The 1153433-nt window shown below is 39.5% G+C and overlaps 3 protein-coding genes and 3 long non-coding RNA genes across 10 annotated transcripts; 4 read left to right on the plus strand and 2 right to left on the minus strand.

Moving 5' to 3' along the window:
• Positions 1-395: 395 nt before the first annotated feature.
• TBC1D15 (TBC1 domain family member 15) lies at positions 396-76593 on the plus strand. 5 transcript variants are annotated; one of them, XM_061415523.1, is made up of 18 exons: positions 414-521; positions 24395-24493; positions 25039-25113; positions 29994-30132; positions 35131-35341; positions 42367-42469; positions 43495-43545; positions 43859-44056; positions 45480-45608; positions 46591-46694; positions 48260-48354; positions 59414-59530; positions 65201-65301; positions 69474-69573; positions 70434-70531; positions 72508-72624; positions 73918-74004; positions 75274-76593. In XM_061415523.1, exons 1-18 carry the CDS (start codon positions 492-494, stop codon positions 75493-75495), a joined length of 2076 nt encoding a protein of 691 aa, XP_061271507.1. In that variant the 5' UTR covers positions 414-491; the 3' UTR covers positions 75496-76593. The 5 variants fall into 5 exon arrangements, with proteins under 5 accessions (XP_061271508.1, XP_061271507.1, XP_061271509.1 ...); XM_061415524.1 differs by lacking the exon at positions 43495-43545 and having other exon boundaries at positions 396-521; XM_061415525.1 differs by lacking the exon at positions 73918-74004.
• Positions 76594-93685: 17092 nt separating this feature from the next.
• Positions 93686-196712, plus strand: TPH2 (tryptophan hydroxylase 2). The gene is made up of 11 exons (XM_061415529.1): positions 93686-94230; positions 97183-97335; positions 100995-101178; positions 101276-101376; positions 106380-106447; positions 128250-128446; positions 134269-134404; positions 150053-150179; positions 185415-185510; positions 196037-196170; positions 196300-196712. Exons 1-11 carry the CDS (start codon positions 94126-94128, stop codon positions 196472-196474), a joined length of 1476 nt encoding a protein of 491 aa, XP_061271513.1. The 5' UTR covers positions 93686-94125; the 3' UTR covers positions 196475-196712.
• A 129736-nt stretch (positions 196713-326448) lies between these two features.
• LOC133247127 (uncharacterized) lies at positions 326449-479195 on the minus strand. The gene is made up of 4 exons (XR_009736266.1): positions 479106-479195; positions 472159-472310; positions 394340-394455; positions 326449-327014 (listed from the first exon to the last, which is right to left on the minus strand). It is a non-coding gene; the product is annotated as an uncharacterized LOC133247127 (long non-coding RNA).
• A 742-nt stretch (positions 479196-479937) lies between these two features.
• Positions 479938-927792, plus strand: TRHDE (thyrotropin releasing hormone degrading enzyme). Its single transcript, XM_061415530.1, has 19 exons — positions 479938-480836; positions 493041-493314; positions 625731-625857; positions 719549-719703; positions 722459-722572; positions 750226-750363; positions 804492-804557; positions 825203-825268; positions 825900-826087; positions 832462-832550; positions 841145-841275; positions 841386-841441; positions 880178-880325; positions 882218-882315; positions 882765-882872; positions 912227-912394; positions 912912-913052; positions 918916-918997; positions 925315-927792. Exons 1-19 carry the CDS (start codon positions 479938-479940, stop codon positions 925456-925458), a joined length of 3192 nt encoding a protein of 1063 aa, XP_061271514.1. The 3' UTR covers positions 925459-927792.
• Positions 667534-689261, minus strand: LOC133247125 (uncharacterized). The gene is made up of 3 exons (XR_009736265.1): positions 688788-689261; positions 675829-675950; positions 667534-667682 (listed from the first exon to the last, which is right to left on the minus strand). It is a non-coding gene; the product is annotated as an uncharacterized LOC133247125 (long non-coding RNA).
• A 79952-nt stretch (positions 927793-1007744) lies between the features above and the next one.
• On the plus strand, positions 1007745-1008722 carry LOC133247128 (uncharacterized). The gene is made up of 2 exons (XR_009736267.1): positions 1007745-1007807; positions 1008549-1008722. It is a non-coding gene; the product is annotated as an uncharacterized LOC133247128 (long non-coding RNA).
• The last annotated feature ends 144711 nt before the right edge of the window (positions 1008723-1153433 follow it).

The following is a 1153433-nucleotide window of genomic DNA, read 5'->3' on the forward strand; positions in this document are numbered from 1 at the left end:
TGTGTGCGCCTCGGATAAAGGGCTGGATTCTGTTAACTTCACTACAGCCCTATTTCAATTTTACAAATGAGACTTTGAAGCTGAAGGTGGAAGTGACTTGCCTATGGTCACAAAGTCATAGGTTTGTTGGGTCCCAGTATGGTGTTCTTTCCATCATATGGTGTTCTCTTCATCAAGCTGAAGAGGCCTGCGAACAGCTCACAGCCTCGCTCCCAGACAAACTCCCAAAATATGACCACTTCAACTTCTATACTCGCCAAGGAAAATTAAACCGGTACTTGAGCCAGAGACTCCACCCAAACAGCCTCCGAGTCCTACTCAGCGCGCATGCGTCAGGCGGCTCCTCCCGCCCCCGCCCCTTCACTCCTCCGCCTTCCCGCCTCTCCCCGCCCCTTTCCCGCCCGGATGTCTGTCTAGCTTTGCCGGATGTTGTTGTGAGTCCGGGAGACACGTGAGGCACTGCTACGTCATCACAGGCACGCGCAGGAAACATGGCGGCGGCGGGTGTTGTGAGCGGGAAGGTAGGTAACGGCCCTGGAGGGACACTCCAGTTTTTCTCCGGGTAGGGCTGCTTTTGCTGTTTGGAGGCCGGCTGGGGAGGGATGCGAGGGCCTTTCTGTATCGGGAACAGCGTGTAGAGGATGTAGGGGAAGATGCCTAGTTGTCAGCTGTTTTTCTTGAGAATGCCGGCTCAGCCCGGGAATTAAGAGACCTGGCTCCTATTCCAAGACTAGCTAGGCCTTGGCGTGTTTGGTCCGCTCTGCCCCAGGGCGAGAGGCTTTTATCTGTATTGCCTTATCTAAGAGACAGGTGGTTGCTCTATTCCGTTCTTTTTCTGGCTCGATTTTCTCTGTCGTTCTTTCTGTCACTCTTCGGACTCCAGGGATTTTTCTGTCTTCCTTTGAGGCGTCACTGACTCGCCTCTGCCTTCCTCTGCTTCACTCTGGTAAGGCATCTTTGTCCTCTTCGGGAGGAGCTGAAAACAGGTGCTTTGCAGCTCTGCACTTAGAAGAGCGCATTGGATCTATTTTACTAGATTGCCGAGTTGATTGGTGATGGTGAGCAGTAGGGATGTTTCCTCTCAGGGAGCTGGAGATTTACAGCATCCCACCCTTGTCTAGGAAGGCGTTCCTTACGGTATTTATTTCGGACGCAAAGCTGTTATGTTCCCGTGGGAGACTGTGCTGCATTTTTACGGAGTTGGTCATTGACCGCTTCGTTTTTCGTTAGGAGTTAGGATTAGGTGCGGAGGATATTGCATTGCATACTGCCTATTCATGTTCCAAGGGAACGTCTTAATGCCTGTTAGTACTACTGTGGCATACTACTGGCAACATTTACGGTTGCGGGAGTATTTCGTAAACAGTTGGGTGGGGTAATGACTCATCTTATACCAAGGACTATTTCCTTTCCGCGGATAGCTACCCCTGTTCCTTGATTTCACTCATTTTCTTTACGCTGCCCTCTGCATACCATTTTGAATTGAGTGACAGCATTTGTGCTTTAGTGTATGAACTACTAGGCAGAATAACACACTACTTTTACTCTGAATTGTGACCTTGCGAAATTGAGGAAGCATGACTTCTCTGTCCTTCAAGGTCTTTATCTCCAGAATGGATGTGGTGCTAGTCATTATTTCTTGCATTGGAGTTAAGATTATATGAAATGATACAAGCATTAAGAAAGTACGTCCTTCTGCATACTGGATATTTTAAATGATGGGTTGGTCATCGTTTTCGAGTTTTCTCGGTCTTTGGTTGTCTGTTTTTGTCTTTAGGATGGGTGCTGATCTTCTCGTTGACTCATTACATGTAGTAAGATTTTATTTCTGGACTGATCCAATCTAGGACTTTACAAGAAGGGATCCTTTCTATTTGAACTACATTCACTCTTTCAGGTGTGGATTGATTTTGATAGAACCTTTGCGATGATGAAGCGGAGTTGTGAAATAGGACTTTTTTCACCTTTTCCTTCCAGGCACTCACTACGTTTCATAATTTGACTGCGTCTTTTACTTACTTTATTTATAAACCGCATTTATTCTCACACGTTGCAAACTTACACCATTCTCATCACTGCACCTAAATTTGTTTTTTTTTTCATGCCAAAGGCTGCCCATCTTTCAAATAATTCTGTTGTGACCAGTGAAACTTGCTTATTCCTCCTTCAGCAAATTCAAATCTAGTTAATGGCATCATCATTTACTTGGTTGCATGTAAAACAAACTTGGAGATGTTCATTTCGGTAACAGCATTTAATCAATAAGATGGTAGGACTAATCAGATCCTACCAGTTTTACCTTAAAGAGATTTCTTAAATTTGCTGCATCCTCTTCATTCAGACATTTAGTCTTGAGTTCTCTGCAGATTTTTCTTCTTTTCTACAGTCTTTTTGCCCAAAGTCTCCTCTCTACACAACCACTAGAGTTATTTTCTAATGCACGAGTCTGATTGTCTCTTGTTTAAAAAAAACAAACAGAAAAGTCTTCATTTTGTTATTGTCACCATTAAAATAATACTCAAGGCTGGTTAACATGGCATTAAAAATCTGTGTTGACTTTCTGGCTTTATCTTATGCTTTTCTACTTCTCAGTCTTGTTTCTTTGGGAAAAGGGGGAGAGGAAAGAAAACACACACATATATTTGTGAAAGAGAGTGTATATGTGTGTCTCTGTATTTATTTATTCCCCATCCCCACCCCAAAGGTTCAGCTGCTGCTGCTGCTGCTGCTGCTAAGTGGCTTCAGTCGTGTCCGACTGTGCGACCCCATAGATGGCAGCTCACCAGGCTCCCCAGTCCCGGGGATTCTCCAGGCAAGAACACTGGAGTGGGTTGCCATTTCCTTCTCCAATGCATGAAAGTGAAAAGTGAAAGTGAAGTTGCTCAGTCCTGTCCGACTCTTAGCGACCCCATGGACTGCAGCCCACCAGGCTCCTCTGTCCATGGGATTTTCCAGGCAAGAGTACTGGAGTGGGGTGCCATTGCCTTCTCCAAGGTTCAGCTAAGACCTGTCTAATTAGAAACCTAGGGCAGTGAATGTTAACCAAGACTTAGGAATCACGTGTGGTACTTTTAAAACTATGGATGCTGGGTCACAGCCCAATTCTATTGATTAGAACCTCACGGAGTTGAGATCTAGGATATAGAGTAACTTTCCTACTGAGTCTACTTGCTTGAAGCTTTGATTCTAGGAAGTCATGTGGTGAGGAAGTTAATGTCTGTCATATGGAGAAGCAGTGTAAGATAACAGCTAAGAGCATGGACTCTGGAGAGCCAAGCCAGTTTCAAAAACTAACTTCACACTTACTAGTGACATCAGTCAAATTACTTAATGTCTCTTTGTTTCAGTTTCCTTATCTGTAATACAGGGATGATAATAGTATGTACTTCATGGAATTTTTAGGATTCATAAGGAAATGTATTAGAACAAAGCCTGGCATATAGTGTGTAGATCCTGTGTAGGTGTTATTCATCATCTTGATTTCCCTGCAAGTCAGTAGTTAAGTACGGTAGAATTTTGAAGGTTTAGAATATGGTTTTTGGTATGAGTGTGAAATTCATTTTTGAATTTCAGTTCATTTGCTCAGTTGTGTCCAACTCTTTGTGACCCCATGGACTGCAGCACGCCTGGCTTCCTTGTCCATCACCAACTCTTGGGGCTTGCTCAAACTCATGTCCATCAAGTCCATGATGCCATCCAACCATTTCATACTCTGTCATCCCCTTCTCCTGCCTTCAATCTTGCCTAACATCAGGGTCTTTTCAAATGAGTCAGTTCTTCTCATCAGGTGGCCAGAGTATTGGAGTTTCAGCTTCAACATCAGTCCTTCCAATGAATATTCAGTACTGATCTCCTTTAGGATGGACTGGTTGGATCTCCTTGTTGTCCAAGGGACTCTCAAGAGTCTTCTCCAACACCACAGTTCAAAAGCATCAATTCTTCGGCACTCAGCCTTCTTTGTAGTCCAACTCTCACATCCATGCATGACCGCTGGAAAAACCATAGCCTTGAGTAGATGGACCTTTGTTGGCAAAGTAATGTCTCTGCTTTTGAATATGCTATCTAGGTTGATCATAACTTTTCTTCCAAGGAGCAGGCATCTTTTTTTTTTTTTTTTTTTTTGAGAGGGAAAAGAGATTTTATTTCTTCATAATAATAAAAGTAGTACCTCATTTTTTATTCCACCCAAAATAAATATATCAAATAAACCACCGTACAGCTTAGGCAGTCTCCTTTCAATAAATGACTTGGATCTCACCACATAATCAGGCACTTTTTTTTTTTTTATAAAAAAATTTTCACATGTTTCAATGCCATTCTCCCAAATCTTCCCACCCTCTCCCTCTCCCACAGAGTCCATAAGCCTGTTCTATACATCAGTGTCTCTTTTGCTGTCTCGTATACAGGGTTATCGTTACCATCTATCTAAATTCCATATATATGTGTTAGTATGCTGTATTGGTGTTTTTCCTTCTGGCTTACTTCACTCTGTATAATAGGCTCCAGTTTCATCCACCTCATTAGAACTGATTCAAATGTATTCTTTTTAATGGCTGAGTAATACTCCATTGTGTATATGTACCACAGCTTTCTTATCCATTCATCTGCTGATGGACATCTAGGTTGCTTCCATGTCCTGGCTATTATAAACAGTGCTGCGATGACCATTGGGGTACACGTGTCTCTTTCCCTTCTGGTTTCCTCAAGGAGCAAGCATCTTAATTTCATGGCTGCAGTCACCATGTGCAGTGATTTTGGAGCCCAGAAAAATAAAATCAGCCACTGTTTCCACTGTTTCCCCATCTATTTGCCATGAAGTGATGGGACTGGATGCCATGATCTAAGTTTTTTGAATGTTGAGTTTTAAATTCTAATTCTCAGTGTTTTTTAGAATTTGAAAAATACTTTGTTTTAGAAGTCACAGGGAGTTCTCTAGGGGACGAATGGTTAGAACTCTGTGCTTCCTCTGCTGGGGAACTGGGTTGCTGCATAGTGTGGCCAGCCCCATCCAAAGTCATGTGGTTGTGATGAATGAGAAGCCATCACGGTAGGTGGTGAAACTATTCACAGTGGTGAAGGAGACGGAGCCTGAATGCTGGAGTCCAGAACTGGGCTCCACTGCTGTGTAGCTGTGTTACTTTGGGCAAATGTCTGAACTTTCTGTGCACCAGTTTTCTCATTTGAGAAATGGGAGCTAATGATTTAATAGGAGCTAATGATGTAGGATGGGAGCTAATGATTATTTTCCATCATGGGGTTGTGGAGAGGGTTAAATGAGTTAATATTTGCAAGGCATTTAGAATAGTGCCTGGTATCAGATAAGTGCTTAATAAATATTAACTGCTGTTATTATTATTGTTAAGGAAGATCTTTCAGACTGTCTTAAAGTTGTAAGGTTATTATTTGTTTGGAAATAGTTGAGTATTTGTTTTTTGCTGCCTTTTTCTACAAAGAGATTAAAGCTGCCCCAAAATACTAAAGCACTATAGTTATGTAAAATAAATTGGAGGGAAAAAAGGCAAAAGGAAAGTAAAGAATTGACATATCACTATATAAGCTTAACGTGCACAGCCTGATGGTTTGATTTATATGTATTGTGAGATGATTACCACAGTAGGTTCAGCTAACTCTTCTTCTCATATAGATCCTTCTATATGAGGATAGATCTTCTCACGTAGATTATGTTGTGAATTTTTAGGGGAGAAATAGGGCCACTCCCTGCAAAAGCTGTCCTGCTTTAGGATAATTAATGGACTAAGTTGACTTATCACAAAGGAGGCAGGAGAAAAGAGATCGTTAGAAGTAGGTTTTGGCCTTTATACCCAGTGCCTATGAGGGTTGCAGTTTCCTTTTATTCATTTACAGAATATTTATTAAACATCTGCTTTTTTCCAGGCACTATTCTAGGCATTCAGGATACATTAGATAGTCCTTACCTTGGAAATGACAGATTTCAGTTTTTCAGAAGGAAAATATTCACTAAAATCCACCCCCTTATCGTGTTTAAATAAATTCAGTGAGTTTCAGGTTTTTGAACTGGTGCTGTTAATACTGATGTTTGTTTTCTTGAGGCTTGTAGACTAGACTCATCCTCATGAGGGCAAGGTCTGAAATGTTTCACCTGTATCTGGCATAGATGCTGTCACAGAGTATGTATTCACTGAGGAGGAAAGAGCAAGAAAATAGAGGGAAAATAAAATGAAGGGGGATTAGAGGAAGAGTGATGGGTTCACTGAAAGCGCTCTAGTTTTGGACTTGAAAAGTCCTGTGTTAGTATATTTGCATTTCTCTCTAGGCCTGTGGTTTTTTACTGTGATTGTGGTAGATTTTGGTTCTGTTGAAAATAGCTTGAAACAATTGGGAAATCACCTGTTATTTTTTTTTCCTGAGTTTTTTTTTTTTTTAATGGTTTTCTTAGGAAGAATTTATTTTGTAGCTTAAATTTGGCCCTTTCCAGTTCCTTTTAGATATGTTTATAGTCCTTTGAAATCCTGTGCTTAAGAAAGATTGATATTCTTATTATCTGGTAGGTTTCCCTGGAGAATTTTCTTAGACTGTGTATGTGTTAGTTGCTCAGTCATGTCTGACTGTTTGTGACCCCATAGACTGTAGTCTGCCAAGCTTCTCTGTCCATGGCATTCCCCAGGCAAGAATGCTGGAGTGGATTGCCATTCCATTCTCCAGAGAACATCCCAACCCAGGGATCGAACCCTGGTCTCCTGCATTGCAGGCAGATTCTTTACTGTTTGAGCTACAGGCAAGTCCTTTTCTTAGACTAGATCTTATTAAATGGTAGTATCTTCTTGGTTTAGGATACAATGAATATGTCTTCCTTATTTTTCTGGCATTGTTTAACAAACATTTGAGTACTTTCTGTGTGCTGAGTTCTTTATTCTTGACACAGCACAGTAGTTTGCCATTTTAATAAGTCATTTCAATCTGTGATTTAATAAAAACATGACTTGGGGAAAGAATTTAAATATTGTTTGCTTTGATGGGTTTTAGTTGCTGAGACTAAATGAAAGGAAGGAAATCCTTTTGAAATTTGTTTACTGTTTCTTGCACAGTCTGTGGCGTGTCTGTAGTCATTGGCGTAAGAGAAGTCCTTCATTAAATCCTCGTTATACCTCCTGTACTGCCTTCCTGTCTCACACGGTTTGGCACACTGATGCACTTAAGAAGCATTAGTAGTTCTGCCTGCCCTTTATTGAGAGCTGTACTATCCTCAGTGTCTCTCTGTCTTCACTCTCAGAAGTTGTGTGGTTTGTTACTCTTAAAACCACCTGTGTTCTACATTTCTCTGAGTTACACAGTCATTACTGACTGCTGCTGCTGCTGCTCCTCCTAAGTCGCTTCAGTCGTGTCTGACTCTGTGCAACCCCATAGACGGCTGCCCACCAGGCTCCCCCATCCCTGGGATTCTCCAGGCAAGAACACTGGAGTGGGTTGCCATTTCCTTCTCCAATGCATGAAAGTGAAAAGTGAAAGTGAAGTCGCTCAGTCGTGTCCGACTCTTAGTGACCCCATGGACTGCAGCCTACCAGGCTCCTCTGTCCATGGGATTTTCCAGGCAAGAGTGCTGGAGTGGGGCGCCATTGCCTTCTCCTTCGTGACTGACTAACATGCCCCAAATAAAACTCATTGTTTACATTCTTCCTTCTGTATTCTCCCTCTCGGTGAATAACCACATACACTCAGGTTTGTCCTCGAGTCTTCTCCCTTCACCTCCCACGTCTAATCAGTCATGACGTCCTGTCATTTTGACCTTGGAATTAGCATTCTAAGCCATCTGCCTTTCTTCATCCCACTGCCGCTGCCTTGGTTCAAGCCACCATGAATTGCTTCCTCTGTGGATTATTGCAGCTGTTCTTTCTTGGCTCTCCAGCTGGTGTGTTGGTTTTGAAAAGGCAGGTCTGGCATTCCTCTGCTAGAACTTTCTAGTGACTTTTAATGGTAAATAATTGTCTTCAGGGTAAACTCCAAACTCCCAAATTCCTGAGCATGGTTTAAAAACATTGTAGTCACTGGGGGCTTTCCAGATGGTAAACAATCTGCCCGCAGTGTGGGAGACCTGGGTTCGATCCCCAGGTTGGGAAGATCTCCTGGAAGGGAATGGCAACCCACTGCAGTATTCTTGTCTGGAGAATTCCATGGACAGAGGATCCTGGTGAGCTACAGTCTATAGGGTTGCAAAGAGTTGGACACGACTGAGCGACTGACACACATCATCTGATTTGGTTCCTGCTCTTGTGTCGAAACTGTTAGTCACTGCTTGTCGATCAGGGTTGCAGCCATTAATGAAACTACTCTCTGCATAGAACACATACCCTCTGCCAAGAACATACACCCTCTTTGAGGTAACATTGCCATTCTTCAGGTCTCGGGCTGTATGTCGCTCTAGTTAAAGTCTTTCTGATTTCTCATCCTGCCTGACCCCTTTCATGTAGGGTGGAAGTGTTGGTTGCTCAGTCATGTGCGACTGACTCTGCCACCCCGTATACTGTAGCCCGCCAGGCTGCTCTGTCTGTGGAATTCTCTAGGTGAGAAGACTATAGTGGGTGGCCATCTCCTTTAGGGTCTGCTTTGGCAACTGTTTACATATTTATTAAATCATACGTTGCTTTTATCTGTTTCCTTGTCCTAACCCCCAATTAGATTGCTATGAAGACAGTGACTGAATCTTATTTGTACCCAGAAGCTTGCTCAGTGCCTGGCACTGTGCAGGCATTCACTATATAACTATTGAAGAAATAACTGTGATTGACATCTCATACAAGATCCTGTGTACACTTCTGTCACATTTTTCTATGATCGTTGACTTACATGACATTACTAGTTAGTCAGACACTTTTTATGATGTATGTTTTTCCACCAGCACTTTTTGTCTCCAAATCTAGTTGGTGCTACGTAAATGTGAATGAGTAAAGAAACTTAAATCAGGTTAGGTGGAATGCAGATTGGATGTGTTTGGATAGGCTCTACTTGTGTCCTTTTGAAGGACTTAGTAGAAGTTGTTTGCACAGAGAAGGTATAAAAGGGTGTTCTAGGTAGAAGGAACAGAATGCACACAGCACGCAAAGGCACAAGGCTTTGAGGAACAGGGAAATTCAGAGGGGCCCAAGGCACGAAGTATTGAGGAGTGACAGGTGTTGCATAGTTGTAGAAGGAAAGGGTGGAGTCAGAAGATTTTTAAGCTCAGGTGTTGTATGGTGAGACATACATTTTATAAAGGTCATTTTTGTCAGTTGTTATATACTATACAGTTTACACAGATTATTGGAAGGTGACTAGATTGGGGAGGAGTGATCAGAATATTATTTTAGTAACCCAGGCTAAAAATGATGAAGGGTCAGTGTCAGGGGAAGGTTTGAGGGGTTTTAGGAGGTAGCATGGGCATGGTGAAGGAGACATTTAGGTACTGGGTGGAGGGGTTGTCTTACAGTTGGGAATATCAGAGGAGCAGATTTAGGATAAAACATACTGAGTGTAAGATGTCTGTGGATGGTTCAAGTGGAGACATCCAGCGGGTGCTTACATATTTCTCATTAGAGTTTCTGGGCTTATTCTGGCATTTCCTGCAGATAACATCTCTGATAAAAACTTTAAATTACTTATATGCTGAATAGTGTTAAAGAAACTGAATTTTGTAACTTTTTTGTTGTTAAATTTAGCTTAAAAATTCATAGTTGCTAAAGCTCAGAATGTATGTTGTGTATAGTAGGTGTTGGATTTCCAGTTTTGGATAGAGATTTAGGGCAAGGATTTTGTCCCTAAAGCCTAAATTTCAAATATTAGTTGAATGTTTTATCTTTAGTCTTTGAAAATAGAGATTATAATAATACAGATAAAAATCCAATTCCAGTAAGGAACAAAATTAAAAATTATCTGCCATTGTATTGTGCAACTTTATTCTAATTTCTGCTAAATTAAGACGTCAGTAAGTTTATTCTAAATAATTTGCTGTGGTTCCCAGAGTACTTTTAATGAGTTGTGTGGGACATGGTTTCTTTGGTAAAGGAAAAAAAAAATCTGCAGTTTCTGTCGCAGGCTGTCATTGGAAGTTTTATAAATATAATTACCTAGTTAGGCATCTTAGCAAATATTTAAGACCATTTTATTCCAAATAGAGAACTTTTCTCCTTTTTTAGTACCTTTAGAAATTCTCCCCCCCTCCCACCCCCAAGAGGGTGGGAAGCAGTTAGAATGCTCTAGCTTGTGTCAAGATTTTACCCTTTTTATAAAAGTACCAGGTATACAGGCAGGGAACTTTTATCTTGTTTATTTTTTCTGCTCTCCATGGTGTCTGGCACATAATAAGTGCTCAATAAAAGTTTGTTGAATTAAGTTTAGATAATTGATTTATCACCACCAAGTGGCAAGTCTTTGAATGTGCTTGATACTTTCTGTTCGCTATGGACACTTAATCCCCAAAGAAAAATAGATAGGGTGTGATTTTTAAAAAAATTTTGGCAGCAGGATCAGCTTTTTTTTTTTTTTTCCAGTAGGATACTTCTGCTATGTGTTCACTTTTATACAGGGTTTTGCGGTGTAAAATAGACTTTCCTGTAAGTTGTTTTTTATACAGCTTTATTGAGGTACTAATTGACAAACAGTAAGTAGCACATAGTGTGTATAATTTGATAACTTTTAATGCACTATAGACCCATCAGTAAAATCAAGATAATGACATATCTACCACTCAAAAGTTTCCTCTTGACGTATTGTAATCTGTCACTACCATCATCCAGTCCACAGGCAACCACTGAGCGCTTTTTGTGACTAGATTAGTTTGCACTTTTTGCAGTTTTATATAAATGGAATTATATGGCATGTACTCTACTTTTGGCCTTTCTTTATTCAGCATAATTATTTTGAGGTTCATTCATGTTGTTGCATGTATCATTAGTTCATAATTCCTTTTTATTGCCAAGTAGTATCCTGTCCTATAGGTATATGGGTTTATTCATTGATCTACTGATGGACACTTTTTTTTTCACTTCTGGCTTTACAAATAAAGTTTCTGTGAACATTGATGTATGAATCTTTGTATGACTGTATGCTTTGTATTTTGTCAGGCAAATACCTAGGTGTAGAATGGCTGGATCATAATGTTAGTTGCGGGCTTCCTGGATAGCTCAGCAGGCAAAGACTCCACCTGCAGTGCAGGAGACATGGGAGTCGCAAGTTTGATCCTTTGGTCAGTAAGATTTCCTGGAGGAGTAAATGGCGACCCACTCCAGTATTCTTGCCTGGAGAACCCCATGGACAGAGGAGCCTTGTGGGCTACAGTCCACATGGTCACAGAGACTCAGGCTGAGCACATGGCACAATGTAAATTGGATATTTAGGATTTCAAAAAGCTGGCAAACTATTTTCCAGACCATTTTACATTCCCACTGGTGGTGTATAAAGGTTCTAGTTGCTCTACATCTTTGTTAGCATTTGGCATGTTAGCTTTAAAAATTATAGTCATTTTAATAGATGGTTTCAGTTTGCAGTTCCCTAATGACTTAGCAACTAAAAACAGCAACGACTTACGATGTTGAGCATTTTTTTCATGTGATTTTGTGTCATCCTTATATTTTCTTTGGTGAAGTGTCTGTTTAAACCTTTTGCCCTTTTTCTAGTTTTAAAATTTTTTGTTCATTTTCTTGTTACTGAATTTTGAGAGTTATTTATAAAAATAACTGGATATAAGTCCTTTATTGCACATACAACATGACTTGCGTGTATTTTCTCCACCTGAGCTGTGACTTTTCATTTGCTTAATGTCTTTTGAAGAGAAGTTTTCAATTTGATGATTTACCAGTCTTTTATGCTTTTGGCATCATTTCTAAATTTTTTGTTGTTGTTGAACCCAAGGCCACATAAATTTTCTGGTTAAAGCTTTGTAGTTTTAAGTTTTACATCTAAGTCTTGTTCTGTTTGATTTGTGTATGTAGTGTGATGTGTGGGTTGAAGTTTTATTTTTTTGTACATAGGTATCCATTTATTTGAGCACTGTTAAAAAAAACTATAAATTTAATTTTCTTAATTTATACTGTACTACTCAGGGCAGATTATCTTTTTCATCTGGTGAGTATTGGTGGCTATGTCTCTTAGATTTGTTTTAATTTGTCAAATTCATGAGTATAAATTTTTCATAAATATTCTTGGTATCTTTTTTACTTGTGTACATCTGTAGTGATGTTAAAGTTCTAATTCCTAATATGGGTAGTTTGTGTTGTTTGTTTTTTCCTCATCTGTTTGGCTAGAGTTTTAATCAGTTTTACTTAAAACTGGTTAAACTTTTTTGTATTTTATTTAAACTTTTTTTTTTTAAGTTTGTCAAAAAGAAGTAATATATTTTAAAGAAAATATTTCATATCTATAAAAATTATATACAAAGTTTAACAGAGAATAAATTGAATAGCCACGTCCCTATGGCCATCCTAAGGAAAAGAATGTTGCCGATATTGTGAGTGATCCACCCTTCCGTGCATCCCTCAACAAGGTCTGTTTCAAGGCTACCGAACTCCAGCGGCAGGGACAATTCAACAGTGTTCAGGGACTGTATGAAGCTGTCTGGCGGAGCATCAGATTTCAAAACTCTTTTTTTTTTTTTTTTTACGTCAGTGTCTCTTTTGCTGTCTCGTATACAGGGTTATCGTTACCATCTTTCTAAATTCCATATATATGCGTTTAGTATACTATATTGGTGTTTTTCCTTCTGGCTTACTTCACTCTGTATAATAGGCTCCAGTTTCATCCACCTCATTAGAACTGATTCAAATGTATTCTTTTTAATGGCTGAGTAATACTCCATTGTGTATATGTACCACAGCTTTCTTATCCATTCATCTGCTGATGGACATCTAGGTTGCTTCCATGTCCTGGCTATTATAAACAGTGCTGCGATGACCATTGGGGTACACGTGTCTCTTTCCCTTCTGGTTTCCTCAGTGTGTATGCCCAGCAGTGGGATTGCTGGATCATAAGGCAGTTCTATTTCCAGTTTTTTAAGGAATCTCCACACTGTTCTCCATAGTGGCTGTACTAGTTTGCATTCCCACCAACAGTGTAAGAGGGTTCCCTTTTCTCCACACCCTCTCCAGCATTTATTATTTGTAGACTTTTGGATTGCAGCCATTCTGACTGGTGTGAAATGGTACCTCATAGTGGTTTTGATTTGCATTTCTCTGATAATGCACCATGACCAAGTGGGCTTTATCCCAGGGATGCAAGGATTCTTCAATATCCGCAAATCAATCAATGTAATACACCACATTAACAAATTGAAAAATAAAAACCATATGATTATCTCAATAGATGCAGAGAAAGCCTTTGACAAAATTCAACACCCATTTATGATAAAAACTCTCCAGAAAGCAGGAATAGAAGGAACATACCTCAACATAATAAAAGCTATATATGACAAACCCACAGCAAACATTATCCTCAATGGTGAAAAATTGAAAGCATTTCCTCTAAAGTCAGGAACAAGACAAGGGTGCCCACTTTCACCATTACTATTCAACATAGTTTTGGAAGTTTTGGCCACAGCAATCAGAGCAGAAAAAGAAATAAAAGGAATCCAAATTGGAAAAGAAGAAGTAAAACTCTCACTATTTGCAGATGACATGATCCTCTACATAGAAAACCCTAAAGACTCCACCAGAAAATTACTAGAACTAATCAATGATTATAGTAAAGTTGCAGGATATAAAATCAACACACAGAAATCCCTTGCATTCCTAAACTTTTTTATATTTTATTGATTTCTACTCTGATCTGTAATTCTTCCTGCCTTCGGGTTTAATTGGCATTTCTTTTACTAGTTTCTTAAAGTAGATGCTGAGGTTATTAACTTGAGACCTTTTTTCTTTTCTGATAAAGGCGTGGAACCCTGTGTGTTTCCCACTAAGCACTGGTTTACTGGCATCGCACAGACACACACAGGTTTTAATATGATAAGCTTGCATTTTGGTTCTGTTCAAACACTTTCTAATTCCCCTTTGATTTCTTCTTGACCCTTGGGTATTTAGAAATATGTCATTAATTTCCAGATATGTGAGAATGTGCCAAAGATATTCCTATTACTGATTCATAATTTGATTCCATTGTGGTCACAGAATGTACTTGAATTCTTTTATGTTTATTGGTATTTGTTTTATGGCTCAAATTTTTTTTTTTTTGTGGCTCAATTTTTGATCTGTCTTAGCAAATGTTTTGTGTATATTTGGAAGAATGAGTATTCTTTCAAATATTCAAATGAATACGCTTTCAAGTAAGTATTCAAATGAGTACTGACGGATGGAATGTTTTGTAAGCATAAATTAGGGTCCAGTTGGTTGATGGTGTTATCAAGTCTTCTATATTATTACTGATTTTCTTTCTATCATTTGATCAGTTATTGAGAGGGGTTTGCAATTTTGCAGTAATTGTGGACTTGTTTATTTCTTCTTGCAGTCCTGTCACTTTATGCTTCATGTTTTTTGAAAGTCGTATTAGGCGCATAAACATTTAGGATTGTTAGATCATCTTGAACCATTGACCACTTTATCATTAGGAAATTGTCTTTCTAACCAGTAATATTTCTCTTGCCATGAAGTTTTATTTTTGTCTGATATTAATATAGTCATTCTAGTTTTTTTCTAATTAGTGTTAGTATATCTTTTCACCTTTTTCTTTTTAACTTATTTGTGTCTTTATATTTAAAATGCTTTTCTTGCAGGTAGCATAGAATTTGGGCTTACTTTTCAATCTGATACTCTTTTTAGTTGGAGTCTTTAGGTAATTTGTATTTAATGAGGTATGGTTAAATTTAAGTCTTACCGTCTTGCTAATTTTTATTGTGCCATCTCTTCTTTGTTCCATTTTCTTTTTCTGCCTTTTTTGTGACTAATCAAGTGGTTTTCATTATTCTAAGTTTTATTTCCTTTGTTGACAATTAACCGTTAACTCTTATTTTAGTGGTTGCTTTAAGGCCGGTAGTATCATCATTAGCTTATGACATTTACCTTCAGGAGTTATGCTGCTTCACATAAGGTATAAAAACCTAGAACGATATACCTTCATTTCTCTTCTCCCGACTTTTGTGCTATTTTTCTTATTTTACTTTTGCATATAGTGCAAACTTAACAAAAACATAGATTCATTTCTTTTTAAAAAATTGTATTTGTTTTCGGCCGTGCTGGGTCTCTGTTGCTGACCGTGGACGTTCTCTGGTAGAGATGCCTGGATCTGTCATGGCGGTGGCGCTTCTTGTTGCGGAGCACGGGCTCGGGGGTGCGCGGGCTTCAGCGGCTGTGGCCTGTGGGCTCGAGAGCGCAGGCTCAGTAGCTGCAGTGTGCAGGCTTAGGTGCCCCACAGTTTATGGAATCTCTCAGACCAGGGATCAAACCTCTGTTCCCTGCATTGGCAGACGGATTCTTAACCACTGGACTGTCAGGGAAGTCCACGTGTATATGAAAGTGAAGTGAAAGTGGCTCAGTCGTGTCCGACTCTTTGTGACCCCATGGACTGACTATACAGTCCATGGAATTCTCCAGGCCAGAATACTGGAGGGGGTAGCCTTTCCCTTCTCCAGGGGATCTTCCCCACTCAGGGATCAAACCCACGTCTCCCAAATTGCAGGATTCTTGACCAGCTGAGTCCCTAGGGAAGCCCCCACATGTATTGATTTCTTGATTTAGGCTTTAAACAAAGGGATTTGATTAACAAAAATATATATATTTATTCACATAGTTACCATTTTTGGTGCCTATCATTTCTGTATGGATCCACATTTCCTTCTAATGTAATCTGTTCTTCCTGAAAAACTTATTTAAACATTTGTAATGTAGGTCTGTTAGTGATGAAGTTTTTAAGCTTTTATATATCTGAAAAAGTCTTTATCTCTCTTTTAGATTTTTTTTTTTTTTTTAAGTTATGGCTGTGCTGGGTCTTTGTTGCACTGGGTCTTCCTCCAAGGAGGAAGGAGGAAAACTTTGGGAAGTGATGGATATGTTTGTGGCTTGATGGGGATAGTCTCCTGGGTATATACTTATACACAACTTACCAAGATGTATATGTTAAATATGTATAGCTTCTTATATGTCAGTCATTCCTCAATAAAGTGATTTTATTTATTTATTTATTTTTATTTTATTTTATTTTTTAACTTTACAATATTGTATTGGTTTTGCCATATATCAACGTGAATCCGCCACAGGTATACACGTGTTCCCCATTCTGAACCCTCCTCCCTCCCAATAAAGTGATTTTAAAAAAAGCATTGCTCCATTGTTTTCGATCTCCATTGTTTCTTAAAAGGAATCTTCTATAATCACTATGCTTAATTTTTTTTTCCCCTCTGGCTCATTAAGATTTTCTGTGTGTTACTGATTTTGCATAATTTGATTGGTCGTAGTTTAGTCACTAAGTCGTTTCCAACTGTTGTGATCCCGTGAACTGTAGCCTGTCAAGCTCCTCTGTCCATGAGATTCTCCAGGCAAGAATACTGGAGTGGATTGCCATTTCCTTCTCCAGAGGATCTTCCTGACCCAGGAATCGAACCCAGGTCTCCTGCATTGCAGGCAGATGATTTACCAACTGAGCTATGAGGGAAGCTCATAATACATTGTAATTTGATTAATACACTGTAGTTTGATTACAGTGTGCCTTTAAATGATTTTCTTTGATTCTTGCTTTCATTTTGGAGTTCATTGGTATGTATATCTATGGGTTTACAGTCTTAGTCAAATTTGAATAAACTTTTGCAATTATTTTATCTAAAAAGGTTTTTTTTGTTTCTTTTCTCAGTCAACTCTTTCAGGTACATCAGTTATGTTAATACATACACTAGATCAGTTGAAATTTCCCTCCAGCTCATTGATGCTTTGTTCACTTTTTTTCTCAGCCCCCTCCCCTTTTGTGTTTTGTTTTATATAGTTATTGCTGTAACTTCAAGTTCATTATTCTTCTAAAATATTTAATCTGCCAATACCCCATTAAGTGTATTTTTTATCTCAGAGTTTGTATTTTTCATCTCTAGAAGTTCGTTTGGATCTGTTATATTTTTGATGTCTTAGCAAGTTGTAACTTGTTTCGAGTGTCCTGAACAATAGAGAATTTAGTTATAATAATGTTTTAATGTCTTTCCCTGTGTTATTAATTGTGTCATATTTAATTGGTTTATTTTCCCCCTTATTGTGAGTCATATCTTTCTGATTGTTTTTTTGGTACCAGATGCCAAAATCTATCTGGTAGTTCTTTTTTTTTTTTTTTTAGCCAAATGTCAATGTTGTGAATTTTATAAGTATATATATAATTTTTTTTTCCCTGTAAAATATTCTTGAGTTTTACCCTAGAAGACACTCACTTGTGTGGAAACGATTTGATGCCTTTGGGACTTGCTTTTAAGCCTTGTGAGATGTGGTCAGCACAGCTTTTGCTTTCTTGAAGTATAGTTGATTTACAGTGTTGTGTTAGTTTGCAGTGTACAGCAAAGGGATTCATTTATATGTATATTTTCACATTCTTCTCATTATGGTTTATTGAAGGATATTGAATATGTTTCCCTGTGCTATACAGTAGGGCCTTGTTTTTGTCAGCACAGCATTTCATGTAAGACCAACAGTGCCCACCGCTGAGGCAAGACTGTTCTGAGCATCTACCTAGTGCCCTGTGATTTGTTAGTTTTCCTGCACTGATGAGGGGCTTCCCGGGTGGTCAAATGGTACAGAATCTGCCTGCAGTGCAGAAGACCTGGGTTTGATGCCTGGGTTGGGAAGATCCCCTGGAGAAGGAAATGGCAAACTGCTCCAGTATTCGTGCATGGAGAATTCCATGGACAGAGGATCTGGTGGGCTACAGTCCATGGAGTCACAAAGAGTTAATACCAGAACAGTGTTCACACATGCTAAGCCTTAACTTGATTGTCTTTTCCATTATGTACTCTTTGGACAAATAAAACTTGTCTGAGCAGACATGAGTCTCAATCCCGGAATAATGGAAATTGTTGTTTTTGTTCAGTTCCCAGGTTATGTCCGACTCTTTGTGACCCATGGATGCCAGGCTTCTCTGGCCTTCATTATCTCTTGGAGTTTGCTGAAATTCATGTCCATTGATTGAGTCAGTGATGCTATCTAACCATCTCATCCTCTGCCACCCTCTTCTCCTTTTGCTTCCTGTGTTTCCCAGCATCAGGGTCCTTTCCAGTGAGTCCGCTCTTCTCATCAGGTGGCCAAAGTAGAGTAATAGAAGAACTTTGATCAAATCACTTCTGGGACTTTCCTGGCGGTCCAGTGGTTGGTCTCTGTGCTTCCACTGTGGGCGACATGGGTGTGGTCCCTGGTCACGGAACTGGGATCCTGCATGCTGCATGACCGAAAAAAAAAAATTACTCCTTGCCTTTTTTTCCCCTCAATTGCAAAGTGGGAATGATAACATGTATCTAATAGAATTGTGAGGATCCAATGTGGTAATGTAGAAATGCTTTGTAAAGTAAGGAATAGTAAAAGTATTACATGGCCAATAATAGCATTTGAACTTTTCTTTTTATTTTACATTAGAAATTATTAACAAAACCAGAGTAAGGAAATTGGAAGCATGTTTTACTAAAAGTATTGAACATTATCTTAGATGAAATTCCTGGTATCATAATTGTTCCCTGTTACAAAATAATTTTTCATATCAAACAAGCTTAGAGATAGCTTTTCAGATATTAACCATTACTATTGGTAAATGGAGGAAGCAGAATGTCCTGTGGCAGTCTCATCCTCCTCAGGAATCAATTCACTGTGGAGTTTAATGAAGAAATATCGTCTTTCATGCTGTTGTCAGTGGAGAAGGCAATGGCACCCCACTCCAGTACTCTTGCCTGGAAAATCCCATGGATGGAGGAGCCTGGTGGGCTGCAGTCCATGGGGTCGCTAAGAGTCGGGAACGACTGAACGACTTCACTTTCACTTTTCACTTTCATGCATTGGAGAAGGAAATGGCAACCTACTCCAGTGTTCTTGCCTGGAGAGTCCCAGGGACAGAGGAGCCTAGTGGGCTGCCATCTATGGGGTCGCACAGAGTCGGACATGACTGAAGCGACTTAGCAGCTGTTGTCAGAGGATCAAATTCTTTTTTTGGCTTCACTACACAACTTGCAGATCTCAGTTCCCCAAACAGAGGTTGAACCCAGGCCCCTGTGGTAAAAGGGTGGGGTCCTAACCGCTGGACTGCCAGGGAATTCCCTAAGATCAAATTCTTAATTGGATTTTAGTTTCTGTATTTTGAACTGTTGAAGTAGTTGATACAACTGTGTTTTATTATATGCATGTACCCATAAACTGTGGTGATGAACATATATATGCTGTGAATAGAAAATAAGTAAAATCATGCCCTCAAAAAAAGTAGAGTAAAGGGTTATCATATTAAAACAAATGATTCAAACCAAGGTGCTATACAAGGGGCTAAACTTCTCTTGTGAAATGTTTAGGCCTTCAGATGGGGGAGAAATGAAGGGTTTTTGTTTAAGGCCAAACTGTTAAATAGTTAGCTGTTCCATTGATCTATAAATTAAAGGCATTTAAAAATTGTTGTTAGGTAATTCCCTGGTGGTTCAGTGATTAGGACTGTGTGCTTTCACTACTGAGGGCCTGGCTTCACTTTCTGGTCAGGGAACTAAGATTCCACAAGCTGAGAAGTGTAGCCAAAAAAACCTGTTTTTTTGTTTTGTTTTTAGTCCTTGAAGCAGCATTATTTTCTGCATCTAAGCAATTTCAGAAACCATCTTCTAAGGAAGCTATGTAGGATTTTTCTGGTAGATTCTTGAGGCAGTATTCATTGAGATTTAATGAGTGAAGGTGCCAGGAAATCTGAAATCCACTTCTTTCTTTGATATAAAGTCACTTAACAGCTTTGTGTCTCAGTTAATTCTTTAAAAATGGAGGTAATAAGATCTAAATATTATATTTGAAGTAAATTATGTACTAATGTAATGATTATTTATGTTTGTATGCCTTTGAGTCTAATAAGACTTAATGAAGTTTAGTGGGCGTGAAGGTAAATTTACAAATTTTATTCCTTCTGCACAATTAATTTGTATTGGTTAACATCATACTTTTCAAATCAGAAAGCTGAACATAACTGCTTTCTAAAGACAGTACAAGTCAGGGTTTAGAATTGTCAAATTTTGGACATGTAATTTGTCCCTCAGAAAGTGCTAAAAAGTTAAGAACATGAGATGGGTACAGATTTGACTTTTTTGGTGAGGTGCCTGGTGCTTTAGTATTTTTAAAATATTTTCCCAACTGAATTACTTAGGAAACAACTTTTTCTTAAATGAAAAAGAGTAAGGCTACACTTCATTGACATGCGTATGGGAAAGAAAGAGCCACTTGATGTGCTTCAGTTAGGGGACACGTTGCATGTGATTCTTTAGGGCTCATTTATTTCACTGAAGTTCCAGAATCTCTTTAGTGTTAATAGTACCACAGAATTTAAGAAGCAATATAACACTATTTTTGCACTTTGAAATATTCAAACAAGTCCAGCATTAACATAGAAAGTTACAGTTTCTCTTTCAACCTTTCTCTGTTCCATTCTCTTTTTCAGAAGTAGCCTTTGCTAACATTAAAGTGTGTCCTTCCAGAGCTTGTTGTCTGTTATTTTACACAAATAAGAGTGGATACAACTGAAGTGACTTAGCGCACATAGCACACACAGAGACACTTTTAAAAAATATAAATGTCATTATCTTATATATAATTGGGAGTTCTTTCCATGTATGCCTGTTTAATCTGCCTCTCAACTTCTGAGTACTGTTCTCCGTAGAATGAATATTGCAGATTGTATTTGATAATTTCTTTTTGTGGTCATTTAGGTTCATACTTTCCTTTTCCTCCTTTCAGCCCTACCACCCACCATGTTATAAATAATAGTATTGTGAATATTCTTATGCATATCTTTGTGTACATCTGTGAGTAAATCTGTATGCTTTAAAATGTAATTTTTCATTTCTATACAAACAGTACAGACTTGTCTCCCACCACTCCTTAACTCAGGCTGTCCCTAGTCTTTGCCTTCTGCTTAATGCTAGTCTGGTGTTTAACAGCTGTTTCATTGAAGGCCATCTAAGATTTTTGAGATCAGAACTTCTCTTGTGATCTTGATTACTGAAAGGACTCTTTCTTGACTTGATGTAAGTCTATATCAGAAGCGATTAACATAACAGGAGAAGTAATAAATTAATGTGGGAACTTTATAGTGCAGTGGCTAAGAGAACGGTTCTCTGGTGTCAGACTGCCTGGGTTTCAGACTCTGCACCACTCCTTAACCACTCCTTACTATATGTATCTTCAACCTTAGGCAAGTTATTTAACCTCTTTCAGATTTCTCAGCCCATAAATGCTCTCCTCATCCTAATGATATAGTTATAATAATATAGAACCTATGATTATTGTAAGGATTAAGCTATAACATGGAATTGTTGGTTCATAAATGTTCCATAAATGTCCTCTGGGGAGTGATAATGGTGAGCTTTGTTGCTCGTCCTACATCCTTGGTCCCTATGCTATTCAGTCACCCAAAGCCAGACATTCTGGAGTGTGAAGTCAAGTGAGCCTTAGGAAGCACTGATGTTAATAAAGCTAGTGGATGCAATGGATTTCCAGTGTGTGTGTTAGTTGCTCAGCAGTGTCCACCTCTTTGTGAGCCCATGGACTGTAGCCCGCCAAGCTCCTCTGTCCATGGAATTCTCTAAGCAAGAATACTGGAGTGGGTTGCTGTTCCCTTCTCCAGGGGATCTTCCCAACCCAGGGGTCAAACCTGGCTCTCTTGTATTGCAGGCAGATTCTTTACCGTCTGAGCCACCAGGGAAGACCAGTAGAATTCCAGTAGAGCTGTTCTAAACCCTAAAGCATGATGCCTTTAGGCATCAACGTGTTGCAGTCAGTATGTCAGCAAATCTGGAAGACCTGTCAGTGGCCACAGGATTGGAAAAGGTCAATCCTCATCCCCGTTCCCAACAAGGGTAGTACTAAAGAATGTGCTAATCATTGGACAGTTGCCTTCATCTCCCATGCTAGTATGGTCATGCTTAAAATCTTACATGCTTAGCTTCAGCATTATGTGAACCAAGAACTTCCAGATGTCCAAGCTGGGTTTAGAAAAGGAAGAGGAACCAGAGATCAAATTGCCAACATTCGCTGGATTATAGAGAAGGCAAGGGAATTCCAGAAAGACATCTACCTCTGTTTCACTGACTACGCTAAAGCCCTTGACTGTGTGGCTCATAACAAACTGTGGAAAGCTCTTAAAGAGATGGGAATACCAGACCATCTTACCTGTCTCCTGAGAAACCTGTATGTGGGTCAAGAAGCAACCGTTAAAACCGTGTGTGGAACAATTGTTTAGTTCAAGATTGAGAAAGGAGTACGGCAGGGCTGCCTGCTGTCACCCTGTTTAACCTATACACAGAGCACATCATGAGAAATGCCGGGCTGGATGAGCTAAAGCTGGAATCAAGACAGGCGGGAGAAACATCAGCAACCTCAGATACGCGGATGATACCACTCTAATGGCAGAAAGCGAAGATCAACTAAAGAGCCTCTTGATGATGGTGAAGGAGGAGAGTGAAGAGCCGGCTTAAAACTAAATATTAAAAAAACTAAGATCATGGCATGTGGCCCACATTACTTCATGGTAAATAGAAGGGGAAAGGTAAAAGTAGTGACAGATTTCCTCTTGGGCTCCAGAATCACTGCGCCAGTGACTGCAGCCATGAAATCTGAAGACGACTGCTTCTTGGCAGGAAAACTGACAAACCTAGACCGTGTGTTGAAAGCAGAGATACTACTCTGTGACACATGTCCGGATAATCGTGACTGTGGTCTTCCCAGTGGTCGTGTATGGTTGTAAGAGCTGGACTGTAAAGGCAGAACACCAAAGAATTGATGCCTTCGGATGTGGTGCTGGAAATGACTCCTGAAAGTCCCTTGGATAGCAAGGAGATCACACCAGTCAGTCTTAAGGGAGATCAGCTCTGAAAACTTGTTGGAAGGACCAGTGCTGAAGCTGGAATTCAGTATTTTGGTCATCTGATGTGAATAGCCGGCTCATTAGAAAAGTCCCTGAGACTGGGAAAAATTGAGGACAGAAGGAGAAGAGGGTGTCAGAGGATGAGATGGCTGGATGGCATCACCAATGCAATGGACATAAACTTGGGCAAACATCGTTAGATGGTGTGGGACAGGGAGTCCTGGCTTGCTGCAGTCCATGGGTTTGCAAAGAATCCGACACAACAGGGTGGCTGAACAACAACAACAAATGCTATTTTGAATAGTGTGATTGTGTTGATAAAAGGTCTACATAAATAGAAAGTAGACTGTATTCCAAACTTATGTCAAAATTACTTAGGTCTGGGAGTGACTATTTTATTTTCCTTTTACTTATTTTCATAATGAAAAGTAATTTCTAATGGTTTGAAATGGGTCCCAGAAATAGAATCTTACTATATCAGATAATGCTTTTAGCAAATAAGATTTAACTTTATAAACATTTCAATTTACGTAGGAATTAATTTAAGTCTCCCCTGTATTCCTGTAGGACATTGTACTGGGACCATGTCTTGTGTGCTTAGTCTCTCAGTTGTGTCCAACTCTTTGCGACCCCATGGACTGTAGCCAACCAGTCTCCTCTGTCCATGGGGATTCTCCAGGCAAGAATACTGGAGTGTGTTGCCCTGCCCTCCTCCAGGTCGTCTTCCCAACCCAGGGATCAGACCCAGGTCTCCTGAATTGTGGGCGGATTCTTGACTGTCTGAGCACCAGGGAAGCCTCTCATAGCCTTACACTTACCTTTTTATATGCTTTTACATATAGAGGCACTCAGCAAGTGTTTATGAACTTAAACTAGTTCTGATCATCCCAAGAAGGCCTCATTATTGCTTTTTAATATTCCCATATTATTCCATGAATTTCTGGGCCATTGTGCTATAAAAAGCACACCAAAATAAACTTACAGTAAAAACATATGCTGTTATAGAAATAGTTAGAAATCATTAATTTCCTATTATATTTCATATTCTTATTTTTAATATTTTCTGGTTGAACCCAATATTTTGCTTAATGTTTGTTAAAAATATTTATGTGAAATTTGCATATAGTGTCACATAACAATTAGCCTGACATCTTTGTCGAAGGAGATCAAGATTGTGATTACATATCACCAGCCTTGCATGTGTAACAAAGCAAATTCCTTTCTAGTTTATGTTTGAAGTGTTTTTAAGTCTCAGTAATATTTTTCAGATAATACACTTTTATATGAAATAATCAAAAACTTGATTCAGGCATTATAGAAAAACATCTCAAATATTTTAAGAAAAATTTTGAAACCATACTGCATAAAAATGGTTTGATTAATCTTATTTTTGCTATTTCAGATCATATATGAACAGGAAGGGGTCTATATTCACTCATCTTTGGGAAAGACCAATGACCAGGACAGCTTGATTTCAGGAATATTACGTGTTTTAGAAAAGGTATGTTTCTAGTAAATGGCTTTATTTAACAATTGTTTAAATAAATTTTTTAAAATGTTTAAATTAATAATTGGGACATTATCAGGAAGTTTGAATTTCACATGTAACATAAAATTATATAATTGACAGTGGTTGTAAATTTGACATCAAAGTGATGTTAGAAATAAAATTCTTCAGATAAGTCAGTAAAATGGCGTGGAATATTTTTAAATTTAGTAAAAGTTACAGTAGTGTAATTTTTTATAATGAAAATCGGAATTTAGAAATCTGCATATTGTTTGTTGTCAAATAGTGATTGTTTACATATGGTATGGATATTAAGGTGCTAATAAATTTAAGAGGTTAAAAATTGATTTTGGGGGCTTCCCTGGTAGTCCAGTAGTTAAGAATATGAGCTTCCACTGCAGAGAGCGTGGGTTCAATTCCTGGTCAGGGAACTGAGGTCCTGCATGCCTTGTGGTGCAGCCCCCCAGGGAATTAACTATCGGTGACTGAAAAATAAGATATTGCTGAAGAGTAAATATGGTTAATAATTTTTTTCCTAGGATGCTGAAGTAATAGTGGACTGGAGACCATTGGATGATGCATTAGATTCTTCTAGTATTCTCTATGCTGGCAAGGTATTTAAGGAAGAAATATCTGACTAAAGGAATGACATTTTTAAATAAAAGCTTTATTAAGATATAATTCATGTACCATAAAGTTCACTGTTTTAAAGGACATAATTCAGTTTCTTTAGTATATTTACAGAATTGTATAACCTCACCAATAACCAACTTTAAAACATTTCTATTCCAAAGAAAGCAGTCACCTCTCATTCCCACTTAACTCCAGTACTCTTCACTCATTAATGTACTGTCTGTCTCTGAGGATTTGCTTATTGTGGACATTTTGTCTGAATGGAATCATAGAACGTAGTTTTTTGTGACTGGCTGCTTTCACATAGCATACTGTTTTCAAGGTTCATCCATGTTCTAGCACCTGTCTGTTCTTTCCTTTCTTTCCTTTTTGCTGAATAATACTGCGTTTATGGATATGTGCCATATTTTGTTTATTCGTTCATCAGTTGATAGCACCCCACTCCAGTAGTCTTGCCTGGAAAATCCCATGGATAGAGGAGCCTGGTGGGCTGCAGTCCATGGGGTTGCTAAGAGTCAGACACGACTGAGCGACTTCACTTTCACTTTTCACTTTCGTGCATTGGAGAAGGAAATGGCAGGCCACTCCAGTGTTCTTGCCTAGAGAATCCCAGGGACGGGGGAGCCTGATGGGCTGCCATCTATGGGGTCGCACAGAGTCGGACATAACTGAAGCGACTTAGCAGCAGCAGCAGCAGCAGTTGATGAACATTGGGGTTGTTTCCATCTTCAGGCTAATATAAATAATGCTACTGTGCATGATCAGGTTCAAATTTCTGTGTGGACCTATTTTCCTTGAAAACCTAGGAACGGGATAGTTGGATTAGTTTATGTTTACTGTGTCTAACGTGTTGAGTTCTCGCTATGGAAGGGGTTTAGCTCTGTCTTATCTCTTAACTCACCTTGAAACTATGGCTCAGTTGTGCACATTTCTTCTCAAAGTATTAATCACATAGGCGATCTAATTTTATCTTCTTAAAGACATTTCTTGCAGAATTTTCTTCCAAGTTCCTTCTGAACTGGCTGCTCTCTTGGTTTGCTGTGCAGCAGTTATCCTGGGGGTTCCTTTTGCCTCTCTCCCACGGTTTAATCCCTGTTTCCTGTCTCCTGTGCTGTCTTCTCTTTTGGTTTACTCTCTAGTTTTGGTGCACCTCCAGTGCTTCCTCAGAAAAAGCATGTATGAGACCAAAAACATCTCTATTTTCAGACTTTTTTTTATCCTTCTGTGAACATTTGGGTTGAGCTATCAATTCTGAATTGATGACTGGCTGGCATAGAATTATAATTTGAAAAGAAATTACCCCCATATTTTTGGAAGTTACTATCTTTGCATTTGTCTTATTTCCTTTATTGATGTTAAGTCTAATGTATTTGAATCCTGATCCTTGCTATATTTTTTTCCTGTTCAGAAGTTTTAGAATTACCTCTTTGTTGGTAGTATTCTAGATGTCCTGGAAATGTGCCCTTGTGGTCCTTTTTATCCTCTGTGTGGATGCTTGATAGGCCTTTTTAATGTGAAAACTTCTATCTTTTAGTTTTTAGAAAATGTTCTTGAATTGTTTTAGTGGTGGTTTCTTCTTCCTGTCCATTTTCTACTTTGATTCTTTCTGGAACCCTCTACATGTTTTATATCGTCCTATAGTATTTTAATTGCTGCTGTGTTGCTTCAGTCATGTCCGACTCTGTGCGACCCCATGGACTGCAGCCTACCAGGCTCCCCCATCCCTGGGATTCTCCAGGCAAGAACACTGGAGTGGGTTGCCATTTCCTTCTCCAATGCATGAAAGTGGAAAGTGAAAGTGAAGTCGCTCAGTCGTGTCTGACTCTTAGCGACCCCATGGACTGCACCCTACCAGGCTCCTCCATCCATGGGATTTTCCGGGCAACAGTACTGGAGTGGGGTGCCATTGCCTTCTCCAGTATTTTAATACTTTACTATTTTCTAATTCTTTGTATATGTGTATGTTATTTTCTAGGAAATTTCTTTAGTCTTATGTTTCAGTTCTTCTGGAATCATTTTCATCTTTGCTGTTTTTTAAATTTTGAATGCATCTTGTTCAGTTCAGTCGCTCAGTCTTGTCCAACTCTTTGTGATCCCATGAATCGCAGCACGCCAAGCCTCCCTATCCATCACCAACTCCCAGAGTTTACCCAAACTCATGTGCATCAAGTTGGTGATGCCATCCAGCCATCTCATCCTCTGTCGTCCCCTTCTCCTCCTGCCCCCTATCCCTCTCAGCATCAGGGTCTTTTCTAATGAGTCAAATCTTCGCATGAGGTGGCCAAAGTATTGGAGTTTCCACTTCAGCATCAGTCCTTCCAATGAACACCCAGGACTGATCTCCTTTAGAATGGACTGGTTGGATCTCCTTGCAGTCCAAGGGACTCTCAAGAGTCTTCTCCAACAACACAGTTCAAAAGTGTCAATTCTTCGGTGCTCAGCTTTCTTTGTCCCCTTTCCCCCCTTTAAAAGAAAAATTGTATCCTGTTTTTCATGGATGCTATTCATCCATGATTCCCTTGTATCTGAGGAATTTAAGGATAATTTTTTAGATGTTTTCATTTCTGTATATAGTCCACTTTCTCTAATTCACTATCTTTCCCCCTGTTTCATTTAGACTTTTATCATTTATGTAGACACTTGCCTTTGTTTGGTGATGGTTGTATTGTGGTGCTAATAAACAGCACATATGAAAAACTGATCATACTCTCAGTGTATAGATAGGTTTGTTGATAGTTGGGACTCAGGGTGACCTGGCTAGGCTGTTGCCTTGGGGAATCCCTGATGTTGAAACCTGGGTCTTTTTTCTTGGACTGGTCATGTGTCAGAGAAGAGTACAGATTTCTGCCTCAAGAGGGAAAACTGGATTCTACTGTTCTGGGAACTGATTGGAGGAAGACAGCAGGGAGTCTTGCCACTCATTTCATGAACTTTTGATTCATTGTCCTGTTTTCAGTTATTATCTCTTTGCTCAGTGTCCCTGGTTGCTTGTAATCCAGAGAGAATCTGCTTTACCTTTTCCAGTGAATAAACCTCCAGCCTTCTGGACTCTTGTTAGTAGTCCTTTTTTCAGCTTGACCTTTATCCTAGTTTTCATAAGTACGTGATTCACCAGGTCCAAGCCTGCGGGTGGGGTTGGATTCTGTAAATGCTGTTTAGCTTTCCTCTTTATTAGTAGTGATGGTGGTAAAGGTTGCATTTTTTAAATTGGGCAAACAAGGAGGACTCCCTGAGAAGTGACATTTGTGGAAGGACTCTGAGGAAAAAGCACTCCACTTTATAATTTCATTCATTCAGTTTTTTTCTGCCCTATTCTTCAGTCTGTTTCTATTTCTTTATAATATATTCCTGTTCCTATAAAATCTTTTTTCCATTTTTGAATAGAATTACACTAGTAATCCATATTGTAAAAATTCAAATAATAGAAGGTTGAAGTCCTCCTTGACTAGAACCCCATCCCTCACGTGTTTACTGTGTATCTTTCCAGACTTATCAGTACACATTTCCTGCCTTATCTGTGTAGCTGTGTATATCCATTCATTCGTCCATTGTCCCTGGTTTTCTCTAGTGTGTTTCTCATTGTGTGTGTTCCATGCAGTTGTTAACGCTGCATACATTGTTTCAGGATTTCCTTTTATTTACTTTTACATATTGAACATAAATACACATGAACAGATATCAATCTTTAAACTTCTGCATAGCATTTTATTGGCTACCCCTAGTTTATTTACTTTTTCATTGATGGCTAATAAGATATGTTCAGCTTTTCACTTTTACAAGCAATGTTATGATGAGGATTCTTATATCTGCCTCTTTGTATACATGTGTATTTCTTAATGTAGATAAAGTTATTGTGAAATATGCATATTTTAAATTTTAATAAATATGACTCAGTTTTCATTTCAGTCAGTACTGATTATCCCTGTTATCAACAGTGGGAGATAGCGTTTTCTCACACTGTCTTCTATTTTTTAATTGAAGGGTGCATAAAAGCTGAAATTCATCTTGCTTCTCTTTATTTCTGAAGTTGGACATCTTTATTTGTCACTTCATGTTTTCTTCTTTGATTTGCTTGTTCATGCCATTTCCTTTTCTCTTTCTGATATTTGTTGATTTCTAAGTACATTGGTAGGGGTTATTTTTATATTCTGCATGTTTTCCTGTCATCTTCTATGTATTTTAGAAAGATTTCACAAGTTTTGCTTATCGTTAACTTATGTGTAGTATCTTTTGTTGACTAGAAGTTAAATTTTTTGATTTAGTCGAATTATTAATGTTGCGTTTTAGACTTGGTTTTGTTTTTTTTTTTTTTTAGGTTTTTGGTTGTTTTTTTGTTTGAGTCTCTTTTAAAAGAAAGTTCTTTAGGACTAAACATGTAGATATGTTATTTGTAGCTTTTAGGTTATTTTGATTAAGAGAAATATAGCAGCCAATGATGATGACTTCCATAAGTGGCTGCTGTTGGCTGTTTTCCTCAAATAACTTTCCTCCAGAAGTCTGGAGGTTTGGAGTTCTTTGCAATGTTTTTCTTGCTTTTTCTCTATGGTTGTAAGGTGGCTGTTACATTTTTACCAACATAGCTGCATTGAAAGCAGGAAGTATCAAAGCATTCCCAAGGCCTACTGTTGTCTTAGCTTGTATTTCACTGATAACTCTGTCTGTAGGAGAGTCTGGACACGCTTTTCTTTTTTTGTTAACTTGAACAAGGGAGAAAGGGTAGGAAACAGTGTTCAGTTTTGCCATCAGTGATGTCTGCCACAACCTACAAACTTAATTTATATAGAAGCTGAGAAGACATTATTGATTGAAATGAAATTCTAGTCTTAGTCCCTAAATATTTTATATGTTATAATTATTTTAGGACTCCAGCTCAGTTGTAGAATGGACCCAGGCCCCCAAAGAAAGAGCTCATCGAGTCGCGGAACATCTGAACAGTTACGAAGCAGAGTGGGACATGGTTAATACAGTGTCATTTAAAAAGAAACCACATACTAATGGAGGTATGATTTCAGTCTTTTGAAATCTTAAACTGATTTGCTACAGTATAAACAAAAGTGCAAAGAAAATGGTTTCATGCTTCTTAGAGGAAGGAGGATTTGCTGCTTTGATTAATATGTATAACTCTTACGTTTTTATTCCTTTATCATCTTTTTGTTGCCTTGGTTGTGACTTCATAAAGTACTTGTTCTGTTTAAGTTATTAATGGCATAAAATAGAAGCACTTTAAAAATTGCTTTGGTTGTCTCTCATGTATATTTTTCATAAATCCTGTAGAATTAAAAAAAAGTCATGTTATTTCATCCTTAAAGCACCAGGGGGAGATGGAGGATACCGCTACAGCATATTGTTCTAATTTCAGTGTTTACTGGGATCATCACAGCTCATTGCAGTCTCCCCTTTATATATATGTTCAGTGATTATTCTCCTTTATATATAAATTTATGTTTGCTGTGTGGTGACTGTCTACATGTAGATAACAAGAAAGAGCCAAGCCAGCAGTCTGGTAGAACACATACGTATACTATCCCAGATACAAGCTCGCTAGCCTGTCTGTGATGTGGCCAACTTACTGGAGGTCTCTTTAAAAAATACTAAACACTCTAAATTAGAGTTACATTTTTTTTGTTTTGATTTCTTTGTATTTTATAACTAATAGGATATTTGATCTTTTAATGATTTTGGTCTGAATTTAGGATTTATCGGCATTTACCATAGTCAAAAAGGCTAGCCAAAGTTTTCTAGAATATGTATTGCTATGTTTAATATATGTATTGCTATGTTAATATAAGTAAAATTGATTTTCATGTATGGCCTGGGGAATCATTCTCATATACACTTTGTACTATATCATTTCTTGGGAACAGTAGCAATTAAGAAATAAATAGTAAATCACAAACTTTTTTTTAACAATCAGCTCATGCATATATTAGGCAAACAAAAAATAGCAATTCACATAAACCAACCCTGAAGGTCTAATCTAGAGAAGTTAAAAATCCCTCACATGCTAAATATACTAAAATCCTGTGGTTTTCTTTTCATAACATTTTTACATTGTTCTGATAAGAACCTTCCCTGTAGAATAGGAATGCCAAAAAAAAAGCATATATGCATGCATGGTGGTTTAGTTACTAAGGCGTGTCCTACTCTCGTGACCCCATGGACTGTAGGCTGCCAGGCTCTCTGTCCTTGGGATTCTTCAGACAAGAATATTAGAGTGGGTTGCCATTTTCTTCTCCAGGGGATCCTCCCAACCCAGGGATCAAACCCACTTCTCTTACATCTTCTGCATTGGCAGGCAGGTTCTTCACCACTAACGCCATGGGAAGCCTATGAGCTAGGGCTAGCTTTCTCTTATAGAAATACAGTGGTCCAAATGAGTGGGTTGAAACCTCAAGAAAGAGCTTTGAAAAGAAAACCACTGAATTTTAGTATATTTAGCATTTGAGAGATTTTTAACTTCTCTAGATCAGACCTTCAGAATTGGTTTATGTGAATTGCTATTTTTCACTGCCTAATATTATTGCTAAATCCTTGAAAATGAAAAAAGTTACAGAAATGAGCAAAATGAGTGAATTTTCAGAATTTCATAAAGGAAGCATTACGTGTTTGAGAAAAGTATCTGACAGTAAACATCTTTTTAGATTAATGGTTTTTAACTTTGGCTGTGCATTGAAATCACATGGGGAAGTTAAGCTGTTAAAAAAACTACCAGTTGGGACTTCACTGGTGGTTCAGTGGTTGGAAGCCTCCGTGCTCCCACTGCAGGACACAGGTTTGATCCCTGGTTGGGGAGCTAGGGTCCTGCATCCTGCATGCTGTGCTGCATGGCAAAAAACAAAAATCAAAAAAGTACCAGTGCTTGGGTTTCATGCAGCAAATTAAATCATCCTCTGGAGATGGAGCCCAGGCACCTGTATTTCTCAGAAGTTCTGGTGATTTTAGTGTTCAGAGTTGAGAATGTCTGTGTAACTGCGTACTGTGTAGCTTAGCAAGAAACAGACATAAATGCTGCTTGTATATCTTGGCACTGTATGATGGCTTGTAAAGAGCCTTTATTTAGTAATTATTAAAAGTTAAGGACACGTTTTCTTTTTCTCTATTCTCTCCACTACTTAAAAAATTTTATGATAGTAAGAAATATATTGCACCGTATGGCCCAGTGTACAAACACATGTACATATTTAACAGCACAAGGAGTTAATGAAGTACATGTATTCCATTTCTTCCCATTCCATCTCAGCTTATCCTCGGCTTAACCTCATCCAGTCATGTTTCATAAAAACTGCTTCTTAAGACATTTTCTGATCTTAATGTTTCAGAATTAAAAATTAGGCCATTAAATTTTTGTTTGTTTTTGAAAAGCAGTTTTTCAAATAAAAATTTTAACTTTATTATTATAACCTTCACGTTTTTTACTTTTTTGGTGTGATTTACAGAGGAAAAGTTGGGGCAAACCTTAAAAAAGTTGACTATTGAAAACTTTTTTTAAGTTTATATTTCTTAGGAAATATACTGCTAAGTCTTTGTTTTTATGTTCTAGATCAGATGCTTTGAAAATACATCTTTCCAGAACAACAGACTGCCATGATGTTCTGGAAACCTATTCAAGTAAAATGTCATGACCTTCATGTTAATTCTGTTTAAGACATACGGAGACTTACTATTTTATTCACTTTTCTGCTGTTGTAGCCAGTTTTCCCATGTCAGTGTGTTGGAGGTATTTTTTACATGTATTTGGTAACATGATAAGTTCATCAGAACTAATTAGTTTTATTTACCTTTCTCTAAGGAGAAAGAAGGAAATTTGGGGTTAACTCGGGTTCTGTTAGTTTTCTTCTGTGACATTTTCTAGTTCTGGCTAGCTTGTGTTGGTAGACCAGATTGCACATTACTTTTCTGTTGACTTGTTACTAGGTTGTTATTCTATTTAACACACCTTTGAATACCTACTATGTGCTAGTCACTTTTCTAAGCACTGGGCATATAGCTGTGAATGGAATTAAAACTTACACTCTAGTAAAGGGACTTCTAGAATTGACTTGTAATGTTTCTCTCATCGTTTATCAGAGCTTTAAGTGAGGAAATGTGTGAGGCATTTTCTGTTGTATTTAGTATGAAATGTGTTTCTCTTCCATTAACAAGAGAAAATCTGTGTAAAATTTTTACTTTGGGAATATGCACAAACTTCTGATAGTTCGTATAGTCTGCATATATTATTTAATATTCTTCATATGATATTCTTGCATTACTTTGGATTAAATACTTTTTGTGTAATTTAAGAACTTAATTTAAAAATTGTATCTAGTTTCTCACTGTTGTTTTGCTGTGAAAATATTTTTGTCTTTGTAGATAATCTAGTAGTATGAATTCTTTATAGGTAGTCGAGATACATTCATATGTAGGTGACACATGTTGGAATTCTAGAATTGTTCTCACTTTGCTGTTCGTTTGTAATGGTGTTATGAGCCCTGTAATACAAATTCCAGTGAAACATGATGTGTAGTCATAGTACTAAATCTGTTATCAGCCTTGGATATAGTTCACCATCTGAACAGGAAGTCGGCAGGTCACTGCGTAGATAAGTTACTTTAGCCTTTCTGGACTTTCTTTCAAGTGATACTTGTTAAAGGTATCACTTGACCACATGTCCGTGAAAGAGTGATGGTGTCTGCATTCCCTGCAAGTAGAGGTTTCTGTAAGGTGTAGATTCCTCTGGGTCAGTTGAGGAGATCTTTTTGGAGGTGATGGAGCTGTAATGTTCCTGACTGTATAGGAAGGTGACATACATTCAGGTCAGTACCAACTGATCTACCCTTTGATTAAGTTCTGTAAGCAAATATTATCTATGTGGTTTATCTTTGTGGAATTGATAGTGTTGGGACAGAATTAGTGATGATTTTCAATAACAGGATAGTATGACACTTCTTATGAAATAACATTCAAGAAAGGGTTTTTTAAGATTTCAGAATCTTTCCTGCTTAAGGTCCGAGTTAAAATGTTAAAATGACATTTTTAGATAAGAAATTAATTATAAGTATTGGGTAGCATTTTTTCCTTTGTTCTTTACATTTTTATTTAAATAGATAATCTTTAAATTGATTATGATATTATTCACAAACCTAGGATTTTAAGTCTCTCTAAAGAGCCCAAATACTAGGAAATGCTTTATTTTACATAGCTATAGTTTGACTTGAACTGAGGTCTTAATTTAGTAAAAGGTTGATTTTAGCAGTGATATTCAATGTATTCATTCTTTTTGAAGCATTCACAACTTGATTACCTTTTTATCCTCAATTTCCCACTGTTATGTGGGTTTTTGCAAATGTTAGTCTGTGTATTCACTCCAGTGTTACTTTTTATATTGGCGTACTTTTACCTTCACTCAGTGTAGTCTGCTAAAAATAATTGCAAAAGGATGTGAGGAATAAAGGTTGGTTTTTGTTTTAAATGCATTTTGTTTTAAACGCACTGTTGAAGTGCATCGTTTGATTTGTTTTTGAGGGAAGTGGAGAGGATGAATATTTATTATTTGCTCTGTACTTGACACCATAGTAGTTAGTTGACAAGTATTTTCTTTTTAATTCTTAGAATAACATTGGGAGGTAAGTATAATTATCTCCATTATACAGATGAAGAAACTAAGGCTCAGAGAGATTCAATTATTTGCCCCAAATAATTCAGTTAGTAAGATGGTGGTGTTGCAGTTTGAATCCAGCCTACCTGCTTCTAAAGCCACTATCATTTTGGGACAAAGCTGATATTTTAAATAAGGATAGCATTTTTTTCAAATTTGTATGCAGTAAGATAATTATTTTAAAGACTGTTCTTTAAAGAAAATGTTTGTTGCCATTTCTAATACAGGTGGAAGACATGGTAATATGAATGCTGCAGTCATTCCCTAGGTTCAGCAAATTTCTGTTAGGCAGTTGTGAAGAGTGCTGTCAGTACCTGTTAAAAAGGTGAAAAAAAATATTTTGCCCCACTTTCTTGTTTTTAAGATGCTCCAAGTCATAGAAATGGGAAAAGCAAATGGTCATTCCTGTTCAGTTTGACAGACCTGAAATCAATCAAGCAAAACAAAGAGGGTATGGGCTGGTCATATTTGGTATTCTGTCTAAAGGATGACGTCGTTCTCCCTGCCCTGCACTTTCATCAAGGAGACAGCAAACTGCTGATTGACTCTCTTGAAAAATACGTGGCATTATGTGAGTAAGTATCCAGCTGTTTTCTGCTTCCTGGAACTGGGTTGTTGTGTTGGTCCCGGGCAAGCTGTTCTCACCTGTGTTGGGCATCAGTGACCCATGTGCACGTTAGGGGACAAGCAGCTTGGCTGTTTCTGGGGTGCTGACTGTTCTGGATGAGTGAATAACATTTTGCCAGTTCAGTAATTTGGGTCTGCAGTGTATCACCTTATTACTGCTTTAAAGAAAAAAACGGTCCCGTATTTTTAATACACATTTAAATGAATGATGATACATCACTAGTTAAGGGGTTATATATTTACCAATTTTACCTTTTACGTAGTTTCTCTTTAAGAGTTTCGTTTGTAATGTTACAGATTTAAGTCAGGCAAATTTAAGGCCTTTATAAAATTATTCTAAGTGTGGAAGTTAGGGCGTTCTCACTTTCCAAAAGTCTTGTGTCTGAATTTATTTATGCAGGTGTGTGTGTGCACACATAGTTTTTCTGGCTGTCACTCTCCACAAATACATTTGTGATACCTACTATGTTCTGAGCACTGTGCTGGTTGTTTGATATTTAGAATCTAAGTGAACAAAACAGGCACGTTCCTGGATGTCTGCGAGTTTATGGTCTAGTGAAGGTGGCTGATAAGTAAATAGCAGTAAAAGTCAAGAACTAAGATGGAGGAAGTACAAGGAAGGGAGGAACGGTACTTCAGATGGGGAGTTGGGTAGGTATCAGGGAAGACTTTGTGGAGGAGGTAATGTTTAGGTTGAAACCTGACAAATGAGTGAGCATTAGCATGAAAGGGAAGGCGATACTTAGAGCAGAGATGTTTTAGATGGAGAGAAGAACATACAACATGCTGTAGTCATGGAACAGGGTATAGTCAGTATCACAGGTCTGCATAGTGGGGGAAGGGAGGACACCAGATTTAAAGATGAGGTCAGAGAACTGAGTACAGGCCATAGAGTGAAGGATCTTGTCAGTCATGTTAGCAGCTTGTTCCAGTCATCTAGAGGAGTTAATGGTGGCATGAACTAGGAGAACGATAGGAAAGAAGTATTGGAGGAATATTTAGTGTTAGAGTTTGAGATTGATTGGATATGTGGAGGTGAAAGAAGGGAGAAGTTGAGATTTTTAGTTTGGGAAGCTGTAAGGGTGATTGTTAACTTTATTAATGCCCTCACTTTCATAGAGAAACATCATGCCTAAATGTAGATTATATCAAGCTAGGAGTGATCCAGAAGCTGAGAGATATGTTTTCGGCATGGAGTTCTCCTCTCTTGCATGTTGACCACCTCTGGCTGGCACTGGGCATGCTGATGAGTACCTGTAACCATGAGAAAAGTCAAATCTGGTTGGTGGAATGTGGTCTTGAACTGAGAAACTGTGACTAGGCTACCACCCATGAGGTTAAGTGGATTTCAAAAGGAGCATGGTCATAACTGGGGCAGAAGGCTGGTTGGCTCTTTGGGGGTTTTAGCATCATAGCAAGCTCCTTTCGCTCACTGTTGGGATATAACTGTTAAGAGTGAGGTGAGCTGAGACTGTTGATTGACGCATACTCCCTACAGTGAAGTGGTAGTCCCTCCCTATCCTAGTAAGATCGTGTTTTGGAGAACTGGGCTTAGTTTTAAACACTGTGTTTAAATATATTAGACTAACTATACTACATGGAAAAGATGACTAGTATAATGAGAGGGATCAAAATGATATCATGAAAAACACTAGAAGGATGTGGGGATTTAACTTAAAGAAGAAGAGTTTAATGCTGTACCATTAAATAAAACCCAAGCTTCTTACTGTGCTCAGTGACCTGCCGTATCTTAGCTCTGTTTATTTCTTAAACCTCATTTCATGCTATTCTCTTCTGTATTCTAGTCACATGGTTTTCTCTCAGTTCCTGAAATGCCCTAAACTCTTTCTTGTCTTAAGTCCTGTATGTATGTGTTTCTTTTGCTTAGATTCTTCTTCTCTCTTTCTTATCTCTGAGGTCTGTTTAATGTCGCTTCTTCAGAGGGGCTTTTTTGGATCTTAGTCTCCTGTTTAATGTAGGTTCCCACTCCCGTGCCTTTTTGCTTTCTCATTCCTTTGTTTGCTTCCTTCATGGCCCTTAACAGAATGAAATACTTTTGTCTGATTACTTCTGTTATATTCTACTCTAGATACAAGCCCTTAAAGGGAGGGATTGTATCTATCTTGTTTACATTTTCTCCTGAATTCCTAACCAGAGTGCCTGGCATGTAGTATTTGTGCAGTAAATCTTAGTTGCATGAATAAATGGCAAGATACTTACCAGTTCTACGAATAATTTTGAAAGCATTGTTAAATAAACTGGACTCCAAAGATAAATAGATAAATTAGAAGGGAATAGCTCCAAAATAGAAATTAGAAGAAAATAGCTTAAGAGATGGATGAGTTCAAGGACAGACTCAACAATCACTTAGGTGCTTAAAAGAAAATATGTACCTTAAATATGTGTTCCTGATGTTTTAATGAAGGTTGTAAGTGAAACTATGTTTCCTTCTCTGTATTTGTAAACAAGAGAGAAGTAATACAAGAATCAGATAGATGGTGATAAAATATCATTATTGGTGAGGCTTGGATATGTAGCCTCATAATAATTCAGCCCAAAACAATCATTGTTGAATTCATCCAGCTACCACTTTTGGGCAATCACAGTTCTCCCTAGTGAGGGCAGATCACTTATGACATGAATGAGAGCAGGCTAGAAGCCACTTTCTCTCTTGGCAGGTGGATCCAAGAGGTAAAGAGAGCCTGGAAGGGGCTATGCCACACGTGCACCTTCCTCTTTTCTGACCTCAGCAGTTAGATACGTCTTTATTAGATGTGTGTGCATCCACCTGGAAACAAGAAGCCATGGGAATGGTGTTCCCCTCTTTTTTTCATTCAACAGGTATTTTTTTGTTGTTGTTGAGGGCCCACCATGTCCTAGACGTCGTACTAAGTGGTGGAAAGGAGCACTTAGTCAAAGAGATAAGACCTCTGTCTTCATGGAGTTTGTATTGTTTGCAGGAAAGACAAACATTGCTTATACAAATAAATGTAAAATTTCAGCTGTTAAAGTGCTATGAATTAGAAATTTAGCACAATGAAATATAGCATGTAATAGGGTAATATGTAAGTTTGTGTGTGTGTGTGTGTGTGTGTGTGTGTGTGTGTTACTAGTAAAGCTCTGAGAGAGAATGAGATTAACTAAGGAGAGGATAAAATGGGACAGAATGAGCTTAAGTGATTAATTAGAGCCTTTAATGACCTGGTCAAAGGGAAGACCCTAGCAGAGGAGTCTGACTCCCTACACTTTGTTTTCTCTCTGCCCACCAGGGTTTATCACATTTATGGTCAACCAAGGATGTGACTGTTTCTAGGGGAGGAGATAGCAGTGTAAAGTGAGTCCTTTAAAAGCTACATCCCTAATACCAGCCACTTCTCTATTGTGTATTCTCCTGTGACACTGGGGGCCAGTTTATTCTTTGCCCCTGAATAGCCTGAAATGTACATCAAAAATTTTATCCCCAAGGCCCCTCTGTATTCCAGGCAGAAAATAAGCACCCCTTAATCTTTTTCCCATCATAAATTGTACCCAATTACATTGTGTCATGTAGGTTACCAGAGATTGTATGCTGAGTCCAGGTGGTAGGATATTAGAAATTCCAGATAAACAGTCACCAGTATAAAAATAAGTCACAAATTTGTATAAGCTATCTCCTATTATCAAATTCTTAGGGAGATACTAAAGGTTCTTGTTTTTTATGTTCACAACTTAGGATCCAAATAAATGGAATTTCCAACTAAGTCCAAAGAAATGAAAATTCCCAACTATCCCCCATTTTTTACTTTATTAGGTTTCATTTCCTGTCTCTGGAGCAGTTATCCTAAGCAAAATGGTGTTTTCAGAGTCATGTTCCTATGGTCACAAATTGTAGAGACCAGAAGGAGAGTAGGCCAGGAAAAGCTTGGTTTCAGCAGCTTTACTGAGATCCTGGCTGCTGTGTTCCCAGGTCATCCTTCTTATCTTCTGAGTTCAAAACATCAGTAGACGTAGAATCAGACTACGTTATCTTTTTTCTCTGATTAACCTACATTAAGGAATGTGGCTTATATCTTTGGCTGTGATGTCTTCCTAATACTCCCTGAAATGAATTAAGGGCCTTAACCATACAGGTGAAAGGAAATTGCGGATTTGCTAGTGAGACAAAGGCTGGGGCAGCTATGCACGTTTCCTTCTTTCAGTTTTAGCAAGTGGATCAGTCAGCACAAAGTAGGCCAGCTTCTTGAGACTTAACTAGTTTCTCACCTAGTTTTCTTAACTACTGGGAAAAACAAATTGTCTTATTCGTTGATGTTCTGTACTGTTTGACTTATCAACATTTAAAACATCATATTTAGTGGGATCAAAGAATGAGCCACAGACACATTCTTGTTATTTTTCTGGAACCAAGTTGGTTGCTAGGATGTCAGTGAAGGTTATTGGTTCTGTTAAAATTATTTTATATATTAGGCCATTTAAAAATTAATACATAAATATCCAAACAGTGAAATATTTCCTTAAAAAGCCAAATTGGTTGTATCATAACACCAGCCATTTACGAGATTAGGTTCTTGACCCTTATATATTCTCTTTGTGAGATACATTTATGTGTGTTGTGTGTGTGTATTCGTACATACATATGTACACATTTGTTCAGTTGCTGTTGTGTCCGACTCTTTGTGACCCCATGGACTGTAGCCCACCAGTCTCCTCTGTCCATGGGATTTCTCAGGGAAGAATACTGGAGTGGGTTGCCATTTCCTTCTCCAGGGGATCTTCCTCACCCAAGGATTGAACTGCGCCTTCTGCATTAGCAGGAATATTCTTTACCACTGAGCCCTCAGAGAAGCCTATATAGAAATTATATAAATAGGATTAAACTATACAGTTTTGCTGTAAATATTCTGTACCTTTTAACTAACCTTTTCTCCTTTGTATCTTTTGCAACATTATTATTTATTTAGCTTTCCATATTGATATCAGTAGCAATATAAAATAGTTACTGTTCCATCTCAATGTGCAAACATTCTTCAGCTGTTGTAATTTCTGAATTCTGAAGTCTTTGAGAGAGGCTCACTCCAAAGTACTTCTGAATTTTCAGTAATTATGCATCTATAGTTAGGATGTTAGACAGTGGTTTTCTTTAAGTCCTTTAGTAGGATCTAATAGAATTGCTGATGTTAGCATCATTAAAAGTTCTATCTTACTGCTGCAGTGAGGTTTTGAAAGTCTTGAATAACGTTGTTATGAGTGAGCAACTTCCCAGAATCTATAATACCCCAGAATATGTAAATATAATAATTACTCTTTCCGGATTCATTCAGTATGGTAATCTGGCAGGTGGAAATGGGACAGTGTTCTGGAATGCCAGGCCTCCTTCTGGTGAGCTCTGCAGTTGTTTAACAGCATATCACCTGTCCTCTTGCTGATGTGCTTGAAAAAAACGCTTTGTTGATTTCTTTAGGGGCAAACAAGTATAATGTGACTTCCTCTAGCCCCTCACCACAGAGAATTAGTTATTAAAAAAATAAAAGAAATTCTTCCTTTTATAAAAGTGTCTGTGGTTGGTCGTTGGTTGACCAGTCATTTCTTCTTTGGATCTCCAGTCTTGTGACCATGGTTTTACATCTGGAGCCAAATAGTTGGCTGGGCACAGATAACTGAAGGTTGCATATGTGTTCCCCTTCAACATGCATAAGCCAGTGTTTTGACTTTCATGATCACTTATTTGTAGTTAAAGAAAAAAATTGGTTTAAACTATGTTTAGAGACAAATAACCATAGTGCCAGCACCACTGTGTTAGGAAAAAATACGTTCCTGTATTAATTATTTTCTTTTTCTGATGCTACATTTACAAGTTGAGCTATCACTTAGAAATGGCTTGTGAGAACCTGTAGGTCTTCATGTTAAGCATGAACCACCCCCCAGGAGAGATTCAGAAAAGTGATTAATGAAAATCGAACATTTAAAAGTGATTTTTTTCCACTACTTCAAATGACTCAACCTTAACTCTTTTAAAAAGCCAAGGGGCTTATTAAGCTGTTATTGTCTTTGAGGAGTGAGTTCTGACTAAGAGTAAAATCTGTTTTGGATTTCATGTCCCCCCATCATTGCTGTTGCATCCTCTTATGTAAGAATTGAGAAGAGATAACTGATACTGAAGTTCTTATCTCAAGTTTTTTTAATAAACTAGAAGTAGATAGCAGCAAAACAGTGCATTTAATTTTTGTTTTTAAATACAAAAGTTGTGGATTTATTACAGCTGGCTTACTAACTTATAAAACTTTTGAATAGAAAAAGACTGGCTAATTCGTTTACTTCAAATTGGGTCTCTTTTTGGAAAGCATTTTGTTTATTCTGTAGTTACTAGGAAATGTGAAGAAAAACTTGTGTCCAGACCTTAATAAGCAAGAACTAAAAGTACACTGTTAGGTGAACTGTACATTACAGCCATGTGTGTTATGATAATTATTTGCATAATTAATGATCTTTAACAGATAATCTTTTGTATCTTATATTTTTAACATCTTATATTGAAATACTCCCAAGCTGTGAAGTGTCCATTTCAAAATAGGATGTTTTCCTGTAGTGGACATATTACATATATCAATGAATCCTGAAGGGTGCTTCAACTTTCTTTATAAGAGAAAATATATTCTTATAATAAGGGAAGATATATTTGTAAGGATTTTTTACTCTATTCTAAATAACAGTTTGGGTTTGGGTTCATTATAATTTAGTTCTCTTGAATAAAATAAAATAGAAATACACTTCATCCTTTTTTATTTGTTAATTTAGTAGTTTCATGTAGTTTTGGAACTCACTTAAGATAGTTACTAAATAGTTGCTAATACTGTATTGATGGGAAATTGTCATGGAACTGGACATTTAAGGTTTGTTGTTGTTAAGGAAAAATAACTATGCATTAGTAATTACGCAGGTATCACTGATAAAGTGTGCTACTGTTTTCTACAAATCCCTTTTTTTTTTATTACAGATCTCCACAGGACAAAAGAACACTTCTTGTGAATTGTCAGAATAAGAGTCTTTCACAGTCTTTTGAAAATCTTCTTGATGAACCAGCATATGGTCTAATACAAGTATGTTTCTTAAGTCTCAGCTCAGTTCAGTCGCTCAGTCGTGTCCGACTCTTTGCAGCTCCATGAATCGCAGCACGCCAGGCCTCCCTGTCCATCACCAACTCCCGGAGTTCACCCAGACTCATGTCCATTGAGTCGGTGATGCCATCCAGCCATCTCATCCTCTGTCTATTTTGTATTAATCTGTTAGTCTGACCCCATTATTTTATATACATGCTACCTCTTACTTTCTTAGAGATGATACAGAATGAGGCACATGTCTGTTTGTGTGTAAACTTTATGGAACTATTCTCTGTAATTTTATAGAAATAGTATGTATCATCCTATAGAAATAGTATGTATCATCTAGTTTGAATTTTTATTTTCCATTTAAGAAGGTTCATTTGGGGTCAGGTTAGTCTAATTTCTCTTCAAGTATTTGAGTATATCCTTGAATTTGGCTAAAAAGCACAGGCAGAACTGAAGATAATTTTTTACTCAGATTTCTATGTAAACTTAATGGCATTTTTGTTGACTCATTTGTTTATTCACTAAAGATAATTTTTTACTCAGATTTCTATGTAAACTTAATGGCATTTTTGTTGACTCATTTGTTTATTCATTCAACAAATGCTTGAGTGCTTACTTTGTCCTAGATGTTCTTTTCTTGGTTCTGACGATAAAGTGGCGGCTTTTTAGGAAGGAGGACAGGAGAGCTCTTGAATGCTGATTAAAATAAAAAGTGAGGGAGCAGTTTTTCTTATTATGAAAAATAATCATTTTAAAGATAGACCTTTAAGAAGTAGCTGTTTTGCTAAATATGAATAAGCAGGCAGTTTTGAATTTAGAAATAACTTTTGCAGTAGAAAAATGTTTTTTTACTGTTTTCTAGGACAGCACTGTCCAGAACAAATTACTCTTACTGGCATGAGTTACCCGTATATGTCAACTAATATTTAAATATTGTGAGTGTTTACACTTAGCTGTCAGATATTTTGTATTAGTGTGGTACTGCACACTTTAAGAAGTATTTTTTTTTTGTGAAGGCAGGACTACTAGACAGAAGAAAGCTGTTGTGGGCCATTCATCAGTGGAAAGTAAGCACTGCATATATTTCTGGTGTATGCAGATTGAATGAAGCCTGCAAATCATTTGTTTATCTGCAATTCAATCAGTAGTGTTAGCTTGTCATTTAATATGCTATTTTAACCAAATGAAAATATTGGCTTAGAAAATTTAAATTTTTCTTCCCAGAAAGAAATGAAATTTTAAAATAATCTTAGAATACTGTTTTAGTTCTGATTTCCCTCCCCCTTTTAAAAAACTTGGCTCTTATGCTAATCTTATCATGAAGTATTTTTATTGTTTATTTGAATTAATTGTGCCAATATTTTTCTTCTTACTACATAGAAAATTAAAAAGGATCCTTATACAGCAACTATGGTAGGATTTTCCAAAGTCACAAACTACATTTTTGATAGTTTAAGAGGCAGTGATCCTTCTGTGCATCAGCGACCACCTTCAGAGATGGCAGATTTTCTTAGTGATGCTATTCCAGGTTTAAAGATAAATCAACAAGAAGAACCAGGATTTGAAGTCATCACAAAGGTGAGTGGAGTTTGTGTTAATATAGCTCTTGTATTTTAGCAAGAGAAATGCTTTTTAATGCTACACAAATGCATTTCTATAGAAATATAGAAATTAAATGATATATAGAAACTCAGTTTTGGTCATACCTGGCTTCTTTCTCACAATCCTTTCTTATAACTTTTTGCTGACAGATAACAATTCAGGCTTGTCCTGCCACCAGATTCTTGGTTGTTTCTTCACCAACTATACTGCTTTCCTTTTCTATTCATCAGTGTTAGATCTCTTTTCTTTGATTACTTTTTGATAATAATGAATAGGTTGTTCGTTTCATTGAATGCATAGTGAAGTCGCTCAGTCATGTCCGACTCTCTGTGACCCCATGGACTGTAGCCTACCAGGCTTCTCCATCCTTGGGATTTTCCAAGCAAGAATACCTGGAGTGGGTTGCCATTTCCTTCTCCAGGAGATCTTCCCAACGTAGGGATTGAACCCAGGTCTCCTGTGTTGTAGGCAGACTCTTTACCGTCTGAGCCACGAGGGAAGTCCACTGAGTGCACAGGAGTGAGGAAATAGTAAGCCTTGCATGTTGCCCATAGTTCTGTTCCAGATTTTTGTTTCTCAGTTACTCTACGCAGGCAGCTAGTCAGGACACTACTCTTGGGCTTTCATTCTTATGTGAATATTTTCTTTTTAAGTAAGATTAATTTTGGCTTTGAATTATGTCAGATCTTTACATTTGCTCAACAAGACTTGAATTTGTTACAATTCTAGGCTCCACACAGAACATTATGAAATATCTAAATTATAGTACTTAACAGAGAAGGAAATGGCAACCCACTCCAGTACTCTTGTGTGGAGAATCCCATGGACAGAGGAGCCTGGCGGGCTACAATCCATGGGGTTGCAAAGAGTTGGATACAATTGAGCAACCAACACACACACACACTTAAAGAACTTATCTTACAAATGGCATTTAAAAATTACCAACATTAATTGAATAAAAAACTGTATAAAATGCAATGTGAAGCTAATGAATCATAAATCAATTCTGAGAGCTACCAATTTTAGTTTGGAAGAAAAGTTAATTTTAGAATATGAATGGAATAGTACTCTATTTTTTAAAAATAATATAGCATACCATTTAGTTTGAAGGGTTTGTTTTAGAATTTATATGTTGAATATTCTATACTTAGGTAATTGAAACCCAAAGTAGCAAATGTTTTTCTGTTTCTGAATTTATCACGCAGTTATTTGTGTGTTTAGTAGGAGAGAAAAATGTATGTAGTGTTATTGCAGTTTATAAACTAAATATTGGAAACTAAGGGAAAATATTAGAAATGTTGGAACTTATGTGTGAGTAATAGTATTTTAGTTTTAGTTGCTATATACTTTGATTTCATTTCACTTGTGAAAGGTGTCCTTTTTGCTTATCTTATTTTAGATTGATTTGGGCGAAAGACCTGTTGTTCAAAGGAGAGAGCCAGTATCATTGGAAGAATGGACTAAGAACGTTGATTCTGAAGGAAGAATTTTAAATGTAGATAATATGAAGCAGATGATATTTAGAGGGGTAATTACTTTAGTATTTTAAATTGTTGGTATTTGAGTTTTCTTTTTTCTTTGAAATGTTGGAGAGATGAACTCCATTTTGATGAATGATATTTTCAAATCCCTGTAGGACAGAGTGAGGTGCTTGTGATGTCCTTGAGGGTTGGGTTGGAGGGATATACTGTTAAGCCTGTGGAAAGGCACTCTTTCTTGCTTGGAAGTTCTGTGGGTGATATGAAGGAGGTGATGTGTTTCTCTGTGGTAGCTGCCTTTTCCAGTAGGGTTTGGGTTTAGGAAGACTAATCAGTTCCACTGTCAGCTGTATAGTCTCTTGTATACTCTTCATTGTTTGTTTTCTGGCAGCTGCTTACATCTTTAGAATCTCAAAGTCAAAAACAAGGTAGTATTCACTGAATTGAGCTATTTTCATATATATATACGTACCTTGGAGATATTGTGGGTGCGTTCTAGACTGCTGCAGTAAAGTGAATATTGTAGATAAGCAAGTCACTCAAATTTTTTGATTTCCCAATGCATATAAAAATTACACTTATGCTGTGTACTGTATTTAGTTGATTAATTGTTCAACAGTGTCATGTCTAAGGAAAAATGTACATATTTTAATTAAAAAAATACAAAACAAAAAGATTTAATAACAGTAACATCAGAGATCACTGATCACAAATCACCATAACAAATAATAATGAAACAGCTGGAAATATTGCAAGAACTACCAGATTGCAACTCAGAGACATGAAATGACAAATGCTGTTAAAAAATTATTGCAAAGATAGATTTGTTTGACACAGGCTTGTCACAGATGTTTAATTGAATTCAAAAATGCAATATTTGAGAAATGCAGTGAAACAAAGTGCAGTAAAATGAGATATGCCTGTATAAAACTATCTCTTAATCATTAGTTTTTCTGTTTATATGCGAGTTTTGTAAGATAAAATATCGCATTCATTTTTTACAAGTGTGTTTAATATGCATATTTTCTTCAGGGACTTAGTCATGCATTGAGAAAACAAGCATGGAAATTTCTTCTGGGTTATTTTCCTTGGGACAGTACCAAAGAGGAAAGAACTCAGTTACAAAAACAAAAGACGTAAGTAATGGTCTTTTGTATGCTTACTAAAGAAACCCAAGTAACTTACCCATATAAAGTGTAATATACTGGGATATGGGAGTATGTTCTTATTTTCATTTTTTTAATTTAAACATTATGACTGCGGTGCTGCTGCTGCTGCGAAGTCGCTTCAGTCATGTCCAACTCTGGGCAACCCCACAGACAGCAGCCCATCAGGCTCCCCCGTTCCTGGGATTCTTCAGGCAAGAACACTGGAATGGGTTGCTATTTCCTTCTCCAGTGCGTGAAAGTGAAAAGTGAAAGTGAAGTCTCTCACTCGTGTCTGACTCCTAGCGACCCCATGGACTGTAGCCTACCAGGCTCCTCCATCCATGGGATTTTCCAGGCAAGAGTACTAGAGTGGGTTGCCATTGCCTTCTCTGTTATGAGTGCAGTAGTTAATTTCAAACCAGAAATGCTTATTAGAGAGATTTTATTGCAATTACATTGGTGAATATATTGAAAGATGGTTAAAAAAATTCTAGTTCCTTTGTATCTACATTTTAAACAAACTTAGATATAGATTTTTAAATATATCTCATTTATCTTGATTCATTTTTATAGTTTATTATGAAATTATAAAAATGGTTGATTAGAGTATTTGATATTTAGGTTAATTGCCTTTAAATTATTTTCCTGGTGCTCTTATAAACTGGTCTTTGATTCTTTTTTGGGGAAGTGTGTTTCTATTTTTAAGTAATTAAAACTTAATTAGAAAAAAACTTAAAAAGAAACACAGACCAACTGTCCAGTTTTACTTATTCCCAGTTCGTCAGTCTAACCTTTAATTTAAAGCTCATTTTCAGTCATTATATATATATTCAAACTCACACAGTCCTTTCTCATCTCAATATGTTTGCCAGAACTTCTTAGACATTTTCACATCAAATTTCTGCAGTTAACTGGTTGGAAAATGGCACTCTTATGTTACATTAAAGAAAAAAGAATTTTTTTTTCCTTAGGTTTATATTGAGTTGGCCAAAAAGTTTATATTGGGTTGGCCAAACAAGCTTTTTGGCCAACCGAATATTTGTCACTATTCAGAAATTCTAGTGGTTATAAAGTATTTAATGACAGGAATAAGTTTAGGTCTGATATTAAGGATTTAAATAATGTTTCCTTAAAATCTCACGTAAATTAATCACGTAGTTTAAACAAAGCTTATGACATAAGGTTATTTTATTTTTCCTTTGTTTTTACTAATTTATCATAACTTGAAACATTCACTGTCATTTGTAAGTTTATATCTCATTAGCATGGCAGCCCACTCCAATACTCTTGCCTGGCAAATTCCTGAGCGACTTCACTTTCACTTTTCACTTTCATGCATTGGAGAAGGAAATGGCAACCCATTCCAGTGTTCTTGCCTGGAGAATCCCAGGGACGGGGGAGCCTGGTGGGCTGCCGTCTATGGGGTTGCCGAGAGTCGGACACAACTGAAGCAACTTAGCAGCGGCAGCAGCATCATAAATGCTTTGATACATTAGAATTTTTTTTAGGTGTTCAAGTAACTTTTTTTTTTGGTGTAAAATTGTTTTTTGCAGTGATGAATACTTCAGAATGAAACTGCAGTGGAAATCTGTCAGCGAGGAACAAGAGAAAAGAAATTCGAGGTTAAGAGATTATAGAAGTCTTATCGGTAATTTTTTCTTAATTTTGGAAATGTTTGAAAGGATTGCATGGAAGTTTTGATGAGATTTAAGAAATGAAGATATATAGTGAGAGTTAGGGCCCAAATAAAAAATCAGAGGCTTATGGCAAAGATTCTTACCATGAAAATACCTCAAACCTCCTAGGACAGCCTTTGGAATATGATTTAGGTGCTCTTTCTAGCTGCAAGCCTCTCTCTGGCTCTGTAGCCTTCTGAGGAAACTAACATTGTTGTGAACTTGGGCCAGATAATAAGGTCATAAAGCTGTGTCTCAGAGAGAGAAGATGGAGTAGAGGATGCAAAACTTACCTTTCCCCCTAAACACATCAGAAATCTACACGTGGAACAATTTTCACTGAAAACTAACTGGAGACTAGCGAAGAGAGTCCTGCACAGTCAAAGCTGAGAGAAAGATATACATGATATTGAATAGGAAAGGAGGACAAGTGATGAGGTTGGGACTTGTGTCGCTGGGAGAGGACTCAGGAAATTACATGGGTAGAGGTCCTCCTTGGGGACTGAGTGGGTTGAGCCACATACTAGGTACCACAGTCATGGGGTCCAGCACATGAAAAATGAGCCTCCTTGGCTGGTTGGAGGGCGAGTGGGCTTAATAGGAGGCTTGTAGGAAGCCTGAACTCTGCTCTTGAGGAGGGTGCACATACTTACCTGAGGCAGGGTGGAGAGGGTGGATCGAAAGCTAACCACCCTTGCACCGTCCTGGCCTGAGCTAAACAGACACTCTGTAGTCCTGTTTAGGAGACAGGCTGTGAGATACAGAAGCAACTCAGGCCTGAAGCAGCATATGAACAGGGTAGGGGGCACCCATTACAGGCAGAATATCAGAAGCAGTCTGGATCTGTGACCTTTGCAGGACCCATAGCCCATGCCCCCACACTTGGAGTGCCCAGATTAGCACCTCTTGTTCTACCAGTGTTCCCACTGGGAGAGGTGTATAGGGTACATACTTAGAGGGAAGAGAACCCACTCAGACTGACCCCTGGGCCTTGTGCTCCAGGAATTTGAGTCCTGACCCTGTCCCTGAAAGGGAGATGACAGCAGAGGGTCAGACAGCCAGCTCATAGCCGGCTCTGGCCCTAGCCCCTCCATCTTGAGCCACACCTCCTACCAAGGTGACAGCTGCCATCATGCTCTCAGGGAAAATGTGACCTGTGTTCAGGATTAATCCAGCTTTCCCTCCAAAGCCATGGGCACATGCTGACTGTATAGGGATTTCCCCACGTAATGACACCCATAAGCTGTTTCTCTCTGAAATTAGGTAAAGGTTAAACAAAACAAGAAGACAGAGGAATTTGTTTCAATTGAAAGAGTAAGAGAAAACCCCTGAAAAAACAGCTAATGAAACAGAAATAAGCAGTTTACCAGATAAAGAATTCAAAGCGTTTTTATGAGTAATAACACAGAAAATAGAAAAAAGAACTGAAAAATACAGACTGAAATGAAAAACACACTGTAAGGAATTAATAGTAGACTGGATGATCCAGAGCACATAGATGGTCTGGAAGATAGAATAATGGAAATCATCTAACCAGAACAGCAAAAAGAAAAAAAAAGGAACAGTGTAAGGGACCACTGGGACAACATGAACTATACCAACATTTGCATTATGGGAGTCCCAGAAGGAGAAGGGGCGGAGGTTGGAAATGGATGACATTTTCCACAAAACTAGAACAGATAATCCTAAAATTAATAATGTAACTGCAGAAGACCCCCAAAATGCCAAAGTAATCTTGAGACAAAAAAAAGCTGGAGGTATTATGCTTTCTTGACTTCAGACTATACTACAAAGCTACAGTTATGGATACAGCATGGTACTGAAACAAAAACATACATAGGTCCCAGTGGGACAGAATGGAGAGCCCAGAAACAAACTCACATACTTACGGTTATTTAATCTACAACAAAGGAGGAAAGAATATATAATGCAGAAAAGATAGTCTCTTCATTAAATGGTGCTGGGAAAACTGAAGAGCTGTGTATAAAACAGATTAGAACATTTCCTCACACCGTATATAAAAGTGTAAACTAAAAATGGATTAAATACCTAAATGTGAGGCGTGAAACCATAAAATTCCTAGAAGAGAACTTAGGCAAGATACTCTTTGATGTAAATCATAGCATTGTTTTTTTTGGATTTGTCTCCTAAGGCAAAGGAAACTAAAGCAAAAGTAACCAAATGGAACTAATAAAAACTTAAAAGCTATTTCGCGGCAAAAGAAAACCATTGACAAAATGAAAGCCTGTTTCTGGATGGGAGAAAATATTTGTAAATGATAGGACCTTTAAGTGGTTAGCACCCAAAAATACATAAACGGCTCAAAAAAATTAATTAAAAAATAGACAGAAGACCTGAATAGATACTTTCCAACGAAGACATCCAGACGGCCAACAGGCACATGGGAAGATGCTCAGCAGTACTAACCAGTGGAGAAATGCAAATCAAAACCACAGATGTTACCTCATACCTGACAGAAGGCTATCACTTAAAAAGAAGACAGATAACTAATGTTGGTGATATGACTAAAAAGGAATCCTTGTACACTTTTGATGGGAAATGTAAGTTGGTACAGCCACTATAAAAAACAGTATGGAGGGCCTTCAGAATACTAAAAATAGAACTACCATTCAGTTCAGTCCAGTCGCTCAGTCGTGTCCGACTCTTAGTGACCCCATGAATTGCAGCACGCCAGGCCTCCCTGTCCATCACCAACTCCCGGAGTCCACCCAAACTCATGTCCATTGAGTCGGTGATCCCATCCAGCCATCTCATCCTCTGTCGTCCCTTTCTCCTCTTTGCCCCCGTCCCTCCCAGCATCAGAGTCTTTTCCAATGAGTCAGCTCTTCGCATGAGGTGGCCAAAGTATTGGAGTTTCAGCTTCAGCATCAGTCCTTCCAAAGAACACCCAGGACTGATTGCCTTAGAATGGACTGGTTGGATCTCCTTGCAGTCCAAGGGACTCTCAAGAGTCTTCTCCAACACCACAGTTCAAAAGCATCAATTCTTCGGTGCTCAGCTTTCTTCACAGTCCAACTCTTACATCCATACATGACCACTAGAAAAACCATAGCCTTGACTAGACGGACCTTTGTTGGCAAAGTAGTATCTCTGCTTTTGAATACGCTATCTAGGTTGGTCATAACTTTTCTTCCAAGGAGTCAGCGTCTTTTAATTTCATGGTTGCAGTCACCATCTGCAGTGATTTTGGAGCCCCCCAAAATAAAGTCTGGCACTGTTTCCACTGTTTCCACATCTATTTCCCATGAAGTGATGGGACCAGATGCCATGATCTTCGTTTTCTGAATGTTGAGCTTTAAGCCAACTTTTTCACTCTCCTCTTTCACTTTCATCAAGAGGCTCTTTAGTTCCTCTTCACTTTGTGTCATAAGGGTGGTGTCATCTGCTTATCTGAGGTTATTGATATTTCTCCCAGCAATCTTGATTCCAGCTTGTGCTTCTTCCAGTCCAGCATTTCTCATGATGTACTCTGCATAGAAGTTAAATAAGCAGGGTGACAATATATAGCCTTGACGTACTCCTTTTCCTATTAGGAACCAGTCTGTTCCATGTCCAGTTCTAACTGGCTTCCTGACCTGCATATAGGTTTCTCAGGAGGCAGGTCAGGTGGTCTGGTATTCCCATCTGTTTCAGAATGTTCCACAGTTTATTGTGATCCACACAGTTAAAGGCTTTGACATAGTCAGTAAAGCAGAAATGGATGTTTTTCTGGAACTCTCTTGCTTTTTCAATGATCCAGCGGGTGTTGGCAATTTGATCTCTGGTTCCTCTGCCTTTTCTAAAACCAGCTTGAACATCTGGAAGTTCATAGGTCTTGTATTGCTGAAGCCTGGCTTGGAAAATTTTGAGCATTACTTTACTAGCGTGTGAGATGAGTGTAATTATGTGATAGTTTGAGCATTACTTGGCATTGCCTTTCTTTGGGATTAGAATGAAAACTGACCTTACTCAGCCATAAAAAAAGAATGAATTCCTCCCATTTGCAATGGTGCGGGTGGACCTAGAGAGTATTATGTATGGTCAAATAAAAGAAAGGTGAAAGATGAATAATCTATTACCAGTTATATATGAAATATAAAAAAATACAGTGAACCAAATGTATATGAGAAAACAGAAACGGAATAATAGATGTAGAAAACAAACTCGTGGTTATCAGTGGGAAGAGGGAAGACGGATGGGCCAAGATAGGAGTACGGTGTTAAGAGATACACACTACTATGCATAAGATAGATAAGCAAAAGGATATACTGTACAGTACAGAGAAATGTGGCTGTTATTCTGTAGTAATTTTAAATGGAGTATAATATATAAAAATAGTATCACTATGTTACATACCTGAAACTAATACTGTAAGTCAATTATAGTTTAAAAAAAGAAATCAGAATGGAAAATGTTTTAAAATGTGTGTTTAATATTTTTGGTTGTCTCTTCCAATAGGAATATGAGTGCAGCCAGTATAAGTCCTAATATATTTTGAGTTCCAAAAATGAATTAAAGAAATGTTTAACTTTATTTGCTTGTTAATTTCATTAAAAAATGATCGTATTCCTCCTTACAGAAATACCTTGTTTATTATAGAAAAATTAGAAACTATAGATGAGCCTAAGAGAATGAAATAAAAATCTTGTTTCTGTCATTCAAAGAAAACAGCAATGGTTAAGAGGCTTTGGCTTACATCCTTCAAGACCTTCTTTAAATATACATATATTTTATTTTTTAATCAAATAAATGACCCCAGATAGTAAATCTTTATCAGTATTTAAGAACTGCATAACTTCATCTGGGAATATTTATTCTCTGAAGAAGAGATACTTGATAGAATTTTACATTAAAAGAATTACTTTTACCAAATAGTTACTGGATTGTCTGGCTCTTATGATGAAGGCCAGGTTGGTATAAGTTACTGAAGGTGTGTAGTTACTGTTATACATGTTTACCTGAAAAGTTCAGTTCATAACTTCCATTTTACAGATAAAGAAAACTGAAGCATTGAGAGCATAAATGTCATGTAATTAATAAGAGCAGTACCCAATTTTAACGCTTACTGTTTGTTGCCTGGCCTCTATATAATTTTAGGATAGTTTTTGATAGTAGTGAAACTTGTAAAATTCTTATATTTGGTTTTGTGTATCTGTAAGCTTTATAAATAAAGATTTGAGGGATGCTTTTGACCACCATGATCATCACTATCATCCCATGAAAGAAAAATTTCTCTAAATCATAGGAATCCCAGCATAAAAGACTGATTTGGCAGCTTTTGTATACATAAAGACAAATGCTGAGATCTTTGTTTGATTGAAAAAAATCTTTATTTTCCTGAAAAATAAATTAGACCAGAGGAAACCACATCCTTCCTGTGGTTAAGGCAAAAGTTTGGAGATCTTGAGGAATGGGGTTATCTGAAGTTTCCACCTGAAGCCTCCTGCTATTTTCTGTTTCAGTAGGAAAACGATAATGTACTCTTCCTTCCTGCTTAGAAACATTGGGAGTGAAAGGGATCTTAGAGAAAAATGAACCCAGTGTTTTAAGCCCTTTCCTTCCACATGCCGTCCTTTCTTCCCTTTGTCAAGCAGCAGCAGTGATGACTGATCTTCTCACTCTTTCCTGTGTCCTGTTTTCAGTTTCCATGAAATTGAAAGAAAAATTTAGATGTTTTAAATGCCTGTTACGTAATTTGAATTGAGACAAAATTTACTGTAATTTTCTCATTTTTAGCAGATAATGAAATGGAAGCTCAGAAAAGGTTAGTAAATTATCTTAAGTCATCTATCTGGATCGTTGCATAGCATAGACTCTTTCCTAATCAGATCTTTCAACTATACTGTGCTTTTTACAAATACAAGTATATAATGCATTCGTTTAAAAGCATTTTTTTTCCTGTCATACCTTTTCCCAAAAATATTCCTTAGGACTTTAGAAAAAATTACCAAAAGCTCTTTGTTGTTGTTTGGTATAAATTTTCTGTAAGTATTATTTTTAAATGTACTCCTTTTTGTTGCACTGGGCCTTCGGTGCTGCGCGTGGGCTCTTTCTAGTTGTGCGGAGTGGGGCTCTTCTCTGTTGGGTGTGGGCTTCTCACCGTGCTGGCTTGTCTGGTCGCCGAGTACAGGCTCTAGGTGGACGGGCTTCCGTAGTTGGGGCTCTCGGGCTTTAGAGCGTGAACTCAGTAGATGTGGCACAGAGCAGCTCAGCTGCTGCTCTGTGGCATGTGCGATCCTCCTGGACCAGAGATCGAACCTGTGTTCCTGCGAACCTGTGTTCCTAAATTGGAAAGCGGATTCATAACCACTTGACCACCAGGGAAGCCCTGAATTCTCTGTATTAAAAAAAAAATGCAGATAAGCTGTAGGCCTTGTGGATCATGGCAAAAAGGTGACTTTTATTTTAAATATGAAGAGGAACTGTTGAAGTATTTGAAGTAAAACCCTATTTATATTTTAAAGTCATTTTTTCTGCTGTATGTAAATTGGATTGAATCAAGATAAGAGTAGGAACAAGGAGACCACTTAGTAGGAATGATTCCAAAACAAGAGATGGTGGTGGTGGAGATGTAGAGAGGTAGATTGATACAGGTTATATTTTGTGATAAAATTGGTAAGACTTTGTGAGAAATGAGGGATGGGACTGTGTTTCTTGGCTTGAGAAATTGATCATTTGGTGGTGCTACTTACTGAGATGCATGGAGTATCAGTTCAGTTCAGTCACTCAGTCGTGTCTGACTCTGATCCCATGGACTGCAGCACGCCAGGCTTCCCTGTCCATCACCAACTCCCAGAGCTTACTCAAACTCATGTCCATTGAGTTGGTGATGCCATCCAACTGTCTCATCCTCTGTCGTCCCCTTCTCCTCCCACCTTCAATCTTTCCCAGCATCAGGGTCTTTTTAAATGAGTCACCTCTTTGCATCAGGTGGCCAAAGTATTGGAGTTTCAGCTTCAACATCAATCCTTCCAATGAACACCCAGGACTGATCTCCTTTAAGATAGACTGGTTGGATCTCCTTGCAGTCCAAGGGACTCTCAAGAGTCTTCTCCAACACCACAGTTCTTTGGCTTGCAGCTTTCTTTATAGTCCAACCCTCACATCCATACATGACTACTGGAAAAACCATAGCTTTGACTAGACAGACCTTTGTTGGCAAAGTATAGTGTTGTTGTTGGCATGGAGTATAGTGAAACTGAATTAGATGCTACATATATATCTTAAGGTAGGACATACAAATGGAATGTCAAGTGGCAGTAATCTGCAGTAGTCTGGATAGGTTATATAAATTTGGTTATTGTTAATGTAAATATCCATGGTAATGGAAGATATCGCCTAGGGAAAAAAGAGAGGCAGGAATACGAGTCTTTAGAGCATTGTTTCCTAACTTTTACTGCATGTTAGAATCACCACGGGTCTTTTTAGAAATCATATTATTTTAGACAATCATATATTCATTCATTTAATAAATATCTGCTTAGTGCGTATTACTAGCATGTGAGATGAGTGCAATTATGGGGTAGTTTCAGCATTCTTTGGCATTGCCTTTCTTTGGGATTGGAATGAAAACTGACCATTCCCAGTCCCGTGGCTACTGCTGAGTTTTCCAAATTTGCTGACATATTGAGTGTAGCACTTTCACAGCATCATCTTTCAGGATTTGAAAGAGCTCAACTGGAATTCCATCACCTCCAGTAGCTTTGTTCTTAGTGATGCTTCCTAAGGCCCACTTGACTTCACATTCCAGGATGTCTTAGGTGAGTGATCACACCATCGTGATTATCTGGGTCATGAAGATCTTTTTTGTACAGTTCTTCTGTGTATTCTTGCCACCTCTTCTTAATATCTTCTGCTTCTGTTAGGTCCATACAACTTCTGTCCTTTATTGTGCCCATCTTTGTATGAAATATTCCCTTGGTATCTCTAATTTTCTTGAAGAGATCTCTAGTCTTTCCCATTCTGTTGTTTTCCTCTATTTCTTTGCATTGATCGCTGAGGAAGGCTTTCTTATCTCTCCTTGCTATTCTTTGGAACTCTGCATTCAGATGCTTATATCTTTAGTAAGTACCAAATTTCCAAAGTGGATATATTAGGTGTGGAATTCAGGGGAGAGCTAGGGGCTAGGGATAGAAATTTAGAGATCATCAACATATCGATTGGAGAAGGCAATGGCACCCCACTCCAGTACTCTTGCCTGGAAAATCCCGTGGACGGAAGGGCCTGGTAGGCTGCAGTCCATGGGGTAGCTAAGAGTCGGCCCCAACTGAGAGACTTCACTTTCACTTTTCACTTTCATGCTTTGGAGAAGGAAATGGCAACCCACTCCAGTGTTCTTGCCTGGAGAATCCCAGGGATGGGGGAGCCTGATGGGCTGCCATCTTTGGGGTTGCACAGAGTCGGGCACAACTGAAGACTTAGCAGCAGCAGCAACATACTGTTGGTAGGAGACTAGATGAAATTACCAAGGGTGTGGATGCATTTAGAGAAGAAGGGGTCTGATAACAGCCCTGAGGCACTTTAACTTGTAGAGAAGGTTGCTCAGTCGTGTCTGACTGTTAGTGACCCCGTGGACTGCACAGTTATGTAGAGTCTTACCAAGACTGCCTCTTGTTAAGTACGTGATTGAAGAAAAGTGAGAGAGTTAGTTGCTCAGTTGTGTCTGACTCTGCCATCCCATGGACTGTAGCCCGCCAGGCTCCTCTCTCCGTGAAATTCTCCAGCCCAGAGTACTGGAGTGGGTAGCCATTCCCTTCTCCAGGGGATCTTCTCAACCCAGGGATCGAACCCAGTTCTCCCACATTGCAGGCGGGTTCTTTACCAGCGGAGCCACCAGGGAACAATTAGGAGAAATCAGTAAAAGAGGGTGAGAAAACAACCAGAGAAAAAGGAGAGAAGACGTGAGAATTTGTCCTGAGGTTAGCTGAAAGCGTTTCAAGAAGGAGTGACTGGGATGTTAAGTAAGATGAAAACTTGGATTGACTGTTGAGCAGAGTGATAAAGAGATCCCTGACAATTTTGATGGAAAAGGAATTTTGGTGGAGTGGTGGATGTGACAGCCTGATTGGAGGTGAGTTCCAGAGGAAATGGGAAGAGAGGACATGGAGACAATATATACAGTTCTTTCAGGAAGTTTTGCTGTAACCAGAATAAATGGGGCCGCAATTAGAGGGAAGAGTGAGGTTAAGAAAGATTTTTATGATGATAGAAGCAATTGTATGGTTGAATGCCAGATGAAACTAGAGAAGGAAGCAAGAATTAACTGGGACCCTATCTTTGAGTAGCCAATAGGGCATGGCTTTTATGCACAAGAGGAGGCATTTAGTTGTAACTACAATCACGGAAGCTTTGTAGCAATATGATAGAGGAGGAAGACAGAGGCTGCTGTGTGGTTAAAGTAGTAGGAATCTATGGAGTTCTCTTCAGATAACTTTCATTTTCTCAGAGATAGGAAGCAAGATCCTCAGAGGTAAGGTGTAGGGGGAGGATAACATACTGGCGGCTTGGGAGAGGAGAAGATGTAAAATAATACAAAAAGAAAGGGAGCGCATGAGAGAAATAGAGCATGATTGCCAGGCAGGGTCCGCTTGACGCTGGTAACAATGAATGTAAAACGGAACAATGTGCGTAGTTGCGCTTTTCTTCAGTCTTCGCTGCATCAAGTTAGAGAGTTGGATTTAATGAGGACTTTAAAAAAAAATTCAGTGCTCATTTTCTTTCTAGAAACACTTCCCTTGTATCATTTTTGATACCTTTTTGTTTTCTGCCTGGCATGTCTGCTAAATACACAAGAGGAACGAAATACAGATAGTTCTTGAGGGCACAAATAATTTTTTACTGTGTTTAAAAACCTGTAAGGGAAGAAATTCTATGTTGGCATTATGACTATGTAAATTGCACTTGAGTTAATAAAAATAACTTACCATGTGCCTCTTTATCAACCATGATATGAAATTTGACATTTATAGCATGATTTGTTTGGTGTTGCTTTTCCTTGTTTGAACGTGTGTTCACAGTGTTCTATAGATAGGTGCTTATATTTATTGAATCAAGTGTAGTATCTTTTAGCAGAAAGCTAGACTATTGTCCTTATGATTTTTTAAACACTCTTACAGAATCTAAATTCATGCTATGTTAGATTCTGCTTTGTTGTAAAATACCTCCTCATCTCTTCACAACAGTTAATGGAGAATGTTTTCAGATTATTCCATTTACTGGGGCAGGGATGGGGAAGAGAACAGTTATAACTTTCAAACAAAACTGATTATAGAGTAGGTTAATCACTGTAAATTTCTTTACGTTATTTTTTCTTAATTTACTGAGGGATTCAAGTTTGAGGAATGCCTTTTTAATTGTGTTTCACAGCAGTATGCATCTAGTAGGTAGTTGAGATACACTCCTGGTGATGTTTCCAGATCTTTTTTTAGTGTCTTAAAATCATTTCCAGGAAAATGGATTTTCATTTTTTCAGAATTAAAATAGATTGCTCATATAAACTGAATAATGTATATATGAGAATACGGAAGTAGTTTGTCCTAAAGATGATTACGGAACATGACAAAGAAATTGATAATACTTCTTATAATGAATGAAGCAATTATGAAAACAAATCTCTTTGATTACACTTGGCTGCATATTAACTTTTTTCATTACTGTTTTCAAATACTATTGCCTATCACATGTATTCATGATTGGCATTTTTATTGCTAACTAATGTGAACTGTTACTACTTGGTGTTGGTTTTAATTAATTAAAAATATTTCCTGCTATTCAATTGAAAGGTTTCTGTTTAGATAAAAATTGAAAAATATTTTAAAATATACCCAAGAGGAGGTGGACTGACTTGGGAAAAAAATTTCAAAATGTTAGCTTTATTGCTTATGTGAAATGGAATTTGATGAACTTTTTCGTTAAGTAAAAGCTTAGTAAGAGAGTAAAATTAATAACAAGAAAAATAACTACTTGTATGATATGAGCTTTATAAAAATCTGTTATTCTAAAAGTTTTCAAATATGTGATTTTCTTTCTCAGAAAAAGATGTTAACAGAACAGATCGAACAAACAAGTTTTATGAAGGCCAAGATAATCCAGGGTTGATTTTGCTTCATGACATTTTGATGACCTACTGTATGTATGATTTTGATTTAGGTAAGTTCTCCTCTGATACCTTCATTTAAAAATGTATGTTTAATTTAGAATTTAAATTTTTTAAGCTGCTAGACGTATGTAAGAAGCTCTGTGACCTAGTTTTTATAGGGGTTGTTCTCCTGGGGGCTGGAAACTTAAAAGGCTGTGGTTCCCAGACCGTGCTGCAGAGAGCACTGGGCCGCTACAGCAGGCTGACGGGACCAGTGTCGGGTGTTCTCCATGTGTGAGGGAGACAGAGGGACATCTGTAGGACGCTGCCCTAACTACTAGCTGGAGTTGTTCCGGGTTTCAGCGCTAGATCACCACATTCCTTCCTTCTGATGAAGTTGTGTTTACAAAGGAGAGTTTTTGACTTTGCTGTGATAAGCAAGTACTGTGAGAAAACAGATGAGGATGGTGGCATCCAATTGGATTCCAAAGTTTGAGATGTAGTGTGGTGCCCAACAGGTCCTAAAGTTCATAGGATATACATATTTATTTAGTCATTTGCTACTGCTACTGCTAAGTCACTTCAGTCATGTCCGACTCTGTTCGACCCCATAGACGGCAGCCCACCAGGCTCCCCTGTCCCTGGGATTCTCCAGGCAAGAATACTGGAGTGGGTTGCCATTTCCTTCTCCAATGCATGAAAGTGAAAAGTTAAAGTGAAGTCGCTTAGTCATGCCCGACTCTCAGCGACCCCATGGACTGGAGCCTACCAGGCTCCTCCGTCCATGGGATTTTCCAGGCAAGAGTACTGGAGTGGGGTGCCATTGCCTTCTCCGTTAGTTGTTTGGATATGTTTAATAAATTGAAATGTTATTAATATTTTTGAACCTGGGATGCCTTGGAAAAAAATTCCTGAGGCGTACTGTGACCTGAGAAAGTTTGGAAACCTTTTTTTGATAGACTTTCTCCCTTGTGAAGAAAAATGCTGATTTGATAGCATAGATAAGAGGTGCAGATAATTACCTAGGGCATGTGAAACTTTACTCTTTTTTCTTGGTTAGTCTGCTTTCTACCAGGAATGGGTTGGAAAGATTGGGGCTGGAGGTTGGATTGGGGCATTGCATGGGAAAGGGATGCTAAGGGCTAGAAAACCTGAGGAAACAGTATTTTAAGGGACGAGAGGATTTGAACTGTTTCTTTAAGGAACCAACAAACTCCTAAGCATCCGCCTTTAAGTGAGTATAAGAGTGGACAAGTTTCTCAGTTACCTACTGATGTTAGTGACTCCCAAGTAGAGGATAGTGAGGGTAGCTGTTTCCAGATTACCTTAATAGAACTTAAGACTTTCTTTTGGAGAAGGCAGTTGGGTATTTGTCGTATTAAACCCAAGTGAACCTTGAACTGTGAGTATATTTTCTTCACTGTTTGTATCTATGAACCGAGAATTCTTCTTGGCTTCTTATATGTGGGTTAGGGAAAGATGTAAACCCTTGAGGATCTTGCAGCATCAGCCTCTTATGACAGTAAGTGAATATCACAGATTTCTCTTTAAAATGTGAAATGTGCCCAGTCCTGTCGGGTCACAGTTATAATGAACCCCAGATTGGATCACTGAAAATACTAGGGACTGGAATGCTTCTCAGGTGACCGAGTGTTGTCCTGCTCAATTTTGATTGTATTAGCATTCTTTTTTAAGAAGTGGATTAATAATCCCAGTTGTATGAATAAAGTTATATTGATTTAGAGAGTGACTCAGGGCTGCATAAGTAGTAAATACTGGACTGGGGGTAGAGGCCCAGCTCTTTATTTCAGGCTGGCATTTTTTTTAATATTTTTATTTATTTATTTGGCTGTTGTGGCATATGGGATCTAGTTAGCTGACCATGGATTGAACCCAGCCCCCCCCCCCCCCGCCCCTGCTTTGGGAGCGCAGGGTCTTAGCCACTGGACCACCAGGGCATTTTCCAGGCTGCATTCTTACCTCCACATGTTCAGCACCCCGACCCATTGCCATTTCAGTTTCTGTTAACCACTGTTGGAAATAGGGCTTTTATCGTAGAGATAAAAAAGAGGCATCCTCTCCAAAGGTAATTGTGAGGTAGGGATTAATGTATATTCTCAGAAGTCGTTCCTGAGTGCTCAGTTTTTCCAGGCATTGAGTCCCAGACAGGCTATTTGGATAAATTGCTGTTTCCATTTGTCTATATTAACCCCACATTCTTAAGTTATCTGAAACATACCCAGGGATTTTATTAAGAACTCTGGCATTGAAAGAAGCCAGGGTAGTTTTCGTAAAGCCCTGGACCAAATTGCTTGCTGTTTGACATGGATTTGAAATAGCAGACAGTCACGTCTGACTCTTTGCAACTCTGTGGATTGTAGCCTGCCATATTCCTCTGTCCATGGAATTTTCTAGGCAGGAATACTAGAGAAGGTTGCCATTTCCTTATCGAGGGGTCTTGCTGACCCAGGGATTTAACCTGCATCTCTTGCGTCTCATGCATTGGGCAGGTGGATGCCCCCCACCTTCTTACTATTTACTCACAGTAAAGTAACCTGGGCTGTACGTTTACTTTTGTAGTTGATTTTGTCCTATTGAGTTGTTTGGCTTCTTAGCCCACAGATGAGGTATCGGTGTGTTTGCATTTAATACAATCTCATTAGTAGTGAGGAGGAAGGCAAAAACCATCAAAAGCAGACAGAAGACAAACATTACCAAAAGCAGACAGAAGAACTCAAGGAAGAGTAGCTTTTACTTAGTGTAGATGGTACACCTAAGGTGTTTCTGTGGGAGGTACCTATTCTTTTTCTACAATGTATGTTTATAATCATAATCCTGAATAATCAACAGAAGGTTAAATTATACTCAGAATACTGTATGTAAGAAGGCAGGAGTGTGTCCAGTAGAAAAAAAATGATTTCCAACGCTTAAGATTTTTTTTTTTAAGTTTTATTCTCTAATAACTGAATAAGCTTCATTAACCTGGAAAATTGACCTATGTAAAGATGAAATCTTTTTTTCTTTAAGAATGTGTACATTAGGATGATGAGTTCATTTCTAACACCTCCCAATGGAAACAACTTTGTTATGAAAATAGGGGAACTTCTTCAGACATTGATGATTAAGATGTGCATCAGTCAGCACTAGTGCAGAGTCTGAACACCACTGAATGCTAATTTAAACAGCTTTAATCTTTCTTTAATTAAAAGGAATTTGTGCATTAATTCCACCCCCACAATTCATGACATACCCCAAAGAACATCATGTATACAATAAAATAGATTAAAAGCAACAAGAGTATGAGGAATAATTTGACTAGTTGGGTTAACTAAAACTTACAGAAGAAATATAGTACTGATCTGGTATGAAAGCTGAAGACTTAAAGGATTAAATTAGCTTCTTAGAAATTTTTATTCATTATAACTTTATAATAAAACTCGTTTTCCCCCAGAAGAAAGGTGCTTTGTAAATCTTTTGAATAGCACACTTTGAAATACTTCTATTATAGACTATAGATAGTCAGACCCAGTAAAGTGGTACTCTTTTGCACTTTGTTGAATTCAGATAAATTTCCTTCATGCTTTGATTGGTTTAGCCTTTTTGTTTGTCATTGCTTTCATTGTGTCATTGCTATGTAGGAAAGTTTTGGTGATAACAGCCTAGTCTTCCTTCTAACCTACTTTTTTTCTTAAGAAAAATGTTGTATTAGCCAGGGAAAGAAAGAAAGAAAAAAAGATCGCTTATAAGATACTGGCTTATGTAATTATGGAGACTAACAGGTCCACAGTTTGCCATCTAGAAGCTGCAGACCCAGGAAAGCTAGTGGTGTAGTTTAAAGCCTTCTGAGAGCAGGAGAGCCGTGGTATAGGTCTCATTCCTGAGTCTGAAGGGATGAGAACCAGGAGCACTGAGGGCAGATAGATGTCTCAGGTCAGGCAACCAGGCAGAGAGCAGATTCAGTCTTCCTCCATTGTTTGTTCTATTCAGGCCTCAGTGGATTGGATGATGCCCACTCACATTTCTGAAAGCCATCTGCTTTAATCAGTTCACCAATTCAAGTGCTAATCTCTTCTAGAAAAACCTTTGCAGATACTCCCAGAAATAATGTTTAACCAGACATCTGGGTATCCTGTGGCTCACTCAAGTTGACATACAAGATTCATCATCACAAGTGTGTATTATTTTTTTAAAAAGCATCTGCAATAAATTTGTTTGAATGCTTACATTTAGGTATCACGTCATACGCCGTTTTTTCTAGCTCTTTTCTCTAAATGTCTTGGCTACTGCATTGCTCAGCACTGTAATAAGGGACCCAAGTTTGTGTGTGCGTGCGTGTGCACTAATGTGCATGGAGCTGTACTTTCCCACGGGGTGTAGTGCAGGCATAGTGAGGTTATGGGGATTAGGCATAGCAGCAGATGACAGGGAGTGGCTAACAGCAGACAGAACTAGACTTCTGTTTGTAGGGAGATCCCGAAGTGAACTGGGTGTCTTTATTACACTTTTAACCCAAGTTTTCTTAAGAGATTTTGGCTTACCTGCTTCCTGGGGTCATTTTTAAAGCTTTCTTCCAAAATAGGAAGAATGATGTAAAATTATGTATAATTTCTTCAGAAATATCCCCTCTCCTTTAAAAATATGCATACTGTTTTAAATGACTTCAGTGCACATAGATTTTGGTGAATGATAAGAATGTAAGTTTTGGTTCTGCAAATGAAAGCCTGTTTTCCTCAGACTGTCATTGGGGGAAAAACTTCTCTGTGTAACTTTAACAAATACACAAGTTACCAAAGTTGAATGATAATATGTATGTGAAAAGGCTTTGTAAGAGCTCTTGTCCCTTGGCTCATTCAGGTCTCTGTATTTTAAGTTTGAAATCTAATTGTAAAATAGTTAAGAAAATTGAGGATTTTTAAGACTTTTGACATGGTCTGGTGAAAAGCAAAGCTAAGACTTTCTGTTTTTTAAGGGAGGACCTGATTCTTTAACTTTCCAATTTTTCTTTTAATCAAGGGCTTTAAATTAGTCTCATGATTGAGAAACTGTAAGAGCATCAAGAGAAACATGGCTGAAATGGCAGTTTTAGATACAAAATACTGATCGGATTTAAGCCCATTTGCTAGCATTGGTTGGGTTAGAGTAACAGCAAAAGGAAAAAAAAAAGAGAAATTCAAAGAGTTAATTTTGTTGTGGTTATTTTTGTGTGGATTACCAGTGTCTGGTTGCTAAATCAGTTGGACCCCTTTTAGTTCTTATTTCACTTGGCTTATTCCTGGCAGTTTGGTGGTGGTGTCTACTCTGACCTTGCAGCTTCCTTCCCCCTAACTTTTCCAACATTCTTCTCCCTTGCTTTCCGCCCCCCTTTCCTCTTGACTGTTCTTTCACAAATCTTCTTTGACTATGTTCTTTTCAGTTTGATGTTTCTCTGGGTTTCCCATCATCCCTCTTTATCATAATGCTTTTGCGCATAATTTTTTAGTATTATCCTCTCCTGATAGTGATACCTACACTGAGACACACAGCAGTTACTTACCTGCTTTGACCTCTCAAGCTCCTCCCATTTCTCACCTGGTTGCTAGATTTCCTCCTCATTGTTTAAGAACATCAGTATACACAAGTTTGTGAAACCTGAAAAAGGTGTAATTTTAAGTGAGTTGGTGGAGATATGCATAGATGGATACAGAAAGTTTAGGTTTTTAGAGGTAAGATTAGTTTTTCTTGTTTTTTTTTTTTTTTTTAAGGCTATGTGCAAGGAATGAGTGACTTACTTTCACCTCTGTTATATGTGATGGAAAATGAAGTGGATGCCTTTTGGTGCTTTGCCTCCTACATGGACCAAATGGTAAGAACAGAGATTCCTTCTGTTAATCAAACTAATTTTGAATATTTTAGTTATATAATAATCTTATTATATAAAATAGATGTTTATATTTAGCCAGTCATGGTAGAACTTAAAAAAAATTGCTCAGTTGTTTGTTTCTTTTCAAGAGGCTTGGAAATGCTGGTAATGTTTTTAATATAAAAAGTAGGTAGTAAGTGCCTATAGAATAGGAATAATCAGGATTTAATATTGGTAAATGCTTATGATCTGCAGACGGGTAATGAATCATAGAATATTGATGAAGTAGATGATTCAGTTCTTGTGAGGTAGTTTCATTTCATCTGTTTCAGAGATAAAGCTTAGTCATGCCAAGTAATATCCTTACCTTTTGTGAACATTTTAGATTTTATCATTATAGTGACTGATTTTTCTCCAGATGTTTTTGAACTATTTGTAACATTGACACTTTCTTAGTTTTTTCATAAGCATGTGATTATTAGAGTTGAACTGTCTATATACATATTATTACGAAGAACATTTTATCTATTATCATTGATATATCTTAGAGACAGAGTTCTAGGACAATAGTACACAGAGAGTATTAACAGGAAAATAAAATAGAACAGTCTTCTCAAGTAATCTTTAGAAAGTGGAAGGGGAAAAAAAGCAAAGGGGCTAAGAGCAGATAAAAGCGTATGAAATCCAAAGACCTGACTACATAGGTCTCTGTACTTGTTCAAAATAAAATTAATATTCTTAATGCTGGCCCTTGATGGTCGGATATTGAAATGGCTTGCTTGTAAGGGGATAAAGATTTCAAATCTGTAATCATATGCAATGATTTCTTGTAATATAGAGTCTGGGATACAGATGTGAAACTTTTTGATTGCTTCTGTTTTTTGATGACTTCTGTTCTTCCTTTCTTGCTTGCCTGTTTTTATTTCCCCTTCTAATTTGTCTCAGTTTTATCTGTTTTCTCAAGTCTCTCCTCCATGGTTCCAACTCATCGTTACTTCGCCTAGTTCTTTTCCATACTTAATAAGATTTGATAGTTTTCAAATATTTTCTTACTATTAAAGTAATAAATATTCAAATTATATAGTCCTTTATCATGAATTAATGTTTTTGGATTATTTAGAAAGATTATTAATTGCAGTAATCTGGTAATATCATAGTTTGTCTTCCTTACCTTTTTGATTGGTTGATTTTTACCTGCCTTCTTAGTTCCATATACTTAGTTCCATAAGCGTTCTAGAAACCTGAGGCATTTGTTAAAAAGGTCTGTACAACTGATAATAATTGTATAAAAACTGTTGTTTAAACAAGTTTTCCTTGTGTTTTTGTTGTTTATCCTCTTTTCACTAGAGCTAATATGGTAGAGGTCATGTCTTTGTTTAACTCGTTTTGTGATATGCTTCCAGAATTTTCCCAATGCTTGACATGAGGTGTTCAACAGAATTTTGTAAAATAAATACATGAATATTTCCCCAGTGCTCAGTTTAGATCTCAGCTTATAGTAGGTTTTCTCAGAATTAGTACAAACGTATGGCATTTACTTTTTCTGTTGTTGTTCATTTGCTAAGTCGTGTCTGACTCTGTGACCCCATGGACTGTAGCACTCCAGATTCCTTTGGCTCCTGGAGTTTGCTCAAATTCATGTCCATTGAATCAGTGATGCTATCTAACCATCTCATTACAGAAGTAGTTTTCATAAAGAGCTAAAACTGGCATGTTCAAATATATTATCTTGTGTGCCAGATACGTATATACATGCATATGTGTGCGTGTACTTAGGCCTCAGATGTAAAGACCACTTTCTGAACATCTTTAATACACATTTCACAGTCTATTTGTCATTTTTGTGTATGGAGGTTCAAGTTCTTTGTTCTGTCTTTTTCACAGTAGATGTTGTCTGTTTGCCTTTTTCATTGACAACGGTCTGGGGATATTTCTAGTCTTTATTCTAAAAAGATTTCTTAATGTCTACTAACACCTTTTGTTTCATAATATGAAACATAACATGAAACATTTCATAATATGAAAGGGCAGTAAGTTACAATCAAAATAGTCTGCACAATTATTTCCACTGCATTGTTACTGTTTTCGTGTCCTTGAATCTGTTCTGCTGTTTGATTCCTTCTTTTTGTTTTACAGCTTTATTTCATGTAAGTTTTTACTACTTTAGGGAGGCTGAATCCAATGTCTGTAGATTCACTTTTGTTGGTATTTATTCACATCTAGTGTTGGTCTAGGCATAGACTTCTGTCTGTTACCACCATATTATAGAAGCAACTGCAAAATGATCTAATGAACTTCCTTAGAGCCAGCATTCATTTTGCCATATAGTTTTCACTTGCCCTTCCTTCTTACCCCTTTCCATATACACTACCCGTAACTGTATATGTGTACATATACATGTGTGTATAATGCACACATGTACATACATATGTAATGTACATACACATTTATTTATAGTTCGACTTGAAGCCCTTTGTGTATCCATTGTCGACCTCCTTTTCCTTTCTGCAGGAATAGCTACTTTTCTGAAGTTGGCTTCTATCATTTTGGGAATACTACTTTTTGTAGCAGTGGCTGTGCCACGTTGTTACTTCCAATACAATGGAAGCTTTTGGCCATGTCGCAGCAAAAATTATACTGTTAATCAAAGAGTTAGTACTGCCTTTCCCTTTTATTTTTCTGTGGGAAATGTGAAGAAACTATATCCCAAAAACTTGTGTTCATCTATTAAAGCATTTCATTCACTAATTAAACTATTCAGATCACTAAAGAGAAGCCAGTTTATTGAGAATCAGTAGCCTTAAATTTTTTTTTAACCAACTAATCTGATAGATACTTCTAATAAAGCACTATTATTGTCTCAAAGACTAAAAGAAATGTGAGAGGGAAAGGATGTTATTCTTAGGCTTTTCACAAAGATTAGGGCAGTAGTTCACCATAAAGGGGTTAGAACGTGCGGGTTAAAGGGATCATAATCATAAGAAACCTTTCATTTATTTTGGTGCCCTCCCCATCCCCAAACCTTGACTGAACTTTTGGTAGCAAATCTACTCACTTTCAGAGATTAAAACATTTAAACCACAGTAGTTCTCAAACTTTATGATCTCAGGACCTCTCCACACTCAAATATTATTGCAGATTCTAAGAGCTTTTGTTTATGTGGGTTATATCTGTTGAAGTTTGTTATGAAAAGTTCTAGGAAATTTATAAATATCTTGTTGTTTAGTTGCTAAGTTGTATCCAACTCGTGCAACCCCATGGACTATAGCCCACCAGGCTCATCTGTCCATGGGATTTCCCAGGCAAGAATACTGGAGTGGGTTGCCATTTCCTTCACCAGAAGATCTTTCCAATCTAGGGATGGAACCTGTATCTCCTACATTGGCAGGTGGATTCTTTACCACTGAGCTACCTGGGAAGCCCAGATGTTTATTTATTTATTCATTTAAAGATAACATTCATTTAAAGATAAGATTCATTTAAAGATAAACCTTCTGAAATTTTACATACATTTTTAAAAAATGAAAAATAACTTTTCTAAAACAGAATTTACTGAAAAGAGGGATTATCTTCCAGTTTTCATTTTCTTTTAATGTGTAGTATTTAGTTTAATAGGAGACAGCTGACTTTCACATCTGTTCCTGTATGCAGTCTATTGCAATATATAGCCTTTTTATAGCCTTTACAATTATGGGAGAGTTTAAAGTGCAAAATGCATAGATTGTTTTAGTATTGCTGTTGTCATGAAAATGATTTTGACTTCATAGATCCCTTAATGTCATCAAATCATAAGAAATTATTAGTTAATTCTTTAACACTGGACACATATTAAGGCTAAAATTAATTTTATTTCCTATGTTAATTTGAAGAAATACTTAGCAGTAAAGTGATTTGATAAAAGTCTGTATCCCAAATGTATGTTCCTTTCACCCAGGTTTCTTATTTGATATAAGAATAGTATATCAGTCAGTCTACAGCTGCTGTTGTCTGCATTATTCTTTATCTTAAAAAATTGAATAGTGGGAAAAAATAATCTTTTAGCATTTTAATTAGTTGTGATTTTATAATATAATCAATATGGTGTAAGTCCAACATTTGTCCTTATTTTAATGGCACAGTTATCAGTGGTTATGTATTGTAAAATATTTATTATTACTGAATATTTTTTTTTAAAGCATCAAAATTTCGAAGAGCAGATGCAAGGCATGAAGACCCAGCTTATTCAGCTAAGTACCTTACTTCGGTTGTTGGACAGTGGATTTTGCAGTTACTTAGGTGAGTTGAGTGAAACAAAGCTATACTCAGCAAATTGTGGGGTAATATGCAGAGAGAAAAAATGTAAAGACTGTATAACCCACCAATGTTGCCTGGGTTCCTCTGAGGAATAAAACTGGGACCAAACTGTCCCCCTTGTACAGTTCGGCCTTAAAACAGTTTAATCATACTATGAAATACGAGTCATCTCTCATTTGTGAGGACTGTCTCTGGGTTGGGAAGATCTTTTGGAGGAAGAAATGGCAATCCACTACAGTATTCTTACCTGAAAAATTCCATAGACAGGAGCCTGACGGGCTACGGTCCAGAGTTGAAAAGAGTTGGGCCTGACTGAGTGACTGAACACACATACACTCTCACCCCCATATCAAAATCCGAGGAGACTCAAGTCTCTTACATAAAATGGCATAGTATTTGCGTATAGCCTATGCACATCCTCCTGTATACTTTAGATCATCTCTAGATTATTTATCATACCTCACACAACATAATTGCTGTGTAAATAGTTGTAAATACAATGTAAATCCTTTTTAAATAGTTGCCAAGTACAGCAAATTCAAGCTTTGCATTTTGGAACTTCCTAGAATTTTGTTTTTCCCCCAGATTTTCCATTCACGATTGGTTGAATCCACAGACACAGACCTGAAGAGATATGGAGAGTCAGCTGTTATTTGGTGGTTTGCTTTTAAAGAAGTTAGGCTGCAATTCTGAATCATTTTCTTGAATTAGTAGAAGACAATTAAATTTATAGGACTTTTAAGCCTAAGATGAACAGAAGAATTTGAGTTTGAAATAGGTACCCTATTCTGAGATAATTTAAGAGGAAGTAAGGTGTTTTTGTTTTTGTTTTTTTTTTGTAGAGTCCCAGGACTCTGGATACCTTTATTTTTGCTTCAGATGGCTTTTAATCAGATTTAAAAGGGAATTTAGTTTTCTAGATATTCTTCGATTATGGGAGGTAAGTTCTTAAATTATTGTAAAAATGTAACACTTTTTATGGAAATAACCATTTTGTTTTTATAAACGGATTATAGTATCCTGGCTGAAATTTCTAAAGCAGTTCTGAAATTCTGATGTTTTTGGTCTCTCCTTAAAAACTATGTTGAACTGAATATGTGGTCTTGGGAGCTTTTTTCTGTAGATCATATCCTTGTGAGACTGGGGGCCAGGAGGTTTCCCAGAACCAGTTGTGTAGACCATTTGACCTTGGGATACTTTATGTGAGACTGTGCTGAATTTGGGTGTAGATTTAAATATAGTTAAGGAAGTTTTGGCAGGCCAGTCAGTTAAGATGGTACTTTATTTGTAGTCTGGAGTATTGGGAGGGAACTGACTTTTGTTCTGCTTTTTAAAGAAATTTAAGTTAGAGCAAAATACTAAGAATAATGTAACAAACATGCTACTATCTGCATTCAACGTATGTAATAATTTTGCCTTATTTACTTCTATCGAGTTGGCCAAAAAGTTTGTTCGAATGAACTTTTTGGCCAATCCAGTAGTCTTTTCTCTTTCTTTCCAAGGCAAAAAATATTGAAAGATACAGCTTAGATCTTTAATCACCACCCCAAGCCCCATTACCCTTTTCCTCATTCTAGAGAGTATTCATGATCATGTTTTTGGTTTGTATCTTTTTATTCCATTTTGTACCCACGGCAACTCATGATGAAAAGCAAGAAAGTATTATTTTCTTCTCATATATCTGTTAATTGTTAACAGATTGTAGTGCTTTCGAAATAGACTATTGGCATAATGACCATCCACTACCTTATCTTTATAAAAGTAAAGGTGACAGAAACTTTGCCAAGGAAAGAATGGGGGAAATACTCTGTTTGAATAATAAGTAAACTTAATATGCAGTGAGTATCATGAGGCTTTTACACCTGGAGGTTGATTCCTATACTTTTGGAGGCTATGCTCCCATTAGAGAAGGTGATCCACTAACTGAAGGATCCCTGCTTTGTGGAGGAGCACTTTGTTTGAAATTAGAAGGAAAACTTACATGTTCTTGATCTAGAATTGTACTTTAAAGTTTATCAATTTCATTAAATTAGTATCTCAGCTTCTTTTTAAAAGTTTTCAATAATTGTAATAACTCCTTAATCTGTGTTTACCAAATAAATTAAGACTTTTAATGAACTCTTTGAGGTTAATTGCATTATAATTAAACTTTCAAAAATGGATTTAGTCTGAAAATGATTCTACTTGGTTTATTTTTAGTAAAAGAAGTAAGAACATTTCTGGTACTTTAATAATATTGTTTACATGAGACTTTGATCTTTCTAAAAAAGATAGTAAGTACATTAACCAGAGGAAATTAAGACTTTAAGTTTTAGGACATTGATTAGGAAGAAATGATCAAATGTTGTACACGTTTGGGTATAAATTTTGCGTGGTTGATTCAGTTTTTGTCACAATTAGAGATATTCTGATTTATTATATAATATGTTGTTTTTATATTATATATATATATATATATATAATATATATTATATAATATGTTTTAGAATATAGAGCTACCTCTGGATGTTTTTGATTCCATGTAGTGTATAATTTTTATTCCTATGATGTAGCTTTTCCCTCCACCCCCAGAGACTGAAGATGATTTAAAAATGAAAAACTGAAGGTTCAGAAAAATATTGAAAATACCTCTAACCCTTACACCTTAGCCATTTATAGTATTGATTAGGCTCAGTGCTAACTGTAGTCACCTAAAGAGATGTGTTTGAAATTCATCATAATTCATTTATTGTTTGTGGGTAAAAAGGTAAGACTTTCATTCCCCACACCTCATTTCTTAAGTAGAAAAAGAATGAACTACTCCATCTAGGCAACTTCTGCTTTGCATAGAAGTCATTCAGAATTGAGCATCATATCTATGAAGAAAATATTTTAGAATTGATAGAGTTTACTAAATATGTGTTCTGTTTTCTATAGGTAATGTGGACTGAACTACCATGTAAAAATTTTCATCTTCTTCTCTGTTGTGCTATTCTGGAGTCAGAAAAACAACAAATAATGGAAAAACATTATGGCTTTAATGAAATACTTAAGGTAGTTTTTCTTTTAATTTAGATTTTAATATTTTGACTCTTTCCTCTTTTTGTTGGAAAACAACATTTCCTTGGAGTGTTGTTGAATCTCTTGAGTGACTTAAAATTTTATCAGTAGTAATCAATACTAGGACCAGTTCTCTGAGAATGACAGTTCAGCAAGTTGAACATGTTGGCCAATTATTTTTTTTCCTTGCTAATTAGAGAAACAAAGTCAACAAATGCTCTTTTATGTTGTTTACTTTTCTAAACAAAGTAATACTTTTGCTTATAACTTTGAGATAGTAAACTTGGGACAGCTGCTGGATTTAATGTTCCATAAGCTTATTATTAATAGCTGTTCCTTAGCTTTAAAACTTGAAATGATCTAATGAGGGATATATTAAATTACCTGTTTACTTGTAGTCTGAGGGTATTTTGTTTTGAGGATTTTATCTGCAGTGTAATATAACTAGTATGACACCACCCTTATGGAAGAAAGCTATGAAGAACTAAGGAGCCTCTTGATGAAAGTAAAAGAGGAGAGTGAAAAAGTTGGCTAAAATTCAACATTCAGAAAACTAAGATCACGGCATCTGGTCCCATCACGTCATAGCAAATAGATGGGGAAGCTGGCTGACTTTATTTTTTGGGGCTGGAAAATCACTGCAGATGGTGACTGCAGCCATGAAATTAAAAGACGCTTGCTCCTTGGAAGAAAAGTTATGACCAACCTAGACAGCTTATTAAAAAGCAGAGACATTACTTTGCCAGTTAAGGTCCATCTAGTCAAAGCTATGATTTTTCCAGTAGTCATGTATGGATGTGAGAGTTGGACTATAAAGAAAGCTGAGCACCAAAGAATTGATGCTTTTGAACTGTGGTGTTGGAGAAGACTCTTGAGAGTCCCTTGGACTGCAAGGAGATCCAACCAGTCCATTCTGAAGGAGATCAGTCCTGGGTGTTCATTGGAAGGACTGATGTTGACGTTGAAAGTCCAATACTTTGGCCACCTGATGCGAAGTACTGACTCATTAGAAAAGACCCTGATGCTGGGAAAGATTGAAGGAGGGAGGAGAAGGGGATGACAGAGGATGAGATGGTTGGATGGTATCACCAACTCAATGGACATGAGTTTGAGTAAACTCTGGGAGTTGGTGATGGACAGGGAAGCCTGGCATGCTGTAGTTCATGGGGTTGCAGAGTCGGACATGACTGAGCAACTGAACTGAACTGACTGAATATAACTAGTAATAAATTGTGTAATAGAGTATAATAGTGTTTCAGTTTCAATTATTTTATTGATTTATTCTAGCATATCAATGAATTGTCCATGAAAATTGATGTGGAAGATGTATTATGCAAGGCAGAAGCAATTTCACTACAGATGGTAAAATGCAAGGTATACAGTATTTTAAGTAATGGAAAGATTTTTTTGTCTATGATTTTGGTGGATTGAGGTCATAAAATTTTTCTTTTTAAAAGAAGTTAAATTAGTAAGTTGATGGCAGACACAAAGTATTGGCTAACATTTGTTTACCATTATAGATTTACAGCACTTAATTGAAAACAATTGAATAATTATGCTAGGAGACAAACAGTAATAAGACGGAATGATAAAAGTAATGAAAACACTTTGGCAACAACAAGAGGCTGTAGAAGCATTGATATATTATCAAATTAGTGAACACAGAATAGGACCTCATATTAAATATATAATGTCTTCAAGTAAAGACAGATGCTAATCAGAAATAATTAAATGAATATTATTTGGTCAGTGTTATTACATTTATATCAGTCAAGCTCTTAATTATCTCTAAAAACAAGGCAAGTTTGAGGTGTTATGTCCTGAATTTAAACCAAAGTATTACACTTTTGGTGTATTTTGGTTTTCAGATTTTTAAGAGAATTCTTATTTAGTCTTTGTGTCATTTGCTCATGGTTCCAAATATTTATTTTGGCTCAGTTTTTTTCTTTACAATTGTACGTATTTATATACTTACGGCTGCACTGGGACTTCATTGCTGCCTGGGCTTTTCTGGTTGAGGACAGTGGCAGCTGCTCTTCCTTGCGGCTCGCAGGCTCCTCCCTGCAGGGGCTCCTCTGTTGGGGAGCTCAGGCTCTCGGACTTCTGTGGCTGCAGCACATGGGCTCGGTAATTGAGGCTCCCGGGCTCAGTACTTGAGGCACACAGGCTTAGTTGCTCCATGGCATCTGGATCAGGGATCGAATCCGTGTCTTCTACATTGGCAGGTGGATTATTTACCACTGAAGCAGCAGGGAAGCCCTATTTTAGTTCACTTATTTGATGGCTATTCTGTTAAAAACTTGTCAGTGCTACTTTTCAAGTTTAAGGAATGTTTGTGTATTGAGGGAAAAGAATGAAAGAGAATGAAATAAATGCAAAATGTTAGAAAACAGTATGTTTGTGGGAGTGGTGGGGTGGGGGTAGAGTGGGGAGTGGCTAATTAAGAATAGAAGATCAGAAAACCACTTACTAAAAAGAGTGATTTGAATTTCATTTCGAGTGGAGAAGGAAGGTCTGAGAAGGTGCGTAACAATTGCACTGTTAGAACAAATGTTTGATGTTATCTTAAAAAGTAAGTGTTAATTTGTGATTACTTTTCCTCAATGGTGAATGATGATTTTATATTTGGTTCTTCTTCTTCAGGAGTTGCCACAAGCAGTTTGTGAGATCCTGGGGCTTCAGGATAGTGAAGTTACAACACCGGATTCAGACAATGGGGAAGATGAAAATACTGGCATGACTATTTGTCCTGCATCTGCATTTCAGAGTAACTTGTTACCTGTCCTTACTGCCAGTGGAGGCAGAGATGACAACCCAACAGAGATATCCATGTCCCCAAATGTCAGCAGATTAACACCTGCATGATCATTCTTTGAAGAGACACTTTGTTACAACTCTTTTTCAAGTACTTGAAAGGTGGAAATTTGAAATCTTGGTATTGATCATGCTTTAAGGTTTATGGAAAGAATGTGTACTGATGTTCTTGCATTAAAGCTTTACAGAGATTTAAACTAATTATTTTTGTAGTTACTTCTACCAAATAGCCTTTCCTTTTCAATAACATTCCTTAGTATTTTTTATAGCTAAGTACATTTTATTTTCTTGCTGATGAACTGGAATTGGAAAAATAGTACAAGTGGATGAGTTGGAAATTATGCACTTTGAAAACATTCACTTTGTTTACTCCAAGTTTAGCAGGTTTGGATTTGATGAAATGCTGAGCCTTTCTATAGCTTTCTAAGCTGAGAAGTAGACTGTGGCCCAGTGATGAAATGAAAGAATTTATTTTTCTCTCTTGTTTACAAAAATACTTAGCTTAAATATTTACACTGGTTGAATGTGATTTAAATTGGACATTTTCATCAATGCAATTTAATGTGTAGATAAAGAGCTATTTCAACCATAATAAGTGGATTGGCAGTATATTTTTTACATTGAACTTTTCTTCACTTGTATATAAAGACTGTATAAGTACTTATTTATGAGTATAAGAAAGGATAGGCATATTTTCTTTAACTGAATAAACTTGACTATTGATTTATATAACCTGATTTCACAAAGTAAATACATAGCTTCAGTATGAGATCTTTTTCAAAGCTATTTTCTTAACCAAACATTTATTTCAGGAGACTACATTCAACCCCATACCTGGTGTAATTTTCAAGTTAATTGCTTATAGTCTCATTTTACTAATAATGTTTACTATCTTTCCTAATAATGCATTAACTGATTAATCAGGTCTTTAAATTTTTATGAAATACTCTTTACCAAAAGCTTACGTCAAAAATTTCACTATACTATAACGAGTCTCAAAATAATGCTCTTTTGTATATGAATGAAGCTGTTGTTTTTACCATGCAGTGTTGCATGATTTAAGTTATGTGTAATGAACATAACTGATTCCATTTTAATTGTAATTTGTTTACTTCTGTACATATCATTAAAATAAATCTGAAGTTGAAATGGTGTTTTCAGTTAAATTGCACTTGGAAATAATCTGCTGGTTCTTCATCAGAAAAAGAAAACCCTAAGATAGACCCTAGTGCATCTTGTATTTTTATATGATTGAAACAGTCATTTGAATGAGTTGTGGAAAGAAGTGAGAAACATGACTCTTTTATAAAGAAACTTTTTATTAGCATGAAATTGAGTATAGTATTGCCTTGGAGGATATAATTATCTGAATCAGTAAAGCAACTTCCTACAAGTGAAGTTAATAATGTAAAACAAAAGTTACGTAGTTCTAAAATGGTCCACTAGATAGATTCCCAGCACCCTGCCTCCGACCCCAGAGAACTAGGGAACCAAATGAACTTTTCTTACTTGAGCTTTAGCTGACAATCATGACAGTAGAACCATTAGATTGTAGTTTTTAATATCATATGTGTGTTATCTTTCATCAGTTAATAATGAGTAAGTCTATTCAGAAAAAAAAGTAAACGGATCAAAGCTCAGTATCTCCAGCCTTTCATTTCCTGCTGTTCAGGAAATTGCTGAGAACATCTTGATGTCCTTGTTCTTCCTGGACAGGGACTTTTGGGGAGATTTTTTTTTCCCCCAACTATGTAATATAATGTCTACTTCAGAGTTTTAAAAAATCTTAAGACATTTAGTAAGTTTAACTTTTGTGAAGTTTTATTTTTAAAACTACTTGTTAAAAACATTTTTACTAAACATGTAATATTTCTCTTTGGACCATTTTTTATATGTAAATAATAATAATAATACAGTGCTAAGTAAAGTCTGACTTAATCCTACTCCTCAGAACCAGCTAGCAAATAACCATGTAAACTTGAACTGTTGATATTGCTAAGATAGATATAGTTCAGGTAAGTGTCTTAGTCTGACTTTTAAAAGGATTGTTTGTTTTAATTTTCACAAGTGCTCTGTCCTTGCCAATAACACATAAAATATTGAAAGTGAAAGTGCAAGTCGCTCAGTCGTGTCCGACTCTTTGCAACCCCATGGATAGTCCATGGAATTCTCCAGACCATAATACTGGAGTGGGTAGCCTTTCACTTCAGGGGATTTTCTCAACCCAGGAATTGAACCCAGGTCTATCCGGATTGCACGTGGATTCTTCACCAGCTGAGCCACGAGGGAAGCCCAAGAATACTGGAGTGGGTAGCCTATCCCTTCTCCAGCAGATCTTCCCGACCCAGGAATCGAATCAGGGTCTCCTGCATTGCAGGTGGATTCTTTACCAGCTGAGCTATATTATGTGCTGTAAAAAGTGTTTTCAATTCTGATGGGAGTCTATGGGCAACCTTTTTGTATTGGAGATTTAGAGAATTGCCATTGTATTGCTTGGCTTAAATTTTGACTTACAGTTAGGTAGACACGTCCTTAAGGTTTGTTTTTTTTTTTTTAAAGTAGTTCCTTGATTTTCTAAGGTGAATTTGCCCTAGTTCTGGTCATCATTTTTAGTAAAAAGTGATGACAGTCAATTTTGACTATTTTATGTAGGTTCCTCCTCTGTTCTTAACATTTTGAAGGGAAACTTTCAGTGTCATTTTATTTCTTAACAGGAAACAGGGTTAAATTTGAGATGAATCTGAAAGTTGTTTTAATCAGTATCTAATGTCATTATCCGACAGTAAACGTCTGTGCTTACTGTACTGAGTTGGCCAAAATGTTCGTTAGGGTTTTCTGGTAACATCTTAGGGAAAAACCTGAAAGGACTTTTTGGTCAACTCAATACTTTTAAGATGAATGCTGCTGCTAAGTAACTTCAGTCGTGTCCGACTCTGTGCAACCACATAGACGGCAGCCCACCAGGCTCCCCATCCGTGGGATTCTCCAGGCAAGAACACTGGAGTGGGTTGCCATTTCCTTCTCCAATGCATGAAAGTGAAAAGTGAAAGTGAAGTCGCTCAGTCGTGTCCGACTCTGTGCGACCCTATGGACTGCAGCCCACCAGGCTCCTCCATCCATGGGATTTTCAGGCAAAAGTACTGGAGTGAGGTGCCATTGCCTTCTCTGTTTAAGATGAATACTGCCATTTAAATGATAACTGTATTTGGCTGTCCTCCCTTTGGGTCCTTATAATATGGGAGTTTTTTAAGTTGTTGGATTTTTAAGTTGTTTAAGTTGAGGATTGCTCTGATAACAAACATTTTTATCTTTAGGTCTTATAAGTAGACTCCTATTTTTCAGGCTGTCTTAACTTAGGGAAAAAGAGTGTGTCATCCTTAGATGCAGAGAGGGGTGGGGGTGGGGCAGTGTGATTGGACATACTTCTGTAAGTTCTGGGGTATCCAAAGCACTCTTGGCCCATGGGAAATTGCATTGTTAACAAACTCACTGTAAAGAAAAACAGATCGTAATCCAAATCTCTTTCTAAGAACCATCAGGAATCAGAAATGCTGTATTTACCTAATGTAGTTCAATCCCTAGAGTTAGTTGGAATACTAGAATAATAGAGTGAATGCTTCCTCAGTCATGTCTGACTCTGGGATTCCATGGACTTCAGCCCACCAGGCTCCTCTGGGATTTTCCAGGCAAGAATACTGGGGTAGGTTGCCATTTTCTAGAGAATCTTCCCCAGAGGGGTCAAACTTGTGTCCCCTGTCTCCTGCATTGGCAGGCGGTTTCTTACCACTGAGCCACCTGGGAAGCCCTAGAATAAATAGGTGAGCTATTAAATACACTTCTCCTCAGATATCTCTCTGGTATATTGCTCTTCACATCTCTATGTACTAAAGTAGACAATGAAAAGAACAAATTCCAGTAAGCTTCTCTGTGATCAATGAACAGGTTCCTTTCAGGTTTTTTTAATTAAGATGTATTAACTTCAGAAATGGGCTTTTGCTGTGACAGTCAAAAATACATATTTTTGATACCACACTAGTCTGGAGGCACCAGACCTGATGAGTTAGCCAACTGCTTTAAAAACACAGTGAGAGCTGTTTTTAAGATTGCTTCAGATGTTTTATGGCCCGATTGTACCTCACATTTTTTCATGAGTGTCACAGGATCACTTTGTAAGGCAAATTCTCCAGCGGAGAAGCCATCAAGGTACTTCTTGATGCTTAGTATTAACACTGCATGCCACTGTGCCTGGCAAGCATGGAATGCAAGATACATCCAGAGAAAATCTGAGTCACGTGCTTTTTGTTACCTGAATCAAATGTTAAATAGGCCATCAAATGGAGTATTTGCTGACCAGAAAGTCATTAGCAATCAATAGCATCTAACTAAAATAGATGATATAAAGACTTAAATTGTTTTCTGAGTGAAATTGTTTATTTTTTTATACTCTTAATAGAAGTAATGCTATTGTAAACACACATGCTCCTATTTCTGCCTTCCAAAGTTCATGATAAGTTCTTTCACACACGTCAGGGTGTGAAGACGTTAACCTGAAAAACGGTTTTGTTAAATTCAATTTAAATGCAATTTCTGAATAAATTTGGGACAAATATTTTATTCGCTTCTGGTTTACAGAGCTTTTAAGGATTCTGTATATAGGCTAATGAGGGGAAACCCAGTCTGATGTTTCTAGCTTCCTTCATATCCTATTACATTTTCCAGACCAGCTTTTTAACTTTTTGTTTAATACAACTTATCCCAAAATTTTATTGATTGGTGAAGATTGGGGGGAAAAGAATCAGTTTCATTGATACTTCATACAAACAAAAAAACCCTTGCTGCTTAAACTACAGCTTACGGAATGGATGGGGTTACTCTCTTTTTTTTGGATGTCTTTAAATTTTTTATTCTGTATTGGGGTATGGCCAATTAACAATGTTGTGACAATTTCAGGTGAACAGCAAAGGGACTCAGCCATACATACACAGGTAATGGATGGGTTAGTCTTGACAGAGGTACATCTTAGGGAAGGAATTTAAGGAATAGGAATGTTTCAACTGTAGTCTGGTGAGTTGAATTCAAGTGGCAGAATCCTGGAGCCATCTGCGTCAGCAGAATCATTTTTTCCTAACCTATTCCCTTGTTCCTGACAGGACTATAAGTGAATCATTCCAGCCATGAGAATCTATACCCCACCCCACTCTTTTTGAACACTTGTGGAAAAGGAAAGTCTTTACCACAGAAATTCCCATTTTCTTTTGATCACTCTAAATTTGATTTTGTAGTGCTTCTCACATTGCTGGGCTGCTGAATTTTCCCTATTTTCAACTCTTCAGAATTAGAAGAAGGTATGTTTAGAAGAGTGGCTCAGTGGTAAAGAATCCACCTGCCAATGTAGGAGACTCAGGAAACGGGTTCGATCCCTGGGTTGGGCAGGCTCCCCAGAGGAGGAAATGGCAACCCCCTCCAGGATCCCTGCAGGGAAAATCCTACGGACAAGCCTGGTGGGCTACAGCCCGTGGGGTTGCAAAGAGTTGGACATGACTGAGCAGCTGAGCACTGCCCGCCCCCCAAGTTTATTCTGCAAGAAGAGTTGAATAATTGTGAGCATTTTATTTGTTAGCTTTACAGTGTGGAGTGAGTCCATGAGAGTCCTGGCCTCGGGCCAGGGGGTCCCTCTTTAATCTCGTTCCATGGTTTCCTAAGTTATTCTTAAGGACTCACATTGTCTGAGAGCATCACTATGGCTTTTTTTTTTTTTTTTAAATACAGGAGCTTCTTTGTTAAACTTTTAAAAACCTTGAAGTTTTGTATACCTTATTTTTCTTGCTGTTTTCTTATTTATTTGCTATCACTGACTTAATTTCTTGGCCACAATTTAGAATAGCATAACTATGTATCAACACAAATACGAGTTCTTTTGATTGGTGGTGCTAATGGACAAATGGTACAACTAGTTTGAGGTGTTTGTTTTCTCAGTTCAAGGTGGCTTAGGGTGGGGTGTAGGTGCTTGGATCATAAAGTGTTTTGTGTTCTTGCCACAGTCATGGAGTTTACCCTATAATATTCTGGGAGTCAGGTGTCAGAAAAAAATTTATTCACACTGAATGGTTCGACTAGAAAATGCAAAACATTTTCTTAACGAATGCAAAACAGAAGGGTTAAACTATTTGCGTAGGAGCACACGTTTTCGAGTCAGGTAGTCATGGATTTGAGACCTGGCTCCGTCATTCTTAATATTGTGACCATAGTGGTTCCCAGTAAATGGAGTATATGTAAAATGTTTAGTACAGTGCCTGGCATGACAAATAAATGCTATTTTATTTGATGACAATCAAATAGATACCTCTGCAGGCCATCGTTTTTTATTCTTAAAGCCATGTGGTCTGCTTTTCCTGCCAAAACACAGTATCCAACAGGTATGGCCTGGGGGCGCCATTTGATTTGTTTTCATTGAGGTCATTTTGATTTTAAATCTGAACTGTGTTCTGGTTTCATCTGAGCCCTTGCCTCACTGACCCCAGAATAAATCACTATTCCTTTTCTGCTTTAGTTTTATCCTTTTCAAATTGGTTTAAATGTGCTTGCCTTTTATGAGTCTCCCTTTATGGAAGTTGTCATAAAAACATGATAATGAAAACACAAATGTAAGATAGATTTCATATTTTGCTTATTAATAAAGAGAGAAGTCTCTAGTCAACCATCTTCGTCAATATAGAAAATTATAAAAAATAAAAACCACCAAACTTGTCTGCACTAAGTATTTTAGTGGTATGGGAAATTATAGTGTCTACTTGATAGTCAAAGGTCCGTCTAGTCAAAGCTATGGTTTTTCCAGTAGTCGTATATGGATGTGAGAGTTGGACTAGAAAGAAAGCTGAGCTCCAAAGATTGATGCCTTTGGTGGTGTTGGAGAAGACTCTTGAGAGTCCCTTGGACTGCAAGGAGATCCAACCAGTCCATCCTAAAGGAAATTAGTCCTGAATATTCACTGGAAGGACTGATGTTGAAGCTGAAACTCCAATACTGTGGCCACTTGATGGGAAGAACTGACTCATTGGAAAAGACCCTGATCCTGGGAAAGATTGAGGGCAGGAGGAGAAGGGGACAACAGAGGATGAGGTGATTGGACGGCATCACCAACCACGATGGACATGAGTCTGAGCAAGCTTTGGGAGTTGTTGATGGATAGGGAAGCCTTGCATGCTGCAGTCCATGGGGTTGCAGAATCGGACATGACTGAGCTACTGAACTGAACTGATAGTCATATGAACATTTTATCAGGAAAAAAATTGATTCCTAAGGCTGTAGCAGCTGTTTTTGGTTATGATTTAACATTAGGTCAGTTCAGTCAGACTTTTGACCAAATCACCCTTATCCTTCATGACTTAATTCAGATTGTATTGTCGGATGTCTGGCTGGTTGATAGAACATCCTTGCAAAATTTAAATCCATCTTTATCTTTGTTGAAATTTTTTTCTCAAAATGATCGTTTCTATAGTCTTTGGGTATGTTCCACAGGAGTAAATCATTTCCATTGTGTCTGCACACTTTCGTGTATTATAGTATGAGTGGACGTAGTGGTGGCCACTTGAGTTGGTATTGTTTGGGGATTTTCTTGCTGTGAGCACAAGTGCATACCTCATACTGACTATGAGTGTGTGCTCAATCATGTCCAACTCTGTGGCCTCATAAACTGTAGCCCTCCAAGCTCCTCTGTCCATGGAATTTTCCAGGCGAGAAATACTGGAGCAGGTTACCATTTCCTACTCCAGGCAATCTTCCCAACCCAGGGATTGAACCTGCATCGGCAGGCGGATTCTTTACCACTAGCGCCACCTGGGAAGCCCCATACTGACTATCACGGCATAATCAGTTTTATGAAGACTTCTCATTGAAAGAGTGGGATCTCCTAAGATCTCATGTGAGCCTAAGACTTTTTTTTCCCATAACTGCTGCTTTAAAAAAAAAAAAAAAATCCACTCGTAGATACTTAAAGTACCAGGATATGGTTCTAGTGGTAAAGAATCTGCTGCTAATGCAGGAGATCTAAGGGACGCAGGTTTGATTCCTGGGTCGGAAAGATGCCCTGGAGGAGGACGTGATAACCCACTCCAGTACTCTTGCCTGGAGAATCCTACGGACAGAGGAGCCTGGTAGGCTCTTGTCCATAGCGTCACACAGAATTAGAAATGACTGATGCAACTTAGCATACATGCAGAGTACTAGAATAGATGACAACTTCATTAACTATGTATATGACAGTTGGTTTGTGAATATGTTGAAAAGAGAATAGTGTTATGTAAATACCTGCTTGAGTTTCTTAAATGTTAGTCATGGCAGGCGTGTTTCATTTCTTTACTGATAAATTACTACTAAGTTAAGGAAATACTTCAGCTATGGCATAAGTTTATTTTGGTGTGGTATTCATGTGGTTAGGTTGGAGGAATTAGGAATGGATGGTATAATAGTGAACAATTCCTGTCACAGAACCAAAAATGTACCCTGTAAATCCTAGGAGTCAGATGTCAATGGAAAAAAAAAAAAAATCCAACCAAGGTGATCATTAGGTTGGCTGGTTTTGTGCTATGAAGTTAAGCCCTTTCTCTTGCCTTATTCAATGTGGTTTAAGCACAGAAGGCATACTATCATATTTGCTTGTGACACAAACTGGATAGGCTGGAATGATGGCTTACAACCAGAAAGACTTAAGGGAAAGAGACTTTTTGTTGATTGCCAATCTCAAAATAACCACTCTTGATTATTTTTCAGGTACCTCCGTACTCTGACAGCCCATGTCTGTCCTTTAATAACTGCACTCGCCTTCTCCATTCATCTTGGGGAGGGACCAGGAAAATTTTTTGTTATCATCAGCGTATTTCCTTTTATCCTTCCCCTGAACGTGTTTCTTTACATCTCTGAAAATTCACTTTGATGACATTGTAATCTCAGTTGGATTTTTTTCTTTTTTTTGGCCATGCCACGTGACTTGTGGGATCTTTGTTCTTCAACCAGGAATTGTTTATTCCCTCTCCCCTCAGTTCCCACTGTATACATGCACCCTTCTTTGTTGTTCTATCTTCCAATATAGTTGATATAATATCAGTTTGTTCTTGTTGTTTAGTTGCTAAGTTGTGTCCGACTCTCTTGTGACCCCCATGGACTGCAACCCACTGGACTTCTTTGTCCATGGGATTTCCCAGGCAACAAATGCTGGAATGGGTTTACATTTCCTTCTTCTCCATGGGATCTTCCTGACCCAGGGATCAAACCTGTGTCTCCTGAGTCTCCTGCATTGGCAGGCAGATTCTTTACCACTGAGCCACCAGGGAAACGCGTTATATTGGTTAGGTCAATGCAGTTCTTAGCTGACACATGCCTTTCTTTGACCCTTTAATTTTCCTTTGGGAGTCAATTCTTATTAAGGGTGGTTTTTTTTGTTTGTTTTTTACATAATTATCAGTAATCCAATCTACCATATGTTTAAATCAGGGCTTGCCAATGATGGGGGCTTTACCATAGGGTTATCTGATTGCTCTATTTTGTTCAGAGCTCTCAATGTCTTTTCAGGTTTTTCTTTCTTTCCTGGTCAGAGTCTTCAACCATTTCCCCATGACCTGGCTGCAGGGTAAAAGCCCGGCTCTCAGCCTCCTGTCGTTTGAGTCTCTGTATTCAGTGCACACGTTCCTTTAATCACTTTACTTTCAGGGTAATGGTGTTCTCAAGCATGTTTAGTGCCCTTCTGTCCAGAGGTCCTCTGTTTTACAGTTTCCAGAAAATAAGTTCCATTCATCCCCCTGGGGGCAGGAAGGGAAGTGGCTTGGCTATGTAGAATAGAAGAGGGGAATATAGAGCTTTAACTGCCTTTAAAAAAATAACAGTTTTATTAGGATATAATTCATGTGCCATAAAATGCACTCTTTTAAGTGTGCAGGTCACTGATTTTTAATATATTCACAGAGCTGTGCGAGTACTCTAATGTTTAACCTTAGAGTGTTTTCATAACTGTCAGAAGAAACTCGGCACTCAGTAGTGGTCATTCCTGCCTCCCCACTCCCCCCAGCGCCAGGTGACCATTAACCTACTTTCTGTCTGTCCACCTCTCTCCTCTCCCCCACCCCTTTTCTTGTCTGTCTTCACCTCTTCACCACATGTCATATAAATGGAATCATGCTCTGTGTGATCTCTTGTGACTGGCTTCTTCTACTCAGTGTGATGTTTTCAAGGTTACTTTCTTCCTTTATGTTACTGTTTATGGACACACCATATTTTGTTTTGTCTTTTCATTAGTTGATATCTGCAGTGTTATGAATTTCGGGTTTTTTTGTTGTTATGACTAAGGCTGCTGTAAACATTCATGTACAAGTTTTTATGTGGCATACGTTTTCATTTTTCTTAGGTGTATACCAAAGAGTGGAACTGCTGTGTCATATGGTAACTCTAGGCTTAACTTTTTGAGAAACTGCCAAACATTTTTCCAAAATGACTACTGCATTGTAACATATACCTAGAGGTGAAATTGTTGGGTCATATGGTAGTTAATATTTTTTTTTTTGTAGTTAATATTTTGATAGACTACCAAACTTTTCCAAAGTGACTCATCATTTTTCAATCCTATCAGCAATGTGTGAGACTTGCTATTTTTCCACTTTCTTCCAGTATTTGTCTGTCTTTTTTATTTTAGCTTTTCTAGTGGTTTATAAAGTAGTATCTTTTTGTGTATTTTGATTTGTATTTCTCTAATGACTAATGTTGAGCATCTTTTCATATACTCATTGGTCATGTATTCTTTGGACAAATGTCAGTTCAAATCCTTTGTCCATTTCAAAATTGGTTTACTCTTTTTTTCAGTGTCAACTTGTAAAAGACCCTTATAAATCCTGGTTACTGCCTTCTATGAGATACATGATTTATAAATACTTTCTCCCATACTATGGGTTGTCTTTTCATTTCTTGATGATGTCCTTTGAGACACAAAGTTTTTAATTTTGATGAGATCATATTTATATTTTCTTTGATTGCTTATGGTTTTGTTACCATATCTAAGAAAAAAATTGCCTAATCCAAGGTCATGAAGATATAATCCTATGTTTTCTGCTGATTGTTATAGTTCTAGCTTTTAAGTCAGTGATTCATTTTGAGTTAATTTTTGTGTCTGAAGTAAGGTAGGAGTCAGTGTTCATTGTTTTTCATGTGGATATCCAAAGTTATTCTTTGCTGTCAAACAGTTTTAGCACACTTGTTGAAAATCAGTTGACCACAAATGGTCAAAACTTGTTTTGAACTCTAAATTCTATTCCATTTGTATGTCTACTGTCTTACGGGCTTCCCAGGTGGCGCTAGTGGTAAAGGACCTGCCCGCCAATGCGGGAGACATGAGAGACTTGCTTGGGGAAGACCCTCTCGGGGGAGGCCATGGCAACCCACTCCAGTGTTCTTGCCTGGAGAATCCCTGTGGACAGAGGAGCCTGGTGGGCTATAGTCCAAAGGGTTGCAAGGAGTCGGACACAACTGAACTATAGTACCACACTGGTTTGATTACTTTGTTAAATTTTGAAATTGTTTAACAACTTCTTAAACAGTCTTTGAACAATTCTTTTTCAGTCTCCTCCATTTACCCCCACTTCTAGAGGTATTTGAGCCTTTCAGTTCAGTTCAGTTCAGTTCAGTCGCTCAGTCGTGTCCGACTCTTTGCGACCCCATGAATCGCAGCACGCCAGGCCTCCCTGTCCATCACCAACTCCCGGAGTTCACTCAGACTCACGTCCATCGACTCAGTGATGCCATCCAGCCATCTCATCCTCTGTCATCCCCTTCTCCTCCTGCCTCCAATCCCTCCCAGCATCAGAGTCTTTTCCAATGAGTCAACTCTTCATATGAGCTGGCCAAAATATTGGAGTTTCAGCTTTATCATCATTCCTTCCAAAGAACACCCAGGACTGATATTTAGAATAGACTGGTTGGATCTCCTTGCAGTCCAAGGGACTCTCAATAGTCTTCTCCAACACCACAGTTCAAAAGCATCAATTCTTCGGCACTCAGCTTTCTTCACAGTCCAACTTTCACATCTATACATGACCACTGGAAAAACCATAACCTTGACTAGACGGACCTTTGTTGGCAAAGTAATGTCTCTGCTTTTGAATATGCAACCTAGATAGGTTGGTCATAACTTTCCTTCCAAGGAGTAAGCGTCTTTTAATTTTATGGCTGCAGTCACCATCTGCAGTGATTGAGATTCAATAATGTTAGCTGAGTTGCTTCTCAGTGTTCTTCATTGATAGCTTAGGATTCAGCTTTCTCACATTTACAAAATCTTTGATCATTTCATCTTCTTTTTAGCTTCCAATTTTTTTGTTGCTATTGTTTCTCCAATTTATGCTATTCTTTTGTGCCTTAAAAAGGAAAGGAAATCCTTTACTGTTGCTTTAGTAGGATTTCAGGAGGGAACAAAAATAGTTAAATCTACACTGTTAATTAGAAAGAGTACTTTAAAATCTGATATAGATGATCTGGACTTATTGCCTACACTTTGGAACCCACATTATCTTTAACTCCTGTAATCTGGGTTTATTTCCTCTCTTGCTAAAACTGCACTCTCTAAAGTCACCAGTGACAGTTTTGATAACCAAATCTAGCGGTTTTTCTCTAGTTCTCATTCCACTTCTCTGTAGTATTTGAAACCACTGACCATAAATTTTATCTCCTTTCTATGTTTCACCTCCTTTAATCTTTTTTACTTGGATGACTTCTCTTTTTCATTCTACCTTTAATTATGAGCATCTTTTGTGGTTTAGTTCCTGGGTTCTCTTGGTTATTTATTTATTTTTAACATTTTTAAAATTTGTGGTAGAATGCACATAACATAAAGTTTGTATCTCACCATTCTTAAGCTCAGTGATGTTAAGTACATTCATGTTATTGGGCAACCAGTCTCCAGAACTTTTTATCTTATTAAATTGAAACTCTGTGGCCTGTTTTCCCCTCTCCCCAGCCCCTGACAAACTCCGTTTTGCTTGTGAGTTCAGCTACTCTAGATACCTCATGTAAATGGAATCGTATGTATTTGTCTTTTTGTGACTGACATTTCACTTAGCATAAAGTCCTCGAAGTTCATCCATGTTATCGCATTTGTCAGTATTTCCTTTTTACAGCTGAATAGCATTCCATTGTTTGTATATAGCATGTTTTGTTTACCACTTTGTTCATTGATAGACACTTGTGTTGTTCAGCCTTTGGCTCTTGTGAATAACAATGCTATTAACATGGGTGCAGGGCTTCCCTGGTGGCTCTAATGGTAAAGAATCTGCCTACAATTCAGGACACCTGGGTTCCATCCCTGGGTCAGGAAGATCCCTTGGAGAAGGAAATGGCACCCCATTCCAGTATTCTTGCCTGGAGAATTCCATGGACAGAGGAGCCTGGCGGGCTGCAGTCCATGGGGTGACAAGAGTCAGACAAGACTTAGTGACTAAAGTCAACTCAACATGGGTGCAAAAATATCTCTTTGAGTCCCTGCTTTCAATTCTTTTGCGCGCACACACACACACACACACACACACAGGCTTTCCTGGTGGCTCAGATGGTAAAGAATCTGCCTGCAATGAAGGAGACCCAATTTCAATCCCTGGATGGGGAAGACCCCTGGAGAAAGGAATGGCAACCCACTCCAGAATTCTTGTCTGGAGAATTTAATGGACAGAGGAACCTGGTGGGCTACAATCCATGGAGTTGCAAAGAGTTGGACATGACTGAGTGACTAATGTATGCTGCTGCTAAGTCGCTTCAGTCATGTCCAACTCTGTGCGACCCCATTGACGGCAGTGCACCAGGCTCCGCCATCCCTGGGATTCTCCAGACTAATGTATATATATGTGTATATACACATACCCAGAAATAGGATTGCTAAATCATACCATAATTATTTTACTTTTTTGAGGAATCTTTTTACTATTTTCTCAGAGGCTGTACCAGTTTATATTTCCCTCAATAGTTCAAAAGGATTCCAGTCTCTCTAGAGAGGATTTTTCTCTATATATTCTTTTATTTGGATAGTCCGTGTCCTGCGCCAGCTAACATCACTGAATTACTCTCAGATTTCTATCCCTAGCTCTAATCTACTTCCCAAATTCCAGTCTAACATTTATAATTGCACGCTATTTAAAGTTCCTTGATAGTACTGCAGTCAACTCAAATTCACTCTTTTTTTTCCAAAACTTTTTTCCCCTCTTTTTTTCCCAAAACTTATTCCTTCTTTGGAAATAGCGAAGACACCACCATTTACAGTCATGCAAGCTTGAGAGTTTAGTCTTTTTCCTATTTTGGACTTCACCTTCTATTTTAGAAGCAATATTCAGGCCCTCACCCTGCCCCTGCTGGCCCGGAGACCCACCCCGTTGACTCTTGCTCCCCACGGACCCTCCCCAACCCTCCCCTCCCCTCCCCCCACCGCCCCCTCCACCCCTTTCTGCTGCCACCCAGAGCTGCAGGATGGCTAGGCTGCCACAGGACCATTTGAATCGTGCACTGCTGGCAGGGGTCCGGGGCAGAGGCTGAGCCCCTTGACCACTTCCGGTGTCCTGTGTGCCTAGAAGCCAGTTTAGGTGCCGAGTGGCCACGTCCTTTGGTTTGTATGCTGCAGGAATGTCTGAAACCGAAGATGTGTGGGGTGTGTCGCACCACCTGACCCTGGAGCTCCAGCGGCCCATTGACAGCCCAGAGACTTCTCACCATGCTGCCCTAGCGGTTTCTTCCCATCCAAGATCCAGGCACATGTGGCCTCTTGTCTGAATGTGGATTTCTGGTCAGTGGCTGAGGTTAGATATGGCAGGGAGCTTTGGGCCTGTGCGCTGCGGCTGTGGGTCTCTCCCTACTTGTCTATGAGAGCTGCAGCTGCCCCAAACCCAACAAAGACAGGGCCTTTGGGGGCAAAGTCGTTTTCTCCAGTGTGCTGTTGCTTGGTGGCTTTAGTGGTAAAGAACTCGCCTGTCAATGCAGGAGACGTAGGTTTGATCCCTGGGTCTGGAGGACCCCTGTTGAAGGGAATGGCAAGGACACTCCAGTATTCTTGCCTGGGAAATCCCATGGACAGAGGAGCCTGGAGGGCTGCAGTCCATAGAGTTGCAAAAAAGTCAAATAACGACTTAGCAATTAAACAACAGCAACAATCCTGGCATTCAGATTTACAAATAATCAGTCCTTCATTCTGTTTTTCAAGTTTAATATTTGTCTTCCAAAAACTTACCTTCTCTTGGCTTTGCTTTTCCTACCTCTCTGAAATTTTTCCTTTCTTATTTTCCTTTTTATGTTCGTGGTTTTGTTTTGTTTTAAATTGCTTTTAAATTTGATGTTCCCAGGGTTTTCTGTTCTTGACTCTCTTTTCAAACAACGTATACTTTGTGAGTGAAGCTGTATTACACCTTTTCAGCACTTGACAATAGCCAAATCTCTATATCCAGCTTAGGTCTCTTTTCATATTTTAAACCCATATACTCAAATGCTTATCGGACAGTTTCACTTGGTCATTCACATGCGATATATATAAGATCTAACTTTTAAGAGTTTCTTTTTTTTTCTTAATTTGCAATTATTTATGTGTGGTCTAGTTCAATGAATGAGACTGTAATTTACTCAGTCCACCCAGTCAGAAAGAAACTTGAGAGTTATTCTGGAAGATTTTTATCTGCTCCCACATCCAAGTAGACATGTTGTCCTGTGTATTTTGCTCCTTAACATCTCTTGTTCTTTTCATTGCATACTCCCTCTCCTGGTTGGACTATTTCAGGTCCTAAGTGATTTTGCCTTTAGTCTTGAGGTCCTCCTCCAAGCTGCTACTTTTCTGAAATACCAAGATGGTTACACTGTTGCCTTGCCTAATGCCCTTCCAAGTGATCTCTTTCCCCTACAGGATAAGGTGATAAAGTGAAAAGCCCACTGAACGCCATTCAAGATTTATCAGGATTTGGAGCCCATTTTCCCCTTCGGCCTTATCCTTCATGGCACCTTTGCCCCGGACCCACATTCCATTCTTGTTGAGCAACATCATTTGTTGATATATTTCTTATATTGTTCTCTCTACATGGAATCCTCTCCTCTCTATCTTCTATTCCATTCCAGTTAATAAACACAAACTCACTTTTAATTATTCAACCTCTAGAAAGGCCCACTTAACTCCCCTAAGGTAACACTGAGCACTCTGTCCCTTGTGCTTTTACTGTCTTCTGTAGAGAATTCAGCGTGTTTTGTTTCACTTATTTATTTGCACGTATGTCTCCTTCAGCTAGTCTGTGCCTTGCTTGAGAGTAGCAGTGTATCTCTTTTGTCTTTGCATCTCCAGGACTCAGTTTCAGTGCCTAACAGAGTGAAGTGAAGTCACTCAGTCCTGTCCAACTCTTTGCAGCCCCATGGACTGTAGCCTACTAGGATCCTCCATCCAAGGGATTTTCCAGGCAAGAATCCTGGAGTGGGTTGCCATTTCCTTCTCCAGGAGATCTTCCTGACCCAGGGATTGAACCTGGGTCTCCCACATTGTAGGCAGATGCTTTACCGTTTGAGCCACTAGGGAAGTCCTAACAGAGTGAGTCCTTAACAAATCTTTGTTGAATTACACATTTTCCCAAATCCTCTTTTAGATGAAATAATCTATGTATGTTTTCTTGAGCTTACTTCTGTTTCTTTGTTTGGAATACTCGAAGGTATAATGTAATAGTTGAGACCATGGATTTTGGAGCCAAACTGCCTGAATTTAAATCCTGCCTCAGCCACCTTTTAATTATGTAAACCTTTGGCGTGTGTGTGTGTGCTAAGTCACTTCAGCCATGTCCGACTCTTTGCGACCCTGTGGACTGCAGCCCGCCAGGTTCCCCTGTCCACTGGATTCTCTAGGCAACAGTACTGGAGTGGGTTGTCATGCTCTCCATTCAGGGGATCTTCCCGACCCAGGGATTGAACCCACGTCTCCTGCAGCTCATGCATTGCAGGCAGATTCTTTACTGCTGAGCCACGAGGGAAAACCAAACCTTTGGCAAGTTACCTAAATTCTTTGTGCCTCAGTTTCTCCATATATAAAATGGAAATAATGGTTACTGCATTGTAAATGTTGTGATGATGAATCACGTTTTATCTTAAAAAGTGTTTAGGAATTGGCAAATACTAAGTACTCAGTGACATTAACTATTATTATTGTTGTTTTTGTTATTATTACTTCTATCAGTATATTTAAACTTCACTTTCCTATTAGGTTATCAGAGCTGATTTTTAGAGTAAATTCAAGCCATTAATATTTCAAAAATTAGATCAAATAATAATTATGACCCCTCAAGACTCCAGAAACAATTGTCAATAAAATCCAGTTAATTTTTGCTCATCCATTCCTGTTTAGAAAAATTTTCATTTTGTTTTCTGTATAGACAAACAGTGCCAGTCCTTGGTTAGTTTTGCAGTCAAACGTTGTCCATTTAAAAAAAATTATTTTTTATTGAAGGATAATTGCTTTACAGAATTTTGCTGTTTTCTGTCAAACCTCAACATGAATCAGCCATAGGTATACGTATATCCCCTCCCTGTCGAACCTCCCTCCCATCTCCTTCCCCATCTCACCCCTCTAGGTTGATACAGAGCCCCTGTTTGAGTTTCCTGAGCGATACAGCAAATTCCTATTAGCTATCCATTTTACATATGGTAATGTAAGCTTCCATGTTACTCTTTCCATACATCTCACCCTCTCCTCCCCTTTCCCCATGTTCATCAAACTGTTCTCTATGTCTGTTTCTCCATAAACACGTCCATTTGATCAAGAGTCTTCAATACTTCAGGAGGCTATTGATATTTTCCTTGGTAACTCTATGATTTACTGAAGTTTGAGTAGTAAGTTATCACGATCTATGCATTTCAAATTGTTGGACTTGTTCTAGTTTGAAGTAATCAAAGGAATGATTATATGGACATTTCATATCCTTTTCATTCCTATGTAGTGAGGAAGATTCTAGGGTTAGTGTCTCAACTATGCATGTATGTGGCTAAATCACAGCCTCACATTTCCTTTACAATTGCCTAAACATCACTGCATAGTGGTATCACACGACTGGGGAGCAGTGCATTTTATGAACGCCATCACACACACAATTCCACTCACACAGTCATAACACATCAGATCAGAAAAAATTTATTAACATAAAGTAAAATGGCTTAGGGACTCTGCAATACTGATCTTTCTCGAATTATTTTACTTTTTTTTGGAAAACATTGAATTCATTACCTTAAGGGTGAGGCTAACTTGCCAGTAGCAGGTTTGAGAGATGAGAGCTAAGGTCAGGGGAGAGATGTTTTCTTTTACAAATAACACTCCGTTATGTATTGTTCTCTGCCACCCACGCCCAAGCAGCTACTCGACCTATGAAACAAACAAATAGCAGGGGAACACAGATAACCCCAGACTTCAGGTTTGTAATCTGACTGTGGCCATCGGCAGCCAGAAATGAGTTTCTTTCTAATCAGCCTTCCATCAGTCCCCAGTCACTCATATAAAGGGGCCTGGAAGGGGAAGATTCGCAGTGCGTTTTCTTCAGCACCACGGTTCTGGTCAGCGCCCCGAGAGGTCCGCTGCCTGCCAGCTCCTCTCACCTCACTGTGGCTGCTGCCCTGCTAGTCCCGCTGCTGCAGAGGAAGCAAGTTACATCGGGACCCATGCAGCCAGCAATGATGATGTTTTCCAGTAAATACTGGGCAAGGAGAGGGCTTTCCCTGGATTCAGCAGTGCCCGAAGAGCATCAGCTGCTCACCAGCTTAACAGTGAGTACTGAGTAGCTGGCACTCCCTAGAGGAGTGTTTTCCAGGCTTGGGATAGTCCTATCCTTGCCACTGGGACACCTACTCTAAGCACACACCCTTAATTCCTTCCTCTATCATCTGTCTAACCTGCCTTCCTCCTGCCTCTCTCCACCCTTCCTTCTCTCTCCATAAAGTAAAGCAGCTGTCCTGATCTCTACAGGGCAAAACTCTCTTTCCTCAAAGTTTTTGAGTTGAAAGTAAAGAAGTTCCCAAACATTAAGAATGAGAAGTTCTATGAAACAATGTCTTATATCAACAACCAAAATAAATGTGCAGAATTTTTGAAAGGACCGTTTATTATGAGTCGGAACAGGGAGAAGAAATTAAATGGATTTTTATGGTTCCTGCAAGATTATTGTGTCTTCTGTAGCCTCTTCCATATATAAAACCTGGTCTTTAAACACAAAGTAATATTTTCTGGTTTTGTCTATAGGTGCTGTTTATTGGAATAAGAGAAAGATCAGATTCCTTTCAAAAGTTTTCCTGTGTTCCTCATTACTCCATTATTTTTCAGTTTAATTGATGGGGTAATGAAAGCAATATACCACTTGTTTCAATATTTAAGGCAGTTTTATTAAAAAAACAGTAACAGAATGAAAAAGTAACATTTTGCAGGATTTAGATCGTGATATGGGGTAATAATCATAGGATTTAATAAAAAAGACAGTGAATGAAAAATGTATTCAGATTTCTAATTATTAAAACTATTAAATGATATTTCATTACCATATTACCAGAGTTAATCAACCAATTACAATTCAGTGTGTATCATAGGAAAATCTGTTTTAGTATTGTAGCTCTGCTATGTGCCAGAGGGTTGTACTGTCCTAGTATATTATTACCCCTAAAAGTGTTGAAGAGTAATCAGGACAAGTTTTGAAGAACTGTTTAAATCAATTTGCAAAAATGAGTCTAAAACATAAATAAGTTTTCTAACATTTAAATGTTAGAAATGAATATTTGAATGAGATATTACAATGAAGAATTCTGAAGCCATAGTGACCTTCTGGGAGGAAAACTCAGAGTTATGGTTAATGTATAATAACCCTTTCATATAGAAAATACTACTTAAAATATATGAGATCTGTGGCAGATGTTGAGAGCACTACAACATTTGAGTTTTTAATGATGGAACATACTGTCAAATGCCAATGCCTGCATAAACTTCTTTTGTCCCTCAAGTCATAAATTATAAAATATTTATTTCTGTGATATATAAATCTAGTCAGTGAGGCAATGGTAACATGTGAAAATAAAGCCAGTAGAGAAATCAGAGGAAGAAAATAACAAAGAACTGTTCTCTGGGTTCCATATCAAATGTGCGTTTCTCAGTTTCATGAGCAAGTAATAGATTGGTATGACTGCACTCTGTCACTGTCTGCCAGGGAGAAAGTTCTATTTGCCCAGGTCTTCATCTATGTATAAAGAACATGGAAAGGTACACTCCAGTTTGCATTCTGCTGAGTAAGTTTCCAGCTTTATAATTGTGTGTTTCTGACAATGTGATCCAAGTTTCTGGAATCTGTCGTTTTTGTCTTTAGCCAGTAGGACTAGTAGTCATTACCTAGTTGTGTATTATTATGGTATCTTGGTTGGCCAATGAAGTGCTAATATTTTTCGATTTCTCAGATTCTGCTCTTGGCTCCTAATGATGAGCTAGCCTCTTTGTTTCTTGATTTCTTTTTACCCTCCTCTTCCTTCCTGCCTTGCTTTCTGTCTCTCTCCCTCCCTCCCCTCCTTCATCTTTCTTTCTTTTCTTCAGTTTTTTCATGCAGCTGAATTTTTATGGCCACTTTTCAGATATCATCTGCTGACACAGGTGGTCTTCACTGAATACACTCCCATGTGCTGAACTTCTGCAGATAGACTCACATTGACCATGTGGATCTACTTGCAGAATGTAAGGTGCTCAATTTCAGTGTATGTTCTGACATATTTCAGCACAAAATTAATATTTTGTTTTTAAGATTAACTGAAAAAATTATTGTGAAAAATATGTTTAGTAATTAATATAGCTTAATTCTATGTTTAGTAATTAATATAGCTTTGATATAATTCAACTAGGCTAACAGACCAAACTTCATGCTATAAAATCTGTTAGAAAGAAAGGAGTTATTCAGACAAGAGACTTTTTTTTTTCCTTTTTATTATTTTTTATTTTATTTTATTTTTTAACTTTACAATATTGCATTGGTTTTGCCATACATCAACATGAATACGCCACAGGTGTACATATGTTCCCCATCCTGAACCCTCCTCCCTCCTCCCTCCCCATACCATCCCTCTAGGTGCACCAGCCCCAAGCATCCAGTATAGTGCATGGAACCTGGACTGGCGACTCGTTTCATATATGATATTATACATGTTTCAGTGCCATTCTCCCAAATCATCCCACCCTGTCTCTCTCCCACAGAGGCCAAAAGACTGTTCTATACATCAGTGTCTCTTTTGCTGTCTCATATACAGGGTTATTGTTACCATCTTTCTAAATTCCATATATATGCATTACTATACTGTATTGGTGTTTTTCTTTCTGGCTTACTTCATTCTGTATAATAGGCTCCAATTTCATCCACTTCATTAGAACTGCTTCAAATGTATTCTTTTTAATGGCTGAGTAGACAAGAGACTTTATGATGGTCAGATTTTTGTTGCTATTAAAATGAAGCAAATATGATTTCCCTTTAATTTCAACCATTGGATGATATCTTTGAGCATTGCAAAATAGTGCCCATGAATAAATTAGACCAGTACTTATGATCGATAGTTATAAGTGGCTTGGCAACTTCTCCTTGAGTTTGTATGCTTGCTAAGGGTTCCAGCATATGAATGGAATATCTGAAAAAGAATCTGGTTACAGAGAACTCTGGAATCCTAACTAATACTTTTGTGTGTGTTTCTCCCTTCTTGAAGCTAAATAAAACTAACTCTGGCAAAAATGATGATAAAAAAGGCAACAAGGGAAGCAGCAAAAATGACACTGCTACCGAGAGTGGCAAGACGGCAGTTGTGTTCTCCTTGAAAAATGAAGTTGGTGGATTGGTCAAGGCACTGAAACTCTTCCAGGTGAATGTAAAACATCATTATCCAACTTTAAAAGTGTCTGTGTGCTGGTTTACAAACCTGTCATCTCTTATGAAGTATCACTGAATCCATTTCTAGATAATGTGTTGAAACGTTCAAAGAGACCAAACTTCATGAAGCTCTATAAGAGGGGTTGGTCTGTCAAACAATAAAATAAACATTCGTGGAAATAATGGTTTATTAACTCACAGTCAGTCGATTAGTAATTCTGCATACTGTTGTCAGGTGAGGAAGTCGGTACATTAAAAGTGTGAGCCTCACACCTGGAAAGGCAAAGACAAAAGAAGCCAAAGAAGGTATCTTTAAATATTAAGAGCTTGCAGCCTGATTCAATTTGTTCACATTTGATTCATGCATATGTCCTAGAGCACATTGATGGCATAAAATGTGATATGTTAGTATTCAGTTCAGTTCAGTTCAGTTGCTCAGTCATGTCCGACTCTTTGCGACCCCATGAATCACAACACGCCAGGCCTCCCTGTCCATCACCAACTCCCGGAGTTCACTCAGACTCACGTCCATCGACTCAGTGATGCCATCCAGCCATCTCATCCTCTGTCATCCCCTTCTCCTCCTGCCCCAATCCCTCCCAGCATCAGAGTCTTTTCCAATGAGTCAACTCTTCACATGAGGTGGCCAAAGTCCTGGAGTTTCAGCTTTAGCATCATTCCTTCCAAAGAAATCCCAGGGCTGATCTTCAGAATGGACTGGTTGGATCTCCTTGCAGTCCAAGGGACTCTCAATAGTCTTCTCCAACACCACAGTTCAAAAGCATCAATTCTTTGGCACTCAGCTTTCTTCACAGTCCAACTTTCACATCCATACATGACCACAGGAAAAACCATAGCCTTGACTAGACGGACCTTTGTTGGCAAAGTAATGTCTCTGCTTTTCAATACGCTATCTAGGTTGGTCATAACTTTCCTTCCAAGGAGTAAGCGTCTTTTAATTTCATGGCTGCAGTCACCATCTGCAGTGATTTTGGAGCCCAGATAAATAAAGCCTGACACTGTTTCCACTGTTTCCCCATCTATTTCCCATGAAGTGATGGGACCACATGCCATGATCTTCATTTTCTGAATGTTGAGCTTTAAGCCAACTTTTTCACTCTCCACTTTCACTTTCATCAAGAGGCTTTTGAGTTCCTCTTCACTTTCTGCCATACGGGTGGTGTCATCTGTTTATCTGAGGTTATTGATATTTCTCCTGGCCATCTTGATTCCAGCTTGTGCTTCTTCCAGCCCAGCGTTTCTCATGATGTACTCTGCATATAAGTTAAATAAGCAAGGTATAAGCACTTGTTATTCCCCTAAGCCTCATTGTTTCAAGAACCTAACATGTCTTTTGTAAAGATGAGTCATTCTCCTTATATAGGACCTAGGACTGTGTGTGTGCTAAGTCGCCTCAGTTGTGTCCAACTCTTTGCAACCCTATGGACTGTAGCCCACCAGGCTCCTCTGTCCATGGGATTCTCCATGCAAGAATACTGGAGTCGGTTGCTATGCCCTTCTCCAGGGGAATCCTCCCAACCCAGGGATTGAACACACTTCTCTTACATCTCCTGCATTGGCAGGCAGATTCTTTACCACTAGCGCCACCTGGGAAGCCTGGGAGCTCCGGCTAGCTTTCTCTTGTAGAAACACAGTCATCCAAGTGGGTGGGTTGAAACCTCAAGAAAGATTGTGGTTGAGGGGAAGGTTATAAAAAGCCAGAAAAACTCTTGACTTCTTGCCTGGGTACACCTGATGGCTTCCCTCTCCTTCAGGACATGCCTCTTTTACCAGTGGGTTTTGTTTGGGGGCACTGGCCATAGTTAGAGCTATAACGGGGGCTAGCACCGTTTGGTGCCTTGGGCTGCTGGCGCCATGGAGAGACTGAATTGCGGGCAGAGGTTTCAGACCTGTGTTCTCTTGGCTCAGCTAATCCCTAGCTGCTTCCTAAATTCAGTAGCTTCATTTGTAAAATAGCAGTAATAATTCCTACCTAACAAGGTTGTTGTGCTGAAATAACAGGAGTGTAAGTGCTTTGTAAAGTGTGCAGACATTAGGCATTATTGTGATGCCTCTTTGATGACCATAGAGGGGAAATTAGCAGCCTGATTTGGAAAATATTTCCTTGTTCTCTTCTGACCTTGAAGAAAGGATCAGGTACAATAAACAGTGGTAATGGAAGTTTGGGGAAATATTTTACACATAATGATATCGTCCAGTGCTGTCTCCATACAGTGCCCAATGGCAGGCCAATTCAATTCCAAGCTGGGTGCAGTGGAAAAACCCCAGGAGACACAGTCGTCAGCTCTGGGTTTTCACTTGGCCATCAGCTGGTGCTGGGGTCTTAGTTACATCACTTAACCCATCTGGACCCCAGTTTTCTTGTCTAAAAATATCCACTCTGCTTCAACCAAAGTCCACGCAGTGACCCAGTTGTGTGAAGACGCTTAAACTTTGAACCTCATGTTAATCTTACCTTTATTACCTCCCAATTTAGAAAATATGGCATTATTGCAAAACTTATTAAAAACATAAGTAGAGCAATTAGTGGCCTGGTCACAGGATGAGTTTCTTTATACAGAGAAGGATGCTGTGATTTCATCCTGGTCTGGCGCTGGAAATTGCCTATCCTGCTGCTGTACTGAAAGGTCTGAGGCCTCCCGGACTGTACTAGGAGTTATGCTGATAATCAGAGGCTAGTGGACTATTGGGGAGGTATCTGCTTGTCTGGGGGTGGTTAGGATGGAGAGAACTTAGTCTTCAGTTAACTGAGGACAAAGAAACACTAAATCACTGGGGAAATTTAAACCGGAGACTTAAGTGTGAAATTGCGGCCCTGCTTTGAACATCTTATTGTAAGGAGCTTTTACTCATGAAATCCATCATAATAGTTGGCAGCAACACATTCTTGGATGAAGTTAGTTAGCCTGGAGGTTGCTGAAAGAGAATAGTTCCTAAGTGGTTCCGTTAGGGAGTCTTCTTTTATCTTCTTGCCTACAGAGATCCTTCCTTAGCTACTTTTCTTGCTTCCTTCCCCCACCCCACCCCCCTAAATTGTGGGCCACTCTTCGGTCAGTGTTTCCCAAATTTCAGTCATTTTCATGTCACCTTCCCCGTTTCTGCCTTATTTGCCTGCTGTTCATACTATTAATTATTTCTTCTACAATTATCTTAAGTTTTATTTCAGAAGGAAATGTTTTGTTACTATAAAATCAAGAGTTTGAGTTATAAGTTTTTGGGGAAAATACATATAAAAAAATCAATCAATCTGACAATATGATATATAACAGAATGATAAACTAATTTTTCCCCCCAAATAAGCATGCACACCACCATTGGGATGTGGACTCCTCTAGAAAATGATAATCTTCATAATTATTATACATTTTATGGGGCCCTTTATATACCATAATGTCTCTCCTTGTTGAAAAAGAGACAGGAAAACCTATGCACAGTTACTGTTCTTATTCATAGAGACAATGGCTGGAAAACATTTCCATGTTTTAGTCAACCAAACAGGGAGATAATTGTCTTTTCCTCTTTTGTGGGCACTTGGCACCTTTCTGCTTACATGTTAAACAAGGACAGTCCATGGCATCTCTTTTGTTGTGCCCTGAAGATGATTTAGATCTGTTGTTTATACTTTCACAGGAAAAGCATGTCAACATGATTCATATTGAGTCCCGGAAATCCCGGCGGCGAAGTTCGGAAGTTGAAATCTTTGTGGACTGTGAGTGTGGCAAAACGGAATTCAATGAGCTCATTCAGTCACTGAAATTTCAAACCACGATCGTGACGCTGAATCCGCCCGAGAACATTTGGACGGAGGAAGAAGGCAAGGCCAGTTTTTGTCTGTTGGGTGATTTTGCAAGCTGACACGTGTTGCAAAGGGGAAAGCTAATATTTTTGAACCTGCACTGTGTTTCCAACAGAGTTGGAGGACGTGCCCTGGTTTCCCCGGAAGATCTCGGAGTTAGACAGGTGTTCTCATCGAGTTCTCATGTATGGTTCGGAGCTGGATGCCGACCACCCAGTAAGTGCCCAGTCAAATCCATCCTGCATGTGCTCTTCCAGCATATGGCAGTGCCATGATGCTTTATCATAGAGCAATTTATTATTTATTCCCTGTAACTGAGAGCAGGCTCTTAAATGATAAAGCTTCTCTATACGTATTCGTTGGCTGGAAGCAGGTTAGAAGGATGGTAGTTCCACCTTGCTTTTATTTTTAAAGGGGTTGGATAAAAGAGGAGGAGAGTATAAACCTTGGAGAGCATTTCTGTAGAATTAGACAGCCTGAAATATACTTGCAGATGGTGGCCCTGGGAAGAAAGGAGGAAGTGAACTTGGTCGCCTCTTTGGGAAACTAGGGAGGACTTGGTGTTATGGGGCTCAGTGAGAGAGTAAAATTCTCCTTGTTATTTTCCTTGACGGGAAGTAGGAGCAGAGCAATGTGGTGGACTTCAGTCTCAATGGAAAGGCAGAGGGTGATAGAATCAGACCATAATGGAAGACGCATCTCTCCTTCCTGAATCTATTTACCGCCATCTCAGCTCTACAGCTGTAAAAATGACCACCTTTAAAGAAATATGATATGTAGTAAGCATTTCCCATTATTCCCTCTCTTCCCCTTAACATCAGTTTTTATTTAACACAAGAGGCCTGAAACTTCTTTATGGTCAGAATGAAGTACAGTTAGTAGCCTGGGAGAAGCAAGCAATATACTCCTTTGTTACAAAGAATTTTCCCCCAGTGCCCTGTGTCTAAAAGTGGTGGGTTAAAGGGTGAAACCCGAGCAGATTGGTCATGCTTATAGGAGCCTTTTGTGGACTGAGGGTAATGGTTTTCAGATATCCATTTTATTTAAATGGAGGAAGTCTGGAAATCTGACAGACTGCACAGTGGTTCTCTAAGTGTGGTCCTGGGACCAGCTGCCTCGGTATCACCTGGGAGCTTGTCTCACTAAGCCCGCACGCAAGTGTGAGAACCACTGCTAAACCAGGACAACTTCAGCAAGAGAGAGCTTTTCAGTCAAACCAGTCTTTTGGCATAAAATACAAACTCAAACCAATTCGTAGCATGCCATTTAGTGGTCAGACAAGCCTAATTCAATTCCATGATTCAAAAAACTGAGCTCGCTCAGACACATTGTTACATTTGCCAGTATAGCTTAAAAATTCAGAATAATTCACAGTAGTTCACATGAAAGGCTCCTGAACTTTAGAGAAATACTCAAAAGTATCTTTAATAATCATCCATTTGTTTATCTTCCCCTTCTCCACCTCAGAGGCGTCAGAATTAGCACAGAAGCCTGATTTAAGATCTTAGCAGTAACAGGACGGCTCAGACACCAGCTGTTAATTTGCAGGATGACCTTGGGCAAGTCCCTCTACTTCTGCAACTCAAATTCTTTACATAAAAAGCGGACATAAAATGCTTATTGAGCTCAAAGGGGTGTTTGAAAGGCCTAGTTAATAAAACAACTGGAAAGCATTTTGGCAAGAGTAAATGCTTAATTCTGGGAAAAGAAATGCTGTATTAAATCATGCAGATCAATGCCTGGACAGTAAAGGGTTTTTTTTGCTAACCTCTCATTTCCAAATGCTCCCCTTAGTCTAGTTTGGAAATTTCTCAAGCTAGAGAAAGGGGGTCAGAACAACCACAGGAACCACTGACCTTGCTGTGAAAAAATATATTCTAATACCCAGCATAAATTGTTATATGCTTAATTTTGTTCCATCATTCCTAATTGCTCCCGTCTTATGATACCTTCTCTTATTTTCTATGCAGCCACTTGAGATAATTGCAGGTACTTAGCAATCTCCTACCTGACTCATCATTTTTTACCACATATATTTCTTTTACATAAGCACACCAAATTTTCATTATGCAAAGTTTAATACTGCTAAGTTGGTGTTTTTAAAATTATTATTTGATGAAGATACATAAAAGTTTCTAAGGAATTTTTGTGCCTGGGAATAATTTCAGTCCCAAGGCAGGGATTATTATGTTAGGATCACGTTCTTGTGCTGAGATGGCTCACAAGGGGCTTGGAATATGAGTCATGCTGCTGAGGTTCTCAAGAAAGGGTTAAATATGTAGGTGAGTCCATCTCAAACATTAAAGGACATACAAATCACGTAGATCTTTTCAAAATGCAGGTGGAGGTCCTGAGATTCTGCCTTTCTAGGGAGCTCCCAGTTGAGGAGTACATTGGAGGTCTGGGGACCACACTTTGAATAGCAATGGCACCCCACTCCAGTACTCTTGCCTGGAAAACCCCATGGATGGAGGAACCTGGTGGGCTGCAGTCCATGGGGTCGCTAAGTTGGACACGACTGAGCGACTTCACTTTCACTTTTCACTTTCATGCATTGGAAAAGGAAATGGCAACCCACTCCAGTGTTCTTGCCTGGAGAATCCCAGGGACGGGAAGCCTGGTGGGCTGCCGTCTATGGGGTCGCACAGAGTCGGACACGACTGAAGCGACTTAGCAGCAGCAGCAGACTGCGAGGGTCTTTCAAAGTGGGATTCAAGGTTCCCTGCATAAGGCTCTCATTAAACATGCAGTACCTGAGGGGCTCATCTGAAGCCTACTGAATCAGATCTTCCAGGGATGAACCCTGGAATCTGCCTTTAAATGGATTTACCAGAGAGTCCAGTGAGCTCTAAAGTTTGAGAACTTGTGCCCTAACTCGGTGATTCTCGGCCCTAGCTTTCCATTTAGATAATCTCTGGGAAATTAGAAAAATATACTAATGCCAGCATCTCATCTCAGTGTGCTTACATCAAAACCTCTGGGAATGTGTCCAGATTTGGAGTATTATTTAAGCCTTGGCAAATGATTCCAGTGTTCTGCCAGGGTTGGCCGATTTGGGATAGCTATGCTTGCCAGTGTACATTCAGCTGAGCACTTTTGGGTGCTGGTTGGGTCTTCAGTTCCCCTTGATTTAAATTGAGAGAGGAAGGGTCATGTCTAGCAGATACTCTCTAAGTGCTTGTGCTGCCAGATTTAGCAAATATAAGTATAGGATGCCCAGTTACATTTTCATTTCACATAAACAATAACATTTTTTTAGTATAAGTAATGTCCCAAATACTGCCTGAGTGTCTTATATTTTATCTGGTAACCTTATCCCTGGCATCAATTTACAATGGATGGCCAAGGAATTCTGTGTCTCTGTAATCGCTAGTGTAGCTAGCATCTCTGTTCTATTTTGCCAGTCCGTGCACGTTTCAGTGCTGAAATTTCTGGTTCGCCCATAACACTTGTGTAATTACCACCACGCTAGGCTGATGAGCCATGATGAGTAAATCACTCTCTTGTGTGCCTGGAAAAGGTGCAGGTGTTTGCCAAGGAGATAGTCAAGATTCTTTGGGAAGCCCAGCAGATTACGGTGCTGTTACCATGGTGTCTGGTTTGGCAGGAATCAGGGAACAGATGCTCAGATTTTCACATAACTCTTTTCCTTTCGTCGCGGCCTGCTTTCTCTTTGAGTCTTAAGGGTGCTTGGAATTCTTCAGTTTTACCATCCCAGGTTCCTGGGTGTGACTAGTGAGTGTTTAAATCCGCACTTTCTAGCACTTTCTACCTCTGTGGCATAAGACCTTTTTCTTAGGTCGCAGACCCATTTGTAAAGGTGGTCACAAATTTTGTAACTGTAATCACAGATTTTGTATATAGACATTGAAGGCTCTGTCAGCCTGCTTTTGAACTCCAGTTTAAAGACCCCCAATTCATAGCGAAAAAGAGAGTGCTAGCCTTGAGGGTGGGCGCACTTCCCTTCTGCAGGGCCTTCGGGTGACCTCAGGGCACTCACTGTCTCCCTCTGTTGCTGACCTTTTGTCATTGCTGAGAGAAAGGCTCTTGGCAGTGGACATTCTGTTTCTGTTCGGCATTCAGTCCTGTGAAGATTTCTGACCTCAAAGCCAGTTCTCCTTCAGCCGGAAGAGAGAGCAAAATGAGCTAAGTTTCCCCTTAAACATGTCTGAGTGGATGCCGACTGGGCAGAGGCGGCTCAGGCCTTTATGGGCCTGTCCCGGTTCTCCTCCCGGAGCCGTGGTCCCGGCAGCCTGTCTTCTCGCCCGACCTTCTTGCCCAGAGTGGCCCTCCTGTCTTGGGTTTCCTTCAGGGCTCCAGGGGTTGCAGAGGTAAGAAGTTAAATTGAAACCATACCATCTGGGCTTCCAGCTGTTTGAAGAAACACCCCTGGGAAGATTGTCTGAAGGTACCTGAAAGAAAGGGAAATTGAAAGTCTGTTGACAAGAGAGACTCTTGAGTAAACCAGGAAGTCCTCTTAGAAGGATTCCACTTGATAGGAGAATGACAGACAGGATGGTTCATTTCCCAAGAGCGTGATGATGGGTAAAATCTTGAACTTGGCTGAAAACTAGTCAGAATTATAGGAACTCAGAGGGAAATGGAGCTAGCTTGCTATCCTGTGTCTGGATCCCTTGTAATCGATTTTGCTATACTATACTATACTATACTATGCTATACTATACTATAATCCATGTGGCTATACTCATAACGTACAGCAAAACCTCTTTAATTCATCCTAATTTGGGATTTTGATGATTATTCTGAGTGATAGAATTTTAATGCATGAACATTTACTGGTTATTTGCACAAGGCAATTAAATTTAGGTTAACTCACTGAAAAGCCATGTTAAAGGGATCTGTTTTATTGAACAGATAAGATTAATTTGTAATTAAGATCAGTTACATGTAAATGATACTTAAAAACCAAAGGATATTGTTCACAATATCAATTTGCTTAACTAAGCCATTCTGCTTACTTACGGCGAGGTTAACTTTAGTCTGAATTCCCACGCATCCCAAATTAGGATAGCCCAAATTTAATGAAGTTTTACTGTAAGTACAGTTTGCTTCTGCTCTGTCATCAAGGTGGTCATCCAAGGGGGAAAATTACGTTTGAATTGGACACTCAATAAACATCACAGCAATTTTCTTTTAGGCCTTCTGCAACTAACTTTTTTGGCAGTCTGTTAAATGACTTCATCTCTTTTCTGTTTAAGGGATTTAAAGACAATGTCTATCGACAGAGAAGAAAGTATTTTGTGGATGTGGCCATGGGTTACAAATAGTAAGTACCTGTGTGACTCTTTCCTGTGACTTGCTGCTGGCGGGTTAGGTAGAGCACATGCTGGGTTAAACAGATCTGTCTTCCCGTCCCTTTTAACTTTTGCAGAAAGCGGACATCAACCATTTTATACACTAACCAACTCTGTAGGCTTTAAATGCCAACACAGATATTTGACATGTGGGTATAATTGCAAAATAATGTGTGCTGTGGGCCAAATGCCGAGTGCTACATTTTCACCATGGTACTCAGAGCTCAACTAAGGCAAGGAGCCATTTCTGTACACTCTGCAGGGCCTGGGAAATGTGTTTTAATTTTACTTTTGACTTGACTTTTTAGTAACTCCCTTCCACGTCCAGCTTCCCCAGTGAAAGTAGAGGATCCCACAAGAATGACGAAAAGGCTCATGTAAGCAGCCATCACAGAAGAGATGTGGTTGTTTTATAGGAAAAGGAAACTTCCTATAACCTGGAGCGTTTTTGTTTTTTTTTAGTTATTTATTATTTGGCTGCGTGAAGTCCTAGTTGTGGCGCTCGGGATCTTCCGTCTTCGCAGCGGTGTGTGGACCGGGGATCTTTAGTTGTGGCATGTGGGATCTACTTCCCTGACTAGGGATCAAACCCAGGCTCTCTGCCATGGGATCACAGAGTCTTAGTCACTGGAGCACCAGGGAAGTCCCTAAACTGGAAGAGTTTCATCCCTAGTCGGGGATTATGCTTGAGGTGAAACTGGAGAGCCTTGGCACTGGGCCAGGTGGCAGTGGCAGGAGGTTTGTGACTGGCAACAGTGAGTGGTGGTGGCCGCAGGCCACACCTGGAAAGATGGAGCGGACGTCAGGCCTCTGTTTCTTCTGCTCACACTAATAAAAATCACGCACAGACCATCACCGCGCTGTCGCTGCTTTCCTTTGGTGTTCGATCAGCTACGTGAATCTTGTGAACAGAACACACTGTAAATCCATACCTAGGGAAGTGTCTTTCTTCCTCTCCTTGAGGCTGGTGAGAGGCTTGACTGTTGTGTGGGGCAGGTTTGTCCTTGGTGAGAATTCAGGACATTATGTGTGTTCTAGAGGGTACCCGTGTTTCCTTTTTTTATTTAAAGGAATCTGACACACAGGTCCTTAGAGCAAAGTGAGCGGATCCCCCCACACCTCTGGCTGGCGGTCCTGTGCTCATTTCTAACCTCCTCTGATGCTTTGGATGCTCTTCCCTCCCTCCTCCCAAGGCACCCCTCACTCTTTCTTATAAGCATGAAAAACGGGGACTCTTCGGCACGCTTTTCCGTGTGTGTCTCCTCTCATCCTGACTCTTCTGTTCCAAGCAGGTTCTTGAGCCTCTTTAGACAACGGTGCCTTTTTGTCCCCTTGCAGCAGCAGCGTGCTCACGGCTTGCGCTGGCCCGGGCCTGACCTCACGGCCCTTGCATCCTCAGCACCATCGCTGTTAGCTCCATCTCCCAGGGCCCCCAGTCAGATTGCCCAGTGAAGACTCTGATGGACAATATGCACCTTTTCACATCAGGCCCTGGTAGATGGCCATGACTTTAATATTGGTCCCCTTGGTTCACAGACCCTCCCTGTGAAATCTGGTCATGTCTGCATAGACAGAGGGTAGGCAGGACAGGCCTTTGGGCACGAGCTGCCCAGGACATGGTAAAAGCTCAGTTCTTGGCAGAGCCTTTTTCTTTAGATAAAACAGATAGACAAAAATGTATTTAATACACAGATGCTCTATGGAATGTATTATATATATAAGAACAATTGTATGTGTGTGTGTGTATATATATATATATGTATATATAAAGGATTTTGTCAGCATAGGGATCAAGTGCGTGTGTGCGTACTGAGTCATGTCTGACTCTTTGTGACCCTATGGACTGTAGCCCACCAGGCTCCTCTGTCTCTGGAGTGGGTTACCATTTCCCTCTCCAGGGCATGTTCTCAACCCACAGCTGTTGCTGCATCTCCTGCATTGACCGGTGGATTCTTTACCACTGAGCCACCAAGGAAGCCTGTAGTTACGATCAAGGGACTACCTCAAGTATTAGTTATTTCTTCTGTGGACCCCAGAAATTGGACCAAGACAGGCTTACAATGTAGTGACACTAGTAGAAACTGGTATACGTGAGTCCACCCGTTTCAAGGAGCACTGATAATGGGGAGTTTTATGGTCTTAAAGAAAGCGTATTTGTCTGGAGAGGAGTGGAAAAGAGCATATAGTTATAATGATGAAGGGTGAGGCCCTCAAAGTGTTAATAAGAGCTTGCAGTTGCCATTTTCCATTAGCTAAAGTGTGAAATTGAGGCCTGGTGTCTCCAGAAAATGAAAGTAAAAACTGGAGGTTGGACGGGCTGCATGCAGGTGGAGCAGTCCAGGATCTGGTTCCCGTTTGGAGGGGACTGACTCCTAGTAACCGAATGTGCAGGAGGCTGAGATAGGCAGGGCACTGCCTCTTCATCATTACCTACCTAGACAGAAACCATTCTTCCTGCAGTCCTGATGCCAGGGAGGTCAGATTACACTAGTCAGTGGATACAGCGTCAAAGCAAAGGGTGTTTGGATAAGAGAGTTTGGAATCCAGGGGCCTTGTAACCCTCTCCCCCTGGACAGTGCTGACCATAAAGAATAAGAAAGTGGTTCAAAGCTGGAGTTTTGGAGTCAGACAAGGCGGAGTTGGATTTCTAGCCTCCCTGCTCCCTAGCTGGTAAGCGCCTCAGGCCCTCCTTCTGGGAAGTGTGTCTGACAGGAGGGCCCATCCCGGGGCTGTCAGGGCTACGAGAGAGTGTGTATGCTGTGCTGAGCACGAAGGTGGCTCGCAGTTTGTGATCATTGGTGTCAGTTACTGCTCTTACATCCACCCCCTCCCTTTCCTCAGGCTGGCTTCTGCTTCCATTGATCTACTGGCTCATTCTTTAGCCATCTTAATAGCACCATTTATGCACCATCTTAGGAAATACTATAGTTTGAACATCCTGAGAAGTAATGCTTGAAAGAAAATCTCTCCAGTTTCTCATTTAAAAGGCTGCTCCTAGACTGATAACTCTTCATGCTGAACAGCCTCCCTCTTTATGGAGAAATTTCATAGAAAACAGTCACATTCCCATTTGGGTATGTGTGGGAAGCTGCCAAGATGCTGAGAAAGATCACCTGTTGCCTCGGGTGCTTCTTGTAAGTGGATGGTGTGAGGGGAGTGCCTGCCGGGAGTGGTGGGAAACACAAGCCTAGGACTTGAGGGAAGTGGAGAGAAAAGGATGGTTCCTTAATGCCCTTCATGTCATCATCACTGTGGCTTCTCTGACTTTGAGGATGGATATGGGCTAGCTGTTACGCATGTGTGTGCATGTGTGCAAGCTCATATGATGGTGCTGGTGGGTTGGGGTACAAGTTCTTACAAATCCCAAGTGGGCCTGAGCCATGGTCTCCAGTGTGCCATGCGGTAAGGAAGGTTTCCTTTTGGTTTAACAGAAAAAAAAGATGCAATTTCTAATTGCAATATGTATTTTCTAGTGCTATCGGCTTTCCAAGTGAGCAAAGGGGAAAGATGTCAATACAATAATTACTTAAGTTCACTTGAGTGGCTTCTGGAAGCATGCTGTGACTGCATTTTTCCAAACTGAAGCTTGGAACCACTGGCCTGAGGAGCCAGATTATTTGAAATTGGGGTGGTCCTGAAAAAAATTCAGCAAGTGAGGTTTCTGCAAATATAGTTTGGTAATAATAAAATTAGGGACTATTTGAACATGGGGAAAATAATTCCGTTCCCTGTCGATAGTTCGTTCAGGCTTTATAGACACTGAGAAGGTCAGAAATATAGATGGAGATGGAGCACAGATATTTTAGTGGTGTCGTAGCAATTGGCAGGATGGAGTCTGAGGTGTCAAAAGATGAAGAGAAGGAGAAGAAGCGAAATACAGCATAAGGTATATTGAAGCCACAGCCAAGAAGCCCTCTGGGGAATCCGTGTTGAATACCATATTTTCTATGATAGTCCTGAAAGGATAAAGCAGGGGGAAAGAATCAACACAAGCAAAGAGAAATGAAAAAATTCCACTCGATGATGGAAAAACAGCAGGCTCAAAGTCTGTGTTGCCATGAGACATAAAGCGGAAAGGGAGTGTGGCCGCGCGGCATGCTGAGAGCTGCGCATAGGGGCCACTCAGGGGGTTTCTGATTGGCAGAGCTGCCGGGAAACAGGACTGATTACCCGGAGGCCTGTGGCTGCTGCAGACATGCCTGAATGGTGGGCCGCGAGGCTCTGGAAGGCCTGATTGCCTGGCCAGTAACAGCAGAGGAAGCCTTCATCAGTGCAAATATCACTCTCCATAGCCAACCTGAGATGGAAGGCGGTGGATGGGGAAGGAATACACTGTTTCTGAAATCATCTGTGAGACACCCTGTCCCCCAAACCCTGATCTCCTCCACCCAAATTAAAGAAATCCTGGCATAAACAGAAAAAGAAGCCTCCTGCTTAGATAATGTGACAGGTACACGGACATGTACTTCAGAGGAAATGGAAGTGCATGGCGGTGGGGTGGCAGATGGTATGTGGAGGAAGAGAAAATTTTGACTGTGGTGCTGGGGCTGTCAGGTCTGAAACTCTTCAGTTCTGTGTCAGTGGCACCTTTGTATTTAACGCTGGTGTTTAGCTGCTACATGTCTGTAGGCTTCACGACTGTTACACTGTGGGGAAGAGAAGTCAGTAATATACATATTTAATTGACTAGATATAAACACATCTTTCTTTGGGAGCTATTGTAATGATTATTCCTCAACAATAGGCATGTATATTTAATTATAATTTTGGTGGGGGGGAGCTGTACTTTTTTCAATCCATCTTATTCTCTTGGAAAAGAGGCCCTGAGCTCTGACTTTAATCATGCCACTCCTGTTTGCTTTAATTTAATATGACTGTGATTGTGCTTTGTTGTGAATGTACTTTCTTCTGGTTGAAATTGAGGAGGTATATGATTTTTTTGGGCTCCAAAATCACTGTAGATGGTGATTGCAGCCATGAAATTAAAAGATGCTTACTCCTTGGAAGGAAAGTTATGACAAATCTAGATGGCATATTCAAAAGCAGAGACATTATTTTGCCAACAAAGGTCCGTCTAGTCAAGGCTATTTTTCCAGTGGCCATGTATGGATGTGAAAGTTGGACTGTGAAGAAAGCTGAGCGCTAAAGAATTGATGCTTTTGAACTGTGGTGTTGGAGAAGACTCTTGAGAGTCCCTTGGACTGCAAGGAGATCCAACCAGTTCATCCTAAAGGAGATCAGCCCTGGGATTTCTTTGGAGGTAATGATGCTAAAGCTGAAACTCCAGTGCTTTGGCCACCTCATGCAAAGAGTTGACTCATTGGGAGGGATTGGGGGCAGGAGGAGAAGGGGACAACAGAGGATGAGATGGCTGGATGGCATCGCTGACTCGATGGACGTGAGTCTGAGTGAACTCTGGGAGTTGGTGATGGACAGGGAGGCCTGGCGTGCTGCGATTCATGGGGTCACAAAGAGTCGGACACGACTGAGCGACTGAACTGAACTGAACTGATGAATCTCATGTTTTTCTCGTGGGGCTGTTTCCTCTTTGATTTTCTTTTCTCTTTTTTAAGTCCATGGAAACTGAAATGTAAACAAGCAAATGCAAATGTCAATAGATAAGGTAAACAAGAGAGTTTCAACATATCAGAATTTGCTTAAAGTTGAAAATTCCATAATTTGCCAAGAAAACTCTGATTTTAAATACAGGAGTCCCAGTGATTCCCTAACATCACTCAGCCTCCGTTTTCTCACCTGTAAAATGGAGATGATAGTATTTCTTCCATCTCTCCCCCAGGAGTGTTTCAAAGATTGAATGAAATCAATGGAGCATTGCTGTACTTTGAACTTTACTATTATCTTTATCAAACAACAGTGAAAGAGTCTAGACCAGAAAGCTCTGGGGCTCGCTTCGACCCCTGACCCCCTGGCAGGGCCTTGGTTGCTTTCTTCGGTTTCTCTGTTGATCTGAGAGGCAGGGTGTGGGTCGGCTAAGAGTGTAGGAATTGGAGCTGGACTGTCTGGGCGAATTCCAGCTTTGCCACTTACCAGCTGAGTGACCCCTGCAAACTGTTTGTTTTCTGGGCCTCAGTTTCTGTATCTGTGAAATGGAGATAACTCTACCTCTGCTCTGTGGGGTTGCTGTAAGGATGAAATGAGCTAATACGTCAGCAGCACTCTGAGTGTTGCACAGGAACTGCGATGTAAGTATTTGCTGATATCGTTACAGTACTTTTCTCACTTCAGTCCATCTCTCCCTTTAGTCTGCCCTCATGACCTAAATATTTTTATTACACTTTGGTGAACACCGTTCGTCATTCCCCTTGGCCAACACTTTCTTCAAGCCCTGACTTTTGTCAGATTTTTATACTGTTTTATTCATTGCTGAGTAACAACCCCCAACTTGGGCAGCTTTAAACAGCAAAGTTATTATCTGACGAAGTTTCTGAGGAACAGGGGTTAAGAGCAGCTCGGTTGGGTGGATCTGGATTAGGATGTCTCACGATGCTGTAGTTGATCAGGGAGGCAGTCACCTGAAGGCTGGACTGAGGCTGAGAGGCCTTGCTCCCAGTATGGTCACTCACATGGCTGTTGGCCGGAGGCCACAGTTTCTTGCAACATGGGCCTCTTCAACGCACTGCCTGAGAGTCCTCCGGATATGGTAGCTGGCTTTGTCCAAGTCAAGTTTCCAAAGGAGAACAAGGCAGAATCTACCATGCTTTTAAAAACTCAGCCTCAGAAGTGGCTCACCAGTACTCCTAATGCATTCTGTTGGCTTCAGAGCCCAACTTTGATACACTGTGAGAGGGGACTACAGAGTCACGATGCCAGGAGCTGGGGTTCATTGGCTACTGTCTTGGAGTCTGGCTACCAAATACATTTAACTAGTGTTTAACTTTATTTCTTTACGACCCTCCCCAACTACTGTGGCACAGTGAGTGCGAATGCATTATCTGCAGAACTAGTTGTTGTGAGAGCAGAGGTAGCATGGTGTGGCGGAACATGTGACAGAACCTATAGGCTTTGGAGCTAAACAGAACTGGGTTTGAATTCCTGTTCCATCACTTACAAGCTCTGTGGCCATGAGCGCTGCCCTAGTCTCAGTGCCCGTGTCTTAAAATGGGCCCAGTGTCCACCTTGTATGTTTGGGCGGATTGTCAGTGCTTCAGGGCTCAGATGCTGACTGGTACAAGCTGGGGTTGATTCCATGATAGATATGATTATTATTATCACGTGCTGAGTAGCTGATGGTTCCTTGATTCCATGCAATCATCTGTTAAGCTTTAAAATGAACAAAGTACCTTAAAGAACGAATGAATTAGGGAATTTCAGGCCCCGACAATAGACTAGGTTAAAGAAGCTTACAAAGAAAATGTGTGTGGTGTGTTTATATGTGTGTGTGTACACTATTGTGTCCTGTAACTCATGCACACAGCTGGCTTCTTCAGTCTGAAAAATTGACTCTCTGCAATACCTTTGCAGGCCAGTGGGTCTCAGCTAAGGTCAGAGGGAGCAGATAGAGGCTAGGCTGTGTTGGATTCATTTCTGAATAACTGATGGTGATAGAAATGTTCACCAAAGCTGGACTTCTCAGCTGTAATGCACAGGGGGTTTTAGCTTCCTTTTGTTAAATTCCTGCCATCTGCTGGACATGGTATTAATTAAACATGCTGCTTATGGTCTTCCAGTAAACTCTCAATGAGCCTTCGAGATAAGTATGCAATCTCATTTTGAAGGAGATAGGTATGCGATCTCATTTTGAAGATAAGGAAACTGAAGCTCAGAGACATTAGGAAACACACTAGAGTGACAGAGCTGATAGTATCACCTGGATAAGCACCCGTGGTTGATGCTTTAATTTCTCTGAAGCTGAGTAGTAAATGGAAAAGTAGAATGAAAGCAAATATTTGTAATCCTAGGTTTGTTTCCCAGATGACCAGAATCGTTTCTGAAAAAGACCACTTTCAAGTGTGCCTCTCTTACAGAATCTAAATGTCTTTCTTTGCTCAAGAAGGCACATCTCTTTCTTTTTGGTCTGGAAGTGGCTGTAGCATTTCCCTTGAGATAAGTTGAATATAATAGTGACAGAAGTAAGGGACTTGGCATTTTAAAAAGTCATTCTTCTCTTTACAGAATTCTCAGATGTTTGAAATGCACAGTTCTTGTGTGTACTTAATACACTTCAGACTTTATGAAGCCAGGACTTCGGCTGGCCCTGTCTGACTGCAAGGCCATGCTGTCTCTCCTGGGTGCCTGGGACATCTGTCTGGCCCTGGCATGGCAGAGCCGCATCCTTGCCCCGAGCAGCGACTTCATTCTGTCTCAGGCCCTGAGCTCCTCTCCTCCTGCTCGGAGCCTGACCCTTGGAGGATATATAACGGCTGGAAATAAACATGGTTGGGTTGAGGCTTGAAAAACAATTGCCAGGGATTTGTCCCTCTCTGGCTTTTTCTAGTTGCTAGACTATTTCTTGATTTTTTTGATTTACAAAATTGCACCTTTTATGATTCATTTGCTCAAAGTGTAAGTACACAGCTAAACAAATATTCTAAAACAAAATAGCCCCAAATGGGAACTAGCATATTTGAAAAGTGCAATCACCCAGCCCAGCAAGCTCATTCAATTTGGGTGAGCTTGTGAATATTCTATTCAGCGCCATCAGAGGGAGAAAGAGAGAGAAAGCTTTCATTCAACATGGAGCTATGATTACTTTGAGCTCCTCTTCCTATCAAAACAGAGACGGGCACTTTTTTACCACCCTCCTTCCTCCCACCCACAGCCCCACATACCCCTAGTCGTCAAGATGAAACGCCCTGGGACTAAGGTTCGGCAATGCATTGTGCATTCTAAGCTGTTGTGCTCAGTGGCTCAGTTGGGTCTGACTCTGCAGCCCCATGGACTGCAGCCTACCGGGCTCCTCTGTCCATGGGATTCTCTAGGTAAGAATATTGGAGTGGGCTGCCATTTCCTCCTCCAGGGGATCTTCCCAACCCAGGGATAGAACTCATGTTTCTAAAGATGTTGAATAGATACATAATTGTGGACTGGGTTTTCCTTGGAATAAACATATTGGATTTCCAAGCCAGCATCTCACCTCTTAGGAGGTCTCAGTTTTCCCTTCGCTAGATGATTCAGCAGGATTCAGCCAAAGGCTTGTAAATGATGATCAGAGACAAAAGCTCTTCCCGGTCTCTTACCCAGTACTGTGCATTTTGGGGTTTACCTGCTCACAGGTAGCTTTGATGATTTAGCTTATGTTTGAGCTAGAGAATTACTGATGCTGAGTTGTTCCTACGAGGCATTTGCAATTATTGCAACTTGCAGAAAAATAACTGGGGTGGCTCCACCTCTCCACCTTTCCAGAAATTTCAGTTGACCTTAGCATTTCTCATTTCATGTGAGAAGAGCCATGATTTATGGACCCTGCATGGTTTCAGAATATAGCTTAAAGGACTGCATTACTAACAGGACTCGTGAGTGCCAAGTTACCTATTTTTAGATAGCCGAATCTTAATTGGAAATGTAACAAATAGAAGGTGGAGCAAGAAGGAAAGAGAAAAGTTATGCTTTCTTAACAGAAAAAAAACTTAACGGGGGTTCCAAGTTTTTTTGCTTAACAACATTTTCCTCATCCGTTTCATTGGCAGGTGGCCACCTTGATGAATTATGCGGTCTATGGTGATGGGGGACCGGGTTTAATTTTTTCCCCTCTCTGCCCATTTGAGAAGAGGCACCTGAGAAGGCAAATATGTTTTCTCCCTGACTGAGCTAATTTTATCCTATTCCATTATCCTCCATTGATTTGCTGTCCCAGCTTTTGAATGAAACTGAGATGTATGTGGCTGTTTGGGTACTTTGTGACTCCTGCATAAACACCAGTTGTTGATGCTTTAATTTCTTTGAAATGGAGCGGTAAATTGAAAAGTAGAACAAAACCAAATATTTGTCGTAATGGGGTCATTTCCCAGATGACTTGAATAGTTTCTGAGGAAGGTCACATTACAGATTTCAAGAGTCTCTCTGTCTTGGAGAATCTAAATTTTTTTTTTATTTCTGCCCAAGAGGCAATGCTTTCTTCTTTTTTGTTGTCTTAAAAAATATCTGCATAGCCCCTTCCATTTGACATAGGTGGTATCATACACAAGTTGAAAGCAAAAGCAACAGAATTAAATAACATGGGTTTTTAAAAAGTTATGCTCTGTATAGAGTTCTCAGTATATTTTAAATGCACAACTCTTGTATGTATTTAAAAGACATCAGGCTTCATGGAGAATCATTTTCGTGCCAAATGTTTCTCTCTACCTGAAGTTCAACTCAATGGCTGAAAGGAAGGGAGCCTGAGGATTCCTAAGAAAGACAAAAAGGAAAATGGATTTGGAAAAGTTTTCTCCGTTCCATTTTTGGGGCTTGGTGGGTTTTTCAGGTGTGTGTCAGTGCTTTAGTAGAATGCTGTCTGCTTATAGCACGGCTCCCACAGCTGGGGAAGAGGAACGCGGTGCCACCGGGGTGACTTACTGAGAGGACCTCTGCACCAGACTCTAACATCTTTCATGGGGAGTGAGGTGTGAGTGCTTTTACTTTGCAATGATTTCCACAAACATGAAGGATTAAAATTACTTCCACAACTGCTGTCTGAGAGGTGAATGGATTTATAAGGAAGAATGTGGTTTTTCATCTCCAGACCCATTTCCAACCCTGCAGGGAAGTGATGAAATCTTTTTCATTTCTCTACACCTGGAGGAAGTGAACCAACTATATTGAGTACCTTTAGATACGAGGCGTTGACCCTGGAGCTTTGCAAAGATGTCCCATTTCATACTCTGTTGTGCGGTTGTCTTACTTCCCTCAGTTTCAAACGAGGAAACAGAGGCCAAACTCAGTGCTAGGTAGACTAGATTTTGCACTGAGGCATGTTGGTTTAGAGTGGGGTCTCCAGAGCTACTGTTTCTGAATCCCAGCACTGCTATGCCACTTACTGTTTGATCTTGGCTAGATTACTCTGTCTGTAAGCCTTAACCTCCTTAACTATAAAGAGTCATTTAATCACTGTATAAGGGCAGTGGTACAGAAGAAAATCCATGTCATGTGCTATGAGATTATTGTTCTTATTACAGTTAAGTGGACGGTGGACAAATGGAGGCTGCTGTTAGGCCTATGAGCTGTAGGGTGACTGCATTCCATCATCCACTCCTGAAAGAGGCAGGTGGGGGCCCAGCAGTCAGCAACATTTGGTCCCTGTTGATCAAGATGCAGGATATAGGGGATTTGAACTTGCGGTTCTGGGATACCCTAGCCTGAGTCTCTTCATCCTAAAATTGACCTGAGATTGTTGGCTGCTCTTAACTTTTAGCTCTTTTCTGGGCTGCATTCTCTGAGTTCCCCTTCCCTGTGTCCCTGTATCAGTGGATGTTAGACCCGCTGTTGCTGCTGTTGATATTTAATTTCATGGTAGTTTTGACAGAAGAAAATCACTCCTCTAGAATGTGGTGAGGGCTTTCTGCAAGGTAAGAAAATGGTGGGAAACCCTATCCTGGGGTGCACAGGACAAATAAACACATAATTTCCAGGAGTTAAATCTCTCTCCTGGAGGCTCCCTAGGTGTAGTAGTTTATTTTCATTATGTCTCTTGTACAGGCAGCACCAGTATTAACAATGTGAGCAAAAACACTAACGTTTTTGTTTGCTACCATCTGAAAGTTCCTTAGGGCCTATAGACTCATTTACGAAAATTCATGTGTGCAACTCATTTGCAAAAGCAAATAAAATATGTGATCATAAGTGCTCTTTACCTGACTGGCCTAGGGGACTTGCTGAAAATGAGTTTGTGCCTTTACAGTTTTCTCTCTGGTGTGGTTTAGCAGTCCCCAAGCGCCCAGCTCCTCATCAAATGAACCCCTCATCGAGCCACATAAGGTCAGATGACTTGAATGGTTGCAAATCTTGGTATAACTCAAGATTTAAGTCACTGTACTGATCTGTGAGTTTCCTTTTTGAAAAATATAATTTAATCATTATGGCTGTGGCATTGAAAATATCTTTGAAATTTCATTCATTAAGATACCTAGCCAACTTTGACAATCTCGGGGTTAGGGGGATGGGGTAGGAGATGGGAGGGAGGGGACACGTGTATACCTGTGGCTGATTCATACTGACCTGTGGGAGAAATCAACATAATATTGTAAAAATAAATAGATTAAAAAACAGATGTCTAGCCAAGGAAATGTCTCTGTATTTAGTTATGTCCCTTTGGGCTTCCCTGGTGGCTCAGAGGTTAAAGCGTCCGCCTGCAACGCAGGAGACCTGGGTTCGATCTCTGGGTTGGGAAGATCCCCTGGAGAAGGAAATGGCACCCCACTCCAGTACTCTTGCCTGGAAAATCCCGAGGACTGAGGAGCCTGGTAGGCTACAGTTCATGGGGTCGCAAAGAGTCGGACGCGACTGAGCGACTTCACTTCACTTTGGGTTTGCACAGGCTGCTTTCTTTCGTGGTGATTTTGGCTACAAGTGTGAGGGGTGACAATGCCTAGGAAACCCAAGTGAGAAAATTAGACACGCGAAACCTCTGCCTGTAAAGTAAGCAGGACATAAAATTAATCGGAAGTTTCCAGAAAACGTATAGAAATCTCAAAGTCTTTGGAGCTGCTTTTTCCATAGCAATTAAAATACATGAGACAGGGATGAGGTAAGACAAATACCTGTCTGCCAGACTTTTGGATAAACAACTGTACTTTTTTTCAACCGTTAAATGTGTGGCTTGTTTTATTCTGATTGATTGATTTACTTATTAACAAATATTATTTATTGAACACCAGTCTGTTCCAGGCTTTGTTCTGGGAGTGGACAAGGCTATAAAAATGAACAAAGCAAACAAAAGTCCCTATCTTCAAGGAGTACCCATGGTAATGGGGCATAGATTGAGCAGAATAATAATTTGGATGTTTTACTTGTTTATAAGTAATTTGGATATTTTATTTGTTTTCCCCCTGAGTACTACTGATAGTAATTTATCATAAAGTTATTGAGTGTCTTTTGAAGGATGATTTTATCAAATTTGAGAGCCTCAGACTTTTCTCACTGACTCTTAAAAATCAGTAGATGAAAATGGCATTTGCCTTCTGGTTAAACTTTAATGGACTTTATCTACTTTACTGAGAATTTCTTTCTTTTATTCTTATTTGTAGCAACATTTTTTTTTCCAGTCTCAAAGACATGAGCCATCATCTTGTGGAACATTTATTGACTATATGGTTCTACTCTGGTGACTCCGGGCTGCAGGCGATGCTACTCGTGAAGGTGGTGTCAGCCAGCACAGTGTTAGGTGCTGGGATGGTTACTGGCTGCGGGGGAGACTCATCCAGGACTGATTTCCACATGTTGGTGTGTCACCTGGTTTTTAGCAGTATGACAAATGCTGAACAATATTAATAAGTTTTGAAAATAATGAGTATTTCCCTTTTTAAATATTGTTGTTGTTCAGTCGCTAAGCTGTGTCCAACTCTTTGTGACCCCATGAACTCCAGTCTTCCCTGTCCTTCACTATCTCTTTCAATTTCTCCTTTTACTATCTCCTCTTTCACTATATCCTTCACTATCTCCCAGAGTTTGTTCAAACTCACGTCCATTGAATCGATGATGCCATCCATCTCATCCTCTGTCACCTGCTTCTCCTCTGTCGTCCCCTTCTCCTGCCCTTAATCTTTCCTAGCATCAGGGTCTTTTCCACTCACTCAGTTGGCTCTTTGCATCACATGGCCAAAGTATTGGAGCTTCAGCGTCAGTCCTTCCAATGATTTTCAGAGTTGATTTCCTTTAGGATTGACTGGTTTGATCTCCTTGCTGTCCAAGGGATTCTGAAGGGACTTCTCTAGCACCACAGTTCGAAAGCATCAGTTCTTTGGTCCTCAGCCTTCTTTATGATCCAACTCTCACATCCGTACATGACTACTGGAAAAAACATAGCTTTGATTATATGGACCTTTGTCAGCAAAGTGATGTCTCTGTTTTTTACAATTGCATTAGATCAAAATCAAGATTATTCTTAGAATAATGTTGGAATCGTGTCAGTCTCACTTTGCCATATTCTTACGTGCTCTGGATGAGAAGGAGAGAAGGTGAATTACAGATAGGGAATGAGGCAGAATTCAGGGTATGCCCAGTGAGAAGCGCAGCACACACGTCTCGATTTGAGGAGGAGCAGAAACCTCATGCCTTCCTGTTCCAATAATCTTTCTCCAAAGGCTTTGACCAAGCCTTCAGAGGAGCTGCTAATTGCTAATGAGTTGCAAAATTGATGGATTTTTACATGTCACCTCTTCTCATTTCCTTTCAGCAGTCCCAGGTGGAAGTGTCCAAGAGAAATGCCTAAGATGGGAAAGGAGATGAGAGATGAGGCAGAGGTGAAAGGGGCAGCGCTTGAGTAAGTGAGGCATCCCCTGCCCCGAGGAATGTGTAATGAGATAAAACAGAAAATGAGTCTGTCCCTGTTTCTGATAATACCAGATTCACCCATCCCCCCTTAAACAATTCTCAGTTTCTCTTCTGCTCTGTTTAGTCCTTGCCACAGAGGAAATCCATCTGTTTCCCAAGAACACAACCTGCATCATGATTCAGCCAACCTTGCCATCCTGATGTGATTACTGTCAGTTGCAGCCTGTCACATCTTCCTCCACTGAATAGGGGAATTGCTTCTTGACCCCAGAGTTCCTCTAAAGATAACACAAGCAGAGAAACTGGATCTCCTATTGGGAATTTTAGCAGCAGGGACTCCAGGAGGTATCCAGGCTGGACCGCCATAATCAAATGTTTTCCAGTCCCCCAAATTAAAACATTTCTTATACATATGTATAAGAAAAGGAGCTTGCTGTTGGACCTGGTGGAGGAGATCAGACAAATAGTTAAACAAAAGCTTATTCATCTGGCTGTAGGGAAAACTTCCGTAACTCAGCCTCAGTGGGGGTCGATGTTCCTGGATTTCAGTGTAAAAGTGTGGTTGTTAAGCAGCATTGTTTTAACAAGCTCAGGACTTACAGAGAATAACCCTGTGCCTGTGTGCTAAGTCGCTTCAGTTGTGTCTGATTCTGCGACCCTAATGGGGTGGGTGGGGTCCAGGCCCCTCTGTCCATGGGATTCTCCAGGCAAGGGTACTGGAGGTTGCCGTGCCCACCTCCAGGGGATCTTCCTGACCCAGGCATTGAACCTACGTCTCTTATGTCCCCTGAACTGGCAGGTGGGTTCTTTACCACTAGCGCCACCTGGGAAACCCTAGCTCTATCTGTACCTGCCTCCAGTTAGGTTTGTCTATGTACTTTCTACCCTCTCCTCTCTGTAAGGAACAGATTTTTCAGAATCATCACATTGCCTCTAGAAAAAGTGGGATTTTACTGTCCAGGCAGAAGGATGCCTCCCACAGCCTTCCGTATTTCCCAAGGAAGTTCTCAGTCATCTCTGAGTCACATATGGTACCAGAAGTTTTTCCTGTCGTCAAGCTAAATCCTGATGGTGAAGGTTCTGGTCCTTTTCCTCGCACTGTCCTGGCTGAGCGATGGTTCCCTATCGTGTTTGTAACATCTTAGTTGGCCATTCTTTGGCAAGAGGGCAGAATCCGAGATGAGTGGTAATTACTGAAAGTCACATCTGTGTTTCTCCAGTGACGTAGGAATCTATGAGCAATAATTTTGGTGGTTGCTTAGAATTCTGGAATTGCAACTAATTCCATAGAAGTGGAGGAGACTCCCTAGAGATCTAATTATAATATTCACTTGTAATTAGTTTGTTGAGGTGTCTCATCTTGTTGGGGTTTATACCGATGTAAATGTAAAATGATTTTATTTTCCCCACTCACTGCTTTCAACTGTATCGTGTCGAATCCTACTTTCCTGCTGGGAAGCAAGTTCCTTAGCAACATCTAACTTCCTGTCATTTTCAATTATTAGAATAGTCTCACCAGGGTATTTAAGACCTAGGCCCATTCATTTAAAAAGAGCTTAATCTCAAATTTGGTTCAGAGTGTATTCTCCTCCTCAGTTCTTTGGAGTGTGTGTGTGTGTGTGTGTGTGTGTGTGTGTGTGTGTGTGCATGGTTTAGAGATATCTTTCCTTCTCTTCTCTCTTCTAGGACTTGGTTCCTCTGGAGTTGGGCACTGGGAGGAGGGAGAGAGGAGGCTGAGGGCGTTTTGTAGGGTTGTTTGAATGTCAGGGGTGGGCAGGCCACAGGCCTCTTGCATCCTGGTTTGGGAAGGTTCTTTCTGATGAGGTGGTCTCTACTGCGTCCGAGTTTGGGCACCCCTCCTGCACGTACCTGGCCGTTAGAGCCACCTTGTCGGGGCTGAGGGGAGCCCCTGGAGCCCCCCTCTGTCCCCTGAGAGTTGAGCAGCACTGCTGGAATGGGGCCGCCCATCTTCCTGGAGGGCACAGCATGTGGGTCCCGTAGAGGCTTCTAGCCATCACTGGGCATCACACCCACGTTCCCGTGAACCTCAGGTTTAGAGGACGCCTGTCCAGGGTGCGCTCATCCTCCCCGGAGCACACCACATTCCGGGGCCTCCAGACACTCTCCGGGGCCATCTCTACCAATCCATTCTTTTGTTTCTTCGGTTTTAAAATGTTACTATTTATCTGTTTTGCCTGTGCTGGTCTTCAGCTGCACACGGGCCTTCTCCAGCTGTGGCGGGCTGGAGCTCCTCTCCGGTCCAGGCTTCTCACTGCAGAGGCTTCTTCTGTCGCAGAGCATGCGCTCTGGGGCACACTGGCTTTAGTCATTGTGGCTCATGGGTTCAGTCATTGTGGCGCGTGGGGTTTGTTGTTCTATGGCATGTGGGATCTTCCCAGACCAAGGATCAAACCAGTGTCTCCTGCACTGCGAGTTGGGTTCTTAACTACTGGACCACCAGGGAAGCCCTCTACTGTTCCATTCTGGTGATAGCACCAGGGAGGGCATGGATATTCTGCTCCGCAAGCGTCCAGATGGGAAAAGAGAGGCCAGACCCTACCTCTCGAGGGCTCTGCAGGCCTTATAAATGATTTTGTGGCCCAGGCTGCCCTCTCCCCTTAGGGAAGGAGAAAGAGCAGGGATTTCCCCTCCAACACTGGCCTCCTTTGCGGTCCTGCATGTCTGACTCCCTGTTAGACTGGTGGGTGAGGTTTGGTGAGGTGGGAAGGTTGGTACGAGAGGGGTTTGCTGGTGGGAGAGCCATTTCCGCTCCTCCTACCAAGCCCTGCAGGGAGGTGGTCAGCGCCAGTTGCTGGGAGCTCTCTCTAGAATGTGGACTGCTTCAGGACTTCAGCTGTGGGACAACAGAGTTTTAGGACGCTGGGATGTGATGCCTATTACGTGTGTGTTATGACATATACCCAAGGATGGATGCATAGTGATATGTGGGTATATGTCCTAGGCCCTAGAAAGATTGGGACACGACTCTGTCATTCTTATACATAATTCACAAAAGGCCTACAATCCCATGACAAGTACAGAAAAGTGTAGCACATACCGATTTTTCCCATGACTACCATTTTTATTTTTATAAATGTCAAATCTCAAAGTTTAAAAAAAAATATGTGGGTGCCCCTGCATTCCTGGTGCCCCCAGCACGAGCTGGCAGCCTCCCTGAGAAGATTACATGAGTGAATAAATAAGACAGGACTTTGTGGAATCTCCAGACACATGCTGCTCTTGTGATAACATATGAGACTTTCTGTATTTAAGTATGGATACCTATAAGCCTTATTTTAATTTGGTATGTGGAAATAAGCTGGTACCTGGAATAAATTCTTTATTTCATAGGTGTATGCTAATCGGTTAAGACCACAGCCAGTCTCGAACCTGACAGACTGAGTTTTAAGCTTGGCGCCGTGATTTAGTCAAATGACTTAGCTTCTTGAGCCTTAGTATCCTTAGCTGTAAAGTGTGTGTGTGGGGGTCTACTTCAATGAAGTTGTGAGAATCAAATGGACCAAGTTAAATAAAAAGGCTGAACTTAAAAAAACTGTCTGGCCATAGGAAGCTCTCAAAAATGAGCTAGTATTATATACCTGTATCAACTACATAGAAAAATGGGAAATGTCCTTTATTTTGTCTCTTTTAGGGATATTTTTAACAAAAAATAAATGGGTAAAACTAGCCTTTACTTGGTGTGAAGCTGATATTTAAACATTTACCTTAAATAGTTACCCAGGATGAGGGGGTCAGAGCAGGGTAAGAAATTTCTTTCTACGATCAGTGAGAATTACCTGTTCAGGGAAGCAGCAGAGCACTCCACCAGCCATTCACTCAGAGAGCAGCCTCATTAGTTACCCAGGCAGGACAGACAAGTGGGGACAGATGAGACTCTATGTGACCGTCTGTACCCCCAAGATTGCGATGCTGGAAATTCATTAGTAAGTAACAGAGAGTAATACAGACAGTCCTCAACTTAATGATTCCACCTCAATACGGTATGGAAGTGAAATGCATTCAGGAGAAACTGTCCTTTGAATTTTGATCTTTTTTCTCAGTGTGGCATGCAGAGAAATTCTCATGATGTTGGGCTGTGGCAGGGAGCCACAGTCAGCCTCCTGATTCCGAAGCCAGGTACCATTCTATTTTTCACTTTCAGTACCGTATTCCATAAGTTGCATGAGATACTCACCACTTTATTATAAAACAGATTTTGTGTTAGATGATTTTGCCCACGTGTAGGCCAATAATGTAAGTGTTCTGAGCACATTTAACATAGGCTAGACTAAGCCATTGGAGAAGGCAATGGCAACCTACTCTGGTACTCTTGTCTGGAAAAATCCCATGGATGGAGGAGCCTGGTAGGCTGCAGTCCATAGGGTCGCTAAGAGTCGGGCATGACTGAGTGACTTCACTTTCACTTTCCACTTTCATGCATTGGAGAAGGAAGTGGCAGCCCACTCCAGTGTTCCTGCCTGGAGAATCCCAGGGACTGGGGAGCCTGGTGAGCTGCCGTCTTTGGGGTCGCACAGAGTCGGACACGACTGAAGCAACTTAGCAGCAGCAGAAGGCAACGGCACCCCACTTCAGTACTTTTGCCTGGAAAATCCCATGGACGGAGGAGCCTGGAAGGCTGCAGTCCATGGGGTCACTAAGAGTCAGACACGACTGAGCGACTTCACTTTCACGCATTGGAGAAGGAAATGGCAACCCACTCCAGTGTTCTTGACTTGAGAATCCCAGGAACAGGGAAGCCTGGTGGGCTGCTGTCTATGGGGTCGCACAGAGTCGGAGACGACTGAAGCGACTTAGCAGCAGCAGCAGCAGCAGCAGACTAAGCCATTGGAGAAGGAAATGGCAACCCACTCCAGTGTTCTTGCCTGGAGAATCCCAGGGACAGGGGAGCCTGATGAGCTGCCATCTATGGGGTTGCACAGAGTCGGACACGACTGAAGCGACTTAGCAGCAGCAGCAGCAGCAGACTAAGCCATCACGTTGGGTAGGTTAGGTGTCTTAAAGGGGTTTGTGACAGCGATATTTTCGATTTGTCACGATTAACCCACTGTAAGTGGAGGAGGGTCTGTATCACCCTTTCTCTCTACCCCAGCTCACACTTTTCTGTCTTCTTCTTGTTGGCTACAGTCAGTTCCCCTTTGAAATGCTGCCTGTTTGCAGATTGATGTCGAAGGGAAAAGTTTGACCTCATGATTCTTTTCAAATGGCTTCTCAATATTTCATGTGTTGTTTCAGCCTCATCGCTTTCTACCTTCTGATTTGCCCAGCCCTTATGAGCGTAATCGTCTTCCCTGCCTTAGATTGATTGTGTTGAATTTTCTAGTACCAGAGGCAGATCGCTTATATTTTTATTTCCTTACATCCTTTCTATTTTTACTCTTCATTTCAAGCTTTCTTCTAATTCATCACGATGCTAATTTTTAGCAGTCTTAATCTTCACAGCAAATATTTGCCAGGTTGTAATTTTTTATTTATTATCAACAATCAAATTCAAACAAGGCTAATCGTGTTCTAATTTGGTTTGTCATAAGCCCTAGTCTTGGTACTTAGAGAAAATAAATGTTAATTTCTGGGTTTTTCTTCAGTATGTGTTATTCGTTCATCCTTCATGTACTGCCGTTAGTTTTTTAAAAATAAAAATAATTTGGGATGATGGGAAGCACATTTGAACCTGAACCTTAGAAAGCATTTTGGTAAGAACTTTTCAAGTCTGTAGAGTGGGAGCGGAATCTGCTGTGAGCCTGCTCTGATTACTGTTCCCCACCCCTTTGCACTGCCCCAGGGGTTCTTCTGAGTGACCACAGCGTGGAGCAGCTTGAGGGGCAGTGGCTGCCTGTGCCTGCGCTCCTGGGGGGCTGCTGTGCAGGCTGGTTTATGAGCTCACAGAGAGAGACTCCCTAGCCTTATGTGTGTGTGTGTTGGACTTCCACATGCTGTGTGGGTCTTTGCTGACTGCGGGGTAGAACCTGTGACAAGTGGCTGGGGGTGGCGGTCAGGGGATTCGGCTGGTAACTGTTGAACATGTCATGAGGAGTTTTCTCCAAGCCCAACTTCACTTTCAGAATAGGTTTCGTAATCAGAGGCTAAATTCAGATTCTGCTTCCTCAAGCAATAGTTTTCGAAAGTACACGTCCATATTCTCCACTTCCTCCTGGTTCGCATGGCCTCAGGAGCTCTGGTCTCTGCTCCTGGCTGCCACCTGCTGTTTTTCTTGTTGTTTCAGTCGAGAAGTCATGTCCGAATCCTTGTGACCTCATGGACTGCAGCACGCCAGGCTCCTCTGTCCTCCACTGTCTCCTGGAGTTTGCTCAAAATCATGTCCATTGAGTCAGTGATGCTATCTAACCATCTCATCCTCTGCTGCCCCCTTCTCCTGCTGTCTGTTATTAGAAGAGCATTTTTAAACTCAACTTTCTGTCAGGGAATTTGCACATCCTGCTTGGCCAACAGTCTCAGCTTAAGTTGTGCCTCCTCCAGGAAGCTCTCCCTGACCACTCTAGTCCAGGGTTGCCTCTCAGTGTTCCAAACCAGACGTCAGCTCCCTATGACTTATGGGCTGAATCCAGACCATCACCTGTTTTTGTAATCCAAGTTCTATTAGAACATAGCTACATTCTTGTGTTTACATCTTATCTGTGGCTGTCTTCAAGATATGATGGCAGAACTGAGCAGTTTTGATAGAGACTGCATGGCATATAAGCCTAAAATACTTACTTTTTTTGCTTTTTACAGAAAAAGTTTGCTGTCCTCTCTCCTGACAGACAGGTTTTAATGTGTGCACCTCTTAGCATGATGTCTAATAAATGCTCCCATTTTGCAGTTTGCAAAACTCTTAAATTCCACAGTCCTTTAGTGTTTCCCAGGGTACTGCAAACTGAACAAATAACCTCAAAATTATCCTTGGAGATTGGGGCGAGCTCCCCCAAAGGACAGAGGATCTATGGGCAATTTTATTTTCAAAAAGCAATATCCATGTTTTACTGTTGTCAGGGGATTGCAGACAAAGTCCTCAGAGCACAGTTTTATATGTAAACCAGTTCCTTCAACCCAGAGCTCTTACCTTGTTACGGATCCCAGCATCAGAACAAAAGTTTCAAGTGTCCAGAAGGATGTGTGAAGACATAATAAATCGTTTATGTGAAAGTTTAAACACAAACACAAACTTAGAGTGTTAGCATTTGCTTCAAGGACAGAACCCTTAGTGGGAGCGTTTGAGAGGCTCAGGCATGCCACTCTGCAGCAAGCTGACTCGCATGGGCGCGAGGGCGGGGACGCACGCACACAGCGGCGCAGAGCTAGACTCATGCTTTTCTCCTCTTTGCTGCCTAGCGGGCAGCCCATCCCCAGGGTGGAGTACACGGAGGAAGAGACCAAGACTTGGGGCGTCGTGTTCCGGGAGCTCTCCAAACTCTATCCCACTCACGCCTGCCGGGAGTATTTGAAAAACTTCCCTCTGCTGACGAAACACTGCGGCTACAGGGAGGACAACGTGCCCCAGCTGGAAGACGTCGCGGCGTTTCTGAAAGGTGCGCTCCACACGGGCTCTTTCAGGCTAAGCGTCCTCGTGGGCCTGCCAGGGACACAGCGGGTAGCGACTGCCCTTTTCCCAAACAAGATAGGACTCCCTCTGGTTTAAAAAGAGAGGGCTGCTCCGACAGTACCTGGGCCACCTGTGGGAAGCAGGTGAACAACCGAACAGTTTATTACGCTAGTGCTCACAAGTGAAACAAAGTTTTATACTGGATGAAGAAATATCATGGATAATGTTGAGCACAGTGACTTTCCTCTGTCAGGGAGTCAGTCAGATCACTAACGTGCTGATGTAAGTCACGCTCAGGGTGGTGGTGGTGGCGGCAGGGCAGTGAACACGGGGAAGCCGAGTCAGCCGGCGCGTTCTCTGTGTGGCCGCTCTCCTCGCCGACCCTGCTGGGATGGCGACCGGGAAAACTCTAGGCTCTCGCAGGGCTGGGGGTGGAGGTGAAGCTTCAGCGTGGTCCTGCTGCTTGCTCTGTCCTTCACTGTGGCTGAGTCCTCGGGTTCTGCTCTTCTCTCTCTCTCCCCTGTTTCAAGTACGCCGGCTCTAAAAGCTGAAATCTTGCGGCCTGCTTCCCTCCCTGGAGCTTCCTTCCTCGCCTGCCTTCCCCGTTTCTATGGGGGTGATCGATTCTTTAGGCTCTGATGCTAAGGACCCTGTCGCCTAAAGAGTAGTTTTATTGCTCCAGGCAAAGGCGGGCCACAGCAGGTCAATGCCCTCCGAATTACGTGTCCTGCCCTGGGGGCCTACTAAGGAGTCTGGGAGTGTTCCAGGAGCAGGCTGTGAGCAGCTCCTGGACGTTTTTCTAGATGGTTGGTGGGGAGGTAATTGCGAGTAGTCTGGGGTGTATGTGCTTGTGGGCAGCACACAGTTAACTTCTTCCACCTGGTGGAGGTTTCAGTTTCTGCAAAACAGCTCAAAGAACACGGCTCACAATATTGTCCATATTCCTTGAGGAAGAATGAAAGGCCCTTGACTTTGTTTAATGGCTGCAGTATTATTATTTTGGCTTGCTTGACTGTTTTCCTTTCTCTTCTTACTTCTCTGATTAAATTTATTCATTGGCAAAGAGTTTTCCACAGACAAAAGGCAGGCAGAGGACACGGATGGGGTCTATTCTGGGAAGGCCTCAGAGAGTCCTGCTCGTTAACACTCTTTCTCTGAAGTCCTACCCACCCTCTTCCCGCGACACTTCATCAGCCTTTGTAGAAGCTTCTTCAGCTGTAACAAATTACCACAGGCTTAGTGACTTAACGTGAATGTATTATCCTAAAGTTCTGAAGGTTAGAAGTCTAAAATCAAGGTCTTGGCAAGGCTGGATCCCTCTGGAGACTTCTGTTTCCTTCCTTTTCAGCTTCTAGAGTCTATCTGCATACCTTCCCACAGAGCCCTTCCTCGCCTCACTCTGACCTTTGCTTCCATCACCTACTTGCCTCCTTCTCTGACCCTCCTGCCTGCCTCTCAGAAGCATGCTTGTGAGTGGCCCCACCGGGATAATCTGGGCTGATGGCCCCAGCGCAAGACCCTTACCTTAATTACATGAGTAAAGTTCATTTTGCCATCTAAGGGAATGTACTCCCAGGCCCAGGGCATCAGAGCAGGGGCTTATGGGAAGGGCCTAACTGGAGCTGAGCTTGCCCCAGTCTGCGGGCCCGCCACTTCTAGCTTGAGCCCCGTACTGAGCCTGTCCTTTTCCTTCCATCCAGTGCTACACTCGAACTGAGGCCTCATCGTTGCATCCCTGACAGCAGTCTCTCCTCCCCTCTCCTCTCCTGTCCATAGCTCCCAGGTGAAGCTCCCTAGAATTCCTTTGTTCCTGGCATCTGTGCTCAGAAGCTATCAGTGGCTTCCCCTTGATTTTACTGAGGTTGGCAAACTTTTAATTTTTTTTGGTAAGAGTCCAGATGGACAGTAAATATTTTAGGTTGTGTGGGCCAGGAGCCAAAATTGAGGCTATTAGTACATACTTATATCACTTTGGGAGAAGGCAATGGCAACCCACTCCAGTACTCTTGCCTGGAAAATCCCATGGATGGAGGAGCCTGGTAGGCTGCAGTCCATGGGGTCGCTAAGAGTCAGACATGACCGAGCGACTTCATTTCCACTTTTCACTTTCATGCACTGGAGAAGGAAATGGCAACCCACTCCAGTGTTCTTGCCTGGAGAATCCCAGGGATGGGGGAGCCTGGTGGGCTGCTGTCTGTGGGGTCACACAGAGTCAGACACGACTGACGCGACTTAGCAGCAGCAGCATATCACTGTTTAAACGTGAACATTTGAAAATGCAGAAACTATTCTTAGCTCACAGGTGTATACGAACAGGCAGCAACCTGGGTTTGGACTACAGACCGTAGTTTGCTGGCCTCTGCTTTATAACAGAGGCAAGCTCTTGGCTGCTCATCCTCAGCTCACGGCCCTGACCCAGTTTTCCCAGGGTGTCTCCTGCCAAGACCACTCTGCACAAACCCTTTGTTCTAGCTGTGGGTCTTCATATCATTACTTAGGCTCTGCGACTTGCTAGCATAGTCGTCCCTTGTTGTTCAGTTGCCAAGTTGTATCTGACTTTGCAAACCCGTGGACTGTAGTGCACCAGGCTTCCCTGGCTGTCACCATCTCCTGGAGTTTGCCCAAGTTCATGTCCATTGAATCAGTGGTGCCGTCCCACCATCTCATCCTCTGTCACCCTCTTCTTCTTCTGCCTTCCCAGCATCAAGGTCTGTTCCAATGAGTCGGCTCTTCGCATCATGTGACCAAAGTATTGGAGCTTCAGCATCAGCTCTTCCAATGAGTATTCAGGGTTGCTTTCCTTTGGGATGGACTGTTTGACTTCCTTGATGTCCCAGGGACCCTCAGGAGTCTTCTCCAGCACCACAGTCATCCCTCCACCTACTCAAATTCTTTGTGTTACTCAAGACTCGGAGCGAGCCCTGGATTCTCTCTGAATCCTGATTGTAACAGCCACCGTGACCTCTCCCTTTCCCGATTTCATCCCAGATCATGTGTGTATCAGGGGAAAGGCAGTCATGGCCTGACAGTGGGTCCCCTGAGAACCACCCTTAGCGTGATGGTTAGGGGACCAAGCCCTGGGCATGGTTGCCATCCATGGCATTTGTTACTGAAAGAGTTAAGAACCGCTGATCAGTATCACTCAGTTAGCCCCTAATTATGTGATACCTTATGCTGGTTTTAACTAGATTCCATGCTCCCTGATGGCCCCGCCTCTGGCTTGCCTCTCTTTGTTTCCCATGGAGATATGTATTATATATTTACCATGGGCTTGATTACTCCTATGAGGATTGCTTTTTACTGCTTTGTTTCTCAAACCCCAGTAATTACATTACCATCTCAATATTTTCCATATCTGTCACCTAGTTTAATATTTTTATGAGGGGCAGTATGGTACAGAACAGATTCTGGATGCAGAATGCCTGGGCTTGAGGCCCGGCTACACCAGTTCCTGGCTATGTGACCTTAGATGGATGAATTGCCTTAATTTCTCTTTGCCTCCATTTCCTCTCTGCAGACAGAGATCATAATTTTATCTACTTTACAAGGTTGGGAAGGGAAACTAAAAATGTGTGCCTAAAGTTGTTGCTGGGCACACATTAAGCGTACCAGAGTTTCAGTTATGATCACTACTATTATTGCTGTTTTTTTCACCACCTTGGTGAACTGGGTGTCCTGGGTACTCAGTTTGCATCATTCATTGGTAAACAGCAAGCACAATATAAGTTGTGTGTATTTTTATTTCTTTTAGTTGACCACTTTTAAAATACCAGATTTATTTTAAAAAGAAACTTCTTAAGCAATGGTATTCACAAAGTCAAAGTTCTTGATGTGATAGATACACATTTTAAAATTTATAAGAAAATAAAATATACAGCTATTAAAGAATGGCCCCTTGTACTCCACATGTGGGATACTGGCATAGAATACAAAAAGAAGAAAATACACACTTGTCTTTTTGATTTTCAGTGGGGAATAATGAATCTACCTGGAAACTTTTGGAATGACCTTAATATTGTTAGAATCATAGGCATGAGGATATCTGAGAATAGGGTTATTTCCCTGTAGGTACCCAGGATCCCAGGGTGGACTTGTTTTATACACTTAATTGGTTTTTATCTTTAAAAACTATTTCTAACCATTCAAAGGTGCTTTCCGAATGAACTGAGGTTTTCAAAATGGGAGCCTTTACAGTGCTGGTATCAGAGAGAAGAGCCCTCCTGTTGTTTTTTTGTGGGCTCTGATGAGCAGGAAGCACGAGGCAGTCTTTAACTGGGTTAGCCATCTAGTGTGATTTTCATACATTTTATTGTATTCTGCTTATTTTGTTTTTGTCCTCTTACCACAAACCAATAAAGCAGGTAGAGCTTTAGTGTATCTTTCAAATTGTCACAATTAATATAATTGTTTTCATAATATCAAAGAAATGGGATATGACAATGGAGAATGAAGGGGTTAGGGGGCTGTTGTTGTTCAGTAGCTTGATCGTGTCCAACTCTTTGTGACGCGGTGGACTGCAGCACGCCAGGCTTCCCTGTCCATCACCATCTCCAGGAGCCTGTCCAAACTCATGTCTGTTGAGTCATTGGTGCCATCTAACCATCTCATCCTCTGTTGCCCCCTTCTCCTCCTGCCTTCAATCTTTTCCAGCATCAGGGTCTTTTCCAGAGTTAGTTCTTCACATCAGGTGGCCAAAGTTTTGGGGATTCAGCTTTAGCATCAGTCCTTCCAATGAGTATTCAGGGTTGATTTCCTTTAGGATTGACTAGCTTGATCTCCTTGCAGTCCAAAGGACTCTCAAGAGTCTTCTCCAGCACCACAGTTCAAAAGCATCAATTCTTTGACACTCAGCCTTCTTTACGGTCCAGCTCTCAAATCCGTACATGATTGCTGGAAAAACCATAGGTTTGACTATCAATAAAAAGCTGTAGTGTGAACCAGTTCCATAGTGCTAGTCAACAGGCTAAATTGGCAGTGTGTTCACTGACCACATACACACAGAAAATATTCTTATCTAGGTGTGTCTTTAGAAAGATATCAAGTGATACATGGTAAGCATCACTATATTTTATTTATATTTTTTAGCAGCTTCATTGAGGTATAGTTTACATAAAATAAAATTTACCCTTTGTAACTGTACAAGTCAGTGATGTTAGTAAATTTATAGAATTGTAACCATTACAACAATTCAGTTTTACAACATTTCTATCACTACAGAAAGTTTTCTTTTGCTCCTTTATAATCAATCCTTGTTCCTATCCTTAGCCCTGGGAAACCACTGATTCGCTTTCTGTCTATAGGTTTTCCTTGTTTGGGCATCACGTAAATAGAAGCACAAAATGTGTAGCAGTCTTTCACAATCTGATGTCTTTTAAAATAATTTATTTCTTATCAAGGCCACATTGGTTTGGAATATTAGATAAGTTTCGTGTGTACAACCTTACATTTCGGTTTCTGTGTGCAGTCTAGTATGCTCATCACCAAAAGTTTACATTGTAGTCTTCTGTGCATTTGAGCTTTCTTACCCTAATTTGGTCTCTGAATTTAAATCCTATTTTTTTTTTCACCTTTCTTTCCATTTTAATGAATGTCTTGTTCCCCTGGAAACCATCATTCGTGAGTATATTTTAGTTATCAGAAGCCACAAATGTGATAGCTGTTAACAGTGTATGTCATTCAATTGTCGAGAGTTTTAGAACCTTGATTACATTGTTTCTGGAACGTCCTTAAAAATAATAGGGAGCCCTGCTTGGGCCGTCAAGTCCTGTCGCCTTAATACTTAGTTGACTCTTTCTGTTACCTCTTTAGAAAGATCTGGCTTCACGGTGAGGCCAGTGGCCGGATACCTGAGCCCTCGGGACTTCCTGGCGGGACTGGCCTACAGAGTGTTCCACTGCACTCAGTACGTCCGCCACGGCTCGGACCCCCTCTACACCCCGGAGCCGTGAGTACTCGCATTGGAAGCCTGGGTGGGGCGGAGACCACCGCACTGGGACGGCAGTCAGCGCCCACTTTATTTGAGAGGAATTGGGTCCAGGAACCCTAAAGACCACTGTTCCTCGGGCCACCAAGCTTATCACTTTGCTTTTGATGCTGTTTTACCTGAATAGTCTTGTGATTAATGGACTGTCAAGGTCTTCGCTAGGGAGCAGAGAGCCTCGGAGGTTCAGGCAGTAAAGTAGCTGATGACAGCGGAAGTGCCAGGGCTCAGAGCTGAGTCTCTGAATCGCCCCCCCACCCCGCTCCGCCCCAGGGTACCGGACGCTCACTGATAGGTGGGTCCCTCTAGGGTCACTACATGGTTTTTATTTTTTATGTTTTATTTTTAGTTCCTTTCAGCTTCCCTGAAAATGTTTTCAGGGTAAACAAAGGTTACTTATAGGACTCCAGACATTTGGGAAAGAAACACTTGTTAGAGTGGATGAGTGCTCAAAGAATTGCTGTTAGAGTTGGATAGGCAATCTCTAAATCTAGCCCAGAGGGTTTACAAATGGCCCTGTTTACAAATAGCAGGCACTTTGTTAGCTCTGTTTGAATAACCGGCCCTCCTGAGACCTGTGGTAGCGTGCCAATAGGTATGCAGAGAGAGAGAGGCCAAAGAAATGAGATTTTAGCCACAGAGGTCTATAGAATTGGGGGAATAATGTGTTATATTTTTACCAAAGTACTTGCTGCCAATTCATTCAGCAAACATTTATGTGCAATGCTAGCAGGGAGGTGCAGCGGATTCAAAGATGAATAAAATATAGCGGCTGCTTTTTTTTTTTTTTTAAAAGCCTCTGACTTTTCTGGCAGGAGAGATAGAAACATAAACAATTATGAAAGAGTGTGGTAAGGGGGTATATGTGCAGAGTGTCAGAGGAGCAAAGAGGAGGGAGCAGTCCTGAGAGGCTTTTCAGAGGAAATGTAAGATGAGTAGGGGTCTAGAAGGGTGGACAGGAATTTCTCTTTGGATAAGCAAAGTGGGGTGAGGGGGAAGCTTTCAAGTCAAGGAAACAACCAGTGCAAAGATGTGGAGGCAGGGAGAGGCAGAAATGAGCAAGGCTGATTACTTAAGAGTGGTCAGAGCGCAGGCATGTGTTAGGGGTGAAATGATTCTTCTGTTCGCAATTTTGTTGTTCAGTCGCTCAGTCCAACTCTTTGCGACCCCATGGACTGCAGTACAGGGAAGCCTGTACTTCACCATCTCCCAGAGTTTGCTCAAACTCATGTCCTCTTAGTGGATGATCCCATCCAACTATCTCATCCTATGCCACCCTCTTCTTTTACCTTCAGTCTTTACCAGCATCAGGGTCTTTTCCAATGAGTCAGCTCTTCACATCAGGTGGCCAAAGTATTGGAGTTTCAGGTTCAACATCAGTCCTTCCAATGAATATTCAGGGTTGCTTTCCTTGAGGATGGATAGGATCGACTGGTGCACAATGTAAACAGTCATTTGTCAAAATAGGGCTTTTGGACTGAATTCTGTAGGCAGCAGGGAGCTGTCCAAGGCTCCTCAGCATGATGAAGTCATCGTGTTTAAAGAAGCTGATGGGGGTGAGGGCTGGGACACATGGAGCATGAACTCGCTGGGAGACTGGTGGGAGGTCCCATTCCAGGGAAGGAATATGGTGTGTAAGGCATCAGTAGGACAGCAGGAGAGGACACCTGCGTGAAATGCATCGTTAAGATGGAATTTACAGTATTTGCAACTGTAATGAGTGTGAGACGGTCCCTAAGGCAGTGCTCAGGCTTTTAGATTGGGAAGCTGGATGGGTAGTTGTTTCTCATAATACTGGAAAATATCAGAAGGGGCTTAGGCTTGGAGGAAAGAGGGAAGGAAAGAGGGAGACAAGAGGGGGATTTGAATTTGGAGCATCCTGTCTTGGAGAGGCCCATGGAAGGGACCTCCAGACAGAGGAGCTCCTGGTGGTTGGGAGTCAGAGCTGAGAGCTCAGAAGTAATTTTAGCACCCACTGTTGATCTTGGTGTTCTCTTCTTTCACAACTCCCCCGACCACACAAGAGGACGCTAAATGAAAGCATGGAAACTTGAGATTCGCTAACTTGGGATTGTTTGTACAGGCTCATTTTTGTGAGTTTTATTTATTTTTAAAGTTACTCTTATTTAAAATTTTTTTTTTTTTTTTTTAAGCCAAGCCACATAGCATGTGGATCTTAGTTCCCTGAGCAGGGATCGAACCTGCACACTTGCATTGGAAGCTCGTGGTCTTAACCACTGGCCCACGAGGAAAGTCCCCTTTTCTGTGGGGTTTATATCATTCGTTTGTCTCTTAAATGATGATGATTTATGTGTAGGTGATGCATGTCCACGATCCAGCATTCAGAGCTTACAGAAGGGCCCGCTGTGAACAGTGACTGTTTCCCTTCCTCTGCTCCTTGACACCCGATGCGTCCTCCCCAGCAGCAACCACTGCTGCCACTTCCCACTGCGTCCTTCCAGGAGCACACTGTGCAGACACAGCGCTCTGTAAAGATCCCTTCAATCCTCACGTCTTGCAGAGTCCCAGGTCTCTTCCCAGCCCCATGCTGTAGTTTGAGTCTATGAAATTCTGTTTCCTGCCTGTCAAGTGAGTGTATGCTCGGTTCTGTCTTGTCACAACAGAAATTTGGATCGATAGACATTAAAGCCCTCGGCGCGTCACAGCTCTCGGGTCTTGGACAGACTGTGTTATAGCTGTTAGACAAATTAGTGTTACAGCTCTATTTTATTTGGATAATAGCAAGAGAATCCATCCTTGAGGTGTGAGGGCATGCCGACTCAAAGATGCGAAGAGAAGAGAGTGGGGCAGCGCGCCAGCACCTGGGTTGGGGCGGGGGTTCGGGTTTTGGGGGGGGTGGGAGGGAGGGAGAGGGAGAGAGAGCCCTTTGGCTCCTCTTTTTATGTTTTTCCCTTCCCATGGGCCTGCCCTATGCAAATTGGGCTTAGCCAGGAGTGCTGTTTATTCTACCTGAAGTCCTCACTCTGGTCCTTGGACCTTCCTTTGTTCTATTTTCGAGGGCTTTTCCCTTCCTTGTCTTTTAGCCACGGCCATTCTGGACTCCTGTTTCCTATTCTAACTACCTGACACTGCCCAAGCTCTTTCACAGGCATTGTCTTTTAAATGCAATCCCATTTCCTCAATTGAGAACCAGCAAGAGGGCAGTTTCTCCAATTTGCGGAGTTCAACGTGACTCCTGTGTTTGGTGCTTGGACCCTGCTTCCAAATAACTGCTTCTAGCTGCTGAACTGTTTTGGTGGAGTCAGCGCTAATGAGACGAAGGTGAGCCCCGAAGACGCAGCTAGCAAAGAGAATGAAAGCAGCAAAAATATGTTATCTGAAAAAAAGCTTTATTTTCCTTTTTGATCTGGGTAGAATGTACTTTGATATCTCCACTCCCAATATATTATTGGGCTTCAAGCATGGCTTGTTTTACCATTTTACATTTTAAAATTCCAGTGTCTCTAAGCCCGCCAGGAACTGGGACTTGAATTTAAAATGGCAACGGCAATTTGGGTTTCTCCCCTGGGGAGTGTTCTGGCCTGGGGGACGGTAGAGGAGAGAGTCCTGGAGAATCAGCGACTCCTGCTCAGGAAGAGGAGGGAGGAGCTGCTTTTCCATGCATTTCTACTTGGACTGAAAGGTCACGGATTCTGCCCGAAGGGAGGGGGTGTTCTGGCTCTTTCTCCCTTGGAGCGCTGCCCCAGGCAGGGATTATGCACCTCGTTGATCAGCCTGCTTTGATCAGCAAGCACCTATGTCACTAATCGAATATTGAAGTTTACAAACGATTTCCTTAAAAAAAATCAATTGGGTCAAATTCAAGGTTATGGCCGTAATAGTGTCCTTCTCACTCTGTGGAAGGAGGGAAAGAAGCCGAGCTCCAAGTTGCATGGGTGTGTGAGCATCACACCTGCTGGTGGGGGCAGGACAAAATGTGAGAAGCCCCACAATCTCCTGGTCTCCTCTTTGCCTCTCTGAGGAGTCCCTGTGGGCTGTGTCACCTTGTACCCTCTGGCCATATCATCTTTTAGAACAGGGTTTCTTAACCTTGGCAGTATTGATATTTTGACCTGAATAACACTTTGTTGTAGGCGGCTGTCCTGTGTATTGTAGAATGTTTAGCAACATCCCTTGCCTCTACCTGCTAAATGTCAAGCATAGGCTCCCACCCCTGCCAGATGTGACAACCGAAGTTGTCTCCGGACATTGCCAAATGTCCCCAGGGGGCAGCATCTTCCCCAGTGGGAGCCACTGTTTGAGAAGGAGATATTTGACAGGTCGTGTTAACGTGGCTACTCTGTCTGACAATTACTGTAGGCTTTGTTCCCTTTCTAAAACACCAATGTGAGTATAGCATTCTCATGTTTAACCTCTGTTGGTTCCCTGTTACATTCAGGGGGAAAATGTCTGAGATCATCAAATCACATCTTCTGTCTCTCTTTCTGCCCCTTCTGGAACCTTATGCTCCAGCCACACTGGACTTCTCACCATCCTGGGGCCCTGCTGGCTCTTGCCTCCATCTCTTTGCACAGGTGGTTCATTAGCCCTGGAATGATTCTTGTGAGATCATTTTAAGTCTCAGGATTAAAACTCAATTGCACCCTTTTGTGTGAAGACTTTCCCAGGCAGTACTGGATATTCCTGTAGCATTTGCCTTACTTCTATTTTAGCACTTAGAACACTGCATGGTAATTATTTGTTCATGTGTCAGTCTCCTTCATCAGACTGTAATTAACTCAAGGCCAGCTGGCAGAGGCAACAGAGGAACAAGAAGATCCAGACTGAGTTTGGAGTGGATCCCCAAACCTGGCGTATAGAGTGAAAACTGAGGCCAAAGTGGGCTGGAGCCGTGAATGCTGCTGCTACCTGGAGGTGCCCGATTAGGGAGACACATGCAGAGTGCCAGGCTCCATGTGAGATCTGTGGAGAGAGGGGCCCAGGGGAGGCCTGGCGGTGCCCCGTGTGCTGAGAGCGCCTCCCCCTGCAGGGCTGCAGATCCTCCACCCGCTCCCGCAGCTTCACTCTGATTTCAGGAACTGTAGCTGGACTCCCCTCCATCCATAAGTCATTTTTATATAGTAAGTGTCTTCAGGTAAACTCATGAACCATTAATGGGGGAATCTTAGCCATCAGCCGAAGCTTTGAAGGCTGCCCATTTGGACCATTTGGAAGCGTCTTCTCTCTAAATCACACCCAGGACGGGCAGCCTGTTCTGTTCATTGATTTTGCTTTGAGAATGTACATTGTTTCAAATGATAAAACTGGTTGTTCACTGTGAAGCTGAAGGAGTGGAGGTAAAGGAAATGTGAAGGTTGTTCCCATCTTCCCTTCATGAAAATGGGATAGAGAGAGAGAGAGAGAAGGAGACCCAACTGCGTGTTACATGGTGCTAAGAAGAAGGGTTAAAAAACCTCTGAATTTAGTTTCACCTTAAAGGCAGGAAAGCTCATTGCCCTCCTTTAAAAAACAGTGTCAGTCTGTGAAGTGTTCTGAGTTCTCTATGAACGTCTTAAATGTGGCATAAAGAAGAGATGCTCTGAGGTTGTATCTGCAAGTGTTGGTGTAGGTCCCTGCAGGACTATCCTGTGTGTGGACATGTTGTCTACATCTAAGTGAGTGGATAGAGCATTAGAAACATCTCTGGATTTGTTTCTAGAAGATTCTTGCTGGAGAGGGACACTGGAGGTTCAGTGCAGGAAAGTCTTGGGTAGTGCTGTCCATGTTTGAAGTGAGTGGACAGAACAGTAGGAGCATCTCTGGATTTGTCTCTAGAAGATTCTTGCTGGGGAGGGGCGGTGGAGATGTAATGCAGGAAAGTCAAGGGCACACTGCCGGGAGAAGCGAGTTGGAGGGAGGGAGCTTGCCCTGGTCTCGTCTCTGATCTCAGCTTTCAGAGGTGTTTTGGATTTTCAGCTGTTGTATGTATCCTCCTTCTTCCTAGCTCTGCTCTAGTTCATTCGGTTTTTCTTCCCCGGTCACTTCCTTTTAGGCGATCTGTGGCTTCTGTTCTTCATAGTTGAAACAGTTCTTGACTGAGTTTTATGCCAGGTGATGCTGAATTCTTACTCACTGAATATGCATGTGCATGTATACTTGTCTATATGGTTTTCAATTTTATCTGCAGTCCTGATGGCCAGTGGCATCTCAGAAATGCAGAGCTCTTTAATGAGAAATATGGCTTAATAAAACCATATTCTCCTGGGGCCATATCTCATGCTTTTCTTCAGAAGCTGTGTGGACTGACTGAGGTCTAGGAAATGAAGGAGGGTAAAGCAAGAAGGGCCTATTTTGTTTTATTTTTTACAAAATGTTTAATTGGCCTTGTTGTGTGGGATCTTTACATCGTGTGAGATCTTTCTTGAGGCTCACGGGCTCTGTAGTTGCCCTGCGAGGGCTTAGTTGCTCCATGGCAGGTGGAATCTTGTTCCCCAACCAGGGATCAAAGCTGTGTCCCCTGCCTGGCAAGGTGGATGCTTGACGACTGGACCACCGGGAAGTCCCAAGAAGGTCCTATTTGCTAAAGTATTATAATCTAGTCTTGTTTTCTCCAGTGTAGGCCAAACCCACCCATCTATATTTCTAGATGGAGACCAGAGGTGGCCGATAGTTCAAGGTTCTGTACGTTAGAAACCTAAACTATTGCCCAGAGCAATGTTGAAACACAGATCCACAGCACAGCACTCTGACCCCTTCTCCTTTGCTCAGGGAGAACACCGGCCCCTTCTAAAACCTGATGCTTCAATATAACATACGTTCTTCAATGTCAGTTCTTAGAGGTCAAACCAGTACAGTGTATGTCTTTCCAGTAGAGTTCTTGCCAAAGTAATAGTGCAGTTTTTGCACCAGAAATCCCTTTCAAAAATGTTTTAATGAAGACATTTAAAAAGATTTCTTCTATTTTGTTTTCAGATGTTGTGCTGAATGTACTAGTAACAAAAATATCCTTGGCACAGCATAGTATAAGCTTATTCAGTCAGGGAGTCCCCATTCAGGGCTGCGTTGATGACTGATGATTCAGCACATGCTGACGTGAGTCTGTCCTGCTCTTTCCCCGTGTGTCCCTTTTCAAATCAGAGAGCAAACTTTCCCTGCTGGGAAATACTTCACGACACCATGGACTCACACTGCAACGTGTATTGTCATAATATCGCTAAATACATTTGCATTCAGAAAAATATTTCTTGTCACAGTTGAACATATCAGGGGCAATTAATGTTATTTTAAAATATAACTGTTTTAAAGTTTAAAAAAGGTTTTGCAGTCAGGTGATTTTTCTTATAATTGCTGCTGTGTTTCAGTTTTATAAGAAAAATAAAAGTGAATTATTTCTAACGCTGGTTAGAAATAATTAGAGGTTTCCAAGCCGAGTCAGTGAACTTTGTGCTTAGCCCTTGTGTGTTACAACAGAACCCTCTCTAACACGGGCACACTGGCAGGTGGCATTCATCTCCTGTTCTTGTGGCTCAGACATCAATCCTCATTTATTAACTAACGGTATCAGCAGCTGAAGACATAGGCTTTCACATTGATAGGAAACTTGACTACCCCTCTCTGGATCAGATTCCTTTCACTGGACCTTTCCTTTCCCAACTTTCCCTCCTTTCCCTCTGAGACATCCTGGGTCTGTGAGTTTGTCTGATTTAAGGCCTGACTGTCCTGGGTGTTTTTAATATCGGGGCTTGCTGAAGTCAAGTCTGGGCATGGTCTTCCTGGTGAGCTGGGAAGATGAGCCAGAGCTTTATAGGGTTGAACCTTCATCCCTGTGAGCTCTTGTTTAGCTTCAAATTGCCCTCCCCCACAGATCAGCCTCATCTCTGCCAAGTGTGATGCCAAGCTTCCTGCCCTGCCAACTGGCTCCCTCCACAGTTCTGTCATCATTTTTGCTGTTCAGGATAGCAGAGCAGCATTGCTCCAGTGATTCTCAGAGAATGGCTTGTTCTCATAAAGCTGATCCCATCTGGCCTTCCTTTCCTGAGTTTTAACCAGGAGCTCACACTCCGAGCTTAGCAACCATCTCCTCCCTCAGAAGAAATTTGGTTTGGGCTATTCCCAGGGTTTCCCTGGTGGCTCAGATGGTAAAGGATCTGCCTGCAATGTGGGAGACCTGGGTTCGATCCCTGGGTCGGGAAGATCCCCTGGAGGAGGGCATGGCAACCCACTCCAGTGTTCTGCCTGGAGAATTCTATGGACAGAGGAGCCTGATGGGCTATAGTTCATGGGGTCGCAAAGAGTTGGACATGACTGAGCAACTAACACACACCCGGGGTCAGGTAGAATGTTAGAGGCCCTAAAACCTGGGAGTATTTTCACCCCTTCCATTCTCCAACATAGATAAGTTCAAAAACAATAGCATCAGAAGCAATTAAATATATGTATATATATACATATATATATATGTGTGTATATATATTATTATTAACAGCAAACATGTCTATATCAACTATTATATGCCAGGCACTATTTTAAGCATTGTAAGTGGATAAACTCAGTACTCAAAACAACCCTGTAAGTTCTGAGTTACTTTTATTATTCTGAATGTATGGATGAGGCAATTGAGGCACAGAAAGGTTAAGTAACTTGTTCAAGGTCACACAGCTGGTAAGTAGAGGAGTCAGGATTTGAACTCAGGGATAGTGCCAGCATCTGTGGGAATAACCACCATTCTGTATTAAGCTAACCCCACAAGAGGGGGCACTAGTGTTAAAGAACCCACCTGCCAATACGGCTTCTTATGTCAGGAGACATAAGAGACGTGGCTTTGATTCCTGGGTCAGGAAGATCCCCTGGAGGAAAGCATGGCAATCCACTCCAGCACTCTTGCCTGGAGAATCCCATGGACAGAGGAGCTGGTGGACTACAGTCCACCGGGTCACCAAGAGCCGGACATGACTGAGGCGACTTAGCACGCAAGCCCAGAAGACAACTCAAAACTTGTATGTGTCCTAAAGTTGAGTAGTTTCTCTCTCGATTTTCCAATTACAAATTTTACATGAGATAGTTGAGAGTGACACTTTCTTTAACCTGGCGGCCCTGCTTTGCCAGGACCCGAAGTCCTGGCTGTGTCTACTGGATGGTCTTGTGCCATGGTGTTCCATCCGGTGACGATCCAGCTGCCAAGCTGTGTCAGGAGCCCACTCTCTCCTTTATCTTCACAGGGCCAGTTAGCCCACCCCTTTATCGAGGGGGGCATCTTTTATTTCACTAGGAAACAGGAGGGGAAGTGCCTCACTCCAGAGCAGTGTTGCAGATGGGAGAGTACTGTGTACATCCTGAGGCAGAAGGCCCTGTGGACAACGTGCCCGCAATCCAGGCCTCATCGTCAGCTCTCAGTGTGACTGTTGGCAAACCACTTAACCTCCCTGTGTGAGGGCTGATGAAGTAAGGCTTTGATCTTTGCAGAGAAAAAGCCTTTATAGAAAATACCAAATAGGTCCACTCTTCCCTTGGCACCTCTTAAATTCATGTGGAGACTGATGTGTTTTGAAACATTCCAGTCACTCTTAGTTATAAGGACATGTTCCTAGACCCAGCCTCCCAAGTTTTCAGTCATTGTATTTTGTCTAGTTTTGTGAGGTGCCTCAAAGCAAAAATAAGCCCTAGGAATCTTTATGCAAGCCTTTTGTCTCAAAAGCTCTGAGCGTTCTAACAATAGACATTCCATGAACTCCACCACCACCGCACACAACCCTATACATTATTTAAAACCTGTGCATTTTAAAACCTAACTTGTGCCTGCATGCCTGCTAGAGCACTGTTGTTCTCTTAGGCTATTAATGGTAGTGATTTTTTGGGGTAAAGGTTTCGGTTGTAGGAATGTATATATTTTAGCAGATTCAAAGCAGAATTTCTTTTTTCCCCATCACTCCACCCCCACCAAGGTGTGCCTTCCTTGTGTGGTGTGTGTCATCCAAAATTAGCACTCATAAAGCACCCACAGCAGACTCACAATTCATACTCCCTCGGTGCTGGGTCATGGGGAGAAGCTCATTTATGTATGGTGTGGAAGATGGAGAAGATCTGGGAAATTTTTTTTAAGGAATATTTGCTTTTTAAGATTGCACATTCGGAACAAATTCAGTGAGTGACTTTTAGGCGAGGAAGAGGTAACCTTGTATCTCTTCACTGGTTGTACCTCTTCACGACCGTGTAGAGAAACAGGTAGAGAAGACCCCACAAGAAAGAAGGAAAAAGACATCTGACATTTCTTCTGTCAGCTTGCGTCATTCTGCCTGTGGCTATGAGGTAGGCAGGATTGTTGCCATTTTACAGATGGTAAATCCAGAGATCAGTGAAGTCAGGTCATTCCCCTATGTACGCATAACTTGTTGTTTGGTTGCTAAGTCATGTCCAGCTCTTTGTGACCCCGTGGACTGCAGCATGCTACGCTTCCCTATCCTTTTCTATCTCCCAGAGCTTTCTCAAACGCATATCCATTGAGTCGATGATGCCATCCAACCATCTCATCCTCTGTCGTCCCCTTCTCCTCCTGCCCTCAGTCTTTTCCTCAGGGTCTTTTCCAGTGAGTCAGCTCTTTGCATCAGGTGGCCAAAGTATTAAAGCTTCAGCATCAGGACAGTTGACTAGAAAATAGCAAAACCAAGGACTTCACTGATCTCTTATGATACCTTGGAGATTAGGAAAATTATGCTTGGGGTAACATATGCTTACCTCTCTGTGGAGCAATGGGGCCCCACCATCTTTGCTTTATTCTGTTAAGGTCAGAAAGCAGTTGCTGAACATCTAAAATGTGCCCGGCTTTCCTACGCACCAGGAACCCAAAAATGAACATGGCATGACCTCTGTCCTGGAGAAACTTACTGCTGCTTGTTGAAGTGATAAAATCAATTCAAAAAGGACAAAACCTAAGAACTCCAGGAGATAAGGACCTTGATAACTTCCAGTTTATAGATGAAAAAACAATACATCTGTGCTGTCCAATGTGGTAGAGATGTGACTGTCTAAGTTTATTAATTAAAATGAAATGGAACCATGCGTTTATTTCCTCAGTAGTGCTGGTCACGTTTAAGATGTTCAATAGTCAGCTGTAACAAGTGGCTGCCGTAATGGATGATGCAGATACAGAATATTTCCGTCATTGCAGGAAACCCTCCTGTCCCACGCTGCTCTAAGTCACTTTGTCATCACAGGAACATGCAGCATGGGCTTGTTCTGAATCCAGATTATAAACTGATAACCATTATGTTACATTGCTTCCTTTAATATCTAGTGAAAATTTGGGGAGAGGAAGCAGACAGGGGAAGAGTTATAAATCTCTTTTTATTCAGGAAATAAGAAATATTTAAGATGATGGGGAACAGGAGACATAAGTACAGATTTCCCCTGAAGCTCTTTTGTGCTACTTGAAGAACTAGAAAAGATTTTTTTTTTTTACTGGATCAGGAAAGTTAGTATTTGCTGTTTATGGAACCATGAGGTGACTTTTGCTAAGAGTTATCATAGGATTTTGTCTTATTTATTTTTAAGCCTCAGTTCCTAACATAGTACTTGATATTTAATAGCTCTACAATAAATGCTTCTTGAACTAAATTAAAAAAAATTAACTGTAATATCTTTTGCCCGTCTCAGAAGAATAGTTGTGAAGAAGAGTAATGATTCCTAGGGGGTAAAAAGGAAAGATTTCCGCAAGGGCAATATCCAGATGCTCAGCTTTATGAAAAGAGGGCCCCATATGAATATATCTGTGCTCTGACAGGGACATAAGAGGGAGTGATCATAAGAGCTGCCTAAACTCTGATCTGGGCCAGATTTTACAGTCTGCTATTTTAAAACTACAGAAACTCTGTATGTGGCTCTAAAATGAGAACGGAGAAAAATTGCCTCAATACCAAATTAGTTCCTGTTATTATCTCTTTAGTGAAGTGAAAACAAAGTCACCCCTCCGCCTCCCTCAATGTGTCCCAGTGTGTTATCCCGGATTACTTGCACTTACCCACCAAATGTTGTGTGAAAGCCGAAAGAAAAAAAAAAAATACACTATTTTGGCTCCCAGCTCATCCTCCTGCTCTTTTCATCAAAGCGACCCTCCCCCACCCCCATCTTCCTTTCCTTCTCTTCAGGATTTAGCTGCAGTGTTGGCTTCTGTGTTATTTAGAACAAACAAAACCTATCAAAATAGGGTTTCAAAGACAGATGTGCTGATTGGGGATGGGAAGCAAATGCGGCATGCTCACTCACTTCCTAAAAGCTTTAATTTACAGCAAAAATAAAAAGTTGTTCAACACCAGACAGGAGGAGTCAGCTTTGAAAAACTACTGATAAGCGGAGAAGAACGCTAGATTTGTTTTGAATCTTTTTTTTCCCCAAGCAGCAGTGATCACAACTTCCTTAGAATGATTTAAGAATTCCCAGGGGGCATTTTGCCCAGGTCCCTTTGTAAGCTTTAGACTCCTAACAGGGCTTATCAGAGAAGATTCCAATTTAGAGCAGCAAAAAGTTTAGTGTCTGATATCAGCTCTAGCTTTTCTTTTTCTTCTTCTCTTTTTCAAAAGGAGACATGATGTTTTACAGTGTTAACACTTTTGAAAGTTCCTATATTTCCAGTGAACAGAGTGCTTTTGTGAAAAGGGCTCTGAGAAGCATTATTCAGGCGAAAATGCATCAAAGGGATCCGAGTTGAAAAGAGAGAAGTTTGCCGATGTGGAGATTGAAGGCAGCATGTGCTGACAGGTGCAATTATAGCCAGATAATTGAATGTTTTAGGAGAGATGCGGTGCGATCAGGCAATAGTTATGAACTCACGTCGGAAACCCATTCATAATTAGATATTCAGGGATCCTGCTGTGGATGACACAACCAGTGTTGGGACCATGAACTACTTCAGCTGCCGGACATAAAAGGGATTGCGCTTTGTAAAGTAGTGTGAAAGAGCATGATATCAGCCCTCCAGAACTTAACTGATACAAAGTTTGGAGAGAAGGCTCAGCCTTCTCCCTCAGATTCCCAATAGTCTGGAACCTCTTTCAGCCTCTGAGTCGGAAGTCAATGCAGCTTCCAAGTCCTTTGGTCTCAGAGAAACTAAAGAAAATACCAACTTTTTAATTAGCAACATAAAACATCTCTCTCTGCTGGTTGAAGAGTTTCCAGGCACTTTAGGTTTCCTTTCTCTATACAATGTGCCTTAGCCAAAGAGCCTGGAATGAGACCAATCCAGTGTTTATTTCTGAGAATATTCCACCAAAGTCATAAAATGTAACAGCTCTATTTATGGTCTTGAGATTTCGGTGCTCAGAGCCTTGACTCAGTGAGAAGTGGGGTTACTATGTAAACTACATCTCCGCTTGATCTGAACAGCAGTGTCTTCTAGGGCTCTCTATGTGGAGACTGAGCAGTGAAGAAAGTACAAACCAGCAAAACACAGAGCAAGCATTTCTGCTCAGAACAGAGCAGAGGCATTCAGAATGTTTCATTAGGAAATCTGCGAGACTTCTGGCTTCAGGCTTTCATTCTTAATGAAACAATATAATTTATTCTGCTGTGTTGTATGATTTTTTTGTCTTTCAAATTTCAATTTCTTTTTTCTTCTATGTATGGTTGGATTACCTTATCATTGTAATGCTATTAAAGACTCTTGACTGTGAGTTACAGTTTTCTGATAATGACACCTTAACTTGAAATCCAGGTGATAGCTCCTTTTCTACCACAGAGAATTGACTCCTTAAAGACTTTGGATCACTCACATTTTCCTTCATTCTTTTTTAACTGCTACTTTTCACTTTCCCTTCTACCTATAAGTGTTTGGACTCCATTGGTACGTCGGCAGATGTTAATAGAAGACTGTCCTCATCAAGCATTTAACAAGCTCAAAAGTGAATCCAGTTTTGCACCAAAAATCCACCGCCACAGTAACCATGACCTACCCTGGTCTCACATTAGAAAGACTTCTTCTCACATTAATAAGACTTCTTTGGAAGTGAAGATGAAATTACTAATGGGATATGAAAACATTTAGCACCGTACTCAGCACATAACAGGAGCCTACTCTATGTTAGCTTTCTTCCTTTGCTCCTTCTGTCTCTAACTTCTTGACAGGTAAAATGAGGGGTTCTGATAACATTTAAATGCCTCTTATGCACTAAAGTCCAATGAGTCTGACTGTCTGCCTTAAGCAGTGTGATTGGAGAGTAACCGCCATAGTCTTTTCCACAAATCCAATTTCTGTGCAAAAAGGGAGACTCTCGGCACATAGTTGATGGGGAAAGAATTTGGATTTTCTTTTAGTATCATGTCTACACATTCTCGTTTGGCTGTCCTCTCAACCTAATATATCCGGGAAGTGGCTGGCCAGGGCTGGACGTGTGGTTTGAGTTGTGGGAATGAGGTTTTTTGACTGAGGAATGCTGTCTGTTTTACGGTGGTATCCATCATCTCCCCTTGACCACCATTCCCTTGCCTCAACCTCATAACCCTCTGGCTTGCTTTATACTTGTATTAATGGTGGAGGTACCTGGCATTTATGTTGTAGCATCTATGTGAAGAAATAACACTTAAGAGAAGGCCAGGCGATATCAGGAAACATCTTTCAATTACTACCTGGCTCATTAGTTTTGTCAAGAAAATGAACTATGGTCTGCCTTTTGACTCATTTGCAGAGAATCATAGGGGAAAGCATTGCAGTGTTGTTTGGTATCAGGAAACTGTTTCACTGAAGCACATACCTGCCTTTCCCTGGTCATCTGGCTCCAAGTGGAAGCCCAGGCAAATGAGAGGCTCTAAACCTCTGTTATGACCCAGTTCAGGCTGGACAAGACAGAGGACCGGGGGTCTTCCCGTGTGAGGGCTCCAGGAAGTTGCTTGTGTTACAGGCATAACATTTTGTCCATGAGAAGAGCCACTTGATGACAATATGATCCTCTGCTCTTTCCCAGTGCCAGAAAAGTGTACCATGAGATGCAGTGTGACTTAAGGGTTGAGAGCAAGAGCTTAGAAATCATGATAAGCTGGATTCAGATTTTGCCTTTATGACTGTTTGTAGCAAGAGTCAACCTTTTTTTCAGGAAAGGGCCAGCTAGTAAACATTTCAGGCTTTGCGGGCCAAATGATCTCAGTGACAACTACTCAACTCTGCTGTTTTAGTGAAAAAGAGCCATACACAATACATCAATGAATAGGCATGGCTGTGTTCCAATAAAACTTTCTTTACAGAAATAGGCAGTAGATTAGATTTGGCCAACAGCTGCAGGTTGCCCACCCATGATCTATAGAATGTTGCATTCTAAGTTACTTTAATTCAAGTTTCTTCTGAATATTAAAAGAGACAATGTATGTAACAAAACACTCAACACCTGCTTGGCATATGACAAAATGCCAAGGATCTACTCCTGCCAAATATCTACTACTTGAAAATAGTAGATTTTAATATTAATAGCAAAATATTAAAGTACTGTATATCATATAATTTAAGATGCCATTTGTTGTAGGATGCATATGGATTTCAGTTCTTAAAATGTGATAAAAAAAAAATCTTCGGATTGGTAAAACTTAGTAACAGTAACTAATTACAGTAACAAAGTTACATTTAGAATTTAGGTCTTTTTCTACTAGTGATCATTTAACTCATCTAACATTTCTCTGTGCTGTTTTTCTTGTCAGAGACACGTGTCATGAGCTGCTGGGACATGTCCCTCTGCTTGCGGACCCTAAGTTTGCTCAGTTTTCACAGGAAATAGGCCTGGCATCTCTGGGAGCATCGGATGAAGATGTTCAGAAACTAGCCACAGTGAGTTCCTTTTCAACCTGAAACCCGTTCTGCTTACGTCCGTTTGTAAGATGAAGAAAGCTTTGGAGGTACTATGAATAATAGGGCAAACATTCTGGAGAGACACGGCAACTTTATTTCCCCCGTGTGTGTTCCTCTGTAGCACGATGGGGACTTGGTTTCTTAACTGCCAAAATCTTTGTATTTCATCCTTCTCATTCAGGGGCTAGCTAGATAGTAACCGTTTTAGGCTTGTAGGTCATGAGGTCTCTTTCATAACTGCTTAGCTCAGCTAGTGTGGTGTAAAAGCAGCCACAGACAGTATGTAAATGAATGTGTGGTTGGATTTCAGTAAAGCTTTATGTATAAAAGCTGGCAGTGGGCTGGATTTGGCCTGTTTGCTGTCTCTTGCGCTGCTGCTGCTGCTGCTAAGTTGCTTCAGTCGTGTCCAGCTCTTTATGATCCCATGAACTGTAGCTCTCCAGGCTCCTCTGTCCATGGGATTTCTTCAGGCAAGAATACGGGAGTGGGTTGTCATGTCCTTCTCCAGGGGATCTTCCCAACCCAGGGATTGAACCCTCATCTCTTATGTCTCCTGCATTGGCAGGTGGGTTCTTTACCACCAGCACCACCTGGGAAGCCCCTTGTTCTAGTTCAATGTTTATTTTCTAGAATTGTTTGTGATAGTGAAAAGTATGCATTTAAGTGGGAGTTGTGCTCAGGAGACGTGAGACATGGGTTTGGCCTCTGGGTCAGGAAGAACCCCTGGAGGAGGGCATGGAAACCCCCTCCAGCACTCTTGCCTGGAGAATCCCATGGACAGAGGGGCCTGGTGGGCTGTAGTCCATGGGGTCACACAGAGTTGGACACGACTGAGCGACTTAACATGCATGCAGGAGTTGTACTTGGGATTATTTCTGACTAGTCAGTATGGGGTTTTCAGACTCAATTTGAGCCAGCATTAAGCAGCTCATGCCAAACAATTACTATAAGTACAAAACCAGAGAAAGATTGAATAGATACCATGATCTCAGCAAGGTTCTTTGCAAAACAAGTCATATGAGAGGAAAGGTGTAATGTTGGCAGCTACCTTTAAGCTGCTGAAGAGCCAGATCCAGCAAACTCATTTGCTTTATCCTAGCCCCATATGAAGAAGCCAGAGTAACAAACTCACTTACCTACCGGGGACAGTCTGTTGACAACAATGAGCAAAGCTACTGGAGGAAGGAAAAATAGGATCCTAAATTGTGTGTTTGACAGACATACATTGGTGACATATTAGGCATGCAGGAATATTCTTCACTCCCACCAGGAAGTAAATGGTCTCCTAGATCTCTTAAGATGCAAAGCCCTTTCAGTATATCTTTTGTTTCCTAATTTTGATAGAGATATAGAAACTGAGAAATATTATTCTGCTTGAAGAGAAATAGTGGAATAGCCATGCTGCTGGTGTCAGTGTGGCGATGAACAGAGGTTGGAGGGGGCTGCCGGGAGCTCAGGAGGGTGCGTGTCTTTTACAGCAGAAGGCTGCCAGATGGGGATGTAAGCCTTTGTATTGCTGGATCTTCTAAATTTGAGAGAGATTGGAAATCTAGATTTCTAAGTGAAATTTAATGATTTAAAAATTTTAGCTCATGGAAAATAATCTACCATTATGAGCTGAGGAAAATATATTTGTAGACTCAATTAGGATCTGTTCTTCCAATTTGTAACCTCTGCTCTAGGAATTGTATCTCATGTATTTTGGTTATCTATTACTGTGTAACAAGTAATCCCAAAACTTGGTGGCTTAAAACAATGAACATTTGTTATGTCATAGTTTCTGTGTTTAGAGATTTGGGAGCAGCTTAGCTGAGTGGTTTTGTCTCAGGGACTCTCTGTTGTTGCTATTAAGATGTGGGCTAGACCTATGATGTCTTCAGATTTGGGAAAGTTCTCCCAAGATGGCTCAGCCATGTGGATATTGGCAACTGGCTTCCTTCAGAAGAGAGAGAGGGAGAGAAGAAGGGGAGAGAGAGTGGGGAAGAAAGAGAGAAAAGAGGAGATCGAGATAGCTAATTTTTGAATTTAGTTTTTAATTGGAGGAAAATTGCTTTACCATGGTGTGTTGGTTTCTGCAGTACAACAATACAAATTGGTCATAATTATGCATATGTCCCCTCCCCTCATCCTGACCCTCTCAGTCATCACAGAGCTCCCTGTGTTATACAGCAGCTCCCCACTAGCTCTCCATTTTACACGTGATTGTGTATAAACATAATGACGTGTATACACATGATACTGTATATACGTCAGTGCTACTTTCTGCATTCACACGTGTTCCCCATCCTGAACCCTCCTCCCTCCTCCCTCCCCGTACCATCCCTCTGGGTCGTCCCAGTGCACCAGCCCCAAGCAGCCAGTATCCTCCATGGAACCTGGACTGGTGACTCATTTCATGTATGATATTATACATGTTTCAATGCCATTCTCCCAAATCATCCCACCCTCTCCCTTTCCCACAGAGTCCAGAAGACTGTTCTATACATCAGTGTCTCTTTTGCTGTCTCATATACAGGGTTATTGTTACCATCTTTCTAAATTCCATATATATGTGTTAGTATACTGTATTGGTGTTTTCTTTCTGGCTTACTTCACTCTGTATAATAGGCTCCAGTTTCATCCACCTCATTAGAACTGATTCAAATGTATTCTTTTTAATGGCTGAGTAATACTCCATTGTGTATATGTACCACAGCTTTCTTATCCATTCATCTGCTCATGGGCATCTAGGTTGCTTCCATGTCCTGGCTATTATAAACAGTGCTGCAATGAACATTGGGGTACACGTGTCTCTTTCCCTTCTGGTTTCCTCAGTGTGTATTCTCAGCAGTAGGATTGCTGGGTCATAAGGCAGTTCTATTTCCAGTTTTTCTGTAGATGTATTTTAAAACCACCACACTGTAAGTCCTGTTACTTAATTCTCAAACCTTAGCTCTGGCTTTAAATGCTACATTTCAGAACTTCCTTGTGCCTTGCAAATTCCTTGAAATTTTCTGGTTTCAGCCTTTGACCCCTGTAGCTTATACTGTTGATCAGAGATGGATGGTTTGCTTGCTTGTCTTATTTTGAACAGCTGCAAACTAGGAGTCAACCCTGCCAGGTTGTGTGTGTGTGTGTGTGTGTTTATCTGTGTCCAAAGAGAGGAGGAGAAGGAGCGAGGTAGGACTTCATGGATGTGAATGTAGGTGGATCCTGGTGAGTGATATAATTTCTTTCTTAAAAGCAGTGACAATAAAATATTTTTATCTTCTCTTCCATTGAATGATGATTAATTAATTCCATCTTTCAAACTAACATTTACAAAGAATATGACAGGATCCTCACCTTTCAGAAAGTCACAGACTATATAGATAAAACTAAGACTTGTCAGAGGAGAGAAACTTTGAGTTGAGTCTTGAAAGGTGAGAGGGGGGAAGGAAGGATTGAAGGATGGTTTCATTGAGAAGAAATCTCTCTGGTTTGGAGGCTCGACAGGGAAGGCCTGCTTACCAGTTTAGAGGACCATGCTGAAACCAAGGATCACCTTTTCTGTCATTACAATGAACAAAGTACTCCTCATCTAAAACAGTATAAATGCAGTTTCATAGAGTTAGAAGTGTGACACACTTCTTACTGGGCTGAGAGGAAGGTGTCAGCAGGGCTGTGTCACTCTGGAGGCTCTGGGGGAGAATCTGTTCCCTGGCCTTTTGCCCGCTGTTAAAGGCTGCCTGCATTCCTTGGCTCATGGCCCCCTTCATCCACCATCAACACGGCCATGTTGCATCTCTCTGATCTTCCTGCCATTGTCACATCTCTCTCTGTCTCTCATCGACTATTGCTTTTAAGGGCTAATGTGGGGCCTACCTGGATAATTCATGAATTTCCCCATTCAAACTCCATGTCTGCGTAGACAGCATATTCATAGGTTCTGGATATCTTTGAGGGGGCATTCTTCTTTGTTTCTGTTTTTACACTTGCAAGATAAAACCAACAATTAAAGCTTGAAACCTTTTTTACTAGGGCCAGTGAATTTGTAGAATAAGTTTTCCTTTGGAACTTATATTCCTTTGCCTGGTTCCAATACCCTTGGCCATGGATTGCTTCAGTTCCAGTGGCCAGAAACAATCCCATCTATTAGAGATCACTAATCATGTTTCTCTTGCTCTCTTTCTTCCTCTTTTTCAATTGTTCTTTGCCTAGAAGATACCACTTTTCTGCAGGAGCCAATTCAAGTCAACAGATAGTCTTTAAGTGGCTAAAGAATCCCAGGTTCCATGGGCGGGAATCGGGGAAAGGCAAAGAAGTAGTACTTACTTCAAAGAACTCACGATCCAGTACACAAAATACAGTAAACCCCGAGTCAGTGTTAGCTTTCATTCATATACATAAGCAGATACATAGTTGAAGGAAATTTAAGTCTTTTAAGTGTGTCTGAGTTCTGAGCTCATTGTTGGAGACTGGGATGCAGAGTCAGGTTAAGGAGGATCAAAAGCCTCTCAAGGGAGAGAATAAGTCTGGGACCTTAGAGTGGCTTTGACTATTATAAAAACCAAGGAGACCATCAACTTTCAAAAGACTTCAACTTAAAGATTATGAGTTTCTTTAAACACAGTGGAGAGTTGGAGCCTGATCCCCTCTTTTCCTGACCTTACTGGAGCAGATCTTGCATGAGCAACTCTCTTTGATTTTCTGTCTCTCACAAGCCTTGCGGTTCCATTTTTCTCAATTTTATAGACTGCCCACTTACTTTGAAAAGTATTTTGTGGACCAAGGAAAAATTTGGAAAGTTTTACCCACATGATGGGGAGAATATAGAGGAAGACAGATTCCCAGTGTGAGGAGGCTAGCGAGGTTTTGTGCTGAAATAATACGGTACTGCCATTGACTTCCAAAACCACATCTTATCCTTCAGTTAAAACAAAGTGAATCGAAAACTGCTGGAATTTGGCTTGAAAGAAAACAGATTCCAGCTAGGCAAGTTCATAGTAAACCTGGGAATGAATAACCTATTGGATGGCACACATATTAAGGACTGTCAAGCCATATGCTGAAGCTAGAAGCTCAATTTGATGACTCTGTTACAAGGACTAAGAGATTAAGAGGTAAAGCCTCAATGAGAGGGGTAAAAAGACCAATGGTGGAGGAAGAGTAGTGGTTAGTGAGGCCTCTTAGCTGTCCAGATGAGAAACGGAGGTCTTATTAGCTGATTTCCTCCAAGCAGTTTCCATTAAGTCTCCTGAAAAAGTATTAGAACAAAATGAGAGATGAGATGTACTAAAGGAGAAAAATCCATAGAGAGGACAAATGGAAAAGCACAGAAATCACTATTTATGCAGAAAAATGAGACAGCCCATATTATTCTTTTACTCTAGGTAAGACTTATATTATTAATGACTCTGTTTATATACTGCCTCCCTTTCCTTGTTTAGTGAATTTAAGCACTTAGGAAAAAGAGAGTCACGCCTGGTAAAAGTAGATACTTAATAACTTTCCGTGATGTGCCATCAACAAATCCATCTAAGGAAGAAAGCAACCTCTGCTAAGCCGGGTGGACGCCTCCAAACTCTTGTTTTGTTCAAAGCTGCTTCTGAACTTTTGGGTATGATTTTAGAGGGAGCAGGTTATTGCCTATAACTACTGCCTCTTTTTGCTATATTTCTGCATGATATTTATTTTGACATTTTAATAATGCTCATTTTTGAGAATGAAGCTATCTCTGCTGTTTTATGTGGGCAATGGTTGCAGCTCCCTGAGAACTGTTTAAATGAAACTCTTTTGTATCTGAATAAATTGATGATGCTCAGTAACTGTATTTGAAATGCACTGTTATACATCTAAATAATTTGCCTTCTGGTGGATAATGAATAAGGTCACTGGGTTTGGCAGCAGTACTCTTTTCATACTCATCATAGCTGTCCAGGGTCTGTGTATGATAGGTATGCAAAAATATTCCCAATAATGCCTGCCTAGTGTGTGCTGTAATTTTCAGACCAGCCATTTCCCACAGTAGTGCTGGCTTACATGGGTTTAATAGATTAGTGTCTTCTTTAAGGGCTGTAAACTTAAATGCCTTCAGGAGCCAGATAGTAGCAAGGATGTCTGAAATAGCCTGATATAGGATAATAAGGAGTATTGGAGCCTGTAGAGAACTACAGAGTACATCTTATACCTAAGAGCCTTCACATCCAAAAATAAAAATAAAACAAAATATTCTTTGACTACAAATCTTTGTTTGCAAGCTAAAACAGAACTATAGGCTCTCAGTTGCCAGCCCTTGTATTGAAAGTTGGATTATACATTATATTATACCATGCAGAGGGACCAGCCCATGCTGGATTCACCTTTATTTCATATTGGACATACTCAATTACCACTTACTGGACAACTGGCTATTTTTCCCAAGAAAAGACAGCTATTACTGTGTTCACTAGAAATACGTATCTTACTGCCGTTGAGAGGTGACTGGTTTTGAATTACAACTTTAAACAGTCACAAGCATGACTGTCATACATATGTTCTGAGCATGTGTTGACGATTTATTTAACTCACTCATGAGGTAAAAGCAAAATGGTAAATTTCACTGAAAGAAGAATTTCACAGACTGAGACTGTCTAGTCCCTGAAAGAAGGAATTCTGAAACAAGGTGCAAATGTTTTATGTTCTGTGGAGCAAAGAACAGTAACCTTGAAGTTATCTTTTCTACCAGGCAGAAATCATTTGCATGTCTAGTGGACAAAAATAACTTGAAATTTATCAATCTTCACAAAATTGACACCTGACTTCGCTGCATCTGGGCCTCAATCAATATAAACAGGAAGACAGACAAAGGGTATATTCCCTATGTCAGTGCTTTTCAAATGGTAATGAGTATAAAATAACCAGAGAGCTCGTTACAAGGCAGACTCTGGGCAACCAGGTCTGGAATGGGGCCTGAAATCTGGCATTTCTGATGAGATCCCAGGTACTGCTGATATACTGGTGGTCCAGAGAAGCAGTGACCTGGTACACAGGTGTGCCTGTTAGGCAAGGCTCGGGTATGTTTTTCAGAAGGCATATGGCAATCCTTCAGCCTTAGTTCCAGATTCAATACTTTTCCTAAAAACTGGGCTCACAGGGTATTTATTGCCGGATAAACACTGTGCGGTGTGACCTGAGTGTATTTAGGGTTTTCCTGAGCCTGGAAACGGAGCCTTGTATCTCTGAGTGCGTGTCACTGGGCCCATTTTGTGTGTCTGCTCTCATACTCTCCTGCCACCTGCTCACTTGCCGTACGACTTATGTCATTCAGTTTTACAGGAATGCACAGACAGACACTTACTGATCAGGTAAATTTAGGAGCTAGCCCCAGAAGGATTATCGACTTCTCTTTCCCCAGCTGTTAGGAGTGTAAAGGGATGCCTGCACCTTGCAGTGCCTCCCACCCCACGACGCAGACGGCTTCAGTTCAGTCTGCTCATTTCTCACGTCATAAAGGCATTTCAAACAGACGAAGCTGTGCATCATTTGTTGGAGAAAGCAATCAGCAGGAGTACACCACAGATGTTTTCCAAGCAGAATAAATCGGCCTCTGGCCCAGTTAGAATTTTCCCTTTACGGAGAGTTTTAGGTCATCTATTCAGTTCTGTCAACTCCAAAACATGTTTCCCTTCATTTCCTGATGAAGAGCTTCTGTCCCTGAGTCTTGGTGAAGCTGGTGAGCAGAGAGTCTTGGCCAAGGGTGAGGAAGGAGTAACCAGTCTTTTCCATAATGCGTTCCCAGAACATTAGTCTCATGAAATGTTATTATGAGCTCTGTGACAGAAGGGATCCATAGACAAATACATTTGGGGAAAACTAGATTAAGTGAAATAAACAACTTTGTTTTCAAAGTATTGAGTTTTCAGGGCCTTTCCTAAGATAATGTGCAGAGTGAATCTTATAAGTGATAAAAATTTTGTTTTTACACACTGAAGTTTCTTCCATCTTAAGATGACATTGGTAGTAAGACATATAATTAATAGCTTTTTTAAAAAGGGGAAAAAAGATTCAGGTGGCAAATTTTTTTATATTGTTTGTAAGAAGCTCTATTTTAGAAATGTTAAAATGTGAACTTGAAAATTAAGAAAGTACTGGGTTGACCAAAAAATTTGGGTTTTCCCCATGTTACAGAAAAAACCTGACAAACTTTTTGGCCAACCCAGTAATTAGATGGTTGCTAAAGTCTCTTTTCATGGAAGATGTATTAGCATCTCAAGCTATTAACATTCCAAGGAGCACAGTTTAGGAGATACAAGTCTAGATGTTTTTTTGAAAGGATGAGATTCATTGTGAGCAGAATCTCTGAATGAAAAAAAAATCACCAACTGATTTTTTTTGTAAGAAAGGACTGTCAAAAAATGAACAATATAGGGTTCTGTTTATACTTTATAAAAACAAATAATTTATTTGTTCCAAGTAAAAAGTTTGTATTATTTGGGGCTTTTGATGGCTGTAAATGAAATATGTTTGAATTTCTAGGTATAACTGGGACTTTCTCTTGCTGAGAGTGGTAATGAAATGTACAGTCAGCTTTAAACTAATAATTGACTGTAATTCACATTAGAAGTGTAATTGCAAAGGTAACATTAGTTTATGGATTGCTAATGAATGTTTTCCTGTCTGTGGAGGGCATTAGCTTGTTACCCGTCTCTTATGAGTTTGCCTACCTGGCTGGGCATGGGAACTTGCAGCTTTTAAAAAGCTTATGCCCAGTTCTACTTCTTTCTGAAATGTATTACATTAAAAATGACCATTTAATAGCTCTACAGAAAGCTCGAAATAAGCCCCAGGCTTATTTATTCCATGTAGAGTCTTTGAACTAGTTTAGGCATTTGGATCATTTGATACAAAGCTGACAAAAAGCTGGAAGGAATGCTCTTAATTGAGATGTTTGGGTGGATGATGAGTTAGTGTGCTATTTCTGAGAGTAACTTAATTAAAAATTAATAATATCTATTCCAACTCATTACTTTCACTTTTATGTATTCTGTGCATATTGAAAAGTGGTCTTGCCCTGCAAGGAGCTCTATATTTCTTTAACCAGCCCCTTAGAGCTTCACTTCTGTCTTTTGTCTTTTTTTTTTTTTTTTAACCAACCCTGCCCTTGGTCTTTTTCTTACCTGAGTGCTCCAAGGCCATTCTTTCTTCTGACTGTACCCCCTCCTGAGATTGTTGATACTGGAGCTAAGGCTATTCTGCACTATCTGGATATGTTTCACTTACAATATTCATGGTTGCTATTATAGGTGTTCATCATCTATTTATATTATGATGAGAACACCATCGTTACTGGGAATTAAAAAGTGAGCTCTCTTTTTGCTCACTATGTTTAGAAACAAATCTATTTGCAGTCCAGAATAGTCATCCATTTTTGCAACTCAAATCTTTGTTCATCATTTTATAACTGTATTCTAGGGGCCTCAGAGAGCCATCATATAACTGCAGATGAGGAAAAAAAAAACCCCAACCCAACAGCTTATTTTAGATATTTGGAAACTCATAAAGTTAGAGCTGCTTCAGTAACTGTTCATCCTGTTTGTGTGTTAAGCTCTGTGCCCACTTGACTTTATCCTCAAGGATCACTGCAAGTCAGCAGTTGGGATCTCAGAACTTGATGAAGTTACTAGATGGATGTTTTGATGGGCAGTGCATGGTGTGGGGTATGTGGTGGGAAGGGTCTGAACCTGAAGTGAGCCCGATAAGTGATATACTTATCTGTTGCAAAATGGTTACCATGATAGTGATGGCTAATACCTGAATGTCCTCATATAATTGCCATTTCTTTTTTGTGGTGAGAATGTTTAAGATCTACTCTCTTAGCAACTTCCAAGTACATAACACAGTATTGTTAACTATTATCAGTATTCTATACATTAGATCCCCAGGACTTACTTGTCTTACGGCTGGAGGTTTCTATCCTTTGATCTGTATCTCCCTTTCCCCCGATTCCCATCTTCTGGTAAAGTGAAGTGAAAGTGCAAGTCACTCAGTTGTGTCTGACTCTTTGTGACCCCGTGGACTGTACTATCCATAGAATTCTCCAGGCCAGAACACTGGAGCAGGTAGACATTCCCTTCTCCAGGGGATCTTCCCAACCCAGAGATTGAACCTGGGTCTCCCTGATTGCAGGTGGATTCTTTATCAGCTGAGCCACCAGGGAAGCAACTAGCATTCTAATTAGTGTTTTGGTGAGTTCAGCTTTTTTAGAATCCACATATAAGTGATATGATAGATATTTGTCTTTCTCTGAGTTATTTTACTTAGTGTAATACCTTCATGGTCCATCGATGTTGTTGCAAATGGCAGGATTTCCTTCTTTCTCATGGCTGAGTAGTATGTATTCCACTCTGTGTGTGTGTGTGTGTGTGTGACTTCCCAAGTGGCACTAGTGAGAAAGAACCTGCCTGACAATGCAAGAGATGTAAGAGATGCAGATCTCTGGGTTGGAAAGATCCCCTGGAGGAGGGCATGGCAACCCATTTCAGTATTCTTGCCTGAAGAATCCCATGGACGGAGGAGCCTAGTGGGCTACAGTCCATACGGTCGTAGAGTTAGACATGACTGAAGTGGCCTACTGTGTATATATATATCACATTTTTATCCATTAGTCCACAAACGGACACTTAGATTGTTTTCATATTTTGGCTCTTTCAAATAATGTTGTGATAAACATGGAATGCAGATACCTCTTGAAATCTTGCTTTCATTTCCTTTGATAATACATCCAGAAGAAGAACTTCTGGATCATATAGTAGTTCTGTTTTTAATTTTTTGAGGTAACTTCATACTGTTTTTCACAGTGTCTGCACCAGTTTACATTCCCACCAGGAGCGCAGGAGGGTTCTCTTTTCTCCACATCCTTGTGAACACCTGGGTCTTATCTTTGGGTGACCTGAGTACCAGCTCTGTTACTTCTCGATCTTGTACTCAGGGACCAACTATGTTCCCTATTTGTGCCTCAATGTCTTCTTTAAAATGGAGATATTCTTCTACCACTATGCTGAGTGAAGATCAAATGAGATGAAATACTTCTGTGATGTATGCTGTGCTACTGTCTAATGTATCATATCGAAATGATATTGATCTCACTATCACTCCCCAAATCCAAACTGCACCAGAGGAGTTATATTGTTGATTAATTTCAAAGTCATTTCAAGCCCCTATATCCTCTAGTTCCTCAGACAGAACTAACTTCTTCCTGTGATTCAAAAGCTCTGACATTGAGTCCTTCTTACTTTTTCTGCTTAAAGTAAGCTGGAATGCATTCTTCAGGCACAGATTTGTGCAGTCACTTTAATTTCCATAAAGATGTAGAGAAGAAGGAATTTTCTAGTTTAACGACAATAAAGTAGGTTTTCAAAATCTTAGGCTTGTATTAACAGAAATATCGGTGGTGTAATTCCATTTCTAGCAAAAGCAGAGAGAGGTGGTTGGGATTTTTTTTTTTTATGAAGAAGAATAGCAAAAGTAATGTTATATTGAACTATAGGAATTTAATTACCCCATTCCACAAATGTAGTTTTCAAATAAAGTAGTCAAAAGATTTTCCAGAGCTATTCTTCTGAACAGTGATATAAAAACCCAGAACACATTTAGTAGATGTAAAATGCATTACTGTACATTATGATCCATGGTGAAAGAAAGCATAATAAGAAACGCGACATGAGACTGAACGCATGGTGATTAAAAGTCTCTGCTCCCTTTGTAGAAATATTGTAATTGGCTTAGAATTTTATATATTTGTCACCGTGAGAGTGGGCATTTCTGGAACATTTCTGATGGGTGGATTTCATCCTGGGGAGAAGGCTCCCAGAAAATGGAAATACTATCATTTGAGGGCGGAGTAGGTGTCACATAAGAACTGCCAGGAGGCTGGGAAGGAATAAATCACCGCGGGGCCCTCATCCTTATTTAAACAGCCTTAAAGTCTGTCCTTTACAGTGTCCATAAAACATCAAGAAAATTGCTAAGAAGGTAAACCCTAAGAATTCTCATCACAAGGGAAGCACTTTTTTCTTTTTGTTTTTTATTGTGTCTATATGAGATGGGGTCGCAAGGAGTCAGACAAGACTGAGCAACTTTCACGTACATACGTACGTATGAGATGATAAATGAGATGCTAACTAACTTCTTATAGTAATCATTCACAGTATATGTAAGTCAAACCATTTTGCCGTACCCCTTAAATGTATACAGTGAAATATGTTGATTATGTCTCAATAAAACTGGAAAAAAAAAAAAAAAACCATTCCCTCAGCAATGAAGAGAAGGCAGGGTGAATTAGGGACTCCTCTATTGAGAAGTCTTTACAAAAACCTTTGTTTCTCTGTCTTATTATACAGGTGACACATATTCACTGTAGAAAATTTTAAAAAATGGATAAGCAAGGAAAATAATTTAAAGATCATTTGTAATATCACAGCAGCAATAACCAGTGTTAACAATTTGGTGTATAACCTCCTAGTTTTTCTGAAAAGTTATTTTGCCACGGCAAATAAGAACTTGGTAAAGGGGAGTCCTGGTCTTGGAAAAGGAAGCAGCAAGATGTTGATCCATTTATCAAACATTTGTGCTGTCAGGAGAGACTTTACCTTTTACATCAACAGAAGAAAAAATAAATTGGAAGTACTCTAGAAATATGGAGATTATGATTTTTCACTCGGGTAATTTGCAAAGTGTTTTAGTGAACATCAGATGCAGCTAATGAAAAAAGTTAGCACTTTTTAAAATAAGAAAATTGGTTTTCATATATCTTTTAAACGTCAGTCTTCAAAATTTGCATTATTCTTGTCCCCAAATTAGTGATTGCTACTTTTATCTAACCAATATTCTCCCCTCCTACTGTTCTTTTTTTTTTTTTTGATAAGATCATGAACATCTTTACCCAGAGCCCTTAATCTCAGATAATCATACAGGTAAGGAGGAAACGGAAATCTGGAATGAAATAGAGTGAACGCTTCTATATATGAGGGTTTTTCTTGAGCACTTTAGGGACTTGCTAGCAAGGCAGTATAGTGTAGTAGGTATTCAGACTGCAGGCTTCAAGGTCAAATTATGTGACTTCACATCTGGCTCTATCACTTACTGGTTGGATAACCTTGGATAAATTAGTTAGCCTCTCTGTGCCCTAGTTTCTTCAACATTAGAATGAGAATAGTAATACTATCAAGTCTTGTAGTGCTATTGGAGGTTCATAAGATAAGGCACTGCAGATGGTGACTGCAGCCAGGAAATTAAAGACGCTTACTCCTTGGAAGGAAAGGTATGGCCAACCTAGATAGCATATTCAAAAGCAAAGACATTACTTTGCCAACAAAGGTCCGTCTACTCAAGGCTATGGTTTTTCCTGTGGTCATGTATGGATGTGAGAGTTGGACTGTGAAGAAGGCTGAGCGCCAAAGAATTGATGCTTTTGAACTGTGGTGTTGGAGAAGACTCTTGAGAGTCCCTTGGACTGCAAGGAGATCCAACCAGTCCATTCTGAAGATCAGCCCTGGGATTTCTTTGGAAGGAATGATGCTAAAGCTGAAACTCCAGTACTTTGGCCACCTCATGTGAAGAGTTGACTCATTGGAAAAGACTCTGATGCTGGGAGGGATTGGGGGCAGGAGGAGAAGGGGACGACAGAGGATGAGATGGCTGGATGGCATCACTGACTCGATGGACGTGAGTCTGAGTGAACTCTGGGAGTTGGTGATGGACAGGGAGGCCTGGCGTGCTGCAATTCATGGGGTCGCAAAGAGTCGGACACAACTGAGCGACTGAACTGAACTGAACTGAAGATAAAGCATTGTAAAGCTGCTTAGTACAGAGCTAGATATTCAATAAATACCAGCTAGAGTATTTGACAAATTGCACTCAAATTGCACTAGGTGGTCAAGTCAGTCAAACTCAAGTGCAGGGAAGACCCCTGGAGAGAACTGTGACTCTTCTGGTGATCTTGGTTAGTTCTCTAACTTTCAACTGAACTCAGGTTTTCCTTTCTGAAATGCAGGCTATGCAGTTTATATTACAAAGGGGTTGTAGATGGAGCGGCATGCTGCTTTGCAATGTAAGGTATTTTAACCATAAATAATAAAGGGAAGGCCTCCTCCAAATGATATCAAACTTCTCCCTGGAGATGGAAGAGTCCTCCTCAGAGTTAATAGCACACCTCCCCTGAGTGAGCACAGAGAAAGGCAAGTTGCAGGAAACAGCTGGGGAGAACAAATGAATAAATACTGTTTGTGCCAATGAGAGCACATGAAATAATGAATTCCTGACTTAAACTTCTCAAGCAGATTAGGAGCGATGCTGTTCATTGGTACGTGCAGCACTCCCTTAATAGCTCAGTTCAGTTCAGTTATTCAGTTGTGTGTGACTCTTTGCGACCCCATGGGCTGTAGCAAGCCAGGCTTCCCTGTCCATCACCAACTCCCGGAGTTTCCTCAAACTCACGTCCGTCGAGTCGGTGATGCCATCCAACCATCTCATCCTCTGTTGTCCCCTTCTCCTCCTGCCTTCAATCTTTCCCAACATCAGGGTCTTTTCAAATGAGTCAGCTCTGGCCAAAGTATTGGAGTTTCAGCTTCAGCATCAGTCCTTCCAATGAAAATTCAGGAGTGATTTCCTTTAGGATGGACTGATTGTATCTCCTTGCAGCCCAAGGGACTCTCAAAAGTCTTCTCCAACACCACAGTTCAAAAGCATCAATTCTTCGGTGCTCAGTGAGAGTCTAACTCTCACATCCATACATGAACACTGGAAAAACCATAGCTTTGACTAGATGGACCTTTGTTGGCAAAGTAATGTCTCTGATTTTTAATATGCTGTCTAGGTTGGTCATAACTTTTCTTCCAAGGAGCAAGTGCCTTTTAATTTCATGGCTTCAGTCACCATTTGCAGTGATTTTCAAGCCCCCCAAGATAAAGTCTCTCACTGTTTCCATTGTTTGCCCATCTATTTGCCATGAAGTAATGGGACTGGATGCCATGATCTTAGTTTTCTGAATTTTGAGTTTTAAGGCAACCTTTTCACTCTCCTCTTTCACTTTCATCAAGAGGCTCTTTAGTTCTTCTTCGCTTTCTGCCATAAGGGTGGTGTCATCTACATATCTGAAGTTATTGATATTTCTTCTGGCAATCTTGATTCCAGCTTGTGCTTCTTCCAGCCCAGCATTTCTCATGATGTACTCTGCATAGAAGTTAAATAAGCAGGGTGACAATATACAGTCTTGATGTACTCCTTTCCCAATTTGGAACCAGTCTGTTATTCCATGTCCAGTTCTAACTGTTGCTTCTTGACCTGCATACAGATTTCTCAGGAGGCAGGTCAGGTGGTCTGGTATTCCCGTCTCTTTCAGAATTTTCCACAGTTTGTTGTGATCCACACAGTCAAAGGCTTTGGCATAGTCAATAAAGCAGAAGTAGATGTTTTTCTGGAACTCTCTTGCTTTTTCTATGATCCAGCAGATGATGGCAATTTGATCTCTGGATCCTCTGCCTTTACTAAATTCAGCTTGAACATCTGGAAGTTCACAGTTCATGTATCGCTGAAGCCTGGCTTAGAGAATTTTGAGCATTACTTTACTAGCGTGTGAAATGAGTGCAATTGTGCAGTAGTTTGAACATCCTTTGGCATTGCCTTTCTTTGGGATTGGAATGAAAACTGACCTTTTCCAGTCCTGTGGCCACTGCTGAGTTTTCCAAATTCACTGGCATATTGGGTGCAGCACTTTCACAGCATCATCTTTTAGGATTTGAAATAGCTCAACTGGAATTCCGTCACCTCCACTAGCTTTGGTTTATAGTGATGTTTCCTAAGGCTCACTGGCTCTAGGTGAGTGATCACACCATTGTGATTATCTGGGTCATGAAGATCTTTTTTGTATAGTTCTTCTGTATATTCTTGCCACCTGTTCTTAATATCTTCTGCTTCTGTTAGGTCCATACAGTTTCTGCCCATCTTTGTATGAAATATTCCCTTGGTATCTCTAATTTTATTGAAGAGATCTCTAGTCTTTCCCATTCTGTTGTTTTCCTCTATTTCTTTGCATTGATCACTGAGGAAGGCTTTCTTATCTCTCCTTGCTATTCTTTGGAACTCTGCATTCAAATGGGTATACCTTTCCTTTTCTCCTTTGCCTTTCACGTCTTTTCTTTTCTCAGCTATTTGTAAGGCCTCCTCAGACAACCATTTTGCCTTGTTGCATTTCTTTTTCTCGGGGGTGATCTTGATCATTGCCTCCTGTACAATGTTACGAACCTCTGGCCATAGTTCTTCAGGCACTCTGTCTATCAGATCTAATCCCTTCAATCTATTTGTCACTTCCACTGTAAGGGATTTGATTTAGATCTTACCTGAATGGTCTAGTGGTTTTCCCCACTTTCATCAATTTCAGTCTGAATTTGGCAATAAGGAGTTCACGGTCTGAGCCATAGTCTGCTCCTCGTCTTGTTTTTGCTGACTGTATAGAGCTTCTCCATCTTTGGCTGCAAAGATTGTAATCAATCTGATTTCAGTATTGACCATCTGGTGATGTCCATGTGTAGACCCTTTTCTTGTGTTGTTGGAAGAGGATGTTTGCTATGTCCAGTGCGTTCTCTTGGCAAAATTTTGTTAGCCTTTGCCTTGCTTCATTCTGTACTCCAAGGCCAAATTTGCCTGTTACTCTAAGTGTTTCTTGACTTCCTACTTTTGCATTCCAGTCCCCTATAATGAAAAGGACATCTTTTTTGGGTGTTAGTTCTAGAAGGTCTTGTAGGTCTTCATAGAACCATTCAACTTTAGGTTCTTCAGCATTACTGGTTGGGGCATAGACTTGGATTACTGTGATATTGAATGGTTTGACTTGGAAATGAACAGAGATCATTCTGTCGTGTTTGAGATTGCATCCAATTTATTGCTTTCTTAATAACTCAAGAAAGCAATAAATTTGAGGTTTCTAATCTTGACTGCTCCCTCCTTGAGTTCAAGTTCCTGAGAATTTAAGCCAGGTGTTTTCAGTTTGGCTGTAAGGAGGCTGTATTAACATAAAAGTATGCCAGGAAGCCTTTGGAAGAATTCCAAAAGGTGTTTGCTCTAGTTTTGATGCATTTTGGATGTGTCTCCATACTTATACACAGAGAGCCTATGTTAGTGTCTCACTAGCAAGACTCATTCGGAGAAGGCAATGGCAACTCACTCCAGTACTCTTGCCTGGAGGATCCCATGGATGGAGGAGCCTGGTAGGCTGCAGTCCATGGGGTCTCTACTAGTTGGACGCGACTGAGCGACTTCGCTTTCACTTTTCACTTTCATGCATTGGAGAAGGAAATGGCAACCCACTCCAGCGTTTTTGCCTGGAGAATCCCAGGGACGGCAGAGCTGGGTGGGCTGCCGTCTATGGGGTCACAGAGTCGGACACGACTGAAGTGACTTAGCAGCAGCAGCAGCAGCAGCAGCAACAAGACTCATTAGAAAAGAGCCTGATGCTGGGAAAGACTGAAGACAGGAGGAGAAGGGGACGACAGAGGATGAGATGGTTGGATGGCATCACTGACTCAATGGACAGGAGTTTGAGCAAGCTCTGGGAGATGGTGAAGGACAGGGAGGCCTGGTGTGCTGCAGTCCTGGGTTGCGGAGTCGGACACGACTAAGCGACTGAACAACAAAAAAGCAAGGCTTTAAAATTCTCTGTAATAAAACCAGGGAAGTTACCTTTAAATGACATACTGTATAAATGTTTAAATGTTTAGCTCTCACAAACACTTTTTTGGGGGCTGTTTACCTTTTCCTCTCTCAACTCTAATTAAGAAGTGTTCCTCAAGGCTGTAACTGGCTAGGAAAGGGGCACTGGACTCTGCTTCTTTGCAAAGATGTTTAGCAAAGGGATGACCTTGCTGCATTGCTACTACGTATCTTTTCCATAGCTCTGATAGAATCAACTGGGCCCATTCACATACTCATTCGGTGAATGAGCATCTACTACATGTCGAGCATCAGGAATTCAACTGTATAACAGGCAGCCACGGCCCTGTTTCTTGGGGCCTTACAGTCTACTGAGGGATACAGATAAAGATTTGAATATAACAAGGGCAAAAATAGGGAAAGGAAGGTGCTTGGATCAGGTTCGGGAAGGGGAACGGATGATCAGAAGTGGTTTTCTGAGGAAGACTTTCTTAGCAGTCTAATTGTTATTTTTTAATTTGCTGTGATATATGCTTAGACAGAATAGATGTTAACACTTCAAGGAACTTTTGCTTCTCAACAGGCTATCTTCATACTGCAGAGCTCCTTAGACTGGGTTTCAGGAACTGTTGACCTGTAGTTAAATCTGCTGTCACCTATCCAGAGGGGAATCAGAGACCTGTAGAATCAGAATCTGTAGAATCAGAGTCCTGGGACAAGGGAGGAGTCAATGTGAATATGACTATGGTCTTAATAACCTCAGAGCAGGGAGCCTTCACCTAAACTTAAACTCTTCATTGATTTAGCATTTGACATGCATTTATTCATTTGAGTCTCAGTAGCACTTTGAGACAGATGGGAGTCATATTACCTGCTAGCACATTTCCTGGTATTCCCATGTTGCTATAGACACAATCGGTGCCCAATAACAATTTCGCAAGGAAAGGAGTCCCCATTTGTAAATGAGACTGAGACAAGGGAAATGACTCGTCCAAGATCATACATTACAGTAATGGCAGAGGCTGAGCTACAGGACTTTCTGTGTCCTGATCTGTCCAGCCCACTTCTCAGGAGTTTAGGATGTCAAGGCAAGGTGTGACCGGCTGAGACAGCAGAGACATGTGCCTGGTGTCCTGAAGGCAAGTTATTGGTACAGAAGGGGGATTTGGGCTCTTTAAATCATGCTCCTCTCTAACGGGGTTACAAGTCAGAGTCTTCTGGTTAATGTCAATGGGAAAAAATATAGTCTACACCTTGATGAAGCTTTAAAAAATGCCCTGCGTTTTCACTTCAGAGGCCATCACATGGACATCCAGATTGCCAGCTGCTCTTGAAGGGACCAGTGCCTCTGGCTGTCGGACTGTCTTTATCCAAGGACACACGTGGCCATACCTGAGTTGCTGTCCCCATTAGCTGCGGTACATGATCCTGAGTTGAGAAATGAAATTTCATTTCCAGTCACCTGCCTGTCCATCCTTTACTGGTCAGGGGAATGGAGAGAGAAAAGAAAGATTGATATTCTAGGCAGCAGCAAACATGCCAGTTCTCTTGGTAGCCAGAGCCAAAGGATAAGTTTGGTTCAATAGCTTGTCATGAGGCACCAAAGTATTTCAGGTCACGCTTTCTTTACTGTCTCATGAATTCTCATTCAGTTCAGTTCAGTTCAGTCGCTCAGTCGTGTCCGACTCTTTGCAACCCCATGAATCACAGCACGCCAGGCCTCCCTGTCTATCACCAACTCCCAGAGTTCACCCAAACTCATGTGCATCGAGTCGGTGATGCCATCCAGCCATCTCATCCTCTGTTGTTCCCTTCTCCTCCTGCCCCCAATCCCTCCCAGCATCAGGGTCTTTTCCAATGAGTCAACTCTTCGCATTAGTTGGCCAAAGTATTGAAGTTTCAGCCTCAGCATCAGTCCTTCCAATGAACATCCAGGACTGATCTCCTTTAGGATGGACTGGTTGGATCTCCTTGCAGTCCAAGGGACTCTCAAGAGTCTTCTCCAACACCACAGTTCAAAAGCATCAATTCTTCAGTGCTCAGATTTCTTCACAGTCCAACTCTTACATCCATACATAACCACTGGAAAAACCATAGCCTTGACTAGATGGACCTTTGTTGGCAAAGTAATGTCTCTGCTTTTGAATGTTCTATCTAGGTTGGTCATAACTTTCCTTCCAAGGAGTAAGCGTCTTTTAATTTCTTGGCTGCAGTTACCATCTGCAGTGATTTTGGAGCCCCCCCCAAAATAAAGTCTGACACTGTTTCCCCATCTATTTGCCATGAAGTGATGGGACTGCATGCCATGATCTTAGTTTTCTGAATGTTGAGCTTTAAGCCAACTTTTTCACTCTCCACTTTCACTTTCATCAGGAGGCTTTTGAGTTCCTCTTCACTTTCTGCCATAAGGCTGGTGTCATCTGCATATCTGAGGTTATTGATATTTCTCCTGGCAATCTTGATTCCAGCTTGTGTTTCTTCCAGCCCAGCGTTTCTCATGATGTACTGTGCATATAAGTTAAATAAGCAGGGCGACAATATACAGCCTTGACGTACTCCTTTTCCTATTTGGAACCAGTCTGTTGTTCCATGTCCAGTTCTAACTGTTGCTTCCTGACCTGCATACAGGTTTCTCAAGAGGCAGGTCCGGTGGTCTGGTAGTCCCATCTCTTTCAGAATTTTCCACAGTTTGTTGTGATCCACACAGTCAAAGGCTTTGGCATAGTCAGTGAAGCAGAAGTAGATGTTTTTCTGGAACTCTTATGCTTTTTCGATGATCCTTTAGCAAATCTATTTTGTGCCCATCAAATAACGCATCTGTAGCCAGATTGCTGTAGTTTAAAGCGATACAATGTAGTATTTGGTTTGGGGCTTTGTAATATCATTTTTTTAACATAAACATGATATATTTTATTTCCAACACAGCCTGTCTTGTCGTAGTCTTGGCTCTCTGGAGCTTAGCTGTAGTGCTGCTGTTCCTTGGCAAGACTCAAAAGCCTGGGCTTCCTGACATGGCCGGTTTCTAGTGTGTGCTCCTACAGGCTCCTGATACGTCTGTGACGTGCTCCTTGACTGACACGAGACCCAGTGCAAGCCAGGCCAGGATATCTGTAGGCAAGCTGGACGGGCATCCATCTTTCCAGGAACCCACCAAGCTTGATGGTCACAAAGGTGACATAAGCGTCATCTCTAGGGCCTGCAGTCACCAAGAACAGAGGTGAACAGTGTGGTATAGTACCAACAACGTGGGCAGCGGGGATCAGGCACAACTAATTCCAACCCAGTTCTGTCACCCCTGAACTTGCCAGGTAACTCCACCTGTTTTCCCATGTATAAAGTGGGGAGATTTAGCTCTGGTTGTTGCTCAGTTCCGTCACTCAGTCGTGCCCAACTCTGCGACCCCACAGATGGACTGCAGCATGCCAGGCTTCCCTGTCCTTCACCATCCCCCAGAGTTTGCTCAAACTCATGTCTGTTGAGTTGATGATGCCATCCAGCCATCTCATCCTCTGTCGTCCCCTTCTCCTCCTGCCCTCAATCTTTCCCAGCATCAGGGTCTTTTCCAGTGAGTCAGCTCTTTGCATCAGGTGGCCAAAGTGTCGGAGCTTCAGTTTCAGCATCTGTCCTTCCAGTGAATTAGCAGTGGTACATAGTAAGAGTTCAGTAAATGTTATTCATTTATTTTTCTCCATTTTACAGACAAGAAACCTAAGACTCAGAGAGGCTACATAACTTTCCTAAAGTCAAGGAAATGGCAGAGCCTGCCTTTGAACTTGGTCTTCTGCTCCAAAGTTAAACCCTCAGGCCACCCTGTCACGTTACTGTCACGTTGCCTGCCTCTGCGGGTTGTGGTGAGCACCGTGTGATGCGTTTAGTATGGTGGTAGGGTGTGGGCCACGAGGGTGGCAGTGATTGTTATTAGAGGTAGGGGAGCTCACCTAAGCTGAAATTCTACTTAGGGGCTCAGTTACCTATAGACCTTCATTGTGGCAGGGACCCCAATTCATAGGTAAATCTTTTCAACCCCATTTGCACATAGAGATGGTTAGTGTCGACTCTGAGTGTGAGAGATGATGATGATCGTGGTGTTGGTTAGTGACTGGAAAAGAAACATGACTTCATTAATAAAAACTTAATAGGACAGCTCAGTGCAACGGGGCGGTGAAAATGGCTCTCCCCACTCAATGTACTTTTCTCTTCAGTTTTCAGACACATAATCATTTCCCAAGATCCTTGGCCTTGCCTGGAAAGAAATAGGTGAGAAAATGCCAGCTCTCTAGTCCTGATGTCTGGGAGGGTGTTGCTTTTCATAACACAGGGATAAAAATAAAATGACCCTTTAAAGGTGGTGGTGACTACCCTCGGGTTACTTGGGAGGCAGTAAAAAGCTTATTCTTCCTACAAGCATCTGAGAGCCTGTCTTAGAATCGCCGCATCTTGGGAGAATGTGTGATCTGAAGCAGAACATTCCAGGGCATGCAGAAGGATGTATGGCTGAAAACGTGCTCATCAGTCTTCTTCTCCTTCAAGGAGCTCAGAGTTGCTTAGGTTATAAAAGGCAGTTCTTGGGCACCTCCAAACCTATAGCTTTTGCTTAAGTAGGTCTTCCGTGCACAGTAGATTAAGCACATAACGTAATGGAGTGTTGATCCTACACCTGGTATGAAGTGGTGGGTGTGTGGGTGTTTGTGTCCTCAGAGTGAAGTTTAGCCGTTTCAAGGTAGCTGGTTATATAGCAGCGCTTCCCAGGTGGCTCAGTGGTGGAGAATATGCCTGCCAGTGCAGGAGACATAAGAGACACTAGCTCGATCCCTGGGTCAAGAAGATCCCCTGGAGAAGGAAATGACAGCCCACTGCAGTATTCTTGCCTGGGAAATCCCATGGACAGAGAAGCCTAGCAGGCTATGGTCTGTGGGGTCACAAAGAGTTGGAGATGAGTGAGCCACTGAGCATGAATGCACAGTTATATAGTAAGTTCAAAAAAGGGTCATTTGGAAAAAAGATGGAATTGCCCTAAAAGAAGAGAGCCAAACTCTGTGGATCACTTTGTTTTGGAGATGGTTCACTGAGGCTCATGCAGTAATCTAGGGTCCAAGCAGTAATACTGAATGTAAGACCAGCTTTTCATTTGTGAACCCAAAGACCTGAAGGTTCAGAAGACACCAAAAAGGAGCCTGTTTGTATTCCTCACGCCCTTTTCAAAGTGAAAGTGAAGTCGCTCAGTCGTGCCCGACTCTTGGCGACCTCATGGATAGTAGCCTGCACCAAGCTCCTCCATCCATGGGATTTTCAAGGCAAGAGTACTGGAGTGGGTTGCCATTTCTTTCTCCAGGGAATCTTCCCAACCCAGGGAACGAGCCCAGGTCTCTCACATTGTAGACAGATGTGTTACCGTCTGAGCCACCAGGGAAGTCCGACCTTTTCAAAGTGCTACAGAATTTTGTAAAACAGATCAGATGGATGATCATCTCACAAATTCATCTCCAGAAGAAAATAGTATCTGTCTGATCTCGTGTGTTATCAGCTGGTCAGTGAAGGTGCAGGCAGGGGTGCTGATAGAAGTTCCTCATGGGTGCTCAGGGTACTTCAGGGGCTGGATTGAGCACAGACCCCTCCATACTCTGACCAAGCACAGTTAGTGTTTTTCTTGGCTTCTTTGCAGTTGGCTGCTGCTACTGCTGCTAAGTCCCTTCAGTTGTGTCTGACTCTGTGTGACCCCATAGACGGCAGCCCACCAGGCTCCCCGTCCCTGGGATTCTCCAGGCAAGAACACTGGAGTGGGTTGCCATTTTCTTCTCCAATGCATGAAAGTGAAAAGTGAAAGTGAAAGTGAAGTTGCTCAGTTGTGTCTGACTCTCAGCAACCCCATGGACTGCAGCCTACCAGGCTTCTCTGTCCATGGGATTTTCCAGGCAAGAGTACTGGAATGGGGTGCCATCGCCTTCTCCATTCCAGTTGGCTACAGTCTTAGAAACAGCAAACTGAAAAGCTTTCCTCTCAGATGGTAGAATCAGTGAATTTTCAGAATTGTTCCTAGTCATGACAGAGGCCAGAAGCCACGTAGCTACAGGACTGTTCAGCTTCCAGAAGGAGACACCTGCCTGCATGCCAGGTCCTGAAGGCCCCCTCCTTCCTTACTGGCTCGGAGGACCCTCGGCTTTTGGTGAATGAGGTGTAGCGAGAGGTCAAGGGACCGATGCATTTCTGAAGGTATAGGTTAAAAATGATTCGATGGCTACAGTCGTGGGATTTTCATGTTTTCAAAGAGTCTGTAATGTTGGAAAGGGTGCTGAGGGGAGTACTTACTGATCTGGGAGATCGGTGGACCCGGTTGGCTTAGCCTGCTGGGAAATTCTTCTCCATTCACTGTTTCCTCCCTGCCTTCAGTATTTGCCGGGTACCTGCTACATGTCAGGTCGGGGGCAGGAGACCAGCCATGAAACAGCAGCAACGGCAAACACAAGGCAGACTAGCCTTGACCCGAGTCTGGAGGAGGGAGCGGCAGCAAGACTGGAAGTTTCTGTCTGGCTCTGTAAGCGCATCTTCTTCTGGCAGACCAGCAGGAAGTAGGCAGAGAGGCTGAGCATGACGAGAGCATCCCTGGCAGAGGGAGGGTGGTCTTCTAAGGCTTAGGTGGGAAGCTGGAAAGAGCACATCCATCCACACAGCTGCAAACAGTTTTGGGGGCCTGGAGTGGTAGCAGGGTGGGCGGCAAGGAGGGAGGGCAGGCTGCAGATGAGGCTGCAGGAGGCAGGGGCCCTAAGTCCTTGAGGGTCTTTTCTTCTGTCTTTATTTGTTTGGGGCTGTGCTGGATCTTCTTGCTGGCTGGGCTTTCTTTGGTAGTGGCGTGTGGACTGCTCATCGTGGTGGCTTCTCCTATTGCAGAGCATGGGTTCTGGGGCACTCAGACTTCGGTAGTTGCAGTTTGAGGGCCCGGTAGTTGAGGTTGGTGGGCTCTGGGGCCTGGATGGTGTACTTGTGGCACAGGCATGGGCTTAGTTGCCCCAAGGCATGTGGGATCTTAGTTTGCGGACCAGGATTGAACCCGTGTCCCCTGCATTGACAGGTGGATTCTTAACCACTGGACCACCAGGGAAGTCCCAAGGGTCTTTTATGCCATGTGAAGTATGACCTGTACACTAGGCTGGCGGGGACGGTGCTGGTTTGTAACTGGGTCACCACATGGCCCTTGGGACCTGATATTGAGCCCTGGGGGTGGAGCCTGTGGAGTGGATTCTGTTGGAGTTTAGGTGTGGACCAGTGGCTCAGGTGGCCCAGATGTTGGGTGAATGCTTCTCACTCCTGTTAGTCCATGAGCAGGAGGCAGGGGATGAGAGATTAATTTTTTTCTCTTTCTAATTAAAAAATACCATTAAAAACTTGTAAGTGTAAAATGATACCAAGTCAGGTGGTATTTGAAGCTGAAAATGCTCTCAGATAAGCTGAACAAGGGGCCCTAAAACTGAAACGGTCAGAGGGCATGTAAACAAACCATCCATTTGTTCTTATAAGCAACCCGAAAGATAGAGGCAAGGGTAGTTAAACAGACAGAAAAATCTTGCTAAAAACAGTGCTGCTTGAAAATCGCCTGTGTCGATGTAGTTTTCAATAAAAGTTGTTTTCTGCTGATGTTTTTTTAATCCTCCCTATGGATGTGCCTAGAGTTGACTCATTGGAAAAGGCTCTGATGCTGGGAGGGATTGCGGGCAAGAGGAGAAGGGGACGACAGAGGATGAGATGGCTGGATGGCATCACCGACTTGATGGACGTGAGTTTGAGTGAACTCCAGGAGTTGGTGATGGACAGGGAGGCCTGGCGTGCTGCGATTCATGGGGTCGCAAAGAGTCGGACACGACTGAGCGACTGATCTGATATGATCTGATGGATGTGCCTCTTATATTTGATGATCAGTTTCCCACAAGGTTTGCCATAATATTTCCTCAGAGCGTAGGTTTTTACATTCTAATTCATTCTGTGGCTGTTCTTAACCTAAGACAGGGTATGCTGGTTTCACAATTCAGGGTCACTGTTTTCTAGCTGACAAGACGATACTCAAATCCCAACCTTCCTCTTTTTCTCAACTTCTTTTTGTCTGTCTTGGTTTGAGGAGAACCACTGGCAAAAGAGGCAGTCTCCACTACTCCAGTGGAGCCTGTGAGCCGATCCTTTCCATAATCTGATTTACCTTTAACTTCCTGTTATTCACATTTCAGGTTCCCAAATATTACCCACCCCCAGGTCCTTGATGTTAATTGCTCTTTCAGCAGCTTCCTCTTTTCCTGAAGCTCATCTGAGATCCTATTTATCCTTCAAAGTCCAGCAGAAGCTTCATGTTCCTCGTCTTCTGAGACAGATAAGCCACGCTGCAGTTTCAAGACAGAAATTTGTGATGGCATTAAAACAGCAGAACTTTATTATTACTGTTGTTGCTTTAATATATGTCTTGTCTACCTGTTTGTGTTGTACCTTTCTCAAGACGATATCTTTAACTACTTTTGTAATCTCGAGTAGAGCTCGACACAGTAGAACTGGGCAAATATAAATTAAAACAATGTATTAAGTTGTGCTCTGCTATAGTGGTTTTCATTTAGGGGTTTGTGGTAAAATATGAGTGTGGAGATCTAAGTATGGTTATAATCCTGTAGTCATCTGGATGATGATACTAGAATCTAGACAGCAGCTGGCCCCCAAATCTGTGAACACAGGGCGGAAGACTTTTTGCCAAAACACTCCTTTTACCAACGGGAGGCTTCGAAATGGGGTGTGGATGGCCTGTGGTTACAGAGTGGCTGTAGCCTGGGACTGCAAAAGACCAGTGTCTTCCAGCTCAAAGTGTCTAGCATTTCTTACACTTTTGTTTCACACAGGAGTAGCCCAGGGTCAGCTCATGAAGACTGCCAACCACCACTTCCCCCACTTTCTGCTTTTCTGAAGCTCAGTTCCAGAGATTGTGCCCAGCCAGGAACACTTGCTCTGCAAACAAAGCCCGGGGGTAATAATCATTGCACCCTAGTGTGATTTGACTTTATATGTGACTCTTGGAGTGTTGACAGTTTAAGTGGTCAAAGAAAGTGCAATAAAAATGGATGTCTGGGAGTTTTCTACCTGTGACCTTTGACTGATGACCTGTGTGGCTTAAGCAGGGCAGCCCCCACTTTCGCTTTTGTTCCCCCGTGTGGATTTGTGCTGCCTTCATATGTCCATCTCAAGGCTTCCCCCTTATCTATCAAACCTCATTCCTGTCCCAATCCTATTATTATTTGCAATTTATTCAAGATTAAGGGAATTTTGGCTATAGGTGTGCAGGTACTTGCTGCTTGTAGACTGAAATTCAATGTGGCTAAAATCCAAACTCTAGTAGCTGGCAACAAGTGGTAGAGGAGTGACTGGGACCTGGATCCTCTTCACTTTTTCAGCAGTTTTTCGAGTGTCTTCTTTGACATGCTAGTTATTCGATGGAACGATGTTAGAGAAAGGGAGGCTGTGAAACACAGGGCTCTTTTTCTGTATTTTTATCTGCACTTACTGAGGTGCGGATGCCCTGAGAAGAGCATCTTTGTGTGGCCTTCCTTTCTGGGACTGATCTTTTTGTGATGACGTAGGTACCAAAGAGAATGATGCTCATCAGACTTGTGGGGGATCAGGGTACACTAGGTTCAAGCTTCATAGGTACTGAGACCTTATTTTCCAGATCATGAAGAAGTGGTAGTGAGGGGAAGGGTTGGGGGTCAGAGCTTGAAAGAGGGCTGGGGCAGCGTGGCTGGCCGGGGGCATTTGGAAAGTGTTCACAGGTGTTTATACCTGTTCTGGATGTGTCTCAGTATTTCAACAAGGACTGCTGTGCTAGTGTGGCGGACTGGTAGTGGTTCTGCATCTGTAAGTGCTCTTGTTGATGAGGAAAGAATGTGCGATCTGAAGTTAGGAAGCTGGAGCTTGACTCCTAGCTCTGCCAGCCGTGGGTTCAGGAATCTGGGAAGATTCCTGGATCACTGAGACTCAGCTTTCCCAAGGTAGCAGATTTGTAGCAAGATGACGTATGTGTGGACACGTTGTTAAACTGGAGGTCCACTGGCTAAGTTTCCCTGTTATCTTTTTCTTTTTTAAAAATTTATCTTTAATTGGTGGATAATTGCTTTACAATGTTGTGTTGGCTTCTGCCATACAGAACGTGGATCAGCCATAAGGGTGCACATATCCTCTCCCTCCTGAGCCTCCCTCCCCTTCCCTCCTCCTCCCTCTCCCTCCCTCTCCCCAGGCTGTCACAGAGCACGGTGTTGTGCTCCCGTGTTACACAGTAGCTTCCTGTAGGCTATCTGTTTTACACATGAGGATGTATATGTTCTAATGCTGCTGTCTCAATTCATTCCACGCTCTTCTCCCGCTGTTACTGTCGTGATTGAACTCTGCTGTTAGGTGAAAACTTCAATTATGAAAGTGTTTAGGGTTGTTTATCCAAGCACCAAATATTGTGTTTTTGTGTCAGATCTGCATTTTGTATATTTTTCTTGTTCCCATCTCATGTCAGGGTGTGGACTTAGAAGCTACGTATTTGAAGTTTATTTGAACTGTGTACTAGATATGGATAAATGGCATCTGAGTGAGGGCCTGAGGGATTCTTTTATATGTAAAGCAAATCAAATTTAGCACATAACTTTTTGTTATGTTTAGCACATCTCAGTTAGGGCTGTTTTAGACATTCTTTTCTTGCTTCTTATTTCTTGTCTGTCCTGTATATGCGGATGATGGAATTCCAGATGTGAAATGATGTATGTGATTACTTAGAAGTATGTGCTACCAGCTCAAAAAAAAGCCCCCAATTTTTAGTGAAGGTGGTAGAGAATATACGTCACTCACTTGGGCATTTATTTAACAATTTTTTGGCTGTGCTAGGTCTTCCTTACAGCGTGGACTTTTCTCTAGTTGCAGTGCACATGTTCTCACTGTGGTGACTTTTCTTGTGGCATGGGCTGTAGGTGCTTGGGGTTCAGTAGTTGTGGCTCCCTGGGCTTTAGAGTACAGGCTCAATAGTTGCCCAGCATGTGAGATCTTCCTGGACCAGGGATCGAACCTGTGTCCCCTGCATTGGTGGGGTCTTCACCATTGAGCTACCAGGGAAGCCCTCTCAAGCATTTATTAAATGATGTGTATAAACAAATTTCCTGAACAGAATGAAAGAAGTAAGATATTTGGGCGTCTTCCTAGGACTTTGTGCACCATTTAAATCTAATTTAAGAATGCAGACTGAGTATCAGGAAGAGGTTATATAATTATTTCCAGGGATGCAGAGAGATGGGAAAGTAGGAGGCAAAAGAACTCTTCTAGAGAAAGATCAGAACAATAAATTTCTTTTTCATCAAGAGAGAAACGTGTGCATGCATGCTCAGTCATGTCTGACTCTTTGTGAGTCCATGGACTGTAGCATGCCAGGCTCCTCTGTCCATGGAATTTTCCAGGCAAGAATACCAGAATGGGTTGCCATTTCCTCCTCCAGGGGATCTTCTTGATCCAGGAAGTGTCTCTGGAACCTGCGCCTCTAGGGTCTCCTGAATCAGCAGGCAGATTCTTTACCACTGCACCACCTGGGAAGCCCCCTGAAAAAGGTGTACATCTCTTTAATCCCCTAAAGTAGGAAAGGCAACACACTCCAGTATTCTTGCTTGGAAAATTCCATGGACAGAAGAACGGTGGGCTACAGTCCATGGAGTCACAAAGAGTCAGAAACGACTGAGCTTGCACGGAAGTGCACTCTTTAATTGGAGCATGTGCCTTAGCGAGAGCTTCAGATGTCTAACACCAAACAAAAGAAGGGTATCACAGCATGTCCTTTCGTAAATCATCATGTGGGATCAGGGCTCTCCAGGTGGCTTGGTGGTAAGGAACCCATTTGCCAATGCAGAAAACACAGGAAGCATGGGTTTGATCCCTGGGTTGGGAAGGTCCCCTGGAGGAGGAAATGGAAATCCACTCCAGTATCCTTGCCTGGAAGATCCCATGAGCAGAGGAACCTGGCAGGCTGCAGTCCGTGGGGTCACAAAGAGTCAGGCATGGCCGAGTATGAGCACACACGTGTGTGGGATGAGGTGGGTTTTGCAGATGTGTTCAGTGTCAGTGGGCTTTGCTCGTTCCTGGTCTCACTGCAGCTCTTAGAACATTTGCCAGAATCATGTCCTACCAGTCATGACCTGAAGATGGCAGCATTGGGTGACCTATCTCATATTCCAAAGCGCCTCGCTGCTAGCTCATCCCCTGGCTGCGTTTGGACTTCACACTGTCAGTCAGATCCTCTTCTGCTTAATGACTGTGTGTGTAAATGACTCTGCTTTTCTTCTAGGGAAGAGGTCCGATCTATCATTCTTGTTTTGGTTTTCAGTTAATGATTATGTGTAATTATATTCAAATAAAATATTTATAAATAATTACATATAATTAGTGGTATGTAAAACTTGAATTCATGAATGTCAGCTTTGATGAAAGGTACCCTTCAATTTGGGAGGTGTTAGTCTTAGTATTATTATTTGTTTCTGTTTAAAAGGCATTAGTGGCTAAGACTCTGCAATTCTGTCTTACACAGGAGTTCTTTCAGGGCTCAGTTTTTGTTTTTGTTTTTTTAATAATAGGTAGGATATTTATTTGGTAAGTCTCTAGGGAATATATTACAGATCCACATCTGGTGAGTGCTCTGAGGAAAACAAATTCTAGTTCCTTAAGTTTCAAGAAGCAATTAGCTACCCTTGAATTCTGAAGGGTCTCCAGGGGTAATCCAGTCCAACTCTAAATAGGCTTTGCATTTAAAAAACAGGCAGGGGCTTCCCTCGTGGTCCAGCGGTTCAGACTGCACGCTTCCAATGCAGGGGAGCAGGTTCGATTCCTGGTAGGGGAACTAAGATCCCACGTGCTGCATGGCTTGGCCACAAAAAAGAAAAAAACCACCAAGCAGAAGACATGTGTCATTGCCCTCTCTTCCCCACTGGTGATGTGCTCAGGGTCTTCTGCATTTTGAGGTCTCCACCTAATGAATTTTGAGGTGTTAGAAACAGAAAGAGAAAAATTACCCTGAGCAAGTCCATAATTCAAATCTCAGCCTCAGGTACATTTTACCATTCCTCTTTATCTGTTAGCCACACATGGAGCTGCAAACGGAAAGCTATGTCAAAGCAAAAGGTCTAATTCTTCGGGGAGCAAAGGCTGCAGAAGCAGCATCTAGGCTCATTCCTTGCTCGAGGAGAGCAGGAAACCAGAGGGAAATGCAGTTAGGGAATGAGCAGATGGAACTGTGTAAGGTCAGAGTTTCTGGAAGGATTCCCAGATAAGGGATGGGGCCAGACAGCATTCTAAGCAACAAGGAGGAAGAAACCCAGTGGTTCTTTCCTCTGAGGCTACCCCAATTCTAGAAGCACAAGGACCAAAGACACACTGATAGGTTTAGCTTAGAATTTTTAGGTGGGTTGATGCAGACCTTTCAATTCCTGCCTCATGCTAGGTTGGGATGCCAGTCTGTGTGAAGGCCGTGTGCACGGTGCACCAGATTTTCTTGGGGGCTCTCTCAGTCTACTTTGGTTTAGATCATAATCATGACGATGGATTATGTATGCACTGATGTAGTGTACGGAAAATTAAAAATGCATGTTACAGGCTGACCTAAATGCTCCTGTAGCTGGCTCCACATTTTTATTTTGTTTTCACAAACTCTTCTGTAGTTAATGTTAAGACTCCAAGGATTTCACATCATGTGCTATAGATGCAACATAAATTAGAGAAATAAGCCAAAAACATAGTAAGAAGATGTCATGAGATTCTAGTTTTCCTGATTTAGCCTTTCTTTTCCCCATTTTTTTTTTTTTCTGGTTGTAAGGGAAAATCATGCATCTATTAATCTTTTACCTGGAAACTTTAAAATGTGACAGATGTTGAGCTCATAAAACACTGAGCTCTGGATCTCTTAAATATCACCATGTAGACTGATCCAGGATAAATCACTTCGTCTCCTTAAACTTGAGTTTTCCTTTTGTTAAAGAGGCTGAACTTCCAGTCCTCCCGTTCTATGACTGTATGATCACATCGCCGTTGTGCCCAGGATTGTACAAAGATTTTTGAGGACTCACTTGAGGACTGTATTTTAACTATTCTTTCTCCTTTGCAATTGAAGTATATTTGACTTACAGTTTTATATTAGTTTCATGTATACAATTTAATAATTCAATGTTTCTATACGTTACAACATGATCATCACCATAAGTCTAATTACCATATGTCACCATACAAAGTTATTACAGTATTATTGACTGTATTTCCTATGCTGTACATTACATCCTTTTATCTTGATTCTTCCCATGACACATCTTAACGTCTCTTATTTTGGATCTTCTCCTGAGGCCTCTGTGACACTGACTTCTCCCAGCCTCCTGCTACCCCTGGCTGAAGTCAAGTTCTAAGTGGCTTACCACCCTTGTCTCTTGGCTACAACTGCCTTCCAACTAGTCTCTCTGCTTCCACTGTTGCCTCCCTACAGTCTATGCTTTACCCAGCACCAATATGATCTTTGGAAAAGGAAGTCAGAACACATCTTTCTCCTGCCTCAGACCTTCTAATAGCTTCCTGACACCCTTGGAAATACAGATATATCTCTGCCTCAGGCCCTTTGCACTGGCTGTTTACTGGGAACACTCTTTCTCCTAGGTCTTTATACAAATGGCTTTTTCATGTCCTAAGAAAGGGCCACTTGCAAGCAAGTTGCAGCTTAAACATCCCTCCTGCAGGGAGGCCTTCCCTGACCCTTCCATCTAAAACAGCCATATCCTCTGCTTGATATCTGATGTTACATGATTTTATGATTTATATAGCCAATTTCACCTGACATTATCCTCTAACATATTTGTAATATTTTATTTGTTTATTTATATTCTGCATTTGGTCTCAGTTACCTCATGTGAGGTCTTTGATGTGTGGCACGTGGATTCTCCAGTTGTGGTGAGTGGGCTCAATTGTTGCAGTGCATGGGCTTAGTTGCTCCACGTGGGATATTAGGTCCCCAACCAGGAATCGAACCATATCCCCTGAATTGCAAGGTGGATTCTTAACCACTGGACCATCAGGGAAGCCCCTGTATGTTGCTTTTGTTTTCTTTGTCTCTCCCACGTGGCACACCTGCTTCGTGGGATGGGGTAGTTTGTTCCCTTGTTCGCTGCTGGAGCAGAGTTTGGCATACGCGGGTTTGTAGGAGTGTTTGTAGAATAAGTAGATGAATGAATGGATGGATGTCACAGGCAGGAGACCTACAGCCCAGAGAGGTTGTGGTCACATAGCCAATTAGAAATGAGTATAAGACTCGGGTCTCCTCATGTGTTTCTTTCCTTTAGATTCTGCTACCTTACAACAAGCCTAATGTAGAAATAATTCAGTCACTATTTGTTTATTTATTCACCAACTATTTACTGAGCTCTTATCATGTTTCTGACACTATTCTACGCCAGTTGTTCTCAACCAGGAGCAATTTTGACCTTCTGGGAACATTTCTCAATCTCTAGAGACATTACTGGTTGTTACAAATGGGGTGGGGATGCTACTGACATCAGAGGACTACTGGGGACAGAGGCCAGGGACGCTGCTGAGCATCCTACAACGTGCAGAACAGCCCCCCAGAGCAAAGAGCTAGCTGTCCTAACGCGTCAGTCCTGCTGAGATTGGGAACCTCTGCTCTAGGTGGACAGACAGGGATACCGCTCTCATGGAGCTGATGACAAATAGTACATTTCATACACAAATGAAAATCCATGTAAAAAAGTGATGTGATTGAAAAGAAAGCTCAGTCAGAACAGGGTAACGAGGAGGCTGGTAGGTGCTGTGGGTGGTGACGAGGTAGGAAGGGCTGTGACCTTAGCTTCTTGGGGAGATAAGTCAGGAAAGTAAGTTTTGCCTCCAGAGGTTCAGCACTGTGACCTGGAATGACCCATCCTTTAGGTGCCGTCCAGGGCTCCAGCATATTGGCCATTCAAGTTCAGAGGTCATCCACATGTAATAAAAATATAACATGCTTGGGAACTAAGGGAGATCTTAACCTCCAAATAAAAACAGAGTGAACTGCCATAGGCTAGAAATAATTATGATTTTCTGCCCCCTTTCAGGGGGTTTAAATTCTCTTTCTCAGCACCTTCATCGCTCCATCATCAGTGATACAGGACAGCGTTAATTTGATGCATTTTTTAATTGCTCCTTGTCAGCCTCTCACTTTACTTTCAGAGCACAAATAATGTAACTTCAGCTCCTCTCAAAAGTGTGGTGAGTCATTTGGTTGTACAGAGATTTCTGTTTATCTAGGTTGATTTTTGTAGGAACTTAACAGAAGCAAGTGTAGATTTTAGTATCTTGGGGAAACTGTAGTAGCTGATGAAGTTAAAACATGGGTCAATGAAATGGTTCTTACAATATGTGTTTAACCTATATGTGTGTAAGTATGTGGGCTTCCTGGGTGGCTCAGTGGTAGAGAATCCGCCTGCCAGTGCAGGAGACATGGGTTTGATCCCTGGATAGGGAAGATCCTCTGGAGAAGGAAATGGCAGCCCACTCCAGTATTCTTGCCTGGGAAATTCCATGGACAGAGGAACCTGGTGGGCTACATTCCACACGGTCGCAAAGAGTCAGACACGACGGAAGTGATTTAGCATGCACACACACACACACATATAAGTGTACATGTTGGCATCCGTTTAAGATTTTGCTAAGAAAATGGTAATTTGGTAGGCACACACTTGTTTTCTTGGACTCTCCTGGCGTCTTCACCACAATTCTTTACCAAGCATTGGCACATAGTAAGAACTCAACAAATGTTTGCTAAATGAATAAACCAACTGTAAAAATCAGTTTGGGATTATTGAATTCCAAGTTATTTTTCTACATTTACACAGATTTATTTATGTTACTGAACCACAACTTAGTAAATATAGTAGCATATTCTTATGGCATTATCACTGTGACAGATTCATTTTTTATAAATCTGTTTTTAAAAAAATTTTTAAATCATTGCAAGGGATATGATTTGACTCATAGGGTTTCTGAATCTAGGAAAAATAAGACTCTTAGCAATTAACGCTTTTCCCTTATACCTTTAACCTGCTGCTGCTGCTAAGTCACTTCAGTCGTGTCCGACTCTGTGCGCCCCATAGACAGCAGCCCACCAGGTTCCACTGTCCCTGGGATTCTCCAGGCAAGAACACTGGAGTGGGTTGCCATTTCCTTCTCCAATGCATGAAGTGAAAAGTGAAAGGGAAGTCGCTCAGTCGTGTCCGACTCTTAGCGACCCCATGGACTGCAGCCGACCAGGCTCCTCTGTCCCTGGGATTTTCCAGGCAAGAGTACTGGAGTGGGGTGCCATTGCCTTCTCCGACCTTTAACCTAGGGAGGGATTATTAGGCAAGAGAATAATGTCAATAAATCTTGATTCAAATGCATGTACATTGACAGTGCTGAAGAAATTATGCACAGTGCACCATTTTATTTTGGGTGCCCTCTTATTTAACAGAAGAACTTGTTGCCCAGTTCACTGGATGTGTGTCCATTAAAATTTTTTTTTTGCAGTGCTATTTCTTCACGATTGAGTTTGGCCTTTGCAAACAAGAAGGGCAGCTGCGGGCATATGGCGCTGGACTGCTTTCCTCCATTGGAGAATTAAAGGTATGAAGCTGTGAGCAAAATATCCTTCCCAAGAAAACTGGTTCAAGGTCACAGAAAATATTGATTCATCTGTCTGAGCCTCTCTGCTCACAGATACCCCATAAATATTTAGTACAGAGGACTTGGCACCTCATATGTGGGTGCTGACCTAACTTTTTACACTTTTGAAAATGGGTCATGCCTTTCTGGGTTTGTGGTGTGACTCAAATGGATGAGCAGCCATGTGCCTGAATCAACAGGAATGACAAATGTATGTGCAGATGTTGGGTAACAAATGACTGGCCTAAATATGGGGCTGTAAAGTGTGCACTGAGCTGGCAGTGATCCTACTGATATAAAATTTCTTTGTGAGGGTGGCGTGGCTACTCTCAATTCTGTCACCCCTATGACACCCATGGATTCCCTACCATCTACTTTCCAAAGGGGAATTTGAGCTTATTTTAGCTTCTTCACAATTGATGTAAATTAAAATATTTATGGGCATTTACAATTAAAAAAAAACACTTAAATGTACATGTGTTCAGAGAGGTATCTAACATGAGCAGTGATGCCTAATGGACGGTATGTATATATGTGTGTATATATATATATATTTTTTTTTTTTTGCCTTAAGATACAGTATAATAATTTGTTCAGAAATGTTGAGGCCTGGGACATTCTGATCATTTAACTATTCTGGTTAATTAAGAATTTCTATCTGTATACCACTGGGGGATAGCAAGCTTTGATGAGTTTAGAATGCATTGTGATATCTAATCTGGAAATGGTACTGAAAACAATTTAATCTTTCTTTGATTACTCAGACTGAGGTCAGGATTATGGACAGTCCTAGGGTTTTTATTTTGAATATTGATATTCATTACCCTTACAGGATATTTATTATCCTGGGATTATATGTTTACTAGAGCTTTTCACATGTTTGTACTTTTGAAAGATGCAATTTAGCTGTAGCTTTATTGAGTCCACTCACTTTATGACTTCATTCAATTCTCAGATATTTGGTTGAGCACCTACTATGCACCACGTACTTGTGCCAGGCATTGAGAGTGCAAAGACAAATAGTCACGATGAAGAATAAGAGTATGAAGAAGTTAACAGCTCTCTCAAAAGACACTTCAATAAACCTTAGAAGTTTAGGTGCAACATATTAACCCACTTAATTCTCCTAGCAACCCAGTAGGATAAGTAACATCGTCTTCACAGGTAAGGACCTGAGGTGTGTAGGACAGTAAGGAGCGTGTTTACGGTCCCACAGCCAGTAAGTGTCGGAGGTGGTCCTGAGTCCAGGTGGTGTGAGCTCCAGGATCTGAGCCCGCCTCCTGGGATCCCTGCTAAAGGCAGGTGACATTCTAGTGCAGGAGACGAACAACCGAGGTAACACAGACAGTGTGACAAATGCACCCGTCACATTTCGGCCACGTCTGGGAAGCCTTCCCGGCAAGGGTGCTGCCGCCCATGCGGATTCTGGAGGGGTGGGAAGGATGACTCTGGAGGAGTGGGAAAGGGAGGTGAGATGCTGGATCAGCCCGCTGACCACGGCGTGAGTGTGCGCTCCTTGGAGCCTGGCCCATTAAGGGAGCTGTGAGGCTAGGCCTTGCTGGAACAGATGATAATATTCAACATACAAAGGCCTGGTGTGATGTGGTGAAATTTTGTTTTTCTAAATTCTCAACAACAAAAAAATCCATTTGGGGTTAATCTCAAAGCTCACAGCCATAGCATGACGTCATCTCCCTGTGTGACCCATGCCTTCTATAAACTCTTTCTTGATTTCCTAGAAAAAAGAATTAGTCAGAAAATGGTGTAGCTCTTGAGTTAAATCTATTTACATTCTTCTCAGAGGGCTTACAAATGACACCAGAAAAAAAAAAAGGGAAACAAATCTCTTATTGCCCCAACTTTTGACAGGGTCCTCTGGTCTGGTTAATGAGGCATGTGTAGGCAGCACTGGGGTGAATCTGTTGTTTTTGTTCCTGTTGGTACGGATCGAGTCATCTGGAAATGGAAATCAGCCAGAAACATGGACACTGAAGGGCATTGTCTGCCGTGAATCTTCTTGTTCTGGTCCATCAGCTCTGGTCATTAGCATTCTTCCATTCCCATATTTCAACACTCCAACATCCCTATGATTGCTACTTTCGACCATTTTTACAACTCAGAAATTCTTTCTCTCTGAAATGTCTTCTGACTGTTTGCAGAGAATACCTAACACAAGAGCTTTCCCTAGTGTCTTAGCTTTGCCCTACCCTTTACCCCATCCCTGCTCACCTTGGCCTGAGTGTCTAGGGCCCTCTCACAGCACTTGTGAATCAGATCAGATCAGATCAGTCGCTCAGTCGGTCCGACTCTTTGCAAATACATCTGTTCAACTTTTATTTGAATGAACAGATAGTTTTGAGCCCAGGTGGGGACAACTTTATTAACAGCTTTATAATAATTCCTGTATAAACCCGCCTATTAATGCAGTTTTGAATGTGGTTACCTTTTGCGGTAAACTCTGCTTTTGCTGTTTCAATTATAGTCCATTTGTAGGTTCCGGATAAGTTGTCAGAAGTTTTGGTGTAGTCCTTCTAACTTTTACAGAACTCTCCACAATTCATCTTCTTTTATTGAACTGAGCACATTTTAGAATGTGTGCTTTAAAAGCCTCAGTTTTCAGGAATAAATGTTGCACTTTAGAGTTGCCCAAGTACTTCCAAGCAGTGTCTCTATAGTTTGAAGGATACCTTTCATTTTTCCTTCTTATTTTTTGACGATGTTTATTTTTTATCTTTGAAGATATAAAGGAAATAAATACGGAAATGCTTGTAAAAACTACCATACATCTGCTAACCATAAAGAATATCAAAAACATCTCAGCAATGATTGCTCTCCCTCTCTTGTTCTAATCATTTTTTCTGTGATGTGCTTTTAGGAATTCCAGAAGTGTATTTGGGAAGGACCTTTCTAAACCTTCATCACTGTGGGGAGCAGTTAATAATGAGCTAGATCAGCTGGAAAACTGACTTTACAAAAGGTTGAAAATGGGATAATTCTTGCTATTCACTCACAGTCTAGCGTGTTTCTTTCGTTTTTGCATTCTTGTTCTATCTCAGAGTTGACTTAACTGTATGACTGTCATTTAAAAAATTTATTATTCACTCATTCCTTCACTTATTTTACTCAACAAACTCAAAACTGAAAGTCTCAGTTTTCAAGAATGTTTGTGTCTTTAGGGGGTAAAATCTAACAATGGGATGGATATGCGTCTTTGCTGAATCCAGTCCTCCAGGAGAAGCAACAGCACGGTTTGTTCTTGTTAGTGGGTAAAGGACTCCTTGCTAGTTGATGAATTTGCTGAGTCTTATCTCAGAAAGTTTGCTGTTGTTCAGTCGTTAAGTTGTGTCTGACTCTTTGCGACCCCGTGAACTGCAGCACGCTAGCCTTCCCTGTCCTTCACTATCCCCCGGAATTTGCTCAAAACCATGTCCATTGAGTTACTGATGCCATCCAACCGTCTTAATCCATCTCAAAAACGAAAGGTAATTTCTCCTTCCTTTTTACAGGTAAGAGCACAGTCTAGTTCTTTGTTCCCTTGAGGGCAGAGATTATCCTTTTTTTGGCAAATGGCCTTAGCATCTACCTCATAAGAGTCGCTGGAATATTACATACAAATATATTTGTTCTGCTTTTCAGGTTTTGACAAAGCTGGTGGTTTTTGAAAATTTACTTATTATTATATTTTGGCTTTAGTTTTAGGATATCCTTGCATGGTGAATTTCTGGCTCTGCTTTTACGTAGCTGTTTATCAGCATTTCCATAACAACTTTATATTTACTACAATCATTTGTATTTACAGCCACTTGCGGCAGCTCTGTGAGGTGGTCAGAGGCTGGTCATTACAGCCAGGCTGTGGAGGCGGCCCAGGGCCCCCGTGTGTTCCCTGAGGCCTTCGAGGGTGTCGGCGGGGTGGCTGGAGTTAGGACTCTGAGAGCCTCTGAGCTGCTCCACCTGTACTGTGTTCAGATGGCCCCCAGCTCCCTTCCTCTCACCCCTTCCTTTCCCGAAGCAGCGCTGTTAGTAAGAACAGAGCAAAGATCAGACAGTGGGCGCTGGAGAAGGGTCTTTGGCTTTTACACAGGGATTTCTTGTTGAGGGAGTTTGTCCCAATGCCCCCTCCTGCCCCCGGAATCTTGTTCAAACTGTTGAAACTTTCAACATCACTGATGAAAAAAGTGTGATACCATCGTCACCCAGTGTAGCAACAGGGATGTTGTGACCATGCTGTGCTCAGTTAGAAGGAAAAACATTTGAGGGAGGTTCAAAAAATATTATAGACATGCATACATACTTATTATACAAACGCATATGTTTGAGTTCTGATGTAGGAAGAGATGATTGTAGTGTGAGTGTAAGGGTGTTTTTATTTAGGATCTAGAGCCCAAACTACTAGACTTCACACTTGAGTTTTCCCCCAACTTTAACCAGTCCTAATATAGAGGGTGAGGATCACAGGTTGACATCTAGAAGAGCTGAGAATAACTCCGTGTTATTGCAAAGGCAGGTGGCTGGGAGGAAGGAAGATTTTAAACTGATAAATTCAGGCCTGGCTCTGTTGCAGTCTAGGAACTGGCAGTCTCATAGCTAGGGCCATCCTTCTTTCTCGATGGTTCCAGCAGAGTTGCCCCAGTGAAGGAAGGTGTGGCTCAGTGCGTGTGTACACCAGGCATCACTGGGAGCCTGAAGCAGCCATGATAACCAAATTTACAGAGTGCTTCCCACTTGCCCGACGCTTCGCATGCATTTTCTCATTTAATCCATACCACATTCCCGGGTTATAGACACTGTAACTATTCCTGTTTTCCAGATGAACACTGGAATAGGCTTACAGAGGTGGAACAACTCTGAGAAATTTTTGATGCTGAAAAAAAATTTCTATTTAAAAGACTGGAATAGGCCAAAAAAAAAAAAAAAAAGCCTTAAATTTGTGCACTAAAAAGTCAATTAATTGGTAATGGCCATCTCTGTTGGGGAGGGTGGGAAGACCATACCCAGGCCCAATGGGAAAGGCTGCTAGGGTGAATTTATGCGGGTTGGGGTGGAGGGAGGGGACCGTGGAACGAGAGCTGTGTATTTACCTGACCCAGAGATGGAACCCAGTTTCCCTGCATTGCAGTCAGTCTCTTTACCATCTGAACCACCAGCGAAGCCCTGTGTATTGCAGGCCCTGTTAGAACTGTATTGCAAGAAGAGCTTTAGGGTTCAGGTAGATATAATCTTTGCAGTTTCTCAAAGAGGGAATTGCATCCTAGCCTGGGGAATTTTCGCTCATCTGGTAAACCTCTGGGATAGCTATGTTTAGAATCCAGGTCTCCTGGTTCCTAGTCCTGGGTCCTTGCCTTTTGCCCTGTGGATAAATCCAAAACAGCCCTTTTGGAGGGTATGTAGATGAGAGGAGGTGATGCTCAAGCATTCCTGCACTTTAAAAATGGCTTCGGAGTAAAAAGCTCTCAGCCAGATTCTCTCAGCATTAGAAAGCCTCTCTCTGCAGGAAATTGGATTAATTTTTGCAGACTTCAGGATATCAGACTCTTAACACTTTGGAAAGGATTTACCACAGAACTCCCTGGGGACATCAAGCAGTTTGGCTGTATGTTTACAGAGAATCGACTCTGGACACAGAGGAGAGAGTGTGAAACTTGTTCCCTAAAACCAAGGTGGCTTACAGAGAGATGTGGGTAGCAGTTGAGAAGCAAACTCAGTAGGGCTTTGCTCCGCTGAGCAGTGGAACCAGTGGAGACATGAACGATAGTCATGAACCCTTGAGCTGTGCTTTAGTTTTCAGAAGCAGGGGCCCTTCATGGGCTGCATGGATGTTCCTGGAGGTCATCGCACAGGAGAGCTTCCCACCAGTAAGTGAGACACTTATCAGTGTGATTGCCACCTCCTGTGTTGGCCTCACTCAGTGGCTGTTCCCCCAACTCTAGACTCTTCATTCTCCAGGCTAATCCTTGGGTACCATTATCATCCCTATATTTTTAACAGCCAAGGGGTAGAACTGGTCTCATACTCCATGGATGGAGTGGTCCCCAGCATATAACCAGCTGTTGGATGCAGCAGGATCTTGAGGATAGACTACATTGTTGAGAGCTTAGAACAATGAACTTCCAACTGTCTTTTTGATGATTGCATTAGTCAAGTGTGATATATATTACCTAATGGTCTTTGCTTCAAATCATATGCTGTGAATATACTGACTTTTCTTAAAGGCAGAGCGCCTTGCCCTCTGGGCTTTTTCTTGGTCTACTCTCATCTCATATTTCTGTTAAAATGACGAAATGAGCTCATTTGAGTATCTAGTAGAATCATCATATGATACATTTTTCTAAAACTACACTAACTTTTGTCTCTGTTATTATATACCAGAGGCATCCTCTACACATGGTGACTGCTAAAGGCGCTACTGTCCTGTCGCAGCCAAGGTCTGTCACACTGCAGACCTAGGTGGATAAGTTTCCTCCTCTTCCCTTGCTTGTCCTTGGCCCAGTGAGAAATCTGGCTCAGCAGGGAGCCCTGAGTGAGCTGTGCCCTAAACGTTCATACAGCCTGTTCTGCTACCTCTCTGCCTGTGCCCCTCAGTGCGAGTGTGAGAACATGCAAACATCAGGGACACTGTCAGGCACTGTCTTCCTTTTTGTATGTACTGATGGATAAATGGACAGTTAGAGCAACATACTAAATAAAATGCACGCAGAGTGTATGGCTGCAAAGAAAGCAACTGCTAGTTCCGAAAATCATGGGGAACCAATAGGAGGCCTATTCTTTGCAGAGGAGCAACAGTTCAGTTCAGTTTAGTTCAGTTGCTCAGTCATGTCCGACTCTTTGTGACCCCATGAACTGCAACACACCAGGCCTCCCTGTCCATCACCAACTCCTGGAGTCCACCCAAACCCATGTCCATTGAGTCGGTGATGCCATCCAACCATTTCATTCTCTGTCGTCCCCTTCTCCTCCTGCCCTCAGTCTTTCCCAGCATCAGGGTCTTTTCCAGTGAGTCAGCTCTTCGCATCAGGTGACCAAAGTATTGGAGTTTCAGCTTCAAAATCAGTCCTACCAATGAACACCCAGGACTGATCTCCTTTAGGATGGAGATCAGTGGAGAAATAGCTCCATAAAGAATGAAGGGATGCAGCCAAAGCAAAAACAACACTGAGTTGTGGATGGGACTGGTGATAGAAGCAAGGTTTGATGCTGTAAAGAGCAATATTGCATAGGAACCTGGAATGTTAGGTCCATGAATCAAGGCAAATTGGAAGTGGTCAAACAGGAGACAGCAAGAGTGAACATCGACATTCTAGGAATCAGCGAACTAAGATGGACTGGAATGGGTGAATTTAACACAGATGGCCATTATATCTACTACTGTGGGCAGGAGTCCCTTAGAAGAAATGGAGTAGCTATCATAGTCAACAAAAGAGTCCAAAATGCAGTACTTGGATGCAATCTCAAAAATGACAGAATGATTTCTGTTCATTTCCAAGCCAAACCATTCAATATCATGGTAATCCAAGCCTATGCCCTGACCAGTAATGCTGAAGAAGCTGAAGTTGAACGGTTCTATGAAGACCTACAAGACCTTCTAGAACTAATACCCCCCAAAAGATGTCCTTTTCATTATAGGGGACTGGAATGCAAAAATAGGAAGTCAAGAAACACCTGGAGTAACAGGCAAATTTGGCCTTGGAGTACAGAATAAAGCAGGGCAAAGGCTAATAGAATTTTGCCAAGAAAATGCATTGGTCACAGCAAAAATCCTCTTCCAACAACACAAGAGAAGACTCTACACATAGACATCACCAGATGGTCAACACCAAAATCAGATTGATTATATTCTTTGCAGACAAAGATGGAGAAGCTCTGTACAGTCAGCCAGAACAAGACCGGGAGCTGACTGTGGCTCAGATCATGAACTCCTTATTGCCAAATTCAGACTGAAATTGAAGAAAGTGGAGAAAAGTGATTTAGGTCAAGTATGACCTAAATCAAATCCCTTATGATTATACAGTGGAAGTGAGAAATAGATTTAAGGGTCTAGATCTGATAGACAGAGTGCCTGATGAACTATGGACGAAGGTTCGTGATATTGTACAGGAGACGGATCAAGACCATCCCCAAGAGGAGCAACAGCTCTCATCAAAGCACATTTTGTTTCTTGAAACTGTGAAGTTGTTTTAAAAATGTGGACAGAATTATTAGCCATGTGGAACCCCGAATCCCCTGATGTTTCCTGCACTACATTGAATATAGCACAAATGCAGGTGCTGGTGTAGTGACCTTCCACATATGATGAAGTTGTTCTGTGGGCCAAGAAAAAATGGGGCCCTCTGCATTCCCTGATTCACATCTGCATTTATCTGGACAACGGGACTTGGCGGGAAAGCAAATCTCACCCCGGGTAGGAGCGTGTGCCCTTTCTCTCACCCGTCAGTCCTTGGGTTCACTATTGTATTTTCACACTTAGGGAACCACGGCCTTCTTCACAGAAGGCTACCAATCATTCCAAGCAGTGTGAAATTGTTGGGGGAATGCAACAGTAATATTGAACAGGAAAGGTTTTTCAGTGTTTCTCCGGGAAAACCTTAGCAGTTAGAGATTGAGAAGTGCTTTGGGTGGACCAGAGGCTGGAATAGAGTGTCTTCAGAAGTCAGCCAGCCCAGACTTCTCATGGACACTCAGGAAATGGGGATCCAGAGAGGTGAAATCATCTGCCAAGGTTATCCAGTTAGCAGCAACGCCTGACTAGAGTCCATGTTTTCTTTTCTTTCTTTTTCTGTGATTTACCACTTATTCTTATTTATTTATTTTATTGGAGTATAAATGCTTTGCAGTGTTGAGTTGATTTCTGCTGTACAACAATGTGAATCAGCTCTCTCTCTCTCTATACACACACACACACACACACATATATCCCTCCCTCCTGAGCATCCCTCGCACCTCCCCACCCCATGCTACCCCTCGGAGTCAGCACAGAGCACCAAGCTGAGGCCCCTGTGCCACCCAGCAGCTGCCCACTATAGATATTTATTTCACACGTGGTGGTGTGTACACGCCGATCCTAACCTCCCAAGTCATCCCACCCTTTCCGCCCCCTCTGTCCACAAGTCCAGTCTCCATGTCTGCGTCTCTGTTCCTGCCCTGCAAATAGGTTTTCTAACTCTCGGTTCAAGCCTGTTTCTGCTAACTTTTCTCTCTCTGCCTCTCTCTCCCAACCAGTTTATCATTGAAATTAAGAAGGAAGGAATCTAAAGGGGTGTTTCTCAAAATATAATTTACAACCACCTGTCTGAATCACCTTGGATGCCTTTAAAATGCAGACTTCTGGGATTTATCCAGACTTTTCACATAAAATTGAGGCCTGGGTTTCTGCATTTCCTACAAGCTCCTCTGTGATTCTTAGGCACATTCTGTGCAAGAACTACAGATCCAGGGGCTATAAATAGGCAGGTGGCAGGAAATGAGTGCTAACTTTTAGCATCACTGGATTTATCTTGAATACGATCTTTCATTGTTGCTTGCTATTCTTAGTGCCAGTCATGGGGTGAACTGAACAGGGCTAATGATGGTTCACAGAGTACCTGCATTAGCTTTTCTGTGTCCGTCATGTCTGCTCTGAGCATAAGTATAGCTATTAATATTAGCTCTTTTTTTTTTTTTTCCCACCTGGAAATATTTATCTGCTGTATATTGCTCTGCTGTGCTTGAGGGAAGGTAAATGAATACTTTGCATGTATCCTCAAATATACAGGCCCACTCCAGCCTCTGTTGGTATGTAGTACCTGGCCTCAAAATGTCTCACAATGAGTCCACAAATAGTTCAGTCAGAGTCCCAATTACCTCTCCACGCAGGTAATTATTACTTCTGCCATTTAAGGGAAATTCCAGTCCATTGCTGGAAGCAATAAATTTAAGACCATATTTGTTCTCTCTCCTGTTTCTATTCATAGCATAGATTTAAAATTTCATTTCTGTGGAGTTGGGCTTCCCAGGTGATGTGGTGGTAAAGAATCTGCCTGCCATACAGGAGATGCAGGAGAGGCAGTTTTGGTCCCTGGGTCAGGAAGATCCCCTGGAGGAGGAAATGGCAACCCACTCCAGTGTTCTTGCCTGGGAAATCCCATGGACAGAGGAGCCTGGTGGGCTGCAGACCGTGGGGTCACAGAGTCTGACACGACCATGCACGCATGCACATTCTGTGGGGTTCCAGCTCTGAACGGTCCTTCAGTATGAATTTGGTTAATAGTAAATAAAATAATACCATTATCTCCTTTTTGCCCCCTCAGCTACTAACAGACTTCAAAACGACCAACCAACCAAACAAAACCCTTCACAGTCTGTTTCCCCTGCCTTGGGGAGAGTTCCCCGTGCTATGGTGGATGAGTAACTGGGCAGTTCTGTGGGAGGCCGGAGCTGCTCTGGAGGAGTGTGAGCTGGTGGCCCTTCGGCAGTCTCATCGGGGACTTTAACGGGTTTCACGGTGTGTTTTGCAGCATGCTCTTTCTGACAAGGCGTGTGTGAAAGCCTTTGACCCAAAGACAACCTGCTTGCAGGAATGCCTTATCACCACTTTCCAGGAAGCCTACTTTGTTTCAGAAAGTTTTGAAGAAGCCAAAGAAAAGATGAGGTAAATTTCTTTTGCTTCCATCTAGAGAACATGACTTTTTATTTTGCTGGTTCTGTTCCTTCCTTATATCTGTCTCTTGAGCCTGTTAGGGTTGATCCCACATTCTCCTCTGTTCTGTTTATTTTGCAGGGACTTTGCAAAGTCAATTACCCGTCCCTTCTCAGTCTACTTCAATCCCTACACTCAGAGTATTGAAATTCTGAAGGACACCAGGAGTATTGAAAACGTGGTGCAGGACCTCCGCAGCGATTTGAACACCGTGTGTGATGCCTTGAACAAAATGAACCAGTATCTGGGGATTTGATGCCTGGGACCCGTGTCACTGCCAGCATGATCTTTTGGGGGCTTAACAACAATTCAATGTCATATAACACCGATAGCTTTCTGTGTCATGGCTTGGCTAGTAAGCACACAATTCTCTGTATTCCTACCTACTTGTAACTTACTGTGATAATGTGCGAAACACCATAAAGAACCCAATGGCAGATAGCCACTCACTGTATGGAACAGGCTTAAATGTCTTAAATAAATTTGACATTACAGCTTAGTGTCCTTAGCTAAACTGTAGCTATTGAAAATTGTTAACAAATAGCCCTCTTCTGACTCTAGCTTGTGACCTTTTCTTTCTGAGATCAGAGCCTTTCCTTTGTGTTCATTAGATAAAATGAAAATAGCAGTGAAACTGTTTCTGTTTTCTCCAGTGTGAGTGTTTTCACAGCACTATTTGAGATAAACCCAGAATTGTATGAAACTTCCTATCACATTACTAAAAGATTCAGTATTCGCTTTCGAAAATGGATATGAACACACTAGTTGGAATGGTTTTCAGGATGATTATTTATACAATAAGAAAAGTGAACTTTTCACACATAGAATATATAGATTGCATTGACCTTGTAGAAACTGAGTTGTGGCATGCTTCCCAAAGTATTTTGGAAGAAAATACTTCCAGAATGGACATTAGGAAAGACTAAACAGTAGAGAATAAATCTTGGGAGTGTGAATTTTATGCTGAAATAAAGTGATTATTCTGCTCAGGTGTTTAACCCATTTCTCTTGGAGAATAATAATATTCATAGAGCTTTGATTACAGTGGCGTAGAAATTGAGTCACAGAGAGTTAAGTGATTTGCTCAGAGTAGCACAGTCAGTCATGCATCAATGTTAACAGCGCATCACATCTCACTTTCGGATTGCTAAGACATTCAGCTTGGTGTGTGTATGTACTTATGAGGTGTAGTCATAGAAGGGAAAGTAATGCTTATCAGAACTAATGTTCGTCAGTACATAGGACTTGGCTTGTGATCAAGGGTTGACAACGGTACAGATGTTTCCTCTCACAACCCCAAACCATGCTAGGTCTCTGGGAGTCTGGCCACATGCCCAAAGTTTGGGCAAATTTAGGTAAGTGATAGTGATATACCACAGGAAGGCAATCTAAGGAAGAGGGGATATATGAATACCTACAGCTGATTCACTTTCCTGTACAGCAGAAAGTGATACAACATTGTAAAGCGACTATACTCCAATAATGAAAAAAAAAAATGATGCGCTACAAATTTCAGTCATCTCTTGCTATAAGAGGTGATTAAGTGAACAAATAATTGCTGAATGAGTGAGTGAATTTTAGCTTCTGATTCCCTTAACAAATGCAATCATTGTTCCTCTAATCTGCTTTAGTAGCACAGAATACTGGGTTGGGGAGAGAGAGGATGAGAAAAAGTAGAGAAGAATAAGATGACAGAATAACTTCTAAGTTAGCAATTCTAAAATATTTACTTCTAAGGATGTTCTTTAAATAGGAAATTGCATAAAATTTCAAACTAACTCATACTGTTGCATGGCCTGTTACAAGTCAGAAATTTTGGGACTAAATATATTCAGGAAGAATATGAAAAAATTAAAATATACATCAGAGTGAGGTAAAATTACAATGAGAAATCAGACGTTTGACTCTTGGTTATCTTGATGATTGAGGCTGTTCCATTTTTGAAGGATTCTCAAAACAATGAAGTTTTTGAGAAGGGATTTGATGGGTAGAATGTGAGAATCATTCAGTTTAAATACTATTTGAGCTGAAAGAGTAGTGCCTTGAAAAATTATCAGTGGTAGAGAAATGATGAGCAAGCTGAACCCAAATAAAAGGATTTGAAATGATCAAGTAGTTGTAAATTCCAATCATTTTCTAAATCCATAAAGACCTAATTTCTTACATCTTGTTTTGTTAGATCTAGATGACCCTGAATAATTATTTATAAATACTAATCTAGAATGTAACCCAGAACAATGAATCCCGAAATTTCCCATAAACAGTTAAGAGAGACTAGGAACAGTAAGAAATTTCCGGAACTGGTTGCTGAATTTTCTCAAAGGAGAAAATTGGCTAAGGCACTCTTAATCTCTGCTTTTCCTGCTGTTCCCATAATTTGGTGTTGCTTTAGATAATATTTTACCTTTTGTGGCAATAGGGATGACTTGGAGGGCATTATGTTAAGTGAAATAATCCAGCCAGAGAAAAACAAATGCTGTATGATATCACTTATATGTGAAATAAGAAAATGACAAAAAAGAAGCAGACTCACATAGAGAATAAAATAGTGGTTACCAGGGAGAGGGGAAGATGGGAGGGGCAAGATAGGGGTGGAGGATTAAAAGGTACAGAGCAGTAAGCATAAAATAAGCTGCAAGGATATACTGTACAACACGGGGAACATCGCCAGTATTTTACATTATCTATAAAGGGAGCATAACCTTTAAAAATTGTGAATACTATATACCTATACTTATATTACAGTCACTGTAATTCAGTAAAAGAGACAAAACCCAAAAGTAGCCATCAAGCCTTTCCCTTCTAGCCCCAGTGAAAGGGGAGTTTCTTAGTTAAATGTACTGAAGGAAGAATTGTACTTAATTATAGAAAAACTCCTGCAACAAAAATAACAGTCGATCTGTCTTCTGACCGGCTATAGTGGCATCCTTGGTTTTCTTACATGGGCAAAAACCTGTGTTGTTTCAAAAATAGAAGAGTTGCAAGGCTTTCCCACAGGCTTATAGAGGTATCATACAAGGAGGAAGAATTGCTTGATTCTTTTTAGATTTGTTCTCCATTTGGAATAGCAGAAACCATGGTTCTCGCCATGTGAAACAACGGAATCGTGGTTTTCGTTTGCTGTGAGCATTTAACATGCAAATGCCACTACAGCTAGTAGTGGGGAAAGTCCTGTAAAGTTTAATAGCCATCAGAGGAGAAGTGTTGGCAGAAACAGTACAACGAAATAATCACAGCCAGATTCTTGTCATATCTGATACCTGCTCAGTGCAACCATTTGTCTCAATTATGCCTCCTGACTTAAAGCTAAATTAAATAGATCCAAGGGCAATTATAAATTTAAAGATACTTGCTCACTGTCATCTCACTGTGAATCGCTACTTTATTTTGGCTTTGCTGCTGTCTTCTGTAATCAGCTAATCAGAAATCAACCCAAGCTTCCTAGTAAGACCAGGTTTCTTATGTATCATCCTTTGCAAAAAAACCAGAATCTGATTAGTTCAGTTTTTCCTTAAAGCGTTTTTGTCTGTTATGAGTTGGGGTCAGTCAACCAGTGTATTCCTGGATGATCAGTATATTTGGCCTAATAGATTGTTCGTAAATTGCAGGGTTTTTTTAAGAAATATTTTTTAGTTGAAGGATAATTGCTTTACAAAATTTTGTTAGCTTCTGCCAAATATCAGCATGAATCAGCCATAGGTATACATATGTCCCCTCCCTCTTGAACCTCCATCCCCTCTCCCTCCCCATAAATTGCTGGTTTTAAGAGTGGGTAACTGTGACCCAGGCTGGTTAAAAAAATATTTTTTTTTTACATTAGTGTTAAGGGTTGTGAACCGAGTGTCTGGCTTAGTCTCATTTATTTACTGTGTAATTTAGAGATGATGCTTTATGGGAATGATACATTCATGCCTGTCTTGCTTGCACATGGTAAATGGGCCTGCGCCTAATGAATGTAATGTATTGCAACATTTTCCAACGTGAAAAGTTTGAAAATGAAAAACACTGTGCTTTAACGTGAAAGCAAATCGAAATACAAAGTTTCATTTTCAAATGCAGTCATGGCTCACATCATCTCATTTTCTTCATTTGAGAAGGAAAACATTAACACAAGATGTAGTTGTCCTCTAATTCATTTGATCTAATTTTCAACTTCTAAAGAATCAAGCCCTGATGCTTACTCTCGTGAACCTTATCTTACTTATAATGAAAAAGAAAGTAGTCCAGAGTTTTCTAGTGTGTCTGAGTTTTTTTTTTTCCCCTTCTTCTTCAGTTTTCAAAAGACATTCTCTTATTTGGGAAAATTATTTCTTATGCAGATTGCCATTTTCTGGGAAGAGGCAAGGGAATTAATAGTGATATATTGCTCTTCTCATATTAGATTTGCACGTGTTCAAAATAAACCAGTTCTGAAACATGAAATGGTGAGTCTTTATAATGTCACTCGTGGTCTCAAAATATTCAGATATGGCTTAGATCATACCAGGGGCTGCATCAGGCACTGTTCTCAACACTTAGTACGTAGTGATGAATTAGGCAGAGAGGTTTATGCCCACTTCAAACTTATATTCTAATAGATATCAGCAAAAAACCAGATTGAGATCATGGCAAATTTTATGAAGAAAATAGTTGGAGTGATGTGATACAGAGCAATGGAATGGGGAGGGAATAAGCCAGCCAGGGAAAGCATTTCTGAGCAGATGGCATTTGACTAAGAACCATGGGATAAGCAGAAGCCAGGCATGAAGAGAGCCATGGAAAGAGTGTCCTCTGAAAGAGGGAACAGCAAGATCATAGGCAGAAATGGATGTGTTCACGGAAGACAGATTGCCAGTGGGCTGGAGAGGAAGGATAAAACGACTGCCTGGGAAGCAAGGATGAGATAATACAGGGTTCCAGAGGGGGTCGGGTGGACTCTGAATGCAGTGGAGTCACTGGAGGGTTGTAAACAGGATCTGAGTTACATTTTTAAAGGTGACTCAGGCTGCTGTGTGGAAATGAATTGTCAGGGGATTGGAGAGTGCTGGAAAACCAATTAGGAGACCATTGCAATACTGAGACTCTAAAAAATCAATATCTTACTGGGTCATGGTGGACATCATTAAAAATAGTTATAATTAAATAAGTTACTAAGTGACTCAGAACTGTCAGCTGAAACACCAGGGGAAACTGGAATAACCAGTACCCGGGTGGATTATCATCTGACTGGAAAAGCAGACATCCAGTGATATCCTGTGTCTTATGCAAATAATTAACGCTTCCTTTAACAAAATATCACCTCATGTTTAATTTTCCCTGGACAGCTTTTAAGGGTAAGAAAGCAGACTGGAGAGCAAACACATTTTTTTTTTTCCCCCTCTAGAGACTCATAGTCACTGCATAAGCAGAAATGAAGTAAGGAATGGGGATTATTGAGGTGCTGATATATGGGGTAATTCAAGACAAAACAGCACCCTCACCCCTGGGCAAACTGAAATAGTCGTATTCACGGTCCCCTGGTGGTTTCTATAGGAGTAGGTCATATAGATGCAAGGGAGTTAATTATGTCTACTTCCACTCTTCTCGCTGCTGTCCATATGCCCAACACGTATCTGAGATGCCCCTGTGAGGTTTACTTGCTGAGGCGTCTTCCTCTCTCTAAGAAGGATGGGTCTGGTGCAGCAGCTGAAAGTGTGTTTCCTTCTTTGGGAGGATTGTAGTGAGCCTGATGTTCAACCCAAGGGCATCTGTGGGGATGGTGCAAGCAAACAGCTTTTTCATAATCCAGTCTGCATACAGTTTTTATAACTGAACAACAGAACGATCTGACAGATGTGGGCAGAGTAATTTGAAAACTAGTGGCAAAAGAAATCAAGTTCATTTTCTGTCAAGATCAAATGTTTAAAAAAAGATGCAAAGCTAACCCTCATTTTATAGGTTGAAAGTGAAAGTGAAGCCACTCAGTTGTGTCTGACTCTTTGCGACCCCATGGATTGTAGCCTACCAGGGTCCTCTGTCCATAGGATTTTCCAGGCAAGAATACTGAAGTGGGTTGTCATTTCCTTCTCCAGGGGATCTTCCCAACCCAGAGATCAAACCCGGGTCTCCCGCATTGCGGGCAGATGCTTTACCGTCTGAGCCACCAGGGAAGCATTAATATTTTATAGGACGGGTGTAGGACTTTCCTAATGTCTCCTTTGCTCATTCCAGTTCTCTTACAGTCTCCTTACTTTTTTAGTTTGTTCATTTTCATGAGACTTGCTGGATGCTGATTCAGTACGTCTATTATTCCCAAAGGTTTGCAAACCGCTGAACACATCTAATGTACAGCTTGCCCAATTTTAGTGAACAACTAACTTCACAGACGTTAATGAGGCCAATTATTGGCAAGTGAATTTGAAGTGAAGAGCACATGAGGTTTGCCACAAGAGCGGTTATTTGTTTATTGGGATTGATTGAGGCAAACGTCTTTCTGGTCATTACATCTGATTGATCTCTGAACATGGCATTATGAGAGAATGAGGTTCCTAAATCAGATACTTACTTGGAAGAAAAATCTCTACCTCGCAAGGGCAGAACATGTCCCCTATCCATTTCGGTGTGAAAGCGTAGCCATTAAGTTGGAATAGATTCTAATTAGCCTCCTTACAAATCTCTAAAACTTTTTGGTCTTGCCTGTTGAGCAGAACTTAAAAGAAGCCTAAATTCCTCCCTTGCCCACGTATAGTCAGTATCAAAGAAAATAACTTGCAGGTTAATCCTTACTGCTGAAAACGAGTGCAGACATAGCAGTCCTGATTTGAAGTGGCATTGGAAAGCATAATTTGATTCACCCAGCCAAGTGATTGCTGCAAGTACAGATCATCAGCATGGCTCACCCCAGCACATTTGAATTGGTGATCAGCTGACAGCTAATTGCCTGAGCGAGTGAGCCTCTTGAGCTTCTGCCTGGGAACAGAGGGGAAAAATCACCATGACTCCTACCTAGCCTGGGTGGAGGTGTTTTTCCCACGTTGGAAATATGTCTTGGAGGATGGTTGTCTCTCTGCATACAGTGCCGACTGTTGTTTGCCCAGCATCTACACCTTTTTCTGGGCCAATAACTACACCCCCAATTTTCTTTTGTGAATATGCTCCTACTTTCAATCTATACCTGGGGTGAGGCTGACTCTCCCTCCCAGTTCCAAGGGCTGGACTTCTGACCAAGGCTTTGATGAGATGTTGTGTCTCCCTGCCCTAAATGACTTGTGTAAGGCTGGGCTGTGTTCTGAGCTGGGCCGAAGAAGGTCAGCACCTGGACTTTCCTTGAACCACTGAGGAGAGAGGTGTGCTTTCTTCTGTGGTTGGAAAGTGGTAGCGTGTAAGTCTGGAGCTGTCAGGGGGCTTCTGTAGAGGGAATGTAGGGCCAAGAGGAAGAGGTGGGACAGTGTCTTATTGTAAACTCATGGATAGGCCCGTGCTGATGCTCCATGTAGCTTTGGATTCTCCAGGTCTGGGAGATAATACATGGTCCCCCCTTCTCCACTGTCATTTTCTTTTACTGTCACCAGCACCAAAACAGTGCTGATACCCAGGATAAAAGCACAAGAAGAGAGGCAGGAGATTTTACATTTGCGCTTTTTTTTTTTCACATTTTTCCTCTTGGTTTTAGCAATTTCAACTTCTTGAAGAAGTACTATTTATTTCCTTTTGGCTTAGTCTTTGCCATAGAAGTTCGGGATACCTGATCCCTTTACCCTCCTCTAATGCTGGTAATGGTATGGCTTCTTCTGGTGAGATGTGGCCAGCATAACTGCTCAATAGAAGGGTTTAACTGGGTTCTAGGAGACTGAGACTCAAGTTCTAGGCCACTGATTTCATCCTTGGGAAAAGAATATCAAAGCAAATTAAACTTAAGATAACTAGATAAAATGTTTTCTGTTCTAGCTTTTTACTGAGATTAGTATTAGGAGGATCTGATTTTCATTAGAATTAGGCACTCTGAAACAAAAATTCTCTCCCAGACTCTAGCAAAGAACATGGGCTTTGCAATCAGGTAAATTGAGGTCAGTTCAGTTCAGTTGCTCAGTCGTGTCCGACTCTTTGCAACCCCATGGACCGCAGCACACCAGGCCTCCCTGTCCATGACCAACTCCCAGTGTTTACTCAAATTCATGTCCATTGAGTCAGTGATGCCATCCAACCATCTCATCCTCTGTCGTCCCCTTCTCCTCCTGCCTTCAATCTTGCCCAGCATCAGAGTCTTTTCAAACGAGTCAGTTCTTCCCAGAGGTACAAATGCTCATTTTTCTACTTACAAGTCAGGTGATGCTTACAGATTTACTGGAGACATTTTCTGAGCTTGTGAGTTTAGTTTTCTGTAAAATGGGAATAAAAACACTTCCTTTATATAATTATCATGAAAATTAAATATTATACATGGCTAACCATAAAAATTACTTAGCAAATGTTAATTTCCTTCTCTTCCTGTTTTTAAATTTAAATGCCCTTAACCATCCCCAGCTTTCCCCACACTTTTAAATGATAAAAATCTTTGTACCTTAATGGCCCCATTGTTATGGGCCATTGTTTTTATTTCGATGACTTTTCGTACTTGCATTTGACCAGGCTTTAGTAGAACTGATCGCATCTCACTGAGATGTGAATCTGTAGGCTTGCGGTCATTTGTATGATAGTCTTAAATCATTACCTAGAAATTCAAAAGCAATGGACACTAACTGATTCAGTGACCCCAGAGATGGTTTGCATTTCTCTCTGGACATCAAAATTTATACCTATGAAATGGGAATAAAAATATAAAACCCTGTTCAAATTAATGAAACAATATAAAGGTTGGAGTTTCCTGGAAGAACGAAACTGAGCAAATCGAACTATTATTCATAGTTCATTGAATTGTGGCAAGTTGACTCTGAGCCATTCCGCCACTGTCTATCTCAGAAACAGAGAAATAGGAGGCAGAGTGGCTGGTGGGTGTACATTCCAGTCACCATCCGGCTACTGAAAGGCAGGCCCAGCCAACCTGCTCTCGTGTCAGAGGTACTGCACTCCCAAGGCTCCCTTTCAGAAAGCAATTGAGCTTACGGTTGTCTCTGATGAAAATAAAGTCCTGGTCAGAGGGAACAATTTCATGCAGAATATAAATACATTTTATTTGCAGAGCAGGAAAGAGAAGTGCTAAGTGAAAATATGAAATTGGAATATTATGTGTTGGGAGAGCAATTCCTTTCATCCTTGCAGCTAATGGACTGAACAAAAAGTGCACAATTTGTTTCATGTGATAATTCACTAACTAACTGGCAAAGTTTCCATTTCTGAGTCCCTTTCCACATTCAGCTGCTGGTTTGATAGTGCAGGAGTACAATTATCTGCCTGTCTATTGCACTGCATAAACAGGGAGGTTGGAATATACGTGAGGAATAACCACAACTGATTAAGTCCTTCCTGCTAAAGGCAATATGGAGTGTCTCCTGCTTGCCTTAAACTAGCCATCTGTTTCTTTTGTGATGTTCTCTTCCCTGGAGAATCCACTTTTAGAGAAATATTCTAATGTGGGAAGGAGAACAGTAGCTGGGTTCAGTTTTACTTTGAGCTTTATTCTTGCCTCCTTTTCATCTTTCTTGTAAATTGAACAACCTTGAATGGAGGGCTGGTTCTAATCACCAGCCTAGAAACAAGGGTCAGTCACCCTTGAGTCGTGACTAACACACACACAGGAGCTTTATTACATAGGACTTAAGATGGATGGGTGTTAGTCAGTCAGTCGTGTCCGACTCTTCGTGACCCCATGGGCTGTAGCCCACCAGGCTCCTCTGTCCATGGAATTCTCCAGGCAAGAATACTGGAGTGGGGAGCCATTCCCTTCTCCAGGGGATCTATCCCACCCAGGGAGTGAACCCTGTTTTCCCGCATTGCAGGCAGACCATTTGCCAACTGAGCCACCAGGGAAGACCAGGACCCATGATGGCTCAGCGGTAAAGAATCTTTTTGCAGTGCAGAAATGCAGGAGCACATCGGGGAGATCCCATGGAGGTGGAAAGGCAATCCACTCCAGTATTCCTGCCTGAAAAAATCCCATGGACAGAGGTGCCTGATGGGTACAGTCCATGGGGTCACAACTGAGGGACTGAGCACAAGCAGGAGCATGAACCCACGGGTAGGGATGTAGGGAGCTTTCAGAAGAGATTGGAGCTGATCGCCTGAAGGGCTTCTGGACGTTTCTGTTGTCACCTCTGCCTTCTCTGCACATTCGTTCATTCTGCTCTCTGGGACTCTGTTTTATTCTTCCCCTTTCTCTGCAGATGGGATTTATCTACGTACCCATCTGCATGGTGGATATATGGTTGGCTCTAAAACTCCTGAGTTTTATATCTTATAGTTTTAGCCAAAGATAGACTCACTGCCTCTGAGTTGAAATTTCAGACTTTTGGGAAAGAGAAGCTGCAAACTTTTGGGAAAGAGAAGCTGATTGATCCAGTGTGGGTCAGCTGTTCCTACCTGGTCCGATTGACTGAGGTCAGAGTGGAAGGGAAAGGCGGTTTAAATACAGCTGCAGACACCCTGTCTTGTGGGTAGGGAGGCAGTTTTGGGAAACAACAGGTGGGCAGAAATCCAAATGATACTCCAGACTACAACTGTCATCCTGTTTAAAGAAATTATCATGCTAATGGAGCTTGTCTTTGGATCCTAAATGATCAGACTTGAGGTGGGTTTTTATCCACTGTGTTCTGTTTTTATCAGTTTGTGGGTTTTTTTTTTTTTTTTTTTTTGGACTTGTTAACATCCTGTTTCTTGTTACCCATTCGAGTGGTAAACACCACCTTTGGTCAACCCATTCTTCTGCCCACCTCTGCTCCGTAATCACTTTGCACCTGACATCGGCTCACATGCAGGCTGGAAGGCCTTGTGAGGAGCTCTTATGGTGAAGTGGTGGGCAGAGAGGAGACACCGTGGTGGAAATGGAAGAGGAGGGTCAAGAGTGATAGGAGGGTCAGGGATGTGTGTGGTTTCAGAAGCTGAAGGAGAAGGGCTGAGGAGCTGTGGACTCCAAAGGGCTGAGCCTCAACACCCCTACCCGTTCCCCTCCATCCATTGTCCTCAAGTATGAGTGGAGTCCCTGTGCACTGAGCCGAATCATTGGCAAAGCCTAGATTCTGAAATCTTTCTTTGGAAAGTAAGGTAAATTTTATTGTGACTTAGTTTCTATCAAGTATCAAGATACTAATGGAAAGGAAGGCTGATACAGTGAATCAAATCTCATTTAACTACTGAGATGACACATATGTGAGATGCTGTGGTACCTACTATGGGAAAAATGGGTCCTGCTTCCTTTTTTTCTGCCTCAAACTTTCCCAGGATCTTTTTTCTTGATATAATGTGACCTGTGATGATTTGGGGTGTATAACCTAGAAAAACAAAGGCAGAATGTGAAGTCTAAGAGGTCTGCTGCTGCTGCTAAGTAGCTTCAGTTGTGTCTGACTCTGTGCGACCCCATCGACGGCAGCCAACCAGGCTCCCCTGTCCCTGGGATTCTCCAGGCAAGAACACTGGAGTGGGTTGCCATTTCCTCCTCCAATGCATGAAAGTGAAAAGTGAAAGTGAAGTCGCTCAGTCGTGTCCGACTCTTAGCTATCCCATGGGCTGCAGCCTACCAGGCTCCTCTGCCCATGGGATTCTCCAGGCAAGAGCACTGGAGTGGGTTGCCATTACCTTCTCTGCTAAGAGGTCTATACAGTGTCAAATGCCTCCCTTAATGGTAGAAAAAACTTGCCTATTTAGCTTCACTAAAACTTCAGAGTAGAAGCCTTTGCCTTTACTAAAAATGTTGCTTTTAATGACCACACTTTATTTTTAACATTATTTATAGCTTCCTTCTCTTTCTTTTGAGATGTAGATTTTAAAAATGAATTAGTGTTCCACTAGCTAATCATAGTTTCCTTTAGAATTACCTTCCTCAATCCAGGGAAGATTAGACAACTGAGCACTATTATTAATTCGATTCTTTTGTCAGATTTAGCTTAATATCCATTATATTTAGTATAATTGCTGTACATACAATTGAAAGGTTGTTGCTGAACCACGAAAGATGCTGGGATTCTTGGCCTCTGGAGGAGAAGAATTCAACCCGGGGCCAGTGACAAGGCTTGATTGCTCAGAGCTTTTGTGTAATAAAGTTTTATTAAAGTATAAAGAGATAGAGAAAGCTTCTGACATAGACATCAGAAGGGGGCAGAAAGAGTGCCCCCTCACTAGTGTTAGCAAACAGTTCAGTTCAGTCGCTCAGTCGTGTCCAACTCTTTTCGACCCCGTGAATCACAGCACGCCAGGCCTTCCTGTCCATCACCAACTCCTGGAGTTCACTAAAACTCACGTCCATCGAGTCAGTGATGCCATTCAGCCATCTCATCCTCTGTCGTCCCTTCTCCTCCTGCCCCTAATACCTCCCAGCATCAGAGTCTTTTCCAATGAGCCAACTCTTCGCATCAGGTGGCCAAAGTACTGGAGTTTCAGCTTCAGCATCAGTCCTTCCAATGAACACACAGGACTGATCTCCTTTAGGATGGACTGGTTGGATCTTCTTGCAGTCCAAGGGACTCTCAAGAGTCTTCTCCAACACCACAGTTGAAGAGCATCAATTCTTCAGCGCTCAACTTTCTTCATAGTTCAACTCTTACATCCATACATGACTACTGGAAAAACCATAGCCTTGACTAGATGGACCTTTGTTGGCAAAGTAATGTCTCTGCTTTTCAATATACTATCTAGGTTGGTCATAACTTTCCTTCCAAGCATCTTTTAATTTCATGGCTGCAATCATCATCTGCAGTGATTTTGGAGCCCAAAAAAATAAAGTCTGACACTGTTTCCATTGTTTCCCCATCTATCTGCCATGAAGTGATGGGACCAGATGCCATGGTATTAATTTTCTGAATGCTGAGCTTTAAGACAACTTTTTCACTCTCCTCTTTCATTTTCATCAAGAGGCTCTTTAGTTCCTCTTCACTTTCTGCCATAAGGGTGGTGTCATCTGCATATCTGAGGTTATTGATATTTCTCCTGGCAATCTGATTCCAGCTTGTGCTTCTTCCCGCCCAGCGTTTCTCATGATGTACTCTGCATAGAAGTTAAATAAGCAGGGTGACAATATACAGCCTTGATGTACTCCTTTTCCTATTTGGAACCAGTCTGTTGTTCCATGTCCAGTTCGAACTGTTGCTTCCTGACCTGCACATAGGTTTCTCAGGAGGCAGGTCATGTGGTCCGGTATTCCCATCTCTTTCAGAATTTTCCACAGTTTATTGTGATCCACACAGTCAAAGGCTTTGGCATAGTCAATAAAGCAGAAATAGATATTTTTCTGGAACTCTCTTGCTTTTTCGATGATCCAGAGGATGTTGGCAATTTGATCTCTGGTTCCTTTGCCTTTTCTAAAACCAGCTTGAACGTCTGGAAGTTCACAGTTCACATACTGTTGAAGCCTGGCTTGCAGAATTTTAAGCATTACTTTACTAGCGTGTGAGATGAGTGCAGTTGTGCGGTAGTTTGAGCATTCTTTGGCATTGCCTTTCTTTGGGATTGAAATGAAAACTGACCGTTTCCAGTTCTGTGGCCACTGCTGAGTTTTCCAAATTTTCTGGCATATTGAGTGCAGCACTTTCACAGCATCATCTTTCAGGATTTGAAATAGCTCAACTGGAATTCCATCACCTCCACTAGCTTTGTTCGTAGTGATGCTTTCTCAGGCCCACTTGACTTCACATTCCAGAATGTCTGGCTCTAGGTGAGTGGTCACACCATCATGATTATCTGGGTCATGAAGCTCTTTTTTGTACAGTTCTTCTGTGTATTCTTGCCACCTCTTCTTAATATTTTCTGCTTCTGTTAGGTCCATACCATTTCTGTCCTTTATCGAGCCCATCTTTGCATGAAATGTTCCCTTGGTATCTCTAATTTTATTGAAGAGATCTCTAGGCTTTCCCATTCTTTTGTTTTCCTCTATTTCTTTGCATTGATCACTGAAGAAGGCTTTCTTATCTCTTCTTGCTATTCTTTGGAACTCTGCATTCAGATGCTTATATCTTTCCTTTTCTCCTTTGGTTTTCACTCCTCTTCTTTTCACAGCTATTTGTAAGGCCTCCCCAGACACCCATTTTGCTTTTTTGCATTTCTTTTCCATGGGGATGGTCTTGACCCCTGTCTCCTGTACAGTGTCATGAACCTCCATCCATAGTTCATCAGGCACTCTGTCTATCAGAACTAGACCCTTAAATCTATTTCTCACTTCCACTGTGTGGAAGTGATTATAAGGGATTTGATTTAGGTCATACCTGAATGGTCTGGTGGTTTTCCCTACTTTCTTCAATTTCAGTCTGAATTTGGCAATAAGGAGTTCATGATCTGAGGCACAGTCAGCTCCCAGTCTTGTTTTTGCTGACTGTATGGAGTTTCTCCATCTTTGGCTGCAAAGAATATGATCAATCTGATTTCAGTGTTGACCATCTGGTGATGTCAATGTGTAGAGTCTTCTCTTGTGTTGTAGGAAGAGGGTGTTTGCTATGACCAGTGCATTCTCTTGGCAAAACTCTATTAGCCATTGCCCTGCTTCATTCTGTATACCAAGGCCAAATTTGCCTGTTACTCCAGGTGTTTCTTGACTTCCTATTTTTGCATTCCAGTCCCGTATAATGAGGACATCTTTTTTTGGGTGTTAGTTCTAGAAGGTCTTGTAGGTCTTCATAGAAGTGTTCAACTTCAGCTTCTTCAGTGTTACTGGTCGGGGCATGGGCTTGGATTACAGTGATATTTAATGGTTTGCCTTGGTAACGAACAGAGATCATTCTGTTGTTTTTGAGATTGCATCCAAGTACTGCATTTTGGACTCTTTTGTTGACCATGATGGCTACTCCATTTCTTCTAAGGGATTCCTACCCACAGTAGTAGATATAATGGTCATCTAAGTTAAATTCACCCATTCCAGTCCATTTTAGTTCGCTGATTCCTAGAATGTCAATATTCACTCTTGCCATCTCCTGTTTGACCACTTCCAATTTGCCTTGATTCATGGACCTGACATTCCAGGTTCCTATGCAATATTGCTCTTTACAGCATCAGACCTTGCTTCTATCACCAGTCACATCCACAGCTGGGTATTGTGTTTGCTTTGGCTCCATCACTTCATTCTTTCTGGAGTTATTTCTCCACTGATCTCCAGTAGCATATTGGGCACCTACTGACCTGGGGAGTTCCTTTTTCAGTATCCTATCATTTTGCCTTTTCATACTGGTCATGGGGTTCTCAAGGCAAGAATACTGAAGTGGTTTGCCATTCCCTTCTTCAGGGGACCACATTCTGTCAGACCTCTCCATCATGACCCTCCTGTCTTGGGTGGCCCCACACAGTATGGCTTAGTTTCATTGAGTTAGACAAGGCTGTGGTCTGTGTGATCAGATTGGCTAGTTTTCTGTGATTATGGTTTCAGTGTGTCTGCCCTCTGATGCCCTCTTGCATCACCTATCATCTTACTCAGGTTTCTCTTACCTTGGACGTGGGATATCTCTTCACGGCTGCTCCAGCAAAGTGCAGCCGCTGCTCCTTACCTTGGACGAGGGCTATCTCCTCACGGCCGCTCCTCCTGACCTTGAATGTGGAGTAGCTCCTCTCCGCCCTCCTTTTCCCATGCAGCCACTGCTCCTTGGATGTGGGGTTGCTCCTGTTGGTCGATTCCCCTGACCTTGAGCGTGTGGTAGCTTGTCTCAGCTGCCCCTGACCTCGGATGTGGGGTAGCTCCTCTCGGCCATGCTTCTGTGCTGTCCATCTCAAGAATGTCTGGAGGTTGTAAAGACCTTACTAGACCTACTCCCATAATTTACATTTTAAGACAACATGATTAGCCAGAAGGTTTTTTCCAGAAACTGTCCTCAAGCAGGATGCATTATTGTTATATAATCCTAAGGAATGTAGAGGGGAAAAAAAGTTTGTCCTTTCCTCCTCCTTCAGAATTCCAGACCCCTCTCTCCTTGGGGACCCCAGGACTTCTTATCAACCTGCCTAGGAACTGACTCTCACAATGAAACCAAAGAGAACATAATGGTGTTTTTGTCTGAACGTGACATCACATTGCCCAATTTTTCAGAGGCATGCATGTGAGAAAATTTGAAACATCTCTCTTTTACTTTACTGACTCATTCCTTGTTCTTCTTCCTGAATCAGGGTGAGAGTTTGTAAGACAGTTGGTATTCTTCAAAATGTGGATGCGGAGGCCTAGGAGCTATATAGATTTTTCTCTCCTCTAAAATGTAGGGCTCAGAGTGTAGAGGCTGGGGTCAGACAGCCCAGTTTTGCTACTAATGAGGATAATTGGCTTAATCAGTCTCTTGTGCCTGTGAAATGGGACAGAGTAATAGTAGTGATATCATAGCGTGGTTGTGGACATTGTATGAGATGATACAGTTAAAGTCCACAGAAGAGCGGCTCTCACCCATCTCAGAGTTCTTCTAAATTGAAAAATATATAAAAGGTATTTGGCTCAATGCCTGCCCCGTGACATTTGTCGACACCTAATAAATGGGAGCTATTATTATTTTATACATTGTTCTTTTTTAACCACCTGGTTCTACCTTCATAACCTGTCTTTTATTATACAATGAATACATCAGTATATTAAACGTTTGGTTAAGAGTGTAGAATACAAAAAAGCAAAGAACAAAATATAACGATTCCCCTTTGTAAGTCACCCTGTCCCTGCCCTCCACAAACTCAATCATCAAGCTTTTGTTTAGGGAGATTACAGTCCTCCCATAATCTCTAGCAATCTTCCATGCCATACTTTGACAGTGACACTTTCTATTTTTTCAGTTTATGCAAAGTTCTAAGCAAACACAGCTTGGAGCTCAATAATACTCCCCCCCGCCTTTTTAATGGGGACAGAGTTTCAGTTTAGGAAAGTAAAAAATTCAGGACATAGATAATGGTGAGAGCTGTAGCACAATGTGAATGCACTTAGTGCCATTGAAATGTAAATATGCTCAAAATAGTATGTTTTATATTATGTGATTTTTACCACAATAAAAATTCTTTTAATAAAAAAATTAATATTTGTTGATGGAAGGCCAAGAAAAGTAGGTTTCCAAACAGGAGCAGTACTAGATGGAACAGGGAGAATTACCCAGAAGAATATCGGCTGGTGAGTAACTGGAAAACTGTCTGAGTGATTTCTAAGGTTTGCTGACCTGAATATACTCCTGTATATAGTCACAAAATTCTGTGTTTTACTAGTTCTTTTCCACTGCCATTGCCATGTTTACCAAATTTTAGCCTGGCTTCCCTTCTGAGTGTTGAGTCAAACCTCTTTTGAGTGTTTTTTTTTTATGATTTTTAAGTAACAAAAATTTTTATTCTTCTTTAAATGGACTTTTCACCATACTCGGGAGAGAATTTGGGAAACATTCAGGTTTTTGGAAGATTTAAAAAGATTTTTTTGAAAGGCAAAGAGGGATAACAAAATAACTCCCAGTTATGCTGTCTTGCGTATTATTTATCAAATACAGGTACTAGGCTAAGCCCTTTCAATGAGGGCTAAGCCCTCATTAATCTTTATAACAATCTCATGAGGCAGATATGTTTATTATACTCTTTTCTTTTTTTTAGCTAAATAATCTGAAAATTCAGAGAAAATAAAAAACTTACCGTAGATCATGCTGAGTGTTGGTGTCCTTTAAAACCTGGAGTGTCTGACCCGGGCTCTGAACTTTAGGGCTTCTCTGCCTTGTTTGTGCTGAAACTGTGCCAGGCACCAGAAATGCACAGATAAAGATCTGATTCTTTCCCCTCTGTAACCCTTTATTTAAACAAGAGCTAAGCCACGGGCCACAGGCTAGCTTGGTTCAGATTCAGTTGCTGAGTGACTTTTGCCAAGTTACTTAACCTTCCTGTGCCTTGGTTTTCTTGTGTGTAAAATGAGGATAACAAGATTTCGTTACTGTGAAAATTAAATATGATACATGTGAAGCACTGGAGTAGTCCTTGGCATGCAGTGAGTGCTCAGTGATGTGAACTGTTATTCTTCTTCCTCTTATCATTATTGGGCTTCCCTGGTGGCTCAGATGGTAAAGAATCTGCCTGCAATGCAGGAGACCCAGGTTCCATCCCTGGGTCAGGAAGATCCCCTGGAGAAGGGAATGGCAACCCACTCTAGTATTCTTGCCTGGAGAATTCCATGGACAGAGGAGCGTGGTGGAAGAGTCAGACATGACTGAGCGACTAACAGTTTGACTTTCTTTATCATTATCATTGAGGTTGGTTAAGACTGGGCCGGGACACACACTGAAGGAAAAAGATTAGTTCTGGGGTCTCAAAGAGGCTCTCCATGCTTCCCAAAATGTAGGTAGATGAAGGGACTTCGTTTGGGAGTATTACTTGGTGTTTCCAGGGCACTTTGCTACCAAGATTCTGAAAAAGTTGTTTTTTTCCCGAGGGTGTGGTGCTTTTTAATTTTAGAGTATCTCTTTCCTGGCCAATATTAATATTTAATTTTGGCTGGGATTTAGAATAATTTATTTTTTCTCACTACTAAAAGACAACTATTTTGCTTCTATAGTTTACTTTTAGAGCTTATCAATAAATAGAGTATCTGTGGAGTTGTGGCCAGCTTCTGTACTTTTTAGGCAAATGTTCTGATTAGGACGGCTGTGTTCTTGTACTGGCTGTGACATTAACTACTTCGGGCAAGCCATTTCATCTCATGAGCCTTAGTTTCTTTCCAGTATAAAAAGAGGATTGAATGGGTTGGTGAGGATGTGGGGAAATTGGAACCCCTGTACACCATTGGTGGGAATGTAAACGGAGTGCTAAGTCGCTTCAGTCGTGTCTGACTCTCTGCGACCCCATGGACTGTAGTACTCCAGGCTCCCCCGTCCCTGGGATTCTCCAGGCAAGAACACTGGAGTGGGTTGCCATTTCCTCCTCCAATGCATGAAAGTGAAAACTGAAAGTGAAGTCACTCAGCCGTGTCCGACCCTCAGCGACCCCATGGACTGCAGCCTTCCAGGCTCCTCCATCCATGGGATTTTCAGGCAAGAGTACTGGAGTGGGGTGCCATTGCCTTCTCCGAGAACTATCATATGATCCAGCAATTCTACTTTTGTGTATGTATTCAAAAGATTTGGAGTCAGAATATCAAAAAGATACTTGCACTCCTGTGTTCACTACAGCACTATTCACAATAACCGAGGTATGGAAACAACCTAAATGTCAACTGATGGATGAATGGATAAAGAAAATATGGCCCAGCATTAAAAAAGAAGGAAATCTTGTCATCTGCAACAAGTTTGAACCAGAAGGACTTACATTAAGTGAAATAAGCCAGTTGCAGAAAGACAAATACTACCTATTTCCACTTACATGAGGTGTCTAAAATAATCAAGTTCATGGAAGCGGACAGTAGAATGGTGGTTACCAGGGGCTGGGGGAGGGGAAAATAGGGAGCTGCTCAGTGGGTATAATGTTTCAGTCATGTCAGGTGAATAACTTCCAGAAGTCTGAGTAGAAGATGCTGCCTATATTTAACAGTACTGCATTGTGCAATTAAAAAAATTTGTTAAGAGGGTGGATCTCATGTTAAGCGTCATTATCAGAAAAAAGCCTCGAAAACAAAGGGGCATAGAGAACTTTGGGAGGTGATTGATATCTTCATCACCTTGATTGTGGTGATGGTTTCGTGGGTGTTTGTGTACCTACAAACTCATTAACTATGTATATTAAATTTGTGCAGTTTTTTGTGTATCAAGTATACCTCAATAACACTGTTAACAAATGAAAAATAAATAGGAGAAAAAGGAGGACTGGATTATATAATTTCTAACTCATCCATTTCCAAAATTCATTTAACATATGATTCTGTGCTTCTGATTCTGGGTCAGTGACTACAGGGCAGATTTTCCCCAGATTCCATAAGACTTGTCTACCCCTCTGTTATGGTTATTAAAGGTTTCTGAGTGTTTTCAGATCTGATTAATCTGGCAGAAAGTGTACTGAACAGTTCTCAGTATCCTGCCACCATATCATAGCAATTGTTTCTCTTTTACACTGCGATTACTAATTGTAGTTCCCTCTAATCACTTTCAGAAAACCATTCCAGAGGCCAGTTTGAGCCAGAGAGGCAGACAGATTTTCTTTCACCTCAGCCTCTTCTAAATTTCTGCTTTTTAATCTACCTATGTCCTCAAGTGGCTTTCTCACATTAGTAGTACAGTCTTTTTCTATTGCTGCTGTAACATATCATTTCAAATTTAGTGGCTAAGGCAACCCAATTTTTTTAAGTTCTCTAGGCCAGGAGTCTGACACCACTCTAACTGCTAAAATCAAAGTGCCGACAGGGTTGTGTCCTTTCTGCTGGCTCCAGGGGAGAATCTGCTTCCTTGCCTTTTCCAGCTTCTAAAGACTGTGGCATTTTTGGCTTGTGGCTACTTCTGTCTTCAAAGCCAACAGTGGCAGGCTGAGTCCTATCCTGTATGGCTCTGACCATGCTTCTATGATTGCATCTGCTTCTCTTTCCCATCTGCTTTCATTTCCCCACTTTATGGACTCTTGTGAACACACTGGGTCCACCTGGATAATTCAGGATAATCTCCATAATTTGAGGCCGGCTGATTAGCCTTCATTCCATCTGCTGCCTTAGTGCTTTGTCATGTAACTCCAAATATTTATAGATTCTGCAGATTAGAACAAGGACATTTTGAGGGGCATTATTATTAAAAAAAAATATTGTTTATTTGTTTGTATTTGGCTGCACCGGGTCCAGTTGCAGCATGTGAACTCTTAGTTGCGGCGTGGGGGATCTAGTTCCTTGACTAGGGATCAAACCTGAGCCCCCTGAATTGAGAGGGTGGAGTCTTAGCCACTGGACCACCAGGGAAGTCCCTGGGGGGCATTCTTTTGCTTAGCACAAGAAGAGATCTTTTCAAATTGTAGCACCATCATCCAGACTTTCTACACAGCTTCATCCACACTGTGTCCTTCCTCACAAGGTCAAAGAGTGAGGAGATTTGAAAGATTCAAGTGTGCGCTGGCTAAGAGTTACAAACAAATCCAGGTTGGCAGTGTTAGGTTTAGACACAAAGGAAAGATGAAAGCCCTCCCAATACCTCTTACAATTAATAAAATGAACAAATTTCCAGTAAGACTCCCTTGTTTTTCAATCACCAACTCCCTTCTAGAATACACAGTTTATTTGAGGAATGTTTCTCATGTTTAGTAGCCTTAGAGATGGCAGAGTCCTCATTAGTTAATTGAAAAAAAAAAAAAAAACCCTTCATTTGAGTATCTTTGGGTTTATTCAGGTTGATGTTCTTCAATTTCTTCGTAATTGATGTTGAGTAAAGGAGTACCGCTGCTGCTAAGTCGCTTCAGTCGTGTCTGACTCTGTGCGACCCCATAGATGGCAGCCCACCAGGGTCCCCCGTCCATGGATTTCCCAGTCAAGAGTACTGGAGTGGGTTGCCATTTCCTTCTCCAATGCATGAAAGTGAAAAGTGAAAGTGAAGTCGCTCAGTCGTGTCTGACTCTTCATGACCCCATGGACTGCAGCCCACCAGGCTCTTCCGTCCATGGATTTCCCAGTCAAGAGTACTGGAGTGGGTGCCATTGCCTTCTCCGAAAGGAGTACTACATGCCCTTGAGTTATTAACTAGAGCACTATGTGTGGATAATGGCAAATTATCACCATGCTGCTGCTAAGTCACTTCAGCCATGTCCGACTCTGTGCAACCCCATAGACGTCAGCCCACCAGGCTCCCCGTCCCTGGGATTCTCCAGGCAAGAACACTGGAGTGGGTTGCCATTTCCTTCTCCAATGCATGCAAGTGAAAAGTGAAAGTGAAGTCGCTCAATCGTGTCCGAGTCTTAGTGACCCCATGGACCGCAGCCCACCAGGCTCCTCCATCCATATCACCTCCTAAAGTCATTCCTTCTTTGCCAGGTGTGTTCTACAGGCCTGATGTTCAGAGAAAACTAAGACAACTTCCCACTTCCCAGGTGCCCTATGTTAATGGAAGGACTCTAGGCAAGTAGAGTTTTTCCCTGGTAGCTCAGTTGTAAACAATCTGCCTGCTCTGCAAGTGTCCTGGGTTCGATCCTGGGTCTGGAAGATTCCCTGGAGAAGGAAATGGCAACCCACTCCAGTATCTTTGCCTGGAAAATCCTATGGACAGAGGAGCCTTGTGGGCTGTAGTCCATGGGGTCACAAAGAGTTGGGCACGACTGAGTGACTAACACTTTTCAGGCAAGTAACATCGAAGTCCCCTTGTCAATCACAGTAGCAGCAAAGTAGTTCTTTGCTGAAAAAAAAAAAAAATTGGGTGGGCTCTTAGCATGTGATTTTCTTTCTTTAAAATATTTTTTATTTAATCATATATTAGTGCATATGTATGGAATCTAGAAAAATGTAACTGATGAACCTATTTGCAGGGCAGCAATAGAGACACAGAGAACAGACTTATGGACACAGTGGGGGAAGGAGAGGGCTGGATGAAGTGAGAGAGTAGCATTGAAACACATATACAATTCCATAAATAAAACAGCCAGTGGGAATTTGCTGTATGATGCAAGGAGCTCAACCTGGAGCTCTGTGATGACCTAGAGGGGTGGGATGTGGAAAGGGGCGGGAGGGAGGTTCAAGAGGGAGGGGCGATATGCATCCCTATGGCCGACTCATGTTGTTTCATGGCAGAGACACAACATCATAAAGCAATTAAAAATAAAAAATGCATATATATATATATATATATATAGTTTATTTATTGCCTAGTGACAAGAGATAGGCTTTGGAGTTAGACAAACCTAAGTCTCAATTTTCTCCATGATTCATCTTGGGACCTTGGGAAAGATCCTTAACCTCTCAGAGCCTCAATTGCTTTATCCTTAAAATCGGGATAATATTTTTCTTATACTTTGGTAGAAACATTCATGAAATAACATGTTAGAAATTCCAAGTACAGTGCCTTGCACATGATAGAGGTTTGATAAAGTTATTGTTACTAATGGAACATCTGGCACACCCAGCCATGAAATATGACTAATAGAGAATGCTTTTAGAAAGATTATTTTCCTGATTTGTTCTCTTTTGCACTAGAAACTTTTTTTGGTACAAACTTTTAGAAAGTTCAGAAAAGTTTCTATTAGAAAAGTCATGTCTTTCCATTATATAAAGTTTGGAAACTTAAAAAAAAAGTAAATAAAATATATCACCATATGTGAAAGAGATGACCAGTCCAGGTTCGATGCATGAAATAGGGCACTCAAAGCCGGTGCACTGGGATGACCCTGAGGGATGGGGCCAGGGAGGTGGGAGGGGGGTTCAGGATGGGGAACACATGTACACCCATGGCTGATTCATGTCAATGTATGGCAAAACCCACTACAATATTGTCAAGTAATTAGCCTCCAATTAAAAGAAATAGATAAATTTTTAAAAATGACATGTATACCCACTTCGTTGACACAACTGCTGTGACATTTTGATGTACTTCCTCTTACTCATGTTCCCTTGTACTTCCTCCAACTCAGTCTTAGTTGGAGGTTTAGATAGATAAGCAACAGAAACTCAAACTAGCTCAAGCATAAATGGAGATTATTGAAAGGACATCCTTGAAATTACTCGAGAATGCTAAGAAAGAATGGTACAAGTAACTGAAAAGACAGCAATAACGCTTAGTCTCTTCATTTCTTTAAGGCACGAAGTTTTCTTATCTTGGCTTCCTTTTGGTGTTTTTTGAAGGTCAGCTTTCTCAGCTTTGGATATGCATGTGGTTATTCCAGTTCATGATCTTTGTAAAGTTTCAGGAAAGGCTGAACTGCTGTGTTAAGAGTTCCAAATTCAAGTGGTTTAAATGAAGTTATTTATGCCCCATTCCAGTTAACGGGGTGGGTCTGCTCCATGCAGTCACTGTGGAATCCAGGATTGTTCCGTCTTTTTGCTCTGCCATTCCCTAGAGCATGTCTTTTTCTGCCTGGCTGAAGCTGGTTCATGGACATGTCTGAGTTCCAATTCTTAGGAGACAGTGAAGGGCAGATCTAGTGCAGGAGAAAGAGCTGATCTTTCAGGCAGCAAACAATCTGTAAGTTGCATGCCTTATGCCGTTCATATAACCTCAGCATAATCATAGATGACAAACTTCAAATGATGACAACAAGACTAGAATTTCAATTCCTCTCCACTAAGGAATGAGGACAGACCTCAGCTAAATATTTTTGAGAGGAACAGTTTTGGCTCCAGTTTTCTCTGCCGTACCGTCCAAATTTGGGGATCTTTTTCTGTGTATCTCACGATGTTCCTGTTGCACATCAGAAGGCTCCTTCCTTTGAACAGGACATGTCTTACTCTTTGGAGCCAATTTTTAGTTTCCTTCTGCTACTCAAAACACAGAATCCATCTCAGTCTTCAAAAGAGATTGTTGTCAAAGATCATGTCTTTAGTGTTGACATCCTAACTTGTTACCCTTATGGGACTTCGTTTTAGTTACTGATCAGCTTCACTACTAAGGGTTCCTAAAGAGCCTATTCTTGTGCCAAAACTAACTATAATTGCATCCTTGAAAAATGACCTTTTCCTGCTTTTTTATATGTGTAAATAGGAAAGGAAAAATATAGTTCACTTAGCGTATGTGCTAAGTTACTTTAGCCTTGTCCAACTCTTTGCGACCCTATGAACTATAACCCGCCAGCCTCCTCTGTCCGTGGGATTCTCCAGGCAAGAACACTGGAGTGGGTTGCCATGCCATCCTCCAGGGGATCTTCCTGACCCAGGGATTGAACCCGTTGTCTCTTACATTTCCTGCACTGGCAGGCAGGTTCTTTACCACTAGCACCACCTGGGAATCCCTCACATTTAGCTAATATTCCTCTAAATTCTCACTGAACCATATTCTCATAGCATCCAACTATTCCCATAGTAAAAAGCACAAACTTCTGAGAGATTATGTTGTTTATTCTCCAGCTTTATTGAGGTATAATTACCAAGAAAATATATATATGAAACTGTTTTCCCCTTCTTCCATACCATAGATATTCCTGACTACCCTAGTGATGGTTGCCCTGGTTTTAGAGTCCTCGTCAGAGTACCTCTATTTGGTGGATTGCCTGGTTATGGTGGTTTTATCTAATGTTCTGGGTTTGGATAGAAATACTGGGTCGAACTGTACAGCAGCATAATCACTGCTCTGTTTCCTCTGTCACGCTGTCATATATCCTCTGGACTAGAGCAGGTCATTTTAATTATTTATTTGCCTACTTCATAATTACAGGCATGCATCCCACACTGTTGAATGGTAAATGTTAAGTTACAACATATAATTTATTACATCAAAACTCTTATTCGGGTATAAAAGGAATCAAAGGGAAACTTCAATGCAGAGATTCTCATTTATTTAGGAATTCACAGGAGCAGCTGGCCTTAAAGTCAGTGGCCTCAATACTTTTGTAACTGTTCCCATTCCAGTAATGATAAGATGACAAAAATAACAATGAAAATCAAAGTCACTGTCCAGTTCAACCAGGTAATTTTTTTTCTGTGTATATAAAGGACTTACTTTAGGAATGAATGATTTGATCTCTATGGTTTGCTTTCTGGTCTAGTTTAAAATAACATCAGAAGCCTTTTAATCTAATGACATCAGGGCAGTAGTTAAAATGTTTAATAGGAGAAGTTGATTAAAGCAGGAAATTATTTTGAAAAAACACCTTAAAGATTTTACTTACCTCAAAAAACATAAACTTATGCTCATTCACCAATAAGGGGAAGACAGAGGATGAGACGGTTGGATGGCATCACCGACTCAATGGACATGAGTTTGAGCAAGCTCTGGGAGATGGTGAAGGACAGGGAAGCCTGGCGTGCTGCGGTTTATGGAGTCACAAAGAGTGGACACAACTGAGCAACTGAACCACAGCAACCAATATTTTTAGTTTAGACCCCCTGTTTCATTTTTTGTGTGGTTCCTTGGTTTGAGTTCTGCATCTTTTTTGTACCAACCACACTTGTAATTCATTGTAAGTTCTGGTATGCCTTTTTCAAGTGGAATAATAGCCTGAAGACATGAGCACAGCCACCCAAGTGCTGACACCCTCCACATTTTTCAGTTCAGTCGCTCAGTCGTGTCTGACTCTTTGTGACTCCATGGATTACAGCACGCCAGGCTTCCCTGTCCATCACCAGCTTCCAGAGCTTGCTCAAACTCATGTCCACCGAGTCAGTGATGCCATCCAACCATTTCATGCTCTGTTGTCCCCCTCTCCTCCTGCCTTCAATCTTTCCCAGCATCAGGGTCTTTTCCAATGAGTCACTTCTTTGCATCAGGTGACTAAAGTACTGGAGCTTCAGCTTCAGCATCAGTCCTTCCAATGAATATTCAGGATTGATTTCCTTTAGGATTGACAGATTTGATCTCCTTGCAGTTCAAGGGACTCTCAAGAGTCTTCTCCACATTTCTATGATCATTTAAAAAATTTTTACAATGGTCTCACTCACATCTAATGTGATAGTGTATGAGCTTTAGTGACTCACCTTTATAACATTTTCCTCAAGCATTCCGTATGGGTTTTGAAGAAGCCACTACTCTCTTTTTGCGATCACATATCATTGCCTAATCATGCAATTATGCAATTCAATAAACAAGCGTAAGAAACATAAACAGAGTTGGGAACAAACAATGGAGTCTTGGCAAGCACTTAACTGATGGGAGGAGAACTGAGTGAAGAGACAGGTCAGGAGTCTCTGCGCTGGGCTTCAACAGGCTAAAAGCTTTACAGGGAGGTGGGGGAGCATCAGGTAATGTGGTAGATTAGTCTGGTGGAGGTGGATTAGGTGAGTTCTCCTGGGACTTCCCTGATGGTCTAGTGGTTAAGAATCGGCCTGCCAGTGCAGGAGACATGGGTTTGATACCTGGTCTGGGAAGACTCCATATGTCCTGTGGCAGTTAAGCCTATGAGCCACAGCTACTGAAGCCTGTGCACCCTAGCGCCCATGTCTGTAACAAGAGAAGCTGCAGCAAGGAGAAGTCTGTGCACTGCAATAGAAAGGAGCCCCTACGCTCCGCAATGAGTGAAAGCCTATGCACAGCAATGGAGACCAGTGCAGCCTAAAAAGAGTTGTAGGTCTCCTTATCCCTGCAGACATTGTCACTAAAAATTAAAGAGAGAGAGACAGAGAGTTCTCCTGCATTTCTAAGATTCCTATGAAATATATTTTTTTAGTATATTCATTTTTTAAAATATAAATTTATTTATTTTAATTGGAGGCTAATTACTTTACAATATTGTATTGGTTTTGCCATACATCAACATGAATCCATCACGGGTGAACATGTGTTCCCCGTCCTGAACCCTCCTCCCACCTCCCTCCCTATACCATCCCTCTGGGTCATCATAGTGTACCAGCCCCGAGCACCCTGTATCATGCATCGAACCTGGACTGGCGATTCGTTTCATATGTGATATTATACATTTTACAGTGCCATTCTCCCAAATCATCCCACCCTCGCCCTCTCCCACGGAGTCCAAAAGACTGTTCTAGACATCTGTGTCTCTTTTGCTGTCTCACATACAGGGTTATTGTTACCATCTTTCTAAATTCCATATATATGCGTTGCTGCTGCTAAGTCGCTTCAGTCGTGTCCGACTCTGTGCGACCCCATAGATGGCAGCCCACCAGGGTCCCCTGTCCCTGGGATTCTCCAGGCAAGAACACTGGAGTGGGTTGCCATTTCCTCCTCCAATGCATGAAAGTGAAAAGTGAAAGTGAAGCCGCTCAGTCGTTTCCGACTCTTAGCAACCTCATGGACTGCAGCCTACCAGGCTCCTCTGTCCATGGGATTTTCCAGGCAATAGTACTGGAGTGGGTTGCCATTGCCTTCTCCATATATATGTGTTAGTATACTGTATTGGTGTTTTTCTTTCTGGCTTACTTCACTCTGTATAATAGGCTCCAGTTTCATCCACCTCATTAGAACTGATTCAAAAGCAAGGTGAAAAGACAGCCTTCAGAATGGGAGAAAATAATAGCAAATGAAGTAACTGACAAAGAATTAATCTCAAAAATATACAAGCAACTCCTGCAGCTCAATTCCAGAAAAATAAATGACCCAATCAAAAAATGGGCCAAAGAACTAAACATGCATTTCTTCAAAGAAGACATACAAATGGCTAACAAACACATGAAAAGATGCTCAACATCACTCATTATCAGAGAAATGCAAATCAAAACCACAATGAGGTACCATTTCACGCCAGTCAGAATGGCTGCGATCCAAAAGTCTACAAGCAATAAATGCTGGAGAGGGTGTGAAGAAAAGGGAATGCTCTTACAATGTTGGTGGGAATGCAAACTAGTACAGCCACTATGGAGAACAGTGTGGAGATTCCTTAAAAAACTGGAGATAGAATTCTGCCTATTGGATTGACCCAGCAATCCCACTGCTGGGCATACACACTGAGGAAACCAGAATTGAAAGAGACACATGTACCCCAATGTTCATCGCAGCACTGTTTATAATAGCCAGGACATAGAAGCAACCTAGATGTCCATCAGCTGACGAATGGATAAGAAAGCTGTGGTACATACATACAATGCAATATTACTCAGCCATTAAAAAGAATACATTTGATTCAATTCTAATGAGGTGAATGAAACTGGAGCCTACTATACAGAGTGAAGTAAGCCAGAAAGAAAAACACCATTACAGTATACTAACGCATACATATGGAATTTAGAAAGATGGTAACGATAACCCTGTATGCGAGACAGCAAAAGAGACACAGATTTATAGAACAGTCTTTTGGACTCTGTGGGAGAGGGTGAGGGTGGGATGGTTTGGGAGAATGGCATTGAAACGTGTATTATGATATGTGAAACGAATCGCCAGTCCAGGTTCGATGCATGATACAGGGTTCTCGGGGCTGGTGCACTGGGATAACCCAGAGGGATGGTATGGGGAGGGAGATGGGGGGGGCGCTCAGGATGGGGAACACATGTACACCCATGGCTGATTCATGTCAATGTATGGGAAAACCAATACAATATTGTAAAGTAATTAGCCTCCAAAAATAAATACATAAATTAAAAAAAAAAAGTGAAGAAAGAAGAATTTTGTGATTTGGATGTTTATTATTACCAAAGTACACGGTAGAAAATATGTTCACTGCAATCACTTCTTTTCAACAAAGCTTCATTTTTATCTTTCCTCCTTCTTCTTTAATCCATAATGTGTACTCTGGACAGCACATAATGTTTATCATTTGTTCCTTTTCTTTTGCAAAATGATAGGTTTTGTAATTTCAGCAAAATGGCCTCAGTTGGGGGAATAAATGAGTTTAATTCTCCTTTAGGTGATTAAAATTGAGACAAGGTAGGATGTTTCTTTCCTATGTTATATCTTCAGCTTTATAATTTTATGTTCAAGCTAGTTTATTTTTCTAAGTCCTCCCTTTTCTTTTTCCTCCTCTGAAGGCAGTGTAAATCGCTTTACTTTGGAGAAATGTGCCAGCAGCATCCTGCAAAATCTTAGAGGAAGCTTATCCATTGTCATAAATTTTGGAAGATTCATGGATCCCTATAAAAGACATAAAAAGTCAGTGCTTGGAAGTTAATGATGATGATTTTTTACTTTTCTTCCCTTTCATATGCAAGGGGTGGGGGTGGGCATATTTCCTCAATTTTAATGATAGTGATACTTGATCAGAAGTAGTCATTCTCCTCCAGCTTTAATGGGAGGGAGTGACTGCTCATCCAAAAAATAGAGCCTAGTCTGCAGTAAGAGTTATGTGTGTCTGGATGAAAGGAATTGGTTTGGATCTTCTAGCATATATCAATAAGTTTAGTTTCCTTTGTATATCTTACAAAGTTCCTTTCATTTCTTTTACTTTATGAACAGTGATTGAAGTAGAGGTTTAAAGGGACTAAATATATTGCTGCAATTCCCTGCAACTATTATGCTTCCTTCCATATGTCAGGCCGAAGACAATTATCAATAAAATGTATAGAATTATTATTTGGCACTGACACTTACCACTTATCACACACATTTATAAAGGGCACATGGGATATGTTGGGTTAGGTTTTCCAAGTCTTTACAAATAGCTCTTCTGATCTTTGATTGTTTTAATTCATTTAAAAAGGTGTCTAACACATATTTTTTAATCTTCTGTTTTGTATATTAAAAAAAATCCTCACTATCCTTCATGTCACATTCCTAAGGAGAGTTTTCTTTCTTTCCTTTTTGGTTTTTGTTCTTTGGTAAGGAAGCATAATCTTATCTTTTCTCCCTGAAATAATTAAGTGATAGTTTTTCTTTAAATGGAAAAAATGAACTTAAATGGTTCAGTTTAATGGCTGAGCCATTTTTAACTGCTGGTATATATTACAAAAAATACTTCACATTCATTATTTGATATATTACCTAAAACCAAAAGCATTAGATCAGTGAGTCTGTGAGAAAGACTAATCACTTTGGCATTCTCCTGTGAAAATCTTTTCCATTTGTCACTAGTATCTTGTGATGTTTTCTTTGGGGTCCAAGGAATCTTTTACCCTCATGTCTCTTCCCAGATAGGAAATGAGAGACTCTATCTTAAGGAAACAATTAAGGAGAAATATAAATGGTCACATCACCCTGGACATACATTGGGGATATTTCCAAAGTTAATTTCTCCTGAAGGAAGGGCAGTAATCAGGCATTCACTTTGGAAGGTCAAAGTCTTATTTTTAGCCATTTAAAATGGAAATGTTAATAAGAATAAAATTAGAGTAAACAGTCTACAGCCCATGTGAGAATCATCAAAGTTATGAACAAGAGGAGGCATTTAAATGATAAAAATATAATTGCTGAAATCATGTTGGAAAGGAAAAAAGAGATTAGACTGAGAATATGCTATGGGGTTTTGATCAGATCTTTGCTCTTGTTTACACACCCTCTCAATTGGCCCCCCTCAAGTATCAGGCAAGCTGTGGTCTTCCTCTTGGGTCTGGAGTGGAGGGAGGGTGACCCTTCAGAGAATGGTAGGGAACATATTTCCTCTTCCCATTTCGCACCATGTGCCAGTCTCCTGGCCCAGTTTACTTCTTGCTGGAGCCACACCCACAGGCAGGAGTGGATGCAGGAGGGGATGCCCTTTCCCTCCTCTGAAGGGACGTGGGGCTTTGAGGAGAGATGTCTTTGGAAGGAATGATGCTAAAGCTGAAACTCCAGTACTTTGGCCACTTCATGCGAAGAGTTGACTCACTGGAAAAGACTCTGATACTGGGAGGGATTGGGGGCAGGAGGAGAAGGGGATGACAGAGGATGAGATGGCTGGATGGCATCACTGACTCGATGGACATGAGTCTGAGTGAACTCCGTGAGTTGGTGATGGACAGGGAGGTCTGGCGTGCTGCGATTCATGGGGTTGCAAAGAGTCGGACATGACTGAGCGACTGAACTGAACTGAACTGAACTGTGCTTATAGAAGGGGGCTTTCCAGATGGCTCAGCAGTGAAGAATCTGTTGGCTGATGCAGGAGACTCAGGAGACGGGCTTTTGATCCCTGGATTGGGAAAATCCCCTGCAGTAGGAGATGGCCGCCCACTCCAGTATTCTTGCCTGGAAAATTCTGTGGACAGAAGAGCCTGGTGGGGTACAGTCCATGGGGTTGCAGAGGGTCAGACACGACTGAGCGACTGAGCATGCATGCGTGTGCTGATAAGGCTTTCTCTGTGTCTCTGGAAATCTAAAAAAGGGACCAGTTGGGCTTCAGGACACCATTTAAAAAACTTAACAGCACTAGAATTGGCACTATTGTCGAAAAAGGCTTTAAGTTTCTGCTTTTTAAGACTTGTCAAGGAAAACATTCAGTTCATCAACAGCTATTCACTGAAGCTTATTTTGTTCTAATGCTCAGAGTTTCCACATCTGCTATCATATGGCTACACCAGGACAGAGCGGGCCCAAGGAAGTTCTTGTTGTGTGTGATTTAAGTTGCTTTGTCCAAGGGGAGACGGGCGGGAGCACCCATCTGATGGGGACCGTGGCCTCTGCAGTCCTGTGGCCTGCCTTTGAGCCCCAGTTCTCTTGCCCACAAGCAGTGGGACCTTCGTAACTTATCCAACCTCACTGTGCCTCAGTTTCCTCATCTGCGATATGGGGGTAATTATGATATCTCCCCCTTAGAGTTGCAGTAAAGGATGGAGAACAGTGTCTGACACATTGTAACTCATGAGCCATGAGTGGAGGAGGCTGAGAATAACAATGAGACTACTTTGCATTTAATGTGAGATGTGACTAAGCTGTACAAAATTGAAGTGACTCATTAAAAAGTGCTACAACAGCAATGAATTTTATTCTACCCCCAAATCTAGGTGTAAGACATTTCTTTTACTTCTCTAACTCAAATTTAATCTCTTCTGAGCCTGTCTTTCATTTATGTAGGTTGGAGATAATGGCTCACTAGTTACTGGAGTTTTCTCTGTCTCCAGCTTGGGCAAAGGTGCTGTTGAGGCTGAGAGGTGAATCCTACAGTGAGAATGTTTGGGGATAAGTCTTATGTCTTTGGTTTAAATAGATATCTGCTCAAGCTCACATCTCTCCTTGATGGGGAGAGGCTCTTTTGTTCTACAACCCCACCCCCTGACCAACTCCAGATTTATGGTGGGCTCCAAAATCACTGCAGATGGTGACTGAAGCCATGAAATTAAAAGACGCTCACTCCTTGGAAGGAAAGTTATGACCAACCTACATAGCATATTGAAAAGCAGAGACATTACTTTGCCAACAAAGGTCCGTCTAGTCAAGGCTATGGTTTTTCCAGTGGTCATGTATGGATGTGAGAGTTGGACTGTGAAGAAAGCTGAGTGCCGAAGAATTGATGCTTTTGAACTGTGGTGTTGGAGAAGACTCTTGAGAGTCCCCTGGACTGCAAGGAGATCCAACCAGTCCATTCTGAAGGAGATCAGCCCTGGGATTTCTTTGGAAGGACTGATGCTAAAGCTGAAACTCCAGTACTTTGGCCACTTCATGCAAAGAGTTGACTCATTGGAAAAGACTCTGATGCTGGGAGGGATTGGGGGCAGGAGGAGAAGGGGACGACAGAGGATGAGATGGACGGATGGCATCACTGACTCGATGGACGTGAGTCTGACTGAACTCCCGGAGTTGGTGATGGACAGGGAGGCCTGGCGTGCTGCGATTCATGGGGTCACAAAGAGTCGGACACGACTGAGCGACTGAACTGAACTGACAAACAAAATCGTATATGTTTAAAATGTACACTGTGATGATTATTTACATAAGTATACACTGTGAAGGCTTCCCAGGTGCTGCTAGTGGTAAAGAGCCCACCTGCCAGTGCAGGAGACGGGTCTGATCCCTGGGTCAGGGAGACACCTGGAGGAGGGCACGGCAACCCACTCCAATATTCTTACCTAGAGAATCCCATGGGCAGAGAAGCCTGGTGGGTTGCAAAGTTGGACACCACTGAAGCGACTCAGCACACACGCACACATGCACTGTGAACTTATCACCCATCCTCAGATAAATCAACACACTCTTCACCTTACATGCTTGTAGTTTAGTCGCTAAGTCTGTTCAACTCTTTTGTGACCAATGGACTATAGTCCACCAGGTTCTTCTGTCTGTGGGATTTCCCAGGCAAGAATAGTGGGGTGGGTTGCCGTTTCATTCTTCAGTGGATCTTCGTGACCCAGGAATCGAACCCATCTCCTATACTGGTAGGTGGATTCTTTGCCACTAAACCACCAAGGGAGACCACTGTATCATATAGTTACCATTTTTTGTTTGTTTGGTGGTGGTAAGAAGCCTTAAGATCCAAATCTTTAGTAAATTTCAGATATGCAATACAGTATTTTTTTTAATGAGACACAATTGATATTTAGCATATTAGTTTCAGATGTATAATTTAATGATTCAATATCTTATATACATTGTGAAATGATCACAATAATTCTAGTTATTATTGTAGTAATTTACATTGTAGTAATTCCATCAGACATATAGTTACAATTTTTTTTCTTCTCATGAGAACTTTTAAGATCTATTGTCTTCAGTTCAGTTCAGTCACTCAGTTGGGTCCGACTCTTTGTGACACCAGGAACCGCAACATGCCAGGCCTCCCTGTCCATCACCAACTCCTGGAGTCCACCCAAACTCATGTCCATTGAGTCAGTGATGCCATCCAACCATCTCATCCTCTGTCATCCCCTTCTCCTCCCACCTTCAATCTTTCCCAGCATCAGAGTCTTTTCTAATGAGTCAGCTCTTCACATTAGGTGGCCAAAGTATCGGAGTTTCAGCTTCAGCATCAGTCCTTCCAACAAACACTCAGGACTGATCTCCTTTAGGATGGACTGGTTGGTTCTCCTTGCAGTCCAAGGGACTCTCAAGAGTCTTCTCCAACACCACAGTTCAAAAGCATCAGTTCTTCAGTTGTCAGCTTTCTTTATAGTCCAACTCTTAGCAACTGTCAAATGTACATTACAGTGTTATTAACTATGTCACATGCTGTATGTTCTTCAGAGCTCATTCATCTTAAAGTTTGAACCCTTTAATCAGCATCTCCCCATTTCTCCCACCCCCAGCCCCTGGCAGCCACCATTCTATTCTATGAGTTCCTTATTTTTTTCGAGTTCACATTTAAGTGATATGACACAGCTTTTCCATTCTGTGACCAGTCAGAGGCTAGGTCTTTGTGAGGCTAGCTGCTTGCTCAGGTGCTCCTCCCATCTGGTCTCCCTACCTACACAAAACCGACATTCCTTTCAGAGGTCCTGCCGTCCCCTCACTTTGCAGAACCTTTTTTGTTGTAGATCCCACAGCTCTCAGTTCCTTTCCTAGATCTCAGGAGAAGCTATTCTTCCAACCGCTTACCTTATTTCCTTCTTTTCTTTCCCTTCAGACCCCGCCTCACTCCCTAAATATGTATAGACTTTAAGGGAAAAAGAAAATTCAGAAAGATGCATAATCTTTAGGCAATTTCTGCTTGGGCCTTATCACGCGAAGTTCCCTGAAAAGAAAACATAAAGACCTAGTGGCCGTTTTGTAACCAGGAAGGGAAATTATAGGAAAAAGAAAACGCATGTGAATTTCACCATATGGGTTTCAGCAATAATTTCAGAGTGGAACAGGGGACTTAGGCTTTTCTAGAGTTCCTCACACGCTCCTTTGACACTTGTAAGAACCATCTTATCAGTCACTCCTTGAAATCAACAAGTCATGTCACAGGCAGTTAATGCCGTTTTAGTCATTTCCAACCTATTTTTACCACCCATGTATTTTCTTTCATTGGCAAATGCAGCACGATTCTTCTCAGAACAGAGATCTGATGGTGGCAGTGCAGTGCAGTGCAGATTCCAGCGATGCAAACACACCGAGGTAACACTGAAACAATTATATTTGCCCTGAATTTTAAAATAGATGTTCGTTTTATAGTGTTGGGAGAGATTATGCAGAGGTCGTGTCGTGACTGCCGTCTGACCCGCCATCTGGACTGGGGCAATTGGAGGCTTCCCCGCCCCAGCCTGCTCTTGGAATGTACATTCTGCCCACCGCCATTCCATAGCCGGAGCTGCTCCGAGGATTGCGCCTTGAGAGAGTCAAGTGCTGTTGAGACCATCTGAACTGAACATATGATGGAACCTCTATATGAACTTTAAAGATACTGATGGACGGGTGTGGAGTTCTACTCATTTTGCCTTGGCCTCGGACAAGCCTGGGAAGTTCCCTTGCTGATTAAACCACGTTAACTTCTCTTGCTCATAAAACCTGCCACTTACCAATCCCAAGTGGCCACTGTCTCCTTGACCTGTGTGTGTGTGTGTGTATGTGTATGTTTAGGGAGGAAGGGGAACAATTTGCAAGCCAATACATAGAACTGAAACAAGCCAGTCACCATAACTTCTGTAAAATATGACCTACTGGATCACACAAAACAAACCTGTGAACTTCGGCTATCTGTGACCTTGGAATACTTATGTGACTTTGAAGAAATTCTTGACAACCTGCTACTTCCCAAGACAGGCACATTCATCTCTTTTGTTTTTCCTTACTGTTTCCTTTCTTTCTACTATTCTCTTCCTCATTATTTACTCTTTGTATCTCTCGATGTTCTCTGTCTCCTTTCTCTGTACTTTCCTTAATTTTCTATTATAGAATAGTTATCTTCCAGCCCCACTGGGGACAATCAGGACTACAGAGATTATAATTTCCTACACGGAGATGTTTTCTTTCCTTTCGTCTGAAGAACTGCTTCATTTTCTCATTAAGAGAATGTTGCATATGTGTAATGCGGTATCCTTTTTTTTTCTAGCCCAGATATCTAAACTTTAATTTAGGGAACCAACACACTCTCAATAAATACCATTCCTCGAGTTCTCATCAGAGAAAATAGGATAATAAGGTCAATTTTCTCTTCACCAGAACAAGTGTTTAGGTTTCTAAGTTGATACTCCCTTGGATATTTTTAAGACCTCGCATTTATATTGAGGTCAAGACTTTAATTGTGAAAGTCCAAAGATTTTTGCTTCCCTTAGGAAGCCACTCAAGAAAAAATGCTGTTGCTATTTTTGCAGCAGCATTTTTCTGGAGGCACTTATTGTCAGTTAACATTGCTTCAAGTGAGCAAAAATTATGTATCAGCAATTCAACCAACTATAAAGATAATAGAAATAGTTTCTGTCCTCTAGAACAGTATTCAGCAAACTATCAAGATTGCCAGGAGAAATATCAATAACCTCAGATATGCAGATGACACCACCGTTATGGCAGAAAGCGAAGAAGAACTAAAGAGCCTCTTGATGAAAGTGAAAGAGAGTGAAAAAGTTGGCTTAAAACTCAACATTCAGAAAACTAAGATCATGGCATCTGATCCCATCACTTCATGGCAAATAGATGGGGATAAGAGTGGAAACAGTGACAGACTTTATTTTTGGGGGGCTCTAAAATCACTGCAGATGGTGATTACAGCCATGAAATTAAAAGATGCTTACTCCTTGGAAGAAAAGCCATGACTAACCTAGACAGCATATTAAAAAGCAGAGACATTGCTTTGCCAAAAAAGGCCCATCTAGTCAAGGCTATGGTTTTTCCAGTAGTCATGTATGGATGTGAGAGTTGGACTATAAAGAAAGCTGAGTGCTGAAGAATTGATGCTTTTGAACTGTGGTGTTGGAGAAGACTCTTGAGAGTCCCTTGGACTGCAAGAGGTCCAACTAGTCCATCCTAAGGGAAATCAGTCCTGGGTGTTCATTGGAAGGACTGATGCTGAAGCTGAAACTCCAATACTTTGGCCACCTGATGTGAAGGGCTGACTTATTTGAAAAGACCCTAATGCTGGGAGGGGTTGAGGGCAGGAGGAGAAGGGGACAACAGAGGATGAGATGGTTGGATGGCATCACTGACTCAATGGACATGAGTTTGAGTAAACTCCGGGAGTTGGTGATGGACAGGGAGGCCTGGCGTGCTGCAACCCATGGGGTCGCAAAGAGTCAGACATGACTGAGCGACTGAGCTGAACTGAACTGATGGTCTGTGGGCCAAATTTTGCTCACTGCCTGTAAATAAAGGTTTATTGAGACACAGCTTCGCTCATTTCTCCCCCGAAGTGGCTATGGCTGCTTTTGTGCTGCAGTGGCAGGGTAGAATAGTTGTCACAGAGACAGCATGGTTTGAAAACCCTAAAGTACTCTCTCGACCTTTGCAGAGAATGTTTCTGACCCTGCTAAGGAAGCCAACACTGAAGTGTGGGGAGTGGTATGGAGTGGACCAGGAGACACAGGCCCCTTTTTGCTCACTTTTATTATACTTTATGCTGGATAAAGAGGCAAAGCCTGCTGTTTCCACTGTAACCACTACATACTTCTTATGTAGTACTTGTCACTGAGGAATTGCAGTTATTATTTTTAAATAATTGTCTCTCTTACTGTTGCTGCTGCTGCTGCTGCTAAGTCACTTCAGTCGTGTCTGACTCTGTGCGATCCCATAGACGGCAGCCCACCAGGCTCCACTGTCCCTGGGATTCTACAGGCAAGAACACTGGAGTGGGTTGCCATTTTCTTCTCCAATGCATGAAAGTGAAAAGTGAAAGTGAAGTCGCTTAGTCGTGCCCGACCCTTAGCGACTCCATGGACTGCCGCCTACCAGGCTCCTCTGTCCATGGGAGTTTCCAGGCAAGAGTACTGGAGTGGGGTGCCATTGCCTTATCTGCTCTTACTGTTAGATTGTCTTATTCAGCAGACACTGAGGATCTACTTTGTGCCAGGCATTGCTCTAGGCGTGGAAGATATGGCAGTGTGTAACAACAACAACAAAATATTGGCACACCTTCTTTTTCTTTCTTTGCTCTCCTTCTACCTCCACCATGGAGTTCACAGTCTAGATCTGGGGTTGCAAATCAAAATGGCTTCAGAGACCAGGCTGGTAATGTGAGTGAGTGAAGCAGTCTGTTTGGGATGCAGTGCCAAAATACCATAGACGGGGTGGCTTATAAACAAATGTTTATTTCTCATAATTTGGAGGCTGAAAAGTCCAGGGTCATGGGGCCAGCCGGTTCAGTGTCAGCTTCTCGTTGACAGACTTCTTCTCACTGTAACCTCACATGACTCAAGGGACAAGCAAGCTCTCTGGAGCACTGATCCTGTTCATGAGGGTCACACCCTCATGACCTAACGGCCTCCCCAAAGTTGCAACTCCTGGTATTATCCCCCTTGTGGGTTAGAATCTCAATATGTGAATTTTTCAGGGACATGAACATTCAGACCATAGCACCAGGTATAAGATAGATTCACCTAAAAACAATAATTTTTGTGTTTGTTTTGGCTGTGCTGGGTCTTCACTGCTCTGCTCGGGCTCTCTCTAGTTGCAGGGCACAGCTGTCTCCTTGCTGTGGCTCCTCTTGCTGCAGAGCACGGGCTCCAGGGCGCTCAGGCTTCAGGAGTCACAGCACCTGGGCTCACTAGTTGCTGCTCCCGCTTTCTAGAACACTGGCTCAGTAGTTGTGGTGCGTAGCTTAGCTGCTCCTTGGTATGTGGGACCTTCCCAGATCAGGGATCCAACTCGTGTGCCCTGAATTGGCAGGTGGATTCTTTACCACGAACCACCAGGGTAGCCCAGTTGTGAATGTTTTTAACATTTCCTTTCCCCTATAGAATTCTCTTATCAACAGATCATAGCTCATCTGCTTCTGTTGAAAGTTGGTTTTCCAGGCTTGCTCAACACAGGTTCTTGGGTAAGAAACAGTCAAGAGACTGTCTCTATGATCTGTTATTTCCTTTCAGCATTCTGCATCCACAGATGTTTAAATGTAGATGTCTGATAACTCTTTGCAACTCTCTAAATCCTACTTTAGTTTGTAAATAGCCATCTCAAGAGAAAACTAGGAAGAAAATCAAGTGAAAGGCGTTTCTGCGGATGGATTCAGATTAGCATTATTCATTAACCTCAGCAGTTTGCGCTGGTTAATAATCGCTAACACACTGCACTTGGGAGATTACTTATTAGGTGGTATAAATGTCCCTTCAAAGACATTCTTGCTATTTCATTTAAAAGGCAATGAATTAGCTCTGGACATCTGCCAGCTATAATTTCCATCTAGTGGAACTGTGCTCCTACATAGCATATTAGATTATAGTGCTGGGAAAATGTCACCATCAAGCAACATCTTGTTTCCTAGTGAGGGAAAGAATTGAAGACAAGAACAGTGTCAGGAATGATGGTAAAACTTACGTATTATTTTTTGACACAAATTGTCTTATATTTATTTTAAAGTATCAAGTAAATACATACTTAGATCAGGAAATAGATGCAATATGACATATTATTTTGAAGCATGGTATGGAGTGTGATAGTTCAGATTCTAGAGGCATACAGACCTGGGTTCTGTCTGTCAGTCACCTGCTAGGTGTGATGTGGGCAAATTACTCAACCTCTATGAACCTCAATTTCCTCAGAGCAAAAGAAGGATAATAACAGTGATTCTGTGTGATGTTTTGAAGGTTAAGCATTCAGTGCTTGGAAGGTTCTTAACAGAGTGAATGGCACAGGTGATGGTGGTGGTGTTGAGTCACAGAGTCATGTCCAACCCTTTGTGACCTCATGGACTGTAGCCCACAAGGCTCCTCTGTCCGTGGGATTCTCCAGGCAAGAATACAGGAGTGGGTTGCCATTTCCTTCTTCAGGGGATCGTCCTGATCCAGGGATCAAACCCATGTCTCCTGAATTGCAGGCAGATTCTTTACTGCTGAGTCACCAGGGAAGCCCCTGTGGCACAGGTAAGGCCCTTAGTAAATGGAAGTTATACTTATTATTCAATCAAATTCTTCTAGAAATTAATCTATTCCTTGTTTTAAAATTTGATGTATAATTTTGGAAAAAAATCTTTTAGACATCACTTTGTAGGGTTTGAAATGAGAATGACTAGTTTAGGGCTCAGTTTCTATCATTTATTTGTGTGATCCTGGACAAGTCATTTGTTCATTCCTGCACTGATCCACTTGTGTATTCAGCGTAACTTGGTTCTATTCTATGGCAGCTTTTAGATATGGTGGATAAAGAGTGAAGAAGAAAAGACAAGGTTTTTATCTATATAACGGTTACACTTTAATATGTTAGACAAAAAAAGTATATAACAAAATAAATGTCAAATAATAAAAGAAAATACTTTGAAATGATATTATAAAGAAAAACAGGCCACTGTGTTGGTAGGTAATTGTGAGGGACGGCACTAGAGTGTAGCAAGGTTTGAGATGTTATTTCATTTAAGACTTGAATCACAAAGCAGCAAAAATGCAGAGATCTTTGAGAAGAATATTCTAGAGAGAACTGTCGAGGAAGTTCATGTACACCATGGTGAAGAATTTGGATTCAATTTTAAGAATAATAGAACGTCACTGGAAAATTTTAATCAGGAGAAAGGCGTGTTCTGATTTTTATTATTTAGTCTTTTGGGGGATCTTTTTCCTCCATGTGAAAAGTGGACAATAATGGTAGTTACACAATAGGATACCAGAGGTTTAAAAGAACAGTGCAAATAAAGTGCTTGGTACTGACATATATAACCTCAAAATACAGGTTGAGCATTATTATTTTTGTGTAATTGGTGCTGTTTTCACTACAGCTGCTTTGGACTGAATCATGTCACCCTCCCCCCATTTCATATGTTGAAGTGCTAGCCACCCAATGTGATTGTGTTTGAGATAGGGCCTGTAGGAGGTAGTTGAAGTTAAATGAGGTCGTAAGGATAGGCCTTTGATGGGCTGGTGCTCTTATGAGACTAGGAAGAGACCCCAGGAGGTGAGTTTGGATGGAGTAATCTCCATCCAGTCTTACTTGGTTTTCTATGTGAACAGCAGCAAGCATCTGGTAAGAAACACTGGCCAGTGGTAGACGTATTGTCCATGAAGATGAACCAGGAACAAGATTTATTTTAGCTAATACTCTGAGTACATGAACTAAGCAGTTGTGACTTCTAGGTCCATTAGCTCTGAAGCAATGCTTTGCAAATCTGTCTGCATTTACTAATGACTGCGAGATTTTAAAAATCATAGATTCCTGGATTCTACCTAGAGAGATTTTGATTTAGTAGTTTAGTGATGGAACCCTGTAGTATGTATTTTTGACACAATATCTCAAATGCTCTGCTAAATTTGGAATGTACTGGTTTTAGAATATAAAATGATGTCATAATTTTTGTTCAAAAACATCAGCCTTTATCTAGAGGACATCTGTCCCTAGGAGATTATGGTTATTTAAACTGAGAGCTTAGTTTGTTTTTTTTTTTTTAATGAAGCTCTGCTATGTAAAACATGATTTTAAGAAGCTACGTAGGACCACTCTTTGGTTCAGTGCTTGAGAATCTGCCTGTCAGTGCAGGGGACATGGGTTCGAACCCTGGTCCAGGAAGATTCCACAAGCTGCTGGACAACTAAGCCTGTGTGCCAGTTTTTGAGCCCAGGCTCCAGAGTCTGTGAGCCATAACTAGTGAAGCCCACTCCCTCTAGGACCCTTGAGCTGCAACTATTGAGCTCAGATGCAGTGACTACGGAAGTGTGGGCGTCTAGGGCCGGTACTCAGCAAGAGAAGCCACTGCAGTGAGAAGCCCGTGTACCTCACCTAGAGAAGCCCCCACTTGCTGCAACTAGAGAAAAGCCCACGGACAGCAAAGAAGACACAGTGAAGCCAAAGTAAATAACTAAACAAATAAACTAAAAAAGCTGTGCAGACTGAGAGCACAGACATGCAGACATCAAGGGGGGAAAGAGGGTGGGAAGAGGTGGGCGATTGGGATGACACATATACACCATTGATACTATGTATAAAATAAATGACTAAGGAGAACACATAGCTCAGGGAACTCTGCTCAGTGCTCTGTGGTGACCTACATGGGAAGGAAATCCAAAAAAGAGGGAATCTATGTATGGCTAGTTCACTTTGCTGTACAGGAGAAACTAACACAACATTGGAAAGCGACTATACTCCACCAGTAATTCACTGAAAAAAAAATGTGCCTCAAAATGGCTTTGTACATGTCCTCTGGATGTCAAATTTATAGACTGAAATCCCAGTGACACTACTTACTAGCTATGCAATGTTGGGCAAATTGTTTGACTCATTTTATTCATCTGTGACTGAAATGATGATGATAATGCCCCAAATCCTAGACCAAGTCATATTTAAAACCGACATAAGAAGAAATACAAAGTCTGAATAATCCCGTCTATTAATTGAACCCATAATTAAAAACTTTTCCACAAATTAAACTACATCTCAGGTGACTTTGCTAGTTTATTCTAGAAAATAATAAGAAATAAGGTCACTCTTACACAAACTCTTTCAGGTAAAGGGAAAGGATAGAATACTTTCCACTTGCTTTTTGAAGATTGCAAAACAATAATAAATCCTGAAAAGCATTTATAAAGAAAGAGTTGTTATTGGTCATGCTCAACCATTGTACAAAACAGTTAGCATTAGCCGGCCTGAGACTCCATCCTTAGAAAGGCCTGTTTGCAGCATTAGCTCTTGGCTGGTGTCTGGAAACTTGGATTTCAGGAGTATTCCCCCTGTTCCCTGGTTGATGAATGACACACTGGGCCTAAACAGTTTGTGCAAGAAACACGATTGCTCTGGGAATCTGGAATTTTAGTATGTGCTAGGCAGGATGCCTCGGAGACGGCAATGGCACCCCACTCCAGTACTCTTGCCTAGAGAATCCCACGGACAGAGGAGCCTGGTGGGCTGCAGTCCATGGGGTCGCTAAGAGTCGGACACGACTGAGCGACTTCACTTTTACTTTTTGCTTTCATGCATTGGAGAAGGAAATGGCAACCCACTCCAGTGTTCTTGCCTGAAGAATCCCAGGGATGGGGGAGCCTGGTGGGCTGCTGTCTATGGGGTCACATGGAGTCGGACACGACTGAAGCGACTTAGCAGCAGCAGCAGCAGCAGGCAGGGTACCTATGTGACCAGCCCGGGATTATTAACTCTGGGCACTGAGTCTCTAATGAGCTTGCCTGGTTGACAATACTTCTTCTGTGTTGTCACAGTTAAATGCTGGAGGGATTCAGCATGTCCTGACTCCACTGGGAGAAGACTCTTGGAAACTTGTTCTTGGCTTTCTCCATACTTTACTTCTTGTGCTTTTTGCCTTTGTTGAATTTGCTCTGTATCTCTTTGCTTGTATAACTAAATACCAAATCCTGTGAATCCTTCTAATGAGCCATAAAACCTGAAGGCACCGCCGGAGACCCTCAAAAGATACATGCACTACAGCTTTAACCAATATGATGTCATGAAAGAGCAATAAAAGATACAAGAATTATTTACATACGATCATGTGTGTAGAATTAAAAAAAATAAGTTTAGCAAGGCTGTTAGGTGCATCATCAAAGGTTTTCAAATTGGCCACATTTCTTTTTAACAGTAATAGAGTATAAGAAAATCCAGCAGTATCAAATAGTATTAAGGACTCTGTGTTGTTGTTGATTAGTCCCTAAGTCGCTTCCGACTCTGCAACCCTATGGACCGTGTAGCTCACCAGGCTGCTCTGTCTGTGGGATTTCCCGGGCAAGAATACTGGAGTGGGTTGCCATTTCCTTCTCCAGGGGATCTTCCTGGCCCAGGGATCGAATCCACGTCTCCTGCATTGGCAGGCGGATTCTTTACCACTGGTCCACCAGGGGGGCACTAAGGACTAGAGTAAATCTGAGAGATGTGTAATACTGTTCTCAGAAGAAATAGAAAATACTACTGAGAGAAATGAAAGAAGACCTAAATATTTCTATGGATGTGCTATATTCATGGATTAGAAGACTCAGTATAATAAATATGAAAGCATTTTCCAAATTGATTTATAGATTTAATGGCATATCAATTAAAATTCCAATTATTTTTTAGTGAAAAGTGTCAAGCTGATTTTAAAATTTATATGGAAATGTCAGGGACCAAAAATAGTCAAGACTCTTTTGAAGAACAAGATCTAACCTAGGTCTCCTGCATTGTAGGCAGATTCTTTACCATCTGAGCCACCAGGGAAGCCCAAGAACAAGCCAGGAGGACTCATTTTATTCAATAGTTGCCATAAATAAATATATGTAAAATGTTTTTATGTAAACATGCTTTTTGCATATTGTCTATGTATATACATATAATTACATATGTACATAAATAAGTAACTATTTTTATTTATGACAATAATTTTATTATGGTGCAGCAGGGAATGAACAGTCTTCTCAATGTGCTGAATCCATTGTTTAACCACATGAAAAACAATATCCTGGGTCTCATAGAAATCATTCCAGATGAGTTATGGGCATAAATATGAAAAAGTAAAACGATAGTCAGTAAAGCTGCTAGAAGAGAACTTTACACTCAGTGGAACTTTACATGATGTCAGAAATATTCTGTAACCATGCTGTCCTTTACAGTAGCCACTAGACTCATGGGCTTGTTGAGCCCTTGACATGTTGCTAATGTGAATGAAAAACTGAATTTTTATGTCTTAAAAATTTTAGTTGATATAAATTTAAATTTCAATAGCCACGTGTACCTAGTGACTATAGTAATGCACAGTGCGGTTCTTTAATATATTATAGGAAACTATGTTTATAGCCTTGAGATGAGGAAAGATTTCTTAAACAGGACAGCAAAATGAGCAATTAAAAAGGGAAATATAATAAATTGGACTACATTAAAGTGAATACTTCTTGTTCCTACAAACTAAGCCATGAGATAATAGTACCCTCAATTGAAAACAGTTAAAAAATATCAAGCATTAATGATGATGCAGTGACAGGGATCCTCACACACTGTCAGGAGGCATGCAAGTTAGTTCAACTGCTTTGAAGATAGTTTGGTATTTGTGTCCTAAAGTTGGAGGTATGTGTGCCCTATAACTCAATCAGTATTTTCCCAACAGCAGCACAAGCACATGTGCTGTAAATGACATGCCCAAGTATAGCCAAAGCAGTATTATTAGTTACAGCCCAAACCAAGAAAAAGCCCAAATAGTCATCATGAGTAAAATGAACATATGAATAATGGTAGGTTCATACAATGGACTTTTTAAAATAATAATACAAATGAATCACAGCCACGGAAGTAAACATGGCTTAATCTAATAAATATAGAATAAAAAAGGCAGACTAAAGAGAATATATAATGTCTTATTCCCCTTCTATAAAATTTAAAAAAAGGCAAAAGGGGACTGTGGGTTTAGAAGTCAGGATAGAAGTTGCCTTGGATGAGGATTAAAGAGTAGTGATTGGAAAGGGGCTGGAGGGAACCTCCGGGGTGAACGGTGTCTTATTTCTTCACCTGGAAACCGCTTGCTTGGATATGCTTGCTATGTGATGATACATAGTTATGTGTTGTGCACTTTCCTGAATATGTGCTTTACCTCCAGAGAAAGGCCAGTTGACGAACAAATTAGATAATAAAAAGTGAGCTACAAAATAGAGTAAATATAGGTATTAAGACAGCGCATTCAAGTACAGAAAACAATGCACTCATTTCAGAAATAATGAGAGCCATCCTGTCCCTGTGTTGATTCAGGGCTCACATCCGCGTTCAGGTCTGGTTTCGGCTGGTGCTGCAGGACCCGCGGGTGGGCAGCAGAGGACCGCTTGGCTTCCACCCAGCGAGCGTGTGAGGCGGGCCTGCGGGCGGGTGGCTGGTAGCTGGGAGGCCTGGCAGTGGTCTGGGGACAGATGTCCTGGCTGGTGGCTGAGGGCTCTCAAACTGGCAGCAGGCAGGCAGTGAGCGTCCAAGCCGGCAGGTGGTCGGTGCCGGGGGGATGATTGCAGGTAGTACTGACCTGCACTTGGTGCTGTGCTAATAGAGCTCGGAGATCGCTCCATGCCCCGAGGAAAGGAAGGGAGGGATGCCATCAAACTCACAGAGGAACATGGCACAGGCAGGAAATCAGGCGCGATGCAGTTCTGAGAGAAGGGTTCCGTGTGGACGTTTTGGCATGAGTCTCGGAAAGTGAAAGTGAAGTCGCTCAGTCCTGTCCGACTCTCCGCGACCCCAGGGACTGTAATCCGCCAGGCTCCTTCGTCCGTGGGATTTTCCAGGCAAGAGGACTGGAGTGGGCTGCCATGAGTCTCCAAACCTGGTGGTGTTTTGAGTCTACAGGTGGGAGGCTGGGCAGCTTGGAGCCTAGGAGAGGGAACTTGGTTGCTATACAGTTTATGGAACCTAGGAAAAAATAATAGAAGTCATAAAATGTTAGCACCAGAGGGGAAGGTACAGCATACCGAATTCAACTCCCTCATTTTGTAGGAAAGGAGACTAATATTATTGAATACCACCCATTAATTCCTTTTTATAAGTGAATCCATTTGATCCCTCGTAACTATCCTGTGAATTAAATAGTATTATCTTAATTTTGGGCTTCTCAGGTGACTCGGTAGTAAAGAATCTGCCTGCAATGCAGAAGACGCAGGTTCGATCCCTAGGTTGGGAAGATTGCCTGGAGAAGGGCATGACTGCCTGCTCCAGTATTCTTGCCTGGAGAATTCCATGGACAGAGGAGCCTGGTGGGCTACCGTCTGTGGGGTCGCAAAGCAGTTGTGCATGACTTCACAACTAAACAAGATTTTACACACGTGTTAGAGAAGTTAAGGAACTACCTCTGTGTCAGAACCATCGGTGCCATTTCCACTGTATCAAATAGCACATTATGGCAGAGTGGGGTCTAAAATTCAACCCTCAACTTGTAGGGTTATTCTATTTACAATGTGACAGAAATGACTGTAGTTTTATTTACATGGATTGACTGAAAAGAGGATTACAATTTCAGTACCTCTCCTACCTCACTTGAGCTGAAAACATGGGTGGATTGATAGTTTAAGTGGGAAGCAAGGGTTTCCTGTGTTTGAGGGTTATTGAAAATCTGATTTCTGCCCAAAATGGACTCAAATACAGAGGGATGCTTGAATGGATCAGCCGTATCTTTGGATTCCAGTTGAATTTTCCATGTTCAGAGTTAGGTCAGGAAAACCAGAGTGCGTAAAGAAAAAAATAAGAAAAAACTCAAATAGGAAACTTCTAGCCAACCATTCTGAAGCTCTTTTTGGATGAGAGGTGAGCTGATGGACTGGGGAGAGGCTAATGACACCTTTGCAGCTGACTACGGTCACAGACGTATTAGCCCTGAGGCAGGAGTGGGAAAGACAATGGAAACACTCTGCTAGGAGAGAGAGGAGGAGGATTTCCAAAGCCACCTGAAAGGCGAAATAATTACAGTCACCTCAAATTTAGCCAGAAACATAGCATGGACCAGTTGCTTAACACCTTTATTCATCGTGTCTGAATTGCAGATAAAAGCTTTTTGTCTGCTTTCCTTATGGAGACATAAGAATACATGTAATTTTTGTTGTAAGAATGTTCCAACGATTTCGCAGAGAACCATATCTAAAGACAGGGTGTTGTTATTACTATTTCTTTCTGCCTTGTGTCTAAGGGAGGTTTTGAAAGATACTATCAATGGGTTAGGTGGGTCAGGGATAAAACGTACCCCATCCTCCAGGAGCTTGAAATCTGTAGACCACAGACCATTTTCTCTGCCAGCCACTACATGTAGAAATGGAAATGAATACTTATCAGTATGTGGATAATGTCAGAGACTTCACTGCCTTGTCTGCTGGTGTTTAATCTCTAAAGACTCTGTTGTTGTTTAGTTGCTAAGTCATGTCCAACTCTCTGTGACCCCGTGGACTGTAGCCTGCCAGGCTTCTCTGTTCATGGGATTTCCCAGGCAAGAATACTGGAGTGGGTTGCCATTTCCTCTTCCAGGGGATCTTCCCGACCCAGGGGTCAAACCTACGTCTCTTGCATCTCTTGCACTGGCATTCTTTACCGCTGAGCCACCAGGGGAGGCCCGCTGTGTTGTTACCTTGCATTAAACTCTCGCATTGTCATATGAGTTTTCTTATTCTATCTCTGTGTCGTGCTCTGTATTTTCTCCCTTTTTCTCTTCTGGCCTGTCCCCCTCCCTTCCTCCCCCATTCTTTCCTTTATTTTAGGCATTCACTGACTGACATGAAAAGTAAAAATTTTTGTCATGGGAGTTCTCTTTTTCTGTGTGATGCCAAATATCCGAATACTTGGAAACACCTGGTGATTTGGCAGATTCTGTTCAGAATATTGGGCTTCCCAGGTGGGCGCTATGGTAAAGAAGTAGCTTCCCATTGGGCGCTAGTGGTAAAGAGTCTGCCTGTCAATGCAGGAGATGTAAGAGGCACAGGTTCAATGCCTAGGTCGGGAAGATCCTGGGGAGGAGGGCATGGCAACCCACTCCAGTATTCTTTCTTGGAGAATTCCCATGGACAGAGGAGTCTGGCAGGCTATAGTCCATAGGGTCGCAAGGAGTCGGACACAACTGAAGCAACGGAGCACGCATGCATGTTCAATAAAAGACACATGGTCCTGTTTTGGAGTAGGCGTCATAAATAAAATGCTCCAGGGATAAGAGACATGTGGTTCTTTCAGTCCAGATTTCATTTTCTCCTGTGGTAAAAGACACTTATACAGAGAAAAATATTCATGACTGTGATGTAAAAAAAGAGACTGTGCCTGCTTGATGATGAACTATTGATACTCAGACTAGGGTCTGGAGGCAAGTTTGGGAGGGTAGGAACTGTAGCTATTAGTCACCATATGGAAACATGGGTCTAGTTTAGACATATTTTTCAATTTTTCAAGAAAATCCAGACATTTCCATTTTTAATGTGCAATATCCTCTCTTTCAAACATTAGCAATGATTTAAAAATCTTTTGAAATACCTCTTTAGGGCAAATAAAATATGCCTGTGTGTCAAATTCTGTTCACAGATCTTTGTCTAGTCTTTGTGATAAGATCTTGGTGAGAAATTTGGATTTTAATTGCATACAATGGGAAATTATTGACTAGTTTTAATAGCAGTGATATATATAATCTATATTTCCAAAACAACCTCTTGGCCACTGTGTGGAGAGTGGCTTCTGGGTGGGCAAGAGTAAAAGAAGGTCATGGCCTTTATCCAGGTAAGAGTGGTAGCCCTGATATGTGGAGGTGGCCATGGAAGTAGGTGAATCTGAGTTATAATAAATTAGAAAAAAGCAGAATCAAGACTATCTCAGAGATTTGAGGCTGAAGCAGGGTAGAATGTAATGCCATCTACCAAGATAGTGAACAGGGGAAAGGATTAAGTTCCAAGTAGGAGCAGAACTCAGGAGAAGGCAATGACACCCCACTCCAGTACTCTTGCCTGGAAAATCCCATGGACGGAGAAGCCTGGAAGGCTGCAGTCCATGGGGTCGCTGAGGGCCAGACATGACTGAGCGACTTCACTTTCACTTTTCACTTTCATGCATTGGAGAAGGAAATGGCAACCCACTCCAGTGTTCTTGCCTGGAGAATCCCAGGGACAGGGGAGCCTGGTGGGCTGCTGTCTATGGGGTCACACAGAGTCGGACACGACTGAAGCGATTTAGCAGCAGCAGCAGGAGCAGAACTCAATTTTGGATAAGTTCTTCCTCTAATTTCTTACATGGAATGCTTAGTTCACTTATTATTTCTGTTAAAATTGATAGCATTTCTGTTTGACTCTATCAAGATTGTTATTTTTATTTTTTGGTGATTTCCTTCAATAGTCTATCTTATTTTTTATTTCCTTTCTGATCCAGACTTATTTAGGAGAACATTTTAAAATAACTAAGTGGTTCTGGCTTTGTTATTGACTTCTTTTATTGAATTGTGGTTAGAAAGTGGAGTCTGTTCAGACTCTCCTTTTATAAATTCATCGAGATTTTCTTTGTATCTGAAAGAAAACTGGTTCTTTTGGAAAGAAGTACATATTTTATATCAATTTTATTTTACCAGGGCTTCAAAATCTGAGGGCTTCCCAGGTGGTGCTAGTAGGAAGAATCTGCCTGCCAGTGGAGGAGACATAAGAGATAAAGGTTTGATCCCTGGGTCAGGAAGATCCCCTGAAGGAGGGCATGGCAACCCACTCGAGAATTCTTGCCTGAAAAATCCCATGGACAGAGGAGTCTGGCAGGCTACAGTCCATAGGGTTGCACGGAGTCAGACATGACTGAGTGATTAAGCCTAGCACATCCAGATTTATTTCAAGAAAGAATTATTGTTCTATTTAAATTAGAGTCTCTATCAGTGAAAACAGCTAATATAAAATTAACCTCATGAGGTTATGTTACCATTTTCCACATGTGAGTTTTCAAATGAACATTTCCTACAGAACCATTTACTTTAGATACGACTTTGACAAAGGTGGTTTCATTTTGGACCTTGTCCAAAGAAGCTTGCCCTCTTCCAAGGGATGGAGGCAACTGAAGCTCCTCCAGCATTACCAGGCGTCTTCAGGACTCTCATTGCTGGACCGTGTTCCAGCCTTGCGCCACCTGCAGGCTCCAGGATGTGCTGCTCTTTGCATCACAGATGCTTCTCTCTCAAGTGTGTGCTTATTGTGATTCCCTCAGCTGCTTGCATCTCCTCTTTCTTTCACAAACCCTCATTTCTGTGAGTTCTTTGATAGCAACCCATGAAGTCCTGAATCTCATACACATGTATTTCTTGGAACTTCCCTTTCCAAAGACATATTTTGCAGCTGCTCTGCAATAGAGTGACAGTCTTGTTACTGCCATTTTAAATGGGTTCTTTTAGCCTCTTTTCTCTTCTTTTTAGTAAGCAGATGAGCAGAGAAAACTCTTGCCAAACCTCTATTTCTCATTTTGTTCATCTGTTTTTTTTTCAGTTTTCTTAAACTGTTTGGGAAAGTATAAAGTGTTTATTTCATAAGCATAGTTAATATTTTATACTAATTATATTTTATATTCCTCTGTCTGTGGAATTCTCCAGGCAAGAATACTGGGGTGGGTAGCTATTCCTTTCTCTAGGGGAATCTTCCCGACCAGGGATTGAACCCAGGTCTCTTGCATTGTAGACAGATCTTTACCATATGAGCCAGCAGGGAAGCTCCTTATACTCATTATAAGATATTCAAGAGTAAACCTGTTTGTTTATACTATACCACTTTGGATTTCAATTTACACATTTGTATATTCTCTTTGTTAATAGTTGAACTCAATTTTTAGCAGAAAGACAATATGAACAGGAGTCTAATGAAGTGCATTATAGCAAAAGTTCATGCCAAAGAGAGTCTATCTTACACAGTTTCTGAAATACCACCAAAGTGAAAGTTGTGCTCAAGGTGAGGTGAGGTAAAGAATTAAATTCAAATTCTTTTCTGAATGGTAGCCAATATTTCTAGTGTATATTGAAAATAAAGTAGCCTACCAGTTACTAAGTAGGCTTGAATATATTATTATAGGAAAAAAATTATATGGGATTTAAATGCCAGCTCAGGAGGAGAGAGGCCCAAGTTAGCTTTCTTGCCTCCTCTGGTTCCATTTAGCTGCAGCTTGCTTCTGAAAGAAGCAATCAGCAGTGGTTTATGATGCTCAGACATTTCTATGATGCATGCTCACTGAAAATCATTGATGTTTCTGCTTTAACTAGATTTAGCTACTTTGAGTTGAAAGCACTGTGCTGCCTGAAATCCCATTTTACTAAACCTGCCAGTGAGTAAAACCACTGAGTCCTTCAGGAAAGTGCACAGTTAGGGAAAGCTGCTAATTACAGCTACAATCAGCGCTAAAGCTCTACCTTAAAGGTACACAAATTCTGCCTGCTTCAGCGGGTCTTTCTATCCAACCCATGTGGTGCCATTCATGTGGCGTCATGTGGCTTAGCCTCTTTTCATGTGTTTCCTGGGATCCTGTGATTTTTGTGTCCCTGCAAAAATGCTTTGCAAGCAAGGCCATGCATCTTGTAGATATCTTTCCTTTCCATTCCTGGGATTCTAGGCTTTTCCCATCTACCCTCTCTCCCACTCCCCTTTAGCAAAACAGATACTTCTTTAAAAACTAAACCAGCCTCACACGCCATTATTTGTAGAACTGGCCCCCTCTGCAGAGAATATGTTACCTTGGGAACCAAGACAAATTATAGACTTATGGATTATAAAGTTCTTTTTTACTTTAATGAAAATTTAATTTGTTATGAATGGTTCATCATAGCATATGCCAAGAAGAGCATGCCAGAAATAACAATCTGAAGGAACACACGGGATCTAACGCTTCCATTCTTTTCCAAGAGTAAAGGAGATCGTTGAACAACACATGTCAAATGCTATTACTGTCATATTGTTGAGGCCATCTGTTAAAAACCAAGATCAGGACCTGCTGCGTTCATTGAATTTGCAGTTCTGAAAAGGACAATGTCAAATGAAATTAAGTTGATTCTGTTAAGAGGAGAGTACCTGAGGGATTAAAACTTTTTTTTTTTTTTCCCATAAAAATAAGCCCATGTGATTTGTGTTGATGTCAGTAGGAATATAGCAGCCTTGGAAAAAAAAAAAAACAACTTGAGTTATTTCACTATCCAGTTTTTGTAACACAAAATTGCAACAACAGTTTGTACATTTAGATATATATTTGAATGTATACTGTAAGGATGCAGAATATGGATATATATCAGATACAGTTGTACTAGGAAGATCTGAAATCTTTCAGAATAGATCAAGGATGACTGTAAAAGAATATCTGATAGCTTATAAATGAAAAAAAAATGTGCTGTTTCCTTTGATATTCTGTTGAGGCCTGAAAGTGGAATTTGAGTGGTTTTAATGAGATTCTTGCACACTTTTCAGCCATTCTTGCTTTTGTATTGAAATATCAATCTGGTTTTAGTAAATAATTATGTGGGTCTCCCTGTCTTCTAGAATGTTTCTTTGGATGGTATTTCAAGTGTCCTTGCTAGCATTCCATTTGTCTGTATTATATGCCTTGCCCCCCGTTCTCCCCCAGTTTAGCTTGGCTTCATACAAAGAGCAAAAAAATATATATATTCTTTCTTTCTCATTCTGTTTCTTAACTGATCAGGCTCTGTGGCTGGTGTTCTTTAGTAAAAATGTAGTTGCCTAAAGCATTAGTTCTTCATCAGTGGCTGAATGCATCACAGATCATTTTTCCATCTTAGTTTCTTTATCTATAGAATATTTAGAGTGGATTTAATGATCACATATGTCCCTTTTATCTCTAGAAGCTCAGGATCACAGGAACACTGAAATCTTGCATGTGTCCGTAAAGTGATGTAACATGCCCTGTTTAAATTTTATCTTGGCAAATGATATAAGGTTAATTATACATATATAAGTTGCAAAGAAAATGTTAAGAAGAAAATCATTGTGAAGATGATAATGTTTGACAGAAATCTTTACCCACTAGATGAGAACATACTTTCTGAATAGTTCTCAAATTTTTTCCTTTTTTAAAAAAAGTCTTATTCCATGTGATAGCTTACTGTGAATGATGTCGGATTCGTGATCTCTGAAGAAGATTTAGCTCTGGGACCAGGGACCAGGCTTGATCACTCAAGAGCTTTTGTGCAGCAGAGCTTTATTAAAGTGAAAGAGGACAGAGAACACTTCTGACACAGACATCAGAGGGGGTGGAGAGTGGCCACTCACTAGTCTAGGCAAGGAAGCTGTATACTTTTTAATTAGTTATTACAATAAATCCAAAGAATGTCTCAAGGTTGTAAAGATTTTACTAGGCCCACTCCCATAATTTACATTTTAAGATAACAGAATTAGCCAGAAGGTTTTCAGGAAGGAGAAACTGTCCTCAAGCAGGACACATTGTTGTTATATAATCCTTAGTACAGGGTTTAAACTGAGTTGTTTGTTGTGTAATCATCAGTTCTGGGCTTAAAGAAAAAAACATTTTATGTGACAAAGACTAAGCAATGTAGAAAAAAAAAAGTTTGTCGTTTCCTCCTCCTTGAGAACCCTAGACCCCTGTCTCCTCCTCGGGGACCCCAGACTTCTTATCAACCTGCCTAGAAACTGACTCTCTCACGTTTCACCAAAACTTCACATGTATTATGTATGTATATATGTATGTATGCATGTATCTGTCAAATATCTTTCCAGGTCATTAAATGACTCAGATGCATGAGACTTGTTTCTCACTTACTGTCTGTGTATGAGGGGCGGAGCTGTTCCCTTGTTAGGATAAGCTCAGAGAGTTGTCCCTGGTCTTCCCTTGCATGCAGCTGAGGATGAAGGGAAAAGTAAGTGAGCTCGGGAACAACACTAAAACGCTGTGGACCCAGATAGTTAGAACGATATGGTTAGAGCAAAGCAGTGGGGGTGGCTATGGCTGGGAGAGGGGATTCCCTGTAATGATTCTGGGTGGGTTTTATTTTGCTGGAATTTATCATTTGTTGTTCTCCTTCCTAGAGATTCCAAAAGGGGACATAGATATTAAGAACTGTATTTAAATCAAAAATAATATCTGAGTAGATACCTGATGGTTCTGTCTAACAAATGCTGTAGCACAAGTCTTGGGTCGGGAAACTCCTGATTCCCTCTTAGCTGATAGTTGACCTGCAGGGTAGACCCACTCTGACTCACCCAGCCACAAACTGGGAATTAATGTCTCTCAAGTCACTTTAGTGATCCTGTCCATTTGTGCAGTGGATCCAGGGTCTGCCTCAGGCCCTGACTCATCTGTAACCTTGTATATACCTTAGTTGGATTCTGGAGAATTCAGCTAGTAAGGAAGTGGCTGGTAGTGGAAGCACAGAGCAAGTCACCCCTGTAGGCAGAGCAGAAACACAAGGAGAAAGGCAGAAATGTCCCCAACACCAGAAGTTCATATATAAATAGTAACAGTGGTGAATTTGGTTGATGGCTCCGTTTCTTGGTTCTACCTACAACTTTCAAGGAGCGTGTTGATTATTTTCCATACTTTTAAAAGGATTTGTCTTAATGAGATTGCACTTATTTACAAATGGATACTGGGGATCAAAATGCCTTATGCTTTGGGTTTTATACGTATAATAAAGAGAAATCTGCTTATGTGTTTGTTTGGCCAGGCCACTCAAGATGGCTCTTCTCTTGCTGTCTGTACATCCCTTGCTTCACCAGTGCCCGCTTCACCTACACCCTAACCACAGGACTCTCCAATTCTCTTAATCACAGGGCTTAGTCAGTAACTGCCTGCATGCTTGCCCCTGGCCCTGGGCGCGGGTGTCCCTGGTCACTGATGAGCCTTCCTTTCCCCCTGAGAAGACTGTAGCTGAGTCCCGCCTGCAGTCTGCCGTACGCAGTGGGGTGTCACTCGGTGAATTTGCTCCTGACTTGTAAGATGCCCTGTCTAATAAACCATCCATGTCTCTGTCACAGTCTCTGGGCTCTGTTTTCAGTTTCACGTCTGAGCAAGTACAAATGCAGGCCTGTAGGGTGCAGCCTAACAGTGCTTGGTGGAAATTTCCTGTGGACTTATTTTATTCTAGTGACATTATAAGACACTGATTCATTATGTCTCTTCATAGATTAAGAGATGGTCCCTAACGCACTGAGAAGATTTAAACTGAGTTTTACATATATGATTAAATTAGACAAAAGATGATCTACTACAAAGAAGGCTCTGTAGGGTACACAAAATGAATTTCTTTTTTTTTTGCTTTGGAGGATCTTAGAGTTTGATTTAAAAATGTCAGTACTGTACTTACTGATTCTACATTATATATTTTATCATTTATAATACTGAGATTCTTCTTACAGTTGATGGCATGACAGAGTGAAGTGGCAGCATTAAAAATTTCTTAATAGTAAACAACATTATGTATCTTACAGCTAATGTGTTCAGATTCAATGAGATGTGGTTAGCACGAGAAACTTGGGCAAGTTTATCTGCCATTACCCTTGATAAGCATGTGCTGTGTGTGGATTGTGGGTTAGGAAAGAGGAATCTGTAGTTCTATTGGTTGATTTCAGTTTTCCAGTTTTCACCTGCCTCTCATTGTGTGATCTCTCACCAGCTGTAAGTGATTCTAGGGTTTAAAGGTCCAGGATTATCCTACAAGATGCAAACCAGTGACCTCATTTGGCATTCAGCAGAATAAACATATACTGGTTTGGCCAGCAAGTTTGTACAAACTTTTTGGCCAACCCATTACATATCTCTTGCAACACTGAAGGGAACACTGGATTTTCTAGAGTTACAGAAGGATAACATGAAGGACTTCAATCATGTGACAATGGAAGAGATTTTTAAAGTCACATATGACTACATATAATTTTTTCCATCATAACTAAAAGACCAGGTAAGATATGTCTTCATTTTATACAACAAAGCAGGATATGGTGTTTGGGCATTGGTATGAAGATTATATGATGTCTAAGCTATTTCTATGCATTTGTGATTTGGAAAACATATTAAATGCCTATTATAGGCAAAGTGAGTGTAATAGAGATGGCAAGATACATCATTATGAGTTTTGCCTTCAGGGACTTATATGATATAGAATATGTTATAATATAATATGATATAATTGTAGCAAAGTATATACAGATATTTAAATGAGTTAATATTTGTAATTATTGATATTATTAAATGAGTTAATATTTTAAAATGTATTTAGAACAGTATCTAGAATATTGTAAGTGCTAAATGAAAGTGTTTATTGAAAGAAAGAAAGACACAGAGGAAGCATAAACTATAGTCTGGGGTCAGTGATCTAAGAATGGTACCCCAAATTCTATGGAAATTCAAACAGGTATATTCCAGTTAGGGGTGACCGTAGAATCAAAGGAATTTCTGAGCCAAGCTTGTAAAGAACATTAGGATTCCAGTGGAGAGAGAAAAAAGCACTCCTGATCCAAAGAGTGTCAGAAGAAAAATACATGTACACTAGCTTGTCTTACTACATAAGAGTAGGTTTAATTGTTGCAGGTAGGAGCAAGGGGAGTGAGAAAGGCTGAAGATGCAGGAGCCAAAAAGGACGAGTTAAGAGGTGATGAGATCCAGAGACAGAGGGGTTAGTCTTAGATAAGAGATGTGACATCTATTCCTCTAAGGAACAAAGGAAGGAGAGGCAGATGAATTAATTTTGGGGGTACAGAGTTTGTGACTGATGGCTTCTATTTTCTCTTTGAAATAGGAAGGAGATAAGGTTTTGTGATGATTTGGAAGGGGATGGTGTGTGTAGTGGGGGTGGAGTGGGTGAGGATTGATTAGAGTCATGGAAGTTTGCAATAGCTGCTCTGAGAGTGGAAGGGAAAATAGAACAAACACAAGAATAAAAAAGTATTGCCCAGCAATGCCGAAGGTCTGTTTGAGATTGGAAACAATAACATAGTAGCAAGCTGGTATGATCCCCTTAGCAATCCTTAGATGCTGAGGTGTAGGAGCAGAAGAATTGTCTTGGAAGTTGCAGCTCAATAGGGGAAAAATAATCAAGAGTGTATTCAGAGAGAAGAAGGAAATAGAGGGGGTGAGGAATTGGAAGGCTGAAAGAAGTCAATAGTTAGCATTGATGGGCATGAGGGAGTGGGCTACATGCAAGTCTAGGAGGCTCTGCTTGTAGAACAGAGTATTAGTCTCGGGTATTTAGGCTGAGTCAGCTCTCAGTGGTGGAAAAAGTGTTGTTGGATAATCACCCACACTGATACTGAATTATCTCAACTTGCAGAGTCCTCCGTGGATCTTGAGAAATGATGGGGAGGGCAATAGATGATAATAAGGAAGGCTGTAAGGAGTGATGGGGGAATCACAGGTACTTTAAGGAAGCAAACGCACATTAAACAAAAAATCAAAGGTGTAAAGAGCTAAGATGATCTACAAGAAACAGTGGCAGAATGGAGAATGATGTCCAAATATTTTAGCGTTGAAGTACACGTATTGTAGGATAATGAGCATTTGAGAGGTAAGTAAAGACAGCAGTATTTTTCAGGGAGAGACATGCCTTGAAGATTAGGTAGATAGCAGTTTAGCATTCTGGACGATGAAATCAGGCAAAGCAGAGTCAAATACAGAGAGCGCTGTGCCGGGGTCTAGCCCCGGCTGATCCAGGGTATTCGAAGGAGAGATGGCATAGGCGACCTATTTATTTAAATATTTATCAAAGATATAAAGAGTAATAGAATGAGGATAGCTCAGTGAGGAAACTCAGTGGAGAAAAGAGGCTGAAATAAGGATAGCTCAGTAGGAAAATTCAGTGAAGAAAGAACGACATGGGGAGACCAAGTTTCGGTGAACAAGGCCCGCACTTTTTTTTCCAAAGTAGTTTTTATACCTTAAGTTATGCATAGAGGATAATGGGGGGAGGGGTGGAGTCATGCAAGGACAGCAGTTCCTGGTCCTAATCGAAGCCAGGCTTTCAAACTTATCATATGCAAAAGTTCAGGTGATTTACATCATCTTCTGGCCAGGAGGCCTGTTAACATTTTAAGGAACTTATTTTTCTCTAAAGGTGATTATTCCAAAGTCAGGCACCAGCCTCCAAAAAAGCATTGGACAAAGCTGCATTCCTATAGGGCAAAGGTGAGGTGGGCTCAATCAAGAAAAGAATTAACTCAAGGGTCCAAGGTTACAAACATTGAGGCTACTACTTACATTTCTATACACCCATTATATCAATCAATACACTGCCAAGGACACGGTAGGTAAGGAGTATGGAGACTTAGCAGCAAACATTGGCCCAATAAGTGAAAAACCCTTCACCACTACAATTTCTAATCAATCTTTTAACTACTCAAAGGAATCTGTGTTTAGACAGTTTAGAACATCTCCTGCCTCTCACAGTTGGGAGGCTCTGAGCAATCACATGTGGCCTGAAAAACCTATTCAGGCAGGCTAGAGGACTTCCAAAGGAGTTTGTAGGTTGAAACACTGTCACACCCAGGAATTATTAATTGGAGCTGTAAGCTAACTCTTTTTCAGAGAGGTAGTGGGGGACAGCCCCCCGTAAAGTCAGAGGTGTAGGTGAAAGCACAAAGCAGAAAGTAGGCAGACTCTGATTTTGGGGGTAGATGCTCGAGAATTTCCAGGGGGACTCCTGAGGCTCGATCCCGCCTTTGCGTATGCCAAGCCTCCTTCCTCATGACCTTTGTCATGGGTGGAGCTCCTGCTCCCGGCAGTGATAGAATTCCAGTTGAGCTATTCCAGATCCTGAAAGATGATGCTGTGGAAAGTGCTGCACTCAGTATGCAATATGCCGGCTCCCGGCAGCGCTGTATCCAGCGTACCATAACCTTGCCAAGCCTCAGTGTCCTGAGGTAAAATGGGAATAATAATTGTATGTGCTTACTGCCTAAAGGCTATGGTATTTCTGGCCTATTTCACAGATACCTTATCTTTAGTTCCTTTCAGTTTTTTTTTTCCCCCCCTTATTTTCCTGAATTTTAATGCTGAAGTGTTACAGGGCTCAGGCTTCCCAGGGCTCAGTGGGTAAAGAATCTGCCTGCAGTGCAGGAGATGCAGGAGATGCTGGTTCCATCCCTGGGTCGGGAAAATTCCATGGAGGAGAGCATGAAAAATCCAACTCCAGCATTCTTGCCTGGAAGACTCCATGGACAGAGAAGCCTGGCGGGCTACAGTTGATAGGGTCACAAAGAGTCGGACACGACTGAGCGACTGAGCATGCATGCACGTCATAGGGTTCAGACCTTGTTCTGCTTTCTTTTCTTTCCTCCCTTCTCCTCAACCAACCTAATGGTTTTATTTTATTAAAAAAAATTTTGTTTATTTGGCCGTGCAGCATCCTAGTTGTGGTACATGGAATCTCTGATTTTTCTGTGGCGTGTGAACTCTTAGTTGTAGCATATGGGCTCTAGTTCCCTGAGCAGGGATCAAACATAGTGGCCCTGCAACAGGAGCAGGGAGTCTTGGCCACTGGACTACCAGGGAAGTCCCAGGCTAATGGTTCTAAATATCAACCATATGCTGATGACTTCTGAAATTTTATCTCTAATACAGAACTTTTTCTTAAACCTCACACCCATATATCCACCTGGTTATTAGATATCTCCACTGGATGGCTAATACATAATACATCTCCAACAACAGGGATGTATCCAAAACTGAAATCCAGAACTTCTGCTTCAAACCTGCTTCCCCCACAGCTTTCTCCATCTCACTCATGGTGGCTCTCCCCAGTTCATTCAGTTCAGTGGCTGAGTTGTGTCCGACTCTTTGTGACCCCAGGGACTGCAGCACACCAGGCTTCTCTGTCCATCACCAACTCCCAGAGCTTGCTCAAACTCATGGCCATCGAGTTGGTGATGCCATCCAACCATCTCATCCTTTGTTGTCCCCTTCTCCTCCTGCCTTCAATCTTTCCCAGCATCAGGGTCTTTTCCAATGAGTCAGTTTTTTGCATCAGGTGACCAAAGTATTGGAGTTTCAGCTTCAACATCAGTCCTTCCAATGAATATTCAGGCCTGAGTTCCTTTAGGATGGACAGGTTGGATCTCCTTGCAGTCCAAGGGACTCTCAAGTCTTCTCCAACACCACAATTTAAAGCATCAATTCTTCTGCACTCAGCTTTATTTATAGTCCAACTCTCATATCCATACATGACTACTGGAAAAACCATAGCCTTGACTAGACGGACCTTTGTTGCCAAAGCAATATTTCTGCTTTTTAATATGCTGTCTAGGTTGGTCATAACATTCTTTCCAAGGAACAAGCGTCTTTTAATTTCATGGCTGCAGTCACCATTTGCAGTGATTTTTGAGCCCCCTCAAAATAAAGGCTCTCACTGTTTCTATTGTTTCCCCATCTATTTGCCATAAAGTGATGGGACTGGAGGCCAGGATGTTAGTTTTCTGAATGTTGAGTTTTAAACCAACTTTTTCACTCTCCTCTTTGACTTTCATCTAGAGGCTTTTGAGTTCCTCTTCACTTTCTGCCATAAGGGTGGTGTCATCTGCATATCTGAGGTTACTGATATTTCTTCCAGCAACCTTGATTGCAGCCCAAACCTTTGAAGTCAGCCTTGTTTCTCTCTCTCAGACCCTACACCCACCTGGCCTCTGTGTTCAAAGACTGTCCTGAAACCAGCTGCTTCTCACTGCTTCTGCTGCTACCACCTAGATCTGAGTTCACCTTCTGCACTATCTCTAGCATTGTGCTCTACCATCTTTTCTCAGTGGCTTGAGCTTGCTAGATCAGATCAGATCAGATCAGTCACTCAGTCGTGTCCGACTCTTTGCGACCCCATGAATTGCAGCATGCCAGGCCTCCCTGTCCATCACCAACTCCCGGAGTTCACTCAGACTCACGTCCATCGAGTCAACGAAGCCATCCAGCCATCTCATCCTCTGTCGTCCCCTTCTCCTCCTGCCCCCAATCCCTCCCAGCATCAGAGTCTTTTCCAATGAGTCAACTATTCACATGAGGTGGCCAAAGTACTGGAGTTTCAGCTTTAGCATCATTCCTTCCAAAGAAATCCCAGGGCTGATCTCCTTCAGAATGGAAAGTTTGGATCTCCTCACAGTCCAAGGGACTCTCAAGAGTCTTCTCCAACACCACAGTTCAAAAGCATCAATTCTTCGGCGCTCAGCCTTCTTCACCGTCCAACTCTCACATCCATACATGACCACAGGAAAAACCATAGCCTTGACTAGACAAATCTTTGTTGGCAAAGTAATGTCTCTGCTTTTGAAAATGCTGTCTAGGTTGGTCATAACTTTCCTTCCAAGGAGTAAGCGTCTTTTAATTTCATGGCTGCAGTCACCATGTGTAGTGATTTTGGAGCCCAGAAAAATAAAGTCTGACACTGTTTCCACTGTTTCCCCATCTATTTCCCATGAAGTGGTGGGAATGATCAGATGCCATGATCTTCGTTTTCTGAATGTTGAGTTTTAAGCCAACTTTTTCACTCTCCACTTTCACTTTCATCGAGAGGCTTTTGAGTTCCTCTTCACTTTCTGCCATAAAGGTGGTGTCATCTGCATATCTGAGGTTATTGATATTTCTCCAGGCAATCTTGATTCCAGTTTGTGTTTCTTCCAGTCCAGCGTTTCTCATGATGTACTCTGCATATAAGTTAAATAAACAGGGTGACAGTATACAGCCTTGACGAACTCTTTTTCCTATTTGGAACCAGTCTATTGTTCCATGTCCAGTTCTAACTGTTGCTTCCTGACCTGCATAAAAATGTCTCAAGAGGCAGATCAGGTGGTCTGGTATTCCCATCTCTTTAAGAATTTTCCACAGTTGATTGTGATCCACACAGTCAAAGGCTTTGGCATAGTCAATAAAGCAGAAATAGATGGTTTTCTGGAACTCTCTTGCTTTTTCTTTGATCCAGCAGATGTTGGCAATTTGATCTCTGGTTCCTCTGCCTTTTCTAAAACCAGCTTGAACATCTGGAAGTTCATGGTTCACATATTGCTGAAGCCTGGCTTGGAGAATTTTGAGCATTACTTTACTAGCATGTGAGATGAGTGCAATTGTGTGGTAGTCTGAGCATTCTTTGGCATTGCCTTTCTTTGGGATTGGAATGAAAACTGACCTTTTCCAGTCCTGTGGCCACTGCTGAGTTTTCCAAATTTGCTGGCATATTGAGTGCAGCACTTTCACAGCATCATCTTTCAGGATTTGGAATAGCTCAACTGGAATTCCATCACCTCCACTAGCTTTGTTCGTAGTGATGCTTTCTAAGGCCCACTTGACTTCACATTCCAGGATGTCTGGCTCTAGATCAGTGATCACACCATCGTGATTATCTGGGTCATGAAGATCTTTTTTGTCCAGTTCTTCTGTGTATTCTTGCCATCTCTTCTTGATATCTTCTGCTTCTGTTAGGTCCATACCATTTCTGTCCTTTATCGAGCTCATCTTTGCATGAAATGTTCCTTTGGTATCTCTGATTTTCTTGAAGAGATCCCCGATTTTCTTGAAGAGATCCCTAGTCTTTCCCATTCTGTTGTTTTCCTCTATTTCTTTGCATTGATCGCTGAAGAAGGCTTTCTTATCACTTCTTGCTATTCTTTGGAACTCTGCATTCAGATACTTATATCTTTCCTTTTCTCCTTTGTTTTTCGCTTCTCTTCTTTTCACAGCTATTTGTAAGGCCTCCCCAGACAGCCATTTTGATTTTTTGCACTTCTTTTCTATGGGAATGGTCTTGATCCCTGTCTCCTGTACAATGTCATGAACCTCATTCCATAGTTCATCAGGCACTCTATCTATCAGATCTAGGCCCTTAAATCTATTTCTCACTTCCACTGTATAATCATAAGGAATTTGATTTAGGTCATACCTGAATGGTCTAGTGGTTTTCCCTACTTTCTTCACTTTAAGTCTGCATTTGGCAATAAGGAGTTCATGGTCTTAGCCACAGTCAGCTCCTGGTCTTGTTTTTGCTGACTGTATAGAGCTTCTCCATCTTTGGCTGCAAAGAATATAATCAATCTGATTTCAATGTTGACATCTGGTGATGTCCATGTATAGGGTCTTCTCTTGTGTTGTTGGAAGAGGGTGTTTGTTATGACCGGTGCATTTTCTTGGCAAAACTCTATTAGTCTTTGCCCTGCTTCATTCCGTATTCCAAGGCCAAATTTGCCTGTTACTCCAGGTGTTTCTTGACTTCCTACTTTTGCATTCCAGTCCCCTATAATGAAAAGGACATCTTTTTTGGGTGTTAGTTCTAAAAGGTCTTGTAGGTCTTCATAGAACCGTTCAACTTCAGCTTCTTCAACATTACTGGTTGGGGCATAGACTTGGATTACTGTGATATTGAATGGTTTGCCTTGGAAACGAACAGAGATCATTCTGTTGTTTTTGAGATTGCATCCAAGTACTGCATTTCGGACTCTTTTGTTGACCATGATGGCTACTCCATTTCTTCTGAGGGATTCCTGCCTGCAGTAGTAGATATAATGGTCATCTGAGTTAAATTTACCCATTGCAGTCCATTTCAGTTCGCTGATTCCTAGAATGTCAACATTCACTCTTGCCATCTCTTGTTTGACCACTTCCAATTTGCCTTGATTCATGGACCTGACATTCCAGGTTCCTGTGCAATATTGCTCTTTACAGCATCAGACCTTGCTTCTATCACCAGTCACATCCACAGCTGGGTATTGTTTTTGTTTTGGCTCCATCCCTTCATTCCTTCTAGAGTTATTTCTCCACTAATCTCCAGTAGCATATTAGGCACCTACTGACCTGGGGAGTTTCTCTTTCAGTATCCTATCATTTTGCCTTTTCATATTGTTCATGGGGTTCTCAAGGCAAGAATACTGAAGTGGTTTGCCATTCCCTTCTCCAGTGGACCACATTCTGTCAGATCTCTCCACCATGACCCACCTGTCTTGGGTTGCCCCACGGGCATGGCTTAGTTTCATTGAGTTATACAAGGCTGTGGTCCTAGTGTAATTGGATTGACTAGTTTTCTGTGAGTATGGTTTCAGTGTGTCTGCCCTCTGATGCCCTCTTGCAACACTCACCGTCTTACTTGGGTTTCTCTTACCTTGGGCGTGGGGTATCTCTTCACGGCTGCTCCAGCAAAGCAAGAGATCTTTAAAAATAAAGTCAGGTCACAGCGCTGTCTAGTGGATTCCATTTCTCTCAGAAAACCCTGTCCTTACACAAGCCTGCAAGGCTGTCCTTGATCTGCCCTCCCCTGCTCTCATCTTGTCCTTTCTCACCCTACTGTAGTCTAAGGCCTGTTTATTCCTTGAGCTGGTCACTTATACTCTTCACTCTACAACTTTTGTGCTTACCATTTTCTCTGCTTAGAACGCTCTTTCATCAGGTGCTTTCTGGGGCTAACTTTCTTATATTTCCCTGGAGAAGGGAAAGGCTACCCACTCCAGTATTTTGGCCTGGAGAATTTCATGGACTGTATAGTCCAAGGGGTTGCAAAGAGTCAAACACGACTGAGTGACTTTCACGTCACTTCACACTTCTTACGTGTAAATCTTTGTTCAAATCTTGGGACTTCCCTAGTGGTCCAGTGGTTAAGATTACGTTTCCAATGCTGGGATGTGAGTTTGATCCCTGGTGGGGGAACAAGAATTCCAATGCCACATGGAGTGATAAAAAAAAAAAAAAAAGAAGCTGGTGCTCACCACCTTGCTTAGAAATCAATGCACCATGTAGAGCCTTCCTATGGCACTCCTAATCTCCTAACCCTGCTTTACTTTTTTATCATCTCCTTATACACTACTTATTTAGTTTAAAACATGAAAAGATGCTCAACATCACTCATTATCAGAGAAATGCAAATCAAAACCACTATGAGGTACCATTTCACGCCAGTCAGAATGGCTGCGATCCAAAAGTCTACAAGCAATAAATGCTGGAGAGGGTGTGGAGAAAAGGGAACCCTCTTACACTGTTGGTGGGAATGCAAACTAGTACAGCCACTATGGAGAACAGTGTGGAGATTCCTTAAAAAACTGGAAATAGAACTGCCTTATGAGCCAGCAATCCCACTGCTGGGCATACACACTGAGGAAACCAGAACTGAAAGAGACACGTGTACCCCAGTGTTCATCGCAGCACTGTTTATAATAGGCAGGACATGGAAGCAACCTAGATGTCCATCAGAAGATGAATGGATAAGAAAGCTGTGGTACATATACACAATGGAGTATTACTCAGCCATTATAAAGAATACATTTCAATCAGTTCTAATGAGGTGGATGAAACTGGAGCCTATTATACAGAGAGAAAGAAAAACACCAATACAGTATACTAATGCATATATATGGAATTTAGAAAGATGGTAACAATAACCCTGTATATGAGACAGCAAAAGAGACACTGATGTATAGAACAGTCTTTTGGACTCTGTGGGAGAGGGAGAGGGTGGGATGATTTGGGAGAATGGCATTGAAACATGTATAATATCATATATGAAACGGGTCGCCAGTCCAGGTTTGATGCATGATACTGGATGCTTGGGGCTGGTGCACTGGGATGACCCAGAGGGATGGTACGGGGAAAGAGGAGAGAGGAGGGTTCAGGATGGGGAACATGTGTATACCTGTGGCAGATTCATGTTGTTATATGGCAAACCAATACAATATTGTAAAGTTAAAAAATAAAATAAATTAAAAAATTTGTTTATTCATTTATTCTGGGCTGTGCTGGGTCTTCATTGCTGCATGTGAGCTTTCTCTAGTTGCAGCAAGTGGGGACTGCTCTCTCGCTGTTAAGCACAGACTTCTCATTGCGTGGCATCTCTTGTTGCTTAGCCTGGGCTCTAGGGCATGAAGGCTTCAATAGTGGTGTCTCATGGGCTTAGTAGCCTTGTGGCATGTGGGATCTTCCAGGAACAGGGATCAAACCTGCATCCCCTGCATTAGCAGGTGGATTTTAACCACTGGATCACCAGGATAGTCTTTTAGATGCTATTTAATTTACTTATTATGCTTATTCTTTATTGTTCATCTCCCTATGCAATGAAAACCCCATATGAGCATGATCTGCTTTCACCACTAATGAACACTAAGAATCTAATGTGGTACTTGGCAAGTGGTGGATACTCAGTAAATATTTGTTCAAAGAATAAAGCAATGAGAAAGTGAATGTATGACTATAAAACCTTTCTATACACTGGTGTGGTGGTGGTGGTTTAGTCGCTAAGTCATGTCTGACTCTTGCGACCCCATGGACTGTAGCCCACGAGGCTCCTCTGTCCTTGGGATTTCCCAGGCAAGAATACTGGAGTGCGTTGCCATTTCCTTCTCCATCTATATACTGGACGTTATGCTAAGTACTGCATTAATGCTACTTGTTATTATTGTTGTTACTTTTTAGTTGAGGGAGAGGAATAAAGAATACATTTTAGAAAGGTTTGAAAAAAAGGAAAAAAAGGATAAAGAGGAAGACTGTGATGTTGACATGGGCTGGCGAGTAGATTATGACCTTAAAATAAACCCTAGCAGGCTATTGTTTTCTCTGTAGGAGCTCTCTAGAAGAAGTCACCTTTGAGAGAGAGAGTTAGGAAATAATTTACCCAGAAATAATTATCACTAGCAGGAAATGAGTCTTTTCCCACCCTGACTCACCCAATGGAGACTACTTATAAGTCATTATCTTGGTTAAGTTTTATTAATCTTTGGGCACAGAGCGCAGTGGTGCACTTTACTGGGGGACATTCTTCACCAATGAGGTTTTAAAGCTCTTGGGGGAGTATTTGAATGAGAATTTGAATGTGATAGCAGGATTGATTTAGGAGATATTGTTCACATTTTCCTTACTTTTTCTTTTCTTTTTTACATCTTGAATGTTTGGGCAATTAGTGAGCTTAAGAGAGAACGGCACAATTTTAGCTTGGAGAATATGAGATTTTCTAATTATTTTGAGTTTTTAATGCCTCTAATATGTTGATGCTTTGATTGTGTACTGCCCATTAATTTAAATATTGAAATGGCTTATTGCTTTGTTGGATCTGAAAGATTTATGATATACCCAGGGATATAGGTGCACCTTTTTGCCTTAAATTCACCTTTCATTTGATAGACTTCATTCATACGCATCATGGACAATGCTGGAAATGCAGAAAGAAGAAAAACTAGCCCTTGCCGCATCCCCAGAGATAGCCATGTTAGCCTGCTGCTGTGTTGTACATGTTCTATTGAGTCATTTCAAAAGGTGGATGATTTCCCTTGGGATTTGTTCATTTGCTGTGTCAAGGTAGTAATTCCTAACCTTTGCTAGGATTGTGGGCTGTTCTGAGAATCTAATAAAAGCTATAGATTCCCTTCCCTTGAATCTTCATATGCTCATGCACACAACTTTTGCATATTATCAGAGGTTTCATGAACAATCTGAATCCTATAATAACTGGTGGATTCTAGGTTTAAATCCTTGATATACAGCATAAGCCTTTATACACACTGAGGGAACCAGAATTGAAAGAGACACATGTACCCCAATGTTCATCACAGCACTGTTTATAATAGCCAGGACATGGAAGCAACCTAAATGTCCATCAGAAGATGAATGGATAAGAAAGCTGTGGTACATATACACAATGGAGTATTACTCAGCCATTAAAAAGAATACATTTGATTCAGTTCTAATGAGGTGGATGAAACTGGAGCCTATTATACAGAGTGAAATAAGCCAGAAAGAAAAACACCAATACAGTATACTAATGCATATATATGGAATTTAGAAAGATGGTAACAATAACCCTGTATATGAGACAGCAAAAGAGACACTGATGTATAGAACAGTCTTTTGGACTCTGTGGGAGAGGGAGAGGGTGGGATGATTTGGGAGAATGACATTGAAACATGTATAATATCATATATGAAACGAGTCGCCAGTCCAGGTTCGATGCACGATACTGGATGCTTGGGGCTGGTGCACTGGGACGACCCAGAGGGAGGGTATGGGGAGGGAGGAGGGAGGAGGGTTCAGGATGGGGAACACATGTATACCTGTGGCGGATTCATGTTGATATACGGCAAAACCAATACAATATTGTAAAGTTAAAAATAAAATAAAACTTTTTTAAATCTGATAAATGATGAAAAATTAAAATGCTTTCCTATTATGCTCACACTTATTCAGATCAAACCATAGTGAATAGTTGTGTTAGCTGTTCAGTTGTGTCCAACTCTTTTCAACCCCATGGACTATAACCTGCCAGGCTCCTATGTTCATGGAATTCTTTAGGCAAGAATACTGGAGTGGATTGCTATTCCCTTCTCCAGGGGATCTTCCTGACCCAGGGATTAAACCCAGGTCTCCTGCATTGCAGCAGGCAGATTCTTTACCATCTGAGCCACTAGGGAAACCTGGTTGAATATGTGTTGCTTTTATCTGTCTGGCACCCATTTTTATCCTTCTCTTTTGGTAACACTGCTCAATTGCTTGGTTATAAGGATGGGTATGTGACTCAGGCTGCAGTGAGAAGATCTGACTTTAGAGTAGCTAAAGTATAAACTAAAATTAAACAGAGATGAATATTTTACCAAATGTGTAAGAATCTAGGCATCCAAATGTTTATTTCCCACTGTAATTACTTTGGGAGATTTCATTTCAATTATGTTGTCTTGGTTCAACATACTTTTGAATTTATTTTCTGGAATTGCCTTTAAAGCAAGTTTTTGAGGAATATAAGCAAGTCACATCATCAAAACTTTTGGTTGTAAGTTATAGTAGACCCCACACAAATTAATTAAATAAGAAAGTAATGTATTGGTCCATGTCTTTAGAAACTTTAGGGGAGAGCTCTGTTTTCAAACACAGATAGACCAAGAAACTCAAATAATTTCATCAAGATCTTGTGTTGTTTCGTTTGTGTTGACTCCATTCTCAGGTAGGATTTTCCCGTGTGGTGGCAAAAGTTACTATCATTCTTTCAGGCTAAAATCTATCAGAAGTAGACAGCATCATTTCTGGTAGTTCCCAGATAACTCGGACTTAGACCTCATGCTCACAGTGAAACTACCTTTGAAGCCAAGGGAATGCACTGTGGCTTTTGGTTTCATTCAGGGGCATGTGCCTCCCCATGGAATCTTTGTTTTTATCCAATATGCATGGACCAAGAAGGTCCCTGATAGTCCAGTTGGTAAAGAATCTGCCTGCAATTCAGGAGACCCCAGTTCAATTCCTGGGTCAGGAAGATCCGCTGGAGAGAGGACTGGCTACCCACCCCAGTATTCTTGGGCTTCACTTGTGGCTCAGCTGGTAAAGAATCTGCTTGCAATGAGGGAGACCTGGGTTCGATCCCTGAGTTGGGAAGATCCCCTAGAGAAGGGAAAGGCTACCCATTCCAGTATTGTGGCCTGGAGAATTCAAAGAGTCAGACATGACTGAGCGACTTTCACTTCCATGGACCAAGAGTGGAGGAGGAGATTAAGGGTCAAAATAGGGGGCTATTGTTGGAAGAAGCAAATCTTCATTCTACAGTCAATATGACTCTTTTAAAATCTCAGTTTATTTGTGGCTCAAAACATCAACTTTCTTCACAAGTTGCTGTTTGTTGTTGTTTAGTCACCAAATAGTATCCATCTCATTGAGACCCCATGATCTGTAGCCCGCCAGGCTCCTCTGTCCATGGGATTTCCTAGGCAAGACTACTGGAGTGAGTTGCCATTTCCTTTTCCAGGGCATCTTCCCAACCCAGGGGTCAACCTGCATCTCTTGCATCTCCTGTATCAGCATTGGCAAACAGGTTCCTTACCACTATCACCACCTGGGAAGCCCAGGAAAGCCAGGTATGACCCTAAATAACTGTTGGTAACAATGAAGGTAATTTACTAATGTCAGAGGATTCAAAAGAATATGTTTTAGATTGTAATATTCATTCCAAGAGGGCAGAGATAATACCTGGGAAAATACAATTTACTCATAGGAGTTATCTCTAAATTTAAGTAAAACAGAAGGAATAAGAAATAATACAAATAAATCTAAAATAGCAAGTAAGCAACTATTGACTTTTTTATAGTATTTTTAAAAATTAATTAATTTATAATTATAAATTTATAAAAATTCCAGTTTATAATTGGAAGATAATTTCTTTACCACATTGTGGTAGTTATTGCTGTACACTGACATGAATCACCCATGGGTGTGCATGTGTCTCCCCGTCCTGAACCCATGCTCGACCTCCCTCCTCACCCCATCCTTCTGAGTCATCCCAGAGCACTGGGCTTTGAGTGCCCTGTTTCATGCATCGAACTTGCACCGGTCATCTATTTTACATATGGTAATATACATGCAACTATGGACTTTTAGCCTGCATTCCTTTTTTTTTAACTTCCGTGCATCTCCCACCCGTTGGCCCGCAGAGCCCGAACCTCAGCCAGGCCCGGACGGAAGTCTAGCCTGCATTCTTAAAGGCTGTATCTTTAAAAGAGATTAGGAAATTCTCATGAGAGTCTGAAACACTGAATTATAGGGGAAAAAAGTCAATCTAGTAAATTCTGTTCTGAAAAACATGCTAAATAAAATGTGATTTCTTGCGGATGTTCCTGTGGGCTCAAAAATTATATGAAATCTGTGTTACTGGTTTTAATGTTCTATGTGATCAAGCTTATTGTGGGATTTGTACATTTTCTATTTGGCTTACTTTTGTCTGTTGATCTAGCAGTTTCTGATATGAACGTGTTAAAATCTTACTTAAATTGTTGATTTAGCTATTAATCTGTCCTAATTTTTAGTGATTTAAAAAATAAACATACATTTCAAGGCTACATACATATATATACCTGTGATTTTTTGTATATTATTCATGTAATATTCTTTTTATCAGTATATGATGTTTCTCTTTTCCCTTATATTTTCTACCATAAGTTCTATAACCTGCTTTATTTCTTATTTTCCTGGGATATTTTCTGTTCTCTTATTGATATTTCTGTATACTTTCTTTACTTTTTTACCCATTAATATTTACCCTTGGATTCACTGCCTTTTGACTGAGTATGGTTCATTTATATTCAATTAAATTTTTCCCTCAAACGTTTCTGTCATCTTATTTTTTGCTTTCCATTTACAGTTCCTTTCACTTATTTTTCCCTTTTATATGCTCCATTAGGTAGATGACAGTTTTTCTTCTATTTTAAAAATAAACAGTTTATTTTTATACTTGTGGTGTATACGTTTTTACTCCCAACTTAGTAACACTTAAAATTGTGCTTATTTTTCCATATCAAACAATTACACTGAATAGGATAAGATATATTCTAACTTCTCTCATATCCCTCTTAAATCTTCCCTTAAACTTCATTGTACTATTAGTATTGTCTAGAACTTTAATTTTAGGTTTTTATGCATATGCATTTATGGTTACTGCTTATTAGGTAAAAGCAAATTAAGTTTTGCCTCATCCTTACTTCTCAAACCTTATTGTTTCCCCTTGGGTTCATTACTTATTATGTTGGAGTATATTTCTCAAGAGTTCTTTCAAACAAAATCTTTGTATGATAAGTTTTTGTGATCTCTTAAGGCTTTGAATAACTTTATCTCATCATTACATTTAGGTAATAGTTTAGCTGGATATAAAATCACAGATCCCAAACTCGTTGTTCAACATTCTGTAGATTTTTATTACAATATTTCATGTATCAGTGTTCAGTTCAGTTTAGTCAGTCAGTCGTGTCTGACTCTTTGTGACTCTGTGGACTGCAGCACGTCAGGCTTCCCTGTCCATCACCAAGTCCCAGAACTTGCTCAAACTCATGGCCATTGAGTCAGTGATGCCATCCAACCATCTCATCCTCTGTCATCCCCTTCTCCTCCTGCCTTCAATCTTTCCCAGCATCAGGGTCTTTTCTAAAGTTCTTTGTATCAGGTGGCCAAAGTGTTGGAGCTTCAGCTTCATCATTTGTTCTTCCAATGAATATTCAGTAGTGATTTCCTTTAGATTGACTCTTTTGATCTCCTTGCAGTCCAAGGGACTCTCAAGAGTCTTCTCCAACACCACAGTTCAAAAGCATCAATTCTTTGGCACTCAGCTTTCTTTATGGTCCAACTCTAACATCCATATGTGACTACTGGAAAAACCATAGCTTTGATTAGACAGACCTTTGTTGGCAAAGTAATGTTTCTGCTTTTTAATATGCTGTCTAGGCTGGTCATGGCTTTTCTTCTAAGGAGCAAGTGTCTTTTAATTTCTTGGCTGCAGTCACCATCTGCAGTGATTTTGGAGCCCCCCAAAATTAAGTCTATCTCTGTTTCCACTGTTTCCCATCTATTTGCCATGAAGTGATGGGACTGCATGCCATGATCTTAGTTTTCTGAATGTTGAGTTTTAAGCCAACTTTTTCACTCTCCACTTTCACTTTTATCAAGAGGCTCTTTAGTTCCTCTTTGCTTTCTGCCATAAGGGTGCTGTCATCTGCATATCTGAAGTTATTGATATTTCTCCTGGCAGTCTTGATTCCAGCTTGTGTTCATCCAGCCTGGCATTTTATATGATGTACTCTGTATATAAGTTAAATAAGCAGGATGACAATATATAGCCTTGACGTACTCCTTTCCCAATTTGGAACCAGTCTGTTCTTCCATGTCCAGTTCTAACTATTGCTTCTTGACCTGCACACAGATTTCTCAGGAGGCAAGTAAGGTGGTTTGGTAGTCCCATCTTTTTAAGAATTTCCCACAGTTTATTGTGATCCACACAGTCAAAGGCTTTGGCATAGTCAATAAAGCAGAAGTAGATGTTTTTCTGGAACTCTCTTTCTTTTATCTATCATCCAGCAGATGTTGGCAATTTGATCTCTGGCTTCTCTGCCTTTTCTAAATCAATGTTACTGTTGAGAAATTTGATATCCATTTGATTCTTCTTACATTGTAAGTTGTTTACCTTTTTACTCTAAAGGAGTTAAAATTTTAGAAAAATTTTAATATAACTTCACTAAGCCTGGATTTTGAAAACTTATGTGTTTGACACTTTATGTTTTTGCTTCCTGTCAATTTCATTAATTTTTGTTTAAAATTATTGGCTTAGTTTAGTTTTTGTGTAAGGTGTTCTATTTATTATGTTTTTCTCAGAATCTGTATTCTCCTCAAGGGCTTCTGATACTTTTATAGATGTATTTTTTCCTCCTTTACAGATGCAGCTGGTTAACTTGCAGTGTTGACTTTGAGGGGATGGGCATAAACTCTGGCTCTAGTTTGTACTCCTCAGGTAAATTTAAGATTTCAGTGCACAGGGAGAGACCCTGGTGTGTAATCTGGGTTTTACCTTGTCCAGTTTCCTCTGCTTCAGGTGTCGCCACACCTGGCTCCATCCCGAGGCCAGCCCAGCACCTTTGTATGTAATTACCTAGCCCACAGGGTGAGGAAGAGGAGAGGAGGGGATATTCAGTGGCCAGTCCTGCTAGGTTTCATCATTACAGTGCTTTATCCTGCTGCATTCGAATGTTTCTCTGATATTATTTCTTTAGCATCTGTGCCTTCACTGCTGTAGTGAAGTGGCAATCAGTATTCTCACAGGGCAATGGGGAAGAGAGGAGAAGAGTTCATAGAAAACTCTCTGAGCCATTCTGGTGTGGCCTCAGATCTTCTCAGTCTCCAGCAGACTCTTCTTCCTCAGTGGGAAGAAGCAGCCCTCTGACTCCCCAAAGCTTTCTTGTGGTTTATGTGCAAGCAGGGCTCTGAGATCCGTCAGTCTCCCCACTTCTCCTGTGAGATTAGATGTTGGCAGTGGGACCATCTGCATATACTTGGAGTAATTTCTTGTCCTGAACTTCTTGCTACATTGTTAGAAACTGGAAATCATTGTTATGTTATAAATTTTTGCTGCATTTATTTCTCATATTGCACATTAATGTAAGGACATAATAGTATAATGAAAAAAACTATGACAATAACACATTTTAAATATTTTATTCTCTCAATATATCTCTCAATACTTAAGAATCTTCATCCATAGTTGGAATATTTTATGCATTTAAAATATTTATATTTTTTTAAAAAGTGTTTCTTAATAATCACTAGACTTCTGAAAGGCTTTATCTGAATGTTAGGAAAGCCTTTATATTAGCTGACAAAAAATTTAAGTCAAAGAGATAGCTATGACTTGGAGTGGCATTCATTCTTCATTGTCCCAACAAACATATGCAGCATCTATCCTGTGTCAGGCAATGTGCTGAGTGAAGTGACAAATATAGAGAATGTGATGTGACTCTTGCCCTCAGGGACTGTGCAGTCAACTAAAATCACAAGAACAGCTATAAGATCATTTTAACTCAGAGCAACCTATGATAATTTACATTTCCTGCTTTGGAATCTATTGTCACAACTTCTTTATAAAACCAATTTGCCTCTTTTCCATATTGTTTTTTTTTTCTTGTTAGAATATATGTCCCTTAGAATGCATTTCTCTTATAGCTCTTATTTTTTAAAAATTTTCTTTAATTTTAGCAAGAATATTTACTGAGATCTGCTTTCTTAACACTTCTTCAGTATGTAATACAGTATTGTTTACTATAGCACACTATGGTGCAGCAGATCTTTAGAACTTATTCATCTTGCATAAGTGAAACTTTGTGCCCATTGATTAGCAATTTTCCATTTCCCCCCTGCCCAGTCCTTGGTAAACACCATTCTACTATCTGATTATATAATTTAATTATTTTAGATACCTCATATAAGTGAAATAATATAGTATTTGTCTTTTTGTGACAGGCTTATTTTACTTGACATAATGTCTTCAAAATTTATCTATGTTGGTGCATACTGTGGAATTTTCTTCTTTTTCAAGGTTGAATAATATTCCATTGTATGTAATACCACATTTTCGTTGCCCATGGACAGACATTCAGGTTGTTTCCATATCTTGGTCACTATGAATAGTGCTGCAATAAACACTGTGTGCTGACATCTCTTCAAGATCCCGATTTCAATTCTTTTGAATAAATATCTAGAAGGGCGATTACTGGATTAACTGGTAGTTTTGAGAGAGTTATGATCTTAGTTTTCTGAATGTTGAGCTTTAAGCCAACTTTTCCACTCTCCTCTTTCACTTTCATCAAGAGGCTTTTTAGTTCCTCTTTACTTTGGGCCATAAGGGTGGTGTCATCTACATATCTGAGGTTATTGATATTTCTCCAGGCAATCTTGATTCCAGCTTGTGCTTCTTCCAGCCCAGTGTATCTCATGATATACTCTGCATATAAATTAAATAAGCAGGGTGACAGTATATAGCCTTGATGTACTCCTTTTCCTATTTGGAACCAGTCTGTTGTTCCATGTCCAGTTTGAACTGTTGCTTCCTGACCTGCATACAGGTTTCTCAAGAGGCAGGTCAGGTGATCTGATATTCCCATCTCTTTCAGAATCTTCCACAGTTTATTGTGATCCACACAGTAAAAGGCTTTGACATAGTCAATAAAGCAGAAATAGATGTTTTTCTGGAACTCCCTTGCTTTTTCAATGATCTAGCATATATTGGCAATTTGACCCCATCACTTCATGGGAAATAGATGGGGAAACAGTGGAAACAGTGTCAGACTTTATTTTTGGGGGCTCCAAAATCACTGCAGATGTTGATTGCAGCCATGAAATTAAAAGACTCCTACTCCTTGGAAGGAAAGTTATGACCAACCTAGATAGCATATTCAAAAGCAGAGACATTACTTTGCCAACAAAGGTCCGTCTAGTCAAGGCTATGGTTTTTCCAGTGGTCATGTATGGATGTGAGAGTTGGACTGTGAAGAAAGCTGAGCACTGAAGAATCGATGTTTTTGAACTGTGGTGTTGGAGAAGACTCTTGAGAGTCCCTTGGACTGCAAGGAGATCCAACCAGTCCATTCTAAAGGAGATCAGTCCTGGGTGTTTTTTGGAAGGATTGATGCAAAAGCTGAAACTCCAGTACTTTGGCCACCTGATGCGAAGAGTTGACTCATTGGAAAAGACTCTGATGCTGGGAGGGATTGGGGGCAGGAGGAGAAGGGGACGACAGAGGATGAAATAGCTGGAAGGCATCATCAACTCGATTGACATGAGTCTGAGTGAACTCTGGGAGTTGGTGATGGACAGGGAGGCCTGGCGTGCTGCGATTCATGGGGTCGCAAAGAGTCGGACACGACTGAGTGACTGAACTGAACTGAACTGAGAGAGTCAGTTTCTAGGCAGGTTGGTAAGAAGTCTGGAGTCCCCGAGGAGGGGAGAGGGGTCTGGAATTCTCAAGGAGGAGGAAAGGACAAACTTTCTTTTCTCCTACATTCCTTAGTCTTAGTCACATAAAATGTTTCTTTTTCTATAAGCCCGGAACTGATGATTATACAACAAACAACTCAGTTTAAATTCTGTGCTAAGATGGGGAACACATGTATACCTGTGGCGGATTCAGTTTGATATTTGGCAAAACTAATACAATTATGTAAAGTTTAAAAATAAAATAAAATTAATAAAAATAAATTCTGTGCTAAGGATTTTATAAAAGCAATGTATCCTGCTTGAGGACAGTTTCTCCTTCCTGAAAACCTTCATGACTAATCCTGATATCTTAGAATGTATATTATGGGAGTAGGTCTGGTAAAGTCTTTCCATTGTTAAGTTCTAATCCTGTTATTTTAAAATGTAAACTGTGGGAGTGGGTCTGGTAAAATTTTTACAACCTTGAGACATTCTTTTGATTTATTGTAATAACTAATTTAAAAAGTATATAGCTCCCTTGCTAACACTAGCGAGTAGGGCACTCTCTGCCCCCTCTGATGTCTGTGTCAGAAGCTTTCTTTGTCCCTTTTCACTGTAATAAAACTTCTGCCACACAGAGCCCTGTGCTCAAGCCTGGTCTCTGGTCCTGAAGCTAAATCTTCGGAGATCATGAATACAACATCATTCGCCGTAAGCTATCAGTTCTATTTTTAATATCTTGAGGAATCTCCATACCGTGTTGCATAGCAGCTGCATCATTTTGCATTCTGGATCAATGGGGTAACTTCCTTGATTGTTAAAAAATCACATCTTAGGTGCTAAACATAAATGTGCTATGATAGGAAGTATAGGGGATAAAAGAGCATCTTTGTGTTTCCAGGAACAGTGAAAATGCAATTTGACATGGGTTGCCTCTTGGCTTTAGCTCAAATCCTCTTTCCTCAGGTAAGCTTTCAAACTTTTCTTGATCATCTTGAAATATCTCTTCCCTCTGAGCAGAAATTTCTCAGAAACACAGAGAAGAGCTGAAAGCTTTTGTCATCATTTCTGTCTTTTGGATCCAACTTGTTTTCCTTTGAGAAAACAAACATCCACCTGATATAGCTGAGAAAACCTGTTAGTGTGGGCTGCCTCCAGCAGTTCAGCATCACCTTGGCTAGGTTGCTGCCAACACCCACAGACCCCGTTATTGCTATTCTCAGAAGCACACATCCCACTTTTATTTAAATAGCATAAAGATTGCAGCTGGAAAAGAGAACAGTACCCAACCCGGCATTTGAAGTCCATATTATAAACACAGACTGGAGAGCCTCTAGGGAGGGTAACACAGTGGTCCTTGATGAGAGAGATTAGAAGCATGGCAAAATTAAATGTTTAAAGGTATTTGGAAATCACTAGTTCTATTCCCCTCATCTTGGTGCTAGAGGTAACAAACCCGCCTGTCAGTGCAGGAGACGTAAGAGATGAGGGCTCGATCCCTGGGTCAGGAAGATCTCCTGGAGGAGGGTGTGGCAACCCACTCCAGTATTCTTGCCTGGACAATCCAGTGTACAGAGGAGCCTGGTGAATTGCAGTCCATAGGGTCACAAAGAGTCAGACACGACTGAAGCAACTTAGCATGCATGCATACACCTCACCTTAAACTGAAATCCAGCTTGGTCAAAAGACTTGGTTGAATTAACACCAGACTTGTGACTGGAACTCAGGCTTTTTTTTTTACTGATTTTGAAATGCTCTTCCTATCATATCCAACTATGCATACCGTGTATTTCAGATATGTAAATCAGTGATAGCACACCAGGAGTATGTTTTTCTATAGATCTGGGTTTTGTAAGCCAGAAAAATTTTAGTTGATTTGGGATTGCATGGAGAAATTTGCTAAAATTTGTCATTCTTCTATTTAGCGGGATGGTTAATTTTATGTGCTAACTTGGCTAGACATAGTGCCAGATATGTGGTCAAATATTATTCTTGCTGTTCATGTGACAGTGTTAGGGAGATTAACATTTAAATCAGTGGACTTTGAGTAAAGCAGATGGCTCTCCATAATATAGGTGGGCCTTATCCAATCAGTTGAAGGTCCTCGCAAAATAAAAAACTGACCTCTGCCCAGCAAGAAGGACTTCTGCTAGTAGATAGCCTTCACACTTGAACTGTAATTTTGGCTCCTCATGTGTCTCCCCTGTAATAACTGACCTTGCAGATTTTGAACTGGATGAGCCATTTCCTTAGAATAAATCTTTTTTCTCTATACATATACATCTTATTTGTCCTGTTACTCTGGAGAGCTCTGACTAATACATTTAAAGAAACACTTGTCTCTCTTGTCTAGCGCTTGGACCTTACATATGTGGACCCAGAGCACCTTGTTTGATGTTTTGGGTCATCATATACCAGCATCTATCCCTCTAATACTCTGTAGACACAAAGATGCTTCTCTTATATTTTGGTACTAGTAACAGGGATCACTTCATAATATTATCCTGATGTGTCTTTATCAAATTCTGAGACAAGTGCTGCTGGCTCTATCTGTTGAGCAGTGAGGCAGGCTTTTGGCTCAGGTGCCAGAGAAGGCAAGAAAGCAAGTACACAGTGACTCAGTTTTCATTTTTTTCTCTGAAAAATTGTCCAGCCCTCCATCTTGCTTTGCCAATACCTTCCCAGATTCTCTGAATCATCTTCCTTTTTATTGCTTGGGTCACTTTCAGTCATGAGTAGCAGTAACCTGACACAAACTAGCTTAAGCCGAAAGTGAATTTTATTTGTTTGTGTGATAAAAACAAAACAAACAAGCGAAAGAAAAAGAAAGCTTGACATGGAGTCCTGGGGTAGATGACTTCAGAACCTCAGATACGTTCATTAAGAACCATTCTCTCCCCGTCTCTGCACTTGGCTTTCCTATGTGTTGTGCCGTTTTCAGGCTGGCTATCCTAGTCTTGGTGAGATGCTGTCAGCCGCTCCTAGCTCATACACTGCTCATTTAACACTACAGGAAAAAGACTGCTGCCCCAGCATTCTAGAAAAGTCCTGCGCCTGACTTTCACCCTGAGTGGGCTTCCTTAGTGGCTCAGAGGCACCCCACTCCAGTACTCTTGCCTGGAAAATCCCATGGATGGAGGAGCCTGGAAGGCTGCAGTCCATGGGGTCGCTGAGGGTCGGACACGACTGAGCAACTTCACTTTCACTTTTCACTTTCTTGCACTGGAGAAGGAAATGGCAACCCACTCCAGTGTTCTTGCCTGGAGAATCCCAGGGATGGGGGAGCCTGGCGGGCTGCCGTCTATGGGGTCGCACAGAGTCAGACACGACTGAAGTGACTTAGCAGTAGCAGTGGCTCAGAAGATAAAGAATCTGCCTACAGTGCGGGAGACTGGGGTTTGTTGCCTGGGTTGGGAAGATCCCCGGAGGAGGAAATGGCAACCCACTCCAGTATTCTTGCCTGGGGAATCCCATGGACAGAGGAGCCTGGTGGACTACATACAGTCCATGGGGTCCCAAAGAGTCGGACACGACTGAGTGACTAACACGCTTTCTATCCCTGAATATGCTGATTAGTTTACTCCTACATCATATGGCCATCTTCTTACTTAAATTAGGACTGGCCTCAATCAAGCCACGTGTACAAGGAGCAAGGAAGAAGCAGTTTTCTCAAAGGAAAAGGGAGTACAAATACCAGGGAAACAAAAGCAACAGACGACATGGCAACATCCCTGTCAAGTCTGGGCAGCCATAATGTGTCGGGAAGGGGGTTGAGGAAAGAAGAAGCTCAGTCTCGAATAGTTACGTTTCTTTATCTTAAAAAAAATGTTCTTGGCTTTGTTAAAAGGTAATTGACAAAGTTGAAATATGTTTACAGTATGCAATGTGACGATTTGATAAATGTGTACATTATATGTATGTTATTCGTACGTATGTATCGTACATTCAGTTGCTGCTGCTGCTAAGTCGCTTCAGTCGTGTCTGACTCTGTGCGACCCCATAGACGGCAGCTCACTAGGCACCTCTGTCCCTGGGATTCTCCAGGCAAGAACACTGGAGTGGGTTGCCATTTCCTTCTCCAGTGCATGAAAGTGAAAAGTGAAAGTGAAAAGTGAAAGTGAAGTCGCTCAGTCGTGCACGACTCTTAGCGACCCCATGGACTGCAGCCTACCAGGCTCCTCCGTCCATGGGATTTTCCAGGCAAGAGTATTGGAGTGGGTCGCCACTGCCTTCTCCATTGTACATTCAGTACACATATACAAATGCCTGTGAAATATCCCATGGTTCTGGGTTACTGGAGTCTGGAAATAAAGAAGACTGAGCTAGAGAGCCTCCTAAGCTTTAGAAACAAATTACACTTCCTGGAAACAAATTACACCTTCCAGGAACATTTGAATAGTTTGTAGTTCCTTATGTTATAGTACCATTTTTCTCATTGATTGTTATCAGCTCCTGAGCCTTCTCCTCTAGTCTTTTTTGTAGCTTGCCATAGTATTCAGATTGAAATATTGGGAAGTGTATTTCATGAGGAAAGGGGTTTAGTCCTTTGCTTGCTCTTTTATTTGCAGTGCCTAGAAGAGTACTAGGCCCATGATAGACACTCAAAGGATATTTTTGGAATAAATGGTTTGATAAATTGCACATGTTATTTTATATCTGGCCTCACCATGAATGGGTAAATGTCATGGTAACAAGTTTTATTTTGTTTATTATGCTTTTTATCATTCTTTCCAGTTGAACTTTTTAAATTAAACTTTTTCTTGAATAAAATTATAGACTCAAATGTTATTGTAAGAAATAACACAGACAGATCTCATGTACTCTGTTTCGCCAGTGGCAACATTTTGCAAACTATAGTACAGTGTCATAACTGGGATGTTGACATGTTGACATCAATGTAGTCAGTCGGGTTGACCTTCCCTCTCTCTTTCTCTGTGTGTGTGTGTGTGAGTTTGTGGTAAATTGTTTCATGGCCACAAGTCCTTCACATCCAATATACATCCTTTTGCCCTGTGACTTGCTGTTCCCATACTCCAGGGTAAACTCTCTTTCTCCAGACCCTTGAATTTGGGCCAGACTTATTTGGCTGTGATCAATAGAATGCGGCAGAAGTTATGTTGTGTGAGTGTTAGTCTTGGCTTCCAAAGACCTTGCATCTTTTATCATCTCTCTTGATGTATTTTCCTGAGACTCCCCTCACCGCACCCGACTTGAAGAATATATTCTAGGCTACTGGGGGTGAGGGACTGGAAGGGGGCAAACCGAGGGAGCCCCCACAACAGCTAGAGCCAATTCTGGACATGTGAGTGAGGCAATCTTGGACCTTCCAGCCTGGCTAAATGCATTAGTAAGACCAGGTGAAATCAGCAGAAGACTGGCCTAGTCAAAGCTCACATAATTATGAAAAGTAATAAATCATTGTTGTTTTATATTTTGGAATGTTTGTTACATAGCAGAGGGTAACTGAGATAGTAGCATCTCACACTGAAAATTTTTAGGTATAAAGACTCAGATTTTAATCCTTGGATTATGATATGGTCACTAGCAGATGAGGATTAACTATGTGTAGCTTGGATGTTTTTCCCTTAAATACATTATCTGTCAATTGCTTCCATCTTGTCATGTTTCCACTCAGCTACAGATCAGGAAGCCCTGATTAATACCAGCCTTACTTTATCTACTTTTGTAGCATGCAGAATTTTTACTGGTATCTGACAAAGCAGTTTCATGGTTTCATGTAGATATAGACCCAAACCTGGTTTCTTAGGTTAATATTTATATAGATTCAAATCTAGCCAAATAAATGTTTCAGTAGAAAAATCTACATTACCATATTATAAATATTGAAACTTAGAGTTTAGGCTCAAGAAGAAAATTTAAAAACTCTATGTTTTCTGAAAAGCATTCAGCTCTTTATTTTTGTGTTGATCCTCATGTTAATAGCCATGATAAATCTTTAGATGTAGTCCAGGAAGATACATTATTTCAGAAATCCCAAGAAAGCATCTGGACATGCAGATATTTCGATAGATAGTGAAAATATGAATGAGTTTATATTTACTGGCTCTTTATATCATTTCTCTTTTAGATACATTAGAGATTAATCATATAAACCGGTAAGTAAGATTATCTTTGCATAGTGGTTAAGAAATCAGTCTTTGGTGTTAGACTCCCATGTAATCCTATCACTTACAGACTGTGGAATCTTAAGCAGGTTGCTTAATTTCCTTGTGCCTCAGTTTCTGCATCTATAAAATAGGGATGATAATAACACCTGTCTCATGTTTGTTGTGAATATTAAATGGGAAAATGCACCATCCCTACCACATTGTAATCACTCAGTGTTACTTAATGCTCCATCTCCCTTTTATTCCTCCCCTGATTGCCACCATCATTAGTCTTCATTCTCTCCTTGGTTGACCACTAATAGGAATTGTCTTATTCCCAGATTCTTCTCCCAGTGCTAGGACTCTGAACATTTAACACAAATCTAATGACTTGTTGTCTGACTTAAGCTTTAGGTGGTTACAGTTAGTAGATGTTTATGATGAGGCCAGCAATATGTAGCATGGGAGAAACTCCATGGGTTCAACTGGCTCACCATGGTGTGTTCATTATTGTCAATTATTTTTCTTCCCTGGATATCACTTACACTTTCTCTGAAAGTGTTAGTCGCTCATTCGTGTCTGACTCTTTGCAACCCCATGGATTGAAGCCCACCAGGCTCCTCTGTTCATGGAATTCTCCATGCAAGGATACTGGAGTGGGTAGCCATTCCCTTCTCCAGGGGATCTTTCTGACCCAGGGATTGAACCTGGGTCTCCTGCATTGTAGGTGGATTCTTTACCATCTGAACCACCAGGGAAGCCTTTCTCTGAGGGAGGAGATAAATAAACATTTCTGAAAATTGCTGCCTCCTAGTCTTTTTGGGTTTAGGTGAAGAATAGTCCCCTTGAAATGGTAGCAAACTTTCCTTATCCTGGCAATACTTACCTCTCTAAGACGTATTGTGATCATGACCCAATCATTCTACCAAAGTGCAAGGCTTGTTTAAATTTATTGAATCATTGGCTGGGTTACTGAACCACCTCACATACATGGTGGGGTTGTATCAGTCTGCGAATGGATGACAGCTCAGGCCTTAACAAGATTCCTTATTCTTTCTTCTGAATAGCTGTGATTCATCTCAGCTGCTAACTTCATCCCAGGGTACATACATTCTGAGTCTTCTGGATGCAAATAAAGCTGCATGGGATGTATCCAAATTCATAAGTAAATGAAGAGTAAAGTGGTATGCTGATGTGACTGCAGTCAGACTAATTCCAGTCTATTTGCCCTTCATCATTTCTGTGTCAGCGTAGCCATACCAAAGTGGATTCTGTGAAGCTGATTGAATCACAGCCCCTAGAAGCTTTAATAAGCTGCTAAAATGTAAATACTGACCCAGGGAATTTTGCATGGCTAATGAAGGCAGAGTTCAGTGTCCATGATTATATTGCCCAGCTTTACTGAAACAGCCAATAAATGTTTACACATCCGTTTGAACTGCTCAGTTTGCCTGGTCACAGTATAGGTGGGGTGATGATATGTTTCAATAACAACTTAGCTCTTTCAGGGAGAATAGCGCAAAGCAAATGAAGCATTAGACACAGGAGGAGTCTGCGTTGAGTCCAGGTTTTAAGGATGGTTAATGCACATTTCTCAGAGTCTTCTGTTTGGTGATCACAGTATTATTTTTATGACTTCTGCCAGTAAGTCTTTCAGATAGTTTTGCTCTAGAAGGAAATGGAGAGGAGGGGGGAGAAAAAAAAGAGTCCATATGCTTTGTGCTATGAGTCCTGGCTCTTCCCATCTGAAATCTGTAGATACAAGATAGATTTTCCTGGCGTTGAGTTAGATTTGGCAGATCCTTCATTCCATTGATCTTGAGGGTAATAATATTTATCGTAGTGTAATCTGTTAGTACAAGCAAAAATACTTTTGACTGAGGAGGCATTCCGATCACTCGTGTCCCTTCGTTATTGTGCTGTTATCTTTATGTTTGTTTTGTCTGTTTTGGTGAAGAAACAGATTGACAAAAATGCAGAATCTGAAATGGTACAGGGTGAATACCCTAGAAAATGATAAATGCATATGTAAGTTTTTACTTTGAATTAGAGTCAAAGTTCATTTCCAAACTAAAAACATAATTAGTTATAATGACAGCCTGTTTTGTTTAGATCACTTTAAATTTTGTAGTGTGTTTCTAAATGCACAGATTCATTCTTTTCATCTCTTCTCTCTTGTCAAGTTTTGCTTAAAGCAAGGACCTTCATGATAGAACAGAAGGAAGTTTTATAAAGCAGTAATCAGGCAAAATGAGCACAATGGGGAACTCAGAGACTTGGTGCAGATTATGCTTTTCTGGCCTTTAGGTGTCTGGACATGCTCACTCACACCCTGATTGTTGGGCAGTTTGGGTACCCCTTCACCCCAGATAGGAGCAGTGCTTTGAAGGAGGTGAAGGAGAGGGGTGGAGTGACACACTTGAAAACCCAGTCCCCTCAAAGGAGGCTTTTCTCGAGCCAGACTGGCTCTGTCACCCACCTTCCCAAATGTGGGAGAAAGGTTTGTTTCCCTGACACAGAGGGATGCCAGCCATTTGATGGCTCCATTGAATACTTACATAACCTAGCTGTCTTCAATGAATTGGACTTGATTGTCAGACCTGAGTCAGCTGGACTATCTGATGCTACTAACCCCAACCTAAGTTTGATTATGCATGCCATTGAATTCTAGCTTGTATTTATTTATTTAAAACTGAAGTTTAGTTGACTTACAGCATTGTGTTAGTTTCAGGTGTCTGGCAAAGTGATTCAGTTATACACACATGTATATCTATTTTTTTCAGATTCTTTCCATTTAGTGGTTATTACAAAGTATTGAGTAGAGTCCCCTGTGCTCTCCAGTAGGCCCTTTAGTTATCTCCTATAAATTCCAATCTTGAACTTTAGCTAATTCAACTGATACTAGGGAGCTCATGGGATTCCAGAAAACGTGTTTGGGGCCTGACTGTATTGGCAGAAGCCTTGGGAGTCTAAGGGGAGGGGAAGGGGCCCCATGGGATTTACTGACACTGTGGGACCTATCACTTTAAAAGAGATTCCCGTGGATCTGGCCGTCAGGCTGAGCAGTTAGGTGGTCCCTGTGTGATAATGGGCAATGGGAGACGTTGTCTGGCCTCTCTCTGAGGGACGGCTTGTGGCCTCAGCTGCTGGCAGTGCTCTCAGTAGACAGTCTGTGGGCCTTGGTGACTGGAGCAGAGAGAGCCAGCTGCCTCACTCAGTGCCACCATTTCAGGTAGTCTGCAGGTGATGACGCATCTACGCGGGGATGTAGAGGCCTGAGGCTTTCGGCTCACAGAACAGGTCCGAGAGCTTTCCACATCTCCCTCGGACACTGGCCTGCTTTTTCTCCACCTTCCTCAAAGCACTGTCTGCACGCTGAGTTCCATCTCTGAGTCAGCTCTGGAGAACCCAACCTGAGCACAACGTGAACACTTTGGGTCCAGTTGAGAAGGCAGCTGTGGTTTAGTGACGCAGAGCCGAAGTGCCCTGGTTTGACTTACGGTTACCAGAGGGGAGAGTGGCAGGGGTTGGGTGGGAGGGAGATAAATTAGGAGGTTGGGATTAACATGTACACACTACTCTGTGTAAAATAGGAAAAAACAAGGACCTACTGGATAGCACAGGGAACTCTCTTTCATATGCTGTAATAACCTATAATGAGAAAAACCTAAGACTGCATATATGAATATAAAACTGAATCACGTTGCCCTATACCTGAAACTAACACAACATTGTAAATTAACTATACTTTAATTAAAAATAGTTTAAAAAAGTGCCCGGCTTTGAAAGGCAGAGAAGGCAGAGGTTAAAGTTTATTGCTCATAGATCCTTTGCCACATTACCTATGTCCAGTCTAGCTTTTAAAATATTTTATCTTTAGGGAAGTACTATAACATTACTAAATAATTATCTTTTCCAGTGAATTTGTGGAAAAGCCTGCCACTTAAAGAAATCCCACTTTTGGCATGGCAACCCACTCCAGTATGCTTGCCTGGAGAATCCCATGGACAGAGGAGCCTGGTGGGCTATAGTTCATGGGGTCACAAAGAGTCGGACACATGATTGAGAGACTGAGCATGCGTGCGGGCATTGCTAACAGGAAAAGTGAGAGGTGAGCCCTGTGCCTCCTCTGCCTAAAGCCCTGTTGTATGATTTCTATTTACTGTGAATCCTATAGTTTCTGTTTTTTTTTTTTTTTTAACAGTCCTTACTCCTTTATTAAAGAAATATTGTTTGCAGCCTGGCTTTTTTTACGAGAGTATAAGATCTTTAAGAGCATTATCTTAGTTTGGGTTGCCCTGGGAGCAGAGCAGGAGATAGATTTGAATGCAAATACTGGATTGGCAAAAAAGTGCATTTGAATTTTTCATAAGATGGTGTGGAAAAACCTGAATGAACTTTTTGGCCAACAAAACAGTTCACACTCCCCGTCACCGCAGGTGGAGATACAGAGAACACTGACAGGGAGTGGGAAAGTAACAGCAAGGGAGAGGAGGTCAATAAATGCACATTATTAAGTTGTAGTGGGTCCCTCTGGAGAAGGAAATCGCAACTCACTCCAGTATTCTTGCCTGGAGAATCCCATGGACAGAGGAGCTTGGCAGGCTATGGTCGATGGGGTCCCAAGAGTCAGATGCAACTTAGTGACTAAACTACCACCACCACCAGTGAGTCCCTCACGTGAGTCAAAGGCTTCCCTGGAGGCTCAAATGCTAAAGAATCTGCCTGCAATGTGGGAGATCTGGATTCCATGGGTTAGAACGATCCCCTGGAGAAGGGAATGGCTACCCACTCCAGTATTCTTGCCTGGAAAATTCTATGGACAGAGGAGCCTGGCAGGCTACAGTCCATGGGGTTGCAATGAGTTGGACACGACTGAGTGACTAACACTTTCACTTCTCACTTTCATGTGTCTCAGCCTTACGCTCCTCAAGTGTCAAGGGAACTAAGTGATTTTATACCTTTTGTTACTCAGAGGTCAAGGGTTGCTGGGGAAGGGGTGAAGGTCAGAGAATAAGGGTGAAGGAATGGAAAGCTGAAGAGGCGTTTGTGGTTGTTTAGTTGCTAAGTTGTGTCCAACTCCTTTGCAGCCCCATGAACTATAGCCTGCCAGGCTCCTCTGGCCATGTGATTTCTCAGGCAAGAATACTGGAGTGGGTTGCCATTTCCTTCTCCAAGGGCTCTTTCTGACCCAGGGATCAAACCTGGGTCCTGTGCATCTCCTATATTGCAGGCGAATTCTTTACTGCTGAGGCACCAGGGGAGCCCTGGCACAAAAGCCTGGCACTTCTGGCTTTTGTGCTTTGAAAGAGTTTCTTTCTAGAAGAATTTCTCAGGCTCAGAGGTGTACATGCCTAGTGATGAAAGTGGGAAGACACCCAGTCAGTGAAGTCCAAAACGATGGGTGTAGGGAGAGAAGCTGGCCGTGGCTGCTCAGGAATGGATTACATTCTTATATTTCTCCTCAGGAATGGATTACATCCTTATATTTCTCCTGACACACCCTGTGCCTGGTGTGCAGTGTATGATCCGTTGTTATTCTTTTTATTTCTCAAGCATGAAGCCAAACTGGGCTTTGTGGTCCTTGGGTATTGGGGTCTGAGACTCCCAGTAGGCTGGGGAAAGTTAATGTGCTAAGACTCAGATCATCTCTTGTTTCTGTAAGAGAGACTGGAGAGGTTCTTAGAGATTAATGTAGTCCTTGGTTTCCCTGATAAGCTTTAAATTAAAGTTGGAAATTGCCTGATGCAATTCACAAAGGGGCATATACAAGAATGGAGAAAAAATTCTGATTACAGTTTTATTTGCTGACACTCCTTAACAATTTATGTTTGAGTGCTATTTTGTTAATTAATGGCTGCTCAAGAAATGCCATGTGTCAGCAGTGAATCACTTACATTTGTTGCTCTTTAATGGTATATGGATAATGAATAAAGACAAGTCATATAATGAAAGCTGAAAATAGCCCAGTCGTGGGACAGAGGCTTGTCAGTAGGAAAAGGTATTATGTTTGCTAGTATCCATCCGAGGCTTTTTAAAAGTTAAGCTAGTTAAAGCCTAAAAGAGCACTTTATTGACATCTGTAACCCAGTCACCAAGGTACAGAGGGCATGTGGAGTTAGCTTCAGGGACAAGTAGAAATTCCCACTCTCTAGCCCTCATCTCTGCCTCTCTCTGTTTCTTTCATTCTCTCACATCAGCTCTTACATGGGTTTGGAGCCATGGCTCTTGGTAGCTTTGGGCTCACAACTAACACTTCTGTGCTAGTAAGGAGAGGGGCTGGTCTTCCCCACTGGAACTTGAGGTACGTCAAGGCAAGACCAACTAGCCAAGGAAGTGGACCTCCATCTTTAGAAGCTTCTCAGCTAAAAGGGAGAGGTGCCCTTGGAGGTGAACAAGACAAAAGACTGTGAACTATAAGCAGCAGTGCAGAGAAGTAAGTGATTGAAAGTCCAAATGAGCCGTCCAGATGGAAACCGCCATTATAATTCAGAGGAAGGACAGGGGATGGTTCTTGTGGTTGAGGAGGTGGGACTTGAACTGGATTTTATGAATGGGTAAATAGAGGAAAAGGCATGTTCTGTAAGCGATGCTAAACAAAGAGAATGTGGTCAGGATTGAATGCAGGGTGCTGGGGAACTAGTCTAGCTGGCACAGAGCTGGGCTGTGCTTGGGAGGAGAAGGGAAAGTATAGAAGAGAGGAAAGGGCAGTATGAATATCAGGCAGGAAAATCACAATATTGAGCTAGAGAGTGATATGATAATATAATAATGGTAATAGCAAATACTTATATAGCACTTTCTCTGGGTCAGGGACTATTTTAAGTTGACTCATTGGAAAAGACTCTGATGCTAGGAGGGATTGGGGGCAGGAGGAGAAGGGGACGACGGAGGATGAGATGGCTGGATGGCATCACTGACTCGATGGACGTGAGTCTGAGTGAACTCCGGGAGTTGGTGATGGACAGGGAGGCCTGGCGTGCTGCAATTCATGGGGTTGCAAAGAGTTGGACATGACTGAGCGACTGAACTGAACTGAACTGACTTTTAATACGATAGACAGGAAAAGCCAACACAGTGGACATTTCTACATTATAAAAACATCAGTCATTTATTTGCTCACTCCTTTCATTCACTCACTTATCCCACAAACATCTCCCATTTGCTCCAGGTGTCCTGGTGCTCTCAGAACATTTTTTGAACTCTATGCACAGGCATGATGGTCTAACAGTATACTATCCCCACAAACTTCCTTTAATGTGATTTTTAGGGTTTTTTGTTTGTTTTTTCATTTTCAATTATCCTGAGACTGCCCCTTGTTGATAGAAATCTATCTGGTATTATGATATCTTTGGTACAAATGGAGTTTATTTTCTACCTAAACTTGAAGAGCAAGATGCAACAATAATCCAAATATATGTCAAATCCTTGGGAGCACAGGACCCTAAGAGAAGCCTCTAGGGTGTGGCTGTGATGCTGTGACTCCCTCCCTGGATCTGTCTGTTGCATGGATGGATGTACTCACTCTTTCTGAGCCCTTTAGAGTCTCTAATGGAATTGTTCTGTTTCCTGTCTTCAAGGGAGAGATCTACATTGGTGCAGCCAGAGCTAATTCTAAGGTGCCAGTGGCATTTGGAGATGCAGAGTTTTCAACCTTCAAAGCTACTGAGGTTCTTGAGTATCTGACTGAACTGTCGGATACCACAGAGAGACTGCAAGACTGAAAAGTAGCAATGGCTTTGATCATTTGCTGAGAATTTTAAATGAACTTGTTATCATGCTCATTTAGACGCTTTGGAAAACGTATTATCGTTTAACCAGTTGATTTAGGTAAGCTTACTGAAGAGTGCTTCACTTTGCACTTGTTGAACTTAAGGATTGTTTATACTTGCTTCCTTGGAACAAACACGTTCATAGTCCAAATTATAATGTGATCTTTACTCTTCCTCCCCCTCCCGCCCCACTCTGGTGGTTTCCTACAGTTCAAATATGAAGACTTTCTCATACTTTAGATTACAAAATTATTGTTTACTGGTAAAAAATGCCAAGGACCATCCATTGATGGCATCCCATTGATATTCAACCAAATGAACTCTGGGAGTAGTCTAGCGGAATCCCAGTAAGTGAGAAAACAAACATGACTTATTCAGGAAAACAACAGTCATTAACAGTGGAACCGATGATTACAGGGTGGTAAAACTGCTTTTTTTTTTTTTCAGAACAGATAGGTTAGTTAGAACAAAGTTAGTTAAAGGCTGACAGGCTGAATTTTCTTGTGGTAAATGCAGAAATGGTTGGACAGCATCACTGATTCAGTGGACATGAGTTTGAACAAACTCCAGAAGGTATTAAAGGACAGGGAAGCCTGGCATGTTGTAGTCCATGGGGTCGCGGAGTCAGGCACAACTGAGCGACTGAACAATAGCTGAGCAAATGCTGAAACAATCAGAAGAGCAGCTCTCACCCTTCAATCCAGAATAGAAGAGAGGAAGGAAGATACGGATGGTTTTCAGTTTTGGCAAATAAAATAGAATAAAATATGATGGTTCTAATGAACTCAGAGCATCCAGATATGTATATATATATTATTCAGGCTAACATCATCCTATTTGCAAAATGGATAGACACTAGTTTGTTTTTGCAACTAGTCAACTGAGCTAATGTGAGAGCCAGTTTCTTTGATGTTTTAGCTTTAAGAAAGTTGCATTAATGGAGAGCAATTATGGTAATTTGAATTAGGAATGGATTATGGTAATTGAAAACTTCTGCGGTGACAGGTATTTGTGAGACCCCTGTGTTCTGCTGCAGTTCAGAACTGCTATTAAGCCCATGGTAATTAGCATTTTCCCCCCTGAAATGGTTGAAAGACTAAGGGAACATAAAACAAAATTTGACAGTATGAGGCGGGAACTGGCAGCAACATCAGAACCTACAGTCAACACAAAGAAACACAAACACACGGATGGTTTTGGGCTTTTTAAAAATAGAGAATCAGAGGAAAATCACAGGTTTGTCTGGGGCCCTGGGGAGGCTGAGCCATTTATGGAGTGGGTCTGCAGTATAGAGCAGACTTCGTAACAGAAAGATGGAGCAAAGAAAGCCATTCTTGTTTTCTGTCTTTGTTTCTGAATCAACTGTTGTAGGGAGCACTGGTGGCCCCGCTGTGCAGAGCAGTAGAAAGCGATGACAGAGCTGGATCATGTTCATGCAGCCTTTCAACCAGTGTTTATCAATCGCCTACTATGTGCGAGGCAATGTACCAGGAGCTAAAGATGTAAATAAGACAAAGTCCCCGCCCTCACAGAGATTTCCAAGTCGTTTGTAAAGCCGAGGTCTGTTTGCTTCCACCTAAATGCAGGGAAGCATTCTGTTAGAGCCTGAGCTGTGTTATATGCCTGGCTTCCTTCATCTTGGGAGGGTTAAAAATTCTATTTTAGATCTTACTCCCTTAGACTTTGTTCTTATCTTCATGATTTCTCTTGTGATCTCTCAGGCCAGCAAAATAATAGAGTGTCTTTAAATTAGGATATGCTTGGCTGCAAAGAGCAGAATACCTAACTGAAAGTATATATGTGTGACTTACTAATGTCACACTTACTAATTCCAGAGTTAGTGTAGTAGGTCAGTGGTATCTCCGGCAATCCAGGCTCCTACCCTTCCTGACCCACCATTGTGTCTATGTTGGCAATGTCTCCATCATGGTAACAAAGTGGCTACAAGAGCTATAAGCTGATGTCTTTATATAGAAATGTTCTGAGTGAGGAACAGCTCTGCAGGCCCGGTGGCTGAGACCTTACTTCCAAAGAGAGGGTTTGGGTTTGAGCCTTGGTTGGGAGCTAAGACCCCACATGACTTGCCGCCAAAATAGCAAAACATGAAACAGAAGCAACACTGTAACCAAATCAGTAAAGACTTAAAGAAATAACAAGAGGACAGGGGACAAGAACAAAACTGCTTTTCCCTTTACGCTGCTGCTGCTAAGTCGCTTCAGTCGTGTCCGACTCTGTGAGACCCAATAGACGGCAGCCCACCAGGCTCCCCCGTCCCTGGGATTCTCCAGGCAAGAACACTGGAGTGGGTTGCCATTTCCTTCTCCAATGCATGAAAGTGAAAAGTGAAAGGGAAGTTGCTCAGTCGTGTCTGACTCTTAGTGACCCCATGGACTGCAGCCTACCAGGCTCCTCCGCCCATGGGATTTTCCAGGCAAGAGTACTGGAGTGGGGTGCCATGGGAAATCATTTGTAGGGGAAAGCTTTTTTTGCCTCCTGAAACCACTAGGAGCCTGTGGGGCTACAGTCCATAAGGTTGCAAAGAGTCGGACATGACTGAAGTAACTTAGCAGGCATGTATGTATACATATGTATTATCTGGAGAGCACTTCAGTAAGTCCCTGACATATAAGGCTTCAAGTTTTCAAAGTTGCAAATGTGCATTTGCATGTCCAGTCTCGCACGTTGGTTCCCGCGTCTGGCATGCATTGGTATATGCGTGCATCCTGTACACATGGTTGTGCTTTTGTGTACTTTCCTGTGGCTGTACAACGTGAGGAGCTCACTAATGAAGGGGTTGCAGGCCTGATGGAGCTGGAGGCCCAGAGGAAGGACAGGGAGAGACAAGAGGAAGAACAAATAACTGGAGAACTGAAGAGATTCACAATACGGAAAATAGAAAGGGGGTTTTCTTTATGAGGAGGCACCGTTGGTTTTTGAGTCACAGGACCCAAACATAGAACAGGACAGGAAGGTCACGGCAGCTGTTCAGAATGCCGTCCAGTGCTGCCATGTCATCCACGAGGAGAGAAAAAGAGCTGCTACCCAGACATCACTGAGTCCTTTTCTCCAGAGGGTAGATAGAATTGAATCCAGCAAGGACCAGAACCCGTGCCATCAGCATCAGGCATGAGGGATGTTGCAGCTTGCCCTCTGCCTCCTGCTGCTGATGGTCCTTCAGCTCTGCCATCTCCTGCCTCCTCTCCCTCCTCCAGTCAGTAACGCTTCTTGCCCGTTCACTCAGTGCCAGCCCCTGCATGCTGGCTGTTGTACATTCTGAAGGTACTGTACTGGCTTTTCAACGTACTGCACTGTAAGATTAAAACTGTTTTCTTTATTTTTTGTATCTGTTTTTTATGTATTGTGTGAAAAGTATTATACACCTATTACAGTACAGAGCTACGTAGCCGATTGTGTTATTTGGGTACCTTGGCTAACTTTGTTGGACTTAACGAACAAACTGGATTCATGAACATGCTCCTAGAATGGAACTTGCTCATATTCAGGGGAACGAATGAATTCTGCACTCTCTACATATTGGCATTTAGTCCCTATAACTATTGGATGAGGTAAGACTGTCTTTATAAGTGAGGGAGATAAGGTACTGAGAGATGAAAAACACGCAGAGATTTAAACGCACCCAGGCTTGAGCCAAAGTCTACTTTTTTTCCATTGTACTACATTTCTTCCCAAAGCCCAGCATAGAAGTAAAGTCATTTGAGTCTCAGGAGATGATTCACTAGGGTTTTCTGTCTGTTGTGAATTTCCTTGTTCAATGCTAATTTCTGTACCGCACACCTCTCTGGATCCACATGGTTATTGAGACATGGGGAGAAAAATTGGAAACTTCGCCTATCAGCTATCTGAGGTTAAATAACACTAGATTCCTTTGGTAAGATACAAGCAATTAATATTCTGCTTGCCATCATTGTTATCCTTCAATGATTTATCTCCTGTGAACCATGGTAGGAGATTTTTACACTGAGCAGAGCTGTTTCAATATAGAAAAAGGAAAGACATAACAATGTATATAGCTCTAGTAGAAGCAATTATTTTGTAAACACATCTCAATGGCTACTGTTACTCTTTTAATTGGAGAAAACGGATTCATGTCAATGTATGGCAAAAACCACTACAATATGGTAAAGTAATTCTCCTCCAATTAAAATAAATTAATTAATTAAAGAAATAAGGTGAAATCCCAACTTTACTCAAATGAGAACTATGTCCTATTGAATTGGCAAGTGCAAGTGTGTCTTTTTTCCTGTTACTGCCAAGAGATCTCAGTTTGTGAGACGCTTCATACAGACCTGAGTTCCGCAGCGGGTAATTGACCAAGTCAGCTTCACCATGGTAGATGCTTGTCAGTAGCAGCAATCCCATTTTTTCTGTCAGGAATCTGAGGTACAACTCAGTCATTGGAGTCCCTCTTTCAGAGGACACGTGTTTTCTTGCTGCTGAACAAGTAACTCATGTTGCAGATGTGATTGAAAAAGTGAAGCAGTCCATCCCAGAGAGGAGGGAGGCTCGTTCTTGGATGACCTGATTTTTGCATCCTGATGACTTTTACCGGATATATGTGTTCACAAGTGTTTGACAGCCCCTGGCCAAAAAAAAAAAAAAAAAAAGACTGTACATAGAAGAAGAATCTGTGTATTAACTGTTTCTGGTCATACTATTTAAAGAACAAACATACAAAACATATAAACCTTCCCTTAATAACACAGGAAGGCCACTTATTAATATTTCTCCTGAGTCCTTTTAAGTAGAAAGCAGGATGAAACAGTTCATTGTACTGGGAAGAAAAGGCTTGTCTGGGAGTGTGAGAGAACAATTTGACAATTATCTCCATAGTTCTAAGGTCTCAGGAAGAGAAATGACAACCTTGTATTATAAAGCACTTTTAATTGAAGTAATTAGGAGCAAGAACACTAGTATATGCTAAAAGAGAGTCAGGAGGGAAATGGATTTCTGGTCAAGTTTGCTGAGCTTGGAGGCTGCTGATGAACTTTTGTAATAATGATTTACACAATACATCTGAGGCATTTTTAGCCTTATCAAAATTATTTTTCTCTGCCTTGTTCTTCTTTCAGATGAAATAATAATGTTTAGACTTAGCTGGCATCTTTCATTCCAATGGGTCCCCTGGTTCTTAAACAATTTTTCTATCTCTACATGTGTGAATATGTGTCTACACAGAGTCATTTCAGTGATTGCCAAAAATTTCAGCAATCCCACTGGGTAGCACGTTGCAGCTGTTCAGTATTATCAAGCAAAGCTACATAGTGTTTGAGGGGAAGTAAAAAAAAAAAAAAATCCCAAAGTTAAAGTCCAATGTTAATATTCTAGGAAGAATCTGGAAGGCAGAAATGTATATATACACAAAAGAATTTGCTCAGACTCTCTCTATTCTTGTTGCTAATATGTGAACCATGGAATATCTGGGCACCAGGAGGGGATTGTGAAGTTGGTTTTAAAGTTCCTTTGAAATATGATGCTGTCAGCAGGAGGGTTTCCCAGTTCTGTACTGGGACATTTATTCAGCACTGACAGAAAGCAATGCATGCCACTTCATTGAATTAGCAATATGCTTCCTGTTTTTCTTGGAGGTCTCACTCAAGGACTGGCCATTTCTGCTATTTAGGTTTTAGGAACTGATAAGTAACTGTGATTAGCCATTCAGATTTCATCTGAAAAGAAATAAATTCATTTAATTGCTTTAAAAAGACATGTACATTCACAGCATTCGTGTACTTGGTATTTGAAATATGATGAATTCTTTTCCCCAGTAAATAGAGGAGTGCCTGGCACATAGTAGGCACCATCTATTAAAGGAGTGAATAAAAGCTTTGAATTCCTGATGATAACAACCCTCACATTATGTGGTGTTGAATACTTGTCAACGTGCTTTCAGAGATACCAACATTTTTTTGATATCAATGATATTCTACTGGACTTAATTTGATATTGTAAATGTCAGAAAAATTTAATATCAGAAATTCATCATACTGAGATGACTTCCATTTCTCTTTGGCAAGCCATTACTAACAGTCCTAGATAGATTAAACTTCTAAGACCTGCCCTGCTCACACCTCATTCTATGTAAAACTGCCTGATTCCAAGACTCTTGCCTGTCAAGCCACATTTCAAATGATTTGATCCTTTTCCATTTTGTTGCCTCTTGAGTCAGCCTCCTCGGCTTCTGTGGACCAGAGCAGGTATATCACCCAAGGGAAGCCATGGCACAGGCTGGCCATTCATGTTTGCCTTGTGTCTCTGTTTCCAAGGAGGAATTGAATTAGGTCATTTTTCTCTAAAGAATTTGAAATCAGAAATATGGGAAAATTTTTCCAGCTACCAGAGAAGCTCAAAATGGAATGAAGACCTGAGATAAGAGGTGGCTGGAGCAAGCCAGAGCCATGGGATGATTTTGATAGAGTCACCTGAGAGACTGTTCGGTGGGAATGAGAAGGGAACGAATGTACAGAGAATCTGTGACATCGTATATTGCTGAAGGTCCCTGAGAAAGAGAAGGAGATTCACGGTGACAACTTTTCCTTCCACCTGTGTGCGTTTTTGTAATGCATCCTTTATTTCACGTGAATGAGTGAAAGTTGCTCTGTTGTGTCTGACTCTTTGCAACCCTATGGACATCCATGGAATTCCCCCAAGCCAGAATAATGCAGTGGGTAGCCTTTCCCTTCTCCAGGATCTTCCCAACCCAGGGATCGAACACAGGTCTCCCACATTGCAGGCAGATTCTTTACCAGCTGAGCCACAAGGGAAGCCCAAGAATACTGGAGTGGGTAGCCTATCCCTTCTCCAGTGGATCTTCCCGACCCAGGAATTGAACTGGGGTCTCCTGCATTGCAGGCAGATTCTTTACCAGCTGAGCCACGATGTGATTTAATTAGGTTCTTGGTCTTTACAATCAGAAGAGTCAAAAGAGATGTTGGCATGATACAAATTTGCTTATGAAGACAGAGTGACCCACAGGAAAGATGATGATGGGAGTGAACTTCTCTTCCTGGTTGGGATGTTACAGTAATTGATGTCATGGCTTTGGGAGGAATAAATGAGCAATTGCCTTGTAAGATAGCATTGACTTTCTACAGGGTGTGGGTCTCCTTTTTTATTCATCAGCGCACTTACGTGCTGCTCAGCATATGGTTTAGAGCAGCTTCCTTTCCCTCTGGGAGCTTATATTCTAAGTCAGATAGTTTGTTAAGATCTTACCTTAGAATTCTTTGACCAGGATCTTCATTGGCTCTTCCAGTCTCTGTATGGTAGATTTTTCCAGATCAAATGTGACTGCAGGCCTTGTAAATTTAGGGAACTTAGGGGCCAAAAGGGGATATCTTTCTACTTCTGAGAAGCTTAGTTTTATGCCAGAGGCTCCTGAAATGATCATTTTGTAGCAACATGGATGGACCAAGAGAGGATCATATAATACCAAGTGACGTAAGTCAGACAGATGCCATATGATATCACTTGTATGTGAAATCTAAAATAAGACGCAAAATGAACTTACTAACAAAACAGAAACTGACTCACAGATACGTGGTTACCAAAGGGGCAAGGGGAGGTGGGGATAAATTAGGAGTTTGGGATTAACAGATACTCACTACTTTATATAAAAGATAAACAACAAGGTCCTCCTGTGTAGCCCAGGGAACTGTATTCAATATCTTGTAATAACCTATGGTGGAAAAGAATCTGAAAAAGACTCTTTGTGACCCCATGGACTATACAATCCTTGGAATTCTTCAGGCCAGAATACTGGAGTGGGTAGCCTTGCCCTTCTCCAGGGCATCTTCCCGACCCAGGAATTGAACTGGGGTCTCCTGCATTGCAGGCAGATTCTTTCCCAATTGAGTTATCAGGGAAGACTTGAAAAAGAATAGATACATGTATATGCATGTTGTTGTTCAGTCACTCAGTCATGTCTGACTCTTCATGACACCATGGACTCCCGCATGTCAGGCTTCCCTGTCCACTATCTCCCGGAGCTTGCTCAAGCTCATGTCCATTGAGTTGGTGATGCCATCCAACCATCTCATCCTCTGTCTCCCCTGTCTCCTCTTGCCGTCAATCTTTCCCAGCATCAGGGTCTTTTCCAATGAGTCAGCTCTTCGCATCAGGTGGCCAAAGTATTGGAGCTTCACCTTTAGCATCAGTCCTTCCAATGAATATTCAGGATTGACTGATTTGTATATGTATAACTGAAGCATTTTGCTTCAGCAATGTAATACAGCAAGGTAAATCTATTATACTTTAATTCAACAAATTGAAAAACGAAGGACTATAAGGCACAAAGTCGGGGGAGAAAACAGACTCAGGAGTTTGTTTCTGCGGCAGCTTGTTCCCTGTCAACCTTTCTAACCCAGAGCTGTGTTCTCAGAATTCTTCTCCTGGTGTGGTTGGGCAGGGTGAGGGTTAACCGCGAGAGAAACCTGACGGAGATTTGGAAGGGGGAAGTGCAGCAGGAGCCAGGCGTCGGTGCAGGGCCAGGTGCTGCTGCTGCTCTGCTTGCCTGGTTGGCTGCCTGGTTGGTGTGGGGCAGCAGCCAGGATAGTTTCAGGCTTTCTCTCTCCTTTCCCTTCCCCTCTGCTCCTTCAGATTCTCTGAATCCTGTCGTGGGCTCTGTGGCGACGGATGCCTATTCTCCTGCATGTCACACACAGCGTCCAGGACGTAGGTGACGAGAGAAATGAGGGTTCCCGTTGGTTCTCGTAAATTCCATTTTGTCCTCACAGCTTCCAGCTTGTTTTTGCTCTCCCCCACTTTGTACTCATATTTCCTTCTTATTACCTGCCCTTCCTTCTGCCTTCAGGCCCAAGACTAGAGGCAGAAGCAGCAGCTCACACAATCATCTAGGTTTGATCTCTACAATCAGTTCCGTGTTTTGTACCATTCATTGTGGTTCTGCTTCTCTGATTGAACCCTAATGGAAACCGCTTCTTATTAAATCAGCGCTCATCCATTGGTTTAATTTATTCATTGATTAGGTATGACATTACAATTTTGCACCACAGAGGAATTTTAGACAGGGATAAACAGATTGGCTACTTTTAGCAAATCTGTAGCACCAATTTCTTTGCTGAAAAAAATCTCCATATTTTAAGAAATGTTTTCCTGTAGTAGAACATCATGACCGAGAAAGTGACTTTGTAAACATATTTTCTAGGGAGTCCTTTTTCTAGAACGGTAGTGTTTATATTTTAATTGCTTTATTTACTTAAGGTGATTTTTCACTGTTTAAAACTCAAAACATGTAGCTGGAGCATCCTATGGTGGACATTTGAAGGGAAGTAAGTTCTTTGGATATTTGAGACCTCTATGTATATTATGTACACATGGCTGTAAAAGTTATGATCATATCAGATCAGATCAGATTAGTCGCTCAATTGTGTCCGACTCTTTGCGACCCCATGAATCGCAGCATGCCAGGCCTTCCTGTCCATCACCAACTCCCGAAGTTCACTGAGACTCATGTCCATCGAGTCAGTGATGCCATCCAGCCATCTCATCCTCTGTCGTCCCCTTCTCCTCCTTCCCCCAATCCCTCCCAGCATCAGAGTCTTTTCCAATGAGTCAACTCTTCCCATGAGGTGGCCAAAGTACTGGAGTTTCAGCTGTAGCATCATTCCTTCCAAAGAAATCCAAGGGCTGATCTCCTTCAGAATGGACTGGTTGGATCTTCTTGCAGTCCAAGGGACTCTCAAGAGTCTTCTCCAACACCACACTTCAAAAGCATCAATTGTTCGGCGCTCAGCCTTCTTCACAGTCCAACTCTCACATCCGTACATGACCACAGGAAAAACCATAGCCTTGACTAGACGAACCTTTGTTGGCAAAGTAATGTCTCTGCTTTTGAATATGCTATCTAGGTTGGTCATAACTTTCCTTCCAAGGAGTAAGTGTCTTTTAATTTCAAGGCTGCAGTCACCATCTGTAGTGATTTTGGAGCCCAGAAAAAGAAAGTCTGACACTGTTTCCACTGTTTCCCCATTTATTTCCCATGAAGTGATGGGACCGGATGCCATGATCTTTGTTTTCTGAATGTTGAGCTTTAAGCCAACTTTTTCACTCTCCACTTTCACTTTCATCAAGAGGCTTTTTAGTTCCTCTTCACTTTCTGCCATAAGGGTGGTGTCATCTGCATATCTGAGGTTATTGATATTTCTCCCGGCAATCTTGATTCCAGCTTGTGTTTCTTCCAGTCCAGCGTTTCTTATGTGGGTCTTTTATATGAAGGTGAAAATTCTGACGCTCAATATATCTTTATCCTTTTGTTCACAAGGAATTTCAAACCTAAATATTGTTTAGAAAAATATTTAAATAAATAACGAACAGCCTTTTAAAATATGTGTGTCAGTAGCTAAGTCATATCCAGTTCTATGTGATCCCATGGTTTGTAGCCCACCAAGCTTCTCTGTCCATGGAATTTTTGAGGCAAGAATACTGGAGTGGGTTGCGATGCCCTTCTCCAGAAGATCTTCCCAACCCGGGGATGGAACCAGGGTCTCCTGCATTGCAGGCAGATTCTTTACCCTCTGAGCCACCAGGGAAGCCTATATTTTAAAACATAGCTGCCCATTATTTCTTACCTTAAAGGATACTGTTGAGGGGAAATAAGAGAAAGCCAGCAAAAAGCCAATACTGCCCTGGATTAAACTTCTAAAAGAGGAAAATATTCAATTCTAATGCCTGTCTGTCCCTGTTATGCTGGTAGACAATCCAACATCTATGTATCTCAGATTTAAAAAAATTTTAAATTAAGTTTAATGTATGCAGTGTGGTTCTGTTTACTTCAAACTTAATGCAAATAAGTTACAGAAGGGCTGTAGACACCGGCATGAACCAGATTGGCTATGTTGGGCAAGGGGAAGCCACTGTATATTCTTCCTCCTATCCCTAGCTTTATTGAGATATAATTGACATATAACTGTGTAAGTTTATGGTGTACAATGTATTGGTTTACACTGCACACTTTATACATGTGTATGTTGCAAAGCGATGACCACAGTAAGATTATTTAATACATCCATCTCTCCACATAATTGCTTTTTAAAATTTGTGGTGAGAACATTTTAAGGTACTTATCAACACTGTAGCTTATGGAACAGAAACATTTTAGGATGATTAATCGGGAGTTGGTGATGGACAGGGAAGCCTGGTGTGCTGCAGTCCATGAGGTCGCAAAGAGTCAGACATGACTGAGCGACTGAACTGAATCCTGTGGAGACATGGAAGATGGGTTAGAAATGATGCTCAAGTACAAGAGTAATTAAGTAGATTTTAATATATTTTTTCTATTGCAAAAAATATTCTTATTAGAGGAAATTTTAAAACTCATATAAGTAAGAATAAGGAAATAAGTCACCGTAAATCATCACTGTTGACTCCCAATGTCAGTATTTTGCATATTTTCTTGCATTTTTTTCCTGTTTATGCTTACATAGTTGTAATCATGATGTGTATGTGATTTTTTATTTTGTTTTTTCTTTTTTCTTTTCTATTGACATTGTTGAATATCCTTGAAATTTATCAGAGATTCACACTGGAAGTTTTGATAATATTTACATTCAGGAATACTATTCAAGTATATATATATTTTACCTTTCTTTTTTACAAGTTTATTAAGGTAGAATTTTGTACAACAAATTTCTCAAACACAAAGTGGGCAGTTTGATGAACTATGACAGATACACGCACACATGAAACTCATACCATCATAATCAAGTTATGGAGCATTTCCATTACCCCAAAAGGTTTTGTCACACCCCATTACAATTATCCCTCCTCATGTAAGCACTGACCTATTTTCTACCAGTGTGCACTTTCTAGAATTTTATATGAAAGGAATCCTATAAGATATACTGCTTGTCTGGCTTCTGTCATTCAGTCCAATGCATTTGAGACTCATCCACGTTGTTACATGTATCAGTAGTTTTTTCCTTTTTATCATTGAGTGGTATGCTGTGGTACAGCATGCAATTTTCTTCATAAAATGCAGAGAAGAACAAAACCACACTGGGATTCAGATGCCAGGCACCTCCCATATACATTTGATTCACAGTGCCTGTGATTTAAATTCACCTCTCAACGTACTTAAATATTTTCATAAGTTATAGAATTTGAGGCCACTTACAAATAACAAAAATCCCTAATGTTAAATTCATCCACTCATATGCTTATTCATTCAAGATATGTAAAATTTCTAGGTACTTCTGGTTTGCTGAGCTACATCAGCAAACCAAAGAACTTCTCCTTGTTGGGATCATATTACAGTAGGAAAAGATAGAAGATTGTATTTCTAATAAGTAATAAGTATAAACATGTAACCCCTGGAGAAGGAAATGGCACCCCACTCCAGTACTCTTGCCTGGAAATCCCATGGACAGAGGACTACAGTCCACGGGGTCACAGAGTCAGACACGACTGAGCGTCTGAGCACAGGGCACATAAACATGTAAGTCAGCCAGTTTTCTAGACGTTGGTAGGTTTTACATAAAAGGGAAAAATAGAGCTGGGTAAGGCAGACTGGGAGTACCAGGAGTGTGTATGGGGGACAGGAGTTGATTGTAAGATTAGAGTGATCAGAATAAACTTTAGTGAGGTCTGAGTTTTAAAATCTGACAAAGTCAGGGATCTATTTTTCATAGCATTTTCTATGCAATTCTTTGTAAACATTATGTTGCTGTGTAATATCCAATTGATTGATTATATCATAACTCACTTAATTAGAGCTATATAGTTGAATATTTTCACTGCTATCTATAATGTCTCTATGAACACTGTTGTGAATAAAATTTTTGAATTGTCTATTGTTTACTTAGGATAGATTTTGAGGTATAATTATTATAAAAAAGGATGTAAGGTTTTTTCTGTTACTTTTTAAAATCTTTAAAATGTTGAATCATTATTCCTGAGATTAAATTCTCCTTCAGTTCAGTTCAGTTCAGTCACTTCGTCGTGTCCGACTCTTTGTGACCCCATGAATCACAGCACGCCAGGCCTCCCTGTCCATCACCAACTCCTGGAGTTCACCCATACTCATGTGCACTGAGTCGGTGATCTCATCCTTTGTCGTCCCCCTCTCTTCTCGTCCCCAATCCCTCCCAGCATCAGGGTCTTTTCCAGTGAGTTAACTCTTTTCATGAGGTGGCCAAAGTATTGGAGTTTCAGCTTCAGCATCAGTCCTTCCAATGAACACCCAGGACTGGTCTCCCTTAGATTCTATATATTATGATTTTCTAAACACATTATTAGATTAACTTTACTAAATTTAAAATAAGATTTTATATCTATTTAAGAAACAAAATTGCCCTGTAATTTAGCTTCTAATGCATTTTTTTCCCCAGCATTGTATTAAAGTTACTCTGTCATGACACAAATGGGTAGCTTCTCCTCTGTGTTCCTATTCCTAGGAATAGTTTTGTGTAGAGAGTTTTTTCCCTCTGAAAATATGATAGAACTTACCTTTAGATTTTCTGTTCTGGATTCTATGGGAGCGATAACTTTTAGATTATTTATATCTATTTCAAATGTTTTCTTTCACATATTTTCTTATAGGCATTTGATTTACTTTTGTAGTTACTTGTGCTGAATGCTTAGCTCATTTAAAAAAAATCAGACCTCAGTGTCTCATAAAGGTTGATCACATTCCTGGGATCAGGATAAGTGATCGTCCCCCGGATCAGCATCGTTTTATTGTCCCCTTCACCTACCCTCCCCCTGTCCCTCCAACATCTACTCCTGTGTATTTAATATATGCCTTTCCATTGGCACCCTACTCCAGTACTCTTGCCTGGAAAATCCCATAGACGGAGGAGCCTGGTAGGCTGCAGTCCATGGGGTCGCTAAGAGTCGTGCACGACTGAGCGACTTCACTTTCACTTTTCACTTTCATGCATTGGAGAAGGAAATGGCAACCCACTCCAGTGTTCTTGCCTGGAGAATCCCAGGGACGGGGGAGCCTGGTGGGCTGCCATCTATGGGGTCACAGAGTCGGACACGACTAAAGTGACTTAGCATAGCATAGCATTTCCATTAATTCTTTATACATTTATGTATCTTTATTCTTGGAAAATTTACAGTATTTTTTATGCTTTAGAATTTTACGTAAATAATTTCTGTTCAAGATGAAGTAATACCCTTAAACAAACAAAACAAAAAACTAAGACAAACTATTTTAGCCAAAGGTTTATGTGGCACTGGACAAGACAACAAAAAAGAGTGACCCCTGAGAGACCAGAAACAAGCAAACTGACCCCTCTGACTCATTTGGAGAGTTTCCAGACTTTGATGCAGGGCTGGGGGCATGCCGGTGGTTCCTGGAAGATCCCTTGAGTTGAACAGATGACACTGAGAGTCTGGGAAGACCAAAGTGGCTTGAGTTTTCAGGACAGAGTCCTAGAGAGGAGCGAGCTGCACAGAAACAGAACCCTCGGTGTCTGCAGAGGGCGCCCCTTGCGTATTCAGCAGAAAAGTCCTGATCTGTGCATGTGTGTGAGGCCAGAGCAAGAGTCATCAGGAAGAGTTAGATGCACACACACAGGGGTAGGAACAGTGTCAGTTCCCACCATCTAGTGGGAGAAATCTCTTAATTCACGGGACGCTGAGTATTCAGGAGGGTCTTGTCTCAGGTGACTTACTCAGGTTAGTTACTGGGGGGTAATTAGCTCTAGAATCATTGCTGCCCCAGGTCTGCCTGTTGTGTGCTGTGCTCGTGCTTAGTTGTTGCGACTTCGTGGACTCTAGCCTGTCAGGTTCCTCTGTCCGTGAAATTCTCCAGACCAGAATACTGGAGTGAGTTGTCATTTCCTACTCCAGGCGATCTTTCTGACCCAGGGATCAAACCCATCCCTCCTGAGTCTCCTGTATTGGCAGGCAGACTCTTTACTACTGTGCCACCTGGGAAGGCCACTGAGAATTCAGAAGGGTCTTGTCTCAGTTCAGTTCAGTTCAGTCAGTCGTTCAGTCGTGTCCGACTCTTTGTGACCCCATGGGCTGCAGCATGCCAGGCCTCCCTGTCCATCACCAACTCCTGGAGTTTACTCAAACTCATGTCCATCGAGTCGGTGATGCCATCCAACCATCTCATCCTCTTTCGTCCCCTTCTCCTCCTGCCTTCAATCTTTCCCAGCATCAGGGTCTTCTCCAATGAGTCAGCTCTTCACATCAGGTGGCCAAAGTACTGAAACTTCAGCTTCAGCATCAGTTCCTCCAGTGAATATTCAGGATTGATTTCCTTTAGGATTGACTGATTTGATCTCCTTGCAGTCCAAGGGACTCTCAAGAGTCTTCTCCAATACCCAGTTCAAAAGAATCAATTCTTCAGGGCTCAGCTTTCTTTATAGTCCAACTCTCACATCCATATATGACTACTGGAAAAACCATAGTTACCAAGAAAACTTGGTAAATTAGAAATAGAAGGAAACTTCTAGAGGATAAAAGCTTTTTGAGAAGAACTTACATATTTAACAGAGAACTTTATATGCATTTCCCTTAATGTTGGGAAAAAGATGAAGATGACCACTTCGATTGCTACTGTCTACAGATCCTGGATACTGTATTAAGTAAAGAAAAAGTAAGACTTTTAATTGAATAAACAAATAAAATAATTACTTCATAGACAACCCAACAGAGGTCAGTAAGATTGCTGGATGAAAAATTCATTGATATTTCCTGTATCAGTAAAGATATATTAAAAATGTAATATTAGTAGATGCCATTTTCAATAGAATAAAAACTATGAAATACTTAGCAAATCACCTAATAAAGTGTGCACAGGATACTAGTAGAAAAATATTAAGATTTCCTATTAAGGGACATAAAATAATGATAAATGAAAAGGTATATTATGCTCATAGTTGGAACAAGTCCATGTTAGAGATTTAAGTTTTACTTCAAATTATAAATTCAATGCTAAGATAATGGAAAAGAGAAGCAAATATGCAGGTTTGCCTTACTAGATATTAAGACATAATACAAAGCAATAGTAAAACGGCAGTATGGGCCTGGCAATGAACCCCACAAATAGATGAATAGCAACTTGGTATATGTTACAATATAAGAAGGGAAAGGGTAAATTATTTAAAATCTTCAAACAGATGAAAAACCAAGGTAAAGCAAATGCTGAAGTGTATCTTCATGGCCTTGGGATATGGAGGGATTTGCTATTTGAGACAAAAAAAAAAAAAAAAAAGGCAAAAATACTAGGGGTAGTATTAATGGATTTGCCTACATGAAAACAAAAGATTTTTGTCCATCAAAGAATTCTACAAGGGTAACAACTGGGTGATAAGAAAACGTTTTTAGGGTAGCAAGAGAAGCTGAAAAAATGCAGTAGAAAACTGGACAAAGGAAATGGCCATGAAGTATATGAAAGATTCTCAACTTCACTATTAATCAGAACAATGCAAATCAATATGTGACTTATCACTGAGCAAAAGTGAAAAAGCTAGATAATATCAATTGCTGGTGAAGAAAAAGTAAAACTAGAAACTTTATGTACTCTGGTGGGCTTATAAACTGGAGATGACATTTTGGAAAGCATTGTGGCAAGAATAAGAATTTAGGGCTTTTTCAACGTATTGCCAATTATTTTCCCAAAATGCAATGCCTTATGACGTGTTAATATATCCCTTGTACTGTTCTTATATACACACTGTTACATATATACACTATTATTATACATACATGTGTACTTATATATACATATATACTTATATTTAAGTATATACTTACATATTCTACTTATTTGCATATATACTTATACATGTATACTTATATATACATATGTACTTATATATATATGTACTTATATATATTCTTATATATAGACAATTTTATGAAAAATCATATTAGTCCTTTCATTTAATTTTTAAATTAATAGTAAATCTGAATATTTTACAATCTGTTAATTAATAGAGTTTCTCATTTCAAAATGTTCTATTTCCTTTACCCATTTATCCTTTGGGATTTTGTATTTTCTTCTTACTGATTTATGTGAGCTTTATATAAAAAGCATTTTTATTTTGATGTATAAAATACATCATACAATAAAAATGCATTGTGCATAAAAATGTTTTGATCTGTTGTATCTATCAATTGTGCTACAGTTATAAATAACCCTGAAATGTCAGTTATACATTGCCTGCTGGTAGCTGACAGCTCTTCTGGGACATGCCAGACTGTTCTACATGCAGTTGTCACTTGGGATCCCAGCTCAGGAGGCAGCCGCACTGGGGGACGTGCCTTTTTTTGGTGCAGTAGAGAGTAACAGTCAGCTGGTGGAAGTATATGCTGACTCTTGATGCTTTGGCTCTGCACTGGGGCCTGGCTCATGTACCATTAGCAGAAACAAGGCAGGGAACTGTGCTTCACTTTAGGGATGTGCAGGAAGTCACGCAGAAGTGGACAGACATGCGTAATCCTCTCACTGAGATGGGGTGATGAGTGGTAGGGAACAGGAGCATACCTACTGTAGAGCTTATCTACAGACGATTAATTAAAAAATTCAAATCTGTTTATTCATTCTTTGCATAGCTGGTTTCAGAAAAGGCAGAGGAACCAGAGATCAAATTGCCCACATCCGCTGGTTCATCGAAAAAGCAACAGAGTTCCAGAAAAACATCTATTTCTGCTTTATTGACTATGCCAAAGCCTTTCACTGTGTGGATCACAACGAAGTGTGGAAAATTCTTCAACAGATGGGAATACCAGACCACCTGACCTGCCTCTTGAGAAACCTATAAGCAGGTCAGGAAGCAACAGTTAGAACCGGACATGGAACAACAGACTGGTTCCAAATCGGAAAAGGAGTTCGTCAAGGCTGTATATTGTCACCCTGCTTATTTAACTTCTATGCAGAGTACATCATGAGAAACGCTGGGCTGGAAGAAGCACAAGCTGGAATCAAGATTGCCGGGAAAAATATCAATAATCTCAAATATGGAGATAACATCACACTTATGGCAAAAAGTGAAGAGGAACTAAAAAGCCTCTTGATGAAAGTGAAAGAGGAGAGTGAAAAAGTTGGCTTAAAGCTCAACATTCAGAAAACGAAGATCATGGCATGGGAAATAGATGGGGAAACAGAGGAAACAGTGTCAGACTTTATTTTTTGGGGCTCCAAAATCACTGCAGATGGTGACTGCAGCCATGAAATTAAAAGACGCTCACTCCTTGGAAGGAAAGTTATGACCAACCTAGATAGCATATTCAAAAGCAGAGACATTACTTTGCCAACAAAGATCCATCTAGTCAAGGCTATGGTTTTTCCTGTGGTCATGTATGGATGTGAGAGTTGGACTGTGAAGAAAGCTGAGCACAGAAGAATTGATGCTTTTGAACTGTGGTGTTGGAGAAGACTCTTGAGAGTCCCTTGGACTGCAAGGAGATCCAACCAGTCCATTCTAAAGGAGATCAGTCCTGGGATTTCTTTGGAAGGAATGATGCTAAAGCTGAAACTCCAGTACTTTGGCCACCTCATGCAAAGAGTTGACTCATTGGAAAAGACTCTGATGCTGGGAGGGATTGGGGGCAGGAGGAGAAGGGGACAACAGAGGATGAGATGGCTGGATGGCATCACTGACTTGATGGATGTGAATCTGAGTGAACTCTGGGAGTTGGTGATGGACAGGGAGGCCTGGCGTGCTGCGATTCATGGGGTCGCAAAGAGTCGGACACGACTGAGTGACTGAACTGAATTGAACATAGAATTGGAGTGTCTTAGAGAAGGATATTTTAACAATAAGGACTATGTGTGGGAGAGTATCCTGTTGTTCAGAGGCGGCAGCCTTCAGTAACTTGGGTTGTTTAATTGAAGGAGGAGACATGGTAAGCTTGTTGGTTTGCCTGCTGGAGACTGGTGAGGCTACCTGACTGACTATAGTAGGCTGGCAATTAATAGCAAATGAAGAAAGGAGTTGGGGTTTCATATACAAGAAGAGCTTTGAGAGCTTAAAGGATATAAATCAATTTTGAGGGACATTGGCCTTCTTAGTCTTTCAGAGGGCATTGCTTTGGGAGAACTTTAGTACCCACTAGGAGCCAAACTAGAAAGTCAAGTCAGACGCACTTGGGCAAGGGACTGAAAAAAGAAAAGCATAGCCTGAAGATACAAGCAGTTCCTGCTTCAGTCCCCAGATCTCTTCTGATTAATAAAGTGCTTTTGATGTGAGTGGCTCTGACCTCCTCCCACCACCCTTGTGCTCAGACTCCAACACTACAAAAGCAGTGTCACAAAAAATTAGCACAATCCTCCTCTAAATTTGCACATCAATCCTGGGTGTTTGGGGAGATTATTTATTTCAGCAAGTATTTATGGAGTGCTTTCACATGCCAGCTCTGCACGGCATGCTGGGGACACAGAGATGAATAGAATCTGTTGGCCATGGACGTGAACACAGATAATTATCTTTCAAGGCAGACTGATAGATATTACAAAGAGGCCGGAGGAGAGACATGTTGTCGCAACTAGGAAGAGGGTGGGTCAGAGGCAGACTTAGAAAAAAACTGTATCTAAGCTGGATTTTGAGGCAGAGAAGTCTTCCACACAGAAAGACAACAAAGACAGAGAGATGAGAAGAACAAAGAAAGAGCTCATGTGGCCAAAGCAGGGAGGGCGAAGGAGACAGTGGTGTGAGATGAGTCTGTAGAGACAGATTGCAGAGGCAGTTAACAGTGGACTTTTATTTGTAGGCAATGGAGAATCACTGAAAGCTTTTGTAAATATACATACAGAACAGAGCACACAGATCTGTGCTTCAGAAAATAGCTATTGACAATTTGAGGACAAATTAAATAAGAATTTGAAAATTGGGAAACCAGTAGGAGGCTAAAGCCACAATCCAGGAAAAAATCAAGACAAGTCCTAATGAAAGCAGATGTGATGAAAATAGAAGGGAAGGAGAAAGATTTAAGGGAATCCATGGGGTCTGCCAACTAGGATGTGGGGAGTAGTCAGGGGAGGAAGGGAGTGACTGAGCTTGCTGCCTTGGGGAGGACTGTGAGGGGGGCTTGGAGGAGAGGGCAGGGAGCTGGGGAAGAGGACCTCAGAGTCCTGGATGTCTCAGCACAGGGTGCCTGGCCTACAGCATACTGCCACCCAGCAGGTTTCCAGCATCTCAGTGTTTCCCGTCTGTTGGTTGAATACAAGGGTGGGCTAAAACCATCGGCTCTACAGCGTTGATGTGGAGCATGTGGTGGAGGTGCCGATTCCGAGGTCTGCGGCTGGGCCCCTCAGTGTCCCTGATTACATCCAATCTGGACCTGGGCTATACTGAGCGAGGGGTTCTCCAAGGAGCGTGTGAGTGACCCCTGTCCTGGTTGATCCTGGGCTAGGTACACTGCTGGGACTGCAGAAGCTTCGGTCTCCCTGTTCTGACAACAGCTGCCTCTCCTTGCGCCTCCTCCTCAGCTTTTCCCTGGGTGGCTGTTCTATATGTAGAGATAGCAGGCGCTGGAGACAGGTGATGTTGCTGACTGTGGGGGAGCAGACTGGCTTCTCCAGCTTTTTGTTTGTGCTGGCAGCTAAAGTTGTTAATTCATTTCTTTCTCTAATTAAAATCAGAAAGTGCCAGGTCCTTGGTCAAATTTTTCTTAGGAATCAATGTGAATAGCTTGTGATGGGTTTCTTTTATTTTTTTATTACCATTAAAAAACAAAAAAACAACAACCCTGAAGTGTAGTTAATTTACAACGTCGTGTTAGTTTCAGGGGAAAAGCATAGTGATCCAGTTACACATCTATTCTTTTTCACATTCTTTTCAATTAGAGGTTACTGTAAGATAGTGAGTATAGTTCCCTGTGTTACTACAATAGGTCCTTGTTTATTTTTATATATAGTACTGCATGCATGCGTGCTCAGTCGTGTCCGACTCTTTGTGACCCCATGGATTGTAGCCCGCCAGGCTCCTCTGTCCATGGGATTTTTCAGGCAAGAATACTGAAGTGGGGTGCCATTTCCCCCTCCAGGAATCTTCCTGGATCTTCCTGACCCAGGGATTGAACCTGTGTCTCCTGTGTCTCCTGCATTGGCAGGCGGATTCTTTACCATTGTTTTAGCGTATATATGTTAATCCCCAACTCCTAATTTATCTCCTTCCTGGCCTCTCATCCCCTTTGGTAACCATATGTTTGTTTTCTGTGTCTATGAGTCTATTTCTGTTTTGTAAATAAGTCAATTTGTGTTTTATTTAGATTCCACGTATAAGTGATATCCTATGATATTTGTCTTGCTCTGATTTACTTCACTTATATGATAATCTCTAGGTGATGAGTTTCCTTAATCGTCACAGGTACGGGCTGAGCTCTAGTTTTCTCCCCTCTAGGATTTGGGTCAGAAAGTGAACATAATTCAAAATTCAAAAAAAAAAAAATAATAATTTCATTATCCTTGGTCTTTTTTTCCCTTCAGATCATTTCTTGGAATTTTCTGGGAAGAGGGCTGGTCCTCACTATGTTTCATCCTACAAATAGGGTGTGTTCTGACCTACCTGCAGAATCCATCTATTTCCCAGGTTCCAGAAAAACTGTAGAAGGAAAAGGATCATGGGGAAAAAGTGGTAGAGGATCATGATAAGTAGGCTCCAGGGCTGTGTGAGGGAAAATGAGAGATGGGAATATCCTACCAGCCCTGTTACATAGGGCTGGAGGCAGATTTATTTTCAGCTTGAGACCCCTTCATGTAAAAGGGACCCTAGCCATGTGTTGACATGGATATATATTTCTGAAAAACTCTGTGTTCTCAGTCTCAAAGAGGGCTCCCAAACTGTACAGTCTGTAGGCTCCATAAAAATCTGGATCTACTTCATTTATGGCCTGAGAAAAAGAGAAAGAAAAAACCCTAGTGGGTAGGTGTTCTTTGTGTTCCTCCTCTGCTGCATGATGCCTTTGTTTGGCTCACCATCATCCTACAGCTCTAGATGCAGCTACTCTGAAAGCCAGAAAGTTTGGGAGTTGGATGTGGAGGAGGGAGAGGGAGACAGATTTCAGCTGGCTGGTTTGGTTCTGTCGTTTGCATAATTCCAGATAAACAAATGATGAAAGCAATGACTAATGGTTATTGTGATACTTCTTTAATTATTTCCAGCCAGCAAAATGATCACATGTCATTTGATCCTAGACCCTTTTTTTATGCTTACTGTATTATATATGTGAGTTTTAAGATGAATCACCACAGCATGTAAAACATTGTTAAAAAAAAGAGGAAAAGAAAGACAAGGATGTGAACATGAATGCAAAAATGCATTAAACTCCAACATGAAAACTGGCAATAAGACTAGTCCTTATAGAGGGTTTTGGACTCTAGCTCAGCCACTCAAAACGGGCACTGAAGTGTCATTTTCCTGAGGCATAATCAGACTGACTAAGTCTCCATAGCCTCTTCAGTGTTGTCAGTTCTCTTCTGTTTATTGTTAATTCATCTTGTTTCCAAGCATTTCAGCACAATCTTCTCATTGGAAGCATATTTGCGCTCATTACAGAGATATGCAGGACCCCTGTGAGGGACCCCGGCAGCTTTATCAGCCTCGTTTTCTCACTGGTGACAGGGAGACAGGGCGAGATGAAGACGCTTGCTTTAGGTGTCACACTCAATCAATACCCGGAACAAAGCTCCGTTGTAGGCGGACTTGCTAACCCTGTGCCTGACTACTGGGACATCCTGCTTTCAGGGTTTTTCTGTAGAGAGAGAGTGTGTGTGTGTGTATGTTTTAACTTACAAGTTACTTTTAAATAAAAGGACCAGAGGAAAATGCATTCTTATCTTCGCTGCCTCGAGTCCCTGAAAAGCCTCACAAGGGCTATTTACTGGAGATAAAATACAAGTGTCTTGTTGCAGGGTGAGATCAATATGTAGTGTTCTCTAGACTTCCTGCTGAACTCCAGGGAGATGAAGTGCGTCCCGCCTTCACTGAGGACTCTTCTCCCTTTAAAGCACGCTGCCGTGCTCTCAGCTGGCTCTCGGGCTGTTATGCTGCTGAGACAGATGTGCTGCCCCTGTGGCCTTGACTCTTTACAGCTCCTTTCTGGGATCCATCCTGGCATCACGGCGCTGGACGGCTCGGTAATGGCAGTCTTGGGGCTCGTTCTTCCTAGAGACATCTGCTCTTCTGCTTTTGCTGCTTGGTTGGATGTTGCTGTAAGCACGCCGTGCATTTGCATCAACAGGGCTATACCGATGCCTGTCCTTCATCTGGACAAGCGATACGTGATGAAAGGTTCAGGACTCAAATAATTTAGATGAAATTCCTGAAATTTCTGAACTGCAGCTTGCTGAGGAGGAGGGTGGGGGTCTATGCTTATTGTCATTGTGGAATATAAGCAGATCTGTGCTGTGAGGCTGTATGAACATCTGCAAAATGGGCTCTTCATGTTTTTTAAAAAACGAGCACTGTAGTGGAACAGAAGCATAATATAACCCATTAGCTTCAGTGTCAGGTTAACAGCCTCTGAATTGCATATTGGTGGGAAGATATTGATAGCAAAGTGTAAACAACCGCAAATGGGAAAGGCAATAAAACTCTCTTCATAGGATCCGTAATTTAGAATTAAATAGGCTATATTGAGATTATATGAAGCAGAGACATGTATGTCCAAAGTAACAGGGAATTTAAATTAAGGCTTGTACTTCCTCATTGACCTAGAGGAGGGTGAAAGAAGAAAGCAAAGGAACTTAGTGGTTTGTCTGGCGAGTATATGGTTGATAATGGTTCAAGTAATACATGTTAATCATGCTTTGGGTTTTTGTGAAGTCTTCAGCAGTGGATTTTCTACGTGCCCCACTGTAATTCGGTTATACCAATAAGGCTTTATGTAGGCACAAAAGTATTCCATAACCAGGGAGTATGCCATTGAAGAGGAGTTTCCTCATAGACTGCAGCTAAATGTCTGCATGAATGACTGGTTTAATCCAGTGAATTTATGCTCACTTACAGGATTCATCTCTACCTTAGTGGAATTGACCAAATGAATATTTTCTTCTACTTTTTGTTCTGTCACCCTTGTGTTATGTAATAAGCTAGCACTTGTTATGTAATCAGTAGCACTTGCTAGTCTGAGTCTTTGGAAAATAGTCAACTTCATACCATCTCGTGACTGTTGAGTGCTAGGAAAAAGCAGCAGCATTGCACCTTTGATCATTCTGAGGTGAGGGTGACGCTGGGAGGAGAGAAAGGGGAGGCCCCTTTTGGGTCTGATGACTGGGGCTGGAGCTGTGGACCAGGCAGAGATCTGAGGTGGGTCCTGGGGGAAGCAGAGTCTCTGAAGGCTGATTTGAAGAGAAGGCTCTCACTGACTCTCCAGGGTTCTTCCTCTTTCTTCCTTTGGATGCCAGTCATGGAAGGAGCAACTTCTCTGATTGGGCCTCAGTATTAAAGGAACATGACTTGGATCCAGCCCTGTGGGGACACTTCAGAGAGGAGCCGTGATTGGTCCTGTGTCCCCAAGGGCAGCAGGGTCTCTCTGTGTGATGTGAAGGACATAGTCTGGTCTGGACATGGATGTGACTCAAGCGTAAAAGTCCGTTCCACCTGGTTTCTTGCTCTGTGGTGTGCCTCAGTGGAGAGCTCTGTGTCACTAGCTCTTTGTCATACTGACAAGCCCCTCCTGGCTGCATGACAGCGAGAGGGACAGTCCAGTAAGTTCCCTACATAGGAGCAAATTCTCTTCTGAAAGCATGTTTGTATAAGTCCAATTTGTTCATAAGTCCAATAAAGTTAGCCTAGGTACCCAACTAAAACAACTGGCTATATAGCACTGTAGTGTAATAGATTTATAATACTTTTCACAATAATATATAAAAAATAGACAAACACAAAAAAGTAAAGAGAACATTTTTAATCTTACAGTAGTACCTTGAAACTACAGTAGCTGGCATACAGGGGCTGGCACTGAGTGAGCCGGCAAGAAGCCTTACAGACTGGAGGCAGGAGAGGGGGTGAGAGATGGTAGAGCCAAAGGACCATCGGCAGCAGGAGATGGGGTACAAGCTGAATTTTCACTTACACGCTCACATCTTTGAGAGCTTGCAACATGAAGGTTTGAATGTAGGGAAGTTACTGCAGTTGCGTGGAGAACGCTCTTGGCATTTGCTTTCATGGCATATGATGGTGCCAAGCCCATGCCTGCTGCAGGGCTCTCAGGCCTGGTTACTAGCTGACTGCAGCGTCTGTGGGGAAAAGCTCCATGCTCCTGCAGCCTGAACCAACACTGCCACGCCTGTGAGAGCGGCATGCTACCTCGGTCCCTCCAACAGGTTTCTGGACCACCTGTTGTCCAGACGACACAGGGCAACAGCAACAGTAAGTGAAACAGGGAACACGTTTTCCATTTCCTCTCTTGGGGCCATACCCTTTGGGAAGGCTAAGTCCACAGGGTTTTGGGCTCATCACAAGAAGACGTTCTCATGGTAGTAAATGGAGGGTACAGTCGTTCAGGTTGCATATTCTGGGGGAAGTGGCTTGATTTAAACCCTAAGCTTGCGAGGCAGGACACTTTGGATTGATCCATGTGTGGGCAGGCTCCCAGGAGTAACTGTGCTCACCTTGGGTCACTGCATAGATAAATAAGATAGATTACGGGTGAGGCCCAATTCCTTAGATGCTAGTAAAAATGTCTCTATTTTCTTTTCAGGGATCCTTGTAGTAGCAGGCTGAGGCTGAGAACCTCGAGGGTCCTAAATAATCCCCATGACTCTGGTCATTTCTCTTGTACTTTGGAGAGAACCACTGGTGCCTTCCTAAGCTCATAAATATTATTGGGAGGAATATCAGTAAAGGAGTCTTCTCTCAACAGAAGGGGCTTAAGAAAAAGGGAAATTAAATAAGGGAGTGAACATGCTGTGATGGTAGCTGGAAATGTCGATCTCTGTGTTCTTCTTTTCTTCTCTTTATAGTGTGCGACCATTTCCTGATGAGTGTCAGAGCTGTCCCTTCAGGAGGATTAGAATTGTGATAATAGGAAGGCAGAGAGAAAGAAACAGTCGTGGTTCTCTTTGTGCCTTCCAAAACAGATCCTTAAAGTCCATGTGGAAAACAGTAGTTAAAAAAAAAAAAAAATCTTTTGGTCACATCACAGGGCGTGTGGGATCTCAGTTCTTTGACCAGGGCTCAAATCTGCGATCCCTGCATTGGAAGCTCAGAGTCTTAACCCCTGGGCCACCAGAGAAGTCCCATAACTGTAGTTTTAATTTACAGGTCAAAATTCTCTATTTTTAAGAGCCAGCTTCTGCAAAAGAACATATCTTGAGAGTCCAAAAAAAAAAAGACCCTGAAGGAAGCTTGGCTAATAGTTTATGCTAGAAACAACAGATGAGAAAGAGAAAAGGCACTGCTCTGAACTTTAGCTGAATCATAGACTCATCTGGTGAGGCTATTGAGATGCTTGTCCCCAGGCCTTGCCCCAGGCTGGTTGAGTCAGAGTCTCTCAGGGTAGTGACCAGACACTGGTACTGAAACAAAACCACCAACCAACCAACCAAACAAACAAACTCTCTGGATTTTTCTAATATGCAGCCAGGGTTGAGAACAAGTGAAATTGGGAAAACCCAAGACCAATCTGATCCGGGAGTGGGTAATATGGGTTATATGTGTACTTGGAGGGAAGGAGAAGAAGGTGTCAGAGGATGAGATGGCTGGATGGCATCACTGATGCAATGGACATGAACTTGGGCAGACTTCAGGAGATGGTGAGGGACAGGGAGGCCTGGTGTGCTGCAGTCCATGTGGTTGCAAAGAGTCAGACCTGACTGTGTGACTGAGCCACAGTGTGTACTTGGAGGAGGTGTTTGAAGACTGTTATCAGGAGACTTCACAGAGAAGATCAGGTTTAGCTTGAAAAACTGTCTAACCCCATCTTCTGCTCATATCAGGGAGCCATGTGAGAGCTGAGGGAGCATCCACAGACCAGTGATACTGTCCTTTGAGTATGTGACTCTCTGAAGTGACACATTAGCCTTGCTCCTCCCTCTCCGGGGAGGATCTTTCATGATCTATTAATAGTGCATGTGATTCCTTCTAAGTTGAACTGCAGAAGTGGCCCTCACTTGTGCCTGGACATAGCTGAGTCCTATCCAAACTTCCTTGGTGGAAATTCCCATTTTCACTGGGCCCAGAACAGAAGGAAGGTAACCTGGAGGAACATCTGGAGGTTTGGTGGTGTTATACAAAGGGCAGCACATGAACCTGGAGGAGGTGGGACTAGACCATGTTGAAACTCCTTCTTGTTACACAGAAGTAAAGGTGTCTCAACAAAATCAAATGATGAGCATGAGGGTAAATTGAGTAGAGTCTTTGACATTCATGGACTTGGGTTCAGTCCCTGGGTTGGGAAGATCCCCTGGAGGAGGGCATGGCAACCCTCTCCACTATTCTTGAGAATTCTGAATACTGGAGAACCAGATTCTTGAGAGTCCAGATTCTGGAGAATACAGATTTTGGAGAATCCCTATGGACAGAGGATCCTGGCGGGCTACAGTCCATGGAGTTGCAAAGAATCAGACATGACTGAAAGATCAAGTACCTGGTGATCTTGAAATAATGCTTGATGTACCTGGACATATATTAGGACTTGGCTCTCCAGTTGGGTGGAGTTGAGATGTTCTTTTCAAAACAGCATTTAAATTTATAAATTGCTACAGAATTGAGTGTGAAAGGAAGAAATACAAATGAAGATGCTGGTAACATTTCTACTTATACCATCAAATTTTAAATGGCAGAACTGATTTTTAATGTGGTAAAATGGCTTGTAAAAGTGAATTCAAAAAAATTTTTTGCAGGTAACACGTAGGTTTTTGAAAAAAATTTGCAGTGATATAAAGTTCATAAAGATGATAATTGTCACACTTACATGGCTTTCATCTTAATAGGGTAATAAAATATCAAGATGTGTGTTTCATACAAAATACATCTAAAGAAAGACATTAAAAAACCTCACTATGGGATGTTGGGAATTATTGAATCCTCCTCAGTGTCTATGTGTAACCATAATAAATAAAAATGTTTTCAGCTTGAGCAGGAGATTGAATTTTCATGAAGAAGGAGCCTTAGGAATTTCACAGGTGGTAGTGATGCTGAACAAGAAAACAAAAATCTTTGTTCCATGTGCCAAGTAGGCTGCCACTGAGATCAACAGCACTGTGCTTCCCAAAGCACTGCTGGATCCAGTCCTTATTGGAGATCAAATTAGGCTATTATGAGAAATAGTCCTATTTAATGAGACTATAATTACTTTTATTGTGACTAGTAACAACCATAATGCGAGTGACAGAGTGTGAAGGCGCTGCTGGCTTGGTAATCAGGCTGGGAGTTTGCTGCTGCCTACTTCCCTCGAACCTTAGATTTCTTAACAGCACAGAGGTATCACAGAGTCCTGGCAGAGACAGTCAATGAAAATGGTGCAGAAAAGAAAAGTTTTAAAGTTTGTAATTAAACTGGAGAGAGGATGAGGAGGAATGTTGACCTTGATGTAAGGGGCTAAGTTTTGATATTTTAGAAAACTATGATGATACAATAACATGCTTTTTGAAGGTTTTTTTTTTTTTTAACCAAATGAAAATATGGGATGCCCATAAGCTTGAATTTCAGATAAACAACAATTTTTTAAAGTGTAAGTATATCCCATGCAATGGTTGGGATATACTTAGATCTTTATATGTTTGGGTCATACTTATACTAAAATATACTGTATTTGAATTTTATTTGGTGACCCTAAATGTATGTGTGTTAGTTGCTCAGTTGTGTCCAACTCTTTGAGACCCCATGGACTGTAGCCCACCAGGCTCCTCTGTCCATGGGATTCTCCAGGCAAGAATACTAAAGTGGGTTGCCATTTCCTTCTCCAGGGGATCTTCTTGACCCAGATAATCAAAGCCAGATTTCCTGCTTTGCAGGCAGATTCTTTACCGTCTGAGCCACCAGAGAAGCCTGGAGGCCCTAAATAGTGGTCACTTATTTGTTTTTAGGCTTCCCAAGTGGCTCAGTGGTAAAGAATCCACCTGCAATGCAGGAGATGTGGGTTCAATTCCTGAATTGGGAAGATTCGCTGGAGGAGGGCATGGCACTCCAGTATTTTTGCCTGGAGAATCCCATGGACAGAGGAGCCTGGCGGGCTACAGTCCACAGGGTTGTGAAGAGTCGGACACGACTGAAGCAACTGAGCATGCATGTTTATTTATTTTTGGCTGTACTGGGTATTAGTTGAGACATGTGGGATCTTTGCAGTGCATGGGCTCAGCCACCCTGCAGCACGTGGGATCCTAGTTCCCAGATTAGGAGTCCAACACCTGCCTCCCAAATTGGAAGGTGGACTATCAACCACTGGACCACCAGGGCAGTCCCAAATGGTCACTTATGAAGTAAGACTTGAGTGTGGTCTCAAAGAAGGTTCCTATGTGTAAATATTTTCTCCCAGTTTCTGCTCTAGTGACTGAAATGGCACTCTTAAACCGTTTCTATGAGTTAAGAAAAAATACCTAAGATGTCTCTGTTTTAATGTAAATATATCACACATTATCACATTATTTTATCTCAGTTTACCAGAGATTCATGTTGTTTCTCTAGTCCATAGCCTCCTATAGCTACAAAGAAAGTCACTTGTGACCTGTAGGCTTAGCTCTGTCCATTAGTTAACTAGTCTCCATGGAAACGATTTGTTTGAAGTCTTAGAATGACTGGCAGTGGGTTCTGGAATTATTTTTGTGGTCATGGTCTCTACTTTTGGGGTGCCTTGGCTTCTACTAGCAGTTTTTGCCCCAGAAACTGCAATCATCCACTCACTTAGCACACATCTGTCGAGCTCCTCTCTGCCTGGCATTGTGCTGAATATTACGAATAAAAGGATTAGTGAGTAATGGTTCTAATCGCTAATGAGTTACAGTCAAAAACATCAGCAAGAGATAGCTCTGCTAGCTTGTAAAAGCTACAATAGAAGTTGACATGGGAGTATGTGAAATGAACCTCCAGACCAGGTTGGGGGTATAAGGTAAGACTTTGGGGGAAAGTGATGTCTTAATAGAGTTCAAGTGATAATTAGGAATTGGCTGCTGCTGCTACTACTGTCACGTCAGTTGTGTCCAACTCTGTACGACCCCATAGACGGCAGCCCACCAGGCTCCCCCGTCCCTGGGATTCTCCAGGCAAGAACACTGGAGTGAGTTGCCATTTTCTTCTCCAATGCATGAAAGTGAAAAGTGAAAGTGAAGTCGCTCAGTCGAGTTTGACTCTTTGTGACCCCATGGACTGCAGCCTACCAGGCTCCTCCATCCATGGGATTTTCTAGGCAAGAGTACTGGAGTGGGTCGCCAGTGCCTTCTCCAAGGAATTGGCTAGGTGAGCAAAATGTAAACAGGAGGGGAGGGGTTTCTAAGCAGGGATCAGCACACACAGGACAGTGAAAAAGAGGGAACTCCATGTGTTCAGAGAGTTACATGTAATGGTTTATGCTGAGAGCTAAGGTGTGTATTAGGTTTGGAGTACAGAGTGTTGAGGGGTCACTCTGGACTGGGAGGAAGTAGTCATGAGGATGTCTCTACCAGGATTCCCATGTTAAATTGAGTGACTGGGCTTCCTCTGTCTCAGTTTTCCCTTCAGCATTCTTGGCAGTTTTCATGGGGAGTAGAGTGCTGATGCGAAGAACCGACTCATTGAAAAAGACCCTGATGTTGGGAAAGATTGAAGGCAGGGGGAGAAGGGGACAACAGAGGACGAGATGATTGGATGGCATCACTGACTCAGTGGACATGAGTTTGAACAGACTCCAGGAGATGGTGAAGGACAGGGAAGCCTGGCGTGGTGCAGTCCATGGGGTCGCAAAAGAGTCAGACGTGACTGAGCAAACTGAACAGCAACAAAAGAGTGCTGTTGTAACTCCTCTGGCAGGAGTCATGTCGTCCTGCTTGGCTCTTTCTAGTCCCTTCTGGGTCATGATGGCAGTGGTGGTGGCAGTGTGTTTGTGTACAGGGGGAGAGGGATAGGAGTAAGTGAGGCTCCTATCCTGAATTTCTGGATTGCAGCCTCATGCCAACGTAGAACTGAGATACCCAACATAGCACCACAGCATCCCACACACCATTCATATGTTTTCACTGGTTTTCTGCTGCCACTTCAATTACTATGTTCAATTACTGGATTGAAACACCTTTGAAACTGTTGATGAAATTACTGATACTAAAATTGATCACCCACTTTGGGAGCTAGAGAGTGGACAGAAGAACAGTTTTTAAGGAACCAGTCTGTAGTCAGTTTCCTTGACCCAGTACCGCACAGATCAAGTATCCTGTGAAGTCTTGGCCTTTGGCATCTTGTCATATGGCAAAGCCGAGCATCTGGAGCAGCCAAGTGAGAAGCAGTGGGTTAGGGCTGGGGCATTGCTTACTAGAGGGCTGTTGTAGGACTCAGAGGAGGACAGTGATTTTTTTTTTTTAATCTTATTTATTTCAATTGGAGGATTATTACTATACAATATTGTGATGATTTTTGCCATTTATCAGTATGAATCGGTCATAGGTATACATGTGTCCCCTCCATCCTGAAAGCCCCTCCTGCTTCCTCCCCACCCCATCCCCCAGGTTGTCACAGAGCACCAGCTTTGACAGTGGTTTTTTGTTAGGTTCTCTGTGATGCTCTGACAGTCTCTTTCTCTGATCTCCCTGCTGAGGTTCTGGATAGTCTGTCTACATTGGTATCACAGTCAGCCATTAACTTCTATTAATTGCTAGCTGATTGCTCTTTTATTTTTGACAGTGCCCTGGGCACAACTGGCTCCATGGTCTAATCCAGTTGAAGTCCGGCCTCTTTGCCTGGGGACTCGTCCAGGCCTTCTCTGGTCCCAGGAGGGCTCTCTCAGCCTTTTCTCCCCTGAATCCCTGTTAGCCAGTCTCGTGTCTTACCTGTGGTTCTCAAGGGGGTGCCAGCCTCTTAATGGCTTGCCACCAAGATTTCCATGGTTTTCGATAATGCCCCCACGCTTGGATTCGCCTTTCTGTTGCAAATAAAGTCAGTCCCCTTAGAGAGAGGAAAGAGCTCAGTGTGCTGAGACCTGCTTCTCACTGGGAAAATGGGGTTGGGGCTGCGGCCCCTTCTCTCGGGGGACAGTCCTGTTCTGCGAGCGGGCACTGGGGATGTGCAGCAGCACCTGGGATTCTCCGCTAGCTGCTCCTGGACACTGCAGATGCCCCGTTATGTGAGTGCAGAGGTGAGGTGATCAGGGCCCAGGGTTCTCTGTCTGTTGTGCCTGTGGGGGAGCTCCTGCCTTGCAGGGGTGCTGGTGGAGAAAGAGCCTCAGCGTTCTGTGCCGCTACTCCTTGGAGCAGAGGACGGGGACAGCGGGGGTTGGGGGCTGAGCACTGCTGACAGACCCCCCTTTCCAGGGGGAAACGAGCCTGGCAGTGGGGCCAAAGGAGCCCTGTCCTCAGGACTGCATCTGCTCGGAGGAGGGCTTCCCTCACACCGAGCTGTTCTTATGAAGAGTTGTTGGATTTTCTTAAATAAATGTTTCTCCACTTGCTATATGCCCTTAGGAAAATTTCCATAGACCTTAAATTGTTGTTTTTAAATACAATTTTCTCCAGTGACAACTGTTTTGCTGGGGATAAGGTCCACAGAGATTCTCCTATGAACATTCAGAAGTGTTTCTGTTTTACATCATTTTAAAAAATGACATGGATTCTGTCTTGAGGAACACCATATTTTATTCAAACTCTCTTTTTGTTTTCTACATTTTAATTACAACATTTATAAAAATAATGCAGTGGCCAGCAGTGTAACCTGATCTTTGCATACATCTGGAATTATTTTCTTAGGTTTAGTTCCTTCAAGTTTTGTAGATGATTCTAAGCTAGCACTTGGCTTGACTCTTCCTGATGGTCCACATGGGCTTGCTGGTAAATACCACTTTTCTTAAATTCTGTTTTTACAATATTAATTTTATATAACAGCAGGAAGAAGACCTCTTGGCTCCCCCTGTTTCAAAGACCCCAGTTCCTTCTGTATGATTCATTTCATTCTGTTCTTTTTATAAAAACCTGTATCAGTCTTCAAGACCAAGATAATCACGATGGTGTGATCATTCACCAGAGCCAGACATCCTGGAATGTGAAGTCAAGTGGGCCTTAGAAAGCATCACTATGAACAAAGCTAGTGGAGGTGATGGAATTCCAGTTGAGCTATTCCAAATCCTGAAAGATGATGCTGTGAAAATGCTGCACTCAATATGCCAGCAAATTTGGAAAACTCAGCAGTGGCCACAGGACTGGAAAAGGTCAGTTTTCATTCCAATCCCAAAGAAAGGCAATGCCAAAGAATGCTCAAACTACCACACAATTGCACTCATCTCACACGCTAGTAAAGTAATGCTCAAAATTCTCCAAGCCAGGCTTCAGCAATATGTGAACCGTGAACTTCCAGATGTTCAAGCTGGTTTTAGAAAAGGCAGAGGAACCAGAGATCAAATTGCCCACATTTGCTGGACCATCAAAAAAGCAAGAGGGTTCCAGAAAACCATCTATTTCTGCTTTATTGACTATGCCAAAGCCTTTGACTGTGTGGATCACAACAAACTGTGGAACATTCTGAAAAACATGGGAATACCAGACCACCTGACCTGCCTCTTGAGAAACCTATATGCAGGTCAGGAAGCAACAGTTAGAACTGGACATGGAACAGACTGGTTCCAAACAGGAAAAGGAGCATGTCAAGGCTGTATATTGTCACCCTGTTTATTTAACTTCTATGCAGAGTACATCATGAGAAACACTGGGCTGGAAGAAGCATAAGCTGGAATCAAGATTGCTGGGAGAAATATCAATAACCTCAGACATGCAGATGACACCACCCTTATGGCAGAAAGTGAAGAGGAACCAAAAAGCCTCCTGATGAAAGTGAAAGAGGAGAGTGGAAAAAGCTGGCTTAAAGCTCAACATTCAGAAAATGAAGATCATGGGATCCGGTCCCATCACTTCATGGGAAATAGATGGGGATACAGTGGAAACAGTGTCAGACTTTAATTTTTTGGGCTCCCAAATCACTACAGATGGTGACTGCAGCCATGAAATTAAAAGACGCTTACTCCTTGGAAGGAAAGTTATGACCAACCTAGATAGCATATTCAAAAGCAGAGACATTACTTTGCCAACAAAGGTCCGTCTAGTCAAGGCTATGGTTTTTCCAATGGTCATGTATGGATGTGAGAGTTGGACTGTGAAGAAAGCTGAGCGCCGAAGAATTGATGCTTTTGAACTGTGGTGTTGGAGAAGACTCTTGAGAGTCCCTTGGACTGCAAGGAGATCCAACCAGTCCATTCTGAAGGAGATCAACCCTGGGATTTCTTTGGAAGGAATGATGCAAAAGCTGAAACTCCAGTACTTTGGCCACCTCATGGGAAGAGTTGACTCATTGGAAAAGACTCTGAATCTGGGAGGGATTGGGGGCAGGAGGAGAAGGGGACGACAGAGGATGAGATGGCTGGATGGCATCACTGACTTGATGGACGTGAGTCTGAGTCAACTCTGGGAGTTAGTCATGGACAGGGAGGCCTGGTGTGCTCTGATTCATGGGGTCACAGAGTCGGACACGACTGAGCAACTGAACTGAACTGAACTGTATCAGTCTTCAGCTCATTTGAGCAGCAAAGATGAATTTTGAAGTCGGTAAGTGATTAGACTTTCCTGGTTCTGATAACTAATTCCTTCCAATTCTAGAATTTCTCTTTGGTATCTTTTATTTTTTTCCCTCACCTGTTCCTCCAGTCAGGTAGTACCCAAATACCTTAAGCAAAAAAACTTAAAACATATTATTTCCATCAGAAGTAAGAACTGTTTCCCCACCCCCCCCAAAGGCTTGGGAGGTCAAGTGAAGACTCCTAAAAGTAAACTTTCCTATTTTAAAATTTGCTGTAGAACATTCTTGGTGTTAATCATATTTTTAAATTCTTCTCTTTTATCATTAGATATTCATTACCACTAGAAGTGGGTCACAGAGAGTTGGACTGTGAAGAAAGCTGAGAGCCGAAGAATTGATGCTTTTGAACTGTGGTGTTAGAGAAGACTCTTGAGAGTCCCTTGGACTGCAAGGAGATCTAATCAGTCCATCCTAAAGGAGATCAGTCCTGGGTGTTCATTGGAAGGACTGATGCTGAAGCTGAAACTCCAATACTTTAGCCACCTCCTGTGAAGAGTTGACTCATTGGAAAAGACTCTGATACTAGGAGGGATTGGGGGCAGGAGGAGAAGGGGACAACAGAGGATGAGATGGCTGGATGGCATCACCGACTGGATGGACATGAGTTTGGGTGAACTCCGGGAGTTGGTGACGGACAGGGAGGCCTGGTATGCTGTGATTCATGGGGTTGCAAAGAGTATGACACGACTGAGCGACTGAACTGAAGTGAACTGAACCACTAGAAGTGGTCACAATAGTAAAGAAACAATAGGATTGTATGTTATTATGTAAAGGCATTTTGGAGTGAGGTATACTTGTACCCTAGTTATATAAATAGCTAGACTAAATTGACAAACCCAAGTCCTTGTCTTATTTAAACATTCAAGAAAAAATATGTATTCAGCTATAACCCTTGTCCCTATTGTTTACTCTTAGACTGTTTTAATAAGCTGTATTCTCCTTTGATTTCTAAAGTTTTGAGAAAATAATAGGATAGCAGTAGTCTTCATAAAACCCCTTTTGTATGTTGGTGTGCAAGTGCCTGCTCAGTCAGTCATGTCTGATTCTTGCAACCCCATGGACTGTAGCCTGCCAGGATCCTCTGTCCGTGGGATTTCCCAGGCAAGAAAACTGGAGTGGGTTGCCATGTCCTCTTCCTGGGGGTCTTCTCGACCTACGGATCAAGCCTGTGTCTCCTGCTTTGGCAGGCTGATTCTTTACCACTGAGCCACCTGGGGAGTCCCCTGTAAGTTGGTACCCTGTTCAAAAACCTTCAGTGTCTTAGGGTGTCATGACTTGTTCTGTCATGTTACACTGCAGATACTGCTCTATGTTCATTGTTTCCAATTCCTTTGCAAACACTCTCTTCTTGAGCTAGTGTGGGCCATTCATTTTCCCTGGGGATGTAACACAGAGTCTCACCTCCTCTTCCTGCTTTGCCACCTCCTTCATCTGGAACATCTCCCTCATTGATATCTGTCTTTACTCCTAATTGTCTTTCAAGGTATAACATAGTAACGTGGGGGGTGGGGAGCTAAGCTTTCCAGACACAAATATATTTAAAGTGGGGTGGAACTAAATCAATGATGCAGAGGAGAGATAAGCAATAGATAGCAATAAATACATAGAAAATCTGGTATCTGGAAAAGTGGCTTTCAAATTAAATGGAGAAGATTGGGTTATTTACATAGCTGCTCATTTGGAAAAAGAGGAAAGTTATAGTTTTACCTCATCCTCATGCTAGCAAGGAACCTCGATGTCAGGACTTCCGATTCCGTGAGAAGACGTATTTCTGTAGAGTAAGCCCTCCTGGCCTCTCTTGGTGGGATTTGCTCGCTCCTCCCTGCGGGAGAAGGTGTGACTTGCCTGACTGAGGAGCTTGGGGCAGGAACTAAGCAGGCTTCACCTCAGCTCCCGCTCCTCTCATTCGTGGAATGCTATGTGCGTGGCTTGTGCACGTTCTGTTTTGACTTGTTACCACTAGGGAGACCTACCTGTATGCATGTGTGCGAAGTCACTTCAATCATGTCCACTCAAGAGTCCTAGAGCGGGTTGTCATTTCTTCCTCCAGGGGATCTTCCCCAGCCAGGGATTGAACCCGTGAATCTCAAGTCTCCTGCATTGGCAGGTGGGTTCTTTACCACTAGCAGCCACCTGGGACGCAGTAGGGAAGCCTGCCGGTGTTCAAACCTGCCAGAGCTGAGTGCTACATTTACATAAGGGGATATCAGGTGGCAAGAGGCCAAGTGGCATTTTGTAATTTAATCTCTGCAATAAAGCTCTATTAAAAACGTATGCTTCTCTCTGATAACAGCAGCTAGTTATCAGTTGGCTTTGAACTTGAGTAGGAAAGGAATATGATTATTTATCAGTTTAAAATCTCAGTATCCAAACCCTAAAAGCCATGAAAAACAAACAAGCACACACAAAAAATACCTACTGTCCGTCAAAGCTCAACGCTTCCCTCATCCTGGAAGGCTGTAGTGAAACTGTTCGCTTTCCACCTGTCGACACTCTCTGTTGATGTCCACCACTTGGCACTCGTTTATTGCTGTGTGTTTTTAGAGCTTTAGTTGTGTTAAGTAGTCTTCACTAGGAAGACAGTGTTGTTGTCATCTTTGAACACCTGAAGTGCTTTCCAAAGAGTAGATGCTCAATAGATGTTGAGTGATACCAGTTGTACTCAATAGCTTTTTTATGATCACTTCAAACTAGTTCCTGATACAGTGACTTCTCTTAATAATGCTACTGAATTTGTTTTGCACTTTAGAATTTTCAAACTGCATTGCAAATAGACATGGGCTTACTTTATTTAATCTTTAAAGAATCCTATGAGCTGGGCAGAACAAATCTTATTTCCATGTCTTAGATATGACAAAAAGATCTCAGAGAGGTGAGTTATTTGCTCAGGGTTGCAGTGCTTATAAATTACAAAATCCAGTGCTTCTAATCCCTAGGAGATAGAGCTTTCATCCTGCTACAACCGTCTGTTTTATGATGGTGAAAACCTCAGGTGACTTTCCAGAAATGTAAAGAATCCCAAAGCATTAGAAAAATACATGACATTTCCAAGCCCCAGTTGAAATTTGATGTGAAATTCTATCTGACATGTTTGTAGCAGCTTTAATTGTTTAATCAATTCGATTGCAGAATATTTAAAGTAGCCACAAAAATCATGGGGCATAATCCAGTTCATGCATAAGTCAAGACATTTTGCACCTCAATTTCCACTCTTCCGTACTGTTTTGTGAACTAATTGGCAACACTTGATGAAAATTTAAGATGGAGACAGGAGATAGCAGGTGAGGTAATTGCATCTTCACAAGGAAATTAATTTACGCACACACACACACGTATATTCACAGGCTCTGATAATGCCAAGAAAGGAGCCCCAGCAATGTGGTTAGCTGCAGTTATGGCTAAGTGTCATAAAGCGATTTTGGCATATCATGGTGCCCACAGGAATCACAGTGATCTCTCAGCTCTTGGTCTTCCAAGCACGTTTCAGTCTCATACAAATTCATCCTTGCAAGTTTCCTTTATTTTTTTTGGTTTGTTTGTCAGAAAAGTAATTTGACTATACCCTGCTTCTTGTTTTGTGATTTGGGGATGTCGTGAAAGCAGCTATCTTGCAAGCTGGACTAGAACAGAATGTGTCAGTATGATTTATAGGAATGGCTGTGATACTGCTTCAATGAACAGACGACTCCGTATATGACAGTGTATATGCACAAATGCCTTTTTACACGAATGGTTTTACTTGAAGTTCCTGAGATTATTTTAAATGCTTCCATAATTACATGGTTATTATTGAAGGTTTGAATAAAAGCAGTCTTTGATTACTTTGTGCCTTCTTTTTGGTGGAGGCTGACATGAATTTTTCTGGCTTGACAATTGCAGGAAATAAATATATAAGTACAAGAAAACCTGAGTTCAGACTAGACTGCAGATCTGGCTGAAAAGAGTCTAGTGACTAAACATGATTTGGAGAGTACTGGGTACACCAAGAAATCTCAGAATTGGTGATAAGTCCTCATAGTTTATTTTTCACTGGGCAAGATTGAAAGGAAAAAAAAGACTTTATTATAAAATGTTCCCTTCCACTCTTCAGTGGATATAGACTAGGAAGAGGGCACTGTGCTGAAACCATCCAGTAATTGTTTAATTTTGAAGCTGATATAGCTTCAAATAGAAAACGGTACATGTTTAAGAAATTTTCATTGCTGTTTCTTTATTTCCAAAAAAAAAAAAAAGTGACTCAGCTTGACATTTGTATGTTGTTTTAAAGTGAGAAGATTAGAGTTGTGTTGTATATTTATGGAGAAGAACACCTGTGTTTCCCCCTCTTCAAAATAAAAGCTTATTATAAATAATACATGTTCATTGTAGATGAAGAAACTCAGACTATAAAAAATACATATGGAAGCTAAATAGTATGTGACAGCGATTGCTAATATTTTGGTAAATATCTTATGCATATAACCTGAAAGTCACAGCCCATGTGTAATCTACTGAAAGTAGATCAAACAATATGTAATCTTTTTTTCATTCATTAATGTATTGTGGTCATTATTCTATATCATTAAATATAGATTTGCATTATCATTATTAATAGTTGCAAAGTGTTTCAGTGTATAAATAGTTAATACCATTAACTAGACTAATTAATACTATTTCATCTTACAGTCTAAAATATGATTTTAATTGTCTTAATTATTTATTAATTAATTTAGCTAATATTTTTTGGATTAACTACTGTGTGCTAGTCACTGTAGTAGATGCTAGGAACACAGCTGTGAATAAGACAAACTTTATTTCTCTCCTTGTGGAATTTGAATTTTATTGAGAATTGGCATATAATTAAAAACAGAGTAATATATTTTGCAAATTAAAAAGCCATAATGGTGAGAAACAAATAATTAAGATGAAGTGATAATAATTCAAAGGTCTGCTTTATAGAGGAAGGTTAGGAAAGGGTTCTGAAAATTTGACATTAAACCTAAAAAAGAGGTCTCAGTGATAAAGAATCTACCTGCCAAAGCAGAAGACATGGGTTTGATCTCTGGTTCAGGAAGATCCCCTGGAGTAGGAAATGGCAACGCACTCCAGTATTCTTACTTGAGAAATCCCATGAAGAGAGGAGCCTGGCGGGCTACATACAGTCCATTGGGTCACGAAAGAGTCAGATATAACTTAGCAACTAAACAACAGCTGAAACAGAAAGATGAGGATGACTCAGCCATTGGCGTGGTTTCATTGGAGCAAAGGAGAGGCTATACAAGACCATGAGGCAGCACTTCAGTCCTGGAAATGGAGGGCCTGTGGTTCTTCTCCTCAGGTGCTCTTTAAAAAAGAAAAAAAAATTATTGAAGCACAGTTGTTTCACAATGTTGTGTTAGTTTTGGGTATATAGCAAAGTGATATAGATATAGATATATTTTTTCAGATTTTTTTCATTATAGGTTATTACATATTAGAGGTTATTGAACATAGTTCCCTGTGCTATACAGAGCTTGTTGTCTGTCTCTTTTGTATAGTGTAGTATGTATACGTTAGTCCCAAACTCCTAATTGATCTATCCCCTTCTTCCCCCTACCCCCTGCTGTTTCCCTTTTGGTAACCACAAGTTTTCTATATCTGTGAGTCTGTTTTATAAATAAGGTCATCTGTCTCATTTTTTAGATTCCACATATGTGATATCATATGGTATTTGTCTTTGTCTTTTTCTGACTTACTTCACATACTGTGATAATCTCTAGGGCCATCCATGTTGCTCTAATTGGGATTATTTCATTCCTTTTTATGACTAAGTAATATTCCATTATATATATGTGCATGTGTGTATGTTTGTACATATATATATATATACACACACCACATCTTCTCTATTCATTCATCTGTTGATGGACACTTAGATTGCTTCCATGTCTTGGCTATTGTAAATAGTGCTGTGTGTGAACATGGGGGTGCATGTATCTTTTTGAATTAGAGTTTTCATCTTGAATAATATGCCCAACAGTGGGATAGCTGAATCATGTTGTAACTCTGTTTTTAGTTTTTAAAGGAGCCTCCATACTGTTCTTCATATATTACCTTGAACTTCCATTTCTTCACTAGGCTATGTACATTGTTTTTACCATGTTCAAGATTTTTCAAATCAGAAAACTAACTTCAGCACAAGATCTTGAAAAATTTTTCATTTTCCAATTATTTCATTGTTTACTTTAGGTGCCCCAGTTAGCAATATAGGATTTCTGTTGTTTTTGCTTCATGTCTGTCATTTTCTCTCTAATTTTTTTTTTCTAATTTTTCCTTTCCTTTTTATTTAGGAATGGCTTTTTCAAGTCTGTCTTCAACATTATGGATTTTGTTTTCTCCACAATTCTTTTGCTTTTCACTGCTTTGGATGCTCTAACAAATTCTCCAATGGTGATTCTTTCCCTTAATTTCTGAACTTCCTTTGCCATTTCTCTGTTATTCTTGCTTATTCATTTCTTTGGGTCATATTATCTCATCTTTTATCTCTTGCATTATATAGTTCTTTATTTCTCTAATTTTCTTTAGAGGTCAAATTAGTTATTTTCTTAAACCCTTTTTCACTTAGTTGAATTAGCTCTTCCCATGTTCTTTTTCTATCAGGATTTTTGCATAAATTCCACATTTGTTTTCTCTTTCCTTTGCCATTTATTCCTTAGTCGAGGGACGTTCTCTCTGGTTATGTTACATGTTCATATCATTGGCCTAGGCTTACTGACTGCTTTCCCTTCTTGACTCCTATTGAATATTACACTTAAACAGGAAGTGTAGGTCAGTCGTAGCTTTCATAGTGTGATCCACAAACCAGCATCATCAGCAACATCTAGTAATTTATTAGATACGCAAATTCTCGGACCCCCATCCCAGACCTCTTTCATCAGAATCCCTGGGGTGGGGCTCAGCAATGTGTTATTTTAAGAACGGCCCTCCCCCCACCAGGTGATTCTGAAGAATACAAAGCCTGAAACCCACTGGTCTAGATATGTTTCATGTTCTTCCCGGTGGCTCCTATTTATGTTCTTGTCACATTTCTAAATACTAGAATTTGGGAGCAATATATTTGAAATGCATTACACTGTTCCCTTGGTAGCGTTTAATGTTATACTGCTGTTTGAATAGAACTGTTTACTACCCTGTCATTCTTTCTCATGTCCTTAACATCAGACATTTTTGGGTTTGTCTTAGTAAATACAAAATCTTCTTTGGTTTCTCTCATCTCTCATTTATTGTAGCCTATGTATCTTACTGGCTGCAAATAGTACCTGTGTTGTATGACTTGCTCACGTCAGTTGCTGATAGACATTGCTAAAGTATGTGTTCTCCATTGTAGAAAATAAAATGTCTTCACACTTATCCAAATTTTGAGACATGTTTGTGACACTAACTACACATCAGTATTCTGTTATGCACATTTAAGAGCCAATGATTTATTTTATTTGTCTCATTATATTGATTTTTGTGGTGGATAAAGAGAGAACAAGGGCCATGCCTCAACATGCTGAGTGTTTTTCTGGATTGTCTAAGAATGCTGAATTGTTGTAGTGAAAGTTTAGCCTTTTGGATTTGAGAAAATATCTTGCTTTGTTGGGAGGGGATTTGGTTCGTTCCTCTGTTTAAGAATGAATTGGCTAATTTGATGCAGTGTCAACTTAAAAGAACCCACTCCCCACCATAGGGATAGATTATAAAGGGATTTGGGAAAACTTTAGAGGCTGATGGATATATTCATTGTCTTGATGTGTTAATGTTTTCATGGGTGTAATGTATATAAAAACTCATTGTACAGTACACTTTAAATATAGTGTATTGCACATCAATTATACCTCAATTAAGCTGTTGAAGTGAAGTGAAAGTCGCTCACTTTCACAAAAAGTCATGTTTGACTCTTTGCGACTTTACAGTCTTTGGAATTCTCCAGGCCAGAGTACTGGAGTGGGTAGCCTTTCCCTTCTCCAGGGAGTCTTCCCAACCCAGGGATCAAATCCAGGTCTCCTGCATTGCAGGCAGATTCTCTACCATCTGAACCACAAGGGAAGCCCAAGAATGCTGAAATGGGTAGCCTGTCCCTTCTCCAGGGGATCTTCCCAACCCAGGAATGAAACCGGGTCCTCCTGCATTGCAGGCAGATTCTTTACCAGCTGAGCCACAAGGGTCTCCCAAGCTGCTGAGAAAGCCCCATCCCTTCTCGTCAGCCTGTTGATACAGTTTGCCTTATCGTATAGTTTGTGGATGTGGCTCATTGGTTCTAACTATGGTTCTTTGTAAATTTTGCTTGTCTTCCCACTACTCGTGGGACAGAGAAAAAATAAGGCATAATGTGGTGACTTTTCTAGGCCTATCTTTGTGATTATGAAGTTTTTCACATATACGATGAAAAGAGAAACTATGAGTAATAATGGCTAACTCAGCATCCACCCTAAGTCCTTGCTAGTCCTTGCTAGTATGCTAACACTACGTTCCCAGATCTCCAGAAGTCAGAGTTTTAGATATGATTTATGTTTCACCAGTCAGATGCTGTTGCATGAGACTTTGATTAAAAAGTGAACACAGGCAAGAGAGGTAGAGTGTGGGGGCACAGGGTGTGGGAGATGTGATATGGCTCTGGAGCCAGCATACGAGGAGGTGACCCTCTGATGTGGCAGATGAGTCCCCCAGAGGCTGCTTCCTGTCATGGCATGGTGACACTGTATTCCCGGGGTGCCCATGGGTCCTGTGGTGGCAGTCCTCAGTCCTGTCAGAGTTAATGCGGTTTCTCAGTCATCAGCAGTGGAAACAGACTGCTGGTTTGTTACCTCCTGCAGTGGTGATGGTCACTTTCTCAATCACAGCAGAGGCAGAGTGGTTCTAAGGTCTAGAAGTCAGTTCTGGGTGATTAGCCTGGATCCTGCTCCTTTATTGATTCAACATTTATGGAAGCACATAGTTCCTATGTAAACACTTTCTGCTTAAACTGGTTAATGTGGATTCTGTTGTGTGCAACTGAGACCTGAGTAATAACATAATTAGTACCAGAAGTGGTTATTGACAGTAAAACATCAAAGAAGTGGACCTGGTTTTGTTTCAAAAGCACTTGCTACAGAGAATGAGCAATCACTTAAGTTATCACCTCTGGTCATCTGCTGTAATAGACCTCTATGCGGGGCATGAGGAAGAAAAGGACTTGAGATTGGATTGGTATTTTTTCTAAATTGTGTTGGTGAGCTATAAGGAAAAGGTAGGCTCAATATTTTAAATTTTCAGCTCTAGAAACCACCTGAGACTCAAAGAAAGTTTACACCTGCCCTTAAAGAATCTCTCATCTTTTGTAGCCACAAGACTAATTTAGATGGAAATCAGATGGAAAGTCTGATGCTGCAGGCTATTTGTTGAATTATAAGGTAGGTTGAATTTACAGTTTTTCCATTTATTTTTCATGAAGTTGAAAACATTGACTCAAAAAAAGTTAGACCCCATCACTGAAGTGATATCATTTAGGAATACTTGAATAAACCTGCATGCTCTGTATCCCAGACTTCACCAAGTCCTCTCTTGCTCAACTCTCAACTAATGATGTTGATCTTGCTTTGCTTGTAGACCCTGTAACAGCTTTTTCTGAGGCAAGTCCCTTGCAAAGAAATGTCCATTTCTTATAGCACCCTTACTACCCTGATTGCTTCTACAGCATGTCAGATCCACCGCCATATCAGATCTCTGCATGTCCTAGGGAACAATTGCAATATCAAGCCTCAGAGGAAAAGGCTTACAAGCAAAAGGACTTAAATGATTTTGCTAATATATTTATAACAGCTGTGGATTACGTGTAGGAAATGGATTTTGAAGATACTAGACTGATGCTTTGATGGGGTGAATTTATGGTTATGGACACTGTTGCCAGAAATTTGTGATTCAAGGTGTAGTCTGAGCATCTGAGAGTATCTGTGTGGTCTGAAGACTGACTCTTAGATTTAATGGTGGCCAAGAAAATGGAGATGCCGGAAATTTCTTAGTATCATGAGAAAGAAGAAATTCAAGTCTTAAGCAGTTAGGAATGTTAGAATGAATTTAACATGAGTGATCAACTCAACTGTCCTGTAGCTATGTCTCTCAAGATTACTCAGATCACTGATAAATGCATTGATGAGGGACAGCCATGGCTGTCTTCTTCATGTTGAAAGTGAAGACAGAACATGCTGCCATTCAGTCAGAATCCCAACTTCAGTGGGAATGATAGAATTTTATGTAGCAGAGGCCACATGTGGCCCTAACCATGCCAGAATGGCTGAGCATAGTTATCTCAGGGGGTAGAAGTGGTTTGATGGCAGAAATTTTTAGTGGTGACTTACTGATCACCCTAGGGGCCCTACAAATGAAATAAATAGGCAGCTCACTAGAAACTCAGAGGCTGAGAACAGAGATCTGACCTGAGACATCATGATCATCATGGCCTCCCTACCAACTCCCAGACCTAAGTTAGCATATAGACCCAGAGCCTTTTGAAGGAAAGGGCATCACTGTTTGCTCTCCCTGCAACTTTGGGTTCCTCCTTCTTTATTACAACAACATTTCTGGCATCTTCATTCATCCTGGACCACAGTTAAATACAAATTTTCAGTCAACCAGTGGTCAATATCCTTGAAGAAAGACTGAGAAAGCATCACAAGTACATACTATAAATTTACCTCCCGATGCTGATAAAAAGGAATATTTTATGGGATATAAAAAGATATCAGACCTTTCATTGAATGTTGATAATGGTTCTGAGATAGTATTAATCCATGGGGACCCAGTCACCATGATAATTTACTGGTTCTTATGGGTTCTAGTGATAAACAGAGTTTTGATCAATGTCCACTGCAGAGTTTTATATATATTGCGGTTTTTTGTTTCCAGTAAGTACATGTATATTCACATATACTCAACAAGTAGTAGAATCCATACATGCCACAGTGTCTTTGGCATGTAGCTATTCTCCTTTTGTAAAACAGCTCTTGGTGTGCTATTAGACTCTAGTAGAGACTGAATATATACCTGAAGGACCCAGATATACACATGGACTGAGTGCTGAGTTCATGCTTTTCATGAACTGAATGGTGTCTGATTTGCTAAGCCATAAATTAGGGTATGTCTAGCAGTACACTGTTATCACATGGAAGTGTAATATATGCTATAAGGTTTATGCAAGTCTTTCAACTCCATTTTCCTTCAACCCAGCCCTTGGACCTCATGGGAAGTTTCATATAACCTGAGAAAGAAAAATATACAAGTCTGTTAATAGACGGTTCCTCATACTATGTGGCTTAAACTGAAGTGGACTGACTGCTGAAACATTGTAGCTTTGCTCAGGGTGTTATTGAAAGACGCGGGAGGAAGGAAATCTTTCCAAGGGACAGACAATTTAGTGCTGCAGTCTAGGGGTGTACCTTGTGCAGAATGAAAGATGGCTGAATGAAGTATACATTTTGATTCATGGGCAACAGCCAATGGCTAGTGGGTTGAGAAATATAAGATTGGAGGACTTTTGACAAGGAAATTTGAAGAAGAGGTTTGTTGATGAAACTTTCAGATGGACCCAGAGATTGAGTCATGTCTTCTTTTTATTTTCCTTAAAAAAAAAAGAAAACTTTATTAAGGTATGATCGATATGTAAAAAGCTGTACATATTTTATGTGTATAACTCAATGAGTTTGGGGATAAATATATACTGCAAAGGCATTACCACCATCAATTCCCTGAAACATATGCATTACCTCTCAAAGTTTCCTCCCACCCCCTTTATCATCACCATCATCATTATTTTGTGGTAAGAATATTTCATATGAGGTTTTTTTCTTAGCAAATTTTAAGTATAACTGGGGCTCTGGAGAAGGCAATGGCAACCCACTCCAGCACTCTTGCCTGGAAAATCCCATGGACAAGAAGCCTGGTGGGCTGCAGTCCATGGGGTTGCAAAGAGTCAGACATGACTGAGCGACTTCACTTCCACTTTTCACTTTCATGTATTGGAGAAGGAAATGGCAACCCACTCCAGTGTTCTTGCCTGGAGAATCCGAGGGACAGGGGAGCTTGGTGGGCTGCCATCTGTGGGGTCACACAGAGTCGGACACGACTGAAGTGACTTAGCAGAAGCAGCAGGGGCTCTGTAACAACCCACAGGAGTGGGAAAGGGTGGGAGGTGGGAGGGTGGTTCAAGAAGGAGAGGACATCTGTACAGCCATGGCTAATTCATGTTGATGTGTGGCAGATATCAAACAAATATTGTAAAGCAATTATCCTTCAATTAAAAATAAAATTTAAAAAGTGTATTAAGAACATATACTTAATATGTTCTCTTCTACTACATTTTAAACCATAGTTAGAAAAAGAAAAAAATGCACAATCTTTGGAACAAAGAATCAATGGCAGAAATTTAAAGAAAAGATACATAATCAAAGAACATAATGAGGCATAAAAAAGTGTTCTGTCTTTTCTGTATTTTTTTTTTTTCATCTTGCTAAAGAGTTCCTCTACTGATAAATATGTAAAGCATATAAAATTAACACTACAAAGTATAGAGTATTGATAGCTATGGGTACCAGTCTTACAGTAGATCTCCAGAACTTATGTATCTTATTAATCTTGAGTCTTATGTTCTCTACAACTGCTCTCCAAAAGGTCCTACTTTGGAGATGAAGTTCTCAAAATCATATTAACACCACAATCACTTTGTACATGGGAAAGACAGTCTTCTTCCAGCCACTCCAGCATTTGCTCCTTGGGTTAAAGAGCACAGTGGCTGTGGTTGCACAGGTGGAGGTTCTATGTCAGCTCGATGACATAAACTTCTTCCATTAAAGGTGATACATAGCTAAGTGTCTAAACTACAAGAAGCATGGTAATGCCCAGGCGGTAGTTAGATTATATTAAGCCACTTCTGTCATAGAAGGTCAGGGATTTTCCTCACTGGAAATGGATCACTCGATCTGGATTTGGATTTGCCTTCTCTGCTTATTGTGTTTCTGCTAGCTGTTGTAGTAACTAAATAGCTTATTTACAGTATCTAACACAATACCTTTTCTGATTAAAGAACTAATTTTAGAGCAAAAGAAATAGACACTCAGGTTCATACTTAGATTAACTGGTAATATCCATTCAGAAGCAGTCACCCTTATGAAATGGGGGAGTGAACCATCTAGGACTCAGTTATGGCAGCCCCTAAGAAATAAATTGAAGACATTTATTTATTTATTCTTAAATTATTTTAATTTATTAAATTATTTATCTTAAATTGAAGAAATTGGGAAAACCACTAGACAATTCAGGTATGACCTAAATGAAATCCCTTATGATTATACAGTTCAGTTCAGTTGCTCAGTCGTGTCCGACTCCTTGCGACCCCATGAATCGCAGCACGCCAGGCCTCCCTGTCCATCACCAACTCCCGGAGTTCACTCAGACTCATGTCCATCGAGTCAGTGATGCCATCCAGCCATCTCATCCTCTGTCGTCCCCTTCTCCTCCTGCCCCCAATCCCTCCCAGCATCAGAGTCTTTTCCAATGAGTCAACTCTTCCCATGAGGTGGCCAAAGTACTGGAGTTTCAGCTTCAGCGTCATTCCTTCCAAAGAACACCCAGGACTAATCTCCTTCAGAATGGACTGGTTGGATCTCCTTGCAATCCAAGGGACTCTCAAGAGTCTTCTCCAACACCACAGTTCAAAAGCATCAATTCTTCGGCGCTCAGCCTTCTTCACAGTCCAACTCTCACATCCATACATGACCACAGGAAAAACCATAGCCTTGACTAGACAGACCTTTGTTGGCAAAATAATGTCTCTGCTTTTCAATATGCTATCTAGGTTGGTCATAACTTTCCTTCCAAGGAGTGAGCGTCTTTTAATTTCATGGCTGCAGTCACCATCTGCAGTGATTTGGGAGCCCCCCAAAATAAAGTCTGACACTGTTTCCACTGTATCCCCATCTATTTCCCATGAAGTGATGGGACTGGATCCCATGATCTTCATTTTCTGAATGTTGAGCTTTAAGGCAACTTTTTCACTCTCCTCTTTCACTTTCATCAAGAGGCTTTTTGGTTCCTCTTCACTTTCTGCCATAAGGGTGGTGTCATCTGCATATCTGAGGTTATTGATATTTCTCCCGGCAATCTTGATTCCAGCTTGTGTTTCTTCCAGTCCAGCGTTTCTCAAGATGTATTCTGCATATAAGTTAAATAAACAGGGTGACAATATACAGCCTTGATGTATGCCTTTTGCTATTTGGAACCAGTCTGTTGTTCCCTGTCCAGTTCGAACTGTTGCTTCCTGACCTGCATACAGATTTCTCAATAGGCAGATCAAGTGGTCTGGTAGTCCCATCTCTTTCAGAATTTTCCACAGTTTATTGTGATCCACACAGTGAAAGGCTTTGGCATAGTCAATAAAGCAGAAATAGATGGTTTTCTGGAACTCTCTTGCTTTTTCGATGACCCAGCAGATGTTGGAAATTTGATCTCTGGTTCCTCTGCCTTTTCTAGAACCAGCTTGAACATCAGGAAGTTCATGGTTCATGTATTGCTGAAGCCTGGCTTGGAGAATTTTGAGCATTATTTTACTAGCATGTGAGATGAGTACAATTGTGCGGTAGTTTGAACATTCTTTGGCATTGCCTTTCTTTGGGATTGGAATGAAAACTGACCTTTTCCAGTCCTGTGGCCACTGCTGAGTTTTCCAAATTTGCTGGCATATTGAGTGCAGCACTTTCACAGCATCATCTTTCAGGATTATACAGTGGAAGTGAGAAATAGATTTAAGGGCCTACATCTGATAGATAGAGTGCCTGATGAACTATGGAATGAGGTTCGTGACATTGTACAGGATACAGGGATCAAGACCATTCCCATAAAAAAGAAATGCAAAAAAGCAAAATGGCTGTCTGGGGAGGCCTTACAAATAGCTGTGAAAAGAAGAAAAGCGAAAAGCAAAGGAGAAAAGGAAAGATATAAGCATCTGAATGCAGAGTTCCAAAAAATAGCAAGAAGTGATAAGAAAGCCTTCTTCAGTGATCAATGCAAAGAAATAGAGGAAAACAACAAAATGGGAAAGACTAGAGATCTCTTCAAGAAAATTAGAGATACCAAGGGAACATTTCATGCAAAGATGGGCTCGATAAAGGACAGAAATGGTATGGACCTAACAGAAGCAGAAGATATTAAGAAGAGGTGGCAAGAATACATAGAAGAACTGTACAAAACAGATCTTCACGACCAAGATAATTACGATGGTGTGATCACTCACCTAGAACCAGACATCCTGGAATGTGAAGTCCAGTTGGCCTTAGAAAACATCACTATGAACAAAGCTAGTGGAGGTGATGGAATTCCAGTTGAGCTATTTCAAATCCTGAAACATGATTCTGTGAAGGTGCTGCACTCAATATGCCAGCAAATTTGGAAAACTCAGCAGTGGCCACAGGACTGGAAAATGTCAGATTTCATTCCAATCCCAAAGAAAGGCAGTGCCAAAGAATGCTCAAACTACCGCACAGTTGCACTCATCTCACATGCTAGTAAAGTAATGCTCAAAATTCTCCAAGCTAGGCTTCAGCAATCCGTCAACTGTGAACTTCCAGATGTTCAAGCTGGTTCTAGAAAAGGCAGAGGAATCAGAGATCAAATTTCCAACATCTGCTGGATCATCAAAAAAGCAAGAGGGTTCCAGAAAACCATCTATTTCTGCTTTATTGACTATGCCAAAGCCTTTCACTGTGTGGATCACAACAAACTGTGGAAAATTCTGAAAGAGATGGGACCACCAGACCACCTGACCTGCCTGTTGAGAAACCTATATGCAGGTCAGGAAGCAACAGTTCGAACTGGACATGGAACAACATACTGGTTCCAAATAGGAAAAGGAGTACGTCAAGGCTGTTTATTGTCACCCTGTTTATTTAACTTATATGCAGAGTACATCATGAGAAATGCTGGACTGGAAGAAACACAAGCTGGAATGAAGATTGCCGGGAGAAATATCAATAACTTCAAATATGCAGATGATACCACCCTTATGGCAGAAAGTGAAGAGGAACTAAAAAGCCTCTTGATGAAAGTGAAAGAGGAGAGTGAAAAAGTTGCCTTAAAGCTCAACATTCAGAAAATGAAGATCATGGGATCAGGTCCCATCACTTCATGGCAAATGGATGGGGAAACAGTGGAAACAGCGTCAGACTTTATTTTTGGGGGCTCCCAAATCACTGCAGATGGTGACTGCAGCCATGAAATTAAAAGACGCTCACTCCTTGGAAGGAAAGTTATGACCAACCTAGATAGCATATTGAAAAGCAGAGACATTATTTTGCTAACAAAGGTCTGTCTAGTCAAGGCTATGGTTTTTCCTGTGGTCATGTATGGATGTGAGAGTTGGACTGTGAAGAAGGCTGAGCGCCGAAGAATTGATGCTTTTGAACTGTGGTGTTGGAGAAGACTCTTGAGAGTCCCTTGGACTGCAAGGAGATCCAACCAGTCCATTCTGACAGAGATCAGTCCTGGGTGTTCTTTGGAAGGAATAATGCTAAAGCTGAAACTCCAATACTTTGACTACCAAATGCAAAGGACAGAGGACGAGGTGGCTGGATGGCATCACTGACTCGATGGACGTGAGTTTGAGTGAACTCCAGGAGTTGGTGATGGATAGGGAGGCCTGGCGTGATGCAATTCATGGGGTCGCAAAGAGTTGGACACAACTGAGTGACTGAACTGAACTGAAGAAATAACACTTTACAAGACTGGAATCCTGCCTTGTAGATGTGGTAATTACTTGGAACCACTGACTGACATATTTCTGTCATAGCTGGAATAATAGGGCCTGAAAATAAAGTAAGAGAGTATGGAATGGTATGTCTGTTATACCAAATGACCTATTTAGAAAATTGCTAAACTTTGAGGCTCTTCTAGGTTAGAGCTCTTCAGTATCTAAGAGAGGATTGAATCCTTCAGCAGATGCAAGAATTTAATTGGAATATGAGACCATCAGCTAGCCATTTTAGGAAAAGGAGACTACTTATCTGCCATAATTGACCCTAATTATCCAGGGGCAAGTAGAGAGATGAGTATGCCTGGACTGTTAGTAATGCTCTTGAGCACCTTCTAGGATTACTCATCTACAGCTAGAAAACTTCCCCTGATAGCTATGTTATGGACGTTGTTTGAAAACACAGGTACAGAAAGTAAGTTGTATGTGGATGCCAGGTACGTGAAAGTAGCTTTATAAACAAATATATCAATCTTCTTCTGGAATCAAAGGCTGAAAAACTTAAAACCTCATTTCCTAGCCTCCCTTGCAGGTAGGGTTCTGGACATGATTTAGAAGCATTTTAATGATCCGTAGATTAGTGATTGAGTCACATGGGCAGAGAGGCAGGGTGCAAAGCACCTGTTTTGTTTATATGGCTAGAGAATGACAGAGGATGCATGGTTCTGGGGTTATCTGTTAAAGACTCGTCATTCAGAACGTGGGTCCCTGATTCAGCAGGTTCCTGCAGAAGAAGCTTTCCTGATCACAGCAGCTGTTCGGTTTGGGAGCTGTTCAGATTCAACCCCATTTCTTCTGATCTCCCAACAATTGTGTAAGCACTTAATTTCCTTCATCAAATCCTGTTCTGCTTCAAGTAACTAGAGTGGTTTTTATTTTCTGCAGTTGAACCCTGTAGAATATATTTCCTTTCAGTTTGAAGATGTTCATGGGATTTTTTTATTTTTCCAGAAAAACTTCTTCTTACCTTCAACTATGCTGTACTATGCTCTTGAGAAGGTGAATTAAGTAGATTACTGGCAACTTCTTTTAATTTAGTGCACATTTAGACAGTGTTTCTCAAATGTTGTGCTGCTAGGTTAAGGCCCTATCTTGTTGATAAGATTGTTAGAGATTTCTTTACTAATTTTGTTTCTTTCTCTGAAAATTATTTTTCAATGGGAAAATAAGATATCTTTAATAATTCATTGCATTAAAAATCTTCAACTGATTTATTCTAAAATTATTTTAATTTCCAGCTCAGTTTACATTCTGTTGTTCAAGCTGGCAAGCTGTAACCATATCTTCCTTATCTATTTGAGGTTTCTTTGAATAGGAGAACAGATACACAGATCTGTCTAAATCTAAAAATATCATCTCAAATTATGTCAATGGGACAGACTCAAAAAAAATAGGCCCAAGAGTTCAACTTCACAAAGAAAGGACAGTCCCAGTGTTTCTCAACCTTGGATGCACACAGAATAATCTTGGAAGACTCTGAAAAGTGTTCATGTGAGGACCATACCTCAGGCAAATTGAATCTTCCTTTTTGGGATATTTAGGGATACAACCTCTCCTATATGATTGTATGAGTCTGATCAGGCTGCTTTAACAAAATGTCACAGACTAGGCAGTTTATACAACAGGAATTTATTTTCTCCTACTTCTGGAGGGTAGAAGTCCAAGATCAAGTGCCATCAAGGTTGGTTTCCAGGAAGGCCTCTCTTTCTTAGCTTGTAGACAGCCACCTTCTCACTGTACTTTGCCTCAACCTTCTTCTGTGCACTTGAGGAGAAAAAGAATCTCTGATGTGTTCTTACCAATCCAGTCAGATTAGGCAGTCCCCCCCACCCCCCGCCATCCCTTAGGGCCTCACTTAGACTTAATTATGTCCTTAAAGGCCTATCTTTAAATACAGTCCTATTGGGGGAGATGGAGCTTCACCGTGTATGTTTTGGGGGATACGTTGCAGTCTATAGCAGTGATGATTGGCAACCACTGGTTTAGTGAAATCATTTGGTCATGGAGACTGGATTTTAAGACATAGGAGAAAGCAGACAAGTCAAAAAGATCTACCACGTTTAGTCTATGTGGCAACCTGGCCACTTCTGTTGTGTAAATGGAAAGAAATAGTGCTAAATAGGGAAAGGTATGGGAAGGGTGCAGGAGTCGGTTAACCAGAACATTCAGTTTGAGTGGGATGGTAGGCTCAACTCCAATACAAACTGGCATAAGATGTTTAAGGCATTATATCCCAGAGTGGGTTATAATGCTGAGATCTTGTCTAGTTCTGTGTCTGCTTAGTTGCTCAGTCATGTCCTACTCTTTGAGACCCCATGGATTGCAGCCCTCCAGGCTCCTCTGTCCACAGGGATTCTCCAGGTAAGAATACTGGGGTGGGTAGCCATGCCCTCCTCCAGGGGATCTTGCCAACCCAGGGATTGAACCCAGGTCTCTCACATTGCAAGCAAATTCTTTACCATCTGAGCCACCAGGGAGGCCCAAGAATACTGGAATGGGTAGTCTACCCCTTGTCCAGGGGATCTTCCTGATCTAGGAATTGAACCGGGGTCTCCTGAATTGCAGGTGGATTCTTTACTAGCTGAGCTACCAGGGAAGCCTATGTCATGATTCCTGAAGTAAGTGACAAGAGTTTGAGAATCAGGGTCCAATTTCAGTGATGAGAGCAGTAGGAAGTTGATGTGTGATTCTGTGAACTGGCTTTCAGGACAAAGTTCTTGACCTTGCATGAAACATTGATAAGTATTCATAAGTCTTGAGTCCTCAAAAGCCAGCCAGGGCACACCTGCAGAGAGAGCCTGAAGGAAATGAAATCAGTCCCTGTGGTTAACTGATGTGGAACTAGGGGACTGTTGTTAAATATTTGTTGGTGGAGTGAATAATTCTTTTTAAATCTTTGAAATGGCTTTCATTGGTTTAGCATTTAGAGCAGTGGTTCTCAAACTTGAGCAAACATCAGGACCACCTGAAGCTGTTGTCAAGCATGGACTGCTTGGCCTCATCTCCAAAGTTTCTCATACAAAGAATTTGTACTTATAACAAGTTTCCAAGTGATACTGGTGTTGCTAGTTTGGACACCACTTTGAGAAATCACTGATCCTGTTGGCATGTTGTAGATATTTTATTTTTCATGTGAACACTCTAAAATGTACATCTGCTTCATACTGCATGCTTGTCTCTGTAATTTTTTTCTCTTTATTTTGAATAAATAGCTAAATGGCAAACTCAAAGAAGGCAGGAGAGTAGCTTTTAAAAACAGTAGACAGAGTACTATATAGATGCTTGCTAAATCCATCCTAGGAGCTTCTGAGTGATTGGGAAGAATCTTCCAGATGACACTCAACTAAGAAGTTATGTTTCTCTCTTGAGACTTCCCTGGTGGTCCAGTGGTTAAGACTCTGCCTTCCAATGCAGGGGTGCAGGCTTGATCCCTGGCTGGGAGAGACAGACCCACAAGCTGTGGGGTGAGGCTTTTTAATTTTATTTATTAAAAATAAAGACATTATTCCATTAGTTTAAAAAAAGCAGTGACTTTCAAAAATAAAAATAAAAAAGAAGTTATTATTATTTCTCCCTAAAGCTAGGGAAGTCAATAGAACTTTTTCCAGTTTAGCAGTGGCAGCATGTTTTAGCAGAATTTACAAGCACTGTTTATATATTATGAGAATTATTTGATATAAGTTAACTTGTGTTTGCCTAGCCTCCAGTCCCCTTTTTCACCTCTAAACCACCAAAAGTAGACTCCCTTTAAGGGAAGGTTAAGGGTTCAGGGAAAGCAAGTTTGGAAAAAGAGGCCTTATCCAATATGTAAGATAAAAAGAATGGGATTAGTTTTGTTGGTCTGAGTTTAAAGAAGAGGAGACAAGACTCAGGGTATGTGTTGACCAATGAGCTTGTGTGCTCTGTGCACATGCGTGGGCTGCTCTAGTCACGTGGATTTAAAACATTACTGGATGGTTTTCGGATAGATGACAGAAGAGCATCATAAGGAAAGGGCTTTTTCTGGACTTTCATATAGTCTGCATTTGGGCTAGCAGACCCCCAACAGGTTCTCAGGTTAGGGAAGAGAGGTGAGACAAAAAGCAGTGTAGAATGCGGTGTGATGTCAAGATGCCCGAGGCCCATTTCTGGGGGTGCTCTTATACTGGTTCTGCCGCTCAGACGTTGCCAAGTCAGTGATTCGAGAGGACCGATGAGAGGGCCTACTCTTAGGCTCCAGAGCTGAGTGGGACTAGAGAACCAACACACATTCACTGCTTCGGGGCAGCTTACCAGCAGAGCGTGTCCGGAGTGACTAAGCATACACGGCTTATGTCTTCCAAGATCTCGCCTACAGGTTGTCCTGTGTCTGAGTCACAGTGTCATGCTGCTCGGGTCTGACAACTTGTTTACCGATTTTCTGGTTGTGGAGAATGTGAGACCTTAGGGCTGTCCATGTTCAGAGTCATCAAGTGAGTGGGAGTGACATCCTGTGTGAATTTTTAGTCTTCTCATAGCCCCTGTTCTCAGCCTGTGACCATGCCCCTGTGCAACACCCATGCACACTCTCAGCTACAAGAGGGCCCTGGACATCCGGTAGAGCAAGGGGGCGGGAAAGACACAGCGTGTCTCTATCATTGGGCAGTGCCAGGGCCCAGCAGTATTTTCCAAGAAAGGCACAGAGAGGAGGGGTGGTCTTTGTTATATACACAGAGAGCCACATTGCTGGCACTTTGGCATTTCACTCATTGATCTAGCAGCAAAGAGGACAGAAATAGAAATATTCTGGTTCAGTTGGAGTACAGGTCATGTACTGACCTTTGAGTGATTGTAGACACATCACATTCATGAGGGTACACATTTATCAAACATGCTTATTACATGCCAGACACAATGCCCCAAGCCTTTTATAAGTATCATCTCATTAAATTTTCCAGCCACCCCATAAGGTATGCATTTTAATTTTCTCAAATGTGGGAGAACTGACGTTTAGGTCATGTAATCCACCTAAAGTCACACAGTTGGGGAATAGTGGGGCCAGACTTCAGGTCTGCCTGACTCCAGAGAACAATGTCACACTGACTCAGCAGCATATAGTTATGCAGTTATTATATTCCAGTAGATTCAAGGGTATGACCAGTATGCCCTGACTAATGCTCATGAGAGAGGGACACGTGAGTAACATGAGTCCAAAAGATGAAAGGACAGAGTGAGATGGAGAAGAACCAAACCCAGTATCGTATTGTGGCTACTCACAGCTGAAGTTATCACTGATGTCCTAGTGCAGCCCACAAGATGCTCCACACCCCCCCACACCACCCCCCCACACACATAGAGGATTCCGTTGTCAAATACTAGATGCTGTAGAGGCTAGTTGCTTCTTAAAGATGAACTTATAATAAATTAGCTTATTACCAGGACCTGTTTAATGTTAGTTTTACCCAACATTTTTCAAAGACATATTTGGCTGTAAATCTCTTTTATATGTAACAACAAATTTCCCAGAACCGTCTACCTGGCCTAATGAAATGAGATTAGTTGTCAACTTCAGCAACACACTCAGGTGATTTTATCTTTGGTTATTGCATTGCATTTAATGTTTTTATTTTTAAATTTACATTTAGGCTCCTGACTAGTTTACTATAAATAGTTTGTTCTGAAATGAGTTATTTTAACTGTTTATTTTATTGTCTCTATAATACTTAAACAATAGCTTAAAGTATTCGTAATTAGAAATACATGTTTGGGGTCCCAGTGCCATTTGAAACATTATTCTGATGCTGCAGTTGGGCAAAATAAGGACATATGGGAATGGTATGACTTTGTTGCCAGATTGACCTGAAACAAATAAAGTGTAGAGATGTTGGTGTGACCTAATTATGAGTATAAAAAGGATTGTCATTCAGGTGTTCACCAGGTATTAAATATTTTAACTGAAATTAAAGGGAAATGGTACAACTTCCCACTACACAGGATTCATATAAGGAAAATATGAATTTTTACGTGAGAGCTGATGGAAAAAACTGAACGAGCTTTTTTTGGCCCACTCAATAGATAAGGAAGTGAACACGACCTGGAACATAGGACACTCTTGCTACCATCTCTCTAGCACTTGCCCTTAAGGATGTGCTTCTCATCTTCCCCACATTGTTCCTGTATGTACTGTCATTTTATTATAGCACTGGGGTCAAACTAGCTGGGTCAGTACTTCAGTGAGATTTAAATAAGTTTATTATGTAATAATTGTAAAGGTAAAGGCTTGCAAGAATTGTATAAAAAACACCCACATCCTTTTTATACCCATCATGCAGATTCAATCACCGTTACTATTGTGCTGCATTTTGCTTCTCTCTTTGTGGTCGAGCACACCTATTCATTTTTCTGAAAACAGGATATCCACATGCATATATTGGGTTTACCTAATAGCTCAGTTGGTAAAGAAAAGAATGTGGGAGACCGGGTTCAACTCCTACATCGGGAAGATTCACTGGAGAAAGGATAGGCTACTCACTCCAATATTCTTGGGCTTCCCTTGTGGCTCAGCTGGAAAAGAATCTGCCTGCAATGCAGGAGACCTGGGTTCAATCTCTGGGTTGGGAAGATCTCCTGGAGAAGGGAAAGGCAACCCACTCCAGTATTCTGGCCTAGAGAATTCCATGGACAGTATAGAGTCCATGGGGTTACAAATAGTCAAACATGATTGAGAGACTTTCACTTTCACTTTTCACATGCATATATATATATATATAAATCTGTTTTACCGTGTATAAAATAGATAGCCAGTGGGAAGCTGCTGTATAGCATAGGGAGTTCAGCTCGGTGCCCTGTGGGATGGATATCACTGGAACTAGGCTTTCTGTTACACTCTAGACATTAAAGGATGGTGGCTGGCTCCACACTGATGGTTGCACTATGTGCTTGTCAGGCAGCCTCGAATGGGTCCCAGTGGTTCTGCTCACAGGTCTCCTGCCTGGCTGATTGGGTGCTGCACCTTGGGTTTTCCTGGGCACCAGGGAGAATCTGCCCCACAGTAACAAACATTGCCAACCTCTCTTTTCTCAGGGCCCGATGGGCACACTCTGATTCCCACTGGTATGGCCACTTGGCCACTGTCTTTACCCCCTTAACTGGCCTGGAGGACATTATAGCACACGTAGAAGCCCTTACCATACTCACCCAGCAAGACTCAAATGTCATCCAGGAAAGCCTGTCCTTCCTGAACACTGAGATATCTGCTGAGAAAAACTATCCTACAAAATAGGAAGGGCCTTGTAAAGAAGCACCTGTGTCATTACCCAAACAGACATTGTATGGTCATACCCGATGAGTCTGTTAATTTATCATCTTTATTAAATCACATGCGGACACAAATGAACACCCTGAAAGACCTGATCTTCTATGTAAGGGACTTATCAAATCAGTGGTTCAGATCCTGGGGCTTTTGGTGGAAAAAATCATTACTTATGTTAAAAATCATTATTTTAGTCTGTATTTTCTCTTGCATGTGCCTATGTGCATATGCCTCCAGGGCAGCCAAATAGCCCCCAAATGAGCCACATCCATGCTGGTGGAATCCCTTGCTGACTGCTCAGGACACATTGTAAAAGAGGCTGCTGCTGCTGCTGCTAAGTCGCTTCAGTCGTGTCCGACTCTGTGGGACCCCATAGACGGCAGCCCACCAGGCTTCCCCATCCCTGGGATTCTCCAGGCAAGAACCACTGGAGTGGGTTGCCATTTCCTTCTCCAATGCATGAAAGCGAAAAATGAAAGTGAAGTCGCTCAGTTGTGTCCGACTCCTAGCGACCCCATGGACTGCAGCCCACCAGGCCCCTCCGTCCATGGGAGTTTCCAGGCAAGAGTACTGGAGTGGGGTGCCATTGCCTTCTCCGTGTAAAAAAGGAGGCTTATTCAATTGTAGAGCTGGTCCTGAGGGGTGGACTATTGGGAGGAGCTCCTGGAGAGAATGTGATTGCTAGTTGAACTATGCAAACTGGACCCGGATAACCCAAGGCTCCTCACACCCTCCTCTGTCCTTGGAATGTATGTTCTGCCCATCATTTCCAAGTAAAAGCTATTTTCAAGGACATAGCCTTGAGAGAGCAATGTGTTGTTGAGACCGTCTAGAATAGACAGTATATGTGATGGAACCCAATTAAGGTCACTGCCTGGTAGTTCAGCTGGTAAAGAATCTGCCTGCAATGCAGGAGATCTCAGTTGGATTCCTGGGTCAGAAAGAGCCCCCAGAGAAGGGATAGGCTACCCACTCTAGTAGGTATGGCTTGTAAGGAATCTGCCTGCAGTGTGGGAGGCCTGGATTTGATCCCTGGATTGGGAAGATCCCTGGAGGAGGGCATGGCAGCCCACTCCAATATTCTTGCGTGGAGAATTCCCATGTACAGAGGAGCCTGGTGGGCTACAGTCCATGCAAAGAGTCGGACAGGACTGAGTGACTAAGTAGACACACACGTCAACTTTTAAGATTCTGGAGGACAGGTGCAGAGGTCTACTCATGGCCACTCCAGACGAGCCTTGTATGTAAGTTCCCTTGTTTGTTAAATTTGCCACCTACAGAGTGGTCTTTCTTTAGTCTTTGCTTGCTCTCGGAGCCTGGGGGTCAGTTTCAGATTTCACCCAGGAAGTTCCCTAGGGTGTGAACCAACACAGTATTACCTATCGGGGTGTTGTGGATCTACCTCACATGGCTTACCCTCTATACCCTCTGAAATATGGCTGGTCTGAGAAGGCTGGTTTTGGTCAGCCTGAGTGACTCGCTGCAGTTGAGGCAGACCCTAAAGGAGCTGACAGTTGGAGGCTGTCTACTGATACCCTCCCTGTAGTCCTTCTGGATGGTTCATCTCTGCGTCTACCACACAAATATACTCAAAAAGTCAGTGATATGTATTTCTATGAGTAAACATAAGCTGTCCTCAGTTAGTTAAAATCAATTGTGTGCATTAATGTAGTGATGTTTTTTCCTAAAGAGCTGTTATTAAATTTATGATGCATGCACAGCTAATGTCATTTTAAAGTGGAAAAAATACAGCAATCGAGATTGAGTCGTTAAATGAAAAGTGGTCATTAGCTTGTTTGAAAATTTCATGTCCTATTCCATTTATTTAATGGAATATAAAAGAACTTTGGAAACTTTATGTTCAAAAGAGTTACTTCTCATTCAAAGGAAATGATAGTAACAAAACCCAAATGGTCATTTTGGTATTTTGACACCAAGGTTCTTGTGGATTTATTTAAAAGAATGAGTTGAATAGTACCTTACAGAGAGGCAGAATGCATGCAAGAAGAACAAGATAAATAATGTAAAATAAAAGCTTTTTTTTTCCAGTGGTAAGGAAGCTTGGACAGTCTAATACATCATGGCGACAAGAGAGAGGTGATAACAATAAAAGATATTCTTGGAATGGATATTCCCACAATTCAAGTGACTGGCCTTAGCCCAGGTCTTTATTTCTAGGTCTTAAAAATGATATGTGTCTGAGCATCACCCTAGTTTTTTTTTTTTTTATTGGAAATTGCTATAACTAAGGACAGATATGATTGGAATTCGGAAGGCAGCATTTATCACTGCTAAATTGGATTGCTTATATTTATAGTGCTATCAAAAGTACTAAACACGGAAGGTTTCCACTTCCAACAATTCTACAATATTGTATGTTAGCTTGAAAAATATGAGATGAGGCACTTTTGAGACTTGATTTTATAAATACAGCTTGGCAAATATACATTGTACCTGGAAACCTGCTACCAAGAGGCCTAATTAATTCAGGTCATTCAGCGGCATTTATCTAGGAATAAACACAGGCATTTAGAAGAGGAAATAAATAACTACCATAAACTACAGTCTAGCAAAACTGACCAATAGGCATAAAATTATTAAATTCTATAAATATTATCATAGGTTAAAGATACATGATAAATTCTACATGTGTAATAAAGACCAAAGGCCAAAATGTTTTCTACAAAACTAGGTTTATAGGATGCAATAAAGAGGTGTGGGCTTAGACAATGAATAAGATTTTTTCTCTTTCGAAAAATGAATATTTTAGACTACATAGCTGCCTGAAACTTCAGTTATTGAACTGTTCCCCGAATGTGTAAAATTATTAATTATCATCAACCAGCAATCATTACTTTTAGATCTATGAAAGGAAAATAAACAAATACAAGGAAATACTTAAAACTGTGTTCTAAACTTACTCCATATTGAATTTTATCAACTTGAGCTTCAAGAGATATACTGCAGTCATTGACATGGGAAAAGATCCCACTGCCTTCTTTTGTAAAGGGAAAAACAGAGATGCCTTGTGGAAGAAGTCTGGGGGCTATAATTGCCAAATATAGAAAGAAAGTGTTAAATAGTTTTCTGAAGATGATTGTTAACATCCATTTCAGAAAATTTATATGATGTCAAGCACCATTAATAGAAATGTTTATACCCTTGCTTTGATAAATTTGCTTCACTGACTTGATCCAGAAGTTTTTTTGATTAGTTTATGCTTCTAAGTTGAAAAATACATAGAAATATTTATTTTGACTTGAGACTTCCCCAGTGGCTCTGTGGGTAAAGAATCCTCCTGCCAGTGCAGAAAATGTGGGTTCCATCTCTGGGTTGGGAAGATCCCCTGGGGGAGGAAATGGTGGCCCACTCCAGTTTTCTTGCCTGGAGAATTCCATGGACAGAGGAGGCTGGTGGGGTATAGTCCATAAGGTCACAAAGAGTTGGACATCACTGAGCACACATTTATTTTGATTTAGTTTATCAGAACGGTGCTGTCAGTAGACTACTATACTATATATTAGGAAATTCAGGCTCAGATACTGAATCATCAGAAAATATACTGCTGTCATAAATAATATTTATAATAATAGTAATAGCAATAGCATTGACAATATGAAACCCCAAATTTAAAATGATATAATGATGGCATTATACATTGATATTTAATAATGATAATAATGATGATAATAATGATAATTAATACACTGGTTTAGAACTATAAAAACTGATTTTAAAAATATTCAATAGGCCATGCAAATGAAACTAATAATATAAAAGAGTTTACTCTTATAACTGCTCTAAATAGAAACATCTCAGAAACTAAGGGGAATGAAATTAATTTAGCCTGTGGTTTGACACAAGATTTGGTAAGAGATGGAAACTGAGGAATAACAAAATAGAGGTAATTATCTTGCTGAGTGGAATGGTTTCAGAATGGCTAATGAGAAATCTGGAGCTTTCTTCATAGCTCAGTCAGTAAAGAATCTGCCTGCAGTGCAGGAGACCCAGGTTCGATTCCTGGGTTGAGAAGATTCCCTGGAGAAGGAAATGGCAATCCACTCCAATATTATTGCCTGGAGAATCCCATGACAGAGAAGCCTGGAAGGCTACAGTCCTTGGGGCCGCAAGAGTTGGACACGACTTAGTGACTAACACACCTGGAAAATAATCACACTTCAACATCAGTTTACAAAGTCACTACTTTTGCATACTTGTCACACACAGGGTATTTCTAACCCCATTGGAAGATATTATAATGTGTTTGGCCAGTACTATTAAATTGACTTTAGAACATATTCATCTAAACTGCAAAAACATATATAAGTGATAAATGCAGGGCAAGAAATAATAGAAAAGTGTTTCTCTCAAATAAGCAAAAGAAATACTTTTGAGACTACTTATCAAAAGAAATTGACCACAGATATAATTTTTACTAACTGAAGATATATATTAAGCCACAATTTGGAAGGCTCCCAAATGTCACTGAAACAATATGGCCTTGAGAAGAGATAAATAAGACAGATGGAACCATGCAAATGTCACCTATTGGAAATCTGAACAGGAGGTGACTGATGCAATAACAGCAGCTTGTAACCAGAAAGCTCAGGTTCTGACTTATTGCAGATTTCTGGTACAGGAAGTTCATAACAATACTTGGAGGTGGTGCAGGATAAATCAGGCAAATACTGAATTTAAGAAGACTTGAAAAGAAGTAGCAATTGTAAATAACATGGTTTTGAAGTCATTAAGATTTAGATCAATAACATTTTACATAGTTTCTATAAATCGTGGGCATCAGTTTTGTTACAGAAGATTTGTCTTCTTGAGAGGGAATTATTTCCACTGATGAGATGCATGGATGTTAATAATTATTGAGGAATAGATAATTAAAATATTATAGAGTTTATTTGCCTTTTTGTGTGTGTGTTAGTCACTTGATCATGTCTGGCTCTTTGTGACCCCAGGACCATAGCCCACCAGGCTCCTTATTTGCCTTTGGGCACCTCATTTTCCATCCAACCCACCACCCTCCCACACCACCTTCTTTTTCCAGTTCCACGTCTTTGCTAATGCTTTCTGATTTTTACAGAATCTCTACCTCCCCATTTCTACATATCCAGATCTTACCTTCACATGCTTTTGTGTGCTACTTTCTCCATGAAGCCATTTCTAATCATCCCTAGCCAGATATTATCTCTTCCTTGTCTGAAATTTACAGTCATAATTCACTTATGGTTTTTTTGCTTTGGACCTCATATTATGGCTCATTATGCATGGATACTGGAGCTTCCCAGGTGCTGCAGTGGTAAAGAATCCACCTGCAAATGCAGGAGACTCCACCCCTGGGTTGGGAAGATCCCCTGGAATAGGAAATGGCGACCCACTCCAGTATTCTTGCCTGGAAAATTCCATGGACAGAGGAGCCTGGTGAGCCACAGTCCATGGGGTTGCAAAGAGCTGGAGACGACTGAACGACTGAGCACAAGCATATGCACTTATTTTATTTCCTTATTAAAATATAAACTTGTCATGGAAGAATTTAATCTGAATCATTCCTATTTTCTCTTCAGCAGCTAACAATATCTGGTACTTATAGTAAGCATTTGCTAACTGGTTGAACAAATCATAGTCTAATTTCCAGATGATTAATAAACTAAGAAATATGATTGCATCTACTCATGATTCTTCTGGGTAATTCTAGGATTTATAAAGGTCTTTGACATTTGTTTTTTTGTGTTAAGTTGTGCTTGCTGTCCATGTAGTTCTTGGTGGTGCATTAATACTATCCAACACTCACGCCTTCATTCTAAAGTTTATTTGTTCTTTTGTTAGCTTCAGCTTGTGCAAACATTCATCAGGGTACTAAGTTGTATCTTTTTTAAAAAGTTAGTTCCTAGAGGCCAGTTGAATTTTTAAAGCAGTTTACATGGTTTTAGGTCAAATAGGGCATGCAAAAACCTTTGTGTCACCTGCATATTATTATTTTTTTTAAAGCATTGAATAGTTGCCAACATTTTAATGTTGGAAGAATTCACATTTTTAGAACTGCACCAGATTTCTGGCTTTTCTTGAAAAATGAAATCTGACAATATTCTGTCCCCGTTTTTTTCAGAGCAAATCTCTTGAATTTGCATTTGGGGACATGGAATGCTTTCCAGTTTTGGATAGCTCCCTTTAGATCCCTCTCACTCACTTATGTTTTTTATTTGGCCATTTTATGTCTCTCAGTTCATAATTCCTATTTTAAAGCTTCTTTTGAAAAGATAGGGTGTGGCAGAGACTACTAACTGTTCACTAAAATTGGTTTCTTTGTCCTGTACATGGAGTTAGACTATTTTTCCTGGCTTCCTTTGCAATTAAGTGCAGTCATGAGATTGAGGTTAAGCAAGGAATGAAGTTGAAGGAATATGTGCCACTTTCTATGCAGACATCTCCATTGTCTTTCTCCTTCTGATAACTGGATGCAGATGAACATGAAGCCTTGTGTATTAGTACAGCCACAAAACTGGAGAAGCCTGGGTCCTTCAGTGATTGTCTGTAGGAGAGCAGACCTTACTGGACTGCTATGGCCCTGTTATGAGAGCAAGAAATGAACCTCTTTGGTTTGTTGTTGTTGTTTAAAAATTTTTAAAATTTAATTAAATCCAAGAGATTAAAAATAAAATGATATTTTTCTAGGATTGTACTGCAAATTCTTGTCTTTTATTTTACAGTTGTTGGAATCATACATGGGTTTATGGTTTGAAGTAGAACCGAAGAAGACATCTATTTTCTCTGGTAAAGCTATTCATTTAGGTCTCTTTGTGATAGTGGTTAGCCTGCCCTAGATAATCCAGTACTCTAATGACTTGGTAACTAACTGTTCATGGCAGCTGACCCTTGGTAACCAGTGTCAAGTAGGAAGTTAAAGAGCGAAAATGAAGGACTCGTCTTTTCTGGGTGCAGCTGTTTCCGAGTGCCTGAATACTGTGCCTTGTAGATTACGTTTGGTAGCAGAAAGGAGTGAGCAAGAGAAATGAGGGGTCATTCCTGCCTTTTAAAATGCTTTCTACTCAGAGAAGCCCTATCAATTAGCATCATTACAAACCTTTACTGAACACCTAGGTTAGTGCTTCGAGTTCATCTCCAAGATCAGTAGAATGATTTTGAATTTTTCTACTAGATTTATTGAAATTTGTTGAGAGAGAGGAAAAAAAAAAAACCCTCTGTTTTGACTTGCATTGTGCCGTTTCTCTGAGAGTCCTAGGCTAGCCAAACCACTTCACTACATCTTTCTCAATTACCAGGTTGCAAGCAAATTTAAATTAATTTTAGTAAAATTGTGCGTATTAATTTTGGTCAAATTTTGAGGCTATAAAATTATTTAAATACAGCATGGTTTAGAATTATAGAGTTATATGCTCCTCTATCCATGGGATTCTCCAGGCAAGAATACTAGAGTGGGTAACTATTCCCTTCTGCAGGGGATCTTCCTGACCCAGGGATCAAACCCAGGTCTCCTGCATTGTAGGCTTATTCTTTACCATCTGAGCCAGGGAAGCCCAGTAAGATATTGGTCTTAGCATAATCATTGTGTAGAGAACATCATACACATTTATAAGATTTGATGAATAATTTTAACTGACCAGAGACTAGTTTTTATGATCACGGAATTTAAGTATTTATCAGGGCAGGTTTCTGTGGGGAGAGACTTAGAAATTTCTAGCTGCTCTGCTTGCTACTGTGCAGCTAACTTTGACATGGGGGGTAAGGTAAGGACAAGAAAGTCAGTCTGTTTGACCTTTGATGCATTGTACGTGGCTATTATGTACTTGATGGCATACAACCCCCACTTATACTATTGCTTTTATAGTTTGTTTAATACTAGTCCACTTTATGACATAATTTCCAGAACACATTGTAGCAAAAGTGGAGAATACCTAAAATCCTTTAAATGTGGAGTTAGGATGGAAAGATCTTATATTTGTCAATTTAGAGCCAGCATGTGAGGCCCATTAAATAATAATGGCTTTGGGGGTGAATGCTATTTTAGAGTCCTGGGCTGTTAAAATTCAAAGGAAACTTGCATCCTTGGATGGGGCTACCCCGTTTACCACCCTTCTTTGAATTTCCTCCATGGTTCACGTTGAAGAGGTACAACTGGTTCAACTCACCTTACTTCTTTGGCCATAACTGGAGTAACTGTCCATAACAAGGATAGACAGTTGACTTAAACTGAACCAATCAAATTCTGTCAATCTCTTTTGCTTGAACTAAGAGCTCTAGAGACAGCAGACAGGTGGAGGCTCCAGAGCTGTTTATTGTTAGGGAATGAATGGGTCTTGAACTAAGAAAGAGACTCAGAACTTCAATAAGTACCAAAGTGTTAGCTTTGTTACTAGTAAGTCTGAACTGAAAATATCATCTCAACCCAAGTCCAAAGTGGGCTGGCTTTCTACTTCTTACTCCCTGTAGTTGAAGTTTCCTTCTGGTTGCAGAAGAGCAGCTATCATTCTAATAGATTCCCAGCCCTGGAGGCAGGGGCTGTCTGAATGCATGCTGTTCAGAGCATGCTGAAGAAGAGGGAGAGCACCTAAGACTGGTCAGGACAAGTCCTAAAAGAGAAAATTAAGAAGATCCTGGGTTCTACATGGGCTTCCCCCATGGCTCAGTGATAAAGAATCCGCCTGTAACGCAGGAGCCTCAGGTTCCATCCCTGGGTTGTGAAGATCCCCTGGAGGAGGGTGCGGCAACCCGCTCCAGTATTCTTGCCTGGAGAATCCCGTGGACAGAGGAGCCTGTGGGCTACAGTCCGTCACAAAGAGTTGGACGGACCCTCTTCTCAGCTTCACCAGTCAAATAAGTGGTTCCCAGAAAAGAAATCAGAGAAGGGGGTAAGAAGGTAGGGTGTATTTCCTTCTTGTGTGCTTAGTCGGTCAGTCATGTCTGACTCTGTGAGCCCGTGGACTGTAGCCTGCCAGGCTCCTCTGTTCATGGGATTTTCCAGGCAAGAAAAACTGGAGTGGATTGAACCTGAATCTCCTGTGTCTCCTGCATTGGCAGGTGGATTCTTTACTGCTGTGCCACCTGGGGAGCCCCTAATATTCTCTCAACAGGGAAAATTTCCAGCTTTAAAGACCAAGACAGGAATCTGGGGAATAGGGGAAATGTATTTTCCCAATATGGCCTTGGGATCATGGTGGAAGCCAGTGTTCTGGAGAGTAGGAATTAGGAGTCTGCAGAGAGAGAGAAAAATGAGGGAAAAAGAAAATGAGGGGGAAGGAGCTGCTTAACAACTCTATTCCCGTGGAGCCAGCCTCTTCTTATGGGTTCTTTGAGGGCCCTCTTACTCAATATAACAAATCTCTATTACTTAATTTGGTTTAAGAGCTTGCCTCTCATCTTAACCATATCATTCCTAAGACACTAACTAACCTTTAGTGGTTTATAAGGTTTGCTGTGTCCTAAACACTGTGGTACATACCCAATAATCTTTAGACAATTTGGTGGAAGTCTGGTTTGTTATAATGAATGTAAATAAAGATAAAGCAATTAAAGATTTCACATTTGCCACCTGATGCTATGAGCTAACTCATTGGAAAAGACCCTGATGCTGGGAAAGATTGAGGGCAAGAGAAGGGGACAACAGAGGATGAGGTTGTTAGATGGCATCACTGACTCAATAGACATGAGTTTAAGGAAAATCGTATCAGGGAGATAGTGAAGCACAGGGAAGCCTGGCGTGCTGCAGTTCATGGGGTCACAAAGATTTGATCACGTCTTAGCGACTGAACAACAGCAATTAAAGATTTAATATTTTAAAGATTTAGTGTTTTGATATCTCTGTTTGCCCCAATATAGACTTCTACCAACTGTGCAGAATATGGCAAGTACAGCTTAAGAAAAATCCACCCCCAAACCCATATTCATGTGTGCAGAATTATTAAATGCTTTTTTCAGAAGAAATATAATTCTACAGAATTGCTGTGAATACATTTGCAATAGTTCTAACATTTATTTGACATTATAAAATGGTCAAGTGTAGACAAAAAAGATCATGATATGTAGTTTGAGCCATATAAAATTTTCCTTTTTTTTGGTAGGTGAAAATGATTGAAAATAGGCAATTTTCTCTAAATTGTCTCTATTATACACTGTAATGGTGTTAATGCTTTCGTGGATCTGAGAAATGAAGGATTTCTTCATTCACAGAGCTGTCTAGGTACTAGTCTAGACTAAAGTCTGGGGAAGTGGTTCACAAACCCCAGTTCATAACTAAGTTGAAATGTGCATGTGCAAAATGAGAGAAATAATAATAGTGTGAAGAATTCTTTTTTAGAAAAGTTAAATTTCTTCAATTTAAACATCCTGAGATTACAGGACTTTGGAGGGTTATTTTTTCTCTTGTAAAGTATATTATAGTAGATGATATTCTTAAAATTTACTTACTTAGAAAAAAATAATGGCAAGTTTATATCAGCTTTCAAAATTGTTTTTGTATTTTATTGTTCTGTAAAAATGCAGATGTTCAAGAGCCACCCAGGGCACACAAAATACCTGGAAGCAGTATAACACAGTGTAGGCAAGTAGGAAAAACTGAAAGCCTGCGGGCCATCCACGATTCTTCACTCTTTGATTTATTTAAGGGAAGACTTGCAGAGCCCCAAAGGTTATTTCTTGTTGTCCTTAGAGGGTGAAGGTCAGGTGCTTGGGGTCTTCTGGGCTACGGTCCCCTATATCTCTCCTGTGCTTAATAAACAAGCACAGCTCCACCTTGTTATCCGTTGTCAAGGACAGGGTCCCTCCCGCTTCTCTCCTGAAGCCTAAGCAAGACATTGCAGAGCAGTTACCGTTCTGTCCTTGGTGGGCATGTCCCACCTTCCCTTCTTCCCCAGCACAAGCACCTATCTCTTTATGGTAGATCTAGAAAACAATGGGCATCAAGTCAGAAAATAGAGCTTCTGAGTCTCAGGTAACAGGATCCATCTTTCAATATTTATGCCCTACTCTTCTCTATACCAGGGGGCTTCCCTGGTGGCTTAGATGGTAAAGCGTCTGCCTGCAATGCGGGAGACCTGAGTTTGATCCCTGGGTTGGGAAGATCCCCTGGAGAAGGAAATGGCAACCCACTCCAGTATTCTTGCCTGGAAAATCCCACGGACAGAGGACCCTGGCAGGCTACAGTCCGCGGGGTTGCAAAGAGTCAGACACGACTGAGCGAATTCACTTTCACTTTCTTCTCTACTCCCCCGACTCTGCACCTAGTAGGGCTCGGATCGTAATTATAAATGTAAAGTGCTTATAAGAGCATTGCCAGCTACTTAAATGGAGAAGATGGGCCAGGTGTAAGCAGACTGTTGGGCACTGCCTGGGATCATGGCATCTTTTCCATCTATCCATCTAGCCCAGACTCACATTCCTTCTTCTGTGCTACAGGCTCATCCTATGAAAGTCAAGAGAAAAGCTTTGGAGACAGACAGAACTGCCACTCAAGGAACTTAAATAACTACTCATTTTTTCTCCAATCTAAAATAGGGATTATAATATTTTCACCGTCTCTACCTTTATTGTGCAGGTTCTTTCTTATTTCACCACCTCAAAGGAAAATGCTCTGGCCTATTTCATTGATGACTTCATGATGGCAGGACCAGTTAAATAGGGAGTTGCAGGTACTCTAGATGGCCTTGTAAGAAATATGAGATTTGAAAGTAGGAGGAAGACGCAAAGAGAAGTCAAGGCCAACCACTTTGGGGAAGGTTCTTGGGGGACTAGTGATCTGAGATGTGAGGGGGTGTCTCCTCCAAAGTACTTCTAAGAAGGAGGCACATTGCACTCTGGGTCACTTTGAATTTTGGAGACAATATAGCCTGCGTTTGGAATCTATTTACTGAGGTAACCCCTAAAGTTACTAGGTATGAATGAAGCCAAGAGTAAGACCCAGCTTCACTGCAAAGCCCTGTCGTTTAGTCTTTATGAGCCAGCAGCTCCAATGGTGCTTGAAACGCCTGTGGCAATTTGGGATGCCCTGTGTAGCTTATAGCAAACATTTAGAGGAGCATCATATACAAAGCAAGCTTGTAGTGTTTGGAAGCAAATAAATACTCTGCTATTAAGAAACTGCCCTTGGCATGCTAATGGGCCCTGTTAGATATAGAAACTTGGAGTAGGAAATGGCATCCCCACTCCAGTGTTCTTGTCTGGAGAATCTCAGGACAGAGGAGCCTGGCGGGCTATATAGTCCCTGGGGTCACAAAGAGTCAAACATGACCTAGCACATACGCATGCAGGCATAGAAAATCTGATCTCGTGAACCTGGTCTTCAGGGATGACATAGGTATTTTTTGCTCCACCAGGCACTAATGTTGTCTTCCATCATCAGGTGGAAATGGCATATAGGAGATTAGACCTACTCATGTTCTGCCGACATGAACAAGTGTTAAGAGCTGGTGGCTCACATTCCTAATATAGTAACTCCTGTTGCAGTGTCCCCTGTCTGTCTAGCCCCCACGTCTTCATGTAGAGTTCTGTAACTAGTTAACTGAGGAAGGAATAGCTCGCTTCTGGTTTGCATTGGACATGTGACCTGCTGCAGCAGTATGACCTCACAGAGGATGTGAACCTGCAGGACAAGGAAGAAAAAGTCCTTTTAGTGGGCAGAAATTTGAATGGTATAATCGATTTTCCACTTTGTGTGGAAGGAGAGATGGTCAGAATCGTGGATCTATACCAATTCACAGAGAGAGGCTAATGGTGTGGCTGGATATTCAGGGATTTAGAAAGATCCTGATTGGAGGATTGGTGATAAGTAGATTTGATAAAACACATGTGGATAGACCTCTAAGAATGGGCCCAGAATATAATATTGTTTATATCTCATGTGAATATTCACATTAGTGCCTCCTCTGTAAAATATATTTTTTTGATAACCATATGGACAAGATAATGTTTCTCATAGGTTTCATTAAGTTACCAGCCACCCCAGTGCTTGAACAGTGAGCTAATGAACAAGGGAGTATGATGGCAAGGATGGAAGTAATGTATGGACTCCAAGACAGAATTCCCTCCACTGTCTGATCTGACTAATGTCCATAGTACTGTGTTCAATCTATACCATATTTAAAAGAAACCTGGTAGCCACCTAGTGGCAAGTCATTTAGACCAGACCCTTTCTGTTTTGGGGCTTCCCTGATAGCTCAGTTGTGAAATAATCCACCTGCAGTGCAGGAGACCCTGGTTTGATTCCTGGGTCAGGAAGATCCCCTGGAGAAGGGATAGGCTACCCACTCCAGTATTCTTGGGCTTCCCTTGTGGCTTAGCTGGTAATCAATCTGCCCGCAATGTGGGAGACCTGGGTTCAATCCCTGGGTTGGGAAGATCCCCTGGAGATGGGAAAGGCTACCCACTCTGGTATTCTGGCCTGGAGAATTCCATGGACTGTGAGAGTCGGATGTGACTTTTACCTTCTTTCTGTTTTAGAAGGGGAGGGAACTTGTTCTCACTGGAATAGTTACTTATTCTGGATTTTTTTTTTTGCCTTTCCTGTTGCCATCTTTCTGCAAGCACTGTAATCATCTTTCTGAATACCTGTTATAGTCTTCCATGGAACACTGAATCTGGCTAATTTTACATAAAAGATTAAGACCGTGGGTGGGCTTTCATGGAATATGCTGATCTTAACATGTAATCCATTATGAGACAGATGGCTTATTTTTTCAGCTTTACTGTGGTATAATTGACAAATAAAATTGTAAAATATTTAAAACGTGTAACATGACGATTTGATACACTTCACATTGTGAAAGGATTCCCCCCACTGAGTTAATTAGCACATCTATCACCTCATATATTTGCCTTTATATATATAAAAAATATATAAAGGTATATATGAGGTATTTTGGTGAGAACACTTGAATTCTACACTCTTGGCAAATTTCAATTATAGAACACAGTGTTGTCAACTATAGTCACTGTGTTATGTATCATATTCTCAGACTTTACTCAGGTTTGTACCCTTCTACCAACCTCTCCCTATTTCCCTCGCCCCACAAACCCTGGCAACCTGCTTTTACACTCTACTTTTACACCCCTTGTTTGTTAACTTTGACTTTGTTTTGAGACTCTGTGTATAACTGTTACTCTGCAATATTTGTCTTTCTGTCTGGTTTATTTCACTTAGCATATGCCCTCCAGGTTTATTCATGTTGTAGCAAATGACAGGATTTCCTCTTTTTTAGAAAGGCTGAATAGTATTGTATTTTAATTTATCTCATGTTTTCTTGATCCATTGGACAATGGCTTTATGGGACATTAATGGACTCTGTTGAAGACTGGTTAGTGTGAATTACGGCAAAAGTGGTATGATTCTGATTCTAGTAGCTATTGCAATGGCTTATTGATTCAAAAGACACCTTCTTCATTATACAGTTCTTTGAATTTGTCAGGACCAGAAGCTTCCTTAGTGTCCAAGTTCTGTGACATGACTTTGGGAATCATTCTGTGAATCCCAGCCTAGATTACCAGGCTGCTTTAGCAGCCCTGCTAAAGACTAAGTCATTTAATATCCTGTAAAAATGTCCATACTGCTTCAGTTAACTAGAATGGATTGTATTTTCTGCACCTGGATTCTATCTGATAAAGGGAGAAAATCTCTCCCCAAATCCTAAAACTATGTGGACTACTGACTCCATGCACAGGTAAAGACAATTTAACCTGTGCCTTTTCAGCATGTAGGGTTTTGAGAAAGTTTCAGTGACAGCTGATTATAATGTACTCTGCAAATGTTCCATTGCTGTCTTAATACCAAACAAATTTGGGAACTGTGAAAAAGTATTGGTGTGAATTCTTTGGGAGTTTAAGTAAAAAATGTTAAGTTAAAATAGCAATAATAGTGATGTTTACTTATTATGCAATCATGTGGACAAGTCATTGAATAGTTTATAAATTCAGAATAATAGTTTGTTCTCTTAAACATGTCATAAAAATATTGGAGATATTAATGTGGTATTTTGTGATTCATAACAGTGTGCTACAGAATAGAAATATAAACAAACCTTAACATAATATGAAAGTCAGCTATTCATTATTTTTTAAAATCAGTGACTGAAATACTTTCTGAAAACAGAATCCTCCCACTGAAATTCAGTAGTAAAAGCCGTCTGCCGACAAATCTCTAAATAGAAGCTTTTCTGGGTTACTTTTATAGGAAAATTTGGGGGAATTTCAAAACCCAATGAAAACACTTCCCAAAAACTTACCCAGTGCATCTGCTGACCTACTTTTCTCATCATCATCAAGTACTAGAAGTTTATAGTGTCAACTTGCAAATGACACTTCTGAAACTTCATTGCGTTAAAAAACAAAATTTAAAGGTGATTACTGTTGGGTCTGTGTGAACTTGGATAGCAGTGCTGCTCGAACTAGGTACTTTGGTTGGGAGGGTAGGGAGGGGATTTCTATATTTCTAACAATGTCCCAGTTGACTGGGATGTTTTTGGTCTGCAGATCACACTAAGAAGGATTTATAAACTAAAATTTAAAATCTCAATTAAAAAAAAATTAACAGCAAATAATCTAATTGATTGATTCCTTCTTCTAATTCAGGCAGACTATTTGGCTACTTACAACACTTAATCCAGGCCCAATGTCAACTCAGGATAAATATTTGTTAAGGAAGAAAAAAGGTAGGGAAGTTAAGGTAGTGATTTAAAATACTGGTAGATTTTCAACTTCGGGCTAATTCTAAGGCGCTTCTTTCTATGTTACAAAACTCTTCTACCATCTACTTAATAATGTGGGCTCTGGAGGTAAGAAAGACCTGGATTTGGATTTCGATTCTACATTTTGTGTTGCTGTATGAATTTGGCAAGTTAAAAAAATTCCCAAGCTTGGTTTCCCCATGTGGTTGTCACGGTGTCATAGAATCAGTGAGGTTAAAGGGACGGTAGAGGCACAGCCTCTAGGACAGTGCCTGCACGTAGACAGTGCTCAGTAAGCAGTACCTGCTTTACTAGGCACTACCTTCAGTGAGCAAATGAGTCTGGATCCAATGTGATTGTGACCCTTATCGGAGTAAGACTTCTTGACTAAGAGTCTCTTGGCTGTGATAGTTAACAAGGTTGCTTTCTGAAAACCATTTCATCACTAGATTCAGCATAACATCATATTATTATCAAATAAGAAGCTGATAATTGCATATAAAGTACTTTGTGTCATTTCGTTGCTAAGTCATGTCTGACTCTTTTGGGTCTGCCCGGCTCCTCTGTCCCTGGGATTTCCCAGGCAAAACTGCAGGAGTTGACATTTCCTTCTCCAAGGGATCTTCTCAACCCAGGGATTGAACCCATGTCTCCTGCATTGGCAGGGATTGTTTACACTGAGCCACCCGGGAAACTCATAAAGTACTTTACCTGGAGGAAAAATTGGATAAATTTTATTTTCAGATTACTTGTAATTTGAGGCTATCTCATTTATAACTTTTGGCTTAGATCTTTAAGTATCAATCTACTTATTTTTGTCATTGCTGTGAATATATAAGGAAAATAAAGTATGCATATTTTGTTTATGAATATTTAACTGATATAGTTGCCCTAAAGCTGTGAAATGAGTTCTATAAACATACAGATTAATATTCAATACATCAAATGTTCCATATTTATCCAGCATGTCAGATACTTTCAGTTCAACCTCAGAAATTTTTTTTTTCCCTTCGAGGAGGCATTTGTGCAATTGTTCATATCTAACACTGTATTTATGTAAAATTACACTTCAGAATAGTTGCCTATGTAATTAACATTCAGGAAGAAATTATTTATTCAGGAGAACATTTCACAATTCAATTTCAGTCTATGACAAAGAGGCTTTTAAATGTTAATCTTATGAAAGAAAATGGAGCAAATAGTAAAGGCTGTGGATTAATGCAAGAGGCAGCTATTTACAGCATAACATTTTCCCTGACTGGGAATTACCTATTTTCTACCGGAGAGTCTAGGCATGTTTCAAATCTCACTGGGAAGTGTGGGGTTGTGCGTGTTAGATGGTCTCACATCAGGTGACTAAATAAAAAGCAAAAATGGTTACAAATACATTTCTTGTTGATGCTTTAAAAGAGACAAAAAGGATAAATGCATATTGTGGTGGGGATAAAATGATCAAGAATAAGTAGAAGATAAAAATATGTGTATTATTTCAGTCTCAATTCTATGGAATTTTTTTGCCTTGACTAATAATTCTTTAAAGTTTAGGAACAAATCTACACCTCCCTTCCCATCAGTTAGCTCTTAATTTTAATAACATATAGTTGCTTCTCTTAAAAATAAATAAAAGAACTTTTTCTGTCACATATCTATTATTGTGGGAATTGGTGAAAGTATGGGGAAACAGGATTAGTCAAAAATATTGTCATCTATTATTTGCATGATGTTTTTTCTGATTATAGAATATGTTGAAATAAGATTAAAGATTGATAAACATCCAATAGAACATCAAAATGAATGGGAAAGTTATTTTCTAGCTATATTTGTGATAGGAATTTACAATTTTCTGTCTTTATTCATTCTTGGATATAATTTAGAAGTTTGAGTTTATTTGTAAAATAAATATATAAATAAATACTTGTGTGGAAGAATTATGGATGATGATACATAGAAATGAGATAACATATATGCTAATTATAAAATAAAATTCATTGGCACTGCCACCATGGTAGTCCATACCACCAAAATCTTCTGTGTGTGCCATTAGACCAGCTTTCTTTCTGGGCTCTCTGCCTTCATACTTATCCGATTGCCCTAGAGCAGTCAGAATTAACTTTTTAAAAGTTTTGGTGGTGCTGGCATGTGGAATCTTAGTTCCCTGACTAGGGATAGAACCTGTCTTAAGCCCTGGACCACCAGGGAAGTCCCCAGAATTAACTTTTTAAACCTAACTTTGATTATATCCACAGGCTCCCACCAGTACATCTATCCACATACCAGTATCTGTTTCACTTCAACCTCTTTTACCTCCTATTTTTGGAGATGGACTCTTTATATCCTATCTAAAGCCAACCCTCTGCCTATGGGTGAGATGACATCTCCTTTCAGTTACTAAATGAAACACTCTAAATTTTCTCCCTGCTCTCTCTAGCATCACACTTTACCCTCCCTACTGGGTCATTTTTTTGAGAGTATCTACCCCAATCTCCCTCTTTCTATTACCCATTTCTTTGTTTTCATTTATAGAAAACTTGCTCTTAATAGATTTATGCTCATTTATGCTCATTTCCTCCAATTCTCCCATTCTCTCTGAATGCCTTCCATTCAGGCCAATACCCACCATTACCTTACTGAGACTATTTTTATCAAAGTTTGACAATGACCTCCACACTGCAAAATTCAACAGTCAATTCTTAGCCCTCATCTTCACTGAGCCAGCATGTGGCGTAACTGATTATTCCTTACTCCCTGAAACACTCTCTTCAGTAGGCTTCTGGGCCGTCACAATTTCCAGTGTTTTTCCTTACCTCACTGGCGGCTCATTCTGAGATTCCACCACAGACACTCATGTCTTGTTTCCTCATTTCTTTCAAGTCTTTGCTTAGATAGCATGTCCCAATGATGTCTTCCTATTCTGCTTGTATTAGTCAGGATTCTCCAGAAAAATAGAACCCTTAGGATATATATATATGTGTGTGTGTATATATACATATGTATGTATATGTGTATATATATGTATATATATTTTATTTTTCTGGGCTCCAAAATCACTACAGATGGTGACTGCAGCCATGAAATTAAAAGACGCTTACTCCTTGGAAGGAAAGTTATGACCAACCTAGATAGCATATTCAAAAGCAGAGACATCACTTTGCCAACAAAGGTTCGTCTAGTCAAGGCTATGGTTTTTCCTGTGGTCATGTATGGATGTGAGAGTTGGACTGTGAAGAAGGCTGAGCGCCAAAGAATTGATGCTTTTGAACTGTGGTGTTGGAGAAGACTCTTGAGAGTCCCTTGGACTGCAAGGAGATCCAACCAGTCCATTCTGAAGGAGATCAGCCCTGGGATTTCTTTGGAAGGAATGATGCTGGGGCTGAAACTCCAGTACTTTGGCCACCTCATGTGAAGAGTTGACTCATTGGAAAAGATTCTGATGCTGGGAGGGATTGAGGGCAGGAGGAGAAGGGGACGACAGAGGATGAGACGGCTGGATGGCATCACTGACTCGATGGACGTGAGTCTGAGTGAACTCCGGGAGTTGGTGATGGACAGGGAGGCCTGGCATGCTGCAATTCATGGGGTCGCAAAGAGTTGGACACGACTGAGTGACTGATCTGATCTGATGTATATATATATCCTATATATCCTGTGTGTGTATACACACATGCACACACACATATGTGTGTGTGTGTGTGTGTACATAAGAGACAGAGGGAGAGAAATAGTTATTATAAGGAATTGGCTCATACGATTATGGAGGTGAGAAGTCCCAGGACCTGCATTAGGCAAGCTGGAGACCAAGAGAGCTGGTTGTATTGCTCCAGTTTATGTCAGATGACCTGAGAGCCAAAAGGTGGTCTATGTTCCAACTCAAAAGCAGGAGCAGATCTGTGTTCCAGTTAAAGCAAAGCTGGACTTCAGGCAGGTGAAGTTCCCTCTTAGTCTTGATTTTTCTATTCATATCTCCAACCTATTGAGTGATATCCATCTATGTTAGGAAGGGCAATCTGCTTAAATCAGTCTACAGAGTCAAATGCTAATCTCATCCAGAAACAGACATACTGAGAATAATGTTTGACCCAGTGTCTGGGCAGTGCATGTCCCAGTTAAGTTGACACATAAAATTCACCATTATAACTCCCAAATGAAGATGGCAGCCCACACTGGCACACCCTGTCCTTTCCCTGTCTTGTGTCCATGGCAGCCACTGCCATCCACATATTGCTGTGCTTCGCTTATTTACTGACTGGTGACTGTTGCTTCTCTGGGGTATTTCCATGAGGGCAAAGAATTGTGTGACTGTTTATGACTGTACCTCCTATTCCACAGCAGTGTTTGGCGTGTAGTAGATGAAGATTAAATTTATTGATTGAGTGAATAAGTGTTACCCCCTTGCTTAAAACTTTTCAATAGCTTATTACTGCATTTAAGATAAAAATCTAAAATTCTTACCATGTTCTTCAAACCCAGTATAGTCTGCCCATTCCTTGCTCTCTAACTTCCCATGTTTTTTCTCATGATTTCATGTTCTGTGAAGTCAAGGATCATGCTGAGTTATCCACCTCCAAATCCCTAGTTGGTTGAACAATTCTTAACACACAGAAAGCACTCAAAACATATTTGATGCATAATGAAGGCTTACAAGGAAGGGATGGCATAATCAGAGGCTGCCTGTCTTTTCAACTCATAGTTTAGTATGTGGAATCATCCATCCACAGTGAGATGCAATGTTAGCATCTGACCCTGAATTTCAATATTGTGGAGGTACTCGAATCTGAGCTAGAACACCTGACTAGAAAGCTCTATCTCTGCTTGAATTAGATATGTGGCTTTGAAAATTTCTTAATATCTGTGAACCATACTTCTTTCCTCATTTATAAAATGAAGAGATTGGACTGGATCAGGTGAGCGCGTGGGGTTGCCTCAAGCCCTGTTCCCTGCCTTTGACCAAAGGGACTCCAGTCCTATGTGTGTGTAGACTAGCAGGTCCCAGGACTTCCCTGGTGGGCCAGTGGCTAAGAACCCAAGATCCCAATGTAAGGGGCCTGGGGGCAGTTCCTGGTTAGGGAACTAGATCCCACATGCCACAGCTGATTTCGCCTGCCACAACTGAAGATCCCGCATGCCGCAGCTAAGACCTGGTGCAGTCAGATAAATAAATATAAATATTTTTTTAAAAATTAAAAAAAGAGTTAATAGGTTCTCATGTATGATTTTATGTAAAAATGGACATGGGAGGTATACCAATGTTTTAAAAGAAAAATTAAAAATGTCACTGGACACCCCAGAAGAAGGTCAAGGTGCTCTTAGCCATGACTTTCTGTGATATTAAGAGCATGTGGAAGTCAAACAAGAGGGGAAGAGTTGAGTGCTAATGGCTAGGAGGAGAGTTCTCAGACATACGATTCCTGGGTGGGACTTGTTGGCAAAACTGTGTGGAAACCACAGGTAGCAAATTGTGGTAGCTTGTTAGAGGGACAAAGAAGAGACCACATGGGGGGTTAGAATATTATATGGATTAGCCCTGGATTGTGCAAGATATTGGATGCTATGCCCACAAACTTCTATAAATATTAATATTAAAATTCTATAAATATAAATATTACTTCTATAAATATTAAGGAGTCACTGTAGTGGTTTAAACAGCTGATGATACAAATGGCCTTTAGAAAGATAAGACATAGAACACTAGCAGGCCACTCCAGGAACTAAGCCTTCAAGAGGCAGGTGATCTGATTAAATTACTCTGTTTATTGTTCATTCAGTGATTTGAGGGCTTGACATTTAATTCTTGGATTATCTGAAGATTCTTCTGATCTCTGTACACCAGGGCATACTGATTAGGGAGCTCATATACTTTTGGTGTTCAGACCCTAGTATGACTTTACATTCTAAAGAGCTAGTCTGTTTGAGATTCCTTCTGTTTTGTGCTAAATGTGGTCAATTGTGGTGAAATTAAACTTAAGCTCCTTGCAGTCCTTTCAGTGATTATCTGCATGTATCGTTTTTGGTAAGGAGGGGTGTGTGTCACTCATCTGAGTAGAGGGTACCATTGAGTTGTTTTACTGAAACCCAAGGTATTTCTAGGTGAATGACAGAGTGCCCTAAGAAGCCTTCTGATCTCCAGTGTATTGATGGATGAAGATTTATTTCCTATTGACTGTGTTCCTTGAATGGAATAGGAACAGTGTCATCGCTAATCCATTAAGTTGACATCTCTTGTAATTGAAAGCCAAACAGGTTTGTGTAGTAAATATTGCTTGTGGATTTGTGTATGTGTTGAGGAGAGGCAAAGTGAGGTAGAAGAAAAAATGAGGAGGGAAGACTGGCAAGTAGTTGTTGAAACCTCAGTGTGTTTAAGGGACTTGAACTTGGGCTCCATTGAGTGAGCAGTCCACAGACATGTGCTAGAACACGTCTAGAACACCCAAGGAAATGAGTGTCTCATTTTGAGCTACATTTCCTATAATAGTATCACTTGTGATAAGGGTTTCTATCATTTGTTATGATTTTTAAAAAATGTATTCTCTGAGCCTACATAGAGGATATTGACTACTGGGATAAAAAAATTAAAATAATAATTAGAAAAATCACTTTGGGGATGGGATTGGGAAGTGCCAGGGATGAAAAGGAGATAAAATAGAGAAATCACTTCTGGGGTCCAGATTGTGTTATTAACACCTAGTACAACATTGAAGTTGCAGTTGACTGAATTGGCAGTTCAGGTTAAACTTTAGGTATTGTTTAATTCAGTCACTGTGTGGCTTAGCAGGCTTGCAAGAGTCTGGCTGTCTAATGGAGAAGAGAGAAAAATAAAAAAATGCCAAAAATACAGGTAGGGGCTATACAGTATAGGCTATTTTTTTTTTTTTTTTTTTGTATAGGCTATTTTTGAGCATAGAAAGGCAGGGCACCTAACCCAATTTGTGGGTGTGGAAGCATTGGGAGTGTCTATGAGCTAAACTGAATATTAGTAGAGTTTAGTGTAGGACAGTGACAAGGGAAGACTTCTGTTGTATATGCCTTAACTCTATGAGTTTAGTACTCCCGGAGACTCTCTCTCTGGTCGTGGAGGAGACTGGTGTGACAGTGGACCTATGGAAAAACAAAAAGATGCAGCTGGAGTAGTAAGCAGGGTCTGGATCATGAAGGTCTCATCAAGGTTAAGGGATCTCAGCGAAATGGAAATAATTCAAGGAGAAAAAGAAAATGCTCCCGCTGTAAACAACAACAAAAAGGGTTGCAAAATCCTAATCCAGGAGTTTGGTACTTAACAGTAAATGTTCTTAGAAAACAATTTTAGGGGAGCAGAGAAAGATTCAAAAAATGAAGTAAAAAAGTGAAATAAAGACTTCCGTATTTTGGGTTAAGTTTTTGATATTTGTTTCTCCCCCAGTTGAAGTCTAACTGTTAAGCTCCTGGTTAGTTCCATAAATTATCTCTGGTAGTAGAGGGTTTGGAAACACGAGGGATGACTCTGGGACTGCTCTAGGTTCCAGGCCCTCTGAGATGATCTTCACGTGGGCTACAAGAGGGACCAAGGATTGATTACTTGCACGAATGAAGCAGCTAACCTCATGGAGAGCCGTGTCCTGGATGGAACAAACTGGGATCCGCATGGCCCATTAAAGGGAGGAGCAGCTACTCAGCTCCAGCTGATGGTTGCCACACAGAACCTCGCCTTGGTGTTGCCACATCTTCCGCTTTGTAAAATACCGACAACTAACTCAATCTCCTCCGGTCCTTGCCTTTGCTTATATCACAGCTACTGCTTAGCATTTGTAACGTTAGAGTCATAAAACTGTGCAAGCTATTATGAATTTTCATTAAGAAATAACCAACAGTTCATAAAGTTTCCATTTTTAATAACTCTAGAACACTGTCTTGTTAATTTTGAGTGAGGATATAAAATGCTGAGGGGAGCAGATATTTGCAATGGCCTCAATTGTCCCACCTCTGTCTGCAAGCAACCTATATGGGAAGCCTGTTAATTATGAAGGCTGCTGAACCACATTTGGAATGTAATTTGCATCCGTCTCTCTGGTGGACCTAGGTCTGAGATGTGCCCAGGTTCTGCTACAACTCTCCCTTTTCTATCAGTGTGATGCCTTGTCCTCTGTTGGTTGTGGCCAATGGGAACACTGAGAGAAATTCTGGGAGAGGAAGAGTGGGGTCATGGTATTTATTCCCTTGGTTGCCTCACAGAGCATTTACGTCACACAGTTGTTGAGACATTTAAATGATGTAAACTTAGTAGAGTCCCCAGCACATATTAGCTCTCAACAAAACTTCTTTTATTTAAATTTTGATTTCATAAGTATAACTGATGTAGTCCACACATGCAAGAAGTCAAATAATATTTCCCTGTCTCCCCTGTTGTAAGTGAATCTTCCAAGGCAATCTGCTTTTCCCAACTCTCTTTTTAGATTTTGGTACTCCATCCTTCTCATCTTCTTTGAGTCTAATGGGAAGGTGGATTTTAGCTTCACTGCTTCTAGTTTCAGATTTCTTTTATCCCCACTCAGATGGTAAAGATGAATTTCTTTTTAAATAAACCTAGCGTTTTGGCGCTAGTGGTAAAGAACCCGCCTGACAATGCAGGAGACATATGAGACAGGAGTTCGATCCCTGGGCTGGGAAGATCCTCCAGAAGAGGAAATGTCAACCCACTCCGTTATTCTTGCCTGGAGAATCCCATGGACAGAAGTGCCTGGAGGGTTCTAGTCCATGGGGTCACAAAGAGTCAGACACAACTGAAGCCACTTAGCAGGCAGAATTATCTTAATATAAGCATGATGTCCACTTCCTGTTGGAATCCTGACTATTTGATACTTGAAGTCATTGCCATCTCTTGGTTGGACTACTGCTCTGTCTCCAGTCCCGTTTCAGGCAAAGCCAACATAACATGCAGTTCTGAATATACCATTTCCCTTCTAAATTTCTCTCACGATCTACTCTCTTCAACTTAGCTTCCATTTCTATCTTCTATTTAAACAACTCTTTTTCAATCACAACTTTACCTATGTCTTTACCTGTCTTTGTCTTTTGCCAGTCGCAGGTGGAGATAGAGCCCTATGCCCCTCCTTTTTTTAAGTTTATTTTTAATTGGAGGAAAATTGCTTTGCAATGTTGTGTTGGTTTTTGCTGTACAATGATGTGAATCAGCCATAATTATACATATATCTCCTCCCTGCTGAGCCTCCCTCCCCTCCCCACACCCCCCTCTAGGTCATCACAAAGCCCTACTTTTAAGCAAAGCTCACTCCCTTACCTGAGTGGTGAATTCAGGCTTTTCCCTCCCTGTGGTCCTTTAAAATAGCAACTTCCATCTTACCAAATTCAATGATTAATTATCCGCATCTGTCTCATGTTCTCTCTTAAGAGCATTTGACTCAGTTGATCAATTCCTTGTCTTGGAACACTTTATCTCACCTTCCTTTTCCATGTACTTTGCTGGTTTTCTTTCTCCTTCATTGTCTGTTTTTCAGTCTCCTTTGAGGGTCTGTTATCTTTTCTTCTAAATATTGGAAGTGCTCCAAGGCTCTGTCCTTGCCTATCTTTTTCATATAGATTCTTCCCTAGGGTAATCACACCCATTGCCTTGACTTTAAATAGCATCTGTATGGAGAAGATTGCACATTTATCACCTGAGACTTGGCCCTTTCCTTAAGCTCTAGACTTCTATACTTAATTTTCTATTTGGCATCTCTACTTAGACATTGCATACGTATCTCAAACTTAACAAGTCCAAAATATTGTAGAACTATTTATTTACTACTTCCCTAATTTAAATCTTTCTTCTCTTTTAATACATATTTAATATTGTGACTTTTCCTATAAATACTCCCTAGAGCTAAATTCATAAATGTTAAGTAATGATTCATTATTTTCTCTTCTAAATATTTTTTAGTATCATTTATAAATTATTTTTGATCGATGAATATAGAAGCCTGTTTCAAATATTTCAAATACATGAGTCTTTTGGAACTGCATTTTTGTTATTCATTTCTATTTTTATTGCATTTTAGTTAAATGTAATAAATCTTTATCTTGTCAATAAAGGTATCCAATCTTTGTATTGTGTTGAGACTTGCCTTGTGGCCTAGTGTATGGTAAATTTTTATAAATATTTAATGTCCACTTAAAGAGAGAGAGAATGAGAGAATCTGTGGTACAGATTGTGGGACAGTAACGGAAATGTACTTGATTCTGCCAGGAGCCCAAGAAATATCAAAAGCCTGAAACTCATTTTATGTTAATTTCTTGGCCTTGAGGTTTTGGATTACACACACCTACACAGGCCTATTGTTTTGGTTTCTCAAAAGAACTTTTTTGATTGTTCACCTACTTAGAGCTCACTAAGTGTTAAACAAGCCTCACCACTGTTTCCCAATGCTGGTGGGTGTATTTTCTCCAGACTACTCTTGGGCTCCAAATTCACTGCAGATGGTGACTGTGGCCACGAAATTAAAAAATGCTTGCCCCTTGGAAGAAAAGCTATGAAAAACCGAGACAGCTTATTAAAAAGCAGAGACATCACTTTGCTGACAAAGGTTCATATAATCAAGCTATGGTTTTTCCAGTAGTCATGATGTGAGAGTTGGACCACGAAGAAGGCTGAGCAATGAAGAACTGATGCTTTCAAATTGTGGTGCTAGAGAAGACTCTTGAAGGTCCCTTGGACTGCAAGGAGATCAAACCAGTCCATCCTAAAGGAAATCAGTCCTGAATATTCATTGGAAGGACTGATGCTGAAGCTGAAGCTCCAATTCTTTGGCTACCTGGTGTGAAGAACCAACTCATTGGGAAAGACCCTGATGCTGGGAAAGATTGAGGGTGAGAGGAAAATGGGATGAAAGAGGATGAAATGGATGGATGGCATCACCGACTCAATGGACATGTATTTGAACAAGCTTCAGGAGATACTGAAGGACAGGGAAGGCCTGGCATGCTGCATTCATGGGATTGCAGAGTAGAATATGACTCAGCAGCCAAACAACTCTTTAAGTGAGCTTACAATACTGAGGGCTCTGGGTTTACCAGACTATCTCAGTAATGCCCCACAGCATACAGGCCAGATACATTCTTTTCTCCTTGTTGGTGTGTCAGCTCCGGAACTAGTTCAGCAAGATTTCTAATTTTTAACTGATTTAAAAAAATAAATTTTATTAAATGATTTTTGACAAATATAATGGTATATGTTTAAACAGTAAATGTGGCTGTTTGATACACACATATATCCATTGTGGAAAGATTATCAAGATCAAAATAATGGACACATCTCTAACCTCACATAGTTAGCTCTTTTTTTTATGTGTGTGTAGTGAGAATGCCAAGATCTACTCTCAGAAATTTTCAATATATTGTATTGTTAACTATAGTCATCATTCAGTACATTAGATTCTTAGAATTTATTCTTCTTAAAATGAAAATTTGTACTCTTTGACCCATATCACCCCATTCCCCCTTCCCCTAGCTACCTAGCAACCACCATTCTATTCTCTCTCTGAAATTGGCCTTATTTAGTTATTTTATATTCTGCATATAATTTATGTATGTGTATGCTGAGTCTCAGTCACGTCCAACTCTGTGACTCTATGGACTGTAGCCTGTCACACTCTTCTGTCCATGGAGTTTTCCAGGCAAGAATACTGGAGTGGGTTGCCATTTCCTTCTCCAGGGGATCTTCCTCATCCAGGGGTCAAACTGATGTCTCCTGTGGCTCCTGCATTGGCAGGTGGATTCTTTACCACTGAGCCACCTGGGAAGACATATATAATTGATAACAGAAAATTTGTCTTTGTTTGGTTTATTTCACTTAGCATAATGCCCTTCAGTTTCATCTATGTTGTCACAAATGGCAAGACTTCATTCATTTTTATGAAGGTATAAATAAATAAATATATATAATTAAATATGATTATATTAATGGATATTGTTATTGTATGTAATAGGTATATGCCATATTTTTTAATTCATTCACCCCTGGGAAAACATTTAGGTTGTTTCTCTATCTTGGCTACTGTGAATAAAGCTGAAATGAACATGGTGGGTACAGATAAATCTCTGAGCTGGATTTCAGTTCCCTCCAGATATATACTTAGGAGTGGGGTTGCTAGATCATATGGTAGTTGAATTTTTAGAGGAACCACCATACTGTTTTCCATAATGGCTCTACTGAATAACATTTCCACCCACAGTGTTCATAAAGGTTTCCTTTTATTTATATCTTTGCCAACATTTGTTCTCTCTGGTTTTTTTTTGTTTTTTTTTTTTTAAATGGCAATACTAGCAGGAATGAGGTGATGATATCTCATTATTGATTTTTGACTGGCATTTCCCTGTTAAGTATTGATGCTGATCATCTTTTCAAATAACTTTCACTCATCTGGGTCTTTGTTAATGCTTTTCCATACCTACTTGTACATCAAAATTTCACTCACTCTCCCAAAATCAGGTCAAATGCTGCCCCCACTCTGAAGCTGTGATCCTCTGAATCAGAGTAAATTACTCCTTTCTTTATGCTACTAAAGCACTGATTCTTTTTTTTTTTTTTTAGTGAGCTAAAAAGCACACTAAATATAAATGTACTCTCTTAACAATTTTAACTGTACGTTGTAGTATTGCACATTGTTGTACAAAGATCTCTAGCATTTTTTGTCTTGCATAATTGAATTTCTATACCCACTGAACAACAGCTCCCCACTCCCCTCCACCCAGTCCCTGGCAACCACCATTCTCCTTCGCTTTCTGTGAGTTTGATTACTTTAGATACCCCATATGAGTAGAATCATGGAGTAGTTTTCTTTATGTGGTTGCCTTATTTCACTTGGCTTACTGTCCTCAAAGTTCATTCATCTTGTAGCATATGATAGGATTTCCTTCTCTTATAAGGATGAGTAGTATACATTGTATCCCACATTTTCTTTATTCTTTCATCCTTTGGTGGACATTTAGGTTGCTTCCACATCTTGGCTGTTGTGAGTAATGCTGCATTGAACATGAGTGTGCAAATATCTCTTTGAGATTCTGCTTTATCTTCTTCTGGGTAAATACCCAGGAGTAGGATTGCTGGATCACCGGATTGTTCTATTTTTAATTTTTGAGGAGCTGCCATACATCCCCCCCCCACCCCCCCGCCCCTGTAGCGGCTTCCCTGGTGGCTCAGTGGTTAAACTGCCTGCAATGCGGGAGACCTTGGTTCAATCCCTGGGTTGGGAAGATCCCCTGGATAAAGGAAATGGCAATCCGTTCCAGTATTCTTGCCTGGAGAATCCCATGGACGGCCGAGCCTGGTGGGCTACAGTCCATAGAGTCGCAGAGTTGGGCACGACTGAGCGGCTTCACTTTCACTTTTCACTTGCATCATTTTACAATTCTACCAATAGTGGATAAGGGTCTTTTATAAGGTTTAATTTCCCCACACCCTCACAAACATTCGTTTTCTGTTTTTTTGTTTGTTTGTTTTTTGTTTTTTAATGGTGTCCTTCCTAATGGGTGTGAAGTGGTATCTCATGGTGACAAAGCACTGACTGTTTTAACTTCTGCTTGCACTTTAGTTGGTTGTTTGCATGTTTCTTGTTTCACTAACTGTAGAGTAAGCACTGCCTACTAATAGTAACCTCATAGTGTCTTGGAAGATGCTCAGTGCACTTAGTGATACTTACTAATTTAATTCCTAAGGCAATGGCACCCCACTCCAGTACTCTTGCCTGGAAAATCCCATGGACAGAGGAGCCTGGTGGGCTGCAGTCCATGGGGTCGCTAGGAGTCGGACACTACTGAGTGACTTCACTTTCACTTTTCAGTTTCATGCATTGGAGAAGGAAATGGCAACTCACTCCAGTGTTCTTGCCTGGAGAATCCCAGGGATGGGGGAGCCTGGTGGGCTGTCATCTCTGGGGTTGCACAGAGTTGGACACGACTGAAGTGACTTAGCAGCAGCAGCAGCAAGTAAATAATGTTTTATATCTTACTAATGTTTAAGATATACAGAAACTGTTCATCTTTCTAACATCAGCCATGTCCTATATTTTTTAAAATAGAAGAACGTGGACTATGTTTCAGTATTATTTCTTCACCCATGGAATCTGATTGATTTGTTGGTGTAGTATTCTATCACAGCTCCAAAATAAAGATTTCTTAAAAGAAATGTAATTATATCATAATAAAAAAGTAATACCTTTATTTTAATAGTCTTCTGCATTGCAGGCAGATTCTTTACCATCTGAGCCACCAGGGAAGTCTATATGCTTTAAATTAAAGACTAAATGCTTCCTTACATGTAATATGTATATCTATGTGTAATAATATATTTAGGAGAAAGTATTTTGCATATGATAAATTGGACCTACTAACTAATGGCAACTCATAGTAAGTGAATGACTTTCTTAAAAGCAGTTGGAACTATGTGATTTATTGAACATCATGGGATAAAAACAAGACTTTTTACCTTTTCGCTTTTAGTGTTATACTCTAAGGTCCTCAACATTTTCTATTACAGCTTGCTAAAGTGCATCAATAAATCTTTACATTTTATTTGCAATGTTATTTTATCTTCCTCTTGGACATCTGCTCATACTTCATCCTTTTGAGAAATTTTAAAGGCTATTTTCCCCCTAAGATTGCCTGCTACAGCTGATGACCGAAAAAGATATGTACAAAATAGAAAATAGAAGGACAGGAGGCCTATTACATATGGTCCAGTCACATTAGCTTAGATCAAAAGTGCTTATTCTGTTTCTTACCCCTTATGTCACCTGGTCCTTGGAATCTGACTTTAGGCAGACTAAGCACAAGCTCAGTGAGACAGTTACAAGTTCATGGTTAAATTTCTTAGAGCTTGAATGGAACCACATCTTGAAGGACAAGCTCAAGTACCAAGCCTTAGTACCAGTGAGATAAATAGGCAACGATTTGCACACTGGGAGACAGAATTCCATGACAAAAAGGACAACCACTTTAATACACGGTTAAAATTCAATATTTATAAAGATGATTACAAAAATAAGACTCCAACAGAAAAGGCCTTGGTAGATTTTAAGGTATTTCAGCACAGTGTTTGGGTTGCCCTTTATTAGTAGAACCAGTCCATAGCTGTTTGTGACATGATTGAAGGGGCTGGTTTATACTGCATCATTCTTAGTCTTCTCTATTCCTGAGTGTCAGCCAGCTAGGATGTACCCCCAGGCCTCCCAGTCCCCACAAGCAGTGAGGTCACATTAACAGAAATACCTACATCTTGCCGCTTGCCGGTGCTCACCTGCACAACTGTGGGGCCACAGCTTTTTCCTGTTCTCATTCCGAATATCCCTTGTTGATTTCTAGGCATCTCTGGGAAAGTTCTCTGGAGATCCGAAGAACAAGGCCATTAATCTGCTGGTGTCTCTTTGCTGTCTGCCGCCTATGAGTCACCCAGAGAAGCATCTCACACTGTCACTCGCTGGGGCTGTGCTGAATGTCCCGGGCCTTCTGTTGCCCTTTCCCCAACTGTTCCACATTTTATCACTTGGGCTCCACTCAGCCTGTGTAAATCACAAGTCTCAAGGTGCTCCTTCTCAACACAGCCCCTTCCACCTCCACTTTCAACCGTCAGCTCTTCACCCATCTCCATCTTCTAAATCCTACCCCTGCTTCTTACACACACACACACACACACACACACTCCTTATGTCCTTCATGCAGTTCAGGCATTCAAAGGTCCAACCTCTTCAGTCTAAAACCAAGAGTCCTTTGTCATTTCAACTTAAGCTGGTGGGTTGGGAGGAGGAGGAAAAAGCCTTGCTCTGTGTCATTGCAGTCATTTGCTCTGGTTCCATCATGAATATTCAACCTGATATTCTTGATGTTAGGGAAAGGGAAAGTCAAAGTGAAGAGGTTGAATAGGGAAAGGGAAGTACAAAATAATAAAGTCAGAAGAGAAGAGCTCAGCCACTGAAGCTTCTCAGAAGATGAAAGGAAATGAAAGGGGCCACAGCAGTCCTGAACAGGACAGAGGCTGGGTTTCAAGTCCAGCTCTACCACTTATGTGATTTGCGGCAAGTCACCAAATCCTCTGCACCTAACTTTTCTCATCTTCTAACTGGGGATAATCATAGCGTCTACCTCACAAGGTGGGGATGAGAACTGAATCAGTTAATTTACACAAAGTACTTATTGTCATGTAAATATTGGCTTTTATTAATTATTATTTGCCATCAAGGCTACAAATCAATTTTATGTTCTATATTTTCCCCTTAATCAGGAGTTAAATTAATTGATACATATCTGTCTGTTTTGAGACCACAATCCATGTCTTTCAGAAATACTTGTGTTCACCAGGCCATTAAAATAACCCATTCTGCCCAGGATCTAAATCCCCAACTCAGCTCTCCAGGCTGCTCTTATGGTTTCTCTGAATTATACCAGCTCCTGGGTTCTTACCTTTCTGCGTCTCCGAGCCTGCTGCCTCTGCCTTCTTTGATCTTTTGGATCAGCCTCCTTGCCTGTCTCTCATCATGAGTAACTTGTAGATGTCTTCTGCTTAGCTGAACTTGAAGTCTTGCCCTCTCTGCATCAGTCCTCTCTTCTTATCAGTGGTACCTTACCATGATAAGAGAGGATATTTGGAGACTAGAAACAGATGGACTATGATGGATACAATATATTGTGCCCTCGCTCATCTTGGTAACAGGTGGCTGCTCAGTCAGCTGGGGTCTTTTTGAGGACATTCTCCCAGGCCTTCTTCTGACCAAATACATTCCATCCAGATGGTGACATGGCTCCCCAGAGTCCTAAATCAACTTAACAGGAGATGGCAGGGCTCTACTGATTTTGCCTAGGGTCTAATGCAAGCATTAGATTTTTAAAATTTTCCTTTCTAATTCAGGAAAAAAGGAGCAAACCTTATGTGAAAGTCATGTTCACAATGTGGTTTCAAATTCTCTTACAGAAAGTCTAAATTTATGTGATTAAATTAGCATTCATAAATGCAAAGGTAAGAAAGCAAATTAATTTGTTTTTACTGTTGGGAAAGACTAAAGATAGCTTTGGATAATCTAATGTATGAGGTTATTCACTTTGTCCATCTGATTTCCCTTGTAAAGATTCCTGCTACATCAAAATCGTGGCAAACATATTTGTTATGTTAAGATATATTGGTGCTGATGTTTGGCAGAAACCAACACAATACTGTAAAGCAATTATCCTTCATTAAAAAAAAAGATCTATTTGGGTACTGGTTCACCTTGGTTAGTGATGTTGGCAAGTACAGTCACCCAAGGTCAAAACTCCTTTACATTATATTTTGGAACTAACCTACTTTCAAACAAATTGTGGCTTATAAGAAAGTATGTATTTGCTTAAAGTTATCTCTGCTTATACAGTGTTTTCTGATGCATTTATGCAAGTGTTGATTAAACCCTTTGTGTTGCTTGAATACTTATGATCACTGAATTGTTGGTTAAGGAAATCAAGGAAAAATGTTCCAAGACCAAGGCATAGACATTTTTGTGGCTTCAAAATAAAAATAATATGACATTATTTAAGACTAGTTAAGAAGTTTATGATATCCGCAAAGGAAATAGCTTATGAACTTTTTCCAGTTAATTAAAATACTTTAACTACTTTAAATTTTGATTCTTAATATTTAAATATGGGCTTTGAAATGTCTAGAACCACAAAGATTCTAAGTGCTAGAAGATAAATTATATATATATATATATATATATATATTTTTTTTTTTTTCCTGCAAAGTAGCATACCTATTTTATGGGTGTGTGTACCATTAATCTGGGGCTTCCCTGTGTGACTGTGTGAGGCAGATGGCAAATGCCTTTGTTGTTCAGTTGTCGGCAATGCTCTTGGTAAGTGCCAATTTGTAGTTGACACATACAAATAAAAAATGAATATGTGTCAAAAATTGTATTTAATTCATTAACTAGTGAGGGAACCAGTAAGATGTTACAACTGGTTTAAGAAAGAGTTTAACTTACAGAGGCTTATATTCTCTATTGGAAATCTCTTTGCCAATGAAGAGGATTCATTGGCATTGACTGTGGACAAGATGCTTTTTCATATGATCAGTTTTCTAAATGGGCTAGTCAAAGATAATTAAAGGTGAAGAAGACTTAATAATTGAGCTAGGCCCAACACCAGTTTCTTTTGTTTTTAAAGTTATTTTGAAGTCATTCACAATTTTTCCTAACCTTTATATATGTAATACCTATTATGAACTGAATTGTGTCCCCTTAAATTAATATGATGAAGCCCTAACCCCCAAAGTGACTGTATTTTGAGATAAGGCCTTTAAAAAGGCATTTAAAATTAAGTGTGGTCATACGGGCAGGGCCCTAATCCAATGTGACTAGTGTCCTTATAAAAAGAGGAAGAGATATTAGGTTTTATTGCACATCAAGGAAAGGCCAAGTGAGGACACAGCAAGAAGGTGGCTGTCTACAAGCCAAGGAAAGAGGCCTCAGAAGAAAATAAACCCTCCAAGACCTTGCTCTTGGACTTCGAGCTCCCAGAGCTTTGAGAAAATACATTTCTGTTGTTTAAAGCCACCGGTCTGGTATTTTTTTATGGCAGCTCTAGAAAACTAAGACAGTTTCTAAATCCTATCATAATATAAGTAGGAAAAAACATTTCAAAGGGACTACTGCTTAATTCCCAAATTATTGAATCATGAAAACTTAGAAACTGACTGACCAGATAATTGATACTGCTGCCAAAATCTTGACTCTCTGTGCACCAGTGCCAAACAGGAACTCGGAGACAGAGTTATGGAGGAGAAAGAAAGAAAAATATATGGCTTTATTATTAATACTTTGCCATGCAAAGGGGGAGTGCAATAGTCTAACCCCTCAAGAAATGTGCCCCATCCCTGGTGAGTTGTTGTTTAGTCACTAATGCCTGTCTTTGTGCTGCGCTCAATATGCCAGCAAATTTGGAAAACTCAGCAGTGGCCATGGGACTGGAAAAGGTCAGTTTTCATTCCAAACCCAAAGAAAGGCAATGCCAAAGATTGCACAAACTACCGCACAATTGCACTCATCTCACACGCTAGTAAAGTAATGCTCAAAATTCTCCAAGCCAGGCTTCAACAGTACATGAACCATGAACTTCCAGATGTTCAAGCTGGATTTAGAAAAGTCAGAGGAACCAGAGATCAAATTGCCAACATCCACTGAATCATCGAAAAAGCAAGAGAGTTTCAGAAAAATATCTATTTCTGCTTTATTGACTATGCCAAAGCCTTTGTGTGGATCACAACAGACTGTGGAAAATTCTTAAAGAGATGGGAATACCATACCACCTGACCTGCCTCCTGAGAAATCTGTATGCAGGTAAGGAAGCAACAGTTAGAATTGGAAATGAAACAATAGACTGGTTCCAAATTGGGAAAAGAGTATGTCAAGGCTGTATATTGTCACCCTACTTATTTAACTTATATGCAGTGTACATCATGAGAAATGCTGGGCTGGATGAAGCACAAGCTGGAATCAAGATTGCAGGGAGAAATATCAATAACCTCAGATATGCAGATGACACCACCCTTATGGAAGAAAGTGAAGAACTAAAGAGCCTCTTGATGAAAGTGAAAGTGGAGAGTGAAAAAGTTGGCTTAAAGCTCAAAATCCAGAAAACTAAGATCATAGCATCCGGTCCCATCACTTCATGGCAAATAGATGGAGAAACAGTGGAAACAGTGGCTGACTTTATTTTTGGGGGCTCCAAAATCACTGCAGATGGTGACTGCAGTCATGAAATGAAAAGATGCTTACTCCTTGGAAGGAAAGGTATGACCAACCTAGACAACATATTAAAAAGCAGAGACATTACTTTGCCAACCAAGGTCCATCTAGTCAAAGCTATGGTTTTTCCAGTAGTCATGTATGGATGTGAGAGTTGGACTATAAAGAAAGCTGAGCGCAGAAGAATTGATGCTTTTGAACTGTGGTGTTGGAGAAGACTCTTGAGAGTCCCTTGGACTGCAAGGAGATCCAACCAGTCCATTCTAAAGGAGATCAGTCCTGGGTATTCATTGGAAGGACTGATGTTGAAGCTGAAACTCCAATACTTTGGCCACCTGATGCGAAGAACTCAGTCACTGGAAAAAATCCTGATGCTGGGAAAGATTGAAGGCAGGAAGAGAAGGGGATGACAGAGGATGATGGTTGGATGGCTTCACCGACTCAATGGACATGAGTTTGAGGAAGGTCTGGGAGTTGGTGATGGACAGTGAAGCCTGGCATGCTGTGGTTCATGGGGTCACGAAGAGTTGGACACGACTGAACGACTGAACTGAACTGAACCGAGGGGCTAAGCAGAGGATAGGCACCAAGGCCTATGGGTTATATGTCATGAAGCTAAGTTGTTCTTATTTTATAAATAAAGCTGAGATTTTATTTTACTTTGGTTTCCAGTCTCTCGTTGGCTGCTATTCACTACCTAGTGAACCTTGAAAGTCCACCTCAGAAACAGGTCTGAAGTGGCCGTTTCCCTGAGCAGCTTCAGGCATTACTGTTCTGATAATGTTATCACCACAATCTAAACTCTTCTTATTCTTCTTCAAGACTTCAGGTTCCTTTGGTGCCTGCCTGAAGGCATTAGCATCCTTAGGCCTTTGCCTCTAGGCTCTTTTTCTCTCTCTCTCGTCAAATCCTTTCTTATAAACCAAGAATTTGGAAGTCTTCTAAGGCGATGTTTCTGAGCTTATAATGCTTTTTGCCCTAAAAGTTTCCACTGGTGGAAATTTCAGTAACGCTTAAAAAACCCATCATAATAGGAATGGCAAGGTAAAGAAATCAATGGACACTAAACAACAATTTAACTGGTGAAAATGATAAGAAGCAGTCATTTAAAGATTGTCTGTAAATTATCCCGAGGGTATACAGCAAATGGAGAAGCATGAATTTAAGAAAATCTTCTAAATCTTGGTATGAACAGCTACAGTCTGGTATTTCAAACATGACCTGCTCCATCACCACACCTGTGTTATGAAAATCTACCAGGAGTGCCTTAATCTGGGCAGGTTTGGCCAAGGAGATTGTTGTTCAGTCGCTAAGTCGTGTCTGACTCTGTGACCCCATAGACTGCCTCACAGCCAGCTTCCCTTTCCTCCACTATCTCCTGGAGGAGATGGGTGCTCCTTTTCTCCCCAGCTCCCAGTCTGGGGGTATGGTTTTGTCTCTGGAGGGGCAGACTGCCAGCATTTCTCACCCCTCCTTCCCCACCAGCCCCAGCTCTATTTCCTCACTCAGGCCACTGACAAGAGGACTAGGTTGCCCTGATGCCATCCAGAAAGTTTATCTGGGGTGTGGAAGACCTTGAATACCGGGGCCTTAACCATGCCCTCCCCAGGAACTTCGTGCAGTAGAAATTCCACACTAGGAGTGGTGAACTGAGAAGTCCAGAGGCTGTCACTGTAAATCTGAATTTGTTTAAATTCCTGTCAGCCAGTTGAAGGCATTACATACAAGTTGAATAAAACAATTTTGTCATGATATAACCCATATTATATGGACCACCTAACTGGGAACTGAGGCAGGAAAAAAAAAACTTTATATAACTAATATCGTTTAAGTCTTCTTTACTTATATATATGTGTGTGTGTGTTTGTGTGTGTGTGTATGCATTTACTATGCTAAAATTCCAAAATCAAAAACAAATTGATGAAAAAAGTGAATGAAAATAATAAAAACTTTTAAAATCCGTGATCATTCATATCTATAACTACACATTTGTATTTTTAAATAAATTAAAACTTTAGACATTGCACTCAGTGCAGATGAAGAATAAGTGAACAGCTTTGATAAATTTAATACAGTCTGTAGGAAAGTACATGAGAAATGATGAAGGGTTAATTCACTTAATAATCTAATATTTTTTACAGAGGGCATGCTGGTCTCCTGATCTCTGCTGCAGCTCTGTTTACGGAGCACTGCATTCTGAATACTGAAACACAATACTTCCTGTGATTTAAAAATAAAACCATTAGTTCTCTTTGACCCTATTCCAGGATAATTTGGCTAGAAATTAATAACTGTCAACTGGAGATATTTTGCTGGCATTAAGGCAAAATGATGCATGATTCTTCCTTCGGGTACTCACATCACACACCACATTTATGTCTGAAGATTAAGTTGTTGGCTAGAGTGGGGAAAAGGATTTTAATTTACAAAATAATTATTGCTTTTTCTGAGGTCATGAATTTGGTTTTCTAGATGCTTTAGATGTTTTAAAGCGCTGCCTCACTTAATAGTTGAAGAACTAGCAAAGGTAGTGATATGGTTTTGGTGATGTTGTAATAAAAGGTTCAGTGTTTTACACTGAACTGAGTTCTCACAAAACATTTAAAAAATTATCTCATGAGTACAATGTAAAGCAATAAAACCAAACAAATCAATGATACATCATGTGTACCTAATGCTGAAGGTACTGGCATTTTCTTGAAAATAAGAAATAGACCCTGTAAGACAAAATTTCTTGTGATTGAAATTGTGCACTTTTTCTCCTCTCAGGTAATTTATCCTCATCCCACATCTGGCCAAAGAAACAAATTATTTTTTTCTTTCTTCATACATATTTTCCTGTGCTGTTCATTCTTAGTGACAATAGTCCTGAATCTCTGAAAGCTTTGTAGATATCTCGGACCTCCTTACCTGTTTTGAGAGAAACCTGTATGCAGGTCAAGAAGCAACAGTTAGAACCAGACAAGGAACTAAAACTGGGAAAAAGAGCACAGGCTCAATATTGTCACTCTGCTTATATAACTTAAATGCAGAGTACATTATGGAAAATGCCAGGTCAGATGAATCACAAGCTGGAATCAAGATTGCTGTGAGAAATATCAACAACCTCAGATATGCAGCTAATACCACTCTAATGGCAGAAAGTGAAGAGGAACTAAAGAGCCTTTTGATGAAGGGCAAAGAGGGGAATCAAAGAGTTGGCTTGAAACTCAACATTCAGAAAATTAAGATCATGGCACCTGGTTCCATCACTTCACGGTAATTAGATGGGGGAAAAGTGGAAACAGTGACAGATTTTCTTTTGGGGGGCTCCAAAATCACTGTGGATGGTGACTGCAGCCGTAAAATTTAAAGATGCTTGCTTCTTGGAAGAAAAGCTATGACAAACCTAGACAGCATATTAAAAAGCAGAATTGTCACTTGGCCAACTCAGATCTAAGTCAAAGCTACAGTTTTTCCAGTGGTCATGTATGGATGTGAGAGTTGAACTGTAAAGAAAGCTCAGTCCTGAAGAATTGATGCTTTCGAATTGTAGTGCTAGAGAAGACTTGAGAGTCTCCTGGACTGCAAGGAGATCAAACCAGTCAATCCTAAAGGAAATCAACCCTGAATTTTCATTGGAAGGACTGATGCTGAAGCTGAAGCTGGAACTCCAATACTTTGGCTACCTGGTGCAAAGAGCTGACTCATTGGAAAAGTCCCTGATGCTGGGAAAGATTGAAGGCAGGAGGAGAAGTGGGTGGTAGAGGATGAGATGGTTGGATGGCATCACTGACTTAATGGATGTGAGTATGAGCAAATTCTGGGCGATAGTGAAGGACAGGGAAGCCTGGTGTGCTGCAGTCCATGGGGTGGCAAAGAGTTGGACATGACTTAGTGACTAAACAACAAAAGAAAAAAAGGTTAGAGCCAACTCTGGTTCCTAAATTCATTGCACATTTTCTCCCATTGTTGGTCAGTCACTAAGTCTTTCTGCTGTGATATTCAACAATTTTTTTGCCCATTCAGTGGCTCTTACCAAGATGTTACAACAATAGTGTAGTCTGAGATCCTGCACCTAGATTCTCAGGACCCATGAAGATTTAGATGATTGGGCTCATGAGGTAGCTTTGTTTTGTGTCTTCAGCAAGAATTAAAAGGACAGATGGAGATGTGCTCGTGGACCAGCAGTGCCTGGAATTCACTTGGATGGTGGCAGTGACACCTGAATTCCCTGGGGGCCTCAGACGTGATCGGGGACTGACAATCTGGAGACTAAGCAGCAACCATTGAACACAGAAGAGAATTGTGGTTGTGCTTGTGTTTCACTTCTGAGTCTTCCACTCCAGTTGCACTTTAGCCAGAAGGAGAAATTTGGATGGGCTACTGATTTAGATGGAAAAATGTGTGGACATTGCTACAAGACAAAGCTAGGTTTGTGTTTCATCTCTGCTGTCATTACTAAATGAAATTAGGCAACTTAGTCAACATGAGTCTCTTTCCTCATTTGTAAAATGTGAATAGGAAAACTTGTTTCTCTCCATTTTCAGGGGAGACGACATAATTAGGCTATATAAGGACTAGATAGTAGGCGCTCAACAAGTATCTGTAGGCTTCATACTTCCCAGAGACCCAGGGAATGTTCTGTGTTTAGTTGCTCAGTCATGCCCAACTCTTTGTGACCCCATGGAGTATGCAGCCCGCAAGGCTCTTCTGTCCATAGGGATTCACCAGGCAAGAATACTGGAGTGGGCTGCCATGCTCTCCTCCAGGGGATCTTCCCAACCCAGGGACTGAACCCAGGTCTCCTATATTGCAGGTGGATTCTTTACTGTCCGAACCACCAGGGACATGATCCAGTGAATAAGAACAGTCAAAGAAAGACTGCTTGGTTAGATTTTATACTTGATTTTACGAGACTCTAGTCTGGCAGCTGGGACTCCTGTGTAAGCTAAGACATGCCAGTTCTGTAGTGCTTTATAACTTAGCAAGCATTTTCAACCCAGGATTTCATTTGATTCTTCCAAAATCCTTGTGGTAGGAGCATGATTGGCACTTTGTATGTCTTTTGTTTAAATCCCATTTAGTGTAAATAAGGGGAATGATGCTGAGAAAGGTCACATAGTTTAAAGTCATAGAATTGTCAGGTAGAAAAGCCAGGAGAAAGGCCACATCTTCTGTCTTCATTAGGGGGTCTCTCCTGGGAGGCGGGGACATGATAGTGCTGTAAGATTCCTGGCATTCAGAGCAACTTGAACCCACAATTCCTACTTCTCTCATTCCTTTATGAAATATGTGCCTTGCATATAAAAAGCCTGCTTTTTAATGGACAATGCAGGATCCATTTTAGTGATATTTTTGTAAGCTTGACAATTTACGTTGATTGATTTGTTGTGTCATGAAACAAATATCGTTTCTATATTTTCAATTACCATTTGCATTTCCTCTAAGGTTTTATACCAGTCTAGTCATCTAATGAATTAAATTTGCATTTATTTTACTTCAGAAAGGTGAGAGAATTTCCTATTATAAACAATTTAACTGAAAAACAGCATAAATTGAATTCTGGCATTTTATTTTAATGGTGTTGGCTATATAAAATAAACAGCAATTTAACTTGATGTTTTTTTTGCATTTTTTTCATTGAAAATATTTTAAAGGAATGTTAGCATTTTTTAAAAATACGATTGCATTAAGAGAATTATTCAGGTGAGCAGTTACAGTTATCTGATTTCATTACACATACCATAAATGATTTCTTTTGGCATGCCTGTTAATATGCACTGCTACCTTAAGAAAAGAAAATAAGAAGAAGATAATGTTTACTGATTAAAAAAACACAAACAATATTGAAAAAAAAAAAAGCACTCAAATAAAGGTGTAGGGAAGGTAGTCATAAACCTAGTATCTCTACCATTTCCCACTCAGAAAATCAGACCTGGTAATGAACTTCAATTGTTCCATTCAACTTTAGCTTGTAGCCATAATGAACCAAATTACTCTATAACCCTCATTAATGCTAAATAGCTCTCTAGCCTTTGGTTTCCTAAATAACTATCCACCCACAACTTGGCTAAGGACTTTCCTGAGTGCCTTTAGTAAATGAATGGTAGCATTCTTCAAAGGATTCTCAAAAAGCCAAAAATCATTTACTGTATTTGGACAAATACACTGGATGTCTGACAGGCCATGAGAATTCCTTACATCCATCAGTCTCTTATTTGGTCACCAATGTGCAGCATGTCAGTTAGATGGTCTCTGTAGGTGGAAGGAAGCCTTGTTGATCTCTGTAAAAGCCAGAAATTGCTGCTCCATAATCCCCAACTTACTGGCTGATTTTTATGCTGGAAGAACAGTGCCTATACATTTAAAGCAGCAAGATCTCTGCAGATTCAACAGAATGCTAAGTGAAACAGAGATGCTTTCATTGCAGACTATAATGAATCAGATACATGAGAAACATAAAATTTTTAAAAACTTAAGCCTAAATGTCAAATTGCAGAACAGCAACTCAACTTCTTTTACTATGTTTGATGGGAAAATGTTAGAACCAAATATTGGAATAATCATGCAGAAATCCAGAGTCAAATATATTCATTACTCATTGGTCTGCATATTACTAAAATAAACTCTAAAGTAAGCTTTAAATTTACTTTAGAGAATGTGTATATGATAATGAACCATGATTCATTAATCATGGCTCAGTTCATGATTTAGCAATGGCAAAAAAAATAGCCTACTACATCAGTAGCTCTGAATTTTACTTTCATTCATGGACCAATAATGATATTATTGATAGTGATATCAATACCACAATATCAATGGGGCTATTATGTATCTATTCAAATAAATGCCAAAGAATGTTCAAACTACTGCACAATTGCATTAATTTCACATGCTAGTAAAGCAATGCTCAAAATTCTCCAAGCCAGGCTTCAATAGTACGTGAACCATGAACTTCCAGATGTTCAAGCTGGATTTAGAAAAGGCAGAGAAACCAGAGATCAAATTGCCAACATCTGCCAGATCATCAAAAAAGCGAGAGTTCTGGAAAAACATCTATTTCTGCTTTATCGACTATGTCAAAGCGTTTGACTATGTGGATCACAGCAAACTGTGGAAAATTCTGAAAGAGATGGGAATACCAGACCACCTGACCTGCCTCCTGAGAAATCTGTATGCGGGTCAGGAAGCAACAGTTAGAACTGGACATGGAACAATAGACTGGTTCCAAATTGGGGAAGGAGTATGTCAAGGCTGTATATTGTCACCCTGCTTATTTAACTTATATGCAGAGTACAAAATGAGAAACGTTGGGCTGGAGGAAGTACAAGCTGGAATCAAGATTGCTATGAGAATTATATCAATTCTCATGTCAATATCAATAACCTCAGATATGCAGATGACACCACCCTTATGGCAGAAAGTGAAGAGGAACTAAAGAGCCTCTTGATGAAAGTGAAAGAGGAAAGTGAAAAAGCTGGCTTAAAAGTTAACATTCAGAAAACTAAGATCATGGCATCTGGTCCCATTACTTCATGGCAAGTAAATGGGGAAACAATGGAAACAGTGACAGACTTTATTTTCTTGGGCTCCAAAATCACTGCAGATGGTGACTGCAGTCATGAAATTAAAAGACACTTGCTCCTTGGAAGAAAAGCTATGACCAACCTAGACAGCATATTAAAAAGAAGAGATATTACTTTGCCAACAAAGGTCTGTTTAGTCAAAGCTATGGTTTTTCCAGTAGTCATGTATGGATGTGAGAGTTGGACTATAAAGAAAGTTGAGTGCCAAAGAATGGATGCTTTTGAATTGTGGTGTTGGTGAAGACTGAGAGCCCCTTGGACTGCAAGGAGATCCAACCAGTTAATCCTAAAGAAAATACGGCCTGAATATTCATTGGAAGGACTGATGCTGAAGCTGAAACTCCAATACTTTGGCCACCAGATGAGAAGAACTGACTCAATGGAAAAGACCCTGATGCCGGGAAAGATTGAAGGCAGGAGAAGAAGGGGACGACAGAGGATGAAATGGTTGGATGGCATCACCCACTCAATGGACATGAGTTTGAGCAAGCTCCAGGAGTTGGTGATGGACAAGGAAGCCTGGTGTGCTGCAGTCCATGGGGTTGCAAAGAGTCGGACACGACTGAGTGACTCGGCTGAACTGCTTCAGATAAAGATATTGGTATGAGTTATAGGCAATATGTTGTTGTTCAGTCATTAAATCATGTCTGACTCTTTGCAACCCCATGGACTACAATACGCCAGGCTTCCCTGTCCTTCACTATCTCCTGAAGTTTGCTCAAATTCACGTTCATTGGGTTGGTGATGCTATCCAACCATCTCATCCTCTCTCAAGGTATAGGAAAAAATGTGAAGTTACTTTCTATATAATCATGATTTTATGTCAGTGAGATATCCCAAGCAAATAATGAAAAATTTTACCAGTTTGGTTTCTGGATCAGGTATAAATTTGGTCAAACAAGTCTTATTAACACACAGGTTTTATAGCTGTATATAATTATGAGTTCTCAACTAAAGAAGTTAGAAGTGCTATCACTTCAATACTATTTTTCTAGAATGAAATATTGAATACAATGGCCTTTCTCAAGCTACAGACTTTTCCTCTCCTCTTACATTTTCATAGTGCTGTTTTTTTGTGTTTTTTTTTGGTCACTCTCCAGTTTGAATAATTCCCTGGGGTAGTTTCCTAAAGCTGCTGTAATGAATCCAGCTGCTAGCTGGATTGTTCAAGATAACAGGGATTTATCCTCTAGCAGCTCTGGAAGCCAAAAGTCAGAAATCAATGTGTAGGCAGGATTTGTTCCTTCCAGAGGCTCTAAGGGAGCACCATTCCATGCCTGGCCCCAGCTTCTGGTGACTGCTGGCAATCTTTTGTTTCTTATGGTGGTGTATTAATTCCCTTCTCTGGCTCTGTCTTCATATGACCCTCCTGTCTGTGTCTCTGTGTCTCAAATCTCCTTCTCTCTTTTTCTTTTAAGACTCCCATTGTTGGATTTAGGATCTTGGTTGACCTCATTTTGAGCCCCTTAATATGTCTGCAAAGACTCTTTTTCCAAGTGAGGCACAGTCACAGGTACTATGGGCCAGGACTTGAACACATATCTTTGAGAACCATTATTCCACTCACTGGGCTTCTTTGGTGACTGAGCAGTAAAGAATCGGCCTGCGAATGCAGGAGATGCAGGGATCCAATCTGTCTTGGAAGATCCCTGGAGAAGGAAATGGCAACCCACTCCAGTGTTCTTGCCTGGGAAAACCTGTGGATAGAGGAGCCTGGCAGGCTACAGTCCATCGGGCCAAAAAAGAGTCAGATATACTTAGCAACTAAACCACAACAAATCCACTCACTACACTCTCTAATGCTCTAGTTTCATGAGCTGGTTAAAGTCTAGCCCAAATTTTATCAGCAGAGAAGTAAGAGAATCAATCACAATGAAGTGAATTCATCATAAATTCAAATGAATTAAATGTTGATAATGGCATTTTGTTCTGAGGTTCCTCCTTCCTAATTTTTTCTTGTTAAAATGTGATAATAATATTAGATGGCAATTGTTTAAAAAACATTGGTGGGGGGGGGTTCACATTTTGGTAAAGACTGTCTTAATGTGATAAAGCTCCTAAACTGATTTCTTATTTTCAGGGAAGGATCTCAGTTGGCTCTACCTGGATTATGTGCCTTGCCCACACTTGAATCCGTCACTGTGACTAAGAGCGAGGTACTGTAATTCACCTACCTTGGGTCACATGGTCAGCAAGGAGGCTCATATGATAGGCCTATTGCTAGCGGGAGGTGTAGACAAAAATAAAAGGTACTGTTAATCCTCTGCTGTTGGGACACTGAGTATTACTAAAGGGCATCACAAGATCACTTTCTTTTGTGCCATACAAATTCATGGGATTCAGTCTCAGGGTCTCTGCTGATAGTTCATTGTTCTTTTGTCCATTTTGATATTGATTTTGTGCCTTCATTCACTGGGGACCTGCTGAGATGTGCTTGATGCTGGGGATATAACAATACGTAGTTCGCAGGCTCTTTCCACAGATACCTTGTGAACAAGAATGATTTTAAACATTTAATTAAAATATAACTACCCTTACTGGGGGATGGGAAAAGTACCATTTGCAGAGATAAAGAAATAACTAACCAAGTTTGGAATAGGTTAAGATTTACAAAGAAAAAGATAACTGTGGAGTGGGTCTTCCAGGCATAGACAATAAATGAGGTGTTAAAAGCCATGGGCGTTTGAAAGGGCAACATGTGTTTGCCCTTCAGGGTGGTTTGGAAAAAGGATGTGTGGTGGGGAGAGTGCAAAATGAAGCTAAAGCTTACAGAGTGGAAGCCTAATGTGCCGTGGATTGCATCTTTTAGCAAGCCTCTTAAATGTCTCTGCAGCCTCCAGATTCTCCCTATTTCAATCCTGAAAGTTGTTATCAAGTCATTCTTTTTAAAATTCGCTTTGCTCATTTTCCTGCTGAAAAGCTAGCATAGACATTCATGGCCTGAAAGTATACCTTCATTGTTGTGTTTTAGGGTTTATACAAGGGAAGCACTTAAGACAGCGCCTGGCACATGACAAGAGTCCACTTCATGTTAATTACTCTTGTGCTTGTTATTAGCCTGGCATTCCTGCACTCAGGCTATTCTAATTTTTTCTATCATTTTCTACTCTGTCCAAACCAGGCTTCTCACTGTTCTCCAGATATGCCGTGTTTCTTTCCACCTTTGTTGACCTTCTGTATTATCTTCATGGGTTGAAGTCTTAGCCATATTTCAGACTCTCACTCAAACATCACCCCATTTCCATTAGTCAAAAATTATTTTTCCTTTCTTCTCACAGGATTTTGCTTGAACTTAAATAACTACTATGTTGCTGCTGCTAAGTCACTTCAGTCGTGTCCGACTCTGTGCGACCCCATAGAAGGCAGCCCACAAGGCTCCCCCGTCCCTGGGATTCTCCAGGCAAGAACACTGGAGTGGGTTGCCATTTCCTTCTCCAATGCATGAAAGTGAAAAGTGAAAGTGAAGTCGCTTAGTTGTATCTGACTCTTAGCGACCCCATGGACTGCAGCCCACCAGGCTCCTCGGTCCATGGGATTTTCCAGGCAAGAGTACTGGAGTGGGGTTCCATTGCCTTCTCCACACTACTATGTTAAAGAACTGCATTTAACATAGAACCTTATATATAGTTATTTATGCATATGGCATTTTCTATATCTGCTTGGCTCTAATTGGTTCCTCTTTTTGATCTGTTTTTCTTCTACCAAGGAATATTACTGTAAATTTTTATGAGGGTCTTTTTAGTTGCCTTTTCTTATTGTGAAAGCCAATTATGGGTAGGTAGGATTGTCTTTAAGAGAGTCATGAAAAAATCTAACAATTTCTGTCTTTTATTTTAAAAACGTATAAATATTATTAATTTTTGCCTGAAATCTTTAATGCACCAAGACAAGAAAATGAAAAGAAGAGCAATGAACATTGCTCCTCCTTATAATATATAATATTATAACTAGAATTACTTGGAGGAGATATGATTATCTAATTGGAAATATCAATCCAGTTTTTTTGTGAGAATGAACTGAAAAACTATTGGGGTTATTAGAAACTTTAGTAAGGTAATCATGAACAGACAATACTTTTACAATATGCCTATTAAAAAATACATGTGTATATTTGTTTGGGGAGAAGACAATGACATGTAATAGATAGCACTAGCAACAGAAATAAAAAATGCTTGAGAGTAATTCCAAGAAATGTTTAGAACTATGAGAAGAAACAAACCCAAAAATTACTGAAGAAGGTGGAAGAAAACAAATAAATGAAAAAATATATCAAATTCCTTGGGATATCTTAATACTGTGAAACAAGCTTATCTCTAAATTTAAAACAAACTAAAATAAAATTTCAGTAGTTTTGTTATTTATTATCATTAGACCTTGAAAATGGTTCTAAGATTCATCTGTAGACTAGAGACTTTGAAAAAGGCCATTCCGGATGGGAATAGTCCTACTCACTATTTAAATCTATTACATTGCTGTATCTAGAATAACACAGAAAAGGTTCAGGGGCAGGGGCACAAATTAATAATTTAGAGGAGGAAGTCCAGAAATTGACTCAAGAAATTAAAGCATTTAATATAGTAACCATGCCTTTGTTATGACCAGTGCATTTTCTTGGCAAAACTCTCTTTGCCCTGCTTCATTCCGTATTCCAAGGCCAAATTTGCCTGTTACTCCAGGTGTTTCTTGACTTCCTACTTTTGCATTCCAGTCCCCTATAATGAGAAGGACATCTTTTCTGGGTGTTCTAAAAGGTCTTGTAGGTCTTCATAGAACTGTTCAACTTCACCTTCTTCAGCATTACTGGTTGGGGCATAGACTTGGATTATTGTGATATTGAATTGTTTGCCTTGGAAACGAACAGAGATCATTCTGTCGTTTTTGAGATTGCATCCAAGTACTGCATTTCGGACTCTTTTGTTGACCATGATGGCTACTCCATTTCTTCTAAGGGATTCCTGCCCACAGTAGTAGATATAATGGCCATCTGAGTTAAATTCACCCATTCCAGTCCATTTGAGTTCGCTGATTCCTAGAATGTCGACATTCACTCTTGCCATCTCTTGTTTGAACATTTCCAATTTGCCTTGATTCATGGACCTGACATTCCAGGTTCCTATGCAATATTGCTCTTTACAGCATCGGACCTTGCTTCTATCACCAGACACATCCACAGCTGGGTATTCTTTTTGCTTTGGCTCCATCCCTTCATTCTTTCTGGAGTTATTTCTCCACTGATCTCCAGTAGCATATTGGGCCCCTACTGACCTGGGTAGTTCCTCTTTCAGTATCCTATCATTTTGCCTTTTCATACTGTTCATGGGGTTCTCAAGGCAAGAATACTGAAGTGGTTTGCCATTCCCTTCTCCAGTGGACCACATTCTGTCACACCTCTCCACCATGACTCGCCCATTTTGGGTTGCCCCACAGGCATGGCTTAGTTTCATTGAGTTAGACAAGGTTGTGCTCCTAGTGTGATTAGATTGATTAGTTTTCTGTGAGTATGGTTTCAGTGTGCCTGCCCTCTGATGCCCTCTTGCAACACCTACCGTCTTACTTGGGTTTCTCTTACCTTGGGCGTGGGGTATCTCTTTACGGCTGCTTCAGCAAGGTGCAGCCGCTGCTCCTTACCTTGGATGAGGGGTATCACCTCACCACCGCCCTTCCTGACCTTCAACGTGGGATAGCTCCTCTAGGCCCTCCTGTGCCCGTGCATGCACGGCTCCTTGGACATGGGGTTGGTCCTCCTGGAAAAGACAGAGGAACCAGAGATCAAATTGCCAACATCTGCTGGATCATGGAAAAAGCAAGAGAGTTCCAGAAAAACATCTATTTCTGATTTATTGACTATGCCAAAGCCTTTGACTGTGTGGATCACAATAAACTGTGGAAAATTCTGAAAGAGAGGGGACTACCAGACCACCTGACCTGCCTCTTGAGAAATTTGTATGCAGGTCAGGAAGCAACAGTTAGAACTGGACATGGAACAACAGACTGGTTCCAAATAGGAAAAGGAGTACGTCAAGGCCGTATATTGTCACCCTGCTTATTTAACTTCTATGCAGAGTACATCATGAGAAACGCTGGGCTGGAAGAAGCAGAAGCTGGAATCAAGATTGCCGGGAGAAATATCAATAACCTCAGATATGCAGATGACACCACCCTTATGGCAGAAAGTGTAGAGAAACTAAAAAGCCTCTTGATGAAAGTGAAAGTGGAGAGTGAAAAAGTTTGCTTAAAGCTCAACATTCAGAAAATGAAGATCATGGCATCCGGTCCCATCACCTCATGGGAAATAGATGGGGATACAGTGGAAACAGTGTCAGACTTTATTTTTGGGGGCTCCAAAATCACAACAGATGGTGACTGCAGCCATGAAATTAAAAGACGCTTACTCCTTGGAAGGAAAGTTATGACCAACCTAGATAGCATATTCAAAAGCAGAGACATTACTTTGCCAACTAAGGTCTGTCTAGTCAAGGCTATGGTTATTCCAGTGGTCATGTATGGATGTGAGAGTTGGACTGTGAAGAAGGCTGAGCGCCAAAGAATTGATGGTTTTGAACTGTGGTGTTGTTGAAGACTCTTGAGAGTCCCTTGGACTGCAAGGAGATCCAACCAGTCCATTCTGAAGGAGATCAGCCCTGGGATTTCTTTGGAAGGAATGATGCTGAAGCTGAAACTCCAGTACTTTGGCCACCTCATGGGAAGAGTTGACTCATTGGAAAAGACTCTGATGCTGGGAGGGATTGGGGGCAGGAGGAGAAGGGGAGGACAGAGGATGAGATGGCTGGATGGCATCACTGACTCGATGGACGTGAGTCTGAGTGAACTCCGGGAGTTGGTGATGGACATGGAGGCCTGGCATGCTACGATTCATGGGGTTGCAAAGAGTCAGACATGACTGAATGAGTGAACTGAACTGAACTGAACTGAACCATGACTTTTACAATGAACAAAGGAAAGGTGGCATTGGGACCACTGGCTAACTTTGGGAAAAAATGAGGTTATAGCACCAGAACACAGTTTGGCTATCTTCTAAATAATTAGTGGTTTAAAGTGATGACAACCACTTTATTAGCTCTCACAGTTTATGTGGGTCAGAAATTTGGGAAGGACGCCGTTGAGTTGGTCTGGCTCAGGTTCGCTTATGCAGTTTCGGTCAGTGGTACTTGGAGCTGAAAGAGCTCGGTATTGAAGCAACTGGGCTCTGGCTGAGCATCTCCAGTCTCGGGGCCTCTTGATGTGATTCCTCCTTATGCACTACTTTGGGTTTCCTCACAGCACGGAAGTCTCAAGGACCAAGATCGCTTACCTTTCTTAAAATTGAAGTTTAATTGGTGTACAATATTATATAAGTTACTGAGGCACAGTATAATGGTTCACCATTTTTAAAGGTTATATTCAAATTACAGCTATTATGAAATATTGGCTATAGTCTCCATTTATACAATATATCCTTGTAACTAATTTTGTACTTTATAGTTTGTACCTCTGAATCTCATACCCCTCTATTGCCTCTCCCGCCTGCCCAATTCCCACTGGTAATCACTAGTTTGTTCCCTGTATCAGTGAGTCTGCTTCTTTTTTGTTATATTCACTCATTTGTTATATTTTTTAGATTCCACATGTAAGTAGTATTATATAGTATTTGTGTTTTTATGTCTGACTTATTTTACTCAGCACAATGCCCTTCAAGCCCACTCATGTTGCTGCAAATGGCCAAATGGCAGCAATTTTATTATTTTTCATGGCTGGGTAATATTGTTTGTGTCTGTGTGTGTGTGTATGTGTAACATTTTTATCCATTCATCTGTTGATGGACACTTAGATTGCTTCCTTAAAAATTTCAAATTTTTTGGCATAAAGAATTATTTATTGACATTAAAATTGTATCCGTCAGTGTACTCTAAGGGTATTTTCACACTGTGGAAGTTAAGCTGGCATTTTAGTGATTATAGAATTTTAGACTACTATAATGACAGGTAACATAGATTTTTCCTTGCACTGGGAACATATTTTAACCTTAAGGGTCGACATGTAATGGCCACTCCTGGCCACTTACCCCCACTGTTCAAATCATGCTGACATATAAATCAGTGACTGGAGATGCTTTTTAAAAATTGTTGCTGTTGTTCAGTTGCTAAGTCATGTCCAGCTCTTTGTGACCCCGTGAACTACGGCATGCCAGGCTTCTCTGTCCTTCACTGTCTCCCGGAGCTTGCTCAAACTCATGTGCATTGACTCAGTGATGCCATCTAAACCCCTCATTCTCTGTCATCCCCTTCTCCTGCTTTCAGGCTTTCCCAGCATCAGGGTCTTTTCCAATGAGTTGGCTCCTTGCATCAGGTGGCCAAAGTATCAGCTTTAGCATCAGTCCTTTCAATGAATACTCAGGGTTGATGTCCTTTAGGATTTGCTGGTTTTATCTCCTTGCTGTTCAAGGGACTCTCAAGAGTCTTCTCCAGCACCACAGTTCAGAGACATCAATTTTTCGGCACTTAGCCTTCTTTATTAAGGTCCAACTCTCACATTCATAGATGCGAGTGGATTTTCACATGAGTGGATTTCCCGGTGACTCAAATGGTAAAGAATCCACCTTCAATGCAGAAGTCCCACATTCAATCCCTGAGTCAGGAAGATCCCCTGAGAAGGGAATGGCAACCCACTCCAGTGTTCTTGCCTGGGAAATTCCATGGACATAGGAGCTTGGCGGGCTACAGTCCATGGGGTTGCAGAGTCAGACATGACTGAACAACTAACACTTCACTCGTATTTGTACCTGACTACTGGAAAAACCATAGCTTTTACTATATGGACCTTTACTGGCAAAATGATGTCTCTGCTTTTTAATATGCTGTCTAGTTTATCATAGCTTATTTTCCAAGGAGCAACTGTCTTTTAATTTTGTGGCTGCAGTCACTATCCACAGTGATTTTGGAGCCCAAGAAAATAAAATCTGTCACTGTTTCCACTTTTTCCCCATCTATTTTTTTTAATATCCCTGGTTTATTAAGATTAATAATTGGTTACATTGAATTCCTTAAAAATATTTAGGATTGTACTTTAAGTTAAAAAGATGAACATGAATGTTTTCTTGAATATGAAACTATGTAGCATATCAGTTTAAAAACAAAGTAATTATTTTAAATGAGACTGACATTTGTTTTAATTGTGGAATAAAAGAAAAAAATGTTTGGAAGGCTCTAGGTATGAGCATTTCTATTTTCAGTTCACCAGAGCTGTAAAAGTTATTAGACTATGTTCAGACTGCTAACACATTGGCTGAAGTCTTAAGAGAAAGTATTACAGCAAGCAAGACAGGAGTTGAATTGCCTCTGGTGACTGAGAAGTCACTTAGTTATCACAACATAGTTTACCACATTCTGTTGGTTAACACTGAAATACAAGCCCATCGAGATTCAAGGGTAGGGGCCATAGACTCAGTTTCTTGATGGAAGATTGTCAATGTCATTATAAGCAGAGCACGTGGGATGGGAGACATTGTTCCCATCATCTTTGGAAAATACAGTCTGCCACATTCTGTCACATCTTGCTGACAGGAACTTCATGGAATAATCTGGGGAAAGTCTCCCCATCTCTCTACTCTGAGAGCCAGCATCATAAATCTATGATTTTCAGACTTTAGCACATGTCAGAATCACCTAGAGGGTTTCTTTTTTTTTTTTTAATTTTATTTTATTTTTAAACTTTACATAATTGTATTAGTTTTGCCAAATATCAAAATGAATCCACCACAGGTATACATGTGTTCCCCATCCTGAACCCTCCTCCCTCTTCCCTCCCCATACCATCCCTCTGGGTCGTCCCAGTGCACTAGCCCCAAGCATCCAGTATCGTGCATCGAACCTGGACTGGCAACTCGTTTCTTACATGATATTTTACATGTTACAATGTCATTCTCCCAAATCTTCCCACCCTCTCCCTCTCCCACAGAGTCCATAAGACTGTTCTATACATCAGTGTCTCTTTTGCTGTCTCGTACACAGGGTTATTGTTACCATCTTTCTAAATTCCATATATATGCGTTAGAATACTGTATTTATGTTTTTCCTTCTGGCTTACTTCACTCTGTATAATAGGCTCCAGTTTCATCCACCTCATTAGAACTGATTCAAATGTATTCTTTTTAATGGCTGAGTAATACTCCATTGTGTATATGTACCACAGCTTTCTTATCCATTCATCTGCTGATGGACATCTAGGTTGCTTCCATGTCTTGGCTATTATAAACAGTGCTGCGATGAACATTGGGGTACACGTGTCTCTTTCCCTTCTGGTTTCCTCAGTGTGTATGCCCAGCAGTGGGGTTGCTGGATCATAAGGCAGTTCTATTTCCAGTTTTTTAAGGAACCTCCACACTGTTCTCCATAGTGGCTGTACTAGTTTGCATTCCCACCAACAGTGTAAGAGGGTTCCCTTTTCTCCACACCCTCTCCAGCATTTATTATTTGTAGACTTTTGGATCGCAGCCATTCTGACTGGTGTGATATGGTACCTCATAGTGGTTTTGATTTGCATTTCTCTGATAATGAGTGATGTTGAGCATCTTTTCATGTGTTTGTTAGCCATCTGTATGTCTTTTTTGGAGAAATGTCTATTTAGTTCTTTGGCCCATTTTTTGATTGGGTCGTTTATTTTTCTGGAGTTGAGCTGTAGGAGTTGCTTGTATATTTTTGAGATTAGTTGTTTGTCGGTTGCTTCATTTGCTATTATTTTCTCCCATTCTGAAGGCTGTCTTTTCACCTTGCTAATAGTTTCCTTTGATGTGCAGAAGCTTTTAAGGTTAATTAGGTCCCATTTGTTTATTTTTGTTTTTATTTCCAATATTCTGGGAGGTGGGTCATAGAGGATCCTGCTGTGATGTATGTCGGAGAGTGTTTTGCCTATGTTCTCCTCTAGGAGTTTTATAGTTTCTGGTCTTACGTTTAGATCTTTAATCCATTTTGAGTTTATTTTTGTGTATGGTGTTAGAAAGTGGTCCAGTTTCATTCTTTTACAAGTGGTTGACCAGATTTCCCAGCACCACTTGTTAAAGAGATTGTCTTTAATCCATTGTATATTCTTGCCTCCTTTGTCGAAGATAAGGTGTCCATATGTGCGTGGATTTATCTCTGGGCTTTCTATTTTATTCCATTGATCAATATTTCTGTCTTTGTGCCAGTACCATACTGTCTTGATAACTGTGGCTTTGTAGTAGAGCCTGAAGTCAGGTAGGTTGATTCCTCCAGTTCCATTCTTCTTTCTCAAGATCGCTTTGGCTATTCGAGGTTTTTTGTATTTCCATACAAACTGCGAAATTATTTGTTCTAGCTCTGTGAAGAATACTGTTGGTAGCTTGATAGGGATTGCGTTGAATGTATAAATTGCTTTGGGTAGTATACTCATTTTCACTATATTGATTCTTCCAATCCATGAACATGGTATATTTCTCCATCTATTAGTGTCCTCTTTGATTTCGTTCACCAGTGTTTTATAGTTTTCTATATATAGGTCTTTAGTTTCTTTAGGTAGATATATTCCTAAGTATTTTATTCTTTCTGTTGCAGTGGTGAATGGAATTGTTTCCTTAATTTCTCTTTCTGTTTTCTCATTATTAGTGTATAGGAATGCAAGGGATTTCTGTGTGTTGATTTTATATCCTGCAACTTTACTGTAGTCATTGATTATTTCTAGTAATTTTCTGGTGGACTCTTTAGGGTTTTCTATGTAGAGGATCATGTCATCTGCAAATAATGAGAGTTTTACTTCTTCTTTTCCAATTTGGATTCCTTTTATTTCTTTTTCTGCTCTGATTGCTGTGGCCAAAACTTCCAAAACTATGTTGAATAGTAATGGTGAAAGTGGGCACCCTTGTCTTGTTCCTGACTTTAGAGGAAATGCTTTCAATTTTTCACCATTGAGGATAATGTTTGCAGTGGGTTTGTCATATATAGCTTTTATTATGTTGAGGTATGTTCCTTCTATTCCTGCTTTCTGGAGAGTTCTTATCATAAATGGATGTTGAATTTTGTCAAAGGCTTTCTCTGCATCTATTGAGATAATCATATGGTTTTTATTTTTCAATTTGTTAATGTGGTGTATTACATTGATTGATTTGCGGATATTGAAGAATCCTTGCATCCCTGGGATAAAGCCCACTTGATCATGGTGTATGATCTTTTTAATGTGTTGTTGGATTCTGATTGCTAGAATTTTGTTAAGGATTTTTGCATCTATGTTCATCAGTGATATTGGCCTGTAGTTTTCTTTTTTTGTGGGATCTTTGTCAGGTTTTGGTATTAGGGTGATGGTGGCCTCATAGAATGAGTTTGGAAGTTTACCTTCCTCTGCAATTTTCTGGAAGAGTTTGAGCAGGATAGGTGTTAGCTCTTCTCTAAATTTTTGGTAGAATTCAGCTGTGAAGCCGTCTGGACCGGGGCTTTTGTTTGCTGGAAGATTTTTGATTACAGTTTCAATTTCCATGCTTGTGATGGGTCTGTTAAGATTTTCTATTTCTTCCTGGTCCAGTTTTGGAAAGTTGTACTTTTCTAAGAATTTGTCCATTTCTTCCACGTTGTCCATTTTATTGGCATATAATTGTTGATAGTACTCTCTTATGATCCTTTGTATTTCTGTGTTGTCTGTTGTGATCTCTCCATTTTCGTTTCTAATTTTGTTGATTTGATTTTTCTCACTTTGTTTCTTGATGAGTCTGGCTAATGGTTTGTCAATTTTATTTATCCTTTCAAAGAACCAGCTTTTGGTTTTGTTGATTTTTGCTATGGTCTCTTTTGTTTCTTTTGCATTTATTTCTGCTCTAAGTTTTAAGATTTCTTTCTTTCTACTAACCCTGGGGTTCTTCATTTCTTCCTTTTCTAGTTGCTTTAGGTGTAGAGTTAGGTTATTTATTTGACTTTTTTCTTGTTTCTTGAGGTGTGCCTGTATTGCTATGAACTTTCCCCTTAGGACTGCTTTTACCGTGTCCCACAGGTTTTGGGTTGTTGTGTTTTCATTTTCATTCATTTCTATGCAAATTTTGATTTCTTTTTTGATTTCTTCTGTGATTTGTTGGTTATTCAGCAGCGTGTTGTTCAGCCTCCATATGTTGGAATTTTTAATAGTTTTTATCCTGTAATTGAGATCTAATCTTACTGCATTGTGGTCAGAAAAAATGCTTGGAATGATTTCTATCTTTTTGAATTTACCAAGGCTAGCTTTATGGCCCAGGATGTGATCTATCCTGGAGAAGGTTCCATGTGCGCTTGAGAAAAAGGTGAAATTCATTGTTTTGGGATGAAATGACCTATAGATATCAATTAGGTCTAACTGGTCTATTGTATCGTTTAAAGTTTGTGTTTCCTTGTTAATTTTCTGTTTAGTTGATCTATCCATAGGTGTAAGTGGGGTATTAAAGTCTCCCACTATTATTGTGTTATTGTTAATTTCTCCTTTCATACTTGTTAGCATTTGTCTTACGTACTGTGGTGCTCCCGTGTTGGGTGCATATATATTTATAATTGTTATATCTTCTTCTTGGATTGATCCTTTGATCATTATGTAGTGACCTTCTTTGTCTCTTTTCACAGCCTTTGTTTTAAAGTCTATTTTATCTGATATGAGTATTGCTACTCCTGCTTTCTTTTGGTCCCTATTTGCATGGAAAATCTTTTTCCAGCCCTTCACTTTCAGTCTGTATGTGTCCCCTGTTTTGAGGTGGGTCTCTTGTAGACAACATATGTAGGGGTCTTGTTTTTGTATCCATTCAGCCAGTCTTTGTCTTTTGGTTGGGGCATTCAACCCATTTACGTTTAAGGTAATTACTGATAAGTATGTTCCCGCTGCCATTTACTTTATTGTTTTGGGTTCGAGTTTATACACCGTTTTTGTGTTTCCTGTCTAGAGAATATCCTTTAGTATTTGTTGGAGAGCTGGTTTGGTAGTGCAGAATTCTCTCAGCTTTTGCTTGTCTGAAAAGCTTTTGATTTCTCCTTCATACTTGAATGAGATCCTTGCTGGGTACAATAATCTGGGCTGTAGGTTATTTTCTTTCATCATTTTAAGTATGTCTTGCCATTCCCTCCTGGCTTGAAGAGTTTCTATTGAAAGATCAGCTGTTATCCTTATGGGAATTCCCTTGTGTGTTATTTGTTGTTTTTCCCTTGCTGCTTTTAATATTTGTTCTTTGTGTTTGATCTTTGTTAATTTGATTAATATGTGTCTTGGGGTGTTTCTCCTTGGGTTTATCCTGTTTGGTACTCTCTGGGTTTCTTGGGCTTGGGTGATTATTTCCTTCCCCATTTTAGGGAAGTTTTCCACTATTATCTCCTCAAGTATTTTCTCATGGTCTTTCTTTTTGTCTTCTTCTTCTGGAACCCCTATGATTCGAATGTTGTAGCGTTTAATATTGTCCTGGAGGTCTCTGAGATTGTCCTCATTTCTTTTAATTCGTTTTTCTTTTATCCCCTCTGATTCATTTATTTCTACCATTCTATCTTCTAATTCACTAATCCTGTCTTCTGCCTCTGTTATTCTACTATTTGTTGCCTCCAGAGTGTTTTTAATTTCACTTATTGCATTATTCATTATATATTGACTCTTTTTTATTTCTTCTAGGTCCTTGTTAAACCTTTCTTGCATCTTCTCAATCCTTGTCTCCAGGCTATTTATCTGTGATTCCATTTTAGTTTCAAGATTTTGGATCAATTTCACTATCATTATTCGGAATTCTTTATCAGGTAGATTCCCTATCTCTTCCTCTTTTGTTTGGTTTGGTGGGCATTTATCCTGTTCCTTTATCTGCTGAGTATTCCTCTGTCTCTTCATCTTGTTTAAATTGCTGAGTTTGGGGTGTCCTTTCTGTATTCTGGCAGTTTGTGGAGTTCTCTTTATTGTGGTGTTTCCTCGCTGTGTGTGGGTTTGTACAGGTGGCTTGTCAAGGTTTCCTGGTTAGGGAAGCTTGTGTCGGTGTTCTGGTGGGTGGAGCTGTATTTCTTCTCTCTGGAGTGCAATGAAATGTCCAGTAATGAGTTATGAGATGTCTATAGTTTTGGGGTGACTTTGGGCAGCCTGTATCTTGAAGCTCAGGGCTGTGTTCCTTTGTTGCTGGAGAATTTGCTTGGTATGTCTTGCCCTGGAACTTATTGGCCCTTGTGTGGTGCTTGGTTTCAGTGTCGGTATGGAGGCATTTGATGAGCTCCTGTGAATGAATGCTCCTTGGAGTCAGGAGTTCCCTGGAGTCAGGGTTTGGACTTAAGTCTCCTGCTTCCGATTATCGGTCTTATTTTTACAGTAGTTTCAAAACTTCTCCTTCTATACAGCACCATTGATAAAACATCTACATTAAAGATGATAAGTTTCTCTACAGTGAGGGTCACTCAGAGAGGTTCACAGGGTTACATGGAGAAGAGAAGAGGGAGGAGGGAGTTAGAGGTGACCCAAATGAGATGAGGTGAATCAATAGTGGAGAGAGTGGGCTAGCCAGTAGTCACTTCCTTATGTGCACTCCACAACTGGACCACTCAGAGATGTTCACGGGGTTATACAGAGAAGAGAAGAAGGAGGAAGGTAACAGAGGTGGCCAGAAGGATAAAAGGGGGGAATGAAAAGGAGGGAGACAGATCCAGCCAGTAATCAGTTCCCTAAGTGTTCTCCACCGTCTGGAACACACAGAAATTCACAGAGTTGGGTAGAGTAGAGAGGGGTTAGGGAGGAGACACAGGCGACCTGGTGGAGAAAAAGGAGGGTCCAAAGGGAGAGAGAGCAGTCAAGCCAGTAATCTCACTCCCTAGTGAAAAATGGGTCCTGAAGATTGGGTCCTTAAAGGTACAAAATTGGTAACAAATACATAAAAGCAAAAATTAAAAATCTAGAGTAGAGTTTGGAATTTCAAAAATACGATGTTAAAGAAAAGAAGAAGGAAAAGAAAGAGAGAAAGAACGAACAAACGAAAACAAACAAGGTCGCGAAAATTATAAAGAAAGTACAGGTACAAAATTGATAACTAATACCAGAAAGCGAAAATTAAAAATCTAGAGTAGAGTTTGGAATTTCAAAAATACGATGTTAAAGAAAAGAAGAAGGAAAAGAAAGAGAGAAAAAACGAACAAACAAAAACAAACAAGGTCGCGAAAATTATAAAGAAACTACAGGTACAAAATTGATAACTAATACCAGAAAGCAAAAATTAAAAATCTAGAGTAGAGTTTGGAATTTCAAAAATACAATGTTAAAAAAAAAAAAAAAGAAGAAGAAAAAAAAAGAGAGAAAACAAACAAACAAATACGAACAATGTCACAAAAATTATAAAGAAAATACAGGTACAAAATTGATATCAAATACCAAAAAGCATAAATTAAAAATCTAGAGTAAAGTTTGGAATTTCAGATATACAATGTTATATAAAAGAAGAAGAGAAAGAAACAGACAAGAAGAAAAAAAAAAAAAGTCACAGAAATTATATAAAAAAAACTATAGGTACAAAATTGATAACATATACCAAAAAGCGAAAATTAAAAATCTAGAGTAGAGTTTGGAATTTCAAAAATACAATGTTAAAGAAAAGAAGAAAAAAACAAAAACAAACAAACAAAAAAAACAAGATCAAAAAATTATAAAATATATATATATGAAGTTTGCTGAAGAAGAAAAAAATAGGGTCTTTTTTTTTTTTTTGCAAAGTAATAGGTTATAAAAGTGAAAATTAAAGGAACAATAGAGGACTTAAAATTTTTTTTTTTAATTAAAAAAAAAAAAGAAAGAATGATCGTAAAAATAATAAAAATATATCTAGGACTTTTTTTTTTTTTTTTTTGGTGGGTGTTGTGGGTTCAGTTCATTTTTGGCTAGTTCCTTGGTCAGATTTATATTTCTCAAGATCTATAGGCCCCTTCCTATGTAGTCCGTAGTAACCACAGGGTTTTGATCTATTGCCTGTAGCTTCCAAGGCGTTTCCCTCTGTTATATCTTCTTCTGTTTGCTAGTCTCTTCAGTATCTGGTTTCCGCCCTGACTCAAAGGGCACGGTGGAGGATACTTTTTTTTTTTTTTTTAGGCTTACTTGTTCAGTCGCGCTGTGGGGAGGGAGGGAGGGATGCTGCAAACAAATAACACTGGCGTGGGCTCGCAGTGCCTCAGCCACCCTGGGTCTGCCCCTGCTCACGGCGCGTGTAGCCTCCCTGTCCACACTGCTCGGACTCTAGGTTGTTCCGCCGGGAACAATCCGAGGCTGGCCCTGGGCTGCATGCACCTCCCAGGTCCAAGCCGCTCAGGTTCAGGCACTCGGGTAGTCCTCAGAGGCGCAGACTCAGTTGGGCCTGCGTTTTGTGCTCTTCCCAGGTCCGAGCGCCAATTTGCTCTTCCCAGGCGAGCGCCAATGCTGCGACTTATCGCCTCCCCGCCACTCGGTTATCTGGATGTAAAACCGGCACACCTTCTCAGGCAGATGTTGACCGTCCAGACCCCCAAGAAGTTTTAGTTAGCAAAGAAGCCTGCTTACAGTTTTATAGATAATGTCTCTCTGGGGCTGCGATTGCCCCCTTCCGGCTCTGGTTCAGTCCTTTGTTCCGTGCGCGGGCCTGGCGGTCTTAGGTTAGGGCTGGCTTTTCGCGTGGTAGGTATCCCACAGTCTGGTTTGCTAGCCCAAATTATTTCGCTCAGATAGCGCTCAGGGTATTCAGGCCAGATTCTTACTCTCAGCGATGCAGCCCACGCCGCGCCTCCCTGCCCAGCCCCGGTTTGCTAATGGCGGATGCAGGCATCTGCGCTGCTTCTCTGCTGGGGGAGTTACCGTAGGGCTCGCAATCTGCGAGTTTTAAATTGTTTATTTATTTTTTCTCCCTGTTATGTTGCCCTCTGTGCTTCCAAAGCTCGGCACAGATTCGGCAGTGAGAAGGTTTCCTGATGTTTGGAAACTTCTCTCTTTTTAAGATTCCCTTCCCGGGACGGAACTCCGTCCCTCCCTCTTTTGTCTCTTTTTTTTTTGTTTTTAATATTTTTTCCTACCTCCTTTCGAAGAGTTGGGTTGCTTTTCTGGGTGCCTGATGTCCTCTGCCGGCATTCAGAAGTTGTTTTGTGGAATTTACTCGACGTTTAAATGCTCTTTTGATGAATTTGTGGGGGAGAAAGTGTTCTCCCCGTCCTACTCCTCCGCCATCTTGGCTCCTCCTCCTAGAGGGTTTCTTAAAACACAGATTTCTGGATCCAACCCCAGAGTTTCCAATTCATTATGTTCCAGAGGTTGGAGGGTGAGAATGTACATTTCTCATAAATTCCAAGGTGATGCGGATGCCACACATCTGAGGACCACATGTGGAGAACCATTGTTATAGATCTTAGCATTTACTTACTATTGTCCTTTAGATGAGCTTCCCCAGTGGCTCAATGGTAAGGAATCTGCCTGCAGTGCAGGGGACGCAGGTTAGACCCTGGGTAGGAAAGATTTCCTAGAGGAGGAAATGGCAACTCACTCCAGTTTTCTTGCTGGGGAAATCCCATGGACAGAGGACCCTGGCAAGCTATAGTCCATAGGGTCGCAAAGAGTCAGATACAGCTGAGTACTCGCACAAATAAATACACAAATCCTTTAGATGAAATATTATGGGTCATGTTAAAGCAATTTTTCCCCATGTATTGATTGAATCAGTCTTCAGGTTTATTCTAGACCATATCTGCTTTCATGGTTGGCTTAGAGAAATTAGAGGGCTGACAAAATTAGGAGGGATTTTCAGTCTTTGTGGATCTCAACGGGCTTGTCTGCATTCCTCCCCTTTGGGAGTGGCCAGGATAATTGCATTTTTGGTGAAAGGGAATATCTGTTGCTTTCTGACCACTTAAACCGTTTTTGCTTCGAGTGCCAATGATGAAACTTCTTCACCTGGTGGCTGCTGATAACCTAAGACAAACTCTGTTCATATAGTGATGAACAATATCCTCGTAGGGTCCCGTGTGACAAGGGTTTCTATGTTGCCCAAAACTCCTTACCAAGTCAGCATAGTGATGATGCTGAGAAACAAATTAAAAGAAGCAATCTAGGATTTTATCAGATTGAAATATTCTTATAATCTTTCATGGCTCAAAAATTTCAAGTGTAATTAGTCCTCGTGGAGGAATATGAGGTTAGCTGTAAAATCAGAAAAATGAGACCAGATTGTATTGAATTTGGTGATGATTTCATGGAGACTCAGCATTCAGAGGATATCTGGAGACTTATTTTCCCTGGTTTTACAATTCAAGATTAACAACTCTGAATTTTGTAGAAACCAAAATTCTCTGACTGATAAGGCTTTGCACAATTAACTTAAATACTCTAACCAAATAAAGCAGGCAGAGAGGGCACCAAGGACAAAATTGTTCAAGGACAATTTTGTGTTTTGGGCTCTGATCCTTGTCTCTATTGTTCTAGGATTATAGTCTTGTCTAGTTGGACTAGATAAAAGGTTGTTCAACCATTTTTTTTTAAAGGATGAATAATTTCAAGTTGTAGAGCTCTTAGTTTATTAGAAATGTATCTCCTATTTGCCTATTCATTATCTATCATCTGTTTATCAATCTACCTATATTTATCTATCTATCGATAAAGCAAGAGAGTTCTGGAAATACATCTATTTCTGCTTTATTGACTATGCCAAAGCCTTGACTGTGTGGATCACAATAAACTGTGGAAAATTCTGAAAGAGATGGGAATACCAGACCACCTGACCTGCCTCTTGAGAAACCTATATGCAGGTCAGGAAACAACAGTTAGAACTGGACATGGAACAACAGACTGGTTCCAAATAGGAAAAGGAGTACATCAAGGCTGTATATTGGCACCCTGCTTATTTAACTTATATGCAGGTACATCATGAGAAATGCTGGGCTGGAAGAAGCACAAACTGGAATCAAGATTGCCGGGAGAAATAACAATAACCTCAAATATGCAGATGACACCACCCTTATGGCAGAAGTGAAGAAGAACTAAAGAGCCTCTTGATGAAAGTGAAAGAGGAGAGTGAAAAAGTTGGCTTCAAGCTCAACATTCACAAAACTAAGATCATGGCATCAGTCCCATCACTTCATGGCAAATAGATGGGGAAACAGTGGAAACAGTGTCAGACTTTATTTTTGGGGGCTCCAAAATCACTGCAGATGGTGATTGCATCCTTGGGAGGAAAGTTATGACCAACCTAGACAGCACATTAAAAAGCAGAGACATTACTTTGTCAACAAAGATCCATCTAGTCAAAGCTATGGTTTTTCCAGTAGTCATGTATGGATGTGAGAGTTGGACTCTAAAGAAAGTTGAGCCCTGAAGAATTGATGCTTTTGAACTGTGGTGTTGGAGAAGACTCTTGAGAGTCCCTTGGACTGCAAGAAGATCCAACCAGTCCATCCTAGAGATCAGCTCTGGGTGTTCATTGGAAGGACTGATGTTGAAGCTGAAACTCCAAGACTTTGGCCACCTGATGCGAAGAGCTGACTGATTGGAAAAGACTCTGATGCTGAGAGGGATTGGGGGTGCAAGGAGAAGGGGACGACAGAGGATGAGATGGCTGGATGGCATCACCGACTCAATGGACATGAGTTTGAGTGAATTTCGGGAGTTGGTGATGGACAGGGAGGCCTGGCATGCTGTGGTTCATGGGGTTGCAAAGAGTTGGACATGACTGAGTGACTGAACTGAACTGAATCAATATATTCAGAAAAATGAACTCAGTAAGATATAGATATAAAATATCTTAATTTTCTCCAATAATTAACTTCAAACATACTCAGTTGAATCGCCCTTTTTCATCCCATGTCTACAATTGGAAGATCCCATTGTCTTCTAGTCTCTTCTAGGTGTACACAGTTCACTTTATGGCTTATATCTTATATCCAGTTCAAAGCACTACCTATTCTCTAATTTGTCCTTGATCAGGAATTGAGCCTTGCAAGGGAAAGGGGAGGAGCCTCCCTTCTGCCTTACTCCCTTTTCTGGGTTACTGTATATCCTTTGGAGTGTTCAGGTCTGTCCAGAAGGAGGGGGAAAGGCAGAATTAAATAGCACTGTTTTGGTTCCCCCTTTATAATTGACGGCTTCTGTATAAGTGGCAGCCAAAGCCTGGCTTCTCTATAGTATGTATGTGTTTGTTCTTCACGGGCTCTATGGTAGAATACCCACCGTATCATCCCTGACACGGGAGATGGGCTCCTGAAGGACTTCTCCAAAGTCCCATCAGCCTTGGATCCCATACCTCTCACTGCTTGGACTCCCTTGTCCGTCAGGTAGCCTCTTTAGTTATCTTCTGTGTTATCTTCCAGTTTCCCTCCCACTGGAAACTCAAGCATCCTCAAATCCTTTCCGCTTCAGATGGTAGGGGTACAGGCTAGTCCATTGACCCCTCTCCCTCATTTTACTCTATTCCCCTCTAATTCCTTTGCTCTCATCCACCTAGGCAGGAGTACAGAGCGCCTCACGTGCTACATAGGAAGATATCCAGTTGGGAACTGTGATGCTAGTCTATCTTTTTGCAAGCACTTTCCTGTCTCTACAAATGGCTTTTACCTTTATCATACTCAAAGATTATAACGTTTCATAACATTAGGATGAAAGATGATTTGTTTCATAACAAATACTTTGTATTTCCCTCTTTTTCTTTTATCATGAAATAAAATTCAGAGATAATAAAATATCATAAAAGAACATATTTTAATTTAAAAAAGGGTGATATAATGCTTTAACTATAAATAAGGGAAAAAAGAATGTAATTTATTATAAAATAATATGTAATACATATTAATATGTAAGTGCTCAAGCAGGATTATACTAGAAAACAGAATGAAGTAGTCTGATGCTTGTAGCTGCTTATGATGAATACTTGGATTTAAGATAAAGTTAGAAGCCATTCGGTATAAAGGAAGGAAAATTAAAGGGCAGAGAAGTGAGGGAACCCTAATTAAAACTAGCGGAATGATTAATAATAACCTGACTTATATGTACATGATAAGAAAAAGAAAAGGAAAGAGCCTTTGACAAGTTTGGATAAGAATGCCATGGGAAATGACTAAGTGTCAAAACGGAGAAAATGAAGAATTAGCAAAGCAGCAGCAGCAGTCTTACTAGTGTAATGTAAAAATAATTCCTTTCCTATGACATAGGTTAGGTCAGTTTTTAGATAACTCAGAAAATATATTTCCTATCTTGAAATGCCACCACCATATGTGCAAGCATGTATTTGGCAATGTCTGGCACGACATGGTAAAAGTATGTCTTCTGTGAAGACACAAGAAGTGTGAAGCTCATCCTCATTCAGTGGGACTTTCTCATGTTTTTAGAATGTCTGACACCCCACACAAATTTTTCCCACGAAATGCCTGAAGTGCCCCACAAACATAGCAAGAACAACGAAAAAAATAAAAACTCAAAATTTCTGAAATGCTCCCTAGAACATAGAGGTGTAGTTCCTCTTTTGTGGGAAACATGTCTTAAAATATTTTTTTAATTTTTTTAGTATTAAGCTAGTTATCTCAATGATGCATCCGAGTAAGAACTGCTTTTGTGAATTAAGCTTTAGTATGATGTCACTGGTTTATCCTGAAATCTGATACTGTATTTTCAACAAATGTAGTATTGAGGATGCTATTCACATCACAAAGGGTCTTCTGTGTAGGAAATGAAAGATGCATTTGTGACTCAGTACTGAGATACGTCAGCTTCTTTTGAGTACTACTCACTTTGAGTCATGTATCTAATCACGTTTTCCTCTTCATGTTGGGCAAATGAAAGCTTAGTGTTAAATTTTTGATCTCTGTTCACAAGTCAATGGGATGGGATAGAATGCCTTGTATATAATGATTTAATTCTTAATTTTTAACTTCTTTTCTACCTTCTTTCCTCTTTTGCTGTTATCACTTCATGAATGTATCTGTTTTTAAAATAAATATTTTTCTCTGTTGGGACAAAATAGCTCAAGACTCCCAGTTTTAAGATTGCAGACAGAGCACATGCTATAATCTCCCCCTGCTTGTACCGAATTCCTAACACTATACAGTAAGGATTCCACATATGAAAGAATTCCATCCCAAGACATGTTTGTAAGTCCAATTTATTCATAAGTCCAACAAAGTTAGCCTAGGTACCCCACTAACACAATTGACAATATAGTACTGTAATGTAGTTTGATGTTTTCGAATTATGGTGCTGGAGAAGACTCTTGAGAGTCCCTTGGTCTGCAAGGAGATCACATCAATCAATCCTAAAGAAAATCAACCTTGGCTATTCATTAGAAGACTGATGCTAAAGCTGAAGCTCTGATACTTTGGTCACCGGATGTGAAGGGTTGACTCATTAGAAAAGACCCTGCTGCTGGGAAAGATTGAGAGCAGGAGAAAGGGGTGACAGAGTACAAGATGGTTGGATGGCATCACTGACTCAGTGGACATGAGTTTGGGTAAATTCTGGGAGAGAGTGAAAGACAGGGAAGCCTAGCATGCTGCAGTCCATGGGGTTGCAAAGAGTTGGACATGACTTAGCCACTGAACAACAACAGCAATAACTGTAATAGGTTTATAATACTTTTCACACAAACAACATCCAAGAAACAAACACAAAAAATAAAGAAAACAGTTTTAATCTTACAATACCTTGAAAAGTACAGTAGTATAGTACAGTAGCTGGTATACAGGGGCTGGGATCAAGTGAATGGACAAGTAGAGTTACTCACTAGAGGAGGAAGAAGAGGCGGGAGATGATAGAGCTGAAGGGTCATCAACAGTAGGAGACTGAGGGCAAGTTGCAACTTCATTTATGCCTGATGTTGATGGAATGCATGTCTGCATCTTTGAAAGTTCATAACTTGAAGGTTTGCATGTAGGAGACTTACTGTATATATTCATAACTATGGTTGCAAATAAGAAAGGCAGCTTTCCCGGGCCAGAAGCTGTGAGGATGGAAACAGCTAAAGAGCTTGGGACCTTTGCAGATGATGTCTATCCAAGAAAGGCCCATAGAATGTGGAGCCCAGGAATAATGGGTGTGATGGTAGGGGGAGGTGAGCTGGTTAGACTGATTGTTCAGTATCACCTTATATACCACATCAGTTGCTACATATCACTAGCTGCACTTTGGTGAATGAAAAATATTTTTGCTTGGAATTTGGTGTCAAAACATGAAGGCCAGATGGTTCCTCAATAGAAGATAGTTGGGAGGGATTAATTTTTTTGTGCAGTAGTAAGTTCTGTGTAGTAGGAAAGAGTGAAGTTCTCCGAAGATTTTCATCACATTGACTGCCATCCCCTAGATTGCCATCATGAGTTGCTCAAAGACAACAATCAATAAGCTTCACTTCAATAACAACAAAACTGACAGGATAAAATTGAAACAGTCACTCAGTCGTGTCCAACTCTTTGCAACCCCATAGACTGTAGCCCGCCAGGCTCCTCTGTCCATGGAATTCTCCAGGCAAGAATACTGGAGTGGGTAGCCAGTCTCTTCTCCAGGAGATCTTCCGAACCCAGGGATTGAACCCAGGTCTCCTGCATTGCAGGTGGATTCTTTACTATCTGAGCCACCAAGGAAGCCCAGAAAGGATAAAGCGTCATACCAGTGAGCATTTTGCAGCATATGTGTCTTATTAGCCACCTTCAAATTTAAGGTGGGTTATAAACAATCATAGTGGTGTGATTATTAGTCATATCTCTCCACTAATGCAACTACGTATAATGGTTACATTTAATCATTTTCATTCTTTTTCTTTTTAGAAATCCTGTTAGCTCCTTCAGTATTCCGGCATTTAATCCTAACGTTTATTCTTGCTAGGTACAAATAATTTTAGGTTTACTTTAATGTTAATAATTTACACTGAACTTAAGTCAACTTTCCTATTCCTATTGGTAATTCTCTGCAAGAAGTTAGCAGAGAAATAACACCTCTTCCTTGTGAATAACAGGATAATAGTAAGCTGTCTGTCATAGAGTAAAATGATACAATTGACCAACTGTCAGGGAATGTTCTCTGAAATCTGAATTAGTCTGCTGGCTGTAGTTAAGGATGTTGTTTTGTTATAGAAAGAATTTTCTCTCTGTGAGGTCAGTTGGCTCAGGTAAGGAATGAATGAGCAACCTTAGCACTCCCCTCCTTTAAGTAACGTACCCTCTAACCAAGTGAATTACTTATATAATATTTATTACTTATTACATACACAGTTCCATTGTTTATTAAGATCATGATGCCAACTGCATTCTGAATAGTGTTGATTTGTCTCCAACCATCTTGGATGGTAGGGAAAAAGAACCTGTGGAAAGATGGAAGAAAGCCAAGAAACAGGAATGGGTAATGGAATGAAGTATCAGTTAGTTTTAAACACAGGCACTGAAATTCATTCAAAAGTTTTTGACCTAGTTTGGAAAAAACAGTTGTGTTGGTTTCCTTGTATAAAAGGTGAGTTTTCAAGCATCGAGGTGGTAATATATGAATATGCAACTGTATTGTTTCTTTTGTTCTGTCCTTCCTCTTTGGCAGGTGGGAGAGCTGTTACTGTATTTCTAAGGAAACCAGGAAATCAAACAGTTTCTTTTGTGGTCTTGAGGTTTGGTACTTGGCTGTCTGATTATCCAGTGTTTCACGACGTGTCACAAAAAGTAAAGGACAAGAGAAAAAGGTTATTTTCCCCCTAGGCAATGGAGAAATTAAATCTTTGAGGGGATAGGAGAGTTCCTCAGAGAAGGAGACCAGAGGCTGAAGGATTTTTGGGTGATGGAGACCCGTCTCTCCAGAAAGCAGTCTAGGCGGTGTCATGACTCCCAGGGAGGGTGCGTTAAGGGTTGTCACATGGGCAGTGGCGATATGGATACTACTTGCGGAGTGGTCCACCTTGGCATATGAGTGGGCATGATGAATATCTCATCACTGTGACCAAGACCTTTCCTTTATTTCCACAGAGTTCTGTAAGCTCAGGGATCTTCCTCTTAAGAGAGGAGTAGAAGCTATTTACAATGACTGATACTGCTAACCATGGCAAGCAGGGACCCAGAGATAGATCTGATTTGATATAATGAGGAAAGATGACATTTCTTGGCACTTTGAGGATGAGAGGCAGTGATTACAGTAGCACGCACACTTTACCTCATTCACTCCTGAGAGTTTCTAAAGGAATTTGGTGTTATTATTTGCTGTTCACATCCTTATCATAACTCTTAAACATACAAAATTGTGGAAAGAATCTTTTATTTTGTGAAAACTCTTTTTTTAAAAAAGGGCCATTTGATTTTAACTGCAGCATATTTGAAGTGACAGTTATATTAATAAATACATCTTATAATTTAAAAAGAAATTACTTCTAATTAGTAGAAGTTCAAGTTGCAATCTGCAACTTATCATGTAAAACAAATAGACTATAAACCTCATGGCTGATTTGTGAGTTTCCAGAGACCAACGAGTAATTGTTTGGCTTCCTGTTTTAAAGAATATACCTAAGTGACAAATAGAATCATTATTAAATATGCTGAGGCTAGTGTAATTGAATTTGTCTTGGAGTTGGGCTTCTCTTGTGGCTCAGCTGGTAAAGAATCTGCTTGCAATGTGGGAGACCTGGGTTCGATCCCTGGGTTGGGAAGATCCCCTGGAGAATACCCACTCCAGTATTTTGGCCAGGAGAATTCTATGGACCGCATAGTCAATGGGGTTGCCAAGAGTTGGACACAACTGAGTGTGAATGCTTTGCTGCTGTGTTATAAACTATTTAAAAAATACTCTGAAATGGACAACAAACATAACCTCTGATTCAGTTGGCACATGCTTCAGAAGTTTCAGGTTTTTCTTACAATTCTATCAAGAAATAATTAGCTGAAAACATGAGAATGGTACCTAAGATTAATGATAACATCAATAGGCTATTTGAACTCAATAGGCTAAAAATGAACACATGGAACACGGCAATTAAGCAGATTTGGTTTAAATAAAGCACTCTTACTTGCCAGGGAAATTACCCTCTGCGTTTGTGTTTCCACTGGGAAATATTTCTTGGGATTGGGGCAACCAAAGCATTTCAAAAACAATGGAAACAATAACCAAGTTAAAAATACTTCAGAAAGAAAGAAAGAAAAAAGCTCTCCTGGCCATTATTATCTTAAATTCTCAGTAAAATAACAGAGCAGATATTAAGAAAAACAGTACTATATATGCATCAAGAGAGTAGTGGAAGCCTGGGTGAGAAACAGCATGGGCTTATATAGAATAGATCATGCCAGACGTATTCAATTGCATTCGTTTGATCAAATTACAAAGTCGGTGAAAGGAATTCAGCAGATGTAATATATCTGGACTTTACTAAATCATTTGATTTATGCCTTATGAAAACTTACTTAAAATTTTAATTAAAATTAGCTTAACTATTTATGCTAACACGTAGCTGGAAACAAACTCATAAGTTAAAAAATGGAGGTGAGATTCAGCAGCAATATACCTGAGTTGAAGAAGAGGGATACAGAAAGCTCCAAAATGGGCACTGGAGAAGCAGTTGGTTCCAAAAGACAGTGAGCACTGTTAAATGAGAAGGGCTTCCCAGGCGCTGCTGCTGGTGAAGAATCCACCTGTCAAGCAGGAGACACACATTCCACCCCTGGAGGGGGGAAATCACTGGAGAATAAAATGGCAGCCCACTCCAGTATTCTTGCCAGGAGAATCCCATGGACAGAGAAGCCTGGTGGGCTACAGTCCATGGGGATGCAGAGTTGGCCATGACCATGCATCTGAGCACACATTACAATACAAAAGAGTAGAAAGGTGAGCTGCTAATATGGAGTTAGGGAATGGAATGGATTCCTCAATATTTCTTTTAATGGATTTGGAAACATTGGATATATTTACAATATAAGAAATAGTGTCAGTTCAGTTCAGTTGTCGCTCAGTCATGTCCAACTCTTTGCGACCCCATGAATCGCAGCACGCCAGGCCTCCCTGTCCATCACCAACTCCCAGAGTTCACCCAGACTCACATCCATCGAGTCAGTGATGCCATCCAGTCATCTCATCCTCTGTCCTCCCCTTCTCCTCCTGCCCCCAATCCCTCCCAGCATCAGAATCTTTTCCAATGAGTCAACTCTTCTCATGAGTTGGCCAAAGTACTGGAGTTTCAGCTTTAGCATCATTCCTTCCAAAGAAATCCCAGGGCTGATCTCCTTCAGAATGGACTGGTTGGATCTCCTTGCTGTCCAAGGGACTGTCAAGAGTCTTCAACAACACCACAGTTCAAAAGCATCAATTCTTCAGCGCTCAGCCTTCTTCACAGTCCAACTCTCACATCCATACAGACCACAGGAAAAACTATAGCCTTGACTAGATGAACCTTTGTTGGCAAAGTAATGTCTCTGCTTTTTAATATGCTATCTAGGTTGGTCATAACTTTCCTTCCAAGGAGTGAGCGTCTTTTAATTTCATGGCTGCAATCACCATCTGCAGTGATTTTGGAGCCCCCCAAAATAGTCTGACACTGTTTCCACTGTTTCCCCATCTATTTCCTATGAAGTGATGGGACCGGATGCCATGATCTTCATTTTCTGAATGTTGAGCTTTAAGCCAACTTTTTCACTCTCCTCTTTCACTTTCATCAAGAGGCTTTTTAGTTTCTCTACACTTTCTTCCATAAGGGTGGTGTCATCTGCATATCTGAGGTTATTGATATTTCTCCCGGCAATCTTGATTCCAGTTTGTGTTTCTTCCAGTCCAGCGTTTCTCATGATGTACTCTGCATATAAGTTAAATAAACAGGGTGACAATATATGGCCTTGATGTACTCCTTTTCCTATTTGGAACCAGTCTATTGTTCCATGTCCAGTTCTAACTGTTGCTTCCTGACCTGCATACAGATTTCTCAAGGTGGTCTGGTATTCCCATCTCTTTCAGAATTTTCCACAGTTAATTGTGATCCACACCGTCAAAGGCTTTGGCATAGTCAATAAAGTAGAAATAGATGTTTTTCTGAAACTCTCTTGCTTTTTGTATGATCCAGCAGATGTTGGCAATTTGAACTCTGGTTCCTCTGCCTTTTCTAAAACCAGCTTGAACATCAGGAAGTTCACGGTTCACATATTGCTGAAGCCTGGCTTGGAGAATTTTGAGCATTACTTTACTAGCGTGTGAGATGAGTGCAATTGTGTGGTAGTTTGAACATTCTTTGGCATTGCCTTTCTTTGGGATTGGAATGAAAACTGACCTTTTCCAGTCCTGTGGCCACTGCTGAGTTTTCCAAATGTGCTGGTATATTGAGTGCAGCACTTTCACAGCATCATCTTTCAGGATTTGAAATAGCTCCACTGGAATTCCATCACCTCCACTAGCTTTGTTCGTAGTGATGCTTTCTAAGGCCCACTTGACTTCACATTCCAGGATGTCTGGCTCTAGGTCAGTGGTCACACCATTGTGATTATCTGGGTCATGAAGATCTTTTTTGTACAGTTCTTCTGTGTATTCTTGCCACCTCTTCTTAATATCTTCTGCTTCTGTTAGATCCATACCATTTCTGTCCTTTATTGAGCTCATCTTTGCATGAAATGTTCCCTTGGTATCTCTGATTTTCTTGAAGAGATCCCTAGTCTTTCCCATTCTGTTGTTTTCCTCTATTTCTTTGCATTGATCACTGAAGAAGGCTTTCTTATCTCTTCTTGCTATTCTTTGGAACTCTGCATTCAGATGCTTATATCTTTCCTTTTCTCCTTTGCTTTTCGCTTCTCTTCTTTTCACAGCTATTTGTAAGGCCTCAGACAACCATTTTGCTTTTTTGCATTTCTTTTTTATGGGAATGGTCTTGATCCCTGTCTCCTGTACAATGTCACAAACCTCATTCCATAGTTCATCGCACTCTATCTATCAGATCTAGGCCCTTAAATCTATTTCTCATTTCCACTGTATAATCATAAGGGATTTGATTTAGGTCATCCCTGAATGATCTAGTGGTTTTCCCTACTTTCTTCAATTTAAGTCTGAATTTGGCAATAAGGAGTTCATGATCTGAGCCACAGTCAGCTCCTGGTCTTGTTTTTGCTGACTGTATAGAGCTTCTCCATCTTTGGCTGCAAAGAATATAATCAATCTGATTTCGGTGTTGACCATCTGGTGATGTCCTTGTATAGAGTCTTCTCTTGTGTTGTTGGAAGAGGGTGTTTTTATGACTAGTGCATTAGTGTTCATATTGTCAATTTGTAGATGTGCTAGCTGTCCAAAGTTGTGTTATAAAACCTATTGTGTCCGTGTAAAAAAAGGCCTCAGGTCCTAATGAGTCTGAAAATTGCAATAATGTAACATTTCCTTTAGAACTTTTAATAAATATTGCCTCAGGCCCCATCTCAGTATTGGTCATTAATTATGGGCTTTGTGTTCTCATTAGCATTAACCCTACCATTAGCACAGAGCTTCCCTACATTCAATTCATCCTTATTACCTCTATTATGATAAAGAAAGCAGCTGTTATAACAGTTGCTTCAATTCCTTTTTCTTACATGAATGTGTTGGCATCCAGGCATGATCCTGATATAATTGATAATCTGTGTTTTGCAAAACATGTTTTCCAATTTATCAATCACGTCATATCTAATTCAGAATGTGAAAATTCACACTGTCAAATAAAATCTGTAGATAATAATAAATTGTTTAGGAACATACCCAAAATGTGCGTGTTCTCATTCAGGGTAACTGGCTATCATTTGTAGTAGTTGCCACTAGATGGTGAAATCCTATGACACTAGAGTATCGTGATACTCTCACAAATTCCAGAGCTCCCTGCTGCTGCTGCTGCTGCTAAGTCGCATCAGTCGTGTCCGACTCTGTGCGACCCCACAGACAGCAGCCCACCAGGCCCCGCTGTCCCTGGGATTCTCCAGGCAAGAACACTGGAGTGGGTTGCCATTTCCTTCTCCAATGCATGAAAATGAAAAGTGAAAGTGAAGTTGCTCAGTCGTGTCCGACTCTTAGCAACCCCATGGACTGCAGCCTACCAGGCTCCTCCGGCCATGGGATTTTCCAGGTGAGAGCACTGGATTGGGGTGCCATTGCCTTCTCAGTCCTCAGAGCCAAAGCTTTCCCCAGAGTGGCTGATTGCAAAAGGTCTCAGAGCACCCTAGCAGGAAGACCCATTGACCTTGACAGGGCAGGAAGATATGTTTTCCCTCTACTCTCCTTACTGTAAAATTCTCCCCAAACCCCAACCTATGCTTATAAAAAGCCTTATACACTGCCAAAGCTTATAAACCAAAAAATACAGTAATGTATTAAATAGATATGTAGTCTTTTTTTTTTTTCCAGCAGCACAAAACTCTTCTTAAGGCAAACATATTGTTACTATGAATCATGATTCTGTTTTCATCACTCTATAGAAATGTACAGTAATTGAAAAATAACACACTGGAGTTATTTTAGGACCAAGAATTAAAATAAAATGTAAAAAGAAAATGGGTAACAGAAATGAAAATAATTGTCATTTTTGGAATTTGAACACTTATCAACACTTGGAAGTCAGGAATCTGTTGTTACCACAGAATTAATTCATATAGTAGACAGAGTTTTAACTGTTTTTTAAAAAAAATTAAAAGTAGTAAATATATATGTCTATTTGACAACCAAGAACAAGTATCAAAATAAAAAAGAAAACATCAAAGCACAAAGCAAAACATTTCATGTTTCACTAGTCATTGAGATGCTCTCAACATTTTACTGACTCTTGCATATATCTTGGCTTGGTATATGGCTCAGTGGTAAAGAATACGTGTGTGAATGCAGGAGATGCAGACGATGTGGGTTCAATCCCTGAGTCAGGAAGATCCCCTGGAGGAGGAAACAGCAACCTACTCCAGTATTCTTGCCTGGAAAATCCCATGGACAGAGGAACCTGGTGGGCTATAGTCCACTGGGTTGTAAAGAGTTGGACATGACTTAGCAGCTGAGCATGCATGCAATAGATAACTAGTTTTTTCACCAGAATTATACAGTTATCTAATGTGCACAGTCATCAGGGTCATACACGTGGGATATATTATGCAGTATTTACAAATTTGCTTGTTCAAGAAAGCCCCCCACTTTATCCCCTTTTGGGGGAACATTAAGTTTAATGAGAGTTCTATTGTTTAACAACTGGGAAAACCAGCTCATTAAGTCCCCAACCAGAGGTAAGGGTGACCCATGGGGCCATTCTTGTCTTAGATGCCTTTGTCTCATCAAACCAGACAAGTGGTTTTCATGGAGTCCAGGCAATGCAGAAACAAGTCTCTAGATAAACCAACTTGTTATGATCTTTAGACGGTCATCTTTGAAATAACAAGTTTTCTTGGGCCGCAAGATCTTCTGGACAGGATATATTTGGCCTGGATTTGATCACTTCCTTAGTGAACACACTGCTCACAATTAAGGTGGTGGATTACCTCTGACTTAGGGAGGCACCACTTAAATTAAGGAATAAAATGGTGTGGACAATTGGAGTGAAGCTATGGAGTGATGACAGGGGTTGTGATCATATAGTGAGAAATAAAGTAGAATTTTTGTGACATAGGAAGACATATTTTGTATGTTCCTGCTAATGAGGCCAAGGTGGACCACAAGGCCTAGTCTGAATAGGAGCCATTACTGGAAAGAAGACTGACACTATTCCTCTGTTGAGGAATAAAAAGAATTTGTGTGTTCTCCAATTGCTGCTTGGTAGGGGTTTATTTTAAATTAAAAAAAATGTACATGGAAGTTTGGTTTTATTCAGGTCAGATCAGAGATGATTGCCACTGAAAAGATAGTTTGTGACAGTTGCCAAGAGAAGAGAGGAAGCCATCCTGTGCAGGGCCATGTGGGTAAGTGCCAGGGACAGTTACGAGGAGAAGAAGCATGGACAAAAGCCTCTATTCTGATTTTCCAAGGAAGGATGGGTGGAGACCTCCCAAGTGGCTCAGTGGTAAAGAAGCTGCCTGCCAATGCAGGAGATGCAAGAGACATGGATTTGATCCCTGGATTGGGAAGATCCCCTGGAGGAGGAAATGGCAACCCGCTCCAGTATTCTTGCCTGCGAATTCCAGGGACAGAGGAGCCTGGCGGGCTGCAGTCCATGGGGTTGCACAGAGTCAGACACACTGAGTGACAGCACTGAACAAGAAGGATGGGTGAGGCAGGATACAGCTGAGCGGATTTGAATCGGATAGTTTGAATCAGTGGGTAGACTCTGGGACACTTGCTTGTCTAGCACCTGGCCCTAGAGTGGTTAGAGTGGAGGAATAATGCGTCCTGGAGTGTAAAATTCAGATAAGAGGAGATGGACCTGAGTTTGGGCTTGGATTGGTTAATTTACATGTGAAAGGTACACTTCAGGAGAGTAATTTGCTATCTTTAAGAACTGGCTAGCCCTTGAGGATTGTCCTAGTCAGAGAGAATCCAAATGCCAGACCTTCAAGAATACAAAAAATAGGACTTCCCTGGTGGTCCAGTTGATTAAGAATCTACCTGCCACTGCAGAGGCTGGGGGTTTGAGCTCAGCTTGGGGAACTAAGACCCCACATGCCAAGGGCAACTAAGCCTGTGTCCTGTAACAAAGAGCCTATGCAGGCAAAATATTTTTTAAAAAAATATAAAAAAATAGAAATATAGTTAATATAGGACTTTGGGATGAAAAGTGTTTCAACAGTGAGGAATTTAAGAACTTAGCCCAGTATCCTCCTTCAGTTCAGTTCAGTCGCTCAGTCGTGTCTGACTTCTTGCGACCCCATGAATGCAGCACACCAGGCCTCCCTGTCCATCACCAACTCCCAGAGTTTACTCAAACCCATGTCCATTGAGTCGGTGATGCCATCCAACCATCTCATCCTCTGTCGTCCACTTCTCCTCCTGACTTCAATCTTTCCCAGCATCAGGGTCTTTCCAAATGAGTCATTTCTTCACATCAGGTGGCCAAAGTATTGGAGTTTCAGCTTCAGCATCAGTCCTTCCAATGAATATTCAGGACTGATTTCCTTTAGGATGGACTGGTTGGATGGTTGGATCTCCTTGCTTTCCAAGGGACTCTCAAGAGTCTTCTCCAACACCATAGTTCAAAAGCATCAATTCCTCAGTGCTCAACTTTCTTTAGAGTCCAACTCTCACATCCATACATGACCACTGGAAAAACCATAGTCTTGACTAGACGGACCTTTGTTGGCAAAGTAATGTCTCTGCTTTTTAATATACTGTCTAGGTTGGTCATAACTTTTCTTTCAAGGAGTAAGCATCTTTTAATTTCATGCCTGCAGTCACCATAGGCAGTGACTTTGGAGCCCCACAAATAAAGTCTGTCACTGTTTCCACTGAATCCCCATCTATTTGCCATGAAGTGATGGGACAAAGTGCCATGATCTTAGTTTTCTGAATATTGAGTTTTATGCCAACTTTTTCACTCTCCTCTTTCACTTTCATCAAGAGGCTCTTTATTTCTTCTTCACTTTCTGCCATAAGGGTGGTGTCATCTGCATATCTGAGGTTATTGATATTTCTCCAGGCAATCTTGATTCCAGCTTGTGCTTGAATCCAGTCTGGCATTTCTTATGATGTACTCTGCATATAAGTTAAATAAACAGGCTGACAACATACGGCCTTGACGTACTCCTTTTCCTATTTGGAACCAGTCTGTTGTTCCATGTCCAGTTCTAACTGTTGCTTCCTGACCTGCATATAGGTTTCTCAAGAGGCAGGTCAGGTGGTCTGGTAATCCCATCTCTTTCAGAATTTTCCACAGTTTATGGTGATCCACACAGTCAAAGGCTTTGCCATAGTCAATAAAGCTGAAGTAGATATTTTTCTGGAACTCTCTTGCTTTTTCGATGATCCAACAGATGTTAGCAATTTGATCTCTAGTTTCTCTGCTTTTCTAAATCCAGCTTGAACATCTGGAAGTTCACAGCTCATGTATTGTTGAAGCCTGGCTTGGAGAACTTTAAACATTACTTTGCTAGCCTGTGAGATGAGTGCAGTTGAGCAATAGTTTGAGCATTCTTTGGCATTGCCTTTCACTGGGATTGGAATGAAAACTGACCTTTTCCAGTCCTGTGGCCATTGCTAAGTTTTCCAAATTTGCCAGAATATTGGGTGCAGCACTGTCACAACATCATCTTTCAGGATTTGAAATAGCTCCACTGGAATTCCATCACCTCCACTAGCTTTGTTCGTAGTGATGCTTCCTAAGCCCCACTTAACTTCACATTCCAGGATATCTGGCTCTAGGTGAGTGATCACAACATCATGATTATCTGGGTCATGAAGATCTTTTGTATATAGTTCTTCTGTGTATTCTTGCCACCTCTTCTTAATATCTTCTGCTTCTGTTAGGTCCCTACATTTCTGTCCTTTATTGAGCCCATCTTTGCATGAAATGTTCCCTTGGTATCTCGAATTTTCTTGATGAGATCTCTAGTCTTTCCCATTGTATTGTTTTCCTCTATTTCTTTGCATTGTTCACTGAGGAGGGCTTTCTTATCTCTCCTTGTTATTCTTTGGAACCCTGAATTCAAATAGGTATATCTTTCCTTTTCTCCTTTGCCTTTCACGTCTCTTCTTTTCATAACGGTTTATAAGGCCTCCTCAGACAACCATTTTGCCTTTTTGTATTTCTTTTTCTTGGGGATGGTTTTGATCACTGCCTCCTGTACAATGTCACAAACCTCCATCCATAGTTATTCAGGCATTCTGTCTATCAGATCTAATTCCTTGAATCTATCTGTCACTTCCACTGTAAGGGATTTGATTTAGGTCATACCTGAATGGTCTAGTGGTTTTCCCTACTTTCTTCAATTTAAGTCTGAATCTGGCAATAAGGATTTCATGATCTGAGCCACAATCAGCTTCTGGTCTTGCTTTTGCTGACTGTATAGATTGTCTCCATCTTTGGCTGCAAAGAATATAATCAATCTGATTTCGGTATTGACCATCTGGTGATGTCCATGTGTAGAGTCTTCTGTTGTGTTGTTGGAAGAAGGTGTTTGCTATGACCAGTGCATTCTCTTGGCAAAACTCTATTAGTCTTTGCCCTACTTCATTCTGTACCCCAAAGCAAAATTTGCCTATTACTCCAGGTATTTCTTGACTTCCTACTTTTGCATTCCAGTCCCCTGTAATGAAAAAGACATCTTTTTTGGGTGTTAGTTCTAGAAGGTCTTGTAGGTCTTCATAGAACCATTCAGTTTCAGCTTCTTTAGTATTATTGGTCAGGGCATAGACTTGGATTACTGTGGTATTGAATGGTTTGCCTGATCATTCTGTCATTTTTGCGATTGCATCCAAATACTGCATTTCAGAGTCTTTTGTTGACTATGATGGCTACTCCCATTTCTTCTAAGGGATTCCTGCCCACAGTAGATGTCAACATTCACTCTTGCCATCTCCTGTTTGACCACTTCCAATTTGCCTTGATTCATGGACCTAACATTCCAGGTTCAATGCTATATTGCTCTTTACAGAGTCGGACTTTACTTCCACCACCAGTCACATCCACAACTGGGTGTTGTTTTTGCTTTGGCTCCATCTCTTCATTCTTTCTGGAGTTATTTCTCCACTGATCTCCAGTAGCATATTGGGCACCTACTGACCTGGGGAGTTCCTCTTTCAGTATCCTATCTTTTTGCCTTTTCATACTGTTCATGGGGTTCTCAAGGCAAGAATACTAAAGTGGTTTGCCATTCCCTTCTCCAGTGGACTGCGTTTTGTCAGAACTCTCCACCATGACCCGTCCATCTTGGGTGGCCCTACATGGCATGGCTCATAGTTTCTTCAAGTTAGATAAGGCTATGGCCCATGTGGTCAGATTGGTTAGTATTCTGTATCCTTCTTACTATAACTCTAACCTTCCAGGTAAGTGCCTACCTCAGGGTCTTTGCATTTGCTGTTCTCTTTAGCTAAAGCTTCTTCTCTCATTTCTTTCATATATTTACCTGAATAACACTGTAAGTCCTTTACCACCCTACTTAAAATTGCATCCTTCCCTAAGGTGTTATCTAGCTTCCCTGCTGTATTATTATTATTTTTTTTGTTACTACCACTGTGTGACTTGTTAATTTTATCTTTCTCCCATAACTAGAAAGCAGGCTGTATAAAAGCCGGGTGTTTTATATTTTGTTCACTGCTGTATCTCCACAGTCTTGAGTAGTGCCTACACATGACAGGTAATTAATAAGTATCAGTTAAATGAATCAATAAACAAATGAACAACAATGTTCAACATTAAACTTCAAGCTACTTTATGTTCCCCTGAGACCTCCAATCGGAGAAGGCAATGGCACCCCACTCCAGTACTCTTGCCTGGAGAATCCCATGAACAGAGGAGCCTGGTAGGCTGCAGTCCATGGGGTCGCTAAGAGTCGGACACGACTGAGCGACTTCACTTTCACTTTTCACTTGCATGCATTGGAGAAGGAAATGGCAACCCACTCCAGTGTTCTTGCCTGGAGAATCCCAGGGACGGGGGAGCCTGGTGGGCTGCCGTCTATGGGGTCGCACAGAGTCGGACACGACTGAAGCGACTTAGCAGCAGCAGCAGCAGCAGAGACCTCCAATAACACTTTGCTGTACACACAAGCTTGGGTAATGGTGCTTTGGACAAGGAACAAGGTAGAGTCCAACTTGGGATGATGTAGTACACAGAGAAGGAGGTAGTTCCAGGAGGAGAAACCACTGGTAGGGATCAAGAATTAAGCAAAAGGAGGAATTTAGATTAAAATTGAAGTGTGAGAGGTATCCAGGAGGATTGTAAGCAGCTATACCCCAATTCTCAAGGGACAAAGAGGATTGTTCTCAAAGGGACAATTTGGATTTCTCCAAGCATATGGCATGGGCAATCAAATCATATTTTTTGAATATTCAAACCAAAAAGTGACTCTGAGAACTATAGGGCTGGGATACATATAGGTTTTGATGACAGTGCAAGACCATATTCGGTAAAAGAAACATTTAAAGGAAAGGAAAAAAAAGGAGCAAACCTGACTTTCTAAGATAAGTGCAATTCACAGAAGAAAGAAAGCACATTACGTTTTGTTGAAGAGGAAGGAGACAGGCGATTACTAGCATCATTCTCTGTACTTCCTTGATGATGCTCTCCGTGCGTTTCATTGATACATAAGAAACACAAAAGCTCAGCATAAAATTTCAGTCTGTGAGTCAACAGTGTAGGACCATTTGCAATAATGCAGCAGCCTTTTAGATAAATAAGAACACTGCTATTGTTTCTAACTGCATGGCAAAGTTATTCTTTTACACATTTTCAAGATTCCACTCTGCAGATATTTTTCCCCAGTCAGTGCAATACTTGCTCTGTTTTGTCACCTAATTTTTCAATCACCTACTTCTAGCTGATAATGAAAGAAATGAATAATATCCCTAGTGTACCCTCAATTTTGTGCTTATATTACCAATGGTAGGAACTACTTGTACAGAATAATAGAAGATCCTTTCTCTAAACTGAGGATAATTTAAGTAATTTTTATTTGTGATGTGACAAATCTTCTGTACACCTGTGGAACAAGGAAACACTAAATTTTATTGTAAAGCTTGCTGATGAGTTACAGTATCCTTCAAACACATTTTAGTATAAGTGAATAAAAGAAATATTTTTTTTCTGTAAGAGATACAGAGAAAATATTTAAGTATTGAGTAAAGCTTGTAATTTTTATGTTCATAGATTTGTCAAAAAGATGTTATCTTCCCAGCAGCATTGTGTTATCAAAGATGCAAACCTTAAATCAACAGCTGTTACACCTCCAGCAAGTTATGAATTTTTCCTGATTTATAGCAATCATTCTTTTTATTTCTTTTCTCAGTCAAGCAGAGAAATTAAGGTTATTTTCATGTAAAAGATACACATATTGTGGCTTAGTATTGCATATAATCCACATCCTTTACCTTTTAAATTAAATTGCTGTTGAGTTGAATGTGATCTGAAGGATCTTTCTGATGACTACTAGAAATATTGTTAGTAAATAGAAAGTGAGACAACATTATTTACATAAAAATAAAGAGATAATACATACATGATAATAGGAATCATTTTATGATTTTCATGATTTGTATTACACTGATCTATCAGAACAAAATGAAAATAGCTGAATGGATTTGTGGTGGTAGAGGAGAGAAATTGCTGCAGTTTTATTTTTGTTGTTTTTAAGTGCTCCTTTAAAAAATATACTGTGTCTTAAATAGATCAGAGAGGGTTATCTTTTGGTGCATTTAGATAAGCAATACTTTGAAATTACAATCTACTTCTTCACAAGCTCAAAGGGATCTGATGGTGCTTAAGATTGTTTGTCCAAATTAAGGATAACTAACATTTATTAAGTGTTTATAAGCATGATTTATTATATGAATATGTTTTCTATAGGGCTGCTGCTGCTGCTGCTAAGTCGCTTCAGTCATGTCCGACTCTGTGTGACCCCATAGACAGCAGCCCACCAGGCTCCGCCGTCCCTGGGATTCTCCAGGCAAGAATACTGGAGTGGGTTGTCATTTCCTTCTCCAGGGGAATCTTCTCAACCCAGGGATCAAACCCAGGTCTCCTGCATGACAGGCAGATTCTTCACTGTCTGAGTCACCAGAGAAGCTGACACAGCACATTGCAGACCTATTCACATCACACCTATTAACATATTATCGGCCAAAGCAAGTTGGATCCCTGTACAACATCAGGAATTCAGGAAGTATATTCTTCCCAGCATGAGAGGGAGAGGTTTGTGAATGTTTCCTGCAGAGGAATCCCATGGACACTCTCTACCCTGGTCACCACTCAGCCATAAACTGGAGTGAGAGTATTTATTAGTTAACGTTATTCTAGCTACTGTTTGCCCGGTGGCTCAGCAGGGGAGAATCCACCTGCAATGTAGGAGACACAAGGGATGTGGTTTGGATCCCCGGGTCAGGAAGCTCCTATGGAGGAGGGAATGGCAACCCACTCCAGTATTCTTGCCTGGAGAATCCCATGGACAGAGGAGCCTGGTGGGCCACAGTCCACAGGATCACAAAGAATCAGACACGACTGAAGCAACACACACACACTGAACACACACACACACACACACACACACACACACACACACACACACTTTAGTTACTAAGTTAGATACCTCTTGAAATCTCAATTATCTAACATAATAATAGTTTATTTTTTACGTGCATGGCATTTGTACAGCATTCCACATTTTTCTTTATGAACTCAGCTAGGTCCTTATGAATCCTGTCGCCTCCACCTTCTTCTATGTTCTTTTTTTTTTTTTTTTAATTGGTTGGCACGGCACTCTGCCAAGTATCGAAGAGCGAGCAAAGCTGAGTGGACAACAGGGGGGTTGGGATGGTCCATAAATAAAATAAGGCCAGGCAGACATCCCTGATCCTGGACAATGGCTCGTCGGTTTAAAGGATCTGCGGCTAGGTCTCGGAGCTGGTTAACTACAGAGAGAGCATCAGGTTCCTCATTCATGGTGGAGGACGACGAATTCATCTTCTATGCCATACACGTGGACAAAAATCTTCTGAAGTTCACTCCAGCGCTCTAGGAATCCACGGCCTGCCGCACCATTAGGGCCACATCGACGATGAGGTAGGGGAACCCAGAGGCGCGTGACAGGGTCAGCGACGACAAACGACCAAGCTGACTTCTGAAGCCTAGAAGCGAGGACGCTGGCCTTCTTCTATGTTCTTAGACACCTCTCCATTCAGCCAGCAGATGCAAAGAGCTGGCAGGAAAGCTCATTATGGATGAAGTCTGGAAGTGACATTCGCTACTTCTCCACATTCTATTGGCTAAAACTCTGTCACGTGGCCACTCCTACCTCCATGAAACAGTTGTGAGCTTAGCAAGAATGATGCATGGATTTGGTGAGAGCAGCTAGCCAGTCATTGTCATGGTTGGCAAAGAACTGTTGAAAAAGCAAAGGTGTCCAAGTGAGTTCACAATAAAACATGAGTATTTGAACTTGTGCTTCTTGTTAACACGTGTGCTAAGTTGCTAAGTCGCTTCAGTTGTGTCCAACTCTTTGAGACCCCATGGACTGTAGCCCACCAGCCTCCTCTGTCCATGGGATTCTCCAGGCAAGAATACTGGAATAGGTTGCCATTTCCTTCTCCAGGGGATCTTCCCGACCCAGGGATGGAACCCGTATCTCTTACATCTCCTACATTGGCATTGGCAGGCAGGTTCTTTACCACTAGTGCCACCTGGGAAACTTCAAATATAGCCTAAATCAGGAAGGCTTTAGTTATATTTAACCTATCTCTAAAATCAGGATAAAATTTTGTATGAGGATCATAGCTTTTTGATAATGGAATTGATAAAATATTGGTTTTTGGGAAAAATGAGGTGGGAATAACAGTCACATAAAAGGAGGAAGCCATCTCCGCTGATTCTTACCTGTATTTTGACCCATAAAAATGAGCTTGAAGTCTAAAAGCTAAAATTTGCATTAGAATGAAGCAGTCTATGTATACAAATGGAAAATTTCAAAATCTCCAAGCAGAGTATGAGTCATCAGAAGGAAATGTTTTGTGATGGCATATTTTTCTGGAGCCGTTCAGAACAGGCATTTCTCTTTGGTTTCATGAAAGTGTGCAGATATTCTGCAGGGTTTGAGGTACATCACATCTTCTCAAATTGATCTTCCCTGTTTCTGAGGATCATGGCCAGTTAAAAGTCTACATCATTACTTAACCTCATGGTTTTTCTTTTTTCCCCCTCTTTGTGTATTTTTTAAAGTAAAATTACTCATATGAGACAGGTGGAAGATGAAAGATTAAATCTATTCTTCTCTAGTGCCAAATCAAACTCAATCTTGAGGCAGAGCTGTAGCTATACTATGAAAATATTATTCAATTAAAGATGTTATTCATTGGATAACTCACCAATTACTAATACAAATATTATAACACTTGTTGCCATGAGTAGAAGTTCAATTACATTAGATCAAAATTACTATAGAATTGATAGTAATTGATATTTCGTATCTTTTCATCTCGAGGAATTCAGAGCATCTAAATTATACCTGTAGCTCTCAGTTTTCAATCATTATTTATATCAGATGTATTATTGACTGATGAAAGCCAGATTTTCCTTGCTCCCTTTAAAACACTTAGAATAGTTGCTTTTGTATCTTGCATTTTTGACAAGTACTTTTTGTGTCAAAAACATATTATGTCACAGTATAAATCATTGCTTATGTCTCTGCATGCATGACTTTCTAAAAGGAGATAGAATCTGTTTGATTCCTTTGAACTGAAAAACCCATAAAACAAAACAAAATGTAAAAACAAAAACGCCTTCCACATATCATCTGCAACATTTTACTTCAATTTAAAGCATTTGCTTTGCACAATTTATACAGCAAATTTAATTGGGAATTCGGATGAGACATTTCTGTGCTGATAATGTGATAGTAACAGCGACAACTCTAACTATGGGAATTCAGGCTTTAACTGATTTTGTTGTTCTCCTGGGAAATTCTGTATCTTGTACCTTAACAAAAGGAATCTTGCAATATTGTCAAAACTTAGGTACATTTTAAGCATTTTTTGGCTTGTTTTTTGCATTGTTGTCTGTTTATTTGGTTTAGGTGTCCCTGAGAAAAGTTCCCTTCTATTCTGGCTCTCTCCTCTTTTAAGTAAAATTGTTGGTTCATGGGAAATAACTATTCTCTAGAGTTGAAGCAGCTGGTGCCTCAATATCCATATTTTTAAGCTGAAATAGCACAGTAAGATCATTGTGGATAGAAAAGAAGGAAATAAATCAGCTTGCAAGATATTATCATTCACTTTACATCATGAAAAACAAATACAGCTGTCATATTCTAACATTCACCATAGATAAATTGAAAATGTATATCATTATTTAACACAGTGAAAAAAGGAAGACTATCTATGATGGTGTGATGTGCAGGATTTTGGTGATGTATCTTATTAAAGCAGGCTAAATTGGCTACTGGTTGGTAAAAGTGCAGTTTATCAAAGTGCTGAATCAGAGACTCAATGTATAGAAAGAAATCTTATCACATTTATGAGTGAACAGCATGTTGGTGTTTATTAATCTCCAGAATAGGTTATAGCATAGGGTGGCATTTTAAAAATATAGAAAGGTATTGAATTAGACTTTTATTTTTGGTTTTCTGAATGTCTCTCATTTCCTTTGGGAAAAGGACTCAATTCCTTTTGAGGCACTACTTCTCCCATTCATATGAGAAGAGTTGTGGTCTTTTTGTGTGATGTGTATTTCTGACTGTAGTGACTGCTCTGGGGGATGGGGAGCCATTACACTATTTCACCCTCTTTCCACAGTAGATGTGATTCAAGCTGGGGACAATAGGAGTCAGTCAATCACTGTGTTTTTTTTTTTTTTTTCAAACTATAGCTGGAGTCAGTCTGCAATAGGAAAGAATAAGCCCAAAATACAGGAAGAGCAGAGAAGAAAGAAGAATCTAGTCTGTATTTGAATTCTGGTGTCCAGGCTCTAAAATCCCAGAATCTGCTGTGCTAAGGTTTGCTCCTTCATTTCTGTGAGGCCTCACAGTATCTTTGCAATAAACAATCCCCCGCTTTGCTCCCTCACCCTTACTTCTGGAAGTTCAGGTTAAATTTCTATCAATCATTTTCAACCAAAAGAATAAAGGAATCCTAACATTATTATTATTTGTCATCTAGTTTGGAAAGCTCAGCAGTGGCCAGAGGACTGGAAAAGGTCAGTTTTCATTCCAATCCCAAAGAAAGGCAATGCTCAAACCACCGTGTGCTCATTTCCCATGAGAGCAAGGGGATGCTCAAAGTTCTTCAAGTTATGCTTCAGCAATATGTGGATGGAGGAACTTCCAGATAATACAAATTGTGTTTCAAAAAGGCAGGGGAACCAGAGATAAATTGTCAACATTCATGGATCATGGAGAAAGCAAGGCAGTTCCAGAAAAACATCTATTTATGCTTCATTGACTACATTAAAGCCTTTGACTGTGTGAATCACAACAAACTGTGGAAAATTCTTCAAGAGATGGGAATACCAGACCACCTTGCCTGTCTCCTGAGAAACCTTTATGCAGGTCAAGAAGCAACAGTTAGAACTGAACAAGGAACAATTGGTTCCAAACTGGGAAAGGAGTATGACAAGGCTGTATATTGTCACTCTGCTTATTTAACCTATATGTGGGGTACATTATGTGAAATGCCAGGCTGGATGAATCACAAGCTGGAATCAAGATTGCTAGGAGAAATACCAAAACCTCACATATGCACATGATACCACTCTAATGGCAGAAAGTGAAAATGAACTAAAGAGTCTCTTGATGAGGGTGAAAGAGGAGAGTGAAAAAGCTGGCTTGAAATTCAACATTCAAAAAACTTAGATCATGGCAACTGGTCCCATCACTTTATGGCAAATAGAAGGGGAAAAAGTGGAAGCAGTGACAGAGTTTCTTTCCCTGGGCTCCAGAATCACTGGGAATGGTGATTGCAGCCATGAAATTTAAAGACACTTGGTCCTGGAAAGAAAGCTATGATAATCCTAGACAATGTATTTAAAAGCAGAGACATCACTTTACTGACAAAGGTCTGTACAGTCAAAGCTATGATTTTTCTAGTTTAACGGATGTTAAAATTGTATCATAAGGAAGACTGAGAACTGAAGAACTGATGCTTCTGAATTGTGGTGCTGGAGAAATCTCTTGAGAGTCCCTTGGACTGCAAGGAGATCCAACCAGTCCATCCTAAAGGAAATCAGTCCTGAATATTCATTGGAAGGACTGATGCTAAAGCTGAAGCTCCAATACTTTGGCCACCTGATGGGAAGACTGGACTTACTGGAAAAGACCCTGATGCTAGGAAAGACTAAAGGCAAAAGGAGAAGGGGACATCACAGTCAGTGATGATTGAATAGCATCACTGACTCAATGAATGTGAATTTGAGGAAACTCTGAGAAATAGTAGAGGAAAGAGGAGTCTGGTGTGCTGTAGTCCATGGGGTTGCAAAGAGTTGGACACAACTTAGTGACTGCATGACAACAGTAACATTATGTATATGCATGTGTGTGTGTATACACACACACGTACACGTAACAGGTACACATAAAGAATTCATTATATACCTGAATTGCCATTGTAATAACCCAAATGGGGAAAGATGGTGGGACTCGATGTGGATGGTGAGAAAGTGGTCAAATCTTTGGTTTACTCTAAAGGTAAACCAACGGTATTTGCTGATGGATTTGAAGGTGGATTGTGAGAAGGAGAAATGTCAAGGATGATTCCAGAATGGTTGAAAGTAATGGAAGATTGCAGGTACTATTTCCTGAGACAGGAAAGAGAGTAGAAAGAATAGGCTTTAGAGGAAAGAATGAATTAGTGATTGGATGTGGTGAGTTTTAGAAATTTATTAAATAGCCAAAATAATTTCCCAAAATAAAACCAAGATACTGTCATTAGAGAAAAAAAAAAAAGTGTTGAAACGGTCAAATATGAGGACACAGCAGCCATCACTTCTAGCAGTAACTGTCTGGGAAAGGAAATGAGGTTTTCCCGCATTGACATTTTTAGTACACCTAAGCTGCAATCCTAGTAGCGTTTCTTTTCTAATTTCTCCAAATCTGTTCTTCCAACGATTAGGTGTAGAATCTTGCTACGGTTTTCAGAAGCTGACTTTTCTCTTTTGAAGATTGGAACTACTTTTGCATATGTTCTCTTCTACGGAAGTTTTTGAAGTGTTCTGAGGCGTTGTTGTTTAGTCACTAAGTCACATCCGGCTCTTTGTGACCCCATGGACTGTAGCCCCCAGGCGCCTCTGTCCCCCGATTTCCTAGGCAAGACTACTGGAGTGGGGTTGCTATTATGATCTTAAAATCTATATGATCTTTTAGGATCTCCTTGCCTGGAGCTTCTCTTTCCCTGAGGTTTCTTTTACCATCTTTTGCATTTTAAACTTACTTACTTGGTCTGTTTAATTTTGAAAGCAATATGTGTGCATTATGGAATATTCATGAAATACATAATGCACAGCAAAAAGAAAATGAAAATCTTACACCTGGAAACAACTGTAAACGTTTCAGTGTATTTCCTTCCCATATTATTTCTATGCACATGTACATGTCTGTCTATCTATTTGTCAAAAGTTGAATTACATTGTATCAACACAATATAATTTTTGAAATTATACTGTTTCTGAAACTCACCTTTTCACTAATATAAAGTCATTTTCTTGAGAGATAAAATGGACGTATAATAACAATTAGATAGTTACATGTTCTCTCTGTCATCTCTTAACCTTACATCATCTGCCCTTCATAGAGGCCTTATTGCTTCCTTAGTTGTGCTCCAAATGTATTAAAAAATCAAATTTATTTTTGCATTATTTTTCACACATCTCAGTTCCATCTAGAATTTATCTGCTGCGACAATTTCTAACAGATTTAAGCTACTCTCTTACATTTATTTGTCTCTTATCATATGCTTATGTTTATGTATGTGTACATATGTGTGTGTGTGTATGCGCATGTATGTGTGTAGTTATATACACCCTCTTTGGTAAAGTGCCTGTTCAAGTCCTTTGCCCATTTCTTAATTGTGTTCTTTACTGCTGAGTTATGAGAATTCTTTTTATGTTCTAGATGCAAGTCCTTTGTCAGATATATAATTTAAAAATATTTTCTCTGAGCTTATCTTTTCATTATTTTAACACTATCTCTCATAGACAATTAAAAATTTAAGTCCAATTCATCAGTTTTAAGTGAATTTTTAACTACGTGTCATGTCTAGGGCCTCTGTATGTAATTGCAGATCATGAAGAATTTCTATTGTTTCCATCTAAAAAGTGTATAGTTCTGCTTTATATTTTTAGCTCTTTGATCCATTTTGAATTAACTTTTGTAGTAGGTGTGAGATTCAGATCAAGGTTTTTTTTTTTTTTTAATGAATATCTAATGGTTTCATTTTTTGAAAAGCCTTTCTCTAAGTTGGCTGTCCACCTTTGTTAAAAAAAGTCACTTGCCATATTTGTGTGGCTGTTTCTGTTCTTTATTGTATTTCGCTGACCTCTGTGTTTTTTCCTTTCCCAGTATCAAACAGTATTGGTTACTGTATTTTATTCTAAGTCTTAAAATTGAATAGTATGTTTTGTCATACTTTATTCTTCTTTCTCAAAATTGTTTTGGCTATTCTAGTTCCTTTGTCTTCCATATGAATTTTAGAATTAGATTGTGCATATCCAAGTAAACATTCTGCTGAAATTTTGATCAGAACACTTGTTTCGAATCTATAGGTTGATTTGGGGAGAACTGACATCTTTACTATGTCATGTCTTCCAGTTTAAAAACTTTGAATATCTTGTCGTTATTTTAGACATTATTTTCTTTTAATTCTTTAATTAGTGTTTTATAGTTTTCATAGTACAGATTCAATATATGTTTTGTTAAATTTATATCTAATTATTTCTCTATTTTGAGATATTTTAAATGGTATTTTGAAATTCTGGTTATAATTTATTGTTCATGTAATTATATAAAACTGATTATATATCATTATATTACCTAGAAATATCTCTATATATTATTAGCCTTGTATCCTATGACTTTGCTAAACTCTTATTAGTTTTAAGAGTTTTGTTTTTTTTTTCTAATGATTCCTTTGGACTTTTCTACATAAGCAGTTATGTCATGTGTGAATAGGATACCAGTCTTTTGCCTTTTTTTCCCATCTGTATACCTTTTGACTCTTTATTTCATTTTTTTTTTCTAATTGCCCTGGCTGGAAGTGATGAAAGTGGATATATTAGTGCTTGCCTTATTATTACCATACTTTGGAAGAAAGTGTTCAGTTTTTCCACCAAGTATTTGTTATATGGTAATAGGGTTTTTATAGACATTCTTTGCCAGGTTGAGTTAATTCCTATCTATTCTTAGTTTGGTATGGGTCTTTATCAGGATGGATGTTGAATTTTTTTCAAATCCTTTTTCTGCATAAATTGGTATAATGATATGTTTCTAGAGTATTATTATGATGGATTACATGGGTTGATTTTTGAGTATTGAACTAGCTCTACTTTTCTGAGATAAATTCCTTTTGGCTACATTTTACTGTGTGTTTTATATATCATTGCAATTGCTTTGAAATTGAGTTGAGTATTTTTGCACTGCTATTTATAAAGAATATTGCTGTATAGTTTTCTTCTCTTGTATTGTCTTTCCTAGTTTTGGTATCAGGGTAATGCTGATTTCATAAACTGAGCTGGGAAATGCTCCCTCTTCTATTTCCTAGAAGAGTTTGTATTGAGTTGGTGGTGTTATTTCTTCTTTACATTTTTGGTGTTATTCACTGATGAAACCATATGGGCCTGGAGATTTTTTTTCTCACAGGGTGTTTCACTGTGAATTCAATTTCTTAAATAGTCAGAGGACTATTTAAGCTGTTATTATGCATAAAAATATTGATAGTATTCCCTCATAATTTCAGTGTCTGGAGAGTTACCTGCTTTCTCATTCCTACTATTACCAAACTACTGTTTGTGATGTATCCACTCCTTATATCATTCCTGATAATTTGTGTCATCTTTATTTTGGTCAGTCTTTGTAGATCTATTTTACTGATCCTTACAAAGAGCCAGGTTTTATTTGAGAATCTTTATTGTTTCTCTGCTCTCAATGTCATTTATTCTGCTTTTATCTTTCTTATTTGCTTCTGATTATATTGGGTTTACTTTAATTTCTTTTTTGGTTTATTTAAGTTAGAAGCTTATATTAGTGATTTAAGACCTTTCGAATATAAGCGTTTAATGCTATAAATTTCCCTCTAAGCATTGCTTTAGCAGCATCCTTGATTTTTTGATAATATCAATTCATCAAAATATTTTCTAATTTCAACCAAGAATTTCTCTTTGAATCATGAATTACTTAGAAGTGTGTTGTTTAATTTCCAAGTATTTGGGGATTTTTCTCACTGTCTTTTATTAATTTCTAATTTAATTTTGTTATGATCAACAAAATACTTTGCATTATTTTAATTCTTTAACATTGGTTTAGGGCTTTTATTTGTTATTTTGAACATGATATACATTGGCAATATTTCATGTTTAATTGGAAATAACGTATTCTAATGTTGAATGGAGAGTTCTTTAATTGCCAATTAATTCAGTGTGTTAGTGGTATTTTTCAGTTCTTCCAAATGCTTGTTGATTTTCAGTCTAATTCTAACAGTCTCTGAGAAAGACATGTTGAACTTTCCATCTGTAATTGTGGACTTGTTTGTTTTCCTTTCAATTCTGTCCATTTTTATTCTTCATGTATTTTGATTTTGAATCTCTCTTGTTAGATGCATCTGCTTTGTGGTTTGTTATGTCATGGTCAGATCAGATCAGATCAGATCAATCACTCAGTCGTGTCCAACTCTTTGCGACCCCATGAATCGCAGCACGCCAGGCCTCCCTGTCCATCACCAACTCCTGGAGTTCACTGAGACTCACTTTCATCGAGTCAGTGATGCCATCCAGCCATCTCATCCTCTGTCGTCCCCTTCTCCTCCTGCCCCAAATCCCTCCCAGCATCAGAGTCTTTTCCAGTGAGTCAACTCTTCGTATGAGGTGGCCAAAGTACTGGTAAGTTGACTCTTTTATCATTATGTGATGCTTATCTTTTACTCTGTTAATTTCTCTAAGGTTAATTTGTCTAATATTAACATAGTAATATTAGCTTTTTTTGACTAGTGTTTGCATAATGTATCTTTTGTTCCATTATTTTACTTTAAATTATTTATAGTGTTATTCAGTTTAGTTCAGTTCAGTCACTCAGTCATGTCCGACTCTATGCAACCCCATGAATCGCAGCACGCCTGGCTTCCCTGTCCATCACCAACTCCTGGAGTCTACTCAAACTCATGTCCATTGAGTCAGTGATGCCATCCAGCCATCTCATCCTCTGTCATCCCCTTCTCCTCCCACCTTCACTCTTTCCCAGCATCCAGGTCTTTTCAAATGAGTCAGTTCTTTGCATTAGGTGACCAAAGTATTGGAGTTTCAGCTTTAGCATCATTCCTTCCAAAGAACATCCAGGGCTGATCTTTAGAATGGACTGGTTGGATCTCCTTGCAGTCCAAGGGACTCTCAAGAGTCTTCTCCAGCACCACAGTTCAAAAGCATCAATTCTTTAGCACTCAGCTTTCTTTATAGTCCAACTCTCACACATCCATACGTGACTACTGGAAAAACCATAGCTTTGACTAGACGGCCCTTGTTGGGAAAGTAATGTCTCTGCTTTTTAATATGCTGTCTAGGTTGGTCAAAACTTTTCTTCCAAGGAGCAAGTGTCTTTTAATTTCATGGCTGCAGTCACCATCTGCAGTGATTTTGGAGCCTCCAAAAATAGTCTGTCACTGTTTCCATTGTTTCCCCATCTATTTGCCATGAAGTGATGGGACGTGGTGCCATGATCTTAGTTTTATGAATGTTGAGTTTTAAGTAAACTTTTTCACTTTCTTCTTTCACTTTCATCAAGAAGCTCTTTAGTTCTTCTTCACTTTCTGCCATAAGTGTGGTGTCATCTGCATATCTGAGATTACTGATATTTCTCCTGGGGATTTTAATTCCAGTTTGTGCTTCATCCAGTCCAGAATTTCTCATGAGGTACTCCGCATATAAGTTGAATAAGCAGGGTGATAATATACAGCCTTGATGTACTCCTTTCTCAATTTGGAACAAGTCTGTTCCATGTTCAGTTCTAACTGTTGCTTCTTGACCTGCATACAGATTTCTCAGGAGGCAGGTCAGGTGGTCTGGCATTTCCATCTCTTTAAGAATAGTGTATCTTTTGTTTCCATTATTTTACTTTAAATTATTTATAGTGTTATATTTGAAGTTAATTTCTTATAGGTGGCACATAGTTGGACCAGTTTTGAAATTTATTCTGACAATCTCATCTTTTGATCTGTTTGCATCTTTAATATTTAATGTAATTACTGATATATTTGGTTAGAGGTCTCCTTTTTTTTTTCTGTTAGCTTTATCTGTTTTGCATTCCTCTGTTTCCAGTTTCCTGCCTTTGTTTGGGTTATTTAAACATTGTTTAAGTAATCCATTTAAAATTTTCTATTACGCTTTTTAATATCTATCTTTGTTTAGATTTATTTTTAATGAATGTTCTAGGCATTATAATATACATATTTAACTTTTTATAATTTATTGAGAATCAATACTTCAAGCAGAGTATATAAACCTTACTACTTTATAAGTGACTTTACCTACCCCTCCATTCTGAAGGAGATCAGCCCTGGGATTTCTTTGGAAGGAATGATACTAAAGCTGAAACTCCAGTACTTTGGCCACCTCATGCGAAGAGTTGACTCATTGGAAAAGACTCTGATGCTGGGAAAGATTGAAGGCGGGAGGAGAAGGGGACGACAGAGGATGAGATGGCTGGATGGCATCACTGACTCGATGGACGTGAGTCTGAGTGAACTCTGGGAGTTGGTGATGTACAGGGAGGCCTGGCGTGCTGCGATTCATGGGGTCGCAAAGAGTTGGACACGACTGCGCGACTGAACTGAACTGAACTGAACCCTACCCCTTTGTGATATAATTGTCATATATACCTCTTTGTTGAAAATCTATAGATAATGCTTTCTTTCAACTATCAATCATATTTTAAAGAATTCAAGAGGCAAATATTATATTACATTTATCATTTTAAAAAAAAATTATGATATTGTTTCTTTATAAATAATGTTTCAAATTTCCTCTGATATCACTTCCATTCTGTCTGAATAATTTCCTTTAGCAATTCTTTTACAGCATGTCTACTAGAAATCAATTCTCTTAATTTTTCTTCACTTGAGAATGTCCTTATTTCACCTTCATTCCTAAAAGATGTTTTCATTGGATGTGGAATTCTGGGTTGACAGATCTTTTCTTCCAGAACTTTAAAAATGTTGTTCTATTTCCTTTTGATTGGTATGGTTTTTAAATGAGAAATCCAGAGTCGTTCTGGTTAGAACCACAGATCGCCTGGACAGAGAGGAAAGTTCCTCTTCCTTGGTGTGTAAGGTGCTTGTGGAGTCCTGCTGCAGAAATTGTTACTGCTGGCAGACTTTATTCCTCCTTGAGCTTTAACCAGAAGGCTTCTTCTTGAGATCTCTCTATCTACAACAAGGTATATATTTGATTCTTGGCCTGCCTTGAAACCAGGTTGTGAGATTCTGGAGGAAAAAAAGAGATAAACTCTCTACTTCAGGGGTTTATTTAAATCTCTGTTTTCTTCCCAAATCTGCCTACTGCTGTTCACTTTGAAGAGTCCTCAAGTATCTGTTTCATTTATATTGTCCTGGTTTTATTATTGTGCTCAGTGGTAGAGACAGGTTTTGAGAATGCCTATTTCATTTTATTCAGAACTCCCAGTATTCACTTCTTGATGATGATTAATTAAAGGAATAAGATTTAACTCACCTCTGGCCAATAAGATATGAAATGACTCCTAGAGCAGAGCTGGGGTTTGTTGGAGTCTCTTAGTTAAAGTTTATTACTATGGAGAGAGACACACAAGAATCCATGCTTTGTTTAGTTTACTTCTGAAAGCTGTTGCATCAAGATGTAACATTTGGGACTGCTACTGCTATTTTGTTACCAGCCTTGGTGATAGTGTGAAAACATGAAAAGACCCTGGGTCTTTGATGACATGACTGAGTAGGCCTCACTTCAGGACTTTCTCTGATGGCTGAGACATACTTTCCTTTAAGGCTGTTTGAGGTTTGGTGTGAGGCTTTTACTTGTTGCCAAAAGTATCTTAAAATATAGTATTATTCTATAATTTGCTCAAAGGTTCTTTTTTTTTTTTTTTCAGTCTGAACTTTTCAGAGAGTGGCCTCTGCAATCATCTATTTTTTAAAATCTCTACTGTCCAATAAAATAGTTATCAGTCATGTGTAGTCATTGGACATGTAAAATGCAACTTTTCTGATTTAAGATACGCTGTAAAGTACAAAATATAAACCAGATTTTGAAAACTTAGTTTTAAAAAAGGAAGACAAAATATCCTGTTAGTTTTTTTTATTACACTTTGAAATGATAATATTTGGAGATATTTTAGTTATAAATATGCTACTAAAATAAATTGAATTTGTTTCTCTTAGCTTTTAAAAATGTGGTTACTAGAAAGTTGAAAATTACATATGTGACTTGTATTTCCCCTGAACCACACCAAATCCCAGACTCATATATCCAGCTGTGTATTCAATAGTTCCACCTGGAAGTAATAGGCATCACAAACTTAGCATGTCCAAAATAAAATTCATAAATTTTTCTTCAAATGTGCTTTTTCTGTAGTTTTTCTCATGTTAGCAAATAAGAACTCAATCCCTCAAGTTGCACGGGTCAAAACTTTAAATTTATCCTTTGTTCCCTGTGTCACATCTCCTGTCTACTGTTTTAACATTCAAAAACTGTTCATCAGACCCACCCACCGTCTTTTATATGTCCTCTTGAATTCATGCTATCATCACCTTCTGCCTGTATTATTGCAACTGTCTCGATTTGAAACAGAAACAGGAATTGTTCTCTTAAGAGATCAGATTGTGTCTCTCCTCTGTTCACAGTCCTCCAATGGCATACTTTCTCCATCAAGAGGAAATGTTAGAAATCTGGATCCTGCTGCCTCTTTGACCTTATCCTCTCCAGCTCTCTCCAATATGCTCCTCACTGCAGTCACATGGACTTCATGCTGATTTTAACTTGTCCAGCGGGCTCTCCAGGGTCTTTACACTTCACGATCCATCTACCCGGAATGCCTCTCTTCTAGACGTTCATATAGCTTGTTCTCTTATTTGTCTCTCTATCCAAAAGTCCATTAGATTTTACCATCCATCTCTACCGTATCCTGTCTCCCTTATCTGTCTTAGTTTTTCTCCATAGTACTTATTACCATCATACATTGTTTATCTTTTACTCTCACTCTGAATATAAGCTGCACTGGGTCAGGGATTCTGTCTGTGGTATTTACTGCTGAGTTTCCAGCATCTAGAACAGTGCTGGCACATGGAAGGCACACCGTCCATAAATAAGCTGTTTCTCCCTCTCTCATTGAGGATCATCTACACTGAGTTTGCACAGTTTATCCCTCATTATTTTCTGAATTCTGAATTCTACTTTTATTCCACACTCAAATTAATTTTTGGAGAAAGCAATGGCACCCCACTCCAGGAAAACCCCATGGATGGAGGAGCCTGGTGGGCTGCAGTCCATGTGGTCACGAAGAGTCGGACACGACTGAGCGACTTCACTTTCACTTTTCCTTTCATGCATTGGAGAAGGAAATGGCAACCCACTCCAGTGTTCTTGCCTGGAGAATCCCAGGGATGAGGAGCCTAGTAGGATGCCGTCTACAGGGTCGCACAGAGTCAGACATGACTGAAGCAACTTAGCAGCAGCAGCAAATTAATTTTAAATTAAAAAAGAGAAAAAGGTAATAAATAACATTAGAGTAAGTTTCTCCTACTATTTCATTTTCCTTCTGGGCCTTGAAAATATTAGCAAATATAATTAATAACCTCATCAACAACTTACTTTTGAAGAAAGTAAGACTTCCTGCAAAATATCCAGGTAGTTAACTTCATCACCAATATCTTCTCCTGACTCTTTGCCAGTTTTATAATCTGTATTAATGGGGACTATTTATTTCTTCCTTCTGGTCTTTTTTTCCTGTATAGGGAGCTGAAGTAAACTATGGGCCTCTCTCTGCTCCATTTACTCACTTTTGCCACTGGGAAGTTTTGGACTGGCGAGGCAAATGGGCGTGTTTGTCTCAACTCTGACCGTACTTCACTTGGGAGTGAGTTTCAGTTTACCTTTGCTCGTCCTTGCTGTAAGCTGATGTAACCCTCCTGAAACCATCATTGCCTGTAAATACCTGTCCTTATCTTCCCAATTCAGGGCTTACATTAGAAGCACTGATGGGAAAGAAAAATCCTATTAATTGGGGTTTCTTGAAGATTCACAATCTATGTCAAAAGGCATCATCAAATCCCTCTAACTGGCCTTGCCATCTGTGGTATATTTTGATAATGATGATGTAATTTCAATTTTTGATTTCTGGGATATTTTTCTAGTGGTTTCACAGTGTAAGGTATGCATGGCGTTACAGCCCTACCCTGCCTCCCTTCAATTCTTTGTTCACTTATTTTGTTTTACACTAGCGTTTTGGTTTGTTATTTGTTTTTGGCTGGGTCTTCGTTGCTGTGCATGGGCTTTTCTGTAGCTGCAGCAAGCGGCGGCTGCTCTTCCCTACCGTGTGCAGGCTTCTCGCGGTGCATCTCTTGCTGTGGAGTATGGATTCTAGGGTGTGTGGGCTTCAGGAGCTGCCGCATGTGGCTTGCAGGCTCCAGAGTGTGGGCTTAGTAGTGTGCCACGCAGGCTTAGTTGCTCAGCATGTGGGAGCTTCCCGGACCAGGGGTCAGACCCGGTGTCTCCTGAATTGGTCAGTGAATTCTTAAGCACTGGGCTACCAGGGAAGCCCCTCTTTGTTCATCTAGAATGCATGGTAGTTTCCATCGCTTCACATCATTTTCCAAGCCTTGGTGACTAGAATGAAGTTCTGTTTATCATCTTATGTTATTAGACTTATTTTACTCATTGTTTACACATTGGTACATAGATATCTGAGACTATGATGTTACTGATCCTTTTCCTAGGGACTTTTTCATGTGACCTATTGGACCTTCACTATTCAAAGGACAGCTTTAGAGGGTATTAGAGGTAGGTTCAGAGAAGGCAATGGCAACCCACTCCAGTACTCTTGCCTGGAAAATCCCACAGCGGAGGAGCCTGGTGGGCTGCAGTCCATGGGGTCGCTAAGAGTCAGACACGACTGAACTACTTCACTTTCACTTTTCACTTGCATGCATTGGAGAAGGAAATGGCAATCCACTCCAGTATTCTTGCCTGGAGAATCCCAGGGACGGGGGAGCCTGGTGGGCAGCCATCTATGGGGTTGCACAGAGTTGGACACGACTGAAACGACTTAGCAGCAGCAGCAGCAGAGGTAGGTTATTCAGTAGAAATGCATTGTGGATTCTATTGTAAATGATGCATTTGACAACACTGCTTCTAAGTCCAGCTCCTAATGGTGGTCTTCTTTTGGCTGTTAATATCTCTTCTTTGAGCTGTTAATTTCCACTGGTCTCTCATAATAGATGAAAGTGATAAATATCCATGGATATGTGAACTAATTGAAGAGCACCTTAATTTTGCTAAACGATGAATTTTCAATAAAATTTACTTTTTTACTAATCATAATTTTTAATATATTTGTTTGACTAACAATGTACCAGAAGTTATTTTAATGATAATTCAACCCAGAAAAAAGGCTGTCATATTTAATGGTTCCATAAAGTTTTTGAAAATTAAAATTATTATTTATATATGTTTTATTGAAGATAATTTGACAGGTTGATCTATAAAAGACTTTCAAGCATAATACTATATTGTATTAAGATCAAATTCAATGCGAATTAATTTGAAAATAAAAATGTAAGTTCAGAGAGAAAAAGAAATATGTAAGATTTCTGACTAGAAACAAGGAAAGCTTGTTCATATATTCTTCAAATTATTATGCTATTTGGATTCATTTGACTCAGATTTAACATGATGGAACAATTTCTATTTTAAAATGTCATTATTTAAAATCTACAACATGTTATATCTTTTGCAACCATTTATACATAAAATGAAATGTTTGGATGTCAACCCAGCAGTGTGAAGGGGTTGTCAGTAATTTAAAAAATTATTTTACAGGGTGCAAGAAAAACTGATGGCCTAGAATAAAAATTGTCAAGTTTTATCTGGGCATTTTTTCCCCAAATCATCCTATTCAATATAAATTCCTCTTGAAGAAGTCAGATGATATGTGGGCCAATACCCCATCGTGTGACATAAATACATTCCTAACTCACCAAATCCATAGTTGAGAAATCAAAAATTAATCTAAATTGATTTTATATCTATATTTAAATTTATATCTATTTAGCTACTCACTCCCCACGTACTACTTTTTTTCCTCCCAACAACCTTCATAGAGAAAAAACTGAAAGCACTCTACCACCTCACAGTCCTATAAAGCCACAAATCCTTAAGTTTTCTCCCCAGTATTTCATAGTCCTTCCAGAAGTCTCTTGTCTCTTCTGTGGGAATTTTCCATTCTCTGACCCTTACGAGAAGCAGCAGGATATTGCTTTCTTTTCAAAAGGTTTGCCTTTACCCATATGGGTGTATCTGTATATCCATACATACGTCAATGGCTTCCATGGTGGCTCAGATGGTAAAGAATCTGCCTGCAATGCGAGAGACCTGGATTTGATCCCTGGGTTGGGAAGATCCTCTGGAGGAGGGCATGGCAACTCACTCCATTAAATTGCCTGGACAGAGGAGCCTGGTGGGCTACAGTCCATGGGGTTGCAAAGAGTTGGACACAGCTGAGTGACTAATTACACACATGTCAATATATCCTGGCAACCTACTCCAGTGTTCTTGCCTGGAAAATCACAGGGATGGGGGAGCCTGATGGGCTGCCGTCTATGGGGTCACACAGAGTCGGACAAGACTGAAGTGACTTAACCTTAACCAATATATCCATTTAACCATATATCTACATGTCAATATACATTCAATATTCAGTATATTTTCTCCACATTTTATGTCCCTTCATGTTGTTATTCAGTCGGCTAAGTCATTTTTAACTCTTTGCAACCCTGTGGACTGCAGCATGCTACGCTTCCCTGTCCTTCACTGTCTCCTGGAGTTTGCTCAAACTCATGTCCATTGAGCTGGTGATGCCATCCAACCATCTCATCCTCTGTGCCCACTTCTCTTCCTCACCTCCATCTTTCCCAGCATCAGGGTCTTTTCCAATGACTTGGCTCCTTGCATCAGGTGGCCAAAGGATTGGAGCTTCAGCATCAGTCCTTCCAATGAATATTCAGAGTTGATTTCCTAAGAATTGACTGGTTTGATTTCCTTGCAGTCCAAAGGACTCTTATGAGTCTTCTCCAGCACCACAATTTAAAAGCATCAATTCTTTGGCACTCAGCCTTCTTTATGGTCCAACTCTCACATCCATATACAACTATTGGAAAAACCATATGACTATATGGACTTTTGTCGGCAAAGTGATGTCTCTGCTTTTTAATGCACTGTCTAGGTTGGTCACAGCGTTTCTTCCAAGGAGCAAGAGTCTTTTTAATTTCATGGCTGCAGTCACTGTCCACAGTGATTTTGGAGCCCAAGGAAATAAAATCTGTCACTGCTTCCACTTTTTACTGTTCTACTTGCCATGAACTGATGGGACTGGATGCCATGATCTTAGTTTTTTGAATGTTGAGTTTTAAGCCATCTTTTTCATTATCTTCTTTCACCCTCATCAAGAAGCTGTTTATGCCCCTTCACAGGAAATTATTTAAAATTTTTTCTATGTATGTAAATTCATACATACACACATACATACATTTAGTTGAGGCACTTTATACAGTTGGGGGCATAATATACATTCGGAGTCCCACCTCATTATTAACTACAGCAAATTGCAAAGTACTGAAACTGTGCAGCTAAGATTGGGACTTGCATTTATGTTCTTTTAACTGAGATCACACATCTGGTCTCAGGATTTAATGAAGCTCAGGTTTTTGATGTCTTGTTGCAGAAAGTGATAGGTAAGAAGTGGATTTATTTAGAGAGCAATGTCCACAACAGAATGTGGGTCATGTCAGAAGGTTAGTGGCACCAGGGTTTGGGGGTTGTCAGTTTTTATAGAAGTCAGTCATTTCATAGGCTAACAAGTGGGAAAAGCATTCCAACTATTTGGGGGAAGGGTTGGGGAATTTCCAGGTGTTGGGCCACCACCCACTTGTTGAACTTCTTTGGTCAGCCTTGGAACTGTTTTGGTGGCTGTGAGTGTGTCATTTCGCTTGCAAATGTATGATATGATCATACAGCTCAAGGTCTAGTGGAGGTCTTGCATGCTATCTTGGAGCTGCTGCTGCTGCTGCTAAGTTGCTTCAGTCGTGTCCGACTCTGTGTGACCCCATAGACGGCAGCCCACCAGGCTTCGCCGTCCCTGGGATTCTCCAGGCAAGAACACTGGAATGGGTTGCCATTTCCTTCTCCAATGCATGAAAGTGAAAAGTGAAAGGGAAGTCACTCAGTCGTGTTCGACTCTAGCGACCCCATGGACTGCAGCCTACCAGGCTCTTCCGTCCATGGGATTTTCTAGGTAAGAGTACTGGAGTGGGGTGCCATTGCCTTCTCCATCTTGGAGCTAGTTGGTTTTAACCATGTATGTTGTGTTCTGTGGCTGTGTAACTTTTTAAAGGTTGTGCCCTGCTCCCTTCCCTCCTGTTTCAGTACCATACTGGATTTAACCATGTCCATATGGAGAGGTCTTACAGAATGTGGCCCACTGGAGAAGGGAATGGCAAACCACTTCAGTATTCTTGCCTTGAGAACCCCATGAACAGTACAAAAAGGCAAAATGATAGGATACTGAAAGAGGAACTCCCCAGGTCAGTAGGTGCCCAATATGCTACTGAAGATCAGTGGAGAAATAACTCCAGAAAGAATGAAGGGATGGAGCCAAAGCAAAAACAATACCCAGTTGTGGATGTGACTGGTGGTAGAAGCAAGGTCCGATGCTGTAAAGAGCAATATTGCATAAGAACCTGGAATGTTAGGTCCATGAATCAAGGCAAATTGGAAGTGGTCAAACAGGATATAGCAAGAGTGAACGTCGACATTCTAGGAATTGGCGAACTAAAATGGACTGGAATGGGTGAATTTAACTCAGATGACTATTATATCTACTACTGCAGTCAGGAATCCCTTAGAAGAAACAGAGTAGCCATCATAGTCAACAAAAGAGTCCGAAATGCAGTACTTGGATGCAATCTTAAAAATGACAGAAGGATCTCTGTTCATTTCCAAGGCAAATCATTCAATATCACAGTAATCCAAGTCTATGCCCTAACCAGTAATGCTGAAGAAGCTGAAGTTGAATGGTTCAATGAAGACCTCCAAGACCTTTTAGAACTAACACCCAAAAAAGATGTCCTTTTCATGATAGGGGACTGGAATGCAAAAGTAGGAAGTCAAGAAACACCTGGAGTAACAGGCAAATTAGGCTTTGGAATACAGAATGAAGCAGGGCAAAGGCTAATAGAGTTTTGCCAAGAGAATGCACTGGTCATAGCAAACACCCTCTTCCAACAATGCAAGAGAAGACTCTACACATGGACATCACCAGACGGTCAACACTGAAATCAGTTTGATTATATTCTTTGCAGTCAAAGAAGGAGAAGCTGTATACAGTCAACAAAAACAAGGGAGCTGACTGTGGCTCAGATCATGAACTCCTTATTGCCAAATTCAGACTTAAATTGAAGATGGTAGGGAAAACCACTAGACCATTCAGGTATGACCTAAATCAAATCCCTTATGATTATACAGTGGAAGTGAGAAATAGATTTAAGGGACTAGATCTGATAGATAGAGTGCCTGATGAACTATGGATGGGGGTTCATGACATTGTACAGGAGACAGGGATCAAGACCACCCCCATGGAAAAGAAATGTAAAAAAGCAAAATGGCTGTCTGGGGAGGCCTTACAAATAGCTATGGAAAAAGAGAAGTGAAAAGCAAAGGAGAAAAGGAAAGATATAAGCATCTGAATGCAGAGTTCCAAAGAATAGCAAGAAGAGATAAGAAAGCCTTCCTCAGTGATCAATGCAAAGAAATAGAGGAAAACAACAGAATAGGAAAGACTAGAGATCTCTTCAAGAAAATTAGAGATACCAAAGGAATATTTCATGCAAAGATGGGCTCGATAAAGGACAGAAATGGTATGGACCTAACAGAAGCAGAAGATATTAAGAAGAGATGGCAAGAATACACAGAAGAACTGGACAAAAAAGATCTTCATGACCAAGATAATCACGATGGTGTGATCACTCACCTAGAGCCAGACATTCTGGAATGTGAAGTCAAGTGGGCCTTAGAAAGCATCACTATGAACAAAGCTAGTGGAGGTGATGGAATTCCAGTGGAGCTATTTCAAATCCTGAAAGATGATGCTGTGAAAGTGCTGCACTCAATATGCCAGCAAATTTGGAAAACTCAGCAGTGGCCACAGGACTGGAAAAGGTCAGTTTTCATTCCAATCCCAAAGAAAGGCAATGCCAAAGAATGCTCAAACTACCGCACAATTGCACTCATCTCACACGCTAGTAAAATAATGCTTAAAATTCTCCAAGCCAGGCTTCAGCAGTATGTGAACCGTGAACTTCCAGATGTTCAAGCTGGTTTTAGAAAAGGCAGAGGAACTAGAGATCAAATTTCCAACATCCACTGGATCATCGAAAAAGCAAGAGAGTTCCAGAAAACCATCTATTTCTGCTTTATTGACTATGCCAAAGTCTTTGTGTGGATCACAATAAACTGTGGAAAATTCTGAAAGACATGGGAATACCAGACCACCTGACCTGCCTCTTGAGAAATTTGTATGCAGGTCAGGAAGCAACAGTTAGAACTGGACATGGAACAACTGACTGGTTCCAAATAGGAAAAGGAGTATGTCAAGGCTGTATATTGTCACCATGCTTATTTAACTTCTATGCAGAGTACATCATGAGAAATGCTGTGCTGGAAGAAGCAGAAGCTGGAATCAAGATTGCCAGGAGAAGTATCAATAACCTCAGATATGCAGATGACACCACCCTTATGGCAGAAAGTGAAGAGGAACTAAAAAGCCTCTTGATGAAGGTGAAAGTGGAGAGTGAAAAAGTTGGCTTAAAGCTCAACATTCAGAAAAAGAAGATCATGGCATCCGGTCCCATCACTTCATGGGAAATAGATGCAGATACAGTGGAAACAGTGTCAGACTTTATTTTTTGGGCTCCAAAATCACTACAGATGGTGACTGCAGCCATGAAATTAAAAGACACTTACTCCTTGGAAGGAAAGTTATAACCAACTTAGATAGCATATTCAAAAGCAGAGACATCACTTTGCCAACAAAGGTCCGTCTAGTCAAGGCTATGGTTTTTCCAGTGGTCATGTATGGTGTGAAAGTTGGACTGTGAAGAAGGCTGAGCGCCGAAGAATTTATGCTTTTGAACTGTGGTGTTGGGAAGAGTCTTGAGAGTCCCTTGGACTGTAAGGAGATCCAACCAGTCCATTCTATAGGAGATCAGCCCTGGGTGTTCTTTGGAAGGAATGATGCTAAAGCTGAAACTCCAGTACTTTGGCCACCTCATGTGAAGAGTTGACTCATTGGAAAAGACTCTGATGTTGGGAGGGATTGGGGGCAGGTGGAGAAGGGGACAACAGAGGATGAGATGGCTGGATGGCATCACCGAGTTGATGTATGTGAGTTTGAGTGAACTCTGGGAGTTGGTGATGGACAGGGAGACCTGGCGTGCTGCAATTCATGGGGTCGCAAAAAGTCAGACACGGCTGAGTGACTGAACTGAAGTTAACTGATATTGGTGGTCATGCAAGAGATTTTCAGTGATTAGTGTCAGTTACAATGTCGCAAAGACAATTCTTGTGAATACATCTTCTTGCCCATATTTGATTATTTCTCAAGGATTGATTCCTAGAGGTGGGATTATTTGCTCAAAGACTACATACTTTAACTTTTAATGGATGTTGTACTCCCCAAACTGTGCTGTTTTACATTCAGATAACAATGGGAAAAATATGTTTCTTTATATTTTCATAAAAATGAATATAATCAATTTTTATAATATTTTGCCAATCAGATAGGCAAAGAATGATTTCTTGTGGAAATTTAAATTTACATTTCTCTGACTTCTGCTACATTACTCTATGAAAAGTGACATGCACTTAATTTGAGGTCTGGCGATGCTAACTTCTATTCTTTCTCCCCCTAGGCCATATTTATCTGCTCAGTATTATTTGAATTTGGTTTTTGATTCCCCTTTGACTCCTAAAAAATGTATTTTTCAGTTTCCTTTTTTGGATATTTTCCTCTTTTCTATTTTTGTCTTCATCTTTCTTGATAAACTATGCAGAGAGGTCTTCCTCAATCCTGCTTGGTTTCACCTCAAGCAGCTGACTTGCTTAACATAGATAGCTGGATAGTGCTTCTGGCAACAACACAAACCTAGGACACCCTCTGAAAGGCCAGAGGAATAATCATCTCACCTTCTATTTACATTCCTCCTGCTTTTGGTTAGTTTCTCACACTTTTGTTATTAAGTGTTAGAAAAGTTATTTTCTTCTTTATATTAAGGTGGTGTTTTTGAAACTTTTCCACTAAATTGCCTTTATAAGCAGAGAGGAGTGAACTTGAAAATAATGATTTGTTTTCTTATTCCAAGCCACTGAGTAAAATTGAAGGTACAGGGAAATTTGCCATTTGATTTTCTGTTCTTTTACTCTATGACAAAAATATCTTGGTTCAGAAGCATTGTATTAAATTGGATGATCAAAATCATGATTAATTCAATCCAATTTTACATGAATATATGTATTGCATGTGTTAGTCGTCCAGTTCTGACTCTTTGTGACCCCATGGACTGTAGCCCGCCAGGCTACTCTGTCCATGCAATTTCCCAGGCAAGATTACTAAAGTGGGTTGTCATTTCCTACTCCAAGTGATCTTCCTGTCAGGAGAGTGTGTAATTTCCTCGGTTCTGTCTCGCCTCAGCAAAGGTTTGAAACGGTGGACAGTGTTACAGTTCAGTTACAGCTTAGAGTTTTATTCAGCAAGCAAAGGGTGGGCGGATCCCAAAGGAGAGGTCCCAATCAGTCTTGGCTTCCTTCTTTTATACATTTGTCTCCTCCCCACCTTGAGCCTGCCCTATGCAAACTGGGCTGGCCAAGAAGGTGGCGTGTTTGTTTCACCTGAAGTTCTCACTCCAGTCCTTGGCTTTTCTTTTGTTCCATTTTTGCAGGCTTTTCTCTTTCTTTGTCTTTTAGACACCACCATTTTGGACTCCTTTTTCCTATTCTAACTATCTAACATTCCCAACACAGGGATTGAACCCAGGTCTCCTGCATTGCAGGCAGATTCTTTACTGTCTGAACCACCAGTGAAACATTTTATTCAGTAATTATATAAGATCTGGAGAAGGCAATGGCAACCCAATCCAGTACTCTTGCCTGGAAAATCCCGTGGACGGAGGTGCCTGGTGGGCTGCAGTCCATGGGGTCGCTAGGAGTCGGACACGACTGAGCGACTTCACTTTCACTTTTCACTTTCATGCATTGGAGAAGGAAATGACAACCTACTCCAGTGTTCTTGCCTGGAGAATCCCAGGGACAGGGGAGCCTGGTGGGCTGCCATCTATGGGGTTGCACAGAGTCGGACATGACTGAAGCGACTTAGCAGCAGCAGCAGCAGCAGCAGCAGCATATAAGATCTAGGGAAAAATTTGACTTTTGCCCTAGTATATCCCCAGAAAGAGTTTCAGGGATCTCCAGTGGTCTTGAGAACCATTAATCTAGAACAATGGCTCTCCCTCTGCCTGGAGATTATTTGGTTACTCTCAGCCTCAGCCCAAGATTTTGATTCAGTTAGTTTAATGTAGGCCTGGCCATTGGTATTTTATCAACACTCCCCTGGTGGTTTTAGCATGCAGCCAGAGTTCAAGATAAGTGCTGTAGAACATAGCATGGTGTCTTCTGCATTGTAGACACTCACAATCTATTTGGAGATTATACTGAGAAACTTGCAAGCACAGCAATATTTAAAAGGCATGTAAATTACATAATACAATATTAGGACATATTGTATAGTCCAGGATTATTTTGTGTGAAGAATGAGCCAGAGAAATTTTAGTCTTTCTTGGATTGCAGATACCAGAATTGTGTTTTGAAACATCATTTTTGTTAGGTGAAAACCACTGGTATTCATCTATCTGTGCATGTTTGTATATGTAAAACAAATAGAACTGAATATTTAAATTAATGAGTGAAATGCTGTTTGTATGCATTTTCACATTGCTTACATTAAAAAATGAATCAATATTAAAAGATGCTTTTCCTAAGTTGTTGCAGAACTCCCTCTGACTTCTCCTGAGACCATTCGTTTCAGAGGATAAGTCCCTGGAAATAGACTATGAAGGAAGAAGAGGGAGGGCAAAAGGTAGCTTTAGAATTTACTAGTTGTATAGTTTTTCTCTAACTCTTCAAGTATGAGAGGGAGTGGAATTGTTATTGGGTTCTCCTTTGGTCACTTCTCCTTGTAAGATCTGTTGTGTTGTGGGTATTTCAAGAGTAAAGAGAGATGCAGGGATGGAATTCTTGATAAGAGCATGATCAAAATAGAAATTCTCATAGTTAATACTTTAACCTTGGTCTATGTAAAATATGAATATTTTGCTAAGAAATTAAGCAGTTTATATATTTGGAGCCCTCACTCATAGATATTCATATTCTAATTTATTATATTGATGGTAATTCCTTGGGTTTTAAAATAAAACACTGAATTACTAATAAGTTCAATGTAAATAAGTTTAATATTAATGGAGACAGAGGGAGTTGAGTTCTGTCTTTATTATTATTTTTAAATCAAAAGATAATTAGACTGTATTATAAGCCTAAACATAAAAGATAAACTATAAAACCTCTAGATAAAATCATAAGAGAAAATCGTAGCCATCAGATGTGCAAAAATTTCATAGGTAAAACATTAAAAGCACCAATCATAAGATTTTTAAAATGATAAAGTTGATCTTATTAGAATAGAAACTTCTGATCTCCAAAAGACATTTTTGAGTAAAATTAAAAAATAAGCCATGGATTTGGAGGTAATGTTTACAATACGTCTACCTGACAAAGGTTTTTATCCGGAATTCATAAGCTCGATAAGACAAACAATCCAGTTAAAAAATGAGCAAAAGATTTAAGTAGACATTGCACAAGAGAAGTTACATGAAGGTTAATAAGGACATGAAAAGATTTCAACACTACATGTTATCAGGGAAATGCAGCTTAGAACCACATGTTTATATGGCTATATACCCACTGCAAGGACTAAAGTTAAAAAGACTAAGCAAGTGTTAGTAAGAATATGGAATGACTGGAACTCTCATATGTTGTTGGTAGGAATGGGAAGTAGTCTCACACATCCTTATGAAGTGAAATATATACCTATCGCTTGATCCTAGGAACCATTCCACTCCTAGGTATTTACCCGAGAGAAATAAAATCATATGACCGTATAAAAAGACTTATCTGTGAATATCCACAGTGGTTTTATTTGTAATAATTGAAAACAGAAAGCAATGCAAATGTCCATCAACAGGTGAGTGGATAAACTATCTATCTGTAATAGAGTAAAAATAACTACCAATATACACAACTACATAGATAAATATAAAAAAAAAAAAAACAGCATGCTGGGTTAAATTAGCCAGATACAAAAGAATACACACTTTATGCTTTTATTTAAGTAACATTTTAGAATAGACAAAATTAATCTATAGGGATGGAAAGTAAAATGATGATTTTCTGAGACTAAGAGCTGGAGAAAAAGGCCAAGGAAACTTGGGATGATGGAAATATTTTATGACTGAGTTGTGATGGTTATACAGGATTAAATTTATTTTTCAACATGTATCAAACTTACAATGAGTGCTTTTTGTATTTTGCATATAAATATGGATCAATTTTAGAAAACACATTAGTATACATAATAAATCTTACAGAAGTTCAAAGATGAAAGAGATCATTAGGGGCTGGCAGTTTAGAATGTAGAAATATCAGGTCTGGCAAAACTCCATGAAATGCAGCTGAAGATGGCAGGAAGATCACACTGGTCTGGGAGTCAGATAATCTAGCTTTGAGGTTGCTTCCTTTCATGTAAATTTTGTTCTTATGGATTGTAAGGGGCGGAAAGATGTTTCTCTGTTATGATAAAGGTCAGAGAGTAATTTGGAACTGGATAAAATGAGAATTCATTGTCATTTTATGGTCATGGTCAGAAGGCAACTGAAAAATTTTTTCTAATAAGTTGCAAACAGACTCTTAGAGGATAACTCAAAAAAATGTGTGACACTAAGCTGCTTTGAAAAGGTATCAGAGGCTTCTCAGTCTAAGAAAGACTTTAGAGTGGATCTGAAGACTTCTTTCCTTTTAGCCAGAGAAAAGGCCAGAGATAGTTTAAAAGATTAATGTTAAAGCTAAAAATGTTTGCTGTTGTTTTTATTTCTTTTGCTTTTGCCCAAAATGGTTTGTGACTCTTTAAAATAAGTTACAGATTTAAAATTGTTTGATTTTTATTGCATACTTCCCTTTCTGAAACAAGATTGCTCAAATAATCTGTTCTTCATAGGAAAGCCTCTCTCTCTCTCATAGTTTTTTTTAACTTTTTATTTTGAGATAATTGACACTCGCATGCAGTTATACAGAAACAATGCAGAAAATTCCTGTATACCCATCGCCCAGTTTTCCCCAATATTAACATCTTAGTTCAGTTCAGCTCAGTCGTTCAGTCATGTCTGACTTCTTGCGACCCCATGGACTGCAGCACACTAGACCTCCCTGTTCATCACCAACTCCCAGAGTTTACTCAAACCCATGTCCATTGAGTCGGTGATGCCATCCAGCCATCTCATCCTCTGTCGTCCCCTTCTCCTCCTGCCTTCAATCTTTCCCAGCATCAGAGTCTTTTCAAATGAGTCAGTTCTTCACATCAGGTGGCCAAAGTATTGGAATTTCAGCTTCAGCATCAGTCCTTCCCATGAATATACAGGACTGATCTTTAGGATAGACTGGTTGGATCTGTTTGCAGTCCAAGGGACTCTCAAGAGTCTTCTCCAACACCACAGTTCAAAAGCATCAATTCTTCTTACATCTTAGACAACCACATCTTACCTCTTAGATAACCACAATGTAGTAGAACTAGAATTGGAGAATTGACAATGAATCAATCAACCTTATTCTGACTTTACCAGTTTTAAAATCCACTCAGTGAGTGTGTGTGTATGTGTGTGTTTAATTCTATATGATTTCATTACATGTGTAGATTCGTGTGGCCACCACCTATCAAGATATAAAACAGTCTGATCACCACAAAGATCCCTCATGTTCTCATATGGCTGTGCCTATTCCCTTCCTGCTTGCCATTTCCCTTGCATGTAACTTGTGGAAACCATGAATCAGTTCTTCACTTATATACTTTTGTCATTTAATGTATGTTTCAGAAATGAAATCATATGCAGCATGAGACTATGCAGCCTCTTGGGATTAACTTCTTTCACACAGCATAATACCATGTAGATTCATCTGAATTGTTGTGTATGTCAATAGTACATTAAAAAAAATTCCCATTCCCATGGGATGGATATACAATTTATTCACTACTGTAAGATACTGGATTGTTTTCAATGTTTGGCTACTACGAATAACTCTGTTCTGAACACTCATATACAAGTTTTTACGTAAACATAAATTTCCACTTCTCTGGGATCAATGCTGGAAAATAGAATTTCTGTGTTGTATGGGAACTGCGTGTTTAGTTTTAAAAAAACTTGCCAATAACCCTGTGTATGAGACAGCAAAAGAGACACTGATGTATAGAACAGTCTTATGGACTCTGTGGGAGAGGGAGAGGGTGGGAAGATTTGGGAGAATGGCATTGAAACATGTAAAATATCATGTATGAAACGAGTTGCCAGTCCAGGTTCGATGCACGATACTGGATGCTTGGGGCTAGTGCACTGGGATGACCCAGAGGGATGGTATGGGGTGGGAGGAGGGAGGAGGGTTCAGGATGGGGAGCACATGTATACCTGTGGTGGATTCATTTTGATATTTGGCAAAACTAATACAATTATGTAAAGTTTAAAAATAAAATAAAATTTAAAAATTAAAAAAAACCAAAAAACAAACAAACAAAAAACTTGCCAAAATATTTTCCAGTACAACAGAAACTATTTCTCTATATCCTTGTCAGCATTTGGTGTTGTTGCATCTTTAAAAATTTTAGCCATTCTGATAAATATGTACCGGCAACTAATTGTGGTTTAATTCACATTTCCCTAATGGAATTGCATTGAGCCTACATATCAACTTGGGGAGAACTGACATCTTTACTATGTTGAGTTTTCCAATCTATGAACATGGTGAAAGTGAAAGTGAAGGTCACTCAGTTGAGTCTGACTCTTTGAGATCCACGGACTGTATAGAATACTGGAGTGGGTAGCCTTTCCCTTCTCCAGGAGATCTTCCCAACCCGGGGATCGAACCCAGGTCTCTCGCACTGCAGGCAGATTCTTTACCAGCTGAGCCACAAGGGAAGCCCAAGAATACTGAAGTGGGTGGCCTATCCCTTCTCCAGTGGATCTTCCCAACTCAGGAATAGAACCAGGGTCTCCCGCATTGTAGGAGATTTTTTTACCAACTGAGCTATAAGGGAAGCCCATGAACATGGTATGTCTCTCTATTTAGGTCATCCCTCACTTCTTTCACTAGCATTTGTAAATAGCTAATAGCAAGCAAATAGTGTGCATATATTGTAGAGTTTCTACCTATGTATTTCACTTTCTTTGAAATGATTATAAATGTATTTTAATTTTGGTGTTTGTGTGTTTATTGCTATTATATAGAATTGGCATTAATTTTTCTTCATTGATCTTAATCCTGTGATCTTGCTGAAATAAATTTTTAGGTTCTAGGAGTTTTATTTATGAAGAATCATTAGGATTTTCTAGATAGTCAAGTCATCTGTAAATAGGGACAGCTTTAGTTCTTCATTTCCAATTTTGTATGCCTTTTTATTTCCTTTTATTGCCTTAATGCTGTGTCTAGAACTTCTAGTACTATAGTGAAAATAGTGGTTAGAATTGAATCCTTGCTTTGTTCCCTATCTTAGAAGGAGGCATTCTGTCACTATTAAGAATCATAGCTATAGTTTTTTTTTTAAGATGCTCTTTATCAACTTGAGATAGTTATTGTCTACTCCTAACTTGCTGAGAGCTTTAAAATTATGAATGAGTATTGGATTTTGTCAAATGCTTTTTCTGTGTCAATTTATATAGTCATCTTTTTTTAGGCTCTTAATTTCTCCTCATTCTGTAAGTTGAAGGCTTTGATGATGAGGCTTGCTATGAAAATGAAGTCTTGGTGGAAAGCTAGGTGTCAGTCATGTTTAGGAAATATTTGGAGTACTGGAAGAAAGTATAGATCAAAGACTGGAGTCATAATAGTATAAGAATTTCTTAATGTACATTTAAAGTTGAGCAAAGTATTAAATTCTTAATAAATGGCAGCATACAGAAGGATACAAATATCTGTGGATTCTGGAGCAAAGGGAATATATTCCCATTAAAATACAAGACACAGGACTTTCTGGATTCCCTGTGCCCTAAGTGTAGTAGCTTCCTTTCAATAAACAATATTAAGCAATAACATTTCTTCAACTTTACAGGGACTTACAATCTATTCACTCTATTTCATTTTCACTGTCTTTAACATACCCTCACTTTCCTCCCTCCCAGTTTTGATTCCATGTCCATATTTAAAATTGCTCCCTTGTCAATACCCTTTATCTCCCTTGCCCCACTCTCCCACCATTGTGATTGCCTATCTCTGATTCCTATTAAATCTAGTTCTCTAACTACTCTAGGCCTGCACTCAAATGGCAGAGAGTAACTTCAAAAAACTTTAAATTTGTGTCCACTCATATCATGTGGGCACTTAGGTCCAATAATCCCAAAGCCCAACATTTCCATTTTCTATTTTTTATTTACGTACCCTCTCAGATTACTGTAGCATATTTTCACTTATTTCCTGAAATAGTCAACACTTTTACTCAGCTGATGACCTTGCTTCCTATTTTGACTGAGAAAAATAGAAACAACTAAGACAGAATTTTCGCAAACATTCATCCATTTTCAGGGTGTTCCCACTTAACCATCTTCCTACTGGTTCCTGGAGATCAAATGTCCTCAAACCAAGCTCCCCTCTTCTTTACTGTTAGAACCCATCCTCTCATACCCAGCCTAGGATGTATTAACTCCAGCAGCTCTTCCCATTCTCTCCTGCATTAAGATTTTCTCTCTGATTGCATCATTCCCATCAGTACGTATTTATAATGCACTCCAACTTTCTCCTGGAAAAACAATCCCATCTCTTAATCCTGTATGCTCTCCTGGATGATGCTCTGATTCTCCACCACCCTTTATAGAAAAACCTCTGGAAATATTTGCCTGGACTCACTACTTACCACTACTCTCTTCCCATTCACACCTGAACCCTCTCCAGGGAGGCTTTTGCCACTAGCACTCTGCTGATCCAGTTCATGTGAAGGTCACGAATGGCCTCTACATTGCCAAATATAATGACCAATTCTTGGTCCACATAGTTTTACAACTTTTAAAAATTTTATTGAAGAGTCGTTGGTTTGGAATGTTGTGCTAATTTATGCTATACAGCAAAGTGACTCAGTTTTATGTATATATATGTAGTTGTTAATTCACTCGGTCATGTCTGACTATCTGCGATCCCATAGACTGCAGCACACCAGGCCTCCCTGTCCTTCACTGTCTCCCAGATCTTGCTCAACTCATGTCCATTGAGTTGGTGATGCCATCCAACCATCTCATCCTCTGTGCCCCCTTCTCCTCCTGCCCTCAATCTTTCTCAGCATCAAGGTCTTTCCAGTGAGTTGGCAGTTTGTATCAGGTGACCAAACGATTGGAGCTTCAGCTTCAGCATCAGTCCTTCCAATGAATATTATGGATTGATTTCCTTTAGGATTGACTTGTTTGATCTCTTTGCTGTCCAAGGGACTCTCAATAATCTTCTCCAGCACCACAGTTCAAAAAGCATCAATTCTTCATCATTCACCTCTCTTTATGGTCCAACTCTCAAGTCCATATGATTGGAAAAATCATAGCTTTGACTATATGGACCTTTGTTTTCGAAGTGATGTCTCTGCTTTTTAATGTGCTGTCTAGGTTTGTCATCGCTTTCCTTCCAAGGGGCAAGTGTCTTTTAATTTCATGGCTGCAGTCACCATTCACAGTGATTTGGAGCCCAAGAAAATGAAGACTTTCCATTTTTTCCCCCACCTATTTGCTATGAAGTGATGGGACCAGATGCCATGATCTTAGTTTTCTGAATTTTGACTTTTAAGCCATCTTTTTCATGCTTCTCTTTCACCTTCATCAAGAGGTTCCTCTTTGCTTTCTGCCATTAGGGTGGTGTCATCTGCATATCTGAGGTTATTGATATTTCTCCTGGCAATCTTGATTCCGGCTTGTGATTCATCCAGCCTGGCATTTCTCATGATGTACTCTGCCATATAAGTTAAATAAGCAGGGTGATGATATACAGCCTTGATGTATTCCTTTCCCAATTTTGAACTATGTCTGGTTCTAACTGTTGTTTCTTGACCTGCATACAGGTTTCTCAGGAGGCAGGTCAGGTGGTCTGGTATTCCTGTCTCTTGAAGAATTTTCCACAGTTTGCTGTGATCCACACAGTCAAAGGCTTTAGCATAGTCAATATGGAAAGGAATATATATATGTGTGTGTATATATATTCTTTTTCATATTCTTTTCTATTCTATCACAAGACATTGAATACAGTTTCCTATGGTATGCAGTAGGACCCTGTTGTTTGGCCATCCCAAATACGATAATCTGAATCTGCTAATCCCAAGCTCTCAGTACTTCCCTTCACACTGCCCCCACCCACTCCTGGCGACCACACGCCTATTCTCTAGGTTGGAACACATAGTTTTGAGAGTCAGAAATGCAGACACAGAAATCTCGACCTTGCCTTTCCCTAAGTCTTTGTGTTATCAATAAATGTCAATAGCAACCTCTTAGCCTCTCAGATAAAATGTCATAGTGTCAACCTTGAGGTCCCTCAATGTACCCCATGTAGTCCTTTAGCAGCACCCCATCTCTTCCTACCACCTCCACTGTCACCATCCTGGTCTAAGCCACAGTCATCTCTCTCACATCCGATTATATCATGCCCCATCCAGAATAAAAGCCAAAGTCTTGGAGGCAGCCTCCAAACCTTATGCAATCTGGCTTCCCCATCATCTTTCTGACCCCACCTCCTTTTCCTCTCTCCCTAGCTTACTGCATTCCACACAGGGCTGCTTGCTCTACTTGAAACACACCAGCCAAAGTCCTACCTCGGGGCCTTTTGCCTATGATGCTCCCTTGCCCTCAGCTATCTACATATCTCAATTCCTACAGATCTTCATTCAAATGCGAGGCTTTCCCTGGTATTTTTAATATTGCAGCCCATCTTCCTGGGTCTAGCACTCTCTATATCCCTTCTCTTATCTTTTATTTTGCTTAAACACTTAAAAAATTTTCTGTCCCCCCATTAGAATGTGAGCTCCATGAGGTCAGGACTTTTAATCAGTTGTGATCACTATGCCAAGAACAGTACCTTGCATATAGCTGTTTCTTTTTTAAAATTTTCATTTATTGGTTTATTTTTGGCTTCCCTGAGTCTTCAGTGGCTTTGTGTGGGCTTTCTCTAGTTGTGGGGAGTGGGGGCCACTCCTCACTGGAGTGCGTGGGCTTCTCATTGCTGTGGCTTCTCTTTGTGCAGCATAGGCTCTAGGTCTGCGGGCCCCAATAGTTGTGGCTCGTGGGCTTAGATGCACGGTGGCATGTGGAATGTTCCCACAGCAGGGATCCAACCCATGTCCCCTGCATCAGCAGGTAGATTTATATCCTTTGCACCACCAGGGAAGTCCCTCTTTAGAAAAAGAAGAAAAAAGCTGTTTCTTAATAAAATTTGCTGAATAAATGAATGAATAAATAAAATCCAAGGCTGATAATCTTGGGACAGTTTAAGAAAAGTATTGGGATCCAATGCTTGCGTTGGTGCTATGCTGAGGAGAAATCCCTGTGAATTGGGGAACGCATCCCAGCCCCTTCCTTGTGGTACCCAGAACATCTCAGGAAGCTGTGGTCCTTTGAGAGCTGCCTGACGGGCAGACCTGGGTCCAAAGAACAGTCTTAGGATCATCATCTTCACAGAGATGTGGCTTCTTGCGTGTGGCTCCCCTGGATGGTATCAAATAACAGCATTCACACCAGCTGCATGTAAACACGGTCCTATGACCAAAATGTAGCTGGCAGTTCAAATCCTAATACCTCTTGATTTTAGAGATATCGAAACGAATGAAGATGTTAGCAATGCTTTTCATGAAGCCACAAGTGGTGCTCCCCTGTTGCTTTGTTTTCACCACCACCACCACCACCACCAATGAATCAGTGGTTATAAGGAGAAAAGCACAAGACAGATTATACTCTATTTCCCAAGTTTCTATGAGGCAGATTCTGGCAAGAGAACTAAAGTATCTCCCCAAGTATAACCTGGTGCAGTCGTTTCTCAGATGCCTCTGAATGATGACTGTTGCTTGAGGCCTTACTCTGACTGTTGCTGCCTTCTCTCCATCTTGCCTGTCATCACTCAAGAATGGTGGCCATTTTAATTGTAGTCAAGGTAATTTGAATTTAGATCTTCTAAAGTGTCTTCTCTTTTAACAACTTCCCACATTCCTGACAGGTGCTGTTTAGAGTGGCAGACTGTTTTATACTCCTGACAAGGCAGGGGAAGATGGTTTTAGAAGGTTAAGAAAAAAAAGAATTAAAAAAGGGTGGATATGTTTACAGTCCTGATTTCCTTTCTTTTTATGTTATAAATGAAAGATTTAAGTACTTTAGATTATAGGGCAAGAACAACTGCTAGAGGTCCACTTCTGTTTAATTAATTTCAAGAACAATTTTGATCCCTGGTACAAGAGGAGAATGCTTTCCTAGCTAGCTCATTGGTAAAGAATCTGCCTGCCAATGCAGGAGACTCCACGTCTCCCCCTGGGTGGGTAAGATCCCCTGGAGAAGGAAATGGCAGCTCACTCCAGCATTCTTGCCTGAAAAATCTCATGGACAGAGGAGCCATGGGGTCGTCAAAGAGTCAGACACGACTTAGGACTAAACAACAAAAGAGAAGAAAGGTGGGAAATAGTGATAAAGAATAAGGGACGTGAAGACCGCTGGGGGATGAAGGAGCGGGGAAGAGGGTAAGTGTATATTGATTTTTACTGTCTCATCAGGAGCTACTTTGTCATAGGGGTGGGCAGGGTGACACAAGGGATTTTATGTTTAGAATTGGTTCTTCCAGTAGGGTGAATGCTGCTTCCAAAATAAATAAATTAAGGAAGAAAGGGAGGAAGAAAGTGAAAGCAAAGAAAAAGAGAGAGGTAAGTGCAGACTGTATCCTCAGAGTGTCTTTTGCTGTGTTTTAAATGGGTGCATGGAATACGTGAAGGGAAGAGTGTGGAGATGCAAAGCCAGGATGCCAGGAGAGTAGCTAAAAACTCTACTGTAAAAAAAATTGGTTGGTTGACATCGTATGATTAGTTCATCTTCTTTGCCACTTTCCTGGTGCTCTTATTACTGTTTTTCAAGCAGTGTTCCTTTTCTGGCTGGTATGACTTTATTTTTTATAAAAATTTATTTTTGGCTGTGCTGGATCTTCATTGCTGTGTGAGGGCTTTCTCTTGTTGCAAAAAGTGGAGTCTGCACTTCCTGGCGATGCACTGGCTTCTCACTCTGGTGGCTTCTCTTGTGGCGTGCAGGCGCTAGGCACGTGGGCTTCACAGCCCCGAGGCATGTAGAAATTTCCTGGACCAGGGATTGAACCCTTGTCCCCTTCATTGGCAGGGGGATTCTTAACCACTGGACCATCAGGGAAGTCCCTGGCTTGTGTAACTGTACAGCTGTGCATTGGAAATTTAAAAGCATACCAATGAGGATGGAGTTATTTTAAAATTTTAATTTATTTTCAAATAATTTCCAACTCTAAGAAAAGTTGCATTAATAGCATGACAATCTCCTGAATATCCTTCTCCCAAATTGAAGTTTAGCCAATTGTTCCAACAGTGCCCTCATAACAAAATGCCCAATTCAGGACAACATCGTACTCAACTGTCATCCCCTTGTGGTCTAGAATTCCTCAGTCTACTGGACTTTCAGGAACTTGACATTTCTGAAGGTCATTTTGTAGAAACTTTCTAAATTTATGTTTGTTTTATATTTCCTCTTGATTGTAACCAGGTAATGATTTTGTTCTGAAATATTAGAGAAGTGATGTATTTTTCTCATTTTATTTTATCCAGTGGCACATGATATTGCTTTGTCCCATTACTGGTATAGTTAACTTTGAACTTGATTCAGATGGTATTTGTGAGGTTTCTACACTATAAAGTGAAGTTTTCATTTCCATTGTAATTAACAGATATTTTATAGAAGTATACTTTGAGCTGTAAGATCCTTCTTCATCTTACTTTCACCCACTAATTTTGGCATTCATTGATGTGTCTTGCCTGAATTCCTTCAACATTTTTAGTTGGACTTCTAAGAAAGAGCTTTCTTTCCTTTCTGTTTATCTACCTACTTATATCAGTGTGCATTCACGGATTCCATTATATTCCATTCCTTTGGGTTATAATCCATTACTGTATTACCTATTTTGATGCCCAAATGGTTCCAGATTTGCTCAGTGGGAGCTCCTTCATGGCGGCTCCTGAGTTTTTGGTTATGTCTCTATCATTCTTTTGAGAACTTCTTTATTTTCTGGCACATGGGCATGTTGAAAGTTCATCTCGTCCTTTTCCTGACCCTGACCTTCAGAATTTCCATGAGCCCTAAAAAGATGCATTTAGAAACCAAGACTTGGGGATCCTCTATGACCCACCTCCCAGAATATTGGAAATAAAAGCAAAAATAAACAAATGGGACCTAATTAAACTTAAAAGCTTCTGCACATCAAAGGAAACTATTAGCAAGGTGAAAAGGCAGCCTTCAGAATGGGAGAAAATAATAGCAAATGAAGCAACTGACAAACAACTAAACTCAAAAATATACAAGCAACTCCTACAGCTCAACTCCAGAAAAATAAATGACCCAATCAAAAAATGGGCCAAAGAACTAAACAGACATTTCTCCAAAGAAGACATACAGATGGCTAACAAACACATGAAAAGATGCTCAACATCACTCATTATCAGAGAAATGCAAATCAAAACCACTATGAGGTACCATATCACACCAGTCAGAATGGCTGCGATCCAAAAGTCTACAAGCAATAAATGCTGGAGAGGGTGTGGAGAAAAGGGAACCCTCTTACACTGTTGGTGGGAATGCAAACTAGTACAGACACTATGGAGAACAGTGTGGAGATTCCTTAAAAAACTGGAAATAGAACTGCCTTATGATCCAGCAATCCCACTGCTGGGCATACACACTGAGGAAACCAGAAGGGAAAGAGACACGTGTACCCCAATGTTCATTGCAGCACTGTTTATAATAGCCAGGACATGGAAGCAACTTAGATGTCCATCAGCAGATGAATGGATAAGAAAGCTGTGGTACATATACACAATGGAGTATTACTCAGCCATTAAAAAGAATACATTTGAATCAGTTCTAATGAGGTGGATGAAACTGGAGCCTATTATACAGAGTGAAGTAAGCCAGACAGAAAAACACCAATACAGTATACTAACGCATATATATGGAATTTAGAAAGATGCTAACAATAACCCTGTGTACTAGACAGCAAAAGAGACACTGATGTATAAAACAGTCTTATGGACTCTGTTGCAGAGGGAGAGGGTGGGAAGATTTGGGAGAATGGCATTGAAACATGTATAATATCATGTATGAAACAAGTTGCCAGTCCAGGTTTGATGCACGATACTGGATGCTTGGGGCTAGTGCACTGGGACGACCCAGAAGGATGGTATGGGGAGGGAGGAGAGAGGAGGGTTCAGGATGGGGAACACATATATACCTGTGGCAGATTCATTTTCATATTTGGCAAAACTAATACAATTTGTAATGTTTAAAAATAAAATAAAATCTAAAAAAATCAATAGAAACCAAGACTTGGGCATTAAGTTTGCTCATTCCTACTCAGGTCCTCATAGTGGATTCACACACACACACACACATTTAAATATCTACATACATATATCCATATCTGTAAAATTACATGTTGACAGCCACTCTTTCAATTGTAAGTCAATGACCCAAAACCACGGCATTCACCTCAACTTTCCCCCTTTCTGTATTTGTACCTTCCTTCTCCAGCACTAAGATTCCCTATATGTAGCCCATCACTTAATTCCTCCGGACTTCTAACCTGCTCGCAAGCCCACCTTGTGTAGGCTCTGATTCCCACCAAACTGCCTTCCTGCCCACTCCAACACCCCTCTGTGTGGACCCTGACACACACTATACAGCCTTTCTGCTGCAAAGAAAGGAAGGCAGGTATTACTGTCATTTTTAACTGAGCTTTCTGCATTGGCTGGTTATCTTGGCATCACAGAAACACAGTAGTGAATTGGTAACAGTGCTGTTAAAACAGCATATGGATGGTTTATTTACTCAAAATCAGTTTAATGAAATACTGCATATATTACACATACTTTACACTTGCGTCTGTATGTACATATTGCTTACATAGGGATGCCTACACGGAACCAGGGTTTACAGCCTTTTGTGGGCAGTTTAGACAATTTTTCAAGGGAGAGTTTGACCACAGGTGCTTCTTACTTCAGGCTTCCTGGTGACAGTGGTAAAGAATACACCTGCGATGCAAGAGACATGGGAGACATGGATTTGACCCCTGGGTCAGGAAGATCCCCTGCAGGTGGAAATGGAAACCCACTTCGGTATTCTTGCCTGGAAAGTTCCATGGATAGAGCAGCCTGGTTGGCTGCAGTCCATGGGGTCACAAAGAGTTGGACGTGACTGAGAGACTGAGCACATATGCACACTTATTTTATAAGTCAGCTTCAGACTCTAATTCCTGTGTAAAGTATGATGCCACCGTATGCCTAAACTGTCTCTAGTCAAATTCTCCTTTGGGAGAACACATCACTGGTTTCCAAGGATCAGATGCTGATTCTAGATCTTATTTATCTATTACTGGCTTATTCAAGGAAAATGATAATTTTTGTTTGTTAGTTCATCAAGTTTCTAGGCCAGAGCTAGGGAAGAGCAAGGTCTTGGCTATCGGACCAACTCCAGTAGGATGGCTCACTGGGGCCGTTCATAGAAGGCCAAACCGCAGGGCGCCCTCACCAGGCATGGAGACCAGAGTGCTCGGCAGGGAGGGGGAGACAAGCCTTAAACCAAGGGGAGAAATGACAGAGGCCAAGAAGCCGGTGACAAATGCTGAATGGACCGTTTGTTCATTCAACATGTACTTATTAAGATGTGTGTGATGTGCACGTGTGCTCAGTTGTGTCCGACTCTATGACTTTTTGGACTGTAGTCTGCCGGGCTTCTCAGTCCATGTCCCAAGCAAGAATACTGGAGTGGGTTGCCATTTTCTCCTCCAGGGTATCTTCCCTACCCAGGGATTGATCCCGCGTCTTTTACATCTCCTGCATCCGCAGGCAGGTTCTTTACCACTAGTGCCACCTGCTAAGCCCATCTTCACTTAAATTGTTATTTTGTTTATTGTTCATTATCTATAACCTTTTTGAATGGCTATTGAGTAAATGAAAGGTATTCAGTTTGGTTTCAAGTTTTCTCAGTTCAGTTCAGTCGCTCAGTCCTGTCTGACTCTTTGCAGCATGCCAGGCTTCCCTGTCAATCACCAACTCCTGGAGCTTACTCAAACTCATGTCCATTGAGTCAGTGATGCCATCCAATCATCTCGTCCTCTGTTGTCCCCTTCTCCTCGTGCCTTAAAGTTTTCTGGACTTTACAAAATCAGGTGATAATTTCATAAGACAGTTCTCCCCAGGAGATTATGTGACTGGCAGAAACCTATTTTGAAGATTAGGAAGAATTATAGATTACTCTTAAGTGGTTATCAATAAATAAACAATGATGTATGTGACATTTACCTTTTGCAGAATTTGATCTATTTTAAAATGGGATTTGGTTCTTTTCCCTTTACTTTTACATAATTATATATTTAGTGGGCCTTCTCTTAGAGTCACTTCTCTTTACTGACACACTTTCAGTTCTGTAGAGTTCGTGGATAAGAAAAAAAAGTAAATCACCATGATGGTCTCTATATTACCTCTGCAAATAATTGCTTGGGCAAGAGCTCTAGACTAATAAATGAGGGCATGTGGATAATTTAGAATGTTTTTCTTTTTAGAACCAATTGCCTGGGAATTGAAAAATTCAAGGTGCTTTTTCATGGTGTTATTGTTTGAATTAAGAAAAATTTCACTTCATTTGGAATTATTTCTATTCTTCTCAATTTTCCCTCCTGAGAAAGTATGGGAGAATGTGGCCCTTTGGGAAAATTTTAATTAATTCAGTCCACAGTCAAACACTAGAAGATGAAATTCCTCAGGCCTGTGCCTTTTTGGACTTGTGGAAACTGACAGAATGCACTCTCTGGTCTCCCTCCGAGCTGCGGCCCACCCCTCATCTGCGCTGCAGAAGCTCCTGTCTCAGGCGGGCAGGGACAGGAAGGGTGGCGAAGGGAAGGTGGGGTGGGGACCACAGGTCATCTTCATAATGCGGTTTCAACTTGCTGATACTTGTAAGGTGTGTCAGGAGCATTTTGAGCCTTAGGCAACCAGATGCGAGGGCTCATTCTGTTCAGTTCATAATATGGATTATATTTTATAGAGTTGCCAGGACTTGATTATGTGCACCTCCTAGAATGTGCAGCTCTGAACATTTAAAAGCGAACTGCTATGCAACTCTGAACATTAAACAGAGAATTACTATAGGCAAATCTCATAGAAATAAAGAATTGATCCTACAGTCACAGTTTTAGAATTTTGTATTTGGATGGAATTTGGAGTTTTATATTTGGAATTATATATTTGGATGACTTTCACATCACAGTTTAATTTGGCTGCGTGGCAAGCACTGAAAATGAAGGAGTGACACAGAAAACAATTTGTGTACTTTAGAACACTGCAGTTTAGCTTAGTGACAAATCATACACTTCTATTCAGACCATATGGAAACATAGTCCACGTTTCTCATCTACTTATATCTCTCTGCATATCTTTTAAGGTAGATATAGATAAAAAAAGACCATACACCCAAATAAGACATAATGATCACAAAAAGTATTTATAAACATTACTTTGTGGACATACATTGATTTTAAACACATCCTTTACTTTAAATAACTTTGATTTTTCTGCCTAGAAGAGAAGAGTACATTAATAGCTATCACTTACTAAGTTTACCTAGTTGAGTGTTAGCGCTTCTAAAAATGAGTCTAAAAAAAGTAAATATTCATTACTTTTTCACGTTGGAAGATTAAAGAAATAAATGATCCTTTGAAACTGAAAGTGAAATTCTCAGAAATGTCAAGAAAATATTTTGCTCAGTCTCACTTTAAGAGGAATTGAATAGAGATTATAAAAGCCTTTTGACATTACGCTATTGTTACATAATGTAACCCAGGTAATTAGGATCTGCTTAATTTGGAACCTGTAACAGAGAAGATATGAAATGTGTTTTGCTGCTTTGTAACTCATTTTTGAAACCCCATCTATTTAAAATGAATACAATAAAAGTGAAGAGAGGCTAGAAGTCATCCCTGGAGTTAAACTACGTGGTGAATGGAGGTACCACCTACTTGCATACAGGGCAGCCCCTGCCTCTCCAGCAGCGGCACGTGTCCAAGGAATCCCGTGGATGGCACTACACAGTGGTCTACTCAGCTTAAACTGAAGGACCCCGTGGACTGTAGCCTACCAAGCTCTTCCGTCCACGGGATTTTCCAAGTGGGTTTCCATTTCCTTCTCCAGAGGATCTTACAGACCCAGGGATCAAACCTGGATCTCCCACATTGTAGGCAGACACTTTACCGTCTGAGCCACCAGGGACAGAATTCGAAGGAAGACATACCTTTATTATTAACAAGCTGAAACATAAATAAAAACATGGTCTCCACTTTTCGTGGTCCCCAGATTAAAAAGTTCTTTAGTTAGGGTTTTTTTGTTTGTTTGGTTGGTTGTGTTTTGGTTAAACTCTAAGAACACTGATTTGTTCAATGGTAGCTAGGCAAAAGTTAAATGGAAAAAAAAAAAAAAAGGTTAAACGGAGGACTATAGGTTGAATGTTATCATTCTAAGTGTAAGTCGCTCAGTCATGTCCGATTCTCTGTGACCCCATGGACTGTGGCCTGCCAGGCTCCTCTGTCCATGGGGATTCTCCAGGCAAGAATACTGGAGTGGGTTGCCATGCCCTCCTCCAGGGGATCTTCCCAACCCAGGGACAGAAGCCAGGTTTCCCACATTGCAGGCAGATTCTTTACCATCTGAGCCCGCCAGGGAAGCCCTATCGTTCTAAGGCACCTTCTAATTGGCTCCTGTATCAAATCCATGGGAAACTAAACGTGTCAGAATGTGATGGAAAAATTCAAATATCAAAGGATGCAAAAATTAATTAAAAGGCATTTCCTGAATTGGAAAACACAGCTTACTGTCTTTAGAGACTTGTTCAAGTCAAAAATGACTCGGGAATTGGATTCTGAAGTTTCCACAGCTTTCTGTACTGATAGTGTTTGACTTTGGTTCAATACTACAATTTTGAGGTTTAGTCGCTAAGTTGTGTCTGACTCTTTGTGACCCCATGGACTGTAGTCCACCCTACTCCTTCTGTTCATGGGAGCGTCCAGGCAAGAATACTGGTTTCCATCTCCTTCTTCAGGGGATTTTCCCTACCCAGGATTTGAACCTGTGTATCCAGCATTGGCAGGAAGGTTCTTTACTGCTGAGCCACCATGGAAGCCCATACTAAAATTTTAGAAAGCCTGTAACAACACTTAAAATTTGTTGTTGATGGTGGTGGTGTGATTCCAGCATAGATAACTGATAGCTTATAACATTCAGGTTAGAGGTCAAATTTGAGACCTTATTACACATCCAGGGAAAATTACATTTTGAATAACCCACAGTAAAATCTTCAACTCCAAATAGAGGAGGAGAAATTCACATATGGACATTTATACTTTCAAAGTGACCAAATTACACATGATTTTCACTTGCTCTGAAATGACTCCATATATGCAATTTAAAATTTTATTTTTTCATCATTCTACAAAAAAACTTAGCAATAAATTCTAACAAAACTTTAGATGTTTAAAAAAGGAGAAACTATTCTCTTTTTTTAGCTAATCAGTATTATAACATTTATATATTGAGAGTGTTAGGGAATATATAACACATTTCCTGTGCATCTCTAATAAAAGAAAGCTTGCGATATGCTGTACTGACTTTTTCCCTTATTTTTCATAACTGCAGCATCATAATTAGAAAACAAACTGAGTAAGGTAACTCATTGCAAATTGAATCTGGTGTTAGAAGTAAGGTGCAAACGAGACTAAATCAGATATTTTAGTTTTTTCTAAACAGGATTGAACAGCATTTCGAATCACCTAGAATCAATTCTCATGGGACACTGGTCGAAATGATGATACTGAGTTAAGAAAACATTTTTCTGATGAAAAAAATCACAAGTCAGAGATTGCCACTTACATTATACAAGATAAGTTTGGTGATTATTCTGTAAATGAACATCGATTTCCGTGTAGACTCCAATGTTTCCAATCTCTGAGAAACGGTTCTGGTGTCTAAAATGTCCAATTGCAGAATTAGGGCAAATATCTTCTAGTGAAGTGGTTGCTTCTCTGAGAAAACAAAAAGAATTGCTTCACATCTGAGTTTTGCCACGCTACAAAGTCTAGCTTTAAAACAGCATGCATGCTCGCATGCTCAGCCGTGTAAAACTCTTGGTGAGTTCAGACTGTAGCCTGCCAGGCTCGTCTGTCCATGGAATTCTCCAAGCAATAATACTGGAGTGGGTTGTCATTTCCTCCACCAGGGGGTCTTCCGAGGGATCCAGACTGGATCTCCTGCATTAACAGGTGGATTTTTTTTAAATCATTGAACCACCTGAAAAACTCATACGGCAGAGGGAAAGAAAAGGGAAAAACCCTAAATTCATACCCTCTGTATTTACTGCTAACCCACAAGGTGGCACTAAAGAGAAAAGTGACAACAGTGAAGACCACAAGCAACTTCTGTACTAAATCAATTCTTTTATGGGCATTAATCCTATTTCCTGACATGATTATCCTTTTAATACCTACTAAGTCAAAACATCCATATTCAGGTTCATTGCTTTTTTCTCACAGACTGTTCTTAGAGTTAAAAAAAAAATCATTTAATCCAGTAGCCAATTATAAAGAAGAAGTTTAAATACTTTAGTGTAGTTCTTTTGTAGGAAAGTTTTTTTTCTTCCAGATACAGACTTTACAATCATTGTAAGGTTATAAATTATGACCATTTTTAATGCTTTATATAGTGCCTGGCACTTAATGGTTTTATAAATTGTAAACAGTCTTATTTAATGTTTCAATATTTATAGTAAAATGATGTATTTAGACTTGTAACATAGGCATACCTTGTTTAATTGTGCTTCACAGATACTGCATTTTTTTTTTTTTTTTTACAAATTGAAGGTTTGTGGCAACCCTGTGTCTATCACGCCATTTTTCCAACCGCATCTGCTCACATTTTGGTAATTCTCACAATATTTCAAACTTTTTAATTACTGTGATGTTTGTTATGGTGCTCTGTAATCGGTGATATTTAATATTACTGCTGCAAAAAGATTATGACTTGCTGAAGGCTGAGATGATGGTGAGCAATATTTTTAAAAACTATGTATTTTTGGAGACATAATGCTATTGCATACTTAATATATTACAGCATAGTGTAAGCATAACTCTTACATGGACTGGGAAACCAACAAATGTATGTGATTTGCTATATTGTGATATTTGCTTTATTTTTCCGGTGGTCTGGAACTGAACCTGCAACATCTCTGATGCTTGTTTGTAGCAGTAGCATATAAATAACTTCTTTAAGGTATTTTAGGCAAAGTCTAATTGTTTGAGTTCCAAAAATAATCCCTGAATCGCCAAATACATATTCTACCTAACTTTCAAGGCAGCTGGAGAGCAATTCCTGGATGCATATGGGGAAATGTTCTCAGAAAGCCTTGTATGGAGAAACAGACAAATGGTGTGACATCGGCATAGCCTAATCACAACCCTGAAAGTAAGGGACATGGAGGATCCTTAGCTACAGTGCCATGCAGTAGAAGGAATTGGGTCTTCTCTAGCAAATCTCTCCGATTCTGAGCAAGAAGGAGGGCTAGCTCCCCAAAGAGGCTATTCTTCAGTTCATGATTAAGAGAGAATGTTATTCATCCACAGGTCTAAAATTTGAAGGAAAATACTATGATTTGGTTATTTTTTCCCTTGGTTTCAAAGTAGGGATTTAATGAGTCAAGAAACAATTTACATTTTTACTGTTATTGTATAATATGCATACTATATAGCTTGGGAAATATTTTTTAACAGAAGATATCTTTCTTACTCAGAAATGATTGCATCTTTGACTAGAATACTGACTCATTAAAAGTATGCCCTATGCATATGATTAAAAATAAATATTGTAGATCTGGATCAGCTTTTAAAACCTATGTATCGGTATATGACCTCAAGATTAATGACATTTCATTATCTTAAAGACAAACACTTCACCCTATTTATCCTCATTTCTTTTTCAATCCATTTACAACCACCATTTGCTACTCAAATTTAAGAAAATATTGTAATTACCTCATTTAATGAATTAATTTTATTTTTATTTCATTTAAATTAAGATTTAATTGACACGCTAACATTGTAAGTTTAACATACATAGGTTTAAGGTGTCTGTGAAAGTTGAAGTGTTAGTCACACTGTCATGTCTGACTCTTTGCGACCCAAAGACTGTAGCCCGCCAGGCTCTCCTGTCCATGGGATTCTCCAGGCAAGAATACTGGAGTGAGTTGCCATTCCCTTCTCCAGGAGATCTTCCTGACCCAGGGATCCAACCTGGGTCTCCTGAATTACAGGCAGATTCTTTACCGCCTGAGCCACCAGGGAAGCCCACTACATCTATATATTGTAATTTGTAACCTGATTAATACTGTAGCATTATACCTCTGTCACTGTCACATAATTGTTTCATTGTGTGGTGAGAACATTTAAGATCTAGTCTCTTAGCAACTTTGAGGTGTATAAACACTATGTAATTACCTCATTTAAAGAGCAATAGTGACATTTATATATCAAACAAATGTCTGTGTATGTCTAGTAGGTACAGGTTTTAAGAGATAATATGCTTTATTATTAAATGGAAGAGGAGGGAACAAATGAGTGGAAAAGAGAAAAAAACTGGATTAGAAGGTACATATGGAAGAAATACAATGGGCTATTTCTGTCTTTATTTTACATTAATATCTAAATCAGCATACATTCTTCAAATATTTTTCATGGTTTAAAAGAGGTGAGGCACTACTCTAGTCATGTAAATTTGAACTGTCACATGAGCTCGGGTCAGAGACATAGTTATGAATACCTTCAAAAGGTAAGATTTCTGTGGCATGTGCATGCGTGTGTGCTAAGTCACTGCAGTCGTGTCCGACTCTGTAAGTAAGACTTGTTCTGTTTAGTTTTAAGCATAATTATGAGATTCTTGGCCTAATAACATGTAGTAATACATTAATAGGTTAGGGAATGTTTTCCTCTTAAAACAACTTTATAATTTTAAGATTTTATGTGAGTAAAGAAGACATAATCAAATTTAAATACGATATCAATTCAGATTAATCTTTTTAAATAAACATATGTCAGATAACCAGCAATTAAATCAAGGTGTTAATTGTAGTTAGTAAACATTATGAAATTTCAGTTTCAATTATGGCTAATTTTAAACAGTCCTCCTCTTTCCATTGCTAAGATTCTGGAGGAAAGTTCTATCTTGAAGGGTGTTTCTTACATGTTACCCTTTAACAGATGCAGTGACCAAATGGTATGAAAATTTGAAGTTATATATATAAAAATATTAATAAAGTTTGCAATATTGTTTTTCCCAAATTAAAAATTTCATCAAATTATCACCATCTCGAGTCTCAAACCACTTTTGGTGGCACGGGGCAGCACCACTTCAGCTGGGAACAGAGATTCGCACTGTTCACTGTCGGCTTTGATCTCCAGTCGTGTGACGTCTTCAGGGCCGCAGCCGCTCAGAAAACAGATCAGTCCTGTTTTACCTGCCAGAGTAGCAGGGGCTGTTTTCTTTTCTTCATATGCTTTTACTAGTACAGTGTATTTTTATAAAGTCTTGTTATCCATTAATAGTTTTTAGTTAATTTTTTTTTTTTTGCTTCTCAATGGAGAAGATTAATTAAAAACCCCTGAGAGCATAAAGAGATTAGTGTTTTAACTTTGAATTTCTTTTACAGGATTTGAGACTGGATGAGATCATGGAGGTTACCTAGTCCATCTAATTACTGTACATGGACCTGTGGAGAAACTGAGGCAGTGAGGTAGGTTAGGATAATGTAGGGAGGGGAGGGCAGATTTGTATCTTGTTCTTTCTGCTGAGTCGAGCTGTTTCTGAAAGTGAAGTGCTAATTACACTTGAAGGGGCTGAGTATAAAAAGGACACTTTAGTTGTGTCTCTACACACAAACCAGTGGGAAGAGAGAAAAAGCAGTTCAAGTGTAAACAATCAAAGACTAAAAAGCCTCTGAAGCCAGTGCATTCACTGAAAATAGTTCAGTTTGATTTATCATGGAACCTGGGTGTAGATTTAGTTAATAACTTCTGTTTGGACTTATGGATATTAAACATTCAGACTGTTTTCAATTTTACAAGCCTCTAAATCAAATATGGCCACAAAATGACTTGAAAGACATTTATTAACTAAAGAAAATAATCACAAAGTATCCAATAATAATAAATTTACCAAATTTATCATGAATGATAAGTGTGTTTCTGAGAAGAACATCAGGCACTTTGGAAAGTCTTATTCTGCATGGGTCTAACACTGGTAAAGTCTCTCCAATGTAGTCATTCACATACTGAAGGCCACTTCTTTACAGGAATATTAGTGAATCATCTCTTTAAGATTTTTGTTAGGTACACTATCTGAAATTTTGTCTTTTTTGGTTTTGGTTTGAGGAGGGTAGAATATTCTCTAAGAAATAAAATTAAAAAGTTACTATACCAAAGTTATTTACTTCTCAGTGGTAGGTTATACACTTTCAGAAATTAACAAGAGAAAAATTCGCTGGGGCGCTTTTGTAACATCCATATAAGAGGAAGAAATATTTACCCACTTGGCCTTGATACTGCATTTACTGGGTGAAGTTGCATTTTAGAGGAATCAGGGTTTCATAAGTTGTGTTCACTACAGGTTAATGAGCTCGTGTCTGCTCCACTTAGGTCTCAGAAATAACCCATCCACTAATTTAATTATAGCCAGTTGAGACTTTACTAGTTGGTAAATGTATTCTTTAATTTCGAAATCCTTGAGAGTTGCCTTGTAGAGATTTTCAAAAGTACACAGATAAAATACAAAGAAGAACAGAAAAAGCCTTCTTTGAATCTTTTCTTGACTAATATCATTTAAAGATCCTTTAGTGGGTAACATCTTCTTTGAGGCGGTGGTTCTCAGACTTCTAGCGGGTGGTTCCAGATTCCTCTTGTAATTCAAGTGAGTTGTATCCATGGACTTTTGCTCAATAATCCTGAACTGTGGGTTGTTAGTACCCTAAGGTCAGAGAAGTTTGGTAAGCTGCTAAGAGTCACACAGCTCTCTGTCTGCCTATACTATGTTTCCTGAGTCTGTGAAAACAAACTAACAAACCTCCGGCTCCTCAATTCTTAAAATGCACACAGGCAGATACATATGGACAGCAAGAGCACAGAGATTTAAAAACAGAGCATAAAAAAGTAACTTGAACAGACTGTGGCATTTCCCTTGGTCTGTTGCTAACGGCCCACATAAAACATGCTTAAAAAAAAAAAACCAAAAACCTGGCACTTTTATCATCATTTAAAATGATTCAAATGGACATTCAGAATGTATGGCATTGGGAATGTATCCCATCTGAGTATAAATGGTAAAGAGCTTCATTGAACAGAGGGCTGTGTTTTCAGTGGTTTTCCGGCTGAAGTTGATACATATTTGGGCTGTCCTCTTTGGTCATGCTTTTAAAGCCAAACACAAGATTTTAATGTGTATGCTCAGGACTACAAACCCAGTGGTGTTAAACATGCCTTTTTGTAAGAAAAATAATTAGGGACATGATTTTTTAAAATGCCTTCGGGATTTGAAGATGTGCAAGAAATGTGTAAAAAGAAATTACTTCATTCTCCTTTTATTCTGCACTTTTAAAAATTGACTCTGAAGCCCATCACACTTTGTTTCATTGAAAACTAGAGACTCCTGCCTCTAAGCTGTGAGCTTTGGGGTGGCTGTATTCTGAATAGTGTTCCAATTAGAGTTCTTCACCTAAATTCTATGGCTTGGATATCCCCTATACTCAAACATATTCTGCACTCTAATTTAAAACTTCAACAAACTTAGACAAGAATCCATAACCAGCCAGTGGTCTGTGAATCTGTTTTGACGATACAGCTGTGGATGGACACTTCCTATTGATAACTGTTCTTAAAACAGTTTAAACGATTTTCATGATAACACTGAAAACAGCCAAAAAAAAAAAAAAAAAAAAAAAAGTAATTGTGACCAGGTGAAGTGAAAAACTGTCCAATCACAGAATATCCCTGTTCACGATTCTAAGTCTAAAGTAATGGAGCTCATGTCCTCAGCTTTTCTCAGTCTCAAGTTTCTGGTCCTGAATATTACACTTGAATATTTTAAGTATTTTCTCAATCTGAAAATATATTTGTTGGGAAAAGCCGTCCCTTTTCTGCAGCCTTTACTTCCGGAGGAGTCTAACGCTTTCTTGCTGACCCTTATTTTAATACCGCAAGCCTGGACACGTTACACAGTGTAGTGTCTGTTGTCAGGCTTTGGAGAATTTATTTCAATTTACATACAATCCTCCAAATCCTCTGGAGAGCTAGATGTGAAATCCGAGACCGCTCCTTCTCCCCAGCAGGCTCTTCCTTGGCCTCTAGTCATTCATAGCCAAAGGCTCCAAGGCTCCCTCCGGGAAGGCGCGGTGGGGCTGAAGGGTCGGGAAGAGGGGTGACTGCGGGGCTCGTTGCGCCGAAGATTTACAGTACTTCTCGCATGCGGCGCAGCAACCCCCTCTGTGGCTGTGGGTGTCTGGTGTGACGGAGCGGAGAAAAGCTCTCTAATCTCCCAGGGCCTGCCTCTGCCGCTCCCCTCCCTCCCGCCGTTCCGGCCTCCTAGCTCTCGCGCTCTCGCCGTGGCCTTTCTCGGGGAGTTTCGGTCCCTGAGCGCAGCCAGAGTAGCTTTGGCAATCTAGATCTGGAGCCTGTGTACACACGCTCACGCACACACGCGCGCACACACATGCACACTCACTCGCACACACGCACTCCGGCTCTCCCCACGGGCATATAGAGCAAACCCGGAGCTTCATCTACCTTAGGGAGATGGCCCGGACGGACACTTCTTGCTCACTTGTCGTCTCCGGAGGTCAGCGCAACGTCGGGACCAGGGAGGCTCGCTGCCCGGTGTGCAGCCTCGCGCTGTTTGCCGCCACCGCTGCTTAAAGTGTCCAGGCTGGAGGAGAAGGCTTCTCCCGGACAGATTCCCGGCGCAGCTCTGCGGCCCTGGGACTTCACCGAGCTGCTTCACCCGGGTCTCTTCCGCCCCGGCCATCCTCGCGTCCCCGGCTGCGGGGCTCAGGACTCGGGAGCCTCCGCCGCTGCCGCCGCCGCCGCTGCTGCGAGCACATCCCACCCAGAGGACTGAACGCCAGCGCTGGAGTGGGGAGAGAAAGCGGCAGCCCTAACTTCCCTCTCCATCGCTCCCTCCTTGGCAGCCGCGGACCCGCTAGAAGGCTCCCGCGGAAAGCCAGGCGAGAGCTCGGCACTGGGGACGGCGAGCTGGGAGCAGCGGGCGCACAGGGCGGGGGCAGCCTGCGCCCCGGAGCCCGGCGCCCGCCGAAGTAGTGCGCGCTCTGGGGCGAGCAAGACGCTCTCCAAGTTGGGCGCGTCCCAGAGTCCGCTGGCCCGCGCCCCTGCAGCCGGTGTGGTGTCCGGAGAGAGGCGGGGCTGATGGGGGGCGTCGTGGGCGCTGTCGCCTACGGACAGAGCCCGTCTTAAAAGACGCCCGGCCGGTCTCCCCAGGGTCGCAGCTGGCGTCGCGCCCTCGGCCGGCGCGCGCTCTGATGCCGACGCTACCGGTGGCCCGGGTGGCCGGCTCACGGGGGGCGCCCGAGGGGGCGGGGGAGGAGGAGGAGGAGGCTGTGTGATGGCCCTAGACGGCGAGCGGGGGAAACAAGAGGAGGAGAAGAAAAAGAAGAAGAAGAAAAAGAAGAGGAAGAAGAAGGAGAAAGGGGCTCAGAAGAGCGGCTCCCTCTTCGCGGCCACGATGGGCGAGAACGACGCCGCGCTCCGGGCCGGCGGCAGGGGGCTCTCGGACCCGTGGGCGGACTCCGCGGGGGTGCGGCCCCGCACCACCGAGCGCCACATCACGGCGCACAAGCGGCTAGTGCTGGCCTTCGCGGTGTCCATCGTGGCGCTGCTCGCGGTCACCATGCTCGCCGTGCTCCTCAGCCTGCGCTTCGACGAATGTGGGGCGAGCGTGCCGTCCGGCGCCGACGGCGGTCCGGCCGGCTTCCCGGCGCGCGGCGGCAACGAGAGCCTTCCGGGCCCGGCCCGACGGAACCACCACGCCGGCGGGGACCCCTCACAGCCCGGGGCAGGCGCGGAGGCCACCCCTGAGACCCCGTCCGCCCAGCCGCCGTCTGGGGAGGAGCGCGAGCAGTGGCAGCCGTGGACGCAGCTGCGCCTGTCGGGCCACCTCAAGCCGCTGCACTACAATCTGATGCTCACCGCCTTCATGGAGAACTTCACCTTCTCCGGCGAGGTCAACGTGGAGATCGCGTGCCGGAACGCCACTCGCTACGTCGTGCTGCACGCCTCCCGGGTGGCGGTCGAGAAGGTGCAGGTGGCCGAGGACCGGGTGGCCGGGGCGGTCCCGGTGGCCGGCTTTTTCCTCTACCCGCAAACCCAGGTCTTGGTGGTGGTGCTGAATAGGACTCTGGACGCGCAGAGGAATTACAATCTGAAGATCATCTACAACGCCTTGATCGAGAACGAGCTCCTGGGCTTCTTCCGCAGCTCCTACGTGCTCCACGGGGAGAGAAGGTACGGAGGGAGGCGGTGCCCCGCGCCGCCCCACCCAGCTAGGCTGCTCTAAACCGCCGGGCAGCGGGCGACCAGGGGACCGGGCGAGCTTCGGATACACGGGGGGCCAAGGATGGAGTGAAGGAAGTGAAGGTGGGGTAGGGCCATCGCCCAGAACTCTCGGGGTCTTCCTGAGGCTTGGGTTCTTCCTCGGCCAACTCCACAAACTCACCGGTACCAAATGCCACTCTAGGCTGGGACCCCCTGCCTCGTTAAAGTTGCTTAGACAGGCAGAGCACACAGCTTTTTTTTTTTTTTTTTTAAGAGTGATGTGTAATCTGAGCGGCCCCAGGCCAGGGTGACATCAAAACCCTGCCAACTTACCGTGGAGGGAAAATAGGTGAGCGCTAGAGGCCAGGGCCACAGCTGGGTGAGGAGTCAGGACGCGGGAGGCAGGGCAAGATCCTTCCCGTGCCCCGCGCCCCAACCTCCCACGCCCGCTTCTGGAAGGCATAGAGCCGTGGACAGGCTTTGGCTTCACGAAGTTTAGCAAAACTGGAAGTTGAGATTCTGGACAGTAAGAGCTGGTCCCAGTGACAGGGGGGTGGGGGTGGCGGCAGCTGCCTTGGCCAAAGCCAGCCAGGAATGTTCTTGCTTGTGCTTCCACCTCTCCTAACGCAGAGTGACTCCAGTTTGTTCCTGAGTTAGTCTCAAATGACTTATTAGTGAGTGCCTTTGATGCTTCTTTTAGATTTGGACAGTATTGTGTTTCTTATTTTTTTGAGAAGCTGTGGGGTTTTTCACCATTTGTTTAGAGTCCAACAGAACTGGGTTCAGATCTCAGCTTCAACTCTACTGGTGGTGAAGGCTTGTGGAAGCTGATTAATCTGTCACCAGGTCCTAGCAATGACTACTTCTAGTGCTTAATGAGCATCTTGTATCAACTCAATCTTACAGGAGCCCGACGAGCCTGGGTGCTGTTAACACTCCCTGTTTTACTGATGGGGAAGAGGAGGCACCAAGAAGTGGAGTAACTTGTAATATAGTGAGCCGACAAAGAAGGTTTTAGACTTAGGCACTTTGGCTCCAGAACCTCTACTTTTAGTTTTAACTTGGTGAAAATAATAATAATAATATCCTCATGGAATTGTTGCAGATGTCCATGAATAAATGCATTGAAAAGCACTTAACCTTGTACTTGGCACATAGAGTGCCCACTCGTAGAGTGTTATGAGTGTCCCATGGTAGCAAGCCCTCAAGCATGTTGTTGAATGCATAAACAAGTGATTCTTGTTTTTTCCCTGGCCCCTTGCATTGAAAATAACTGAATAATTAAATGGCTATGGGGCCAGGGAATAACCCAAATGAACTTAAAAATGAAATCAACAACCTTTGAAGTGGAGGCAGGTTGGAGATTAGTAATGGTGCCATTGGCAGAGACTCCCTTGTTCTCTAGAGATTCTCACAACAGCAGAAAACTTGGGATCAGAGCAGTCCAGGGCTCCTGGGGTCAGCAGACTGGGCAGCAGAGAGCTGGGACTCAAACTTAGGTTTTCTGATCCCTGGACTAGAGCTCATGCTGTCTGGAAACTCCCAGGAGAAGTTGCTGTAGTATAAGAAGCTGAGAAAATTTCAGTGTGTTGTGAGAGAACACAAAAGTTTTAACATTTATAGAGTGCTGTGGTATAACCTCATGTAAATAAATTGCCTAGTGCTTTAGTGGTTAGGGACCCTGGTGACTCAGATGGTAAAGAATCTGCCTACAATGCAGGAGACCCAGGTTCAGTTCCTGGTTTGGGAACATTCCCTGGAGAAGGGAATGGCAATCCCCTCCAGTATTCTTGCTGGAGAATTCCATGGAGAGGAGCCATGGGGTCGCAGAGTCCAGCATGACTGAGTAACTAACACACTTAGTGGTTGTGTGCTAATTAAAACCTCCTATAAGTGAACCTATAAATTATTCACATTCAAACTCCTAAGACCAGATGTAGATAATTTAAAACCCCTTCCACCACATTCTCTGACATAGTCTCAAGAATAGAGATGAAAAGTGTTGTTTAAAAGATCCATGAGCATGTCAAATTTGGGGGAAAAGCATAGAAGGCGAGTCTGCATGTTATGTCAAAATGTCTTGCTGTGGTGAAATAAATACTTCCAGCAAATCCTGTTTTTTCTAAGCTGTGCCAAAATATATTTGGTGGAACTGAGCTTGTTGTGGTCAGTGCTTTCAAATTAACAGGACTCTTAAAAGGACCAGGTGTTCCTGCTTGACCTATAACTGATTGCTTGTACCCTAGTGCATATTTATATTCAAAGTCTGCTTCATTTTCCCCAAAGATGTAAATAAGATGGTTGGGAGTTTAGCCTAGTGCCTATGTAGCTAAACTCTGCATCCCATTAACACTCCAGGATTTGGCATTTTTGGAGATCTTAGGATGGTTTTATCCTAAGCAGCCTCTTAGAGAAAGTACTTGTTCTTTTTTTCTTTTTCACCCTCAATATTAGAATGAATAGAATAATTTCTTATGTTTCTACTAGCGTTGATAAGGCAAAAGAAATCGAATCAAACAAGTCACAGTTATGTAAAATTAACATATATTAAGCTTTTTTTGTTTGTTTGTTGTTACTATGGATACTTGGAGAATTTTTAAACACACCAATATCAGGAACTCAGCTAGAGTTAGACTTTTATTGGTGACGATTCTGTCCCCCAAATGCAATGTAAATCGACATTTTAAAACATACTTTTCAAAAGGACTTAAATGCAAACTCTAAATTTTCTTTTGTTTAGTGACTGAATGTCTTGGTCTTTTAGTTAGTCAAAATTTTTGCCAATTTAATTATCAGACAATTTCTGTAATGAAAGTATTTAATCTTGAAATAGGGAGTCACACTGAGTAATTTGAGAGATTTAAAAAGAGCAATACTACCATTCTGTCCACCTGACTTAGTCTGTGTGGAAACAACTGGTTAATAATCAATCTGATTTTCTGGTTCACTCCTTAGAGGCCCAAGCAAGGAAACTAGATTCATCATGTTCTGTATGCCTTTGACCCTGAAAAGTTTCATCCCCCAGGAGGTTTTGGAGGGGGCCTGGTTTTTGCTCTATAGAGAAGACTTACCTCCCCTGGTTCCCATATTACAGTAGAGAAAGTTTAGAAGACAAGCTCTTCACTTGAGGCAAATCTTTTCCTCTCGGTTCAACATTTGGAAATTCACCACTTGTTGAATATTGCAAATAAATTCTCTTAAATTTGAAATGTTTACACATATCAGAAAATGATCTCCGTTAGGCAGAATACCCACTCACTTTTCCCTCAAGAAGGTGGGCAGCAGGCAGATACAGAAAGTGTGTATTCATGCCATAATACCCAGTAGTAGAATACGCTTGCTTAGAATTAGGCAAAATCTTCATTTACCTGAAGTAATTGATGCTTTAGGGTAGCCAGATGGTGAGCATACCCGTGTTTAAGGTAAGGTACCTTAATTTAGATCCAGATGGTCGGACTGAAAGAGGAAGCTTACCCAAAGTAAATGACCGTCTTACTCACTTTCAAAAGGGACACCCTTGTTCTTTGACAAACTTTCAGTCTGTGACATCCCACAGTGACAGAAGACAGAATGAAAAGAGGAGTCTTTTTCTTTCAAGGGTTATTCAGACAGAAACCATGATCTCCAAGGAGAATGGGAGGATAAAATTATGGTTCTCAGAGAGAATTGCAAAAAGCTCCTTTGCAAAAATCTGTGGAGAGCATAGAGGATTCTATGGGTAGGCGTTTGTGATATTAGTGTGGATGGTTTGATGCCTTGTACTTCTCCTGAAATGAATTAATTTCATTAAAAAAAACCATGGCATTTAATAAAAATAAGAAAAATATGTTGAGAGCAGCCTTACTTCTCCCATTCACTCTGCACAGGAGATATCTTTACATGAACAAATCAGAATACATGGCTTTTTGCCCCTCTATAGAGGGCTCTGCACTGAAAAATCTAGGAGAACCATTTGTTTCTGTGAAAACTTTTTGTATGATTCCTTAGCAGACTTGTTTAGCTCACTGTTTTCCTGTCAAGGCACACACAGCTGTGTGGGCAATCTGAGTCCAGTGTTGGATTTTGGTTACAGTTCAAAATGCTATCAGTAAACTAAATTAGAAAATATTGGGAAAAAAGTTTTGACCATTTAATAGTCACTTATTCATGGAGGAAAATTCATGTAATTGGTGTTTGTCTTGCTATGTTCTTTGGTCACCCTGGATAGTCCTGAAATATACCTTATTTATGAAAGAGTTAAATTAATTTGTCTGTGTATTTCTTCTTCAGAATAACTCTAAACAGGGCCTATCTGCTCTGGATCTCTTTCAAGCAAAGATAACTTGTGACTGATTTCCCTATGTTGGGTTTGCGTAATATGTTTATTTTCTCAAATCAATATTTGCCGCCATGCATGCAGATGGGCTTGAGACAACAGTATAGGGCAGTAATTTAGGTTTGCTTGAGGATGATGATGACATTTGAATGGTATAAGAATGGGACTCACTTCTTTAAGCCTGACTTTTAAGAGTGATATAAAAAGAGTGAAGAAGAAATCGTCTACCTTTAATATGTGTTTGACCGTCTATAAGGAAGAGCGCCCACCATAACCCCAGGCTCATTCATCCTCCTATCCCACCAGCAATGATCATCACCTTGTCGTACTTTTCATTCAAAATTACACCAGTGGCTGGATTCCTCCAGATTTTCTCAAAGATCCATGCAATCCTGCTTTTTGCCACTAGAGAGTGGCTGCTCTCTCCAACAGAATTTTGCTACAGAGGATTTGAGAGGATCTAAAGATGCAAAACACTTCTTGCCCCTCCCAGTTCTTTGGACAGTCTGAAATAATTCACACACGGGCACAGCTGGATGGTGGTCCTGATGGGGCTGTAAGGGTGAAGTAAGATTGGCAAGACCTAACTGAGCGGGGCTGAGCTGGGGTGAAAAGTCCCTGGCTCCCCACTGCCCGCTCCCTGTCCCCAGGTGTGCCTTCTCGGTCTCTGAATAAACCGCTCGCTTGTTAAGGCACTCTGGCAGTGGTTGCACAGGGACGGGGTGGTGAATTTCAATTTTCAATTTTCAATTTCAGTTTAATTATTTGGATATTTTCTCATGACTACACAACTCAAAAAACAAACAAACAAAAAACCCCCAAACCAAAGTGTAAAAAGAATGAAGTTTTAAAATTCCCCTTGTTGGTTACTTTTTATCCCTTTTAAGAAGAGGTTCGAGCACTACTAGTTGTGTTGCTGGATGGAGAAGTGTGTGTGTGCGTGTGTGTGTGTGTGTGTTCAGGGACTCTGGAACCAAACTGCCTTGGTTTATGTCTTGACTCTTCCACTTATTTAGCCTTATGACCTTGGCCAGGTTTCTTATTGTTTTGTGTCTGGTATCCTTATCAGCAAAACAGGGATAATGATATCCTCTTTCGTGGGGTTATTGGGGAGGATATTAAATGAGTTAAGTAATAAAGTGCTTAGAACAGTGTCTGACAGTTGGTAAGTATTTGTGGGTATGAAATACAATTATATTATTACATGGCTGGATAGCTATTCTTCAAGCTGGTACAGGGTCATTTAGGTTCAATGTTGTTGCCTTAGGCTTCCCCTTATTCGCAAGGCAGTGCGGAAATGGTCACTTCGGACATTCCTTCCACAGCTGTTTGTTTTGCCCCCTAAGCGGAGTTCAAAAGACAGGGAGAGAAAGAAGCAGGGCCCTTCCATAATGAAGAAGGGAGAGAAGAAAAAGGCTGTGGTATTTCATAGCTAGAGAAACCCCATGCTTGGTCCAGACGCTGCGATAGAGAGGGTCGAGGGAGCAGGAAGAGGGTGTGAAGCAGAAGGAACTCGTAACTCTGATTATTGCCCTGCTATCTCAGCAGTGAGAAGAGGAGAAAACAGTGACCGAAGGGTCAGGAGGGTGCCTGCCTTGTTGCTGGAAGCCAGTACAGGAGATAGAAAAACCCCGAGTACCAGGGGAAAGGCACATCAGTCATTAGCTACTGCTCTGCAGACTGTATTTGGGTTCCACCAGTAGCACTATTTTATGATACTTACATAATACTTTTCCTCTTTCCAATATTGAACAAATGAATCTCAGGTACTAGTTTATTTATCCTTATGAAAACCTAATATTATGACTCAGGAAAGTAATTTTAGTGAGTCCATAATACTCTTCAACAGTGGTGATCAAGTACTTAGTACTCATTTTTGAGAAGAGTATTTAGTGCACAAAAATGAAAGCAATTATGAATATTATGCTCTGTTTTTATAACACGATTATTCACATACGCACCACTTCCTACATACATATTGCTGGTATTATTGCATTATGTTTTTAGTTTACTAGAATGGTTATTTAAAAAAATATGCTACATATATTTTTTGTGTTGCTTATAGCACTGAATATTCAGCAGGAGCACTTCTCTTCTGAAATGGCAGAGTTTTAATGACTCATTGCAGTACATAAAAACACAGTCTAAACAACGACCCATTTTGCCTTAAAATGTTTTGTCATTGAGTAATAGTTTGCACTTTGATCAACAGTCTTCACTTTAAATGCGACGTGGGTCACTTCCATGACCTTGTCACTGTCCAGTTACTAAAAACAGTTGAAGAGTAACTAGATGATCCACTGGATCACTTCTTTCAATCTGGGGAGTTTTTGTTACTAATCTTAAACTATTGCAACAGTAGGCAAATTGCTGTTGGGACAGAAGCAGCTTCAAAGGTTATCATTCATTGTGCTGTATAGATGTGGCCGAAACGGAAGCCTTCCAGAAATGCCCTGCCATTTGTGAGGTTCTCTTGGTTTTTGGTGGGTTCCACAATGAAACATGAATCAATCTGAATATGAGCAGTGTTATGCAAATGTTTGTTTCCTTTGCATATATTAACTTTATGAAAAGGCAAACTGACAGTAATGGAACAGAAATTGTTTGTATCACATACTGTAATTTGTTGGCAATATCAGCCAACGTTAATGCATTATTTCAGCTGAATCTTATCATAATGATTCGACACAAGTAGCTTGCCTAGTGAACTTCCGCAGAAATAAGAAGAAATCAATTCTCTATATCCTTCAGAGGCAACACAGAGCTTTAAGCTCTACTGCTTAGCACAACCAAAATGTCAAACAGGCAAGTTGTTAAGAAATCAAGTAATTTATTTTAGATAGAAGGGAATTAAAATACATGTGTATTATTCATTTTTTTAGTGATGCTAAAGTGATATTCTTGGAATAACACTTCCAGGATGTTACTTTTGGTGGTGAAATTTCTTTATGATGATAGAACGATTCTATAAAAGATAAAAATGTTTTTGTTTGAGAAAGCAGGAGAAAAATAGGCGACAAAATACTTTTCCCCAATACATTCTGCCTCCTGCTGTTTTATTTTTACTTCTTACTGTATTTACATTTGTATTTCATATCCTTACTGTATATTAAAGTGTTCTCTATTTTTAATTATTTTTTTATATTTTTTTCCTACCTGGTGTACTGCTACTACCTCAAACTCTGCCTCAAATTTACTTAAAAACAAAACTCATTATTTTCTATTCCCAATCTCTTTCTCTAGAGGTCTTTGATGTTTTTAGTGACAGTAAACAGGAAAGAGGTCTCAATTCCACCACTTGAAGGCAATCATCAAATACATGCAGTGAAGATTATGTTTTTGAAACCCAACAGACACTATTGCCTATTGAGGGCCCTGAGCCTGAAACTGGCTCTCTTTGTTAGAAAGCAGACGATCCAGGGGGAGAGAGGTATTAGAGATAGATGGGCAATACTGAGATCTGAGAAAACCAGAACCTGTAAGAGAGCAAATAGGACGTTAACTTTATACGTGAGTCAAAGCCTTTGATGTATGGCAAAACCAATACAATATTGTAAAGTAATTAGCCCCTAATTTAAAAAAAAGGTTCTTTCTGTGCCACCTGTAGTCCACTTGCTCACTTCTCCTTCCGTCTCTGACCCTTAAAGTAGTGCCCAGGCTTCAAGACCAGTTCTTAACTTCCTCCTCCATGAAGCCTTCTTTCAGTTCTTAAGACAGGTGTTCTCAGCGAGGTCGGTGCTGCCTCCCGGGGCACGTTTGCAGTGGCTGGGGACTTTTGGGTTGTCACGGCTGGGTAGAGGCGTTGCTACTGGCCTCTAGCGGTAGACGTCTAGGATGCTACTAAGCCCAAGATGGCTCTAAAAAGAGAATTATCCATCCTAAAATGTCACTAGTGTCAAGAATTCTAGCACTGAACCACCTATACTTACATTAAAAAAAAGAAAAGTCAGTGGTGCCAAGGCTGAGAAACCTTGCGTTAGAAGATGTAATTTCTTCATGCATTTGTCATGGCTTTTTGTGCAAACTTGTCTAGGCTTATGTTTTATTTATTTTATCAGAGTATAAACTCCTTGAGGGAAGGAACATATATATTTATCTTTATCTCCACAGCATTAAACACTCAAGAATGATGACCAAGAGAAGCAAATGTATATAGCTCTTGTAGCAAAAACTATCTAGCAATAATGTAATTTAGTATTTTAAAATCATCTTATCAAATTCAAGGACTATTTTATTTCTAATTTTTATTCAGTTATAGGTTCTCAACTTGAAAAAGACCCTAAGCGTAGTCTAGTCCAATTGCTCTTCTTTTCCAAGGGGCTTGTTTTGATTTGCTAAATACTGAATTGAAATTCAATTGCAATCGTCCTCAGGTGCCAGACTGTGAAATTGGTATTTCCTCATTTAGACATTATCAAATATATGCTAGCCCTCAGTGCATGGCTATAAATATACTGTGTGTAGGAATTCATTAAGAATATTAATTGCAGAAAAGTCACTAGATGATCTTTATAGTTCCTTTCAACCCTGAGAATCAGCAATTTAAATTGCTGGCCCTTACTAACATATTTACTTACTATGTGAGGCAAAAAGAGACTTGAACATGACATGATTTTTCTGCATAAATATTTGGTTTATTAATTTCTCATTAGCCCAGAGGTATTTAGATGTTCTACATATAATGAATTCCTACCCTTTAATTACTCAATACCAAAGACACGTTTGATTTTTCACCTAATGTACATTCTAAATGCAACCTCTCTGTTGAACTCTTATGGAAATTTCCCCTAGTATTATTAGCAGTTTTTAATATATTGTATATGTTTTTCTTTTCAGGTAGATTGCAAAAGCCTTAAGGGCAAAAATGATTCTATCTTGAAAAAAAATCCTGCCACATGGAGTGAAAATCTCACACGTGGGAGACAGTGTCTAATTGCTCAATGACAAGACTTGGATTTCTCAGTACTTAGAAGTGAACATATTTCCTTGTATATTAAATTTCATAAGTATCTTTTAAATGGCCTCAGTAAAGAAATAAGAAGCCTTAGTGACCATTTTAATTAATAAAAAAGTTTGGATTCAAGAACATTTTGTAAGACAAAAAAGCATGTGAAGAGAAAATTGTAAATGAGTGCTTCTTAACAAAAAGTTACTGATATTTCATTAAGCAAAAACTATATTGCTGTCAGTAGAAAATAGGGAAAGTATTGCCAAGATGCTGGCAGATTTGGAAAGAAAAACCTTTATGACCAATAGTCAAAATAAAACCTTGCTTATAAATTGTGGGTGAACATTCATTTTGCTGTTTTTGAAATAGAATTACCTTTTTCTCAGACACAGAAAATGTGGATTCCGGACCCAGCTTTGCACTAATTACCTGTGTAACTTTAGATAAATCACTTAACCCTACTGGAACTACTTTTTCATTTTAGGAATTTATGAAAGCTGGACAATTTGTTTCTAAGATTGCTTCCAACTTTATATTTTTTCTAAAGATTTATAGTTAAAACTTCTTTCCTAAATATTATCTCATTTTATCATCTCAACAGTTTCATAAGGGAGGCTTAGAAATATTTTCCTTCTACTAATGAAAAAATAAACTCAGGCAGTAAAGTGTTTTACCCAAGCCTGGTATGTAGCAGCTCAGTAATGCTTCAAGATAATTCTTGAAACCCCTCTCTCAGAGGAAATATACAATTAATCTTTAAAATATCTTATTTTCTCTGTTTGAAAACTAAGCTTTTAAAAAGTAGTCCCTCAATAATACATGTGTCATAATTTTTAAAAGTATAAGCATTTACATTTTATGGTTTGATCCAGGGATAGCCAATAAGATTCAATACACATGTCAGCCTCTATTGATTGGTATAGCTCCCTGAAGTGCTGTGTTGAGAATAATTCTGAGGCCAAGTTTGGGCTCAGCGGGAAAGTGTGCCATGTGAGATTAAGCAAGAACTCTGTGGATGACGGGGAAGGCAGGGTGGGTGGTAGAACGACTGTGGGGATAAGAGCCTTCTAAAGAGATGGCTGTAGCACTCAGTAATGTTTTACCAAGGGTTTGATATTGACTTGCCTTAGCTACAGTTTTAACTAGTATTATTTAAAAAGTTTGGGGCTTCTCCAGTGGCTCAGTGGTAAAGAATCGGCCTTCAATGCAGGAGGCCCAGATTCAATCTCGTCAGAAAGATCCCCTGGAGGAGGAAATGGCAATTCACTCCAGAATTCCCCCCCTGGGAAATGCTATGGACAGAGGAGCTTGGAGGGCTACAGTCCATGGGGTGGCAAAGAGTAGGATATAGCTGAGGGACTAAGTGCGCACACACACGCATATAAAAAGTATAATTAACTTAGAATCTTTTCACAAATAATGGCCCTCTTTTTAAGTTAAAGGAGTGTCTGTCTTCAAGTACATAGTTTGGGTATTTTTATTTGACAGAATGCAGAGGGTGTTTCTAGAGTTTAAATGAGATGCAATTTTGCAGCTTGAACTGAAAACCAGAGTGGATTCAATATTATATATATATGCACATATTGACATGAATATTTACTATACAGATATTTATTATATAACATATAATAACATATAACGTATATAGCAAATATATACTGTGAGTGCTGGAAACCAATGGTCTCTGGATCATTCTGCGTAAATGTATGTTCTATCACTCTAAGAAAGGTCGAGGATACTGTGAACCAGTGGCTGCCATTTATTACCTGCCTGCTGGGTGCTGTTCATCTAGTCACACCTTTACACCCTCCTTTTCCATTCTACTAAACTTTACAATGCTTTTTAAGTTGGGCATGGTTATTTCTTTTTACGCAATGAATAGCTGCACCTAACGGAAATTTAGTAATCATCCAAGATGATGTGGTTAAGAAATGTTGTGGAGTCAGAATGCAGACCAGGTTTTCTCAGGTCTCAGAGTCCATTTCCTTAACAAAACCAGGGCACGTCTTGCTGAAATATGAGTATGTAGATGTTTCTTAGTGATCATCTGTGTCTTACTTGTATCTAATGACAACTTTTGGATTTGATTTCATTGTCTTTACTGGTTGAACAGTTTCAACCAGTTTCAGAGAGGAGAGAGACAGTCGTGTTCGACTCTGGGCGACCCCATAGACGGCAGCCCACCAGGCTCCCCTGTCCCTGGGATTCTCCAGGCAAGAACACTGGAGTGGGTTGCCATTTCCTTCTCCAATGCATGAAAGTGAAAAGTGAAAGTGAAGTCGCTCAGTCATGTCCGACCCTCAGCGACCCCATGGACTGCAGCCTAGCAGGCTCCTCCTCCATGGGATTTTCCAGGCAAGAGTACTGGAGTGGGGTGCCATTGCCTTCTCCGCATACCACAAAGGAGAACCATTATTTTCTAATACTTTCCAGTATGATGACGAGTTGTTTTTCTGTAAAGTGTCAGTTTTGCCTAATAAGCACAACTCTGGGCTTCCCTTGTGGCTCAGCTGGCAAAGAATCCACCTGCAATGTGGGAGACCTGGGTTCAATCCCTGTGTTGGGAAGATCCCCTGGAGACGGTAAAGCCTACCCACTGCAGTATTTTGGCCTGGAGAATTCCATGGACTGTATAGTCCATGGGATCGCAAAGAGCTGGACACCACTGAGCAACTTTCACTTTCACTGGATTTAGAGAATTTACTTTAGATGAGACAAAAAGTTTTCTGAAAATTTTTTGTTGTTGGGGAAATATGCATGAAGTATGCTTTTGTACCATTCATGTGCTTAAGTTTGGTTCAGGAAAAAAGTGTCTTGTAATTTGCAAAAGTATTTTATTAACAGAAGTATATAAAGTGATCATAACTTAAGTCATAAATGTAATTGAGAATGTCATTTTCTTTTTTTCCAGATTCCTTGGTATTACTCAGTTTTCGCCTACACATGCCAGAAAGGCATTTCCTTGTTTTGATGAGCCAATCTACAAGGCTACTTTCAAAATCAGCATCAAGCATCAAGCAAGCTATTTATCTTTATCCAATATGCCAGTGGAAACTTCTGTGTTTGAGGAAGATGGATGGGTTACGGATCACTTTTCACAAACCCCTCTCATGTCCACATACTATTTAGCCTGGGCAATTTGCAACTTCACATACAGAGAAACTACCACCAAGAGTGGGGTTGCAGTAAGTATTTTAAGCTTAATGTTGTTTTTGGATAATATATGCTGATATCTGGATTAACAATGACTCATTTCTCTCTTCTTCCCATCTTATATAGCTGAATTCTTTTCTTAATCCTTGGAAGGAAAATTATCTTCTTGGTTTCAGAGTCAGAGAGGAACTTCTCTTCCTTACCCAGCCTTCTTATTAATTTAATCACTTTCCCACTCCTGCCATTCCTGTTCCTTTTGATCACCTGATTATCTCTGCAATAGCTGTTGTCTGTTATGGGAAATTGCCTGTTTTTATTTATATGATGATAAAGCTTCTTTTTATTATATAATATTTCACACATAAAGAAAATGTTGAGAATAATATTATAAGCTCCATATACCTACTAGCCAGCTCTATAGAATCTAAACATTTTACCATCTTTGTTCCAGTCTCATTTAATTTTTGAAAAAGTAAAACATGTTGGGTAGAGTTGAAGCCCCCTGTGGACCCCTGCCTGATATTATTGTCTTGTCTTCTACCTGGCCCTGAATTTGAATTTTGTCATTTCTATGCATATTATCACACAATTATTAAGTATATTATTCATTATTAAGTATAAGTGAAGTCGCTCAGTGGTGTCTGACTCTTTGCGACCCCATGGACTGTAGCCCACTAGGCTCCTCCATCCATGGAATTTTCTAGGCAAGAGTACTGGAGTGGGTTGCCATTTTCTTCTCCAGGGGATCTTCCCGATCCAGGGATCGAACCAGGGTCTCCCGCATTGCAAGCAGATGCTTTGCCATCTGAGCCACCAGGGAATCAATCATTATTAAATATAAATCTGTTTAAATAATTCCATGTTTTAAAATTTCATATAAGTGGTTTTATATTATAGATAATCATTTCTTCAACTTATTTTTATTTGATTTAATTTTTGCTTAAAATTATATTTTTGTGGCTTATCTGAATAGAGTGGTTAATGAATATGTTAAAATTTCCCTTCCTCCTATAGATGAACAATTTAATGTTTCCTGATTTTTCAGTGATTGACAACAATGCTCAGTGAACATTTTTGCACCTAAATTCTTCTGCTGATGTGCTAGAATTTCTGTAACATACGAAGCTTCTTTTAACCCATAGCACCCATATGTATAGAAATATGTACTTAGACAAAGGTGTTATATAGGCAGTCTTGAGAATTCACTCTCTGTATTAAATTTATAACAAAAGTCAATTGTATTCTTTACGTCATTACCATTTGTGATACCATTCATTATTCCAGGTACTTTTGACATGCATTTGTCTTGCATTAATCAGACTAAAGCAGGCCATGCTCACTTAACAACTTTGTCTTCATTTTGATGGCTTATGCAATAAATATGCATTTATTTTAAGTTTCATGTCAACCCTAAAGCAAGGTATTATAATTCCATTTTTCCAAGTGAATAAATTTAGGTGGGGCCAGTGGTAAAGAACCTGCCTGCCAATATAGGAGACATTAGAGATGTGGGTTTTATCCCTGGCTCGGGAATATCCCTTGGAGGAGGAAATGGTAACCCATTCCAGTATTCTTGCCTGGTGAATCCCACAGACAGAGTAGCCTGGTGGTGTATGGTCCATGGGGTCGCAAAGGATCGGACATGATTGAAGAGACTTAGCACGCACAAATTTAGGTTTAAAGAGGTGAAATAACTTTATCAGAGTAAAAGGTAAGTGAGTGGTAGGGCTGCAAGACTAACTTCTTACGGTATGACCCTACATTTTGGGTTCTCAGCCCCTACGCCCCTCCTCATGCTATATACCATTTCACCTGTGTGTCTGTATGAGAGTCCAGGTAATGATTCTTTCCGTCCAATGGCCATTGTATCTGGTGTTACTCAAACATAACAGAAAAAGTGAATAGAAATCTATATTCTTATTCTGTAGAAGTCCATAGCTCTATAACAGCCTAAATTTTGAATAATAGGTTTAGATAAACAAATTTTTCTTGCTGTTAACTTTCAATTTAAATCACCACAGAACCCATTTAAAAAATAAAATTTGCTTGCATACAAATTTAATGCCATTAGTAAAGAACTGTATATGGTGAGTTAATCTACATAATCATTAAAAATAATACCCCTAAGTACTGACTGTAGAATGCTAGAAAAAAGACATTTTGCTCTTTTGGACTTATACTTATTTAATATGTTTAATTCCTCTGGTATTTCTTGATATCTCCTATGGATAGATACTTCAAGGCTACTCATGTTGGACTGTACAAAGAAAAGGAATACTAATATATTTCATTTCCTTTTACATCTTCAAAAGTTGATGAGAGTTGCTGTGGGTCTCTTAGGAGCATAGGGTACATTGGAAGTGTGTTTTTCTTAGTGTGATTTCTTTATCCTGAAAGTATTTTCAGCTCTACACAATCATGCTTGTTGCTAAGTGACCCATGTTTTAGAACCAGATACACCCCAATTATTTAGATGTGACTTTTATTAGAGTTAAGAATTCAAGTAATTAGTAAACATTAAAAAATTCCTATTTAATTATTTTTATGGAGAAAAGATAAAGCATGCTACTAGAGAACACTGGAAGGCCAACTGAAATAAAATTTTTGTTGTATAATTTAAAAATACTAAGAGTAGTAAAAAGGAAAGCAAAATTGCTGTTGGGAACCCTTATTTATCAACTGTGGAACTAAAATGTAAAACCTGTTTCTCTTTTTTTGTCACCCCTTGGAAATCCAGTCTATTTTCTTTTTATTGCCATTCCTCTTTATTACTGAGAACACATGGAATGACATTTCTGAACTCTTTAACAGCTAGGAGTGGAAGTTTAGCTTTAGACTCTTAGGTGTGGGATGGTCATATGAAATCCAGGGGATCGTTTTGAATCAGAAACTGAAGCAGTTTCCTTTGAGATATGAGAGAGTAACCTGAGTAGCATCTTAATATACAGCTGAATGGAAGCAGACCGTCAAGTATACATGTTTGAAGCATCATTATTTGCTTATCAAGTAATGTGTATTTTGCAAGGCACTAATTAGTTGCTAAGTTGTGTCCAACTCTTTGCAACCCCTCGGACTATAGGCTGCCAGACTCCTTATTCATGGACTTCTCCAGGCAAGAATACTGGAGTGGGTTGCGGTTCCATTCTCCAGGGGATCTTCCTGACCCATGGATCAAACCTGGATCTCCTGCATTGCAAGCAGATTTTTATCACCTGAGCCACCAGGGAAGCCCTTGCAAAGCACTATCCTAAGTAATTAAGAAGCTTAAGAAAAGTCTAAGATCCTTCTGATAGAGTGATTGAAGGGCAACTTTCAAGTGGAATCCATACCTGTCAAATGTTAAGTTTCAGTTCAGTTCAGATCAGTCACTCAGTTGTGTCCAACTCTTTTCGACCCCATGAATTGCAGCACGCCAGGCCTCCCTGTCCATCACCAACTCCCAGAGTTCACTCAGACTCACGTCCATCGAGTAAGCGATGCCATACAGCCATCCCATCCTCTGTCGTCCCCTTCTCCTCCTGCCCCCAATCCCTCCCAGCATCAGAGTCTTTTCCAATGAGTCACCTCTTTGCATGAGGTGGCCAAAGTACTGGAATTTCAGCTTTAGCATCATTCCTTCAAAGAAACACCCAGGACTGATCCCCTTTAGAATGGACTGGTTGGATCTCCTTGCAGTCCAAGGGACTCTCAAGAGTCTTCTCCAACACCACAGTTCAAAAGCATCAATTCTTCGGCACTCAGCTTTCTTCACAGCCCAACTCTCACATCCATACATGACTATTGGAAAAACCATAGCCTTGACTAGATGGACCTTTGTTGGCAAAGTATTGTCTCTGCTTTTGAATATGCTGTCTAGGTTGGTCATAACTTTCCTTCCAAGGAGTAAGCGTCCTTTAATTTCATGGCTGCAATCACCATCTCCAGTAATTTTGGAGCCCCACAAAATAAAGTCTGACACTGTTTCCACTGTTTCCTCATCTATTTCCCATGAAGTGATGGGACCAGATGCCATGATCTTCGTTTTCTGAATGTTGAGCTTTAAGCCAACTTTTTCACTCTCCTCTTTCATTTTTATCAAGAGGCTTTTGAGTTCCTCTTTACTTTCTGCCATAAGGGTGGTGTCGTCTGCATATCTGAGGTTATTGATATTTCTCCCGGCAATCTTTTTTTTTTTTTTGATATTTCTCCCGGCAATCTTGATTCCAGCTTGTGCTTCTTTCAGCCCAGCGTTTCTCATGATGTACTCTGCATATAAGTTTAATAAGCAGTGTGACAATATACAACCTTGACATACTCCTTTTCCTATTTGGAACCAGTTTCTGTTGTTACATGTCCAGTTCTAACTGTTGCTTCCTGATCTGCATATAGGTTTCTCAAGAGGCAGGTCAGGTGGTCTGGTATTCCCATCTCTTTCAGAATTTTCCACAGTTTTTTTTGTGATCCACACAGTCAAAGGCTTTGGCATAGTCAATAAAGCGGAAATAGATGTTTTTCTGGAACTCTCTTGCTTTTTCCATGATCCAGCGGATGTTGGAAATTTGATCTCTGGTTCCTCTGCCTTTTCTGGAGAAAGGAATGGCAAGCCACTTCAGTATTCTTGCCTTGAGAACTCCATGAACAGTATGAAAAGGGAAAATGATAGGATACTGAAAGAGGAACTCCTCAGGTCAGTAGGTGCCCAATATGCTACTGAAGATCAGTGAGAAATAACTCCAGAAAGAATGAAGGGATGGAGCCAAAGCAAAAACAACACCCAGTTGTGGATGTGACTGGTGATAGAAGCAAGGTCCGATGCTGTAAAGAGCAATATTGCATAGGAACCTGGAATATTAGGTCCATGAATCAAGGCAAATTGGAAGTGGTCAAACAGGAGATGGCAAGAGTGAACATTGACATTCTAGGAATCAGTGAACTAAAATGGACTGGAATGGGTGAATTTAACTCAGATGACCATTATATCTACTACTGTGGGCAGGAATCCCTTAGAAGAAATGGAGTAGCCATCATGGTCAACAAAAGAGTCTGAAATGCAGTACTTGGATGCAATCTCAAAAATGACAGAAGGATCTCTGTTCGTTTCCAAGGCAAACCATTCAATATCACAGTAATCAAAGTATATGCCCCAACCAGTAATGCTGAAGAAGCTGCAGTTGAACGGTTCTATGAAGACCTACAAGACCTTTTAGAACTAACACCCCAAAAAGATATCCTTTTCATGATAGGGGACTGGAATGCAAAAGCAGGAAGTCAAGAAACACCTGGAGTAACAGGCAAATTTGGCCTTGGAATACGGAATGAAGCAGGGCAAAGACTAATAGAGTTTTGCCAAGAGAATGCACTGGTCATAGCAAACACCCTCTTCCAACAACGCAAGAGAAGACTCTACACATGGACATCACCAGATGGTCAACACAAAAATCAGATTGATTATATGCTTTGCAGCCAAAGATGGAGAAGCTCTATACAGTCAGCAAAAACAAGACTGGGAGCTGACTGTGGCTCAGATCATGAACTCCTTATTGCCAAATTCAGACTGAAATTGAAGAAGGTAGGGAAAACCACCAGACCATTCAGGTATGCCTAAATCAAATCCCTTATGATTATACAGTGGAAATGAGAAATAGATTTAAGGGACTAGATCTGATAGATAGAGTGCCTGATGAACTATGGACGGAGGTTCGTGACATTGTACAGGAGACAGGGATCAAGACCATCCCCATGGAAAAGAAATGCAAAAAAGCAAAATGGGTGTCTGGGGAGGCCTTACATATAGCTGTGAAAAGAAGAGAAGAGAAAAGCAAAGGAGAAAAGGAAAGATATAAGCATCTGAATGCAGAGTTCCAAAGAATAGCAAGAAGAGATAAGAAACCCTTCCTCAGTGATCAGTGCAAAAAAATAGGGGAAAAGAACAAAATGGGAAAGACTAGAGATCTCTTCAAGAAAATTAGAGATACCAAGGGAACATTTCATGCAAAGATGGGCTCGATAAAGGACAGAAATGGTATGGACCTAACAGAAGCAGAAGATATTAAGAAGAGGTGGCAAGAATACACAGAAGAACTGTACAAAAAAGATCTTCACGACCAAGATAATCACGATGGTATGATCACTGACCTAGAGCCAGACATCCTGGAATGTGAAGTCAAGTGGGTCTTAGAAAGCATCACTACGAACAAAGCTAGTCGAGGTGATAGAATTCCAGTGGAGCTATTTCAAATCCTGAAAGATGATGCTGTGAAAGTGCTGCACTCAATATGCCAGCACATTTGGAAAACTCAGCAGTGGCCACAGGACTGGAAAAGGTCAGTTTTCATTCCAATCCCAAAGAAAGGCAATGCCAAAGAATGCTCAAACTACCGCACAATTGCACTCATCTCACACGCTAGTAAAGTAATGCTCAAAATTCTCCAAGCCAGGCTTCAGCAATACATGAACCGTGAACTTCCAGATGTTCAAGCTGGTTTTAGAAAAGGCAGAGGAACCAGATGTTAAGTTTACCCATCCCCAATATGGCTTAGCATTTTTCTAGTTAGTTGGCCACACTTAGAAATTTGGGAAATGGCACATAACATTCTTTATATCTGGCTTCTCTTGAAAAATTGGAAAATCTTGTGACAGCTGGCTCAGATTCTCACTTGGCAATATTTGCTTTTTCATTTATTCCTTTAGCAAACTATCACAGAGTTTAGTGCCATAAAACAAGCATTTTATTGCCTTCAGAGTTTCAGTGGGTCAGAAATTTAAAAGACCCAACAGAAACACTTTGTCTTTGCTCAGTGATGTCAAGGGGTCGGCTGGGGAGACTTGATGGCTGACTTGACAGCTTGAAGCCAGGATCATCTGGACCATCTTCACTAATTTGTCTGATGATCGTTCTGTCAGTCCTCTGGGATATCAATTAGGACGTCTGGCCACAGCATTTATGTGCGGCCTTTCCATACTGTCTCGGCTTGCTCCAAGCATAGTGGCCTCAGGCTTGTTGGATTTCTTATGTGGTTGTTAGGAGTTCTAAAGATGAGTGTCTTAAAAGAGCTATGTGAAAGCTGTATGGCCGTTGGTGACTTATCCTCTGAAGTCACACAGCATATTGGGCTTCCCTGGTGGTTCAGTTGGTAAAGAATCCATCTGCAATGCCGGAGACCCAGGTTGGATCCCTGGTTGGGGAAGATCCCTTGGAGAAGGAAATGGCAACTCCCTCCAGTATTCTGGCCTAGAAAATCTCATAGACAGAGGAGCCAGGAGGGCCACAGTCCATAGGGTTGCAAAGAGTTGAACACAACCAAGCGTCTGAGTATATATATATATATATGTATATATATATACCTCACTTCTCTTGTGTTTTAATAATTGCAAGTGAGTCACTAAGGCTGGCCTCAGTGACTGAGCACATAATCCATGGGTCATCACATTAGGAGTGTCTGAAGTCTCAATAGTTTCTGAAGTCACATCCTTGGCTTCATCATGCGTTCCTGACAGTGACCTGCATTTTTTTTTCCTAAGGCCATTTCTTATTTTAAGAATATTTTGCCAGAAAGTGTTTTAACTCCGAGCTCATCAAATCCTGGCTCTTTTCTGTTTCTTCTGAGTTTTGCTTGGAAACTGGGTACTTTGTTCTGAAGCTCACGTCTCCTGGTTTGTATTTTTCATATCCAGGTAGTAGAAGCTGGTGGCACTTTCAGTGTTCTGTCTGGAAGTCTTCTTAGCTTGAAAATGTATTTTAATAATTATTTCTTATTTTCCATGGTACTACATGCAACAGTGTTGCCAAACTTTCTTTCACTTAATACCAAAAGTCCTCTTTTGAAATTTCAGCTTCCAATACATTTACCTTAATATCTTTCAAGCTGCCACCACCAGCTTCCTCAGGGGCTATAAATCTTTGGCTAGAGGATCCCCTCCAGGCTCTTCCAGCTTTTGCCAGCAGTTCAGTCTCAAAGCCAATGTCACCTGTTTCAAGGGTTTTGTTATGGCAGTGCCCCACTTCCAGGTACTGAAATAGTTTCCAGTTGGTATTGCTGAATGCTAAGTCACTCTAAAACTTAGCAATAAAACAGGATAACCAGTGTTTGTGCCTGTTGCATTCTGTGGGTTGGAGATATGGACAGCATGAAGCAGGGTATGATTCCTCTCTGTTCTTTGATTTCTCAGCTGGGAAAGCTTGACTACTGGCAGTGACTTGACAACTGAGGGCCAGAGTCATCAGAGGGCAGTCTGTACTAACTTTCTTTGCTTGTTGTTGGCTGTTGTCCGGGATCTCAGTTGGGGCCCTTATCTGGATCACCTATGAATGGTCTCCCTTGAGGCCTGAGCTTCCTTGCAGCCTGGTGTTGTCAGACTTGTTACTGGTGACTCAAGCCTCCAAAGGTGAGTGTACCAAGAGATTTACACTGTCTGCTCTTTCCAATATAAATGATTACATAGATTGAGTTAGTCACCATCTTCTTTTTTTTTCTCTCTTTCTTGTAGCCAGGCAGAGGCTATGTTATCTTTCCTGACCTAGTCTATGAGGTTAAACAATTCACTGTTGCTGCATTCTGTTACTTACAAACTTAGATTCTAGCAGAAGGGACATAGTCTCCATCTTTCAATGGGAACAGTGTCAAAGAATTTGAAGGCTCACTTGGAAACCACCACAGCTGTTAAAAGTGTTATAGAGATCATAAAGTCCCAAGCACAGTGCCTGACATGTGGTACTCACTCTGATGATGACAAATTGATGATATATTCTGAAGTCATAGAAAGGAGAAGGGATATGTAAGTTTGAGAGCTAGATGGAATCTAGATTGTAAAAGGGCTTATGCCTATTTTAAAATTATCATTCAGTTAACAGTAAGATCCACTGGAAATTTAAGACCTGGAAGCATGATATGTGTAGTTTTGAAAATCTCCTTGAGAGAAGCATGCAAAATATGTGCACGTGAGGAGACTGGGAATAGGGGTCCATTTAGCTAAGAAAGTCTGGACTAGAGTAGTTATAATTTAAATGGATAAGATAGTGTAATTATAAGAGGCGTTTTAAAGAAAGAATTGGTAGGACTTGGTGCAGGATAAAGTATAGGAAAAGTAAACACTGAGGAAGCAGAAGATTGAGTCAAGAATGACTTTAAGGTTCAGAGTAATAACAGCTCTATAGTTTCTGTCCTCCAGATTCACTATGTATTCTGAACTGGTTCTCACAACCAATGAGAGTTTTAATTTTTTTTTGCCCAGTCTGTTGAATGCACAACCTACACTACCTGAGAAATCTGTTCCTCCTATCATAACTGGTTATACAGAATTTTATTAGTCAGTATTTTTTTTATACTATCAATTGGAGCTTAAGCAAAAAGGGAAATGTGCAAGAAAAAATGGAGTATGTCAAAGAATCCCAGGTGAGGGGTGGACCTGAAACTTTGAGCACAGAGGTATTTGGAAATGCTGCTTCAGATCCTTGTCAGTGCTCCTTCCGCTTTGATTGACTCTCTCACTGAGGACAGGCTTCCTCTGTTCTTTGATGCACGTGGTCGAGTGTTGCTGCCAGAAGTTCCCAAGTTTTGTATATTGCTGTGCAGGCCCTAAGAGGGAAACTGCCCTTTACACATTTCCAAACCCATAGCAAGTGCATTGGTTGTCTTTGCTTGAGTCATGAGACCGTCTCTGGACACTGTGTCTAGAGGATGCACATCACAGGAAGATGACATCTTCTGTTTCACCGTGTGGATGGGAGTGTGAGTTGCAAACAAGAGGAATTACTGAATTAAAGAAGAGATGCTGAGTGAACAGCAAGTGCAAGTGCCCCGATACATTTTTCATTTGTGTGTGTGTGTGTGTGTGTGTGTGTGTGTGTGTGTGTGGACTGATTAAGAAGGATACACAAAATTTGCAGTGATGGTGTACGTGTACACACACCTGTACCTAGGAAAGTGTACATACTCAGACACGTGATGCACATTTCTGATGCTAGAGTTCTAGGATATACACTTAAAACATGTAATTATTCTGTGTTGTTTCCTACTGGAAATACAATTTAGGTCTCATTTTAACAGAAGTAGAGGAGTGTAGGTTAATGTACGCTAAGCACTTAAAAAAATTCATATTAAAATATCCATGTTGATATTAAGAGTTCTTTTGTTTAGACTGTTTTACAAATATTGTAATGGTCCACAGAGAAAGAAAAAGTAATGACAAAAGGGTTGGATTGCAATCTATTCAGGAATATAAGTTGGAGAAGGCAATGGCACCGCACTCCAGTACTCTTGCCTGGAAAATCCCATGGACAGAGGGGCCTGGTAGGCTGCAGTCCATGGGGTCGCTAAGGGTCGGACACGACTGAGCGACTTCCCTTTCACTTTTCACTTTCATACATTGGAGGAGGAAATGGCAAGCCACTCCAGTATTCTTGCCTGGAGAATCCCAGGGACGGGGGAGCCTTGTGGGCTGCCGTCTATGGGGTCGCACAGAGTCGGACACGACTGAAGCGACTTAGCAGCAGCAGCAGGAATATAAGTGGAGGCTTCTTGATTATCCCAAGAAGAAATAATCCTCTTTGTCTTAGAATCCTCTTAGGAGACTTTGTGCATTCATCTCTCACAGTCATTGTCCTCCTGTTTATAGTCCTTTCTAGCTGGCCTCTTTGCTCCTCTAGACTGTGAACCCTTTGAAGTCAGGCACTGTATCTTGCTCGTCTTTGTAAGATCAGCCATTCCTATTGTATATAGAAAATGGGAGATAGTCAAAATCCAGTGCACGTCTAAATAGGTGAATCACGTCAGAGAAGCCATAATGTCAGGAGTTTCCAAAACCTTTTGTTAGGTTAATGGTGGTGGTGGTTTAGTCGCTAAGTCGTGTCCAACTCTTTCGACTCCATGGACAGTAGCCTGCCAGGCTCCTCTGTCCATGGGATTCTCCAGACAAGAATACTGGAGTGGGTTGCCATTTCTTTCTCCAGGGGATCTTCCAACCCAGGAGTAAAATAAAAATTCATAAGAAGTAATTTGACCAATACTGACTGTAAATAGCAAATGCTGCAAAACACACATCCTCACTTTTTAAGTACTTTGTTGGAAGATGTTGTTCAGGAGAGTTGAATCCTAACAGTTTTACTTAAAATAGGGAACTGGATTCAATTCAATCTCTAGGCTCTGGAGGATCAGGTACTGAGGAGGAGAAATGACCAGGGATTGTCTCTGTCATCTAACAGGAATGGAAAGACTCTGAGTGCTCACTGGCTGGTGATAGCTGGGCTTGTGGGCCTGGGCTGGCTGCCATGTGGGTGTCTGTCTTGGAATCTTGGGGCCCAACTTAACCTCTGCTATGTGAGAGGCAGGCCTGAGCCAGGCTGGGTCATCCAGTCAGGTCTGTACTGTTGTCAGCAGGCTATCTGGCCAGGTAAGGAGTTTATTGGAGTCAAGGAGTTTGAGAAATTAAAAAGGAAAAAAAATACAGTTGATGTACCTTCTTAAATTTTATTAGTATGGTAGGAATAGAACCAGGGGCTTTTGTTAAGGAGTGAGTATAGAATGAAGAAATGGAGGCAATGATTATAGACTGTGTCCTTAAGAGTGCTAGTTAAGGGAAAGGAAAAGAAAATACATGTATGCAGAGCCTAGTGCAAGTGAGTTTTAGATATAGCAGTGCTAAATCTGTACAAGAGAAAACAAAACTTTTCTTTTAAAAAAACTGTGGTGCATGGGCTACTCATTGCAGTGGCTTCTCAGAGAGCGTGGGCTCTAGGGTGCACAGGCTTCAGGAGTTGCGAAATGTGGGCTCAGTAGTTTCGACTCCCAGGCTCTACAGCACAGTCTCAATAGATGCCTGTGGGCTCAGTTGCTCAATGTCTTGTTGGATCTTCCTGGATCAGGGATTGAACCTGTGTCTCTTGGATTTGCAGGCAGATTCTTTACCACTGAGCCACCAAGGAAGCCGCTAAAAGGTTTTCTGACAGTTGTTAAAGAGCTACCAGATGTTCAGTAGCTTGCTTTTGTAGGGGAAATATCCAGTACTCCTTTGTACTGTTCTGCAAGTTTTCAGAACCCAGGAATAGGAATAAAGAAAGCAGCTGTGGGAGATTCCACCTGGGAGACTGCACAAGACTCATGTGGCCAGCCATCAAGAGGATTCGACATTTAGTTACGGTGAAAACATTGTTGAAAGTATGGGCCGTGGTTTCCAGAGAGGTAGAGAATCAAGGGAACCTGATAGCTTACTGTGAACGGTGTTGGATTCGTGATCTCCGAAAAAGAAGATTTAACTTCTTCCCTGGACAGGGACCAGGCTTGATCACTCAAGAGCTTTAGTGCAGCAGAGTTTTATTAAAGTATGTAAAGGGACCGAGAACACTTCTGACATAGATATCAGAAGGGGGACAGAGAGCGCCCCCCTCGCTAGTCTAAGCAAGGGAGCTATATACTTTTTTAATTAGTTACTACAATACATCAAAAGAATGTCCCAGGGTTGTGAAGATCTTACTAGACCCACTCCCATAATTTACATTTTAAGATAACAGGATTAGCCAAAAGGTTTTCAGGAAGGAGAAACTGTCCTCAAGCAGGATACATTGTTGATATATAATCCTTAGTACAGAGTTTAAACTGACTTGTGTAATCATCAGTTCCAGGCTTAAAGAAAAAAAAAACCATTTTATGTGACTAAGACTAAGAAATGTAGAGAAGAAAAAAGTTTGTCCTTTCCTCCACCTTGAGAATTCCAGACCCCTCTCTCCTCCTTGGGGACCCTGGACTTCTTATCAACCTGCCTAGGAATTGATACTCTCAAACCCAGATGGGAGTGATGGTCATGGAAAATGGATTGGGACAGATGAGGAATAGCAGTCACCATGAGAATAAAAGTCAGAGTAGAGTGATGAAGTGGGTGAGGTGGGAAGCTGTTTTAGGAAGGAGGTTTCAGGTTTCAGGGTGAGTTGGAGCAATTTTCACTGCAGTTTAGTGGCGTTGGAGTAATGTTATTGCGAAGTTGGATGGAAGGTGATTGAAGACAGAATCATGGAGAGAGCTGAGATAAAATGGCAGTGAGATCATGTTAGAACAAACATCAAAACCACTGAGAGGGACTCCTTGAGTATGGCAGCCTTAAGCCAGGCTTTAGACTTTTGAAGTGTGAGCGTCACAGTTGGAGACCTAGATCGGGAAGAAAATTAGTGAGCTGCATTAACTCCAAAAGAGAAGAGTTTTTCCATCAAAGTGGAGAAAGTGAAAGTGAAAGGCACTCAGTCGTGTCCTACTCTTTGCGACCCCATGGACCATACAGTCCATGGAATTCTCCAGTCCAGCATACTGGAGTGGGTAGCCTTTCCCTTCTCCAGGGGACCTTCCCAACCCAGGGATCGAACCCAGGTCTCCTGCATTGCAGGCGGATTCTTTAGCAGCTGAGCCACAAATTGGGGTATAAAAGCAGTAGTGGAAGGTCAGGAAAGTGCTGATCCCTCTCTGGCTCTACACGTGGTTGAGAGAGGATCTAAATATAGATGAGAATGTGAGCAAACCTTTGACCTTTTCATGTCATGTGGCCACAGGACTGGTAAAGGTCAGTTTTCATCCCAGTCCCAAAGAAAGGCAATGCCAAATAATAGTCAAATTACTGCACAATTGCAGTCATCTCACACGTTAGCAAAGTAATGCTCAAAATTCTCCAAGCCAGGATTCAACGGTACATGAACCGTGAACTTCCAGGTGTTCAAGCTGGATTTAGAAAAGGCAGAGGAACCAGAGACCAAATTGCCAACATCTGATGAATCATCAAAAAAGCAAGAGAATTCCAGAAAAACATCTACTTCTGCTTTATTGATTATGCCAAAGCCTTTGACTATGTGGATCACAACAAACTGTGGAAAATTCTGAAAGAGATGGGAATACCAGACCACCTGACCTGACTCCTGAGAAATCTGTATGCAGGTCAAGAAACAACAGTTAGAACTGGACATGAAACAATAGACTGGTTCCAAATCAGGAAAGGAGTATGTCAAGGCTGTATATTGTCACCCTGCTTATTTAACTTATATGCAGAGTACATCATGAGAAACGCTAGGCTGGAAGAAGCAGAAGCTGGAATCAAGATTGCCGGGAGAAATATCAATAACCTAGATACGCAGATGACACCAGAAAGTGAAGAACTAAAGTGTCTCTTAATGAAAGTGAAAGAAGAGAGTGAAAAAGCTGGCTTAAAACTCAACATTTAGAAAACTAAGATCATGGCATCCGGTCCCATCACTTCATGTCAAATAGATGGAGAAACAATGGAAATAGTGACAGACCTTATTTTGTTGGGCTCCAAAATCACTGCAGATGGTGACTACAGCCATGAAATTAAAAGATGCTTGCTTCTTGGAAAAAAAGCTATGGCCAACCTAGACAGCACATTAAAAAGCAGAGACATTACTTTGCCAGCAAAGGTCTGTCTAGTCAAAGCTATGGCTTTTACAGGAGTCATGTATGGATGTGAGAGTTGGACTATAAAGAAAGCTGAGCACCGAAGAATTGATACTTTGGAACTGTGGTATTGGAGAAGACTCGAGAGTCCCTTGGACTACAAGGAGATCTAACCAGTCCATCCTAAAGGAGATCAGTCCTGAGTGTTCATTGGAAGGACTGATGCTGAAGCTGAAACTCCAATACTTTGGCCACCTGATGTGAAGAACTAACTCACTGGAAAATACCCTGATGCTGGGAAAGATTGAAGGCAGGAGGAGAAGGGGATGCCAGAGGATGAGATAGTTGGATGGCATCACGGACTCAATGAACATGAGTGTGAATAAACTCTGGGATTTGGTGATGGACAAAGAAGCCTGGTGTACTGCAGTCCATGGGGTCACAAAGAGTCAGAAACGACTGAGCAACTGAACTGAACTGAATGTGAACAGACGTAATAGGAGTCAGGGGTTTGTGTAAAGGCTAAGAGCTATTGATCTGAAGGGTGGAACACTAGGCTGGAGGGACATGTCCACAACCCAAGAGAGGGGACTGAGTAGGCAGAATTCAGTGAATGGAGGAGATTGTATGACTGTCCTGCTCCAAGGTTTCCATTGGGATGTTGGCATAATGGAGGGTGCCTCAGCAAATCTCCAATCCCCTGCTGGTTGGCCTGGGCTGATGGTGGATTAAGTGATGAATGATTATGAGTTCTGTTGTATAATCCACAATTTTATCAACTACCCTGAGTCTTAAAAGTCCCATGTATTGAAGAGACTAATAGAAGCTAAGGAAAAGGGTTTAAGTGAAAACAAACCCATGAAACAAAACCCTTTAGTCATGTAGACTATTCGTGGTTGTAGTATGTTCAATCATGATGATGTGTGTGATGGATGATGTGGTGTGTAGCCAGGTCCATTCTCTCTTGGTCGAGAGAAAAGAGATGACTCTCAGTCTTCTTGCTGAAATTTTGGGTGGTTGCAATGGGGCCCATTAGTCCAATTACCTCTTAGATATGCTTCTGGCACCTCTAGAGTAACATGCTTGCTGTGTGTATGTGCTAAGTCGCTTCAGTCATGTCTGACTCTTTGCAACCCCATGAACTGTGGTTCTCCAGGCTCCTCGATCTACGGGATTCTCCAGGCAAGCATGTTGGAGTGGGTTGCTGTGCCTTTCTCCAGGGGATCTTCCTGACCCAGGGGCTAAACCCTAGTCTCCTATTTCTTCAGGTCTCTGGCACTGGCAGTCAGGCAGGTTCTTTACCACTAGCGCCACCTAGGAAGCCCTAGAGTAACATAACTTGTAAATTGATAATCTGACAGGCTCCTTTTCATTTGTTTGCTGTGAGCTTCCCTGGTGGCTCAGAGGTTAAAGTGTCTGCCTGAAGGACACCTGGGTTCAGTCCCTGGGTCTGGAACATCCCCTGGGGAAGGAAATGGAGAGGAGCCTGGTAGGCTATAGTCCATGGGGTCCCAAAGAGTTGGACATGACTGAACGACTTCACTTTCACTTTTCTTTTCCTTATGACTTCAGATTTATTTTTGCCAATTTTTGACCCTCCTTTTTTGTTTTACTTCTAGTTCTTTAGAACTTTTACTTTAAAAAACTGTTTGGCCCATGCCTTTATAATCTAAGGGAAGTAGAATATTTTATAGTATTGAGGAAGAAAGTGGTGAGAGATGATGTTGGGGATTTATGCAGGGGCCAGATCATGAAGGGATTTGTATGTCTTGTTAAGGAGTTTTGATTTTATCCTTTAAGAAAAGGGGACCATTGAAGGATCTGAGCTTGGGAGGGCTTCAGAACATGTCAGGAGCTTTCTGTGGAGGCATGGAGATGATACAAAATGTCTTATTATCTTTGCCAAAAGACTCTCAGTTCCTTTTCCCCATTGTTTGGTTAAGGATCCGCTTTCCTCTGTGGTTAAGGCTGCCATGCTGGTCTTGTTGACTTTCCTAAAGATCACAGAACAGGCAGCAAGCATGAGTAGTGCAAACAAGTGGAGGGGCTTAGATCACGGGCGACGTGAAAATCATAAGCAGACTTTTGTGTCTGGTCCCAGACACAGGATGTGCTTCAGTCTCCAGAGGAAAAAACTCTGGGAAAACATGATGTAAAACAAAAGATGAAAGAGGATTATATTCTAAAGGTTGATGTTACTGAGATTCAAATGATTCTTATAAGATTTGATGTCAAATTTCAGAGACTAACTAGAGTATTTGGTTAAGACATTAATATTTCTGGAGATGGAACTTGCATGAAACAAAGAGGAAAATTCTGTGCGGAAGATTCAGATAGTATTTCTGGAAGGTCCTTGTATTTAGGTGGATACATAAAGCTGAGTATTCAGAGTGAAAAAGATATCCAGAGTACTAATAATACTGTCTGTCTTGTAGCCACTGCCACCTACTAATGTTTCTTGACTTCCTTTTCAGACCAGATGGCAGGAAATCTGACTGGGTCTATAAGATGTTGCTGTTTTCTGATTAGGTTCAATTTGGGGAGGAACTGGTGAACACCTGAAACCAACCACAAAGCAAATGCACTGTTCTCATGGCACTGAAAATTACTAATGTCTTATATTTCTTAAAACCATAGAAAACCACTGCTTTATCCCTTCACAAAGCTATATTAGTCAACTGTGTCCAATAATAAACTGAGAAAATTGGAAAATTCTGGTGTAATTAAGATGACCAAAGACAGAATGGACTGAGCAGAATTCATAAGAAGTTCACAAAGACGTGGGACTTTGAGTGACGAGGAGAGGAAAAATTCTCAACTTTTTGTGATTAGCCAATCAGCAAGCTAATAATAGATACCCAGTGTCTCCTCTGGGTTAAATACTGCACAAAACCAGTGTGTAAGATATAGCTTTTATTTCCAAAGGCTTTAGGAGCCAGCTGATTAGACAAGGTAAACACATTACCACGTACTGGATGGTTCAAGGTGCTATTTTATAAAGGGGAAGTAAATTCAGTGGTTAGATGTTAGATATCGAAGAACAGAGAAGGAGATCCATGTGGACAGATATTTATTGAGGAGTTTGGTCTTGAGGATAGGGTGGATATCGATATGTGAAAGGCAAATTAGAGAATCTTCCTCGTGAGATGAAGAGAGCATCTATGGAAGGGACAACCATGGAATTTTCTTCAGAGTGAGAAGATTAATGTATCAGTTATTAATAGTTGGTTACAAGTGTCTGAAAGCAACTCAGGAAAACTTAAGCAAAAGAGAAAATCAACAGTGGGATCCTGGCCAGCTCCAAGGAATGGAGAATTAAATAATTATGTCTTGGGCAGGACAGCCTTGCGCATCTAGGTAGCAATTACCGATGAACAATCTTTTGGGGGTGCTGTCATGTGTTTTAATTGCAGTCCCCAAGTTCCCCGGAGAGACAGAGGGAGCAATTTGTTTTGCCTGAATAGAGCGCCCATGTCCATGGATGAGGTATTAATAGATTCTGGGATGCCTTCATAGGGGCTGATGGAATCTGAGGAGGGGGAGTTTCTCAAAGGAAAAACAGTGTGACATTATTAAAAAAAAAAAGGAAGAAGTATATTCTGTCAGCAAAAATCAGATAAATAACAGATATCATTGTTGAGTACTTAGTAGCTGCAAGGCTCTGATCTGTTTAATAATTCATTTACTATTGTGAGATAAGAGCTGTTGTCCCTGTTTTCTAGATGAAGAAAATGAGACACTGAGAGTGAATGCCTAGCGTGCCCATAGTGTCATGGCTTACAGCGGCAGAGCTAGCGTTCACACCCACCCTGGAAATGGACCTCCTGTTCAGCGGGGTGGGGTCCCAGGGAAGATGCAAGGTGGAGCAGCCGGCAGGGAAAGGAAATCAGTGGAACGGGGTTGGAAAGACAAGTCTGGATCAGAAACGGAAAGAAGCCAGGATCCCCAAAGGATAAGGGAATGACATGATAAAAGTGAGGTTTTTAGAAATATTAATCTTGAGGAAGTAGACCAAATCCAGGGGAAGGGAGGAAAGCCTGGAGCTTTGAAAGCCCACCAGAAGGTCATGATTGAGCATGGATGGTGGAGATTTAGACCTGGTGAAGGCAAATACACTGACTGTTTGTATGTCTTTTTCACACAGCAATGAAACATTTTTTTAAAACATAGCTCCATGAAATGCTATACTTTAATTACTGAATTGAGATTTTAAAGAATATTGATGAAACAGGGAAAAATTATCCAGGCACAAGAGCTTAACTGCTCTAGGCAGTTTTAGGTTTCATTTCTGCATGAAACCTTGCCCCAGCTAGGTTCTTTCCCTTCTTTGAACTGTAATTGCCCTGTAATTATAACTCTCTTTGGATCATTGTCCAAATAAATTAATTATGTTACTTTCTGCACATCTTTTTTTTTTTTTTACTTGTGAGATTGCAAGACTGTGAGGGTAAGTAAGAATTGTTGCCAGCGAAAAATACATTCATATACTATATTATTCATATAATCATACAACACACACACATATCCTGGGCAGCTTACAGAAATCATGTGTTTAGTATATACTATATACTCCATGGTATATACCACATTTCTTTGCCTATAGCAGTCACTCAATAAATATTCAAAGCATGGATGTTTTAAGATGCACTTGAAGGAAAAATCAATAGGCCTTGATGAGTGTGTTGATTTGGGCGACAAGGGAATAAAAGTGAATCAAACAAAACCTCAGAGTTTCAGGTTGCTTGACTGAGATGACGGCGCTTTATTGCTGCATCTTTACTTCTTGTAGTTTTCTTCTTTGCTTTGCTTTCTTTCCCCTGTTTCTTTTTTGTAATTTTTTTAAATTGTGGTAAAAGTCACACAATATAAAGAATACTATTTTAACCATACTAACTGTCCAGTTCCGTGGCACTAAGTCTATTTACATGGTTGTGCAGCGCTCACCATTACCCATCTCCCCAGCTTTTCACCTTCCTATTGAAACTCTGTCCCCCTTAAACACCAAGTCCCCATTCGCCCTCCCCGCCCCAACCTTTCCCACTCCCCACCCCAGCATCCACCAGTGTACTTTCTGACTCTCTGAATTTGACTATTCTAGGTACCTTGTATAAGTGAAATCAAACAATATCGATCTGTACCTAATGTATATTGGAAAGCATTTTTAAGGTGAACAATATATGTTCCATGGAGAGAGTGTACCTTCTTTCCCCCCGATCCCATGCTATACAGCAGGTTCTTGATAGTTATCCATTTTTTACATGTATATGTCAATCTCAACCTCCCAATTTATCCTCCCCCTTCCCCCTTCTTTCTTCCTTTCTCTGTGTCTTCTCCGTAGGGTTCTAGGTTCGGGTGGAGGCTTGGCCTGAGTGAAGTGTCTCACTTTCCTTCTTCCTCTCTGACTTATACTATATACATGCCTGTCATGCCAGAGAAAGAAAATGAAGAAATACAGTGTTCTTTTTTTTCTAATATGGTAAATTTATTATGTGTGTCTCTCTGATGAAACTTGAATCTTTTAAATGGCAAGTCAGGTTGAAAGTTTGGTTATCTCTACACATGCCTAGAATTAATGCAGTTGTGCCTCTCAGCATTTAAGAGAGGAAAAAACAACCATTGGAACCAGTAACCCTTTTCCTGACAGGAGACATATTCTTATCAATTTCTTTATTTTAGTAATCCATTGGCCAATGAGAAGCCTCCATCAGAAGGGCCTTGTGGCAATGTCTGAGATGCTCATGGTGGGGACAGTTCTCTGCCTCCCCCTTCCTCTGGGGACAGGCAATGAGAGTGTGTGGAATAGTCCTGGGTAAGAGGATCCATCCAAAGGGGAGAGATTCTGTTACGTGATATGTGTTTTCTAGGAGGCCATCGAGGAGTCAAGCACAGGCTGGATCAAGAAGCATAGTGCTAATTGCATTGGTGTTTGGCAGATTGGGGTTGAATTTTGGATTTCACCACTTGCTAGGGGCAGATTTCTTAACTAGAGCCATACTGTCTGATATGACTGGGGATAACAATGCATGCCTAGTAACATTGTTGAGAAACTTAAAAGAGGCAATGGAAGGGAATTGTCCATCACATTGCTGGGCATGTAAGGATGCTCAGTTCATGGCAGCTGTACCAACAAGCCTGAGTTCCTGGGTTTCACTCTCACTAATGAGTAGGTTCAGAGAAGACAATGGCACCCTACTCCAGTACTCTTGCCTGGAAAATCCCATGGACAGAGGAGCCTGCTAGGCTACAGTCCATGGGGCTGCTAAGAGTCGGACACGACTGAGCAACTTCACTTTCCCTTTTTACTTTCATGCATTGGAGAAGGAAATGGCAACCCACGCCAGTGTTCTTGCCTGGAGAATCCCAGGGAAGGCGGAGCCTGGTGGGCTGCCGTCTCTGGGGTTGCACAGAGTTGGACACGACTGAAGTGACTTAGCAATAGCAGTAGCAATGAGTAGGTTATCGAGCAGGATGAGAAGGAGTACAGGAGGGTAGAATGGGAGCCTCTGTGGCACCCGCTTAAAACGGATCGTTTTCAAAGGCCAAAGAGGATTGTTCAGAGGGGAAGATGAGAAACACTGCTATTTTATCTTGACACTCCAGCATAATGCCACTGCGAAAGGTGTTGCAGAAATTTTCAGTGTTTATGTTTCCTGTGATCACCAACATTGTGGAAATGAATTACAAGCTCATTATTAGAGGGAGGAAGAAGGCTGTGAGGTATCTTTCTCTGTGGTTCTGTCATAGGTGGGAAGATGGAATCATCTCAGATTTATAGAATTGCTCCCATGGAGGGAAAAACCCAGGGAGAAAAATGTATTTGAAGACATGGAGATTCTATGTCTATTTTCTATGTTCATATATTTAAAAATACAATTATTTCCAGCTAGTTATCAGGCTATGATTTAAGGTGGGGTGAAGGAAAAGGACAAAGAGGTTAAAAGATGGAGAAGAGATTTTCTGCACTCTTGGAACATCATAAAATCATTCACATATTCATCAGATTATCTTATTTTAAAATAGCATTATTTTATTAATCATTTATTATGTGTCAGATACTGTTCTAAGAACTTTACATGGATTATCTTATTTAATCTTCATAACAGTGATGCTTAGAAATTTCTATCACAGTTTTTATATTTTACAGACAAGGAATCAGAGGCTGAGAGAGATGTCATAACTTGTCCATCATCACACTGCTTTAAATGTTGTGCTGGAGCTGGAGCTCAGGTGGTCTTACTGCAGAGCCTGTGGTCCTCACTGCTCCACTGTGCTGTCTCACAGATGCTTAAGACTGGATGCTTACAGGGGCAGACACAGCCCTGTGCACAATAAGCATGACCTCTCTCTTCACAGAGATTATGATCTAGCTAGCTGATATGAGCTGCTTCTCAGAGAATGTGTATTTGGACATTCTGTCCACATGTCTACAGGGGAAGAGTACCCTTCTCATTGGAAAAGTCTCTGATGCTGGCAAGGATTGGGGGCAGGAGGCGAAGGGGGTGACAGAGGACGAGATGGTTTGATGGGATCATCAACTCAATGGATATGCTATACTAAGTCACTTCAGTTGTGTCCGACTCTGTGCGACCCTATAGATGGCAGCCCACCAGGCTCCGCCGTCCCTGGGATTCTCCAGGCAAGAACACTGGAGTGGGTTGCCATTTCCTTCTCCAATGCATGAAAGAGAAAAGTGAAAGTGAAGTCACTCAGCCGTGTCTGACTCTTCATGACCCCATGGACTGCAGCCCACCAGGCTCCTCCGTCTATGGATTTTCCAGGCAAGAGTACTGGAGTGGGGTGCCGTTGCCTTCTCCCAATGGACATGAGTTTGAGCAAATTCTGGGAGATAGTGAAGGACAGAGAGGCCTGACATGCTGCAGTCCATGAGGTTGCAAAGGGTTGGACATGACTGAGTGACTGGACAATAGTAACCCTTCTCAAACTTGGCCCTGTAGATTTTGGATTGGATAACATTTTGTTGCAGCTCTCTGTTCTGTGTGTTGTATGAGGTGCAGCAGCATCCCTCTCTCTGGTTGTTGCCATTAGCCCCTCCAGTCATGACAGCTGCAAATGTTTCCAACATTGTCGGATGTGCCCTGGCAAAATCACCCTTAGCTGAGAACCACTGATCTAGAAGAATGACTTAGTGGTTGATGACTCTATGTAAAAGCCATGGAGAGGACTCTGTCTGGAGGTGTGTGGCTAACCTGGATTACATATTCAAGAGGTGATAGAGGACTAATCAAGACTCCTTTTACTCATTGATATATACTTGCTTCTTCAGATAAAAGTGGACACAAATACAGTTCAGGGAAATCTAGAATACATTATTGATGTCCGACTCTTGCAACCCCATGGAATATAGCCTGCCAGGCTCCTCTGTCCATGGGGTTCTCCAGGTAAGAATACTGGAGTGGGTCGCCATTTCCTTTGAGACTCTGCATAGGAAATGGATTAAGAGACAAAGCTTTACACAATTAAAGGACATAGCTCACCATGTTGAAAGAACAAATGAGCAGGAAATTAAAAAAACTATATTTATTTTTGGCTGTGCTGAGTCTTCGTTGCTTTGTGTGGGCTTCTCGCTGCGGGCGCTAGGGTGTGCGGGCCTCAGTGGCTGAGGTTCCCAGGCCTAATGGCTACCGCTCACAGGCTGAGTTGCTTCCCAGCCTGTGGGATGTTCCTGGACCGGAGATCGAACACGTGTCTCGTGTATTGGCAGGCGAATTCTTTACCACCGAACCCTGGGGAAGCCCCATCAGCAGGGAATTTTTCTGCTGTGTTCTGTGGTCAGGCTTTGTTTTGCTGTTTGGCTGATACTCTGATTCATTGATGTTCGCCTAGTCTCCGTGTTCTAAATGTAGGGGACTTGGTGGAGACCCTACAGAGGGGTTCTTAAACCACATCAAAATCGCCTGTGGACTGTTTTTTAGACTCACACTTATGAGCCCTTCTGTATAGACTTGATGAATTTGAACCTTCGTACGTGGGCCTCGACTCAGAGGCCACTGAAATGCTCTGATACGCACCCCTAAATGAGGAGCATGGGCTCTGGGCTTTCGTCTCACGCCTGTTTATCTGGGCTCATCTTTTGTGACCATGTGCTCTCCTTTTAAAGGCATATCCTGAGAGCCACACATAAAGCTCTGAAAAGACTCCCATTGGCCATAACTTTCTTACATACTATGCCTAAGTAAAAGGGATGATGGAAAATGTCGTCTTATTTCATTGGGGCATGTGTTGAGCCAAAAATGAGGGATTCTAAAACTGAAAAACAAGGGGATTGGATATTGGTAGGCAACTAGCAGTCACTGACACAGATTATTATCACTAACACATAATGAGAACATAGGATATTTATTGAACACTGAATGTGTATCAGGGGCAGTGAAAAGCAACCATGTGATGTTGCTGCTACCCTTATCCTCCTTTTATAAATGAGGAAGTGGAATCTCAAAGGGCCTACCAATTTGTCACACGGTTGGTGGATGTCAAAGCTAAAATATTAAACAGTTTCTGTCTACAAGCTTTTTCATGAGACAGTCCGATTACACTAGCTCATTGCCCCAACGAAACTATGAGTTATGGTTTTTAGATTCTTATTTTAGATATAAGACATATTTGACCTTTATTGATAAGAGTAATGTCAATAGTCTTTCATCCTTCAGATTTTATTAGGCTCTTACTACTATCTGTATATTTAATTCAGTATCTACTTTGTTTTGAGAGTTCTAAATGAGGAAAAGCAATAGCACCATAAGATAGAGTAAGAGCAGCATAAGCTCCAGGGATAGCCTGATCTCATTTAGTAAATTTGGTAACACTTTCAGCTGCTAGTGCCCAATAATTCAGGGGATCATTAATAAATATTAGGAAAGTTTGGAATGGCAGTGATCCCATCATAATATGATTCGTAGAAAATCTAGATTGAATTTATACAACTATATAAGCCCCTCTCCATGAGAGCTAGTACATGAATCAAATAGAAAAATACCTGGCTAAGCTTATTTATCCCCTTGAGATGACACAAACAGCCACCTCTGAGAAGTCTTAGAGCAGTCTGTCTGTCATCAAAAGGCCAGTTAATAAAAAGATCCTCATAACCTGCTCCAAATCTGAGATGGTTATTGTCATTGAGAATCTTTTCTTAGATTCCTTTTGACTCCTAATATCACTGAGACAGATTATACACATAAATTAACCAGAAATGTCTTAGGAAATTGTTAATATAGGGAATATATTTTTTTCCAACTCCCTGACTGACCTTTAGAATAGTAAGTTATTCATAGCATGCTGGTCTCTTTAGGGAATTATTTCCTCTGTAAGCAGTTGTATATGGTTATAGATAAGCAGAAATCAGTCTTATTGTCCCATGTGTCTGTCATCTTGTCCTGTGGTTAGATAAATATTCTGAGAAATTGACATTTACTTTATTAGAATACCTTACCAAAAACAAAACAAAAACCCAAGACTCCAATAAAATCAATGTTCTTTTCACATTTTTTTTTGTTCAAAAGTATCCAAACCCCACCAATAATAATAAAACAACACTGACAAAGTTTTAAACATGACATGTGACATTCTTATTAGAAAATATTAAATATTATTCCACAAATGAGGTTAAATCATTTTCAAAAATTTATCCTTTCTGAAAAAATAGATGATCAAATCCTACTGCCAGGCTTCAGGCTCAGTCATTCTGGACAGTTACAGAAGAAGATACTGGAACATCATTGGTGTTCACCATCTCACTTTTGCAGATGAGATCATAGAGGTGTATGCTGCCGTTGATGACAAGCCAAATAACTAGTCACCAAATGATGACTAAGAATCCCAGAGGATTTGGGCTACAAGAGTCATTTGCCTCCTCTGTAATAGGTCCTGCTGCTGCTGCTGCTGCTAAGTCGCTTCAGTCGTGTCCGACTCTGTGCGACCCCAGAGACGGCAGCCCACCAGGCTCCCCCATCCCTGGGATTCTCCAGGCAAGAACACTGGAGTGGGTTGCCATTTCCCTCTCCAATGCATGAAAGTGAAAAGTGAAAGTGAAGTCCCTCAGTCGTGTCTAACTCTCTGCAATCCCATGGACTGCAGCCCACCAGGCTCCTCCATCCATGGATTTTCCATGGGCAAGAGTACTGGAGTGGGGTGCCGTTAAGCATAGGATGGGGTGCCGTTAAGCATAGGATTTCTGTAGATCACAGCCTAGTAAATGCTGTTTTGAAAATCTGCATAATGCTAACATTGTTAAATCAGGGAGGGTAGGAATCAGTTTATGATACATACTATTCTAGTACTCAGCCATGTAAAGCAGCTTTTTGCCCTCAGTTCAGTTCACTTCAGTCGCTCAGTCGTGTCCAACTCTTTGCGACCCCATGAATCGCAGCACGCCAGGCTTCCCTGTCCATCACCAACTCCCGGAGTTTACCCAGACTCATGTGCATCAAGTCGGTGATGCCATCCAGCCATCTCATCCTCTGTTGTCCCCTTCTCCTCCTGTCCTCAGTCTTTCACAGCATCAGGGTCTTTTCCAATGAGTCAGCTCTTTGCATGAGGTGGCCAAAGTATTGGAGTTTCACCTTCAACATCAGTCCTTCCAACAAATACTCAGGACTGATCTCCTTTAGGATGGACTGGTTGGATCTACTTGCAGTCCAAGGGACTCTCAAGAGTCTTCTCCAACACCACAGTTCAAAAGAATCAATTCTTTGGCGCTCAGCTTTCTTCACAGTCCAACTCTCACATCCATACATGACCACTGGAAAAACCATAGCCTTAGATGGGCCTTTTGGCAAAGTAATATCTCTGCTTTTTAATATGCTATCTAGGTTGGTCATAACTTTCCTTCCAAGGAAATTTAGGGCTTTTTGCCCTAATTCTCCTTTATTTTAAATGTACATTAAACCCCTTGGCAGCATTACTAGAGGAAGCTACAGCTTTAGCTGTAGCAAACAAGAAAATAAGCATTCTTCTCTGTGTAGATATTATGATTTCATTCAGTCATACAAGAATGGTCACTCACCAAATGTTTACTTGAGTTTTCCTATGTTCCAAGCACTCCTGTAGGCACTGGAGACAAGGCAATGAATAAAGCAGATAAAACTTTACAAAGCTTACATTCCATTTCCTTGGGAGATTGACAATAAAATAAAATACATCTATGTGAGAAGGTGATATGTGCTAAGGAGAAAAGCAAAATGGGAAAAGAGTGATGCAGTTTAAAATAGGGGGTAAGGAATAGACCTCTTGAAAAATGAATATCTGAACAAAGACTTAACTGTAGAAGAGAGCGTTGGGGTGTCTGGGGAAAGAAGATTCCAGACAGAGGGAACCGACAGTTAAAGATGTTGAGGCAGGGGATAGGGGAAGGCCTGGAGTGTTCCTGGGGGTGAAGAAGAGCCCTGGGGTGAAGAGAAGAATAGTAGATGGTGAGGTCAGGTGTGTGTGTGTGTGGTGTAGGTAGGGTGCTATGGGTTATTATTCAGACTTCTGCTTTCAACCTGAGTGTGATTCCAAACCTTTGGAAGCTTTCAAGCAGAAGCATGATGTATCAGACTTATATTTCTAAAGGACCCCTCTGACTGCAGTGTGGGAATATTCTATATTCGGGTAAGGATGGATGCAGAGAGACCTCCTAAGTGGTGACAGTGTGCAGGTATAGAAAAGTAGTGGAATTTGGGCTATATTTTAAAAGTAGAATTGCCAGGATTCATGATGTATTGGCTATGGGTTGTGAGAAAATGAGAATTCGAGGAACACTTTCAGTTTATTTTATGCTGAGATGATACCTACAATTTCTGTGTTAGACAGGAAATGGTTGCTCCTTGTCATCAGAGAGAACAGCTCTGAATTTGCTCAACTGAAACTAAAATAGAAAATTTTCCATTCTTTAAATGGATAATATTGATACTAAATAACTCCACCCAGCAAAGTAATTAATTGAGCTTTTAAGAGTGCATTTTGCAGCTAACACATTTTATGTGCACCTGTAAAAATATAACCTTTATTAAAAATAAATGCTTTATGGTCAAGGTGCTTTTTATGGTCATGCCTATTTCTTGTATATCATATGATGTAGAACTCCTGGGATTCAACCAATAACTGCCTGAGGGCAATAGCATTAAGGTTGAAAACATTATATATATGTGTGTATATATATATACTTTTTTTTTTCTTTTTTGAAGTTTCTCCTCTGGTCTACATCATTTGAGAGGACTGAGAGAGGATACAGGTGAGATCTCAGAGTAGTGACTCTGACTTCCGTGGTTCTTAGTGGCTAAGGAGAAGGTACTGATAGAAAGTGAGACGGTTGGATGGCATCACTGACTCAATGGAAATGAGTTTGGGCAAACTGTGGGAGATAGTGAAGGACAGGGAAGCCTGCTGTGCTGCAGTCCATGGGGTCACAGAGTCGGACACAACTTAGGGACTGAACAAACACAAAGGCACATTTATTTCTCCGTCTGTTCCTAGGCACACGTCACTGAACATGAGGACAAGTTGCCTGTGACTCAGCATTTGTCAATGACTTCCTCACACAGTTGATACCTGAGAGAAAGCACTTACTGGGCATGTTGGCAACCCACTCCTTTAGTTGATTGGATGTGTATGGCATGGAGGAGGGGTTTTAAATCTTGACAGATTCTGGAACTGATTCTGATTCTACTACCTATTAGCTGTGTTATTTAACCACTTTAAATAAGAGATTTCATTTCATCTAACAAGCTTTTATTATGCATGTTAGATGAAATGAGATTATATATATAAAGTACCTGGCATGCAGAAGATGATTTTTTTTTTTTCAATCCTTATCTGTTTCTGCAGTGTATTATATTGTCAGAAAGCAACAAGCCCCATCCAGGTTTTTCATCAGTAGCTGTAGAAATTCTTTCACTGAGTATAATTGAATGTTATGTGCTCATTTTTTAAAAACAGAAAGTGATACATAAAATGTTCAACTAAATATTTTATCTGTATTTCTAAAAACTGTTACATTACCTGCAATCTCAACTGTGAAGACTAGGTAATATGTTCTTTGTTTAATTCTAGTACCCATGAAATGGTTTCTCTAGTCCAGTGTTACTCCTTTTCTTATTTGATGGAGAAGAAACTCACATCTTAATTTAGTATCTAGTTGCATAGTTTATCTTATTTTACCTGTTGATAACTCTGGTATTGCTGTGTTTATTCCCTTAGTCGTGTCCGACTCTTTGCAACCCCATGGACTGTAGCCTGCTAGGCTCCTCTGTCCATGGAATTCTCCAGGCCAGCATCCTGGAGTGGGTTGCATTCCCTTCTCCAGGGCATCTTCCCAACCCAGGATCGAACCCAGATCTCCCACATTGCAGGCGGATTCTTTACCATCTGAGCCACCAGGGAAGCCAAGAATACTGGAGTGGGTGGCCTATCCCTTCTCCAGGGGATCTTCCCGAAGCAGGAATTGAACTGCGGTCTCCTGCATTGCAGGTGGATTCTTTACCAGCTGAGCTACCAGGGAAGCCCTACTCTGGCTTACTTCCTTTTAATTCATTTCTTTGTTCTTTATTTAATGTTAGAACTCTTGTCACACTTATATTTTTTAATCAACTTTATTAATGTATAGTTTATGTACAATTAGTGGCACCCACTTAAAGTGTGTGAATTTCATTGGGTTATGACAGATGTGACACTGCTGATACAATGAAGACAGATTATTTCCATCACTTCCAAAATGTTTTCTAATGCCCCTCCCTTCATCCCAGACAACTATTATAGTGCATGTAATTTTGTACAATTAAGCCTTTGCAAAGTTTTTTTTGAGGTAAAAGACATATGACAGTAGTTTGAGAAACAAAGGGGAGGGAAAGAAGGGGAGACAGCATCCACTCTTTCATGATTTTAGATGTGAAGAGAAAGTCTGGGAGAAGCGGTCAGACACAAATTAAGAGAGAAAGTTTTAAAAAGTAAAAACAATTTTAGCATGTTTGTATGCTAAATGGAAGAAAGCAGTGGAGAGGCTTAAAGAAACTCCAAAGTAGTTGAGAAGGGCTGGGATGAAACGTGTAACTGGGGGAGTAACTGGAAACAGAGAAAAAACCCTTTTTCCTCAAAAAGTGGAGGTGAGGTGGTATGAGGTGAAGCAAACAGGAATGTTACTACATGTGGAGTCAGAATGTTGAAGAGTTTATATCAGCTGCTTCAGTTTCTTTAATTAAGTGCTAGAACATTCAAGTGTTGTGAGACATGAAGTGAGGAGGTACCTGGGGAAAATAATGAGGGTTTGGACTGGCAGCTGTGGGGAGGGGAGGGCGTGTTCCTGCATGACAGAGATTACTGGTGGTTCTAGCGTCTAGCTGACCCTGGAGGACCCGATTTCGGGGGGGAACCCATCTCATGGTGACCTTGTTCCAGTTGTTCTTTGTGGCTAGGCTATAGCAGCGAAGGATATATTATTAATAGAAGATGAGTTTTTCAAAGTTGAGAAGTTGCAAAGAAGATGTAGAGGAAGGACAGGAAAATCAGGAAGGTTCTATTTAATACAGTAGTTATGCCCTGTGTGGCTTACACGGATTAGGAGCCTGGTCAGAGGCAGGAGACAGGATAGGGTGAAGAACATTCTGCTTGCTGTCAGATCTGAAGACCTATTATCCTCCAATTAAAAATAAAAATTGAAACAGTTTGTGTAAAAGGAACGATTGAGCTTTCTAATTTGTTGCTTATTCATTTAATAATCAGTTTCTATTAGAACAAACTTGAGTAGCATGTAGCTTGGTTAGAGTAGACTTTGTGCCTCACCCAGAAATAATAGAAGACGCTGTGACACACTGTGCCCCAGGGTGTTGGACCGTGGCATCGGGGCTCTGTTGCCTGAGTTTGAATGCTGCTTCCTCCGTTTTTGGGTTGTGTGACCCTGGTCAACTTGCTCAGCCCCTAAGGAAACTTAACAAGTTTACTTATTTGTAAAGTGAGACAATGATGGGACTCAGTTCATAGTGTTGTTGTGCAAGTTAAGTGGTTTGATGTGTGCTAATAGGTAACTTCCGAGAAGGCGATGGCACCCCACTCCAGCACTCTTGCCTGGAAAATCCCATGGATGGAGGAGCCTGGTGGGCTGCAGTCCATGGGGTCGCTAAGAGTCGGACACGACTGAGCAACTTCACTTTCACTTTTCCCTTTCATGCATTGGAGAAGGCAATGGCAACCCACCCCAGTGTTCTTGCCTGGAGAATCCCAGGGACGGGGGAGCCTGGTGGGCTGCCGTCTATGGGGTCGCACAGAGTCGGACCCAACTGAAGCGACTTAGCAGCAGCAGCAGCAGCAATAGGTAACTAGATATTGTTATCAGGAGTCAGAAAACCTGAATTCAAGTCCCGTGTCAAAAATTCAGAACCTTAGATCTGAGACTATGTGCAAATCATCCAACTGTTGCTGGTTGCCTTTTAGTTACCTCATTTGTGAAATCAGTTGAATAATTCTTACTGCGTGTGCGTTAGCGACAGTGACGGAGATAATATATGCACGAAAGTCCTCTGTGACTTTGAAATACTATACAAAATAAAGAACTCTTATTATTTTCACATTATGTACCACATTAATTGTGTGTCCAGTTACTCAAGAATTATATGAAATAATTAATGTGAAAATGCTCCAAAATATGAAATGTTTACATAAATGTAGAGCAGCAGTGGGAATCGGAAGTGTTTTCAGGTTTTAATTTAAATAATTTTAATTATATATTTGATTATATTTTTAAGCTACATCTCTGAATAAAAAACTTGCTGGAGAAAAGGCAGCCATTTAAGTTACTAATTAAAATGAAGTTTTTGCTTTCCTCATGTATTTCATTTCCTGTCTTTGCCTTAGCATGTGGAGTTGAAATTTGACAGTACTTAATCAATACCAATTTCAGTTGATTCTGACCTTTAATGGTATTGAGTCTAAGAACTTATTCATGTGCAGAATGTTGCAGGTTCTTTTAAAGATTTGTGACAACTCTGCATTTTAGCTTCATGGAGCATTATTGGAGGATAAATGATAGCATTTGTTGTCAGAAGGGTCCCTTCACTTTCTTTTCCCTTTTCCAATTAGCTGGCATTTATTAAAGTCAGGTTTATTGGTCTATAAGTTATAAACAGCAATATTCACCCTTTTTAGGTGTATAATTCTGTGGATTTTGACCAATGGGTACAGTCATGAAACCACCACCACAATCAAGGTATAGAATATTTCCATCACTCCCCAAAGTTCCTTTATGCCTCTCTGTGGTCAGTTCCTTCTCCTGACATCCCGCCCCTGGCAACCACTGATCTTTTTTCTTTTCCAGTTGCTCTGCCTTTTCCAGAATGTCATTTATATCAATTAGTCATTTAAAAACAGTGTTTTGAGGCCTCTTACTGGGCTTCGTTACTGCTTGCACCCTCGTTTATGCACCGTCTCTGCATGTGGGGTTTACGGATGTGTGTGTCTGTATATCTGTCTGTGGTGGTTTCATGGAGGTGGTGCTAACGAGTCCACAGATGCAGGCTTCAGTACAACTCAGCGCCCAGGCCAGCGGTGCAATTGTCGTAGGTGTGCTCAGTGCGTTAACATCGCTGAAAACGCAGGGAAAGGGAGATGTTGTCTCTCTCAGCTGCCACTCAGTAAATAGCACTGACTCTTCATCGAATGTACAATATTTTAATGGAACACTAACAAAATTGCTAACACTAACAACTGCCATGGAGAAACTCAGTTAATCTGTATGATAATATAATAATAAGAGGATTAATTATATTTTGTTCATTACACTGGCCAATCTGGAGTGCCATGCTTGAGTCAGTACGTATTGGTAGACATCCAGTAACACAATCAGAGAAAACTAAATTGACTGCAACATGGTCAATTGAAAAGCTATATAAACTCTACCCATAACATATGGGGGAGAATGAAACTCATTATTTAACTGTCTGCTGTGATAGCTTTAAGTCATTTAGTACCTTCCTTGGAGAAAGGCTTCTTTTTACTATTCTCTTTTTTACTTCCTATTTTCTTCACAAGGGCTGTTATATAGATTTCAAAGACTGGATGGTAGCATTTGTAGAGATGTGGATAGATGGACAAACCGAGTGAGCCAACATTTGTTGAGTGTGATAACCACTTTAAATACATCTCACTGACTTTTCATAGAAACCTAGAAGTAGGATTTTTATCTCCATTTTACAGGTAAGTAAATCTGAAAAGAGCTTGCCCCGAGTCACACAGCTAGTAAAACCAGGTCTGCCTTCAAAGGCCAAAGCCCCTCACCTTACTGATTCCCTGTCCTGCCGTAAGCGTTATGCTCTATGATGACTTTTTAGCATCGTCCCTGAGGCTCCACTTATCTGCTGGCTAAATGTATTGATACTGTTCACAGCACATCAGCTTTATGATTGTGTACAGTTGCTCAACAAATAACAGGAATTGCTTTTTATTTTCTATATTTAGGAGTTTAGAATGACTTATAATAAAGTTGATGACCTAAGGTCAGACATTTCCTGTAAAGTGATGACCAGACCTTCTCCAGCCTGCTATTAATTATGACCCAACAGCACTCAGCCATTGCTTTAAAAATGATAAAAAATAAAAAATAACACAGCAAATGATACTCTGGTTATTATGTAACAATGTGGTGGGTGTTAAAAAGGTAATATTGGTAGCCTGTGACTATTTCCCGTTACTCCACTTAGCAGATGAACACATTTTCCGGTAGACCATGAATTTATCAGATTTCATTAAGCTATCTTATCCTTCCAACCTTAATAAAATTTCATGAAGGTTATAATTCTGTGAGCTTCTTAAGGTTATGACACTTTAAAAAATATGAGATAAACATCAGCTTCTTAGGCTAATGTGAAAATATTTGTCCAGGAATTTTAATAAGTAATGAAGTAGTGACTTGTACCTCTGCTGTTATTTTCCTTTCCCCCTTTTTTTCACCATCACTATGGATATATGTGAAGAGACATATATCTAGTTTTTGAGGGTCTTGAAGCAAAACTTAGATTTTTTTCCTTTTAAAAGGGGCTTTTCTTTTTCTCCCTTCCTTCCTTCCTTTTTAGCCATTTGCAATATTTCTGCTCTTGCAATATAAACCTTTTTAGGCTATCTCTAATTCGATTAGAAATTTAAAAATTTTCCAAGGCTATAAAATTTTATGATTTTGGGCTATATTTATAGTTTCAAAATATTAGGTCAGGTAGGTAGATAATTTTCCAAAACCCAAAATACATGGCTACTTCCCAAATATTGAGTGATTTTAAAAAATCTCTATAGATTTTGTTCATATTATAGAGCACCTAATAGACCAAATATTAGGACAGGTTTCTGTATATTCTCTTTGTACTAATACTTTTCCCTTAGCTTTTAACTTTAAATTAAATTAATTAATTAAGTTTATTTAAATTAAAACATACAAAATATTTGTAATACTTGTTAAATGTTCTAATGAGTGTTTTTAAAATGTTCTTTTATGAGAATAAAATATAATTGTGATAGTCTAAGAATTGATACTTTTGAGCTGTGGTTGCTGGAGCAGACTCTTGAGAGTCCCTTGGACTGCAAGGAGATCCAACTAGTCCATTTTAAAGGAGATCAGTCCTGGGTGTTCATTGGAAGGACTGATGCTAAAGCTGAAACTCCAATACTTTGGCCACCTCATGTGAAGAGTTGACTCATTGGAAAAGATTCTGATGCTGGGAGGGATTGGGGGCAGGAGGAGAAGGGGACGACAGAGGATGAGATGGGTGGATGGCATCACTGACTCGGTAGGCATGAGTTTGAGTGAACTCTGGGAATTGGTGATGGACAGGGAGGCCTGGCGTGCTGCTATTCATGGGGTCGAAAAGAGTTGGACACGACTGAGCGACTGAACTGAACTGAACTGAAGGTATAACCCAAGTATATATTTATTGTACTGAAATGAATCCTACTATCAAAAAAGCATTATTTTTCAGTTTGTCAATACCAAACTTTATCATTGCACAAATGTTCTTATAGAACTAGTGCAAAATTTTTATTTTAGATAAATGATGGAACACTTTAAAAGAAATAATTTTTATAAAGTATGGAGTGCAGAGTACAGAATTATTGGGGACAGTTATCCAAGGTGTTTCTACAGGTTTGTGACAGTCTTTGTTCTGCACTATCTTTTCAAGAATGTTGGCCCAGTGGTAAAGAATCTTCCTGCCAATGCAGGAGATACAAGTCTGATCCCTGGGTTGGGAAGATCCCCTGGAGGAGGAAATGACAACCCACTCCATTATTCTTGCCTGGAGAATTCCATGGACAGAGGAGCCTGGCGGGCCGCAGTCCATGGGGCTGTAGAGTCAGACATGACTTAGTAACTGAGTGTAGCACCATGGCACAGGAAATAACTTTTGAAGCTAGAGATTGTGTCCCCTAGGGAAGAAGGCAGATTTGTTTCCTGACCAAGATAAACTCTCTCGGGACAAAGATCAGGCAGTTTTGCTTGCAGTTCTCTTTGGAAGATTCCCTCTGGAAGATTGGCAGTTTTCCCAGCTTGGGATTCTTCCGCTGTGGCCTGGACCCCTGGTGTGTGCAGCATCCCTCTTGACCACTCTGTCGTCCACACTGGACTTGAGTCCAAGGGTAACCTGTATCAACAGGAAGCTCACATCGCCTGCTTGTCTTTTGGTAGAAAACTTCTTTGCCTCTGACCCAGGGATCTTGTGTCTTTGCCAAAATCTATGAAACTGTAGCAAGCTAAACTGTTAGCTTGCAAGCAAGATAAAATTTCTGACCCTTCTCAGTTCTTGACAAAAACCTATTTTATCACATGTGATCTGAATGTGAAAGACCAGAGCATCAGGTATTTAAAAAAAAAAAAAAAGTAGAGAAATAAAATACCTTATAAATTGCAAACTTGCAATCTGTTTCTCTTGATTTTTGGTTGATTTTGCAAATTAAATGCACTGGGAATGAGTTGTTCCTATATAATATTCATCTTATAAAGCATTATCCACTATGGCAGCATTTATTGTAGACACAGTACATGAATATGAAATTAATTTTACTTGCATAAAATTGCTACTGTTTCAAATAGATGTCATGAAAAAAAAAAAAGGTAGTTCTGTGGAGCCTTTTGGCTCTACTAAGAGTTGCAGGTGAAATTTATATCTGAATTTAACAACTGCATAAAAGTATTTCAGAATTTTTAAAAGTAAAGGTGCCTGGTAACTGTGACCTTATTTTGCTTCTGGTATTGTGCCTTTTTTTTTTTTTTTCAGACTTGGCTCCACTGATAAAATGCAGAAATTCGGGATTGAGATTTGAAATGGAGTTATGTTTAAACATTTTAACAATACTACATTTATGACCCGTGTTCAGACAATTAAGTGGCAAGTTTGCACTCACCGAATCATAATACCTGTTAATATAATTTGTATTTTCATTTCAAGGTGACCAGATCAGCTTGGTGCTACCTGTTTGATAATGGGTAGATAGGTATAGCTATATAATTTACATTAGGTTGGTGTCTTTAAGTTTCTTTATTTTTACCCCTAGTTTTTAAAATTGTAATATAGCAGACATACACTACTATGTTAGTTTCAGGTTTACAGTATAATGGTGTGACATCTGCATATATTATGAAATGATCAACATGATAAATCTAGTAAACATCTGTCTCTATACAAAGTTGCTACGATGTTATTGACCATATTCTTTAGGCGGTATATTACTTCCCATGGCTTATTTATTTTGTGACTGGAGGTTTGCACCTCTTCATTCCCTTCACTAATTTCACCCCTCACTCCTTCCACTCTGGCAACCACCCATCTGTTGTTCCTATCGATGATTTTGTGTTTGTTTTTTTTTTAGATTCTGCATGAAAGTGATATCATAGACTATTTGTCCTTCTCTGTCTGCCATATTTCCCTTAGCATAATAGCCTCGAGATCCACCTGTGTTGTCACAAATGGCAAGAATTCATTTTTTATGCAGAATAATATTCCATTGTATACATATACCATTTTTTGCTAATTCATTCATATATTGATGGACAGTTACTTTGCTTCCATATCTTAACTATTGTGAATAATGTTGCAATTAAAATTGATGTGTATGTAATTTATAATTAAGTGTTTTTGCTTTCTTCAGCTGAATACCCAGAAATGAGGTTGCTGGATCCCACGGTTCTATTTTTAGTTTTTTGAGAAGCTTCCATATTGTTTCCCGTAGTGGCTGCACCAATTTACAATCCCACCAGCCGTGTAGGAGGGTTTCCTTTTCTTCACATCCTCCCCAGCCCTTGTTATGTGCTGTTTTTTTGGTGATAGCCGTTCTCACAGGTGTGAGGCGATATGCCATTGTGGTTTTAATTTGTGTATTCCTGGTGATTAGTGATGCTGAGTGTCTTTTCCATGTGTCCGTTGGCTATCTGTATGTCTCCTTTGCAAAAGGCCTATTCAATACCTCTGCTCATTTTTTGAGCTGCATGTTTTTTATAAGTTTAGTCCTCTGAATTATTTGCATATTTTGGATATTAACCACTTGTCTGATACATCATTTGAAACATCTGAAATAACTCTTTCCCTTCAGTAGGCTGCCTTTTCTTTTCGTTGACAGTTTCCTTTGCTCGAGTTTGGTGTAGGTGGTTGTTTATTTTTGCTTTTGTTTCCCTTGCCTGAAAGACATATCTAAAAATATTGCTGAGATTGATTCCAAAGAGCATATGCCCTGTTTTCTCCTAGAAGTTTCATCATTTCAGGTTTTACATGTAAGTGTTTAGTCCATTTTATTTTTGTATGAAAGTAGTCCAGTTTGATTCTTTTGCATGTCACTGTCCAGTTTCCCCAATATCATTTGTCCAAAGAAGCTGTCCTTTCCTATTGTATATTCTTGCCTCCTTTGTCCTAGATTAATCGTCCGTATAAGCATGGGGTTATTTCTGGGCTCCCTATTCTGTTCCAGTCATCTATGTGTCTGTTTCTGTGCCAGTACAATACGTTTTGATTATTGTAGCTTCATAGTATAGTTTGAAATCAGAGATGTGGTATCTCCAGTTCTTTCTCTTGATTACTTTGGTTATTTGAAGTCTTCCGTGTTTCCATTAAAATTTTAGAATTACTTGTTCTAGTTCTGTGAAAAATGCCTTTGGTATTTTGATAGTGATTGCACTGAATCTATAGATTGCATTGGATAATGTGGACATTTTAACAATACTAATTTTTCTAATCTGTGAGCATGTTATATCTTTACATTGGTTTGTGTCATCTTCAGTTTCTTTTATCCATGTCTTATACTTTTCAGACTACTTGTAGTCTTTTACCTCTTTGGTTGATTTATTCCTGGGTACTTTATTATTTAGGGGCATTTATAAATGGGATTTTTTTCTTAGTTTCTCTTTCTGATAGTTCATTGTTAGTGTATTGAAAAGCAACAGATAATTGTACATTAATTTTGTGTCCTGAAACTTTACTGAATTAATTTACTCATATATACATTAGTTCTAATAATTTGTTGTAGCATCTTTAGGATTTTCTATATATAGTATCATATTATCTCCAAGTAGTGACAGTTTCACCTCTTCCTTTCCAGTTTGGGTTTCTTTCATTTCTTTTTCTTGTCTGATTGCTGTGTCTAGAACTTCCTATCCTTTGTTGAATAGAAGTGGTGAGAGTGGACATCCTTGTCTTGTTCCTGATCTTAGGGGAGATGCTTTCAGCTTTTCACCTTTAAGTATGATGTTAGCTGCGGGTTTGTCATTTACAGCTTTTATTATGTTGAGGTATGTTCCCTCTATACCCACTTTGTTGAGATGTAACAAATGGATGCTGTTTATTTATAACATAATTGATTATGTTAGAAGCTTTTTCTGCATTTATTGAGATGATCATCTGACCTCTATTCTTTAGTTTGTTAGTGTAGTGTATCACATTGGTTTGAGGATATTATTCTTCCATCCCTGGAAGACAAATCCCTCTTGATCATAGGGTGTTATCTTTTTAAAAGTATTGTATTTGGTTTGCTAACATTTTGTTGAGGATTTCTTCATCTATGTTCATTGGTGATATTGGCCTGTAATTTTATTGGCCTGTAATTTTCTTTTTTGTGTGTGTGGTGTTTGGTTTAATATTCATATGAAGCTAGACTCATAGAATGAATTTGAAAGCATTCCTTCCTCTTTAATTTTTTGGAATAGTTTGAGAAGTATAGGTGTTAACTGCTTTTTAAATGTTTGATAGAAAATACCTGTGAAGCTGTCTGCTCCTGGGGAACAAAAAAAAATTCCCTTTTGTTTGTTGGGAATTTTAAAATTAGTTATTTAATTTTGTTACTTTAATTTTTAAGTCTGTTAATATTTTGTGGTTCTTTCTAATTCAGTCTTGGGAGGTTGTACTTTTTAAGGAATTTATTCATTTCTTCTAGGTTGTGCATTTTATTACTGTATAATTGTTTGTAGTAATCTTATGATCCCTTGTACTTCTATGGTGTCAGCTGTAACATCTCATCTTTCAGTTCTGTTTTTTATTTATTTGGTTACTCTGTCTTCTTATTCTTGTTGACTCCGGCTAAAGGTTTATGCATTTTGTTTATGTTTTCAAAGAACAAACTCTTAATTTCATTGATCTTTATTATTGTTTTTTTAAGTCTGAATTTCATTTAATTCTGCTCTGATCTTTATTATTTCTTTCCTTCTGTTAACTTTGGATTTTGTATGTTCTTTTTTCGAGTTCCTTTAGATGTAAGTTTAGATTGTTTATTTCAGATTTTTCTTGTTTCCTGAAGTAAGTTTGTATAGCTATAAACTCCCCTCTTGCAGCTGCATTTGCTGAATTCCATAGATTTTATATATTTGTTTTTCTAGTTTTAGTTGTCTTCAGGTATTTTTTGATTTCCTCTTGGGTTTATTTGTTGACCCATTGGTTCTTAGTAGCATGTTGTTTAGACTTAATGTGTTGGGTTTTTAGTAGTTTTCTTCTTGTAGTTGATTTCTAGTCTCATGCTATTGTGGTTGGAAAATATGCTTGATGTGATTTTAGTCTTAAAATTTGTTGAGACTTATTTTGTGTCATAGTATGTGATCTATCCCAGAAAATATTCCATGTGCTCTTGAAAAAAATGTGCATTTGCTGTTTTGAGATATAATTTTCTATATGTATCTATTAATTCAATTTAATTTACCACATTATTTAAGGAGAGTGTTCCTTATTGATTCTCTGTCTGGATGATATATACATGGATGTAACTGGGAAATTAAAGTCCCTTCTTATTGTATTACTGTCATATTTTCCTTTTATGTTTGTGAACATTTGCTTTATGTATTTAAGTGCTCCTATGTTGTTGTTTTTCAGTCACTGAATCGTGTTTGACTGCTTGTGACCTCATGGACTGTAGCATGCCAGGCTCCTCTGTCCTCCACTGTCCCCTGGAATTTGCTCAAATTCATGTCCATTGAATTAGTGATGCTATTTAACCATCTCATCCTCTGCTGCCCCAAATGTTACATACATATATATTTTTACAATTGTTATATTCTTGTTGAATTGATCCTTTAATGTTATATCTTACTATAGCTCTTGTTTTCAGCTCATTTTTCATGATTTAAATATTGCTTCCCCAGCTTTCTTTTTGCTTGCACTTGCTTGGTATACCTTTTTCCATCCCCCCACTTTAAGACTGTGTGTGTCTGTAGATCTGAAATATGTCTCTTGAGGCAGCATATATATGGGTCTTGTTTTTTAACCATTTAGCCACTCTGTATCTTTTTTATTGGAGCATCTAGTCCATTTATATTTAAAGTAACTATTGATATCTGTGTATGGATTGCTGTTTTTAAAATTATTTTTCAATAGTTTGGTAGTTCTATTTTGTTCCTTTTTTCTTCTTTTTCTCTCTACTTGTCATTCTTATCATTTGATGACTATTGTTAGCATTCTGTTTGGATTCCTTTTTCTTTTGTGTGTGTGGTTTTTGGTTACCATGTGGTTCTTATATAACAACATGCTGTTTTAAGTTGATTATCTCTTGTATTTTAAGTTGATAGTCTCCTAAGTTCAAATGCATTCTAACCACCATACATTTTTGCTATCTTCATTCTCCCCACCAATATTTAATGTTTGACATCATATTTTCATCTTTTTTTTTGTGTATCTCAACTAATTAGTGTGGATATATATATATGTTTTTACTACTTTGTCTTTTAACCTTCCCACAAGCTTTGTAATTGGCTGGTCTCCTCCCTTTACTGTATGTTTTCCTTTACCAGTGAGATATTTGCTTCCATTATTTTCATATTTCTAGTTATGCTTTTTCCTTTCTGCTTAGAGAAATCTCTTTAACATGTCTTATAAAGCCAGTTTAGTGGTGCTGAACTCTTTTAGCTTTTGCTTACTTGGGAAACTCCACTTCACTCCTGTAATTCTGAATGATAACCCTATCGGGCAGAATATTCTTGTTTATACAGTTTAAACTTTTTTTATCTTTGACTATATCATACAGCGCCCTTCTTTGACTGCAAAAGTTTTGTGAAAAAGCCAGCTCATGGTCTTAGGGGAGATCTCTTTTGTATTACTAGTTGCTTTCCTCTTGATGCTTTTTAAATTCTATATCTTTAATTTTTGCTAGTTTAATTACAATGCATCTTGATGTGAACCTATTTGGATTCATCTTGTTTGGGACTCTCTATGAGCCCTAGAGCCAGGTGTCTGCTTCCATACCCAAGTTAGGGGATATTTGGCTATTATTTTTTCGAATAATTATCTTCTCTTTCTCTCGTCTTCTTCTATAATGTGAATGTTAGTATGCTTGATGTTGTCTGAGAGTTCTCTTAAACCTTTTTTTCTGTTCAACATGTGGCACTTCCACTGCACTGTATTTTAGATTCTGTTCCTCTGTATCATCCAATATACAGCTGATTCCTTCTAGTGTATTTTTAAATTTCAATTATTGTATCCTGTTTGGTTCTTTTTTATATTTTCTAACACAGTTCTCACTGTGTTTATCCATTCTTCTCCTGAGTTCAGTGAACATCCTTATGATCATCACCTCAAACTCTTTTTCAGGTAGATTACTTATCTCCACTTCGTTTAGTTCTTTTTCTGAGGTTTTTGTCTTATTCCTTTATTTAGAACATTTCCCTCTGTATTTTCATTTTTCCATATTCTTTGTACTTATTTCTATATATTAGGTAGGTGGGTTATATTTCCTGATCTTGGAGAAGTGGTCTTATGAGGACATGTAGTATGGGGTCAGCAGTACACTCCCCTCTGCTCACCAGATTTATATCTTCTGTGGCGGGGGGAGGGTGCCCTAAATGGATTGCATATACCCTTCTGCTGTGGCAGGGCCCGCTGCTGTGGGTGTGCTGGTAAATGGGTCTGGCCTCTGGCTCTGTTGGCTGGAAGGCTGTGCCTCCACTGGAGAGTGAGGAGGACCTCCCACATAGCTCTTTGTGTGGCCCTGGGAGGCTCAGGCAGTGCTGGTTTGCTGGTGGCTGGCGCTACGTCTCTGGAGCTAGTAGGCTAGAGTAAGGATTCCAAAATGGCCCTTGGCAGCACTGGTGTTATTATGATGGAGTGAGCACCCCCAAATGGTGCTGCCAGGGTCTCTACCTCCCGGGGGAGTTCCAGTTGCCTCCTGCATCTCCAAGAGGCTCTTTAAGGTCAGTAAGCAGGTCTGACTGACCCAGGCCCCTTTCGGATTGCTGCCTCTCCCCTGAGACTCAGGACGTGTGAGATTGTACATGTGCTTTCAGAGCGGGGTCTCTGTTTCCTACTGCCTCAGGTCTTCTGAACATAAGCCCTGCTGGTTTTCAAAGCCAGGCATTTTGGCAGCTCCCCTTCTTGATGCAAGAACAGTGAACCAGGAAGCTTAATGTGGCTTAGACCCCCATTTCTCGGGGAGGACTTCTAAGATTGGGATATTTCTCCAGTTTCTGGGTTGCCGACCCATGGGTGTGTGTAACACATCTCTAGTCTTTTTACCTCTTTCACTATGGGTCCTTCTTTGTCTTTAGTTGTGGGCAATTTCTTCTTCTAGTCTTCAACTCATTCTCATAGGTATTTGCTTTGTAAGCAGTTGTTATTTTGATATGTCTGTAGGAAGAGACCCTGAGATCTTCTTATTTCACTGTCTTGGACACCTCTACTGTTCACATTTTTAAAGGATACATTTTTTCCCATTTAAAAGGAAAACTGTCTTTTTTTTTTTTAAGTTGACTTGTTTGTAGGTTTTCTCAGCTACTTCCCTCAAAATCTTTCATTTGCATGATCTACATGAGGAAGATAAAACTTTACCTTAGTCTTTGGTAATAATAGGAAGTATTTCAAGGTAATATTTATGGGTTGCTTTCTACTAATTTTGTAAGAAAAAAACAAAAATGGACAAACTGATAAGTCTTACACAAGTTCCTCAAGGTGGCAATATTTTATGAAACAAATAGTTTAGTTTTGTGAAGTCCATATATACCTTAGATTATTTTCAAGCAGCCATCTGTGCCATAACTCATGATTTCTTCTGCATTTTTAATCAGCATATAGTTATGCATGGCCCCAGCATTATTGCCATCTAAATGCTTAAAACAGTAAAGTGCTGCAGGATATTAGGACTCATAGCTGTAAAATTATGGTGTGCGTTTTTTTCTCTGTACCTGAGCAGATGATCTGCAAATCAAAGCCTCGCAGAGACACATCTGCTAAACTGCTGGAGAGTGTGACTGGCAACACAATCCCAGGGCTTGCATTTGAGACTGCCAGGGGGCTGGACTTCTTGTGGTTCAGCCTTGGGTTCTACCATCAGGGATGATGTGCTGTGTGCTCTCACCCCTGGCTTACTCTGACCAAGAAGAGAGCTGGTGACGCTGCATTATTGCCATGTAGCCTGATTTTCTGCAGCATTTTAATTACATTGTGTGGTCTTGGAATTATGGTTACTTTAAATGGATCTGCAATGATTTTTTCCTCCTTTATGTGTAATTTAGCTTGGAAAAAAAGAATGCAACTAAATTTCATTTCAAGCAGAAATGTGTTGCACCAGCTGCAGATTAAGGCCTGGCCTTGATTTGCAAATTTTCACAGATTCAGAGGATGTTCTGCCAGCAGCCAGTGTAATAGCTGGGATATGGCCAAAGAGCAGCTTCTCATTGAATGTATTCTATTCCAGCTTCCGAATGCACAGATCCAAGGAACTTTTCCTTGAGAAGACACTGATATATTTACTTGGAGTAGCATTATACAGACATAAATCAAGAGCCCTGGCAAGAAAATCAGTACTTACAGGTTTTAGTTCTGAGTCATGGATTTGCTATATGACTTTAGGGTAGTCACTTACGCTGCCGCACCCTTCTCATTTTAACAACGAGCACGTTGCCTATAGAACAGGTGTCACTTGGGGCCTGACAGCTACTGTGGAGTATAGCTAATGGCTAGTGCCATCATTCTTTTAATAATAAACATTTTCATTAAAGTGTAAGAAGATCAGGAAAAGTGGCTAAGTCATATACTTCTGTTTCAGTGAATTTTTACAAGGTGAGAACAGCTATGTCACCACCATAGAGATCCAAATCAAGAAAGGGAATCACCCACACCCATGAAATCCTTTCAGGCTTCCCCTTAATCACCAATCCTGTTTTCCAAAAGAAAGTGCTATTCTCACGGCATACGTTAGGTTGTGTCTAGTTCTTAACGTTTTGTGAATGGAATTACCCATAATGCTCTTTGTTTCTGACTTTTCACTCTTTGATATGTCTGTAAAATTCTTTCACGTCAATGTATGTGGAAGAATCCCATCATATGAATATACAGTTGATGCTTGAACAACTCAGGTTTGAAATGCATGGGTCCACTTAGTGTGTGTGTGTGTGTTTTTCCAAAATATGCATGCAGTGCTACATGATCTGTAATTGGTTGAACCTGTGGATGTGGAGCCACAGATACAGAGGGGTCTGATGAAGAGCTATATGTGAATTTTCGACTGAGGGAGAGTCAATGGCTCTAACCCTTACATTGTTCAAGGGTCAAGTGTACCACAATTTATTTATTTTTGTAAAAAGAGTGCATTGGATTAAATAACCCTGTAGTCTCTCCTTGGTCTAAAGATTATAACTGAATGATCATCCAGAAAAATGTGTTGTGATACGTAAGTTACATGATTAGCTTGTAATAGCTTGTATAGGGTAGCATTTAATACAAATTGAAATTTTTAAGAAAGTAGGTTATGAGAATTTAAAAATAGAGGGATATGGATATGATACATATCAGAAGAAGAGTTTCGTGTATTTTTATTGTGCTTTGTATGTTAAATTCACCGAACAATACACAGGTGTCCCTTGTTTTTATTTGCCAACAAAGGTCCGTCTAGTCAAAGCCATGGTTTTTCCAGTAGTCATGTATGGATGTGAGAGTTGAACTATAAAGACAGGTCACCGTCGAAGAATTGATGCTTTTGAACTGTAGTGTTGGAGAAGACTCTTGAGAGTCCCTTGGACTGCAAGGAGATCAAACTAGTCAGTCCTAAAGGAAATCAATCCTGAATATTAATTGAAAGGACTGATGCTGAAGCTGAAGCTCCAATACTTTGGCCACCTGATGTGAAAAACTGACTCACTGAAAAAGACCCAGACGCTGGGAAAGATTGAAGGTGGGAGGAGAAGGGGACAACAGAGGATGGGATGGTTGGATGGCATCACCAACTCGATGGACATGAGTTTGAGTAAAGTCCAGGAGTTGATAATGGACAGGGAGGCCTGGCATTCTGCAGTCCATGGGGTCACAAAAAGTCGGACACGACTGAGCAACTGAACTGAGCTGGCCTGTTTTTCAAAAGTTTGCTTTACAGTGCTTTGCTTTTATGGAAAAATCTACGTTAGTACTTTTGCTAATTTAAAGAAATCCAAGGATTTTCACTTTCATGAAGAAAAGGTGAAAAGTGAAAGTACACTCAGAGTTTGTTTTGCAGCAAGCTGTTGTAGAGACAGCACACACCCTGAACTGCAAGACTGGCGCCGCCAAGCCCCTTCTTTGGAAACGATGTTCAGCGTCTTGGCGTCAGGCTGCCGTAGCTTTGAACTGTGTCTGTGAGCATCTGTGCTTTATCTCGATTTATTTTGCACACCCGTTAGCACGATGTGTTCTAAGGTAATTATTTTTTCACTTTATGCTGTTTTGGTTTACAAAAGGTTTCATAGGAATGCTCTACTTTTGGATAATAGAGGGACCATGTATTGAGTATCAGACACTATGCTAGGTACTTTCAAATTTTAAAGCAACTTTATAGGGTATTTTAAAAAAATAGACGAGGAGACTGAGTCTCAGAAAGTTTGTTGGTTGTCTGTTTTTATACAGGTACTAAGTACTGGCTTGTTTAATCCTGCTTTTTTTTATTGTATCCTCTTAATAAATTATTTAGACAAGATACTTGCTTGCCTCATAGTCAATAAAAGAGTCTGAAATGCTGAACTTGGGTGCAATTGCAAAAACAACAGAATGATCTGGGTTTGTTTCCAGGGCAAACCATTGAACATCACAGTAATCCAAGTCTATGCCCCAACCACTAATGCCAAAGAAGCTGAAGTTGAATAGTTCTATGAAGACCTACATGACCTTCTGGAACTAACACCAAAAAAAGATGCCCATTTCATCATAAGGGACTGGAATGCAAAAGTAGGAAGTTAAGAGATACCTGGAGTAACAGGCAAGTTTGGCCTTAGAGTACAAAATGAAGCAGGGCAAAGGCTAACAGGGTTTTGCCAGGAGAATGAACTGGTCATAACAAGCACCCTCTTCCAACAATACTAGAGATGACTCTACACATGGACATCACCAGATGATCAATACCAAAATAAGATTGATAATATTCTTTGCAGCTGAAGATGGAGAAGCTCTTACACAGTCAGCAAAAACAAGACCAGGAGCTGACTGTGGCTCAGATCAAAAACTGTTTATTGCGAAATTCAGTCTTAAATTAAAGAAAGCAGGGAAAACTACTAGGCCATTCAGGCATGACCTAAATCAAATCTCTTTTGATTATACAGTGGAAGTGACAAATAGATTCAAGGAATTAGATCTGATAGAGTGCTTGAAAAACTATGGATGGAGGTTCATAGCATTGTACAGGAGGAGGTGGTCAGAATCATTCCCAAGAAAAAGAAATACAAAAAGGCAAAATGATTGTCTGAGGAGCTCTTACAAATAGCTGAGAAAAGAAGGAAAGCAAAAGGCAAAGGAGAAAAGGAATGCAGAATTCCAAAGAATAGCAGGGAGAGATAAGAAAGCCTTCTTAAGTGAACAAAGCAAAGAAATAGAGGAAAACAACAAAGCAGATCAATGAAAAGTTTAGTCTGGTGGAGAAAAGTTGTAATAGACGTATGGGTCCATGAAGGGGGAAACGTCAAGGCTGTATATTGTCACTAAACTTATTTAACTTATACGCAGTATACATCATGCAAAATGCCAGGCTTGATAAAGCACAAGCTGGAATCAAGATTGCTGGGAAAAATATCAATAACCTCAGATATGCAGATGGCACTACCCTTATGAAGAGGAACTAAAAAGCTTCTTGATAAAGGTGAAAGAGAAGAGTATACAAGCTGGCTTGAAACAACATTCAGAAAACTAAGATCATGGCATCTGGTCCCATCACTTCATGGCAAATAGATGGGAAGAAAATGGAAACAGTGAAAGACTTTATTTACTTGGGCTCCAAAATCACTGCAGACAGTGGCTACAGCCATGAAATTAAAAGAGCCTTGCTCCTTGGAAGAAAAGCTATGACAAGCCTAGACAGTGTATAAAAAAACCAGAAACAGTACTTTGCCAACAAAGGTTTGTATAGTCAAAGCTATGGTTTTTCTAATAGTCATGTATGGATGTGAGAACTGGACCATAAAAAAGGCTGGGCAGTGAAGAACTGATGCTTTTGAATTGCACTGTAAAAGACTCTTAAGAGTCCTTGGACAGCAAGGGGATCAAACCAGTCCATCCTAAAGGAAATCAACCCTGAATATTCATAGGGAGGACTGATGCTGAAGTTGAAGCTCTAGTACTTTGGCCACCTGATGTGAAGAGCTGACTCATTGGAAAAGACCCTGATGCTGGGAAAGATGGAGGGCAGGAGGAGAATGGGATGACAGAGGATGAGGTGTTTGGATGGCATCACCAATTCAATAGACAAGAGTTTGAGCAAACTCTGGGAGATAAGGGAGGACAGGGAAGCCTGGCATGTTGTAGTCCATGGGGTCACAGAGTTGAACATGATTGAGCAACTGAACAGCAACAAAGACTTGCATGCCTGGAGCTTATATTCTGTAGGCTTTAGCTGCAAGTGAGCAAAGCAGATCAATTCAATGAAAAGTTTAATCTAGTGGAGAAAAGTTGTAACAGACGTATGGGAGCTATAGGTCCATGGAGAGGGGAAGGCCAATGGCAGTCTACAGAATGGGGAAGGGGTTGCAAAAGGGAAGGGAACTGTAGGATAGAATGAACAGAAAGTATTCAAGGCAGAACAATGGCATGTGTGAAAGTGCAGAATATTTGAGAATGCTGCCATAGTAAGACATCCAGATGAGTGGGAAGGGGTGGAGTGGCAGAAGGAAGGTTATGTTAGGAGTGGGGCTGAAGAATGGCATGGATAAGACATGCAGGATTGCATTGTCCTCTTAAGAGACTTTTCCATGTGGGGGATGTGCAGCCGTCAGATTGTTTTTCGTCATGGAAATCAATCATGATGAGGTGTATTAGGACATTGTGGTGTCACTGTCCTTTAGCCAAAGACATATCTGTAATGGAAAAGTTGGATTTATTTCTCATTACAATGAGGGCCTATTCATGCTATGGGCTGTAGTGGGATATCTCTCCCCCTCCCCATCCCCAGCATTCCTTGCTTTCTTCCACCACAGGATTCCTAGCCTGTGTCTGCCCTGCCCTGCAACCTGCGATCTCTATGGGTCTGGCCCTTGCCTTGGAGAGAGGGGTTAAAAACCCAAATGTGGGCACTGTGTTCTTCCAGATCCTATCAACCCATGGGCCAAAAATGCCTATGTGGAAACTGTTGGTGTTTTCGAGTAGTTCAGTGGTAGAATTCTTGCCTGCCCACGTGGGAGGCCTGGGTTCAATTCTCAGCCAGGGCAAAAAAACCTCAAGAGATGCAGGTTTAATCCCTGGGTCAGGAGAAAGTCCTCAGAATAGGAAATTGCAACCCACTCCACTATTCTTGTCTGGTAAATTCCCTGGACAGAGGAACCTGGTAGGCTGCAGTCCATGGGGTCACAAAGAGTCATATACAGCTGAGCGACTGAGCACAGCACTCAGTAAAAAGGTGTTAGAAAGGACTTCCTATATCTGGTGATATGGGGGAGTGTGCCAAAAAGTGGGGGTTGATTCTGGATTGGGTTCTATTAGGAAACAGGGGTGATAAATGATTTTGTACCTCAATCAATCTTCCCCATAAGAAAGGTAGACAAGAGAAGTTTAAGACTGTAATTGGTAGGAGGGCAGCAGTCACTCATGTCATTGGAGAGGGGGATGTTTGGGAGTTCTGTCATTTGCACGATGGCCTTATTTGTGTGTGTGCTCAGACGGGATTTTGAAGTGGTGTTGGGCTTGGTCTCACCTCATCAGTCATAGTGAGCTTGGCTGATGTTGGTGCACTTCGGGGCTGTTTACACCAACAGGAAGACACTGTAGCCTAGCTGTGAGTTGCAGGCCAATTTCCAGATGTCAGGGCGTGCTTTTTGTTTCTCAGTGATTAGAAGTGCAGTGTTGTTCTTGTATCCTGGCTCCATTATGTCTCAGCTGAGTGAATTTTGAAAAGATATCTATTTTCTTTGTGACTCAATTTCTTTATCTGAAAATGGGATGATTTCAGAGTTATGAAGAATAGTGTGAGATATGCATTCACAATAGGCAAACTTTAATATACACAGTAAATACTGATGGACTTGAAAGAAGAAATAGACAGCAGCACAGTGACAGCAGGAGATTTCAGCACCCAGTAGCCCACTTTCGACAGTGGGTCATCCAGACAGAAAATCAATAAGGAAACATTGGATTCAAATTACCCATTAGACCAGAAGAACTGAACAGACATTTACAAAACATTTCATCCAACTGTAGCAGGACGCACATTCTGTGCCAGTGCACATGGAACATTTTCTAGGATAGAACATATGTTAAATCACAAAACAGGTCTTAATAAATTTAAAATGATAGAGATTATATCAAGCATCTTTTCCAAACATAGTGGTATAAAACCGTGTTAAACTAGATAAAACTAAATGATGAAAAATCTATTCATTGAAAACTCTAAGACACTGATGAAAGAAATTTGAGAAAATGCAAACAATTGGAAAGATATTGCCTGGTCATAGCTGAAAGAATTACTATTGTTAAAATGTCCATATTACCCAAAGCAATGAACAAATTCAGTGCAGTCTCTGTCAAAACTCCAATGGCATTTCTTATAGGGATAGAACAAATAATCATAAAATTTATATGAAACCACAGAAGACCATGAGTGACCAAAGTAATCCTGAGAAAAATGAACAATGCTTGAGGCATCACACTCCATGAATATAAACTATATTACAAAGCTATGGCAATCAAAACACTAAAGTATTAACCTAAAAGCAGGCATAAAGATCAATGGGAAAAGAAGAGAAAGCTCAGAAATAAACATATACATGTATGGTCAATTAATGTATGACAGAGGAGCCAAGAGTATACAAGGGGGAAGTACAGTTTTTTCAATAAATGGTGCTGGGTAAACTGGACAGCCCCATGCAAAAAAATAAAATTGCATTACTATTTTATATTATAAACAAAAATCAGTTCAGAATGGATTAAAGACTTGAGCTATTTTAAAAGGGATTAAAGTTGAGCTATTTCAAATCCTAAAAGATGATGCTGTGAAAGTGCTGCACTCAATATGCCAGCAAATTTGGAAAACTCAGCAGTAGCCACAGGACTGTAAAGGTCAGTTTTCATTCTAGTCCCAAAGAAGGGCAATGCCAAAGAATGTTCAAACTACCACACAATTGTACTCATCTCACACGTTAGCAAAGTGATGCTCAAAATTCTCCAAGTCAGGCTTCAACAGTATGTGAACCAAAAACTTCCAGATGTTCAAGCTGGATTTAGGAGAGGGAGAGGAACCAGAGATCAAATTGCCAACATCTGTTAGATCATACAAAAAGCAAGAGAATTCCAGAAAAAGATCTACTTCTGCTTTATTGATTACGCCAAAGCCTTTGACTGTGTAGATCACAACAAACTGGAAAATTCTGAAAGAGATGGGAATATCAGACCATCTGACCTGCCTCCTGAGAAATCTGTTTGCAGATCAAGAAGCAACAGTTAGAACCAGACATGGAACAACAGACTAGTTCCAAATAGGAAAAGGAGTACGATAAGGCTGTATATATTGTCACCCTGCTTATTTAACTTACATGCAGAGTACATCATGTGAAATGCCGGGCTGGGTGAAGCACAAACTGGAGTCAAGATTTCCAGGAGAAATATCAAGAACCTCAGATATGCAGATGACACCACCCTTATGGCAGAAAGTGAAGAGGAATTAAAGAGCCTCTTGATGAAAGTGAAAGAGGAGAGTGAAAAAGTTGGCTTAAAGCTCAACATTCAGAAAACGAAGATCATGGCATCTGGTCCCATCACTTCATGGGAAACAGATGGGGAAACAGTGGAAACAGTGTCAGACTTTATTTTTTTGGGCTCCAAAATCACTGCAGATGGTGACTGCAGCCATGAAATTAAAAGACGCTTACTCCTTGGAAGAAAAGTTATGACCAATCTAGATAGCATATTCAAAAGCAGAGACATTACTTTGCCAACAAAGGTCCATCTAGTCAAGGCTATGGTTTTTCCAGTGGTAATGTATGGATGGGAGAGTTGGACTGTGAAGAAAGCTGAGTGCCGAAGAATTGATGCTCTTGAACTGTGGTGTTGGAGAAGACTCTTGAGAGTTGCTTGAGGACTGCAAGGAGATCAAACCAGTTAATCCTAAAGGAAGTGAGTCCTAAATATTCATTGGGAGGACTGATGCTGAGACTGAAACTCCAATACTTTGGCCACCTGATATGAAGAACTGTCTCACTGGAAAAGACCCTGATGCTGGGAAAGATTGAAGGCAGGATGAGAAGGGGATGACAGAGGATGAGATGGTTGAATGTCATCACCACCTCGCTGTACATGAGTTTGAGCAAGCTCCGGGAGTTGGTGATGGACAGGGAAGCCTGGGGTGCTGCAGTCCATGGGGTCGCAAAGAGTCAAATATGACTGATAAACTGAACTGAAAGAATTGAGTGTAAAACCAGGAATTACTCAGCCATTAAAAAGAATACATTTGAATCAGTTCTAATGAGGTGGATGAAACTGGAGCCTATTATACAGAGTGAAGTAAGCCAGAAAGAGAAACACCAATACAGTATACTAACACATATATATGGAATTTAGAAAGATGGTAACAATAACCCTGTATACGAGACAGCAAAAGAGACATTGATGTATAGAACACTCTTTTGGACTCTGTGGGAGAGGGAGAGGGTGGGAAGATTTGGGAGAATGACATTGTAACATGTAAAATATCATGTAAGAAACGAGTTGCCAGTCCAGGTTCGATGCACGATACTGGATGCTTGGGGCTAGTGCACTGGGACGACCCAGAGGGATGGCATGGGGAGGGAGGAGGGAGGAGGGTTCAGGATGGGGAACACATGTATACCTGTGATGGATTCATTTTGATATTTGGCAAAACCAATACAATATTGTAAAGTTTAAAAATAAAATTAAAAAAAAAAAACAAACCAACCAGGAATCATAACATTCCTAGAAGAAAATGTAAGCAGTAAATACCTTAATGTTGGTCATAAAGATGATTGTTTAGATTTGACACCAGAAGCAAAGGGACAGAAGCAAAAATAAGTGGAATCACATCAAACTGAAAAACTTCCATGCAGGAAAGGAAATCATCAGCAAAATGAAAGGCAACCTATGGAATGGGAGAAAACATTTGCAAAACATTTTTTCTGAAGGAGTTAATATGCAGAATATACAATGAACTCATATAACAAAATAGCAAAAATTAAACATTCTGATTAAAAAATGAGCAGAGACACTGACTAGACATTTTTTGAAGAAGACAGACACATGAGAAAAAAGAGCAGCAGACACAGAAAAATGTTCAACATTGGTGATCAGCAGGAAAACTCAAGTCCAGCTTACAGTGAGATACCACGTCACACTATCAGAGTAGTATCATCCAAAAGACCACACATAACAAATGTTGGTGAGGACGTGGAGAAAGGGGCCACTTGTGTACTCTTGGTGGGAGTGTAAATTGGTGCAGCTACTGTAGAAAACAGTATGGAAGGTCCTCCAAATCTTAAAAATAAAACTATTACATCCAGCAATCCCACTTCTAGGTATATATACAAAAGAAATAACAATAAGATGGAAAATATACCTGCACTGCCATGTTCCTTGAAACACTATTCACAATAGCCAACTGTGGGAACAGCCTAAATGTCCATCAACAGATGAATGGATAAAGAAGATGTGATACATTTGCAGCTACATGGATGGACCTAGTGATTATCATACTAAGAGAAGTTAAGTTTTGAAGAGAAAGACAGATACCATATGATATCACTTATAAGTGGACTCTAAAATATAACACAAATGAATTTATCTCTGAAACAGAAGCAGACTCACAGACACTGGGAGTCTTGACAGCCTCAAGTCTATGGGGAGGGAGGGAGAGGGCTGGACTGGGAGTTGGAGACTAGCAGATGCAAACTTTTGTTTGTGGAATGGATAAGCAAAAGGGCCCTACCGTACAGCATGGACAACTATATTCAATGTCCTGTAATAAACCAGAATGGAAAACTATATATATATGTTTATGGGGCAGCAAAGTGATTCATATATATATTTTGAATTCATATATATATATATATATATATATATATATATGAATCACTTTGCTGCCCCAGAAGCTAATACAACATTGTAAGTCAACTATACTTCAATTTTTAAAAATGTGCTATATATATCCAATTAAATATTATTCAGCCATGAGAAGGAAGGAAATTCTACCATTTGAGACAACATAGGTGGACCTTGAAGGCATTACGCTAAGTGAAATAAGCCAGAGAAATAAAATACTGTGCTGCTGCTGCTAAGTCACTTCAGTCGTGTCTGACTCTGTGCGACACCATAGACGGCAGCCCACCAGGCTCCCCATCCCTGGGGTTCTCCAGGCAGGAACACCGGAGTGGGTTGCCATTTCCTTCTCCAGTAAAATACTGTGCAGTACCACTTATATGTGGAATCAAAAAAAAAAAAAAAAAAAAAGGTTGCCAATAAGGTCTGAGGATCTCATGTAAAAAATGCTGACTAGCGTTAAAAGCACTATATTATGTAAATAATATTTGCTAAGAGAGTAGAACTTAAATGTTGTCACACAAAAGGGGATAAATATGTGAGGAGATGAATGTGTTAATTAACTAGATGAGGAAGATCCTTTTACGATGTATGGTGGTGGTGGCTTAGTTGCTAAGTCATGTCTGACTCTTGAGAATCCCATGGACTGTAGCTCACCAAGCTCCTCTGTCTATGGGATACTGCAGGCAAGAATACTGGAGTGGGTTGCTATTTCCTTCTCCAAGGAATCTTCCTGACCCAGGAATCGAACCTGTGACTCCTGCATAGCAGGCAAATTCTTTACCGACTGAGCTACAAGGGAAGCCCCTTTATGATGTATATAACAAATCGCCATGATATACACTTTAAATAGCTTATGATTTTATCTATCAATTATTCCTCAGTAAAGCTGAAGTTAAAAAAGATGTTTGAGATAATATATGTAAAATATTTAGAACAGTGCTTGGCATGTGGTTAAGTTCCAATAAATTATGCTATTAATATTATTATTATTATTATTTTGGAAAGATGACTCCATCAGAACAAAAGAAGATAGGTGCGAAGAAGGAGAGACAGGGAAGTGACTAGGAACGTAATTCAGGAACCTCAAGGCATGGAGAGAGGGCACAGTGGGTGAGAGCTGACACTGGAGGACTGGGTCACCCATGGTGGGGTGAAGGAAAGGAGAGGAAAGTCTCCCTGTGGTTCTGGTTTGGAAGAATGGGTGGGAAGTGAGGTCATCGCTGCAGAAGGGGAATACAGGAATAGAAAAGCACATTGAAGGACAGACATTACGGCCAGATGGAAATGGTCAGCAGGCTGCTGACGATCCAGGACTGAGGCTCAGAGGCGAGGTCCAGTGCCGTAGCCTGTGTCACTGCTGATCTCGCATGGAGAGGCCAGCTGTCTAGGTGAGAAAAGAGAAGTCACTGCCCTTGCCCTCGGTGCCTCCCTTGGCTCCCCTCCTTAGGATGGTGGGAAAGGACTTCAATTATTTCGTATGCAGTGTCAAGCCTATACCCACCTTGTTCATCGTTAAAAGTTATGGATTTGTCTTTAATCAACAACATGAAATTTTTCAGTGCCAAGATCTTGTCAGAGACTTTTAACCTTGAACTCTTTTCTGCACAATACTTAATCAAAAGCTTGAGTGTGAAAAATAGTATGTATGCAATGCCTGAAAGGTATGCTGCTCATAGAGACTTTCTTAGATTATCTATCCATTTCATTAATCTGGCCATCAGGTTTACTAAGTAACTAGACTATTTTGTATTTAGTAGAATTGCTTTTACTGCATTGTGCTTTGGCATTCTGCTGTCAGCTTGCTTTGGGGAATATACGAAATAGCTAAGGGAACCATGGTTTATTGTTTTATTCACTGTTTTAATATTATGAAGAATCAGGGTATTTATATTATATCAAAGAGTTTGTGAGGACTCTTAGCGGGGGGGGCAATATCTCTAAGACATCAATAACGTATTTTTTTCCTTGATATGGTGAATTGGGTGGCTGATGATGTTTTCCTCCGTACAGTGATCACTGGGAAGCTTGAAGTGAAATATGTAGCCTTGAATGAAGTATCTGATTATTATGGCACGTACTCATGTATTACTCATACCTCTAGTTTTATTTTCTTTCTCTTACTTTTATTTTTCCTTAAATACACTCTTCTCACTTGTTCTAGTCTTGTTGCAACAGAAACTTGCTTCAGTTCTTGTTTGGAATGAGGAGCGTCTCTGTGCACTGGAGCACGTACACACAGAATCATTTATTTTTTAGTAGCGTTAATGGAGGGATGTGGACAAAACTATCCTTATTCAAGTGAAGCTGACATTTCTGTGTGGAATATAAAAGCAACACCTTAATTTCTATCACTTTGGAGTTTCACCTTGATGACAGGAATATATTTAAAAAGTAACGTGTGATAAAATATGGATCAGCCCTTTTGCCTATATGCAGACTGTAGTAGGAAAAGCTCTGAACATGAAACTAGAAGATTGGATTTCATCTTCCTTAGTCTGTTTCTTGCTGTGTGGCCTTGGACAGGCTGTTTAGTCTCTGTGGGTTTTGAATTTCTTGGGAGAATGAGGATGAAATTACTGTTCTACCCACCCTACCTTTATTGCAAAGATTACATTAGGTAATGCATGAGCCTCTGTGAACTGTAAAACGCTAGAGGTAACATCATTATCCAGGCTTTGATTGCATGTGGAGGATATTTTAACTTCTTGCTCAGAAGGTCTAGAGCTTAGTCTAAAGCTCTACCTGAACTTGGGAACAGGAATCACCAACTCCCATGCTGATATGAATAATCAATGTGTGAGAGAAGGAAAACTGTGATCCTCATTTGTTTTATTTACTTATTTATTTTGGTCTCAATTTGGATAGATTAGTAAGAGAAATACTGAACCTACCTCTTAATTTTAAAAAAGGAAAATGCAGCTGGCATGTAGCCATGATGTGAGCAGTAATCAGAAATTCTAGAACCTGAGCAGGAGCGCCCTGCCCTGGAGGCAGCTACGTTCAATGCTGGCCAATGGCTTCCAGGCAAGAATGGGAAATAGTGTTCACCAATGATTTTTTTTTCCAGGAGAATTCAGAAAATTAGATTTGGTGTAAGTTCTCCTAGTTTATAAAGTTCAACAATTCAAATTTCAACCCACTGAGGGGGTTAACACTGTTCAGGGGAAACTGAACATGATATTCATCCTTTGGGCAACCAGTCATGATTGCTGCTCTGGAAAGTTTTTAATAGGTCACCTCGTGTTTGTGGCTACCTGGACCCCAAGGAAGAATATATTTGTGAGTTGTTATTTGTAGAAAGTAAATGTACATCTGTTTTACCAAGTGTTTAAAGCCTTTTCTTTAGTGAATATTCATTAAAATCTATACATTTTGTTCTAAATATATTCGATTTGTTTCTAAAAGTCACTCATTACTGTGAATGTTTTATAGAGGTATATGTTAAAATCAAGGTTAATAGTTATAAAGTACAAAAACATCAGTGTTTATCAACAATTATTTGTAAATAATATATGGTTTGGCTTAGTGTTGGTGTTCTCTGCAAACTTGTAGGTAACATAATATTATCAAAAGTTGGTAGTTCTGAAGTCTGTATTCCACTAACATCAAAGGAACTGTTGACTACTCATTTTATTATAGTAGTCTCTGTGGCAAGATCACAAAATATCAAGAAGAAAATAGAATGTGATTGAATTACTTAGATTATATAAATATAAATACTCAGTCCTTGTTGTTCACAAATTCTATAGTAGTAAATTTGTGTAGGCACTAAAATTTATTTGTAATCTGAAAATCAGTAGTCATGGCGCTTTATCCTTGTTCTCAGGCAAGTGCACAATGGTGAAACTTTTGAGTCAACTGACCTAAGATTCCCAGCTGAGGCCAGACAATATGATGTTTGCCCACTTGTTTCGGCTCTTGTATTGTAGATCAGTGTCTTCCTCATGACCTATTTAGTGCCAGTTATTTTTTTCCCCATGCATTTCTGGGCTTTTTGTTGGAGACTTTACTGTTTAAAGGGCCCCGTAACAAAGTGCTGAAGTGCTGTCTAGTAGCGTTCCTTAGCACAGGAAAGCTGTAACGTGCCTTATGGAGAAAACACGCAAAATAGGTAAGCTTTGTTAGAGCTTGAGTTATAGTGCTGTGACTGTGAGTTTAATGTTAATGAAAAATGTATAATAAATAACGTGTCTTTAAGCAGAAATGGACCTAAAACAAGGCCATATATTGTTTGATGAAAAGGTGTCCAAAAACTTTCAGGAACCTTATCCTATATTTACCCTAGGAGCAATGGGTCAGTTCAGTTCACTTCAATTGCTCAGTCATGTCCAACTCTTTGAGACCCAATGAATCACAGCACACCAGGCCTCCCTGTCCATCACCAACTCACGGAGTTTACCCAAGCTCATGTTCACCAAGTCGGTGATGCCATCCAGCCATCTCATCCTCTGTCGTCCCCTTCTCCTCCTGCCCCCAATCCCTCCCAGCATCAGAGTCTTTTCCAATGAGTCAACTCTTCACATGAGGTGGCCAAAGTACTGGAGTTTCAGCTTTAGCATCAGTCCTTCCAAAGAAATCCCAGGGCTGATCTCCTTCAGAATGGACTGGTTGGATCTCCTTGCAGTCCAAGGGACTCTCAAGAATCTTCTCCAACACCACAGTTCAAAAGCATCAATTCTTCAGCACTCAGTTTTCTTCAAAGTCCAACTTTCATATCCATACATGACCACTGGAAAAACCATAGCCTTGACTAGACGGACCTTTGTTGGCAAAGTATTGTCTCTGCTTTTGAATATGCTATCTAGGTTGGTCATAACTTTCCTTCCAAGGAGTAAGCGTCTTTTAATTTCATGGCTGCAGTCACTGTCTGCAGTGATTTTGGAGCCAAAAAAAAAATAAAATAAAATAAAGTCTGAACTGTTTCCACTGTTTCCCCATCTGTTTCCCATGAAGTGATGGGACCGGATCCCATCATCTTCGTTTTCTGAATGTTGAGCTTTAAGCCAGCTTTTTCACTCTCCTTTTTCACTTTCATCAAGAGGCTTTTTAGTTCTTCTTCACTTTCTGCCATAAGGGTACTGTCATCTGCATATCTGAGGTTATTGATATTTCTTCCAGCAATCTTGATTCCAGCTTATACTGCTTCTAGCCCAGTGTTTCTCATGATGTACTCTGCATATAAGTTAAATAAGCAGGGTGACAATATACAGCCTTGATGTACTCCTTTTCCTATTTGGAACCAGTCTGTTGTTCCATGTCCAGTTCTAACTGTTGCTTCCTGACCTGCATATAGGTTTCTCAATAGGTAGGTCAGGTGGTCTGCTATTCCCATCTCTTTCAGAATTTTCCACAGTTTCTTGTGATCCACACAGTCAAAGGCTTTGGCATAGTCAATAAACCAGAAATAAATGTTTTTTTCTGGAACTCTTGCTTTTTCCATGATCCAGTGGATGTTGGCAATTTGAGCTCTGGTTCCTCTGCCATTTCTAAAACCAGCTTGAACATCTGGAAGTTCACGGTTCATGTATTGCTGAAGCCTGGCTTGGAGAATTTTAAGCATTACTTTACTAGCGTGTGAGATGAGTGCAATTGTGCGGTAGTTTGAGCATTCTTTGGCATTGCCTTTCTTTGGGATTGGAATGAAAACTGACCTTTTCCAGTCCTGTGGCCACTGCTGAGTTTTCCAAATGTGCTGGTATATTGAGTGCAGCACTTTCACAGCATCATCTTTCAGGATTTGAAATAGCTCAACAGGAATTCCATCACCTCCACTAGCTTTGTTCGTAGTGATGCTTTCTAAGGCCCACTTGACTTCACATTCCAGGATGTCTGGCTCTAGGTCAGTGATCACACTGACCTATCGTGATTATCTTGGTCGTGAAGATCTTTTTTTGTACAGTTCTTCCGTGTATTCTTGCCACCTCTCTTAAGATCTTATGCTTCTGTTAGTTCCATACCATTTCTGTCCTTTATCGAGCCCATCTTTGCATGAAATGTTCCCTTGGTATCTCTAATTTTCTTGAAGAGCTCTCTAGTCTTTCCCATTCTGTTGTTTTCCTTTATTTCTTTGCATTGATCGCTGAGGAAGGCTTTCTTATCTCTTCTTGCTATTCTTTGGAACTCTGCATTCAGATGTTTATATCTTTCCTTTTCTCCTTTGTTTTTCACTTCTCTTCTTTTCACAGCTATTTGTAAGGCCTCCCCAGACAGCCATTTTGCGTTTTTGCCTTTCTTTTCCATGGGGATGGTCTTGATCCCTTTCTTCTGTACAATGTCACGAATCCCCGTCCATAGTTCATCAGGCACTCTATCTATCAGATCTAGGCCCTTAAATCTATTTCTCACTTCCACTGTATAATCATAAGGGATTTGATTTAGGTCATACCTGAATGGTCTAGTGGTTTTCCCTACCTTCTTCAATTTCAGTCTGAATTTGGCAATAAGGAGTTCATGATCTGAGTCACAGTCAGCTCCTGGTCTTGTTTTTGTTGACTGTATAGAGCTTCTCCATCTTTGGCTGCAAAGAATATAATCAATCTGATTTCAGTGTTGACCATCTGGTGATGTCCATGTGTAGAGTCATCTCTTGTGTTGTTGGAAGAGGGTGTTTGCTATGACCAGTGCGTTCTCTTGGCAAAACTCTGTTAGCCTTTGCCCTGCTTCACTCTGTATTCCAAGGCCAAATTTGCCTGTTACCCCAGGTTTTTCTTGACTTCCTGCTTTTGCATTCCAGTCCCCTATAATTAAAAGGACATCTTTTTTGGGTGTTAGTTCTAAAAGGTCTTGGAGGTCTTCATAGAACCGTTCAACTTCAGCCTTTTCAGCATTACTGATTGGGGCATAGACTTGATGGGTCAGTATCCATTAATTCAGTGTTTGCAGCAACTTTCCAGAACCTAACTACTATGGATAATGAGAATGACTGTGTATGAAAACACAAATTATTGACTATTTGTTCAATACATATAAAGACGTATAGTTCCTACTTTAGTGTTGAAAGAAGTATCTGAAAAATTTAGTAATAGCTCCATAAATTGTAAATGAGTTTTTAGTATTTGAGATATCCATGTGTACGTATCATATCAGCAGTAGGTATAGGGGGTGTATGAACTGTGAGTAGGACCTTAGCCTGCCTGGGTTCTTGTTTTAGCCTTGTTACTGATTAGTTGAGTAATCTTAGACAAACTAGTTTCCCTCTCTTGGACTCTACTTTCTCATTTCTGAAAAAATGAGAAGAGTGCAGGTTTCCAAAGTTCTTTACAATTTTGAGAATATATGTCTATGAAAATATTAATTTAGCACTTAGATGATTATCCATGATCTTCAGGATAGAGGAAAGAGGAAGATTACAAAGATGTGTCTCTATAAAGTACAGTACCTATAGTTAAGAAAGTCACAATCAATTTGGGGTAACTCAGTAGATGGTTAGTGACTTCCCTGGTGGCTCAGATGGTAAAGCGTCTGTCTACAATGTGGGAGATCTGGGTTTGATCCCTGGGTTGGGAAGTTCCCTGGAGAAGGAAATGGCAACCCACTCCAGTACTCTTGCCTGGATAATCCCATGGGTGGAGGGGCCTAGTGTCCATGCGGTCACAAAGAGTCGGGCACGACTGAGCGACTTAGCAGCAGCAGCAGCCACTTTGTGCTGTCCCTCAGAACGTGTTCTAACAAAATAAGATTTGGAACCCTTGGTAATTAATGCTGCATGAGTTTATAGAAAAGGACAGTGCTCTACTTGCTTCTGTTCTTGGGATTTGTCCTCACAGCTCCACTTATAAGGTCACGTCCTTCTAAGGGCTGTTGTTTTGCAAACGTTTGTTCCAGGTGCTCTTGGCTCTCCCTTCTCACCCTAATTCCACAGATGATTGAATTATATGAGGACACTTTACCCAAAGGGTACCAATTCAGTGGGTATGTGTTGGTGCAAAAAGATGAACTGGGCCAATCAGATTTCCCCTTAGCAAATTTGAACCAGGTAAGGAAGCAGTTGTGGGAGCTGAGGCTGGAAGTCCTGATGTAGAAATAAGCTGGGTTGGTCTTGGTGGATCTCTCAGAAGATGAAGGTATAAAGAGAAGAGAGATAGAGATAGAGAAAGGATAAGGGTAGGCATATGAATAGAAATAGGGAGGGGCGTGGGTGGGGGTAGGATAAGGAGAAGGAGAAGAGAGAGAAAATGGATATGAGAAGGAACCTGATTCATTAAGAGGTCAGACAGAGAACTAGATACGGAATCACTGAGTCACAGTAATGGAAGAACACTCATTGAAAATCCCGAAGTTCAGCTCTACCACATAGTTTTGTGCTTTCTAAGATCAACATATATGCAATGCTTGCCCTTCCTGCTACCAGTTTTTTCAGCACTTCCTGTGCATGTTTATCCTTACAGTAACCTCTCTTACTTGGAACCAAACTCTCTAACAAAAGTGAGTAGTGAACCTGGAGCAATCAAAATGATTTGTGTTTAATGAGTACCTACTGGACACTTTCTATTTGTTAACATCTGTTTAAAATCAACAAGAAACTGGGAGACATCTGAGGCTCAGAGGGGTTAAACAACAGTTGTTGTTTTTGTTCAGTCATCAAGTCCTGTCTGACTATTTGCAACCCCACAGACTGAAGCATGCCAGGCTTCCCTGTCCCTCACCATCTCCCAGAGTTTGCCCAAGTTCCTGTCCACTGAATACATGATGCCATCCAACGATCTCATCCTCCATTGCTCCCTTCTCTTCTCCCCTTAATCTTTCCCCACACTGGGGTCTTTTCAAATAGTACTGGAGTTTTAGCATCACTCCTAATGAGTATTCATGGTTGATTTCCTTTAAGACTGACGTTGGATCTCCTTGCTGTCCAAAGGACTCTCAAGAGTCTTCTCCAGCACCACAGTTCAAAAGCATCAATTCTTCAGTGCTCATCCTTTATGCTGCAGGCCTCACATCCATGCATGACTACTGGGAAGACCAGAACCTTGACTAGAAGGGCCTTTGTTGACAGAGTGATGTATTTGTTTTTTAATACACTGTCCAGGTTTGTCATGGCTTTCCTGCCAGGAAGCAACTGTCTTCTAATTTCATGACAGCAGTCACCATCCTCAGTGATTTTACAGCCCAAGAAGAGGAAATCTGTCACTGCTTCCACTTCTACTTCCTATCCACTTTTTCCCCTTCTATTTGCCATGAAGTGATAGGACAGGATGCCATGATCTTGGTTTTTTTAATATCGAATTTTAAGTCGGCCTTTTCTTTCTCCTCTTTCACTCTCATCAAGAGGCTCTTTAGTTCCTCTTCACTTTCTGCCATTAAAATGGTATAATCTGCACTTTAAACAACAGCTATTTATGTAATTAAGAAGGTGAAGGGTCAAAGAACTGATGCTTTTGAACTGTGCTGGAGAAGACAATCTTGAGAGTTCATTGGACTGCAGGGAGATCAAACCAGTTAACCCTAAAGGAAATCAACCCTGAATATTCATTGGAAGGACTGATGCTGAAGATGAAGCTCCAGTACTTTGGCCACCTGATGTGAAGAGCTGACTCATTGGAAAAGACCCCGATGCTGGGAAAGATAGAGGGCAGGAGGAGAAGGGGGCGACTGAGGATGAGATAGTTGGATGGCATCACCGACTCAATGGACCTGAGTTTGAGCAAACTCCGGGAGATAGTGAAACCAGGCATGCTGCAGTCCATGGGGTCACAAACAGTCTTGACTGAAAAGCAACAACAAATGTATGTAAATGTGTCAAAGCCAGGACTAGAACCTGCATCTCCTTGATGTGACAGTTCTTGATTTGATGTTCTGCCTCCATGGGTGTAGAAAAGGCCTCATGAATTAAGTAGGGGTGCTGGTGATGGGGAGGATGTACTTTTTTTTTTGAGCAAATAGTGTCTGTTTCCTGTTATCATGGGTAGAAGTGCATAAACAACAATTTTATATGGAGGGTAACTTCCTCCTGAAAGAGTACACTTTTTCCCCTGTGAGTCTCTGCAGACCTTCATTTACATCTCTGAGATTTTTGTATTTGAAGGAGGCCTCTTTCTTACATGATCATCAATATTATTTTACAAAACTCCTTAATGGGTCATGCTATTTAAGTGATATTTTTTCATCTTTCTGTCATCAACATCCTTCTAGACCTTGGGTTTGTGTTGACATTTTAGAAGACATGGGGGATAATAATGGTAAATGTATAATAAACTGAGCTTCTAAAGGTGGTGATCGTCAGTTGGGAGCTCCTGAGCTAACTATTCCTCTCAGGGATAGCACAGGAAAGCAGCGAACTGTTTGAAACAAAATGAAAAATGAAATAAAAGAGAAAAACAAAACAAAACTCAACAGAATTCTTTTGGCATAGAACATTGCCCATAGCCATTTGCTCCGTATTTTTAGTCTGGAAAAACCCTTGTTGTTGGTTATGTAGATATAACACAGTTATTTTTAAAAAGGCTTAATTCTAAATTAAATTCTATTTTCTTTAATTTAAACCTGCACACTCCACAGTGTTATTTTCATGTAGACACCATTCTCCTATAGCAATTTTTCATGTACTTTAAGGAACTGAAAACTAAAGAGATTTAGATTTCAAACTCAGAGACTTATGTACATATTTTTACATGTTTATTTAAATCCCAAAAAGGCAAAACCCAGAGAGAGAAAACCTAGTAAAACAGATGAACATTTTTGTTTACCAAACAGCATTTTGTAAAGGAAAACTATAATGGTGATTTTGTTGTTCTTGTAATCAGAATTTGATGCTTTAGGAGCAAGGAAGCTATGCAAATATAACAAATAACAAAAAACAACAAAATAAGGGATTTTTCCCCTAGCAACAAAAAGCTAGGAAAAAAATACAATATGTCCTTTTATCAAAGGTATTTTACTTGTATTTTATCATTTCCTGGACCTGTAGATCTCTGTTATTTTCAGCCTTTCAAAAGATTTTAACCAATGATTATGAAACCAAGTCTCTATGTGAAGCACCACAGTGAAAACTTTTTATTGTAAAGATGAGTTTAATATCTGTAAAATGAGGAATTATTTAGTGACACTGACAGCACAAGCAGCCAATTCTTTTTTAAATAGTAGATCTGGGGCTTTTTGCTTCAGTTATCTGGATAACTACCTATTGTGCAACTCACTTTGCTTCTACACAAAATTTGATTCTTGGTTTATGGAAATATAAATCAAGCATTTGATATAGTGTATTCAGTCAAGTAACTTGCTAATTTGCTTGTGAGAGGGAGTTTTATTCTTGTAGACCACTTAAAACAATTCTCAATCCAGTTTTCCAAGTAGCTGACATTATTAACAAACATAGACAATTAAAGAACCTCTTGATGAAAGTAAAAGAGGAGAGTGAAAAAGCTGGCTTAAAACTCAGTATTCAAAAAACTAAGATCATGGCATCTGGTTCCATCATTTCATGGCAAATAGATGGGGAAATAATGGAAACAGTGACAGACTTTATTTACTTGGGCTCCAAAATCACTGCAGATGGTGACTGCAGCCATGAAATTAAAAGATGCTTGCTCCTTGGAAGAAAAGCTATGACTAACCTAAACAGCATATTAAAAGGCAGAGACATTACTTTTCTGATAAAGGTCTGTCTATTCAAAGCTATGGTTGTTCTAGTAGTCATGTATGGGTGTGAGAGTTGGACCATAAAGAAAGCTGAGTGCGAAAGAATTGATGCTTTTGAACTGTGGTTTGGGAGAAGACTCTTGAGAGTCCCTTGGACTGCAAGGAGATCCAACCAGTCCATCCTAAAGGAAATCAGTCCTGAATATTCATTGGAAGGACCGATGCTGAAGCTGAAACTCCAATACTTTCCACCCGATGCAAAGAACTGACTTAATGGAAAAAACCCTGATGCTGGGAAAGATTGAAGGTGGGAGAAGGGGATGACAGAGGATGAGATGGTTGGATGGCGTCACCGCCTTGATGGACATGAGTTTGAGCAAACTCCAGGAAATAGTGGATAGGGAAGCCTGGTGTGCTGCAGTCCATGGGGTCACAAAGAGTCAGACACGACTGAGGGACTGATCTGACTGAGACAATTAGAACAGCTAGAACATTTGGAGGCATTTCTTCTGTCTTCTTAACCATCAGCAGTTCCATGTTATGAGGAAGATAGTGTTTTGTTATTATTGTTTTTAAGGGACACCTCTACAGTTCAAAAACAAAGGGCACTGACTTGTCAACACACTAATCCTGTGTCCACCCTGGCACTTTATACCACTGTGTTCTGGTTTCTTTATCTCACCAGGCTTTATTTATTTATGTATTTAATACATAATGTTTGTATTAAATAAAATTTAAGTTTGAATTCACACATCAGAAAAGTGAAGAAACAAATATTGTGGATCAACAGTAATTTCTTAACTTTTAATTGCAGAGTAAGCACAAGGAGCTCTTCTTCCAGGAAGCCACCATCATTACTGGCATCATCTCATCAAAAAGTGTATTTTAACCCAAAAAGTGGGAACTGCATTCTCAGAATAACAGATAATATTTTTTACATTGAACAAATTAAGCTTTGTGAAAATTTGACACATTGCTCTTACTTTTCTCACTTTGACTTTAATGATGAGGAATTCCTGAGTAAGATTATACGTATCTCTAGCGCTGTATCTACCCTGATAAGCTCTAAAGTACTTTGATTTTATGACTCTAAGTTTTGTTCCTTTGAGCATACATTTACATACTACAGAAAAAAAAATAAGCTCAATTATTAATAGATTTTGATTTGGTAGAGGACTCTTTGTGAGGACTTTTATCTCACTCATTTTTTTTTTTTTTAAACAAGCTGAGGATTATTTCAGAAAATGACTTGAGCTGACCTGTCTAATGAGAAAGGCACAGACGCTGGAGACATGGAGCAGGGACTCTAATTAGTGAGAATGAAATCTGAGTGGGGAATCTTTTCCTTGCAAGCATGTGTACTGAGTTGCTTCAGTTTTGTCCAACTCTTTGTGACCTTTTGGACTGTAGCCTGCCAGGCTCCGTTGTCCATAGGATTTTCCAGGCAAGAATACTAGAGTGGGTTGCCATTTCCTTCTCCAGGGGATCTTCCCATCCCAGGGATTGAACCTGCATCTCTTGTCTCCTGGATTGGCAGTCAGGCAGGTTCTTTACCACTAGCACCACCTGGGCTTCCCCATCCTTTCCTTATATCCCCTTAATTAATATTAGGACTAATACAGAGAAAATGCAGCATGAGGTGAGAACTGAGAGTGGGGCAGTCGTGGGAATCTGATGTAGGTTTCCTAAATTAATGAGTATTGGGTGGGAAAATGAATGAACAAACCAATGAATGAATGCATGTTCTTTCTCACATCATTAAGTCTTCTTCCTGATGAAAATACTTAGGTTAGGTTCATAATGGTCTAATACTATTCGTATTTCGGTAATCATTACATTTTAATGGACCATTTAGTAGAAAACATTGAATCACCAAACTGACCACAGAGATTTCTTTTCATAATTCAACACAGTATTCATAGTGATATTGTCAATAGAGGAAACTGCTCTGAGACCACAATTAAGAGATTTTCTATATCATTTTACGGATGATTTATTTTTTATTTTTTCTGCTTACAGACTTGAACAATTTTTTTTTCCTTTGTTGTTGTTTGAGGCTCCTTAAATCCCAGATGAAACTAGCTCTTAACAGTTGTCCTCTTTTATGGGATTAATATTAAAAGAGAAAAAAAGATGTAACATAATATTAACACAAAGCTATTTGATTACGTATCAGACTGGAAACCTTTCAGAAGGTTGTTCGGGAATTTGTTCTGCTAAGACTTCTTTTCGTCACCTGTCTCTCACTTACAGCATTTGCTCCTCAATTTTCTCAGTAGGGGTATGTACGGGGCACGCAGCCCAGGTTCAGTAATTGTCCTTGCTTGGCTTTGACCTAATCAACACCAGTCACTCTGGTTTGTGCATACCGACATGCGTTGTAAAGGGCCCAGGGGTATCAGAGAGAAAAACTTGGCTCACTGGGTTTAAACAATGTCAAGTTACGAATTATATCAACCGCAGCCAGTATTTAAATCTGAGGCCCACCAAACTACATTCTGAGTTTGCTGCTGGCTTGGTGTACTTCCATTTTGCTGTGTGCTGACACGCAGTAAAATCAGATTTCTGCAAAGGCTGACACTGAATGGGTGGGTGAGGCGCTCAGGGATGGTTAAGACAGAAGCTGAGTGTCACAAACACATTATAAGTAATTGCCCAATTTGGAATTTACTTTTTGTAGTAGGTTGCACCTTACTACAATTTAATAGTTCTGATTTAAGTTTGATGGCCTTCTTTTCATAAACAGCATTCACATAGTCTCTTGGTTTTCCTTTTAAAAGCTTGTGCATAGGCCAAAAGATAGATATTCTTACATTTACCCTTGGATTATTGATGATTTACTTCATCATAGTTTTACGAAAATAAAACAGAGAAGTGATTTGTGTTTTTATGATTTGGGGGCCCTTGGATGGGGAGCATGCAGGTTATCTTTATTCTGCATGTTTCTGAGATTTCAGAATATTTCCACCTAGTTATATTTTAGAGAGAAGCTATAGTACACATGTAGCATAAATGAACTGAGCTGGAAAAAATTTTGCTGAAATAGTTTTAAATGACAAGATTTAACTTTATGTGGAGTGAAATAATTTTTCAGTGGGGAAAGGTTTCTTTGCTGCTAACTTTCTTTGCCATGTCATACTGTTAGTTTTCTGGGGGCATAATTCCAAGGGATTTTCCTAATTGGCATAATCCTATTTGAGTAAACAGTTTATTATTTGTTTTAGCTTATACTATAATATCTAGTTTGTTTTAACAGCCAAGTCACATAAGCTTTTGTATAACGACTTTATCCTTCTGGTGCTTGTGTGCTAAGTTGCTTCAGTCATGTCTGACTCTTTGCAACTATATGGACTGTAGCCCACCAGGCTCCTCTGTCCCTTGGATTCTCCAGGCAAGAATACTGAAGTGGGTTGCCATGCCCGTCTCTAGGGGATCTTCCTGAACCAGGGATCAAACCCTCGTCTGTTATGTATCCTGCCTTGGCAGATGAGTTTTTTATTACTAGCACCATGTGGGAAGCCCCATCCTTCTGGTATCCTCATTTTAATCTGGTCTCATTTCTCTGATGTCATTGAAAATAGGTCTGTATAAATATATAAGAAATAGTTTCGAAGTTTTATAAAGTTCTTATTCATTCATTTCACTACAAACATACTTGCAGAGAGTTTGGCATATTCTTAACTTTTGCTACATCTGGTTATAGAGCTTGCTTCCCAGTTCACCATCCCCTGATTAGGGACAGGTAAGAAAACCGGTGTTTATCATGTATTGTCTACTGTAATAAACCAAACAGAGCGCACTATGGAAGCTTTAAAGTTGTATTCTTGTTTTTGGATATTAAAGTGTTGGTGGAACTCATCCACTTCAGATAAACCAGTCCTTAAAAGTTCAAATAATTGACAACAAACTCAGCAATTTTAAAGCAAGATGTAGATTATAGGAAAATCTGATTTCATTTGGAGATGTCAATTAGGTATATCTAGTGCCAACCGTAAGGAATCAGAGGCTTCCCAGATGGCACTGGTGGTAAAGAACCTGCCTGCCGATACAGGAGACATAAGAGATGTGAGTTTAATCTCTGGGTTGGGAAGATCCCCTGGAGTAGGAAATGGCAACCCTCTCCAGTATTCTTGCCTGGAAAATCCCATGGGCAGAGAAGCCTGGCTGGCTGTAGTCCATGGGGTCACAAAGAGTCGGTCATGACTGAGCACGCACACACACCAATAGGAAATCAGAGAATTACTATAGTGATATGGAATTACCAATTCCATATTGGTAATGCAGTACCTTTTTCTACTGAGTCTTTGAAACGAGTGTTGTCCCATGTTTTAAAAGCAAGCAAATGGAATTATTAAGAAACATTGACATCTTTGTTTTTTGAGGAAATTTATGGCTTATTCCAATTTTGTTTCACTATTATATTACAGATTGCATTGATAGATGGCAGAATCACGAATCTCCATTTTAAAGAAGATTATGTGGTGAAAAGTGAAAGTGATGTTGTTCAGTCGTTTCCAGCTCTGCGGCCCCATGGACTGTAGCCTACCAGGCTCCTCTGTCCATGGGATTTTCCAGGCAAGGGTACTGGAGAAGGTTGCCATTTCCTTCTCCAGAATATGTGGTGGAAGTAGAATATTTTCTTGGATTTTTGTTTATCCCATTTGAGTGGACAAAAGAAGGCTCTTCTCTGGTTTACACCATGAAATGATGGCTTATTTCCCCCATACTAGCTCCTTCAGAGAGGAAAACGGTATTTTGAGGCTTGGTACCCAAAGGAATCACTTGCCTTGGATTTTGCCAGGTTTTTATCTTGAAAATTTAAGAACACTGGTACCACAGGGGAAATCAAGAGAAACATAAGGGAAGCAGAGAGATGAAAGTGGGATTCCAACAAAACTGAATGGTTTCACTGTCAGTGCAGTGTAATGAGAATGAACTCAGTGTGGGCAGTGCCCACCTCCCTCATCATGACTAGCCCCAAACACTGCTTTAAATAAAGCATATTTCTTTTATTTCCCATTTCTTGCTTGCTAACTTAAAGATAAATGACTTACTTGCAAGTGCAGTGAAAAGGAAATAAAATCAGTAACAGGCAGTGCCCACAATGCCCTAGCTGCTTAACGGTCTGGCCTTGAGCAATACACAGTTTTTATGGAAAAGTTTGACTGTTCTGCAGTTAAGGAAACAAAAGCACCTCTCCCTCATCCCCGCCCTCAGTTCTCAAAACATAAAAGCACAGAGAAATAGGCAACCAACATCAAAGCTTAAAAGAGTCACAGCAGTTCAGAATCCCGCATGCAGCTGGTCGTGGGAGTAGCTGAGACCTGGGTTGCAGGGGGTGCTCAGCCACCAGCGCTGCTCCCCCAGGTGACGGCGAGCTCGCGGTCCTGCTCCTGCAGCCAGGGGCCAGCCACTGGTGATTAGACCCAGGGGGTTTCTAGGTAGGCAATTGGATAAGCAATTAAATAGTTTGTGAGCAGCAGTTTGGGGCACTCGTGGTTGGCAACTAGGCAGCACCATTACTGAAATGACTAGGCAGCCCAACACACTGGGCAGAACGTGTTAGTGTTAGGGTGCAGAGTGAACGCACTTTCCAGGCAAAGGTCGTATCCCCTTAGAAACGGTGGGGACCGTTTAGTATCTCCTCTGTGCCTTACGCTAGCGTTGTTGCTTTCCACCCGCAGTTACTTTACTCTTTAGAACAGTGCTTCTCAAACTCACAGAGCACCGGCTTCATCAGGAGGACTTGTTAGAACCGATTCCTGGGTGATGCACCCAAGAGTTTCTAGTTCATGAAGTCAAGGGTGAGGCCTGAGAACTTACATTTCTGACAAGTTCCTGGGTGATTTTGCTGCTGCCTCTGAGAACTACCTTTTGAGAACCAGAGAGTATATATATTGACAAAATCCTTGGTGATAATGGTCACAGTAGTAAGCTTTGGGTACCTACTATGTGCCAGACACTTGGCTAAGCAGTTTACATCTGCTTTCATCTTTACAAACATTGAAACGTTGTATTAGGTATCATTTCCCCCCTTAAAATGTGGAACTGCGGACTCCCAAAAGGCAGAGGACTTGGCCAAAGCCATAGATATAACAGTGATGGAGCCAGGATTTAGACCCAGGCTAGGATTTAAACAAAGGCTTTGGTCTTCAAGGGGCTTCCCTGGTGGCTCAGATGGTAAAGAATCTGCCTGCAATGTAGGAGACCCTGGTTCGATCCCTGAGTCAAGAAGATCTCCTGGAGAATGAAATGGCTACCCACTCCAGTGTTCCAGAATTCCAGTTCCAGAATTCCATGAACAGAGGAGCCTGGTGGACCACAGTCCATAGGGTAGCAACGAGTCGGACATGACTGAGCAAGTAACACTTTGGTCTCAAAACCCATGCTCTGACCACTATATCACAGCACATCCTTGTCTTTACATATAGCTTGACTCAAATTTTTCACTTTTTCCTCTGTCCCAGGTAAAGAATGGAAGAAGCCTCTAAAGATGATTAATTTTCTTTATTTACTTAGCAGGGGTTGTGTAAATACAAGACAGCCATCTCAGTGAATTTCACTCTGACAAAAGGGCCTTTTGCCATGTTGTCATCAAAATGACTTGTTATCTCTGCTGTGGAGGTGTTCATGTGTTATTTGGCTTTACTAAAATTAGAGATACCAAGGGGACATTTCATGCAAAGATGGGCTCGATAAAGGACAGAAATGGTATGGAACTAACAGAAGCAGAAGATATTAAGAAGAGGTGGCAAGAATACACAGAAGAACTGTACAAAAAAGATCTTCATGACCAAGATAATCATGATGGTGTGGTCACTGACCTAGAGCCAGACATCCTGGAATGTGAAGTCAAGTGGGCCTTAGAAAGCATCACTATGAACAAAGCTAGTGGAGGTGATGGAATTCCAGTTGAGCTATTTCAAATCCTGAAAGATGATGCTGTGAAAGTGCTGCACTCAATATGCCAGCACATTTGGAAAACTCAGCAGTGGCCACAGGACTGGAAACGGTCAGTTTTCATTCCAATCCCAAAGAAAGGCAATGTCAAAGAATGCTCAAACTACTGCACAATTGCACTCATCTCATATGCTAGTAAAGTAATGCTCAAGATTCTCCAAGCCAGGCTTCAGCAATACATGAACCGTGAACTTCCAGATGTTCATGCTGGTTTTAGAAAAGGCAGAGGAACCAGAGATCAAATTGCCAACATCCGCTGGATCATGGAAAAAGCAAGAGAGTTCCAGAAAAACATTTATTTCTGCTTTATTGACTATGCCAAAGCCTTTGACTGTGTGGATCACAAGAAACTGTGGAAAATTCTGAAAGAGATGGGAATACCAGACCACCTGACCTGCCTCTTGAGAAATTTGTATGCAGGTCAGGAAGCAGCAGTTAGAACTGGACATGGAACAACAGACTGGTTCCAAATAGGAAAAGGAGTACATCAAGGCTGTATATTGTCACTCTGCTTATTTAACTTCTATGCAGAGTACATCATGAGAAACGCTGGGCTGGAAGAAGCATAAGCTAGAATCAAGATTGCTGGGAGAAATATCAATAACCTCAGATATGCAGATGACACCACCCTTATGGCAGAAAGTGAAGAGGAACTAAAAAGCCTCTTGATGAAAGTGAAAAAGGAGAGTGAAAAAGTTGGCTTAAAGCTCAACATTCAGAAAACGAAGATCATGGCATCTGGTCCCATCACTTCCTGGCAAATAGATAGGGAAAGAGGGGAAACAGTGTCAGACTTTATTTTTTTGGGCTCCAAAATCACTGCAGATGGTGACTGCAGCCATGAAATTAAAAGACGCTTACTCCTTGGAAGGAAAGTTATGACCAACCTTAGATAGCATATTCAAAAGCAGAGATAATACTTTGCCAACAAAGGTCCATCTAGTCAAGGCTATGGTTTTTGCAGTGGTCATGTATCGATGTGAGAGTTGGACTGTGAAGAAGGCTGAGCGCCGAAGAATTGATACTTTTGAACTGTGGTGTTGGAGAAAACTCTTGAGAGTCCCTTGGACTGCAAGGAGATCCATCCAGTCCATTCTGAAGGAGATCAGCCCTGGGATTTCTTTGGAAGGAATGATGCTAAAGGTGAAACTCCAGTACTTTGGCCACCTCATGCTAAGAGTTGACTCATTGGAAAAGACTCTGATGCTGGGAGGGATTGGGGGCAGGAGAAGAAGGGGGAGAACAGAGGATGAGATGGCTGGATGGCATCACTGACTCGATGGACGTGAGTCTGAGTGAACTCCAGGAGTTTGTGATGGACAGGGAGGCCTGGCGTGCTGCGATTCATGGGGTCGCAGAGTTGGACACGACTGAGTGACTGAACTGAACTGAACAGTGTCCAAAAAGAACTACGAGATGCAGACTTCTGGAAGGCGGCTGGGGAAGCTGGGCAGAACTTCATGGAAACGTGGATCTTGAGCTGAAGAGCTTGACGCCTCTAGATTCATGCTGCTGTAAAGAGGAACAGTTTATGGGGAACTCGAAAGGATGGGCATGCATTTATGTACTGCAGTGTGGGAAAATGGCCCAGTGTGAGGGGAAGGTATGCAGGAAAAGCAGGCTAGGGACGATGGGTCAAATATAGACCCATTTGATGGTCAGGATGTGACATTGGGTTTAAAAATGATTTGACTGACTGTATACAAGAGAAAAATTGGGTTGAGAGGAATGTACTCCTTTCCTATATTATTTTCTTCTTCTTTATCTCTTTCACAACTATTAATAATTCTTTATTACAGTGGTAACTACTGAGCATTTACTACATGCTAGGCAGCAATCCAGGCACTGGTCTAGAGCAGGGGGTCCCCAGCCTCTGGGGACCATCCACCTGATGGCCTGAGGTGGAACTGAGGTAATAATAATAGAAATAAAGTGCACAATAAATATAAGGCACTTGAATCATCCCCAGACCATCCCTTCCTGCCACCCTGGAGCATGGAAAAAAATGTCTCCCATGAAACCTGTCCCTGGTGCCAAAAAGGCTGGGCACTGCTGGTCTAGAGTGAGGCTGAGAGACAGACGAGGCGCTGCTCAGAGACCGCCCTGTGTAGCCCTTGCTCTCAGTGCTCTAACAGCATCAGCGCCAGGCATCATCTGAGAGCTTGTTAGAAACACGTAGTCTCAGGCCCAGTCTAGATGTACTGAGTCAGAATCTACATCTAAGCAAGACTCCAGGTAATTTACATGGGCATTAACATTTGAGAAGCACTAGACTGTTCAGCTTTTAACACGTTGCCCTGTTCTTCTCATTCACTGAAATTACTGTCTGTGAGGAGTAGTTTGATTTAGAAGAAGATGAATACTTTCCCTGGAATGATCAAAGTAAGTAAGAACATATGAAAGTGCGAAGGAAATTAAATCTCCAACTAGCTGTTGTTAGGTGCTTGATTAAATGTCTCTAGTGATGGGGAGGATGCTCATTACCTTTTCATCTCTTCTCTAGCTTCTAATTCAGGGTCAGACACTTTGACGATGCCCAGTGAGGACTGATAGAATTGTTCAAATGGTGGAGAAACTAATAAAAATTAAATCAGAAAATAAGGTTGTTTCTGAGTATTTACCAATATGTATTCATGTCTTAGTATGATATCTAAAGCCAGAATAAAAACTGTAAAGGAGACTGCTTTATTTATTTATTTATTTTTAATTGTCATAAAAATTATTTAATGTCATTACAGAGATAAAAACAACATTGAAATAAATATTTGACAATTTCTGATAGTGTGACATAATTTTACAGGCTTTCTGGCATATGCAGAAAACACTGGACTAATAGTTTAAAAATCCATTCCAACTTTCCCACTATCATTTTTCATGACTGGACAAATTCCTTGACTTCTGTATGCCTTGTTTTTTATCTTCTGAGAAGAAAATGAGGGTGGAAGTAGGCAAATGGAATTCACTTTCATTATATTGGAAAATTATCGTGCTTCTAAACATCATATCAATTGTGGTGTTGTAAGAATTAGTTACCAACGCACTTATTAAAAACATGGGCTTCTGCTTATATGGTGGCTACAGAATGGAAGAAAATTCTATGTCAATACCCATTGCTTTTTCTCTTGCCATATTGTGATGACTTCTTACTAGAAAACTATGAAGCCAAAATAAAGAGAAAATAAAATCTGTGGGCACTGCTGCATTGTGGAATAAAACTATTTTATAGCCAGGTAGAAAATAAAGAAGATGAACAAGAACCAACAGTTTTCTAAGAAAAAGCCATTATATTTTCCCCTCTATGGCTCAGACTAATAAACATCTGTTCTGGTCATTAGGAAATAGGACAATAGGAAATAGGACAAATAGGAAATCATTTATGTAAATAAGATAGAATTACAAATATTCTTATGAAATCTTTAAGGAGATAAAGAGATATTTTATATTAATTGCTCTTTTTTTTGCATTTCTAAAATATATTTTTATTTTTTTAAATTTTATTTTATTTAACTTTACAATATTGTATTGGTTTTGCCATATATCAAAATGAATCTGCCACAGGTATACATGTGTTCCCCATCCTGAGCCCTCCTCCCTCCTCCCTCCGGGTCGTCCCAGTGCACTAGCCCCAGGCATCCAGTATCGTGCATCGAACCTGGACTGGCGACTCGTTTCATATATGATATTATATATGTTTCAATGCCATTCTCCCAAATCATCCCACCCTCTCCCTCTCCCACAGAGTCCAAAAGACTGTTCTATACATCATTGTCTCTTGCTGTCTCGTATATAGGGTTATTGTTACCATCTTTCTAAATTCCATATATATGCGTTAGTGTACTGTATTGGTGTTTTTCTTTCTGGCTTACTTCACTCTGTATAATAGGCTCCAGTTTCATCCACCTCATTAGAACTGATTCAAATGTATTCTTTTTAATGGCTGAGTAATACTCCATTGTGTATATGTATATGTGGATATGTATATCCACAGCTTTCTTATCCATTCATATGCTGATGGACATCTAGGTTGCTTCCATGTCCTGGCTATTATAAACAGTGCTGCGATGAACATTGGGGTACACGTGTCTCTTTCCCTTCTGGTTTCCTCAGTGTGTATGCCCAGCAGTGGGATTGCTGGATCATAAGGCAGTTCTATTCCCAGTTTTTTAAGGAATCTCCACACTGTTCTCCATAGTGGCTGTACTAGTTTGCATTCCCACCAACAGTGTAAGAGGGTTCCCTTTTCTCCACACCCTCTCCAGCATTTATTGCTTGTAGACATTTGGATCGCAGCCATTCTGACTGGCGTGAAATGGTACCTCATAGTGGTTTTGATTTGCATTTCTCTGATAATGAGTGATGTTGAGCATCTTTTCATGTGTTTGTTAACCATCTGTATGTCTTTTTTGGAGAAATGTCTATTTAAGTCTTTGGCCCATTTTTTGATTGGGTCATTTATTTTTCTGGAGTTGAGCTGTAGGAGTTGCTTGTATATTTTTGAGATTAGTTGTTTGTTGCTTTATTTGCTATTATTTTCTCCCATTCTGAAGGCTGTCTTTTCACCTTGCTTATAGTTTCCTTTGTTGTGCATAAGCTTTTAAGTTTAATTAGGTCCTGTTTCTTTATTTTTGCTTTTATTTCCAATATTCTGGGAGGTGGGTCATAGAGGATCCTGCTGGGATGTATGTCAGAGAGTGTTTTGCCTATGTTCTCTAGGAGTTTTATAGTTTCTGGTCTTACATTTAGATCTTTAATCCATTTTGAGTTTATTTTTGTGTATGGTGTTAGAAAGTGCTCTAGTTTCATTCTTTTTCAAGTGGTTGACCAGTTTTCCCAGCACCACTTGTTAAAGAGATTGTCTTTAATCCATTGTATATTCTTGCCTCCTTTGTCAAAGATAAGGTGTCCATATGTGCGTGGATTTATCTCTGGGCTTTCTATTTTGTTCCATTGATCTATATTTCTGTCTTTGTGCCAGTACCATACTGTCTTGATGACTGTGGCTTTGTAGTAGAGCCTGAAGTCAGGCAGGTTGATTCCTCCAGTTCCATTCTTCTTTCTCAAGATCGCTTTGGCTATTCGAGGTTTTTTGTATTTCCATACAAATTGTGAAATTATTTGTTCTAGTTCTGTGAAGAATCCCGTTGGTAGCTTGATAGGGATTGCATTGAATCTATAAATTGCTTTGGGTAGTATACTCATTTTCACTATACTGATTCTTCCAATCCATGAACATGGTATATTTCTCCATCTATTAGTGTCCTCTTTGATTTCTTTCACCAGTGTTTTATAGTTTTCTATATATAGGTCTTTAGTTTCTTTAGGTAGATATATTCCTAAGTATTTTATTCTTTTTGTTGCAATGGTGAATGGAATTGTTTCCTTAATTTCTCTATTTTCTCATTATTAGTGTATAGGGATGCAAGGGATTTCTGTGTGTTGATTTTATATCCTGCAACTTTACTATAGTCATTGATTAGTTCTAGTAATTTTCTGGTGGAGTCTTTAGGGTTTTCTATGTAGAGGATCATGTCATCTGCAAACAGTGCGAGTTTTATTTCTTCTTTTCCAATTTGGATTCCTTTTATTTCTTTTTCTGCTCTGATTGCTGTGGCCAAAACTTCCAAAACTATGTTGAATAGTAATGGTGAAAGTCGGCACCCTTGTCTTGTTCCTGACTTCAGAGGGAATGTGTTCAATTTTTCACCATTGAGGATAATGTTTGCTGTGGGTTTGTCATATATAGCTTTTATTATGTTGAGGTATGTTCCTTCTATTCCTGCTTTCTGGAGAGTTCTTATCATAAATGGATGTTGAATTTTGTCAAAGGCTTTCTCTGCATCTATTGAGATAATCATATGGTTATGTTCCAATTTGGTAATGTGGTGTATTACATTGATTGATTTGAGGATATTGAAGAATACTTGCATCCCTGGGATAAAGCCCACTTGGTCATGGTGTATGATCTTTTTAATGTGTTATTGGATTCTGATTGCTGGAATTTTTTAAAGGATTTTTACATGTATGTTCATCAGTGATATTGGCCTGTAGTTTTCTTTTTTTGTGGGATCTTTGTCAGGTTTTGGTATTAGGGTGATGGTGGCCTCATAGAATGAGTTTGGAAGTTTACCTTCCTCTCCAATTTTCTGGAAGAGTTTGCATAGGGTAGGTGTTAGCTCTTCTCTAAATTTTTGGTAGAATTCAGCTGTGAAGCCGTCTGGACTTGGGCTTTTGTTTGCTGGAAGATTTCTGATTATAGTTTCAATTTCCGTGCTTGTGATGGGTCTGTTAAGATTTTCTATTTCTGCCTGGTCCAGTTTTGGAAAGTCGTACTTTTCTAAGAATTTGTCCATTTCTTGCACGTTGTCCATTTTATTGCCATATAATTGCTGATAGTAGTCTCTTATGGTCTTTTGTCTTTCTGTGTTGTCTGTTGTGATCTCTCCATTTTCATTTCTAATTTTGTTGATTTGATTTTTCTCCCTTTGTTTCTTGATGAGTCTGGCTAATGGTTTGTCAATTTTATTTATCCTTTCAAAGAACCAGCTTTTGGCTTTGTTGATTTTTGCTATGGTCTCTTTTGTTTCTTTTGCATTTATTTCTGCCCTAATTTTTAAGATTTCTTTCCTTCTACTAACCCTGGGGTTCTTCATTTCTTCCTTTTCTAGTTGCTTTAGGTGTAGAGTTAGGTTACTTATTTGACTTTTTTCTTGTTTCTTGAGGTATGCCTGTATTACTATGAACTTTCCCCTTAGGACTGCTTTTACAGTGTCCCACAGGTTTTGGGTTGTTGTGTTTTCATTTTCATTCATTTCAAGGAAACTGCTTTTAGCAGATTTGAAGGTTAGGTTGTACGAATACAGAGATGTTAAAAATTAGAAATTTGATATTGGAGAGAGTGGTAATCCAGGTGAAGATAATTGAAGTCTAGTTTTAAAAAAGAAGGTGTTTGGGGAGATCTTGTGAAGAATTTGTGACAGTAATGGGATTAAAATAATAGCTCTGCACTACTGAAGATTTTTTTTTCTGTGCATTAAAAGTGGATGAACATGGGCTGAAGGGACCCAGTAGGTGTAAATTCACAAACCTCAGTGATTAGGTGTATATTAGGTTAGTGATGCTAAAGCTGAAACTCCAGTACTTTGGTCACTTCATGCAAAGAGTTGACTCATTGGAAAAGACTCTGATGCTGGGAGGGATTGGGGGCAGGAAAAGAAGGGGACGACAGAGGATGAGGTGGCTGGTTGGCATCACTGACTCAATGGACGTGAGTCTGAGTGAACTCTGGGAGTTGGTGATGGACAGGGAGGCCTGGCGTGCTGCGATTCATGGGGTTGCAGAGTCGGACGCAACTGAACTGAACTGAATGCATGTCTGTGCCATTAGTAAATCTTGTTTGATCTTCTTGCCTATGTAGGCTGAGGATAGAAATACACTTCTAAAGATGGAAATGGGGACAAAAATATCAACACCGCCAGACTAGTTAGTGATTTGAGTTTGGAATTGAGGTGAAGTGTTACCGTGGTGTGCTTAGTTGTCAGTTGGGTCTAACTCTGTGACCCTTTGGACTATAGCCCACAAAGCTCCTCTGTCCATGGGATTTTCCAGGCAAGAATACTGGAGTTGCCATTTCCTTCTCCAGATCTTCCTGACCTGGGAATCGAACCCTAGTCTGCTGTGTCTCCTGCATTGTAGGTGGATTTTTTACCCACTGAGCCATCAGGAAGTGTTACCTTATGTACATATTGTTTTCCTAGGTGCGGATAGACTTTCTATTGGAATTTTGTTACTTAAGAAATAGTTTTTTTTTTTTTTTTTAAAGCATTATTACACTGTACAATTCAAATTTAAGTGATACTGCATGGAAAAAAGTAATGTTTTATGGGCCAGCTATTTGGGGGTTAAAATCAACCTTTGATTTTCTACAGTTAGTGGAATGGCTATAATTTTATGTTTGTTGAGAGTCCTCCGAATGACTTCTCCTAATTATTCTCTCTTGTTTTAATTCTTTTCAAGTGTAAAGAGAAAAGCAGCAGTGGCTTCTGCTGTAAGAATTGTATTTCAAGGGGCAGGAGGTATAATAATAACATTATAGTACTCACAGAGAGCAAAAATCTCTGTGTAATATATTGTTCGGCAAATCATTCATCATCATAATTGTTATAGTTGACACTTTGCTCATTTGTAGATTTTTCCTTTCTTGCCAGAAAATTTCTTCAGTAAAAATGATTTAAAGAGTAGCTATAGGGTTCAATCCTATTCTTCATGATAGAACAAGGACAAGAATGGTGTATTTTCCAAATCTACTCCCACTTGAATTCTAGTTTATTGTGATTAAACATTCCTTAGGAACTTGCCAATCAGGAGTATTTTCTTTATGTTCTCTTGGGGGCGAATTCTATGTTTTGTCAAGAGAGTTCAGAGTGAACCCTATCAATACTGGGTAACCCTTACATGCCATTTTGTGTCTATTTTAGGAAGGCTCAGCCTTTGAGCTACAGACGTTAAGTTGAAATGAACCATTGGGCACAAGTATATAATATTAGAAATTACTTTGGCATTTAGGCATCTATTATATCAGTCGTTTCTTTTATGGGCCAGAGAGGTGAAGAAGATATGCATTAAAACAAGCAAATGACTTGGCACCAACACTAGACTACACTTGGGTATGCAAATATCAGATAGACCTTCTCCCACCTCCTGCCAGTCCCTGCCCTGCATGCACACAATTACCCCTGAGGGTGTGAACGACTGGAGGGTAGGGACAATTTCATAACCATGTAGGCTTGTCCCAGAGAGTCTCACATGTAGGCATGTAAAAATAGATATTTATCACATTGAGCTTATTGAATAAAAAATTGAATGAAACATTTCCTAGGAGTGTGGCAGTCATTCAAAATATTCTGTTTTATATCGCTGGTGACTGTATTCTGTAGCCAAAAATTGGAGACAGTTGTCTGATGAGTGGGCAGAATATTTGAAATCAGATCTGCCTTGAAAAACCCAGGTGTACAATTGCCATTATCTTTATTTCTGTTAAGGGATAGATTCATGAGCAATTATTTTTAAAATGCTGAGTGAGCAAGTGGGATAATACATTTAACATGCTTAAAAAAGGAACAAAATTCATAAATTCAATGTGATTTTCCTTAGACATAAGCACATTTAGAGTAGTCAGGAATGGAAACAGTAGAATGGGGTGGGGGAAGCATTTATAGTGACTTTGGAAATGCAGTTTATTTTAGGTGTCAGTGAAAGGGGAAAAGAGTTTTAACATTTGTTAAGAACTTACATTTATCATCTCCTCCAAAACCTGGAGGCAGGTTTTATTATACTTCTTTTATATTGGGAAACTGAAATTCAGAGAGGCTGTTTGATTCAAAAGCCTGTGCTGTTTTTACTCTGCACCATCTTAGGTTCAAACACTGTAAAATCTTAGAGCCCAACCCAAGAGAATCAGCAGCTAATAGACTCTCTCCTGACCTTCCAATTATCCATGTTAATTATCTGGGAATGAAAGGATTGTGAGTATTTCCTGGGTGCTCTTTCCTGATATTTAATTGCACTAGTATCTTCGAGACTCTTCGAGACTCAGTTTCAAGGACTGTCCTCTTCAGGAAGCTTGTTTTTCCTGTCTCTCAAGCTGGATTAGGTGCCTATGGCATGTTACCATATTGTTAATTACTTCTGCATCTGTCTACACCGAGGGACTTTAAGATCTTAACCCCTTGCTACCCGAAGTGTGGTTTGTGGGCTAGCAGCATCAGTGTTACCTGTAAGCATGTTAGAAATGCAGAATCTCATCTGACAGTGAAAGTCGTTCAGTTGTGTCTGACTCTTTGCAACCTATGGACTCTACAGTCCATGCAACTCTCCAGGCCAGAATACTGGAGTGGGTGGCCTTTCCCTTCTTCAGGGGGTCTTCCCAACCCAGGGATCGAACCCAGGTGTCCCACTTTGCAGGCGGATTCTTTACCAGCTGAGCCACAAGGGAAGCCCAGAATCTCACCTGGGACTTACTAAATCAGAATATTCATTGAAGGAAACCCCCGAGTGATTTGCGTGCATTTGGGTTGAGAGCATTGTTCTAGCACCTGGTAAACACACAACTGAGCAAATAGATACAACAGTAAGTATTTAAAATACATATAGGGACTTCCTGATAAGTCCAGTGGTTAAAAAATCTGCCGGCCAGTGCATGGGACATGGGTTCGACCCTTGGTTCGGGAATTAAGGTCACATATGCTGCAGAGCGACTAAGCCCATGAGCTGTAACTACTGAGCCCACATGCTGCAGTTACTGAAGTGTGCTAGAGCCTGTGCTCTGCAACAAGAGAAGTCTGCCTCTCTGCAACGAGAGAAGCCTGCTAAGAGCCTGCGGTCTGCAACATGAGAAGCCCGTGCGCTGCAGCGAAGGGCAGCTCCTGCTTGCCACAGCTAGAGAAAGAAAGCCCGTATACAGCATCAGAGACCTAGTGCAGGCATGAAATAATGAAATGAATAACGCATGTAGTCCTGTTCTCTGAGTTTAGAAGAGGTAGATGCTCTGACTTCCTGGAGTGGCAGAAGGGTGTGCTGAGAGAGGTCCTATCCTTCTGCTCCTGTAGTTTGCTGATTTGGGGGCAGGTCTGGCTGCCTGGAGGGAGAGCTTGCCATGCTTCACAGGCAGGGCAGGCTAGCTCCAGGCACTCGCCTGTCTAGTGCTCTGTCCCAGTGTACTCCAGGCAAGAGCAGGGGACTCAAACAAACATGTTTTGATGCCAAGAAGAAAGGAAGGGAGGTGTAAATCTAAGACGTCATCTGTAGACCTCCTTCAGAGACGACGAACAGTTCTTTTCCTTAATTATTTATGGTGTTACCTTGGTGGTATTTATAGATTATGATCAGGTTCCCTCCTTGAAGCTCATTCTCTAGACTGTATAAATTTAGTTTCCCTGAGTGTGTCTCATATGTCTTTTCCTCCGAGCCAAGCCTGAAATGCATTCTATTCCCTTTTGCTTGCTCTGTGATTTATCTGCATTATTCCTAAACTGCTGGAGCCAGAGAGTTCCTGCTTCTGGTCTTTGGCTGGTTTAGATTCACTGCTGCCTCCCTGGCTTTACGTGCTGTTCCTAATATCCATAACTGAAAGTTGCATTGGGATTATTATTATTTTTTTGTTGTCAGCCCAGTGCAAACGTTTAAAGGTTGTATGGTGGGTAGCTATACCGTTTTCCCACTGCTTGCTCTTGGCTACGGTTAAGCATGATAACTAACAACTCTTTTAGGTAGGAACTTAAGATCTGTGAAAACATATCAACAAAATCAAATAAACCCTCAAACAGATTGCAGAGAAAAATCAATTTGTGGAAATTTCAGATTTTCAGGAATCTTCTGCTGCTGCTACTGCTGCTAAGTCGCTTCAGTCGTGTCCGACTCTGTGCGACCCCATAGACGGTAGCCCACCAGGCTCCCCGTCCCTGGGATTCTCCAGGCAAGAACACTGGAGTGGGTTGCCATTTCCTTCTCCAATGCATGAAAGTGAAAAGTGAAAGTGAAGTCACTCAGTCGTGTCCGAATCTTAGCAACCCCATGGACTGCAGCCTACCAGGCTCCTCCATCCATGGGATTTTCCAGGCAAGAGTACTGGAGTGGGGTGCAATTGCCTTCTCCGAATCTTCTGCTAATTGGAACTTAAAAATATATTTCAGTTGACTTTTTGAATGAATGTCACTGTGCCTACTTCTGTTTTCACACAGAGTGTTGGAAAGGAATATGTTTTCTTTTTCTTGGCTCTCCTTATTTATTAGATTGATGCCAAGTCTTTCTGCTGAAGCTTTTTATTGCCAGTTTGGGGTTGTAGAATACAACCCATCCCACCTCTGGCAAAAATCCTGTTGTTCTTTAATAAAGGATGGTGGTGATGATTGAGTTTCTTCTTAGCAGTTATGCCAAAGATCCCAATTGATTTTGTAGATAGGTTGTGACTTCTTCAATCAGGCATTTCCTGGTTGACTTACCTGGTGAATTTTAAATAATTTAAGGACAGTGAAGAAATAGATGCTTAATAGCTACACTGGACTTCTGATGAATTTGGGATTACTGAAAGCAGAGAAAAGAGCGGAGAAAAGAGTACAGTGTGTGAAAATGAAGAAGTACTGGGTCAGGGGAGTTGTCTAGCTTTGGATCTACCAGGTACTAGTTATATGACTTTGCCCAAGTCACCCGTTTATACTGAGGAAAATGTCTTCTGTGCCACGTGTCTCTAAGGAGGACTGAGTGGTTGATGTTTGTAAAGCCCTTGCAGACAATGAAGTGCTGTAAATATATCAGGTAGCAGATGATGATGAAGATGCAGCAGCTGCTGCTTGTGGTGCTATAACTTATGTCCTATGAAGAAGATGTATGCTAAATGAATTTTGTGAGTCTCCAGCATCTCTTTAGAAAGAAATACTAACAAAAGGGGAATAGTAATATACAATTTTTTCCTCAAAGTGTGCCAAGATGTGACAGTCAGCATAGTTTGAGTCCTTTAAAGTCAAAAATGTCTTTAAACTTTTTCTCTCTTAAAGTTGGCCTTACATTTATTCATCCTGGCCAAAACTTGGAAGCAACTACTGTCCTTCAGCAGGTAAATAGATAAATAAATTGTAGTATCTCCAGACAATGGAATATCATTCAACACTAAAAGGAAATGAGCTACCTGGCCATGAAAAGACATGGAAGAACCTTAAGTGCTTATTACTAAGTGAAAGAAGCCAATCTGAAAAGGTGCCATGCTGTATGATTCCAGCTGTGTAACATTGTAGAAAATAAAAAAAAAAAAACTTATGGAGACTATAAAAAGGTCAGTGTTTGCTAGGGATTGGGGGCTGGCAATGAGGAGAGACAAACAGGTAGAACACAAGATTTTTAAGGAAGTGAAAGTACTATGTATCATATTATATTGATGGATATATGTCATTTGTCAAAATCCACAGTATATACAACACTAGATGTGAACTCTAAGGTAAAATATGGCATTGGATAAAAAGGAAATTGGCCTGACATTGGAGAAAATGATCATATTAAATATTTTTGTCTTGGAAAATGGAAAACTTTGTGTGCTTAAGCTCAGTCCTGTCCGACTCTTTGCGACCCCATGGACTGTAGCCCGCCAAATTCCCTGTCTATGGAATTCTCCAAGCCAGAATACTGGAGTGGGTTGCCGTGCCCTCCTCCAGGGGATCTTCCCAACTCAGGGTTTGAACCCAGGTCTCCCGCATTGCAAGCAGATTTTTTACCATCGGAGCCACCAGGGAAGCCCTTTAAAACTTTAGGATTAGATCATTTGGATAAATTTGGATAAAAAGCCTGTTGATGAAAGTGAAAGTGGAGAGTGAAAAAGTTGGCTTAAAGCTCAACATTCAGAAAACGAAGATCATGGCATCCGGTCCCATCACTTCGTGGGAAATAGATGGGGAAACAGTGGAAACAGTGTCAGACTTTATTTTTTTTGCCTCCAAAATCACTGCAGATGGTGACTGCAGCCATGAAATTAAAAGATGCTTACTCCTTGGAAGAAAAGTTATGTCCAAGCTAGATATCATATTCAAAAGCAGAGAATTACTTTGCCAACAAAGGTTCATCTAGTGAAGGCTATGGTTTTTCCTGTGGTCATGTATGGATGTGAGAGTTGGACTGTGAAGAAGGCTGAGTGCCGAAGAATTGATGCTTTTGAACTGTGTTGTTGGAGAAGACTCTTGAGAGTCCCTTGGACTGCAAGGAGATCCAACCAGTCCATTCTGAAGGAGATTAGCCCTGGGATTTCTTTGGAAGGAATGATGCTGAAGCTGAAACTCCGGTATTTTGGCCACCTCATGTGAAGAGTTGACTCATTGGAAAAGACTCTGATTCTGGGAGGGATTGGAGGCAGGAGGAGAAGGGGACAGCAGAGGATGAGATGGCTGGATGGCATCACTGACTCAATGGACTTGAGTCTGAGTGAACTCCAGGAGTTTGTGATGGACAGGGAGGCCTGGCGTGCTGCGATTCATAGGGTCGCAAAGAGTCGGACACAACTGAGCAACTGAACTGAACTGAACTGAAGACTGAAATCAGAGAGAGTTATACAATTTGTTGATTGATCTAGATAAGAAGTGATGAGGGGCTGGATTTAGAAATACCATTAAGGATGAAGCCAAGAGGCAGTATTCAAAAACTATTCGGCAAGTAGAGTCAACAGGGTTTAAAAACTATGGACAAATGATATCCGTTTGTAAAAAATGGATCTGAAGTTTACAAAGGCAGTTCTAAAAGAATCTTCTGAAAACAAACAAAATATTGTACTTCTTGAAAATCGTGGGCTGATAAGTTATGGGTATTTATTCAGAAAGAGAAAATATTTGAAAGATGTTTTGGAAGAACGAGTCTGCAGGAGTGGTGAGCTTCAAAACAATAGGGAATGGATAACAGTGGAAACAATGACAGACTTTATTTTTTTGGTCTCCAAAATCACTGCAGATGGTTACTGCAGCCATGAAATTAAAAGACTCTTGTCCCTTGGAAGGAAGTTATTACCAACCTAGACAGCATATTAAAAAGTAGAGATATTACTTTGCCAACAAAGGTCCATCTAGTCAAAGCTATGGTTTTTCCAGTGGTCATGTATGGATTGGAAAAGGCAATGGCACCCCACTCCAGTACTCTTGCCTGGAAAATCCCATGGATGGAGGAGCCTGGTAAGCTGCAGTCCATGGGGTTGCTAAGAGTAGGACACGACTGAGCGACTTCACTTTGACTTTTCACCTTCATGCATTGGAAACGGAAATGGCAACCCACTCCAGTATTCTTGCCTAGAGAATCGCAGGGACGGGGGAACCTGGTGGGCTGTCGTCTATGGGGTCGCACAGAGTTGGACATGATTGAAGCAACTTAGCAGCAGCAGCAGCGGCAGCATGTATGGATGTGAGAGTTGGACTATAAAGAAAGCTGAGCTCCAAAGAATTGATGCTTTTGAACTGTGGTGTTGGGGAAGACTCTTGAGAGTCCCTTGGACTGCAAGGAGATCCAACCAGTCCATCCTAAACGAAATCAATCCTGAATATTCATTGAAAGGACTGATGATGAAGCTGAAGCTCCAGTACTTTGGCCACCTGATGCAAAGATCTGACTTATTGGAAAAGACCCTGATGTTGGGAAAGATTGAAGGCAGGAGAAGGGGACGACAGAGGATGAGATGGCTGGATGGCATCACCGACTCAATGGACATGAGTTTGAGTAAACTCCGGGAGCTGGTGATGGACAGGGAGGCCTGGCATGCTATAGTCCATGGGGTCGCAAAGAGTTGGACACGACTGAGCGACTGAACTGAACTGAAGTGGTAGAAAGGATTGAAACACAATTCAAAATCAGCACTCAAGATTTAAATAAGAAAAGACCTTAACAACTCCCAAATTTTGTGGCTATGAAGCTATCTAAAATAAAATTGGAGCTTATTTAGAGAAAGAATCACCAATATTTGAGATTTGTCTTCCTAAATTTTTAGTATGTTTTATTGTTATACTTTGATTGTGTTCACTTGCTTGCATCATTATACAATAACCTAGTTCAAAGAAAACTGGGGATATAATTGTTTTTTTTTTTTTTTTTTTTTTTAGATTGGAAAATACTTGAGAAGTACGGTGTAAGTGAAACAAGTTAAATCTACCAGAGCCAAAACTTGTTTTAGTTCTATCTAATCATTTCTTTTTAGATGTTTATGCCAAGCTAATTTTCAGTGTTTTGAACTCTCAGAGGACAGAATAGTTTTTCAAGAGAGAGTTCCCTGTATCTACTGAAAAAAGTATATTTCTCCCAAAATAATATCTTTGTGTGCACTCTAATTTCGAAAAGAGCAATAATGAAGAGACTATAGCTCATGTAGATGACTGAGACGTGGAATTAGAAAAATCAATCTTTTAAATTTTCATTAACTTGTAAAGTAAGCAATTAATGAATAAAGAGAACACCACTGGAATATAATCTATGTATTTTATAAGTATATTTAGCTGATACCTCTGAGGAAGAGTTAGTTCTGTTGTCCTAATATTATATATTAAAGATGGAGTTAGACACATAGGACATAGAACACATTCATTGATTTTCTTTCTTCATTACAGTGGCATGTAATATATAGTTCTATAGACATGATTCGCAGATAGAGATTTTTTGTTTTCATTTTTTTGGAGCCTGGCCATCGTAGCAACTAGGCTTTGAGATATGTCTTAGTTCAGGCTGCTATAATAGAATACTATAGATTGCATGGCTTAAACAATAAACATTTATTTCTCACATTTCTGGAGGCTTGGGTGTTCAGAACGAAGGTACTGGCAGATCTGGTGTGGTGAGAGCCTTCTTCCTGGTGTGAGGTGGCAGCCTTCTTGCCGCATCCTCACATGGTGAAGCGAGAGAGAGGGACAGAGACAGAACTCTCTAGTCTCCCTTTGTAAGGGCACTAATCCTGTCCTGATGACTTCAGCCTCACATGTGTGTGCCTAGTCACTCAGTCATGTCTGACTCTTGCAATCCCATGGACTGCAGCCTACCAGACCCTCTGCCCATGGGATTTTTCAGGCAAGGATACTGGAGTGGGAAGCCATTTACTCTTCCCTCACCAAAATATAATTACCTCCCAAAGGCTCCATCTCCAAATATCATGTCAAGGGTTAGGTTTCAACATATGAATTTTAAGGGAGACACAAATACATGATTTATAGCAAGATATTATTTAATTTCAGTGATAATGCTAGTAATCATCACCAACATATAGCATTTATTTTGTGCCAGGCACTATTCCACGTGCATTACATGTAATACTAACATCCCATTAAGTGGGTCTCCATTATGTAGATGAGCAAATGACTGTCAGAATCAAGATTCTCAATCCAAGCAGTCAGGCCCTAGAATCTATGCTCTTGATTTATTTATGCAATATCATTTTTATTGGGGTCCAGTTGCTTTGGGAACATTTCATGCAAAGTTGGGCTCGATAAAGGACAGAAATGGTATGGACCTAACAGAAGCAGAGAATATTAAGAAGAGGTGGCAAGAATACACAGAACTGTACAAAAAAGATCTTCATGACCCAGATAATCACGATGGTGTGATCACTGACCTAGAGCCAGACATCCTGGAATGTGAAGTCAAGTGGGCCTTAGAAAGCATCACTATGAACAAAGCTAGTGGAGGTGATGGAATTCCAGTTGAGCTATTTCAAATCCTGAAAGATGATGCTGCGAAAGTGCTACACTAAATATGCCAGCACATTTGGAAAACTCAGCAGTGGCCAGAGGACTGGAAAAGGTCAGTTTTCATTCCAATCCCAAAGAAAGGCAATGCCAAAGAATGCTCAAAATACCGCAAAATTGGACTTATCTCACATGCTAGTAAAGTAATGCTCAAAATTCTCCAAGTCAGGCTTCAGTAATACGTGAACCATGAGCTTCCAGATATATAAGGTGGTTTTAGAAAAGGCAGAGGAACCAGAGGTCAAATTGCCAACATCCGCTGGATCATGGAAAAAGCAAGAGAGTTCCAGAAAAACATCTATTTCTGCTTTATTGACTATGCCAAAGCCTTCAACTGTGTGAATCACAATAAACTGTGGAAAATTCTGAAAGAGATGGGAATACCAGACCACCTGACCTGCCTCTTGAGAAACCTATATGCAGGTCAGGAAGCAACAGTTAGAACTGGACATGAGCAACAGACTGGTTCCAAATAGGAAAAGGAGTACGTCAAGGCTGTATATTGTCGCCCTGCTTATCTAACTTATATTCAGAGTACATTATGAGAAACGCTGGGCTGAAAGAATCACAAGCTGGAATCAAGATTGCCGGGAGAAATATCAATAACCTCAGATATGCAGATGACAGCACCCTTATGGCAGAAAGTGAAGAGGAACTCAAAAGCCTCTTGATGAAAGTGAAAGTGGAGAGTGAAAAAGTTTGCTTAAATCTCAACATTCAGAAAATGAAGATCATGGCATCTGGTCCCATCACTTCATGGGAAAGAGATGGGGAAACAGTGGAAACGGTATCCGACTTTATTTTTTGGGGCTCCAAAATCACTACAGATGGTGACCACAGCCATGAAATTAAAAGATGCTTACTCCTTGGAGGGAGGGTTATGCCCAACCTAGATAGCATATTCAAAAGCAGAGACATTACTTTGCCAACAAAGGTCCATCTAGTCAAGGCTATGGTTTTTCCAGTGGTCATGTATGGATCTGAGAGTTGGACTGTGAAGAAAGCTGAGTGCCGAAGAATTGATGCTTTTGAACTGTGGTGTTGGAGAAGACTCTGGAGAGTCCCTTGGACTGCAAGGAGATCCAACCAGTCCATCCTAAAGGAGATCAGCCCTGGGATTTCTTTGGAAGGAACGATGCTGAAGCTGAAACTCCAGTATTTTGGCCACCTCATGCGAAGAGTTGACTCATTGGAAAAGACTCTGATGCTGGGAGGGATTGGGGGCAAGAGGAGAAGGGGACGACATAGGATGAGATGGTTGGATGGCATCACTGACTCGATGGATGTGAGTCTGAGTGAACTCCGGGAGTTGGTGATGGACAGGGAGGCCTGGCGTGCTGCGATTCATGGGGTCGCAAAGAGTCGGACACGGCTGAGCAACTGAACTGAACTGAACTGAACTGAGTTGCTTTATAATGTGTTAGCTTCTCTGTAGGGCAGAATGGATTGCCCACATGTGTACAGACACCCACTCCCTCTCGCGCCTCCTCCCCTTCAGCTCACCACAGTGCCTTATGCACGCTCTCTGTGCCGTACAGTGTGTTCTCATCCCACTGTGCTATTTAAATAGTATGTATTGGGGATGTCAGCATGAATAGCTCAGAGAAAAAAATCTACAAAAGTCACTGCTTCATGTAAGTGTTGATTTGAACATTTAAATATTAAGATTTACATTATTCTGATATGTTCCATAGCAATTCACATTTTCTTGTCTTGTTCAGTCACTCAGTTGTGTCCGACACTGCACCTCGTGAACTGTAGGATGGCGGGCTTCCCTGTCCTTTACTATCTCCTGAAATTTGTTCAAACTTTTGTCTTGGGACAGGTGTAATGTTAATATTGTTATCTGTTACTTTAAATTTAATTTTATGTAGTCTCCTGCTTATTGTACCAAGAGTTTATGTTCTCAGTATTAGTTTAAGGTAATTTGTATTTGATGACTAGTACTCTTTTTAATTAATGTAGTTTCTTATAAGTTTTTTTTGAAGCAGAAAATATAGTATGAATAATATGATTTGGGATGTGATATAGGGAGATTTAAAGTATGTAAAGAGAAAGTTAAACTTCTTGATTGTAAGAGGAGAGAGACTTTCTCAGGGCTGGAGAACCTCTGTTTGGTTTATAACATAATCAGTCATTTATATTGTGTTGTTTTCACTGAAAATTTATCTTGTGATTGTTATTCTTATCTGTCTAAACCAACTTCTCTTAAAATAACCTGCCATTGGCAGGCGGATTCTTTACCACCAGCACCACCTGGGAAGGCCCAGCTTTATAGTAGGATCATATTAATCTCCTTTGACTATATTGATTACTTTTCTTATAATTTGTTTTCATTGGACTCACTAACATTTGATTTTCAGTCAAATCTGCCTATAAATATATAGGCAGATTATATGGGTTATTTCTTTATTAACATCTAAATAATCTTTTTTAAATTGGAATTTATTGCAAGTTAAATACTACCCAAATATATTATTGCTTTCATAGGAGTGAAAAGCTATTGTTTGAATCCAATTATGTGAACATTAGCTTCTTAAGCCTCAGTTTCTGCTTTTCTAAAATGGGTGTAATAATAGCACCTATCTCCTAAGTAAAGAATCTGCCTGCAATGCAGAAGACCAGGGTTCGATCCCTGGGTTGGGAAGTTCTTCTGGAGAAGGGAATGGCAGTCCACTTCAGTATTCTGGCCTAGAGAACTCTGTAGACTGGGAAGCCTGGCAGGTTACAGTCCGTGGGGTCACAAAGAGTCAGACACGACTGGGCGACTGACACAGTCATACAGTCCTAGGCTTAAAGTGTGAAAGGATTAAAATGAGATAGTCTATGTGAGTCACCAAGCCCAGGGCCTAGCAAGTAAGTGCTTAATAAATATTATTGCTAGAGTTATCACATGTAATATCTTATTTAATCTTTATAACAAAGTGGCGATTGTTTATCCTTACTACCGAGAAAACTAAATCCTGAAGAGCTTGATAATGCCACATAGCTAATAAGTAGTGGACCAAGCACTGGTGCCCATAAAGTTCATTTATTCATTAATTAAAACCAAACTTTTGAGTCTTGCTATGTTTTAGGCCCTGGATTAGGTTCTGATGGAAATAAAAGGGCTTCCCATGCCGGTGGGCAGCAGAGTGAGGGCTTGCTGGGGAGGACAGCAGGGTGGGGAGTGTGGAGAACTGTAGGCAGTCTGGTGCTACATCTAAAAGGCAAGCTAGAGAGCGGTCTGGGGCCCGGACTGCTCCTGATCCCTGTGGTACTGGATCAGAGGATGAGTGGAAACCGAACCCAAGTCCCCGGGTACAGCTCTCACCAGCTGCGGGTCTTTTGTCTTCCCACTCCTGGCTTGATCAAGCAGTATGCCTGTGTCCAAATTTCCACTTTTTACGAGGAGCATCAGTCATGTTGGATTAGGGGCCCACCTATTCCAATATGACCTAATCTTAATTAATTACATCTGCAAACATTCTAAGGACATATCACACTGATATATGAATTCTTGAGGGAGATAAACGCATAACACATGGATTCGGAGGGACAGAACTCAAAGCCAGGAGACAAGTCCAAGGGAGAGATACCGAAGTTCTGGACTGAGTAATAAGAGTTGGGGTGGACACAAGGATCTTTCCATTCTAAAATCAGCACTATGTTTATTCAAAGATGAAGTCATTAAAGTGTTATTTTTGTTGAATATTATATATATATATATATATATATATATATTTTTTTTTTTTTTGCCATGTAACAACTTAACTCAGAAGTACGGTGCTTAAAACACAACAGTTATTATCTCATGGTTCCTGTGGGTCAGCAATGTGGATGTGGTCTAATTGGCTCATCTGACTCAGGGTTTCTCACGCAGCCACTGTCACGGCATGGTAGAGGCTGCCGTCACCTCAGGGTGTGGCTGGGGAGAAGCTCCAAGTTTTTGCTGTGATTATTGGTGGGGTTCAGCTCCCCATGCGCTGGGGGACTCAGGCTTGCTGGCGGAGGCTGGAGACTGCGCTCAGTGCTTTGCCATGTGGGCTTCTCCATAGGTCTGCTCACAACATAGTGAGCAAGCTAGAGGAGCCACGTAGAGTGCAAGGCAGAGACCAAAATCTTTCACAATCCAGTCTTGGAATTGACATCCCATTCAGTTCAGGTAAGTCACTCAGTCGTGTCTGACTCCTTGTGACCCCATGAACCACAGCACGCCAGGCCTCCCTGTCCATCACCAACTCCCAGAGTTCACCCAAACCCATGTGCATTGAGTTGGTGATGCCATCCAACCATCTCATCCTCTGTTGTCCCCTTCTCCTCCTGCCCTCAATCTTTCCCAGCATCAGGGTCTTTTCAAATGAGTCAACTCTTCATGTCAGTTGGCCAAAGTTCAGCATCCAGTGAATATTCAGGACTGATCTCCTTTAGGATGCACTGGTTGGATCTCCTTGCAGTCCAAGGGTTAGTCCAAGACTCTTGAGAAGACTCTCAAGAGTCTTCTCCAACACCATGGTTCAAGAGCATCAATTCTTCGGTGCTCAGCTTTCTTTATAGTACAGCTCTCACATCCCGTTATCCCATTAGCAGTATGTTGCCAGGTCTAGATAATACTCAAGAGGAAGTGATTACATAACGACATGAATTTCAGCAGGCAGGGATCATTGGAGATCATCTTAGAGAGGATTCTTGCACATATGCTTTATTGTCTGTAGCAGTTGAGCCACTTTTCAAAAGTTTGTATGTCAGTCATCTTGGAATTTTTCTTTAAATACGTTTTTCTTTAAATGAAAGTTTTATAATTTTATTTTATATTGGAGCATAGTTGACTAACAATGTTGTGTTAGTTTCAGATGTACAGCAAAGTGATTCAGTGATACATATTGCTTGTATCCATTCTTTTTAAAATTCTTTTTCCATTTAGGTTATTACAGAATGTTGAGCAGAATTCCCCATCCATAGAGTAAATTCTTATTGGTTATTAATTTTAAATATGGCAGTGTGTACATGTCAGTCCCAAACTCCGTAACTATCCCTCTCTCTAACCGTTACTCTCTGGTAACTACAAATTTAGTTTCTAAGTCTGCGAGTCTATTTTATATATAAATTTATTTGTATCATATTTTTAGACTCCTCATGTAAGCGATATAATATGATACTTACTGCTGTCCGACTTACTACACTTAGTATGAAAATCTCCATGTCCTTTCATGTAGCTGCAAGTGGCATTCTTTCATTCTTTTTAATGGCTGAGTAATATTCCTTTGTCTGTGTACCACATCTTCTTTATCCATCATCTGTCAGTGACATTTAGATTGCTTTCATGTCTTGGGGCTTCCCTGGTGGCTCAGACGGTAAAGCATCTGTCTGCAATGCAGGAAACCTGGGTTCGATACCTGGGTCAGAAAGATCCCCTGGAGAAGGAAATGGCAGCCCTCTTGCCTGGAAAATCCCATGAACAGGGAAGCCTGGTAAGCTACAGTCCATAGGGTCACAAAGAGTTGGACACGACTGAGCAACGTCACTTTCATGTCTTAGCTACTAAACATTGGGCTGCATGTATCTTTTCAAACCATGTTTTTCTCTGGATATGTGCCCAGGAGTGGGATTGCTGGATCATATGGTGGCTCTATACTTAGTGTTTTAAGGAACCTCCATATGGTTCCCCATAGTGGCTATACCAATTTACATTCTTATCAACATTTTTGGAGTGTTCCTTTTTCTCCACAGCCTCTCTAGCATTTATTGTTTGTAGATTTTTTGATAATGACCATTCTGACTGGAGTGAGGTGATATGTCATTATAGTTTTTATTTTATCTCTCTAATAATTAGCAATGTTGAGCATCTTTTCACGTGCCTTTTGGCCATCTGTATGTGTTCTTTGGAGAAATGTCTATGTAGGTCTTCTGCCCATTCTTTGATTGGATTGTTTGTTTTGTTTTTTGATACTGAGCCACATGAGCTGGCTCATCAGTTTGTAAATTTTGGAGACAAATATTTTGTCAGTCATATTTGCAAATATCTTCTCCCACTCTGTGGATTGTCTTTCCGTTTTGTCTTTGGCTTCCTTTGCTGTGCAAAAGCTTTGGAGTTTAATTAGGTACCATTTTTAAACGTTTGTTTTTATTTCCATTACTCTAGGAGACAGCTTGAAAAAGATACTGCTGCAGTTTATGTCCAAGTTTTCCTCTGTAAGAGTTTTTTAGTATCCTGTCTTGCAGTAGGTCCTTAGTCCATTTTGAGGGTGTTTTTTTTTTTGGTATGGTGTTAAATAATGTTCTAATTTCATTTTTTTCACATGTAACTGTCCAGTTTTCCCAGCAGCCTTTGTTGAAGAGATTACGTTTCCTCCATTGTATAGTCTCACTTCCTTTATCATGGATGAATTGACCACAGGTGTGTAGATTTATTTTGGGGCCTTCAATCCTGCTCCATTGACCTATATTTCTACTTCTGTGTCAGTACAATACTGTTTGGATCACCCTAGCTTTATAGTATAGTCTGAAGCCAAGGAGCATGATTCCTCCAGCTTTATTTTTCTTTCTCAAGATTGCTTTTGCTATTCAGGATCTTTTGTGTCTTCATACAAATTTTAAGATTTTTTTTGTTCTAGTTCTGTGAAAAATGCCTTTGGTAATTGGATAAGAACTGCATTGAATCTGTAGATTGCTATACTATCCAAGGCAATCTACAGATTCAATGCAATCCCTATCAAATTACCAATGACATTCTTTTTGTGGAATTTATTTCTTTAATCCCATTAAAGCAGTTGAAAGCCTCTATTTGCTTGTTTAATTCTCCATGTATATATGCTATGCAGTCTCCTTTCTGCATCACTCTGGACCAGTGGTGACATAATTAATTGCTCTGATATCTGACAATAGCATTGATCTTTTCCATCTGGGAATTCTGCCATCTGAATAACTCTTTAATGGATGCAGGTCATCTTTTGCTTTTGGGTATGCAATATTTTTAAAAGATTGTTCTAGAAGCCATTATAAATCTTAATGAGTTTAAGTAGACTGAAAGGGTCAAATCTTTCTTATTTGTCCTGCTCTTCTTATCACAGAGGCTCAGACTTCTTTTTCAGAGTAGATGTTGTTTGGAGTAATTTCATGATGGAAACATAAACTGGGAACATTTCACATGAAATCTATGGTAGCCCCTGTGATAATTTTTAAACTAACAATGTGTTTAAGTACACTCCAATCAACATACCTTCTTTTGAGATCAATACACTCAGAGAAGTATATTGGTACTTTGATGGATCTATGTGGCCAAAATAATATCAGCATTATAAAATTATCAAATTCTCCTTGACTTTAAATCTTTTATCTTTATACTTGTTTTAGGTTGAAAACGTTTTGTCTAGTAGAGGTCTTTTTTGCTAATAGATATTTTTTTTTTTTCCTAGTAGGATATAGTATATGGAAACTTTGATTTTTTTGTTTCCCTATTTCATGGTTAATGGAGTTTGCTTGTTCAAGCTGAATTGTATGTCTTCTCCTCCAGTATGTTTAGCTTCAGGAAATGTAGTCCCCTCTGGTCCATTAATATAGCAATCGTCAATGATATAATCCTGTTTCATTTCTACTGTGGATTTTATACAGTAGTTATGATTTCTCATACATAAAGTTGGGTTTAGCTAAGCATGCATTTTTACCATTTTTTTCCTATGAATATCTTTGCATTCCTAAAAATGCTAACCATTTTTTAAAATCAGAAATTTATTTGCTCATATAAATATTCTACAGTCATCATGGAGATGCACAGTTTTATTTCTAATCTGCCAGATTTTATTTCATTGGATTTATTAGACAAATAGTTGTTCTTTATGCTTCTGAAATTTCTCAGCATTATATGGTAATCTTGAAAGGATTGTCACCATAAATGCTGTTGTTGAAGTGGTTTCATGTGATGCCTGGGAACAGTGGATGCAAACGTGGTTCTTTGTTTGTTTTCTATGTTTTACTTTTAGTAAGAGAATTTCCTTGAAAGGTAATTGGCAGACTCTTTGGCCCCTTTGACTCTTTTTGGTTTGTAGACAAATACACACCCTTACAGTGTCCTGAGTAGTAGACCCTGCTAACTTTACACTGAAATCTACCAGTATCTGGTTATTGTTGAGGATGGTAATTTGTGACTAAAACTAATTGCATATGCATTTTAGTCAGAAAAGACCAAACTGTGTGGCCTTGTGATTGACTTTGGTGTGGTATAAAGGGCACTCTGAAGTGGACTTGCTACTGCTGAGTCGCTTCAGTCGTGTCCGACTCTGTGCGACCCCATAGACGGCAGCCCACCAGGCTCCCCGTCCCTGGGATTCTCCAAGCAAGAACACTGGAGTGGGTTGCCATTTCCTTCTCCAACGCATGAAAGTGAAAAGTGAAAGTGAAGCTGCTTAGTCGTGTCCCACTCGCAGTGACCCCAGGGACTGCAACCTACGAGGCTCCTCTGTCCATGGGATTTTCCAGGCAAGAGTACTGGAGTGGGTTGCCATTACTTAGAAGTGAGGAAACGTGGTTTAGTTCTGGGTCTGTTATTTCCTAGATATATGATTATAAATGAGTCACTTCTTTGAGCCTTTGTTACCTCATCTATAAAATGGAAATATATGTCATGCATTTCTTATGCATGGTAGTATTTATAAATCAGAATATGCTTGTTCTTATAGAAAACTAAAATGTAATAAAAAAACAGAGATATTAGATTCAAATCTGTGCTGCCATCTTTTTTCTTCACTTGGTGGTATATATCATTTCCTATACTCCATATACTTTTTCCTTCAGACCAACAACTTACTCCTTCATTTAATCTACTCAGTAGACATGCAGATACAATTTTACATCTTCCCTCTCCACCTAGTCTAGATGCTTTACCCAGCTCTTTGAATTTATTACTAATTTCCTATATTAGTTACTTGATCTTGCATCTTCTAGTATGCCAGGAGAGAGCTCCTGGGCACAGCCTTTACCTCATATGCATCCATCCTTGTTTGGTGGATGGCCGTGGCTGGAGGAAATCAGGAAGCATGACATGATGTTAGTGGTGACAGTGGTGTTAGTTCCTGTAATTTTCTCTGTGCCAAGCATTTTATGTATTATATCCCAGCATATATTACATCATATAACATAGACTACAACATATTTTATTCTAATCTTCTTTTTGTGGGAAAAATGAAGCTTATGTAGGTTAAGTAACTTGCCCAAGGCCATACAGCTAGTAAGTCATAGAGCATCAGATTGATAACCAAAGTCCATGTTTTGAACCATGCCAGCCTGTAAGCCCAGAATTCCAGTGGATGTTTGATATGCCTGGTTTTCCTTGGCTAGATTTTGATCTTCCAGGTACCAAACCCGCTTATTGAAATTGCTAATGAGAAACTAGCAGTAGAAAAATGGGAGGACAGATATATTCTAAAATTAAAATGAGTATATTTTCAGAATGTGTGAATGGATGTTAAGGAATAAATCTGATAGTCCAATTGGCAGTGAACATGGCAGAAACTTATAGCATCTTTAGTGGTTATAGCTTAGCAAAGGAGACCAGCAATTTTAGAATCACACAAAGGTGAAATTACTCTGAATGGCAGCATCGTAGTCAATGTCACTATGAGAGTCTGTAATAAAGAATCTAACCTAACCAAGTGGAACTAGGCATTTGTATACAGTTGGCTGTGAACTTGGAGGAGAAATTTTTGCACAATATTTAAATATGCTTATTTATCTATCATATACATCTTATTCAACTAGTAGAAGATTCAGAGGAAAAGATTAGGCATTTTTTGAAATTTCTACTTGTCTTTCAGATAAAATATTTCATAAACTGGAACAAATCCTTGGAAAGGAATAAAGCCCTGGGAAGTAGGCATCCTGTGTATTATAGTCAGACATTCTGAGGAAGCAAGTAAAGTTAACAGCAATGAAAATAGCTTCTGTCCCACAGGGTTAAATAGGATCATAAGTCGGTCTAGAAAATACGTTCTGCCACGTTATAGAAGTGGAGATTACAGAATATCTGCAGTTAAAACTGTTCTTTATTACAAATAGTGCTGAATTTATTTCTTTAATGGATGCATGAAAAATTCTGCCTGGGAGTCCAAACAGTAACAAGAGTGTAGTTCCTTTTTAACTTGCAGGGATGTGACCAACGGGCAACCATAATGGAGTAAGCAGTACAATGGCTCAGAAGATTCTTAGAGAAATTATGAAAGAGGCTTTTGTTGCAACTGCCCTTTGCTATCTCATTTTATTGATTCTGCCTCTTCAGTATCTCTATAGCCCCAGCACCTCTTCTTTTCATCTCTACCACTACCACCTCATTTCAAGTTACTTCTGTCTCTCACCTGGACTATAGAAACATTTTTTATAATTGGTTTCCATTCTTGTTGTTTCTCCCGATTCATTCTCCACATCGGAGCCTGCCTTCTTAAAGTCCATCAATAGCTTTCCATTTTACTTAAAGATTAAACATGTAAGATAGCCAAATAGCCAGGCACCTTCTGGAGACCCTTCTTTTACCTTTATCCTGCATCTCCTTTATACTCTCCAGCCTAGCCATAGTTGTGGGCTTCCTATGGTCTCTTACACCATAGGGTTTAGAACATGCTGTTCCTTTCACCACTTTAACTCATCCTCTGCCTACAGATGTTGGCTCAGGAAAGCTTTCTCTGATCTTTCAGACTAGGTCAGATTCTTTCATTATAGACTTTCATAATCACATTGACTGTGATTCTGACTTTCAGAATAATTCCACTTTGATGTGATTTAGAGTTAACATTTATCTCCCCTGCTGAGTCATAACCACTTGGGATGTTGTGAGTTTTTGCTCATAATTGTAATTCCAGCATCTAATGATGTTCATGAAATAAACTAGATGAATCTGCATATCTGCTTTGGAATTAGTTAGAAAAAAAGAGATTTGGCTAACTTTTAAAAATTGTGTCCGTTTTACCTACTTAGAATATTCCTAATCCATATTGGAATACGTTACTGTTCACCAGGATGTCTTCTCTGTCATGGGCAGATCTTTATCTACATCACCTAGTCTTTCCATTAAAACAAATGACAAAAATCATACAGAAGCCTCAGGTTTCAGAAGGCCATCAAGATGGCATGTAGAAACGGTGGTGATTGGTCATTATTCTATTTATTTAGCTGTGATCCTTCATTTACCCTCTCATTTTTATATAAATCACACTCTTTCTTGAAGGAGACAATTACTTTTTATTCACTGACACTTTTGCATCTCTTCTTAAAAATAAGATATAGTAATCATAGACTTCCTATGCAGATCTGAACTGAGAAGTTCATTTTCAGTTTGTGTGTTGTTTTGAATTGCTATGAAAGGGTCACAAACTTTAGGGTTCTCCTCAAAGATTTTCATTAAACACTAATCCTTCAGTTCAGTTGCTCAGTCGTGTCTGACTCTTTGCGACCCCATGGACAGGCTTCCCTGTCCATGACCAACTCTCATAGCTTGCTCAAACTCATGTCCATCGAGTTGGTGATGGCATCCAACCATCTCATTCTCTGTCATCAACTTCTCCTCCTGCCTTCAATCTTTTCCAGCATCAGGGTCTTTTCTAATGAGTCAGTTCATCTCATCAGGTGGCCAAAGTATTGGAGCTTCAGCTTCAGCATCAGTCCTTCCAATGAATATTCAGGACTGATTTCCTATAAGATCGACTGGTTTGATCTCCTTGCAGTCCAAGGGAATTTCAAAAGTCTTCTCTAACACCACAGTTCAAAAGCATCAATACTTCGGTGCTCAGCTTTCTTTATAATCCAACTCTCACATCTTTACATGACTACTAGAAAAACAATAGCTTTGACTATAAGGACATTTGTCATCAAAGTAATGTCTCTGCTTTTTAATATGCTGTCTAGGTTTCTTCCAAGGAGCTGCTGCTGCTAAGTCGCTTCAGTTGTGTCCAACTCTGTGTGACCCCATAGACGGAAGCCCACCACGCTCCCCAGTCCCTGGGATTCTCCAGGCAAGAACACTGGAGCGGGTTGCCGTTTCCTTCTCCAATGCGTGAAAGTGAAAAGTGAAAGGGAAGTCCCTCAGTCGTGTCCGACTCTTAGCGACCCCATGGACTGCAGCCTACCAGGCTCTGCCGTCCATGGGATTTTCCAGGCAAGAGTACTAGAGTGGCGTGCCATTGCCTTCTCCATTCCAAGGAGCAAGCGTCTTTTAATTTCATGGCTGCAGTCACCATCTGCAGTGATTTTGGAGCCCCACAAAATAATGTCTGTCACTTTTTCCATTGTTTCCCCATCTATTTGCCATGAAATGTTGGGACCAGATGCCATAATCTTAGTTTTTTGAATGCTGTTTTAAGTCAGCTTTTTCAATCCCCCCTTTCACTTCCATCAAGAGACTCTTTAGTTCCTCTTCGCTTTCTGCCATACGGGTGTTGTTATCTGCATATCTGAGATTATTGATATTTCTCCTGACAATCTTGATTCCAGCTTGTGCTTTATCCAGCTCAGCATTTCACATGATGTACTCTGCATGTAAGTTAAATAAGCTGGGTGACAATATACAGCCTTGACGTACTCCTTTCCCAATTTTGAACTAGTTCTTTATTCCATGTCTGGTTCTACAAGATCTTCTAGAACTAACATCAAAAAAGAATGTCCTTTTCATAATAGGGGAGTGGAATGCAAAAGTTGAAATTCAAGTGTTACCTGGAGCAACAGGCAAGTTTGGCCTTGGAGTACAAAATGAAGCAGGACAAAGGCTAACAGAGTTTTGCCAAGAGAACACACTGGTCATAGAAAACACCCTCTTCCAACAATACAAGAGATGACTCTACACATGGACATCACCAGATGGCCAACACCGAAATCAGATTGATTTTATTCTTTGCAGCCGAAGATGGAGAAACTCTATACAGTCAGCAAAAACAAGACTGGGAGCTGACTGTGGCTCAGATCATGAACTCCTTTATTGCCAAATTCAGACTTAAATTGAAGAAAGTAGGGAAAACCACTAGACCATTCAGGTATGACCTAAATCAAATCCCTTATGATTATACAGTGGAAGTGACAAATAGATTCAAGGGATTAGATCTGATAGAGTGCCTGAAGAACTACAGATGAGGTTCATAACATTGTACAGGAGATGGTGATCAAAACTATCCCCAAGAAAAAGAAATGAAAAAAGGCAAAATGGTTGTTTGAGGAGGCCTTGCAAATAGCTGAGGAAAGAAGAGAAGGAAAGGCAAAGGAAAAAAGGAAAGATATATCCATCTGAATGTAGAGTGCCAAAGAATAGCAAGGAGAGATAAGAAAGCCTTCCTCAGTGATCAATGAAAAAAAAAAATAGAGAAGAACAGTAGAATGGAGAAGACTAGAGATTTCTTCAATAAAATTAGAGATACCAAGGGAACATTCATGCAAAGATGGGCTCAATAATGGACAGAAATGATATGGACCTAACAGAAGTAGAAGATATTAAGAAGAGGTGGCAAGAATACACAGAAGAACTGTACAAAAAAGAGCTTCATGACCAAGATAATCACGATGGTATGATCACTCACCTAGAGCCAGACATCCTGAAGTGTAAAGTCAACTGGGCTTTAGGAAGCATCACTACGAACAAAGCTAGTGGAGGTGATGGAATTCCAGCTTAGCTTTTTCAAATCCTAAAAGATGATGCTCTAAAAGTTCTGCAGTCAATATGCCAGCAAATTTGGAAAACTCAGCAGTGGCCACAGGACTGGAAAAGGTCAGTTTTCATTCCAATCCCAAAGAAAGGCAATGCCAAAGAATGTTCAAACTGCCACACAATTGCAGTCATCTCACACACTAGCAAAGTAATGCTCAAAATTCTCCAAGCTGGTCTTCAACAGTATGTGAACTGAGAACTTCCAGATGTTCAAGCTGGATTTAGAAAAGGCAGAGGAATCAAGAGATCAAATTGCCAACATCTGTTGGAGCATAGAAAAAGCAACGGAATTCCAGAAAAACATCTGCTTCATTGACTATACTAAAGCCTTTAACTGTGTGGATCACAACAAACTGGAAAATTCTTCGAGTTGGAAATACCAGAGCACCTTACCTGCCTCCTGTGAAATCTGTATGGAGATCAAGAAGCAACAGTTAGAAACACTAATAGAAACATTTGATAACAAATGTTTATTGCTGCTTTAATTTGATGTTTTCTATTATTTTCTCTGTGTTTTTATAAGAGATTACTAAGAATTTTATTAAAAGTGGCCCTTTAAGAGTGATAAATAGTTCCTTTAGTAATCTTGCAGGGAATTATTTTGCAAGCCCATTTTAGGGATTATTCTAGTTAAATACTGAGTTTGAAATGGAAACAAAGTACATGAGACAATTTGCACTCTGTAGCTCTTCATGCTGTAATTCTGTTTTTCTAATAATTTCCCAATAAAAACCACAAATAGAATTGTTTAACTTTTTCACAGCAGAGCTAAGATATATCATCCTGCAATTTTGTATTTGTGTGTTGTTGACTTAGAAAAATGAAATATAAGTTAAATTTTGTTTAAAATTTATTGAGCATATTAAAAATACATTGAGATTCAATATTTTGTTCACAAAAATGACCCAGCAAGGCGGTGAGCAGAAAGACCAAACAGCTGGAGTTCTATCAGACAAAGCTGGCATGTTTATCTGATCACTCATTTACTTATTCATTTAAAAAGATTTGCAGGAGATTGATATCTGGACTATACAAGAAGCTCATATAAGCCAGTGAGGAATATGCAGGAAATAGAGAAGAAAAATAGTTCAAGGTTATAAATGGGCAATTTACAGGAGAGGATATGTGTATGAAGATAATAGTAAATAATTATAAAGTAGCCAACATTTACTGAACACTTCTTTGTACCAGATTTTTTCCTGGGTGCTTAATTTTTTTGACCATTTAATTTCTCACAATAGAAGTATTACTATCATTCTGCTTTACAGAGGAAGTAAAGTGAGTCACAAAACAGTTAATAATATAACTACTTGAATACTAAATGGGAATCTGGTATCAGATCTCTCATATGTATGGGGAAACTCAGGCTTACTACTTGTCAGAGAAATGTGTATTAAATATATAATAACCAACCTAATACTTACACTTACCAGATTTAAAAAAATGTGAAATCAGGTAATATCAGGTGCTGATGCACATGGAAAGATGAGGGGAGTCCTTTTCTGCTATTTGTGACATCTAAGCTGGTGTGGCCATTTCAAGGAGCAGCAGTAGTTCCTAGGGAAGATGGATATGCTAACTATGGTATTCTGGCAGTTCTGTCTTGGGCATCAACCAGAGAGAAACTGTCAAGTCGTTGCACTCGAAGACATGCACTAGGATGCTTATTGCATTGATGCTGGGAATGTGGACAGTTGAGAGTATCATAGGAGTCCTTTTCTAGGAAAATGGATACCTTCGTTTATTTATAGGATGGTATGCTCTGTGATGCTGGTAATGTTAATTTCCAGAAATTAACTAGATTTTATATTCAAAAACATGAATATATTTCAAAAGTAGTTGAATGAACAAACAGTAAAAGTTAAAAAAGCAAAGGATGAGATTATTGAACCTGGATCTCCTGCATTACAAGCAGATTCTATACTGACTGAGCCATCAGGGAAACTCTATAACATAATATCATTTATATAAAAAATACATATATACTGTGTGTTTTCCTGGATATACTTTCACATAAAAACAGGTATGATGGGTAGATAGAAGGTTCATAGGAGTAGTTACCAAGAAGTGAAAAATGGTCTTGGAAATAGGGTATAAACAGGAAAGCAGTAATAAAAATCAAATCTAGAACAGAAGAGGAAACTTTCACAGATCATTGATTAAAGCATGACATGACATAAGCTCTGTGGGGACCAAATTATAATCTACTTTATAGGCCTGTCCCTTGAATCTAAATCTGTATCTGGAGTATGAAAAGCCTTCAGATAAGTAAAGCCAGAATGAAGAATGTATAAATTAAAAAGAATGATCAACTCAGTTCCATGTGCCTGGGAGTCAATCAACATTAGTGTCTCTCCACTAATTTCTTACTTTATAATTAAATACATATTGCATACAGGCACTAGGCCAGTTGCTGGAGATACAGAAATGAACCAAACACATTATCTGCCCCTTAGGAGATCACAATATTTTTGGGGAAATTGAATGGAAAACTATTAATAAAGTCAAATGTGATAAGTATGATAGGAATTTGCAGATTGGAGTGGAAGCACAGAGGCTAAATGCCTAGAGATTCATGCATTCATTCATTCACTTGACCAATATTGATTTGAGTTCCTGCTTCGTGCCAATTCCTCTTTTAGGTATGGGAATACAATTAAGAACTTTCTCGGAACTCTTATTCTTCTGGGGAAACTGATATTTATCGAATAACCACATCAAAAATTGAAGGAGCAAAATTACAATTGTGCCAAGTATTCTCTCTCAGGACTTATTAAAAAAGAATGATGCAAAAACCTCAGTCTAGATTTGGATTCCAAGGATGGTTTTCCTAGAGAAGGAATGAGGAAAACTGAAAGACTATTGAAAGTTAATTAGGAAGTGGAACTTCTCTGGTGGTCAGTGGCTAAGACTCTGTGCTCCCAGGGTTGGGGGCCTGAGTTCGATCACTGATCAGGGAACTAGATCCTATATGCCACAACTAAGAGTTTGCATGCTGCAACTAGAGATACTGCGTGCTGTAACTAAGACACGGCACGGCCAAATAAACATCTTTTAAAGTTAATTAGGAAATGGTTAGGGATGTGGTGGAGGGTAGAGGTTGAGGGCTATATCAAGATGAAATGAACAGTTTATGCGTGACTGGTTAGAGACTGACCACATGGAGCCCCTAGACCTTTTTCCTCAGAGAAATTGAAAGTTTGAAGATGGAGGTTGCATCAGCAAATTTGCATTCTAAAAAGAACCTTCTGGCTGCATTGTGAGCATTAGATATAGAGGGGAAGGGATGGATGTGAGAAATTTTGAAGTTATTACAGAAGTTCAGAAGAGAGATGGGATCACTTGCCTTGGATGGCAGTGAATAGGGAGAGAAGTGATGGATTAAAAATCTATTAAGAAGGTTAAATAAAAGAACTGGGTGATGGATCAGATTTGGGATAGTGTATTGAAGTTGAGGGGTGGGTATCAAAAGTGACCTGAGCAAGATAAGGAAAAGCAAAGTCACATCAGAAACATTGTGGTAAAACTATGAAACACCAAGCTCAAGGAGAAAAAAAAAAAGACAGCTGGAGATAATTTCATAACATGTATAATTACATCATCATTACATTAAAAAAAACAGTTTTGGAGATGTATATGGTATGAGTGAAACGACTAAATGTCTATGATTTTATTTAAAATACTTTAGTGAAGAAAGAAAAGGTATAGATGAAGCACATTCTTGATAACTGTTGAATCTAGGAAATGGTAATACAGGGGCTCATGGGACTGTTCGCTCTGTTTCTTTCTGAAAATTTAAACCTATCATGTTTAAAAAAGGCTTCCCAGGTGGCTAAGTGGTAAAGAATCTGCTTGCAATGCAAGAGACATGGGTCAGAAAGATCCCCTGGAGAAGGAAATAGCAACCCACTTGAATATTCTTGCCTGCGAAATCCCATGGACAGAGCAGCCTGGCAGCGTATAGTTGTGGGGTTGCAAAAGAGTTCAGTTCAGATCAGATCAGTTGCTCAGTCGTGTCCGACTCTTTGTGACCCCATGAATCGCAGCACGCCAGGCCTCCCTGTCCATCACCAACTCCCGGAGTTCACTCAGACTCACGTCCATCGAGTCAGTGATGCCATCCACCCATCTCATCCTCTATCGTCCCCTTCTCCTCCTGCCCCCAATCCCTCCCAGCATCAGAGTCTTTTCCAATGAGTCAACTCTTCACATGAGGTGGCCAAAGTATTGGAGTTTCAGCTTCAGCATCATTCCCTCCAAAGAAATCCCAAAGAAATTTATCTAACAAAAAAGTTAGATAACAATAATAAAAAAGTAACCTAGGAATTACATACATAGGAAGGTAAAAACATACTTCTATATAGTTTATGGGTGAAACAGAAACTTAAAAAATGCTTAGAAATTAATGAAAAAATGAGAACACTGCTTTTTAAATTTCATGGATGCAACTAAAACTATACATAGAAGGAACTTAGAGCCTTAAATAAATTAACAAATAATATGCTTAATGATGAGAAGGCAATGGCAACCCACTCCAGTATTCTTGCCTGGAAAATTCCATGGATGGAGGAGCCTGGTGGGCTGCAGTCCATGGGGTCGCGAAGAGTTGGGCATGACTGAGCGACTTCCTTTTCACTTTTCACTTTCATGCATTGGAGAAGGAAATGGCAACCCATTCCAGTGTTCTTGCCTAGAGAATCCCAGGGACAGTGGAGCCTGGTGGGCTGGCGTTTGTGGGGTTGCACAGAGTCGGACATGACTGAAGTGACTTAGCAGCAGCAGCAGCAGCATGCTTAATGAAAATTGTTAGAGACTGCTTTGAAAAGAGGATTAGACATACCTCTGACAACTTTAATAAGAGAAAAAAGTAAGTACAAATATTATTAGAATTGAAACAACTCTATAGATGAGAGACTTAAAAATAGAGAATATTAAGAAACTCTGCATGCTTTTAAGACTTAGATGAAATTTTTTAAAATGTTCATTTATTGAAATGGCAACCCACTCCAGTATTCTTGCCTGGATAACCCCATGGACGGAGGAGCCTGGTGGGCTACAGTCCATGGGGTCGCAAAGAGTCGGACACGACTGTGTGACTTCACTTCACTTTCACCAGGTCTTAGCCCCAGCGTGTGGGGTCTAGTTCCCTGAGCAGGCCCCTCTGCACTGGAGGCTTGGAATCTTAGCCACTGGGCCACCAGGGAAGTCCCTGAAATGCATAATTTTAAGAAAAATATGAATCATCAATAACCACAGAGAAGTGAATCACTAATCAAAATCTGTCCTCTCACACACGAAGCCCTCAGGCTCACACAGCTTTTTAGGCGGCTTCCCAGGTGGCGCAAGCAGTAAAGAACCACCTGCCAATGCAGGAGACCCAAGAAATGAGGTTTCGGTCCCTGGGTCGGGAAGATCCCCTGGAGGAGGGCATGGCAACCCACTCCAGTATTCTTGCCTGGAGAATCCCATGGACAGAGGGGCCTGGCAGGATACAGTCCATGGGGCTGCAAAGAGTTGGAGACAACTGAAGCAACTTGGCACGCCTGCATAGGCATGTTCTAGTTAAAACACTGGGAAAAGTTAAATCTTACCTTAAACAGAAAGCTTACCAACACATCTAAGTAGGTTGCCACTTCCCCATCCCTGCCTCAGTAAAGCAGACAGTTAACACTAGAGAATTTATTATGATGATTCACTGTGCTAACAGAACACAGGAAAAAAGAAAAATATCATCTGAATAGATGTTAGGAAAGCATTAGAAAACTCCACCACTATTCATGACATAATTCTTGGCAGACAGTGAATACAAGGGAATTTCCTTATCTGGCAGCAAGAATTATAGTTGGTGGTGAAACAATAGAAGCATTCCAAATAAAGTGAAAAATAAGATAAGGATGCCTTCTTTCACTGCTTAAAAAAAAAAAAAAAGCTGGCATTGTTCTAGAAATCTTGACTGAGACCAATCAACACAGAAAAACTATTAAAATTATTTCAGTCACTTAGTCTCAAAGTACTTTACTAAAATCAATATATGACTAATATCAGAAGTAATAGATTAGAAATATGATTTTTCAAATCCCATTCACAATAACAACAAACCCTGAGGTATCTAGAAGTAAATCTAACAAAGATATGATGCAAGGTTTATATGAAGGAAATTGTTAAATTTAAAAGTGGGGTAAAGACTGAAATAATCAAGATGTAGTCCACGGGCATGGGTGTTAAGATCTAACATTTGAAGGAATAAATTTAACATGCAAATCTATGCAATTTTATCAAAATCCTCACAAGGATGTTTTGTATAAATGTGTAAAATCTTCCTAAGATTCATATAGAATAATAAGGAAGCCTTGAAAAAAATTAAGGAAAAACACTGGTCTTATTAGACCTCACAATTTATTATTTAGTTTTAGTGGTTCCAGAATGTGCTGTTTGTACAATGATAGACATACTGACCTATAGGAAAAAATGGAGATCTCAGTTTGTATGAGAACTTGGTATATGGAGAAGAGCTTTATAAATCAGTGGGGAAGGCAAGACTTCAACAAACTGTACTGAGATAATTGATCATCCACACAGAAAAAAACAAACAAAATGAGGTTGCTCTCTCCCATTATTCACATAAATACATTCTGCGTGGGTTGAAGCTCTGATTTCGAAAAGCAAAAGTTTAAAAATTTTAGAAGAATATATAGGAAAAAAATGTCTTTTTGACCTTGAGGGCAATGAAAGATTTCTTTAAAGAGACCCAGAAAGCACAACCTCTTAGAGGGAACATTTGCTATTTGACTGCATTCCAAGTGAAAAATTCTATTTGATCAGGGACATAATGTTCAAGGTGGCTTCCCTTGTAGCTCAGTTGGTAAAGAATCTGCCTGCAATGCACGACACCTGGGTTTGATCCCTGTGTCGGGAAGAGTCCCCTGGAGAAGGAAATGGCTACCCACTCCAGTATTCTTGAAGAATCCCATGAACAGAGAAGCCTGGTGGGCTACCACCCATGGTTGCAAGAGTTGAACGCTACTTAGCAACTAAATCACCATAATGTTCAAGACTAGCACAGACTGGTGGCTCAGATAGTAAAGAATCTGCCTGCAGTGCAGGAGACGTGGGTTTGATCTCTGGGTCAGGAAGACCCTCTGGAGAAGGGAATGGCTACTCACTCCAGTATTCTTGCCTAGGAATTACATGGGCAGAGGATCCTAGTGGCTAGAGGATCCTGATGGCTGCAGTCCATAGAATCTCAAAGAGTCAGATATGACTCAGCAACTACACATACACACACACAGCACAGACTAGGAGAGGTTTTTTGTAAGTAATACACAGGCAAATTACTACTGTCTAGAATATACCAAGGACTACTACAAATCATGAGAAAAAAGGTAAATGAATCAATGGAAGACAGGGCAGTGTGTAGAAGAGGAAACTATAAGCCAATATACATGTGATATGGTGCTTAACATCCCCAGTATTCAGTTCAGTTCAGTTCAGTCGCTCAGTCGTGTCCGACTCTTTGCAACCCCATGAATCACAGCACGCCAGGCCTCCCTGTCCATCACCAACTCTCGGAGTTCACTCAGACTCACGTCCATTGAGTTGGTGATGCCATCCAGCCATCTCAACCTCTGTCGTCCCCTTCTCCTCCTGCCCCCAATCCCTCCCAGCATCAGAGTCTTTTCCAATGAGTCAACTCTTCACATGAGGTGGCCAAGGTACTGGATTTCAGCTTCAGCATCATTCCTTCCAAAGAAATCCCAGGGCTGATCTCCTTCAGAATGGACTGGTTGGATCTCCTTGCAGTCCAAGGGACTCTCAAGAGTCTTCTCCAACACCACAGTTCAAAAGCATCAATTCTTCAGCACTCAGCCTTCTTCACAGTCCAACTTTCACATCCATACATGACCACAGGAAAAACCATAGCCTTGACTAGACAAACCTTTGTTGGCAAAGTAATGTCTCTGCTTTTGAATATGCTATCTAGGTTGGTCATAACTTTCCTTCCAAGGAGTAAGCGTCTTTTAATTTCATGGCTGCAGTCACCATCTGCAGTGATTTTGGAGCCAAAAAAAAAAATAAAGTCTGACACTGTTTCCACTGTTTCCCCATCTATTTCCTATGAAGTGATGGGACCGGATGCCATGATCTTCTTTTTCTGAATGTTGAGCTTTAAGCCAACTTTTTCACTCTCCACTTTCACTTTCATCAAGAGGCTTTTGAGTTCCTCTTCACTTTCTGCCATAAGGGTGGTGTCATCTGCATATCTGAGGTTATTGATATTTCTCCCGGAAATCTTGATTCCAGCTTATGTTTCTTCCAGCCCAGCGTTTCTCATGATGTACTCTGCATATAAGTTAAATAAGCAGGGTGACAATATACAGCCTTGACGTCCTCCTTTTCCTATTTGGAACCAGTCTGTTGTTCCATGTCCAGTTCTAACTGTTGCTTCCTGACCTGCATACAGATTTCTCAAGAGGCAGATCAGATGGTCTGGTATTCCCATCTCTTTCAGAATTTTCCACAGTTTCTTGTGATCCACACAGTCAAAGGCTTTGGCATAGTCAATAAAGCAGAAATAGATATTTTTCTGGAACTCTCTTGCTTTTTCCTTGATCCAGCAGATGTTGGCAATTTGATCTCTGGTTCCTCTGCCTTTTCTAAAACCAGCATGAACATCTGGAAGTTCATGGTTCACATATTGCTGAAGCCTGGCTTGGAGAATTTTGAGCATTACTTTACTAGCATGTGAGGTGAGTGCAATTGTGCGGTAGTTTGAGCATTCTTTTGCATTGCCTTTCTTTGGGATTGGAATGAAAACTGACCCTTTCTAGTCCTGTGGTCACTGCTGAGTTTTCCAAATTTGCTGGCATATTGAATGCAGCACTTTCACAGCATCATCTTTCAGGATTTGAAATGGCTCAACTGGAATTCCATCACCTCCACTAGCTTTGTTTATAGTGGTGCTTTCTAAGACCCACTTGACTTCACATTCCAGGATGTCTGGTTCTAGGTGAGTGATCACACCATCGTGATTATCTGGGTCATGAAGATCTGTTTTGTACAGTTCTTCTGTGAATTCTTGCCACCTCTTCTTAATATCTTCTGCTTCTGTTAGGTTCATACCATTTCTGTCCTTTATCGAGCCCATCTTTGCATGAAATGTCCCCTTGGTATCTCTAAGTTTCTTGAAGAGATCTCTAGTCTTTCCCATTGTGTTGTTTTCATTTCTTTGCATTGATCACTGAGGAAGGCTTTCTTATCTCTCCTTGCTATTCTTTGGAACTCTGCATTCAGATGCTTATATCTTTCCTTTTCTCCTTTGCTTTTCACTTCTCTTCTTTTCACAGCTATTTGTAAGGCCTCCCAGACAGCCATTTTGTTTTTTTGCATTTCTTTTTCATGGGGATGGTCTTGATCCCTGTCTCCTGTACAATGTCACGAACCTCATTCCATAGTTCATCAGGCACTCTATCTATCAGATCTAGGCCCTTAAATCTATTTCTCACTTCCACTGTATAATCATAAGGGATTTGATTTAGGTCATACCTGAATGGTCTAGTGGTTTTCCCTACTTTCTTCAATTTTAATCTGAATTTGGCAATAAGGAGTTCATGATCTGAGCCACAATTAGCTCCCAGTCTTGTTTTTGTTGACTGTATAGAGCTTCTGCATCTTTGGCTGCAAAGAATATAATCAATCTGATTTCGGTGTTGGCCATCTGGTGATGGCCATGTGTAGAGTCTTCTCTTGTGTTGTTGGAAGAGGGTGTTTGCTATGACCAGTGCATTTTCTTGGCAAAACTCTATTAGTGTTTGCCCTGCTTCATTCTGTATTCCAAGGCCAAATTTGCCTGTTACTCCAGGTGTTTCTTGACTTCCTGCTTTTGCATTGCCGTCCCCTATAATGAAAAGGACATCTTTTTGGGGTGTTAGTTCTAAAAGGTCTTGTAGGTCTTCATAGAACCATTCAACTTTAGCTTCTTCAGTGTTACTGGTTGGGGCATAGACTTGGATTACTGTGATATTGAATGGTTTGCCTTGGAAACGAACAGAGATCATTCTGTCATTTTTGAGATTGCATCCAAGTACTGCATTTCGGACTCTTTTGTTGACCATGATGGCTACTCCATTTCTTCTGAGGGATTCCTGCCCACAGTAGTATGATGCAAATTATAACTAACAATATCATTTTATAAGCACTGATGAACAAACATTTCAAAATTTATGAGGATATGGGGAAACAGACTGTCATACCTTGCTGGTGGGACGTAAATTGGTACAACTCCTTTGAAGAGAAATTGATAATGTCCATTAAAATGAAGGACAATTATAACATGAATTAAACATCTACTGAAGTCTGTACATTATTGCCATGGTTAATTCTAGAGTGGGAGACAGGGACATGGTAAGAAGGAGGTGTCTTGCCTCAGAGGAATTTAAACATTTTACATGGTTAAAAAATATCTGAAGTAAATGGAGAAAAAATATAACATTATTTAAAATGTGTTGCTGCTGCTAAGTCGCATCAGTCATGTCCGACTCTGTGCAACCCCATAGAAGGCAGCCCACCAGGCTCTGCTGTCCCTGGGATTCTCCAAGCACGAACACTGGAGTGGGTTGCCATTTCCTTCTCCAATGCATGAAAGTGAAAAGTGACAGTGAAGTCACTCAGTCGTGTCCGAGACTTAGCGACCCCATGGACTGCAGCCTACCAGGCTCCTCCGTCCATGGGATTCTCCAGGTGAGAGTACTTTAGTGGGGTGCCATAATGTACTTTTATATTGTACTTTTCTATATGATTGGAATATTTTGTAATTTATTTATTTATTTTAAAGTTTGAATGGAGAGACTTGAGGACAGGAATGAAGTTTTCAGGACTTTGATAAGTAGCTCTTCCTGGAACCTATGCCCACATTGCTCACATCCTTATTTATTTTACATTTGTATTCAAACACCAACTTCTCATTGAGGCTTTCCCTGGTCTTTGACATTTTATAACTTTTTTACTTATTTTAATGTTGAATACATTACTATTTAACATGCTATATATTATTTGTATCTATTTGTATTTTTACTATTTATATTGTATCAATATATTTGTATTGTTTGTAGCATTTATTTGTGTTGTTTCTATTTATCCCTCTTTCCTGCCAGAAAATACACTTTCCATGGTAGGGATTTCTGTCTGTTTGGTTTATTTTCTAGTGGCACTCTGTGCTACTCTAGGCACAGAGTGCACTCTCAATAAATATTTATTAAATGAGTGAATGGACAAAGGCATTCTGAGTTCTGACCCCCAGGTGTGGAAGACTGCCTGCATCACTGAAAGATCCAGAAAAGAGGACTTGTCCAGGAGGGATGCTGTGTTTGCCCTGGATGGTGCTGAGTTGGAGGGGAAGGTGGCATAGATAAAAGTAAGGTCAACAGGCTGCTGGAAATCAGGGAATAAAAGGACAGATGGGCCAAACCAAATTGAAATTGAATCCAACTGAGCCCTGAGCTCCTGTATTTACAAATAGATGTTCTTGGCTGTCAGTCTTGTTGAAGAAATTTGACCAAGCATAAAACAGATAGCTTAATAGGGAAATTCTCTACATTTATTCTATCTCACTTAAAAAAAAATTCAATTCAGTTTACTACTCTGTCACAGAGAGGGAATAAATGCTACTGTTTTGTCTGTGGGCTGTGACAATATTAAACAACTTTTACTGGTCTTCAGACACTGGATCTGACTCATCAATTGTTTATCGTTTTTTTGTGCAGGGGAAAGAAAGATTAGTTTTTCAAGTTAAAGATAGTGAGTCATGTTGAATGTGTCTTCATTGAAGATTCTGATGTTGAAAGAGATTTAAGGAATAGGATTTATATGTTTTCCTATGTGTTGGGGTTTTGTTAAATATTTCTTTCTAGGCTTGAGGCTTTCCTGATGTGGAACTGAGCGAGCAAGAAGTTCTTAGGTGACTCTAGGCCAGAAGTTCCTCAGCTTTAGTGAAATATATATAATTCAATTGGTTAGCATGTTAAAATGAAGATTAGGGCTCTATGGAGAGAGATGATTCAGAATTTCTGCAGCACTTAGACCCAGGAATCTGAATTTTAAACAATTACTCCAGGTGATTCTGCTACAAAACATAATGAGACAACACTTGGAAAATATTTACTGTGGATGATTCTCACTTTTACTCAATCATTTCACTTTTGTGTGCTTGGTAATAATATATGTAAGTAAAACAGGTGTGCCAATATTAGCAGACTGAAAGCTGTAAATAATTATATCTATAGTAGAAAGAGTGACACACGGAGAAATATAAAATATGCTCTAACATGAAGGTGAAAATCGAACACAAAGCAATGTATTAACTGGAATGAAAATTTAAAAAAACTGTTATATTAATTTCTTATTACTGATTGCCAGAAACTTAGGGACTTAATATACCACACACGTTTATTCTCTTACTCTTCCAGAGGTTAGAAATCTAAACTGAGTTTTATTTTCTTAAAAACAAGACAGTAAGTAGGGGCTGAGTTAGCAGCCATTCTCCTTTACGTCTTTCTTTTTTTTCTCCAGATTTTCTTGATTGGCTGTGCGGGATCTTCATTGCTGTGCACATGTTTTCTTCGTTGCAGAGAGCAGGGGCTGCTCTAGCTGTGGTGCACGGGTCCTCATTGTGGTGGCTTCTCCTGTAATTGCGGGCTCAGTTGCTGTGGCACATGGGCCTACTTGCCCACAGCTTGTGGGATCTGCCTGGACCAGGAATGGAACCTGTGTCCCCTGAATTGGCGAGTGGACTCTTAGCCACGGAACCACCAGGGAAGTCCCTAAACTGAGTTTTATGGGGTTAAGATCAAGTGTTGCAAAGCTGGTTCCCTCTGGAGGCTCTAGAGGATGAGCTAAGCCTTGCCTTTCTGGCTTCTAGAGTAGCAGGACTTTTATTTGGTGATTTATGACCTCTTTCTCTTTGCATCTTCAGATTGCCCTCTGCTTCTGTCACCTTGAGCTTCCCTGGTGGCTCAGACGGTAAAGAATCCACCTGCAATACAGGAGACCTGACGTCGATCCCTGGGTTGGGAAGATCCCCTGGAGAAGGGAATGGCTACTCACTCTAGCATTCCTGCCTAGAGAATCCCATGGACAGAGGAGTCTGGCGGGCTACAGTCCACGGGATCGTAAAGAGTCAGATACGACTGAGCAATCTTGTTTTCTGTAGTCAAAACTCCTTCTGCCTCCCTCCTAGTAGGAGAGTTGTGATAACGTTTAGGTCCTAGCAGAACTATCCAGGATAGTCCCCTTGTGTCAACATTCTTAATTTAATCCACACAATGTTCCTTTTGGTAACATGCATAGGTTCTAAGGATTAGGCCATGATACCCGTGAGGGGCCGTTATTCAGCCCACCACATAAATATTAGAAAAATGTGTCAATGGCAGCGTGAATATGGCAAAGCCCTGCCCTTTCCTTGAAGTCAGTATGTTGAACTTGTAGGCTCCATAGTGAGCTAGTAAATAGTATCCTTAGAAAGCAAATGTGAAGAGATTTACAAGAAGAGACTGTTCAGGTGGCCACAATACTAATTTCCTTGCCTGAAGCAAAATGCAGTTGGAAGATGCAATCAATCTATTATAATAGCATTTTAGTACTTGAGCAGACAAGGACCTTCAAAGTTTATTGCCATTTTATGGGCGTCAGCAACACGTTGTCAGTTCCTCTTGGGTGAAAGGGACTCTATTAGACACAGTAAGGAGTAAAAAGAGAAATTGAAGAGATGGACCCAAGGCTTAAAGAATTTCAGTCTTATAGAAAGATGAAACAAAAATGCTTTAAATGCAGAGAACCTATGAACCCATAGAATTAAGGCTACCAGGTCCCAAAGAAACCCCACAGTATGTAGCAATCTGTCTCAGGATTCTCAGAAGTGCTTTTTCACGGATCCTTAGTGAAATTCTGTGAGAGGGGAAGGGAGAAACCACAGGCAGGGACAGGCGGAAAGAGCAACTTTACCGGTGACAGTGCGCTGGGTTCACCTTATGACAGCATTTGATGTGAAGTGAAATGTAGATCTCATTCAAGATGTGTCACTGTTCTCAGGGCAGGTCTCAGGTGGGTCTGAGGCAAGCAGTGTCTACAGGGCGTGTGTGTGAGGACGCCAAGTGCGGAGGCTGTCATGGCTTTATCATTGCTGCACGCCTCACTCTTAGTGTTGCTGTTGTTTAGTCGGTGTTAGGTCATGTCTGACTCTTTTGCGACCCCATGGACTGTAGCCTATCAGGCTACTCTGTTCATGGGATTTCCAGGCAAGAATACTGGAAATTTCCTCCCATTGCCATTTCCTCCTTGAGGATCTTCTCAATCCTGGGTCTCCTGCATTGGCAGGCGGGTTCTTTACCACTGAGCCACCAGGGAAGCCCCTCATTCTTAGTACTGGGATCTTACTCCCCATCCATTCCCCATTGTAAATTCTCCTTCTCCAAATGAGTTTTTTGACTGCAGTGATAGAGACTGGCTATTACTGGCTGTTCTCCCTGTAAAAACCTGGAGAACTAATTTTTCACTTGTATTATTAGGCTTTTCTGCTCACTAGCCACCCCGTCTCAATATGTCTTACGTTCTGTAGCCTAAATAATCTCCCGGTGTCGTTTTCAATCATGTTGCTGTGCTGAAGGCTCCGAGGTGGCTCTGCTACTGAAAGCAGCACACCAGGCTCTTCACTCGAGCTGCCAAGCCCCTTTGCGGGCTCTGCCTCCTGGACTGGCACCACCTGCTCCAGCCAGGCCAACTCCTGCGCCAGCCCCCTTGCAGCCTCCTCTTTCTGTTTATTGGCTCATGCATCTGGGTCCTGGTTCCTTCTTTCTGCCAGAGTTCTGTGTGTATTTATTTTCCTTTTTCTTTACAAAAAAAAGGCATCTTCCAAATTTTAAATAAGACTAATTCTGCTGGGCTTTCAGCTTCTTGTTTACATCCTTCCTACTTTGTATCAGTGTGTTTGTCTTCTACTCAGTGCCAAAAGCACCTGCTCCGTCCTGCTTGGCTTTTTCTATTTTATTGATTTATATGAAGAACCCCCAAATCAAATTACACTCACATATGAGAATTAATTCAGCTTTAATGGTGGAGAGTTTAGTGATATCACGTCATTGTTTTGTAATTATTGAAGAAAGGGACTGGTTTTTCCAGTTAGGCAAAAAAAAAGTAAATTTGTTATTGGTAGAGTGAAATTTTAAGGCTATGAAATACTTTCTGTCTTCCAAAGTTTTTAATGTACTCTTGCAGTGTGAAATTTTCTCAGAGAATATCTCTGGCAAGCCAGAAGGTTTATTCCATTTAACATACCAAACTGCAAATGTCAAATCAGAGAAAATGCTGTTTAAGTCTTTGTTTAACAGGTGTGCTACCGTTGTAAATGGTTTTTTTTTTTCTTTTTTACCTTTGCTGTAGTAAAATACACTGGGAAATACACTGTTTCACATAATTATATAGCAACTACCATAATTCATGTTTAATACAACAAATAATTAAAACAGTCTAGAAGAAAGGCACTCGAGAGGTTTAGTTTCACTATCCTTTAAAAGGACTCAGGGTCTATAGAAAACCTTCTTTTCAGATTCTTCATCTGTAATATCAGAATTTACCGATGAACTCCATACTGATCCTACAGGTGTTTTGTAAAGACAACTAAGAAAACCTATGAAGTCTCTTAAATTATTAGAAGAAAGTCTCTAAAATTATTTAGGGAAAATTTTTGTAATGTGTCTGACAACTGCATGTATTTACTTATTTGCTTTAATTACAATTGTATAAGTGTCTTTACTTTTCATTTGAAATCTTTAATACAGGGAAAGGTAGAATGTGATGCATAAGAACTGGAACAGGTGTTTGCTTCTCTTTGCTTCCTTGGTGCTCCATCCTTGTTCTCATGAGTCACTATTATGATGCCAACAGCCATTGTGAATTCGGTCCACATTGATTTTCTCAGTGATCACACTTGCTTGCTGTATCTTTCCACTGGACTGCAAGCTTCTGGAAAGAAGAGACCACGTCTCTTTTGCTTGCCTGTGGCTGCTCAGTGCATGGCCGTTAATGGATGCTCATGAAACAGCAGCTAGCTGACTGTCACATAGTCTTGGGCGTTCTCATTCTGCGCTGCACAGCTCTCAGAGACAAAGTGGATTTGAGCCTGTCGAAAGCTTCCTTCCATTATGACTTCTTTCCACAGAATATTCTCTCCTAATAATGGCAGGTATCTGACATCAGTGCCACCTCTCTGACCCCTATGAGGACAGACAGTGTTTTGCACGATCAGGGCACCTTCTCCTGGCAAGTGCAGCTGTGGCCTCAGGTTTCCTCCAAGAAGCCACTCTCAGTTGTTAGAATAAGTTGAAGCTTAATTGCCATCCCTGTTATTGTGAGAAAATAAAATGACTGATGGGACTGATGATATCTGCCTTTAGTATTTTACCCCCTTCTGTGATTAAAACACAGTTGGCCCTTGAACAGTTAGGTTAGGGGTGTCAACCCCTTGTGCCGTCAAGAATCTACGTGTAACTTTTGACTCCCCAAAACTTAACTACTAAGATCATATTATTGACCCGGAAGCATTACAGACAACAGTCAATTAACATATATTTTGTGTATTATATGCATGCTGCTGCTGCTGCTGCTAAGTCGCTTCAGTCATGTCTGACTCTGTGTGACCCCATAGGCGGCAGCCCACCAGACTCCTCTGTCCCTGGGATTCTCCAGGCAAGAATACTGGAGTGGATTGCCATTTCCTTCTCCAATGCATGAAAGTGAAAAGTGAAAGTGAAGTTGCTCAGTCATGTCCGACTCTTTGTGACCCCATGGACTGCAGCCTACCAGGCCCCTCGGTTCATGGGATTTTCCAGGGAAGAGTACTGGAGTGGGGTGCCATTGCATATCTACATATAATTTATGGATTCATGACATGCCTTTTTTTATAAGTTTTTTTATATTTTTAGATTACGTAGTTCAAATTTTTTTTCAAATTGTTGCAAATCTCTAAAAATTTTTCCATTGTGTTTATTAAAGAAAATTTGAATATAAGTGGACCTGTGCAGTTCAAACCCATTATTCAAGGATCAACTATATGTAAAATCCTATAAAAAGAGGAAATAAACATACTTTAAATATAAAGGGTCCATAAAAATACAGAGTAAAGGCCACTGGGTTAAATAGAAGGCCCCTAGAAATACCCATTTTGGGAATTTAAGTTTTCTATGAGATCAAAATTATACAGCTCCTAAACCTTAGCTCATTGCTACAATGGTGGAACCATAAGATCATTTTTTCCAAAGCAAGCTTCTTCTATTTCATATTGGCTGGCTACCATAGTTACATCTGTCTAATCAATACCAAATTCATGGACAATTCAAGGGAAAAAAAGAGAACTTTTTTTTTTCCCCAAGAGTGAAGAATGGGGAATGACAGCTGAGTAGCTGGTATGTATTTTCACGGTAAGTGAAAAATGTCAAGGAGTTAAACTGTATGAGAGTTAAAACCTTTTCATTATTTTCTTCTCAAAATAAGTAGTGACTGCTGTTGCTGCTGCTGCTGCTAAGTCGCTTCAGTTGTGTCCGATTCTGTGTGACCCCATAGACGGCAGCCCACCAGGCTCCCCGGTCCCTGGGATTCTCCAGGCAAGAACACTGGAGTGGGTTGCCATTTCCTTCTCCAAAGCATGCATGCATGCTAAGTCTCTTCAGTCGTGTCCGACTCTGTGTGACCCTATGGACAGCAGCCCACCAGGCTCCTCTGTCCACAGAATTCTCTAGGCAAGAATACTGGAGTGGGTTGCCATTTCCTTCTCCGAAGTAGTGAGTGGAGGAGAATAATTTAGACAAGTTAGTGTGATACACCAGTCACTCAGGGTTAATATGATATATAGATAAACTCTTATCCCTGAAAGGAACTCTGAACTGACAGCCGCAGAAGTTAGCAGACTTCCACAAGCTCACAGTAGCTGGGGAGAAAGCTGAGTCTCATGTCCCTGTCTGCCAGTTCTTAGTGTAATGTCCTTTCCACCAGACTTAATGGGCAGTTTGGTTTATATTGGTTTTAGGAAGAAGGTATGCAGAGGGAGAGATAAAGCTTGGTTAGCAATTTACATGTTCAGAGCTGGGCTCTTATTGTGGAATGTCAGAAAAGCAAATGAGCAGGTGTAATAAAATTATACTTTATTGCTTTTGAATGATAATTATGTTTATGAAGATTTAGTTTCTGTGTTATGATTAAGTAGAACCTAGTTTACAAGAAAAGAAAAGCTGATTGTTCTTTTTCACAGTATAAAATGAATTATTGCACAGCCAACTATTGATGAACCACACAAGAATTATTCAGTTTGTGAAATATTTTGGACTTTCCCCTGTCCTTCAACTGATCACACTTGTTACAACTGGGCACTGAGTGAGACAGGTACAAATAAGGTGAATGATTGTTCACAAGTACGAATGTGACTATAGTTAGTTTTACTTGATAACTAAAGGACATGTGCAATAAAATATTTAAAGTGAAAAAGTGAAAGTGTTAGTTGCTCAGTCGTGTCTGACTCTTGGCACCTCCATGGACTGTAGCCTGGACAGGCTCTTGTGTCCATGGAATCTTCCAAGCAAGAATATTCCAGTCCAGGTTCAATGCATGAGACAGGGTGCTCGGGGCTGGTGCACAGGGATGACCCTGAGGGATGGGATGGGAAGAGGGGTGGCAGGGGGGTTCAGGATGGGGAACACATGTACACCCATGGCTGATTCATGTCAATGTATGGCAAAAGCCACTATAATATTGTAAAGTAATTAGCCTTCAATTAAAATAAATACATTTATATAAAAAAAAAAGAAAAGAATATTGGAGTGGGTAGCCATTCCTGTTAGGACCAAGTGAATGAATCGGACCATTTCTCTCCGTTCCTACTTGCCATCTCCACAGTCCAAACCACCATCAGTGTTTCACTGCAATCGTCTAACTCATTTCCTTTGTTTGTTCCTAGTCTCTCCCAATCTAGCATCTACACTGTAGCTAGTGTCATCAAGGAAAACTTAATTCTTTTTTTGTTATTAGTTTATTTTTTATTGAAGGATAATTGCTTTATAGAATTTCGCTGTTTTCTGTCAAACCTCAACATGAATCAGCTGTAGGTATACATATATCCCCTCCCTTTGGACCTCTCTCCCTCCTCCCACCCCATCCCACCCCTCTACGTTGATCCAGAGCCCCTGCTTGAGTTTCCTGAGCCATACAGCAAATTCCCATTGGCTATCTATTTTACATACGGTAATATAAGTTTCCATATTACTCTTTCCATACATCTCACCCTCTCCTGCCCTCTCCCCATGTCCATAAGTGTATTCTTTATGTCTGTTTCTCCATTGCTGCCCTGTAAATAAATTCATCAGTACTATTTTTCTAGATTCCATATATATGTGTTCAGTTCAGTTCAGTTCAGTCGCTTAGTCGTGTCTGACTCTTTGCGACCCCATGAATCGCAGCAGGCCAGGCTCTCTGTCCATCACCAACTCCCGGAGTTCACCCAAGCTCATGTCCATTGAGTCAGTGATGCCATCCAGCCATCTCATCTTCTGTTTTCCCCTTCTCCTCCTGGCCCCAATCCCTTCCAGCATCAGAGTCTTTTCCAATGAGTCAACTCTTCGCATGAGGTGGCCAAAGTACTGGAGTTTCAGCTTTAGCATTATTCCTTCCAAAGAAATCCCAGGGCTGATCTCCTTCAGAATGGACTAGTCGGATCTCCTTGCAGTCCAAGGGACTCTCAAGAGTCTTCTCCACCACCACAGTTCAAAAGCATCAATTCTTTGGCACTCAGCTTTCTTCACAGTCCAACTCTCACATCCATACATGACCACTGGAAAAACCATAGCCTTGACTAGACGGACCTTTGTTGGCAAAGTAATGTCTCTGCTTTTGAATATGCTATCTAGGTTGGTCATAACTTTCCTTCCAATATATGTGTTAGAATACGGTATTTATCTTTCTCTTTCTGACTCACTTCACTCTGTATAATAGGTTCTAGGTTCAACCACCTCATTAGAACTGGTTCAAATGCATACCTTTTTATTGCTGAGTAATACTCCATTGTGTATATGTACCACGACTTCTTTATCCATTCATCTGTTGTTGGACGTCTAGGTTGCTTCCATGTTCTAGCTACTGTAAACAGTGCTGCAGTGAACAGTGGATACATGTGTCTCTTTCAGTTTTGGTTTCCTCACAGTATATGCCTAGGAGTGGGATTGCTGGGTCCTATGGTGGTTTTATACCTAGTTTTTTAAGGAATTTCTGTACCATCTTCCATAGTGGCTGTATCAGTTTACTTTCCCACCAACAGTGCAAGAGTGTTCCCTTTTCTCCACACCCTTTCCAGCCTTTATTGTTTGTAGACTTTTTGATGAGGGCCATTCTGACCGGTGAAAGGTGATGTCTCATTGTAGTTTTGATTTGCATTTCTCTAATAATGAGTGATATTGAGCATCTTTTCATGTGTTTGTTAGCCATCTGTATGTCTTCTTTGGAAAATGTCTGTTTAGGTCTTTTTTCCACTTTTTGATTGGGTTGTTTGTTTTTCTGGTGTTGAGTTGTATGAGCTGCTTGTATATTTTGGAAATTAATCCTTTGTCAGTTGTTTCATTTGCTATTATTTTCTCTCATTCTGAGGGTTGTCTTTTCACTTTTCTTATAGTTTCCTTTGCTGTGCAAAAGCTTTTAAGTTTAATCAAGTCCCACTTGTTTACTTTTGCTTTTATTTCCATTGCTCTAGGAAGTGGATCATAGAGGATCTTGCTTTGAATTATGTCATTGAGTGTTCTGCCTATGTTTTCCTCTAAGAGTTTTATAGTGTCTGGTCTTACATTTAAGTCTTTAATCCATTTTGAGTTTATCTTTGTGTTTGGTGTTAGGAAGTGTTCTAATTTCATTCTTTTACATATAGCTGTCCAGTTTTCCCAGCACCATTTATCGAACAGGCTGTCTTTGCCCCATTGTATATTCTTGCCTCCTTTGTCAAAAATAAGGTCCCCATAGGTAAATGGGTTTATTTCTGGGCTTTATATCTTGTTCCATTGGTTGATATTTCTGTTTTTGTGCCAGTATCATACTGTCTTGATGACTGTGGCTTTGTAGAAAAACCTGACGTCGGGAAGGTTGATTCCTCCAGCTCTGTTCTTCTTTCTCAAGACTGCTTTGGCTATTTGGGGTCTTTTGTGTTTCCATATGAATTATAAAATTTTTTGTTCTAGTTCTGTGAAAAATGCCATTGGTAATTTGATATGAATTGTATTAAATCTGTAGATTGCATTTGGTAGTATAGTCATTTTCACAATATCGATTCTTCCTACCCAGGGCCACGGAATATCTCTCCATCTGTTTATATCATCTTTGATTTCTTTCATTACTGTCTTAAAATTTTCTGTGTACAGTTCTTTTGTCTCCTTAGGTAAGTTTATTTCTAGATACTTAATTCTTTTTGTTGCAGTGGTGAATGTGATTGACTCCTTAATTGCTCTTTCTGATTTTTCATTGTTAGTATATAGAAATGCAAGTGATTTATCCTGCAACTTTGCTAAATTCACTGATAAGCTCTAATCATTTTCTGATACTATCTTTAGGGTTTTCTATGTACAGTATCATGTCATCTGCAAACAGTGAGAGCTTTACTTCTTTTCCAATCTGGATTCTTTTTATTACTTTTTCTTCTCTGATTGCTATAGCTAGGACTTCCAGAACTATGTTGAATACTAGTGGCAAAAGCAGACACCCTTGTCTTGTTCCTAATCTTATGGGGAATGCTTTCAGTTTTTCACCATTGAGAATAATGCTTGCTGTAGGCTTTTCATATATGGCCTTTACTATGTTGAGGTAGTTCCTTCTATGCCCGTTTTTTGATGAGTTTTAATCATAAATAGGTGCTAAATTTTGTCACAGGCTTTTTCTGCATCTATTGGGATGATCATATGGTTTTTATCTTTCAATTTGTTAATATGGTGTATCACATTGATTTCTGTATAGTGAAGAATCTTTGCATCCCTGGAATAAACTCAACTTGATCATGGTGTATGAGCTTTTTGATGTGTTGCTGAATTCTGTTTCTGAAAATTTTGTTGCAGATTTTTGCATCTATGTTCATCAGTGATATTGGCCTACAGTTTTCTTTTTTGTGTGTTGTCTTTGTCTGGTTTTCATATCAGGGTGATGGTGGCCTCGTAGAATGAGTTTGGAAGTGTTTCTTCCTCTGCGATTTTTTGAAAGAGTTTTAGAAGGATAGGTATTAGCTCTTCTCTAAATGTTTGATAGCATTCTCCTGTGAAGCCATCTGGTCCTGGGCTTTTGTTTTTTTGGGAGATTTTTGATCACAGCTTCAATTTCAGTGCTTATAATTGGGTTCACAATTTCTAATTTTGTTGATTTGATTCTTCTTTTTTTCTTGATGAGTCTGGCTAAGGGTTTGTCAGTTTTGTTTATCTTCTCAAAGAACCAGCTTTTAGTTTTATTAATATTTACTTTTGTTTCTTTCATTTCTTTTTCCTTTATTTCTGCTTGGATCTTTATGATTTCTTTCCTTCTACTAATTTTTTTTTTTAATTCTTCTTTTTTCCAGTTGCTTTAGGTGTAAAGTTAGGTTGTATTAGATGTTTATTTTGTTTCTTGAGGTAGGATTGTGTTGCTATAAACTTTCCTCTTAGAACTGCTTTTGCTGCATCCCATAGGTTTTGAGTTGTTGTATTTTCATTGTCATTTGTTTCTAGAAATTTTTTGATTTACCTTTTGATTTCTTGAGTAACTTGTTGGTTATTTAGAAAGGTGTTGTTTGATCTCCATGTGTTTGTGTTTCTTACAGTTTTTTTTTTTTCTTGTAACTGGTATCTAGTCTCATAGCATTGTGGTCAGAGAACATGCTTGATACAATTTCAATTATCTTAAATTTACTGGGCCACTGATTTGTGGCCCAAGATGTGGTCTATGCTGGAGAATGTTCCATGTGCACTTGAGAAGATGTATTCTTCTGCATTTGGATGGAATGTCCTGAAGATATCAATGAGCTCTATCTCATCTAATGTATCATTTAAGACTTGTGTTTCCTTTTTAATTTTCTGTTTTGATATCTGTCCATTGGTGTGAGTGGTGTGTTAAAGTCTCCTACTATTATTGTGTTACTGTCAATTTTTCCTTTTATGTCTGTTAGTGTCTGTCTTAGGTATTGAGGTGCTCCTATGTTGGGTGCATAGATATTTACAATTATTATGTCTTGCTCTTAGATTGATCCCTTGATCATTATGTAGTGTCCTTCTTCATCTCTTGTAATAGTCTTTATTTTAAGGTCTATTTTGTCTGATATGAAGACTGCTACTCCATTTATTTTGCTTCCCATTTGCATGGAATATATTTTTCCATCCTCTCACTTTCAGTCTATATGTGTCTTGAGGTCTGAGGTGGGTTTCCTGTAGATAGCATATATATGGGTCTTGTTTTTGTATCCATTCAGCCAGTCTGTGTCTTTTGGTTGGAGCATTAATCCATTTACATTTATAGTAATTATTGATATATATATATATATGTGCTCCTATTGCCATTTTCTAATTGTTTGGAGTTGATTTTGTAGATCTTTTTCTCCTGTTGTATTTCTTGACTATGTAAGTCCGTTTAATAGTTGTTGTAAAGCTGGTTTAGTCATATTGAATTCTCTTAACTTTTGCTTGCCTGAACAGCTTTTTATTTCTCTATCACTTTTGAATGAGATCCTTGCTGGGTACAGAAATCTTGGTTGTAGATTTTTCCCTTTCAGTACTTTAAATATATCCTGCCATTCCCTTCTGGCCTGCAGAGTTTCTGCTGAAAGATCAGCTGTTAAATGTATGGGGTTTCCCTTGTATGTTACTTGGTGCTTTTCCATTGCTGCTTTTAATATTCTTTCTTTGTGTTTAGTCTTTGTTAGTTTGATTAGTATGTGTCTTGGTGTGTTTCTCCTTGGGTTTATCCTGTACGGGACTCTTTGTGCCTCTTGGACTTGATGGACTATTTCCTTTTCCATGTTGGGGAAATTTTCAACTATAATCTCTTCAAAAAATTTCTCATACCCTTTTTTTTCTCTTCTTCTGGGACCCCTATAATTCGAATGTTGGCGTGTTTGATATGGCCCCAGAGGTCTCTGAGACCGTCCTCAGCTCTTTTCATTCTTTTTACTTTATTCTGCTCTTCAGAAGTTATTTCCACCATTTTATCTTCTAGTTCACTGATTCAGTCTTCTGCTTCAGATACTCTGCTATTGATTTCTTCTACAGTATTTTTAATTTCAGCAATTGTGTTGTTTGTCTCTGTATGCTTATTCTTTAATTATTCTAGGTTTTTGTGAATTGATTCTTGCATTTTCTCCATTTTGCTTTCAGGGTTTTTGATCATCTTTACTATCATTTTTCTGAATTCTTTTTCAGGTAATTTTCCTATTTCCTCTTCATTTGCTTGGACTTCTGTGTTTCTAGCTTATTCCTTCATTTGTGTGGTATTTCTCTGCCTTTTTATTTTATTTTATTTAAGTTATTGTGTTTGAGGTCTCCTTTCCCCAGGCTTCGAGGAAAGTTGAATTTTTTCCTTGAAGAAGGTTGAATTCTTTCTTCCTTTTGGTATCTGTTCTCCAAAGGTTGATCCAATGGTTTGTGTGAGCTTCTTGTGGGGTGAGATTTGTGCTGAGTTTTTGCTTGTTTGTTTTTCCTCTGATGGGCTGAGTGAGGTGATCTCTGCTGATGACTGGGTTTGTATTTTTGTTTTGTTTGTTGTTCAGATGAGGCGTCCTGCACAGGGTGCTAACTGGTGGTTGAGTTATGCCAGGTCTTGTATTCAAGTGGTTTCCTTTGTGTGAGTTCTCGCTATCTGATACTCCCTAGGATTAGTTTTCTGGTAGTCTAGGCTGTTGGAGTCAGTGCTCCCACTGCAGAGGCTCAGGGTTTGATCTCTCGCAGTGTGCAGTCAGCTTTGTGCTTCCCTCCCTCCTTCTCTGCAGCCGCTGGGACTGCAGCTGAAAACTTAATTCTGATTATGTCATTCTGTAGCTTAAAATCCTCGACTCTGCCTATGCCTATAGCAGTTAATCATCTACAATTTGGTTTAAAAGTACTTCTTTAATTTGAAGTTTTTCTTTACTTATCCGTATGCCTCTCTTCACTTTTCTAATTTTGTCTCTCTTGAGTCATCCTTGAGTGTGAAAGAGGGCAAACAAGGATGGTTTTGAGGTATTTGAACTTGGGCAGCTGGATGGAAATACTTCTGGAGGGTTAGGTATCTGTGTGTGTGTGTGTGTGTGTGTGTGTGTGTGCGCGCATCTATGTGTAAGAGAGAGAGAGAGAAAAAGAGAACGATTGGGAGTTTGGATTTTAGACATGTTAAGTTTGAGATGCTTGTTCAGTATCCAAATGGAAATGTCCAGTGGGAAGTTGGAAGTCTGGAATTATGGGGTAGGTCTTCAGCATTTATAACCATGAGACTTGCTGCTATCTCCAAGGGACTAACTGTAGGCAGAGAAATGAGGTCTATGGTTTGAAATCTGAGACCTTCCAATATTAAGAAGTGAGAGGAATGAGGGAAAGGATGAGGATGAATCAGCTGAGAGACTGAGAAGGAGTGATGAGTTAAATGGAAGGAAAGTAAGATTGAAGTTAAGTGAAGGAAGCCTTTGAAAGAGGGGAGAGGATCCACTGTGTCAAATGCTGCTGCTAAGCTAAGCATGTCGAAGACTGGGAGCTGATGGATTTGGCATCCTGGGGCCAGTAGCGATGTTGATGAGAGCATGTTTGGTGGAGCAGTGGGAATAAAAGCCTTGTGGTGGCGAATGCAAGAGAGACTAGAAACAGGGAGTATAAATGGGCAACGTGACTTAGTCACTCAGTTGTGTCCGACTCTTCTGAGCCCGTGGACTGTAGCCTGCCAGGCTCCTCTGTCCATGGGATTTTCCAGGCAAGAATACTGGAGTGGGTTGGCATTCCCTTCTCCAGAGGAACCTCCCCAGAGTCCAGGTGATACCTATTATCTCAGGCTAAGTGCTGCTTTTCATTTTGAGAATGTTCTGGTCATATGTGAATTCTCACTATATAAAAGGAAAGTAAGGGAAGATGTTAATTCTAACTATATAGAAGTAAAGTAAGTTATGTTAATTCTAATTATATAGAAATTCTATGTTCAGTTCAGTTCAGTTCAGTTCAGTTGCTCAGTCGTGTCCGACTCTTTGCGACCCCATGAATCGCAGCACGCCAGGCCTCCCTATCCATCACCAACTCCCGGAGTTCACCCAGACTCACGTCCATCGAGTCAGTGATGCCATCCAGCCATCTCATCCTCTGTCGTCCCCTTCTCCTCCTGCCCCCAATCCCTCCCAGCATCAGAGTCTTTTCCAATGAGTCAACTCTTCGCATGAGGTGGCCAAAGTACTGGAGTTTCAGCTTTAGCATCATTCCTTCCAAAGAAATCCCAGGGCTGATCTCCTTCAGAATGGACTGGTTGGATCTTGCAGTCCAAGGGACTCTCAAGAGTCTTCTCCAACACCACAGTTCAAAAGCATCAATTCTTCGGCGCTCAGCTTTCTTCACAGTCCAACTTTCACATCCATACATGACCACAGGAAAAACCATAGCCTTGACTAGATGGACCTTTGTTGACAAAGTAATGTCTCTGCTTTTGAATATGCTATCTAGGTTGGTCATAACTTTCCTTCCAAGGAGTAAGCGTCTTTTAAGCACTCTTTCTGGAAACCATAGCTGGAGGAACTGTAGTCAAGAAAGATTTTTTGTTAAACATAGGAAATGATACAGAGTATTTGCTGATGAAAAGGATCCAGTATGGGAGCCTAAATTGGTGATACAGGCCATGAAGGGGAGAATTTTGAGAACAATGTCTTTGAAAAGGCAGGAAGGATAGACTATGGTTGGGCCTTGGACAGGAGCTCAGTCCTTTGCAATGGGTGTTCGTTCTATTAAATTACAGGAGGTCAGGTTGTAACGGGAGGGAAGGCAAAATGCAATTTCTCACATTGTATTTTGCTGTTGATTAGTTTGGTTCTCCACATTGTGAGCCTCTTAAGAGAAGTAAGAGTAAATGCTTTGCTTACTTTGTGGCAGAAATTTTTATTGTTCTATTTCTACTCTCTAGTACATTGCCTGGCACACAGCAGATATGTGATAAATGTTTAAATGAACAAATGAAGACCCTGTACTAAACATGGGTATGCTTCTCACTTAAATTGGATCATTTCCATCAAATCTTGACAACTAGATTGATTTAATTGTGCATCTCTTGTCTGGGCGTATAGATAGCTTGACTGACTGGTAGAGTTGACTGATAGGAATGGCCATGTTTCTACCAAAATCAATGATGTTTCTTAGGAGTAAAATCAGTGACCTTTTGCTGCATTATTTTGCAATGGTCCTGGTTATGGTTTGCATATGAATTTACTATTTACTTCACCTTGAACCTTCTGAGAAGGTTCTCCTCAGTATCCACGTGGCACTTAGAGTTTACCATTCACTGTTACTATAATTAATTTACCTATGAATAGGAAGGTCTTTGAGAATGGGAATTCCACCTTTATTGCTTTTTGTTCTCAGCAATGCTTTGGATCATCTCTAATTAGAGAACCTGTCTTTTTCATCACTCATTTAAAAAGGCTTAGTCCAGGCCCTGGTGCAAAACAGCTGCCAAATAAATATTGAGGGAACGAATGCAGGCTGACCGATTCTCATCTGTGGTGTGAGCTGTCAGTGCACAGGCCAGGTCTCCTTTCTGTCTGGGGTGCTCATCCCCCAGCTCTCACTGTTCTGCTTCTAACAGCTCACATCTGAAGTCTTCTCCCAAGGACTATCCTTGAGCCACTGGAACTATGTCATCCAGATGCTCCAAAAGCAAACGCCTGGAATTTAATGCTTTCCCCTTGGTAACCAGTATCCAATGACTGAGGAGCAGGAATATGGGAGCTCTCTTGCTTCAAGGCAGCACAAACTTGCCAGTGCAATTTACAAGCTAGGACTCCCTGTAGGATTAGGCCGAGGCCAGGACTTCACTTGAAATTGCACCCTTGCTTGGCTTTTTATGCTTTCTTATATTGCTTCCCTTGCTCCCTTGTAGGTTTGCCCTTGAGAACACTTCCTTAATAAATCACCTGTACACTCATGTTTTCCTTAGGATTTGGTTTTTGGGAATTCAAGACCTTTCATGTTTATAAGCAGTTGATGTCAAGGGTAGCAGATCGCGACCACTGTCTCTCTGAGAGTGTTAGGTTCTGCTGTTGCAGATGGTGTCTCCTGATAGTTTGTGGTTTCATCCTCCTGCCAACCAAAACTGCAGGTGACTGCAAACAACGTTTGTTATTTCATTTGACTGTCAGCTGAGAAGGCATTTCACAATTTCAGTACATAATAGTCATCGAATTTGGTGAATATATTGTTGAATTACAGATCTTTCTAGCAAAGTCAGAATGTATTTTTGTTGACATTTTGCTCTTTTTGATTACACACATCTCTGTTCTCTTTCCTGAAGCAAGGATAATAAAGAGTTAATTGTAAAATCAATTTTTATATGATTGAGTGCAGCTTTCTTTTGTCTTCCTGTTGTATATAAATATCCATTTCCACATGCAGAGTCATCTATTTATGTTTTTAGTGATTTGCAAATATCTTTTATCTGTAAAATGGGATTGGAAGTAATGTGTTTCAGGACTGAAAAGCACTTTAGCAACCAGCTGGTGGCCAATGCCTTCATTTTATAAAGGAGAACTTTTGAGACTGGAAGAGGTTAAGTAATTTGTTCAATACCACACAGCTTAGTTAACGGCAGAGTAGGAATAAAACCCAACTCCTGGGCTGAGGGGCTCTCCAGTGCTCCACAAAGCACATATTTCTTATTCATAGAATTGATATGAGGATTAGGGACCACATCTGTGAAAAATAGATTTAGCCTTTGGAAAGAAAGATGCTGGATAGCTTTATGAAAACTTTAAGAAAACTAATCTCATTTTAACCTTTTCTATACAGTTGTTAGTTTTGTTCAGTTTTATGTTATTTGCCTCAGGCTCCTTTTGGCCAAGGACTAGATAATACACAATGCTTGATTTGAAAATCAATAGTAAGTATCTGGATTGTGTTAGAAATATGAATTATTTCAGCTGGTTTTGAAGCCTGGGAGCAGTTGCCTTCCTCAAGACAGCCTTCCAGAATGGCAATCATTTGTGTACATGAAGAGTTTTCTATTCCTGCTTTGCATATTGAGAATAAGGACAGTTGGATAGTTGGTTCCAAAGAAAAGTAGAAGCATAAATTAGTTTTTTGTTCAGCCTGGTAATACTTCCAAAGCTTGTTGCAGTGTATCTTTAACAAACCATGAATTTTCTCTCCTGCCGAGTCACCGCATCCTACCTGCTTTCAACATAGTCAGGGAACCATTATACTAATCCACCATACCTTCCTATCTCTAGCAAGCACATGTAAGTGATAACTTTGAATATTTATTTTGATGCAAGGTGTATAAATCTTCTCTGTGTCAACTTGTAAAGCCGGGAAATTGTGACTTGCTCAACTTGGTTACTTTAATTGTTTAAGTTTGGTTATTTCAGTCCCAGTGTGCTTTGATATATGAACAAGAATGATGCTTAATTTTTGTAGTATTTGAAATGATTTGTGTAGATTCATACATGCGGGGAAGATAAAATTCAAGTATCAAAAGGCTAAAGTAACTTTTATATATATTTTAAATTAGGTACGCTTGTATGCAAGACCCGATGCTATCAGAAGAGGATCCGGGGACTATGCGCTCCATATAGCAAAGAGATTAATAGAATTTTATGAAGACTACTTTAACGTGCCCTATTCCTTGCCAAAACTAGGTAAGAATTTTCTTGGTTATTGTGTTGGAAGGACTCCTTGGAAGTGGAATTTCTTATTCATGCATGTGTCTGAAACATTCCAAGGGTTTTATTTTTAGAGAAGATGAGAACAGAAAATAGTTTCTTCTGAAGAGGTAAAATAAAATTTAGAGTTGCTCATAGGAATTAAGAAAGGCATTATGGAACTTTAAGCTTCCAAAAGATAACCCAAATAGCTAATTTGTTGAATAAGTACTATGGAGGGATGCTTGCCAACATCTCATTTAATCCTTGTAACTGCTCTGAGGGTAGGTACTGTTAGAATACTTTCCACATAAGGAAATTGAGACTTGGGAGTCTCAATTCACTCAGACAGCCAATAGAAAAGGATTTGGGATTTCAAGCTAGGTCTTGATGATTCCCAGAACTATTCAATATTTTACACTAAGCAGGCACTCATTGATTGGTTTCTGTTTCCTAATTCTCAGATGTCAGACATGAATTTATTGGTTATCCTTTAGATTATTTTTATTCAGTCAGTCATATTTTGAGTCCACAGTTATACTAAGTAGAATAAAAGCAAGAGACGAGGAAAATTGCAATGATGGAGATTGTATTCACATGTCTTTCTTTTACAAAGAAAGTTCAATAATTATTTGTTATATGAATAAATGAATGAATTTTGTTTTCCTAATTTGAATGAAACTGCTACTTTTGCAGGGGGTGAGCTATGATGTTCCAGGAAGTTAGAAAGGGTGTATATGTGTGTGTATCTATCTATCTATCTATCTATCTACCTATCTACCTATCTATCTCAGTTCAGTTCAGTTCAGTCACTCAGTCGTGTTTGACTCTTTGTGACCCCATGAATCGCAGCACACCAGGCCTCCCTGTCCATCACATATATATCTCCTATATCCATTAGAAATGCTGAAGTTATTTTTGCTTCTCAGAAAACATGTTTTGAAATATTACATCGTCACAGTTTGTTGTGCCTCAACCCTTCTTCCCCATCCATTATCCTTCTCAGGAACATTGTTAATGAACGTCTACATAAGAGTTATCACTTACTGACAAAAGTAAAGTACTTACCTGATCAAAAGTATTAACATTTGAACCACAAGTTCTTCTCTCTCTCTGGAGATAGGCCTATTTCACTAAAGTAACTGCCTGCTGTGTAGATTTAGTGGTCTTATCATCAGCGATTCAGAAAATAGAATAATTGATGTTGTTGTCAATGGGTACAGCAAACAGTTTTAATGAGTGATGGTACAAAATTCTGAGGTCTTTTGAAACATGTAACCTTGAATCTCTAAGCTTTTCTTTCAAATTTCTAAACAAATTTTTATTTCAAATAAGATCTGTGTTTTGTTTTGCTCTGCCTTCTTTACTCCCCCGTCAATATCAACTTCCCTGTCAGGATCTGTTGTACTGACATCTCCCTGGTAGGCACCCAAGGCAGAAAGGAAGACCTGACCCCATTTGCATGGGGCGACACTGTTCTTCTCCTCCAAGTAAAGCAGGCTGGGGACGTCCCAGCCTGACCCTGATGTAAAATTCACCAGTGCTTGTGCTGCACATCAGCAAGGGAGATAAAATGTGGATCTTTGTCCCCTTCAGACCGGTAATTAGTAGAGGAGCTCAATTTATAACCTCGGGGGGTTCCCCATAACTGTCTGCTTGCAGCAGGAAGCATTCTGTTCCTCTCTGTCACTCACAATTGAACCATGTGGGCTTTCATCCATAGAAAAGAGCTGTGTTTGCTGTTACTATTACTTGGTAAGTTGCCTTATGGCATATATAATTGAATGATTTGACTTACCCCAGCACACTCCTTTTTATGTATCTAGTGGAATTTCCACAGCCCCTGCAGTTTGAACATTTTCTCTGAAAGCTCTACTTTTTTTTTTAATATACCTGTGGATATTTAGAGCCACATGTTAACAGATTTGTAAGTATGCTTTCCAAATACTCCCTACATAAAAATTCCGAAGCACAGAAGCATTTGGACAAATCCTTACTTTTTATCCCCTCTGAAGAAGGAAATGACAGCCCATTCTAGTCCTCTTGTCTGGAGAATTCCATGGGCAAAGGAGCCTGGCAGGCTACAGTGCATAGGGTCGTGCAGAGTCAGACAGCACTGAGGCCACTCGGCAGCAGCAGCGTAGCTTATCAAATGAAGATAAGGGCCAATAAAGATAAGCCAGGGCTTCCCTGGCAGTCTAGTGGTTGGGATCCACTTTGCAATGCAGGGGATATGGCTTTGATCCCTGGTCTAGGATGATCCCACATGCTACGGGGCACCTAAGCCATGTACCACAGCTACTGAGCCTGCCCTCCAGCGCCCTCTAGCCACGACTACTGAGATGAGAAGCCGAAGTTCCTGAAGCCCACGTGCCCTAGAGCTGGTGCGCCACAGCAAGAGACGCCACCGCAATGAGAAGCCTGTGCACCCACCTGGAGAGTAGACCCCGCTCGCCACAACTAGAGAAAACCTGCACACGGCAACAAAGACCCAGCCCAGCCAAAACTAGACAAATAAAAAACAGAGATGGAGTGTAGGGGTAGGAAGTGTGGGGAGCAGATGGCGCATGGAGAAAAGGCTGAAGTTTTTAAATGGGGGGATATTGAAAGCCTTATTGGGAAGCTGACTTTTGAGCAGAGAACTTAAGGGAGTAAAGGGGTAAGCCAAGGGGATATCATGGAGCAAGGACTCTAGCCAGAAGGAACACAGTGCCCAGATTTTGAGATGGGGGCTTTCATGTATTTGAGGAATAGCAAAAAGGCAAGTATGATTGGAGGAGAGTGATTTAATGGGTTGAAAAATAGCAGATGAGGTCAGGGAGTGATGAGTGTGTGACAAATGTAGGGCCAGCAGGCTGTGGTAAGGATTTTAGTTGTTTTTTTTTTTTAATAAGATGGAGATTTATTGTTCAGTTTTGAGCAGAAGTATTACATTATCTGGTTTCTGTTATAAAAGTGTATTCACGAGGTTGAACACACTGTAGGGCAATGGTCCTTCACCAAGGGTGATTTTGTCCCTCAGAGGCACTTGGTAACATCTGAAGATGTTTTTGTTTCTCATAACTCAAGAGGGACTGCTGGAGTGTACTACCGGCATTTAGTGGGTAGAGACGAGCGGTGCTGCTAAGTGTCCCACAGTGCGCGTGACAGTCTCCCTCAACCAAGAGCTGTTATGATGGCTGAGATGGAAAGACCTGGGAGAAAGGACAGAGACACGAAAACCAGCCAAGAGGCTATGGCAAAATGCAGGCACAGTTTGATAGTTGCTTGGACTGGGATCTTAAGAGTGAGATAGTCAGAAGTGGTCCAATTCTAGGCATATCTTGGAAGTAGAGGCAGCGATGAGCCAGACGTGAGATCTGAGGGAAAGAGAGGTACTGTGAGTGATTCCAAGATTTTGTGCCTTATAACTAGAAGGATGGAATTGTCATTTACTGAGAAAGGAGTGTGGAAAGAGATCATTTTAAACATTTAAGTGGCAGCTTGATGTTTCTAGGAAATTCAAGTAGACAGTTGAATTTATGAATACGGAAATTGATTGAGGAATCCAGCTAGAGACACACGTTTGTCAGTGTGTTATGATGGATAAAACTTTGAGGCTGGATGGGATCACCAAAGTTGTGAGAGCAGGTAGAAAGAGAATAGGAGCAAGGAATGACTGACCTGATGTTTAGAGGTTAGATTTGGAGCTAGAGAAGGGCCATGGGGAGGAAGCCACTGATTGAGACCCTAAAGAAGCAGATATATGAGATATTTCCAGGCATCTAGTGAAGACAGATGAGGACTGAGAATTGATCATACACTGAGGCTACCATGTGAAAGTAACTAGTGACCTTGGCAGGAGTGGTTTTAGGTCAGAGGCCTGATGGGTGTGTTCAAGAGCAAATAGGGGTACACTGGGGAGAGGATGCAGAAACTAGAGAAAGTGAGTGCAGACCACAGACCAGCATTTCTGAAAATTCCCCATGGGAGAGTTCTAATGGACAAGGAGAAATATTTGTGTTTTAAAAATGCTCACCTCTTGATAAGCACTGTTTCTGTGAACAGATCACTTCCTCACCTCTTACGTTGTTCCTGTCCCAAGCTACATCAAGGGGGATGGGAACTTTCCTCTTTCTTTGATTTGCATTAGAAAACCTGGAGAGGAAACACATGGATAAGAACACTCTTCACCAGCTCACCTGACTCTACTGAAGGTTTGCAGAGATGTGTGCAATTGTGAATGTCATGGTGTTAGACATTGCAAAATCCCAAAACAAACCTTTAAAACCTAATACTGAATCCTTCTTTTCTTAAAAATATCACTTCGCTCTTCTGTCATAAACTCAGCAATGTCTTCTCTCTTCCCAAAATCTTGTTCGTTTCTAATGCTGAACAGTTTACATTTCTCTGCCACTGCATCATCTCGTATTAGCTCATCTCTAAGGATTTAAGTTTCACTACAAGTAGTTTCTCAGAGTAGTTCCCTAAAAGAAATTCTGATGCTTGCTGTTAGAATAAGATTGATTCTCCTTGTTGCATAACAATATTCCTGTAACATTTTAAAGCCCAAATAGGCAGCCAGTGTGTGCTGTGTAAGAGTTTGTTTTTAAATCTATTAGATAATTGAAACTATATTAGGCTTCCTGGCTGGCTCAGACAGTAAAGAATCTGCCTGTATTGCAGGAGACTCGGGTTCAATCCCTTGTCCCGAAAGATCCCTTGAAGAAGGAAATGGCTACCTGCTCCAGTGTCCTTGCCTGGAGAATATTCTTATTCACGGAGAATACCATGGACAGAGGAGCTTGGTATACTAGTCTAAGGAAACTTATACTGATACTATAGTATTTGTATAAAGTTTGTAGAGATTTTCTCTTCATTACTGCTAAGTTGCAATGTAAGGTGTAGAGTCTACTTGATATAGTAAAGCAAGCCTTTCTATAGGTCTATGCCCTATTTTCTCGAGAACTCTCTGAGGCATGGAGGTTTACTTTAAAAGATGGTTGTTATAGACATATAAAGAATTAACTTATCTTTCTTCCTATCTTCAAAACAATTGAATATAACTACAAAAGCAAATGGGCTTGTGTTTATTAAGTGTGGGCCATTCTTAAAGGCTTTGCATCTTTTAACCTGTTTAATCTTTACTACATACTTTTGAGGCTTTTTCTCATTTTCCAGGTGACAAAATTTAGGCACTAAGTTACTATGTTTTTGAATCACACAGCAGGAAATAGTGGATTTGTAACCCAAAACCATGTTTTTAAATTCCAGAATCTTAAGAATCTGGTGAAACAGATTCCAGGAATTTTGAGAATTCAGAAATTAAAATCTAAATCACCTTAATAAACTAAGTAATTTGATTGCTAGAGGAATAATGGAATAGCTATTTTTGTCAATTTCATGTTCATGTTAAAAAGTGATATGTGGTTCTTATAGAAAACTTGTTTAAAAAAGAGGCATGACTTACAGTTTCATTACTAGAAGATGTGTATTTTAAAAGTTTTTTTCATGATGGACTCTTTAAAAGTCAATTAGATGGCAGATAAAGTGACTCAGATTTCTACTGGAATATTTTGTTATTCATCCTATTAAATTTCCATTAATTATGGAAGTAGGTTTCAGTTTTATTTGCTGTTACTGTATAGTTTGTAAATCAGTACATTCTATAAAGGAGTTTGCTCGATTATTTTTTTTAAAGACAACATGCTTTTATGAAGAATATATTACTTTCCTGGCACACTGCTATACTTGTAGAGGAAGCATAGTTATTTTGTAAGAAGAATTTCTGGCTTCAGGGAGGTTGTGATTTTATTAAGGAGAGAATATGATATTTATAGGAATGAATGGATTAGAGACTCACACTATATGGAATATAATTAAGCTCCAAAATTTTGTAGGGCAAAAATGTAGAACCATGTAGTCAAGGCTTTGGGATCATTGGAATGCTGTAGGCATGGAATGCACATAAAAAGAAGCTTTATCTTTACTTGAGTCCTGAAAAAAGAAACAACTTTAGTTGGAGGTGGAGAAGAAAGGGGAGAAGTCATTTTGAGAACTGTGTGGTAGGGAAAGCTAAGTCTGTTTTTCTATAAAGGAATAGAGAAGCTATGGGATAACTTGCATTACTGAACTTCATGAATAAGAAAGGTTAGTTTTAATGATTGAGTTTTGTTTAAGCTATAACAGATACATCCATTTCTTTATTGTGGTGTTGATGATGGAGGTGGTGGTGATGGTGATGAGGATCAGGATTTGCTATTTGTGAATAGTAAAACTGGAGTTTTTTCCTTCATAAAATATTTGTGTTGACTGCTATAGATTTCACTCTCTGTGATTATATATCTTTTTTCTTTAAGTAGTGGGTACATTTGAGGTGATAATCATTTAATACTATTCTCATTTTAATTATATCAATACATCTCATAGTTATCATTAGAGATGTAATTTTTAAAATTATGACTTTTCTTACCTTCTTTTTGATTAGGTAAATATTGAATAGTGTATATATGTTTCATTGATAGCCTCAAGTAATACTACTTTTTAAAATAAAATCTCTAGAAGCTCTTTTTTGTTTATATTTATTTTTAATTGGAGGATAGTTGCCTTATAATGTTGTGTTGGTTTCTGCTGTACAGCAGTGTGAATCAGCTGTAAGTATACGCATATTCCCTCCTTCTTGAGCCTCCCTCCCTCCCTCCCACCCTGCACCCCACCCCCTCACCCCCTCCTGAATCCCGCCCCCAATCCCACCCCTCTAAGTCATCACAAAACACCCAGGTGAGCTCTCTGTGTTGTCCAGTAACTTCCCACTAGCTATCTATTCTGCACATGGTCTTTATATCGTCTGCTCTAATTATGTATAATGTCTGTTCACTCCCAAAGTGTTTTCTTCAATCAGAATTCCTAAAAATATTTGAATATACACTGGAGCTATTTAATGATATGGTTTCTTGATGGGAACTAACATAAAGGTCTCTCTGTGGGTTAACATTACTAGTGCATTTTTTAGGGAATCAGATGAAGCAGTTCTTTGCCTTCTAGTTTACTAAGTCTTATAGAGAAGTAAGTTTCTTCAAATGACTATCCTTTTCCTTCCTCTTAGGAATCAAATAAATATGCTCTCCCATTTATGAAGGTAATTTATTTCTGAGAAACCCTTCACGTGGTGATTTTCTCATCAACCCAAAGAGCAGTTATCATGCCTTTTATTGGAAAATATTTTTTATATGTTGCTAACCTTCATTCTGACAACCATTTGTGCTGAAACAACACCAAACCCTATTAAAATGGACACAGTTACTTCAATATTTAACAATTATTTTAACACAGTTTAACAAGGCATTTTCTCCTTCATTAATTATTCTATAATATGGCCATTTAGCTGTTCTTGTAAAGCTGTTTTGCAGCTATTACGTGCTGTACACTTCTAAGATTGTACTAGCAAGCAAACCACATATACGATGCTCAGTGTTTATGATATTCAATTACTAATGCAAAATAGAAATAAACAAATCAATGAAAACAATGCATTTTAGTGGAAATGATGCATGAGATTGTTACTGCTATAAACTAGCAAACTTCAAGTATGCCAGATGGAGTGCAACACAAACCAGCTATAGAACTGAATTAACTAATTAATTCGACAAGCATTTATTGAGTAGTTACTATGTGTATTGTACTCAGCAATGGATTTTAAATGGCCTCTTCTGCTAGAAGCTTCCAGTCTAGTGGAAGAGAAGTTTATCATTATTTAGCTAGTTTGCAATATTGTGACATGTTCAATTTGTTTACCACCCACCTCCCTCCTTCTCTAGTTTTAAAAATTTCAGAGCTTCACAATTTTGGATTTACTCCTAAGTATAAATTTCCACTAATTTAATTAGGGTTGTTGTGAAAGATTTTTTATCCTGAAAACAAATGCAAGTTTTGAAAGTGTTTAACTTAATCAGAACTTAGTTATAGAGGCCTCTGAAGCATTATTTTACATATTACAGCAGAGGTAGTTGGCCCTTTCAGTTATGCTTTTAAACTAGGAAATAACTTTGGATCTTCTTTGGTGTGTCAGGGCCCTCTCTAGTTGCCGTAAACAAGGGCTGTTCTTTAGATTTAAGGTTTAGTTGCTCAGTCGTATCCGACTCTTGTGACCCCATGGCTACAGCCCGCCAGGCTCCCCTGTCCATGGGATTCTCCAGGCAAGAACACTAGAGTGGGCTGCCATTTCCGTCTCCATCATTGGGATGTCAGGGCTTCTCTTGCTGCAGAGTGCAGACTCTAAGCATGCAGTCTTCAATAATTGGGGTGCACAGGCTTAGTTGTCTCATGGCATGTGAGGTCTTCCTGGACCAGGGATCGAACCTGTATCTCTTGCATTGCAAGGTGGATTCTTAACCACTGGACCACCAGAGAGGTCCCAGGAAATAACTTCTTTCAGCATTTTCTTGTGTTGTTCATCACTGCACCAGCCTTGTGCCGTATGGTCTGCTTTCTTTCCTGGTAATGTGGGTGTGTTGGTCCAGTCATGGGCGCCTTCTCCTTTGGTGCACCTGGCCCCATTCTCTCTCATTCACTCAAGGACATCCCTTCAGCTGTTCTCTCTTCTCCTTCCTATATCCTCAGTTCTCCCGCTTTATTGGGTCTTTCCCCATCAGCATTAAAAACGTGATTCTCTTTCTCTCAACCTAACCACACACATCCATACTCACTGCAGCTGCTACGCCATTTCTCTCCATTATTTCACAGCTAAATTGCTTGAAAGAGTTGTCCGTCTGTACTGACTCCAATCTCTTGCTTTTTCTTGTCTCTTGAGTGCACTCTGAATCAGGCTTTTGCCCCCAACACTGTATTAAAACTGCTGTTCTGAAGTTCAATAATGCTTCCACATTGCCAAATCCAGTGGGCAATTCTCAGTCTTCATCTTGAGCTGTCAACAGTATCAACACAGTTGCTCTCTCCAAATCCTTGAAACATATTTTTCATTTGTCTTTCAAGGCAATGCATTTTCCTGTTTGAGGGGTTTGTTTGTTCTCACCGGACATTCTATGAAAGTCTAATTTTTTCTCCTCTTCCCCTCTCTAGCTGCTCAATACTGGAGTGCCCAGGACTCCGGTTTTGCTTCTCTTCTCTTTGATACCTGCCTTGGTGGTGACTTCATCCAGCCTCTTGGCTTAAATGCCATCTGCTGATACTGGATTCCCAAATTTATATTTCCAGCCTGGTTCTTGCTCCTCAACTCCAAACTTGTACATCCTACTGGCTCTTTGATATCTACATTTGGATGTCTAATGAATATCTTAAATTAACATGCTCAAATTTATCTTCAATTCCTAAACCACAATCTTCTTCCCTTCATAATCTTCCCCATTTCAGTAAAGGAGACCTTCATCCCTTCAAAAGTTGTTCAGATAAAAAAAAAAAAAAAAAATCCTTGGATTTAGTGTCTTTTTCTTGCATGTTACACATCTAAGCCATCAATAAACTCTTTTGACCCCACAATCTAAATGTGTTTGGAGTCTGATCACTTCTTCACATTTCCGTAGCTACTGTTCTCATTCTTGCCTAGCTCAACAGTTCAACCTCATTGAACTGTAAAGTTAAAGTGGTCTGAGAAAATGAGATGCTTGAATTTACCCAGTTTTGGGGAAGGATATTGAACTTACCTGGTGATGTTTCACTCCTGCTCAAACATTCCAATGGATTCCCGTTAAAATACCATATATTAACACATTTGTGAAGTGTAGAAAAATGGTATAGATGAACCTAGTTCCACCGCAGAGATGGAGCTGTAGATGGAACTGTAGAGATGCTGAGGTAGAGAATAGGCATGTGGACACATGGGGGAAGGGGAGGCTTGGGATGAGTGGGGACATTAGATTTGACATAAATATACCACCATGTGTGAAATAGGTAGCTAGTGGGTACCTGTGGTATATCATAGGGAGCCCAGCTTGGTACTCTGTGGCTACCTAGTGGGGTGGGAGGCCCAAGAGGGAGGGGATACATGTATACATACACTGATTCACCTCATTGTACAACAGAAACTAACAAAACATTGTAAAGCAATTATGTGGTGGTTTAGTCACTAAGTCGTGTCCAACTCTTGCGACCCCATGGACTGTAGCCTGCCAGGTTCCTCTGTCCGTGGGATTCTCCAGGCAAGAATCAATTATACTCCAATTAAAAAAAAAAAAAAAGGTATCTTAAAAATAGTAAAGTAATAGAATCCAGAATTCTCCCTTTGGCCTGCAAGACCCTTGAGGATCTGGCCTCTCCAACTTTATCGCCTGCTTCTCTCTTGCTCAGTCTCTCTGTCTCAGCTGCAGCGCCATCCGTGTTTTTTCTCCAACATACCAAGTGTGCTCTAGCCTTGGGTATTCACAGTCATTCTTCCATCAGCCCAGAACAGATATGTACATGGCTGAAATATCACCATTTCCAGTGAGGTTTTCTTTGATCCTGCTGCTAAATCACAGCCTTGCTGATCACTCCCCACGTCTTTTTGCTGGCTTACTTTTCTCCATAGCACTTATAATTACTTCCCCAACATGTGTTTTATTTGTGTTTTCTTTTATTATTTGTCTCTAAGCTACCTCTCCTCCTCTGCCACATGTTAATGTTCTGTGAGGATAGACATTTTGGTCTCTTTGTCTGCTGCTCTGTCCTCTCTGCCTAGAACAGTGGTTGACCCAAGGTAAATGATCAATAAACTATTGTTGAATGAGCGAGTAATCTCCAACTTCTTCCTCTGTAAACTGTCTTTACCACATTAGAAAGCAAAAAGAGGCAACTCTTTGACTACTTTGTGAATGAACAAAATATGTTTTTTTTAAAATAAAGAAATAGTGATGATGTGGTCTCTGCAGACAGCTCAATGATAAAGAATCTACCTCCCAATACAGAGATGTGGGTTCGACCTCTGAGCTGGGAAGATCCTCTGGAGAAGGAGATGGCAACCCACTCCAGTATTCTTGCTTACAAAATCCTGTGGACAGGGGAGCCTAGCAGGCTTTAGTCCATGGAGTTGCAAACGAGTCAGACATGACTTAGTGACCAAACAACAACAACAACAGTTAAACTACCAAGGAACTCTTTTTTTATTTGTTTGTTTTTTGGCAAATATGGATGAAAGAGGTGAAAGATGAATTAGTTGTAGTTGAGCCACTGTCTCATTAGGGTTTATGTATTGGAAATTGTTGGTGAAAAATGGGTGAGCTGATAACTAGAAGTATTGAGTTTTTGGATCATTATCTTGGCAGTTCTAGACTGAGGCTATTAAGAGGCTATACTTTGCAGCTGGGATGATTTTGCAACCTGAAAATGAAATAAGCATGGCTGTCTATTGACTCTTTTTCTCCTTGTTCTTTGAAATGAAAACAACATTGTTTCATGTATTTGATGACATTTGTGAATATCTATTGTATACTAGACACTGTTCTGTTAGATACTGAAGAATATACAGGTCATCACAGAGACAGCAATCCCCATCCTCACTGGGCTTATATTTTAATAGGGGAGAGAAACAAACAAACAATAAACTATATAATGTTAGAAATTAATAACTACTTTAGAGACTATAGTGTAGAGAAGTAAGTGTTGGAAATGTTGGCTGGGGAAGGGTTGCAGTTTTAAACAGAGTGGATGGTCAGGGAATGCCTTGCTGAAATGGTATCACTTGATTCAAAATCCTAAAGAGTGTGCAAACTCTAAGGAAGAGGTGATCTGACTTGTTGAAGAACCAGTGTGCCTGATGCAGAGTGAGTGAGACTGTCAGGGGAGGTGAAGTCTGAGAGCTAGCTGGGCCGAGTGGTGAAGTCCTGTTGGTTAGCCATTGAACGACATGCACTTTTATTTTGAGCAAAGGCATTTCTTTAGAGGCTCAGTCTACCATAACAGACTACCGTCAACTGGGTGGCTTATACAACAGAAATTTATTTTCTCGTAGTTCTGCAGGCTGAAAATCTGAGATCAGGGTGCCAGTATGGTTGAGTTTTGGTGAGAGCTGTCTTCCTGGTTTTCAGGCGCCCACCTGCTTTCTGTGTCTTCACGCGGCACGAGTGTGTGCTGAGTCGCTTCAGTCGTGTCCGACTCTTTGCGACCCGATGGACCGTAGCCCACCAGGCTCCTCTGTCCATGGGATTCTCCAGGCAAGGATACTGGAGTGGGTTGCCATTTCCTTCTCCAGGGGATCTTCCTGACCCAGGGATTGAATCCGCATCTCCTGCAACTCCTGCATTGAAGGTGGATTCTTTACTGCTGAGCCACTGGATGAGTCCTTTCATTTGGCAGAGAGAGACAAAGCAAGCTCTGGTGATTATTCTGATGAGAGTACTAATCCCATCATGAGGACCCATTCTTTTAACCTTCTAAGCCTGATGATCTTCCTCCAGAAGGCCCCATCTCCAAATACCATCACATAGGGAGTTAGGGCTTCAGTGTCTGAATTTTGGCAGATATAATTCAGTCCATAGCAGACATGATCTGCCATAACTTACATTTTAAGGGCTCACATGGCTGTCTCGTAAGGAATAGATAGGTGGGAGGAGGGGAGCCACGCACAAAGCAGAGAGAAGCAATTACATTAATCCAAGAAATAATACTATATTGAACCAGAATCATAGAAGTGAAGGTAGTGAGATTTGGGCAGATTCTGAGTATTTTGAAGGAAGGAGCGACAGAGTTTACTACTTTATGATAGACCTTCAAGTAAAGCTTTGATGTCAGTTCCTCCCATCTACAGTTTAGAAAATTATGACAAGGTTGAAAAACTATGAGCTTTCTCTCATCCCAGACAACCCCAAAGTGGCTTACTTTTTCTGTGTATCTACAATGAAAAGGCACAGTCTTTTTGTGGCTCCTTCACTTTTCTTGCTCATTTGCAATTAAATAGCAAGATAAATAGTTAGTATTTTCTGTGTTTTCTAGATGGAACAGCTGTATTGAGAACAAAATAATGGTTGTAATAATCCTGTTCTGAGAGTGAGTTGCGTCCTTCACTGGCTATTGGTCAATCTGGAATTAATTATAGCCAAATTGCAATCCAAAGCCCTAAAGAAAGGGAGGAGCATTTCATTAAAGACTAGGCTGGGAATTGCTGCCTATTCCTGGGGATGCACTGCCAGTCAGGCAATTTTAAAAGAAAGGTGACTGTCACTGTAAACTTGAGAGCTAAAATAGCTTAGCTATTTAAATCAGAAGGTTTTTCCAAATAGCTTCATTTCAAGAAGCTGAGACTGAGGGATAGTTATGTAAATTAGGGTTAAGTATCTAAAAGTCAATTAAGGCACTAGGCTCTGAGGAGAGAAAGAGTCATAAAAAAATTTTTTTCCCCTTTGTCCCTGTGTAATTGCGACAGTGTTCTTTATCTAATTCAGAACTTTTCAGGTTTCCACTGTAAAGATTTGCAGTGATTATTTATTGATTTATTATTGTTTCTAAGGTTTAGGCATTCTAAGTGATAATCATAATCAGGGCATCCCTTTGCCTTTGGCATTAAGGTCTTTTGATCTTATCAGATAAGAAAATGTAGTAAACCTATGTGTGTCTGTGTGTGTGTATGTGTGAGTGTGTGTTGGTTGCTCAGGCATGTCTGACTCTATGACCCCGTGGACTGTAGCCCTCCAGGCTCCTCTGTCCATGGAATTCTCCAGTCAAGAATACTGGAGTGGGTAGCCATTTCCTTCTCCAGGGAATCTTCCCTGATTAAACCCAGGGGTCTCCTGCATTGCAGGCAGATTCTTTACCATATGAGCCACCAGGGAAGCCAAAAACCATAGAATATCTACTTACAGTTTTGTAGGGTGAGACACAGATGTGCTGTTGTAACCTGAGTGAGGCATACATATTTTGTTTACTCTCTTTTTCAAATATAGGAGATGGATCCTCAATAAACTATATAAAATTCAACTTTGCTGGATATGAAGAGATTATTACAAGCAAAAATATGTTAGAAAAAATTTTGGCTAATATAGAAGTGATATAATCATTTGAGAATAAAGTGTTACCATAAAATCAGCTATTTTTACAGTTTTAACATTATGACTTTATCTACTGTGACACTACAGGGATCTAGGATTGAGACTAAAACTTCTTGAAAGATTTCAAATGGAAAATGCACTACTGGTCCATCTTTTAGCTTAAAATTTTCATTCCTGCTTTTGAGAATTTTGATACCTCTGCTATGGACTTTGAAATGTAAAACAGACTGAACTGTGAAACAAACCTTAGCCTGTAAGGGAGGTTGCAGTATACAAGCAGAGCAAATCTAGCATGGTTGTTGTAAATGAAGCCTTTAGGGCATTTCTTAAGCTTTTAAAGGGTAATTTTGAAAGAGAGGGTGGGTCTCAAATGCCATTTTTTCAGTTGGAAGAATTTTAATGGTTTATAACTTAGATTTATTCTTTATTGGCTTTATATTTTTCCTTATGGGTTTTACCTTCATATGGGAAATAATTCACGAATGACCTATAATGTGTCTCCAATCATCTAAAATAGACTGGTTTTTAGCTTTTAAATTGTTTAGCAATTCTTTTTATTTTACAGACTGAAAAATATTCACTAAACTGTAAAATAATTGGTAAGTTGATAATGTCTGTGATCATTTAGCTTTTAAGTACATTAAGATATAGCCTGTCTATTTTTATTAATATTAATAAAGTCATGGTATGAAACTTGATGCGCTAAATTTCTGTAGTGGACAAAACCAGTACTCCATGTCTGTAGCAGAAATTTGGGTATACCTCAAATCATAATCGGAGAAGGCGATGGCACCCCACTCCAGTACTCTTGCCTGGAAAATCCCATGGACGGAGGAGCGTGGTAGGCTGCAGTCCATGGGGTCACTAGGAGTTGGACACGACTGAGCGACTTCACTTTCACTTTTCACTTTCATGCATTGGAGAAGGAAATGGCAACCTACTCCAGTGTTCTTGCCTGGAGAATCCCAGGGACAGGGGAGCCTGGTGGGCTTCCGTCTTTGGGGTTGCACAGAGTTGGACACGACTGAAGCGACTTAGCAGCAGCAAATCATAATTTCTTAAATATATTGCTATGAATTAAATTGTATCTCCCCCAAATTCATATGCAAATGAAGGAAGATTGTGTATACTCATAAGGAAGATTTAATTTTCCTTGTGAGTATATCTGGAGATGGGAGATAATTAAGAGGTAACTGAGGACAAATGAGGTCATAAGGGTAGCATCTTAATCCATTAGATCCCGTGATTGTGTAAAAAGAGGAAATGAGTGAAATCTCTCTCTTTCACATGACGACACAACAAAAAGATGGCTGTCTACAAGGGAAGAAGAAAGAGAGCTCTCTCTAGAACGTAATGCTGCTGGCAACCTGAACTCAGATTTCTAGGTTCCAGAACTGTGAGAAAATGAATCTTTGTTTAAGTCACCCAGTAGGAAAAGGAGTACGTCAAGGCTGTATATTGTCACCCTGATTATTTAACTTATATGCAGAGTACATCATGAGAAAAGCTGGGCTGGATGAAGCACAAGCTGGAATCAAGATTGCCGGGAGAAGTATCAATAACCTCAGATATGCAGATGACACCACCCTTATGGCAGAAAGTGAAGAACTAAAGAGCCTCTTGATGAAAGTGAAAGAGGAGAGGGAAATAGTTGGGTTAAAGCTCAACATTCAGAAAATGAAGATCATGGCATTCGGTCCCATCACTTCATGGCAAATAGATGAGGAAACAGTGGAAACAGTGGCTGACTTTATTTTTGGGCTCCAAAATCACTGCAGATGGTGATTGCAGGCATAAAATTAAAAGATGCTTACTCCTTGGAAGGAAAGTTATGACCAACCTAGACAGCATATTAAAAAGCAGAGACATTACTTTGTCAACAAAGATCCGTCTAGTCAAGGCTATGGTTTTTCCAGTGGTCATGTATGGATGTGAAAGTTGGACTATAAAGAAAACTGAACTGTGGTGTTGGAGAAGACTCTTGAGAGTCCCCTGGACAACAAGGAGATCAAACCAGTCAATTCTTAAGGAAGTGAAACCTGAATATTCACTGGAAAGACTGATGCTGAAGCTGAAACTCCAATAATTTGACCACCTGATGTGAAGAGCCGACTCATTGGAAAAGACCCTGATGCTGGGAAAGATTGAAGGTAGAAGGGGAAGGAGATGACAGAGGATGAGATGGTTGAATGGCATCACTAACTTGATGGACATGAGTTTAAGCAACCTGTGGGAGGTAGTGATGAACAGGGAAGCCTGGTGTGCTGCAGTCCATGGGGTCGCAAAAAGTCAGACAGATCTGAGAGACTGAACTGAACTGAACTGACCTGAGCGACTGAACAACAACAGCAAAGAATTAAACTGAATTGGTACATTCCAAACAATTAGTACACTTTGTTCTTAAAGACATTTGTTTTGATCCTAAGCATAAAAAGAATATGTACATTAATGAAATTTGCCTTTCTATTAATAAGCAATAAGTATATACTATATTATAATATATAGTAATGTATAATATTGCTATATATCAATTTATTTAATCCATAAACTTAAAAACTCAATACTATATATATTATACTATCTATTTATAGATACAGATTACATATATCAGTTCAGTTCATTTGCTCAGTCTTCCTTACAAATAGCTCAGGAGGCCTTACAAATAGCTGAGAAAAGAAGAGAAGCAATTATATGTATATTCACATCTTGATTATTACATACTATATTCATATTCTGGATCACATATTCACAGTAAGGCAATTATATCAAATGCCCTTATATAATTTATTTCACATTGTCAGTGAAATGAATGATATCTGGAAGCTTTGATTTTGTCAGGATTGCAATGTCCATTTTTCTCTACAACCTCTTATTTCAAATTAAGAAAGGAGATAGTGGGAAATAGCTGAGATTTAGGAGAGGAGAGGTGTGAGGTAATTGTCTTAGAGGATAGGAGAGCATAAGAAAACAGAAATACAGTATAACTGTGGCACAGCAGAGGGGCCCACTATATGGTCATAAATTTAAAGTTTATACCATTAGCAAGTCAGTGCAGGCACGGGATAGGTGTAACGTTGGGTATAACTGGGGTAGAAGTTTTGCCAGATGAGAATGATGGAAAGATGGCCATCCCTTCCCTCTCTTTATTAAATAATTTTGATGATGCCTATATCAGCAATTCTGTGTGAAATTATCCAAAATCATAGACTTTGGGTGTGAGAGGAAGAGAGGCTTTGAAAATGTGCAGAATTAATGGGTTGAGGATCCCAGGAAAGAGGATGAAGTACTGAAGCAGAAGTGGCAGAACAAGGCTGTGAACAACAGGATGCTGTAAACAGGAGTGCAGTGCTTGAAATGAAGACATGTCTCAGTGATAAAAGTTTTGGAAATGACAATGTCCAGTGTAAAGCATTGGCTGGATGTGGTCAGTGGAGAACACTAGAGCTAGGAAGATCAATGCCTCTCAAGGGTCTTTGGGGGTTATCAGTGAGAACATGGAAACATCCAAGTAGGATGACCGAAGAATGCTGGAAAATTCCTGTTTTGGGGTCACCAATGAGGCATCTTTTAATGAAATGCGATGCCTGGAGGCAACGGCAGATGAATTCAGGAAACAGGTGGTATCACTGGCATTTATTCAGGAAACTGAGAATTTTAGGGTGATGGTAGAGAAGCTACTTAGCCTGTAAGTATAATACCTTTAAACAACAAGGATGACACTTCCAGGCTTGTATGTCATGGAAAGTGAAATATGTCAGCCCCATCTCAGAGAGTGTCCTTCAAGATATAGCCAGGTTTCAATTAGAGCTAGAAAGAAAAAGAAAAAAAAAAAAAACACTCAGAAAAGAAATGAAGGAGATAAGAGAATTTGCTAATGATACATAGGAAGTTCCAGAGGGTAGGATGAAAGAGCTTGAATAGATGTGAATTTGAATTGGATGAAGGAATGTATACATGTAAATGTGGCAGACTCAAGATGCCAAGGGATGCTCCGGATGCTTGGGATTCTGATGGTGCAGAGTTGAATAGGCTTGACTGGCTATTAAGGAAGCTAGTAATCAAATTTAATTAGGACTTCTTTGTACAGTGTTTTTCTTACGCAATTTTTTATGCCTAAGAAAAGGAAGAATTGTGTTGGGAAATGAGAGGGGTGAAAGTCAGGTCACAAATAAATGCTCTCCTTTAAATTCTGTTGAAAGTGGCATGTTTAGGATCTACCTGTTATCTGGGCTATGAGTCAGATTTCTCAGTGTTTAGAATTTGAGAGCTCAAGAAGTGTTGTCTTGCCCCCTTTATTAGACACTGGTGACGATTAACACATTTAAACTAGCACATTAAGATAGGCCTGAAAATCGTTCATCTCAACATTTCTGTCTATGCAGTCAATTCTCTAAACTAGTATTTCTTAAACTTTGCTTCCCTCAGCACGCAAATGGGTAGTGTATGCGTGCTCAGTTGCTGACTCAGGTCCAGCTCTTTGTAGCCTCATGGATTGTAGCTGCCTAAGTACATTCACACAAGGCAGATGAATTAATAATTGTCATCCCAACCCATTCATTCTCTCCCATGAAGCATTGCAGAAAGCAAAAGTATGGGAATTGTCTTGGTATATTAACCTTGATTCCACTATATCTTTAAAGAGAGAAAGGACTTAGTAAGCTTTAACTTTCTTGAAATTTGTAGTAACATCTTTGCAGTACCTGCGACACACTTCACATCTGAGCTCGATGGTCTGAGATTCACTGTCTGGGCTCAGTACAAAAAGCATGTCAACTATAACACAGCACTGTATTGTTCAAGATAAATCAACTGCTGTCTAAGAAAGAGGATCAGCGTATCTCCTTTTCTGTAATCATTTATTTGTAGGTTTTTTTTTTTTTTTTATCTCATCTTCAGTGGCTGATATGTTTGAAAACAGATACACAAAATCTGACACTGTCAGGGAAGATCCTCAATTTTGCTATTTGCTAAGTTTAAAAAATGTGACATGTTCTGAAACATTAGATGTGTCCCCTGAAATTGACTGTTTGCTTAAGCACTCTCCTTCCCCACCCTTCCTTGCTCCCCGCTTCGCTTCTCAGGAATAGGTGTGCGGTAGGTAATGACACCTTCTTGCTGCACAAGCTGTAAACACATGGGCTGAGCAGGCATGAAGCTTACTAAGTCACCTCTGACCTTTGAGCTCTAATTTATTTGCCATTTGTGATGTCAAATGGGCAAACATAAACATCTTCACCTTAGAACTCTTGTTTTTCCCACCGAGCCTGCTCCATCTTCCATCTTCATTTTAACAAACGGCAGCCCCATATACAGGCTACTTAGGTAAAATATTGAAGAGTCAGTCTTGATTCGTCTTCTGTACAGCCTTCGTGCAGTTCAGCAGCAACTCCTGTAGGCTTTTATCTTCAACGTGTATCCTGTGCTTTACTCATTCTCCCTGTTTCTGCTGCTACTCCCTGGTCCGTGTTACCATCTTCTTTCTCCTGGATTATTGAACCAACTTGTAAACTACTTTCTCTTGCAAGTTTTTTGCAACATTCTCTACTACCCAATTTTGTTGTTAAACAACAACCAAGAGTGAGCTTTTAAAAATATAAATGACATTTCCATCAGTCTTGCCCTGTATGACCACGCCACCCGAAATGGCTGTTCTCTTGCTTTCTGTCCACCTGCTACTCCAACAGTCCCTGCCCCACCTATACCCGACTCACCTTACTGACCTTCCCTCTTAATGATGGATCCTAATCGGTAGGGGCCGATGGACGTGACTCTGGCCCCACGTAGGCATTTCTCTAAGTTTTTAGATCAGAAAGGCTCCACTGTGACAGTTTATCAAAGAGAAGACATCTGCCCAATGAAGGTTGTTAGCCCAAGGGGCTGGGAGAGATGTGCCTTCTTTTTTCCCTGGTAATTGCTGAGCCGCCTTGAGGTTAGTTCCCCTCTAACTGGTAGTCTCCCTTCTCCCTGTTAGGGAAGGCTGCTGCCCCGTCCTGCCTGCAGCCTGTCGTCCGTGATGGGGTGTATGCGGGAACTTTTTGCTTCACATGTGTAAGATTCCCCCATGTATTAAACCATTGATGTCTCTTGCTGACTGCAGGGCTGTTTCTTTGGTTTTAATGCTGGGCAAGCACAGGGTTTGCATGCCTGCAGGATGCACCCCTGCACTCCCTGTGTTGCTGTCGCTGCTGCTAAGTCACTTCAATCGTATCCGACTCTGTGCGACCCCATAGACAGCAGCTCACCAGGCTCCCCTGTCCCTGGGATTCTCCAGGCAAGAACACTGGAGTGGGTTGCCATTTCCTTCTCCAATGCATGAAAGTGAAAAGTGAAAGGGAAGTCGCTCAGTCATGTCCGACTCTTAGCGACCCCATGGACTGCAGCCTACCAAGCTCCTCTGTCCATGTGATTTTCCAGGCAAGAGTACTGGAGTGGGGTGCCATTGCCTTCTCTGTTGCTTCCCTTCAAATTTAGGGCAAGTTCTTATGTCAGTCTATGAGGCTCTCTGGGATCTGACTCCTGTTTACCTTTCTGACAGGACCCATCATTGCCTGTGTGCTTGTTGATCTCTATTAATATGACTTTTTTATGCTTCTTGAATGCACCATTCTCATTTCTTCCTTTGAATTATTGCTCCTTCATTCTGAAATGCTTTTTCACTAGAGACTAATTTGGAGAATATGTTCAAATGCCACCTCTTAGCAGAGATAGAGACATTCCATGATGATCTGATCAAAAGTAACTACCCATTAGACTCTGTCTCCTTGGCTGTATTTATTTTTCTTTACAGCATGAATATGCCATTGTATAGTAAGTTGTGCCATTTATGTAATAGTGTCTACTTATTCTGTGGGAAATTTCATAAGGGTGGGGATTTTATCTTAACCATGAATGATTTCTCAGTGCCCAATATAGGGGAACATAACTTGTTACCCCAAAATATGTCTGTCTTGAGGATTATTTATGGATGATTGTTCTTATGAAACAAAAGACTCGAGAAGAGCTTCTACCTCCTCCCTTTAACTGCCTAAAGATGTTTAGATAAAGGGCTTGTTCCAGGAAGAGGAACCATCACCATAAATACAGTATAGTATTAGCTAGGTATAATAGACTGGGGGACACTTAGCAAGGCCTGTTTTATAAAGTCCTCTCTGGGTCCCACCATCTCTGCATGGCACACCAAACATTTGTTTACCAACAAACTTTTGTGTACCAAATATTTGCTCTTTTTTCATCTTCCTATAAGTTGCCTTTCTTTCCTTTGAAGTCCCAAACCCCTGCCCTCTTCTCCTTCTCTCAGATGGCATATAAGCTTTAATTGTCTAACTTGTCCTCGAACCTCATATTCTTATAGAATCCCTGAAATATGTAATTAAATTTGATTTTCTCCTGTTAATCTGTCTCATGTCACGTTAACTCTTGGACCAGTCAGAAGAACTTAGAAACAGGAATTTTTTTTCTTCCTCCACCCTAGATGGAGGAAGATGCTCAGTAAACATGTATTCACTAAGTGAATTATTGAAATATCAGTATTTGATTATAAATTACCCCTGCTGCTGCTGCTGCTGCTAAGTCACTTCAGTCGTGTCCGACTCTGTGTGACCCCATAGACGGCAGCCCACTAGGCTGGAGTGGGGTGCCATCTCCTTCTCCGAAATTACCGCTAGTTCACTATTTTTTCCCTTTTTCTAAGTTTGGTCAATGTCTCAATTATTGGGTCAGCAAGACCCAATTTAAAAATTAAACCTTATTTTGAACTCCAATAGAGACAAAAAATGCAAGCAGAAGTTTTCATAATGGGTTGGGGGTTGGTGGGTTATTCTTCACTCTCCCCTTTCTCCAAAAGGTGTGGATTGAAGTATTACATACTTAATTTTAATAGAAATATTTTTACCAGTCCAGGCTTGAGCTCTTTCCAAATTAATAGAAAAATTAATATCAAAGTATTACCTAAAGGCCAATGTTAGAAAAATCTTCACAAAGTGGCTAAGGAGAATCTCCTAAACATTAGATCATGAAATTGAATTTTTAAGAGAAGAAAGACTATCTAATTCTTCTTAGGAAACCATTTTATCCAGTAAGTCGGTCAAGTTCTAATTTCTGGAATAATTGGCTTCCCAGGCGGCTCAGTGGTAAAGCATCTGCCTGCCAATGTAGAAGACCCCAAAGATATGGGTTTGATCCCTGGGTCAGGAAGACACCGTGGAGGAGGAAATGGCAACTGACTCCAGTATTCTTGCTTGGAAAATCTCATGGACAGAGGGGCCTGGTAGGGTACAGTCCATGGGGTCACAAGGAGTCAGACATGACTAAGCATGCATGCATGCATACAGTACCTATTTTTTGGAATAATTCTATGTGGAACTTGATAAGTTTTTGCTTATTTAATGATAATAATTACAAACTACTCCTTTGCTGCTTAATAAAATATAGGAAACAGAGATGATTTATATATTATATCCAGGCTTCCCTGGTGGCTCAGTGGTAAATAATCTGCCTGCCAATGCAGAACACCCAGGTTGAATCCTTTGGTTGGGAAGCTTCCCTGGAGTAGGAAACGGCAACCTACTCTGGTATTCTTGCTTGGAAAATCCCATGGACGAGGAGCCTGGCAAGCTACAGTCCATGAAGTCACAGAGAGTTGGACATGACTTATCGACTAATCAACAGCAACAATTTATTATATTATCCACATAAGAACATAAATATCAAAGCTGTAAGTTACTAACAGTTTTTTAAATCACAGAAGCTATAATTCTTGGCAAAAGCTAAAATTTGCATGTAGGAAGTTCAAATTAAACCTCGTTTGTAATTGACAAGACATATAAACTGCAAAAATAACTTCCTTTCACTGGACTTTAGGTGACTCCTGTGGAAATTTAATTTTAAAAAGTTTTATTTTTATTCTTTATTAAAGTACAGTCATTATTATCCCTTTAAAAACCAAACTGCTTTTTAAAAAATAAGAGTAAAGGACTTCCCTGGCTGTCTAGTGGTTAAGAATCCACCTGCCAATGCAGGGGACATGGGTTCGATCCCTGGGTTGGGAAGGTCCTTTGGAGAAGGGAAAGGCTACCCACTCCAGTATTCTGGCCTGGAGAATTCCATGGACTGTATAGTCCATGGGGTCGCAAAGAGTCAGACACGACTGAGCGACTTTCACTCACTCACTCGCTCTGCACGAGGGAACCAAGCACCTGCGCTACAACTCCTGAGCCCACTTGCTTCAGCTGTTGAAGCCCGTGCACCCTAGAGCTCATGCTCTGCAACAGGAGACGCGGATGAAACAAGAAGCCCCAGTACCGCAGCTGCAGAGGAACCCCTGCTCGCCACAACTACAGAAAGCCCATGCGCAGCAACAGAGACCCAGTGCAGCCAAAAATAAATCGGTAAAATTTAAAAAACTAAAAAAGAGGAAACTCTCAATGATAGATGCTGACACATTTCTAGATTCTTTATGCCTGTGTTTCTCAATCGTTTCTCAATTGTCTATTTTAATGTAGATGAATAAGCTATCAAGGGAGAAAATGGAGTGCAATGGTTTCAGTTAATTTAAATTAATTTCTCACACAACCACTAACTCACTATCTAATCTTGGGCAAAAATCTCTCTGGACCTTGGTTTTTTAATCTAATAAATGGGAATCTTTCACTTTGTGTTAGCATATTAACAGATGAATAGCAAGCCTTTTGAGTCAGAAAGTGACTTATTTGGTGACTACAGATGAGAGACTTACGAAAGTATGTTATTCTGTTCCATTAAGCAAGTGTAATGAGTCATTTTAAATAGTGAAAATGGACTTATAGGACATTGTAGCAGAAAGTATTTTGCAAGCTGTTCAAGTTTATTAATATTAAACTAATTTCCTGGTTTTTGATAGCTTTTCCATGACAATGTGGAAAACTAGGTATTAGTATTAACTGCTACTGGTATGAGTAATTTTTTTTTTCAAAAGAGAGATACATCTTAGACTACATGTACATTTATTTAATATGATGTGCATGTGTACATACTAAGTCACTTCAGTTCAGTTCAGTTCAGTTCAGTCGTGTCCGACTCTTTGTGACCCCATGAACTGCAGCATGCCAGGTCACCCTGTCCATCACCAACTCTCGGAGTCCACCCAAACCCATGTCCATTGAGTCAGTGATGCCATTCAACCATCTCATCCTCATTCCCTTCTCCTCCTGCCTTCAATCTTTCCCAGCATCAGGGTCTTTCCCAGTGAGTCAGCTCTTTGCATCAGATGGCCAAAGTATTGGAGTTTCAAATTCAACATCAGTCCTTCCAATGAACACCCAGGACTGATTTCCTTTAGGATGGACTGGTTGGATCTCCTTGCAGTCCAAGGGACTCTCAAGAGTCTTCTCCAACACCACAGTTCAAAAGCATCAATTCTTCTGCACTCAGCTTTCTTTATAGTCCAACTCTCACATCCATACATGACCACTGGAAAAACCATAGCCTTGACTAGATGGACCTTTGTTGACAAAGTAATGTCTCTGCTTTTTAACATACTATCTAGGTTGGTCATAACTTTCCTTCCAAGGAGTAAGCATCTTTTAATTTCATGGCTGCAATCACCATCTGCAGTGATTTTGGAGCCCAGAAAAATAAAGTCAGCCACTGTTTCCCCATCTATTTCCCATGAAGTGATGGGCCCAGATGCCATGATCTTAGTTTTCTGCCAACTTTTTCACTCTCCTCTTTCACTTTCATCAAGAGGCTCCTTAGTTCTTCTTCACTTTCTGCCATAAGGGTGGTGTCATCTGCATATCTTCAGTTGTGTACAACTCTGTGTGACCCCATGGACTGTAGCCCACCAAGCTCCTCTGTGTATGGGATTCTCCAGGAAAGAATCCTGGAGTGGGTTGCATGCCCTCCTCCAGGGGCTCGTCCCAACCCAGGGATCAAACCCATATCTCTTATGTCTCCTAAATTGACAGGCAGGTTCTTTACCACTAGTGCCACCTGGGAAGCCCTATTTAATATGGTCAATACTCAGCCAAAGTTTTGGAGCATCAACATCAGTATCATTCCTTCCAATGAATATTCAGGGTTGATTTCTTTAGATTGACTGGTTTGATATCCTTGCGGTCCAAGGGATTCTGAAGAGTTTTCTTCAACACCACAGTTTGAAAGCATCACTTCTTTGGCACTCAGCCTTCCAATTCTCACATCCATAAAGGACTACTGGAAAAACCATAGTTTTGACTAGATAGACCTTTGTCTGCAAAGTAATGCCTCTGCTTCTTAATACACTGTCTAGGTTTGTCATGGCTTTTCTTCCAAGAAGCAAGGGTGTTTTAATTTCTTGGCTACACTCACCATTTGCAGTGATTTCGGAGTCCAAGAAAATAAAGTCTGTCACCGTTTCCATTGTTTCTGCATCTGTTTGCCATGAAGTGATGGAACTAGATGCCATGATCTTAGTTTTTTGAATGTTGAACTTAAGCCAGCTTTTCCCCTCTCCTCTTGAACTTTTTCAAGAGGCTCTTTAATTCCTCTTTGCTTTCTGCTACAAGGGTGGTGTCATCAGCATATCTGAGGTTATTGATATTTTTCCCTGGACTCTTGATTACAGCTTGTGCTTCATCCAGCCTGGCATTTTGCATGATGTACTCTGCATGTAAGCTGAATAAACAGGGTGAAAATATGCAGCCTTGACATACTTCTTTCCCAATTTGAAACTAGTCTGTTGTTCCATGTTCATTTTTCACTGTTGCTTCTTGAGCTGCAGACAAGATTCTCAGGAGGCAGGTAAGGTGGTCTGATATTCCCATCTGTTTAAGAATTTTCCACAGTCTGTTGTGATCCACAGTCAAAGGTTTTAGCCTAGTCAATGAAGCAGAAGTTGATGTTTTTCTGTAACTCTCTTGCTTCTTCTGTGATCCAATGGATGTTAGCAATTTGATCTCTGGAATTTGATCTCTGGAACCTTCACTAGAATTGGTACCAAAACTTAGTTACATTCACAGCCCCCAAGCAGTGTGTTCCAAAGACTGCAGCTGATCACTACACATAGAAATCCAGGTTTTCCTTTAAACTGGCAAATGACAGTTTAGATACAAGGGGAGTTTAAGATCCTGTTTACAACAGATTTTATAAAATCATTAGGAATATCATTAATAAGAAATTTTGGAATATTATTCAGTGTCATTTAATAATCTACTTGAACCATTTTATATATTTTCTTACAATAAAATTGACAAATGCTTTTAACATTCAATTGGAAGATAGAAATAGATGTGCGAGAATGGACCACAAACCTTTAGAAAGAGAAAAGTAATGGCTGGGGCTGAGGACTGCTTGCCTTTCTAGGTGTGGATGAAAAGCTGCTAAGTGGAATTGCTGACCTGAGATAAGTAACAAAGTGCATTCCTAGGACCCAGTAGGATAGACTGTGTCCAGAGATAGCATAATTTCAAGCTGAAGGTTAATCCAGATTCTAGAATGAATTCAACATTGAAATCCAGCTAGGAAGTCCCAGCCAGGCTTCCATTTGCCGAAGACTGTCAGAAAAGCAGAACCCAACAGGACAGAAACCAGAGTTCCCAGGATAGAACATGGGGGCTCGGAGTAGAGTGACAGAGGTTAGGTTACAGTTGAAGGTGTTTTCAGCAGGCACTTTTTATTTATTTATTTTGACTATGGGTAGAAAGGAAAGTGTTAAGGAGATGAGGTTGACTGATACTTGATATCTGCTATTTATAGCCAAGCAGGATACATACAGACGTGCATGTTTGCATAGTATCAGTTCTCAGTGTGTTATACTGTCTGTGTGCCAGCCTACCTGGGTTAAGTCTTAGCTCTGCGACTTTCTAGGTAGGTGACCATGGGCAACTTAGTTATTCTGTTAGTGCTTCTCTTTTCTTGTCTGTAAAATAGGATAATGATAAAATCTCCATGTAAAACACGTAGACCAGGGCCTGCTGCTGCTGCTGCTGCTAAGTCGCTTCAGTCGTGTCCGACTCTGTGCGACCCCATAGACAGCAGCCCACCAGGCCCCGCTGTCCCTGGGATTCTCCAGGCAAGAACACTGGAGTGGGTTGCCATTTCCTCCTCCAATGCATGAAAGTGAAAACTGAAAGTGAAGTCGCTCAGTCGTGTCCAACCCTCAGCGACCCATGGACTGCAACCTTCCAGGCTCCTCCATCCATGGGATTTTCCGGGCAAGAGTATGGGAGTGGGATGCCATTGCCTTCTCCAGACCAGTGCCTAGTATGTAGTAACTTCTCAGTTAATAATAGATGTTAGTTTTGACTATCTGTGATAAATTCTTTGGGGCTTCCTCGGTGTTGCAGAAGTAAAGAATCCACCTGCAATGCAAGAGACCTGGGTTTGATCCCTGGGTCAGGAAGATCCTCTGGAGAAGGAAATGACAACACACTCCAGTATTCTTGCCTGGGAAATCCCACAGGCAGAGGAGCCTGGTGGGCTATAGTCCATGGGGCAAATGCAGTCTATGGATAAATTCTTCAAGGAGATTGTAATAAGGGAGACAGATCTAAGCAAAGAATTTAGAGTAGAACCTTAATGGTCATTATTGTGGTTCCCCTGCTAGTGGTGCTTATGGTAAAGAACCTGCCTGCCAATGCCAGTGAAGGAGACATAAGAGATGTGGGTTCAATCCCTGGATTGAGAAGATCCCCTGGAGAAAGAAATGGCAACCCACTCCAGTATTCTTGCCTGGGAAATACCATGGACAGAGGAGCCTGGCAGGCTACAGTCGATGGGGTTGTAAAGAGTCGGACATGACTGAAGTGACTTAGCACAGGGAGCCCCCAATGTTTAGGGCATGTGTTAGGAGCTTTTAGAAGTTATTCCATTTAATCCTTAAGGCATCACAAGTTATTTTTACAGAACACAATACTGAGATGAAGAGAACAATATATGATTAGAGATGGTAGAACACTTTCCCAGGACACTGGTGACTTTATTTGATGGTAAGTATGGGGGACGGAGAAGGCAATGGCACCCCACGCCAGTACTCTTGCCTGGAAAATCCCATGGATGGAGGAGCCTGGTAGGCTGCAGTCCATGGGGTCGCTCAGAGTCGGACAGGACTGAGCGACTTCACTTTTACTTTTCACCTTCATGCATTGGAGAAGGAAATGGCAACCCACTCCAGTGTTCTTTCCTGGAAAATCTCAGGGACAGCAGAGCCTGGTGGGCTGCCGTCTATGGGGTCTCACAGAGTTGGACATGACTGAAGCTACTTAGCAGCAGCAGCAGCAGCAGCAAGTACGGGGGAAAGTTGGGAGCTCAGCTGGTGAAGAATCCACCTGCAATGCAGGAGACTCCAGTTCGATTCCTCGGTTGGGAGGATCCCCTGGAGAAGGGATAGACTATCCACTCCAGTATTCTTGGGCTTCCCTGGTGGCTCAGATGGTAAAGAATCTGTTTGCAGTGAGGGGACCTGGATTCAATCCCTGGGTTCGATCCCTGGGTTGGGAAGATCCCCTGGAGGAAGGCATGGTGACCAACTCCAGTATTCTGACCTGGAGAACTCCATGGACAAAGGAATTCATGGGGTCACAAAGAGCTGGACATGACTGAGTGATTAAACACAGCACAGCATGGGGAAAGGTCATGGAACACGTCATGGAGGAGATAATGTTTAATATTTTTATCTATTGACTTGTATAATATTGTATATATCTTGTCTGTTTGTGTTTATTTATAATGATCTCTAGTTGCTACTGTTTGGGATGTCTCTACTCTCTTCAGTGGTTCTCTTTCATGATATGCTTTGGTTCTTTAGCTGTACATTGGTAAATATCATCTCTTATACTCAGTTAATTTCTAATTATACTTTTCGCCCAAGTCATCTCTTATCTTAAGCATATCTCGTGGAAGTCTACTGTTATTTTTCTTTTTTCTCTAAGGTGTCTGTTCTCCATGTGCTTGAACCACAGAAGGAAAATAAAAAACAAACAAAAAACTCCTTTGGATAATTCACAAAGTTTTTATGCAGATTCATTCAAAGCCTCACACAGAGTCCTTTGTGATGTTTCTAAAAGAGTGATTGCTTGGTCAGTGTAAAGGAAAACGTAACATTTCATGAGGATTGTATTTGCAAGCAAGTTGGCAGTCTTTCAAACATGGAACAGTTACTGAAGGCAACATTTTGGGATATAAACATCAAAGAGATGATCAGTGTCCCTGTCTTTAATTCATATCACTACACCTATGCACAGACCTTTGCTTTGTAAGACTTGCCAACTGCAAAGCTCTTTCTTAGTCTCATTAACTCTTCTCAATATTCAAACATTACTTTGCTTACTGGCCCGTAAGACTTCTATTTCTCTTCTCCTTAAAACAAGAGCAGAAGAAAAGAAAAAAAAAAAAAGAAAAGTAAGTAACTTGGCTGCTTTACTGGAAAGCATTCAGGGATGCAGGACTCTGAAGGCTTCTGTATAAAATAATGTGTAATATTATTTCAAATACTGTGTTTACAGAGCTCATACTGCTAAGGATTAAAGGGATGTGCTATGACAAATCTGATTCTGAGTGGGATTGCCTTCCTTAAAATAGATCAGCTGCATTCAAGTAGAACTTTTGATTTATGAGAATTAGGGCTTCCTAGGGTATTGTATAGTGCTCTATATAATGACAACAGATTATTGTTTCCTCTGAGACTCCCAATGGAATCCAGCAAAGATCCTTTGGCTTGCAATATTGCGTCTGAGCAGGGGCTAGGCTATTCAGGCTTGCCCTTATGTGAAAGGCACACAGCCTTTAGAGGAAATAGGATTTTTACTGCTAGGTCTTGGTTAGTCTAATAAGAAATGAGTGGCGTATCTTAGTGTTTCTGATGAGGGTGAATTTTTTTTTTTTTCCTCTTGCAGGAAACTTTAAAGTAATTACTTCTCTTAAGTATTAATACACTGAAATAGATTTTGCTATTTTAGAGAGCTTTAAAGTGCTCCCTCTTACTTCTTCTTTGTGAGGTACATATTTATGAATTTATTTATTTATTTTTTTCTACCAGAGTTTGGATTTTTCTGTCAGTGAGCAATTTTGAAATTCTAAGAATCTATTCAGTTGGCTATATTGTGTAGTTTGACTTGTCTTAAAGTATTATTAAAGAAATGGTATACATCAGTATCAGACTTTTTACCATAAATATCACACAGATAGATCATGATTAAATGTGGGATTAACAATTTAAAAAACAAATTTTGATAAATTGTTTTTGATTATAAAACAGTGATATCAAAGTATAAAGAACATCCCATTAAAAACTATCTGTTTATGTGACCGTGTCACACCTTAGTCGCGGCACACCGGCATAGCAGCTCCAAGGCGTGTGGAAGCTCAGTTCCCTGACCAGGGGTTGAACCTGAGTCCTCTGCACTGCACAGTGAATTAACCTCTGGACAACCAGGCAAGTCCCCAGAATGTTCCATCTTTGATTGAAGTGTCATTAAAACCATCTTTAGGAGGATGCCAGGTAGGAATAATTGAATTCATTTTTCATGAAGTGAATGAATGATAAGCTGCTCCACAAATTTACAATCTCTCATCAAGATCAAGAACTTGAAGGGTGAGATAGGATTAGGGGAATGAATTGCCAAAGACCTTTGTTTTTAGAGAGTTATGAGTCATAGCTGGAAAGGTCAGTTTTCTGATCTGACCTGGAAAAGGTCAGTTTTCATTCCAATCCCAAAGAAAGGCAATGCCAAAGAATGCTCAAACTACAGCACAATTGCACTCATCTCACACGCTAGCAAAGTAGTGCTCAAAATTCTCCAAGTCAGGCTTCAACAGTACGTGATCCATGAACATCCAGATGTTCAAGCTGGATTTAGAAAAGGCAGAGGATCCAGAGGTCAAATTGCCAACATCTGTTGGATCCTTGAAAAAGCAAGAGAGTTCCAGAAAAACATCTACTTCTGCTTTATTGACTGCTTTATTGCCAAAGCCTTTGACTGTGTGGATCACAACAGACTGTGGAAAATTCTTAAAGAGATTGAAATATCAGACCACCTTACCTGCCTCCTGAGAAATCTGTATGCAGGCCAAGAAGCAACAGTTAGAACCATATATGAAATAACAGACTGGTTCCAAATTGGGATAGGAGTACATGAAGGCTGTATATTGTCACCCTGCTTACTTAACTTATATGCAGAGTACATCATGAGAAATGCTGGGCTGGATGAAGCACAAGCTGGAATCAATATAGCCGGGAGAAATATCAATAACCTCAGATATGCAGATGATACCACCCTTATGGCAGAAAGTGAAGAACTAATGAGCTTCTTGATGAAAGTGAAAGAGGAGAGTGAAAAAGCAGGCTTAAAACTCAACATTCAGAAAACTAAGATTATGGCATCCAGTCCCATCCCATCATGGCAAATTGATGGAGAAACAATGGAAACAGTGACAGACTTTACTTTCCTGGGCCCAAAATCACTGCAGATGGTGACCGCAGCCATGAAATTAAAAGACACTTGCTCCTTGGAAGAAAAGCTATGGCCAACCTAGATAGCATATTAAAAAGCAGAGACATTACTCTGCCAACAAAGGTCCATCTAGTCAAAGCTATGGTTTTTCCAGTGGTCATGTATGGAAGTGAGAGTTGGACTATAAAGAAAGCTGAGCGCCAAAGAATTGATGCTTTTGAACTGTGGTGTTGGAGATGAGTCTTGAGAATCCCTTGGACTGCAAGGAGATCAAACCAGTCAATCCTAAATGATATCAGTCCTGAATATTCATTGGAAGGACTGATGATGAAACTGAAGCTCCAATCCTTTGGCCACCTGATGTGAAGAGTTAACTCAATGGAAAAGACCCTGATGCTGGGAAAGATTGAAGGTGGGTGGAGAAAGGTACGACAGAGGATGAGATGGTTGGATGGCATTGTGGAGTTGATGGATATGAGTTTGAGCAATCTCCAGGAGTTGAAGATGGACAGGGAAGCCTGGCATGCTGAAGTCCATGGGGTTGCAAAGAGTCAGACACGACTGAGCTACTGAATGAATGAGTCATGAGTCTCTATTCTGCTGCCTTTAGGAGAATGGTCTGTTCCCTCCCTCAAAGTTAGTTGGGAAAGACTTCAGTGAGGCAACTTACAGCTCTAAACATTTTTCCTACAGCTGGAAACCATAGATGACTTATGTCTTCTTACAGGTGAGAAAAACTAAAGCAGATGTAAGACTAAGATCTGACTCCTGCCTGAGAAATCTGGAGATGAGAAAAGTGGACACACTGCTTTTTGACAAAGCTAAGAGAGTGCTCATGTGTTTTGGTTGACTTGAACTTCCAGAGTTTGTCAGGGCACATTTCCTGTAAACTGAATACAGGAGAAAAGTGATATGGAATCACCTGAGGATTTATTTATCCAGTGGTTATCCTCAGATAAGAGTCTGGAAGTGTACCATCAATAGCCAGGGCTGCTTGAGGAAGGCATCTCATATGACCATCGGGAATAGAATCACAGGTTCTCTGTAGGAATCATCCTCTAAGCCCACAAAGTAGCTCACAAAATCAACGTTCATAGTTGGCCGGGTTCAGAGTGCAAAGCCTGTCATCTAAGTAAGTACATTGTTGTTCCCTTGACTCTTGTACCTCTGTTCCTTGACTCAGTCTCTTGATTGTGATACATAACTTTAATCCTGGAGATAGGCTAATTAGCAGATAGTGGAAAGGGGGGAAATTGCATATAGAGGAGTAAAATAGAGTAGAATAGCAAAGGGATAAAATGGGAAAGAAAGTGAGTAGAGAGAGTAGAGGAGAATAGTAAAGAGATCCCTTTCAATACATCAGACTCCAGACCAAAGTAGGCTAAATTTAATGAGGGTGGTGGAAGGAAGTGAAGCAATTTAATGCTAATTGACATTTAAAACTTACTACCGTCCAGAGATGGATATTCAAAACATGAGGGCTATTGCAGTTTTCATCTAGCGTGAGGAAGACTCCTTCTACTAAAGTGGAGGTGGGAGACAAATATTATTTGTGTTTTGTTTGCAATGAATATGTTCCTGTTAGAAAAAACACCATTGAAATGTATGAATAATTTTATTTTTAAAATAATTTTAATGGGAGTGTAGTTGGTTTACAATATTATGTTCATTTCTGTTGTACAGCAAGATGAATCATATACCACTTCGCTTTTGGATTCCCTTCCCATTCAGATCACCACAATGTCTTAAGTAGAGTTCCCTGTGCTATAAAGTAGATTCTCACTAATTGTCTATTTTATACATAGTATCAATAGTATATACGTGTCAAAGATGCATTTTCAGACTTCCCTTCTTGGAAACATGATGAGATAGATTATTAGGACCAACCTTTGCAGTGGAATATTAACAACGCTCCATAAAATAGAAAATAAAAATTTAAAGCACCAAAGATCTAAAAATATAATAACAGTCAACTGAATTAACATATAAATAAAAGCTAGAACTGGAAGCTTAAGAGGATCATTGAACCCCTCACTTTTCTCTGAGGCTGTTTGCCAAATGAGTTAAACTCAAATGGAACTAGGACATGGGAGCCAGGAGACAAACCAAAGACCCACTTTAGGTGGGACATCTAATAGGTAGCACGCCCTCTTGTAGAGTTGGGAACCACAAGGAATGTGAGAAGGTGAAACAGTAACTGGGCCTCCGTTTTCCAGTACAGTCTATAAGGAAGAGCATCTTGGTGCTCTGAAAAGCAGAAGAGGAAACTCTCAGAGAAGTTAAAGTCACAATCTGTTAGTCACATGTATTTGAAACCCAAATTTGCATTGGTTGACGGCTGATGGCTCCCTAAGACCTTGATTCTGTTTAATTGCTTCTGAACTGACGGTATCCTTAGGGATCTGACAGAAGTAAAATTAAAAGCTTTTCTGCCGAAAGTTGTCTTCATCTTAGCCTCAAAGAGCATCTTGAATATTTTTCTAAGGAAAATGACTCCATGGCACTCACTAGTCATAAAAATGAACCAGACAAGGAAATAAGACATCAGTAGCAAGAACCAGCTAACAAAACACACAACAAAGTGTGCAAATACTTCAGTTATTGTATAATCACAAGTTATGAAAGTCATACTGTGCTTAATCACTCAGTCGTGTCTGACTCTGTAACCCCATGGACTATAAGCCCACCAGGCTTCTCTATCCATGGGGATTCGCCAGGCAAGAATACTGGAGTGGGTTGCCATGCCCTTCTCCAGGGAATCTTCCCAACCCAGGAATCAAACCATTGCAGGCGGATTCTTTACCAGCTGAGCTACCAGGGAAGCCCAAAAAGTCATACTAACAATGTTCAAAGAAGTAAAGATGTATCTGAAATTAGAACATTCTAAACATAACCCTAGTGTATTTGAAAAGGAAACAAATATGTTTTAGAAATAAGAAAACCAATAATTCAAATTAGAAACTCAATGACCAGGTCAGAATAATTATCCAGAAGGTCAGTCAGAATAACTTTATAGAATTTAGCTTGAAGATATATATGAAACGAACACAATTCATGGAGGAAAGAAAAAGAAAGTCTAATACATCAGGTGTAATACATGTCTAATTGAAGTTCTAGAAGAAAACTAGGGGAGGAAGGGGAAAGAGAAAATATTTGAGGAGATATTGGCTGCAAATTTTTCAGAACAATCTGTGGATTCAAAATGCCCAAGATATCCCAAGTGCGATAAATAGAAAAGAATACACATCTGAATTTGTCATATTCAATAACCAAACACAAGTTCAAATCTTAAAAGCAGCCAGAGATTTAAAAAAGATTATCTTCAAAATATAGCAGTTAGATTGATAGCTAATTTAATAATAACAGTGAAGTCAGAAGTAACTGATATCATTATTCTCTTGAAAGGAAAAATACCCAGAGGTTGCATACACAGAAAATGTCAGTAAATGAAAGATATTTTTCAGGGCAGACAAATCCTGAGTTTGTCATAACAGACCCTGTCTAGTGGGAACATCAGAGAAATGATTGGGGAGATATTATTAAATGCCAGAGTTTTTCCCTGCTGTTTCTAATATAGATCTTATGCCCCAGTGTTATCAGACTTTACCATATCACTTTATTAGCTGAATTAGTGTGAGTGTAAATGACATGTGACACTTATGGGCAAAAGTTTTAAAACTGTTGTCCTAGACAGAAATTGCTCCATTAACTTTGACCCTGAAATAAAGAGTATATTAAGCATAGCTATAGTTGATCCATCATAGGCATAAATGTGAAGGAAAAGAATAAATCTTTGTTGTTTCAAGTCAATGAGATTTAATTTGGACTAAAATTTCAGTCCAGATGGGAGGTCTGGAAAACAAGAGAAATGAGAAGAAAAATACCTAGGCAAATATAAAGTAACATTAATTGTTTAGAATAATAATAAAAATGTATTATGAAATTTATATAACATATTTATGAAATTTAAAATAGAAATAAAGTAACTGGTAATGATAATACATCTATTGGAAATGGAATAAATATGATTAAATTGATTAAATATGATTAAATTGCTCTAAAGTTTATCCAGGAAGAAGGTAGAAATTAAAGAGCTATAAAATAATCCAAAAGAAGTGATCACAAGTAGACTTCCTGAAAAGAATAATAAAATTTATAAATATTTGTTGAGATTAATCAAGGGATAAAAAATGAGAATGAGCAAATTATCAATGTGCAGAGCAAAAGACTATCACCACAGATATTGTGTATGTTAAAGATAATATAAGGCTTTTATTCATATTTTATGCTACTAGTTTTGACAGTTCAGTAAAATGGACAGATTCCTAGAAAAAATAAGCTTGTTATTGTTGACAAAAGAATAGATAGAAATATAGGAATAGTTGTTTATCTATTAAACAAATTGAATATGGTAAAGTATCTCTACAAAGAAACCTCTGGGTCTAGCTGACTTTACTATTGAATTCTATCAAATTATAACAAGTGGTTAAAAAAAAGAATAACACCAATTTACAGAAATTCTTAAATTTAATAGAAAAGCAAGAGTGCTCCCCAATTCATTCCATGAGAGCAGCATAACTTGCAAATCAGAACCTGACATAGTTATTATAAAAGGGAAAGTCACAGGTATTTTTCTTGCATGAACATAGATGCAAAAATTCTAAACAAAATTAATAGCAAGTGTAAAGTACAGCATTGCAAAGTTGAGTTTATTCCAGAAATATGAGATGGGTTGAATATTTGAAAATTGATCAGTGCAAACAAGACAATAAAATAATCCAAAAGAGAAAATATATTATTTCAATAAATGGAGAAAATATTTAATCACAGTCAGCATCCAATTCATAACAAAATTTCTTTACAATCTATGATCAGCATTTTTAATATGATAAAAGGTCATTTGGAAACATTGTACCACAGAATAGAACTTAATGATGAAATATTGAACATTTTCTCTTTTGGATCAGAAATCAGACAATGATGCTAGCTGGCTATTCACCACTTCTCTTTAATATCACATTGGAAGTTAGGTGGAAAAAAAACAAAAGATGCAAGGATTAAACACAAAATACAAACTTGCCATTGTTTAGAACCAAAGAACCAAGTTGACGTCGCTCAGTCGTGTCCGACTCTTTGTGACCCCATGGACTGTAGCTTACCGGGCTCCTCTGTCCATGGGATTTTCCAAGCAAGAGTACTGGATTGGGTTGCCATTTCCTTCTCCAGGAGTTCTTTCCGACCCAGAGATCGAACCCAGGTCTCCTGCATTGTAGGCAGACGCTTTACCGTCTGAGCCACCAGGGAAGTCCTGCCATTGTTTACAGATAACATAATTCTGTACAGAATAACCAAGAAATTTAATTGTTATTAATATGGTTAATTTAATAAGATTGCTGGATACACTGCTGCCGCTGCTGCTGCTAAGATACACATTCAAGCACGATAATGAATTCTATATATGTGTGTATATATATATATTTATATATATGTATGTTTGTATGTATGTATGTATGTATAATCTGAGTCCTAGGGTGCCTCAGGTGGTAAAGAATCTGCCTGCAATGTCAGAGACCTGGGTTAGTTCACTGGGTCAGGAAGATCCCCTGGAGAAAGGAATGGCAACCCACTCTAGTATTCTTGCCTGAGAAATCCCATGAACAGAGGAGCCTGGTGGGCCACAGTTCATGGGGTCACAAAGAGTCAGACACGATTGATTAAGCATATATATCTATACATATATATGTATAGATATATAAATAAAAGCAACATAGTAGGTAAAATAATACATTTTAGTCTTGTTTAAAAAATGTGTAGTACTTGGCAATAAATCTAAGATAAATGAGTTCTGTGGAAAAATATAAAAATTTATATTAAAACGACCTAAATAATGTTAGAACAAAAAACATTAATAGAGTAAATGTCTTAATTCTGTCTCAGTTGATCTGTAAAGTCAATGAATTCTAAACCAAATCCTAGCAGACTCTTTCATGCAACTCAAAAAACTGGTTCAGAAATTATATGCAAGTTGAAAAAATCAAGAAGAGAGTTGAAAAGCTCTTGGAAAAGAAATATAAGATGAGAAAGAATTGCCTTATCCAATATCTAGCTATTTCATATCAGATATAAAATATATGATATAAAATATGTATGTGTGCTCAGTCGCTCAATCATGTCTGACTCTTTGCAACCCCATGGATTGTAGTACTCCAGCCTCCTCTGTCTGTGGTATTTTCCAGGCAAGAATACTGGATCTGGTTGCTGTTTCCTTCTCCAGGGGATCTTCCCAACCCAGGGATTGAACCCAAATCTCCTGCATTGGCAGGTGGATTCTTTTCCAGTGCCACCTGGGAAGCCCCAAATTATATTATAAAATATATCAAATATATTATTACTTTTTCTCTGTTATCCTATGATAACAAATGACCTAGTTAGGCAATAAAATTCATGTGTCAATGATACTTTTGTCCAAGATAATTTTACAACATAAAACGTTATTGATTTCTTTCAGTGTATGAGTATGTTTTACGAATTATAGAATGATAGGTCTCTAGACTTTGAGGGTGGAAGAGAGCTTAAAGGTTGTCTAGAACTGTGTTGCCCAGTATGGTAGTCAGCAGACACAGTTGACTATTGAGTGCTTGAAATATGGCTAGTTTAAATGTGCTGTACACATTCAAGCACTCAATGACACCCCACTCCAGTACTTTTGCCTAGAAAATCCCATGGACGGAAGAGCCTGGTAGGCTACAGTCCACAGGGTCGCTAGAGTCAGAAACGACTGAGCGAATTCACTTTCATTTTTCACTTTCACGCATTGGAGAAGGAAATGGCAACCCACTCCAGTGTTCTTGCCTGGAGAATCCCAGGGACGGGAAGCCTGGTGGGCTGCCGTCTATGGGGTCGCACAGAGTCGGACACGACTGAAGCGACGCAGCAGCAGCAGCCACAGCAAGTCTAAAACACACACTGAACTTCTTAGAGTTGAAAAAATACTGTAAATACCTCATTAATAATTTTTATATAAATTACCTGTAGGAAGGATGTTTGGGGTATATTGGGTTAAATATTATTAAAACTAATTTTACTTCTTACTTTTCTAAACTTGGTCACTATAAAATTTTGAATTATGTATTGGCTCACATTTTCTTTCTCATAGGTGATGCTGATATAGACCATTTTACCAATGAGAAAATGTATTCCAAATATGCAGTAGTGAATTGCTTGTCCCGCATTTGTCTACCGTGATCAATACATATACAAAACCTAAAATTTTCCTGAGAGTCCTCAAGTCAGGAAGGGGTCATGAACATCACATTCCTTCACAATTAATAGTGTCACACGATTGTGGTAAAATACCAAGAATGTTGGCCTTATATAGACTTGGGTTCACATCTCAATAGCACGACCTACTAGTCATTCATAAAGTCATTTAATTTAATCAAAGTTATTTAATTTGTCTATTAAATCATATAATGGACTTCCCTGGTGTCTACAATGTGGGAGACCTGGGTTCAATCCCTGGGTCAGGAAGATCTCCTGGAGAAGGAAATGGCAACCCACTCCAGTATTCTTGCCTGGAAAATCCCATGGATGGAGGAATCTGGTAGGCTACAGTCCATGGGGTCGCAAAGAGTCGGACATGACTGAGCGACTTCACTCATATAATAAATCATATAATATTACTTAATTCACTGGGCAGTTGTGATAATGAGATAGTCTACGTGTTTGTTCTTAGCAAAGTGACTGTTTTAGAACAAACCTTTAAAAACTTCATTCCTTTTAGCATTTATATGAACTGCCCTTGTCATAGTAGTTTCTATTTGCTTATGTATCTTAGGGTTGAAGCCTATTATATTTTTGTATTTTTATTTTACTTCTTTCTATAAACGGATCTAAGTTGTTGTGGGCATATCTAGGGGGTTACATGTGGGCATATCTAGGGGGTTACATGAAGGAAAGTTTCAAAATATGAAAAACTTTTTCTTTGTCCAGGTGAAATTTTAAAATCAACACAGCATAAAATATGTGCTTTAATATACACAGTAGATACAAATTTTGGTAATTAACTGACTTTTGAGCAAATTCTCTTGTGCTTACTCATTCTGTGTAGCCTGGAATTGCTATTCTCTTATATGATTATACTGGTTGGTGTAATGTTTTTTACATAGGAAAATGAATAATTGCATGATTTTGAGAATATAACAAATTGGTGCCAAAGCAAAGCTTAAATAAAGACTTAGAATATTTTTTAGGGAATTAATGAAATTTGTTGCTTTATAAACTAGTAGCAGGGGAAATAAAGTATTATATATTGGGGGAAATCAGGTATCCATGGACACCCTTGGATTAATTTACAAGACCGGTAAACATAAGACGTGAAAATTCTGTGTGGTAGTACTAACCAAATATTCATTGCTAGCTCCTTGATGTGATAATTCATTTGCATAAAATTAGAAGAAAGGACAAAGAAAGAAAGGTTAAAAAGGCATTACTAGATTTTAATTTTAGACAATGAATTTAAAAAGGCAAAGAGTTTCTCTGTACCACCTTCTGTCCAGGAGCCTAGAATTTAGAATGGAGTATGGTGATTAAATGAGGTCAAGAAGAAAGTGACTTAATTTGTGGTTAGGTAAGCAGGAGGGACCACGCTTTTGGCAGTAAAGTTGTAAATCACTGTGATAACCTACCAGAGAGGGTGAGCTATAAAACTGTTTTCCCACTAAGTTTTTAATATTGATAGTGTTTAGTTTTGGTGGAGACATGGGGGTTTATTAATTGATCCCTGCTTAGTATCTTTGGGCTGGAGGGGGAGGGCATAATTCATTCATTTAGTACTCTTTGCTGATCTCTTTACATGCATTAAAGCATTTACTCTTTTCCAGTAGTTCCTGTGAAGCTGGTGTTAATATGCTCTTGTTTTTAAAAATTAGTGAGGGTATGAACAAGGCTTTGAATTTAGTTATATTTGTCTGATGCTGAGACCCTTTCAGTTTCCTCTATGGCAGGTTCTGTCACTATTTATTAGTTCATGAATCTGTATTTCAGGATTTTAGCAATGGAGTCCTTTCTACAAATGAGAACTCTGTATGTGATATAATGCTGCCCAGTCTCTCAATACCTTGCTTGGAAAACCATTGCTGTAGTTCATTTCTTTGTTTCTCACTTCTTAATTCTTTTGGTTCTGCCACTAATCTGTAAACAGCAAATGTAGTAACTTCAAGGAGGCTAGAACATGACTTTAATAGTCTTAAATTTCAATTGTATTTTCTCAGTAGATATATAATTAGAATCAGTGGGAGTTTAGCCTTGGTGAAGATTATAGAATTAAACTCTTATTCTTTCAATTTCACATCAGCTTTGGCTTATTTGATTACTCTGGTTTTCTTTTCTGCCCTGTGCAGTCTGGGGCAAACCAAGACCTTACTGAGTCTTTGTAAAACAATTTGTATTTTGCATATTGGAGATGCTATGAGCACTGATGCTATCTGTATCGTGCTGATGATATAATGTTGATGATTTGGGTTTGAAATTGTTTTCCAAGGAAAGGAAGAATTCTGGAGAGGTGGGCTTAGTAATGTTCATTTACTGGATTTTATTTGTATTAGTGCTCTGTGATGGACTTTTCCGCTTTGCTTTCCCAATCTCTAGGCCATGAATTTATACTTGGTGCATATACTTTATATTGTTATTGAAGTTTTTTTCTTGGTTTGATTCCTAATTTCCTAGATGACATGGCTTCTGAGTCTAATCATCTGAATAAGCCTTAGGTATAAATAAGTATAATTTTCTTCCCACAAACATTAATGATATATTTTATTCTTATAAGTCTATTGACCAGTTTTGGTGAGTCGTTTCCATATTTTTCAGTCTTAATTACACAGGGACATTCATTGTGTTAATTGTTTACTGAATGTAGTAGAAAAATGAAAATTTCATATATGACAATTATTTGGAAGTAGATTGAAATCAGCTAGGGTAACTTGTGTTTTCAGATGTCCTAGGTATTATTTTTAAATATATTTCAGAATTTACACTAAAGTTTAAATCTTTCTGTAATTCCTACTTTATTAATTCTTATTATCAAACATAACTGGAGGAGAGAGTGAGTGGCTAAAAATTTCTTTGAGGCATAAAGATGTGAATCAATAATGGTTCTCAAGAGTAACTTTTAATTCATATTTGTTCAGGCATGACTCAAAGTTTTTACTTCAATGTTTCTCTTTTTATATTCCATCTTAGTAGCAGTATGTAAGATAAATACTTTCATGGATGATTGAAAAATATGTGATACTTACTTGAGAAATGCCTATTTACTTTTGTAGATAAATGCATATTTAAAATATTTAAAAGCTTCCAATTGCATATAAAATTTCTTATATAATGTTTCGTGGCTCTGATGACAAAATACAGCACAACATCTTTGAATCTGTATCTTTTCCTATGCAAACTTCTTTCTCTTCCAGCTCTGTTAGAAAAAGTGAGCAAAATGGATTTTTAAAAACTTTCCATAGAGATTGGTGAGTTGATTTTTCTATCTTTTGAGGGGAAATTGGAATGATAATAGAGCAACTTTCGTCAGAAGTACTCAAAGTTTTTATATTGCTTCATTAATCCACATACCAGTAATGGGAAAACATTATTGTCCCAGTATTTCAGGTGAGAAAAAGAAAGAATCAAGAGGTCTTCTTGTTTCAAATCAAGTGCTGAGTCAAAGGTCAAGCCTATAAAAGTATTTTGTCTTTTGTTTTTTGCTTCCAAGAAGCATGGTTGTCCCCTATGCATTTTATTGCTAAAAAAGAAGATACTTCAGTAAGTGAACTGAAAGTGAACATTGCTCAGTCATGTCCAACACTTTGTGATTCCATGGACTATATAGTCCATGGAATTCTCCAGGCCAGAACACTGGAGTGAGTAGCCTTTGCCTTCTCCAGGGGATCTTCCCAACCCAGGGATCAAACCCAGGTCTGCTGCACTGCAGGTGGATTCATTACCAGCTGAGCCACAGGGGAAGCCCAGACACTTCAGAACAGCCTCTTTTTAAAAAAAGTTAACAAGGAAGCACAATGATAATGATGATGAGCAAAAGTTACTTTATTTTCTTGGGAAATAGAAGTAGACATACTGCTATTTTGACTTAAATCTGGCCATGTGCTATGCTGTTTGCTGAGTCACTTCAGTTGTGTCTGACTCTTTGCAACCCCATGGACTATGGCCCACGAGGCTCCTCTGTCCATAGGATTCTCCAGGCAAGAATACTGAATTGGGTTGCCATTTCCTCCTCTAGGGGATCTTCCCAGGAATCGAACCCATGTGTCATGTCTCCTGCATTGGCACATGGGTTCTTTACCACTAGCACCACCTGGGAAGCTCAAATCTGTCTATGTAAACACTAAAGTGAGGGATGTGAAGTAACTCTAGAGAAAAGCAATTTTGTTGTCCAAGAAGTAATCAGAGAAGAGGTATTTAAACAAATCACAATTCAAAATTGTAGTCAAAAATCTGTGTAGAACTCTTTGGATGGAGACTTAAGAATGCATAATGTCAAGAGGGAGGGGATATATATATATAGATCAGCCCTGGGATTTCTTTGGAGGGAATGATGCTGAAGCTGAAACTCCAGTACTTTGGCCACCTCATGTGAAGAGCTGACTCACTGGAAAAGACTCTGATGCTTGGAGGGATTGGGGGCAGGAGGAGAAGGGGAGGACAGAGGATGAGATGGCTGGATGGCATTGCTGACTCGATGGATGTGAGTCTGAGTGAACTCCAGGTGTTGGTGATGGACAGGGAGGCCTGGCGTGCTGCGATTCATGGGGTCGCAAAGAGTTGGACACGACTGAGCGACTGAACTGAACTGAACTGATATATATATATATATATATATACACACACACACACACACACACACACACACACACATATATATATATATAGCTGATTTGTATTGTTGTATAGCGGATACCAACACAACATTGTAAAGCAATTACCCTTCAGTGAAAAAATAAATTACATGTGAGAAAAGAAATAAATGCAGGCAAAGGTAAGACTCAAGTCAACCAGTACCAGCAAAAGGTTTTACAATATTCATTTCTTTGAAAAGAAACAAAAATATAGATGTTATCAAAAAAAAATCAGTAGATGAACTAAGAGGAATGGAAAAATAACTTCAAATAAAATCTGACAGTATAATCAGTGTTGGAAGAAAGCAGATTTGTCAGAGGAAAGATGTTAAAAGATATGCAGCAAAAAGTGGAAGGAGAGGTGGATGACCAAGGGTGATGGTAGAAATCATAGATGACATTCGCTGAGCACTTCCTACAACCACACTGTGCTTTAAATTTCATGACATACTGTAAGTTGGATGCTATTGTTATTTCATTTCAGAGATGAGAATTCCAAAGAGATGCAAGGTACCTCAGGTCATACATGAATATAGAAGAGCAGCATGGGCTTAAATGAAACAAATCTGAAAGGTAGAATCCAGATTTAAATGAAGGTTTTTCAGAGGAAAAAAAGTGCTAGTAATACTTGAAAGGGCAAAGTATGTTAGGAGCAAGCAAATAAAGGGAGTGGCTGGTTTCCTGGGGACAGATGGCAAGAAGAAGAGAAATTTTTCAACTGTGTTTCTTCCTTCCTCTTCTCAATGAAGGAAAATAATCCTCAGACCAATGAGAATAACATTTATTAAGAAAAATTAGACATCCTACCCCAAGCAAGTTTAACCTTATAGTGGAAGGTGCATAGGCTTTGGAGTCTAGCAGAACTTGAACTTCGGTCACTTCCTTGCTAGAACTTGGGCAAGGTATTTAACCTGAGTCTCAGTATCTTGCCAGGCAGGAGACTCAGGTTCGGTTCCTGGGTCAGGAAGATCCCCTGGAGAAGGGAATGGCAACCCACTCCAGAATTCTTGCCTGAAAAATTCCATGGACAGAGGAGCCTGGTGGGCTACAGTCTGTGGGGTCACAAAGAGTCAGACACAACTTAGCAACTGAACAACAAGATATTTAACCTGAGTCTCCGTATCCTTACACAGTAATTAGGAAGAACACAGTAGCTCCTGGAATTTAGGAGATTAAAGGCGATAACTAATATGAATTAAAAGATCTGGTAAATTGTAGCCAGGTCATCTATTTCACATTCCTTACATTTCCTTCCCAGACCTTGATGAAGCGTGTTCCAGTAAATTGCAGCAGAATCTGCTAAACTATTATGGGAATATCTTTGGAAATTCATGGAAAATAAGAATGGAAATGGTCCATTTTCCAAAGAAGCAAAAAGACAAATTAATAAAGCCACAACCAACAAATCAACAAATTTTAAAAAAGATAGCAATTCTAGAATGCATTTCTAGAGACTGCCACCACAAACTGTAGTGGAGGTTCTTACTATAAAGAATTGCCCTTTCTCTGGCCTCTACCTTCTGCTACATCTTACTCTTACTTGACCCTATCAGTTGATTCAGATCTACCCCACATTCAAAGGTCAGTTCTGAAACAGGTTGGATATAATTAAGGAGCTCTAGCTTAGAACTCTGAAAGTCAGGATCCAGGCAGTCCATCTCTAAGTTTGGAAACTGCAGCCTTGTCCTATGTTCTTGATTCTTTATCTGGCAAGACACTCCTAGTATCCTAATTTTCATAGGATGAAGGTAAGGAGCTGAGGGAACAACCTTTGAACAAGATTGGGACTTACAATGGAAGGTACAAACTGTTTACATAGACAAGTCCAAGGCACTTGGGACCTCTCTGATCCAAGTCAGCATCAGGTACAATGGGTCTGCATGGTAAGATACATAATAGATTCTTATTCAGAGTAAGGGGAGCTTGAATAACTTCCTGGAAGCAGAATTTAGCTCTAGAGAAAAGGTCATTAAAAAAGCCAAGGGGATTAAGGCACCGTCTAGATAGACTCAGTTCAGTTCTACCTGCGATTATTGCATACAGCTAATCACACAAACTGGCCACAAGGAAGATATGTAGGGAGATTCTACATTAATTTCACATGTACTGAGGTTGTCTCCAGCTTTGGGATGTCAGATCACAATCTACAGTGGGGAAGCAAGTCCTAATATACTCTTAGGCTAGGTTCTCAGCTTGATCTCAGGGCTGGGCATGGCTCTAAGCCTGCAGGTGAAGACTTGTAGTACATGTGGCATGGTTCCTGAATGCCAGAATAATATACCATATTGGATCTTTTTTTTTTTTTTATCAGACTAACATTGGGATTAGCATAGTTTTTATACAAAATATGAACTTGAACTAATGTCAAGTTATCTGTATTGCGTAACAAATTAAATCAAACTCAGTAGTACCACACACCCATTTGCTGGGATCATGGATTGTGTGGCTTGTGTCTGCTCCACAGTTTCTAGCTGCAGTTGGGAAATTCTGAGGTTGGGGTGATTGGTAAGCTTCTTACACCTCTGATAACTGGGAGTGGGCGGGAATTGAAGCTGTGTCCGAGATCAAAGCTGTGACTGATGACACGCCTGTACATACATGTGATCTCTAAGTGGCTTGGCCTTGTTACTGCACAACAACTGGTTCTGAGAGGTAATGGATTGAAAATGAACGCACGGAAAGAACATTCCCAGAGACCAAGGCAGGAACTGTAGGGCTTCCTCTGACCTGGTCTCTGAAGACACGAAGCATTATTCTGCTATGAAAATTCTGTGGGTTATAAGAGAGTCTTAAAAGCCAGCCTAAGGGAAGGTAACCCTTAGTGGAAAGAATTGAAACATATGAAATTCCTTAAAAATTTATTGATTTAAATAATTTTGCCTATGTTACACATAATAAAAAGAACCCTTTTTTAAATTAAAAAAATTATGTATTTGTTTTAACTGGAGGCTAATTACTTTATACTATTGCAGTGGTTTTGCCATACATTGACATGAATCACCCACAGGTGTACATGTATCCCCATCCTGCACCCCTCCCGCCTCACTCCTCTCCCGTCCCTCTCGGGATGTCCCAGTGCACTGGCTTTGAGTGCCCTGTTTCATGCATCGAACTTGGACTGGTCATCTATTTCACATATGGTAAAAGAAATCTTTTACACTAAAAAAATAAAGCCAACCCAGATTCAAGGCAGGGGGAGATTTGAGAGATCACACCATGGAAGATCCTGAGGGATAGGAGACATCGCTGGGGGCGTTTTTTGAAAAATGCCATCTAACAACGATGTGCTGTTTTGGTTAATTTGTTTGGTTGATTTGGTTTTGTTTTGCTTGGACAATGAGTGAAGTGGGAAAATCTAGAGCAGTCTTTACGTTATTTTCTGCTACGTATGTAAGGTTTTTAAGGTTCATTTATGCTGGTGATGGCAGTTCAGTTATGACTTTTAATTATTAATTTTTTAAATATAAATTTATTTATTTTAATTGGAAGCTAATTACTTTACAATATTGTATTGGTTTTGCCATACATCAACATGAATCCGCCACGGGTGTCACATGTTCCCCATCCTAAACCCCTCTCCTACCTTCCTCCCCAGGATGATTTGGGAAAAGGGCATTGAAACATGTATAATATCATATATGAAATGAATCGCCAGTCCAGGTTCGATACATGATACAGGATGCTTGGGGCTGATGCACTGGGATGACCCAGTTACTTAAAAGCTGCATTACTTCAGGGTATTTTTTGTAAAATCTAAGATAGGTATATATTCCAATACTCTATTAAATGGAAATGTTGTGTAAACCAGAATGCCAAATATTTTATGTTACAGAGACAACAGATATATATATATCTACTCTTATTCCTTAGTATTGACATAGATTTATTGTTATAAAGTCTTGTGTCTTTTTCATAGCTACAATGATTCATTATCTCTCATCTTGGAAAATTGTTTTAAAATATTCTGAGGCTGCTACTGTTCACCTTTTATATTGTATTAAATTTTTATCTCTAGAAATAGTTTCTTTTTCAGTTGTGATTTTATGGTTCTGATAATAGTGACAAGGGTATGAAAATCTTGCCAATTTTATAGTGTACTTTGAAACAATGACAGGAGTTTGAAAATTGGTTAACTAGCAGTTAGCATCATGTTGCATTGGAAAAGGCTAACATTTATTACAACTACTACCATTTAATCTTTGCATTCCCTATACAGTCTTCCAAGTCTATATTCATTAGCAGTGAAAGGTAACTGTGATATAGTTATGTAACAGTGCCAAGTGGTTGAAAGATTTTGATTAGCAATCTGTCTTTTTAGTTCTTGCCAGGGATTTATTCTTGGAAAGAAATGGATTAAGGTAGGATTAATTAAAAAAAAAAAAGAAATTATGGCCTCATAACTGAATAATACAAAATGAGATTATTTCAATATTGTATCTTCAAAGACAACTGACTGTTTTCATTTAACTCTTCCGGGTATAAACTGCTTTATGGAGAAAAAACATATGTATTCAATAAGTAAGTTATTGTATTTCTGTAATGTTTTTGGTTTCTTGACTCCCCAGGTGAAATTAAACTCACTTAAGTTGGTCCTCAAACTTCTTGAACTCTGGCATCATCCTCATTTCCAAACTGGTTTTTCACAAATCTCCTTTAGATTATCTTTCCCTAGGGTAAGGCTGGGCTTCCCTGGCGGCTCAGTGGTAAAGAATCCATCGATAATCCACCTTCAAGAGACTCAGGCTAGATCCCTGGGTTGGGAAGATTCCCTGGAGAAGGAAATGGCAACCCACTCCAGTACTCCTGCCTGGGAAATCCCAAGGACAGAGGAGCCTGGTGGGCTACAGTTCAGGGGGTCACAAAGAGTCAGACATGACTTAATAACTAAATAACGACAGAGTAAAGCTACACTAAGTTTCCATGATTATGGTCTTCATTTTTCTCTTTTTATATATACACTCAAAGTCTTTTTCATTTGAGATACTTTTTTTTCTCAAGATCACCGATCAGAAATCCTGCTTGATTTTTAGTTTCTGGTCTCCACTCACAAAATAGGGAGCAAAGTCTAAGAATCTGACACTAAGGTGATTATGATAAAGGTGATGTGTCCACCACACTCTGAGAACTCTGCTTTATGGACTGTGGTAGGCAGAATGCCGCTGCTGCTAAGTCACTTCAGTCGTGTCCAACTCTGTGCGACCCCATAGACGGCAGCCCACCAGGCTCCCCGTCCCTGGGATTCTCCAGGCAAGAACACTGGAGTGGGTTGCCATTTCCTTCTCCAATGCATGGAAGTGAAAAGTGAAAGTGAAGTCGCTCAGTTGTGTCTGACTCTTCGAGACCCCATGGACTGCAACCCACCAGGCTCCTCCATGGAGTAGGGTGCCATTGCCTTCTCCGTAGGCAGAATAATGGTCCCTTAATGATGCCTTCATCATTATCTCAGAAACATATACCTCAGAAACATATTCCCATATGTTAAATGGGAAATTAAACTGAAGATAGAATCAAGGCTGCTTGATTACTTAAATAGGGAAATCGGGACTTCCTTGGTGCTCCAGTGGTTAAGACTCCCTGCTTCCATTGCAGGGGGAAGAAGTTGAACATCTGGTCGGGGAACTAAGATCCCGCATGCCAAATGGCATGGCTAAAAAGTAGCAAGTAAGCAAACAAAGTTGGCTCATTGGAAAAGACTCTGATGCTGGGAGGGATTGGGGGCAGGAGGAGAAGAGGACGACAGAGGATGAGATGGCTGGATGGCATCACTGACTCGATGGACGTGAGTCTGAATGAACTCTGGGAGTTGGTGATGGACAGGGAGACCTGGCGTGCTTCGATTCATGGGGTCGCGAAGAGTTGGACACGACTGAGCGACTGAAATGAACTGAACTGAAGAGTCATCAACATTAAGCACAAAATGTTCATAGTGCCTAGGTTTATTCTACGTTAAAAATTGCTATATTGTTATATCTGTCACAAGCTTGTCAACGAGAAAGTACCTCTAAACAACAACAACAAAACTAAAAAATGTAACTGTGATATGAGCTTTTAGATAAACTATTAATAATAATTATACTGTAAAATATCTGTCTATAACAGTCTTGATTGAAGGCAGAGGAGAAGGGGACAGCAGAGGATAAGATGGTTGGATGGCATCACTGACTCGATGGACTTGAGTTTGAGTGAACTCTGGAAGTTGGTGATGGACATGGAGGCCTGGCGTGCTGCGATTCATGGGGTCGCAAAGAGTCAGACATGACTGAGCGACTGAACTGAACTGAACTGAAGCAAACAAAAAATAGGGAAATCATCCTGGATTATCTGGGTGTATTGTGTGTAATCCCAAGGACCTTTAAAAGTGGAAGAGGAGAGAAGAGGAGCAACCCGAGAAGGAGGTGTGGCAAAGGAAGCAGTGCTTGTAGTTTGGCAGGGGAAGGACTAGACTTGCCCGTGCTGGGTTTGGAGATGAAGGAAAAGAGCTATCAGCCAAGAAAGGCAGGTGGTTGCCAGAGGCTGAAAAAGGCAAGGAAACAGATTTGGTCCTTGTATTGGTTTCCTAGGGGTGCTGTAATGAAGTACTGTCCACTGCATAGTTTAAAAGGACAGAAATGTATTCCCTCACAGATCTGGAGGCTAACAGTCCACATAAGGTCCCAGTGGGATCATGCACACTCTGAGACTCTGGGTAGTCTTCCCTTTGCCTCTTCCTACCTTCTGGTGGTGATGGTGGATGTCGGGTGTTCCTTGGCTCGGGATGCAGCTGCATCACTGCCATGCCTGCCTCTCTCATCTTCTCCCTGTGTGTCTCTGTCTTTATGTAGGATTTTCCTTTTCTGAAAATACAAATCATATTAGGGCTCATATTGATGACCTCTTCTTAATCTGTTTACATCCACAAAGACCCTGTTGTCAAGTAAGATTTCATTCATAGGTACATGAGTTAGGACTTCAATATACCTTTTCTGAGGGGAACACAATTCAACCCATAACACTCTTACAGCCTCCAGAAAAAAACCCCAGCACTTCCAATACATTGCTTTTAGCCTAGTGAGACCCAAGATAATCAGTTTGCTTTAAGTCATTATATTTGTGGTAATTTGTAACAGTAGCCTCAGAAAACTAAACCAAGGGACTAACTGAAACCCTATCTTATGTGTGAAGTCCCTTGTTTTCCCTTGCTAAATTCCATTTCTTCTTCCCATACTAACTTGTACTAAAATATACTTTCCTAAGTAAATTTTAACCCTTAATCATCATAGTCAAAGCTATGGTTTTTCTAGTAGTCATGTACAGATATGAGAGTTGGGCCATGAAAATGGCTGAGCACCGAAGAATCGATGCTTTTGAATTGCGGTGTTTTATAAGACTCTTGCAAGTCCCTTGGATTGGAAAGAGAACAAATCAGTCAGTTCTAAAGGAAATTAACCTTAAATATTCTTTGGAAGGACTGATGCTGAAGCTGAAGCTCCAATACTTGGGCCACCTGATGCAAAGAGCTGACTCACTGAAAAAGACCCTTGACACTGGGAAAAGTTGAGGGCAAGAGGCGAAGGGGGTGACAAAAGATGAAATGGTTGGGTGGCATCGTCAACTCAATGGACATGAGTTTGAGCAAGCTCAGGGATATAGTGGAGGACAGAGGAATCTGGCATGCTATTAATATAATCCATGAGGTCACAAAGAGCTGGACAGGATTTAATGACTGAACAGCAACACTAATCCTTTCCTTGTTACTTTGTTACGCTTGTATCCCTCTAATTCTAAAGTTGTTGAAGGAAGAGGCAATTGATTATTCATCTTTGTACCTCCTTGAGTAACTCACAGCCTGTAGCCATTCAATAACTATTTAATAAAAGAATGTTAAATTCTTTTACAGAACATAGTTGCTATTGTCATAGTGTCAAGGGATTCTCCTCAAACAACTATGTTTAAAACTAAAATGAGAGAGAAGAAATCTAAGAAAGGAAAAAAAAAATCCTTTAAAAATTTACTATAAAACCATTTTATAGTAACTTTTGAAGTTACTATAAAAAATTTACTCCTCTAAGAGAAATGAAAGCAATACTGGTCTTGTGTTTTACATTAAATTTTATTGTGGATTTAGAATATCTTGATCCAAAAAAGCAATTCAATATGCATTTTGTTGTGGTGGTTAGTGTGGCTCAGACTCCCCAGATGCTTTTCAAATGTAGCTCAGAAAGTGCTGGCACTCAGTGGACCAGCAAATTCATGTTTTCCCTTAAAAAGCTATACTGGATCTGTTTTGCTTCTTATTTGGGTTAATTTCTGCAGCCAGTGCAACTTGTGTATTCCTGGTTAAATATGCCTACAATATATAGTCACTATCAAACTTTGTTTTATAGTTCCCAACTGTTCCATAAGGTATTTAATGTTTTAAAATTATAGAAGAGCTTGAGCAAGCTGGACATGTAGAAGAGTTTGAGGCAGTTTTTGACCAGATTGTGTGTGTGTTAGCTTTGTTTAGTTTAGCAGTTGTGCTGTTATCAAGTCAACTGGGTTTCTATAATTTGCCTTCAGTTAAGACCCTCACTTCACGACAGCTGATGGAAAGCTCTTGAAAGAAGTTATTACGAGCAAGACTGAAAATAAACGGAAGCCAGGGCTTTTCCCTGGCCTCAGGTCTCAGGGAGATGATGATCTTTTGTGCCATGTTTCTGTTCCATCCCTAGTGGAAAGCGACAATTTAAGAGGAAAACATTGACACTGTGCTGTATTATTAATGGAAAGAATATACTTATTTATTTTTATCTTTTAATTTATTTAACTATTTGCTTTTTACTTTGGATCTTGCCATACAATTGGGCTCATTTCCTATATTGTAAGGTTATACTCAAAATTCTTCAATCTAGGCTTCAACAACCAAGAACTTCTAGATGTACAAGCTGGATTTAGAAAAGGCACAGGAACCAGAGATCAAATTACCAACATCTGCTGGATCATAGAAAAAGCAAGGGAATTCCAGAAAAATATCTATTTCTGCTTCATTGAATACACCAAAGCCTTTGACTGTGTGGATCACAACTGTGGAAAATTCTTCAGGAGCTCGGGATATCAGATCTCTTTACCCGTCTCTTGAGAATGCTGTATGCAGGTCAAGAAGCAACAGTTAGAACCGGACAAAGAACAATGGACTGGTTCAAATTGGGAAAGGAGTATATTCAAGGCTGTATATTGTCACCCTGCTTATTTAACTTATATGCAGATTACATCATGCAAAATGCTGGGCTGGATAAAGCACAAGTTGGGATTAAGATTGCTGGGAGAAATATCAGCACCCTCAGATATGCAGATGATACCACTGAAATGGCAGAAAGTGAAGAGGAACTAAAGAGCTCTTGATGAGGGAGAAAAAGAAGAGTGAAAAAGCTGGCTTAAAATTTATCATTCAAAAAACTAAGATTGTGACATCTGGTCATATCACTTCATGGCAAATGGCAAGGGTGACAGATTTTATTTGCTTGGGCTCCAAAATCACTGTGGACAGTGTCTGCAGTCATGAAATTAAAAGATGCTTGCTCCTTGGAAGGAAAGCTATAACAAACCTGTGAAAGTGAAAGTGAAGTCACTCAGTCGTATCCGACTCTTTGCGACTCCATGGACTGCAGCCTACCAGGCTCCTCAGTCCATGGAATTCTCCAGGCAAGAGTACTGGAGTGGGTTGCCATTTCCTTCTCCAGGGGATCTTCCCGACCCAGGGATCGAACCTGGGTCTCCTGCATCCCAGGAAGATGCTTTAACCTCTGAGCGGGTATTAAAAAGCAAAGTCATCACTTTGCTGACAAAGGTTCATATAGTGAAAGCGATGGTTTTTTTTTTCCCAGTAGCCATATACAGATGTGACAATTGGACCATACAGGAGGCTGAGTGCTGAAGAATTGATGCTTTCAAACTGTGCAGTTGGAGAAGACTCTTGAGAGTCCCTTGGAAAGCAAGGAGATCAAACCAGTTAGTCCTGAAGGAAATCAACCCTGAATAGTCATTGAAAGAACTGATGCTGAAGCTCCAATTCTTTGGTTGCCTGATGGGAAGAACCAACTCATTGGAAAAGATGTTGATGCTGAGAAAGATTGAAGGCAAAGGAGAAGGGGACAGCAGAAGATGAGATGATTAGATAGGATCACCAACTCAACAGATGTGAATTTGAACAAACTCTGGGAGATAGTGAAGGACAGGAATGCCTGGTGTGGTACCATCCATGGGATTGCAAAGAGTTGGACACAACTTAGCAACCGAACAACAACAATGGATCTGTAACAAATAAACCATGCTTGGTGCTATGGATAACAACAGCAATAGCCAAAATTTTTATTGGAGAAATTAGGAAGCTCAGGGACTATTGGAGTTTCTGAAGCTTATAAGTATAAAATCAGAGGATTTAGAAAAGAAAAGTAAGATACCAAGTGTTCATGCCAGATAAACACTTATGATGAATCAAATGATCAAGCTAGTGGTATGGATGGAGCTAACATTATTAAGGAATCATTTGCTGTAGCGTGAAGTAAATGCAATACATGGCAAGTGAATCTCATACATATAACCTCTCAATAATTCAAGATATATATGGTTTTAAAGCACATAGGGATGTATTATTGGATATATCCTAAATAAATACATACTTGATTAAAGAAATAATTGCATTGGCACATGCTATTTTCTCATTGCTGAATATAATAATAATAATTTTAATGTATTTTAATGAACAAAATGCCCACATAGAAATGAATAACATATACATTGGGCTTTCCTTCTCTATAAGTTTATAAAGTGCAATCTTTTTTCTTTTTTTAATTAAGGTATAGTTGATTTGCAATATTGTGTTAGTTTCAAGTGTACAGCATTGGGATTTGGCTTTGTTTCTTTTGTTTTTGTATTATATTCCATTTTAGGCTATTACAAGACATTGGGTAGAGTTCCCTGTGCTATATAGTAAGTTTTTGTTGCTTACCTATTTTATGTACAGTAGTTTGTATCTGTTAGTCTCATACTCCTAATCTGTCCCTTCCCCTCCCCTTGCCTACTTGGTAACCTTAAGTTTGCTTCCTATGTCTGTGAGTCTGTTTCTGCTTTGTATATGGGTTCATTTGTATTATTTTTTAGATTCCACTTATAAGTGATACATTTTTTTTCTTTCTCTGATTTATTTTGCTAAGCATAATATTCTTTAGGTGCATCCATGTTACTACAAATTGCAATATTCTTTTATGGATGAGTGATATTCCTCCAGGTAGCTACCCATCTGTCCATCCATTTATCTACCTCACATCTTTCCCATCATCTGTTGAGGAGCACTGGATTGCTTCCATGTCTTAGCTATTGCAAATAGTGCTACTATGAATGCTAGCATATTTGGGATGCACACATCTTTTCAAATTAGAGTTTTCATTTTTTCCAGATATATACCCAAGAATGGAATTGGTGGATCATATGGTAGTTCTGTTTTTAGAACTTTGATCACTCAGTAAACTAAAAGTGAATTCTTAGTTATTCATATTCCATAACAAACAACTACTGAATTCTGCCTGCTGCTGTTGCCTGAAAGTAGCCATAGAAAATATGTAAATGCATGGATGTGGCTGGATTTGGCCTTAGAGGCTGTAGTTTGCCAACCCCTTGATCTAAAAGGTGGGATAATCTGGAGGACAAGGCTCTTTCTCTAATTTTCATATGAGTGTCATGGTGCCTGGGGCTTCCCCAGTGGCTCAGCAGTAAAGAATCCGTCTGCAATGCAGGAGCTTCAGGAGACATGGGTTCGATCCTTGGGTTGGGAAGATCCCCTGGAGGAGAGCATGGCAACCCATTGCAGTACTCTTGCCTGGAGAATCCAATGGAGCCTGGTGGGCTAGAGTCCATCAGGTAACAAAGAGTGGGGCATGACTGAAGTGACTTAGCACACATGCACGTCATGGTGCCAGAGCTGAAAGGGGACTGACGTATGTTCACTTCTTGAACTTTCTCTATAACCCTTTTGCCTCTCTGCATCCTTTCCCTAGGGTCCAGCCTCTCCTGCTCAGCTTTTGGGTAGAGCTGTAAGGCATTTCCTTCTGCCGTATTTCACACTGTGTAGGATGATTTCCTGTTAGTATAGCTCAGGGAGGATACCATGCCAGAGAACTTATTTTCTTTCCCTCTTTCAATCTCAATGCCAATTTGCTCCATCTAGATCCCTGGCTTTTGTGTGCATGTGTATGGGAGGGGTTGGGAAACATTAGGGAAGAACGTCCCTCAGTAGGATGTATCACTCTCCCACATGAGTTTATGCACCATTATTATAATGCAGATAAGTCTAGCATGAATTGGTGGCTTTTAATATATTGGCCTAAACTATATTTAATATGTTTTAATATATTCCACAACACCAAGGGAGCATACTAACAAATAGAGCTCTCTGATGATAGGGTGGTCTGCTATCTGAGATTGGGAACTCCCTTTCCCTTTATCTGTTCATGTGTAGCTGGGTGGTACTATGTTTGAGATGTTGTGGAGGCCATTCTCTTATTAGGTTAGAGATTAGATAGACTGTTGATATCTAAACCCCGTAGCTGGGGTGGAGGGACCGGGGGTAGGACCAGAAAGATCACAATCTTCCCCTTTGGACTTTGATTATTTGAATGTATTGCTTATTCAAAATATAAATAAAGCTTTTTAATTAAAAAAAAACCCACACAACTCTGCCATATTGGCTATGTCCAAATGACCTGGAGAACTTGGAAAAGCTCATATTCCCTATGTCATACCTCTAGAAGTGCAGTAGCTTGAGGGTGGGGTCAAGTGATCTGTCTGTAAAGCTCCACATCATTGTTAAGCCTCTGACAACATAGAAAGTTTAAAGAAAACAATAAAAGAAAAATAAAACAGTAATCCCAACAGCTAGATAGTACTGCTGTTAACATTTTGGGTTAAATTATTCTGCATATATTGAATTAATCTTTACATATTTAAGTTTTATAAAATTTGTCTTAATATATTAGGCATATATTATATATTTACAAGTCAATACATAAGAACAAATATACCAACATGGAAGTTTTTGAGACAACCACAGGATATTGCAGGATTTGGATGCATTAAATTATTCAACTAATTTTATAAATTACCATTATAAAGAATGTGATAGGTGTGATGGTGAACATTCATGTGTGTGTGTATGATTTCTATATATATATACATGTTCCCTTTTCATTATTAATTATGAAGTGACATTAGTTTTTATTTTTTTCATATGCTTTTAATGCTTTTATTGAGATGTGTGGGTTTTGTCCTTTATTTTATTGATATGGTGTCCAACATTACTCGTTTTTGGATATTACACCAACTTTGCATTTCTGGGATAAGTCTCATTTGGTCATGGTATATAATCCTTTTTATATATTTATGGATTTTGTTAACTTGTATTTTGATGATATTTGTGCCTGTATTTATAATAATTCCTGTGATTTTGATCTCTTGTCTGGTTTTGTTGTCATGATAACATTGGCCTTATAAAATGAATTGGGAAGTGTTCCCTCCTTTCCTATTTTTTTGGAAAGAATATTTGGTGAATTAGTATGAATTCTTTAAACTCTAGTCCAATAAAATTCAGACTGCTTTGTGGGAGCAATTTAGAGGCCAGTCTTGGAGGATTGTTTTGACCCTTGAGGGCTCTTAGCTGTTTCTTTCTCTGATTCTCTCTGGCAAACAAATTGGCCAGTGGTTTAGTTTGTTGCTTTTATGTAGCTACAAGCCTCGTTTTAAATGCTTACTAGCAAAATATCCATGGTTTCTTAGAGTATCTATAGATTTTTATTTTTGTTCCTTCTGTTCCAGATAAAGAAATCTATGGGGATAACTTCTCAGTAGCTCATGTGTATAGCCTGTCTTTGCCATAGGTAAAATCTCTGAGCCACTGTTTTGGAACTGGGCATGAAGACTCTGCCTTGCTTCTCTCGGAGTAAAACCTCTGCTTTATGAAAGTGGCTCCAGGCCGGCGCAGGAGCCTCTAGTGTCCCGGCCTGCATCTCCCAGCCCGGGCCCTCTGCCCAAGGAGAAACCTGAAGCCAAGGCCCCTGGGGCACAGTGTTCTCAGCCTGCCATGCCTGAGGCAGTCTCTGCTGCACAAGTTGGGGCTGGATATGGAAAGGAAGCTTCTGATCTCTTTTTGTGCAGGCCTGGGCTTTAGTCTCTGCAGTGTGGGGCTGGGGCTGGGGAGAAATGCTGGCTACCTTTTGCTCTAGGAGAGACTGTGAGTGAGAGCTGGTGGGAGAGCGTTTCTGAGCCCCATTTTTTGGGTCGTGGGTGACACAGTGGAGCTCCCGTTATGGTGACCTGGGGACAAGAGTGAGTGAGGGAGTGACTGTGGCTCAGGTGACTCACACCCTTCTTCAGATCAGATCACTCGCTCAGTCGTGTCCGAATTTGTGCAACCCCATGAATCGCAGCACGCCAGGCCTCCCTGTCCATCACCAACTCCCGGAGTTCACTCAGACTCACGTCCATCGAGTCAGTGATGCCATCCAGCCATCTCATCCTCTGCTGTCCCCTTCTCCTCCTGCCCCCAATCCCTCCCAGCATCAGAGTCTTTTCCATGAGTAAACTCTTCGCATGAGGTGGCCAAAGTACTGGAGTTTCAGCTTTAGCATCATTCCTTCCAAAGAACACCCAGGACTGATCTCCTTTAGAATGGACTGGTTGGATCTCCTTGCAGTCTAAGGGACTCTCAAGAGTCTTCTCCAACATCACAGTTCCAAAGCATCAATTCTTCAGCGCTCAGCCTTCTTCACAGTCCAACTCTCACATTCATAAATGACCACAGGAAAAACCATAGCCTTGACTAGACGAAACTTTGTTGGCAAAGTAATGTCTCTGCTTTTGAATATGCTATCTAGGTTGGTCATAACTTTCCTTCCAAGGAGTAAGTGTCTTTTAATTTCATGGCTGCATTCACCATCTATAGTGATTTTGGAGCCCAGGAAAATAAAGTCTGACACTGTTTCCACTGTTTCCCCATCTATTTCCCATGAAGTGATGGGACCGGATGCCATGATCTTTGTTTTCTGAATGTTGAGCTTTAAGCAAACTTTTTCACGCTCCACTTTCACTTTCATCAAGAGGCTTTTGAGTTCCTCTTCACTTTCTGCCATAAGGGTGGTGTCATCTGCATATCTGAGGTTATTGATGTTTCTCCCAGCAATCTTGATTCCAGCTTGTGTTTCTTTCAGTCCAGCGTTTCTCATGATGTACTCTGCATATAAGTTAAATAAGCAGGGTGACAATATATAGCCTTGATGAACTCCTTTTCCTATTTGGAACCAGTCTATTGTTCCATGTTGAGTTCTAACTGCTGCTTCCTGACCTGCATACAAATTTCTCAAGAGGCAGATCAGGTGGTCTGGTATTCCCATCTCTTTCAGAATTTTCCACAGTTTCTTGTGATCCACACAGTCAAAGGCTTTGGCATAGTCAATAAAGCAGAAATAGATGTTCTTCTGGAACTCTCTTGCTTTTTCCATGATCCAGCGGATGTTGGCAATTTGATCTCTGGTTCCTCTGCCTTCTCGAAAACCAGCTTGAACATCAGGAAGTTCACGGTTCACATATTGCTGAAGCCTGGCTTGGAGAATTTTGAGCATTACTTTACTAGCATGTGAGATGAGTGCAATTGTGCGGTAGTTTGAGCATTCTTGGCATTGCCTTTCTTTGGGATTGGAATGAAAACTGACCTTTTCCAGTCCTGTGGCCACTGCTGAGTTTTCCAAATTTGCTGGCATATTGAGTGCAGCACTCTCACAGCATCATCTTTCAGGATTTGGAATAGCTCAACTGGAATTCCATCACCTCCACTAGCTTTGTTTGTAGTGATGCTTTTTAAGGCCCACTTGACCTCACATTCCAGGATGTCTGGCTCTAGGTCAGTGATCACACCATCGTGATTATCTGGGTCGTGAAGATCTTTTTTGTCCAGTTCTTCTGTGTATTCTTGCCATCTCTTCTTAATATCTTCTGCTTCTGTTAGGTCCATACCATTTCTGTCCTTTATCGAACTCATCTTTGCATGAAATGTTCCTTTGGTATCTCTGATTTTCTTGAAGAGATCCCTAGTCTTTGCCATTCTGTTGTTTTCCTCTATTTCTTTGCATTGACCTTTCTTACTGAGAACTTAATAAATTTTTTTAAAAATAAATATTTTCCCACTTGTTATATATCTTTTGTTGTTGTTATTCAGTTGCTAAGTCATGTTCAACTCTTTGGGATCCCATGAACTGCCCTGAGCCAGGCTTTCCTGTTCTTCACTGTCTCCCAGAGTTTGCTCAAACTCATGTCCATTGAGTCGGTGATGCCATCTAACTGTCTCATCCTCTGCCTCCCTCTTCTCCTCTTACCCTCAGTCTTTCTCAGCTTCAGGGCCTTTTCCAGTGAGTTGGCTCATCTCATCAGGTGGCCAAAGTATTGGAGCTTCAACTTCAGCATCAGTCCTTCCAAGGAATATTCAGGGTTGATTTCCTTTGGGATTGACTGGTTTGATCTCCTTGCTGTTTAAGAGATTCTCAATAGTCTTCTCTAGCACCACAGTTTGAAGGCATCAGTTCTTTGGCACTAATATCTTTAGGGCATTTCCAAAATTTTGTTTTATAGTGTTTTTTTTTTTTTGCTGCTCTGTGCTTGGCTTGCAGGATCTTAGTTCCCCAGCCAGGGATGGAACCTGTGCCTCACTCGAGTGGAAGTGCTGAATCTTAACCACTGGACCACCAGGGAAGTCCCTCAAAGTTTTTTATGTTTATTGTTTCCATTATTTTCATCAGCTTTGGTTTGTTGAAGAGTGGATATGAAAGCTCCTCATGCCACCATTCTGGGAATCTTTGGAATCATAGATTAGATCAGTTCCTACCGAAATTCCTGCCAAAAATAAATGTCTTTCAATGATTCTCATGTTGGGGCCAGTTTGGGGGAACCATGGACACAATGACCTCATAGGTTCTTTCTAGTACTGAGATCCCCCATTTTAATGTGTACCTCTGTACCTCTTAACTTCCAGGCCACATCAGTCATGGGAAGAACCAAAGGCTCTGGTACAAAACAAAACAACAAAAAAGCCAACAACGCATTCTGCCTACCCAATCATTCTGCATCCCCCGAAGCCTCACACTTTGTGGGAGTGAATCCCACTTCTTCTCTCCTTCTGCTGTCCCTCACGTTTCTTCCTCTGGGAGGTACATCCTAACTAGAGCCGAAGAGAAAAAGGAAGATGTGTTCTTTGGACTATAGAACAAGGGCGACAAATTTAAATAGCTTAGGTGCCTTCATGGGTCAAATGAGTGAGAGGAACTGGAGAACTCACTGAAGTGAGCTGCAGATGATGTGTGCTTAAGTCGCTCAGGCGTGTCCGACTCTGAGACTCCATAGGCTGTGCCCACCAGGCTCCTCTGTCCATGGGGTTCTCCAGGCAAGCACACTGGAATGGGTTACCATGCTCTCCTCCAGGGCATCTTCCTGACCCAGGGATTGAACCCAGGTGATATGAAGTGAAGTGAAGCCGCTCAGTTGCGTCCAACTCTTTGCGATCCCATGGACTGTAGCTTACAAAGCTGCTCTGTCCATGGGACTCTCCAGGCAAGAGTACTGGAGTGGGTTGCCATTTCCTTCTCCAGGGGATCTTCCCGACCCAGGGATCGAAGGCAGGTCTCCCGCATTGCAGGCAGACACTTTACCATCTGAGCCACCAGGGAAGCCCCAGATGATATGCCACCCTTTAAAAATTCTTTCTCATCACCAGAAGATTGTTTCTAAATGGATGTCATTCCTGTCATTCTTCATGACCATTATCCATATCTGGTAATCGGATAAAATTAGAAGCCACTTTGATAATTCCTTTTCACAAATGAATGAAAATCTTCCCTCAAGGTTCAGCAGCTTATCTAACTAATCTTGTAGGAATGGATCTTTATGATATCAGTTCATTAGTGTTGGTGGTCTTTTGGGTTGAGAGATCCCTGTTTTGGGTGATTAAACCAAATTCCCCTAAAATGGGATTGAAAGCTATTCAGGAATGAATGATTCTTGACTTAATCTCTCCTAAATGAGGTTATTACAGGCCGCTTCTAATTTTATGACATTAATAAAGTTATCAGGCTTTTCTTGTGCTCATTCAAAATGCACTTGATTTAATTTTGTGGATACAATACTTGAGTGGAAATAGAGCCATAGTTGGGCGTACATTTTTGGTCAAAATTTCTCCAACTCCTTGTTGTACTGTGCTCTGAATGAAGTGGTGTTAGGAATTCTTTTCATGGTTCTTTTGGGATGCAATGTAAGAATTTATTATTATCAGCTGTTACAAGAGAAACATATAATTTTGAACTAATGACCTGATAGGTAAAGGAATAAATAGCTGCAATATAAAAACCAAGTTCCCAAGGACATAATTATGTTATTACTAGCAAACAGAGAGTTTCTGGTTCATTAAGTAGGAAAGGCAAAATATAAGTATAAATGATGGAAGGTGAAAATTTAATTTTTTACTTGTTCACATATTTTCCCCTATGACCAATAAAAACAAGAGAGAGGTTTTTTGTACTAAATGAAAATATAAACGATGAAACCTCTCTTAAAATCAGGGCCATGTGTCTATCCTCAAGTGTTTTATTATGTGAAATTTGACCTTTATTGAAAGAGCATCTCTGTTTGATGATAATTGATGGTGCTTTGAGTGAGAGTTTATGGCAGTACTTCTACTTATTAAAAATATTTTCCTTAAGGTGAAGATGCTTCTTTTTAACTTTTGTCCTAGCTTAACCTTTGAAAATACCCTGTCGGTTTAGTTGCATTTATAGATTTAATTAAGAAAGTGTGGACCTCTTCAGGTCATTAATAAAAATATGGAGTATGACCAGATTTATTTCTAATCCAGATGATTCACCAGCTTGTTTAACTGAATCATCCACTCTTCCTTTTTGTCATGTTGGCTTTTTGTTTAGTTTGATGATCATAATTCAAACCCACTGAAATGTTAAAATGCTTTATATATGAAGACATTATCCTAATTACTTCACTGGAATTATTTCGGAGGTGCTACTATAAAATAATGATGTTTTGTTTTGTTTTGTCAGGCACACGCCATCTGCTAGGCTTCCCAGGGTTCCTATGGGGTCAGGCTCGGTAATGAGACATGGCTGAGGTACAAGTGTTAATGCTACTTTTAGTAATATTCCTAGAGAATCAGTCCAACATGCCCTACAGAATCAGGATATTCAAAAGTTCAGCAAAGTTGAGGTACTGAAGAAAAGAGAACTATTTCTCTAAACTCTCTTGTTCTCTTGCTTCTAGAATCACATTCTGTTTGACACTATCAAGAAAGGATCAGGACAGGTCAAATATAATGCAGTGTGAATTCTCTTCTTAAGTGTCATAAACATCCCTGTAACCCACACAGATTCTATTATTTTAATGTGAAATTTTAGCATGTAACTGCTATCATCTATGTATTAGCTTCATGTTAGTATCTCATTAAATCAACACACCATGAAACATACTGTCCATGATCTGTTTTCTGATATTTGTAATTTTGGCTTAAGGATGACCTATTTAAGCTAAACACTTATATCACTTTGCTTCTGAGGAAGGCAGTAGAGTATCGGGAATAAAAGCTAGACTGTTTGGGCACAGTTCTCAGTTCTTACCTGTACTGCTTACTGGCTATAATATGACCTTGGGCAAGTGAATTAACCTCTTTCACTTTCCTTTTATACACAGAATGATAATAGTACCTTCCTCTGAATTTGGGTTGTCTGAGGGTTAAACAAGTTAATACGAGTAAAGCACTTAGAAGGTTGCCAGATGGCAAGTGAGCACTTTATGAAGTAATTATGACTGTGCCTTCTTAGAACCTCCCCTAGCTCTAAGTCAGTCCAGAGTCCATCCTTCTCTGGCCTCCTGTCACCCATTTCTCAGCTGCATCTCTCATGGTAACACTTCATGTAGCGATGCAGGTGTCCTTGAGACCTCTGTAATTTTTGTCCAAAAACATCAAATAAGAAAAATATTAGAAGTCAGAGGCAGGCAAGTTTTGAACTACTTGGTATCTCTTTCTGCCGATATGGTTTGATAATTTTTATGGGCTACAGCATGGTAAGAATCTTCAGAAGTCCACTTTTAATTCATCTTTATACACACACAAAATTGACTCTTTGATTTACATATATGCCTTTGAGAGTAAGCTGACATCTGACAAGACTTGAGTTTTGAACAAACTGTTTCTGTTTTGTAGAGGGATCAAAAAATATATTTATCTCTTTAAATTCATGTTAATAATTCTAGATAAGATGTATTAAGCATGCATTACATGCAAACGCATGTACTGACTTATTTTAACTTTATAACAGTCCTATGACATGGGCTTCCCAGGTGGCACTGGTGGTAAAGAATCCACCTACCAGTACAGGAGACACAAGATACACAGATTCAACCTCTGGGTCAGAAAGATCCCTTGAAGTAGGAAATGGCAACCTGCTCCAGTATTCTTGCCTGGAAAATTCCATTGGCAGGGGAACCTGGCATACGACAGTCCACGTGGCTGCAGAGTTGGACTCAACTGAGCAGCTGAGCATGCATGTGACATGTATATACATATTATCCTACTTTGACCAAAACAGGAACTGAGCCTCAAAGAGATTAAGCCATGGCGGTAAGTGGCAGGTTCAGGATTCAGTTATAGGCAGCCTGACTCTGGTATCTGAGTCTAGACCCCTCCACTGGTCTCAGTGGGAGCTACTGTGTGCTGAAAACATCAAAAGTAGATCCCACTCAGTGCAGTGTCTGTCACAGACGGATATTTTGTAAGTATTTGTTAATAATGGCAATCGGGACCTCAATTATTAGAACTCAAGTTACTTTAACTACAAAGGGTAGTGTGTACAGCAAAATGGATTTTAATCAAGGAACTAGTAACAATGACTCAATAAACAATATACACTTGCTGATGTTTTTGGGGTGAGGGATATTCATGTTTGTTTTGACTTTCTGAAATGAAGAAAATAAGGATGAATTAGGGAGGGTCAGAACACTGTCTTACTCAGTTCCATGAGTTGTTGCTTCATTATTATTTTTAACAGTGGAAAGTAAAATTTCCCCTCCACCCCATCCAAAACCCTTCCAAATCCACTCCATAGTAATTGTTATCAGTTTTGACAGTATTGTAGAGAGAGATACCATTTTATCAGTTCATATTTACCATATAGTCTATCAGCAACTTTGTTATCAGTTAATAATATATTCTGAGATTATTCTATTTTTTCCTTTAATTTTTTTTTTGGAATATAATTGCTTTACAATGTTGTGTTAGCTTCTGCTATACAAGGAAGTGAATCAGCCATATGCATACATATATCCTCTCCCTCTGTGTTGTTGCTTTAGATTTTAGTATATGAAAGGTGATAAGGTTTATGGAAAAATCATCAACAGAGAGAAGTTAACCTCTTGCAGTTCAGAGTGGCTATGCTGTAAGAGGTACTTCCAGCTTTATTTTGGTTGTTGCTTTTCTTTTTTAATTGACACTTGCTCTTCCTCTCAGATAAACAGGTTTCCGTTTTTCATCATCGAAGTTATGTAGTTGTTTGCAAGCAAAAAGATAATTTGTTGTTCGGCTGAAGCAGAAATAAAATTGCCCGATGATTACTGTTCAATTTTCCCTTCATTCCCGTTGCTTCCCTCCCTCCTGCCCCATGATGACTGACTTTCTCTGTCTGCAGAAGCCACCTTTGATGAGTGTCTCTGGATAAGGCAGTTCATCATTGCTCTATACAGGGCGGTTGACATTGAGCAGGACAGGCAGGGAAGGGAAAGAGACAGGAGGTGTGGGAAAAGTCTGATGAGAAGTACAGTTTCCTATTAATCCTCCTGGAGAAGAAGAATCTCTTAAAATCTCTTTAAGTGGTTTACTGTTATAAGAAGCATCATAAAATATAAGTTATACCAGGTTTAGAGTTTAATGAAGAGAGCTGTTATAGGTGCATTCTCATTTCCAATGAACTAGAAGCTATTTCATTCCTGTTGATGTTCTTAGGCCAAATTCATCATGTACATGTTGAATCAAATCACCAAATTACAGCAATAAACAAGATAATAAAGCCAGTGCTAGCAAGAAATAGAAAAGAGCAATAATAATTCAGAGGCAGTGTTTGAAATATATATAAAAAAGATATGTTAATTTGCATGAGTCCTCTTCTTTTCTGCCACCCATTTTCCTTGAGGAGCTTGGGAGCAATAGACTAGAATTCTCTAGAACATTCCCTATAAACACTAAGCAGAAGATTGGGTGGCTTTATCAAAGCTGCACATCTCTCTCTCTTTATATTCTTTATAATGTTTGAGGTGTGTTTAGGACAATGTTCTATCTGGCAAAGAAGGTCTAGTTCTAAGTGGTGCTGAGATTATTAGAGATTTATGTGTTGGCATCTTGCCTCATCAGACTCCTCCATAGGAGATTTATTAAGGTGTGTGATAACTATAGTTCATGACGGCTTTTAAATGTCATTAAGACTTTTCATTCAGTCTGAGTAAAATAATTCTATTACCAAGCCATCTTGATGGAGATCCTCATTGATTATGTGATAACATACAAAGGAGGTTTCTACTCACAAAGAGGAAGCAGAGATATCCGGGTAAGTCTCACCTATCTGGGCTTCACCAATGGCACAGTGCCAAAGAATCCCCCTGCAGTACAGGAGAGGCAAGAGACTCGGGTTCAACCCCTGGGTCGGGATGATCTCCTGGAGGAGGAAATGGCAACCCACTCCAGCATTCTTGCCTAAAAAATCCCATGGACATGGGAGCCTGGAGGGCTACAGTCCAGGGGGTTGTGAAGAGTCAGACACGACTGACTGTACATGAGCCCACACTTACCTACATAAGTTTGCAACCTCTGGAGGATTTGGTGCTGTCGTTTCTTTACCACATAGTCCCTCCTCAGCCTACAGCATCTGGCTCGTATTCCCAGCAGTCCATTGAAACTGCCTGGCAAAGGCCAAATCACCAAATCCAGTAAACACTTTCCCGGTACTTACTGAACGTCCTTGCTGCATTTGGCATTATTGATCCTCCTTTGATTGCTGGAACTTTGTTTTCTCTGCTCGCATGTTTCCTATTTCTCCTTCTACTGCTTTGATTAATGTTTGCTGGATCTCTTTTCGTGGATTATGACTCATATTTTTTGCCACAGATCCAAACAGAATTCAGCTTCCCTGCTCCCCATTTTGCACCCTCACCAGACCCAGTCTCTTCCCATGTATTTCATATCCCAATTGTTTATACTCCTATGTAGGGAACTGGCCCTAACGCCATCAATATGAGGAGAGGATTCTCAGATTCCTCCATCTTGTGTCCGTATTACTCCTCTGATTTTAAGTCTTAAATAGTCCTTAATTCTATCCTCTCTTCCACAGTTCTGTTAATATTACACAACATAGGGACTCACTTGTCACTAATTTTCTTGCCTTCTGTCATTTCCGCTTGAGATCCATCATTCAAACAAAACGTAGACAATTCTGGGATGCTATTCTCCTGCCCCCTCCATCGGTTTTCCATTGCCTCTACGATAAAATCCAATTCTTAGCCTGACATGAGTCAGGGGCCTCCGTGATGTAGCACTGACTGCCACTACAGCTTCACGTCCCCATGTTCCACTACGTCTACTCTGCTCTTGGGTTGGCCAAAATGTTGATTATGGATGTATGGAATGATTTTTTTTGGCCAATCCAACACAATACTGGGTTTCCCAGGTGGCGCTAGTGGTCAAGAACCCGCCTTCCAATGCAGGGTACGTGTAAGACATGCTGGTTCGATCCTGGGTCAGGAAGATCCCCTGGAGGACGGCATGGCAACCCACTCTAGTGTTCTTGGACAGAGGAGTCTGGCGGGCCGCAGTCCACAGGGTCTCACAGAGTCGGACATGACTGAAGCACTTAGCGCGGCATGGCAACACAATACTACCGGAGAGCTTTCTTCAATATATACTATGAGCTTCACCCTTTGTGTCTTTCACTTCACTATTCCGTCTTCTTGGGATGCCTTATGCCCTCTTTTTCTTTTTCTTCTGTCTCTGTTTTGTCTTTAGAAAATCTCAAGCATCATTTACTCCAGGAAACCTTCCTTTGATTCCTTAATTGAATTAGACACCCTCTTTTTGTGTTTTCCAAGCATTCTAGGCATATTGCTCTTATTATGTACTTCAACTATTTGTTTTATGACCTCTTTGAATCCTAAGAAATAAGGACATGAACTGAACATTATTCATTTTTGTTTCCCTAGGATTTAGCATAGTAGCTCAGTATGAACATAGCAATGTTGAAGTGAACTGCCAAAAATTAAAAAAAAAATTTTTTTTTGAGTATCATTAGGAAAAATGTACTCTTGCTTGGAAAATCCCATGGACGGAGGAGCCTGGAGGGCTGCAGTCACGAAGAGTCGAGAAGAGTCGGACACGACTGAGCAACTTCACTTTCACTTTCCACTTTCACGCACTGGAGAAGGAAATGGCAACCCACTCCAGTGTTCTTGCCTGGAGAATCCCAGTGTTGGGAGAGCCTGGTGGGCTGCTGTCTATGGGGTTGCACAGAGTCGGACACAACTGACGCAACTTAGCAGCAGCAGCAGGAAAAATGGAGAATACATTTGTTGGAACATTTTTCATATATATATGTGTGTATAAGATGTACATATATATAAATGTATATGTATGTATGTGTTTCGTTTATCTCTGTATATGAAACACTGCAATGTACCATGGCGACACTACCAGGAAGAAAGGCATCTTGTTTGGTTGCTCTGTAGATTCTCTCTGTAGTTCTGGATTTCCTATTGACAAGCAGATAACAGAGTTATTCCTTATAGTTAGGTGAGGCTGTGATAGAAAGAGATGGATTCCAAGAGAACAGTGGTCCTTGCGTGACTTACTGGGATCAGGATTTACACGTGGTTTACATATCAGTTTACTCAAATATTCCTTAGGATTGAGATAAGTTTTTTTTTTTTTTAATTTTATTTTATTTTTAAACTTTACATAATTGTATTAGTTTTGCCAAATATCAAAATGAATCCATCACAGGTATACATGTGCTCCCCATCCTGAACCCTCCTCCCTCCTCCCTCCCCATACCATCCCTCTGGGTCGTCCCAGTGCACTAGCCCCAAGCATCCAGTATCGTGCATTGAACCTGGACTGGCATCTCGTTTCATACATGATATTTTACATGTTTCAATGCCATTCTCCCAAATCTTCCCACCCTCTCCCTCTCCCACAGAGTCCATAAGACTGTTCCATGTTTTCAATTAAAAGAGCCATAAAGATTGTCTAGTTTACCCTCTCATCTGACTGACGATTCTGCCAAACACAGAGTTGGGCAGTTATCAGGCCTTGATTAAATTCTAATTTATTTCTTTTGTCCTTTTGTATGTAATGAGAATGCTATGGTGACATCAGTTTAAAGTAAACTGCTTTGGTCTTGAGTCACATGGTTTCTTGCAGGCAAAGGTAAAAAGCAAAGTGCTTTTGATTTTCAGTGCACTCCTCTCTTATATTATAATTTTAATATTTTTTAAAAAAATCCTGCAGATGAAACATTATCTTATAAATATAGTTGCTAGTGTACACTAAGGGGCTTCCCATGTAGCTTAGTTGGTAAAGAATCTGCCTGCAGTACAGGAGACCTGGGTTCAATCCCTGGGTTGGGAAGATCCCCTGGAGAAGGAAATGGAAACCCTCTCCAGTATCCTTGCCTGAAAAATCTCATGGACACAGAAACCTGGTGAGCTGCAGTCCATGGGGTCACAAAGAGTCAGGCACAGCTGAGTGACTAACACTTACTCACTTAGGGTACATAATCTCTAATCTTGGCAGCTTCAGCTACAAATTCTCATATTTTGAGAGGCCTATTAAAGTCTGTCCTTCATCTGCTCATCTATGTTATTTAAGATAACAAATGTAACATGTTTGAGGTGCTATTTACTTTTTCTTTGAAAAATAATTGTCTAGTATATCTTTATTGGCTAAATGTCCTTGGTATACCCAACATTTTTTTAAACAGGCTGAGAGAATAAAGAGATGATGGTGGCACTCTCAAGTATTGAACCAAGAAGGGCATCTAGCTAACCTTTGTTTCATTGTTTTAACATCAAAAACTTGAAATGTTCATAAGGATATATTTAAGAGTGCATAAAAGTATCTGTTCTCTTAATTGTTGGCCTAGTTGAGGGGATTTAGAGAGAAGTATGAGATAGTATTTAATAATTTAGTAGGATTAAAACTAAATTATATTATGAATAGCTCTTATCCCATTATGAGACATGTGATAGTTATCCTGGAGAGAGAGCCTTTTGAGGTTATAGAGTTCAGGAACACACAGTGAAAGAAATGTGTTGGAAGGACAGCCTGGTGAGGACAGACTGGGGATTGCCTTATCCCTTTTTTCTACGCCATTCTCAAGGCCTTTGTGGAACTTCGCTTGTTTACTGGTACTTTAGCAGAGTAATAAGCAGTTTTCATAACTTTTTCCTTTTCTTCCACTCAGTTTTATAATGTGACTTTCTTTCAACCTGCTTGACTACTCCTTTTGTGTTTTTCTAGTCCTACGTGACCTTTCTCAAAGGTGAGTGGAGTGAAAGTCGCCCAGTCGTGTCCGACTCTTTGCGACCCCATGGACTATACAGTCTGTGGAATTCTCCAGACCAGAATACTGAAATGGGTAGCCTTTCTCTTCTCCAAGGGATCTTCCCAACCCAGGGATCAAACCCCAGTTTCCCCCATTGCAGTTGGATTCTTTATCAGCTGAGCCACAAGGGAAGCCCTTCTTGTTATTCTCTGCTGCTAAGTCACCAGTCGTGTCCGACTCTGTGTGACCCCATAAACGGCAGCCCACCAGGCTCACCCGTCCCTGGGATTCTCCAGGCAAGAACACTGGAGTGGGTTGCCATTTCCTTCTCCAATGCATGGAAGTGAAAAGTGAAAGTGAAGGCACTCAGTCGTGTTCAACTCTTCGAGACCCCATGCACTGCAGCCTACCAGGCTCCTCCATCCATGGGCTTTGCCAGGCAAGAGTACTGGAGTGGGGTGCCATTGCCTTCTCCAGATAGCTTCTAAGATGACTTTAATAAGTGATTGTACAAAGTTTAAAGAAAAAAAAACCTCAATGACCATTAAACTGTCATACATTGAGTATATTGTGTGATTCCATGGGAAACTTTTTTCAGATTGCTTCATAGTTGGAGGGAATGACACAATCCAATGCTATCAAATAAAGGTGAGGGGAAATATGGAACTGAGGGTGTTTTACTATCTCTTCTTTTACAAGCGAAAATAAATTCTACTTATATAATACTGCTATTTTTCTTCCACTCTCAAAGGCTTATGACTAGAAATTTTGCTGTGTCCATAGGTAGTATTTATCAGTAAACACAATCAAATGCCTCCCCTTTCTTGTTTTGAGATTGATTGCTTGAGCATCTCCTGTTCTTTAGAGGCACTCCTGAGGCATTTCAGCTTCCTCTCTTGCTTCCTACCTTATAGCTTTATATATTTTTTTCCATAACATATTTCAAAGCTTCCCTAACATTTGTTTCTGTTGCTTTACTGAGTTTGTATCAGGCAGAGGCATGCCCTATGGAAAATAATTAACTTGCCAAATACATCATTTATCTTGAGCTTTTAAAGGAAGCGTTCTTAGGGGATTTCCAGTGATTTATTTCAAACTCTAATTCAATTTATGATTGACCCTTTCTAGATCAGAGGTCACATACAGGCAAACTATGGTCCAAATATGGCCCAAAGACATAGTTTATTTGGTCTTAAACATGTTATAAAACCTTTGAATAAATTGCTAATATTTTACAGTTGAGGGATTTCACATTTAAAAAACTTACTAACCTTCTTGAAAAATTAGAATATCTGGTAGCAGTGAATCTGCAGGCCTATGTGGGCATTGATTGGTTAGGACTGGTGATTTTAGAGTATGAGCTCTCTCATTATTCACAAATCCCTGTCCTATTTTATCTCCATTTATATTCTTTCTTATCCCAGTAGATTTTTTTAACTTGTCTGTGGTCTAGATTAGTGCTCCTTAAACTTTAATTTCCATGAGAATCACCTGGGAATCTTACTAAAATTCAGGGAGCCATTGAGAAGTGGATGGAGCCTGCAAGCCTGCATTTCTGACAGTGTCCCTGTTATGTCGTCGTTGCCATCTCAGGACATTTTGGGTAGGAAGTTCCAGATCAGTGGTCCTCAAAGTGCAGTTTTTGACCAGAAGCATCACCATCTAACCAAACCAAAGACTCTGGAAGTTGTGCCTAGCAGTCGGTTTTGTGAAACTCTCCTGGTGACTCTGTGTGCATGCTAAGTTGCTTTAGTTGTGTGTGACTCTGTGCAACCCTATGGACTGAAGCTCCCCAGGCTCCACTGTCCATGGGATTCTCCAGGCAAGAATACTGGAGTGGATTGGCATGCCTTCCTCCAGGGGATCTTCCTGACCCAGGGATCAAACTCAAGTCTCATGTCTCCTGCGTTGGCAAGCGGGCTCTTTACCACCGGTGCCACCTGTGAAGCCCCCTGGTGACTTGAATGCACACTAAAATTTGAGAATCACTGTTCTAGTTTATCTTAGGTAAGAACACTGTTTGTAAATCATCTAAGTTGGAGGTTTGAAACCTTGGCTGAACATGAGAAATCATTTTGAGAACTTCCAAAAAGATTGATCCATGAGCCCCACCCTAGAGATTCATACAGAATTGGTCTGGGGTTGACACCCAGCCTTTAATATTTCCAAAGCTCCTCAGTGGATTCTAATGTACAGCAGAGCTGAGACTTATGCTAAGTAAAGAGACTTTCTTGGCACATTACTTGTGCCAATATTCTTGTCGGAAAAATATTTATAACTTCAACTCTCTTAAATCCATTTGTTCTTTGCTCTGTTCTATGTATGGGCTTCCCAGATGGCTCAGTGGTAAAGAATCTGCCTGCCAATGCAGGAGACCTGAGTTTGACCCCTTGGTCAGGAGGATATCCTAGAAAAGGAAATGGCAACCCACTCCAGTATTCTTGCCTGGGAAATCCCACAGACAGAGAGAGGATCCTGGCAGGCTACCGTCTATGGGGTTGCTAAAGAGTCAGACATGACTTAGTAACTAAACAACAAAACAAGAAACAAAAAAGCAATGTCCTTTGTACAGCCAAGCATTTGTTCTCATTATGTTCTTAATGATCACTGGGTCATTTAAACAAATATGGTGTTGCAGGGGAACAAACCTTTACCACCTCAAAAGGTGTTGCTTTGGCTTGCGAATTATTTTGGGTTGTATGTTTTTAAGAGATAAAAGTCTCAGGAAGAGCTTTTACTACTTATTCTTAACTGCCTAAAAGAATTTAGATAAAAAACCTGTTCCTGGAAGAACTATCATCACAAATAAGTAAAGTATGTTATGAACTAGGTGATAGACTGGGGGAAACTTAACAAGACCTGCTTGATCAAATTCGGCACTGTGTCCCACTGTCTCTGTATGGCCCAGCAAACACTTGTTAACAAGTGTGTTAGTGGCTCAGTCGTGTCTGACTGTGACTCCATGGACTATAGCTCACCAGGCCCCTCTGTCCATGGAATTCTCCAGGCAAGAGTAATGGAGTGGGTTGCCATTCCTTCTCCAGGGGATCTTCCTGACCCAGGGATCTAACCTGGGTCTCCCACATGGCAGGCAGATTCTTTACCATCTGAGCCACCAGAAAAGCCCCTTGTTTACCAAACATTCACTCGTTTTTATGTAAGTTTCATGTAAGTTACCCTCTTCTCCTTCTGCCAGATGGTATGCAACATTCAATTGTCTAAATTGCTCTTGGGTCTCATAGTCTTATGCTGCTACTGCTAAGTCGCTTCAATCGTGTCCGACTCTGTGTGACCCCATAGATGGCAGCCCACCAGGCTCCCCCGTCCCTGGGATTCTCCAGGCAAGAACACTGGAGTGGGTTGCCATTTCTTTCTCCAATGCATGAAAATGGAAAGTGAAAAGTGAAAGTGAAGTTGCTCAGTTGTGTCTGACTCTTAGTGACCGCATGGACTGCAGCCCACCAGGCTCCTCCATCCATGGGATTTTCCAGGCAAGAGTACTGGAGTGGGGTGCCATTGTGGAACCCCCATAAGTATGTTAAATTTTATTTTCTCCTATTAATCTATTTCATGTCAATTTAATTCATAGATGAGCCAGAAGAACCTAGAAGGGGAGAGGAAAGTTTTTTTCCTCACCTATGGTAGTTTCACAAATCATCTCTTCACAAGTGGACTTATTATTTTTAAAGCCTGTCTCACTGTCTCCTTGCAGAGTATATTAGACTTCTGAGCTCTATGAATCAGGAAACATTTCTTGTTAATGATGTTGACACAACTTAATAGATTAGGTTGTACATCACACAACTCTAGAAGTGCACCCTTCATGTTTGGAGCCATCATAGATTTGTAGATTTATTAAAGCTGTTTTCTGGCACATGGCAGTATGATGCCTTGGGAAGAGGTGAGTTTTTATAATTTGTATAGTGATGTCCTTTGAGTTAGCAGTAGTGCTGTATTTGGTCTAACAAATTGTTCTTTTCAGTCATTAAGTTGTGTCTGACTCTTTGGGACCCTATGGACAGCAGCACGCCCGTCTAACAAATAAGACCACTAAAAAGTCATAATAAAACAGATTGCCCTCAACTGAAAAACATTCTGAATAATCAGTCACTTGGCAAATAAGCATTGGGTCAGTTTAGTATCCATGTTAAACAGTTAATATGTTCTCATTAGCGTCCATAACAGAGAAGACAATGGCACCCACTCCAGTACTCTTGCCTGAAGAATCCCATGGACAGAGGAGCCTGATGGGCTCCAGCCCATGGGGTCGCTGGGAGTCGGGCATGACTGAACAACTTCACTTTCACTTTTCACTTTCATGCATTGAGAGGGAAATGGCAACCCACTCCAGTGTTCTTGCCTGGAGAATCCCAGGGACGGGGGAGCCTGGTGGGCTGCCGTCTGTGGGATCGCACAGAGTCGGACACGACTGAAGCAACTTAGCAGCAGCAGCAGTGTCCATAAACTTAGGGTGAGTGTTCCAATATAAGTTTATTTGAAAGTCAGATCCTAAGACCTAATTCATTTGACTAACTTTGCTTATTTTTAAAAGTTGTGCCTATTATGTACTGTGTTCTCAATTATGGCATTATTAAGACATAATACTTCAGGTCACTGAAGGATCTCAGAGGAAGCAAAGAGCTATTGTCAGCTAGACTAATGAATTGAATGATAGCCTTATAGAAAGCAATCTAGAAAAGAAAAAAAAAAGTAAAGAAAAAGACATATTATCAACTAGTCATTTTGTTTGCCTTTGGAGAAAATGGAAATTTTTTATTTTTGCTTTTTCTGACTGTATGTATGTATAGAAGAAGCAACAGAATAACCTAAGCTAACTCTGCAAATATTGATAGAATGAATCCTTTGCCTTTGGGCTTAGAGTGAAAGTGACTGTCTTGTAATGTCACTTTACTACCTGCTGTTCCATTCCAACAGAGTGGAAATGAAATATTTGTGTATTGTACCAGTCAGTACCTTGCCATATATATTTTCCTAATTTGGGAATGTCAACAAAGTGGTTTGCATCTGATATCAAGTTTTCCCTTTTCTTGAAAGATTAAAATTCATTTGTTCTTGTTATAGGGTGTTTGTATATGGGAGAGCAGGTTGATGTTTTTCATTAACACCAGGTACTATGCCATAATAAAGAATGCCAACTCTCAGCTGACAACAAAATTATGTTTAAAATAGAGACCTAACTGTATCTTTACACAAACTTGTTGGCATGTAAGCAAAGGCATTTAGCTCAGGTTTACTTAGAGTCCTATGACTATACAGTTCTATGAGGGGGTCAAACATTTGTGGAAATCAGCACTGATAGTCCATAATAAAATCCATAAATAAATGTTTATTTTATGTCTCACTAGATATTAGCAGAAGTCCGTGTAATCTGAGATTTCAACATTTTCTCCCCCCTGCATTGCAGAACACACTGCCTCTATTTTTTTTTTTTTTCAAAATGCTTTTTAAAACAATAGACTTTAGTTCAGACTGCTACTTAGGAATTAAAAACATAGGCTATGGTAAGCATTGTGTTTTTACTATTTCATAGCTTTGGGTGCTAATCCCTATTACTTTACACTTATTATTTGCCTTTAATTGAGTTCTATTTCCATCAACCGAAAAATAGAAGAGGATGCAGCATAGAGTAGAGAGAGACTAATGACATGAATTCTGAAGCCAGGCAACCTAAGTTTTAAATGCTGGGATGATTTAAATAAGTGTATGCTGTTAAGAGAAACTTTTGTATCACTTTTTCATTACTAGCAAAAATGGGGTTTCAAGGTTAGTATTATGAAAATAATTTGTTCTTTTTGTGCTATAAAACTATTTTCTGTTTCTCTGCCTTGTTCTCCTTTCTCATTCTCCCCCTTCCCATTACTTGGATTTATAATTGTGGTTAATGGAATACCATAATTCTATTCATTACCCATTCATTCAATTAGCAAGCATAGTCTATGCCTTTTTGGTGGGTTTCTTATCTTTAATATTTATTAATTAAAAAGTACTGTCTGTTTTCTCTGACACACCTCTGTATTTTAGTTAGGATTCTATTATTTAGAAACAGTCTTTCTGTTTTTATTTTCCCTCCATCTAAAGCAATGATTTCAACCTTTGTGCATTAGGGTCATTTAAAGAGTAAGAAGGCTGAGTTCCCTCATTAGAACAATTTGGAGTCTTGGGAGAAGCATAAGGCATAATATTTTTATTAAAGTTTTCCTAGGTGACTCAAATATATAAAAATATTTGAGGTCTTCAGTTCTAAATGCTCCTTACAAAATGTGATTGCCTGACCAGCAGCATCACCTGGGAACTTGTTAGGAAGACAAATTAAAGCTCCACCCCACTGTGGGCTTTGGACCCAGAAATATATAGTCCAACTAGCCCTCCAGGTGATTCACATGAATGACCAAATTGGAGAATTACTCCTTTATGACAGAAGTTTATTCTTTTTCTTTTTCCTGGTTGTGCACCACTTCTGTGAGTATTTCCATTATGTTCGTCCCTACTTGGCTATATGTATTTAATTTTGAATTAGTCCACATAATACTTTGAGTAGCTAAATTTCAAAGCACAATATACACCTCAAGTGAAGTTCAAAATGAAGTGCGTTGTTAATGAGAATGTTAAGCACTTAGAAACTGACTGGCCCTTAGTATGTGCTCAGAAACAGTAGTTCCTCTTACTTAGAACTGAACTGTCAGCTCTATCAGTTTTTGTTGTTGTTGTCTTTGTATTATTAATATGAACCTCAATCTACTATTATTTTGTAGGTGTATTTTTAAATCATCTGTTTATTTTCTGAGGGTTGGTTTATGACAGAAGTCATAATTTCACTAGATAATATAATCCATAAATCCATTTAACTAGATACACTGGGTAATATAATCCATAAATCCATTTGACTGGGTGCTTCTGTACTGCCACATGCCCTTGAAAATAAACTAATGAGATGGATAGTTGTTGTTATGATGTCTATGTAACTTCTGCTCTCTTTCGACAGACTTTGATAATTCATCCAGGTGAGAGTATCTGCATCAGACAAACCTAAATACAAATAAAAGTTCTAGTTTATTTTCATACCTTCATAGGTGGTCTCATACAACCCCTGAGGGAAAGCAACGTATCTTAGATTTGTTCTCAAATTTTAAGGTATACATGAATCATTTGATGATCTTATGAAAATGCATATTAGGATTCACTAGATCTGGAGCTGGCCTTGAGATTCTGCTGACAATTGCATTAATTATAGGAACATATCTGGTAGTCAACAACTGATAAAACTCGAGGTGTGACGGAGATCAGGAGAGTAGTAAAACTGACCACAAACTTAGAGTTACTATCACATCAGATCAGATCAGTCGCTCAGTCGTGTCCGACTCTTTGCGACCCCATGAATCGCAGCACACCAGACCTCCCTGTCCATCACCAACTCCCGGAGTTCACTCAGACTCACGTCCATCGAGTCAGTGATGCCATCCACCCATCTCATCCTCTGTCATCCCCTTCTCCTCCTGCCCCCAATCCCTCCCAGCATCAGAGTCTTTTCCAATGAGTAAACTCTTCGCATGAGGTGGCCAAAGTACTAGAGTTTCAGCTTTAGCATCAGTCCTTCCAAAGAAATTCCAGGGCTGATCTCCTTCAGAATGGACTGGTTGGATCTCCTTGCAGTCCAAGGGACTCTCAAGAGTCTTCTCCAACATCACAGTTCAAAAGCATCAATTCTTTGGCACTCAGCCTTCTTCACAGTCCAACTCTCACATCCATACATGACCACAGGAAAAACCATAGCCTTGACTAGACGAACCTTTGTTGGCAAAGTAATGTCTCTGCTTTTGAATATGCTATCTAGGTTGGTCATAACTTTCCTTCCAAGGAGTAAGCGTCTTTTAATTTCATGGCTGCAGTCACCATATATATATATATATTTATCTCTGTATTGCGAAGATACTCCTAAATGTTCATTTTGATTTTCTTGGTATTTTATTTGTTATTTTTAAAGTAGAGAAGTGCTTTACAATAGAACAGACTTACTTGCTTTTTAGTAAATGTGGCCAGGATTGTGTTTTTGTTAACTTTAAGCCATTATCATGACAAATGCGAGGCCCAGGCCCACGCCCTGCAACTGGAGAGTAGCCCCCAGTCCCAGCAACTAGAGAAAAGCCCATATACAAGGATGGCCATTGTGGTCATGCACAGTTGCGTCTGACTCTTTGTGAGGCTCTTCTGTCCATGGAGTGAGTTGCCATTTCCTTCTCCAGGGGATCTTCCCCAACCCAGGGATCAAACCCCCTGCTCCGGCATCTCCTATACTGGCAGGCAGATTTTTTACCGCTGAGCCACCTGGGAAGCCTGAGTTAGTGTCTCTGTTTCGCTAATTTGGAGACCAGGGCTTCCCAGGTGCCTCAGTGGTAAAGACTGCACCTGCCAAGCAGGAGACACGGCCTTGATTTTTGGGTCTGGTAACCCACTCCAGTGGACAGAGGAATCCAGTGGGGTTCAGTCCATGGGGTCGCAAAGAGCCAGAAACGACTGATGACTAAACAATTGTTGACTATTATTTGGTAAAGAATCTGCCTGCAATGCGGGAGACCTAGGTTTGATCCCAGGATTGTGAAGATCCCCTGGAGGAGGGCATGGCAACCCACTCGAGTATTCTTGCCTGGAGAATCCCCATGGACCGGGAGCCTGGTGGGCTACAGTCCACGGGGTCACAGAGAGTTGGACGTGGCAGCGACTAAGCACAACACAGCACATGATTAAAACTGACCCCTGGGGACAAAAATCAAAATACCTCCATCAGCTTGAAGTTACATAGGATGAGATAAAAAGCGGTCTACATCTAGCATGAATTTGGAATGATAAACTCATAAAATTCAATGAATTCATCAAACTTCAGCTAATTTCTATAAATGTATATACATGTATTATAGTGTGTATATGTGTTTTTGTAATATTATATAGTATGTACACTTAGGTACACTTGGTATGTATATTTATATAGATGCACATATCATTATATAATAAATACTTATACAAACATATATACACATACACACATACATACATACACACACATACATAATGCACTGAGATCCAGAGTGGTGGATACAAGTTCCTTGCGCGAGTTAGCTCTTAGAGCGTCCCAAACGCTTTGTAGCATTTTCTGCTCAAGCTGTAAGGTGGTCAGGCTGTAAGGATGCCATCCCCTACCCAGGACTGTGATAACCCGAATGCTCCAACACAACATGAACAGAACCTTTAAGTGTCCTTGGACCTGATCTTTTACTGCAGCATTCCGCAGAAAGTCAGCTTTCATTTTAATAATGATTCATTTAATAATGAGACAGGTTCCAAGACACAGGTGTAGAATTTGCATAGTGCTTTAGGACAAGAAGAAGCAAAAATAATGAGAAGGGTGTTACCATTGTCTTCATGATGGTCTCCTTGCTGCAAGTATGCGGTGATCAGTTCCATGTCATGTTGAGCTGTAGAACCCTCACGCTCTATTAACTGTAATGTCAGGAAAACTGCTTCTGGCAACTTCCCATCTTATCAGTTCCCTGAGTATTTACATTAGAAGCCACATTTTTATGATGGATACAAAAAAATCCCCTTTTCTCAGCTTTTCCCCATTAGGCATACAAAATATTTTTCTTCCTAGAAAATACACTTTGGGAATACAACTTAATGATGCCAATTAGATACTGGAGCTTGGAGAAGTAAAGGATTCAATTCAATCTCTGACTCATTATTAGTTCTTCCTGTATTTCATTTCTGGATCTAATGTAAATTGAGTTAGGGAATATTTGGAACACTAGTAATGGGTTTTGAAAAAAAAATCATCGATTAGAAGCTCTCAGAAACTCTTCTATAGAAAAATTTGGATACGGTGGTTTCTTTATATTCTCAGAAGATATTTATAACAAAGCATCAGATAATTTTGGTAATGAAATACATGGGTCATATTTTGATCAATACCTCCCATCTGATACATAATTCAGGCTGAATGGGACATGGCATTATTTTTCTTCATGGCATTGAGTGACTCGATGCTATTTCAAATGGTAGATCTATAGGTTTGGATTATATGAAGATAAAGTCTTTCAGTAACACACTAAGTTCTAAACTGATACAGTTCTACTTTAGTCCTCTTAAAGGGAAATTACCTTTGAATTAATGTTAAAATTTAGTAAAGTAGCAAAGTGTCACTGGGTTTTCTGTTTCTATAATTGTGATATTTTTGAACTCTATTTTCTTTTTTCTCTCTGTCTTCATTACCCCAAACATTTCCCTTAGGAACCTTTAAAATTCACAGTCAATTTTGGAATCTCCTGTTTATACTACTAGCTCTCTGAAAATTTATCCATTGTTTAAATGCCAGTTAATATCAGATAATACTTTGTATCACAAAGAGAAGTGATTTAAACAAAAAGAAATCAACAACTATTGGGCTTCAGTGATTTTTTTTCCTCGGGTGCTTCACCAAGTATTTGATTTTTTTACTTGAAAATAATGCGATACACTTTTAAGCTATAAGCATCCAACACTGGTTCCTTTGAATTATATATTTGCATTTTTCTATTGAAAAGTATGCCTATTACTGGTACAGCTTATGCTAAGAGGAATTGGCCTTAAGGCTCAATGAATCTTTGTTTCCACTTTACCAAACTTACATAAATAATTTCTTTTAGGAATAACCACTCTGTCCTCAGACTGTCTGAAGTGCATATGAATTTGGAAATCTATTTTACTGACAACTCCAAGTTTCAAGAGTTAAGAATGCTCATTTATAAATAGTACTATTTTTATTCTCTCTTCTGCTGGAAATGTGAATCTGTCAATTAAAGAGTGTCAAAGAGCTATCTAAAACTCTAAAATGATTCCCAGTTACCTCAGACTTTGAAATAGAAAAGACTCCTGAGTTCCATGCTGTGGGATGGGCCCAGTCCAGCAACTAACACTCATGAGACAGCCCCTAACAGAGGGTTGTTTTTTTCCCTGCCTTGGGTGATGATGCTAACACATACAATTAGAGTTTGTATTGGATCTATGTAAAAGATTTTGTAATTCAGTGAGAAAATCGATTGAAAATGATATGAAATGGCTAGCATTCTTTGAAAACATGAATTAATATATAACCACTTCAGTGTATAATATCTGTGTTTTACAAATATCCCTAAGGTATTCTTTGATGCTATGGACTCTTGCCTCCTTTTTGGGCGGATCACTGCTGGAATGGTGTGACGTCACCCTTCTGGCGTCTCCTCACCGCCTGCTCCATTCTCCTCCTTGCTCTGCCTGTTTCTTAAGTCAGAGTGCTCCTCAGACATCTTTGTCCTTCTCTATGCTCACCATGAGTCATAGTCTGCAATACACATTAGTGACTTCTTAACCTGCTCCCCAGCCCACACAGACCTCTGTATCCAGCCTCTTACTGAATTTCTGTATTTGGATGCTCCAGAGAATCTCAAACTCAGCATGTCCTAAACAGGATCTGTCACTGTATACGTCAGCTGTATTGTCCCAGGTTTTGTTTATTGAAAGTCCTTGTTCTCTCTCACTTGTTAGCCTGAAATATACTTTCCCTCCAGCTAACTGAACAGATCTCATAATCGACTTTCTCTAGTAATAGTGATAAAGGTGATGATGATAATATTCTATTATCATCAGTGTCTTACTGATGCTGTGACAACTTACCACATCCTTGGTAGTTTGATCACTAAGTTGTGTCTGACTCTTTGTGACCCCATGAACTGCAGGCCATCAGGATCCTCTGTCCATGGGATTCCCAGGCAAGAATACTGGAGTGGGTTGCCATTTTCTTCTCCACAGGATCTTCCCCACCCTGTGATTGAACCTGTGTCTCCTGCGTTGCAGGTGGATTCTTTACCATATGAGCCACCAGGGAAGCCATCCATAGTGCTTTAAAACAGCACAAATTTATTACCTTATGGTTCTCTACATTGGCAAGTTGACACTGCTCTCACTTAAGGCTTTTCTTTAGGGGAGAATCTCTAAATTTTATCTTGCCATTTCCAATTTTTAGAAGCCCTTCACTCCTTGGCTTGTGACCCACTCCATCTTCCAGACCAACAGTAGGCTCCAGAGTCTTTCTCTCATTTCCTCACTCTGACACAGACTCTTGTGCCTCTGGCTTTCACTTTTCAGGACACTTGTGATTATATTGAGTCCACCTGGATAATCCAGGATTCTCTTCCATTTTAAGGTCAGCTGATTAGCAACCTTAATTCCATTCGTGCCCTTAATTCCTCTTTGCCAAATAATGTAATACATTCACAGGTTCTGGGAATGGAGGAATGGACATCTTTGGAGGGGCATATTCCTGTCTACCCCAATATTGATAACTTACCACCTGCTAGGTACTGTTCCAAGTACCTCACATGTCTTAACTCACATTGTTGTCAAGAACTGTAAAGAGTCTGAGGTTTTTATCTTATCCCGTTTGCAAGCTTGACAAGTCAGTCTGCTGTTGTTTCATGAAAGTAGACAGAAGACAGGAAACCCTGAAATTATAGACAATAAAACTTTATTGCTCTAGCTATAACAGTAGCCAGAGTATCAGAATTTTGTGCCAGTTCCCTGAACCCCAATTCCCAAGAGGAACATTAAAGAGGCCCAGAGTTCCTCACCTACTATATGATCCATTGCATTGCAGTCTCCTTAGATGAGGAACTGTAAGCCTCAGAAATCTAGTTATTTTATAAATCATGGTATATACTCCTGTCCTTTGCTTTTGAGAGGGCACTATCTCTGTTTGGCTACACAGATATCTTTAAAAAGTAGTTTGGAACAAAAGCCAGTTGCTATCTATGATTTTTAAGATATACAGAAATGTGAGAGATGCTTGAGAGTTGTGGTCCAGCAGTCGCCCTCACAGTAACTCTGTGAAAGAGTTGCAGGTATGGTAATCAGTTTTCAGGTAAGGAAAACGAGGAGCAGAAATGATAAATAACAAGCCTGTTAGGTAGCAGGACTGAGTTTTGACCCTAGACTACCTGGCTTCGGAGCCCGTGTTCTTAGTCTCTCTTCTATGTTGCCTATATTATATCATATCCTCATGTTAGCACATGTATTATACTGCAGTTTCCTTCATGCATGTCTATGATATATTGATACTTTTAAACTTATTTGTATTCCCAATTGGTTTTTCAGCTCCATAGGTTTTACTGGGACTGTGTCTTTATTGTTCAAGGTTTAAATATCCAATGTCCAGATCAGTCTGGGTCGTGTTAGGTAATGAATAAATGTTTTAGAGACAAAGAAATACTATATATGAAACCATCATATAAAGGAACCTGACTTACCACCTACATTCTCTTAGATAGCACCAAATCTTTGTTGTGTAACAAGCATTAGTCAACTTGGCCTGTCACCAAATGATGGTGTTAGGAATCATTTAGTGTGTTTTTGATGTTTCTGCCTAATCATGTCCATTAAAGTAAAAGACCATGAGTTTCAAAAGTGCTTGAAAGAAGATACAAAATATGAAATGAAAGTAGAGCTAATTTTAAAAATTAAATGGGTAAGAAAATGACAAACATTTCTTGTGCATATGGGATAAGTCCTTTGGCATAAAAATTCTTTTTCAGGGAAAAAGGGAATTAGGCAAAACTTGACAAGTGTTCCTCCTTTGCAGTTGACAGTAATCAGTAAGTGTCGAGGAAAAGTGATTGCAGAGATGAAAAAAAAAAAAAGTCTTTTGAGTGTGTGGTAGGAAGATCAGCAAAAACACTGACTGCATATTATGGCCTAATGCTAATTCAGTAGAATGCTAGGAGTTTGAGAACTTAAATGGTAGGCTTGCGAGTACAAGTGGTACTGATGAAAATTTTGTTACAGGCTAAAATATGTAGCTGAAACTAGTCTTTTTTGATGGAAATATGCACGAAGTCCATCAGCAGAAAGTAAGCTTTGTTTTAAAGTTTTGAAGTACTGATTCACACTTTTTAAAAAAAATTTTCACTGAAGTATAGTTGGTTTACAATGTTGTGTTAGTTCTGAGTGTATAGCAATGTGAATCAGTTATATAAATACATATACCCACTCTGTTTTAGATTCTTTTCCCGTGTAGGCCTAAATTTGGTGGGAACGTATCCAGGAAAAGCAAAGCTTAAAGTCCTCTTTGTCAAATGAATTTAAAAACGTGTACACCTGTGGCGGATTCATGGTGATATACGGCAAAACCAATACAATATTGTAAAGTTAAAAAAAAAAAAGAACAGCTAATCACCAGAATTAATAACAGTTTCATGCAACACTTGAATGTTCAATGTATGAAAAAGCATACATTGGGATTTACTTGGAATTCCAAAGTAGTTACAGCAATAAAGTTGAAGATGAAATTAAAAAAAAACCAAAAAAACACAAATAAAAACAACTATTTAGAACTTAATCAGTTGGTGAGTAAAAAAAAAAAAATCTTTGGAATATGTACTTGAAGCAAGAAATGGTTTTTTTTCATTTTATAAATACCAGTAATAGATGACTTCTATGAATTTTATCTTATTAATGCTTCTTTTTCAAATGTAATTTATATTTATACTAGTCACATATGGTAATTGTCAGAGCAAGGAGTTTTATTTTTTAATACAGAAACTTCAATGCTTATGTAAATAGTATCTTCAAGTACCAGTAATGACATAATAAAAACACCACTGTTTTTAACCTGTTAAACCTTTAAATCTTCAAATTTAGAGTCCTTAAATAATAAAGTGGGAGTGTCCTATGACTTTTTTTTTTTTTTTTAAAGCTTGTTCTTAGGTGGGTTCTGTATTGCTTTACATCATAAACTATTTTCAATTCAGAAATCAGAATGCCTAACATAACACGTTAGCCAACACTGCATCTTTGTTCAAAGACAAAGTTAGGCCTGTCATGCATCAGATTCCCTAAGGTGAGGACAGACTGGTTAGATCCCAAATAGTGATGGCATTGATTTATCATGTGTTGTGCTTAGGACTAAGTGCTTTACATGGACCATCTCATTTACTTTTCACAACAACCTGCAAGGCTAGTACATTAATATCCTCACTTTATCTATGAGGAGATAGAAGCCGAGAGAGATTGAACAATTTATTTGAAGTTTCATAGCCAGTAAGTGTTAGACCTAGATCATAATTAGTGTGGACTCTAAAGCTCCAACTTTTAACTGTTACGTCTACTGACCTCTCCCAAGAAGGCTTAGGCTGCAGAGCTGGAAAGGCAACTGGGGCTGTGATGGAGATGCTGCTGAGGACACAGTGTGGAAGACAGCGCTGATGGTGAAATTTAAGGGTGGGAAGGAAATAGAAGGGGGAGTTAGTTCAGAAGCCTGGGGATTTGACAGCAGGATAGATTTGGGGTAGAAGAACCAGGACAAAGTTCACAATGCATCTGTAATCTAGGGGAAGTGCCTCTGAGTGATACTCAGCAGAGAAGCTGAAAGGAGCCGAAGAGCACTTCACATAGCAAAGAGTGAAACCAAGGAACTGATGACCAGAAGTGCAGAATTTGATCTTCTTTCTCCAATAGGAACTGGTTATGGTTACATATCTGCTTTGCAACATCAGGCAAGACTAGTTGTAAGCTATATTCAGCATGACTTGTCATCAGAAAGGAAAGACTCTGGATGACAAACTCTGTTGATCAGTTTGAGATCAGAATCTGACCTGACTGTGGTAGGGAGGAGAGGCCTGATATAGCCCATTGTTTTTTTTAGTAGTTATTTAATAATGTAGAATATATTAAAGTTTATTTCTAGTATATGAAGTTTCAGACCAGAACATTGCCACTAATGCTAGAGACTGGGCTTTGGTTTGCATGTATTATCAATATTAGACTCTGTTTTGTGATTCTTGGACCATTTCTACATGGTTTCAGGTTCTTAGTGTTGTGTTGTCAGGGTGCTGTGCTGTGCTTAGTTGCTTAGTTGTGTCTGACTCTTTGTGACCTCATGGACTGTAGCCCACCAGGCACCTCTGTCCATGGGGATTCTCCGGGTAAGAATATTGGAGTGGGTTGCCATGCCCTCCTCCAGGGGTCTACCCAACCCAGGGATCAAACCCAAGTTTCCCATGTTGCAGGAGGATTCTTTACCATCTGAGCCATCTTGGAAGCCAAAGAATACCAGAGTGGGTAGCCTAACTCTTCTCCAGGGAATCTTCCCAACCCAGGAATCAAACAGGGTCTCCTGTATTGCAGGCAGATTCTTTACCAGCTGAGCTCCCAGGGACATCTGTGGTGGTGCATTTTTCATAGTGATTGACTTTCCCCAGAATCCAAAAGAGGAAGTTATAATACTTTCTAAATGTTTGCGTACATGCGTGCTTAGTCGCTTGGGCTTCCCTGGTGGCACTAGTGGTAAAGAATCTGCCTGCTAATGCAGGAGACTCAGGAGACAAGGTTCAATCCCTGGGTTGGGAAGATTACCTGGAGGCATGGCAACCCACTCCAGTATTCATTCTTGGAAAAATTCCATAGACAAGAGGAGCCTGGCAGGCTGCAGTCCATGGGGTCTCAGAGTCAGACACGAATCAGTGACTGAGCATGCACAGCACGGACATGCTTTTCTGTCCATGGAATTTTTCATGGCAAGAATACTGGAATGGCTTGCCATTTCTTCCTTCAGAGGACCCAGGGATCAAGCCTGCATCTCCTGTGTCTCCTGTATTGCATGTAGATTCTTTATCCACTGAGCCATCAGGGAAAAGCTTCTTAAGGTTTAAGCCAGATTAAAGTTGGGGCTGTCAAATAATAGTCTACTACTAAGGTGCTTAGACATTTTCCCCTGGAAGTCAAAAAGAACTATGTATCTGGGTGTGGGGGTCATTATAGATGACTTTGCAATAGGGGAGAACACTCAAAGAAAACTAGTAGAATGGGTTAAAAAACACACACATAGATGGAAATCCTAGAACTCTGGTTTTCAAAAGTTAGAAGATGACAAGAAAATAAAACAAACAACAAAATACACCACCAACAAGAAATGCTAATTGGGGAAGTAGAGGAGAAACTACGACAGACCCTAATTCACAGTATAATTCTCAGCAATATCTAAGAAAAAACCCAGAGGCCTCCATATTTTGTAATCTTAGTGAGAGCTGTTTAAGCAGTGTTAAAAGTAGAAAGCAAATTCTAGTGCACTGAAAGGAGCAAGTAGAGAAAGCCAGATTTTTATGGTAATGCATGTAATCACTTTCACTATTATTGTATGAATATTTGCTATCTGCCTATAGTTTTTAGGACTATAGTAATTAATTGGGAGCAGACGCCTATGCATAATTTTAGCCAGGATTTTTTTGAATTTCCAAGTAAATTAGACCCTAAAACATTTGAGTTTTCTTACTTCTAGTCTCAAGGCACATTAAAGAGTTGTGGTTGAACATTTTAATGGATATAACCTCATGACAAATTTATTTTGCAAAATTAAAACAATTTGAATAAATCTTATCTTCAAAGTTAAGCAATAGAGTATTTCAGTAACTGAAGATATATTTTTTAATTTATTATTTATTATTATTTTTAAAATCTGAAAATAAAAAAAATAAAATTTATTTATATAAATTTATTTAAATAAATTTATATAAACAAAATAAAATATTTATATAAATTTATTTAAATAAAATAAATAAAATTTATTTATTTATATAAATTTATTTATAATAATTTTATTTACAATAAAATTAAATTTATTTATAATAAATTTTAAAATAAAAATTTTTATTAAAAAAATAAAAATTTTTAATGTTTGTCTGCACTAAGTCTTTGTTGAGGCACAGGCTTTTTGTTGCTGTGCTCAGGCTCTCTCTTGTTGTGGAGAGTGGGGGCTACTCTTCATTCCGCGTGTGAGTTTCTTGTGGAGGCTGCTCTTGCTGCGGAGTACAAGCTCCAGAGAGCACAGGCTTCAGTACTTGTAGCACATGGGCTGAGTTGCTCTGAGGCATGTAGGATCTTAAGTTCCCAGACCAGGGATAGGGCCCATGTCCCCTCCTTTGGCAGGTGGATTCTTAACCACTGGACCACTAGGGAAGTCCCTGAAAATATATATTTTAGCAGCTTCGTTGAGGTATGGTGACATGCAGTATATGTGACATGCACATGTGTAAAGTGTACAGTTTGAAGTATTAAGATATGTATTACACCCATGAAATCATCACCATAATAAACCCATCCATCTCTTCTAAAAATTTCCTCTTTCTATTTTAATCCCTCTAATCTTTGTCCCCAGGCAAGTACTGATCTGCGTTTTGAAATTATAGATTAGTTTTCATTTTCTATATATAAATGACATGAATCATACAGCATATATTTTTTTCTTTCTTTTTACTCAGCATAACTATTTTGGGGTTCACCCATGTTGTAGCATGTATTGACAGTTCTTTTTTTTTATTGCCTGCTGCTGCTGCTGCTAAGTCGCTTCAGTCATGTCCGACTCTGTGCGACCCCAGAGACGGCAGCCCACCAGGCTCCCCCGTCCCTGGGATTCTCCAGGCAAGAACACTGGAGTGGGTTGCCATTTCCTTCTCCAATGCATCAAAGTGAAAAGTGAAAGTGAAGTCGCTCAGTTGTGTCCGACTCTTAGCGACCCCATGGACTGCAGCCCACCAGGCTCCTCCATCCATGGGATTTTCCAGGCAAGAGTGCTGGAGTGGGGTGCTACTGCCTTCTTTTATTGCCTAATAGTATTTTATTCTGTGGGTGCATCACACATTAGTCACTCACATATTGATGGACATTGGAAGTAAAACTGTTATGAACATTTGTGTACAAGTCTTTATGTGGATATATGCTTCCTGCAGATGTTCTGAAAATTTAGAACTATTTATGAGATAAAGATACAGAGCAGAATACGTGTGTACTCAGTTGCTTAGTCCTGTCTGATTCTTTTGCGACTCCATGGACTGTACCTGCCAGGTTCCTCTAATTTTCCAGGCAAGAATACTGGAGCAGGTTGCCATTTCCTTCTCTTGGGGATCTTCCTGAACCAAGGATCAAACCCATGTCTGCTACATCAGCAGGTGGATATTTTTTGCCACTGAGCCACCAGAGAATCCCTACAGAGCAGAAAGGTGCAAAGTGTCTCTCAGTAGTGCAGTAAAATCCAGGTTTCTCTGTACTTTGACATTGGGTTATTATGTCTGTAGAATAATCTCCTGCTCTGCCAGCCACAGACATGGTTCCCTCTATCAGTAATAAAGCCTGTGAGTGTCTGAGAAGCTGCCTTCTATTGCTGACCCTTCTGTGTTTCTCTTGCTTTCAGTCCCTTTGTCTGAATCTGACTCTGTTTGCTCAGGAATCCTTGTCTGGTTGAAGTCCAGCTTTGTCTCTCAGGTCCGACACCGCTGCCCTTAGACCTCTGGAAACTAATGAGTCACCGGTCTGCTTGGCTACCGATGCCTGAGGTCTTTGGCACCTGCCCCACACGCTCAGGCTGCAGGTCAGACTGTGGCTGTGTGACTGCCCTCGGATGTACCTTCTTTATTCCAAACTTTTAGACTCTGCATCTGGCCTGTGTCTGGAGTCCTCGCTATGCCCTTTGAGCCAGTGCATATCCCAGTGTGCGGCCTGACTTGCTCACTTAATCCTGGGGACCTGAGTACCCCTGGCTCTTGGAAGTCTCCAGGGAACAGAAGTGACTCTCTTTTGCCACAGTCTTGTTCGTAAGTCCAGCTGTTCCTAGTAATGGCCCCAGACCTGCTACTGCTGTTGCCATCTGCTGGTGGCAGATGGAGTTGACACATAGTGTTCTGTTGCCTACTTTGCTCGTATTTAGGGGAGGCCTCAAAATAAAATCTCAAGCAGAAGTGTGTCTCTTTGCTCCATCCTTGTGCTCTGCACAGTTCTCACACCCGTGCTCTCCCTCCCTGCCCTCAGCCACGTCAGCCTCACTCTGTTTGTCCAGTGTGCTGCTCTCATTCCCTCCTTAGGTCTGTGCAGCTTTTGTCCCCTCTTCTTAGAAAATGATACTTCCACATATCTTCAGACATGTGGCTTCTACCATTACTCACGTCTCAAGCGAGATGTGATGGCCTTACAGATGCCTGCCTTGACCACGCTCCACCCAATCACTCCACCAATTACTGTCTTCCTCTATTATTATTATTTTTTTTTGATAGCATTTGTCATTTGCTCAGTTTCTCTCATTCATTTATTGCTTGTTAATTGATCTCTTCCTCCTACACACACCCACACGTAAGTGCCACGAGAGCAGGGAACAAAGAGCCTTGAGGGCAGAACAATGCTTGTATTGAGAAAAGAGCTGCTCAAAGATACATGCTTGTGTAAACGACTGCACGTAGTATCTCTATGTGCCCATCGAATTCCTACTAATTTTCAGAAATCCAACTCAAACGCTACCTCTTTCAAGAACTAGATCTGATATTCTCTCTCTTTCACAGCACTTTTTATTCTTTATTTCTTGTGTTAAGTTGTCATGTTTCCCTGTATTCACTACTTATCCCTGTATTCACTTGACTTATTTTAATACACATCTCAGACTTACACGGGGGCTACCCCAGTGGCCCAGTGGTAAAGATTCCGCCTGCCAATGCAGGATAAAAAGTAGAAGCGGCTTTGATCCCTGGGTTGGGAAGATGCCCTGAAGTAGGAAATGGCAACCCACTCCAGTATGCTTGCCGGGAAAATCCCAGGGACAGAGGAGCCTGGCGGGCTACAGTCCACAGGGTCGCAAAGAGTTGGACATGATGAGCAACTGAGCATGCACACATGCACACAAACTTAAGGACACAGCAAATGCTTAGATGTTTGTTAACGTCATAAATAAATGAAAATTAGCTTTGAGACTCGACCATTTAATTTTTTTCTTATTATGAAATATTTAAAGCATGCAGAAAAGAATCAATAATATTATAAGTAATACCCATGGATCCATTATCAGCTTTGAAAAATTAGCATTGAAAGCATATTGGGGGTACTTCCTTGGTCCAGTGGTTAAGACTCTGCCTTCCAATGCAATGGGGTACAGGTTCGATGCCTGGTCAGGGAACTAAGATCACACATGCCATGAGGTGTGGCCAAAGGCTAAAAAGTAAAATAAAACAAAACAAAACATTGGAAGAATTCCCTCGTGGTTCAGTGGCTAAGACTCTGTAGTTCCATTGCAGGGGGCATGAGTTTGATCCCTGACTGGGTAATGGGGACATGAGCCTCTGCAGACTGCACAGCGCATGGCGTGGCCAAGACAAAACAAATCACGTTTGAAATCCATTGTATTTGACCCTCTGTGATATTGTGATTTATGAGAAATATATCCATGCCATTCAGATTTCTCACACATGTTTTCTGGCTCATAGCTCCCAAGACCTTCAGAATTTTCCAAGTGAAGCGAGACCTAAAGTTGTCTTTTGTTACGTTAATACAGTGACTTTTGGAACTCACCTAAGGATGGAGGCTGGTTGCCAGGAAAACTAACCTTGTGATTAGAGGGTTGGAACTTTTCGTCTCAGTCCTTGGCCTTGAGAATGAGGGGAAAGGGGCTGGAGACTGAGTTCATGCCTCAGTGGCCAATGATTTTATCAACCATCCCTCTCTAATGAAGTCTCCATGAAACCCCAAAGGTATGCGCGCAGAGAGCTTCCAGGTGGGTGAGCAGGTGGAGATCTGGGGAGAGTGGCACGTCTATGAGAGGGCACGGACGCTTTTCACCCTTTCAGACATCTCTTCCATCTGGTTGTTCCTTAGATAGCTTTATAACAAACTGGTGATCTGGAAGTTAAATGTCTCTGAGTTCTGTGAGCTGTTCTAGCAAATTCATCAAACCCAAGCAGGAAGTTATGGGAATCTCTGATTTATAGCCAGTTGGTGAGAAGTGCAGGTAACAACCTAATCTTTCAGTTGCATCCTGATTTGAGGGGGGTGGTGGAACCTCCAGTCTTTATAGATCAGAAGCAAAGATAACAACCCAGGCTTGGGACTGATTTCTGAAGTGGGGGGTGGTGTGTAGTCTTACAGGACTGAACCTTTATCCTGTGGAGTCTGATTCTGTCTTTGGGTAGACAGTATCGGAATTGGACTGAACAGTGGGTCACTCTGTTGGAATTGCTTATTGATGATGTGAGACAACTCCCCTCTGCCTCTGCCATTTGCATACAATCAAAATTGACTCTGGAAACATAAAAGACTGTCCCTCATTCCTTCCTTCTCCTTTTTTCCCTGAAGCAATCATAATTCTGAATTTGGTGTTTATCGTTCCTGAATGTGTGTAATTCTGTGTGCATTTTACCACTACTATTTGTCTGAGCACGAGTGTGCATATGTGAATACCCATTTTCCACCTATTTGGCTTGCTTTTAAGTAGTGGATGATAAAGGGCATTCTACACTTCGTTTGTTCCCTCAGCATTATGTTTTTCTGATTATCCATGCTGATACATGTAGTGTTAGAATCTAGTGGTGAGACTATTTCAACTGTTGTATGGTGTTCCTTTTTTAGAACTATTTCACAGTTTCTCTGTCCAGTATCTTGGTGAAAGGCATGTAGTTTCTCCTTTCACTTTTACAAACAGTACCGCAGCAACATTCTTGTACCATTTTTTCCTTAGCATCCTGGGGTGTTACTCCAGGGTTTATACGGTTAAGTGGAGCCAGCTTGCCAGGGTTTGAGTCCTTACATCGCCACTTGCTGGCTTTCCCAAGAAGCATTGACCACCAACTATTTTCAGCCCTTCTGAGCATGCACGCCCTATCTCAGCTGCTGGCAACAAGCCGTCAACTTGGCTTAGATCCCTTTAATCCGGTAGATCCTGCTGGAGCCAATTCCCAGATGCCACTGCTTGCTCCTGGAGCCAGACCTCAGCAAGCCTGTGGCTTCACTTGCAATCACGACTTTGCATTTATGTACCATTTCTGGTCCATGGAGAGGTTTATTTTCCAGCCTGGAGATGATATTTAGTTTTTCCTTTTCATATTTTATTTATCATTGCTATGTGTTTAGAGCAGAGGGAGTACATCAAAGCATGAACTTACTGTGTCACCTTAACCAAAAGTTGATAATATAATACCTTTACCAGCTTTGAAAGTAAGCATAAATCTTAAAATCATCTAATCATAGATTTTTGGAGCTGAAAGGGATTTTAGAGATTATGATGTCTAATAACCTCATTTTGTAGGTGAGAGAATTATGGTCTTGAGAAATTAAGTGATTTATTGATGTCATATATTTAATTAATGATGGAGGCAGGACCAGAACCGAAGTCTGCAGTTTCCCTCAATAGTCCTTTTGATACTACATCGTCCATTATAACTTTCTTTATGTGAGCTATATTTACATGTAACATTTTATTTTTAACAGAACTCAAAAATACATTAAAATTAAGCAATTAGAAATAGGACATATCGGATTTTTAAACCACTGTGAGATGTTTTCTTTTGAACAATATTGAGGTAAAAGCAAGAGTACCGTATTCTCTGCATTAAGCCGATTTATTTTCATCAGAAGGCGCAGTGCCTTTTGACTCTGTAGATTCCTGCTGCCTTTGGTTTCCTTGACTTTCTGCAACTTATTAGGATAGGCGCATCAATAATGGTGCTGATACTTCCCACCTCCTCCACCACTGGGTCTGAAAATGGACTGTGATGGATGGATACAGCTAGCGTTTACAGTGATAGCCTATATTTCTGCTGTCACAAAGAAATGGCAGGTAGTTTAATTTAGAAAAAAAAATTACTAAGAAAGAGCAAGTATTCTTTTCAATGAGAATTTCTGGACTTTTGTCAGATATGCGTTTAGAATCGAATGTGTTTGTTAAAGCCTTTGGAATTGTTTTATTTTGTTCCTAGATCTTTTAGCTGTGCCTAAGCATCCGTATGCTGCTATGGAGAACTGGGGACTAAGTATTTTTGTGGAACAAAGAATACTGCTGGATCCCAGTGTTTCATCTATTTCTTATTTGCTGGATGTCACCATGGTCATTGTTCATGAGATATGTCACCAGGTATGAAAAAGGATCAGGTGTAAGTATAATTGCAAACTATGGCGAATGTAAAATGATATCAGATAGTTAGATTAGGAGTTCAGTTGTTATCCCCCCAATTAAGTTTCAATTCGGTGTAGAGCACTGTGTAGTTCTTTTTGGAAGATCTGTCGCTTTTCTCAAATGACAGCACAAACGAAAGTGAGGGCACAGATTGTATTGAATGAGCAACTGTCATTCAGTTTAGGTGAGGAGTGAGATGGCATCGCCACCCAGCAGCCTCTTTGGAGACCCCATGCACTCACTGTTCTTTGTCCACCTTGCTTTATTTTCTTGTGATTATTGGTGTGTATATATGATAAGAGCAGTGATGGCGATGATTTATTGCATTGCTGCAAGATGCAGCGGAGTTCTGTGTACATGTCAAAATTTGCTTTTGCTGAAATCAATTTGTTATTCCCTTCTCCCATCACACAGACACTTAGGAAGTCTTTCACTAACTCAGCCACAGACTCTTTGTTCTGAAATGATTGATATTTTTTTGTCTTGGCATGTTTAGAAATTCATATGTAAATTAGCCAGCTTTGTCGTGAAGCTAAGATAAAATTAATTTCATGCACTTTACTACAATGAGTGAAAGGTATTACAGAGATTTCACAATGCCTATTTGAATCTTGATGCTAATGAAAAGAATAACTGAAAATAAACGTCTGTGCTTTAATAAAAAGCAATCCTTGTCTGGTGACCAGAAGCTATGGTTAGTTTTTAAGTGAAAACACCAGAAATCTCAGTGTGAAACCGCAAGACTTCCACTTGTTATCAACTCAAAATCTTTTTAAAAAGTTTGAAAACCTTAAAGAGAGGTAGAAAATGTTGTCAGTGAAAGAAGCTGAACAGGTAAATGCTAATTCGTGAACACAGACTTCATGATAAATTGTTCCAGGCCACATGACTCTTTACCTAAATGTCAGCCTTCTGCAGTGAACCTGTGTGGTGTTTGTACCGGCCATGCTGGTCAACTAGGGCATGTGTTCCTTGCTTCAGTGACTTAAGCGGATCCATTGTAGAGATAACTAGTGTTTCTCTATTGTGCTAAAAGTGGTTTCCAGCTAATCATACAATTCTTTGACGCAAAAACTGATTCCTTTTTGAACATTCCTAGACACAAGTTACATGAAGAGTTCTTTTGAAATAAGAGCATACTGATAATCATTGTTCCTAGAACTGGATTTCTTTTGTTCCAGACTCTCAGTTACTTTCTTGTTCTAGCTTAGTGATGTTCAGCTACTTATTATAGGAAATGAACCAGAAGCTGGGAGAAACACATAATAATTTCTACTGTTAATGCCAAAGTATCTTCTGCATTACCATTTCTCCTCACCTACTTCTTGTTGCAGTTTTTAAGATAGACTTTCAGTTTAAGAGAGAAGAAGCACTTGTTGCTGATCAAGAATAAAAAATACTTAAAACATCATTTAACTTGTGGTCATCAGCATGTTCAGAATTATCTTGTATTTGTATTTCGATTAGAGATCCTTTTGAGTAAGAGATACTTTATTATTAATATTGAAACGCTCTGCCACCAAGCTATTTAGCTCTTAAAGCTGTAGAGCTATCATCTGATACTTGCCTGACTGCCTTTTTCTTCTGTTTCTTAAATAGCTCACTCCCACTTAGAATCTTCACACTAAGAGTTACTTATAAATGCCTAAAATCCTCCTGCCTAAGGCTTTCTCATGGCTCCTTCTTATCATTAAAGTATGAGCTCAAATGTCATCTGCTTAGAGAGAACCTTTTTGCTTTTACAATCTAAAGTGACCCCTCCCCCATACATATCATGTTTTAATAAGACCTGAAATTCTATTGTTTCTTTGTTTATTTTTTATTTTCTATCTCACCTCATTGTCCCTTCTTCCACAATAAAGTGTTCGCTGTCTCAGAAGGGACGTTGTCCAAGTGGCATAGTTCCTGGTATATAGTGTTTTTTGTTTGTTTTGTTTTTTTAATGAAAAAAGAATTCCATTAAGCTTTTTCTGAACTCAGCAAGGATTTCAGAGTAATGCATCATCATCTAATCAAAACACCAATTAAAAATGACAACATTATTTTTCCTGAAGCTATCTTAGAGGTGTTTTTTTTTGTTTGTTTGTTTTTTTTTTGGTCCAACACTCATTATCATAGAATCATGGAGAGTCAGGTGTGGAGCATCCTGAAAGCCTTCAGCTCTTTCAGTAGGCTGACGTTGTCTGTGATTGCCTCTGACACCGGAAGGCGCTGCTCCAGTACTTCCTGTGCTGAGCTCACTGCTTCCTGAGGCAGTATTTTCCATCTTCATCCATTTTAGTCTGTTAGAGGGTCTCCTGCATTTTTAGCAGCCTCTACCAATTGATAAACCCCAATTTCCATCCATTAGTCCTGATTTGTCTCCTGCAGGGACACAGAACCCAAGCTTCTTCTACATATTAGGTCAAATATTTGAAGACAACTGTCAGCAATTTTTTTTTTTTTCTCCTGAGTCCTTTCTCTCCCAGGTTAAATATTCTTTTTCTGTTCCTTGATAATTTTATTTTTGTTCTACCCTGAATGCACTTATTAAAAAATTAGCATCACCCAAGTGGTCAAATTAATGGTCTTCCTATAACCTATTTTAAGATCACAAAATCAATTAGAAAATGAATTCCAGTTGTGATCATCATAGTTTAATACATTTAATTCTAGATGAGATAACTCTGGCTAGATGTGATTTTATCTGATGCCCATTCATCTGTGATGGCAGTGGTTTGGTGACCTCGTGACTCCCGTGTGGTGGGAAGACGTGTGGCTGAAGGAAGGGTTTGCTCACTACTTTGAGTTTGTTGGTACAGACTACCTCTATCCCGGCTGGAACATGGTAAGTGCATTTCTCTTTAATTTTTTGGAACTCTCAGTGAAAGCTTGATCCCATGTCATATTGGGCTTATCTTATCGTGAGATGTGTTTGAAAATGCCAACTGATGCATGAAAAAAATTAGCTACCCAACAAAAGAAATGTAACCCAAAATATAAACGGTAGTATTCCAGAAGAATTCTCTTTTAGTTATTAGAACTAAATACAGTCTGATTGGTTATACATTGATTTCAAAATACTACAAGTTTTCTAAATAAAAATATTTTAGATTGCAATATTTGATAACAAGGATAAACTATCCCATAAATTGATAAGGTAATAGCAATTGATAAGTTATACTTTAAATGTGTATAGGATATCTCAATATATAGGAAGGAAAATGAGAACTTAATATTCAGTGTGATGAACTCAAAACATAGCTAAAATCTTTGATACATTATTTTTTTTACTTTAGGATTAAATGATTTAATAAGAGATTGATAATTTTATAAAGAGCTGTGTGCATTATATCCAAACTTGTATGTATGAATCTGAAGTAGGGTTCATTGCACCAGAAGCAATGATGTTCTTGAACATCCTAGAAGAAAAAGTGGAGGGGGATATGATTTCTGTATGTTGTTTAATATGTTTTTCATTTTATGGGCTTCCCTGGTGGCTCAGATGGTAAAGCGTCTGCCTGCAATGCGGGAGACTTGGTTTCGATCCCTGGGTCAGGAAGATCCCTTGGAGAAGGAAATGGCAACCCACTCCAGTACTCTTGCCTGGAGAGTGCCATGGACAGAGGAGCTTGTAAGCTACAGTCCATGGGGTCGCAAGGAGTCGGACACGACTGAGCGGCTTCACTTCACTTCATTTTATACAAGCTTCCATTAGTGAGTAAGTGATTATTTTATTAAATAGAACCCAGGATATAGGTTGTTTTGGGATTTTACTTATTTTTAAAATTTACTTTATTATTATTTTTGGCTGTACTGGGTCTCAGTTGCTGCTCAGGGCTTTCCCCCGTTGCAGCAGGTGGGGACTACTCTTTAGCTGTGGTGTGAGGGCGTCTCTTGGTGTGGAGCACGGGCGATAAGGCGCATGGGCTTCAGTGGCTGTGGCGCATGCGCTTGGTTGCTCCAAGGCACGTGGGATCCTCCCGGATCAGGGACCGAACCTGTGTCTCCTGCAGTGGCAGTCAGGTTCTTTGACCCTGAGCCACCAGGGAAGTCTGGAACTTGAATTTTAAATTTAAGTGGCACTGTGTAAAAGTTGCAAAATACTAACATTTGTCAACTTCCAGAAGCTCAAATTTCACCTGTGTTATAGCTTGAGTAATAATATAAATTTATTTTATACCACTCGATTTTTGATGTTTAAACTACTAATATATGTGATTATCTAATTATCTGTCATGATTACAAGTATGATATGGTGAAATGCACCGTTGTCCGTTAAGTCATGATATAACTTTTCTACCATACTCCTACTGAGTATAAAAGGTGACCTTACATATCTCAAGAAATGTTGCAATTGTAATATCATACTGATATGTTTGAACTATCCACTTTTATATTTTATAAAAGCAACATGGTTCATTTGCACAAATGTGTGAGTTAATTTTACTTGGCCTTATATATCTAAGTGTATATCTATAAATAATACAATCTAAAATTTTTATTTAAACTATTTTATTATAGCATTGAAATTAATTTTAAAAATGCTTTTAAAGAATTTTGAAGAAAAATCAATAGCATGCAATATTTATTATTAAAAGTAATTTTTAAACAAATATGCAGTTTTAAAACTGAAATATTAAGGATATTGAAACATTTGTAAAAATATATTTTTGTTGCTAGTTGACTTTCAACCAAATTTGTTTAAAATTTTTATTTAATTTTCATTATGTGTGAGTTACTACTGATTGGTAATTCTGTTATGTTTTAATGTTTAAAATGTTAGTATTATAAATGACATGTTACTCATATAGGTAAGATTTTTTTTTTTTGAGCTCATTGAGCCATCTATGACAAAATCTATTCAGCATTATAAAAATAAATCTTAGATTGAAAAGCTATGCACAGAATTATACTCATGGTGAAAACTGACAGCTTTTGATGGTTTTAGTGTTGCAGTCTACCCCAAGTTTCAGTGTTCCCATACTGAATTTTGTTTTCAAATAATTTTTTTATATTCCTTCATTATTTTATCAATCAAATTATAAATGGAGAGCATTTTTGTAAGAATATTGAAAATGAATACAGAGTATAAGTAACACTTCTGATACTTTGTCCTAAATACAATAAAGACCATGTATTGAAAGCATTTATAAAAAATGCTTTGGTGTGGTAAGATATAAATCCATATTTTATAATCAAAAATGGGGATTAATGATGGATTACACTAAGAAATGAAAGCATAAACCCCATCACAATTAACTAGGCAATAGTGAAAGCAAGCTTTCTTATTATGTCTCTTTATGTTCAGGTTCTAAAGATCACAAATATTTTCTCTTATTGGCTGCTTTTGCTTTTTTAATAGTTTTTAAAATTTAGTTTGTAGAGTACTTCAGTATATTAAATTTATAAAACCTGTAGGAAGAGACTCTAAACAAATGCTCCTCCACGATCATTAATATCTTCTTTGCAAACAAAAATTTAAGACAAGTCAGCCACATAAATAAGAAAGGATATTAAGTGACTTTAAGGCTGTGTCAGCACCATTTTTCATAATGGCATCAGCAAAAGAGTGAAAGAAATACTAGGAAGAACGAGAGTGATGGCTGTGTCAGCAGTAACTCATACTGTTGTGATATGCACAAGAGCTTACCTATGAGAGCAAGGCTCAGGCTGCACTAGAAGTTAGCCGAAATTAGAAAAGTCAGAAGTCAGGCGTGTCTCGGAAGTAAAGTAAGCAAGCTGACCTCTTTTGCCTCTAATCTCAAAAACCGTGGTTTTATTATTTTTAGACAACAATGCTCAAACACTGAAATACAACTTCAACTTGCTAGGGAAATTACTATGACAGTCTATATTTTATGGAATAGCAATAAAGAAGCCCAGGATTACACAATATTGTTAAGGAAGCTTTTGTTCTGGTTTAGGATAGTATACTTATGTGGGCTCTTAGGCTGTGTATATGCATTTGTATGTGTTTATAGATAGTTTCTGCTAAAGAAATAATCAGTTTTTTACATTAAGAACACTATATGAAATAAACACTACCATCAAATCTTTTTCCCCAACAAACTAAACAAGTATACCATTTCATAGATACGGGTCTTTCCAGGTAGTATGATATAAGGTCAGGAAATAGATTGACAAGAAGTAATTCAGATTCCAAAAAGGCATTTCACTTCCTGACTCATCTTTATCATTTGAGAAATGGGATGATTATACTGACTTAGTAAGCACACATGATTTTTGTGAGGATAAAATAACTTGCAAGTTCTTTGAAATCCGTGAACAAATATGAGTAGGTATCATAGACCTGGAAAATAATAAATGTTCCATTAGAAAGGGGCATTGATTTTATGTTTAAATACCCTAACACTTCTGACCTTAGTAAGCTATTTTGGTGCCCTAGATTGTATAGCAATTACCTATAGATTGAGTTGGATCATAAGGAAGGCTGAGGACGGAAGAATCGATGCTCTTGAACTGTGGTGCTAGAAAAGATTCTTGAGAGTCCCTTGGACAGCAGGAGATCAAACCAATCAATCCTAAAGGAAATCACCCTGAATATTCTTTGGAAGAACTGATGCTGAAGCTCCAGTACTTTGGCTACCTGAAGAGCCAACTCATTGGAAAAAACCCTGATCCTGGGAAAGATTGAATGCAGAAGGGGGTGACAGAGAATGAGGTAGTTGGGTGGCATCACCAACTCAGTGGACATGAGTTTGAGCAAGCTCAGGGAGACAGTGAAGGACAGGGAAGCCTGGGGTGCTGAAGTCCTTGGGGTCACAAAGAGTCAAACATGACTTAATAACTGAATAACAACATGTAAAGATTACAAACAAAATTCTGTAAACTTTGTATCTAGACTCAGTCTCTCCAAATCAATGCTTATCTATATTGGCAATGTGGACTATTTTATAAGTACATAAGCTTAATATCCGGAGAAGGCAATGGCACCCCACTCCAGTACTCTTGCCTGGAAAATCCCATGGATGGAGGACGCTAAGAGTTGGACATGACTGAGTGACTTCACTTTCACTTTTCACTTTCATGCATTGGAGAAAGAAATGGCAACCCACTCCAGCGTTCTTGCCTGGAGAATCCCAGGGACGGGGGAGCCTGGTGGGCTGCCGTCTATGGGGTCGCACAGAGTTGGACATGACTGAAGCGACTTAGCAGCAGCAGCAGCAAGCTTAATATCATGTTTCATTCATCAAACAGAAGTGTCAAGATCACTTAGATTATCTTTTGGGGTTAGATTTCATAGGGTAAGTTGACAACTTGAAGACTATTCTATCAAAGTTTGTTGTTAAGGACAATATTATTGGATGAATTAAGTTGCATTAAGCTATTGATGGCAGTCATATTAAATCTTACTGTGATTCCTCCAAAGGGAGAAAATAAAGGATCCATGCAGCATAGTTACTGTTCAACAATTCTTTATCATTTTAATTTGAAAAAGGTCTATGATAAAAGAGTTTTAATACAGGAAAAGGATAAATAGTAAAATGATACCATGAAGAAATCCTTATTTTGCAGACCCGGTGCTGATGTAGGCAAAATCATATTCCCTGTGTGTATTACACAGCTTTTCACTGTAATCAACCCTGCGTATTGCACAGGTTTTCACTATAATTTGTATCTATATGATAGATGTATCCTGTAGTTTCCTGAATGTAGCCTTGTAAGAATGTGCTTGCCATAATGAGAATTATTAAACATGTGTATATTCTCTTATTAAATAATTTGGGATGCTAAGGAGCTTCACACAGCAGTAACTTTATAAAGTAATTGATAAAGTCCAAGGACTGGGAATTTTTAAATTTTTATGAGGGCACATACCTGGGCAGAAAGATAAGTATTAATAGAGAATTGTGCAGCTAAACTTAATTATGCTAAATACTTAATATCTCAAAGTGTATTGCCCAAAACCTTGATAAATGTTCTCAATTGTTTTCATCATGGGCAGGATCAAAATGGTAAAAATGAATTCTGCCATTAGACTCAGTATGTGGTACAACAAAAATTGCCTGCTAAATTTAATAGGCATTGAAATAAAATTATCTTTACTTCTTAAATTATTTTATTTTTATTCAAAAAGAAGTTGAGAAAATGAACTGAAATAGATACAGAGTTTATTGAGTTCATTTGTTTCCAGTTTAAATGTGAAGATAATATTGATTAATTATTCCAAACAATGATAAAACTCTGCTATTCAGAGAGGGGGAAATAGAAAATTAGAGAAAAATTGTTTTTGTTAATATGTTATTTGTTCAGCTCTTTGTGTCTTAAGTCCATCTTTGATTTAATGTCTATAAAGAAAAACGCCTTTCAGAGTTAGTTAATATACATTTCAACAGTAGTTGGTATGTTGGTACTATTGCTTATGATTCATCAATATTAAAATATATTTGCCCAGGAGAGCTATGCTGTCAGAGATGGACCATCTGGGAATTAAATATTTGTTTTAGAATCTTACCTTATAAATACTGAATACCAAATAAATGTGTGTATGTATATAGATTTTCCATGCAGTTGTATTTTATCTGCTAAGTCACTTCAGTCGTGTCTGACTCTGTGTGATCCCCAAAATCCACATATAATATTCTACTCCTGATGTCAGTAAATTAGAAGATGATGCAATTGTTTTCAACTGGTCGATGATATTTTATTCTCAACTGACTGACATATTGAATGTGGAAAAGTTTAAAGACTTCTATTGGTTAGTCACAGACCTTTGGGTCTGTGATATTTTTGATCCATCTCAGTAGCTTAGAAAGTGACATTTACATTGAAAGACTAGAAGAAAAGCAGAAGGGGTGCCCTTGGGTCTGTTGGGGGTCACAGTCTTCAAAATGGACTTCTTCTTTGTGCTTTCCCTTTACTCTTCCCTCCAAATCCCTCTGTAAGTAATTTTTCTTCATGTTGAAAACATTTTCTGTATTTTAAAGAAGAGAAAAAAAAATTTTTTTCTTATTTGAGGGAATCTGGGAAGCTGTAGCCTTCTACTCTGGGAAAATGGGGTTGCTTTCTCCTTAGCATTAGTGGTCAGAGAAGTTTGGAGCTTCGGTGGACAATTTTTGCTTGTTGTTTAGTCACTAAGTCGTGTCTGACTCTTTTACCTAATAGACACATAGAAAAAGTCCACAGAGGAAATAAGAGCTAGCAAAGAGAACAGTCTTAGAGAAAAGTTTCTCATGGAATTCGTCTGAATTCTGAGTAAATGAAAGAGGATTCTGAGATGCACAGGCCAAATGCATTGAGAATGAGATTTACACTCACAATGTACAAATTAGGATTATCTAGGATATCAGTGTTAAGAAGCAGGTCAGAGACTTGGCTTCTGATTAATGATGACTGAAGAGATATTAGGCCCAGCCCTTCCACCCCATTGGCAGCTCCCCTCACTTAATTTATTAAGAAAAAATAATTTTTTTAAACAAATATGAGGAAAAAAAGGAAAAAAAATGGGAGACGGGGGAGGGGGCTGGCAGCCCCTCGCCCACCAGCGCCTCCCCTCACCGACTTTGGCCTTTCTAGCAACAGACACAAGGACCAGGCTCCGGCGGCGGCGGGGGTCACATACGGGTTCCCTCACGCCTGCCAGCCGCCCGCCCGCCCGCCCGGCGCAGACGCACGCGGCTCGCGTATGTACATAGACGTTACGGCAGCCGAGGTTTTTAATGAGATTCTTTTTATGGGCTTTACCCCTCCCCCAGAACCTCCTTTTTTACTTCCAATGCTAGCTGTGACCCCTGTACATGTCTCTTGTTTATTCACTTGGTTATGATTTGTATTTTATGGGTTTTTTTTGTTTGTTTTTTGGTTTTTAATTTATAACAGTCCCACTCACCTCTATTTATTCATTTTTGGGAAAACCCAACCTCCCGCACCCCAAGCCATCCCGCCAGCCCCTCCAGGGACCGCCCGCTACCGGTCTCTCCCTGCGCCCTAGTGTGTGTCCGGGCCCGGCCCGACCGTCTCCGCCTGTCCGCCCGCCCGCCCGCCCGCCCGCGGCTCCAGCCGGGTTCTCATGGTGCTCAAACCCGCTCCCCTCCCCCTACGTCCTGCACTTTCTCGGACCAGTCCCCCACTCCCGACCCGACCCTAACCACGCCTGAGGGTGAGCGACTCCTGTACTGTAGGGGAAGAAGTGGGAACTGAAATGGTATTTTGTAAAAAAAAGAAAAAAAAAAAAAAATTTAAAGTTTTAAAGAAAGAACTATGAGGAAAAGGAACCCCGTCCTTCCCAGCCCCGGCCAATTTTAAAAACACGGACCTTCCCCTCACCACCCCACCTTCCCCTCTTTTCTTTTTAAGCGTGAAACAGCCCAGGCCAGGGCCTCACTGGGGCAGGGACACCCCGGGATGAGTTTCTCTGGGGCTTTATTTTCGTTTTGTCGGTTGTTTTTTGTTTTCTCCTCCACGCTGGGGCTGCGGAGGGGTGGGGGATTTACAGTCCCGCCCCCTCGCACTGCTCAGGGGTAGTGCTCAGTGGTACTGGTGGCTCAGTGGTAAAGAATTTGCCTGCCAATGCAGGAGACACAGGAGATGTGGGTTCAGTCCCTGAATTGGAAACATACCCTGGAGGAGGAAATGGCACCCCACCCTGGTGGAGCCTGGTGGGCTACAGTCCACAAGGTTGCAAAGAGTTGGACAGAACTGAGCATGCATGCACAAAGAGATATTAAAGATTTCTAGCAAAGAACAGTGAGAACAAGAAATGCATCTGTTGTACTAACGTTAAAATAATTCTCACTAAAGCTAATCTATAACTAATTGGGTTAACATTTTCTCATTAGGACTAATTCTGTGCTTTTTACCAGTGACCTTACTGATGTGCTGGTAGCCCTGTTAAGAATATCAATTAGAATGAAGAGTGAATAAGGCGTCATTAGTTAACTGTTGATTGTATGTTAACTGACTTAGAAACTTTATGGCAAAAATACATTTTTGAGATGACAACTGAAGTATTGATAATACATTCATACATTTGTTTATACTTATAGATTTTATATAACAATCAAGATGTTGGCTTCACAGTTTGAGAAATGGAAGCTTTTGAAAAGCTTATTATCAAGGTGTGTTGTTTCAGAAAATGTAAATCTGCTTTATTTACTGCTTCAAATGAAAGGCCAACTTTTATTAAATACTTTTAGAAAGGGAAGAAAAAGTAAGCATAACTCATCAGTATTCATATATACTTCTATACAGGTATGTATCTGAGAAGCTCTTCTTAGTCACATTACCTCACTTTTTTAACTATATGAATTTTTAAAATTTAAAACAAAGCTGTAAATTGAAATTTCATGTATGTTCTTAAAGGATGATTTTTTAAAAAGCCATTTATGTTCAGAAAGACACCAAGTGTTTCAGGTTTTGTATATTTTAAACTTAGAGATAAAAGATAAATGAGCATTCCCTTTGGAATAAAATATTTCTTCCAGAGACCATGGGCAGGTTTGCATTGTGTCAAGTTCTTTCTACCTTTCCTTACTGCTACTGCTGCTGCTAAGTCACTTTAGTCGTGTCCGACTCTGTGCGACCCCAGGGATGGCAGCCCACCGGGCTCCCCCCTCCCTGGGATTCTCCAGGCAAGAACACTGGAGTGGGTTGCCATTTCCTTCTCCAAAGCATGAAAGTGAAAAGTGAAAGTGAAGTCGCTCAGTCGTGTCCGACTCTTAGCGACCCCATGGACTGCAGCCTACCAGGCTCCTCCATCCATCTTACCTGGAATTTTCCAGGTAAGAATACTGGAGTGGGGTGTCATTGCCTTCTCTGCTACCTTTCCTTAGGAAGTGCAAAAGCAATGAGTACATTGACAGGATTAGACACTTCCTAAGAAGAAAACTTTTGCTGAACCTGGAGCCTAACAATAATGCAAGGCTGTCCTTTTTCATATCTAGGGACAATGCAGGAAAAGTTAACCCATTCACCAGGTGAGAGCAGTTTGTGAGCAAAAGTTTCCAACTTGCTAAAAATGGTCAGACATCACTTGATAAACAGAAAATTGATGATGTCAAAAATTTATACCAAGACAATGAAATGTTCTGTTAGACATCATTGTTCATAAGTATTTATGACTTGCAATAGCAGATTATACCAGTTTAATCTGTCCTTTTACTATACTTGGTTTAAAAAAAAAGTTTATCTTCTTATGATACATGAATTGTTCAACGCTTCATATTAGTCAGTATTTTCCCAGATATATTACAAAGAATTTGCTTTGCAAAATCTGTAACATGAACATAACCAAAAAGGAAAACTGGGAACCAAGAGGACAACCAAAGACTAATTCATTAATTTTCCAATTATTAATCATCCTTAACCAGGCCACTATATGCATTAAAAGACATTAGAACACAACTTATTTCTAAACCAGGAGTGACTGTTTCAGTCCATAACACTTTATGGGACTTTTTTTTTTTTTTCCTTCTTTTCATCAAGGTTACTTTAACACTGTTCAAATGTTACTAGACAAGAATGTGATAAATGAAAGTAGTGAGTTCAAGTGATATTTTCGAAGAGCCAAAATGTAAGAGACCTTCCTGTCCAGAGAAAGCAAAAAGCAATAATTTGAGGCTGGTGAGATTTTGCTTCAATTACTCCAGTAACACTTGTAAAAATAAAGACATATAATATTTACTGTATACCTTAAGCACTTTAAATATGTTAATTCCCTGTGAAACAGAGTAAGACCTACTGCTATGTGTCTTGAAAGTACACATCTTGGCTGTCATTTTTCTTAAGAGTCTGAGAGTGTGGTAATGGTTAGACATCTATGCAGGCCACCACGCAGGCAGCTCTCTTCAACTATGAATTCAAAAAGATGTTTTGGGGTAGAACGTGTTTTGACACTGAGTTAAATAACCTCTGTGGGTCTACCATTCATAAAGTAAGCTTCTTTTGAAGCTATTTATATATTTAGCTTTTTACCTTTCCCTGGGACTAATGAAATAAAATTCGTTATGATTATTGGAATGTCATCTTTGTCATATTGATCTTTAAGAATTAAGATATGTGGGGATGCTTACTTTCCTCGAAGAACCTGCTTTAAATCCACCTGTGTCCAATTTATTCCGTTAACCGTTTTATATTGTCTTCTCCAGATTTCATTTATAGTTCACTGATGCCTTTCCTGGGTGCTATGAATGTTAATTTTACAAACACTAGTTTGATGGATTGCTGCCACAGGTTTGCCCATTGCATTGTTATACATTTCATTCATTCTGTTTAATGAATTAATTCAGAGAATTATCAAGTACCTAAAATGAGACCTTCATTTTGCTATTAGCAGAGACCTAGTATATTTCAGCTTCTTATACACTGTATTTTATTTTTTGTGTGGTGGTTTCAGTTAGAAGGTGTGATTAGATTTAGGATTTTATATTTTTACCTCTTAGTTGACAACCATGGAAGAAAAGTATGACCAACCTAGAAAGCATATTAAAAAGCAGAGATATTACTTTGCCAACAAAGGTCCGTCTAGTCAAAGCTATGGTTTTTCCAGTGGTCATGTATGGATGTGACAGTTGGACTGTGAAGAAAGCTGAGCTCCAAAGAATTGATACTTTTGAAACTGTGGTGTTGGAAAAGACTCTTGAGAGTCCTTTGGTTTCAAGGAGATCCAACCAGTCAATCCTAAAGGAAATCAGTCCTGAATATTTATTGAAAGGACTGATGCTGAAGCTGAAATGCCAATACTTTGGCCACCTGATATGAAGAACTGACTCATTGGAAAAGACCATGATTCTGGGAAAGACTGAAGGCAGCAGGAGTAGGGGATGACAGAGGATGAGATGGTTGGATGGCATCACTGACTCAATGGCCATGCATTTGAGTAAGCTCCAGGAGCTGGTGATGGACAGGGAGGCCTGGCGTGCTGCAGTCCATGGGATCACAGGGAGTCGGACACGACTGACCGACTGAACTGACTGACAGCCAAGCTTCTGTCAGAGTTGTTTTGTTTATGGGATAGCTCAAAGACACAGATCCATAGACTCAATCAGACTGTTCATATTCATGGATTTGTTTGGAAAATAAGATTTAGTGCAGTAAGTCTCAGAGGATTAGCCAAATGATGGAGCAGTAAGAACATCTAGCTACCTATTATCATTTTTATGTTACACGGATCAAATATTCTCTAACATTTACTCGGATTTACCTAGTTACAATAGCTATTTTTATTTAGATTTTGAGTATCTTTCTGCTCAGTTAAGTTCTGTTTCTTCCCAAAGCTTCACAGCTTTGCTCAGAAGATGAGTACTTAAAAAAAAATTTTAAAAAGATTTCTGTTCTTCTCTTTGTAGTGGTGGTGATGGTGATGGTATGGTGGGGTATTTTCATCTAAATTTATTTATTTCCCAAGTTTTCTGATTCTAGACCTGACTGATATCAGAAACTTTCCATTAGGATGTAAATAGAAATTGAATCTCAGTGTGTGTTTCAAAATACTCTGGATTATGTTTTATTAATCAAGTATTACAGGGTCTTCCTAGCTTATTTTTAATGTGACAATACCAGATCACCTGACCTGCCTCTTGAGAAATCTGTATGCACGTCGGGAAGCAACAGTTAGAACTGGACATGGAACAACAGACTGGTTCCAAATAGGAAAAGGAGTACATCAAGCCTGTATATTATCACCCTGCTTACTTAACTTATATGCAGAGTACATCATGAGAAATGCTGGACTGGAAGAAACACAAGCTGGAATCAAGATTGCCGGGAGAAATATCAATAACCTCAGATATGCAGATGACACCACCCTTATGGCAGAAAGTGAAGAGGAACTAAAAAGCTGCTTGATGAAAGTGAACGAGGAGAGTGAAAAAGTTGGCTTAAAGCTCAACATTCAGAAAACGAAGATCATGGCATCCAGTCTCATCACTTCATGGGAAATAGATGGGGAAACAGTGGAAACAGTGGCTGACTTTATTTTCCTGGGCTCCAAAATCACTTTAGATGGTGACTGCAGCCATGAAATTAAAAGACGCTTACTCCTTGGAAGGAAAGTTATAACCAACCTAGATAGTAGATTCAAAAGCAGAGACATTACTTTGTCAACAAAGGTCCGTCTAGTCAAGGCTACGGTTTTTCCTGTGGTCATGTATGGATGTGAGAGTTGGACTGTGAAGAAGGCTGAGCGCCGAAAAATTGATGCTTTTGAGCTGTGGTGTTGGAGAAGACTCTTGAGAGTGCCTTGGACTGCAAGGAGATCCAACCAGTCCATTCTGAAGGAGATCAGCCCTGGGATTTCTTTGGAAGGAATGATGCTAAAGCTGAAACTCCAGTACTTTGGCCACCTCATGCGAAGAGCTGACTCATTGGAAAGACTCTGATGCTGGGAGGGATTGGGAGCAGGAGGAGAAGGGGACGACAGAGGATGAGATGGCTGGATGGCATCACTGACTCGATGGACGTGAGTCTGAGTGAACTCTGGGAGTTGGTGATGGACAGGGAGGCCTGGCGTGCTGCGATTCATGGGGTCGCGAAGAGTCGGACACAACTGAGCGACTGAACTGAACTGAAAATATTAGCAGCTTCTTGTGATTGATGTGCAAAACAAATGCATGAAATAGCAAAAAGGATTGGCAAATTTGATTTTATTGAAATGTCTTATCAGCTTCTCAAAACAACTAAGCGTAGGGATAGAGGAAAAGATTCTTATTGCCAGGGTAGGCAGAGGGTTATTGAAAATATGAAGAAGCCATTACCTCTTTCTGCAGAAGGTCCTTAAGTGACATGTAGAAGTGTAAGTATGAACTCATGTGAACTAAGAAAGGACAAGAATTAAATCTCTCCCACTGAACAGTACACTTCCTCAGTTAAGGAAGTTTATTTCACCATTATTTCTCAACATTTAATCCGAAGTATAGCATCAATGAGGTAATCAATAATAAAAATCTGGTCAAAAGTTAACAAAAATTTATGAAATGAGAGACATTAAAAATTATGAAAGATTATAACAGTGTTTGTATCATATAGAAAATCATTCATTGGATTATTAATAAAAAGGATAGTGAGAAAAAAAACATGTAAAACTACGTTTGGTAAGTGTTTGAAGGAAAACAGAAGGAAAAAAATCCTAAAATATAAAATGGTATGAACATTTTAAGAGGGTTTTGTAAAAGCCCATGGCATATGGCGATTGTTCACAGTGATTTTTGGGGGCTGCTAGAATCAGAATGAGCGATGTAATTAGACAAACTGTTCATAGTTATTACAGTGATTGACATTTGAAGCACATTCAAGGTTATTCTGTAACACCCAGGATTATCATAATTAATAAATATATAAACGACTAATTGATAGTGACTTCTGCCATGTCAATATTGCTCTGTCTTAAAGGTTATTGAGTAAGTATGCAGAAGGTTTAGAATTTGATTGAATACAATGCAGCCCATTTTGTGCTTCATCTTAGCATTTCCTCTTAACTGTGTCACATCTTGGATAATATGGGACATGACATGTTCAGCCTGGATGTTACAAACGAAACATAAGTCAACTGAAGGGTGTAGTCATTGAAGAGACTCACAGTTTAAGGCACTTTCTTTGTGTTAATCATGTTTGGGAATATATCAGTTCATACAAACATGTGCAGGGGGTTATTTGGGGTTATGAGAGCCTTAGAAAGTGATCCAAAATAGTCTTGTACAGATATAATTGCTCTTTTAGTTACTGCATTGACTGCTGCTGCTGCTGCTGCTGCTAAGTCGCTTCAGTTGTGTCCGACTCTGTGCGACCCCATAGACAGCAGCCCACCAGGCTCCCCCATCCCTGGGATTCTCCAGGCAAGAACACTGGAGTGGGTTGCCATTGCCTTCTCCAATGGATGAAAGTGAAAAGTGAAAGTGAAGTCGCTCAGTCGTGTCCGACTCTTAGCGACCCCATGGACTGCAGCCCACCAGGCTCCTCTGTCCATGGGATTTTCCAGGCAAGAGTACTGGAGTGGGGTGCCATTGCCTTCTCCGACTGCATTGACTAAGGTATCTTAAAGTGTTTGTCACTTGGCAGTGGATGAAATGTGGTTAATGGTTAAAAGAAATAAGAACATTAGGACAGTTTTGGTTACTGTAAGGCTTATGTGAAATTACAGAATAATATTGTATGCTTTGGCCACCTGATGTGAAGAGCCAACTTACTAGAAAAGACCCTGATGCTGGGAAAGATTGAGGGCAGGAAGAGAAGGGGTGACAGAGGATGAGATGTTTGGATAGCATCACTGACTCAATGGACATGATTTTGAGCATACTCTAGGAGATAGTGAAAGACAGGGAAGCCTGGGGTGCTCCAGTCCATGGGGTTGCAAGGAATCAGACATGAATTAGCGACTGAACAACTACAGAGATCTGCTCAGATAACTGTGTTTGTGTATCACTTTCTGTAAAAAGTTATGTGAACGAATATAGAAGTAAAATTTTTAGTGCAGTGCTTGTTTCATTATAAGCATTAATGCTTATGGTAATTATTTCTAAAATTATTATTTAATGCCTATTTAATGTATGTGTGTTTACGTAAGTTTGACTTTAAGTCAAACTTAAAGTGGACTGCTTTAACAACCTGCACATAAAAATGATTATCAACAACTTACGCATGTGTATTTAAACATGAGATTTTGAAATGTTGATTTTTAAGGAATATTATATAGAAGTAACACTTATTTTCACTACATCTTTAGTTTTATTACATTTATTGTATAATTTAGATATCTACGAAAGGTTAATTTTAATCAGCTAAATAATGAATAATATTTCACAAGTATATCTAGCTAACTTTTAACTGAGTAAATCTTAAAATAATTTTGGACATTTTAGAACTTTATAAAAGTATGTTGAAATATAAAATTACAGAATACAATTCTTTTAATATTTAAGACACTTGGAATCCAAATAATTTCTAATGTTTACAAATATGAGATTGTGTTCTGTGTCTATAAAAGATGTTAATTGCAAAGTCACAGAGATACAATATCACATAAATAAAACCTGAAGAATATCTTCCTCCAATATGCTTGTTTTTCTTACTTGAATTTTTGATTACATTCCTATCCTTTACTTTGTCCTGATTTGAGTAAGTCGTGAAGAACAAGAGTGAAGAGCCAACATATGCACTGCTAGGTATGGCTCTGTCCCTTTTTCTAGTCTTCTGTAAGCAGGAGGTTCGGATTAGTAATGGCTCATGTGGTGTTCTGTTCAACCTATGGAGTCTTGAACGTGTTTATCTTATGGTAGTATAGATTTCCAAAGATATGAAATATGAATATATGCACAAATGCTCAGATTAGATCAGTCGCTCAGTCGTGTCCGACTCTTTGTGACCCCATGAATCGCAGCACGCCAGGCCTCCCTGTCCATCACCAACTCCTGGAGTTCACCCAGACTCAAGTCCATCGAGTCAGTGATGCCATCCAGCCATCTCATCCTCTGTCGTCCCCTTCTCCTCCTGCTCCCAATCCCTCCCAGCATCAGAGTCTTTTCCAATGAGTTAACTCTTCGCATGAGGTGGCCAAAGTACTATAGTTTCAGCTTTAGCATCATTCCATCCAAAGAAATCCCAGGGCTGATCTCCTTCAGAATGGACTCGTTGGATCTCCTTGCAGTCCAAGGGACTCTCAAGAGTCTTCTCCAACACCACAGTTCCAAAGCATCAATTCTTCGGCGCTCAGCCTTCTTCATAGTCCAACTCTCACATCCATACATGACCACAGGAAAAACCATAGCCTTGACTAGACGGACATTTGTTGACAAAGTAATGTCTCTGCTTTTGAATATGCTATCTAGGTTGGTCATAACTTTCCTTCCAAGGAGTAAGCGTCTTTTAATTTCATGGCTGCAGTCACCATCTAAAGTGATTTTGGAGCCCCCCAAAATAAAGTCTGACACTATTTCCACTGTTTCCCCATCTATTTCCCATGAAGTGGTGGAACCGGATGCCATGATCTTCGTTTTCTGAATGTTGAGCTTTAAGCAAACTTTTTCACGCTCCACTTTCACCTTCATCAAGAGGCTTTTGAGTTCCTCTTCACTTTCTGCCATAAGGGTGGTGTCATCTTCATATCTGAGGTTATTGATATTTCTCCCGGCAATCTTGATTCCAGCTTGTGTTTCTTCCAGTCCAGCGTTTCTCATGATGTACTCTGCATATAAGTTAAATAAACAAGGTGACAGTATACAGCCTTGACGTACTCCTTTTCCTATTTGGAATCAGTCTATTGTTCCATGTCCAGTTCTAACTGTTGCTTCCTGACTTGCATACAGATTTCTCAAGAGGCAGATCAGGTGGTCTGGTATTCCCATCTCTTTCAGAATTTTCCACAGTTGATTGTGATCCACACAGTCAAAGGCTTTGGCATAGTCAATAAAGCAGAAATAGATGTTTTTCTGGAACTCTCTTGCTTTTTCCATGATCCAGCGGATGTTGGCAATTTGATCTCTGGTTCCTCTTCCTTTTCTAAAACCAGCTTGAACATCAGGAAGTTCATAGTTCACATATTGCTCAACACTGGCTTGGAGAATTTTGAGCATTACTTTACTAGCGTGTGAGATGAGTGCAATTGTGTGGTAGTTTGAGCATTCTTTTGCATTGCCTTTCTTTGGGATTGGAATGAAAACTGACCTTTTCCAATCCTGTGGCCACTGCTGAGTTTTCCAAATTTGCTGGCATATTGAGTGCAGTACTCTCACAGCATCATCTTGCAGGATTTGGAATAGCTCAACTGGAATTCTATCACCTCCACTAGCTTTGTTCATAGTGATGCTTTCTAAGGCCCACTTGACTTCACATTCCAGGATGTCTGGCTCTAGGTGAGTGATCACACCATCGTGATTATCTGGGTCGTGAAGATCTTTTTTGTACAGTTCTTCTGTGTATTCTTGCCATCTCTTCTTAATATCTTCTGCTTCTGTTAGGTCCATACCATTTCTGTCCTTTATCGAGCCCATCTTTGCATGAAATGTTCCTTTGGTATCTCTGATTTTCTTGAAGAGATCTCTAGTCTTTCCCAGTCTGTTGTTTTCCTCTATTTCTTTGCATTGATCGCTGAAGAAGGCTTTCTTATCTCTTCTTGTTATTCTTTGGAACTCTGCATTCAGATGTTTATATCTTTTCTTTTCTCCTTTGCTTTTCGCTTCTCTTCTTTTCACAGCTATTTGTAGGGCCGCCCCAGACAGCCATTTTGCTTTTTTACATTTCTTTTCCATGGAGATGGTCTTGATCCCTGTCTCCTGTACAATGTCATGAACCTCATTCCATAGTTCATCAGGCACTCTATCTATCAGATCTAGGCCCTTAAATCTATTTCTCACTTCCACTGTATAATCATTTACACTAATGATTTACAATAATCATTTGATTTAGGTCATACCTGAATGGTCTAGTGGTTTTCCCTACTTTCTTCAATTTCAGTCTGAATTTGGCAATAAGGAGTTCATGGTCTGAGCCACAGCCAGCTCCTGGTCTTGTTTTTGCTGACTGTATAGAGCTTCTCCATCTTTGGCTGCAAAGAATATAATCAATCTGATTTCGATGTTGACCATCTGGTGATGTCCATGTATAGAGTCTTCTCTTGTGTTGTTCGAAGAGGGTGTTTGTTATGACCAGTGCATTTTCTTGGCAAAACTCTTTTAGTCTTTGCCCTGCTTCATTCTATACTCCAAGGCCAAATTTTTCTGTTTCTCCAGGTGTTTCTTGACTTCCTACTTTTGCATTCCAGTCCCCTATAATGAAAAGGACATCTTTTTTGGGTGTTAGTTCTAAAAGGTCTTGTAGGTCTTCATAGAACTGTTCAACTTCAGCTTCTTCAGTGTTACTGGTTGGGGCATAGACTTGGATTACTGTGATATTGAATGGTTTGCCTTGGAAACGAACAGAGATCATTCTGTCGTTTTTGAGATTGCATCCAAGTACTGCATTTCAGACTCTTTTGTTGACCATGATGGCTACTCCATTTCTTCTTAGGGATTCCTGCGTGCAGTAGTAGATATAATGGTCATCTGAGTTAAATTCACCCATTCCAGTCCATTTCAGTTTGCTGATTCCTAGAATGTCGACATTCACTCTTGCCATCTCTTGTTTGACCATTTCCAATTTGCCTTGATTCATGGACCTGACATTCCAGGTTCCTATGCAATATCGCTCTTTACAGCATCGGACCTTGCTTCTATCACCAGACACATCCACAGCTGGGTATTCTTTTTGCTTTGGCTCCATCCCTTCATTCTTTCTGGAGTTATTTCTCAGTCGTGTCCAACTCTGTAACCCCATGTATGGTAGCCTACCAGGCTCCTCTGTCCATGGAACTTCCCCATCAAAAATACTGGAGTGGGTTGCCATTTCCTACTCCAGGGGCTCTTCCTGACCTATGGGTCAAACCTGCGTCTACTGTGGCTCCTTCATTGCCAGGCAGATTCTTAACCACTATGCTACATGGTAGTACAGATTTCCAAAGACACAAAATATGAATGACATAGCTTCTTTCTTCTGTTTATGATGGATTACCGGCGATGGAGTCAGCATGGTCATAGACACTGAAAGCACTTTCACCCAAACTTTCACTCTATTTTCTGCTCGCATAGAACTTTCGCTTCAGTTCAGTCACTCAGTTGTGTCCGACTCTTTGTGACCCCATGAACCACAGCATGCCAGGCCTCCCTGTCCATCACCAACTCCCAGAGTCCACCCAAACCCATGTCCATCGAGTCGGTGATGCCATCCAGCCATCTCATCCTCTGTTGTCCCCTTCTCCTCCTGCGCTCAATCTTTCCCAGCATCAAGGGCTTTTCAAATGAGTCAGCTCTTCGCATCAGGTGGCCAAAATATTGGAGTTTCAGCTTCAACATCAGCCCTTCCAATGAACACCCAGGACTGATTTCCTTTAGAATGGACTGGTTGGATCTCCTTGCAGTCCAAGGGACTCTCAAGAGTCTTCTCCAACACCACAGTTCAAAAGCATCAATTCTTCAGTGCTCAGCTTTCTTTATAGTCCAACTCTCACATCCATACATGACCACTGGAAAAATCATAGCCTTGACTAAAGGGACCTTTGTTGGCAAAGTAATGTCTCTGCTTTTGAATATGCTATCTAGGTTGGTCATAACTTTCTTTCCAAGAGTAAGTGTATTTTAACTTCATGGCTGCAATCACCATCTGCAGTGATTTTGGAGCCCAGAAAAATAGAGTCAACCACTGTTTCCACTGTTTCCCCATCTATTTCCCATGAAGTGATGAGACCGGATGCCATGATCTTCATTTTCTGAATGTTGAGGTTTAAGCCAACTTTTTCACTCTCCTCTTTCACCTTTATCAAGAGGCTTTTTAGTTCCTCTTCACTTTCTGCCATAAGGGTGGTATCATCTGCATATCTGAGGTTATTGATATTTCTCCTAGCAATCTTGATTCCAGCTGTGCTTCTTCCAGCCCAGCATTTCTCATGATTTACTCTGCATATAAGTTAAATAAGCAGGGTGACAATATACAGCCTTGACGTACTCCTTTTCCTATTTGGAACCAGTCTGTTGTTCCATGTCCATTTCTAAGTGTTGCTTCCTAACCTGCATATAGGTTTCTCAAGAGGCAGATCAGGTGGTCTGGTATTCCAATCTCTTTCAGAATTTTCCACAGTTGATTGTAATCCACGTAGTACTTTGCTTGGCTGCTAATACTTTACCCATCAAATAGCACTAATGTGTTGTACATATATCTATTTTCCCCATCATAAAGGGAGTTTCTTGGAGCTAGGAATTGTGCCCCAAATGCATTTGCTTCCCCAGCTACTGACACGTGAAGGTTGCCTTATACTAAGCCCTCAGTAAACACAAATGGAAGTAGATTGTATTGTTCAAATGATTTTTGTCAGATATTCTTGTTCATTTGACACTATGGATTCGAAAGTGCCTTTATCTATGTTCAAGAGATTATTGTCAACATTAAACCTGGAATAAAACATTGCTTTAAATAAACAAATGAAAACACTGAAAAAGGAAATACTTGTATCTATTTGTTTATCTATATGTGTATCTACATACATATCTAAATATTTATGCTTAGGTCTATATTTATGTCTAAATCTATATTTGATTCATACATTCTGTAATTTGAAAGTAAATACCATGTTTGTTCACCACTGGTCATCACAAAATGGAACTAAATTGTAGATACTTTGTGATCACAGAGATAAAGCCTGTGCCTCATGCTGTTTGTGGGTGATTGTGCAATATGGCCCTATTTTGTTTTGAGTTGCTCCTCCCTGCAGCCCACCTTCCAGTATTCATAGTCATCTCTTTAAATATAGGTCTGATGATGTCGCTTCTTAATTCTAGTTTCGTAACGTGGCATTGAGGATCTTGATTTTGTTCTTGTCTGTCTCTCTGTACTAATCACTGTTCGTTTACCCATTATGCTCCCTGTCTTCTGCCACATAGAGCTCTGGAGCCCCCCAAATAGGCCAGGCTGTTTCAAATCTCTATAACTTTCCCCATATACCAGATTTTTTTTTTTTCTGTCCAAAATGCCCTTTTCTACTATATTCTGGAAAACTCCAATCATCCTTAAAGATTCAACTCAAATTATCAGTTCAGAAGCTTTCCTTCCTTCTTCCAGGCAGACCAAACGACACCTTCTCTGTGAGGTCACATCATATTCTGAACCTATTTCCATTTGTATATATAGTAGGTGCTATTAATATCTGTTTCATCTTTGTCTCTCATTCTACTAGTATAGAATCTCTGAAGTTGGATTCGTGTCTTTCTTTTTATGCTCAGAACCGAGTATACCACATGGGATATGGCAGGTGCTCAACAAATATTTGTAGAACAAATCATCTTATTCAATCTTCACAACCATAGTGATAGTGAAGTTGCTCAGTCGTGTCGGACTCTTTGTGACCACATGGACAGTAGCCAACCAAGCTCCTCCGTCCATGGGATTTTCCAGGCAAGAATACTGGAGTGGGTTTCCATTTCCTTCTCCAGGGGATCTTCCTGACCCAGGGATTGAGCCCAGGTCTCCTGCATTGTAGGCAGACGCTTTACAGTCTGAGCCACCACCATACATGTTTACAAATGAGTGTGCTGAGGTCTGAAAAGACTGAGTAACTTGCTTGTGGCCAGACAGTTAAGTGAACGGCAGATATTTTTTTTCCAGTCTAGGACTCTGTCATCAACTTTCTAGCAGTGTTCTCATCTTTTCTCCCAGGAATAATGAAAGAGCCATTTATTTCAGATCTATCCTCCTAGATATGTGAAATCTAAAAAATGGTACAAATAAACTTATTCACAGAACAGAGTCATAGAGACAAAACAAAGTTATGGCTACCAGGAGGTAAGGGGGGGATAAAATGGGAGACTAGGACTGACACATACATACATTTAAAATAAGTAACTAGGAAGGACTTACCATGCAGTGCAAGGAACTCAATACTCTGTAATGACACATATAGGAAAAGAATCTAAAAAGATTATACCTAACTAATTCACTTTGCTGTGTAGCAGAAACTAACACAACATTTCAAATCATTAAAAAAATAAGCATTAAAATCATTTTAATAAAGATTAAATTAAAAAAATAAAATCGAGTCCTTGTGACTGCTCTGATGTAACCCATGTCTGCCTGGAGAATTTTTTCCCACTCTTTTTTGCCTATAAGCACCTCGCCACATCTTGAATTGGCTCTCATCTCTTTGTCTATTTTGATATAGCTGACTTTCTTTGATTTCAATTCAGATTATTTGATTTTTTTTTCTTTCCTTTCTGATGATGAGTCAAAATGTCTGTCTGGTATTGCTCTTCACTAAAATTAGTCAGCCTTTCTTCATAAGCACTTCCCACCATCACCATGACTATAACTAGATCAGGCATATTCAGATCTTGACATGTTCAGGCAGAAGCCTTGATTTGGGGATATCAAGGAATTAATTTTTTCAAGTGTATCTGTAATGATAAGAATTCTTAATAACTCATTTCACATATACTGCTAAATATCAGTATATGAAATGTTAGTAAGAAAAAATTTTTAAAAGAGTTGGTTCTTTCTGAGACTTTATTTACATTTTTTAATACAGATTGCTATTTATTGCAAAAAGTTGTTAGGACTTGCCCTGTGTCTTAGACCTGGGCTGTTACTTTGAATTGCCTGTGCCACATTGCTTTCTAAAGGTTCACTGGCACACTCCTGGCAGCATGTCGAAAACTGATCTTTTTAGCTTGCCCTCCAAACCACACTTTATCCACTCCTTCATTTCTGTCAGTCACATGCCCCCGACCTTTATTCTGTCAATCTAAAATCTTTTAAAAATCCATCAAATCATTCTGTATAGTTATTCACTGGGACTTCCTCTTTACCCCCTAGGGACCAAGGCATCAGTGTCACTTGATCATTCATTCAAAGTCTCTCTCAGATTCAAAAGTCCTTCAGTAACACCTACTCTAATACATCATCACATATCCCTCAGTACAATAACCAATTCCTGCCTCTCATTTCTACATATAACAGCCATTCTGTATACCTCAGATAAGCTAATTTTCCTGAGACACTGCTTTTATTATGTCACTATGTCTGCTACTGCCTATTTATTAAGACGAAACCTTCAACCCCATATCTTAGGATTCAAACGGACTGGCTTTTTTCCCCCTGTTTCCTCTACCTAGATTTGCCCTTTTAAGTTGCTTTCCCCATTCATCTGAGTAGACTTTCATCCTTCAACAGCCCACTTTAATGTCACCTCCTCTGTGAAGCCTTTTCTGAACTAATTAATCATTTCATATTTCATGTTTTATAACACCCATCATATTATAATGCAGTTAGCTGTTTATCTTTCTCTTGTACTTTCTCTTCTGGTTTTGAGTTCTTTAAGGTTGAGGATGAAATGTTAGTCATGTATTTATTCCCAAAACACAGTTCAGTATCTGGCATTGTGTAGGAATTTAACATATTTGTTAAATGAATGTATGAATAAAATAATAATGACCTTCTTTTCCATGTGTTATTCTCAACTCTGTGCATTCGTTCACATTTTACTTTTCTGAAAAGGCTTTTACACTGTTCTCCAAAAATTCAAATGCAATATATTTTTGAAAATAGCTCAGCACAAATTGATACACATATTCAGTATTATTGGGACTGTTTAAGTTTAGGCATGTATGTAACATCTCTAAGAAGTGTCTGTATCAGAATGGTAGGATTTATTATTATTGCTAACAATAAACTTCTTGTTAACAGATTTTAAAGTTCTCCATTTTGCCTATTGTTCTGCATTTTAAAAGTTGTAGAATGGGCTATCACAGTGTCCTTAAAATATCGAGTAAAATAAAAACTATTGACTATACATTTTGAATATATTTTCCCCTGCACACAAACATACACACATGCACACAACTTTAAAGTTACTTCAAGGATCATATTCACTTCTACATTTTCCATTAAGCTTTCCATCAATAATTATACTTCACTGTGTTTTTGTCTCAAAAATTTTTTTAAAATATAAATTTATTTGTTTTAATTGGAGGCTAATTAATTTACAATATTGTATTGGTTTTGCCATACATTGACATGAATCCACCACAGGTGTACACATGTTCCCCATCCTGAACCCCCCTCCCACCTCCCTCCCCATACCATCCCTCTGGGTCATCCCAGTGCACCAGCCCCGAGCATCCTGTATCCTGCATTGAACCTGGACTGGCAGTTCGTTTCATATATGATATTATACATGTTTCAGTGCCATTCTCCCAAATCATCCCACCCTCTCCCTCTCCCACAGAGTCCAAAAGAATGTCTCAAAATTTTTTAGCATTTCTAGTCTATGAGAGAAAACTATTATTTCATTCACTGTGGCTAACTTTTGTTTGTTCTTTTATTTCACATAAAACCCAGGATTTCTTTTGCTTTATTTTTAAACTTTCACAGTCTCACATCAACAGTAAGCAATTGACTATTATTAGGAATTTTTGCTATAGCTGTTTTTGTCATTGATAAGAGGGTAAAGGAGGGAAGGCTCTTGCCAGGGACTGACAAAGTAAAAATATTTCTTATTTTATAGTGACATGGATCTTTTATACAAAAAGTAGCACCTTCTCTCTCTTGGAAGCTCTTTGTAGTTTTGTTAAATTGCATTTGCAATTTTCCGTTTTCCTTTTAGAAATTTTTCCTTTTTCCCCCTCAAGTTATTCTCTCTTTGAGCTTTGTGAATGTCTTTTGCCAGGATTTTCTTTTTTCCTTTTTTTCTTCTTTCTCTTTTAATCTCTTTTCAGTTCAGTTCAGCTGCTCAGTTGTGTCCAACTCTTTGAGACCCCATGAACTTCCTTTGTTTGCCCATCTATTTGCCATGAAGTGATGGGACCAGATGCCATGATCTTAGTTTTTTGAATGTTGAGTTTTAAACCAACTTTTTTACTCCTCTTTCATTTTCATCAAGAGGCTCTTGAGTTCTTCACTCTCTGCCATAAGGGTGGTGTCGTCTGCATATCTGAGGTTATAGATATTTCTCCCAGCAATCTTGATTCCAGATTAAATAAATTAAGATTAAAATCTTAATCTCTTTTAATGCCCCCTTTCTCAGTCAGTGTCATTCTCTCCAAAAATGTAGAGATGAATTTTTTGCTAACGACTCAATACTGCTCAATTTAAACCCTCCCTTTTGCAATTCCACTGACCAAAGATTTGTTTTTGTTTTTCTCCAGAAGCATGAAGTAATATATCATCATTATTATATAAATATATAAGTATAGTTTCAATTCAGTTCAGTTCAGTTGCTCAGTCGTGCCTGGCTCTGTGACCCCATGGACCGCAGCATGCCAGGCCTCCCTGTCCATTACCAACTCCCTGAGTTCACTCAAACTCATGTCCATTGAGTCGGTGATGCCATCCAACCATCTTGTCCTCTGTCGTCCCCTTCTCCTCTCGCCTTCAATCTTTCTCAACAACAGGGTCAGGTGGCCAAAGTATTGGAGCATCAGTCTTGGAGTATTGGAGCAAAGTATCCAGCATCAGTCTTTCCAATGAATATTCAGGACTGACTTCCTTTAGGATGGACTGGTTGGATCTCCATTTTTGAAAGTTATCTCAGATTTAATTTTTATAATTACATGGTCATTTACTTTTAACAAATATGGTCATTTAACAAAATGTCATTTCCAGCAAACCAAGTTATGTTTGCTAAATTTTGATATTGACTAATATGTATTTATTGTTTCTAAATGTTAAAAATTAAGGTTAACATAAATCATTCTGGTTAAGGTTTTCATTTTGCACTGGTTTTTTTGATAAGATGTTTGAGTGATGTAAAGGAGCAATAATTATTATTTGAAGAGTTGTGTATTATTTGATCTTCAGAATGGACATCACATCTTCAGTTGGTAGTTTTTATAAATAAAAATGTTCAGTTGTCAACTTGAAGTATCATTATATATTCCATAATTCCTCATTAATACCAGTATCAAATAGCTTTAATGTACATTTTAAAATTAAATGAACAACAAGATTACTTATCTGCTTTTTGGAAATATATGAATTTCTCTTATCCTCTAAATCTACGCCATTTGTCTGAGATCTTGTCTTTGCTTTCTGTGGACTTAAAATGGGCAATGTAAATGCCAGTTTTTTAATTCAAATTTTTAAATCACAAGGTCCAATTTCACTTTCTTCAGTTCATGTTGAATTAGGAACTCAGTTTAAGAAGAAATACAGTATTTTTTTGTGTAATACTTGTCACTTAATTCATTATAAGTTTGTTTTTTTTATTATAAGGTCTCTTAGGGTCTGAAGTATTCTTCCGGGAGTCAGAGTGACTTTTGGTTCAGTCACTGTAACACAGCCCTTTTGGATGGAGAACTGATTTGAAATTCTTAGATGAAAAATAAGGACCAAAGAAATTAAATATAAAGTCCACAGGCTATAAAAATAAGCTATTAGAAAATAAACCTTACAGTAATACTTGGATGACTAGTTAAATTGATTAAACATACTAAATTATTGAGCAAGTAAGTGATGATGAACAAAAATGTTTTTAAAGCCAGATTTAAATTAATATGCTTATTAATATGCTTATGCTTATTAACACATATGCTTAGTTAACCATTCTTTTCTTAGTATATTTATTGTCCATTTCCAATTTTTAAAATCCAGAATTGGTGTAGTCTCAGCTTGAAATTACAGCTTACTCAGAAATCAAGCAATTTATCTGCTGGCCCAAAATTTGGAGGCTCCAGGAATGAGTTCAGAATTAGCTAGAGCAATTAAAGCGCTGCAGTCTTTAATCTCTGTAATGATACTCCTCAGGTCCCAACTATCCAGGGGCTATTTAGCTCTCATTATCTCTTGCAACTTCTTTTTTCTCTCCTCCTCCCTCAATGAAGGCAGTAGGCTAGGCGGACTGATAACTGCCAGCATTTTGTTAACAGAACCCAAGCTGTTTCTTTAAAGCAGACTTCTTTTTTTTGAGGGGGGGTTAATTTTTTTTTTTAATATAAATTTATTTATTTTAATTGGAGGCTAATTACTTCACCATATTGTATAAACAACAGAGAAGCACTTTTTTTTTTTTTTTACAGTTTATTTCTGACACAGCAAGTCAGCTTTTATTAAAGCAAATACTGATGTCTCAGCAATGTACAGAGGTCTCACGATTTTGTCTACTTTCACAAGTTTTATGGTAATGAATTGTTAATACCTATTGCTCTCTACTTTCTGAATTCACGTATCACATCCAGAGACATTACAGTTTGTTGTCAATAATGCCTCATTGTTTGTGGTGGTCTCTGAAGTTCGTTTAGAGAATACGTGTTTGCATGTGTGTATTAGAGGGAGAATAAGTGAGACAGAGAGTGGAGGTAGGAACAGAAAGAGAATGGGTTGTTGAATGGACTGGAAAGAACAAATAGTGCTGGAATTCTGAGATTTAGTTATTATTCTTGTATTGAATGAACTTTAAAAAGGTTATTTGGGACTGGAATTTTAGATCTGACCCTGCAGAACATATGAACATGCTGTGTATGCTTAATCACTCAGTCATGTCCAACTCTTTGCGACCCCATAGACTGTAGTCCACCAGGTACCTCTGTCCATGGGGATTCTCCAGGCAAGAATACTGGAGTGGGTTGCCTTGCCCTCCTCCAGGGGATCTTCCCAACCCAGGGGTTGAATCCAGGTCTCCCTACCATCTGAGCCACCAGGGCAGCCCATAGGCAAGCTGAGTCAGTCTCATTTATGTGCCCACTCTCAAATTTGCTTTAACCACTGTTGAAACACAGAGTCCATTGTTTCTATCTATTTAGGGCCTATTGTAGCTCATTGGTATTGTTTCATGTTGTGCTCAAATCGGCCACTTTTATTTTAGAGTGACTTAAGAGGCATTTTATTTACTGGTTTCTCTTTATAGTTAAATCTTATCTAGTAGGCTGATGAGCATCATCAAGTCAGCAACACACTGAACATTCGGTTCATATTGTCACCCATATTCTGTCATAACCACGAATCACCTGTGATGTTGTTCCACCTACTGTATTGCAGGAAAAACAGAGGTTTCTGACGGATGTTCTACATGAAGTGATGCTGCTTGATGGCTTGGCCAGCTCCCATCCAGTATCACAGGAAGTGCTACGGGCAACGGATATTGACAGGGTGTTTGACTGGATCGCATATAAAAAGGTGGGAATAGATAAGACCCAATTGCCAAGTGGGTATTTCACTCTCCTGGCCAAACTCTTTCATGCTAAGATATATATTTTTCTCTTCTTTTTTGGTGAATAGACATGGATTGTGAGAAAATATAGTCACTAGGTTCATGTCATTTTATGAGTTAGGGTTTTGCTTTATAAACCAGTAAAATATGTGCCAAATAATGCATAGAAATATTGGAAGTATTAATGAGATAAATATTTGAAGTCTTGATATGAAGCTGCTGTACAGATGACATTATGTAAATGTCAGGTTTTATTGTTATTAATAAGACAGCTGACCTATGTAGTGACAAATTATTTCCCACCTGTGCCCCTAATACTTTTTGATTGGCTGCTACAAATGGGTATAGGCAGTGACATGACATACGTATTTTATAAACATTATTTAAGGATGATTTGGGGAATTAACCATGTTTCCTGGATAATAATAAATATAAATAAATAATGATAAATAAAATATTAAAGAATAGGCATTGAATGGCAAAGATTTTGGACCAATGACTAGACATCTGTAGAAATAAGATATATTATGAATTTTTTTTCCATCATTACTTGTGTTAGGATTTTTCTTTATATCTCTATCCTTTAGTTTTTCTAATTTTAACATAAGCAGCTACATTTCAGTGTTAAACACTTGAAGTGGAAATGAAAGTCACTCAGTCATGTCTGACTCTTTGTGACCTCGTGGACTATACAGTCCATGGAATTCTCCAGGCCAGAATACTGGAGTAAGTGGCCTTTTCCTTCTCCAGGCGATCTTCCCAACCCAGGGATTGAACCTAGGTCTCCCATTTTGCAGGTGGATTCTTTACCAGCTGAGCCACAAGGGAAGCCCGTTAAAAACTTAACAGCCACTTAATACTTGTTAAAATAATTTTAAATTTTACTTTGTCTTTGATGTAGATTGGTTTGCATTTATTGGGATTTCTGTATACTTTATTGATTTAATAATGTTTAAGTTTGAAAATAAGTTGCTAATATTCTTTCTGAAAAACAAGTTATTCTCTTTATGACTAGAGATCAAATAATGATTCACCAGAATTCTTTGGTGCACTAATTTGGATATTTGGTTTTACACCCAAGAAATTACTGTATCAATGATTATTAGTTAATATTGTTTGCTATAATATGTAAAGATGCAAATTGTGTTAAAAAATATCTTTTTGAAGTCACTGATCATTGCATTGGCTCAAAAAGGATATTTTTGATGCTTTATAAAAATAAGTGAAAGTGTATAACCATATTTAAAGTATGTAGTGTTAATGTATTTATTTTACAAATTAAATAAAGTATATATTAATTTTTATATATGATATTTTAGGCTAGATTTTGTAAATTTGGATCATTCAGCTATATTGATTCCTAAAATATAATGCAGAAAATTCATTAACTTAGCTGGAGACAATTTGGAGACATGTCTAGTTTTTTCCCACCTAACTACCAATTCCAAAAGAGTATTTGTAAATACCAATTTAAATTCTATATGATAATATTAGGAAAATGTTATTTTGATTAAATATGTTAATAGATGTGCTTTTACATGTAAGTTAACATTTATTCCAGATTTCATATATTTGAGTAATTTTGAATTTAATCAAGAAGGCTAAGACTCAAAACAGTAGGAAAGAAGGAATTCACAATGATTGTTATTTTACCCTCTCTACATTTTGGTGCAAAGGCTTATCAATTTACAAACATGATCAAGAGCAAACTGAGCCAAGATCCTCAGGACCATCATCAGAAAGGACACTGGCTTATTTGCCTCTAGTCATGTATCTTTATTTTTAATTTTTTTGAGAAATAGCTGATAAATATAATTGTGTATAATTAAAGTATACAGTGTGATGACTTGATATACATATACATTGTGAAGTGATTACCAAGATCAAGATAATTAGCACATATGTCACCTCACCTAACATTTTTGGGAAGTGGGAAGTGAGGATGCCTAAGATCTATCTCTGCAACTTTCAAGTATATAACGTTGTATTATTAACTGTGGTCACATTGCTGTACATGAGTATTGGAATTTATTCTTCTTACAAGTGAAAATTTGTAGTTTGACTTATATCACCCAATTTCCCCTTTCCCCTAGCCCTTGGAAACCACCATTCTATACTTTGTTTCTATTCAATCGGCTTTTTTTTTAGATTTTATATATGCTTAACACATAACATATGTATTAATATTTGTCTTTCTCTGACTTATTTTACTTAGCATAATGACCTTCAGGTTAATCCATGTCAAAAATGGTAGGATTGCCTTCTTTTTATTACTGAATAAAATTCAATTATATATATATATCACATTTTCTTAACCCATTCATCTGTTGAAAGACATTTAGATTGTTTTGATATCTTGGTTATCATAGAACATGCTGAAAAGAACAAAGAAACATGGGTGTGCAGATACCCTCCTGAAGATGCTGGCTTAAATTCCTTTGAATGCATAGGAGTGGGATTGCAAGATCCTATGGTTGTCTGATTTCTGATATCTTTAACCTGCATCGTGTTTTCTGCAATGGCTATAACCAATTTACATTCCCACTAACACTACATAAGCATTCTCTTTTCTTCACATCCTTGTTAGCATGTGTTATCTCTTGCTTTTTTGATAATAGCCATCACAGGTATGAAGTGATATCTTGCGGTTTTGATCTGCATTTTGGTGATGATTAATGATGTAGAGCATTTTTTCATATAACTATGGACATTAGTATGCCTTTGTTGGAAAAATGTCTATTCAGGTCCTTTGCCCATTTTTAAATTCTATTATTATTATTATTTGCAATTGAATTGTATGAGTTTTTTATATTTATTTTGGATATTAACCCTTTATCAGATACGTGATTTGCTAATGTTTTCTCTCATTCTTCAGGTTGTCTTTCCAGTTTATTGATTATTTGCTTTGCTGTGCCAAAGCTCTTCCATTTGATGTAGTTCAGTTGGTTTACTTTGACTTTTATTGGCTGTGCTCTTAGTCTCTTATCTGATTAATCATTGCTTAGACCAATATTGGGCTTCCGAGGTGGTACTAGTGGTGAAGAATGTGCCTGCCAATGCAGGAGACAAGAAACGTGGCTTTGACACCTGGGTTAGGAAGATCCCCTGGAGGAGGGCATGGCAACTCACTCCGTATTCTTGCCTGGAGAATTCCATGGACAGAGGAGCCTGGTGGGCTACAGTCCATAGGTCTCAAAGAGTCAAACATGACTGAAGTGACATAGCATGCATGCAAGACCAGTGTCAAGCATCTTTCCCCCTATATTTTCTTCTAGGAGTTTTATGCTTTCTCATCTTACATTTAAGTTTGTGACCCATTTCAAGTTCATTTTTTTGAGTGGTGTAAGAGAAGTGTCCAGTTTCCTTCTTATGCATCTAGATGTCCAGTTTTACCAACATCATTCAAAGAAGTTACTAATCTTTCTCCTTTGTGTGTTCTTAGCGCTCTTGTCAAGAATCAGTTCACCACATATTTATGACTCATATCTGGAGTCTTTGTTCTGCTCCACTGGTTCCAGGTACCTGTTGCCAGAACTATGCTTCTTTGATTACTGTAGCTTTGTATATGGCTCAAAATCAGGAATGACGATGCTTCCAAGTTTGTTCTTCTTTCTCAGGTTAACTTTTGCTATTTGGGGTCTTTTATGGCTCCATACAAATTTTAGGATAATTTTTGTCTATTTCAGTGAAAAATGGAATTTTATTAGGGATTGTATTGAATTTGTAGATTATTTTCAGTAGTATGGAGATTTTCACAGTATTAATTTTTCAGTCAAAGATCACAGGATATCTTTTCATTTATTTGTGTCTTCTTAGTTACTTTCACCAATATCTCATAGTTCTCAGTGTATAATCTTTTACTTCCTTGGTTCAGTTTATTTATAAGTATTTTATTGGTTTTGATGCTATTCTAAATGGGATTGCTTTCTTAATTTCTCTTTCAGATAGTTCATTGTTAGTGTTTAGGAAAACATCTAATTTTTATATGTTGACTTTGTATCCTGCAATTCCAGTGAATTAATTCATTCGTTGTAACCATTTGTGTGTGTGTGTGTGTGTGTGTGTGAAGTCTTTAGGGTTTTCAATATAGAATACCATGCCATCTATAAACAGAGATGATTTTACTTCTTCCTTTCTAATTTAAGGCTTTTATCTATTTAATTTTTTCTCATCTAGTTGCTATGACTTGGACTCCCAGTACTGTGTTGAGTAGAAATGGCAAGAGTGGGCATCTTTGTCTTATTCGTGATCTGAGAGGAAAGGCTTTTAGCTTTTCATCATTGAGAGGGGTTGTCTTCATTCTAGTCCTGTGTCATTATGCTTAAGTATCACTGAAAATGCTGTCCTTACTGTGATTTTAATTGATGATAGGATCTATCCATTTTCAATGAAGACTTCTCAAGGAAAACATTTTCTTTGTAATAAGTATATTGAGAAATAATTAACATGCAATAAACTATAATGGGCTTCCCTGGTGGGTCAGACGTTAAAGGATCTGCCTGCAATGTGGGAGACCTGGGTTCAATCCCTGGGTCGGGAAGATCCCCTGGAGAAGGAAATGGCAACCCACTCCAGTATTCTTGCCTGGAGAATCCCATGGATGGAGGAGCCTGGTGGGCTACACTCCATGGGGTTGCAAAGAGTCAGACACGACTGAGCTACTTCACTTAAAAGGTACAATTTATATGTTCTAACATATGTATACACAGTGAAAATATCACCACAATCAAGATAATGGACTCATTCATCAAAAGTTTCCTCATGCCTCTTTGTAATTCCTCCTCTCATCCCTCCTCACTCTTCCATTGATCAACTTTTCACTGTAGATTAATTTGTAATTTCTAGAGTTTTGTATAAATAGAATTAGGCAATATACACTCTTTTTTTGTCTGCCTTTCTTTCACCCAATATCATGATTTTGAGGTACAATTCATGTTGTAGAATACATGGATGTAATATAATTTGTTCATTCACCGAGATATTTGGGTTTTTCTAGCTTGGATCTGTTACAAATAAAGCTACTATGAATATTTTTGCAGGTCTTTGTATGTGTGCATTTTGCCTCTCTTGGGTGATTACCTGCAATATTTAGATGATGATAGGTATATTTAATGTTTTATGATACTGCTGAACTGTTTTCCAAAGTAGTTGAACCACTGTATCAAGGTAAAGTCTTATCAAAAGTGTAGCAGAAGCAACCTAGATGTCCATCAGCAGATGAATGGATAAGAAAGCTGTGGTACATATACACAATGGAGTATTACTCAGCCATTAAAAAGAATACATTTGAATCAGTTCTAATGAGGTGGATGAAACTGGAACCTATTATACAGAGTGAAGTAAGCCAGAAGGAAAAACATAAATACAGTATACTAACGCATATATATGGAATTTAGAAAGATGGTAACAATAACCCGGTGTACGAGACAGCAAAAGAGACACTGATGTATAGAACAGTCTTATGGACTCTGTGGGAGAGGGAGAGGGTGGGAAGATTTGGGAGAATGGCATTGAAACATGTAAAATATCATGTAAGAAACGAGTTGCCAGTCCAGGTTCGATGCACGATACTGGATGTTTGGGGCTAGTGCACTGGGACGACCCAGAGGGATGGTATGGGGAGGGAGGAGGGAGGAGGGTTCAGGATGGGGAATACATGTATACCTGTGGTGGATTCATTTTGATATTTGGCAAAACTAATACAATTATGTAAAGCTTAAAAATAAAATAAAATTAGAAGAAAAAAAAAAGTGTACCAGAGTTCTACTTCTTCCCAATCTTCACCAACACAAAGTTGATATAATCAGTTTGTTTAATTTTAGATATTGTAATGGTATTTCATTGTGATTATTAATTTACATTCCCCTAGTAGCCATCATGGTCAACAAAAAGAGTCAGAAATGCAGTACTTGGATGCGATCTCAAAAACGACAGAATGATCTCTGTTCATTTCCAAGGCAAACCATTCAATATCACAGTAATCCAAGTCTATGCCCCAACCAGTAACACTGAAGAAGCTGAAGTTGAACGGTTCTATGAAGACCTACAAGACCTTTCAGAACTAACACCCCAAAAAGATGTCCTTTTCATTATAGGGGACTGGAATGCAAAAGTAGGAGGTCAAGAAACACCTGGAGAAACAGAAAAATTTGGCCTTGGAGTATAGAATGAAGCAGGGCAAAGACTAATAGAGTTTTGCCAGAAAATGCACTGGTCATAACAAACACCCTCTTCCAACAACACAAGAGAAAACTCTATACATGGACATCACCAGATGGTCAACACCGAAATCAGATTGATTATATTCTTTGCAGCCAAAGATGGAGAAGCTCTATACAGTCAGCAAAAACAAGACCAGGAGCTGACTGTGGCTCAGACCATGAACTCCTTATTGCCAAATTCAGACTGAAATTGAAGAAAGTAGGGAAAACCAATAGATCATTCAGGTATGACCTAAATCAAATCCCTTATGATTATACAGTGGAAGTGAGAAATAGATTTAAGGGACTAGATCTGATAGATAGAGTGCCTGATGATCTATGGAATGAGGTTCATGACATTGTACAGGAGACAGGGATCAAGACCATCCCCATGGAAAAGAAATGCAAAAAAGCAAAATGGCTGTCTGGGGAGGCCTTACAAATAGCTATGAAAAGAAGAGAAGCGAAAAGCAAAGAAGAAAAGGAAAGATATAAACATCTGAATGCAGAGTTCCAAAGAATAGCAAGAAGAAATAAGAAAGCCTTCTTTAGCGATCAATGCAAAGAAATAGAGGAAAACAACAGAATGGGAAAGACTAGAGATCTCTTCAAGAAAATCAGAGATACTGAAGGAACATTTCATGCAAAGATGGGCTCGATAAAGGACAGAAATGGTATGGACCTCCTAAAAGAAGCAGAAGATATTAAGAAGAGATGGCAAGAATACACAGAAGAACTGTACAAAAAAGATCTTCACGACCCAGATAATCACGATGGTGTGATCACTGACCTATAGCCAGATATCTTGGAATGTGTAGTCAAGTGGGCCTTAGAAAGCATCACCATGAACAAAGCTAGTGGAGGTGATAGAATTCCAGTTGAGCTATTCCAAATCCTGCAAGATGATGCTGTGAGAGTGCTTCACTCAATATGCCAGCAAATTTGGAAAACTCAGCAGTGGCCACAGGACTGGAAAAGGTCAGTTTTCATTCCAATCCCAAAGAAAGGCAATGCCAAAGAATGCTCAAACTACCGCACAATTGCACTCATCTCGCACGCTGGTAAAGTAATGTTCAAAATTCTCCAAGCCAGTGTTCAGCAATATGTGAACTGTGAACTTCCTGATGTTCAAGCTAGTTTTAGAAAAGGAAGAGGAACCAGAGATCAAATTGCCAACATCCGCTGGATCATGGAAAAAGCAAGAGAGTTCCAGAAAAACATCTATTTCTGCTTTATTGACTATGCCAAAGCCTTTGACTATGTGGATCACAATCAACTGTGGAAAATTCTGAAAGAGATGGGAATACCAGACCACCTGGTCTGCCTCTTGAGAAATCTGTATGCAGGTCAGGAAGCAACAGTTAGAACTGGACATGGAACAACAGACTGGTTCCAAATAGGAAAAGGAGTACGTCAAGGCTGTATATTGTCACCCTGTTTATTTAACTTATATTCAGAGTACATCATGAGAAATGCTGGACTGGAAGAAAAACAAGCTGGAATCAAGATTGCCAGGAGAAATATCAATAACCTCAGATATGCAGATGACACCACCCTTATGGCAGAAAGTGAAGAGGAACTCAAAAGCCTCTTGATGAAGGTGAAAGTGGAGAGTGAAAAAGTTGGCTTAAAGCTCAACATTCAGAAAACGAAGATCATGGTATCCGGTCCCACCACTTCATGGGAAATAGATGGGGAAACAGTGGAAACAGTGTCAGACTTTATTTTGGGGGCTCCAAAATCACTACAGATGGTGACTGCAGCCATGAAATTAAAAGATGCTTACTCCTTGGAAGGAAAGTTATGACCAACCTAGATAGCATATTCAAAAGCAGAGACATTACTTTGCCGACAAAGGTTCGTCTAGTCAAGACTATAGTTTTTCCTGTGGTCATGTATGGATGTGAGAGTTGGACTGTGAAGAAGGCTGATCGCTGAAGAATTGATGCTTTTGGACTGTGGTGTTGGAGAAGACTCTTGAGAGTCCCTTGGACTGCAAGGAGATCCAACCAGTCCATTCTGAAGGAGATCAGCCCTGGGATTTCTTTGGAAGGAATGATGCTAAAGCTCAAACACCAGTACTTTGGCCACCTCATGTGAAGAGTTGACTCATTGGAAAAGACTCTGATGCTGGGAGGGATTTGGGGCAGGAGGAGAAGGGGACGACAGAGGACGAGATGGCTGGATGGCATCACTGACTTGATAGACGTGAGTCTCAGTGAACTCTGGGAGTTGGTGATGGACAGGGAGGCCTGGCGTGCTGCGATTCATGGGGTCGCAAAGAGTCGGACACAACTGAGCGACTGATCTGATCTGATCTGAATGACTAATGATATTGAATATTTTTTCCTTTGCATATTTTCTTTCATATATCTTCCTTGATGAAGTGTCAGTTCAAATCCTTTGCCCATTTTTTTTAGATTGGATTCAATTCAATTCACTTCAGTCACTCAGTCATGTATGACTCTTTGCAACCCCATGGACTGCAGCACACCAGGCTTCCCTGTCCATTGCCGACTCCCAGAGCTTGCTCAAACTCATGTCCATCAAGTCAGTAATGCCATCCAACCATCTCATCCTCTGCTGTCCCCTTCTTCTCCTGGATTGTTTTCTTATTACTGAGTTTTGAGAATTCTTTATACTTTGAATATAGGTTATCATATACCTGATGTAAAATAATGGTTTTCCTAATTTGTGACTTTCTCTTTATTTTCATAGCAGTATCTTTCTAAAAGCAAACTGTTTTCATTTTAAGTTCATTTTACCATATTTTTTAATTGATAATGCTGTTGATGTCATAGGTAAGGCATCTTTGGCTAATTCAAGGCCATGAAGGTTATTCCTTTGTTTTTTCTTAGAGGTTTTATAGTTTTCAGTTTATATTTAGATCTATATTCTATTTTTGAGTCAAGTCAATTCTGGAATATAGTATGAAGTTTGAATTGAATGTTTCCCTTTTTATTGAATATGGATATTCATTTTTTCAGGAATCATTTCTTGAAATGAATTGCCTTTTCACATTTGTTGAAATGTGTGAGCTATCTATGTGTGGGTCTTTTTTCTGGACTGTTTATTTTGTTCTATTGATATATTTATTTATCTTGGTGCCAGTACTACATAATCTTGATGACTGTAGTTTTTAATAAGCAGTGAAATTATTGTTAGTCCTCCAATTTTGTCCTTCTTTTTAAAAGTTCTTTAGGTTATTCTTGATTTCTTGAATTTCTATATGAATTTTAGAATGTTTTGACATTTCTTTTAAATTCTGCTATAATTACAGGGATTGCACTGTATTTATATAATAATTTGGGAGCATTCACACCTTAACAGTATTGAGTGACTCATGAACGGCATACACTTCTCCACTAATTTAGGGCCTTTGTATTTTCTCTCAGTAAGATACTTTTTGGCTCATTTTATGTAATATATTTGTTTTATTGGCATAAAGATTTAAATGTTATATTCTTTTATTATTCTTTTAATATCATATAATATCACCTCTTTTATTCCAGATATTGTTAATTTCTATCTATTCTCCTGATTAGTCTAGCTAGAACTTTACACATTTTATTCTGAAAAAAATCTGCTTTTTATTTAATTGATTTCTAGTCTTACTATGTCATCGATTTCCTCTCTAATTATTTCCTTCTTTTATATACTTTGGATTTAGTCTGTTCTTTTTTCTAGTTTCTTATGGTGCAAACTGAGGTCATTAGTTGGAGGCCTTTGATCTGTTATAGTTCAGGTGTTTATTTTATCAATTTCCTCTTAAAGTTTACTGCTTAGGGCATTCTCCAGCTTTTGAGAGATAGAGGTTTCATTTTCATTCACTTTATAGTATTATTTCCCATTTGATTTAGTAATTTATCCATGGGTTATTTGAAGTTTTTCCAGAAAATTTTCTGTTTTCATTTCTTATGTAATTCTTCTGTGGTCAGGGAAGTATATTCTGCATGACTTGAATCTTCTTAAATTTGTTGAGGCTTATCTTAAGGCCTAGAATTTGGTCTCTGTTGGTAAATGTGCTGTTTGCACTTCAAAAGAATGTGTATCCCACTTTTGGCTGCAATGTTTTATAAATGCCAATTAGGTCAACCTAGCTGATAGAATTGTTCAAGTCCTCTACGTCCTCATTGATTTTCTGTCTACTTGTTCATCATGCTTTTTTGATGGGTGCTCATTGTTTGGATTCACCCACATGATGTCAAATCAAACTTCTAAAAATATAGTAAAAAAACATGGGCCAGGTGCCTGCTGGCGTGTCTGAAAAATAATCTTCAATGTGAATGTGGAAAAACGAAGCTCAGAAAAATCTGGCTGTAATCACACAGGCTTTGGTTTGCTAATCTTTATATCAGGCCTTCATGTATTTTTAGTGCTTTAGACTAGTTCTCCAGTTTGGCTTCTCTCAGGCTCATTCTATAAGCAAGTTAGGATGTGGGTAATATACAATAACCAACTTAACTCTGTGGATGGAATGGATGTACTGTGTCATTCCAGGATGTGTATGACAGATATTACTGATAATTGAACAGCCAAAAATAACATCAACTGTTAACATGTATCGAATGTGTGTTAACTCTATACTTTCATTAACTCAGTTAATTCTCATAATCCCCTTGGCTACTGCTAAGTCGCTTTAGTCATGTCCAACTCTGTGCGACCCCATAGACAGCAGCCCACCAGGCTCCCCCATCCCTGGGATTCTCCAGGCAACTCCATTGGAGTGGGTTGCCATTTCCTTCTTCAATGCATAAAAGTGAAAAGTGAAAGTGAAGTCACTCAGTCGTGTCTGACCCTCAGCGACCTCATGGAGTACAGCCTTCTAGACTCCTCCATCCATAGGATTTTCCAAGCAAGAGTACTGGAGTGGGGTGCCATCACCTTCTCCGATAATCCCCTTTAGGGCTTGTTATTTCCATGATCCTCACTTTAAAGATGAAGATATTGATCATGGTCAATCCAAGGATATGTTTCCCAGGAAATCAGATTCTAGAGCCAATATTCTTAAACACTATCATGTTTGATCAATATACTTGGCTGGAGCACTCATTCCAAAGTCATTTGTAAACCCCAAATAATGTTCCAGGCTCTGTGTCCTGAGTGTTAAGGATATTACAGTCAGTAAGACACAAAAGAGGCTCCCCCCATGGCTCAGCAGTAAAGAATCCACCTGCAATGCAGGAACTTCAGGAGATGCTGGTTTGACCCCTGGGTCGGGAAGATCCCCTGGAGGAGGGCATGGCAACCCACTCCAGTATTCTTGCCTGGAGAATCCCATGGACAGAGGAGCTTGGTGGGCTATCGCCCATAGGGTTGCAAACAGTCAAACATAACTGAAGTGACTTAAGCACACATGCATGCTAGACACCAAGGAGGAATAGCAAATAAGTAAGTCAGGGCAGTAATATTTGAGTGTTAACATCAATGTCTCCATTTTAAATGTAGAAACATAACTCAAGTCATCTTAAGCAATAAAAATTTGTTGACTGAATAACTGGAAAGTCTGAGATGTTGTTCAGTTCAGTTCAGTTCAGTCGCTCAGTCATGTCCGACTCTTTGTGACCCCATGAATCATAGCGTACCAGGCCTCCCTGTCCATCACCATCTCCCAGAGTCCACCCAAACTCATGTCCATTGAGTCGGTGATGCCATCCAACCATCTCATCCTCTGTCATCCCCTTCTCCTCCTGCCCTCAATCTTTCCTAGCATCAGGGTCTTTTCAAATTAATCAGCTCTTTGCATCAGGTGGCCAAAGTATTGGAGTTTCAGCTTCAACATCAGTCCTTCCAATGAACACCCAGGACTGATCTCCTTTAGGATGGACTAGTTGGAACTCCTTTCAGTCCAAGGGATTCTCAGGAGTCTTCTACAACACCACAGTTCAAAAGCATCAATTCTTTGGCTCTCAGCTTTCTTTATAATCCAACTCTCACATCCATACATGACCACTGGAAAAACCATAGCCTTGACTAGATGGGCCTTTGTTGACAAAATAATGTCTCTGCTTTTTAATATGCTGTCTAGGTTGGTCATAACTTTCCTTCTAAGGAGTAAGCATCTTTTAATTTCATGGCTGCAGTCACCATCTGCAGTGATTTTGCTGCCCCCCAAAATAAAGTCTCTCACTGTTTCCACTGTTTTCCCATCTATTTGCCATGAAGTGATGGGTCCAGATGCCATAATCTTAGTTTTCTGAATGTTGAGCTTTAAGCCAACTTTTTCACTCTCCTCTTTCACTTTTATCAAGAGGATCTTTAGTTCTTCTTTGCTTTCTACCATAAGGGTGGTGTCATCTGCATATCTGAGGTTATTGATATTTCTCTCAGCAATCTTGATTCCAGCTTGTGCTTCCTCCAGCCCAGCGTTTCTCATGATCTACTCTGAATATAAGTTAAATAAACAGGGTGACAATATACAGCCTTGACGTACTCCTTTTCCTATTTGGAACCAGTCTGTTGTTCCATGTCCAGTTCTAACTGTTGCTTCCTGACCTGCATACAGGTTTCTCAAGAGGCAGGTCAGGTGGTTTGGTATTCCCATCTCTTTCAGAATTTTCCACAGTTGATTGTGATTCACACAGTCAAAGGCTTTGGCATAGTCAATAAAGCAGAAATAGATGTTTTTCTGGAACTCCCTTGCTTTTTTGATGATCCAGCAGATGTTGGCAATTTGATCTCTGGTTCCTCTTCCTTTTCTAAAACTAGCTTGAACATCAGGAAGTTCATGGTTCATGTATTGCTGAAGCCTGGCTTGGAGAATTTTATGCTTCACTTTACTAGCGTGTGAGATGAGTGCAATTGTGCAGTAGTTTGAGCATTCTTTGGCATTGCCTTTCTTTGGGATTGGAATGAAAACTGACCTTTTCCAATCCTGTGGCCACTGCTGACTTTCCAAATTTGCTGGCATATTGAGTGCAGCACTTTCATAGCATCATCTTTTAGGATTTGAAATAGTTCCACTGGAATATCATCACCTCAACTAGCTTTGTTTGTAGTGATGCTTCCTAAGGCCCACTTGACTTCACATTCCAGGATGTCTGGCTCTAGGTGAGTGATCACACCATCATGATTATCTTGGTCATGAATATCTTTTTTGTACAGTTCTTCTGTGTATTCTTGCCACCTCTTCTTAATATCAGATGTTGTTATGTTTAAGAATTATTGAATCTGGGCATTTTAACAATGTCATCAGGAATCTCTTTCCATTGACTTCTTGGCTCTTTGCCTTTGATTAATTTATGGATGATTCTTAGTTAGGGGGCCTAGAAATGTTGAGGCTGAGAGAGTCCTTGAGGCTGATAGAGTCCTTGAACCTGTGATCCTAATGAGGTTAGGAAAGAACCTCTATCATAGCAGAACCTGCATCTGTCTTTCCCCAAAGCTGTGATTTGTTCTGTTAAGTGACAGAGCACTATTGGCCAGTCCTCTGTCCATGGGATGGACAGTCCCTATGAATGTTCTGAATGGTGAGTATGGGTCATGAGCTCTTCCTCTGGTGGGAGAGATAAGTCATCTAAGTCGTAGGTCCACCCGGATCACCTGAAGTAGGATTTCCCAAAGAAAATGATGGCTAGATAAAAGTAATGGGTGCCAACCTCAGAATCTTAGGAGTTATGATAGAAATATAAATAAGGTACATAGAGTCATGAGGGTAAGGGTAAAAGGAGTGAGAAAATGGCAAAAAAGGGCCATTCTGTGAATTTAGCCCAGAAAAGGGACGCAGTGATGATTGAGTGGAACATCAAGGAGTTCAGTATAGCCAGAGCATAGTGAGAATTTGGGGCAGCAGCAGGCTGAGGAGATAAGCTGGTGAGAAGTTTTAGGACATGTTATGTAATACTAAGAAGTCTGAACTTTATCAGGCCAAGAGGAACTAATAAAGAGTTTCAAGCATCGGAGTAACATAATTAAATTTGTATTCCAGAAAGAATATTCCTGAAGGTATGGAGAGATGGAAATAATATGATAGATCTAGACATGTCAGTAAAGATTGTAGCAACTAGATTCGTAGCATGTAGAATGTTTTTTTCTTTTTATTGTAGTAGGTAGCACTTAATAAAGACTTCTTGCCACTTCTCTTCTTTGCTCTTCTCCCTGAAGATCCCTGTTACTAGGCTACATTAACCTCTGCCATCAGTCAACCTCTCATTGTGTCAGTGCTTTGTTGGCTTATCATCTCTTGTAATTATTCCCTTAATAATTATTCTAATTTTTCCCACTTCTGTTTTATTGTTATTTTTCCTGCATAGTAATTTTATTGCATTTTAAATAACTTCTTAAAAAGAACTGTATTACAGGGGTAGAGAAGATTATAGAGAAATACAGATTAGAAACCAATAAATCAGATACTGATTTCTTTTGGATTTGAATTTTAGAACCGAGTACTTTTGAAGAAAACAGTGTTAAATATGGATAGTTTCAAGGCCAATATTAAAATAAAAAAATAAAACTCCTAAAATTACATATATATTTTTAGAATGGGTAGAGAAAAAATGAAAACTAGTATTTCAAAACAAAAGAGAAAGAGAACAAGTTACATCCTGAGAAATAGCCAATTTTGCATTTTAATCATATGCTGAAAATGAGTATACTTTTATCCTAAAAGTGCAGTGGAAACAGGAAAATACTATCCATAGGTAGGAAGACTAGAAAAGATGGCTTGAAATAGTCTCTTTACTCTAAAAACACAAAGGGAAATAAGAATCAATGACCCAATGACCTGGATGATGAAAGTGAGTGAATGCTCATTAAATTTACATATGGTGCCAGGTTGGAGAGTATTGCTACAAGCTTGGGAGAGAGGAGCAGATTTCAAATGACTTAAAGGGGGTCCTTTAAAAACAAGAACACATTTCAGCAATTCTTATATCTAGTTTGATATACTTTAGAGATCAAATGAAATTACATAGAGTAAAAGGAAAGAATTGACAAGCAGGACAAACCCACAAGGGGTCATAGTGAATACGAATTTAAAAAAAAACGGGGCAGTGGAAATTCAACTTTTGTTATTCTACCAACGTATTGCAGACTTAAAGTTTAAAATTCTTGCATGGCTAAAGTGGAAAATATGTATAATTTCTATCATCTTTAAAAGTGACTATGAAAAGGCCAATCAGCCATTTGCATCTTTTGTCCCTTTTGATACCAGGTTCCCCATCCACAGCATCATGTGAGCCAGGCCACAGTTAGTACAGCGAGAGAGCACATACTGACTCTATACACAGGACAGAGTGTTTCTATAGAAAAACAATAATAATAATGACAATAGCAATAATTATTGGATGATGCCTTCTTTCAAGAATATAACCCAGTAGCAGATTTAAAACATATGAAATTTTAAAAGTAATTATACTGAGTCATAGTAAAGCATATATTTCATTTAACAAGCATTTATTAGGTATGAGGCATTTTGTGAAATGCTTTGCATGTATTTTTCCCATTTACTCTATACAAAAAAACTTGGGATTTGGTGTTTTTAACCCATTTGACTTAACACTGTCATATTCACTGATGAGGAAACTCAGAATTAAGAAGTTCAGTGATTTGTCCAGAGTCAGACATCCAGAAAATGAGCAAGCAGTATCTGATCTATATAACTCCAAATTTCATATATAAAACTTGTCAGAAATAAATATATTTCAAGACAAATTATTATATGAGCCATCACAGTGAATGGCAACTCCAAGTTCTTAGGCCACCTTTGATTCTGTCTTTTTCTCATCCTGTTTGTCAGGAAATCTTACTGTGTCTGCTATAAAATATTTCCAGAATTTGACCTGTTCTCAACCATTGCCAGGTGGTGCTAGTGGTAAAGAACCTGCCTGGCAATGCAGGAGACATAAGAGACATGGGTTTGATCCCTGGGTCTGGAAGATCCCCTGGAAGAGGGCATGGAAACCCACTCCAGTATTCTTACCTGGAGAATCCCATGGACAGAGAAGCCTGGTGAACTACAGTCCATGGGATCACAAAGAGTCAGACTCACCTGAAGCGACTTAGCACACAGCACACACCCCACCATTACTGTTTCCGTACTGGTCTGAAAAACCACTGCATTGCCACAGTAGTGTCTTAAAGATCTCTCTGTTTCTAATCCTCCACCCCATAGTCTATTTTTAACCAAGCAGTCGAAGTGATCATTTTTTTTTCCACCTTATGAGAACTCATAGGATTTACTCTCTTAACATATAAAATATACAGCAGTGTTAATGATACCATGTTGTACGTTACATCCCTAGAACTTATTTGGTAACATGACATAAGGAGAAAATTTGTACCTTTGGCCTACCTTCATCCAAATCCTCACCCACTTGCCCCTGTAACCACAAATCTGATCTCTTTTTCTATGAGTTTGTCTTTGAAGTATAATTGACGTGTAACACTGTATTAGTTTCTTTGACACAACATAGTGATTTGATATTTTCATTTATTTCAAGATGATCACCACAACAGTTATGATTCATCATTTCTTCTTGTTTCATTAATTGTCCTTTCTCCCTACTCCTTGGAATACACACCTTTCTGGGTCTCAGGAGCCGCATGGCCCCCTGCTTCCCCCACCTCCTCTCTGTCTTCCCAGATCAACACCCATGTTCCCGTGTTGCTTTTGACAAGGCAAGCACCCTGGAACATTGCCTTCCAGTCTGCTGTCTGGGACAGTAAAACTTAAGCCAGATAGTCCCACTTTGCTAGAAACCCTGCAATGACTTCACACCAAAATGAGAATAAAAGACAAAGTTTACAGTGACCTGTGAGGTCCTACCTGATTGCCTCTCACCATAGTCTTCCCAAGTCCTCCATAGGTCTCTGACCCTTATTCTTTTATCCCTCCTGACTTTACCTCTTCTTATTATTGTCCCTTCACTCAATGTAATCCTGATTTACCCCTCCGGCTTTCCCTGAAATGCAACTAAACTCCCTCCAACACTAGGACCTTTGATCTGGGAATGTTGTTATTTTCAATATCAACATAGTTAGTTCTAACTTAAATTTGTTCTTGAAAACTTTATTTCAATGTCATCTTTTCAAAGATACTGCCCACTTAAAATGCCAACTGATAACCTCACTCATTTTCTTCATTCATTTTTCTTATTCTGATCCACATACTATTTGATGGCTTTCAAATGTACAATACAATTTACTCGTTATTCTGGTTATTCTGCAACCTGGTTTCCCATTTCCCCTCACTGAGTATGAGCTTCATAAAAGGAGAGATCTCTGTGTTTTTCACTGTTTTCCAGTACTCATTATGCTGCCTGCATGTAGTAGGCACTCAATAAGTATTTGCTGAGTTAAAGTAAATGTCAGAAAAGCAATATAAGCAAAACAGTGTGGTGTTTCAGAGGGAAAGATCCCATCTGTTTATAGGAATTAGGAAAAAGACTTGGTACTTGAAATAGAATTAAAGAGTTTCAGACGTAATTCCATATGAATTCTAGGGGGGAAGGAAGATCATGTCACCCAGTCACTCTGCTTGCTAATGGCTTCTGTCACATGTGGCCTGACCCCAGCCCTGGGCCACCTGGGACCCTTTCACGTCAACTCAGCGCGTCTCCTGCCGTCTCTGTACCCTCCAGCCTCAGGCACAGTCAGCCTCCTGTTCTGCAAGCTTCCCCAGCTCTTCCTCTTTTAAATAGATCCCTCTTTTCAGCCTCCACTTTCTCTGTTTACTGTCTACTACATACAGGCTATCAAATGAATATAGCATTGCTATTTTGTCCTCTTCGGCACATTTGTGCATACTGGATGGTTTCTGGTGTGGGATATGTATTGATTCACTAGCACTTGCAGTCATTTCTGTAAGACAGTTGGACGGTAGGCTTTTGGTCAGGTATATAATGGCAATAATACTAGTAGTAGGAGAAATAGTTCTTTGAGAGTTTATTTTGCCACTCAACATCCACATAATTATCTCATTAAATCTCCCATCCCTGTAAGGTAGATATTATTGTCTTCAGTTTACATAAGAGTAAACAGAATCCCAGGGAGGTTAATGGTGTTCTCAGGCTTCTAGGTGTCAGAGCTGGGATTCTCACCTCATTTTTCCTGACTCATGCTCTTTCCACTCTATCAAGATACTTTCTTTAACTAATTGCTATTATGCCACTGTTTCAATTGGAAATATGATTTGGGTTACAGTCTTTTGGCATATACTAAAGTTAGAGATTTTCCCTGAATGAGAAAATGCCGTGTTTTAAAATAAGTAATATACTGGCATACAAATAAAAAATAAAGGTTTGAAGTCTGGAAAGTAACTACTAATGGTTATGATCATCTTATATGGAATATGTGAAGTTTAAGAGGTTGAAGATAATTAAGCAAAGAATAGAGAGACAGAGAGAAAAATGGAGGGAGAAAGAGAGAGAGAGATTGATATAGAGACAATTGTAGATAAATCCTATCAGAAAAAGCTAAAGAATTTACAAATGTCCAATCTGGAGGACAAGAGGGCTCAGAGGTGACTAAATAATTTGCTCTAATATATAAACAGTCATTATAGGAAGGTTGTTCACCACTTCTCTGTCAACATCAAATTCTAAATAAGATAAGTGGCTTTAAATTATAGGCAGAAATTTCAGTTCATCGAAGAAAAAACTTTTTGACATAAAAGACAAACATTTTAGTATGAACCACTGAAGATGACAATCTGAATTATTTGATATTCTTTAAAAATAAAATAAAAAATCTGCCTCAAAATTAGCAAAGTAAATTATAAGACTACTAAAAAAGTTCCTACTGAATCTTGCTTCCATGGTATATTATAGTCAAAGTAATATATAATATATAATTTATTAAAAATTAATTTTGCATGCATATATTTATGTTTATATGATTTAAATTCTTGCTTTTTAGTAAATATAGAAGTGTAAATGACAAAAGAAGCAAAGTACTTGTTTCTTGGGTAAAATGGGAAAATTTGAGATAATTCTCATCCATCTCTGAATCATCTGTTGATATCAGTGAAAAAAAATTATGAAAAGAACATCTAGAGTAGAACTTCCTTTTGTGGCTCTCTTTATTATCAGTCCTGAATATTCATTGGAAGGACTGATATTGAAGCTGAAACTCCAATACTGTGGCCACTTGATGTGAAGAGCTGACTCATTTGAAAAGACGCTGATGCTGGGAAAGATTGAGGGCAGGAGGAGAAGGGGATGACAGAGGATGAGATGGCTGGATGGCATCACTGACGCAATGGACATGAGTTTGAGTAAGCTCTGGGAGTTGATGATGGACAGGGAAGCCTGGTGTGCTGCAGTCTGTGGAGTCACAAAGAGTCGGACACAACTGAGCGAATGAACTGGACTGAGTGAATGAACTGAACTGAACTGAACTTATTACCAGTGAGTCTTGTCTTTGCCTTTAGCCTTGAAATTACCATTATTCTAGGCCAGAGGTGATTTTAAGACATCATATAAAAAAAGGACTTTTGCCCTTGTAAAGAAAACGTACATGGTGGGAGGAGATGATTTTATTGAAATTTCTGTGATAAATGCCTTTTCCACTTACTGGTAAATTATTAATTTGTGCATTCTGCTGATGGAGGCAAGCTTTCTTTTGCACATGTGTTTGACTGAGTCATCACCAATGGAATTATTTCTTTTTTTTTCTTGCTCAAATATTATTACTTAAAAAGGCTTGCTTTTTTCCTTTCATGTTACTTACATTTCTCCCTGTTAGCTGTTCTCTGATTTATTTGATAAAATGGAAAAATAAACTATTGAAATAGTTTTAATGAAACTATTTTTATTAAATACCAGTATTTAATGAAAATACCAGTATCTAATGAAAACCAGTAGCAGATTCAGTTCAGTTTAGTCTCTCAGTCATGTCCAAGTCTTTGCAACCCCATGAATCGCAGCACGCCAGGCCTCCCTGTCCATCACCAACTCCCGGAGTTCACTCAAACTCATGTCCATCGAGTCAGTGATGCCATCCAGCCATCTCATCCTCTGTCGTCCCCTTCTCCTCCTGCCCCCAATCCCTCCCAGCATCAGAGTCTTCTCCAATGAGTCAACTCTTCGCATGAGGTGGCCAAAGTACTGGAGCTTCAGCTTTAGCATCAGTCCTTCTAAAGAAATCCCAGGGCTGATCTCCTTCAGAATGGACTGGTTGGATCTCCTTGCAGTCCAAGGGACTCACTCTCAAGAGTCTTCTCCAACACCACAGTTCAAAAGCATCAATTCTTCAGCACTCAGCCTTTTTCACAGTCCAACTCTCACATCCATACATGACCAGTGGAAAAACCATAGCCTTGACTAGACAGACCTTTGTTGGCAAAGTAATGTCTCTGCTTTTGAATATGCTGTCTAGGTTGGTCATAACTTTCCTTCCAAGGAGTAAGCGTCTTTTAATTTCATGGCTGCAATCACCATCTGCAGTGATTTTGGAGCCCAGAAAAATAAAGTCCGACGCTATTTCCACTGTAGCAGATTACTCAGTAGTAAAAGGAATGGATTAACCCTGTTCAAAGGATTCTTATGCTCTCTTGCTCTGCTTAGGTATCATTGATTTATTATTGTTAACTAATAGTCGAATATGCTAGTTTGAATTTTTCTCTTTCTCTATTGAATTTCTGAATTTCTCTATTCCTTTTTACTTTGAGGAAATGCTTAAGAAAGTGCAGTGTTGGTTTTGACTTTATCTTCTGCATTTTTTGTGTAAGCTAGAGTGGTGATCACACAATATAAGAAGCTTAAGAGGCAAAGCTGTGTTAAGTCTTAGCTTGCAGAATCTGGCTACAGTGGGACTCTGCTTCTGAAGTAGCTTTATGAAATACTTTCACAGCTACAGTTGTTCTTAGTGTTTTGCTTATACAAAAGCCTAATTCTAATTACTTCTGCAATGGTTCATTCATGTCAGACTTTATCAGTAGTCATAATTAAGAATAAAAAGTACCATTTCAATAATTATTAATGGTAATTCTACAAAGAGTACTCCATTGCTGTAACTTGCCCAACTTGCAACTGTATGTGATTTTAATTCCATTAGGCGAGGAGGCAGCTACAGTGCATCTCAGAAGGAATGAGATTTCCATTAACAGTACAAGGTCAGTTCTGTCAGGAGGCCTGTGAATCTCACATTGTTTTATACAGGATATTCAGAGAGAAAGAGCCATTGAAGATAGAAACTACAAAGCACTGGGAATCATCCAGTGTATATTCCCCTAGCACGTAAGAGGATTGCAATGTTTTGAATAGATTTTCTGGAATAACAGGATTTGTAGTCTTTAGAAAAAGGACAAGTAAAGTTAGAAATAAATTAAGATTTAATGGATAAACAAGAAAGGCAACTAGAATTAAAGGCTGACATTTTGACAAATGAGAAGTTTATAGAAGGAAAAGGAGAACAGAGATAAAACTTCCTTTTTACACAAAGAATGTTTGGAGGAAGTAAAGAATAAAAATATTCACAATGTAAGTAGTTTATATACCTGCAACAATGGAATAGGTTGAAAGAAGTAGAGCTGAATGAGTTTTCCAGTAGAAAAGTCATGAATGGGTTGTGTTTTAGCATCTGGTGGATTCACGTTTTTATTTACCATACTGCCTCCCATTTTTAATCAAATACCCATGGTATATTGATACAGTATAAAAATCTTCAGAAGCCCGATATGGTTACTTTACATATAAAGTGCAAAAGACTTACACCCCGATTACTTTACCATTAAGCAACTATTAAACAATTCACCTGTATTAATCAAACACATATATAAGTCTCAGTGACAGTTTCTGTTTCAAACAAGTCAAGCTGTATTACTTTGCAAGGTAAATAAAATTCTAGTCAAAAAGAGACAAACAAAAAACCTTTCTCTATGTTCCTTTTTTGGAAGGTAAATATGGCATTTCATTTGAATCAGTGAAAATGTTTCTTTGGATACAATTTCACAGATATTATCATGGATTCTTTCAGAGGAGGCTGAGGGTCATTTGATAACCTAATGAGGAAATTACCTAGAGACAACATGTCTTATACATCTTTTATCATCTGTGCCATTACATATTTTCTGGTAGTACTGAATCAAGTTTTTGGTTTCTCTGCTTTTTAAAACTAGGATGCCTTTCTTTCAGCTTTTTTTTTTTTTTTTGAGTTGTCTTATATCAGTATTAGAAGGCTTACCTGTGATTCCATACAGCATATTTTTACCTTTAAAAAATAGAGAGATTAAAAAAATACTGAAGCTGGATTTTGTCTTGAGGGCATTTTTCCAAATATGAGTATTTGAACAGTTTTCAAGATTTTACAGAGCAAGGAAAAGAAGACAAAGCTGAAGGCAAGAAGTTTAATGGGAGGCCTCCCTTAAAGCCAGGACCTTAAACTGCTGCACCTTTAGCACACACAGATGAACTGGAAATAAAACTGTCCCTTTCCTCAGGAGAATACAGAGAAACTGTTCCAAACTATGAAAGCAAGTAGAGAGGGAAACAAAATTTCTCCTGAAAATTTGCGATTATGAGCAACTCCTGCATAGGATTGCAATTCAAATGAAAGCTACTGTGAACATCAAGCCAGATTTTAATTTAAAATGCTTGGTTCTGGACTAGTGGTATCCCCAGATGCCACACAGAACTAAAATAAACCCTTCCAGAAATGCATGCCTTCATATCACAGCTCAAAGATCTCCACAGATAAATCCCGACAAAAAGAGCATCTCACAGTAAAAAATCACCAGCTATGAAAGGAAAGAGGGTTCCATGAACCATAAGACAGCTGAAACAGTTGAGAGCAGAATCACCCATGCATATGATTAAAACATTGGGTATGTTAGACATGGTGTATAAAACTGTATACTAATAAATTTGAGGAAATAAGCTTGAAAATACAAACACAATGCAAGCAGATTAAAGAGAATAACTAATGAGAATATCTAGAAATAAAAATGTAATAATTGTATTTAATGACATGGTATATATATGATTGCAGCCATGAAATTACAAGGCACTTACTCCTTGGAAGGAAAGTTATGACCAACCTAGATAGCATATTCAAAAGTAGAGACATTACTTTGCCAACAAAGGTCTGTCTAGTCAAGGCTATGGTTTTTCTAGTAGTCATGTATGGATGTGAGAGTTGGACTGTGGAGAAAGCTGAGTGCCGAAGAATTGATGCTTTTGAACTGTGGTGTTGGAGAAGATTCCTGAGAGTCCCTTGGACTGCAAGGAGATCCAATCAGTCCATTCTGAAGGAGATCAGCCCTGGAATTTCTTTGGAAGGACTGATGCTAAAGCTGAAACTCCAATACTTTGGCCACCTCATGTGAAGAGTTGACTCATTGGAAAAGACTGTGATGCTGGGAGGGATTGGGGGCAGGAGGAGAAGGGGACGACAGAGGATGAGATGGCTGGATGGCATCACCGACTTGATGGATGTGAATCTGAGTGAACTCCGGGAGTTGGTGATGGACAGGGAGGCCTGGCGTGCTGCGATTCATGGGGTTGCAAAGAGTCGGACACGACTGAGCAACTGAACTGAACTGAGATATATATATATATATATATATATATATATATAGTTTATCACAGATTAGAATGAGTTGAAGAGAGAATTTTAAATAGGAAGAGAGAGTTGAAGGAACTAGAGTGCAGCACAGAGGAAAAAAACAACAACATGGTAAATATGCAAGAGTGATTAAGGAACATAGACGAGGGGATGAGAAGGTCTAAGGGTGGTGCCTAGTCTCACATTTTAGCTTCACTTGCTTTTTCTGTCCTTTATTTCTTTGTCAAATTATTACCTCTTAATTTAAAAAGGACTGAAGTTTTCTGCTTTAAACAGTGCATTATTAGAAACAAGAGCTCTGAGTTTAGTCTAAAGATTTTCTTTAAAGTAATAAAATTTTACCCATTAACAAAGCACTGTTTGTTATCTATATTCTCTTTTATTCATATATTAAAAGTGTGAGCAATGAATTTAAACATTAAACCCAGTGCATTTTTTATATTAATAGTTATTGTTTATGGAGTTTTCACTATGTTCCTGGAGTTTTACAAGAAGGCTACAAAAAAACTACCTAAAATACATACTTTTATTTAAACATTACCTGAAGCTGAGGCTTATGGTAGTTACATTTTATGGCCCAAGTTCTTGCAGCTCATAAGTAAGCTCATAACCAAGATTTCAACCCAGCCTGCCTGATTCCAGTTTCTGCTCTCTCATTGCCTGATCTACGAGTCAAGTAAGTGTCGACTTTCACAGTAAAAACAGTTATACATTTATTCAGATAATTCTACCTCTCATCTGTTTCATCTCTCTTTTGAAAGGTCTTTCAGATACAGTTTCTTGCCTAAGAAAGCCAGTGTCATTGCTTTATAGTTCCTGAAGAGTCTATCTTGATCAGACAGATGCTTTTATTTTCTTTGTCCTCCATTCTCATCCATCCTTATTTTCCCTGCTCACCTCTTCCCAGTTGACATTCTTTTTCAATTAAGCTGACAACCTAAGGATCCTTGGAAATTTTCTATACCAAGACTGTCTTGGAGCTGAGAGAGCCCTCAGTAGAGACGTGCCTGGGCCAGGGGGAGCAGCGGGAGTCAGGGTGACTCAGAGGCACAGCTGGGCTCCCACAGAGTGGGGCATATTCAGAAGTAAAACTGACTGGTGCGGTTCAGCTGTGCACTGACTTTCTGCTATAATTTTACAGCAAGAATGCAACTAGTTCAGGGCCAAAAAAACATCTGGCCTGAAGTAGAGAATTTGAGGTATGGATCCCCCTGGTCAGTACTGTAAGCCAAAGCAGAGACATGATCAAGCAGTTGACTATCTATGTTTTGCTTTGTTGTTCAGTCACTCACTTGAGCCTGACTCTTTGCAGCTCCATGGACTGCAGTACGTCAGGCTTTCCTGCCCTCCACCACCTCCCAGAGCTTGCTCAAACTCATGTTTCTCTTACATACTCCCCGAACAGTTTTCCAGCCGCACAATTCTAAGATAAAATGTGCAGACATTTATTGTCATATCATTTTCCTTCTGGAAGGGCATCAGTCACAGCAGGAACTTTGCAACTAAGATGGAGCAATTGAAACTATTTTAGTAGTCACATCGTCAAGAGTTTTAAGTGCTATCTAATATCTAAACGTCTTTTTCCAGTTTGAAATGGATGTGGTGATAGTGTTGGAGAAAAGGTAGCATGCTTAAAAGTATTTATGTCTGAAATAATAACCTCAATGAACACCATGTACCAGTTACTTTTATATAAGTTATTTAACTATATTAAGTCATATAATCCTTGCAACAACCCCATGATGCAGATAACCCTTTCCTTCCCCAATTTATGGATGAGGAAACTTAGCAACTTATCCAGATCACTAAGTTAGGCAATATTGAAGTCAGGATTCATACACTGGCAGTTCTCTCTGTGCTCTTTGTCAGTTAAACTTGACCGGTCATCCTTCTCTTTTTATGTTTCGAGAACAAATTGCACATCAAACATGAAGAGATAGTCATTTCTTTTCTAGTAGATCTCATATTTTAAAATGGTTTATGCATGTTTGTTTAATTCTCTCTCTTAAAATCAAAGCTTTACCTACTTTACTGCCTTGAAGATAGTGAACACACAATAAATACTTGTAGTTTGAATGAGTTTTCTTCTTTGTGGCTGCACTGTGTAGCTTGGGGGAATCTTAAGTTCCCTGACTGGGGATTGAACCTGTGTCCCTGCAGTGAAAGCTCAGAGTCTTAACCACTGGACCACCAGAGAAGTCCCTGCGTGGATTTTAGCAGAGGTTAATTCCGCCTTCCAAACCCTCAGAGGCTTTAAAGTTAGTGATGCACATTTAATTTCTAGTTGGTTCAGATTCCTAACAACAGTGACTTTTGAGATATTTAGGGTTTTTATTTTAAACATTCAGCATAAAATAGAGAAGTAAATAAGGTCTGTACTATTCAGCAGAAACTTCCCTACTGGCTCAGAAGGTAAAGAATCTACCTAGAATCTGCCTGCTTGATCCCTGGGTGGGGAAGATCCCCTGGAGAAAGGAATGGCAACCTACTCCAGTATTCTTGCCTGGAAAATCCCATGGACAGAGGAGCCTGGTGGGCTACAGTCCACAGAGTCGCAAAGACTCGGACACGATTGAGTGACTAACACACACACACACACTATTAAGCAGAGCCATGCTTTATTAAATGCTAACATTACCTTTTTAAGAGTTCTTTAGTTTGAACTTGTCACACTTATCCTGAAAATTAATGCAGAATGAAACTCCTGCTTGTCCTGAATTACTTTACTTAAGTGATCATCCCTCATTCTGGTATCCTGTAATTCCTTCCACAAGTCTGATGGAGAAGTTAGGGATGTTCAGAACACTCCGCATCTCCGAGACGAAGGTCATGGAAAACAGCCAGCAAAGGTGCTTCACAGCATCCCTTGATGCCTCTATCAGAGACAGACTCCAGTCTGACAGACCATCCATCTCCCCCTTTATGGCATTTTTGTTCCTAATTCCACTCTTGTGTACTTTAAGAGCTAAGTCTTTCATTTTTTCCACTTTTGCTTGAGAAAACATTTTTATAGCTTTGGGACCAAATCTTTTTCATCAGCTCATTTTAATGTCTTTTTTTTCAGTGATCTTTTTCCCAGTGGAAGCCGTGATATTGGTGGGGGATATGGGAAAAATTTGCTGAGATCAAAGCAGAATATTTTTTCTTTTCTCCCAGAAATGATAAGAGTTGGTTGCTTTTCCCTTTTTATGTTTGCTCTATCTTAAACCATAAGAAAGTTACTGCTACTGCTAAGTCACTTCAGTTGTGTCTGACTCTGTGTGACCCCATAGACGGCAGCCTACAAGGCTCCCCCATCCCTAGGATTCTCCAGGCAAGAACACTGGAGTGGGGTGCCATTGCCTTCTCCTAAGAAAGTTAAGTTGACCATTAATTGCTTCTGAAATGAAAGGGTACTAGATCACCAGGTGTTTGGTTTATTTCTTCTAAAATTCTGGTAGTGGCAGCAATCAGGTTTCTTGCTTTGGTTGATGATGGAGAGAATGGAGGAAAGTTAGAGGTGGAAATTTGCTGCCACATACAGGAAGCTAGAATTTAGGAAGATAAGAGGAGGACCTGTGATGTAGATGTTTGCTTAGAATGTGAAAGGCTTCCTTGTAGATTCCTAGGAGAAAGAACAGTGTGTATTTTTATGTATGTGTCTTGGGAAGTTTAATCTTATAAAATTGATGTTTCCCAACGTGCGAGCTGTGGAATATCACATATTTTCTTAAAATGATTTTCTTCCCCTTCATTCCCATATTGAAACTTCAGACCTTACTGATTTGGCTTAATGGCATTACACAAAAGTGCACCTTGCATGAAAATTTAAAGATGGACCGATTCTTGGTGCTTCTGGTCCACTACTGTCATAAAAGTTTGCTTTGTGATAAATAGCTTGCCAATTTGGATCCTAGATGATATGTTTTGAGTTTTGAAACTCTCTAGGATCAAAATATATTTGTGCTTTGCTACACTGAAAACAAAAATCAAACCTGAAGGGGGGAATCTGTCCTTATTTTTTACAAGAGGAGATGGTGATGAACACTTGCCTTGGTGACTGGTTTCCAGATGTTGTCAAGTCCTCAAATACTAACCTGCTCCCCATTATACTCTACTACCCACAAGCATCCAGATGGAAGTGATGCCTCTGCCTTTCTAGAGGAGAAGTAAGGAAAGAAATAATTCATTTCTCAATGAAATGGGAGAAGAGGCTAATTTATTTTCTTGAGAACAGCTGAAGGTAGTTTGATGAAACTATAATCTAGGCATTTCATTCTCTTTGTAAACTCACCGCAAAGTCAGAATAGCAGAAAAGGAGATAAAGAAAACTTTACTCAAGCAATTATTTCCCTTATCCTGCAAACATTGGCACAGTAAAATAATTTCCTTAGCTTCCAGGAAGTTATTTGTATCATGTATGAATGAATTCAATAGTGAAGATGAAAAGGTATCATTCAGTTACCAAACTCATGCCCAACCAAAAGACAAAAACTGGCTGAATGGATACAAAAACAAGACCCCTACATATGTTGTCTACAAGAGATCCACCTCAAAACAGGGGACACATACAGACTGAAAGTGAAGGGCTGGAAAAAGATTTTCCATGCAAATAGGGACCAAAAGAAAGCAGGAGTAGCTATACTCATATCAGATAAAATAGACTTTAAAACAAAGGCTGTGAAAAGAGACAAAGAAGGTCACTACATAATGATCAAAGGATCAATCCAAGAAGAAGATGTAACAATTATAAATATATATGCGCCCAACACGGGAGCACCGCAGTATGTAAGATAAATGCTAACAAGTATGAAAGGAGAAATTAACAATACAATAATAGTGGGAGACTTTAATACCCCACTCACACCTATGGATAGATCAACTAAACAGAAAATTAACAAGGAAACACAAACTTTAAATGATACAATAGACCAGTTAGACCTAATTGATATCTATAGGACATTTCATCCCAAAACAATGAATTTCACCTTTTTCTCAAGTGCACGTGGAACCTTCTCCAGGATAGATCACATCCTGGGCCATAAAGCTAGCCTTGGTAAATTCAAAAAAATAGAAATCATTCCAAGCATCTTTTCTGACCACAATGCAGTAAGATTAGACAAGGTATTTTTATTCTTTGCTTTTCTTTCTATATATCTGAATGATAAAAGGAAAAAATGATACATGATAAAAGGAGTTCAGTTGATCCTTTTCTGTCATGGATTAATTGCAGTGATCGAAACATTAGCTATGCTAGTATCCACTGATAATACGTACTTTATTTATTATGAATTTGGTAGGATGGTAAATTCAGTTTTATAGCCCAGTGGTTTGAGAAGCATGGCTTTAAATTGTTCTTGAACTCTGTGAGGGCCCATCTGTGTAAATAATCTCATCAGCCTCTTATGTGAGCCCATCCTTGAAGAGTTCCTCATGTGGATGCCTAATGAAAAAATATACTACGCTCTTGTCCTTGTCAGTGGTGTCAGAACATATGAGGTGTTCAGCATAACTGCTAAATAAAGCTTCTGCTGTAAGAGGAGGCCCAGCAACATTTTGTCTGGATGAGTAAGCAACATCCTGGGTTTCACAGAAAAAAGACAATCCTGAGTCCAAATGAAGGACACAGTTATTTATGGTCATGTCTAGTGAATTTTGTTCATGTGGAAATTATGCCTAAAAGTTCAGAGAACTGACCTCCAAGTCTCCAGTCTTCTGGACTTGAATTTCTTTAATTTTCTCTGGAAGTGTCTTTTAACACCTGTCCCCAAAGATGTGTTTATACCACTCAAGGCAAAACTTATCCTAAGATATATTTGAATCTAGGGTTTCTGAATTAGACTAACAAGCTAGGCATGGTTACATAAAATACCCTGTGAACATAGTCATTGCCCCAATTTACTTCATTTTAAAGTCTTTTGGAAAAATACCACTTGACATGTTTTAGGAAAAGCAAGTTTTGAAAATCTGAATCCCTTTTTAAAATAAAATTAATATAACTTTGCCCTTTAGGTATGTGTATTAAGTTGAAAAGTATTATATTCATAGGTCAGACATAGTTATTTTTATTATATCCAAAGGTCTGTCTAGTCAAGGCTATGGTTTTTCCAGTGGTCATGTATGGATGTGAGAGTTGGACTGTGCAGAAAGCTGAACGCCGAAGAATTGATGCTTTTGAACTGTGGTGTTGGAGAAGATTCCTGAGAGTGCTTTGGACTGCAAGGAGATCCAACCAGTCCATTCTAAAGGAGATAGCCCCAGGTGTTCTTTAGAAGGAATGATGTTGAAGCTGAAACTCCCAATACTTTGGCCACCTCATGTGAAGAGTTGACTCATTGGAAAACACTCCGATGCTGGGAGGGATTGGGGACAGGAGGAGAAGGGGACGACAGAGGATGAGATGGCTGGATGGCATCACTGACTCGATGGATATGAGTCTGAGTGAGCTCCGGGAGTTGGTGATGGACAGGGAGCCCTGGCGTGCTGTGATTCATGGGGTCGCAAAGAGTCGGACATGACTGAGTGACTGAACTGAACTGAACTGAAGGTTACTTATTTCCAAATATATCAACCCTTTCAAATCTATAAATGGTACAATGTAGTGAAACACTTAAATATTAATTAGCCTGATGAATTACAAAATGAAAAGATTCTGTCTAGTGTATTTTGAGATTATATTATTGAAAGTTAGGCTTGGATTCATTTGCCTTTACTATGTATAATCATATAGAATCTTAAGACAGTACACTAGGCTTCTTCTGTTTCTTATTAATGTTCGTGTGTGTGTGTGTGTGTGTGTGTGTATGTAGGTGGCAACTTTTAGTCTATTGTCTTCTTCCCAAAAGGATTCCCAGTGACCTATGGTGAAGGATTTTTAGAGCAATACCTGTTTTAGTAGGAGGCTGGGTTAGATGGATACATGAATGAATCAAAGAATTTTCCAGTTTGATGATGAACTAAACAAGCGTCCATACACAGCTGCCTGATTGTGGAAGATTTTTCTAGAGAATATCCTTATACTATATGGCAGATTAATGCTTAAATCCTAAATACAAAAAGAATATTCAGTTTATTCAAGCTGCCTTTTGAAGGACAATCTACGTATTCCTCTGAAAGTCTTCTTTCTTTCAGCCATTTCTTATTTTCAAGTGGTTGCTCTTTAACTCCAAGTGGATCTAAAAACAAACCAATTACATCTACTTTGTGTGAAACTTTCCTATATTTGAAAATTATTATTAAGTGTTGACTGACTTTTTTCCAGGAAAAAATCTTTATATCTACTTTTTAAAAACTTTTAATCCTATACCTGGATTTTCTATGATGTTCCTCTGACATTTTTACCTATAACCTTTTTTTTTTTTCCCCCTCAAGCACAGAGTTATTTTAAATCATGTTCAATATAACAGTTTTTTTTCCCTGCATTATATTTTACATCTCATTCTTGTGCTCACTCTAAAGAGCCCTTCCAGATACTCAGGATACAAAGGTCATGCATTTTACTGTTGCGCTTCCACTGGGTTGATTTCTTTATACCTTTTTTCATATAACATTGCTAAAATCCTGTTTTTTTCTAGCAATTCAGACAAGTAGCCCTTGCTTGCTTTTTGTAAGCTATTGGTAGACAATTTAGAAATATTATTCAATATTTCAAGATTCCAGCCTCTTTTGACTTGGTTATTAAGCTTCTAATTGATATTTTATGTTACCTGGATGATTGTACTTTGTAAACATTCTGTTGATGACAGGTAATAGTTAAAAATTATTATTTAAAAATATGCAGAGACATTTTTCTATGTGGTAAGATCACTTCTTTATAACCTGCAAATAGATTTTGTCTGCAACATGAAGATTACACAAAAGTGCCTGTCTCCTGGCGCTCAGGACCAGTGCACTGGGATGACCCTGAGGGATGGGGTGGGGAGGGAGGTGGGAGGGGGGTTCAGGAGTTCAGGATGGGGACACAGGTAGATCCATGGCTGATTCATGTCAATGTATGGCAAAACCACTACAATATTGTAAAGTAACTAGCCTCCAATTAAAATAAATTAATTAATTAAAAAAAATTAGAGCTAATAGAGTTACTCTGAGAAACCCTAAAAAGAAAAAAACCAGTGCTTGTCTTCTACCAAGGCTTGTCCTCCTCCAAATGTCACTTTCGGTTGAGCTACACTTGACAATGCTCCAGCTTGAATACAGAGTCAGTAAAGTGTCTGCACATGGGTATCGGAGATTTGGAAGCCTGTCTCTTCATGAGTTTAAAAACAAAAAGTACTTTTTGTAACTAAAGATTATAATTTATTGGTTGAATGAATGAGATTATTTAAGAGAAAGTATTAAGAAATATTGAGGCTACTACAGTAGATCTATAAAAGGGAATCTTGAGCTTGGGGATCCCCCAAAAAAGTCCATGTAAATGAATGAAAAAAATCTGTATTTAGTTTTATACAATCATTTTCTTCCTGGCATCTCCACCTGGGATAGACTTTGTCCCAAATGAGGTTGCTATCATACTTATTTACTGTTTTTTAAAATTGCTTTCTGCCAGTATTTCATACATTGATGCATTTACTTAGTTATCTTATTAAATAGGCATGTATAGTGACTCAGACAGTAAAGAATTTTCCTCAAGTGCAGGAGACCTGGGTTCAGTCCCTGAGTTGGGAAGATCCCTTGGAGAAGGGAATGACAACCCACTCTTGGAAAACTCCATGGACAGAGGAGCCTGGCAGGCTACAGTCCATGGGGTCTCAAAGATTCGGACACAACTGAGCAACGAACACACACACATACATTGAATGTACAATTATGCAGAAAGATGCTTGATTTTGTGGATCAGGGACCCTCCCTTCCTGACTTGAAATTAGTGTGGCAAATAATTGTAGTATGTATGTATGTAGGATGTAAATTCTCAACACAGATATAAAAATAGGTATAAAAAACAAGAGTTCCAGGAGAATTATAAGAACAATCTTATAATGGGTTTTTTGAGTTGCAACATTTCTTTTTAAAATAGTGGCATTAAATTTAATAGAAAACTTAAGTTATACTTGAGTTAAGATGATTTTGGGCAATTGGGGCATATTTCACACATGAAGAACTTGTTCAAAGACAAGGAAAAGGGAAGTACAGGGAGACCAGAGATATAGCTCTTTACGTGGTCTCTCAAAAGACAATGCAGGTCACAGTCTGTGGGGAGGGATCATAAAGAAGACAGAGGCAGATATAAGAAAGCACTATTCCCTTAAGAGTCACATGCCCATTCATTTTTTTCCTTCTGTCAGTAAGTCAAATAAAAATATAAAAGAACTGATGTACACTGTATATATTTTATACACTTCACTATTATATACATCAATATGCATAATAAAAATAGAGTTTAGAAAATAAAAATTGGAAGAAGACTGAATTTAGCCCCATCACTAAATATATGTTGTGCATATAAGCTTGTTTATTGGTAGCTATCAAATATGTGAATATTTGGCATTTTGATTACTAGATGACAAAACAAATGTTTAAATTACTCAGAAAATATGCAATTTAGTAATTTATTAGAGGTTAATGTTGCTCTCTAATTTTCAGACAAAATGTCCAACTGGGACTAAAGTTTCATCACTCTAATATACATTGTATGTGTGCTGTGCTCAGTCGCTTGGTTGTGTCTAACTCTTTGTGACCACGTGGACTGTAGCCCATCAGGCCCCTCTGTCCATGGATTCTCTAGGCAAGAATATTGGAGGGGGTTGCCGTTTTCTCCTCTAGGAGATCTTCCTGACCCAGGAATCAAACCCATGTCTCCTGCATCTCCTGCACTGGCAGGCAGATTCTTTACCACTGAGCCACCTGGGAAGCCCTGTTGTTCATATTTACTTGTTAGAATCATATTTACTTAAGTTGTTAGAATTCAACTTAATGCAGCAATGCCTCTTTAACAAGTAGTATGTCATCTTTTATATTAGACAGAATTTGGGGAAGTATTTTGTATTCAAAACTTATCAGAAACCTAATTTGCAATGATTCTGTGAAGTATTTAATTTGTGACATTTGCTAGCACAGTATTACGGAGAAGGCAATGGCACCCCACTCCAGTACTCTTGCCTGGAAAATCCCATGGACGGAGGAGCCTGGTAGGCTGCAGTCCATGGGGTCGCTAGGAGTCAGACACGACTGAGTGACTTCACTTTCACTTTTCACTTTGATGCATTAGAGAAGGAAATGGCAACCCACTGCAGTGTTCTTGCCTGGAGAATCCCAGGGACGGGGAGCCTGGTGGGCTGCCGTCTCTGGGGTCGCAGAGTCGGACACGACTGAAGTGACTTAGCAGCAGCAGCAGCAGCAGCAGCACAGTATTGTGCAAGTGTCTTTTAAAGGTCTTATTATTGTGTAAGGTGTTAGAAAGTGTTCTAGTTTCATTCTTTTACAAGTGGTTGACCAGTTTTCCCAGCACCACTTGTTAAAGAGATTGTCTTTAATCCATTGTATATTCTTGCCTCCTTTGTCAAAGTTAAGGTGTCCATAGGTGCGTGGATTTATCTCTGGGCTTTCTATTTTGTTCCATTGATCGATATTTCTGTCTTTGTGCCAGTACCATACTGTCTTGATAACTGTGGCTTTGTAGTAGAGCCTGAAGTCAGGTAGGTTGATTCCTCCAGTTCCATTCTTCTTTCTCAAGATCGCTTTGGCTATTCGAGGTTTTTTGTATTTCCATACAAATTGTGAAATTATTTGTTCTAGCTCTGTGAAGAATACCGTTGGTAGCTTGATAGGGATTGCATTGAATCTATAAATTGCTTTGGGTAGTATACTCATTTTCACTATATTGATTCTTCCAATCCATGAACATGGTATATTTCTCCATCTATTAGTGTCCTCTTTGATTTCTTTCACCAGTGTTTTATAGTTTTCTATATATAGGTCTTTAGTTTCTTTAGGTAGATATATTCCTAAGTATTTTATTCTTTCCATTGCAATGGTGAATGGAATTGTTTCCTTAATTTCTCTTTCAGTTTTCTCATTATTAGTGTATAGGAATGCAAGGGATTTCTGTGTATTGATTTTATATCCTGCAACTTTACTATAGTCATTGATTATTTCTAGTAATTTTCTGGTGGAATCTTTAGGGTTTTCTATGTAAAGGATCATGTCATCTGCAAACAGTGAGAGTTTTACTTCTTCTTTTCCAATTTGGATTCCTTTTACTTCTTTTTCTGCTCTGACTGCTGTGGCCAAAACTTCCAAAACTATGTTGAATAGTAATGGTGAAAGTGGGCACCCTTGTCTTGTTCCTGACTTTAGAGGAAATGCTTTCAATTTTTCACCATTGAGGATAATGTTTGCTGTGGGTTTATCATATATAGCTTTTATTATGTTGAGGTATGTTCCTTCTATTCCTGCTTTCTGGAGAGTTCTTATCATAAATGGATGTTGAATTTTGTCAAAGGCTTTCTCTGCATCTATTGAGATAATCATATGGTCCAGCAATCCCACTGCTGGGCATACACACTGAGGAAACCAGAAGGGAAAGAGACACGTGTACCCCAATGTTCATCGCAGCACTGTTTATAATAGCCAGGACATGGAAGCAACCTAGATGCCCATCAGCAGATGAATGGATAAGAAAGCTATGGTACATATACACAATGGAGTATTACTCAGCCATTAAAAAGAATACATTTGAATCAGTTCTAATGAGATGGATAAAACTGGAACCTATTATACAGAGTAAAGTAAGCCAGAAAGAAAAACACCAATACAGTATACTAACACATATATATGGAATTTAGAAAGATGGTAACAATAACCCGGTATACGAGACAGCAAAAGAGACACCGATGTATAGATCAGTTTTATGGACTCTGTGGGAGAGGGATAGAGAGGGTGGGGAGATTTGGGAGAATAGCATTGAAACATGTATAATATCATGTATGAAACGAGTCGTCAGTCCAGGTTCGATGCACGGTACTGGATGCTTGGGGCTGGTGCACTGGGACGACCCGGAGGGAGGGTAGGGGAGGGAGGAGGGAGGAGGGTTCAGGATGGGGAACGTGGGTATACCTGTGGTGGATTCATTTCGATATTTGGCAAAACTAATACAATATTGTAAAGTTTAAAAATAAAATAAAATGTGAAAAAAAGGTCTTATTAAAGGTCTTAAAGGTAGCATGTTTGGCATGCCTTGTTCACGAGCATTAATTCATGTTGCATTTTTCTGAATAAGCTAAATTTCGTATAGGTTTCCAGCTGTGATAGTTTAACTCCAACAAGGAATAATTGTTCTACAATAAGTGACAAGGGTACCATTTGTTGGCTGATATTCAGGAAAGCCTGTTTTTCTTACATTCTAAGATGAATTTGAGATTAAAGAGTACTTAGATTCCTACAAACAAACAGTGTTTCCTGAATTCTTAAATTCTTAAAAATTAAATTAGTTTAACTCATCCAAAACTGTTGTTGGTTTGGGACAATTCAGCTTTACATTTGTTCAGAAATAAAAAGAAACATAAATTTATTTATCACTTACTCTTTATTATTGCCTGCTAATACTTTTATCCTTCAATGGAGATTATAATATGTTCATTAATAATTTGATTTTTAAGAGAAAATGATTATTTATAAGATCTTATTTAAAGTATATTCTAAATGTCTGGCTAATTGATTTAAACTTATATTTTATTTCTATCAGGTAAGTTTCTTCTAAAAAATGGCAGCACCAAAATATTCTTAGAAAGCTCTACAGATACATCATGGAACAAGGGGATTTCCACTAATGTGATTAAGACAAAGAGGGATATGACATCTGTTGATTCTGCATTTATTTCACAGAGAAAGAGCAGTGTCCTCCCACTTTCAGACCTCTATGTACATCTCACCTGCTGAAGCCCTTGCCCTTTGCTGCAACAGATAAATGGCGTGCTTCGGTCTAGGCCAAGGCCCCTTCTGTGTTATGGGTTTTGTCCTCTCTTGCTTTTCTGGGGAGATTATTTAAGCAGAGCTGTCTTTTCTGTCCTGAATCATCAAATTTTCCTTCTCTACTTACTACCTTTATCTGCATAGGATGTTTTAGTTTATTCTTAATAAACACCTCTTGACTGATGTCCCCCAGACTATTTGCTTATGTCTTTGTATTCTTTTAGTGCAAAACCCCATTTCCTCTTTCCCTTTTCTCTTTTAAAACCACTTTAATTATTTCTTCATTCTTGCCATTTGACCAGGTCTTTCTAGTCAGATCAAATATAAGCTCCACATTGCAAAATCCGATTAGTCTTCAACTTACTTGACTTGCTTTCTCAAGCACATCTTATGGCAATAAGCATTCTCCCCTTGAAAACTTTCTTCATTTTATTTCCTAGAGGCCATGTTATGTTTTTGTTTGTTTTTTAGTTACTCACTGGCCATTTCTTTCTCATCTTTTTTAATGAACTTAATCACCTTTCTTAACTTCTAAATGCTGAAATATCCCAGATCCAGTTCTTCAGATATATTTATATAATAATTTGATGTATATATATAGGTTATTATTTTTTCATCTCCTGGTGGGAGCCTGGGGCTTCCAGACTTCTAACTCCAACTCTTGAATTCTTGGTTTCAGACTTTAACTCCGTGTGTTCTATCTGCCGGAAATGCTCTTCCCCAGTTGTAAACATGGCTTGCTTCATTGAATTCTGTCTGTTCTCAAATGTAAGTTTATTAGATCAGTCTTCCCTGATTATCTTATGTAAAACTTGAGAGTCCATCTCCCCCAGCATTTTCTTTTCCCTTACCCTGCTTATTTTGTCTTCAAAGCGATAATACCTGGCATGATTATATTAAGCTGTTTCTTTATTAACTGCCTCTTCTACCTAGAATGTAAATTCCATGACATCTTTATTTGCTTCATTCTCTGCATCATTTTCAGTTCCTGCAGCAGTACCTGACACAGCAATCACTCAATAATTGTTTGGTAAATTCACAAAGAAATCAATCTTTACATTTACCTCAGTGTGACAGTTTTTGCCCAAATTGTTGGCACTTACATTCGTACGCCCTCTGGAAAATTTGAGAGACAGCTTTCTCACATCCTTTATTATTCTTGGTATTATGAAACTCCCAAAGTTTTTGCTTGGTTAATGACTGTGAAATGCTATCTTACTGTTTAATTTGGCTTTATTTATTTGTCAGATTAAAACTCCTTCATGTATTTATTGCCCTTTGGGCTCCTTACTTTGTAAATTTTCTGTGTATATCCTCTGCCCATTTTCCAGTGGAGTTTTTTTTGTTTTAAAATTTGTTTGCTTATTTATTGATTATTGAGAGGTTTTCTTTGTATTATGGACACTAATCTTTGATAATAGACTTGTACTTTATCTTTTATGTCTTTTATCATATAGATGTTTTTAACTCAGATGTAGATTGCTTGTCCATTTTCTCTTTTATGCTTCATGACTTTTGTTTTGCTTAAATATCCTTTATTCTAAATTCTTTAAGGTATACTTTGAGATTTTTTTTCTAATATTTTTAAAGTTCTATATTTTATATTGAGAGCTTCCCTTGTGGCTCAGCTGGTAAAGAATCTGCCTGCAATGTGGGAGATCTGGGTTTAATCCCTGGGTTAGGAAGATCCCCTGGAGAAGGGAAAAACTCCCCACTCCAGTATTCTGGCCTGGAGAATTCCGTGGACTGTATAGTCCCGGGGGTCGCAAAGAATCAGACACGACTGAGGGACTTTCACTTTCACTTTCATTTTATATTAAATTCTTTTGTTCATTTGAATATTTTTGTTGTTTGTTTTTTGTGTGTGCTGTACAATGTAATGTCATTATTTTTTACATAATCTTTCTAGTGCCATGTATTGAATTTCCTGCCCTACTCCCACTCATGTACAATACCATTTCTGTCAACTATTACAACTGTCAGCTTTGGTGCATTTGCAGTCCTTTATTCTGACCCTGGTTTGCATGTACATTCCTGCTTCAACACTTCTGTCTAAGGTCCAACTACATACAGACTTTGAGATTTGATATCAGGTATGGTGATTCTCCCTGTCTTGTTCTCTTTCAAAATAATATTGTCAACTATTTTCCAATCCATATGAATTTTCAGATGAAGGCAGTCCCTAGAAAAAAATTTCAAAGACTTAATGTTTAATTTTGGAGTAGTTGACATTTTTACAGTGACAATTCTCTTTAGCTTTGTAAGGAAAATATGTAATTCTTCATTTTTAGGTTCTTGTGTCTTTGGATAATTTCTGTAATTTTTTCTATGAAAACTCTGAACTTTTAATTCTTTCCTGTAATTTTTGGTTTTCTCATATTTATTTGTATATTTGCTCTTGACACTAGGGCTCTTTCTAAATTAATTCTTTAAGTTAGTGTTTACTGATTATATCAACTTTCTTGATGTTTATGTATTGGTTGTGTCAGGCAACTGTGTACACTTTTTTATTGTTTTATAGATTAGTTCTATATATTCTCTTGAATTCCTATAAGGACTTTCACATTATCTCTAAATAATAATAATTTATTTCTTCATTTCTATCTTTTGCTTCATAATTATGTTATTGATTCATTTATTTATTGTGCTTTTAAATATAAATATTAATAGAGTGCATTTTTATTTCTATCTTTATGGAGAAAGCTTACTGTTTCAATGCTTAGTATATTTTTGGAAGAAGGTGTTTAATATGTTAATGAATTCCTTTCTCTTTCTAATTTATTAAGACATACTGTTTTGAATGAATTTAAGTCATAACAAATGTTTTTCTTCTCGATAATTTCTTTGTTTTCTAGTTTGTTAATTTCTGCTCTTGATATGCTATCCTTTCATGAACATTCACTGAGTTTTCAGTATTGTTATGTTTCATATTTCTTTAGTTGAATGTTTTCATTTAAGTACTATTTTTGACACTGTTGACAGCTTCTTGTTTTTTTTGTTCCAGATCTGTGTTCCTTTTGTTTTGGGTTCCTGATGACATGGGCAGGATCCTCTGCCCATGAGGTTTTCTAGGCAAAAATACTGGAGTGGGTTGCCATTTCCTACTCCACAGGATCTTCCTGATCTAGGAATCGAACATGCATCTTTTGTGTCTCCTGTATTGAGCAGGCGGATTCTTTACCAATTGTGCCACCTAGAAAGCCCTAAATATGTACTTTCATGTTTTAATATCGATGCTGAAGAGTACTAGTGAACAGAAGTCTTCAGTGTAGGATATAAGCTGATTTTCACAGTAGTGAAGATTGAATACCTGTGTATTGGACCAAAGCTTATGGTTTGGATTGCTTATCTGAAACTAACAAGTTGTTGCTGGTGGATACTTTTCTTAGCTTGGACCATCTTTCAGTGGCAATGAAAAAGTTACGGCATTGACAATTAACAGGTGTGCCAGATAAGTCTAAATGATCTGACCTACATCTAACTGTCACATGGAACAATTGGTGAGTGATGTAAAATAATTTGATAGATTATGTAGTTTAGACTTAAAGGATTTATAGCTGCAGAGGAGAGCAAAGCATTGAGGACTAACATAACTACAGGAAGTTTCATATTGTAGTGTGGGCTTTGCTTCTGCTTTTGGATGATTTATAGGGCTTAGAATGGAGAAGGCAATGGCACCCCACTCCAGTACTTCTGCCTGGAAAATCCCATGGATGGGGGAGCCTGGTAGGCTGCAGTCCATGGGGTCGCGAAGAGTCGGATACAACTGAGCGACTTCACTTTCAGTTTTCACTTTCATACATTGGAGAAGGAAATGGCAACCCACTCCAGTGTTCTTGCCTGGAGAATCTGAGGGACAGGAGAGCCTGGTGGGCTGCCATCCATTGGGTCGCACAGAGTCGGACACAACTGAAGCGACTTAGTAGCAGCATAGGGCTTAGAATAGAAGATCAGAAAAAAAATGTCATTGCAGTTGAAGTAAATGGCACGATTAAAGCCTGAAGGTACAAGGTATATTCATGGGATATGAAATCAGCTTAACCAGAGGCTGATTATTTGGCCATATGGGAAAAAGCGTTTATAGGTAATCTATTTATAAAAAAGTATTTATAGGTAATTTACACACAGTTTCACTGTGTATGGCCTTGATTTATTATCATAGGAATTATTTTTTAAAAGCAGAGAGTTTGGTGGGCAGGGTGCTAACATAAAAATGATGCTGTGATGAAGATGATGACGATAGCTACAGACTTCTGTTGACGCATATTACTTGCCCCAAACTGATCCAAGTTCTTCGCATGAATGATTTAAGTGAGTCCTCAGAAAATTCTCGAGGTATCATCATCATCAGTAGAAGTAGTCTTTGTTGTTGCTGTTGTTCTGTTCTAATTGTAAATACTTAGGCAGCCTCTCTAACACGCCTAAACTGTCACATCTAGTAAGAGCTGGGACCTTTAGCAGACATTATGCTTCTTCAGAAGTAATTATCAAAATTAGTCTGCGGTAGTCCCTAGGATGGACATGTGAAAGTGAGAGTGCGTCTGCAGGTTGCCACTGGGAGGCTGGGCAGCAGTTCAGCTGGCAGTGACAGCAGCCTGGCCTCAGGAAGCCATAAATCAGAGAGGGCTCTGGGCTCCAGGCGTGAGTGACTGGGGTGGTGGGGCACTAATTCTGCTCTCTGTGTCAAGCTAACTTTCCTTCCCTTCTTGTTTTCTACCCCCTGTTCCTCTTCCTCCTCCTCTCTCTCTCTCTCTTCCTTTCTTTTGAGTAATCAATTTGAGAGTAAGTGATATTCAGGATTAGATATGTTATGTATTTATCTTTCCTTTTCCTCAGGTCCTACATACAACTATCATACTCGTGCAAAAAATAAAGGAAAAAACATCTTTTTGGAAAATCTGGGGAGGGTTTAAGATACGCTTTTCCTCCAGACTGAAAACTTTCTTCAGTAACAGTAAGATTCTTCAGAAACAAATCACGTCGTATCACATAATCTCCACATATCTAGATGTAGTAAATTTCTAAACTTCATTTAGAAATTTACACTATAAAAGTACCTTGATTTAGAGTCAGTAGACTAATCCTTCCAGTAATTTAGAAAGTAACAGGAAAATCTTACCTTATAGGTTTCTGTGCTAATCAAAGAACGCAACAATTGAAAAAAAAAATGGAAGGAGACAATTTCCAGTAACTACTATACTTGTCACTTTGAACAAATTACCTATTCCTTTGCCTCAGTCTCTCCCATATGTAGGGTGAATATAATGATACTGCATTCCTTACTTGCTCTTATCCTGAAGTTGAGCAAACACATCTGTAATATGGAATATTGGATTGTAAGGAACTTCTTGAGAGGACTAAGAAGGGAGAGATTTTATCTGGATGTGTGCATTACTTTATTAGAGTATACTTAGTACCAACTTATTCCAATGACTTATCATCCAGCAATTTATACTTGTTTGTACTTCAGCATTTAAAGTTGCCCTATTGGATTAGGTTTTCTGAGAAGAAAAATTATGGTGTGTGAGATATTTACTTGGGAGGAGAGCCAGAGGAGAGAGCGAGAGCCCCTTGAGACTACACTGCAGGTCTCAGCCTGTGCAAGGAGAGAAGGAACAGAGAAGCATTGCTTTGAAAGAGCTGCAAACTGTAGCTCAATTGCAAGAAACACTCATCCAGGTCAATGGGGAGTCTATGAGCCAGAGTTTTCCACTGGAGGAGTCCCCTGTCTCTCTGGAACGTTCCCAACTTAGTTCCGCTGCCATGCTCAGTCATAGGGCTTGGAATGAATTGTGAAAAGTGCAGCCTTCACAGGGGCAGAAGAAAAGGGGCAATAGAAGGAAATCGAAGCAGTGCATTTTCATAGCTTCCTTATCCACACACAGCACTTGATACAAATATCACTATCTTCAACTTTCTGGCCATTTGTTCTTATTGAACCTGCCCCAAACTAACTTTATGTCTCCTAGTTCATCAATATGTTTTATTGTGCTAGCCAGTTTATGTCTTTTATGCCATCTCCCATCCTGGGCATATTGGTCAGCTCCTTCAACTAGGTTTTTTCAATTAGGTTTCCCTTCATCCTCTTCTGGGAATGCTTATTGATTCAAAACTCTGAGTGATTCTAAGAATTTCTGTTCTTTTTCTAAGTTCCTACTATACCCAGTGTTTCTGAAGAGTATCATATAACTATTTTGATTTGGAATCACAAGAAAGTCATCCAAATTCGTTAAGATTACTGATTTTAGAGGTAGGTATGATTGGGTTTCTGATTCTGGCTTGATTACTTACTACCTGTGTTAATTTGATCAAGTTACACACATCCATCACATCTCAATTTTACGACCTGACAATGAAGATAGTGGCATTTTCCTTACAATAGCATGCATATGGCACATTGTTGTTGTTCAGTCACTCAGTCGTGTCTGACTCTTTGTGACCCCGTGGACCGTAGCACGCCAGGCCTCCCTGTCCCTCACCATCTCCCAGAGTTTGCCCCAAGTTCACGTTCATTGCATCAGTGGTGCCATCCAGCCATCTCATCCTCTGATGTCCTCTTCTCCTGCCCTCAATCTTTCCCAGCATCAGGGACTTTTCTAATGAGTCATCTGTTCGCAACAGATGGCCAAAATACTGGAGTTTCAGCATCAGTCCTTCCAGTGAATACTCAGGGTTGATCTCCCTTAAGATTGGTTTGGTTTCCTTGCTATCCAAGGGACTTTCAGGAGTCTTCTCCAGCACCACAGTTAGAAAGCATCTATTCTTTGGCCCTCTTCATGGTCCAGCTCTCACAACCGTATGTGACCGCTGAGAAGACCATAGCCTTGACTATAGGGACCTTTGTTGGCAGAGTAACGTCTCTGCTTTTTAACACACTGTCTAGGTTTGCCATCACTTTCCTGCCAAGAAGCAGTCGTCTTCTGATTTCATGGCTGCAGTCACCATCTGCGGTGATTTTTGAAGCCCAAGAAGAGGATATCTGTCTCTACTTCTACCACCTTGCCCCCTTATATTTGCCATGCAGTAATGGGCATCTGCCATGATCTTAGGTTTTGGTTTTTTTTTTACATTTAGTCTTAAGCCACTCTTTCACTATATATAATAGATGCTTAATTAACAACAGGTACATTATTACCAATTTGAACTAGGACTTATGACTTTTCTATACATTTCCACATTTTTTCACTCCCCCTTATCTTCTCACTGGAGTTACTTCAAACCTAGTTCTACTCTTTCCAGTCATTATTCTTGGGACCACATCTCCTACATGACTGAGAAGTGACAGGCCATGTATCATTCAGTATTATTAAGAACTACAATGTACCAGGAACTCTTTTTTTGCAACGAATCTATAGTGGTGAATCAGACAGACCACGTCTCCACCTGGATGAAACTTATAGCCTGTTTTCTCCACTGCAGTGTCTCATATTTCAAAAATTTAAATTTATTTTTACTTCCCTTATCTGTCGTAGGCCTGTCTCAGTGGAAGCTTGTCCTTATTCTTTTCTAAGACTAATCTAACATTTCTTATTTAGCTATACTAGAATGTTGCTCCAACAATCATCCCTTGACCTACTGTCTCCTGTATCTATCTCTCCTAGATTGTCTTTTCCTATGCATAAAAATTCCCGCCATATTTTTAAAAATAAAAGCACAAACAAATCTCACATGAACTTGCTTATTGCTTTCTCTTCTCCTCCTGTTTATCCATTGTTCTGCAATATGGCTTTTATACAAAGTCTATTTAAATAGCACTCTGTAAATGTGACCTACTTTGGCCTTCTTGTAGCTATATTTTTTTTCCCTTTAAAACTGAAGCACTTATTCATCAAAAAAGTCTTCTATGACACATTGTTTCATATCACAGTGTTTCATCCTTAGGTCTTCATTTCATTTTTTTTTTCACTGATTTTCTCAGATATTTATTGACTTCCTATTCTAGGCACTCAAGTGCAGGTCATACAGAATCTGTAAATGCTGTTTTAGAGTTTTGCCAAGAGAACACATTGGTCATAGCAAACACCCTCTTCCAAGAAAATAAGACTCTACACATGGACATCACCATATGGTCAATACTGAAATCAGACTGATTATATTCTTTGTAGCTGAAGATGGAGAAGCTCTATACAGTCAGCAGAAACAAGACTGGGAGCCGACTGTGGCTCAGATCATGAACTCCTTATTGCCAAATTCAGACTTAAATTGAAGAAACTAGGGAAAACCACTAGACCATTCAGGTCTGACCTAAATCAAATCCCTTATGATTATACAATGGAAGTGAGAAATAGATTTAAGGGATTAGGCCTGACAAACAGACTGCATGAAGAACTATGGATAGAGGTTCATGACATTGTACAGGAGGAAGTGATCAAGAGCATCCCCCCCCAAAAAAAATGCAAAAAGGCAAAATGGTTGTCTGATGAGGCCTTACAAATAGCTGAGAAAAGAAGAGAAGTGAGAGACAAAGGAGAAAAGGAAAAACATACCCATCTGAATGCAAAGTTCCAAAGAATAGCAAGGAGAGATAAGAAAGCCTTCCTCAGTGATAAGTGCAAAGAAATAGAGGAAAACAATAGAATGGGGAAGACGAGAGTTTTCCTCAAGAAAATTAGAGATACCAAGGGAACATTCCATGCAAAGATGGGCTCAATAAAGGACAGAAATGTTGTGGATCTAACAAGTAGAAGACATTAAGAAGAGGTGGCAAGAATACACAGAAGAACTGTACAAAAAAGATCTTCATGACCAAGATAATCACGATGGTGTGATCACTCACCTAGAGCCAGACATCTTGGAATGTGAAGTCAAATGGGCTTTAGGAAGCATCACTATGAACAAAGCTAGTGGAAGTGATGCAATTCCAAATGAGCTATTTCAAATTCTAAGAGAAGATACTTTGAAAGTACTGCACTCAATATGCCAGCAAATTCGGAAAAGTCAGCAGTGGCCACAGGACTGGAAAAGGTCAGGTTTCATTCCGATCCCCAATGAAAGGCTATGCCAAATAATATTCAAACTACTGCACAGTTGCACTCATCTCACATGCTAGCAAAGTAATTCTCAAAATTCTCCAAGCCAGGCTTCAACAGTACATGAACTGTGAACTTCCAGATGTTCATGCTGGATTTGGAAAAGGCAGAGGAACCAGAGACCAAATTGCCAACATTTGTTGGATCATCGAAAAAGCAAGAGAGTTCCGGAAAAACATCTATTTCTGCTTTATTGACTATGCCAAAACTTTAGACTCTGTGGATCACAACAAACTGTGGAAAATTCTTAAAGTAATGGGAATATTGATCACTTTACCTGCCTCCTGAGAAATCTGTATGCAGGTCAAGAAGCACCAGTTAGAACTGGACATGGAACAACAGACTGGTTCCAAATTTGGAAAGGAGTATGTCAAAGCTGTATATTGTCACCCCGCTTATTTAACTTATATACAGAGTACATCATGAGAAATGCCAGGCTGGAGGAAGCACAGGCTGGAATCAAGACTGACAGGAGAAATATCAATAACCTCATATATGCAGTTAACATTACCCTTATGGCAGAAAGCAAAAAGGGACTAGGGAGCCTCTTGATGAAAGTGAAAGAGGGGAGTGAAAAAGCTGGCTTAAAACTCAACACTCAGAAAACTAAGATAATGCCATCTGGTCCCATCACTTCATGGCAAATAGATGGGGAAACAGTGGAAACAGTGACAGAATTTTCCTGGGCCCAAAATCACTGCAGATAGTGACTGCAGCCATGAAATTAAAAGACACTTGCTCCTTGGAAGAACAGCTGTGACCAACCTAGATAGCATATTAAAAAGCAGAGACATTACTCTGCCAACAAAGGTCCATCTAGTCAAAGCTATGGTTTTTCCTGTGGTCATGTATGGATATGAAAGTTGGACTATAAACAAAGCTGAGCACCAAAGAATTGATGCTTTTGAACTGTGGTGTTGGAGAAGACTCTTGAGAGTCCCTTGGACTGCAAGGAGATCCAGCCAGTCCATCCTAAAGGATAATCAGTCCTGAGTTTTCATTGGAAGGACTGATGCTGAATCTGAAACTCCAATACTTTGGATCAATACTGATGCAAAGAACTGACTTGTTGGAAAAGACCCTGATGCTGGGAAAGATTGAGGGCAGGAGGAGAAGGGGATGACAGAGGATGAGATGGTTTGATGGCATCACCAACTCAATGGACATGAGTTTGGGTGAATTCTGGGAATTGGTGATGGACAAGGAGGCCTGGTGTGCTGCGGTCCATGGGGTCGCAAAGAGTCAGACACGACTGAGTGGCTGAACTGAACTCCTTCACTAAAACTTTGGCACATATCTGTTCATCATCTCATTCCATACAAATCCTTGTTTATATCCTCAATCATAGTCTTTCACTTAATTTCATTCCTATGATCACATTTTCCTTCCATTTCTCTGTGTCCCTACATGGTCCTCAGAATACCACCTGTTTCAAATGGATTTGACCATTGTCATCTAACTAATACTTTATTTTAAATGTCCCATATCTGCTAATATCATCGTAATCATCTGAAAGATGATTTAAGGCTTTACGATTTAAAATGAATTTTGTTCTATTCTTTACACTAGTCTTTTTCATTTTTATCCTCATTGTTACCATTTGCTTCTGGTTATTTTACTTCCTTCTTGAAGTATTTTAGATGAGTTGTGGCTTTTTTTTTTCTTTTTCTTTTTTTTTTTTTTTATTCTTCCAATTTTATTTTATTTTTAAACTTTACATAATTGTATTAGTTTTGCCAAATATCAAAATGAATCCGCCACAGGTATACATGTGTTCCCCATCCCGAACCCTCCTCCCTCCTCCCTCCCCATACCATCCCTCTGGGCCGTCCCAGTGGACCAGCCCCAAGCATCCAGCATCATGCATCGAACCTGGACTGGCAACTCGTTTCCTACATGATATTTTACATGTTTCATTGCCATTCTCCCACATCTTCCCACCCTCTCCCTCTCCCACAGAGTCCATAACACTGTTCTATACATCAGTGTCTCTTTTGCTGTCTCGTACCTGTACTTTCTTTATAATTTTCACGAGTTGTGGCTTTTTAAACTCTCTTTCCAAAAACCCTTCCCAATCCTCTTTTTTATTGTTGTTGAGTCACTAAGTCATGTCCAACACTCTGTGATCCCATGGACTGTAGCCCACCAGGCTCCTGTGTCCACTCTCTTCCAGAGTTTGCTCAAATCCATGCCCACTGAGTCAGTGATGCTATCTAACCATCTCATCCTTTCCCTCCCCCTTCTCCTTTTGCCTTCATTTTTCTCAGCATCAGCGTCTTTTCCAATGTGTTGGCTCTTTGCATTAGGTGGCCAAAGCATTGGAGCTTCAACTTCAAGTCACTTGTTCCAATGAATATTCAAGAATGATTTCCTTTATAATAGACTGGTTTGATCTCCTTCCAGTTCAAGGGACTCTCAAGTGTCTTCTCAGCACCGCAATTTGAAAGCATCAATTCTTCACTGCCCAGCGCTCTTTATGGTCCAACTCTCACATCTGTACATGACTACTGGAAAAACCATAGCTTTGACTAAATGGACCTTTGCCACAAAAGCGATGTCTCTGCTTTTTAATATATTTTCTTCTTTATAGGTTTGCCATAGCTTTCCTTCCAAGGAGCAAGCATCTTTAAATTTCATGACTGCAGTCACCATTTGCAGTGATTTTAGAGCCCAAGAAAATAAAATCTATAACTGCTTCCACTTTTTTCCCTTCTATTTGCCCCATCCTCTAACAAAGTTCAAATGTGTTAGTCCTGATATTCAATTTTTTCTAACAACTGCTTCAGTTTTATATTTCATTGAATCTTCTGTCACTTAATCGTAAGCCTTTTTTCTTTCAGAATTACCTTCCCCACTTGTGCTTTTCACTTTTGCACCTGCATGATATCACACAAAGGTTGTTCCTCCCATACCATGAACACTGTTTACCTTTGATCATGGAATCCTATCTGTCCTTCAAAGCCCAATGGAAGCGACCCTTCTTCAGATCCTCCTTACCCTTTATCTCTTCAGATAAAATAACCTCCCCCTATTCTGAAACACAGTAAGGTATTTTATTTCTTTTGTCTTCCATCTTATATTATGTTGTATCTTTGCTTGAGTTTAGAGACTCATTACTATTTATGCTTTATAGGATTCTGAAAGTGTCAAAGTGTTAGTTGCTCAGTCGTGTCTGACTGTTTGCTACCCCGTGGATTGTAGCCCACCAGGCTCCTCTGTCCATGGGATTCTCCAGGCAAGAATACTGGAGTGGGTTGCCATTTCCTTCACCAGGGCATCTTCCCAACCCAGGGATTGATGCATTGCATCAGCAGGTCTCCTGCATTGCAGGCAGATGCTTTTTTTTCCAGTTTTTAAAACTTTTTTTATTTTTAAATTTTTTATTTTGTTATTTATTTTATTTATTTTTTTTATTCATCAGAAGCTGAGTAACTAAACCAAGTAACTAAACTAGTTATTTTAAGACCTCTTTGAAAATGGGCTGTATACACTGTGACTTTATTTTTTTTTTTTACTTGTTATTAGTTGTTTGCTTTTTTTAAATTTTATTTTATTTTTAAACTTTACAATATTGTATTGGTTTTGCCAAATATTGAAATGAATCCGCCACAGGTATACATGTGTTCCCCATCCTGAACCCTCCTCCCTCCTCCCTCTCCATACCATCCCTCTGGGTCATCCCATTGCACCAGCTCCAAGCATCCAGTATCGTGCATCGAACTTGGACTGGCGACTCGTTTCATACATGATATTATACATGTTTCAATGCCATTCACCCAAATCATCCCACCCTCCCCTCTCCCACAGAGTCCAAAAGACTGTTCTATACATCAGTGTCTCTTTTGCTGTCTCGTATACAGGGTTATTGTTACCATCTTTCTAAATTCCATATATATGCGTTAGTATACTGTATTGGTGTTTTTCCTTCTGGCTTACTTCACTCTGTATAATAGGCTCCAGTTTCATCCACCTCATTAGAACTGATTCAAATGTATTCTTTTTAATGGCTGAGTAATACTCCATTGTGTATATGTAGCATAGCTTTCTTATCCATTCATCTGCTGATGGACATCTAGGTTGCTTCCATGTCCTGGCTATTTTTAAACTTTTTAAAGTTTCTATTTTATATTATCTACAAAGATTTTCCCTTAACTTAAAAGTTGAACCACTGCAGACAATGATTACTTCATCAAACTTGATTTATAAATAATAATCCATCAGTTTGATGGTAAGAATTTATTGAACCTTTGTCAAGTTTAGTAAAAGGGATTCCAAGTCTTGATTTTTTTCTTTTTGGCGGTAATAGCAAAAAGAATCACTCATGTTACTTCTTTTGCTAGCTGATGCGTTCATGACTTTCAAGGGTCATTAAAAAATAAATAACTTCCAGTTTCAGCAAGCAGAGCTGGGGTAAATTGTGGGACTCGGAAACAGCATATGGAATTATGGGACAGCCCACAAGTTCCTAAATGCCTCTACTAGGTCCAAATATCTTCCACTGCAAGTGAACTGTTAGCATTCTTACTGGATGTTACAAGAAATCAACATATATTTTTTTCAAAACTAAACAATGAAATTCTAGTTTTATGTGCTTCCAGTTGGTAGAAGCAGTAGAAGGGAGGAGGGAATTTGGCCTTTCGGTTCCTCCAGGGCAGCCTTACAGCTGCTCTTGGTGGTGGGCTTGTACCGAGGTCCGTGGGCCGTGTTGGGTGGATGGGTGTACGCCGGCTGAACTCGAGAAGGAGCGATGGTGAAGACGGTCCGCTGCGCTGCTGGAAAACTTGTGTGAAGACTGTGTACTGCAGGCAGGCGTCGTGGAAGGTGGGGTTGGCGCAAGCGTGGTAAATGGCAGACTGCAGGCAGGTTCTTTACCACTCGAGCCACCAGCAAAACCTTATAGGATTCTGAGCATACAATTTTCCTCAATAAGCATATGTTAAAGGAATAAATTAGTTGAGAAGATCTTCCTCTCTTTAAAAGTGATTGCTTATCACTGAGAGTGTGTGTGCGTTAGTCGCTCAGTCGTGTCCGACTCCTTGCGACCCCATGGACTGTAGCCTGCCAGGCTCCGCTGTCCATGGGATTCTCCAGGCAAGAATACTGGAGCGGGTTGCCATTTCCTTCTCCAGGGGATCTTTCTGACCCAGGGATTGAACCTGGGTCTCCTGAATTGCAGGCAGTTTCTTTACCATCTGAGCTACCAGGGAAGCTCTTTGAAAGAGATTACTTATCACTGAAGCATACAATAAGATAAATAAGCTACAGTAATAAACTGTCTCTCCTGCCTGAGTAGTCTTCCAGAAGGCAAAGTAATTGCTATATGTGCAACCTACTTCTCTTTCTCCCTCATCCAGTTATTGTGGTGAGGAAGCACCTCTCTCAGCCAGGCAAATGGAACAGGGGCACCAAGTCATACACACTCCTGCCTCTGGGGGTGTTTACTGTCATTGAGACTGACATGCATGCAAATGCTTGCATGTAAATAAAGGAAATTTTAGCCAGGAACTTATATGAGAAGGATACTACAAATAGAAAAATCACTAAATGAGTAATAGGTTTATAAGCATACTTTTGTAGAATTTTCTTGGTGGAAGTGTTAGTTGCTCAGTTGTGTCTGACTCTTTGCAACCCCGTGGACTGTAGCCCATTTCTGTCCATGGAGTTGTCCAGGCAAGAGTACTGGAATGGGTACCATTCTCTTCTCCAGAGGACCTTCCCCACCCATGGATAGAACCCACATCTCCTGCATTGCAGACAAATTCTTCATTGTCAGCAGGGAAGTCCAGAATATTCTTTATAAAACCATAAAAAAAAAATCACTTAGTAGTTTCTACCCTATCATCTCCCTGAAATTTAGTATAGCAAATATAGTGATACTTTCTTGATTAAATCTCAGAATTATACAAATCTTGCAGAAATAGTATATTTATTTCCCATAAAGCTACTTAGGCTGTGTAACATCCAATTTGTTTGATTGGGGCTGGAATTTTGAATCACAAGTGAGTATAAATTATACTATTACAAAGTACATCTGTGAAAAAATATTTTAAAGACACAGTGGAAAAGGATTTATTGTTTTCTTTTTGAACAAGGGTTTACAGTGAGGTGTGCCTGCATTAAGAAGTGTAATCTTTGTTATAACCCATATAGTAGGTGCTCAGTATATGTTGGCTGCATGATGACAGTTGAAAAACCCATCTGCCTATGAAGTTCTATGAAATAGTGATATTTAAAATTGAGTTTTGGAAAGAAAAGTCTAGTTAAATATAGAGGAATGCATGCATGCTACTCTGGAGAATTTAAAATATTCAAATTGGCAAGACAAACATAGTTTTGAAAAGTTAATTAAATTATACAATATAATCATAAGAGGGAGTCCCATAGTATATAATTTTAAAATATTAAATATATTCCTAGGTTTTCTTTCCTGTTAGTACTCTGCTCTAGCTCAACACAGACAAGAAAACAGACACATTCTTTATGATTACAAAGGACTCTTTTGTCATTAGCCCATGCCAAATTGATAGTTTTTATAGCCTGACAAGAGACCAAGTCTTCATTACCTAAAGGGAAACACTTAAATCATCCGAAGATGGCTCTTCTGTACTGAGGAAAGTTTTCCGTTGACTGCTCGAGATTCTGTCTCACTTCCCAGGTGGCAAGTGTTAGTTTTTCTTCAGAACTGACAATTTCCACCTGGGGGTGGGTAGATTAGATTGGGAATGTATAGGAGGGGAGCTTGTCAAGGAAATTCAAGGAGCAGAATTGATAAAGTCTAAAGGGAATTCTAACCTGGTCCCCAGATTGAATCATAGATGCTCATACTTTATGGATTTATACAACTGTGCAGAAGATACAGAGTAAGAAGCAGAAGAAAGAGCAGAAAGTAGAAGCTGTGGAAGGAAAATATACCAGAAAAGGCATACAACTCTATGGCTTGTCCAGGGAGCCCATCATTTGTTGAGTTGTGAATAAAATACCAATTTGGGGAGCAACTGTGATGATGACTGAATTTTTTTTGAGACATTTCTCTAATGCTGATTCATAGAGCATGAATACTCTACTGCATTAAAATTCTGGAATTACAGGGAGCAGTTCTGGTAACAGTGGAAATTCATTCTTGTGTCTCTGCACTTGTTGTTTCCACCCAGCCCCAGGCTGGATGAGTCTGTATGGGGTTCTTATGATTCTCTTATAAAAAAGAGAAACCTGGAAAGAAATTAGCTATTGATGGGTATGAATTTAACGTGAGTATGAAGTTAGAAATGTAGTTATAAAGGGATTTATTTCCCTTAAAACCAGGCTATCGTTTATTTTGTTTCTTCTTTTTAAAGATTTTTTAAAGTTTATTTATTTTTAATTGAAGAATAATTGCTTTACAGAATTGTGTTGTTTTCTATCATTTATTTTTAAACTTTTGCTCCTTTCAATTTAGTGCTTCATAGTTAAAACAGTTTGCTGCAGATTGAAATATCTTCTTGAAGTCTTATTTATATTTTGCATACAGATTTGTGATAATCTAGGCTTAACCATCAATTCTTGGAATTTTTCGTATTGATTGTATGTCAGCCTTTTCACACTGATATTGTTCTACAATGCAATAACCATTTTCAAAATGAGATAGACTCTTACATTAGTATTTTGTTCTATTGCTCTAAATATTTATCAGCCTCATATATGTTCTATTTGTATATGGATTTATAGAAGACTCTAAAAGGAAAAAACACACAGGAAATAAATATAATTACCTTGATATAATATTGACAGCTAACACTTCTATCATGGTTACTAATTTTTAAACCCCGTTTGAATTGCCTTGCATTCAGTAATGTATTTAAATTTCAGGAAAACCATATAAATTTGGACTATTATTGCTTGTACTTTTCAAGTGAGAAAAGGGAGGGACTTAAGGGCCAAATACTTTTGCTGAGTAAACATGGAGGGTAATGCCAGCACCAGGATTTGAATCCAAGAAATCTGATTCCCTGGCACTTCCTACTCTCCACTTCTATAGCTAAAGGATTCTTGAACGAGCCGGAGATAAAGTATGTAGCTATGTTACTTCAAAGCTATATTTCAGTATGATTATTTATAAGATGGGTGTACCTCCTTTACTAGATTATGAACCTGTGAGTACAAAAACCTTGTTTTATTAACTTTGTCATATATGGTGCTCAGTAAAATTTCTAGTATTCCTGAATTACAACTTATTATTGCTCTGAGATATTTTATTCAAGAGACTTCTACTTCAAAATCATCAGTTTTAGATCCATAAAACTTTTAGATTGACCAAACAAAAAATGCAATTGTAACCTATAATTGAAGTATTGCATCCATAATTCTCTTATTTCTTAACTATTTTTAGGAATAAAATAGCATGAATGAAGACTATTTTTGACTGATATAGAATAATTTTAGAATCATGTTACTTGGTTGAAACTTTTTTCTTTTCTTTTTTAAAAATACTCTTTCTTACAGGGTGCTGCTTTAATTAGAATGCTGGCTAATTTTATGGGCCATTCAGTATTTCAAAGGGGTTTGCAAGTAAGTAAAATGTTTTCTATTTTTGTTTACATTTTTCCTTATTCTTGTGTTTATTTAAAGATATTTCACAGCTTGGGAAATTGCTAATACAAAATTGCTGAATTTTATGGGAAACCATAAGGTAAGTAAGGTAAGCAGTGCCTTACCATACGACAAATGAAAATGGTAGATAAGATTATGTATTAACCCACAAAACTCGAAAGGTTATATCATTTAGAATCTCTTTAATATGCATTTTAAAATTGAAGTAATTTTCAAATATAGCAGATCCTAAATAGTCTATATATGATTTCACAAAAGTCTGTTTCCCTTTTCTTCCATTTAAAAGTTTATATAAAATGAAAGCAAATTATGTTAGCCTTCTTGGAATTATGCATTGTTTGAGAAATTCTTAACACTTTTTCAGATATGTGCCTTTTATGTTGTTTGCTGTTTTAGTGTTGATATACAGAGATTGTTATTTGTTCCAAATATATTAAAGTGTTTTTGTTTTATTAGGAAATACGGTTCTTTAAATAAAGAAGGAAAAAAGAAACAGTTTTATTATAATACATTTATAGTATGAAACATGTAATCTAGGAGTAGATTCTTAGAAAACGAAGATTCTTAAATTCTTGAAAGCAAACACAAATATAGAAAAATAGAATTTTTATTCCATTGAATCTGTTGGAGTAAATCATGTTCCTAGCAGCTGTGATTGATGAATTATTTATGATGCATTCTGCTACTTAGAAGTGTCCTTTAAAGTAAATTGATGTTCACCTGAAATACAATTATGCTAAGACAGAGAGAGCAATCAATCTTATCTTTCTCAGTAAGCTTTTCATTTTGAAATTTAAATAAACTACATATGGGATCAGGTCATGTTTTAGTAGTCTAATTCTATCTTTACCTAAAATAAACTAAATGATAAAATACAAAACAAGAGTTCAAGAATGTTATGACAAAGCTATAAATACTTAACACAAGAGAAAAAATATATATAAATTCCTTGAAGAATAATTTTCCTTAGAAGATATTTTTACCAAATTGTTCCAGCTGGGGTTGGAGTTACTTTAATCAGCTCTTTCCATTAGGGCAACCTTTGGAATCGCTGAATTCCACTGAATCTGTTTGCCAAGTACTAAAGTCTCTATTCTGATCACATAGTTAGGAAAATCTTTTTTTTTTTTCCTCTGTGAGTGACCTCCATGAATATCAACTATCTGGAGAAACGTCCTTCCTTATCCCCACTCCTTTGTTTTTCCCACTGAAGTTGTAGCATGACAGTATAGTTCCAGAAAATAGCTGAGCTTTCATAAGATTTCCACAAATTGAATTTAATTTCCTGGGTAGCAAGCTGATGTGAAATCACTTTCTGTATACAATTTTTATTTAATTTTATTTTTTTCTCATTTGTGTGTTTAGATTTGCTTGGAAGATTGAATAATGATACTTATGTTATCTGGAAAGGATTTTTTTTTTTTTGCAATGTTTTTCTTTTTCTTATCATACTTTCTGTGGTATGCAAAATAGATCAATTTTGAATACAGCCTTTTCTACTGACCTATTCTGTCCAGTTTTATCTGTAACAGTTGGACTCTACCCTCTAACTCCCATGATATTAAACTTTCATGTGAAGCCGGTATTAATGTGTGCCTTTATGCTGTGGTACTCGATTTGGTTAATTTTCAACTGAGGGACTCTGTGTTTGTCAACATTGCATTTCATTTGCCTGTGACATCTCATTGATCAGATAGATCTTTATCCTTCAGTACTTTCCTTGCCGCTTTATTTATACTCATCACTCAAACTGATTTAGTGTATCATCAGCAGTTTGGATTAGTTTACAGTAGATTCCTGTGTCTAGGTGATAAATTATCATCTGTTGTGCATGAAGATGCATGGGATATGGTTTGAAAATGACCTCCTGAACAGACACTTCATGTCACGGTGCTGAGTGGTCACGGAGTTGATATTAATATATTTCCCATCCACAAGCCTCTGGGGAATCTTGGTTTACATGTTGCTGAAAGAGCTAATCTAGACTGTCAGTGCTTATCTCTGCTGGAAAATCTATTAATTGTTTTCATATTAACAATGGCTATTTCTATGTTGACAAGTGGAAGTTTATATTTGCACACAGACCCAGGGTTAGATTTACAAGTGTAGGCATCCTAAATTGCAAATAGTATTTTTTAAATATATTCTCCCCCCATCCCACCATCCTTCTCTTCCTTTCTTCTTCCCTCCCTCCATATTTCCTTTTTTTTTTTTTTTTTTAGTATTTGGACCTTAGCCCTGATATTCCATACCTGAACAATATTATAATGGTGGTTTCTTTTAAAACTTGGTTTCTCTTAAATCTTTTAGTCCTTGTGATTCATCTTAAGCTCTTTTGGGAACAAGGAAAATGTTTTTTTACATTCACAAATAAATAAAACAATATATTTACACAATATAAATTTAAAATATAATAAAAACACATAATAACATTATATAATAGATATAAAGTACAATGTAATATTTATATAATAAATATAATAAAACAATATAAAGGTAGATGAGTTCACATGTTTATATTTAACTTAGCAAGTACCTGAGTATTGATTCAGCTACATATTTCTTAACTTTTATAATATTTTGTATTGGACAACATATTTCAAGTTTCAACTTATACACACATCCCTCAGTAGAAAGGGACTCCAGAGACTTTTTCAGAAAAGTTTTGTTTCTAGTATCCATATAATCCATTCAATCAGCTATCTGAATGTCTGGTAAACGGTTTCATACTGAATAATCACAACTTTCCTTGGTCTGATCTTCTTGATTTTTTGGTCTAATTCCCTTATTTCTTGAATGTTGTGTGATCATTAAATGTTAAATTTTGCATAATTTTTAAAATAAGTTGCCTCAAAAGTTCTTTTAGTATGTAATAGACAGAACACACATTCTGTCTATTTAGACTGTAATAGATAGCGTAGGGCTTCTCAGGTGGCTCATTGGATAAAAAATCCGTCTACAATGCAGGAGACCACCTGCAGTGTAGGAGACTGCCTGCAATGCAGGAAACCCAGGTTCCATCCCTGGGTCAGGAAGATCCCCTGAACAAGGAAATGGCAACCCACTCCAGTATTCTTGCCTGGGAAATCCTATGGACAGGGGAGTCTGGCAGGCTACAGTCCATTAGAGTTGGACATGACTGAAGCGACTGAGCACCGTTAATAAGTCAGTTTCCATTTTGTTTCGATGGTTAAATTGAAAGTCAAATAGAGCAAATGAAGTGTGAACCTTTGTAGATTATGTATGCCACTTGTAAATAATACATTGTTTCAAACACAGAAGTATTTATATTTTTGCAAGTTCTGTATAGCTACTGTTCTTCCATAGTAGATTACCCAAAACGTTTGCTGGAATATTTTGGGACACAAGAGGCAATGGAATAAGTAGGGAGAAACATTTCTTATTCTATTTTTAAACTTTTTATTTTGTGTTGGGGTATAACTGATTAACAGTGTTGTGATAGTTTCAGGTGGACAGCGAAGGGACTCAGCCACACATATACATGTATCCTTTCTCCCTAAACGCCCCTCCCATCCAGGCTTCCAAATAACATTGAGCAGAGTTCCATGTGCTATACAGTAAGTCCTTGTCAGTTATCCATTTTAAATATAGTAGTGTGTACACGTCCATCCCAAACTTCCTAACTATTCCTTCCCCCCATGTTTTCCCCCTGACAACCATTATTCTTGTTCCTAATTAATGATGGGCTTTCTGCTAGTCACTAAGTTCTTTCTGACCTCTGACTTCATAGTTATAAAATGCAAGAGTAGAATTAAAAATAAGATTTTTTCCATCTTATTAATGCATTTTACTAGTTAGAAAATTTGGGTTTGATACTTTAGGACAACTGTTTCAATTGAATGGGAGAATTTAACTAGAGTTCCTGACTCTTCAGTTAATCATCTGCAAAGCGAGACTTATATGGCTTTGACCCTGTTGGGAGAGTTAGAGGAGCAGAAGTCAGGAAAACCACTGCTAGATTTCGAAATTTTGGTATCACAGAGAAAACACCCACACATTCAGTGTAGTTCTAGTCAGGTTTTGGGAGAGCGTGGAATCAGATGTGTTTGTTAATTCACCACTTTAACCCAGAGCCCTGGAGCCTCTCTTCAGTTGCCTTCAGCGCACTGTGTTCTGAGGATCTTAGTTCACCTCATGCTCAGCCTCTATTACTGCAAGAATCACTGAATCTTTCTGAAATGCTCACATCTTTAAGTTCCTAGTTTTCTTAAAGTTTAAGTACACATAGTAATTTGTACCCATATGTACAATGTTTGTACATATGATCAATAAATTTGGATCTACTTCTTCTACCTTGTTTTTATAATTTAAGCTTCCACAGCTCAAATCCGCATTCTTACCTAAGTGCTCTAGACTTATTTTTAAGTAAATTATTCAGAGAAGGATTCTTTTAGATAGAATTATTTCACATGACTTTGACCTTTCTTAGTTGATTTTTACTTGTGTTCATCTCCCTAGTTACATTTTTTTTTATAATTTTTCTTTGAGTTTTTAGAAATAAAAGAATAAAGGTGTAATTTTAATTTTGACATTCTCAGATAACATTGACTCAGTAGCTATTAAAAATAATTAGTACATACTACTACTGTTTTTTTCTTTTCTTTTTTTCAAACAAAACAATATCGCTTTAATGATTTGAACCTGGCAGTACCGTTCTTTACATTGTTAAGAGGCAACACCAGGGAACTAAAATTATAAAGAAAGATCACTGTTAAACATGATATAAACTCACTTCAAAATCTGTCAGAGAGTGAGTCACCTTCCTGCTCATCCAATGAAAGTAATTCAATATCATTTAAAATATGGTTGAATAAAGAAAGATTTCTTTTGATTAGTATTTAACTGCTCTTTTCCATAAGGTAACCTACAAAAAGATGTTTGGCTCCAATTATCAGGGTGGAAATTGCTTATGCAAATCAATGTAAGGCAATGAGGTGTGGATAAGAAGTAAATATCATTATTATTGGTTGTGCTCATAAAATTCTGATAGCCTAAAGGTAATGACAGCACAAAGCTATAGGGGTTATCAGTAGCAACAACATACTCAATAACCAGGGTTCCACGAGAAGCTACATGTGTACACAGGATTTTTATTTGAAAACTGAAAGCTTATGTTTGTGAGACAGTGGTTTGCTCCCTTGCATGTAAGTTTTTAGATAAATGGGAAGTCAGAAAATAACAGAGGAACAGAGACAGTGTGTGTCAAAGTGAATTTGCTTTCTGAAGAGATAGTATTGTGTTTTTAATCAGATGGTAGCTGAATCATGCTTCAATAAAACTGAGTGACCATAGGCAGGTTCTGTTCACATTTCTCCCTGTCTCACTTAAATCACTGCAGTTTTAGGTTTGCTATAGGTAGAAAGGTTGATTAACTCTTCATGGTAATGTTTTGTCATCATTTAATACTGTATGATGATGATACTATCATTGATCATGTTTAGTCATTGGATTTGACCTAATTAGCATTTAGCTTATTAAAGACCAACTACAAAGCTAAATTCACTGAGTATGCTATAGAGAAAAAAATATTAATTTTAAGGAAAGATTCTATGAATTTGAGAATATAGAATACTATTTCTAATAAAAAGAGTACTTTAAAAACATAAATAGCAAAGACTATTCATATTTCTTAATCAGAGAAAAATAACTTCTATTCATCAGTTTTAATTAATTTGCTTATATACAGCTACTGATTGAATTCTTATCATTTTGCCTCTGAAATAAATGTTGTTAGTTGACTACTGTGACTATACAGCATTAACTAAAAAGCCTTCATTGGTAGTGACATTTATCTTTATTTGTTTATCCCACAAGCATTTACCCAGATTAATGGGGGGTCTTAGAAATTTAGTCTTACTGGTTTCTTTTACCTGTTAGTCAAGAGCTCAAGATATATTCATTCTGTGAAAGTGTTAGTCACTCAGTCATGTCCGACTCTTTGCGACCCCATGGACTGTAGCCCACCAGGCTTTTCTGTCAATGGAATTCTCCAGGAAAGAATACTGGAGTGGGTTGTCATTCACTTCTCCAGCAGATCTTCCCAACCCAGGTATTGAACCTGGGTGTCCTGCTTTGCAGGCAGATTCTTTACCATCTGAGCCACCAGGGAAGCCCTATCTTCATTTTAACTAATAGGGTTCATACTGTAAAATGATGTTTTTGATAACTTTATTCAAAATACATTTGTGAAACGATTTGACATATTAGACTGATGTACGACATATATATATGTGTGTGTGTATATATATATATATGTTGGTCTATGTAAATATGTAAATATGCACATACTGGGATATGTATACCTATCTACAAACACTCTCTCCTTGTAAACATTACCATTTGGTTATATTACTAGTTCAGAGGTACAACAAACTTGCCTTAGAGGCATTTTCCTCTAACCTAATTAGCTCTTGCATCAGCAGTTTTCTTTCGTTTCCTTTTTTATTTTTTCTCTTATATTACGTTCTATTTTCAGAATGTTCATGTAATAGCCTAGAACTATATATTTGGCAATATTAAAAGCTTTGATGCTAAAAAAAAAACCCTCCCAGGTTGGGAAGATTTTTTTTAACTTCTATTTTAATAATTGCTAGATGATTCTAGTACATAGTTTAGTAGTAGTAATATGGCATAGATGTACATAATAATTTTAGTTATTTTTTCCTAGTTGACAAGCATTTACATTGCTTTCCAATACTGGTAAAATAAATAACACTGAAATAATTTTAAATTATAGATTTACCAATTGTATTTTGATTTTCTTTTAATCTATATTTTTGGAAACATACTACCAATTTTTTCTTCTCAGATACATAATTTAGAAAGAAAGTTTGAAAGTTCTATTTTTATAATACACTAAGCAGACAACATTGTGTCTTATTTTCAAAATAAATTTCTCACCAATTTAATAAGTAAAAAATTGCTATTTCAGTGTATGTATTTTTATCACAAATGAGATTGAGAACTTTTCATATGTATTCTCTTGTCTTTCACTGTTACCACTTACTTTTATATGACATATTTATCCATGTGTCTATCTGTTTAAAAAATTAGTTTTCCTTTTTTAAAGTTAAAACTATTCATAAATAGTTATAGAAATAATGAACTGTAATATACGAATTCTTTTTCCTCTTTGATATTTAAAAGTCAAAATTAAGTTGTGAAAAGCCATATGTTAAAAATAAGTGCCTTAAGAGTGCTATAAAAACCTATCCTAAGTTATGTGTTTGGAACCTATCTTACTTATCAAACTTATCAAAATTCCATGTTGATCTACCTCTATATTTCTGTCTATGGAAGAGAAGGCTCTGTGTTAGTATGTCACACAAAGAAATGGGGATTTCCGTGTGTCATCCTGCATCTTACTCCTTTTACAATCAGTCTCTTGTATTCACTTTTTCACTTCTGCTCAAAGTCTGTCTCTATGACTATGTTACAGATCATTTCCCGCTTAAGAGCAGTAACTCATTTTAGTGTCAAGAACTTTCCTTTGTGCTAATAAACCAAACTGTGATTTCTCTTCCTGCCTCTCTTTATATCCACGTAGTTCACCCATCAGATATGTGCAGTCACTCTTTTATTCCACACATACTGCATGGCCACACAATGTCAGACACCATGATATGTACCAAGTATTTAAATATTCAGGGTATGCTACACACAACAGATATGCCCCCTGATCTCATGAATCATATTTTTGGACAAGATTGATGCTAAAAAGGAAAAAGGCAAATACAGATATGTTTCCTAAGTGTGATAAATACGAGGTAGGAAAAAAATAGGATGTTGTGACAGAACATATAAGATGGATGGGTCAGGCAACTTTAGACTGAGTGTTTAGAAAATCCTTCTTGAGAAGAAGGCATGTGTCCTGAGGTCTGAAGGATGAGAAAAGGGGTTGGGGGAGATCATTCTGGGAAGATGGAAGGGCTTGCACAAAGGGCTGAGGGAGGAACTCAGTGTGTTCAAGGAAAAGAAAGGAGCTAGTGTAGATGAACAGAGTTAGTCAGGGCAAGAGATAGAGCAGGAGCTAATTATGCAATGCCAAAGTGCACTGTGCTTAAGAAGGTTGGGTTTTATTCTGACTGCAGTGGGAGGTGATTCACCAATTTTAAAACTGGGATGCAACCTGGTTCTATTTATACTTAAAATAATTATTTGGCTAATTATAGTAATACATTTGGACTGGGGCAATCAGTATACTGGTAGGGGAATCAGGTAATAAAAATTAGGAAGATGGTTTAATATCTGGGTGAGAGATGGCAAAGGCTTAAAGAGTGACTAGATATATAGAGACATAGATAGATTCAGTGTTTTTTGACGGTAGGATGAAATGAACCTAGGGATAGATTGGCTGAAGAGTGTGGTAGGAGAGATCCACAAGAGTGTGGTATGAGAGGAGGAAAAGGCACCTAAGAATGATTCTGAAGTTTCTGGGTTGGAAGCCTGAAACTTGGTCCTGAAGCGCTACATTGTTGGAGGTGGAAGGAAGAGAAGGTGCTAGTAAAAGAGGCTGTATCAAGGTAAGTGTCAGTTGCTCAGTCATGTTCGACTCTTTGCGACCCCATGGACTGTAGCCCCCCGCTAGGATCCTCTGTCCATGGGATTTTCCAGGCAAGGATACTGGAGTGTGTTGCCATGCCTTCTCCAGGGGATCTTCCCGACCCAGGGATCGAACCCAGGTCTCCTGCATCGCAGGCAGATTCTTCACCATCTGAGTCACCGGTAGGAAGAATAAAGAGGCAGGCAGAATGCCAGTGATATGCTGTCACTCATGTCAAGAAAAAAAGCATATTTCAAGAATAAGAAAGTGACCAAGGAGGTTAAATGCAGCTGAGAGGTGGAATAAAATAAAGACTAAAAAGTGTTCCTTTTGGCAGTTTGCATATTTAATGACTTTAGTGGACTGTGTTAAAGGGTGGTAGGGGTGGGAAATGTCTAAGAAGAGACAGTGTATTTAGGATAAAATTTTTTAAATTTGCCAAGGAAGGAGATCAGAAAAACAGAGGAGGTAGTTAGAGGGCAAAGGAGAGTTTTTTTTTTTTTTAATTTTATTTTCTTTTTAAACTTTACATAATTGTATTAGTTTTGCCAAATATCAAAATGAATCTGCCACAGGTATACATGTGTTCCCCATCCTGAACCCTCCTCCCTCCTCCCTCCTCCCTCTCCATACCATCCCTCTGGGTCGTCCCAGTGCACTAGCCCCAAGCATCCAGTATCGTGCATCGAACCTGGACTGGCATCTCGTTTCATACATGATATTTTACATGTTTCAATGCCATTCTCCCAAATCTTCCCACCCTCTCCCTCTCCCACAGAGTCCATAAGACTGTTCTATACATCAGTGTCTCTTTTGCTGTCTCGTACACAGGGTTATTATTACCATCTTTCTAAATTCCATATATATGCGTTAGTATACTGTATTGGTGTTTTTCCTTCTGGCTTACTTCACTCTGTATAATACGCTCCAGTTTCATCCACCTTATTAGAACTGATTCAAATGTATTCTTTTTAATGGCTGAGTAATACTCCATTGTTTTTTTGTTTTAAAGATGGGAGACAGGTGTGCTAGTTTTAGGCTGGTAGAGAAGGAGTCAGGACAGAAGTTGATAGCACTGGAGAAGAAAAAGATAACAGGGGCTTTGGTTATTGAGACAGTACAAAGGCAGGTCTTCTGTAAGAGAGACACTTCCAGGACATTTGGAGATTTGGAAATCAGAAAATAAGGGAGTTGATTTTCTGATGAATTCTATTTGTTTATTTATGTCACACCGTGAGGCTTGTGGAACTTTAGTTCCATAACAGGGGGTCAAACCCAGCCCACAGCAGTGAAAGCATCGAGTCCTAACGACTGGACCACCAAAATCTGTGTTTTAGTGTTCTGTGAGGCAAGGTCACTAGCTGAAAGGGAGGTCATGCTGCGTGGTAGCGAGGTCTGAAGACTGAGAACTGGGATGCATAGGCAGTCACGGCTGCCTGGTAGTCCTGAGTGTCTATTTGAGTTTGGCGATTATGAATTTATAATAATACTCAACTGCTCAAATTGCATCATTTTTCTCCTGTGATGTTAAGCTATACTTGTGCAAGTTTTTAAGAAGCAAATACTTGAGTTTGTCCAGGATTGGGGTTGTTGCCAGCTAGTCTAATTGCAAAACAGAGCTGCAAAGGAGATGAGGCTATCTGCTAGAAGCTGATTCAGATACAACTATAACAGAAGCTGAATAACCAGGGAGACAAAACCAGGAAGGATCTGAGAGGTAACTCTCTATCTAGGTAACAGTGTCAACAGTATTATTTATATAATATAATATATCGTTCATATCAGTATATGTGATTTTAACATTTAATAAAAGGCATCCCCATGCTTCTGAGCCTACGGGAAATTTAATCTGTCCTTAGGGAATTGCCCTTAGTCACTCCCACTAATAGGAGAATGTTCTAGGGAGCTTTGTCAGTCCAGAACACATGGTGAAGAGCCCTGTGCTCACATCCACCCTGACAAGCGGTCGTGGACGTTTCAGGGAAGAGTTGAGACAGTGTTATTGCTTGAGTGTTTGGTATGAATCTCGTTCAAGCCTTGCCTTTCTGGTGCCCTGCAGGTTAGTGTCCTTGGCACTTTGCTGCTCACCTAGGTGTGGCTGTTTCGTGCTGAGGAGCTAACTAGTGACTGCCCCGCCCTCTCATCAGTGGTCTCGGCACCTCAGAAGACCTCTGTGAAAAGCAGACTTTTAGAGTCCAGGCCTCTTTCTTTCCTCAGACTGGGGTACAGGAGGTTTCTAAGCTTTTCTCACATATAAAGAAACCTTGATCTCAATCTTTTTCTTGCAGTTTTACTTTTTTCAAACTAAAAATAAGATTCCTCTGAGCACTTTCCTCTTACAGGTTAGTCCATTTAATTTCCCTACCTTGGTTGTCTAGAACATTTTGACTTCTCTTGGAGACAAGGTTGAAGAAGATGTTGACTCCAGACTATTTTTCCCCTTGAGCTTGATCTTAAAATAACTAGTTTCTCAGCTTCTTTGGGTGGCAGACTTTTTTTTTCCCCTAAGTGCTTTACTTGTTTTATTTAATTTTCTATGCACACTGTTCTCAAGTAAGTACTATATTATCTACTTTTCCCAGTTGAAGAAATTAAGGCTTAGAGAAATTAGATATCTTACCCAAGATCACACGGCTGTTAAAGATTGGCTTGAATTCTTAGTTTTCCTGAATATGCACATCATAATCTCTTTCTCAATTGAGTTTCATTTTCTTCTCAGTGACTCACCAGCGCTGAGTAAGAAAACTCCATATACATGGCTTGCAGTCAGTGGGCATCTTGATTTACAAAAGGCAGTATATTTTTACCAGCCAGGATATATTGTATCTATTGTGTGAGCTTGCTGTGGTCAAAACCCTTTACCCGGGCCTTTGAAAAAAGGAATTCACAAACTTCAGTTTTACCTAGATTCACTTTATGTCTCAGTAATACTTCAAGCTAGCAGTAGAAGCGAGAGGGGGGGATATTTGAGTACCCAGAATACCCGTATAGACTTACATTCACACTACTTTGCTGACGGGTGTAAGACCCTGTCAGGTTGTTCTGGAATGGGAGTACAAATTCAGCAGCGGCAATATTGCCTCTCTGGTGATGTTCCTGCGTGTTGGGGCATGAATGGTATGGTCTAAAATTGCTAAATAAGAGATATGTGGAAACAGAACTGAATTGAGAACATGCCACTGTCTATAATTTAAGACAAACAAACAAAACATCTTTCATGGGCTAGCAGGTTGTTTTGATGTAAAATTTTCTGGCATATTCACAACTTTAAGAAAGAATACTGATGTTTACAAAATTTATACTCATTAGGTGGCATAAGGGACTTTTAAAAGCGTAAAATGCCTTTTTGTTCCTACAGAAATATGAGTACTTCTGTAACTAAGCAACTTCTGAAAGTTAATTTAAGTTAAGCACACATTTAAAAAATCAAACTGGTCTGCAAACAATGATATAACTGACTTTTCAACTATTATTGCTCTAGCTGTTCAAACAACATTCCTTCTGAAATTCCGTTTCTTTTTCATTGTATCTTGTAGTCAGAAACTGCTGTACCTCAAAATGTTTGATAATGGTTTCTATTTTTACTGAGTTTCCTCTTGGAAACTGTTGTAATTTAATAACAAACATTTCATAATTATTTATACCTTTCTATCGTGTTCTTATTTAATAGAATTAAAATACAAGCATGCTGTTATTTTCCATAATGCCTTTTCAATACTTTGCTACTCACTTTTACTTAATTTCATAATGTCCAGCCAGTCTTCATATATTAACCCAACTATTATTTTGAGCTGCAGCCGAGCTTTCTTGTGATTCAGTTGGTCGTCTGTCACTGTTTCAGCCTCTTATTTCTGTTTCTCAAGGTCAGGGAATGTAGAAGCGTCCTCTGAAATGCATGGCCAGACTTCAATGGTTTGTTAAAAAATAATTTATTTTTTACTGAAGGATAATTGCTTTACAGAATTTTGTTGTTTTCTGTCGAACCTCAACATGAATCAGCTGTAGGTATACATATATGTCCTCCCTGTTGACCCTCCCTCTCATCTCCCACCCCATCCCACCCCTCTAGGTTGATACAGAGCCCCTGTTTGAGTTTCCTGAGCCATACAGCAAATTCCTGTTGGCTATCTATTTTACATATAGTAATGTAAGTTTCCATGTTACTCTTTGCATACATCTCACCCTCTCCTCCCCTCTCCCCATGTCTGTAAGTCTATCCTCTATGTCTGTTTCTCCATTGCTGCTCTGTAGATAAATTCTTCAATACCATTTTTCTAGATTCCATTTATATGCATTAGATTATGATATTTATCTTTCTCTTTCTGACTTACTTCATTCTGAATATTAGGTTCTAGGTTCATCCACCTCATTAGAACTGGCTCAAATGCACTCCTTTTTGTGGCTGCATAATATTCCATTGTGTATATATACCATAACTTCTTTATCCATTCGTCTGTTGATGGGCATCTAGGTTGCTTCCATGTTTCAGCTATTGTGAACAGTGCTGCAATGAACAATGGATACATGTTTCTCTTTCAATTTTGGTTTCCTCAGGGTATATGCCTAGGAGTGGGATTGCTGGGTCATATGGTGGTTTTATTCTTAGTTTTTAAAGGGATCTCCATATGGTCTTCCATAGTGGCTGTATCAATTTATATTCCCACCAACAATGAAAGGGCATTCCCTTTTCTCCACACCCCCTCCAGCATTTATTGTTTGTAGACTTTTCAATGATGGACATTCTGACTAGTGTGAGGTGATATTGCATTGTGGTTTTGATTTGCATTTCTCTAATAATGAGTGATGTTGAGCATCTTTTCACGTGTTTGTCAGCCATCTGTATGTCTTCTTTGGAGAAATGTCTGTTTAGGTCTTTTCCTCATTTTCTGATTGGGTTGTTTGTTTTTCTGGTATTGAGTTGTATGAGCTGCTTGTATATTTTGGAAATTAATCCTTTGTCAGTTGTTTCATTTGCTATTATTTTCTTCCATTCTGAGGGTTGTCTTTTCACCTTGCTTATAGTTTCCTTTGCTGTGAAACAGCTTTTCAGTTTAATCAGGTCCTGCTTGCTTATTTTGCTTTTATTTTCATTACTCTAGGAGATGGATCATAGAGGATCTTGCTTTGATTTATGTCATTGAGTGTCTAGAGAAAGCCTTTGACAAAATGCGCACCCATTTATGATTAAAACTCTTCAGAAAATGGGATAGAAGGAACTTACCTCAACATAGTAAAGGCCATATATGATAAGCCTATAGCAAACATTATTCTCAATGATGAAAAACTGAATGTATTCTGCCTAAGATCAGGAACAAGACAAGGGTATCCACTTTCAGTGCTATTATTCAAGATAGTTCTGGAAGTCCTGGCTACAACAATCAGAGAAGAAAAAGAAATAAAAGGGATCCAGATTGGAAAAGAAGAAGTAAAGCTCTCACTGTTTGCAGATGACAGTTTCGATCCCTGGGTCAGGAAGATCCCCTGAATAAGGAAATGGCAACCCACTCCAGTATTCTTATGTGGAGAATTCCATGGACAGTATAATTCAGTATAGTATGGGGTTGCAAAGAGTTGGACATGACTTAGTGACTAACACTTCAGGCCAGTCGTTGGACTCACTGGGAAGGCTGGAGAATCAGGCTTACAAAACAGATCATCGTAACTAAGAAAGCATCACAGGGGCTTCCCAGGTGGCACTAGTGGTAAAGCACTCAGTGCAAGAGACAGAAGAGATATGGGTTCAATCCCTCAGTTGCAAAGATTCCCCTGGAGGAGGGCATGGCGACCCACTCCAGTATTCTTGCCTGGAGAATCTCTGTGGACAGAGGAGCCGGGCAGGCTACAGTCCATGGGGTCACAAAGAGTTAGGCATGACTGAAGCAACTCAGCTCACATGCATGCAAGGAAGACTCAGAAATGAAGAAACGTAGCCACGGTCATGTCGTAAGGCTGGTTGGTGCAGTTGCTGCCATTAGCATCGCTGTTCCTGGGTCCTCAGTGTCACCGTCACAGGCAATGTGATTGCAACTCTTCCTGCTCCTGTGCTTTGATCATGTAGGAGTCACTGCCCTGGGATGAAGTGTCCACTTGTGTCCATGCTTTAGCTGCCAGGGAGAGTGGAGAGGAGAGAATTTCATCCCTTCCATTTCTAAGCGAGAGAGCCCTCACTTCCCTGTAAGATTACGTGATGAGTTATTACCCTCATATAAAAGTGGTATTTTAAATGCTGGAAAGACAGAGGAATGACAAATGCCCACTACAAATATTTTGAGCTACAATTATTCTTAATAGAAAGGAACAATATTTCAAACCTTTGCTTTAAACTTCCTGACACATAGAAAAACCAATGCCCAATTTACCTGGCATTGCCCAGATGGTTCTTACAAGTAGATGGGATCCTGCCTCCCAACGTCACTGAGGCCCATACTTGCATCCTTTGTCTCACTGGAGAAAACACGGTTGGTGGCCTACCCATAAGCTAGTCTCCTTTTCCTTCTTTTCAAGCATATTTTGATTTTGTTTGGGCTGTCATCCATGTCTATATAATCATTTACTTCACAGGACAGGGTCCTGACCTGTGCAATTTCCCCCAAATGTTTCACTAACTGATTTTGGCTACAGCACATAATACAATTCTGTTAAATGGGAAACATGAGGGGTTTGATGTAGGATTTGAGGGAGAGTTTTCCTGATTTTTTAAAGAATATATTTATTTGTTTTTGTTTATTTATTTATTTGGGTGCATTGGGTCTTGGTCGCGACATGTGGGATCTAGTTCCCTGACCAGGAGTTGAACCTCTGACCCCCTGCAGTCAGAGCTTGGAATCTTAGCCACTGGACCACCAGGGAAGTCCGGAGACTTTTCCTAATTTTTAAAGAGAGATCCCTAGGAAGAAAGTCCTTATTTCCTCTGTGCAGTGTTCCATCTGAATATGTTGACTGGGATTGCTTCAGCAATCTAACCCCAAACCTGAAGATGAAGCCAAACTTAGGTAAATGTGGAGCCTAAAGAATTCCACTGGAAAAGAGCTGTAGCACTATCTCATCTTCTTATAGTTGGAAAAAATAAATCTTGTTATTGAAAAAAAAAAGTCATTCCAGGCTGGATTTTTTGTTACTTGCAGCTAAACATCTTTGAATTTTGTCAAACTCTCCCTCCATGTCATAAAGAATACATACACCCTATATATGTTTGATCCTCTGTTTCAGCATGCTGAAGGGCCTATTAATAGGAGACTAAGTATTCCATAATTATTTCTATGTAAATCTTAAAAGATAATAATGCTTTACTTCTTCAGTGCACTTTTTACTTTTCCCTTTGTCTTTTTTAGTCCCTCTGGCTTTTATACATAAAATGTTATGAACTGTGTTACTTGTTAGCCAAGAAAGTAAAACAAAAAATGGTCTCATATCCAATATAGTGTACACTCTTGATGACATCACAGCCAGCTGTATACATCAATGCAAGTTATATCTCTGACAAATAAGCACTGAAATAATAAATTCCTCTATAAGTGTTTAAAGATGGTGTTTGGGGGGGAAATGTTTTAGGTACAAGAAATCTCTCTCTCTGCATTGCCAGCTGTCAGCAGAAAGGCATTTTGTGTAAGGAAAGTCAGAAATCTCGCAAATATATTGAACATGTACTGATACCAGGCTGGACACATATGTGCTGGCTCAATAGCAGTAAATGGTAATCGTGGGATCTCACTCTCATGGAGTTAACAGACTACGTGGGCAGCCAGACTAACTAACAAGCAGTCATGACACAGTGTGATAATTGCTGCTATATATTGAAATGTGAGAATATGAGGGGTACTTAACTCAGAATTAGGAAGAGAGTGGGAATGCAAAAGAAAGGATTCCGGAGGAAACAAAAGTAAGTTTGAGTCCTGGAGATTGAATTGAATTCAAATGGGCAAAGGAGAAAAGAGTGCGTAGAGAACTGCATGTGTAGGGAGCTAGACAAGGGGGAAAGTAGTCAGTAGGCACCTGCTTCAAGAAAGCTGCAAATGACTAAATTGAGGCAGGGAGGCAACAATGTAGTGGGTGGGATTGGAGCAGTACAGAGAGACCAGACCATGAGGGACACCTTTAAGTTACACTGAAGTGTGTTTGAATGACATTCTGAATACAGCAGGGATTCATGTATATATTTGATGAAAAGTAGTTATGCATGGCTGAGTGATTTGATTAGATTTTAGAGGGAGAAAACAGAAATAATAGCAGTAGTCAGTATATCTGGACAAAATAGTGTAGAGTCATTGTGAAACAGGCGAAAGGAACGGGGAGTATTGGGAGAATGTTTTATCATTATCTGAATGTAGTGGGGAGGGGAAGAGAGCCATCTTGTTTGATTTCTGGTTGCAGTGGATGGAGGGTTATTCCTGGGGAAGTGCTCCCAAAAGGAGCTGATGCGGGGGAGGATGATGAGTTCAGCTTTGAACAAAACTCTTAGTCACCTGTGTGTCATCTCACAGATACTAGATTTGGGTCAGAAGTTGTATAGACAGGTATAGGATTTGGACATGGGCTGGAGTCTCTCAGTTCTGGTGTTTGGATTTATTGAGTGATAATATTAACACCTAACTCATAAATGTTGTCATGGGATTTAATGAAAAAATATAAAGCAACTTACACAGCTAAAAGGGAGACAAATATTATTGTTCTCGTGTACTATGTTCTTTATTACCGTTAATGATGCCTTTTTTTTTTTTTTTGTTACTCTGTTTTCCAACCTGTAGCTGGAAATGATTAAAAAGATTATAGCAGCTACTGTCTATTGAATAGACATTACTGTATTAGGCACTCTTCACTTTTAAAGATTGTATCGATATTAAATCATTTAATCCTCAGAAAACCTCTATGTAGCAGTTACTTTTATTATCCTTATTTTTATGGGTATGAAGATAGTCACAAAGAAGTTAAGTGACTTGCCAAGGATCATTTAACTAGGAAGCATTGGAGGATGGATTTGAACAGTCAGACTTCCATTCCTGCACTTTATGTATCAGACTATACTTGTGCTTAACATGCTTTTAACTTTTAATCAGTTTATATTGTTAGTTATATTCCTTTAGAATATGATGGCCATCTTTGTTTTATTCTTTTCAACAGCTCTACTGTTTCTGAAATACTTTGTGTAGAGAACCCACAATTCTCTTTACAGAGTTAATATTAAATCATTTTTCTGCTTTGTATTGTAATGTCAAATTGATTGACTTTCATACACATAATATAATAAAAGTTTTCATTTCTGGTTCACAACTCCAGCCATCTCCATATTCATTGGCTTGTAGTTTTGAAAGGAGCTTAAAGTCTTACTCAAACTCATATCAAATGTTTCATTCATCTTGTCAAGTGGTTCTTGCACCAGGACTTGCCCGCCTTCAGCCACAGAACCCTCCCTCCACAGGTTGTCTCATTTGCAGTCCTCAGTACACCTTATCCACCACTGCTGCCCAGCTCCTGGTAGGCTGCCTGGCACAGGCAGAGTGCGCCTTACATTTTGTAGAATGAACAAAGAAATAAATGATTGATCATCAAAAAAGCACACTGTTCTTTACATTTTTCTGTAATTCTACAAAGACCAAGCAAAATTTCAATTCAAAATATGACTATATTTGTGCAAGAGGAAGGCTACAATAACTGAGGAAAACATTTGGGTTTTATTGTAGAGAAAAGAGATGACATGCGTAGGATTCTAGAACACCCCAAAACTGAATGGGTCTGCTGGCAGGCCAAGAAGGCATGAGCTGCCTTGAATATTGAGGCAGGCAAGTTGGAACACCTTGCCAAGCTTGGATAATTGCCATTTCAGCTTGCTTGAAATGTACAGTTGAAGCAAGTTATTCTAAATTGAGGAGTGAACCAAGAGCTCAAGTTGATTACCATTGGGCCCAGGACAACTGATCTCACGAACCATTGGATTTTTATGGTCTGCCCGTGAAGAGAAACCTGTAGTTATCTACTGGACCTTCAAGGTCTGTGTAGTATTCCTTTGTTCTCTCTTTTGGATTATTTGAGCAGCACTATCCATAAGCAGAACCCAATAATAAATAGTTCTACTTTTAATGCTTTTTCATTGGTGTTAGTATTAGTCGCTCCATCGTGTCCAACTCTTTGCAACCCCATGAACTGTAGCTCTCCAGGCTTCTCTGTCTATGAGATTTTCCTGGCAAGAATACTGGAATGGATGGCCATTTCCTTCTCCAGAGGATCTTCCCGACCCAGAGATTGGACCCTGGTCTCACGAATTGCAGGCATTTTCTTCACTGTTTGAGCTACAGGGAAAATACAATTTAAATTTATGTTTCATAATTCCTGTTTTTCCCCAGTTTAGTTGCTCAGTCGTGTCTGACTCTTTGCAACCCCATGGACTGTAGTCTACCGGGCTCCTCCGTCCATGGGATTTTCTGGGCAAAGGTACTGGAGTGGTTGCCATTTCCTTCTCCAATTTAGATGCTGCTGCTGCTACTGCTAAGTCGCTTCAGTTGTGTCTGACTCTGTGCGACCCCCTAGACGGCAGCCCACCAGGCTCCCCCGTCCCTGGGATTCTCCAGGCAAGAACACTGGAGTGGGTTGCCATTTCCTTCTCCAATGCATGAAAGTGAAAAAAATAAAGTGAAGTTGCTCAGCCGTATCCAACTCCTAGCGACCCCATGGACTGCAGCCCACCAGGCTCTTCCATCCATGGGATTTTTCAGGCAAGAGTACTGGAGTGGGGTGCCATTGCCTTCTCCGATTTAAATGCTAAACAAGTATAAAAAATAATTCTGAAAACTAAATCTGAAATAACTGATTTAAATCCTGGTCCCTGGGATCTAAATGGAAATGCTTCATATGGCAGGTTCAAAGACAAAATTAGGATTCAGATTGGTCATTCACTTGTAATTTTTCAGTAAAGTTATTCCTAACACTTGATGGTGACGATGTATTTGTGATTGCTGAGTGTTGGGCGTTGCATCTCTACGGGTCTGATTAAGCAGGGGTTGCCATTTGCTGTGCTGTGAGTTGCCAAGAGAGCGGAATCTGTCACAGGTGCTACAATTTGTATTTCAGAAAATTTTCTTCCCCAACTTTAATTATCCCCAAAGTATTCCACTCTACATAAAGTACTGAAAGGAGTCAGCATTTTTTTTTTTTCAGTTTTAGTACTATGATGTAAATTAGAATTTTGCCTACTACCTACGTGTTCTAGAGATCATGAAATTTCAGATGAATGAGGGGATACTGTTTTATAACATAAAACAGTGTTTTATATTGATCTTTCCACTTTGGATTCAGAAAAAAATAATGTCAAGAAGTCATAAATAACATATTCACAGTGACATAAACCATGCTTCTTAGAAAGACATGAAACAGAAGTATATACAGTTAACTACTAGTGATGGAAAATGGAAAATGTGAAGCCCTAAGCTTTAAAATAGTATATAAACTCAGGATTGATTTTTTTTATTAAATATTAATGTGTTTCAAGCTCATGAAAATAAGCATGTATCGTTTTGTACAAGGCAGCCTGTCCTTTGCAGAGAGACTAGGTAACTGGAGAGGTCATGGAGATAGTCATCACCTTTTTGGCAAAACAATCCCTCTTCGCATTTGTACATATAAGTCAGGTTTTTGGTTTCTTTTTTTCTTTTCCCATAAGACAAAATATGTTTTCAACACTTCAGCATGAAATCCTGATGAGAAAGTTTCCCCTAAATATTTCACTGCATAAGTAGTTTCTTCCAAATTGCCTGAATTTAACTTGCTAAATTTGAGGAAGATATTTGATCCTGGAAATCCATAAGAAGTGATGACATATATGAAAATAAATTTTAAGAGATTAGTACTGTTTGATGATTTAATTAAAAATATGCTATAGTTCAATCTCTTTGGAATATTTTAAAATGAGATTCTTTTATTTTTTGGCGTGTCTTTATCGTTTTAATATAGTTCCAACAATTGGAAATAATTAATTAAACTGAGAAACAAATGTGTTTACTGGAAATTACTTAGCCTTTGAATTTTAATTACTATTTTATATTCTTTGTAGGATTACTTAACTATTCATAAGTATGGCAATGCAGCCAGAAATGATCTCTGGAATACACTGTCAGAGGTAAAGTATAGGAAGCTTGAAAACCAAAGCCTCTTCCTGAATATTTGAATTGAGTTTATAAAACATTCATAACTTTTATTGACACTGATGGTTTGTTTTCACTTTTTATGTTTCCCTTTTCTTGATATGCTTTCTTGTTTTGTATTTGATGTATTATAAGGATGATGAGGTTTAAAAATTAATTCAGCTACAAATTGTTAAGATACCTCGCCTAGTTTCAAATATGATAATACTTCTGAAATCTGATTTTAATATGGTGTCAGATATTCATGTTTGAGTGAAATATTGACGGTAAAGAATTTTTTCTCTATAAATGAATAGAAGCATTTAATACTAGACACACTGGATATGTTAATGATGCTTCAAGTACTTGCTTTAACAATAAAATATGTTTTATCCTCCATTAGGTTAAAAATGTTAATATTGATAAAGCTTTCATTTCTGTTATATACACATGAAGCTTAAGCTAAGGCAAGAAGATTAATTTTACTAACACAGTATATTAGTTTCACTGATTTTAAGTGTTTTCATCCTGAAATAAGTCATAAAGGTAAACATGAAAATGGTTTAATGTTAATTATGTTTATAATTCATGTTTATAAAATTAATTTATACAATTTTAATTATAAAGGCTTTAAAAAGGAATGGAAAATACGTAAATATACAAGAAGTAATGGACCAGTGGACTCTCCAGATGGGTTATCCCGTTATCACCATCTTGGGAAATACAACAGCTGAAAATAGAATAATAATTACCCAGCAGCATTTTATTTATGATATCAGTGCTAAAACTAAAGCACATGAACCTCAAAATAACAGGTACAATTTTTTACGTGAAAAAAATCCTTTTTTTTGCACTTTAACATTTTAAAAAGAATTGATAACATAATTATGAAATGTACATGAAATATAGTTTTCATTTCTTTATTTGCATATGATGTTTTCATTTTGAGCCCTTTTTCACTTCCATTTCCAGATATTTTAACTATCAATGTGACAGCATACCAAAGTTGTTTCATTAAGAGGACAGGATTTAAATTATTATGGTCATTTAAAAAAATGTTGTTCAGTCAGTAAGTTGTGTCCGACTCTGTGAGCCCATGGACTGCAGCATGCCAGGCTTCCCTCTCCTTCATTATCTCCCGGAGTCGGCTCGAACTCATGTCCACTGAGTAGGTGATGGTATCTAATTTTACCTAATATCTAATGGTATCTAATCTAACCATCTCAGCCTTTGTTACCCCACTTCTCGTTTTGCCTTCAGTCTTTCCCAGGATGAGGGAAAAATAAAATAAAATAATGTATGATTTTTTACTTTTCCCTATAAATGTTTATTGAATTAAATTTAAGAAAGTTAAAATATTTTGAAATGAATAGTATTGAGAAAACTGAGATTTATAAAACAGACAATCCTGCTACCTGCTAAGTTGCTTCAGTCGTGTCTGACTCTGTGCGACCCCATAGACGGCAGCTCACCAGGTTCCGCAGTCCCTGGGATTCTCCAGGCAAGAACACTGGAGTGGATTGCCATTTTCTTCTCCAATGCATGAAAGTGAAAAGTGAAAGTGAAGTCGCTCAGTTGTGTCTGACTCTTCGAGACCCCATGGACTGCAGCCTACCAGGCTCCTCCAGCCATGGGATTTTCCAGGCAAGAGTACTGGAGTGGGTTGCCATTGCCTTCTCTGAAAAACAGACAATAGAAACTAACAATCCAGAAAGACCTGTTAAAACCAACAGAAATATAAAACCAAGATAAATAGTGTTTGAACCAAAGGAACTCAAACTAGATCCAAAGTCACATAGTATCAAAATATGTTCCTTTCCTTAACTTTTAGTGTTTAAAAACCACTAAATGCAACATACATAGAATTTGATTTGTTGTTATTTTAACTTTCATTTGAAAGTCTTATTTCATTACTGAAAATTCAGCATATAGTGTTTATTTTCTATTTCATGTTTTCCCACTGTTTTGCATTTTATTAAAGCTGAGCCAAGGAAAGATAGTATAACTTAAATCATTGCATTTTCTTTTTTCTAAAGTATCTTAATAAGAAGTCGAGAATTGGGGACAGGGAAGGATGGAGGTTAAATTAATAAGTTAAATGAGGTGTGGACTGTAGACTGATCATGCTGTCTCCCATGTGGAATATTAAGAATTCTGATTTGATCATGCACCAGTATCTAGGTTATACAAAGCATGCATTAACTTTCTTTGTTATATCTAAATGGAACAGACATCATTCTAAGTAGGGTAGCTCCAAGACAGAGTCCACGTAGAAGTGACTGAGAAGTCATGGATGTTTTCTGCTGACTAAATTGGGAAGCCACTTAAGAAAGTATTGTAAGTTTCCTGGTCAGTAGATACACTGTCCTTCAATAAACTGCCCTTGCAATTCAACTGTTTGGACCTGTGGAATACAAGGTACTTTTCTGCCACATTATCAGGGTCTGATCCTGTCAACACTTCTTTACCCAGGCTGAATCACTCACAGCTGCCAAACAGTGCTTCCAGTCAACCACTGTCTGGCCCCAGGTGAAACCTGCTTATGCATCACCCTAGGCCTGCCAGGAAGTACATAAAAAGTACTTGACTGTGGCAAAGTCAGAGATTCAGGCCATGCCTTTGAAAATGATCAAGCTGACACAAGCATCACTGATGCAGAAAAACATAAAGGACATGCAAACGATAGAACACATTTTGAACAAAAATATTCTGTCAACCTATAACATGCTCCAGATGTATCAGCCACGAGTCTCGTTCTCTAAAGTAAGACTTTCTTCCAGGATGTATAGGCATATATAGCATCTACAGAGCTTTGCTTTTGCTGAAGTTATAAAATCACATGGATGTTTTGAATGCTGAGAACTTGGCATAGAAAATATTGAGTGAGATAATGCATGGAATCCCATCAGCCTCAACATTTATTTTTTATCTATTTTGAAATAATAGAGTTTACAGTTGAAATTTTAGTATTCACTTTTATATAACTGATCATTTAATTCACTATAATGTTGTGGTCAATTCTATCTGCTCTTTGTAAACTTCTTAGATCTTCATTACATAATGCAAATAGTGCAGTAAAACATAGAGCTCATTTATGCCAGAAACCCCACTGAGAATATTTTCTAGGACAGCATAATCAATTCTTTGTCTTCGATTTTGTAGAGGACACTAGAATACTATAACATGCCTAGAACATTTTAAATGTACACAGTCTTTAAAAGGCAGAGACATTACTTTGCCAGCAAAGGTCAGTATAGTCAAAGATATGGTTTTCCCCGTAGTGATGTATGGATGTGAGAGCTGGACCATAGAGAAGGCTGAGCACTGAAAGATTGATGCTTTTGAACTGTGGTGTTGGTTGACTCTTGAGAGTCCCTTGGACTGCAAGGAGATCAAACCAGTTCATCCTAAAGGAAATCAATCCTCAATACTCATTGGAAGGTCTGACGCTGAAGCTGAAGCTCCAGTACTTTGGCAACTGATGCGAAGAGCTGACTCATTAGAAAAGCCCTGATGTTGGGAAAGACTGAAGACAAGAGAAGAATGGGACGACAGAGGATGAGATGGTTGGATGGCATCACTAATTCAGTGGATATGAGTTTGAGCAAGCTCCAGGAGATGGTGATGGACAGAGAAGCCTGGTGTGCTGCAGTCCATGGGGTTGCAAAGAGCTGGACGCGACTGAGCGACTGAACAATAGTCATTTTATTTTTCATATGAGGTAGCTAGCTATGTTACAGCAGAGAAAGGAAAGATTTTTATATAATAATTACATAAAGTTAGTTGATATATGAAAGTAACATATTTGCTAGTATTTTTATATTTGGAAAGTTGTAACTTTGTGTAGCTTTTTTCTTTTAATAAAGTTAATATAAAGATTCAGTAATGTCTCTCACATGTATGAAGCTTCTTGGAGTCTTGTGCTATCGAGAGTTACATTTATCTCCTTTTGTTTTGGGTCTAATGACAGTGGCCTCTGAGAACCATTTTTCATGGCATCTGCTTGAATGCTTTACTAATACTGGTACAATTAAAAAGAGAAAAAGATTTTTCACTCAAGCTAAAATAAGCAACTATTCTTTTCTACCTTAACATAATCATTAGAATAAACATTGCTTTATTATAAAAATGTGACCTACTTGAAAAGAGATATTCTCAGGGACTATTAAAGAAAAAAATTATCTGGAGAGTCTGTTGAAATGTATTGTTTTTCTTTTCTTCTTAAAATTATATGACAGAACATGCAAGTTAAATTTAAGGGTCAGGTGTACAAGCTACTTTCACACATTCTTTTTTCTAGTTTCTTTTAAAAAACTCACTGCGTCTTGGATTTTTTTCCTTTTTTTTTCTTTTTGCAGCACACCGCACAGAGATTTTCGCCCACGATATAGAGGGTCCCTAGCCTTTTAAGTTGTAATTACAAAGGAACATAATTGTCATTCTTTGATCTTAAAATGAAATTGGTGGAAAGTTCAAATCTATGTTGATTGGAAAGTTACAAAAAATAACTTGTAGGGTTCCCATTTCCTTCTCAGGGGATCTTCCAGACCCAGGGATCTAACTGAGGTCTCCCACCTTGCAGGCAGACTCTTTAACCTCTGAGCCACCAGGGAAGCCCCATAGTATTTACAGTATAGCAAAATGTGCTTAGTGATTTGTAATTTTTATTTTGTCTTTGTGACAATGTATAGATTTTGTTTTTGTGTCTATCAATACATGTACATACATGCATATATATACACACTCACACACAGACATATAGGCATATAGAATAGAGGCCAAAAATATTCCTAAGAAAAATATAGAGGCTATTTTAAAAGTTTTACAAAAATGTCCTGATGGTTGTGTCCTGATAACTTTTTTTTCTTTTTTGCATCTGAATATTGCTATACACTGCAGTGTTGTCATTTAGGAAAGTTTTGTGTGTGTGGAATTGTCTGTAAACAACATGCAGGTATTGATATTAATCTCTTTTTCTGCACTTTTGAGACTTTTGTGAAAACTCAAATATCAAAACCTCAATTTTTATTATTATATATAATTTCATTATTTATAAGAGTGAAGTTTAAATAAGTGTAAAATTAGAAGTATAATTATATTAGGAGCAAATAATCTTCATAAATATTTTATGACCATGCTATAAAAAGATACATTTATCCTTGAAAAGTTTTAAGCATCTTTAATATATCTTTTGCCCTTTAACTGATACTTATTTGATGTCAAAATTTAGTTGCCCCAACTCAATACAGAAGACATATACTAAAAAAATCTATTTCATAAAGTTAATCTCTATTATAGACTGATATGGTTCCTTTTATTTTACTTCAATTCAATCCCATTCAATCCATTTCAACAACAACTTATGGAATACCTTTCATTTCCAGGCTTTTGAAAGATCTTGGGTACACAAAAGTGAGTTCATAGCTTAATTGAGAATTAGATGCAGAGTTAGGTATTGTTGTCTCTTAATAATTTCAATTAAAATGATTCCATACTTTTAGAGAACAGCTATAATCTAATGATCGACATCATTATTTTTAGAGAACAGCTGTATCTGTCTACATCTAAGTTTCTACCTCAGTTCTCTGTATATCTTCCTCACAGTAAATCCATTTAAAAATATTTCTGGCATATTCTTAGTTTCATGTTACGAGTTTTAGGATATTTGTTAAAGAGTGTATATGGGTTGTGTTTACCAACGTGTGTTCTAAATGCAATACTATTTTGCTGCTGCTGCTGCTAAGTCGCTTCAGTCGTGTCCGACTCTTTGTGACCCCATAGACGGCAGCCCACCAGGCTCCCCGTCCCTGGGATTCTCCAGGCAAGAACACTGGAGTGGGTTGCCGTTTCCTTCTCCAAAGCATGAAAGTATAGGTTGTTTATTTCCTGACCTGTCTGGAGTCCACTATAGTATAGCATCATGTCTTCCCTTAGTGGGGACTCAAAATATTTCTCTGAATAAGTATAGCATATACTTTTTAAAATTTAGAATCTTAAACATATTAACTTTTGTTGGAGATAATAGTCGATATAAAACTAGAAATTTCTCCTAGTCTTCTGTTTGGAGTTTTGTGCTACTAGTATATTGTTTATTGTGACTACGAAACATGAAATGATAAACGAATAATCACATTCAGCATGACAGATTTGGAGATGTCCCCCCCTATTAAAAGGCATATTAATTCTATTTTTAGGTGTATAGTTCTGACATGTTCCCTGAAAAATTCTCCATTAACTCTCATGGGTACTGAGATCATACAGCATATCTTCTTATAGTTTTTAAGTTAGAAATAGTTTTCACATATTGCATATTGTTGTCTACCCCTCTTGTTAATGATACAGTGATTGGTCAACATAATCTGGCTGTATTATAGGGGGGCAAAATGTAGTCCCCGGATTTTGTTATAAGACTATCCAGCTTATCTCTGGCTGCTCATTTGAAGTTAAATTGGTACTACTTCATGTACAAGTTTAGGCCTCAATTTTTGTCCTATCAAAAGTCATAGCCTACAAAATGCTTCTCTTTAATAGCTGAGACTCATGACTGATCCCTGCATGTTGGTGGATGATTTCACATATCAATTTGGAAAATCCACTTTAGAAAACAGAGCATTAAGTGTGTGTTACAGTATTCTTTGTATTCATCTGGATTTCAGGGATATCTAATTAATTTTTCTTTTTGTCCTTACTTTGCTGTGTAACTTTAGGTATGCTATATTAAGTTTTCTTTAAAAAATTACAAGTTTTTTTCTAAAAATAGTTAGACAAGTAAATGAGAAGAATGTTGAAATGTAAATGCATAAACCCACTGAAATGTGCAGTAATATATAGAATCAAGTAGAAAGCAGTTATTTTAAGACTTTAATCAATATATTATGTGGCTCAGATTTATAGATTTTAGCTACTTTTTATTCCTCATGTAAAAGGCAAATCTTTTTTCCCCCCAAGATAAATTGCTTTTCTGGTAGTCATCCTTTTGTATTGAAATTAAAACTCTTAGAAGTCAAGTCTGCTTAGTGAGTTGAAAGAGTAAATTCATTTTGACTTACTCCTTACATTTATGACTGGGGAATCTTTTAAATTTTCCTAAAGAGAATAATAAAAAAAAATCACATGGAAGATGTATAGGAAATACTGTTTATTTGTTACAACCCTTTTTAATTCCTAAAGTTTGTCTTTTATTTTGCAGTTACCTGTGGCAGATTCCATTAACTATTGTGGTAGGAAATAGAAGCCATGTATCTTCAGAAGCAATTATTTGGGTGTCTAACAAATCAGGTAAAACATATATTTTCCTCTGAGGAACTACTTGGTCTCAAATAAATGTTTAGCAACTTAACTTCTGGTTTCAGCTGTTATAAACATGTGAATAAAAACAAATTAGAGAATATAGAAGAATAATCTCTATAAAATTAAGTATAGTCTAATTTCAGTCTATTGATATAATTATTAAATTTGTGTTTTTGATTGTAAAGAGAAAAATAAAAACAAAATTCTTATAGTATTAGTTTTAACTGTTTTAAACTGCATTATTTTGTAATCCCAAATGTAATTAATTTATAATCATAGTTCCCAATAGAGCAGTATGTCAAGCACTGAAACACTGGCCACATATTTATTTTTTTTTTTAATTAAAAAATATTTATTATTATTATTATTTTTTTAACTTTACAATATTGTATTGGTTTTGCCATACATCAAAATGCATCCGCCATGGGTGTACACGTGTTCCCCATCCTGAACCCCCCTCCCACCTCCCTCCCCATATCATCCCTCTGGGTCATCCCAGTGCACCAGCCCCAAGCATCCTGTATCCTGCATCAAACCTGGACTGGCGATTCATTTCTTATATGATATTATACATGTTTTAATGCAATTCTCCCAAATCATCCCCCTCCTCCCTCTCCCACAGAGTCCGAAAGACTGTTCTATACATCTGTGTCTCTTTTGCTGTCTTGCATACAGGGTTGTCGTTATCATCTTTCTAAATTCCATATATATGCGTTAGTATACTGTATTGGTGTTTTTCTTTCTGGCTTACTTCACTCTGTATAATAGGCTCCAGTTTCATCCACCTCATTAGAACTGACTCAAATGTGTTCTTTTTAATGGCTGAGTAATACTCCATTGTGTATATGTACCAAAGCTTTCTTATCCATTCATCTGCTGATGGACATCTAGGTTGCTTCCATGTCCTGGCTATTATAAACAGTGCTGCAATGAACATTGGGGTACACATGTCTCTTTCAATTCTGGTTTCCTCAGTGTGTATGCCCAGCAGTGGGATTGCTGGGTCGTATGGCAGTTCTATTTCCAGTTTTTTACAGAATCTCCACACTGTTCTCCATAGTGGCTGTACTAGTTTGCATTCCCACCAACAGTGTAAGAGGGTTCCCTTTTCTCCACATCCTCTCCAGCATTTATTGCTTGTAGACTTTTGGATCGCAGCCATTCTGACTGGCATGAAATGGTACCTCATGATCCTCTACATAGAAAACCCTGAAGACTCCACCAGAAAATTACTAGAGCTAATCAATGAATATAGTAAAGTTGCAGGATATAAAATCAACACACAGAAATCCCTTGCATTCCTATACACTAATAATGAGAAAATAGAAAGAGAAATTAAAGAAACAATTCCATTCACCATTGCAACGAAAAGAATAAAATACTTAGGAATATATCTGCCTAAAGAAACTAAAGACCTATATATAGAAAACTATAAAACACTGATGAAAGAAATCAAAGAGGACACTAATAGATGGAGAAATATACCATGTTCATGGATTGGAAGAATCAATATAGTGAAAATGAGTATACTACCCAAAGCAATCTATAGATTGAATGCAATCCCTATCAAGCTACCAACGGGATTTTTCACAGAGCTAGGACAAATAATTTCACAATTTGTATAGAAATATAAAAAGCCTCGAATAGCCAAAGCAATCTTGAGAAAGAAGAATGGAACTGGAGGAATCAACCTACCTGACTTCAGGCTCTACTACAAAGCCACAGTCATCAAGACAGTATGGTACTAGCACAAAGACAGAAATATAGATCAATGGAACAAAATAGAAAGCCCAGAGATAAATCCACGCACCTATGGACACCTTATCTTTGACAAAGGAGGCAAGAATATAATGGATTAAAGACAATCTCTTTAACAAGTGGTGCTGGGAAAACTGGTCAACCACTTGTAAAAGAATGACACTAGAGCACTTTCTAACACCATACACAAAAATAAACTCAAAATGGATTAAAGATCTAAACATAAGACCAGAAACTATAAAACTCTTACAGGAGAACATAGGCAAAACACTCTCTGACATACATCACAGCAGAGTTCTCTATGATCCATCTCGTAGAATATTGGAAATAAAAGCAAAAATAAACAAATGGGATCTAATTAAAATTAAAAGCTTCTGCACAACAAAAGAAACTATAAGCAAGGTGAAAAGACAGCCTTCTGAATGGGAGAAAATAATAGCAAATGAAGCAACTGACAACTAATCTCAAAAATATACAAGCAACTCTTCCAGCTCAATTCCAGAAAAATAAATGACCCAATCAAAAAATGGGCCAAAGAACTAAATAGACATTTCTCCAAAGAAGACATACAGATGGCTAACAAACACATGAAAAGATGCTCCACATCACTCATTATCAGAGAAATGCAAATTAAAACCACAATATGGCCACATATTTAATTCCACTTTCCAGCTATCTTCTCTTTATTAGACTGGCCCTTTATATAGAATGGGTCTGGCAGTAGTTTCTATAAAATTAGATAATTATAGAGCCAGATATGAGAGGCCTTGGTAGCTCATCAAACCATCCTTTAGGTAGGGTTAATGCTCAAGGAGCAGAGAAAGATGGGATTCTATTCTGTTTCTAAATATCTTAAAGTAAGATAGTGACTTATTTCAATTCACTATCAGAAAGCTATTTCTTGAAACCAATCCAAATCCTTCATGCTAGAGTGTGAACCAGGTCTCTTTTATTTCTCTTTTCCACTGAATTGAAAAAGCAATGATCATTTTTATGTAACAGCTCATTTAGATTTAAATGGTCAAGTATTCCACATTTTGTTTTTCTTACTGTTTTCTCATATTCTGCTAATATATCTTTTCTTACTATTTTATAAGCATCATTTTAAACAAATCTTTTCTTGAAATAAGGTGAAGTATAAATAAATAACAAAATACTGTTTCTTCCCCTCAGTCTAGTTATTATTCAGTTTAGTTCAGTTCAGTCACTCAGTCATGTCCAACTCTTTGCAACCCCATGAATTGCAGCATGCCAGCCCTCCCTGTCCATCACCAGCTCCTGGAGTTCACTCAAACTCACGTCCATCGAGTCAGTGATGCCATCCAGCCATCTCATCCTCTGTCATCCCCTTCTCCTCCTTCCCCCAATCCCTCCCAGCATCAGAGTCTTTTCCAATGAGTCAACTCTTCACATGAGGTGGCCAAAGTATTGGAGTTTCAGCTTTAGCATCAGTCCTTCCAAAGAACACCCAGGACTGATCTCCTTTAGAATGGACTGGCTATTATTAGGGAGATGTAAATGGTCAAAATACATACACACATAAATACAAGACAAAGGTTTTACAGCAGAATCTAATCTGCTTACCAGAAACATAAACTCTTGTTTCTCCAGTTGAATTTTTATTCAAATGTTCATGTTACTGTATTTTTAACACATATTATGAAAATATGTGCTTTCATTTATATACACTGTGTGTAAAACATTCATATATAATGCAATGATGCACTGAAAGGCTTACTTTAAAATGTATTGGTGTATCTCCTTTTAAATTGCTTACTATAATCTATTCTTTTCATTTCTTTGAATTAGTTTTTATACCATGCTTTGAGTTCACACTTACTGTATTTTCTTTATACTTCTCTTTTACCTTCATGTAGTTGTTTTATTTATCTACATAATTTATTATGAAATGATGAGTGGAAGCAGTGAGCTCCTATTGTAATAATTCAGCTATTAGAATGAAGTCTTCGCTCCATAGAATTGCTAGTGACACAAAATAGAAGAGTTTTCAGAAATAAAGTAAAAAGGTAGAAGGTAGAATAGAAATGGGAAATTAGATACTTATCCAGTGTCAGGATCAGCCCCAGCTTTCACATTTAGACAGTGTAGGGATTCAGGGCAAGTCTGATTCTTCTTCAACTCTTTTCTCAGGGTCCATTTCCTCTAACTCCCTAGTTATTTCTATGGTGTTATCCATGATGTCCACAGATTATCTACAATAGTATCATGACCTTTATTTTTATTGAAGTTTGGTTGATTTACAATATGATGTCAGTTTCAGGTGTACAGAATGGTGATTCAATATTTTTGCAGATTATACTCCATTTTGGGCTTCCTTGGTGGCTCAGTGGTAAGGAATCCACCTGTAATGCAGGAAGATCCTGGGTTGGGAAGATCCCCTGGAGGAGGGCATGGCAACCCACTCCAGTGTTCTTGCCTGGAGAATCCCATGGACTGAGGAGCCTGGAGGGGCTATGGTCCATAAGATCACAAAGAATTGGACATGACTGAAGTGACTGAGCACACATGCCCACATGCTCCATTTTAAATTATTACTATCATGGCTTTTCTTGACCAATGACCACAGGTTGTTGTACTGGTATTTGAGAGATTTTTTTTTTTTTATTTATAGTCTTTTATTGTTAATCAGAAATAATAACAACATGATATTTCAAGCCGTAGCTTGCCTAAAAAGTCCTCTGTGGTCACACATTTGATTGTTACACACAGCTGCATAGTTTTGGGCAACGTGTAACTCTAGGAGATGATATTTACATGGACTGTGGTATTACTTTGGCTTCCCTAGTGGCTCAGACGCCTGCAGTGCAGGAGATCCTGGTTCAGTCCCTGGGTGGGGAAGATCCTCTGGAGAAGGAAATGGCTACCCACTCCATTATTCCTGCCTGTAGAGTTGCATAGACAAAGGAGCCTGGCAGGCTGCAGTCCACTGGGTTGCAAAGAGTTTGGACATGACTGAATGATGTTCTTACTTGCACACCCCCTCACTCCATGAGTGCAATGTGTCATATTCCATTAAATCATAGCAGTCTTCTGATTGATAAAATGTCATCTCAGTTGAATGTGGAGGCTTTTGTTTGGAATTTCTATACCAAGTAAATGTTTCTTGAAAACTTTATGAATACATACATCTGGAAGAACTTTACAAGTGGGACATAAAACAAAGGCAACCTTCCTAGTTTCCATGTTTATTCTCATTCTCAGTGAATTTAGTTCTATCTTGAACTCCTTCATTCTGATGACAAATAAAAAACAGAAACTAGTCAAGGATTAGGGAAAAAAGGTTAAATTTGTATCCTTTTAGATCACCTTTTATCCTCAAAATATAGTCAACCAATATTAATGAAAAATGTTTCTTCACAGATACGGTAAGAACATATTCTGATCAATTCTTACCAACATATGTTAAACATTCCACTTTTTAATTATAACAGATCGATGCTTTTATAATTTTTCATCATCAATAATATCAATTTGATGTCACATGATACTAAGGTCAAGTCATTAGTGAACAATGTAAACAATATAAAATGTGAATTTGATTTGTATCATTATATGTTCTTGACACTTCAACTTTTTGTTGTATCGGGTGGTTATCTAATTAATTCCAAGCTAAGGCACATATCATTTTAGGTTAAACACAGTTTTAAAACAAATTTTTGAATTATTGAAAGTAGGTAAAAAAATTTTTCTCTTTTGTTTTTACTATGAAAATGCTGAGAAAGCAAACATTTATACATAGTAGCCCTCATATTGACTGACTATTAACTAATGTATAGTGGAAGGAAATACACTTAATGACAAATGTTAGGAAAGAAAAATTTCAAAGGGAAATTGATCCTGAAAATCAGAAGTAAATATTAAAAATAGCATAATGCTTCCCTTAAATATTGGCTCATAGGATTCTCATAGCCTTTAAGGTATTTTTTTTTTTTAGTCTCTACTTTCCAAATGAGAAAATTAAGGCTTGAGAAATAACGTGCCAAAAATGTCTTAGGAACTTGATTTTCTTTTCTAAGTTCGTTTATGACACACATGCACACACAAGATCTAATACTTTGGTAGGTTACTTTGCAGATCTGTCAGTTTCAACACCTGGCCATAGGATGCACATGCATGGTTCTCTATAATCTCTACAGAGCATGATCTAATTTGATTCTCACAAGAGGCCAATGAGAAAACCAGGGTGTGTTATTATACGTTAATTTGTTTCACATGCTTCCCCTTGGCATCCTGGTTCACGTTTTTGTTTTAAATTCTCATTGTTCTGCAACCAGCCAGTATTGAGTGGAAAGATCTGATCTACTTTCTTTTTCATTCCAAAAGGAAGAATAAAATATAAAGATATAAAACATTATAAAATGCCAACTACTCTGTGCCTTGATGTAGTTTAAATCTCATGCCATTTTGGATATATTCTAAATATAAATTTTAATTGTTACTACTAATACTTGAAATATAACATCCGTACTTTTTACTATAGTACTCATCACACACTGTACCTCATTAGACCGTTGGAAAAGATCTCTTTAAAATTCATTGCTTGCCATTAGTTAATCTGGAGAACATTTTAGAGATATAATTAAGTAAAATGGAAAAGATATTTAAAAATCTATTACAAAATCTTTTGGGGAATCATTTCTCCAAGGATTTCATTTATAGCAAAGGTATAAAAATATCCATGAACAGTAATAACCTTCAAGTTTTAGTTATTAATTTAATAATAGAATATTTAAAAATAATAGATTCTTGCCTTTCTTTTTCTCCTCAGATAACATAGAAGGTGTAGGGATTGTTTTCCTGTTTTAATTTGTCTCTATTCTACCTATAAGTTGTTGAATTCAAAAGCTCAAAAAACTAGAAATAAGTGCATTATATGAAGGTAAGTTATAACATCTATATAAAATATCAGGAGGAAGTAGCTTTAAAAAACAGATTTAATATAGAAATCCATGACCATTTCAAAATTGTAAAAAGTTTTATCATGTATTTATTAAGCCCAATGCTTTAATATTGTAATTTCTTCAAAGAATAATCACTTGCTAGATGAAAATGATTAAACTTGTTCTTAACCCATATGAATTCAATAACAATTTTTAAATGTTTTGTTATCAATGTTTAAAAGTTTTGTTATAAAAAAATCTTATCATTCCTAAAGAGTTAGGGTTACTCTAGAGAAACAATATCATCAATATTTCAATCAGTTTTTGTTCAGTGAATTCAGACATGATTAACTAAAATCTCTATGAGAACTAATTTTATATGCTGTTTTTTAGATGATTTGTTTTTACTTTTACATTTGTAAAATTGGGTGACATTCTAAAGCTTCACAGAAATTGTGTGGGTAAATATTACATTTTTGAAAAATATGCAGACACAAAGTATTAGAAACTTGGAAAGTTATAAATATTTTAGAGTAATATCTGACAGATTTATTTTTCTAAGTACCACAGATTAAGCTGTGTAAAATCTCAAACTAATAAATTATCCCCTTTTGCTGTTGAATCATACAATTGGAAGGATCCTTAAATGGCATTACTTGGCCTTTAGGTTATAGGTAAGGAAATTGAGAGCCAAAAACAATCAATGGTCTAAGTTCAAACATTTTTATATAGGAGAATAGTTACAACAATACAGGTTTTGTACTCTTTTTTAAAATTTTATATATATATATATATATAGTTCAGTTGCTCAGTCATGTTCGACTCTGCAACCCCACGAACTGCAGCACACCAGGCCTCCCTGTCCATTACCAACTCCCGGAGTTTACCCAAACCCATGTCCATTGAGTCGGTGATGCCATCCAACCATCTCATCCTCTGTTGTCCCCTTCTCCTCCTGCCCTCAATCTTTGCCAGCATCAGGGTCTTTTCAAATGAGTCAGCTCTTTGCATCAGGTGGCCAAAATATTGGAGTTTCAGCTTCAACATCAGTCCTTCCAATATATATAGTAGAGTTTTAAATAACTTCATACATTATGCTACTTCTATGAAGCATGAGTCCTGACGGCATCAGCAACAAAGTGATTAGAATTGTAAACTATGGTCTTAGGAATTCATAAAAGGCTGCCATAAAAAGTGAATGAGTTCTCTGTATCATATTTGAAGGGGTTAAATATGTTAAGTTATAAGATTGCTTTTACTGGCTTCCTTTAATTGAATTAACCAGTGAATGCAATCAAGTTACCATTTTCCAAAGTGATTTTAATAAGCAAAATTTATTATCTTTGTTCTAATTATATGTAGTAATATTAGAGCTTTAAATGAGGTTCTTTTTCCCAACATGATTGATGATACTGGAAAATCTGTTATTTATTAGCACATTCAAAAAGCACAAGGAAAAGGGTAAGAAATAACAGTGACTTTCAAATAAATGAGCCCTATTGTTTTAATCACTTTCTTCCTGAATAAAATAAGTAGATTATGCACCTGAAGCCTTTTTTTTATTCCAACCACAGATACATAAACAATCTAACTGAAAGCCACATGAATGCAGTAGTAGATTTCTTGGTTATATTTATCTTGAGAAAGATAATTATATATACATAATAGGGCTTTATCAAGAATAAAAGTGTTAATTATAAGAAAACAGTTAATTGAGTAATAGTGAATAAGAAACTAAAGGTTTTCTAGCAAATTCTAACCATAGTGATTAATTGAGTAAAGAGTAGATTTTAATTAGGTATTTAGAATGGTGTCCTCTTTTAATTATTGGTACTGTGACATTTGATATTAGGAAAGTATACTTCCTTCTATTTTAACTCATAAAATTGAAAATCTCTCTTACCCCTAAAATGCTGTTTTCAGAACACCATAGGATAACTTTGGACAAAGGAAGCTGGTTGCTGGGGAACATCAATCAAACTGGCTATTTTAGAGTCAACTATGATTTAAGGAACTGGAGATTATTAATTGATCAATTAATCAGGAACCATGAGGTAAACTGGACTTACTCATTAAAGATCTGTTTAGACATATGAACATCTGCCATTTTAATCCAAAATAACTCCATTTTTGTGTTTTTGGTTTTTTTTGGTTGACCTCATAGGTTCTCTCTGTCAGCAACCGAGCAGGTTTGATCGACGATGCCTTCAGCCTCGCCAGGTATGTTTTTCTGTGGATCTCCACAATAAAACTAGCACTCTTAAGACTGCCTCTGTTACACTAAATAGTATATATGCTTTGAATCAGAAATCTTTTAAAAATAATTTCTATCTCACATCCTTTGTGTTTAGATATAATCAGTGCCCAAACTCTTGATCAATAGTAGCTGTAGGGTATTTCTGAGCCAGGAGAAGCTTGATCAATTTTCGCCACAGGTTCAATTTAACACTCAAGATTAATCATCTCTTTCCAATTTCATTAATGAAGTCTACAAAATGACCATTGTGCCATATTTAATTTTTCATGGAAAGTACCTTCAAGCATCAATTTTTTTCCTGACATATACTAGTATATCTTTTTTTAATGTATTTTTGAATGTGATTCATTATGAAAAGCTTGTGCTGCAAGACAGAAATAAATATTCTACTGGGTAAAGCTGTTCTGAACAAAATATATATCAATCTTGTAGCAGAAGTTTTAGTACTAGTTACAGTAATATTTGTTTCTAATAATCTATTTTCAGAGTTATATTTATAATATTAAAAAATCAGATATTCTTTTGAATAGTCATTAGCTATTCCTTTAAAATAAGGTTGATCATAAACCCAAGCTATTTTACTCAATTTTTAGGCTAAATAGTAAAATAAACTCAGTTCTTTTAATATTTTGTGTTGCTTCATGTCCAAATATAGTTTTATTTTAATAATATGATAAGACTGGACAAAAATTTAGAAATGATAGAGGTAGAGGAAAGTCATATATGAGGATAAAGATTCAGAAAGATATGAAGACTTTCAAGAAAGTATTAGATATGACATGAAGATTACTTTGACAGAGGAGTTTGGAGAGTGCAAAAAGCCAGTAGGAGAGTATGTATTACCCTGAAAGAGAAGCAGGCAAAAGAGAGACATGTTAAGGGGTCCACAGGAAAAATTAAGGTACTGGAAGGTAACTCATATTACCAGTTAATAAAGCATTTAAAAGATTCCAGACACTGTTTTGTTTTACATATAATAATTTGTAGAATTCTTACAACCTTATAAGTAGATCTACATTATTATTATTATTCCCACTTTATAAGTGAGGAAACAGGCTCAGAGAGGTCAAGTAAGTTATCTAAAGTCACATAGCTAGTAACTGACAGGGCCAGGGCTTTGCGTATATATATGCAGTAATATAAGAGCCAGGTAATATAGGAAGATGGAGAGGGGGATTCGAAATGATAGTTCATGTGAATCTTTATGGGTTTGAAATGATGGTGAGAAAGCAAATATATAGTGACGTCCTAAAGAGAGAGGCAGATGGAAACTGAAAGGAAAGGAGATTTGTGTTACATAATAGAAGCTATTTTTAAATGAAATATTTTAATTTTAGTAGATGAATTTTTTTCAAAAATTAAATTCGTTGTTGAACATTGCTTTAACAATTTTTGAAGCCTTAAATGTTTGCAAGTAAACAATTTCATTATCATTTATACATATTTACCAGGGAAATATGCAAATCTCATTGAATATATATTAAAATTTGTTCTATTGATCATGAAATAGGTCTCCCATTAGCATGGAAGTAAATAAACCCCAAGGTAAATTTATTCTGCATTTACATGAAACACTCTGAAGTTACTTGGAATTCTTCATGTTTTAGTGTAAGCTAGTAAATGTTTCGAAGTTTTGCTACCAGCCTATTTCAGCCTTCTTTCAGTTTCCTGAACATATTGCAATTCTTTTGGCTTCTTTATAGGTAACACACAGAAGAGTAGCAAATATTTATCAATATACATGTTCCAGATACTGTACTAAGGCTTTTATGACTGATTTTGTCCAGTCTTCTTAGTGAACCCATTGAGTAGGTGTGATTTACTCCAGCCGTGTTATAGCATGTTATAGACATGGAGGCTGAGAGGGGTTAGCCTCTTAGCTAAGGGTGCACAGGTTTCAAGTACGGGATGGGAGATAACATTCACCTCAAGACGTAGCACAGCAGAGCCTGTGACCTTTGGTCAGGATGACTTTGCCCATTACATGAAATTCTTCTCCTCTCCCCTTGTCTGTTGGGAACATTACTATTCACTTAAAAAATTTTTTTTTTCACTTGCACCACCTTACCTGAAACCTGCCTGTCCTCCCCAGCAAGACTAAGGTGACACCTGTGTATCTGTGCATTGGGTTGTCACCTTGTAGTTCAACTACTTTTCTGGGTCCCTATGATTTTTGAGAGATCATGAGGGTAGGGCTTGTCTCATCCTTATGTTACTACTGCCTAACTTAATCTTTGATACTGGATTATACCAATATATATTTGTTGAATGAATTGCTGATTAATTATTGATTACTCAGAACATAAACTTTCAGGCCCAGTATTTTTTGTGCAATTAAGTACACATATTCTAGGTAATTTTTATGGTTGTTTTTTAAAATATATAAAAACTACAAGAATGCATTCTGGTTGTACTGATTCAAACAAGAGAGATAACAATGTGAAACTTTTGTTTTTCTCCTTCTGTGACCTCCCCTAGCTTTTATCCTCAGATAAAATGATTAATATTTGATGTATATAAATCTGGCCCTTTTCTAACAATTTCAATATTTGATGTATATAAATCTGGCCCTTTTCTAACAATTTCTATACAGTTTAATTTTTTACATGAATAGAACTGTTCTCTGACTTCTTTATAAAAATAAGTCTGAGGAGCTTTATTCCACTTTTTCTAAATTTTCATTATTATAATCAAGACTGCACTGAATGTCCTTGAACAGTCTTTTGTTGTACATGTATGTATTTTGGTACGATTGATTCTTGAAAGTGGAATTTTTGGTTTAAAGAGCATAACCTTTTTGATAAACATTGCAAGTTGTATTCCAAAGGGTTTCCCAGTAGAACCCTCCATCAACCATGTATGAGGGGACCCAATGCCCTCATTGCCTACAGGATAGTAAACAATATATATCTTTTACATTTTTGACAGTATGGAAACAAAAATAAGGTTTTTTGAAGTTGTTACAGAACTAGTTAAAATAACTTGTGCATCTTTTCCTATACATCTTCCATGTGTATTTAGTTTTCTTTTATGAATTGTTACCCAGTTAGAAGAAAAAGAAAAGTCTAATAGAAGATGGGTGAGGTGTTTTTCCTACTCTTTTCCTATATATTTTGGATGTTTTGAGGTTTTAAGCCTTTTTGTAGAAGATGATTTTACAGGATTTTCTCTCAATATCATGTCTTTTTTTTTTTTTTTAACTTTGTGATGTATTTCATCATCTCAATGGCTTTTAATTTACATGATATTCCATTTGTAGTTTTCTGTTTCTCTGGTTCTGCTTTCCATAGGAGACCCTTGCTATATGAACATTTTGAAAATGTTTCATTTTTTTATTTGTAAGCTATTTTATTTTTACATCTATTTTCTCAACCCCTTCTTCTCTAATGAGTTTTTATGTATAGCACAGCTTTCTTTAACATTATACGTTTATAACCAGTTATTTAATTGTTTGTTTACAAGACCTTTCTTATTCATAGATCTGAAATGATGTCTTTATCTTAATGCTGATATTTTTCTTTGAGGGGATTGGTTCGGTTCTGTTCACCTGGTCTCTGTTCCTTTTGGCACTAGTACCACGTTGTTCTGATTAGCTTAGCTTTATGGTGTGCTGTGGTTGGCGACATTTCCTCTTGTTCAAAATCCTACATATTTTTTCTCTTAAGTATAGGTCTCAAAATCAATTTGACAAAGCTGTTAAAAATCCTGCTGTAGTTATGACTGAATGTGCATTGGATTTATAAGTTAATTTTTAAAGAATTAGCATCTTTTCAAATGTGAGTTTTCCAATACCAAAGCAGTTATCCCCACTTATTTAGGTCCTTAGTGTAGCTTTATTTACATGAGTTCTGGTGATGTCATATTATTCCCTCATTTTTTTTTAAATGATATATGCTTATATAGGAAATGACACTGCTTTTGCACTTACATGTTCTAATTTTCATTCCTTGTGTGTAAGGAACTAATCAGTTGCCTTGCAAATGTCATTGTATTATGACCTGAACTTTGAAATTAGTGACTAAATGCCTAGTTTTTTGGTTTTTTTTTTGTAAGTGGTCCATCATGTTTGTTGTTGGGCTTTGTTGTGATGAAGCATTGCTAGATCTGGAGATATAAAAATGAACAAGATGCAGTTCTTGTTTTCAATGAGTTCATGGTCTAACAGGGACAATACACTGTAGACAATAAACTATATTCAGTGTGTCAATATGATGAATAAAATATTATGAAAGTGTTGGAAAGTAAAGAATTAATGTGGTCTAGAAAGATTGTTGTTGTTCAGTTGCTAAGTCATGTCTGACTCTGTGACCCCCAGAACTGCAACATGCCAGATTTCCCTATCCACTCTCTTCATGAGTTTACTCAAACTCATGTCCATTGAGTCACTGGTGCCATCCAACTATTTCATCCTCTGTCACCCCCTTCTCCTCTTGCCCTCCGTCTTTCCCAACATCAGGGTATTTTCCAGTGAGTCAGCTCTTCACATCAGGTGGCCAAAGTATTGGCGCTTCAGCTGTAGCAACAGTCTTTTCAATGAATATTCAGGATTGATTTCCTTTATGATTGACTGGCTTGATCTTTCTGTCCAAGGATGATGGGCATCATATAGGAAATAATATCAAGAGAATGAAAGTTTGCTATGAAAATCCATTAAAGTTTTAAAAGTAGCAAAATGAGAGCAGGGGAAAATGTAAACTAGAGGATGGATTTAAGGCAAGGGAACTCTGCAGTGATACTCATGGAACAAATTGATTAAAACATAGATTTGAGAAGGAGTGGAATTGGTAGTTAGATTATATAAGAACTCATATTGAAGTTATTTATTCACTTACTATATTAGAAACTGGAAATTTGGAATATTTGCCATAGAAAATATAATAACCACTGGATATTAAAAGCCATTGACATGCTCTGATATTATTTTAAAAAGCTGTGCAAGTGTGTATCATTGGATTGTGGACCTATGTGATATTTTGTTTGAAAATATTAAAAATACATGAAAATTTTTTGGAACATTTGTTCATATTCAAAAGAATTCCAGAGATAAATCATCATTGCCACCCTTGCCCTGGGCAGTTACTGCACTGATTTATTTATTTAGTCACCAGTTTCCTGGAAAACTTAATGAAGTTAAGTTTAACACATGCCAGATTACTACATTATTAATGTCATAACATATACTTTAGCCTGAATAGCATATTTTTAAGAATTAAAAAATTCTTTTGTAGGCTATTCCATTAAGGATCCAATCACCTAAAAAAGCCTCAACTAGGGCAGAATCTTATAGCTTAGTTTGCAAGTTGTGTTGGGAAAGAAGATAACAGTTATCTCTTTTAAAATACTAGTGATGTATTTGCAATAAGCACAAAGACCTGGGCCTGGAGATCATGAATGCCACACCTAGAAGTGCTTGAAGTACTGGTGAGCTGCCATCAGTAGTACTCAATACCTTTCTGAAGACTCTGTGAGTTAAAAAATTAATACATACATTTTTATCAACTTGTTTCTGAGTTTAAAAACCTGAGAGAACTCTCAGGAGTGCTGTTAGAACTGCAAATTCAGTAGGTGAGTCAGTGAAAATCTAATGGCTCATGAAGCAGATGATGAGACTACTCCAGACATACCCTCCTGTGTTGTTGCTGTTTCTGGGCTGTAGTTTCATGAGCTAGCAGCATTGTTAAAGCCGACTTAACATTTGCAAACTAAGTGGTAGTCATCTGCTGCCTGTGAGACTTCGTGTTTCATAGTTTTATTAGAAGGTCTGTGTCTTCTGGATGGTCCTCCTGCACTTTGTTTAAAGTTTCTCCTGCAACACATGTGTTCATTATTTCTTTGCTTATTGCAGAAAATAGGAGCACTGTGTACCTAAAAGGCAAGTTCATCCTGAACTGGGCTAGATGAAGAGTAGCTTTCCTATGTCGATGGCTGGACATTTAAATCTCCATGTGTTGACCTTTCGTAGTACTGAGAAGTAAGGACTTAGAAACCTTTTATAAGAAATACCTTGGCAGACTGGACATTTTATCCTGATTACCCAAGTCAGTTGTGGAGATAACAGGACTACTTCACTTCACCTGAACACTGCCATGCAAAACCTGATTAAGAATCCTGGATCCCTCTGAGCCTGTCTGTTCATTGTTGTTCAGTCACCATGCCCTGCCCGACTCTTTGTGACCCAATGGACTGCAGCATGCCAGGCCTCCCTACCCCTTATCATCTCCTGGAGTTTGCCCAAATTCATGTCCATTGAATCAGTGATGCCATCCAACCATCTCATCCTCTGTTGCCCTCTTCTTCTGCCCTCAATCTTTCCCAGCATCAGGGTCTTTTGCAATGAGTCGGCTCTTCACATCAGGTGGCCAGAGTTTTGGTGCTTCACCTTTAGCATCAGTCCTTCCAATGAATATTCAGGACCGATTCCCTTTAAGATCGACTGGTTGGATCTCCTTGCTGTCCACGGGACTCTCAAGACTCTTCTCCAACACCACAGTTCGAAAGCGCCAATTCTTTGGTGCTCGGCCTTCTTTATAGCCCAGCTCTCATATCCGACTACTGGAGAGACCATATTCTTGACTATACAGACTGTTGTTGGCAAAATGATGTCTTTGCTTTTTAATACACTGACTAGGTTTGTCATAGCTTTCCTTCCAAGAAGCAATCATCTAACTTCATGGTGCAGTCACCATCCGCAATGATTTTAGACTGACACTGTCTACTGCTTTATAAATTCTGTTTTCACAAAGGACGTTTAGTTTTAGAATTCTTTCATCAATCCCTTCCTTCTTCTTTTTCAAAAGTACTATATAATTTTAGTATAAACATTTTTCTTCCTTAGCTGTGTTTTATAATGGAATCATAAGAGTCATTAATAATAGAATACTGAGAATACTGATTAAAATGGATTTCATATTTACTCACTGGGGAGGGAGAGAAGGATGATTCTTTAGCTGTTTATATTAGACTCATTTGGGAGAAGTATACATGTACGATTATATTCTTATTTATTTTTTGTTAAGCTGCTAGAATGTGTGTGCAAAAGGATTGCATTCAAATATTTATGAAATCCTAAAAGTGATAAAATTGTTTATTGCAAACTAGGATTTATTGTTAGCTCTATGCTTCCAATCTTCTGCCATTGATCAAAGGCTATTAAAGTTAGCTTGTGGTTATACTTTTGGACTTTCTGACCAGGGAATATCTTTCCGTGCTGTGAGCAGAGACTCATAATGAGTCCATTCAGGAGCTTTGTGGCCATACCCAAGAGATTAAAATATTTCTCCCATCTGTAAGGCTGGAGATTTAATTATCTATTTGTCATTATCAGCTAAGGCTCCTCTTGAGATATACAAAAAAGTCACCTTGAAGCCCTCTCATTTTATAACTTTCTGTATGCAATTACTTAAAAATTCATATCCAAAAGGACTGTAAATTGATATTAGTTTATGTAACACTTTGTCACAGTAAATGTTAAAAATAATTTGAAAGCATTTCAGGACATTTACTATAATGGGCTAGGAGTCTTCACTTTCTTTCTATGATAACCCAGTGAAAGTCTAGAGTATATTTCTGAATTTTCAAGCCAAACTATTCCCATAGGCATATGCTTGTTTGCTCAAGGTTAGAAAATGAGGTAATGTGTTCCTTTGAGCTGTATTTAGAAACCTTATGAGGGTGAAGTCACAGATGTTATCCTTGGGATAAGGATTTAGAGGGAGCTGCCATACATACCAGCTATTTCTGAGAATAAACCTCTTGAGGCATTAAGGGAAAATCCACTGGAAGAGAAAAAGGCCACCCACCCCAGTATTCTTGCCTGGGAAATCCCATTGACAGAGGAGCCTGGTGGGCTCTGTCCATAGGGTCACAGAGTTAGACCAATTGGACACAATTGGAGCAACCTAGCATGCAAGCACTGTGGCTCTTGAGGATAGCAGACTTTCTTGAAGACTTTTCAGTTGTACTTCATGAAATCAGAAGCAAATGTGTAACCTTCTGGTGCCGAATTTGTGTTTCAGGTCTATAGATGAAAATGTTTTAATGTCTGAGAGTGCCGAATAGAAAGAAGAAAGATATTTTGACATTCTTTTGTAGGTTTGATATTTTCATAGAAAAGGCCTGAAGTCTTGAGTTACAAAAGTTAAGTGATATTTGTATGTATGTCAGTGCTACAGTGGAAACCGACAACATTGTACAGCAATTTTCCTCCAATTGAAAAAAAAAAAAAACTGCACTTAAAAAAATGTGTGATGTTTGTAACATACATGGATTTGTATGTTACAAAAAAGGCATTCTTTTTTTAAGAATAGTCTAAATTTCCAAATGCAAATACAAATTCGCTTGAATAAGTGTATATAATCTTTTTAGAGTCTCACAAATTAAAAAATATACATAATGTGCAGTATAGTTACTACTGTCTGGTTACATTTACCATAAAGTTATGATTCTTTTGATTTTGTAATTGCTCTGGAACATAAGCCTGAGATTTCATAAGAATTTCTCTAGGATTTCTCTAAACCTCCCAATAATTTGAAATGCTTACCTATCCACAAATAATTTAAATTATCTAGGTAGAGCTTCTTCCAAGATGGTCATTTACACCATCAATTTTACTCGAATAGTTATTTTTAACATGTGCTTTTAGCATAAAGACCTAAATATTCCTCTGATCTTAGATTCTTGGACTGTGATAGTACTATCTTAGTGGTTTTCCTGTCATGGATTTGAGTCATCTCCTCTGCTGCTTGCTGGAATCTTTTGTATATTCAGGTGCAGTGCTTCTTTGACTATGAACCTTGAGACCACCTGCATCAGCATACTGTACCTGAGATGTTTTATTAAAAATTGCATATTCCCACCACTACCTAAGAATCTGCATTCTATGAAGTAATTCCTGTGATTCTGACACCCACAGCAATGTGAAAACCACTCCTTTTGAGGAGCAGAAGGTATTTATGGCATCGACTTAGGCAGATGCTTCTGTGAAGCTGGAAGACCTTATATAGTATTCTTAACAACAGTGAGCATGACTTTCTTTGGATACTAGTGTCAGGAGCTGATCATTCAACAATCAGGACATCAGGGACTTAGTTGTAACTCTTCAAAAACCACTTTTTTTATTCTTGCTATTAAATATTTTACCATTTCAGATATGCCATTGGATAGCTATGACAGAATTCAAAATCTGAGTGTCTTAGCAATTTTCCCAAGCATGGAAAGCTCCTGGAGGAATCTCATATAATTAAGGGACACCTTTACGTTTAAATGAGCATACTGGCATAGATCAGCCATACATATGCATACTGAATTCTGATGTGTTCAGTAGTTTTCCATGGTGAAGGCCGCTTTCTTGAAAGTTAATCTGGCATCTAAACCTGGGTTAATTTGTAAATCTGTTGACAATGCAATAGGCAGGAAAACTGGAATTACCTGGAACAAATGTAAACTGTAAGAAGAAGGCATGTTTGGGTTTTGTGGTTAATCTGTGATATTCTGAAGGAATCAGGAACTTAGAAAGATGAAGGAAAGAAAAGAAAAGTAATTACATTTTTTCAGCAAGAAATAGTTGATGAGAAAGAAGAAAATGAGAGTTTTATGGTAGACTTAATGTGTGAAAAAATTAAATGAATCCTCTGACATTTAGTTTGTAAAAATAAAAGCCTAATTTTCAAAGAGCTTGTAAAAAAATCACTTTTCATTTCTATTATGATAAATTATAAATAAAACTTTAAAATGAGTAATATATGAATATTGGAGAAGGAAATGGCAACCCACTCCAGTGTTCTTGCCTGGAACATCCCATGGGGTCAAAAAAGAGTCGGACACCACTTAGTGACTAAGCAGTATGAGTATCGGTGTTAATGCAGGTTTTATGTTAGAGTAATTACTTTAAATTATCTTGAAATGATACTTTCCCACCTTGGAACAGAGATTCATAGGGGCTTTCTGATAGCAGTCTTTCTTAACAAACATAGTAATCAGCCAGTGCTAAAGAGCTGCTCATAATTTTCTCCTAGAACTCATAAAATCTGTTTTGTGCTTTAGCAGTTATTTACCTAAGGTAGCAATGTTATCTTGATAAGGAAACTAGAAAAAAGGTAATGGAAAAAAAGTATCTTACATTAGTTTCTGCTTGGCATGAAGCATGAAAGATTTCATTTTTATATTTGAAGAGACAATACTTTGGGAAAGAGGAGAAAGGAAAGGAAATTTAGTTCCAACATTTGTGCAACAAAGGTGAGTGATAATTCACAATACCAGACACTTTTGCTTATATGGCGAATCTTAATGCCTTGGGAGATGATTTTAAATACATGATGTTTTCCTTTAATTGCTTGTGGTGCTTCACATGCCCTTATGAGGAATGGAGTATTGGTGAAGAGGCCTTCACTCTTTTGGATGTGAGCAAACATCAGATTAGGAAACTTGACTTGTTGTAACTGTGCCAAAGCCTCTTTAATGTTCTTTAAAGATATGAGTACAGGCCAACTCAGAAGCTAAGAAGTAGCACCGGGCCCTGTGGAATCAGACCACATTTGAATCACAGATTGCGTTCTGCCTTCCTAGACTGAATGGCCTGGAGTGCAGTGGATTTGAGCCTCAAAAGGGAAGAGGCAGAGGTTTCTGGTTGCTCAGCTGCTTCACTTAATTAGGATGAGGATTAAACAGAAGTTCAGTATCAACTCTCCAGGTCACCAGGTGGTAGTGCTAACCAAAGGGGAAAAAGACTTAATAAGAAAGAAAATGTTAGTCTAGCCATCCATATGTGACAAATTCAAGGAAGGCTAATAGACCCTGAAGAAAATAATGATTGAGTATCAGCGAATTTTATGGGGGTGCTAACTTAAACACACTCTAAATTCATGGAAGGTTCTTAAGAATGCTGTCGGAAATGCCAAAAAGGAAAGGATTCCGGGTGAAAATTACCTGGTTTTGCATTCCCAGTGTGCAAATGCATTGGAAGTTAATTGCATAAGCTGAGGGCAGATCATGAGCTTTATCCAGGCCATATCAAGGGAAATGTTACTTCCCCTTTTCAACTGATAGTGAGACTAAAATTATTATAGAAATATAGTTACTATGCAGAGCAATTAGGCCCCTTGCCTCCCAGCTTACCACACTTTTTAATTTCTATCTTCGTAGAATTTCTCAGCTTTCCTTTTTCCATTTTTAAAATGTTACTGCAGTCTGTAGAATTTTGACATGGATAGACTATCAGTGGTTTCATAGAGTGTGAAGAGTTGAGAAATCCATATGAAAATTTGTGTTTCAATAAATGCAAAAGTAGTATGTAGGGTATTTCAGTAAATTATATATTCAATGTGAACATTAATGAGTTTGTTGACAGAGAAATAGATGATGGATACATGGATTGAAGGGTAGGTGGATATATGGGAAAAGCAATACAGAATTTTAAAATTTGAGAATCACAGCCAATGTTTAGTCAAAAAAATTCAAGTGATTTTCTTAGTGGGAGGAAGATATTGAGATAAAATATAAACAAATTATATACTAGATAGTTATCACATTTAACAATAGAAAGTTACAAATGTTGGTGGAGATGTTTATTTATCAAATGTTTGTTTATTTCAAAGGTATGCAAAATTCAAAATAACTTAGAAGTATACTTTTTTATTTTTTAGTCTGTATTTTGTCATTATAGAATGTATAGAAACTAGTAGGAAAATCTTTCAACAGCTATTTACCTGGTTTGTATGTCACCATTCAGTATCTATTTTTCATTCCAGATAAGCTAATCAGTTTCTAAAGTGTATATACATAACATTAAAATGAACTGTGTGTTCTCTGTATTCTCAATAGATAAGTGATATGAGAACATCTTTCACAAACAAAATAAAAATTATGAAAAGTAGGAGAAACAAGCATGTCAAAATACTTTTTGTGGGTTGATCTTTTTTTATTTCAATTTCTGGTGCTTATTTGTAAGAATCATTCACAAATGGAAGATTCTGTAATGTACTTAGTCAGCAATATCTTCCAGTTATATAGTAACAATGTTTCACATTTGAAAATACATGAAAGTTAAGAATATACATAGATGGGGATGGAAATGGTGATCCTAAATGGCTTATCCACAACGTGACAGATCATTAACTCAACAAATATTTAACAAATACCTAAATACTACTACATAATAGTGCCTGGTACATAGTAGGTAAAAGTGAAAGTGAAGTAGCTCAGTTTTGTCCAACTCTTTACGACCCCATGGGCTGTAGCCTACCAGGCTCCTCTGTCCATGGAATTTTTCAGGCAAGAGCACTAGAGGGGGTTGCCATTTCCTTCTCCAGGGGATCTTCCCAACCCAGGGGTTGAACACATGACTCCCACGTTGCAGGTGGATTCTTTATTAGCTGAGCCACAGGGAAACCCAAGAATACTGGAGTGGGTAGCCTATCCCTTCTCCAGCAGATCTTCCCAACCCAGGAATTGAACTGGGATCTCCTTCATTGCAGGTGGATTCTTTACCAACTGAGCTATCATGGAAGCACACTACTCTATGGAAGTATAAAATGTATACCCAAGTTTTCATCTGAATCTATTCTGATGAGGTTGTTTACTTGGTTTTCATCTTAATTTATCTTTCTCTGTAAGATGCTCTTAGACAATTTTTGCAAAAAATATTACTGAAATCTAGAATAATTCCAATATATAGCTTATAATTTTAAATATAAAGGTTAAATATTAATAGTAAGTTTAATAGTTTTCATAATTAAGTAGTTAAAAGAAGTATAAATATATCTGAATAAATGCAGTTTCATGATGTTGAGAGCAGCAAGGAATCTCAAAAGCAACGTTCACATCAAAATTAAATTTTTATCGAGTAATAGTTGTTAGAAATACATGTATTTTGTTTGTTCACCAAGTAAATGTTTATGAGGACTCTGCTATAATAGTATATTCTATTAAACATAGTGAACTACATTAATTAAACATATGAACCACAAAATCTAACAGCATATTCTTAAATGTCTTAGACTTTAGGAGAGATTATAATCTCACAATTATCTAACAGGAAAATTTAATGTAATACACTGGTCTAAAAAATTTAGTGTTCATCTACTATGAATGTTAGGTGGTTTAAGAGCACAGTATTTTAAAGGAAGGAGAGGTCACTTTAGGATGGTGTACTCACAATCTCCTAATGCTTCATGGAAGACACAGTAATTGAGAATTTAAGGTCAGCTTTGAAAAACATCTGGAAGAAGGAAACAACGCATCACACAGAATCATGACACCTGTGTTCACCATTATCTGGTCATTGATCTCAAGCATGTTGGCAGTAGATGGTATTCCAGGATAATCTTCAAAGAGCTCTCAAAGTAAAATGAAGCAACAAAGGCACATTGACGAAGAAGACAAACATGAAGAAATCAAAATGGGAAAGGTAACATGATATCATCTTTATGAAATTTGACTTTAAAAAGTAGTATCTTGCTAGTGCAAGATTTTGCTAGTGAAATTCTGTCCCAATTTTAGATTAAGATGCATGCTCAGATTTCAAATATCTAACTAGATAAAGAACGTCCAAATTTTGGCTTTGCCTAGTTAGAGTGACATGCTAATATAGAAAAGTCACTTTAAGATATTGCATTTGCCAACCAGTTTCACTTTTTATTTGATACAGTTTTAAACCATATTTATCTGAGTTAAATCACACAGGGAATAGCACTATAGGAAAGTAAAAAATCTGTCACTCTGGAGAATATAATATGTCTCTAGTTATATGCTACTATATGAGAATGTTCTGATATATGGACATACAGATATTTCTCTCTTTCTGTTAACCATCAATGAAGTGGAGATCTTTTGGAATTTCTTATTATTGGATCCATGTTTAGAATATTCTAATATTCATTAGATTGCATTTCACTTTTAACTATTAATAATTTTTGTGGTCCTTTTTATATTTTATTAATGAATCAATAGCCATTTGTACTTTAAGAAAAGTAAGAGATGTGTGTGTATTCTAAAATATAAATTATATTGGACATTAATATATATTTCAAAATGGAAGTTATATGTAAGGTTTTTCAAAAACAACTAATGTGCTGTTTTTCCTAATCTAATGCCTCAATTGAGAAGGTAAAAGAGAGAAAAAATGATTTAATCTTTTCTTTTTCTTGAAATATTGTCTTCTTAAAAATACTTATTAACTCATAAAACTAGCAAGTGATTATTATTTAATCGTACAAGCAAAATTAAATATGCTCAACCATTTTTTTCTTCCATAAGTGTATTGTGTAGTATACATAACATGGTGGAAAAATGAAATGGTTTATTTACAATTATTAATTACCAGAGCTTAATATTAGTGACCACATCTCTACATTTAGTTAGAATCAACATGGTTTATACCACTTTTGTTTTCCAAACATTTCAACTGAATTCCTACACTGCTTTTTTACACTGGAAAGTCTTAAAGAAAACCTACCGGAAACCAAAGAATTCCTGATAGATGGGATTGCTCTGAATTTTTTAAAAATAAATGAAATGCTGATTTCTTTCTGCATGCTTTATATTCTTGGTCAGTGAGTGGAGTATTCACATAACACTCTCTGAAATTTTATCTTTTGAATACAAACCAAATTCCCAGTCTAATATCTCCAAGTGAAGCACAGATCTCTACAAACTTAAAAAAAAAAAAATGGAAGAAATGATGTTGATTGTCTCTCACATAACTGAATGTCAATGGTAGGATAATGACAGAACAAAATGTGGCATTCAAAAGAAGAAAAAAAAATGGAAAATTAGGAGCTGTTGTAAAGGACTTGGGGATGAAAATAATTTCTTAATTAAATTCTGATTTTACTTTTTGAGCATAGCTTCCTGGTCAGATTTTCTTAGTAGTCTCTGGGTCTGCCCTTTGAGAGATTCTTCCCTTTCCATCATCTTCCATGAACATATGTGAGATGAGTGGTGGGCATATACCTCTCTTGGGCACCACGCAGTGTTGTCGTCATCCCACTTCCAAGCCTGTAGAAGGTTGATGCCTAAAGGTTGTTCCAAGTCTTAAACAGTTACACATGCTTTTAGTCTAAGATTGTAGCATCTTTGGAAGCAGAACCCTCTTGAAACCTTAGTTCAGTTCAGTCGCTCAGTCGTGTCCGACTCTTTGCGAACCCATGAATCGCAGCACGCCAGGCCTCCCTGTCCATCACCATCTCCCGGAGTTCACTCAGACTTACGTCCATCGAGTTGGTGATGCCATCCAGCCATCTCATCCTCGGTCATCCCCTTCTCCTCCTGCCCCCAATCCCTCCCAGCATCAGAGTCTTTTCCAATGAGTCAACTCTTCGCAAGAGGTGGCCAAAGTACTGGAGTTTCAGCTTTAGCATAAACCTTAGTAGCCTTCTTATTTTTTTCTGACAACTTCTTGTGTGAGTCCCCACCTCAACAATATCTTAGAGACTTAGTTCTCAGATCTCTTATATTTCTTTGACATATTGGGGATTATCTCAAGTTCTTCAGCCTTCAAAAGGAGAACTAGACTTTCAGGCTCATCCCCTGAGTTATATTTCTATTTGAAAAGACTTACTATCAAGTAGGCCAAGGGTTGTTATCCTTAACAAGTAAGCCCTTGGTGAACTTGGATTTGACTCTATTCCAACAGGACAGAATGAGACAGGGAGAAATACACAATAAGCTTTAAGACGCCAGTCTAGATATGCCTATTTCCTTTTGGTAGAAGTCAATTACATGGTAATTCCTAATTGTGAGGGAATCAGGTAAATAAAATCTTTTTATGTCCTCAGGATAAAAAAGTGAAATTGATCTGGTCAAGAGCAAGCTGAGTAATACACAGCTACCAATTGAACATGCTACCGGAAATACATAAAAACGTTGGCTTCTACACAACATTTTCAAGAGCCAGATTAGCAGGACCAGTTTTTGTTTGATTATTATGCTTTTTTAGAAAAAATGTTCAGTTCAAAGAAATGAAATATACATATTTATATATCTCCCTGCTTCCCCAACACCAACTGCCAACAACCAAAAAAAGGAAGGAAAAAAAAAAAAAAAAAGAATGACTGACAAATACAATGAATTGTGGGCCCAAACACAGAAAGATTCTGAAAATGGATGAAAGGATTTATAGAACCTCTGTGGGACACAGAAATCTACAAAAATGAAAGGCACATGTATGAAGAGACTGCCTTATTTGGATTAATGGAATCTGGAGGAATGAGGTGGGGAAGAAATATATAGGCAATTGGCTTAGCAACCATTAATTGAGACAGCTAGAAACAATTAAATGTTAAAGCTCCACAACAAGTACCTTCACTATGCAAGGCTGAACTATGAATCACACAGCTCTCTGGAAAATTTTGAAATGTGACTCTGGAGCAGAAATATACCCCTAAAGAGATGGAACCACTGATTTGATTAGAACTGGGTCTGAAATAACAGCAACACAAATGTTAAACTACTGTTTCAGCCTATTCACCATGATGGCTCTTTTTTTTTTTCCACCATTCATGGATTTATTTTATTAATATGTTATTAATATTAATAAACTACTAATGTCAGCCTACCTTCAATAACATTTCTTTTTATTTCAAAATGTTTGAAATCACTTTGAAGCTTTAATCATCTCAACAGTTCTTTTTTATTTTATTATTTTTTATTTTTTAAATTTTATTTAATTTTTAAACTTTACATACTCTTAAGTTACAATCTATCAGCAACTACTTCTATTAGATAGGACCATCCCTTTCAAACATAAGTGACATTTAAATATACATTAGCCTGAAATCCATCAATTCAGTTCAGTCGCTCAGTCATGTCTGAGTCTTTGCAACCCCATGAACTTCAGCATGACAGGCTTCCCTGTCCATCACCAACTCCTGGAGCTTGCTCAAACTCATGTCCACTGAGTTAGTGATGCCATCCAACCATCTCATCCTCTGTTGCCCCCTTCTCCTCCCTCCTTCAGTCTTTCTCAGCATCAGGGTATTTTCCAATGAGTTGGTTCTTTGCATCAGGTGGTCAAAGTATTGGAGTTTCAGCTAAAGCTGAATGAATATTCAGGACTGATTTCATTTAGGAATGATAGGTTTGATCTCCTCATAGTCCAAAGGACTCTCAAAAGTCTTCTCAAACACCACGGTTCAAAAACATCAATTCTTCAGTGCTCAGCTTTCTTTATAGTCCATTTCTCACATCCATACATGACTACTGAAAAAACCATAGCTTTGACTAGGTGGACCTTTGTTGGTAAAGTAATGTCTCTGCTTTTTAATAGGCTGTCTAGATTGGTCATAGCTTTGCTTCCAAGTAGCAAGTGTCTTTTAATTTCAAGACGGCTGCAGTCACCATCTGCAGTGATTTTGGAGCTCCTCAAAATAAAGTCTGTCACTCTTTCCATTGTTTCCACATCTATTTGCCATGAAGTGATGGGACCGGATGCCAGGATCTTAGTTTTCTGAATGTTGAGTTTTAAGCCAACTTTTTCACTCTCCTCTTTCACTTTCATCAAGAGTTTTCTTTAGTTCCTCTTCACTTTATGCCATAATGGTGGTGTCATCTGCATATCTGAGGTTATTGATATTTCTCCCGGAAATCTTGATTCCAGCTTGTGATTCATCCAGCCTGGCATTTCTCATGATGTAATCTGTATATAAGCATGGCACCCCACTCCAGTACTCTTGCCTGGAGAATCCCATGGATGGAGGAGCATGGTAGGCTGCAGTCCATGGGGTCACTAAGAGTCGGACACGACTGAGCGACTTCACTTTCACTTTTCACTTTCATGCATTGGAGAAGGAAATGGGAACCCACTCCAGTGTTCTTGCCTGGAGAATCCCAGGGACGGGGGAGCCTGGTGGGCTGCCGTCTCTGGGGTCGCACAGAGTCGGACACGACTGACACGACTTAGCAGCAGCAGCAGCATCAACAGTATACAGCCTTGATGTACTCCTTTCCTGATTTGGAACCAGACTCTTGTTCCATATCCAGTTCTGTTTCTTCTTGACCTGCATAGAGATTTCCCAGGAGGCAGGTCAGGTGGTCTGGTATTCCCATCTCCTTAAGATTTTTCCACAGTTTGTTGTGATTCACACAGTCAAAGGCTTTGGTGTAGTCAATAAAGCAAAAGTAGATTTTTTTCTGAACTCTCTTGCTTTTTCAATGATCCAACAGATGTTGGCAATTTGATCTCTTGTTCCTCTGCCTTTTCTAAAACCAGTTTGAACATCTGTAAATTGACAGTTCATGCACTGCTGAAGCCTGGCTTGGAGAATTTTGAGCATTACTTTGTTCGCATGTGAGATGAGCACAATTGTGTGGTAGTTTGAACTGGCATTGCCTTTCGTTGAGATTGGAATGAAAACTGACCTTTTCCAGTCCTGTGGCCACTGTTGACTTTTCCAAATTTGCTGGCATATTGACTGTAGCACTTTGACAGCATCATCTTTCAGGATTTTAAATTGCTCAACTGGAATTCCATCACCTCCATTAGCTTTGTTTGTAGTGATGCTTCCTAAGGCCCACTTGACTTAGCATTCCAGGATGTTTGGCTCTGAAAGCCATAGAATTATCTAAAAGTACCATAGGAAAGATAATTAAGAATAAAAACAGAAGAACTACATCAAGCAAAAAATTCAAATATTCTCATCATGTGATTTCCAAGAATGAAAACAGACATGTGGTTTCTTTTGAGGCAAGTCTTTAAAGAAAACACATAAAAAGAATAAAGGAGGTAAAGCAGCAGAGATAAAAGGAATGAATTGATCTGGCATTACAAGAAAGAAAACCATATTACAGTAAAATCACAGACACAGGGACAAACATATTCAGGAACAATGTGGAGAATAAGCTTGAGGTAACTGAGATAAATGAAATGGAAAAAACAAAGAAAATTGTAAGCAACAGACATTCAGTGTATTGGTATATGTGTGTATTGGTATATGTGTGTACGTGTGCACTTAATGTTTATGAAGAAAAAGAAATAAAATGAAAAAAATTGAATATATAGAAAGAGTAAACTTTCTTATAGTAAAGATGTGAATATGCAGATTGAAAGGGTACCTGTGCTTTAGGAAAATACTTACGCCCAAATATTAAGACATGTTTGGGTGAAAACCTTGGGCTTTAAAATTTTTACAGGTTACCTAGAAAGTGGAAAATTCAGACTGGCTCACGTTTCTATAAGCAAAGAATATTTCACTGGATAGAATACAAAGCCTTTTATGCAATCAAGTCACCCCGTTGACTGTGAAAGAAAGGTGATACGTCTTGAATCCCCAGGAATGTGGGACAAAGGAAACAAGGAAATAAGGTTAGAAAATAGAAGGCAAATTTTGAAACCAAGAAAACTTTAACGTAATCCAACAATTAAAAATCCAGAAGGGACATATGAATTAATAGAAAATGTGAGTCTCATGATTTTTTCGTTTTCCCTTATCAGGGATTCGATGGATAAGATTTAACAATGAATAAATCCATAGGAAAAATTATTTTAATATAGTTTAGTGGGGATGAAGTTCCATCTGAAAGAAAGGAGTAGCAAGTGTAAGTTTATTTTTTAATTGTTTAATTTTTTAATTGATATATAGTTGATTTAAAATGTTGTGCCAAGCTCCACTACAGGAAGTGCTCATTTTTAAAGTGTATTATAGTTTATGGAGTGGCCCAGCTTTCTTTCATTTTTCTAAAACTCAATAAATTCCTTAAAAGATTTTGTCACTTTGTCATATTTTTGCCTACATTTTTACTTTTAATATTTATATATGATTCTTATGAAAATTATTATTGTATTATAATTGTACATTAAATTAATAATGATAATGACTTTCATTAAACTAAGATTTCAGAATTATCTTCTCATAAAAGTGGTTCTCTTACTGGAGAAGTATTTCTAATTTTTACAATTGTATATCATTTTGAATTTCAAAAATGTTGAACTATATGTGATCATTTTAGCAAAATAGAAAACATTTTAAATGTATTATTCTTGTAAAAAAAGATATATGTAATAGTATTTTAAAATTATATATATATATATGTTTGCTCTGAATTAGCTAACAGTTTTTGCTGTTGTTTGTGTTTTCATTGATGCTTCAACTTTTAAAATTACTTCCTACAAGTGGTAATGAAGGGTAAATTTTCAGAGGATAAGCAAGGACTTAACTATAGGACTATCAAAATTAATGACTGTCATTGTTAGAACACAGTAAGTCTATACCATTAATGTCCTCAAATTGCTAATTATCATTAAGGAGTTAGAACATCATTATCATTACTTTTCCCAAGTTTTTTTTTTTTCCTTAACATTATCAACATTAAAGAAAATCAAGGAAAGGCTAAGGTCATATATTTCTGAGTTGGAGATCTAGATTAATTAAATATTTCTGTGTAAATACCATATGCTCAGGATTTTTTTTGTGTGTGTGTGTGACACTGAAACCTTTAGCTGAAATTTAGAGAAGAGAAAACTATGTAGCTATTATGTGCCTGCTGAGTTGGCTTCACATGTTGGACTCTGTCCAACCCCATGGGCTGAAGCCTGCCAGGCTTCTCTGTCCATGGAATTTACTGGGCAAGAATAGTGAAGTGGGTTGCTGTGCCTTTCTCCAGTGGATTTCCCCGACCCAGGTATCAAACCCACATCTCTTACATCTCCTGCATTGTCAGGCAGGTTTTTTTTTACCACTAGTGCTCTCTGGGAAGTCCTTTAACGCCCTAACATCTGTCTCTGGAGGTTTTATAAATTGTCTGCAAGTTAATGTCCCAAAGAACAAAAGTTTTCTGTTGTAATATATAGCTGTTCAGTTCAGTCGCTCAGTCGTGTCTGACTCTTTGCAACCCCATGAACTGCAGCACGCCTGGCCTCCCTGTTCATCACCAACTCCCGGAGTTTACTCAAACTCATGTCCATTGAGTCAGTGATGCCATGCAACCATCTCATCCTCTGTCAGCCCCTTCTCCTCCCTTCTTCAATCTTTCCCAGCATCAAGGTCTTTTCAAATGAGTCAGCTCTTCACATCAGGTGGCCAAAGTACTGGAGTTTCAGCTTAAGCAACAGTCCTTCCAATGAATATTCAGGACCGATTTCTTTTAGGATTGACTGGTTGGATCCTCTTGCAGTCCAAGGGACTCTCAAGAGTCTTCTTCAGCACCACAGTTCAAAAGCATCAATTCTTTGGCACTCAGCTTTGTTTATAGTCCAACTCTCACATCCATACATGACTACTGGAAAAACCATAGCCTTGACTAGATAGACCTTTGTTGGCAAAGTAATGTCTCTGATTTTTAATATGCTCTCTAGGTTGGTCTTAACTTTTCTCCAAAGGAGTAAGAATCTTTTAATTTCATGGCTGCAGTCAACATCTGCAGTGATTTTGGAGCCCAGAAAAATAAAGTCAGCCACTGTTTCCACTATTTCCCCATCTATTTCCCAGGAAGTGATGGGACCAGATGCCATGATCTTAGTTTTCTAAATGTTGAGCTTTAAGCCAACTTTTTAACTGTCCTCTTTCACTTTCATCAAGAGGCTCTTTAGTTCTTCTTCGCTTTCTGCCATAAGGATGGTGTCATCTGCATATCTGAGGTTATTGATATTTCTCCTGGCAATCTTGATTCCAGCTTGTGCTTCATCCAGCCCAGTGTTTCTCATGATGTACTATGCATATAAGTTAAATAAGCAGGGTGACAATATACAGCCTTGATGTACTTCTTTTCATATTAGGAACCAATCTGTTGTTCCGTGTCCAGTTCTAGCTGTTGCTTCCTGAACTGCATACAGATTTCTCAAGGGGCAGGTCAGGTGGTCTGGTATTCCCATCTCTTTCAGAATTTTCCACAGTTTATTGTGATCCACACGATCAAAGGCATAATCAATAAAGAAAAAGTAGATGTTTTTCTGGAATTCTGTTGCTTTTTCAATGATCCAACGAATGTTGGCAATTTGATCTCTGATTCCTCTGACTTTCCAGTTTGAACATCTGGAAGTTCACGCTTCATGTATGGTTGAAGCCTGGCTTGGAGAATTTTGAGCATTACTTTACTAGCGTGTGAGATGAGTGCAATTGTGCAGTAGTTTGGGCATTCTTTGGCATTGCCTTTCCTTGGGACTGGAATGAAAAGGGACCTTTTCAGTCCTGTGGCCACTGCTTAGTTTTCCAGATTTGCTGGCATATTGAGTGCAGCACTTTCACAGCATCATCTTTTAGGATTTGAAATAGCTCAACTGGAATTCCGTCACCTCCACTAGCTTTGTTCGTAGTGATGCTTCGTAAGGACCACTTGACTTCACATTCCAGGATGTCTGGCTCTAGGTGAGTGATCATACCATCATGATTATCTGGGTCCTGAAGATCTTTTTTGTATAGTCCTTTTGTGTATTCTTGCCACCTCTTCTTAATATCTTCTGCTTCTGTTAGGTCCATATCATTTCTGTCCTTTATTGAGCCCATCTTTGCATGAAATGTTCCCTTGGTATCTCTAATTTTCTTGAAGAGATCTCTAGTTGTTCCCATTCCATTGTTTTCCTCTATTTCTTTCTATTGATCACTGGGGAAGGCTTTCTTATTTCTCCTTGCTACTCTTTGGAACTCTGCATTCAAATGGGTATATCTTACCTTTTCTCCTTTGCTTTTTGCTTCTCTTACTTTCACAGCTATTTGTAAGGCCTTCTCAGACAGCCATTTTGCTTTTTTGCATTTCGTTTTTGGGGATAGTCTTGCCCCCGTCTCCTATACGATGTCACGAACCTCCATCCATAGTTCATCAGGCACTCTGTCTATCAGATCTAGTCCCTTAAATCTGTTTCTCACTTCTACTGTATAATCATAAGGGATTTGATTTAGGTCATACCTGAATAATCTAGTGATTTTCCCCACTTTCTTTAATTTAAGTCTGAATTTGGCAATAAGGAGTTCATGATCTGAGCCACAGTTAGCTACCGGTCTTGTTTTTGCTGACTGTATGGAGCTTCTCCATCTTTGGCCACAAAGAATATAATCAGTCTGATTTCAGTGTTGACCATCTGGTGATGTCTATGTGTAGAGTCTTCCCTTATGTTGTCGGAAGAGGGTGTTTACTATGACCAGTGCATTCTCTTGGCAAATCTCTATTAGCCTTTGCCCTGCTTCATTCTATACTCCAAGGCCAAATTTGTCTGTTTCTCCAGGTGTTTCTTGACTTCCTACTTTTGCATTCCAGTCCCCTATAATGAAAAGGACATTTTTTGGGGGTGTTAGTTCTAGAAGGTCTTGTAGGTCTTCATAGAATCGTTCAACTTCAGCTTCTTCAACATTACTGCTTGGGGCATAGACTTGGATTACCGTGATATTGAATGGTTTGCCTTGGAAATGAACAGAGATCATTCTGTCATTTTTGAGATTGCATTCAAGTACTGCATTTCAGACTCTTTTGTTGACTATGATGGCTACTCCATTTCTTCTAAGGGATTCCTGCCCACAGTAGTAGATATAATGGTCATCTGAGTTAATTTCACCCATTCCAGTCCATCTTGGTTTGCTGATTCCTAGAATGTCAACGTTCACTCTCGCCGTCTTCTATTGACCACTTCCAATTTGCCTTGATTCATGGACCTGACATTCCAGGGTCCTGTGCAATATAGCATCGGACCTTGCTTCCATCACCAGTTACATCCACAACTGGGTGGTGTTTTTGCTTTGGCTCTCTTTATTCTTTCTGGAGTTATCTTCCACTGATCTCTAGTAGCATATTGGGCAGCTATCGATCTGGGGAGTTCATCTTTCAGTGTCCTATCTTTCTGCCTTTTCATACTGTTCATGAAGTTCTCAAGGTTTGCCATTCCCTTCTCTAGTGGGCCACATTTTGTCAGAACTCTCTACCATGACCCATCCATCTTCGGTGGCCCTACACGTCATGGCTCATAGTTTCACTGAGTTATACAAGGTTGTGGTCCATGTGATATAGTCCATATAGCTGTTAGCTGTTTTCAAATTATTTCAATATACTTTAATTCTGAGAACTGAAAATGCCTTAAGTCTAAAATTCCTTTTGGTACAGATTCTCAAATAAATTGATTGCCTTGTTCCTTTATACTGTTAATGCTCTTTATACTCCTTGACTCCTGTACTCCTTGTGGCTCAGCAAGTTTATTTAGCTTTGTCCTTTCTTCAAATTATCATGTAGCATTCTTATGATTGAGAACAATTATCAAAAATCTCACTAACGTTCCTGTTTCCCTAAGTCATGATTTCGAGGGGCTGCAACTATCTAACTATTTTTTCCCAAGATATTAATCCTTTTTTCTATATAATGAATTATAGAGTAGAAATCCCTTTTCTATCTCATTGGTAATAAAAGGTATTTTTGCCTTCCACATTTCATCTGCAATAGCATTGAGTAGCTCTTATGTCTAATTTGGGATAGGGTATCATGTTATGAGAGGCAGGAAAATATCACTTTAAATCATAAAGAATTGGATTACATATTTCATTTCTCCATAAGTAAAAATGAGTATCTGTTACTAAGATTAGAGAAGGAAAAAATGCATGACAGGAACAGAAGTTGTGTCCTTCTCACTCCCTTTTCTCTCATTCACTATTGTTGCTTGAAATTGTTTCCTTGACATGCTAGGAGCAGTTATGATTGAATTTAAGAGAACTGTGGATGACTGTTATCATTGCCAAATGAAACAACTTGGTTTCTTTGATGCAACAGAAAACGTGTAAAGAAAAGCAAAATGCTTGTCACATGTTGTACAGTCTATGTAAGACAGGTGACGGGACATTTCTCTAGCTGACAGCTGAGTGAATTGCCTCATTTTCATTGTTTAAATGGTGTTGACCAACATGCTGCCAGCCTGGCTTCCCCCTTCTGATTTAAATACCTGTTTCAGAATGCCTTTGGAGGGCTGTGATCCTCTCGGATTTATGGGTGCTTGTATGTGGGGTTCTCATCACTGTACTGCACCCCTGGTGTTTTTGTGATAGAGCCTGTCTGACTGGTTTTGGATTTATGATGGAAATAATTCAGAACAGAGTAATAATTTTCCCTTGGCAATTACACTACCATTTGGTACTTTGTCCCTAAGGGGAAAATGAATGTGCTGGGATCTATCCATGAGTTTAGTGGCTCGTTGTGAGAAACAAATCAAGGTCAGAATGCAAATGCAGAACAAGCGATTGTTGAATTTGGTTCTAGTTCTTCAGCCTGAAGGCTTTCCACGTTTGTGTGTGACACTTTAGGTGAACAAACTACTCTTCTATTTCTCCTCTTTTAACCCTCACAATGACCCTGGGAGGTAAAAATTACTGTTGCTCCCATTTGTTAAGAACAAAACTGAGAATGAATATGTTGCCTTCCTTGAAGTTCGCTATTCAGCAAATATTTTTAAGCAATTTGCAATGTGAAGGTTTTATGATGTACACTGGGGCTGCACAGATAAATAAAACGTAGTTCTTACTTCAATTTTTCTTTTAACTATTTATTACAAACAATTTCAAATGTAAATAAAAACCACTAGAGCTCTGTATCAAAGCCCCTATATACATTGCTCTGTATTAGCAATTATTAACTCATCAATCAGTCTTACTTCATCTGTGTCCCCAAACTTTTGTACTATTTTGAAGTCTAGGCATCAAAGCATTTTCTCAAAATAATTTTCACTATGTATATCTTAAAAAATGACATTATTAAACATAATGACTGAAAATTAGTATTTCCTCTGTAATATCAAATATTCAGGGGGAGTTCCTAGGTGTTGGGATCCAGGGCTTTCACTGCCATGAGCTGGTTTCAATCCCTGATAGGGGAATTGAGCTTCTTCAAGCTGCTCGGTAAAACCAAAAAAAATGTTCAAATATTCAGGAAATGTTCAAATTTCCAGTTGTGTCATAAATGCCATATTTTTTTTTAGAGTTTGTATGAATTAAGATCCAAATAATATTACGTGCTGTGGTTGGTTGATATTTTTTAATCTCTTTTAAACTATTGATTTTCTTCTTCACCTTAAAGAAATGTTTGATAAAGCGTGAGGTTGTTTGTGCTATATGATTTCCCACAGTGTGGCTTTTGGTGATTGCATCCATACTCTGCATTTTTATACGATCATCTGTGTTCTCTATCACTTATAAATTGGTAATCAAATCTAGGGGCTTAATTTAAGGCCTTTTAGCAAGTTAGCCAGAGAAGGCCATGGCACCCCACTCCAGTACTCTCGCTTGGAAAATCCCATGGACGGAGGAGCCTGGTAGGCTGCAGTCCATGGGGTCGCTGAGGGTCGGACATGACTGAGCGACTTCACTTTCACCTTTCACTTTCATGCATTGGAGAAGGAAATGGCAACCCACTCCAGTGTTCTTGCCTGGAGAATCCCAGGGATGGGGGAGCCTGGTGGGCTGCAGTCCATGGGGTCGCTAAGAGTCAGAAATGGCTGAGTGACTTCACTTTCACCTTTCACTTTTCATGCACTGGAGAAGGAAATGGCAACCCACTCCAGTGTTCTTGCCTGGAGAATCCCAGGGATGGCGGAGCCTGGTGGGCTTCCGTCTATGGGGTCGCACAGAGTCGGACACGACTGAAGCGACTTAGCAGCAGCAGCAGCAGCAGCAAGTTAGCTTCAGAGTTGACTCTATATGAACACATAAAATAAAGAGTAGTCTCTCTTTTTATGACATTTGCAGCTCTAATAAGTCACTAGAGCTTGCAAATGGCAAGTCATTCTTTCCTTTTCTGGTTGTAAAAGAAATAGCTTCTCAAAGAGAAACTTGCTCTCCACTCTCTTTTACTATTGGGTGACCCAGTGATACAGTTCTTAAGAAAAGACAGGGGAAAGGCCTGATTGTTTCCCTGCATTTTTCAGCATCAAAAATAATGAGCCAGTTCTCTGGCATAATGAGCCTGTTCTCTCCATAGTGACCAATTATTTTGTTTTGTTTTGCTTTAGTTAAGTACCATTTTGACCTCTGGATTTAAGTCTATTTGATGAGTTTAAATCCCTTGTAGTTTTTTATCCTTATTGATACTCAAAATGTCTAACTTTGGCCAGGAGCTCCTTCAAGTTGTCTGCAGAGCGTGGATTACATGGGATGCTATTGCTTCACTCTTATTACAGTCCCTTTAGATTTCACAGAGATTTCACTTTTGGATTCCTCTTCTAAAAAGCCTCCCTACTGAGTCATCACTCTTTTGCATGGCTCGATTACACTTTCAAAAGTGTTTTCCGCGCCCCCCCCCCCAATACATCCACTTTTTGGATTATATCTTCTTGCTTAATTTTGTATCAGTCTAAAAGTTAGACCTCAGCAGTATATTTAGAAAATTACATAAGGAGTTATAGGGACCACATATGTGTAGCAGTACCTCTGTGCATACCCTGGGGGTGGGGTTGCCTTGATTTTGAGCTTTCTTGTTGAGATTTTGAAATGAGGTGGACTATCCAAGCAGTGCCCTACAGTCCTGTCCAGAAAGCAGTTTCTCCCATGCTTTGTATGCTTGTATTCTAGTCCTTCTTTCTTCTCAGTCTGAATTTAGGACCCCAAATCACTTTCCTCAGCCTTAACTTGTCCTTTTCCCATAAGACCTTGATATGGAAAATATCTTCTGTTATTTTAAACATTTCCTCTTGTTTAAATTAAAGCTCATAATTTTATGCGATTATCTCTTTCTTTTTTAGACCATACTCTAGTACTCTGTTGTTTTTACTTCTGTCAATAATATTTCTGAAAACAAAGTGTTATTGCAATGCATGATCTTCATGATAGGTATGTTGCTGCTAACTAGAGTTAATTTTTTCAGGCCAAAGTCTGAACTGTGGGTGTTCCTTGACTTGTAGAGATTAGACACGATACTGAAGGGACCCAGGGAATGAGGGGCAGTGATGAAGAAAGTGATTTTTGGCAGAAGAGGCCCAAATGACCAAAGTCTAAAAGATATATCTTCAGTGAGTCCACTAAGCCCCCATTTCAAAGTCACAGTCATGTACCAAACCAGTCTCTCTTTCCACATCTGTTCTCATGTTGTGTTGTTCTCAAGGCCCCAGAGGTGATTCCCACTTCGTTTCCCCCATATTCTGATGCTCACTTTTTTAGCTAGAAGGTGGAAAAAGGAATAAAAAAAGTTACATTCTAGGCCTTTCAGAATAGTGGTTAAGAATATCAGGCTCGGAGCGGAAGATTGGGTTCAAATAACAGCACTACCCTTATTAGCAATATGACCCTGGAGAGCTTAGGTAATCTTTTTGAGCCTCTGTTTTGATCTGTAGTTTGAGGATATTAATGGTGCTCACCTCAGAAGGTCATCATGAGGATAACATTATGTATGTGTAGCACTTGGCACAGGACATTGGGAGTGCTGCCTCTGTATTGGACACCACAGTGACTCACTGTCTTTTTTCCTTTGTCTGAGATCAGTTGCTGATGGATGAAGCCTGAAAACATGAACTCAGATTAACCAAGAACCATAATATTTTATAACTTGTAGCATGAGAATTCTAATTTGGGTGTTCCACCCAAGGAAAATCATCCAGGCCATGTAAAAGCGTTGTTCCCAAAGATGTCCATAGTTCTGTTACTTGAGATGTGAAACGTGTTTATATTCAAAATGCACAACAGTGGTGAGCTTCACTTATCTTCCCAATAGAATATTCTTGAAGTAATCTGAAAGTAATTATGAGGAATTCCCAAGAGCATGGAAAATATTAAGTTAAATATATAAACTTACATATAGTATAATAAAATCTATATAAAAAGCAAAATGTTGACATAAATTTTAGACAAGAAGAGATATACCCAGTTATTTTTAAGTACCTTGGTTTGAGTGATATTTTTATCTTTCTTAGTTTCCTATTATTCACACATTTTTCTAAAAAAGCAGCCATGTAGGAAGTTAGAAGCGCCACTGATTTATGGACCTTTAGGTTACTGATTTGATATCCTGATGTCAGTAAACACAAACTCTCAAAATCATGATGTAATTTTTTATTCTTTACAGCCCCATGTGGCTCTGTGGAGCACTGGAAAATTTCACTGCCTAGAAAGAAGGATTCCATACCAACTTTAAGAATTGTATTGATATTTTCCATGGAAATTATAGGCTATGTGGGTAATTTTTTCTGGTGCTCTTTCAGGCTATTTTCTGTATTTAAATTCTGGAATAAATCTCTAACTCAAAGTGGAATAAATAACTTCTCATATATACAGTATATGTGTTTTTAAAATGTGTTCTTGTTTAAGTGATTTCTCAGTGATCTTCCCATATCATCTGATGCTGTTTTTAGCAAATTGAGCAGCAATAAAAAATGCATGAATAAGCTTCTGGGTTTTTTTTTTTTTCTGATACCTGCATAAGAACCGGTTTCTAAAACAAATCTCATGCATAATCTATCTTAAAAACAAAATAAAACATTATGTCTATTTTCATGTCATCAGTTTCACTCACTAGATTATGTACATCTCATGAATATAGTTCATACAGTAAGAGAGAGAGATCAACTGGACAATCATATTTCACTTCCTTCTCTCTTGGAAGACCGCTTGGCATATTTGAGTTTGCTCTATTCCAGTCAGTCACCCTTCTAGAGCATAAATCAGATCATGCTATTTCCCAGCTCAAAAACTTGTGGTGGCTTCTCATCACCCACAGAAAAGTGATCTGAAGCCCTTATTATTTATTAGAACTGTCATGATTTAGCGCCACCAACCTCTGCAAGCTCAGGCCCTCCTCTTTGTTTCAGGCTTATTCTGTTTCATCCACAAAGTCCTTTTCGTTATCTTTAAGATCCCAAATTTGTCCCTGTCTCAGGACCTTTGAACTTGCTGTTTCCTTGGTCAGAATTCCCCTCCTTCCAGATTTATGCAAACCATTCTCTCACTTCATGCAGATGTCCTCAGGGAGACCTTTCCCTAAACACCCTATTTAAATTATTTACCCATAAATCTCCTTCCCCTAACATTGCTTACTTCCCTTTCAAAGCACTGAGATTTTATTAGGTATTTATTTGTGCTTTGGTCTGGGATGTGAGAGGAGGGCATGGCAACCCACTCCAGTATTCTTGCCTAGGAAATCCCATAGACAGAGGAGCCTGGTGGGTTACAGTCCACCGGGTCTCAAAGAGCTGGGCATGACTGAGCACAGCACAGCATCTGGAATATACGTGCTCTGATTATGACATGTAAACAGATGTTAAAGGAAGAGAGAAAGAAAACCTTTAACCCTATTTCAAAGTGGTGTTTGGGGAGGGAACCTCATGCAGGGGAACTATGGGAGCTTCTTGTCAGTCCTGACTTTGAATTCCAACTCTGTCACTTATTCGTCAAATGAGCTTGGCAAGGTGTTTCTCTTCTACAAGTTTTAGCTATCGTAAAAAAAAAAAAAAAAAAGGACTTCCCTGGTGGTCTAGTGGTTAAGACTCCGCACTTTCACTGTAGGGGGCACAGGGTTGAATCCCTAGTCAGGGAATGTAAATCCCTCATGCCACAAAGTGCAGCCAATATATATATACATACATATAGCACTTTCCTGGTGGCTGAGTGGTAAAGAATCCGCCTGCTAATGCAGGAGATGAGGGGTCAATCCCTGGGTTAGAAAGATACCCTGGAGAAGGAAACGGCAACCCACTCCAGTATTCTTGCCTGGAAATCCCATGGACACAGGAGCCTGGTGGGCTACAGACCTTGAGGTTGCAAAAGATTCGCATGTGACTGTTAAGTCACATATATATACTCCTTGACAATATGTATATGTATGTATACTAGACAATATATATATGCATATATATGTGTATGTAAACACATATAGTATACATATATGTGTATGTATACTAGACAATATATATATGTGTATATACATATATGTTGTTCGGTCACTCAGTGACTGAATAATAACAATCTAAAAAATGGGCATAACAGTACTGATCTTGAAGCTTTTAAGGACAATACACAGAAACAGACTGTCATTTCATAACATATAGGTGAAGTGAAAATTGCTCAGTCGTGTTCGACTGTTTGCGATCCCATGGATATACAGTCCATGGAATTCTCAAGGCCAGAATACTGAAGTGGGTAGCCATTACCTTCTCCAGGGAACCTTCCCAACCTGGGGATCAAACCCAGATCTCTCACATTGGAGGCAGATTCTTTGCCATCTGAGTCACCAAGGGAATACAGTAATTCCTCAATATAGGATGTGTGTGTGTGCTCAGTCACTCAGTCGTGGCTGGCTCTTTTGCAACCCCATGAACCATAGCCTACCAGGCTTCTCTGTCCATGGAATTCTCCAGGCGAGAATACTGGAGTGGGTGGCTATTTCCTCCTCCAGGGCGTCTTCCCTATCCAGGGATTGAATCTGTGTTTCTTGCATTGGTGGGCACATTCCTTACTACAGAGCCACCTGGGAGCTCCCTCAATATAGGATAGCTTAGCTAAGTTGATAGTTTTCTAAAATGTAAAATGAACTAAATTAGTTGACTTTGACCATGAAGCTAAGGACTTTTACACTTTGGGGAAAATAGCTAACATCTGTTGGCTTTTCCAACTAACGACCAAACATTGACTTTGCTTCTGAACATTATTGAGTGCCTAGAGGACCCACTATATTTACATAATGACTGATTTCTTGAGAAATTATGTTTGGAAATGAAGAAACAAGTGTGTGGAAAAGAAAGGATGGTTGTGGTTGTGATGGTGGTAGTGGAAGAACTATACAAGTTGCAAAAATTGTTATTGGATATTTTATTTTTAATTATTAAGTATTTACTGAAGAAGGGGACTTGGAGATCATGTAGTTTGACCCATGTCAATTTACTGAACAGAAGAAAGACTCCTAAGCTCTCTCTCAATTTAAGTACCTGCTATGTAATAACACTTCTAGGAGAGTAGGAGTCATTTGCTAATCAGAAAGAAAAGAACAGAGGTGTTGTATAATACCTTTGCTTTCTCACTGGCTATAAGGCTAGTTTACTTTATTATAGACTAGTTTATTCAAAGCTATTGGCTAGATAGCAATGGCCTTCATGTCTTCTATCATGTGTATCAGTAGTAAACAAGATGAGCAAAAATACTACAAAGATCACTCAGAATTTTCTCTGGTATCATTTAATCTTAGAAAATAATTAAGAAATGGTAGCAATGTTTGTTTTAATATACTTGCAAAGTGTTCTTGTTTTTAAGAACTGCCATTATTGTCATGATTTAATTTAGTTTGAGTATGTTTATTGAGTATGTTTATTTTGAACTAGATTCTGCATTAGGCTATGGGTGTAAAAAGATGGATGAAAAGTAGGTTTCTTTAGAGATCTAAGTTCAGTGAGTGAGAAAGTAGTATTAGGATAAAATTATGATTAATATCATGATACTTATTATTAATAGGGGTGTTATCAAAGTGTATGTGAAATCATAAACTAAGTGCCTGAGTCGGTTTTGGAAGTGGGCTTTCTGGAAGAAAAGGAGCAGGAGGAGAAGGGGCCATGAGAACTCTTTTTTTTGTGTGCAACTTTTCACATTCCTAACTTTGTGGGGCTACAAGCAAGTAAGCCATCTCTTGGTATAGTCTGGTATTGCCTTCAGAACCCCCACAGATACCAAAGTCCTCAGATCCCTTGTATAAAATGGCATAGTGTATACATGTATCGTCAGTAACTCAGTCGTGTCTGACTCTTTGCAACTCCATGGACTATAGCCTGCCAGGCTCCTCTGTTCATGGGATTTCCCAGGCAAGAATGTTGGAGTGGGTTGCCATTTCCTCTTCGAGGGAATCTTCCTGACCCAGGGATCAAACTTGTGTCTCCTTCATTGGCAGGCAGCTTCTTTACCACTGTGCCAACGGAAAAGCCCAAGATGGCATACATAGTACTTGTATACACTTTAAATAATCTCCAGATTACTTATAATATCTAATACGGTATAACTGCTTTGTTTATATTTGCCAGCATGCAGTGAATTCAAGTTTTGCTTTTTGGAACTGTGGAATTTTTTTCTCAAATATTTTGATCCACAGTTGTTTGAAGCCACTGATGCAGAACCTGTAGGTGTGAAGGACTGACTGTAATTCCTTCTGGTCTCTGCGGACGACGGTTTGCCAATGCCGGGAGTTGGTGATGGACAGGGAGGGCTGGCGTGCCGCGATTCATGGGGTCGCAAAGAGTCGGACACGACTGAGCGACTGAACTGAACTGAACTGACCCATATCTTTGTTTTCTCTAGGAACTGACAACAAGGACCCGTGGTTGACACAGATACCTCCTCTGTGTAGTTCCCTCTTTATTCTGTGGTGCTCTGTGGACAAGTGGGGTTTTCAGTCTCCACCACAATATCTTTCCACAAAGAGCACATAAAAGTCTTACAATAATGAATAGCAAAGAACAGTAGATAGAATAGTAAGCGTCTTAATTAAGCATTGCAGTAATTGCTTCAAAACATCTATGCCCTAAGGGACAGTTATAGTGTCTTCTGCATGTATGGTGAGATATGTAGTAGGCTATTTATTGTTTTTAAATAAATATTCAATTAATGAAGACTTGAGTATGATGCTGTGAAAAGTCTGAAGGTTGTGCTTTTTACTTTTCGTTAAGTTTCAAGCACCCAGAAACCAATGACTTTTAAAGAAAACTCATGGTAAAATAGGTTATGTGTACAAGCCACCTATCACAGAAGATTTAAGAGTTAACATTCACAGGAATTCAAAAGTAGTTTTAGATCTTGGGTGAAAATAAAGCCAGCTAAGGTCAGTGCATTTTAACATCAGTTAATATAGTCCAATTTTAATGTCCTTCCTTTATAAAATATCCTCTTTCATGCCTAAAGATATATCCCATTGCAAGCTCCAGTAATTAGAGAAGGAAGAGCAGAAGGTATGTGTGTGTTGGGAGAGACACAGGGATGGGAGGAGAAACTGTATAGGTGTATGCAGGCAATCTTTTATCCATTGTTTAAACTTCCCTCATTTGCTTGTCTTCCCCATAGTGTTTTTTAAAAAAACTATTTCTTTTAATTGGAGGATGATTGCTTTACAATGTTGTGGTGGTTTCAGCGGTACATCAACATGTATCAGCCATAGGTTATGCACGCCCCCCCGCCCCGCCCCCCTGAACCTCCTTCCCACCTCCCACTCTGCCCCACTCCCCTAGGTTGTCGCAGAGCACCAGGTTAGGCTCCCTGTGTTATACAGTAACTCCCCACTAGCTGTTTTACACATGGTAATGTATATGTTTCAATGCCACTCTCTCAGTTTGGCCCACTCTCCTTCCACTACTGTGTCCACAAGCCTGTTCTCTATGTCTGCTTCTCCATTGTTGCCCTGCAAATAAGTTCATCAGTACCATCTTTCTAAATTCCATATATATATGCATCAATATACAGTTTTTGTATTTCTCTTTCTGACTTACTTCACTCTGTGTAATAGGTTCCAGTTTCATCCACCTCATTAGAATTGACTCAGATGTGTTCCTTTTTATAGCTGAGTAATACTCCATTGTGTATATGTGCCACAACTTCCTTATCCATTCGTCTGCTGGTGGACATCTAAGTTGCTTCCATGTCCATTGTAAAAAGTGCTGCAGTGAACATTGGGGTATATGTATCTTTTTCAATAATGGTTTTCTCAGCGTATATGCCCAGTAGTGGGATTATTGGGTCATATGGTAGATTTATTCCTAGTTTTTTAAGAAATCTCTATACTGGCTATATCAGTTTACATTCCTACCAACAGTGCAAGAGGGTTCTTTTTTCTCCACACCCTCTCTATTTATTTGTTTGTAGATTTTTTTGATGATGGCCATTCTGACTGGTGTGAGGTGATACCTCATTTTAGTTTTGTTTTGTTTTTAATTTTATTTTATTTTTAAACTTTACAATATTGTATTAGTTTTGCCAAACATCAAAATGAATCCGCCACAGGTATACCCGTGTTCCCCATCCTGAACCCTCCTCCCTCCTCCCTCCCCATACCCTCCCTCTGGGTCGTCCCAGTGCACCAGCCCCAAGCATCCAGTATCGTGCATTGAACCTGGACTGGCGACTCGTTTCATACATGATATTATACATGTTTCAATGCCATTCTCCCAAATCTCCCCACCCTCTCCCTCTCCCTCTCCTTCTCCCACAGAATCCATAAGGCTGATCTATACATCAGTGTCTCTTTTGCTGTCTCATACACAGGGTTGTTGTTACCATCTTTCTAAATTCCATATATATGTGTTAGTATACTGTATTGGTGTTTTGATTTGCATTTCTATAATTAATAGTGATGTTGAGCATCTTTTCACATGTTTATCCCATTGTCTTGATTCCTAACTAATTTTTTATGCCAAACCTCACCTCAAGAGTAGAGATAATAAATATCATCTACAGCTTCTTCCTAAGAGAGGAAAACCCCGTATAGTTATACATACGCTATTCTTTAAAAATTTGTTCCCCCCCATCACGTTTTCTAGTAACATTTCCCTGCAATGATGCAAATTTCAGGAAACTGCATTTCAGCGTCAGGACCCTAAGTGTGCTCCCTACTGGGCTGATTACTTTGAGCTAATGTAGTGTTCCATTCACTAGGATTCTACACACTTCTCCTATATTGATTGCATTATCAGTAGTGCTAATCACACATATCATTACCAGCCAATTACACAAGCACATATCTAAACTAGGTAACTTATTCACCAACATTATCTCTTACAAGTCTTAATTTTGTAATGAAGTTGATTATACTCTTACCCAATTGAGTATAGCTACATATTTTGATCTAGCAGGCTAAATGCAAGTTTATTGAATTATATAGTAGATAATTACTTACCTATGTTTGTAACAACACAAAATGAGGGCAATTTGAGAGTAGTCTGTTTCTTATTCTATTTAAAGAGTGCATTAGAGAAGGTTAATTGTTTTAAATAAAACATACCCAAAGATATATTTGGATTAAAAAAAAAGCAATAAAAGTGTACTTCCTGCACACAAAACAGAATTGGGTATGAGAACTGGTACTTGGGGATGCAGTCATTCAGACACCCAGGTAGGTTTCTCACATATTCAGTATAAGAGTTCCATTCAGGGTCACTCTGAAAGATTCATTTTAGGGATAAAGGACATGGAGGACTAATGAGGTGTGTATGGGCTGACCTTGACAGTGAGGAACACTAATATTCTATAGGCTACAGTTTAGTCACATGACCACAACTGGCTACCAAGGAAATGAGACTTATCCTTCATTCCAGGAAGTGGAAGAGGGCATGGATTTTGGTGCACAGTTAGCAATTTTTCCTTAAGGACTCAAAACATAACTTGCTCTATTTCTTGATTTAATGAATACTTCACTGGCCTTGGTCATTACTTAGAATCTATTAGGCTTGGCTTTGCTTTAATTTTATTACACTATGTCAAGTGTCCTATAAAGCCTAGAATCAAGCTCTGACTCTTAGAAGACTTGTACATATCAAGCTGAATAATGGGGAATATGAAAATGAAAAGGCATTTTTTTCCAAAATTTTAAGTAAACACATTATGCCCCTGTTGTGGTGATGATTTTTTTAAGCAGGCTCAAATATAGGTAAGTGGGTTAGAGTAAAAGGGTTAGCTTCGGGATATCACCTAGTTCAACCCTCTTATTTCACAGATAAGGAATGTGAGGCTTGGAGAGATGGACGGACCTGATTGTACAGCGAGCACTCAGGCTTCAGGCTCTTCCTCAGTGCCAGGCTCTTTTTTCTGGACCAAGTCTCTTTTCATAACATTATTTGTCATATTTTTTATTTGTAGTCATATTGCTTCCAAAACATAAGTCGTTGAAAGATGTCCACCCATTTATAAAGAAGAAATAATACACAATAAATTGTAACTGACAAGAGATAGTGTGTTTAAATCCATGAGAAAATAGACCCAAACACCTTTCTTGATTTTCCAACCTCATCTGAAGGACCCTAATAAATTAGCTACTTACTAAAGGTTCTTTTTAAAAAAAAAATACATACTTTTTTCTTATTTCCTCAGTAAAAGAATAATGGGTTCTAGATAAATCTTCTTCAACTCTAAAATTGTCTAATCCACAGCATGCAGATTTTATAATTTTAGAGAAGGCAAATTTATGATCACCATGCTAGTTAAGATCTAGGATTAAAAGTTCAGGAAAAACAAATTATGAAATCGGAAATATTGGAAGCTGTGTTATTTTTAAGGAAAAAAACCACATCATTACTTTTACAACCCCTGTAGGCAAAATTTAACTGTTTTATTATGCTACATTAGCAAAAATATGGTTTTGTTTCTTATTTAATTACTGTTGCCTTTAGCCTAATTTTATGCTATTTTTGTAAGGATGTATAAAATAGAAAGTGTACAAGAAAAGTGGCACAAACCTAGGTGGAGTCTAAAGCATACAAACTTCAAGGAATTTTATGGAAATGTGGAAATTCGGGGTTATTTTCACCATTCTTATTTATGTCAGGTGTTAGCTATGGTTGATCTTATACCAAGAGTGAATCAAAATCATTAGAGTAATGATGTATGTTCATTGATTAAATCCAAAGAAAACTGAAGCAGAATCTTCAGAGTTGGTTTTTATTATGAACATTATAAACACAGCTGCAAGTTAATGTTTGTGCATAGAGTAGTTTTTGCTTATCACATTAGTAAAGACTAAATAATCTGGCGACCTTGCTGGAAATGAAGGTGAGAAGACTTTGCTCCTTCCCTGTCCACCTTCTACCAAACACAAATAAAAAAGTCCATCTAATTTTGTGATGCCACGAAAAATAATGGTGTGAAATGTAAGTAAAGAAGAGAACCAGGCTATGCTTGCTCTCATATTTACCTGCCCCCTGTGTTAGAAGTCTATATTCAGTTGATTATTAATGTAAAAAATCAGCAGATGCGTGGTGTCACCCTGTGTAAGCATCAGGGACATGAAGGCTAAGGCCATCTTTTAATGTACTCCATGGTGTTTTTCATATTGCTTTGATTTGTGAGGATTTTCTATGCAGTTCACTGTAGTGTAGGGATATTCACTTCTTTTGGATCCCTTTTTGAATATCCCCTCTTTAAAAGTGGGCTGCATGTGATCAGACAGTTTTTAAAGGCTACTGTCTCATATTTTCCAAAGAATCTGACATTGGTCCCCATGGTGACATAGCACCTATTGAAAATAATAAAGAGGAAGAGTCTATTTTTTTAACATTTTTTTGTAATTTAAACTTTAACTCTGCTCTTCTTCATAGGTGCTATATTGATAGAATTGTTTTTAATAGGAAGTTTTGAAAGATGTTTGTATGGTAATGTAACAAATACACTCAAAACTGGAAGTTGCTATTTTAATTTGATTATCCTTTTGAGGACAACCTGGATTAAGTGTCATTATACAGAAGTACATGAAAAGTAAAACAAATGCATTGAGAACCCAGAATTTCATTTCAGTAATCAATTATTTTCAATGACTCATGACCTCTGAATAGTTTCCATGAAGAAAATACCTAGAGTTGATTTTATTCAAGTCCCACAATTCTTTCCTTTTTAAAAACATGCATGCTGATATTTTTGTGTTCATGCAAATTTTTTACTCTGTAACTCTGTATATATTAAGGGGCATTGGCATCCTAAGTAGGACTATATTTAAAAAGTGAGTAATTTTATTCTTATAGTTCTGAGTATGGCTTCTTTATACCGTGATGAATCTTGCTTTCTGCCTTTTATTTGCATACATAAAATCTTCATTTTTGCCTCATCATGTATCTTTTCTGCATATAATTAACATTAAATTTTTTTGTGCAGAGCTGGGTATTTGCCTCAGAATATTCCCCTGGAGATTATCAGATACCTGTCTGAGGAAAAGGATTTTCTTCCTTGGCATGCTGCCAGCAGAGCTCTTTATCCTCTAGATAAATTACTGGACCGCATGGAGAAATACAACATCTTCAATGTAAAAAGATATATTTTCTTCTTTCTTCTTTTCAGAAGATAAACTGTTTTCTCATTATCTACTATGTTCAACTTGATCCCAAGTTATTTTAGTAGTTCCTTCTAATTTGTGTTATCATTTTTGTTCTGATTTTCTGTATGACACTAATGGCAAATTCTGAAGAAAGAAATGTAATACAAGCTACTTTTTTTTTTTTTTTCTGGCCTAAAAGTGTCAGTTAAGCTTAAATGCCTCAGAATTTAAGAACAAATATACATAATAAATCCTTAAAGTTCAAACTTACTTCCCTAGAGTTAAAGGGTTCTGTGTTCACAGAGGACTTAACCTGGAAGAGGGATGCAAAAATCTTCACAGAATATAGACAGTTTCAGTAAAGATTCTTAGTCATTATTTTTATCCAGAGGGGCATAGTAAATTCAATTCACTTCCTTAAGTAACAAGGTTAAGATCAACATTGAGGCAAAAGCCCATTCATAATTGGGTCCAAGGAGATATAGGAGAGCAAACAACAGCTAATCCAAATAGACCTGAAGACATGGCAAACATTCCAACATGTTACCTGACCAGATTTGCTAGGCCTAAGGGCTGGAAAACCAAACTTGCACAGTTGACACCACCTAATCTAATGTAATAATCATTTTGAATAGCATTAGGGTTAAGCACTGCTAATGAGCTTTTGATTCCAAAATTTCTTATCACCAGTGAAGTTTTGCATGCGAGAATGTATCTCTGTAACTCCTATTACCATTGAGCATTATTTATTTTCCTTTTACTTATTTGAAGACTCTGCTCCGTGTCTTATAAAATTTTCCTAATTTATAACGTACTGGCTCTGCTAATTAACCTATGGATTTGAAGTGACTCGAGGCAAGTTGGCTCTGACATGAAAGCTGTTTATTAGAGTCATCTAAACTGCGATGTCCCTAAGAGTTGCTTTTTCAAATCTTATCCTGAGCCTGCATGAAAGCACCTTGGCTTTAACAATTTTTTTTAATGAGAGTAGTCTTGGCTTGACTGTTCATTGTCATTGGTTTTGTTTTAGTCTGCTTTTGCAGGAGACGTGCATACAAGTGTCAGTACAGTTATGGTATCATTTTTATCTGCTGGAGAAAGGCTTATTACCCTTCTCTTTTCTCCTTAACACAGAGACACTGTAATATTAAACTTATGTAAAACAAATTTACATTCTTGTGTATATTTGTACTTTAGAATAATATATCATGTCAGACACTTCATTTCCAGTAAAAGTTAAGAATTGTTTTACTGTAATTTCAGTGTTTTGCTTCCTTTGTCAAAATTCAAGGACCACATTAAAGTGAGGAGAACATATCTTGCATTACGACTAATATTTAATTATATCATTAGATGAATGGATTTTGACTTTGAAATATTAATAGTACATCATTTTACTAAAAAGTGAATCTCATGTGTGTGTCAGGTTCAACAAAGCTAGGCTATTAGCTGGGCTTATCTAATAGTTTTGCATTAAATATGGTCTATTTACCATAAAATGATAAAGATTAGGTATTCATTTTCATAAACTATATCTACATACATATGTAACTATGTATACATGGATTCATTATCAATATCTTACGTTCCTTTTCGCTACAAAAATTGTCATCTCAAATATTTAATAGTGAAAATTGCTTAATTTTTCAATAGGCAGTAAAGAGTAGACTTCCACCATTGCAACTGTATTTTATATTTATTTTCTATGTTTGAAATAATAAGTCAAATGAAATTGTAATAAAGCTTTACCATACCCATTATTTTACGGATATTCAAAGTAGGTTCATTTGGAAAATATTTTAAGTTACATATAATTTCAGTTGTCAGAGTGAAGTGATTTGAAAGTAACATTATCTTTATTTCTCCCACTCTTCATTTAGGAATATATTTTAAAGCAAGTTGCAACGACGTACATCAAGCTTGGTTGGCCAAAAAACAATTTTAATGGATCTCTTGTCCAAGCGTCCTACCAACACGAGTACGGTTTTATTTCTTACTTGCTCCCCCCAGAACCGTGCAGTGACACACCACCAGGACCACTGTGACTGTCGCAGCGTGAGACGACCTTTCGTTCTGCATCTGTCATTTCCCTTTCCCGGAAGGACTGCTGGTGGACAGCTCGGTTTGCACCACCTGTACTGAGAACAAAGGCTTTTCTTGGCCGTGTTTTAATTTAAAATCTGCCTCTACGGGTAGTTGAGATCTGAACCTAGACCCCTCACCAGAGATCTGTTTCCAGAGAAGACGTTTTTATGCACAACTCCCACCCTGCTTAATTATTTCTTACTCAGCAAAATGGAATCCCTGTGTCTGAAAATTATTTTGTGCTAATTATTTACATATGTACTCTAATGTAGTGTACTGAGTTACCCGTTCTCTCCAGATATTAACCCTGTTGGTTTTTCTTTTCCTTTTGATGATACCTAGAGAACTACGTAGAGAAGTTATAATGCTGGCATGTAGTTTTGGCAACAAACACTGTCACCAACAAGCATCAACACTTATTTCAGATTGGATTTCCAGCAACAGGAACAGGTAAGCTGAACCAAATCCTATTTTTCTGATATGATATGTACTACTTTCAGATTCTGAGTGGATGCTTTACATTCATTCACTGGAGAAAAACAAGACAAGATAAAAACACTGCAGAACTTTGTTTCAGGTTCACAGATTACCAAGCAGCCACCCGGAAGCCACAGTGTACATCTCTTCGGAATATTTTATCTAGTTTTAAACTACCTTTCTTAAGCCAGGCCCTTATTCTTCATATATAGAGTGTCACCTTATTTCGAATCTTGCTAGCTTTGCTGTCACATGAAAACAAAATAATTGAATTTAGGTCGAACTCTGAAGTTCCTTAGAAAGGTTGCGGTATTTATTTATAAAACAACTGTGAGCATTTGATATAAATGAAGCAGCATAGCAAATGTTAATTGTAAAACCTAAAGACAAAAATGTTATGAAAAACCTTTAGTCTTTCAGTGACCTTTGATAGAAACCTTAAACTTGTGTCTTATCTTGGAATTTCACAGTACAGTATTTTCATATATTATATGAGGTTAAAAAAATTTGATAGAATTATTTTTGACTTAAATATTATCCTAAATGTCACTTAATGTTAATGAAAAAATATGAAGCATAAACAAAATCAAGGATCAGTGATTTTCATACTATAGTTTTTAAAAATATTTTAGGTGTATTTGAATTTCCAAAGATCATTATGTTCCATTTCTTTTTATACTCTGGGAAATTTTCAATCACACTTCTCCAGTCTTTGGCCACCTTGTTAAGGAGAGTCTGATCAGAAGGGTGAGGATTTAAGGAACAATTAGTTCAGAAGATTCTCTTTTACATGCTTCAGGGGGCTTGTTCCTGGTGTCAGTGACTGAGACAGCCCCGTGGGCAACAGAAGGAGACTTGTTGTAGAAGAACATTGAGAACCACAAAGAGTATAATTTGTTTATGGAACAAAATGGTATTTGTCTTGCTGAGAGTTGTTTAGGTTTAAACTTATGTCTGACTCCAGATCAAAATGTAGCTCTCCTGCTTTAAAAGTTTGTGAGGGAAATCTTTCATTGCATTACTTAGTAATTAGTCAATCTCTCACCTTCTCTAGAGTTTTCCTCCTTTCTTTTTAAGTTAATCCTTGTTGACCATACACTGAGCTAAGAAGGAAAATATTTTATTACTATCATCTCTCAATGGAACCATCAAATACTAGAAGACAGAGATTAAATTCCTCATCACTCTTCTCTAGAACTAAAACATCTTCATTTTTTTAAAACTTATCCTTTTTGCTAAGTCCTCTAAAACCTTTTATATTAGTCTTAAAATGTTATTTTAAAAACTTTTCCTGTTTTTTTACCACCCCCTTCAATTCTATCACATGTAATTGGGCTATGAAACCTTAAACATTTATCCAAAATCAATACATCCAAAATGTGACCAAGATATTTAATCATATATACATTCAAGGAAAAAAAAGTGAAATATACTCTTTGACAACTGTGGTCTCAACTTTCTGCCCCTTTGTTTTTTTGTTTTGATTCTTTGATTGTTTTATTTGGCAATTTGACTTAAACGTGCTAACTTGCTTCAGTCATTTCCTGAACTACAGCCCACCAGGCTCCTCTGTCCAAGTCTTCCCAGGCAAGAATAATGGAGTAAGTTGCCATTTCCTCCTCCAGAGGATTTTCCCGACTGAGGAATCAAAGGCATGCCTGTCCCTTCTCCTGCACTGGCAGGCATGTTCTTTTTTTTTTTTTTAATTTTATTTAATTTAACTTTACAATATTGTATTGGTTTTGCCATATATCAAAATGAATCTGCCAAAAAGAGGCATGTTCTTTACCACTAGCTCCACCTGGAAAGCCCCTTATTTGGCTATAGATGTGTGCTTTTTCTCAGAACTGATAGCTGTTTTTGAACCCTTTCATGAATTTACTCATACTTACCTACATTCTTACTATTTTATTAGAACTGAACTTATACCTTTGTATTACCATAATTTCTCTAAGGAGTATTCAAACATGATATCATTTTCTACATTTAAAAATATAACTATCGGGAAAATTCTATCTTTAAAATAATTCATTTATTTAATGAAATTTTATTGAGCAATTCTCAGTAGCAGCTTTCACTTTCATGTGTTGGAGAAGGAAATGGCAATCCACTCCAGTGTTCTTGCCTGGAGAATCCCAGGGATGGGGGAGCCTGGTGGGCTGCCGTCTATGGGGTCGCACAGAGTCAGACACGACTGAAGTGACTTAGCAGTAGCAGCAGCAGCAGTAGCAGCTGGTAACCAAAAAACAAAGAGAAGAGGTGAAGCTCAAAATTCATAGGAGATACAGCTCTGTAAACAAATAGTGGTTCTTTGAAGCAAGAACCAAGCATAGGACAGTGTGTGAACCCGCAGAAGGGGGAGGTTGCTGCCTGGGAGACCCTGTGTTCTGCCTTATGAAGAGTGAGTGGGACCTAGATGACCAGGCCTCATGAGGCAGGGCTGGGTGTGTATGAGAATGTGAAGGGGGTGGTAGGGGTCCCAAACAGAAGGGAGGTGCATGGGTTGATGTTTAATTTTAAAAGAGTACAGCAGTTTTTGACTTGTGAGTTTGAACCCTCTATTAGTTCCATAAACCCCTTATAAATGAAAGTGTTAGCTCATTTCAGTTCTTATAACTATTCTGCTTATTTGTGGTACAGTAGTTAAATTGGGGCCTAATTCTTTTAAATTTCTTTTGTTATTTCCTTCATTATTTTTACATGGTCCTGTTTTGCTTCTTTTTGTGACTGGGCAAGTAAACCTGCTAAGTGAAACTAACTCTGTGTTTACTAAGAAATACTCAACCAGCCAGCCAAATGACATGCCCCAGCATACACCAGTGACCTCCTGCAGGAAGTGTACATGATGCTCATGGGGCTGGCTGTATGGGAGATCAGGGGTTTCATCTGTAGTTAATAAAACAATAATGCACCCTGTAATTGGTGCTGAGTTTAACTTTCTTAAATTGAGTCAATTAAGGGGAGGGTTAGGTTTCTTTTTAAATGTGCCTGAAGTAACAGACGGAGAAGGCAATGGCACCCCACTCCAGTACTCTTGCCTGGAAAATCCCATGGACGGAGGAGCCTGGTAGGCTGCAGTCCATGGGGTCGCTAAGGGTCGGACATGACTGAGCGACTTCACTTTCACTTTTCACTTTCATGCATTGGAGAAGGAAATGGCAACCCACTCCAGTGTTCTTTGCTGGAGAATCCCAGGGACAGGGGAGCCTGGTGGGCTGCCGTCTATGGGGTCACACAGAGTCGGACACGACTGAAGTGACTTAGCAGCAGGAGAAGTAACAGACCAGTTTTGTTTGCTTGTCTTTGTTTAATTGGAACCTTAAAAATCATCTTAAAAGACTCTCCAAAGGTAATGTTAAAGTAAAAGTGTTAGTCGCTCCATCATGTCTGACTCTTTGCGACCCCATGGACTATAGCCTGCCAGGCTCCTCTGTCCATGGGATTTCCCTGGCAAGAATACTGAAGTGGGTTGTCACTCCCTCTCTAGGGGATCTTTCTGACCCAGGGATTGAACATGGGTCTCCTGCATTGCAGGCAGATTCTTTACTGTCTGATCCACAAGGTAACATCATAACATACTAAAAAATTTTGATCAGTGAGATGCTATATATTTGTGCTAATAAATCTAAAGGTCAAGGAGTCCTGGAAGAAGCAGCAGTTGCAAAGATCTGGGCTGCTTGTTACTATACAGCCTGGTCCTGATACACTGGGGAGATAGGTCAAATTAGTGGCACTGGAAAACAGAATGGAAAGTTGGTGCAAGGCTGGCTAATGGATCCAAAAAGTGCAGTGAAAGGCTAGAGGTGGTAGCAGAAGTTAGAAAAATTCAAGAATTACAGTGGATGATATGTTGAATGAGTCCACATTCTGATCTATTAAAATATTCAAATGCTACAGTGTGCTGAATTGTAACGGTGATGTCCTGCATATAGACAGAGTGAGCTGTGCTCAGGTCTTGTTAGGCTGTGGTTTGGGGACTAAGTTCAGCAGAATGCCACATTTCAGAAAAGAGACAAATCACCAAGCATTCGGGAGAGAACAACATAAATGATAAAAGAGATTGAGGAAACACCAGCTATGAGGGGAGGTCATGAGAACTGAGAATTTCACTCTAAAAAAAAGACTCGCAAAAGATGATAGCTTTTTTGTATGAATAAAAAGCATAATAAAAAGGACAGAAATTGGTTTCTTTCACTGCTGGGTGGAAATAAATAAGAAATGATTGGCATGAACTTCAATGAGTAAAATAGAAGGGATATATTTTTTACTCTAAATGAATTATTATCTGAAAACCTCTGTATTAAAACACTTTTGAGATTGTACAGTTAACTACACAGGGATCTCAACATATCAGTGTGGGATTTTCTTTGAATAAACATGTAACCTGAAATTAAATGTGTCCATGATAACACAGCCTCTTAATTTTGTGTTAATGTCTTTCTCAAATAATATTAAAAGATACATTTTTTCTTTTTTAAAAAAATTTTTGGAGTAGAGTTGATTTACAATGTTATGTTAGTTTCAGGTGTACAGCAAAGTGAATCAGTTGAGTCCAGTTCAGTCGCTCAGTCGTGTCTGACTCTTTGCGACCCCATGGACTGCAGTACACCAGGCTTCCCTGTTCATCACCAACTCCCGGAGTCGGCGATGCCATGCAACCATCTCATCCTCTGTCGTCCCCTTCTCCTCCTGCCTTCAGTCTTTCCCAGCATCAGGGTCTTTTCCAATGAGTCAGTTCTTCCCATCAGGTGGCCAAAGTATTGGAGTTTCAGCTTCAGCATCAGTCCTTCCAATGAACACCCAGGACTGATCTCCTTTAGGATGGACTGGTTGGATCTCCTTGCAGTCCAAGGGACTCTCAGAGGTCTTCTCCAACACCACATACATCTGCATATATCCACTCTTTTAGATTCTATTCCCATATAGGTCTATAGAGTACTGAGTAGAATTCCATGTGCTATTTGGTAGGTCCTTATTAGTTATCCATTTTATGTATACCAGTGTGTGTGTATATATATATATATATATATGAATCCCAATATTCCAATAAAGCTTTAAGCCAAGACAGGGTAAAGGTTTTAAATGGTTAATTTTTAAAAAGTAATCAGTAGTGATATGCATTCCCTAACATAAATTGATAACTGGTATCAATACTCTGGACTTCCCTGGTGGCTCAGTAGTAAAGAATTCACCCACAATGAAGGAGATGCAGGTTCAATCCCTGGGTTGGGGAGGTCCCCTGAAAAGGAAATGGCAACCCACTCCAGTACTTTTGCTTGGGAAATCCCATGGACAGAGGAGCCTGGTGGGTTCTTGAGGTTGCAAAATGTCGGACATGACTTAGAGACTAAACGACAACAAATCAATAATCTACTTTAAAAATACCCTAAAACAGCAGAAGACCTTGTTCATTGTGGGAAAGTAAAACTGCTTACTGAATTAAAATTTACCGTGAATTCATTTAAATTGAAAAAAATAAGGTCATTTTATAACAAAAATTGTAAGTAGGGCAGCCTCTGTGGAGCTTTGCAGCATACATAATACATAAGCTTAATATTGTTGTCCTTACTGATGATAATAATAATGAAAATTATATCTACTTTATTGAGTATTTATTACATTCCAGGCATTGGTCTAAGTGTATTTGGTATATGATTTTTTATTTTTTATTTTCCTTTTACAAAGAGAAATCCAAAACTTACAAAGGTTAAATGTAACTTGCCAAGATTATACAGCAATAGGTGGGGTTGGGGCAGAGATCTGGGCTTCCATCTAAAGCCTATCTTCTACCCTACAGCCTAGAATTCCGTGATAGTATATCAAATTTCCATATATCAGTAACAGATGTTTGTTAAAAAATGATAAAAACAAAACAAAACAAAGAAAAAACAAAAAAGGATACCCAAGAAAGCCAGTTTTTTCTGTGCACAAGAGTCACTGGGGAGACTAGTTAAAGAGTTTATACTGCCCCCTCAGAGCTCTGATTCATGGGTGAGATGGGGCCCAAGAATGTGACTTGCTAATAATTTAATAATTTTCCGTATTATTAAAGATGCCGAGGCTGCTTATCTGTGGCCCACACTTTGGGAACCACTGGTATTAGGATTGGTTATGGTCTTCAGAGTCAAAGACACTGTGATCAAACTGCAGCCATTTGACTAAGTAAACTTAGGAAAATCACTTGGTACATCATCTGAAAAGTGGCAAGACTACTAACAACCAAACAGGTAGTGAGGATTATATAAAAGAATGCCTATAAGGACCTGACCCTTGTAAGAAATTATACAACATTCAGCATCTCTGAAGTTGGCTTCTACTTATTTTTTTTTTAGCTTAAAAAAATTTTTTTTTCATTTAAATTTATTTATTTTATTTTGACCACCCCTGTGTAATGGGTTGGAGAAGGCAATGGCACCCCACTCCAGTGCTCTTGCCTGGAAAACCCCATGGACAGAGGAGCCTGGTAGGCTGCAGTCCATGTGGTAGCGAAGAGTTGGACACAACTGAGTGACTTCGCTTTCACTTTCCACTTTCATGCATTGGAGAAGAAAATGGCAACCCACTCCAGTGTTCTTGCCTGGAGAATCCCAGGGACAGGGGAGCCTGTTGGGCTGCTGTCTACGGGGTTGCACAGAGTTGGACACGACTGAAGCGACTTAGCAGTAGCAGCAGCAGCAGTGTAATGGGTGGTGTGAATTTGAGATGGAGAAAGTAGAACAGTGTGGAATAGAACAGGATAAGACATTGATAGAATGCCTTCAATATTAGACTTAACTTTCTATAAATTTTGAGGATATAAGGATGTGACTTGTAACATAAAAAATAAAATAAAACATTACCATAGAGGTTCTAAATCAAGAGCAGGGGGACATTTGCCCCTCTCGCCACTGTCTGTCTTGGCCTCTGGGTAAATGTTAGTTTCCTCCCTGCCCTAAATCAGGTGCTGTTTTGGTACCTGCCCCTCCCTCAGTCATAGCTGTTGTTTAATCTCATAGTGTAAAGAGCTCTAGTTAAGTGCCTTTCCTTTTGTCTGCTCTTAGCCCATCAATAATTGTTGAACTTGTGTGAGAGCATAAAAGTGGCAGGACAAAGGGCTCTTTCCATTATGGTTTTTAGGTATTTGGTTCAGAAACCTCATGTTTTCTTCCCTGAAAACATAGATCCTAAGTTACTGGCCATGTTTTCACATTATTATGGTCCTATTCCCTCTGCTCTTTACACTCTTTTTTGTATTCTTTCCACTACTCATCGGCCTGCTGTACGTTTTCCTACCAGCCAGTCCTGCCATTCTAGTGGTCGGTCACCAGCGTAGTCCTGTTGCAAACTAGTGAACACAGCTCAGAGTCTGTATGGAGCAGTGGGAGAGGCAGGGTTCCCCAAACCTCCAGTCAGTGGGGGTGAGGAATCAGGTTTGCTCCTAATTTGTCAGTAGGCAGCTGTGGGTTCAGACAAGTCTGTCAATGTCTCCAAGTTTTCAACCCTGTTTCTACAGTGAGGGAATTGTATCTAAATCTCTAGTGCATCCCTCAACTCCACCAGTCCAAAATTTCACACTCACTGTGCTTGAACATAAATCATAGTTTCCTCACAACATGTCCAGTTTGGGTTCTCTTTTGATTGCATAGTTAACGGGAGCATATGTTCTTTTATTGATGTACTTAACAAGCATGTATCAGGCACTGTGCTAGACACTTTGAAGGAAGCATCCCTTCATTCAAGAAGTGCCAGCCCCTGTTACCTGACTGGCATTGAGAATACGTGATCTACACCCTTATCTGCACTAAAGATGAATGCAGGGGCAAGGAGGGCAGTGTAGGAAGGAGGCAGAAATTGTTCAAAATAATCACACAAAGCTAAAGATGAAACTTAGGTGTGTGATGCCCTGAGAAAATTTGACCAGTCCTGTGGAAATGTGACCAGAGCAGGGAGAGCAGGGAGAACTTCCAACCCTGATCACTGGGGCTGGAGATGAAGAGACAGGGCATATTTGAACATGACTGAGGAATGAAAGTGACAGGTGTTAATGAATGTTTGGATAGAAAAAATAAGAGAAAGGAAGGCAGTGATGACAACTGATGAAAATAATCCCTTGGGCTCAAACTTTTATGCATATGAACTGCCTAAAATGGCATTTTAAGTCTATATCCAAAATTCTCCATCATACATTTAAATGATTTTAAATTCCAGCATATTGTAAAAATAGACATTTTTTTTTCCAGTGAAATTCTTTTCAGGCTTTTAAATGTCTCCAGTGGATCTGAGACACCATAGCTATTTTATACTCATCATTAGCCATTTAAAAATATGATTACTTATTTACTAAACACTGTTGCTGTTAAGTTGCTTCAGTCGTGTCTGACTCTGTGCGACCCCATAGATGGCAGCCCACCAGGCTCCCCCATCCCTGGGATTCTCTAGGCAAGAACACTGGAGTGGGTTGCCATTTCCTTCTCCAATGCATGAAAGTGAAAAGTGAAAGTGAAGTCGCTCAGACCTGTCTGATTCTTAGTGACTCCATGGACTGCAGCCCACCAGGCTCCTCCGTCCATGGGATTTTCCAGGCAAGAGTACTGGAGTGGGGTGCCATTGCCTTCTTCGTAATACTGTGCTAACAAATGTCACAAATTAAATACTTCACAGAATCATTACAATATGTAAAATTTTCTCTTTATTTGGTAGTGTAATAAAATGCACCCTCAGAAGACACAAGATGAGTGAATGACAAATATGCCTCTCTTCTGGAAAGTGAGAGAAAGTGGGAGAAGGGTTTTTATGAGAAGAGAAATATCCATTTAAGAGTTTAGAATGCAGAAATGGATCGCCAAGTGTGTGTTAGTCACACAGTCATGTCCAACTCTTTGCAGTTCCATGGACTGTAGCCCACCAGGCTCCTCTGTCCATGGGATTCTCCAGGCAAGAACACTGGAGTGGGTTGCCATTTCCTTCTCCAGGAGATCTTAGCAACCCAGGGATCGAACCCGGGTCCCCTGCATGGCAGGCAGGTTCTTTACCATCTGAGCCACCAGGGAAGCCCAGGGAATTATCCTTAGGTACTCCTTGAAAAGTCTTCCTTTATGCCTAGGGTTATGAACACATCATTTTGAGGACACCCACACTAGGATGTAGGAAGAAGTGGAATGGATGAGAAGTAGATGAAGTTGTCTAGGGAGAGAATGTAAGAAGGGAGTTCAAGGCCAAGAATTAGGAAATCACAGCATGGAGTAGCTGGGTGTAATTCACACGTGTTGAGGCCCCTGAGGGTGAATATTTATGGTGTATTCTAAAAGTTGTTTTATTTCCTCTGCCAATTTTTGTGTATTTTTCACTTACTATTAATCCTTTCCACTATACATTTTTAAAGCTGCATCTATTAAACAGTGGTAAAGAATCCTCCTGCTAATGCAGGAGACACAAGAGACTCAGATTTGATCCCAGTGTCAGGAAGATCCTCCGAGGTAGGAAATGGCAACCTACTCCAGTATTCTTGCTGTAAAATTCCACAGACAGAGGAGCCTGGCAGGTTACAGTCCATGGGGCTGCAAAGAGTCGGACATGACTGACTGTACAAACATACATATATATCTGTAAATAAAGATATGTAAAAATGGTATAAAATCTAAGAACTATATACTTTTTCTTGTAGATGTCCCCAAGGGACTTTATATAAATTTTAGTTTTACTTTAACTCATATCCATCAAAAATGCAACTAATTGCCTCTACCTTGCATTATAAAATAGGCATTTTATATCTAAAATAATTAAAAAAAATACTTTTATGATTGTCTCATGTTTCAAATATTTGACTCACAACATCCTCTTTCAGTGTTAGCCAATACTGCTTTTACAAGTAGTGTATTTCTTTACCTCCTAACCAATATCTGGCATAAAATCTGTTTTTCTGGGGGGTTAAAATATCAGAAATTATTTCATTTTTAATTTCTAAGAATTTAGGAAGTATACTACAAAAGGCAATTATAGTCCCAGTGTATTATATTAAGAAACTTCAAACTGATTGACCTGTATTTTCAGTCATTCTCATTTTTACTTGTATGTGAGCATCCTATGTGCAATTTGTTTGGCTAGTTATGTATTTCACATTGAGCACAGTTCAGATACTGTTAATAGAGGACTTCATGTACTATGGATGTGATTTCCTTCCTTAATCTTTTTTTTTTTTTTATAACAGACTAGTCCTTTGAGGTGAGAAGAAGAATATAATGAATTAGCTACTAGAATGTTTGTAGTGTAGATTTAAAAAGTACTTTGAGCTTGTTTTCCCTTTGCTTAATCCAAAACTTGAGAGCATGTACTTTTGTTTACTTTTATCTTTGCTGTTCAGTTGTTATATCCTGTTCGACTCTTTGTGACCCTATGGATTGCAGCACACCAGGCTTCCTTGTCCTTCACTATCTCTTAGAGTTTTGCTCAAGCTCTTGTCCAATTAAGTCCATGATGCCTTCCAACCATCTCATCCTCTGTCACATCCTTCTCCTCCTGCCCTCAATCTTTTCCAGCATCAGGGACTTTTCCAACAAGTCAGCTCTTTGTATCAGGTGGCCAAAGTATTGGAGCTTCAGCATCAATCCTTCCAAAGAGTATTCAAGATTGATTTCCTTCAGGACTGAGTGGTTTGATCTCCATGCTGTCCAAGGCACTCTCAAGAGTCTTCTCCAGCACCACAATTTTTTTAAATTTATTTTTTTATTGAAGGACAATTGCTTTACAGAATTTTGTTTTCTGTCAAACCTCAACATGAATCAGCCATCAGTTCAGTTGAGTTCAGTCGCTCAGTCGTGTCTGACTCTTTGCGACTCCATGAATCACAGCACGCCAGGCCTCCCTGTCCATCACCAACTCCTGGAGTTCACTCAAACTCATGTGCATCGAGTTGGTGATGCCATCCAGCCATTTCATCCTCTGTCGTCCCCTTCTCCTCCTGCCCCCAATCCCTCCCAGCATCAGGGTCTTTTTCAGTGGGTCAGCTCTTTGCATGAGGTGGCCAAAGTATTAGAGTTTCAGCTTCAGCATCAGTCCTTCGAATGAATACCCAGGACTGATCTCCTTTAGAAATGACTGGTTGGATCTCCTTGCAGTCCAAGGCACTCTCAAGAGTCTTCTCCAACACCACAGTTCAAAAGCATCAATTCTTCGGCGCTCAGCTTTTTTCACAGTCCAACTCTCACATCCATACATGACCACTGGAAAAACCATAGCCTTGACTAGATGGATCTTTGCTGGTGAAGTAATGTCTCTGCTTTTTAATATGCTATCTAGGTTGGTCATAACTTTCCTTCCTATAGGTATACATATATCCCCTCCCTTTTGAACCTCCCTCTGCTCTCCCTCCCCATCCCACCCCTCTAGATTGATACAGAGCCCCTGTTTGAGTTTCCTGAGCCATACAGGAAATTCTCGTTGGCTATCTATTTTATATATGGTGATGTAAGTTTCCATGTTATTTGTTCCATACATCTCACCCTCTGCTCCCCTCTCCCCATGTCCATAAGTCTATTTTCTATGTCCATTTCTCCAGTGCTAGCCTGTAAATAAATTCTTCAGAACCATTTTTCTAGATTTGACATATGCAGCACCACAATTTGAAAACAGCAGTTCTTAGGTGCTCAGTCTTCTTTCTGGTCCAGCCCTCACATCAGTACATGAATTACTGGAAAAGCCATAGCTTTGACTATATGGACCTTTGTTGGCAAAGTGATGTCTCTATTTTTTAACATACTGTCTATATTTGTCATTGCTTTCGTTTCAAGGAGCAAGCATCTTTTAATTTCATGGCTGCTGTCACCCTCCACAGTGATTTAGGAGCCCAGGAAAAAAAAATCTATCACTGTTTCCCCTTTTTCCACATCTATTTGCCATGAAGAGATGGGACTGGATACCATGATCTTAGTCTTTTGAATGTTCAGTTTTAAGCCAGCTTTTTCACTCTCCTCTTTCATCAAGAGGCTCTTTGGTTCCTCTTCGATTTCTTCCATAAGGGTAGTGCCATCTTCATATCTGAGGTTGTTGATATTTCTCCCTGGCAGTCTTGATTCCAGTTTATGAGTCATCTTGCCTGGCATTTTGCATGATGTAACTTATATGCAGAGTATTTCATACTCTGCATATAAGTTAAATAAGCAAGGTCACAATATACAATCTTGACATACTCCTTTCCCAGTTTTGAGCCAATCTGTTGTTCCATGTCCGGTTCTAACTGTTGCTTCTTGACTTGCATCCAGATATCTAAGGAGACACATAAGGTGCTCTGGTATTCCTATCTCTTTTAAGAATTTTCCATGCTGCTGCTGCTGCTAAGTCGCTTCAGTCGTGTCCGACTCTGTGCAACCCCATAGACGGCAGCCCACCAGGCTCCCCCATCTCTGGGATTCTCCAGGCAAGAACACTGGAGTGGGTTGCCATTTCCTCCTCCAATGCATGAATGTGAAAAGTGAAAATGAAATCGCTCAGTCGTGTCCGACTCTTAGCGACCCCATGGACTGCAGCCTACCAGGCTCCTCCATCCATGGGATTTTCCAGGCAAGAGTACTGGAGTGGGTTGCCATTGCCTTCTCCATAGTTTGCTGTGATCCTTTAAAGGATAAATACTTTCCTTCTATTACCTTTATGTTCTAGGAATTTTATATTTCAGTAGTTGTGACCGGTTACTTTATTATGAATTGTTTTTGCATAAATCCAACAAAGATAATCTTTAAAGCAAAAAGTGTTGTGGGGACCTCTGGAATAATTCACAATTATCATCAAAATTATTGCCATCATTGATGTCTTTTTATTAATTTATTCCTCAGTAGTTTTTCAAAGTTAAAGCATAAAATCTTAAATATGCTGCATCCGTCACTGTGATCAATGCAAAATTACAAAGTCAAGTTCACAAGTCACATTTGAATAATGGAATACCTGGATCATAACTTGAAAGTTTGAAAGTTTTTAACTTTCAGCTTGATTTCTAAAATAAAGTAGTATGTCTTCCACAGTAATATCTACTTAATGTGGTTAATCAATATTAATTCAGACTCTGTCAGCATTTTATCGGAAAAGGCAATGGCACCCCACTCCAATACTCTTGCCTGGAAAATCCCATTGGCGGAGGAGCCTGGTAGGTTGCAGTCCATGGGGTCGCTAAGACTCGGACATGACTGAGCGACTTCACTTTCACCTTTCACTTTCATGCATTGGAGAAGGAAATGGCAACCCACTCCAGTGTTCTTGCCTGGAGAATCCCAGGGATGGGGAGCCTGGTGGGCTGCTGTCTATGGGGTCGCACAGAGTTGGACACGACTGAAGAGACTTAGCAGCAGTAGCAGTATTTTATTCATGTACCAAACATACCCTGAGTCTCTACCATATCCCAGGCATTGGGCTAAAAGGCACTGGTATTCAGTGATGAGCTAAAGGACAGTTTCTTCTTTCCTGAAGTTGACAGTCCAGTGGGATAGACTGAGACTAATCAGATGTCATACAAATACTGTATAATTTTAGTGTATTGAGAACCAGAGGGAGATTTATAAGACAGAAACAATGTGACCCATCAGTAAGGCTGACATTCCTGCAGAGTGACAATTGACCTGAGGCCTGCAGAAAAGATACACACTTAGTAGGCAAAGAGGGAAAGATGTTAAGAGGAAGGAACCGTGTATAAAAATGGCCTTCGTTATTATCTATTTTATAGATAGTAGTGTGTATATGTCAACCCCAATCTCCAAATTTATCCCTCTCTCCACCCTTTCGCCCCTGGTAACTGTAAGTTTGTTTTCCGTATCTGTGACTTTATCCGGGAACTCTTCTCAATATGTGTTAATGACCTATATGGAAAAAGAATCTAAAATGACTGGATATATGTATATGTACAACTGATCAATTTTACTGTACAGAAACTCATACAAAATTGTAAATCAACTATACTCCAATCATTTTTTTAAGTCACCTTAAAATATAGCCTTCTTCCTCAAAGTAATTTATCAAGATTGAAGTCTTGGTACTGTGAAAAATTTAGCTGATTGTGCAGAATCTATACTGACCCAAGAACATCCTCTGGTAGCATTATAATTTCATTTTCAGTTAATCGGTTTTGTTTTTATTTACTGAAAAAAGCAAAAATTCCAGTTAATTGATTAAGCTCCATCATCAAAACTTAAGAAGGAGATTTTTTGCTAAGATTAAAATATATTAACAGATAGAAATGTATTGATAAACTATGGAGAAGAGAAGCAATATATGAAATGTAGCAAGTAGACTTGCTATCTGAATTGATCCAATTGTGAATTCCTTTGTCAAACTGGAAATCTTTTACATAACTAGTAATCAATCATGACCTGCCTGACTTTCTGTATAAGGAGAAATCATGCATTAAAATTAATTTGTTGTTCTGTCACTCAGTCATGTCCGACTCTGCAATGCCATGAACATGCTAGGCTTCCCTGTCCTTCACCATCTCCCAGAACTTGCTCAAACTCATGTCCATTGAGTCAGTGATTCCATCCAACCATCTCATCCTCTGTCGTCCCCTTCTCCTCTTGCCTTCAATCTTTCCCAGCATCAGGGTCTTTTCCAAGAAGTCAGCTCTTTGCACCAGGTGGCCAAAGTATTGGAGCTTCAGCTTAAGCATCAGTCCTTCCAGTGAATATTCAGGGTTGATTTCCTTTAGAATTGACTGGTTTGATCTCTTTGCAGTCCAGGAGACTCTCAAGAGTCTTTTTCAACACCACAGTTCAAAAGCATCAGTTCTTCGGTGCTCAGCCATCTTTCTGGTCCATGTCTCACATCCATACATGACCACTGGAAAAACTGTAGCTTTGACTACATGGACCTTTGTTGGCAAAGTATGTCTCTGCTTTTTAATATGCTGTCTAGGTTGGTCATGACTTTTCTTCCAAGGAACAAGTGTCTTTTAAATTCATGGTCGCAGTTACCATCTGCAGTGATTTTGGAGCCCAAGAAAATAAAGTCTCTCACTGTTTCCATTGTTTCCCCATCTATTTGCCATGAACTGAAGGTCCGTCTAGTCAAGGCTATGGTTTTTCCAGTGGTCATATATGGATGTGAGAGTTGGACTGTGAAGAAAGCTGAGCACCAAAGATTTGATGCTTTTGAACCATGGTGTTGGGGAAGACTCTTGAGAGTCCCTTGGATTGCAAGGAGGTCCAACCAGTCCATTTTAAAGGAGATCATCCCTGGGTGTTCTTTGGAAGGAATGATGCTAAAGCTGAAACGCCAGTACTTTGGCCACCTCGTGCGAAGAGTTGACTCATTGGAAAAGACTCTGATGCTGGGAGGAATTGGGGGCAGGAGGAGAAGGGGATGACAGAGGATGAGATGGCTGGATGGCATCACTGACTCGATGGATATGAGTCTGAGTGAACTCCAGGAGTTGGTGATGGACAGGGAGGCCTGGTGTGCTGCAATTCACGGGGTCGCAAAGAGTTGGACATGACTGAGCGACTGAACTGAACTGAACTGAACTGATGGGACTGAATGCCATGATCTTAGTTTTTTGAATGTTGGGTTTTAAGTCAGCTTTTCCACTCTCCTCTTTCACCCTCATCAAGAGGCTCTTTAGTTCATCTTCGCTTTCTTCTGTAAGGGTGGTATCATCTGTGTGTCTGAGGTTACTGATATTTCCCCCAGCAGTCTTGATTCCAACTTGTGCTTCATACAGCCCGGCATTTCTCATGATGTACTTTGCATATAAGTTAAATAAGCAGGGTGACAGTATACCCAAGGAGTGGCAATAACTAAATGTAGAAGACTTTATAGTCTGTCTTCTCCTTATGCTTCTCTAGAATCACACTGAAAGTAACTCTTTTTCTTGCCATTTGGAGAATTCAATATATGTTATCTCAGTTCAATTCATCATCAGATGAATACTTGACTGAATGACCTCCTTGCAGAATGTACTTTTAATTTACTTTTTGGTGTAGCAGGGATTTTAATTGCATTGAGAGCTAATATAACTCTGGTAAGTGCATGATTCTATTAATTTTCTTATAGTCACATTTAGTTTGTAATATAAATGCATTAATGATTGTATATTCTAATTTAAAATGCAGAAATAATCATACACTTATTTTCCATTTCCCAACCCTTTTGGCTTTTCCTGACATTTACTTTAAAAAATTATATTACTGGACATGCTTAGAGGCAAATAGTCAATAGTGTTTTTTCAAAATATTTTAATTTTTATAGAGTGTGCTTTTGAAAACGGCTTCATCTAACTTAACTTTTTGTCTTCTTTTTGTCTAATTGGCTTTTCCCCCATTTCTGCCAAAAATAATTTTCTTGTCATGCTAGCATTGTTTGCCTAATATTATACCAATTTTAGGCAGAACACTATTGAACTCTTGTGTCATCTGTCAAAAGATATGTATTAATTAGTTGTAGAATAGCTCTGTTTTAACTGCCTAACTGTTTATCACAGTATAAGTACTAAGTGAATATAGATTTACATGGGCAACACAGGGAGCAATGGTGATTAAATGTACCATAGTAATCATTATTTACTAAGCCAGAGCAGAAACACCAACATAAGTATTTGCAGCTTCGAAAGCATTCTTATGTACTAACACAGAGTAGATTATACTGATGGGTTCAAGATTCATTGATTATAAGGTTTATTTCAACTACTTGAAGCACTATAAGTAAGAAATTTCCTCCACATTTTCCAAAAATAATATAAGCATTGCTATTAGCATTAACATTTCTTTTATATTTTCCCCCTTATAATTAAGACTTAGGACTGATTTTTATACATATAATTTACTCTATCTCAAAATGAAAATAATTCATGTTAGTCTTTCTAATAATAGTGTGATAGTGAAAGTCATTCAGTCATGTCCAACTGTTGGCAACCCCATGGAGTATACAGTCCTTGGAATTCCTTCTCCAGGCCAGAATACTGGAGTGGGTTCCCTTCTCCAGGAGATGTTCCCTTCTCCAGGGGATCTTCCCAACCCAGGGATTAAACCCAGGTCTCCCAAATTGCAGGCAGATTCTTTACCAGCTGAGCCACCAGGGAAGCCCAAGGATACTGGAGTGGGTAGTTTATCCCTTCTCCAACAGATTTTCCCAACCCAGGAATTTAACCAGAGTCTCCTGCATTGCAGGCAGATTCTTTACCAGCTGCCTGGTGTGATGATATTTACTCAATATTGTGATAATGTTAATGAAAGATGTTCCTAAGTATCAAATATTGTTTTGTGTAACCCATATCTTAAAATATCTGAAAATGAGAAAGAACTTTGATTACTTGTAATTTCTTAGCAATAATAGGAAAAATAAAAACACATGCACATACTTGCATGGACTGAAAAGATACATTCATATCTTCTAAAAGCTATGTCTAAATCCTAAACCCCATCTGTGAATGTGATCTTATTTGGAAATAAGATTTTTGCAGATATAATTAAATTAATGATTTTGAGCTGAGATTTCATGGATTAAAGGTGTACCCTAAGTCCCATCTTCAGTGTCCTCATCAGAAGCAGAAGAGAAAGAATAGAGAGACACAGAAGAAAATCCATGTGAAGATGGAGGCAGAAATGGAAGTAATTCACTTACAAGCTAAGGGATGATGAGGATTGGCAGAGCCACCAGAAGCTAGGAGAGATGCATGGAACATATTCCTCAGAACCTGCAGGAGAAGGCACCCTGCTGACACCTTGCTGGGACTTCTAGCCATAAGAACTGTGAGAAAATACATTTCTGTTATTTTAAGCAACCAAGTTTGAGGCAATTTGTTATGGCAGCTTTAGGAAACTAATACACACAACTTAGCCTCTGCTTTGGAATCAGAACTCGATACATGCAGGTTTTTGGATTGTTTCTCTATTTGATGGGATTTCAAGGAGTGCTAGTGATGTCAAATAAGACTTCTAACTTTCTTTGACCTCATCCTATTCTTACTTAAGATATTCATCGTGAAACGGAGGAATAAAAGATGTTGAGAAGGCAGGTTCTTGTTCCTCAAAAATTCAGAGAAAATTAATATCATGATTCCTCAGAATACCATTTTTTTAATTGTGTAAGAAAAAAAGAGGAGAGTGGCCTATGGCATGAAGATAAACTAATAAAGATAGCCCTAAAATTCACAACAGAGAATCCATCCTCATGTTTCAGGCTCTCTTCACATCTAAATATTTAGAAAGACATTTTTTTGTCTTTCTAGTGATTTGAGATCCTTTCTATAATCAAAAAAAAAAAAAGAAGTTAAAAAATTGAAGTGACTTTGATTTTTATATATAAACAAATCTTGCTTATTTTATGCTGAGATGAGCATTTAATGCAAGCATTCAGTGTGCGTTCTTCCGCTTTCTCTTTATACAAATAACAACGCTATACCCAGTACCTGCCAGTTCCGTGTATATGTGCACACATACATTTCAGTTATTTCAGAGTCATAACAATTGTGTTGACTCCTTCAAAGTGTATGTTTTTACAGAAATGGAACTAAATTCTTTATAATTATTTTAATTATCAAAAATTATTTTTTAATTAATCTTTATTCTTTGACAGGTAAAGTTTATCACAGATTTTGCTACTTTTTCACAGGAGGATCAAAGTATATTTCAGTGAAAACATAGAACATCCAGGATTTAATGGGCATAAGAATATTTCTCTATTTTTAAAAAATTACAACATTTTCTTATACAATGAATCTAACAGTTAAAATTATGAAAATGTACAGATTTACTTTCTGGTTAATGCACAGACACACACATACAGAATAGTAAAATTTACTTTAGCTAAATAAAATCTTTCAGTTAGGGACCTTTCAAGTGAGGAAAATTTATTAATTATTGCCTACTCATGACAGCTTCCTTGTTACACTTAAAGAATTAACTAAATGGCTGTAGTTGATTCTTCCCAAGCTGGACAATCAGCCTTATTAACCACAGTGACCTTGACAGCACATTATAAATGAAGATAGACCTCATTTGTACATGGCCATATATTTGCAGATGTGGTACTTTGATGGATACAATAAATTGGTGCACTTTTCAGCCTTTGTATGAAGAATTCCAGACAAGGACTGTTGCTATAAACTACTCCTCAACAACAAGAGTTGTTTTCCAGGTGGAGCTGATGTCATTCAGTGGAGTTTTCATAAGCATTCAAGCCTGGATCATGATTGGAATGATAACAGTGCTATAGTTTTGCAGTTGGAGCTTATGTATTATTCCTGTCATTATCTTCCATCTTAAAAGTGAGCCTAGAGTACTTATTGCTAATCATTGTGATTCAGAAAACACCACCTATATTTAAAATTCATATCATATGGGGTACTTCAATTTATAGTGCTCTGACCTGAACTAGGTGAAGAAGAAGCTTAAATATTCAAGGATTGGGATAGAGCAGATTGGAGATTCATTGGAAAGCCACGCATAATAGGCACGCAATTACCGGGAAACAATTAGGAAACAATTTATCTGCTCTTTAACACAGGCATCTATAAACAGGGTAATTTATCAGCCATTTCACAACTTGTACTACAACTGTATACCTCTTAAGTTTTAAATTATGTTATGCTTTTAGAGTTATTTATACTCGCAGCCTACGTCTCAGTTTTCAAGTGAGTCATCATAGATATCTTAATTTTTCTACATTCGTTATAAACCAGTTTGATTTTTTTAAGTTCTTATAGGGATAATTGATTCTAGATGTCATAAGTGTTCTGAGTTATGAAATGTTAAATAACTGCGTTCTAGGGTTTTCAGTGGGAGAAGGAAATGGCAACCCACTCCAGTGTTCTTGCCTGGAGAATCTCAGGGACAGAGGAGCCTGGTGGGATGCCATCTGTGGGGTTGCACAGAGTCGGACACGACTGAAGCGATTTAGCAGCAGCAGCAGTAGCAGGGTTTTCAGTAGAACGTATTGAAAAATCTCACCTTTAGGTTTTTGCAGGTTTTGGTCATGCCAGTCTGTCATCATCACTCTGAATTTTTTGGCAACTCTGTATATGTCTCGTGTGTTTTTCTACTTTCATTCGATGTCTCCTTCTTTCTAGTCCTATTCTTTTTAATCGTGTGTCTGGGCCACTTGGTTTCTTTTGTTTTTGTGCTTTTGCAATTATATTTTATAAAATGGTCTTACAGCCCAGAAACTTGACTCTCACCATTCCCTTCCCTTCCCACCCAATAGAAATAATAGCTACTTTATTTATAGAAACTTAAAGGTTTAAAATATAATGTCGTATTTATTATTTCAGCCTAAGCAAAGTGAATGTCCCTTTTAAAGTTCATTCTAATTATAAAAGCCATTTAAAAGGAGTGCAGTTATCTTAAAATATACTTTTGATACATTCAAGATATTGAGTTAAAGTGACTGACCCCTTCCCAGCAGTCCTTTTTCTTTCAACTAGGAACATCAGCATATGCTTCTTTACAATATGCAAAGTGAAAATGTGAAGAGGTTTTGAACATCAGTTCAGGACACATTTTATTTTATTTTTATTTATTTATTTATTTACTTTACAATATTGTATTGGTTTTAAATACAGTTGGGCTATAGTTCACCAGGTTTGCCCGTACTCTATTTTTTTCTTTTTTTGTGGTAAAAAGGATATTTCTTTTGCTGTGCTCAGTGTTTAGTGGGAATGGGCAGGCTTGTGGGCACCAGTAAGAGGGCTCTTCAGAAACAGAGCAACCCCTTGTAGGAAGGATACCCCTGAGAGCATTGTTGCTGCCTCACCAACTGTGTACTTCACATGGGATTCTGTTCTCTCTTGGCCAGGGGGCTTGTAGAGATACTAAGGAACTGTAGTCCTTGGGTTGCCAGGGTTTTTGTATGGATTCAGTAGCATAGGTGGCGCTAGTGGTAAAGAACCTGCCTGCCAGTGCAGGAGACATAAGAAATGGGGGTTCAATCCCTAGGTTGGGAAGACGTCCTGGAGGAGGAAATGGAAACCCACTCTAGTATTCTTGCCTGGAGAATCCCTTGGACAGAGGGGCATGGCGGGCTACAGTCCATGGGGTCGCACAGAGTCGGATACGACTGAGGCGACTTAGCCCACATGCATACCAGTCAAGTTAGGTGGAATTAAAACAGTGACATGCTAGTAAAGTAATGCTCAAAATTCTCCAAGCCAGGCTTCAGCAATATGTGAACCATGAACTTCCTGATGTTCAAGCTGGTTTTAGAAAAGGCAGAGGAACCAGAGATCAAATTGCCAACATCCGCTGGATCATGGAAAAAGCAAGAGAGTTCCAGAAAAACATCTGTTTCTGCTTTATTGACTATGCTAAAGCCTTTGACTGTGTGGATCACAATCAACTGTGGAAAATTCTGAAAGAGATAGGAATACCAGACCACCTGATCTGCCTCTTGAGAAATTTGTATGCAGGTCAGGAAGCAAGAGTTAGAACTGGACATGGAACAATAGACTGGTTCCAAATAGGAAAAGGAGTTCTTCAAGGCTGTATATTGTCACCCTGCTTATTTAACTTATATGCAGAGTACATCATGAGAAACGCTGGACTGGAAGAAGCACAAGCTGGAATCAAGATTTCCGGGAGAAATATCAATAACCTCAGATATGCAGATGACACCACCCTTATGGCAGAAAGTGAAGAGGAACTCAAAAGCCTCTTGATGAAAGTGAAAGTGGAGAATGAAAAAGTTGGCTTAAAGCTCAGCATTCAGAAAACGAAGATCATGGCATCCAGTCCCACCACTTCATGGGAAATAGATGGGGAAACAGTGGAAACAGTGTCAGACTTTATTTTTCTGGGCTCCAAAATCACTACAGATGGTGACTGCAGCCATGAAATTAAAAGAGGCTTACTCCTTGGAAGGAAAGTTATGACCAACCTAGATAGCATATTGAAAAGCAGAGACATTACTTTGCCAATGAAGGTTCATCTAGTCAAGGCTATGTTTTTTCCAGTGGTCATGTATGGATGTGAGAGTTGGACTGTGAAGAAGGCTGAGTGCTGAAGAATTGATGCTTTTGAAGTGTGGTGTTGGAGAAGACTCCTGAGAGTCCCTTGGACTTCAAGGAGATCCAACCAGTCCATTCTGAAGGAGATCAGCCCTGGGATTTCTTTGGAAGGAATGATGCTAAAGCTGAAACTCCAGTACTTTGGCCACCTCATGCAAAGAGATGACTCATTGGAAAAGACTCTGATGCTGGGAGGGATTGGGGGCAGGAGGAGAAGGGGATAACAGAGGATGAGATGGCTGGATGGCATCACCGACTTGATGGACATGTGTTTGGGTGAACTCCAGGAGTTGGTGATGGACAGGGAGGCCTGGCGTGCTGCAGTTCATGGGGTCCCAAAGAGTCGGACACGACTGAGCAACTGATCTGATCTGATTTTATTTTAATGCTTTAAACCTGAGATGTATGTCATTCATGACCTTTATAATTAATCCTTCATTTTTAGCAAGGTTGGCTGAAACCTTTATTTTTGCTTTCTTTTTAGTCCAGTACTCATTTGAGAATGATAGGAGTATTTGTTGCCACTGCATCTTAATAATAGTAGCAATAAAAATGATGAAGAGGATGATGAATGTTATTGTTACCTATTTTCTATGTTCATACCTATTTTCTCTGAATGTAGACAATTTTCTATGTCCCCTGTATTTGGCTATGCACAATATTTTTCTGAAGTCCATACTGAACTCTTGATACGCACCATTATCATGTGAATATCAAATGAAACATTATTTCATTTAATCATTGCAACAATGCTCTAAGGAATTATTATTCCCATTTTCCAGATGAGACTGACAGGAAGGTGCAAGAAGTCACACATTCCCTCTATATAGCTTTAATTTTTATTCACTATGACTTTCTTAGCAGCAGCCAAGGGACCAAGGGCTCAAGATAGAATGAGAAGTGAGCGTAGAAGACAAAATGGACAGGGCCAGCCTTTGATAATGCAGGTTATTTTTCAGTCAGGTATTTTAAAGTCTAGGACTGTGTGCCCTGAAAGAAGTAAGAGTGTTTGTAAGTATAAGACAGAACAAGATATAGAATGTTGGTGGAGGAAGCCTCGACCATGGCTGTCTTTTAATTTTTAGTTAGAATAGGTAAATGATATTTCAAATGATGTAGTTAACTGAAAATTAATTACAGTGAATTAAATGGTAGGCCCACTCTGTATCAATGGTATGTGTAGTGCCACTGAAAGAAGAGGCTAGTGATTTGAAAAATCTTTTTTATTGTCTTTGAAAATAATTAAATGCACATTTCAAAGTTATACAACCACTAATGAAAAGAAGCTTTGTACTAACAGAGCAGGAAGGGACCTTAGAACTCATGTACTTTAAAAGCCTTTGTCCAATTAGGGTAAAAAGTGAAGCCCAAAGCAATGACCTTGACTTGCCTGGTACTAAAGACAGTTACTAGTCCAATTAGGTCTACTAAAAACCTGCTTAAATGAACCCGTATCATGATTAAGCATCAAAATTTTATTTTAAAGTGTGATCTTTTCTCTTTTGGTAAGTGTAATTTTCCCCTGGGAGATATTTTAACTGTATCATCATTTTTATGTATTAGTAATAGCATTTTTATATTGAAATATATTTTATTCCAAGAATTTTATCTTTATAAATGTAATTATACACTTATTTATTTCCAAAGTAACTGTAAAAGTTATTAAATCATTAAATTTGAAATACGTGCATTTAAAAATTCTAATTACTTATAATCCCCAATCCCAGAAACTAATGTTAATATTCTCTTATTTATCCTTTCAGTCTTTCTTCTAACATACAAATTATCATTTTTCTTTAGATTAGCATAGAGATATTATATTAATATATGTATAATACTCTGTCTTTAATAATACATTTCATCACATTAGATAAAGTATTTTACCATATCATTCAATATTAATCTATGATATAATTCTTAGTTGTTATTTATATCTTAAACAAACTCTTTACTGTTATTTTGTTTTAATTTATTTTTTTATTGAAGGATAATTGCTTTACAGAATTTTGTTGTTTTCTGTTGAACCTTAACATGAATCAGCCATAGTTATACATATATCCTCTCTCTTAGACGTTCTGATTTTTCACCTTAAAAAATGCAGCAATGAAAACTTCCATAGCAAAAACTTTGGAAATTTTTCTAGTTATTTGTGTTAATTTACCAGCCTACTTCACAATTTTCCATTTAATAACTAAAGTACAAATTTACTATGTTTAAAAATATTAGTCCCATTACATCACCATTACTATTTAGCTCTGTAAAAATTTTTTCCTAAAGATGGATGCCTTTAATCTTCCCAGTACTTAATTTTTTAACTTCTACCTCAAAGTTTTTAGTTTTTAGGCATTTGCTTTTGGCAAGGTAAAAAAAAAAGATTAAACATATCACCAAAATATAAAAAAATTATTTCAACATGATATATGCAACTTGTATAATTTCAGAACTTTTACATACAAATGAACTCTGTCATCATGCTATTTAAAATGAAAGAAGAATAAAAAATATAGTACAGTTAGACTAATTAGGTAATCATTTCTGCAGTGTTAGTGCCCTAGAAAGATGAAAGCACTTCCTTTTTTGGCTCATTCATCTTGTAGGAAGGCAGCTAGCAAAGTCCAGTTCTCTAATCCTGTATTCAATGCATACCATACCTAGAGAAAAACAAGCACAGCTTTCCTTCCCACATGATCAAATTCCAGTAAAAGATTTACTTCCGAGGCAGCAGTTAAAGAGATATGACTGTGAGGATATTCACACTTTCATAAACAATTTCCATGTTCTCCCTCCCTGTAATTCTAATATCAAGAATCTCACAGGACTTATTTGTACTATTCATAACTGTGGGTGCTGTGGGTTTTTCAGCTCATGCTTTACAAACAAACGAGCTTTTTTATCTGTTCCTAATGACTTTGGTTTATACAAAGAGATCTTAAACTGTCCCCAGAGCAATCATTTTGCTAAAGTGTTATTAGAACATCTTTACAAATTTAGCAATGAAAGGGGGTTCCGTTAACAATGGAAATCATTGGGAACCAAGGGCCTTTGGCAAGTTTAGTGCTCACCCATCTTGTTTTATTTTCAGTGATGAGTGTAAGTAATTTTATGACCCAGATATTGATTCTTTAACTGGTAGGTGGGTAAGGAAGATAAGAAGCTGATGGGTTGGGAAGAAACGCTAGAAAAATCAGAGCAGTATTTTCTGGCTAATCCACTCTGTCCTTGCTCTTCTAAGGAGGCTTATGAATCTTTAAACAAGTGTACCTCCCAGTATCTGCTGATAGAGCCATTTCTTTCCTTAAGTTTGAGGATTTGTAGCTGACATCCTTGTGCTCCTGCTCAGTTGTATCCGACTCTTTTGCAACCCCATTGACTGTAGCCTGCCAGGCTCCCCTCTCCGTGGGATTTTCCAGGCAATAATATTGATTGGAGTGTATTGCCATTTCCTCTTTCAGGGGATCTTCCCAACCCAGCAGTTGAACTCACAATGCATGTGTCTCCTGCATTGCAGGCAGATTCTTTACCCACTGAGCCATCAGGGAAACCCCATATAACTGAGACAAAGGGCTATTTTTCAATAGATCAGCAGGCTTTAGATTATATATGTAAATGGGGGTCTCATTTTCATCAACATCAAATTTGATGCATTTGCTATGCATAGGGAGACAGCTGCTCATGAGCCTGAAACTTGACCTGTGGGTTCTTGCAGAGCACGTCCAAATTGCATGATCTGTCTCTTGGTTTGAGGCTGCCGCTTCAAAAACAGAATTTGCCCCTATTTTGGACAGCTTTGCTTTCAAAGGCCTCCTTTGCCCAGGACAACTTTTGTTAGCTTCCTTCAGGATGATCTATCTTGTTGTTTCATCCAGCAGTTCCTTCCTGGTGCCCTTTCAAGATTCTTCTCCTTGCTCTGCGTATGACCATACTGCTACACAACATCTCTATATATGCACCCCCTGCCTATGTCTTTTCAGTCACTCAGAGGCTGTTTTAACAACTGTCACTTTGATTCTGGTGAACGGAAGCTTATTGTTGGAAAACCGTTCTTGCTGGTGTCGAATATTTCTCAAAGATGACTGATCAAACTGTGGATTAAAGAACGTAATGAAAAAGAGAGGGTAGAAGTGACAGCTTCAGCCAGTTCCGCATTAAGGGAATTATAGACTGGCTGCACTGGTATTACTTTGCTAGCCTACTCATTAGATCCAGGGTTTGGTGATTGTATCCCTTTAAGGGATATATTTTTTTCTGTTTAAAAATTTTTATTGTTCTTACTTTCTATAAGATAGTGTTTTATTGAACAAGAAATATCAACATTCAGTGACAATTACTGATTATTATTACTAACAGAAATCAATATATTTTATTTTCATCATCATTAGCCATCTCTAAGCTGCTAGAAATAGGAAAGATTTTCATGTATAAGTCATCCTGGTTTTCAGCTTACTTTATAGTTGTTATAGTGCAAAATATTCTCTCTCAGAAAAGTTTCCTCTCTTGCAAAATGAAGTTTATTATAATACAAATATCATGATATTATTGTATAGTCCAGATAAAATAAGATAGGTAACCTGGGATGCAGTATTGCATGAAAGTCTTATTTTCTATTTCTGATGCCCCTAAAGCCACTGTTTAGGACTTTGTACCAACCAGTCCATTTATTCATGTGGGTCTGCCTCTTACATTGTTCAACATCAGCCAGGAATAACTACTGAATTACAAAACTATGGACTGTTGCTAAGGACTATAGTACATGACACAAGTTATTTCTAAGGAACATAGTTTAATGTCTACTTTTTTCTTTTTCTTTCTTTCTTTTGCCTTTTTTATATTTCTGTATGCCTTTCTGCTTGATATTGGAGATTGGTTTCCTAAGCAGTAACAAACCTCATTCAGTGGTCTCTATCCTTGAACTTTTTGGTATATTAACTGCTTAAAAATTTATTTGAAAAAATAAGCTCTTACTATTAGGTCTAATATTAGATCTAATATATATCGATCCTTGAGTTGATGATTTAAGTAGACATTTTATTGTTAATTCTGGCAAATTTTATAGCAATCTCTTGGCCAAAATCATGACAGTAATACAGTATTATGCTCAATAGCCTGTAATATTTGGAGGCAAAGATTCATTTACTTTTCTAGCTGTTGATTTAACAAAAGACTAGATTTTTTAACTTTCTTATGGCAGTTAGTAAAGATGGAGGCATTTTTGTATCTACTGGGACTGATGCACTCTTCAAAATGTGATGGTAATGTTTCCTTAGTGTTCTCAGATGTGCTGTGTGCAAATGAAAAAAAGTTTTATACACACAGTTGTTACCAACTCTTGCTGCTCTGTTCATGGGATTCTCCAGGCAAGAATTCTGGAGTGGGTAACTATTCCCTTCTCTAGGAGATCTTACTGACCCAGGGATCAAACCCAGGTCTCTTGCAATGAAGGTGGATTCATTACCCACTGAGCCACCAGGGAAGCCCAAGCTGGGCATGAACAGAGCAGGGGGAATAAGGTTTCGCCACCTTTAGGAATACTATTCTGGGTACTTTCTTCAAGGGATTCCAGGGCTGAGAGAGGTATGAAACTCTTTACTGGCTTCTTCTGATATCTATACTTCTTTGTTTCTTCAAAAACAAAACAAATCAAACAAATAAAATGCTTGCCTTCAAATACTACAAAGAAAGAAAAGACTCAGTCAGCAAGACTAAAGTAACGTTTCTCCAAACAATTTAGTTATTGGTAGGAAGAGACAGAGTGATGTAGTTTTAGCCATTTCTAGGAACTGTGAATTTTGTATGATAGTACTAACAACTCTATACACTTGGTATCCTGATACACAATCTTTAATATCTTGATTGTAGCCTACTTAGCTGCTTAACAAAAAAACATGAAGATCACCTTTGTTGTTTTCAGTTACTAAATCATGTCTGACTCTTTGCTACCCCATCATCTGCAGCACATCAGGCTCCCCTGTCCTTCACCATCTCCCCGAGTTTATTCAAACTCATGTCTAGTGAGTGATTCAGTGCAAACATCTCATCCTCTGTTGTCCCCATCTCCTCCTTCCCTCAATCTTTCCCAGCATGTGGGTCTTTCCCAGTAAGTCAGGTGGCTAAAGAATTGGTGCTTCATCTTCAGCATCAGTCCTTCCAATGAATACTCAGGGTTGATTTCCTTTAAGATTGATTGCTTTGATCTCCTTGCTGTCCAAGGGACTCTTAAGAGTCTTCTCCAGCATCATAGTTTGAAAACATCCATTCTTTGGCCCTCAGCCTTCTGTATGGTTCAACTCTCACACCCGTACATGACCACTGGAAGAACCGTAGTTTTGACTGTACGGACCTTTCCCAGCAGAGTGATGACCATCTCATTTGTAGTCATGCAGGTGCCTCCTCCCGTTTTCTAAGCTCTCCTTTAACCAAAGCAGTGTTTGGGCTGTCAAGGTCCTAAATATTTAAAAGAGATTTTCATCTTGTTATACAGAGAAAACATTTCTTATTATTAGTCACATTCAAATTATAAATGAGAAATTTTAATAATAGATTACTAAATATTATACAAAGAGAAATGCATTTTTAACTTTTTACTGTATTGGAGTATTCTTTCAGAGATCTGAGTTTTTTAAAATGTGGGAAATATATAAAAACTTGAAAGAATAATATATAGTAAAAAAGTAATTGCCATGGCAATGTACCCATGAGAATTTATAGCTTATAAATAACCAAGATTAATTGAATTGACTAAGAATTTCCCTCCATAACATTTAGTTTGAAGTCAAAATCAAAATTTAGTTTATGTTTTATAGTCACTTTTATAAACATAGGAACAAGAGTTTTCTACATTCTCAAATTGTGCTACTTATGTTTTATTTATTATCTGTGTTAGTCATCTTCTAGCTTCCCAAATTCGGAGAGGTATTTGATAATAATAATTTTAGAAAAATAATGTCTCAGAGTTTAGGAGGTATTTGTTTCATCTTCATCCAGTACTTTCTCATCATTCTTGGGTCTAATAATTCTGAGAGCATAAGTATATTTATGTTGGTTGAAATATAAGATGCCTTGTTTGTATTTCTTTAAACACTTATGTCTGACTCCTATACAAAAAAAAGTTTTTTAAAAAACCCTTTATGTTCTGATTTTTGTCCATATAATTTCAAAAGTGGAAAAATTACATTCAAGACTATCATTAAATAAAATACATTCTTTTATTCATTCAGTTGTGAATAGTTTGAATATTGTTACTATATGGTATTATTGTCTTTCAGGTAAATCTAACTACCAAAACCATCTTTTAAAACACTGACTGTAGCAAGGCAGCATTTGTCTTTATTTTCAATATTATGAAGCTTTAATTAACAGAAAACCACATGGGTTGCTTCTTTAGAATACCACTAAATGTTAGAGACATCGTCTACTGCACAGGAGTGTCACTGCTGGATGAGGATGTCTGGGAATTCATATGGATGAAATTCCACTCTACCACGGCCATTTCCGAAAAGAAAATATTATTGGAAGCCTTAACTTGCAGTGATGACAGGAATTTATTAAATAGGTGGGTCAATTAAATGTTTAAATTTGTATAATGAGAGTATTCTCTGTTAATCAAATAGTACTGAACTTGTTTTTATTTCCTTAAATATGCTACTCTAAAATATATCATTCTAGAGCTAAAGAAAACTGAGATATTAATATGATGAAAGCTTGTTGATTTGAAAGGTTTGTTTCTAACTATTTTATGTTATTTATATGTATGTAAGATAATATTTCATTATAAAATTGAAGTATTTATTAAAAAGAATTTTTAAAGCAAATTTTCATCATTAAATCAGAATAATGATTTAACCACCTACAAGATTTTTTCAGACATTAATTAATACATCAATTAAAATGTTATGAGTTTGTTCTTCTTCCTTTTATAAACACAGAATTGTTCTATTGATAAATTTTTATTAGTAGAGTTTACATGGACTATTCTTTGAAGATTGTGATAACTTAAATCATATAATTCTGATAAGTAAAGAAAAGTTTGTTATTAAACTAAAAATTTCTCTGCAATTCTATCCTTAAAGGCTTCTAAATCTATCACTGAATTCTGAGGTGGTTCTGGATCAAGATGCAATTGATGTGATAATCCATGTAGCTCGAAATCCACATGGCCGAGACCTTGCCTGGAAGTTTTTTAGAGATAAATGGAAGATATTAAATACCAGGTAAAAATAAGAGTTCAATCATTCTTACTGGTGTGAGTAAATCAAAGGTGATATCTGAGAGATAAAGACCCAACTTTTTGTGGTAGAAGCAAGATCCAGATAATAGAATTAGATTTTGAAGTAGTCAGCCAAGATGGGCGTTGCCACTCCTGTGAAGCTCAGAATTAATTTAACAGTTCTATAACATTATTCATTTATTAAAGATTGATAACCATAATTATGTATGGAAATGTGCAGAGTGAAAAAGTTTAGCATTGCAGCTTTCCCGGAAAATCTATCAAACTGTCTTAGGTTGAAGAAATTGTATCATTAAAATCCGATATCCTGAGTGTGTTGTAGAAGAAATGATTTATGAATCATATGTAATGGTATTAGAACAAGAAATGGAGAAGGAAATGGCAACCCACTCCAGTATCCTTGCCTGGAGAATCCCATAGACAAAGGAACATAGTGGGCTACAGTCTGTGGGGTCGTAAGGGTCGGACACAACTTAGCGACTAAAATACTTCTACTAAAATTCACACTGGAGAAGGAAATAGCAACCCACTCCAGTGTCCTTGCCCGGAGAATTCCATGGACAGAGAAGCTTGGCAGGCTGCAGCCCATGGGGTCACAGAGAGTCAGACACGACTGAGTGACTAACACACACACACAGAACAAGGAAACTGTAATTGCTTCTATACAATTGTTTAAATATTTAAAAATATAAATATCATAAAACATCTGAAGTAAAGCCATGATATAGAGGAGGGATGTTTGAATCACTGCATAATTCTAGATGCAGTAGAATTCATTCCTGAGCCATCTTGCTTCATGTTGAGAATTCTTCAGACTCTGTTTTAGAAAATATTTCATTATATATTTAAATATATTATAATAAATGTTAATGTATTACTCTGATAATCTCTATGGTATTTAAAAATTAAATTTATTATAGAGCATGTAAATGCTACATGTTCTCAAACTTAAATGTTCCCAGACATTTAGCATACCCACTGTTCTATCTGTTAAAAGCTGGTATATAAATTTTATTTTTTAAAGGTACACTGTTATTGGTTGACCTTGTATAAAGAGTTCAGTTTGAACTTATTTTTAATAATAAAATATATTTCTATCTGTAGATATTTCATTGTTAGACAGCACTAACATTCCTAGATGGCACATTGTTTTCCTTTCTATTTCTTGTATTTTCAGCTCAGAAATTAGAATGATTTACACTTGCTTTGCTGTCATGCACATAGTATAAGGAATAGTCAGACACAGATGGAATTAATATATATGTACAAGCATTTGACTTTAAAGAGTATCAAATATCTACCAATGCAGAGTCTGTCTTTAGGGAGTGGTTTTGTAAATCAGAGTTCCATATAATGCCTATATAGATTATAGTCCCTACCTAAAATATTCGGTTCCTGATATGTCTGTTTTGTTTCACTGAAAGTACATCATCTCTAACCAAAAGGTAGAAAGAGAGATAACGTTAGAACCCCCTCAGTCTAATGACCTCTTTGTTTAATTAGCTGGACATCAATATTAGCTACAACTCTGAAGAGGGAGGAAGAGGCACTTGGGAACTCAACTTTCTGCTCAGTTTTTCCATAAACCTAAGACGGCTCTCAAACTAAAGTTAATTTTCAAAAAAGTAGAAAGGAGAAGTTTCAGCGTTTCTACAGATAGAGCTGTGTTTATCTTGACAAATAGAATTGTCTTCTTCATCTTCCACTCCCTTCTCCATCTTGGAACATCAAAGTTCATGAGGGAACAGTCCAAGGTTCTCCTTACTACTTGGCCTGCAGATTCTCCCTGGTTTTAGTTGCCAGCTACTCTCACAGTTTGAATCACTCCAAAATCTACACCTCTAGCTCAGATATTTCACCTAAGCATCGCTCTATGAAAGATGTTTTTTTGTTGAGATCCCCTACTGAGGTGTACCTGCAAAGCTAAACCATCATTTTCTACATCTTCATTCCTCAGTAAATAGATGGCCATCCACCAATTGTTCAAGCTGGGCACCTGGAAATCTACATATAGTTCTCCTTTTTCCTTGATATATGTAAAAAGTAACATTTAGACTTGAGGTCCTATCAGTTTGACAATTCCTAAATGTTTCTCGAATTCTTCCTCTCTTTCCTACTACCACTGCCTTAGTGAAGGTTCTTATCCCTTGTTAGTACTCTTAATGACCGTCTCCTATCTCTAATTACATATGCTGCCACATATATGCACACATGTATGCATGCGTGGACACACACACACCCACCACTTCCCTTTGTCCCAAGAATCTCTCTGAAAAGCAAAAATGACATTTTCTCCTGTAAAACCTTCAATACTCTGTGCCGTGTTGAAAATCTAAGCTCCTGTCTTACTGACCCTTCTACCTCTCATTCTGTTATCCTCAGTCTCACAGTTTATACCCTCAGTACCAAATGCCTGTAGTTGTTGGCACACACCGTGGTGTTTCACACCTCCTTGCCTTTGTGCATTGGTTCCCTACTCATTGGAAAAGACTCTGGTGCTGGGAGGGATTGGGGGCAGGAGGAGAAGGGGACGACAGAGGATGAGATGGCTGGATGGCATCGCTGATTCGATGGACGTGAGTCTCAGTGAACTCCAGGAGTTGGTGATGGACAGGGAGGCCTGGCGTGCTGCGATTCATGGGGTCGCAAAGAGTCGGACACGACTGAGCAACTGATCTGATCTCTGCCTAAAATTGCTTTCTTCCTTGATATTTGAAATTACTCCATATTCAATCCATCTGTCATCATCTCCTGGAAGCCTTTCCAGAGACCCCACAGCTAAAGGAACTCTGAACAGTATATAATTTTATTTTCATCTCGTTTAACCATAATAACTGGGAATGATCTGTTTACAATACTATATAGTACATAACCTTCAGGAAAGGACTGACTGTTTTTCTTTTCCACATGACTGCAAGTATAAGCAAAACACTCTTTGAAGAGGATTGTCCACTTTGCTGTACAGTTGGCCATTTTTGTAACCACATATTGATTACTAATGAATACTTATATTATTATTGAATGTCTATTTTATTTTATTTAGCCAGCTTTTCCCATGGATTCAATGTTAGAACTGAATCATTTCCCAATTCAATGTTAGAATTATAGCAATTTATGATGGTCGCATGGTTTAGCCTCCCTCTTTAGGCCAAGTAGTATTCCACTGTATATATGTGCATCTTTATCCATTTATCTGTCAATGGACATTTAGGTTGTTTCCATGTTTTGGCTCTTGTGCATACTGCTGCTATTGAAATAGGGGTACAGATATCGTTTTGAATTATAATTTTTTTCTGGATATATTACCAGGAATGGGATTGCTGGATCATATGGTAATTCTCTTTTTAGTTTGCTGAGGAACCTCCATACTATTTTCCATAGTAATTATAACAATTTACGTTCCCACAAACAGTGTAGGAGGATTCCCTTTTCTCCATACCTTCTCTGCATAGGTGCATGCTAAGTCACTTCAGTCGTGTCTAATTCTTTAACCCTATGGACCGTAACCTGCTGGACTCCTCTATCCATGGGATTCTCCAGGCAAGAATACTGGAGTGGGTTGCCATGCCCTTCTCTAGATCTTCCTGGCCCAGGGATTGAACCTGCATCTCTTATGTCTCCTACACTGGGGAGGTGAGGATATTTTTTTTACCATTGGTGCCACCTGGGAAGCTTTCCTGGTGGCTAAGATGGTAAAGAATCTGCCTGCAATGCAGGAGACACGGGTTTGATCTCTGGGTTGAGAAGATCCCTTGGTGGAGGAAATGGCTACCCACTCCAGAATTCTTTTTTTTTTTTTTTCTTCCAATTTTATTTTATTTTTAAACTTTACATAATTGTATTAGTTTTGCCAAATATCAAAATGAATCCGCCACAGGTATACATGTGTTCCCCATCCCGAACCCTCCTCCCTCCTCCCTCCCCAACCCATCCCTCTGGGCTGTCCCAGTGCACCAGCCCCAAGCATCCAGAATTCTTACCTAGAGAATTCCATGGACAGAGGAGCCTGGTGGGCTACCGTCTTTTGGGTCACAAAGAGTTGGTTGCAAATGAGCAACTAACACCCTCTCGAGCATTTGTTATTTGTAGACTTTTTAATGATGACCATACTGAGCAATGGAGAAGGAAATGGCAACCCACTCCAGTGTTCTTGCCTGGAGAATCCCAGGGACGGAGGAGCCTGTTGGGTGCCATCTGTGGGGTCGCACAGAGTCAGACACAACTGACGCGACTGAGCAGCAGCAGCAGCATACTGAGCAGTATAAGGTGGAGAAATGTCTATTATGATCTTCTGCACATTTTCCAGTTAGGTTTTTGTTTTTTATGTTGCTGAGTTGCTTGTGTATTTTAGAGGTTAAGCCCTTGTCTGTGATATCATTTGCCAATATAAGCACCTCCCACCCCTCATTTTAAAGATGAGAAAACTAAGGCTCCAGAAACTAAATTACTTAAGTTCCCACAGATAGGGACAGCATTAGAAAGCCTCTTGTAATGAAGGCTGGATTTTTGCTTTTAAAAACTCATTAATATCTTTAGTGTACTTTTAAAAAAATTCTCAACTTGTCTTTATGATAGTTCAGTATTAGTGTATAGAAATGCAACTGATTTTTGTTATTAATTTTGTATCCTTCTATTTTACTGAATTCACATGGTATAATAATTGTGTGTGTGTGTGTAGTTTTTAGGGTTTTCCATATAGTATATATGATATAGTATAATGTCATCTGCAAGCAGTGAAACTTTTACTTCTGCTTTTCCAGTTCGGATTCCTTTTCTTTATGCTTCTTATCTGTTTGCTCTGGCCAGAACTCCCAACACTATGTTGAATAAAGGTTGTGAGAACGGTCATTCTTATCTTGTTCCCAATCTCAGAGGAAATACTTTGACTTGTCACCATTCAGTATGATATTAAATGTGGGCTTGTCATATATGACCTTTATTAAGTCTGTGTGCATTCCCACTCATTTGTTTAGGGTTTTTATCATCAATGAATAGACGGTAAGTCGTTCTTAGGTTCTTTGTGCAGTTGTATTTTGGGCATGTTCATAGGAGAAGGTGAATTCAGGGTCTTTCTACTCAGCCATCTTGATCCTGCTTCCAGTTTAGCCTACTGTACTGTTTGTTTGTTTTTTAATTTCAAAGAGTATGATATCCTGTGATAGGTACCCTTAGCACAGGAGACACAATCAGTAAAAGGAGAAATCTTTTCAGCTTGCTGATACATAGTATTCTTACCTTAGGTCATGAGTCAAATAATTATGCTTGTGATACAAAGATTGTAAAATTCAAAGGAAAAATTCAGTGTTTTATTTTAATGCTCATATGAAAAAATGCTAATCTTTTGGGAGCCTTTTTGAGAAAGTTGGCTTAGTTTCTAGGAATGAAGTAGAAAATAATGCCAACATCAGTTTGGGCTGACCAGACCAAAGGATTTCTGTGACTTATGGATAATTCTAAAAGTTGGTTCTGCAATCATGTTTCTGGTGGAATCCTTATTTACAGTGACTCAGGTTGCTTTAAAATTAAAAGTTTTAAAATACTTTTTCTTCAGGCCTCACATTGGAAATGTAATAGTAGTTCCTAATTATAATATCATAGGACTCCCTTTTTAAAAATTTACGATAATGTAGATCTCTTTGAAACACTGTGAGCCAATCAGGATGACTTGATGACGTCCCATAGCCACAGCTCTTTGCACCTCTCCACTCCCTAGGGAAATAGCCTTGAATAGCATTAAGAGATGGGATGGAGCTCATGAGAAGGATTCTAAAAAATCTGTGTAGTAGTATTTCCTAAATTACTGCCTGTTTTAACATTAAGACTTTTCTTTTTTTTAATCTTTCAAGGTATGGAGAAGCATTATTTATGAATTCCAAACTTATCAGTGGTGTTACAGAATTTCTTAATACTGAAGGTGAACTGAAAGAGGTAAATATTTTAAGATGAATGTAATTTTTTTCTTTTGTAAACTTATGAAATTATAGATAGACTTCAACCACTTCTTTCCAATAAATTCATACTCATTCCTTTAAAGTACACACACACATATACATGCACACATATACACATTCATGCTAAAGACTACTTCAGTCATTATTTGCAAAAATGTTTCTAACATATTAAACATTAAATATTAAGCCTGTGAAAGGTGCTTGAATGTAATGATTCTCAAAATGTTGTTTGTTGTTGTATAGTCACTAAGTCATGATCGACTCTTTGTGACCCATGGACTATAATCCACCAGGATCCTGTGTCCACGGGATTTCCCAGGCAAGCATATTGGAGTGGGTTGCCATTTCCTTCTCCAGGGGATCTTCCCTACAGGGATCAAAACTGGGTCTCTTGCATTGCAGGCAGATTCTTTTCCACTGTCCACTGGGGAAGCTCCAGTCATTCTCAAAACAGGAGACTCCAAATATACTCTAGAAATCTTCCCAATCAGCTGCTCCTCATTTGACTCTGTGAGCCCAGTTTAGGATCCTTGGAACATTAAAACTATCCTGTCACAATGACTCAGCATTCAGATATGCAGAACTAAGATTGCTGTTGAGGTACAGGCCTTGAGTCTCATTGCTTTATGGTCAGGTCTATACAAAGAATGATAATTGGATAAGATAATATGCATCATGCTCTCTGTTTTGTTAAATGGAATAAATTCATACATTTGGAAGTAACTCTATCTGATAACATATATTAAGATTAATAGTTTCAAATTCAGCTGAATACCGTCACAAGTGAATTTCCTTAATGAAATTGAACTTATTTTTTTCTTAAGGACTAAAGTCCAGTTTGCAGAATATCTAACATTTTCTTTTTTCTCTGGTTTACGTCTCCGGAATTTAAACCAGCTGGTTTTGTGACCATTAATTCACATCTGTAATAGAGGGATGTGAGATTGGGGGTGCGTAACTAGGTAGGAGGAAGGAGCTAAATATTTCACTGATTAAAATGAATTGGACTTCAAACACTTATCACTTTTTAGCCTCTCCTCACCTATAATTATAAAATATAGCTGAGATATACCATTGAGAATCACGGTTTCTTCAGTTTTCACTGACAGAAAGCCTGATGCTGTGACCCAGAGCCAACCCCATTGAGCAAGGTTCCCCCAGAAGCATCAGCCTTCCTCTGTCCTTAATATCTCCGAATATTGCCCAATTTTGTATGATCATCTTCCACGCACCAACTTGGATTCTTTCACACCATGAGCTAAGCTAAGTCTCTGATTGTAATAACTTGAAATTCTATTTTTATCCCTGCTACGTGTGTTCCCAGCCCTGAAAGATTTGGATTTGAAAGCCCTAGTACATGTTTTGCTATAGTTTTTATTAAGAACCTAAAAGTGAAGGAATTCTTTCATATCCAAAGGAAGCAAAAAGAAAGAACAATTAAGCTAATGGCTTTGTGTATTTAAATGAAGTAGTTTTAACTCTTTGATTTTGCATTCAATAATCTGGGAATGAAAGACTCATTTAGTGACAACTTGTGCAGCCATTGAAGTGAACAAAAAAGTGAAAAATCTCTCCTCTCCTCTCTTCTCCCCCATCTTCATCTTGGCTCCCTTTCTTCTCCTGTCTTCCTCTTCCATTGTGTCTCTCCTGTTCTCTCTCCCTCTTCTATTCTCTAACTCTTTCATTTCCCCTTGCTTTGGTGATAACCCAACCCATGGAAAACATGTTTTAAGTGGACATTTAAATTAATTTTATCATATGATGGCCATTTTGCTTTACATATTTCACTTACATATTTAATTTTTTACACTTGATTTAATTGCCATGTGAAATGTTCCAAGATACCCCTGTAATGAAATGTGTCATCTGGAAACTGAAACTCAACTGTGGCTTTTATTCCATTATCTGAAAAGCAACTAACTTCACAACACAAGCTCTCCATAGCCTGAGAGATGAATCCCTCCAGGACACAGCTACTTGCACTGACTTTCTAGTTTAACAACTGCAGCCTGAGGCTTTTCCACACTTTTGTTATCTAATCATTGACTGTAAGACTGTGGACCACAGTTGTTGGGTGGGAGGGGGGATAATTTGTACTGCTGATGACCACCTTCCATAAATTAGAAGAGGCTGAGGAAATTTCAGTCTCATTTTCCCATATCCAATGAGCCTTGTAAACAGAAAAGCCAATGTGCTCTTTTTGTCTAGAGCATATTCTTATTTTCAAAAGTTTACAGATTAAAAGGGAATTGGCATCTTTATGAATTCTGAAAGCTGATTTGAGATTTTAATGATCCCCATCAGCTTTAGGGGCATTCAGTAGAGACACTTACATTGTTCTGTGGTCCTTCCCCAAAGCATCATTCTAGAACCTGAAACTGGACATTTCTTTTTAATTATATGGCTCTAGTGATTTGAACAGTATTTCTCCATGAAGCAGTACATCGTTTCCTTAATTTTAAACTAATGGAAGTACAACCTCATCGACTCTCAGAGGCCCTTGCCATTTTTCATACTGATGTTCATTCAGCCATCCTCTGCAACACTCTTTGTTTGTTTGTTTTGCCTTATACACAACACTGTCGTGAAAGAACACAGCTCCTGTGCATCACGGGCATCCCATTTACAGTTTTAGTGTTGAAAATATAAACCTCATTAACAGGCAATAGCTAATTCGACTCACTTAGATAGTTCCATAGTTACTAAGAGTATATTATGTGTTGCACATTACAAATTATTTTGTGAGTTTTAGGGTCTAGTGTACCCTAAGTTAAGAATTTTTTCAAATACTGAATGTTTTTAAAATATAAATTAACAAACGTGTCTAGAAATTTTATGCTAAGAAGAACAGGAAACACAAACAACTCTGACATCTTACTAAATTTTGTTTTATAGAAATGTCTAAACTTGGAACATTTTCAAATAAAAGCATATGATGGCATAAATATTTAGGAAGTGCAATGGAAAAAACTAATAGCTGCAAAACATCTACTGAAGAACTGCCAAAATAAGCAAAATGGAATGCCAAATGCCTTCATCTACCCTATGCCCTTGATAGTGAGGCAGGGTCTGGAAGGTGCTATGATCCTGCCTGAGAACCTATCACATGGCTGTTCTGACCACATGTTCACCAGCAGAGTTGTGGAGGAGTATGAGGCATAAGATCAGTTTATGCCAACTATGCAAAGGGGCCATCTGTGTTCTGATGAATCAGCTAATCTGCATATCAGTCACGTCATGCTCTCCAAGCTCACAAAGGAAGTATTTAGCGCACTTAAATAGTGATTTAAGAAATGAATCTCTAGAGACGCTCCAGTTACATTTTCTACTAAGAATTCTCTTGCAGGATAATCCGACCTACTGTGTTTGTGTCAATAACACATTCATAGTCAACCTCACAGTTTGCCTTTGAGATAGACAAGAGTTTTCCTTCATGTATTCGGGCTGGCTTACTATTTTATCAAAAGGCCAAGAGCATACTCCTCAGAGTCAAAGTTACCAAAAGGTCATTTATTACTGTCTGGAGTATTCATTGACTGCCTAGAAAAATATGTAATAATGTGGAACATAGTTTAAAAGAAGTAGATGTAATTTTTTTTCCTGATTGACATATTATGTAAATAAAGCCACCATAATGAACAGATATAATATACAAATATACACTGTAATGTGCATATTTTGTAATAAATTAAAACACAAAATTCAAAACATAGATAAAAATGTACTATTTGTTGCTTTAGGAATATGGACTGAATGAATCTGAACATAAATATATAAATTCAAATGAATTATTAGATAAATTAGTTAAGTTTAAAAATATGATTTGAATGCTTTCATTAGACTTCTATTTATCTATGTGTACATGTCACAGCTATATATTGAAGGTATCAATAAATTTCAGTCCCTTCCCTTCGTCCTCTTTCTTTTGTATGTGTCAGATGTCAGATAAGTTTTAAGGACAGCAATGATAAATCTTTGTTACACATTGAATATTTTTCATGTTTGTTATTAAAAGGTAGTGATTTTAAAGTCTTACAAAGAATATAGCTCTGAGATATGATCATCCATTTCTAATGCTCCAAGGTACCTGGCTTTATAGGAAAGTAGAGGATAAACTTTGAAAAAAAATGTATCATAAAATCAAAGTAATATTGTCATAAACAAACCAAGCTACCCTGAACCAATTTCTAGATTAATTCAGAAAAGTATAATTATTAATAACTCCATTTTAAATTACCCCCTCCACCCTGCCCCCCAACACACATGCCCCTATCCCCGAGTCAGTCTTGATGACATTTCTCTCCTGGTATATTCATCATGTGGCATCCATCATGGGATGAATCTCACCTCATCCTAATTATACAATATAAACACTTCTGTGTTACAAGTTGATTTTTCACATTTGTCTATAAGCCTTGCATTCATTGGTGCAATTATTCATTCATTGTCCAATTATTAAGACATATGAAACAGAGAGGAAAACTGCTAGTATTTAATCTTGCAATAAAATCCCTGTGCATTCCTAAAGTGTGTGTGCTCTCTAGAGAAAATCTTATACCCATAAAATTATGACGAATCATTTTAAAATTTTCACACTCTAATTAAAGCTCAAATTCTCTAGCTAAATGAAGAAGAACATTCCTTCTTCATTCTTTCTAAATCTAGTTACTCAGGTGACCCAGTGTCATTTATCAACCAGTACTCATAGCATCATTATTTTTTGTTGTTGTTACTCAATAATTTTGGTATTCTTTTGCCAGCAAAGATAGTGTCAAACACTCATACTACTTGTTTAGAAAAGATGAATATTTTTCTCCCTGTGGACAAAAAGTTAACTTTAATGCTTGTATTCAGTGTTAAGGCTATTAGTACATTGGATAACACATGTTCACCAGGCTTCCCTGGTGGCTCAGACTGTAAAGAATCTGCCTGCAATGCAGGAGACCAGGCTCGATTCTTGGGTTGGGAGGATCCCCTGGAGAAAGGAACTGCAGTCCACTCCAATTTATGTATACTGGCAATATAAAAGATAGACCAGAAGGAATAAGGGAGAGGTCTCAGACATCAGGTAGCAGATAGCCCACTGTATTCATCTATGACAGCGTTGGAGCTTTCCGTGACAGGGTTGATGGGTTTCTGAATAGGACTGTGACAGCTGAGGTGGAGCAGAGGGAATGCCCTTGAGAAAGATTAGGAGATAGAAATTCCAGAATATAGCTGCTATTAAGTGTGGTGGCTACAAGACAGAAAAATTTCCAATAATAAATAGGTTGATGGGTTGAATGTTCTCTGTCAATAAGCCCAACCCAGAGCTATGGGGACTTCCCTGGTGACTCAGCAGTAAAGGATCTGCCTGCAATGCAGGAGACCAGGTACGATCCCTGGGTGGGGAGGATCCCATGGAAAAGGGAACGGCCATCGACTCTAGTATTCTTGCCTGGAGAATGCCGTGAACAGAGGAGTCTGGCAGGCTACAGTTCATGGGATCATAAAGAGTCGAACGTGACTGAATGACTAATGCTACTACTAGTAGATTAGATATACTTTGTTATTAGAACTAGTTTTTGCCACTACCTCATCAGCCCATTATGAAAGATGAATTAAATACATCTGCTTTAATATTTATGAAACAAGAAGCTAAACTTGGAGTTATTTAGGCTTCCCTGGTGGCTCCTGCAATACGGGAGACCCAGGTTCAGTCCTGCATGAGGAAGATCCCCTGGAGAAGGGAATGGCAACCTGCTCCAGTATTCTTGCCTGGAGAATTCTGTGGACAGAGGAGCCTGGTGGGCTACAGTCATTGAAGTCGCAAAGAATTGGACATGACTGAGCAGCTACACTTTAAACTGTTATATCATTCTTTTTTTTCCCTTTCAGTTCCAAAAGAAATTACATTACACCTAATGGACAAAATCTGTTTCGTTGAATTTCATTGTAAGCTCACTCCACATATTAGATATACCTACTTACCTCACTCCACACATTAAATATACATTCTGTAGTGACTGTGACACTTTTTTTCAAATAGATTCTTGTTTATATGTGTTGGACATGGGCTCATTTTAAGACATGAATTTATAATTTTTACATTTTATTTTTTATTGAAACATAGTAAAATATTGTGTTATTTTCAGGTACACTGTATATACCTGTATATATCTGATATTTGCATACATTATGAAACAATCACCATGATAAGTATAGTAAGCATCGGCCCCCATACCAAGTTATTAGAGTATTATTGACCATATAACTTATGCTGTCTTTTTACCATTCTAATATTTCTGTTTCCAGCTAAAGAACTTTATGAAGAGCTACGATGGAGTAGCTGCTGCCTCTTTCTCAAGAGCTGTGGAAACTGTTGAAGCCAATGTACGCTGGAAAATGCTTTATCAGGATGAGCTTTTCCAGTGGCTAGGAAAAGCTCTGAGACATTAATATGTGTCTCTTATAAACAGTTCAACTCAGAATTTTGTGAGAAGACCTGCTGTGGAATGAGGAATATGGCCAGATTTTCAGTGTTAACATGTGGGAGGAAATTTTTTTTTAATTTTAGGATTTTTTTTGGTTTTATTCATTCTGTTTTGTTTCTCTACTGGGTGTTCTTCTCTTAAGAAACTCTTGCAAGTGAATCTAGCCATGACTGCTTCTGCTGTACATTCCTCGCTGTACAGGACCAAATACGATAGTGGTGCATGTTGACGTTGCAGTCAGTATGGAAAACATATTCAGAAAATGTTGTGCATGGTTGTATGGTCCTGCCTGTGTTCCAGCATGCTTATTTAAAATGTCCAGTGTTGTATGTGAATATATGTTACATCCGGATGGGCATTATACAAAAGCACAAAGATTATCTATGACAATCAGTGTTGCAACAAAAGAAAAACTAAAACAGGGAGTTATAGTCATAGTCCTGGGCAATGTGAGAGGTGAAATCACCCTTTGATTGGTGTCATATATTTCAGCACTTGGATTGTCTTGCAAAGATTATTGTGTTACTAACTAATTTTCTTTGAGTTAAAGCTGTGTATGTGTTTTTAAAAAGGCATATAGATTCTGTGTGCATATGTATATGTGCATAGGGAAGCCCAAATGTATATAGTATGCTGTACTCTGCACTTGTGCAAAAACTTCACCTCAAAGAAAATTTATCTCTTTTTAAAACGTATGCAAACTTTGAAAATGCTTCAAAGAATTTATCTCAGTACTATCCTTCCTGACAATTTCCTGATAAATTTCTCACCTGTTATAGATTTTTTCATCTATTTCCTGAATAGTCTATTCTACTGCATAAAAATGAACTAAAACAAAATTTTATGTACAGACACTCTTCTAATTTTCCTAAGTAGCAGCCTCACCTCGTAAATATAGATTCTGTCATCATCTTAGTCAAACTTCCCATTGCATAAACAGTTGAGCACACTTAATGATGATCAGTGCTGAGAAAGTGTTTCTTTGTCATCGTGTTTGTTTTTCCACTTTTTTCATGTTGGGTGGGTCCAGAGAGTTAAAAACTCTCTCCATGTGTTGACCTTTGGGTCTGTGTGAATCTAATCCCCCATGAAGCAACCCTACTTCAGGTGGATTTTAATGATCTTTGATGCCAGAAGTTCCATCCATTATGATGAAAAGTTTCTTTTCTTGAGCAAAGCGCATCCTCTGGCATTGCCAACTCTGTTCTAACTGAGAATTTTGAATACTTTTCCTGATTGTGTATTATGTAACACAAGTGTTTTTAAATGGTACTCTCACCCAGTAGGCCAGCTCTCCAAGCACTGCTTAGATACTCAAAAGAACATGTTTTAAGTTTGCCATTATGAAATGCCAATGCAACTAATCGCACATAAGCCAAATGTTTGTGGACCACTTTATGTTTTCCTGAGGTTTTTCCACTTCTCCAAATTTTACAAATCATTGAAAGAATATTTTCTAGCTCCAATAGTCACTGAACACTGGGGGGAGGAAAGTAGGCATTTTAGAAACCAGAGCCATAGATTTATTATAAGTTTGCATAAAGAGGAGCAATTTCCTAATCCATAGAACAAGTATCATCTAAACTTGAATTTTATCTTTTTAGCAATTAATTGCTATTACTCATATCTATTTTTTCAGCACTTCAATTAATATATGAATTTTAAATACTCTATCTGTTGTTACTAAGACATACTAATGCTTAATATAAAATCTAAAAGTCATCCCATCTATCTGAAGTGATGAAATTTAACTAGTACATATCACACGTATGTGAAATCTTTAAGGGGTAAGTTCTGAAACATAACAATTATAAATATCACTGTCATGCAGGTCCAAAATATGTACTATATCACCACGGGATTCATTTTGATAGAAAAGTTAAAAATTAGAGGTGGCTGTCTTGTTTTGTGTCGTGAATTACTGAAAATTCTTGGTAATTGTGACATTCTTTTGAGTGAAAGCACCATTTCCAGCTTTGAGTTACAAGGGATTTTATAGTTCTGTTTTCCTCTGCACTGTTAATAATTTTAATCCTCTTCAGTATTTTAGTGGCCTTGAACAACTGGTTTAGCTACAGTGTCAAATCCTAAGTGTATAATTATGTGCAATGTTCAATACCTCATACTTGTTCAACAGTATAGTGATATCAATGGCATTGAGATGGAATTTTTGTTCTACATATTTTTCAATAATTTATCCTTTCCAGTGTTGAAGATTATATCAAGCTTTAACCTTTTTTAGTTGTTTAAATGAGTAATATTTTCAAAATAATAAAATGACCAATGATATCTCTTGGAATATTCTGTAAAATGTAGTCATAAAATTCTATTTTCTACATAGAGTTTTTATCTTTTTTCTCTCCGTTGTCTGTCTTGCAAATCACACACACACACACACACACACACACACACATATGTGCATGAAATAGCAAATTGTTAAAAGAGTTCAACATCTAGGCTTAAAACTTTACTGTGCCAATATATGTACGACAGTAAAACTTGGTTGAAATTAGAAAGGACTAAAAGTTTACCATCCTAAGTATTAAATATCTCTAGGTAACCTGTAAATAAAAAGTTTTCCCCATTTTTACATCTTTTCCCTTAAAATGTTCTTACAGTTGTTGTATTTTTTTTTTTACATATACAAGCACAAGTTCTAAGGCTATTATCTGCAATGTTAAGTTGATTCTTCAGTTTCAATAACATGTATTTTACTGGAATTTAAACTCACTTTGGTTTACATTATTTTTAGGATAATTATATCATACGACTGAGATTTCTGTGATAGTGCAATTTACAAATATAACAGTAAAACTTACAAGGTTATTAAGATTATACCATATGTTTTAACTGGGTGCTTCCCAGGTGGCACTAGTAAAGAATCTGCCTGCCAATGCAGGAGGCACAAGAGACACAGGTTTGATCCCTGGGTTGGGAAGATCCCCTGGAGGCAGAAATGGCAACCCACTCCAATATTCTTACCTGGAAAATCCCGTGGATGGAGGAGCTTGGTGGGCTACAGTCCACGGGTCGCAAAGAGTTGGACACAACTGAGCAAGCATGCACACATAATAAATTGCACTTCATTTTCAATATACTGGTTCATTTGACTCTTTTCAAAAACATAATAAATTATATTAACCATAATAGTTTGATCAAAACACAGGCTCAGAGTAGCAACGTGAACTGCTTAAAAATTACATAATTGTCATTTGCAGAAGTTACAATCACTTTAGATTTTCAAGAAATTCTTCCTACAACTAAAATATAAAGACATGTTTGAAACATCTGTCAGTTGCATTAATTGGAGGTTTTCCAAATATCAGAAGCCATATCAAAATATGAGATTACATATGTCTACAGTTATTATTGGGGCTCCTCTGGTGGCTCAGATGGTAAAAAGTCTAACTGCAATTTGGAAGACTTGGGCTTGAGTCCGGGTCTCGAAGATCCCTTGAAGAAGGGAATGGCTACCCACTCCAGTATTCTTGCTTGGAGAATTCCATGGACAGAGGAGCCTATTGGGCTATTGAGTCCATGGGTTCACAAAAAGTTGAACAGGACTAAACAACTAACAATCTTTCTTTTCACAATAATTATATTACTTTTAAAAGTCTGTGTTTCTAGTTTGTATAATGTCAAACAACTGAAAGAAGTGTTAATCAGCTTTCACTTTTAGTCAGTGTAAATAGCCAAATCGTGGGAAAAATATGGCTCATTGATAATAGTTTTCAAAATATTTTGGTGAACATTTTTTAAAAATGACATTAAAATACTGACAATTTATTTTCCACAAAGATTTCTCTGATAAACTTTGCAGCAACAGATGGTCAGACCACAGGTAAAATGATGTCCATTTAAATCTGTGAAAGTAATCTTTAGTAAAATGTTTATAAATCTATGCAGACCTAAGCAGTACAACAATTTTCATGCAAATATAGTACCAAATTAAATACAGTCAAGAATTCCGAACAAAGTTTATGATAATATATTTAATTCAAATTTATTGGAAATTTTTCCTTTTAATATATATTTTTGAAGGATAATTGCTTTACAGAATTTTGTTGTTTTCTGTCAAACCTCAACATGAATCAGCCATAGGTATACATATTCCCCTCCCTCTTGAACCTCCCTCCCATCTTCCCCTCCATCCCACCCCTCTAGGTTGATACAGAGCCCCTGTTTGAGTTTCCTGAGCCATACAGCAAATTCCCGTTGGCTATCCATTTTATATTTGGTAACGTGAGTTTCCACGTTACTCTTTCCATATATCTCACCCTCTTCTCCCCTCTCCCCATGTTCACAAGTCTATTCTCTATGTCTGTTTCTCCATTGCTAACCTGTAAATAAATTCTTTAGTACCATTTTTCTAAATTCTGTATATGTGCATTAGAACACAATATGGACATCTAGGTTGCTTCCATGTTCTAGCTATTGTAAATAGTGCTACAGTGAACAATGGATACATGTGTCTTTTTCACTTTTTGTTTCCTCAGGGTATATGCCTAGGTGTGGGATTGCTGGGTCATATGGTGGTTTTATTCCTAGTTCTTTAAGGAATCTCCCTACCATCTTCCATACTGGCTGTATCAATTTATATTCCCACCAACTGCAAGAGCATTCCCTTTTGTCCACACCCTTTCCAACATTTATTGTTTGTAAACTTTTTGATGATGGCCATTCTGACCAGTGTGAGGTGAAATCTCATTGTAGTTTTTATTTGCATTTCTCTAATAATGAGTGATGTTGAGCATCTTTGTGTTTGTGTTTGTTAGCCATCTGTATGTCTTCTTTGGAGAAATGTCTGTTTAGGTCTTTTTCCCACTTTCTGATTGGGTTGTTTGTTTTTCTGGTATTGAGTTGTATGAACTGCTTGTATATTTTGGAAATTAATGCTTTGTCAGTTGTTTCATTTGCTATTATTTTCTCACATTCTGAGGGTTGTCTTTTCACCTCGCTTATAGTTTCCTTTGCTGTGCAAAAGGTCCCACTTGTTTACTTTTGCTTTTATTTCCATTACTCTAAGAAATGGGTCATAGAGGATCTTGCTTTGATTTATGTCATTGAGTGTTCTGCATATGTGTTCGTCTAAGAGCTTTATAGTTTCTGGTCTTACATTAAGTCTTTAATCCATTTTGAGTTTATCTTTGTGTGTGGTGTTAGGAAGTGTTCTAATTTCATTCTTTTACACGTAACTGCAGTTTTCCCAGCATTTATTGAAGAGGCTGTCTTTGCCCCATTTTATATTCTTGTTTCCTTTGTAAAAAATAAGTTACCCATAGGTGCATGGGTTTATTTCTGGCCTTTCTATCTTGTTCCATTGGTCTATATTTCTGTTTTTGTGCCAGTACCATAGTATCTTGATGACTGTAGCTTTGTAGTATAATCTGAAGTCAGAAAGCTTGATTCCTCCAGCTCCATTCTTCTTTCTCAAGACTGCTTTGGCTATTCGGGGTCTTTTGTATTTCCATATGAATTGTGAAATGTTTTGTTCTAGTTCTGTGAAAAATGCCAGTGGTAATTTGATAAGGATCACGTTGAATCTGTAGACTGTAATTGGTAGTGTAGTCATCACAATATTTATTCTTCCTACCCAGGAATATGGAATATTTCTCCATCTGTTTATGTCATCGTTGATTTCTTTCATTAGTGTCTTATAATTTTCTGTGTATAGTTCTTTTGTCTCCTTAGGTAAGTTTATTCCTAGATATTTCTTTTTGTTGCATTGGTGAATGGGATTGCTTTAATTTCTCTTCCTGATTTTTCATTGTTTGTATATAGAAATGTAAATGATTTCTGTATATTGATTTTGTATCCTGCAGCTTTGCTAAATTCACTGATTAGCTCTAGTCATTTTCTGATACTGTCTTTAGGGTTTTCTATGTACAGTATCATGTCAGTGAGAGCTTTACTCCTCACTGAGTGAGGAGTGAGAGCTTTAATTCTTCTTTTCCTATCTGGATTCCTTTTATTTCTTTTTCTTCTCTAATTGCTGTCTAGAACTTCCAGAACTATCTTGAATAATAGTGGGAAAGTGGACACCCTTGTCTTGTTCCTGATCTTAGGGGGAATGCTTTCATTTTTTCACCATTGAGAATAATATTTGCTGTAGGCTTATTATATATGGCCTTTACTATGTTGAGGTAGGTTCCTTCTATGCCCATTTTTTGAAGAGTTTTAATCATAAATGGGTGCTGATTTTTTTCAAAGGCTTTTCCTGCATCTATTGAGATGATCATATGGTTTTTAACTTTCAATTTCTTAATATGGTGTGTCACATTGATTGATTTGCATATATTGAAGAATCTTTGCATCCCTGGAATAAACCCAACTTGATCATGGTGTATGAACTTTTTGATGTGTTGCTGGATTCTGTTTGCTAAAATTTCGTTGAGTATTTTTGCATCTATGTTCATCAGTGATATTGGCCTGCAGTTTTCTGTTTATGTGTTGTCTTTGTCTGGGTTTGGTATCAAGGGGATGCTGGCTTCGTAGAATGCATTTGGAAGTGTTCCTTCCTCTACACATTTTTCAAAGAGTTTTAGAAGGATAGGCATTAGCTCTTCTCTAACTGTTTGATAGAATTCTCCTGTGAACCCATCTGGTCCTATGCTTTTATTTTTGGGGAGACTTTTGACCATGGCTTCAATTTCAGTGCTTGTAATTGGGTTGTTCATAATTTCTTTTTCTTTCTGGTTCAGTCTTTGAGGATTGAACTTTTCTAAGAATCTGTCCATTTCTTTCAGGTTATCAATTTTATTTCTGTATAGATGTTCGTAATAGTCTTATAATCCTTTGTATTTCTGAATTGTCTGTTGTAATCTCTCCTTTTTCATTTCTAATTTTGTTGATTTGATTCTTCTCTCTTTTTTTCTTGATGAGTCTGGCTAGAGGTTTGTCAATTTTATTTATCTTCTCAAATAACCAGCTTTTAGTTTTGTTAATCTTTACTATTATTTCTTTCATTTATTTTTCATTTATTTCTGCTCGGATGCATTCTTTCCTTCTACCAATTTTTTTTTTTTCTTTTTCCAGTTGTTTTAGGTGTAAAATTAGGTTTTCTGTTCAATGCTTTGTTTCTTGAGTTGGATAGCATTGCTATAAACTTCCCTCTTAGAACTGCTTTTGCTACATCCCATAGGTTTTGCATTGTTGTGTTTTCATTGCCATTTGTTTCTAGAAATTGTTTGATTTCCCTTTTGATTTTTTCAGTAACCTGTTGGTTATTTACAAATGTGTTGTTTAATCTCCATGTGTTTACATTTCTTAAAGTTTTTTTTCCTGTAACTGATATCTAGTCTCATATAGTTGTGGTCACAGAAGATGCTTGATATGATTTCAATTTTCTTAAATTTACTGAGGTTTGATTTGTGACCCAAGATATAGTCTATCCTGGAGAATGTTCCATGTGCACTTGAGAAGAAGGTTTAGTATTCTGCATTTGGATGAATGTCTTGAAGATATCAATGAGATCCATCTCATCAATATATCATTTAAGACGTGTTTCTTATTAATTTTCTGTTCTGATGTTATGTCAATTGGTGTGAGAGGGGTGTTAAAGTCCTACTATTATTGTGTTACTGTCAATTTCTCCTTTTATATCTGTTAGTGTTTGTCTTATGTATTGAGGTGCTCCTAATGTTGGGTGCATTGATATTTGCAATTGTTATGTCTTTCTCTTGGATTGATCCCTTGATCATTATGTAGTGTCCTTCCTTATCTTTTGTAATATTCTTTATTTTAAGGTCTACTTTGTCTAATATGAGGATTGCTACTCCTGCGATTTGTGTAAGCTTCATATAGGGTTTGGCCGCCCACTCCAGTACTCTTACCTGGAAAATTCCATGGATGGAGGAGCCTGGGTAGGCTATAGACCATGGGGTCATGAAAAGTCAGACACGACTGAGTGACTTCACTCATATAGGGTAGGTGAGATTTGTGCTGAGTTTTTGTTTGTTTGTTTGTTTTTCCTCTGATGGGCAAGGCTGAATGAGGTGATGATCCTGTATGCTGGTGACTGTGTTTGTGTTTTTGTTTTGTTTGTTGTTTAGATGAGGGGTCTTTCACAGGAGCTACAGGTGGTTGGGTCTTGTATTCAAGTGGTTTCCTTTGTGTGAGTTCCCACTGTTTTCATTATTCAATATTTGGTGACTGCAGCCATGAAATTAAAAAACACTCCTTGGAAGGAAAGTTATGACCAACCTAGATAACATACTGAAAAGCAGAGACATTACTTTACCAACAAAGGTCCGTCTAGTTAAGGCTATGGTTTTTCCAGTGGTCATGTATGGATGTGAGAGTTGGACTGTGAAGAAAGCTGAGCGCCGAAGAATTGATGCTTTGGAACTGTGGTGTTGGAGAAGACTCTTGGGAGTTCCTTGGACTGCAAGGAGATCCAATCAGTCCATTCTAAAGGAGATCAGCCCTGGGTGTTCTTTGGAAGGAATGATGCTAAAGCTGAAACTCCAATACTTTGGCCACCTCATGAAAGAGTTGAATCATTGGAAAAGACTTTGATGCTGGGAGGGATTGGGGGCAGGAGGAAAAAGGGACAACAGAGGATGAGATGGCAGGATGGTATCACTGACTCAGTGGACGTGAGTTTGAGTGAACTCCGGGAGTTGATGATGGACAGGGAGACCTGGTGTGCTGCAATTCATGGGGTCACAAAGAGTTGGACATGACTGAGCGACTGAACTGAACTGAACTGAGTATTAGTTCTCTGGTAGTCTAGGGTCTTGCAGTCAGTGCTCCCACTCCAAAGGCTCAGGGCTTGATCTCTGGTCAGGAATGAAGATTCCACAAGTGGCTTGTTATGGCCTTAAGTGAGATTAAAACATATATCCAAAAATGAGAAACCAAAGATGAACCCCAGATAAATGGCAGTTAAAAATCAGGCCAATAATAATTAAAATAATGGAATATACACATATACATATACAACCATGAACAAGGTTTACACAGTCCAACAAAAATAAAGTACAGCAGATTGACCTGGCAAACAAAGGAAATCAAAAATTATATTTACCAGTTAAGAACAAAACTAACTAAAGCACAAACTGGAAAACAAAACTAAAGCAAGGTGCCAAGTGGGGAATAAAGCAATGAAAGCAAAACTAACAAATATGTTGAGAGGAAAGGAAAGAAAGAATAGATACGTAAATCTATTGGAATTTTAAGGAGTTTTTTTTTTTTTTTGGTGAGTAGTTAGAAAACTAAAATGGCTTCAGTTCAGTTCAGTTCAGTTGGTCAGTCGTGTCCGACTCTTTGCGACCCCATGAATCGCAGCACGCCAGGCCTCCCTGTCCATCACCAACTCCTGGAGTTCATGCAGACTCACGTCCATCGAGTCAGTGATGCCATCCAGCCATCTCATCCTCTGTTGTCCCCTTCTCCTCCTGCCCCCAATCCCTCCCAGCATCAGAGTCTTTTCCATGAGTTAACTCTTCGCATGAGGTGGCCAAAGTACTGGAGTTTCAGCTTTAGCATCATTCCTTCCAAGGAACACCCAGGGCTGATCTCCTTTAGAATGGACTGATTGGATCTCCTTGCAGTCCAAGGAACTCTCAAGAGTCTTCTCCAACACCACAGTTCCAAAGCATCAATTCTTCGGCGCTCAGCTTTCTTCACAGTCCAACTCTCACATCCACACATGACCACAGGAAAAACCATAGCCTTGACTAGACGAACCTTTGTTGGCAAAGTAATGTCTCTGCTTTTGAATATGCTATCTAGGTTGGTCATAACTTTCTGAAATGGCTTATTCTCCTCAATACTCCAGTGAAGTTAAACATACCTACTTTTTCAAAGAAAAAGCTCATGTAATGGGAAATTAAGATTCCTATAGCTGTTTGGTTTTTTTTCCCCCTCTTTCAGAGACCATAGCTGAATTGTTTTCATTGACACTACTAATTATACAGTGATAGGATTTAACAGATATTTATTGAGTGCCTTTTATTTCACAAAGCACTTTGTGAGCAGAAGGGAAGGGATGAACAAGACCTAAAAGAATTTACATCACATTAAATGAAACAAACAGTGAAATAATAAATCCATAAGGGCACATGAAAGATAATTACATACTACAAAAAAGAAACTAAATAATTTTTTAGGTATAGATAATATTAGGCATTATTTATTTATACTTCTTTTTAAAACATTTATGGTATTTCAGGATAATTCTCATTTTGGCTTCATGGCACTTTAATTGTGTTTTTGAGAAATGTGTAACATTTAGAAAGCATAATAAAACCATATAGTTTAAACTTTTAAAGTTGGAACATTAGTTAGAATAGAATTTATCTTTAAGAAAAGCTATTTGAGCATTTTAATAATATCAGTAAGTTGCAGAAAAATGTTTAACCTACTTATGTAAAAGTAGCTCAAGTTTTCTACCATAGTTTTAGCACACTGCATGTTCACAATGTGTTAATTTTAAGTTAATCATATGTTCTTAAAAACTGGTTCAACAATTATTATACTAAACAATAATGTATTTGTTCAATTAGTATATGTGAACTTTTGAGTATGAAAATGTTCCTGCAAATATACTGGAATTCTAAAATTTAATTACATAAGAATAACTTTCAGTTCAATTGCTTTGAATGAATAAGGCTGTTGTTTTATTAAAATATTTTAACATGCATTGTTTATATTCCAAAAAAAATCTAACAAAAGTATAGTCTAGTAGCTTTTATTTTCAGTTTTATTTTATGAAATTTTACTTAGAAAAGTTCTGCCTTAAATATTAAAAATAAGCAGTTGGTGAAAATATATGTTCTATTTTACATGTACTGTATATGCATTTTATTTTTAAGATAGGTTTTTCACAAATAGCCCTACCAGAAGGCAGTATTAATTTTACCCAGATTTTCAAAACATAACACTTTAAGGGGTTTTACTTTGAATATTTAGCACATTAAGGGTGGTACACCGGAGATGTTTACCTTTTGTACATACCCAGTTCATGTACCAATCCACTAAGAAAAAAGAAAAAAGAATGACCAGTTGTTCATTTTAACTAGAATTAATTTTTTGTTCTGTATAAGTGTTAAATGAATTAGGATATCAGGAAAGTATGAAAATTTGAGTGTTTTCCTAAGTGCTGGGCATTGTGTAGATTTCATGTCATTTAGCAACCCTGTGAAATACCATTGGTTCTAGTCAACAGTGAGGAGACAGAGGCTAAGAGTTGTGATGGGTTTGTGTAACTGGTGGTAGGTTTTTGGTGAGAATTAGAAAACCTTCAAACCCAAGCCTTACATGGCTTAAATCAGTCATTAATTTGCCTCCTACAAACCTGGAAACATAATGATTATCCATACAGACCAGTCTATGTAGAAGATTTGAGTAGATACATAGCTTACTTTTTCATTGTCATTAGCTAATTTGAGAAAAATGTTAATTAGTGCATTTTGGTTTACCACTCATTTCTTTCTTTCTTTTTTTTTATTTTGAAATTGAAGCATCATTGCTCTACAATGTTGTGTTAGTTTCTGCTGTGCAATGAAGTGAATCAGTTATATGTATACGTGTATCCCTTCCCTCTGGGGCCACCCCCCATCCCACCCATCTAGGTCATCACAGACCGCCTAGCTGAGTCCCTGTGCTACAGACGATTCCCACTGGCTATTTTATACATACCAGTGGTAAAGAACCCAGGTGCCAATAAGACGTAAAGAGAGGAGGGTTTGATCCCTGGGTCAAGAAGATCCCCTGGCGGAGGACATGGAGACTGAACAGAGGAGCCTGGTGGGCTACAGTCCATAGAGTTACAGAGTCGGGCACAACTGTGGTGACTTAGCATGCACACAGTGTGTGTATGCGGATTTCCCTGGGGGTTCAGATGGTAAAGAATCTGCCTGCAATGCAGGAGACCCAGCTTTGATCCCTGGGTTGGGAAGATCCCCTGGAGTAGGGAATGGCAATGCACTCCAGTATTCTCCAGCCTGGAGAATCCCACGGACAGAGGTGCCTGGTGGGCTACAGTCCACGGGGTCACACACAGTAGGACATGACTGAGCGATGAACAGTACTGACATGAGTGTATGTATGCCCATCCTCCCAGTTTGCCCCACCCTCCCCGACCCTCGTGTCCACATGTCCTGATGGCAGGAATAGAGACTTCACTGGCTACTTCATATGGCCCATAAGACTTTTTTTCTTCAAAGTTTTTTGAATTGGTGTGCTGGGTAGTGGGTTTTGAGCTATTACAAGTAATTAAGAGATAGTTCAGCCAACAAACCATGAAAAATAAGGGAAGAGAGAGGATGGATTGCAAAGCTCTTCACCAGTGGACCAAAAATAAGGTTAAATCTCTATCCTGCATCTGGAGGAGACCTATTAGTTTATCCAGGACTTTCCTTTCACTTAGTGATAAGGTTAGAGAAGTATTTCTCTCTGCTTAGAACCATATAGATGCACGGAAGTGCCTTAATTTATTTGAAGTTACATTTTCCATTGGCCTGCTGTGTGCAGATAGAGTTTAAGATGACTACACTGACATAACTCTGCACAGGCCAACTTGGTCCTAATCGCACATATTTTTACGATGTCATGTAAGGAAGTGAGAGTGAAATGTTTTATAGTAAATATTACAGTGGAGTTAAGAACATCTGCCTTGAATGTGCTGGCATTTACTTTCTGAGTTTGTCATTCAGTCACTCTCCTTTTAACCCCTACAAGGGTCACAATATAACTTTTGCTCTTGTTCACTATTCTGTTCCCACCTTCACATAACCTATGACCTACTGGGTGAAAACATTCATTATTAAATTTTTTTTGCTATTCAGTTTCATTTTTAAAAGGTTTATTGTCTGTCAGTTAAGTACAAAACATTTTTCAAGTAAATGTTGTATTTCTATCCTTCAAAATATTGTACAATAGTAACCTGACATTATTTTTTAAATGCTACCTATGCATTGCCACATATGATTATACTTGCCTTTTTTTTTTTTTTTGCTGTTTTAGTCCCTTTCCATTTTAATAACTTTTTTTTAAACAGACCAAAACTATAAAACTAAAACACAGTAGAACTATGAAGCTTATGCACTGTCCAGTTATTTGAAATAAGAAGAGAAATTCTGCCTTTGAGCTTTCATAATTGGCTTTTAGACATTACTGAATTCATCAGATAATCTTTTAAAAATATTATGTGGACTACTTCTAATGAACTTGAATTTATTCAGCAAAAAGTTTATTTTTGTAGAGCCATTCCCCAAATGAACAGACATTTAAAATATGCTGAATGGAAGCACTTTTCATTTCTAATATTTTATGATTTAGGAATAAAAAAGTCACTGTTCTTTTAGTAAGTATGAGTTACTAAAGCATTTACCAAATAACTTGTTGTTAGTTTAGCAGATTAATGTTTTCTATGGTATGCCTTTAAAATTATTCAGTAAAAATTGAATCAGTATGTGTTCAACATGAAATTTTTATTCCACTATAACCAAGCACTAACAAAATGGATTTTTCTAAATGAGAAAATGTATCTTCTGTATTTTAAGCAGAACAAATTTGAATTTTTTCTCTGGTAATAAAATTTTGAACAGTGATGTGTAATTCATCACTGTCTTAATTTTCTGACATGTACAGAGAAGGCCACGATAAATAATATCTTCTCCCTTTTAAAAGTTATGCTTCTGTTCTTACTTGAGAACCAATGTTTAAAATTCTGAATAGACACACTGTAGCGGTCCATGAAAAAAGAAAAAAATCACTTTCTTTCTTGACACATTTTTAAAACTGTACACATGCTGAAGCTGGAATAAAGAAGTATGTATTTGTGCTATACTGTAAAAAGGAAAAAAAAATTAGTCTCCTTTCTAATTATATGCCTTTAGAATAAATGAAATGATCTGCACTTCAGTAAAAGCGGTTTCAGCAGAAATGCTTTTCCAGATTGCTTTTTAATAGGTTTCCATGTTCTACAGACTGTCAGGATCCCTTGAATTTCAAGAACAGTTTTCAATAACAGGAACTATAAAATATATATCATCACACTGCATAAATAGTACTCAAAGTATAGTTTTCAATGTCTCTTTATTTTCTAAGGATTGTTCAGAGAACATTAAGACTTGATGCTGCATAGCTGTCCATTTAAGCCTTACCCATGATACTTTATTCAGCTATATGAAATTCTCCTCTGCTGTTGAGTATGGGAATAAGAATCAGAAGGCCTTCCAAGCCAGAACCAAGAATACTCTTCTTAGTATTATGGTCAATGTCCACATTAGCTGGAGATATATAGATGCATATATATGTGCGTATCTCATATACAGAGTCTTCCCAGGTGGTTGAGTGGTAAAGACTCTGCCTGCCCATGCAGAAGACAGGGGAGACACGGATTTGATTCCTGGGTGGGGAAGATCCCCTGGAGTAGGAAATGGCAATCCACTCCAGTATTCTTATCTGGAAAATTTCATGGACAGAAGAGCTCAGAGGGCTACTACCCATCAGGTAGCAAAGAGTCAGACGTGACTGAGCGACTGAGCAAGCACTATAGATATCATGTGTATATGCATATCATATGTAGATGCATATGCATATCTATATCTATAATATATCTATAAAATATAAAATATCTATAATCATATAGTCTCTTTATCTCTTTGTCCAAATGACTGTTCTCTAGAAAACAATCACATAGATCAGAAAATGGCTATTGCAAAATATAAATTGGGGTTATAGAGTATGGCTCTATACATTTGAAGAGCCTGTCAAGTGACATTAAGTTATACAGACATGGTAATAGGAATTCTAAGAATGGTGAGGGAGCTTATGAAGAAAACAATTCTTTCTGGTCCCCAACTCTAGCGATTCTGTCTTATTGGTGTTGGGTGTGATGTGGTTGTTTGCATTTTGAGTGAGGATTGTAGTTGGGTCTGGTAGAGACTGTCCATCTAGACCACACTTTAAGAAACACTGAGTGGGTGGGCAATGGTGGTTCTCTGCCCTGATGTTAGACTCAACTGAAATAGCTTTTAAAACATACTTATGCCCAGGCCACACTTCAGTTAAAGAAGGATCTTTGGTGCAAGGTATTTGCATTAGCAATATTTTTAAAGCCCCCAGATGATTCTAATACACAGTCATAGTCAAGAAGCTCTAGGCAGCAGATACCAAATTGAACTTTTAGTAGCATAAGCAATAATTATAGAATGTTACCAAAAGTACCTATTTTTTAGAAATTTAAGAATTTCTGACAATTGTTTAACATTCTTTGAATATAAAAATATAAAATATGTTCTCAGTGAGTTTAATTGTGAAAAGCAAATAGGAGGCTTAAACAACTGACCTTACAGCTATACTATGTCACTGATTCAGCGCAGAAAGCTGACTGGTTCCCTGCCATCCACATTAATGCCTCATTTCCCCTGTGTTCCCACACTGACATTTTCCTGTCACCCACTTTGTCTTATGAATATCATCTTGTGACTATATACACATCTACTATTATCAGCCATAACAATTTTTCAACTTTTGTTTTGCTTTGAAATGGTGGAATCTTCCAGCAAATGACTGCACCTTTGCTCTGCTGAATAAAACAATTCTTTTTTTCTGCTGCCCATTTCCCAAGTGCCTGAAATCAGAGCTTGGGCCTAACATGTGGGTTAAAATTGTTACATCAGGAGGATAAATTCATCGTAAGATATCCTTAACAATTGCTATCCTCTGAAATATTCTGCTAGTTTCTGAAATATTATTCTTTTTCCCAGTTCTTTTCCTGGGTCTTTTACTCTAGTCTCCCTACTCTTTCTCTCTCTTTTGTGATCTGCCGGCTGAGCCTCAGCCTTTTTCAGCCATAGACACTATATTTTCAACTGACATTGAAAAGAACAGTGCGAGTTTGGAGCTCTTTATATACTGGTGTGCATAATAGAAAGTGACATGTGTTCTTGAGATTGTCAAACAAGACCCAAAGGGCATCTGGGTGCATCGAAACTGCTTGGGTGTGCTCTGCAGTCGTTGTGCTCACTCATTGATCCTTTAGCTCTTGGCTTCCCTTGGGTTGCTGAAATTCGCTTTCCTTTCCTGAATTATCTAGCTAAGTACAGATTTCAGAATACAAGCAATTCTTTTTTCTTTTTTTCCACTAAAAAGGAAACTAGAAACATTGTCACCTGTCACCTCTGGAACATGGTCACCTCTGGAACATTTTAGCAAGCTGTTAGAGGGTGAATCTTAGCAGGTGATGCTAGTGGTAAAGAATCTTCCTGCCAGTGCAGAAGTTGCAAGAGACTTGGGTTTGGTCCCTGGGTTAAGAAGACCCCCTGGTAGATGGCATGGCAACCCACTCCAGTATTCTTGCCTAGAGAATCCCATGAACAGAGGAGCCTGGCGGGCTACAGTCCATGGAGTCACAGAGGCGGTCCTGACTGAAGCAACATAGCACAACACAGAACAGACGGTGAATAATTTCACTGGAGAACTCTTGAGCCGTAAGTGGCCAAAAATATCTTGAATCTCCTTTATTCTGCTTTTGCTAAGTTTTTTCATTCTCTTGTACCCAGTAGCAGTGATCTCCAACCTTCCTGGCAACAGGGACCAATTTCCCGGAAGACAGTTTTTCTTGCACAGAGGGCGTGGGGCTGGGAGGTGTTCAGGCAGAATGTGAGTGATGGGGAGTGGCAGACCAAGCTTCGTTTCCTCCCCCACCACTCACCTCCTGCTGTGTGACCCGGTTCCTAACAAGCCACAACAGTATGGTCCACAGCCTGGGGGCTGGGAACCATTGCCTTAAAGGTAGTTATGTCCATATGATTTCATATTGAACCTGTTTTTCAGGCAGAAAGGAAATTTTGTTGTAAGGTAAGACCTTCTAAGTTAGTAGCTTTTTATTAAATAATCAAGATTATAATTTGCACTATGATGAATGTCATTAAGACATTTATGACAATTTCAGGTCTATCCAACAACTGCTGGGTAAGGTAAAAGAAGGAACTGCTTAATGAGCAAAGATCTATGTTGAAGTCCTAAAGGTAAAGCTTAAAACAAATGAATTCAGTGTAGCATTACTAGGTAGACAGACAGCAAAATTTAGCCCAAAAAAGGGATTGGGAAGTCACCTTGCTATTCTTAAGATGGTGATGGACTTCAGAAGATAGAGGATATGCAAAATACAACAGGTGTCTAAAGGACTACAGTTAGTATGAATATATTATACAAACAACTGTAATTCTGGTGCTTGTATCACCTTGCTATTTTCCTAGCAATATATGAAAGAAAAAAATTGAGTAAAATAAATGGAATGCTTTATATAATAAACATGAGTACCAAAATAATGTTAATTTCAATCCTGTTCAGACTACATAGGAAGAGTAAGAAGTGACTGGTGTTGAGATATTCAAAGTGTGTGTGTGTGTTTATTTATTTTGGATGAAGGAGAAGAGCGAGGAAGGTTGAGAGCAGATGACATAACTTTTAACCAAGCATATTTCCACATTAAAAGAATGAAATTAGAGTCTCATATTCCATATTCAAGTCAATTTCCAATCATTTTGACTCAATTTTTCAATTTTCTACTTTAGAAACCCTCATCTTGTTGCGTAAGAGAAAATACCTGGTGACTGAGGGGAGAGATCTATACTTTAGCATAATTTTATTACTTTTGGTTCAATAGAAAGTGATGTGCATTTCTAGAGCCATCAAATACGATTCAGTAGATATCTTGAGTACGTAGACACTCATATCTGGATGTGCTATTGAGTGCAAAATGAAATACCCAAACCTAATTTTGGCCAAATCAAACGAAAAAATCAAGTTGCCTTTTCTGGCCCTTTTGCAACCCCATGGACTGTAGCCCACCAGGCTCCTCTGTCCACAGGATTCCCCTAGACAAGAATACTGGAGTGGGCTGCCATTTCTTCTCCAGGGGATCTTCCTGACCCAGCAATCAAATCTGTGTCTCCTGCACTGCAGTCAGATTCTTTACAAGGAAGCCCTAACAAAATACAGGAATGCTAATGTTAGAGGTGGTATATAGATATCTGCTTGTTTTGTCACAGATTCATTTTAAAATAAGAGTTCTCATGTGTTACTTTTCTAGTCAATCTCTGTTACTTGGAAAAAAAAAAACTTGAATGAAAGTAAATGCTTTGTCTGAATTTTTTGTGCAAATATTTTATTCAGTTTGACTATGGTTACTTACTTACCATAATGTTTATCATCACTTGGGAGGTTTGCTTTTGTTAATACAGACTTTATACAGATCGACCAAATTGTGAGAATAGAGCAAAATCTCTCTTACCATGTTTTAGGGACTGTACTCCTACAGTGTAATGCTCAGTCGTGTCCGACTCTTTGCTACCCTATGGACTGTAGCCCACCATGCTCCTCTGTCCACGGGATTTTTCAGGGAAGAATCTTCCCAACCCGGGGATCAAACCCAAGTCTCCTGCATCTCCTGCATTGGCAGGTGGATTCTTTACAACTGTGCCACCTGGGAAGCCCACTATACTTCTGCTGCTGCTGCTGCTAAGTCGCTTCTGTGTCCGACTCTGTGCGACCCCATAGACGGCAGCCCACCAGGCTCCCCCATCCCTGGGGTTCTCCAGGCAAGAACACTGGAGTGGGTTGCCATTTCTTTCTCCAATGCATGAAAGTGAAAAGTGAAAGTGAAGTCGCTCAGTCGTGTTTGACTCTTAGCGACCCCATGGACTGCAGCCTACCAGGCTCCTCCGTCCCTGGGATTTTCCAGGCAAGAGTACTGGAGTGGGGTGCCATTGCCTTCTCTGACTATACTTCTAGTAATGCCTAAATATGTAGTTTCCTTATAAAGAGCAACTTGATCCACATAGCTTTTATTTTATTAAAGGTCCGAAGTTTGAATACTGCTAAGCCAAATATCAATTAAATATTGGTTATTTTTCATACTTAAGTCAAGAAATTAATATTTTTGTTCTTGTTAAATGTCATTATGTGAGAATTTAAGTATTCTGATCTTGTTATCTATTATACCTCTCTATGTATGAATAGGGTTACAACTTTGTCTTGAATGAGATGACATTGTTAAATCTCAGCTTAAATCATGAGATGAGATTGTTATCAATATGCCAGCAGATCTAATACTTGCCAACATATTCTCATTTAGACATGTAGATCCTATGGTTAGTTAGCATTTATGCGGGACTTGTCTGGGGAGAACTCTGCTTATAGACTGAGCTTCCCTGGTGGCTCAGATGCTAAAGAATCCACCTGCCAATGCAGGAGATGGGAGTTTGATCCCTGGGTTGGGAAGATCCTCTGGAGAAGGGAATGGGTTCCCACTCCAGTATTTTTGCCTGAAGAATCTCATAGACAGAGGAGTCTGGTGGGCTACAGACCTTGGGGTCACAAAGAGTAGGACACAACTAAGTGACTAACACTTACTTTTCACACTGTTGCTTATACACGAGGGTTTCCCAGGTGGCACGGTGGTAAAGATGCAAGAGACCCAGGTTCAATCCCTGGATCCGGAAGATCTCCTGGAGTAGGAAATGGCAACCCCCTCCAGTATTCTTGCCTGGACAATTCCATAGCAGAGGAACTTGGTGGTCTACATCCATGGGGTTGCAAAGAGTTGGATGTGGCAGAACATGCACACAGGCACTGCTTATAGTCTATGCCCTGTCTATTTCAGGGGTTCACTAAAGTTGTTAAAATAAGGTGGTAACAGAACCCTATGCTTCTTCATTTCTGATAACTCCACTTTACCTATCTCAGAAACATTAAAATGGTGGTCACCAACATGCCATAGAGCTGATAAATATTTTTACTCTATTATCTTGCTATCACTTTAAGAAGACGAGTAGGGTAGATGTTTTTCTCTTACAAGGTTTTCAAACACATCTGAATAAAACCAATTGGAAATCTTATAATTTGTACTGGACATTGATCTATTATTCACAGCTACATTTTTTGGGGGTCAATTTGAAAGCTCTCTCTTCTGAATATAGTTCTTATTGGCTATACCATCTATTTCACCCTTCTTTGATATTTTATCTCACAGTGAGATTATACATTCTTCACGGGTAGAGATGATTTATATCATTTTTTGACAGGAGCCTCAAATATAATAAATTCCCAGTCACAACTTCTTGATTGAGAACAACGTAAGTGCCAGTACAGAAACCAATGGCTTTCCAGTATAAGCAAAATCAGCACAGAGCAAGAAGTGCTCGGGAGATTTAGAAACATAACTAAAACTAAGAGTGTTGATCATTTTAAAGTATTACAAAACGAAAGCTTTAAAGCTCACTCCATTCCTTTAACTTGTTCAAAAATATCACGTTAGAGGAACACTTGTTACTGGCTTTGACCCACTTGGTAGAGAAAACAGAAGAGAAGAAGAATAATAAGATGCTATTTCATGACACTTCTATTACAGTAATTATTTATAGTACGGAAACTTTGCCAATGATAAATGTGTGCTACTGTGGTGCAATTATGAATGTACCTTGGCTTTTAACAATAAAGCTGCCAAAAGGTTGCAAAATGCATAAGGGAGAAAGAAATTGTAGTTGAAGAGTTGAACTAACCAACAAATGTATTTTTTTTAAAGCATCTGTATTTTTAAAGAGAATTTTGTTCACTGCTAATGTTAAACCGTAATAGCAAAACACACTTTTCACAAAATAATTTTTTCAACTTCACATACACTTGATTTTGCACGCATGCTACTCCTTCAAATTATCTTCTTATAGAAAATATTTGCATTATTAATTTATTATTATGGAAGTAATTTATTATTACCATAAAAGTGAACCTATCTCAGAAAATGGTGCACTTTATGGCTTTGAAATTTCTTGCAAGATCATGGATTGGACTGGGACAATTTTGTCAAGCTTTTATTCCTTGATATTTTAGTATGAAATGGAGGTGAAGGTAAATTAGACATTCCTCTGACTTACATGCCACTGCTAAGCTTCATAATGCTATAAAATGTTAAAGGTTTAAGCTTCAAGCACTATGGAGCTAATGAATGGTGAATTTGTATTGACCTACTATCCAGAAAAGCATCTACTTCTGCTTTATTGACTATGTCAAAACCTTTGATTGTGTGGATCACAATAAACTGTGGAAAATTCTTCAAGAGATGGAATATCAGACCACCTGACCTGCCTCCTGAGAAATCTGTATGCAGGCCAAGAAGCAACAGTTAGAAGTGGACATGGAACAACAGACTGGCTCCAAATAGGAAAAGGAGTACATCAAGGCTATATATTGTCACCCTGCTTATTTAACTTATATGCAGAGTACATTATGAGAAATACTGGACTGGAGGAAGCACAAGCTGGAATCAAGATTGCCGGTAGAAATATCAATAACCTCAGATATGCAGATGACACTACCCTTATGGCAGAAAGTGAATAAGAACTAAAGAACCTCTTGATGAAAGTGAAAGAGCAGAGTGAAAAAGCTGGCTTAAAGCTCAACATTCAGAAATCTAAGATCATGGCATCTGATCCCATCACCTCATGGCAAATAGATGGGGAAACAGTGGAAACAGTGTCAGACTTTATTTTTTGGGCTCCAAAATCACTGTAGATGGTGACTGAAGCCATGAAAATAAAAGACACTTGCTCCTTGGAAGAAAAGTTATGACCAACCTAGACAGCATTTTAAAAAGCAGAGACATTTCTTTGCCAACATAGGTCCATCTAGTCAAAGCTATGGTTTTTCCAGTGGTCATGTATGGATGTGAGAGTTGGACTATAAAGAAAGCTGAGCTCTGAAGAATTGATGCTTTTGGACTGTGGTGTTGGAGAAGACTCTTGAGAGGCCCTTGGACTGCAAGGAGATCCAACCAGTCCATTCTAAAGGAGATCAGTCCTGGGTGTCCATTAGAAGGACTGATGCTGAAGCGGAAACTCTGATACTTTGGCCGCCTGATGTGAAGAACTAAGTTATTTGAAAATACCCTGATGCTGGGAAAGATTGAAGTCAGAAGGAGAAGGGGATGACAGAGGATGAGATGGTTGGATGGCATCACTGACTCAATGGACATGAGTTTGAGTGAACTCCCCCAGGAGGGAGGCCTGGCGTGCTGCAGTCCATGGGGTCACAGAGTTGGACACAACTGAGAGACTGAATTGAACTGTGCACTCACACCTATATTAGATACTGTGTGTGCTCAGTCATGTAACCCTATGGACTGTAGCCCTCCAGGAATTTTCTAGGCAAGAATACTGGAATGAGTTGCCATTTCCTCCTCCAGGGGATCTTCCTGATCCAGGTATAGAACTGGACTTTCTTGCATCTCCTGCATTGGCAGACAGGTTCTTTACCACTACTGCCACCTAGGAAGCCATATTAGATACTTCAGTTCAGTTCAGTCGCTGAGTCATGTCCAACTCTTTGCAACCCCATGGATTGACTGCAGCATGCCAGGCTTTCCTGTTCATCATCAACTCCTGGAGCTTGCTCAAACCCATGTCCATTGAGTCTGTGATGCCATCCAACCATCCATCCTCTGTCATCCCCTTCTTCTCCCGCCTTCAATCTTTCCCAGCATCAGGGTCTTTCCCACTGAGTCAGTTCTTTGCATCAGGTGGCCAAAGTACTAGACTGGCATTAAAGAAATGTAAGGCATAAATTTTTGCCGAGAATAAATTTTGATTGATTGGATAAATGGCAATTATGGATAAAACAGAATATCATAAAAGGATATAGGAAACCATAATACACATTTTAGGTTACTTTTGAGTAAAGAGAAATTTGGATATGGACTGAACTCTTTAGGAAACACGGTGGAGTAAATAGAGTTGGAGGAAGATTGCTTAGCATTCTGCACCTTCATTGAGAGAAAAAGTAAGACTTGGGAGGGAAGCAGGACATAGGGAAAAGTTAAATGCAACTTTGAATATCTCTCCTATTCATTCATTTTATCCACCCAAGTTAGAGAAAAGTTCTGACTGGCTTTAAATTAATTCTGCTTGCTCCAATGAAAACAGTTTCTATTCTGAGGACTATTTTTTCAGAAGTAACAATTATTACGGGAAGAATCTGAGATAAAGAATAAATGCTTTCTTAAGATTGTGGATGATATACAAGTACATGTATAATCCCTTAAACTTCCATTTCATGTTTTTTAAAATTATAATTGAAATGATTAAAATTGTGTTTTTCTTCTAGAGTGCTCAATGATAAAGCCTCTGGGATTATGCTTTGGATGTTACATGAAAGCTCTTTAAGAAATAAATTGAAATGAATGCTGTAATTGAATTTCTTCCATAGATCAGCACCGAATGTTTTGGGGTCTGACTATATAAGAATGATCTTAACTCTGTGAATCTGTTTAGAGCTTCCTATGTTTGTCTTGTCTTTAGTCAACTTCTCTATACTTTGTATACACTTCAAACTTCCTACAGACCAACTTTGAATTATGTGCAGGAATTCCCCTTGGTGTGTTGAAAAAGTCCTTTTCCATCATCAAGATTTTTCACAATTTGCCTTTGTCATATAATTTATTCCTTGATTCCCATTCCTTACCATATACCACATCTTAACCATAGTGTTCTTAATTCTTTTACAAAGTTTTTGTGATAATGCACACTTAGAAAGTTCTGGTCTGGTGGAGGCTGGATGTTTACCACCTATACAATGTTTCTCCTTGAGTTCTAGACCCCACCTCTTCTGCTTTAACCATGTGCGGACACAGATAATGCTAGATTCCTTTTTTGTGGGGCGAGGTCATCAACAGGACATGCCCAACTCTGGGCTTCCCAGGTGGCACTAGTGGTAAAGAACTTTCCTGCCAATGCAAGAGATGTAAGAGGTTCGATCCTTGGGTCAGGAAGATCCCCTGGAGGAGGCATGGCAACTGACTCCAATATGCTCCCTTGGGAATTCCCGTGGACAGAGGAGCCTGCAAAGAGTCGGACACGACTGAAGAGCCTTAGCAAGCACATTTGAGCTGGACCCAGGCAATTGAAGACTTCTCACTTCCTCCCCTTCCTTAAAACGTTTGTTCAGCCTACTATTTCCACACTAGGAGCTGTTCTAAGGATGCAGCCTCGGAGTGCAAGGTGCTGTTGAGACCATCTGGACTGAGTATGTGACTGCATCCAGTTAAGCGATATAAACTTCTAGACACAACTTTAAGATTCTGGCAGGCCGCTGTGGAGATTTCATCCTGCAGACACCCAAGATAAACCTCGTCAATAAGTTCTCTTGCATTTTCTGGCATGGTCTCTCCAGTCTCTCTCCGTGTACAGGGGCAAGTTTCAGCTTTCACTCTAAAGTTTGTGAACCCAGATTTTCTGCTATGTAAGGATAGATAATATGGAAAGCAGGGATGAGAGAGGGAGAGTAAGATATAACACACTGAGCTTGTGTCCAAAGATACAGGACATAGAGAACTCCCGATCACTAGCAGCTGGACTCAGGAGAAAGATAGTTGATCTCCACCTTCTGTCTGCCATGACAATTATCAGTGTCGTTTATGGCAACTGCCTATTGATTATGGGGACAAATTGAGCCAGCCTGGCACCAGCAATATTGGGCAGTTACTCAGAGGTGGCCCACAGAAAGTCAGTATCTGCCTGTTGTTCTGAAGTGCATCAGCTCCCTGATCTCCCTTGCTGGTTCCCCAAGGTGCCCTTCCCTCCAGAGTTCTGTAGCTGTTTAAATGAGATCACTTGACAATGTGACACTCTCTTATTAATACTTCATATACTCTTCATCAACTTGTAGGCAATTTAGGGTTATTTTGGGAGATGGTGATATTAAATGTGTTCTATTGCTGACCTCCAAGTTTCTTCATTTTCAAGATTGACTCATCAGAAACCATTGTTGTTACTTTAATTAGCTAATTGGGGTGGGAAAAGGGATTCCAAAATCCCCCACAGAGATCAGATAATACATCAAACTTTCCTATCTCCTCATTTATTCTAGCATTTCTTTAATCTGAATTCTTTCTCCTTTCATCACTGCCATCTCAGTGCTATTTATCTTCTAAGGCTCTAACCACGTGCTTCTAAAGCACGGTACTTGAGCCATTCCCATCTAAATCACCCAGGGTGCTAGTTAAGGATGCAGACTGATTATAAAAATCAGAATCTCTAGGGATGGTCCAGAAATCTAAATTTTAACAAGCTCAGCAGGCATCTTTTATGCATGCAGAAGTTTGAGAAACACTGTTCTATTCAAACACCATGAAGTCTTTCTCATTCCCCTAGAAAGCCAATGTTCTTTCTCTTTCTGTGGAATTTCTGAAAAAGTTCACTTTTATGCCCTTCCTAGAGTATTGGAGAAGGCAATGGCAACCCACTTCAGTGCTCTTGCCTGGAAAATCCCATGGACGGAGGAGCCTGGTAGGCTGCAGTCCATGGGGTCGCTAAGAGTCAGACAGGACTGAGCATCTTCACTTTCACTTTTCACTTTCATGCATTGGAGAAAGAAATGGCAACCCACTCCAGTGTTCTTGCCTGGAGAATCCCAGGGATGGAGGAGCCTGATGGGCTGCCGTCCATGGGGTCGCACAGAGTCGGACACGACTGAAGCGACTTAGCAGCAGAGTATTTATAATATTCTGTCTTCTGTCATAATTTGCCATAATGTAATGATCTGTGCACTGGTTTTTACTCCTCCGATTATAGGTATAAGCCCCTCGTAGGCTAGGCCTGTGCATCTCCAGAGCATCTGGTGTGGAACTTTGCTTCTCGCAGGTGCTGAGTTCTCATCTCTAAGAATGCACGACATGCTACCTTAGGGCCTTTTCTCTCCTCTTCTGTCAACGCACTGTGGACAAAGCTGCAGTGGAACTCAGAAACGCTTGTACCATATTAAAATAAATGAACTGCTTAGAAAACCTCTTGCTTGAACTAAGCTTAGTTCACAGATTTTAGTCCCAGTTAAATAGTTGACTCAGGCTTTTTTGTTCTCTGTAAATCTCCTTATCAGCAGAAGGTTTATTTTTGAAACTTATGGCTCAATATAGTGAGAAATAGTCACTTGAATCAAGAACTTAAGAACAATTCATGGCTTAGGTCATATAAATTACCTATATGTCTGTCACTGGTGAATCATTTATGATATCCTCAGTGCCATTCGAATTTTCAAAAGGTTAGCTTTGATATGCATTTTTAGAGTGCGTGTGTTTGCTTAGAGTATGTCAAGCTAGGAAAATGGCATTTTCTTAAAACACCACTGTTTAATTTCTACAAAATTCAAGCAAATGAAGAAGGTATACTCACATTAAAGATTGGAAGCATGGCTTGAACTTCAGTTATTTAGCTGCAATTATGATGAGACTGCTCCCAAGTTGGTTTTCTTAAAATCAAGATATAACCTAGCACTTCGAACAAGTGTTGTTATAGATTTAAATGACCCGAATGATTTGTTTTGTTTTCTAATATAGAATAGACATGATGTTTTTCTTATTTTTTACAAGTCAGGTAAAATTCAGTAAAACTCACACTCAAAATATAATTGAACTACAGATTAAAAAAAAAAAACATAAACAACTAACCTTACTGGGTAATCATTTTGCAATATATACGTGCTTTGATCATTGCCTTGTACATCTTCAACTTACACACATTTAAATGTCAATTATATCTCAATAATCTTGTGTAAAAAGAAAGAGAATAGATTTCTCTAAGCTTGTTGTATTGTTAGAAACTTTATTAGAATTCAGTTCTACATTTAAAGAATGCTCTAACTGAACATTGCATGCATGCTCAGTCGCTTAGTCGTGCCCCGCTTTGCAACTGCACGGACCATAACTGGCCAGTCTCCTTTGTCCATGGGATTTTTCCCAGCCAGGATACTGGAGTGGGTTGCCATTTCCTCCTCAATGGGATCTTGCTGACCCAGGGATTGAACCCGTGTCTCTTGCATCTCAGTAAAGGCAGAATCTTTACTGCTGAGCCACTGGGGAAGCCCAAATGAACATTAGTAAAATTATATTAATAAATTACACTAGAATTGAAATCTAAACAACATTCATCAAAAAAGATATCACAAATACTTTTACAGAAGTGGAGTAGATACACTTGAATGTTTTATAGATACATGCCTTTCTCAAATGATAGGAGTGGAAAACATTTTAGGGAGAAAACATTTAGGCAAGAGAATTCTACAGAAGTCCATGGCTTTTACAAAAGTCCATAAATGCAATATTTTGAATTCAAAAGAAAAGTCACTTATTAGCATGCTGTCAAAAGTAATAGAAATGGAGAGAAACAAACTGTTGTGTTACCAAGAGCACATTTTAGAAATATAAGAACTCCCACAATCAGGCATTGTCTGAAAAATTCCGAGAAGGCAGACTCTCCTGGTCACCCTGATCAGTCCCTTTCTATGTCCCAAAATCAATGCTCTCTGGATCATTTGCATGTCCCAGGTCTAAACCAGGGTTGGATTTTCCAAGTACATCTTCTTGCTTTTCTTTTTCTTTTCTTCCCACCTCTCCTTAACTCTAAGTTTCCATCCTACACACCTCTGCTAAAATGATTCTCTTCAAACATAATTTTCATCAAGTCTCTCCTGTGCTTGATAATTTAGAGTGATTTTCCATAACTTGTTACATAATATCCTAACTTGCCTTGCAATAACATCTTTCACCAACTGGACTGTCCCTTCATCTAACTAAATGAATATTCGTCATTCTCAGAAATATGTGAGTCTCTATATCTTACATAACTTGCTTGGTATTTTTAGAAAAATTCTGAAAGATTTTTGAAAAAGATTACTGGATGCCTTTTCAAAGGAATGCTGCATGTTATCTAGGGTACTTTTCAAGGATTATCTTATTTTTATGGGGTGTGTCCATTTGATTGTTTGTGGCTGGGGTACTTTGCACCTTTAGAAAGATAAAGATAAACATTTAGATGGCTGATGACGATGCGCTAGTGATGCATCAGCATTTCCTGTCCATAGAAATGCAAACAATTCCTGCTAATGACAGTTTGAAGAAGAATTGGACTTATGACAAGTAACTCTACTAGTATTTAAATCCGACTGTGAAGTGTGAAAGTCGCTCAGTCATATCTGCCTTTTTGAGACCCCGTGGACTGTATAGTCCTTGGAATTCTCTAGGCCAGGATACTGGAGTGGGTAGCCTTTCCCTTCTCCAGGGGATCTTCCCAACCCAGGGATTGAACCCAGGTATCCCACATTGCAGGTGGATTCTTTAACAGCTGCGTCACAAGGGAAGCCTCAATTAATTAATGAGCTAAATAAAATTGTTGACTTTATTCACTTTCTTTTTTATGAGATTCATGATTTTACCTTTTTAGATAATTACTAGATAACAGGAAATAACATATCAATGCATAAATCCTTAGTGCCCTCTTTGCCTTCTTTGTCCCCACATGTCAGTAGATTCCTATACTCTCTTTGAAACTCAATTCTCATCCATCCCTTTCCAGGAACCTTATCAATGTGGATTTTATGGAAAGATAATTAATGAGAGAAGTAGTAGGATTTTACAAGTTCTTCAAAGAAATTTAAAGACCCATACATACATAATGCCATTAAGAGACAAAAAATAAATGCTACTTTTTAGTCACTAAGTCGTGTCCAACTCATTTGTGACCCCATGGACTATAACCCACCAGGCACTTCTGTCCATGAGATTCTCCATAAGAATACTGGAGTGCGTTGCCTTTTCGTCCTCCAGGGGATCTTCCCAACCCAGGGGTTGAACTCATTTGTCCTACATTGGCAGGCGGACTCTTTACTGTTGAGCCACCAGGAAAGCCAATGCCATTGAGAATGTTGATATAAAGTTTCTTAAATGAAAAACTGTCAAATTGGTCAATATCCAAAGGGCTATAGTGAACCAAATCTCCACCAAGCCAACTTGCATTTCTATGGATAAGTATGCTGCTGCTGCTGCTGCTAAGTCGCTTCAGTCGTGTCTGACTCTTTGGGACCCCATAGACGGCAGCCCACCAGGCTCCCCTGTCCCTGGGATTCTCCAGGCAAGAATACTGGAGTGGGTTGCCATTTCCTTCTCCAGTGCATGAAGGTGAAAAGTGAAAATGAAGTCGCTCAGTCCTGTCCGACTCTTTGTGACCCCATGGACTGCAGCCTACCGGGCTCCTCTGTCCATGGGATTTTCCAGGCAAGAGTACTGGAATGGGGTGCCATTGCCTTCTCCATGGATAAGTATAGTTTGTATTATTGGGTTTCTACAATTTTTGGACACTGTTCTAAGCACTGTGTAGATAAAAGAGTACACAAAACAGTTCCTGCCTTCTCGAAGCTTATGTCACAGTGTGTGGGGAGTGGAGAAGGAGGAGTAGAATCAGATGTTAAACATAGAAAGATACTGCATGGCCTGTAGAGACATGTGCTGGGGCTTCCCAGGTGGTTCAGTGGCAGAGAATCTGCCTGCCAGTGCAGGAGACATGGGTTTGAACCCTGGATTGGGAAGATCCCCTGGAGAAGGAAAAAGCAACCCAACCCACTCCAGTGTTCTTGCTTGGGAAATCTCATGGACAGAGGAGCCTAGCAGACTACAGTTCATAAGATTGCAAATAAGTTGTACACAACTTAGTGACTAAACAGCAAGAACAAAGAGAAACGTGCTATCTGTTCAGTTCAGTTGCTCACTTGTGTCTGACTCTTTGAGAGCCCATGGACTGCAGCATGCCAGGCTTCCCCATCCATCACCAACTTCTGGAGCTTACTCAAGCTCATGTCCATTGAGTTGGTGATGCCATCCAACCATCTCATCCTCTGTCATCCCCTTCTCCTCCCACCTTCAATCTTTCCCACCATCAGGGTCTTTTCCAATGAGTTGGTTCTTTGAATCAGGTGGCCAAAGTATTGGAGTTTCAGCTTCAGCATCAGTCTTTCCAATGAATATTCGGGACTGGTCTCCTTTAGTATGGACTGGTTGGATCTCCTTGCAGTCCAAGGAACTCTCAAGAGTCTTCTCCAACACCATGGTTCAAAAGCATCAATTCTTTGGGGGCTCAGCTTTCTTTATAGTCCAACTCTCACAACCCATACATGACTACTGGAAAAACCATAGCCTTGACTAGACAGACCTTCATTAGTAAAGTGTTATCTGTGAAGTACAAACCAAGATACTGTTGCTGACTAAGTAATACAAGGTAGAAGAGAGTGTTAATTTCCATGGAGTCATCAGGAGAGGTTTCTCCCTAAGATAGTATTACCACAGAACCTTGAAGGGAAAAAGGAGCATGTTAAGAGCTGTGGGAGTTGAGGGAGAGAGAGAATTTTATATACAGGAAACATGAAGTGCAAAGGCCCTGAGGCAGCAGCACCAGAACTGAGAGAAAACCTGATGCAGCTCGAATGGAATTATCACAGGGAGAGGAAGTTCTGAGAAACAGCCGTGGGGTGGATGAAACACAGGGAGGTTTGAGAAGATCCAGATGAATTCTTTTGTTTTCTTTCAGACCTTTGATTTTTTTTTCCTTCTTCATGGGAAATGTATTTTCAACAGAGGATTTGAACAAAGGAGGAACATAATCAGGCATGGAAAACATTTCAGTCATGATGAGGTACATAGTTTGAAGGTAAATCAGGGAAAGCAGATGGGAAGTATTAGAAGTTGAAATATATCCACCAAAAAGATACACTGAAATTCTAACCCCCCAATACCTGCGAATATGACTTAGTTGGGAAATAGTGTCTTTGCTGCGGTGGTTTAATCCCTAAATTGCTTCTGACTCTGTGAGCTCATGGACTGTAGCCTGCCAGGCTCCTCTGTCCATAGTATTCTCTAGGCAAAAATACTGGAATGGGTTGCCATTTCCTTCTCCAGAGGATCTTCCCAACTCAGGTATTGAATCTGGGTTCTCTGCATTACAGGTAGATTCCTCACTGACTGAGTCTCCATAGTTTGGAAATAATGTCTTTGCAGATGTAACCAAGTTGGGATGAAGTAATGCTGGATTAGTGCAATCTGTAGTCTAAAAACTGGTATCTTTATAAAAGGAAAATGTAAACATACAATGGGAGAAGGTCAGAGATTGGAGTTAATGTTGCATTTATTTGAGGAATGCCAAAGGATTTCCAGCAAGTACTAAGTACTATTTCCAACAAGTACCAGTAAGTAATATAGTGAGCTTCTAAACCTCCCCTAGACACTTCAGGTGGAGTATGGCCCTGATGACACTTTGATTTTGGAATTTTAGCCTCTGTGACATGAGAGAATAAATCTCTGTTGTTTTAAACTGTCTGGTTTATGGCACTTTTTTTTTTTTTTAATGGAAGACCTAAGGAAACTAATACAGAGATTGCAAATAACTTGTGAGCATTGATGGTGACTTGGCCAGATCGGTACTAGTGGGAGTCATGAGGGTCATTGGATCCAGGGTGCTTTAAAAAGGCAAAAGCAACGGGATTTTCTGAGGCATGCGTGGTTCAATAGAGAAGAGTGAGAAGGAATTCAAGAATAACTTGAAAAGGCTCTTATTCTTAAGAATTGAACACACTACAACTTAGTAGCCATTTTTCTGAGCTATGATGATAGGTATCTAGGATCATCTTTAATGCAAATTTTCAATGGAGAACACACCTAGAAGGGTCACTTATAATGGGAGCTGTCTATTATTGATCTCATTCTATGTACTAGGCTCTCAGTATATGTTGTGCCATTTAATCCTCCCAAGAATTCTGCAAGTTAGCTATTATTACTCTCATTTTACAAATAGAAACTTTTCACTAGAGATGCTTTATATGCACTCAAGGAAGTATTAAGGAAAGATTGAAACCCTGATTTTCCTGATGTCAGCATCAAATCTTCTGTCAATAAGGGAATAGTGCTTTAAGGGATAAAATAATGTTTCTGAGAAATTTAGATGCTAAATAAAATAGTTCTTTTCATTTGTTGCTTAGTTATAAGAAGTTTTTATATAGTCTTAGAATACATGGAATATACCTATCTTTGTTTTTTTTTTGTAGCTTTATAGAACCTGTTTCTTCTAACTATTTATAGATATTCAAGGAATATCCACTGGATTTAAACGAATTTACTAACTAGCCTTTGGTACTGAACACTGAAATTTTTATGATTTCATATTATTTCATGTAATATCATTGCTTTTATACACTTAATATAGGTTAACATTTCTTTCCATTTGTACAGTACTTTATAATATACTAAGGGTCTTCATGGGCTTCCCTGGTGGCTTAGACAGTAAAAAATCTGCCTGGTTTGATCCCTGGGTTAGGAAGATCCCCTGGAGCAGGAATGATCACCCACTCCAGCATACTTGCCGGGTGAATCCCATGGACAGTGGGGCCTAGTGGGCTACAGTCCATGGGTGGCAAAGAGTTGGACACGACTGAGCAACTATCACTTTCACTTTTCAAGGGCTTTCAAACTTGCTGTTAAACAAACAACTTTTAATGATTTTTTATGATCTCTCATTGTTCTGGGTTTGAACTGAGTGTAGGTGATTATTTGTTTTCTTTTTTTTTTAAGTGGCTGTGTTAGATCTTAGCTGCAGCACGCGGGATCTTTAGTTGCAGCATGCGACTCTTAGTTGAGGCATGTGGAATCTAGTTCCCTGACCAGGGCCTGAACCCAGGCCCTCTGCTTTGGGAGCCTGGCATGTTAGCCACTGGACCACCAAGGAAATCCTAAGTGTAGCTGATTCTTGCTGAAGCTTCTCATGCAGTCACAGTAACACTCTGTGTCCAGGGTCAACTCAAAGATTTCCTTGCTTACATATCAAAAGTCACTATTGGCTGGAGCTCTACCCAGGCCATTGGCCTCAACACTTATACATAGGCATTCCCTGAGCTTCCTCACCCATGAAGGCTGGGTTCTGAGAGAGAGAATCCAAACGGACAAGAAGAAACTGATAGATTTTTGAGGACTAAACCTGGAGACTGGCACAGGGTCACTTCTGTTGGGGGAATTACAGAGCCTACATGTAAGGGGAGAAAAATATATTTCACCTCTCAATGGAAATTTAAGATCAAAGAATTTTAGAACCTCATTGAAACTGCCACAAAAATAAAAGCGTAATTGTTTATATTTTATACTGAAAAACTTGAAAGTTGAGAAATGAGAAATCTTGTCCAAGATCACAAGAGCTAATTACTGTTCTAGTTGAGATTCAAACCTAATTTTCCTTACTTTCATTGCAGTTTCTATCATTAGAAAGCAGTGGGGTGAAAAGAAGTGTTTGAGAACTGGGACTATACCATTAGGTTGCCTGGGTGTGATTTTTAGTTCTACTGCCCAGTTCTGTGACCTTGAGAAACTAACTTGGCTTCTTTTGCCTTAGCTTCCTCATATGTGAAATGAGTTCATAATTATGCTTACTTCAGAGAATTGAGAGGATTAACTGAGTTAATACACATAAAATCTCACAATGATGCCTGGCATATCAGTAAAAGTTAGCTATTGTTATACTTTTCACATCTGACTGGCAGTGTTTCTGAAGGAATTTGGTAAATTCATGGTTAAAGTTCAGCACGCATAGACGAAACTCGAGTGTCGAATGACAGGAGTGCACAGGTTTAAAATGCAGCGTGGCAGGAGCTCTGACAAGTAGTTAGTTACCTTTTGTGTGTGCTGTCATTCTACTGAATCATGCCTCAATCGTGATACTTTCCACACTATGTAGAAATGGTCTGTTTGGCCAATTTGTCTCCCTACTAAAATGTCAGCTCAAGCAGGACAAGCACACTCTTATTCACCTGTGGCTCACTGTGACTTGCACAGTATCAGGTATACAGGGTAAGTTCAAAACATTGGTCACACAGATAACTAACAGGTCAGTACATTGGGCTAAAGAAAGGAAAAGCTATTTTTTTATATAAGGATTTTTTCCTGTGGACTTATGGGTTGATCATATTCTTATAATTTCAGGGAAAGGACAGGGGAAGGAAATATGGACCAGGATAATAACCCAGCAAACCAATTGCTTCAAAAATTATTCATTCATTCATTCACCAAAGTGATTAGGAGGTTAGGATCTTCTGTGTCTCCTTACAAAACAGTATTAGTTTTCAAGTTGTTTTTTTTTTTTTTTTTTTTTAGAGATAATTTGTTATCTATTTTGCAGTCCAGCCACTCTGGTTTAGCTAGGATTCAGCAGTATGTTTATACTCAAGAGAAAATACCTACCTTTTGAATTCATTATCAGGTTAGTAAATGCTAGAAGTTGCTGTCATGTTTAAATGTACTGAGAGAAGTAAAGGACTCCTCTGTTCTAGTATTGAGTCATTTAAATATATTTTAAAGTTTACATTTTATTTCAAAGTATAATGGCCTTTACCTTTCCTGAGATGTTGGTAATCCTTTGAGAACTACCAGGATGATTTGGAATTCTAATCCCTAGAGTCACTATGAAAAGAATTATAATAAGGCTCTAAAATTTCCCAGGTTGATAATTGGGTGAGTGAAATTTTGATGGAAAGATAATCTTAATGACATATTTCAATGTTGTCCTTTTTGGAAAGGATGTGAGAGTCCTGTCTTGTTGCATATTACATAAGGTGGCTATTAAAAACTGATTAATTTTCAGCAGAGAGACAGAGATGAATGGGTAAAAACATAGTGAAGCATTAAATGAGTCAGATAAGAGAGCTCACTAAAGAACCAGCAAAAGTATTCATAGAATAAGAATAATTGCAATGTGATTATTGAATGATAAATTTAAGAAGGGCCCTGTCCCAAAACAAATATTATTGTAGTAAAATATTTTTATAATGTAGTAAGCTGTTTTTGACAATTTGGTTTGGGATGTAGACACTGAAAATGTTTGTGCAAGTTACATTCTCAGTAGTTTTTGAGTTTCCATCAACTTTTTTGTCTGTAGTCAGCAAGTTCCAGATCATAGTTATGAGGAAAAAATTAAGAAAATATCTTTACTGGATCATAAGGCAGTTCTATTTCCAGTTTTTTAAGGAATCTCCACACTGTTCTCCATAGTGGCTGTACTAGTTTGCATTCCCACCAATAGTGTAAGAGGGTTCCCTTTTCTCCACACCCTCTCCAGCATTTATTATTTGTAGACTTTTGGATCGCAGCCATTCTGACTGGTGTGAAATGGTACCTCATAGTGGTTTTGATTTGCATTTCTCTGATAATGAGTGATGTTGAGCATCTTTTCATGTGTTTGTTAGCCATCTGTATGTCTTCTTTGGAGAAATGTCTATTTAGTTCTTTGGCCCATTTTTTGATTGGGTCATTTATTTTTCTGGAGTTGAGCTGTAGGAGTTGCTTGTATATTTTTGAGATTAGTTGTTTGTCGGTTGCTTCATTTGCTATTATTTTCTCCCATTGTGAAGGCTGTCTTTTCACCTTGCTAATAGTTTCCTTTGATGTGCAGAAGCTTTTAAGGTTAATTAGGTCCCATTTGTTTATTTTTGCTTTTATTTCCAATATTCTGGGAGGTGGGTCATAGAGGATCCTGCTGTGATGTATGTCGGAGAGTGTTTTGCCTATGTTCTCCTCTAGGAGTTTTATAGTTTCTGGTCTTACGTTTAGATCTTTAATCCATTTTGAGTTTATTTTTGTGTATGGTGTTAGAAAGTGGTCCAGTTTCATTCTTTTACAAGTGGTTGACCAGATTTCCCAGCACCACTTGTTAAAGAGATTGTCTTTAATCCATTGTATATTCTTGCCTCCTTTGTCGAAGATAAGGTGTCCATATGTGCGTGGATTTATCTCTGGGCTTTCTATTTTATTCCATTGATCAATATTTCTGTCTTTGTGCCAGTACCATACTGTCTTGATAACTGTGGCTTTGTAGTAGAGCCTGAAGTCAGGTAGGTTGATTCCTCCAGTTCCATTCTTCTTTCTCAAGATCGCTTTGGCTATTCGAGGTTTTTTGTATTTCCATACAAATTGTGAAATTATTTCTTCTAGCTCTGTGAAGAATACTGTTGGTAGCTTGATAGGGATTGCGTTGAATCTATACATTGCTTTGGGTAGTATACTCATTTTCACTATATTGATTCTTCCAATCCATGAACATGGTATATTTCTCCATCTATTAGTGTCCTCTTTGATTTCTTTCACCAGTGTTTTATAGTTTTCTATATATAGGTCTTTAGTTTCTTTAGGTAGATATATTCCTAAGTATTTTATTCTTTCCGTTGCAATGGTGAATGGAATTGTTTCCTTAATTTCTCTTTCTGTTTTCTCATTATTAGTGTATAGGAATGCAAGGGATTTCTGTGTGTTGATTTTATATCCCGCAACTTTACTATAGTCATTGATTATTTCTAGTAATTTTCTGGTGGAATCAGCAAAAGAGACACTGATGTATAGAACAGTCTTATGGACTCTGTGGGAGAGGGAGAGGGTGGGAAGATTTGGGAGGATGGCAATGAAACATGTAAAATATCATGTAGGAAACGAGTTGCCAGTCCAGGTTCGATGCACGATGCTGGATGCTTGGGGCTGGTGCACTGGGACGGCCCAGAGGGATGGTATGGGGAGGGAGGAGGGAGGAGGGTTCGGGATGGGGAACACATGTATACCTGTGGCGGATTCATTTTGATATTTGGCAAAACTAATACAATTATGTAAAGTTTAAAAATAAAATAAAATTAGAAAGAAAAAAAAAGAAAATATCTTTACTTTTGGTTCTTTTGCATTGTTTGCCTCTTTCCACCCATCCCACCCATGCTGAAAATTTAGGGAAAGCTTAATGCTAAAGAAACATTCTTCCTGCATTCTATCAGTGTAGATTTTGTTTCTTCTGTGAGTAAATACTTGGTTTTCTAGGAGCTTAAAATCTTTCATAAGAAAGACTACTCATCCAGTGAATTAGTTAATTTTATTAGAAGAAGGGCACTGGCCAGCTGTTCTCCATAGGGAGCAGAATTGGAAGAAATGGACTTACATAGGAAATACAACATTATAAGGAAGGAAGCCTTCTTTCACTAGAAGCCTCAGGGAGTCAACATTTCTCCCCAGAGTAAATATGACCCAGTGGATGAGAGCTATACTGTAACTGAGTATTATTTCTGACTCTACACCTTCCCAGCCAAGGCTGTATCCTTGGATGACTTGAACTTTTCTGGCCTCTGTTTAATCAACTGTAGAAAAGGGGGAAAATAGTACTTAATTCTTAGAACCACAGTGTGGATTTTGATATGTTTTATATAAAATCTTTGGCACATAATTAACAGTCAGTAAATGGTATCTATGACTGTTATTACTACCACTGATTAGGGCCATGAAGTTTCTCATCAGTTCAAGGTGATTTCAGTTACAGCAATTTGCCCAGTCTTCATTTGGAGGAAAGGGAGCTTGCAAATAATGTACTTATGGTCCTTATAAAAATTTAATTGATAATGAATATTTCCTCTTTAAGTGTAGGACAGAGAGAGAATTCTCAATATTTCTTGAAGGAGGAAACCCATTTTTCTCTAATGGCATTTCATAATGTGCCACTGCCCATATCGTTGCCATGCTAATTTACAATAATAATATGCTAATTTTATGCTTATAATCTTAGATGCATGAAGTGTCAGAATTTAGAGGAATACATGATAAAATGTATTTCAGAATATGTTTACATAGAAACATACTTAAATACTTCCAATGACTATATTTGGCATGTACATCTGATCACATTTTTCTCAGTTTAGTCTTTTTTGCATGCACTTTTGATGATAATATAGAGATATTTAAGAAAAAAGTATGTTTTTCTTTTACAAATGTATTAATCATGAGTTTGTTAGAAGAGCAGTGAAGAACACCAGTTCTCACTTATTTTGGCTTATATTGGGATTATAGTTTTATTATTTAAGTCTTGCTTATACTTTTCCTGCAATTAGAACAAACACATAAATTATATCCACATATATTTCATGCTGAACTTAGAGTTACACATGGTTGAAATCAATACAGATGCAAACAACATGTATTTCCAAGGCATGGGAACACAAAAGCATAAATTAGATTAATTTGTGAAAGGATCTAATTACTCTTACTGGCTTTTCTTGTAAGATGAAAAATAGCTGTGGTCTTCTTAGCATAGAAAAGTCTTCCTTAACCTGGGTAATCAGTACTTTTTTAGAGAGATTAAAAAAAAGGAAGCAAATTCTCCACCTGCTGGGTGGAAGTTGGTATTTATTTGCCCCTATTATTTTTCCCCCTGTGAGGCACACTCTAACTTTTCTGTCAGAGAAGCTAAATGGAGTGTGCTTTGGATTTGCCCTTGCTGACAATATTCAATCAGTTAAGAAGTATTTACAATGTTCTCTGTACTGTAATAAGTACTCAGGAGACTAATATGGAAGGAAAAGACATGACACTTGTCAATGACATATTTATTGAAGTATTTCTTGGGAGGGAAAGATTTATTCATAAGAAGGAACTTCTAGGTGACCATTTCCAATCTCTTATTATTCCATTCCTTCAATCAGCACCAACATTTGTCAAACATGCCATGTGATCAAATGATAGTGGCTTTTTTGAGGTTGTTGTTTACTTTCTTATGTCATGTCCAACTTTTTGTGACCCCATGGACTGCAACCCAGCAGGATCCTCTGATCATGGGATTTCCCAGGCAAGAATACCAATGTCAGTTGCCATTTCCCTCTCCAGGGTATCTTCCCAACCCAGTTACTGAACTGAATCTCCTGTTTGCCAGGCAGATGCTTTACCACTGGGCCCCCTGGGAAGCCCCATGGTAGTTTTAGGAATTAAAATGAAAATAGCTCCTGCTTTTGAACATAATGGAAATGACTATGAACTTTATTTACAAAGAGTAATGGGCACACAAAGGAAAGAAAGTTAATTCCTAGGGTGTTGTCAAAGAATACTTGACATAGGTCATTAAAGAAAAAACAAAAACAAAAACAAAAAAACTAGCTCTTGAAATATGTCTTAGAATTTACTGGACAGATTATGGTCAACCAGGGAATAAGGTAATGGAGTTAAAGCCATCATTAACAGGGCACAATGACAGAGAAGCATGGGAGTTTGACACAGGGTAGCATTGTCAAAAAATGAGGAGTAATTCAATGCAGCTGGGAAATAGGAAGAAAGCAAATGGTGAAAGAGGGGATGATACTGAGGGAAAAGTATTGACTAGATTATGAAGGATCTTAATTTCCTACTGAGGAGTTAGCATTTACTCTAAAGGAAATGGGAAGCAATTGAAAAATTATATGAAGTGGATTAGGCATCCCTGGTGGCTCAGATGGTAAAGAATCTGCCCGCTGTGTGAGACCAGGTTCAATCCCAGGGTCAGGAAGATCCCCTGGAGAACGAGATGTCTACTCACTCCAGGATTCTTGCCCAGAAAATTCCATGGACTATTATGAGTGTGTTTCAGTTTTATAAAGATAATACTATTGGCAATATAAAAATTAGACCAGAAAGAGTAAGGGAAGGGGTTCAGACATCAGGTAACAGAGAGTCCATAGTATTTATCTATGAAGAGTTGATGGGTTTCTGAATAGCACTGTGACAGTTGAGGTGGAGCAGAGGGAATGCCCTTGAGAAAGATAAGGAGATAGAAATTCCAGAATGTAGCCGCTATTAAGTGTGGTGGCTACAAGACTGAGAAAATTTTCCAATAACAAATAGGTTGCTGGGCTGAATGTTCTCTGTCAATAAGCCCAACCTAGAGCAGGTGGGGGTTTCCCTGGTGGCTCAGCGGTAAAGGATTTGCCTGCAATGCAGGAGACCCAGATTCACTTCCTGGATCAGGAAGATCCCCTGGAGGAGGACTTGCAACCCACTCCAGTATTCTTGCCTAGAGAATCCCATGGACAGAGGAGCCTGGCAGGCTGCAGTCCACAGGGTCACACAGTTGGACATGACTAAGGTGACTAAGTAGCGGCAGAGCAGATGCCGTGGCATAGAGATGGGCAGGAATAAATCCTAGGAACACTAATAAACCAAACGTGGATCTCAAGTATCCCATAGGATAAATGCATTTGTTCCAGGTGAATACCCTGGTTTGGGGAGATCTGATGTCTATTCCATTTTGGTGGACCTTCTTTGGGGAAATATATGACATCAAAAGCAAAGGCAGCAAATGCAAAGGTAAACAAGTGAGTACGTCAAACTAGGAAGCTTCTGCATCACAAAGAACACCATCAAGAAAATGAAAGGCAAACTGTAGGTTGGGAGAAATATTTTAAGTCACATAGAGTCACGTAGTTAGAATAGGTTAGAATATGAAAAAAGGAGTCCAAAATGGCAGTGGCTAAAAGATAAAGAAGGGAAAAGCCTGTGAAAACAGAACAAAGGAAGGGCTGAGACTGGAGTAAGAATCTCAGATGAAACAAGCAGCCCTCCTGGCTAGACCAATTTACATAGGGCAGGCTCAGGGAAAGGAGAAAAAACATATAAAAGGAGGAGCCAAAATTGAGCCTGGGGCCTCTCTCTTCTCTTTATATCTTTTGCGTCGGCTCGCCCTCATGCATCAAGAATGTATTTTCCTTTGCTTGCCAAATAAAAGAGCTGTAACACTTGTCCACTCACCGCTTCAAATTTTTGCTGTGGTGAGACAGAACTGAGGACATTACACACTCCCCCGACATCTATGGTGCCTTGACTCAGATTTAACCTGGCTGAAACAACCTAGGCTCAGCCCCCATAAAGTGGAGGCCAAGTACAGCAGAAGCCCAACTCGATGAAATCTCCTGTAGTAGAAGCTGGAAGTGAAGAAAACCCAGCGCAGGGGAAGTGACAAGAAGCCCAGCATGCTGGAGAGTGGGACAGCAAAAACAATTTCAGCAGAAAGCTCACGTGGCTCAGTCTCAGATTCCAGGAGACCTCCGATTGGGGTAGGAAGTCCTCATCCCTATGGCTGGAAGGACATATGGCTGAAAAAAATCTTAATTCCTTTACAATTTATCATCTCTTGTTTCCTTGAACCCCCTGAGAACAGGCGAGTGGAAGTAGGTGCAATTGAGGGACTCTGGCAGGGGCCACTTAGTAGCTGTTGCCCAAGTGGGTTGGGGTTCTTCTGTCCTTAATCTTCTCTGTGCCAAGGATCAGGTCAATAAAAACTGTGAGCACAGGTCAGGTATTTAGCAGATTTTCCAGAAGGTTATGAAGGGGATTCATTGGCACATTTTTCCCACTGCTTTTTCCTTCCATCCTTCAGCTCCTCTCTCCATGTATGCCACTGCTTACAAAGTATTGGGCAGGTCATCATCTTTCCATTTCTGAAAGTTGTGCTTGAAATTGATTACTTAAAATTGGGACTCAAATCCACATGGCAGGGACTCTGTGCTATGCTTAGTCACTCAATCATATCCTACTGGTACTTGAGCCCAGCCAAAACCCACAGTGCCTGGTTTTAGGACCTAATGAAAGTCAGGCTCTTGAAGTCTCATTGCAAAAAAAATCAGTGACAGACACAGTGATAGGTAAGAGGTGGATTTGTTTGGATTCAGAGAGCACACTCCACAGGGTGTTGGCCATCGCAGAGGGAGAGTGCAGTGGCCATGGAATGTGGTGTGGTTAATTTTTTTGGGCTGGGTGATTTCATATGCTAGTGAGTGGGAGAATCCTTCCATCCTTCAGCTCCTCTCTCCATCTATGCCACTGCTTACAAAGTATAGGGCAGGTCATCATCTTTCCATTTCTGAAAGTTGTACTTGGGAACCACCCACTCCTAGATCTTTTGACAGTGCTTTGGGACAGTCCTGGTACCTCTGGGTGTGTTGTTTAGCTTGCAGATTGAGGATCAAGGTTTAGTTGAATTTGGCTTGTCATCTTGGACCCATTTGATTTTAATTGGTTTATGTTGTGCCCTTGGGCTATGACATTCTTTCAAAAGTTGTGCCCTGCCCCCTTCCGCCCTGTTTTATGCTCTTTTCCTGGACGGGGGTCCAGGCCCACAATGTTGCTTTATAATATTCTGGAGGGCAACCAGAAAATAGCTGGCCTTTGGGAGGGATAGTGAAAGTCACTCAGTCATATCCGACTCTTTGTGACCCGAAGGACTGTCCATGGAATTCTCTAGGCCAGAATACTGTAGTGGGCAATCTTTCCCTTCCTTCTCCAGGGGACCTTCCTAACCCAGGTCTCCTGCATTGCAGGTGGATTCTTTATCAGCTGAGCCACAAGGGACTCCCAAGAATACTGGAGTAGATAGCCTATCCCTTTTGCAGCAGATCTTCCTGACCCAGGAATCGAATCAGGGTCTTCTGCTTTGCAGGTGGATTCTTTACCAACTGAGCTATCAGGGAAGCCCTTGGGAGGGAAATACTGTGTAATATTCAACCTCTCTAGATATTCAGGCCTTCATCTTCCATGTTTCCTACAACATGTGCAACATCAGCATCTCTCAGTGAACCCGCTAGGGCAGGTGACAGGCACACAGTGCCTGCTAGAAGTCCATCTGTTGGCATCCCTTCAAAGGCAATTGGGCTTCCAGGGATAATGTTTGCCACTTTGGGGGTTAGCTCTACAGGCCATTGGGCCCAAACCCTTACCATCCTTCTCCTGAAGTTACAAACATATCCCTGGATCAAATAGCCACTCCACTTTTATGGAACATCTGGTCTGTTGGCCTCTTATCAATTTGTTCTTAAGCTACTTACTAACTCCTACAACCAGGACCCTGTGCTCTTGTAGGCAACATTGCTCCACCCCACTTATTATTAAAATACTCTTAATTCTCCTAACAGGACTAGATAACCTACTTCTTTGTCAGTACTTCTGTTGTTACCTAAAGTGGGTCTATGACAATGAAATGTTTACCATTGGAAACACTGCTCATATGGAGGACTAGGGGAGGAAATCAGTGACTTACATTCCCTCAGAGCAATAAGAGGATAAGGCTTATGGCTGTTTGACCAGGTTCCCAGTCTCAAGGTACAGGCTTGGACTGCTTTACATCATGATATCTATTCCCATCCATGGTGAACAAACCAGCAATGAGTTGAGATTACAACCCCTTAATCCTACCCAGCACTGGTCATGCTGGAGACCTTGGGGATGCCCAACTCCAGTCCGGGGGTCCCAGGAGGTTGACCTGCCTCAACTGCCTAGGGATCTGATCCTTGGAAGGTTGTCATGCCTCAACCTGCTTGGGGATCTGCCAATTCAGGGGTCCCAGGAGGTTGACATGCCTCTGCCTGCCCAGAGACCCAATTCTTGTGAGGCTGACATGCCTTGACCTGCCCGGAGATTCAACCTCTAGGAGGCTGTCATGCCTCAACCTGCCTGGGGATCTGCACTTGGCCCTGGGGACACCTGGCTCTCAGGTCGCAATAGTACTGGGTAGGATAAGGTTCAGAAGGACTCACTCCTAAAGAAGTCCACCCATGGAAATAGAAGGAAGCCTATTACTTGTGGGACTGTCCCTGGTCTCAGCAGTAACTCAGGAGCCCAACAAGAACCAAGGCCCTCCAAAAGTTTACTAATCTGGATTTAGACTCTTATGAGGGACAGGTGATTTTAAAGGACAAATTCCTGTCCCAATGTGCATCAGATATCAGAATAAAGTTACAACAGCTACAGTAGCAGGACCCATACTTTTTATAACAGAGAACAGGAGAGGGAGGCCAAGGCCCAGGAAAGGGAGAAAAGGAAAGCAATAAGGCATGCCTAGATACTGGCCACTCTCCAGGGAAGCCCTATGGTAAACTCCGAGTTCTTAAAGGATAAGACATGAGGAAAATGCTGAATCTGTAGACAGGTGGGACATTGAGCCAAAGAATGTCCAAACTGTGACAAGTCTCCTAAAACACCTTGTTACAAATACCATCAACTGGGACATTGGGTGGTACTCTGCCCTTGGGACCCAAGAGCCTCAAGGTCAAGCACCAAGCCTCCTCTCATGATGGTTCAACAGGACTGAAGTGGCCCGGTCCAGCCAGCCTGCCTGTCACAGATAACAATCACAGGGCTGGAGCCAAGGGTGAAACTAGATGTGGCAGGTAGGTCCGAGATTTCTTGTTTGACACAGGGGATATCTACTTTGTCCTGACCTCCTATTCTGTAGCCTTCTCCTCCCAAACCTGTACCATTTTTGGTGCTACAGGAAAAACAATTACAAAAAGATTCACCTGAGCACTTTTTTGTTACTGGGATGGACAAATATTTTCCCACCAGTTTCTGGTGGTCCCTAAGTGTCCTACTCACTTATTGGGAAGACATCTTTCCCTGCCTTCAAAATCTTGCAGCTATTGCTGTCCTGATATAAGATGCTTTAAAACTCTCTTTTGAGGGCAAACTATTTTCACCAGCCACCAAGTGAAACAACTCCTGAATGGGAGAGGCCATTTATGGATGTCTGATCAAAGGATCCTCAGATATCAAGTAGTGCTGATGGAAAATCCAGGCCTCACTATATCCCCTTGTGAGGTTCTTAACCCAGCCACACTCCTGCCTACTCACGAGGGCTCTCTTCCCTTTCACTCTTGCCTAGAAACCTTGGTCCACTGGACAAAACCCCAAGAGAGACTGTCAGAAGATCCTCTGACCAATCCTGAGGAAATCTGGCACACTGATGGAAGCAGCTTTGTCTTGGATGGAAAAAGAAGAGCAAGATATGCAGTAGTCTCCAATTTTGAGACCATAGAGGCTAAATGTTTGCCACCAGCTACTTCAGCCCAATTAGCTGAGCTCATAGCCTGACTCGAGCTTTAGAGCTGGGAAAAGGAAAAAGAGTAGCCATTTACACTGACTTCAAGTATGCCTTTCTGGTGCTACATGCACATGCTGCTGTTTGGAAAGAAAGAGCCACCTGACCACCTGAGGGTCCCCAATCAAATATGATCAAATCCTTAGGCTCTTGGAGGCAGTCCATCTGCCCACTGAGGTTTCAGTCTCCCACTGTAAAGGACACCAAAAAGTGAACACGGAAGTGGCATGAGGGGACCAAGCACCTGATCAGGCAGCTAAGAGAGCAGTGTTACAGAACAATGACTTAATAGGGATTGCCACCTTAGTTCCACAGTCTAGTTTGCCAGAAACTCCTTCATATACTGAAGCTGAGACTCTTAAAGCTAAGAGTGAGGGCTTTTAAGAAGATCATATGGGGCCGTTCCACAAGGAGGAACTCCTTTTTCTGCCTGGGAACCTCCAGTGGAAGTTGGTTAACTCCTTACATGCCTCCACTCATTTAGGGGAAAAGGCCTTGCAAAGATTACTAGAAAGGTCCTTCCAAGGAACAGGCCTCCAAAGGACTATGAGGCAAGTGGTTTCCTCTTGTCCTACTTACCAATTAAACAGCTCCCAAGGAGCTCAAAGACCCCAGCTGGCCAGCCTGTCCAACGACGTGGGGCCTACCCAGGAGAGGATTGACAGATGGACTTCATCCAGATGCCAGTTTCTCAAGGGTATAAATACCTATTAGTCATGATAGATACGTTCACAGGATGGACTGAAGTCTTTCCCACCCAGACTGAGAAGGCTGCTGCTGCTGCTAAGTCGCGTCAGTCGTGTCCGACTCTGTGCGACCCCAGAGACGGCAGCCCACCAGGCTCCACCATCCCTGGGATTCTCCAGGCAAGAACACTGGAGTGGGTTGCCATTTCCTTCTCCAATGCATGAAAGTGAAAAGTGAAAGTGAAGTCGCTCAGTCGTGCCCGACTCCTAGTGACCCCATGGACTGCAGCCCACCAGGCTCCTCTGTCCATGGGATTCTCCAGGCAAGAGTACTGGAGTGGGTTGCCATTGCCTTCTCCAATGCATGAAAGTGAAAAGTGAAAGTGAAGTCGCTCAGTCGTGCCCGACTCCTAGCGACCCCATGGACTACAGCCCACCAGGCTCCTCTGTCCATGGGATTCTCCAAGCAAGAGTACTGGAGTGGGTTGCCATTGCCTTCTCCAATGCATGAAAGTGAAAAGTGAAAGTGAAGTCGCTCCGTCGTGTCCGACTCTTAGCGACCCCATGGCTGGAGAAGTAGTAAAAAAAAAACCAAAAAACAAAAAACAAAAACTGCTCCATGAATCATTCCAAGATTTGGTCTTCCTGGGTCATTACAAAGTGACAATGGGACATCATTTATTTCTAAGGTCATCCAAGGAGTCTCTAAAGCATTGGGCATTACTTATCTTCATTGTGCCTGGAGGCTTCAGTCTTCAGGAAGAGTAAAAAGAGCCAACCAATTCTTAAAATCAGCAATAAGAAAGATAATCCAGACCTCCCTGGGATGGAAGGAGGCTTTACCAAAGCTCTCCTCTGCACCCGTATTGTTCCCAAGGAACAGGTTGGTCTTAGTCCTTATGAGATGCTATATGGGAGACCTTTTGTTTACGTCAATGACCTCTTCCTAGATCCAGAGGCTCAGACCCTCTGGTCTTATACCATGGCTATTGGGCAATTTCAACAGGATATATGCTTGTGGGGTGTCAACCAGGACCCAAAAGATTCTAAAGAGTCACCACTATATGCTCCAGGGACTCAAGTCCTAATTAAAGTCTGGAAAGATGGGTCCCCAAAGGCTCAGCTCCAGCCCATGAAAGGGCCCCTACCCTGTAATACTTTCTACCCCAACAGCAGTCAAGGTACCAGAACATGACTCCTGGATTCACTACTCATGAGTAAAGCCATAGAAGAAAACAGAAAAGGACACTCAGTACACCCGTGAGCCCCTGGGAGATCTCAGATACCTATCGGGACTACAAATGAGTGCCATTCTAATGGACATCGTGAAAATTAAGTTTCTGGGGAAAGGATTTCTCAGGACACCTCTAAAGAGCCAACACAGCTTGGCAGGGGTTATAGTCCTAAATAGACAGGAGATAGATCTCCTGATCCCTGAACAAGGAGGGAATTGAGCCATCTTGAATGAGACATGTTGTTTCTAGGTAAGTACCTCCAGTTAAGTTAAAGAAAGTCTCACAGTCCTCAAGAAAAACATTCAGATCCTACAGGATCTCAAAGAATGAGCTGGACAGTTCTTGGCGTGGCTACAATCTTTCTTTGGGGGATCCTTCTCCTGACGAGGGGGAATTTGGAGTTGGCTAATTCCCTTACTAATCCCTGTTATCATCATATTGATGCTGCTTATGAGTGCTCCAGGTATTATCTATTGTTTAACTCATTTTGTCTCTGCTCAGGTCGACAAGCTACAACATGCAGTGCCAGTTTAATAAGGATATATAAAACTACACCTGACCACAGAAAATATCACTCACCCTCAGATGGACACCACTATAAGGACTCTGAGGCTTGAGACTAGCAAGTGGGGAGGCCAATGCCCCTCATCATCCCAGCTCAGCAGGAAGTAGCCAGAAAGACCTCGATGCCCCTGTTCCCAAAGAATTGGGCCTCCCATCTCTTGAGGGGGGAATGTTAGGTAGTTGGAATAGGAAAAATGAGTCCAGAATGGTGGTGGCTAAAAGACAAAGAAGGGAAAATCTCGCATAAATAGAACAAAGGAAAGTCCGAGGATTGGAATGAGAACCTCAGGTGAAACAAACAGCTCTCCTGGCTAGACCAATTTACATAAGGCAAGCTCAGGTGGACGAGAAAAAAACATAAAAAAGGAGGAGCCAAATTGAGCCTGGGGCCTCTCTTCTCTTCGAATTTTTTGGGTTGGCCTGCCCTCACACCTTGAGGATGTATTTTCCTCTGCTTGCCAAATGTAACTGAGCTGTAACACTGGCCTATCCATTACTTCAAATTTTTGCTGTGGTGAGACAGAAGAGAGGAAATTACAAACTCCCCTGACATATCCAATAAGGGATATTTGAATATTTGCAAAGTACGACTTCAATATCCAAAATATACAAGTAACTCATGCAATTCAATAGCAGGAAATAAATAAATAAGCCACGTTTAAACTGGGCAAAGGTCCTGGATAGACATTTTTCTAAAGAAGGCATACAAATAGCCAACAGGCACATGAAAAGCTGCTCAGTATCACTAATCATTAGGAAAATGCAAATCAAAATCATAATGAATTATCACCTCACACCTGTTAGGATGGCTATTATCAAAAATATAACAGATAAAAATCCTGGTAAGCATGTGGAAAAAAGAAAACCTTTGAAAACTGTTGCTAGGAATGTAAAGAGCCACTATGAAAAACAGTATGGGGATTTCTCAAGAAATTAAAAACAGAGCTACTATATGATCCAATAATCCCGCTTCTTGTTATACAAAGGGAATAAAACCACTACCTCAAAGAGATACCTACACCCCTATGTTCACTGCAGCCATAATTATGATAGCCAACCTATGGAAAGAACCTAAATGTCTACTGACAGTTGGGTGGATAAAGATGTGTGTGTGTGTGTGTGTAATAATATGTTGTTGTTTAGTCAATAAACTGTGTCAAACTTGTTTGCAACCCCATGGACTATAGCCCACCAGGTTCCTCTGTCCACAGAATTTCCCAAGCACGAATGCTGGAGTGGGTTGCCATTTCCTTCTCCAGGGGATCTTCCCAATCCAAGGATCAAACTCAGGTCTCCTGCATTGGCAAGCAAGTTCTTTACCACTGAGCCACCAGGGGAGTCATGGAATAATATATACACAGTGGAATAATAGTAGTATTATTTAGTCTTAGAAGGAAATCCTGCTATTTGGGACATCAATGAATGAATCTGGAGGGCATATGCTAAAAGTGAAAGAAGCCAGACAGAGGAAGACAAATGCTGCATGGTATCACTTATATGTGAAATTAAAAAAAGAAAAAGAAAGATAATTAGTAAAAGAGCAGTTACCATGGGCTATTAGGGAAGTGAAGAAAAAAAGAAAGGATTGATAAAAGCTTACAAACTTTCAGTTATAAAGTAAATAAGGTCTGAAGATCTAATGTATAACATGATAATTATAATTGATAAAACTTTTGTGTAATTGAAATTTGCTAAGACTTCTCAGATGTCATTAGTGGATAAGAATTCACCTGCAAATGCAGGAGATGTAAGAGACATGGGTTCAATCCCATGGGAAGATCCCCTGGAGGAAGATATGGCAACCCATTCCAGTATTCTTGCCTGGAGAATCCTATGGACAGAGGAGCCTCATGGGCTACAGTCCATGGGGTCACAAAGAGTCAGACAAGACTGAAGCGACTTAGCACAGCCCAAGAGAGTAGAACTTAAATGTTCACACACACACACACACACACACAAAGGTAAATATGTGAGATGATTGAGGTATTAATTAACTCAATGGGAGTATCTTTTCACACTTTATACATATGTCAAATTATCATATTGTACACTTTAAATATTACAATTTTATTTGTCAGTTAAACTCCAATAAAGCTGGGAAAGAAAATTGTTTCAAAATCATTAGCATAAAACTAAATTCACAGATTATTAGGTCTCCTCTCAACCTTAGAAGTGTCCTGCATTATAAAGTTTTCCAAAGTTTCAGCTTCATTAGCTTCATAGAAAATCCACTTTCTACTAAGTTATAAACTCCACAAAATTATGTTTCTCAGTTATATCCCCAGCTCTCCACACACATTCAGGTCTGTTCTCCTGTCTTTCTTTCACACTCTCCACTGTGGTATTTTGTGGCTATTTTCTGTATGAGAGTTTACTTAATATTCACCAGGAAACACTGAGCCCCTTCTGAGAATATGATTTATTTTTTAACCCTACACACAAATATTGGAATAAGATTTTAATCTGTTTCACATATGTATTACTCAGTCTTTTTTTTTAAGAGCACAGATATTACTTAAAAAATCAAGAGGTGTAAACAATAATAATATTAAATGTTTATTGAATAAGTACTGAAGTATTGAATACATATTAGTAAGTATTGAATCAGATAGTTCCCTTAATATATTAACTTATTTGATCCTCACAAAATCACCCTGTATAGTAGGTTCCATTAATCTTCCCACTTTGCAGATGAGAAATGCAAAGCACAGAGGAATTAAATAACTTTTCCCAGTTGGAAGCAGTGAAGAAATAATTGGGCCAAAGTCTTCATCTCTGCAGCCTGGTTCCAGAATCTGTGCTCTTCCCTGTCTGGTCACTGTATTGTTTCTTGTGAGTTTATTTACATAATAAATTTTTCAATGTGATAGATGCCAAGCACACAGACCTTCATTTGTAGGCATTTTAACGAACAGTTAAGGAATGAGTTTGGGCTTCCTTAGTAGCTCAGCTGGTAAAGAATCTGCCTTCAATGAAGAAAACGCTGGTTTAATTGCTGAGTCGGGAAGATCCCCTGGAGAAGGGAAAGGCTACCCCTCTAGTATTCTTGGGTTTCCCTTGTGGCTCAGCTGGTAAAGAATCTGCTCACAATGAGGGAGACCTGGGTTCAATCCCTGGGTTGGGAAGATGCCCTGGAGAAGGGAACAGGCTACCCACTCCATTATGCTGGCCTAGAGAATTCTACGAACTGTGTAGTCTGTGGGGTTGGCATGGCAACCACTCCAGTGTTCTTGCCTGAAGAATCCCCATGGACATAGGAGCCTGGCGGGCTACAGTCCATGGGATCACAAACACTTGGACATGATTGAGTGACTTTCACTTTCAAGGAATGAGTTTACAAAGAGAGAGAAAGTTTACAAAAAGAGTTCCCAAGAGGGAACTAGGAACCATTTATTTATTTATTTATTTATTTGGCTTCCTGGCTGACTCAGTGGAAAAGAACTTGCCTGCCAATGAAGGAGATACCAGTTTGATCCGGGTAGGGAAGATCCTTTGGAGAAGGAAATGGCAACCCACTCCAGTATTCTTGTCTGGATAATCCCATGGATAGAGGGGCCTGGCAGGCTACAGACCATGGGGGTCGAAAAAGAACTGGATTTGACAGAAGCGTCTTCGCACAGCACAGTGACTAAGGTCACCTGCATTCTTCTCCCCTCACTCCTTCCATCTTAGCGGCTAAACAACAACAAACCATTTTTTGAGACTTGCCTATATATGAGTGTAACTATGCTTGGCAGACCTTTCCCTTTTATAACCCCCTGAGTATGCTCCCAGTTCTTTTCTAGAGGTGAAGGTATCAGGAGAATTGATGATAGAATCACACAGACTGTCACCTGACTGCTTTGGAGAATACAAAGGAGGGTATGCTAGCACTGCTCAGCATCCCACGGGATGTGATGGCTAGAATTATGCCATTTCTGTCTTCTCGTGACCAAATATGCTCCTGACTCCATATGTCCCATTTATTTTTATTTATTTATTTTTTCAAATTTGCATCCTGTGGACCTCACTTTAAGGCAGATTTTGTAACACAGATGTTTTCAGAGGACAAGGATGTAAGATTAATAGTGGAAATTAGGGCAGAGTAAAATCATGAGGAATGGTGGAAAATGTGGAGCTAACAATTTGTATTTTATCACCCTAAAGGCATTCAGATTCAATATAAAAACCAAACAGCAAATACTTTACTAACTAGACAAAACCACCAACCAGATACAACCTTTTTCTCTCCAATCAACCACTGTTTGTCAGTCCCTTTCTGTCATATGTCTTCTTTTCCCCCTTTCCCATAGCTAAACCATTTCTTCCAACTCCCATAGTGAAATCAGGCTATTTAGGCAGAATAATACCATCCCAAGTATGTGCATACCATAATCCCTCAGAAACTGTGAATATATTATCTATTTTGCTGATGAAATAAGGTTGGGAGCCTTAAATACATTATGCTGAATTACAAGGATGGACTCAAGTCTAATCCCAAAAGCTTTAGGAGCAGAGAAATATGTCTAGCTGGAAGAAGCAGAAGTCAGAGATACTCAAAGCTAAGAAAAACTCGACAGCTGATTGCTGGTGTGAACATGGAAGGAGTGAGGTGAAGAGAAATGTCAGGTGGGCTTGGGAAGCTGAGAGGGGTTCCTGTGCTGATGGTTAATAAGGCAGCATCTCATGCCTACAACCACGAGGACCTGGGTTCTGCCAGTACCCAAATGAGCTTGGTGCTACTCTTCCCTGGAGCCTCCAGAAAGGAACACAAGCTTGCAGGCACCTTGATTCCCTTCTTGTGAGATGCTAGGGTGAGAATCAGCTGAGTCCCACAGCAAATTCAGGTAACAAACGGGTGTTGATTGAAACTTCTATATTTTTGTACTTCGTGATAGCAGTCCTAGAATTCTAGTATACAAGTCACAGTATCTACTTGCTTTGGCTTACAAAGTGTCATCTCAGAATTGAGTCAGATGTTAATGAAATCAATTAATTTCTGCTGGCCCCACAGGGCTACATGGGAAATGGGAGCTCTATGAGGGGACAGAAGTCTCAGACAATATGGAAACTCAGCATTTTTGTCTCTGCGTTGGTGCTGGTTGTGGCCCATTTCCCTCCTGAATTATATTTAAAAAATACTCTTTACCAAAGATAAATAGATTTTTTGAGAAAATCTGGCCTGTCTTGTGCTATGCCCTTTTTTTTTTTCCTATTTTTACATTTAATCTTTCAAAGTTATCAGGTATTATTTATTTGCAGCTTTCAAAGAAAATACGTGCCGAACAGCCCAGTTACAAGTAGTGTGTGTATATGTGTGTGAGTGTGTCCTTAGCTGTGTCTGACTCTTTGCAGCCCCATGGACTGTAGCCTGCCAGTTCCTCTAGCGGTGGTGGCTTCTTCGTTATGATGCAATTGGAAATCAGGCCCAAGCACCACTGGCTCTCAGCTAGCGTGTGATATCTCTCAATCCTTCTGTGTAACAGCTTTTCCATTTTCATATGAAAGCAATCCCTCCCCAGCGTCTATAACTAGATTTCTTGTTGTCAATTGAAATTTTGGAGCATCGGAACACTTACCTAATTTCTATGGGGCATTTGTTATTTTATTAAAGAGTTTGTAATACAAAAGACATGTACTAATCTCATGTGGAATGAAATATCTTCATGTATTTGATAGAATATCATCTACTACTGCAAAGAAGCAGTCTGCATCAGTACATCTCTGCCCCTCCAGCCACTTTCCATTGTTCTGTGCTCCCAAGGCACACTATGAATTCTTTTAAACTTGAAAGCTTACCTCAATGAGATTACTGATTTTTCTGTCACTAGATTATAAACTCCATGAGAGCAAAGACCATTGCAGCTTCTGGAATACCCTTTGGAATAGATAGAGTAGGAATTCAATCCATATTTATAGAAAAAGTAAATGCTGAAATTCCATTATTTAGAAATAGAAGAATAATTATTATATGGTTTTATTGTCATGGAATCTTGCCTGAGCATTACTTATCTGATAACATTTGTGTGTAGGTTGGAGGGGGGAATACTTACCGGAAATCCTGAATATTCAAGCTGGTATTCACTCTTTGCTATGCACCCTTAGAGTCCTCTTTACTTTTGCCTCACTTCTTTTGTTGTTGTTTTTGTTTAGTTACTTACCTATGGTTTTGTTTTGTGTTTTTGTGTACTTTTTGTTTGATGACTTTGTTAAGGTTGGAGAAAGGAATACGATTAGAAGCCATAATGCAGCCAAGTGGAAGCTTATCTGCTTAACCTGAGTGCAGGGCCCCACAGCCTATACAGAATTTGAGCAGGCGGAAGAGACTCAAAGAGGTAGCCCTCACTTGCATCTTCTGTCCTCTCTTGCACTATACAAACTGAAGAGGGGCACAGAGCAGTCCTTTCTGGGTGGATGTTTTCATGGGCAGCAGCCTAATGTTTATTTTAGGCAAATGTCTAAGATGACCATTGACCTTTGTGTTTAATTTTATCTGTGTATTTATTTTTGACTGTGCTAGCTCTTTTGTTGTGGCACACAGAGCTCTCCGTTGCTGCTGGCGGGCTTCCTCTAGCTGCAGTGAGCAGGGGTGATTTGCTTTCTCCAGTTGCAGTGCTCAGGCTTCTCACTGCAGTGGTCTCTCTTGTTGCAGAGTGCAGTCTCTAAACTGTGGGCTCAGTACTGATGGCTCCTGGGCTCAGTTGCCCAGAGGCATGTGAGATATTAATTCCTGGACCAGGAATTGAACCCTTGTTTCCTGCATTGGCAGGCAGATTCTTCACCACTGGGCCATCAGGAGGTACCTCGATTTTCTTTTACTTGAGCTCATGTCCTAGTTCTAGAGCCCCGCTTCTTCCTTCCTCTACTCTGATGTCTGCTTATGGAAGCTTCAGATGGAATAGCCCTCACCTCCTGCCATTTTAATTTTAGGTATATTTGCTGGTTTTTTCTTTGTGGCTTTCTTCACTCTTTGGCTTTCATGACCATGATGCTTCAGAGTGGATTTCTCAACTCTGGTCTTGATCCAGCAGAATTCAAATTCCCATTCAGCAGCAAATCTTTCCTATTGCAGGCATTCAACCAGACCCCAATGCTTTTAAGTGACTTAAATGAATTTCTCAAAGAACAACTTGAAAGGTGTCCATGTGACCAGGGCATCAGGCAAAGGTTGAATCAGTGTGACTGTGTTCTGAATGGTCAAAAGGACCTAACTGCATAAGCTATATGACAAATTCGATCACTTTGGAGAAAAAAAAAATGCATGGTGCATGGCATGAGTTGAAAAGTAAAATGATCATATCATAAAAAGTTTCATTATGTGGAAACAGAGATTTTACCTTATGTTCAAAACATAACTCATGAATGTATATTATCCTAAAAGTGGTCATTATTTCTCATGGACTGTACAAAGCAGGTGCGAATGAGCAGATGCATAAGGACATCTGCCATTCTTAAATAATCACATTCAATAAAGTGCTCAGGGTAAAGAATTATTATCAATAAAACCTCCTCCTTTCAGCATTCACCCTTAGAGGGCTGTTACTTCTAAAGGTATTGTGATGAAAAAAGAATACAAGATTTTGAACAAAGCCTATCTCTTCCAATTCTGTCCATAGCTGGTAGAGTCCCCCTGTAATAATGCAAATGTCTGCTCTGAAACACTGTTTTCTCCAGAACTTCTCTTTCCACCATCCATCACCATCATGACATTTTCATCATCTGCTTCTAACGATTTTGTTGCTGCTTCTGACTCAAAATTTTAAGGAGATGAGTGAATTGATAAATGGATGAATGGATGCATGCTAACAGAATTGTCCTATTCGGACTGGATAGAAGTCACTCAGATGGCATGGATGGAGAATGTGAGATAGGATAAGGCTCTTCTTTGCCTATGTTAATGAAACTCTGTCCTTTTATGACTCAGTGATTCTGCCAACTGATGGGAAACAGACAGCTGCGGGGAACACTGAGGAATTTTAAGATAGCTTGCAGTTTAAGTTACGTGACTAAAAAATGTAAGTCAGAGTATTTGATTTTTAGTTCAATGGACTTATTTTCCTAGTAAATATTTTTTTTCTAAACAAATAAATATTTTAAGTGGAAGTGATTTTAAAAAATCACAAAAACTGAAATCTCCCTTTTTCTAATTCAAACTTCTGACCAGCAATTTCACTCTTTGATGATAAGCATTATGAATAATCTTTTATGTATCTTTCTAAAAATATCTATAAGCACACATAAGCATATTCTGTTTATTGTGTGTGTGTATCCTTTCTAATTTTAGTGGCTCAGTTGTGTCTGACTTTTTGCGGCCCCATGGTCTGTAGCTTGCCAGGCTCCTCTGCCTGTGGAATTTTTCCAGGCAAGAATACTAGAGTGGGTTACCATTTCTTACACCAGGAGATCTTCCCCACCCAGAGATTGAACCCACTATTCTTGGGTCTCCTGCATTGGCAGATGGATTCTTTATCATTGAGCCACCTGGGTAATGGGATTGTATTAAAGATTGTATTATGTATTTTGATTTTATTAGTTAACAGTGTGTTTTATAAATTATTTTATATTCCCAAATCAAGATCCACTTCATTTTTATACTTTTGGAGTATATTTCAATCAAATTCAAAACAATAGTAAAAATTAAATTCTACCTGACCCCTCCACCACATCTAGAAAAATCTACAGTATTTTAAAAACTTTGTTTACTTTAAATTCTTGGGTGGTTACTTTCAAGCCACTGAATTATAAGATAAATGTATATTATTACCTTTAGACAGAACCCTGTGTCCTGTGGCTGGTAACAGTGGTGTAGCCATAACGGTGTGTGTGTGCTCAGTCGCTCAGACATGTCTGATTCTTGTGACCCAATAAACAGTAGCCTGCTAGGCTGCTGTGTCCATGGGATTCTCCAGGCAAGGATACTGTTGCCATTTCCTTCTCCAGGGTATCTTCCAGACCCAGGAATCAAACCCAAGTCTCCTGTAACAAAATCTTGCTAATATTACATAAATGAGAATGATATCTGTTAGCTTCAATACACATTCTAGGAAGTAAATCTCTACCTTCTATTCTTTCTCCTGGCCAAAAAGGTGATTTTCAAAGTGGCCTTGAAAACCACATATTGAATATAGCAGAACTGTCATAGTCGTGGCCTCTGAATGGCCATATGGAGAAGAGCCGCATATTGATCAGGAAATTCGAGTGTGACAAGAGAGGAAAATGTTTCTATCTCTTTTGAACCCTAGAATTTTGGGAATGTCTACATGGCAATATCTTTTTACTCTAAGAAATAAAATCTTTTTTTTTTTTTTTAAATCTTTCTCCCGTCCATCCCTTTCTTCCTTTCCATCAGCTACAATGTATGTAGAACATATAATTGATGTCCTGCCCATGTCTCCCTGGTACTCATGGTGACACATGTTTTCTGTTGCATGATCCTGCCATTTCAGGCTCACGGCTTCTCTCATTATACAGTTAGTACCCCAGGAACAGTCCTTGGCAAATGATGATGAGTTTGAAAACTGATACTTCAGTTTTCCTGTCCCTTCAGAAGGATAATTTCAAGTTTCTCAGCCAGACTGCATTTCAATTGCCTGAATCAGTAACTTGCTTGATAACAGTCTGTATTTGGCTTCCTTTCTTTATTTGTCTTTCTTCCTCTTCCCCCTGCCAGTACGTCTTGGGTGTGATTCTCAAATAAGCTTCTTGTCCTTCTATCTTCATTGGTATCCTGTTGAGGAACTCAACTTAGGAGAATACCAGAAGTTGTCCCCTTGATGTGAAATACTGGAAGTGGAAAGCTTACTAGTCAGATAGTAGTAAGAACTCCATCACCAACTTGATGAATAAACAATTTAGAATGAATTTATTAAACAAGTGCAAAAAATACCATCTGACTATGTTTCTTGGAAGGTCCCAGAGGATTCTCCTTTTCCTAAAAGGATAAGAAATTCAATATTGATGAGAAGCATAGTGGTGACTATTTCTGTAGGCTTCCATTGATGATGGAAGATGCTTGTATGAAGCTTGTCTCCATGGGGTCAATGTGGATAATAAAATCATGGCATATTTGATGTCAGATGGCAGCCCTCAGTCAGCAGCAGCAAAGTAGATATCATTATTATGATGGGCAGCAAGGTCAGAGCAACATGCAGGGACTGACTTTGGAGGCTCTGTCTTAGAGACCACAGATCTCCTGTGACTGAGATAGATGGGTATCTACAGTAAGGGTATAAGTTGACTTGTATCAGGGTCAGGAAACTACAGTCTGTGGGTCAAAGCCAGTCATTTGCCTGTGGAACATAACCAGTCCTTTTGTTTACCTATGGTTTATGGCCATCTTGTGCTGCAGTGGCAAAGTTAAGTAGGTTCAACAGAGACTGTGTGACCTGAAAAGCCATAAAACAATTTTTTGTGTGGCCCTTTCCAGAAGAAGTTTAATGATCCCTGACCTATACAGTCAAAGGAGGTCAAGAACAAGTGAGAAGAAGATTGATAGCGGTCTCTGTAAGGGAAAATCACAGTCCTTGTTCCCAAAACTTAGCCATTTTCAGAGTCAGGGTTATTGATCAAAGGGGTGGAAGAACACTGCAGAAAGAATATACATAAAAGGCACATTCAATAGCCACTCTCCCATTCCTTTTCCTTTAATATAGTAGCATACATTGAGGAAAGTAGAAATACTCAAATATTTTGAGAGCACTTAAATGCAGGTTCTGAGTTGACTTTCACACCTGAAGATTCAAGCATCAACTGTCCATCTTGTGAAGGGGGATACACAGAGGCCAGTGACAAAGTCCTAGCCCATGCACACTTCACAGATTTCCAGCATAGTCATTTCTCTGGTCTCTGAGGGCATATTCATGTTGGATAAACTTATTAGATAGTGGACACTTCACACTGGTCTGCTGACCAGAGCTCCTTGTCACCTACCACTGTTATTAACTCTAAGCTCACAAATGCATCCTCTTTGAGGGTTCCTTAAGGCCAGCTGATGGAGGTGCCAAACACATGGGTCTTGATATGGATGGATTGATTGATGCAAGTGAAGACAACACTACCATCACACGGTCACCACTTGGAGGGGCCCTGGAAGACAGTGGTGAGGGAAAAGTCTTCCACTAAATAGAACTTCATTCAGTGTAACTTGTCATCAAACATATGTGAAGAAAGAAGTGGTTGAAGGTACAAAAATCCCTGGGAAGTGGTGAATAGCTTTGCAGGTTTTTCAGGGATCTGGAAAGTGCAGGAATAGAAAATTGGAGCTGGTGTGAGGAGCTCTGTCCGTGGCAAAGGTCATGAGGAAGGAGGCTCGGCATACGCAAAGGTGGAATCGAGCCTCAGGAGTCCCCCTGGAAATTCTCGAGCATCTACCCACAAAACCAGAGTCTGCCTACTTTCTGCTTTGTGCTCTCACCTACACCTCTGACTTTACGGGGGGCTGTCCCCCACTACCTCTCTCTGAAAAAAGAGTTAACTTATAGCTCCAGTTAATAATTCCTGGGTGTGACAGTGTTTCAACCTACAAACTCCTTTGGAAGTCCTCTAGCCTGCCTGAATAGGTTTTTCCGGCCACATGTGATTGTTCAGAGCTTCCCAGCTGTGAGAGGCATGAGATGTTCTAAACTGTCTAAATACAGATTCCTTTGAGCAGTTAAAAGATTGATTAGAAATTGTATTGGATAAGGGTTTTTCACTTGTTGGGCCAATGTTTGCTGCTAAGTCTCCATATCCCTTACCTACTGTGTCCCTGGCAGTGTATTGATTAATATAATTGATGTAAGTAGTAGCTTTAATGTTTGTAACCTGGGACCCTTGAGTTAATTCTTTTTCTTGTTACAGTCCACCATACTTTTGCCCTGTAGGAATGCAACTTTATCTAATGCTTTTGGAGGGTGGCGCCTGACTAATCACCTTTAGAGAAAAATAAGTTTTCTGAAGAAAGGGTCTTAAAATGTTAACAGGCCTCCGGGCCAGAAGATGATGCAAATCACCGAAACTTTTGCATATGATAAGTTTGCAGGAAGAAAGCCTGGCTTACTGCATGACTCTACCCCTTCCCCCATTATCCTCTATGCATAATTTAAGGTATAAAATCTACTTTGGAAAATAAAGTGTGGGCCTTGTTCACTGAAGCTTGGTCTCCCCATGTCATTTTTTCTCTCACCTTCTGGCTGAATTATTCAAACTCTTTTCTCCACTGAATTTCCTCACTGAGCTATCCTTATTTAATCATTCTTTATATCTTTAATTAACGCTTAATTGATCTATTGTTTCCTGATCGCCAAAGCCGTCTCCCCTTCGAATTCCCTGGATCCACTGGGGCTGGACCCCGGCAGAAATACACAAGAGGCATGAAGATGGATGGGAGTGGCACAAAGATCTGTGCATCTTCTTATTTCATAACAACTCATACTCTAGAGTACCAATTTCAGAGGCACCACTAAAAGCAGATGGACGTTATTACTAATTTAATATACGCTAGCCAGCCTCTGCTTTTCTGCTCTAGTATTTGCACGTTTGGCTCATGAATGGAGAAGCTATTATGGTTGGGATAATGTCTATGGGCTAAATAGCATGGGTTCTCTTTCACCAAGAGTAACCTGCTGTTGAATGTCTAACCAGTCAGCTGTGAGATTAATTCTGAAGAATCCAGCAAGTTACTTGGTGTCTAGTTGATTATACTAATAGCAAACCACCTGTATTGAGATTGATGTGTATCTGTGTATACAGTAGCTCAGCTAGCAGACTTGTCAGAGGACTCACAAAGTGTCTGATTATACTGTGAAAAGACATCACCTAGGATGAGGTACTCACTGTAGGATTGAGGAGGTAGAGCAAGGAGCGCATGGCCGTGGGATCCACAGTTCAGGAACTGTTGATCACACAGAGTCTCAAAAGGGTCTGTCAAAAGTGCACGTAAGGTGTCAGCTTGGGGAGGACATTTTGCAGTATTAGTTGCCTTTTGAACTTTGTCCTTTAAGTTGCTGTATATTCTTTGAAGCCCAGGTTTCCTGGTGTTTCAGATGGTAAAGAACCTGTTTGCAATGCAGGAGATGTGGGTTCTATCCCCAGTCAGGAAGATCTTCTGGATGAGAGTATGGAAACCGACTCCACTATTCTTGCTGGGAAAACCCCAAGGACAGAGGAGTCTTTTGGGCTACAGTCCATGGGGTTGTGCAAGGAGTTAGACATGATTTAGCAACTAAACCACCATCACAATATACTTTGAATCAATTGCTATTCTGTAAGATTGTGATGCAAATAGTTTATCTAAATGGGCCTGTGAAACAAATAGTAGAAGTAGAAGGTCTTCCATGGATCATTACTTCTATTTATCCAGTTAGGGAATTTGTGTTTCCTCTCCCTGCAGTGTAGTCTCTACAGGACTAATATCTTGGTTCCTGGGTGGGATGTGAGAAGGGGAAGGGCCTGCAACCAGGAGCATAATAAATGTTGAACTAAATTTGAAGTCCAAGCTGCCACCACGTCATTTTGGGTTCCTCATGCCAACAGTGTGTGCATGTGTGTGCTGTGTGCATGTTCAGTTGCTCAGTCGTGTCTGACTCTTTGTGACCCCATTGCCTGTGGCCCCCTAGGCTCCTCTGTCCATGGAAGTTTTCAGGCAAGAATCCCAGAGTGGGTTGCAACTTCCTCTTCTAGGGGATCTTCCCAACCCAGAGATAGAACCTGTGTCTCCAACATTGACAGGCGGACTCTTTGCCACTGAGCCACCTAGGAAACCCCATGCCAACAGACGAGCAGACAAATAACAGAGTTACTATATTGGCAGAAATAATTGACCTGGCTATTATGCAGACACTGGGCTGCTATAATCTATTGGGGCAGAGAGGAATAAGTGTTTCGGGACTCAGGGGGTTCAGCGAGTTACCTTTTGCTATTTCCATGCCCAGTGATAATTACCGCCACTGAGGCCTGACAAGGACAAGGTGACTAGGGGATCAGGCAGCTAGTTATGAAGGTGTGAGATAACCAAGCAAGAGATCTAGAATGGAAGGGTGTCCAAAACAGGAGAATATAGAATGACTGATAAAGAAGGGAGAGAAGGAATACAGAGGATAGTAGCTTATCCCATTAAGCCTTTCACCTGATAATTCTTTTTTCTTTCCTTTTAAATAAATTTTGCCACTAACTTGGAGAAGTGATGACACATAGTGAAGTTATAGGAGCATTAATTCATGGAATGGAAGTGACAGCTCGTCTGTAATACTTTTAGACAAGTGTTTGAAAGCACATGTAACGTCTTTGCAAAGATGTTTACAAAACATAGATACATTATCTTGGTGCACAGTATTAGTTTTTCTTTGGTGTGGGTCTATGGTAATGGTTTTTCTTAGGGTTTGTTCTTAAAAATGTTTTTATTTCACATTTATTTTTAAATTATGTGTGTTTGTGTACATGTATTTTGGGAAGGGTGAATCACAGAAACTTCACAGTTGAGTATAAAAGAAAGTAAAGCAGTTTGGTAAAGCAGTTTTTATACAGTAAAAATATAAAAGAAAGTAAAGCAGTTTGGTAAAGCAAGTGAAGAAACAAAGGGGAAAAAGTATTTCTTGTGGGTGGCATGTGCCAAGATAAGAAAGAAAAGGATGTTGCATTTGAAGAGTTGTATCATTTAATAGCTTTTTATAAGACAGAGATGAGGGACTGAGATGGACATGAACAAAGGCAAGAGTTTATCTGGGGTCAGGTTGTGAAAGATCTTGTGTCCAATGCCTGAGAGTTTAGCAGGAGATTCGAGATCCAGGTAGAGTAGTTGAATGGCTATAGCAGAACAGAGACATGATAAGAAGTGACTTTTAAAAAGATTACTGTGACTACAGGGCAGGGACTATACTAGAAGTAAGCAAAACCAGAATTCAGAAAAAAAGCTGTTGAAATAATTCTGGTGAAAGAAGATAGAGATGATAAAGAGAGAAATGGAAACTTTTAGTGCACATATGAAAATTGGTGATTGATATGAATCCATTTTCCTTCAGGCGTGGTGGGTATTGGAATTGAGAGTGACGTTAAGAACAACTTCCAGATTTTTGGAATAGGGAAAGCTACATGAACAGTCATGGCACTGGATAAGATACAGAAGACAGGAGAAAGAGCAGACTGCTCGGCAGCAATATGACAGGTCCATTTCTAATTTTCTTGATATGAGGGGCCCAGCTGGAATTATCCAAAATATAGTATGATTAAAAGGTCATCAGAGAAATCAGGACTGGAAATATGATTTTTGAAATAGTAACTACAATTGAGATTTCCCAAGTGGTGCTAGTGGTAAAGAACCCTCCTGACAAAGGAGGAGACATAAGAGATGGGGCTTCCATCCCTGTGTTGGGAAGATCCCTTGGAGGAGGGCATGGCAACCTGCTCCATTCTTGCGAGGAGAATCCTGTGGACAGAGGAGCCTGGCGGGCTACAGTCTATGGGGTCTTAAGCATCGGACATGATTTAGCAACAAAACCACCACCAATGAAGAATGGAGGAGACTCACTAAGAAAAAAAGAATCACAGAGGAGAGCTGAGAAATACATTTCCTTGAACACTAACATTTAAAGTACTGAGAAAGGAAGAGGAAGAAACCTCAGAAGATGTCTTGAAGGAGTAGTTAGAGGGATAATAAGAAATCCAGAGAAGAACGGTGACTAAAAACTCAGGAGAATTTCAAAGAGAAGTTAGTGGTCAAGAGCATAAAATGCTTCAGAGAAATGGAATTCAGTAAGAATTGTCAGATACTTCTTAAATATGTAGCACCTAGAAATTCTGGGAGAACAGTTTTCATGGCTGGCAGATTCAAACATAGTGGGTGGTAAGAAAGTGCCCTCCAGGTGTTAACAACGTGAGAGCAGAGAGGCAAAGGTAATGGTTCCTCTAAAGCATGTGGGGCTCAATCAGAGGAGGTAAAAATTGAGCTGAAATGATTGCATATCTTTGATACATATATTAGTATTTTTTAAGATTTTTTTTTGATGTAGACCATTTTTAAAGTCTTTATTGAACTTGTTACAATATTATTTCTATTTTCACTTCAGTTCAGTCACTCAATCATGTCCGACTCTTTGTGACCACATGGATTGCAGCACGCCAGGCCTTCCTGTACATCATCAACTCCCAGAGTTTACTCAAACTCACGTCCATTGAGTCAGTGATGCCATCCAACCATCTCATCCTCTGCCATCCCCTTCTCCTCCTGCCTTCAATCTTTCCCAGCATCAGAGTCTTTTCCAATGAGTCAGCTCTTCTTATCAGGTGGCCAAAGTACTGGAGTTTCAGCTTCAGTATCAGTCCTTCCAATGAATATTCAGAACTGATTTCCTTTAGGATGGACTGGTTGGATCTCCTTGCAGTCCAAGGGACTCTCAAGAGTCTTCTCCAACACCACAGTTCAAAAGCATCAATTCTTCCACACTCAGCTTTCTATATAGTCCAACTCTCACATCCATACATGACTACTGGAAAAACCATAGCCTTGACTAGACAGACCTTTGTTGACAAAGTAATGTCTCTGCTTTTTAATATGCTGTCTAGGTTGGTCATAACTTTTCTTCCAAGGACTAAGAGTCTTTAAATTTCATGTTACAAACTTCTGTCCATAGTTCTTCAGGCACTCTCTCTACCAGGTCTAATCCCTTGAATCTATTCATCACCTCTACTATATAATCATAATTAATTGCTGCATAATTGCATAATCAATTGCAGTAATTAATTTCAGTACTTCCATAATAATCCAAAAGTTCAAACTTATGTTTTGTTTTTTACCCTGTAAGAATAGTGAGGAACATGAAGAAAATTTCAATGCAGACATAATGTAAAATGACCTACTTCCTTGATTAAAGAAACAGAAAAATGCAGTCTTCTTTCAGTTATCTGTTTGTAGCTTGTTGGTTTTGTGGGTTTTTATCACAAACGTTCATTCCCACATGTTAATATCCTTGTGCTCCAGCCTTCTGCCTTCTTTCTTCACTTAGAACATGCTGCTGAGGACAATAAATACATGATAATATTAACATAGGAAATAATTGGCAAGATAAATCTGTTCACCATACATGTTCTGAAGGCAGTTAAAGGTATATTTTGTATTACTGATAAAATGCTCTTTGTCTGTGGCTGTGTATATGTGTGTGTGTCCTATGTATTTAATATATTGATGCCAGAAGCTTTAATCAGTTGATAAAGCCACTGGATAAGTTCATGGGCTATGAAATTAGGTCCTTGTCTGATTTTATCTCCAGTCCTTACTGGACTGTGTGACTCGGTAAAAGTGATTTAACCTCTCTGGGTCTCATTATGCTCAATTGTGAAATTGAGATCGTGCATAACTTTGGGGGTTTCTATGAATGGAAAATTAGAAAATGCACTCATGTAAAATGCTTATCATAGTGCCTGGAACTTAACAGACTAATGAGAAATTAAATTTCATCTGCTCCTCTACTAGCCTTACAGTATGTCTGGAAGGTTTCTTCCCACACAGAGGGTAGTAAGAAAGCCTCTGCTCAAAAATTTTTGATGCCTTGTGCTCCAGAACCACAGGAGTTTTGCGTGCTTTGCCTCCCAGCCTTTATTCTGAGCCTTTTCTCTATCCCTTGGTGACTGGTTCTTATTCTGTTGCCTGGTTCCCATTTTCTGCCTCACTACCCAGTTTCATTAAATTGATGCTTCGGTTTTAACATCAGCTTGGTTTTTCTCCGGCTTTATCCCTGGTTGTCATTATTTAGAACTGTCTCTATTCATGCACTGTCACTCCCGTGTCAACCCTGTCATCTCCGCCAGATTTGGATCCCATGACTCCAGGCTTTGGCTAGCACCGTATCTCATTTTTCCAGGAAGGGAGTTTGAATGCAAGTGTTAGTGAGATGCTTTAACGTAACATTTATCTATAAGAAGAGAGTCTCATTGTATTGGTTTGCTTAACACGTGAGTTTTCAGGAAAATCACACCTACTCTGTATATAATTCTCAGATCACCACCTCCATTGCCCTCAGCTGTGCCTCTCTGTAATTTTCATAATCTAATGAGCAGGTACTGATTAATAGGAGAAACTTTGAGGAGGACATATTCATTTTGCCTTCTCAATACGTATTGATTATGCAATTTATATTATGCCAAGGGCACTGGATAGTTTATTGGTTCTTAGCCCCACACTTACTATTTTCTCTTCTCTGTATTATTAAAACCAGATGGCTACAAAGGGCATTTCCCAGACTTCTTCACCAGCTGAGTTTCAGTTAAATTTTATGGGTGGCCTTCCTGGTGGTTCAGATGGTAAAGAATCTGCCTGCAATGTTTAAGACCTGGGTTCTATCCCTTGGTCGGAAAGATCCCCTAGAGAAGAGAATGGTAAGCCACTCCAGTATTCTTGCCTGGCGAATCCCATGGACAGAGGAACTTGGTGGGCTACAGTTCATGGAGTCACAAAGAGTCAGACACGACTGAGCAACTAACGCTTTCATACTTTCACTTTGTGAGTGGATTCATTGATCAGAGAATAGATGGCAAGAGGAAGGGGGACAGCATTTGCTTTTGGCTCCAGGAGGAGCATACTAGTCATATTTGAGAAATTAAAGAAGTCCAGCGTATCTGGAGTAGAGAAAGAGTGACTGGGGTGGAAGTATGAAGAGACTTGAGACAGCTGTTGTTCAGACAGTCGCTCAGTCATGTCTGTCTCTGCGACCCCATGGACCGCAGCATGTCAGTCTCCCTGCCCTTCACCATCTCCCGGAGCTTGCTCAAACCCATGTCCACTGTGTCAGTGATGCCATCCAACTATTTCAGTCTCTGCCACCCCCTTCTCCTCCTGCCCTCAGTCTTTCCCAGCATCAGGGTCTTTTCCAAAGAGTCGGCTCTTTGTGTCAGGTGGACAAAGTATTGGAGCTTTAACTTCAGATCAGTCCTTCCAATGAATATTCAGGACTGATCTCCTTTAGGATGGACTGGTTTGATCTCCTTGCAGTCCAAGACTCTCAAGAGTCTTCAGCACCACGATTTGAGAGCATCAGTTCTTTGGTGCTCAGCCTTATCTATGGTCCAACTTTCACATTAGGTGGCCAGTTAGCTCAGTTGTTTAGACCATGGTGCTGATAACACCAAGGTTGTGGGTTCAGTCCCCATATGGGCCAGAAATGCAAACTTCAGAGTTAGGAGACACCAGAACAGATATATATAGGGCCATGGTGGGTGTTGGTAATGGCTTTAGATTTTATTCAGTCTTATGGGAAGCTATTAAAAGGCTTGGAACAGAGGACAGATACAATGTTATGTGCATTGAGATAGAAGTTGGTAGCTTTGTGAAAAATAGTCTGTAGGGATGCAGAAGCAAGAGCATACCAAGGAGATGGTTTGGAGTCATGTTGATCAGGCTGGATAGTAACACGTGCAAAGTGTGCTGTGGGTTGAGGCAACTCCCACATCATCAATTGACGAAAATATCATCAATTTCATGGCACCTCCACATCAACAAGGGCTTCTATAATTGCTAAAGAAAGGAGAAAAAAAATGATCTATAGAGTCAGCAGTGGTGATTAAGTGACTTTGAAAATGAAACAAATCACATGCATATATTTTACTTGTTAAGGCAAATCATATGTCAAGCAGGTGACATGTGGGTCTTTGTACCCACAAGTAAGGGAAAAATAAACATTTTTTAACAAAAATAATACTTTCTACAGAGGACATTTCAGTAGGTCAGTGGAACTGCTGGGGAGTGGTTCAGATACGACTCAGGATACAACCTGATAGGAAAATTGAAAGATGTGATAAATTGGAGGTGGGATGTTAGAAAAGTAGAATACTCAAGGGTGACTAGAATTAATGGCTGGAGTAATGAATGAATAGAGATGTCTTTCTGTGATGGGAAACCTTGAGGAACAGCAAGTCTGGATATGTTACATTTGAGATGGTGACTAGGCGTTCGAGTGGAGATGTCATCGTGAGCCTAATACTCAGAAGAGAGGATCAGGCCTGAAACATGCATGTAGGAGAGACAAACAGCAGTAGAAGGAATTGAGATTATCATCTAGAGTGAAGTCAGACAAAGACAAATGTCATATGTTATTGCATATATGTGGAATCTAAAAAAAAGGTACAAATGAACTTATTTACAAAACAGAAATCTAGTCACATATATAGAAGACAAACTATGGTTACCAAAGGGAAAGACAGGGAGGGACAAATTGGGAGATTGGGATTAACATATACACACTGCTGCTGCTGCTGCTAAGTCGCTTCAGTCGTGTCTGACTCTATGCGACCCCATAGATGGCAGCCCAACAGGCTCCCCCGCCCCTGGGATTCTCCAGGCAAGAACACTGGAGTGGGTTTCCATTTCCTTCTCCAATGCATGAGAGTGAACAGTGAAAGTGAAGTCGCTCAGTCGTGTCCGACTCCTAGCAACCCCAAGGACTGCAGCCCACGAGGTTCCCCCTTCAACCATGGGATTTTCCAGGCAAGAGTACTGGAGTGGGGTGCCATTGCCTTCTCCGATATACACACTACTTACGTATAATAGAAAACCAATAAAGACCTACTGTATATTACAGGAAACTCTACTCAATACTCTATATTGACTTATATGGGGAAAGAATCTAAAAAAGAACATATACATATATGTATAACTGATTCAATTTACTGTACAGCAGAAATTAACACAATATTGTAAATCAACTGTATTCTAAAAATTTTTTTTAAGTAAACAAACAAAAAAAGTGAAAAGGAGACCATGTTAAAATGATAGGATTTTTTCAGTAGCCATCAGATAAGATGATAATGGTTTCAACTGTAACAGTGAAAAGGGTTAAAAAAATGTTTTCATGTTTGAACATATTCAAATGAGGCACCTATGGACATTAAGACCATTGAGGGAGAGAGAAGAAATCAAAGTGAAGACAGTATTTTGGAAAAAATACATACACTTAGAAAGGAACAAGACAGTTTAGAGAAGTGTTTGGTGAGGCAGAAAAACCAGTAACAAGTTGTCATAGAAATCAAGATAGCTGAGAGCTTCATGAAGGAGGAGGTGGTAACTGTCAAATGCAGCCAAGTTTGAAATATAAGGCAAAAATATAGAGCTTGGATTATCTGATAACTCATGGGCTTGAGTTATATTTTAATGTATTTCCTTGTCCCCTAGTCAGGTGACTTATTCATTTGCCAGTCAAGGTGATTCAGTCTTCGGAAGATTCCTATGATCCTAGAATTGCTTAGTTATTTAGAGACTGAGAAGGAAAAGGACAGGAAGAGTTGACTTTTTACGGTTTCCTTTTAGTATACAATAATAATAGTTAATATTTATTGAGCTCTTACATGTCAGGCTCTATTCAATTATATGTATTATTCCATTTAACATTCACTACAATCTCTGAGTTAAAAAAAATTCTTGATCATGCATGCTCCTTTAGCTACTTTCCTTTTTTCCTTTGGAGCAAAATTTCTTGAAAAGATTGGCTGAGTTATCTCTCTTATTCCTCCTTTTTCATTCTCTCTTGAACCCACTCCAATAGGGTTTTCAGATCAGATCAGTCGCTCAGTCGTGTCCGACTCTTTGCGACCCCATGAATTGCAGCATGCCAGGCCTCCCTGTCCATCACCAACTCCCGGAGTTCACTCAGACTAACAACTCTATCGAGTCAGTGATGCCATCCAGCCATCTCATCCTCTGTCGTCCCCTTCTCCTCCTGCCCCCAATCCCTCCCAGCTTCAGAGTCTTTTCCAATGAGTCAACTCTTCGCATGAGGTGGCCAAAGTACTGGAGTTTCAGCTTTAGCATCATTCCTTCCAAAGAAATCCCAGGGCTGATCTCCTTCAGAATGGACTGGTTGGATCTCCTTGCAGTCCAAGGGACTCTCAAGAGTCTTCTCCAACACCACAGTTCAAAAGCATCAATTCTTTGGTGTTCAGCCTTCTTCACAGTCCAACTCTCACATCCATACATGACTACAGGAAAAACCATAGCCTTAACTAGACCAACCTTTGTTGGCAAAGTAATGTCTCTGCTTTTGAACATGCTATCTATGTTGGTCATAACTTTCCTTCCAAAGAGTAAGTGTCTTTTAATTTCATGGCTGCAGTCACCATCTGTAGTGATTTTGGAGCCCAGAAAAATAAAGTCTGACACTGTTTCCACTGTTTCCCCATCTATTTCCCATGAAGTGATGGAACCGGATGCCATGATCTTCGTTTTCTGAATGTTGAGCTTTAAGCCAACTTTTTCACTCTCCACTTTCACTTTCATCAAGAGGTTTAATTCCCACTGTTTTACCAAAATTTCTCTTGTTAAGTCAACAATCATGTTACCACGTTCAGTGATCACTTCCCATTACTCATCTATCAACAACATGTGGAACATTTTCTTCCTTAATCCTCTGGACTTTCTAGCCATTTCTGATCTTCTCTAACTTCAGTTAGAATGCCTTAAAGCTCAGTTCTTATTAATTATCAACATTAATAACTCACAAGATGTTATTCAGTGTCATGAGTGCTGGTTATAGATCTACCCTGATGAATTCCAAATTTACACCTCCTTCTCTTACCAAACTTAAGGCTCTTGTAGGCAACTATCTACCAGTGGATATCTGTAATATATCATGCCCTTAATCTCCTTTCTTTACCATCTGAGCCACCAGGGAAGCCCAGCTGAAACTCCAATAATGTATCTGCTTGATGTGAACATTGGAAAAGACTGTGATGCTGGGAAACATTGAAGGCAGAAGGAGAAGAGGGAGACAGAGGATGAGATGGTTGGAGGGCATCACCGACTCAAAGGATGTGAACTTGGGAAAGCTCTGGGTGATAATGAGGGACAGGGAAGTCTGGTGTGCTGCAGCCCATGGGGTCATAGAGTTGGACATGACTGAGTGACTGAAAAACAACAAAAACCCCCTTCTCAACCCCAAATGTTCCTCTTCTAATCTTTGCCATTTCAGCAGATGACAATTTCTTCCCTCCAAGATGCTGAGGCAAAATACTTCTCCTATCAATCCTACCCATAACAGTCAATGTGTTAGTAATTTCATTTAGGTCTACTTTCTAATTTTATCTGGAATCTGATATGTCCACTGGGTTACTGAATTAGTTGGAACTACAATTATTTTGTCTTCGATTCACCTTTATGTTTCCACTCTTTCTCTCCTATAGTCTTTTTCAACAGATCAGCCACTGCTATTTTAAAAACATAAACAAGTTTATGTCATTGCCTTATGCAAACTCCTCCAATGGCTCCTCATTTCACCCAGGATAGTAAAGTCCTTATCATCACTCAGGGCCCTGGATGGTTTGCTACCTTTCCACCTCTTGCTTCCTACCTCTTGAAATTCACCTTCTCTGCTGCTTTTGCTGCTTCACTTTGCTGATGCTCATTGGCTTCTCTGCTTTTATTTGTACACACTGCACATGTTCTTTTAATTTCATGGCTGCAGTCACAATCTGCAGTGATTTTGGAGCCCAAGAAAATAAAGTCTGTCACTGTTTCCATTGTTTCCCCATCTATTTGCCATGAAATGATGGGACCAGATGCCACGATCTTCGTTTTTTGAATGTTGAGTTTTAAGCCAGCTTTTTCACTCACCTCTTCCACTTTTCATCAGGAGTTTCTTTAGTTCTTCTTCACTTTCTGCCATAAGGGTAGTGTCATCTGCATATCTGAGGTTATTGATATCTCCCAGCAATCTTGATTCCAGTTTGTGCTTCGTACAACCCTCATGATGTACTCTGCATATAAGTTAAATAAGCAGGGTGATAATATACAGCCTTGACATACTGAGAGACATTGCTTTTCCAACAAAGTTCTGTCTAGTCAAAGCTATCGTTTGTCCAGTAGTCATGTATGGATGTGAGATTTGGACTATAAAGCAAGCTGAGCATCGAAGAATTTGAACTGTGGTGCTGGATAAGACTCTTGAGAGTCCCTTGGACTGCAAGGAGATCCAACCAGTCCATCCTAAAGGAAATCAGTCCTGAATATTCATTGGAAGGACTGATGTTGAAGCTGAAGCTCCAAAACTTTGGCCACCTGATGTGAAGAACTTACTCCTTGGAAAAGACCCTGATGCTGGGAAAGATTGAAGACAGGGGAGAACGGGATGACAGAGGATGAGATGGTTGGATGACATCACCAACTTGATGGGTATGAGTTTGAGCAAGCTCTGGGAGTTGGTGATGGACAGGGAAGCCTGGTGTGCAGTAGTTCATGGTGTCACAAAGAGTCAGACATGACTGAGCCACTGAACTGAACTGAACTGAATTTTGTTGGTTCAGACCTTTCCGAGTCCAGTTGTTTACACAGAATGATGTTTTTCCCCAGAATATCTACATGACTTGCTCTATGGCTTCCTTTAGATACCATCTTCTTAGTGAGCTCTTCTCTGAGCACCTCTTATAAAGCATTGACAGCCTCCCCATCTTCCTGTAGTTTCATTCTAGTCTTTAATTTCCATTATGTCTGTTCATATAACCCCACGGCAAATTATAGCTTTACTTCCTCATTATCTCTTCCTTCATGTAAGTTCCATGCTGTCACCAATTATGCTTTGTTGTTACCTCACTGATGCCTACGACAGTCTATGGTATCTATAAAGTAGGTGCTAATATTTTCCTCATGTATTGATTAGGCTCAGAGAGGTTAAGGGCCTTGCTCAATTTATAAGTGGTGGTGCTGGAACTCAAGACCAGAAAGTTTGAATCCAGAGTCCGTATACATCGCATATACTAAATATTAACAGACACTTTCACTGAAATTTTAGTAATTTCTATTACCTTTCTCATCTCCCCATGACATTTATTTTAGCCTGAGTTAATTTATTCAAATACATTAACGACAGCAAGAGGCACAGTGGAATGGTCTTCAGTCTCCCGAAGCCATTCCAATCATCTGAGCAGCATTTCACTGTCTGTAGTGAAAGCTTTGCTACCAACACTAATGATTAAGAGTTAAAAATTTCCAGTAGACCACAGGGCAGACAAATTTATCAATTTGGTTCATAAAAATGAAAGTGAAGTGAAGTCGCTCAGTCGTGTCTGACTCTTTGCGACCCTGTGGACTCCCCATGCCCACCAGACTCCTCTGTCCACGGGATTCTCCAGGCAAGAATACTGAAGTGGGTTGCCATTCCCTTCTCCAGGGGATCTTCCGGACCCAGGGATCGAACTCAGGTCTCCCGCATTGTGGGCAGATGCTTTAACCTCTGAGCCACCAGGGCAGACCTCATAAAAATGAGGAGTATTTAGATAATTGGAAACAACTATGATGTATAATAGCATGAGACCTCATGAGAAATAAATCGAATGATGTGTATAAAAACTGAGAAAAGTGATAAAAACCATATTCACACTCTCATTATGAGGATTCTAGGAAAAAACAATAAAATACTGGAAATAGACACAATTTTCTTTTTAATTTTAACCATAGACTTGCTTAACTGAATTTTTTTGAACCAAACTCATCTTGAGGCATTCATCAGATACTTTTCCACTTAATATTTTTTATGTGTATCAGCTTTCTTGGAAAATTGAAAGGTTATGTGAGAAAGTGCCAATATAATGTACTTAATAAAAAAGTTCAGTACCATCTTTTCACACATGTACACTACCAAATAACAAAAGTGAGCATATCCAAGTCACTACTTATCCAAAAATCAACATTATTCCAGAGGAAAGAAAAATCGCTTCAATTTTATGTCCCCATTTACACAATTAAAACTAAACTGTAATTGAATTGCACACTTAGAAAATTGTGAGTTACCTTTTCTGTGTCAGTAAAATGAGCAAACTCCATTCCATTGGATTTTGTGTAAATTCTATCAGTTAATAACAAGATTGTGCTGCGCTCAGTAGTTCCGTTGTGTCTGACCCTTTGAGACCCCATAGAGGGTAGCCTTCCAGGGCTCCTCTGTCCATGGAATTTTCCAGGTAAGAATGCTGGAATGGGTTGCCATGTCCTAGTCCAGGGAAACTTCCTGACCTATGGCTGGAACCTGCATCTCTTGAGCCTCCTGCACTGGCAAGCAAATTCTTTACCACTGTGCCACCTGGGAAGCCCAATAATAAGACTAGCACAATATTAATATATGAACAAAAAATTTATAACTATCACTGCCACCTTTCCTTCCTATCTTAAACTTTAACAAGTATTTTCAAAATTTCCCCCATTTTTTTTAAAGCTACCATACACATTCTAATATATGTCTTCAACTATAAATAGTCTTTGAAAAATTGTCCAAATATACAAAAACAAATAGAAAGGAAATACTTTTTGTAATACATTTATTGTATTCTATGCCTTAGAATATAAAATAATGGAAGAAAATCAGTCGGAACATAAATTCAATTTACGGAATAGTGAAAACACTTTAAATACATTTCTCAGACATGCAATCAAAATACACTATTGCCGTTAAAATTGAGACTAAATTATCTTTAAAAATTACTTTCACTAGTAATTTTTTCACTAGTTAGCATATTTTAAACTTATTTATTTGTAAATAAAGAGCTATCACTGAAAAAATTTCATCTATTTATTTACATAGGAATTCTTGAGGACAAGAACATCTAGGTCTGTTTTTTTTCCTGTGAGTATGCATATATAAAGAGGGAGAGATAATCTTCTCTAAGAACAAGAAAAGTTAGTCTTGAGTATTATTTAGCCATTTACTGTTCTGTGCAATATTGTTTAAAGAATTATGCCTGCTTGGAATGATGTAATTGCTCAGTTGGGGTACTGTGGTCAGTGAGAGTACATAAAATGTCTGAATACTTGTACTTTTAAAAATATTTCTGGTGTATGATCTTTTTAATGTGTTGTTGGATTCTGATTGCTAGAATTTTGTTAAGGATTTTTGCATCTATGTTCATCAGTGATATTGGCCTGTAGTTTTCTTTTTTGGTGGGATCTTTGTCAGGTTTTGGTATTAGGGTGATGGTGGCCTCATAGAACGAGTTTGGAAGTTTATCTTCCTCTGCAATTTTCTGGAAGAGTAGGATAGGTGTTAGCTCTTCTCTAAATTGGATGCAAGGATTCTTCAATATCCGCAAATCAATCAATGTAATACACCACATTAACAAATTGAAAAATACAAACCATATGATTATCTCAATATATGCAGAGAAAGCCTTTGACAAAATTCAACATCCATTTATTATAAAAAAACTCTCCAGAAAGCAGGAATAGAAGGAATATACCTCAACATAATAAAAGCTATATATGACAAATCCACAGCAAACATTATCCTTAATGGTGAAAAATTGGAAGCATTTCCTCTAAAGTCAGGAACAAGACAAGGGTGCCCACTTTCACCATTACTATTCAACATAGTTTTGGAAGTTTTGGCCTCAGCAATCAGAGCAGAAAAAGAAATAAAAGGAATCCAAATTGGAAAAGAAGAAGTAAAACTCTCACTGTTTGCAGATGACATGATCCCCTACATAGAAAACCCGAAAGACTCCACCAGAAAATTACTAGAACTAATCAATGATTTAGTAAAGTTGCAGGATATAAAATCAACACACAGAAATCCCTTGCATTCCTATACACTAATAATGAGAAAACAGAAAAAGAAATTAAGGAAACAATTCCATTCACCATTGCAATGGAAAGAATAAAATACTTAGGAATATATCTACCTAAAGAAACTAAAGACCTATATATAGAAAACTATAAAACACTGGTGAAAGAAATCAAAGAGGACACTAATAGATGGAGAAATATACCATGTTCATGGATTGGAAGAATCAATATAGTGAAAATGAGTATACTACCCAAAGCAATTTATAGATTCAATGCAATCCCTATCAAGCTACCAACGGTATTCTTCACAGAGCTAGAACAAATAATTTCACAATTTGTATGGAAATACAAAAAACCTTGAATAGCCAAAGCTATCTTGAGAAAGAAGAATGGAACTGGAGGAATCAACCTACCTGACTTCAGGCTCCACTACAAAGCCACAGTCATCAAGACAGTATGATACTGGCACAAAGACAGAAATATAGTTCAATGGAACAAAATAGAAAGCCCAGAAATAAATCCACACACATATGGACACCTTATCTTTGACAAAGGAGGCAAGAATATACAATGGATTAAAGACAATCTCTTTAACAAAGGGTGCTGGGAAAACTGGTCAACCACTTGTAAAAGAATGAAACTAGAGCACTTTCTAACACCATACACAAAAATAAACTCAAAATGGATTAAAGATCTAAACGTAAGACCAGAAACTATAAAACTCCTAGAGGAGAACATAGGCAAAACACTCTCCGACATACATCACAGCAGGATCTTCTATGACCCACCTTCCATAATATTGGAAATAAAAGCAAAAATAAACAAATGGGACCTAATTAACCTTAAAAGCTTCTGCACAACAAAGGAAACTATAAGCAAGGTGAAAAGACCGCCTTCAGAATGGGAGAAAATAATAGCAAATGAAGCAACCGACAAACAACTAATCTCAAAAATATACAAGCAACTCCTACAGCTCAATTCCAGAAAAATAAACGACCCAATCAAAAAATTGGCCAAAGAACTAAATAGACATTTCTCCAAAGAAGACATACAGATGGCTAACAAACACATGAAAAGATGCTCAACATCACTCATTATCAGAGAAATGCAAATCAAAACCACTATGAGGTACCATTTCACGCCAGTCAGAATGGCTGCGATCCAAAAGTCTACAAGCAATAAATGCTGGAGAGGGTGTGGAGAAAAGGGAACCCTCTTACATTGTTGGTGGGAATGCAAACTAGTACAGCCACTATGGAGAACAATGTGGAGATTCCTTAAAAAACTGGAAATAGAACTGCCTTATGATCCAGCAATCCCACTGCTAGGCATACACACTGAGGAAACCAGAATTGAAAGAGACACGTGTACCCCAATGTTCATCGCAGCACTGTTTATAATAGCCAGGACATGGAAGCAACCTAGATGTCCATCAGCAGATGAATGGATAAGAAAGCTGTGGTACATATACACAATGGAATACTACTCAGACATTAAAAAGAATACATTTGAATCAGTTCTAATGAGGTGGATGAAACTGGAGCCTATGATGCAGAGTGAAGTAAGCCAGAAAGAAAAACACCAATACAGTATACTAATGCATGTACATGGAATTTAGAAAGATTGTAACAGTAACCCTGTATATGAGACAGCAAAAGAGACACTGATGTATAGAACAGTCTTTTGGACTCTGTGGGAGAGGGAGAGGGTGGGATGATTTGGGAGAATGGCATTGAAATATGTATAATATCATATATGAAACGAGTTGCCAGTCCAGGTTCGATGCATGATACTGGATGCTTGGGGCTGGTGCACTGGGACGACCCAGAGGGATGGTATGGGGAGGGAGGAGGGAGGAGGGTTCAGGATGGGGAACACATGTATACCTGTGGCGGATTTATTTCGATATTTGGCAAAACCAATACAATATTGTTAAATTTAAAAATAAAATTTAAAAAAAAGCTTTAAAAAAATAAAAATGTTTCTATCTTATTCATCAAAGTCTGCATCTATTAGAAGGTTGGTCAGAAAATACATACTACCTGCTTCTTAAGAAGCATTAACAGCCTTGACGTGCCATTCTATGACAAATAGTTAAGCAAAAAAAAAAAAAAAAAGAAAGAAAAGACCAATTATGAAAAGCAGATTAAATAAGTATAAAACATAAAAGAAATTCAAATCATCTGTGGAAAGTAAAATGTGAATATTCTTTTTACCATAGTTTTTAAGAGGAGAACTTACAAGAAAGATTTTTTTCATATTCAAATACAATACAAGTGGTGGGCAAATGCAAAATATTCTATCAGAGTATTTTGATACTTTCAAAACACTTTCACTATTTGAAACATCATGATTAGAAAAATAAAACAGATTTTTACAAAATTATTAAGTGATTTTTGGCTAAGCAATGCAACTATAATTTACATCTGAGCAAGTGCAAATCCAAACAATATTACTTAATATAAATTTATTTTCAACTAATATGCTATAATTATTTTTAAAGCTGTGTTAAAGAACATGAAGTTGAGTTGAAGTTATATTTCTAATGGCCTTAACTCCTTTTTGAGAAATAGTGTGGGTATTAATCAAGCAAACAATGTACTTCTTGCCCCTGATAAAAACCTCTTTTGGCCCCTCCAAAGTAATTTAATAATAACTCAGTTTGTACACATTATGAAGTTTTTATAGCATTGCTTCCACTTGATCTATGAGCCACTGTGGATTGCTCCAAGTAAAAAAAGCACAGTAAGACACATTCTGGATGAGTCACAGAAGCAAAACCACAAATCTGTGTTTTTTACTTAGGGGCAGTACACTGGGAAGATTTTTCCCAAGACAAGCTAGACTGGAAGTGTTAGTACTCAAGTGAATCAATGAACACTTTCAGTTGTCGTCAGCTATAGCTAGGAGAAACAAGAACCCTCAGCAGTCCAAGAAGGAATGGGTTGGCAGGACCATGGGCTTTCATGTCAGAATGTTCTGAATGTTAAGTATGGGTTCACTTCACAAGCTATGTGATCTTCTAGCCTGTAAGTCTTACTTTTCTTCTCTCTAAAATGAGCTTAAAATTATATTCAAGTTTCCAAACTGTCGAATGGATTATTTGAGATATTATGTGCTAGGCAGCCATCACCATGCCTGGCATGGAGAAAACATTGGCGGCACACGCGCGGCTGTGGTTATCATTGTATCATCATTGTAAATATCATCATCATCACCATTATCTCAAAGAATGAAAAAAAAAGGGGCCAAGAAGCAGAGAATTTGTGAGGAATGAGATGTACCAGTGACAAATAGGGCAGTTTAGGGAACTAAGTTGGCAAGCTCTGGATATGAAGCAGATGTTTCTATCATGCAGACCTGGGCATGCATTGCCAGAGCAGGACAATTCCTTAAAGGTATTGCTCCAGGCTAAAAATGAATCGGGAGGAACACACATAGTCCCAAACTGGCAGCCATGCTACCCAGCTGAAAGTGGTCATTAAACACAAACCCTTTGGGGCAAATGTGCTGACCATTCTGTATCAGAAAAGCTGTGTGATTTAGATACTAGCCAAAAAATACAGCATCATCAAAACACTGCATTAAATTGGAAGGCATGTGAAAGAATGATGGGGAGAGAGTACCTGTTCATTTTGTTTCTAGCTCTGCAGCAATCTAGGCTACATTTTTCCATATAGTTGTACTAAAACTTCTCCTCCAAGAAGTGGGGACTAAGAAGACCCCTCATGAATATGCTCAGAAGATCAGCTAAGAAGACCTGACGTTAATACATTCAGAAGTGAAGCAAGTATGAACTGAAAAGTGGGACTAAAAAGAAGGACTTTCCTAAAGAGTAGGACTGTCAGGAGCCAGAAAGCCAGCAGCAGGGTAACTAAGCTCGGTTCATTCAGCAGGCCATGTCGGGGCACTCCTAGGAGCGTGGGTTGAGAGAAGTGTTGTGAGGGAGTTCCCTCCAAACACTCCTGGCAAGGCGGCCTTGTCATTGTTCAGTCCCTAAGTTGTGTCAGACTCTTTGTTACTCTGTGAACTGCAGCATGCCAGCCTTCCCTCTCCTCCTCTATCTCCCGAAATCGCTCAGACTAATGTTCACTGAGTCAGTGATGCCATCCAACCATCTCATCCTGGCTATTATTAATACATGCTCAGATGGTAAAGAATCTGCCCGCAAAGTGGTAAACCTGGGTTTGATCCCTGGGTTGGGAAGATCCCCTGGAGAAGGAAATGGCAGCCCACTCCAGTATTCTTGCCTGGAGAATCCCATGCACAGTGGAGTCTGGCGGGCTGCAGTCCACGGGGTCACAGAGAGTCAGACACGACCCAGCACCTGACACTCACACCCTGTGCTAGTGGCCAAAGCAGCGGGGAGGAGAGCGCTCTTTTCAGAAAGCAGCTTAAATCGTGTCATTTTCTGCTCAAAATCTTTCAAAGTTTTCCCCATTAACTTACAAATAAAAGTCTATTCCTTACAATAGCCTAATAGTCTTTTTTTCCCCCAAAGAATCTATTTTTAAAATAATAATCATAATGCTTTAAAAAATGAGACTCAATAAAAAACTTTAAAATATGATTCAATTTGTACATGGTTATTCAAGAAACACAAAGGATATCCTCTGTCAAGTACACTTACTAATGTATTGCAGGGGTTTTATTTATATTATTTTGGTTATTTTATTTTTTTAAAAAAATTGGAGTATTTACAATGTTGTATTAGTTTCAGATGTACAGCATAGTGATTCAGTTTTACATATACATATATTAACTCTTCTTCTGATTCTTTCACCATATAGTTTATTACCGAAGTGTCAGTAGACTGATCTGGTTTACATTTTTGATCTTATGTCTTGCATATTTTTTCATAGCTGGTTCCTTTTCATTCTTTGGGTCTCATCTCAAATTCCAACTTTTTGAGAAATTCTCAACCTGTCAACCACTCTTCATCACTTTGGCCAGCAGTAACCATGCCATATGCTGTGCTTAGTCACTCAGAGGTGTCTGACTCTTTGTAACCCCATGAACTGTAGCCCACCAGGCACCTCTGTCCATGGGATTCTCCAGGCAAGAATACTGGAGTGGGTTGCCATGCCCTCATCTGGGGGATCTTCTCAACCCTGGGAAAGAATCCAGGTCTCCCACATTGCAGGTGAATTCTTTACCAGTGAATTCTGAGCTACCAGGGAAGCCCAAGAATACTGTACTGGGTAGCCTATGCCTTCTGCAGGGGATCTTCCCAACCCAGGAATCAAACCAGGGTATCCTGCATTGCAGGCAGATTTTTACAAGCTGAGCTATCAGGGAAGCCCCAACCATGCCATATTGGTTGTTAAATATTTTTACTATATCACTTACTATATATTAAATATCATGATATATACTGGTAAATACATCTACAAGGAGAAATATCAATAATCTCTGATACGTAGATGACACCACTCTTCTGGCAGAAAGAAAGAGGAACTAAAGGAGCTCTTGATGAAAGTGAAAGAGGTGAATAAAAAATCTGGCTTAAAACTCAACATTCAAAAAACTAAGATCATGGTATCCGGTCCCATCACTTCATGGCAAATAGATGAGGAAACAATGGAAATAGTGACAGACTTTATTTTCTTGGCTCCATATCACTGCAGATGGTGACTGTAGCCATGAAATTAAAATGTACTTGCTCCTTGGAAGAAAAACTATGACCAACCTAGACAGCATATGAAAAAGCAGAGACATTACTTTGCCAACAAAAGTCTGTATAGTCAAAGGTATGGTTTTTCCAGTAGTCATGTATGGATGTCAGAACTGGACCATAAAGAAAGCTGAGTGCTGAAGAACGATGCTTTTGAACTGTGGTGTTGGATAATACTCTTGGAAGTCCCTTGGACTGCAAGGAGATTAAACCAGTTAAATCTAAAGGAACTCAACCCTGAACATTCATTGGAAGGACTGATGCTGAAACTGAAGCTCCAATACTTTGGTCACATGATGCAAAGAACTGCCATGCCCAAGATAGGTGAATGCTTTGAGCAGACCAATGGAAAGTCTTGTGCTCAAAAAGGCAAATGAATATCTGATGAACATGATTCAAAATATGATTCCTATTACAAAGGTCTTCATTGTCTTCTGAATAGAATATTTATAAGACAAGCAATCTTTTCTCTTGCAAATAGAGTAACCAACTCTTCTGGTTTGCCTGAAACTCGGAGTTTTCTAGGGTTGGAAGATTATCAGTGCAAAATTTTTCATTTAACATGCTAACAAAGTCTGTGATTTTACCTGGCCTGGAAAAAAATAAAAATAAAAAATAAATAAAATAAATCTGTTCCTTAAAAAGGTGAGAGAGTAGAGGAGAAGACATAGTGGAGGCAGCAGGGTCTTGCCATGGTTACTTTGCTTCTTGCTGGTAAACATTTTAGAACCTTCTTGCAACAGTACCACAAAAGCGAAGTTCTGTCGAATTGAGAGATGGCACATCCATCCCTTATTCAGCCAGTAAACTGCTTTCTTTTGTCTGCTAAGCTGCTAGTTTACGTTCTTAAATTTATTTTAAAACAGTTTCTCTGTACTCATTTAATCAACACATATTTTCTTGTGATTTACTTGTAAAATAAATACTATTGCTGTAGATTTATATGTTGTATTGATGCTTGCAGTTTACAATTATTCTAATAAGTTTGTATCCCTTTCATGATGGCTGGTTTATGGTTGTCACTGCTGAACAACAGTAGATAAATTTAGAAGGCAATCCAATTGTTCAAACTTAACTATTTATGTTCTCCTTAATATTACAACTGAGTATGTCTTTCTTTAAAGATAAGATTATAATGCTGCTACCTAATAACTATTTAGAATACATATAATTATTTTAATATCTGCTCACATGCTCAGTCCTTTTCTCTCTCCTCTTTTTTTTTTTCTTTCTTTTAAAGGAAACCAGTGTTGCTAGATAGCTTAACCAATATCCAAATAACTTAGACACCATGTAAAAGCTTCAAATATTAAGGAAGCAGAATCTCTGAGGCACAGGGCAATTTTAACATGCTCCGTATGCACCTTGATGTCTGAGAACCACTTGACTACTTACTTGTGGGAATAACTAGAACCCACCAAACACTTGGCAGCAGTCACCCTAACTGTAGCCACAGTGTCTGGATGTGTGTTAGGCTAATGAGATATGCTCTCTGATACATCTTTTACTAGATGGAAATGAAACCTCTTCTGTGTAGTCAAAAGAGTTGCATATATAGAACACACAATATTTTCACAGACTAAAAAGTCCAATGTTCAGAAAACTTAAAAACAGTTTTATTTTCTCCTATCAGAACTTAATTTCTATCTTGATTGCCAATGGTGTCCAGGAATAGAATCTGCAATAGAATCAGTTCATTCTAGGGAAACTTAAATATTTTGAAATTATTTCAAGTCTGAAGTCAGATATAGAATGATTTCTCCTTGCGTTCCCAAGTCCTGAAGTTGATTCTAAGGTTCAGGGCTTATAAAAACTCTATAGTGTTGGTAGGGAGAGAACTCCACTTCTTGGTGTTGATCTGTCCTGTGCTGGTATTCAGGGAGACACATAATTGTTTCGTTTGCATATCTACTGGCATTTGTTTCAGTGCCCTCTTGCCACTCAGTACAAGCTATTTGTGAATGCACATTTCCATTGAATTAAAGATTAATTTTATGTGATTCTTCTGCCTTCACATAAGGTTTGGCTGTTTCCTGAACCTTCCTGAGACTGCAGTTGGCTGGATCCCCATCAGATATTCTCTGCTCCTGAAATCCTGGACAGTCACCCTGATTCACTTGGCACCTACATTACAGTGACCTGGGGCACATCTGCAGGCCTGTCAGAGCTCATCCAGAAAGTAGGCATCAAATATCCTCAACTTTTGTTTTCTCAGTTTTAAAGTGCTGTGTCCTACCTCAGTTTCAGCACCTCCATATCAAACTGCTAAGCTTTCAAGCTTCAATTTTATTTCCTTCCAATTTTCTCTTACTCTCCCCAGCTCAGAGACATAGAATCCAAGTGAGTGGTGGGGAGATTGCCAGAGAAGGTTAAAAAGAGTTGGGGTGTTGCATTTGTTTGATTTTTCCCCAACTTTAACCTAGACTGGGAATTTTTTTTTATTTTATTTTTTAACTTTACAATATTGTATTGGTTTTCCCATATATCAGAATGAATCCGCCACAGGTATACATGTGTTCCCCATCCTGAACCCTCCTCCCTCCTCCCTCCCCATACCATCCCTCTGGGTCGTTTTTAAAGCCTAAAAAGCAATCATTGACCATTAGCTTTTTGCATCTTCTAATGATAACCTCTCCTTAGAGCAACAGTGATCTCAATTCTCATTCCCAAATGGAAGAAAGTCTTGGGTTAACATTGTGCGCAGATTCAAGAGGGACTGAACTGAGATGTTAAAATATTATTATCCTCATTTTACCAGTGAAGAAACAGTTTAGGGAAATTAAATAATTTTCTCAAGAACATACTACTAGGAAGTAGTTGAGCTAAGTCTCAACTCCAAGTCTGTCTTACAGTCTAGCGTCTGTTCTTAACCATGTAATCATTCCATTACTGACCTTCCTGTTTTCCTCTCTCATTTTAGGGCTGACTTATCGTGCCCCAACTTTTTGTATGATGGGGCATGAGAGCAGAATGTGGAAGCAGGAGTGTGCATGAAATGATTGTGTGACAATGATGCTAACCACATTCAAGAATGAAATTTTCATAAAGATACATTCAAACAAAAATTAAAAATAAAAGACACGTGCAATGCAAAGGCTTATTCTTGTGATTATAAAGAATATAAATGCTCTGAGATTTTAGTTAAGCCTCTTTAGCAGGTTTTCCACATGAGATGCTTCCTCACCCAATGAGGTTTCATATTTCATAGGTCAAGCTTGCCAATGACTTTGCTGCTTTCAGCTTCCTTTTTACATTAAATGCCAATGCCTAGACAAAAAGTCCACATTTTGCCTGACATCCATTTCATTTGAACATGAGCTCATCTATCCTGTCTCTTGGAATTAGCCAATTTGAGTTTTAAGAACATCGGACATTTTCCTGGCTACCTGAAAATGCAGAAGAGCTAACTTTATCTTTAAATAATTTATTTTGTCTTATTTTAATTTTGTTTCTGCTTCAGTATTATTTGGCAAATGATCATGAAAAGTCTGAGTTGAATAATAAAAGAATTTGGCATAACTCTGTGGGGAAGCTTCCTACACTACAGTGTGTCTCTCTCTAGAGACCTTTTGGATTAGAGAACAGTAAAAATAACTCTCTGAAGTTCTTTTTGGGGAAATCTAATGACATATACCATGAAAATACACACAATTAAATATTTATTGAAATTTCTAATATTTGTAGGATGATTATGTAGAATATTTATACACACATTTTTACTATGCCATGTTAACATCATGTTAAATTTGATCACACAAAAAAAGAAAAAAGAGCCAAGTACAGTATATAAATGTTAATGAAGTCAATTTTCTGTTGTGGATGTTCAATGATTATTAGGATTGGAGTTAAAATTTTCCATTATTCAATATGGCCTTCCCTGGAGGCTCAGACGGTAAAACATCTGCCTGCAATGCAGGAGACCCAGGTTCAATCCTTGAGTCAGGAAGATCTCCTGGAGAAGTGAATGACAACCCACCCCAGTGTTCTTGCCTGGGAAATTCCATGGATAAAGGAGCCTGGCTGGCTATAGTTTTTGGGTCACCAGAGTCAGACCCGAGTTAAAGACTAAACAACAACAAATTCTGTGATCGAGTGATCTAGTGATCGAGATCTAGTGATTGAGTCTCAGAACATTTTCATCATCAAGCGGTTGGTCTGTGCTCAGGGAAGCAATAGATAAAGGTGAGGTTTTCATGGCATTTAGCTTGAATAGTGAAATCTGTGATCCCCCAAAAATATATTAATAAATTAAAAACACTTTTTTTCATGCATCAGTCTTCTGAACCCAAGCTAGTTCAGAAGACTAGACATTCCTAGGAGCTTAAATATGTGCATCCTTTGAGTCAGATGAAAAATAAAATATCAAAATTTATTACAAAATATATTTCAACTACATTTTCCATAGGGACAAAGTTATAGGTAATTGCACAATTCTAGTTTCTTCAGGCAGTAGGTCTGTGAGCAAGAGTTTTTTAGAGCAAGCAGAAACAAAAATCATATTTCAGTGGCATTTCAAGTAAAAGTCCCTCCTCCTCAGCACCGTAGAAAAGGACTATATCTTAAAGGAGAAATTTTAGATGTCACCAGGGACCTTATGAAGAGTGTTTTACCATAGAGTCTTTAAACATAGGTCTTTGGTGGTGACCACAGTATATAAATGGAGAGATAGAGAATTAATTCATTGTACAGTGGAGCAGAAAACTCACATCTGTTCTTTCTACAACCCAATACACCCCATTTATTATTGCTTTGCCCTGCACTGTCAGGTCCGAGCAATTAGCTTGTTCAGACTGGCTTCTGTGAGGATAGAAAGACAGTGTGTTTATCAGGGGGATATACTAGTTTTGGCTTTTTTTTAACATCAGAAAAAAATAAATAGAATGTCCCCTATGCTCTATGTAGACGAAGACACTATCAAGTTACAGTCAGGGAGTAATACAAGCACCAATACATACACATGATTTTACATAAAAGATAAAATTTTCGAGTGCTTTTTTCCCCTTTAATCAGCTAAGAATAGATCATTTGGAATAGAGTTCAATATAGTTATTTTTGTTTCTTGGTGAATGATTCATTTCTAAATATATAGGTTACCCACATCACTGGTAGTCTGGAAATGGGGGAAAAAAAGAAAATGATAGTCATTGCCATTGAACATAGCAATGAAGGTAGATATATATTCACACATGTGTTGCTCATCTGAGGGTCTACCCTCAGGTTCTATCATATAAATAAGAAAATGGGGTGTGCTCTTGTATATCCCAGGCATTTTGATCAGAAAATAGAATCTGTAACACTATATTTTTCATGAATTTTCTGTTTTTATTTCAACTTCGTCTTCTAGCTCTTCAATAGATAAAATGTGCTTATTTCTTCCTACTTATATTGATTAAGACTGGGATAAAATGAATGAAAGCATGAAGAAACAAATGCACAGAACTGATCTCTTCCTCTTGTTTTTTGAAACATGTTTGTTCCTAGGCTTCCAGGGGACCACACATTCTTCTTTTCATTCTGCCCCAATAGTTGCTCTTTGATCTCTGTGACAGAGTACACCAGCGTGCCAAAAATAGATTAATCCAAGGCTCCAACCTCAGATCTCATTTCTACCCATTCTCATGACTTTAAATACTATCTATATGCTGGTGGCTCCCAAATTTGTTTCAATGGCTTTGATATGTATTCCCGAAATATGGAATTCTACAAATGGTCTGATCAACATCTCATTTAGATGTAAATAAGGATATCACTTTTGATTTATTCAAAATTGAGCCTTTTATACTTACCTGTTTCAGTCATTGGCCCAACCATTCACCCAGTGTTGACCTGGTAAGACTGGAGACTCTTCTTTCTTTCACACATTTGATCCATTAGCAAAAGTTCTTCAAAAGAGATCAGAAATCCTGCTGCTCCTCATTTATTTGCTTTACGGCCTGTTCTAGGCCACCTCCCTCCCTCACTTGGATCTGTGCGGTGTCTTCCTGGCTGCTCTCTTGACTTCCCCTCTGTGCCCACACACATATAGTCTGCTTACTTTTGCACCCAGGAGCCCAAGGGACGCTTTAAAAAACTGCTTGATCAACGACTTTCCTGCTCAAATTCTCCAGTGATCTTCCATTACATTTGGAATAAAATGCAATAAATACCACATGATCTGACCCCTGCTCCTTTCACCTTCTTAGAGTTTATTCCTTATCACTCTTCCCTTACCCACGTCTCTGCTTGAGGCACTCTGGCCTCCTCGCTTGTTCCTGCCTCAGGGATTCTGAACCAGCTGTTCCTTTTGGTTAAGGTGATTTTTACCTAGATAAACTGCCTTGTTCACTCTTACTTTATTCATGCCTCTGTTAAAATATCACCTCCTTAGAGAAACTTTTCCTGACCATCTTTCAAAATTATATCTTCATCACATTTAGCCTCTTAGCAGTTATCACTGACATTAGAATGTAAGAGAAGGCACTTTTTATTTATTTAATTTTTAAATTCAATTTTTTTTCACTATCTCGGTGTTCAAAATTGTGCCCGATACAAAATGAGTGCTCAATCAATATTTGTTAGGCAACAAAATGAGAGAATGAAATTCATATAAGGGGATTATTCTATCTGCATAAATTTTATCAGGATGCATAGGTGCTAAGTTGCCTCAGTTGCATCCAACTTTTTGCGACACTATGGACTGTAGCCCACGAGGCTGCTCTGTCCATGGGATTCTCCAGGGAACAATACTGGAGTGGGTTACCATGCCCTCCTCCATGGGGTTTGTGACTCAGGGATAGAATCTGTATCTCATGACTCCTGCATTGGCAGGAAGGTTCTTTACCACTAGCTCCATCTGGGAAACCCTTATTCAGGGTAAGGTCTCTCATAACTCTAATCAGATAATATCATTAGAAGTCAAATTTAGTTAATGTTTATTACCAGGATTATTATCAATTACAAATGGGAGTCAGAAAATATTCCAGTTAAATTCTCCTGCTTGGTAACCCAAAATAATTATCAAAGTGTCATGAAACCTCTCTTATGAAATCCTTCACTGGTGCTGTGTAGACATAGCCTGAGACTGATATTTGCCAAGTGCTATGAGTTTTACTGCTTGAGCAGATGGTGAAACAATCTCCTGGGAATAAAATCGACCAGGTTGCCTTTGAAGCTTTTCACACAGTAAATAAAATACTGTGTGGCAGAGAATGTTCTACATATGATGAAAAAAGAGAATAAAGATTATCTGTAAAGGTTGAAAAATGCCCTGTGTTGCACAGTGTTAGCCCAGAGTTTACTCACTGATTTCCTTCTTCAGTGCTTTGTAGTGTCTCAGATGTTAGAACATAAGATTATATACATTTTTCTCGAAACAAGTGCTATTTTTAGCCATCCCCATCGACCCAGATTCATGTTGTGAACAGTAAAGCCAGTTTATGCATGGAGAATTTCCAAATGAAGCCTGACTGAGAAGAAAACCTGTTCAGAGATATCTCAATAAACTTCACTGCTTCTTCCTCTGTGCCATTCATAACTTAGTGGGAATTAACTTGCAAAATGAACTGCATCCTGGCAAGTAAAATAAATTTCAATCTGTGTCATTTGACAGAATATTGAACTCCACATTATTTTAAAGAAATCTTAAACACACACACACACACAACACTGCCAAATAAATACTATTACTGTCTCATCATTTTCCGTTTCTTTTGTCTCAAACATGATTGAACTTATTAAGAAAATGACAACAAAAAACCTAAATGTAAATAACTAATAACAGCTTCAAAACACATGAAACAAAAACTGACAGGACTGAAATAAGAAGTGGAATAATCTCAATTATAGTAGGTTAATAATAATTGATAGAAACTGATAGAACAAGTAGATTTAAAATGTCAGTATGGTTATAGAAGATAATATTTTCAAGGAAGTTAACATAACTAATTAATAGAACATGCTATATGACAAAAGTGAAAAACATTTGTTTCCAGTACACAAGCGACATTTGCTAATACATAGCATATTCTGGGCTATAAAACAAGTATTAACAAATTCAAAAGAATTAAAATTATATAAAGCATGTTCTCTGATCATGTCGGAATTGAACTAGAATCAATAACAGAAAGATGATGGAAAGAATCCCAAATATTTATAAATTCACAAACATTCTTCTTAATAACCCATGAATCAAAACAAAAAAATTAGTTACAGGTAAAATTTTTAAAAAATCTAAGCAAACAAACAATAACACCAACCTTCTTCTGCAGTGAAATAAAAATGAATGAGTAAAAAAACTCACTCAAATCCAAAGTGTAGACAGTGCTTGTGCTTAACCACTCAGTCATGTCTGACTCTGTGACCCCAAGGACTGCAGCCCACCAGGCTCTCCTGTCCATGGGGATTTTCCAGGCAAGAGTACTGGAGTCGGTTGCCATGCCCTCCTCCAGGGGATCTTCCTAACCCAGGGACTGGACACAGGTCTCCCGCACTGCATGTGGATTCTTTACCATCTGAGCCACCGGGGAAGCCTAAGAATACTGGAATGAGTAGCCAGCCTTTTCCTTCTCCAGGGGATCTCCCTGACCCAGGAATCAAACTGGGGTCTCCTGCATTGCAGGCAGATTCTTTACCGTCTGAGCTAAGACAGTTCTTGGTGAACGGCTTATAGCATTTTATGCTTATATAAGAAAACAAGAAAGGTCACAAATCAATTAAGTGTTTCCAGTTTAACAAGCTAGAAAAAAAGAAAACTAAATCTAGAACAAACAGAAGGATAGAGATACAAGAATAGAAAACAATAAAATAGAACACATAACACAATAGAGTAAAAACAATGAAGTCAAAATCTTTTTCTTTTAAAAAGATGAATAAAATTGATGAAAATATAGCCAGACTGATCAAGAAGAGATCATAAAAAATATCACTATCAGGAATTAAAGAGGAGCTGGAGCAGCCAAGAGGAGATACCCCACATCCAAAATCAGAAGCAGCAGCAGATAGGAGTTACCCAACGTCCAAGTTAAGGAGCAGCGCTGCACTTTGCTGGAGCAGCCATGAAGAGATACCCCAAGTCCAAAGTAAGAGAAACCCAAGTAAGACTGTAGGCCCTGAGAGAGGGCATCAGAGGGCAGACAGACTGAAACCATAATCACAGAAAACTAGCCAATCTGATCACATGGACCATAGCCTTGTCTAAATCAATGAAACTACTGGACGGGTCATGGTGGAGAGGTCTGACAGAATGTGGTCCACTGGAGAAGGGACTGGCAAACCACTTCAGTATTCTTGCCTTGAGAACCCCATGAACAGTATGAAAAGGCAAAAGGATAGGACCCTGAAAGATGAAATCCCCAGGTCAGTAGGTGCCCAATATGCTACTGGAGATCAGTGGAGAAATAACTCCAGAAAGAATGAAGAGATGGAGCCAAAGCAAAAACAACACCCATTGTGGATGGGACTGGTGACAGAACCAAGGTTCAATGCTGTAAAGAGCAATATTGCATCAGTTCAATTCAGTCGTTCAGTCGTGTCTGACTTTTTGCGACCCCATGAATCGCAGCACGCCAGGCCTCCCTGTCCATCACCAGCTCCCGGAGTTCACTCAGACTCATGACCATCGAGTCAGTGATGCCATCCAGACATCTCATCCTCTGTTGTCCCCTTCCCCTCCTGCCCCCAATCCCTGCAAGGTGGCCAAAGTATTGGAGTTTCAGCTTTAGCATCATTCCTTCCAAAGAAATCCCAGGGCTGATCTCCTTCAGAATGGACTGGTTGGATCTCCTTGCAGTCCAAGGGACTCTCAAGAGTCTTCTCCAACACCACAGTTCAAAAGAATCAATTCTTCGGCACTCAGCCTTCTTCACAGTCCAACTCTCACATCTATACATGACCACAGGAAAAACCATAGCCTGGACTAGACGGACCTTTGTTGGCAAAGTAATGTCTCTGCTTTTGAATATGCTATCTAGGTTGGTCAAAACTTTCCTTCCAAGAAGTAAGCATCTTTTAATTTCATGGCTGCAGTCACCATCTGTAGTGATTTTGGAGCCCCCAAAAATAAAGTCTGACACTGTTTCCCCATCTATTTCCCATGAAGTGATGGGACCAGATGCCATGATCTTCGTTTTCTGAATGTTGAGCTTTAAGCCAACTTTTTCACTCTCCTCTTTCACCTTCATCAAGAGGCTTTTGAATTCCTCTTCACTTTCTGCCATAAGGGTGGTGTCATCTGCATATCTGAGGTTATTGATATTTCTCCCGGCAATCTTAATTCCAGCTTGTGTTTCCTCCAGTCCAGCGTTTCTCATGATGTATTCTGCATATAAGTTAAATAAACAGGGTGACAATATACAGCTTTGACGTACTCCTTTTCCGATTTGGAACCAGTCTGTTGTTCCATGTCCAGTTCTAACTGTTGCTTCCAGACCTGCACACAGATTTCTCAAGAGGCAGATCAGGTGTTCTGGTATTCCCATCTCTTTCAGAATTTTCCACAGTTTATTGTGATCCACACAGTCAAAGGCTTTGGCATAGTCAATAGAAATAGATGTTTTTCTGGAACTCTCTTGCTTTTTCCATGATCCAGCGAATGTTGGCAATTTGATCTCTGGTTCCTCTGCCTTTTATAAAATCAGCTTGAACATCTGGAAATCCATGGTTCACGTATTGCTGAAGCCTGGCTTGGAGAATTTTGAGCATTACTTTACTAGCATGTGAGATGAGTATAATTGTGTGGTAGTTTGAGCATTCTTTGGCATTGCCTTTCTTTGGGATTGGAATGAAAACTGACCTTTTCCAATCCTGCGTCCACTGCTGAGTTTTCCAAATTTGCTGGCATATTGAGTGCAGCACTTTCACAGCATCGTCTTTCAGGACCTGGAATGTTAGGTCCATGAAATGAAGTGAAGTGAAGTGAAGTTGCTCAGTCGTGTCTGACTCTTTATGATCCCATGGACTGTAGCCTACGAGGTTCCTCCATCCATGGAATTCTCCAGCAAGAATACTGAAGTGGATTGCCATTTCCTTCTCCAGGGGATCTTCCCGACCCAGGGATTGAACCCACGTCTCCTGCATTGCAGGCAGACATTTTACCCTCTGAGCTACCAGGGAAGCCCCAAGTGAACTGTGGCTTGTAAGGCAAGTTGGAAGCTGTCAAACAGGAGATGGCAAGAGGGAACATCAACATTCTAGGAATCAGGAAACTAAAATGGACTGGAGTTGGTGAATTTAACACAGATGGCCATTACATCTACTACTGCGGGCAAGAATCCCTTAGAAAAAATGGAGTAGCCATCATAGTCAACAAAAGAGTCCAAAATCCAGTACTTGGATGCAATCTCAAAAATGACAGAATAATCACTCTTCATTTCCAAGGCAAACCATTCAATATCATGGTGATCCAAGTCTATGCCCCGACCAGTAATGCTAAAGAAGCTGAAGTTGAATGCTTCTATGAAGACCTACAAGACCTTCTAGAACACCCAAAAAAGATGTCCTTTTCATTATAGGGGACTGGAATGCAAAAGTAGGAAGTCAAGAGATACCTGGAGTAACAGGCAAATTTGGCCTTGGAGTACAGAATGAAGCAGGACAAAGGCTAATAGACTTTTGCCAAGAGAACGTACTGGAAATAGCAAACACCCTCTTCCAACAACATAAGAGATGACTCCACAAATGGACATCACCAGATGGTCAATACTGAAATCAGATTGATTATATTCTTTGCAACCAAAGATGGGGAAGCTCTATACAGTCAGCAAAAATAAGACTGGGAGCTGACTGTGGCTCAGATCATGAGCTCCTTATTGCCAAATTCAGACTGAAGTTGAAGGAAGTGGGGAAAGCCACTAGACAATTCAGGTATGACCTAAATCAAATCCCTTATGATTATACAGTGGAAGTGACAAATAGATATAACGGACTAGATCTGATAGAGTGCGTGATGAACTATGGATGGAGGTTCATCATATTGTACAGGAGACAGGGAGCAAAATCATCCCCAAGAAAAAAAATGCAAAAAAGCAAAATGGAGGTCTGACAAGGCCTTACAGATAGCCGTGAAGAGAAGAGAAGAAAAAAGAAAAGGAGAAAAGGAAAGATATACCCATGTGAATGCAGAGTTCCAAAGAGTAGCAAGGAGAGATAAGAAAGCCTTCCTCAGTGATAAGTGCAAAGAAATAGAGGAAAGCAATTGAATGGGAAAGACTAGAGATCTCTTCAAGAAAATTAGAGATACTAAGGGGACATTTCACACAAAGATGGGATCAATAAAGGACAGAAATGGTATGGACCTAACATAAGCAGAAGGTATTAAGAAGAAGTGGCAAGAATACACAGATCAGATCAGATCAGTCACTCAGTCGTGTCCGACTCTTTGCGACCCCATGAATCACAGCATGCCAGGCCTCCCTGTCCATCACCAACACCCGGAGTTCACCCAGACTCATGTCCATCGAGTCAGTGATGCCATCCAGCTATCTCATCCTCTGTCGTCCCCTTCTCCTCCTGCCCCAAATCCCTCCCAGCATCAGAGTCTTTTCCAATGAGTCAACTCTTCACATGAGGTGGCCAAAGTACTGGAGTTTCAGCTTTAGCATCATTCCTTCTAAAGAAATCCCAGGGCTGATCTCCTTCAGAATGGACTGATTGGATCTCCTTGCAGTCCAAGGGACTCTCAAGAGTCTTCTTCAACACCACAGTTCAAAAGCATCAATTCTTCGGCACTCAGCTTTCTTCACACTCCAACTCTCACATCCATACATGACCACAGGAGAAACCATAGCCTTGAATAGACGAATCTTTGTTGGCAAATTAATGTCTCTGCTTTTGAATATGCTATCTAGGTTGGTCATAACTTTCCTTCCAAGTTGTAAGCATCTTTTAATTTCATGGCTGCAGTCACCATCTGTAGTGATTTTGGAGCCCCCAAAAATAAAGTCTGACACTGTTTGCACTGTTTCCCCATCTATTTCCCATGAAGTGGTGGGACCAGATGCCATGATCTTCGTTTTCTGAATGTTGAGCTTTAAGCCAACTTTTTCACTCTCCACTTTCACTTTCATCAAGAGGCTTTTGAGTTCCTCTCCACTTTCTGCCATAACGGTGGTGTCATCTGCATATCTGAGATTATTGATATTTCTCCTGGCAATCTTGATTCCAGCTTGTGTTTCTTCCAGCCCAGCATTTCTCATGATGTACTCTGCATATAAGTTAAATAAACAGGGTGACAATGTACAGTCTTGACGAACTCCTTTTCCTATTTGGAACCAGTCTGTTGTTCCATGTCCAGTTCTAACTGTTGCTTCCTGACCTGCACACAAATTTCTCAAGAGGCAGATCAGGTGTTCTGATATTCCCATCCCTTTCAGAATTTTCCACAGTTTATTGTGATCCACACAGTCAAAGGCTTTGGCATAGTCAATAGCAGAAATAGATATTTTTCTGGAACTCTCTTGCTTTTTCCATGATCCAGAGGATGTTGGAATTTGATCTCTGGTTCCTCTGCCTTTTCTAAAACCAGCTTGAACATCAGGAAGTTCACAGTTCACATATTGCTGAAGCCTGGCTTGGAGAATTTTGAGCATTACTTTACTAGCATGTGAGATGAGTGCAATTGTGCAGTAGTTTGAACATTCTTTGGCATTGCTTTTCTTTGGGATTGGAATGAAAACTGACCTTTTCCAGTCCTGTAGCCACTGCTGAGTTTTCCAAATTTGCTGGCATATTGAATGCAGCACTTTCACAGCATCATCTTTCAGGATTTGGAATAGCTCAACTGGAATTCCATCACCTCCACTAGCTTTGTTCGTAGTGATGGTTTCTAAGGCTCACTTGACTTCACATTCCAGGATGTCTGGCTCTAGGTCAGTGATCACCCCATCGTGATTATCTGGGTCGTGAAGATCTTTTTTGTACAGTTCTTCTGTGTATTCTTGCCATCTCTTCTTAATATCTTCTGCTTCTGTTAGGTCCATACCATTTCTGTCCTTTATCGAGCTCATCTTTGCAGGAAATGTTCCTTTGTTATCTCTGATTTTCTTGAAGAGATCCCTAGTCTTTCCCATTCTGTTGTTTTCCTCTATTTCTTTGCATTGATTGCTGAAGAAGGCTTTCTTATCTCTTCTTGCTATTCTTTGGAACTCTGCATTCAGATGCTTATATCTTTCCTTTTCTCCTTTGCTTTTCACTTCTCTTCTTTTCACAGCTATTTGTAAGGCCTCCCCAGATAGCCATTTTTTTTTTTGCATTTCCTTTCCATGAGAATGGTATTGATCCCTATCTCCTGTACAATGTCACGAACTTCTCTCCATAGTTCAACAGGCACTCTATCTATCAGATCTAGGCCCTTAAATCTATTTCTCACTTCCACTGTATAATCATAAGGGATTTGATGTAGGTCATTCCTGAATAGTCTAGTGGTTTTCCCTACTTTATTCAATTTAAGTCTGAATTTGGCAATAAGGAGTTCATGATCTGAGCCACAGTCAGTTCCTGGTCTTGTTTTTGTTGACTGTATAGAGCTTCTCCATCTTTGACTGCAAAGAATATAATCAATCTGATTTTGGTATTGACCATCTGGTGATGTCCATGTATAGAGTCTTCTCTTGTGTTGTTGGAAGAGGGTGTTTGCTATGACCAGTGCATTTTCTTGGCAAAACTCTATTAGTCTTTGCCCTGTTTCATTCCATATTCCAAGGCCAAATTTGCCTGTTACTCCAGCTGTTTCTTGACTTCCTACTTTTGCATTCCAGTCCCCTATAATGAAAAGGACATCTTTTTTGTTAGTTCTAAAAGGTTTTGTAGGTCTTCATAGAAGCATTCAACTTCAGCTTCTTTAGCATTACTGGTTGGGGCATAGACTTGGATTACTGTGATATTGAATGGTTTGCCTTGGAAACGAACAGAGATCATTCTGTTGTTTTTGAGATTGCATCCAAGTACTGCATTTCGGACTCTTTTGTTGACCATGATGGCCACTTCATTTCTTCTGAGGGATTCCTGCCTGCAGTAGTAGATATAATGGTCATCTGAGTTAAATTCACCCATTCCAGTGCATTTCAGTTCGCTGATTCCTAGAATGTCGACATTCACTCTTGCCATCTCTTGTTTGACCACTTCCAATTTGCCTTGATTCATGGACCTGACATTCCAGGTACCTATGCAATATTGCTCTTTGTAGCATTGGACCTTGCATCTATAACCAGTCACATCCACAGCTGGGTATTTTTTTTTTTGCTTTGGCTCCATCCCTTCATTCTTTCTGGAGTTATTTCTCCACTGATCTCCAGTAGCATATTGGGCACCTACTGACCTGGGGAATTTCTCTTTCAGTATCCTATCATTTTGCCTTTTCATGGGGTTCTCAAGGCAAGAATACTGAAGTGGTTTGCCATTCCCTTCTCCAGTGGACCACATTCTGTCAAATCTCTCCACCATGACCTGCTCGTCTTGGGTTGCCCCATGGGCATGGCTTAGTTTCATTGAGTTAGACAAGGCTGTGGTCCTAGTGTGATTAGATTGATTAGTTTTCTGTGAGTATGGTTTCAGTGTGTTTGCCCTCTGATGCCCTCTTCCAACACCTACTGTCTTACTTGGGTTTCTCTTACCTTGGGCTTGGGGTATCTCTTCATGGCTGCTCCAGCAAAGCGCAGCCATTGCTCCTTACCTTGGACGAGGGGTATCTCCTCACTGCCGCCCTTCCTGACCTTCAACGTGGGATAGCTCCTCAGAATACACAGAAGAACTGTACAAAAAAGATCTTCAGGACCCAGATAATCACGATGGTGTGATCATTCACCTAGAGCCAGACATCCTGGAATGTGAAGTCAAGTGGGCCTTAGAAAGCATGACTACGAACAAAGCTGGTGGAAGTTATGGAATTCCAGTTGAGCTATTTCAAATCCTAAAAGATGATGCTGTGAAAGTGCTGCAGTCAATAGGCCAGAAAATCTGGAAAACTCAACAGTGGCTACAGGACTGGAAAAGGTCAGTTTTCATTCCAATCCCAAAGAAAGGCAATGCCAAAGAATGCTCCAACTACCACCCACTTGCACTTGGCTCAGATGGTAAAGCATCTGTCTACAATGCGGGAGACCTGAGTTTGATCCCTGGGTCAGGAAGATCCACTGGAGAAGGAAATGGCAATCCACTCCAGTACTATTGCCTGGAAAATCCCATGGACAGAGGAGCCTGGTAGGCTACAGTCCATGGGGTCGCAAAGAATCAGACACGACTGAACGATTTCACTTTAATTCACATGCTAGTAAAGTAATGCTCAAAATTCTCCTAGCCAGGCTTCAGCAATACGTGAACCATGAACTTCCAGATGTTCAAGCTGGTTTTAGAAAAGGCAGAGGATCCAGGGATCAAATTGCCAACATCTGCTGGATCATACAAAAGCAAGAGTGTTCCACAAAAGCATCTATTTCTGCTTTATTGACTATGCCAAAGCCTTTGACAGTGTAGATCACAATAAACTGTGGAAAATTCTGAAAGAAATGGGAATATCAGACCACCTGACCTGCCTCTTGAAAAACCTGTATGCAGCTCAGCAAGCAACAGTTAGAACTGGACATAGAAAAATAGACTGGTTTCAAATAGGAAAAAAGTACATCAAGGCTGCATATTGTCACCCTGCTTATTTAACTTATATGAAGAGTACGTCATGACAAATGCTGAGCTGGAAGAAGCACAAGCTGAAATCAAGATTGCCGGGAGAAATATCAATAACCTCAGATATGCAGATGACACCACCCTTATGGCAGAAAGTGAAGAGGAACTCAAGAGCCTCTTGATGAAAGTGAAAGTGGAGAGTGAAAAAGTTGGCTTAAAGCTCAACATTCAGAAAACGAAGATCATGGCATCCGGTCCCATCACTTCATGGGAAATAGATGGGGAAACAGTGTCAGACTTTATTTTTGGGGGCTCCAAAATCACTACAGATGGTGACTGCAGCCATGAAATTAAAAGACACTTACTCCTTGGAAGAAAAGTTATGACCAAACTAGACAGCATATTAAAAAGCAGAAACATTACTTTGCCAACAAAGATCTGTCCAGTCAAGGCTATGGTTTTTTCAGGAGTCATGTATGGACGAGAGTTGGACTATAAAGAAAGATGAGCCCTGAAGTATTGATGCTTTTGAACTGTGGTGTTGGAGAAAACTATTGAGAGTCCCTTGGACTGCAAGGAGATCCAACCAGTCCATCCTAAAGGAGTTCAGTCCTGGGTGTTCATTGGAGGGACTGATGTTGAAGCTGAAACTCCAAAACTTTGGCTACCTGATGCAAAGAACTGACTCATTTGAAAAGATCCCGAAGCTGGGAAAGATTGAGGCTGGAGGAAAATGGGATGATAGAGGATGAGATGGTTGAATGGCATCACAGAATCAATGGACATGAGTTTGAGTAAAACTCAAGGCAGTTGTTGATGGACAGGGAGGCCTGTTGTGCTGCAGCCATGGGTCGCAGAGTCGGACTCGACTGAGCAACTAAACTGAACTGAACTGAACCTCTTATAAATCAACAGGATAATAAAGGCATATTATTAAAAATTTAGGACACTACAGTTTACAGGTCATATAAATCAGAAAATTCCTTAGAGTTGGGGAAAAAAACAAAACAAAAAACTACTGAAGTTTACTCAGGAAGCTCTACTCTATTAAAGGACTTCAACTTGAGGTTACAACTCTTCTCAAAAAGAAAACTTTAGGCCTATTGGCTTGTTGGTGAATTCTATTAAGCATTTAAGGAGTAAATAATACAAACTTTACACAAATTCTTCCAGAAAATGGAATATGAGGAATTATTGTTTTACTCATTTTACTGAGCTTAATCTAGCATTGTGGTGGTGTGGTGTCCAAGTTATTTCCACCCCTGGACTGCAGCCCTCTCTACATGGGATTTCCCTGGCAAGGATACTGGAGTGGAGCACACATCAGATCTATATCTTTCATGACTATAGATACAAAACTCTCGAAAAAATATTAGCACTTGATTCCACCAACATATAAAAATGAAAATTTATCACGACCAAGTGTAATTTATGCAGGAAAGCAAGGCTAGTTTATTACTGGTAAAGAATAAATGCTATTCACCATATAAACAGAGTAGAAGTGAAAAAAAATAGGATGATTTCAGTAGATGAAGAGAAAGCATAACAAAATTCAACATATATTCATGATATAGGAGATAACCCACACTACTTCATAGAAAGCATCATAACTTAGTGGCAAAAATGGAGAAGGCAATGGCAACCCACTCCAGTACTCTTGCCTGGAAAATCCCATGGGCGGAGGAGCCTGGTAGGCTGCAGTCGATGTGGTTTCAAAGAGTCGGACATGACTGAGTGACTTCAATTTCACTGTTCACTTTCATGCACTGGAGAAGGAAATGGAAACCCACTCCAGTGTTCTTGCCTGGAGAATCCCAGGGACGGGGGAGCCTGTTGGGCTGCCGTCTATGGGTCACACAGAGTCAGACATGACTGAAGCGACTTAGCAGCAGCAGTGGCAAAAAATGAAATGATTTCTTTCCTTAGAATTGGAAATAAAACATAGTTGTCTTCTCTCACTGCTTTTCAATTTTGTACTGTAGATCCTAGAAAGCTATATGATGCCAAAAAAAAAAAAAAAAGAGAATAATAAAGTAAAATAAGATCAAAAGAATATATGTTATTTTGATCTGTATTCAAAGAATACAGAGACTGTATTCAAAGAATATCATCGAGGAATCAATGAGTAAGTTACTAGAATCTGAAAAGTGATTTTGTCAAGGTTATAGGCCACAAAGTAAATATATCTTAAAGTATATCTTATCTGATAGGTATAGAGATCTTCATGGACAGAGGAGACTGGTAAACTATAGTCCATGGGGTCTAAAAGTCAGATAAAATTGAGCATGCACACAATATAGTTATACAGATCAGAAATCCAAAATCAGTTTCACTAGGCTGAAATGAAGGTATTGGAAAACTTGAATTGTTTTCTGGAGTCTCTAGGATAGAATCTGTTTTCTTGCCTTTTCTAGCTTCCAGGGCTGCCTATATTAGTTGGCTATGTCCTTTCCTTCCAACTTTAAGGTCAACTAGCTGTGTAACATCTTTTCTCCTCTCTGAGATCTGCCTCTGTCTTTTCATTTCCTCTTTTGGAATCTGATCCTCCTTTCTCTGGTGCCCCTGCCTTTTTCTTTTTTATTTTATTTTTTAACTTTACAATATTGTATTGGTTTTGCCATATATCAACATGAATCCGCCACAGGTATACATGTGTTCCCCATCCTGAACCCTCCTCCCTCCTGCCTCCCCATACCATCCCTCTGGGTCATCCTAGTGCACCAGCCCTAAGCATCCAGTATCGTGCATCGAACCTGGACTGGCGACTCGTTTCATACATGGTATTATACATGTTTCAATGCCATTCTCTCAAATCATCCCACCCTCTCCCTCTCTCACAGAGTCCAAAAGACTGTTCTATACATCTGTATCTCTTTTGCTGTCTCATATACAGGGTTATTGTTACCATCTTTCTAAATTCCATATATATGTGTTAGTATACTGTATTGGTGTTTTTCTTTCTGGCTTACTTCACTCTGTATAACCGGCTCCAGTTTCATCCACCTCATTAGAAGTGATTCAAATGTATTCTTTTTAATGGCTATGTAATACTCCATTGTGTATATGTACCACAGCTTTCTTTATCCATTCATCTGCTGATGGACATCTAGGTTGCTTCCATGTCCTAGCTATTATAAACACTGCTGCGATGAACATTGGGGTACACGTGTCTCTTTCAATTCTGGTTTCCTTAGTGTGTATGCCCAGCAGTGGGATTGCTGGATCATAAGGCAGTTCTATTCCCAGTTTTTTAAGGAATCTCCACACATTCAAAATGTATTAAAGATCTAAACGTAAGACCAGAAACTAAAAAACTCCTAGAGGAGAACATAGGCAAAACACTCTCCGACATACATCACAGCAGAATCCTCTATGCCTTTTTCTAAATCTAGCTTGCACATCTGGAAGTTCTCAGTTCTCATACTGCTGAAGCCTAGCTTGAAAGAATTTGAGTATTATTTTGCTAGCATGTGAAATGAGTGCAATTGTGCAGTAGTTTGAATATTCTTTGGCAGAGATCAAATGGCCAACATCCACTGGATCATAGAAAAAGGTAGAGAAGTCCAGAAAAACCTCTACTTCTGCTTCATTGACTAGGCTAAAATTTTGACTGTGTAGATCATGACAAACAGTAGAAAATTCTTAAAGAGGTAGGAATACCAGATCATCTTGCCTGCCTCCTGTGAAACCTGTATGCAGGTCAAGAGGCCACAGTTAGAACTGGACATGGAACAACAGACTGGTTTCAAATTGGGAAAAGAGTAAGTCAAGGCTGTATATTATCACCCTACTTATTTAAAATCTATGCAGAGTACATTAAGCGAAATGCCAGGCTGGATGAAGCACAACTGGAATCAAGATTGCTGGGAAAAGTATCAATGACCCCAGATATGCAAATAACCCCACCCCTAAGGTGGAAGGAAGAGGGAAGAGGTGAAGAGCCTCTTGATGAAGGTGAAAGAAGAGAATGAAAAAGGTGGCTTAAAGGTCAACATTCAAAAAAAACTAAGAGCATGGCATACAGTCCCATCACTTGATGACAAATAGATGGGGAAACAGTGGCAGATTTTATTTTTTGGGTTCCAAAATCACTGCAGATGGTGACTGCAGCATGAAATTAAAAGATACTTGCTCCTTGGAAGAAAAGCTATGACCAACCTAGACAGCATATTAAAAAGCAGAGACATTACTTTGGCAACAAAGGTCTGTCTAGTCAAGGCTATGGTTTTTCCAGTAGTCATATATGGATGTGAGAGTTGGACTGTAAAGAAAGTTGAGCACTGAAAAATTGATGCTTTTGAACTGTGGTGTTGGAGAAGACTTTTGAAAGTCCCTTGGTCTTCAAGGAGATCCAACCAGTCAATCCTAAAGGATATCAGTCCTGAATATTCATTGGAAGTACTGTTGCTGAAGCTGAAACTCCAGTACTTTGGCCACTGATGTGAAGAACTGACTCCTTGGAAAAGATCCTGATGGTGGGAAAGATTGAAGGAGGGAGGAGAAGGGGCTGACAGAGGATGAGATGGTTGAATGGCATCACCGAGTCAATGGACATGATTTTGAGTAGACTCCAGGAGTTGGTGATGGACAGGGAGGCCTGGCGTGTTGCAATCCATGGGGTTGCAAAGAGTGGGACATGACTGAGTGACTGAACTGAACTGAATTGAAGGAATTCTGAAATCCCAGCAGACTGACTCTCCAGGAGGTTCCCAGGAGTGGGGGTAATCCTCAGTGGCTTGTGGCCCTACCCTCTGGGCTCACAGTTCATTTTTTGAAAGGTGGTTTAGATGGTAAAGAATCTGTCTGCAATGCAGGAGACCCAGGTTCAAACCCTGGGTCAGGAAAATCCTTTGGAGAAGGAAGTGGTTACCCACTTCAGTATTATTTCCTGAAGAACTCCATGGACAGAGAAGCCTGGCAGGCTACAGTCCATGGGTTTGCAAAGAGTCAGACATGACTGAGCAACTAACACACTTCCTTTTGCAGGAAGAGTAGTATGTTTTGCAGATGAGTGGTTTTATGAGCCTGTTTCCTGCCTGTATAATTTTGAAGTTTGGCAGTCTTCTTTCGTTTGTCCCTTTCGGTCCTTTTCAGTTCAAGGTCTCAGTGTTTCTGCTGGTATAACATTCCCAGAAACCTGTGAGTCTCAAGTATATATCAGAGGAATTCACTCTCTCAGACAAGAGGCTCCTCCACAGGTTTTTCCTGGATGATCACATTTCTTATTTTGGCTTCTGCTGAGAAGATGAAGGGGATGTATGAGTCACATGCCTAATCTCTTCAAAGAACCTCTGTGTGATTTAATACTCTGAGCTTTTGATATTTCTGAGGTGCTAGCAAAAGGTTGTCTAGCTACACATACCCTTGGCTTTCACTCCTGAACATATTTTCCTGACAGTGAATTTCCTAATTTTAGCTCCTTTTGCAATCAGGATATGCCACAAATTTCCCCCAGTTTTCAAGTCCTTATTCCTTTTTTGGTTAACAGTTCTTCCTTCAATTTCTCTCTTTCTAGTGGGATTTTATAATAAGCAACAAGAAGAAACAAAATCACAACTTCAATTCTTTAGAAAGTGTTTTCAAGTCTTGCTTTCCAGTGCAACTAAAAGCTTCAATGCTACTAAGTTTTCTGCCATTGAATAACAAGGATTCTTTTCCTCCAGTTTCCAAGAACCAGTTCCTCATTTCCCTATAAGCATTCACTAAAAGCAACTTTAGCATTTATGCTTTTACCAAATTTCTACAACAACAACAACAAAAAACCACATTTATTCTCTAAGAAACAAACAAAAAAAAAACATTTATTCTCTAAGAAAATGTTTCTCTACCACGTTCTTGAAACTAGGGGCCGGGGGGTGGGGTACAGAGTCTGCCCTGTAGGATTCTGAGCAAATCTTTTTTGTGTGTTCCCAATTTCTTGTAGATAAGTCTCTAGTCTCCATGAACTTCCCTGAGTTCCAAAGGGCAGATATGAACAGCTGCCAACAAAGACCCTGATGCTGGGAAAGATTGAGGGCGAGAGGAGAAGGGGACGACAGAGGATGAGATGGTTGGATGGCATCACTGCCTCAATGGACAGGAGTTTGAGCAAATTACAGGACGTGGTGAAGGACAGCGAAGCCTGGTATGCTGCAGTCCTTGGGTTTGCAAAGAGTCTTACTGAGAGACTGAACAACAACAATCAAGGGAGGAGCAGCCACGAAACCACCTGAAGCAAGATTAAAGGAACCAGAGAGGCTCATCAAAATTAGGAGACCACCTGAGACCCTACACATGACTTATCAGCAACCCCACTCTTGAAGTAATGTTATAAAACTCTTTATTAAATCCTCTCAGATTCGGACATATAGTTTTTCAAGGCAGAAACATTCTGTGCCATCCTTTGCCTGAAAAAGTGGTAAAGCTATTCTTTTCTGCTGTTGTTCTTCAGTTCTTCAGTCATTAAGTCATGCCCAACTCTTTGCAATTCCATGTACATGCAATTCCATGTGCAGGCCAGTCTCCTGTGCCCTCCACCATCCCCTGGAGTTTGCTCAAATTCATTTTCACTGAGTCAGTGACGCTGTCTAACCATCTCATCCTCTGCTGCACTCTTCTCTTTTTGCCCTCAATCTTTCCCAGCATCAGGGTCTTTTCCAATGAATCGCTCTTCGCATCAGGTGGCCAAAGTATTGGAGCTTCATTTTCAGCATCAGCCCTTTCAATGAATATTCAGGACTGATTTCCTTTAGGATTGACTGGTTTGATCTTCTTGCAGTCCAAGGGACTCTCGAGTCTTCTCTAGCACCACAATTTGAAAGCATCAGTTCTTCAGTACTCAGCTTTCTTTATGGTCCAACTCTCACAGCCAAACATGACTACTGGAAAAACCATATCTTTCACTATACGTCCCTTTGTCAGCAAAGTGATGTCTCTGCTTTTGAATATTCTGTATAGGTTTGTCATAACTTTTAATTTCATGGCTAAGGAGTAAGCATCTTTGAATTTCATGGCTACAGTAAAATTTGATTCAGCACTTGTGCAGAGAGGCTGAGCTTTCAGCATCACTCTCACTTTTTTTCTGAGTTCTCACTTGCAGCATCTTTAACATTCAATTTCTACCAACAGTTTATTCAAAGCAACAGAAGCAGATACCAGACAATAGAGAAGGTGCCATATGCTGGATTTGAAGGTAGAAAAAGGGACCACAGCCAAGGAATGTAGGTGTCCTCTAGAAGTTGGAAAATTCAAGGAAATGAATTTTCCCCTAGAACTTCCAGAAGGAATAAAAACTCACTGACACCTTGATTTTAGCCCAGTGAGATTGATTTCAGTGTATGACCTCTGGAACTGTCAGACACTAAATTTGTGTTAAGTCACCAAATCTATGGTGATTTGTTATAATCGCAATAGGCAACTAATGCAGTCCCCTATATGTGATTTTGCATTCTATAATGTAGTAGATCCTAACATATATTTTCCCTCTTACAAGCCACCTTACTTTATAAATGGTTCTCCTGAAGCTTTTCCCAAAACAGTGGGGAAAGAGAAAGAAAATATAATAGTGATTAATAAAATAATAGAGTGGACTCAAGACGAAGACTGCTTGTGTTTGAATCTCAAATCTGCTTCATCCTACCCATGTGACAGCATGGTGTTACTTAATCCCTCTGTGTTTTAGTGCCCTTTTATGTAAATAGCAATACTAACTATATCTACCATTTGGGTTTGTTTTTAGTTCAAATGAGACTTTAAGAATTTTCCACAGTTTGTTGTGATCCACACAGTCAATAAAGCAGAAGCAGATTTTTTCCTGGAATTCTCTTGCTTTTTCTATGATTCAACAGATGTTGGCAATTTGATCTCTGGTTCCTCTGCCTTTTCGAAAACCAGCTTGAACATCTGGAAGTTCTCTGTTCACGTACTGTTGAAGCCTAACTTGGAGAATTATGAGTGTTACTTTGCTCGCATGTGAGATGAGTGCAATTGTGCTGTAGTTTGAGCATTCTTTGGCATTGCCTTTCTTTGGGATTGGAATGAAAACTGATATTTTCCAGTCCTGTGGCCACTGCTGAGTTTTCCTAATTTGCTGGTATATTGAGTGCATCACTTTAATAGCATCATCTTTTAGGACTTGAAATAGTTCAGCTGAAGTTCCATCACCTCCACTAGCTTTTTTCACAGTGATGCTTCTTAAGGCCCACTTGACCTCAGACTCCAAGATATCTACCTGCCTCCTGAGAAATCTGTAATGCAGGTCAAGAAGCAACAGTTAGAACTGGACATGGAACAATAGACTGGTTCCAAATCAGGAAAGTAGTGTATCAGGGCTGTATATTGTCACCCTGCGTATTTAACCTATATGAAGAGGGCATCATGTGAAATGCTAGGCTGAATGAAGCACAATTTGGAATCAAGATTGCCGGGATAAATATAAATAACCTCAGATATGCAGATGACACCACCCTTATGGGACAAAGCAAAGAACTAAAGAGTCTCTTTTTTTTTTTTTCCTTTTTCATTTATATATTTTTATTTATTTATTTTTTCATTAGTTTTTTTAATTTTATTTTATTTTTAAACTTTACATAATTGTATTAGTTTTGCCAAATATCAAAATGAATCCATAACAGGTATACATGTGTTCCCCATCCTGAACCCTCCTCCCTCCTCCCTCCCCATACCATCCCTCTGGGTCGTCCCAGTGCACTAGCCCCAAGCATCCAGTATCGTGCATCGAACCTGGACTGGCAACTCGTTTCTTACATGATATTTTACATGTTTCAATGTCATTCTCCCCAATCTTCCCACCCTCTCCCTCTCCCACCGAGTCCATAAGATGAAAGTGAAAGGGGAGCATGAAAAAGCTGACTTGAAACTCAGCATTCAAAAAATGCAGATCATGGCATCTGGTCCTATTACTTCATGGCAAATAGATGGGGAAACAATGGAAACAATGAGAGACTTTCTTTTCTTGGGCTCCAAAATCACTGCAGATGGTGACTGTAGTCATGAAATTAAAAGACACTTGCTCCTTGGAAGAAAAGCTATGACAAACCAAGACAGCATATTAAAAAATCAGTGGTGGTTTATGGTGGTTTAGTCGCTATGATGCGTCCGATCCTTGTGACCCCATGGACTGTAGCCTGCCAGGCTCCTCTGTTCATGGGATTCTCCAGGCAAGAATCCTGGAGGGGGTTGCCATTTCCTTCTCAAGGGGATGTTCCCAAACCAGGAATCTAACCTGGGTCTCCTGCCTTTCATGCAGATTCTTTAGCCACTGAGCTATGAGGGAAAATCCTATTAAAAAGCAGAGACATTACTTTACCAACAGATCTGTCCAGTTAAATCTATGGTTTTTTCAAGTCATGTTGAACCGTGGTGTTGGAGAAGACTCTTGAGAGTCCCTTGGACTGCAAGGAGATCCAATCCGTCCTTCCTAAAGGAAATCAGTCCTGAATATTCATTGGAAGGACTGATGCTGAAGCTCCAATACTTTGGCCACCTGATGCAAAGAAATGACTCCTTGGAAAGATACTGATGCCAGAAAAGATTGAAGGCAGGAGAAGAAGGAGATGACAGAAGATGAAATGGTTGGATGGCATCACTGACTCGATGGATATGAGTTTGTGCAAGCTCTGGGAGTTGGTGATAGACAGGGAAGCTTGGTGTGCTGAAGTTCATAGGGTCGCAAAGCGTTGAACACGACTGAGCGACTGAATGAGCTTATGTAAGTACTTAGCACAGCCAGGACATACAGTAAGCACTGAAGAAAATTTAGGTAATTTTTTCTTGTGTCTATTACTTTATTTTTAAATTAAAATTTAATTTAACAAGATATTTCCATATATCCCTTAACCAAATTAGAGATAAGGAAAAAAATGCTTACAGTCCAAAGGAGATATAATTGATTGGTGTGACTGTGTTGATAGGAGTATATAATGTTAGTACAGAGCTGTATTAAGTGAAGAAGACTGTAAAATTGGAGCCATCTCAACAAGCAAAGGTGGGGTAAGGCATAGAAGTCAGATGGGAAAAAAGCATTCCAGGAAGATTTAAGTGATGATAATACATTTGAGGAATTTCCCATCCTTGCTCTGGTCAAAAACATAGAACCATATTATTTCAATTCTATGTGAATGTGTTCATGGGTTCCAAATTTATAAATATGTGCATAACATATCACACATGAAAGCATACGTGTTACAAAGAACGGAAGTGAACGCTTATTAGGTGTCGGGTGCTTTAAAACTGATGTCATTTGTGACTACATCTTTCTGAAGTAAGAACCATTGCCTCAGTGTCACAATCAATGACATAAAGGCCCGGGGATATATATTTGAACCCAAATATATTGGCTTTCCATGGTCACACGTTAGTATTTTGCCATCTTTTTGGCAGCATTACTTTGAGGAATTCTTTGTCTTTCTAACTCCAGATTATCTGGCTATAGCTGTGAAGGCAATAAAAGACTAAACATCCAGTTCGTGTCAAGAACCAGGCTCCTTAAAATCTTCAGACCTTCAGCGATGATTTATTTATTTATTTATTAAAAAAGAGAATGAATTATGAAGCACTTGCATTTGAAAATAAATCCAGATGGAAGGGAATCAGAATCACGTAATTAGAGATCCGGTGGCTCTGAGCCTGTACCTTGGTGTTCTCAAGTCCTCTAAAGGACTCTCTCAGTCTATGTAAACCTCTCAGCCTCGACTGACTATTTAAGACCAGAAAAGAAAAATCAGAGTAAGCATTTTACTGCAAATAGAGGACAGATAATCAGCTTTATTTTCTAATGAAAGAAACTCAGAAGTTATAAATGAAACACAGGCGATTTATTTTTAAATGAGGCAGAAATTGGAGTTGCACTTGGCTATGGAGATGAAACACTGAAAAGATGAAAAGTAAACAAGATGCAGATATTGCTTTCTTGAGTGAAGATAACATTTACTGTAAAAACACATTTTTAAATTATGCAAATAAGCAACAAATAAAAATGCCATTTTTAAATGTTACCATGAGTTTTGTACTTTGCATGCCATGCACACCATCTCTATGTATATGCATCCTTAGACTTGACTTTCTCTCTGAAACTTTCCAAAACATGTGAAATGCTAAGTGTCTGGGGTCCTATTAACTAAATTTTTTCCATGATTCCATGTGTAACTTGTTTACCAATGAGTTTGATTTTAATGGGAGAATACATAAGAAGTGGTTTTATTTTTTTCCTCCAATCACTGTATTTAACTATGACTTTTTGTTTCTCCTTTTCCTGTAACTAAACATCATTTTATAAAGATCTTTCAGAGCTTTTGCTCTGTTAGGTTCTGAAAAGCCCAATGCAGCTTAGTCCAGGCTACAATTTAAATTTCAAACCCATTTTAAAGCTTTCTTTCCCTTTGCCGTAACTCTGGATGGTATGTTATCCTCATCTCTTCTGGGATGCTCTATGCCTATTGCTCACGGGATGTGTGAGTGGGTGGATTCCTTGGCAGACCCTGAATGAGGCCTCTCTGCTGCACAGGACCAGATTTATGACAAAATTCTAGGATAATCTGTCTTGACCCTCTTCATAATTTCCTGCTCTGTCTTCTTCCGCTAGAATCTGTTGCACAAAAAGAAGTTTTCTTGGGCAGGTAGTAGAACAACCCTACAAGTCCTATACATCTGCTGTATCAACATTGTGAAGCTTGCCACCCCATTGTTGTTCCATATTGCATCCTGCTGCTGCTGCTGCTACTGCTAAGTTGTGTCAGTCGTGTCTGACTCTGTGCGACCCCACAGACGGCAGCCCAACAGGCTCCTCTGTCCGTGGGATTTTCCAGGCAAGAGTACTGGAGTGAGGGGTGCCATTGCCTCCTCCATATTGCATCCTAGTACTTCCTATTTCACCCAGTAAATAGAGTGGATCAACAAGCCTGCTGCCTGGACGAGCATCCATTTGGGAATGAGACAGCAGTTTTTTTCCTTTCAGCCACCTCCAGTCTCTGTAAATCATTCCTCAGGAGATACCAACCCTGGGTTTGTCCATGGGATAGAGAATGAAGTTCTTGATCATCACAAATGGAAGTCAGATAATTTAAAGTCATGGGCAAGCACCAATTAAAAACCATAGAAAATTGAAATCTGGAGCAAGTACGATGTGGGAAGATCTGCCCTGGACCCAGATAGACCTAGACTGACATCCTTGGTGCTAGTCCCCAGTGTTAGCACGATCCTCCGAGGGATTCATTTCTCCAAGTGCTGGATGGGACTCCATGCCTGAGGAGGGGCTGATGAGAACATCTGAATGCAGTGATGCCCATGGAGAAGCTGAACAGAGCTCCTGGCAACAAAGGTAAGCGTCCTCCTTTTGGAGTACTTTAGCTTCTGTCACAGTCCTTTCATGTGGCCTCAGCCTGCTCTCTCTCCAGCTTTCCCAAGGGAGCTATTCTACATCTCAGTCGTTTCCCTAAATGTTCTATCCTGGTAACCAAAACCATCAAAGCAGAGAAAAGCACTTAGGCATTTAACTCTCAACTCCCCATCTTGGCACGTATAAAATTATCTCACGACATTCTTTTGAAATTGTCTTCCCTTCTTTTTACAAAACCTAATCCTATCCCCAAACCTCTCGCCACCTATGTATTTAATTTCTCCCTTTTTCTCAACCTATAAAACACTGAAGCTTTTTCCGTCCTAAAAACAAAAGCAAAGAAACACTAGAAAAAGCCAACAAAATTCTCCTTCAATCTTTGATCCTCCTCTAGCTTTATAACTTTCATCTTTTTTCAGAGAAAGCATCATGAAAGAGATATTTGCACAAGATGTCTCTGCCTGACTTATTCTTTCCTCAATTTATAGTTTGACTTCTATTTCTCCTACCTCGAAATGCATTATTGTCAGAAGTTTTAAAAACTTAGCATTTCCAAAACTCTACTAATTCTCAACAGCCCCATTTACTCCCCACAGAATGCTGCTGCTGCTAAGTCACTTCAGTTGTGTCTGACTTTGTGCGACCCCATAGACATTAGCCCACCAGGCTTCCCGTCCCTGGGATTCTCCAGGCAAGAACACTGGAGTGGCTTGCCATTTCCTTCTCCAATGCATGAAAGTGAAAAGTGAAAGTGAAGTCGCTCAGTCGTGTCCAACTCTTCACGACCCCATGGACTGCAGCCTACCAGGCTCCTCTGTCCATGTCAAGAGTACTGGAGTGGGGTGCCATTGCTTTCTCCACCCCACAGAATAGGAGAAATCAATTATCCTGTGACATTCTTCATTGAATAGTACTACAAAAACCCAATTGTTTAAGTCTAAAACCTTGGTATTACATCATTCCTCTTTCTCATTGACTGGCCTTCACCCATACATTCCAACACCAATCCATCAACCACTTACTTCTGAAAACTTTCTCATTAATATAATAAATATCTACTGTCTAATTTTTCTAACAACTATTTCAATAGCGTCCTATCAATATCTTTATATTTCCACTTCTCAAACTTGCCCTGCTCCTCTCTTCCTGTAGACTCTACTTTTCTTACAAAGTATAATCAAGCCTTGTTAACGTGATATCTCTTTCTCACCCAGCCTATTCTATATCCAGGAGAAACCACATTTTAGTCCCTTAATACACTCTCTTTTAGGCCATCATGATTTAACACTTACATGATGCTCTGTACCTCCCACTTCCAATGTGGTTTTGCAGCCATTCACATATGATGGTGGAGTCTATTTCTTCTTTCCTTAAATCTATCATGGTCTTGTGTCTTGCCCAATAGACATGACATAAGTAATAATCTGTCAGTTCTACACCTAGGCCATAAGACACCTGTCTGTTTCAGCTCTCTCTATCTCTGGGAACCCTGTTAGCACTTGGAATGAATCTGGTCTACTTTGCTAGGGGGTGAGAGACTGCATGGACCACAGACTGATAATCCCAACAGAGGCCAGAGAGCTGATCTGCCACCTGCATAGAGTTACATATGGGCTTAATGAGCTGATTCTGGCCCAGATAAATAGAAATGGTCACCTGACCAGTAAAGTCACACAAATACTTTTTATTTTTAACCACTAAATTTTGTAGTGGTTTGTTTGCTGGAATTGTTAACAGATGCACCATGTCAAATTCATATTGGTGCTGAACAGAAGAGTGTGTGTTCCATATAATAAATATCTTTTACTTAACCTTTGTATGTTAATGATATTTTCTTTAAAAAAGTTTATTGAGATATGATTGATACATGACATATGATAACCTGTACATATTTAATGTATTCAACTTGATGAGCTTGGAAATGATGACTATATATATTGGTAAATCTATCACCACACTCTATGCTACAAATATTTTCATTACATCTAGAACTTTCCTCCTGCCCTCTTTATTTATTAATTAATAATACATAATAAGAAAATAACATATCTATCCTCATAGCCATGCTTGGCAGATATAATACAGTATTACTAACTATAGGCACAATATTTTCTTTTTAAAAAAATTATTTATTTATAGTAGGTCCTTGTTGGTTATCTATTTTATTCTACATTTAAATATAAATAGATATAAATATATTGGTGGCTCAGTGGTAAAGAATCTGCATACCAGTGAAGGAGATATGGGCTCAATCCCTGGGTCAGGAAGATCCCCTGGAGAAGGAAATGACCACCCACTCCAGTATTCTTGCCTGGGAAATCATATGGACAGAGGAGCCTAGCTACAGTCTACAGAGTTGCAAAAGTGTCAGACACAACTTAGCAATTAAGCAATATATATATATATTTTAAATATAGCAGTGTGTACATGTACAGCATGTACATGGACCAATCTATCCCAGTCCCACATTCTTTCTCCTGGTAACCATAAGTTTATTCTCTAAGTCTGTAGCACTACATTTTCTTGACAAAAGTTTTTCACTTGTAAGTCATTCCTTTTTATCACTTCAAAATACAACTTTTGGATTCATATTACCTTTGGTTTTCATTCAGATCATGGGAGAACCTTGTGTACTATTTCGTCTTTTCATCTTGCAATTACAATAATTTGTTCAACATGAGGATGACTTCTCATCCTGACAACCATGGTGTTTTTGCATCCCCTATGTTCATAGCAGCAATATTTACAATAGCCAAGACACGAAACAACATAAATTGCCATTGACAGGTGAATGGATAAAGAAAGTGCAATACCTATATACAATGGAAAACCATTCAGCTATAAAAAGAATGAAATAATGCCATTTGCAACAACAGGGGTGGAACTAGAAATTATCATAGTAAGTGAAGTAAGTCAGAAAGAGAAAGACAAATATCATATGACATGTAAAATATGTAAAATATATATATGTAAAATCTAAAGTATGACATGGTTGAACTTATCTACAAAAAGAAACAGACTTGCAGACATAGAGAGCAGACTTGTTGGGGAGCCAAGCAGGTTGGGGAGGGATGGACTGAGAATTTGGGGTTAGCAGATGCAAGCTATTATATATAGAATGGATAAACTATATATATAGTTTACATATCCTGCTGTATATGTAAAACTGAATCACTTTTCCATATAACAGAAATTAACATAACATTGTAAATCAACTATACTTCAACAAGAAAGGCAAATATAAAGTTTACCTCTGATTTTAATTTCTCTTTCCTGTTACAGGGCTTCCCTGGTAGCTCAGATGGTAAAGGATTCGCCTGCAATGCAGAAGACCTGGGTTTGATCCCTGGGTTGGGAAGATCCCCTAAAGAAGGGAATGGCTACCCACTCCAGTATTCTTGCCTGGAGAATCCCAAGGACAGAGGAGTCTAGCAGGCTACAGTTCATGGAATCACAAAGAGTTGGACATGACTGAGCAACTGTTATAAAGACTATCATCAGCTTTCTCTTCTGGACATGTTACGCTCTGCTAAACTTCAAAAGAGACACTGATGTATGGAACAGTCTTATGGACTCTGTGGGAGAGGGAGAGGGTGGGAAGATTTGGGAGAATGGCATTGAAACATGTAAAATATCACGTATGAAATGAGATGCTAGTCCAGGTTCAATGCACGATACTGGATGCTTGGGGCTAGTGCACTGGGACGACCCAGAGGGATGGTATGGGGAGGGAGGAGGGAGGAGGGTTCAGGATGGGAGCACATGTATACCTGTTATGGATTCATTTTGATATTTGGCAAAACTAATACAATTATGTAAAGTTTAAAAATAAAATAAAATAAAATAAAAAATAAAAAAAATAAAAATAAAATGTGTTCAAATCCTTGCCTTGTGTTTCTTATCTTATATACTTCACATATCTTGTTTCCATTTATCCTTTGCCTATATCATGGTAAACAACCTCATAAGTCAATTCTGTCTTTCCTTTTCCCTGATTCCTTCTGATATGTTCTCAATGCACTTTCTTGATCTGCCAGCTAAGTGACCAAACCTTTTTCTAATGCCTTTTGAAAAGTGTATCTTCAATGAAAACACTTATCCAATATAGGTTGCCTAAGATCTGATTTGTATCTTTTAGCTTTATTAGTCCTTTTGTGAATTTTGTATGAATTGTATTATCTATTTACTTGCAGCTACATAACTCAGATTCTATTTCCTCATGCATTTTATGACTCTGCTTTAAGGCTCACATTCAGTCACTAAAAAGAAAAGCTACATTACACAGCTACAACTTGGACATGTGGGGTTAGGTTCATAAGAATTAAAGAGCTTGGCTGCATTGATAATACACAACATAAAGTAGGAAAAAAACATGTGGGGCATAATGGTCCATGTTGGCCTTCCTTATTAAACTTTGGTCATATTTTTCCCTTGTTGAAGGTAACATTAGATGCAGTGCAAGTCATGTTTATCAGCCATCACACACCAAAAAACACTAAGGTCTCATAGGTTACAGTCTCTATGTGCTGTGCTCAGTTGCTCAGTCATGTTTGACTCTTTGCAGCCCCATGGACAGTAGTCAACCCAGCTCCTCTGTCCATGGGAATTCTCCAGGCAAGAATACTGAAGAGGGTTACCATGCCTTTCTCCAGGGGATCGTCCCAATCTAGGGATCAAACCCAGGTCTCCCACATTGCAGGCAGATTCTTTACCACCTGAGCCACCAGGGAAGCCCTATAGTGTCCAGAACAGTGAGAGAGTATAATCAAGTGTGTGTGTATGTGTGCTCAGTCATGTCCAACTTTTTGTAATCCCAAGGATTGTAGCCCGCCAGGCTCCTCTGTCCATGGGATTCTCCAGGCAGGAATACTGGAGTGGGTTGCCATTTCCTACTCCAGGGGATCTTCCTGACCCAGGGATTGAACCCCCACCCCCCACATCTCTTGTCTTTCCTGCATTGGCAGGGGGTTTCTTTACCACTAACACCACCGGAGAAGCACTATAATGCCATACTAAGAGATTAGGCACCAGAGAGGACAGTTTGTATTCTATAAAATAGAAGAATATTTGAAAAGAACAGAGGTTCTAGGGACAATTACAGAGGCTCCTGATGCCAAGGAGATTCTAGGGATAATTGTTATTGCAATATATTTTCAATAGGAGGAATAATGTTTGTGTTTGGGGTCTCAGGGGGCTTCCCTGGTGGTTCAGACTATAAACAATCTGCCTGCAATGCAGGAAACCCAGGTTTGATCCCTGGGTCAGGAAGATCCCACAGAGAAGGAAATGGCAACCCACTCCAGTATTCTTGCTTGGAGAACTGCATGGACAGAGGAGCCTGGCGGGCTATAGTCCATGTGATCAGAAAGAGTCGGACACAACTCAGGGACTAACTTTGGGGTCTCAGAGGCTGAGGAAGAGATAACTTGCTCCTGATCACTAAGACATTGTGATGGAAGGTACTTCAGGGGTTTCAGACAAAAGAAGACTAGCAGATGTTCTGATTCTTTTTCAGTGCTGGGAACCTCAACAAAGATCTTTCAAGTCTGGTTTCCTGCTGCACTCTCATGGGGTAAAAGGGAGTAGATGATTGCTGAAAGGAATTCATGATTCTCAGATAAGAATTCTTCTTACAACTTACTTTTGCATATTAAATTATTATACATTAAGTTATTTATTTTGAGAATACAGTAGAGTTGAATAATATTTTTGACTTCTTTGCTTCTTACTGGTACATGAGAATGAAAAGTAAGCACTGTGTTAAACAGAGTAAGTTAAAATACCACAGCAAGAGAATGATGAATTAAAATCAAGTTTAGGCAAGCAAAAATATCATCATTTTACTTTTCTTAGGAGGAACTTGAATTCTAGGTAAGAAGAAATGATAGGGGATAAGAAATATTTTACCTGTTTTGAGTTTAAAATATTAAAATCAGTATTAATTTATAGGCAGAGAGAAGAGTTTCGTTTGTTTTAAATCATAGTGTTTGCACAAACTCACAAACTAAGTAGCTTTGAAGTAGATGAGCTGAGATGCAGCACTATCTCTAGTAGCTAAAAGAAGATGCTGACATCATCACAACAATCTAAGACTGAATAAACATTAGGAATAAATACACTGTGCTTTAAGTGATTATTCGACCTTGTGTATTTTGATTACTTGATAAAAAAAATGTAAGGAGTGACACAATTTTAGGAGGACCAAAAAAATTACAAACAATGAGAGTGCTTTCAATAGAACATCAGCTTATGTTTTTCAGTTCTTGTTCCTCTTGACCTTCAAGCTCTTTATGTCTTCTTCTCCTTTCTGTTCACGTCTTCAGGTGCTTAATCGTGCTTACTCACTCAGTTGCAACCCCATGGACTGTAGACTGCCCAGGCTCCTCTCTCAAATGGGATTCTTCAGGCAAGAACCCTGCAGTGAGTTCCCATTTCCTACTCTAACCCAGGGATCAAACCCAAGTCTGTGTGTCCTTGTTGCAGGCATAGTCTTTACTGCTGAGTCGTCCAGGAAGAAGTCCTCTTCGTGTCTATACTTTGTCTGAAGCTTGCCAATCCCCTCTCTTCTTCCTTCCCATCAACACAGGATACTCTTGACTGACTAGGTCTATTTCTTTCCCCTTCTAGTCTAATGGGTGTGAGAATGAATCTAGTCCTCTGCCAGGGAAGACATTGTAATTTTAGCAAGAGTCTTATAAGGAAATTTCTTAACCCAAAGAAATGATAAGTTTGTTGATGGGAAAGGAGGGATTTGAGCAGTGTCATGCAAGTGAGTGATTCTGTTGTTGTTGACAAGTGAAACCTTGAAACGTGTCTCAATTTATACCCCATTGAAGCAGTTGCTGCATCTCAATCAGCTTGACATTGCTTCTACAATATCTCCAGGTGAATTTATCTCAGAGATCTACAACAGAAGTCTTTGGACTTTGGAGAATTCAGGTCATAAAGATGACCTCTAGAATTTAGTATAACTATGATGTAATTTAAAACTTAATAAAAATAACTCTAAATGGCATATTCAAGACTAAACAGAAAACATATAGGTTATTTTAAAAATATGAAGTAATTCAGTAGGATGAATTAGACCATTCACAGGTCTTTCCCAAACCTAAAATAATGCCCAGTAATGTGAAATATGACCTGTGCTGTCTTAACTTTATAAAGTGACCTTCCATCTAACTGAGCAGTTTGATTTAGGGGCTGGACTCAGCAGAATGGCTTTGAAAAGCACTGGGATAAGCTGTGGAGTTAACAGTGGTGCACATGCAGTAGTCAGAAGGTGTTACCTCTTCTTGAATGATAACTTGTTCTGTTCTCCTGGCCTCTATGATTTTGACATGTTAAAAATGTATTAATTTATCATTTATTTTCACTTTTTTGAAACTTGACAATAATGTCTAAATTCTAGTGAAGAGCAAAATTTACAGCACACTTATTTATGCAAGCATCAGGTCTCTGTTAATATGGGTTCAGCATTTGACTTCAATCTAAAATTGTCTTTACTTTGAAACACTAAGTATCATCTCACCCCTCTCATCCTCATAACACAGTTACATGTATAAAGGCCATGTTATATCTCTAGGAAATTTGAATGTTTAGGAGTTAGTAGGTGCTACTACTGGTGTTAAAACAGGACTCAGGAAATTAACTATATTGTTAAAATTCATCAGTGATGAAAGCAAACACCTAAGTGAAAGTATTTATAGGTCCTGCTGATGAGTTTAACAGTGTATATTCATGTATAGCACCTGTGTTATTAACTAAAGTTTACTAAATGAAAGTCTCATAGAATCCTTCTTTTCAATCAATGGTATCTATAACAAGACTTTATTCTGTGACAATTAAAATAGCTTCATTCTTCATATTATAATTATTTTGAGGTATATTCCACTTTAAGGAAGCTGATATAAAAATATACATTTCAGGATAGTTGTTCACATTTTAAAAAGCTGTTTCATAGAAAGATTCATGATCACATTCTTTGAAATAACATGCTCTCTCAGCACACCTAAGTGCTGGTTTACACATCATTAACTACTTGACAGAGAGGAAAAGGTTGGGAACAGAAGAGAGAAATTTAGAACTAATGTAAGGGAGTCACTAATAATCGAATACAAAAACAAAGCTTAACTGAAATTTATAAAGTAAGTCAGTGAGGAAATATGTTTCATTATCTGGACAATTTTAGTACCATATCTACGGTGTTGAGTGAAATACTTATTAAAATAATTTAAGGCAGGCAGGTTTTGAAAATTTCCTTTAGGTATCTTTAATTCAGCAGAAAAAGTGACTATAATTTTTTTCATTGTATAATTGGCAGCAGCATTAAATTCAGAGGTGTGAGTTGTTGTAGATGCCCATGGCACTTAATACTCCTACAATCACAGGGGTGGGAAACACAGATCGATAGCACACAGTGGCTGTAATCAACATGCAGATTAATGAACAGGGCCATATCCACCGGGGAATGCTACAACAAAGACCAGTTGAACATTTTAATTGCTAAGTTGCTGCTAAGTCTCAATTCGTCATCAATCTCCATCCATTATGACCATTGATGCAGAGCAGACATTAAGAGGAAAACAATAACATAATGATTCATAAGTGCTAGAGTGCAAGGAATGGTTAGCTCTGGGAAAATCATGGCTGTGATTATTTCATGGCTCAGCCTACCTAAAAGATCTGACACATTATTCCTGATTATCATTGTTCCCTGGGCCAAACAGGCTTATATTTAATAAGTTGGTTTTAATGGAACTAATAGCACAGCAAAAGGTTAGTTGAACAATCTTTTCCCTGGTTACCTCAACAGAGGTTTGAATTGTTCTTTTAACTAAATTCTTTAACTTAGAAAAATCACAGTCAGAGAAATCAAAAATAAAAAAGACTCATGAAATCATCTAAAATATCCTCATCTTGTAAGGGCAAGATTTTCTAACAGTATAATCAAGCATCATCTGTAGAGTTAGAGCTAGATGTATTCAGTGGCCATTTTCTTTATTTTCATTAATATTGACAGCTCTGTCCACATCTTGGGGTTTTAAATAAATCTCATAGAAGTTCACCGACATGGAATCCACAGAATGTTCTTGACTTGGGAAGAAATTTCCCATCGCTACTTTGGAAGGTATAAAAATGATTTTGTGGGACTTCCGCAGTGGCGCAGTGGATAAGAATCCACCTGCCAATGCAGGGCACACAGGTTCATTTCCTGGTATGGAAAGATTCCACATGCCACAGCGCAATGAAGCTGGTGTGTCACAACTACTGAGCCAGTGTGTGGCAACTACTGAAGCCTGTGTGCCTAGAGCCTGGCTCCACAACAAAAGAAGTCACCACAACGAGAAGTCCATGGCTACAACAAGGAATAGCCCCTGCTCACTGCAACTAGAGAAAGCCTGCACAAAGCAACAAAGACCCAGAGCAGTCAAAATAAACACATAAATAAACATATGTTTTTAAATGTTAAAAAAAATGATCACATGGTAGGTACAGCACTGGGGCTTCCCAGGTGGCACTAGTGGTTAAGAATCCACCTGTCAATTCAGGAGACATAAGAGACATGGTTTCGATCCCTGGGTTGGGAAGATCTCCTGGAGGAGAGCATGGCAGCCCTCTCCAGTGTTCTTGCCTGGAGAATCCCATGGTCAGAGGAGCCTGGCGGGCCACAGTTCATGGGATCGCAAAGAGTCAGACATGACTGAAGTGACTTAGCACACACATATGCACAGCACTGTATTGGAGAATTTACATGGGCTCCTCTAGTCCACACAACTTTTTGACATAAAATAACATTGTCCTTTATTTTATAAGCAAAAATGTGACATTCCCAAGTCACACTGCTCAGGAGCAGTGAAGCTAGGCTGCAAACACCGATCCTTCTGACTTTAAAGTTTTGCCATTCCTTCTACAATCTTGCTAGGTCCTAGACTCTAAGTCTGGGTTGACTTCTCCTGAGCACTCTTAATAATCAATGAATATCCAAACCTTTAGTATTCTTACAGAATATACACATTCAAAGTATCAACCTCCTGGCTCTCAGGTGATGTTAGATGCAGGAACCTTTCAATCCCATGAAGCTCTCTCTTCAACCTTGTTTCAGTTTCAGCTCAGTTCAGTTCAGTCGCTCAGTCGTGTCCGACTCTTTGTGACCCCATGGACTGCTGCACGCCAGGCCTCCCTGTCCATCACCAACCCTCAGAGCTTGCTCAAACTCATGTCCATCAAGTCAGTGATGCCATCCAACCATCTCATCCTCTGTCATACCCTTCTCCTCCTGCCTTCAATCTTTTCCCAGTATCAGGGTCTTTTCCAACGAGTTAGTTCTTTGCATCAGGTGACCAAAGTATTGAGTTTCAGCTTCAGCATCAGTCTTCCCAATGAATATTCAGGACTCATTTCTTTTAGGATCAACTGGTTTTATCTCCTTGCTGTCCAAGGGACTCGCAGGGGTCTTCTCCAACATGACAGTTCAAAGCATCAATTCTTTGGCACTCAGCTTTCTTTATGGTCCAAGTCTAATATCCAACTCTCACATTCATACATGATCACTGGAAAAACCATAGCTTTGACTAGATAACCTTTGTTTTAGTTTACATCCCTTGAAAATCTGTTCCTTTATTGCATGGACTTCTCAACAAGTCACTCCAGTTGCATGGCCTCAGTTGAATGGACTCTGCTTAGGAAGTTAGAGTATGTCATTAAATCAGGATTCATGCAAATTATATCTTACTTTATATGTTTTCTCTTTTACAAAATCATTCCTATAATTTAAAAAATTGACTTTTACCACAACCTTGTCAAATGACTAGTACAGGAATTAATTAATTGATGAATTACTTTTAATTAATTTTATTGAGATTCAATTTGCAAATTTTGAAGCTGAAAATCACAATATTGAATGAAATGTTCAACACTTCAAACAAAATTCATCTGGCTCCTGGTATGGTGCTGTTTGCCAGCTTTTTATAAGTCATGTTAGAACCTATCACTAAATGGTCTGCAGAGAAGAAATTATATCACAAACAACCATTCTTGCCTACATCATTCGCTGATGCTCTCTTGGCTCTGTTAATTCCTCCAAGACATTGGTATGGAATTTTAACTTTCCACTAAAGCTTTTTCTTTCTTCTTCTTTTTTTAACCAGGAACCCCCTCTAATAGAATCAGGATATTTTCACAACCTTGATGCTGATATTCAAATTAGCCCAGGCAGTGGTGCAGGGGATCCAGTAGAGAAATCAATGGTCAGGAGACTTAAATTTCAGCTCTGCTGCTGCTGCTAAGTCACTTCAGTCGTGTCCAACTCTGTGTGACCCCATAGACATCAGCCCACCAGGCTCCCCCGCCCCAGTGTTCTCCAGGCAAGAACGCTGGAGTGGGTTGCCATTTCCTTTTCCAATGCAGGAAAGTGAAAAGTGAAAGTGAAGTCGCTCAGTCATGTCTCTTAGTGACCCCATGGACTGCAGCCCACCAGGCCCCTCCATCCGTGGGACTCTCCAAGCAAGAGTACTGGAGTGGGATGCCATTGCCTTCTTCCAAATTTCAGCTCAGGTTCTGTTAAATATTTGCCTTAGGAACTTGGGTTAGTGCCTTACTTTCTTGGTGTCATATTCCTCATCTATACACTGACAGCATTTTTGAAGTTCATGTGATCAGGTTCTTGCAAATTGGACTTAATTCTGAGACTATTAATAAATTCTTATTGTCACAAGTCATTATCTCTTTCAGCTACTTCTTTTTGCTACAGTTTAAAACTGATGCCCCTTTATTTACACTAACTTGAAATTAACATCTCTTTTAAGGGACTGTGTGCATCTCTCTCTTATAAGATATCCCTTTATGTGTCTCTGTTTTCTAAGCTGAATTCCTGGCCACTTAAAGTGGACAATAGTATATATTATTCCTATTCTATACTCTCATCTTCAGCCTGAAAGCTATGAAGTATCTTCAACCAGTGAAATCTGGGTTTTGGATTATTTTCCAGCCTGGATGTATATATATATTTTTTCCACACTTCAGTTTTTAACCTAAGAGTATCTATCCTTCACAGAGATTCACTACACCTTTCAATTAAGAAACATCTGTGAATTTAATTAATGTGCTCTTGACTCCCACCCTTTTCCAGGTCATTAATGAGGAGGTTAAATCAGAACAGACTAGGCTGTATCTTGAGTCCCAGGGGTATCTCTTGGAAAAAAACTTCCTCCATAGCATTTCCATCTATTTGCATTGCTTTAAAGAATTCATGCTATATGGTACTGAATATGTTTTGGAAATGCAGCATTTTAGATGTTAAAGAAATATTTTGGTAAGATCACATGTTTTTAGTCATGTATATATATATTTTTTTTAATCTCTCTCTTTTGAGAGGGATGATAGTAATCTATGGTTCAGTGGAATACGTGTTCTGGAGGAAATCAATGAGTTAGCATATGAAATGGGTAGACTATGAAACCAGTGTATCACCTCCAACATTCTGCAAAAACATCAATTCTATGAAATGTAGAATAGTGTGAGAAATCAACTAGGCACACGGGGCAGGCAGGTCATAAGCATGTTTAGTAAGCAGTGAACCATTACAGTTTATGCTATTAAAAGTGTTCTGTTGACTGCAAAAATATTTTATAAGATCAATAATTTATATTCATGGTACTTATCTTTATATTTAATAACACACGCACATACACACACATAAATGCTCATCAAAACTGACAATGGAAAGAGCAAGTAGCCAATATATCAACTATCTTCCTAGATCATGAGAGCAAAATAAAGTACTGCGAAGAAAGACAGGACTGTAAGTACAGGTTCATAAATCTTTCCCTTTCTATAACACAACTGAAGATTTTAAAGCCAGGGGAAATTCCTTAACCTCAAAATTAGAGAATTTATTTTTTTCTTTCACTTATAATGCTTGGTGCAAGGGTGCTAAGTCGCTTCAGTCATGTCCGACTCTTTGTGCCCCTATGGACTGTAGCCTGCCAGGCTCCTCTGTCCTTGGGGTTCTCCAGGCACAATTACTGGAGCGGTGCCATGCCCTCCTCCAGGGGAACTTCTGACCCGGGGATTGAACCTGGGTCTCTTACATCTCCTGCGTTGGCAGGCAGGTTGTTTACCACAAGCATCACCTGGGAAGCCCTATACTGCTTGGATGACCTGCTAAATACACTACAATTTGAAAAAAAATGAAGGTAGAATTCAGGAAATATTATGTACCCTTCCAAAAACACCACTACCTGTACAGAAAACATGTAAAACATTCTTATCAAGAAAGAGCTTTGCTGTTGCACTAAGTGTAGGATGAAGCAGTGATGGGGTGTATGCAGAAGAGAGAAAGGGGAGAGTCTGCTTCAAGCTGCTCTCCTCAGGGCATGTTAATGTCATGCTGACAGTTCAGTGGAAGGACTTGAAGACAATACTTGGGGCTGGAGCTTTTCATTGGTTCTCTTTTTGTTCCTGCCTTCACTCTCTAATGAAACATTCATTCAAATAAAGGAGGAAATTCTCCTTTACTTGCAAGGGTAACATGTAGCATAATGGGCTGGTTTGTTTCCTAGGGCTGCCATAAAAAATGACCACAAACTGGATGACTTAAAACAAGCCAAAATTTATTTTATTCTATCACAGTTCTGGAAGCCAGAAGTCTAAAATCAAGGTCTTGGCAGGCAGGGTTGCACTCGCTGAGATAACTCTAGGGGAGAATCCTTCTTTGTGTTTTCCAGCTTCTGGTGGCTCTGTGTCCTCAATGTGGCTGCTTAACACCAATCTTTGCATCCCTTTTCTCATGATCTCTTTCTATCTCTCCTCTGTGCGTCTTAAAATGTTTGTTATTGGGATTTAGGGTCCACCCAGATAAACCGGAGAAGGAAATGGCAACCCACTCCAGTGTTCTTGCCTGGAGAATCCCAGGGATGGGGGAGCCTGGTGGGCTGCCGTCTCTGGGGTCGCACAGAGTCGGACACGACTGATGTGACTTAGCAGCAGATAAACCAGGATGATCTCATCCTGAGATCCCTAACTTAGTTACATCTGCAAAGACCCTCTTATGAAGGTTCATAGACATATCTTTTTGGAGGCCACCATTGAACCCACTACAAGAACACAAGGCAGGAGAGTGAAAAGAACTTTATAAAGGCATTTTTACAACCGAAGATCAAGAGCAGCAAACTTCCAGGACTTAATATGTGTCTATATTAGATTAAAAGAATCCACGTCTTTCAAAATGAACCTATCACTGAAATAAGACTCTTGCAGGGTGCTGTAAACATCTATCTAAATTTGATGTTACTTGGGGGCAAGATTGGGATCTTCCATATCTTTATTCTCAAGACAGAGCTTGAATCAGAATATGGGTTAGAATAAGTCCTGAATGAAGAGCTTTAAATATGTCAAATAGTGGATGAAAAAGGTAATTCTTGGATTTTTATTTCAGAGCATACTCTCATATGCAATTTGATTTTAGAGGCAGGATAGAATACTTAGTCCAGTCAAGGCTATGGTTTTTCCAGTGGTCATGTATGGATGTGAGAGTTGGACTGTGAAGAAAGCTGAGAGCCGAAGAATTGATGCTTTTGGACTGTGGTGTTGGAGAAGACTCTTGAGAGTCCCTTGGACTGCAAGGAGATCCAACCAGTCCATTCTGAAGGAGATCAGCCCTGGGATTTCTTTGGAGGGAATGATGCTGAAGCTGAAACTCCAGTACTTTGGCCACCTCATGCGAAGAGTTGACTCATTGGAAAAGACTCTGATGCTGGGAGGGATTGGGGGCAGGAGGAGAAGGGGACGACAGAGGATGAGATGCCTGGATGGCATCACCGACTCGATGGATATGAGTCTGAGTGAACTCCGGGAGTTGGTGACGGACAGGGAGGCCTGGCGTGCTTCGATTCATGGGGTCGCAAAGAGTCGGACGCGACTGAGCGACTGAACTGAACTGAACTGAGAATACTTATGGGGTTTCCCAGCTAGTGCAGTGGTAAAGAATTCACCTGCAATGCAGGAGACTAGGGTTTAATCCGCAGGTCAGGAAGATCCCCTGGAGAAGGCAATGGCAACCCACTCCAGTAGTCTTGCCTGGGAAATCCCATGGACAGAAGGGCCTGGTGGGCTAGAGTCATACGGTCGCAAATGTCGGAATTCACATAGTGACCAAACCACTGCAACAGGCATGCTCATAAAATGCCTCACCTCAGCCATCAGAAAATTGCCTCAAATCCCTAATCTACCTGTTACTAAATGTCTACTGCTGCTGCTGCTAAGTCACTTCAGTCGTGTCCGACTCTGTGCGACCCCATAGACGGCAGCCCACCAGGCTCCCCCGTCCCTGGGATTCTCCAGGCAAGAACACTGGAGTGGGTTGCCATTTCCTTCTCCAATGCATGAAAGTGAAAAGTCAAAGTGAAGTCGCTCAGTTGTGTTCCACTCTTTGCAACCCCATGGACTGCAGCCTTCCAGGCTCCTCCATCCATGGGATTTTCCAGGCAAGAGTACTGGAGTGGGGTGCCATCGCCTTCTCTGGCTAAATGCCTAATTTTGAGCAAATTAATTTGCCATCTGTTCCTCAGGTTATCTATAAATTAGTTCTTTGTGAGGAACCTGGCATGTAACAAGCACATCATAAATAATAATTCTCAAAACCATCTATTATTTTTAAGTTTGGAAAAGAGATTCAGAGAGTTCAGGAAACCTGTTAAATGCTGTTTAGAGAGTGCATTCAAAGCATGGCTTAGGATTTGGGTACTCAGATTTCTAGCTTAACTTTCTGTGCACATTATGAAGGATCCAGAAAGCAGAAGGAATCGATAGTGACCATAACATTTTAAATATGCAGGAAGGACAGAATCTTGATTTTTAAATGCCATAAAGAGATTAGAAAGAATAAGCAATTTGGGGGGAAAATAATGGGAAAGAGAATGAGTTCAGTTTGGGGAAGGTTGAACTGGGAGTATTGCCATGAGGTATTAATGCAAATGACTGTGTCATGCTCAAAGGCTTTTTATTGTACTAACAATAAAATCTAAAGTCCTCTCAATGGCCTAAAAAATTTTTTGTACTGTGTTGTATCTGTGTGTATTGTGTTATATATCCCTTTCCTGACTTTTTTTCTCCCTTTTTATAAACTTTTTTCTTCCTTCAAATTCTATGATGATGCCATTTTTTGTTGTTGTTGTTGTTACAGTCTCTGCACAGGCAGCTCTCTCTTCCCAGATTTTTCTTTCCCTCAGTCTTTGAATGGTTTCCCCTCATCTTATGCAGATTCTCTTGAAACCCCACCTCCTCAGAGATCTTCCATTCTAATGTCTGTATTATAGCTACCCTGCTCTGCTCCCTGTGACTATCTACTCTCTTATTTTGTCTTCAAAGAAGTCAGATAAGATCAGATCAGATCAGTCGCTCAGTCGTGTCCTACTCAAAGCAGTCAGGACTAACTAAACCATATGTTAGTCTCTGCATGTGTGTGCACATATATGTGTGTGTGTGGACATGCACACATGCATGCACAGTCATGCGTGTGTCTGTTTCTTCTATTAAACTGTAAATTTTATAAAGACAAGAGCTTTCTCTTGGCATCACAGTGGGGCCATATCTTCAATGTCTAACATGTACTAAGTGAGAAATAGCTATTTACAGAATACATAAATGAGTGGCACAAACATCTAACACTAATAACCTCCATTTAGTGTTGGTGATTAAGAAGGCATGACTTACACCTTTGCTTTTCAATTGCTTACTTGATTCATACAAAGAAAATCTACATCCTCTTTGTTCTTATGATTCTTTTAAAGCCTTAAAAACTGCATCCCAATTAAGAAGAAAGCAAAATAGTATAGCTTATTACAAAAAAAGCTAACCACTTCAATTTTTAAAATTGTCTGTGTGTGTGCTTCTGTGTTAAAAAAAAATCAGCACACTTCTGTGTTAAAAACACATAGGAAATCTTTTAAGTAGAGATTGGGTTAAAAATCTATCTGTGAATGTGAAGTTGCATATTGTGCTTTGTCTGCTCTCTTTAAATAGCACTCAGTTCAATTAGATTATCAAACACTAGAGCATCCCCAAGGTATCTAAGTATAAGCTGCAGCATTTCCTGTCTACTTAATTAAAAAAAAACAAAACTCAATAATAGTCATGGTACACTCCCTAATCTACCGTGTGCTAAAAATCTTGCCATCAGTGATACAGCAACAGAAAAGTACTCTTGGCTCCCAGACATGTTTCAACACTCACAAAGTGTATTACCTAGAATTTCCTTTTCCTTTTTTCACTTTGGCTTGGCATAATTTCAGAATCTCAGTAATTAAGAAACAAATGTATTTTTCATGATACTACTAAGAGGACAAATATGGGATCCATCTTTCTCAGAATTTATCAGAAGGTCTGGTTAAAATAGGCCTTGCTGCTGCTACTGCTGCTAAGTCCCTTCAGTCATGTCCAACTCTGTGTGACCCCATACACAGCAGCCCACTAGGTTCCTTTGTCCCTGGGATTCTCCAGGCAAGAATACTGGACTGGGTTGCCATTTCCTTCTCCAATGCGTGAAACTGAAAAGTGAAAGTGAAGTCTCTCAGTCATGCCGGACTCTTGGCGACTCCATGGACTAGAGCCTACCAGGCTCCTCCCAGGCTCCTCCGTCCATGGGATTTTCCAGGCAAGAGTACTAGAGTGGGGTGCCATTGCCTTCTCTGAAAATAGGCCTTAATATATACCTAATGAATCGATGGAAGGAATGATGCTAAAGCTGAAACTCCAGTATTTTGGCCACCTCATGTGAAGAGTTGACTCATTGGAAAAGACTGATGCTGGGAGGGTTTGGGGGCAGGAGGAGAAGGGGACGACAGAGAATGAGACGGCTGGATGGCATCACTGACTCGATGGACATGAGCCTGAGTGAACTCCCGGAGTTGGTGATGGACAGGGAGGCCTGGCGCGTGCTGCGATTCACGGGGTCGCAAAGAGTCGGATGCGACTGAGCGACTGAACTGAACTGAACTGAATGAATCGATGGCTGAATGTGTGGCACATGAGTGAATGAAAATGTTCCAGTTTAAAACTAAAATTTTGTTTTTACCATTTTGATTTTTCTTATTTTCATTTTGGCATTTAAAATCATCTTTATGTTATTGTTTTCCTTTCAGCCACACATTTTGAGTTTTATTGTATTTGCATTTTCATTGTTCAGTTCAGTCACTCAGTCATGTCCAACTTCTTGCTACCCCATGGACTGCAGCACGCCAGGCTTCCCTGTCCATCACCAACTCCCGGAGTTCACTCAAACCCATGTCCGTTGAGTCGGTGATGCCCTCCAACCATCTCATCCTCTGTCGTCCCCTTCTCTTCCTGCCCACAATCCCTCCCAGAATCAGGGTCTTTTCCAATGAGTCAACTCTTCTCATCAGGTGGCCGAAGTATTGGAGCTTCAGCTTTAGCATCTGTCCCTCCAATGAAGGATCTCCTTGCAGTCCAAGGGACTCTCAAGAGTCTTCACCAACACCACAGTTCAGAAGCATCAATTTTTCAGCACTCAGCTTTCTTTATGGTCCAACTCTCCCATCCACACATAACTACTGGTAAAACCATAGCTTTGACTATAGGGACCTCTGTCAGCAAAGTAATTTTCATTGTACCACATCACAAATCTTTTAGAAGCAAGGCTATCCCTTGTGAGAAATGCTCAACAGCCCAAACTCAAAGAATGGACTTGGAGACACAAGGTGCAGTGGGCAGGGACATTTTAATCACAGTCTTGCAAGGTCAGGTGTCTGGGGGGCAGGCACAGGTGTTACAGTGGGGTTTTCATCCTCTCAGTACTCAAGTCCCTCCTCCAGTTCCTCATTGACTGAATACTGCTGCTGCTACTGCTGCTAAGTCACTTCAGTCGTGTCCGACTCTGTGCGACCCCATAGACGGCAGCCCACCAGGCTCCCCCGTCCCTGGGATTCTCCAGGCAAGAGCACTGGAGTGGGTTGCCATTTCCTTCTCCAATGCAGGAAAGTGAAAAGTGAAAGTGAAGTCGCTCAGTCATATCCGACTCATAGCGACCCCATGGACTGCAGCCTGGGGGTCCATGGGATCAAGTCCCTCCTCCAGTTCCTCATTGACTGAGTACTAGGGGCTAACAATCTTCCTGAAGTCTTTTTATTGGTCACTGGGGCCATGAGTATTACTTGTAGGCTTCAGAATGGAGGATTTACATTAATTATTTTCCCCCGCCCTTTAGATTTTTGCACATGTCCAGGGTAAAGCCTGTGAAATTGTTCTTATGAGGAAGGGGAACCAGGAAGGGAAGAAAACAAAGGCAATGAGATACCATCTTTAGGAAACTTATTTCTTAAAATAAGCTGGGTGTATATCTTTCTATTTAGCTATTTTTTAAAGTGAATATGGATCATTTCTTTATTTCTTATATTTTTCTCTTTGCTAGAAAAAACCAAATTTTCTTTCTTTTGTCTTAAAAAATTTTTTTTAATTGAAAAGATAATTGCTTTGCAGGATTTTCTTGTTTTCTACAAACATCAACAAGAATCAGTCATAAGTACACCCATGTTCCCTCCCTCCCCAAACTCCCTCCCGTCTCCCTCCCCATCCCACCTTTCTAGATTGTCACAGAGCCCCTGTTTAAGTTCCTTGAGTCATACAGCAAATTCCCATTGGCTATCTCTTTTACATATGGCATTGTAAGTTTCCATGTTACTCTTTCCATACATCTAACCCTCTCCCTCCTCTTCTGCCCCCATGTCCATAAGTCTGTTCTCTATGTCTCTTTCTTCATTCCTGCCCTGTAAATAAATTCATCCCTCAATCAAATCTTTCCATTTTCTACCTTCACTCATATTTTATGCTGTTAATCATTCTGGTTATATTTAGTGCTCTGGACTAACTCAATATTTTAACAGGACAAAGTTTAGCCTATTGGGCAATTTTTATCCTTTTATAGCTATGTGCATTGTCATTTAATTACTTAAAAGTTTTCACTTTTCTTTTATGTTGTTAAAATAATTACAGATAAATGATTAACAGATATGATGATATACAGATATGATGTTTTCTCAATTATGACCTTGATTTATTCAAAGTGATGGTTTCAAATCTCTCACCTGTATGGTGGAGAAGGCCCCATCTCCCTCCTTAATTGTACTATTATTTTCACTTTAACTACCTAAGGAGTGTTTGGCTCTGAAACTCAGATCAGGATTAATTGATATTGCCTTGTATTAAATATTTTAGAAAGTGACAACAATTTTTGTCTTCAATAAAGAGTTTCCCCAGGCAAGCAGAAAGCAATTTACAAAAGCTGCAAAGCTGAGTGATCCAACATGATTTAAAATTCATGACTGAAGTCATCAGAGTGGGGAAATATAGAAGTTTCAACATAATGTATATTTGGAGATGTTTGTCATATTAGTCATAAAAACATGGCATTAAGAAACTCAAAATAGAGCCTGTTTTAACATCTATGTTCAAGTCATGTGTATTTAGCTTTTCAGGACTCACTTAACTGGTCCACCTCTCATCCACGAGTGATGGTGGCTGCAGAGTGTGACCTTGCCCCTGTGACCACACTTGATGTTACCAGGAAATGGTGAACTGAAGTGTGCTCAGTTAGTTCCCCAGTAATTTGGGCCCTAAGATAATTTGTGTTTTTGAGAATGATACTCTTGACAACAGAAGCAAGCAGAGACTAGAGATGGAGAGGATGTCTGGACAGATTTATGCTCCCTGGTTATAATTTCTTTGTATCAGTTACCTATTGTAGTGTAATAAATTATCCCAACACACAATAGCTTAATAAAATAAAACATTTTATCTTACTTTTTTTTTTTTTTGGCAGATCCTGAATCTGAATAAGACTTAATTGGGTTGCTTCTTCAGTTCAGTTCAGTTCAGTCGCTCAGTCATATCTGACTCTTTTCAACCCCATGAATCACAGCATGCCAGGCCTCCCTGTCCATCATCAATTTCCGGAGTTCACTCACGGACTCACATCCATCAAGTCAGTGATGCCATCCAGCCGTCTCATCCTCTGTCGTCCCCTTCTCCTCCTGCCCCTAATCCCTCCCAGCATCAGAGTCTTTTCCAATGAGTCAACTCTTCGCATGAGGTGGCCAAAGTACTAGAGTTTCAGCTTTAGCATCATTCCTTCGAAAGAAATCCCAGGGCTGATCTCCTTCAGAATGGACTGGTTGGATCTCCTTGCAGTCCAAGGGACTCTCAAGAGTCTTCTCCAACACCACAGTTCAAAAGCATCAATTCTTCGGCACTCAGCTTTCTTCACAATCCAACTCTCACAGCCATACATGACCACAGGAAAAAACATAGCCTTGACTAGACGGACTTTTGTTGGCAAAGTAATGTCTCTGCTTTTGAATATGCTATCTAGGTTGGTCATAACTTTCCTTCCAAGGAGTAAGTGTCTTTTAATTCATGGCTGCAGTCACCATCTGCAGTGATTTTGGAGCCCCCAAAAATAAAGTCTGACACTGTTTCCCCATCTATTTCCCATGAAGTGGTGGGACCGGATGCCATGATCTTCGTTTTCTGAATGTTGAGCCTTAAGCCAACTTTTTAACTCTCCACTTTCACTTTCATCAAGAGGCTTTTGAGTTCTTCTTCACTTTCTGCCATAAGGGTGGTGTCATCTGCATATCTGAGGTTACTGACATTTCTCCTGGAAATCTTGATTCCAGCTTGTGCTTCTTCCAGTCCAGCATTTCTTATGATGTACTCTGCATATAAGTTAAATAAGCAGGGTGACAATATACAGCCTTGACGTACTCCTTTTCCTATTTGGAACCAGTCTGTTATTCCATGTCTAGTTCTAACTGTTGCTTCCTGACCTGCATACAGATTTCTCAAGAGGCAGGTCAGGTGGTCTGGTATTCCCATCTCTTTCAGAATTTTCCACAGTTTATTGTGATCCACACAGTCAAAGGCTTGGCATAGTCAATAAAGCAGAAATAGATGTTTTTCTGGAACTCTCTTTCTTTTTTGATGATCCAGCAGATGTTGGCAATGTGATCCCTGGTTCCTCTGCCTTTTCTAAAACCAGCTTGAACATCAGGAAGTTCACAGTTCACGTATTGCTGAAGCCTGGCTTGGAGAATTTTGAACATTACTAGCGTGTGAGATGAGTGCAATTGTGCGGTAGTTTGAGCATTCTTTGGTGTTGCCTTTCTTTGGGATTGGAATGAAATCCCAAATTGGATTGAGACTGAAATTGGAAAGAGACTGATCTTTTCCAGTTCTGTGGTCGCTGCTGAGTTTTCCAAATTTGCTGGCATATTGAGTGCAGCACTTTCACAGCATCATCTTTCAGGATTTGAAATAGCTCAACTGGAATTCCATCCCCTCCACTAGCTTTGTTCATAGTGATGCTTTCTAAGGCCTAAAAAATTGCAATCAAGGTATTGACTGTGGTTATAGCCATCCTCAAGCTTTAACTGGCAGAAGAGCCACTTCATGGTCACTCATATGGCCATTACAGACCAATGGTCCTCTCTGGATATTTAGCCTGTCATTTCCTGCCACATGGACCTCTCCAAGGGGGCCAATTTTTTCCTTTGAAGCTACTTTTCCAGAGCTAAGACTTGGAAGGAGGGTGAAAGAGAGGGCAAATCTGGCAAAAGTCACAGTCTTTTTTCGTTATCTATTCTGAAAATTTAATAACATTACTTTTGCTGAATTTTAATCCTTAGAAAAGGGTCCTAGCACCAGCTCAAATTCGTGAAAAGGGACACTATGGAGGGTATAAAGACAAGGATGTGAGGGTCAGTGAGGACTATTTTAGCAGCTGCTGACTACAGTCTACCCTCTAGCTTCCAGTGATTCAAGTCCTTAAATATTTAAAAAATACCCAGCCTCACCTAAGTTCCTCCAAAGTCGAATCTTATTACAACATCAGCTCAAAATCCAGAAGCACTTTATATAAATCAGCTTCAGGTACAAATGAGGATCCTCAGATATAGTTTCTTAAGTAAAATTCCTTGGATATAGTTCCTTTTATCTTCAGATCTGTAAAACTAAAGAGGCAAATTATCTAACCCTCCACACACCAAACTTAGTTACTTACATCCCCTAGAGCAAAAGTTAGGAGACAGAGTGATCAAGACAGAAGTCACGTTATTTCTGTAATCTGATATTGGGAGTGACATGATATCACTTCTGTCATATTTTATTCATTAAAAGTGAGTCACTAGGTCCAGCCTGCTCTTGAGAGGAGAAGATTTAAAAAAGCATGAATACTGAGAGTCAGGCATCATCAGGGGTCCATTTGCAGGCTGCCAATCACACAGTCCTAGAGGTCTTGTGACATTTCTGTCCTGAATTATATTGAGACTCTTCAGTCTTTTTTTTATTTGTTTATTTAGTTTTATTTTAAAATGTATTTATTTTTAATTGGAAGATAATTGCTTTGTATATTGTGTTGGTTTCTGCCACGCATCAGCATGAATCAGCCATAGTTATACATATGTCTTGACCCTCCCTCTCACTTCAGGCTATTAAAGAAGTTCCTATTTTGCTTTTCAGATAGCTGAGGTTGATTTTTGCTGCTTGAAATGGAAAAGACATTTAGTCCAACCTCTCTGTTTTTAAACTGGACATTTCTTATACTTTCCTTGCATTTTTTTAAAAGTCAAACTTTTTTGGAGTGTTCAGTATAGGCTGGACATTTCTCACTATCAGGAAGATTCTACCCCAAATGCTTCTTTTCACAGTTCTAAGTTACTTTGGAAGGAATGATGCTAAAGCTGAAACTCCAGTACTTTGGCCACCTCATGTGAAGAGTTGACTCATTGGAAAAAAACTCTGATGCTGGGAGGGATTGGGGGCAGGAGGAGAAGGGGATGACAGAGGATGAGACGGCTGGATGGCATCACTGACTCGATAGACGTAAGTTTGAGTGAACTCTGGGAGTTGGTGATGGACAGGGAGGCCTGGCGTGCTGCGATTCATGGGGTCGCAAAGAGTCAGACACGACTGAGTGACTGAACTGAACTGAACTGAACTGAAGTTACCGCCTTGCTGCTAAAGTCCACTGAAAAGATTCAGACTATTTTAGTTGACATCTCTAGAGTATTTGATGCTGTTAGCTATTGCTGCATTCTGTTTTCCAAATAAAAATTTATTTTATTAGGATACTATTGCCATTAATACTTCCCAGGTGGCACAGTGGTAAAGAATATGCCTACCAATGCAGGAGACACATGTTTGATCCCTGGGTTGGGAAGATATCCTGTAGGAGAAAATGGTAACCCACTTCATTATACTTGCCTGGAAATTTCCATGGATAGAGGAGCCTAGTGGGCTATAGCCTGTGGTGCCCTGTTAAGTCACGTCATGTCCAGCTCTTTGCAACCCCATGAACTGTAGACGGCCAGGCTCCTCTGTCCATCGGATTCTTCAGGCAAGAATACTGGTGTGGGTTGCTGCGCCCTCCTCCAGGGGATTTTCCCTAACACAGAGAATGAACTCACATCTCCTGCTGTCCCCACATTTTAGGCAGATTATTTTTTTAAAATATACATTTATTTATTTTAATTGGAGGTTAATTACTTTACAATATTGTATTGGTTTTGCCATACATCAACATGAATTCACCACAGATATACACGTGTTCCTGATCCTGAACCCCCCTCCCTCCTCCCTCCCTGTACCATCCCTCTGGGTCATCCCAGTGCACCAGCCCCAAGCATCCTGTATCCTGCATTGAACCTGGACTGGTGATTCGTTTCATATATGATATTATACAAGTTTCAATGCCATTCCCCAAAATCATCCCACCTTCTCTCTGTCCCACAGAGTCCAAAAGACTACTTGATACATCTGTGTCTCTTTTGCACTCTCGCATATAGGGTTATCGTTACCATCTTTCTAAATTCCATATATATGTGTTAGTATACTGTATTGGTGTTTTTCTTTCTGGCTTACTTCACTCTGTATAAAAGGCTCCAGTTTCATCCACCTCATTGGAACTGATTCAAATGTATTCTTTTTAATGGCTGAGTAATACTCCATTGTGTATATGTACCACCGCTTTGTTATCCATTCATCTGCTGATGGACATCTAGGTTGCTTCCATGTCCTGGCTATGTGCAACAGTGCTATAATGAACATTGGGGTACACGTGTCTCCTTCAATTCTAGTTTCCTCAGTGTGTATGCCCAGCAGTGGGATTGCTGGGTCATAAGGCAGTTCTATTTCCAGTTTTTTAAGGAATCTCCACACTGTTCTCCATAGTGGCTGTACTAGTTTACATTCCCACCAGCAGTGTAAGATGGTTCCCTTTTCTCCACACCCTCTCCAGCATTTATTGCTTGTAGACTTTTGGATCGCAGCCATTCTGACTGGCGTGAAATGGTACCTCATAGTGGTTTTGATTTGCATTTCTCTGATAATAAGTGATGTTGAGCATCTTTTCATGTGTTTGTTAGCCATCTGTATGTCTTCTTTGGAGAAATGTCTATTTAGTTCTTTGGCCCATTTTTTGATTGGGTCGTTTATTTTTCTGGAATTGAGCTGCAGGAGTTGCTTGTATATTTTTGAGATTAGTTGTTTGTCAGTTGCTTCATTTGCTATTATTTTCTCCCATTCTGAAGGCTGTCTTTTCACCTTGCTTATAGTTTCCTTTGTTGTGCAGAAGCTTTTAAGTTTAATTAGGTCCCATTTGTTTATTTTTGCTTTTATTTCCAATATTCTGGGAGATGGGTCATAGAGGTGTGATGTATGTCAGAGAGTGTTTTGCCTATGTTCTCCTCTAGGAGTTTTTTTTTTTTTTTTTAAACTTTACATAATTGTATTAGTTTTGCCAAATATCAAAATGAATCCATCACAGGTATACATGTGCTCCCCATCCTGAACCCTCCTCCCTCCTCCCTCCCCATACCATCCCTCTGGGTTGTCCCAGTGCACTAGCCCCAAGCATCCAGTATCGTGCATTGAACCTGGACTGGCATCTCGTTTCATACATGATATTTTACATGTTTCAATGCCATTCTCCCAAATCTTCCCACCCTCTCCCTCTCCCACAGAGTCCATAAGACTGTTCCATACATCAGCGTCACTTTTGGTGTCTTGTACACAGGGTTATTGTTATCATCTTTCTAAATTCCATATATATGCGTTAGTATACTGTATTGGTGTTTTTCCTTCTGGCTTACTTCACTCTGTATAATAGGCTCCAGTTTCATCCACCTCATTAGAACTGATTCAAATGTATTCTTTTTAATGGCTGAGTAATACTCCATTGTGTATATGTACCACCGCTTTGTTATCCATTCATCTGCTGATGGACATCTAGGTTGCTTCCATGTCCTGGCTATTATAAACAGTGCTGCGATGAACATTGGGGTACATGTGTCTCTTTCCCTTCTGGTTTCCTCAGTGTGTATGCCCAGCAGTGGGATTGCTGGATCATAAGGCAGTTCTATTTCCAGTTTTTTAAGGAATCTCCACACTGTTCTCCATAGTGGCTGTACTAGTTTACATTCCCACCAACAGTGTAAGATGGTTCCCTTTCCTCCACACCCTCTCCAGCATTTATTGCTTGTAGAGTGTTTTGCCTATGTTCTCCTCTAGGAGTTTTATAGTTTCTGGTCTTATGTTTAGATCTTTAATCCATTTTGAGTTTATTTTTGTGTATGGTATTAGAAAGTGTTCTAGTTTCATTCTTTTACAAGTGGTTGACCAGTTTTCCCAGCACCACTTGTTAAAGAGATTGTCTTTAATCCATTGTATATTCTTGCCTCCTTTGTCAAAGATAAGGTGTCCATAGGTGCATGGATTTATCTCTGGGCTTTCTATTTTGTTCCATTGATCTGTATTTCTGTCTTTGTGCCAGTACCATGCTGTCTTGATGACTGTGGCTTTGTAGTAGAGCCTGAAGTCAGGCAGGTTGATTCCTCCAGTTCCATTTTTCTTTCTCAAGGTTTCTTTGGCTATTCGAGGGTTTTTTTTGTATTTCCATACAAATTGTGAAATTATTTGTTTTAGCTCTGTGAAAAATACCGTTGGTAGCTTGATAGGAATTGCATTGAATCTGTAAATTGCTTTGGGTAGTATAATCATTTTCACTATATTGATTCTTCTGATCCATGAATATGGTATATTTCTCCATCTATTAGTGTCCTCTTTGATTTCTTTCACCAGTGTTTTATAGTTTTCTATAGATAGGTCTTTAGTTTCTTTAGGCAGATATATTCCTAAGTATTTTATTCTTTTCATTGCAATGGTGAATGGAATTATTTCCTTAATTTCTCTTTCTATTTTCTCATTATTAGTGTATAGGAATGTAAGGGATTTCTGTGTGTTGATGTTATATCCTGCAACTTTACTATATTCATTGATTAGCTCTGGTAATTTTCTGGTGGAGTCTTTAGGGTTTTCTATGTAAAGGATCATGTCATCTGCAAACAGTGAGTTTTACTTCTTCTTTTCCAATTTGGATTCCTTCTATTCTTTTGTCTGCTCTGATTGCTGAGGCCAAAACTTCCAAAACTATGTGGAATAGTAGAGGTGAAAGTGGGCAGCCTTGTCTTGTTCCTGACTTTAGAGGAAATGCTTTCGATTTTTCACCATTGAGGATAATGTTTGCTGTGGGTTTGCCATATATAGCTTTTATTATGTTGAGGTATATTCCTTCTATTCCTGCTTTCTGGAGAGTTTTTTTTTTTTTTAAATCATAAATGGATGTTGAATTTTGTCAAAGGCTTTCTCTGCATCTATTGAGATAATCATATGGCTTTTATTTTTCAATTTGTTAATGTGGTGTATTACATTGATTGATTTGTGGATATTTAAGAATCCTTGCATCCCTGGGATAAAGCCCACTTGGTCATGGTGTATGATCTTTTTAATGTATTTTTGGTTCTGATTGCTAGAATTTTATTAAGGATTTTTGCATCTATGTTCATCAGTGATATTGGCCTGTAGTTTTCTTTTTTTGTGGCATCTTTGTCAGGTTTTGATATTAGGGTGATGGTGGCCTCATAGAATGAGTTTGGAAGTTTACCTTCCTATGCAATTTTCTGGAAGAGTTTGAGTAGTATAGGTGTCAGCTCTTCTCTAAATATTTGGTAGAATTCAGCTGTGAAGCTGTCTGGACCTGGGCTTTTGTTTGCTGGAAGATTTCTGAATACAGTTTCAATTCCCTTGCTTGTGATGGGTCTGTTAAGATTTTCTATTTCCTCCTGGTTCAGTTTTGGAAAGTTGTACTTTTCTAAGAATTTGTGCATTTCTTCCATGTTGTCCATTTATTGGCATATAATTGCTGATAGTAGTCTTTTATCATCCTTTGTATTTGTGTGTTGTCTGTTGTGTTCTATCCATTTTCATTTCTAATTTTATTGATTTGATTTTTCTCCCTTTGTTTCTTGATGAGTCTGGCTAATGGTTTGTCCCTAATTTTTAAGATTTCTTTTCTTCTACTAATCCCGGGGTTCTTCATTTCTTCCTTTCCTAGTTGCTTTAGGTGTAGAGTTAGGTTATTTATTTGACTTTTTTCTTGTTTCTTGAGGTATGCCTGTATTGCTATGAACTTTCCCCTTAGGACTGCTTTTACAGTGTCCCACAGGTTTTGGGTTGTTGTGTTTTCATTTTCATTTGTTTCTATGCATATTTTGATTTTTTTTTTTTTGATTTCTTCTGTATTTTGTTGGTTATTCAGCAGCATGTTGTTCTGCCTCCATATGTTGGAATTTTTAATTAGTTTTTCTCCTGTAATTGAGATTTAATCTTACTGCATTGTGATCAGAAAAGATGTTTGGAATGATTTAAATTTTTTTGAATTTACCAAGATTAGATTTATGGCCCAGGATGTGATCTATCCTGGAGAAGGTTCCGTGTGTGCTTGAGAAAAAGGTGAAATTCATTGTTTTGGGGTGAAATGTCCTATAAATATCAATTAGGTCTAACTGGTCTATTGTATCATTTAAAGTTTGTGTTTCCTTGTTAATTTTCTGTTTAGTTGATCTATCCATAAGTGTGAGTGGGGTATTAAAGTCTCCCACTATTATTGTGTTATCGTTAATTTCCCCTTTCATACTTGTTAGCATTTGTCTTGCATATTGCGGTGCTCCTATGTTGGGTGCATATATATTTATAATTGTTATATCTTCTTCTTGGATTGATCCTTTCATCATTATGTAGTGACCGTGTTTGTCTCTTTTCACAGCCTTTGTTTTAAAGTCTATTTTATCTGATATGAGTATTGCTGCTCCTGCTTTCTTTTGGTCTCTATTTGCATGGAAAATCTTTTTCCAGCCCTTCACTTTCAGTCTGTATGTGTCCCCTGTTTTGAGGTGGGTCTCTTGTACACAACATATATAGGGGTCTTGTTTTTGTATCCATTCACCCAGTCTTTGTCTTTTGGTTGGGGCATTCAATCCATTTACGTTTAAGGTAATTATTGATAAATATGATCCCACTGCCATTTGCTTTATTGTTTTGGGTTCGAGTTTATACACCCTTTTTGTGTTTCCTGTCTAGAGAATCTCCTTTAGCATTTGTTGGAGAGCTGGTTTGGTGGTGCTGAATTCTTTCAGCTTTTGCTTGTCTGTAAAGCTTTTGATTTCTCCTTCATATTTGAATGAGATCCTTGATGGGTACAGTAATCTGGGCTGTAGGTTATTTTTTTTCATCACTTTAAGTATGTCTTGCCATTCCCACCTGGCTTGAAGAGTTTCTACTGAAAGATCAGCTGTTATCCTTATGGGAATCCCCTTGTGTGTTATTTGTTGTTTTTCCCTTGCTGCTTTTAATATTTGTTCTTTGTGTTTGATCTTTGTTAATTTGATTAATATGTGTCTTGGGGTGTTTTGCCTTGGGTTTATCCTGTTTGGGACTCTCTGGGCTTGGACTTGGGTGATTATTTCAACTATTATCTCCTCAAGTATTTTCTCACGGTCTTTCTTTTTTCTTCTTCTTCTGGGACTCCTGTGATTCGAATGTTGGGGCGTTTAATATTGTCCTGGAGGTCTCTGAGATTGTCCTCATTTCTTTTATTAGTTTTTCTTTTTTCCTCTCTGATTCATTTATTTCTACCATTCTATCTTCTAATTCACTAATCCTATCTTCTGCCTCTGTTAATCTACTATTTGTTACCTTCAGAGTGTTTTTGATCTCATTTAGTGCATTATTCATTACATATTGACTCTTTTTTATTTCTTCTAGGTCCTTGTTAAACCTTTCTTGCATCTTCTCAATCCTTGTCTCCAGGCTATTTTTCTGTGATTCCATTTTTATTTCAAGATTTTGGATCATTTTCACTATCATTATTCGGAATTCTTTGTCAGGTAGATTCCCTATCTCTTCCTCTTTTTGTGGTTTGGTGGGCATTTATCCTGTTCCTTTACCTGCTGTGTATTCCTCTGTCTCTTCATCTTGTTTATATTGCTGAGTTTGGGGTGTCGTTTCTGTATTCTGGCAGTTTGTGGAGTTCTCTTTATTGTGGAGTTTCCTTGCTGTGGGTGGGGTTGTACAGGTGGCTTATCAAGGTTTCTTGGTTAGGGAAGCTTGTGTCAGTGTTCTGGTGGGTGGAGCTGGGTTTCTTCTCTCTGGAGAGCAATGAAGTGTCCAGTAATGAGTTATGAGATGTCAGTGGTTTTGGAGTAACTTTGGATAGCCTGTATATTGGTGCTCAGGGCTGTGTTCCTGTGTTGCTGGAGAATTTGTGTGGTATGTCTTGCTCTGGAACTTGTTGGCCCTTGGGTGGTGCTTGGTTTCAGTGTAGGTACAGAGGAGTTTGATGAGCTCCTGTCAATTAATGTTCCCTGGGGTCAGGAATTCTCTGGTGTTCTCAGGGTTTGGACTTAAGCCTCCTGCTTCTGGTTTTCAGTCTTATTTTTACAGTAGTCTCAAGACTTCTCCTTCTATACAGCACAGTTGATAAAACATCTAGGTTAAAGATGAAAAGTTTCTCTGTAGTGAGGGACACACAGAGAGGTTCACAGAGTTACATGGAGAAGAGAAGAGGGAGGAGGGAGTTAGAGGTGACCCAAATGAGATGAGGTGGAATCAAAAGAGGAGAGAGAAAGCTAGCCAGTCATCATTTCCTTATGTGCACTCCACAACTGGATCACACAGAGATGTTCATGGAGTTATACAGAGAAGAGGGAGGAAGGAGACAGAGGTGGCCAGGAGGATAAAAGAGGGGAATCAAAAGGAGAGAGACAGATCCAGCCAGTAATCAGTTCCCTAAGTGTTCTCCACAGTCTGGAACACACAGAAATTCACAGAGTTGGGTAGAGAAGAGATGGGGTAGGGAGGAGACACAGGCGACCTGGTGGAGAAAAAGGAGAGTCCAAAGGGGGAGAGAGCAGTCAAGCCAGTAATCTCGCTCCCAAGTAAAAATGGGTACTGAAGATTGGGTTCTTAAAGGTACAAAATTGATAACAAATACCAAAAAGCAAAGATTAAAAATCTAGAGTAGAGTTTGGAATTTCAAAAATACAATATTAAAGAAAAGAAGAAAAAAAGAGAGAAAAAAAAATACCAAAGTCACAAAAATTATAAAAAAAAAAAAATATATATATATATATATATGAAGTTTGCTTTTAAAAAATAGGGTCTTTTTTTTTTGCAAAGAAATAGTAGGTTATAAAAGTGAAAATTAAATGATTAATAGAGGACTTAAAAATTTTTAAAAAGGAATTATAAAAATAGTAAAAATATATCTAGGACTTTCTCTGGTGTTCTTGTGGGTATTGTGGGGTCAGTTCATTTTCGGATAGTTCCTTGGTCTGGCTTATATTTCTCAAAATCTATAGGCCCCTACCTATGTAGTCAGTTCTAACGACAGGGTTTTAATCTATTGCACCTGTCACTTCCAAGGTGGTTCCCTCTGTTTTAGCTTCTTCTGTTTGCTGGTCTCTTCAGGGTCTGATTTCAGCCCTGACACAAAGGGGGCAGTGGTGGACACTGTTTTTAGGCTCACTTGTTCAGTCGGGCTGTGGGGAGGGAGGGACTCTGCAAACAAATAACACTGGCGTGTGCTCGCAGTGCCTCAGCCACACTGGTCCTGCCCCCGCTCACGGCATGTATACCCTCCCTGCCCACACTGCTCAGTCTCTAGGTTGCTCCACCGGGAACTGTCCGAGGCTGGCTCTGGGCTGCATGCACCTCCCAGATCTAAGCCGCTCAGGTTCAGGCACTTGGGTAGTCCTCAGAGGTGCAGACTCGGTTGGGCCTGCGTTTTGTACCCTTCCCAGGTCCAAGCAGCTCAGGTGATGGGGTGTTTGGTGAGCACAGTTGCTGCAACTTATTGCCTCCCTCATCTCTGATGCTCAGTTTTCTGGGTGTACAACCAGCACACCTTCTCAGGTGGATGTTGACCATCCAGAACCCCAAGAGGTCTTAGTTAGCACAGAAGCCTGCTTACAGTTTTGTAGATAATGTCTCTCTGGGGCTGCATTTGCCCCCTTCCAGCTCTGGCTGCCTGTCGCCGTAGGGGGATGGTCTGCAGCTGGCTATCTCTGTTCAGTTCTTTTTTCTGTGCACAGGCCTGGCGGTGTCTTAGGTTAGGGCTGGCTTTGCGCGTGATAGTTATCCCACAGTCTGGTTTGCTAGCCCAAGTTAGTTCGCTCAGATTGCTCTAGGGGCATTCAGGCCAGATCCTTACTCTAAGCAATGCAGTCTGCACCTCCGTGCCCAGCCCCCGCTTGCTAGTGGTGGGTGCAGGCATCTGCGCTGCTTCTCCGCTGTGGGAGTTACTGTTGGGCTCGTAATCTGTGAGTTTTATTTATTTATTTATTTTTCCTCCCTGTTATGTTGCCCTCTGTGCTTCCAAGGCTCACCACAGACTCGGCAGTGAGAGTATTTCCTGGTGTTTGGAAACTTCTCTCTTTTTAAGACTCCCTTCCCGGGACAGAGCTTTGTCCCTACCTCTTTTGACTCTTTTTTTGTCTTTTATATTTTTTCCTACCTCCTTTCAAAGACAGTGGGCTGCTTTTCTGGGTGCCCGATGTCCTCTGCCAGCCTTCAGAAGTTGTTTTGTGGAATGTACTCAGCGTTTAAATGTTCTTTTGATGAATTAGTTGTGGAGAAACTGGTCTCCCCATCCTATTCCTCCACCATCTTAGGACTGCCTCCCTAGGGCAGATTGTTTACTGCTGAGTCACCTGGGAAGACTGGGCTACAGCATAAGTGGTTGCAGAGTCGGACATGACTGAGCATATACACACACACACACACACACACACACACACACACTGCCATTAATCCATGAATAGTGAGAGAGCATAAACCAATCCCTGATACTCAGTTGCACTCTAATAAAAGTTGGGAAAGTTTTTAAAGAGCTGGTGAGGGTGGACTCAGGCCATCTGATTTTTAATTGGCTTCACCCCTATTTCCCTATCTCTGTTTTAGGAAATAGTTCTATAACTTGGAGAACAAAAGTTAGGCTCCTACCTCCTGATAGAAACTGTGAAAGAGGGGTGCTATCTTCTTTGATGAATATAATTCAAAGAGGTGGCTCCTAGGTCCTTAAGAAAGTCCTGGCAAGAGACTTGCAAAAAAATATACATTTTAAAGAAACAGGGGAAGCATTTATAATTACACAGCTTGTAAAGGGAACGCTATAAGGAAAGGAAAGTCAGAGGTCTGGAGTCAGGAAGAAGCCTGTCTAATGTTTGATCTAGCTGAGGGGAATGTTCAGGCCATCCTGGGTTAGGCTTCACTCGAGTGTCTGTCCCTCCTCCAGGGATGTAGCTTGTGTTCCAGCCCTTTTCCTTGTTGACTACTTGCCTTTCTTCCCATCTCCTCCCCCATGGAGTGAGACAGGAAGGCTGCAGGGGAAGAATGCACTTCCTAAATTCAGGAAAGTTCTTCCCTTGGAGAGTAAGCCTTTGCTATGGAGGAGAACGTAAGTGCTTCATAAAGGTCATGCCTCCTGCCTCTGCCTCCACAGCAGAGCCCTGAGGGAATCTCTCCTGAAACCTCCCTGTGAGACCTGTCGGGGTTCCTGTAGGGAAAGCGTAGAAATCTGGGGCTCTGTAAGCCTGTGGATCCAGAGACTTTTCAGTCTCCTGTTAGTTCATACAGAGCTTCCAGAAGCCTTTCAAAATTGCCATCTATGTGTTCTCACCATTTTGTGACTTTCCACAACTTCTTTTGAGGCAGTCTGGTCTTTGTGTCTGTATCTCTCCTCCCTCAATCTTGAGACACTCTCCTGGATTAACCCTTATCTTTTTATTATTAGCTCTTACATTTGTTTGTTTGTTTTGTTTATTAAAAATTCTCCCTTTTGATGTCTCTTTAATCTTCTCACAGTCAAGATTCCCTCTTTTGTCCTTTTCTTTCAGCATATATACTCTTTGAAAGCGTGCCCCCTCCCTGCTTCTAAAAAAATGCTTGTTGCTCAGTCATGTCTGACTCTTTGTGACCCTATAGACTGTAGCCCGCCAGGCTCATCTTCTAAGAACCATCTTAAATTAAAAAATGAAATCTAAATCTCCATTCCAAATTGCCATCTACTATTAATACCTATTCATCATCTCTATTTGATGTCTCACAAGCACTTATAAGTACAATGTCTTACAACAATTTATCCCCATCCTCTGTACTTCCTCCCTTGCACAAACTATAAATTTGGATAGCATCCTTGAATCTATCTTCCTTATTCATATGGTGTTGGTGGTTTTATTAGGTAGTTAGAATAGGAAAAAGGAACCCAAAATGCAAGTGGCTAAAAGACAAAGAAGGAAAAGCCCATGAAAATAGAATAAAGGAAAGTCCGAGGACTGGAGTGAGGACCTCAGGTAAAACCAACAGCACCCCTGGCTAGCCCATTTTACATAGGGCAGGCCCAGGGGGAGGAGGGGCCTCTTTTCTCTTCGCATCCTTTGGGTTGGCATTTCCTCAGCCTCCAGGATGTATTTTCCTTTACTTTTTAAATAAAACTGAGCTGTAACACAGAGCTGTAACACTGGTCCATCCAAGGGCTGTAATGCTGGTCCATCCGTCACTTCAAATTTTTGTTGTGACAAGACAGAACTGAGGAAATCACACACTCCCATGACAGTTTAGCAGCTAAGTTGTGTCCAGCTCTTGCGACCCCATGGACTGTAGCCCTTAAGCCTCTTCTGTTTGTGGGATTTCCCAGGTAATAATTATGGAGCAGGTTACCATTTCCTAATCTAGGGGATTTTCCCAACTGAGGGATTGAATTCAGATCTTCTGCATTGGCAGACAGATTCTTTACCACTTAGCCACCAGGGAAGCCCTCCTTATCCACACAGCAGCCAGCTAATCATGTTCCTAATGCTTGTCAATTTTCCCTCCATAATATCTGTCTGTTTGTACATTTTTCTCCAACACTATCATGCTTTTTTTCTTTTTTATATAAATCACTATCATCTTTCTTGTGATGTAGAATATAAGAGGTTACGAGTATGGGATCTTAAGAGACTAACTGGTTTTGAATCTTGGTTTTGCTTCTTACCTACTTACTAGGGATGCGACCTTGAGCAGGTTGCTTAATGTCTCTCTGTGATTTAGGTTCCTCTTTCGTAAAAGATGTAAAATAATGTTGCCTACCTCACTGAGTTTTTGGCAAGATTGAGTTAATGCAAGTAAAATATTTAGAATAGATTTTCCTGGTGGTGCTGATAGTAAAGAATCTGCCTTCAGTGCAGGAGACCTGGGTTCAATCCCTGAGTTGGGAAGATTCCCCTGGAGTAGGGAATGGCTACCCAGTGCAGTATTCTTACCTGGACAATTCCATGGACAGAGGAGCCTGGCAGGCTTCAGTCTGTGGTGGTCAAAAAAACTTGGACCTAACTGATTGACTAACAGTATCTAATACTAACTAGGCTCATGTTAAGCATACAAAAAATATTAGTTATTACCCAAATCAGCTGATGACTACAATGACCTCCTCAGTGAGCTCTTTTATTTGCTCTAAGCAATGAGTCTAAGCCATTCTAACACTGCAGTAGAGTACAAATGCAGTTATGTCCTGCCTCACTCTTATTAAAATATTTCAATTGTCAATTGCTCTCTAATCCAAAATACAAGGTGTACAAGGACCCTCATGTTCTTGTTCCCTTTTCAGTCATATGTCTTGTTAATCTTTCTGATCCTCAGAATCTGGAGTCATTCATTCCCACTAAGTAACTACTATGTTTTTTGTTAACTACCAAGTGTAGAGGATGCAGTGACACTCTTCTACGCTCATTGAAATCCTGCTCTGTATGGAGAGCTGTATGGAGCTGTCTGTGTTGACTGAGTTTCAGCTCTCCAAATTGATCACACTTTTTCTCAGTTCTAGATTTTGGAAAATACTGCTCTCTCTTCCTCTCCTTTACTTTTTGCTACTTGCTGGTATAGTTCCTGTTACAACTTGTGTTTGAGATTAGACTTGCTTTCTTTTAGGAAAGTCTTCTCTGACCACTAACATTCAGTTATTTTCCCTCATTAGGCTCCTGTGGTACATTGGAGTCAGTCCTGTAAATATTATTTTCAATCACAGCCTTTAAGCTTCTGGAGCACCAAGACTGCATTCTCATTCATCTTTGCATCTCTAGTATCAAACACCAGGCCCATTATAAAGTGGACTTTTAATATACAACTGTTGAATGAATATCAGGGCATGCCCACTGGAGGGCCGTTGGGGCAAGGATACAGGTATGTGGGGAGCTGTGGACCCGCATGGGAAAGATCTTGCCCCAGCGTGAAGTTAAAGATAGTTTAATTTAAAGACAATACGATAGCAAGGGAAAGAAGCTCACTTTGAATACAAAGTGAAAGTGTTAGTCCCTCAGACATGTCCAACTCTTTGCGACCCTGTGAACTGTAGCCCATTAGGTCCCTCTGTCCATGGTGTTCTCCAGGCAAGAATGCTGGAGTAGTTAGCCAGTCCCTTCTCCAGGGATTGAATCCTGGTCTCCTGCATTACAGGCAGTTTGTTTACTGTCTGAGCCAGGGAAAATGGAATTAATTAAAAGTCATCTGACTCAGTACCATGAATCAAAGCTAAAGAGGGAGAGGGAAAGTGATGGAGGGCAGGGAGAGACAGAGAGTTGGAGAGAGAGAATGCTAAAGTAAGTGAGATGTTTACTGAAATTTCTGAGAAATCTTATGGCATAAGCACTCAACAGAATGGGTGATAGGTGTTTAGTTAACAGTCAGCACTTGGGTGGGGAAGTAGACTATGCTGTTTTGCAGACATCGGCTCCCCGGCTATCTGCATTAGAAGCCTCAGCACAAACTCCAGGAGATATCATCAGCAATGTGACAGTGCCCCTGGTGTGCACTAGCTATGGAAATACTTTTTCTCACTTTGGCAGATACAGAAGACATCTGTGCAGCAGGCTGAGCCAGAAAGGAGGGAAATGGCAGTGCTGTGGGATAACCACCATCTTCCTTGATGTATCCCAAAGGTATTTCTGGAAACATCTGGAAGAAATCTGTGCATGAAGAGCAAGAAGATGAAGAGCAGATGAGGGCAGAGCAAAATATATTTTTATTTTTTACTGTTAATATAACTAATTTTATCTTCAATTAACTTTAATCTATGATTATATACACAATGTCAGGTCTTTTATACCTGTGTCTCTTATTTGATGCTTACATGGATTTTCCTTAAAAGAGTTAAAATCTCTTGTTTAGATCCCATAGGTTTACATATTGTTGTATGTAGTGTATTAGTCAATTTGTACAAGATCTTGCTGTGATAACAAACAAGCACAAAGCTCTTTGACTTACAGTAAAGAAAGCTTATTTCTGGTTTTGTTTTCTGGGTTATCTTTGACTTTGTTCTACATGTTTTCTTCATTCTAGGATCCAGACTGAAGAGTAAGCCTCTTTTGGGGGTTATTATTTTCACTGTCCTTGTGGCAGAGCAAAAGTAAAAGATGCAAACCTAGCAAAGACTCCTAAAATTTCAGCAACAAATTTCAGCCCTTAATAACTGACATTTCTGATATCTTAGGGAGGGACATTGCCAATCTTATGGCGATGTGTAGGGATGATTAATCTCTCTGCACTTTCAAGAAATAACTGATAACAGTAGTCCAATAATCTACATGCTTGCTTGTAGTTGTTGTTTTGTTGCTTAGTTTTGTCCAACTCTTTTGAGACCCCCTGGACTGTAGCCCGCAGTGCTCCTCTGTCCATGGGATTTCCCAGGTAAGAATACTGGAGTAGGTTGCTACTTCATTCTCCAGGGTATATTCCTGACCTGGGATTCAAACCCCATCTCCTGCATTGGCAGGCAGATTCTTTACTAATTGTAGGAAAAAGCCTTTTTTCATTTCCCAGGCATTATTTCCCCTTTATAAACATCTTAATTGAGTATATGTACTTTAGGTCTATTGTCATGTTTCATTTCCTATTCAATAAGACTGCTTCTCTACCTTATTTTAACAGTTGCTTAGATATAGCAGCAAAATGGTAACCATCATAGTCTTATATTAGGATACCGTGTCTTCAGTTTTTCTTGATGCTCTGAGAACTACATGGCCAAAAGCCCATTTTCAACTGATACTTAGTTTTTTAAAAGGCATAAGTTTTAGTCTTTTAAATACCATAGTAATTGTTTTTCTTATTATTGGAACTACTTTCTTTCATGTGAGATTATTGTGTATGCTTGAAACTGCTTCATAGTCTCTGACAATTTTTTGATCATCAGTACCAACTTTCAATTACTCTCATGCCCCCAATCAATCTATTCCCATTAAAGGCAGTCCAACATATTTTATAATTATTATCCTTCCATATCTTTGGCAATAAAATGCTCTCAATTTAACTTATTTAAAAAAAAGCCTCTTTACTTCCCTAAAATAAGGTACAAATGACAGCTGCAGAGAGTTTAGAGAATGATGAAGACTGGTAATTTTATACACAAGAAAAACCTGTCTTATACCATAAAGGTGCATTTCTCAATGCTTCCATGTTTATTTCTATACCTTTAACTAAAAAAATCACCAATATTTTGTAATCTTCTTTGCATAAATTGAGAATCCTATTTTATCTAAGTGAAAGGAAACTCCCATCAGAAGGGCTTATCCCTAAGAAATAAGGATATGTATTGACTCATATAAATGGAAGTCCTGAGGTAGCAGTGGTTCAGGATGAGCAGAATCAGCCCATGATCATTTGACTTCTTCCTTCTCCTCATTTTGTTTTATTCTCAGACTGATAGCAAAGGGAGCACAGGCTTCACATCCATACATGATAACAGCTGGGAGATGAAAGATATTGTCCTTTCTGAAAGTTCTTCCAGGAGAAAAAATAATTCTAGAAGGAACTGAATCAGAGGCTCTGGGGAAACCTTTTATTTCATTGGTACAAATCAGGTCACATGTCATTTTTTAACAAATCGCTGGTAAGAGTGATGCAATTATCCTTAATATGATCATCATCTGAGGAGGTGAGCTAATGTCAACTGTCCTTTTGGTACCTATATTCAGTAAGAAATGGGCTTCCTTGGTGGCTCAGATGGTAAAATGTCTGCCTGCAGTGTGGGAGACCCAGGTTCGATCTCTGGTTTGGGAAGATCCCCTGGAGAAGGAAATGGCAACCCACTCCAGTACTCTTGCCTGGAAAATTCCATGGACTGAGGAGCCTGGTAGGCTACAGTCCATGGGGTCGCAAAGAGTCAGACACGACTGAGCGACTTCACTTTCACTTCACTTTCTTTCAGTAAGAAGGTGTGAATACCTAAACCAGAGTTCACAAAGCAAGGAGAATGGAACACATACATGCTGGATAGGCGGCCAACAGTAGCAATATTCAATTCATCATTCTGTAAATGAGTTTACTTTTTCCTTTTGTCATTACATCTAAAATGATGAAAAAATTATCCATTTTTGTTATCAGATGCCAGAGAGAAAGAATTTTTTTCTGGTTAAAGTTTAAGTCATTTTTATGATTCCTTGAAGGATTTGTCTCCTGGCATACACTTCTCTTACATGATTCATAATTCTTGATAATTTCAACATCTATATAAATGATCCTTTAATTGTGTGGCTACTTACTGCCTTGATTTTCCTTTCATCAGTGACCTTGTCATATACTCTCTCTTGCCTCTCTCTCCCAGTGTTATCATTTAGATCTTGTTATTACCAAAACCTATAACCTGCTCTTAATCTTAATTTCAAACATTATTTTTTCTCTCCTGTTATAATAAACATTTTTTTTTTGGTGGAGGGGAGATCTGGCTCATTTCCTTTTCTATGCCAAATCCAGAAACCATAATGTTCACCAGGGCCTTTAAACAATTGATTCTACTACTTTGTATGCTCATCAGCCTTATATCTTCACTACTTTCTTTAGTCCACTTAAATTTCCTCATAAATCATTATTGTCACTCTATCAAGTATGAGTTCAATGTTTCTTTTTTCATTTGTTACACCTTTTTTGTCAAAGTACAACCCTAATTAAATTGAATTCTCCCTTTAATGTATGACTGAACCTATACAACTGAGCAAAGCTAGATGACCTGATTAATTAGGTAATTATTTTGTAACTTTACTTTTCTTCTTAAATGTCTAATCTCTTTTCCCCTTACTCACTCATGATCTTGCTTCCTATTTTACTGAGAATAAAGAAGTTATCAGAAAAGAATGTGATTGGAACCCAACACCAAGTTTACTCATATGGGCTCTGTCCATATACTGGGCCTCCTTTTTTTTATTACTGTGAATGAACATTCTCCACTCCTTGAAAATATCAGCTTTTTCACTGATGCACTTACCCATGCCCTCTTACCTTCTGAACATCAATATTGTAGAACATCTTGCCTCTTGGATCTTCTTATTTTCTCCTGATAAGCATACAAACTATGCTATTTTCCCTCAACTTAAAAAAAAAAAAAATCTTATATTGACCCTACTCAATCTACTGGCTTTATCCCATCTATCTCTGCTCCTCTTTGCAGAAAAACACTTCAAAGTATATCTTACCATCCAACACTAAAGTCCATTCTCATTGCTCACCTTTCTTGACTATTGGCATCATTTAGCACAGTGTCCTTTACCTGTTTTCTCTCCTTGGCTTTAACATGCTCCTGGTTTCTTCTCACTGACAGTTCCTCCCTTGTTGCTCTTGTTGGTTCTTCCATACCTCACTAACTTCTAAAATTTGGAATGCTCCAGAATTCAGGTTTCAAAGTTTCCTGTACTCTATAAATTCTCAGAACTCCAAATGTATATCTCAGGTTCAAATGAACTCCCCAGATTTTAGGCACATATAGCAAACTACCTGCTCAGCATCTGCATGTGGGTAAGATTAAGGTCAAGGTAGAGCCTTAGTGATGGAGAAGGTGATGGCACCCCACTCCAGTACTCTTGCCTGGAAAAGCCCATGGATGGAGGAGCCTGGTAGGCTGCAGTCCATGGGGTCGCTGAGGGTCAAGCACGACTGAGTGACTTCACTTTCACTTTTCACTTTCATGCATTGGAGAAGGAAATGCCAACCCACTCCAGTGTTCTTGCCTGGAGAATGCCAGGGACGGGGGAGCCTGGTGGGTTGCCATCTATGGGGTCGCACAGAGTTGGACACGACTGAAGCAACTTAGCAGCAACAGCAGCAGAGCCTTAGTGAATTGAGTTAAGGAATAAAATTAAGAACAATGATACATATCCAGAAAACTTGAGCAGGGCTTTAAAAAAAAAAAAAAAAGATCTCAATAAGCATTATGTGATATTCTCTGGAAACTAGAAAAACTAGCTGTGTTTTAAATCCGGGTGGTTTAGAGAAGAAAAAGATAAACTGCACTGTTAAGGTGTATATCTGACACCTGGGCCTTAGAGAATTTTCTGAGACACTTTATCTACAGAGGGCATCTCAAAGCCTATCATATTAGATAGAATGTCACTCTTAATAGAGCCTGTAATGCCTGCTCCCCATGGCTAATGGTGCGGGGAGTACAGATTGATTTATTAGGAGTAGTCCTGGTCTTTGGTAAAGAAACTGAAAGTCAGAGAGACTGAGGAAAAGTCTTTGGAACAATGTATGATTGGATAGTGAATATTTCACCTGGAGAGTCTCTCATGCCCAGTGCTTTGTGAGCTTATTAGAATAGATCAAAAAGTCTCTTCATGTACACACAGCTGTACATGTGTGTTTAAATCACCCTTGGCCTCCTTTTCTAGAAAACTGGAGTGCATCAAGGAAGAAGAAATGGGTGTACTGCACATGTGCAGGGCTAATTAAGACACCCAATCAGCTTTATTATCTGTGACTGCAGTGCTATTGAAAACTGCATCAGGACCTTTGTCCCAGCCCTTGACTGGGAGCTTATACTACCCAGGGTCCAGAGACTTGGGTGGGGATGGAGAGAGGAAGGGAAGGAGTCCAATGCTAGGAACTTTAGAGAAAGATTTTGAATTGTGGTTGGAACACACCATTGAGATGTTAGTGGAAAGTTAAACCTCCGAGGTACAGATGCAACAGAGGTACAGAGATTAATAATAAGTGTATAGAGTCTGACACTCAGAATTATATATGCTTTCAAAAGTACAGGTAAACCACAAATGCCTCTTTTCTAAGGCAGAATGCCTAACGTCAGTCAAAAATTACTCGAGAATGCAGGTAGATGCTAAGACTTTTATGTCAAGTTTGTGAACACACATTGCTGAAAGTATCTGAACATATATGTCAAGATTTGAGGGATATTTGACCAGAGGGTCCAGGGAGAGCAGTGCGAATGATTACTTCCAATTAGTGCAAGTTGCTGCAATGTGTATTTACGAGGAAGAGAATTGCAGGCTCTATAAAAGCCCCTAAGGTTCTTCAACCTCTCACTGCTAGTTAAATTAAATTAGAGATAAGAAATGGGGAGGCAATTCTCTTAAGGAAATAAACCTATAAGAGTGGGGTTGTCTTGCAACTGAAGGCACAGCTCAGAAGAAGAGAGCTGACCCTGATGTCCACAGGGTTATGCTCTCTGAGTCTAAAAACAGAGAGCAGAGTCTCTGGGAAAGGGAGTGAGCAGGTCATCCACCTGTCAGGGAAGTTCCTCTAAAGACAACCATGGATCTCACCAGATACTGTGCTGATTGTGTATCTCCCACCTAACACAGCTGGCTAACGATTAGCACAAACATAGCAATTTCATCATCCACATGGGCCTTAGCACTTTGAGGTTCCAAGTGGAATTTGAAGGTGAATTCAGAGAACATAAATGAGTTCCTAAATTTAGTAAAATAGAAAAGAGAAGGGTTCAAACAAGACTGGGGATGTTGAGAAAGAGTGCACCCATAAAGACAACCCTGACTTTGCATTTTCATTGATGTATAAAAATTGTCTGGGGACTTCCCTGACAGTCCAGTGATTAAGACTCTGTCCCTCCATTTTGGGGGGCCTGGGTTCATCCCTGGTTGGGGAACTAAGATCCCACATCCTATGCAGCAGGGTCAAAAAAATATAAAGTAAATGAAAATTATTGGAAATTGAAAGATGGGCTGGAGTGAAGGGCACGTTTAGCACATAAAAGAAAACCATCTTAATAAAAGATCCCCTTGAAGACTATAGGACCCTTGGAGAAGGCTGCTGAAAGAGACAGTGGGTATACACAGGGAACACACCTTTGTCCTGGGAGGGAAAGGAGAAGGTGATTGACCCAGGTTGCTGATGTGGCTTCTCTCCGGGGTGCTATGAAGCTTCCTAGGCAAGAACTAGGAGATATAAGCTGACACTGGGGAAGGGAGTAGAAGCAAAGGGAACAATCTGCCTGGGTTTTGAGATGCATCCCAAGGAAAGAGAGGAAAGCCTTTCATGCATTCAGGTGACTTGGGTGCCAGGGAGACATTCTTTAAACACAATTACACAAATTCACTGAGAGGCAGAGGAGAAGAATGGGGTAGACCTAGGAACCCTGGGTAATTGTTGTGATTCTCATCTGCCAGGGAAGAGAGGTCTTCTCTTTGAAAGGGATCGGCTCAAGGTACACTGTTAAAGGAATATGTAGCAATACAGTGAAATTTTTGTCACTTTTATTTTATTTTTTATTTTTTTTAAAGAGAATCCTAGTAAGGTTTTGTTTGTTTGTTGTTGTTGTTTGTTTTATTTATTTTTTAAAATTTTATTTTATTTTTAAACTTTACAAAATTGTATTAGTTTTGCCAAATGTCACTTTTATTTTTATAGCAGCACACACGAAAATTCTTGTATCAGTTTTGATACAAGAAAGTTGTATCAACAAAGTAAATCAACTTTGTTAACAACACAGTCTATCAGTCAGGTGTGGAATAGATGGCAAGTGCATGGCTCCCCACTCCAGCATTCTGGTCTGGAGGATCCATGGACAAAGGAACCTGGAGGGCTTCAGTCAATGGGGCTGCAGAGTCGGGCATGACTGAGCGACTCACACACACATGCTGGAGCTCAGTTTTCCTCTGAAGGGTGAGGAGCAGAGTGGAGCCCCCTTCTCCAGCAGCAAAGGCCAAGGGAAAGGTGTGATGTGGCGACTGGGGCTGGAAGAGGAGGCTGAGCATTCACAGCAGCTTTGTGGTTGTGATGGGTTATGAGCATCACACAAGCCAACCCGTGTTCAAAAGTTGTTTCTAGCATTAGAGCTTTCTATTGCTAGTATAGCTCAAGGATATACAGAGACGTGGTGATAACTGGGTGATGAAACACCACATATAAATATTCAAAATGTTTTTGTATAAGTGAAGAATGATAGATAAGTAAAAGTGAGAGCTAAATGTAATAAAAATTATTAGGCATTTAGTGACTTACTAATTAACAACTGATTTCATAGCCTCGTTGAAAGCAACATTTAGCAGTTAACGTTCTCATATTTCTGTAAAGAACAATCAATAAGCTAAATCCTATGTTTTTAGTGCATACATAGAGTACATTCTCACTTCTTAAGCCAAATATTCTTTCATCAAAGAAACAAAGAATTAAAGAACTGACTAAAATGAATTTAAAATTAATTTAAAATTTTGATATTTTGCTCATCAGTTTGATATTTTGCTCAATATAATTTTGTATTAACTCAGACTTTAAAATATACTGCACGGGGAGTTCCCTGGTGGTAAAATGGATAAGAATTCGCCTGCCAATGCAGGGGACATGGATTTGATCCCTGGTGTAAGAAGATTCTACATGCTGTGGAGCAACTAAGCCCATGTGCCCCAACTTCTGAGCCAGCACACTGAAGAGCATGCACTCTGCAGCTAGAGAAGCCACCGCAGTGAGCAACCCAGGCATTGCCAAGAAGAGCACCGCCTTCATGACCCAGGGCCACAAAATATTAAGGACATTAACAGTTAAAAAAAATAAAATATGCTTCACTGGATGTAATTTATCTTAATTTCTGAATTATTGGGGGACCCTCTTAAATGCCTAAGCAACTCTGTCTTCTCATCCTAGTCCCGACTCTGGGCAGCAGCAACATTACCCCTTGGTGGTGGTTGCTGAGAGGAGCAGCAGTCGTAGGAGGTCTGCAGCATTGGTGCCTAGAGTTGGAGGAACTGTTTTACAATATTTTGGAAATTATCTTAACTTTTTGAGATAAACTCCTCCTTTAAATGTGACCAGTTCTAGTGAAAATTAGTACCCCTCCAAGGCAAGGCTTGATGTACATCTGAAAAAGATATGCCTTTCATGTACTGCTAAGTTGCACATTTCTTTGAAAGTGTCTCGGGAGACTCATTTAGCAAGTTTAGAAAGTTAACTCCTGGTCTGAGTGGGATAAATAATGGAGAAGACATATTGTGGACAAGTACACAATTGAAAAAAGCTCCTATTGGAGTGAGACAAATGGTGAAGGTTTCAGTTTTGCATAGGAGGAAAAAAGGAGGAAACCTTTGGGAATTCACACCTATTCCCTTTAAACCCCTACTCCTTTCATCTTTTAGAATTAAGCTTCTTTTAACTCCACCACTCTAACTCAGCCAACACTTATCTATTTTGACCATTTATTATATTTTTATACCCTCTCATTTTCCTCCACAGCTCCACGTATGTGTGCTCAGTTGTATCCTGCTCTTTGTGACCCCATGGACTATAGTCTGCCAGGCTCTCTGTCCATAGAATTTTCTGAAAATGCTGAATTTTCTAAGAACACTGAAGTGGGTTGTCATTTCCTTCTCCAGGGACACAGCACCATGTACAGAGACAGAAGTTCTGAGTCAACCACTGAAGCAGCAAGGAATTCGATCGGCTTTTCCGTCATTCCTCTGCCCCCTCCACCTAATCGGGTTGGTTTTGCATTAAGTCATTGTCCTGAATTTGAGATTCTAGAGCCACCTGTCTTCTGTGTAGCTCATTGCCCCATGCTTCTTTAGTTGCCAACGCAACAGTGGACCAACTGTGCCAGAGTTAAGCCCCGATGCTCAGTGGTTACTAAATGCAGCACCACTATGGTCCCAGTTACAAGTCCAGAGGACTGATGCTTTCCTTACCCTGAACAGATCAATTCTGCTTCACCAATTCCTGCCTCTAGGATCAAAGCATCAACATAAACTTAAGCCTCTCACTTAAGCCTTATACACTGCTTTTGATCTTGTTCTTATTGGTTTTTCCTGGGACTTGATCCTGCCTCATCTCTCAAGTATTGACAATTTCTCTGACATATGTCCAGATCTCTGGGAGTGACAACTGTCATATCTTTGTCTTTTGGGGCCCCTCAAATTGGGTTAATACCTGGCTTCCTGAGTTGATTGGTTAGCTTGGAACTTATTGCTAAGGGAATGAAACAGCTTGTGTTATGGCTGCTCAGACAAAAGTGCTTTTCTTACAGATCTAGAGAAGCAAATATAAAAATAAAGGAGCTTGTTGAATGAATGAAGAAGGTGAGTGATTCTGCATCAGTTGGCTTTCCTATGATTAACAGGATATAAGTAACAAATAAAAGTTAACTGAGCGATACATTTAGCTAACTTATTTTCAGAAAAATAATAGGTGGCTTTATAAATTCATAATACGCTTTGCCTGCAGGATTTGTAAACAGACTCTGGAGGCAATGCGAAAGAAAGAGATTGAAACCTTTTTTGACATGGCACCAAATTGCTATTAGGGTTTAGGTTTGTAAGCTGACAATCTAGAAGGACAATGCTTGTTTTTAGTACTACTATGTTAATTTTAAAAATATCTTCAGTGCCTTCCTATCACACTTCAGTGCTTTTTGTTAAAGGATCAAATTCAATAAAAGTTTGTGTTTACATTCTGAAAATGAAAAATGGGATGGAGATGATCAGGTCACTGATAGGTGCCAACATTTGCATTAGAAGCTTTCATTCTTACATGTACTTACTGAGATTTTCAAAAAGCTATAAGAAACATATTTAGCTATGCAAATAATGCATCAACACTTTATTAGCCCAAATTATACAATTCAAATTACATTAAACCTCTAGTGCCCCTTGACTCTTCTCTTTCTCTGATACCCCATATTAATCTGTATTACTTTTTATTGTGATTTCTGTATATCACAACAAACTTGGTAAACAACACAAATTTGTTATCTTACAGTTCTGTAGGTTTGAAGTCTGACACAGGTCTCCCTGGCTGAGGATTTGTTAAGACTAGACAAGACTGCATTCCTTTCTGGAGGCTCTAGAGGAGAAAATGTTTCCTTGTTCTTTCCAGCTTCCTGAAACTGCCCCTTACCTTGGCGTGTGGCCCCTTCCTCTTTCCGTGTGTGTGCTGGTCTTCGCTGAGGCGCAGGCTCCCGAGCTGTGGCTCACAGGCTTAGTTGCCCCTCAGCGTGTGGGAGCTTAGTTTTTGAGCCAGAAATCAAATCCTCCTCCCCACATTGGAAGGTTGCTTCTTAGCCATTGGACCACCAGGGAAGTCCCCTCTCCCTCTCTCCTTAAAGCCAGCAGTGTTGCATTCCCTGTGTTTCTTTCTTCAGTAATCACATCTTCCTCTGACTCACTCTTCTGTCCCCCTCCTTCTTTAAGGGCATTTGTGACTGTACTGGGCTCCTGTGCATAGTCCAGGATCATTCCCTTATTTTAAGGTCAGTTGTTAGCAACCTTAATCCCATCTGCAAGCTTAGTTCCTGTTGGTCATGTAACAACACTTTCACAGGTTATGGAGGTGAGACATGGGTGCTATCGTTCCACCTTTCAAATAGCAAATTGCTACCAACAGCAGGACTTATTTACTTTCCAAACACACCAGACCTCCACCACTTCCCACACCACCATTGCTACTGCCTGGCTTATTGCATCAGATTCCTAACTCTTCACTGCCTTATTCTTGTCCTCTCCTATTCTCCACACAGCAGCCTGGTTCATCTCTTAAAATAAGTCAGATTTACATCACTTTTGGACTTAATCCCCTACTCCTAGTGCTTCCCAACTCACTCAGAGTAACATCATGAGTCTTTTTAGAGCAGTTCAGGCCCTCCATAATCTGACTGAGTTACCTCCTTGACTTTATCTATGCCATTCTCTCCTTTACTCACCCTGCTTGATGTTGTGCCAATAGGGTCAAGCTTATTCCCTTTCAAGACCTTTGCACTTTCTATTTCCTTTACTTTGAATGTTTTTCTCCAGATGCCTGTAATGGTTCATTCCTTCAAAATATCATCTAATGAGAGTCTTTCACTGGATGTCCATATTTAAAATACCACTCTCGCCCAGCTCAAGTCTCTTTCTTGTTTTATTCTTTTCTCAGTACTTATCACCATCTGACTTGAAACATCCTGTCTGTCTCCTTTAAGCAGGATATAAGCTCAATGAGGACAGGGGGCACTATTCATTGCTGTATACTCAGCACTGGGAAGAGTGACTGGCAAAAATCACATGTTCAGTAAATATTTGTAGGATGAGTGGGTTATTGCAAGAAAGAAATCCATCATACAGAAACTTCTCTCTGTGATTCATCTTGAAGGTTTTTAAATAAGTTCTGATTAGATGTTTTCAGATATAGATATATTTGCTCTAATATTTGCAGAAATTTTTTTTATATTTCCATTATTTTGTCCAGTCACCAAGGAACAAGTCTTGATCTTTTTATCTAGGCCATGGAAGCCATACTTCACATTCTTCTTTTATTGATGTAAAAAATGTTCAGTAATAACCATGAATTAATGTACAGAAATGGATTATTGTATTTGCATTACACTATAACTGAGTTGGTAAAGAATCTCCCTGCAATGCAGGAGACCTGGATTTGATTACTGGGTTTGGAAGATCCCCTGGAGAAGGAAATGGCAATCCACTCCAGTATTCTTGCCTGGAAAATCCCAAGGAAAGAGGAGCCTGGCGGGCTACTTGGGGTCTTAAGAGTCGAACACAACTTAGTGACTAAACCACCACCACCACCATAGTCCGACTAATCATGACACTTTTACCATCATTGACCTGAATCACTAAGCTAAGCTAAGATCATTTTCTTGAATACAAAGGTATGTATTTTTTCTCTCTGGTATGAAATTATTTTAGCTGATCTAACTTCAGATCAATAATGGAAAATATGGACATATATGCAAATTGTCATTATAAATAAATGATTTAAAAAACTTCTCCCACAGTGAAAATAATAGATTTGAAGAAAAACTCAGGATTGGATTTTTAACTTTCTTTTAACACATCTAGTGTGCTAAACATTCTGGGAGCCTATTAATAAACTATAAGGCAGCTATACATATTTTATACTAAAGGATGTCTTAAAGGCTATACCTTTATAGGTAATAAGCTACTTATAAAAAACACTTTCATGAAATTTTAATTTTTATTTGGAACAACAAAAGTTTTTTTGTCATTTTAGAAGGTCAGGTATGAGCAACTTTTAATAAAATAGTATTGGGTCTTGAAATGGATAGCTGTTTAACTTGCAGTCAAGTTGAAAAAGGTAATTATCTGCTATAATTTAACCAAGGCTTCTCTATTCAGATGATTGCTTAAATGACTAAAGAGAAAAAAAATGTTCCAAAATAATGTCTCCCTAAAGAAAGACAATGTTGGAGTGGTGACAGACCACCAAACTCAGTATGTAGTTTGCTAAACATCTCGGATGAGTGAGGTGAGAAAAAGTATTTATATTCTTTGAACCTCAGCTTCTTTTTTTGTCAAATGAGGTAATTGGACCAAATAATCTCTAAATTTATTTCTATACCAAAAAGTTAACAATCTGGCTTATTTTTGTTACTATTTGACAAAAGACATAAATTTATTCTTCATACCATGTATTTTTTCAGGCATCCCTACAAAAGATAATGATGAAAAACAATGAATACTAATAAACACAATGTTGATAAAATCTCTAGACATTCAAGAAATAATTACTTTCATAAAATTTAATGAAATTATTCAAAAATTGAGAGAAGAACATATAAAATAATTTTAAATAAGCCCTCAGGGTTTATTGAAAAAATAATGCATTTTTCTGTTCATCTTTGTTTTTTAATTGAAGTATAGTTGATGTACAGTGTTATGCTAGTTTCAGGTGTACAGCACAATGATTTGCTATTTTTATATCACACCAAAGTTATATTATTGACTATATTCCCTGTGCTGTACCTTACATCTCTGTGACTCATTTATTTTATAATTGACAGTTTGTACATCTTAATCTTCTTCTTTTGTCCCTCTCCCTGACTCCTACCCTCCCTGGCAAGCAGTAGTTTATTCTCTGTATCTGTATTTGTTCTTGTTTTGCTATATTTGTTTGCTTTGCTTCTTACAGTCCACTAGTAAATGAAAATATGCAGTATTTATCAATCTCTGCTTGTTTTTTTTTCACTTAGGATAATACCCTCCAGCTCCATCCATGGTGTCACATAGCAAAATTTCATTATTTTTAATGGCTGAGAAATATTCTATTGTATACATACACAATGTCTTTATCCATTAGTCTACCTATTTATCTATCTTTTGATATGAAATATCTAAAGGTTAGTAATTGTCATAGGGAAAATTCGGTTGCCTTAGTTTAGATTATTGCAAACAGTTTTGAAATTAACAACAGTGTACATTCTGTTTGTAGTCAAGGGGAGGGGAGGAGCCCTATTAAATAAAACCTGACAAGTAAAGGATGGTCTCTTTTCAGGAGTAACAAAGCTCCTGAGAGACTTCTCTTTCTTTATCTGCCCAGAGCCTTAAAATCACAGTGCTTTTGTTGGAATTTTATCAGGTTAATTAACATCTTGAATTTTTGTGATTACTATTACATACTGTCAGCATTGTATCAACCTGTATTTTGACAGAGGTGAATGTTCTAGTCTTGTGACTGAGCTAAACTTAACCATCAATAAAATTATAGAAGCTTGTGAAATGGCAGTTTTGAAGGAATCATATTAATCATAAAATATGATTTTATTTTACCAAAAAAAAAAAAGGTATAAGAACCCTTCTGGCCATCAATGTGATTGTGAGTTTTGACTCACAGTACCAGTTTTTATGTTATTCAGACATAGTCTTTCCCCTTCTGTTAGAATTCATAGAATATTCCAGAGATATTCTGCAGAGATGGTTTTCTGTTTCTCATTGCAATGTTCTATCATGGTGGCATAAACCTACACACAGGGAAGTACTCTGAGTCATTCTTTTATAGAAAAGAGGAAGCCAATTACAAAATGTATTAAATATCAGTGTTGGTAAGAGCTCTATTTGTTAGTCATAGTAACACGGAAAATTAAAAAGAAATTACCTGAAGAGGAAATAATACTCTTAAGAAAGAACTATAAAGCTCTGGGCCACTAATAATTTCCTAAGTAAATCTGAAAAACAGTACAATCCTGTGACATTTTTATTAAGGACAGTTTGCCTGTCACTACAGTTTATGCTATCAAACTTACCAGTAATTCCACAGTAGAGTACATGTTACAAAAAAAACAAAACAAAAACAAAAAAAAAAGCTCTCCAGAATTCTTCAGAGTACTAAACAAATTTGTATAATACAGTTTTAGGTAATGGGAAAAACTTATAAGTTTCACAGAAATATAATATAGATCTCTATTCTTTTCAGAAATTAGAATGCTTATTTCAATTTGTATATTGTTAGTGCTCTCTATTCTCGTTTGTATTGCATCACTCTGCTTTTTGATTTGAGAGGGGCAGTAAACAGTTTTTCCTATAAGTTTACCTTGCTGTTATCATCATAGGTGGAGGGAGTTACTATAAAATGTATCTCACTATTTATTCCCATCCAAAGCTCTGCTCCTTCTCAGCTAATCCTATATCTATTCCAAATGCTCTTTTCTACTTAATCTGATGATGCTGCCTTGGTCTTTGATACATAAATTCCAGACACAGAACTCTGAAGAATATACTCAGTGGTATCTGCATACTAAAATAAATGATGTCCCATGAGCTTGAGAATGATCTTGAACTCATGTCCTAGCTCTCCCTCATTTTAGCTAGTGAAGCTGTTTCCTGTGACTAAAATCAGCATCAACGTCACTCCAGTCTGTTACTTGTTCCTCGAATTCCATGAGAGAGGCCATGTACCATCCAGCAATACTCTTATCATTTCCCCCTCCAGTCCCTTGCCTTCACATACAGTTGCTCTTCTCAAGCTGTTTCCTCAATGATACTTCCGTGCCCACCTGCATAAAAAGATCATCTTTGAGCCCTTACATTTAAGCAATTTATATTGCCCCCCATGCCCTGCTTCCTCCTGAGTTCTTACAACAAATACCCTCCAGCAGCTGACACTGAGTAATATCCTTCAAGGGTTGGAAGATCAGAAAATTGAAACACACTGAAAACATCAAACTCTTCTTAATGATGACCTTATGACTATGTATTATAAAGGTTAAATGAGATAATAGCTTTGAAAATACCTGGTCAATACTTAAGGTGTTTATAATGGGTGTCCATTTCCTGCTGCTGTAAGAGAATGCCATAGACTGGATGGCTTATGTATAAGAGACACTGTTTCTTATAGTTCTGGAGGCTGAAAGGTTCACGATCAAGGTGCCAAAAGATTTAGTATTTAGTGAAATTTACTTCCAGGTTTACAGACAGTTGCCTTCTTGTTGAGGTCCTTTAATGGACTGGAACCTGGTGGTCTGGGGTCAACGATAAGAAAGTAAAGGAGAGAAAGAGGTGGATATTCCTTGGTTTACACAGAAAGCCAATAAAACCCCTGGCATGGGGCTTGCTCTGTTTACGAAGGCCTCAGGCGCCCTCTTGATGGGGTGAAGGTGCAGAGCGCCTTCTCGAGAGGGTCTTAGAAGCCTGGGCAGGAAAGTGAACTCAGAGGGCCTCTGCGCTCCAAAGAAATAGCCTGAGAGAGAGAGAGAAAGAGAAAGAAAGACACGGGGACCAGAGCTCTGGTGGAGCAAAGGTGTTTTAATCAACATGGTGTGGGCATATATACTGTCTTACAAGGTATTTATTCTCAACAAAGATAAAGATTAAAATTCCAGACTTACAAAACATAGGCAATCCATATTAAAGAGAGAGAGAGTTGTAGACAATTACTTTTACAGTATGGTTCACAAGAAGGAAGAGGGTACTTATCACCGTATAGAAAAACTAATGAAGGAAATGCCTGGATTCCTCAGCCCCCAGGGGAGGCTTGGCTCTCCTCTCAATTCCTGAGTATTCAGGAATTAATAAGGAACAGAGAATTCCTGACAGATGCAAAACAGCACACAGGAAGCCTCCTGTTAAATGCTTCTTGACACCTTTTCATTTATAGGGCTTTTTTTTTTTTTTTTTGGCACATGTATACACACACACACACACACACACACACACATGTATGGCGGGAGGGACAGAGAGAGAGACACTTTCTCTTCTTATAAGGATATTTATTCTATCCTGAGAGGTCTCCCCTTATGATCTTATCTAGCTCTAATCAGCTCTCAAAGGCCCTTATCTCCACATACTATTAAGTTGGGGTGGAGGGTTTTAATATGTGAATTTTGGGGTAATGCAAGCATCCAGACTAAAACAGAGCAACTATTTTTATGAAACTAAGTTCATTGTATGTGTTGACTCAACTCTTCGAATAGGTTAGGTCAATCTTCCTTGCTCATCCCTGTCAGCCAGATAGCAGAGTTTTCCCAAGCATGCCAGTATGTTAAAACAGATGTAGAAAATTGCAATCAAATATAAAACTGTAAACTTCACTTTTTTGTCTAATGCAAAGACTGAATTCAGACAGATTAACAACAGGTAAGAAGGTCTGCTTCACCATTCTTCTTGATACACCTCTTTTCCACCTGTTTTTCTCCTCTGGCATCTAGTTTGTATACTGAATTTGATTAATTATGGACATATAACAACTTTGTAGAGCACAGACTGAATTAGAAGATTTCAGATTGCATCTTATGCAAGAAGGATAAGCTGTATTTTGTGAAATTTTAATTCTCTTCCTCTCTACACAGGACTGTGTGTGTGTGCGTGCACATGTCTATGTGGAATTGCCATGTAAAGCATATTTCATACCATAGGTTATGATCAAAAAGATTTTCTTGTTATTGGACCATTGATGCTACCAATTAATACCTTTTGTTCTTGAAACTTCAACGTTGTTTTCTCCTGGGGTGCCTCTGGTCTCTTCAGAGATGTCTCATAGAACACTGCTCAATTTGTTCTTTGAATGACATACTCTCTTGTCAACCTCTTACCCATCCTGGCTCCTGCCTTCCAAGGGTGTACCTCTTCAACATAACAGGTAGCCCTCTCCAGTGTTTTTTTTCCCCCCAGTTGCACTAGGTGGATTAGACATAGTTACTGTTGCCCAGCCAGCAGGGAAAGGCAGGCTGCTCCCACTGCAGTCCTTTTCATCCAGTCTCCCACCCCAGACTTCTCTGGATGAAAGCCAAGTTCCAATCACTTTGGTGCCCAAACTTCAAAGATTCAAGTTAGACTCTTGGAAGAATTCTGTCATACTCTGTCCCAGCACTGGAGAGTTTATGAGGTTCAAGAACTCAGTAATTTTCCGGTTGGAAAGTGACATCTCAATGTCTCCTGCTGATTGTCAAACTTTACCTCTTTGATGGTTCTTATGGGTACCTACTGATTTGGCTGCTGAGCTGGGATGCATTTGAGGAAAGAGAAATCCCATAGCTGTTATTAAAACTAATAAGTTCCTTCAAAGGATCCTCTGAGTCTATTTCTGTTCAGAAAATGTTTTAGGAACTCTTGCATAGACTGAAGGTAGATTGGCTGGAATCACAAGATTAGATTTGGCTACCTGTTTTCAGGTTCTGTGGAGATTTATCTAGTGCCTCTGAGAAGATAATGAAGGAATTATCTATTATCAATGGTTTTCAATTTTGGGGCCTTAGTAAAACTATGAGACAATAAGAAAAGTATCCTTCATAATTTTAATGAATTTAACATACTTTTGAATTACTGTCTTTTCGCTGAATCTTCTTCCTAGGACTCCTCTACTGTGTTGATGACAAAGCACTGGTAGCGCCAGTGGTAAAGAATCTGCCTGGCAGTGCAGGAGACATAAGAGCCGTGGGTTTGATTCCTAGGTTGGGAAGATCTCCTGGAGGAGGGCATGGCAACCCACTCTAGTATTCTTGCTTGGAGAATCCCATGAACAGAGGAGCCTGGTCGGTTATGGCCCATAGGGTCGCAAAGAGTTGGACACAACTGAAGCAACTTAGCACGTATGCACACATTTGTGTGTGTGTGTGTGTGTGTGTGTGTGTATTCCCCCAGCTCCCTTTAAATAATAGGAAAATATATCCATAGTGACTCTTTTTTTTTTTTGGTGGGTAACATAGTGGTTACTATTTATTGGAAATAATGAAAAATTTCACACAGATACAATGAGAAAGAAGCTGAACATTATGGATTCTTAACTAACCTTGGTGTTTTTCTATCCATGAAATTAACTTGGAGTGCTTCCGTCTATGGGGTCGCACAGAGTCGGACATGACTGAAGTGACTTAGCAGCAGCAGCAGCAGCATAAATAAAACACATTGGTTTACTAATGACAGGTATTCAGAAAAACCAGAGCATTAACTGATGTCAAAAACAAAATAAGGGACCCTGCAAAAGAAGTCTGAAGATTGCATTTTGCAAATTGCCTGAGTAATCAAATGCAGTAGAACATTTATACTTCATAGAAATACAATGGTTGAGGAAATGAGCAGATTACTTGGAAAGATATGCTTTGCTCAGATAACTGTTACATTATTAACAGAGTGAGAATTTAGGATTTCCTTATAAATGTTTTCCAAAGAGATTTCAAATTTATCAAATTTATTTCACTAAATAAAAATCTCATTAATTGAATTTAGCTGATATCACATTTTTTTTTAATTCTCAGAAAAAAACCTGTATGGAGAATTCTGTGACATTTAGTTTTATTAAGTGCAAAGTTAAAATGATTATACAATGATAATTGTACAATGAATATACAATGATCATGCAATATAATGATTATACAATGATTATAAAATGAAGATTTTCAAACTCATCCATATGTATGTATATATATATATATATATATATATATATATATATATATATATACACGAAACATTTGGAGAAAAGAATTGTGCCACAGAGTCTTAAGCAATTTCTTGGTAAAGATGATAATATGTGTCAGAATAATGTGCCAAAGATTTTCTGACTAAAAATAGAGAAATGAACTTATTACAGTAAGGATAACAATGTTTTTGTACATTTTCTATTCCTCTCTAGCCCTCACTCCTTACAATCATTTTCTCTACCTCACCTAGTCTGATCTCAGTATTTAAATGTTTATCTGTATTATGCTATTGTGCACTTGTGTTTAAGGGCAAACATCCTCTTAAAACTCACTTCCAATGCAGAGGTGGTTTATTATGACCTAGTAGAATTCTTAAGAGGGTATGGGGAGGATTAACCTAAATGTGAGCACTTAATTTACATTGTTGTCAATGAGTGCATTTTTTAGGATTTTTATTTAAAACATGAACTTAATAAAGTGTATCTGTAAATCAGTTTCCTGAAGTGAGTGAGAATGTAAGATTTTTATAAAAACAGGACTTGTGAGTGGTTACTGCTGGGCAATGGCTCCACAGTGGTGCCCTGATGACCTGCACATGTTTGTATGACCTTGTATTCAAATGAATGCTTGACCCTCAGCTAATCCAAGCTTGACAGATTCCTTGTGATTCTCCCAGGTTAAGAGAGCATGGGAGGCTGAAAGGAGCTAATCCGTGGCCATCTCCCTCTGACTCTGTCTTCCTCCTGGGAAGTTGTTATGAGACAGTTTCTCGTCCTCTCCCTGTTTCTGCTGGGGTGTGGCACCCTGGGAATAGACCAGCAGGATGTAGGAATAGTGAATAGTATCAGTAATTTAGAATTGGCTCTTTAACAAGGGGTATTCCACAAGGTACACTGCAGTCATTCTGGCCCTTTTCATTCCGGGGTTCTGTGTTTTGCTGTTTTGCTATATGGTACAAAAATCCTGGGGATCTGGAATGTTTGGCTTATTCTCCTTTTCATTGTCCATGTAAGTAGCAAACTGAATCAAAAACTGGCTCCTTGAATCTTTACCTGTCAAATCAGTCAGACTTTCACCTTGGCCTTGATTTGCCTTATGTGTGCTTGAGAGTTATGCCTCTTCCCCACTCTTCACTGATATGGAAATATCAGTCTGCAATAAAAGAGACAAAACAGACAGAGAGATCATGAGTCCAGACAGCTGCACGCCAGACATTACTGTGTCTTATTTGTTCAACTCTTCCTGGATTCAACACATGATTAGTGTTGGATTTCTGTTTCTCAAAGTCAAATAAGTCTTGACTGATGGACATGAGATTCTCTCTTCAACTCTAGTATCCTGATACCAACAATTCTCAAAATGGTTTGGTTTAATGATATTAGATTATGAGTTTATATTCTGTTCCATCAGACTGCTCTGTGACTCCATTTTCCCTGTTCCTACCACAGAACATGTGCCATTTTAGTCAAGGAGGGGATGTTATGTTCCTGTCACATCTATTTCTGGGAATTGTTGTGGACAGTAATTAATCTATTACTTTTAGGGCTGATCTCAGATGTTACTTCCAGCAGGATGTGGAGTCCTGGCTTCCAATTCAGAACAAATGAATCAGTTCACTGGGAATGGTGAAAGACAAATGCAAATGAAAAATACAAGCCTTAATTCTCCCCTGTGCAAAAAAGGGAAGAGATTGCCTTCAACTGTCTTTTCTTAAAGCATTTACTTTAGAAAACTGGTAAGTTTTTGCTTCCTTTCTTAGAAATATATGTAAACTTTAAATAGCTAAATAAGACTTTTATGAGTCTGACAGCCCAGGAACTGGTCTTTCTCCAGGGCCTGGAACCATCTCTTTGAAACGTAAACATCCAGGGAGATAGATTCTTTCAGTCTCATGGGGAGGATAAAACACAACTTCCATGGACTCCGTGTTCAAAAGTGCAAAATCACCTCCTGTTATAAAGACAGGAGAATTTCTTTCTTTTCTTTCTTTCTTTCTTTCTTTTTTTTTTTTTTTATAAAGCAGATATTCATCCCAACTACCAGGTAAATTAGGATACCTATGTGTGACAAATGGTGCTACCAAAGTCCTCTTGCAGACTAGTTTCTTATCTTAACATGTATGTAAAAAGTTATATCTGCTCACTATATAAATGGGTGATACGTCTTTCTGTCTTTGCAATCTCTTCAAGGATTATATGAGATGAGTATTATACTCCAGTTTAAAGCTTATTTAATAACAAACTTGTTTTCTTTCTCTACCATGTTTGTAGAGAGAGACTTAGAGAGAGAGTTAGAAGAGGATTTTGTTTTTTACCTATATTTTTCCAACAATGCTGTCTAAACAGTTAATTTTACAGGTATGTTTTTATGTATCACTGATTAAAAACAATGCTCATGTGTCTTACACAGGAATGGATGAGTTTCCGTAACTTCTAGGACCTGGCAGCAATAACCCTAGAGTGTATATATTTTTGGCTCTAGATTAGATGAGAAAACTCAGAGAATGTATTCACATAATTAATGAAGGCTGCTGTGTCCAACCTGCCCCCTAAAGCTAGTAGTCTACACATTAATCATGAGTTTATTTCTTTCAGTTTCTTTAAATCTGAAGTGTATCATGAGTCTGTCCAGAGCAGATTTTTTTCCAAGAAGAGACTCTGAGATGTAAGCTTCTGTCATAGTGAGGCTGGACCTGTCCAGTCTGCATTTTCTGAGAAGAGAGAGGAAGCTGACTTGCCCTTGGAAATTGGAAAAGACGCATCTGATGTATGCTCATGATTTATTGGCATCTTTACTCTAAGCTAACTGCAAAAGTGGTTGGGAAAGAAAATCTGTGTAGCCAGGATGAGGAAGTGGCATTTGTGAGGGTCTAACTTGTTTTTACCACCCCAAGGAAGCAAGAATATTCGTTTGGAACCTCTAGTAAGGCAATAGGCATGCTTTAATATTCCTGAGAACAGAACTCAGTACAGAATTGTGTAGGAAAGACTCAAGGGGTAAAAACAAACTATTTGTCAACGATGAAAAGAATGATGCCATTTTTGTAGAGATTCTGTCAGCTGTTAGATTTACTATTTCCCTGACTTGCTCATTTTCTAAGCTTGGGTGAAACCCATGAAAGCAGCAATGAACTATGGTTCTGAGTGAGTAATCTTGCCAGTAGCAAATAATCTCCTTTATCTAGGAAAATAACATTCTCTATGTTGCTGTATATGTCACTCTGCAATTTTGTCAGTACTATGTAAACATGACTCCTGAGTACATTATGGGAATATGAGAGAGGCAGGGTTAGGTAACAGACTGGGTCAAGGTGTTATTTTAGACTAGAGAGAGAGAAAGATCGCACACCAGCTGTATTCTCCCTGAGGGGAATAGAGAAAGACTGTATTTCTTTACCAAGTCTTCTAGTGTCAATCAACCTGAGCCCATACTTCCCCCAGTAATTGTAGATTTGCTTTGATTCTGAAAATAAAAGGCATCTATTAGGACATCTGAGGCAAATTCTTAATGATCATCATCTGTGAGCCTTGGTGACATGGCCTTAAAACAGCTGGTGGCGAAACTCCTACCTCATCTTGTTCTGAGTCACTGGTGCTAATTATACAGAACTTGAAATCAAGTTCTGGAAAGCTTAGTATGGGAATCAGGAACAGAAAGTGGATAACTAATAAAAATAACAGATTAGAGAATATGTATTTCCTTCTTCTATGAGCTTAATTTAGTCCATTTTACCTCAAAACTGTTGTCAAGGAACAGTTTGACATTTTGAAATGAAGGCTATGGTGTTTCAAATGGGTGAATGGATAAATGTAATGGATTGCACTGATCACAGTGGTCTTTCAATAATATCAGATAAAGAGATGTTAATTGCTTAATATTAACTTTTTCCTTATTTCAAAATAATGCAGTTTCATTGTAAAAACTTAACAAATACAGTTAAACAAAAGTAATGTAATCATTATTCATAATTTCATTCCAGATATAGCCAGTTTTTTGTTAAGATATAATTGATTCTGAAAATATAGAAATATGTAAGTTTAAGATATACAATGTGTTAATTTGATATATTTATATGTTATGATATGATTACCATGTTGCATTAGTGAACACCTCTATTATGTCACGTAATTATCATTTCTCTTTTGTAGTGAGAACAAGTAAGATCTAGTCTCTTAGCAAATTTGAAGTTTATAATACAATATGTTGACTGTGATGCTGTGCTGTGTATTACATATCCAGAACTCCCTGAAAAGCATCTTCACTCTTCTCCCATCCCTGAGTAAGCATCATTCTACTTTCTGTTTCTATAAGTTCGGCTGTTTTGGAAGCCACATGTAAATGACATCATATGGTATTTGTCTTTCTCCAACTTATCTCACTTAGTGCAATGCCCTCAAGATTCATTCATGTTGTTGCCAATGACAGGATCCTTCTCTGATGGAGACTTATGTTGTTTCCATATCTTGACTATGTGCTTATACATGGGAGTGCAAATATCTTTTTGATATCCTCTTTTCATTTCTTTGGTGGCTCAGAGGATAAAGCGTCTGCCTGCAATGCAGGAGACCTGGGTTCGATTCCTGGGTTGGGAAGATCCCCTGGAGAAGGAAATGGCAACCCACACCAGTATTCTTGCCTGGAGAATCCCATGGACAGAGGAGCCTGGCAGGCTACAGTCCATGGGGTCGCAAAGAGTCAGACAAGATTGAGCGACTTCACTTTCATTTTCACTTTTCTTTTGGTTTTGTTGTTGTTCAGTCACTAAGTCATCTCCAACTCTTTTTGACTCCATGGACTGCAGCACACCAGTTTCCCTGTCCATCACCATCTTCCACAGTTTCCCCAAACTCATGTCCATTGAGTTGGTGACACCATCCAACTATCTCATCCTCTGTGGTCCCCTTCTACTCCTGCCCTCAATGTTTCCCTGCATCAGGGTCTTTTCCAGTGATTTAGCTCTTCATATCAGGTGGCCAAAGTATTGGAGTTTCAGCTTCAACATCAATCCTTCCAATGAACACCCAGGACTGATCTCCTCTAGAATGGACTGGTTGGATCTCCTTGCAGTCCAAGGGACTCTCAAGAGTCTTCTCCAACACCACAGTTCAAAAGCATCAATTCTTTGGTGCTCAGCTTTCTTTATAGTCCAACTCTCACATCCTTACATGACCACTGGAAAAACCATAGCCTTGACTAACAGACCTTTGTTGACAAAATAATGTCTCTGTTTTAATATGTTGTCTAGGTTGGTCATAACTTTCTCTCCAAAGAGTAAGTGTCTTTTAATTTCATGGCTGCAATCACCATCTGCAGTGATTTTGGAGCCCCCCAAAATAAAGTCTGACACTGTTTCCACTGTTTCCCCATCTATTTCCCATGAAGTGATGGGACCAGATGCCATGATCTTAGTTTTCTGAATGTTGAGCTTTAAGCCAACTTTGTCACTATCCTCTTTCCCTTTCATCAAGAAGCTCTTTAGTTCTTCTTCACTTTCTGCCATAAGGGTGCATATCTGAGATTATTGATATTTCTCCTGGCAATCTTGATTCCAGCTTATGTTTCTTCCAGTCCAGCGTTTCTCATGATGTACTCTGCATATAAGTTAAATAATCAGGGTGACACTATACAGCCTTGACTTACTCCTTTTCCTATTCGGAACCAGTGTGTTGTTCCATGTCCAGTTCTTTTTTTTTTTTTTTCCATGTCCAGTTCTAACTGTTGCTTCCTGACCTGCATACAGGTTTCTCAAGAGGTAGGTTAGGTGGTCTGATATTCCTATCTCTTTCAGAATTTTCCACAGTTTATTGTTCAAATATAATAATTTTTTTTGAAGAACCTCCACATTATTTTTCATAGTGACTGAAACAATTTACATTCCACCAACAATACACAAGCGTTCCTTTCTCTCCACATCCTCACCAATATGTGTTATCTCTAGTCTTCTAGTCTTCTAGCCATTCTATCAAGTGTGAGGTGATATCTCTTTGTAGTTTTGACTTTCATTTTCCTGATGATAAGTGATGTTGAGATCTTTTCATGTAACTGTTAGCCATTTGGATGCCTTCTTTGGAAAAAAGTCTACTCAGTTCCTTTTCCCATTTTTAAATTAGATTTTTTTTTTTAATTTGTCGTTGAGTTAATGAGCTTTTTATACAGTTTGGATATTAACCCCTTATATAACAAAGCGTTTGCAAATATTTTCTCCCTTTCAGTAGGTTTCCTTTTCATTTTGTTAATATAATATATTTTTAAACAGTATAGAGGTTTTGGGCTTGATATAATCCCACTTAAGGGCTTTCTTGGTGGGTCAGCCATAGAGGATCCACCTGCCAAGACAGGAGATGCAGGCTCTATCCCTAAGTTGGGAAGATCTCCTAGAGATGGAAATGACACCCACTCTAGTATTCTTAGGGCTTCCCTGGTAGCTCAGAGGTTAAAGTGTCTCCCTGCAATGTGGGAGACCTGGGATCGATCCCTGGGTTGGGAAGATTCCCCTGGAGAAGGAAATGGCAACCCACTCCAGTATTCTTGCCTGGAGAATCCCATGGATGGAGGAGCCTGGTGCGCTACAGTCCACGGGGTCACAAAGAGTTGGACACGACTGAGCAACTTCACTTTCACTTTCTAGTATTCTTGCTGGGGAAATCCCATGGACAGAGGAGCCTGGCAGGCCACAGTCCATGGGGCCCAAAAGAGTCAGACATGACTTAGCAACAACAACAAATCCCACCTAAAGCAGTGTGTCTATTCTCATATATATTTTTTAAACTTGTATGTCTCTTTCAATGGAAGTTTATTATACTACACATTCTGATTTTTGAAACATAATTTTAAACTTAAAATATTTTTGAAAATTTTTCTTTAGTTAATCTTCTATGATCTCTTTAACAATTTAATTCGGTGTTGACCATCTGGTGATGTCCACGTATAGAGTCTTCTCTTGTGTTGTTGGAAGAGGGTGTTTGCTATGACCAGTGCATTTTCTTGGCAAAACTTTATTAGTCTTTGCCCTGCTTCATTCCATATTCCAAGGCCAAGTTTGCCTGTTACTCCAGGTGTTTCTTGACTTCCTACTTTTGCATTCCAGTCCCCTGTAATGAAAAGGACATCTTTTTTGGGTGTTAGTTCTAAAAGGTTCTGTAGGTCTTCATAGAACCGTTCAACTTCAGCTTCTTCAGCATTATTGGTTTTATTGGTTGGGGCATAGACTTGGATCACTATGGTATTGAATGGTTTGCCTTGGAAATGAACAGAGATCATTCTTTCGTTTTTGAGATTGCATCCAAGTACTGAATTTCGGACTCTTTTGTTGACCATGATAGCTACTCCATTTCTTCTAAGGGATTCCTGTTCACAGTAGTAGATATAATGGTCATCTGAGTTAAATTCACCCATTCCAGTCCATTTTAGTTCACTGACTCCTAGAATGTCGACGTTCACTCTTGCCATCTCTCATTCGACCACTTCCAATTTGCCTTCATTTATGCACCTGACATTCCTAGGTTCCTATGCAATATTGCTCTTTACAGCATTGGACCTTGCTTCTATAACCAGTCACATCCACAACTGAGTATTGTTTTTGCTTTGGCTCCATCCCTTCATTCTTTCTGGAGTTAGTTCTCCACTAATCTCCACTAGCATATTGGGCACGTACTGACCTGGGGAGTTCCTCTTTCAGTATCCTATCATTTTGCCTTTTCATACTGTTCATGGGGTTCTCAAGGCAAGAATACTGAAGTGGTTTGCCATTCCCTTCTCCAGTGGACCACATTCTGTCAGACCTCTCCACCATGACACGCCCATCTTGGGTGGCCCCACACGGCATGGCTTAGTTTCATTGAGTTAGACAAGGCTGTGGTCCTAGTGTGATCAGATTGACTAGTTTTCTGTGATTATGGTTTCAGTGTGTCTGCCCTCTGATGTCCTCTTGCAACACCTACTGTCTTACTTGGCTTTCTCTTACCTTAGACATGGGGTATCTCTTCACGACTGCTCCAGCAAAGCGCAGCTGCTGCTCTTTACCTAGGATGAGGGGTATCTCCTCACCACCACCCCTCCTGACCTTAAATGTGGAATAGCTTCTCTAGGCCCTCATGTGCCTGCGCAGCCACCGCTACTTGGATGTGGGGTTGCTCCTCCTGGCCGCTTCCCCTGGCCTCTGTTCATTACAACTAGACATTTGTGGTCCACACCCCTCTGCTCCACTCACTGGATGCTGATCGATGGGGACCCAGGAGCCCATGAAATGAGCATTCCCAGACTGATTATATTCTTTGCAGCCACAGATGGAGAAGCTCTATACAGTCAACAAAAACAAGACCAGGAGCTGACTGTGTCTCAGATCATGAACTGCTTATTGCCAACTTCAGACTTAAATTGAAGAAAGTAGGGAAAACCACTGGACCATTCAGGTATGACCTAAATCAAATCCCTTATGATTATACAGTGGAAGTGACAAATAGATTTAAGGGCCTAGATCTGATAAATAGAGTCCCTGATGAACTATGGACTGAGGTTCGTGACACTGTACAGGAGACAGGGATCAAGACCATCCCCATGGAAAAGAAATGCAAAAAAGCAAAATGGCTGTCTGGGGAGGCCTTACAAATAGCTGTGAAAAGAAGAGAAGTGAAAAGCAAAGGAGAAAAGGAAAGATATAAGCATCTGAATGCAGAGTTCCAAGAATAGCAAGAAGAGATAAAAAAGCCTTCTTCAGCAATCAATGCAAAGAAATAGAGGAAAACAACAGAATGGGAAAGACTAAAGATCTCTTCAAGAAAATTAGAGATACCAAGGGAACATTTCATGCAAAGATGGGCTCAATAAAGGACAGAAATTGTATGGACCTAACAGAAGCAGAAGATATTAAGAAGAGGTGGCAAGAATACACAGAAGAACTGTACAAAAAAGATCTTCATGACCCAGATAATCACGATGGTGTGATCACTGACCTAGAGCCAGATATCCTGGAATGTGAAGTCAAGTAGGCCTTAGAAAGCATCACTATGAACAAAGCTAGTGGAGGTGATGGAATTCTAGTTGAGCTATTTCAAATCCTGAAAGATGATGCTGTGAAAGTGCTACACTCAACAGGCCAGCAAATTTGGAAAACTCAGCAGTGGCCTCAGGACTGGAAAATGTCAGTTTTCATTCCAATCCCAAAGAAAGACAATGCCAAAGAATGCTCAAACTACCGCACAATTGCACTCATCTCACACGCTAGTAAAGTAATACTCAAGATTCTCCAAGGCAGGCTTCAGCAATACGTGAACTGTTAACTTCCAGATGTTTGAGTTGGTTTTAGAAAAGGCAGAGGAACCAGAGATCAAATTGCCAACATTTGCTGGATCATTGAAAAAGCAAGACAGTTCCAGAAAAACATCTATTTCTGCTTTATTGACTATGTCAAAGCCATTGACTGTGTGGATCACAATAAACTGTGGAAAATTCTGAAAGAGATGGGAATACCAGACCACCTGACCTGCCTCTTGAGAAATCTGTATGCAGGTAAGGAGCAACAGTTTGAACTGGTCATGGAACAACAGACTGGTTCCAAATAGGAAAAGAAGCACTTCAAGGCTGTATATTGTCACCCTGTTTATTTAACTTATATGCAGAGTACATCATGAGAAATGCTGGGCTGGATGAAGCACAAGCTGGAATCAAGATTGCTGGGAGAAATATCAATAACCTCACATATGCAGATGACACCACCAATATGGCAGAAAGTGAAGAGGAACTAAAAAGCCTCTTGATGAAAGTGAAAGTGGAGAGGGAAAAAGTTGGCTTAAAGCTCAACATTCAGAAAACTAAGATCATGGCATCTGGTCCCATCACTTCATGGGAAATATATGGGGAAACAGTGGAAGCAACATCAGACTTTATTTTGGGGGGCTCCAAAATCACTACAGATGGTGACTGCAGCCATGAAATTAAAAGACACTTACTCCTTGGAAGGAAAGTTATGACCAACATAGATAGCATATTGAAAAGTAGAGACATTACTTTGCCAACAAATGTCTGTCTAGTCAAGGCTATGGTTTTTCCAGTGGTTATGTATGGATGTGAGAGTTGTACTGTGAAGAAAGCTGAGCACCGAAGAATTGATGCTTTTGAACTGTGGTGTTGGAGAAGACTCTTGAGAGTCCCTTGGACTTCAGGGAGATCCAACCAGTCCATTCTGAAGGAGATCAGCCCTGGGATTTCTTTGGAAGGAATGATGCTGAAGCTGAAACTCCAGTACTTTGGCCACCTCATGCAAAGAGTTGACTCATTGGAAAAGACTCTGATGCTGGGAGGGATTGGGGGCAGGAGGAGAAGGGGATGACAGAGGATGAGATGGCTGGATGGCATCATTGACTCGATGGACGTGAGTCTGAGTGAACTCCAGGAGTAGGTGATGGACAGGGAGGCCTGGCGTGCTGCGATTCATGGGGTCTCAAAGAGCCAGACATGACTGAGCGACTGAACTGAACTGAACCGACCAATTTAATTACAGATAATGATATTGTTTTCTCTGCCTAAAATTCTCTTTTTCTTGTTTTTTGGTACCTATCTCTTTTTATGTTATGAGTTTCTTGGCAAACATCACCATGTTTAGACTCTGACCATCCAGTCTCAAGTAGGCATCCATTCACTCTCTGTCATGTTACTCTTTGAGTTTTCTATGTGCTGATTTATCATAGTCTGATGTCTTCCTTCCTTCCTTTTAAGTTTTTTCTCCTTTTCCTTCATTCTTCCTTCCTTGCTTATTGGCTATTTCCCCTTTTCCTGACCTTAAATACAAGGTCCTTTCTTATTACCAAAACAGATTCCTGTAATTCACATTAACATTCATGTCATTGTGGTTTTCTGCTTCTTTGGTGTTTGAATTCTAGAGAAATGTGTGCATGTGTGACAAGTCCTTCAGTTGTGTCTGACTATGGGACCCTGTGGACCATAGCCCACCAGACTCCTCTGTCCATGGGCTCTCCAGGCAAGAATCCTGGAATGGGCTGCCTGCCCTCCTCCAGGGGGTCTTTCCAGCCCAGATATTGAATCCTCATCTCTTATGTCTCTTGCATTGGCAGGCAGGTTCTTTACTGCTAGTGCCACCTGGGAAGCTGAGAGATTTCCCTTACATTTGTACAAATGTAGTTATGTATTTAGGGGAAAAAAATATATATATATATATTAGTTATAACCACAATTTTTATATACTTTATACCAGTAAGGATTTGAGAGGAGGAAGGGGAATTTGTGACCTATAATATTATCAGAAGTTGAAAATTATCCCTGGTTGTTTTCTAAATGCTATAGAATAGGTTTGGACAAATTCCTGTTCTAAGCCATGATAAAATACTTAGGTTCTACTAAGTTTTACAGACTTATATTCTATTGTAATATAATTTAGAGAGCAAGCTTTATAAGACTCTATTCTATTTTTACATTATTGCCTGAGATACAGTTAATTTTCTACAGATTGCATTTCAAAAGTTAAATAGAAGTTAAGAAAATGGATGCACACTTCAGAAATTACTGTTAGGTTGTCTAATGCTTTGTGATAGATTAAATTTCTCTGTGAATCATTAAATGAAACCTTTAATATAGGCAAGACATGTGCTTCTTTTAAAAACCTGAATATTTAATGTTTTCTTATAACATTATTGAAGAATAACAAGTTTTTTGTTGTTGGGAAAAATAATTTTGGAATTAGGTAATGAGAAATGTATTATGTAATTTTGATTTTAGCAATAAATAATTTAATATCTGGCTAGTATATTTTGGAGAAGCAACTTCACCTTCAGTTCAGCCGTTCAGTCGTGTCCGACTCTTTGCAACCCCATGAATCGCAGCACGCCAGACCTCCCTGTCCATCACCATCTCCTGGAGTTCACTCAGACTCATATCCATCGAGTCGGTGATGCCATGCAGCCATCTCATCCTCTGTCATCCCCTTTTCCTCCTGCCCCCAATTCCTCCCAGCATCAGAGTCTTTTCCAATGAGTCAACTCTTACTGGGGTTTAATTCTCTCATTTGAAAAATGATGAAGATGAATAAGGTATTCATCAGCATGGTTGATAAATCACAGTGACTATGTTTTCTGTGATCAGATGTATTCAAGATACCTTGTGGCTTCCTCATGACCTAACTCTGATAACTCTGCTGTACATTATCCATTATATAATGTTTCTGTACCCTTGAAAGGGCAGGTGAGTTTGAACTATTAGCCATTTTTATTAGTTTCTGTCGATGTCTACAGATTTCCTCATTTCACAGTTCTCTTGATTAACAACGTGCTTGAAAATATTTCTGGAGAAACTTTATTTTCATGAGAACAGAAAATATAAGACTATAAATTTCTAAGTTATTCTAAGTTTCTAAGTTATTCTGGCTAATCTAAAAGACAGCCTTGTAGGAAGGAGGTATTTATTCCTTGCTCCTGTGCTTACTCAAGTAATTATTTGCAAAATGGTGTATTATATATACTGATAGATTAGAGAATGTATTGGTATATTAGAAAAAAGTCAACAAGAGAGCTCTTTAAAACTCAGGATTCCAGACTTTTTACACATCTTCATAGTTCAAAATAAACATATTTTGGCTGTTCTTTAAGGGCAATAAAATTCCCAGGAAAGTTTTAGTACTTTATATGCTACCTAAACAGAAAGCTAATATTGCTATTTTTATTTATTTAGCTGATTTGAGCCAGATAAAAACACAAGAAATCCTGTCAATAGTTTACCCAGCCTGTTCCTGAATTGCCACCATGAAAATGAGGTGCAAGTCCTGGGGACTGAGGATGGGAGCATAGTCTTCCCAGCTATGTTCTCCATCATTCCACTCAAAGGACAATCTAAGAAATCCTCTCACATAAGCGAGTTAGTACGCTTGTAGTAAGTGCAGCTTTGACGCACATCAAGGCTATGGTTTTTCCACTGGTCATGTATGGATGTGAAAGTCGGACTGTGAAGAAAGCTGAGCACCAAAGAATTGATACATCTGAACTGTGGTATTGGAGAAGACTCTTGAGAGTCCCTTGGACTTCAAGGAGATCCAACCAGTCCATTCTAAAGGAGATCAGTCCTGGGTGTTCTTTGGAAAGACTGATGCTGAAGCTGAAACTCCAATACTTTGGCCACCTCATGAGAAGAGTTGACTCATTGGAAAAGACCCTGATGCTGGGAGGGATTGGGGGCAGGAGGAGAAGGGGACAACAGAGGATGAGATGGCTGGATGGCGTCACCGACTGGATGGACGTGAGTCTGAGTGAACTCCTGGAGATGGTGATGGACAGGGAGGCCTGGCGTGCTGCGATTCATGGGGTCACAAAGAGTCGAACATGACTGAGTGACTGAATTGAACTGAACTAGGCCCCGAATGCTGAGGGAGTGCAAGGCTGTAAAAGGCTGCCGTGTGCTCAGTTGTCTGACTGTGTGACCCCATGGGCTGCAGCCTGCCAGGTTCTTCCGTCCATGGGTTTGTACCAGCAAGAATACTGGCGTGAAATGCTGTTTCCTGCTCCGAGCGACCCTCCTGACCTGGAGCGAACCCATGTCTCCCGCACTGGCAGGTGGAGTCTGCCACTGAGTTGCTCTCTTTGGAGATACCAGGCAGGCCTCTTAGGTGTGAAGCATGGAGGGAGGGCCTTGGAGATGAGGAAGAAGGCTTTACCTTCTTACGTGTAAGCCAGCAGCTCTGTAGCAGATGGCCTTGACAAGGACTGGTTATGGTCACATAAATTTATTCTCTGGGGAAATGAGAATTCATCATTTTTATTTCCCAGGTCTTATGATCTAAGTTAATAATAACAATAATGGTGAGAAAAACAGTAAGCCTATTGCTGGAGGATTTACTATGTGTCAGACACTGTGTTTAGCAGTGTATATGTAAGCTCAGGGAGCCACGCAGTAGATTAGTGTGAGGAAAAGGGTGGCTAAAGTAAGAAGGCTTAGAACATGGACTTTGGTATCAAAGAATCCTAAGTTTTACTTGTATCTCTTCCATTTAACCCCTATATGACTTTGGGAAAGTTACTTAATTTTCTGTTTCCTCACCTCTAAAATAAGGATAATATTAACACGTACCTCATGGCATTAATTTTAAGAGAGATAACGCATATGAAAGCACTTAGCCCAGTATAATGTCCTTACTTTATAATGGCTATTGATATTTTAAAATAGCTATCCTTAGAAAGGATGAGGACACTAGGAAAAAAATAAATTGCCTAGGATTATACAACTAGCAAGGGAGGAATCAGAAGATGAAATTCAGTGTGTCTGATTCTAGAAATTATTGTCTCACACACTATATTATTCTGTGTGCATTTTTATTCACTTATTTAATAAATATTTTTTGTGCTGATTATGTGCCATGTTTAGGACCTTGAAAATGCAATGATGAGAAAATTAAAATTTCATTCTAATGGAGGTTACTAATGAAAGATCAAATTGTTAATAGATATTCAATTAAAACTGAAATAAGTACTCAGAAGGGAGGAAATATAATTCCATAGGAGATAAAATAAACCAGCTTCACTTAGGTTGTGAGACTTAAAAGTATTTCCCCGGGAATGGAAGATCAAAAGGGTAAGGCTAAAGATGACAAGATCTAGATCACACAGGGCTTATGAAGAAATGCTAAGAACTTGCTCCTAAGGGCAATACAAAGTTGTTGAAGAGTTTTAAGAAAGTGATCTGATCAAATTTGTTGTTGGAAAATTCACTGTTTAGAGAATGGTGGGAGGAGACCCAAAACCAATAAAGGAAAAGTGATTGGTAGGCTGAATAATAAGAGTAATAATAATAATTTTGTATTTATTATGAATATTGTCCAAGAAAAAAAGGAGAATAGCTTGGATAAGTGCTGATTACAGAGGAGATAGCAATATGGATGTACGCATGACTAACTAGGATGACTAACTTAAAGGATTTAATGATCAATTAAATATGGGAAGATCAGAGAAAGGAGATAATAAGAATGACTCTGAGGTTTCTGGCTTTGACTCTAGAGGATAACTGTGCTGCAGTCCATCAGTGGGAGAGAAGCAAGTTTTGAAGGAGAATAATGTGCTCAATCACAGGTATGAGGTGTTCAGAATGCTTTTGATATCCAAGTAAAGATGTTGAGAAGGTGGTTGGATGTATGATCCTGAGGAGAGGTCTAGCTGGAACTACAAAGATGCAAAATGAGAGTTGTCATTTTGCATAGTCACTTGAATGGTGACTATAGCTATGGATATGCATTTTTAGAGACAGAGTTAGAAGAAAAGATATGTCTTTTTTAATATTTTTTTGATATGAATTATTTTTAAATCTTTATTGAATTTATTACAAATTTATTTCTGTTTATGTTTTGGTTTTTAGCCAAGAAGCATGTGGAATCTTAGCTCCCTGATTAGGGATCAGGCTTGCACCTCTTGCATCAGAAGGCAAACCACTGGACTACCACAGAAATACCAATCTCTGAATCTTGAGAAATTGCAACGTTAAATAGGAAGGACTAAAAGAATGAACATAAATGAGATTAAAAGAGAACAGAAAAAAAGAGGGAGAACAGAAATATATTAATAATTGGGAAACCAAGAGAGGGTGATGCCATAGAAACCAAGAAGAGAAGGAAAATATCAGAGACAATAGAAATAATTGAGTGGGCTACAGATGAGGACAGAAAAGTATGTATTGACACCCATGATATTAAGGTCAGTGGTGAGATAAATTTTCACGGTAGAAAAAAAAGGAAAGCCAGTTTGGAATAGACTGAAGAAGGATGAGCCAAAGTAAAGGAGATGAAACTATGAACAGCTCTTTCTAGAAGTTAGATGAAAGCTAAAAAAGAGTATGGTGATGAGCTAGAGGCAAATATGGGGCTGAAGCACGGTTTGTGTAATTGTATCCCAGAGAGGGGGATCCAGTTTCATAAATAGGCATTAGAAGCAATCGTGAATATAAGCCACCTTGAAATACAACAGTGAATAGATCTCAAAGCACTGGTGAAAGAGCTGTGCTAAAAGAGAGATGACATTGCTTCCAATATAACAGGAAAGAAGAAAACATCATATGCCTACATTAGTAGGTTTATAAATTTCATGTTCTATAGGAGCTAACTGAGGGAATCCTTGTTGGATGACTGACATTTTCTCTGTTTACTATTGTTTCCCTAAAAATAAACTTGTTGCCTTTTAAGATTTACAATAAAGTTACTATTTCTTTTCTTTTTTTTGGTTAGCATATGTGCCTATAAACGACTAAAGCTACTGTCTGTGGTATTTAAACTATGTTAATGATTGAGCAAAGTTAGCCTGAAGACTTAGGGTAAAGTTTGCATGCTAAAATCAATAATAAAGGCTAGATCTAGGTTTGGTTTAACAGAAAGGATCAATACTTTATAAAAGAGCTTTTGAAAGTAGAAATTTTACACTGGAAAAGAGAAGTTTATTTTTAGAAAAAAAAATAATCTTTCCTCCCACCAGATTCTGCAACTCTGATATGATCCATCATAGACACAATTACATGTAGTCTTTCTTATTTTCTCCCTTTTTCTACAATTATAGGTAAAATTAGAAATAGAGATTTCTCCTGTGGCAATTAATTTATTTTCAGAAATATGTACTTGTTCATGAATTGAAAATTTTTCAACTATACCTTATGAAAATCTTTCCAAATCATTTGGAATAGTTCTAATTTATTCTTTTTTAATATTTCAGAGTGAGGTTTGTACCATAAATTATTCAGTTATTCCTCTTTTGATGGTGATTTAAATTTTTGCTGATTTTTAAAAAATATTTTGCTTCTACAAACCAATATTGCTAGGATATATTTGTTATGAAACATTTTATACTAGTATCATTTTATATGTATATAATGAATCTCAGGAAAAGAGTCTCCAAATTAGGTATGCAATTTTTACTTTAAGGATTTTGTTAGGTTGCAAACCAACATGGTTGTGGCAATTAACATTTTTACCAGCAATACATGAGTATCCTTTTAACCTTGCATCCCTATGAAAGGTGGTGATAGTGGTCAAGAATCTGCATGTCAGTGCAAGAGATATAAGAGACACAGGTTTGATCCTTGGGCACAGCAATCCACTCCAGCATTCTTGCCTGGAGAATCCCATGGACAGAGGAGCCTGGGAGGCTACAGTCCATAGGGTCACAAAGAGTCAGACACAAGTGAAATGACTTAGCACAGCACAGCATCCCACCAAATCAAGATGCAAATTTCTGGGAATTCCCTGGAGGTCCAGTGGTTAAGGCTTCCTGCTTTTACTGCTGCAGGCCTAGGTTTGATCCCAGGTCAGGAAATTAAAATCCCACAAACTTCACAGAGAGGCCAAAGGAAAAAAAAATGCAAAGTTTCAAAGGAAATATTAGAAAGGTTATCGTATCTAAGATTGACTAAAATATTTCAAAGAATGGGGACTAGTAGAAGACTTGTGAAAATTATTTCTTTGTATAAAGTTGAACTAAGAGATTCATCCCCAGAGTAAAGGGCTGGGAAGTCCCCTCCTCACTTTAGGTCAAAACAGTGATATCACCAGAACTACTAGGAGTAGAGTTTCCAGATAAAATATAAAGTATTGCATGACCTTTAAGTAAAAAAGTATGTCCAAAATATTCCAAGGGGCATACTTACACTAAAAATATCCATTGATTATCTGAAATGCAAATTTAACTGATGTCTGTAGTTAATTTGCTAAGTCTGACCACCCTAACTGCAAGAGCTTGATATCCTGAATTAAGGCAACACAACTGACCAGTGTCTCACACATGCCTGAGAAATCTTGCTGGCCAGAGAAGGGCCAGTGATCTCCTTAGGCTGGGATTAGCTTGTAACCGTCATTTGTCTTGAGAGTCCCTTGGACTGCGAGGAGATCAAACTAGTCAATTCTAGAGGAAATCAGTCCTGAATATTCTTTGGAAGGACTGATGCTGAAGCTAAAAACTCCAATAATTTGGCCACCTGATGCGAAGAATTGACTCATTGAAAAGACCCTGATGCTGGGAAAGAGTGAAGGCAAGAGGAGAAGTGGATGACAGAGGATGAGATGGTTGGATGCCACCACCGACTTGGTGGACACGAGTTTGAGTAAGCTCCGGGAGTTGGTGATGGACAGGGAAGCATGGCACGTTGCAGTCCGTGGGTCACAGAGTCAGACATGACTAATCAACTGAACTGAACTGATCATTTGTCTGATCAAAGAATGAATACTTCCTCCCATTTCCCAGATGTAGGAGATGGGTAAGGGAGACTAGTGTGGGTCCTATGCACATTCCTAGATATATGAACTGAACTCAGGAAAGGAGAAGCTAGAGGTAGAGCCCCGATTTCTAAAAAAATGAAAAGGAACTAAATTAACATCAACATGTAGCATATCCTTGCGGGTCAAAAAACTGGGTATGAGGATAATGAACAAGATTTCCAAAGAACCCACGAAAGTAGCAAGGAGTGAGAAAGTTAGCATTAAATTCACCTGACTGAAAGAGTTAAGAGATTTCCTGTCTCTCTACCCACTGCTCTATTTTGATGTGGGCAGGTTCAGAAACTTTGCTTGCCAAATTCAAAGAGGGGAACTGGCAGAATGGTGTAGAAGCAGAGAAGAAAAATTATATCCTACTGCTTTTGCCTACATGTTGCTTTCAGTGATCCCCAGGTGTTATGTGAGAGAGGTTTCAATTTGAATTCAGGTTGAGAATGTTGATTCTTATTTGAGAATGAATATTTTTATTAACACAAAGGACAATTAGTTATTTAATGTGATTATGGGATTTTTTATTACCTAAGGATAATACAGAAACCATGGAACCATCACACTTTTCATTCAGACACATGAAAAAAAATTTCTTTTCCGAAACAGATAAAATTTGAATGAAAACTGGGAGAGACATGTTTATCCAGCATAGAGATCATAAATGGTTTTAGTCTTTTAAGGTTTATTAATACAAAGAGGTTTAAATATAAGTTATTTGGGTATTTTTAAAACAATTTTGAAGGATAATTGCTTTACAGAATTTTGTTGTTTTCTGTCCAACCTCAACATGAATCAGCCATAGGTATACATATATCCCCTACCTCTTGAACCTCCCTCCCATCTTCCTCCGATCCCACCCCTCTAGGTTGATACAGAGCCCTTGTTTGCATTTCCTGAGCCACACAGCAAATTCCTGTTGGGTATCTATTTACATATGGTAATGTAAGTTTCCACATTACTCTTTCCATACATCTCACCCTCTCCTCAACTCTCCCCATGTCCGTAAGTCTGTTCTCTATGTCTGTTTCTCCATTGCTGCCCTTTAAATTAATTCTTCAGTACCATTTTTCTAGATTCTGTATATATTCATTAGAATATGATATTTATCTTTCTTTTTCTGACTTACTTCATTCTGTATAATAGGTTCTAGGTTCATCCACCTCATTAGAACTGACTCTCGTATGTTCCTTTTTATGGCTGAGTAATATTCCATTGTGTATATGTATGATAATTTCTTTATCTACTCATCTGTCAATGAACATCTAGGTTGCTTCCATGTTCTAGCTATTGTAAAGAGTGCTGCAATGAACAATGGGATACAAGTGTCTTTTTCAATTTTGGTTTCTTCAGGGTGTATGCCTAAGAGTGGGATTGCTGGGTCATATGGTGGTTTTATTCCTAGTTTTTAAAGGAATCTTCATACCATCTTTCATAGTGGCTGTATCAATTTATATTCCCACCAACAATGCAAGAGTGTTCCCTTTTTCCACACCCTCTCCAGCAGTTATTGTTTGTAGACTTTTCGATGATGGCCATTATGACTGGTATGACATGAAATCTCATTGTAGTTTTGATTTGCATTTCTCTAATAATGAGTGATGTTGAGCATCTTTTCATGTGTTTGTAAGCCATCGGTATGTCTTCTTTGGAGAAATGTCTGTTTCCGTGTTTTTCCCACTTTCTGACTGGGTTGTTTGTTTTTCTGGTATTGAGTTGTATGAACTGCTTATACATTTTGGAAATTAATCTTTTGTCAGTTGTTTCATTTGCTATTATTTTATCCCATTCTGAGGGTTGTCTTTTCACTTTGCTTATCGTTTACTTTGCTGTGCAAAAGCTTTTAAGTTTAATCAAGTCCCACTTGTTTATTTTGTTTTCCATTACTCTAGGAGGTGGGTCATAGAGGATCTTGCTTTGGTTTATGCCATCGAGTGTTCAGCCCACGTTTTCCTCTAAGAGTTTTATAGTTTCTGGCCTTAAATTTAGGCCTTTGATCCATTTTGAGTTTTTCCTTGTGTATGGTTTTAGGAACTAAAAAGCCTCTTGATGAAAGTGAAAGAGGAGAGTGAAAAAGTTGGCTTAAAGCTCAACATTCAGAAAACAAAAATCATGGCATCTGGTCCCATCACTTTATGGGAAATAGATGGGGAAACAGTGGAAACAATGTCAGACTTCATTTTTTGGAGCTCCAAAATCACTGCAGATTGTGACTGCAGCCATGAAATTAAAAGACGCTTACTCCTTGGAAGGAAAGTTATGACCAACATAGATAGCATATTAAAAAGCAGAGACATTACTTTGCCAACAAAGGTCCGTCTAGTCAAGGCTATGGTTTTTCCAGTGGTCATGTATGGATGTGACAGTTGGACTGTGAAGACAGGTGAGCGCCAAAGAATTGATGCCTTTGAACTGTGGTGTTGGAGAAGACTTTTGAGAGTCCCTTGGACTGCAAGGAGATCTAACCAGTCCATTCTAGAGGAGATCAGCCCTGGGTGTTCTTTGGAAGGAATGATGATAAAGCTGAAACTCCAGTACTTTGGCCACCTCATGCGAAGAGTTGACTCATTGGAAAAGACTCTGAAGCTGGGAGGGATTGGGGGCAGGAGAAGAAGGGGATGACAGAGGATGAGATGGCTGGATGGCATCACTGACTACATGGACATGAGTTAGAGTGAACTTCAGGAGATGGTGATGGACAGCGAGGCCTGGTGTGCTGTGATTCATGGGGTCTCAAAGAGTCGGACACAACTGAGCGACTGAACTGAACTGAACTGAGGGTGTTAGGAAGTGTTCTAAATCCTTCATTTATATGTAGCTGTCCAGTTTTCCCAGCACCATTTATTGAAGAGGCTGTCTTTGGCCCATTATATATTCTTTCCTCCTTTGTCAAAAATAAGGTACCCATAGAGGCATGGGTCTATTTCGGGGCTTTCTATCTTGTTCCATTGGTCTATGCTTCTGTTTTTGGGCCAGTACCATATTGTCTTTATGACTGTAGCTTTGTAGTATAATCTGAAGTCAGGAAGCTTGATTCCTCCAGCTCCATTCTTCTTTCTCAAGACTGCTTTGGCTATTTTTGGGTCTTTTGTGTTTCCATATGAATTAAGAAATTTTTTGTTCTAGTTCTGTGAAAAATGCAAGTGGTAATTTGATAGGTATTGCTTTGAATCTGTAGATTGCATTTGGTAGTATAGTCATTTTCACAATATTGATTGTTCCTACCCACGAACATAGAATATTTCTCCATCTGTTTATGTCATCTTTGATTTCTTTCATTAGTGTCATAATTTTCTGTGTAGAGTTTATTTGTTTCCTTAAGTTTATTTATTTATTTATTCCTTAAGTAAGTTTATTCCTAGATATTTAATTACTTTTTTTGCAATGGTAGATGGGATTGATTTCTTAATTTCTGTTTGTGATTTTTCATTGTTTAGTACGTAGAAATGAAAGTGATTTATGTGTGTTGATTTTGTATCCTGAAACTTTGCTAAATTCACTGATTAGCTCTAGTAATTTTCTGATACTATCTTTAGGGTTTTTTATGTACAGTATCATGGAAAAAGCAAGAGAGTTCCAGAAAAACATCTATTTCTGCTTTATTGACTATGCTAAAGCCTTTGACTGTGTGGATCACAATCAACTGTGGAAAATTCTGAAAGAGATGGGAATACCAAACTACCTGACCTGCCTCTTGAGAAACCTATATGCAGGTCAGGAAGCAACAGTTAGAATTGGACATGGAACAACAGACTGGTTCCAAATAGGAAAAGGAATACATCAAGGCTGTATATTGTCACCCTGCTTATTTAACTTCTATGCAGAGTACATCATGAGAAACGCTGGACTGGAAGAAGCACAAGCTGGAATCAAGATTGCTGGGAGAAATATCAATAACCTCAGATATGCAGATGACACCACCCTTATGGCAGAAAGTGAAGAGGAACTAAAAAGCCTCTTGATGAAAGTGAAAGAGGAGAGTGAAAAAGTTGGCTTAAAGCTCAACATTCAGAAAACAAAAATCATGGCATCTGGTCCCATCCCTTCATGGCAAATAGATGGGTAAACAGTGTCAGACTTTATTTTTCTGGGCTCCAAAATCACTGCAGATGGTGACCGCAGCCATGAAATTAAAAGACACTTACTCCTTGGAAGGAAAGTTATGACCAACCTAGATAGCATATTCAAAAGCAGAGACATTACTTTGCCAACAAAGGTCCATGTAGCCAAGGCTATGTTTTTTCCAGTGGTCATGTATGGATGTGACAGTTGGACTGTGAAGAAAGCTGAACACTGAAGAATTGATGCTTTTGATCTGTGGTGTTGGAGAAGACTCTTGAGAGTCCCTTGTACTGCAAGGAGATCCAACCAGTCCATTCTAAAGGAGATCAGTCCTGGGTGTTCTTTGGAAAGAGTGATGCTAAAGCTGAAACTCCAGTACTTTGGCCACCTCATGGGAAGAGTTGACTCACTGGAAAAGACTGATGCTGGGAGGGATTGGGGGCAGAAGGATAAGGGGATGACAGAGGATGAGGTGGCTGGATGGCATCACTGACTACATGGACATGAGTTTGAGTGAACTCCGGGAGTTGATGATGGACAGGGAGACCTGGCGTGCTGCGATTCATGGGGTCGCAAATAGTCAGACACGACTGAGCAACTTAACTGAACTGAACTGATGTACAGTATCATGTCATCTGCAAACAATGAGAGCTTTACTTCTTCTTTTTTGATCTGTATTGCTTTTATTTATTTATTATTTCCACTCTGATTTCTGTAACTAGGACTTCCAGAACTATGTTGAATAACAGTGGTGAAAGTGGACACCTTTGTTTTTTTCTTGATCTTAGAGGGAATGTTTTTGGTTTTTCACCACTGAGAATAATGTTTGCTGTAGGCTTACCATATACGGCCTTTACTCTGTTGAGATAGGTTCCTTCTATATCCATTAAAGAGTTTTAATCATAATAGGTGCTGAATTTTGTCAAAGGCTTTTTCTGCATGTATTGAGATAATCATATGGTTTTTATCTTTCAATTTGTTAATGTGATATATCACATTGATTGATTTGCATATATTGAAGAATCCTTGGAGGGAATGTCCTGAAGATATCAATGAGATCCATCTCATCTAATGTATCATTTAAGACTTGTGTTTCCTTTTTAATTTTCTGTTTGATGATCTGTCCATTGGTGTAAGTGGGGTGTTAAACTCTCCTACTATCATTGTGTTACTGTCAATTTCTCCTTTTATGTCTGTTAGTGTTTGTCTTAGGTATTGAGATGCTCCTATGTTGGGTGTATAGATATTTACAATTGCTATGTCTTCCTCTTGGATTCATCCCTTGATCATTATGTAGTGTCCTTCCTTATCTCTTGTAATATTCTTTATTTTAAGGTCTATTTTGCCTGATATGAAGACTGTCACTCCAGCTTTATTTTGCTTTCCATTTGCACGTAATATATTTTTCCATCTTCTCACTTTCAGTCTATGTGTCTTTAGGTCTGAAGTGGGTTTCTTGTAGATAGCATATTATATGGGTCTTGTTTTTGTATCCATTCAGCCAGTCTGTGTCTTTTGGTTGACGCACTTAATCTGTTTACACTTACAGTAATTATTGATATATATGTTTCTATTGTCATTTTCTTAATTGTTTGGGGTTTGATTTTGTAGATCTTTTTCTTCTCGTGTATTTCTTGACTATATAAATCCCTTTAAACTTTGTTGTAAAGCTAGTTTAGTGCTATTGAATTCTCTTAACTTTTGCTTGTCTGAAAAGCTTTTTATTTCTCCATCCATTTTGAATGAGATCCTTGCCAGGTAAAGTAATCTTGGTTGTAGATTTTTCCCTTTCAGTACTTTAAATATATCCTGCCATTCACTTCTGGCCTGAAGAGTTTCTGCTGAAAGATCAGCTGTCAAACATATGGGATTTCCCTTGTATGTTACGTGTTGCTTTTCCCTTGTTACTTTTAATATTCTTTCTCTGTGTTTAATATTTGTTAGTTTGATTAGTATGTGTCTTGGCATGTTTCTCCTTGGGTTTATCCTATGTAGAAATCTTTGTGGCTCTTGGACTTAATTTACTATTTCCTTTTTCATGTTGGAGAAATTTTCAACTATAATCTCTTCAAAATTTTTCTCATACCATTTCTTCTCTTCTTCTTTTGGAACCCCTATACTTCAAAAGGTGGTGTGTTTGATATTGTCCCAGAGGTCTCTGAGACCATTGTCAGTTCTTTTCATTCTTTTTACATATTCTGCTCTTCAGAAGTTATTTCCAGCATTTTATCTTCTAGCTTACTGATTTGTTCTTTTGCTTCAGATATTCTTCTATTGATTCCTTCTACAGTATTTTTAATTTCAGCAATTGTGTTGTTTGTCTCTGTATGTTTATTCTTTAATTCTTCTGGGTCTTTGTTAACGGACTCTTGCATTCTCTCCATTTTGTTTTCAAGGTTTTTGATCATCTTTACTATCATTATTCTGAATTCTTTTTCAGGTAGTTTGCCTACTTCCTCTTCATTTATTTGGGCTTCTGTATTTCTAGTTTGTTCCTTCATTTGTGTAGTATTTCTCTGCTTTTTCATTAATTAAAAAAAAGAACTTATTGTGTTTGAGTTCTCCTTTACCCAGGCTTGAACTCTTTCTTCCTTTTGATTTCTGCCCTCCTAAATTTGGTCCAGTGGTTTGTGTGAGCTTCATATAGGGTGATATTTGTGCTATTTTTGTTTTTTGGCTGTTGTTGTTGTTTTTGTTTATTTGTTTGCTTTTCCTCTGATGGGCAAAGCTGAGTGAGGTGGTAATCCTGTCTCCTGGTGATTGGATTTGTATTTTTGTTTTGTTGGTTGTTTAAATGAGGAGTCTTGCACAGGGTGCTACAGGTGGTTGGGTAATGCTGGGTCTTGTATTCAAGTGGTTTCCTTTGTGTGAGTTCTCACTGTTTTCATTATTTGACGTTCCCTATGGCTAGTTCTTTGGTAGCCTAGGTTCTTGGAGTCAGTGCTACCACTCCAAAGGCTCAGGGCTTGATCTCTGGTCAGGAAATAAGATCCCACAAGTGGTTTGTTATGGCATTAAGTGAGATTAAAACAAATACCCCAAAACAAGAAACCAAAGATGAACCCCAGACAAATGGCAGTTACAAAATCAGGCAAATAATAATTAAAGTAATGGAATATACACACATACATATATACCCATGAGCAAACTCTAAACAGTACAACAAAAATAAAGTACAGTAGACTGACCTGGTAAACAAAGGAAATAAAAAAATTATATTTACCAGTTCAAAAGCAGAGACATTACTTTGCCAACAAAGGTTTGTCTAGTCAAGGCTATGGTTTTTCCTGTGGTCATGTGTGGATATGAGAGTTGGACTGTGAAGAAGACTGAGCGCCAAAGAATTGATGCTTTTGAACTGTGGTGTTGGAGAAAACTCTTGAGAGGCCCTTGGACTGCAAGGAGATCCAACCAGTCCATTCTGAAGAAGATCAGCCCTGGGATTTCTTTGGAAGGAATGATGCTAAAGCTGAAACTCCAGTACTTTGGCCACCTGATGCAAAGAGTTGACTCCTTGGAAAAGATTCTGATGCTGGGAGGGATTGGAGGCAGGAGGAGAAGGGGACGACAGAGGACGAGATGGCTGGATGGCATTACTGACTCGGTGGACGTGAGTCTGTGTGAACTCCGGGAGTTGGTGATGGACAGGGAGGCCTGGCGTGCTGCGATTCATTGGGCCACAAAGAGTCGGACACGACTGAGTGACTGAACTGAATGGAACCAGTTAAGAACAAAACTAACTGAAACACAAACTGGAAAGCAAAACTAAACAAAGATGCCAAGTGAGGAATAAGGCAATGAAAACAAAACTAACATGTATGCTAGGAGGAAAGGACAGAAAGAAAAGAAAGAAATAATAGATATGCAAAGTTAGATAGAGGTAGAGGAAGAAGATTTATATACATTAAAGATTACCTGCAAGGGGGAAAGAACAGTAGGAAAGGCAAAGGAATAAATGTAGAAAAAATATAGTAGGTTTAAAAAATTAAAAATATAAGAAAGAGAAAGGAAATACAAGGGAAGAAAAAAGGAAGAAGAAAGAAAAAAGGAAAATGCCACAAAACTGCAGAAGTCCAATGTAGAAGCAGTGGTTTATAACAACCATAAAAATTGGGACTGAATATGCACATACACATATACACCCATAAACAAAATCAAAACAGTCCAACAAAGATAAAGCACATTGGATTGACCCAGCGAACAAAGGAAACCAAAAATTATATCTAGCAGTTAAGAACAAAACTAACTAAAGCAAAAATCGGAAATCAAACTAAAGTGAGGTACCAATTGGTGAATAAAGTAATGAAAACAAAGCTAACACATATGTTGAGAGGAAATAAAGAAAAGAAAAAAGAACAGATATACAAAGTTAAATGGAAATAGATGAAAAAGACTTATATACATTAAAGATTAACTGCAAAGGGAAAAGAACAGTAGGAAAAGTGAACAAAGGAATATATGTGTAAAAAATAATAATAGGTTTAAAAAATTGAAGACGACAAAATAATTAAAAAAAAAAAAAAAAAAAAGGAAAACCCTACAGAACAGCAAAAGTGCAACATAGAGGCAGAGGTTTATAACAATAAAAAATGTGACTGAGGAGAAAAAAAGAAAAAAGCTCAAAAACTTAATTAGATTTCATAATGTCAATAAAATCGACAACTACAACTACAGAGGGGGAAAAAAAAGGACCCCTCTACCCCCGCCAAAAAAAAGAAAAAAAAAATCCAAAGAATCTACAGAACAAGTCAAACCATAAAAATAATAAATGTTTTTCTTGAGTTACTGCGGTTAGAGACCTTTCCCTCAAGGGGAATCTCAGTCCACCTCACCTCCCTCGGATGCTCTCCAACACTGCCCTGATCTCTGGACCTGCCGTGGGCACAGCTCAGGTTCTAATCTGGTCCTACTCCTGTGTGTTCTTGCCTCTAATGTCCACGGCTATCAGAACTAGTGTGTTTTCTTTTGTGGGGCTCTCAATGTCCTTTTATGTATTCCATACACACAGAGTCTGCCTAGTTGACCATGTGGATTTAATCTGCAGCTTGTGAAGCTGGTAGGAAGGTTTTGGGTCTTCTTCCTTAGCTACACTGCCCCTGGGTTTAAATTGTGGTTTTTATTTCCACCTGTGCATGTGGGTCGTCCACTGGGGTTTGCTCTGAGGCTGTCCTGGAGAACTTGGGTTTGCCCCTGTGAGGGCCAGGTGTGGTGGTGATGCAGCTGCTTGGGTCACAGGGGTTCTGGCAGCTCCAGGTACTCAGGGGAGTTGGCGGCTAGGGCAGCAGGAAATATAGTGCTCTAGAAGGGTATGGCAACCAGTGTTGGCCAATATGCTCCAGTACTCTTGCCTGGAGAATGCCTCTCCCTGACAGAGAAGTCTGGCAGGCCACAGTCTACAGCGTCACAAAGAGTTGGACATGACTGAAGCAACCCTGAGCATATAGACACAAAACTTTTTTGCCCGTGGCAACTCTGCTCCAGTGAGAAGGTGGCACAGCTGCTTGGCTTGCGGGGACCCTAGGCAACACCAAATGTGCAGGGACACAGACTGCCTCTGCTGCAGGAGTTATGGCCCTATCAGACTCATTTTTTTTTTTTTAAGTTATGTCCCTATCAGAGTCTTTATTCAAGCCTCTTTAGCTGGCGATCAGAAGGCCTCTTTGGCCAGTTTTTCTCTGTAGTTCCACCCATTCAGGTTCTTAGAGGGCTCCTTTGCCTGGGGTCCTTCTCTGCTGTTCAGTGTGTCAGGCACACAGAGAGGCTCCCTTGGCTGGGGTTCTGCTCTGTAGATGAGTGCATCAGGGGTTTGATGGGCCAGCCTCTCTATTGTTCTGCTGCTGATACTGGTGTGTGGGGAGAGAGGCTATGGCAATGGCTCCACCCTCTACGTGTGATTCAGCAGTATCACCCTGCTTCCGTGACTGCCTGGCTCTCCACAGGCATTTCCTACCACGGTGTCCTCTCTCACATCTCCTCAATACGTCTCTCCGCGGTCAACAGCAGCCCTCGCCCTGGGATCACTCCACAATACCTAAACTCCAGCTCCCAGCCACTGCACCTTCCAGGTGACCTGTATCCCTGTCGGGGTATGTGTGGCTGTGGCAAGGACTGTCTGATTGTCATTCCATTTAGGCTGCCACAGATCAGTTATTTCACTGTCAGCCTTAAATATTCCTCCTCTGATTCAGACAATTGCCCTGATATGGGGATTGGACCACTGAGGGCAGGTCCAGTCCTACCAACACTCCTGTTTTTTTCCCCAGTTCCTTCATCCTACCAAGTTTTGCATGGTTCTATATATTCTTTTCCACTGGTCAGTTCCTCCTGTCTGCTCTCAGCTGCTGTTCTGCACGCACTTCTGTGTCTGAAGGTGTATTTCTGATGTATCTGTGGAGAGAGCTGTACTCCATGTCCACCTACTCCTCTGCCATCTTGTTCCTCCCTCAAGTTCCTGGAGTATTTTTAAAACAAAATAATTTTGGAGAGAAGAATGACAAAATAAGGTGATATATCTCAGAGGCTGGAGTAAGAGCCACAACTTTAAATGTGTCTGAATTCTGATTTCTAGGAGCTCTGTGTAAACTTGTAGTGTATTTACTTTTTAAATTTTTATGATGGGTCTTTCCGAATTGTCTGTAAGCCTTTCAAATGCAGCAGTTATCATATCTCTTTTTGAATTCCCACTGCGAAGCACGGTGCCACCTGTGCAGTAGATTATATACCTATTTCAATTGATTAGTGTCTTCTGGTGGCCTTTGAAAGAGGAGATACAGTAGAAGGTCCAGATTATTGCAACAGATAAAGCGTCCCTAGTAGCTGTACCTGCCTACAATACAGGAGGCCTGGGTTCAATCCCTGGGTCAGGGATTGAAGGAAATGGCAACCTACTCCAGTATTCTTGCCTGGAGAATTCCATGGAAAGAGAAGCCTGTTGGGCTACAGTCCATGGAGTCACAAACAGTCAGACATGGCTGAGCAACTAAAACACACAAACAAATTCAGAAGAGAGGCTGATCCCCCAGGAGAGCTGAAGATCTTAGACAAAGGGCAGTCCAAGATGTAAGCTGAAGGAAGAATAGGCCTTGGGAGGTTTTGTATCAAAAACAGTTTTTAGGCAGAGTGTGGACTGAGAAAATGGAGGTGTGACTATGTGTTTTGTACTCGAGAAATAATGGATGGAGCTTAAACAAAATGTTGAAGAAGTTTGAAATTTATATGGTAAGTTTTCAAAGGACTTGATAAGGGGAATGACTTGCACAAGGAAGATATAATTTTTTTTTCTTCAGAAGTTTTGAACTGGGAGAATAAAAGGACAAGGGGTTAGAAGCAGTTGCAGCAATAGCCACTTAGAGAGTTTCAAGGACCCTGGAAGAAGTCGTTAATGATTTGGATACAGCAGTTATGTTAAAGAGAAGGAATTCATATGAAAGGCTCTACAACAAAGGAAGAAGAGACTAACAGGATGGCAGAAGAGGGAGGAAGCAAGGCTGACAAGATGGCTTGGAACCAGGGGAAATGATGAGTTTATTTGCAGAAATAAGACAATTCATATAGTGCAATTAATAGAATAAAAACATAAAATGTGTAGACTTAGAGAGCCTTTCATACTTCATCCAAAATATTTTGCAAGTAAATTTGATATTATATCTATGAAAATTGTAAACTCTTCCAAATTAATTTTTAAAAATAATAATATTTACTTTTTAAAAACTGTATGATTCCACTTATTTTTTTTCCTTGTCGATTATTTATTTTAAATATAGCAATGTTTACATGTCAATCCAAAACTCCCTAATTATCTAAAATTAAATACAGCTGTGTTTTCCTTCTGTTCTTTTCTAATAATTCTGTTATTTTTAGTTCTCACTCAACAGGCAAAGCAGTATCTTCAGTAACATAGGTATTGTATAAGAGGCTAAATTTTGTTGAAAATGTTTATTTTGTATTGTATTAGTTAAATATTGATCCAAAGACTAATTAGCAATGACTTAAACATGACAGAAGATTTCCATCTCTGCTGCCTAGGATTGTATGTAGTCAGATTTGGAAGAGGTGCTTTTACATTGTCAACAGAGATTCCATACCTGGATCTAAGGTGACCACTCCTGTTGTTGCTACTTCCTAGGCCTAAGAAGGGTGAAAAGAATAACTGAAAGACAAGTAGCTTCCTTTTAAGAATGTGACTTGAAAGTTGCTCACATGCCATTGGTTAACACTTAGTCACATGATTTGGGAAATGTTATATTTAGGTAGACATCCCAATCACTTGGAGAAGGAAATGGCAATCCACTCCAGTATTCTTGTCCGGAGAATCCCATGGACAGAGGAGCCTGGCAGGCTACAGTCCATGGGGTTGCAAGAGTTGGATATGATTTAGCAACTAAATCACCCGATCATTATTTGTAGCAGGAGGAGTTAGGCTCTAAAATGAATAAGGGGAAGTTTTGCACAGTGGCAGTATTGTAGCCAATAAGGGTCATCCAAGGTACAATTATTGATAATTATAATGAATAAGGACAGTCCTATTTAGGAAAACCCAAGTCTGATTATATTTCATGTAGTACACTCTGTCCTTTGGGAGTATATTTATTATTGAGGGTTTTCTTTTTCATTCTCTATCATTGTTCCTTTATTCTTTAAGGAATTTATTCTTTATTTCTAATATATCCAATTTTAATATAAAATAAATCTTATAGATTACTTTTTTTTTCTTTTCTTTTATTTTTAAACTTTACAATATTGTATTGATTTTGCCGTATATCAACATGAATCCGCCACAGGTATACACGTGTTCCCCATCCTGAACCCTCCTTCCTCCTCCCTTCCCGTACCATCCCTCTGGGTCGTCCCAGTGCACCAGCCCCAAGCATCCAGTATCGTGCATCAAACCTGGACTGGCAACTCATTTCATATATGATATTATACATGTTTCAATGCCATTCTCCCAAATCATCCCACCCTCTGTCTCTCCCACAGAGTCCAAAAGACTGTTCTATACATCAGTGTCTCTTTTGCTGTCTTTATTCTTTAAAGAATTATTTAAGGAATTTATTCTTTATAGTTTTTATTTATTATTATCTATAGCTTGGGAAGATGCCCTGGAATAGGGCATGGTAACACATTCCAATATTCTTGCCTGGAGAATCCCATGGACAGAGGAGCTTGGTGGGCTATAGTCCACAGGGTCACAAAGAGTTGGACGCAACTGAAGCGACTTAGCACAATAGCAATGTTAAAAGATAAACTTTATGAGTCATGTTAAGACTTTTAAGAGTTTTTTGGGCAAAAACAAATTTCAAGCAGATAGTGTTGAAACTAGAAAATAGAAAGGAGCTCTGATAAGCTGTACAAAATGAGAAGCTGTGCAAAAATAGGACGAAGGAAGCAAGAACAAGGAAGTTATATTGGGCAAAGAAGTGATTAATTATGATAAAGTTACTTTCTTTTAGGAGTGGCAGGGGTCTAAACAGGCAGATTATTTAACTAGTGCAGATCAGGCAATTCCTGGTTGATTGGTTTAAAATTCTATTTCTGGTAGAGCAAAAATTGTAATTAAGTCTTGGTGGCCATGTGAGACTTAGCATAAGCACTCCATTTGGGGCCTGTTGTCCAGTTTTTAACAGCAGAAAGATTCCAAGACACTTGAGGATAATATTCTCTATAATTATTTGAATAGAAAGCAGTATGAAGCAATACCACTTATCAAAATGAGAGCCTTTAGACTGATTCAAAATGATTATTTTGTATTTAGTATCTTAGATATGATATGTTAATTATAAGAGATAATTCCTGCTGATCTGAAGTTCCCTTTATGCCAGGTGTTATTTACATGATTACTAGTATGTACAAGTTTAATTTTTTTGGCCAAAGTGGATGTATGGTGTGTAGTTCTTTGGGGCTGATATTCTTAGGAAGATAAAAGAGAGCTATGAGCACAACAGAGATGAAAGAAAGTTATCTGTCATCCTTTCACCATTGTCTATATTGGGTTAACAGACTGATCTTGAGTCATTTGCAAAGTGTTGGCTGTAGAAAGTGTGTACATATATGAATGTGTTTGATTTGGGGTATAAGCAATGCTACTTATAGGCCCAGATAGTCATTTGTGATGTGATTTCCAGAGAGGTCCGCTCTACCCATTTCCTCAGCTGTAGCTCAGAAGATAGGACATGTGTGTTATCCTGAGGGCTAGCAGAGGCAGGAAAGAGAGTTCACTGTGCCTGGAGATGGACTGTGGGGAGTTTAAACAGACATGTATTACAGTTGAGCAGAGATGGGTGTATCCATCACATTCCTACATAGGAGTCCCAGAACTGCTTGGGTATTGGTGATGGGAAACTTGGGGGTAGGTATTATAATTCGTAAGTGATAGATATAGGCTTGGAGCAGGGGACAGCCATGGGTTATTTCCAGTGAGACTTCAATAAAGAAGTTTAAGATAGTGCTTCTCTTGAGGCAAATTACCAAGAGACCTTGTTAAAAGGCAGATTCTGATTCAGGATCTTGGGTGAGGCTGAGGTTGTGTATTTCTACTAAATTCTTAGGTGACGTTGCTCTTCCATAGATGGCAACTTCCAGTACCAAGGGCTTTGTAACATTGAATTAATCAAGCATTCATCCTGCCCATTTCCCAATTCACATTCTTCAGTCAGAAACACCTGGATTTCAAAGCTGCTCATTCTACTAACAAGTGACCTCCTTGAGGCTTAGTTTCATCACTGAAATGGGTTTTATGAGCATTGTGGGGTTTGCTATTTCTATCCAGCAAGTATTTCCAATTTCTTCTTATGCCCTTGACTGGATTGTATGCCTCTGTTCTTGAGAAGTTAGGTGTAGCCATATGTCTAGTTTGTCCAATAAAATATAGGCAAAAATGTTATATGTTACCTGCATGATTTCCAACCTTCTGTTTCTCTCTTGTCTTGCTTACTGGCAGTGTTCTGGTAGGAGTTTCATCATAAGGATCACACAGAGCAGAAACCTCAGCAAACCTTTAGTAGGCATGTAACATGAGAATAAACTTTTATAGTTTTAAGCCACTGAGATTGTGGCAGAATTGTTTTATTGGTGAAGCTGGCTTACACTGACTGGTACAAGCATTATATGGAAAAAATTAGATATTTGGTTACTGCACAGATATTCAGATATGTTTCCCTTTCATTTCTCTTCCTAACCCTTATGATGTAACTTTTTGTTACTCCTCTGTATCTATATTATACAAGCGATAGGTAAGTTTTTTAAACTGTGGACACTATGCTTCTTTTTAAAAGCACTTTTAGTCCTTACAACGTTTTGATTCAAAAATTCAGAACTTACAGATGAGTGAAGCTTGGGATCTGTCCAGAAGCTTCTTTCTCTTCATTATCATGACTAATTTCACGTCAGCTGGAATTGTTCCACTGAATTCTCATCTGTTGGGTGATATTTAACACTATAACTGATTGGAAAACTTAACAACCGATGAAGCAAGCCCACAAAATGAACATTGAGTCACACTGATGGCTGTTTTCTATTTGTATTATTAAGCTTTATTTCTGAAATTTTCTTTGTGCTTGATAAAAGAAAGGCATTTTTTAAAAAAATTATTCTTCTGGGCACCCATTTAACTTTGGCCCTTACATGGCAAAGGCTCATTTTCCTGTTTTTGAGCTTTTAGTTCTTTTTATATTTCATCTACCCTAAGAAGTAAAGTGTTAGCTAGCATTTATTTGACCTTCTTACTGGGTTATAATTTAAGTGTCTGGTATTTCTTTTTTTCCCCTCACCTTTCTTCTAGCCCTGTAATCCATGTGACAGAACAAGAATCATCAGATAATCAAAATAGAGATAATTTACAAGGAATGTTTCAATGAGTCTTTCTTTGAACTTTCCTGGTAATTATTCTCCATTTTGTCTCCAGCTCTTTTTTTCTTTTTTCCATTTATATCCTAATTCTATCTTCTAAGCACAGGACATTTTCCTTAATTTTTATCATACTTATGTTGCTTTACAAAATGTATCATTCTGATCTTAAATATTAATTTATAAGAATTTCTCTTTTCATTAGTGTCTTTACTGTATATATTAGATCTTTGATATTCAGGTACAATACCTGAGTGTGGATATGTCTGTGTGTACATATTTGTAATATACATCTGATATATAGAAAGTTCTATGTAAGTGTCAGCTGTTGCTGTCAATGTTTAGTTTTTCAAAATGCTTAAATCCATAAGCTCTTTACATTAGTCAGGGTTCTCCAAAGAAACAGAACTCATAGTATGGAGATTTATTCTGAGGCTTTGGCTCATGTGACTGTGGAAACTAAGAAGTCTCACTATCTGCCATCTGCAAGCTGGAGACTCAGGAAAGGTAGTGCAATTCCCCTTCCTGGAAATAGCATGAATAAAACAGTTGTCAAAGTGGTTCTAAAAATAACTCTTTCTGAGGGCTAGAGACTTTAATGTGGGGTGTTCCAACTCAATCAGGCAAACAGGAAGCAAAAAGGATGAATTCTTCATTCTTCCAGTTTTTGTTCTATTCAGGCCCTCAATGGATTGGATGGTGCCCACTCCACATAGGGGAGGAAATCTACTTTACTGAAATTACTTATTCAATTGCTAATCTCATCTGGAAACACCCTCATAGACACACCCTAGAAATAGTATTTAATCTAGGTGTCCTATGGCCAAATTGACTCATAAAATTGACCATTACATTCTTGAAGGCAAGGAACTTTCCTTTTTAAAAAATATATACCTTTGTCCCTTAACACAGTGTTCTGTTAGATACTTAATAGATATTTGTGAATGAATGAATAATAACTGAGCAAACAATTATACGCTTTAACATTCATATCCTCTGTTTTACAAAGCCTGTTCCTTATATAAGTAAAATTATCATTTTATATTATAATTTAATTGTTATTTTTAAATATTGAAGACAAGATAATCTTATTTTTTCAACTTTAATGGCTGTTGGTGGTGATGTGTTTCAATTTTCTGTCCTGCCCATTGCCAGTGAGAGTATACTTGGGGGAAGAGATAGTATTATCTCATACATCTGGTCAGATGTATACTTTGCATACTTCTCTGGCAATTCCCCTCTTAGTTAGAGATCTAAGAATTTCTTGTACCTATGAACAGGAGACATACATAAAAGCATTTCTAATTATGGCATTCATAACAACAGATCCAGAAACCCTTCTAAATATGTGTCAACAAGATAATGAATATGTAAATCGTGGTATATATGAAGTAAATTTGAAGAGTATGGTATATTTTATCAGTAATGGTCCCTAATTTTGTTTATTCTTCCTTAAAATCATGTCCTTGTTGAGTAATTTTACATGATGATTCTGAGCCATGTGCTTTAACCAATAAGATGATAGCAAATGTGATGTAAGCAGAAAGTTAAAGTTGCTTAAAGAAACCTGTAACTGTCATTGTGTTTAAGCCCAGGCTAACCTGCTGGAGACATGAGTTCTAGTTAACTCTGTCACCCTGAGCTGACTGCCATCACCTACTAGCTGCCAGTACTATCAACATACAAGTAAGACATGACACTAGAACCTACACACTCCAAATAAAACTGCAGCTGCATTTGTGTGTGTGTGCACTGTGAAATCTGCATTAAGTACTGCCTGTTGGAGCTCAGCCTGTTATTGACCCACAGAAAAGTGAGTTCATATGTGATTGTACTTCAAAGCCAATAAATTTTTGGATGGTTATTATACAAAACAAAACAAAAAAACCCAAACTAGAATGAACAGTAAAAATAGAAGAACTATAATTATATACAACAATATGATTAAATTATAGTACCATTGTTATTAAAAAAATAAAGTCCCAGAGATCTACATAAAATTTGGAAACTTGTTAGTAAAGAATACCAAGCAAATGTAAGTCATTATTGCCTAAGCATTTTATATGTGTGTGTTAGTTGCTCAGTCATGCCTGACTGTGACCTCATGGACTGTAGCCTGCCAGACTCCTCTCTCCATGGAATTCTCCAGGTAAGAAAAAAGGAGTGGGTAGCCATTTCTCAGGGGATCTTCCCGACCCAAGGATTTGACCCATATCTCTTGCATTGTAGGCAGATTCTTTACCATTTGGGCCACCAGGGAAGCCCATATAATACATCTATATGTTAATAATAAGTATTAACTGCAATTTCAGAATATAAATACAACTTTTAGCATTTTAGTAATTTCTACTACCATTTTTTCCATGCATAAAGATGAATATAACAGAAAACATAATTGAACAACACGTGCATATTTTTACACATTACTTTTCTTATTTAACATGTTGTAAAGTTTCTTATTTTTGATACTATTGTTTGGTAGTTAGAATAGGAAAAAGGAGTCCAGAATGGCGGTGGCTAACAGACAAGGAAGGGAAAAGCTCATGAAAGTAGAACAAAGGAAGGTCCCAGGACAGGAGTGAGGACCTCAGATAGAACAAACCACATTCCTGGCTAGCCCAGTTTACATAGGGCAGGCCCAGGGGGAGGAAAAAACATAAAAAGAGGAGCCAAAGGGCCGGGGGTCTCTCTCCCACGTGCGCACACACACTCTCTCTATATATATTTCTCTGTCTGTCTCTATTCTCTTCACATCTTCTGGGTCAAAATGCCCTCATGCCTTGAGGATGTATTTTCCTTTATTTTCTAAATAAAACTGATCTGTCCAAGAACTATAACACGGACTGTTCAAGAGCTGTGATGTGCCAAGGGCTTTAACGTCTGTCGCTTCAAATTTTTGTTGAAATGAGACAGAACCGAGGAGATTACACTCCCCTGACACTATTATTACTTATTTATTGTATTATCATTATATATCTTTAGAACACTCACAGAATAGCTTCTCAAAATTTGCAAAAATTTGCATTCCACCAGAAATGCACGAGATAAATTTCCTTGTTGAACATTTGCAAACATTTGGTTTTATTCTATTCATAACCTTTGATAATTTGATAGGTAAAAAAGACGTTTCATTATGAGAGGGTAACAGGCAGGAAGGCCAGGGGTCTCCAAATGGAGGAAATAGGCTGCAAGTGTCAGAAGTTTTTTCTCTCTGTCTTAAGCGGCAAGAGGAAACAAACTAGTGTTATAGTTTTTTCCTTCTCTATACAAATTTAAAAAGAGGTTTTTCTTAAAATTCTGTGTTGCCATAATGACACCTGGTTCCACCTGAACTTAATTTTTCTCAAACCTTGAGCTAAGCAATGCCTTTTTCTTATGGAAATGTTTGTCTCAAGCTATGTTAATGTGCTGTGTATTTACCATAGACTCTGTCTTCAAGTCTTTCCACCTAAAGGCTCAAAACCAACTTGAGAAACTGGTATGTTTTACTCATATATTGTTCTCCCAATCTATGTTCAGTTCAGTTCAGTCACTCAGTCGTGTCCGACTCTTTGCGACCCCATGAACCACAGCACACCAGGCCTCCCTGTCCATCACCAGCTCCCGGAGTTCACTCAGACTTACATCTATCGAGTCGGTGACGCCATCCAGCCATCTCATCCTCTGTCGTCCCCTTTTCCTCCTGCCCCCAATCCCTCCTGGCATCAGTCTTTTCCAATGAGTCAATGCTTCGCATGAGGTGGCCCAAGTACTGGAGTTTCAGCTTTAGCATCATTCCTTCCAAAGAACACCCAGGGCTGATCTCCTCTAGAATGGACTGGTTGGATCTCCTTGCAGTCCAAGGGACTCTCAAGAGTCTTCTCCAATACCACAGTTCAAAAGCATCAATTTTTCGGCACTCAGCTTTCTTCACAGTCCAACTCTCACATCCATACATGATCACTGGAAAAACCATAGCCTTGACTAGACGGATCTTTGTTGGCAAAGTAATGTCTCTGCTTTTGAATATGCTATCTAGGTTGGTCATAACTTCCTTCCAAGGAGTAAGCATCTTTTAATTTCATAATGAAACTATATATTTGTATCAAAATCTGCCTTTCTTCAAGATTCAAGTCAACTGTTTTATGGCCCTGGATGACTCACCCGGTGCCAATGTTATCTCAAAATGCAAGTTGTGGGTGAGGGGCCTGGTGCCATTCTCTGAGTTTTGAGACATTTCCTTTCTTTAATTATCAGACTGCTAGTAGCTATATAAAGGCCTCCCTTGTGGCTCAGTCGGTAAAGAATCTACCTGCAGTGTAGGAGACCTGGGTTCAATTCCTGGTCGGAAAGATCCCCTGGAGAAGGAAATGGCAACCCACTCCAGTAACCTTGCCTGGAAAATATCATGAGCAGAAGAGCCTGGTGGGCTGCAGTCCATGGGGTCACAAAGAGTCGGGCACGACTGGACAATTAACACTTACTTACTTACACTTAGTAGCTATATAACATCTGGCTAAAGACTAGCAGGGGGGCACTCTTTCTGACCCTTTCTGATGTCTATGTCAGAAGCTTTCTCTATGTCTGTTATACTTCAATAAATCTTTATTACACAAAAGCTCTGAGCAATCAAACCTCATCTCTGGCCCCCGATTGAATTCTTCTCCTCCGGAGGCCAAGAATCCCAGTGTCTTTCATGGTTCAGCAACAAGCTTTCAATTATTGTTTTAATTGTTAAGTTATTAGCTGAACTTGAAACTTTATTCATTAGTCATTTGTATTTTCACTTCTCCAAATTATATTTTCATGTATTTAACTCTAAATACTTTCTTTCCTTTGACAGTTTATAACATGGTTGATTGGATTCCACCTTGTTTACCTGCAATCATATTCTAGCAATTTATCTAGGCGATATATCTAGGCGATTATCCCCACATCACCTTGATTATATTTCAGTGTTTATGTAGTTTTCAGACACACCTTTAAAGATGTTTTAAAGATGATTAACCTCTTCTTTTAGAGTATCTGATAATTAATGTTAATTATACATTAATAATGATAATTAATGTATCTGAGTTTTACCCCTTCAAAATCCAAGACCAACTTGAGATGGCTCATTTTAACTCCATTCTTAGTAGTTGTATGAGGTATCACTGTTTCCTCAGTCAAAGTGTACCTTATAGTTATTTGTTGCTGTATATCATGTTTATGTCCTATGTGCCTGTGCTAAGTCATGTCAGTCATGTCCGACTCTGTGTGACCCTATGGACCATAGTCAGCCATGTCCTTCACAAGTATACAAATTTGGTAAGACAATTTACAAGAATTGGTTTTGGAAAGAACATTATATGTATTTTTTCCTATATTGATTCTATCACTTAACCTTAGGATTTGTCAATTTTGGAATCAAATCACAGTAATCACAGAAGATATGCCACTTATAACTTTAAGTGTGGTGTAGCCTTGGCGGTTCAGTGGTTAAGACTCTGTGTTTCCAATGAAGAAGGTGCAGATCTGATCCCTGCTCAGGAAACCAATGTCCCACATGTCACAGAATGCAACCAAAAAATTTAAAACAAATAAAAATAAAAAACTTTAAGTGAATGACCTGTGATTTCAAGATAGTAGATTATTCACAAAACCAAGTTAAAAGGTATTGATAAACTATACCAATAGCTGAACTAAAGTTCAACATCATTCATTTTGCAATTTAAAGAAACTGAAATGTGAAATAGTAAAATAATACCAGTTTAATAGCAGAGAGAAAAGAGGAATTAAAGAGACTGATGGCGGTGAAAGAGGAGAGTGAAAAAGCTGGCTTAAAGCTCAACATTCAAAAAATGAAAATCTTGGCACCTGGTCCATTACTGCAAGGCAACCAGATGGGGGAAAAGTGGAAACAGTGACAGATTTTATTTTCTTGGGCTACAAAAATCACTGCAGATGGTAACTAGCTGGAAAATTAAAAGATGCTTTCTCCTTGGAAGAAAAGCTGTGACAAACCTAGACAGCGTATTAAAAAGCAGAGACATCACTTTGATGACAAAGGACTATACAGTCAAAACTATGGCTTTTCCAGTAGTCACATACGGATGTGAGAGTTGGGCTATAAAGAAGGCTGAGCACAAAAGAATTGATGCTGTTGAACTGTGTTGCTGGAGGAGACTTGAAAATCCCTTGGAGAGCAAGGAGATCAAACAAGTCAATCCTAAAGGAAATCAACCCTGAATATTCATTGGAAGGACTGATGCTGAAGCTGAAGTGCCAGTATTTTTGCCACCTGATATGAAGAGCCAACTCATTAGAAAAGACCCTGATGTTGGGAAAGATTGAGGGCAGGAGGAGAAGGGGGTGACAGAGGATGAGATGGTTAGATGGTATCACTGATTCAGTGGACATGAGTGTGAGCAAATTCCGGGAGATAGTGAAGGACAGTGTGCTGCAGATCATGGGTCACCAAAAAGTTGGACATGGCTTAGTGACTGAACAACAACAAAAATAGTATGTGGCCCAAATGAAAAAGCTTTTATTACTCACTTGTCCTATTTTATTTTTCTACCAAGTCTTGTTAAAGTTTTGTGACTGGGAAAAAAGGTAGCTTTTCATGCCAGGCTAAGGGGGAACCAAAGATATTTTTAATCATAGATACCATATGCATTAAGACAGCAAATAATAAAAAATGAAAATGATACCAAAGGTGAATAATTTAAGAAAATTTCATTAAAAAAATATTTTTAATTTATTTACTTATTTGGCTGTACTGGCTCTTGTTTGTGGCATGTGAATCTTTAGTTGTGGCATGTGGAATCTAGTTCCCTGACCATGGATCAAACTTGGACCACCTGCATTGGGAACACATAGTCTTAGCCACTGCACCACCAGGTAGGTCCCAAGAAAATTACATTTTGAGGCTACTGAACTGTCAAGACATAGAATGCAATTACGTCAAAACTTTCCAGTGAACTACTAGTTCACATGTTGTGTGCCACATAGCAATAATGTTTCAACTGAGTTTATTTTGAAACTTAAATTTTAAAAATCACTTCTGTTTCATCTTCTAGGTCAAACTTTTTGAATGCATTCATATTTTTCTCTGTTAATGTTATAAAGATACAGTGAGCACACATGATGAAGTATATGTACATGTGTTCAGGTTGGGGGCCTCAAGCTCTTGGCTACAGCAAGCCATTTGTTAGGTTGGGGATGCCATAAGAAACATACTTGAAACATCACATTTTTCACAATATGTATGTGTTTCCTTTACAAAACTGAGTTTAAACCTTTAGGCAATTGTGTGCATGAAAACAAAACAATATTTTCATTCTTAGAAAGGCCATCAAATTAATCTAGAAGACCACCTCTCCCTGTGAGCATACATGTCCCAAAATGTTATCCCTAAAGGTTTAATTTAGGACAATATTTTGACTTCCCAAATTACCATTATGTCATTATTCCCAGAGTGCTAAGATGTAGAAATAATATTAAAATGGATGTAGCTAATCAGGAAATAGACTTTACACATTAGAATAGTTCTTAAAGATTTTAAAGATATTAACTTGACATGTGAAAAACCATTATAAAAACACTGCACAGTAGCATAATTAAATACAATTTAGATTTGTCCTGAATCTGTCTATCAAAACTATTTGTTTGAAAATCAGATCCTTTATATCTCTCTGAATATGCAGCAAGTTCTTTTCAATCAGTAATACAATAGACGATTATTGTACTACTCACAGAAACCTTTAGTATTCATTAGGATTTCATTATAGAGTCAAGGAGGAAATGAAGAAAAGGAACTGCCTCCTGTCAAAAGAATTTACCATGTAGTTTGCTTCAGGAGACTGCTACAGAGAAAGAGGAAGTAATGTGATTTGTTAATGATAACCAAACAATATGTGGACAATCTCATCATTGATATCTTTCATTAGATTATCATTATTCAATGTGAAGAATACTTTGCATTTCTACTGTTACACATTATCAGAGAGTTGGATACTCTTCATCCCTACAACCCTTCCTCCACCTTTCAGTTGAACAACCACTTGTCAAGAATAAGCAGCTGCAATTAAAGTTCACAGCCACAAATAAATATTTGTTTAAACACACACACACACACACACACACACACACACACACACACACAATTTCTCCCTCTGAAAACATATAGTGCACTGAGAGAGCTGTTTGGTAATTGTCAGTTCGATCTGAGAGGTGAGTATGGAAATCAACATCAGTCATCATTTTCCATTCTGGAAGATTTATAATTTGTGTGTTATTGTTTTTGTTGTCAAAGGCTACTCATGAATCTGTGGATATCATTTAGATAGCAAATGGAGTTGTCTCTAAGAAATGTTTTCTAAAATACAATCTGTGATTTCTTTTTCGTTTGTTTAGAGTTTGAGCCTAGAACTGTAGCCTTCAAGTCTCTGTGGTTTTAAAAATTATCTGGAGAGATTAAAAAATACAGATGTTAAGATGCGATGGAGTCTAAGATACAGATGTTAATGAGATCAAGTAATTGTGCATTCTCGCCCATTGCCATGTAGCTAGCGGTGCTCCTGCCAGAATAATGCATATGCTCCCTCCCCAGTGAAGGTGGATTTGTCCCTGTAACATGGATTACACAGTGACATCCTTCATCACGAAATCAACATGATCCAGACAGGGCTGCTCTTTCTGCTTGGGGCCTAGACATCATGGAACAGAGACAAGCTGCTTCCACAGGGCCTTATCTACATTTCTGACCAACAGCTGCTATTTTATGCCACTACATTTTGAACTGGTTTGTCACTCAGTAATACATAGCAGAATATTATTTCACTTATATGTGGCCCTGAACATGTATTTTCAATTTGAGATGTATTTTGTTTCTTCAGAGAATTAGGTTTGAAAATAGTTGACTGACTACAAACACAGCAAAAGTATACCAATAATTTTCAGGCTGTCAACTCAGACTATAAAACAAAGTTGAAGATATTGATTATTTTTGTCAATAAAAAGAAATTTAAAAAATAGATGCAAAATAAAGCAAGTACACAGAACCAAAAGAAAAAGAAATAATATCCACATAAATGACAAGGTATTGGAAACTACAATTACTTTGCAAATAGTTAGGATATACATTGTATTTATCTTAGCATTGTTCTTGTTGTTGTTCAGTTGCTAAGTAGTGTTTGAATCCTTTGTGACCTCATTGACAGTAGCCAGCCAGGCTCCTCTCTCCACAGGATTTTCTAGGTAAGAATACCTGTTGGGATGGGTTGCCATTTCCTTTACCATTTCTTAGCATCACATTTCTTCAATAATTTAGTTTTCCAAAAATTTGTATTTAGTATAATGCTGCCAGTATGGAAATGATTTATATAGAATCTTCTGGGATGAAAAAGTGTTTAAACAATCAAAAATTTAAACTGCTCATATAAACTAAAACAGTTTTGGAAAAACAGTCCACAAGAAGAAGATGTATAATTGAATTTCAACTTTAAAATTGTGAGTTTTGTAAGCTAATATTATGAAATTCTTTTGACTTTGATTATGTTTGGGGTATGTATTTTGTGTGTTTTTAAGATGGGGAAAGGAACTGTAAGTAATGACTTTTAGGCTGTTTATTCTGTAGCTTACCAAATGCCAATGAGCAGCATGTGGCCATGTCTTGTTTCTCTATCATTTATCATTTCATAGATACATTAATATTCTGAATATTAAGCTAGAATTTGAATATCAATTTGGCTGAATGCCATCTCTAGAAGGAGGTTCATTTGCATTGGATGGGTACTTTATTTAGTGGCACAAGAATATATTACTAATTTCTTGGTAGATATTTAACCTTTTATGAAAATATCTGATCTTTTTATTTCCTCTACACAATATTTAGAAGAATGCTACTCTGCTGACTCAGCAGTGAAAAATCCATTTGCAAAGCAGATGTGGGCTCAATCCCTGTGTTGGGAAGATCCCTTGAAGAGGGAAATGACAACCCAATACAATATTCTTGTCTAGGAAATCCCATGGACAGAGGACCCTAGAGGGTTATAGTCCATAGAGTCCCAAAGAATCGGACACAAATTAGAGATTACACACACACACACACATACATACCACAAAGTAAACCACCATGCCTAATATACAGTGAACACACATTCAGATAACATTCTTAAAATATAATAGCTACTTATAATTGCTCTAATTAACCGTACATTGCTCAAACTGTATTATTATGTTTATATTGCATTTATTTGAAACAAAAGGAATTATATTTTTATTTTTATATTATGAAAATCTAAATTACTACAAATGGCAGATGAAGAAAAGAAATCATTCTCAAAGCTACAGATGTTTTTAATTTTGTATAATAAAAGATATATTCATTATAGAATCTATTCTAAATTCTTATCAACAAGAATGCATAGCAGTGAAATTTTGATTTTTTTTGTAAAATATAGAGTCTATAGCTAAAATTCTACATATTGAAGAAGATTTCAGAAGACAATAGATATAATTAATTACTATGTAATAACTATGCTATCAACAACAGGTTTACTGATATTTTAAAAATTGAGTAGAATTTATTCAAATTATATGAAAACAAAATATTATAAATAAAACGTTATAACCAATGTGACTTAACCATGCCTGTAACTTATCATCTTTTTAAGAAAACTAAATTAATAGAGAGAAAATACTTATACAAATAAATACAGGTACGTTATGCATTTGAAAATACTGAAAAGTGAAAGCCTCTATTAATGTATTTTGATACACATATTTTAAAATGTAATATGATACATAGAAAAATTTGAAAAACAAAGTAGGAAATAATATCCATAATTCTATTAAATTCTTGCTATAGTATGCCATTTGGTTTCATTACTTAAATACTTTAAGTATTGTTTAAGCAGTTCTAATTCTTATGTTGGAATGATACTATATATTTAACTTTTTGGTTATTTTATTCCCTTGAGTATTATATCTTAAGCAGTTTTCTATGTAACAGCAGAATCATTATAATCATCACTTTTAAAGACTGGAGTTGAAACATACAGAGGCTGAACAACACACCGCTGAATAACCAACAAATCACAGAAGAAAACAAAAAGAAATCAAAATATTCATAGAAACAAATGAAAATGAAAACAACACCTATGGAGAGATCAACTAAACAGAAAATTAACAAGGAAACACAAACTTTAAATGATACAAAGACCAGTTAGACTTAATTGATATCTATAGGACATTTCACCCCAAAACAATGAATTTCACTTTTTTCTCAAGCACACATGGAACCTTCTCCAGGATAGATCATATCCTGGGCCATAAATCTAGCCTTGGTAAATTCAAAAAAATGGAAATCATTTCAAGCATCTTTTCTGGCCACAATGCAGTAAGATTAGATCTCAATTACAGGAGAAAAAATATTAAAAATTTCACCTTATGGAGGCTGAACAACATGCTGCTCAATAACCAACAAATCACAGAAGAAATTTAAAAAATCAAAATATGCATATAAATGAATGAAAATGAAAACACAACAACCCCAAACCTATGGGACACTGTAAAAACAGTACTAAGGGGAAAGTTCATAGCAATACAAGCATACCTCAAGAAACAAGAAAAAAGTCAAATAAATAACCTAACTCTACACCTAAAGCAACTAGAAAAGGGAGAAATGAAGAACCCCAGGGTTAGCAGAAGGAAAGAAACCTTAAAAATTAGGGCAGAAGTAAATTCAAAAGAAACAAAGGAGACCATAGCAAAAATCAACAAAGCCAAAAGCTAGTTCTTTGAGAGGATAAATAAAATTGACAAACCATTAGCCAGACTCATCAAGAAACAAAGGGAGAAAAATCAAATCAATGAAATTAGAAATGAAAATGAAGAGAACACAACAGACAACACACAAATACAAAGGATCATAAGAGACTACTATCAGCAATTATACGCCAATAAAATGGACAACGTGGAAGACATGGACAAATCCTTAGAAAAGTACAACTTTCCAAAACTGAACCAGGAAGAAATAGAAAATCTTAACAGACCCATCACAAGCACGGAACTTGAAACTGTAATCAGAAATCTTCCAGCAAACAAAAGCCCAGGTCCAGAGGGCTTCACAGCTGAATTCTACCAAAAGTTTAGAGAAGAGCTAACAGCTATCCTGCTCAAACTCTTCCAGAAAATTGCAGAGGGAGGTAACCTTCCAAACTCATTCTACGAGGCCACAATCACTCTAATACCAAAACCTGACAAAGATGCCACACAAAAAAAGATAACTACAGGTCAATATCATTGATGAACATAGATGCAAAAATCCTTAATGAAATTCTAGCAATCAGAATCCAACAACACATTAAAAAGATCACACACCATAACCAAGTAGTCTTTATCCCAGGCATGCAAGGATTCTTCAATATCCACAAATTAATCAACATCATACACCACATTAACAAATTGAAAAATAAAAGCCATATGATTATCTCAATATATGCAGAGAAAGCCTTTGACAAAATTCAACATCCATTTATGATAAAAATTCTCCAGAAAGCAGGAATAGAAGGAACATACCTCAACATAATAAAAGCTATATATGACAAACCCACAGCAAACATTATCCTCAATGGTGAAAAATTGAAAGCATTTCCCCTAAAGACAGGAACAAGACAAGGCTGCCCACTCTCACTTCTACTATTCAACATAGTTTTGGAAGTTTTGGCCACAGCAATCAGAGCAGAAAAAGAAATAAAAGGAATCCAGATTGGAAAAGAAGAAGTAAAACTCTCACTGTTTGCAGATGACATGATCCTCTACATAGAAAACCCTAAAGACTCCACCAGAAAATTACTAGAACTAATCAACTAATATAGTAAAGTTGCAGGATATAAAATCAACACACATAAATCCCTTGCATTCCTATACACTAATAATGAGAAAATAGAAAAAGAAATTAAGGAAACAATTCCATTCACAATTGCAATGAAAAGAATAAAATACTTAGCAATATATCTACCTAAAGAAACAAAACACCTATATATAGAAAACTATAAAACACTGGTGAAAGAAATCAAAAAGGACACTAATAGATCGAGAAATATACCATGTTCATGGATTGGAAGAATCAATATAGTGAACATGAGTATACTACCCAAGCAATCTATAGATTCAATGCAATCCCTATCAAGCTACCAATGGTATTTTTCACAGAGCTAGAACAAATAATTTCACAATTTGTATGGAAATACAAAAAAAAAAAAAAAAAAAACCCTCAAATAGCCAAAGCAATCTTGAGAAGGAAGAATGGAACTGGAGGAATCAACCTACCTGACTTCAGGCTCTACTACAAAGCCACAGTCATCAAGACAGTATGGTACTGGCACAAAGGTAAAAATATAGATCAATGGAACAAAATAGAAAGCCCAGAGATAAATCCACGCACCTATGGACACCTTATCTTTGACAAAGGAGGCAAGAATATACAACGGAGAAAACACAATCTCTTTAACAAGTGGTGCTGGGAAAATTGGTCAACCACTTGTAAAAGAATGAAACTAGAACACTTTCTAACATCATACACAAAAATAAACTCAAAATGAATTAAAGATCTAAACGTAAGACCAGAAAACATAAAACTCCTAGAGGAGAACATAGGCAAACACTCTCCAAAATAAATTACAGCAGGACCCTCTATGACCCACCTCCCAGAATATTGGAAATAAAAGCAAAAATTAAAAAATGGGACCTAATTAAAATTAGGACCTAATTAAAATTTAAAAGCTTCTGCACAACAAAGGAAACTATAAGCAAGGTGAAAAGCAGCTTTCAGAATGGGAGAAAATAATAACAAATGAAGCAACTGACAAAGAATTAATCTCAAAAATATACAAGCAACTCCTGCAGCTCAATTCCAGAAAAATAAATGACCCAATCAAAAAATGGGCCAAAGAACTAAATAGACATTCCTCCAAAGAAGACATACAGATGGCTAACAAACACATGAAAAGATGCTCAACATCACTCATGATCAGAGAAATGCAAATCAAAACCACAATGAGGTACCATTTCATGCCAGTCAGAATGGCTGCTATCCAAAAGTCTACAAGCAATAAATGCTAGAGAGGATGTGGAGAAAAGGAAACCCTCTTACATTGTTGGTGGGAATGCAAACTAGTACAGCCACTATGGAGAACAGTGTGGAGATTCCTTAAAAAACTGGAAATAGAACTGCCTTATGACTCAGAAATCCCACTGCTGGGCATACACACTGAGGAAACCAGAATTGGAAGAGACACGTGTACCCCAATGTTCATTGCAGCACTGTTTATAATAGCCAGGACATGGAAGCAACCTAGATGTCCATCAGCAGATGAATGGATAAGAAAGCGGTGGTACATATACACAATGGAGTATTACTCAGCCATTAAAAAGAATACATTTGAATCAATTCTAATGAGGTGGATGAAACTGGAGCCTATTTTACAGAGTGAAGTAAGCCAGAAAGAAAAACAGCAAAACAGTATACTAACACATATATATGGAATCTTGAAAGATGGTAACAATAACCCTATATGCGAGACAGGAAAAGAGACACAGATGTATAGAACGGTGTTTTGGACTCTGTGGGAGAGGCCGAGGGTGGGATGATGTGGGAGAATGGCATTGAAACATGTATAATATCATATGTAAAATGAATCACCAGTCCACGTTAAATGCATGATACAGGATGCTTGGGGCTGGTGCACTGGGATGACCCAGAAGGATGGTATGGGGATGGAGGTGGGAGGGGGGTTCAATACAATATTGTAAAGTAATTAGCCTCCAACTAAAATAAATAAATTTATATTAAAAAATAATAAAGACTGGGCTTGAAGTTAGGTTTTGACTTCTGGTCCCTACCACTCATTTTCTGCTCCTTCAGTATTCCCTACCAAGTCAGCAAATACAAAAAGGCCACTTGAAAATGTGAATCAAAGTGCCAACTATATATTAGGAGAACACCAGCACCAACTGTAAGGCACTCAGTTCAGTTCAATTGCTCAGTGATGTCCTACTCTTTGCGACCCCATAAACGGCAACACACCAGGCCTCCCTGTCCATCACCAACTCCCGGAGTCCACCGAAACCCATGCCATTGTGTTGGTGATGCCATCCAACCATCTCATCCTCTATCATCCCCTGCTCCTCTTGCCCTCAGTCTTTCCCAGCATAAGGGTCTTTTCAAATGAGTCAGCTCTTCACATAAGGTGGTAAAAGTATTAGAGTTTCAGCTTCAGCATTAGTCCTTCCAATGAACACCCAGGACTGATCTTTAGGATGGACTGGTTGGATGTCTTTTCAGTCCAAGGGACTCTCAAGTGTCTTCTCCAACACCACAGTTCAATAGCATCAATTCTTTGGCGCTCACCTGTCTTCACAGTCCAACTCTCACATCCATACACGACCACTGGAAAAACCATAGCCTTGACTAGACGTATCTTTGTTGGCAAAGTAATGTCTCTGCTTTTTAATATGCTATCTAGGTTGGTCATAACCTTCCTTCCAAGGAGAAAGTGTCTTTTAATTTCATGGCTGCAATCAGCATCCACAGTGATTTTGAAGTCCAGAAAAATAAAGTCAGCCACTGTTTCCACTGTTTCTCCATCTATTTGCCATAAAGTGATGAGACCAGATGATACTGGATAAAGTTAAAGAATGAGTTTTCTGCTTAAAGAACATGAGAGTGCTTCTACCTGTAAATCTTTATCAGTCAAATTTCAGAAAGGAATACTTCAGAGTGTGCTGAATAACTGAGGTGAAATTTAATGTCATGACTGACTCTTTGTTACCCCATGGACTGTAGTTCACCAGGCTCCTCTGTCCATGGAATTCTCCAGGCAAGATACTGGAGTGGGTTGCCATTCTCTTCTCCAGGGGAATCCTCCTGACCCAGGGGTTGAACACAGGTCTCCTGCATTGCAGACAGATTCTTTACCATCAGCCACAAATAGTCCTGAAATACTGAGACCTTAAAAGCATAACAGTAAATAGTGTGTTTATTTGGAAATTAGCAATTCATAGGAGGAAATCACCATAATATTTGGAAATAAACGAGCTAGGTTTATCATAGGAATCAAAAGCAATGCATCTGCAACATCTAGAACAAATACTGCTCAGTGGGAGCTGGACTTCTTGGAGGAGACACAATAACTTGTGAAAGAACATCAGAAGCAGAGAGTTCTGTAAGATGTATTCTGGCTTCTTCTTTGTTCCCATCACTCATTCTTCTTTAGGAACTCCCAGTTTGTAAGGTATTCAGGAACCATTTTTGATGGGAAAGGCAGTCCTCTTAACCTAAAAGAGAAATCTTAATGTTTGAAGTCTTTAATAGTCTTAGTTGTCTATAGTCTTCCATTAGGTTTTCCTGGTGGATTGGAAGTTGCAGAGGTGCCCTAATAAATACCTTGGGTTTAAAACATAATCTTTCTTGTCCCATTGTGTAGTGGTGACCTTATTTCTCCTTGGTAATAGATTTATTTACAGAACCAATTACCCTAGCCTTACAATACAATAGTTCATCTTTCTTTTATCTAATTCATCCTATACCAAGAAAAGTCCTTGTCAGTCTCAACTTCCAATTCAATGGCAATGTTGCTGTGACCCTCCATGAAAACGTCCCTGAGAACTAACAGCTCAAAGTCACAGGAATGAGAATCCAGAATTCTTCAAGAGGGTTACTAGATCCAGATATGAAAACAGCTACTGCCAACCCTTGTTCTGACATCTAACCCTATGGGAGGATCTGCTCCACACATTTCTTGGTGAATCAAAGCATATACTGTATTCAATCAGACAACACTCCAAACACTGCAGTGTTTTCTCTTAGTTGGCACCACACAGTTTTCAGAACTTTATTTCATTATTCTATCAGGTCACCTATCTCTGTGCATTGAGGTTATTTGATAATATAAATGAATGTTATGAATTTAAACCCTTTGCCACATTTCTTAAGCAGAAACAATATTTGTGTAATCCACTATTCTGGTACATAAAGCATTCTAAAAGTCCATGAGTGATGATGCTGGCAGAAAAACAGAAGGCAGTGAAGACAACTCTGCCCAGAATAAGTGTTTTTCTAAAAGGACATATCACTGCTATCCAGGAAACAAGGTTCCAAAGTCAATAAGATGCCAGCAAGTAATTGGCTAGTCTTCCTAGGAAATAATGTTATTTTGGGGAGGGACAGGTATTGGCAGGCTGCATACTCAACAGTAATAGAGGAAAAATCAGCTTTAGTGAGTAGGGCATGCTGTGGAGCCCATTCATAGTATCTTTTCTGCTGCATATTATTCTGTATATTGTCCAGTGAGCAACCCACCAGGGAGGCTGGGAACGAGGTTAACTGATGGGATGTTTCATGTTGAGAGCCTACTTGGTAGTGGCTGTGTGTTATTTTATATTATTAAAAATTATTTTCCAAGTTTATTGAGAAATAATTAACATACATCACTGTGTAAGTTTAAGGTATACAGAATCATGGATTCATTTACATATATTGTGAAATAATATTATGACAATACATTTAGTTAACACCCATGTATCTCATTTAGATACAGTTAGAAGAAAAAAAATTTTCTTCTTATGATGAGAATTCTTAAGAACTACTCTCAATAACTTTGCAATATATGATGCAGTAGTGTTAACTACGGTTGTCATGTTGTACATTACATTCATTGTTGTTCAGTCTCTAAGTCGCGTCCTACTCTTTTCAAGCCCCTGGACTGCAGCATGTCGGGCTCCCACTATGTCCTGGGAGTTTGCTCAAATTCATATCCATTGAGTCAGTGATGCTGTCTAACCATCTGATACATTATATTCACAGTGCTTATTTATTTTATACCTGGAAGTTTGTACATTTTTATTATCATCTTTCAAGTCCCCCTCCCCACAATGCTCCTTTCTGTATTATGGTAATCACCAATCAGATATACTTTTCCATCAATTTTTTAAAAAATTAGATTCCACATGTAAGTGAAATCATACAGTATTTTTCTTTTTCTGTCTGACATTTCACTTAGCTGAATGTCTTCAGGGTGCATCAATGTTGCCACAAATTGTAGGATTTTCTTATTTTTATGGTTGAATGATATTCCACTGTGTGTGTATACAATTTCTTTATCCATTCATTCATCGAAGGACACTTGTTTTCCTATCTTGTTTACTATAAACAATGCTGCTATGAACATGGGAGTGCGTACATCTTCTTTATTTATTGTTTTTGTTTCCTTTGTCCATAGTTCCAGAAATGGAATTGCTGGATTAAAAATAATTCTATTTTTAATTTTTGTGGAGCCACCATGTTGTTTTCACAGTAGCTGCACCAATTTGCAGTTCCTGCCAACAACGCACAAAGGTTCCACCTAGTCTGCATCTATGCCAGCATTGGTTATCTCTTGTCTTTCTATCATAGTCATTCTAACAGGCATAAGGTACACAACTCATTATGGTTCTAATTTGCCTTTCCCTAATGACTAGCGAATTTTAGCTAGTTCATGTACCTGTTCATGTACCTGTTGGTATGTTGAGAAACTGTTTTAAAGTAATTTTTGAATAAGTAATGAATTTAAGAGAAAGGCAACATTTTCTGTTTGCCTGTGTGTGTGCTAAGTTGCTTCAGTCGAGTCCAACTCTGTGATCCTCTGGACTGTAACCTACCAGGATCCTCTGTCCATGGGATTCTTCAGGCAAGAATACTGGAGTTGGTTGCCAGGCCCTCCTCCAGGGGATCTTCCCGACCCAGGGATCTAACCTACATCTCTTATACCTGCTGCATTGGCAGGGAGGTCCTTTGCCGCTGGCACCACCTAGCTAGTGCAATATTTCTGCCTATTTTATATGGCTTTGTAGAACGAGAATTATCACTGAGTTAGATCAGATGACCTCTAAGGTTCTTCCCAACTATAATATTCTAGATTCATATTCAGTGCATTTCTCTGCCACAAACAACAGTTTCACCCTCACATTGCAAAATTATAAATTGAGAATAAGATCAATCTACATTTGCAAATTGTTGGAATATCACCAATCCTGGGCTTTGGTCCTGGTAGTTAGTGGTCACTCTTATAGGTTTAATTTCATCTTTGTGAGTTTCCAAACTTTGTAAAAACAGGCTAAGGGCAGTAGCAGGCAATTAGCTCACAAGAGTAGAGGGTTTCTTTCAAAAACATTTCTTTGTTTTCAGTTTCAATCTTTATATTACTGTGAAAAAGACACACACACATTTATTATTTTGATTGGTTGGTGATCTGATTATTGGGGCTTCCCAGGTGGCTCAGTGGAAAGAATCCACCTGCAATTCAAGAGACAGGAGACACGTTCTATCCCTGGATCAAAAAGATCCCCTGGAGGAAAGTGTGGCAACCCACTCCAGAGGAGCTTGGAGGGCTACAGTTCATGGGGTTGCAAAGAGTCAGACATGACTGGATTTAGCTTGTATGCATTTGGTTTCTTTTAACTTATGGCAGAAAGTGAAGAGGAACTAAAAAGCCTCTTGATGAAAGTGAAAGAGGAGAGTGAAAAAGTTGGCTTAAAGCTCAACTTTCAGAAGACGAAGATCATGGCATCTGGTCCCATCACTTCATGGGAAATTGATGGGGAAACAGTGTCAGACTTTATTTTTTGGGGATCCAAAATCACTGCAGATGGTGACTGCAGCCATGAAATTAAAAGATGCTTACTCCTTGGAAGGAAAGTTATGACCAACCTAGACAGCATATTCAAAAGCAGAGACATTACTTTGCCAACAAAGGTCCATCTAGTCAAGGCTATGGTTTTTCCAGTAGTCATGTATGGCTGTGAGAGTTGGACTGTGAAGAAAGCTGAGCGCTGAAGAATTGATGCTTTTGAACTGTGGTGTTGGAGAAGACTCTTGAGGATCTCTTGGGCTGCAAGGAGATCCAACCAGTCCATTCTAAAGGAGATCAGTCCTGGGTGTTCTTTGGAAGGAATGATGATAAAGCTGAAACTCCATTACTTTGGCCACCTCATGTGAAGAGTTGACTCGTTGGAAAAGACTCTGATACTGGGAGGGATTGGGGGCAGGAGGAGAAGGGGACGACAGAGGATGAGATGGCTGGATGGCATCACCGACTCGATGGAAGTGAGTTTGAGTGAACTCCGGGAGTTGGTGATGGACAGGGAGGCCTGGCGTGCTGAAATTCATGGGGTCGCAAAGAGTCAGAGATGATTGAGTGACTGAACTGAACTGAACTTTTAGAATGTATCATTCATAACATTGTAATCAAAAGTACCAATTCACATCATAGGTGTAGGAGAAGAACCACTATAATGATCCATGAATTTTTTACTCCTATTTGTGCAGTTAATTTATTTCATGGAAATGATGGATTTTTCAGTTCATTGTCCATTTACACTCAGGGTAAAAGCATAAAGGTCAGTAAAGAATGTTTAATGACCAGAAAAGTTGCTAACTAAGGAATATAGAAGATGTGAAATTGTACATTTTCATCCTGTCTGGGAACATCTATATTTGTTAAGTCTGATATTTAAAAAACATAACACAGTTTGGCAAAAAGTTTAGATTTTCCAATACATGAAATGTGACATGCTCTTAAATAGACTTTTGCCTAGCACCTTTTTCAGGTATAAGGAACACATAATTCACAAGAATCAGTCAAGACAGTACAATGTTGGATGATAGAGAGCTTCTGAATATATAAAGTTCAGCATTTTCCCAATTGGGTTTAAACAGACTTCCCTTAGGAACAGTTTCTGCCATAGAGTATTTATTATCTTGAATAATGTGACAGAAAGAAATGGAATGAGGAAATGATTTTTACTAAATAAAAGCAACCATCAACTCTCAAAAGATAAACTATCCATATTTTAAGAATACAGTTCACTAGAAAATCTTGGTGTCTTAATGACAATTTGGAGAACCAGCTTTTATCTGTGCTTTGCAAAGCAAGTACACACATTCAGTTTCACAGCTCAAGTATCTACAGCTAGATGTCTAAAAATTGTCAAGATCTACAAAATGATTTTCCTTTTGTCAGTTCTGCCCAAACAAGCAGGGAAGCCAAACTCCCCAAGAGCTGATTCTCAGAGCAGACAGGAACAGTAAATAAAGAGAGGCTCTTAGAGAAACCAAGGCAGAAATGAAAGCTCTGTGAGACCCAAGGGACCCGTAGGAGCTGTCATGACTCACTGTGGTCTTATAAAACAGGAAGCCTAAATCGCAGTTGTGGAGCTTCTGACAAAACCAGCTGCTGGCCTTTTTCTTGGGAGGGGACATTGGTTTTACCCTAACGCTTCATTCTGTAAGGAGCTGAAGATTACTATTTCACAGACAAAATCACATAGCAAAGGAAATGTTTGTTTGTTTTTTCTAGAAGCAAAAGTAGAAAAGAAGAATTTTATTGAGAATTGTTTCCCTATCTTTAACCCATTTTTTTTTCCTAATGGAAATTAAGGTCTCTTTTTGGACCCAAAATAGAGTTGCTAGATTTGTTTCTCTAGGAAAAACTGAAAATCTTGTTGGGTGAGGTAGAAAGTAAATATAGATGCAAGATAAAATTAAGGAAATGAATACCAGTAAATTAAAGTGCCTCTTTTTGCATATTATTTGCTTGTTTAAAATATCAAATATTTATGCCCTAAATTCATTCTTAAGATATTAAAGTATCTTCTACTTTAAGACAACTGTTTTCTTATTGTTAAAAAAATAAAACTAATAACAGTAAAAAGAATTGCCACAGAGTTAGATTTTTCCAACTATAAAATCCTAAGTTGATATATAAAATGTCTTTTGTACAATGTTATATATATATATATTAGATATATGTTATATTATGTTTTAGATAAACATTATATAAAGTGTTGTCAAAGAGTCAGAAATGACTTAGCAACTGAACAACAAATTATATTATCACTTGGCAAAATCATGTGGTTTATTTCCATTATCAAATTGCTCACTTGCACTAAGGATCAAGAAAACTGTGATTTGTGATCTAAAATCTCTGTGGTTGATTTTGAAGACATACAGTCTTGATTGTAAAATCTGTGTTTAAGGAGGGGGACTCTGTACTAAAGAGTACAGAGTATAGACTCTGTACTTGCCAAAAGGGTAGAATAAGGAAGCTTTAGTCACAACCATAATCTCCTTTATCATGCTTATCATAGCTCCCCCCAAAAGCTGTTACTGCCGTTATGGCCTCTGAGTGTATTATAATGCTTATTTAAATGGAATGTTCGGAGGCAGCAAGAGATAATGTATTAGAAGTCATATAGATCAGCATATAAGTATCAATTTCCAATGTGATTCCAGAGTATTGCTGTGAAATACTATGCAATATCTCAGAAAAGGTTTCTGAAGTCAACATTCATATAATAAATAATTCAGGAATGCTAAAAATTATTATGCACTTAGACAAATAACCAGTAAAATTCCAGACACCAGAGAAAGTAATAGTAATCAATGTCGCTTATGACATCATCTCCCTCACAGAGATATTCACTGCTTCAAGGTTCATTGAATAAACTCTTTGGGGTTTAGCTTCATTAACATAAATTGTCATAAGAATACTTATCTCAGCCTAAATTGGAAAAATGGAAATGCTCAAATTAAACTCGTATTTAACACATGAAACTTCCAGACAACACTCCCTTGACAGTGAACATAATTCAAATATATTATATTTTTTATGTTTAGTAGAGCTTTCAGCTAGCTGTCCCAAACACTTGAAAATGAATCATTTATTTTTGCTCCTGCAATTTAAATGATGCAGTGAAGAGTAAATCTTATGCTTTTCTGAGTTTCTCAGTAAAATACAATTTCATTTATTGGTCAAGAGGCTCAAGAGAATGCTTCTTCCAAGAAGCTTCATTTTACTGAGAAAGAAAAATAGGTTAGATAACAACATTATTTTTCAATTTAATGTTTATTTTTCACAAGGTAAATCATCCTTTAAAATACATCCCCCTATTTTGGAAAGCACGATTTTATTTCAAACCTGTGTGATTCTGACTGAGCATATCCCTCATCTACTATTTTGACTCTTGGGAACAAGTCATCTGTTGTTTAGGGTAGCACTGTCTCTCAGAAGCATGAGGTCCGAACACTGTGGCAAGCTTCTTTATATCTGGCATTCTTCCTTCATACTTCTTCCTTATTCTTTGATTTGGCTTGCATCATCTTCTTTGGCAGAGTCAGTAGGAAATTCCTTTGATTCCAGGTACAGTGTTAGTCACTAAAGGAATTATTTTCAAAGAGAAACTCCTTATCTCCATGGGGCTATAACAGACACCCTGAGCACAATTTTTCTTAGATCAATAAACCTGTATATTCCATCATGTTTAGGTCCCTACACAGATATAATAGTCACAACTTTAGAAGAGTGAAAACCATGAGAAAAATTTGAAACATATGTAGCTTAAGTAGTCTCTTTGCTGTTACACACACACATGTTGTCTATGTATACTTGCCATGGTCCACACCTATATGCCTAGGCTATAAATTTCCTAATAGTACAATGCTGTCATTTCAGTAAGTAGTCCTCATGAGGTTATTTTTTTTTGAAATAAATGCAGTAAGAGATTATTTGTATCTGTTATACTGAAAAAACTCACTCTGTACAGTCTCATTTTATAATTAATAGTTTATGATAATGATACATTTACCAAAAAAGCATGGCAACCCACTCCAGTATTCTTGCCGGGAGAATCCCATGGACAGAGGAGCCTGATGGACTGCAGTCCGAAGGGTTGCAAAGAGTTGGACACTGAGTCACTAAGCATGTGATGCTAACATTAAGGATTACAGGGCAAGAAAATAACACTTTCACTTGATTTACTAAGGGATAACAATATTCTTAAGTCATAAGATATTAGGGCAATAAAACATCAACTCTAAAGGTCAAATTATTAGGACATGTCCAAATTAGGAAAGAATAATTAGGATGGACATGAATGATGATTCTTTTCATGCTTTTGTTATTGATGTAAAGCATTTGTTTTTATCAAAATGCACCAATTTGATCAAGGTCATTAGTAGCTCTAAAAATGAAAATAAATTGATCTGTACAAGTGTTTTAGAATTTCATAGCCTTGAATTTCATAGAAGAAAACTTCTTTAGTCACTACTTCCATACCATGTACTCTTGCCTGGAAAATCCCATGGATGGAGGAGCCTAGTAGGCTGCAGTCCATGGGATCGCTAAGAGTCAGGCACGACTGAGCGACTTCACTTTCAGTTTTCACTTTCATGCATTGGAGAAGGAAATGGCAACCCACTCCAGTCTTCTTGCCTGGAGAATCCCAGGGACGGGGGCGCCTGGTGGGCTGACGTCTATGGGGTCGCACAGAGTCGGACACGACTGAAGTGACTTAGCAGTAGCAGTCCATACCATGACCTCTGTAATGAACAAAGAAGTTATATGCTCACAAAGACTATTATTTAAAAACAAACATGTAGATTGAACCCTGACTAAAAATGTGCTAATTATTTTACGCTAGTGCAGCTATTAGTCAAGATTAAATATTTAGCAGCTCCATCTTTTTAAGTCTTTCTTAATGCTTCCATAGGGATATCAGTGATGTCATCAATTGCTTTTGGTAAGGAAGGAACACACTGAGTCACCCAGGGTTCTATTATAGGACAGTGGGATGTGTGGATGGTTAAATTAAAACATTAACTCTTTCATAGAGGAAAGAATGGGGAGGAAAGTGTATACCCTTTTAGAGGAAATATTGCAACAAATTTAAAAAGAGTTAGCTATCAAAGCATGAATACATTAAACCCATTTCTATATGATTTCCTGAAATAAATGGTTTTTATATAATAAAATAAAAACCTTAAATAGCCATTTATAAATAGTAATTGTGACCAAATAAAACTCCAATATAGATTAAACTTTGTATGTTAGCTCCTGTCTTGGCAAGATAGCAAACACTGCAGATGACATGCTTTTATATGAAGCCCATTCCTGGAAAAAAAGCCTCTTGATGAATGAGAAAGAGGAGCAAAAAGTTGGCTTAAAACTCAACATTCAGAAAACTAAGATCATGGCATCCAGTCCCATCATTTCATGGCAAATAGATGGGGAAACAGTAGAAACAGTGACAGACTTTATTTTGGGGGGCTCCAAAATAATTGCAAAGGAGGCAGTCCTAAGATGGTGGAGGAATAGGACGGGGAGACCACTTTCTCCCCCACAAATTCATCAAAAGAACATTTAAACGCTGAGTAAAATCTGCAAAACAACTTCTGAATGCCGGCAGAGGACATCAGGCACCCAGAAAAGCAGCCCATTGTCTTCGAAAGGAGGTAGGAAAAATATAAAAGACAAAAAAAGAGACAAAAGAGGGAGGGACGGAGCTCTGTCCTGGGAAAGGAGTCTTAAAAAGAGAGAAGTTTCCAAACACCAGGAAACACCCTCACTGCCGAGTCTGTGCCAAGCCTTGGAAGCACAGAGGGCAACAAAATAGGGAGGAAAAATAAGTAAATAATTAAAACCCACAGATTACGAGCCCAACGGTATTGGGCTGGGAGGCGTGGGCTGCATTGCTTAGAGTAAGGATCGGGCCTGAATGCCCCCGAGGGTAATCAGAGCGAACTAATTTGGGCTAGCAAACCAGACTGTGGGATAGCTACCACGCGAAAAGCCCTAAGGCACCGCCAGGCCCACACACAGAACAAAGGGCAGAACAGAACTAGCCGGCTGCAGACCATCCCCCTAGGGCGACAGGCAGCCAGAGCCAGAAGGGGGCAATCACAGCCCCAGAGAGACATTATCTACCAAACTGCAAGCAGGCTTCTTTGCTAAGACTTCTTGGGGTTCTGGACAGTCATCCACCTGAGAAGGTGCGCCAGTTGTACACCCAGAAAACCGAGCGGCAGGGACGGGAGAGGTGGTAAGTCGCAGTGACCGCGCCCGCCAAACACCTTATCACCCGAGCTGCTCAGAGCTGGGTAGGGCACAAAACACAGGCCCAATGGAGTCTGCGCCTCTGAGGACTACCCAAGTGCCTGAATCTGAGCGGCTTAGACCTGGGAGGTGCATGCAGCCCAGGGCCGGCCTCAGACGGTTCCTGGCAGAGCAACCTAGAGCCTGAGCTGTGTGGGCAGGGAGGGTGCACACGCGCCATGAGAAGGGGCAGGCCCAGTGTGGCTGAGACACTGCGAGCACACGCCAGCCTTATTTGTTTGCAGCGTCCCTCCCTCCCCACAGCGTGACTGAACAAGTGAGCCTAAAAAAGTGTCCACCACCGCCCCCTTGTGTTAGGGCGGAAATCTGACACTGAAGAGCCCGGCAAACAGAAGCTAAAACCAAGGGAACCGCCTTGGAAGTGACAGGTGCAATAGAATAGATTAAAACCCTGTAGTAAGTACTGACTACATAGGAAGGGGCCTATAGATCTTGAGAAATATAAGCTGGACCAAGAAACTATCTGAAAATGAACTGACCCCACACTGCCCACAACACCAGAGTAAGTCCTAGATATATTTTTACTATTTTTACAATCATTCTTTTCCTTTTTTTCTTCTTCTTCTTTTTCCTTTTTCTTTTCTGTTTTTTAACTTAAAAAAAATAAGTCCTCTGTTACTCCTTTAATTTTCATTTTTATAACCTACTGCTGCTGCTGCTGCTAAGTCGTGTCAGTCGTGTCCGACTCTGTGCGACTCCATAGATGGCAGCCCACCAGGCGCCCCCGTCCCTGGGATTCTCCAGGCAAGAAGACTGGAGTGGGTTGCCATTTCCTTCTCCAATGCATGAAAGTGAAAAGTGAAAGTGAAGTCGCTCAGTCGTGCCTGACTCTTAGCGACCCCATGGACTGCAGCCTACCAGGCTCCTCCGCCCATGGGATTTTCCAGGCAAGAGTACTGGAGTGGGGTGCCATTGCCTTCTCCAAAAGTTATAATCTACTATTACTTTTCAAAAAAAAAGACTATTTTTTAAAGCAAACTTCATATATATATTAATAACTTTTGTGACTTTTTTTTTCTTCTTTTTTTTAATATTGTATTTTTGAAAATCCAACCTCTACTCTAGATTTTTAATCTTTGCTTTTTGGTATTTGTTATCAATTTTGTACCTTTAAGAAACCAATCTTCAGTACCTATTTTTACTTGGGAGCGAGATTACTGGCTTGACTGCTCTCTCCCCCTTTGGACTCTCCTTTCTCTCCACTAGGTCGCCTCTGTCTCCTCCCTCCCCTTCTCTTCTCTACTCAATTCTCTGAATCTCTGTGTATTCCAGATGGTGGAGGACACTTAGGGAACTGATTACTGGCTGGATCTGTCTCTCTCCTTTTCATTCCCCCTTTTATCCTCCTGGCCACCTCTGTCTCCTTCCTCCTTCTTCTCTTCTCTGTATAACTCCATGAACATCTCTGAGTGGTCCAGACTGTGGAGCGCACACAAGGAAGTGATTACTGGCTAGCTTGCTCTCTCCTCTTTTGATTCCACCTCATCTCATTCGGGTCACCTCTAACTCCCTCCTCCCTCTTCTCTTCTCCATGTAACTCTGTGAACCTCTCTGGGTGTCCCTCACTGTGGAGAAACTTTTCATCTTTAACCTAGATGTTTTATCAATGGTGCTGTATAGAAGGAGAAGTCTTGAGACTACTGTAAAAATAAGACTGAAAACCAGAAGCAGGAGGCTTAGGTCCAAACCCTGAGAACATCAGAGAACACCTGACTCCAGGGAATGTTAATCGACAGGAGCTCATCAAACCCCTCCATACCTACATTGAAACCAAGCACCACACAAGGGCCAACAAGTTCCAGGGCAAGACATACCGCGCAAATTCTCCAGCAACACAGGAACACAGCCCTGAGCTTCAATATACAGGCTTCCCAAAGTTACTGCAAAACCACTGACATCTCATAACTTGTTACTAGATACATCATTGCACTCCAGAGAGAAGAAATCCAGCTCCACCCACCAGAACACTGACACAAGCTTCCCTAACCAAGAAACCTTGACAAGCCACCGATACAAATCCACCCACAGCAAGGAAACTCCATAATAAAGAGAACTCCACAAACTGCCAGAATACAGAAAGGTCACCCCCAACTCAGCAGTATAAACAAGATGAAGAGACAGAGGAATACCCAGCAGGTAAAGGAACAGGATAAATGCCCACCAAACAAAAGAAAAGAGGAAGAGATAGGGAATCTATCTGATAAAGAATTCTGAATAATGATAGTGGAAATGATCCAAAATCTTGAAATAAAAATGGAATCACAGATAAATAGCCCGGAGGCAAGGATTGAGAAAATGCAAGAAAGGTTTAACAAGGACCTAGAAGAAATAAAAAAGAGTCAATATATAATGAATAATGCAATAAATGAGATCAAAAACACTCTGGAGGCAACAAATAGTAGAATAACGGAGGCAGAAGATAGGATTAGTGAAACAGAAGATAGAATGGTAGAAATAAATGAATCAGAGAGGAGAAAAGAAAAACGAAT

Source organism: Bos javanicus, chromosome 5 (genome assembly GCF_032452875.1).
Source record: "Bos javanicus breed banteng chromosome 5, ARS-OSU_banteng_1.0, whole genome shotgun sequence".
Taxonomy (NCBI): Eukaryota; Metazoa; Chordata; class Mammalia; order Artiodactyla; family Bovidae; genus Bos; species Bos javanicus.

Excerpts from the sequence above, each read along its gene's own strand:
- TPH2 (XM_061415529.1), top strand. The coding sequence starts at position 94,126 with ATGCAGCCAGCAATGATGATGTTTTCCAGTAAATACTGGGCAAGGAGA. Across the intron at positions 134,405-150,052 it reads CCCCTCTACACCCCGGAGCC|AGACACGTGTCATGAGCTGC; the intron begins GTGAGTACTCGC and ends TTTTCTTGTCAG. Across the intron at positions 150,180-185,414 it reads ATGTTCAGAAACTAGCCACA|TGCTATTTCTTCACGATTGA; the intron begins GTGAGTTCCTTT and ends TTTTTTTTGCAG.
- TRHDE (XM_061415530.1), top strand. The coding sequence starts at position 479,938 with ATGGCCCTAGACGGCGAGCGGGGGAAACAAGAGGAGGAGAAGAAAAAG. Across the intron at positions 832,551-841,144 it reads TTGGGTGTCTAACAAATCAG|AACACCATAGGATAACTTTG; the intron begins GTAAAACATATA and ends TGCTGTTTTCAG. Across the intron at positions 912,395-912,911 it reads GACAGGAATTTATTAAATAG|GCTTCTAAATCTATCACTGA; the intron begins GTGGGTCAATTA and ends CTATCCTTAAAG.
- TBC1D15 (XM_061415523.1), top strand. The coding sequence starts at position 492 with ATGGCGGCGGCGGGTGTTGTGAGCGGGAAG. Across the intron at positions 43,546-43,858 it reads GGGCCATTCATCAGTGGAAA|AAAATTAAAAAGGATCCTTA; the intron begins GTAAGCACTGCA and ends CTTACTACATAG. Across the intron at positions 65,302-69,473 it reads CCTCCTACATGGACCAAATG|CATCAAAATTTCGAAGAGCA; the intron begins GTAAGAACAGAG and ends TTTTTTTTAAAG.